Raw genomic sequence first — 1,101,449 nt, forward strand, 5'->3', positions numbered from 1 at the left:
ACAAGTTTTTGGAATGTCACGTTGTTATAACAATTTAACATTTATTTTGCTCGCGTTATAATGTCACTCATAAAGACTAAAACTGGCGGAATTGGTTTTTACTACTATTTTAATATTGAAGTGTCTATGGAATATTCTTTTCGTTCTAGCCCAAATATAAAGAAAGAAAGATAATTTGGTTTTGGGTTCTTGAAAGGCTCCGGCTTTTGAAGGTTTTGCTAATATTGGGAGTCCATCTGACCTGAACACCCAAAGAGAAAAAAAATAGGCCTTATATTGGAAATAGTTCAATTTCCTCACAATATTTACCTACACCAGAGATTGGTGAAATATCAAACAATACACGACTGCCGAGGACATAAAATTGTTATGAGTCTTCAAACCCACGGCCTCCAGTGTGAAAGCTTACTCTTTACTGATCATCTATTTGAGTTCAAATTGTAAATCTATTTATCTTTATAGGTTTTTAAGTAGTTTAGATAAGATAACTGGTTACATTCTCACCATACAGTATAAATATTAATTATGGCTTATCAGCCGACCGTTACTTTCGTGGCATTCAGAGAGCGTTAAAAGAATACCCGCGTGGTTCATCAAGATAACCCATATCACTACATCGGTCAGAGATAAAATTAGAAGCATTGAAGATGAATGAATAATTTTATTTGAGCCTATTATTAACTTACAACAATATATTATTGCACGGCAGGGGTTCCAATTCCAAATCTTATTGGGTAGCCTCTTGGTGAAAAATTTTTTTTTCGGGTCCTCCTTTGTGGTTCCACCTTGCAAATACGTGTAGGTAAAAAGCTGGAAAATTCAGTTTATCTGCTCGGATGATAACGTTATCAATGTAACATATAAAACAGGCCGGTATGTACATAAATTAGTTTTCCCATTTTAGACTAATTAAATAACATATATGTTAGATGATACACATTAACGCAATGTTTACTTTTGGAAAAAACAATAACTTAAATTTTATTTTTATTTAACCTACATTGCCCCTTTGAAATCTATGTGTATTATTTAACACATAAATTGGCTAATTGGCCTTAATCTATATTTATAATTGTTTATAATGCTATGCCATACGATTAAATAAACATATAAACTTGGTCTGAAATCAAATAAATTGTGGGGTAGAAATACTAGAAATTCCTCACATCGCATCTCAGATTGAGCGTTTTCACCTTGTCCGATTTGATATCGAATATCGGATGACCTTTCGTGAATAACAGCTGCTAGAAAATATCCTATAGCACCAAGTCCAATAATTAAATGTAAAAAAAGACACACTTGTACCTTTATGTCTATTTGTAATCGTATCCGACATCGGATATCGGATCGGACAGTGAGAAACGCTCTAATATAGATAAACTCATTCCATACGAGGCGGCCTGTAGCAACAGAAAGAAGGCCACGTCTACGTTGGCCGCCGCTGATCAATGATGTATATGTTGTGCTCAATATACAATAAAATACAAATAATCTTTTCATTACACTAACTGGTAAAGGCCCTCTTGATTGTTCTAAAACTAATGAGAAAGTTGCATTTTATCTTAATGTGTGGCAAAGTAATCAGATGCAAATTTTGAGCTCTTTCCTTATGTTCGCCGGTAGAATTGACTTTTAAATGTTCATTTGGATTTAATTTGTTTTTTTTTTTGTATTTCATAGTAATTAATTTCCTCGCCTTGGTGTGGTGAAAAGAATTGTATTTCACTCTGAGGCATAGTTTGTTTAACCCTCGTGCCTTGAAACTCACTACGCTCGTGGTTCAATTTTGGAATCTTTCGCTTGCTAAGGTTAAACGGCACGTGCAGTTAAACAACAACTTTGCCCCCTTGTAAAACAAATAACAATTATTAGACAGTAATAACAAAAGAAACAGTACACACAAATGGCGATGTGATATGGGGTATTTGAAGCAATATGTATAGGGTTTGCAATAGGCGATGGCCTCGTAACCCAGTCGGCAAGTGATCCTGCCTACGAAGCAGTAGGTCCCGTTTTTATCTGAGTTATGTATGTTTTTTTTTGTATATATTTTTTTGTTAGCCACTTAACCCTGTCATTGGCACTTTTTCACCATTGCTCACCTGGGGTCCGCTTGACAACTAATCCCAAGATTTGGCGTAGGCACTGCCATCTGACCTTCCAACCCAGTGGGTAAACTAGGCCTTGTTAGGATTAGTCCGGTTTCCTCACGATGTTTTCCTTCACCGAAAAGCGACTGGTAAATATCAAATGATATTTCGTACATAAGTTCCGAAAAACTACTTATGAAGCAAAATATTTGCACATAATCTCAAAATTACAAAATAACGCTCTCAAAACGATCTATCTATTTCGAATCGGGAACGTCTGTACAGTCCTCAAATCATTCGGTATTTCTTCAACTTGAAGGTCTCGCGTAGGATGGCTTTTATTTCTGCACTAGATAAATCCGCCGGCGACCTCGTTTACGTATTCCCAAAAATACATAAAACGATACTGATGTAATTGAGCTAAAGTATTGGTAGTCTGACGTTATTAAGAAATCAAGGCTTTTAAAACTTAAAATGACTTTATTTGGTACTTACGTTTTATTACAACAGTAAAAAAGTCGTACTATCAAATACTTTTTAAGCATAAGAGTTCTTGAGAGTTAAATTCACTTTCTTTATCTTTAAAATTCCGACCGGCCAGTCTGTTCTGTTAGCGTTATAAGAGCTATTACGCACTGTCGACTGGTCGCCGGCGGTGACTTTCTCGTATATAGGCGTTTATGCACTAAGTCGCCGGTGGCCCAGGCGACTCGGCGACTCGCTGCGGACTTAGTCGCGACGCACAAGCGACTGCACAAAAATGGCTCAGGATTATGATACAAAAAAAAAAAATTGGAAATACAATTTGTTATTTATCCAATGACCCATATTCCAATCGGGATTTGAAGAAAAAATTGTGAGAAGAAATGGAGTTATTTGGAGGTAAAGGATTACCAGAAGAAGAAGATTTTTTTTTCGAATTAGATTAGTTACATACATATCATTTATTATTTAATAGATTCTGCTCATCAGTCAAGATAACTGACCCTCAGTCGTAAATCAGCAAATGTATCTCTGTATAATACACCATTCTGCACGACAAACATCACACCTCAAGCTGTAACTGGCCGGCCCAAGGTGAGCCCAACAGGTCTCCTGGACTTAGCTACCTATTTTTGGTCGCAGTGAGACTACGGCGCCGGCGACTAGTCGACAGTGCGTAACGACTCTAAGAGTCCACTTTCGAAATTTACGTTCAAAGTTTTAATTAATGAACAATTTTAATGAAGATTTCTCGAATGGGTGCGCAGGAGTTATCGGGAGGACGATCAGCGGCCGTTCAACCCGTGGCGTTACACTTGCATTTGTATAGTATTTTTTCATAGTTTATGGTGTGTGTTCATTTGTTCCCGTCCTATGAGCACGAATGACCAAATGGGAATAATGAATACTTCCCTTCGATGGGCGCAACTGCATTCCTGTTGTATCGCCTCGCCCGGTAGGTATTTGTTATATACATATACAATCGGCTCATTTAAATTAGTTGGAGCAAATGGGGAAAGTTCTCACCTGCCTCACATCTATTTGTCGACTAGATATTGGCCGAAATTTTTAAATTTTTGTACCAATTTTTTTCGACTAAATTAATCAGTTTAGTACCGAATAGGTAGGGTTGCTACTTGCTATAGTTGCTGTCCCGTATATATGTGACTGTCACCGTTTTCAATTCAATTATGCCGTCTCGTATTTTTACTTGTTCCGTTTTTATCTCGTATATTAAAGAAAATTATAGTCAGCGATAAAAGCTTGTACAAAAAAATATTTTTTTGCCAAAAACTTATTTTAGAATGATACAAATGAACCGAATAATTCGAACGAATATTCATATTCGGTAAACTCCATAATGGGCTATCTTTAATACTAATGCTGATTGAAATTCGGATTCAACAATAAGCATTTTTAGAATGGTTTGATAGAAATCTTTGGTTGTTGTTAGTTTTTTTGATTGAATATTTAGGGAAATTGCCGAAAGGATGAGACCGCTAGCGGGCGCGGTTGCACGGAGAGGGTGAGCAGGTAATGAAAAATAGTACAATGGCACCCGCGTGCGTGCGCCGGCACCGTGCACCCGTGCCAGCCAGCGGACACTTATTGTACATATAAGAGCAGAAAGCCGATAAACTCGTTCTGTCGCTGACTTTCGCTTACGAAATTAACGGGCCAATGTATTGTGAAAAAACTCGATGTCCTTTTATCGCTATAATTTAATTGTAAAGTCTTTATCGGACTTCGATTCGTAACTGTCAATGCCATAATGGTATATAAGTAAATATGTACATGGATGATCAATGATCATGTGAATACAGGTTGTTAGCTATTAAGAAATAATATTTCTTTATTGTATATAATTTATTATTTATAATATGGAATTATATTATAATTCCAATTAGCATGTACGGTTGAACTGTAAGTGTTAATTGTATGCTACAAATAAATAAATAATATCAGAACAGGTGACGTTCAAATCTCAACTGCAGCTACTTTACTGTTGCGGTGTGGTTGCCGCGGCTGTATCTGTAATCCCCTTAATAAAATGAGTGTGAATAGTAATTCCATGTCGGTAACAATTTATAAACAAAAACCTTTAATTATAATAAACACAAATGGGTGGAAAAACAATTAAAAACTTAAATTAAAAACTTATAAATAAAAAATTTGTCCCAGATCGAGACCGCTTGGCAGGGTGCCCAGAAGGCTGGCTGCATTGCCCCTCTGGATAGCAATGCTTATCCGCTGGGCGAAGTACAGGCCAGCCCTCTGGTCACCCGAAGCCTCTATAAGGCGTTTTGCTAACTCCTTATAGAGGCGGCGCGCGCTAGGCCCCCACGGCCCTAGGGTTTCAACCCCAAACGCCGCAAATATGTAACTACTGCCGAGGTTGACATACTTGCGACGCTTGAGGCTTTCGGCCGAGGATGCAGCCGCACCAGCGTCAACTTTGGTGCCTGGAATATGGGACGGTGCCAGGGTATCTACGCATGTAGCATCCCAGACAAGGGGCCGTCCCATACTCCAAGGCACCAACGTCATTCCATCAGGCCTCTTGCCATCATCCCTGACCAGGCCGTTTGGCTCGAGGAGCGCCGGCACCTTGGCACTAACAAAGGCCCTACGGATGACGTCATTGATGCTGGCGTGCCGAGGTATCCTCCCAGCACTTCGGCTGCAAGAGAGGCCGTGGTGGCCTAGGTTGTCTACCATGACGCCGCATTGGCATCGGTGAGGCATGTTTGTTGATGCTCCTATTCTAAGGCAAGTGGCCAACCGGAAAGTTGAGTTGTCCAGCAAAGTTCCTATTGTTGGTGATGGAAGTGCCTGCAACCACAGACCCGACTCCCACTCCGCTGTCGCAATGAGACGAGCTCGATCTGTTGGACTTAGTGCCGTCTCTAGGAGGCTGTTCCTTGTTAGACGACAGAGAGGCTCGTCCCACTGCCTTTGCGAGCATGGGTTGACAGGTGGGTCTGTGTTGGGGCATGTTAGTGACCATACGTTCTTGGCCTCGGAACAGTGCGCAGCCTCCAGGACCCCAAGGGAAGGGGCTAAAATTTTCCCGATAAGGTTTTGAGCACCGTGTACCGAAGCCAAGAAAGCAGGTAGCGCCACGCTGGAAATTTTGCGGATGCCCAGGCCACCCAACCTAACGGGCAGGCTAGCCTGGGTCCAAGTTCTTTCCCCAAAAGATATGTTGAAGACGGTGGTGAGAGTTTCTAAAATTAAATTGTCCAAATTTGAAATCAAAGTGGGGTGTTTCCAAAAGTGTGATCCGCGAAGTATGTATGTAAATTTTGGAACAAAAAGACAATGTTTCATTATACAATAAGCCGAATGTATGTTAATTTTAGTCAAACGATGTGAAGATGCCTTGAAATTTTGAATTTTTGTATTTATAAAATTTCCAAAAGATTGGTCCAAGATGGGACAGCCAAGAAGATGAAGCGTTTCTTTTGTAATAATTTTGATTCCGGGGGCAAGTTGGTTAAATTGTTCCAATGTGCGTTCTTTGTTTGGGCAGGACTCTGTTACAAAGAGTTCGCATTTCGAGAAGTTGAGGGATAGGCCGATAGCTATGAATTCAGTTCTTAATTTTTCTAAGTCATTTAAAACTATACGAAATGGAAATTCATATAAATATGGATGCCAGGGCTATAACCTCGAAAATCTAAGTTCGTCAATTGCGGGCATTTTTCTATGTTACTCTAATTACGTCTTAGTGAGTGTGAAAGAGAAAGATCCCCGCAATTTGAAAATTTCGCTTTTCGCGGAAGGCCCCCAGTAGTGCCGCAGCGACACGTCGTCGGCTGCTGCTGTCTGCGATCGGGTTCCTCAAGTGACCAATGTTTATTCTAGTGACCTAATCGTTTTTTTCTACTCCACCACTTCTATTTGTCAATTAAACGATTGCCAGTAATACCTAAATCAACTTCATCAGAAGCGCGGCGCGTGGGGCGAACCGGCGCTTGTCTATGAGATCATAACTGCTTAGAAGTTATATAATGAATTTCATAGAATATAGTACAACTGTTGTATTTTTTAAATGCTAACTTCTAGGAAAAGATCTACAAACCAAATTGATTTACTTTTGTATAGGTATTTACTTTGAATTTATTTATCATTTTAGGTGTTTGCTGCTGTCTTAGAATATTTTTTTTGGTATTGATCTATTCAGTAAATAGGTAGGTATCTAATATTGTTGATAATCTAATGAACATACAAGGCAAGTAAATATCAAATTGCTGCGACATAAAACTTGAAAATTGATACCTAAATATAACAGCCTACTCAGTGTCGTTTGAAAGAACTTCCTGTGGCTCCATGGGTTCTTACTTTTAGATCTGAAGTACACAGGTTTATTATCTTTCTTTGTATCTTCCAGAGCAATGAAGAAACCCGGAAAAGCGGTACTTTGCTGACCTTTACAGCAACTGACTGTTCAAACTCCGAATTAAACGTTTGGCGTTTCGGAGTTTAACTGTCCAAGTTGATACTTAACCTTTGGTATACTTAGGAGCAGATCTGCTCCATATATATTCAACCAAATTCAACTTAAACATGAAGATGTCATGGTTACTAAATAAATGGCAAATTTTTGACAGGCGCATACGAAAAGTTAAACTCGCACTAGCCTGCCGCAATACGCCGCACATATACGTATCATATATCTATGCTTGGTACTTGTGTTCGTTGCTAAAACACATTATACAAAGAAAATACAGCGAGTAAAAGTTTTGTAAGAAAACCCCCAGCAAGCTCGGTTCTCAATACAAACATCACGCTCTCATTTAAAACGATTGGCTGGAGTGCTCTGAAACGTTGTACCTACAATAGGATTAGGTATATCTAGAGCTGTAATTAGTTCATGTAGCCTCAGATACCATAGTCAGAAAAATACAGAGAATTTGAGATTTTCATACAAAACTTGTTTTTGCTCTATTTCATTTGTTTTATAAGGAAGAGAAATATAAACTAATTTGAGACCTAGATATACCTCATATCATTATATGTGCATGGTTTCATAACAATCTAACACGTAGTTTTAAAATGAGAACGTAACTCCGTTTGTATGGGAAGATGAAATTCGGCCGAGCTTGCCGGAGACTAAGATTGACTATTCAAGGGCTACGTCAGAGGCCCATTTCTCGAACGGTATTTATTAGTCTAATATTATTAGTGTGTTGCCATGGTAACCTATACGACTTGACAGTTCGTGGACTAATAATATTAGTCTAACACCGTTCGAGAAATGGCCCCAGGTTTCTACGTTCGGCTTTCGCGGGAGTTTGACGTTCGGCTTACAACTGTAAGAACACATTTATCTGAGGTTTGGCTACGATTCTTACACAACCCTAAAACAATACGGATACCATTTTACGTATAAAGTATAGTTGTTGTCCATTTAATTTACCTGTACGTGTGCAGAATAAAACTGCAATGCCAGCGGAATGCAGCCGCCAAGTATGCCGAATGTACTTAATTGATTTAAAAACTGATTGGTAAATTTATTTTAATTATAGGAACATTAAATGACGAGTTTTTACGGTTAATTATCGATTTCGGTACGTTATTGTAAAGGCAAGGTTAACCTTACAATTAAATGATACGTGTCGATATATTGTGTACCTATGTACACAATATATCATACCTATGTATGTAAATATCTACCTACTTATATAAACACGTACAAACATCTACTGTAATGTCTCGCTTATAACCTATACAATAATCCGTAGAGGACAATTTGATTTTTTGAAGTAAGTACTTCATACGTAAATAATGCCATTTTTATGTCCGCAAATGCAAACACTATTAAAAAATATACTAAGGCTTATGTAAAACGTAAAAAGACTTGGTCGTATCAGTATACTATCTACTATAAAAAAAACTTAATTTATTTAAAATGACGTATTCCATGGTTACATTGATATAAAACAAAGACTTCAAAATAGTAATGGATTCCCTGTGTTTCAGGCGAGAAATATGGCAAACATTGTTCATGAAAATAAATTTTCACTAATAAAATACGCATTACAATTTAGCAACTTAATACTATAATACATTAATCTAATAATTATCCTATTGTAAAAACTATAATTTTATTAAACGAATAGCTATTACAAAGTGTATTATACGTATTTCAAATCATATATAGCCATGAAATTAAGTTTCGTTCGTGTCCGCAAATGCAAACACTATTAAAAAAGATACTAAGACTTATGTAAAACATAAAAAGACTTGGTCGTATCAGTATACTACCTACTATATAAAAAAAACTGAATTTATTTAAAATGACGTATTCCATGGTTACATTGATATAAAACAAAGACTTAAAAATAGTGATGGTGTGGCCAGGGATCGGAACCGGTTTTTTGCAAAAACATCGAAATAACCATATATTTCGGTTTATTTTATACTCTAAATGTAGGACTCAGTTGTGTTTTCAGATAACGACTTCGTATTATTAGATTGCCTAATTAGAAATGAAGTAATTAACAAAGAACGAAAAAATACCGTTTTCGTTCCCATACCAAAAATACCGGTTTCCGATCCCTGGGTGTGGCTGCACTAGGATTCCCTGTGTTTCCGGCGAGAAATATGGCAAACATTGTTCATGACAATTAATTTTCACTAATAAAATACGCATTACAATTTAGCAACTTAATACTATAATACATTAATCTAATAATTATCCTATTGTAAAAACTATAATTTTATTAAACGAATAGCTATTACAAAATGTACGTATTTCAAATCATATATACCTATAATTAACAAAAACCTTGTCTAAGTCTGTGATGTTTAAATTTCAGGTTCCCTAACCTTGGTCTTAATTCGATGTCTAGACTAAGTTCTAGGAATATATTACCTGAGGCATTTGATAGGTAATAATTGTTTCACTTTCAATTTGTAGATTCGGATTGTATTTGTAGGTGCTACTTATTTATATGTTAGACGGCTTATTGTAAAAGCTTGTCCCAGAAATAAAATTACGCAATTTACGCATGTTAATTTTCACAATATCTTACACAACAGTTTAAAACCAACTGTTTTATTGTAAATTCTCGTTATAAATTTAATAAACAACGTGTATCTGCGGAATCTTGGAGTTTTCGATTTTATTAATCCAGAAATTGCGTGATTTTGTTGTAATGCCTACCATTGGGTTTTGTACCGTCAGCGTCAAATACTTTGTAGCAGTCAAAGTGGGCAAATAGTTCGGTACACCATACTAAATATATGGTGTACCGAACTATTTGGCTACTTTGGTTGCTACAAAGTATTTGACGCTGACTGTACATAGGACTCTGTTATTAATATTTTAAGCATTTTTGCATTTCGGCTTGAAGTTTTCTAATAATATGTATGGCTTCATGTAGTATTCGGTGATGGTGATATCTTCAAAAATGTAAAGAGATTTAATGTTATAAAGAATAAGAAAATAGGTTTTTTCTTTTTGCGCGAGTACAAAGCTTAACTATACCAATGACAAGGGTCAGATATTTCAGTAGGTACTTACCTACAGATAGTAGCAATGAGTTACAACTTTCATAACGGAGCTTGGCCATAATACCAAGTACTTAAGAGTAAATGTATACGTAGTCACAAAAAAAAAATTCGTCACCCTAAACGGTATAACTGAAACATGTTTTTATACATAAAATAAACGCCTTTCAAATGTAAAATTACGCGTGTCTTGCCAGATTTCAAGGTTACCCGTTTCCGGGAATCTGACTAACGTATATAACGGAAAGGGAACTTCCGGCATTGTCTGAGATAATAACCCTTATTAAGTTGATATCAAATTATGTTTGAGATTAAGGCCCTGTCAACACATGGCAGTATACATTCAAGATTTCAGTGAATATATATTTAGACAGTCCTACGCAATAAGGTTTATAGCCTGCGATTGGGCAAAGGGATATTTTTCTCACCATATTTTGAACTTTTAATTTGACAAGATTCAATTCAAAACATTTTAAAGGTTTAAGAACTAATAACTTTTTTTGTACCTTATTGCCCTAGGGCGGAATACTAATAACTTTTGCGAGCTGTCCTTAAAAAAATTGAGATAGCCTCACCGATACATACTAGCTTTTTGCTTGTTTGTGTCGCTCCAAATAAACGTTACTCCGATAAATCTTTCTGTTAACACTAGGAATCTAATTTTTGTCTTGGTAACTGTCTATGACTTCATTTTTTTTTCTTTTATTATTTAGGGACTTACAATCCTTAATGATTATGTCAGCCCCATCGTACCTTAATCAATATTACAGTCAATATTTATGTTATAGTCTTATATCTACTTAAATAGTCTAACACAAATAAATAAATTTGTTTGGCCTCAACTGACGAAGGCTCTGCCAAAATACACTGGAATCCACCCAGACTGAGTAAGCGAAACAGAGCTGATCTTTCGCCTTCATTCCGTACACATTCCGTGAAAACATGCTGAACGTCTTCTATTTTATTGCAGGCCTCAGACATAATTTAATGGACATCATTATCATGGATCATTTCTACATTTCATCGTCCAATGCTAACTTGCTGAACATAGGGCCTCTCTTCTAGTACGCCACTTGTCTCGGTCCGGTCATCTAGAAGCCCCGCGATTCGAATGCCGTCTTCCAAATTAGCTTTCTTCCGAAAGCGGCGACCATTTTGTTAACCTTTTTGTCCACCTGCCATCACTCTGCCTGGCACCTACATCCAACTCCAAGGTATAAACACCTTTCGCGTTGAATGATCGTCGAAGTTTCTTTTGACTGGGTTTAATTAAAAATAAATAAATGAGGATATCAAAATCAATTAATGTGCGAAACATGAACCATCATAGGCACCATCATTCAAACTATTCGAAGTGAGAGACACAACTATAATTGGTCCTATTCCTAAAGCCCCATTTAGATGCTTCAAGAACTGGCATGCGATTTTCGTTACACTGCGGTATTTGGTCGATCGACCGAACTTATAGTACCCGTCTGAAAATATCGGTACGGATAAAGTGGCAAAAATATGTATACACTACCCTAATATATGGGCCATAAAGTCGTGTGTACATATTTTTGGCACTTCGATCTTGTCGATATTTTCAGACGTGACTGTACTCTGTATCGACGGGCGTAACTCTGAGTAAACCTATCGTTTGTCAAGTCTATACTACACCTTCTCTGTCACGCTGGAAATAAAGCGGGCCCTTTTAATTTTATTTTAAACTAGTCACGTGACTGGCTGCCCGTCTGTCATTCCGCCTCATCAGCTTACGAAATGTGCGCTAACGCGGGTTCTCGATCGGGTTGTCGCCAGTGGTAACAACTGAGAATTTATTTCTCGCCAACAGGTGAGTCGCCGGTTACAACCGATGGTAACAACTGAGAAAAAAAAACGAGTAGTTACCACCAACTCGCTAAGGTGGTAACTAGTGGGAATTTTCTGTTAATACTTATTTTAATTTTTAACTTGTACCGGTGAAATTATTATTTTAAATATTTTTGACCAGTTTTAGAACAGGTTACTGAAACACTAATCGACATATAATTATTTCTTAAAGCACTCTATACAGGGTGCTTTTGTTGTCACTTACCAAACTCTTATGATCGATTTCAGGGGTTGGCCCCATAGTAAAAGTGGTTCAGTAAACAGTATGACCTACATATTCACCCCTCAGAGTTTGGTTTGAGACAACAAAATCATCCTGTATTTATCTAAGAATTTTTATTAATATTGAACACTAACAAAATATTGATGGTAACTACTGAGCTGAGCTGTTTTTCTGTATGTAATATTGTGTAAACTAATTTTATTCCCAAAACTAGAGTAGCTGAGTTTTGGGAATATCACTACTAGAAAATCACCGAGAGCGAATTCTTTACCAACCGAGTGTGTAAGTGGTAGCAGACCTATAAACTTAAGTACAAATACAGTCTAATTATTAATTGCGTGCTTCTATCATATTAATCAATCGTTCCGTGCTGACTTTACCCTGAACAATAAAAACGTATGTAGCAATAAAAACGAAATATACAGTATGACGAAAGAATATGTTAACGTAGGGAAATGGGACTTCTTTACTTTAATATTATACCTTTTCTTTTATATGTCATGACTGAAATGATACATTATGATATAAAAAAAAGAAAGAAAACAAATGTATTAAGGGCGCTTATAGCATTGCTTAAATCTAATACAACACTTTTATTAATATGAAACAAACGTCACTGAAAAGGTCTCCCCTCAACTTGATGTCAAATTACCTTCAGGTACCTATCGTGACGCTGGTCTTTCGTGGAGACCTGTCCAAGCGATCGCGTCAGCATGTAAATTTAACTAACATTGGTTGAACTAAATCTAGACGAGGAATAAATAGAAGAGACAAATAGACGATCGAACGTAAAAAATAGTTTAGGATAGGCCCTCTGATCGAATCTTTAAAATCGATATCCCGTAGTAGCGCCGCAGAGGTCGTTTACCGTATCGAATATATTTGAAACGCTTCCTGCTACGGCGGGACATTTGTCTTGCTGCAAGTGGCTTCAACACCTCTAGGATCTTATGAAAAATGTACTGGACGTTTAGAGTGCGGCTTATGAAGAAGGATGGCTGGTCTGAGGGAAGTTGGACGGGCTTTATGAGGAAAATGTATCGTCTTTGGACTTTGTAGGTAAAAACTAACTATAGATCTAGTACTTAGAGCGGTTTTATTAGCGTTTACATCGAGCGTGTATTTTGCAAAAAGCGCGCTTCCAAAAATTAAAATGTGCACATTTAAAGATTTACTGTGTGACACAGTAAAAGTTTTAGGAACCACAACAAGTTGATGACTTCTTGGTCGGAAATAGGGTTTTCAATCCGGATCCGAAATGTATGAAATTATCCGGATCCGCAGATCTTCCCATACATTTCAGATCTGTAATGAAAACCCTAGTCGGAAATTGAATTTAGCCTTAGATCATTGACTTTAGCTAGGTCCTTTAAACATCGACGCGGCACTCTTATGTTGTTCATTTTTCTTGGAAGTGGAATTAAAATACAAAAACTTATTGAATGTCCTGCCCTTGGGTTTTAACTGTTTTAAGATTCCGTACCAAAAAGCAGTAGATAATGTAACTTTGTATGTACGTCTGTTTCTAAAATACATATACATGCGACTATGTCCCGATGTCCGTATTGATTTATTGTAAATTTCACCAAACAGGAACTCCACAAATGTCTTACTCTTTCTATTAACAACAGTGTGAAAGAGACAGGACTCGAGCGATCCTTGCACGATTTTCAATTGTTTCAACAGTTGCGCATACGCAGACGTCACGTGCGCAAGCAACGAAATAAATCAAAACAACATCCTCGCGCTCCCGTGAATGCGTAACTATTGTTTATAAACAACAATGTACTATAGATCATTTCTTTTCGTTTGTTTAAACGACTAATAAAATTAGCGTTTAAATGTAGTACACATCACACAGTGGCTCTGTGAGCTAAGCTGTAGACCTCGCGAGTATAACTTCAAACTGAATAAAAGCACAACATTATTAATTAACTCATAGAAACGGGACTTAATCTTAATACGTGATTTAAAGTTTGTTTTAAAGTCCCGTTTCTGAGTTAATAATGTGTAAAAATTTGGAAAGTTTAAATCAGTGTAAATTCACAGCTTTTTGAAAAATTTCCAAGAAATTAATCGACAAAAAAAATGTATTTAATCCTCTCACAAAATTTCACGAGAATTGGCTAACGCTCGGTCAATTATTTTTAGTGTTTGCTGCTTGCTGAGGTCTGGGAAAAGTAAAGACGATGAAAAATAAAAATATGGTCACTCGTGTAATTTTGGTCGAAGCTGCTCCAGTATAAAAAAATCTCGGAACGGACGGATCGACACATACCGAGCGAAATTCGACAAAATTACGTGAGCGACCCATTAGAGATTTTTACTTCAATAATATATTTTTTGCATTATTTTCGAGAACGATCTTTTATGGGCTGTGCAACATAGCCAACCTACGAATTGTTGGCCACCTCACACTATGAGAGGTTTAAAATAACTTACATCAATTTAATGACTAATAGTGATGGCAGGTGGACCAAAATGTTGACAGATTGGTGGCCGCTTTCGAATGAAAGTAGCGCCTGGCGTTCGTTGTGTCGTTGGGTGGATGACATTCAAAAAATCGCGGAACACTTCTGGATGCGACTAGCCCAGGACCGGGATAAGTGGCGTACACGAAGAGGGGCCTATGCTCAGCAGTGGGCGACTGGAGGCTAAAATGATGATGATGAATGACTAATAATATTCGACGTATCTCAAAGTCATAATTAGAATTTTGAAAATGTCAGCCGAGGAAAAAACCGGCAGATATGAATGAACCGCCGATCGATCGAGTTCTCGTGAAGCTGATTCACTATTATGAGTCAGACTTCGCGCGGATAATCTTTACTGGAAGAGGCTGTGGAAGCGGGTATAGGGTCAGTGGGGCGGCACTCCTCCTTTCGGTAGTTCTCGGCTCCGTTCGGCTCAGCATTGCTCCGAGCAATTAATAGGGTTGGCACAACTTGACGTCCCTTTGCGTGTACGACCACAGATGACTTGAATTTTGACAACCCTAAATAGCCGAAAGGGATAGTGCCGTACATTCGAAAGGGACAGCATGATTCGTCCCTGAATCGTTGTCAAACGTCGGTTTTGGAGCAAGTGTCATTCATGTACGGTAGTACTATTATTTATTCTGTGATAGGGTTGCCGTACGTCCGGATTTCCTCTGACGAGTCAGGATGTTATGCAATTTGCGATGCGGGAGTGCTTGGCGAGTGTCAGGGGTTTGTTTAGAAACTTCAACTAACCACTTGTGGTGAGTTAAGAGGCAAAAGCCCACGGAGTGTCTGAATAAGGGATTTATTAGGCGGATTTTTGAAGAAATTACCGCCTAGAAAATTTAAGGATGTTTATGGTGGTGTCCGGACTTTTATCAAGTCAATCCTAGGTGGTATGATATTGACGCCGATGTACCAGAAACGCCGATATGGGTCAGAAACATTTGGGAGAACTTCTTTTCTATGGACATTTCAAAATTTAACGATTTTTATAACATTTTCTAAGACTTTCATTATAGAAATATAAATAAGTAGAAGGTTTTAACATGCCGATTTGGATTAAGTACGAAAATTAGGCTTTAAAGTCCGTCTATTTTATGATGTCCACAGGAAAGTCGCAGAAACCGCGTAACTATAGTAATTACCTTCATACTTCGAACTGTACGGCTACCACCAGTTTGACACTGACATATTCGCTAGCGTCAGCGTTACTTTTACTTTCTATGCATCTCGCTCGTTATTGGCATATTAGAGGAAGCGAGATGTGTAGAAAGTAAGTTACGCCGACGTTAACGAATATGTCAGTTTGACACTGCTTAGGTAGTCGTGGTAAGGTTACTGTTGTGTATTTTACAACTAACCGCTTAGGATTTTTTTGTCAAACAGTCACGTTTTTAAACAGAAATAAATGTCATATACTTACTAAGAAAAAGTGAACAAGGCCTCCAGTGCCCCAGGCTGGAATCGAACCAGCGTCCTCTGCTATCGCCTGCTGGAGGCCTTGGTCACTTTTTCTTAGTATATGACATTTACTTCAGTTCATAATTTATATAGTAGTGTTTCTACTTCAAATATAAACAAATTAAAATATTTTCTGAAAATAATTTAATTTGTTCTAATACTTCTAGTAGTTACGTTTTTGACACAAAATGTTTGAGAGGTCTCAAAATTAACTTTTGCCTTGTACAACATCGACATGGTTACTGGTTTTTTAATAAAATTGCGTAAAATAATTGACAGTTTAATTTACTTTAGCTAATTAGATCTTACAGTTTTTTAATGGTCCCAAGTCATCACTATTTTTTTATTTGAAAGTCGGAACGTTACAACATCAATGAAAAATACACATTACAATGATAGATAGATAGATAGCAGTGGCGGATCGTTCAAAGAACTCGATTCCCACCGGCTTGTTTAATTTCAGCCCGTTGAGTACTTTCACGATCGGTTCATGGAGAAAAGGAAAGCCAAATATGTCCGAGTTCCCTACAAATATTTGTGACGCGCCGCCACTGATAGATAGATACATTCTTTATTCATACCCACAACATACATGGCATTAGCATCAAAACAAACAAAAAAGAAAAGTGTAAAATAAAAACGTGCAAACTTAATTTAATAAAAACATTTTATGACACTTCCATTTTATCTTAAATCTTCATCTCATTAATACAACGGCCGAGTTGTATCAAAACTGGTTCAGCACTAGATCGATGTGTCGTTAACCGACTGCGTTCTAACGTTAACATGGCCATTATCTATCTGTCCGCCCACACACTTATGTATGTAAATATTTATATACATAACAAAACTATACAATGTTAATGAAAGTTTTTGGCGCGAGTTTAAATATAGCTGGTTCTCATATTTCCGAGAAGTGTTTTTAAACTTATTCGTTTTTTTTATTGTTATTCTTAGAAACTAAATATGAAAGGGAAAAAGTTATCAGCGGTGGATTTTACGAGAACATACTTAACATAAGATTTTTGATAACAAATACATCAACAGATCAGCTTGATAGTACCATAATATTGCATAATCACCCAACTTACATATGTATGTGAAGTGTCAGCTCAATTGAATAATGGGAAGTGAGTCTAATTTAGCTTGTGTGTAATAAAGCTCTTAAAAAGCAAGAGATCGTAACGCCTCTAGTAATTTTTTATACGTACCTTAACCCGGATATCCGATTCTGACAGAACTTTGCTTATCTGCATAGTAGCCTTAACCAAAAAGTAAAGTTAAAAGACATGCATCAACCATTTCTTGAACGCTCATCGTCACAATATAACTATCGTATTATTGATCACCATATTTTTATTATATGTCAAATCGAGCCCCGCAAGACAACATCGTCACCTATTAAAATAGATCAAAAGCAATGTCGTTAACCTCAGTAAAAAAGAGATTAGATGCAAAACTGGGATTAGACAAAGAAAATCGTTCACCCACGCCGCGCTGTCGTCAGGTGATCATTTCACTGGGTGCGCGGGCGCAGGCTCAGCGCACACTGCGCTGTGCGAACTAGATTTTATGTACCATCAGACCACCCAACTATTGTCCAGTTCCACATCTAAGGTCCAAATGTTTACGAGTAATGTGTGTTTTTAGGGTTCCGTACCCAAAGGGTCAAACGGGACCCTATTACTAAGACTTCGCTGTCCGTCCGTCCTTCCGTCTGTCACCAGGCTGTATCTCATGAACCGTGATAGCTAGATAGTTGAAATTTTCACAGATGTTGTATTTCTGTTGCCGCTATAACAACAAATACTAAAAACAGAATAAAATAAATATTTAAGGGGGGCTCCCATACAACAAACATATTTTTTTTTCCCGGTTTTATAAATAATGGTACGGAACCCTTTGTGCGCGAGTCCGACTCGCACTTGGCCGGTTTTTTCTTAAGTTTATACACTTATTTTGCCTTGGAACTACAACATTAAGTTAAAGTTAAAGTTCTAATTTAGCTTGCAAATCTTGCAAGCATAATTAGACCCACTTCACATACATACATTTGTAAGTTAGGTGACAAAGCAATATTATGATACCATCGAGCTGATCGGCACAGGAGATGTCCATAGGAGCTCTGTGATAAAACAATGCAACCTAATTGTGTTTGGGGTTTTTAGAATTGTCTCGATGAGACTTGCCCGTTGAAAGAAAAGCAGCCCGTTGAAGATAAAAGTTTGTATCAAAAACTAAATTTTTGACAACTTATTTAGCTAGAAAGTTTAATCGCGAATTAAGAATTAAGAATCGCGAAAGTTAAATCAACAGTGTGCCAAACTTAGTACGCCCTATTTGCGGACGATACCGCCATTTATGCCATATCCGCGCGCATTGAACGGGCGCCTTCTGTACCGCCTTCTACAGGATACATCCGATGCCCTTGGACATTGGTGCAAACTGTGAGGGTACTTCCACCCTGACAAAAGCGTAGGAGTTATCTTATCTCACATCTTCAATCTGTATGAACACCAATCTGAAAGCAATAAACATTATTATTATGTTCGTCCTTTAGATACGGACATTTGGAAGGCGTGCGTGGGGCTGAAGTCAACACGCAGAGGTCTCTTATAAAAAGACAATTTACTCTAAAAAATGATGTGACACCAACCGACGATTATCCATGTATGCACTACAGGTGCATCTCCCTGCCCCCCGTGCACCCAAGTCCCGGTTAGGTAGGACTATTGTAATGAAAAGAAACAAAAGAAACCAGGTACAATAAAATGCTCTCAACTAAATGAGTCCAGTGTCCGCCGCGGCTATGACCGACTCCCGCGCATGGAAAGTGAACAATTCGACAGAGGCGGCCGATAGTAGGCGGGCTCGCGCGCATTGTGGCCGCGCCTTAAACTTTGCTTATTGACGCTTAATAAGTTTAATAACATTTATCAATAAGTAGTAATACTTATAAGTGCCGTTGTTATAGGTGTTTATGGCTACTTGTATGTTAATTTATAGGTATTAAGAGGGAAGTATACTCACGTGATCGTCAATACAAATAGAGTAAACGTTTTTCCACTTCTAAATATTTTCTCCATGATTTATTAGCATGTTGTTGACACAATGAAAAACTAGGTTTTCCTTTTTTTCAAAATTTTCAAAACAAATAATTATTTATAAGGCGAAACCTATAAACCTAGAATATATTATGCTAAAGAGATCGATCCAAATCAAAGTGAATTGTTAAGATTTAGTTACTGGAAATCGTTTTTTCCCGAAATAGAATTCCATAGTACCGTTATTTCGCTAGGATCGCAAAGCCATTCTTCTCTCTTAAGTTTTGATGTATAAGTAATACATTTTCGGGAGTAGAATTGTGATAATTATTTTCTGACATGGTATTTATGCTTACTTCTATTTTACACGAAGTGAAGAGCACATACAATTCAGCATGCACTTTTTGGTAAATGCTTTGTCATAATACATATAAGTAGGTACCTACACACTTTGGTGTATAGTCAAAATATTCCAGATATAATTGAAATGTCACAGGCTGTCCAATAATAACCTGGTATGCCTTGGAGTACAAGCAGGAACTTGCTGAAATCTGAAAACTTGATAACGTATGACATTTAATTTATAAACCTTTTCTTAATGTCACTAATATATAACATAACTATTAATTAATAATGTACAGCTTTGTGCTATTGACAAATCACATGACATTTGTCAAATGCTAGAGAATGAAAAATAAAACAAAAACACTAAAATACGAAATTAATTAGCGCTTTGAAGTGTCAATTTTCATTACGGCGGCGGCGGAAAATATTATAAACTTATTGGATTAACATATTAATATAAACATTATCTATTTAAATAAGTGACCGCAAAACAAAATGACTTCAAAGTAATAACTAATCTGAAAAAAATAGTAATATATACGTACCTACCTTCTGCTCTTTAGGATTATAGGTATGTTTGTATATGATTTATTTAACTAGATTCATTTTGTAGATTCAGTTATTTTGATACCAACCTAGGTATCAAAACGACTGAATCTACAAAATGACCTGATCTGCAAAAGGATCTATGCAGAAAGTCTATACTCAAAATGACATGATAGCAAAAAGACCACCGATCAGGTCTTCATCTCAGAATGGCTTAGGGCGTCCGCTCGTTGGCACGGGTGAGCGGGTTAACCAAAAATAGTAATCATGAGGAACACTAAAGGCCAATCTATTTTTTTTTTGTTTTAGACGGTGCGAGAACTCTCATGCGAGTTTCCTTACATTGCGGTATTTGATTGGTCGGTTGAATTTGATCTAACCAATAGTCCTCAATGTAACACACAATGTCGGCTCAAAACGACCACTCCTGGAATGTCTACATATACCACTTCTATAGTAAACCCCCCCCCTCTCCCCCCTTCACCCTCTTAAAGAATGATTTAAACTTACATATGTCCTTCCCTGAGACTCAATATCCATAACACACCTTAATCGGTTCAGAGGTTTAAACGTGAAGAGGACAGACAGACAGAGTTACATTCGCATTCATATTAGTAGGGACTCATAAAGCGTCTCTGGAGTTGCAAGCATTCACAGGGTAGTGTCCGCTTGGCAACAAGGGGGCTTGTTCCCACAGTCATGATATAAAAAGAAAGAATTCCCAATTTTTCCCCAATCACTGTCCGTACCCACCATAAGCGGTCTGCAAAAACCGCTAAGTTGGGCAACTTGCGCATTCCAACCCGCACTGGACTGACGTGCCCGGCAACAAGGTCTCATTATCGCTATTCCCATTAAAGCACCTTAATTAGAACGGCGCAGCGACAGTAATTGGGACCAAATATTGTTTCAAAAAACCTGCCGCTTGAACGCCATTACCAAGCCCTTGGGTTCCTGAACGGACCCTTAAGTTGTCGGGCATTTGACAAATTGACAGGAGGAAGTGACAGATTAAGTGTTGAGATAGAGAAATGTGAAAGAAAGAGAGGCAAGCCTAATTACTTACTCGACATATTTAATCATAGAGTCCGTCTAAGCTAATTTTGCATCAACTTGAAAAGAACAAAGGGACCCCTCCCGTCATTATAAACGTCATATTTTTCTAGACATTTGATATTAATGATGACATGACCTCACTTTGTCATTGAAATGGCATACAGAGTCAGCTTAGTCCAACTTTGGCTGGTTTAAAGACTTTAAAGTCAGAACTGTGCGAAAGAAGAATCTTTGCGTTTGCCCATAGGACATCATAGGTTAATTGACCGAAGCGTTAGTGAAACTTGAGTCGAATGCTTTCGTATGTTCTTCTTCTCTGCCGATTCTCGTAAAATTTTGTAAGCGGGTCCGGTAGTTCAAAATTTTTGGATAATGTTCAAATTGGCATTACTGACACTTACGACCTTTAAGAATTCGCTTTGATAATGACTCAATTTAAACATTTTTAGGGTTTCGTACCCAAAGGGTAAAACGGGGCCCTATTACTAAGACTCCGCTCTCCGTCCGTCTATCCATCTGTCACCAGGCTGTATCTCATGAACCGTGATAGTTAGACAGTTGAAATTTTCACAGATTATGTATTTCTGTGACTGCTATAATAACAAATACTAAAAAGGTACGGAACTCTCGGAGTCGCCCTTTCCCGTTTTTTTTCTGTTTTTATATTCTTTAAGCTTGTGAAGCTCATAGAGCCACAAGGACGGCTAAAGAATGGAATGCGCTCCCGCCATCTGTATTCCCTGATAAATATGACCTCGGTCTCTTTAAAGCAAGAGTGAATAGGCTACTACTGAACCGGTGAGCTCCATCTTAGGCCCTGTCTTCACTTTCCATCAGGTGTGACTAGAGCCAATCGCCGATCAGTTTTTAAGGCGCGGTGTATAGTAAAATGCGCTATTTTTAATCGATATTTACAAGCTTGTACAAAGATTTCATCGATTATTTTCTAGTATGTATAACTTCAGTCCTTGAACTAGCCGTATGCTTGTCAGAAACACGAGGGCTCATCTTTTTCTCGATAGATTATTGCTTTGAAAATATGCTTAGAATTGTGTCTTTTCCGATATTTTAGAAGTACTATGACGAATATCAATATGAAATTTACTTCATTCGATAGCTTTTAAGTAACTCTATGATTTTGCTTGTCATTTTATCGGTGCGTTAAATTTTTCATTCATAATTATGAATTCAACGTTTTGTCTACTAAACGTTACCCTGCGCGGCAATACCGTCAGTACGCCAGTACGCCCGTGACCACTGTCAGCGTTGGACCTGTGCTAGTTTAGCGGACGTTAAATAAAATGGATAATTACACTATAAATACACAAATATGTTATACACACAATGTTTTTATCACACTTACGAAGAAAAACTAAAGTTTAAGCTACTTGATTCCTAAATACGGTGACATTTCAGACATCCGTCCGTCATATTATGTTTTTTGACAAGTTTTACACACGCATCATCCGGCATTCAGCCACGATTAACCAAAGGGTGAAATGGTGCCTTGCAACCGAGTTAAACACTCTACTTTTCATTTTTAATACGAGGAAAGTAAAAGTAAAAAAAACGCGGCTAAATATAAACTTCAGTAGTATTTCGTAAGGGGTACTTAAGTACTATTTATTATAAATTTAGGTAAAACATAGTTATTTATGGAATGGGCAGCTAATTATCAGAATGGAAATGATACATCAAATCCATTTAAAATCAAAATTTGAAATGCTTATCGTAAAAAAAGAAACAAACGTACTAAGAACGTACAGTGCTCTAGACTCTCTCTAGAGCAGTAACTTTTCTGCACTCTTTTGAAAACATCAAAGACCCACTTTCGGAGCATGAGAAATGATAAAATATTTTAAATGGCTATGCAGTAATAAGCAAATTGAATACCTATTTTTAAACGTAAACAAATAAATTAATTCGTTTGTTTAATTTATATCAGTCATTATATTGGAACAGCTTCCATTTTAACACATACAGGATGCAGGAGATATACTGGATTCAAATATGTGGGAGTGCTTAGTGAAAGATACCATTTCACGACTTTTAGTTTCCGAGTTACATGCGTTTTTGTGGATGCGTAATAGTTTTGTGTTATATAGCCTGTTCCGTTAAGTCTTTATACAAGAACTACTGCTAAATTTGGATTTCTGGTTTATTAACTTTCATATTTTAATGTATCATGGTATACATATAAGACTTTATTTACAACATTTATCAATTATTTGATTTTGTAAGGTGAGCAGGAGCGATATTTACCCTTCAAGTCCCATACAACATTTTCGCAGTTCGGATATATTTGTACCTTTCGCCAATATTTTTATTTCACTGGTTAATTATTCTGTAAATTCAAGAATGTCACTAAATTCCATTTTTGTTAGTGCTGAACATAAAACCCTTTGTACAAGTTTGGTAAAATTATATGAATAAGTAAGTATTTATAAAAGTTTACAGCATGCTATTTCTAATTGTATGAATAATGGTGACATTTTACTTCTTTTTTCTAGTATAAATTTCGATATCATTCTGCCGCCAATTTCAGGTCTCAGCAATGATTTTACCTTCTTCTTTGGAACCTTGGGCCTTGTTATGTCTTTGTGATATGCTTTTACCATTTTTCCTGCCAATACAAAATATTAGTGGAAAATCGATTGAAAATTTCACAAAAGATATTTTCTTCATTTTTGTATTAGGGTGCATATGTGTAATATGTATGTATTAAAATGGTTTATTTTGAAATGAATCACTAGTCAAGGCCTATAAAATATCCCTTCAAGTGGCGGCAGCGAATAACGTGAAAAGTAGAAAAGTGGCGGGGCCCCGTTGGGTGTTCAGCGCGGATTTAGACAATATTACAAATTCAACTATTTAAGCTTATCTATGTATAACAGTATATATTGAAGCATATAAAAAAGTCAAAAAAAAGTCAAAATATTCTTTATTCAAATAGGCCTAGCAACAAGCACTTTTAAATCGTTAGAATAAGCATTAAATACGGTGTTCGAATAGAACAATTAAATTATTGTAATGTTTATGCATTTCGCCACACGCACCTAACTAATCAAACCTAGCAACAGTGACAGGTGGCCGACAGCTTACTGGCTTTCGCATCGACCCGTGAGTGGTGGGCCGCCATTTGAAGGGATAAATAACATAGTTATAGATAAAATAATTTTGTTCATCGGAAAGTTTTGTATATTAATGTGTTCTTGTAAAAAACATTACGGAACAGGTCTTAATTGTACTTCGTTCCACAGGAAAATAATACTCATCGAGACAATTCTAACAACCTCAAACGCAATTAGGTTGCGATGTTTTTACACAGAGTTTCTATGGCCACCTCCTCTCTCAATCATCAGATCAGTTCGATGGTACCATAATATTTCATTGTCACCCTACTTACATATGTTTGCAGATTTTCAACTTCATCTGAAACCTCAGTGGGTCAAATATACTTATAATATTTGATTAGAGACAGAGTAGACAGACAATAGACTGCTTCTGTATTAGACATTAATTAAAGTCAGTCAATTATACCCATTACTATATAACTTCGAAGTAGAAGTGTGTTTTTTAAAACTTTAAATAATATATAATAATAGCAATTTTCTCGACTTTTGCATTGAAAGTTTATAATCGTCGTCAATTCAAAAAATAATAAAGAAATACATAGTCGTTACAGTTAGAGTCATGGTTCTTTTTTTGAAGATAGCAAGTTTTATCTACTTTTTGGAGCTACATAATATATGCTTATGCATACCTTATGCTTTTGTTTTGTGTTATCTCAATTACCTGCAAAAAAAATCTACCTTTCCACGGTCACTCCCACAAATTACTTAGCTTTGCTAGTATTCTTCCTTTTTTCAATACTTGCCCGAAATTGACTTCTATTGCATTTTTAAGGTCAACTAAGTTTTGAATAGGTATCTATATATGATTTAAAACAAACGGTTGTAACTTTTGTCTGAATTAGTAAGTAATATTTTTTCATCTGAAAATTACTAGGTTATCAGTTTGCCGCGGTATACTTCAGTCTTGTATATAATTATGTAATTTTTAATTTCATTGAGTAAAAATCATAATCAATATAAATTTCCGAAAAAGATCCCAGAACTAACAAACCAGAATACGGATGGCGTCAGAATAAGTACGTAGGCATTCTGCGGGCGCGGCGCGCGGGGCGCCCGCCTGCTTGCTCTGCCACTTCGTCTGCTTCACCCCCTCAAAAACCTAAAATCCGACTATAAGAGCGCCTTAATAAAATAAAATAAAAAGTTTAAAAGTCAATCAATCAATTACTGAGCTAAGTCAATCAATGAGCTTACTGTGGGACTTAGTCAATTTGTGTAATAAATAAATAAATAAAATAAAATAAAATAAAATAAAATAAAAAAGCCTTTTATTTCCTGCAAACTAAGACTATACATTTTGCCATAGCTAAAAAAAAAACATTAACTCTAGATTTATGAATAACACAAACTTTTCTTTTTTTTTTTTTTTAGACTAATAGTATTTAAACTGCAAGAACCCCTCCGCAGGTGAAGGCCTCCTCCAAAGATGCCCATTTCGCTCTGTTCTGGGCTATTTGCATCCAGTTTGGACCAGCTATTTTATTTATCTCGTCCGCCCATCTTGTTCGCGGTCTTCCGTTACCGCGTTTCCCACGTGGGCCTTTCCACGATGTCACTCTTAGGGTCCATCGGCCGTCTGTCAGTCGTGCTACATGCCCGGCCCATTTCCATTTTAGCTTTTTGGCATATTTTAGAGCATCTATAGCTTTTGATATTTGTGTAATAATGTCCTATAATATTTATTATGGCGGCACACTAGGTTAAGTTTTTTACAATGTGTTTATATGTGTTTTGTATAGTATTTTTTGATGTATTTTTATATTTTACTTTTATATCCATATTGTAAAAAACATAACCTAAGAAGAAAGAGAAATAAAGAGAATATTTATTATTATTATTATTTATTTATTATTACTGATCGACGGAGTCACCTACAATAATAGTACAAGTACCTTACATATAAAGTTACGAAGAAGAATAGGCAAACATTTTTTATTAGTAGCTTAATCACCATGCCATTTTAAAGTGACAATAGCATTTTTTATTGCGAACTACGTTACTATTTTATCATTCTCTAAGCACAGATACGAACTGGTCCAAAGCACACCCACAAAGCCTCGGCGAACCAGACTGGAACAGGCCTTAAAAAACCTTTTTGAAAAGCGGCAGGTTCTGATACCAGTTTGGGGGTCAATAACCAGGGCACTTATTCGGCCGATGGCTGCGCCTACGCCGCTTGTATGTGCGAATATGGCCGCCATCTTGGAATTCGCGAATTTTTTCAGTGTTTTACTTTCAAGCTTAATCGTACTGATTTGAGAGAATGCTACGGTTTGGTAAATACTATTATTTTTTTATATAATGATCACAGAAAGAGGAATAAGTATAGTTTTTCAATGATCCGTACAAAACGGTGTTCACGGAGCACTTATGGGTTCACTTAGGTCTTGCAAAGTGGTTAAATGGGTTTTTTTACTTTATTTACTATACTGGGTGCATAGACAAGATGCTAATCGTTCACGCTCCGTAGCGTAGTTATCTCTCTTTATCACTCTTCCTTATTAGTGCGACAGAGACAGTTGCGTTTCGTCCGCTACGGAGCGTTAACGATTGGCGGTTTGGCGTACCCTGTGTGTTTTACTGACAAAACTTGTTTGCTAGACTAATGAGTAGATGCTTTAAGCCCTAGTAATTTCTTAATTAATACTGTAACTTATTGAAGAGTGTAGGAGCCTTCCCATTCTTGTCTCGAATAGTGAACGCTATTTAATTGTAGTGTATTTTACATATAAAACAATGTATTTTCTCCTTCTCGCCTCAGCACGTTTCTAAAGGAATCATTAACAAATAATGATAATACAGACAGCTCCGTTTATTTATATTCCTTACCAACAATACGCATGTAATGATGTGGCAGTCTACCCGAGAGTCTAGACTACTGCACAATTTAGCGCCAAAATGTAAACGAACGTTGAAATATGGCAATATTAAGCATCAGCTGTGTACTTACCATTTAAACAAACAATGTCTGTAGTATGTCTCATAACTTTCAACCATAATTTTTACAATTTATTTATTTTCCTTAAGAACACCCGAAATACTTGATTCAAGATTCGCAAAAACACACGTAAAACAAATATTAGCATTACTTAGCATAGGAATGCAACAAAAACGAGACATTTTCACAGTTGGAATTGTCACCTGAATCCTGTTTAACCACTCACTCCAATTCCATTCTTAAATATTAAGTTTTAAAGTTTATTTTAGCTTGTTTAGTGATTATAGTCGGTTCAAAGAACGACTCCTACGCATGCTCTAGTGTTTTTTGTGTGGTATCGATGATGAATCGATGCTGTGATGGGCGATGCCGATGGCATTGTTGGCATTACTGCGGCATACTAGACCGCGCTACTGCTTCACTTGGTATTGAATGGTTTTCTTAACATCTGTGTCGTTATACGGATGCGAAAGTAAAACGGGATTGTGAAATCTTTTTTAGTCTCTTTTTATACTTGGGTCCAATTGACGGCCTCCTAGCCTAGTCGGTTGTGACCCTGCCTACAAAACAGGAGGTTCAAAACCTGGTAATTTAATTTGCTTGTGTGTTCTCGAAAATATATGTTCCAGAGCTGAGATGTTTTCTATGTATTTAAGTTTTCTTCTTCTTCTTAGCCCTTTTCAATCTCCTTCAATGTTTGCCATTCTAGTCTATTTTGCGCTCTATGGACCCATTTCGATTGCTGTTCTCATGATATCATCATACCAACGCATTTTTGGATTCCCTGCTGGGCGCAAGTCTCCCCAAAGTCTCCACTTTACCAGCCTCTTGCACCATGAGCCGTCTTTTCGGACCACATGCCCAGCCCACTCCCACTTCAGTTTTGCCATTCGCCTTGTATTGTATGTACATATTTAAGTATTTATATATATCAGTTTATTATATGTATCGTCGTCTAGTATTCACAACACAAGCCTGTACGTGGTGCTCTCAGACTTAACGGCACGCAACACTACGTCCGCTTTTCCTGGCAGCTTCCGATATGCTGCAACGAAGTGTTGGAACAATTTACTGCCACCAATCAGAAACTGCAAATCCGTTACTTCGTTTATGTTCAACCTTTATAAGTAAGCGGATATATTCAGAAAGTAATATTTGTGAACTATCTCTCTTACACATGTTCTGTCTTGTTCTGTTTCTGCTTGGTTTCTATGTTAGTTTTTAATTATGGGTGCCCTTATGCTGAACGGCATCCTATTTGATGTACGTGTCATTATTTACTTTGTTGTTTTTATGTATGGTTTTACGCCGAATAAATATTTTTCTTTTTCCTTACTAAGCTTACTGCGGGACTAGGTTTTCTATATACAATTGTCCTATAATGCTTAAAAAAACTACTACACCCAAAGACACCAGCCCGCGTAGCCAACGTGCCTATCGTTCACGCTCCGTGGCGAACGAAACGCAACTGTCACAGTCGCACTAATACGGAAGTGATAGAGAGAGATGACTACGATACGCCACGGAGCGTTAACGATTGTAACGTTGGCTACGCGGCCAGAAGACCTAGAAAGTCGTTTCAGTGAGGAAAATGTGACGTGACTACATAAACATTAATTAAAGTGGACGTAACATATGGTATTCACGTATGCTTAAAAGACAAATACACAAAAACAAGTTGAAAAGCAAAGAGATAAAAGTCACGTCTAAACTCATTAGGAAAATATGTCATTTTGCAGCTTTTTATTTTGCTGTAGACTTTTTCTGTACAGTTTGAACACTGAACTAATTATTTAGACAAAAACGAAAAGTATCAAAATAGGTAAGTATAAAAACATTAGACCTTCAGGCACGTTTGTCTCGTCATTTTCTTTTGACAAATGACTGTATCGGAGTCAACAGACAGACAGATGTCAAGCCGAGGTGATTAGCGATGATAGTAATAAGACCAAAACGGGAAAATGTTAAAAACAATATACAATAGGCTTGTTAAAGAAATAAAGTGCTCACGGTTTTCACATATTTATTAGTTTAATGAACTGGAACTCCATCCCGTACTTGCATTTTATTATTTATTCAAATATATATTATGTCGCAGTCAGGTCGATTAAAGAGCTTAGTGTGTATCATCACGCGAAGCAATTAAAAAAGAGACAGAACGCCGCCAGTTGAAGGTAGGTGTGACAGAGAGCACACTATGTATTCGCGTGCAGCGAGTGTTTGACTCAACTATAGAAGTTTGTTTAATAGTTGTATGTAGTCTATTAGTTAGTTGTAATTTGTATTTCTTTGCAGATCGGATACTCCACCGAACACTGTCTATGACCGTAATAAGATTGATATACTAGCCGTGTCTTATCCAACCTCGACATTGGCAGAATCATCAACACCTTGATGGAGCCATAACACGAAAAATTGATTGAACTATAGAAGTCACCGATGTCAGCATAAACGTCATCAGCTTGTATGAAAAGTTGGACTGTTCTCTACACTCTACGGAATGACAGCTGCCGGGACCAAGTAGGAGCTTGTTTGGCTTGCTTTTTCTTCAATACTTGTAGAAGAAGGAGCTCAGTTGTCCCTAAATAGACAAGCCCGTGGTCATCGAGTTGGCGAACGCCCCGCCACTGGTACTTATATATTCGTAGTCTGTGTCTCGAGACTTCACGTAAACCAGGAAATGCTTCAATGTCGGAAAACGTCTGTCAATAGGAAACGTCTCTGCGTGAAAATGAGTAGAAAAATGGTTTGTTCCGGTGCCAGTACAGAAATAGCCTGAGTTTCTGGCCGGTCCTTCACCCCGCCCTCCTGCCAAACACGCGGGAATAGATCAGGTATAGCGTCACTAACACCAGTTAAAATTTTAAGTTTACTAAAAATTAAAAAAAAACGGCGGTTTGTTTTTTGTAAAGTTTTATCGAACATAGTAGGGGGAAAGTGGTACTAAGAAGTAGATTTGACCCGAGCAGGTTAAGCTCTTTCCTGAGTCTTTTCCTTTATTTCACTGATTTTCAAAAGTTTCATTGGGTTGTTGTCAGCTACTCCCGGGCGAGTACAACATTTATTTAGTATGAGTTAAGGTTATGCGACGTTCCTGTGGTCATCATTAGAAAACGCACTTTAAAGTCAATTTTTTGTACTCTTTCCTTGTAGGTATTAGGCAGGTAAAAATCTACTTAATTTTTTTATGATGAAAGAAAATTTATCCAAATCGTTAACTTTGGAATGTCAATAGAAAAGACGCCAGTTTTCCCGATCGACATGGGCCTGTTGAAGAGCTTCCATTTCTTTAAAAGTTTGAGGGCAATTAACTCCTGTTTTGGTGTGGAGCCAGTCTAAACTTCGAAAGTAATCTCCCTGATATATCGACTTTAATTTGGGAGCTCATTAATGCGGTGTCCCCAACATCATCTAATGTGTGGGTTATTCTCGTCGACGCTTAACTCTGAACGATGTCTCCTGCACCATAAATAACTGATGGAGAAGTCATGTTCAGGAGAATTTAGATAGTGAAGTCGTTGGTTCGAGGTTTTTTTGAATCGTGGTTTGTACTAATTGATGGTAACTGATGAAATGATGGTGATGTTAAAGGAATATATCGAATTGATGAACAGGTGTATGTGCGTTCCTTAGCATTAGCAAGGATTTATCCATCGGACCTATAGGAATGAAAAAATAAGGGAATGTTAAGGATTTTGAACCATTTTTACTCATCTATAGGACACAAAAGGAGATTATTCAACGGAGCCACGCTGTTCTGTCCCCAAAATAGTGCTTAGTTTTAAGTTGAAGAAATGTATATATATATATATATTAGTCTCAGACTTGTCCTACTACACAGTACTTTGTAAGGTATGTATACATCTATGGGCCTTTTTTTGGTTGAAGGAGCTTCAGTTAAGAACATATTATGCTCATGAAGTATGATCAGGTAGTCTTCTCAAAAGCTACTATTTCGGACTGTCGCAAAATTTTGGTAATAAACTTAAGTGGTGTTCCAAACCTAATTTATAAGTAATATGTAGTTCTCATATCCTTACAAATCTTTCCTGACACTTACACTAATTAATCAAGATGGCTGACCCTTTTAATTTCCAAAGTAAACGCAACCGCAAGAATGCGATGGTCTGTTGCGTGAAAAAACAAATGCCGATCGGTAAAACGATTTTATCGATACGCGACCGACTGTTGCTAAGCCATTGACTCCATTTCTGCACTCGTTAAGCCTTCACTACTGTTTTAAACCTTAGGGTTAAATTTATAAGGGTGATTTTAGTTTAAGCAAATAATGACCAAAGGATGCCGAGTGTAAATAATTAAATTCTCGTGTTATCACCTTTATTCCTGCGTGGGGCGTATACAACAAGTCATTGGACTAAGAAGGCATTATCGTTAATGAAACTAATTTGCGAAATTCCGGTAGAAAGTGAAACAGTCGTAAAAAGCAGGCTCTAAAGGTTTCACTTGAAAAAATTCCGATACATGAAAACGATACCAGATTATGGTATAATTTATAATACGATATACAATCGTAAAGGACACTGATGTTGAGTACTTGTATATTCGTATGGTTTTAAAATGTCTGAATCCACTTGAGATTACCTGCCGATGAATGCCATTGATATCTTTATAATGTGTTGTATATTTATTATAGAACTGAGTCAAAGGTCTTTTTAAGTTCATTAACATTTTGAGTTACACTTCTAAAAACGTAGTAGATAATTTGTTCAGTGTTTTCAAATTAAGTAGATAAGTTTTAAGCGTCGTTTAAATTTTCTTCGCTAATTGTTTTAATTATTTAAATGTTTGTTCCAACACAGTTTCTAAGAACATTTTGTAGTGGCAGTAGGTTTTGATGGTGGCTCTGCTTATCTAAAAAAATACAGGAAATGCTGTCATAATACATCAATTAGTCAAGAAATCAATCCGTCGAAATGTGTTTATTAAAGTTCACTTTAAACGTTTCAATATCCATTGTAAGTGACCAAACTTGTGTTTAACACGTCAATTCCAAACTTAAAAAAAATTCAAACTTAAACACAGTTTGACAACGTCTACATTTGTCGGTCCGAAGGTCCGAACCTCTTAGACTGCACTTTCGTTCAACATATTACTTTTTCCGTTCGATAAGACAATGTTAAATGAAAAGCAACCTTATTAGTAGGTAATACAGACGGAGGGTGGTAAGCGGGCTGTGATGGGCGGTTGTGTAAAGTTGTATGATTAAACACGTAAAGCCCGGTAAGGTGGTATAGACAAAAAAAAATCATTACGCTAGGCTCTGATCTGTTCGCCGACGGTAGCGTCAGCAGAGACAGAAATAAAAATACTTCATAGATCATTTATTTAATTTTGGTTTGTACGATAACTATTAAGAATAAAATGTATGAAATATGTAGACTATATTAATTATATAAACCCTGACCAGTAATATATGATCAAGCGCCATATTGCGGAAATTCATTGGATTTTTTTAATAAATATATTAATTAATGTAAAGTATATACAGGATGATTCAGGAGACGTGAGCAGGATCAAGCCTGCATATTCGGTAAATTATCAGCAACTGTTTCGTACCAGTATTTGTGAGATTAACGTTAATTTAATTTTTACTGCTCAAAAAAAAGAGTTTTATTTTATTTACGATATTTATGGTCACCCTCTTTGTTTTATCCATAATAAGTGACAAATTGAATGTCATCGGAGTGTGGTTACTTTTATAAAATCGTATCTGCCTCAAGTGTGACATTTTATTTTCTTCATAATCAAACTGCTGTCATAACGGTTAAAGAGATTTTATCTTTGTTAATTAATTGTTGTAGGGTGTCCATGATTGTAGATAATCAAATTTGTCCTTAAGAAAAAGTTAAATAACAGATAAAAACCGTGATTGTTTTACTTAAATATGATGTTGAACGATTCATTAACATTTACTGATTTTGTAGTCTTAGTCCAGCTCACGTCTCATGAATCACCCTGTATATAAATAAAGTAAATCTAAAGTAATCTAAATATTGCCCCTATTTTTATTATATAAATATTTTTAAATTTGAGTCAAGCAACAAGGCCCATATTACATATACCTTATATACCTTATAGACTAACATACATATAAATTTCATAAACTTTTTACTAAACACTATTTTGGCGACAGAGACGCGTGGTTCAGTTGAATCGTCTGCTCTTTTCTCGGATTGGGCAGTTTGCCCCGGAACCTCCGAAACACTTCTCTCCTCCTATATTGATAAGTATTAGGTATGTACTTATACATATATGGTACCAAACGTGCTGGCATTTCTTAACTGGATTGTAGATAGGAACGTTGCATTTAACAAGTTGTTAGCTCTTCGGTCGCATGTGGCGTCTCTGAGTCATTTCAACAGGTATTCAAGAATATCTTCTCTTTTTAACATTAAAATACCAAATATTTCATAGTCTTCTCGACTAAGTAAATATAGAAACAGTTGCAGCTAAGTTCTTCCCCGAAAAAAAACTGATTTATAGCAGATTTTTTTAAAGTTTTAATTTTTAAATAATTTCTTACCGTAAGAGAGATTTCTTGGTGAACCTGGGGGCCTAGCCAAGATGATAATCGTTGATTAAAAAGGCCAATCGAAACAGTCACGCGACTTTTCGTGGCATCTGACATGTACAACATATTTTATTTGTGCTATTGTTAGTTGATGCTGTCGGTATGTCTTGGCGAGCAGTAGAGCAAAGCGCACAATCATGGCGGACAGTCGCACGCGTATTTTTTTACGCTTATTATAATAGCTGAGCGTCGGGCAGATTGGGCGGTGGGATAAGTTCGGCTAAAATTGTACTAAAAGTCAGGTTAAAATATTTATATGAACAATTTATGTCGAAGTAACTTGGTAGACCTGATGTCAGGTTTGATGTTTGTTTTGCTGTCGGTACGTCTGGACGGGCAGTGGAGCAGAGCGCGCAATCATGGCGGACAGTCGCACGCGCAAGTTATAGCTTATTATAATAGGGGAGGCTGGGGCAGATAGGCAGTCGGGTAAGGTGGGTTGTACCGAAACTGTTACACATCAGGTTAAAATAAAAATAAAAACAAATAAGGAGGTCTGAAGGAAAATAACAAATAACTCACAAGTTTGAATGTGATAGAAACCGGTATAATTATGTAAAGTCTAGATTTAGATATAGATATACATATTTTTAGCACTTTGTTCGTGTCGATATTTAATACCTTGACTACCTCTAAGACTATTACGAAAGTTAATGTACATATATTTACACAACCTTAGGCTGGTTTTAGTGTCATGCGGACCGTCAGTACGGATCGCTCGGCACCAGATCAATATATTAAGTTCAGGGAGCGTTTTAGAGTAAAGCTGACGGGTCCGCGCAAACGGCCGAACCACGGCCGAACACGAAATTCATATAAATAGTCGGTGCGAATCGCTCCACACCGACGGTCAGCGCGGCCCTAGAACCAGCCTAAATGACTCACGCTAGACCGGGTCGGGGCCGGGCCGGAGCTTCTGGCTTCGTTTTCTATGGCAAGAACAAGAACCACGTGATCATCGATCAGCCGTCATAGAAAATGACGTGTCGGACGCTCCGGCCCGGCCCTGGGCCGGTCTAGTGTGAGTTATTCTTTATTGTCAATGTCTTAGAGGCATGTAAGATATATTTTTGGAATGTTGGAATTTGTGAACTCGACTGTACCTAACAGGAGAAAAATTACAAAACTTAAACCGAAAGTCGGTTTTTGTTTCGTATGGTTTCGTATAGAATTGCCTCCTTTTCAGAAGTTAGTAAAAAAGTATTCTAAACGTTTCTTAGCATATTAAGTGCCGCGAACCCGCTCGGCGGGTTCTCTGTTCGTAGTCGCTTCCCGCTACAGAGCGGGTAATCGGCTTCGAGCGTAGCGCTACGAAAACGTTGACAGTGAATGCTTTAGCTGGTCAAGAAGTCGGTTTGAAACAAAAAGCCAATCGCAGTATCTTAAAGAGCCGCAAATGCAGGGTACGTAGCCAACATGCCAATCGTTCACGCGCCATATTAGTGCGACAGAAACAGTTGCGTTGACGTTTGGCATCGTGTCTACGCACTCTGTTGTCAAAGCTCCAGCGAGCCATTCAAAAATGTAAGAGCGGTAAGTGAAGAAAAAACCGGACAACTGAGCGTTCCGTACTTTTTAGTATTTGTTGTTATAGCGGCAATAGAAATACCACATATCACATCATCTGTGATAATTTCAACTGTCTAGCTATCACGGTTCACGAGATACAGCCTGGTGACAGACAGACAGACAGAAAGACGGACGGACAGCGGGGTCTTAGTAATAGGGTCCCATTTTACGCTTTGGTTACGGAACCCTAAAAACGATAACAAATTTAACCGAACTGAGAATCCTTTGGAATACTTAAATCTGTTAAAAATTATTCCCAACCACTTACATTATCGGTTATTAAGTATGGCTATAGATGTAACCGAAATTGCCAGTCGCCCGAGTTCAGCTTGACAGCACGTTGAGGCTAAGCTGTCACTGACAGGTGGTATTTTGGCCGCTTTCTCTGATTTAAATTTTGCGGTGGAAAGACTGAGAAGTAACTTTATTTCGTTCTTTATTTCGTGCATAATTATTACTGTTTCATGGGCTGGATACGGTTTTTATATTATTTTGCTGAAGAAAGGCATATGAAGTTAGTGTGGGATGCTACCTGCGTAGACACACTAGCACCGTCCCACCTCCAACGGACCAATGTAAAAGCGGGCGAAGCGGCGGAAAGTGCTGGAATTTCGAAACGTAATAAATACAGGGTGATTCATGAGACGTGAGCTGGACTAAGCCTACACAATCAGTAAATGTTAATGAATCGTTCACCATCATATTTAAGTAAAACAATCACGCTTTTTATCTGTTATTTAACTTTTTCTTAAGGACAAATTTGATTATCTACAATCATGGACACCCTACAACACTTAATTAACAAAGATAAAACCTCTTTAACAATGACAGCACTTTGATTATGTAGAAAATAAAATGTCACACTTGAGTGAGATACGATTTTATAAAAGTAACCAGACTCCGATGACATTCAATTTGTCACTTATTATGGATAAAACAAAGAGGGTGACCATATATATCGTAAATAAAATAAAACTCTTTTTTTTAACAGTAAAAATTAAATTAACGTTAATCTCACAAATACTGGTACGAAACAGTTGCTGATAATTTACCAAATATACAGGCTTGATCCTGCTCACGTCTCCTGAATCATCTTGTATAAGCGCCTTGGTAGAGAGTACCATTGGCGATGAAACTCTAGGTCCATGAGATCCCAGCGCGCACAAGTTTTTGCAGATATTGCGAAGCGTCTGGATGACGGAACTGGTGATCGAAGAGCTGGCGGCTTCCGCGAACAACGTATCAGCATTGCGATTCAACGAGGAAATGCCGCCAGCGTCCTTGGTCTCAAGGACCTATTTTGGATTTAAGCTAATTATATTAACACCACTGTATATAGTGTATATATCCATTATGTATAATATTATTGTAAATGATATTTGATTATATTCAATTTCGTTTTTGAATAGGATACGCTCGGCTATGCTCCAAGCAGTCCGTTATCAAGGCACAGCAAGAAAAAGATTTATCATGCTTTAAAGTCATTTTATACCCCAACGGTGGCAAACAAGCGTACGATCCTGAAAGTAATTAGATTCTGTAGCTCATAAGCCCTAGCTGGCTTTATTCATAGGCGGATTTATTTCAATAAATTTCATCCCACGGCAGCGTACGACCGTTCGTTGCGGAGATTCTTTGAGGACCAAGCAGAGGATACCATTTGACTAATATACATATATACCTATGTATGATGAGGAGTTGAGGGTATAAAATAATTTGATGAGGTCAGTCTTCATTACGCTTACGCTTCAACTCTTAACCAACCGGACCTCGGGTCTTTGAACTTACGATAAAACACATGAGTAGTAATGTAAGGTGACCTGAGATTATATCAATTAATCAGTCATAAGAAGAAAAGTTTTGACCATTAGGCTACGTTATATCAATGTCATAAGGTTGAAAATAGATGAATAAAACTTTTGTTGTAGGAACGCCGCGGGCGGATTTTGAACTAGCGATCTAGTTGCCAGATAGTGTACTACTGGACACTAAAAAATGCGCGATGTGTGTCCGAGATTAGCTCTCACTAGATCTCGCACGATGGGCGACATATTTCAAAACTGAAGTGGCAATGGCAGGTATAGTGAGCTGCGAAATTGCATGGATAAATTATGAATGAATTCATTGATAAAGTCGCCGTGCACTTTTACGGCTGATGGTACAGTCGCCAGTGTCAAATAGTGAAGATAGAAATGACCAAATATATCGTGAGACACCTTTTCACCAAAGAAGTTAGGATGTGTTCTAATATATTTGGCAACAATTGCTGGGGCAGAAAAGATTTTGACTGAAGTGGCCGGTACGAGGTTCGTATTAACACACAGTAGTGTGAGAAGGCAAAAACAATATTAATCGACAATTGAGTCATGATTGCTTTGAAGAAAACCTTCTGGCTATTTAAATTTAATTCATAATACATAAAGACGACGGCTCAATCACACCACTGAAAATCATATTAAATACAAATGAACATGGTCAACATGGAGAATCCATTTGTAATTGAGTCCGTAAGCGCGAATGTTCTTATATAAATGTATAGTACTTATCCAATTGAGCCAAAAGAAGATTACAGAGATTTAGTACCAATTGGCCTACCAGTTTGGCCTAGTGGGTAGTGACCCTGCCTACGAAACTGATGGTCCCGGGTTCAAATCCTGGTAAGGGCATTTATTCGTGTGATGAGCATGGATATTTGTTCCTGAGTCATGGGTGTTTTCTATGTATTTAAGTATTTATAAATATTTATATATTATATATATCGTTGTCTAAGTACCCTCAACACAAGCCTTATTGAGCTTATACTTTGGGACTTAGTCAATTTGTGTAATAATGTCCTATAATATTTATTTATATTATTTATATTTATTTATTTAATTACCTTTCAAGTTATGATGCAGCAATAAATAGATTACATTATATGATCCATCTAGAGGTAAGATCTAGTTGCCATAGTAATGGAATGTATCGTAGCGAGTTATCTGCCAATGTGGATCCAGATGGAACATGCCAATCAACAGAAATGTAGTTTTTGTCGGAGTGCCCCCGATTCTATATTACACTAGGAGCAATGAAAGCGGATATTACATATTTAATATGCATTTAGATGCTTCAAATCCTACACAATATGAAAGCTGGCTGGTTACCTTTAAGATATTTGATAACTTGCAAAGTACTTGTTGTGGCTTCTATTTAGTCCCGCCGTGCGTAACAACCGTAAGGAACCATTCAAAAGCAGATTTGGATTTAGATGTTGCGCGCCAATACGGTAGGTAACTTACCTTAACTTTAAACGCCGACTATACTCACGTGAATTATTCGTCGCAATTGGCGACATGTTTCGAACACATCGCAGTGCACGGAGTGCAGCCGTCGCGAGCACTCAAGTCTGAGGAAGGACCGCCGATGGGTTCGAAGCATGTCGCCAATAGCGATGAATAATTCACGTGTGTCACTTAAATATTTTGAAATATGTCTCAAAAAGTTTAATCTCGATGCCTTTCAGAATTTAGAAGCGCTCATTTAGTACTTTGTACATGCTTTGTAATGGCAGCGTAGAACCACCACTACAATCCTCTTCCTGTAAAAATATGACGTTTATAGGATCACTTCCACGCTTTGTCACTTTAAAGTCTACGCAGCAAGTTAAAGCGGTCACCTACTACCCTCTATCTGGTCGGTAGTGGCCGGGTTCAAATCCTGGAAAGGGCATTTATTTGTATGTTTATCACAGACATTTGTTCCTGAGTTATGGATGTTTCCTATGTAGTTAAGTATATATCTATATGAGGCCATACTGGATGAGGGTTGCTGCAGACAGAGCCCAATGGAGACAGTTGGGGGAGGCCAATGCCTTACGGCACACCGAACTGAGGGATTTTTGTAAAAAAAAAACTCATTTGAAATGTATATAGTTCGGAATAAATTGATTTATTGTATTGTATATAACTATATCTATCTATCAAGGCTGATTGAGCTTACTGTGGGGCTACGTCAATGAGTGTAAAATTGTCCCATATTTTAAAATAAAATGAATAAATTTACTCGTATTATATAAACTGAAGGGCGATAGCACTCCAAGGGACAGAAAAAGGAAGAGAGTGTAACAGGTAAAGTTTAAGGACCTCATGAGCTAAATTTAAAATCGTTATATTAAGTAAGCCGCACCGTCACGCTTCAATCACCTTTGGCATCCACCGTCGGCACACGAAAACCCCAGGTGGTCTACGTCTATTTCCTGCTATAAGTCGTAAAAAGCAGAATGCGAGCATGAAAAAATTGTCTACGTCGTGTCTGGTTGCCGTTCCGTGCCCGTTCCGGTGGCGCTTCCAACGGACGCTTCAGGTATTACCATCGCATGCGAGTATTCAACTGAAGCTACTCAAGTTGTATTACTTACGAAGTGACAACTCTGATGACCCTCGTCGAACAGACTTAAAAGCAAAAGCAGATTAAGCGGATCTTAGCAAAATAACTATAGAATAAAAGGAAAGCACAAACGGTAGTCTCAAGCACTAGAAGCTACCTAACTGGGGGCCTACTGCGAAAACAAAAATTCGCAGATTGCTAGGATCTTTCTCTTTTACTCTAATGAAGGCGTAATTAGAGTAACAGAGAAAGATGCCCTGTTTCGTTTATATACTAGTGATACAAAGCTTCGTAGCTTAGCTAGAGCGATTTGAATGTAAACTTAGCGCAGCCTAAGCTTAGAAATTTAGTACTACTACAATAATATGAGACCCACGGATAGGTAGATAGTACACCCGGGATGCAGGCAGACCGAAAGTGCGATGACGACTTGGGGGGGCGATTTTAAATTTCTAGCCCTCTATTTCGTCACTCAAAAATCTGTAGTAAACGGCGAAATGATTTTTTTTTTATACGAGCAATAGAAATTAGGAATCTATTGGTATTGACCACTCGTTTTCAATTCTATTAGTAGAATTTTAATGCCTATTAGTGGACATAGTATTAAAGGGAGAACACGATATCGAGCGATCGAAATTTAAAAATCGGCCCTCTACCCAGAGGCTTTCTACTCGTACTCGAAATTGTAGGAAATCACCAACGACGGGGTCGGCTGGACAACACGAGGGATAGCCTTTGCCCAGAAGGGTGACACTAAGGTAGGCTAGTAAAATAAGATAAGACAATGTGCTTGGACAAGCATTCACCGGCAGCTAGGGTTGCCATCTCTAAAATTTGGAAACCAGGACAAGACGCGTGAAAACCCCGGATTTTAGAGTCCAGAACCCGGATATGTTAACAGGTCTTTTTAAACAGGTTCTGCGTGTGTCGCGGGCGGCCTAAGGCTTTAAATTTTTAAACCCGGACTACAAATGAAGTCCTCCCCGGACGCTCCCCGGACGCCCTCTAAACTAGGACAAATGGAAGGATGAAGTGTTAATAGTGTCACATTCACATTGTGTGCCACAATATTTCTATAGAACGAACGCGATTCGCACTTACGAGTAAAAGGCCATCAACGTGAGAATTGTCAAATGTCAACCGTCAAAAGGGCGACAGCGATATCACCAGCGCCACAGAAGACCAGCGCTAGCCCAGCCAGGCTAGCACCATGCTGAGTCGGGACCATTTCGTGGCTTGTATGTTATGTTTTGTTACTTGTTGTTTTCTTCTTTTATTTTGCCACGAATAAACGCTCTCTACCCTACTCTAAAAGACTGTAACACAAGCCTTATACTAATGACTGAGGCAAATACTTGCTATCATCGTTCAGCGATTGGAACATTGGCCAGGATCGACGCGAGCGCGCATGCTAAATATTAATAACTACCCTCACAAAATTAAAAAGTCTATCTTTACGCAAGAACACTTCAACTTACGTCTTTGTGATTCGCAAAACCATAAGCCATTTACAATGTTGCATTAATGGCGGGTAATATGAAATTTTCAGCGATTAATCTTCTTTTTTGCCGCCAAGGTGTTTCTCATTAGCGTAGGTAAATAATGTTATCTCATTAGTTTTAACGGATGCATAAGTTAATGTTAGAAAGGAGCAGGTAATAGGGTATTAACATGTCCTTTATGGCTATTAGATATAAGTAAATACTAATCGCAAAAATAAATGCAGCTGTAATTCCAAATAAACTCATATATTAATGCAGTTGTAATGCAAAATAGTAGAATATGAATAATCTTAATTTAATATATTTTTTGACGTTTTTATACGTAAGACGTAAGTTAAATACGTATACTTAAGTATATTACAAGACAATCAAAATCGACAAAATTTCAGTCACTATCGAGTGTATACAGACACGTATACATGCTATAGATTTTTACCCTTATTAGAGAATAAGAGCAATGTCGATTGTAGATTATTCATTATCTTGTAAATGATGTTGCTAAACTTGCAAAATCTCTTCATACCCCTGGATATTACAGAAGAGAATGTGAATCAAGATAAATGGATTAACTGAAAATACACGCCTTTTCTATTTAAATGAATTAAATACGTATTCACGATCATTTGAAGTTGAAGCAAAATGAAGTTTACTTTGCATCGTCCCTAGATTAAAATGAGAGAGATTGCTCTGAATTAAATAAGATAAGCTATCTGTGTATCGGCAGTATAGGCACGCAGTTTCCAAACAAGTTGCAGTTGTAATGCTGTCTGAGTGTTTTGACGTTTGTGTTTCCACAAACCAAAAATTAAATAGGTTTAAAATAATTTAATCAACAGCGGTACCGCTATATATAACTAGCCGCCGCCAGTCATGGCTTATGGGACATTTAAAAGGGAATTTGGAATATTTGGGGTATTTTAATATTTTTTCGGCACGTTTAAACTTCCACTTTATGCGTTAAAAGTTGAATGTCCTATTCGTCCTTCATGTTTTTAATGTATTTAATGAAAGGACATGGTTTCAATATTGTTACCAAATATTTATTATGATTTATTTAGTTTTTTTGCGCCAGTCAACAGTTGTTATAGCTCAAACGGATAAGGCAGCGTTTTCGATTAAAGCTCCTAGTCAGTGTAGTTTTTTCCGACACCATCGTTATATTTTAACCAATTTACACAAAACCTTAACAAGTTATATACCTAACCTGCCTCAAGAATCACTCTATTGATAGATGAAATTCGTATGAAAATCCGTATAAGTAGTTTTTAGTTTTGGAGGAGTTTTATAATATGTAGTGAATTGAGGTTTTCCCCTAGATTTCGGCTGCTAGATTGCGTGACAGTCGTGCACATAGCGAATATTTAGAACCTGAGTGACACTTGAGTTGAGTGTAGCAGTAACCAAGTGCTTACTCCGTGCTGTACAATAAAGTTATTGTGCAAAATACCTGTATTACAAGACAATCAGAGACGACACAATTCCTATCACAATTGAGTGTATAGTAAACACCCCTATAATGGAAGATGCACCAGTAATGGGATGTCAAATATCAAATATCAAACATTTATTCAGCAAATAGGCCACAGGGGCACCTTTACATGTCCATTTTTACAAACAATAAAAATTACAAAAAAACATTGATGAAATGATATAGACAAATCCTGTAAAATAAGTATTTAAATATCATCAGTTTTTAAACACAGGCAACATTTTACCATAAACAAGAGCCATAGAGCTGCTTAAGTTTGATACATTGGGATGTATGGCGCCATTAATTTTAAAATAAAGAAAAATCTCTTACATCAAACTTAAGCAGTCGTAGTAGGCAAATAGGAAAGGGAATTAACCAAAAAGCGTTTACTTATTCCTAATTCCAATATACTCCATCAAACTTCTTATGAGAGACCGCAAAGAGTAATAAACAATAGATTTTAGTCATTGCCATTAGCAACGTTGTAGCAAAGTATTGGTTAATTAATAACCGCGAAAGTGTTAATCATTCGAATTCGGTTTATAAAAAGCGGACGTAATCATGTGCATCGAGATCCTACCGGCCCGGAACTAATGTCTTATGCGCCTGCGCGGTGCGCGCAAAAACTGCGCGCGCGATGTTCCATTTAAATCCCGGTTCACTGGACGTGCTGTGCTGGATTGGACGTTGCGAGGGACAGGGCTGCGCAGACGTCGCCGATGGTTGCATGCGATTTGCGATACATTGCCGTCTACTCAACATAATCATGGTTGGATCTTTCTTCGACCTTTCGAGAGACACCATTTTTGATGGCTGAATAGACCGATGAAAGACCAACATGGTCCACGAAAAAGTTTTGAAAACAACTCCAAATTATTTATTACAACAGGGCTGTTTACATGTCACTACGGAGTCAAAGGAGTCTTGGCCAAGATAACCGAACCGATTGTCGAAAGTGTAGCATAGAGGAAGAGACAACAAGTAATACACCTAATCTCAGATCATAGAAAGTACTAGATGGCTGACGGAGGCGTGGCGCGTGTCGCCGCGACATGGCCACATCGTGGCCATACCGGCCCGCCGTAAGACAGTAGCAAATTAGCTGTCATTGAACAATGTGCGCGTCAATTTTATTGAAATGCCGAATTATAGCGTTATTTTGTGTCGAAATAGGAGTGTATCCAAAAACTATAAGGATCATAGAGCAACATACCACATGTGAATACATTTTTTTTCAAGTATTAGTCAATAAAACCACACATTTTAACAAAGAAATCCAGTGACATATGATTTTTCTGAGTCAGACCATGTCGTCATACAAACGCGTGGCAATTTGTCTATGCATTCTACATTGACGCTTTGGCATGGAAAACTATTTGTAGTGTCCTAAGCAACGGCGCAATGTATTAAACCGCTAACGATATTCACAGGGGCATTATTGTTTCTTGGTACGACCGCCAACCGCTCCCTTCATTGACGCCGCGAAGTAGAGTGGTGCTCGTGCATATAATTGATCTTTGAGCGTTATCGATAAAAATGTTTGGATATAGTGTGTATGAAAGTAATTATTTTTCAAGTAAAATTTTACAATTATTTTATATGCACCTAATGTTTAATTTAGTACTTATTAATTTGGGTTAAAAATCGAATAGGGACGCCAAAAAACAAACTGATTTAATTAAGTACAATTTATTTATAACATTATAGTTTATACCTATAAGTATATTTTATTGTAGAGATACAGAGAGTAAGCAGCAGGTCGCTGTATTGTGCTGCGACCTGTCCAAGGCCTTTGACGTCGCAGACCACGCAGTCCTTGCCAGTAAGCTAAGGCACTATGGGATCGATGGTCCGACATTTTCCTTGTTCGAGAGCCTTCTGCAGCACAGATCTCAAATTGTTATCGGAGATGGTGGAAATGCTAGGTCAGACCCACTAGAAACCACCATGGGCGTAGCCCAGGGCTCGTCGGTGTCAAACATACTATTTTCCTTGTTGCTGAACGATCTGCCACATGCGATACAGGCTGCAGAGATCCATATGTACGCCGATGATGTTGCTGCAATAGTCACAGCGCAATCGGTGGACAATATCGAAGGCAAACTAAACGAAACCGCGGCACAGCTTGCACAGTGGTTTGATGCCAATGGTCTAGCGTTAAATCTTAAGAAGACCCACTACCTAGTCTTCAACCTATCAGGCCGCAGCATAAGACCGCTTGCTGTTTCTGTAAATGGGACCGCGCTAGACCAATTAAGTACCACCGGATTCCTAGGGTTCGAAATAGATACCTGTTTAAAGTGGGACCATCATATTAACAAACTCAGTGGAAGAATCGGCAGTGCGTGTTTTGCTTTGGGACGGGTAACTGGGCTAGTGTCAGATGAGGTCGCGCGCTCGTGCTATTTTGCTACAGTGCACTCGCTGATCCAGTATGGTGCGGAACTATGGGGACGCTGTGCCGAGTAGGAAAGGGTCTTCCGTCTCCAAAAGCGCGCGGTTAGAATAATCGCCCGAGTACCGCACAACACTCCTGCAAGACCCTACTTTAAAAAACTGGGAATATTGACCTTACCAGCTATAGTCATCTTACAGGTGGCTGTGTATGTGCGGTCAAACCTAACAGCATACAAAACTCATAGTATGGTACATAATTATAACACGCGTAACGCCCATAAGCTCGTGGGCGTAAGCCGCAAGTTGGCCAAATCGGCCAAGCTCACCTATGTCATGGGGCCTGCCGTCTATAACAAACTACCTGACACCATCACCAGCGCCCCAAACTTGGCCATTTTTAAATGTCGCCTCAAACGCTGGCTTGTTGAGCATGAGCATCCGTTCTACGACTATAATGAATACTTAAATTTCCGCGAATAGGATGTTAAGTAATGTGTATTTTTTTATATTATTAATATTAATGTTTTTGATTTTGATTTGGAATTGTATATTTTGCGACGTATGTAAATAAGCTCTATAATAATTATAACGTGTAAATTGGTTTTACTAATAAATAACTTATGACTTATGACTTATGACTTATTCAGGTTCTTAGCAACGATTCGAATAACTGCACTAGGTATAATCAAATATGTTCATGATTGCAATTTTTTTCAGTTTCCCGAAAAATCCCAGTATTTAAGAAAAATGGATAGATGCTACATGTAGAGGCCCTAACTGGTTTCCGAGCGAGAAAAGGGTTATTTGTTCGGATCATTTTCAAGAAAAATGTTTCCAGTTACACTTCGCCTCATTTATATAACGATAGAATATAAATATGTTTAAAATAATAGTATATTGTATACTTAGTCGATCCAAAAGTTCTATCAGAAAGATTTTTACTGATAATTATGATTACTCTTTCCTTATTATTCGTACATATGATTTAAAAGCTTATTTAATGGTGCATTATACTTACAATATAATTTACTATAACTTGCTTTCGCAGTTCTTTATAACTCTATGTAACATGCTGGAATTGCTTTCAATTGGTGACGAAATATGCTATAATAAACTGAAACTATTTTTTTAATGAAACACTGTTTTTTACTCCGTTTTGTGAAGTACAATCCAGGCGAGCGCTCGCGTCTAACGACAATCCCAAAGTAAACAATTTAAACAAATATTACATCAAATAATGACTAAAATTTAAACCAATTTGATTAGTTTAGCATAAACAAGCTTTCGCATCATGGTACATGTTTTTTTTTTAATTAAAAGCTTTGTATTACATTTTATTAGTAAAAACCTTTGTGAGAGAACTTATGGTTCAACTAATATACCTTACACGTACCTTAAAATCCTTAGCTCACAAATAAGGTCAAAAATTTAAAGGAATATCAATTAAGTCTATGGTAATTATTACTTAAAACAAAAATGTCAAAACTCTAAGGTCATGTTCAGAATATGTAAAATATCGATAGCTCTATCGAATTGTCCTCACTCTAGTGCCGCCGCTCTAGGCTCCTACACCGCCCGGTTTGGCCGATCACAGCGCATGAGTTGGTTGTCTGGCCACGCCTTTAATGATGTGGTGGGGGACAGTTGGAGACAGCGAGACTCGTTGAAATTATGCTTCGTTATAAATCTCCTTACTTCTTATATCTATGCACCTAATATATGAATGTCACGCCCCTTGCGCAGACCGAGAATGAAGAAATTTGGAGTAAACATCTGGAATTGACGGAATTAAAAGTGCTGCCCTCGGGCTCCTTCATCCGACACACGGAGATAGTCGAAGAAGCTCTTGAGTAGGCTCAAAGTACTGCAAGGGCTCCCGGTCCCGAAACAATACTTATATTATTATTACTGCATGGTCTGCCTGATGAGAGAAATTTTGCGAAAAATAGGTTGTCGTTCAAATGCCGCAATGTAAAAATCGCATGCAATATCTGTAAGGTTTGCGGAGTCAATTAGGTAATGTTTGGTTTTGGTGTACACGCAGATGTTTACAAGCTCAACGGATGCTTTATTAAAGGCTGACTTTTAACATTTTTCTAATGTCGCGTCACAACTCGAGCATTATTAGATAGGGGCTTAGCCAAAACGACAATCGTTGATAGAAAACGCTAATCGTAACTTAAATAATGTATGGAAATAGTCGCAAGACTTTTCGATGCATCTGTCATCCCGGTACATTCTTCTTTTGGGTTGGCTTTTGTTGAAGTATCGATCTTGGCCAGGCCCCCAGTTACCTTTAGTAGGTTACGTTATATCAGTAAGTTTGTAAATCACGACACCGAATTTAGTTGTTACTTGCTTCTTCACTTTATTGCGATTTAGCAATACGGCTATGGATAGCAAAGGCGATTTCATCCAGATTTCTCCAAATGTTTGCTTTGGATCTCGTTATGTGCCTTATGTACCTACTACCACCAATTCATGAAATGGGGTAGTTATAAGAAACTCGTTTTAGGGTTTTCTGAATTTTGGATTTTATTAAATTAATTAATAACCGGTCTTTGTTACTTTAAATGTGATTAGATGAACTATCCTTTTTTAAGCCATCTCTAAGTATCTACTTTGCGATATACCTCCTTAATTTAAAAACAGTCGGTCGTACTCGCAAAATCACTTTTTATTAAAGAGTTCAAAACTTCATTTGAAATTTGATCTCGAATTAATAGGCTCACATAACAATAACTGCAAAAAGCAATTTCTCAGTGCTAAAAAACCAAAATCACCTCTTAGAATACGTCGAATGCTTCCCCGAACAATATCCGCTTGACAGGCAATCTACCGGCGCGCGAGTTTTTGCTAGAAAATCTATTTGAACAGCGTACCAAGAGCTTGCCTCGTGTAACCAGTATTGTGGTAGAGAGTTAACCCCGCAGTTACATACACGTGTCAGTGGGGCAATATCAACACCGAAGCGAATGCGTAATTGTTAACTTCTTATTCGGTCTCTCAAAAAATGATTGGAGTTTTTTAAAATAGGAGGCAAACGAGCAGACAAACCACCTGAAGCCGGCCTTTAAGACGGGAGTACGCTTTTTTCTTGCGAGCTCACTTTTTGGAAGTTGCTGGAGAAACGCACAGATGAGGACTGCCAACCATCTAAGTGTTATCTCGTGGCTCTCAATGACGTTTTCCCAGGAAATATTGGTGAAGGTTGGTGGAGTCCGCTGGATGAGAGAGGACATCATTGTCAACAAGCACTGGGAAAAATCAAATAAGTAGACTACTTTTGAATGATGTGGTCCGGTCTACCCATCTACTTAGCCCTCCAAGACAAATCATCCACTTCGCCCTCGAAGACAAATCTTTTTGGGATATCAGGTGCGTAGGTAATAAGACCAATGTTGCTTTTTCAAGTTTAAGTTCTGCACGCACTATAAATATTATAGGGACACTCTTACACTAAGTCCCACGGTAAGCCAGGAAGGCTTATGTTGTGGGTACCCAGCCACCAATATAGGATATAATATACAAATACTTAAATAAATAGAAAACATCCATGACGCAGGAACAAATATCTGTGTTCATCACACAAATAAATGCCCTTCTCACTTGATGGTCGCATCTGAAGATCAGCGCTGGAACTCGTATATGTAATTTGTTTCGTTTATACTTGTGTTTACGAATAAAAAAGTCATCTATTCACTTTTTCATTCATCTCGGATCTCTTTTGCTGTATATCAGCAGAAATAGGACGTATACATACAAGGTGAAACAAAAAGAAAACGATAATATAATAATTCAGCGTATACAAAGTGTAATAGTGATCCCCGTTTAAGGGCATACTCGGTATCGTGTTCTGATAAGGAAAAAGCAAATTTTTTTTTGACGCAAAACATGGTTGGCTTTTGTATGAAGGGTTGGCAGAGTTGGATGACCTGCCCCATAGAACAAACTTTTTTATCGCGTATAAAAAACATTCTTATACTTTTTCCTAATCAGACAGAACACGCTACGAATTTGCCGTTAAACGGGTCCCCACTATTTTTGTTACACGTTGTATAAGCTGAATTATTATGGCGTTATTCATAAACCTGGTCTCGTTTCGTAATCGTTTGTCTTATCTGTCATTTCGACTTATATATTTGTAAGAAAGGGATAAAACATAATGTAACTAAATCAGGTCTAAAGTTTTATGAATAAGGGGGTTAGTCCTCTTTATTTCGTAAGTATTGTAAGCTCTTTTGAAGGAGCTCTTAGAAGTAATTTACTTCTATGGTACAGTGAGCTGCGAAATTTAAAGTAAAGTCGCCAAGCACTTTTACGGCTGATGATACTAATACATACAAGTATTGTTTTAAAACCTAGCAGAATATTTTACTTGTAATATCACTTTAGCTATTATAAATTTCAACCATCGAATTGAGAAAGCTGCATTGGACCAAAGTATTTATTATTCGACTACGTAACTTTGAAATCTATCCTGTCCATAAAGTAAAAATACGTCTCGTTAATATAAATGTCTCCAAACATCCAATCTCGCAGACTTACACTAATATTAACAGATATTTCTATTCAGTTTAGACATTAAAGTCAACATACTTATTATTTATAGTAAGATCTAATCGCTAGCTAATAAATCTTTACTAAAATAACTTCTTAGTAATACGTCTTCTAAATAAGGCGGCTTTTTCTGTGTCCTCTCTATTAAAATTTCTTTTGATATAAGTGCAGTTGGATTATGAACCGCTTAGGGTTATGATTAAGGGCGAATTTAACTTAAATAGTATCTAATCATAAGCAAATATCTATTTGTACGTAATGCTGTGATAATGATTGCTTCATTTAAAAAACGGATATTGTTGTTTTTACCCGACTGACGTAAAAAGTAGTAAAGCTTTTCACGTTCATTTACTTGTATGTATGTAGTTGTCTTTTGCCTGAAGAGACTCTTTATTAGTTTTAATTTCGTAGTGGCATAGGTGTCACTAAACCCTTTCAAAACCACGGACCCTAGAGATAAAGATACCAGAACTCTGAACTAAAGCAGATGTCATATACGAAAGAAAAAGTGATCAAGGCCTCCTGTGCCCAGTGCTGGAATAGAACTCTCGTTATCTGCATTCCCGGCAGATGCCCAGACCACTCGGAAACCCTTGCTTTCTTCCCACGGCCCAAGGGCCCCACAATCCAGTATTTTGTTCTTTTTTATTTCTGCTGTACCTCTGCTGCAAGAAGCTGGAGGTGTCAATTTCGAGGTCCATGGTAGGTCGGTACATGTTGCATCACTTGCATCCCAGACCAATGTACTCCTCAATTTTTTTAAGCGGATGAGTTTAAAGAGCATTTTTATAGAACTTTGTTTAAATACTTTTATAAACGCAAAATGTGTCACGCAAAATAGGCGCCAGTCTTCGAGTTGCGGAAAATCGCCCGTATACAATAATTTTATAAATATTGTAAATATTATAGTTTGGAAGTGCATACACATATCTTCTTCTTCTTTATCCTCGCCTCATTGTCAGCTTTCCTAATTTTGAGGCGCCACTTTGATCGCTGATAAGCATCGTCACTGGACAGGTCCAACTCCTTCATATCTCTCCGGACATTCAGCCAGGTAGTTACTGGCCTGCCCCTTCCTCCCTTTGCTGCAGCCATGGAGAGGCACGTCACTACGTGATTTTCGGGTATACGCATCACATGTCCGAACCACCTTAGTCTGGATTCCTTTAGCTTCTCGGTAACTGGTGCCACTTTAAAGGTGCCTCGAAGTGTATACACATATAATCCACAATAATTGGAAAGCGCAAATAAACCATAGAGAGAGCGTCGTGATTTATCTATCCAGACTAGATTTCTATTCTGTCTGTTGAGACTTGAGCCATTAAACTGGTTTCATATAATCTCTATTGTTTATTAAGCTTTTAAATGTTCTATGTGGACTTAAACTTAATGCATTTTTTGTCTACTTGAGACTGCATTATTTATTTTGGTGGGGCCGCATCCTCTGCCGAAAGCCTTAAGCATCGCAAGTATGTCACCTTTGTTAATTTGTCAGCTACATATTTGTGGCGTTTGGGGTTGGAGCTCCTGTGGGTAGGCCTCCACAGGGGTTCCAAGGTTCCAACCCCAAACGCCGCACACCCATAGTCTCTATTAGAAGTTGGCAAAGCGCCTTATAGAGGCTTCGGGTGATCAGAGGGCTGTCCTACATTTCGCTCAGCAGATCAGCATTGCTATCGAGGTAAATTGCATATTGCAATAGGTAATGCGGCCAGCCTTTTGGACCCTACCAAGCGATCACGACATAGGGCAATTATCGTTTTTATTATAAAAATAGTTTATTTTTCAAGTATGCATGTAAGTTTTGCAATGCGCTTATGAACGTCAAATAAAGCTACGCCGGCTCTAACCCTCCACCTCAGACCCGAGAAGATTTAAATCCCTCTAAATTGTAGGACGGTATCCCAATATGGGACCGGCAAGAAACTCGGCGGGACATATCTTTTCAAAACATTACATTTTATATATCACTAACATGCGTTAAAAAAAAAAATTAGATTAATATGGCATTAAATTAATATTCTGAGGTAGGTATTTTCTTATAGAAATTTAATGCAGTAGATTATTAATGTAGGATTTTATCATTGCCAAACATCCTTATCCATGATATAATCGCTTATTTTATAGTATGCTAGCGAAATGAGTTTTTTGAATTTAGAGTCTGTAAACTCGGTGACATTTTTTAGTATCATTTGGTTTTATTATAATCATTGTTCTACGCAAACGAAGTGACGGGCAGAAACTATTGCGGGATATTTGAAAAGTTCCCTCGATTTCTCCGGGCCCCTATCATCAGATCCTTACAAACATTGAGGTCATTTATAACATAAATTAATTACCCATCAGCCCAGCCCTCTTCGAAAAATTGAGGAATATGCATAATAAAAACAAATAAATAAATAAAACAGAACCCGACAAGTTGTGAACATACTTTTTAAAGTGGGTTCTTTTTGTAATCTAGTTTTCTCTGTAGGTATACCCATTAGTCATCAAAATGTTTAATTTATTAATGCTCCTAATCTAACAATGCTTTCTGCGCAGCAATTTTTCACTTAACCAATCGGCAAGAGCATTAAGACTTTGCATATTATATAGATAATATCCGACTACCGGCGGTCAATATTAGCCTAATGGCCTGATAGTTTAGGTAATTTCTTTGTATAATAAGTGCTAGATAAAACTAATGCCAATCTATCTAAAAACGATCTATCAACGACAGTAAGAAGTATTGACAAAAAAATCAAAAAGTTTCTGAGTGAGTGAGATAAAAACCTGGGTATATTGATTTAAACGAACAATATCTACTTTCATTATTTAAGAGTAAGCTAACAAAACATTGTAGTTTTTATATTTTTTTTTATAAGTTTTAATCAAGGGCACACTCTATGAAAAAATGTAACTTCTATATCCGCAAGGCCAGACTGTAACCAAAATCCTAAAGGGTTAAAGTTAGCCCGGTAGAAAGAAATCACGAAAACATGTCTAATATTAATTTATTTTCAGTTGCCCTTTACCCTTTTTACTAACCATCGGATATCGCGTAAACGTGAAAATCAAGATCAAGTGCAGATAGGGAAAGAAGACGTCGCATCGATACAATTCCTCGCCTTTCTGCAGCAACCACGAACGTACCGTCACGTTAGGATAAATAATCAATCAATCAATCAATATTTTATTTGTTAGACATAAGTACATAGATGTGACAATTTAGTATTTATTAGCATTACTATGTCTTACCAGCATTAGGTGTACAAATTTTGTTTTGTGTTGGTAATTTTAACAATAAATTGCATGCTTAAATCTTACCTTATTCTAAACACTATATAAATATAATAATAATATAATAATAAAACAATACAAATAATAATAATAATAATATAAAAACATAACCCTAAGAACAAAGAGAAATAAAGGAGATATAATAATAATATAATATAATAATAAAAGTAAGTGTACGTAATAAAGTCCAGTTTTTTTAAAAACCCTGCGATATAAAAAGCCAGGTCGTATGACGTGACGTTTAAACGATGGCTTGAACTAGCTTTCTTTGCGGCGAAATGCTTCTTTTTGGTGAAGACTTGTGTCCGTCAAGTGCTAGAAGGTATTTTTGCACATGGATCAACATTATTAAAAAAATATTTGAAATATATAGTTTTCTATCGGCAATAATAAACCAATCGTTTTCAGGATATGTTTTTTTTTAAATATATACATAAAATTATTCAATTTATGAAATAACTTAAAGGTGGCTCAAAAATACGTTGACAAAAAAGATGAAGTATTTCTCTCACTTATACACGTTTAAAAAAAATTGATTCACTGAAAACTGATACAAAACTTGGAACGAGTTTTGGCTTAAAATGCAAATACGCAATTGTTGAAATGATTAACAATATAATATTTGTGAAAAAAAAAACATATTGTTGGGGCATCCTGTTTAATGAAACTAACATTATGATCTTATAATTTGCTGATAAATTCAAATATGGAATGTCAAATGATAAAATAAAAATATTATTAAAGTATTTAGAGACCAAAATGGTTTTCTAAATTATTGGGCTATATTGACCTGATGCTTTAGTTACTTAAGTTTTTGTCAACCTCTTATCAAACCCTCCATCTTAAATGAGTCCACGAAAAATTACAGAGAAATGAATAATTCATTGGTACCGTGAAATGTGGATGTTCATCGAATTTCCACACCGAATTTTATTGCGGCCCAAATGGCTTCATCAATTGGCGGAAGATTACACGCCACACGTAAAGTTATTTTGTTCGTTTTACCTAAATGGTTAATTGAAAGTACCCTCAAGAAATGCTATAAAAATTAATTTAGTCATGTTTTAAAACACATGTATTGTAATGAAAAGTAGTGTTTAACTCGGGTAAAAGACATCATTTCATCCCTTGGTTAACAATCTAGTATAGAAACGGCTGATTTTATGTTAACTGAAAATCTACGAAAAATCTTAGGGCCTACGCTACCTGACGCGGACGCCCGCCGCGTGCGCTCGCACGCGGGTGCTATTTGTAGGTGAAATCCGCCGCACGCGTCCGCTTCAGTTAGCGTCGCTCATACTATTTTTCGTTAACCCGCTCGTCCGCTCCGTGCACACGCGCCAGCTAGCGTAGGCCCTTAATCTTAGTTTGCGTTGTTGGGCAGAACGTTCAAATAAAAATATTATAGAACGTTCAAACAAATGGCACTTTGTTTTACTACTGTCTTTTGTTATTTTGATTCAGACCAACGGTCATTGCTAGATTTTATTTTATATTATAGACATTGATTTGAGTCAATCGGTCCTCGTTAGAAATACGGGCGGCCGTTTGCTCTTTGATTCAATAGGAGATATACTTAAATATGTGTTTATAGTTAGGTTTAAATAGGTTTAGTTTTTATGTTAGTTAGTAATTACGTGAATTCTTTAATGTTATAAAATAAATTACTGTTTTACCTAGTTCTTTTATTATGGATTTGGCCAATAGGTTGAAGTAAGTATGTATTTCCATAGCAACAAATATATTATATAATTTTTTACATCATGCTTACATATTATAACTGTAAAATACTATTTTAAAATAATCTCACGTGGATAATTACCTCATTCTCTCACTGCCCTCATAATTTATCGGTGCAAATTTCCCGTAACCACCTATGGCCTTACAAGGTGGCAGTACTGTATTATTTTAAGGAAAGCATTAAGCACTTAAGTTCATAAAATTTGCCGTTGAGTTGCAACGTAATTACAAAAATTGCTGTCCGGCAATCAAACCACTGGAAATGACATTCGGTGGTGGTCTGGTGGTAAATAAAGTTTATTTTTATTTAATAAAGTATTGTGTTCTGATTTTGAAAAAGTACATTATTGCAGAGGCCGGGAAAGGGTAATTCGTGGATGAGTTGTGATTTCACGAATCTACGAATTGCTGTTCCTGCCGAGGCATATTATAGTGCTTTTCTCCAAACAAGCGAGGGAATCAGGTAAATATAATCATCATAATGTAAGCTTCTACCAGCACTCAAATCGAACTTTCACATCAAAAACGTCAAAAACAATTTCCCTCTTTAATTATAAATATAAATAAATAAATTGACTAAGTCCCACAGTAAGCTCAACAAGGCTTGTGTTGAGGGTACTTAGACAACGATATATTTAATATATAAATATTTATAAATACTTAAATACATAGAAAACACCCATGACTCAGGAACAAATATCCATGCTCATTACACAAATACATGCCCTTAACAGGATTTGAACCCGGGACCATCAGCTTCGTAGGCAGGGTCACTACCCACTAGGCCAAACCGGTCGTCTTTTATAATTATTATTTTTAACTTAAAGGCACAACTATTCTGCCATTCAATTGTGCAATATTAACTGTATTTGCACGCATGAGATCCTTAAAAAAAAAGTTATATAGTCTTTGATTTTATTAAGCAGTATTCGGACGATCATACACAACGGTCTTACACGACTCTATCCTATAGCTTGAAATGATGCTGACCGGGTCGTGTAGACGCAGCCTGCGTCTATATTAATTGGCTGTTTGCGTTTTTCTTAGTTGATTTATGTTTTTAAAAAGTAAAAAACAATACAGTAATAACTTCCCGTCCGCTAAAATACGACAATAATGGTTTGATTTTTTTTTAATTTGAGTTTGACCGTAACGAAGAACTTCCCGAACTATTTTTGCTATAATAAGATGTTTTTTTTCGAGCATATTGAAGAAAAAAAATTTTTTTCTATGGGGCAGGTTGTCCCAGTCGGCCAACCCTGTTTCTTCTTTTTCCTATTCAGAACAAGAAATGGAATGTGACCTTAAATGATTTTACTATGTTTTCTAAATTAAAGTTTAAAATTTAATTTGTTTATACGAGAAATATGCATTTTATTCTTTTTTGACACATCCATAACTTTAAGCATCATTGCCATCGGTCACTGGACCCTCGCGTCCAAAACGGACCCACAGAAATATGTGTAAAGGAGCAAAATAAAAGCCGCTCCAGATCAAATGAACCCCGGCGGCAGAGTACGCAACATCAGATACCGACGGCAATTACCTTGTAATCTGTTATTTTTATCTGTGTTTGCGAATTTTTAACTTAAATAAATGAAAATATTGGTTTAACGTAATTTAAGGGGTTTGTTTTTAATGAATATTTTATGAGGACAGAAAATAAATAGGCTGGAAAGAAATGTATAAGTACATACTTTGTACCTATCTATTGATGATTGGTTTTCGATAGTGTTAATAAGTCAATTAACAGTTACTTTAATGTATTATATATTATTATTTATTTAAAAAATATATATAAAGTGTTTATTTCCAGAAATACAACTTACAGAATTAAATTTAATGGTACATATATACAATCATAAAAATTAAATTAAATATATCAAATTTAATAAATATACTCCTATGCTAAATGAAACAGTTTAAGTTAAGTTTAAGTTAAGTTTGTAAATATGCATGCACCATCTGGACAATATTTGTATGCTTAATGGCTAAACATAGTGATACTTTCTTATTTACATTTGTATGATCTGTGAAAACCTATGTTTACAAATTAATATATGATTTATGATTTTATAAACACTTCATCCGAAAAGATCCCCGCTCCGCTAGCAAGCAAAGGTATCTGTTGGCGACTGGCCCATGCGACCTCTTTTGTACTCCTATTTCAAATATTTAGACTTCTAGTTTATTATTGTGTGTTAGTCTGCACTTGTCACTGATAGGAATTGTTCTTCATATTTCTTGTATATAATATTTTTTTAATAAGTGAATTTAATACGTGTTTTCATTATCTCTCATTATACAGTCCACCCGTTAGCTATCCCATCACACTGTCGCATTACTGGTTGGTGGGTAATTGTATTATTTATTATTGTTGAATTTTTTATTTATGTACTCCTTCTATTAAATTTATATCTTCAAATGAAGTAACTCATATAATATCGATTCAACTTCACTTCAAGAAGTTCGTTTGATCATCATTATTGTTTTTGATTATTGAATCATGCATTCCAGTTTTAACCGCAAACCATCACATGGGCCGAACGCTTATTTACCACCAACGTAGTAAAGAAAAGTGTACCAAACGCATATTCGTTTTTATTACGTGTTTAAATTTCAATTCCCATTACCACATTAGCATACTCTGTACATAAAATTCGATCGTCTTAATAACCCGGTGCTGCGAATTTCTCCGGACCGGTTTCCCGGTACCGGTACCGGAGTTTCGGCTTTGGGGGCTTATTCTGCTTTATCAATGTGATATCGTTTTCATTTTATTTTGATACGACTTTGATTGTTAGAGTTTTCTATACTAACCGCAATACCAATTACTGGCGACTGGTGTCATATTGCAATGTTGCGCAGTTGCACCAACGTTGCGTCGAGCAGCAGCCATAGAGTTAACCAGATGCCGAGCCGATCCTCAGGAGACGTTAGTGTGGGGTCTCTCTTAGTCTAATATATTATTTTTTCAAGTAGGCCTACCAACAAGCACTTTTAAATTGTTAAGTTTCACAAATATCTTAATCTAAATATCAGAGAAATTTACTGGGTCTTATTAGGCTGTAAAACTTACAAGTGTATCTTAACACTTGTAAGTTTTACGTAAGTCGGGACATAACTATACTACAGAATGAGACACGAATATCATTATCTCTTTCTAACAAATAGCTTTGTTCTTTGGTGCACGACGGATGCCTGATGTCACGACTCAGGTCGTATCAAAATAACTACAACCCATACCTCATTGTTAAAATAGGATCAGCCTCTCGGTTTTGGTATCATTATCTCGCGCTTGACAGGTGAATTCTTTTTTGTCAGATGTCCGAAATGGGGTAACGAACCAGAATCAGAGCGAGTACTGAGAAAGCCCTGGGAGCTCAGTTATTGCATTATGTGTACTGATACAATTTCATAATTGTTTCTTAATTTAAATTTAAGTTAAATGCATGTATAACTTGTTGAAGTACCTTGCTTCAAAATTATAGGTATATGAGTTATTGATGTTCTTGATAAGTTAATATGCAATTTATGCACCTGTTAGGAGCTTTTTTCTAATCTTTAGATGCAGATAAAGATGCAGTTCTCAGGAAAGTTAACGGGCATCTCCCATCCCTTATCCTTTGAAACATCATCAGGCAGTCATGGATCCGTCATGGCATTTGATTTGTAAACTGTGTTAACCTGAACTTTGAAAAAGAGAGAACGGTTTATTTCGAGTTTATGATTGTATTTTATGTTCATTTCTTTATCTTGTCCTATGTGTTAAACTATCCAAAATGGCTAGAAATATATTGTTCCTTTTACTTTCTTTAGACCAAGTTGCATTTATTGTCAAACAGGTACATACATAAGGGTTCTTTACATTCGCCACAGCTCTGTTATACATTCAACATATAATTTACTTGTTATAATTTCTCTTGTTGAACATATATTTGCAACCGACGGACCGACACCAAAACCAATCCCAAAATTCCAATCGCAATCTTATCGCGTCCATCAACCCGAGTACAGCCTGTCGTTCCCATCTTATAACGAGCACTCACGATCAAACCAGATTAAACGTGACCCTATACTTACTTATGACACTACAAACTTTTACGTGTCATAGCTTCTCGTATTTTAGCTAAGGCTGGCTATCCGTCTCCCAGGGTTGCCAGCATATATCAGGATTTCCTCTGACATGTCAGGATTTTTGGTTCTTTGTCAGGGTTGGTACCCTGTGAATACAAAACGATATCTACGATGGACAGATAACTGCAGATACAGTGTATTGGATTCACAGGGTACATTTCGGGGGAACCTGGCGAGTGTCAGGGTTTTTACAAACTACAGCTAACCACTGGAAGCTAGCTAAAATATCGGAATTGGGAAGAGGATAAGAGAAGGTTATCCTGTAGCTATAACATATGGTGGCGAGTTAAAGGGCTAGTGGCCCATGAAAGGCGCTTTTATATTTTGTCGTGGTAATAGTAAAGGTTAATCGTATAGATTATTGTCCATACGTTAGAGAAATGGACGTGCTGGAAATGTCAGGTTATTGAGGGTGATGTCCGGACTTTTGTCACTATATGACAGCCCTTATTTTTATATGTTTTTTTCGTCTTCTCAAGGTTTCTCGACGTAGTCCATCTATGTAGTAACGCTTGTAGGGGCTTCCTTGTAGTCTTTTCTGTTGCAAGATCTAGTTCGAATATTGTGACAGCCGAGGCTCTGTTTTTTTCAGGTCGCCTGAGATGATTTCCGCTTTAGTTACCTGATGATCGTTTTTTTATCGTCCTCATCCGATACCTGCCGTTGCTTTCTAGAATTTATATTTTCGATTTATTTCTATTTACTCTTTGCAACAGCACCAGTTTTAACATCTATGGGCCACGTCAGTCCGAGAACAAGTTTCATATGTATAGGTCACTAAATGTGACCCTAAGACCCGAACCAACGCTGCATTATAGATAATCACGTTTAGTGTTGCTTGGGAATAGCAGCACTGCAATCTATCTTCACAGGCGAATTTGGGCAACGCACGCGCAGCTTAAGGCGCACCCTCCCACTGAACTACCCTTCAAAAACAGATCCAAATGAAGCGTATACCTTTGCAAGATTAGTCCTTTTTAAAATGCTCCTGGCGGAGTTATTCTGTATAAACGCATCAAGCGACGCTTTTAAGCCTTTAAACATAAGCCCTTTTTCAAAGGCTCCTGAACAAAAACTTGGTACAAATGGAGCTAAGCGACGCCCGTCAGCTTCTAACATTAAGCTCCTTCGCAATGGAGCCCAAGCCCAAATTGTGAACCTGTTCCCCAGACCGTTGACCTCGCCGCCGCGGGCGCCGGAATTTAGGCCAATTTTGGACCAAAAATCGCACGTCGTACTTTGTTTTTACCCACCACATTATTATTAATTGGATCAGAGTTGCATCGTTCATTTCGCTGTACGATCGAATGCAATTCGCATGAGTTGGGCGGGGCTGGGTAGGTTTTGGCAGACATCGCGATTTAGTGGGGTAAAATGGCCGGTTGTGTTGGTGGTCGAGAGTTGCGGTTGGTTTAATTTAGTTGGGTTCCTGCGTTGGACACTGGTGCTGCTGTAATTTTGGACGCCGGCGGCATCTTGTTTATATTAGCGTAATGAGGGCGAGATGCCTTTTTGCGGTAGGCTTTGTATGACCACAAACTTAGCTTTCCCGTCCTTACGTGTCAACTGTTCTTTTATATATTTTTGTGCAATAGGGTTGTTTCCATCTACAAATCTTAGGGCAGAATTGTATCCCAATAAATTGTTTTGGATTATAAGAACATGTTAAACTACCTACTTTTAGGGGACCTGTAATGACCATATTTTTGTAAATATTGAATTTTAAATATCTTTTGGCACACGTCACGTGACCAAACTCGAAACATCATTGAAGATTCTGATGACGTCACAACTCTCGGATTGATACTGTTGACAGTTAGGCGATAAACAACAAATAATAAACGTCAGTTGACAGTTCGTATCTTCTATGTGTGTATGTAGTTATGTGTCAAACCGTAAACTGTGACGTCACACAATAGGGTTGTTTCCAATTTTTTGAAACGCTTGTATTACGTTCTATATCAACTAAAAATTGCCCTAAAATTCAACTTTTATACTAAAAACGGCTTTAAATATGTTAAATTAACAAAATGTATTTTGACAGATGCTTTCGCGCCCAAAACGCTCTTTGAAAATTGTGTGACGTCACAGTTTACGGTTTGACACATAACTACATACACACGTAGAAGATACGAACTGTCAACTGACATTTGTCATTTGTTGTTTATCGCCTAACTGTCAACAGTGTCAATCCGAGAGTTGTGACGTCATCAGAATCTTCAAAGACGTTTCAAGTTTGGTCACGTGACGTGTGCCAAAAGATATTTTAAATTCAATATTTACAAAAATATGGTCATTACAGGTCCCCTAAAAGTAGTTTAACATGTTCTTATAATCCAAAAGAATTTATTGGGATACAATTCTGCCCTAAGAATTGTAGATGGAAACAACCCTATTTTCAAAGAGCGTTTTGGGCGCGAAAGCATCTGTCAAAATATATTTTGTTAATTTAACATATTTAAAGCCGTTTTTAGTATAAAAGTTGAATTTTAGGGCAACTTTTAGTTAATATAGAACGTAATACAAGCGTTTCAAACAATTGGAAACAACCCTATTGTTGAAGAATGATATAAGTTGGTATTGATGTTTGTATGTAAGTAGAGGTCATGCTTGATGACTTCAATACTTAGCAGAAAGCCTTGGGCCTTGAATTTAATGTTACGTGCTTACCGCAATCTTGCCCTAAGTTCACATATTTCTTTAGACACAGGTGACGGCCCTTTTTGCGCTATGAATAGATGCATTTCCATATTTTAAGTACCTACTGTTTTTGTTTAACTCGCTGGCAATTATTTGTACTTATGAGCGTTCCAACCATAGGCACATATTCTCTATTATTCTGTATAATGCTGTCCCGGGGGCCTAGCCAAGTTGAAAATCGTTGATAGAAAATGCCAATCGAAACTTAAATAAAGTATGGAAATAGTCACGTGACTTTTCGCAGTATCTGTCATCCATACGTTTTTATTTTTATTTAGCGTTTGTCGATATGTCGATGTACGCCCCCTTGTTGCCCCCCTGTTGGGCCCCCTATAGACCTTTTTCTTCAGAAACACTGATGAGACGTTTATAATTAACACGGCTACGCGCAAACCAAACTGACGACCGGGGTCGTAAAACTTCTCATTCACGCTTACGTGGTCATGGCTAGAGTGAAAGAGATGGTGCCATAACCTCGGTCCTCAGTTTGGTTTGCGGATAGTACCTATAGTCATTGGCCTTGGAGGATTTAACAACTGGAGACGCCTTGTCTGTAATTTTCTGTACAAAACAGTGCCGATTTTTGCGGGGACGTAACGTACAAATAGCCATGTCAGATAAACGATCATTGACCGAGGTTTCCGACAGAGAGGTAAGCTCTTAAAGGCGACTCCAGTTGTTAAATTCTCCAAGTCACTGGCTCTCTACCTTATTTAGTAATGCGCAAGACTATCTGAGGTTTAACCTAACCTAATCTGAGGTTAGGGTTCACTTTTTAGTTCCTAGGTTCTAAAAAGTGAACCCTACCAGAATTTGAAAATATTCCAGAAAGTCTTGAATGAAATCTTCTAGAAGGTGACATTTTAAAGTCGTTGAACAAAAACGGTCAAAACTAATTTACTTTCGTCACGCAATGCAAACTTTTCAAATCGTTCTAAGTTCTTAATTTTCAACTTACTTAGAGAATCTGCCTAATTGTAAACGACCTGGCAATTTGCCGAACAAGACTTCAAACTAGTTTAATAAATCATTAATGGCTCACAAATTAAGTGATCCGCAAAAACCACAGCCGTAATAAGTACCTATTCAACCTAAACTATGCTTAAAAAAAGCTTTCTAAAGGAGATTAAGTATATTCATATTATTAATGTACTTATGATCTTTTCTAATGGTTGATTTAAAGCTATTTCATCCAGTATGACAGATTAGAGTCTCAGCTATCGATTAGCTGAGTACTTGGACCAATATAAAAGGATCTAGGGACACTAACATTAATATGTTAAGTAGAGTTCAACTTATTTTGGTTCTCCGGGTAGCAATGGAACACCCTCAGACGCCGCAGGCGAAACGTGAGACCAATCCAGAGATAGCCACATTACCTATACACTTTATACTTCTAATATCTATCTGAATAAAACTGAAAAAGGTCTAAACTAGCTGCATGCAATAAATAAGTTGGCGAATAGTAAAGAATAGCCCAGAAATTAAGATCTCTCGTTTGTCAAAAGTTGGGAGTGTGACGAAGACGGATAGAGGTCGATATATATTAGTCATAAATGGTCGTAGGGGTTTCCTTATATGATTTTTGCGTGAGGATGTGTGATAATCGGGGCAGTTTCATGGGATCTAATATTGGTTTTGTTTTACGATTCGCTAAATTAGGAGGAAATGAGGAAGATGGGGACTCGGGTAGGATGGGTACCTTAGTGCAAATGTTTACATATTGATTGAATAAGAAACGTCGACTAATTGAAATGACTGGGTGTTTTGGTATCAGTGCAACAACGGGAAGAAAGTTTCTCCACTGACGCCGAAGTACACTGATCCTGGGGGATGTGTACATTTTCAATACGTATTACGTATAAGAAACTGGTTTGAGAAATAAATAAAATAACAATTACATGTGACAGGTATGCCAGGTTGATGTCAGCGCTTGGTAATTAAATATAATTATCATGTACACAACTCAACTCCACTTCATTAATAAAATTTGATCTAATCCCCCCATCTCCGTTCCGCCACCGTGGAACTAGACGTGGACTTGCGTTTCACCATTACGTCGTTACTCTGCCGCTGATTCGCACTAAACGCTATTCATCCAGCTTTATCATGCGAACGGCTAAGGAGTGAAATTCACTTCCTGAAAATCCATTATGACTTGGATTTTTAAATCGAGAGTGAATAAACACCTTAAGGTAAGTAAGGATGTACCATCCTGGGTTGCATCGGCACTTACCATCAGTAGGGCTAAGATGGTCCGCTCTTTATCATTTGTCACCATGCCTGTCCCGTTCTAACAAGTATGTAAGCGCGAAAGTGACATAGTGACAAGTGATAAAAATGGAACCATGATACCACCGCAGGTGAGATTGTGGTCAAATGCTTACCTTTTTCCAATAAAAAACAAACTCTTAAATATTTAGTGTAGATACCAACTAACTCCATCTTCATCACTATCAGCGAACCGTCATATTAATACGATTTTAAAGAACCCAAAATCAAAGAGGTTGTTTTTATTTATTAAAAAGTTTCCAGCCAGCTTCTCTCAGCCTCCACATTCCATCATCAGTCCAGCTTGATGGTGCCATAAAATAATTAAGATGACTCCGTCACACTCGTTTTCTATGACGAATGATCGGTGACCCCATGACGCTTTCTATAGAAAACGAAGTGTCAGACGCCTCGGACCGGACCCAGACCGTTTTAGTGTGGGTCATCCTTTAATACTACAATATAGTTTCGCTAGCTAAGGAAACCTGAAATGGGGTAAAGAACATGCAAGATTTATTACAAACATACAGACAATTGAAACTTCGTAATATAAATGACTCCGACAGACTTCGTTTTCTAAGACGATTCATGACCCCATGACGCTTTCTATATAAAACGAAGTGTCAGACGCCTCGGACCGGACCCGGACCGTTCCAGTGTGAGCCATCCTTTATATTTACTTTATACTAATAGGTTTGCTAAAGTTCACCTCAGGAAACCTGAAATGGGGTCAAGAACTTGCAAGATTAATTCAAAACACACAGACAGATCACTTTATACGATAAATGACTCCGACACATTTTCTATGACGAATGATCGGTGACCCCATGACGTTTACTATAGAAAACGAAGTGTCAGAAGCTTCGGACCGGACCCAGGCCGTTTTAGTGTGTATCATCCTTTAAGTAATACTACAATATAGTTTCGCTAAAGTCCAGCTCAGGAAACCTGAAATGGGGTCAAGAACTTGCAAGATTTATTACAAACACACAGAGAGATATCACTTTAATTGTGTTAAGATAACTGAAACTTCCGTATGTGTGACACAAATACAATACAACAGACAAGGGTACATGCAGGTATTTAGATAATGATTATCTTAGTGATAACGAGTGCCCAATTAAATTAAGTTTACCTACAATGTTTATAGAGTAATGATAAAATACGGTGTAATAAACAACACAGAAAATAATCCGGATGTACTGGAGAGACTCGGCCTGTTCGTCCCGGGGTGGCGTCCCTGTCCCCCGGGCCTGAGCGCGCTGCCCGCGCGGCGCCCGGCGCGCCTGTTCGCGGGGTGCCCCGCGCGCACCCGCCGCGCCGCTAACTCACCCACGACTCGGGCGCTCTCTCTCCTTAATGTCATGTCCATTGTTGCCCCGCAGATTGACATATTCGCGGATAGTGTTGGTGGTTTTGGTAAAAAGCTATCAGAATTCCTTAGCCAATATTTGGCCACAAAAAACTGACTTATATTTTTAATAATTTAATTATAATGATGATGATTTCTATTTGACTAATTTAATTTATTTAATAATCCTATATTTAATATTTCTGCAAATAATGAATTGTGTTTTAATGTATATAATGTAATTTGTATTGTATATCCTACTGTAATCTAGTTTGTAAGCGATTTGGTGTACCTGTTAGCTTATAAATGTCTAATAAATAAACAAATAACAAAATAAACCGTATTACCTCCTTGTCCTTGGGTTGGGGCTCAGAAACTATATAGAAGTCAGGAACTATTTCATGGAGAGGCTATTTATCGCGATTCGGCGCAAGCGTGATGGGCACCTTTGCGTCTGGAAGGGTGGCGGACGAGTTGTTTGACGCGGGTTACTTGTGACTTTGTTTTGTTTACTTTTAAGTTTTTAAATTGTCATGTATAAATATTTGTTTTTGTAAGTTTCCGATTTACTAAGTATTCAATAATAGGTACTCATTTATAGTTTAATTACCATACTAGCTTGAAATCGCATTCCTTTTTAGGGTTCCGTAGCCAAATGGCAAAAAACGGAACCCTTATAGATTCGTCATGTCCGTCTGTCTGTCCGATTCTGTCACAGCCACTTTTTTCCGAAACTATAAAAGCTATACTGTTCAAACTTGGTAAGTAGATGTATTCTATGAACCGCATTATGATGTTCACACAAAAATAGAAAAAAAACAATAAATTTTGGGGGTTCCCCATACTTAGAACTGAAACTCAAAAAATCTTTTTTCATCAAACTCATGCGTGTGGGGTATCTATGGATAGGTCTTTAAAAATGATATTGAGGTTTCTAATATCATTTTTTTCTAAACTGAAAAGTTTGCGCGAGAGACACTTCCAAAGTGGTAAAAAGTGTGTCCCCCCCCCCGTAACTTCTAAAATAACAGAATGAAAAATCTAAAAAAAATATATGATATACATTGCCATGCAAACTTCCACCGAAAATTGGTTCGAACGAGATCTAGTAAGTAGTTTTTTTTTAATACGTCATAAAAATTTAAAAAAAAAAATTTTTTCATCAAACCCATACGTGTGGGGTATCTATGGATAGGTCTTCAAAAATGATATTTAGGTTTCTAATATCATTTTTTTCTAAACTGAATAGTTTGCGCGAGAGACACTTCCAAAGTGAAAAAATGTGTGTCCCCCCCCCTGTAACTTCTAAAATAACAGAATGAAAAATCTAAAAAAAATATATGATATACATTGCCATGCAAACTTCCACCGAAAATTGGTTCGAACGAGATCTAGTAAGTAGTTTTTTTTTAATACGTCATAAAAATTAAAAAAAAAATTTTTTTTCATCAAACCCATACGTGTGGGGTATCTATGGATAGGTCTTCAAAAATGATATTTAGGTTTCTAATATAATTTTTTTCTAAACTGAATAGTTTGCGCGAGAGACACTTCCAAAGTGAAAAAATGTGTGTCCCCCCCCCTGTAACTTCTAAAATAACAGAATGAAAAATCTAAAAAAAATATATGATATACATTACCATGCAAACTTCCACCGAAAATTGGTTTGAACGAGATCTAGTGAATAGTTTTTTTTTAATACGTCAATAAATTAAAAAAAAAAATTTTTCATCAAACCCATACGTGTGGGGTATCTATGGATAGATCTTCAAAAATGATATTTAGGTTCCTAACATCATTTTTTTCTAAACTGAATAGTTTGCGCGAGAGACAGTTCCAAAGTGGTAAAATGTGTGTCCAAAGTGGTAAAATGTTGAACAAGATCTAGCAAGTAGATTTTTTTTTAATACGTCTTAAATGGTACGGAACCCTTCATGCGCGAGTCCGACTCGCACTTGGCCGCTTTTAATGTAGGTAATTACCGCTTTCTGAATACTTTAACCAACTTTAAAAAAGATGGTGGTTCTCAATTCATGGCAATCTTTTATATTGAAAATTATTTTGAATATCATCGGAAGAAATGGGTATATACATTATGTTTAATTTTGGAAGTAGGGGACAAATCAAATTATTTTACTCTATGAGCGTTTAGTTTTTAATTTTGTACTTTATTGAATTACTGCGTGCGTTTCTCCAGAAAGTTCCTGCCTCGCACAGCTAAACTGTGGAATGAACTGTCGCCTGTAGTATTTCCGGACCGATACAACCTTCAAACCTTCAAGAAAAGAGCGTACTCCCATCTTAAAGGCCGGCAACGCGCTTGCAACCCCTCTGGTGTTGCAGGTGTCCATGGGCGGCGGTTATCGCTTACCATCAGGTGATCCGTCTGCTCGTTTGCCTCCTGTATCATAAAAAAAAACTTATTAACTCTAGCTGTAAACAGTGTAAACACCCATAGCCTCGATTAACTCGAGTAGGTCTCGCCCAATCGAGTTGGTCGTGTTGAACAATACCTACCAATTGTATGTGTGTCTCCGCCTTGTGGTAAAGAATGCTATTTGGCATCAAGTCCGCCTTTTGAACATTTTTGTACATATTTTGTGCAATACATTTTAAATAAATAATTAAGATAGAAGAATACTCTTTATTGGCGCACCTCAGTAAAAGATACAGCTTCAAGAAAAACAATTGATTAGTGATAGAGGCAGACAACAGGCGGTCTTATCGCTAAAGAGTGATCTCTTCCAGACAACCTTTGGGTGGCGGAAACAAAGACAATAAGATAAATAATAAGATTAATTTTAATTTACTGAAATATCATACAAAATAATTTAATGTATCAAATTATCAAAAAAAGTAATATATCATAATCATAAGTTAAGGAACCATAAAACTAAAACGAACGACCATTAAAATAACTAAAGCTAACAACTAGAACTACCTATCAAAATTGTACGCCCTTGGTAGGGTGCCCATCACGCAGGCAGCGTTCCCGCGCGGAGTTGCGATTGCAGTTATTCAAAATTACTTGCGGGCTACAAAAACTGAACCAAAAAAAACATTATTGCTAGTCTAAAAGTGTTCAACTAACCTTTTAAATGGTTACAAAATGAAATGAATGAGGTTCTCTGGAAGATATCACTCTGTAGCGATAAGGTCGTTGTTTACCTCTATCTTCATGTATTATATGTGTTTCCATGTAAATTTATTCTGAGGTTCTGCAATAAAGAAAGAATGAAATGAATAAAACTTGATCCCGAAAAAACTACTTATTAGTTGTATTTTGATCATGCCTCGTCAGCCGAAAGCGTCACCAACCAGCGTCTGTGTGTCAACCTGACACATGCCCGTGACAGAAACAAGACAGTCCCTCCAGAAGAATTATAGGTACACCCACCGTTCCACGAACAGAGTTTTCTTTCGTCCGAAACAAAGGGTCATTGACTGGGAAATTGGAAATAGAACAATTTGGCATCCGTTTGAAGTTCCACTGACACGCTCCTTTAATATCACAAGGTTCTAAGTAGCTATGGTACTTTTAGGGACGTAGGACTTTGTATTCTTGAGGAAATACCCGTTAAAACAAGTAAAAAGTGAGGCGACAAGCGACACGACTTTAAATATATCGCTAAATGAGTTTTTATGTTGGGGGATTATAGGTAGTTCGAACGGCGAGTGGGTTCAAAGGTAATTTTGTTTGGGTGGTCTTCGCTTTCAGTCGAGGAGTTCATAGTAAAGTGCGTTAGGGCTCGGAAACCGTTTTATTTTTCAAACCGGTTTCGTTCATTCACACGGGAATGAAAAGGATTTCGTACCGTTGCGGTCACCGGTTACAGAACTGTTTTTTTTTTTGAGATACCAATACCAAGTTTATGCACTGAAAGAAATGTTTGCATAACTGTAACAAAATTTTGGTTACTGTTTACACAAAAATTGGGACTTGCGAACTATGTGTTATATGTTACAAAACCGTGTTTGGCTATCAGTGTTCAGGTACTGGGTATACACTACAAAATAAGTTTGTAAATTTATGCAAAGTTTATTTTCTTATAACCGTAGTTTAGTTATTTAGTAAAGTTACAAAACCAGTTCGGCTATCTATTTTTTTCAGTGTGTTAAATTTGAAAATATGGAAGTAAGATACGACTGAGTATCGCTATCTCTTTCACGTATGAAGACGAGTTTAACCTAGCTCTGAGAGATAAGAGTAACCGGTATCATATCGTTCTCCGCGAACCATAAAATTCCGTTTCCTCTTCTTACCTACCGGTAAGGAGAAAACGAAATATTTTAGTTCGCGTTCAATCAATTAACCGGTTTTAAATGAACGAAATAATATACCCTAATTTCGGAACGAATTTAATTGGTATTTCAGTACCGGTTCCAAGCCCTGAAGTCCATAATTCCAGACATTGTAGGTTTGCTGAGTCAGACTAGGTTTGAAAAGAGGTCTTACTTAGTAGTTTAACGAATGTTGTAACTAATGAATGAATAAAAATCTTTATTTCAGGCAACTAGTTGTCCATAGATAATTAAATACCTTAAAACACACTACACACACACACATATTTTAAAATTAAACAATACAAATCACATTATGGTTGCGATGCATTACTCAACCCCGCAGTGTCAGGGAACCGGCCGCGGAACCACCGAAATTTGACACCCTTCGGCCAAAACTCCACCTTGTTGAAGGTCGCTAGACGTTCAGTTGTAGAGAAACTAAGAAAATGAATGGGTCCAGGCATCCGAAAAGTACCTACTCAAGATATAATAGCAGCGTAATATCAGGCCCAGGCCCGGACCGTTCTAGCATAAGTCATCCTTTAACCCTATAACTTTTGAGAAGTAGAAGGTTGGAACATGCCTATAAAGGATGACTTTTTTATACCGCGTCGGTGGCAAACAAACATACGGCCCGCCTGATGGTAAGCAGTTTCTGTAGCCTATGTACGATTGCAACTCCAGAGGAGTTACATGCGCGTTGCCGACTCTAAAGGTCTCCCCACATATATCGACGCGGAATAGGCCAATGCCGATGGAAAAAAGCTTTATGTCTACGCGATAAGAGCAAGAAAAACGTCGCGTCGGCAGGCGTAGGCCGATGCGAGTAGAGCAGAACGACTAGTTTATCGCTCTTTTTAAGCTTTTTTCTATTCCGCGCCGCCGCTTTTGCCGATTCCGCGTCGATATATGTGGAGAGACCCTTACACTCCGTAGAGTAAGGGTCACCTTGTTGAGCTCTGACATCCTTTCTCACCGACAGGAACACAACACTATGAGTAGGGTCTAGTGTTATTTGGCTGCGGTTTTCTGTAAGGTGCGGTGGAAGTTTTCAATGAGAGCGTAATTCGATTGTATGGTGGCGACTGCGATCGTGTGACTCCTACCGTCTCCCTTAAACGGATAGTAGCTAGCAAGTCCGCTTATTAAAAAAAATTGCGGACAATCTTACTCAGATCGACCTAGCCCCATCATCATATCAGCCTTTTATCGCCAACTGCTGAGCATAAGCCTTTCTTCCCAGTACGCCACTTATCCCGGTCCTGAGCCAATCTCATCCAGAAAGACCCGCAATCTTCCGATAGTCTTCCACCCAACGAGCCAACGGATGCCAGGCACTCCTTTCGTCTGAAAGCGGCCACCATTCATCTCTCTGCCTAGCAATATGATCTAGCCCCAAACTAAGCAAAGCTTGTACAGTCAGCATCAAAAGTAACGGATCAAACAAGGTTTCAAAAGTATCTAGTTTGTATACTGGCCTATTAGTATTAGACTTAGTATTTAATTTTGGAATATTTTCTTTTCACACTGCACCCACCTTAGAAAATTTCTGTTTAGCCCAGTGGTTGACTGGTAGAGAATGCCTCAAGGCGTTAAGTCCGCCTATTGTACGTTATACTTGTATTTGTGCAATAAAGTGTAAATAAATAAGTAAATATATGTAGACAATTTAGACTGTAAAAGATATACTTTTGAAGGTGATTCTTAGAGAATTATCTATATTTAGAAAAGTTATCCGGAATATCAGATACTTATCCGCTACTATTGATGCTGACTGTACTATGGGTAGTAGGCGACGATATATATAAATAATTAAATAGTCAAATTCTTAGACATAATTATTCATTATATACCAAGTTATACCTTAAAACATGAAGACTTAAAAACGCCGCAGATTCAGAAATTCGCATTTCCTATTAATATTTCCAAACACCGAAACATTGTAATTTACATTCTATTCCTCACTCTAAAGAGTATATTTTTGAAACCAACTAAAGAAGCGAGTTTTAGAAAGCTACTTGGATTGATTGACATGCAGATGTTTCTAAACTAAAACGAATATTTCTAGTCGAAGAAATTCCTCTTTTGAAGACAAACAGAAATAGAGCGTTTGACGAGACCGTTTATAACTCGGAATAAATTAGACGTAAAATTGTAGCCTTGTAGAGCGCTTTCACACTGACCGATCTGATATCGGATGTCGCATACGGCGTACGACTAGAAAGAAGCAAAAAATACCAAGTGACTTTTTATGTTTTTTTCTACTCGTCGACTGGAATGGTTGAATTAAAATTTCGTGTACTCGTAAACTATAATAGGGTTGTTTCCAATTTTTTGAAACGCTTGTAATACGTTCTAAATTAACTAAAAGTTGCCCTAAAATTCAAATTTTATACTAAAAACGGCTTTAAATATGTTAAATTAACAAAATATATTTTGACAGATGCTTTCGCGCTCAAAACGCTCTTTAAAAATTGTGTGACGTCACAGTTTACGGTTTGACACATAACTACATACACACGTAGAAGATATGAGCTGTCAACTGACATTTGTCATTTGTTGTTTATCGCCTAACTGTCAACAGTGTCAATCCGAGAGTTGTGACGTCATCAGAATCTTCAAAGTCGTTTCGAGTTTGGTCACGTGACGTGTGCCAAAAGATATTTTAAATTCAATATTTACAAAAATATGGTCATTACAGGTCCCCTAAAAGTAGTTTAACATGTTCTTATAATCCAAAAGAATTTATTGGGATACAATTCTGCCCTAAGATTTGTAGATGGAAACAACCCTATTGCGTACTTTTCATGTACGGCCTCAACTATAAGATTCATTTCGATACGCTGTAGTCAACTGTAAAAAAATTCACCACGTCACAATCACGTGCCGCCACGCTCCTATAGAAAAGAATAAACGGGCGGGGGCGGCAGTTGCACGTTTATGTCTACATATTTGTCTACTAAGATACGAACCAATTTTCATTCATTATTTAGGTTTTATAGTAAAAACAAGTATTATTTCAGATGACTCGTAAAAAAAGATTTTAAAGAATAGTGATATAATCAAGCTTTTCAATCTCGTACCTTATTTAGGCAGCTCAGCAAGCTTCGTTGGCAACACGGTACTCGACTGAAACGATCTCTATTATATCACAACATAGCATTAATTGAAAAGAAAAGGAAATCATGCCTTAGGGCATTTTCTAGCAGCTGTTTTTAAAGGTCATCTGACATCCGACACCTATCGGACAATGTGAAAACACTTTAAGGACCTTTTAGTTGTAAATAGACAACATAGACGAAGTTTTGTTTTAAGATGAACTTGATTTATTCACACGACGATAGACAGTGATGGGTCCGAGTTTAACGGACAGTTAAGTGTCATTGTTTTTATTAATTTCGTTAAATTTAACGATTACTCTTAACGTTTTACGTCTTTTAATTTATGCTAAACTATTTTTCTCTAACAGTGAGCTTTTGATAACGTAGTTTTAGTTTTTCGTCTTACACAGTTTACAAATTTCACAGACATATCTGATCCACATCGTATCTAATATTTGACGGTGCATTCCTGATGGCAACAGAAGCAAAAAATGTTATATAACTTTATGTGAAATTCGACAAAAAAAATTTTTTTTGTTTTTTTTTTCCCTATTTTGAATGCATCTATAAAAAATACGATTTATGTACAGGATAAAACGTAATTTTTATTGATAAACACATAACCTAAAATTAACTAAAAACTTTTTTTTATTTGGGGGTAGCCTCTCGAATACATTTTTTTAATTTTTCGATGTCAATCAGTAGGTATGTCCAGACTAGACCTCAAAGTGGCAATACCGCAGTCAGAAATGTGTTTTGTACCGACTTATGGCGAAAGAACGATTTCGAAAAACATTTAATTATCTCTGAAACTAGGCCTAATCCAGAAAATTTTATATGACATTTTAGTTTCCAAATATTTCCAGGAATGCTTAGCTACAATGTCTCGCAATGCTCACGGGCACCTTGTATAACAAAGTTGCCTGAGCGCCACATGTCAAGGCTAGCCAAACATGAATGGCGAACGAACTCACAAACGAATCATGAATGGGTGAGAAACAATACGCGATGCAAGACATTCATTAATGTTAACGCCATCTTTTTTTGAAAGAAGCCAAATAACATCCTGCGGGTGGAGCGTTTGCAAAAAAACGGCAGTCAATATTTTGATTGCGGTTAGGTGCAATGCAGTTTTTTAGTTTGTGGTTATATCTGATATGTTAAATAAGTTGTTTTTCTTGCCTTTAAAATTGTAGTAAGCTGGTTCCAATATTCAATTCATATTTGTATTTGTGCAACAATAAATATAATTATGTGTAGACAGAAATAAAGATTTACTTGAAATGAGACGTGCTCATATAGTTTAACCTTTGGATTATCGTTATTTATACTTTTTTTTTATTAAAACGTAAATGAAAATAAAATATAAGCTGACCTAATAAAAGATAATAATCCTTTTTTTCGTTTGTGGCTTGAGAATGTTTAGTTTGGAGCAAATAACTAAAAATACGTATTTTTTATCGAAATCACAGCAATCTTATCTCGCGTGGCCTCGCACACTTAATCAGAATATCTTCTTTATTGGACTGACAGCTCTTCAACAAATAAGTACATTAACCTAAAAAATAAATATTGTTATTCTTAAAGTGTTAGAGCGAGGAAAATCAAATTTATGGCAATTTTTATTACAATTAAAACGTTTATTGCTCAATAACCGTTCTAGTCAACTAAAAATATGTGAGATCAAGTCTTAATGACACAAATGGAGTAATACCTAATAATTAACTTAGAAATAAATGGTAAAACGGGCAGATAATGTGTATCTTGTACATTGTTAAGAAAAGTGTTAATTAAGCATTGATAATTTAGTTAAATTTGCAACTAGGAAAGGTAAATAAAAGAGAATATAAGTGGAATCAATAAACAAATAAAAAAACATGTATGTAAATCATTGTTTTTTTTAACCTGTAATGAATGTTGAACAACTAATGAAATTATTTTATTTAAATATTTTGTTTTTGGTCATTTTAAGAAGAGACTTATAAATACTTATAACTTACAAAATTAAATGTCATATGTGAGAAAATAATATCCTGCTTTTTAAATGTTTAACATTCACATATAAAAAGCAGGAAAAGTAGTGATTTATTTTAGCAGGAACAAATTAATTTGCCAACATTTCTGACTTATTCGCATGTTAATATTTAGGTAATTGAATTGCAGATATGTATTTGCATGCGATTTTTTGCTGTCACTGCGTGCGTTAGTTTGGGGAAGTGATGCGGGCGCCGCGGCATTTGCGATGCACGTAGCCTGTCCGGCAGAGAACACCATGCTTACCGAAGTTGTAAGGTCTAGTTAAAAAGTAGTTAAAACTCGTATACGGACGGTTTCGTACCATCACATATTTTTGTATTGTTGAGCCTAATTCACTCTGGACCGAATCTGCAAATGCAGTACCTCAATTTTATTGACCGAGCGAAAGCAAAGGTCGCAATTTCAGCTTGGGCAAAAATTCTTTCGTATATCCGAATGTTCTCGTCTATAGATCGCATTATTCAACCATTCTCGTGAAATTTGGTGAGGAGGTTGGATAATTATATATATGTTTTTCGGTCAGTTAAAAAAAATGGCGGAGCAATGGAGGTCGAGAGGTCTACAGCTCACAGAGCCACTACTTTATAATTACACCAAGTTCGATACAATAATTTATAAAGAAAACTGTGAAAACTATAAAACTCGCGTGATATTTATACATATTAAAATAAATTTCTAAAGGGTCGCTCCCGTAATTTTCGTTTTGATCAAAATTTGACAAAAATCGTAGACCGCATCATCACTTATCATCAGGTGATGGGATCGTGAAAAAAAAAACCTACCTACCTCTCGTGTTGAATGATGGTTTTATGGCAGTTCATTTGAATCTTATTTAGCTGGGCTTTCTTAATTAAACAAAACAATTGAAAAGAGATGTTTTTATCGTATTTTTATTACTTAAATGATACATTTCTAAACTGATGTCCTTAACTTTCAACTATATGTCTAAAAAAACAGTGTAAGTGACAGCTACTCCATATATAAATTAATTTCCATAGAGACAATTATTTGGTGCGAGAGTAGATATTTGCGTGCAGTTTTTCTGCTGTCGCTGCATGCATTGGTGGAGTGTGGGAAAGCTGCGCGCGCGGCGTTTAGCGCTCGCCACGGCCTGCGTCTGCGACGCACGTGGCCTGGAGCCGCGTTTGAAACGTCAAAATCTGAGTTCAATTTGTTTATTAGGAAAGTGAAAACCGCTTCTTTGTACAAAACGGTAGTTCCCATCGTCCTCTCTCAATATGGTCATAACCATTTATTTATTTGTGACGGCTTTACTTAATTATTTACCATTAGGTATGTGTTTATTACAGTCAATTGTCTTAAAATAACCACAAAAACAGCCAGAAAGAAGAACCCAAACAACATTTAAATCCAAGGTGGGCTGTGCGTTGTTCTGATTTAAAGCCAATGACCAGCCATCTAAGGACGAGCCTTACGGGCACTAAAAATAGTTTTTTTTTTGAGTTCTTTATTTAACATAATTTAGTACAATGTAATTACTTAATCTAGTGTACATTTCCATCCTAGACAGTAATAACAATAAATTAATACAGTTTAGTGAGCTATAGGCGCTCATTATAAACTTTTTAACAACTTAGTGTTTATAACATTGCCATGGGTAAAATCATACTTACACTTAAGCTTAGAACAACAGCATAACTATTATTACGTTCGCTCAGATATAGCTTACGTTTGTTGCATACATAATAACCACCTATAATTAAAACATTTAACGATTAAGCTAAACTAACAAATTTGATATAGTTTATAATTATAACGTATACAAATAGACATGATTGTTAGTTGTGGGTAATCATAACAAAAGATAAGCATACACAAGTGCTAACAATAGTGCTAGTTCAGTGGTGTCACTCACGAATTCGAGCTAATTGTGCAGTCTAACGCAACTAGTTGCGACCAATCGCGCGCGTGATGCGAAATCATCAACCAATAGTGTTGTGACGTTAGACTGCACGATTGGCTCGAAGTCGTTTGCGTGACTCCGCTGTACTGGCCCCATTCTTATAGCCCGTAAGGCCCGTCCATAGATATATGTCAATGTTTTTTTTTGTTACAATTATGGTCTGGAAGCGATGTCAATGTTTAAAGCGGAAAAGGACCGCCCAGTAAACTTTTCGAACAACTTGTTTAGGATTTTTCATGCCATAATATGGATAAAATGTTATTCGGGTTTAACGACCCATAATGTGATGGTGGTATATTCGGCATAAAGTTGATAACTTTATTTGAAGCATGCAACGTGTGGGAGTATATGACCATAAAAGTTGGATACAGTAAAGGCTTAATTCCGCTGCTTCTTCAAAGGACAAGTATCTTTTTTGGCTTCTTCGTTTAAAGATAATAGCATTTTGTGAATGAAGCAAACAAGGAAAAGGTAATTTGTAAAGTTATCGTATTTACATTTCGATTCATTATTTCTGCTATTGTACCAAAATTTTGTAGGATGTCAGTGATTTTCCTCAGTAAAATAAAAAAAACTGAATGGTAAAAAGAATGTATTTCTCTAATATCGTATCTAATATAGAATATTTAGAGTCAGACCAATATAAGTTGGCAGCTATTTTGACAGCCCAGACAGTGCAAGTGTTATTTTAAACGTCAAACTTCTATGAAATTATAACGTTTATTAACACTTGCATACTTGCAAAATATTTAAATTATTTGTTAAGTTTTACGTTTGACACAAAAAAATAAGAAACTTACGAAATTTAATGCTACTGACTTTTACTGTCATTTTATCGCTCTTTAACAAATTTTATTTTAAAAATGAAAACCTTAGGATACAACAAAACAATAAAAATCGTATGTCCCTGATAAGATAAATTATCAACTTCTCTTTTCGGGTTAAAACAACGGAGGAAAGATATACGCAGCATTATTTTGAGTGATTCGTTGATAAACATTACGAAGTGCATATGTTGCACTCTTTATTCCATGCTGTAAGATCTTAACAGCCCGCCATCTCCTACTGACACCTGTCGTTTTGTATTCCAGTGGGTCAAAGTAGGTTAATCATATAGATTAGATAACACGCAAGAAATGATAACTCAAGCATTTTTGATAATTTCGTTTTGTCGCGTGTGATAGTGCAATCTAAATTCCTTTGTGATGGCTGATTATGTTTTTGGAAATACCTATTTCTTATAAGGATTAAGTAGGCGCCGGTCTCATTTTCGATAGTTAATAAATCTATAATTAATGTATAATCTATGATAATAATTCTTTTTATATTATTTAGAGAATTATTCTTTTACTCAAAAAGAAGCTCGTTGATGTATTTTGTTCTGTCCTTTCATCTACTGAGATAATTAATTTTGTTTAATTATTTAGGTTGTATAGTTCGACGACCGATCTGGCCTAGTGGGTAGTGACCCTGCTTATGAAGCCGATGGTTCCGGGTTCAAATCCTGGTACGGGCTTTTAGTCATGTGATGAGCATGGATATTTGTTCCTGAGTCATGGGTGTTTTCTATGTATTTAAGTATTTATAAATATTTATATATTATATATATCGTTGTCTAAGTACCCTCAACACAAGCCTTATTGAGCTTACTATGGGACTTAGTCAATGTGTGTAATAATGTCCTATAATATTTATTTATTTTGGTTTATTTATAGTTAGTAGAAAAAGTATTATTATAGGTGACCTGTACAAACGTCTTATATACAATAGTTATATAATCAACTTTTCAAAATCGTGCCTCACTCAGCATTCTCAGCAAGCTTCGTGGTCTAAACATGGTACACGACTGAAAAGCTCTCCATTACATGACGATTGTATAAAATACTATGAAATTGACATGGCTTACTTCAAATTAGGCCCGGAAATACTACGTATCAGGTGCGATGAGTGCAGATGATATGTAAGTAACTTCATACATTCCTACACACCTAGGGCTGTAAAGCAACCTTCTTTTGATTTTAAACGTCAAATTGTTACACGACGTCTTGGCATTCAACCATCAAATACCTAGTAGTAGATTCGAAATTTGTTTTTAGCTGTGTAAACCTACGAATAAAACAAATTGACTATTTTTTTTTCTCATTGCAAGTTTGAGAAAAGCACTATATAAATCTCGGCGAGAAACGGGATTGCCGGCCGCCTATCCCTATCCGACCTCGCTACGCTATACGTCTATATCTATTTCGCCTTCAACCTTTCATTTCCCGACCTCTATAGTAATGTACTATAAAGTAGTAATTGGCTTACCTACCATTTAAATTTTTGTTCACGTGAGATGACCAGTTTTTCAGCACTTAAAACATTAATTTTAGGGACTTCACCACATTCGCATCGAACATACGGTGACTGCGTTACGTTATCACTCGTATCTAGGAAGTGATAACAGTGGCGCCTTGCCGGGCGCCGGTGTGTGATAAGGTTATTTTATTCTGTCATAATCCTTACCTGACCTAATGCACGCTACAGTTCACAAATTTTCCGTTTCCAGTAAAAATAGTCGGCGAACCGGAAAATATATGAAATATTTTAAAACGGATGACTGACGTATTTTAAGTCGTACGTATCGAGGAGCCTCATCGGGACTAGCGTTAGCGGACCGATGCAGATTGCGCAGGCTGCAGCTTTTATGTTTGTGTCTCACGGAAGTATTTTTATTAAAATTTGGTAATCTTTTCGGAAAATGTTCACGCGAAAGGTTTACTTTTCATATATATATTTTTGTTATTGCATTCAGCGGCCTGCAATGTTAAACCTAGTTTCCTATGTACAGCCAACCACAGCACGTAACTTAATACTTAAGTTTAACATGACAGGCTGCAGAGTGCTTCGTTCTACGTTTTTTTTTTTCAAAAAAATATACGCTTGTATATACTAGACTTAGCTATGTTTTTTGTTCATAATTATATAAGTCAAGTAAACTTATAACCAGGGGTCGGACAAAAAGTGCGCATGACGTCAAACCACTTATAGGATGATTTCAAATACATAGTATTTTTGATTTTCATAAACAATTATCACTTATCATTTATCAATCCATTTATCTCTTTTTAGGTTATTAAACGATATCGCCACTTGAAATGAGTAAGTACGTTTTTGACTGACACATTGTCAATCAGATGAACAATAAATTGACTTCGTTACTGTTTAGCTATTGTATCTTCACGATTATATTTAGCTAAAATTTATATTTACTAATGTATAAGAAAACGCTCTAAAATGTCATGTCATCTTTACTCGAATATTGTGGCAATTTTCCGTTTTTGGAGGTACGTGACAAACACGTATACTGCTAATCTTACCTACTGTTCCCACTTTTGACTATTAAACCTATTTATCTGAGGATCCCACAGACTTGTTCTAACTAATTTCAAATAATTATACCTTATGGTAACAAGTTTCGTGAAATTTATTTTATTCACTACATCACCCTACCACCTGTATTATTAATTCCATGGATTTATTTACGTTTATTTTGTTACTTCATTAATACTACTTTGTTACTACATGTCACACGGAAGTTTAAATACAAACTCAAACATCATCCTGTGTGCAAGATTACGTCATTTTTACGTCATCCGCACTTTTTGTCCGACCCCTGCTTATAACGTAGTCGCATTTTAACATTTAAAACTATCGCGTTGCTAAAATGCGATTATTACTGTATAATTTTACTTGACAAAATAAATTCGCAATAGACACGGTTTTAAATATGTTTTATAATGTAGTCGCATTTTCTTGACGTGCGCGTCAAAAAACTGCGCCGCATTCTCTAACGGCTTTCCAAAAATATATGTATCTGTATCTATGTAAGTGGGTAAAATAATTACAGCGAGGTAGATACTTTTCGCGCGTTGCTCTTTTTGCTACAATTGATTCTAACTGTACATATTTAACGGATTATCCTTAAAGTTGATCGCGACATTCAAACTCGGTACGAATAGATGCAAAACGTAGAATTCATTTAATTAAAACTAACTGTAGGCGCATAAAGCCTAGCCTATTGTTCCATATCGTTTGCAGTCTACTGAACTTCGCGAAGTTACTAAATACATTGGATCGTCTGAAATATGGCTTGTTTGTTTTGAATTGTGTCGATTTTGCAACTGAGGCTGCTTTTGCAGTACCGCAACAATAAGGAAACTGTTTTTTGTATAAATGAGTACTATAAATACATATGTAGGATGTATCCATAGTGGGGATCCGTTTAAAGGCATATTCGGTATCGTGTTTTGGTTAGGAAAAAGTAGAAGAAATTTTTTTTTGACGCCAAAAAAATACTGTTTTCTATAGGGCAGGTTCGTCCAAGTCGGTCTACTCTCCAGACTAAGGTCAAAATTTTTTGGCGTCAAAAATTTTTTTTTCTATTTTTGTCCTAATTAGAACACGATTCTGTGTATGCTCTTAAACGGATTCCCACAATTTACATAGACTGCTTCCTGCAATCAGCTATTTAAAACACAATAAACAAACAGAGTGGTTTTAAATGCCATGACATGAATTAAAAGAAAAATTGTTTATTGATTTGCGGAATATTGTAAAGTGAAAGAGATTTCATGTATCTGGACCTCTAGGCTAATTCTCAATTTCTCATTAAATTATTGGCTTACCAAACACACCCTATATACATTCAAATTTCGAATCTCAAAAGCTTAACAAATAAATTGTTTAATTTAAATATGTTTTCACCTCACCAACTGGTAAAGGCTCTCTTGATTGTTCGAAAATTAATGAGAAAGTTGTGTGGGAATGGACAGAACCTCTATAGTTGCATTTTATCCACATATGGGGCAAAGGAATCAGATGCAAATGTTGAGTTGTTTTCTTATGTTAGCAGATAGAATGGACTTTTAAATGATGATTTTGAATGATAATGTTTTTATTATGTCCATTTCAATTTGATTTGGTTTGATTTTTAGTAATTCATAGCTAGTATTTTCCTCGCGGTGTGGTGAAAAATTTATTTTGTGTTTCACTCGAAGGCAAAGTTTGTTTAACCCTTCTCTCGCTACGCTCGGGATTCAATTTTGAAATCTTTCGCTTGCTCAGGTATCAATATTAGTACGAGCGGTTAAACAACAACTTTGCCCCCTTGTAAAGCAAATAGCTATTATAGGTTGACCAATACTTCATAGCTTACAATAACAATGCAGTCTAGTTCATAAACAAACATTGAGTCGTGCGCCAAAAATACGCATGACATTTCAAAATTATCGGTACTGTAACAAATAATCGCCTCGTAATATTTATCTTTATCAATACATCGAATTAGAATACGTAATAACAAACGATAATCGACTTTAAGTGTTTGTCATTTGGTCAACAAAGAGACCGAGTTTTCCTTGGCTTTACGTAACATTTACACAGACTATCACAATCAGGGGCTCAATGCGCAATTCTTAAATGCGCATTTGAAATGTCGAAATGATATCGAAAACGTATTTGTCGAGATCGCTCGTTTTCGTTTCTCTTTTGTGAAGATATTTATTTGTAATGTTCAACAGGAAACATGTAAATCCTGTTGCAGTAACTGTATTTTCGCCTTTTCTGGCAATATTTCACCATCTTTGCACGTCATGAGGGCAGGCAGAGCTCTGTTCGTCTGTGGCGTAAAGCAAAAATCTTGGTTTAAAGTTACTCAAAGCTGTAACGGTTAGGCTACGTTTCAAAAATAGAGGGTACTGTGTTCGTGCAAAAAGTGTTGAAAATCGTTTATAAAAGAAATTAGGACCTGATGTTGTACTTGTATACCCTAAACATATTTAACTGCCCACTCGTCAAAACTTGCCAAGACATTCAAAATAAGATACCTTTTTATAGGTTAAGAGATAAATATTTTGACAAACAATGTTTAGCAGAATTTTTATTTCTATTAATTATATTCCATATTGATATTCGTTGAACCCGAGATCGACCGACCTGGCGCTTTAGAACGAGGAAGGCTGTCCCCAAATAATGGGAAGAGACAAGGAAAGAGGAAGAAGATTTGTTTCAAGTCAATCATAATTATAGTATTACATTGTTGTCCAATTTTCGATTCAAAATGCGGCCTAGTGCATTGTAGACGAAACGCATCGCTGGAAAAATACTGCGCCTGGCCCGACGCCAGCGTTTCGCGGAAAGTTTTTATCAAATGGGAAAATATTGTAAACATTGCATTGCACTTGAAGCGCAGGTTCTATAATTTAGGCGAATTAATGATGAATGAATGGGCATATCGTGGCCAGATCTTCGATTAGAATTGCATTGCATGATGTGGCAATCATTTCATTAAATGACCGGTTGAATCCATAGATTAGTCATAACTAATGGTATTTTCTATACCACGTTGGTGGCAAACAAGCATACGGCCCGCCTGATGGTAAGCAGTCACCGTACCATATGGACGCCTGCAACTCCATAGACAGTTAAATACGCCCTTTAAAAACCTGTATATTCCTTCTATGAATAACCCTATACTGAAGACCCTTGGGAAAACCTCGGAAGGGAGCTGATTCCACAGCCGGAGCGTCCGCGGGAGGAAATTCCTCTTAAACCGCGCAGTACGCGACCATTTAGGTACCCTGTCGACGACGAGCGATGCGGTGATAGAAAGTAGGCGTTGGCATCATGTCAAACAATTCGTCAGAGCACGCAGGAAGTACAAAATGTTATGTACTTACTCATTCTCAGACATTTTTCCTAGAATGTCAGTAGCACGGAATTTTCGAACATTTGGCGACCACGCCGCCAATGCACATGCTATATTTTTAATTCATGAATCAAAACGCAGGCGGCATGCAAACAGCCAGTAAAACAAAAAAGAACGTTTCCGGAACCTAACAAATTTTTGCGAGCAGGACGTGCATGGGGTACTTAAAAGTAACACATTTAATTTACTAGAGATATACTTTATAACGTTGTAATAAGGGTTACATTTAGATAGTTAATTGTGGCGACGATGGTACTAAAATTGCTTTATAACTTTGTTAGAACATTGCCCTCGCGGACATGCAATGTCAGGCCCAGAGTTTTACGGTGCAGAAATCTTGTATATTTTATGAACAATTATTTAGTTTATTTTAAGTTACATTTCATCATCACGGAGTGTTTCCAGCACTTTTACAGCAAGGAAAGGACCTCCTCCTCCCGCATCTGGCCAGAATATTCTGAGCAAGTTTTGCATGGGGAATTATACCAGATGCAGATCAATGGACTAGGGTCAAGGTACGCTTCATGCCAAAAGCAGGGAAAAAGGACTATTCACAACCTAAATCCTTCAGAGCCATGAGCTTCGTTCATAAGTCTAACATCGTTCCTACTTAAAACGATGGAAATAATCATTGATCAGCACATTAGAGCGAAATACCTGGTAGGCATACCACTAAGTGTAAACCAGCATGCTTACCAAAAGGGAAAATCTACGGAGACTGCCCTACTTGACCTGGTTGACAATTTGCAGAAATCCCTAGAGGACCAGCAAACCGCTCTATGTGCGTTCCTTGATGTCGAGGATGCTTTCGACAATACGCCCACAGAGACCAAACTCAATGGTATGAAATCAAACCACCACTAGATGGGTACATAGCATGCTCTCGAATAGAGTATCCACTCTGACCCTCAACACAACAGAGCATGAATTTTATATCACAAAAGGGCGTCCACAACGAGGCGTTCTATCCCCACTATTATGGACCCTAGCAGTGGACCAACTTCTTGTAATTATGACAGGCCAAGACTATGACACACAAGGATATGCCGACGACCTTGTAGTCATTATCAAAAGCCCTTGCCTCCACACAACATCCAACGTAATGCAAGGAGTTCTAAACACAATATTCAAATGGTGTAGAGAAAATGACTTGTCCATTAACCCGAGCAGGACTGTGATAGTACCATTCACGAGGAAACGGAAGCTCAATCATCCAGGCAGAACAAACGTGCGGAGATTAACCTGGATAGAAACCTAAGACATCAACATATCTACATCAACTCAGACAGCCAGGCTGCTCTGCTGGCACTAGAATCCCTTAAGTCTAACTCAAATTAGTCCAGAACTGTAAAAAAAACCTAAATGCACTGGCTAACTCCAACAAACTCGTACTTAGATGCGTACCAGGGCACTCCGACATTAACGGAAACGATGAAGCGGACGAACTTGCTAGAAAGGGCGCGGACATACGCCTGGTTAGCCCAGAACCGTTCTGTGGTATCACAAAACGGGATGCATATTCTTTGCTCAGCAACTTAGGAAACACAAGAGCAATGGATTGTTGGAAGTTCGTCAAGGACAAGAACACTCGAAAGCTTTAATCAAAGGGTTCAACAGCAGAACTGACATAAAACCGGCGCGGTGACTAGAATATTGACTGGACACTGTAAGTTGAACGAACACATATTTCAAATTGAAAAGAAACAAGATGCGACATGCAGGTTCTGCCAGGAGTCCGAGGAGACTGCAATGCACATACTCTGTTCCTGTGGACCACTAATGTCTAAAAGAGCGGCATGTATTGCAACCCTTCGAGGTACTGAACATTATGGGCCAAAGAATCTGGTACTTCCGGGATTCCACGGGCATTAGTAATGAACTTTAAAGGGCGTCACAATAGATCATTGCTTGGTTGACGTGGCACTCAAAGGCCCGCAACACCCTAATAATAATAATAAAACCTATTACTTATTAGACAAACATCTACCCTTAATGTTATGTAAGCTACAGATTATTTTTTCATGATGATGTCTGTTTGTGATCCTAAATAAATAAAAAATAAAAAACTTACTCGTACGAGCCGGCGTTCGATCCTACGACCCTCGGTTTGAAACCTTAGTTATAATATTCATTTGTGGTAAACTTAAGTCATTGTTAATAGAGGGCAAGCAATGAGTCATCTATTGAGCATTAACATGTCGAGCACTAGGACGTTAACCTTAAATAGCATATTAATATAGTATTTTGATAAAAAGCCTCACATTTTGCACCCCACTCGAGCCCCAGGGGCCTCAAAGACTCTTCGTAATTATCGCCGTCTGTGTCAACACAGGCTAGACAATAGCTGTATGCTCACGTGCAATGAAGGACATGACACATGGCATTCACGAGACATCAGGGGGCGTAGCCAAGGTGAATGCATCATATGAGCCAAAATTGCTTGGATATAGGCCTTCGCGAAGGATCTTCAAAACGACCAGCCGTGCGCTGCTCTCATCAAATGCAATCTTAACTAGATCGTAGATGCTTCTTGACATGAGTGTCTTATTAATACAATAGTTACAATTACAGAAAAGAAAACATAGGTATTTTTTTAAAAGTAACGTCTTAAATTCGTTGAACGGCTATGGATAACCTTCGCATCAGGAAGGTCCCTGAGCCAGGATCCAACCCCCTCTCTCGCATGCGTCTCCCCACTTCCTCGAAAAAGGCCTTGGCCTCGGCACACCAGCACTGGTTTTTACAGCAAGCGGGACAAATAAATAGTTCGTAAGGACCTCATATTTCTCCCGCTTGCGAACCGCAGCCAACTCGGCCACTTGCCCCTGTTGCCCTCACCTTACGGCCAATATGCGACGCCGCGAAAGTGCTGACGAACGTTGCGTCCCACACTAAACATTTCCCTTGACATGACACATCATGGACCATTTAACAAACATCTACATCAGGTGATACAGACAGTCAGTCCTATGCCAAGGTAACCGAGGTTGCATGGAGATAGAACCGAACCAACCTGTGGTGCTGTAATGCAACGGAGTGACTCCATACAGGGCAAAACAACTCAACATCAAATATTGATTATTTGATAATAATCTACCCCCTTCAGGCAAAATAGACGCCAGTTTTGCGGAAACCTGCCCGTGCTACAATACCATACAATACAGGTCCATCTTATTATGATACGAGTATGAATCGTAAGTGCGTGGCAATGCGAGTGTGGATGTTTAAGGCACCTACGGTTGGGGCAGTCCTTTTTCCACCACAATCGACGGACTGATCAACGTTACAACGCAGAGAACTATAAGAGACAAAATAAAACTTAGGGAATGTTTTGACGGTGATAAACAGTTTGGTGCAACCAACTGGCCCTTTGTGGTTAACCCGAATCCAATTATCCACACACTGAAAACTCACACTCTATCGAGCACACATTAAAGTGTTTGAAAAAATAGGAAAACACAAAACAATAACGTTAAATATTTGAACATTTGAAAGTATTGAAAAAACGACAAAAATAAACGAACAGTCACTACATTTTAGCTACTCAAAACAGAAAAATTTACTGTCTTTTCGGAACAGTAAGATTTACTGTTTTGTTCGATAGGCTCATATGAATGAATGAAATTTATTCCAGAAAATCATTTCCATATACATTATACATTTACACATTACAAAAAGAATTAAATTAAATTAAAATAAAATTAAATCAAATTAAATAACATCCTAAAATTTAAAATTTAAATAACAATAAAATTCAAATAAGGACCTGCGTCCCGGGTTACCCTGAGCCCGTCACGATAGGCTTGTGGTAGCCCCTCCAGCGCTCGTGCAGCGGGCTGGCGTCCCACTCTCTCACCGCCGACAGTAGCGTGTTGGAGGAGCCGTATATTGCCTTTCTGGCGGTGGCGCTTCTCGCGCGCAGCAGCGCGTCCCAGCCCGGCGCGCGCCCTTCCGCGAACATGGCACTCGCGCTGCACCAGCGCGGCAGGCGGAACAGCGCCCGCCACGCGTTGTTATACTGCACACGCAAGTCTCTGACCGCCGCGCAGGTGTAGTCGGACCATAGCTCCACTGTATAGACGCTTGTGCAAAAACTGAGGAATAGCTGCCTTTTTACGGTGTCGCTACATTTGGCGAATCTTCTAGCCAACATATTCGCGCGTACCGCAGTGGCTCGCCTTTGCCTTTCTACGTCCTCCAGATCTTTTAAACTAGACAATAGAATATGGCCAAGATATTTGACTTCCTGTACTCTACGCAATGGAACCCCATCAAGTAGTAGCGGAGGTATGTGTATGGGCATATGTGCCGCCTCCATAAGCATAAACTCAGACTTGTCAGGATTGTATCTCATATTGAATGGAACTGTCATATGGAACTGTTCAAAGCATTAAACGTTAATGGAATTTCAATTGTTTTAAATGGTTCCTTTTCTCAGTGCAATGCCGGATGTTAATATGTCTTTCTCATCTCCGCTATCCAAATGTTGTCAAAAAGAGATAGCTCCTTTGTGATAAACTGCCAGTTGTTTAACTGTGTCTTTAACGTTTGTCTGTCTGTCAGTTTGTTTACAACAACGGTGTTATTGACTATATAAGTTATTCTCGTCGAAGGGATACCATGTAAGGCTCAGCCGTTATTGAAGGGTGCTCGCGGACCGCGAAATTTCTTGCCATCTTGTAATTGTAAAGACTATACCGTATTGTTATGGTGCGTGTGTCTATGGAAAAATGATGTTACTGTTAAGATTGTTTAATGAAGATAAGACGTTTTGACACTAAAGTATAAATCAGGAGAAAGTATATCTCAACGCCCTTGTGGTCTTAATGTTAAGGTTTGGATTGTGGAATATCGGCTGTATCTATAATTTGGTAGATGTCCTATGTTAGTTAAACAGTAAACAAGTTTTTATTTGTTGTGTTTTCTATGAAATGTGCTGTTATTGAATATTACTGTCCATTTCATATCTCTAAAGAGCGGCGATTATTAAAAGGACACAGGAGTTTTATGTGAAACAATGATTGGAACTATTTTGGTTTTGTTTTGGTGAAAAGGTTTTTTTTTATACTACGTCGGTGGCAAACAAGTTACGGCCCTCCTGATGGTAAGCAGTCTCTGTAGCCTATGTACGCCTGCAACTCCAGAGGAGTTACATGCACGTTGCCGACCCTAACAACCCTCCCGCCCCTCGTTGGGCTCTGGCAACCTTACTCACGAGCAGGAACACAACACTATGAGTAGAGTCGAGTGTTATTTGGCTGCGGTTTTCTGTAAGGTACTTCCCTAGTTGGGATCTGCTCTAGATCTGGAATGACATCCGCTGTGCTGTGCCCTACCACACAAAGCGAGATGACATTCACAATGCCCATACCTCTCTTGAGGACGTAGTTTAAGGATGTAGCCGGGTCAAAATTTAATAAAATTTATTAAAAGGTAGTTCGTTAGCACATAGGTAGTATATAAGACGATATGGTAGGTCCTGCAGTAGCGAGGCGACAAGGTATAAGGGTTCTTTATTTTACCTTTTTTTATTTATTTATTTATTAAAGTTCTAAACATTAATTTAATCGCAGAGTTTCATATTTCTTAACTGCTAAGCCAAAGATGGCTTGTTTACAGCCAGAGCTCGGACTTTATATATTTAGTTATGTTATAATATTGTACACATGTTACATTAATATTATTCTAATGTTATCCTTTATATAATATGTTCATGGTTATTAGATGATAACAAGTATTTTTTTTATATCTTTAGTTGATTCAGGATTGGTTAGGTATAAATCTTGTAAATGTTTCGGAAGGCTGTTTAGTGTTTTTGGAAGAAAGTAATAGTTGGTTCTCATACCGTACATATTTTTTACTGTTTGTAATAAAAATCGATGTGAGTTAGGTAAACCTCAACCTATAGTTACGATGGTATTCCTTTAGATCGGATACATCCTTGCAATCTTCTTTAAGCATTGTTAACTTGACTAAGTTTTGTACGGGAAGCACATTACAAAATTATTATTTATTTGTATGTTGCTGGGCGCAATGGTTTTCTACAGTGTTTTCTGTAGATTATACCTACGGAATGGAATGGAATACGGAATTTATGGAACCTTAAATAAATAAATATTATAGGACATTATTACACAAATTGACTAAGTCCCACAGTAAGCTCAATAAGGCTTGTGTTGAGGGTACTTAGACAACGATATATATAATATATAAATATTAATAAATACTTAAATACATAGAAAACACCCATGACTCAGGAACAAATATCCAAGCTCATCACACGATTAAATGCCCTTACCAGGATTTGAACTAGGGACCACCAGCTTCGTAGTCAGGGTCACTACCCACTAGGCCAAACAATGTTAAATGTGTAGTTGGTAGTTGGAAATTTTGATGTCTGCACCCAACTTCTTTCTATAGGCTTGTTTGCTGCCATGCTACTACTGTAGCATAAGACAGTAAAACAAGTAATATATCGCATTCACAAAACAAAAACTCACGCGAAACAAACAAAAGTCCACCGAAATAAAAACGATTTGTTCATCATTAATAAATATTTGCACGATATTTTATGTATGTGTTGTTTTGGCTCAGCAGTACAAATTAAAGAGTAAAGTAACTTCGCAATAAAATCTGGCATTATTGTCTTTTCCCACAATACTTGTAAATAAGGCATCAGAATCACATTTAAAAATTTGCATCTCAGTGAGTACTTGCTTATGAAATAAATAAATAAAGGTTTTAAACAAATGGTGATGTTCACTTTACACGCTGTATTTAACTTTCATTTGTGACAGGAAGGTACCTTCTTAGTTAAGAAAAAACCTATACTCTGTATCTTTAGGTATCTAAATACAAGTAAACAAAATCTACCCTCAAATGGCTCCTTAAGCCAGTTGAGAATAGATGAAAACATTACATGGTCAAATAACGTAGGTTAAAGTCAGGTCGTTCAGTGACAGATCCGGGCGGTTTTGTATTTGGTTGGTTAACCAATAAATGTTATAACTACCCGAAAATTTACAAATTTTGTTTACATAAAGATAAAAAAGTAAAGGTTCGGCCATACCCCTGCTCAAAAGACTGTGATGGTACCGATTCGCAGTGACATGTAGGTATGTAATACGTATGCTATTAACAATATTTCATTCTACTTATCTCAGAAATTAAATTACTAGTAGAATCAGTGTAGCGCATGGCCCCTCGAAATGTTAATGTTATTTTCCATCCAATGACATGCCTTTTCAACCTTATTCAAAGGCACCACTTTCCTAAAAAGCATCGCTTTGTATGGATGTGAGACATGGACAATGTGGTACGAATATAGGAAACGATTAGAGGCTTTTGAGATGTGGTTGTAGAGAAGAATGGAGAAAATAAGTTGGACGGAGAAAAAAACGAACGAGGAAGTGCTGCGAATTGTTGGAGAGAGGAGAAACTTACCGAGGACCATAAAGAATAGACGAGGCAAAATGATAGGTCACTGATAAGACACGACACTTTCTTGGAAACTATTTTAGAAGGCAATATTAAACTAGAAGAGGAAGAGGAAAACCACGAGCAAGTTACACGCAGCAACTAAAAGGGAAAGCAAATGTCGTGTCTTACAGGGACCAAAGAACTTGACCGAGGACCGCGAAAACTGGCGTCCACTCCACCGACAAGAGCCATGCTCTTAAATGATGATAATAATGATAAAAAGAAGGAGGCAACGATAATACTTTAAAGGGCCAACCATTGGGTAGTTACTGTGTTAGAATTCAACTACAATATTAGTAAGAATTTCCTTCATTAATGTGTTTGTAAATAACGCCGTTATTCGCTACTATTTTTTAAAGATTGAATCGTCTACTGACTGAGAGCGTTATTTGAACAGCTTACTACTATTTACTCAATGGGATGGAATTAATATTAATTATTCGAGAATTATTTGCACGTTTATATACGTCATTGGTGGCCTTGAATATCCACGTAAAGACAAAGCGCCTCCCCCTAGAGCTCAAATTTTAGATACAATGTTTTCCACCCTGCCCCTCCCCCCCCTAGTTCACCGGCTGGCTACGCCCTTGAATGCTTGTACTACGGGTACCTAGGTACTAGGCGACGATGACATATTTATATAAGTAAGTATACGTAAGGTAAAAAATCGGCCATGTCTAGCCATGCCCATTGTAGGGTTTCATAGTTACCATTCTGTCAAAATAGGCCAAACAGGGACTATTAGTAAGTATCATGTACATTACAAGCATAAAGGAGAATAATAAATATAACCTTTGCAGCGCTTTGCTTGTAGGAACGTCGTTTTACTAAGAGAAGATTTTTTGTTTTCATATTTTTTCTTTCAGAGCGACTATTTCCGAAAATATTAACTTTATCATAAAATGGTTTTTGAAGACCCGTATTCATTTTGACCTATCCAACCATACCACACTATTGCGAAAAAGCAAAAAAAAAACCATTTTGTTAATACGCATATGCGTAAATAATAATAAACGCAATGCATGATTTATGTATCCATGATAAATTACAGCTTTCCAGCACTTTAACGATCACGGAGCAAAGCCTCGGACGGATGGACAGACGGACATGGCGAAACTATAAGGGTTTCTAGGTGACTACGAAACCCTAAAAAATGCATCTTGGAACACTCAGTTGGAACGAAGTTAAGAAAGGAGATTGACACATACTGCCTTTCACATCATAGTAGGAGTACATTTTTTGGAAGTGAAGCACATTAAGACGAAAATGGAAGAATATTAACATTATTGAAAATATTTTGACATAATTAGTTGTATATCAATATTAGCCACAGCTATGCTCCTACGTTTAATTTTTATCGGATTTTTTATTATTATAGGATTTAGAAGCATTAGAAAATTTTGTATGAAATCTGTTTTTCACCATATTATGTTACCATATTTAGTTATGTTGTTGTCATATCCAAGATTTTGTTCCTAATTTTTATAATAGAATAATTTTAGAATAGAATGTAATATTTTTTTAATAATACAATAATCGAAAAAATTCAAATGTATAGCATAGCATAGCATATATATAACATAGCTATGGTTAATTTACATCAAATTATGTAAAATAATTTTCCAAAATATCAATATCTAAAGAGGAAAATGGGGACTACGTTTATATGGAGAATCGGCCATCCTCTTTCCTCTTAATTAAGAAATGTAACATTTAAGCAATTAAAGTACGGTCAAAACATTTTTTTTGTAACTAAGTCCGATTTTTTTTTAACTAAGACTTGTGCGACTTAAAGATCCCACATGCAGATATATTCTCGTATGCTGACGACACTGCCATCGTCTTCACTGGTACTTCATGGGAAGATGTACAGAAATTCGCGGAAAATGGACTTGAAATTATTAATGTATGGCTTAAGAACAATATTCTTACGTTAAATACCGCTAAAACAAATTATATATGTCACAGTATATACAGTAATACACAACCTGTTAATAGTTTCGACATTAAAATACATAGCTGTTGTAACAATCTACTGAACTGTTCCCAGCAAACCTGTCCCGCTATACTTAAAGTTGATAGCACAAAATATCTGGGAGTCTTTGTGGATCGGGGGCTCTCTTGGTACCAACATCTCGAATATGTTATATTACGTCTACGAAAGCTTAATTGGATTTTAAAAAATTTAAGACATGTGGTGCCAAGGGTCGTTCCGGGTGCCCTTGGTCACGGTAGAGATCTTTTAAAAGAGATCTACACATCATTAGTTCAATCCGTGTTAACCTATTGTTTGCCTGTTTGGGGTGGCGCTGCTAAGACTCGCTTTATTGATGTTGAGAGAGCTCAGCGTAGTCTTCTCAAAATTATGTATTTTAAGAAGATGTGGTTCTCAACTGACAAGCTATATCAAATGTGTAAGTTGCTTACTGTCAGAAAATTGTATATATTAACCGCTGTCCTAAGAAAGCATAAAACCACAACTTATGACCGCAACATTCTGACAAGACGGAGGAAAGATATTGCTATGCACCTACCTAAAACGTTCACAACTTTTGCTAGTAGACAGTATAACAAACGTTCATCTCACTTATACAATAATACCCTAAACAAAGCACTAGATATATATCCAATGCTGCAATATGATGTTAAAAATGAAATAAGAAAGTGGTTGGAAGACAAAAATTACGATCAGGTAGAAGAATTATTAGGATATGTAGCCTAGCCAGATCACACAAACACACACACACACACACACACACACAAATAAACAATTTTTGAATTTTTTTTCAATTTTTGAAGTCCAAGCAATTTGACTTGAAAGATTTGTCACAGGAGCATCCTTCGAGCATCACCAGCGCTATGGAATTATGGAAAATGGTGTGGCTTCTCAGTTGCGCCAACGTTGCATTGAGCAGCGATAGAGTTGACATTTAACACGCAACGCAAATAATAAAATATAATTATGACATTACGTATACATGTTGATTGTGCATTATGTATTATGTATCGATAGGGAAGTTCGTGCACACGCGGTTCCCTAGAGATCTACGCCATTCATGGAGTCGCGGCGCGCGCACACTTTTTGCAGCTAATTGTGACAAAGGACACGCATAAAGTGGCGCCCAGTATTGGCAATTACGTTTTCTGTATTCAAAATTTAGAGGTACGATTTTTCGAAGGTTATAAGGGTGATTTTGTTATGTCGTTTTGTAGAAAACATTGGCATGTGATTCACCAAAATGTATGAGATGGCAAAAATTTCGGGGTTTGCCCCATACTAAAAGTTGTTACGTTCTTAACCTTTTGATTGGTGACTTGTAAATTTGGCGTTATAAATAAAGATTTGTATTTGTATTCACCCCACAGAGTATGGGCAGACGTAATACAATCATTCTGTAGAGATCTGTCCTAAATAAAAATTGCGGCCATTTTGACAATAATACAATGACCGAAGGAGATGGCTCTGCACAGCTCGTTAAAATTGCAGTGAATCCGGAACACACAAAGACAAGTGACACTTTCGAACTACCCGTACCTAGACTTTTTGTATCAATTAGTACAGTAAGCTGCACAGTTAAGTGTTAAGAAAGATGAAGTAAACTTTTCTATAAGTAGATTTAAGTTTCGATTCGCGGCGTTTTCTATAAACGATTATGATTTGACTAGGCCCTTTGGCCCGCTTAGCAAGTTCCGCAACAGTTGTCGTCGTATTGATCGATTTGTCACTGAAAGGCACCTTAACAGCCATATCGCTTACCGCAGTCGTGGATTGTTACTGGGGTGTTCCCATGCGCCTTCCCACGGCCCTTGCCCAACAGTGGGTGAAGGTTACATGTCTACGATCTTCTGTAGACTTAAATCGACCGGGATATAAACCGTGATTACCTTTTATATTGTTTTTATTGAGCTCCCGATATTTTGACGCATTTACATGCATCTTGTTTACGGGTAACTGTTGATAGCGGGTGGGTGTCAAAGTTGTGTAGACCGCGCTCGGTCTACCCTCATTCGTGCGCGTCGGCTGCGTTCGTTTTCAACGTTGCCACTGGCCGCGTCCACACTTGTTAGTCTATCTAAGCACACCACACTCACAGATATCAATGGTTTTTTGACAATTTATTACCCATATGCACGATTGAAATTTCTGTATTTATGAATTTCAATGGCTTCTATTACCAATCTTGGTATATAGTGGCGTTCTGTCGAAATGACCTTCGGACTATGCAACTCGACCCAGTGATTAAAAACAATATAAATGGTAATCACGGTTTATATCCCGTTCGATTTAAGTCTAGTGAAACTAACCGTGAATCATTCAAAACTCTTACGATCTTCTGCTGGAAGTAAACACGACTTACATACATGACTAAACCTATCGTATGTTTCTAGAACGCGATCAAGATTTCAAACTTAGTAGCAAAGCATTGAGAGAGAAAGAGACGGTAAGTGATGAGTATTAAAGCTATCTAACCAATTCGACACGGAAACATATATAAGTGTGTTTATATCGATATGCTATGATAGGCAATGATTGTGTAACCATATCATCTGGGTAACCATTTGATAGGGTTAACCTATCGAAAAGATTAGGTATTCAAATGAAGGGGTTTACCGATCCCTGTTAATTTTCCTTAATACATTATGTTATTGTGGTTTGCATAGTTGTTGCAATTAAAACGTTGAATCCGTTACTCTTATCAAAAAAAGTTGTCCGCGACAGCAGTAACGTTGCAACAGTAATGCTGCTTCAGTCGTCACCGGAATGTGACCTTATCACCCGTCATCGTCATCAAAATCAGCAAAGTGTCAAAAGACTGAGCCGAGTTGTCGTTGAGATTCAAGATGGCGAAGACGTCTCGAGAGTATTTTTTGTGTTTTGCTCAAGAATGTTGTGTAAAGTTGCAGTGAACTATCATGGAAGTGTGCAGCTAGTCAAAACCTAATCTATAAACGCGTTAACCATATTAAAATCAACACCCGGCAAACCATCGTGGCTTTTAGTAAAGTCCAGCTATCTCTTTACTAAAAGCAACTACCAAACAACGTCATGCTCTACGAGCACACTTTAAAAGTTACTACTGAACAACGATACTTGACATTGGCAAAATAATCATAGATTTGATGAAGGCCATATTTTTAAAAGAAGTAAAGGACACACGGATCGCTCTAACCTGAGTCATCCTTAAGGCTTGTTAGTAAGTTTGTTGCACTTATACCCTCTCCGACATTGTAGTGCATCGACTCCGTCGACTGTCGCCGGAAATGCAGGATGCGCGGCGCATACGCGGCGCTTGCGCAGACGTGGCCCAGACGCAGCGCCATCCGGTCAGGGCTCACACACACTTAATATGCAGAAAAGGAAAGCTAATACCGGACAATATAATCAGACTCGTGCTGTGAGGTTTCTGTAAAATGACATTAATGCAACAACAGAAAGGTTTATTTTTCAAAATTACGTTGATAAATAATTTTAAGGAATAGATTTCTTGATTACACGTCTTTCAAATCAAATTTCTACAAAACGTAAAATCAACAACAACAACAACAACAACAAACACATCGTACAATTAACAACAAAACGTAAAATCTTATTAAAATATTCCTCAAACGCAACCGTTTGTTAAAATGATCATAAACGTGCTGCTGAAAAACTCTTGTCAACGTATTTTTTGGTAAAAAAAAACACTGCTGAAATGATATGCTTCATTTTCTCGTTTTGCTCTAGTGGGATAAAAAGCCGAGCTATTTCAGTCATCAATAAATAATAAATAAATATTATAGGACTTTATTACACAAATTGACTAAGTCCCACAGTAAGCTCAATAAGGCTTGTGTTGAGGGTACTTAGACAACGATATATATAATATATAAATAAATAAAATAAAATAAAATAAATAAATAAATATTATAGGACATTATTACACAAATTGACTAAGTCCCACAGTAAGCTCAATAAGGCTTGTGTTGAGGGTACTTAGACAATGATATATATAATATATAAATAATTATAAATACTTAAATACATAGAAAACACCCATGACTCAGAAACAAATATCCATGCCGTTAGTAAAAAGTTTTTATAATTTAAATGAATATTTTATGTACATAGAAAATTAATTGTTTTAATGTTATGATATTGTTCTTGTTTTACGTTTGCATGTATTAGTTTAGTTTATTATTGTACGCCCGAAATGGGCAAGCTGATGGACATTTGTGATGTTTATAAGACCTATGTACAAACACAGCTTTGACAATAAAGAAATCTTATCTTATCTTATCTTATCTATGCTCATCACACGAATAAATGCCCTTACCAGGATTTGAACCCGGGACCATCGGCTTCGTAGGCAGGGTCACTACCCACTAGGCCAAACTGGTTGTTAAAAATATTTATAAATACTTAAATACATAGAAAACATCCATGACTCAGGAACAAATATCCATGCTCATCACACGAATACATGCCCTTACCAGGATTTGAACCCGGGACCATCAGCTTCGTAGGCAGGGTCACTACCCACTAGGCCAGACCGGTCGTCATCAATGCATGTCACATAGTTAGCTGAAGTAAAACCGAGTATTTAAAATGCCCATTTAGCGGGCAATCAACACCTGAACCTATTTACATAGGGTCGACGCCAATAACAGAAGTGCAAAAATTTAAATACTTGGGCTCCGTACTGTCAACAGATGCCAATATAGACTTAGACGTCAATCACAGAGTGAACGTCACTTGGCAAAAATGGATATCACTGACGGGAGGTCTTTGTGATCCACGCATGCCCATAAAAACTAAGGGCCGTTTATAAGACGGCTGTCCGTCCTGCAATAATGTACGGCTCCGAGTGCTGGACACTCAAAAAGTCACACGATCAAAAGTGCCATGTAAACGAGATGAAAATGTTGAGATGGCGGGAGGTGTGACTCGAATGGATAAAGTTCGGAACGAGTATATACGGCGGAGCATTAAAGTCGCACCAATCACTGAAAAACTCACCGAAAATCGTCTTAGGTGGTACGGCTACGTGAACAGGCGGGGTGATGATCATGTCATCAGGGTCGCATTAATAATTCCCGAACTTAAAAGAGGCCCAGGCCGCCATCCGTTGACCTAGTGGTCAAATATAGAAAGAGAGCTCAATCGATCCCATCAGTCAAAAGAGACAAGCCAAAACAGAGTAACTTGGCGCAGAAAAGTGAGGAGACCTGACCCCAAATAAAGGGAACAGGAAAAGAAGAATAATGCATGTCACATAAAGCAGGTAAGTACCTATGCAACTATAGGTATACAATATAAGTACAAATAGGTAATATTCTCACTGACAAGCCTGCAGAATCCGTAGCAGCATTCCATATATTTAAATAACAGTTCGTGACATACCGAAATCTTATTGCACATTTAATGAAGTGACGGTGGAAACTTCCAACCCTTCTAAAAGTTTTTTTAAAGCTAAGCTTACTTCGGTACTTACTGCGGTGGCGCGACAACCCGAAGTGGATCTTGGCCTCCGACACCAAAGACCGTCATACTTCACTGTACAAAGCCGTTTCTGTGCAATCGACAATTCGACATCATTGGAGATGTAGTCCGGTTGGGTGACGATCGTGCAGTCAGGAGGGCGTACTCTGGAGTACCAAATGACCGAAGACCGTCTGAACTCTGAACGTCCTAGGTACAGTTGGAGAGACGAAGTAAAAAAAAAACTTAGCGAACTCAGCGCCGTCGATTGGATCGTTAAGCTTAGCTGACACAATATATATATATAGGCGATATCGCGATATATCAAAAATAATATCGAATACTACCGGGTAGATGATATCTGCAAGGTGGACGGTTGGCAACGGATCAAGGCGCGAAGTCTTACGCCACGCTGACGAAGGTGCTAGAGATATTGCATAGCGCTACAAACTAGGATTCTGTCCCATAGACTCCACATTTTGAAGATTTGGTTGAGAGGACCTCTGTCATTGTCAATGTCGTGTAACATGATTATAACACAATTCTTTAGTGTAGCAACTGCTTACGCAGAGTGCAACGTGCCTTATATGAAGCGCCATACATCGCTTATGGAGTTCCGAATGTCAGTTGCAAATATAAAACTTCTATCCAACTTTTGGACTTCGGCCCCCGAGCAGAATAATACAACAGCCGTCTGGATGGAATACTCTCTATTATACCTTCTCTACTTACTAAAGCTTTTTAATGCCATTCGGATCTATTAGTAGCTATATATTTCGAGCCGTGAATCACGAAATGCAATCAAGTTGTCCCGACATATTATTTTTGGCTTGCTTCTACCCTGGTGCTGGGCGTTATGAAAAATAATCGTAGTCCAAGAATAATACAACTACAAAAAATATAAACATGAAGCTACGAAATGGTTCTTCCTCGAGATTTGAGAATCGTGTTGTGAATTCCATGGGCTGATAGTACAAAATCATTTTATTTCGTGTATCTAAATTTATTTTACAGTGTTTTAAGGCGATGATTATTTGTTTAAGTAATTTTTTGGTCCATTGTCAAAGAAAAAAAACTTCGCTTTTGTACGAGACAAATTCGTGAAATGCTCTCATTTCATTTAATAATTTCATTTATTCATGCTGTCACAATAGGTATACAAAAATATACACGTAACATAATACCCTGTTAGGGCAAAGCAGAAAATTAAACTTATTAAGAACTTAAATACTAAACTATCCTAAAATACATACTCGTAATAAATAACAATAAAACAATATAATAAACGAAACTTATGCACATTAAATGTTTTGAAAAAAACTCTTCTAAGTGGTAGCAACATTTTTCTATTACATTTTTTTAAATTGTTTTATAAATGTAGCGTTGTTTTTTTTCTTCTTTTATGTTGTTACTTAATGTATTATATATCTCTAATGTGCTTAGTCTAGACTAGAAGGTAAGTTAATATCTGTGTCTACAAATTTGCCATAGTGGTGTATCTTAATCTATGAGTGTTGCTCCTAGTTGAATGATTCCTAAGAGCTGTTGAAGTACTGTGTTGCGGTAGTGCTTTTAGCGATTCCACATTTTTACCCGACTACGGCAAAGCTAAAGTTCGAAATGAAGATATTTCGATTAATTTCATTTCAAAACCCGGCCTTACCCAGGGGTCAAAAACTTTTTTAGTATAAGGCGCTTAGCTCACTGTTTGAGCGAGACATCGCTATTTACGTGTTGTAGCTACATCTCGCTCGCACTTCGGAACGACGTGCGAATTGTATGAAGTGTGCTAAGCGCCTAAACTGAAATTAGCTAGGTGCACGACTACATAGTGCTGCCCTCCTTTTGTGGGCTTTTCGACGCTAAATTTGACGTTTTTGAGTTTGACCCACCTCCCTTGCGTAGAAGTTTGTAGGTATATAATATGTATGCACAGCAGCCAAGTGTTTCTGTAAAAAGTCGACCAATTCCATTGGTCGACTGGTCGACCAATGGTTTTGCAATAATTATGGCAACCCTGTTGATAAAGTCACTCCATTCATGCGCAGGAGTCGTTATTCCGCACACGTACCAGACGCCGGTGAGCTTTTGCACGATCTGCTGTTTTCTAGGGTTAGTTAGTGCTTCTGAGCATTTTCCGCAAATCGACAACCATTTTGCCTATTTTGCGTGAAATCGAGGTAACGCTACTCTAATCACCCCAGCTCCTCCACCAAGCCTAGCAAAGCTGTCGGGTTGCTAACTGCCTCCATAAGTGTCCCTAGATATTTGCTCCTGTATACTTCTACATGTTTGCAGTCTAGGAGAATGCGTTTTGTTGTTTCCTCTTCTTCCATGCACGCTCTGCACATGGTGTTGTTTGTTTTACCCATATTGTGTAGTGTGTGTGTTTGTTTAGTGTGTTTGTAAATAATTCTACTAATCCTGTTTTCTAGGGTTCTGTAGTTTATAAGCAAATACAATTACGTACTCCATTATAACTTGAGCAATTCTAGTTAGGTACCTACAGATACATCAGTTCGGTAATTTAGCTGTGAAACGGCAATAGACATGCAAACTTACTTTCCCACAGTTTTGGCAACCCTGGTGTGCGTTACTCCATTCATGCGCAAAAGTGGCTATTCCGCACACGTATCAGACGCCGGTGAGCTTTTGCACGATCAGGTTTTTATACTACAATGTAATATAATATAGTATTTTGTTTTCAACAGTACTTTATCCGGTGTAGTTAAGAAAGAAAAGGAAGGAGTTTGGTACACTCGTAGTACGATCATTTTAAACAGGGCTCTCAAAACTACAGTCTACGGGCTGGATTAGGGCTGCGCACCATTTAGCCTGCGAAGACCGAAGAGTCAAATTGGAGGCCTGGAAAATAATCAGTACGGATAATATGGTCGTTCTCGTCTACGTGACCTTCTATCCCGCGATGTTAAAGAGTGACAGTTATTTTATCACGTGGATAAAGCCATACATAACACGCCTGAAGGAAGGCTTACTGTATTTTAATACAAGTTATTTGAGGTATTCAAACGCCCCTGCGGATAAATTTTAAATAAAAAAATCTCACTTTTTTTTTCTCACTCAATAAATTAAATAAACTTGTATTCACTGAGCATTTCACACTCTCTGTAAGTGTTCAAACGGATGTGTTCAGTGACTAAAGGTATTCTTATCGCTATAAAAAAATAGCGTCGAGTGATAATGATAACATTCTCCGGATACTCCAAATTTAAACTGGTATTTCAAATGACTCGACTATATCATGCTAGCAAAGACAACACGCCCGGGCGCAAAGAACCCACCAATTTCCAAACTGAAGGCTACAGAACAATAGATTTAATGATTTACTCGTTCAGTTTAAACAAGTGCTCGAATATCGGTGCCAAGCAAACTGGAAGCCTCGAGGTCATACAGCCGGCGACATATGAACCTTAACGTAAAGGAATACAGTACGAAACGTAGATAGTATTCGTGTTGACGGGTGTACACATTTCATTCAAGCACTAGCAACATGACAGATACTACGCAATATTGGACAGATTTTGTAATTTTTACCGATTTTCTATTGTCTGAATCGGTGAGTGAAAGAAAACCACCATAATAATTGTACTTGTAAATATAAATACTAGTGCTGACCGAACATTAATTGCAATTGATCAATAACCATTACAAATTGAACCGCAAACCGTAGCGGACGGTTAAAGTTTACGGTTCAATTTGTAATGGTTAATGGTCAATTGCGTTAAAGTTTCGCCCAACAGTGATACATACAATAATTAATTACTATAAAAATTAAGAACATCTTATAGGCCCCAGTGGAATTTATCACGCAACCTGGACTTCGGAGCCAAATGCTCTTGTTAATTAGGTAGTCCAAGCCACGAAGTCCTTACATTTTTCGTTATCTATAATTTCGGTAAAAACATTTTTGTTAGGCCATTTTTTTTATATATACCGATAATTTTCGCGTCAATATTAACATATAAAACCGGCCACATGTAATAATACGGCGGCATTTCTAGTTGCGCCTATAAAAAGAAAACTTCACTCCATTTATATGAGTGGAAGCAAAACGCCGGTTATCGGATGCATAAATTGGGCAGTGTATACGGCTTAAAATTAACCATCGATTTGCATCTTCGTTCCCCATTTCTAAATACCTACATAGTTACATATTTTAATACCCACAGTGAAATTTCTAGCTGCGCCTATAAAAAGGGCAAAACTTCCCTCCATTCATATGAGTGGAAACAAAATGCCGGTCATCGGATGTGTAAATTGGGCAGTTAAGCGGCTTTTAATAGCGTCACGAGTTGACGTAACCGCGCGATAGGGTTGTGCATCTGTAGTTTAAGCATTGATAATTATAATTAAGGACGTACAGCGGTGTCACGCACACGAATTCGAGCCAATCGTGCAGTCTAAACGCCACAACGCGATTGGTCGATGAATTCGCATCACGCGCGCGATTGGTCTCAACTAGTCGCGCTAGACTACACAATTGGCTCGAATTCGTGAGTGACACCGCTGAACTAGCACATTCTAAGTGCCCGTAAGGCCCGTCCTTAGATATATGTCAATGTGTTTATGAGTCACACGAAATTAGCCGCCGCCATACAACCTAGTTACCTTCTCATTCTAAAACGACATTTATGAAATAACATGAAATTTTACATGAATATTCAAGTAACATATATCTATGTCTGGTACTAGTTTTCGTTGCTACAAATAGTAATACAAAGAAATTAAAGCGAGTAGAAGTTAAAAAAAATGCCAAAAAGTGTACAAGATTTTTTTTACCTGTGATTTTCTCTACTCCTATTCACTAAGGGCTAATCAGCATTCATCTAGTATTCTAAATCAATGTATTCACCCGTGTAACTAGACTAGGTAATCAAATTAACCAGCAATACACTAATAAAGTGGCAACCCTAGACAGACCTTAAGGGCTAGGTGCTAAACAAACGCAAACATAACGTTACCTCAAACAGACGGCTCCAATACCTTCAAATATTATATATTAGGTATAGCTGTTTACGTATTTGTACTTATAAAACTAAGTAAAAAAATATATATCTTAAGCCTTCCTTCGAAACCTTGGCCTCTCGGTAAGGTGTTCATCACGTAGGCAGCATTCTCGCGATGTAATGCGATAACAAGTTCTGTGGGCCTTTTTCCTTGCAGATGTCTCCAACGCCGTCTGCGGACCTTCTTCCTTACCTGCAGCGGGCGGATTAGGTTTCTGGAAGTCTTAGGCCGGATATACCTAAACTGGAGTTCAATAGAGAAGGCAAATAATGTAAACAAATATGACAGATTTGGTTATCATTTGACGTATAACCTAAAAGTTTTACGATGGTTATTTTAATTGAAATATGAATACATACATACTCGTAATTCATAGAAATTAAACATTTAAGATAAATATGAACGTTCATTCTGTGTGAATTATGGTTGTACGCAAAAAGAGCGAGATTAGGAAGAACGTACGTTTTTTTTAAAATATTATATGCGTATTTTAAGGGTGGACAACTTGTGGACCATGATGGGCACTATTTATTAGTACTCAATTTTTCAGATCTAAGAATAACTCCGACCAATTTTTATTTTCGGTCAGAATTTTGCGGTATTCGCTTACACCTACAGCGTACCTATGTCGAACTATTTTATTAAATTATACGCATGTATTGAATAAAGTTGAAGTTAGTAAAATGTGTCAGAATTTTTCTTCTCGAGTCCCTCTAAGCTAAGTTTCCACTTGAACAGAACAAAAGTGAGGCCGGGTCATTATGAACGTCATATTTTTGTAGATGTTTGACATTAATAATGTGGCCACACTTTGCCATTGCAAATACCATGCAAAGTTAAATAAATGACTTTTTAATTTCTCATGCTCTGAAAGTAAGTCGTTATTGTTCTAAAAAGTGTGCAGAAAATGATATGTTTCTGCTCTAGAGCACTGTACTTTCTAAGTACGTTTTAGTTAAATAAATTACAATTTCTATTCCGATAATTAACTCCCTTTTTCATAACGATATTTTTACCTAAATTGTTAAATGAAAGTACCATCAAGAAATACTACTGAAGTTTATACTTAGCCATATTTTTTTTTAATAACCATGTATTTTACGGTTCTCGGATTCCAAATGAAAAGTAGAGTGTTTAACTCGGATGAAAGGCACCATTTCAGTCTCGGACTATTGGCTAACTAGCTCGACAGAAATGGGTGCCTTTTATCTCTTGGTTAACAATCTACTATTACAACCTAGATAACTGGAAAAAAGAAGAGATCAGAAATCAGAAAAAAAATCAGAGATCATCGCAGTTATTCGTGATAAACTATGACATTGACATACAAAAGTATAGCATAATTTAAAAAAAAGAAAACAGAGATCATAAATGGGATCATGTCAATTGCGGTTTATTACCTTCCACTTTGCAAAATAGATGCTTGTAAAATTAGTAAATTACCCAACACTTTGAAGTATCATATCCGCCACACGCATAAAGTTACAAAACGCCCCAAAATTAGAACTTCTGAAATGCAGCTATGCGACTCATTACGAAACAATTATCTCTAACCTATTTCAGATGGCTACAAGGAAACATTTAACGCTTAGTTGCACAACTGTTACAGACAAAACAATGGGAACTTCTCAATTTCTACTAAATTTTCCACAACAATTTTCACCTACATTACATCCATCGCTGCTCGAACATGTATTCTACCTCTTCGATGGAGAGCGCGAACAGCGATGTATGTATTAAAGATATATTTCAATGTTTTAGTAGGCGGCTCTGGAGACATTATGGCCTAGTTGGCAAGCCGTCGCGGCCCACGCTCGTCTGAGATCAACGAATTTGTATGTGAGACGGTTCACGTAGTGCAACTAGCAACAGGATGAAAATAGATAGCTTTCTTTTACTGGTTGACTGACCTATTTGTGATACGTATATGTAGATTTATTGCGGCGATTGGACTTTGGACTGCATGTATTTTGACTGTGTATTAATTATCAGAAAAGAGTAACCTTACCAAGATTCAAATCCGGGACCATTGGCTTCATAGAGGCCCACCCACTAAGCCATGCAGGTCGTCAAAACTTACCCAAATCACCCTCCCGTCGGAAATTAATTTATATTCTGAAAATCATGGTTTTTTTTGCGAAATCGATCTAAAAATTATGAGAACTGCAGAACTAAGGACGTCAACATAACTCAAAGTCCGTACATTTGCATACATATTGACGACCGGTCTGGCCTCGTGGGTAGTGACCCTGCCTATGAAGCCGATGGTCCCGGGTTCAAATCCTGGTAAGGGCATTTATTCGTGTGATGAGCATGGATATTTGTTCCTGAGTCATGGGTGTTTTCTATGTATTTAAGTATTTATAAATATTTATATATTATATATATCGTTGTCTAAGTACCCTCAACACAAGCCTTATTGAGCTTACTGTGGGACTTAGTTAATTTGTGTAATAATGTCCTATAATATTTATTTATTTATTTATTTATTTATTTGCAACCATTTGTCCATGGGCGCCGGTAATTGCTTATCATTGGGCGATTCGTCTGCTCGTTTACTTATTTTCCAAAATCATAAAAAAGACACTTAGAGGAAGTCTTTGCTGTTTTTCAGATTTTTCATTCTGTTATTTTAGAAGTTATAGGGGGGGGGGGGCACACATTTTTTTTACTTTGGAAGTGTCTCTCGCGCAAACTATTCAGTTTAGAAAAAAATGATATTAGAAACCTAAATATCATTTTTGAAGAGCTATCCATAGATACCCCACACGTATGGGTTTGATGAAAAAAAAATTTTTTTTAAGACGTATTAAAAAAAACTACTTACTAGATCTCGTTCAAACCAATTTTTGGTGGAAGTTTGCATGGCAATGTATATCATACATTTTTTTAGATTTTTCATTCTGTTATTTTTGAAGTTACGGAGGGGGGGGGGGGGGGGGGGGACACACATTTTACCACTTTGGAAGTGTCTCTCGCGCAAACAATTCAGTTTAGAAAAAAAATATATTAGAAACCTCAATATCATTTTTGAAGACCTATCCATAGATACCCCACACGTATGGGTTTGATGAAAAAAGTTTTTTTGAGTTTCAGTTCTAAGTATGGGGAACCCCCAAAATTTATTGTTTTTTTTCTATTTTCGTGTAAACATCTTAATGCGATTCATAGAATACATCTACTTACCAAGTTTGAACAGTATAGCTCTTATAGTTTCGGAAAAAAGTGGCTGTGACATAATCGGACAGACAGACGGACATGACGAATCTATAAGGGTTCCGTTTTTTGCCATTTGGCTACGGAACCCTAAAAAGAAAAAATACAAATAAACACTGTTAGCTGGGGCAAGACATTACTATCGACCCGATTCGAAATTCGAACTTTAAGATACCTACGTCAAAAATTTACTAAAGATACGATATGGATTGGATATGTCAATGTCAAAAGTGACGTTTCTTGAAACAAAAACTTTTGACTTTGACACTGAACATACCTTATCCATATCGAGTCTTTAGTAAATGTTAGTTGGAATTCGAATCAAGCCGTTTCTTATTTGACGGGCAGGCGTATCAATCTTTTACATATTAATTAATATTATCTTAAGTTTGGTTTTAAAATGCAAGCATCCATAGGCTACGGTGAGCGCTTTCTTTCAGGCTAGCGGTTGCCAACGTGCTATAAAAATATAGGGCAGGGGTCAGAAATACTCTGCTAGTATAGTAGTATCGATCGCCAGACCCCGAATAGAACAGACGCGGAGACTAATTTATGAACGGCGGCTGGATTTAGCAGAGCCGAGATAATATGACTTGTGAAACCCAAGAGGCATTGACAGCATGGACGTTTTTAGCTTGAATGAAAAATTAAAGAACTGCATCCACTTTGAGAGAACAAAGTGTGAAGATGCCACTATAAATGCCATATTTCATAGGAATTTGAATTGGTGACACTCATACTCTTTGCCTCAGAAAATTCTGTGAATTCGGTGCTTGGTCACACACCATTAATTATAAGTTTTTTGACACAGCGCACGACATGCTAATATAATTTTCATCACACTCGCTCGAAAAAGATCTTATTTCATGCAGGCATGCTGGTATACTGAAGGACAAAGACATGTATAATCTCAATACATCGAAGATATTTATTAAAGTATGATACAATATATGTAAATAAACATGGAGACGGTAAAGAGTATATAAAAAAAGCTGCTGCCTTCAGTAGTGATATGAAGAGGTAGTAGAAGAGAAGGGTCTTGGGGGACTTTCAGTATATGATTCCTGCACCATCTTCTTTAATGTGTGCCTCTGACTTTTATGGAGACAGCTCTAATTACGGAAATTTGAACTTTAACTTTCAGCCAAAAAATAATTTGTGAATACGCTTTTCCCCATTTATACGCTCATCCACAGAATGGAAAGACCAATGGGATGCATAGAGCTTAGGCACAGCTGTCCTGGATCCAACTAAAGAGCCACCAGGATTCAATGAGCAACGGAAGATCTTTGTGTCTCTCAACCGCATCAGGACGGGAGTTGGCCGATGTAATCATACTCTGCACAAGACCTCGCCTGGTTGCGACTGCGGTGCGCCGGACCAAACAATTGCGCATATAGTAGAGGAGTGTCCTCGGAGACGGTATGCTGGAAGAGTTGAAGACCTCTATGAGCTTACAGTGGGTGCCAGGGATTGGCTATTAAACTTAGATATAGATTTATGATTTAAGAACTATAATGTAAAATGCCTATAACGAGGATAAAGCCATACGATAATAATAATCCCCATTTATAATTTAACTTTGATGCTGTTTTTTTTAAAGAAACTATTGTATTCAGTCCCTACAGCTCCATCGCATGAGATGACTAATAGTGGCGTAAAGGAGGCTAGTAGGTCCTCTGTTGCTCTGTCACATATTTTTTAGATGTTTTTCTCAGCTGTGTCTCTGTGCTGTTTTTTGCCAGGCGAGGTTGCTGTAAGAGGAAGCGTCAGCATTTACTTTGCGAACGTCGAAGAACGCTTTCCTTGCAGGTTCCCACACACTGTTTAGTAATAAATCTCCTATGATTGGTTGAGTCGCAGTTGCATCAGGCATTACGGATTCAGTTGTACCGGTCCCCCAGGCTAGTTCGGCCCTATGTTGGTCGTGGCCTTGTTTTATTAAACCGCCTTTTTTACAGTTGAGTGCGTGGTTTAGGTCAGTTATTTTCCCCGCATCCATCGCAGGCCTGAGGGAGATATGCAGGTTCGTGCAAGACATGTATTGATCCCTCGGGAGTTCTAGCTTTTTTAATTGTGTCACAAATTCATACGAACCTAGCAGGTAAAAATGTGTTTTACTATTAAAATACTGACGTTTATAATTTATTTTTATTATTTATGTTAAAATAGTAGTTTGTGTGACTACATCATGAAAGGCGTTAAAATACGAGTATGGGCTTATGAAACGAATGAAATGAGTTCCATAAAAAGATCACACGAGTATTTTAATGCCTAATTATGTCTAAACATAATTATAGCATAGCTGTCAGCTATAAATAATAGTTCCAAATCTCTCCAGAGTAGCGCTAGAGTAGCTAAGAACCTAGGCGTTATTGACGGAGTGAAGTGCGCTGTCTATGATTTGAATTATTTTTCAAGTACTCGAGGTATTGTAGCGCCACCTATTAAAGGTTTTTTGACGGACACTATTTGGTATATGGAGATTCTATTCCTTCCATACTTTTTGGTTAATAATAAAAACAAGTCAATTTTACAATTCCATCTTTCGTAAGGACATTTTAATTATAAGAAATTGTTTTCCCATCGCCAAATAATTTATCCTCTAATACTTTAGCATTAAGGCTCAAAATGGTATGTACCCACAAGTATATGTGGGCTCCAATCCAACTGTGATAACATGCCCATTGTGAGGTAACTTAGTGAATAAGAAGGTCTTGTTTGACTGTGGTCATAGATTAGATAAGATAGTAGATGTACTGCTGAATCTACCGTGCCTACGGTTCAATCTAGGGTTACGGTAAAACCAAAGAGTAAAACGGACCCTATTATTAAGACTCCGCTGTCTGTCCGTCCATCTGTCCGTCTGTCACCAGAGGGCCTACCGCGAACCACGTTCGACGTATTGCCTCCCTGTCACACTTACGTACGAATATACAAGTGCGACAGAGACGCAACACGTCGAACGTGGTTCGCGGTAGGCCCTCAGGCTAGCATGAACCGTGATAGCTAGACAGTTGAAATGTTCACAGATGATGTATTTCTGTTGCCGCTATAACAAATACTAATTACCCTCCTCCCTTTAGCAGTCGGGTAAAAAGTACGGAACACTCGGTGGGTGAGGCCAACTCGCACTTGTCCGGTTTTTTTAAAGACACGTGTATTTTACTTTCCTCGTATTCGAAATTAAAAGTAGACTGTTCAACTCGGGTGAAAGATACCATTTCAGAAATGAGGGCCTTTCATCCCTTGGTTGACAATCTAATATTTTTATTCAGTCTGTCGCTTCTATTCACAATAAAATATCCTTAATCCCCAAGTGTACACAGGTGCACATTCTATAGCGTGAAAACAATGTAGATTGTCAATATTTGCCATTCAATGTTGTGTAATGTAATTTATTGATCACATTACATAGGAGTTCCATTTTTTAGAGGTCGAACGTAAACCTAACTACACAAAATTAAATTTTTAATATTTTTTGTAAAAAAAATAAACAGTTATTCATTTTAATAATTATGTAACAAATTAAAACTAAAACTAAACCTACCTTAACCTAAGGCAAAATTTCTTTATTTATTTACAATAACAATACAATATACATAATGGATATATATGCAGTGGATTACTACGAGTATAACTAGCTTAAATCTAAAATAGGCCAAAGGATGCTAGCGGTATTTCTTCGTTGTATCGCAATACTGATACGTTGTGCGAGGAAGCGGCAAGCTCTTCGGTCACCAGTTACGTCAACCAGACGCTTCCTGATTTCTGCAAGAAACTTGTGCCCGCTGGAACCCCATGGACCTAATCATCAGAACTAGATATGACAACTTGAAATTATTATATTTCGAACAAAAAAACAACGGAGACATGACGGAGTTCGGAGGTCACAAACATACAAGAAATACGGTCGAATTGATAACCTCGCTCTTTTTTGGATTTGCGGTTAATTGGTACGCAAAATACGAATCTCTCGTTAACTTTTTATCGGCCATGAAACAGCTTTTGCTGATATCCCTTATCATTTATAGTGGACCGTCTCGGATCCAAGATATTAAACGCAAATCCGACAACATATAAATTATGATAAGACATATAGGTATATCTATGAAATGAATCGCTATGAATTGTTGCTAACTGTTTATCACAGATCTACAATGTAAAATATTGACTGTTATCAATAGTGCGATCAAAATCAAAATAGTGTCAAGTGTCATTCGAAGTATTGAATTCGGAAATAATATGTACTCGTATTCGGTACTCGTCCTCCTCGCGTGACGCGTCGTATTCTCCATCGTATCGCTTCTACATCACTTTCTCGTACTTTCTTCCTATTTTTCTCCATCTGTTTCTGTCTCTGGCGGTGTGGAGGGCCATATCAACTGTATAGTCAAGAGCGTGGTCAGACCAACGTCTTAGGCTGTCTATACGAGGCCTTTTCCCATCCACTTATGAAAAACATTTATTCAGCAAATACAATACAGATTATAACAGTAGAAATTAATTAAATAAATAAATATCGGATACAACAAGATTAACTATGGTAATGATAAAGTTCAGAAGTCAGTCTATCAGTCGGAGTGTGGAAAGGCGGCACCATCATCGAAACCAAATAATTTCGCTGCTGGCTTACATTTGTGGCGGGTGCCTCGAATGCATGCTGGTGGTTCTAATTATTGAAGTTATCTTCCCATCCACTTTGCCGGTCACAATGAGCTACTCGAGATTGCCTGCGTCTTTCCTTGCAATGTGACCGATGTATTCAAGAACTCTGCGTAGATACTCGGATGGCAGCCGCGAGGAGATAGGTACACCCACCGTATCTCCTGAATTGCCACCGTCTTTCCTTGCAATGTGACCGATGTATTCAAGAACTCTGCGTAGATACTCGGATGGCAGCCGCGAGGAAATAGATACACCCACCGTATCTCCTGAATACTGTTCGTATTTCCTGGACTGGCGATGCTCGAAATAGTTTGTGCATTTATTAATACAGTAACCCCCTGTTGACTTTAAACAGTTGGCGGTCTTTGGCCACAAACAATTTCGAATGATGCCTTTGCTTAGCTCTTATCTCTGAGAGGTAAAAACTGATTACGACTAAATCCCAAATGAATGTCTTGGATGACCCCTTTGAGTTCTTCGCCCTAAGCCCTTAAGGCCTGGGGACTCAAAGGGGAAATGACCCACGGGTCTGTTAGATTTATAAGTATTTTAAGTAGTTTTTAAGTAATTTTAAGTTAGTTTGTAAAGCTCCTTGCACACTCTTGTGCAATGACGCTAAAGTCCTCCAAAGAGCAAAGAGTACCAGCCGCCCGGCTCAAGAAAAGTCCGTCCAAAAAAAAAAATCCCTTACATATTAGGTGCGGCTGCCTTAATTAAACACCAAACTGTAAACAGTTACAAGTTGAAGGTCCCTAGGTTCATGAAACCCATCTAGAAAACCTGGTTCAACTTGTACTTGAGCGCCACCACAGTAAAGATAAAAATAATCGTGTAGCAAAAAATGTTTCACGAATCTAAACCGAACGCATCGCGCACTTAAGCCGTTTTTATACGATTTTTCTACCGAAATGAAGCGACAAAGATCGTAAACGACGTATAAGCTGCGACCTTTTTCAAATGTTCAATCATATTTATATTTATTTATTGAATTATAATCGAGTCTTCAAACATAGCTATCTGAAGTCGGCCGCACCTTCTGATTTCCGGCTACAAATATTGAATAGTCTTATCGATTTAATGTGAAAAGCGTTTAACCGTGTTGGTAAGTTTTTAAACAAGCTTAGCCTTTAAGACTTCAAAAAGGAGGGTCCTCGTTCATCAGAGGGCCTAGATAAGAATCGGCAATCGTATAGTCGCCATCAGATATATCGGAGCGGCCAAGGCGCTCACAAATATCTGAACACGACTTTATTGTCGAGTCATTAGAGTTCGTGTTCAGATATTTTTGACCACTTCGGCCGCTGCGATATATCTGATGGCGACTGTACATCGACAAACGCCAAACGAAATAGTATATCATATGTAGAATCGTGATATAATAAAGAGCTTTTCAGTTTTCAGTCGAGTATCGTGTTTAGACAACGAAGCTTGCTGAGTTGCTTAGGTAAGGTACGAGATTGAGAAGCTTGATTATATCGCTGTTGTATAATACAATACTTTTTCTACGAATCATCTAAAATCATTTTTTTTTTACTATAAAATAATTAAATAAAATTAATGAAAATTGAAAAATGAAATTAATTCAGTAGACAAAAATGTAGTCCAAAAGACATAAACGCGAGACTAATTCAATCCCACTCCCGCCCCGCCCTTCAAAATATCAAAAATACTTCAAATTTTCTGTGATAAAATTTCATTGAATAAAAGAAAGAATAGAATAATATGGCATTATGATTACCGCATTGACTATTATTAGCACAGATATATCTGTAATTATTTGCTTATTCCTACTAAAATCTATTCAAACCGAAAGTCCCGACCCGGTGTATTTTCAATTGATTTGTACAACTTTTTATACCAAGTACATGTGCAATCGCAGGTGTACCGCCACCGTTGCCTTATTCTAAGCCTTATTACCAAGACACAAGGTCCATCAAAGTTCAGTGAAATGTTTCTGTTAGTATTCGACAAATCCGACGTTTGACGACCACACAATGTAAACGATATTGGTAATCTAAAATACACTCGCACATTGTACTATCTGCAAACAAAGTGACGACCGAGATCATATTACCATCTCTTTCACTCATGCTAGGACTATGTAAGTGCGAATGAGATGTTTGTATCCCGGTCGTCAGTTTGATTTGGATCGACAAATTGAATCTTATTTTGAATATCGTGGGAAAAGTGCAAGGTGCGTATAGGTACCTGAGATTTAGGGATTTTAAGCCTTTTACTGTAGTTTAATGTTACATTATGTTCTGTTAACAATGTCTTTGTTCTGCATTTGTTATTTATCCAGTAAGAACATTTATTTATACGGCATTTCATAGTCTTAAAAAATTCAATACATACATCCAAAATAATTATCTACCTATATTACAATTGTAGCTATACTTGCAAGGAATCTTTAATAGGACCAAGGATTGGATTGAGTTTCATCGTCAAAAGCTTTGCTTAAGAGGGAAGAAGAGCTTTTCGAATATAACTAAATAACGGTAATTATTCTATGAAATTCCATTTCGGGAAAAAACGGTTTTCACTAACTAAATCTTAACATGTCACTTTGATTTTGATGTTAGTTTCAGCATGTATTTGTGTTTGGTTTATATGTATCGCTTTTTTCAACTTTTTTTTTGCAAATTTTGAAAAATAAAAGGACCTATAAACCTAGTGTTTTTTTGTGTCAATAATGAATAACACACAAAAAAACATGGAGAATGGAAAATATTTAGATGTGGAAAAACGTTTTCTCTTTTCGTATGGACGATCGTCGTATACTTCTTTTTTGATACCACGTCGGTGGCAAACAAGCATACGGCCCGCCCGATGGTAAGCAGTCACCGTAGCCTATGGACGCCTGCAACTCCAGAAGTGTTACATGCGCGTTGCCGACCCTTTAAAAATCTGTACACTCCTTTTTTGAAGAACCCCATACTGTATACCCTCGGGAAAACGTCGGATGGCTCGGACCACTTGGTATACTTTAACTTTTTTTTACCTATAATGCGGTCTAGGCAGAGGCAGCGCTAGGCGTGGGCGACGTGGGCCCCCGCCTAGGGCCTCGCGGCCCGAGGGGCCTCGCGCCTCAAATAAGTACCTATATCTCGGACACACCGTAAAAATGTTCGTTATTTCTTGCGGCACCAGAGGGCCTCGCTAAAAGTACCTTGCCAACATAAAATTTTGGTCTAGCCCCGCCACTGGGTCTAGGATCACAGATACAGAACAGAGTAACACTAAGCAGCTGTTATCCTTATCACACGACGCGGAAACATTTTCGCCACGCTGTCCCTCTTGGCCCTGACCGCTTCCTGCCTTATAGAGGGTTATTGTGTCGATTATTAGATCATTCTAACGTAAACTGTTGTACTTACTATTGACATTTACTTGGAAAGCTAATAGAGCTAGACCAAGATAAGTTGGCAACGATTTAGCCCTGACGGTGCACGTGTTAAGTCATAATTTCATAGAAGTTTAAAATCGCTGCCAACTTAACTTGGTCTGACTCTATGCTAGAACGGGGATTATACAAGGGATCCGTTTAAGGGCATATTCAGTGTGCCCTTAAACGTTCATTTTCTGATTAGGAAACAGTAGAAGAAAAATTTTTTTCGCCAAAAAATTGTTTTTTGTCTTTCGTCCAAGTCGGCCAACCCTCCATACAAAGGCTATTTTTTTGTTAGAAACTTTTCTTATACGTTTTCCTAATTAGAACACGATACTGAATATGCCTTAATTAAGACGAAAGTGAAGCATACGCGCGAAATCGCCTTTTCATACAAACATAGTCCTCATTTTCCTCTCTGGATATTAACATTATTGATAATATTTTGACAGAATTTGTTGTATATAACCACAGCTACGTTTGATTTTTTCGTATTGTCAATTATTATAGGAGTTAGAAGCATTTAATTTTTTTTTTTTGAAATCTGTTTTTCGCTCCTAATTTTTATAGTAAAGAAATCGAAAAAAGTCAAACTTAGAGGCATCTAGCTATAGTCCTGCCACCAATTTGGTCCGTGTAAAAAAATTTCTCTGGTGGCCTATAGGAATAGACAAGGCATTAAATATTTATCTTCTTAAATATGTATAAAATCGTCGCCAAGTGCCGAAAATACCTTGCTTTAGAACGAGGCCGATCTGTGTCAATACCTACTTCATGTAAAAATACTTACATTTATAAATACAAGCTTTTATTTAACTTACAATGTTAGGCAGTGTCTTACCTGAGCCAATAACTCGCGAACGCGAAGCGGCGCGGGTGAATTCAATCCTTTGTTACCTATGGAAGTGTCCCACGTGAGCGATCTTCGAATGCTGTTGGGCTGCTGCCGCGTTGCGGGCGTTCGCGAGTCATCGCCCATGTAAGCCGCGCTGTAACTGAATTTTTGTACGGGTCAAATCTTGAAAGATAAATTTGACCCACTTCCCGGTTTCCGATGAAGCTGAAAAATTGCACACATATGTACACGTAAGTCAGGTGACAATGCAATATTATGGCATCGAGCTGATCTGATGATGGACACGGGAGGTAGCCATAGGAAGTCTGGGGTTTTTAGAATGGTCTCAATGCCAGTGGAAAGAAAAGTACAGTCAGCGCTAAAAACTTGTACCAAAAATGAATTTATTGTCAAAAACTTATTTAATTTAGTACCAAAGGGTGCAACTTGACAATAAAACAAGGTACTTATACATACTTTGACTATTTGTTTTGGGGCTACCGAGACCGATAAGTTAGTTTTTCGCAGTACTGAGATAAGGAATCGGTTACTGACTCAATTCACTGTAAGTCTGTTACTAACCTAAAATGTTTACTATTAGATATTATAAGTTTTTCTGTATTTATTTACGGCTATAGATAAGCGGTACGCGATTCCAAACGGGATGCGGTAAGTTCAAAGCTCGAAACAATAAGTTTTTCGGGACATGACATACATGAGTTTTTATCTATGAATGGAGTGAGCACTCTTAAGTATGGAAGGTAGAGTCAAGGAACACAATCTCCAAAGGCAGAACTTATGGAAAACCACTAGATCAGCTATAAATAATAGTTCCAAATCTCTCCAGAGTAGCGCTAGAGTAGCTAAGAACCTAGGCGTTATTGACGGAGTGAAGTGCGCTGTTTATGATTTGATTTTTTTTTTTCAAGTGTTCTAGGTATTGTAGCGCCACCTATTTAAGGTTTTTTGATGACATGATGATGATGGTTTTTATCTCCACCTTCCGTAACTCTAAGCTTACTTAGCTATAAGTAATAGTTCCAAATCTCTCCAGATTAACGCTAGAGTAGCTTTGAACCTAGGCATTATCGTTATTGACGGAGTGAAGTGCGCTGTCTATGATTTGTTTTTTTTTTCAAGTATTCTAGGTATTGTAGCGCCACCTATTTAAGATTCCATTCCTTACCTCCACCTTTCATATATAATATGTTGGACATACTTAATGTTTCTTCAAAATCATACACCATGTAGCCTGTAATAAATTACTAATTATACGGGTAATTATTTACTATTTATATTATTATTTTATCGCAATTAAAAACTACGCAACCTTTTAAAACTACATATTTCTACTTTACGACCATTAAACCGTTATCGACCCTAACATTAACCGTTACCTAACACCCCTTTAAAAACTAATTCCAAACTAAATAAGGATTAACTACACTCGGTGTCATAATGGGCATAATCTCTTCCTGTTTTGACTATTTGTCATGCGTTCCCCTGCACGTAAATTTGTATAAATTATTTATTAGTCTCATTGACCTTTTAACTTTGAATTTTTTATGTTTTTTTAATCTTTTGTTGGTTTTCTAGTCCCCTTTGAGAAAGTAGGAAGTGTAACAGATGTCATAATTGTGACGTGTCAATGTAGATCAGGTGTTCCGTGCTAGAAAGATCTCAATAACAAAATGAAACGTATTTTCCACTTTACAAGTTTCTCACAGTATTTTTTGAGGGTTCTTAAAATATGTATTTAGTTCTGAGAATATGTGACGTACTTCCAGATTACCCTATTAAAAATATAGCCAGAAAAGCCATGTTTTCTCTTAATTTTCACACTTTTGATACTTTTAGTACTTTTACACTACTAGAGGAACAGAAAAGATACCTACCATTGACATGTATGTATATCTAAGGACGAGCCTTACGGGCACTGAGAATGGTGCTAGTTCAATGGTGTCACTCACGAATTCGGATCAATCGTGCAGTCTAAAGCAACTAGCTGCGACCAATCGCGCGCGTGATGCGAACTCATCAACCAATCGCGTTGTGGCGTTAGACTGCACGATTGGCTCGAATTCGTGTGCGTGACACCGCTGTACTGTAGATATATATGTCAATTCTTTCGATACCTAAATATTATTGATAAATTTAACTTTAGTGGCCTACTTTTTTTCTTACTACAATATAAAATACAATGTTGGTATCAACGTTAGTTCTACTTTTCAGTATCTAAGGATTAGTTTAATTACTTAGACTTTGAATCAAGGTGGTCTGATAACAGAGATAACTTTTTTCAAGTTGTCACAATGCGATAAAATTCCAAAATTCATTTATTTTAGATGGAATTAACATATGGACATACATATTTTATTACTATTGTAAGATTTGTAAGTATTTACACGAAGCTTTGGCAAACTGACACTGACAAGCCAATTGGAACGTACACTGACATCAATTGGTCTCTGAGATCTGTCAAATACACGGTGGATCCTAATAAACCGACATACTTTAGGGTAACGGCGGCTATTAACGCGGGTATCAAAATCGACGTCTAACACCGCGGTGTTTACAAATACTCATTTTGCAAGCAAACAGATCTATTCCCTAAGAAATAAAGCATACACAAAACAAGCTCATTCATTGGTCTATCGTGTCCATTAGTGTGCATTTGTGTGAGTGTAACAAAAAACTCGCGATTCGTCAGTTTGTGCGACGGCGGCGCAAGAACCGGTTGTTCCATACAAACACGTGACACCACAGGTAAGTGCACTCCAATCTTACTTAGTGTTTTACGTAATAGTTATGGCAAATAAACTAGTGCAATGCCTTTTAAGAGGTTGTGTATTGTTTTCTACACGATTTTGAATTACTTTTAACTTAGTTTTTGACTGGGAAATACGTTTAAAATTGAAAATAAAATACAGCGGTGATAGGCGCCAATTATATCTGTGGTAAGTAATTCCGTGGTATGCCACGGTAATAGAAAAAGTGGTAGTTTTGTTATTTACTCTTTAGTTTTGGTACAAATTATCAATTTTATAATTTCTTTTATTTATTCCAATCTTGATCTATTCACGCTATTAAAGAGCTATTTCCGTGGTATGGAAAGTATTCAACTAACCCTTAATATTTGACAAAAACTTCAGCACCGATTTCCTTGTTTCTATGGGAACCCTTAATCTGTCAACTTTTTTTATTTTGAGTTAAAACCTAAAATTTACTTGCCAGTTATGTGATTTTGTCTTTACAAGAAGCTTGTAATATACGTGTTTGATTTGATTTGAAAAACCATCTGTGTTTTATTCTTTTTATGGGTCGGAATTAGGTTTAATTAAACTCCAAATTAAGCCTATTACCGATGGTATGATCAGATTACCCTCGGTAATAGAATGTATAGAAATCTATTACCGACCCAGAGAAATATCGAATGGGTCGGTAATAGGCTCTTAAAGAGTTATCTATTACCGAGTGACTATTTGGTATTGTATTGAAATATCGCATTTAGGGTACCGCAAGTACAGATTTCATTGATAAAATTTAGACTTCAGTTATCATTATCAGATTTAAATTCTTCTGTTTTCTGATTCAGTTATTACTCTGACAAGGAAGGATACCCAACTGCCGGACAATTCTTATTAGATTTTTTTATATAATTTTATTTATACAGTAGTCCAAAATCTCAGACATGATTTTTTTAGCTATAAGAATCAGCAATAAGAAAAGTACTGTGATTTGTTAATTATAAACGGGTAAATTATAACACATAATATGTGAGAGACTTTATTTAACTTAATTACCTTATCAAAAATATTAGAATTAAAAATTTTCATGTTTTTATATATAGTCGAAATTTTATGAGGTGGACGTTTACCATTTCACTGTGGTAAACTTTCACTCAGGTAGTAAACGTCCAGCTTATAAAATTTCGAGTATAATTAATTTACGCTGTGCCTTATGAGAAAATGTTACTTACTTGTTTTTTTTTGTGCAGCTAATTATGTCAGTAAGACACATTCTTATCAATCTTTATAGCATTTAAAAATTACTTTATTTAATAACAGGCAGGCCTATTTGTCATATACGTCCTTAGTAAAACTTTACTAACAATAATTTTTGTTGTTTTACATGTAAAACATTCAACTTATAACTTGTTATACAGGTACTCGTGGGTACTTGGTAAGTTAACTATTTAATAGTATTTGATTGTACCAAAGTGTAATTATAATCTCTTCGAATATATCTCTTATTTTTAAACATACTCCTATAGTTTTATTTTTTATTTTTGTGTCATTATTAAACTTAATGATACAAAAATAATATACAGAACCCACGTCGTTATTATTGTTTTAACCCTCGGTATTAGGTTTCGAATTTTGAGTTTGGTTTCTATTAACGAGTGCAGAAAAATCATGCCAATTGTACCCTCGGTAATGAAAGCTCAATTCGCGATAATAGAATCACAGCCTGTCCCTTGCCACGGTAATAGAAGATTTGGTCATTTTGGCTTCAAAAAATATTTTAATACATATAATAAACCAAAATGAATCCAAAAACGTGTGAAACGGAAAGTTCATTAAATGCTCTGATGAAAAAAAAATATTCCTGGCTGTTAGACAGCATTGATACCCTTAATTTTAGGATCTCTTTTGAAAAGTTCCTTAACTACCACGGTAATAGGTGCCTTTACCCTAATCGTAAATTAAATTAGACGACCGGTTTGGCCTAGTGGGTAGTGACCCTGCCTACGAAGCCGATGGTCCCGGGTTCAAATCCTGGTAAGGGCATGTATTTGTGTGATGAGCATGGATATTTGTTCCTGAGTCATGGGTGTTTTCTATGTATTTAAGTATTTATAAATTATATATATCGTTGTCTAAGTACCCTCAACACAAGCCTTATTGAGCTTACTGTGTGTCAATTTGTGTAATAATGTCCTATAATATTTATTTATTTAAATTCCGGTGCTTAAATCGAACCAAAAAAGGTATTTTCATCTGTGAGCCCGCCCACGGTTACAAATGTGTAAATGCAAAAAGGTACAAATGGAACCCTTATGATGAGCCTCTGTCTGTCTGTCCATCCGTCCGTCGCTAAATATCTCAAAAGGTCCATATTGAGTTGCATAAAAGTTTAAGTCATATATTTGATACGCATAACAACTTGTGTTATAATCATCATTGCGCATACAAATGAAAAGTCATATTATATTGTGTCATACATTTTTAGCCGTAATATTTGATGACATACATGGCAGTTGTCATATATTTTTTGTGCATACCTAACGAACCTAATCTATAATTTTATGCGAATTAAATCAATGACTATGAAAATTATGACATAACTCATTTATGACAAAAACCCAGTTATGCTCAGGAATAATTCGGACGAAAGATTTTTATGACTTACAATTTTATGCATAGTGTTATTGTAATGACCCAACCTCCTTTCTACTCTTTGGTATTTTAGAACATTTAAATAAGAACATCACTTATGTCATTAATTTTTATTGTCAAAGAAAAGTCTATATAATACATGCATATATTTATTACAAATTGAGTTTATTTTATTGGCGACGAAATGGACGCCGAACAATTCGCTCAGTTCCTGAGCATACAGCAAGCACAGCAGGAACAAATCTTAAAAATATTAAATATGACACTTACACATACAGCAACACGGACGGAAGCAGGTACCTCACAAGCAGATAGCAGCGTGACGAGCGCTAACACTACTGCACAAGGACAGCCTAACAAGGTCGCTATTCTAAAAGCTTTTAATATGGACAAATTTAACCCCGACAATTACAGGGTGAGTGACTACATCGATTTTTTTGAAGCCAAGTGCTCAATACACGCAGTAGACACAAATGATAGTCTGAAGAAAGACCTATTACTTAACTGTATGACACCTGACCTTTTCAGGGAACTGAAGACAGCACTTACCCCCAACTTTGAAACCAGCACATACACCGACATTCGTACAAAACTCTTAGACTTATACCGCGTCAAGAAAACGCGATACCGCGCACTCATAGAATTTTGGAGTTGTATTAGAGAAAATGATGAGTCCATAGAACATTACACAAACCGTCTTAAAGCGTTGAGCATAGATTGCGGATACGACGACAAACTACTAGAGCGCCAGCTTCGTGATCGCTTTGCGACAGGCCTTAATCACACGGAACTCGAAACAGATCTGAAACAAAAGTGGCCTAACTTAACAGAAATAATTAATGGACAGACGACCGAGGTGACATTCGCCACATTATTTTCAATCGCACAATCCCGAGAACAAGCCGAAAACGACACGCCATCAACAAACGTTAAAAGAATAAGCAAGAAAGCTAACCACAAAGCTGACAAACAAGAAGCTACGAATTACAGAAGCCCCCGAAAAATACGTTCCAGTCAATGTCTACGTTGCGGCAAGCACGATAAACATAATTTAACAAATTGTCCAGCAAGGAAACACATATGCGAAGAATGCAGCACAGAAGGACACTACGAAAGCTGCTGTATTAAAACTGGCCGAGCATACCTAATCAAAGGCAGACCTAAAGTACCCGGGTACAAAACACAACGTGTGACGAACACCACAGGATCGTCTTCTAATACGAATGACGATTCTTCAGACGACAGTGACATTGAAGACGATCTAGTATGCAACGTCGCTCCAGCACGAAACAGAGACTGTAAGAGAATAGATGTTATTATTAACGGAAAACACTGTACTATGGACTGGGACCCGGGATCAGCGTACTCAATCATAAGCACATCCCTTTGGCGGCAAATAGGTGCTCCAACATTAACGAAAGCTCCTAAATTAAAAGCGTACCATAACTTCAAACTCAAATCAGAGGGTCTCACCGACGTCACGGTGGAAGTCGAGGGGAAACAGAAGATTGTTCCCGTAGTTGTCATGAAACACGCAGATCCGATGCTTTTTGGGTTACAATGGAGTGAGACCTTCGGAATGGAGTTCCCCAAACCTGTGTACTCCATTAAAAACGTAACGCCGACGACTCTACAACAATTAATTGACAGATACAAACCACTTTTCGACGGGAAGCTTGGCAAAGTTGAGGACTACCTTGTAAACATTCACATAAAGCCAGGAGCAGTACCTGTACATCTACCTGCACGACCTATCAAGTTTGGGATAAAAAAAAATATTGAAAAAGAAATAGCGCGCCTTGTGGCAGATAACATTATACATCCCGTAGACCCTAACGTGACACCAGTAGAGTGGGCGACACCCACGGTAAACGTCGTGAAACCGAACGGTGATATAAGAATCTGTGGAGACTTCAGAAGTACGTTAAACCCTGTTTTGATTAAACATTTACACCCAGTTCCACTTTTCGATCAACTACGACAAAAATTAGCACGAGGGAAAATATTTTCAAAAATAGACCTTAAGGACGCCTATCTGCAATTTGAAATAGCACCGGAATCAAAAAAATACCTAACACTATCGACACATCTAGGATATTTTAGGTATAATAGAATGCCTTTTGGAATATCAACAGCGCCCTCCATATTTCAACATTACTTAGACGAATTACTAAGGGACATTCCTAACACAGCAGTGTATTTTGATGACGTTGCAATAGCCGGAGAAGACGTGAAGGAACACCTACGCACACTTGGCGTCATCTTTGAGCGACTACAGAAAGCAGGCCTAAAAGTAAATCTACAAAAATGTTCATTTCTACAAAATCAAATAGAATATCTTGGCCACTCTATAGACAAAAACGGCATACGCCCGACAAAACAGAAACTAGACGCAATTTCCAAAGCTGCGACACCTACCAACGCTAAAGAATTAAGATCATTTCTGGGTCTTGTAAATTTCTATGAACGTTTTATACCACATTTACACGGAATATGCGCTGACCTTCATGAACTTACTGGTAATAGGCAACCGTGGCGTTGGACAGAACATGAAAATCAGATATTCGAAGCCACTAAACAATGCATTACCTTATCAAAACCACTGACTGCGTTTGACGAAGACAGATCAATCTTTCTAGCATGTGACGCTTCAGAAAAAGGCGTGGGAGCCGTGTTGTATCACAAGAATGGGAACACAGAACAACCCATAGCTTTTGCCTCAAGGAAACTTCGAACAGCGGAGACAAAATACTCAGTCATTGATCGCGAAGCACTCGCCATTTTGTTTGGAATCAAGAAATTCGACCAATATTTACGAGGAACCAAATTTACCTTACTTACTGACCACAAGCCATTAATCCATATACTGGGTTCTCAGCGTAATCTTCCCAAAGTAGCAAATAACAGACTCGTTCGATGGGCACTAATAATTGGCTGCTATAATTACGACATATGTTACCAGAAAGGTGAAAACAACATACTAGCCGACTGCCTCTCCAGATTACCAAACTCTGAAACACAGCCTTCAGAAACAGAGTGTGCTGTACATCGCATTGAGTCATGTCTTCTAGGAACCAGAATGACAGATTTACATCTCTCTGAGGATCTTTTGAAGGAGACAACCAGCCAAGACGTCATATTATCAGAAGTTTTAAAATGTATCAAAACCGGCTGGAGAGAAATACACTTTACCAGTGACGTTAAGCATTTCTTCAAAAAGCGTAACGAACTTTCAATAGAAAACAAAATAATATTATGGCAAGGTAGAGTGGTGATTCCAGAAAAACTACAACGCAAAGTCCTTGCATACCTCCATAGAGGCCAACCTGGAATATCAGCAATGAAGGCACTTGCACGTTTCTATGTTTGGTGGCCATCCATTGATGAAGACGTAGACCAGTATGTCAAGAGATGTTGTAGATGCCAACAAAATAGACCTCATTGCCCTGAACTTCCAATCTACTCGTGGTCTATCCCTGAGAAAGTATGGGAAAGGATCCATATCGATTTTGCAGGACCTTTTGAAGGTACTTACTGGTTAGTCTTGAGCGATGCCTTATCGAAATGGATAGAAATTAAACCTATGAAGAATATTACTACATCAAAATTGTGCACTGTGTTAGACGACATATTCTGCACCTTTGGTCTCCCAGAAATAATTGTATCTGACAACGGCCCACAATTCACATCATCAGAATTTAAACAATACTGTAAAAATCAAGGCATTTTGCATATTAGATCTTCACCTTACCATCCAAGAACCAATGGTCTCGCGGAACGCCTCGTAAGGACTTTTAAATCAAGATTTGCATCCGGCACAGAACCCCAACACCAGCGTTTAAGAGAGTTTTTGTTCACGTACAGGATCACACCCCATAACACTACGGGCAAATCACCAGCGGAAGTAATGTTTGGACGTCAAATAAATACGTTATTGTCAAATATTCGACCAAATAAAAGGAGGGAATTACAGTACAAACAAGTAAAGGTCAATATTGAAACCTCAACGAATAAACCAAATTATGCACCCGGTAGTCCAGTATACCATAGAACTCGGCTTGAAAAGTCGTGGCAGCCTGGAATTATAGCAGAACGCAGACATCGCTACTCTTATACTATTTCGACACCACATGGAGACGTCATAAGGCGACACGCTGATCATATTCGACCTCGACTAGAATCGCTTAATAACCCTCCAAATTACCATGAACCATCTCCTTCATCCCCCCTAACAGATATGTTTCGTACGCCCGATGCCACTTCGAGTCCTGGACCGTCACAAATCTCATCCGCCACTCTTAACTCCACCCTGATGAGCCCTCCACACAACAGCTCCACCACTCCTGAAGGTTCATCACACACAGGAAATACGAGTAACAGAAGCCTGTCGCCTGATCCAGATCCTGTATCTACATCGGCAAACCCTACAACGCAGCACCGTAGTCAGCGGGCAACCAGACCACCTCGGAGACTTATAGAAGAGATGTGATCAGGGATGGGGAGGGACGAATGTAATGACCCAACCTCCTTTCTACTCTTTGGTATTTTAGAACATTTAAATAAGAACATCACTTATGTCATTAATTTTTATTGTCAAAGAAAAGTCTATATAATACATGCATATATTTATTACAAATTGAGTTTATTTTAGTTATGACAATTAAAAATATGACAAAAGTTGTTATGCGACCAGAGGGAGTCCCTATCTCGAGAACTACTCAAGACTAAAGGTGACAGTCCATTTCCAACTGCAGCTGCACTACCGTTGCGACATTACTGGTGCGACATTACTGCAGCGGCCGACTGCTGCTGTTTGCGGCGTGCAGTCGCGGCAGCGTTCGTCAGTTGATTGTCAAAGTCAATGAATAATGTCACTGTCAGACGTATAAATAAAATTACTAATTTACTTATTTGTATTTTTTACGAGAAGAAGTAAGTGACGATAATGCTACATGGTACACGAAAACGAAAAACAGTTTGCCTTTCTACAAAATTCACAGTCAGTCGAAAGCAACTACGCAATATTATTAAAAAACCAGATATTGTTGGTGATCGTTTGTTTGCCGATTAAATGAATAACAATTTAACTTCAAATTGAAGAAATACAACCAAATTACTCGAATTAAATGAATGCAGAGGAGAAATATTTCTTCACTTAAGGTAAGTTAACATTTTGAAATTATCTTCCCCATCCTCTTGACTAAATGCGTGACCACCGCACACAGCAACCCGACGAGAGTTGCTCGTGATGGATACGGTATGCGCACTTGATCCACTTGCATCACGTGATCCAGCCAAATCCAGCCGGTGGTGTCTGCACGTTTTTGGTGGCCTAGTACCGCCTGGATGTAGAAGTCTGCGATAAACGTCCCCTCAAAAGCCAGGTAGGCTCTTTTATCCCGGGTTTACTTTATTTTTGCCAAGGGATTCGTGGGTTTCGGAGATGGCGATGCGACAAAATAAATTCTCCAATGTAGTCGTTCAGTGTTAGCAAAATATTACAGATTTATCTTTCTGAGTTTTCATATTAAACCAATCTTTCATTAGTTACCTAAAAGTAAAGAATAAACGAATAAATTGATTTGTAAGAGCTATAATTACGCAATTTACACTTAATATTGTCCAGTTTCCTATTTCAAACTAAAGCACAAATTTAAATCTTATAATCGCTCTTGTGTTGCAGGTGTCCATGGGCGACGGCACTCGTGGTCGTGGCAGATACAGTTTATGACTAGACCATATAAAACTTGATGGGCGAGACAAGAAATCCTTTATGAAGAAAGCTATTTACGTTAGCCAAGGGGCTGATAGAAAGAATATTTAATAAATTAATTGGAATAATAAATATTTTCCTCGTGATGGTGTGATAAAATAAATTCGTGTTGCGCTCTGTAGCGTAACGTATTTTTTTTTCGCCAAGATGTAGAAAGAAATAACGTGCTGTGTGCAGAAAATGGCTTTTAAATCGGCTAAAAGAAAAAACAGAACATTTTTTTCCGAATTTTACTAAACATTTTTTGATCCTCAGGAATGCGTGCGCGATCTGTCGGATTTTACCAACCTACGGTGTATATAATATGATATTACGACACTTTCACATTCTATCACGCCAAATTCACTGTGCCACGGACGCCACGGTACTGTCAGCGAGAATTCAGTAATTAATCCTGTTAAATATAAGCATCACTGAAACTCCTAAGCACGCCTCCAACTCCAGAAGTGATACATGCGCGTTGCCGACCCTTTAAAAACCTGTACACTTCTTTTTTCAAGAACCCATACTGTAGACCTTCTAAAAACCTCGGCAGGGAGCTCATACTAAAGCCGGAGCGCCCGCGGGAGGAAATTCCTCTTAAGCCGCACAGTGCGCGACCATTGTTGCCACTAAAAAAACATACTATGGTTTCGTAATATCCTAACACAAATACAGAGGATACAGGGTAAGCTATTTCATTCGAAACATTTTCTCAGTCAAAATTTGGAAAAAGAGAGAAAGAGGAAAGAGAGAGGAAATTGCATACGACCACTCCGTTCAGTATTAGAATCATCATAGAAATATTATGTTGTCACATTTTTATGCTATGTGTACATGATTGTACGATAATGGTTAGCATACCTACATCGATCTTATTCTAACACATAAGTGCGTCCTGTAATTTAGTAGTAGTAGTAGTAAAACTTTTTATTGTACAAAAATGAACACAAAACAGGAAAAAACTAGTTTTCCAGTTTTTTCACTATTATTAGTTTGTAAATAATTTATATATACATACATACATAGCTAATATTTGCTGCATGCTTATTGCCTACCATGAAAATCTTAATTTGAAAATCGTATATTTGCCTCTCTATCGTTCTTGCCCTTTCGAGCTTATAGCTGTTCTCGGAAAACTACGAAAAAAGGAAAGAACTGTTTATTTAATGAATTTATCAGGAAACATTTAAAAAAAACAATAAGAGCAACGCCAAGATACAGAGGAACTACCGCGAAACACAGAAACTATCGGGGTTGTTTATCCGCGGGTGTAATAAACTCCTTATATTGTAGTGGTTATATCCTCTTTGCTTAGATCTACTAATATCTGTGACCAAAGACATTTCTGTAAAGATTTGACGTGCGGTTCGCAGTTGCGGTCGTATGTACACCAAACACTAAAAATCACCATGCTACGTGCAGTCGGTCTTGTCATCATTTTACTATGGAATTTGACAATAGCACTGACGCATTCAGGCCGCTGCAGTAATGTCGGAGCAGTAGTGCAGCTGCGGTCGGAAATACGTTAAAATTACCATATTACGTGCAGTCGGTACCGTCATTGATTTTACTATGGAAATTGACAATAACACCGACGCGTTCAGGCCGCTGCAGTAATGTCGGAGCAGTAGTGCAGCTGCGGTCAGAAATGGACTATCACCTTTAAAGAGCAATTCCTAGCCGAGCAACTTTTCAAATCTCGAATTTTTGAAGCTATGTTTCTGTCGCGTGTTGATTTGTTAAGATTTAGTTAGTGGAATGAAAACCCTTTTTAGGGTTCCGTAGTCAACTAGGAACCCTTATAGTTTCGCCATGTCCGTCTGTCTGTCTGTCTGTCTGTCCGAGGCTTTGCTCCGTGGTCGTTAGTGCTAGAAAGCTGAAATTTGGCATGGATATATAAATCAATAAAGCCGACAAAGTCGTACAATAAAATCTAAAAATTTAAGATCCAGTTTAGCTTATTGTGACGGAAGAGTAACTACAGAACCCTACTCTGAGCATGGCCCGACATGCTCTTGGCCGGTTTTATTATTTCTTCTGAAATGGAATTTCATAGAAAATGTACCGTTATTTCGTTAGGATGGCAAAGCTATTTTTCCCTTTTAATATGACATCGTTGACTTTTTTATTCCTTAATACCAATTTAAGATTAACGGCCGACCCCAAAAAATAACTGTATTTATATGAAGATAAATTTGAAGTTAATAATTCTTTTATTATTGCGGCGACGTGCTGTCATAGTCGTCAAAATAATAATAAAGTGTGACGGGTTGTCAACCCTAGTTTGTGGATTACGACGGGTTTGGTGTCAACCCTATTTTTGAACAAGCTGCTTGTTTAAAGCACTTGTTGCTTTTGGGGTTCCGTGAAGTCGTTGACCTTATTGTGATTTATTATTAATAATATAGATAAGTAGCTCTTGCCCACGACTACGTGTGCGTGGTATGATGATGATTGATAAAAAAACTTAAAACCCCGTCCTACTCTGGGCCTCAAACTGTTTTCATACCTAATTCCATCTATATCCGTTCAACCTAGTCCTGGAGAGGAAGGGAGAGGATCGTGCTGTGAGAAGAGCCTATTTTGGGCGCCCGGGTGGAAAACGTCCGTCGGGGCGTCTCAGATGCCGCTGGAGTGCCGAAGGCCTAAAAGACCTGTCCGCCCTCGGAATACCCAACTGGCGCGAAGTGGCGCAGGATAGGGCAGAGTGGCACTCTCGTGTCAGAGGCCAAGATCCTGTTTGAGTCACTGAGCCAGTGAAGTACGCATCGGTTTAACGGTTTAATCGTGAAGAAAATAGACAGAGATACTACTTTCACATTTAAAAAGAATAAAATTATTAAACATTAATCGACAATTTTATTCACAAATCAATCGAGTCTTAATGGAAACCTCAATAAAGGTTGAGTACAATCTACCAGTAAAAAGCTCTTAAATGCATATTTGACTATAAAAGCCTATCCAATTTCCCGTATACCTTTTATTCATCACGATAATCACAATGAAATATAGTAAAGTATGTAGGTAACAAAAGTATGCAGGATGTAAAACTGAATTACAAAAATAGCTCAAGCTTATGGGCCGATTTTTATTTTTTGTCAATTTTTATCGTTATACTCTGTATCTTTAGGTATTTAAATAAAAGTAAACAAAATCTACCCTCAAAAGCCAGTTGAGGGTAGATGAAAACATTACATGATCAAATAATGTAGGTTACGAGTAAAATCAGGTCGTTCAGAGACAGCTCCAGGCGGTTTTTGTATTCGGTTGGTTAATGAACAAATGTTATAACTACCCGAAAATGTACAAACTGTTTCTTTACTTTTGTTTAAATACCTAAAGATACAGAGTATAGATTAGGACAAGAGCGTCGCCCTGATGGGCTAGAGTAGGCAGTTCATATGGCCCATGGCCAAAGGGAAAGGAAGGGTATACATATTTAGTCAAAAATTTTGTTCCCCCTGCCCCCCCTTGGCGATGGATTTGAATAAAAACAAGGCAAAGTAAACACGAAATCCAAATTTGGGATAAAATGTACAAACTACATATTCTAAAAAACTACATACTGTCATTTTACTAATTATCCGTTAAGTTATGAAAATATCGGACGTATTCGTAACTCAGCGTGATGAGCTTTTTTCGTTGACTGAATGCATTTTACTTATAGGAAAATTACTTATCAAAAATCCGATCGCTCTCTAAACTTGGGTCACATATATTGTAACTAGCCCTAGCACAGGCCTCGGTCTTTTTGGGCTGTTACTACACACTATGTCTTTAAACGCTGGTTTCAATTAAAATGTATAATTAGATATAGTGAAAAGTTTGCTGTACATATTGAATGAATAATAAATAATAAAAAATAAATGTAGGAGGTAGATAATGTTCCAAATATTACGGAACCCTTGATAATAAATACCAATTAACCAGTTCGCTATCCGGAAGGGTTATTGTCGTCTATGCCTTTGTCACTAACGACCATCGACAACCCTCCCTTTAATTTTTTTTATTTTATTTTGTGCAAATGCACAAACCTAGGAACTGCTAGAACAAAAATTATCACTAGACAGGAAATTTTGAATCTTATGGCAATGTCATTAAGACCGTATATCGCTTTTTTTATGCAACTCAAATGTTTAAGAACAGCGCAAGCGCACAGGGTGGCAAGCGCAAAGGTCAATTGTTTTTTTTTTTCTATACGAGGGGAAGAAGGAAATGAAAGTTGTTTGAAACACTAACTTATATATTGATTTAAACCAACACGATTTTCGTTCATAGTTTTAAAACGAATACGGGACTTAATCGCGTAAACTTACGTTTATTATATGGCCTGACGTTTCGCACGTGACGTTACGCTCGTGGTCACAGGCAGACTGGCGAGGAATTGTATCAACATCTTGCTGCGCGGGTTTTGCGAACTACCCGCACTTGATCTTGATTATACACCTGTACGCTAGGGTAATGTCACTTTCGAAACGTCAGTCCATATAATAAACGTAAGTTTACACGATTAAGTCCCGTATTCGTTTTAAAACACTAAATTATGTCCGTGTTCGTGCTTAACTTTTTTACATTAATATTCACATTGTCAATACCGTTAATATCCAATGAGGAAAATGAAGACTAAGGTTGCCAGAGCTCAACGAGGGGGGGATGCTAGGGTCGCCAACGGGCATGTAACTCCTCTGGAGTTTCAGGCGTACATAGGCTACGGAAACTGCTTAGCATCAGGCGGGCCGTATGCTTGTGTGCCACCGACGTAGTATTAAAAAACTACGTTTGCATGGAAAGGCGGTTTTGGGGCGGTCGTTCTCATTCGTCTGGAGGTAAAAAATGTATACAATATCTTTGCCGACCGCACCTACCGCAAATTCGTAATCTCAAACAAAGTGCAATGAACCTTCAAAGTGCATGAATGGTCGGAAATGATTTATCGCACGAATTGTACGCGCCGTATACGCTCGTCATTATTTGTTGCTCCTAATTACATCCAATAAAACAAATGGATAACAGTTGGAAAAGGTTCCGTAGCTATAAAGATGTACGAATATTCCAATTCTGATAGAATTAGGGAAAGCACTATAAGCACCTACTTTTTATGCTCTAAGCTAAGCCGAACCAGGGGGGGCGAAACTAAGGGCCTACTGCGCGAACCACGGCCGACGTGGTGCCTCCCTTGCACACTGACGTACGAAATCACAAGTGCGACAGAGAGGCAACACGTCGAGCGTGGTTCGCCTCGATCCTTTTCGATTTCGGCTCAGCATTGCTTCGAGCAATTATTACTTATAGGGTTGGTATTGGTACAACTTGACGTCCCTTTGCGTGCACAACCCCAGAAAAGATGAATTTTGGCAACCCTAAATAGCCGAAAGGGATAGTGGCATACATTAGAAAGGGACAGCACTATTCGTCCCAGAATTGCAGTCAAACTTCGGTTTTGGAACTTTAGTTTCTATACTTAAACATATCGTTTTAAAATGAGAGCGTACCTTGGATTGTATGGAAGCGGTTTTTTGGCGGTGGATTCCTGAGGGAAGTAGGTATAACACGTGATCGTCAACGATACAAAAAGAGAAAAGGTTTTTCCACTTCTAAGCATATTCCATTCTCCATGATTTTATTGAGACAATGAAAAACTAGGTTTATAGGTTTTCCTTTTTTTAAATTTGCAATACGTAAATAACATTTTTTTTCAAAAGGGATAGACTTTAAAATCAAAGTGATATGTTAAGATTCAGTTAGTAGAAACAGTTTTCTCCCGAAATGGAATTTCATAGAAAAAGCACCGTTATTTCGTTAGGATCGCAAAAGCTATTCTTCCCTCTTCAAGAACCCTACACACGCACGATTCGTCAATCCACTTCGCTTACGGTTATGACTTCATCTTTCGCGTCAAAGCCTAATTATACACGCCTTTTCACAAAACTAATGACTGTTTTAATTAAATATCCCTCCCTTACTTTGAACTTTGTACCAGCGACTTCAAAAGAAGATGTAGGTAGGTTTTTAAACTACTAAAGAGTCTTAAGACTTACCAGTGAGGCGAAACTAATCATTTCGGGGATTCTCGGCTCCGTTCGGCAGGCTCGGCTCGCATTGCTACAAGCAATTATAAGAACGGGCGTTACGGGCACTGAGAATGGTGCTAGTTCAGTGGTGTCACTCACGAATTCGAGCCAATCGTGCAGTCTAACGCAACTAGTTGCGTTGTCGCGTTGTCGTGTTGTCGCGATGTGGCTTTAGGCTCACGCACACCAATATACTAACCCCTTTCTTATTGCCCGCAAGGCCTGTCCTTAAATATATGTCAATGGTTGGCACAACTGGACGTCCCTTTGCGACAGATAAGATAATGAGTTGAATTTTGACAACCCTAAATAGCCGAAAGGGATAGTGCCATTAGAAACAGACAGGATGATTCGTCCCTGAATCGCTGTTAAACTTCGGTTTTGTATGAAGTTTAGTTTCTGTGCGTTAGTACTATTACTTATTCTGTGCTATTAAGTACCACAAGTCTCATTTGTCTGTGATTTGGACGTATGTTACAAGTACATAGAAAGGGATAAAAACAAAAGTTATTTGTTTTACAAGGGGGCAAAGTTGTTGTTTAACTGCGCGTGCTAATATTGATACCCGAGCGTTGCGAGGGTTTCAAGGCACGAGGGTTAAACAACTTTACCTCCGAGTGAAACACAACATTTTTCACCACACCAACGCGAGGAAAATACAAACTATGAAATACAAAAAAAATCAAACCAATTGCCAGAGGGCCTTTACAAGTTGGTGTGGTGAAAATTAACAACCTGAGACAATTTTTTAAAATTTTTTGAAATTGATTTCGTACCGGTCGCTGTGGAGACTGCTGTGGGGTAATGAGGCTTTGGAGCTTTTTAGGAAGTTGGGAAGGCGGTTGCGGGAGAAGGGTAATGGTCCCCGCTCTGGGTCTTGGCTGGTCCAACAGGTTTCCATCACCATACAGCGGGGGAATGCTGAAGGCATAATGGGAAATTTCTGGCCGGGCTTGGTGCAGGGTGGGGGTTAGTTGACAGATGTTTTTGACGAAGCTTTTTGCAGAAATTATGGGTTGTTTTAGTGTTAATGTAGAATAAGTTTCTTGTGCGGATTACATTTGTTTTGACGAAGCATGTGGCGGATTATCTTTGTATTTGATTATTAATAAAATGTGTAGATCTACAATGTACACAAATTGAGGCTATTATAAAGTATTATGAATAAGAGGGTAAAACGTGTTATATGGTCAAATTGGTCATTCTCAAATTATGTGACTAGGTGGGCCTTAGCCTTTGTCAAGCAAATCTCTCCAGTCCGATTTATTCGTGGCTTTCCTTCTCCAACTTGTCCTGATATCCTGGTATACGCAGTCCAAATATCTGAGCTTGGGCCTGCCTTTACCTCTGCGGCTCTCCGGTCGGCCATCTAGAAGGCGTTTAGGTGCTCTCGCCTCGTCCATCCATAACACGTGCTTGGGCCTGCCTTTACCTCTGCGGTTGTCCGGTCGGCCATCTAGAAGGCGTTTAGGTACTCTGGCCTCGTCCATCCATAACACGTGCCCTGGTCATCGCAGGCGTCCGATCTTTATGGTCTTAATGACTTTTTACAAACACCGACAAACTAATCTATTACCTCATTGTTTCGTGAATCCCGGTTAAAAGATAACATTCTCAGTTTTACGACGAACAGTAAAAAAACTATAACAATGACCGCGCGTTGTGCCGTTTCTCTCGTTCCCATTTACTACCTGAAAGAGGGAAAGAAATAAAAAATAATTAACACGAACGACTGGCTACGGTATTTCCCCTAATAAGGTCCAGGGTGCCTGTAATTTTATTATTATGACAGCTTTTACGTTAAAAGTGCTTTGACAGATGTTCGTTTGCAATTGTTTTTGTTTACTTTTGTCTTTGTTCGTTTGTCGGTCTTTTCAGAGTTTCCAGACATGTAGGATTTGCGTTAGGTAAATTGACATTGACAATAGGGAGCGTGCATGAACTGTAGGAGGCAGCACAGGAGCCGTCAGATTTTTGGCGTGAGGCGTAAATGTACATGTTTATGGTTCCGATTCAGGCCACAAGATGGCAGAACCTCCAACGCGCACGGTCCCTATAGGATTTTAATATACAGTGTGTGTTTTTGATATTACCACAAACTAGATGTAGGTTTTAAAACAGTTCAGAAAGATTTTTTTGATTTAGTCTTAACTACCAGAGTACATATAATTAATCGTTCAGTATGGTGATGGTGGGCATCCGAAGACGAAAATAATGATCTGTTTAGGTTTTAAATGTTTTAGCGTAAGAACACTTCTCGATTTGTACTATTGAGCGGCATCGTCTTTTAGACTAAGCTCGTTAAATAAAGAAAAAAAAATAGATTTTTTTTCGAGCGGCAATGTATATCGTACACTTGTGACAGTTATGACGTCGTCATTAAATGCGACGTTTTGAGTTTAAACAAAGTAGTGATACATTGCTAGCCGAATTATTTTATATGGCAATCAAAAGTCAAAATTCAAATTCAAAAATTTATTCTGCAAGTAGGTCTCAAGGGCTCTTTTACAAGTCAATACAAAATTTATAGTAACATGATAGTGACATGGAAAAACATAACAACATTTATAGATACAACAGCCAATACCTGAGTAAAAATTAAAAAACCAAAAATTCTTTTTAAAATGAAAATCTTTGTATTGTTTACCAGTAACAATTTTTCCATATAAGAAATATCTGGTGGAACCCAAACTAGGCTAAGCCTGTATCTTGGGGCCCTGGAGCGCAAAGCAAGTTTAACATTAAGATTAATATGCTATACTTATACTCGACAAAATACCATTAAATTTCTAAAAACAACAAACAATTACATAAATAATTTACAATATTATTTATATATAAATAATTATAATAACCTTAAAATAAATAATTACTACAATACAACAGAGATGTATAGTCTCTATGGTTAAACATACATTATATTTGGAGATGCAAAAGGTCCCCAATGTCAGAGTATTAATACTACTAAGATTTGGAGGTGTAAAGTCTCTCCAAGTGTCAAAATGAAATGTATACTAAACAAATAAATCGGGTCTAGACTGTTAAGCTAGCAGTTTCATAAATTAATGCCACAGAAAACATAACTTTCATCATATCAATCATTCACTTTTTATAAAACCCATGAGTGTGTTCATTAAAACCTAAACGTACTACCGTTTCATTATGCGATCCCATCAAAACTACACGCTGTATAAGTGTATATGTATTATGTAACAAATGCATAAAATACTTATTAATCATGAAGGAGTTAATTCCAACGTTGTATGCAAAAAGCCATCACCTTCCATAGACAGCTTCACTACCTGCCAACTTGTAATTTGAGCCGACTGCCTGAAAAACTATGGAAGGTAGGAGCAAGGAACAAAATCTCCATAATCCAAAAAGTGTCCGACAAATTTGTAAATTTGTGTCCGTTAAATAGGTAGCGCTATAGCGGTAATACCTAGAATACATGAGAAAAAATCTAATCATAGACAGCGCACTTCACTCTGTCAATAACGCCTGGGTTCTTAGCTACTCTAGCGCTACTCTGGAGAGATTTGGAGCTATTATTTTTAGCTGACAGCTGGACACTTTTGCAACAATTCTGCCTAAGGAGTTTCTGTTCCTTGCCTCTAACTTCCATGTGTAAAACACGTTCCTCCTTAGAGATCGAAGTTCACACATTTGACGCTAAGCTAAGACGTAAGCTAAGAAGCTAAGACGTATCGTTTGTCAAATCTAGCGATTATAAACGAATTAGGTGAATCTATTTTACTACCGATTTTTGCAAGTTTGTATTATTTGTTTCGTTTGTATTGTTAATTCACCTTTTTTCACATCGTATTATTGTCATTTTGTTATTGTTTTAAATGTATTGTTTACCTATTATTTTTTAATTGATTCGGGTTTACTTTATACGGGGGTTGTTATGTTATGTGTCAAATATGTGAACTTAGATCTCACGGATAATAAGTAGCCCACGTGTGTATAATTTTATTATTAGCATGTAATTCTGACCTTTTCAAATCATTTGCATCCTTAGTGATTCACAGAATATGTTTTTCCGTTTGCATAATAACAGCCGAAGTGCGAAAAGCCGGCAGTTGCAATGCAAATGAATGCAGGTACAGGCTCAGGTAGGCCTTATCAGTAAGCTACAGAACAATAACTTGTACTTTACTTTCACACCTTTTACTTAGACATTTTGCCGACAGACTTTCGCAGGTATAAATGTATATCCGCGAAATGCATTGTGCCAATGCCAAGTATTTCTGAATTAAAAAAAGAGTAACTTACCTAATACTTATGGAGAATAACCGGACAAACATCCATACATAAGGAGATACAAATGCGCAAATGGCATTTGATTGAGCATATCCTCAGGAAGCCTGACACTCACCTATCCAAAGTGGCCCTGACCTGAAAGATGCCCGGATACGGAAACACGGTCGCCCTAAATTTACCTGGCGCCGTTCCGTGGAGTAAGAGCTGGGTGTGTTGGGGATGGGGTGGGAGGTTAGGTTACCCAAGCTGCCCAGGACCGGAGTCAGTGGAAGAGAATGGTTCGAGCCCTACACCCAAGCAGGGGGTAACAGGATGAAAAGAAAGAAGAAGAACTTACCTATTATGCAAAACTAAATAAAACCGCAATGGTGTTTTTCTTCCTTTTTTCATCTTTGGGTATTTAAAAATGATGTACTGAACCAAATCAGAATTTGGAATTTTATTGAACGAGAAATGTCTTCAAGTCAATTTCACTCGATGTGCCAAAACTTACAGAAGTTTTACTACGATATACATCTTACTCAACGTAAGAACGAAGCTGTTATATAATCGTGCTATTTTGTTACTATAGGAATATATCGGGATGATTTGATTAATCAATAGTAATTTAATAAATCAATCAATCATCGTGCACCATGGTTAAAATACAAAAGTGGTTACAAAATTACAGTCTCTCATGAACCCTTCTAGGGTATAGCAAACATTTATTAACTATAATTTTATCAGATCAATAATATGTTACTAAGCAAAACTAGCTTTGTAACATGTGCTTCGCCCTAGTTACCCATTTGAGGGTAGACGAAAACATTACACGATTAAATGAAATAGGTTAGAAGCCAGAACGATGAGGAACAGATCCAGGCAGTTTTTTACTTGGTTGGTTAACCGATAAATGTTTCAAGTACCCAAAAATGTAAAAAACATTGTTTACATTTATATCACTACCAAAAGATACAGACTACAGGTGATCGCAAATTTTCTAAAAAGCGGCTGCGAAGGCATTTACTAAATTGTATCCTATATCAGTAATAATCTCGGTGGCTGACTGTTCCCTGGAATAACTTCTTCCCATCGTTTGACCCGGCTTATTGCCACGGCTTATGGGAGCCTGGGGTGCCTGGGGGAACCCTTCACCCAGAGGGGAAACTAGGCCCTATTGGGATTAGTCCGGTTTCCTCACGATATTTTCCTTCACCGAAAAGCAACTGGTAAATATCAAATGATATATATGGTACATAAGTTCCGAAGAACTCATTGGTACGAACCGGGGTCTGAACCCGCGACCTCCAAATTGAAAGTCGCAAGCTCTTAGAGTCACAACAAGCTAAGTTGGCAACGATTTTGATAGCCCAGACAAGTGTTAAGTACTTAAACGTCGTAATTTCATAAAAGTTTATCGTTTAATATAACAAACAAACAAACAAACAAACATTTATTCAGCAAATAAGCCACAGGGGCACTTTTACATGTCAGTTTTTACAATAAATAACAAAATACAATTACAAATATGGAATCAATTAAGTAAATATTAGATACTTAATTAGAGATGTATACAGTCTCTAATTGTCGAATTATACGAAAAATATATGATAAAAAATACAAACAACAAATACTAAAATTCTTTAGAGATGTGAGTGTCTAAGTGTCAGAGATAAAACATAATAAACAAAATGACCATTAAAATATCCTTAGAGATGTAAAGGGTCTCCAAAAATTGAATTCTTATACAAATAATTAAGAGATGAAATTAACAAACAGACAAGAACCGAATGAAGTGTCTCACGTTAATGCCACTCAAAAGTAAAGTTACATAATAGGTACTTATAACATAACATGTTGCCCGTGTAAGCTTAAACAGACCTGTCTCCACAAACAGCACCCGTTCACGAGTATGACGCGTATCTCAGCCATCGCCTCCCTCAACCTTCATTCGGGAAAGTGGCGACCCGATCAACGACGCCACCGTTGGACACTTGCACTGTGTCTGGGCTGTCCGCTAAGCTACCAACGCTCTTTAACGGAACCCTTATAGAACCCTTTTTCTCAGGAACGCGTGACCTCAACTCAGGTCTACTGTCCCTTGGAGCTGTGAAAAAATCAAACTTCTAAGCCAACCCAATCAAAGGATATAGCCGTTTATGCCGCATAATTCCGCAAATAATTTTTTTTTTTTAATACTACGTCGGTGGCAAACAAGCATACGGCCTGCCTGATGGTAAGCAGCCTCCGTAGCCTATGTACACCTGCAATTCCAGAGGAGTTACATGCGCGTTGCCGACCCTAACCCCACCCCCCTCGTTGAGCCGTTATCGACACTCGCAAGGGAATCAAAACCTACAGCGTACTTCCCGTGAACCCAGAATCTTGAAATTTGGTACGAAGCAACGTCTTATAGCACAGATAAAGGAAAAATTGCGAAAACCGTAAATTTTTAGTTACATTATATAATAATATATACCTACAGGTTTTTGCGGAACCCTCGGTGCGCGAGCCCGACTCGCACTTGGCCGGGCCGGTTTTTTTAATTCCATAAGGAATAACGTAGTAGATATTACTATAAGTATTACAATTTACAACGAGCAACGTTAGATCACCGTAAATGCTCCTATTTCCTTATACCATCTAACAGGACGTGGCCTTGAACTCGTCCGATAGAATCGCGAACCCTACGTCTCCTTCATACGGAGACCCACACAGCAACTAACACGAGAAAATCAACCCAACCGCTAAAGAAATAAGGCGCCTTGAAGGTTAAACTTGATCTGCTTACTGTACGCCGAACTATGCGAAGTTTCTGTTACTTGAGTTTGGACTCTAATGTTACAACATAAGATCAGAATTACCTTGTATTTGTTGTTGCTAAGTACAGTACAGGATGTGGATTTGAATTATATCGGTTATGTTATGAAAGAGGTCCTTTGCGTAGTTCGTATCGCGTGATGAGTCTATGGTTTTGTCACTTTAAATACAGTTTTTCACCACACCAGCACTCTCTTGATACTTCAAAAACTGATGAGAAAGTTGCATTTTATCCACAAGAGCGGTAAAGTGATTGTTTGCTTTTGAGTTGTTTCCTAATTTTGGCTGGTGGAATTGACTTTTAAGTAATGTTTTTTAATGTTAAACATTTATGTATGTATGTATATACTTTATTGTATACTATATTAACCCTCGTGCCTAGAAACTCTCGTACCGTTCAAGATTCAATTATCGAACCACTCTCGCTACGTTCGTGGTTCAATTTTAGAATCTTTCGCTTGCTCGGGTATCAATATTGGCCGGACTCAGGAGTGGTTAAACAACAACACAAATAACTAATAACTATATATATATACAGGTGATCAATCCAAAACGGTCAGTATGAAGAAGTCAGAAACTATGAGAAATAGCCACATCTGTTGTTAGGAAACATGGCTTCGAATTTAAATTTAATAATAATGACATTTCTTCTTTTTTTTAATCTCTCATACCTAACCGGGAATCGAACCTTCTCGAAGTCATGTAAAAAATGTTAAGTATAAATTCTGCGAGTTTTTTCGTTGTTATTGTTGATAATACGAAGTCACGAGGATTGAAAGAAATACCCGACAATAAGATAATTACTTTATTTCAGTAAATACTATTTCCACGCGATTACATAAAGATTGACCAGGTTCCATTCCCGGTTATGTATGAGAGATTAAAAAAAAGATAGAATGTCATTATTATTCAATTTAAAATCGAAGCCATGTTTCCTAAGAACAGTGGGCCCACCGCGAAAACCGAATTTCGCAAATTGCGGGGATCTTTCTCTTTCACTCTCACTAAGACGTAATTAGAGTGATAGAGAAAAATGCCCGCAATTGACGAACTGATTTTCGCGGTTCTAGCCCAGATGTGGCTATCTCTCATAGTTTCTGACTTCTCCATACGGACCGTTTTGGATTGACATTACTACATAAATACCTAAATGGCTACCTACGATCCTACCATCTCTGATTAAATTAGTCTCCGCTCGCGAGTTCGCGTGGAAGTGGTTAGAATTAGAAACATTCAGCCCCGTTTTTGCGTTTGTATGTCGAATTAAAAAAAACTTAGTGAACCTCTGAAAATCAACTATAACTTAATAATATATGTATCATTAACTTATTATTTATTTTGTAGGTTCCTACAACCTACCTAGTTTTCATAATTAATTATCCCAACACGACGGAACGCCCTCAACCAAAGTTATTATCATTATATACCTAATCATAAAGTACTTTGAAGAAGACACAACCAAATAATATCCAGGCCTCTATATGAATAGGTAGATAAGTAAATATAATTCACATGATGATCAAAATCAATTTCCTCATTTTAGCGCAGATAGCAACTAGAGCTTGCATCTTCTATTTATAAACACAAGACCTCACAAATGCTAATCGTTCGGCGCATCGATAAATAATGCGTGGCAATTCATCAGGAGCCAGGTATTTCTGCTTCGCGCCATAACCTGGCCGACTGCGGAATGTCGACCGACTACACTACTCGACGATCTCCGCAGCTGCGGACCTGACGACAAGCGACGTGACCTCCCTCCACCGCGGCCTGCAGCCGAATGCTAGTACCAACAAACTAGCAATCACAAGTACTCCTTCCCACTAGCTGAGGCACGCACACATTCAAACTTATACACACATCTATCGTATTCTTTGCCGCTGATTTCCTTCCTCGCGGCGGAGAGCCTCTCCCCCTCGTGAGACGCTTCGTCAGAAATTGCAAATACGCCTTTTCTATGACTTCTAGGTTTCAGAAAAGGTTTATTATGATGAATTTGGGGTGGAATTAGGTATATTGTATAAAGTTTTTAGTTTTTAAAGGCGTATTTTCAGAGAATTGGTTGAATGTACGATTTGTGGCCGGGTGCGCGCGGAGTGCGGGGTTTTGCCGCGCTGCGCAACGCGCCCCGCGCGCCTCGAGCCGGCAGGCTCGCCGCTACGTCCGACAGTCGTGTCTACGGCGCCACACCAGACGCTCGCGCGCTTCTCTACCCCGACCGGCTCACGAATAATGTTTCAGTGTTTGCCAAACTCAATTGGAGGTCTCGGTAGAAGTATCGTATTTAATAGTTTACACTGTATAACCAACAGCATAGTCTCAGTGAGTGTTACGCAGTGTGTACGGAAAAAACTTTGTCGAAGATTCTGAAGAATCTTTCGTAAATTGTGTAAATCGCCGGCCGCGGTCGGATAGCGTTTTGCACAAACTTTTCGGTGAGTAATTTTTTTTCTGTGTTCTGTAGTCTTTTTCAGTGTAGTTTTCTCATTTTGTCAGTGTGAGAGTGCTTGTGGTATTGCGAGATAGTAAGTAGTTATAATAGCTATGTATACTTCGGCGGCGCGGGGCGTTGGCTTGCCGGCAAGTACCCACGTACTTTTCTGCGAAAGAGCGCCGGCCGAATTCCAGGCATAACTTGCTAAAAAAGATACTTTTTAAAATAACTGTCTGAAAGTAATAATAACTTAGTGCCATAAGAATTAACAATTATTGCGATGATAGATTTCATTACCGATCGTATTACATTTTCAACGATAGATTTCAATAAATAATATTGTGCAAGTAATGTAAGTTATGTTTACTAAACAAAGTATTGCACAATTTCGAACTGTTGTGAAATAGTTTGGAAATGGGCGCAGTGCGGTTGTGCCTGCTTGGAAAATTTACCTGAATCCCGAATCGAACTAAAGAGGATAGTCAAAAAAGAACGAAAGAATTCTATTATTTTGTATCCGGAATACCAATTTAGGACGCTAAAATAAATAATTATTGCATAGCTTTTTTCGTTTTCACAAATTATAGGACTGATTATTTTAAATTTTGTCAAGTAGGCAGGTATTCATATAAATAACATTAAAATACTTTTTATCTATTACCCACACTAGTTAGTTATATTATTTAATATTATGATGACTTGTGGATTTTCCGTAGCAAATTGATGTTATCTGTATAACACGATCACTCGACGTCGATCGCTCGAAGTGTCAAAGTTTAATTCGTAATGTATGGGCTATATAAAATTATAATTCTAGTAGATAGTTAATAATAGATGTAAATAATTGTAATATCCACTAGTAAAACTAATGCGAATGTTACTTAGAGGTCTTTCTTCCTAATCATTTGGACATCTTAAGTTTTTTAAAGACCAAGTAATTACATATTTTGAGTGTTTTTGCATATTAAAATGTACTATATTATGTTTTTTATTTTTTATAAATAAAAATAAGTGTATTAAGTTTTACAAACATTTAGAAATATAGTATATATATTTCTAAATGTTTAGATTTTTTTAATAAAAATAATTTTATTAAGCTTTGCAAACATTTAGAAATATACGTAGTCTAAATGTTTGTAATATGTTAATTTTAATATTGCAAAGTAAAACAAATCTCAGTGGTAAAATTCTTCAAACATGATATGGCGGGAAAACTTTTGATCCGTCTGCGAATTAGATCGACGCGATCTCCGCTTCGTTCCGATGATCGCGTTATTGGTAAACAAAGTACCTCCTCATTTCGCGCCAATTTCACTTTGTAAACAATATTGCTTGCAGAAATCTGTACCTGAAATGGAACGTAAAAAAAAAGTAAAATTACTGATGGGCGCAGGTAGATAGCGCCCAAAAAAAATTACGGGAATTCCGTTCGACAATTCCTTTGTACGAGCCTGTGTTTGTTTTTAGACAAAAGTGGGATAAGTCCCAAGGCCAACAGAGTGTTTATAACAGTTGGGTTTTGCATCCAGACTTCAGTCTAGAATCGGGCTTCGCCGCGTACACTTCCCCGTTTAGCAATCTTTATTTTCATTGTTTGTAAATACGAAGGGTCAACACCCCTCGTCTACAACCTTAATTGTTTTTATTTTTTTTTATTTTGTGGTTTTTTGTTTTGACTTGTGTTGCTAGTGACTTGTATTGTGCCGTACATTTTTTTATTGGTTTTCAATTGAAGTGGATTTAGTAATTCAGACGTCATTGATAAAGGTATATTTTATTTATGGAGTTGCTGCTTTTTTTTAATTTCTCAGGAATAAATGAACTAAAAAGTGATCGATTACTTAATTAGTACATATGTGGTGATACATGTATTGTGTTATATCACTGGTACTTAAATACTTCATAAAAAGAAGTTCGATATAGTTTGAGATTTTATCGTACAGTCGTAACATTTTTAATTGATTACGACTTTGATGAGTCTGCATATATAGATAGGTACTAGTTATCTAGATTTAGTCTAATACTGAATCATTGGTTATTTAAAAAAAAACATGTATTATTATATTACTACGTTTTCTACATACGTATGTTAAAAGTTTGTCGACATATTTGTATTAATTATCTAAACAAATATATTTTCTGTTATTTATTTTTTATTAATATATTATGTTGTATTTTATCTAAAAGCACTCTTCTAATTTAAAATATCTGGTTGTTGCAGACGGTGTGCGTTGAACCCATCGCGCGCATCGTCCCTGTGATAAGGGGCCCTGTGATATCGACGACTTCGTCTTAGCTTTAAAACTAGTTAGTCTTTAGAAATTAAACAAAATGTCGGCGACTGACACTCAGATATTCCCATTCGACTTCTGGGATACGTTGGACGAGGAGTCAATGGAGCTGACTCAAACATCAGAGTTCTGGACGCAAGTCCAGTACGAGGCGGAGCGGCTGGACTTAGTGCCGCCAGCAGATCTAGAAATGATCCAAGATGAGCTGGATTGGAGAATATTGGACGCTCCGGAAGAGCTAGAGCATAAAGAGAACATAGTCCACCATGACTGTATGTGGGCAGGCTCGTGCGTTGACTCCGTTCACCCTACGAACACATTTGTACCATCCGAACTGTCGCGGACAGCGACGCCGGGGCCAGGACAGAGCCTGCTGCGACGGGACATGTCACCGCCTAGACCGGACACTCCGCCTTCACTGGACGGGGACGAACCCCCCCAGTTCCGCCATGCCGTAGACGTCGTGGGCACAGCGCAGCGCCTGCTGAGGGATTCCGCAGCTGTCGCTGCTGATCACTCCTACACCCTCGCCCGGCAACAATTCGACAATCTGGGCGTGCAAACACCATCTGACTCCTGTGAATCAGGTTAGTTGAAATATTATTATTATAAAGTTAGGTTCGTCGTACGTCAATCGTTCCAGATCTTGATTTTCATCGGACTAATCAAAGTGAATGACCATAGTAACCACCATTAACTTTATTGAATGTTCAGTCAACAGATAAAAGTTACATATTTCCGACCCGCGGAACCCTTTCGAATTAAAAGGCTTTTCTTAAGCGACAAGTTGGGCTGACCGGGATGTCTCCAATACGCAGGCGCGGAGTGAGCGCGGGAAACGGCGCGTATCGACCGCCACCCTCCGCCTCCCGCGTCTAGACGTACCCGCGACTCCGCTCTTCCGGGACCTTCGTTCACTGCGACCTTGAACGTCCCAACCTTCCTTAATGTCAAATTGCGCAACCTTCCGCACCCGACAGCTCATCTCCCGGGATTGACATGCTTAATTAATACAGAAATGAATGCTAGTGTCTCCTGAAAGGTCATGTTTAGAGGACTAGGGTCGCTGGTGCGTCGACCGAGACTTGCCCTTGACGCATCCTCTGCGAATTGATGTATCCCGCCAGAGACCGGGTGAACACACTCTGGCCCCGCTTTAAGTGCATTTCGTTCAGTGTAGGTAGCTATACAAACATGTTTTTAAACTGATTGGGGATTAGAAATCGACTTAGATGGATTAAAATATTTTATTACTCTCGCTGTCCATGTGAAATTTCTTGTAACTGATAAGTTCACTGATGAAAGAGGCCGAGTATTGCTGAGATATCGCAATGTAATTAATTGTAACGTTACAATGTTATATAATAATCATTTGTACATTATTGAGTTAGGAGCAAGGTCGTAATGGGTACATTAATGACTGATTTTTGTTTACAATTCATGCGACACATGTTTTCATTTTAACTGCACATTACAGAAGGGTGATAAACATCAATAAGATTCGATTGCGGGATTAAAAAAATACTAAGGTTCATGGTTGCTCGGTAGTCTCACTGTGTCTAGACCGTTACTCGTATAAGAATGCAGCGGAATGAAATGAAATCTCATTGGAGTGGAGCTCGGCTTGCCAGACCGGTTCGAAATGAGTGCTTCCATGTCTACGGCGGCCGGATGACAATTTGATAGACAGCGTCCAAATAATCTTGATTGAAAATCGTTTAGTAACATCTAGTCATCTTTAACTGAATTAATCACGTTTGCGTACCCGTGTTTTTGTATCAGCGCAATTCGACTGCACGATGTGATTGAATGAGTATTTAAAGTCGATTCGCGAATTTGCGACGGTCTGTGTCACACCACTAGCACAAAACGCGCGAACAATTTACGGCGCATGCGTTCGTTATCGCGCTTACTCCGACCAGCTAACTGTTAACGGTCAAAGTTGACACATTTTCGCGCCAATTTACTTCGGTGTGCGTTGTAATGATTTGTTTTATGGCCAAGAATTTTACTACAACGTTGTTTAACTGCAAAGTGTTAAACGCTGCGCTCTGTATTGTAAATCATGTTTATTAGTAAAAGCGAACGGTTCCAGTGCCATCCTATATCTAATAAATTGTTCGTTTTACTGTTCACTTTTAGTACCAAAACGCATACGTTCGTAGCAAATCTGTTTCGCAAAGGTTAGTTATTTTTGCTGGACTATAATTAATTGCAGGGGCCTTAAAACCTAATAAACTCGCTGGAGATAACCTTCTTTAAGTAGTGCTTGGTGGTTTTGACCCGCTCACATTATCTTGACGGATTGCTCGGTTGGTATTTGATGAATAGCGTTAAGTAAAACTAGAACTAGTAGACAGTAAACTAGGACAGTAAAGCGCGGTCGAATTCGTAACTCCTTTAAGGGCAATTCAGGGCATTAGATCCGCTTCGGTGTGGTGCCCTAAAATACGTGGATATCAATCTAGACTAAACCAAGGCTGTTTTAAGTAACATTCTCTTAACGTCTATATTTGGGATGCAAAAAATATACGTTTGACAGATCGCGCTGTCAAATCGCATGAGGTTATCATTTTTAACTCGTTTTTAATGACATTTCTTATACTGAGTCCGGTATTTAACTCTTTATGTACACGTTATGTAGGAATTTAATATTTTATCAAGTTGCTGGGTGTAATAAAAGGCCTCGGGCGCGTAGTTAAAGCAATTTGCGCGGTCCAAATCGGCTCGACTTGAACGGCGACCTAAATATAACGATCGTTTAGAAGCCTAACCTAACCTAACCCAGCCTCGGTTACCGGCCCGCCTGACACACATTCGAACACCTGATCTCGATCACACTTGAACATAGTCACATACCTAAACCTTGCGATAATGTCGCAACAAACCTGACATGATAGTATACACACGCTACACGAGCACGCACTATCAAAAATATGTTCAGATTTCCAACTATTTAAGTAACGCGACATAGTAGTTAAAAACCTTGGTATTATCACATATACACGTAGACATCCAACAATCACTATGTGTAGTAGCCTGATTGTAAGAAACGTCGTGAATATCGTGATGTACAAGTACTCGCAGTTATAGCCGCCTGGCCTCACTGCGGCCTTCATGACTTATCAATGCCGATAACAATAAGCAATGTGACACCCTAACATAAATTCGTATTGTCTTATCATTATCACGAAAACCTAAAGTATGCTGACTGATAAGTAGCGTAGCAACAAGACATTAAATTTTGATCTCCTAACTAGTCATTAACGTATTCTTGAAGTTTCCACTGCGTAGTTGTCATCGTTTGACATATTTAGAGAACCGTAAAATTTGAATATCTAGTTTTGACCCGTCGTTTAGGGGCGTGGCGACTGAGATAACGCTGATAATAGTAGTGACGCAACATTCGTTCAACCGATGGTGCGGAAGCTTAGTCACGTGCTGGTTTTGGATGAGTCGAGTTATACTAGCAGCGCTTGTAAACCAACATATATAACGCATGCTTATGAGCTAATAATTATCTTATCAATTATATACCCATTTAGTGTAATTGATACTTTCAGTTTTAACATTAGTCAGGTACGTAAATAAAAACATCCGAAATTACGGTGAAAAAAATCAGCCTACCGTAAAATTGCCATTCACTCGTTTCACTTTCATTGTTAAGTTTCCAGGCCTAAGTAGGATTACAGTCATCGTCTTATTCAATCTACAGACGCGCAACAGACACTAAACACTCCTTAATATTCGCCAAATTTAAGTAGCCAATTGGGATCTTGCGTCACTTTTTTCCACGCACGCGCGCGCCCATGAACTTCCGTATAACCTCGTCAAGGTCGCAAATGGACGCATCGATCCACCATGTACTCGCCCTATAAATCACCATCGTCTGTTTTAGTGGTCGGCCAGATGACCGACTTTTTTTAGTCGCGTTATATCCATACAACCTTTTTGAAATTGCGTTTGAGCAAATTTTTGTCTATGGGTTTTTTCTATTTAATTTTTCCGTTTTGAAATTTGAACGAATGCTTTTTCGAGTTACTTTCTTTCGGATAACCATCTTATTACTAATTAGAAGGAAATAACTAATAAATATGAAAAGATAAAAACTTAATTATTAAACGTTAAAAAGCAAACGGTTTCCGCGGGGAAATGAAAAAGTACAAGTACATATAAAATTCTTATAATAACGAGTTCCTATTAGAAAACGGATGTTCATACTAATTAGTATTCTTACGAGGGTTTTACGGAGTGTTATAAAAAGGGGCCATAATTTAAATTCAAGGACGGTATCAATCTTACTCATATCAGTCGTCGCTCCTAGCATTTAACAAATTTAGGAACTCCCTGTGTGTAAAAGCTGTTATATTTTGCATGCCACTGGCAATCTTTATTGATAAAGAATTACTATAATACTGCTAGGTATTTCTTAGACTACGACTAGGAATTTAAGAATGTGAAACTTTTTTATTTGAATAGTGTTTGAAATTGGAAAATTTCGTACGTTACATGCTGCGACAATACACTATTACTTATATCGATATTTTTATAGTAGACCTAATCCCAAGTTACCTAATTCATTCGACGTTCTATAAAGAGATACTTTTTTATTCCTCTTTATAACTAATATAAAAACGCCAACTTCAAAACGGCCGTTTGAATTTTGAAATTGGAACTTCGTATCCGTTTTACTGCGCGTAACAACCAGGCCGAGTGCTACCATCGCTTAGAATCTTAGATAGCGTGCGCTTAAACTTACCTCAACCAATGTAAAGTGAACTTTGGTATTCATAACAATGGGAAGGGATTTTATACTATTTATGCTGGTTGGCGTGACCGTTTGCTAATGTTTAGCTATTTGAATAGCAGGCAGGTTTTTCCTTGCCGGGCCGTTGCTAGCACGCTATGTGAGATGGCGTGGCGCACGATAATTTTTAATTATCGCTCAAATGCCAGTGAACTTGGCCTCGTCGACGCGGCGGAGCGTGCCGCCTTAGCAGGTCGTCTGTCATATTGATGTACATCAATTTTATTCTTAACAACATTCAAAAGTTTGTGGCCAGTTATAGCGGCAGAGTTGTAAAGATGGAATTTTTAAAATTCAAATATTTATGAAGACTATTTTCATGTGCTAAAATGGAAAAGAGTTGCCTAAAGTTTAACCATATGACTTCAAAAGCACCTGTCCTTTGCTCAACCAAAAAATCATTAACCAGGTACTTATGTTTTCTATTCTCGGCTGTATGAATCGTCTTTAATTGTAATCACAATCACACTAATAATAGGTTCAGTAAACTTTAAAATCTAACAGGGCCATTGACGTTGAAGTTTCTTTTATGTAGAAAGGGTCCATTCAAAATACTACTTTTAATGAATCCAGTTTTAACTCCACAAACTCCCATTCTAAGTTTATTTTTTGTTTCTGTTGCAAAAATTAACTTTAATATCTAGCTTTGTAGGGAATAAATGAAGATCTAAACTGTGTAAACCTTTTTGAAAGCTGTAACCTAACAACGATAATAAAACTAGACGTCTATAATTCTACAAGTCTATGACTCATTGTCTTTCTCACGGTGAAATTGCAACAGTACTGAGAACGGTGACTAATTTTATTTAAGAATAGCTATTGCGCTATTTGCTTACTAGATAATGTATCATTCAGTTGCCTCCACGTAGTTCAAATATCGTTCTTAAAAACAACAAATTTGATGCGTTCAGCTTTAAATTCCAAATTTGAAAATCGTTGCGGCGTTTCATAGCCAACGGAAGATATTTTTTACTGGACAATAAAAAGCGGGTTATGTCTGGTATCGTTTAAATTTGGAACGACGGCGGTTTTAGGGTAAACTTTTATACAGCAGTGAGTAGTGTCTTCGGACGAAAATTTGAAACAAGTGCGTTCAGTAGGGGCCGTGTATAATGTCCGAAATTTGAATTTCGAACAAGATTAAATGCTCGGAGTTTCGGAAATAGGCCACAAAGTATGTAGGCGTATTTTTCTAGTGACCGCAATATACCATACTATAGGATTACTGTCTTCAGACATTACCTACGGTACTTAGTGATATAATAAGGCACTAGACCGGACCGGCGCGCCGCGACAATACGCTGTATCGTTTACATTTGAAACAAATGACGTTCCGTTAATCGCGGCGCCGGGAAACCCACGAGAATACCTTAACGGCTCGAGCTGAAGTCCAAGCCTTGCCCTCTTTAATCTACTGAACTATGCTCAAGTTTAGTGCTCAAACCTCAAGTTTAGTGCTCAAACCTCAAGTCATCGAATAAAGTTAACAAATCTAGTACCTAGTAAAATGTTAAGCCGCCTTTAAGCGGAGGTTTTAAATCTCTCTTAATAAATATAATTCTATCCGGATTACCAAATCTTAAAGATTTATGAAGCTCTTGTCAGTGCACGATAAGGATCCTGCCCAAATTTTCAGTCTTTTTTGGACAAATAGTTTCTACTCTAAACAGCTCAACCGAGGTTTGAACCCACGAATTTTTGACCACAACACACATATAAAAGGATAAGCTTGAGCCTTTTAATTTAAGCCAAGCTGGCTTGGCAACCATGAGTCGTGAAGAGACAATACCCGCCCACGTACGATCTATGGTTATCGTCCATAGGCGCCAATATAATTATACCCGTTTCTACGCGGAATCACGTTTTTCGCGGCGTAGTACAGAATTGCGTACTTGCGTAGTTCGGTTTCGTAAAACAGCTGCCCGCGGAACTGGTTCTATTTCCAGCTGATAAGTACTGAGATGCAATCTTTCGTCCTTGGGGCTCGTGGATGGAAATAGGGCTGGGCCTAGGGCCAATACCCTTTTTTACATTGTAAAATCAATTTATTACAAAATAAATCACACCTAATGCATCGAAATGACCAGTCGTTAATATAAATTTTTTGAGGCTAGCGATTTTGTTGCTGACTGTACCTTTATAATTTAATCCTCTTTTTGATATCTCGAATGACTTGTAACTTATCAGAATAGCTGATATTTTATCAGTGCGGAAACCATTTTCTAGATAGCGTACAATTGCGTAGTACGGCGCTAATGATCAGAAACACTTGAGTACTGTTCCGTGTATATTATTCACAGATATTATATAATTATAATAGTAAATAACTCTCATCTAATTCTCTTAGTTAACTTGGTCTGACTCTAATTCTTTTAAAAACATAAGCATACTTCGGCAATCTGGTAAAACGTCCTAACATTCCCGCCCCGCGCCGTCATGGTTATTCGTAAGCGAAACCGGATAGCGTGGTCAAGCGACGGCTACGGCTTCCGTGAATCGGCAGACGGACTCGATCGAGTGAACATAACTATATCTAGGTAAACCTATATTGATATAAATAGGAAGTATTCACTCACTACTGCTTACTATTATTGGTATTGAAACACATCACTAGAAGACTTACTCGTTTATTCGGAATCCAAATTTACAAGGAGCTGTAGAAAAATCTTAATAGCGCGAAGTAGCCGATCGAACAGCGACATCTAGTTTAGAATTGGGCAACTATAAAATATTTACAGGAAGAATGCAGAGAACAAAAAATGTATTTAAATTAGACTCTTTTTAACTAGAAGTGCCATCTCAACTCTTGTAAAATTATATCTTTCGGTTTCAAATCAATATAACTACTAGGTTAAACGCAGCGGGTGACATTTTTCGTTCTACGTCTCAGAATCGGTAATTCAGATAAAAGTGATATACACTGTAGACATTATAGATTCTAAGTTCTCATTGACCCAAAAATTCTCAATAACTTGCAGTAAAAATGCTACAGTAACAAATAAGTACGCGAGTCGGATTGCTTTCATAAAATCGCAATGTTACGCGCGATCGATATTTCTGAGCTCTTCGGATAACCTACATCTTCTATATCTCGTGTTTGTACTTTCCTTTACGATATTTAAAACATGTATGCATTTGAGAAGAAATAGAAGAATAATAGTACGGATGGGGCGGTTTTAAATCCGATTATTTGAATTCAAAAGGGACTAGAAATCATGAAAGTTGTATGTACTATGTTAGGCGTTAAATGTTATGTAAGTGCTTTTTTATTGTACCCTGTTCATTTGGGAGCCCTGTGCCCTGTGGCCTCGGTTCTAGAAAAAACAGGCAGATTATAGAGAGACGCCCGTATTGAGGCGTTACTATTGACGCCAAGCAACCCCGTACGTCTCTCACAAACTTTATATAAGTCTAAGGTGTATGAAAGGTAGAGGCAAGGAAAAGAAACTCCTTAGGCAGAATTGTTGCAAAAGTGTCCAGCTGTCAGCTATAAATAATAGTTCCAAATCTCTCCAGAGTAGCGCTAGAGTAGCTAAGAACCTAGGCGGACGGAGTGTAGTGCGCTGTCTATGATTAGATTTTTTTCTCAAGTATTCTAGGTATTGTAGCACCACCTATTTATGGTTTTTTGTCGGATACTTTTCGGTATATGGAGATTTTGTTCCTTGCCTCTACCTTCCATACTAAGGTGGTGAAAAATATAAATTACATCCACTTTCTGATCTATCTTATTTAGGGGCCTAGACATGATGACAAATGCCAAAAAGGAAAAATGTATTGGGATGACATGCTACGAAAAGTCACGTCACTGTTTTCATACATTAATTTTGGCGTTTTCTATCAACGATTACCATCTTGGCAAGGCCCCTGGAAATGAAGATTACAAGGGAGAAAAGAACGGGGGCGTTAGCAAAATCCTAACCCTAAATTAACATAGATAACGTTTGGACAGCGGAATGTCAATCTGATGTATTTAATCCTAAGCTGGGTTACTAAGAGTCCTAACTAAGGCTTTAACGAGCGGTCTGCCTTGACCGATTGCCAAGTAATGTGGCAATTCCGGCCTAAAGCCGCAGCTATGCATAAAATTATCCTTATAACCCTCTAATTCTACTTGTGGCAATGTTACTTGAAACAGAGACCTATCTCTTGCATTTTACAAGAATTCATGCGAACCGACATTGCGTAGGTCTAAAAATAGTCTAAATCTAGCTTTTACGAGCCCGCCGCGCGCATCATAAAAAACCGTTGAATAAAAGATGTTCCGATTTATTTATATCGGAATGTCGCAGTGCAGCTAGATGTGAAATTGAGGAAGCGAAGTATATTTAGAATTTTGTAGATTTTTCCGCTGGTAACCCTATAGTTGTAGCGGGAGTTGTAGTACTCCATTCAGGGTGCAGCATCTCGTTTTGGCGCGAACGTGACGTCACACGATCGATGTCGGCAGACGCTGCGGTAGTGAGGTCGACGCCCTCGCCCCACCCGCTGCAGTCGCATCCTAGATAGATCTAGGTACACCTAGACTATATGCAGCGAATAGCTCAATGAACGCTATGCGGCCGGGACGTGCAAGGATTTAATTTCGCGCTTAATCAACTTCGCTGGAGCATTTATCCGTTTAACAAGTGGAGTTATAATTCCATTTACCCTCATTCTTAATGGCTGGAGGTTCAATTTGATGCTGTATATGATTTTCACCTATCAGTTTTACTTTCGCGTCCAGTTGCAGATATTTTTATGTACCTTCTTGGTGCTTTGCAGAGCAAAAGCTAAACTTTTTCTCCGTTGTTACAGAGGAGGAAATCGACGTGGTGTCCCTCGGCACGTCGCAGCTGCCTTTAGCCGCAACCCACGTGCGCACAGATTCGCTCCCACGCGTACCGTCAGCTCAGGAACGCCAGCACATCCAGCGGACAGTAGCTTCAGCCATGAGCCCCCGGCCAGCAGCTCGCAAGCGCCTGGTTCCGCCAACAGCAATGGCCGCCGCTGTCCCGCGCCGAAGAGCGCGCGGCCCCGGCCGCCGCGGTCGCCGCTCCAACACCGACACTGACTCCGAAGCCGAGGCCCCAGAAATGGAGCGACGCTCCATACACAACGACATGGAGCGCCTCCGGCGGATCGGCCTCAAAAATCTCTTCGACGAACTTAAGAAACAGATCCCAGCCACGAAAGATAAGGAACGCGCTCCAAAGGTTGTCATACTCCGCGAGGCTGCGTCGCTTTGTCGTAAACTTAGAGAAGAAGAGATCGAGCGCGAATGTCTCAGAAAGCAGCAAAACAAACTCCTCACCAAATTGAAAAAGCTCCGCACCATGGTTGCCGCGCGCTATCGTCCGTATTGAGAGGCGCGCCGCCTCTCCTTGGTTTTAGCTTGTTCCTTGCGGAACTCCCAGGGCCATCGGCGTGACACTATGAACTTTTGTACGTAAGTCACTTCATAACCTACTGGACGTTGTGAATGGGCCTGGAAGAGCGAAGAGCTCGCCCGTTTAAGTCCCTGGTCGGGAGTATGTAACAGTTTCAGCTTTAATGGCTTACTCTGCTTCTGTGGGAAAGTACTGAAGTTTTAAATCAATAACTCGGGAGTTATTATGTTTTGCTCAACGATATTATGCAGTGCCAAAGTGAGCCATAAAACTGTTTTTAACTTTAAATTCCTAGGTTCTCAGTAAAATATCTTAACTTACAGACTGCTTCGTGAACTAGTAGACTGGTTATACCTCTAAAATGTTTTTTGAATTATCATTAAAGTATAAATAGTTGACATAGCGCATTACAGATTTACTCCGTGTTGAATAATCGAAAAAGATATGACATTTGTTGATATTGTTTCGAAACAGTAACGAAGATTTTTTACTGGACCTTCCATTTTTAAGATAAATAGATGATAATGTACCATGGTGTTTCAGTGTCACGTTTTAAATGTAATATGCGAGAGAGTTTGTGGATCTGTAAATAGGGTTGGGAGCGACGCTAGTGATGTGTTTAAGGATTGTTTGGGCGGGCGTCTTTCGAGCACGCTCGATGTCGCTCGGCAGCGCTCGAGCGCGCTCGGCGGCGCGCGCGCACGCGTCGCTCCATGTTCGAGGTTGAAGGAGACACGCTGGCCAATATATATGTTTTCGGGCCGATAAGTAGGTTTTCTATTACAGTCCTCGACCCAGCGAGCGCCGGGCGAGGTAGTGATAACTTGTTTTAAATGATATTACTATAAGTTTAAAAAATACTTAGGTTAGTTCGCTTATGTTTTTTAGCGTTTTGTTATTTTGTAAAATTTTAACACTTTAAATGTTTTTTACATGTAGTCGCGCAATTAACTCCGATTCACAATTTTATCACTTATTGGATTAACGTATTGGACCATTTTAAGCGTTTATACTTATATTTAATTTACATCGTATTGCAGCTGCAAATAAATTGTTATCGCATATTCTGATCGCTTAGCAATATAAAATCACCAAGTATGACATAGAATATGAAATTTTAAAATTTATTTTCCGCTTGAAAATAAAATCTTACTTTAATCGTATTGAATATATCGCAATAGTTATATCCGATTGACATTAAGTGAAATAATCTCAGTGACTAGACCGTTGACCGTCAATAGCTACAATTCATATATTCCTAAAGGAGATTTAAAAAGTAACCACGTCATAGTTCCTCATAGTACCTACTTATAGTAAATTTTGCATTTCTTTATAGGTTTTTTACAGTAAGTTAGTGTATTTGTCGCTAGAGTCCGGACGGTTAGTTGACGGCTTTAATGGCGGAATGTGCCTTGCTGTGTATATATTAATTATAATTAGGTTTACTCTCGAATTAGTTGCAAGAAATATTTTTTGTGAGAAATATTATGTAGGGTAGTCGATTTATAAGTAGCCGTACACGGGATCGAGGTATCGTGTTAAAGATTCGCAGTTTATCTTCCACTAGTTCTACGTGTACATATAGGTTAGAACATAGTTGTATGTTAAACGGTTTTTTTTTTATAGAACGAGTTTTTTTTTTCTAGTAATTGTTTAGTTTTTTTTTTCTGAACTGGAGAATAGCTTACGAATTCTCGAATGTTGTACCTGCATTTAATTTTTTGTTAATCTTCTTGACATAAATAATAATCTAATGATAATAGAAGGAATACCTAATGATTTAGTTATCCGCAAGCGAAATCGGTTTCTTGTGATAGGAAAGGAAAATTATAGGTTTCACATAAGAAAAAGTCAGTAGTTTAATGGTTAATGGTAAGAAATGACAGCTTTATAATCTGTATACAGATCGGGATAGAAAAAAAGCGAAAAATACTGCACATTTTGTGACAAGGCACATTTCCACCACTGCCAAATGAATATAAAAGTAATCGAAAAAAATATAATTACGTAGCAACTTGGTTTGTAAATTTTATAAAAGTAAGGGTTGGATGATTAAGTCATGTTATTGTTTAATTTTTATTACTTTTTCTTAGTGTAGTATCCTAGTAAGATAACATCTGCCGCCGCGCGCGGTTGAGACGCTAGCGCGGCGCCGCGCCGCTATTGAGAGTGCAGCACGCAACATAGATTCCGCCTAATTTTGACAGTGTGCGCTGCAATCCCTGAAGCGGCGTATATACGACCTGTGTACTTACCACATATGTTTTGGATACTATTAATATTGAGAAATTTGAGAGAAGTTTTTTTGGTTTTTTGTTCCTTAATTATGTGTATCGAAAATATTAAGATAATCTTAAATATGGAAATAAAAGGCCAAGTCAGGGCGGAGCTTCATGTTGGCTAGTTGATTGTGATTTTTATACTGTTGGGGGTGATTATTAAATAGGGTTTTGATTCTGTGATTGGTACATTTGGTACCGGCGGTAATTATAGAAAGCTCTGTCTTGGCTAGCTGTAAAAAAAATATGTTTTTTCTTTAGTTTACCTACCCCTCTCCTATACCTGCTGGTTACCCAAAGGATAATTGTGACAGCACAAACTTGCAAAAGGGACCTTATGGCGGTCGCGTAGTATTGGGGCGCCGATCGCCAATGGGTCCCTTAAGGTCACAAAAATGTCAATACAGATAAGTGTGGCAGCGGGCTAACTTCGTGGCTGGCCTTCACATTGTGGCTGAGGACATATCGCGAATACGGAAATTCGCAAATTCCGGGGATCTTTTACTCTTACTAAGACAGAATTAGAGTGACAGAGAAAAATGCCCGCAATTGAACTTCGATTTTCGTGGTTATAGTCCTGTTTACACATTGATTGACTAAATAAACATGCCCCAGTGAAGGCCAGCCAAACGTACCCATTGCCTTACTTATCAGTATGACCTTAAAAAGTTCCGAATTTAAAAACGTCACGTCACACTAATAAGGTAGAAGCACTAGTGCTCGACGCTGCACTAGTACTCGACATGGGCACTTTATGTCAAAGTGACAAGGATTAAGTTCGAATACAGAAAAATCTTCGTTGTTCAAATTTAACCTATATTTCCATGACATAAAGTGCCCATGTCGGTGACTAGTGCAGCGTCAAGCTCTTAGTACTTCTGCCTTACTTGGTTGCTATCAATGCCGGAATTAGTAATACTTATTAACGAGTCGTTTTTGACGTACTTGCTAATCTGACATTTTTAATAACGGACAGAACTGTAGAAAAATAAATTATGCATAATGCAGTAATGTTTATTCATTTAAAAGAACAAAGGTAACTTCGGAAGAATGAAATATGTCTTCAAATTTGAATAATCTATTAGGAAACTTTCGACTTTGAAGATTTTGGAATATATTAATTAATTAGAGACAAAAATGTCACCTTAATGTCAGACAAAATAGACAAATTTAAGCACAAGAGCGCCCAGCATTTATTATCATTTATTGGAATGAATGGAGAGAACTGGGGGCCTACCGGGAAAACCGAAATTCGCAAATTGCGGGGATCTTTCTCTTTTACTCTCACTAAGACGTAATTAGACTTTAGAGTGACAGAGAAAAATGCCCGCAATTGACGCATTTCGATTTTCGCGGTAGGCCCTCTGTAGGGTACAGTAAAAAGATTTCATTGGTGTTTCACCCATTTTGTACCTTGTCAGTGACAATCGTAAGAGGCCTCTAGCGACTTTCAAGTTGTTTGTCACTGTGACAACTTAACAGGGCACGAAATGGATCACAAATAAAATCTTTTGACTGTAGCTACTAATTGGACAATAGGGTTGTTTCCAATTTTTTGAAACGCTTGTATTACGTTCTATATTAACTAAGTTGCCCTAAAATTCAACTTTTATACTAAAAACGGCTTTAAATAATATGTTAAATTAACAACGCGCCCAAAACGCTCTTTGAAAATTGTGTGACGTCACAGTTTACGGTTTGACACATAACTACATACGCACGTAGAAGATACGAACTGTCAACTGACATTTGTCATTTGTTGTTTATCGCCTAACTGTCAACAGTGTCAATCCGAGAGTTGTTACGTCATCAGAATCTTCAAAGACGTTTCGAGTTTGGTCACGTGACGTGTGCTAAAAGATATTTTAAATTCAATATTTACAAAAATATGGTCATTACAGGTCCCCTAAAAGTAGTTTAACATGTTCTTATAATCCAAAAGAATTTATTGGGATACAATTGTGCCCTAAGATTTTTAGATGGAAACAACCCTATTGGACAATTCTCAAAGAGAAGATCTGACCAGACTATCTATATTGTAATTACCGTAAAGTGATGCTTACTGGTATAGATATACTGTGATAAATACCTATATTAATAGCGGTCGGCAGACTTGAAGACAAAAGCCAACCACAATTAAATAGAAATCATCAGTTTTAGGGATGAAAAGAGCCACAAAAGATTTGACTATCAAATTCTATAAAATATATATGAAGATAAAAGGTAGGCATATGACAATGCGCTTGTGAACGTCAAATAAAGTTACACCAGCTCTAACCCTATACCTCTGACCCGAGAAGATTGAAATCCCCCCTCAATTGGAGGAGGGTACCCCAAAAAGGACCGGCAAGAAAGTCGGCTATATGCTTGTTTGACACCGACTTAGTATACAAAAAAAGTGATCAGGTGGTGTTAATTGTTTGGGTTCCTTGAAGAGCCGCAATTGCAGGTCCATGCGGCTCGCGAGCCGCGGTTTGCCGACCCCCTTATATCTTTTGCTAACTGTATAGTATGAATGCTATACAAAAATATAGGAACCTTACTTTGTACCGTAGGTACAGACAGCTCTGCGAACTGTGGATATTTATCTCTAGATGGAAAAGTATTTCAGCGTGGCAGATATTACTTTAATTTAGCCCGTTGTTTTATACACTGCTATTGATTCTGACTGTACTTACCCGCAACCCGGCGACTCCCAATGACAGTATAGGTACTTAAAGGCAGGCTGGGCACAATGAAGTCATCTCGCTACAAGCTGAGCAGGCAAGCTTTACTCAAAAAGCCTAAATAAAGAACGGTAGCATAGGTAATTAGGTAGGTATGCGATATTCACACTTGTATTCATGGGTGCCGCCAGGATTACTTTCAGGGAGGTGCATAATAAATGGAATAGAAGAATTGATGCAGAAATTTATTTTTCTTGTGTAATATAGTTCCGAGTTATGCTATCAAAATCATTGCAGATTTATATTGGTCTAACTCTAATGCTTGTGCAGACGCATAAAAAAACATGTAATTTTTTTTATATATGTATTTTCTTACCTGCCAGGGGGGTGCAAGTGCACCCCCTTGCACCCTGCTGCCGGCGCCGATGCTTGTATTCATGAAAGAGAGGTCATACATTACTGGGCGGTGTATACGTCCTCTTTCGTAGAAGGTCGAATATTTCAAACGATACCTCCTTGCCGTCTTCTTCAAATTATTTTTCAAAGAAGGCTAATGGTTACATCATTTGATATTTTACGTCACTTATTTAGTTCAAAGGACTAAATTAGTGCCACCTAAAAGCATTTCAAATGATACGGATGATTATTAATGCACCTACTTAACGAGTTGCAATAAGGAAGCTTCAAGTAATATTATTACTCAGTCTATGGAATACCTAGTGAGTAACCTAGTTAAGTACCCATTACTTTCGCATAGTGAGGTACTTTAGCATTGATCACATCAATTTTTGAGTCGACCCACCTAAATTAACCCAATTAGAAAAAGCGGCCAAGTGCGAGTCGGACTCGCCCATGAAGGGTTCCGTAGGTACCATTTATGACGTATTAAAAAAAAACTACTTACTAGATCTCGTTCAAACCAATTTTCGGTAGAAGTTTGCATGGTAATGTAGGTATATCATATTTTTTTTGTTTTATCATTCTGTTATTTTGGAAGTTACAGGGACACACACACATTTACCACTTAGGTAGTGTGTCTCCCGCGCAAACTATTCAGTTTAGAAAAAAATGATATTAGAAACCTCAATATCATTTTTGAAGACGTATCCATAGACACCCCATACGTATGGGTTTGATGAAAAAAATTTTTTTGAGTTGCAGTTCTAAGTATGGGGAACCCCCAAAATTTATTGTTTTTTTTTTCTATTTTAGTGTGAAAATCTTAATGCGTTTCATATAATACATCTACTTACCAAGTTTGAACAGTAAGAGTTCTTATACTTTCGGAAAAAAGTGACATAAACGGACAGACAGATGGACATGACGAATCTATAAGGGTTCAGTTTTTTGCCATTTGGCTACGGAACCCTAAAAATACTACCTACGTATGAAAATTCTGCTCAATAAGATAGTTGTTAAATTACTTTTATGCTATCTTCTTAAAACTTGATCTGACTCAAAATATAAACCAGCTTCAACGCGAAAGCAGTCGCTTGAGTTCACAAAAATAAAACTAAATTGCTTGAAATGGAACGCAGCCGTAGTAAAGTTGGCTGCTGTCAACAAAAATAACAATAGTGAAGTTCGTGCGTTAGCCTCAACGATGGCTCTACGGTCTGTTATGGCTTCTAAAATACCAATGGTGATAATTCTAGGTGCTACAGGGACTGGAAAGACTAAGTTAAGTGTTGAGCTGGCCCAGAAATTCCAGACAGAGATCATTAGCGCGGATTCCATGCAGGTTAGTAGGCACAAGAAATCCTAACCTATAAGGGTTTTTCTTAGTTGAAATTGAGACATAATTCGTAATAATCAACGTAACATTATTTCAAATCTGCTACAGAATATACTTTTCAAGTTTTGAATATGTTTGTTCAATTCTAAGAATTCCAAGTGAAGGTTTTTTCTTAACAAAACAAATGAAACAATTATAACCTCTAAAATAAAAACAATGGGTTTAATGTTATTATTTTCTTGATAGAGACTTATAAGATTCGTGATTATCAAGAATTATAAAGGTAAAAAATCTAATAAGAATGATCATGCAATCCGATCAACAAAATAAATTAAGAATAAGTAAATGTCTTTTAAAAATAATTGATCACTTTTACCATCAACTAAATTGTGAAAAGGTGGGTTGGGCTATTTTTTGTTTCGGTATGTACACCATAAATATTCCTATTGAATTAACCTCAATACATAAATTAGAGCAATACTACAACAATAATAGTAACAAGAATAATTTAGTAGTAGTTTGAGTCATCAACAATTTCAGTGTTTATAAACTCTATGTTAGGGGTCACCAATTAGTTTCTTCAGAAGTCTGCTTTTTAAATTAAAATGATCATGATTTATATCTTACTTATCTACTAAATTGCTTTGTCCTATCCGGTATCATGTACCATAGTAGTAATAAGTCCTAGACATAATGCATTGTACATTAGGGTGTCCCGAATTTGACTAATTCTTGAAACCAGCAACGCAATACGCCTCAAAAGTTGCAGTCAATTTATTTATAGATAATGGGAAAAATAATTAAAAAAATTAAAATTATTTAATTTTAGTTTTAAGTTTATTTATAGCCTATTATTAATTTAAAGTGTAAAATGTTTCTTATTTAAATTTTATGTTGCTAATAAAAACTATAGTGACCATGAATTCCGCAAATAAATTAAAAAATCTAGAATTTCCAAAAGTCTTACTATATGTCAACTATGTTAATAATTTATGATGTTAATAAAACAAACTGTAATAAAGGAAAATTATATAATTTTTATTTATATATTTCAATATAAACCACGTAATAGAGCTACAAAGTTTGACAGCTCAAAATAATAGGCCGCTAAAAAACATTTGTGCTTATTTTTAGAATTAATTTCTTAAACACTAGCTTAAATGAAAGTTATGATCAGAATATTTACGAAAATATGTATTTAAATAATGTTATATCATTATTTATATGTTTTATATGATGCTCAAAATCCATAATTTCGTGTTTTTCTGTGTTATACCGGGGTTTTCCATTTTTTTTGTTAAAATTGAGATTGCATATTTAGACTAAATAACATCCATAGCTCAGGAACAAATATTTGGGATAACACACAAATAAATGCAATTACTGGGATTGTAACCTGGGACCGAGGCTCGGAAATCAGTTAAAAAGATAAAGATAAGATAGTTTATTATTCAAGTAGGCATGTTACAATGTGCTTATGAACGTCAAATAAAGCTTACATAATAAACAATTTACATTCTTTTCGTTTTATATGTAATACTTAGTAACTAATTTTGAAAATAGTTTTTCAATAAAAGGTATGTCAAGATTGTTCACCATTTTTCTAATGGAAAAAAACAAGATATAGTACTATGAGTAGCTGACATAATTGTAAACATTGCGGTGATATAGGTAACAAAAATATGTATATTAATATCAATGGCATTTGGGAAAGTCCAATATGAATACTTAAACCACAAATGCGGTTATGGACAATAATTTTCCTGCTCATTATGTAAACAATGAAATGAATACCTACGTAAATAAATAGTTTACTTCAAAAAAGCATCATAATATACATATTTTTTATTTGTCTTTTACAAATCAGCTGTTCTTATAATTCTATAAACTAAATAAAAACTAGTGGCTCTGTGAGCTGTAGACCTCGCGTTAGGCTTACAAAATGTAAAAGTGGAAAATACTTACTTCGTTGAGTCGTTAATACCAAACAATGACCCGGGTACGTCCTTAAACTACGTCCAAAAGAGAGGTATGGGCATTGTGAATGTCATCTCGCTTTGTGTGTTAGGGCACAGCCAGTGGATTTCATTCCAGATCTAGAGCAGAGCCCAACCGGGGAAGTACCTCCACCTTACAGAAAACAGCAGCCAAATAACACTAGTCCCTACTCATAGTGTTGTGTTCCTGCCGGTGAGTAAGCCAGAGCTTAACGAGGGGGGTTAGGGTCGGTAACGCGTATGTAACTCCTGTGGAGTTGCAGGCGTACATAGGCTACGGAGACTGCTTATCATCTGGCGGGCCGTATGCTTGATTGCCACCGACGGATACAGATATACAACTTAAAGACGAACACTTAAAAAGAACAAACACAATCAAACGTACAACTAACTAAAACTAATTATAAATCTAAACAAGCAATAACTAGATACAATTAAAATATTTAAAATAAAAATCGAATATAAACTAAATATAAAAAATCTTCCCAAAATCACCCGCCTCTGGAAAACTCCCCAAAATGCTAGCGACATTCCCCCTCTGAATAGCCAAGCCTAGCCTCTGGGCAAAGAACGAGCCTGCCCTAGGGTCGCCCGAGACGCCTACCTCAGTATTAGTAATATTACATAACCGACACAAATTTAAATTCAGAGTAATTATGGGAATTTTTTTAGTTTCCAATAAGGATGGTTTACTTCCTGAGAATATTGGCTACAATATGTTCTGATAAGAAAATCGAGTTTGATATAAGTAAAAACTGTCATTATAATAAGTTAAAGTTAAGCTCTTAGATGAACAAACCCTTTAAAACAAATTACAGCACACTATAGGGACGTTCCTGTATTTAAAATAAATTATTTCACACCATGCATAAAGTAAAGCACCAGAAAACCATTAGAAAAGTTTTTCATATAGATTCCATAGTGGCTAAACGTTTTGACAGTTCGAAAAAAGTGACTGATTTGACTAAGCAGTTCACTACTCTACTATTAGAATTCAAGACCACTGAAATTACGTTATTAATTAATAAATATTTCCATATAAATAAATTCATAGTTTAAAAAACACTCGAAAACCATGCTCTTATAAATGCAAGGGAAGTGCAAACACGACTATGATACGATATTCCATCATAGAATGCCAGTGCCTAATTGCCTATCTTCCGGCTTCATCATCAGACCTTGAAACCTAATCGTGGTCAAAGTTCATTACAAGACTTTTCTAACAAATACAAACACAGTTATGATACGATGTTCCATCAGTTCCAGTTCATATCTTCCGGCTCCATCATCAGATCAGTTTGACAGTACCATATTATTGTACTGTCATCAGAACTACATACAGCTGCCAATTTTCATTACGCTACGATCCTTGAAAGATAGTTAGATTATTTACCTTAGATTCCATTACATAGTTAGTTACATACCTAGTTAGTTACAGACCTAATAAAACGCGTGTTAATAAGGTTCATGATCTTCTAAGGGCTCCTCTACACGATGGCCCAGCGTAGGCCAGTCCAAGGGACGCAGCTATGCGGTGAAATGAGATAGCAAGATCACTTGCTCCCTCTAACGCATAAATGCGTCCCTAGGACTGGCCTACGCTGGGCCATCATGTAGAGGAGCCATAACAGAGATCCTACTCTAAACTAACGTACTCCTAATTCATGGCTGACCCCTCCGACTAGCTTCTCACTAAATAGGATTAAAAGTCTCACCTATGCAAAAAACTAAAGCCTCCATTCCCATACCGGTCACTGACCGCTAATAGATTAATTACATGTAATCATCGTGATGTAAGTGATTGGGCGCGTTCATACTTTATCGTGGACACGTAACAAAACGATTTTACCGTCACGACAAACGGCCCGATTCGAAGAATGAGATACGATAACGACAAGTTCTGGTTTAGATAAGTACTCATTTGGATATCGTTTATGTGTCGTATAATTGACAGAAGCAGCTCGATTCGGGCAACCAATGTCACTGTGACGTTAGAAATGAGGGGTATAGAATCAAAGTCAGCTAAATCCATATCAAATCAAACTATAAGTTATGAATGCCATTGTAATCATCGATCAAATTCGAAGTACAATTCCAAAGTTATTCAGTATCAAGCTTAACGAATTACTAAAAAATCTACTTCAAAATATTGTATTAGTATCAAAGACAGCTATATCCCGTATGGTTGGAAACGAAAACAGCTAAAATCGTGATCAGCCAATCACAGCGTCCTTTTTCTTAAAAATGGCGGTAGCTTCAAAATGGCGACTTCTATAGTAAATAGCGTTTGCGTGTCTGCTGTTTTCGTTAAACTTTTATGGTAATTAAGCTGATTTGAAGTTAAAAAATCGTGATAAGTTAAAGTAAAAAATACAATGGAAGTGCCTGTAATGGAATCTTCGCAAGGGAAAGGGAGTAAACGCAAGAAAAATCCAGAAAATTGGAAGGCAAACAAAGCCAAAATTGATAGGTAAGTTTCAGACTAGTGATGTACTTACTATGAAATGATGGCTCATAATTTCGTTAAAAGTATGACGCGAAACGCTGCTTTCCGTTATAAATAAGAAGTCTGTGATAAAACTACTAATTAGTAAATATAAAAGTTTCGTCTTTTTTTTTTACACATACTCAGCAAAGTCGTTGCCTGAACCAATTACATGTAATCATGATAGTAAAACATACGCATGTAAAAAATTAAAAGTACGCGATTTGCTAAACTTTCATCGTTCGTTTTACGCAAAACCGTTAAAAAATAACCAAGATGCATTAATACTAAAATGTTGTAAGGTAAAAAAAAAGCCAACGAAAGCGACCTACTAAGAATACAAGAAAAAGTAGAGATTTTACTATAAAATATAATATATATGTAAAAAAAGAATTGATTCCAGTTTGCCAGAAACTATTTTTGAGCACGCTTGCTACTTTGGGTTTTTGTTACTTCCCTGACATTCTTCTTTACGCACATCACTAGTCATAGTATGTCATCACTTTATTATTGGGATCAAATACAGCTATATCCATTCGTCTTAGAAACAAAGTCAGCTAAATCCAAAAGTTGGTATCAAAAGCAGCTAAATGAAATAAATTAAATTCAATTAAAAAATAATCGTAACTTTGATCAGTTAGTGTGTAGTTCCTGGAGATATCATTCTTAGCAAGGTTTTTGGAGTTTTCTTCATACAGCGATCCAAAAATAAAAAATAAAAATAAAAGTTTTATTCCTTTCATGAAAAATTTACCAAAATGGATTTAGCTGACTTTGATTCTATACCCCTCAAATATAGTAGATAGATCTTATTGGGATCACAGCGGAATCGAAATAAACGTCAATTTTGACATGTCGTTTAGTTATCTATCTTTCCAAGATCTTTAACGTGTTCGAATCGGACCGAAAGCATACGTAAGTATGAGATTAAATAAATAAATATTATAGGACATTATTACACAAATGGACTAAGTCCCACAGTAAGCTCAATAAGGCTTGTGTTGTGGGTACTTAGACAACGATATATATAATATATAAATATTTATAAATACTTGTAACTTATGCTTGTATATTATATATTAATATTAATAAATGTAACTTTGCTACATATTATCACAAAAATGTATCTGACTAGTGTCTATGTAATTTCTTATAGTGTATTACATTTTGAAACAAAGTATAACCTTATAAATTGCTTGGGGCTGCTTATATTACATTTAATACGTATAATCGGTGTAACTATCATTGACATTTATATAAAGCATTTAAATGGGTAGTACAAAATTAAGTATTTTCTATCAAAACGTCCGGGGACTTAGAACTAAATGTCACGAAATGTTTAATAACTTACTACTATATGACTATGATTTAATATTTATAACGGAAACTTGGTTACAAAATGACGTTTTGGACTCAGAATTGTGCGACTCCAGATATGACGTTTTTAGATACGACCGTAACCTCCTGCTTACAAATAAAAAGACGGGTGGCGGCGTAATGATATGTGCTCGTCGTGGCCTTGGTGCCACCGTGCTTTCTGCATGGTCATGTTCGGGCATAGAATCGCTGTGTATCAGTGTTCCTGCCCGCACGCTGGGCGCCTCGGATGACTTGATTGCGGCGGTGGCATACCTAGCGCCCGACGAAGACAATCTGCCAAGTTATTTGAACGACGTTGAAACGAATGTATCGCGTATACTCTCGATGTATCCAACTTGTAATTTTTTATTGTTGGGTGACTTTAATCTCCCTTGTATCTCTTGGAGTAGTAATTATGGTTTCACATTAAAAAATCAGGGTAAAACTGATTACCAAATCGCTGCTATATCCTTCGCGGAGGACTTACAATACCTGGGCCTAACTCAATATAACTTCATAAAAAACTCATGTAATAATACACTAGACCTGTGCTTTAGTAATCTCCCGTTATTGGTGGAACAATGCCAACCGATTACAAAATTAGATATATATCACCCCGCCATTTCCGTCGACATTTTAGACTTATATGTAGTACCATTTAAAACGAAAAATACCCCCCGTTTCAACTTTTATAAAGCTGATTATGAAAAAATTAACTCTCACTTACATAGTATAGACTGGGCAAATCTTTTATGTACCAATGATGTTAATAAAGCCGTTGACATTCTCTATAGTAAACTTAACGAATGTTTTTTATTATTTGTTCCCGTATCTTACCCAAATAAACAATCATATCCCATATGGTATAATACTGCACTTATAAAAATACTACGTGAAAAATCAAAACTACATAAAAAATGGAAACGTTTTTCAAATCCGCGTGACTACGATGAATTCTCACTTCTTAGAGCCAGACAGAAACGCGTGCAGGAACAGTGTTTTCAACGTTTCACTCAAAATACGGAATTATACATTAAGCGTTCCCCTAAATTTTTCTGGAAGTATGTTAAATCCAAGAGGGGAGGATCTAACTACCCTAGCAGTTTTAATCTGAACGATCGTACCTATAATGACGGCAAGACCATTTGTGATGCTTTTAACAATTTTTTTGAAAGTGTTTTTGCTCCAGCAAGTCTTGCGAACCTCACTAACAAATCCAAGAGTTATATTCAAAGTGACGTTTTTTGCGGAATCCACATATCTTCTGACATAGTGTTGAAGTTTTTAAAAGCCCTAGATAAAGCTAAAGGACCAGGCTGTGACGGCGTCCCGCCTATTTTTCTTTCTTCCTGCGCCGAAAGCCTCGCAGTTCCCCTGACTATTATTTTCCGCCTATCACTAAAGTACTGCATTTATCCTTCTTTATGGAAAAAAGCCCATATTATCCCTGTTCACAAAAAAGGATCAAAAACTAGTATCGTTAATTATAGACCAATATCTACACTCAATACAATGGGTAAACTCTTCGAGTCAATTGTAGTAGATAGCATATATCCTCTTGTAAGTAGTGGCATCTCAAATACTCAGCATGGTTTCTTGAAAGGACGCTCGACAGTTTCAAATCTGGCATGTTTTACAAATTTTGTCTTATCGGAGATGGAGGGTGGTGGCCAGGTTGACGTGATATACACTGATTTCGAAAAAGCGTTTGATCGTGTAGATCACGCTATTCTTATCAGAAAGCTCGAGGCTTTGGGAATTCATGGAGATCTGCTACGTTGGATTGAATCCTACCTTACCAACCGTTCCCAAGCCGTGGTTCTTGGTGGTTTTAGATCAAATTACATTACAATCCCATCTGGCGTTCCCCAGGGCTCTCATCTTGGACCTATTCTATACATTGCTTACATACATGATATAAATAGATCTATAAATAATGCCCATCACCTGTTATATGCAGACGACAAAAAAATATTCATCCGTGTCAGAACTCTTGAAGATTGTCATCGTCTGCAAAGCGATCTCAATAATCTTAACGATTATTACTCCCTGAACAAGATCTCTCTTAGTACTAATAAATGTCAGTGCATAACCTTCACTCGCCGAATCACACCAATAAAATTTTCATATAAACTTAGAGGTACCGTGGTGGAAAGAGTCGAAGTAGTTCGTGATCTGGGAGTAATACTCGACACCAAGATGTCAATGAGGGAACATGTCGACCATATAGTCAACAAAGCGTATCGTAATCTCGGCTTTATGATGAGAACGTGTAAACCATTCTCAGATGTTCTAAGTTTGAAGATAGTATACTATGCATACGTTAGAAGTATTTTAGAATATGCCTCTCCCATATGGTCAGTCAATTACGCCATTCATAAAGATCGTATTGAAAAAATTCAGAGGAAATTTGCGTCACATTTAAATCACAAATTCAAAAAAATTATAGCATCTTCCTCCTACACTGATAAATGTCGACAATATAATCTCTTAACACTAGAAGACAGACGTAAACTTTCAGACATGAGGTTTCTCTTTGATATAATTAATGGTCGCATCGATTGCCCACAACTGTTGTCTGGTCTATCATTTCGAGCCCCAAAGCGTCGCACTAGACATACCGCCCTATTTCATGTTCCTTTTCACGTGACTAAGTATGGTGACAATGCAGTGTTATCTCGAATCCCTCGTTTATATAACATGGAATTCTATTCTGCGGACCCCTTTCTCGGATCTAGGAATAAATATATGAACAATATCTACAAGACACTTTCAGAAAAGTACAAATAAAATTAAAATTAAGATTAAATTATTCACCAGTCTATTTAGCCTGTCCATCGGACACACACAATTATGTATATATAAATATATCATTAAATTTACTTCTATGAGTATTACCATGCAACTCTTCTTTTTTTTATTTATGTTTAATATCTCCAATCTACTGATGTAAAGTCATACAATTGTGTAGTATTGACATAGCAAAATAAACGATGAACTGCGGATTTATTGAGGCATATGCACTTAAATAAAATGAACAATATTTGTACATACATATAATAACGTCACATCAGATCTTTACGTCTACGAACTTATTGACGTATCCGTCTTGGCTAAAATTTATGTATTTGTATAGAATCATAAACTCATAATTAATGATGAGCATGTTGTGATGAGCACACTGTCTTATTAAAACTGTTTATTATGATAATACCTAGATATGAATTACGTTATTCTAAGTAAAATGTAATTAGTGGATAACTGTCATTGGCCATCTGTTATGTAATCACTCATATGTAAAACTTTTATTTACGGCTGTTGTTGTCCTAAATATCAATAAATAAAAATAAAAAAATAAGTCCCACAGTAAGCTCAATAAGGCTTGTGTTGTGGGTACTTAGACAACGATATATATAATATATAAATATTTATAAATACTTAAATACATAGAAAACACCCAGGAATAAATCCATGCTCATCACACGAATAAATGTCCAGGATTTGAACCCGGGACTATCGGCTTCGTAGGCAGGGTCACTACCCACTAGACCAAACCGGTCGTCAATATAATAGTTTAAAGTTGTAATTATACATTACGTACACTTTTTTTTTGAAATTGGGGATTTTTTTTATGTTTAATCTACTCAGAATCACGAGCTATGTCGAACCCAATAGGAGAAAAAGTGTCCCCATACAATTTCAGTTTCTCCCATTACGTTTTTCCGTTACCGTCATACAGTCTATGACAAAATGGAAACGGAATTGAAATAAAATCTTGTCACACTATTTTTTTACTATTTGGATCGAAAGAGCTCGCGATTCTGATTAAACTAACCTTAAACTTGGAGAAAAGGTGTCCCATATTTCCTTCATTCTCGATAGATCCAACCAGTAGATCCAAGATGGATCTAGTGAGAATTTTTTTTCCATAATTTTTTTGTGTTTCCCTTCCGTCACCGTCATACAAAAGTTTATAAAAATGACAACGGATTGGAAATATAAACGTTGGGTTGGGTTACATTTCTTATCTTATCAGGATCGAAAGAGCATGTGATTCTGAGAAATAACACAAACATTCCTTAATTTGCATAAAAAAATAATTACAAATTCGAATGGAACAAACAGCAAACCGTGATGACTGGCGGATGAATGGGGAGGCCTGTGCCCTGCTGGACACAAATAGGCTATAATTATAAAAAATGCACTTTTATACCATGGTGGACGTCTGGACGGCATCGGTAAATCGTGGACGATATCGTCGACGATATTTTAAAAGCGGCTGCATTCAATCTTCCAAACTAAATGAAATATTATTTATTTTAAGGCAACTAAGGCCATACCAACTACCATATATAATAAAATACAGTAATACAAATCTTAAAAGATTTTGGCGACAAATATCAAACATTTATTCGGCAAATAGGCCACAGGGGCACTTTTACATTTCAGTTTTTACAAACAATAAAAATTACAAATATAGAATCGATGAAATAATATATACTTTATTAGAGATGTATGCTGTCTCTAAATGTCAAATTACACAAAAAAAAAACTATGATTAAAAAATAAAACCAACAAATACTAATTTTCTTTAGTAATCTAATCTAAAAAATCATTAAATTATCCTTAGAGATGTAGGGTCTCCAAGACTTGAATTCTTATATAAATAATTAAAAGACAAGAAATTAAATCAGATAAGGACCGAATGAATTGTGTCACGGTAATGCCACTCAAAAGTAAAGTTACATATTTATATCACAGTTCTAGGATTCGGCAGATTCACACGGAACCGCCGGAATACCACATCCTTCGTCCAGAAGTCCGCGCTCGCGATGGTTTCCAACAGCGGCCGCGCCACGGGCACCACAAACGAGCTGGGGGCCTAGCCAAGATGAGAATCGTTAGCAGAAAACGAAACGAAATTCCATACTTTATTTACATTTATCTTAGCGTTCTAGGACTTCTAGGCCCCCTAAAGTGCGTGTGTTGTCGTTACGATAATTCGTATCATTATCGTGTCCACGATAAAGTATAAAAGCGCCCATTGACCGTGAGTCTTCCATTACAATCATATTATTTACTTTTGTTTACAGTTGGTGTATTTTTGAATAAGGTTTATGGATTTGGAACTAGGTCTGTTGGTGTTGGCGCCGGTTGGGTTTTAGACGTTACTGGTTTGTGTTTAAGGTTTAGATTGGAATGAGTTAATTAATTATCTTGCAATGATAGTGTAACTGTAATTCAGTATGTATTTTCTTATATAAAACGAAATTGTAAAACTTGATTCAAATATCTAAGGTCTGTCTATTACTATTTAAGAGGGAAGAACAGCTTTTTGGATCTAACGAAGTAACGATAATTTTTCTATGAAATTCCATTTCAGGAAAAAACCCTTTCCACTCACTAAATCTTAACAAACCACTTTGATTTAGCATAATATATTCTAGGTTTAATAAAATGCGTCCATATTGGACAGCACGTGGAATGCTCCATTTAAAGTTATATGCTACTAAGGTTTTTTTTATTTTTATTTTTTTACGTTTTATTTCGTTATTTGCTCTGCGTCCGTAAAAACTGGCGTGAATCCGCGCCGGACCGGGTAAAATGGCGTGCTCTTCTGTTGGCCAAGAATCATTTTGGGTCATTGCGCCAAACTACGAGTAAGGTATATTTCTACACAGAATCGCGAGCTCTTTTTATCCTTATAGGAGAAAAAAAGTGTCACAAGATTTTATTTCAATTCCGTTGTCCATTTTTCAAGACAACGGAATGGAAGGAACGAAAAATCTATGGAAATTTTGAGACGGTCTTTTTCCGGAAAATCGAATAGAAAGAGCTCGTTATTCTGAGTACAAATAACATAAAAAATCCTAAATAATATAAGTGCACAACTTTAAATAAAATAGCCCGAGAGGCTTCAAATTTTACTTTCTTCCTAAAATCCGGCTTCAAAACAAAACAATGCGAATGGTGGTCGAGTTTGTCTACATGGTTATATAACTGCAGCCTTCGGAGCGGTCGCCGACGCCGCAGTATATGCTAAATGCAGATTTTGCTAACTAACTCTAACTACATTAACGTATAAAGTAAATATTTAAATTATTTTTAAATTTACCTGCGTAGTTTTTGTCGACTATAATGTGTGTCGGTCCGATTCGAGAATCTTCAATTAATCAGCCAAAAGTCTCACTGGAGTTTTATAGTTAAAATGGAATAGTAATGAAGGCATATGAGGTAATAGGTAGCATAGTTAAAAGTTTCCTAAATCCGGTGGTACGTAACGTAAACGGTATCAAGAACATTATTTTTGAGTTTTATGCCTATTATATAAAGGATACATACTACAGTCCCTAGGTACAGAACAGACAGACTGAAAGCAAGTACTTATGCCATTCATTTCATATCTCATGCTATGGAAGTCAGCAACATGCTGAGATGAGACCATTTCGTGGTACTTTTTAGGGTTCCGTAGTCAACTAGGAACCCTTATAGTTTCGCCATGTCCGTCCGTCTGTCTGTCTGTCTGTCTGTCTGTCTGTCCGAGGCTTTGCTCCGTGGTCGTTAGTGCTAGAAAGCTGAAATTTGGCATGGATATATAAATCAATAAAGCCGACAAAGTCGTACAATAAAATCTAAAAAATTTTTTTTTAGGGTACCTCCCCTATTCGTAAAGTGGGGGTGAAAGTTTTTTTTCGCTTCGACCCTAGAGTGTGGGGTATCGTTGGAAAGGTATTTCAAAACTAATAGGGGTTTTCAAGAAATTTCATTTTTTGATAAAGTGAATATATTCGGAGATAATCGCTCCGAAAGAAAAAAAAAATGTGTCCCCCCCCTCTAACTTTTGAACCATAGGTCCAAAAAATATGAAAAAAATCGTGAAAGTAGAGCTTAAGAAAGATATTAAATGAAAACTATAGCGAACATGATCAGTTAAGCTGTTTTTGAGTTATCGCAAAAAGTTTTCCCTTCATAGTAAAAAGACTTACTTTAATTAGGTACCTACCTACTGATTATGCAAATTTGCCTATTTGTTTAACTCGGGTGAAAGGTACCGTTTCATCACTTGGTTAACAATTTACTATACTTTAAGCTCCAGTTTAGCTTATTGTGACGGAAGAGTAACTACGGAACCCTAAACTGAGCGTGGCCCGACATGCTCTTGGCCGGTTTTTCCTTTTTGTTTTTCTATTTTATATAATTTTATATTTTGTGCTAATGAATAATTTATTTTTTCTAATCTATTCTATTCTTTATGAAGTTCAGCTATATAAACGGAACGGAAATTGAAACCGGAAACGTGCTTACAATTTTTGGTGTGAGCGAGAAAACAATACATTTTCGATGTTTTAATTACGGAATATAAAAACAACATTTTTAATTCGCTTTGGCTCTTTTCTGGTATAATGACAATTGTACTGAAATATACATCCAAAACACGGGCAACATGATAATCTTCAAAGGCGGTATATGTGGGCATAAACATTATTTACAGTACATATAGTGCTACCTTATCGCACTAGTGCGAAAATTAGCATATTACGTTACTGTGCCGAACATTTAAAGGGCCATATGTACTGTAAAACGTTGTACGATACATGTGCGAATAGGTAATTCGCAACTTGTGTCGATTAAACACTCTCTTCCGTCGTGTTTTTTTCGCCACTCGTTTCGAATTTCCTATTTGTAATGTACTATTTACTATGTAATGTACTATATATTTCTCCGTGCGGTGTCCGGCTTAAGAATAGCACCAACCCTAAAAGAACGAGGGTGTCGTAAGAGGCGACTAAGTTCACGAAGGAAGCCGTCATCTAACCCTTCGTCACAGGGGAGATAAGCCTCTAAGCATTGGGTTGCAACTTATCTAGGAGAAGGAAAACTCCAAAATCAAACCCGGGACGGAGTCCCCGTTAGGCGTGAGTAGGGTCCAACCTGAAATCTGCGGTAGACTCCTGCAGCCAACCTGGCTCCTCACGTATTGGCTTGCCTTTCCTGTGGGTCCGGCCAGTGAGGTCGAGAGGGTGGCGCAGGTGCTGGGCATCCCTGCGTTTTCCTTGACTCCGTCCCAGGCGGTGTAATGTCTCTAGACATTGCACCATAGATCGTCTGAAATAGACGCTAAGGCCAGTAGTAGTAGTATTACCTAATTAATGAATCACATACAAAGATACTCAAACGAAATAAATAGGTAAATTTTACGCCAATACGCAATGAATCCGCAACCGAATTATCATTTACATAAAAACCTTGACAGTCAACGGATGGAGTTTGAACCATTAACACTATTATTTATTCTTTATTCACGGTTTTTCGTATTTCAATGAAGACCCATTAATAGTCAATAACCATGCGACTGGCCCTTGAAGATTCCGGCCTTCTTGATTCTTATTTGATGTTAAAAACCTTGGGCCGTGCTAAATTAAACTTAAGCCACACAGGTATACATAATTTGCATGTTGGAGGAAAAAAAAAACAAATTTAAAGCTACATATATTGATTAAGGTTTATTTAAAGCAAGAAATATTACTTTGCTAATCCGCGAGAAAATAACGTGTTAGTCAATCAGTGCTAACCCGTTATACTTACTTGCGTATTTTTACATGCAATGAATGTTCCCACCCTCCCACCGCTAAATAAATACGCAAATAAATATAACAACCCACCACCAAAAGTACAAAACTCGACACGTGTTTCGCCTCTTTGGGTCAGTTGTCGGGTGTCACACCGTCAACATCTCCAGCATCTCCTGAGGATGCCTCGTAGAGAGTCGAAACACGTGCCGAGTTTTGTACTTTTGGTGGTGGGTTGTTATATTTATTTGCGTATTTATTTTTGCGGTGGGAGGGTGGGAACATTCATTGCATGTAAAAATACGCAAGTATGTATAACGGGTTAGCACTGATTGACTAACACGTTATTTTCTGGCGGATTAGCAAAGTAATATTTCTTGCTTTAATTAGCATGGATTTCCGCAAAGTAATGCCTGATTCTATTAATTAAGGTTTATTTGAATTTATACCACGTATCATATATGTATAACGTAGATATTTGATAATATAATTTTAGCATGAAAATGTTTATATATATATTAAGTACTACACATAAATAAATAGATAGAATATAACCAGTATTCAAGAAAAAAGTCACGGACAGTGTCAAAACTGACATATACGCTATCGAGAACGTGATTTATTTTCTATACATCTCGCTCGCACTTATGTGAATACGAGCGAGATGCATAGAAAGTAAGCTACGTTCTCGATAGCGTTTACCTCAGTGCCGAACTGGTGGCTGCCACACTTCTCACAAGAATAACATTAAACCGCTTTTTTGCTACATTATTGGTAATGTCGATTTGTTGTTGTTGGCATCAACAAATCGTATCCTAGCAAAATACATAAAAGAACATTTTCTATTTAGATCGCGTTCAGAAATAGGTACCCTCTGCAATAACTTTAGTTTACTAGATGGTACCTATTTCTTGTGATAAGTGCATTTTTTCTTGAATACTGGTTATTTTCTATCTATTCATTTATACATATACGTATAGATTCGTTGCTGGGAAGCTTACTTAATATGTATGTAGACATTTTCATGCTAAAATTATATTATCAAATATGTCATAATATATGTTAGTAATATCTAAGAGTTATACTGGTCAATACACTTTCAAAAGCCTATGTAAATTATAATAATTTAGTTAAATTAACGAATGGTCACAAATTGTGCATTAGCGCATGCGTGTTACATTTGTCTGCGACTTGTATAGTTCGATTTGAGTCAACGAAACGGTTTGTGTCTTTCTATCACTCTTCCATATTAGTGCGACAGTGACAGTTGCGTTTCGATCGCTACGGCAGCAGAATAATTATAGGTTTTGCTTTTTAAAAAAAGCGGCCAAGTGCGAGTCGGACTCGCCCACCGAGGGTTCCGTACTTTTTAGTATTTGTTGTTATAGCGGCAACAGAAATTCTCGAATGATCAGGGGTGGCAGAATACCGGGCACAGCACCTCAGTTCATCGAGGTCTCTCTCAGAAGTCGTTGGCAACATTAAGAGTCTGCTAAAGCTTCTATGAAAATTTCAAGTGTCTATGACGGTTCATAAGATACGGCCTGGGTGACAGACGAACAGAACAGACGGACGGACGGACGGGCAGCGGAGTCTTAGTAATAGGGTCCCGTTTTACCCTTTGGGTACGGAACCCTAAACACGGAAAAAAAATATGTTTGTTGTACGGCTCTTTTTTTTTTTTTTTTTTTTTATTCCGAAAAGGTAAGCATTTGACCACAATCTCACCTGATGGAAAGTGCCGATGTAGTCTAGGATGGAACATGCTTACCTAAAAGATGTCTATTCACTCTCGATTAAAGGTCCAAGTTATAGTGGACTGGGAATAGATTTGCAGGAAGTGAATTCCACTCCTTAGCCGTACGCATGATAAAGCTGGATGCGTAGCGTTTAGTGCGAATCAGTGGTAAAGTAACGACGTAAGGGTGAAACGCAAGTCCGCGTCTAGTCCCACGGTGGCAGAACGGAGATGGGGGGATAAGATTATGTAATCCCATCGCACACTCCCCGAAATGTATCCTGTAGAATACCGATAAACAGGCTACCTTTCTACGGTGTTCTAGGCTCTGCAGTCTAGCCTCTACCAATCTCGCATCCCCAATAAGCTTCCTAGCGCGTTTGTCTATGGAATCTAGGGTGGCTAGCTGATACTTGGCGGATCCATCCCAAAGGTGACTGCAATACTCCATACACGACCGGACTTGAGCTATGTAAAGCTGAAGAAGCTGCTCCGGTGTGAAGTACTGCTTGACCTTAGAAAGGACGCCTAATCGTCTAGCTGCAGATTTAGCCAGAGATTCAATATACGCCCCGAAGCTCAGGTTAGATGAGATACTTGTGCCAAGTAGCTGGAGATGGTTGGATATCGGTACGGATACATCCCGGAAAGTCGGAGTCAGGTCGAAAGGACTCCGTTTCGCAGAGAACAGACACGCCTGTGTTTTGGTAGCGTTGAATTTGACCAGGTTTGCGTCGCCCCAATCGGATACTACCTTAAGTGTCAAATTCAGACGGTCTACCATAGCCTGTCGATTAGATTGGACTTCCTCTTTTTTGGCCCGAGCATTGGAGAGATATCTGTCCACGACAGTGCTGTCATCGGCATACCCAAAAGTATCCGGGATTAGCATGTCGTTGATATGCAGCAGAAATAAGGTCGCCTTACCTTAAGGTCGTTTTACCCGATACTGAAATGACTATTTAGCCATTTTACTTCCCAATATAGTTTAACAGCCCAATATTTAAATACTCTTCGTACAACTTGAGGAGCGTTTAAAAACTGATCTTTATTTGACATTGTCACCGATATCGTATGATAGAGTTGGAATTAAAGCCAAAATCAAAATATAGCTTTTTAATATTTATCTGCTCAGATATATTATATATTACAATACAAGGCGCTCCTGCGCAGCTGACTCTGCGCGCGCGCATATACTGTGGATTTCGGCAAGTGGCCGCTTTTGCATTCCGGCGAGTTCGTCGCCTCGGCCAAGGCCAGCCCCCGCCGGTGCCTCCCTACCTGCTAATAAGATGTGTGACAACGCGTGCTTGGAAATATGTAGACGGACGATTGGGTAAAAATATGTAAACATTTTGACAGGATTTTTTCAGGGATGCAGAAGATGCTGGCTCGATCTCAGCCCTAGCCAAGATGAAAATCCCTGATCGAAAACGCCAATATACTCGTATGTATAGTAACTTAAGAAGGAAATACGTGGTCTATTTCCCTCTTAAGTTACTGATCGCCCATACAAAAAGAGAAAACGTTTTTCCACTTCTAAATATTGTCCATTCTCCATGTTTTTTTAGTATGTTTTTGACACAATGAAAAACTAGATTTATAGGTTTTCCTTTTTTATAAAGCGAAACCTATAATCGTAGAATATATTATGCTGAAGCGATCGACATCAAAATCAAAGTGATTTGTTAAGATTTATTGGATAACGTTTTCTCCCGAAATGGAATTTCATAGAAAAAATACCGTTATTCGTTAGATTCGAGAAGCTATTCTTCCCTCTTAAATAATGTATGGAAAAATTGTCACGTGACTTTCCATAGCATCTATTATTCCGATACATTTTTTTTCTTTTTATTTAGCGTTTGTCGATGTACGAGTGTCTCTTGACTCGGTCGCCTGGACACTGGAGGCCATATTCACTTTCTTTTGTACCTATATGACATCTAGATATTCCAGTATAGTATTTTTTTTCATCATGCATGGTTATGAGGGTGTAGTGCGTCGCGCGTCGCTGAGATGGTGCGTCGACATTACCAAGAATGTAAATAAAATTCGTTTCGTATCTAACCACCAAAAACGACGAGCGTTGTATGTGACAAAATACATTCACAAATGTGAGTCGGAGATTTCTGGCGCGATAATATGTGAACACGGAGTCGTCAGCACTCAGCGCTTCGACCAATGCGTTTTGCTGACCGAAAATCTAGTTATATTGCAACCACTAACTGAAGTAGTCAACCCTACTCATAGTGTTGTGTTCCTGCCGGTGAGTAAGGTTGCCAGAGCTCAACGAGGGGGGTGGGGTTGGGGTTGGCAACGCGCATGTGGCTCCTCTGGAGTTGCAGGTGTATATAGGCTGCGGAGACTGCTTACCATCAGGCGGGCCGTGTGCTTGTTTGCCACCGACGTAGTATAAAAAAAATATAACCCTGTATCTGTAGGTATTTAAATAAAAGTAAACAAAATGTATCCTCAAATGGCTCTTTAGGCCAGTTGAGGGTAGATGAAAAGATTACATGATCAAATAATGTAGGTTAAAATCAGGTCGTTCAGTGACAGATCCAGGCGGTTTTGTATCTGGTTGGTCAACCAATAAATTTTATAACTACCCGAAAATGTACAAATTGTTTGGTTACTTTTATTCAAGCGCCTAAAGATGATTTACTTTTATTTAAATACCTAAAAAGAGACAATTGTAGGGAACCTCATACTGTTTTTCTTGCAATGAGCAAAATAGACTTTTCTTTATGAATGCTTAAGAGGAGACATTAGTGGTCATTTTTTCAAACAAACGTTCTCGACATTTTCTTCTCTGGATTTTGGCCCTAGATGATTTTTTATATGAGTTCAATATTACCAGTATCTGTGTTTGTACGTTTTGCTCTTTTATATATTCTTGCTTTTACAGGAACTAGGTTACTTTAAAAAGCGCTAAAAACGATTAAACAGACGCCTAGCATACTGAATCGGCAATAATAAACGCAAGAATCAACACGGCCAGACACAGATAATTTCTTTCTCATTCCGTTCCCAAAATTTCGTTAAGGTTGATAGGAAAATGTCGAGAACGAAACCTGGATTTCTCACGTTTTTAATACGCAGGATTTTTCGCTTAAGCTCCAGTTGTCCTTATCGCACTAATTTTAGGTGCCGCCCCCGTCAGCGCGACGGAGATATTTACCTAAAATTCTCAAATCTGAGAAGGGCTCAGCTGCTATTTCCTCTTAGTAATAAGTGACTTCTTCTTCTGCTGACGGGAGGATTTTAATGAGGCCTAAAGACAACTTAACCTCTGAAGACGTAAACTACTTTTTAAAATACGAGTAGAAAATGTACCATACCATACACTTATTAAAATACCATAGTAAGTACCATTCACGCAAGCGGAGCCGCCGTGGGCACACCTAGTAGCGCATTAAATCTAATTTCTAGCATAGTTCATGACCGGCTAACGAATGACATCACTCGGTTAGGCCATCTGCATTTCAACGTGAGTCACTGGGCGTTTCTAGCACCTAGCTAGATAGGTAATCTAGGTCTGGCTAAATCGACGCGAGCGCATCGCTAGACCTGGAATTCGTAAGTGGGGGCCAGAAGGGTGATGTGGTAGTGCCAACCATGATAATACTCCTATTGAGCTTACTGTGGGACTTAGTCAATTTGTGTAATAATGTCCTATAATATATATATATATATATATTTTTTTTTTTATTTATTCAGAGAATTTGGGTTTTTAAAGTCTATTTGCAGTTTTAAAAAAACGCATTTAATAAGCTGACTTTTGCTTTACATGGAAACTATATAAATAAATAAAACATGTGCACAGGCGAAGGGGGCCCTCCCGACAATCAACCCCGGACTGTCACGGAGGCTGAGACAGTTGAAGAGACCACAGCTCCTAACCGGAGCCATCACTCGCCACGCCCTGCTAAACAAGCACCTGTTAACCCTACGTGCTACACATAGCCCTTCTGCACCCATAAGGCAGAAGAGACGGCCGCCCACGTCATTCTCGAATGACCAGGGGTGGCAGAATACCAGCACCTCGGTTCATCGAGGTCTCTCTCAGAAGTCGTTGGCAACATTAAGAGTCTGCTAAGCTTCTTGGTCGAGTTGGGTTTGCAAGAGTGATGCCGACAACCCATCACTCAAAATGGGGGCTATTTATGACGTCGAGTTTCGGAAACGAAGCCCACGATTTCCATCAGAGAAGGCTCCTTATGCTTCATTTTCATATGCATATGCATCTTTCCATTAGAAAAGGGTGCACATGAAGCATAAGGACCATTCTCTGATGGAAACCCACATATACGCTCGGTGTACACCTTACATTTTATTCAGCTGTCGAAGTCGAAACCCTACGTGTTGGCTTTTGGCCTCGGCTACGCCCACTCTTTCCCAAATGTCCGGGACACCGTTGTCCCGTATATGGAAAAGGTATTTATAAAGATTAATTTAATACAGCCGGTCCGCTCCAGTCGGCTCCAGCAGGCACGGGTAGCTGCCATTCAAATATGTATTGTAACCTACTGGTTGAAGCTTCATAATCCCTTCCACATCTAGTAAGGGACGCTTCTGGGCAGGTTCGTGAAAACTAACTATAAAACCAGAGGAACTAAAAGACTAAAACACCAAAGTATGCAAATTTCAGTTATCTTTCTCTTGTACTCCAGTTAAGAGTCCTTATTCCTACAGACGAGCGTATTTTGTAAAATGCTTCCTTTTTCATTCAAGATTACGACGTAACTATTAGTATTTATTCAAAAACTGGTAATGTACTTAAATAATCGTTTCCTAAACTAGCGGCTCCAACAGTTCAAATTTTCATTTTCTCTTTTAAACCTCTTTGTTAATGAGTTTTTTTGGGAGTCTTTTCCAAATTTTGCAGTGAGATGTGGCGTTTCGGTTCTCAATTTTGCTGTAAACAAGAATCATTTGGTACATGAATGACTACAATTTGATTCAACATATCTCGTACGAGGGGCTGGAATGATGAACAATCGAAGATTCATTTGAAAAAACTGATAAATAACCTTCCGAGTTTTCTTCATTTTTTTGGCGAAAACAGGGTTTTATTATATTTTTTTTCCGCAAATTGTACGCATATTTTGCTTTAAAAATAATATTATAGCAAACTGTAACTTTATGTTAACCTATAAAAAAAAAATCATAACTATGGGACCTACATTGCCGTAAATTTATATTTTTTTAAAACACGTATAAATCACGCAGCAGCGACGCCCCGCTCTCAGTCCGCGCGGAGCGCGCTTAGAGGACGGACCTGTGCCCGATTGTAAGGCATTCGTTACGTTCGTAATCAGCTACGGAGTTCCGAGAAGTGCTATATACTGCGATTAGAAAATCTTAATAAAAGTTCATTTTTTACACTATGCTTAACAACAGACTCGCTTATCGATGGATTTTCAGTGGTCCTTTTTTATACTACGTCGGTGGCAAACAAGCTTACGGCCCGCCTGATGGTAAGCAGTATCCGTAGCCTATGTATGCCTGCAACTCCAGAGGAGTTACATGCGCGTTGCCGACCCTAACCCCCTCCCACCCCTCGTTGAGCTCTGGCAACCTTACTCACCGGCACGAACACAACACTATGAGTAGGGTTTAGTGTTATTTGGCGGCGATATTCTGAAAAACGCATTTTTACTTGAAATTACGTTAGGGTTTGCATTATTATTTTTGACCCGGATGAAGTCCAAGTTCTCATCATGGAGTCAGGAGTTGGTCACTAGAACTCCTAATCTACTCATTATAATCCCATCGTGTTTGGGCTCAAAAGATTTGCCCTGACGAACACCATCGATCTAGATGAGGTCCAGGGTCTCATGATGGAGTCAGGAGTTGGTCACCAGGACTCTTAATCTACTTATCATAACTCCATCGTGTTTGGGCTCAATAGATTTGCCCTGACGAGCACCATCAAAAGTCCAGGGTCTCATGATGGAGTAAGGAGTTGGTCACTAGAACTCCTAATCTACTCATTATAATTCCATCGTGTTTGGGCTCTATAGATTTGCCCTGACGAGCACCATCAATCTAGATAAAGTCCAGGGTCTCATGATGGAGTCAGGAGTTGGTCACTAGAACTCCTAATCTACTCAGTATAATTCCATCGTGTTTGGGCTCAAAAGATTTGCCCTGACGAGCACCATAGATCTAGATGAGGTCCAGGGTCTCATGATGGAGTCAGGAGTTGGTCACCAGATCTCCTAAACTACTCATCATAACCTCATCGTGTTTGGGCTCAATAGATTTGCCCTGACGAGCACCATCAATCTAGATAAAGTCCAGGGTCTCATGATGGAGTCAGGAGTTGGTCACTAGAACTCCTAATCTACTCATTATAATTCCATCGTGTTTGGGCTCAAAAGATTTGCCCTGACGAACACCATAGATCTAGATGAGGTCCAGGGTCTCATGATGGAGTCAGGAGTTGGTCACCAGAACTCCTAAACTACTCATCATAACCTCATCGTGTTTGGGCTCAATAGATTTGCCCTGACGAGCACCATCAATCTAGATAAAGTCCAGGGTCTCATGATGGAGTCAGGAGTTGGTCACTAGAACTCCTAATCTACTCATTATAATTCCATCGTGTTTGAGCTCAAAAGATTTGCCCTGACGAACACCATCGATCTAGATGAGGTCCGGGGTCTCATGCTGGAGTCAGGAGTTGCTCACCAGAACTCATAATCTACTCATCATAATTCCATCGTGTTTGGGCTCAAAAGATTTGCCCTGACGAGCACCATAGATCTAGATGAGGTCGAGGGTCTCATGATGGAGTCAGGAGTTGGTCATCAGAACTCCTAAACTACTCATCATAACCTCATCGTGTTTGGGCTCAATAGATTTGCCCTGACGAGCACCATCAATCTAGATAAAGTCCAGGGTCTCATGATGGAGTCAGGAGTTGGTCACTAGAACTCCTAATCTACTCATTATAATTCCATCGTGTTTGGGCTCAAAAGATTTGCCCTGACGAGCACCATCGATCTAGATGAGGTCCGGGGTCTCATGCTGGAGTCAGGAGTTGGTCACCAGAACTCCTAATCTACTCATCATAACTCCATCGTGTTTGTCCTGGACCTCATCTAGATTGATGGTGCTCGTCAGGGCAACTCTATTGAGCCCAAACACGATGGAGTTATGATGAGTAGATTAGGAATTATGGTGACCAACTCCTGACTCCATCATAAGACCCTGAACCTCATTTAGATCGATGGTACTCGTCAGGGCAAATCTATTGAGCCGAAACACGATGGAATTATAATGAGTACATTAGGAGTTCTGGTGACCAACTCCTGACTCCATCATGAGACCCTGGACTTCATTTAGATCGATGGTACTCGTCAGGGTAAATCTATTGATCCCAAACACGATGGAATTATAATTAGTAGATTAGGAGTTCTAGTGATCAACTCCTGACTCCATCATGAGACCCTGAACTTCATCTAGATTGATGGTGCTCATCAGGGCAAATCTATTGAGCCCAAACACGATGGAGTTATGATGAGTAGATTAGGAGTTCTGGGGAGTTCTGGTGACCAACTCCTGACTCCGTCATGAGACCCTGGACCTCATCTAGATCGATGGTGTTCGTCAGGGCAAATCTTTTGAGCCCAAACACGATGGAATTATAATGAATAGATTAGGAGTTCAGAGGGCCTACCGCGAACCACGTTCGACAAGTTACCTCCCTATCACACTTACGTACGGATTTACAAGTGCGACAGAGAGGCAACACGTCGAACGTGGTTCGCGGTAGGCCTCCTGGTGACCAACTCCTGACTCCATCATGAGAACCTGGATGGACTTCATTCGGGTCAAAAATAATAATACAAACCCTAACGTGATTTCAAATAAAACTGAAACTCTATAGCACTAATGTGCGCAAACGATTGGCATCTTGACTAGGCAGCATGGGTGCGTAGCCACCATGCCAAACGTTTACGATACGACAAGGAAACACTATCTGTCTCTCTATCGCACTAATATGTGCAATCGATTGGCTTCTTGGCTAGGTATCATGGGTGCGTAGCCAACATGCCAATTGTTTATGATACGACAACGAAACACTACTGTCTCTCTATAGCACTAACATGCGCAAACGATGGTCATGTTGGCTAGGCGCCATGGGTGCATAGCCAACATGACAATCTTTTACGTCACGACAACGAAACACTATCTGTCTCTCTATCGCACTAATATACTTTATTTATACCTGCAGTCATTTACTAACTTTTTCATTTTCCATTGGTGTGAAAGAGACAGAATAAAGAGCAAGGGTTATAGTACACTCTGTAGTCTGTACACTTAGTAGTAGTGTACATAAAAAAAAATACTGTGCATATAAAATAAAATAAAGTGTGCCCATATGATATCATATAACACTAAAATTAATGTTGCTTGACATTATATTGAAAACTATCAAGATTATTCTAGTCTGCATTGAAACGCGCGTCGCGTTGCCGGCGCTCGCGTACCGAGCGCCAACGCCATCTATCGAGCGTTATTTCGTGAAATCGGAGAACGCTCCAAGGAATAAGGGCTCTTAAGATGTAACGTCAGTTCAGACGCCCAAGATTATGTCTAAGATGTTTGTATAGGTGAGAAGACGTCATACGCGACGATCGGCTTTAAATAGATTATCCAGACCAGAGCACATTTTATGACACCTAGACCTATGACGTCACCAACACCTACAGATTCAGGAAATGACACTTAATGTAATTGAAGGCGGGGGTTGAAAGATCGATAAATGCCAAAATACTTTTTTACTGACGTCGTAACTTTGCATCCTAAGGGACCTGACCAGGACCTGGAATATAAGAAAACCTAATATGAAGAATTGTTGGCGTCCTAGCTAGAACCCAAATGGTGACCAAAAATCTAACTAATCTGGTCTCCCTTTGACTTCGTAAGCTGGATGGACCATCATAAGGAATTTAAATTATCATTTTTAATTTGTATACTTCCCGCCTCGCACAGCTAAACTGTGGAATGAACTTTCGCCTGATCTTCAAACCTTCAAGAAAAGAGCGCACTCTCATTTTAAAGGCCGCGCTACACACTTACAACCCCCCTTGTGTTGCGGGTCTCCGTGGGCGGCGGTAATCGCTTACCATCAAGTGATCCGTCTGAAATCATGAATCTGATATCAAAGAAAAAACTTGTTGTAGCGGATGAAACAACGCGCCAAAAGTATCTGATATTCCGGATAACTTTTCCAAATATAGATAAATCTCTAAAATTTACATTCAAAAGTATATATTTTACCGTCTTAATTGTTCTACATATATAACCACCACATTTTGTTAAGCTGTTTCAGAATGGTAGATACTTTTGAAACCTTCTTTGATCCGCTACTTTTGATGCTGACTGTACATACGCTATTATTCAAAACGTCGGTACACTCGGTACTAGTTAGCAGATACTATGTGTATATAAATACAGCAGATACTATGTGTATATAAATTTGAAATTATTACAATTAGTTTTTTTTGCGTCATGGTTAGAAAATGAATGTTTAATTTATCTTTCTGTTAAGTACTAGATAAATGCTAAAAGGGGGCGTTTAAGTACACCCAGATTCGCTCAGGACATGCGTCATTGGATTGCGTCATGCTATCCCTACGGATACTATGGTTGCGATTTACGAGTCTATCGTGTCATGCCTCACTTGTCAAGAACTTGGCGGTCATGATGACTGGTGATGAAACCGCAACCATCGTAGGCCCGTTGCATTAACATTAACAATCTCTGTACTCGCTCGCTCACAGTAAATACATGTAATTAGGTAACATGCAAAAGTCTTAGTGCATACATGATGATCTGGGTGCCTAGCTAAGGTGACATTACCGTGCGCTACGATAACGAAACAATTTGTGTCTCTCCGTCACTTTTCCATATTAGTGCGACAGTGATAGTTGCGTTTTGTTCGCTACGGAGCGTAAACCATTGGCATGTTGGCAACGCAGTCTGACTTGATATTTATCGTAGGATTATAGAACTAGCATTTCGCTCGGTGAAATAAATAAATTCTTATGTACCTAAAATACGAATACGAGAAGTGGATCAGCCGAACTTCTTTGACCATTACACTCGCAAAATGTCAAAAAAAGTAAATATCAAAGTTTGATATATATTTATAACCGTTCGATACGACCAACAGTAGGTACTTTCATATATAAAGAATTAGTATATTAACATTTTCAGAAGTAACCGTTTCGAAGGAAAAAAAAAAGATGTCCTTTCGTCTAATTTTTCAATCGAAGATCCAAAATATAAATCAGAATAAGGTTTATTAAATATATTAAATCAGGTAGGCCATTTATAAGTGCCTCACGAAATTTTTGTTACTTCAATAAGGTTTAATCCCGTGAATGTCACATTATGCGACGTCCGATTCGCATTGGTCCGATATTTAGGGTTGCCATAATTATTCGGAACGGAGCGGGACAACGGGGTAGTAATGACGTAACGGGGGGGAGGGGGGGGGGGGGGCGTGCAAATGTGGGAATACTTAAATACGGTGACAGTCCCGTATATAAGGGACGTATGGCAATCCTATCGATATTGATTGAGCTAAACGTTTGTCAAAATCCATATATATTAACTAAGTCATTAAATACTTTAAATAGCAATTCATTATCAATTCGACCCGCTGCTCCCGCACTGGTGTCGAAACGTGAATAATGATCGTGACCTTGGACCAGTAAATTTGCGCTGGTTATTCAAGTATTATGATAACTTTTATCGTATATTTAGTTTGCCATGTGTTTTGTGGGGTAATGTTACGGTGGGTAGACTCGTCTAGAAATAGTTGACTCATTTGATTGACAAATGGAGGATAGTTCGCGTCTAGACTTAGGTCTAGTATTTTAATTGTTTTATTTTCGTGTTTAACGAATATGTACTTTTTTACCGAAATTAGGTTTTTTACAAAACTCCGAAGTGGGAAATATTTTTGGGTCTTTTTCCTTCTATTTTAAATTTTAAATTTGGCAGAAGATAAAATCGTGACCATCTTAGGCCTGCTGGACACGGCCATAAATCACTGTACATTTTAACCAGCTCTCAAAAACCCTGAATCTTAACTAACTAGCAATTACATGCAAAAAACTTTGGCACACCGTCTCAGGTCTACGAACTTTAAAATAAGTTTATTTTTATCTATTAAAGTTTGCCAACTGTAGGAGACAGCGCCACTGCCAAATCATAGACGGGTCATTGTCTGTGGTCCGTTTTATTTTTAAAAAGGGACGCTTCCTGTTTTGGTCGCGTGTCACAATCTTGTTCTAAAACTGTTGGGTAAAGGGTTTTGCCACGTAATGTTGTGAAACGGAGACAAAATGTCAGAAAAAACATCAATATTTACAAATTTAACATCTGGTAGGTAGATGGGAAGTTCAAGAAGGTGTATGTCCTCAAACGTAAATACGCTACGTAAATAAACTTTAAAGCTTCAGCTTGGCGCCTTCTCGTTTTTTTTGTTACGCTATACACCTATCCATAGACTAAGGATATTTAGAAATTAATATTGTACTTATAAGTATAAATATATTCAATTATGATTATAAATAGGAAGTGTAATTCCTAGTTCATTATTAAACACTCCTGCCTGACACAGCTAAATTGTGGAATGAACTGACGTCCGCGCTATTTCCGAACCGATACGACCTTCAAACCTTCAAGAAGAGTGTTCTCCTCCGGAATATCAGAGGAGTACACTCACTTGCAATAGCCGGTGTCCATGGGCGATTGTGATTGCTTACCATCAGGCTATTCGTCTGCTCGTTTGCCTCTTATATGATAAAACAAAACTTAATTTCAACTAAACTGTGTCTTGATCACTGCTCAAAACAGTCGTGAGCCGAACGCGCTCAAATGACACCACAGCACAGCCCCTGGGGCCCATTTCTCGAACGATATTAGACTAATATTATTAGTCCAAGAACTGGGGCCCATTACTCGAACGGTATTAGACTAATAATATTAGTCCAGGAACTGGAGCCCATTTCTCGAACGGTACTGGACTAATAATATTAATCCAAGAACCGTCAAGCCGTATGGGGTACCATGGCAACACACTGTATAACATTAGACTCATACCTACGGAAGGTGGAGGTAAGGAAATAAATCTCCATGTACCAAAAAGTGTCATCAAAAAATCATAAATAGGTGGCGCTTTCAAGTAATCTAGGTATTGTACCTAGATTACTTGAACAAAAAAACCAAATCATAGACAGCGCACTTCACTTCGTCAATAGCGCCTAGGTTCTTAGCTACTCTAGCGCTACTCTGGAGAGATTTGGAACTATTAGTTATAGCTGACAGCTGGACACTTTTGCAACAGTTCTACCATAAGAGATGTCACTCCTCTTAATTCTACACTCCATACTCATAACGTTCGAGAAATGGGCCCCTGCCAACTCGTATGGGTTACCATGGCAACACACTAATAAAATTAGACTAATACCGTTCGAGAAAAGGGCCCCTGGACGAAGCCAATGGCATTTCGCATGGCGTCTTTCCAACGCGTGTTCTCAATTTCCCCCTTTCTTCTCAACGTAGGCTCACGATGATTATGACTAATTACCAATTAGCCAAGTGATAATTTGAGGGTTCGTTGAAATGTCTTCCTTGACAAGCAGAATATGAATAACACAACAAATTCATTGAGAAACGCCGTGCGCTAACATCTGCTAAAGAAAATGTTGTAAACGTTCCAAAATCTTAAGGTGTGTGTGGTAATAAGGTTGTTGCCCTTTTTTCTAACGCGGGGAGCAATGAATACCAACAGTTCAGTGACTGAAAATGTCAATCTACTTATTTATGGTGTCTTTTTTCGGGAAGTTTTGAGAGCACAAATAATGTTTCTTGCAAAGTTTGTCATAATCGCATACTGCCGTTTTATAATAAAAATGGCCGCAAGTTAGTTATAGATAGGTACCCGGGGCCTGGCGCAAATCGATGATAGCTTCAGCTATAACGTTAAATATGATCGAGGGCGATATAGGTATATTGAAAACGCGCGCGTGAGCGTCAGCTGCCGCTCCATAGGCGGGTAAACAAAGTGTCTAAGGTGTCGGCTTACGTGAGCGAATAACTCGCGAACGCGAAGCGGCGCGGCGCGGGTGAATTTAATCCTTTGATACCTACGGAAGTGTCCTACGTGAGCGATCTCGTTGTGAACGCGAATGCCGTTGGGCCGCATTCGCGTTCACAACGAGATCGCTCACGTAGGACACTTCCGTAGGTATCAAAGGATTAAATTCACCCGCGCCGCGCCGCTTCGCGTTCGCGAGTTATTCGCTCACGTAAGCCGACACCGTGTATTGAAAAAAACTAACAAATCCCCGCATTTGAACTTTCGCTAACCTCCAGCCGATCCATTGTCTCGTGCTGAAATAGAACAAACTAGCATCTACGTAAAACGACGTATGCGTTTCGGCTATACTGATGTCTTGGGCTAAAAAAGGATGTAAGTCATTATAGGTCCTGCATTTTATGACAATTAAGAAAAAGAAGCGTCTGAAATAAGGTCATGGGTGCTTGGAAACTTGTAGTGAAAAAGGAAACCGCCGCGCTGTAGGCGTTAAAAAAATCTCATAGCAAGAGGCTCGCTTTATTAAAAAAGTTTAAAATATTGGTTTCGAACCAAAATTATTTGATTCTGTTAAAATTAGAAAAATCACTGGCGGGCAAGAGTCGAGACTTGAATTCGCGATTCCGAGACGTACAGAATTACAATTTTTTGTCACGAAAATAAAGGGGTGAAATGGAGATGAAAGCTTAGTGAGCCCAAAAAAGCGAGCCCCTGATTTGCCACCATCAGTAGATGTATGTAGATACGACATTTTGCATGGCTAATGGTGTAAATGCCCCTGGTAGTTGTTCCTGTTGTCCCAAGGCCGACGACCCGTCCCGTCTACCTAGGAGTATTATTAGCACTAGATACGAACACCTTTTACTCTAATTTGTACTTGTAGATCGTGTCTTTCACGACGCATGCCTTGACTCTTAATGTCATGTTGTTAAAGGTTAGATTTGACAAATCTACGCGTCTTCGTGGTTGACACGAACTATAGATATGTTAACATGGATCCTATAGTCTTCAGAGGGACATATAACGTGATTATGATTTAAAAATTCGTTCGAAATAAGGAGCTTCTATTCAAATTAGGATAACGACCGAAGTTACGATTAAGAAGTTTCCATTAACAATATGTTATAGGTTAGGATCCGCATTTTTCGTTTTTGGAATTAAGTAGGTGAAGCAATTCTTAGTTAGTATTTTCCTCGCGTTGGTGTGGTGAAAATTTTTGTTGCAATCGGCGGCAAAATTTGTTTAACCCTCGTGCTTTGAAACCCGCGCAACGCTCAAGATTCCACTTTTCGAACCACGAGCGTATCGAGTAAAAATTAGGAGTGAAAAACACATTCCATACAAATTTTTAAATGCTCCTAAATTTTATAATAATTAAAATTAAAAAAAAATCTAACGCAGGGTCATAGCTTTAATCGATATACAACAACTTGTGTCAAAATGAAAAGGCTATTTCGCGCGGCCGCGATGTATTCTCATAAGATTAGCCAATACTATTAGTTATTGTATGTAAATTCATAACAATGTATAAAAGTGTAATCACAAAAAATAGCTATTTAGCAAAACAAATGAGGAACCAGTAGATTTTCATTAATACGTCTAAAACCTGTCATCCGTCTGCATAATGTAGCACAAGTGACTTACAAACGACATTACAGTCATATTAGACGAGGTTATATTCATATCCATTAAGGACTGGATTATCCTAGCTATGTATCTTTAGGCGTTTGAATAAAAGTAAACAAATAATTTGTAAATTTTCGGATAGTTATAACATTTATTGGTTAACCAACCAAAACCGCCTGGATCTGTCACTGAACGACCTGACTTTAACCTACATTATTTGATCATGTAATGTTTTCATCTCTGAAATATATGATATGACGATCTCTAGAGTTGCAGGCGTACATAGGCTACGGAGACTGCTTACCATCAGGCGGGCCGTATGCTTGTTTGCTACCGACGTAGTATAAAAAAATGTACTCTCAACTGGCTTAAGGAGCCATTTGAGGGTAGATTTTGTTTACTTTTATTTAAATACCTAAAAGATACAGAGTATAGAAATCAGTATAACACTTTAAACTTGCGTTTTGTACACATATTCAGTGATACTTTATTTATGTATTATTTATTTATTGCATATTAATCATGTGGTACATAACAGGTATTACATTAGGGCAAGTTCACACATGAACCCTGTTAGGGCACAGCAAGTATATCTTAAACTACACTAAAACTAGGAGGTGCATGCACATATGTACATAAAATTAAAATACTTATGTTCAAGGCATAAAATTAAAAGATAACATTTGATATTTTATTATTATTTTAACTTAATAGTTGCCATTAATTTATTTATATTTATTTATTTTGTAAATACTCTCCCACAGAAACATTAACATTAATAAATTAGTATTATTTATATTAAATTCAAATTATCATTAACTATATTAAAAACATATTTAATATAATTTATTATTATTATACATAATTTTATTTGGGCAAAGATTCATCATTCAGGTACTCGTCTATGGAATAATAACATTTTTTGAGGAGCAAACTTTTTAGTTCCATTTTGAACATGTTGTCTTCCATTTCGTTTATTATTTTTTCGGGTAGTTTGTTTGCGATAAGAATGCATCGGTAGTAAGGGCCTTTTTTAAACATTTCTAATTTTGTTGGGGGTAGTTGTATTTCAATTTTATCATTTTTCCTTCTTTGCGAGTTAACTACTTTTTTTGTGAAAAGATGTGAATTATTCCTAACAAAGAGTGCCGCTTCCAATATATATATGGAGGGCAACGTGAGAATATTTAATGCAGCGAAGTGCGGTCGACAACTATCTGGTATATGCGTGTTGGTAAGTATGCGAATACATTTCTTCTGCAACAGGAATAGTTGGTGGACATCAGTGCTGGCCCCCCACAGAATCACACCGTACTGGAGCCTTGCGTGCGCAAACGCAAAATATGCTGACAGAGCGGTTTCCAAGTCAGTGTTGACCTTTAGCACACTTAACGCATATATAAAGCTCGATAACTTTGATTTTATATTTTGAATATGTGATTTCCAGTTTAAACTTGTATCTATTTTAATTCCTAGTAATTTAAATTCATTTACTTCCTCTATAATTTCGTTTTTTGTTAATGTCATTTGCAGTGGTTTTTTTTGGATAGGCCTGAATTGGATTATTTTAGTTTTCTTTAAATTTATTTCAAGATTGTGATCTGAAAGCCACTCCGTTATGGTTTCTGTGATTTGTGGCAAGCGTTCGTTACACTCGGTACTATCCGCGCAATTTAGTAGCAAGGAGACATCATCCGCAAACATCACACATTTGTGGCAAGCGTTCGTTACACTCGGTACTATCCGCGCAATTTAGTAGCAAGGAGACATCATCCGCAAACATCACACATTTGTGGCAAGCGTTCGTTACACTCGGTACTATCCGCGCAATTTAGTAGCAAGGAGACATCATCCGCAAACATCACACATTTGTGGCAAGCGTTCGTTACACTCGGTACTATCCGCGCAATTTAGTAGCAAGGAGACATCATCCGCAAACATCACACATTTGCATTCCATAATTTTTGGTAAATCGTTGATATATGCCAGAAATAGGACACATCCGATCACGCTTCCTTGAGGAATTGAGCAGGTCGTGGCTCGCATTATCATTATCGATACCGCAATATCATTAAATTATTTTTACACGTTTCAACAACCAGCTAATGGTTTTGTGGTCACGGACGTCCCAGCAAAATGTCAATGGAGATATTGGTAAACAACACTAAAGTACCCGAAAATAGTTTATACTTATAAATATGTTCGGGGTAGACAAATAAATTGTAACTACGAGTAGTTGTTGGCGACAAGCCCGCCGCCGCCGCATCGAATAAACTCCATGGCAACAGCGAAGACGTCCACCGTCACGTCATCGGACCGGTTAGCCGGCGACGGGGCCCGGGCCCGGTCCGCGGGGGACCGTCAGAATCGAAATAAAGGCTCGCGGAACGCACACATTTCGCGTCGGCACTAAAGATAAAGATAGTTTATTATATTTAGGTAGGCGTATTACTTTATTCTTCTTCTTCTTCTTCAACCTAGCGTTTTCCCGGCCTAGCGCCAGGGTCCGTTTTGCTACTTAGCCTTTGCCCGGTCTTCGGCATCCTCAGGTGCGAGATTGTTCTCTCCCATGTCCGCTGTTACGACGTCCAACCAGTGCTTCTTAGGCCTACCGCGGTCGCGTGATCTAAGGCCTTGGACAGTGAGGTTGAGGCATCAATTTCCGACGTAGTCTACTGGTCTGCGGCTTATGTAGTAGTCTAATGGCCATACCATCGGAGGCGATTTTCCTGAGTTGTTTAATGTTTACTGTATAGAAAAATTTCAATAGAGAAGGTGGGTACAAATTGTGATCAACTTGGGGACCAGCGATTCAAAAGTTGAAACTATGGGATCTATCTTCGGACCAGTGCGCGGATATTGTGAGTGTACACTCACTGGTCCCCAAGTTGACAACTAGTACCCGAGTCTATTGAAATTATTAGGCGGTTTTTAGGGTCCGTGCCCCAAAGGGAAAACAGAACGCTATAGGATCACTTTGTTGTCCGTTCGTCCGTCCGCCTGTGCCAGGAATGCGTGGAGGTATCGAGTAGAAATTAAAACCATATTCTCAGGTCTACATTCACTTGAACCTGTGAAAAAATCAAACTTTTAAGTGAACGTAAAAAACCGGACTAGTGCGAGTCGGACTCACTTACCGAGGGTTCCGTACTTTTTAGTATTTGTTGTTATAGCGGCAACAGAAATATATAATCTGTAAAAATTTCAACTGTCACTATCACGGTTCATGAAATACAGCCTGGTGACAGACGGACAAACAGACAGATAGTAACATAAATGTCAACACGGGGTGCAGTTCGTGGTCAAAAGTATCTGCCATAGTATAATTTTATTGTTCTACATACAATGACATTTACTCTCGTTTATTTATTAGAGAATGGTAGATATTATACTTTTACCGCGTAGTCTGATCCGCCACTTTTGATGCTGACTGAACTTTCGTCAGCGCGCAACCCGCGGCGCGCGAGTGACTAGCACTCGGACGATTTATAACTTGTTAGTCGTAATACTGCTACATAACTGTGTGATGGATCAGCCATTGTCTACACCTTTAAGGCCTCAGCCCTTCCGACCTCGTACAAATCAATTTTATAAGTTCCCGTTCAGTTTTAATCGATTTTACAACACGCTAAAAACGCGTTACGATTTAAACGCTTATTAATCGTTAAAATCGTTAATTACGATTTTGTGTAGTCACCGTGAAATTTTAAAGCTCGTGTTACAAGAGATAAACCTGGCAAAACAATCAAAAGAAAATACCTTTGTAAGAAACTTAACGGAAAACTTTGTATTCAATGCAGTAAATACTTTAATACACTCATTATTGTATCTCCTTGGATTTCACGGGCCCATAAATCCCGGTCTTTTGATAGGCTTGCGTGGGGATATAGACCTAACACGTAGAGGCCCCTTGGAGAGCTTTAATGTCATGTAGAACGCCTGCTGCAATCCGTTCACAGGCCCAACAATAGACACCCATGAACCGGTCGCAGCAGGCATTGAGACTATTGTAGTAAAAGTGAACAGTATAACGGTCTATGGATTGAAGTTTGGGAGGACAATGAGACTGGGTTATTGCAAAGAGGTCCGGACACCTGCCATAACAATGTTTTCACTAGTTATCGAGGCAGGCGGTGACTCGCCGCCCACTAGATGGGCCCCTGAAAATGCCGTCGTGAAGACGACCAGGAGCAACACCAGTGTGAGCGGCTCAGGGGTGTCGACACTCATTATTATTATTATTTGGAGCCTATCGTGTCAACTCGTGTCCCAATGCTGGGCAAAGGCCTCCCCCCAATCTCTACACTGATCTCTGTTCAGTGCTCTGTCCGGCCACTCCTTCGAGAAGGAATCCAGTTCATCCCGCCATCGCCGGTGAGGTCTGCCAGATCCCCGATTCGTGTTTTGGGGCTCCCACTCTGTAGTGACTTTGCCCCACAACTCATTCGGCATTCGACAGACGTACAGCCCAATCCCATTTTAGCTTGGCCGCTTTCCGAGCTACATGGACGATTTGTGTCTTGGAGCGCAGCGTGGTGTTCCGGACTCGATCCACCAATTTGACACCTAATATGCTACGGCTCCATGGCGCGTTGGCAAACCCCGAGTTTGGATTTCTGAGCTTTAGTCAAAGACCAAGTCTGTGCACCGTAGGTTAGAATTCGGAGTATGCACATGTCCATGAGCTTCCGTTTGAGAGATATCCAAATAAGAAGACACAAATACACTCAACTGAGGAATAAATATCTGCGATAAACGCACAAATAACTGCCCTTATAACAGGATTCCGACCTCTTACTTCGTAGGCATGGTCACTAGGGAATGCAAATCGGTTATAACCGTAACCGAAATAATCGGTTATAACACCGATTATTTTGACAAAACTTTATAACCGATTCTTAGAAACTCGAATAACCGGTTACGGTTAAATTTCGGTTATTTATGAATGACTTAAATTCTGTGAATTTACATTCTAATGACTACAAAATCCTGCTGTTTTGGCTGTGATGCTTATGAATATCGTTTTTGTAATTTGTGTACTTTAATAACGAATTCACTTCATTTATTTATGAAATATTTTGATTGTATCACGTCCAAGGTCAAATTTTTACTTTTACTGTATTCTGTGCGTTTTATTAAAAAAAGCATACTTATACTTACTTTCCTGATACTACTCCGTTTTTTGTTAATTACTTGGTTGTAATTTTTTTTATAATAATAACTTTAATCGACAAATTTTCGGTCATAATCGTAACCGAAATCGGTCGCCCGAACGAAAGGGGCCCATTGACGCATTCACTGCCAGGGGGCGTGGCTTAGGAACAAACTTGTATGACGGTGAACGCATATATGCGTTGGTGGCAGTGAATGCGTTAACAATCCGCTGGACGATATCGGCTTGTCAGTTAGAACAATAAGTTGACAGTTTCGAACAACTGTCAGGCCGATACCGTCCCGCGGACTGTTAATCAGTTTTTTCCCATCCCCTTTATGGTCACTACAAACTAGGCCGGGAGGCAGTTAAGTTATATACTGCTTGTTCTCACTCCGACAGTCCTCAGGCCTATCTGAGTTTCTTGCTGGAGTTTCCTCGGTTTGTCTAGGTGTAGCGGACCGGCGACACAACTCCCATAATTCGATTTCCACCCAACACCCCAGATCAGAGGGCGTACCCTGAAAATCAGTATTAGGAGTACCTATTCCAATAATTCACGTTTGGTTCTGGAACGGTCCTGGAATTTTCCCAGGCAGCCATATCGCTATATTGCTCAAGAAGTATAAAGTCTAAGTCTGAATAAAAAAAAACTTTTGTCCACCGACCAACCAGTGGATCGAAAAGAGGGTTTTTCCGAGTCTCCGACACTTTAATCAAAAACGGACGGCCACTCGTCTAGTGTGATGCTCCAAAACCGTTGTGATTGAACATGTAACTATGTATATCGCGTTCCAAATTCAGACATATCGAAATTCAAATGTGCTCTGTCGTTTGGAGATCAAGGTTGACGGCCAACTCGGCATGGCTACATTGTTTTTATTTTAGTTTTGCTATAAAATGCGGCCTGCTACAATCTATCGTTGTTGTCAAACTTACAATCCTAATTGAAGCGATTGTTAATCGTATTATGCAGCGCGATCAAAGACAATTGAAGCAACCGATTGCCTTAAAATCACCCTACTATATCAATTCAATAAATGCGGTTGCTCTATACCTACTGTACAATACAATCCGCCAAGACCAGCCAAGCGAAGCGCAAGGGCACTTACCTACCTTTTCTCGAAGCTCCAGCTTTATGGCTCCTCTACATGATGGCCCAGCGTAGGCCAGTCCTAGGGACGCATTTATGCGTTAGAGGGAGCAAGTGATATTGCTATCTCATTTCACCGTATAGCTGCGTCCCTTGGACTGGCCTACGCTGGGCCATCGTGTAGAGGAGCCCTTAGAGCAGAACCCAACTGGGGAAGTAACTCTACCTTACAGAAAACCGCAGCCAAATAATACTTAGACCCTACTCATAGTGTTGTGTGTTGTAGGATGCCAGAACTCAACGAGAGTGCGAAGTGTTAGGGTCAGCGACGCGCATATAACACCTCTGGAGTTGCATGCGTTCGTAGGCTACGAAGACTGCTTACCATCAGGCGGGCCGTATGCTTGTTTGCCACCGATGTAGTATTAAAAAAAGTCTTATCGCTAAAAAACGATCTCTTCCTGACATAGGTAGTTTCTATTGTACCTATTGACATGGTAAAATATTTGAAATTAAGTCAATAGTTTAAAACAACGTTATTTGCACTCGCAGAACAACTGCATCGAAGCCAATAACGTAATAAACTAGTAATTGTATTTGTCAATTAAGTCTATAATTAATTCGTTTATGTAACGTTTACCAAACACGATGAATAGAGCGAACTTGACACAATGGCCTGGGCTAGATACGACACCGTTTAGATTATAAATGCTTATTGACATGAAGTTGGTGCGGGAGGTCTATTCTAACTATGAATTGATCTCATATGTACGCAATGCATTTGGCTGGCAATACCTACATGGTATTTTTTACTTTAATTATTGTTACCGAAATCGTGAAAAAACTATTGACTGCTCACAAAATTTACATCTGATCAGAATTAAATAAAAAGATTATTATTTTTCGTGCGTTTATAATTGGCCTAAGGTTGTCTAGTAAATATTCAGCTCGCAGAGTACAGCTAAGGGTGGACAAAACGCCCTGAATATGAATATATATCTGCGATTGATTATTAGAAATTAATAAATAAAAAAAGGTGGAAGATCCAGCGGCAGACCCAGTAGGAATTGGAAGGATAGTTCTATAGGACATGATAGAATGCAAATTATTCGAGGACAAGGCGAAGAAGGTTACTAGATAAGTAGGAATGTGGACCTTACGCCTTAGTGAGGAGCAAGCTTGAGGCCACATCTATTATTTGGAACCCGTACGAGTTTTCAAACGACTTGCTTCTGGAGGCAATCCAAAAGGTCTTTTTAAGATTTCCGTACAAAAAAGATTTGGGTCCTACCAATTTTTGTACCCAACAATATTATTTCTAGGCCTTGGACATAATTCTCTAGAGGTAATGCAAGGGCGCAACAACATCTTACTGACTACTGATTAGAACTGGTAGTCGAGTCTTGAGGTTGTATGTCCCGGATATTCCTCGAGTCTGCTCAAGCCGTGCCGGCGGCGCGTACAGTATCGCACAGAAACTCGCTACTTCTCCGTGCATTGCTCAATGCACTCCTGCCTGACATCAGCACGAGATTGTGACTTGTTAGCGTGGAGATGGGCGAATGTGTGCCTGGAGTGTCTGAGGTTTTGAGGTCTGAGCTGGGAAGCTTGCATTTGACTTTAAGTGACCATCATTATTTTACTTTAGATATATTTTGTATTTGTATAATTGTGATTAGTTTAATTATTCGGTGTATTAGCACATGCTGTGATGCCGTGTAAATATATTTAAATAAAGAAATAAAAAAAAGTGGAATACGTAGCTGGAAACAGAGATAGAGTAAGAATCAGAATTCACGTAGCGGTAGGTACATATGTACGTACCCGGTCGTACCCCCAAATAAGATGAACCTATAATGGATCTCATACATCAAGGTTGTAAGATTCTAAGATCTTAATCAGACAATTACGATCTCAAACAGTTCTTAGGATCTGGATTGTATGAAAGCAGCGTTGTGGAGACCCTTGGACCTGATCGTGTCCACTGAACGTCGGATTTAGTCTATAATTGGCTAATTGGCGACCAATTAACAATATGAATCGCTCAATAGACTAGTTAATTTATACAATTGCCCGCCATATGTAGGGCTGATTAGGTATACATTCAATTGTTACATGACACGATGCCCGCGATAAAACGATTGCTGGTCATGTATTACGCATAGCAATTAGCATAATTGATTAACCGACGTCGAACAGTCAAAATAATATGTAGTTCACAAGAATCGTTTTTTTATTTAAATTCATTCAATATACTTTTCTCTCAGTACGAATTGTATTTATCTCTGTTTGACCCTATGGTTGACTGGTAGAGAAAGCCATTTGGCATTAAGGTCATTTGTGCGTTTTTGACCACCGACAAGAGCCATGCTCTTAAATGATGATGATGTACGTTTTTGTATTTATTTCGTGCCATTAAGTTTCATATGTCGACGGCCGATGGTAAGATCGGGCAGATCTTGAAATTCCTAGGCATATCATGAAACGTGAAAATCTTTGGCCCGTTCCTTGAGACGCCGGCAGGGGCTCCAATTTCTGGGCATCTGATGCAATCTAAATTGGTTTAATGTGACTACCGTCAAAACATTACATGGGAACATTACGATCTGCCTGATCTTACGATCGGCCGCCGACATATATAAGGGCGTCCGCTAGCTGGCGCGGGTGCACGGAATGAGCGGGTTAACGAAAAATAGTACGAGCAGAGCAGACGCTGACTGACGCGGAGGCGTGCGGCGGATTTTACCTACAATGCACCCGCGTGCGAGCGCCCGCTTCGTGCACCCGCGCCAGCTAGCGGACGACCTTAAGGGTGATTGTGTTGATAATACCTAAGCATCGATTAACTAGGTATACACCACAGACTACAATTCATTCGGATAAAGGACAATTTTATTACAGAACATAAAAAAGTAACTACTTACTACAAAAAAACTACTTCATTGATGTACCTATTGTTTCTATTGATTGACTTGTTATTGGGCGTTAGAAATTTGCATTCATTTATGTAGGTAGGTATATTTTTGTTATGCCAAACTAGCAACCAATACTGTTGTCGCAAATTAAAATAAAGGTCAAATTGGAACAGTCCATATGAAAAGGGACCTTACGGCGGTCGGCGCTTACGCCATTATTAGCGGCGCGCCATACTAATTCAGTACTACACAATGTAAGCGCCGACCACCATAAGGTCCCCTTTGATGTGGACTTATTAGTCAAATGTCCATATAAAAGCTACCTACGGTTCGGGACTTTCGACTTTTTTTTTTCATTCCGACCTCCACCGATAGACATTTGCCTGATGCCTAGATCCAGCAATAAAAATAATACAGCAAGCAAAGTATAGGGACCGTGCGCGTTGGAGGGTCTGCCATCTTGTGGCCTGAATCGGAACAATAAACATTTACATTTACACGTCACGTGTTTTCGTGTGCATAGTAGATTCTGCCATCTTGTGGGCAACATCGGAACAATAAACATCATATTTACGCCTCGCGCCAAAAATCTGACGGCTCCTGTGCTGCCTCCTACAGTTCATGCACGCTCCCTATAGCAATAGTTTGGTATGTCAGTAAAATATTGTGCTCTCTTCTTCTTCCTCGCGTTGTCCCGGCATTTTTGCCACGGCTCATGGGAGCCTGGGGTCCGCTTGACAACTAATTGTGCTCTCATTTGCATTTATAAATAAATAAATATTATAGGGACATTCTTACACAAATCGACTAGGAAAAGGCTTGTGTTGTGGGTAATCAGACAACGATATATATAATTTACGAATACTTAAATACATAGGAAACATCCATAACTCAGGAACAAATATCTGTGCTCATCACACAAATAATGCCCTTACCGGGATATAAAATAAAAAAATAAAAATTGTTTATTTCGGACCATAATCCATACAAATTGGTTAGTAATTTAGCTTCTTAAAAAAAAAAAATGTTAGTCTTATCTACAGGAAACTTAAGTAGTTATATATTTTTTTATTCAAAAAAATACACAGTATGACAGTTAAAACCAATTCACTGTGGAATTCATATAAAAGGGTATGCAATTATGTAACAAAGACATTAAAAATACAAATCTAATACATAGCAGATGGCTCGTTTATCCATCGCCTCACAAAACTTTATACATTCATTGCAGACTATAAGAGACTTGAAAAAACCTCACTTTCCGATGCTGGGCGTGTTATACTTTGTACTTTGTAGCTCTCCGTCTAGCGAATTGACTTAAAAAAAGCATCGTGCAGAATAATAATCAATTAATCAAACACAATAATCAAGAATTCGTCAATAGGCGACAAGATAGCTCTGTCTTCTTGAAATTTAAACGCTACGTAATCGGACGATTCAACGAAATCGCACATAGGTAAGAATAGTAATAGAAGAATTCTAAATTAAAAATGACGCTTTTTGATAGTTTCATCTATATTCAATAGAGTACGTTTGTGAGTACGTTATTTAGTGAAACATGAGTGACCCGTATTAATTGTGTAAAATAGATCAGAAAACAATGTTGTACCTACTAAAAATAAGTGCGTCACATCATTTTTACACGTGTGAATCTTTTATCCAAAGCTAGACTACCTGTAAATATAAAAGCAATCTGTTAAAAGCTGTCATAACCGGTTTAGTCTGCTTGCTTAGTTTGTTTGCTTAAAGTCTACGGTGCGCGTACGCACAATAATGTGACACTCACGACTTACAATACTTTGTTCCACGTAGACTACGTGACGTAATGACGGCTAGAAATCTTATATTTGAGGGAGAACTGCCTACTTGGAAAATCCAAGAAGTTGGGAACATACGCAGGAAAACAAACGTAGTCTCTTCTGTTAGTGTACTAGAGCTTAATATATGTAGATATTTTCAACTGCGGCCACCACTGGTACAAATGGGGCTGGAGCGCCTCTCCTGCCTGTAACTGTGGGCACTCAAACCAGACCATCTACCACATCATTCTGGAGTGCCCCCTTTCTAGATACACAGGCCATGTGGATGAGTTTAAGATCTTGTCAGAAGAAGCAGTCGCGTCCTGGGAAGGGCAAAATTCTAAATATAAGTTTTTCGTTTGTATTGAATTTAATCCAGTGACATATGCCATACGATAAATAAATAAGAGCCTAATTGCTGATTGAGATTTATGTCATCCAAAACCAGCTCCGACCTATTTTTAAGGGCGTCCGCTAGCTGGCGCCGGTGCACGATACGGGCGCACGCACGCGGGTGCCACCGTAAATAAAATCCGTCACACACATCCGCGCCAGCTAGCGTTGCTCATACTGTTTTTCGTTAAGGCGCGGTGTATAGTAAAATGCGCTATTTTTAAATCGATATTTACAGGCTTGTACAAGGATTTCATCGATTATTTTCTAGTATGTATAACTTCAGTCTTTGAACTAGCCGTATGCTTGTCAGAAACACGATGGCTCATCTTTTTCTCGATAGATTTTTGCTTTGAAAATATGCTTAAAACTGTATTTATTTCGATATTTTAGAAGTACTATGATGAATATCAATATGAAATTTACTTCATTCAATAGCTTTTAAGTAACTCTAACATTTTGCTTGTCAGTTTATCGATGCGTTAAATTTTTCATTCATAATTATGAATTCAACATTTTGTCTACTAAACGTTACCCTGCACGGCAATACCGTCAGTACGCCAGTACGCCCGTGACCACTGTCAGCGTCGGACCTGTGCTAGTTTAGCGGACGTTACATAAAATGGATAATCACACTATAAATACACAAATATGTTATACACACAATGTTTTCATCACTCTTACGAAGAAAAAACTAATTTTTAAGCTAATTGATTCTTAAATACGGTGACATTTCAGACATCCATCCGTCATATTATCTTTTTTGACAAGTTTTACACACGCACCTGTCCGGCATACATCCACGATTAACCAAATGATGAAATGGTGCCTTGCACCCGAGTTAAACACTCTACTTTTCATTTTTAATACGAGGAAGGTAAAATACATGTACATTTTAAAGAAACACTGCTAAGTATAAAATTCAGTAGTACTTATTTCGTGAGGGGTACCTACTTTTAATTATCAATTTAGGTAAAATAATATTTTAAATGGCTGTTACAGTAATAATCAAATTGAATACCTATTTTTAAACGTAAACAAATAAAATTAATCCGCTTGTTTATTTATATAAGTCATTATATTGGAACAGCTTCATTTTTAACACATACAGGATGCAGGAGATATACTGGATTTAAATAGTGCTTAGTGAAAGGTACCATTTCACGTTTTTGTGGAAGTGCTCAAATGGCTGTAATAGTTTATGTTATAAGTGTTGAATTTGTTTGGTATTTCTGGTTTATTAACTTTCATATGGTATACACTTAAGACTTTATTAACAACATTTATCAACTATTTTATTTTGTAAGGTGAGCAGGAGTGATATTTACCCTTCAAATTCCATTCAAAATTTTGCAAGTACTCGGTTCGGAAGTTCGTATATATTTGTACCTCTCGCCAATATTAAATAATAAGCACTAAATACGCTATTCGATTAGAACAATTAAATTATTGTCTTCTTCTTCTTGGTCCCTCAATGCTGAGGATCGTGACATCATGTCCTTCTGTTGAAGTTGTCCTTGTTGTTGTTAAATTATTGTAATGTTTATGCATTTCGCCACATGCACCTAACTAATCAAACCTAGCAACAGTGACAGTTTTCCAGTTTCCTTATTAAAAATGACTACCACCACAAAACAAAGTTATGATTGGAGGTAATTGTTAATTAATTTTCTACGTAGGGCTTAAAATTCAAAGGTTAAGTCATAAAAAGTGCCCGTGAGGAAACGGATTTTTTTTAACCACGTATTCCTGAGGTCATAAGAAGAATTTCATGTACAAGTTTAAGTCAATTCCGCAAAAAAAATTGTTTTTTTTTTTTTTTTTACTTTTTGTATGTTTTTAAACATATTAAGATCATGTTCTTGGAAAATTTATGGATTAATATAAATTGGTACATTTTTTTTCGTAAACATTAGTCTATTCAAATGTTACCTTGTGACTTTGACATCTGTCAAGAAGGTAGTCTAGACTAGGTCCCAAAGTGGCGACTGGCGACATAGCCATCAAAAAGGCGTTATGCACTAAAACACAACGAAAAATATTTTTTTAAATTGGTATTAACTCTGAAACTAGGCGAATTAAAAAGTTTATATGACATTTTTGCCTCTAAATACGATCCGGAATATACTGTTAAAATCTTTCCGTTTCCTCGAGGGTACCGTGTATTTACAAAATAACCTCTTTAAAAATCAAGACAGAACTCGACCTAGGCGTTCGATCCCGGATGAACGGTCCTTAGCAACCAAGCGTTAACAAGCGTGTGTATGTATGTTTTCCTTGTCTTACTTGCTAGCTACTTTTGGGCGCTAGAAGAGCGTAAATATACTTCAAAGCCTTTAATTTTGCCACTAAATATGGCAACACCTCACTAACCACCCTCTGTTGGCCGACAGCTTTCTGGCTATCGCATCGACCCGTGAGTGATGGGCCACCACTTGAAGGGATAAATAACATAGTTGACGATAAAATAATTTTGTTCATCGGAAAGTTTTGTATGTTAATTAACTTTACGGAACAGGTCTTAACTGTACTTCTTTCCAAAGGAAAATAATACTCATTGAGACAATTCTAACAACCTCAAACGCAATTTGGTTGCGATATTTTGACACAGAGTTCCTATGGCCACCTCCTCTCTCATGCATCAGATCAGCTCGATGGTACCATAATATTTCATTGTCACCCTACTTACATATGTATGCAGATTTTCAACTACATCTGAAACCTCAGTGGGTCAAATATACTTGTAATATTTGATTACAGACAGAGTAGACAGACAACAGACTGATTCTTTAGTAGACATTAATTAAAGTCAGTCAATTATACTCATTACTATATAACTTCGAAGTAGTAGTAGTAGTATAAGTGCATTTTTGCCATTATAAACTTTAAATAATAAATAATAATAGCAGTTTTCTCGACTTTTGCATTTAAAATTTATAATCGTCTTCATTGTCGTCAATTCAAAAAATAATATAGAAATAGTCGTTACAGTTAGAGTCATGGTTCTTTTTTGAGAAGATAGCATAATTTATCTACTTTTTGGAGCTACATATGCTTGTGCATACCTTATGCTTATGTTTTCAGTTATCTCAATACCAGCAAAAACATGCTACCTTTTTACGTTCACTTCCACAAATTACTTAGCTTTGCTAGTATTCTTCCTTTTTTCACTACTTGCCCGAAATTGACTTCTATTGCATTTTTAAGGTCAACTAAGTTTTGAATAGGTATCTATATATGATTTAAAGCAGACAGTTGTAACTTTTGTCTGAATTAGTAAGTAATATTATTTCGACACAAAACGATTTGGTATCATTTTACTAGGTTCTCAATTTGCCGCGGTATACTCTAGTATTATATATAATTATCAAATTTTTAATTTCATTAAGTTTAAATCATAATCAATATAAATTTCCGGAAAAGATCCCAGAACTAACAAACCAGAATACGGATGGCGACAGAATAAGGACGTAGGCTTGCTGCGAGCGCGGCGCGCGGGGCGCCCGCCTGCCTGCTTTACCACTTCGTCTGCTTCACCCCCTCAAAAACCTAAAATCTGTCTATAAGAGCGCCTTAACCCGCTCACCCGCTGCGTGCAACCGCGCCACCTAGCGGACGCCCTAAGCTGTACTGTACTTACCAAACTTATGGGCGGTGGTTTTCCCATGGAAACAGAAAAGACAAAATAGAAACTCTGTCGTGTAGCGATAAAAAAATTATCGAAATATTTATAAATTAACTAAATTCCGTTCTTTTTGATTCAAAAATTCTACACTATCTATAGTATTTTGGTATGCTATTCCAGCTTTTACTACTTCAAAGTAAACAAGTTTTAAGTGCAATATATTTATGTTAAATCAGTTTAATTCAGTCATAAATTAAAGTATCTCCTATGACGTACATTATGTTCGTGTACGTCAAATTTTTAAGATATTTCTAATCCTATAAACCTGTCGCTTATTCAATGAAATTAACAAAAGGACTTCTTTTAAGATATTCGTGATTCTATATCTATAACCCTGTTGGTTGAATAAATAAATAACAAAAGCACCTTACGTGACAGACGCTATCAAATCACATTTATATCGTAAACATAAAAGGCAAAAGCGTAGAACACACGGAAACGTTGTTTCCATGGCGGAATATTTGGCGCTAGATATGTGACATCATGAGCCAGTGACCTACCGAGGCCGCGCGTTTTATTACGATAACGCCACACAGGCGTGCCAAACCGCTTTTGTGCTTCTAAATATAAATTTACTATGCCTACTTCTCTTCTACCACACAAATCGCTCGGATTGTGGAATAAACTGCTTGTTGAGGTTTTCTGCAGGGAATACTGTAGTTCTGCAGGAAAGAATTGATCAGGTTGACAAAACAAGCTAGCGTTGCGAAAACGTCAGGCCATCGGTACTCGTTTGATTATTTAAGCATTTACTAGAATAGTTTGGCTCGACCTCGTTTGTAACTGATGGGAGGTATGTAGCACCGAGGCAGAAAGGCGTTCAGCTAGCCCTGCAAAAATAATTGATATTGGTTTCTGGAGTTATTAGGCAGGTTTGCCACTGCCAATGCCTATAACTAGTGAGAACTTCCGGATGTGGAATGAGCTACCTGCCGAGGGTCTACAGTATGAGGTTCTTCAAAAAAGGAGTGTACAGATTTTTAAAGGGTCGGCAACGCGCATGTACGATTAACACCTCTGGAGTTGCAGGCGTCCATAGGCTACGGTGACTGCTTACCATCAGGCGGGCCGTATGCTTGCTTGCCACCGTCGTGGTATAAAAAAAAAGAATGATTGAGGATTGCGCTGTTATCATTTGAGATTTGCAACAAACCGGAACTCAGTTGGGTATGTAAAAAGTTGCGAGTTGCGGTTGTTACTGAAAATATGTAGGTAAGTTTATGTTATATATTAATTAACCTAATTAATATTTATTTCCAAATCGATGTTTCAATACACACTCATTTATTGTGCCTAATTGTTATACAGAAGATAGAAATATACAATTAATCTATGTTATCATACATCCAAGTTACCTGTCACGTGTTTCGCACGTCATGTTTCGTGCTCTATTGAAAGACTAGGCGTTTCCCAACCCGGTGTGACTCCAGCACATAGCCGTTCGCGAATCAACTTCTAATTTTAAAGGCAATGCTCCGGCTGTTTGAACTATTACGCAGTCCGCCTTTTAATCGTTGCCCATTCACGTCTTCCTCGAGTCCGCCATTTAATTTATTTTAAGACTTAATTAGTTTACCTGTTATATGTTTTATTTAACTAGCGTAATATTTTATTAACTATTATAATGATCGGTAAGACATATTATACATATTCAACTGTGTATATAAGTATGTTATATACTTACTTATAAAGTCTTATTTATCTGAATTAACCCTTTATGCCGCACTTAGATAATATGTGGCAAAAATGGCCACCATATAACATCATCTTCATGTATTTTTTGTTATGGCAATATTTTTAGGATTTGAAGGAGGCGATTAAGCTTGATTCGTGTATTTTTTAAATCTTGACCGTTAAAGAATTAAGTGTCTACACTACACGCTTTCAGTCGTTGTCAGTCACGACTGAAAACATCGACACAATCGAAGTGCCAAAAATATGTATACACGACCTTATGGCCCATATATTAGGGTAGTGTCCGTATCGAAATTTTCAGACGTGACCGTACCTAATATAGCAGTGATGAGTAATCACATATTCGAAGGGTAAACCAGAGCTAATTTAGCATAGTTTTTACTGTTTTTAGTTTTCTTTAATACGTATTATAGGCTATTAAACCCAGTTAACCTTATGCAAACCGACGAGACTTGAGTTTTACTGACGCCCCTCGTAATAAAGTATTAGTTATGTAGTAACGGGAAGTCTAGCGTATTATTTTTAGAATAATTGAATATTTCTAATGATAACTCGTGTATGAGGATAATTGTATTTTACCTCAATTAATATTTTCTAACCTTTACACATTATAGTTTGTTTAAATAGTACTTATGATTAAACCATCCAGCAAATGAAAAATTACAAATAATTTTAATCAATGGTTTTTTTCCTAGAGTAGATATTAAATAAACATTTGCGAATAACTGAATACCCCAAAATATGTAGTATACAATACCTAAGAAGCTAAATTTCATTAAATAAATTGTATTACTCTAAGTTGTCGTAACCGAAAAGCCATTCTATTAATTCGAATGCTATGCAAACTCAAAACTGCCAACCTAACTGGCGAAACGCAAGCGAAAGTCCGTGCAAATATAATCTGTGATACCTGTTTCCGCGAGTCAGGTTGCCTCCCTGATATTATATTCTTATTGCGTACAGACTCCAGGGTGCCTAGCCAAAAATGACAATCGTATATCGACAAGCAAAATTTTTTTTTTATGATGAAGGAGGCAAACGAGCAGACGATTCGCCTGATGGTAAGCGATTACCTTTGCCCATGGAAACCCGCAACACCAACCATGTATCGGGTTGACAGATGCTGCGAAAAGTCAGATGACTATTTCCATACATTATTGAAGTATTTTCTTCGATTGTCGTTTTCTATTAACGATTGTTATCTTGGCCCCCTGTTGAACACACGTCTTGTAAATGACACCGGTGCTGTCACGATCCCAAAGGTTCGGTACCGAAACTGCCCCGATTTCCCTACACTGAAATCTAGCAGGACGATTCGGTAGTCCAAAACCTACTCGAATATCTTGGTTTAAGTGACTATCTGAATTACTCAGTTCTGAGGTAAGAAAGTTTCATGAAGTACAAAAATTTTGTGGTATAGGACTATAGTTGGGTGGTATCGCGATACTAGGTTTGTTGGTTCTCATGCTTCGAGCAACACCAGGAAGGGAGTCGGCATTCGCAATATTTCCCCTCTGCCGAGCAAAAGCGTAACAAAAAGAGATCGAGACGTGCAATATTTGTTTGTGATGTGTCTTTTTTTATGTATATTTGTCTTCATTACGATTGTATTTTGTATATAGTGAGAAGTGCGACTTTTTGCACGTTTCCCCCGGCAAAAATGGCAGAACGATTTGTACGGTAAACGGTAAGATATCGCTTGGGCTCCTCCCTTCCGACGTGTCGGAAGCCGGAGTCAAAGTCTCGCCTTCCCGTAAGAATACTGCGTTTCGTTTCCCCGACTTAATGACGCGATCGTGTGTTATCTGTGCTTTTTGCTTCCGATGCTGTTGTGTTTGAAAATGGAACGTTAGGATAACGTTAGGTCAGGTCCGGGCCCATTTTATGAAAGCTTGTATATAACGTGTTGAATTAAAAAGAGGTTTCCGCTTGTAGTAAAAGGTACAAGCATTTAATCTTTGGTAAGTTAGGTTTACGGATTTTCGGAAACTTTGATATTATGTATTTAAACACGAGTAGGGTATGTGGACGAAACTTTTGAGTGTTTGTTAGGTTAGGTTTGATTGATATAATAAGATTAAGTATAATTATATTGTGAATAATAACGACCTAGTCCCACAGTAAGATCAGTAAGGCTTGTATTGTCAGAAATGAGAAATTATTTATTTGCATCGATATGGGGAGGTTACAATACAGTGTTACAGTTCATGTATCTAGCTTGCGTGCAAGCGTGCAAATTTATAATCAGTAAAATTACAAAAAAAATTATTAAAATAATATAAAATGCCAAATTTAAATAATTGAAAAAATATCACTAATTTTAATACTGTTGATATTCGAGATAAGTACGATATTACGCTGTAAAAACAACGCTCTAAGAGCCAGTTTATAACACTGCACTTAAAGGAGTTTCCCTCTAGCTGCTCGAGGGAAACTCCTAGAGCTAGAGTCTAGCAGCTTTAGTTCCTCCGGGAGATGATTATATACAACGATGCACATCACGTTGTGAGTACTAGACACTTTAATATAGTAGGCAACTGACATAAGGAAAAAAATAATTGTTAAACTAATAGGCCAACTAATAATTATATTCGTGGTTTTAACGAAAAAACGCTTTATTACAAAAAATACATTTTAAGTTAGATGGTTCATAGGGAAAATGCAAATCGCCCTGGCAGACAAGTTCAAAGGTTTGGTTTCATTTATCCTTGTAGACATTTGTGTTATAAATGTGTTCGTTTACCAGTACTTCCAGAATGGGGCCCGTAACAGGAGGAAAATTTTAACGGGTTTTTTTTTTTTTTATAGGACATTATTACACAAATTGACTAAGTCCCACAGTAAGCTCAATAAGGCTTGTGTTGAGGATACTTAGACAACGATATATATAATATATAAATATTTATAAATACTTAAATACATAGAAAACACCCATGACTCAGGAACAAATATCCATGCTCATCACACGAATAAATGCCCTTACCAGGATTTGAACCCGGGACCATCGGCTTCGTAGGCAGGGTCACTACCCACTAGGCCAGACCGGTCGTCGCCGGGTTGCTCTTGAATAGTGCTTTGCTATTACTTATTCTGTGCTTTGCTTACAATTCATCCATAACTAACTATTTTAGTAGTTAATAGTGACCGTAGAAACGTCGACCAAAATGAAAGCGTCGAAGCACGAAGCACTTTTTTTCATCAAAATATGTTTTCATGACTTTACAGACGTACCCAATGCGCCATGAAACTTAAAATTAATATATAACAAACAGGTACATATAAATTGTTACAATTAACAATCAGGTTCAAACAAATAATTACACTTTCACAGATGTAGGCCTCACATCCATCACCTCACAGAATCTCAGGTATTCATTTCACAGCCGCCCATCGCCACGCAAACAGGTCGCACTCGGGTGCTGATGCCAAGAGAGCATTCAACTGTGTGAGGGCATGGAGCAGCGGGGAGTTCAGGCGCGATACGGTGCGATAGGATAGCGGTCTGAGGGCTATCCTGGGGATGTCCGGTACATGCAGTCGCACAATTCGACTCATCAATTCTGGACAGTGCGAATCACCGCGCAGGGTCTGACATGCAAACATGAGCACTTAACTGAAACTGTCCTTTTGTCGCTCATCAAAGTGGCGAAAATATTTAAATGTGGCAAACTTATAACAGTCTGTTTTTCCTTGTGCCTACCTACCTTCAAAACTGTATTGGTCTTCAAAATCGGCCGGTATATCCAAGTATTCGGCTGAAGCCCATCTCACACTAGCTTCTCCCGAGCGTCGGCGTCTAGTCAACTCTATGGCTGCTGCTCGACGCAACGTTGGCGCAATTGCGCAGCGACGCCATTACCCGTAGCACTGACTACGGCAAATGGCGTCGCTGCGCCACCCAAAAGAGTGCGGGCAATTCCCTAGACGTCTACCCATGGAGACGTTTTGGGAAATGACAGATCTAGAAGCATGGCATCTCTGAGCTGCCGACCTGAATTACAAAATGCAAGCAATGATCGCATCGCTGAGAATATACGACCTGGACACACCAGGTCGTATATTCTCAGCGAGCGTCCCCCTCACTTGGCGCACGCAGAATTTAACCCATTATTAAAATGAACAGAGCCCCTAGTGTAAACTTATTCAATAGCTTGACGTGACGTACGCGCGCTTGCGTTAAGTCTCATTTTGTACAGAATTGGTGAAATACAGTATACTATTAATAAAGACATGAGACGTAGACCTTGCGAGGAGGTGGCTCCACGTCCTCTTAAAATAAAATAAAATTGATAAGTGTAACATATGAACAACTAACATTTTTAAATCATCAGTTGTGATAAAACATTCTTCGGCTTACACAGATCTTTTTCGACATAAGTTAGCTGACACAATCCTGCGGGAACTGAAAGATATAAACACTAACAGATAAAAAACGATTTCTCATTCTCATTATTCGGTAAAGTAAACAGAAAAGATTCAGTACCTAAGTGTTTTTTTTATTACCATTTTGTTGGTATGGGCAATATATCAATGTACTACCATTTTGAATTCTTGGTTGGCAATGGAGCTCTTTACAACGGAACTTTTTGTTCGAAATTCAAAAATTCAAATCGGTCTGTAGATCGGTATGGCCAGCTGGGGGGTATTCGGCCGGCAGAGTAAACAAATACGGTCGAAAGTGAAACCTCCATTGTAACGTGTCATGGCCTTGCCGGGTCACCGAGGCATGGGGCTCGAAAAGTCGAAACACTATGTTTTGGTGATTTCGCTTTTGCGATGGGTATCGGGTTTGCGTATTATGTTTTCGTATGAACCAGTAAAAGATACGTTAACAAACACCATGCGTGGGTGTGTTTTTGAATATTTCACTTCTTAAAAAAGCGGCCAAGTGCGAGTCGGAGTCGCCCATGAAATTCAAAAATTCAAAATTCTAATTCAAAATTCAAAAATTTATTCTGCAAGTAGGCCTCAAGGGCTCTTTTACAAGTCAATACAACATTTATAGTAACATCATATAGTGACATGAAAAATACATAACAACATTTATAAATACAACAGCCAATACCTGGGTAAACATTACATTATAATAATCTTAAAATAAATAATTAATACAATACAATAGAATTTTGTTCATTTAGAAGTTACAGGGGGGGGGGGGGGGCACAAATTTTTTCACTTTGGAAGTGTCTCTCGCGCAAACTATTCAGTTTAGATAAAATAGTACATTACGATACAAGTGCGAAAAATAGGAAATTCGAAACGAGTGGCGATAAATTAAAACACGACCGAAGGGAGTGTTTTAAATCGACACGAGTTGCGAATTACCTATTCGCACATGTATCGTACAACGTTTTACAGTACATATGGCCCTTTAAATGTTCGACACAGTAACATAATATGCTACTTCTCGCACTAGTGCTATAAAGTAGCCCCATATGTACTGTAAATGATATTAGAAACCTAAATATCATTTTTGAAGACCTATCCATAGATACCCCACACGTATGGGTTTGATGAAAAAAGATTTTTTGAGTTTCAGTTCTAAGTATGGGGAACCCCCAAAATTTATTGTTTTATTTTTTATATTTTTGTGTAAAAATCCTAATGCGGTTCATAGAATACTACTACTTACCAAGTTTGAACAGTATAGCTCTTATAGTTTCGGAAAAAAGTGGCGGTGACATAATCGGACAGACGAATCTATAAGGGTTCCGTTTTTTGCCATTTGGCTACGGAACCCTAAAAAGGCAATTTGACCTGTCCGCCAGAAGGCCAGAACGTTTAGTCTTTTCTATAGGAGCTCAGCGGCACGTGATTCGTTATTTTTTTAATAGTTGACTACAGCGTATCGAAATTAATATTATAGTTGAGCTTGGAGCCCATTCATGAAAAGTACGGAATTATAGTTTGGTATACGAAATCTTAATTCAACCATTACAGCCGACGTATAAAAAATATTTTACAGTACATATGGGGCTACTTTATAGCACTAGTGCGAGAAGTAGCATATTACGTTACTGTGTCGAACATTTAAAGGGCCATATGTACTGTAAAACGTTGTACGATACTTGTGCGAATAGGTAATTCGCAACTCGTGTCGATTTAAAACACTCCCTTCGGTCGTGTTTTAATTTATCGCCACTCGTTTCGAATTTCCTATTTTTCGCACTTGTATCGTAATGTACTATATTTTCAATATATACATATATTTAGTTGTCGGTTTCTATTTAGTTATTTTAAGATGTCATTATACTCATTATATATTTTTTGGTTATGTATTGTCGAGTTTTTTTTTGTATCGTATTCCTGGTATTTTTTTTGTATGGATACTATGTAATTCTAGAAACGTCTACATACTTATTTTTCACGTTCTGGCTTTTTAAAAATATGTATATTACAGATTTACATGAATTCGGAACGATGAATTATTTGCTTTAGAATTGCTTATAATTTGAAATATTGAATTAACATGCTCATATTAGTTTTTTTGTTGTTTATAGACAAGTTTTAAGGAAAACAATATTCCTTAATTACTGCTAAGTACTTAAATACTTATTATATAATAGACATAATAGTGTTTTTTCGTGTCATTTGAGGTCTGTGGTGTGGTCATGAGAAATCGTATTGCTATGGCAAATGTTAGGGAAAACGTATGTGTGTATTATTTACTCGTCAGCATGTTATACAACGTGACTTCTGAACAAAGTCTGAAATTCGGGTTGTTTCAAATCTAAAGTGCACTTATTTTAATTATGAAGAAAATAAATTCCAACTCCAATTTTTCTCAAAATTAATTCTGCAAATAACTGAAAATACGGTCATAGTTGGTAATAGGTAATGGAAATTTCAACGTAATCAGTGTGAAACGGAAAATTAAACTTACGTAGGTAACTTGTGAGTCTTATGCGCTGGAGCACGCTGGATCCGATTAGCACGTCGCTCCGACGTACGAGAGGGATGCCGTTATAATACGCGCATAGCGTTGTCTCGCTTAAACATAGAAGCGACGTGCGAATCGGATCCAGTGTGCTAAGCGCCTTACAGATAGACGAGCTGATCATCATGATCATGTCCCATGTACAAAAACCAAAATTATTTGAGCGCCATCATTATTTGAAACAAATTACTCGGAAAAATTCTGAAATTATAATAACAACATATTTACTACGCAGACGTTAATAGAGCACGATTCCCACTTGCTTGCCTTTTTATAGTAAGTACATTGTGCAACGAGGGGAGTAAGTGACATTGTGGAAGCAAGGGTGGGGAATTAAAGACCCGAGTTTGCAATATTCTTACCCCCGGAGTTACACACAATGTTTTTCATCACACTTGCGAAGAAAAAACTAAATTTTAAGCTGAATTTTTCTTTAGTACGGTGACATAACAAACATTCGTCCGCCATATTGTCATTTTTGTCAGGCATCAAAGGCACAGGCATTCGGCATTCAGCCACGATTGGAAATTATGTAAAAATATTTTCAACGGCAATTGAATTAATGAAATGAAATATTTTTGAACATAAACAAACATATTAAATTATTAACGGCGGTATTTTTAAAGTAAAACTGTCATATACGCTAGGTACTTAGTTTGTATGAATTAGTAACATAATTTTTTTTTTAAGTTATAACTTTATATATAGCTTTTTTACACAATCTATAGCTCTCGTGGGAATAATGGCGATTAAATTAATGAAATGAAATATTTTTGAACATAAACAAACATTAAATTATTAACGGCGGTATTTTAAAAGTAAAACTCTCATATACGCTACTTAGTTTGTATGAATTAGTAACATAATTTAAAAAAAAAGTTATAACCTTATATATAGCTTTTTTCACAATCCATAGCTCTCGTGGGAATAATATAGGCCTTTGTCCTTCAGTACACCTGCACGAAATAAGATCTTTTTCGAGCAAGTGTGATGAAAAAATATTCAATGATAGCGTTTTTCTACAGATATGACGCTAAAGTAAGCCAAATGCGGTTCGGCGTGCCTGTTGATGGGTCTCCAGATTTGTGCTTGCGTCTATAAACTCCGTCAGACCTAAGGGTATGAAAAGTTTGACGGAGTTGAGGTTGACCGCTGTCATATAATTTGAGAACGAGGGTATGAAAAGTTTGACGGAGTTAAGGTTGACCTTAGTCATATAATTTGAGAACGAGGGTATGAAAAGTTTGACGGAGTTGAGGTTGACCGCTGTCATATAATTTGAGAACGAGGGTATGAAAAGTTTGACGGAGTTAAGGTTGACCGCAGTCATATAATTTGAGAACGAAAAGTTTGACGGAGTTGAGGTTGACCGCAGTCATATAATTTGAGAACGAGGGTATGAAAAGTTTGACGGAGTTGAGGTTGACCGCAGTTATATAATTTGAGAACGAGGGTATGAAAAGTTTGACGGAGTTAAGGTTGACCGCAGTCATATAATTTGAGAACGAAAAGTTTGACGGAGTTGAGGTTGACCGCAGTCATATAATTTGAGAACGAGGGTATGAAAAGTTTGACGGAGTTGAGGTTGACCGCAGTTATATAATTTGAGAACGAGGGTATGAAAAGTTAGACGGAGTTAAGGTTGACCGCAGTCATATAATTTGAGAACGAAGGTATGAAAAGTTTGACGGAGTTGAGGTAGACCGCAGTCATATAATTTGAGAACGAGGGTATGAAAAGTTTGACGGAGTTGAGGTTGACCGCAGTTATATAATTTGAGAACGACCCTGATAACTTGCTACACATACATACGCACTTCCAACTGATAAGTTTATATGTCAAAAAGTGAACGTTGAATACGAACTTTTATTGCCGACTACTCTTCTTTCCATTTACATCTAGGTACTATTCATTCAGACGATTTTCACTAACCCAAACACTACAAATTAAATAAAACTTTGAGTGTGTAAATGGAAAGTCTTAGTTACCAAAATATTTCTTCGCTATTTTGCCAAAGTTATAAACTGTATAAGAAGCATTACCCAAAGGTTGTCTGGAAGCGATCGCTCTGTAGTGTAAGAGCGCCTGTTGTCTGTAGCTTCATTTTATCAACTGTTTCTTTTCTTTTCTTTTGTATCTTTTTACTGAGGTGTGCCAATAAAGAGTATTCTTTAGATATATATGTATATATATAGATATCTATATTCCTTGTATCCAATGTATCAGAATCCATGGAATTCCACAGAGTAAGACCTGATTAAATAGATAATTAGATTTGTCTCACTGTGAACAGTGAGAAGATGATATTATTTATGTTCGGACTTAATAAGTCTATTTTCTTAATTATTACAACTTTAGGTTGACCGCTGTCGTATAATTTGAGAACGAGGGTATGAAAAGTTTGACGGAGTTAAGGTTGACCGCAGTCATATACCTAGTCAGTACCTCTTCTGTTTTTCGTTGGTTTACCAACCTACGGCGAAATGATGATGCTATCAGACAAAGATTATAACGTTAGGTGTTTTAAATAGTTTCCAAAATTCTCAGCCAATTGTTGAATACAACGACGGTATTACTGTAGAAGCATCATTTCAGTCCAGGGCTCGACCTTTGTCCAATCCGACCAATATTACATTACAGAAAGCCTTACGACTATCGTCCTACTTTGCTAATGAGCTGAGCGTTACGCCACTCGCGAAGGCCTAGGTTAGGCGAATGACCCACCGAGGCCGAAACCGTCTACTACTAACTTACCCAAAACACCTTACATGGACCTTAATATTGCCACAAAAAGTTTATAATCGTTTAATTCACGGTGTATAAAACTTTGCTAGACTATGCGGAAACACAAATTTATATTTATCAGTCGAAATTAGGCGACATCGAATAGTTTTGTTCTAGCGTTTAGTTTAGGAGCGGCAAATAGGAAATGGTAATTTAATCACCAACTTACTGAAGTGGTGGATAATAGACAAAATGTACTAGTTTGTTTAGGAGTTTGATTTAGGGAACGGTAGAGATAAGTTGGTGTTTTATTAAGCCGATGTGTGACGACGCGGTTTTTTGAAGTTGAAGGTCGAGCACCTGCGTAATGGCACAGCTGTTTGCTATTGTCTGGTGTGTCTGGTGCGAATTTTAGTGCGAAGAAGTTTTATACGGCTTAGAGGCGTTTAATTTTGTATGATTGTGGACGAATAACATTTTCTAAATATATTTTCATATCATAGGTTCGATATTCTGATACGATCGGTCCTTTTTCAACAACTGGCCGGAAGATGCCTCTTCTAAATTGGGGTTAAGACTAGGGGAGAGGCCTTTGCTCAGCAGTGGGACCCCATAATAGGCTAGTAAAATTCGCACTTGTATCGTAATGTACTATTTCAACACACTTGTTCAAAACGGCCACCAATTTCCACCAATTTTTGGCCGCGGCGGGGCGAGGGGCGGCAGGCAGTATGACAGATCAGTTGCAACACTGCATATTAACCGATTTAACTATTAAAATTTGATTAATATGAAAGTTTCTTATTTCCTCGCAAGTGTATTGAAAAATGTCGTATGAAACGCGTGTGCTAAGATCATTACACACATCGGCTTTCTTATTGCGCGTTCGCTTGCAGCTCGCGCGCACAATATCGCCTCGTGTGTAATGACCAACTTAGCACACTTGTATCATAATGTACTATTAATAGTTTATTTACGGTTCAATTAATACAATCCACTAGTTAATGTAAGTTGTCCATTTAAAAGTTAAGTGACGCAAGTCTAGGAAACAAGACGTAGTACCAAACAGAATTGAGTATATAGGCGTATTGTCAAAGTAAATTTTGTAGTCGACTAAATTTACTGTCATCTTTTGACACAAGACTAAAACTCTTAGAAAGACATAGGTATGGCTATTTGACCCATGTTCTTTCAGTCATACGTGTTAAATATCAAACGGTGTCGCCATCTACTCGAGTATAGGCCAAAGGTATATCGCCATCTATTGGAGCATTCAATTTTTTTGATTTTTCGAAACACCTTTTTCCTTAGACTTTATTTATCTTATACGGAGTTATGTGTCTTTGGTAGTCACACACTCCAATTTTCCATTTATTATGAGCAGACAGGGCTTCGGCCAAAAGTTATTTGAATATAAGATTATTAATCATATGTTGTCGAAGTAAAAGTACAACAATGATTTGTAGTTTTAAACAGGTCTTATACAAGAAATGAATAATGATATTACGTCATCCTATCGTAATTTATATAAGGGTAATTAGGGTAAGGGTAAAATACCTATACAACGAAATTATAAAAAAATACGACAAATATTAAAGCTCTGCATATTTTTCGATATTTGTGGCTTTCCGTCACAGAAGAGTCCTTATGCTTATTATCACATGTAACATAAGGACCCTTTTCTGGATGGAATGGTCCTTAGGCACCCTTCTCTGATGAAAAGCCAAATTTACACTCTTTAACTGTAGGTACAGCCGAGTTCATAAATATGTATAATTTTTTTTCACCTTATTGCAATGGATTAAGTAAGGTGAAGAAGTGTATACATATTTATGAACTCGACTGTACATGTCCAAATTTGCTGTCAACTCTTCAGGATGTCAAGGCCAAACCGATCCTACGCGAAACCGAATAAGGCAAAATGCGTAACACACCCACGTAAACCATTGTCCTAACCTACCCTTGTCTATCTACCATTTAAAAATGGATTTTAATGTAAGGGGATTGAGTTTATTTTCACTTGTTGGATAAGCAATACACATAATGATAGACATAAGCGTTTCTTTTTATTTCAGGGATTCGACTGCCAAGCTTTCGAGAACGAGATTAATCTCGACGGGATGGAGATTAGACAAAGTAATTCAAAATTAGTTATTTTATCTGCCTGAATAATATATGAATCTAAGCTCAAAAACATTATTCAAAACAAAGTAATTCACACGCGTCAATCTTTCAATTTCGTTCGTGTTCTCGAAAAAACTAAATGAGATCGGTACCCCTAGTGTAAATTTAATCGACATCATAACGTGACGAACGCGTTTGTGTTAAGTATCATTTTGTATAGGATTTTGAGTTTCCAAAACGTCCCGCTTGGCGCGCTCTTTCTAAATCACATACAAAATGAGACTAAACGCAAACGCGTACGTCAAGTTTCGAAATCGAATTTATTTACACTAGGGGTACAGTACCCCTAGTGTAAATATTTTCGACAGCGAAACGTTACGTACGCGTTTGCGTTAAGTGTCATTTTGTATGAGATTTTTGACTTTCCAAAACGTCCCGCTTGGCGCGCTGTTCAAAAACCCATACAAAATGAGACTTAACGCAAACGCGTACGTCACGTTTCGCTATCGACTAAATTTACACTAGGGGCACTGGACCAAGATTGCAAAAATCAAGATTTCCTGCCGATTAAATTGAAAAATCGCTCGAGATCTGCGAGATCTAAATTGCATTTCCCATGCTTGAGGGTGTGACCCCGTTTTCGGTATTATTTTATATAATTTAATACGATGGTGATAAATAAGCGTAAGTATAAGCCCAATATCAATGGTTTCAAGGTTTATATCCCGGTCGATTTAAGTCTAGTGGAACTAATCGTGAATCGTTCAAAACTGTCATTTGAAGCCAGTTTAATTTCGCCCTCCCGAGGGATAAAAATGTAGGTACCTACATATTACCACTCTGTACATTTTAGGTGTACCTACCTATTACTATTATTCGTGTCATCCACGATGACACGCAGATTTGTCAAATCTAACCTTTAATGACATGTCAATACGAGCCATGACACGCGTCTTCGTGAATGACACGATCTATATTCCATGACTTATTTATTAAGATGTTTTTTGTGTTAAGGTAAGTAATGGGGTTGGCAACAATGAAAAGTTTACATAGGTTGCGCCATCATAGCTTTCCCCTTTCTTTCGTTTAGGTCTATGAGATTTGACTTAAAGAATTTATATTGTCAAATGGTTAATTTGCCCTTAAGCCTTCTGTCATGTACTAAAGATAAATAAAATAAAATTGGGTAATAAATAAATATTGGAATTCTTACACAGATTGACTAAAGCTGGTCATACACACTAGGGTATGCCTGCGCAGTTTTGCCTGTATAGTTCAACCGCACAGGAAAAGCTGTATAGGAAACTGCACAGTCAAATGCCACACATGCTCAGTTTTACCTGTGCAGTTCTACCGCACTGACCGCACAGGAAAAGCTGTATAGGAAACTGCACAGTCAAATGCCACACATGCTCAGTTTTACCTGTGCAGTTCTACCGCACTGACCGCACAGGAAAAGCTGTATAGGAAACTGCACAGTCAAATGCCACACATGCTCAGTTTTACCTGTGCAGTTCTACCGCACTGACCGCACAGGAAAAGCTGTATAGGAAACTGCACAGTCAAATGGCACACACGCTCAGTTTTACCTGTGCAGTTCAACCACACTGACCGCACAGGGAAAGCTATATAGGAAACTGCACAGTCAAATGGCACACACGCTCAGTTTTACCTGTGCAGTTCAACCGCACTGACCGCACAGGAAAAGCTGTAAAGGAAACTGCACAGTCAAATGGCACATACGCTCAGTTTTACCTGTGCAGTTCAACCGCACTGACCGCACAGGAATAGCTGTATAGGAAACTGCACAGTCAAATGGCACACACGCTCAGTTTTACCTGTGTAGTGGGCACTGAGACAACGGTAATATATAATATACAAATACTTAAATACATAGAAAACACCCAAGACTCAGGAACAAATATCTGCGCTCTTCACACAAACAAATGCCCTTACCGGGATTCGAACCCAGGACCATCGGCTTCATAGGCAGGGTCACTAGACACACGCACACACTTAACTCAAAACACAAATACACTATTCTTGTTTTGTTTTTTTTTTTTTTGGAATTGAAACTGTTTTTTTTTTCATTTATGTTTTCTAGCTTAGGTCAAGGTTAAGGTTAGCTTAGGTTAACGTTAAGGGTGGTCTGGTAGGGGTTGTGACAATTTTTATAAGAAGACTAACACTAATACGTTAAAACGTTAAATAATCTTAAAGTACAAATCAATGTGGGTAAATCAATTACGTTTCGCATTCTTGCGGCACACACACATGCTCACTTCTGTTGCACTTATAATCTACACGTGTACTTGAACTTGAATTTACGTTACAGTTAGATTAAATAATAGTGAACCTTATCTGTATATGCATAAGGGTGTGGTCAAATGTAGAACGCTTGGTAAACTTACATAATGCGAATGCCTTAAAATGCCTTAAAAGGTGATATCAATAACGTTGTAATTGCAACCTTAAAGAGATTGGGGTAGGGTTTTGAATGGAAATTTGGGTTGATTTTGGTGGTTTGATGAATAAGGTAATAATATCATCGGTGGCCTTGGCCCTAGATTATTCACATTAGTAACGTTTAGTTTTACAAATATCGCAAATTGGCTTTGTATATAAAAGCCACTATATGAAGAAAGTCGTATTGATTTTTTTAATTTTGTTCTACAGGTATGACACCAATGAGGACCTGACCTATTCACCATAATTGGGCACGATCTTCATCCGTCATCGGACATCCAGGCGCGGAGAGCGAGATGCGTCCGTTCGTGGTAAACGTTCCATTTGTTCGCCCGAAGCGAGTTGCCTCCTCTTTTTGGTACGGACGGCTAAAGAAATTCTAAACCCTACCTTCTATGTAACTCGTCTAGAGTTGCAGGCGTACATAGGCTACGGAGATTGCTTATCATCAGGCGGGCCGAATGCTTGTTTGACACCGACGTAGTATAAAAATAAAGAAAAAAACTGACAGGCCGATATCGGCCGGCGAACTGGTTAACAGCGGGCCCCATTAGCAGGTAAAGTTATTCAAGTAATCTACAGTTAAATTGTTACACATTTAGAGTACTTACATTCTTTAGTACTATGAAAGCTAAGCCGGAATTTTCCGCTTACAGACCTGAAAAGTTGCTTAAGTTTATTTTAGTTCTTGTATTTTCTTTCGGCATGGCGTCGAGCCAACAGTAATTTGCTGTCCCAGTACTGATCAGCGGAAATGCACCAAATTTCTACGTTTTACCCCGCCCTGCTTCGTGCGACTTAGTAATTGGGATAAGTACTGGTCTACAATTTAGCCAACGTTGATTAGAAATGTAAGAAGTTCGGTGAAACACATTTCAGAGCCCTTAGTGTAAATTTATTCGATAGCAAGACGTGACTAATGCGTTTGCGTTAAGTCTCATTTTGTATGGGATTTAGAAACAGCGCGCCAAGCGGGACGTTTTGGAAACACGAAATCCCATACAAAATGAGACTTAACGCAAACGCGTACGTCACGTCCTCACGTCACGCTATCGAATAAATTTATACTAGGGGTACATAAAAAGGTCCCTTCTGTGGATAAAACAATGAAAGTTAATGTTCCGGGACTCCGGATACGTTAATAATTTTCTTATTTGAGTAGCATGATAATAAAAATTGAAATAAATAAAAACAAATAAACTTATTTTCATATTTTTCAAGTTAATCGCCTTCGAAAAACCAACTCACTGAAAAGAACAAACTAAGTTTTATATGCTACTCCTATCCTTGTCCTGTCCCTATCCCGTCCTAAAGCAATTTTCTGCCAAAAAGCAATGAGTACCTAATAATAAGAAAATTATATCCATTCTGGTAATTACTTCGTTTTTGAAGTCGGTGCCACCAGCGCGGTAGATCAGGATCACCAACGCATTGGTGAACTACCGCGCCTTGTGCCTTCGACTTTTCCTTGCACTTTGTAGTCGCTCCACAGATGTATCGTCTGGACATGTAATATGTCCAAAGAGAGTACTTTTTTTTAGCTTGTTAAGTGTCCCACTGATGGGCGAAAGCCTCTTTCCGTGATCTCCACAGCTCCCGTTGTTGTCCCGCCATCTCGGTCTGGGCCTGCCACGTCCGCGCTTAACTTGCGGAATCTACTTGGTGGTTATACTAGCCCACCTATCCGGATGCATGCGGCAGACGTGACCCGCCCAGTCCCACTTCAGCCTAGCGGTCGCCCCTACGTCAGCTATGCGTGTTTTGGAGCGCAATGTAGTGTTTCGGATGCGATCCGTCCTTTTGTTAAAAGTCGTAAGTCCGTAACAGATGTAAGTACAAAAGTAGGTAAGTACTTACAATCGAGTTCAAAATTTCCATCGATGTGACATTAAAATATGACCATTGCCGATTTAGGAAGCTGCTAGATAAACATTGCCGTATGGGCTTCTCACGATTGATTGATTTCACCTGCTAGATAACTTGTTCTGGGCCTCCTTGTTTGACCCTCTTAGATACCTATTTTAAACGTTTTAATAGGTATTAACATTAACAACAAATTTGTGGTACGGTCGATTTTACTATTATAGATCGTGTCATTTACGAAGACGCCTGCCTTGACTCGAATTTTCATGTAATTAAAGTTTAGATTTGACAAAACTAAATCCTCATCCAAATCCAACTGAACTGTCACCCTATACATGAGACTAACAGCGCCCTCTTGACAATGATCAAATATTTCTGGTCGGGCTTTAGTCCCTTTAAGCTTTTGGAGTCATAGGAGGATTTTTAGTAATTTTGAAATCAAAAAGTTTTACATCATGACATTTGACATAATGAGACTTTTTATTGAGGATACAAAATTACGCATGCATTTTTGAAATACGTAATTATTAGGATATATAAAGTAATGATTCTGAATTAGAAAGCAACAAAATGGAAAACTGACAAAATTACATTTGAATCGAAAGCAGCTCCATTTTTTTCTGATCGACTGGATGTCAAAACATTCACCATTAAATGAACCACTTCTTTATTTTGTATTAGTTGGCTTATTTGACTTTGACTCTAAATTTCATTCAATTTTAATAAAATAAATATTAAAGGACAATCTTACACAGATCGACCTAATCCCAAATTAAGCAAAGCTTGTACTTTGGGTACCTATTAAGCGACGATATAGATAAATACATACTTTATATACATAGAAAACACCCATGACTCAGTAACAAATATCTGTGTTTATCACACAAATAAGTAACCTTACCATGATTCGAACCCGGGACCATCGGTTTCATAGGCAGGGTCACTACTACCCACTAGGCCAGACCGGTCGTCTTTTTCTAGGCAAACTAAAGAAAATTTATTTTTTATTTATTTAAACTTTATTGCACAATACATGAAGAGTACAAATGGCGGACTTAATGCCAGAAGGCATTCTCTACCAGTCAACCATGAGCCAAACCGAAAGATCATAATTGGTGCAGGGTCAGAATACAGAGTAAAATGACAAAAAAAAAAATATCACAATATTACCTATATAAAATTATACGTACATAAATAATATGATACATAAATATAAATACATACATATATAAATATATACCCATTGTGAAACATCATGAGGACGACCTTTGAACCTTGTCAAACAGATGCTTGCGCAACATGCGCTTGAAGGAGAATTTGTTCTGGGCTTGTCTCATAGAGAGAGGAAGATCATTCCACAGCCGGATTGCCTGAATGTTGAAGGAATTCGACATGAAACCTGTACGATGTCGAGGGACAATAAGTTGAAGGCTACGGGAGGTTCGGAGATCGGTGCCGGGGCGCGGAGTAACAAATTTGAATTTGGAACGAAGGTAATCAGGGGCTGAAGGATTAAATAAAATTGTAAACAAAGTGCAGAGAATACGCAAGGATCGACGTTCACGAATAGGGAGCCAGTTAAGTTTTTTGCGATAAGCAGAGATATGGTCGTATTTTCGGAGTCCAAAGACAAACCGGATGCAGTTGTTAAGTAACCGATCGAACTTGGTTAGGTAAGCTTGTGAGAGATTGCTGTAACACACATCAGCATAATCCAGGATGGGCAGAACGAGGGCTTGGACAAGAAGAGTCTTGGTGCAGGTCGGGAGAAAATGTTTGAACCGATAAAGTGCTCTTAGAGTATTGGTCACTCTACGACAAACGTCAGACACCTGAGGATCCCAGGTCAGCCCACTATCGATGATCAACCCCAGGTTCTTCACTTGCGGCACAAAAGGTATATCTACTTGCTCATACTGGATAGGGGCTAAGTACTTCGTGTCCGTCAAAGACAGCAAGCGCGCACTACCAAGTATGATGGCCTGACATTTGGTGGGGTTCACTGCAATGCCATAACAACGTGACCAGGTAGATATGAAGTTAAGATCAGCGTTCAAATCAGCAATAGCTCGATCCAAATCATCGGTGCTTGCTTGAGTGTATAGCTGCAAGTCGTCGGCATACAAATGGTAGGAGCATTTAATCTTAGCGGTAATGAGGTTAATAAAAATGGAGAAAAGCAGTGGGGATAGAATGCCACCCTGTGGAACCCCAGATTGGAGTTCACACCAGTCCGAAGAAGATCTGTCAGCCCGAACTAACTGATGACGGTCCCGGAGATAGGAAGCAAACCATTCAGCCACAGATGATGAAATGTTCACATTCTTAAGAGAAGCCAAAAGTAAATCGTGATCTACCGCATTAAACGCGTTAGAGAAGTCGATTAGAACCAACACTGTAAGCAGCGAAGAGTCCATACCGATCCTCACGTCTTCGACCACTTTGAGCAAGGCGGTAGAAGTGCTGTGGCCACGACGAAATCCGGACTGAAGAGGTGATAGCAATTGATTAGAGAATATGTGGTGAGATAACTGTTTATGAACTGTGGCTTCCAAGATTTTTGACAAAAAGGGTAGAACTGAAATGGGACGAAAATCTTTAAGTGAACTGGGATTGGAAACTTTAGGTAATGGAATGACATGGGCATTACGCCATAACGAAGGAAAAACCCCAGAAGACATTGAAAGGTTAATAACATAGGTTATAACCGGGAGGATACATTCTAAAATGCCCAAAATCATCGTCCTACTTAACTCATCATGACCTACAGCGTTGGATTTAACAGACGTTAATACCTTGCGAGTTTCATCATCAGTGACCGGGGTGAAAGAGAAAGTTTTATTAGAAATACAGGGCAAGGCATTGATATGTGAAATACTGTGAACTTTAGTGGCGGGATCTAGTAGATCAGAAAATTCATTATTAATTAGTCATGGTATTTACCAAGTATCGATTTTCTTTTCTTTATTCCGTCAAATCTAACCTAAAGCTGAGGCAATGCCTTTGGATAGTACCATGTATCTAGGAACAATAATCGCTTCCGTTTTAAATTTTAAATCCCCTCATTCATTATAGTTATAGATCTATTTCAATTCTCAACCAACACATCTATTATAGTTATCTGAATCGTTTCGCAATCCTTAGAAGGACCTCCAAATTTGCCGTCACGCGTCCAAAGCACTTATCATTCACCTGAGCAGGTGAACGCCTCCCCGAAGGCCAGGTTGGCTAGTTTTTACGTTATCTGTTGGCAGCCGGTTATCGACCCGCGAAACTATTTACAACAGACTAATACGTTTTAAGCGCACTCATATACTATAAAACGTGAGATTTGATCTCGGGATTTGATTGGGGTTCCGGAATGTTCTGCGTGCTCTCGTCTGCCATTTTGACAGATGGTTACCGTTTAACTAAGTTTTCACTACTGGACTACAGTTGGATCAGTTTGGTGCTTTAGGTACCTTTTTTTAATACTTCATCGTTGGCAAACAAGCGTACGGCCCGCCTGATGGTAAGTAATCTCCGTAGCCTATGTACGCCTGCAACTCCAGGGGAGTTTCATGCACGTCGCTGACCGGCAGAAACACAACACTATGAGTAGGGTCTAGTGTTATTTGGCTGCCCCACCACACAAAGCGAGATAACATTCACAATGCCCATACCTCTCTTTTGGACGTAGTTTAAGGACGTACCCGGGTCCGATACCTATTCAAAGTTCAAACGAAATTCACTTACTATAGGTATAGAAAGGAATCACGACTGTCTTCCATTATGGTGGCATTTCACAGTTAAGTAGCTAACAAGGTAAGATATGACAATCAGCTCTGAATCAAATATAATTGTGGCTAAACAGGCCAGGTGACCAATTCGGTGCGCGCCATATGAGGCTTAAGCTACGGTTTCTCTGTGCATTGAATTTAGTTGGTTTGAGACTAGTGTTAGTTAAGACTCGAGGCCTCTGATTTAAGACTCGACTCAGTTTTTCAAACTCGTTTAAACTCGAGTTCTTTTCAACTTTAAATACCCGGATCTTTTGTTGAGGCTTTTCAGAGAACTGTTATCTTTTTTACATAACAATTCAAAATGCCAGATGGGGTTTGCCAGAGAGCTATGGAGCGCAGCATATTAGGTGTTAAACCAAGATATCGCATCCGGAACACCACACTGCGCCCTAAAACTCAGATTATAGATGTAGCTCGAAAAGGGGCCAAGTTAAATTGGGACTGGGCTGGTCATGTCTGCCGCCGCATGCCGACATTGTGGGCTAAGATAACCACGGAATGGGTGCCACACGTATCGAACCGGGGATCCGGCAGACCTGGTCGGCGATGGCGGGATAACTAAGACTCGTTTTCGAGAGACTGGCCAGTTGTAGCTCAAAACCGGGACGAGTGGAGTAAGAGGGGGGAGGCCTTTTCCCAGCAGTAGGACACAATAAGCTCGTAATAATATATAATTCACAATGGATTGTCTTCGTGTAAAATTGATGATTCGGTGCACGCTTATTCACTTTACTGCTTTAGATACAAACTATTAATAGTGTAGAATATTGTGAAATACTGATAAATAAACTAAACTAAACTACAAATTGCGGAGTCTTTATTTGGAGGCTGGAGTCCTTTTGAGTCAATTTTAAGACATTTATTGCCAGCGACCCGCTAGGTGGGATCCCCGCCCATATGCGCTTTTCGCTACAAAAGGGTTTTGCCGTGTTATTTGGTTACGAACGTAGCACGTAGCTCGTGAATACGTTAAAAGACTCGTAAGTTTTACAGCGCAGAGTCTCGTAATGACAAAGACATCATCAAATTTAGACCACAGAATAAATAATAGTACTACCGTACGGAAAAGAAACTTCCTACCAAATCTATGCTTGACAGCGATTCAGGGACGAATCATGTTGTCCCTATCCAATGTATGGCACTATACCTTTCGGCTATTTAGGTTTGTCAAAATTCAAGTCATTATCTTATCTATGGGTGCACGGAAAGGGACGTCAAGTTATGCCAACCCTAATAATTGCTCGTAGCAATGCTGAGCTGAACGGAGCCGAGAAAGCCCGAACGCTGCTTTTTCCCCCACTGTTTGGAGTCTTTTGAGTCTAGAATGACTCAAAAGACTCGAGTTACTACCAACACTACTGGAGATTGGTTAAAGATTAATAGATGGGGGCAGAGATATGATTAAGGCAGTGAATGGAATGGTCAATTATGTGTTTTGGAGACACGATTATTGTGCAAGTTGGTAAGATCTGCCTGTGATCTAGGTCTCTCGCATTTTGCGTTAAGATCACTGGTCTAGAATGTAGTTAATATCAATAGATGATAGATAGATGAAACGTTTATTTGGATGTTGCAAAAAAATTAATTAACATAAAAAAACCTGTTTGGGTTGCACTCGTCACGGCACGGCAGAAGTGAAAACTTGAATATTAACGTTGTGCATTTTTGATATTTTGGAATGGTTAGACAATAATTTTGCACGAATTTCTTTAATTATCAGTATAAAAGTACTATAATTTATGTGGTAAAATACAATATTACTTCCTCTCCTACGCCGCGCCGGCGGTCTACTGGCTTCAATGACATTGTAACAGTTCACGTGTCCGTCTTACGAATGTTTAATCTGACGAATCTGTCAGTCACATGACCTTTCGTGAGTTTAACATTTTTTCCCTATCACAAAAAGTGCACAGCGCCGCTAAAGAAGTTTTCACTTAAAAAAACACTAAACACGAGAAATTGATTTACTTGCAGTACGCTGCGAAAAGAGCGTTTGAGGGAAAACCGACAGGACGCCGCCCGGCCGGTTGACCTAGGTATCGATGGGCGGATGTGGTGGACTCGGATCTGCGCGAGCTCCAGGTTGAAGACTGGTGAGAAACTGCACATGATCGGGATCAATGGCAAGCAGTCGTGTTGGAGGCCAAGACACACTTAGATATAATCAATCCCCCATCGTATCTCCGGAATACAAGCTTCTCGTATTTTCTAGTCTACTAAACTTACGTTTACGTTTTGGTACATTCAAGTGGCCGCTAGTGGCCTCTCCGCTAGCGTTCGATGTGAAGCCTTAAAGTGGTCACGTTTTTTCATGTGTAGTCTGCCTCTTTCGCACTCATTAATTGTTCATGTGCGTGATGGCTCCCCTTTTGTACACTTCAATTCAATTATCATTAAGCGTATAGATCGTGTCATTCACGAAGACGCGTGCCTTGAAACAATTGAATCGTATCGTCATGTTATTAGAAGTTAGATTTGACAAATCTGCGCATTATCGTGGATGACACGAAGGATAATTAATTTAACCGTGACATAGAGACCAAAAGGAAAAAAAAATCTCCTATGTGTCAATGCCACTCGTGAGATATATGATTAAAAAGGTGTATTCCCATCTATCCCCGTCGGGCACAGACGGGAATTGGCGCTACATATAAATCATTCCCATCTGTGCCCGCCTCTTGTATGGCGGTGGTCACGTGGGGTGGGCACAGATGGGAATACACCATTATGCAAATGTTGTAGAATGTAGACTAATGGCGTTATTTATATAGTCCGTCTAAGTTGACTTTGAGATTGAAATAGAACAAAGTGAGGTCATGTCATTATAAACGTCACATTGTCACACTTTGTCATTGAAAATGCCATGCAGAGTTATCTTGGTCCGAGTCTAAACGCGCTACACGCTTCAATTCGCTAAATTATCGTTTGTCCTTATCTGACATTTTGACTTATGTATTTGTAAGAAAGAGATAAAACATGAATTAACTTATTGAGGCTTGTAAAGTTTTATATGAAATATGGGGATATTGTGCTATTTTCAACCGAAAGTGTACTTGTTTTGTTGTTTGTCAATAAGGGGCTATTTTCATAAAGCTTCAATTTTAAATCAACGTTATCAAAAACCATCAATGTGGTACCTTTTAGTTGAAAATGTCACACATGTTTACTTGGGCAACTATTTTAGTTATAAAACAATTGTAATTTTAGTCCAATTATTTATTGTTAGTTAAAATTCAACAATACATTTAGTTAGTTTGATAATCCACCTTATTTTCATTTCTAGAAGACTCAAATTGTAATAAACAAAATGTTCTACTATGTTTCCATTTGTTCATTTTAAGTACTAATGTAATTTTAGCCATTCTCCGCGGAATTGCGAAAATTTCGTACGGAAATGTTTTCTTTCGCTAAATATTTTAGACTAAAGAAATTCTAGCTACATTTTGGTATTTCGAAATACTCAGTATTACCTACAACACACGTTTAAATATTAACATATTCATTACCATTCCACTTCTCAGGCAACTGTTGGTTCATTTTTAACTAAATATACAACTACAGCAATGAAAATTAAATGCATTTTATTTTACTGAAGTTCTACGCTAGTTACCGTCAACCGGGGTGAATAGGGACAGAACTTAAAATGTGATTTAGCTGAGAATTTCTTAGAAAATACCCACACAATTTGTAGGATACAAAATCTACCATTATTTTCAATCGAGTGATATAGTTTGTGTAACGGCCCGATTCGAAGAATGAGATACGATAACGATAAGTTCTGGTTTCGATGGGTTCTCATTTAGATATCGTTTGTATGTCGTATAATTGGCAGAAGCAGCTTGATTCGGGAAACCAATGACTTTAGAAATATCGTAGATAAATCTAATTGGGATCACAGCGGAATCGAAATTAACGTCAATTTTGAAATGCCGTTTAGCTATCGATATTTTAAAGATCTTTCCAAGATCTTAAACGTGTCTTAATCATTCTTCGAATCGGTAAGTATTTTTTAAGATATTGTTAGGAATATCCCAGCCATCCCTTTTCACCCCAGATATTCCTATTCACCCCGGTTGACAGTATTTATGTATATTTGAAACTATAACTGGGTGAATATTACTATTTCTTGTTATTATGTTCCGTGAGCCATAGTAGCACAGTTTTTTAGAAGAACTCTTTGATCAATTTATATATATTATCGTGCTTGGTATATGACCCATCGTGGAAATAAATAAATATTGGACATTCTTTCACAAATTGGCTTAGTCCCACGGTAAGCTCAAGAGGCCTTGTAATGTGGGTACTCAGATAACGATATATATATAATATACAAATACTTAAATACATAGAAAACACCTATGACTCAGAAAAAATATCTGTGCTCATCACACAAATAAATGGGATTCTTATCGGGATACGAACCCAGGACCATCAGCTTCATAGGCAGGGTCACTACCCACTAGGCCAGACCGGGCTTCGGAAAGGACTTACAGGTACCACAAAAATGCATGCTTGGATAATTTAAGTGACATAAATTCAGGATTTAATAAGGTTTTGTCTAAAATTTCATTTTTGCTGTACTTTTCTTTCCACAGGCAATTAGTACTAATCGAAACAATTCTACCAACCCTAAACACAATTAGGTTGCGTTGATTTATCACAGAGCTCCAAAGGCTACCTCCTGTGTCCATCATCAGATCAGCTCGATGGTACCACATAGATAATATTGCATTGTTACCCGACTTACATATGTACGCAAATTTTCAGCTCAATCGGAAATCGGGAAGTGAGTCAAATTTAGCTTCCAAGAGACGACCCACTCTAATTAACATACTAACAGGGCAAGTTAAATAAAAGCTTGTAATTAACATTTTTGTTCTCAGGAAAAACCCTGACAAAAGTGACTTAGCGACGCGAGTATTATTTAAACGACTAAGATTTCATTAAAATGTCAACATTAGCAATCTGTGTTAAATTATGTATGGTTTTTAGATTAGGAACGGCCACACCCGTGAAGGTCTGGGCCAGATATTGGATATGCAATTTGCAAATTAAGAGCCTTGTTGGCCTGGTTATTATTAGTTTCAAGGACTTAGAACGTCTGATGTCTAAGACTTAAAGCGTGTAAGACTTTTAGTTTTTATTTTATTATCTTGAGTTGAACTAACTACTTGTGGAAATATACCTACAAGGAATGTTTCAGCGTTTTCACTGTGTGATATAAGATGTTGGATTAAAAAAAAACTATAAAGTGCATTATCTTATTTTCATCATACTTGCTCGAAAAAGATTATTGTACAGATTAATACAAACCAAGTAGCGTAAATGAGTTTTACTTTTAAAACACTGACGTTTATCTATAATATAATATTTTTGTTTATTTACTTACTCGTCTGGCACAGCGACCCAAAGTGTGTCTTGGCCTCCAACATGACTGCTCGCCATCGCCACTTCCGGTCATGTGCAGTTTCTCGTCAGTCTTCAACCTGGAGCTCGCGCAGAACCGTGTCCACCAGATCTGCCCATCAATACCTAGGTCGACCGGCCGGGTGGCGTGCTGTCGGTTTTCCATCGAACGCTCTTTTCATCGCCCGATCGCCGCCCATTCGCTCTAAATAACCGAGCCACCGAAGCCTTTGCGCCTTTGTGACACCCATGATATTTGGCTCAGCTACTATCTGTTCGACTTCAACGTTTTTGCGGATTCTCCAGCTGCCATCGGGTCATTGCGTTGGGCCGGAGATTTTGCGAAGAATCTTCCTCTTAGCCACTAGAAGCTTACTTTCTTCCTTCAAAGTTAGTGAGGCCACACATCCGTACGCGGTACGTTAAGACGTGTCGAATTACGATTTTGTTAATTCGGATCTTAGTTTTTATGCTGAAAAGCCTGGTTTATATTTAATTTAATTTGATTAATTTAGCGAAGGTCTGTGCCTTCTATGTTTAACCCGTCAAAAATGACAAAATGGCGAACGAATGTTAGATATGTATTTAAGAATGATTTGGCTTAAAGTTTAGATTTTTCTCCACAAGTGTCATGAAAAACATTGTGTGTAACTCCGGGGGTAAGAATATTGCGAACTCGGGTCTATAATTCCCTCGTTTCCAAAATTTCACTTAAAGAGCTGCTTTTCTCCAAGGATTATCCGACATCCGACGTCGGATCGTGAAAACGCTCTTACTTGGAACGTGTAAATCATGATTCGAAGGAAGAACATAAGACAACAAAAAATAGACGGGTTTAAATCTGCTTATTTAATAGGATAGATATTGTATTGTATAAACATCGCTAGAAATATTTAAAACCTTTCAAGCACCTTACAATTACTATGTTATAGTGTTTCCTGACAGGACAGAATCTCATTTCACAAACCATATCGTTTGTTTCAAGTTTCAAGTTTCTTTATTTGGCCAAGTAACAACAGAACGTTACATCTAGCATGTCAAAATACAGGTCATTGCTAAAACTAATCATGCAATGTCTTATTAGGTATATAGGTAGACAAAATTATATAAATCAAAATATATTAAATGATCAAATACCTCAATATAATACAGTATAAAAGCATTACAGAATTATTTTACATAATAAAATCATAATTTTTCATTTTATCTGTAAATTCATTGATTGAATAAAATGGATTTAATTGGAAGAAACGTTTAAGTTTATTTTTAAATTGTATGTATGTTAAATTAGTTATGTGTAGAGGCAATAGATTGTAAAGGGTAACTTTTAGGGAGATACCTTGCTTAAATGTTTTAACTAGCTTAGTCGAAGGAACGCATAGTTTATCCTTATTACGCGTATTATATGTATGAATGTCCTTCCGTGTTTTAAAATCATTTTTGCTTTTGTGGATTTCTAACAGGCTATTAAATATAAATAATGAAACTACTGTCATGATTCTACTTTTTATAAAGAAATCTCTGGCTGTACTGCCTTTGCGTAAGCTAAATATAATTCTTACAGCTCGTTTTTGTGATATAAGAATTCTTTGTATTCCAACCGCATTGCCCCAAGTAGTTACGGCATAATTTAGATGAGCGTGAACCAGTGCGTAGTAAGCCGATAAAAGTGTTTTACGATTTATTAAGGGCCTCAGTTTTAATAGCGCGTAATTACCAGAAGCTATTTTATTACAAATTTTTTCAATGTGAAATGAGTGGTTTATTTTATTATCAATGTGATATCCTAGAAATATTGTGTTAGTTACATTTGTTAATCCTATGTCACTAATGTTTATGCTGTCAATTATATTTTTATTATGGTATGTCAATAGTGTAGTTTTACTCGAGTTTAAAATAATTCCGTTAGCATTAAACCATTTTTCAAGCGTTATCATGATACTCTTGATTTTTTGTTCCAAATTAGCTAGGTCTGTATCTTTCAAGCCCACGTGTGTATCGTCTGCAAAAAGGGTAACCATAGCATAATTAGGTATGCACTCAGGTAGATCATTTACATAAATTAAGAATAAAATTGGGCCCAAGATAGACCCTTGTGGTACACCAACATTGACATTGACTTCCTTCGAACATGTGCCATTAATGTATACTTTTTGACTTCTGTTATTAAGATAGCTTTTTATTAAATTAAGTTCTTGGTGTTTGAAGCCGTAGTACTCTAATTTAAATAAAAGTACATCATGACGGATACAGTCAAACGCTTTTGACAGATCGCAAAAAATACTAGAGCATTTCTGCGATCTGTCCAAGGCTGTGAGCACGAAATCGATAACTTTACGCAATACCATTCCTGTTGACTTCCCCTTCTGAAAGCCAAATTGGTTCGAATTAAACAAGCTGTGACGCTCAAAATATTCAGTTACTTTGTTTTTGATTATAGACTCTAATATTTTAGATACAGCCGGAAGAATGCAAACAGGTCTATAATTGTTAGGGTCCTCCATTTCCCCTTTTTTGTGAAGTGGAATAACCTTTCCTATCTTGAGACATTGTGGAAATATTCCCTGCGTTAAACAACTATTAACTGTAGTAAGTAGGATTTCAAGCAAGTAACTGTTTTCTAAGAATACCTTTTTGACAAAACGAGAATCTAAATTATAAATGTCCTGGGAACGCTTGTCCTTCAATTTTTTTACTGTCTTGAATAATTCAACTCTGTCGATTGGCACAAATTTGATTTGTGTATTTGGACGTTTAACCTTACCTAAGAAGTCCCTATATGTTTGTTTGTCACAATTAAGATGCCCTGCCGTTTTTTCAGCTACAGAAGAAAAAAAGACATTAAATGTGTTTGCAATTTCTTCATTATTTGTTATGCGTTTACCATCAATATTAGTTATCATTTCGATATGATTTTGTGTTTTGAGTATTGTTTTCCCAAGGAGATTGCAAAATTACCATCATTATCTGAGGTCACTGACCCATAACAGCTCCTTAAAAGCCTTAAGGTACTCCGAGTGCATCGTTTCGTGTGAAACGGTTCCAAGTCTTTTTTACGTGGAGCTTATGAGATAATGACAGTGGCCCTTGGAAAATTAAGCGAATTATCATATTATTTGAACGTTATAATTTTTTTTCTGTTTGGTGAAGGAAGAGGTTTTTTGAGTATTTGGTTGTTAGCTTAACCCTTTATAAGGGTGCCAGGAGTTATACAAAATTGAACCCTCACTCTGAATTAAAGCTACGTGTTAAATCCCTTTCCATTTTCAAAAATCTTTTGAAAACTCATTACCTTTCGCTGCCTTAATTTGCCTTTATTTATGATTCTATAATATATGTATATATATATATAAGTATTTATTATATTAGTATGTAGGTATATTGTATGTTTGCGTTTTAATTTTTTAAAACGCAAACATACAACGTTAAATGTCTTAAGTTCATAGTTTCCTGCTACCCAAAGGTTGTCTGGAAGAAATCGCTTCTTAGCGAGAAGCTGTTAAGTGTATTATCATGTCCTGTCTATTTGTAATTGTATGCTGGTGCTCAATAATGAATATTTACTCATAAGTAACTTCACTAATAAAGAACACGTACGTAATAAAGAACAAGTATATGTACTTACTTAAAGTTCAAAATCAGGTGGGAGATATATTCCCTCTGCCTTACACAGGCTTAAAGTACGTGTTCTTAATTAGTGAATTTTCCCCACAAAGAATGTCATACCTGAAAGTGGATGTAACATACGCATAGTAACTAAGCAATTGGTTAAGAAAAAGCAAATTTGACAAAGCTGTTTAAACGGGCCATTTTCTTTTTAATTGCTTATTCTGTCCGTCTTTGCTATAGGCTATAGAGTACACTACACTTCTTTTTTTAATTTGCACATTTTATGTTATTTCTAGCTACTCAGAATCACGAGATCCCAATTGGAAAAAAAAGTGTCCCAAGATTTTTATTTCCATTCCGTTACCGTTTAACTTGGATTTTGTGTGATGGTAAACGGTTAAGAAATCATAAGGTCGAAAAATGTATGGAAATTTAATACCGGTCTTACACGGTCCGGACGTCCAGGAAAAGTTGGAGAGAATGGCGGCAGGAAATACGTAAAACGTTTACCTTTCTGCCGTTAAGAGGAAAGGGGACAGCCGTTTCTCCATACAAACGTAGTCCCCACTTTTCCCCCTGGATATTGACATAATGGATATTGCTCCAGTGAATGAGTGTAGACGGCAGTTCGATGATTTGTTCTATGGTTTGCATGCCCTCGTCGCATTCACACAATAAACTCGACTGGGGAAGTACCTCCATACAGAAAACCGCAGTCAAATAACGCTAGACCCTACTCATAGTGTTGTGTTCCTGCCAGTGAGTAAAGCTACCAGAGCTCAATGAGGGTGCGGAGTGTTATGGTCGGCAACGCGCATAAAAAACCTCTGAGGTTGCATGCGTCCGTAAGCTACGGAGACTGCTTACCTTCAGGCACCATAGTTTTAAGGGAAGATCAAACCCTGGAAGCTAGCCTGTGGGGTCAGTGGGTCCTGTGGGTCCCAAGCGAGAGGCTGCATTGGTAGGTGCCCATTCATCTTTCCATGGTAACCGGTTGTCTAAAACCCACTAAACGTGACCACCTATACCAACTGAGTGGAATTGCACCGCCGGACATACGCAGAGACGTAGCCGGGGCTGTCGAGCGCGGAAAACAACTGCACGACCTGCGTCACCCCCTGCACAACCACAAACCAGTTACTGCAAGGCTTAAGTCCCGGAAGAGCTTCGTTACAAATTCAGCTCTGCAGCACCAAACTCCCCAGGAGGCTCGCCTAAAATCATGGAACTCACAACTCAACGACACGTCGTTACGCATACCAGCTGCGGAACTCCTGCCTCCAGGGGGAAAGGAAAACTGGGCAGTATGGAAAGCCCTTAACCGACTTCGAACGGGAGTTGGTTGGTCAAAAGATAATCTTCTGAGATGGGGTATTGGCCGACAAGGTGATATTTTCTGCGAGTGTGGAGTCCTCCAAACAACAAAACACATGATCGAATGTTCCCTGTGCTCAACGATGTGCACTGAGGAAGATCTCCTGAGGGCTACACCCAGAGGGCTAGAAGTGGCAAAGCATTGGCAGACAAGAATTTAATTTAAAAAGTTTGATCCCTTTACACGAATAAGAAGAAGAAGTCTTTCCATGCTTCGAGCATGCTGAAGCCCTGGAGGTTCTGAGAAGGAACACTTCATGGGTTTCGGGGCTTCAGGCATTGAGGATCAATTATCTTACGATTCATTGACCGAGCTTTAACGAATCGAGTGAAATTTTATGAGTAGGTGCGATGATTACAATATAGAAAGGAAAATGAGGACAACGTTTGTATCGAGAATCGATCGTCCCCTTTCCTCTTAAGGCGAGGTGAATAGCACCCAACCTTTATGTTTATCTTTATGTCCGCTCCCTCTTTACTAAATAGCATGCATTTAGGACCCCACAAGTAGTAAAAATAAAATAAAATTAACACTTACAAAACCCAATGATGGCATGTAATTCTTTTACCACATTTTGTTAAATTACTTGTCTTAAACTTTTTTTTTTTCATTTTGGCGGGTCTGATCTTTTAGGGTTTTGCATTATTAATATTACATTTACCTCTTTTCTGAATCTTATCTTATACCTTTAAACGAGCAATTCTTAAAAACGGGCAATTCTTCTGGGGGTTTTTGGGGGCGAAAAATCGATCTAGCTATGTCTTATCCCAGGGTAAATGCGCATTTTTAAGTTTTTTATATGTTTTCCGTGTCAAGCTAGGCAAAAATATCAACACTCGGAAAATCTAATCTGTCGTCAAAAACTTTTAAACCCCTTTTTTACATATCATTAAAATTAATGTGGCGTTTGCGCTCTCAAAATACTGTGTACATTGATTTTAGTACGCGAGCCGTCATTACATTTACGTGCCCAATACGGGCAACATACGATAACTATATGTAAATAAATTGAAATGTACAAGTATATAACGGTTATGTAACAATTTAAACGTGGGCCAAATACTAAGCAAATAGAAACCATATAGAACATTCGATTAGAATACGAAATCTACACGAGTAGGCATTTCGATAGGGTTACCACAAAGTAACTATAATAAAAATAAAAATAAATAATCGTTTATTTTGAGAAATAAAAGTCCATCGGGGTTAGCATAATTATTACTACGGATACTTAAAATTAGAGTTAATATTATTAAAACTAAATAATACAATAAAACTAAAAAAGAAAAATAACAACAAAACTAACTTAGCCTATGACCCGTTGCATAAGGAACTGGCGGCGCATGCAGACAAAGCCAGTGTCTCATTAGGGGGCTGTCCCACGTGTCGGACACAACGCTCAAGATTCTTTTGGGGCTGTCCCGTATCCTGCTCAAGGTTGAAGCACACTATAGAGTCATGATTTCTTTTTCAATTTCTGTAACTAAACCTTTAAGGTTTTAACCAAGGGATACAAATATGTACTGATTTCCCCATTTGAGAGAACACTATCAAATCAAAATGACATAGCACAGAAATATTTCGCTGTCAAAATAATCTTAGAAAAAGAAAAACCTTATAATAAAGCATTATTACTTATTAGCTATTTCTTATTTTAGCTAATATATTTACAAACACCGTTTTGTTTTTTATTTATTCCTTGATACTTATTTGTTTACGAACGCCGTTTAGAAATCCTAACTTTCTAGACAAGTGGTAATGGTAACCCTGTGATGGTATAATTTCTCCGTTGAAACAATAATATTTTACATTATTTAATCATATCGATCATTTCTGTTTTTTATCATATCGAACACATTCGTGGCAGCCTTGGAATTCGTGACGTAGCGGATAAGCTGCAGGAAAGTCGCCTCCGATGGTATGGCCATATAAGCCGCAGACCAGTAGACTACGTCGGAAATAGATGCCTCAACCTCACTGTCCAAGGCCCTAGATCACGCGGCCGCGGTAGGCCTAAGAAGCGCTGGCTGGAGGTCGTGAGAGCGGACATGGTGGAGAGCAATCTCACATCTGAGGATGCCGAAGATCGGGCAAAGTGGAGAAGATTAAGTAGGAGAGCGGACCCTGGCGCTAGGCCGGGAAAACGCTAGGTTGAAGAAGAAGAAGAAGATCATTTCTGTTTTTGTCTGAGTGTTGTTTGGGCTGTTGTTTTGACTGACTGTTTTTAGAAAGTTTTAATTTATTAAAATTAAATCTTTCTAAAAACTGTCACCAAAAAAACATTAGCAATGAAAACTTTGTTTTACTACATGTGTGGTAACCCTAAACCCTATTAATGTTGACGGTCACATTACGTAAACCGACAGTCAAACGAGTCGCGGTATTACCATATAACGCGCGATGGCCCATTTCTCCGCTGAAATCAAAAGTGGTTTTCAGAGGTTACGCCGGTTTTGCCATGGCGGTGATGCAATAGAGAATATTTGAAGAGTTATTGAAAATATACACGTGATACATATTTTAAACTCATAGAAAGTTAAACACGATTTATGAATCAAGCCTTAAGATGAAAGGAGAAGTCGTCACATGACTCTGGATATTAACATTTAATAGAAAAGTACCTGGGCGACTGAGCTTTGCTCGGTTATAACTATTTATTGTAATATGGTGGTCTATAGGTGATAATCTTAACTACATTTTTTTACTAAATTAAACTTGTCTAAAACAATAAAAATTAAAAAATTATATATAAACTTGAACATATAAAAAAAAACAAAAGATAGTCACCGGGCGAGATTTGAACTCGTAACACTCGTTTAACAGTCCGTGTCTTAACCCGCTGGACCAGACGGACAGTGACCGGCAACACGAAATTAGCGACCATATTCTGCGTCGAAAGAAAAACGCATGAAAACTTGAAAACACGCGTTTTCCCAAACATAAGACTAATCTAGATAGATTGTATACCCCCAAAAACCCCCATATACCAAATTTCAGCGAAATCGTTAGAGCCGTTTCCGAGATCACAGAAATATATATATTTATATATATATACAAGAATTGCTCGTTTAAAGGTATAAGATATGGTTTCCTAGATTTTCAAATTTTGATTGGAATTTGAGAAGCTCCTAATTTTCACCCCTAGATTTTGTTATAATTGACTACTTCACAGTTTTTTTCTAAATAAAGTCAATTGATCTTGATTTTCCTGAGGATCAAATGTTTATATAGGACTCATGGCATTTAAGCAACACAAAGGTCAGAAATGAGAGTTAAAATCTGATGCTCGCACTCGACGATTGATCGCCTCTAACAAAATGATAGTGTAATGTGACGTCACATTACATTCGTCTGCTCTAAATGTATGGAAGATCAAGAAAATTGCTATTTTGACCCTGAAATATTGTGTTTATATATATAGTTGTCATACAATTTTTTTTTTAATAAAATGTAAGGATTCGAATGGTGGTATGGGTTTGAGTGGTATGAGTTTATAATCTCATATCAATATGTCATATTAAATTCCACTTTTTTTGGATGGATGGCTCATTTTCTATCGATTTAGCTAAATTTTGTTATAATAATGTGTCATGTTCCCAATTAAAAAAACGTAAAAAGTCAGACGAAGGCTTTGAACATAACATATTCAATAACCAATACATATTTCCGCTCGTTGAATGGAATGTACATACGGAACGGGTTTTAGGAAACCTGTCCGTGTGTGCGTGCCGATCTTGGGAGTAGTACCAAACCCGGATCCGGTTCCGTATTTTCCCAACTAATTTATTTTCTCGTATAAGTTGTAAGTGACACTACATATATTAAAGTTAACTGCGTCCGTTTGTCTGACCGCTTTGTTGTTATCTTAGAATATACGGGCTCGATTTTGTTGTCTCATACATTCCCACTATACTTTTTTTATAGGTCACTTAAATAAAGACACTTCACATAATTTAAGTATAAATTAAACTTAGGTATAAATGTTTTCTGTTTTCATTCTTTTGAGTTAACTATAATATTTAACTCAATAATTAACATCATCCCTCATATGTACAGTATAAGCTGCAGAATTTAAGATTTAAGAGATAAGTAAACCTTAAAAACCCTTTTTTTTTTTTTTTTCCTACACGTACAACTATTTTTACAAGTACTAAACCTAAGACAATAGTGTAACTACTTATATATAAAAATACAATTTAAAATATATCATTAAATCCCATCATCTTAGACCCAATGCACTCATTCGTATACTTTATTGACCTATTTTTATTGTATTTTTTCCCTAACCGTACAATTTGCTCAGGTTCCTGCAATTTAAACTTTATAAACATATCTCAAGTAGTCGACAGCGGCACTCCTCCCTAACAATCATCACATATTAGGTTAGGGACCGTGACATTGGCATGATCATGCACTACGTGTATTACATCATTACATGTCCGCTATCCAATCAGAACACGTAAATTCTAACCTTATGATTATAACCATAAGGTTCATATCATTTTATAACCTGTATATTAAATCTAAGGGTCATGTACCTTTTTAATGTGAAGGGATTGATGTCCATTTTAGGCTTCCTATGTTATGGGATCAATTTAAATAGCACGTGTTCTGTTTTATATCTTGAAATCATAGTTTTATGCTTCGATTGGGTTCCGGAGGGAGACCAGTAATGGACATAGGCGTCATATTCAAACCCATTGATGGACTCCCTAAAGGTTCTCAACGACTGGCGGTCATCGACAGATACGAGATGAAACTTTAATGTAGGTTCGACGATATTTCGATATATTTTTAGTTTCACAATGTATTTGAAGTTTGAATCCATATGTGGGTTTAATATATCAGTAAATACAGGATGTACATATTATTATACATTTATATATAGGGTTATAAAAACTTTGTATATGCACTGTATAGGATTTTACGGATGCATGACAGATTTCTAGCTTAAGATGCGCAAACTGCGCAAAACGCTTCACTGAGTTGAAAAGATTGATTCATATCTTTCGCTCGCGGAGATATATATCACTCATTTCGTTCAGTGGATCTGTAGACTATATTGTTCACGAGTGAGAGATTTTCTTTACACACAGCCATGAGTGCGACCAAGATGGCGAATCACGCAATACGATGCCGCCATGTTTTCCCGACACCCTCCGAATTTTTACATAGGTATCGTTCCGAAACTGTTGTTTCACATATTCGCATCGCCTCACTCGTTTGGCTCGGCCGGCTCATTTGAATCATGAGTGGGAAAGAGCGAGCAAGTAACACTGAGATGAGTTACAGAGCGAGTTAAATCTTCAGTGAGTTGAAGAGTGAGTGAGTGAGTTCAATCAAAGTTCATTTAAATCACTCACTTATATTCTGGCAAAGAGTTGTTTTCAAAGTTTTCATGCACTCACCAAAGGCAAAAATTAATGAAGTAAGTATTAAGTATATAATTTTTCCCTTTACTTTGAGGATAAGCCCAATTACCCATAACACAATGATTTGCCCACTATTTTGAAAATTGATGACGACTTCGCTTCGGGCACCAAGATATAAGTATACTAGTGTCTGACCGAAACCGATTTTTTGCCGAAACTGAAACTTCGGTCAAACATTACCGAAATACAGTTTCGGCGCGACCGAAAGGTACGGCAATTTTTTTCGAAACAAAGTTTTGCCGAAACCTACCGAAACCGACCCCGAAACTTCGGTCAGACACCCATATAAACAAAATAATATAAAATGAACGATATTCGCCAAATAAACTAAATCTAACCTATAACTAAGTTTAGTACTTAATATCAGGTACTAGCTCGTGACCCAAATCTAACGATAACAATGGCCAAAGCGCAAATACGGCAGAAAAACGGTGACATCCGGCGTGTGATATAAGTGATCACAGATCACTCACTAGATGCAGCGTACAATATAACTCACGTTCACCCAGACATGGACTACAGAAAGGCCCACTACGTTCATGTTCTTCTCTCACTCTCACTGGGCGTAAGCGTGAGCGAGATGGGTGTGTTATCATGTGTTTTAATTATATGTGTGTTTTATATGGGACTTGTACTGATGAATGACATGTATGACCTATGTTGGACAAGGAAATGCTCATATACTCGTACTCATTTATTGATAATATTCTTAAAATATTACATGTCAACAACAGAAAATACATTTAAATCATTGGAAGTAGTAAAAAAATGCTTTTGACTTTTATTAACAATACTTAAAAGTTTTCGTTCAATTCCTTCAAGCATAATAATGCATGCATTGGTACCTTTTTAGAAATAATTTTCATATTTTTAGTTTTTGTGCAAAAAATATTATTATTATCAGTGGCGTAGCGTGCCTTGGCGGGGCCCCGTATAAAAATTTGTTTAGGGGCCCTTAGGAAGGGTAAAGATTTCTCACAAAAACGCACGTTGGGGGCCCCCGTGGCCCCTGGCGTATTGATACGGCAGATACAGCGATAGCTACGCCCCTGATTATTATGTTCGTGATTTTTTTGATCGAGTGCAAGTCAAATACTCAGGATTGGAATCGCTAAAGGCCCTAGAGAAAGGCCTCCAAATTCCTAATTAAAAATTTAAAACCGCATTGTGATCTATAAAACCGGACAAGTGTGAGTCGGACTCGCCCACCGAGGGTTCCGTACTTTTTAGTATTTGTTGTTATAGCGGCAACAGAAATACATCATCTGTGAAAATTTCAACTGACTAGCTATCACGGTTCATGAGATACAGCCTGGTGACAGTCGGACGGACGGACGGACACTGGAGTCTTAGTAATAGGGTCCCGTTTTACCCATTGGGTACGGAACCCTAAAAGGACTACGACTTTTCAGGAACTCCGTTCTCTGAGCCTACTTACACCTTAATTGCGTGTGTTTGTGTGTTCGTACTCATGGTGCGTCATGCGGTAATGTGTAGTCTGTGGTGACCTGGAGACCACAGAGCTAGCTTAGCGCCCGTATTCTTTCTGTTGATGTTTTTCGAATTTTTTATTATTATAGGAGTTAGAAGCATTTAAAATTTTGTGAGAAATCTGTTTTTCGCTCCTAATTTTTATAATAAGACAAAAATCGAAAAAAGTTAAATGTAGCTATGGTTATTATACATACAATTACGTAAAAACGTTTTCCATAATGTCAATATCCAAAGAGGAAAATGGGGTCTATGTGTGTATGGAGAATCGGGCGTCCTCTTTTCTCTTAAGCAGCCGTCGCAGCCTATGCTTGCAACTCTAGTGGAATTACACACGCATTGCCGACCCTACAAGCTTACAACTTACAAGGATTTCTCCTAAAGAATCTTCATTGAATTGACGTATAAAACTTGTATAATTTATAATTATCTTACCTTACTACAAAACCCTGAATTAAATTAGGTACTTGCTTTTCTATATATCCACTTCCATAGATATTAGATACTTATACAAAAGAGCGACCGCAAATCGCAACTTCAGCTTAACAGTACAACGTACAAATAGGGTTCAGATTCTGTCGGAATGTATTTTTAACACCTTTTGTACTGATTGTACACACGAATAATTGCTCCTCAAAACCCCACACACCCCACCACATTTTTTCCCCCCAAAAATCTCCCACATCCCAACACGTCCACACCAAACATGGCGACAATTAACTGCGCAACAGTTTATCGACCCCAACCTTGGCATTGACTCATTACGATCGCACCGAATATACAACCAATGTAAGACCTCGCCTCGGCCACAGAATAAATAACAGTACTACCGTACAGAAATGACACTTCCCACAAAACCGAAGTTTAACAGCGATTCAGGGACGAATTATGCTGTCCCTTTCTAATGGCACTATCCGTTTAGGCCATTTAGGGTTGTCAAAATTCAAGTCATTATCTTATCTGTGGTCGTGCTCGTATAGGGACGTCAAGTGCCAATCCTAATAATTGCTCGCAGCACTGCTGAGCCGAACGGAGCCGGGAAAAGCCGAAAGGAGGAGTGTCGCCCCACTGCCTCGGCCACTAGGGCGTGCAGTCCCGGGACCGGTTCCTAGTTTTTCATTTCCCGGTACCGGGTCGGAGCCGGTACCGGGATTCCCGGTTCTCCCGGTTCTTTATGCTGAGCTGAATTATTTTTATATATTTTGTTTGACATCATTTAACTGTGAATCTTGCAACTAACTTTAATAATAATGAAAAGGAATCGTAGGAATAATTAAGAATTATTTATAGAATAAAAAACAGTTTTAGGAATAATACACTTAAATCAGTCTTAATTGATTAATCAGTTAACAGTGTCATTGATCATAACCGTAATGTTATGAATCATGTGTAGTAAGTAATACTTACAAACACCATAATATTTTAAACATTATTATCAAGTTCACAATATCATAATTATCATAATATTGTAATTAAAAAAAAACAAATTGTGCAAAGTTATACAAATTTTAATATCTCAACCTGACTATTTATGTAAGATGTCGTCGAATTTACTTGACGTAACGCTAATCATTATTTTAATTTGAACTTAAATAATATAAATCAGTCTAATTATAATAGTTCAATATTTTTTCTATTTCAAATGTGATTAACTTAAGATAATTGTAACATTGCAGTAATATAATAATCAACACACTTAAAACAAATACAGTTCTTTTTTTTAACAAAAATATAATCACCTCACAAATAAATAATTTAACATAAAGAACTTATCAAATACCTAATCTAATCATTGGCTTAAGAACGGATGGAACTGGAGATCAATAACAATTAGACACAAGAATGTGATTTATAGTTTTATACATAATAAACATCTATCCCTCGCCCAACGCGGGTACTTTAATCGACCCTAGTACTCTGCGCATAGCTGTCGGTCTCCGTCTCGGAATCCCTATCTGCGCAGACCACAACTGTGCTTCTTGTGGGGCCCCAGTGGACCGGTTTGGTCATCACGGCCTTTCTTGCTTCTCGGGGGCCGGCCGCCTGTCTCGTCACTCCGCTCTCAACGACATCTGCCATCATATGATGGCAAGCGCCCGGACGGGATGTCGTTGATCCCTTGGATGATGGGCCGTGCGCTGGTGTGGGACGCTACCTGCGCCGACACGTTGGCGGCGTCCTACATTTCAGCGACCAGCAGACATGCCGGGGCAGCGGCAGACACCCGAGAGCGACACAAGGCCAACAAATATAGCTGTCTCGGCGCCAACTACGAGTTCGTAGCCTTTGGAGTCGAGACACTCGGGCCGTGGGGCAAAAGTGCGCGTGGGCTCCACAAGGAGCTCGGGAAACGATTAAGGGAGGCAACAGGAGACCCTCGTGCAGGCAGCTTTCTCGCGCAAAGACTCGCTATTGCGATACAGCGCGGGAATGCTGCCTGTGTGATGGGCACTCTGCCAAGAGGCCAAGGGTTGGAGTGTACATTTTAGTTATTTTACTTTTGAGTTAGGTTTAGTTATATTAGTTTATTGTAGTTTAAGTCTTGTGTATATAACATTTATTAAACTCTGAGTAAAAAGTAATCAATATTACGGAAACTTAAACGTAACATTAACAAATTATAATCAGGTATTTCAGGTCATTATCTAACATTTGAATCTTACAAAATAATAAACTTTTGCAAAATTACACCTACAAGTTCAAAATCAAAATCTGACTAGTTATGTAAATATGTCTTTTTTTTTTTATACTACGTCGGTGGCAAACAAGCATACGGCCCGCCTGATGGTAAGCAGCCTCCGTAGCCTATGTACGCCTGCAACTCCAGAGGAGTTACATGCGCGTTGCCGACCCTAAACCCGCCCCCCCTTATTGAGCTCTGGCAACCTTACTCACCGGCAGGAACACAACACTATGAGTAGGGTCTAGTGCTATTTGTCGAATTTGTTTGACGAGACGCTAATGATTACTTCAATTAAATGTCAACTTAAGATGATAATTATGTATAAATCAGTCTAACTAAATCTAGTAAGTACTTAGTCCAATACTTTTATTTGCATCTCTTTTCTTGATAATATGTCCGAAGAAAACTAATGGCGTCTATGGTACGGTCACCTAGAGATGTTCGCAATCGATTGCATATATATGCGACGCTGCCGAACTTGCCGGTGCGTTAATTTTACTGATAATATAAATATTTATTTGATGTTATGGCGGGAACCGGGAGAACCGGGACTCGGTGCTCAGTACCGGTTCTTTGGATTCCAAATAAATCCCGGGATTTCCCGGGAAATCGAGAACCGGTATTTCCCGGGAGGACGCCCTATCGGCCACAAAACACACGCTCCACGCTTACACCGATCACCATTTTTTTTTATGATATAGAAGGCAAATGAGCAGACGAATTCTCATCTCCAAAATTAATGTATTAACCGTGGAGACTATACGTCTCTGTCATATTGTATAATATACTTGACTTGGTACATACTAGTTATGTATTCTGTAGCATTAGTTTATGAGCTAGCTTAACAGTCCAGACGAGACGCGATTTATTTATTCAGTATAAATTTTATTTTGACACTTTGGAGAGACTTTACACTTCCAAATCTTATTAGTATTAGTACTCTGACATAGGGAACCTTTTACATCTCCAGATTTAATGTATTATTAACCATAGAGACTATACATCTCTATTGTATTGTAGTAATTATTTATATTAAGATTATTATAATGTAATGTTTACCCAGGTATTGGCTGTTGTATTTATAAATGTTGTTACGTATTTTTCATGTCACTATATGATGTTACTATAAATGTTGTAGTAAAAGAGCCCTTGAGGCCTAATTGCAGAATTAATTTTTGAATTTGAATTTTGAATTTACTAAAAGTTATTCAGTACCTATTATGACCTACATATTAAAATTCTCCCTGAGAATATGTTCAGACATAAAAAAGAGAGAGAGAGAGAGAGATTTTGTTGTCTGAATACTCTACTGACCAGTGTGAACTTATATGAGGCCGCAAGGCTCGAAACCGGTTTTAACAATACCGGTAAGTACCGGTTGATTTCAATTTTACTCCGAACTTGAATAAGAACGCGAAAATTTTATGAGCTTTGTTGTAACTTAAATAAACCGGTTTATTCGACGAGCGACGAGACGGCCGGCCGGGCCGGTCTGGTGGTGTGCCGCGTAAGCAGACCAAGATATTGGATCAAACCAGTTTTTATTGTTCTAAACCGGTAAATCATACAAGAACTATATGGAAATGTTCTCCTTAAAACCGGCTTAAAAATAACGGTTTTACGAATGAAACCGAAATTAAAAAGTTTTACGCCAAGTACATGTACTATAAAAAAAGTATGACATAACCGGTTTTTAATTTAAATAACGGTTTGGAAATTTAATCGGTTTCCGGGTCTTGTAAGGCTGCGCTGCGCTTATAAACGTTGGAGCCGTACACGTACACGTGAAGCGGTGTGCCATCTCTCATAAGGATCTGTATATTACAACGCGCACTTGCACGTCTACGCACACGCATCCGGTGTGCACAGGTCTTAGACTCTAAGCAGGGGTCACCAAATGGCGGACCGCGATCCGGGTCCGAACAGCTGACTTTCTTATTTAATAAACTCAAGTAGTATTTTAAAAACCGGGCCCCTGAAGAAACTAATTGGTGACCCCTGCGCTAAAGGTCAGCTTACACTGGCTACATTAATACTCGAATACCTGCGCGTGCGCAACCAGAATACACATCACTTACGTCACCGCCGATGGCCGCGTGAATTGTAAATTGGACAATTATGCCTATTGCCGTGGGATTGTTTTTGGCGCTTGACCGACTGCGCGGAAGTGGGTTACGTTTGCGTCGGGTTGAAAGTAATAGCGTAACTTGTTGTTTCTATACATTCGGATATAAATAAATAAATATTATCGGACATTATTACACAAGTTAACTAAGTCCCACAGTAAGCTCAATAAGGCTTGTGTTGAGGGTACTTAGACAACGATATATATAATATATAAGTATTTATAAATACTTAAATACATAGAAAACACCCATGACTCATGACAAATATCCATGTTCATCACACGAATACATGTCCTTACCAGGATTTGAACCCGAGACCATCAGCTTCGTAGGCAGGGTCACTACCCACTAGGCCAAACCGCGGTCGTCAAAATATATGTATATTATACATATATACAAGGATATATGTATATTATACAGGGTGATTCATGGGACGTGAGCAGGACTAAGCCTACACAATCAGTAAATATTAATGAACCGTTCATCATCATATTTAAGTAAAACAATCTCGCTTTATTTCTGTTATTTAACTTTTTGGGAAGGACAAATTTGATAATCTACAATCATGGACACCCTACAACACTTAATTAAGAAAGATAAAACTTCTTTAACCGTTATGACAGCAGTTTGATTATGAAGAAAACAAAATGTCACACTTGAGTGAGATACGATTTTTCAAAAGTAACCAGACATTCAATTTGTCACTTGTTATGGATAAAACAAAGAGGGTGACCATACATGGCGTAAATAAATTAAAACATTTTTTTTTGAACAGTAAAAAATAAAAGAACGTTAATCTCACAAATACTGGTACGAAACAGTTGCTTATAACTTACTGAATGCACAAGCTTGATCCTGCTCACGTCTCCTGAATCACCCTGTATATACAAAAGCGTTTAAATAGGTGTTTTTATACCATGTCAGTGGCAAATAAGCATACGGTTCTCCTGAGTAAGCAGTCTCCGTAGCCTATGGATGACTGCAACTCTAGAAGGGGTTACATGCGCGTAGCCGATCCTAACACTCCGCACCCTCGTTGAGTTCTGGCAACTTTACTCACCGGCAGGAACACAACACTACGAGTTGGGGTCTAGTGTTATTTGGCTGCGGTTTTCTGTAAAGTGTGAGATAAATAAATCATATCATATATGATCGCGGCCGGCAAAAGGTCCACTTTGTCACTTGCAATAAGGACGCCTTGACAGAATATTCGTATGAAGATACATACAAGCAAATCTTGTCATTATGGCAAGCGTCAAAGTGGGACGTTTTGCCGGCCGCGGTCACATAATCGTGTGACTATTTCAATACATGACTTAAGTTTTGTTTGGCATATTATATTAACGTCTTGTCTAAGCCTCCATAAAATCTCCTAAAATTAGGTGTAGAAAACAGACGGTCTTATCGTTAAAAAGCGATCTCTTCCACCTTTACGTACCTAACTGTAGTTAAGTATAAATTCCTATTATATTGAACTTTGAATTGTTAGAAACTTGAGATGCCACCAATTCAAAAGTTGTCAACTAATTTGTACAGGTGATGAAGTTTGACGTCAAATTAGGCCATTTAATTTAATTAAACAAGGCAAATTATTTATTAATTCATGAGCGAATAATTCATAGAAATATAATCGTATCGACGGTTAGGAATATTAATCTTATTACTTGTTATTAATAGACCAGACCGATATTATACTACTTACTTTAAAACGATTTTGTATCACTATTAAGTTCGATTTGCATATGTGAATAGTATTTGGGTGCTCATTCGACTCGGCGAATTGACTGGTTATAACGTGGCCACCTTATATAATGTTTCCTTTTGGTGTAAGTGGTAAGAAGAATAAATAAATATTACACAAATTGGCTAAGCCCCATAATAAGAACTTTTGCTTGAACTTCCTAATTTTTATTACCAAGCTAAAATTATGTGAAAAGTTCTGACAAATGTACCTACTCTGAGCTACGAAATTTTTGTATTCATTGATAAAGTCGCTATGTACTTTTATACAGAAGTTTCAGTATTTTTAACAGCAATTACCGTTGGTTTGTAGAATTCGTCATTTCTTTTCTGCGAGTTACTTACGCAAGATTAGTCGACGTATGAAACTACTACTACTGCTCTGGCACAGCGACCCAAAGTGTGTCTTGACCTCCAACACGACTGATCCCCGATCTCGCCACTGATCCCGGTCCTGTGCAGTTTCCCGCCAATCTTCAACCTGGAGCTGGCGCAGATCTGTGTCCACCACATCCGCCCATCAATACCTAGGTCGACCGATCGAGCGGCGTGCTGTCGGTTTTCCCTCAAACGCTCTTCACCGCCCGATCGGCTCCCATTCGCTCGAAAGACGTATGAAAAATACAACTAATTTCACAACTGACTGATGGTGGCTAAATGGTACAATTCAGCTGCTGTGAGACCGCACCTACACAAATAAACCTAGGCTTATCTCTAGGCATAGGTTTATCTCCCATCCTCTACTTGTAGGTAAGTTATCTAAACTCCAGGCCTCCCGCCTCAAGCTATCGATCCAAAAAAAGCCTGAATCATATCGTCACAAAAAACGTATCTGCTGTAGTAAGTAAAAAGTCGTATGTTCCAATGAACGGGGCTGAATGATCCACGCCTTTCACAGAGTTGGTACATTTTATAGTTCAACTAGTAGAAAATAATAGCATAAGGTAGGTAATGATATTTCGTAACGATTAAAACTATGTAATTGAGTACAATACACTCTGTATCTACCTTTGGAATACCGCCTGTTGCTACCTTTATTTGCATTGTAAATCTGTGTTTGAATTTGTTTTCTATGTGGTGAAATAATAGTACATTACTTGGTATAGAGACCGGGAAACGACGGGTTGCAGGCCAAGTAGATTTAGTTATAAGTATTATTTTTTTTGAAAAGACTTGTCCCGGCTAGTTTCTTGCCGGTCCCATATTGGGATACCCTCCTAGAATTTAGGAGGGATTTTAATCTTCTCAGGTCAGAGTTGTAGGGTTCGGCGTAATTTGACGTTCATAAGCACAAAGCCCATTGTAATTAAATATGCCTATCTTTATATTTAATATACATGGTATGGGCAATAATCGTGTATACATACTTTTGGGGCTTTGTTCGTATCGATATTTTCGGAAGTACGTTCGAATTGGCATGTTAGTCATAAATGTCATAATGAATCAGAACTATGCACTAACTGGAGCTCAATCTAAGCAGATAACTATCAATCACCAGGTCGTTACCCGCGGATTGTTCTGTTTGAATGTATAATGCGCTTTTTTCTGCCGGTTTTTGTCCCACGGTCTTAACCGGTCAGTTTGGACACACCTAGACGGGATTTCAGCCTATATGTTTTTTAGAATTAGTGGTCGGGTATTGTGTTGGGTGCTTAATAGTTTATTGTTTTGATTACGAGCTTTTAAATTGTAATTATAATGTTCGCGGTGGGCTTGTGCATTGGCTCTTAATAACTCAAATTTTATCTCAAAACTTGTCTATTTGTCTTATTAACTTCCTTGAAATGTTGCACTGTATCTGTTTTAAATTTTATTTTGTGGAATGAGCTACCTTCTGAGATGTTTCCCTTGCGCTATGACATGGGGTTCTTCAAGAAGCAGGTACCTATTTAGGGTTCTCAAAGGTTGGCAACCCATAAGTGGCTCCTCTAATGTTGCTTGTCCATGGGCGACGATGACTGCTTCCCATCAGGCGGATCGTCTGCTCGTTTGCTGCCTATTACATAAAATAAATCTGAGATTACCAGGGGACATTTCGTTATTCATTCATTAAGGCGAAGGGTAGGGCAAGCTCTATCCATACAAACTTTGTGCGCGTTTTTCTTCGTTTGTGTTTGCACTACAGTTATTATTTTTGGTAAATATGCTTATTTTTCTATTAGCTAGGGCTTGATGTATTATTATTAAAAAAAAAATGTTTTTTTTTTTTTTATGAACAAAAATTTCTACATGAAGTTCTGCGTAAATATATCCAATATATATAATCGGACATGACGAATCTATAAGGGTTCCGCTTTTTGCCATTTGGCTACGGAACCCTAACAAGCAAAAAATGAAATTAAATGCTATAGTGCCAAAACTAACGGATAAAACTTGCACAAGGTTTCTATGGAGAATGCCTTGCCCTACCCTGCCCTACCCCTATTATATGTTATATTATATGTGCATTTTTTAATAACTCGCCCTTTAACCTCGGAAAGCGACATTTGATGAAGCTGTTGATAAAGACAAGATGGCGTCATTTTTATTTAAGGCCCAGTAGGTTCGTGCCCCTCTCTCACTCAGCGTAAGCGTGCTCGGGACCGCGGATATAATGTTCTTGAATTTAAATTTTTCGTTTTTTTTTTTTAATAATAAGGAAAGGATTCGCTGATTTCCCTCTAGCACAATATTGCTCATTTTTAGAAATAATTTTCGGATTTTTAGTTTCTGTGCAAAATTGTGTTTATTATTCTTTAAAGTGCATTTAAGAGCTATGTTCGTGATGTTTTCTATCGTAAGACAAAAACTCAGGATTTGAATCGTTGAAGTCCCTAGAGAAAGGCTGAGGCCTTGGTAAATTTGGCAACCGTGTTGCGATCTAAAAAGCACTACGACTTTTCAAAAACCCCGTTCTCTGAGCCTACTGCACCTTAAGGGTCCCCAGCAAGTTCGGTTCTCAGCTAAATTGCTCTGAAACTTCGTACTAACAATAGGATAAGGTATAATATAGTTTATGTAGCTTCAGATACCATAGTTAAAAAAAATACACCAAATTTAAGTTTTTCATAAAAAAAACTTGTTTTTGCTCTATTTCGTTTGTTTTATAAACTGGAGCGTATTAAAGGTATCTAGATACCTCATGTCATTGTATGTGCAAAGTTTCATTACAATACAACGCGTAGTTTTAAAATGAGAACGAAACTCCGTTTGTATGGGAGCTGAAATTCGGTATGTCTACCTTACAGAAAACCGCAGCCAAATAACACTAGACCCTACTCATAGTGTTGTGTTCCTGCCGGTGAGTAAGGTCGCCAGAGCTCAACGAGAGGGGAGGGGTGTTAGGGTCCTATGGAGTTGCAGGTGTACATAGGCTACGGAGACTGCTTACCATCAGGCGGGCCGTATGCTTGTTTGCCGCCGACGTAGTATAAAAAAAAAGTTGTTTTACTTTGAAAATACTGACGTTTATAATTCAAAAATTTTGTTTATTATGTTAATTTAATAGCCTTTTAAAATATTTTCAATCGCGGCTGAATGCCGGAAGGCCTTCGATGCCTAACCTGTCAAAAAATTACAATTTGGCGGACGGATGGTTTTTGTTTGTTAAAAATTATTTCAATTATAAACGGTAATTAGGATTTAACAAATTGCTTAAACACAATAATTACAATTTGACACCAATCGGGTTTAACACATTGCAACACGTCGGCCACTTTGTAATTCGACCCCCACATTCCATCAAATATCACCTATTATATCTTGAGCCCTGCATTCTTTCCTTCTCCCAATATTAGCCTTACAAAGTGCATAGTCCAGAGGTCTAGGTAACCTGGTCTTCGGTGTTTAAAGAAGGTAATATAAGACTCTTTATTGATAATTTTGTTTGCTAGCATCTATTTTATAGTCTTTGTAATGTAATGCTGTTTCTTGCTTAGTGGCGGTTTCAATGGAATTGGGTACTTGACACATGTTGAATATTAATTAACATTATAAAAAAGTGGAATTTAGAAAGGCATATTGAGATTATAAAAAATACCAGGATCAGTCTCTAAAAAAATTTTTTTTTTACTTTCAAAAAGAAAATGGTACCATTCGATTCCTCGCATATTATTGAAAAATAAATTGTATGACAACTATGTACATAAACGCAATATTTCAGGGTCAAAATAGCAATTTTCTTGATCTTCCATACATTTAGGACAGACTAATGTAATTACAATCAGCGATTGACAATATAATTACAATATAATTTTGTTAGAGGCGTTTCAATAATCGAGTGCGAGCGTCAGACTTTAACTCTTATTTCTGACCTTTGTGTTACTTAAATGCCATGAGTCCTATATAGACATTTGATCCTCGGGAAAATCAAGATCGATTGACATAATTCACAAAAACCTGTCAAGTAGCCAATTCAAAGTTCATGAGTACTATTAAGTAAATATACAGTCAGCGATATTATTAGCTTAACACCTTTGCATACATACTTCTATGTAGGGGGTGGTGGATCAAAATGTTTTGCGCTGTTTTGTTTCTGACCACTTTGTCATGCTTGTATTGGTGGTTTTTATCAAATAAAAAAAAAATAGTGCTATTGCATATTTTTATAGCGGTTCATTATATTTTACTTCAGTAAATTTAGAAACTAAAAGCTACACTGCGTCACATTTTTTGGGGACAAAAAACGGCACAACGAAAAGAATTTGGACCCTGGTACCTTTTCTCTGCAGCTAACTGTACAAATTTAAATAATCCATAGTCATTTTACTAAAAAAACTTCAGTACAGTTATAATAATGTTAAATACATATATAAAAACGGGTCACTCACGTAAGTGTTTTAAGTAGAAAATTGCTCGATATTGACAAACGTGTGAGCCCGTTGATGCTGCTCGGTATGGAGCGAAACACGTCGAAGAATTGTCGTCTTAAAATATGAGTGACCCGTTTTTTTTAAATTTAAATTTATATTTTACGAATTTTTCTTCTCCAAATTACGGGACAGTACATTGTCCCGTAATTTTATGATTCAATGGCATCGTAATGATAAAAATACCTATTTTGATTATTATTATCATTTATCTGTTCTCTGAACCTACGGCACTTTAAGGCGGCGAGGGAAGAATAGCATTTTTAATCTACTCGTAACGATATAACGGTAATTTTTCTATGAAATTCCATTTCGGGAGAAAACGGTTTCCACTAACTAAATCTTAACATATCACTTTCATTTTGATGTCGATCGCTTCAGCATAATATATTCTAGGTTTATAGGTTTCGATAAAAAAAAAATGATTTGCAAATTTTGAAAAAAAAAGGAAATCCTTTAAACATAGTTTTTTATTGTGTCATACTTAAAAATCATGGAGAATGGAAATTTAGAAGTGGAAAAACGTTTTCTCTTTTTGTATGGTTGATCACGTACTAGTATTCCCACTTAATAACATAAATTTCGGTTGTCCGATCTCATTCTCGTCACTGCTCGATCGGATGAGACCTTTTTTCTAAAGTCGGTCATCAAACCATAATAATGCTTGACAAAAGCTATCTCATTTTTTGCGATTAATTATTAAATACGTTCTTTATAAAAACTCGTTTCTCTTACATGCGCTGTTTAAATTTGATCTCTATTTTGTATGTCATTAAGTAGATTTTGAAACAAACGGCAGTATGATATATGAGTTTCTTAAAGTTATGTTTTCTTGACACGTCGATAGGTAGTTCAAAAAATGTATCAGTACGTCGACTTCTCTGAAGACATAGGCCGATTCGAGTTTTTATTATTCGATCTGCTTCCGGTATGATACTGATCTGTCAGTGTAAGTAAGTAAGTAAGTAAATATTCTTTATTGTGCAACATACAGTTAAAAATAGACAGGAAATGAAAAAACACTTAAAAGTTAGGTAACAACAGGCGGTCTTATCGCTAAGAAGCGATCTCTTCCAGACAACCTTTGGGTAGCAGGAAACTATGAACATTATTAATATTATTATGAGTGTCAAAAGTGACGACATTTCGGAGTGTGCCGAGGAACTGCACAACCTTATTCCTCCGTCTCTATTTCACCATCGGACTACCAGATAATCGGCACACCGGATGCCAACTGCCAAGGAGTGGAATGCCCTGCCCGAGTCTGTCATTCGCATGAGTACAATCTGGGTCTCTTCAAGGCTAGGATAAATAGGTATCTCATAGGTAAGCGTGCTCCACCGTAGACCGCATCATCACTTACCATCAGGTGAGATCGTTGTCAAACGCCTGCCTATCACCCATTAAAAAAAAAACTTTTTTTTATTGAAGAAATATTACTTTTGACAGCTTCCGGTTCGCGCGCCATCTTGATAGTTAGCCTCGCGATTTTGTTGCCTGCCTTAGTTTGTTGCTCATTAATATTGCTTAAAGTGTAATATCTATAGCTTCATATACAGTCGAGTGTGCAGTGAATGGAGAATTAATCTTGAACGCGTTTAACCACCATTTTGGAGTCAACGGCCGGTAGTCCACGTGCTACTTGTAAAGTCCAGCTATCGCTTTTCGAGAGCTAATAAAATCACCGTACACTGTCTTGTACTAACCGTAAAATTTTAGTCGTGTTAAAAACTCCTTATACTTACACTGGACTGAAGCCATAATTAAAAAAAAAAGTGAATTACTTTTGACACTGACAGATCATATGGGAAACATATCGAATAACTAAAATTCGAATACGCCTGTAACTGTAAGGCAGAGATAAAATGGTTTACGGGTCAAGCGATAATGGTATTAATTGCTTATAGATTAAGGTTGTTAAAGATGACTAAATAATCGTGGTTTAGTGGGTAGTAAAAACTATCACTAGGCGAGAAAGATTGCGGTATGTTGGCACGTGTGTATTCTTTTAATTTTTTTTTATTGTACCTGGGTGGCAACAAAAATTGCCTAAGTTTTTTTTTTCGTGTATTGTAAAGTTATAATTCGACGAGATTTAAAATGCATAAGGTGAACAGGAATTTTATTATGGAGGCGACCCTGAAACAAAAAAAAAGATGTTTCATACATGGCTCGGTTGATAAAATGTTGACGTTCTGTATGTGATACCTAGCCATTTTTTTCCTCTAAGAAAAACGTATTAATTCCATTAAAGCCTGATTCCCTTCTGATTCGAAAGACCAAATGTCAGTCACGATTATGAAATGAAAACTAGTTCATGCGCTAGTTTGTGAGATTAGTTGCAAACCCAAGGCTACATTAGAATGCAAACCCTATACTTTTGAGGATTCATTTCTAAATAAAGCTACGAACTCAAAACACTGGCAGGCTCATCCGGGGTCAGCGTCGTGGTAAAATTTTCATGACCCGAGGACGTCTTCCCAAATGGAACGCCGGTGTTGGCTTAGTGGAGTTAGTGGGTCCCAGTCCCTCTTCCTCAGTAGACAGAGCCGGGAGGTGAGAGTCCCACATATTCCCAAAATGGCCAGGCCCGGGGGGACGATGATTAAGGGGGTCCCTAACGCCAATGACCTTCGATCGGAATCCCTTAGTTTTCTAATGTTTTTAGTAGCTAATCATATTAACAGCAACGGCTGTAAGCAATATAGTATCCCATATTTACTTCAAAGTTCATTATCTTCGAGATATTTGGCATCAAAGTTGAAGAATTTTAGGCCCAAAAACTGGTTTGCTGGCCATAACTTTTTATTTATTTTAAAATTAAACTCTGACAAATTTTTAGAGACGAACCCAAATATGTAGATCTCATATATGTAAGATCCTTCATAGCAGTCTAGTAACGAAAATAGTGTTTGTTTAGACAATGTTTATAAAAATCATAAAAAAATAAGTATTCGTTTCTTTCAAAATCCGTCAGACAAAAATGGAGAGAAAAGATTAAAGAACCGATAGCCGTTTGTCTTATATATTCTATCTGTAGTGCAAATGAAGGAGTAACGACTCAAAACTCGCCAAAAATCGATGAAAACCGCGGGGAGCCCCTAAGAGAATATATCAGCGGAGCCCCTTCTCAGATTTGAGATTTTTAGGTAAATATTTCCGTCACGCTGACGGGGACGTCTCCTAACATTAGTGCGATAAGGACAACTGCAGCTCAGGCGAAAAATCCTGCGTAAAAATCTCAGAAATCAAGGTTTCTTTCTCGACATTATCCTTCTTCAAAACTTCATCAATTGTAACGAAATTTTGGGAACAGAATCAGAACTAAATTATCTGTTTCTGACCGTTTTGATTTTTGCGTTTATTATTGCCGATTTTGAATGCTAGGCGTCTGTTTACGGCGCATTTATTTGACCGTTTTAAGCGCTGTTTGAAGTAACCTAGTTCTTACAAAAACAAGAATATAAAAAAAAGCAAAACGTAGAGACACAGATACTGGTAATATTGACCTCATATAAAAAAAAATATTCATCTAGGGCCACAATCCAGGGAGGAAAATGTCGAGAACGTTTGTATGGAGAAATCATCACTAATGTAGAATCATCACAAAGAATTTAATTTGTGACCCATTTCGTACCTTGTCACAGTGACAATAGTATGAGGTCTCTAGCGACTTTCATGTTGTTTGTCACTGTGACAAGGTACGAAATGGTACTAATATTAAATTCCTTGACCGTACTCGTATCCTCTTAACTGCATTCCCGCACTGTCAAAAATAAGGTACTACTTACCCAGGCACATGGCGTAATACTTCTAATCTAGCTGATGCTCGTTCCCCGATTTTCCGGTAGTATCTATAATAGAAACGATATATTTTCGGATTTTTTACACGTGGATTCACTAAAAATACGACATGGCGATGACGATATGCCGTTAAATTCCAAAGGACCATGGGCAACTTTGTATGGAGCCTGGATCCAACGCCAACAGAAATGAGAGTAAGGTCATTAGATAGGTATTTCTATGCACTTCATTTTGTTCTATGGGCACCAAGCGGAATTCCATTGCAGAACTGAGATATTGGTATTTTAGCCGAAATGTCGTCACCCTTATTACCTAGGCAATAGAGTCCAAGTAAGTAAATTAATTACTGCAGGGTAGATGTTCGCGCACCGCCGGGCGAGCACACTGAATGATTTGCCGCGCTGGCCCGGCGGTGGACTATATTGCCTAGGTAATAAGGGTGACGACATTTTGACTAAAATACCAATATCTCAGTTCTGCAATGGAATTTCGCTTGGTGCCCATAGAACGAAATGAAGTACATAGAAATACCTATCTAATGACCTTACTCTCAACTCTGTTGGTATTGGGGCCATTTTGACGCATAGTCCTTTAATGCAATCACCGGTCTGGCGACAGATTTGTTGCCAAATGAAAAGCGGTAATTGAAGACTAACGTTATCATCGGTTGTTTTTTTTTTTAACTTGCGCAGAAATGTTGGTTTTATGTTGGTGATAATTGTGTGCGAAACATGTTGCGGGCGTTTCAGTTATGCCAGTAATGGATTTTCATATAACATTGCCGGTCTAGGCCAGATACGCCTGAGCATGTTCATTATAAGATGTAATGTTTTGAAAAGATGTGTCCCGCCGAGTTTCTTGCCGGTCCATATTGGGATACCCTCCTCCAATTGAGGGGGATTTAAATCTTCTCGAGTCAGAGGTGTAGGGTTAGAGCCGGTGTAGCTTTATTTGACGTTCATAAGCGCATTGTAATATGCCTACTTGAATAATAAACTATCTTTATCTTATCTTATCGGCCAACCCATACATAGGCCAACAATTTTCGCGTCAAAACATTTTTCTTCTACTTTTTACTTAACAGAATATTTATGTTACACCTTGTATACTTAAGTTATGTGTTTTATATTCATAGTGTTGTGTTCCTGCCGGTGAGTAAGGTTGCCAGAGCTCAACGAAGGTGCGGAGTGTTAGGGTCGGCAACGAGCATACAACTCCCCTGGACTTGCAGGCGTACATAGACTGCGGAGACTGCTTACCATCAGGCGGGCCGTACGCTTGTTTGCCACCAATGGAGTATAAAAACAATAACATACACAACAGAAAAAAAAACACTTTTTTAAATACTAACAACGGTGGCAATCAAGCATACGGCTTAATGGTAAGCAGTCACCGTAGCCTACGTACGCCTACAACCTCAGAGTTGTTACATGCAACAATTTAATTAGCAGGTTACTAACCGGACTCAAATCTTAAACTTTAGTCATTGAACCGAAAGTTGAAATATTATCAGTAACATTCATAACTAACCTAATATGAACCTTATGTACTCGCATTAAGGTCTAAGATTCATCAGTCAATAGTGTGAATTGTAGATACGTTATCGAAGCTGCCAAATATGTTGCATTCAGGAAGATTGCATGTAGTCATGTGGTGTGATAAATGGACACAAAGGTCGTGGGTTCGATCCCCAGTGTAGGCTAACTCTTAGTAGCTGTAGATAAGTCAAGATTTATTTTTGAGTTGATCTAGATTACTTGGCTTGGTCAGTCACAATAACATGGAGGTATAAGTAAAAAAGTTAAGTAAATCACCTGTTGTATGTAGTTGTGACGTTTTCGAATAGACAATACATGTGTAAAGACACACACAAACAAAACAAATGTCTATTCGAACACGTCACAACTACATACAACAGGTGACTTACTTAAGTTTTTTACCTATACAATACGTATAGAGATGAAATGGTAGAGCCAGCAGATGACCGAACGAGATGCTCTTATGGAATAGCAGTAGGAGTAGCAGAGAAAGCGCTATGATTGTTTCTTCCATCTTTTTAATTCCTCACCGTCAATTTTAATATGGCTTATGGTGGGCAACAAATAACCCGACCAAATTACGTAGGTTACTTTTGGTATGATGTCAGGTATGTTAAAACGTGTTTTAAATTTGGCGCATTGCGTTTTTTTTTCTGTCCCTCACGGGCGCACGCGTATAGCACATCTAGTTCATCATCTACATAAGCAATAGTCCAACACCGTACAATGTAAGTAGATAAAGGCGCGAAATTTAAATTCTCTATGAGGAGTTAACTCTTCGCGCCAATATTATTTTAATTTTGACAAACCTTTTTCTATTGACAAAGTGTGGCAGGGACATATTTTACAAGCCACGAAATCACAAGGGATGTACGGTACGGCGCGCCGCGCAAAATTTGCGACGGACAGAAGACATGGCCATTCTGCGAGATTGAACGTTTTATCTCAATAACTCTGAAAATATATCTCTGTTTAAAATTTTGCTGGTCAGATCACTCAACTATAACACTCTATTGTACTACTATATGTATCTACAACTGCCAAGAAATGAGAATTCTTAAGCTTAAGCGGCCTTGCTCTTCATTTTCTACCGCATGTATAACGGGTAGTGCTCCGAGGAATTATTCGGATTAATCCCTGCCGCTTCTTTTCGCCATCGCAGTACGCGACAACATTTCCATCCTCACCACTTAGATGGTTGGCAGTCCTCAACTGTGCGTTTCTCCAGAATTTTTTTGCCTCGCACAGCTAAACTGTGGAATGAACTGTCGCGTGCGGTATTTCCGGACCGATACGACCTTCAAGAAAATAGCGTACCCATCTTAAATGCCGGCATTGCGCTTACAACCGCTCTGGTGTTGCAACTGTCCATGGGCGGCGGTAATCGCTTACTATCGGGTAATCCGTCTGCTCGTTTGCCTCCTCTATCATAAAAAAGTGGCCCCTGTGATGTTGCTTATGTCCATGGGCGACGAAGACCGCTCAGATCAGCGCGACGATCAGGCAGGTCGACTGCTTGTTTGCTGACTTTCACATTGAAAAAAAGCGGCCAAGTGCGAGTCGGACTCGCCCATGAAGGGTTCCGTACCATTTATGACGTATTAAAAAAACTACTTACTAGATCTCGTTCAGACCAATTTTCGGTGGAAGTTTGCATGGTAATGTATATCATATATTTTTTTAGATTTTTCATTCTGTTATTTTAGATGTTACAGGGGGGGACACACATTTTTTCACTTTGGAAGTGTCTCTCGCGCAAACTATTCAGTTTAGAAAAAAATTATATTAGAAACCTAAATATCATTTTTGAAGACCTATCCATAGATACCCCACACTGGGTTTGATGAAAAAAGATTTTTTGAGTTTCAGTTCTAAGGGAACGCCCAAATTTTTTTTTCTATTTTTAAAAATCTTAACGCGGTTAACGCGGCAAGTTTGAACAGTATAGCTCTTATAGTTTCGGAAAAAAAGTGGCTGTGACATAATCGGACAGACAGACGCACATGACGAAGCTATAAGGGTTACGTTTTTTGCCATTTGGCTACGGAACCCTAAAAAGCTACAATATTCCGTTAGCTCCCTCTTCACGCTGTTTGGTAGACAACTACTTATCTATGATCATCATATTTTAACCGGAAAGGATGAATATGTAGTAAATATTGTAAATAAAGATCATATGTCCGTTTCTTGTGATTGCTCACGCAATCTACCTGAAAATTGATGCAAATAACATGCCAATGAATTACGCAGATTTAATACGAAAGGGTGACTTAATTGGAGAAATCTTTAGTTATGTTTTAATCGCGTGAAGAACAGTTAAGTTCTTTTAATCATGAAAGGGGGTTAGCGTATGTATGAGTAAAAAAAAAACAGTCGCATATTGTCTTTGGTTTATTGAGTTCGGTATTTCATAAAAAGCGGCCAAGTGCGAGTCGGACTCGGGCACGAAGTGTTCCGAACCATTATCTATATAAATTTAAAAAATCACCTTTGTTAACCATACGCACGGTCTAAAGTGTCCATGGTAGTGGAATTTGGACTATAATTATTTTCTTCAAATGTTGTAGGACTCCTAACTCCTCTAAAACAGGACATTTTTGGAAATTCAACGTCTAAGGGGGTGAAAATGTGGTTGGAAGTTTTTAATGTAAGTTTGATCGAATATCTACTTAGGGTATCAGCCTTCAGTAATGTTTATTTGTACCAGAATTAATGTCTAAATGCACTATCTCGGCTTAACTATCCGTTGCACTGATAAGTGCCCCAAAAACTAAAGATTAAGACCAAAGCGTCATCAGAAGAACGTCGTATGTGACTATAGGCTTCCTGGGCACATGTGACGTTCTTGCAATGGTTTCGTTCCGAAACTGGGTCGATTCGAACATTTCAGATAACTCGCAATGCTCCCGGAACACCGTGCACCGTGCACTGCATGGAAATATACTGATACTTTTTGTGGGACGTATTTTTTTATGTCTATATTATTATATAATATATTTGTCTATATAATATATTTGTCTAAAGAAGGTATGTACGTTAACTGAATTATTAGCGTAACACTTCAAATGTGTATGCAGGGGTGCCGAGCTTTGCTGACTGCTTCGAGCAGCACCGACTTCCGACATGTCGGAAGGGAGGAGCCTAAGCGATATCTTACCGTATAAATCATTCTGTCGCACTTCTCACTCACTGCATACAAAATCCAATCTGTAATGACGGCATAAATACATAGAAAATGACACACGTCAAAGAGAAATCCTTGCACACCTCGATCTGTTTTTGTATACAGACGAGTCACAACATGCACCGCCATAGGTACAGATGTACCTATGCTTCGGCAGAGTGGAAATAGTATGAATGCCGTCTCCCTTCCCGGTGTTGCTCGAAGGCTGACTGTATTAGGCATTGGCAACGATGGCGATCTCTAATAACGCTGGCCCAATATTACGTTCTATGTTACATTTTCTAGATAGTTGAAATTCGACTCAATGTCACTATGACAATGTTCAAATTTCAATTCGATAAAAGTGAAACATAGAACCCTGTAATATTAGGCCAGCGATATGGTGAAAATTGTTAACAAATCTACTTTAGAACTTAGAACCCCGCTTAATACGATCATGTTTTATAATTCCCGCATATATGTATACTATCATAGATATATGTTACTTGTATATTCATGTCAAATTTCGTGTTATTTCAGAATTTTATTTTTATCTTAAATTCGACATTTATATAAATTATTTTTGGGTAGTTTAGTATTGTTTATACCAATAATTCCGTTGACATTCTGCTGGGACGTCTTCCGTGACCACAGCTGGTGCAAGCCACAGAAACATCGGATTTATAAGTAAAAATTTAGAATTTATATCTCGGTCGACCTGTTAATATTAAATGTGTACAAAACGCGAGAGATTAAAGTGTTGTATTGAAATAAAGGTACTTAAAAATACAAACTAAAATATTTAATAAAACGATTTGATTTGTTCCGCTGTAACAAACAGTCAGCGTCAAAAGTAGCGGATGAGACAACGCGCCAAAAATATGTGATATTCCGGATAACTTTTCCAAATATAAATAAATTGTTAAAATTCGCGCTCAAAAGTATATTTTTACAGTCTTAGTTGTTCTATATTAAAGACATCACTTTTTGTTAAGCTGTTACAGAATGGTTGATACTTATGAAACGTTATTTGATCCGCTACTTTTGATGCTGACTGCACACACTAGTTTACATAAGTAAAGTTATTAAATCCCCGCAAGTAAATGGGTTTAAACCGCCGTACGCCTATTTGGTTAATTAAACTGTAATGAAGACGATTAAGGCCCAGTTCCATTCAAATCACGATCTACATCATACAGCCGACATTACATCTGATCGGGCTTTGATCTCTTGTGATACAATCATGGCCGGCCGTCAGGAAAAAAATGATTAAGTGCGAGTCGCGATCGCGAGCCGAGGGTTCCATACTTGTAACTAACTAATTTTTGTATACAAGGCATTCACTTTAACACAAAGAATAGTACTAATCGTAGTCTGGGACTATTAATTTCTACGCCATTTTAGCATATTTTTGAACCACTCATAGAAAGTACGTAAAATCGTATTAAAACGTACCTACGGTTTACCCATATAGTACGATTTTAGCACAGTTTTGAGTGAGCTGCTCAAAAAGTAGGTAATGAGTACAATCTGGCAACACTGGTTTGTAAAAATTATTTCCATAAGTAAATAAGCTTACTAAATCCCCGCAACGAAATGTTAAACCGTAATGAAGACGATTAAGGCCCAGTTCGAATAAAATCACGATCTTCATTCTAAGTAGGTACATCATATTGAAGCTGACATGACATCTGATCGGGCTTTGTTCCTTGTGATACAATCATGGCTTAGGACCGTTAGAGAGAAAAAGTGGTGTGAGTGTTTCACGCGTGCTGATGGTTCCGCAGATCCGCAATTCCACATTTTTTTTGTTTTTTATTTATTTATTTATTATCACAAATAGTATCGTACATTTTAAACTTGTGTTATAGGTTCGCCAAACTTACGTTTAACGGCGAAATGAGGCACTCATTTTCAACGTTAGTACCTTAATCTAAATTATATGATTAACTTATAATACAAGGTTAATACATATTTATATCAAATTAACATAGTATAATTTGTTGTAGTATATTTACCTATCCTATTTATTTATTATGATATAATTTGAAACGATAATAATTTTGTATGAAAGCGACTTGCGATTGGCCGATTTTTACTGTGTCTTGTGCAGTATTTTGCGTATCAATCACACCACGACACGAGGTCTGAAATATGATTAAACTTTCTAAAAAAATAACAATTACCTACAATCGGTTAGCTGTTATAGCTTATTTCACGAAAGCTGGTGCGGATTTAACAGTTTTGAGATTTCAGTACCTACAAATCTCTATACTAAAGATACACAGGCCAATTGTATTGTATTGTAGTTCGGGCGATCCTCCGCAACTCGACGACTGGCGCCTATTTTGCGTGACAAGGGGGGGTGGAGGGTTGGCTACTCTTGCCAGCCCAACTCCTCGAGGAATCCTATCAAACCACAGGCCAATTCGAACGTACACTGATATCAGAATGTCATCTAAATGGTGTCATTAAGATATCGCGTATTTTGTTCGTACTTGCCTGTACTTGCATTGGCGCGAGCGAGACGCACGATAACTAAAATAACATAATTCTGATGTCTGTGTACGTTCTAATTGGCCTGTTTGTCTTTCATAAGCACCCCACCATCCCTCACCCACAAACAAACGGACGGCCGACGCTACAGGCAGCTATACTGCAGCAGTTTTTCAGCGCGAAATCATTGCAGCAAATTGCATTACAGTTGCAAATGGCAAAATCAATGTTGCTGCCCGGACTTTTGACATTTGCGGCAGCAATCCAGTCGGCAGTAATGTCGCGTTGCTATACTGCAGCTGGTGTACCCTGAATCAGAACGGTACCTTTAATCATCAGCAGAGATCGGACAAATTTGCGTCATTGCTCGCAATAATGTGGATATGACTCCAAAATTAATCAAATATGTAATCATTTAATTAATTTCTTACTTGACTTAAATTTTAATTCCCTGTCAATAAATACAAAAGTTTGTTAAAGTATAGATTTATTAAGTGCTGAAAAACTCCGCTCGCACTCCACTGATGTTAATGGGGCAAACTTAAGTAGTTTTATAGGAATATTATTATTCCAGTATAATTCAGAGTTTATTTTCTGTTATTTGTTTAGTTTATCCCGATTTTGAGGTTATCGCCCACAACTTAGAACAGAAAATAAACTCTGAATTATACTGGAACAATAATATTCCTATAAAACTACTTAAGTTTGCCCCATTAACATCAGTGGAGTGCGAGCGGAGTTTTTCAGCACTTACGTATATTTTTGATGTAAAAAGAAATAGACTGACTGCAGAAAATTTGGAAAAAATACTGATTATTTTCTTTAATAAATCTATACTTTAACAAACTTTTGTATTTATTGACTAGGAATTAAAATTTAAGCAAAGTAAGAAATTAATTGAATGATTACATATTTGATTAATTTTGGAGTCATGTCCACATTATTGCGAGCAATGACGCAAATTTGTCCGATCTCTGATCATCAGTCACCTTGCCGCAAAACTAACTGGCGACAGAGATCATAATGTAGCTATTTCCTTTACTCTTATTAAGACCGACCAAAAGTGAAAGATATGGCATTATGACCGGACTCACCACCTAGTTTTGCAGCAAGTATAGTTGGGAGTAGCGTTAGGCAATTTCTGAAATATTTCACATATTTCCTTAACGGTTACATATTACAGGAGATGTTTCTGATAGAAATGTTACAGAATAAATTTCACTTAAATTTCAAATAACCTTTCCGCTACTTCTGGTAAATTCGATAATATGTGACAGTAGCCGCGTGGTTAAGGGGGTCCCTAACGCCAATGACCTTCGATCTGAATCCCTTAGTTTTCTAATGTTTTTAGTAGCTAATCATATTAACAGCAACGGCTGTAAGCAATATAGTATCCCATATTTACTTCAAAGTTCATTATCTTCGAGATATTTGGCATCAAAGTTGAAGAATTTTAGGCGAAAAAATTGGTTTTCTGGCCATAACTTTTTTGTTAATTAATTTAAAATTAAACTGTCTGACAAATTTTTAGAGACGTCAAAGACGAACCCAAATATGTAGATCTCATATAAGTAAGATCTTTCATAGCAATCTAGTAACGAAAATATTGTTTGTTTAGACAACGTTTATAAAAAGCGCTGGTGGCCTAGCGGTGAGAGCGTGCGACTTGCAATCCGGAGGTCGCGGGTTCAAACCCTGGCTCGTACCAATAAGTTTTTCGGTACTTACGTACGAAATATCATTTGATATTTACCAGTCGCTTTTCGGTGAAGGAAAACATCGTGAGGAAACCGGACTAATCCCAACAAGGCCTAGTTTACCCCTCTGGGTTGGAAGGTCAGATGGCAGTCGCTTTCGTAAAAACTAGTGCCTACGCCAAATCTTGGGATTAGTTGTCAAGCGGACCCCAGGCTCCCATGAGCCGTGGCAAAATGCCGGGACAACGCGAGGAAGAAGAAGAAGACAACGTTTATAAAAATCATAAAAAAATAAGTATTAATTTCTTTCAAAATCCGGCAGACAAAAATGGAGATAAAATATTAAAGAACTGATAGCTGTTTGTCTTATAATTCTATCTGTAGTCAAAATGAAGGAGTAACGACTCAAAACTCGCCAAAAATCGATGAAAACCGCGGGGAGCCCCAGGAGTAATCGTACCCGGTTGTTATACGATGGACGGAAGTCCATGACCAAGTTACGCTGCGCCCTTTTTCCTTTCTATTCATTTTTTTAAACATATCTTCTATTTGTTTTGCCTCCTATATGTATAAAACATATATACATACTTACATTACATTCCATTATAATCTCTCATACATGAAATTTCATTTTACTCTCTTTTATTCGTTATCCTAATAACCCATAATATTCGTTATGTTTTTATTGAACATTATTATATGGACTCCGCTTGACGTCTCATTATATTGGACATGCTGTTAATTCCGATAGAAAAAATGTGGACAGTTTTGAGACAAGAAAGCAGGGGCAGAGCTTTAACGAATTCTATATCTAAAAATTATTATATAGCAAAGTCGCCCCGGCCCGTCTGTCTGTCTCTTCGCTAAAAATCCTAAAACCGAAAAATATAAGTGAAATTTTCCATTTGAAACTTATATGAAATTTAAGTGTAACCACTCCAAGAACTTTGCTGCTATACTGGATTTCTTCATTTCCAACGAAACCCTAAAAGCAAAGTTATTAGGCCGACTGTACCACCAAATTATCTATACAGGTGGTCAATAATTAAAAACCATATCGCTGCGAACTATGCTAGTGCTTTACAACCGTGGCGACATATTCAACTGCATATGAAAAGTTGTTAGCTTGACAGGTGATACGCGATCGAGCAAGTGTGATATGTAAAAAAGAAACCTGTGATTAATAGACCCTGTTACCATGTATTATGGATTATGTTTGGTCAATTAACTGTAACGTGTAAGTAAGAGTTTTTGCAATGGTTTTTATATTTTTTCTATCATGTTCCGATTGACCGGTGATAGAATATCGTTGTGGACGTGGGCTAATTTACATATTAATAAGTACATGTAGGCTTAAATGCTTTACAGATATATTTCAACTCACTAAGGCACACTTCACCCCTAGACTTTCCTAATGAAAACAAATACACTGACAGAAAATGCGCCTTAAGAATATAGGGGACGACCGTTTCTCCATACAAACGTAGTCCCCATTTTCCTCTCCGGATATTGGTATTAGGCATAGAAAATATAAGTATTGACATAATTTGATGTATATCAACCAATCTATGCCCCTACTTTTGACTTTTATTTTTTGATTATTGTAAAAATTAGGAGCGAAAAACAGATTTCTTACACATTTTTAAACGCTCTTAACTCTTATAATAATTTTAATAAAACGTAGCGGCATAGCAGCAGCAAAAGATGATTTCGCGCGGGTCCTCCATCGTTAAACAATAAAATCAAAAAGTGCGGCGCTTGCTTGCTTCCCGCAAACCCGCGCTCATCCCAGTACTTCGCCGTAGTGAATTTGCATCTGCGCTAGCTTATTCTTATTTACCGTTTAAAGCAAAAAAAAAAAGCAAGACCGAATGGAAAAATCACAACTATCTTCAATACTGAAGTGTGTGTTTAGACTAATCTACATAAAAATTTAGAGGCTTGGCTTGACATGGGACCGATCCCATTTGCCTGTAAAATGAAAATTGATTGGTGGACCTCTACGCGAGTAACAATTGAAGTTAGGAGCTTGAAAGAAACGTACATATTATTCAAATTTATTGAAATTCAAATACTCTACTAAGGATAATTCTACTACAAACATACTTAATACAAAATCCTTTCCCTTTTGGTCAATTCCCCGTTGACATCTGTCGCCAGTGACAACAGTTTACAAAACTGACCGCACGGTTGCCAAGGCACGACCTGTCATTAACTCACGTCAATTTCCTCAAAGCTTTACATGTTCGTCACGTAAAGAAGTAACTGTCAATGTTGAAATTTGAAAGCGCTACTTTCGCGCTCCGTTCCGCAATAGTTGGCACGCTGTGTCCAGCCAGCCTATCTATTCGCGAAACATTTGACTCTTATGACACAGACCATTAACTAGCAATATACGCACAGATGTGATAGTGAGTCTATGTGGCAGATGTGTCTGCGGACAGATTTCCGACAGACAAATGCTAATTGACTAAGCCGGCGCGAGCGAAAAATAATCCCATTGTCCAGGGGTATCCCGTATTTAACGATTTTCAGAAATTAATAACGCATACCCCCTACGATCGGTTTCCTTTACCCCAATACACTCCGAAAATAAATTTCAGGTCATTCCTGTTACTGTAAACCGTGCTGACTTTGCGAAATGCGAATGCGATTCTCCCATAAAATATCTGAAAATAACCAAAAATCTTCTTCATAGTTATTTGTGTGGGTAAAAATTTTTTCAGGGTGTTTCGGGATATCATTATATTTAAAGGATATGCGTTCTTCATTTTCAAAATGGAGAAATAAGTGACACTCTATCCAGGAGGGCTAGACAAGATAGCATACGATGGTAGAAAACGCCAATCAAAATTTGAATAATGTCTATTCAAATTTTGATTTGGTGGTATTTTTCTTTTCGTTTGATGTTTGTCGATGTACGTAGTCGCCTTCGAAGCCGCATAAATATGTGACACGCTCTTATGGCTCTACAAATAAACTCGTGTCAGATATTTTTGCGGCCTTGCGGTGACTGTACAATTATGGCTAGGCCGTGCTATCCTGTTCTCCTTCCGGACAGATAGCATTTCTCAATCGATTCTCGTGAAATTTAAAACACACAGAAATGAACAGTTTATTTAAAAAAAAACTAATCACTACATGTTTTAAGGTACTTACCGTAATCTATATATGTTTTGTGGGTAGGTTTGATCATTTGAGGTCTATTAAGCTTACGGAGCTACTAGTATCTAATTAGACAAACATCTTCTTTTCATAATAACTATTAAATTAAAAATTTAATTAAAAACCATTCATTTTATGCCAAAAATGGCTCACATCATTTTGGATAAGACTAACCGCTGGATCGATTTCTATGAAACATAGCTAAAAACCACTGCAGGAAAACTTAAGCGAGTTAAAAAAAATGCATCGAAATCGGTCTTTCAGTTTGGGAAGCTACGATGCCACAGACGGACAGACAGACATTGGCGTCAAACATATAACACCCCTTTTTGTGTCGGGGATTAAAATAAACAGTTTCGGTTTAGGTATACGTTTTAGTTTTTTTTAATCAAACTTTGAAATCGGTAATTTGGAAACAAGCTGGGCCCGCTGGATACAAGCGTTTGGCAAGGAAGGTACAATCTTGAGCAGTTACGGTATTTTTTGAAAATGTCCCTAAAGTCGACCTCTCATTCGCTGAAGTGATCTGTGTTGTGAATTTGTAATTATTTATATGCGTCCTATTCCCGTCTGTCTGGGAATAGGACGGCGTCATACGTCGGGGAATCCGGAAGGCGGTGGTATTACAAATCTGTGACGTAGCTGCGTATAAAGCGTATTCGCAAGTACGCCTAATTTTACGCGGCGGTTTAGAAAAGGGGTGTTATGTTTCACGCGAAATATAGTAAAAGTCTTTGCGTTGAAGACTTTGGAGTCGCACCATGGTTCTGGAACACATATTAAGCGGCGGTCGAAATTTAAAATGGACATCTCTCATGGTCTAGACTAGACTAAGGAAGGTAGAGGTATTTATTATTTATTATGATTGGGGTGTTGCGGGCCTTTGAGTGCCACGTCGACTAAGCAGTGATCTATTGTGACGGCCCTCCAAAGTTCATTACTAATGCCCGTGGAATCCAGGAAGTTCCAGATTGTTTGGGCCGTAATGTTCTGTACCTCATAGGGTTGCAATACATGCCGCCCCAAGTAGGTACTTTTTTTGACATTAGTGGTCCACAGGAACAGAGAATGTGAATTGCAGTCTCCTCGGTCTTCTGGCAAAACCTGCATGTCGCATCATGTTTCTTTCAGAACTGTTGCAAAAGTGTCCAGCTGTCAGCTATAAATCATAGTTCCAAATCTCTCCAGAGTAGCGCTAGAGTGGCTAAGAAAGAACGTGGGCGTTTTTGATGAAGTGCGAAGTCCATGATTTGATTTTATTTCAAGTATTATAGGTATTGTAGCGCCACCTATTTAAGGTTTTTTGACGGAGACTTTTAGGTACATGGAGAATCTATTTCTAACATACCCTAGACTTAACATTAACTTATAATTTCCCACCACAGTGTACGCGTCATTCGAGGAACGGTACTGCTACCGTTATCGTATGTAAATATACGAAATACTTAGTAAATCATTGACGCAACCCGCACGTTTTTATCAAAGGGCCTCTGTCGGTTATCGGCAGGATGCGCGCATATTTTCAATAAGTGCACGCCATTATGGTATGTGCATAGGGAAAATCCAATAAGTGAGATATACAGTGTAAATTTAGTCACATGCAATAATTTACGATATGAATACTGAGCAACTTGTACCATCGTCCACACTGTTAACTGTCCATCGGTGGACCTTTATTACAAAGGGCATAAGGTCCACCAATGGTCAGTTAGTAGTGTTGCTGTTTGTACAGTCGCCATCAGATATATCGGAGCGACCAAGGTGCTCACAAATATCTGAACACGCCTCTATTGTCAAGGCATTGGAGTGCGTGTTCAGATATTTTTAGCACCTCGGCCGCTCCGATATATCTGATGGCGACTACTACGGGAGCAACCCCGCAATCATCAAAAAAAAATTTGGCTGTTTCATACATTTTAGCTGTTCTGACGTTGACATCTTCTATGGAAGAGTAAATGTTTGTTTGCGGTTTCGGACGTGGCCCAATAATAAAAGTAAAATTAAATAAATAAATATTAGGGGACATCTTACACAGATCTATAGGTAGGGATGGGCTAGGGCCCGGAACTAAGCAAAGCTTGTACTATGGGTACTAGGCGACGATATACATTTAAGAGTAAATAGGTATCTCATAGGTAAGCGTGCTCCACCGTTGACCGCATCATCACTTACCATCAGCAGTGGCAGCATGGTTCCATTTTTATCACTTGTCACTATGCCCGTCGCTTTCGCGCTTACATACTTCTTAGAACGTGACAGGAATGTTGAGAAATGATAAAGAGCCGACCATCTTAGCCCTACTGGTGTGATCGTGGTCAAACGCCTGCCTATCCTCCATAAAAAAAATACATCCATAAAACAAGATACATATTAAATACATACATAAATACATGCTTATATAGATAGAAACTGAATCTGACACAAGAGCAGCCGACTCAACAGCCTAGCCACGCCGTTTTGTCGCCTAAATACTTAATTTTATAAAATGTATATGTATGTTTCTCTATACTGGCCTTTCTATAGTCTATAGAAAGGCCAGGTCAAGAGCACCCTAAATCGACGAGCGTGTATGAGGAATGTCATGAAAGTGAAGGAAGCGAAAGAGGTATGTCAGGATCGTAGCAAGTGGAAATCCGTGATCTCTGCTTACCCCTCCGGGAAATATCAATCAAATCAAATCAAAAACAATTTATTTCAAACAATGTCCATATTGTGTTAGTAACATACAAATACTTAAATCTAGGGTTAGTATGACCTGATATTACTACAAATTCCTACATAAAGGGGCATGTAGCTGCACCCAGTGCTTCAGCCACGGTGAGTCCCACCGGTCGGCCAAATAGGCGTGATTATATGTGTGTGTGTATGTTTCTCTATAAGGTATTTTTAATATGGGCCTTGTTGTTAGAATCTTTCTTCTTCTCTTTTTCTTTGCTGATTCCCACTTAAGGTGGGGTCGCCTCTCCTAATTTGTCTGCGCCATGACATTCTGTCTAGGTTTGTCGGATCAGGAAGTCTCTCCTTCTTTAACAGGCTGGTCATATGGTTTACCACGTAGTTGGGGGCCGGCCTCTACCTCTTTCTTTTTCCGGCAGGTATCGCCATCTCTGCGCATGACATGTCTGTACCACCGCAGACGACAGTTGTTAGAATAAAATTTATTAATTAAATATTTTAAAATAAATATTCTGCTTTTCAGGTAATTGTGCTTTTCTGTAAGTAAAGTTATACAAGCACTCGTCATAACTTCCGGGGATGATGTTAAGGGCCTCTCTACTCTGTATGTAACCCCTTCGGAGGCTCATCATATCAACATATACCTAGAGGTAGGTACTTATAGTGAAGATACATGAGATGCTTCTGAAATTACAACAATCTAATAGACCGACCTATACGACCTTCAAACCTTCAAGAAAAGAGCGTTCCTTACAAGCCGGCAACACGCTTACAACTACTCTCGTGTTGCAGGTGTCCATGGGCAACGGTAATTTCTTACCATCAGGTGATTTGTCTGCTATTATATCATAAAAAATACGCCTTCTATAGGCTACGGTGTCGGCTACCAGGTGTGAGTAGGATATTTTGGCACAGCCATGGTTCCAAAATAATCTTTCTTAATCCATATCCTACAGTCCTTTTTAAATTGCTTTAATTCGTGCTGGGACAAGAGAGCCCTGATATTTATTATACATAATATAATAATAAATAAATAATCTCAGCGAACGGTCTCATAGCGAAGAGTCTCGACCAACACCTTGAGAGACTCTCGCTAGGTGGTTGGATCAAGGGTCAGATGCAGAAGGCGGTGATCTTGGACACGGCGCGGATATTCCGGCGGCTCCTTTCTCTGCGGCCCTGACCACCGGCAGCTTGGGCCCTGCCCCGCTGCTGGCGGCACCCTAGGTTAGGTTTTTTATAATGTGTTTATATCTTTTGTATTGTTCTGTAAGTGTTTTTATATTTTACTTTTATATACATATTGTAAAAAGCCTAACCTAAGAAGAAAATAAATAAATATAGGATATAATAAATAAATAAATATTATACGATATTATCACACAAAACGATTAAGTCCAACAGTAAGTTCAATAAATAAGGCTTATGTTGTAGGTACTAAGACATCGACATATATAATATATAAATAATATAATACGTAGAAAACACCCATGACTCAGGAACAAATATCCGTGCTCATCACACTAATAAATGCCCTCACCAGGATTTGAACGCGGGAGCATCGGCTTCATAGGCAGGGTCACTAGGCCCCACTAGGCCAGACCGGTCGTCGAAAACCATGCTGATTATACATTATTATTGGGTTTTCTTGGGCCTTTGAGTGCCACGTCGACCAGGTAGTGATCTATTGTTACAGCCCTTTAAAGTTCATTACTGATGCCCGTTGAATCCAGGAAATTCCATATTCTTTGGGCCGTAATGTTCTGTACCTCATAGGGTTGCAATACGTACTGATTATACATACGAGTAATATCAATCAAGGTTGTCCATCGCGGTTCAACGCGGAAACGCAGCAAGCGTGATGGGCACCTTTGCGTCGGGAGTGATTCGGGGTGGGTTGTTTGACTAGTTTTTATAGGTTTAGTTATTTATAGTTTATTTTTAGTCTTTAAGTATTTTTAATGATTATATTTTTTGTGTATTTTATAAATAATTGTATCCTGAGGTATTCTTTACGCTACGACATGAGATTCTTCAAGAAGCGGGTATTTAGGGTTCTCAAGGGTCGGCAACGCTTAAGTGGCTCCTATGATGTTGCTTATGTCCATGGGCGACGATGACCGCTTCCCATCAGGCTGCTCGTCTGCTCGTTTGCTGACTAATACTAACATAAAAAAATCATATAATTAATTTCCACTTACAAGGAAAACTTTACCATTATATTTTGCAAGGAAAAGTAGCCATAAGGTATTCTGCGAATGCATTAGCTAGAGGAAAGTTGGTTATTCAGACTTCTAATCCTATTTACATATGGGGGTCTTGCGGTATTTTACCACGTTATACTACATAAGGTTTTAAAGATAGAAAGGTATGCAGGAAGGAAATATTTAATATTATTATGTATTCAATAATTATGAACGAAAGTTTATTTTTGAATTGCCTATTCCGTTGTGGCTTATTTAAGTTTCCCTATGGTACAATCATTCACCGGACTATTTTTAAGGCGTATATAAGTAACAATAGTTATTTTTAGGGTTCTGTACCTCGAAAGGAAAAAACGGAACCCTTATTAGATCACTTTGTTGTCCGCCCGTCCGTCCGTTCGTCTGTCTGTCTGTCTGTCTGTCAAGACACTTTTTCTCAGGAACGCGTGGAGGTATCACGCTGGAATTTATATCAAATACTCAGGCCTACTGTCCCTTAAAGCTGTCAAAAAATCAAACTTCTAAGCCAACGCAATCAAAAGATACATCCGTATATGCCGCAAATTTTCGACACTCGCAAGGGAATCAAAAACTAACAGGGTACTTCCCGTGAACTCAGAATCTTGAAATTTGATACGAAGCAACGTCTTACAGCACAGATAAAGGAAAAATTGCGAAAACCGTATTGTTTTAGTTGCATCATATAAAAATATATACAGATTTGTACGGAACCCTCGGTGCGCGAGTCCGACTCGCACTTGGCCGGTTATTTAACAAGGGGACAAAGTTGTTGTTTAACTCCTCGTTCTTATATAAGGGGCCCATTGATTACCAGTTCGCCGGACGATAGTCAGTTATTCGCAAAATCTGACAGTCGCGAATGACTAACAGGCCGATATTGTCCAGAGTTATTCGCAAAATCTGACAGTCGCGAATGACTGACAGGCCGATATTGTCCAGAGTTATTCGCAAAATCTGACAGTCGCGAATGACTGACAGGCCGATATTGTCCCGAGTTATTCGCAAAATCTGACAGTCGCAAATGACTGACAGGCCGATATTGTCCAGCGAACTGATAATCAATGGGCCCCTTTATATTGATACCCAAGCAAGCGAAAGATTCCAACCAGATTAAACCACAAGCGTAGTTTCCGTGTGAATTTTTTCATGCCATTTGCCCTTGAATAAGGCGCTGCTGTGAGTACATGGTGCCTAGCTAAGGTGACAATCGCGTGCGCTACGAGTGCTACGACAACGAAACGCTTTGCATCTCTCTATCACTCTTCATTTGTGCGACAGTGACAGTTGCGTTTCGTTCGCTATACGGAGCGTAAAAGATAGGCATATTGGTTACGCACCCAGGTCGCAGCTCACTAGGCACTGAGCGGACAGAAGAGCGCGCCCGTGATCGTAGATATCATTGCTATGTTTGACTAATTATTAACATAGAAAGGATTAGAATTTTTCTAAGTTTTCTAACCTCAAAAAGTAGTGATAACGTTTATTTCCGAAATGCTAGGGTTCCTATGATGTCTAATATTGCGGCACAATAATATATAAACGATACTATAATTCAGTGCATAATAGTTACTGAGATTTAATTTTGGAGAAAAAAAATTAACAATACTTTTGAGGGTATACAATTACAAATCTGAAAAAAAAAACAGACTATAGAAGCAATTTTTAGGTTTTATGGAAAAATAGTCACACATTTTTAGTGATGCGTTTTAGACCTATGTTCGTGATTTATTTTTCTATCGAGCGAAAGTTTTCTAATCAGGTTTCGAATCAATGAAGTCAGTAGAGAAGGGCTCCAAGATTGCTTTTTGGCAACCGTATTATTAAAAAAAAGCGCTACGAATTTTTCAAAACTTGACCGAACCCACGGTACCATAAGTCGTGTAAAAAGTTCAATATAAAGACTACATTTTTTGTAAGCCCCCTTTTAATCTAATTCTACGAAATGACCTATAACGAAATGCATACATGACATTATCTATATCTATGAAAAGGGACCTTATTATCGGTGGCGTTTACGCCATTATCAATGATGCTCCCATATTTTAAACAACGCCGCGCTACGCAGTGCGGCGTAAGCGCCATCGACAATAAGGTCCCTTTTCATAGATAATGTCACATACCAATATTGAAATTATACTATTACGCCGTTAACTTAACGCAACCTTATTGCAAAAGGGGAAAGGCCCACTATTGTTCAGCATCTTTTGCTGTTTGTACAGTCACGTCTAAAAATATGGATACGGACAAAGTGCCACTAATATGTATACACGACCTTATTGCCCATATAATTAAGGTGATGTATAAATATTTCTGGCGTCCGTATCGATATTTTCAGACGTGACTGTGCGATAACGGCAATTCCATATTTGCATAAATATGTTACCGTTTTTCGTCATATTTGCATGTAACCAGTGCACTAATATAAGTGAACTGACGTCAATCGATAAGAAATAACCATTAGAGAAATGCGTCACAGTTTTCTATATTGTTTTTTTATTAAGTACTTTATAGTTTTAAATATATATATTAATGAACTTGATTGTAGACAAGAGATTATTTAGTTATTTTCATCACACTTGCGAGAAAGATCTTATTTCATGCAGTTGTACTGAAGGACAAAGGCCTATATTGTTCCCGCGGGAGTTATGGATTGTGAAAATAAAAACCTACAACTCATACTGACGTTTATAATTTAGTATTTTGGTTTAAGTATGTTTAAAAATATTTAAAATAATTAATTGAATACCCGTTTTGACGTGAAACTTCTTATGCGACTTCCAACAAGGTTGCGTTAAACGTTTAACGCTGTAATCGGGTAGTAAGAGTTTGTGATGAATAAATTCGTCGATTAGCTTAGCCGGTTCCATGGTGTAATAATTAGCACTCTAGACTCTGAATCCAGCGATCCGAGTTCAAATCTCGGTGGAACATGACTTTTTGTATTTTTTCTTTTTATATTTTCTATTATTTAGGAATTTTAGAATATATATATATATATATATATATATATAAATATATGTATTATTAAATCTATTTTATAAATCTTAATTTAAAATTTTTTTTGAAGTGAAACTTTTTATGCGACTTCCAACAAGGTTAATATAAACCATACCTCTTAATATAAACCATATGTATTTTAGAACATTATTTTCATCTCCACATTACGAAGTTTGACATATTCCGCGCGGAGCGACTCCACGCACAATTTTTATTTAATATTTTTACATAATTTTAAATCGTGGCTGAATGCCGAATGGCGGACAAATGTTTGATAAGTCACCGTATTTAAGAATTATTTCGCTTAAAATTTTGTTTTTTTTAAGTGTATGGTAAGAATATTGCAAACTCGGGTCTTTAATTCCCTCGTTTCCAAAATTTCACTTACAGCCCTCGTTGCACAATGTACTATTGAATTATAAAATATGATTTTGAATGATAAATTTTTATTACGTTCATTTAGATTCGATCTTTTTGCTATTTCATATTGTATTTTTTTCCTCGCGTGCGTGTGATGAACAATTTTGCGTTTCTAGAATAACTCTAGACTACTTAATATTTACAGATTACTGGCAAAAATTTGTTTGGTTTGAAAATGCCATCACAAAATAATCCGCGAAATTCATTGTATGAAAAATCAAATTTCGTTAAAGTTCTCCATACAAAACGCCGATTTCATAGGTAATGACCCAATAATAACAACAATAAATTGCTCTGATAATTAACTTAAGATAATATATATGGAATATACGACTGATTCGAAAGCGCTTGTTGCTCTAGGCCTACTCGAAAGCATTTTTCTGATTCTGTTGAAAATGATCAATGTGAAAGAAAACCACATAGAAACAATATAGAAATACTTCGGACACTGACTTATCAATCTCTGTACCCATTCTTTGACCATCCATTACTTAAGCCTATTTTAATATGAATAGAGCAAAATATGCTGACCTTTTGTTGTAAGGCTTTTCCGCTCACGTTTCTAATACACGCATACACCTTAAGTCGTTGTAATAGAGGTTATATTAGCTTAGTATAGTTTTTAGCTAAGCTAACCTTCGCTCAGAGTATCGAACTTATGGAAATGCGGTAGATTAGTTCTTTATTTTGGTGGAGGTCGATGAACTCTGAATAGGAAGGGGAATCTAGTCGCTCGATAATTACTACCGTATTTTGTTATTTGAGTTGCGTTGTATAATGCCTTCATAAGGAAATATCTGCCAAAAATCGTCTGGAGTCTGTGCGGAAAGAGAGGAGTCGTGGAATGTAACATGGGGTCCAATACATTCCACGACTCTTCTCTTTCCGAGCAGACTGTAAATGGTTTACTTTGGGGTATTTTATCTGATTTGGGGGTGCTCAATTCCCGGCTTGTAAGAGGAAATACCAGCTGATCCCTTCTCAGATTTGAGAATTTTAGGTAAATATCTCCGTCGCGCTGACGGGGTGGCTCCTAGATTTAGTGCGATAAGGACAACATCTTAGAAATCGAGGTTTCGTTCTCGACAATTTCCTCCTCCAAAACTTAACCGGATTTGATCAGAGAAAGACCGCCGAGGTCTACATGCACCTTCTAGCTCCCTCTTATATATACAAATATGGCCCAAAATTAACCCGAATTGTTCATGTGTGAAGTGTTATAAATGGAAGAAAAAACCCAGACAAACAGAATATTGGTAATCAATAATCATACTTCATTACGCGTGTATTAAAATTATGAACCATAGTTGTAGCACAGGGGCCTATTTCTCGAACGATATTAGACTAATATTATTTGTCCACGAACTGGGGCCCATTACTCGAAAGGTATTAGACTAATATTATTAGTCCACGAACTGTCAAATCGTATGCGTTTCCATGACAACACACTAATATTTTTATACTAATACCGTTCGAAAAATGGGCACCTGGCAAATCGTATGGGTTGCTATGACAACGCAATAATAATATTAGACTAATATCTTTCGAGAAATGGTCCCTGATCCAGAGAGGAAAATGGGGACTACGTCTGTATGAAAAGGCGATCCTCCACTTTTGTTTTAAGAAATGATTTCCGAGATAATAACTATTGTGATGTCTTTCTTCGGGACTCAACTCAAACTATCACCATACCATATTTCAATTCAATCAGTTCAGTAGTTAGAGCATGAAGAGGTAACAGATAGTCAGACAAACAGAGAGAGTTTCTTTAGTTTAAGATAAAGATAAAGATATTTTCACCACACCAACTGGTAATGATTGGTCTTGATTGTTCAAAAACGAATGAGAAAGTTGCATTTTATTCACATGTGGAGCAAAGTAATCAGATGCAAATTTTGAGTCGTATCCTTATGTTAGCTGGTAGAATTGACTTTCAAATGACGATTTTGGATGATAAATATTTAATTACGTTCATTTGGATTTGATTTGGTTTGTTTTTTTTCATAGTTATTATTTTCCTCGCGTTTGTGTGGTGAAAAATGTTGTGTTTCACTCGGAGGCAAAGTTTGTTTTACCCTCGTGCCTCGAAACCCTCGCAACGCTCAAGATTCCACTTCTCGAACCACTCGCTACGCTCGTGGTTCAATTTTGGAATCTTTCGCATGCTCGGGTATCAATATTAGCACGAGCGGTTAAACAACAACTTTGCCCCCTTGTAAAACAAATACCTATTTATTATTCAAGTAGGCATATTACAATGCGCTTTTGAACGTCAAATAAAGCTACACCGGCTCTAACCCTACACCTCTGACCCGAGAAGATTTAAATCCCCCCTGAAATTGAAGGAGGGTAATAATGGCCGGCAAGAAACTCGGCGGGACACATCTTTTCAAAACATTACATATTACGAGTATAATTAACATGTATTCAATAAGAAAAAAATACAATTTAGATTACACTAGAATTCATGCAATTACATACAGTAGCTACTTTTCTTTACAGAAATATGTCAAAAAATATATGTCATATCAAATCATACAAATACGTTTCAGAAAACATATCGAATTCTTACAAAAGGAAAAGAAAAATAAAATTAATAAAGAAATGAGAATATACCTACATTAACATTCATTTAGCATTTATAATATTAGTATTATTATGGAATTAGGTCCATATGCATCTATAAGTACCTCTTTCTCTTCTTCCTCGCGCTGTCCCGGCAGTTTGCCACGGTTCATCGGAGCCTGGGGTCCGCTTGACAACTAATCCCCAGAATTGGCGTAGCGTAGAGTCCCATCTGAATCTGACCTTCCAACCCAGAGGGTAGACTAGGCCTTATTCGGATTAGTCCAGTTTCCTCACTATGTTTTCCTTCACCGCAAAGCACAGATAAATCTCAAATGATATTTCGTACGTATGTTCCGAAAATCAAAATTCAAAATTCAAAAATTTAAAATTCAAAATTCAAAAATTTATTCTGCAAGTAGGCGTCAAGGGCTCTTTTACAAGTCAATACAACATTTATAGTAAATCTCATTGGTACGAGCCGGGGTTAGAACCCGCGACCTCCGGATTGAAAGCTCTTACCGCCACCAGCAACTGTAAGTAGCTACCCTCTGTAAACTCTGACGTCACAGCCCCTTGGGCCCGCCGCGTGTGGTCGCCACTCACCAGCGACACGTAGCGGAAGGCCAAGTACGGCTATGCTAATGTCGGCCCTTATGATGGAGATGCCCTTTGAGAAGATATGAATAAATAAATAAATGTTATTGGACATTATTACACAAATTGACTAAGTCCCACAGTAAACTCAATAAGGCTTGTGTTGTGGGTACTTAAACAAACTTACTTAGATATAATTTGTAGTTATTGCCTAGGGACGTAACAGCAGCAAGGAAACATGCAAGCAAGTCTGAAACTGCCGACATTCCTAATCCAGCAAGACAGTAAGATGTGTCATTTATAGTTAGCCTACTCGAGAATACTCTTGCATTTTTTACAATAACACTTTTTTGGCGACTGGCGCTCTAGTCTGATGTCCCATCATGGACAAAATCTGCTGAATGAGCAGAGCCGAGCTTTCGGTTAATACGACAAACCTTCAGTGAATGACGTAGTGAGTGTAATGGCTCCTCTACACGATGGGCCATCATACTTGCTCACTAAGATGGGCCAGCGTGTAGAGAGGGTAGTGGCTGGCTTATGGCGCGGCGGGATGGCCACGGTGTCGGTTTTTCGTCCGCACATCAAAGGTAGGCCAGCGATGATGCGTACACATCACACGTGGTCCATTCCATAGTGCGTGCACTCAACCATTGCATGGCCATCTCTCTGATCCAGAGCTGGGCCATCGTGTAGAGGAGTCATCACCATCGCATGGCCATCTCGCTGATTCAGCGCTAGTCCTAAGAGGAGCCATAATGTGCAACCCGGATGGGTTTGACAATAATGCCGGAAACGAGGGTAGTTTCTCACTTTCCTCCGCCGCCGTTGCCCGTGCCGACCAATCGGACGCCAAGAGCTGCAGTCAGCAGTCTACGTTGGTCCGCTAACGATGACTGACGATCTAACGCTCGCTTGAAGCTCGTTGTTATGGACCGAAACATGTCAAGCAATCTTCGACTTAAAATACGTGAGTGACCCGTTTTAATATAATATATTTAATATGAATGAGCAGAGCTACGGAATAGGCACGTTGTCATCTGAAATCCATTGTCCATTATTATTTTTATCCAAATCATTTCTAATTATGTATCAAAAAGGAAAACTTTGACGATCCTCTACAGTAATGCACAAGGCACAGGCTAGCTGGAATTCGAAGCATCAATCACATTGCGAAACGGGCCGCTAACATCGCGTATTCTGATTCTAATAACCGGTTATGCATTTGATCTGCATCTGTTATAATATCTATATTCCTCGACCGTTATTCCCATCTACTTGGGGTCAGCCCTCCTTGTCCTCCACTGCACACGATTCTGTGTGGTGTCTGTCGACGTTCATTTCTTTAAGGTCTTTTTCGACCGTCGTCAACCAAGTGCAAGGTCGTCTTCCGCGTCCTTTCTACGTCGTCGGCCACTGAAGGGCAAGCTTGACTATGTAGTCCTCAGGGCGTCTCTGTACATGCCCGTACCATCGAAGGCGTTTTTCTTTTAATTTCTCAGCGCCACCTTAAAGCTTCCTCTTATGTCATTATTTCGGATTTTATCCATCAGTGTTTGTGCATCTGTTATAATATCTGTCAGTGTCAAAAGTAATATGTCTCCAACCAAAAACGTCACTTTTGACACTGAAAAATCAGATCAAATTCATAACCTGTTATTACAATCAGAATACGCCTCCTATTCTTTAAGATGCAACCAAAAAAATTCAAGTAAATGAAGGGGAACATCATTTGCTATTTTTATTACCCAATACATAATAATTGACATGCCGAAGCACCAATGACAATCATACGTAGCGTGGATTTATTTGTGTATTTATATATGACGGTATTTGCACCCGGATGCCTGTGAAGCGTTTCAATCTGCCGTTACGTGTGTCACAAGCCAGAAGTATTACAGTAGAATATTTTTAAACGGGTCACTTACGTTTTTCAAGACGAATACTCGACTTAAAAACGTGAGTGACCCATTTTAATATATTTTATATTATTTTGTTTCACGAATGTTTTTCTCATCACGGAACAATGGTGTTCCGGGCCTTTGGGAAGCATGCGCGGATACTTTAATGAAATGGTAAGGGGTACACCGAGCGGGTGCTGCCCTTTCCCGTGTCATCGGAATGGGAGGTACGCAGAAGCAGCACCCGCTAGGGTGTACGGACTATTGAGAGATGATGGAATCTAAAATAAACAAGGCTATTAGGTGAAAGCGATGGACGAATTACTATGGGCTATGGGATAAAAAACCGGACGCCTGCTTTATAAAATGGTATCCAATTTTATTATTTCAATATTTTTTATTAGCCGAGAATGCAACACAATAATAATTGACGAGAATTGATCAAACGTAGCGTGGATTTATTTGTGTATTTATATATGATGGTATCTTCTCCGGGATGCCTGTGAAACGTTTCGATCCGCCGTTACGTGTGGCCCAAGACACAAGTTTAACGATTTCAGTAGCATAGTTTTTTAAATATGTTTAAACGGGTCACTCACGTTTTTAGACAAAGATTTCTCTTTAACCAGTGAGTGACCCGTTTTAATATAATTAATATTTGTGTCCGTGGAAGTTTTGTAATTGGAATTTTTTTAGAGGCTGATAATACAACGCACGGCCAAAAAGCAACGTCGTACTTCCTAGAAGCTGACCTGAACAAAACGCTTTAGTTCTACTTTTATAATTCGTAGCTAACGCCAAATTCGTGTGAGGTATTGGCAATGAAAAATATCAGTCACAAAACAGGTTTTACAATATTATTACACTATACATCAGTCACCAAATTAGGCTGAGATGAGGATTTAACAGAAAAGAACAGACGCTAGAAGTTTAACAGAAGTGGAATAAAAAGATTGAGCCATAATCACTGTGGCCCAAAATAATCTTAGATGGTGTCAACCATAGGTGCCGACTGGAAGCCGAAAATAGAGTTACTTACATGAATAAAAATATTTATATTTTATATTATTAGCCTATATGGTGACCCACTGCTGAGCAAAGGCCTCGAGCCTCGATCTCCATCCGTCTCTTTTGAGCAATCTTCAGCCAGCCGTTGAGATATGCGTCCAGGTCAGCCCGCCATCTCCACCTGGGCCTGACAGTGCCAGCTCGTCGCCCATCTTGCGGCACCCACTCCGTGGCTATTTTCGCCCACCTCTGTGGATGCATACAATTATGAATAAAAATGGTAAATAGTAAATTGGGTTAGTGCCAGTTGCACCATCCGCACTTGACAGACTGATCAACGTCACCGGGCGCGCAGCGGCAGTTTACTACGAAACTTCCCATACAATAAAATTTATCGAACACTAACGGTAACGAACAGTTTGGTGCAACCGGCCCTCAGTCTATGCATTTCCGAAATAGGAACGGAGATACAGATTGAATTCCGATGTAGGCGGTAGACCCTTGTAGCCATTGTTATGTGTGTGATGATCAGATATCGTACAGACATGGGGTTTTACCTCTTTCTAGACTCTTTTTAATTGTACCACGAGCTAACAATACAAAGTTGCTGAAAGTATGCCTCTACAGCGGTTGGCAAAACAACAGCGGAGACTCAAACAGACATAGCGAAGGATTCATTAATTATATTGTTACTAAAATACCTGGCTACTTCGTAATAAAACTGCTGTTGCTGGTGCTTAGCTATTTTTCTACTCGTTGACTGTAATTGTTGAATTAAGATTTCGTATACCAAACTATAACTTAAAAACTAACTAACTTAATTAGTAGTTAAGCTAGAAAAATGCATGTTTTTTTGGTATGAAATAAACAGATTTTTTTTTTTTTAACTACGTACTTTTCATGTATGGGCTCCCAGTTCAACTATAATATTCATTTGGATACGCTGTAGTCAACTATAAAAATATCAAATATCAAACATTTATTCAGCAAATAGACCACAGGGGCACTTTTACATGTCCATTTTTACAAACAATAAAAATTACAAAAAAACAATTACAAATATGGAATCGATGAAATAATATATACTTTATTAGAGATGTATACTGTCTAAATGACAAATTACACAAAAAAAACTATGATAAAAAAAAACCAACAAATACTAAAATTCTCCCCACTGCATAGGCTGCTGAACTAAGTTTGCCGGCTAGAGTGGCTATATGTGCATGCCATTGCAGTTTTGAGTCTAAAGTGAATTTGAGTCAAAAATAAATTGACAGATCACGGGCCGCTACGCTCCCATAGAAAAGACTAAACGGGCGTCAAATAGTCGCGCGTTTATATTTTTTGTCCTATATTTTTGTATACTTACCAATTTTCATCAATTATTTAAATTTTATAATAAAAAAAGTATTATTTAGATGACTCGTAGAAAAAGCATTGTATACAATAGTGATATAATCAAACATTTCAACCTCATACCCTACTTAGGCAACTCAGCAAGCTTCGTTGCCTAAAAACGTTACTCAACTGAAAAGCTCTCTAAGTATTATATCAAGATTGTATAAAATACTATTCTTGTTGTTATTCTGTCCTGTCAGCCAGGGGACAATATCAGCACAGTTTATTAGAACTGTTGTACCACGTTCTACTAACATGCTTAGTAGATGGTCCATTGCGGAAAGCGTACCACAATAACTACCACAAGCAAATCCTGTGCTTTTAATGTAAATACAATAAAACCCAGGTTTTAAAAGTGACCCAGGGGAAGGTAACTATGATAACGAGTGACAAGAAAAAGTTGATTCACCCTCTTTGTAAAAACCTCCTCCGTTTCGTAAATTCTAGCGCTCGCGTAAATTTTAAATGCACCGCCTACAATCTTTTCTGCTTATCCAGATGGTAGAAAATGCGTCATGGACCAATATGACGATGTAGTAGACACAGTCCTCAGGGCCAGCGGAGACACACTGCACATCTGTGATGGTTGACCTGGCAAAGGTGGATATGCCATGTTTGGGATGGTGTATGGCTTTAACTAAGGTGTACCCGGGTAATTTTGTTCTTCACTCAAGATCTGCGTTATCCCTTGTGTGTATCTCCTGGATGTTAACAACGTGAATCCGACACTCCTTTAGTATCTTTGACAGGTAGTCAGTTTTAGCTAAAATTATACCTTTTATTTTTAGTTGCAGAATGCGTACTGATGGCCCGTAATCCTTTGTCTGAGGGCCCTGGGTAACAGCTTCTGGGTGTAGAAATATCGCAATCTACCAATATGACGAAGTAGTAGACAGTAGACAACTAGACACAGTTCTCAGTGCCAGCGGAGACAAACTGCACATCTGTGATGGTTGACCTGACGTCATAACTAAAATTCGCCTTTTATACATATTTTTTTCTTTTGTGCAATAAAATTTATAAAAAATAAATAAATTCCCAAGAATTTCCTCACCTCATTCCAAAATTAACCCTGGCTTTTTAATTTCCCTTGGCTCCTTTTGGTTGCATCCATAAAAACTCCGACTAGTGAATTCAATTAGAATCAGATATAAATGCTGTCCGATTATAAACTGAAATAATTGTCATATATTAAAGAAAAAGTAACCAAGCACTGCAGTAGTCCAGTAGGGGTAAGTGTAACCGGATACGAACCGTTGTTTTCAGAGTATGCCCCTAACGCCATGACCTATGCATTGTTTGACTGATTACTTAGTGATTACTGAGTCCTAAGAATTCCATTCTCAAAAACAATTCCAATATGTCATTTACATTAATAGAATCATGATTACTATCACATTTGCGAAGGGTTTTCCTAGTATATGCAAATGATACTTAGCATTAATTGATATGCCATATCCTAAATCCGTGTTAATACTTAATGCAATCTTAAAACTGTCACCATCAAAACGCTGTATCTCTCTAACGCAGCCATATGTAAATACGACCTTTTGTCTTTAGCACGGCTATTCATTACTCATTGCGTTTTCCCGCGCGGACCCAACGCCATCTTACGACTGACTTCGTTTAATAGCGCCATGCGCTCGTAATGACTTAGCAATAAGGTGTAAATTTGTTTATAGAGTGAGTTTAGTGACGGTAATTTAAGTTTGTAAATGTATAAATAGTGCAACGGTTCGTTCTGCGAAGCGACCGTTTTCCTCATGATGGAATGCGCTTGACGTCATCTGTCCTGGCGGGTACGAAATTTTAAGTAGGTGTGGGTCTATAGGGTCCCGTACCCGAATATAACCTACACATTTACCTATAGTTTTTAGAACCTTTAATGATCCGTATGCTTTGATCCGTTATAAAATTGATAGTAAATAAATTAACCGGCGGAAATTACGAGTAACAGGCGGCTTCCAAACGGATACAATAAAATATTAAACCTTTTATATGCGTTTTACCTTGGATATTATCGTGAAAAGTTTTTACACGATTGATTGTGGGTATATTACCCACCGCTTCACTTTTTTCGATGCTTTGATTTTTGATGCTTTTTTTGACGACCGGTTTGGTTTGGTTTGGTAGTGACCCTGCCTACGAAGCTGATGGTCCCGGGTTCAAATCCTGGTAAGGGCATTTGTTCGTGTGATGAGCATGGATATTTGTTCCTGAGTCATGGGTGTTTTCTATGTATTTAAGTATTTATATATATCGTTGTCTAAGTACCCTCAACACAAGCCTTATTGAGCTTACTGTGGGACTTAGTCAATTTGTGTAATAATGTCCTATAAATATATATATATTTTTTATAAGATTAGAGATTATAAGAGAAGAAGAAGAGAAGAACAGCGAAAAACTAAATAATTCTTTACTCATTTTTAAAAGCTCGTAAATCTTATAATTGTTAAAATCAAAAGAAGGGGCTATATGTGCGGCTAATATACATCAAATTGCGTAAATATGTTATGTATGATGTAACAAAAATAGTGGGGATCGGTTTAAGATACTTGGTATGGTATTCTAATTCGGAATAGGCTGAAAAAAAAAATCTTTTGCTCAAATTGGCTGACTTGGACGATCTAATCGATAGAAAAAAAACACACAACGGGAGACAATATACGCGTAATAATAATAAATAATAACATGATATTAAAGCTCTCCAAGGGGCTTCTAAGTGTTGGATCCATATCCCCACGCAAGCCTATCAAAAAACCGGGATTTATAGACCCAGGCCCGTGAAATCCAAGGATAAACAATAAATAATAATTACTTTTTACGAATCCCCACCACTTTTCTTACATCATGTATGATGTTAATATTCAGAGAGGGAAATGTGACTACGTTTGTATGGTAAATCGGTCACTTGACTTCGTCCCGTTTCGTCCTAATGAAGAATGACACAGTCTACTGCATTTCCCACACTTATCTTTGACGGGAGCAAATTTATTAAGTAGATAAATACGTCATTACTAAGTGAAATACGTGTTTCACGCACATTTATTTACATTCCGTTGAATGAAATTAACTATTAGTTTGATTGATTGTTTTAAGTATGTTTGCGTGATTGCGAGATACTTGTAGAGTAGAGTTTTATGTGTGGGAGATCGATTAGCTAGCTGAGAAAACTATTAAATAAGAGCCGTTATAGTAATGATAATATTTTATTTATTGTTGGGAAACAGCGCAAAAAAGATAAGTTTAAAACAAATATAGAATAAACAGGCCATAACAGTTTCTACTTGTAGAAAATAATAACTTGTTGATCGAACTATTAGACATAAAACTAACATATTAACTTCTATAACAGGTATGTACAGTCACGTCTGAAACATTGACACGATCTAAGTGCCAAAAATATGTATACACGGCCTTATGGCCCATATATTAGGGTAGTGTATACATATTTTTGGCACTTTGTCCGTATCAATATTTCCAGACGTGGCCGTAGGTAAGATTATTCGACTTTAACAAAAACGAAAAGGCGGGCCCGGTTCGGAACATGAATGCCCCTTTTAGTGTTAAGTCCGCAGCCGGAAGCGCAACACATTGGCCAAACGCAAATAAGATCGCGTAGGTATTATAAAGCCTTTTAAATAAATAAATATTATAGGACATTATTACACAAATTGACTAAGTCCCACAGTAAGCTCAATAAGGCTTGTGTTGAGGGTACTTAGACAACAATATATATAATATTTATATAAATATTTATAAATACTTAAATAGAAAGAAAACACCCATGACTCAGGAACAAATATCCATGCTCATCACACGAATAAATGCCCTTACCAGGATTTGAACCCGGGACCATCAGCTTCGTAGGCAGGGTCACTACCCACTAGGCCAAACCGGTCGTCAAAAGGCAGTCTTTTAAAGGCAGATTTCGATAAAAAAAATCCTAGACATGATTAGAATTATTCTAAAACGGGTCACTTACGTGAATTTAATCCTCAATCGAATTGAAACATGTCAAGAAATAATCTACTAAAATTACGTGAGTGACTCGGTATGAAAAGATTATGTTTGAGTCACTCACAGGAAATTTACAGTTAAGATCCTAGAGGTTTATTAACACCAAATAATTAAATTATTCCACATTCTCATACTACGAGTATTATGTATATTCATTGAAGGTACCATTTCTCGACCCATTGTCTCTTTATGTTTCAGCATTGTCACTAATGGCCTACCATTCTTCGCGTGACGACATCTTTTTCGCGTAAAATGAACGAATACATTGCATACAAATGTTGTAAAAGGAAAATCTCATTGTGTTTGACCATTGTCGAAAATGAGCTACCATTGATCGTGCTCAGTTACTGTTAGTTTTATTTTTCTTTTGTTTTGTATTGTCGTCTTAAACTCGGGAACTTAGCCGCCTCCATACAATCAATTTTACGCTTTCATTTTAAAACGACTTTTTGAAATAAGTAACATGAATTTTGAGAAGGATATTCAGGTAACATATATCTATGTCTGGTGCTAGTTTTTTGAAAATTGTAGTACAAATTATTTAAAAAAAATTAGAGTTTTATAGGTTTAATTTTGGAACCGTTCGCTTGCTAGAGAATCAATACGCTAAACAACACATTTTCCCCCTTGTAAAACAAATAACTATTAAGATTAAGTTATAATGGAGATCTTCACTCTCGTTGGGTCAGTAATATACCTTACCTATTAAATAAAAAATAACTTTAAAATTCCATCATTAAAAAACATCTTCCACAATTAAGGTGTACTGGTGTTGGTACCGTATCTTATTAAACGCCTAACATTTATTGCGGCCATTCCACTGTGAAACCGCCGGAAAATTACAAGCCCTTCAACTTACAAACTTATTAAAACAAAATTACTACAGCTTTTGAGGTAGATATCGTATTTCGAAAATCCCCTACTATTGGTGCGGTGCTCTAAGACGAAAGGGGACGAAGTGACTTGACCGCCTCTCCATACAAACGTAGTATCCATTTTCCTGTCAGGATATTACTTGCTTACTTGGCTGGCGCGATGATCCAAAATGAGTCTTGGCCTCCAACACAAGATTACGCCACTTTGCTCGGTCTAGACTGTCCAGAGCGGACTCGCGCCAGCTTCCGCTGACGCCGAGCTCGCGGAGATCTGCCTCCACTCTAACCGCTCAACGAAATTTAGGATGACCTACAGGACGCAGGATATTAACATTATAAAAAATATTTTTTACATTAATTTGATCTATGTTCCATACACCATACAGGTATCTTGAATACTTAAAAAGAGGCACCAGCATGGATATTGCAATGTTTACTTTAAGTTACTGAAAAAAAAATTATCTGGCTATATCACACGCTTGAAACATAACTCGATATGTCATTCTCCACTCGAACCCGAAGCAACAAGTAGTGGTTCCCGCCCTTGGCCTTCCCTTGAATGTTAATTTCGCGCCGCAACACCCTTGCTAGCTCGACGGAAAAATAGAAGATTTCTCAAATCAAATTGTTTAAATATGAAATTTATTGCGCGGAACCCCTGTGGGGAACTGAGTTTTAGGGGGTTAAGCTTAATCTGCCATTAGTTAGTTTTAAGACTTGTGTGTTTTAATTAACATCAATTATAAGCTCCAATAGGCAGAATATATTCAGGTAGTAGGTTCTATAGCAAATGTATGTTATAAGAGAATTAGTGTGAACATAATTATATTTACATAAAATTATTTCCAATCAAGGGAAACGGATAAATGGATCGAAACATATCGAGCGATTATTTGACTTAATAATTAGTTCAATACAATAAGCTGAAAATTTGGCATAATTAATGGAGAACTTTTATCTATCCGGATATGTAGGTTACAGCGTAAAGTTAAATTTTATCTACTCTCCCCCCCCCCCCCCCAAGTGAGCGTCCCCCCACCCCGCGCCCTCGAATATGTCCCGGAGCGTGATATTTTGCACTTAAAAAATAAACCGTAAACGATACGTAACAAGTCTTTAAGAACGAAATAATCCTCGATAAATTTACTATAAACCTCTCATACAAACAAAAGCGATATCACTTACAGTTTCAGCGCAATCTGCCACCAAATACGAACGTTTTTAATAATTTGTCCATTTTTATTTACTAATCGTTTAGTTTTTTCAATAATTTCACACTTTACCGCCAAGATATGTATGACAAAAGTAAAGAACAGAATATTATTTTTATAAAAAGGTATAAATTATTTCTAAAACCTTTCATTTACTGTTGCTATGCTATTTTAAAAATTTTATTCATTCGGCCATTCAGCGAAATATAAGCATTCGTACTCGTTAAACGGTGTTACTTTAAATATCATATACTCTTTATATGTTTTCCTGTAATCTATAGATATAGAACTATTTTCTGTATTTTTTTCAAATTTTTAGGCCCAGTATTTTAGGAGATAAGGGGGGGCTGAGAACATGGTTAATTTTCGCCTATTTTCTTAAATAACTTCAAAACTGATTAATTAAAATTATGAAAAAAAATTATTAGAGATTTTTATAAACTACCCTTTCATTTGATATGTCACACGATATAGCTTGAATTTTTTTTTCTTTTTTTTCTAATTTACCCCCCAAAACTGGCCCCCATATTTAAAATTGATTCATTTACGTTACACGTCCGTGTTTGGGTCATCAATTTACATATGTGTACTAAATTTCAACTCAATCGGTCCAGTAGTTTTGGAGGAAATTGGCTATGACAGACTGTCGGACAGACAGAGACACACGAGTGATCCTATAATGGTTCCGTTTTTCCTTTTTAGGTATGGAACCTTAAAAAAAGTTCTAACAATGTACCCCAAAACGGAACTAAGTATGATACATGGTGAATGGTGTGTTTAGTGTGGCCTCGAGAGTTCCTTTGATGTATTTTTTGTTCAGGTTTTTTCTTATCTATTGAAAATTGCTCGGGCCCTATTTTCTGCCGGAGAGAGATTGCAAATTGCAAATAAAACCAACTAACTCATCTTTCTTAATCTTAAGTTTATTTTTTCTTAAAATAAAAATAATATTCTGTTCTTTACTTTTGTCATACATATCTTGGCGGTAAAGTGTGAAATTATTGAAAAAACTAAACGATTAGTAAATAAAAATGGACAAATTATTAAAAACGTTCGTATTTGGTGGCAGATTGCGCTGAAACTGTAAGTGATATCGCTTTTGTTTGTATGAGAGGTTTATAGTAAATTTATCGAGGATTATTTCGTTCTTAAAGACTTGTTACGTATCGTTTACGGTTTATTTTTTAAGTGCAAAATATCACGCTCCGGGACATATTCGAGGGCGCGGGGGGGTGACGCTCGCTGCGGAGGGGGGGGGGAGTAGATAAAATTTAACTTTACTCTGTAACTTACATATCCGGATAGATAAAAGTTTTCCATTAATTATGCCAAATTTTCCATACATTTGAATTTAATTTTCTTCAACTAAATACGTGAGTAACCCGTTTGAAATAATTCTAAAATGTTCTATCCTGACCTAAAATGATCTATAGTTAAAATTGGAGTGGACGTGAGTGTCCCTATATTAAAATGTATATTTTGCTTACCACCGCCGGCGACTTCGTTCACGCAGTTGTTAAAAACGTTCAACCCCATTAGCACCCTTATAGGGGTTGAATATCAAAAAATGTTTTTATCAGCGGAAATCTACAACATTTGAAGTATATCTGTGTTTCAAATTTCAAGTCCTATCTTTAACGGTTTTTAGGCTGGGCGTTGTCTGTCTCTAATTAGGTAATTAGGTAACCGAGTTGTTTTATATATTTATTTATAAAATAGGTAAGTATCATAAATAGCATTAATTAAATCGCGTAAGAAGGTACATTAACCATATCAAACGTAAAATCCCTATGCATATTTCTCGTCTAATTACAAACGCGTTAAAAAAATCTTCCTCCTCCGATAACTACAATTTTCCGTCAAATTTAACTCCTATATTTGTTTCTTATACAAAATCTTAAAAGTAACCTTAATATGTTGAAATAAGGTGTATTATCCTTATAATAATATTAATGTATTTTCAAAAAACCCGCCGATAATTCGTAAAAACAGCCAATTATATTAATTAGACGGCGGATGTTCGTTAGATATGGAACCGCAGTCTTCCCGTGTGTTATCGGTACAGTCGGCTGAACCAGACCGACATGCAAATTCGAACGTGCACTTACATTAAACTGGTATCAGAATGATATCGGAATCATATCAGTCAGCTGTCATTCGCGCGTGCGGACAAGTCTGAGCGAAATGAACGCGCGAATGACAGCTCTAACTGATACGATTCCAATATCGGTCTGATGTCAGGGCACGTTCGAATTGGCCTGTAAAACCGGATTATTTCATTGATGCAGACAGTTGAACTTGAATTTTTGAAGTTGTATTATTACAACTTTACATACATATGATTACATAAGTGAATGACTCTTTTGCTTCAAAATACCGCTGTCAAGGGCAAAAAAGCACAATGAAGGCAAAATAAAACATTTTATGTACCTATGAAACTTGCCAATTAATAAGCTAAAGTTATAAATAAGTACATAGTTTGTTCATAGATACAATATAAATTATAAAATAGCATGTAAGACAATTTTATTAAATATATTAAAACGGGCTTTAAATATATTTAAGAAGATAAGCATGTAAGAGATTTAAATATATTTAATAAGCATGTAAGACACATTTGAAGTGTAGGTCTGCGACTTAAGGGGCCCACCGGTTCGCCGGACGATATCGGCCTGCCAGTTATTCGTGATTGTCAGCTTTTGCGAATAACTGACAGGCCGATATCGTCCGGCGAACTGGTACTCAGTGGGCTGATTTAGGTACCTACATGGATAAAATTATAATTGAAATAGTCAAGTTACAAAAGTTATATTAGCACGGCCGGTTCTAATTATTAGTTTTTCTTCTCGTTGACTGTAATGGTTGAATTAATATTTCGTATACCGAACTATAATTGCGTACTTTTGATGTCCCACTCAACTATAAGATTCATTTCGATACGCTGAAGACAACTGTAAAAAGAAATTACCAATCACGTACCGCCGCGCTCCCATAGAAAATGCTAAACAGGTGCGCGGCGGGACTCGGGAGTCTCGCGTATATGTCTACATTTTTCTCTACTGAGATACTTACCAATTTTCATTAATTATTTAGGTTTATTAGTAAAAAAGTTTTTAAGAGAGGTATGGGCATTGTGAATGTCATCTCGCTTTGTGTGGTAGGGCACAGCCAGTGGATGTCATTCCAGATCTAGAGCAGAGCCCAACTGGAGAAGTACCTCCACCTTACAGAAAACAGCAGCCAAATAACACTAGACCCTACTCATAGTGTTGTGTTCCTGCCGGTGAGTAAGGTTGCCAGAGCTCAATGAGGGGGGGCGGGTTTAGGGTCGGCAACGCGCATGTAACTCCTCTGGGGTTGCAGGCGTACATAGGCTACGGATACTGCTTACCATCAGGCGGGCCGTATGCTTGTTTGCCACCGAGGTAGTATAAAAAAAAAATAAAGTATCTTCTATAGATGACTCTTACAAAAAGTATTGTATACAATAGTGATATAATCAAGCTTTTCAATTTCGTACCTTACTTAGGCAACTCGGCAAGCTTCGTTGCCTAAACACGCTACTCGACTAAAAAGCTCCCTATTATATTACGATTGTATAAAATATTATTTCGCTGAACATACGTGTGGGGGTCAAATCAGTAGCTCTCAAACTTTATCATTGGATCTTTATCTTGGTTATATCCCCACGTGAAAGTGACACCATGTATATCAGTGTTATTTATCATCATATACTTAATACACAAACAAATTGTACGAAATAAATTAAAATCGCTCTTATAATTAGTTAGACTGTACAAGGAAAACTAGGGAGTTCGGGAATATTACCGTGCTGACCCTGTGGTTCTAATCAAAACATGCACTACATCTATGTACATTATAATAATACAGTACCTGGGCGACCGAGCTTTGCTTGGTTATAACTATTTATTGTAATATGGTGGTGTATAGATGATAAACCGACGAGCGTGTATGAGGAATGTCATGAAAGTGAAGGAAGCGAAAGAGGTATGTCAGGATCGTAGCAAGTGGAAATCCTTGGTCTCTGTCTACCCCTTCGGGAAATAGGCGTGATTATATGTATGTATGTATAGATGATAATCTTAACTAAAATTTTTTACTAAATTAAACTTGTCTAAAACAATAAAAATTAAAAAAATTATATATAAAAATGAACATATTTTTAAAAAAAGTTGGTCAGCGGGCGAGATTCGAACCCACAACACTCGTTTCTAGCCGTCCGCGTCTTAACCCGCTGGGCCAGATGGACAGTGGCCGGCAACACGAAATTAGCGACCATATTCTGCGTCGAAAGAAAAACGCATGAAAACTCGAAAACACGCGTTTTCCCAAACATATAAGACTAATCTAGATCGATTGTATACCCCCAAAAACCCCCATATACCAAATTTCAGCGAAATCATTAGAGCCGATTCCGAGATCACAGAAATATATAAATAAATAAATAATAAATAAATAATAAATAATCTCTCCTTTAAAGGTATAAGATACATACAGATTGCATGATAGTGACTGTGAAGATATCTGTACTTTAAGGTACGTCAAGGAATTAGATTTCTGTGACACTTCCTACCTTGTCACTATTGTCCGACAAAAGTATCGGTTTCGGCATAAAAATAATGTTTCGGTCAAAAGTTCGGTTTGGCAGAGTTTCGGCAGAAAATCCACCATCCATACCTACATACATACCTACAGGATGTATGTTAGTGGCTGTGAAAAAATCTGTTAAATATTAGGTCATGCTTTAAATACAATACAATTTATTGCTCACCAATATCAAAATAAACATATAAAAATTAAATTATTTTCAGTAATTTAATTTGTTCTTAGAGGATATTTAAACAGGAAATAATAAATAAACACAAAGATGCAAAAAAAGAAACATGGCTTACAAATTAAGCATAATAGTCCATATATATAATCATTAATTAATTATTTTTACAGTACATATGGGGCTACTTTATAGCACTAGTGCGAGAAGTAGCATATTACGTTACTGTGTCGAACATTTAAAGGGCCATATGTACTGTAAAACGTTGTACGATACATGTGCGAATTGGTAATTCTCAACTCGTGTCGATTTAAAACACTCCCTTCGGTCGTGTTTTAATTTATCGCCACTCGTTTCGAATTTCCTATTTTTCGCACTTGTATCGTAATGTACTGTAATGAATGAGTATAAATGATGGCTTCAGTCCAGTGGGACTATTTCGCCAGTAGCAAGATATTAGGAGCTTAAAATACGACTACAATTGTACGGTTAGTACAAGACAGTGTTCGGTGATTTTATCAGCTCTTGTAAAGCGATAGCTGGACTTTACAAGTAGCACGTGGACTACCGGCCGTTGACTCCAAAATGGTGGGTAAACGCGTTTCAAGATTAATTCTCCGTTCACTGCACACTACCACATTAAATAGTTTACCAAATGTATAATAAGCTATCGATATTACACTTTAAACAATATTAATGAGCAAAAAACAAAGGAATCAATCACGAAGCTAACCATCAAGATGGCGCTCGAACCGTAAATCCTATAGATACAGTCGACGAATTATATTTCTTACTTTATCACAGTGACAATCAATTCAAAAGCCAATTAAGGTGCCGTTTGGATTCAGACTACACCAGCATTGCTGCAGAAGCATTGCAGCGCGACCTTTACTTATCTCGTACCTTACTTGGACGACCGGTTTGGCCTAGTGGGCAGTGACCCTGCCTACGAAGCTGATGGTCCCGGGTTCAAATCCTGGTAAGGGCTTGTATTCGTGTGATGAGCATGGATATTTATTTTGTTCCTGAGTCATGGGTGTTTTCTATGTATTTAAGTATTTATAAATATTTATATATTATATATGTCGTTGTCTAAGTACTCTCAACACAAGCCTTATTGAGCTTACTGTGGGACTTAGTCAATTTGTGTAATAATGTCCTATAAATATTTATATTTATTTATTTATTTATTTATTCGTTGCGTACTCGACTGAAAAGCTCTCTATTATATCACGTTTATAAAAAAATATTTTCTCCTAGAATTGAAAGAGCTCATGATTCAGGCCGCGTAGCCAACGTGCCAATCGTTAACGCTCCGTAGCGTATCGTATCTCTCTCTATCACTCTCCCATATTAGTGCGACAGTGACAGTTGCGTTTTGTTCGCTACGGAGCGTTAACGATTGGCACGTTGGCTACGCGGGCTGAGTAGAAATAACATAAACATATTGTCTTCGGTTACCGCGTTAACCACGAAATGGAAACGGATTATACACGATATAATCCCTTTTATGACATAAAAATTCCCAAATCTGATACTAAAGTGTAGTGTGCATTCACTAAAATCGTGTCAAATATTTTTGCGGCCTTCGTCGTATACCATAGGTATTATTGCAGGTTACATAAACAATACAACTTTAAATAAAATAGCCCAAATACGAGATACCTCTAAGGATTTATTGTGAAATTAGCGTCATATTTAAAATTTCCTGAAAGCATTGAACACGTGTCCCTAAGTTTACGTTAGAGCGCAATAATATTATGCTGTCAAATCCTTGGGACACTGGGCGCGCAAAGGAAGCCGCGATAGCCCTATCGTGGTTCCCACACTCCGAATCCACAATGACAATGTTTACATTACTTAATAGAGCGTATGTGGGCCTAGGGTTGTCACTAAATATGATAAATACGAGTATCACTGTATTATGAGGACGAGTCTAGAACACACTGAAAGTTCGTTAAATCCTTGGGACACTGGGCACGTAGCGGAAGCCGCAACAGTCCTATAAATGTTTCCACACTCCGAATCCACAATGACAATGTGTACATTATGTGCGACTGAGCTAGGGTTATCAGGCGCTCGTAAAATTCACTGTCACTATTCTGTAAAGGGCTCACTTGAATTGGACTTACTAAAATATTTAGATGCAGCAGCTGATTTTATGAAACGCCTATACGATTTTTTATGCTGTGGCATTACAATGAATCCACCTTAATCTCCTCTTATGAAACTCGCTGTCAGCTCGATCACAAACCCACACTCGTATTATTATGTAGCAGTCTCATAAACTTATTTACTTACTCCTCTGGCGTAGCGAAAGTATGTCTTGGCGACTGCTCGCCACCGATGCGGGTCCTGTGCAATTTCTCGAAAGTCTTCAACCTGGAGCTCGCGCAGATCCGCGTTCACCACATCCGCCCATCGATACCTAGGTCGACCGGCCGGACGGCGTGCTGTCGGTGTCCCCTCAAAGGCTCTTTTCACCGCCCGATAGTCTCCCATTCACTCTAGATTGCCCCGCCCGATCGTCTCCCATTCACTCTAGATGGCCGCACAAATAACGTGTTACCCAGATGTGCCAACCCTGAGCTCTTCAACTCGTTACATTGTAGCGTAATAATTTCCAAGCTCTATGTCAACGCGATTATGATTTTCATGAAGGTTACCTACCTTATGCAATTAGATACAATATTGCATTATGAAACGGGTCACTCTCGTACTTGTAACTTACGCACTCGCCACTGGCTCTAAATCGAAATATACACGGTGTAACACGAGGAACCTGAAAGATAACCACGCACTTCTGAGGCAATTTTTTTTCTTTTACTTTTTGAATATATTTGTGGATAAAAAGTTAACGTTATTATAAAACTGGTACTTGCGTAAATGCTTTTTTACGTTTTTTTTTGTAAAAGCTAGTTTTTGCAAAGGTTACCTGTCACTTTTTGACATCTATCAATAAGGATATTTAGACTACGCCCCATAATGGTATCATCGCCATCAAAAAGGCGTTTTGTACTAAGTTATAATAAGAAGATTTTTTTTTTAATTGGCATGATCTCTGAGACTAGACGAAATCTAGAAAAGTATATATGACATTTTAGTCTCTAAATGTGATCAGGAATACACTGTTAAAATCTTTCGGTTTCCTCATGTTGCACCGTGTATTTTAGGTGTAATAAAAATTGTCAGTGAAATCAGTCAAATTGAGATCAGTTTAAGGGATATATATATATTCGATATCGTGTTTTGATTAGGAAGAATAAAAAAAATTAACGCGATTTTTTTTTTCTGAGGGGCAGCAGCGGTATCATGGTCGCATTTTTATCACTTGTCATGTAATGCATCACTTTCGTACTTATACACTCGTTAGAACGTGACAAGCATGATGACAGATGATAAAAAACTGCCCATTTTAGCCCTACAGGTCGTCCAAGACATTCAACCGTCCATACAATGGCCAAACAATTTACGCGTCAAAAACATTTTTCTTCTACTTTTTCCTCACATTTTTTTTACACCTTGTATATCGATAACTGGCTTTAATTAAGTACGTAAGTGACCACGAGTGACGTTTAAAAATAATATGATTACGTTTGAGTGTCATGTTAAACTTTAAAGAAAGGTCACTCCTCTTTCTGCGACGGGAGGTACAAAGAGCGTATTTAATATCTAAGAGACCGAGCTTAGCTCGGAAAACGTATAAAAACTCAAAAATGCTCTTTTTCCCAGAGATAAGACCTAGCTCGATCGTATTTACGCACCAAATTTCATCGAAATCGTTAGAGCCGTTTCCGAGATCCCCAATACAAGAATATAAGGTACTTATAAGATAATAGTACCTGGGCGACCGAGCTTTGCTCGGTTATAACTATTTATTGTAATATGGTGGTCTATTGGTGATAATCTTAACTACATTTTTTTACTAAATTAAACTTGTCTAAAACAATAAAAATTTAAAAATTATATATAAACTTGAACATATAAAAAAAAAAAACAAAAGTTAGTCACCGGGCGAGATTCGAACCCGTAACACTCGTTTAGCAGTCCGCGTCTTAACCCGCTGGACCAGACGGACAGTGGCCGGCAACACGAAATTAGCGACCATATTCTGCGTCGAAAGAAAAACGCATGAAAACTCGAAAACACGCGTTTCCCCAAACATAAGACTAATCTAGATAGATTGTATACCCCCAAAAACCCCCATATACCAAATTTCAGCGAAATCGTTAGAGCCGTTTCCGAGATCACAGAAATATATATACATATAATATATATACAAGAATTGCTCGTTTAAAGGTATAAGATATATCAACCTCGTAAGATCGAGGGCAAATTTTTGCGCATTTGATTTTAGAGTGTTTTTATTTATAAGAGTTATAACTCGAATTGAATTTGTATTTTTTCTTTTTAGATAGTAATATATCGTGATATACCGAGCTATATATCGCAAGATACTAAAATATATGTCTCTCTGTCAAATGGTACGTAAAATATTTATTTATACAAGAAATTCCAACAGCTATAAAATATACATTAAATTTTTTAAATAGCAATACAGTGCCAATTATGGGAACTCGCAAATAGAAACTGGATATATAATTACACAGTACATACACACTAGATACAAAAGCACATGTGATACAACTATTATTATTTGGAACATATCAAAGTTACAATATAAAAAAGAGAAAAAAATAGATATGAGCAATAAGTAAGAACACTTATAATTTATGAAAATACGCTAAAATTAAATAAATTATATTCGTATTTGGAAGAACAACATGGACCGGGCTCAAATACATTTAAGTTACAGTACCCCTAGTGTAAATATTTTCGACAGCGAAACGTGACGTACGCGTTTGCGTTAAGTGTCATTTTGTATGAGATTTTTGACTTTCCAAAACGTTCCGCTTGGCGCGCTGTTCAAAAACCCATTCAAAATGAGACTTAACGCAAACGCGTACGTCACGTTTCGCTATCGACTAAATTTACACTAGGGGTACAGATCACACTCCAAAGCATATCACTGCCTGCAACATGTTATTTAGAAGCACTGATTGACATAACGCCTTATATATCTTAAGATGCCTTTCTATAAGATATCTTTTGGTATATTATTGCTCAATCTGTGACGATCTACAAGGCTCCTAGCAGGTACTCTCTTTCGTTTACGTACTCCACAGTGTCCAGTAGAAGTAAAAACCCGGTCAACCTTCGCCTGCGGTCTCTTTCGTAAATCGTAACCACAGAAAGTGAAATAAGCCCTTAATTTCATGTCGTTCCTGCCCTTTAAGGTTCAACGAGATATTTTTATGACATAATTATAGTCATGCTATCAAAATAAAATGAGTAAAAAACGTTTAACCTCGGTTTTGGATGTCGGTTAAATACGGAATTCGCCGGGACCATAAACGTTGACGACTGAATATAAAAATCGCTAATATTATAAAAACTCGCGCGTCAAAAGAGAAGGATGTTGGAGATAAATAAAAAATAAAATAAATATTATAGGACATTATTACACAAATATGACTAAGTCCCACAGTAAGCTCAATAAGGCTTGTGTTGAGGGTACTTAGACAACGATATATATAATATATAAATATTTATAAATACTTAAATACATAGAAAACACCCATGACTCAGGAACAAATGTCCATGCTCATCACACGAATAAATGCCCTTACCAGGATTTGAACCCGGGATCATCAGCTTCGTAGGCAGGGTCACTACCCACTAGACCAAACCGGTCGTCAGAGATACTATAGATAAAGGGGGGGCTTAATTTAGATACCTACTTCACCATCACCGACACAGAAGAGGAGAAAAAAAAACGCGTCAAAGAAATGTTTCTCCTATTTTTCTGATCAGAACACGTTACAGAATATGCCTCGGATCCTCACAATTTTAGTACACCTTGTATAATCAAATTCCTTCACCATACATTCCTTTTGGTAGTCAATAAAATATCAGATATTTTCGCACGCTTCATTCTAAGATATTATTGCACTTACTGCAAGTGTATTGGCACATAAAGGCAGAACGAATACCCCAGCTCAAGCAGAAACATGTCTCGCAATTCGAAATAAACCCTTAAAAATTGCCGCATTGTTTAAGGAGAGGGACGGAGCTATGGTTGTTGTATAAGTGCATCTCTTTCGGTATAAGTTAAGGGCAAGAGTGCACGTTGATTTATAGTTGTACGTTCAGGACGCTTGATTCATGCCCGTTACGTTACATACCATACGAGGGGTGCAGAGAGGACAGGCTAGTCACTTTTTAATAGAGAGAAAACTGCTTGGAAAACGGTACGGTCAAGCAATTTAATTCCAGTACCATTTCGTAGTATGTGTTTCTATTTATATTTCTATGAGGTTCTTACCGACTTTCCTATTGTCACTGTGACGAGGTAAGAAATGGTACTGAAATTAAACTCTTTGTCTGTACACTTTTGAGAATAACGAAATTGAAAACCTCTGAAGTTAGTCTGATTTACTATTCTTATTACTATGTCAGGGTGTCTGACAGCTGTTCGTGGGTGGAGGTCAGAGTAGCAGGCTAGCTAATAGTAAGCTCGAGAAGGCTTGTGATATAGGTACACCTTTGGCGGCGGTACTTACGGTGATAGCCGTACTGCTAAATCTTAAAGTTTAAACTCAATTAGAATTTTACTTATTATTTCCTTTATTTATGCTATGAAATGCTATGAGATATATTTTTGAGTAAGATGTGGTACGATATGGACATTGTTCGAAATAAATGGTTTGATTGATTGATTGACTAACAATGTTTTATCTTCTTCTTCTTCTTCCTCGCGTTGTCCCGGCATTTGCCACGGCTCATGGGAGCCTGGGGTCCGCTTGACAACTAATCCCAAGATTTGGCGTAGGCACTAGTTTTTGCGAAAGCGACTGCCATCTGACCTTCCAACCCAGAGGGTAAACTAGGCCTTGTTGGGATTAGTCCGGTTTCCTCACGATGTTTTCCTTCACCGAAAAGCGACTGGTAAATATCAAATGATATTTCGTACATAAGTTCCGAAAAACTCATTGGTACGAGCCGGGGTTTGAACCCGCGACCTCCGGATTGCAAGTCGCACGTTCTTACCGCTAGGCCACCAGCGCTTTTTAACAATGTTTTATCGAATTGTAATATTATTGCTTGACTGGTAGAGAATGCCTTAAGGCATTAAGTGCGCCATTCGTACCTTCATGATTACAATTAAATAAATAAATAAATATTCTGAAATAAAGTTATTTTATTTTATTTACTTATTTATAGGACCCATCCCAAGATCAGGCTATCCATGACTCGTGACATAAGTTTATGCCCTCGACACTATGAAATATTCTTACCGGGTTCGAAATGTTCCAATGCAGGACCATCAGCTATATAAACAGTACTTCTAATAATGCAAAACTAATATTTCTCAACAGCATTGAAAATTTTAATTCATTTAAAAACGAAGTGGAAAAAGCAGCTTCTTATAAAACTTTCTATTCCTTTTCTAAGACTAGTTTTTAAGGTATACCTATCCCATTTGTCCTCGGCGGACACATGTATGGCGGCGGTCACGTGGGACGGGGACAAATAGGAAAACACCGTTCATAATATAGCGAATAGTCTGACCTCCCTAAAAGCAACAACCTACCTAAGCAATTGCTGTTGGCTACTTACACTAATATATCATTTCACTTATTGTCGGCAAATATGATATATGATATTAATTCCATGAGATATAACGATATTGATAAGAAGCAATTGAGTTGTTAACTTTGTTCGTGTGGAATGGGAATTTATTTTAGCTACATTTTATGGCTCCTTTACACGATGGGCCATTATATTGGCCCACTAAGATGGGCCAGCGAGTAGAGAGGGTAGTGGTGTCGGATGGCTAATGGCGTGGCGGGATGGCGATGGGATGACCACGGTGTCGGTTTTTCGCCCGCTCATCAACGGTAGTGGGCCAGCGATGGTGCGCACGCATCTATGCGTGGCCCAGTCCATAGATGCGTGCTCTCAACCATTGCATGGCCATCTTGCTGTCCAGCGCTGGGCCATCGTGTAGAGGAGCCATTATTTAGCTCAAGACATCTTAAAGTACTTATCTTTCTATAGATCTACCACTTATCCAAGGAGATTAATAAAGATATTGCGTGTGTATTATTGAATCATATTGTCTTTGTTTTACGCTAGTACTAGCACAAAAAAAAGGAATGAGTAAATAAGTAAGTAAATATTCTTTATTGCACCAACAATTATACATTTTACATACATGTAAAAGTACAAATAATTTTAAAGGAAAATAGAACCAAGTAACAACAGGCGGTCTTATCGCCAAACAGCGATCTCCTCCAGACACCCTTTAGATAGCAGGAAATGTAGAACTCATACAAAAGTCAACAGGTAGTGCAAGGAGCTAAATATGGAGACTATTAAACACAAACACACATACTACATAGTACTTATATATTAGTGTATTAGGTATTGTTTTCATACTTACATATAAGTTAAAATATAAAATAAGTTTGCATTTAAAAAATCCTTACGTGCTTTCTTTGCTAGCAGAATGAAAAAATAATAATGTATGGGTAAGCTCTATATGTTTTGTCGTTATTTATGTATATATTATAAGAAATATAAGTATGTATATTTATGTATGTATGTATTATGTATGTATGGTATGTTATTGTATTATATTTGGTTGTTGTTGTTAAAGTAGCACCGCCCACAATCTCTCTGCTTTGCCTAAAGGTTGACTGGTAGAGAATGCCTCATGGCATTAAGTCCGCCTTTTGTACTATAAGGTTTTCTTTTGTGCAATAAAGATTAAATAAATAAATAAATAAGTATAAACTTACATACATATATACAAATGGCAACTGAAGACAGAGATAGGAAGTATATAGTTTCAGCTGTTTTTTGAGAATCAAAATCTAATCAATCATTTGAAAGGGATGTGTAGGTTTTCTTGTTTTTATTTTGTACTAACAAGTTTGGTTTGCCAGCTTAATACTGTCTGTACCTATATTTTCTAATTAGTTGACGCCTGTACTGGTCGGGTTACAAATTAAAAATCTTCCATAAATTGTTTACTTCTGGTGTCTTACGTAACTTAAGTTACAACAATGCCTTTAATTTTACTTAAGTACTTTATTTAGATCGTGTTATTCACGAAGACGCGTGGCTTTACTCGTAATGTCATGTTATTAAAGGTTAGATTTGACAAATCTACGCGTCATCGTAAATGACACGAACTATATTTTGAATAGCCTTCCATTTTCAGTTAAAATTCAACCTAAGGTAGCTTGTATAGTGTTGTTATTTGTTCGTTTGAATATTTTGCCTACTTGGTATATGAGGAATGCAAGTTTAGCTGTTGTTTCCTGTGCACCTGACACCTTTGTAAGGTTATTGACATCAAAATAAGCTACCTACTACATATATACATAGCTTATGTAAGCATTATAATTTTTGCTGACGAAAATTTTCTTTAGTCACAACAATATACACCAGTGGCGGATCGTTCAAAGAACTCGATTCCCACCGGCTTGTCTAATTTCAGCCCGTTGAGTACTTTCACGATCGGTTCATGGAGAAAAGGAAAGCAAAAGTAGCTCTGGGTTCCCTACCAATGATTGTGACGCGCCACCACTGATATACACATAAAGAAATAATGTTTGGACACACTCTTACACAGATCGTCCTAGCCCCAAACTTAGCAAAGCTTCTATGGGTACTAGGCGACGATATACATACGTATATAGATAAATACTTATACATATAGAGAACACCACTGACTAAGGAACAAATATCCGTGCTCGTCACTCAAATAAATGCACTTACCGGGATTCGAACCCGGGACCATCGGCTTCATAAGCAGGGTCACTAGAGTCACTACCCACTAGTCCAGACAGGTCGTCATACATTAAGTATTTATATAGCACCACCTTCAATATATAAAGGGTCTAGCAGGCTAAGCGAACAAGAAGTGCCCCCAACGACGGATTTTGTCGATATTTCTGGTAGTGTACTGTTAGGTCCTAAGGACCCTCCATGCTTAACATCAGACCTCGATTCTCTTTTGTTTGCGAGTTATTCAGGATAACGTAAAATAATTAGGGTATCATTGAAAGTGTCATATTTTATAAACGATTCAAGTTACGTGAACCAAACAAAATTATATTTGATAACAATAAAAACACTACAAAATGCATATTTTTTACCAGCATCCTGTCCTTAAACTTCATTTCAAAAAATATAAATATTTTTTTCCTTCCAATTTTTTTTTTAATTTTTGCGGAGGTACACCTCCAAAAAAAAATATGCATGTGTAGCCACTAATTCCCACTACATACACATATAAAAATATTTGCACAAATGTTCGTGCTTCATGTCAAAAAAAACGATTCTCCAATAAGTAGTCACTGGCATTATTGATTATATGTACAGATAGAAGTACATCCACGGTGACGTGTCAGCTTTGATAACATCTGACACATAATATTATCTGCATTTGTTTTTTGCATTTTGTAGTGGAAAATGGAAAACATTAAGTGCAAGTCTTGTAAAAAAACATTAAAAAATATCCGTGGGAAACAAAAATGCATAGAAACAGAGCAAGAGGCTGATTTATAAATATAGCAAATGCACTAATATGTTAATTTGCATAAATTATTTATTGTGTGGTAAGTGTCGACTTTTAGTGTATAAACATAAAGCAGTAGGTTGCAGACGCAGAGCCAGCATCGCCAATTGTTGTGCATGTACTCGCAGAAGTTGATGCTACTGCTTTATGTTTATACACTAAAAGCCGACACTTACCACACAATAAATCATTTATGCAAATTAACATATTAGTGCATTTGCTATATTTATAAATCAGCCTCTTGCTCTGTTTCTATGCATTTTTGTTTCCCACGGATATTTTTTAATGTTTTTTTACAAGACTTGCACTTAATGTTTTCCATTTTCCACTACAAAATGCAAAAAACAAATGCAGATAATATTATGTGTCAGATGTTATCAAAGCTGACACGTCATCGTTGATGTACTTCTATCTGTACATATAATGCCAGTGACTACTTATTGGAGAATCGTTTTTTTTTGACATGAAGCACGAACATTTGTGCAAATATTTTTATATGTGTATGTAATGGGAATTAGTGGCTACTCATGCATATTTTTTTTTGGAGGTGTACCTCCGCGAAAAGTAAAAAAAAAATTGGAAGGAAAAAAATTATTTTATTTTTTGCAATGAAGTTTAAGGACAGGATGCTGGTAAAAAATATGCATTTTGTAGTTTTTTTTATTGTTATCAAATATAATTTTGTTTGGTTCACGTAACTTGAATCGTTTATAAAATATGACACTTTCAATGATACCCTAATTATTTTACGTTATCCTGAATAACTCGCAAACAAAAGAGAATCGAGGTCTGATGTTAAGCATGGAGGGTCCTTAGGACCTAACAGTACACTACCAGAAATATCGACAAAATCCGTCGTTGGGGGCACTTCTTGTTCGCTTAGCCTGCTAGACCCTTTATTCAGGTTATTACAGAAACTATATCTAAACTTTTTTAATTAGTATCGTTAAACCACATGGTGTCAGTGTTATTAATAGGTCCCTGGTCACTGGATATCCATAGGTCCCTGGTTCATATCCGGTTTGAAGGACCACACTCCATGTATAAGAAAGAAGAACGTTGAAGGAAAAAAGTGTGGCTAGTAACATTTTGCCATAGACAAATTAAAATACAATTTAACTTTTTGTTCTTTAATAATAATTGCAAGTTGAAAATTCATGCAGAACATAATACAGTTATAGTTAAGTAAAACAACATTAAAATTTAAAATAAAGACACTAAAAAGTAAAACAGGTTAATAAATGATCACAGGAAGCTTAACTCAAACTATTAATTTAGCATGCATACGACTCTTGAAGAATTAAGTGACTGTGTATGAATATATGTGAATAAGGGCGCTAAAACACAAATATGTTCTATCAAGAATTGAATCCCGGACTAGTTTCGTAAGCAGAGATATTAACAGCTATGACGACATTCGTATTTAAACAAAACCTCTTGTTCTTACAACTGCTAATTTACTGATATTAATAACAGGTAAATGCTTAATAACCAAACAGCACTCTAGTATCGCGAACTGAGAGTATATTTGCTGGTTTGTATAAGTTATTTAAATACCTTGAACATATTTAAACATTGACAGGTCTAAATAGACGTGTTATGTCTAGAATTACATGTTGTAAAATTATACCTACATTTAATACATTTTTATCGTTATAAAACAGCACAACATATTTAAACTCAATAGCAATGAAGTCGAAACGTAACTGAACATTTCCATTGAAATTAAATAGAAAGTGGCCTAGTTAGTTAGTGGATACTTTGAGGATATGGCCCACGGGACTTTTTGAAACATGTTCGTAAAGTACGAAAGGGAAAATTTATACCAAAGTTAGTTTAGTTAAGTTTGGCACACAAACTAACTTATACTTAATAGTTATCCTGGTTCATTAATCCAATAATCCAGAAAGGGTTTTGGCCTCTCAGTAGGTACCTAATACCTTCCTATTTACCTACTGTATATCTTATTGAACTAACAACTACCCGCTTATTTTATTTCTTACTGAAGCAAATTCCTGTACTGCGATCAGATCACCTAGGACGTTGACCTAGATATTATTGTCCAGAAACTTCAGACATTTTACTCTCTACCCTAAAATATATAGTTTAGTAAGCCATTTTCGTCAATAGAAAAAGGCGGAAAATTTAAAAAAATTAGGGGCGAATGAGTGGCGTTCCATAGAAAAGTTTAATTTCGCAACTTTTTCTACTGACAAAGTGGGTTTGCCGGAGTATAGCAGAACACATCTTGCGAATCGCTTACATTTGTAGTACTCAATGAATACGTCTGTTTGTATGTCTCTGTGTACCAACTAATAACCTCAAATATAACACCGTATCTCCATAGCTTTTTTATGAGTCCCATACGCCATTGTGTCATAAGCAATGCCGTGACATTTTAAGTGTTATCTAAATTGTTTTTTCTACTCGTTGACTGTAATGGTTGTATTAAGATTTCGTATACCAAACTGTAATTGGATACTTTTCATGTATGGGCTCCCAACTCAACTATAATATTCATTTCGTATACGGCATACGGTATAGTCAACTATGATGAAATGGACCAATCACAGCTCGCCGCGGTCAAGAGGATGAAACAAAACGATAGCCCAAATTAATTATTTATTGTTTGTATAGAAGAAACAATTGCTTCATAAGTCATAAACGCACATGTGACACCCTAAATATAGCAACATCCATTGACTACGAAAACCGCTTACCATTGCTTGTTAGTCTCCATAAGCTTCGGTGGCCAAAATCGAGAAAAAACTGTCTAAAAATTGAATTTAGCAAGGAGCAAGTACCAGGGCCTCATGAGTTACGAGAAGGTGTCGTTGACCACCTCGCCGGGTCCCGGCGGCGGCGGCCGGGGCGCGTACGAGTATCGTATCAGACCTAAATAGCTGTGTACTTTTGACTTATTTACCTATATGATTTTATTAGTTTAAAGTATTATTTTTATTGACTCGTAGAAAAAGTATTGAATACAATAGTGATATAATCAAGCTTTTCAATCTCGCGAAAAAAGATTTCATGTAAATTTTTAAATGCTTCTAACTCTTGTAATGATTAAAAATTTGAAAAAATCATACGCAGGGGCATAACTGTGGTTGACATATAACACATTGTGACAATGTCCAGAGAGAAGAATGAAAATTCGTCTAAGTGTATCAACTAATTTGTTGAGATTGAGATTCAAACACCGTTTTTTCAAAGGATTTTATTAAGCCCATATGTGATTGTGTCATTCTATGTCTAAATTACTATTAGGAAACAATTCTTTCGCATATGACATCAATGTCAGTTTATAATTTATCTAATACCCTTAAAAAAAGGCGTAAAATACATTGTGCGAATCGAATCATCTAGGTACTCAGAAAGACGTATTCATTGAGTACTATGAGTACCTAGTCATAATACTCAATGAATACGTCTTTCTGTCTACCAACTAAACAATCTCATCTAGAACACCGTATCTCCATAAAACATATTAGTCCCATACGTCATTCGTTCCGGGTCACATCGGCCATACCGTCTGGAGGTCACAGGAACCCGTTCTCTTTGTGTCGGACCCTGACCTACCGTGCGGCATGCTTCGGCGACCTATTTGTACCGATATACGGCAATTTTGATATTATTTTACAATCATTTGGCGTCAAAGAAACTTTAATTTTAAAAGACGTTATTTTCTGGCAAATTGGTAATCATTTTTTATACACGTTGACTGTGATTTCGTATACCAAAATATAAATGCGTACTTCTCATGTATGGGCTCCCAACTCAACTATAAGATTCATTTTGATATGCTGTAGTCAACTATAAAAAAATGCCGCGCTCCCATAGAAAATACTAGCGGGGATTAGTTTCAAATACATATTCGTATAGCTTTAACTCACATATACGTAGTTTTGTGAATAATATTATACACCGTGTTTTTAATGAATTCCGTTAACTCCGGGGTATGGGTAAGTACGTTTAAGGAAACTAAATTAAATGGCATATTTAATAAAAATAAAAATAAATAAAAAAAAGTAATTAAATGTTGCATATAGCGTTGTTGTAACACGGACATTACATTTAATTCAACCAAACAATTGAACACTATGACATATCAATGTCATTTCGAACATCAATCGTCCGAGATAGTATTTACGTTTAGTAGCAAATGTACACACTCGTACTAAACACTAATCAATATGTAAACAGGCCCTAAGACAAGTGTATACGCTCGTGAGGGCCTTATAAGATAAAAATAAAATTATTGATTATTTCCGAAATGGAGTTAATTAGAGTACCGTTGTCTTTGAGAAAGTTGCTTAATTTATGCTATAGAATACACCCTTGAAATTAACGGAAATAAAAAAACACGGGTGTATACATATTCTACAGCGGAATATCAAACGTCCGAGATAGTACTTGCGTTTACACAAATGTATACACTCACACTAAACACTGATCAATATGTAAACAGGCCCTAAGGCAACTGTACACGCTGGTAACGCGCCTTATCAGATAAAAATAAATCATTGATTATCTCCACAATGGAGTTAATTACAATACCGGTTTCTTTGAGAAAGTCACTTAAATTAAGCTCAGGAATGCACCCTTGAAATTACCGGACTTCAAACAAAACACTGCATGTGTATAAAAGTGAAAAGATAGGTACTTATGTCAGAACCCCTAGTGTAAATTTATTCGATAGCGTGACGTGACGTACGCGTTTGCTTTAAGTCTCATTTTGTACGGGATTTAGAAACAGCGCGGGACGTTTTGGAAACTCAAAATCCGAGAAACTTAACGCAAACGCGTGCGTCACGTCTCGCTATCGAATAAATTTACACTAGGGATACAGGACACTGTGCCACTAGCTTTAAAAAGCTGAAAAATAAACGCCACCGTAACGCACATAATTAAATAGAGTGTAATAATGAAACTGGGTTTTTAACATGTATCGTTTAACCCTTATGTTATGAATGTAGAGTAAAAAAGACCTTCGGTACAGATCATTTACCTACTCGATGAAACCAATGCATGGACATGCCAATCGTTAACGCTCCGTAGCGAATGAAACGCAACTGTTATTGTCGCACTAAAAAGAATGATAGAGATAGATGACTACGCTACGGAGTGTAAGAGGAAAGAGGACGATCGATTCTCCATACAAACGTAGTCCTGACTTTCCTCCCTGGATATTGACATTATTTCTACAGAATTTTATGTATTTTAGTCATAGCTATGTAGGTTTCATACAAATTTTCAAATGCTCCTAACTCTTATAATATTGAAAATATCGAAAAAAATCAAACGGTCGAGTGTGGCTATGATTAAGACACATCAAATTGTGTGAAAATATTTTCAATATTTTTAATATCCAGACAGGAAAATGGGGACTAAGATTGTATGGAATGGCGATTTCGGCGCGGTCGTCCCCTTTCGTCTTAACGATTGGCACGTTGGCTACGCGGGCTGTGCGGATTCAGACTACAAGCATTATTGCAGCGCGACATTACATCGTTGTTGCCCAGATTTTCGACTTTTGCGGTAGCAATGCAGTCAACAGTAATGGCTCGTTATAATACTACAGCAGTGCAGTGTGAATCCAAACCGTACCTTAATATGATAAATAAAGATAGTTTATATTTCATGTAGGCATATTACAATGCGCTTATGAATAAATATATAATATTATTGTATGATGTATATGGAAATAATTTTCTGGATTAAATTTCATTCATTCATTCATTATGAACGTCTAATAAAGTTACGACGGCTCTAACCTTACACCTAGGAGGGTATTCCAATATGGGACCGGCAAGAAATTCGGCTAGGTATCCAGTAACCCAGTTACCAGATACTAGCACTTACTTATTTTGTATACGACCGCAACAGTAACAGTTCATGCGCGTTCACGTCCGTGTCGTCCGTCATCATGTCAGCCGGGAACGTCACTGCTGGGTAAAACTCTTGAGAGTCCGCCAGACACAGGAGTGTATTTTTAACCTCCGACGCAAAAGAGGGGTGTTATATGTTTGATGCTAATATCTATCTGTGGCATCGTAGCTCTCAAACGGATGGAGCGATTTCGATGCGTTTTTTACGTGAATGCGAGTTTCCTTGCGCTGTTTCTTAGCTCTTTTCCAAAACGATGGAAGATATTATTGGTATAAGGGAGTTTTTGACATTTTTTATAGTTATTTACGTATATCCCTAGCGAAATGCGGAGTCTATCTATAGATGTAATCAATGGCAGCGTAGGCGCCCCGCCTACGTGCGACCTACGGGGCTTGGTATTCATCCTCTATGTCGCGATCCTGCTGAAAACGCGGTTAAACTGCAAAAAGCCTTAAGCTGCCTTATATTTTGGTTTCGTGATTGATTGCTGAGGTTCTCACTTGCTTATTTTTTATTCGACACGAAACGCTCCTAACAAAACGGCAAGCAACCATGACGTCACTACTACGATATTGCAGAGAAGTCGTCTTGAAGTATGAAAACCAAGGAAATTGCGATTTTTCATACAATTTTTTTTTTTAATTTAAGGAATCGAATGGTACCTACCATTATTTTTTACCTTTTTGGAAATTAAAAGTTTTACTTTTTGAAACTTAGAAGTCTTATATGATTTCCTTATGCAACAGTATATTCCAAGATACAAGGTGTAAAAAATAGTGGGAATCCATTCAAGGGCATATTTATATCGTGTTCCGATTAGGAAAAAGCAAAATAATTCTTTTTGACGTCAAAATATAAAAAATATAAGGGGCAGGTCGTCCACGTCGGCCAACCCTCTATACGAAGGCCAAAAATGTGTCGTTGGAAAAAAAAAATCTTCTACTTTCGGCCCGATTCGAAGAATTATATACGATAACGGTAAGTTTTGGTTTAGATAATTTCTCATTTAGATATCGTTTGTATGTCGTATAATTGATAGAAGCAGCTCGATTCGGGCAACCAATGTCACTTTGACGTTAGAAATATCGTAGATAGATCTTATTGGGAACACAGCGGAATCGAAATAAACGTCAATTTTGATATATCGATTAGTTATCGATCTTTTAAAGATCTTTCCAAGATCTTAAACGTGTATTTATTATTCTTCGAATCAGGCCGTTAATCTTAATCCAAACACGATATCAATATTCCCCTGGAACGGATCCCTACTACTTTTTGTTACACTAAACTTGTATCTTGGAATATACAAGTATAATTCATTAAGAATTCTGTATTAGTTCATAATGAATCTTATTCCGTGCTCAATAGAGTAGTAATTGAATAAACGCTACCTATGCGGACTGACCATTTTTTCATAGTGGCACGCGCCTTTGCGGTTTTTAAACAATAGATAAGACGATAATCCGTAGAAGCTCACGGTGAAAAATAGAAACTATAGCACGACTTGGGTACATAATTTGGGGCACATACTGTGCTAGAGATAAATAAAGATACAAAAAAATGTTTTTCACAACCGTCCCCTAGCCAAAACAATTTGTTATGACGTCATAATGTTTTATTACGCTATATTTTTATCTTTGTTTTCAGTTATGCAGTTCGTTGTAGTCAAATATTATGATTAGGTATAATAGCCAATTCTGATTGATCTTAATTGTATTTATGTACAGTCAGCATCAAAAGTAGCGGATCAAATAACGTTTCATAAGTATCTAACTTTTTTTTTTTATGTAATAGGCTGCAAACGAGCAGACGAGCCGCCTGATGGGAAGCAGTCATCGCCGCCCATGGACATAAGCAACATCGGAGGAGCCACTTATGCGTTGCCAACCTTTGAGAACCCTAAAAACCTGCTTCTTGAAGAACCCCATGTCATAGCGCAAGGGAAACACCTCAGAAGGTAGCTCATTCCACAACTTGCACGTTCTGGGAAAAAACGAGCGAGATGCCCGCTTGTTCTTGGTTTGCCACGTGTCGAGAAAGTGAGGATGAACTTTGTTTCTTTGGCGGGAGGTGCGGTGATAAAAACGTGACGGTGGCACCAATTCAAAAAGTTCTTCAGAACATTGTACAGACGGTAGAACAGGCATAGAGAGCCAACGTCTCTCCGAAGACTGAGAGGTTCCAAACCGACTGTGAGATCGGGGTCACCAACAATACGAACTGCCCGACGTTGGATGGAGTCAAGTGGAAGAAGTTGGTATTTCGGTGCTCCAGACCAGAGGTGAGAACAGTACTCCATATGTGGTCGAACCTGCGCTTTGTATAACGAAAGCCGGTGACCTGGTGTGAAGCACTGTTTCGCTCTGTTGAGCACCCCGAGCTTCTTAGAGGCCAGTTTGGCTTTGAGTTCCAAATGGCCCCGAAACTGGACTTCGTTCGTAATGTCGACACCGAGTATCCCGATACTCTCAGAAATGGTAAGGGGAATGTTTTGGAACTTAGGCGCTAAGACAAATGGGGTTTTCTTAGAGGAAAACGCGCAAACTTGTGTCTTACTGGGGTTAAACTGGACGATATTACGTTTACCCCACTCGGATACCTGCTCAAGAGAGGCCTCGATTTCGGACACAAGTTGCATTCTGCATTCCAACACCTGCTCACGAGAGGCATTTGCACGACCTATATAGAAGCTATCACCCGTGCTGTCATCCGCATAGCAATGGATATTGCTAGTCAATAGCATATCATTGATATGAAGGATGAACAGTGTAGGTGACAGTACAGATCCTTGGGGTACGCCGGCGTTAATGGGCCGGAGATCTGAGCATTGTCCGTCGATGACAACTGCAATGCTACGCCCAGATAGAAAGCTCGCGACCCATGTGCATAGCCCTTCAGGAAGCCCGTACGAGGGAAGCTTGGAAAGAAGCGCCTTGTGCCAAACCCTATCGAAAGCCTTTGCGATATCTAGGCTAACCGCCAGAGCTTCTCCCTTGCTCTCAATGGCGGTGGCCCAACGATGAGTGAGATATACCAGAAGATCACCAGCGCCACGACCATGGCGGAAGCCGTATTGCCGGTCACTTATGAGCTGGTGGTCCTCAAGGTACGCTAGGAGCTGGTTGTTAACAGCTTAACAAAAAGTGATGTCTTTAATATAGAACAACTAAGACTGTAAAATATATACTTTTGAGCGCGAATTTTAACAATTTATCTATATTTGGCAAAGTTATCCGGAATATCAGATACTTTTGGCGCGTTGTTTCATCCCCTACTTTTGATGCTGACTGTACACGTTAACTGGATAAATGAAGGCCGAATAGATATTTGTCGATGACTTGAATTCACAAATCAATCAATATTGATGTACAAAATGATGTCTCCTTCGTGATTTTGATATATGACCGCGACTAACATTGCAACAACATAACAGACAACAACACAAACAAACATTGCAAGTTAAATAAATGGAATGGAATGGAACTCAGCCGCTATCAATAAAAGACACATTCATCGAGGCAAATTAAAACTTACATCTGACATCAAAATTATATCTAAATTATGTCATTTTCTTTTCATTCGTCCGCATGTCTCGCTCGCGCAAATATATGTACGGACAAGTCCGCGCGAAATGAACGCGCAAATTTTAACTAAATTACATCATTTATCGTTTTGATATCAAGTGTACATTCGGATTGGCCTCACAGTCGTTTAATTGCAAAAGATATGGATGAGATAGTATTAGTGTTACGCAGAGACGGTGATATCTAGACTCGACACGTGCGGATAGTGTGGCCGTTATCATTGGCGTTTTGTCTCGATGAGGCATCGATGAGGTAACCTATTTAATTGGTACACTTTTCCTTGCATACAATAACGGTCGGCTGGTTTTTAGGGTTCCGTATCCAGTGGGTAAAAACGGGATCCTATTACTAAGACTCCACTGTCCGTCTGTCTGTCTATCACCAGGCTGTATCTTATGATAGCCGTGACAGCTAGACAGTGGAAATTTTCACAGATGACAAAAACAGAATAAAATAAATATTTAAGTGGTGGGTACGGAACCCTGAGTGCGCGAGTCCTACTCGAGCTTGGCCGGTTTTTTAAATGTTAATAGTGACAAAATGTTTCCATTATATTCAAGTTTCTGAGTCCCAATTTGTCTCAATTATTTGATCAGGGGATTCAGGGGTTAAAAATAGGCAAATGATCAAAAAAAACTATTTTTAATACATTTCCTCAAAAAGGGGTAGGTACTTTATATAGCTGTTTAACGTGCGCAAAGTTAGTTTTTACCAAACTAACCTAAAACATAAACACCTTGCACACTTCTTGCGCTTTTCGTACCCGTAAATGACAATGGAACGCTATTACTAATTCTGATCTTTATCGAGGCTTCATTAGTAACCGCCGGTATAATTTTACATAATGTAATATAGACGAGAGTTCTACAACCGCAGAGCATTATTCGTCCGAATTGGTAGAAGTATTGAAAACTATAAGACCGCGGGCCAGACGCAAATTCGCATCGCATCTCTAGCTCGTAAAGTGGTCAAGCGCTCATGTGTCCAGCTGACGGTCTTTCCACCACGATACAACCGGCTGACGATTATTCACAACTGCATCTAAACTGATGCGATAATTAAAACAAAAAATAATACTTAGCTAATCCATGAAAAGATAACGTGCTAGACAATCAGTGCTAAACCGTTATACATACTTGCGTATTTGTACATGCAATTAATGTTTCCACCCTCCCATCGCAAAAATAAATACGCAAATAACAACCCACCACTAAAAGTAAAAACTCGACACGTGTTTCGCCTCTACGAGGCATCCTCAGGAGATGCTGGAGATGGTGAATGGGTTATCCTTAATTTGTTTTTGGATGTTTGGATGGCTTCCGTTCTTCCACACTAACGGAGCGGTTGACGTCCACGATTATTACAATTCGCCCTTAACCACTTTACCAGTTAACGCCCGGCATGCTATTTGTCACTGAAATCTGTTGCTGGCTCGCTATATCATTTACTTCTAATACACTCAAGTGATGTAATATTAATGCATATAAAAGTAAGAGTATAAAATAAATGAATGCGTATTAAATAATTCAGCTGATATGATAACGGAGTCTGTGACTTTTGATAACTAGAGGACACTTGACTACGTCTATCGTATCGATAGTATTTGACAGTGACAGTTATTGGGTCTAAAATTCAGGTTCTAGAATATGGAAGGTAGAGGCAAGAAACAGAAACTCCTTAGGCAGAATTGTTGCAAAAGTTTCCAGCTATCAGCTATAAATAATAGTTACAAATCTCTTAGAGTAGCGCTAGAGTAGCTAAGAACCTAGGCGTTATTGACGGAGTGAAGTGCGCTGTTTTTTTTCTCAAGTATTGTAGCGCTACCTATTTATGGTTTTTTTTCGGACACTTTTTGGTATATGGAGATTTTGTTCCTTGCCTCTACCTTCCGTATTCTAGAATATATACTAGATTGTCCTGTCAAATATCAAAAGTGCGCCCTTAATCAGAATGATGACCAGTGTCATAGGAAATATTGAATTCAGAAATAAATATTATAGGAAATTATTACACAAATGGACTAAGTCCCCCAGTAAGTGTTGTGGGTACTAAGTCAACGATATATACTTAAATACATAGAAAACACCCATGACGCTGGAACAAATATCCGTGCTCATCACACAAATAAATGCCCTTACCAGGATTTGAACCCGGGACCATCGGCTTCATAGGCAGGGTCACTACCCACTAGGCGAGACCGGACGACAGAATATGTTATTGCGGTAACTATTTACTTTTGCATCTATATTTAGTATAATATACTAAGAGTGTAAGCCTGCCAAATCCATTTTTGAAAACAGAGAAATTTGTATCTATTTGTATAGATATTAAGGTTAAAAATAAATGAATGTCAATCATGGATTTAGCAAGTTTACACTCTTAACGGTAAGATAAATATCCTACTTTGTAGTTTTCTGATTAAGTACCTATGTACTTAATTTAAGAGGCTGACAACACCCAATGTCCTTGAAATTGATGTTACTTAAACAGTTTTTTAAGAAAGACTATTTGTTTTAGTCAAGTAAGAAAAATATATGTTCATATTAATTATATTTCAAAGACCGTGGTTGTACTCGATACATGATTGAACGAAATCGGCTCGATAGAAAATAATTGCAAAGATTGGTCTTAAAATCACAATTAAACGGTTCTATGTCTTTATTGTTTTGACTTATGGGTCTGCAAGTAAAATCACAATTTCAAAACATTTATATCTAAACCGTGGTTGAGTAAAATATTACACTAATAATCCACTTTTTTTTATTTAAATATTTTTCTTATTATTCCCTTGCCCAGGCCCAGTAACATGCGACAGTGCTATCTCATTTACTCCGATAGAAATAGACAGTGTGCGCGCTTTAGGTATTGACAGCCTCTTAAGTTGCAAACTTCCCCGAACCTCTACTGGGCCAAATTTGCGACGCACTATGGTATTCATTTCCGTTTGCCTTCATTCCAATGGGTCTAATCCCCCCTCTACGAGACCGGTTTTTAGCACCAGTTCTGAGGGGTCCGAAAACCTAAGTCGTTTGTTCTTTTTGTTATACGAGTAAGCTTCATTTAGTATTGATAAATGAAATGAATGCGAATGATTATTTAAAGGAAATATTTGAGGATCGGTTTCAATTTGCTGAGACAATAATTTATAAGTTAATATTATAGAATGTAATGTGTTGTGGCGTTAAATAAATGTATTTTCTTTCTTTATTTCTTTCTTTCTATAAAACTTGTTTTTTTATTCGCTGGTGAACTTTAGAAAAACTGTATACATAGGTACATAATTTTTACGTTTGCCTAAATGACACAAGTTTTTGGTTTTATATTTGGTTTGGTATGGGTAAGTAAGTAAGTAAGTAAATATTCTTTATTGCACCACAAAGAAAACATATTTAAAAACAGATTTACAATGTAAAGAAAGGTAGCAACAGGCGGTCTTATCGCTGTAAGCGATCTCTTCCAGACAACCTTAGGGTAGCAGGATATAAAGAACAGTAAGTTTTTAGAACAGGTATAGGTAGGGGTACAGGTACAGGGGTAGGTAGGGGTATTACGTATTGTAAGAATAAGAGGAACGCCTTTGCCCAGCAGTGGGACAATATGGGCTCATAATACCTAATAATAATAATGTCAGCGAACGGTCTCATTGCGAAGAGTCTCAACCAACACCTAGAGACTCGCCGGGTGGTTGCCTGGTTGGATCAAGGGTCAGATGCAGCAGGCGATAATCCTCTCTCTGCGGCCCTGACCACCGACAGCTTGGGCCCTGCCCCGCTGCTGGTGGCACCCTAGGTTAGATTTATTATATAATGCGTATATTTTTTGTACCTATTTATTACAAGTTTATTTATTTTTCTTTTAAATGCATATTGTAAAAACCCCAATCTAAGATAAATGAATAAAGAGAATAATTATAATTTACCTATACGTCATTTCATAACAAAACCAGCGGTGGCAGTATGGTTCCATTCACTTGTCACTATGCCTGTCACTTTCGCGCTTACATACTTGTTAGAACGTGGCAGGTATGGTGACAAATGATAAAGATTCGACCATGTTAGCACTGCAGGAGCGACATTCGACTTTAAAATAAATAATTTCAATTCGCTATTATTCGCATATTCGCTAAGCGACATTCAGTGCACGTCGAATGATGTCAAAATAAAATTAATTTGTTTAGTTCAAATACGGGTTCAGCCAATGAGTATTAACTTTTTACACACCTGTACCCCTAATGTAAATTTATTCGATAACGAAACGTGACGTACGCGTTTGCGTTAAGTCTCATTTTGTATGGGATTTTGAGTTTCCAAAACGTCCCGCTTGGCGCGCTGTTTCTAAATCCCATACAAAATGAGACTTAACGCAAACGCGTACGTCACGTCACGCTATAGAATAAATGTACACTGGGGGTTCTGGTTCATTTGCGCCAAACTGACCAAACAGTCTTTTTAACGTCAAAGTTAATAATCATGCAAAATTTTATTTAATGTGACATTTTACTAGGAAATACAAATCATTTTTTTTATGAAAATATTTTAATTTGTGTTATGTCAAGTAGATGAATTAAAAACAAAAATAGATATCATATACGATAGAAAAAGTGGCCAATGCCTCCAGAGCTGGAATCGAAACAGCGTCCTCTGCATTCGCGGCAAATACCTAGACTGCTGGACCACCCGGGTCCTGCGTGCCCTTAGTCACTATTAAAATATAATTTGGATCAGGGGACGTCCTTAAACTACGTCCAAAAGAGAGGTATGGGCATTGTGAATGTCATCTCGCTTAGTGTGATAGGGCACAGCACAGCGGATGTCATTCCAGATCTAGAGTAGAGCCTAACTGGGGAAGTACCTCCACCTTACAGAAAACCGCAGCCAAATAACACTAGACCCTACTCATAGTGTTGTGTTCCTGCCGGTGAGTAAGGTTGCCAGAGTTTAACGAGGGTGCGGAGTGTTAGGGTCGGCAACTCGCATGTAACTCCTCTGGAGTTGCAGGCGTCCATAAGCTACGGAGACTGCTAACCATCAGGTGGGCCGTATGCGTGATTGCTACCGACAAAAAAGATGTTTTTGATGTCTTACAGGAAAATAATTATTTAGAAGATTTAAAAAATAAATGACTAAAGTGGCAAGTTGCAAATTTCCACGCATGCCACTTATGTGCGCGTGAACCGTGCACACGCCGTAATATAGTATTAAATATGTGATAAGGCGGCCTTGGCTGATTGGTGTTATCAGCGAATTTCATGCGTTCGTTGGTGTGTGGTGCAAGGGGCAGTCGTCAAGGACACAGGACAGTCGACGACCGCGTCTCCAGTCCAGTGATTATTTCACTGGATATTGACGGTATGAAAAATATTTTTACACAATTTATTGTATATTAGCCATACCTATGATTTTTTTGATTATTTTAGGAGTAAGAAGCAAAAAACAAATACCATACACATGTTTAAGAGTCCCCGGCAAGCGCGGCCGAATTTGACCTTCCCATGCAAACTGAGTTTCGTTGTCATTTCAAAACTACTTGTTGGATTGTAATGAAACTTTGCACATACAATGATATGAGTACGTCTAGTCCTGTAATTAGTTTATATAGCTCCAGTTTATAAAACGAACGAAATAGAGCAAAAACAAGTTTTGTACGAAAAACTGCTGCCACAGCAATATGTAGAAGCGGATGAAACAACGCGCCAAAAGTATTTGCCACCCAGGAATCTTTTCTATTTTGCGATATATCGCTAAAGTTCGCGTTCAAAAATATTTCTCATAGTCTAATTATTCTACATATAGAGACATATCTACTTTTATTAAGTTATTCCGTTAAGTATCCGCTTCTTCTGATGGCGACTGTATACTTGCGATCTATTCAGTATACAGACCTCCCTTTAAAAAATAAATAAATAAAGCCGTTAGAAGCAAAACCGCCACCTCTCATGCCTCGCACCGCCTCATGTTCTCATGGCAACCGATATCTCAGTATTTGTATATCTAAAATTGAACGGTTACATTATAACAACTGCGACACCGTACGGCGATCACGTGATTTGCGCGGGCGCACGCCGCTTTTGCTATATACATTTTCAACCTTTTCTCTTAGGCAATTAGGTAGCTTTTCACTTGCATATTTATGTACATCGTTTTGAGGCGTATAATATGACTTTTGCAACCTTTTTTCTTAGGCAATTAGGTAGCTTTTCGCTTGCATATTTATGTACATCGTTTTAAGGCGTAAAATGTTACTTTTGCAACGGATTTTAGACTTAATTGTGTTAAGGATTACGACGTTTTTCCTTGATTTGACAGCATTGATTCTTAATGTTCGAATATACCTACACCGATTAGGTAATCTCTTGCATTCTTTAAGTAATTGGACCTAGATTTTTGCGTTGTACTATTTTACGCGAATATTCTGTCGTTAAATTATGAATTTGTAGTATATTTAATGAGGTGATAATTTGATAAACTACTGGTATAAGTATGTAACTAAAGCTTGTAAAGATAATCTTCGATAGAATCCGGAAAGATTAACGTCTTTTGGATGAGATTACAGCTCGGAAATTTACACACTCCGATATACCTATTAGTTTAACGAACTTGATAAAACTATTCTATTAGGTAGACCCATACAGACGGTGTTCACGCAGTTATAAATAAATTTTAAATATTATAGGGAAATTCTTACACAAATTGACTAATTCCCACGGTAAGCCAAGAAGGCTTGTGTTGTGGGTACTCAGAAAACGATATATATAGGTATAATACACAAATAGGTACTTAAATATATAGAAAACATCTACGACTCAGGAACAAATATCTGAGCTCATCACACAAATAAATGCCCTTACCGGTATTCGAACCTAAGGACCATCGGCTTCATAGGTAGGGTCCCTATTACCCACTAGGCCAGACCGGTCGTCAAATATGCTAACGAAAATAGTCTCGATGATGCATGATACCCACCCCTTCTCTACCCTTTCCTATACCGGTTACCAGGACAAACATTGGTCTGCAAGCCTCCGTGGTACGAATATGCTCGAATTACAACAGCCTTACAACCCACAAAAATGACCGTCTACCCACATTTAAATCTAAGATATTGCCAAAACGAAAATAATAATTAGTTTCAAATTTAAGTTATTTGTAAAATTGTAAATAATGTACATATATTAGTTAATCGTTTTATAAATATAAAAAATATAAAAAGCCTTTTATTTCCCGCTAAATTAGTACAATTATTTTTGTTTCTTACTTTATGATGGTTAGTAAATCATTTTTTGTTTTTTTTGCTTACATACTAGTTTTGGAATTGTTAATTATTTTCTAAATAATTTGTAGATATGTAACAGGAACCCCTCTCAGGTGAAGGCCTCTTCCAAAGTTTGCCATTTTGATCGGTCTAAGTGCGGTTTGATGCCAGTTTGGTCCCGCTATTTTTATGATGTCCTCGTCCCAGCGTGAGTGTGGTCTTCCACTGCGTCGCTTGCCTTGAGGCCCTTTCCATAATAATTAAACATTATGGAATCGTTTTATAAGTCTTACAAATTAAATGTTATACAATTTAATGTCCCATAGTTTTTATGTAGTTCCCAATATTATACTTGGACAACGCTAAGTACTCCATAATTGTCGTAATATATCAGGTGAAGTACTTTAAGATTATTGTGATGTAACATATGTAATATTAATATATACGATGTGGTTGTACTTAATAAATAAAATAAAATAAAATAGAATCTAGTTCGTGCCATCCACGAAGACGCGCAGATTTGTCAAATCTAACCTTTAGTAACATGATATTACGAGTCAAGGCACGCGTCTTCGTTATAGTTATAGGGTTTGTAAAATATAGACAGTATATAATTTATAAGTTTTACTAACAGTATATTAATCAACATTCGAAATAGACCAACACGATTTTCATTCCTAATTTAAAACTAACATAGCCGGCCGGCCGGCGGTAGCCGAACATTTGCTACAGTCGGGATCAAACCACTGGATATGGGTAAAACAGACAGCCCCATGTGCAGAGCGTGCATGGAAGAAGAAGAAACAACAAGACATATTCTCCTAGACTGCAAACAGGTAGAAGTATACAGGAAGAAATACCTAGGGACTCCGTGCACACTAGGAGAGGCAATTAGCAACCTGAAAACTTTGCTAGGCTTCGTGGAGGAGCTGGGGTGGTTAGAGTAGCGCTACCTCGTTTCACGCAAAATAGGCACAATGGTTGTCGATTTGCGGAAAATGCCCAGAAGCACTAACTAACTAACTAAACCACTGGATTGAGCTCCACAATCCCAAAGTCCTCTCAACGGAACGTCTTTACTACAGCAGGAAAGTACGTGAAGCAATTGAGATCAGAAAACACAGAAATTACAATCAAAATGAGAAACAGGAAATTTCGTCTGCGTGAAATCCACTGATTAGCAAATGTAAGGGTGAAAAAACATTCCAACACATACCATCGGATGTCGTGAGTGTTGTGTGTAGGCAAAGTGACAACCCCAACGTACAAGTGAACAATCAAGGTCAAGTGCGGGTAGTTCGCCAAACCCGCGCAGCAAGATGTTGATACCATTCCTCGCCAGTCTGCCTGTGACCATGAACGTATCGTCACGTTCGAAACGGTAAGCTATAAAATAAACGTAAGTTTACGCGGTTTAGTCCCGTATTAATTTTAAAATTGTATTCGAAATAAAGATTTCAATTCAATTATGCTAACACACTTCCATCTTCACCACTTAAATGGTTCGCAGTTCTTAACTGTGTGTTTCTCCAGAAACTTCCTGCCTCACACAGATAAACTGTGGAATGAACTGTCGCCCGCGGTTTTTCCGGACCAATTAAGCCTTCAAACCTACAAGAATAAGATTTACTACGACGTAGCGCTAGGTGCTACTTATTCGATTACCTATAACTCTGTATCTTTAGGTATTTAAATAAAAGTAAACAGAATCTACCCTAAAATGGCTCCTTAAGCCAGTTGAGGGTAGATGAAAACATTACATGATCAAATAATGTAGGTTAAAGTCAGGTCGTTCAGTGACAGATCCAGGGGGTTACAAAGACAGAGAGGGTTCAGTGACAGATTTTCTCAGGGATGAACAAATGAACACCCTAGAAGGCCTAAAACCATTATTCTTTAAAATGTATCAAATATATACTTAATTTGCGCTTGAAATAGATAACCCTAATACCCAATCTATCAAAAACGTTTTTAAATTACGAACAAATTTGCAAAATAGTCTGTTTATTCCTGGTCAAAGCAACCCGCAGCACAGTTATGGTATAAAACCTAGATTTGATTTGACTTAGTAGATGTAATCTAATTTTTAGTGCTAAACTTCGCTCGTTACATTACTTTGTAACTGATTGGTTTCTCGGTAGTAGAAACGACATTGTATCGTTATGAGTTTGTTTACCTCTAGCCGCCCAGAAACCAAAACCTTCTCAAAACAATAGTACATTATTGTCAAATCTCGGAAGTAGCTACTTGCTGGCTTCGGATTCAATTAAACGGACTCCCCCGTGTCATATATGGTGCTTTTCTAAAAAAATGGCGCAAGAAATATAATAGAAATATTTTACAGAAGCAAAACAATTTAAGAGATTTGCTTTCCCGCCTTTAAAAAAAAATAGAAGTGTATTTTTCTGCCGAAAATACATCAACCTATTTGAGACGGTTAAATAGTTGCGGCACCAACATTATACTCTTAATTATAATAAGTACTGATCATCTGTTTGGCTGTTTAATGGACCTATGCCTTCATTTGATATGGCTATTTCAATAATAATAAATAACGGAATTTGTATGCAACATTGCAGTCCTGAAATCGAGACTGCAATGTTTTTAACTTTTGACTTCCCATAAACTACGTACTTCATCACCTATTTTTAACCGGCAAAGTCCACTTTGCCGCCCATTTTCGAGAAAATGTAATTTTTATTTGTTTTAAAAATATTCAAATTACAATGGTAAAGCCCTTTTAGGCGGCTAGAAGGCAAATGTAGTTTGTTTGGGAGTTCTAGTAATGTTGGACGTTGTGTACTTGTCCTACCGCAATAGCTGGCATGTTAACCGTGTGCGTTGAAGGTCGTACTATTTTGACTATTGCGCGCTACTGATACGCAGTTCTGTGTGACGTAGTTGAATATAGTATAACGTAAACCAATTATGTAAGTATGTTATACATAATTGATTTACGTTACTTTTAGGAACTTACTCTGAGGATGTTGTCAAAAAGTCATATTATGAATATGTGTTTCCGATGCTAACCTACGGTGTTAGTTTCTGGGGGAACTCAGTAGACATTCACAGTACTGCGTACAATAATCCTTACGTAATGTGTTTAGAGAAAAGCGGTTTCTTACGCTTACTGGAATATACATTCTAGAACTTTGCCTCTTTATAAAAAATAATGACGCCTATTTTAGGAAAAAATCCTCGCAGAGAGATAATCTCAGAGAGCAGTACAAATTTAATCTTGTACGTCCAAAATGAAATAACTCAATGTTTTACAGAATTACATTCAATACTGCAATAGGTGTTTTAACGCCCTGCCAGTTGAAATAAAAATGTTAGAGGGAAATCGTTTTATATTTAAGTTGAAAACAGGTTGAATAAAAATGTATTTTACAACCTAAATGAGTTTTTTTCTAGAATTACCAGTTTGATAATTATAAGTTAGTCATTAAGCTAATGTAGTTAGTCGTTTTAAGATCATATATGTATATTGTATGCTCGAAACGGGCAACTGTTGATCTTATGTACACAGTTAACAATGAATAAATGCTTTACTTTACTTTACAGACCTACTACACTAGAATTCGTCGCAGCATGTACAATTGTATTGTACCTAGACTTAAATCGACCGGGATATAAACCGTGATTATGATTACCTATTATATTGTTTTTGAGCTCCCGATATTTCGACTTGTTCACAGTTCAATTGCATCTTGTTCACGGGTAACTGGAGATAGCGGGTAGGTGTCGAAGTTGTGTAAACCGCGCTCGGTCTACCCTCATTCGTGCGCGTTGGCTGGGTTCGCTTTCAACGTTACCACTGGTCGCGTCCACACTTGTTATTCTATCTAAGCACACCACACTCACAGTGTCACTACGCATGTAACTAAATATCGGGAGTTCAAAAACAAAATAAAAGGTAATCACGGTTTATATCCCGGTCGATTTAATTCTAGTGAAACTAACCGTGAATCATTCAAAACTGTTATTGTATCGTACCTGCATCGACGAACGAAAAACGAAAAACGGCGGAAGATGTCTCGCGCCGTTGCATCCGGACATTGCATGAACGGCGCGCTTTTGCATAGAGAACGCACGTATCCAGTCGGAAGCACGTCCCCATAGCTCAACGCCGTAGGTCAAGAGAGAGTGCACCGTCGCAAAATAACACTCTCGCACTAAGGTGGAGGTACTTCCCCAGTTGGGCTCTGCTCTAGATCTGCAATGACCCCTGAGACGTGATATGATGCTACGAAAAGTCAAGTGACTATTTACATAAGATTATTTAAGTTTCGAATGGCGTTTTCTATCAACAATTGTCATCTTGGCTAGGCCCCCAGCAGTGGTGCTTATACATAAAACTGACAGCGTCATTGTAATTTAGAATTCATACCTCCAGCTTCTATATAGCTAATATTTCTAATTGTGCATGTGATTTTATTCATTTCATTCATTGAATTCCAAATTTGAATATGTGACGTTCCACGAGTACTTTTTGGCGGCCGGCGCTTACGCTGTTATTAAGGACGCGAGCGCCAACCGCCATAAGGTACGCCCCGTGGACCGTCAGATGTCTATACATCTATATACATACATATATCTATATACATTATGTGTATGTATCTATATACATTAGATACTACGAGTAGTACAAAGTTGCACATATTTGGTAAATCTGTTTAAGAAAAAATAACTAAGCAACACAATTTAAAAATGTTAGGTAAAGGATATTCGAAGACAAGACAGTTGTGATGTTAAAACTGAATTTACATAAAACCTGTCTGTGTTTTTGCAGACGCCATTCACAAGGTGTTAATATTTATTAGGAAATCCTGTTTTTAAACCAAGTTATTCGTTAGTTGAATAGAATGACAATCGTAGGTTACCTCGACAAAATTCCTAAAGGATAGTCTACACTCCATCTTGAACAAAAAAATTGTACTTACACTAGAAAGATACTACGTTCAAATGCAAACAGTTATGGACATATGTCTGTACTGCACGGTGAGCTGCAAAAGCAGAGTCTCTGCATGTAAATGTAGATACGATCGAGAAATTTGATTTCTGTACCATTTTATTTTATTTATTTTGTTTCGTTGGGATCCCAAACTATATTGCGAAATTCTAATCTGCTGCGAACGTATGCATTGTACAGCCTAATGGCAAAATTAGGATCGGAAACTGCTCGACTTCAGACATTCTTAATGATATGTTGTCGGAAGTTAAGATCTCTGTCAAGTGTTTAGTACCTTGTCGTAGTTGTTACTGATATGAGATTACTAGCAGCTCCATGTTGATTATCACGTTTAGTGCGAAATGGTACAGATGTCAAGTTCCTTGACTGTATCTTGAATGATAACCTTTTGCATATTTCACGCATTAAGATACCTACTTTGTTGCACTTTGATACCAATACCAAGTGTATAAAGCAAGAATCATATCTCTGCCAAATATCCCTTTCATAAACGCCAACGCCCGCGCCGGTTGGCTCAAGATTCCACTTTCGCTGCACATTGCCAGATTACGCAAATATTCTATTTGATTACTAATTCATCACCTTCCCGGCACTTTGACACGGCTCATGGGAGCCTGGGGTACGCTTGGCAACTAATTCCAAGAATTAGCGTAGGATCTAGTTTTTACGAAAGCTACCGCCATCTGACCTTCCGACCCAGAAGGTAAACGAGACCTTATTGGGATTAGTCCGATTTCCTCACGATGTTTTCCTTCACCGAAAAGCGACTGGTAAATATTATACACCATATATATGGTCATAGGTACGAGCCGGGGTTTGAACCCGCGACTCCTGGATTGCAAGTCGCATGCTCTTACCGCTAGGCCACCAGCATTTCTCTATTTGATTACTAATTAATATGGAAAATCATGTTGCAATGTGTCGTAATGATTCATTTTAGAAGAAAATGAAGAGTGGGCAATTTTCGGAACCAGTAAATTCCAATAATCTTTATGAAACTTTAAAACGTCTTACCGAATTTAGTAAGTTTTTATTAGAAGAGCCACCCCACTAGCGTCTCCCGAGCGTCGGCGTCTAGTCAATTCTATAGCTGCTGCTCGACGCAAACCATAGCATTTACCATAGCGCTGGTGGACCATCGTTGTAACATCCATAGTTATGGTTTACTACCGTAAACCCTACAGTCGCATCCAGGCCATAATTGTTTTAAAAAAAAGGTACCTACAGTTTTAATATTGTTCGACTAGTTTGTCAAAGAACAATTCGACTTCTAAAGCCTATCTGGCCAGTAAGTTAGAAACTATATTATTCATATCTCGGAAAGAAAGATAACTAACTATAATAAGTACTTAGATATCGCGCCGTCATTTAGATATGAATTAATTTACGCGTTTTTATTGAAGCTACCTACATTTTATCGCATTACGTAACTCACGGTGATAAGAGCTGTTTTATAGTTATGAATGAAGGATGTCTAGGGGTGTCAATTTGTAATTTTATATCTTCTGTAATATAATAAATAAATGTAGTTAAGTATAGTACTTGCTAGCTGGAATGGAGCAAACGGTCGACTTAAACATTTTTTGAATGAAAATTTTAAGTCGAGAAAAAGTACCTATATATTTTTTAATGTGTTAACGACCTATGTCGATTGTAAAGTGATCACTAAAATATTATAGCTTAATTAATATTTTCAGCTTGGATTCAAAAAATCTCTTCCGTTGGAGTTTTTTCCTTAATAATTTAATGTACCCACAGATGTAACTAGTAGCTAAGAAAACTTTCATAAAAGTTGGAACAGTTCTCGAAAACTTCAAATTAATGTCATAGGACATTAAATGTATCTTTTTCTACAGGTAATATTTACAAAAAATTGTGTAAAATGTATATTTTATGAATAAAACATTGAAATTGAATTCTAGCCCCATCCAAAAATAAAAAATAAATCAGAAATTTATCTTAGTGGAAAATTTCACTATTTTGTAAACTTTCCGACGCTATAATGAGGCTAATCGACAACCCTAGCCTCAACTGAAGGTACAGGTCCCCCGATAACCCCCGAATATTTATCTGGGATCACTTACGCAAATGTGATAATTAGTTTGACATTCAAAATCGATTGTGACATTTCTCGTGCTCGTTGCAATCTTGGAGATAAGGACCCAGAAATGGTCTTGAAAGAGGCCCTGTTAGGTAATATTTATTATTTAATTTAACTGGGCCTTTTTCTAGAGGAAGGTGACAACTTTTTATTAATTTAAACCCCGCAGTTTCAGGGAGCCGGTCTCGGAACCGCCGAAACTTGACACCCTTCGGTCAAAACTCCTCCTTGTTGAAGGTCGAACGAACATTCTCTGTTTATATGGGGAACTTATATTAATGCCCATAGAAAACGGAGAACGTTCTCGAGAACGGCACAACTCTGAACCCGCATCGTACGCCACGGCCACCCGCCCCAATTTCTCGATACCTACGTGCAATCTTTGAAAGACTTGACATTTTTGACCAACTCTAAAGGGGTCCACTGATTATCAGTTCGCCGGACGATATCGACCTGTCAGTTATTCGCGACTGTCAGCTTTTGCGAAGGACGTTCACTCAGAACGCTCAAAATTCTGATGTTCGTACTCCACGCACGAAACGCCTCTAACTTCTCTTCTTACCTAGGCGTGACGTCTCGCTCGAGAGTTGAAGCCATCTTAAAGTATGGAAAACAATAATATTGCTATTTTGTAATATTGCGTTTATGTATTGGTGGAGTGAAATACCAGAACACCATTTTATACAATATTCAATCAGGGAATCACAAAGTATTTAATACGCGAGGCGGGTCGCACTCAAAACCGATCAGACAGATGTCGGAAGCCACGCCACTAGTGATGTGACACGGCAGCTTTTGCATAGTGATGTCTGCACTTCAACCGGGGCAAGAGGGGGGGGGGGGGGGGGCTTACGTCATTGAAATAAGGTTTAATAGGTAAAGGTTAAGGTAAGGACAAACGAAGGGGTTTGACATTTTATAATAACTAGCAGACTAATCGCCTGATGGTAAGCAATTTCCGTCTCCCATGGACGCCCGCAACACCAAAGGGGCTGCAATTGCAGGCTTATTCTATAACTCTAATTGAACCTTTAAGTAATTTGCTTTCAATTCTGGCTTGCTCCAGTATCCGTTAGGAGGGCAGTTCTATTTTCAACACGCACACATCAATAAGGTATTAGTATATGCAAAGACATGTCAATTATAAGAATTTTCCAACCATTCGCGTCGGCGCCAATAAACAAGGTCCATTTCTTTTGTAGTCCATGCGGGTACGTGAGGCTGGCCTTTATATTTGGGTCTGTTTACACATTAATTAGTGGCACATTTGCTACTAAAAGTAAAAGCACACATTTGCTACAAGTACACGTGCACACTTCGTATTGAGCTTAAATTATAGCGCATTGACTCCTGCCTAATACTATATCGCCAACCCCATCTAGTGAGTTACCGAAGTTAACAAAGATACACTTCCTATAAAACTACCAGATAGACCTCTGACATATGATCTTACAGTAAAACTAACTTATTCGAATATTCGACCGTACAGACAAGTTTAAAGAGATAGGACATGTGGCCCTTTTTACACGAGTATTGGTATTATTTGTGGGCGTAACTGAAATAAACGCTCGCGTTCCCATAATAATATGTACGGGAGCGCTTATGTGTGCTGACAGCGATTGTATTATGTGCTCCAGCTAGTAGTTGTGGTGGTCTATGGGCTCTACAAAAAGGATATCAAATCATCATTCACACTGGTTACTATTTAGTATTCCTATTTATAAATACATAAGTCAGTTAAAAATGTTACAACTAGTATATTGGGCGATTCAACTTTTAGATTGACACTTTTCAGGTCTCGAACGTAACCAAAAAGTCTCTGGAGTTAACAAAAAATCACGTTTTCTATTTAATATTTTTCTAAAGTTTAGGTCTGTCACATAGCAAATCGAGCAAAAATGATGCCATCAAAATCATAACTTGTAAAAAAAATAAGTCTCGCTACTCAGTTTTTCTACCGTAAAAAGTTGTGAGATCCATGTATCCATGTTATTTATGTAGTTGGTGTATCTAGAAAACAGGACCGAAATTGCAAAATATTTGAGTTTTTCCTTGATTCATTCACTAAACACTAATTGTATTCTAAATTTGAAGCTTCTATTTCTGCTGGAAGTGCTTTAGAGTTTTGATCATTGGTCAGTCAGTGAGTGACAAAATTATAATGCTTTGACTAGTTATAATTCTTAAACTATTGGTTCAAATTGAATGAAATTTTAAATATACACTGCTTATACAAGCTTGCTTGGTGACTGAAAATTCAGGCTTCTAAATTATCCACAACGAAGTAATGGGGATGTTCACGTATGAACCCTTCGATAGCTCAGCTGGTCCTAGGTTCCCTAGCATATTAAAACTTTTGGACAGGCATTGCACTCATTCAATATGGGATATAGTCACTAACCTTGAGCACACTCCGATGACTTTGAAGATCCTGGGCCTTCTTCAGCTAGCTAGCACTTCCAGGTCCTTGAGAGGTCAATACAAGCACCACAAAACTGATTGTTCGCCGAAAACACCGAAATACCGATTTTTGGAAAATAATAGCGCACAGACGACATGCGTTGCAGGCCGCGCCCGAGCCGAGAGCTGAACGTCAGAGGTTTCTTGTCTACCCCCGAATTTGCTCCGGAACGACTTACCCTCATATTAAAAGATTACAATGCCCGAATAGGGGAGGTCGAAAATGGCGTGAACTGCTTCGAGAAAAGGATAGTACGGCCGTGCCGCTTTTTTGCTCGACTTGACGTGGGCAATTCCGTGCCCCCAGATAAGTATTAAAGTAGTTTATAAGCGAAATTTTCGATTGAAGTTTAGTGTTACAGATTAGTGTTGGTATGGTCTCAAAGTTGATTCATAAAACCTTTACTGTATACCTACATGGGAAGTCATAGAAGTACTTATTAAGAATACGTTATTATTAACTTGTCTCTGGTACAGCATAAATCTGCGTCCTCGGTGTCAATGGTACAATTATGTAAATGCAGTTAAAGAGTATGAAATGTATGTAAAAGGGACGGCTTGCATATTCATTGGGCTTCGAATTTCAAGATTTACCGTGCGAACTCATTTGCTCTGAAAACACTGCGGTCATGTCTTAAAATATATCTGCATCTTTCCTTGCCTTTTTTTGCAGATAATTAAGTTGGGGCTTTAATTAACATTTTGACAGTATTGAAGTTAACTTGACGTTGACTTTCTTGTGACTTGGCTAGTGTTGGTAGGAACTCGAGTCTTTGAGTCTAAATTGAAGAACTCGACTTGTTTTTACGAGACTCGGAGCTTAAAAAACTTTCGAGTCTTTTAAGTCCCGAGTCGAGTTCTTTATTGAGTCTTTTTTAAGCGCAACTCAAAAGTTTACAATTTTATAGGTTTAACCTAAACAACAGTAAAGGAAATAGGCGTTATTGTATGATTTTTCTTAGGTCCATCCATGAATTTTACATAAAGCCAACTCATTTCGAAGTTATATGTAGAAAATTACAAGCTCTCCTAAAGGAACTCAAGTCTCTACAATACAAAAGGCTCGGTCCCTAATAAGTTGAAAAGAACTCGAGTTTCGTCTTAATTATAACAGTCTGGAAAACTGAGTCGAGCCTTAAAGCAGAGGACTTAAAGGACTCGAGTCTTAACCAACACTAGACTTGGCAAATTGTTCAAATTAGTACTACGTTTAGTATGTATTTATTAGACTAGTTTTGGATGACAACTGCAGCTGCATTATGGCGGTTTCAGATTAGCGTTTTATACGAGCGTATAAGCTCATTTTAGAAGCGCGCGTAGGACGATGACGCTCGTCTTTTCCCATGCGTGCCATTCATACGTTATCGCGCTAATAAGCTCGCATAAGCTGGTGCCGTGCGAGCTGCCACGCACCGGTTCGAAGGCACACGCCGGTGTAAGCTCGTGTACGAGCGTCCGGCTAGTCTAAACTAAAACCGTCCTTATTGCCCCCATTATGACGTTTACTACATAATGAGTGATGTATCACTTGTATAATCTGGAACGGGGAAGAATAATCCGTCTTTTATTTCATCCCACAATAGATGTGCTAGACTAACAAACTGGGTATGGTTGTAATTATCTAGCATTTGATGATACATTAGTTACTTTTGGGAAAATATGGCCATTACCAATGCCTGATAGGAATAGGTACCTAGTAGGCTGGCAACCTCTTTATCTCGAAGGTGTGTGCATCGTGCATTTCTCATAAAACATGCCCGAAAATAAGCTAAAGTGCCAAAGTGGTGATATTCGACGGAAGATATAGCCGTCGCGCGAGTTTTTACCGTTTATCTCGATAACCCTGAAAATATAACTATAATTAAAAGTTTGCTCGTCAGATCCTTCGCCTACATCACTAATTAGACTTAAATCGACCGGGATATGAACTGTGATTACCTTTTATATAGTTTTTGAGCTCCCGATATTTCGACGCAGTTACATGCATCTTGCTCAAAAACAATATGAAAGGTAATCACGGTTCATATCTAGTCTCCAGGTCTAGTGAAACTAACCGTGAATCATTCAAAGCTTTTATATCACTAACTATTTTTCACTAAAATTATACTGATATCATGCTATGGTATGCAGGGTAACGATTTACAACTGAAAATAAATAAAAATTAGACTTTGTTATAGTTTTTTTTTTCTATCGAGCAAATATTAACTTTTTGGGGTTTTGATTGGAGTCTGCAAATATTAGTCTAGTTTCCGTGTTATTTATTCACGGCATTTACTCTCGAATCTCTCGATAAAAATCAATTTAAAAAACTACAATTTTGCGTTAATGAATGCCCTCTCTTGATGAATGATAAATATTTTGACTTGTCGGCAGGTATACAAAGGGCTGGACGTAGTGACTGCTAAGGCCACGACTGCTGAGAGGGCTTTGGCTCCCCACCACCTGCTGGACATCTTGGAGCCTCACCAGAATTTCACCGTCGTGGACTTCAGGAACCGCGCGCTGAAGATTGTATCCTTTTACGAAGACACCTTGGGATTCGGCTCTTGGCATCTCCTTTTTCTACTCTCTCTTCCTAGCCAATGTATAGTGTGTAGTGTGTATAGTGGTGGGGTCAGCTTTCGTGCTTACCCCTGTAAAGTTTTTTCCAATCCTAGGAATGAGAATAGGTACTTATTTAAATATTTCACATTTCTGATGCTTTTTACAATAGTATCCAAATCGTTGCGCTGTACACATTCTCTCGGAGTTTATTACAAACCCTCACCATTTGCTTTTTTTTAAGAATAGAAATAATTATTTAAAAAATGCGCAGAAATCGAGTACCCAAAAAAGTAGTGTTGCTATTGGGCAGGCAGGGGTGTGCACGTGACGTGCGATTTGCATGCGTGGCGTGCATTTTACCAGCTGGGCCCAATTTACCAGCCTAATCTTTAGACTCGTGAAATAGGTTTGTAAATTAGTTAGTGGTTGTCCTAAAGCACCCCAGAGGAGCAAAGGGCCTTCATAAGCTCGCCCCACGCCTTCCTATTTTCAGCTAGCCTTCTGGCCTCGCTCCAGCTCAACCCGACCGCTCGTAGCTCACTTATGACGGACCCTTGCCAAGAGTGAACCTATTTATCCTAGCCTTGAAGAGACCCAGATTGTACTCATGCAGAAAGACAGACTCGGACAGGGCATTCCACTCCTTGGCAGTTCGCATAAGGAATGTTCAAGTAAAACGCTTCATGCGTATTTGTGGAATACCTACCATGAAGCTATGCCAGAGTGCCGATCTGGTAGTCCGATGGTGAAATGGTGTTGGTGTTGGTTTCCCCTCCTCGAATAGTCCTATCCATCTCCATTTCCGTGCCACGATTTCTTCGTTAATGGGTGTTTGTAAGTAATAAATAAACTTCCTGCTTTTCATCCTATAGTACAGTTTATAACAGTTTCTCCAATACGTAAAAATCGCTAAACATATCACTATCAAAACTCCACTCTATTTGCTTCTGGCGCCGGCGATATTTGCACAGTCTGACATCCACTGCGTGAAACAATACGTTTCTACGAACAATTTGAATTGTCGTATTACATGAATTATGCCAATATTTGACGTCTACACGTGAAATTTCAAGGTTGCGTGTGTGAATGTTATATCATATAACTTATATGGTAACTGTGGAATGAGCAAATATGTTAAGAGGCCGGGCTGGGGATATTATTAATTTAAAACGTGAGTCACTTTTTACTGTTGGATTATGAGTGTGTATAGAAAGGGAGAGATCTCTCTCCATGCGTGTGGTGTGCACTGAACGTTACACACACTTTCACATAATCTGTCTATATATATTCCGTAGGTTAAGGATCATATTTTATAATTAAGCCATCACTTCCAACCAACAAGTAGTATTAATTGACACCACACCTCACATGGCGATCCTGCCAGTGCGGCCATGGGCTGCACTGGCCACTGGCAGCGCGTCGCGCCAGCCAGAGGACGATCGAGACGAAAATAAAAAATAATAATTAAAAGGACATTTGTAAATCATAGTGGAAGTGGATAAATAAATATATTGATAAATAGACAGATTATGTGAAGGTGTGTGTAATGTACAGTGCACACCACATGCGGGTGTTGTGCTTGGAACCGAAGTTCAATGAGAGTTGGGTTAAAGATGTCGACGTAAACTGTAAAACCTCGTCAGTTTATAATGTTGCTAGTTAAAGTATAGAGTGACGGTAGAAAGATTACAAACTAACCTGACTTAACCTAACGGTGTATTACAAGTATTACAACTGACATACACGAAACTCCGTAAGCGCGTAGGGAATGTATGGCGCTTCATATACACACACACACACACACTAAACTGTGGAATGAAGTGTCGCCTGCGGTATTTCCGGACCGATACGACCTTCAAACCTTCAAGAAAAGAGCGTACTCCCATCTTAAAGGCCGGCAACGCACTTACAACCCCTCTAGTGTTGCAGGTGTCCATGGGCGGCGGTAATCGCTTACCATCAGGTGTACCGTCTGCTCGTTTGCCTCTACCATAAAAAAAGGTAATGGAAATAGCTCTACTAACGTCATCTGTTAGATCTTGTGGCACGACGTTAACAGTGGCAGAGGAGACAACACAACTCTTTTTAGGGTTCCGTATTCCACTAGGAACCCTTATAGTTTCGCCATGTCTAGTCTCACCGTAACCTCAATGATAACATATACTTAATTAACATACATTATAATGGTCCCTGTTGGAATTCGAATCCAGGACCTTTAGCTTCGTAAGCTGGACCACTCTTATGTAAAACAACCAAGGTACTGCCAAAAAATAGTTTAGCTATTTTTAGTTCTACATACATCTAAATGCTCAATATTTTGTTTTTAGGGTTCCGTACCCATTGGGTCAAACGGCACCCTATTACTGAGACTTCCGTCCGTCCGTCCGTCCGTCTGTCACCAGGCTGTATCTCATGAACCGTGATAGCTAGACAGTTGAAATTTTCACAGATGATGTATTTCTGTTGCCACTATAACAACAAATACTAAAAACAGAATAAAATAAATATTTAAGGGGGGCTCCCATACAACAAACATAATTTATTTGCCGTTTTTATAAATAATGGTACGGAACCCTTCGTGCGCGAGTCCGACTCGCACTTGCCCAGTTTTTAATCTTCAGAAAGCCTGATGATGTGATGTGTGATAAGAAAAAAATTTTTTTTTGACACAAAAAGCAAGAGCTCTAGACTTTTATCTTTCAATGAAAAAAAAATGCCGGCACTCTTTGTAATAACAATGGCTAAAAACTTCTAATTTTAATTAACAGATGTTATCTTCAATGGTAATATGATGGCTTTTAATCTAATCCTAGACTCGATGCGATTAATCTGCAACAATACGAATATGCCTTACCATTCAGTCGTTGAGAAATAGCTCTTCGTACTATGAAATAAGGTACAGTGCTGTCGCAGGACAAAGTTTGTAAAACAGACAGTAACAGTTAACTAATTTACTTTATCTAGTGTGATCTCGCGTGTGTCATAGCCTTAAGAGAGATAAAAAAAGAATCGGTCAAAGTACGAGTCGAAATAAACGAAGAGATAAGAAAAACATACCTATAAAGTATAGCTATCATAAAGCATACAAAGAGTACGCGGAATGTACTCTCTCTCCAGGCGGATATTGTGCCTCGGGAGTGGGGACCGAATCCAATGAAAGTTAGTTTGGAGATGTATATATTGCAACTGACATTCGGAACTCCGTAAGCGCGATGTAGGGAATGTACGGCGCTTCATAGAAAGTTGCACTCTTTGTATAGCACTAGTTCTACTAACGCCATCTGTTAGATCTTGCACGACAGGTAGCCAGTTGTAGGTTTTTGAACGATAGAATAAAATGGCATGGAAATACAGGCAAATATAACGCATTCATGAGGTTCACAAGAATCACAAGTTGATCAGTCCATTCGTTCGTTCAAAAGTTCGAATTAAAAATGATTACACTTAACAGAATATGATCTTGCATAAACCGTTTTTGGGGTTCCGTACCAAAAAGGTAGAAAAGGAACCAGATAACTATCGTCGAAGAACCAACATACGTGCATTACATCGCGCAATTAGTTAGACAATTTGCCGATAGATGGCGCTGTACACAATTATAACTAGTATAGGTACTTAATTCTGATCAAAAGTCTTTCGCCTTTTTAGTTGCAAGAGATAATTCAAAGTTTGTACGGAACCCTCCGTGCGCAAGTAAAAAGAACTTGCGCTTGACCGGTATTTTTCTGTTTTCCGACTCTTAAGATTTTTTTCATTTACATATGGAACTGAAATGCTACCTACATAAAGTCGACCACGTTGATCAACTTTCTTCCATTGACGTGTTAAGGCGGCATTTGGATGGCGACTGCAGCCTCACTGTTGTAGCGTTGCTGGCGCACGATGCGGCCGCTGTTGGGAGATGTCACTGTCAATTTCTGCTGCTCGCTGAATTGTCGCAGCACGTACAATCGGTCACTCAATTTATCAATGGGACTGACCCTGACAGTGCTTGCGTCGTCAACGTGCAACAGTAAAAGTGATGTTTGGATGTCACCGAACATACAACAACATCCGAACGTCACTTTAAATCTGCTGCAGTCGCAATCTGAATGTCACCTTTATTTTCACACGTATTCTGATGTTATAGTGTGTTATATACTCGTAACTGCGGTAGAAAGGTACCCTTATACTCCGAAGGTTTTCTAAATGTAGACTGTCGGGAAGCATTCTAAAATTAGCTTGTCGAAGGTTTCTTTAGCACGTAATAAGACGTTCAATGCAGACGCATTTTCCAGGTTGTTTACTAACTTGAATTTCTTGTTTGGAATTTGTCCTGTGGAAATTTCTTAAAATAAATGACCTACTTATGCTTCATAATTCGCCTCGAGATTGTAAGGACACATATGTTAATCAAACTTTCATGTAGTTTATGTTTACTAGATTGGGACATCTGAGAATTGGACCGTCGGGAGAGTTAACCATATCTTGGTCGCTTGAGGAACTCCGCATAAAATCACTATATGTATGTAAATAAGTTTTTGGCAACAATTTCATTTTTGGTACAAGCTTTTATCGCTGACTGTATATTTCTCACACCATGCAACTAGTACTCATAGGGACAATTATAAAAACTCCAAACACTTAAGGTACTATTAGGTTTTCATCACAGAGTTTCTATGGCCATTTCCTGTCTCCATCATAAGATCAGCTCGATGGTACCATAATATTCGATTGTCACCCTACTTACTCATCATCGTCATCAGTGGGTCAGATTTAGCTTCCCAGATTTGACCCACATTAACAAAGTAACATAAATACTAACAGGACAAGTTAAAGAAAAGCTAGGAATATATCATCTTTTTATTAGCTCTAAAATCTATTCAAATTGAAGGCCGGATTTACTCTCCCACCTGAACAAATCTCACGGCCTCCCCTATTTTCCCATACCTTCGATGTTTACTAATATTTATTCAATCCGGAAATAACTTCCTTAATATCACTCTTCAGATACAAGAGCTAACAGAAAAAGGAAAAATCCCAATAATCGTCGGCGGAACAAATTACTACATGGAATCTATTGTTTACAATATTCTAGTAGAAGAAGAGTCTAATTCTGAAGAACTTCTTTGGAATAGAAGCACAAGAAAAAGAGATATTGATGATGCAGGTCCTAGTTCTGATGAACCTAATGCGAAAAATCCAGCCATAGATACAAACAACCAAACATCTTCAGAATCTAATAAAGATGATAGTAAAACTAAACCACAGATTGAAATTACTGATGACATAGACAAAGAAAAGGTGAAATATGAAGTAGATAATGAAAAGCTGTTGACGAATGAAGATATACATTTGAGATTGATGAGTATAGACCCGGTTATGGCGGAAAGATTGCATCCAAATAACAGGCGGAAGATGCTAAGGTAAGTGACTTTTCTATGACAATATTACTAGACGATTTTTTATTTCAACTTAAGAAAACTATCAAGAAATCACATATTTCTTTTGTAAAATTTATAGAGGCTGATTATATCCGTTGCCTACTGTTGCAGCTGACTGTACTTCGTCATATACTATCTAAGCTATTTCATAAGCCCACACAGTTGAGTGTTGCTGTCAAATTTTGGGGTTGTTGTGTACGGAGTCTGAAATTGCCATGCATAAAGCGAAAACCTTAAAAATATTGCCGCATCACAAAAAAATACACAACGTGAAAAATGTATGGAGGTTAGGGCAAGAAATGCTGCCGTACACCATGTGTTTGGACAGAATGCACGTGAATTGCTTTATCAGACTGCAATCACCGTATTAGGAATAATAGGTACCTGACACAGTTTCTGCGAGACTCGGCACATCAGGCGCCCTTCCGAGTTCAGAACTGTCCAACAAAAAACTAGAAATCCTTGTATTCATGTCTCAGATACTAAAATGAAAGTTGGATAACCCAATGGCTCCGACTGATTTGTAAATTGGTACTATAATGGCCAAGCTATCATTTCAGTATTTAGTATATAAAACAGCTTAGGTTTATGTGTATGTATAGCTTTAATATAAAACATTATCAGTCTACCAATTTAAACACGGCTACGAGAGACTTCTAATCATATCTAATGTTTTACTTGAATAATAATAATCTATAAATACGGATACCCAAATAAATCAAGCTTCCGCGACAAAATCATTCACAAAACGATTCTTCATAAATCAATTCTTTGTAACTATTAGTTTCGTGAATAATCTGTGAGTGACAACTGGCGATACAAATTTATTGACGAGCTCAAATTAATGATTATCGTCTTTATTACTTACGTGTTAAAGTGCTTTAGATGTATTATTTTAAATTGGTAATTTTATTTGGTTATCTAAGTTAATTAGAAGTAAATGTCAAAGTTCAATTTATTCCGCTGTTTCAACAATAACCTTTTTTGTATTGATTCCATAGTGACTTGGGTTCTTTTAGAAATATTTTGTTTTATTTCACGTCATCTGTTTTCTTTTGTTTGTATTGATACGGTTTGTGTCGTTTCCATTTCCTGTTGCCTAATATTGTTGATACGATTAGTTACTGTTTTGTTGTTGCTGGGTTTTATTTATATGCTTAATCGTTTTTAAACAGCTTTAGGTATAGTTCTTAACATTAAGAAGATTGTTTTTGTATAATTGTTTGGCAGTTACTCTGTCTGTTAACTGATTAAAGATTTTTTACAGTACGTATGGTGCTACTTTCCTGCACTAGTGCGATAATTAGCACACTAGTAACTATGTCAACAATTTAAAGAGCCAATGTAAAATGTTGTACGATACATGGGCGAATAGGCAATTCGCAACTCGTGTCGATTTAAAACATTCCCTTCGGTCGTGTTTTAATTTATCTCTAAACGCGAATTTCTCGTAATGTACTAATATAGCAATGGTACATTTCTAACCAGAATAAATAAAAATTACTTCGTTATTCTCTTCAGTAGGTAGATTAGCAAATTTTATTTTTCATATTTACTCGAAATACAATAGAGACATAAGATTATATTCAATCTTTCTTATCTCAGTAGGTGACACAAACACACAAACCTATTTGGCTGCGTGAAACTGAGCTAAACAAGATTTTGACCTCAAATTAGGCAAGGTACCTACCTAGCTTAATTTTAGGTCAAAATCTTCTCCTACTTCTACCTACTAAACTTTGTAACTCTAATAGGTATTTAAATAAACGTGTGAAAACATTACATAATCAAATAATGTAGGTAAAAGTCGGGTCGTTCAGTGACTGATCCAGGTGGTTTTGTATTTGGTTGGTGTTAACCAATAAATGTTATAACCACCCGAAAATATACAAATTGTTTGTTTACTTTTTTTAAACACCGAAAGATATAGAGTATAGAGACCCGTCCAGCAAACATCTTCACAAACGGTTTATCTTTCGTAATAATTTTCATTTCACTTTTAGAATTTTCTTCGATGATCTATTTATATGATATTTATACGTATGCCCTTCTATCCGTCTGTTTGATCTTCCGTTAAGTGTCTTATAGCCTGTTATATTAGATTCATATAGTCTGTCAAGCCATTTCTGTTAGTAGAAAAAACGGCAAATTTATAAAATGTAGGCGCGAAGGGTTATAATCCCATACAAAATTTGTATTTCGCGCCTTTTTCTACTGAAAAAAGTTTTTGGCAGACTATAGTTCACTATTACAAATAACACATATTTTTATAATCAAAACACTTTTTTTACGGTACTAAGATTATATTGCACCAAATAAATAAAAATTGCCTTTGAGATGAAGATGAGGTCCCAATGTAACATAGTTTTGTGTTTGTTAAATATATGGTTCCAACTGTTCCAAGTTCAATTATTTTCATAATGACTAGACAAGGGAAATATTAAAAGAACCAATCTTAAGAATTACACTATAAGGAATACAATAATGGTCCATAATAATATAAAAAAATCTGCGTTTGTATTGCAGTATTAAAGTTTACTTTGGTAAAAATTGACCTGATAGAATATCAATAAACATCAAACAGAGCCGAGCATAAAGACACCCTAACGAACCCCAACCATCCACTAAAATATACCGATCACTAATTAAATAAACTCAATGGAAACCTCCCAAAAATATCCATACAATCAAATTAATACGCTATTAAACTCGAAGGCCGCGTGCCATGGTGACATAAAACCAAAAACTAGTAACTATGAGCCACGCTTAATTGAAATTACAAGCTATTGAGAGTTCACACTATGGTGGGCAGCGAATATCACTTCCGCGGGCCTCTGCCCGAATTCAAGGCCCTCAATGCGTATTCTTCTTTAATACGCAAACAGAAGCCAATCGAGATAACAGAAAAACTAGTGTAGTAAGACCTCGACATCAGTAACAACTATGCGTATTCTAAAAACTCATATATACTGGTTTTTCTAAGTCTTGGACTCACTCCACTGTAAAAGTGGCAGGAATGTCACCCTAGTGGTCTGTGTACCGTGACCTTGGCGCCACTACTAGACGCTTGTGTGACCATGATTCTTATGGATTTCGCACGAAAATATTTAAAGACGAAACCTGTATTTTTTTTGTCCGTCATATTTAAATGGTTAAGTGTTGGGAAATATTACATTGTGTCGGAACTAATAGACAAGTTTTTTTGCTAGGTACTTAAGTTGGCGTAGGTAATGAACAAAAATGTACCTACTAGAAAGGTGGTTCATTGGTTTTACTGTGAAATGTGTAACAGTATTTATAGCTAATATTGCGTATTACTTGAAATATATATAATATTTCTATCATAAATGCTGAATAAATATTATGAAAGATATTATGTTTCATAATCATTCACGTGGACTCAATTTATGTTTTTTTCTGGCGCTTTGATCTTTGTATCAATGCTTCAATAAAAAACCGATGTCGGCTTTATGTTGAAATAAAAATGAACTAGTATATTTGATAGTTACAGTAAATCATCTGTTAAATGTTTATGTTGTAGTAGAATCAGCTTTTTTATAGACTGTAGATATACAGTAGCGGCAAATAATGTAGCATATTTTTTCAGGTAATTTTTTTGGTAAAAAAAAATTCGGGTTTAGCTATTTCTATGAAATATACAATATAGGGACGTATGAAAACGACAATTTGATCAAACGAGAGTACATTTTTAAAATATATAGTTCGCTCGAGTTTTTGCGGTAGCCCGGTGGGTATTAAATTGTAAAGTAATTAAAATTAAATTAAATAAACATTTATTTCAGAATTATTTCCATATTATATTATATTATATTAGTAACTTATTACCTAATAAACTAAACCTATATTAATAACTATTTTATTTTATAATGTAGTATACTATCTCGATTATCATGGGCATGTAGGCTGCTCCAGTACTGCCAGAAAGCGCCAATGATAATATATGATGTGTAATGATTCGATTGAATTTTCAAATCAGAGGCTTTCGAGGGCGACATCGATCCATGTAGGTTTTATTGTTGGTAAGATTCGCTGTTGTTTTCAAATAAGAAATTCAATATTTATACCAAAGATTTATTGGTGCCGCATTGTGCTAACTTAGCTGCCTGTTGCCACGTGCAGTGGGATCTATATAGATCGTGATGAAGATACAATTATTGCTTATATAATATAAAGTCTAATTTAACGAATTTTCGAATGAATGCCTCCAAAAAATAGCTATATCATAGTGTTTTTGTTTATTTTCGTCAGTTTAGTAGTTGCTGTTAAATACGTATCACTTCAACTAGAAATCTTCTGAGTCATGATGTTGTGTGTTTTCTATCTTGCACTAGAGATCGTCTAAGTTTCAATACTTTTGCTGACTAGCGTGCAAATTTTCTTCTAATTTAGTAATACTGTTTCTTTATTTAATTTTTGGGATGCTTGGCCAGTCTTGTTAGCGTGGCGGCGTCTTTGATGTTTGTCCATTTTTTGATGTTATCGAGCCAGTTCATCCTCTTTCTTCCCCTTCCCTGTTTTCCCTCTATTTTTTACCTCGATTTAATGAATATACAGGACCTTTTTTCGGCCTTACCATTTTTTTATACCTACCTAAATGTTATTCCTCATTCTTTATTTTAATTTCATCAAAAAATGTTTGTTCTTCCTAAATAGGTGTTCGTAATTCTTCGTTTGCAGAGTTTACCTCCATTTTCTAATCCCAATTTTATTAAGCTATCAAGCAAACAGGTTATATTCATTAATAATGTCATTATTGCACTTGTCCAGCTCGCCAACTGTCACTTATAATTTATTTATATGTCACCGCATCCTTCGTAATTTGCCTGTCGGCCATATTTAAATATGCAAGGCACGGAATAGGTAATGGTTGTTTTAATAGGATGGCTTTAACAAGATCAATATTTACAAAAATAAACAGCATGAAGTATTTCATAGGGTAATAGCGATCTGTTATACGCACATGTAGATGATTTTTATGCTATTATGCGAAAAAAGAATGTATCATTGGTACACCGTATACGCGGGAGCACCAACGGGATCCTGAAAATGATAGCCGAGCGGTTAGATTCTGGTATTTGGGACGATTTATCGAATTGCATGTTCACAAACGTGCAGTTCGGTAGATCGGCCAAGATAATCACCAATCTAAAGAGTGTAAGTTACCTAATTTAATTTATGTAATTTATAGTGCGGAAGGTAACATAACATAGGTTGTAAGTTGATACTAACAAATATGGACTGTATTAATTGTGTGAGAATAAATAATTTTTATTTTTATTTTTATTTATACAATAAGGGGACTATTATAAATTGTAACAAACATTTTTCAAGATTGCGGGGGGGTCTTGGCGAGTGTCAGACGGCCCACCGCGAAAACCGGAATTCACAAATTGCGGGGATCTTTGTCTTTTACTCTCACTAAGACGTAAAGGGACAAACGTTATTATAGGCTTCGTAACTTTAGTACACGTTGATGAATAAAGGGGTTAGAGTGTATGACAGCATTAGATAGATTACGACTGCATTGCGGTCACCTGAAAAACAGCTCTCGCAGACGTTAACGTACGTAAAAGTACACGTCAACGTCAACGTCAAACAACAAGCATAAAGTACGCACGTATGCGGCAGAAGGAGATGGTTGTATGGATGTTTGTATCATGTGTTGCCTGTTGAGTGGCCACTGAACCCTCAATAAATTTCTACAATTTTATGTCACACGGAATAGCATACGGATTTAGTAACGAAGAAATTATGAAGCACTTCCTTAATGCCAGTTTATTAGTAATGAACAGTGATCGGTACCCCTAGTGTAACTTTGATCGACATCATAACGTGACGAACGCGTTTGCGTTAAGTCTCATTTTGTATAGGATTTTGAGGTTCCAAAACGTCCCGCTTGGCGCGCTCTTTCGAAATCCAATACAAAATGAGACTAAACGCAAACGCGTACGTCACGTTTGGAAATCGAATTTATTTACACTAGGGGTACTGAACTATGGGAGTAAAACTTTAACAAAACTTATCAAGCGGACGTAAAAAGAGTGCTTTAAGGCTACTTAAACATATTCGAATATCTATGAATGTAAATATTTTTATGTCTGTAAGTAAGTACTATACTATTCCTATCCCTATGGACATGAATATTTTTAGGGCTGTATGCACTATTTTATGTCCGCTTAACAAGTTTTGTTAAAGTTTTACTCCCATAGTTCCGATCACTGGTAGTGAACGTTAATGCGTACATTATTTGGCTAATGAACAGTATTGTGTATTAGTAACATCGTAAAAACTAAACATCAAATTTTTCGTTAGACGTGTGGGCACCCGAGTCGGGTTACGCGATAACCCGAATTATTTATCATGTGATTATTAAACAGACAGCCCTACAGGACTGACAGGGTTGTCACATCCTTGATCCTTGAAAATAGCTGCGAAAACAAGAAATGATTAAAAAGTTTTTATACCTTGTGACATATTTTTATAAGGAAAACTTTTTTTTGTTTTGTACAAACGTCATTTTTGACACTGACATATCCGATCCATATCGTATCTAGACCTAATATTTAACGTATCTTAAAGTTTTAATCGGGCCGTGTGACAGATTAAGAACGCGAACTATAGATAATAGATATGTCCCTATTCCTATTGAGGGTAGACATAAGGAGAATACTGTTTGTGTATGAAAAAGTGTCCGTCGAAAAACCTTAAATAGGCGGCACCACTATACGAGCACCTTGAATATTTGATAAAAAATTGCAAATCATTGACAGCGCACTTAAATCTGTCAAATAACGCTAAGCTACACTAAAGTTCATAGCTACTCTAGCGCCACTCTGGAGAGATTTGGAACTGTTATTTATAGCTCACAGCTGGACACTTATACAACTGTTCTCCTATAAGAGAGTTTTCTCCTTACCTATTTGGAAAATAATTCCAAAATGGCAGATAATTTTGGAGCCTTTTCCACTACTACGGATGCTGCTGAAGAGTACAGTCGTAGTCGTACTCATGTAATAATGTCTAGGAAGACAGGTAAGTCCTTAAACACTTTCAAAACATGTCGTCAAAAACTACACATAAGTGGCTGATAAAAGTGATATTCATTCCAGAGATCGGAAACCGGTATTTTTTGTATGGGAACGAAAACGGTATTTTTTCGTTCTTTGTTAATTATTTCACTCCTAATCGGGCAATCTAATAATACGAAGTCGTTATCTAAAAACACAACTGAGTCCTACATTTTGAGTATAAAATAAACCGAAATATATGGTTATTTCTATGTTTTTGCAGAAAACCGGTTCCGATCCCTGATTCATTCCACAAAGAAACGGAAAAGTGGAGCAAGATAGTGTCGTAGGTCAAGATTGTGTCAAGACCCAACGGATTGTGTAACATTTACACCTACATAGCAAGCGAAACGAGTCCATTTTGGACAGAGTGACCTATTTTTGGTCCATTTATTATTTATTTAATTTGTGTAGAATCAAAAAAACACCAATGTTATATTATGTCCGCTATTCTTCGCGCGATTTAAATAACATGTCTCTTATTTTCTTAATTATATAAATAAATAATAATTTAATAAAGTAAATTTATATCAATATTTCCCTTAAATTGCTGTAACATTGTTGAAATTGCTGAAATATATAAAAAAGGTATGTCTAATTCGACCGTTATTTTTGTAATCCTGATAAAAGAACTAACGAACTGATGTAATAAGTAATTAGTACCTAGTACCTAAATCTACAAAAAAATCTAAAACCTATTTTAAAATATTTTTAATAAATAAAAAATAAGTAAAAACAAACCAAAATTTAAGACAACACAAATTTAAAATTAATAAACAGAAATTTAAAATTACTCATTCAAAAGACAGTATTTTTTTGTATAAGTTTGTAAGTGGAGTATCTGACCTAATATTATAATCTGTATGTAATCTAACAGAGGTAGGAGGCAGCCCTGGAGTGTCGCTTTTGCGGAATTCAGCCGCATACCTACTTTATTCCGCGTTGTACTACGGAATGGCGCCAGTAAGGCCGTGGTCAGTTATACGAGGAGCGGAAAATCTTCAACAAACAGAGCAGTTTAAAAAATCTGCCTAACTCCGGCGTATAGGTTTTTGGTAATTAAAAAGCTGATTGAAAATATAGTGTATGTCAGACGATTCATAAATTAATCTATTGACATCGCATTCACCGAAATTGGCAGTAGAATATACGTACATACTTGTACAGTCAAGTGTAAAAATATGGGTGTACACATCTTACTCAAAAATATGTCCCATAGCATCTTATTCCAGTGTAATAAGAGCGTAGTACCATATTTATGAGACGATTTATTCGATACATATTTTTGCAGTTGACTGTACATAGCGATTCGTCTGCCCGTTTGCCCCCTATATCATAAAAAAAACATAGATTGCTGATATCTTATAATCCTCACCTTAGACAAAATTTTAACATGACGTAGTCGGATAAAAAAATACGGATAGCGTGGAATGAATGACAGTAATGAACAGTTGATTTATTTTTATACTAGGTAAACAGTTAGTTCAGAAACATAAAGAAATATTGTGATATCATAGCAGGGAAATAATCAAGCAAATACTTTTTAAAAATATTTTAAAATTTGTAGCAGGGTAAAATAAAGATATAAATAAAAGTCAAAAAGCAAACCCCTTAATAATCGTGAGATCTACGTTAAATTGATTTTACGGTTTAAACTTAAGTGTTTCAGTCACTCGCGTCGCGCGACATGTTTCGGAGAGCCTAGGCCTGGTAGCACGGTCGCATCGTTATCGCCTGTCACCATGCCTGTCACGTTCTGACAAGTATATAAGTGCGAAAATGACGCGCGATAAAAATGGAACCATGCTGCGACCAAGGTCTCCTTTCTCAAGCACTAACAGTGCGAGAGCGTTCACGACGGCCGTGATTCGCGTACTGCTGCAAGCTGCGTCGCACTCGCACCCAGCTCTACGCTTGTTACCCACTTATACACTTCACATTTTATAAAGCTGTATTCATACAAAGCTGAAGTTATATGACATACTTCCGAAACTTTTACTTTAGGTAATAATATTGTTTCCAATAAACGCAATTAATTTGGAAGGTCCTCTTAGGAGATTAGTTTGAATAGAAAACTCTCGCGCCCGTCTCGGTTCTAGGCCACAGCCTTACCTGTTGCCATGCCGGCCTCGCGTCTTATCGAGCTTCCGCCTGCGATACGCAACGTCCCGGGTTCCATCCGATGGGAAAATGGGGTCAAGATGGGCATAACTGGGAGTCCACGTGTTCCGTGTTTTATAATGAGGTACCTTCATACTGGGAGTGTCACAATGGGTACCGGCGTCAGATTGAGGTCACGCATATAACAGCGTGTCATGTATGGCAGCGAGATTTAGAAATTAGTTTCTATATCCATAACCTGATACACAGCCATGTTAGATTGACCAAACAGTTTCTTCGAAATATTAGCTTAGATACTTAAGCTTAGAGAGGGCGCGTAAAGCCAGGAAATTAGAAGGAAACAAAATATATGGCAGACTTATGCTGATATGGACGTCGCGCGGATTTTTACCTTTTATTTGAATTATTGGTTGTCTGGAAGATATCGCTTCTTAGCGATAAGAGCGCCTGTTGTTACCTAACTTTTACGTGTTTTTTCATTTCTTGTCTATTTTCACAATAAAGAATATTTACTTTACTTACTCTGAAAATATACTTTTGATTAAAATTTTGCTCGTCAGATCCCTCGGCTATATCACTAGCTATGTCATGCTAAAATTATACTACTATGATATAGTCCTTGTTATTCGCGATGACGCGCAGATTTGTCAAATCTAACCTTTAATATCATGACATTACGAGACAAGGCACGCGTCTTCGTGAATGACACGATTTATATGCACGGTTACGATATACAACTGAAAACAAATACAATGACAAAAATAAACTATTCCATAAGGTGTATCATATGAAAAGACACAAAACCTGCGCGGTGACTAGAATATTGACTAGACACTGTAAATTGAATTAGAAAGAAACAAGATGCGTGCTGCTCATGCTGGTTCTGCCAGGAGTCAGAGGAGACTGTGGACCCCTAATGTCAAAAAGAAGTACCCACTTAGGGCGGCACATATTGCAACCCTATGAGGTACAGAACATTACGGCCCAAAGAATCTGGAATTTCCTGGATTCAACTGGCATTAGTAATAAACTTGAAAGGGCCGTCACAATAGATCACTGCTTGGTCGACGTGGCACTCAAATTCTCGCAACATTCCAATAATAATAATAAGGTGTATCATGAAATATTATTCTGTCTTCCTTATTAAAGTTGTCTCATTATACGAAGTACCTATTCGTAGCACACCTAAAATGTAGTATCATAAAATACATTGTCCCTCGTCCATCGTGGCGTCCTGCGGTATTCGCCACAACCATCTGCCCACAGTACACGCCGACTTTCATAGTTATATGTCTAAAATATATTTTATATCTTCCTTCTTAAAATTGTCTTATTATACGATGTGTGCTTATACGTAGTACACCTAAAATTTAGTATCATAAAATACATTGTCCTTCATCCTTCGTGGCGTCCTGCGGTGTTCGCAACAACCATCTACCAATGCGGTCCAGTATAAAACTGACATTTATAAAGTTATTTGCCTGTAGTATATTTTATATCTTCCTTATTAAAATTATCTTATTAGACGAAGTACCTATTCATAGTACACCTAAAATATTGTATCATAAAATAACAAACATGATTTATTCCATAAAATTAAAATTACAATTTAACAACTAAGCACAAAAATCATTACACTATGTCAAAACTTAAAATCTAAAACAAAAACACATGCACATAAAAGACAAAAAAAAGCAAATAAAGACTCTCTAATACTAACTCTAAAAAAAAGCAATTTATTAATATACTACCCTACTTATAATATCAACCTCATTACGACTTCTACCCAGTCCAGAAGTGCCAAAGATCATAAAATACATTGTCCTTCGTCCTTCGTTTCGTCCTCCGGTATTCGCCACAACCATCTACCAACACGGTCCAGTACACGTCGACTTCCATAGTTATATGTCTAAAATATATTTTATATCTTCCTTCTTAAAATTGTCTTATTATACGATGTGCCTATTCGCAGTACACCTAAAATGTAGTATCATAAAATATATTATCCTTCATCCATCGTGGCGTCCTGCGGTATTCGCCACAACCATCTGCCCACAGTACACGCCGACTTTCATAGTTATATGTCTAAAGTATATTTTATATCTTCCTTACTAAATTTGTCTAATTATACGATGTGCCTATTCATAGTACACCTAAAATGTAGTATCATAAAATACATTGTCCTTCATCCTTCGTGGCGTCCTGCGGTGTTCGCAACAACCATCTTTAATTACCAATGCGGTCCAATATTACGTCGACATTAATAAATGTTTATTCAATATTTTACATTTTCCTTATTGAAGTTGTCTCATTGTGTCGTTGTTAACTTTAAATGTATAATATCATAAAATACATTGTCTTTTGTCCTTCCATCTAAAGCGATTCAGTTTAAGCCTTTATTTATAAATTTCTATGTCCAATCCAATTGTCTGTACAATATAATTAAAATTGATATCATTTTTTAAAATCTTTATTTAGAAAAAAAGCCTTCGTCGGTGAAGTTGATAGGTATCAATTGGCAAAGTTAAGTTATTTAAAAAAATGTAAGTATATACCTACATTTCTTTTTAATAAAATGTATACGTTTATTTTTCATTCAAATTAAAGATTTTTTTTAATGGTGAAAGTTTATTCGAAAATATTAGTATTTGAGACACTAAATTCGGTTTTGTGTAGTACCTACTGCATGTTTTAAAAGTGACATAAAAAAGGCCATATCTTTCAGGATTAGACTAATTCAAAGGCTAAAAAAAATCTTAAAGAGATTTGTTACGATTGGAACCATTTATCTAAATAAACGTAACTTCAACTCGTGAAATTTGACCCATTCCAAAACGAATTCTTTTCAATACCACAAACACAAACGTACTCGTTCTAACCTTAATTATCAGTACCCCTAGTGTAACTAAATTCGATTTTGAAACTTGACGTACGCGTTTGCGTTTAGTCTCATTTTGTATTGGATTTAGGAAGAGCGCGCCAAGCGGGACGTTTTGGAACCTCAAAATCCTATACAAAATGAGACTTAACGCAAACGCGTTCGTCACGTTATGATGTCGATCAAAGTTACACTAGGGGTACAGTTTTAAAAATTTCCCACATTCACGACTTAAAATTTTCTAGACCAAGTAAAACTAAAGACAACATCATACAAACGCTTTATGAATCCCTCATTCAAGGATGACGCCATCGCCCATAAGGAAATGAGTTCAATTGTGACGGCAGGTCGGTTCTGTCGCGAATTCCTAGAGTTACTTGGCCTCTGCCCTTTGGGTTTTACAGTCGTAAATATGACAATATATAATGTGCTATTAGAGCGTGATTCTGTATAGTCTGTCAAGCAAAGTATGTCAGTAGCAATGTACAGCAAAGTGAAGTAGGGCAACACTCAAAAAGCAGTACTGCGTTGTGGTATTGCGCTAAGAAAAGCAGCAATGTACATCTAACCACAAAAATGTAACTATCATAACCTCAAATTTTACAAATATTTACGATCAACGACCGTGGTTGTATATTGTAGGCACCTTGACTTTGCTTAAGTTCATGCACAAGCTTATTTAATATACCTATTGGTATTTAATGGTGACGGCAGAAATTTCTCTTGAAATCAGAGACATGTCAGTCGCTTCGCTTGACAGACAGATGAAGTGTGCGAAAGGGAAGCCATGACGTATATGAACAAGCCATAAGTGCAAAAGAGGCAGACTACATATGAGAAAACGTAACCAATTTTGAGTTCGAAGGCGGCCGAGGCGGCCAAAATCATATTGCCGTATTTTTTAACGTGAAAAATATAAGCGAATCAAAAAGAAAATTATACATTAAGTAATTCAGTGACGATGGTGTCATGTTGTGTGCCGGGTTGTAGTATTTCAGGGCCAAAAAACCCAGGAAAATACTCATTTCACAGGTAATTATGATATTCCTAGCGAAATTTACGTAACGATATTTTATCAAATTAACAGCATAAAAAGTTTAAAAAACCAATTATAACAGTTCATTATAAGTTTTTCTTCAATTGTGTGTTAATATTTCATCATATTAGTCAATAATTTAGAATATTTTGTGTAAAAACCTAAACTGTTACTTTACGCTAGGGCTTGACAAAATGTTCATATGACTGTATCGATAACTTGTCGGTATATTAGTAGGTATGGAATTAGTTGTTAACAAGACATCATTAAGATATTACCTTTATAACCGACTTAAAATAATAACGATTGTTATAATACCTTTTTTGAACGTGTACATGTTTAGCGATAAATTTAAACTTCACTTTCCAACACAGTACTTACATTTTAACCACTTTTCCACGGCTTTGCCGCCAACACAAGGAAACACAAAACAGCGTATACTTGTACACAGCGTATACACATCCAACCCAAGTTGTCAGCAGGAAACGGCGCGAAATTCAAATTTTCTTTGGTAAGTCAACTCTTTGCGAACACATTTTCAAACAACTTCAACTTTATCATTTTCAACTTTTTCAAACACATTTGAAAAAGTAGTCGATAAAGCAGTTAAACATCGATAGATTATTAATATGTTGTAACATGACATCACTATTTTTGTTCGCACATGTCACATCGCATCCATGACTCAGGAGGAAAGATCAGTGAAGAACACACAAATAAATACCACTGCAATGATTTGAACCCGGGATCATTTATGCATTCTGATATACAGTTGATATGATTTTTTGTTTGTATTTGTTGTTGCTCTAAAACAATGATATTTTAACAGGAAAATTGTTGTAATCGCATACAATGATTTATTATAACTCAAGATAGGTTATAGGCGTTCCAAATGTGAAGCGCTTACCTTGGGACAAATTGTATAAGTTGCCTTTAGTCGCATCTGGCTAAGCGAGAGATGTGCACATGTTAACAAGCTCGCCCTCACCGAAAGAGAAAGAGACAAGCTCATGTTTAACAATGAGTATGACAAAGATGAATGGAATGCGAAAATTAATCAAAAATATCAGATTTTTTCGTAGGTATAGAAATAAATATGGAAGTATTTTTGTGCTACTTATGTATGAAGTATAACCTATTTATAGTTATATAATATCATTGGCTGTCAAATAAACGAGAAATGAGAAAAACCTGTAAAATAGTGACTCGCATTTGACAGGTTTTTCAAAGTAAAATAATCAAAACTAATCCGGTACACACCATTTAATCTCCTCAAGTTAAAAATGATCTTTTAAGTTACAAAATTCCTAAAGATATGAAATGGATTGGATATGTCAGTGTCAAAAGTGACGTTTCCTCGAACAAAAACATATTTAGCAAATCTTTGACGTATCTTTATTTTCGAATCGGGCCGATACTCTCTGTTTTATAAATTTAATCCAAATGTGTTCAGCTTATTTTGCTTGATTGAGCAAGAAACATCCAAAGATCCAAATAAGTATTTTTTTTCTCTTCGGATTATTTTCTCCCTATTCTTTCTGGACAATATTCGTCCTCAACCGAATTGAAACAGTTTCAGAATGGCGCTGCTGGCTCAGAAATGTGCCCGATATTGAGTTATTTATTACCATTATAATGCCATGAATGGCCATAGAGCTGATACTGTACTAGACAGAGCAATATAGTTTACTTACTTATCTATGGTTCGGGTTAAAGTATATATCGCGTCATCCACGATGACGCGCAGATTTGTCAAATCTAACCTTTAATAACGTGACAATGCGAGTCAAGGCGCGCGTCTTCGTGAATGACACGATCTATACATAAAATTGGGAAGATTTTTGTAATTTATATACCCCCTTATTCATAAACGTCTACTAAAATTGACAAGCCGCTAATAATTGTTTGTCCCTTTCCATCATGTCAATACGTCGGAAAAAGACAAACGATTATTAGCGGCTTGTAAACTTTAGTAGACGGTTATGAATATGGGGGTTAGTCTATTTATGTCGATTCTTAAGTATTACTAACGTGATTTACGAGCTGGTCGGGTCTTAAGTTCGAATCAGTGGTTTTCAAAATAAATGTAAGAATAAAGCTTTTTATCTTAAAACCAAGTAGTAGCTGTTTTTAATCGGTTTCACATTATATCCAGATAATAAAAAATAATAATTGATAAAGCTACCTAAGTACATAGTTGTTTTATCGTCTGCGTAATTCTCCGGAGACTCATTTTTCCATGTACGAAAATGCTTTTTTTATTTGTTTTTTCTGAAAAAACACAAAAGTTCGATCTAAGACAAAAATAATTTAGTACTTATAAAAATATATCGGAGTCTAGTCAAAGGTCCCACTTTGTCGCTTACCACTATATAAGCATAATAAGACGCTTATTTTATACGAATAACCTGTCAACATCCTTATGGCAAGTGACAAAGTGGGACTTTTTGCTTGGAAATGACACATATATGAAAGAATGAATGAAATATTTTTCAAATCCATATTTTACGTTGGGCTCCGAAATTTGTATATGTGGCTGATGTCCATATTCCTTATACGGTTTTAATTATGCCGTGTCTATTAGCTCCTAAGCCCCCGCATTGTTAGTTTACGAGCGAGCATTATTTGGGTGGCGATACAAATGTACCGTCTAGTAGTAATGAATTCTACGAACCACCTCAGTCGGAGCTACGTTTAATTTATCGGTATTGAAGTAGTTAATCGGAATGGGGCGTGTTATAGTCATATAGTAATACTACAAATGCTAGATTGCTTTCAAGGAATTTAGGTCTGGAGTTGTATAGTACTTACATTATGCTGAGTGCATTGGATTCTTCAGATTAGAGTTCATTTCTACGAAACACTGGCAATAATATTTCGTCATGTTATAATTTTATGCGTATCTATATTCAGTTGTCAGTATTTTACTCAAAATATTACTAAAGAGTCGTTGTATTGACTGTCCGTGATTGGCCGGTATTGACAGTTTGTCGAGACGGCCAATCACAGACAAGTAAGACTATGACGTTTTCTACGTTGAAAGTTGGAACCCGGCATTCGTTTCTCGGCAGTCGCAAGTGACGGTTGTACAATTGTTTAAGAGAGGTGTCATATTAAATAAATATACTATTTTAAAATCTACAGTCCGCAGCAAGCTCGGTACCTCTAGTGTAAATTTGATCGACATCATAACGTGACGAACGCGTTTGCGTTAAGTCTCATTTTGTATAGGATTTTGAGTTTCCAAAACGTCCCGCTTGGCGCGCTCTTTCTAAATCACATACAAAATGAGACTAAACGCAAACGCGTACGTCACGTTTCGAAATCGAATTTATTTACACTAGGGGTACGGTTCTCCATACAAACGTAGTAACGATCTCATTTTAAAATAACTAGGTAGATTGCGATGAAACTTTGTACTTACTAGATAAGGTATATCTATACCTGTAATTAGTTTGTGTAGGTAGGGAATACACATTCACAAATGCCATCGATTGGTGATTACTATTATTATTATGTCTGTCTCTTACAAATTCTCGGAACCAATGGGGTCCCGGACGTTTGGAAGGCGTGCGTGGGGCCAAAGCCAACACGTAGAGGTCCCTTGTAATTAGACAATTTACTCTAAATATTATTATTATTTAAACTTTATTGCACATAAAAAAGAGTACAAGAGGCGGACTTAATGCCGATAGGCATTCTCTACCAGTCAACCATAAGGCAAAACAGAAAAACTTCGAAGTAGGTGCACTGGTGCAGTGAGAAATAAACAAAAAAAAACGTAACTTTTGAGCGAAATAAAATTTCTAAATAAATAGTATGTTTAATTGTACACTAATATATACATATTTAATGGATAAACAAGGATAGATACATATACATACAATTGCACGATTACCGATTCGATTGATTGGTAGGTATGGAATAGTCGACGTCGATCGATATTAGTTTCTACTACACCAACCACACCAATCGATGTTATCGATCAACATCCATCGATTAGTGCATACGTCGATCAGCCAACGCTACCACAATAATGCGATCGATGCCATCAATTGGTGATTGTGATGATCGATCGATTGGTATGGTAACTCTGGTTATTATTACTTGGTTTGTATTAAGTGCACGAAGAATAGTAAAAATAATCAGCAACATGTTTTGATCATTCAAGCTGTATGAAGAAAATCACATTTTATAATACTCGTAATAAAGTAAAACTAATAACATATAGTCAAAGTTTTGAATTATGAAAATGTATGTACCTATTACAGTAATAATAATAATAATTCAGCCTATATACGTCCCACTGCTGGGCACAGGCCTCCTCTCATGTATGCAGGTTTCCTCACGATGTTTTCCTTCACCGAAAAGCTAGTGGTGAATATCAAATGATATTTCGTACATAAGTTCCGAAAAACTCATTGGTACGAGCCAGGATTTGAACCCGCGACCTCCGGATTGAAAGTCGGACGTCATATCCACTCGGCCACCACCGCTTTTTTTTTCACCTATTACAGTATATTATTTTTTTAAATACGTCCATAACCTTTAAAGTTACTTTGAAACCTATAATTAAAAGTTATTTTTACTTCGTCCGTCAGCAATGATACCAAAAAAACGGTTACGAATGGTTATAAGTTTCTTCCAGCTAATTAAACTTACACCTTAAATGGCCAATTCAGACGTAATGTGTAATAACATCAATGAATCCGCAAATTCAGTTACCGTGACGTTTTGGGAACTGTACCCCTAGTGTAAATAAATTCGATTTCCAAACGTGACGTACGCGTTTGCGTTTAGTCTCATTTTGTATTGGATTTCGAAAGAGCGCGCCAAGCGGGACGTTTTGGAAACTCAAAATCCTATACAAAATGAGACTTAACGCAAACGCGTTCGTCACGTTATGATGTCGATCAAAGTTACACTAGGGGTACTGAACAGAGTAAAAACCTACAAACTTACAAAAAACCTCATCAAATTCTAAATTTAACTCAATTTTCCAAACCACCATTAGAAAAAACCATAAGCATATTTTTTCTTAATTTATTTGCCAATTAATTTGTACTCAATTCACAAAATATTTTGAACTCTACTGAAATCCATTCCAGTATAATTTGAACCAATAATTCGAAACAACTATACGTTATCGAAGATCAAAGTTAAGTTGGTCGTGCGTGAATTATGTTTAAGAGTAACCGCCGAAACGCACATAGTTACCCAAGCTAAATAAAAAAAAGGAGAATAATAATTAAACTACTCAAATAACTCATCTTTCTTAACAAACCATGTCGTGCTGGATACGGCGCGGCGTGCAAAAAACTCAAAACAACTTTTTTAATTGCAAACACCACTTGTAATAAAAAAGAAACTCTATTTCTATCCCGATAGAGTCGATTTTCAAGACGCGTGCTACGTCAGCATGGCCGTGTAGTTTATGAATGAGCGGCCGGTGAATGGGGGCGGATGTGACGTCACGTAATGGAGGCGCCGCGGCGCGAGCGCACCCTTCGGCGGCGCGGTGCGCTCCGCACTGCGCCTGATGCTGCGTACTGTTGCAAATGTTTGTTTCGGCCCGATTCGAAGAATGATTAAGACTCGTTTAAGATCTTTAAAAGATCGATAACTAAACGACATGTCAAAATTGACGTTTATATCGATTCCGCTGTGATCCCAATAAGATCTGTCTACGATATTTCTAACGTCAAAGTGACATTGGTTGCCCGAATCGAGCTGCTTCTGTCGATTATACGACATACAAACGATATCTAAATGAGAACGTATCTAAACCAGAACTTATCGTTATCGTATTTCAATCGAGTTTATAGATTATTATTGATTGCGTAGTAGGGATGTTGACTGTATTTAAAATATAGTCGGTCAAACAAGTTTGTCAACAAGAAAAGATCGCGAATTCCAAATTTTCTATGGGCCGATATCCCTTTGCGCCTACATTTTAAGGTTTCCGTACCCAAAGGGTCAAACGGGACCCTATTACTGAGACTCCGCTGTCCGTCCGTCCGTCCGTCCGTCTGTCACCAGGCTGTATCTCATGAACTGTGATAGTTAGCCAGTTGAAATTTCTACAGATTATGTATTTCTGTTGCCGCTATAACAACAAATACTAAAAACAGAATAAAATAAATATTTCTTTCCAATCTCGAGGTTCTCATCCAATCACCGAAGTTAAGCAACGTCGGGCGGGGTCAGTACTTGGATGGGTGACCGTTTTTATAGATAAAGGTACGAAACCCTTTCTGTGCGAGTCCGACTCGCACTTTGCCGATTTTATTTAAAGTTGTCGCATTTTTGAACAGATGTAAATGGCAGACTATAAATTATTACACTGCGAAAAACATATATATATAAGTATATATATATATATATATATATATAAATATGCTCCCTGACCGTTTTCGGCCACGGGGACTGCTTCAACTCCTTTTTTGGCGTTCATGTTCATTTTGGTGTTCATTTTTTTTTACGAAAAACATAGACAGTTGTTAAATAGGCATTTGGAAATTTCAATCAAAGCGCCAAGCGGAGCGCACGAGTCTCATGACATTCGTGATTCACCGTCTGCAAGTGCATTCCGCGTCTGTAGTACTATGTGAACAGAGCATGTACGCACGCCACTATTCAAATATGAACTTATTAAGATAATCTCAGCCAAAGCGCCAAGCGGAGCGCAGCAGTCACATGACTATCGTGATTAACCGTCTGCAAGTGCATTCCGCGTCTGTAGTACTATGTGAACAGAGAATATACGCACGCTACTATTCAAATATGTACTTATTAAGATAATCTCAGCCAAAGCGCCAAGCGGAGCGCAGCAGTCACATGACTATCGTGATTAACCGTCTGCAAGTGCATTCCGCGTCTGTAGTACTATGTGAACAGAGAATATACGCACGCTACTATTCAAATATGTACTTATTAAGATAATCTCAGCCAAAGCGCCAAGCGGAGCGCAGCAGTCACATGACTATCGTGATTAACCGTCTGCAAGTGCATTCCGCGTCTGTAGTACTATGTGAACAGAGAATATACGCACGCTACTATTCAAATATGTACTTATTAAGATAATCTCAGCCAAAGCGCCAAGCGGAGCGCAGCAGTCACATGACTATCGTGATTAACCGTCTGCAAGTGCATTCCGCGTCTGTAGTACTATGTGAACACAATATACGCACGCTACTATTCAAATAATGCTACGCGCTTGCGTACAGCCATCACAAATATCTGAACACGCCTCTATTGTCGAGGCGTTAGAGTGCGTGTTCAGATATTTTTGACCACTTTGGCGACGATATATCTGATGGCGACTGTACCGTACCGTTGCAGTTTTGCGATTGTATGGAGACAGGAGAAGCATTGACGGTACGCGAATGCTTCTCCATGCAAACTTAGTTCCCATTTTCCTCTCCGGCCAAGATTAAGAGGGGAAAATGAGGACTATGTTTGTACGGAGAAACTGTCGTTCACTATACTATTAACAAAGTTTTTGCCACATTTTCCCCAACAGCAGCAAAGCGGCCATCTGCCAATCATATCTTCTTTTTGCCTTTCTTTATCCATGTTATGCCCTTAAACTTTAATAAATAATAATACACGGTGTTTTTTTTTATCCGTGAACAGTCGCCATCATATCGGAGCGGCTAAGGTGTTCACAAATATCTGAATACGCACCCTAACGCCTTTACAATAGAGGCGTGTTCAGATATTTGTGAGCGCCTCGGCCGCTCCGATATATTTGATGGCGACCGAACATGCCTAGTTAAAATCAAAACCAATCCTATTTAAATTTTCTTTAGCCGGCAGCAATTTTAGTGTAGTTAACAATTTGTAGCAAAACCACAGTATAATATACAATTTATACATCTATTTTTCGAGTACCTTCGTAACAATACCACCAATTTGTACCAGCCCTCGTCGAACATCAATGTAGTCGTAAAACTCGTAACCCCTTGATGTCCCCAGGGCCACGAATGGCAAGATGGCGGCCGAGGTCATGGCCCTGACCTTGGACGTGTTATCTCGTGTCCCATAAACATAGATTACTTGCCCGAATTCGCAGTGAAGCGGTTACGAGGCATGGTTACCATACGTTATTGTTACGTGTGAAGTTCGCCGCGAGATATAATTTTATAGAAATTTGTTGATTTAGGTACGTAAATATTTGGTAATGAGGTTGGCTGGCCGAACTATTTTAAAGATGGCGCCAGTATAGCTAGATTTTACTTGTCAATGCTAAGAAATTATTGTTTCTTTGTTTTAGATGGGCTGGCGCTGTAAACCAAATCACATAAAAACCAGAGACAGGTAAAACCTACATGCTGGCGCCATCTATACAAAACTTTGACAGTTGCCAACTCCAATGTATACTCGTATTCAAAATTAGTAATAGTAAATTGACGGTTGTACATACATACACACACATAAACTCATGCCTGTATTCCCAAAAGGGGTAGGCAGAGCACATGAAACTATGTATATTAGTTTCAATGCCGCTTCTAGCAATGAAGGGGTTTGAAAAATAACGAAATTGCGATATTGCATTGTGACAGTGACAGATTGCCAGCACGTCGCCCACAATACACTTGAAACAATTTCCCACAGTCGACTTCTACGATACCCACGGGAGAAAAGGGGGTGGTGAAATTCTTAACCCGACACCACACGGGATTGACGGTTGTGCCGTGTATTTTATGACATTACCGTTTTGGATCTGGTGTTAACGACCGGTTTGCCCTAGTGGGTAGTAACTCTGCCTACGAAGCTGATGGTCCCGGGTTCAAATCCTGGTAAGGGCATTTATTCATGCGATGAGCATAGATATTTGTTCCTGAGTCATGGTTGTTTTCTATTTATTTAAGTATTTATTAATATTTATATATTATATATATCGTTGTCTAAGTACCCTCAACACAAGCCTTATTGAGCTTACTGTGGGACTTAGTAAATTTGTGTAATAATGTCCTATATTATTTATATTATTTTTTATATTTATGTTACTTTTACATAGGATACTTCATATCTTCTATAATATGCTTATATACAACAGTAAAATTAAAACATATGTCTTCTAATTGTTGTCAATTAAATGTTCTTCATTCTACTTTTAGATACAGATAGAAGGAATTTACATATTCACCCCGAAATGTCTATGATTGCCGATTCACCTTTTGTATTGAAGTAGGTTAAGAAGCACTTCACTTGAATTATCTCTTCAAGGAATATTCAGCATAGATACAAAAGATCTAGCTCAGATAATTTGAGAAATATCCAGTGAACTTACTCTAAAAGCCAGTTGGAAGGTATTCGACCTAATTTCTGACTGAAAGGTTCTTTTTTTTTTTATAACTATAGGCAAGCGTTTGACCACGATCTCACCTGATGGTAAGTGATGATGCGGTCTACGGTGGAGCACGCTTACCTATGAGATACCTATTTACCCTAGCCTTAGGTTAGGTATAGGTTCTTCTTATTGTATAGTACCTAATGGTTTTAAGTAGTTTTAGCTGACTTAAAACAGGAAGAGATGCTTAGTTCATCGTAATTTGGTTAAGGCTCCCACATACATGCCAGCCATATTGCAATGAATGCCCTGAATAAATATGGCTTTGAAATTTTGTATCATCCCCCATACAGGAAAATCACACCTATGATGAAGTTTAAGGACGAATTTTTGGCTCATTTCGGTAGCAAATATAAAAAAGTATTATTTTGTAACTTTAGATAAATTTGTATCCCGAAATTCTCGATCTAACAGTCTTATATTAAAATTGGAATAATCTATTGGAAATTGGTCTTTATATTTATTTGATACTTAAGTCTTCCATTCCGTAGATGTTTGTATCTCCTCTCATATGTTTTTTTTTCTTGATACGTGTCATACGTATGTAGTTCAAAATTTTCTCATGTTGTTTGCCTTCGAGCAACACCGGAAAGGGAGACGGTATTCATACTACTATTTTGGACCCGGGTATGTCCTTAAACTACGTCCACAAGAGAGGTATGGGCATTGTGAATGTCATCTCGCTCTGTGTGGTAGGGCACAGCACAGCGGATGTCATTCCAGATCTAGAGCAGAGCCCAACTGGGGAAGTACCTCCACCTTACAGAAAATCGCAGCCAAATAACACTAGAAGGGACTATGAGTATAGGGACTCATAGTGTTGTGTTCCTGCCGGTGAGTAAGGTTGCCAGAGCTCAACGAGGGTGGGAGAGGGTTAGGGTCGGCAACGCGCATGTAACTCCTTTGGAGTTGCAGGCGTACATAGGCTACGGATACTGCTTACCATCAGGCAGGCCGTATGCTTGTTTGCCACCGACATAGTATAAAAAAAAAACTATTTCCCGTCTGCCGAAGCATAGGTACAACTGTACCTATGGCGGTGCATGTTGTGACTCGTCCGTACACAAAAAGAGATCGAGGTGTGCAAGATTTGTGTTTAACGTGTGTCATTTTCTATGTATTTTTGTCGTCATTACAGATTGGATTTTGTATGTAGTGAGTGAGAAGTGCGACTGTGTGCACGTTTCCTCCCGCAAAAATTGGCAGAATGATTTGTTCGGTAAGATATCGCTTAGGCTCCTCCCTTCCGACGTGTCGGAAGCCGGTGTTGCTTGAAGTTCTTTGCTTTAGGGTACAGAAGAGACAGAGACATATAGAACCGAAATATGCTTTAGTATAAACACCACTACGAGTATTTTGCCACATATGAAATATGGGGGGGTAGGTCGCGCATGAGAGGAGGCCTGTGCCCAGCAGTGGGACGTATATAAGCTGAATTATTTTTTATTATTTAGGTACAAGGACATTCTTACACAAATTGATTAAGTCCCACGGTAAGCTCAAGAAGGCTTGTGTTGTGGGTACTCAGACAACGATATATATAATATAATATACAAATACTTAAATACATTGAAAACACCCATGACTCAAGATCAAATATCTGTATTCATCACACAAATAAATGCCCTCACCGGGATTCAAACCCGAGACCATCGGTTTCACAGGCAGGGTCACTACTTGTCAAATCTTTAGGTATATGACTTTTTCTTCCTTCTTTTCACCCTGGTCTTCCTTGCCAAGGGGTCAGAGGGTTCTATTGGAATCTTCTTCTTCCTTCTCGTTATGACTGAAGGTCGTGACCACATGAGGTTTTTGTGCACCAAGGCTCTCCATTCTGCACGATTTTCCGTCAGTCAGTCAGACAAAGATAAGTTGTGTTGTAAGAGGAAGAATAATTATATAATTATTCGATATTTTATATGCCAATCGAGGAGTAGTGAACAGCCACAGGCCTGCCAGGGATCTACACAGGCGCCTAGAGTCAAACCAAGCTAAGTTGGCAGCGATTTTGATAGCCCAGCCTGTGCAAGTGTTAAGTAAACGACATATTTTCATAGAAGATTGACATTTAAAATAACACTTGCACTGGGTGGGTTGCCAAAATCGACTCTAGCCGCCTGTGTAGATCCCCGGCAGGCCTTTTTTACAATATCTATCCAGCGGGTTGGTGGCTATCTACTACTCCTCTGTCGGGATATAATATAAGATTTGAATAATTATATAGTTATTCTTCCTCTGATTTCTGATTTGACCTCGGACAGTTCGAATCTGCGGTGGCAGCATAGTTGCATTTTTATCACCTGTCACTTTCTCACTTACATACTTGTTAGAAGATGGCAGGCGATAACAATAGGACCGTGCTTGGCCCTGGTAGCATGCGTCGCGAGTCAAATTACCAGCAATGATGGAAAGCAAGTAACAAAGGAATAATATTGTGTATCGCATTAGAAAATACGATGTTCAATATGCCTTCTACATTGCGTTTTTTTCTCAATAAACCCATTAACCTCGCAAATCCTATCATTTAACATACAATAACGATGACAACGTGTGTCAACAGCAATAATTGCAGTTTTTCATCACAATATACGTGAACATTATGTCTGGTGTATGGACCTTAAGACAATGTGGTAAGGTTGAGATTAGCTTGTGATTGGTGGGAGCAGTGGATTCAGTCCACGGCCGCGAAGTCGCATAAACTGAGAGTTAACGCTGATTGTTGCGGACACGCCATACTGTATGATTATGATTACGGACGGACAACAAAATATGTCAATTTTTATATGGAAATCCACACATCTAATTATAAGGTCTAGCATGGCCTCTGTTGATTAAGAGGGAAGAATAGCTTCGCGATTCTAACCGAACGTACGAGCATTTTTGATGAAATTTCCATTTCGGGAGAAAACGGTTCACACTAACTAATTCTAAACAAATCACTTTGATTTTGTCAATCGCTTCAGCATAATAGATATATGCTAGGTTTATAGATTTCCATTAAAATATACATAGTTTTTATAAAACAAACATACAAACACCGATACGACCTTCAAACCTTCAAGGAAAGAGCGTACTCCCATCTTAAAGGCCGGCAACGCACTTGCAACCCATCTGGCGTTGCAGGTGTCCATGCGCGGCGGTAATTGCTTACCATCAGGTGATCCGTCGGCTCGTTTGCCTCCTCTACCTTAAATTAAAAAAAAATTAAGCCGTTCGTTTGAGTGGTTTGATGTGATTTGAACTTTTACTAATTATTAAACAGAGTAAAATGCAGTAGTTGCATTTCAAGACATGTTTTGAAATGCTCCGAACCGTCTTGGGACAAATACATTGCAAATATATTAGCTCAAAATACTTCGGTACGAATTAAACTCTGTCGATGAATCAAAGTCAAAGTTTTTATTAAATAATATTAATCTTACATTGAAGAAAAAAAAGAAACGGAAGTAGATAAAGAATATTATTTCACAAAATACATTTTATTTAGTTTTTCTGCTGTCGGTCCGTTGTTATCGTACACTACGGGCATTGGTCGTGGGAACGATGCACTACTCTACCTTATTCTATATAAAAATACCTATATATTTTTAGGTTGAAAATACTTTTGAGGAGTTATAATACTCACAAATCTTGTCCTTAATATCACCTTATCCCAATATCCCGTGCTGAAGATCTCCTTATCCCGTGCTTAAGATCTCCTTATCCCGTGCTTAAGATCTCCTTATCCCGTGCTTAAGTTCTCCTTATACCGTACTTAAGTTCTCCTTATTCCGTGCTTAAGATCTCCTTATCCCGTGCTTAAGATCTCCTTATCCCGTGCTTAAGGTACTGTAGGTTTTGAGAGCGGAGTTTTTGAAAAATCGTACCTCTTTTTTTTAGAAAACAATACGGTTGCCAAAAAATTATTTAGCCATCTTGAGAATTTTTTCTAGGGACTTCAGCGATTCGAATCCTGATTTTTTTACTTTCGCTCGATAGAAAAAAGTCACAAGAAACAAGTCCAAAACAAGTATTTTTTTTTTTGAACTAAGCTAAAAATATTAAATAGCTTCAAAAAAAATTTTTTTTTATCGTATTTCCTAAAAAATTAAAAAAGAACACATTGTTTCTATACCTATGTGAAGTTATGGCAACCCCATACATAGGTATTTATTTTATCAATAGAAATACACCTTCTATGAGAATTTCCAATGCCTAAATGCCTGTTACCAATTGGCACTTCTACAGGACATAGAAAGAAGCCTAAAAACCAGTACCTATTCTTATAAAACACTGATTCATACTTTATAAATACGACAATATTCTGAATCATTTACTTCAAATTTTGGATACATACACTGACTAATCAAAGGTCCGAAATACTGAATGAGTCATCAACATTGCTCAGAATAAAATGTTCCAAGGGACTGAGTCACCACAGGGTGGAAGGGGGTGGTTTTTCCCTTTGCTAAGGTTTATTTAAAATTAGGTATGCTTTATTTATGGGTGAGGGCAGGAACCACAGAAGATAAAGCTGGCCATACACACTAGGGTACGCTTGCGCAGTTTTCCCTGTACAGTTCAACTGCACAGGTAAGGCATGATTAGAAAACTGCGCAGTCGAATGCCACACGCGCTTTTTTTTACCTGTGCAGTTGGCAAAACTGCGCAGGCATACCCTAGTGTGTGTTGCCAGCTTTATATTACTGTACCTATTCCATTGACGAAATGTCTGGACGACATGATGACCGGTCTGGCCTAGTGGGTGACCCTGCCTATGTCCGATGGTCCTGGGTTCGAATTCCGTTAAGGGCATTTATTTGTGTGATGAACACAGATATTTGTTCCTAATTCATGGGCGTTTTCTATGTATATAAGTATGTATTTATCTTCGCCTGGTACCCATAGTAAGCTTTGCCTAGTTTGGGGCTAGGTTCATCTGTGTCCCCTAATATTTATTTATTTATTTATTGGTCTGTTAAATATTATATCTTCTTTCTCGACATTGAACCATCTCTGTGCTAAATTACATCAAAATCCGTCCAGCCGTTTGGAAGAAACATCCGAACGTACGAACTTTCTCATTTGTAATATTAGTAGAATTAGTTATCTAGACTGTTAGTTGAAACAGTATAGGTACTGAATCACTGTATTTTCGAGCCAGGAAATGTTTGACATATTGTGTTGAGGAAGGTTATACATATTACCTACCTATTTAAAAAACTGAAATATCGCTAGCAATCTAATCAGTTAATTTGAGGGCGTTGGCTTTTTGTCGACAAAACGATAATGCTATCGTTATCTTTCACAGAACTATCGAATAATGTTAATCATTAAATTAATGAATAAATCAATGTACGAGTATGTACCTAACGAATGATTGCCGAAAATTGTTAGTTTCATTTCAACCAATTATTGAGCTACAAAAAAGCGATATCGCTCATTGACACAGGTACCCGTAGTACATAATTAATTCAAAATATGTTAATTTATTTAACATTAACCGGTTTTAAATATGCGCAAAAACTTGGCAGACGACCAACGTTTAATGATTCCAAATTAATTAAAATTAATGTGTAATTAAAACATTAGGCCAACTAATCAGTTAAACCTACATTATTTACAAAAGTACTTAAGAAATCATACTTAAATCATTTTAAACTTAATTACAAAGGATTAGGTTCTAAATTTAAATATTTGTAATCATATATTTCACGCTTTATTCCGAATTTGAAATCCACACTTTCAAAAGAAGAAGACAATTTACAATTAATTTTAAACCCAATTACCTGAGTCATAAGTTTGAACTTGTAACTACAAAATACCGTCATTCTGTAAGCAACCTTGTTTGTATAAGTTTAAGGTTGAATTTGTCTCGTATAGTTTGATCAAGACTAAATTCATTGAGGCCCTGTCAAGGACGGCTCATTCATAAACGGGTAACGTTCGCATAACGCCACTGCATTCTCATGGCTTACACAGCCACGGTTTTTTGCTAACCAGTATATGCGGCATCGCGAGATCCCTTTAAAATGTATGAGAATTCTTATACTGGTTATCCTGAGCCATAAAGTTGCGCGTGCTTGGTAACTTCTGAATAGCAGTCGTATCATTCGGCATATGTGTGGTGTGAAAATGTGATACCCATTAATTAGTTTTTTGCTAAAGTACACTCAACTCCTGATGATATTCTGAGCAAATGCGCGAAGACAAAATATGTTTTTAAGCATTTTAAACTAAACTCTGGGTGTCTGGCGACTTACGAGCTGGCGCTTTTTTCGCACAAAAACTTAGCCTCACTGTGCAGAGAAGGAACGCGGCCAGTGTCCGGGGAACAATACCTCAGGCTAATTTAGGCTTAGTTTTTTGATAATTTTATACAACTTTGAATGTTTATTGTTGTTAGTGTGTATAAAATGTAATCAAGATTAAATATTTTTTGATTATTCATGGCAAACATTTTAAACTAAGTATAAAGTGTGTTATTTTCAACCGTCTTGAAAACGAAATCAAATGCCCCTAGGCTAGGATTATTGCATTTCAATATAGGTGTATTTTCTGAGGCGCCAGTAAGTTTAAAGTTAAAATTAAAAACGTATATTTTTTTAAGGAGGCAATCCATACTTAAACATGAAATTAAAGTGAAAAAAGTAAATATCAACGTATGACACATGAGATCAAAAATATACATAGATGGGTCTTTTTTTTAGCCTATGTGTGTCCCACTGTTGGGCAAAGGCCACCCATCTCGCTTTCGAATCCTCCCTGTGCTGAGCAAGATCGCGCCAATCCCTCTGAAACGTATCCAAGTCGTCTTTCTAGTTTTTTTAATCCAAAGATTAGATCAAAAAAATATTTTGTACATGCTAGGACCTAAAATTTTTCTCCAAAAAAATCTCTTCTTATCAAAAATATTCTTAGGTAAGGGCCGGGGAAATAAGTCCTTTAGTTAGTATGGCTTTTTATATCGTATGAACGTACGGATACGGATTCTTCGATTATGCGGGGCCGGCTTGGCCCGACTCGCACTTGGCCGGTTTTTTTTCCGTAGATTTTTATTTTATTTGAAAATATGTTTCCAAGACCTTGCAGACGTATTCCATGCGCCATTCAATTTAAAAGTAACATATAACAAACAGCTTCACGCAAAATAGGCGCCAATCGTCGAGTTGCGGAAAATCGCCCGTACTACAATACAATACAATAACAAACAGATACATATAAATTCTTACAAATAACATTCGGGGACACAAATAATTACAAATGATACAATTACAAATTACTATCAATAATTACACTTTATAGACACAGTTAGATATTTTGAGTTAAGTCAACGTACAACACAATGAATATTCTACAACCTTAAGTATATAGGTACCTAAGGGCCCGTCTTGAGCGGAAGTGTAAACTGTAAATGCGTCAGCCTCGCGGGGTCAGTCACCACGGCCAAGGGCACGCGAGCTCATATTTGCGTTTAAAAACGTTGTGTAATACTAATACTAATCTACTTGGGTTCTGGGATTTGGCGGTTTTCTCGAACAGATCCTCAAAGACCGAGTTGTAGGTTTTTACCACCATTTTATTTATTTGAGTCAAAATCATAAACATTAGTACAAAACGTTTTTTTTTTTCTATTTATTATTAAGGGACTTAAATCAGTTACATGATAATGCTAGCTCCATCGTATTTTATTCTAGTATTCTTTTGTACCGTTTAAAATAATCTATAACATATAAAAAATCTTTTTATGATGTCGGTACAGTTAAGATGCTCTGAAAAGTACCTATATTTAATCTATTTACCTTGAAAAATACAAAAAAATTGCCATTTTTTTCCTAGCCCATCAACTTCAGGCCAGTTGTTGAGGAAGGCCGTCCCACCATCTCCGTCTGGGCGTACCGCATCTGCGCCCATCTTCAGACATCCACTTGGTAGCTACACTAGCCCACCTGTCTGGATGCATGCGAATACCCAAAAATATTATTAGTTTAGTACTCTGACATTGGGGACCCTTTACATGTCCAGATTTAATGTATTTATAACCATAGAGCAAATATCAAATATCAAACATTTATTCAGCAAATAGGCCACAGGGGCACTTTTACATGTCCATTTTTACAAACAATAAAAATTAAAAAAAAAACAATTACAAATATGGAATCGATGAAATAATAAATACTTTATTAGAGATGTATACTGTCTCTAAATGTCAAATTACACAAAAAAACTATGATAAAAAAAATAAAACCATAAAATACTAAAATTCTTTAGAGATGTATAAGTCTCTAAGTGTCAGAGATAAAATATAAAAAAAGATATTAAATTATCCTTAGAGATCTAGAGGGTCGCCAAGGCTTGAATTCTTATATAAATAATTAAAAGACATAAAATTAAAACAGACAAGAACCGAATGAAGTATCTCACGTTAATGCCACTCAAAAGTAAAGTTACATACTTTAACATAACCTGTACCCCGTGTAAGCTTAAACAGACCGGTCTCCACAAACAGCACCCGTTCACGAGTATGACGTGTATCTCAGCCATCGCCTCCCTCAACCTTCATTCGGGAAAGTGAAGTGCAGTGGTTCCTAACCTTTTTAGTCCTGCCCCCTTAGACTAACTAGGGATCCTGATTTTACCCCTCCTCCCAATAATCATTAATAGTTTTTCTAATAGGTTTAATCTTTGTTATCTTTAATTAAGCTTATTACCCCCTTGAAATACCAGTTTTACGCCCCACGGAGGTAATTATCCCCAGGTTAGGAACCGCTGCTATAGAGACTACACATCTCTGTTGTATTGTAGTAATTATTTTCTTTAAGATTATTATTATTATTATTTTATTATATTTATAATGTAATGTTTACCCAGGTATTGGCTGTTGTATTTATAAATGTTTTTATGTATTTTTCATGTCACTATAAATGTTGTATTGACTTGTAAAAGAGCTTTTAAGGCCTACCTGCAGAATAAATTTTCGATTTTTATTTTTTTATACTGAGCTGGAGACAGACCTGGTGAGCATAACTTAAAACTCAATAAATCTACAGCTCCGCCATTAAAAAAAAACAAAAACTGAATAGAACCTGCTCTCCACTCGAGTATTGCGACCTGTGGTAGCAGCATGGTTCCATTTTTATCACTTGTCACTATGCCCGTCACTTTCGCACTAACATACTTGTTAGAACGTGACAGGCATGGTGACAAATGATAAAGAGTCGACCATCTTAGCCCTACTGCAGAGAACATCCGGCCGGACATAAGAAAGCATTTTTGCCCAAATTGAAACGTAGACCTTTGCTAATGCTAACGCTCGGTCAACTATTAACTAAAAAAATCTTAAAATCAAAAGGGTATAGGTACCGATAGTCTACTCTTAGTAACATAACGTCTGTACTTATTATTTTTTTAATGAGACTTTCAAAAGAGAGTCCTACGTATCTAAATTTTTTTTTTTTAAGTGGAAAAATTACTGTCTTGTGTGAGACTTGAACTCAAGGTCTCTGGATACCGTGACTCCACTCCAGACTCGTACTCCAGATGCCGTGAGTTCAAGTCTCACACAAGACTAAATTTTGCACTTTTAAATTTATTCTAAGCTTAATAGCATCGTTCGCAGACGTTTCTGGTTGTTAAAAATTAATTAATTTTTATATTACCTAATTTTTCTATGTATTTATACAAACTTGCCTAAGACTACATATTTATGATATTGATACTTGTACTGAGTACATACCTACCACCATACAGGCAGTACTGGTTACTCTGGAACTTAGTAAATTCTGTCCTGAGATCAACATACTCGTATGTGTCATAGGTACTTTTTTTTTTATGAGACTTTAAGACTAAACATCGGTTGTCTATAAGTCCGCCTATTAATTTTCAACTCTATGGCGGCATCGCCTTATTGACAATTATTTTTAGCCTAAAAACGACCTTATTATATTAACCGTAAGATAGTCGCTTGATATCATGAGGATGAGACGACGCGTTCACGCGCTCCAGAGAAGTGATACACAATTTCGTTGCACTGTCCAAGCGGCGCCGTGGCTTAGTTGGTTAAAGCGCCTGTCTAGTAAACAGGAGATCACGAGTTCGAATCTCGTCGGGGCCTATGGTGGAATTCTTTTTGGTTTTTTATTTTTTTCTCGAATGCAAGATTTTATTTTTTATATGTATTTAGTATTAAACAATATGAAAAGATAATGTTCAACTAACTTTAAGAAAATGTAATACCATTTTATTTGACTTACTGTATATATGTGGCATTTCTTAGACATTTTATTGTGGTTTTTGTACGTTTATGCTTTTATAGAAAACTAAGGGAAAAAATGTGAATTTTCTGCCAAATTTTTAGAGATTCTTAATACTCTGCAAACGAATAATGATAAACTAAACTATATGGAGTTTATCATATCATATTCATATACTATACCTTTAAACGAGCAATTCTTATATATTCTAGGAAACTGCTCTACCGATTTCGATGAAATTTGCTATATGGGGGTTTTCGGGGGCGAAAAACACCATCTATGTTAACGGCACCAGTCATGGGACATTTAAGAGTAAATTTGGAGTATTTTGATATTTTCTCGGCACCTGTAAAATTTCTACCACGTTAAAAGTTAAATGTTCTATTCGTCCTTCATATTTTTAATGTATTTAATGAAAGATACTGCAATTGGTTTCAATCCTTCATATTTTTAATGTATTTAATGAAAGATACTGCAATTGGTTTCAATATTATTAGCAAATTAAAACTATGTTTTTTTTGCTCCAGTCATGGGATGTATGGCGCGATTAATTTTTTAAAATAAAGAAAAATCAATAAAACACCAAACCTGACCGGCTCCATGCCTTTTGTTTATGGTAAAATGTTGCTAGCGTTTAAAAACGATGATAATTACTTATTTTACAGGATTTTTCTATACCATCCCATTACTGGTGCCTGTTCCATTATAGGGGTGTTTACTATAGCTAGGTCTTATCTCAGGTAAAACGCGCATTCTTTTAATTTTTTATATGTTTTCCGAGCAAAGCTCGGTCGTCCAGATGTTCAGACAATTAATCGCGGTAAGTAAACATTAGTACCTACGAAACATCTGCACCGCGACTGCTTAAAAATATTGCAGTTGCATCGACGTAAAAACCCCCTTTAAAATTATTCTAGACGTGAACACAGACTACAGTAATTGTAATAACATTGTGGGCCAAAAAACATTGCTTTTGGTAGTTGTGAACATTGCAAGTTTAAACATTTTCACTTTTAAACTTACATTGAGAGAGAATTAAATAATAAAATATTGAAGCAACGTATTCTATGTAATATAATTAAGATCTTAAGCTCAGATAAGTAAGTTCACGCGGTTGAGGGATCCCGCGCAAAGGGGGCGTTTGGGGCAACATGTAAATGTCAGGGTCTCACCACAATGGATAATCCTCCGGCTAGAAAGCATCAGTACAATGGCTACCGTTCACTTGTGAACCTATTATTATTGTACTGATTTTGTTGTAGGTATTGTAGATAAATATATTTTATATATTTGAATATATTTGAATGTAGCTTACCCACATTCAAAAATAAAATCCGCAAAATGTTATGTCCATAAGTTGCGTTCACAATTACTTTTCGTAAACGCTTATTGTTTAATCAAATTAAAATATCCGTATAATTTAGTTTTAGTTTTAGACTTAGTTTGTGCTTAGTTTGTGAATATGCTAAATGTTGCTACTGTTTATTTTACCTTTTTGTCTATTATCTAGCGTAGAAATGACATCTCACCTCTCTAGCGATAAATTGTAATTATATATGTCCTTATCCTTCTGTGCACACATGTTTAGATTTATAGTATATATTATTAGACTTACTTAAATTTTCGTGTGACAATCTGTAAATTAAGGAAGAGCGGTGTTGCCCAATACAGGCAAATTTTGCTTACCGGGTACGAGTAGCACTATCCCCTACTTTATAAACACCTGTATATTTTACGAAAATAAATAATTTTAATTTTTAATTTTTTTTTTTAATAGTTAGATCTGAACTGTATGTTAATACTGTAATTTCCGCTATTGTCTGTAACTTGTTTGTGAGCCAAATGAATAAAATAAAATAAATCCATCAAAAGTAGGGAATGAAAAAAAAATTGCAATAATGGTTTCTCCTAATGAAAATGTTTTTTTTTTCTCTTACTTTAGAACTCGAGGCGTGACAACTACCTACCTAGTTTTGTAAATGCGATATCATGACATATCCAGACTCAAACCCGAATAGGGTGACTTTGGAATTATAAACACTCCCTTGCGTTGTCACCATTGACATATATCTAAGCATGGGCCTTACGGCCAATAGGAATGGGGCCAGTACACTAGTACAGCGGTGTCACGCACACGAATTCGAGCCAATCGTGCAGTCTAACGCCACAATGCGATTGGTTGATGAGTACGCAACACGCGCGCGATTGGTCGCAACTCGTTGCGTGAGACTGCACGATTGACTCGATTTCGTCAGCGACACCACTGAACTAGCACCATTCTTAATGCCCGTAAGGCCCGTCCTTAGGTATATGTCAATGGTTGTCACAATCAAAAGTTGGAACTGGCGTGCTATCAATAGTACAATCTTGGACGTTATATTCTCTTCGTACGACAGGAGAGCGTTATGCTCAAATGCACCAGAGTAACTCTAAACGATTTGACATCTTTGTGATTTAATAACTTACGAACTTAATAAATTACCATTTAGTTCATGAGATTCTGTTTGTAGACAATTCAAATGAAAATTTAAAAGAAAAAGCATTTAACTTTGGAACTTTACATTTTACATCTTTGTAATGATTTCAAGATATAATTTTTAATTCCCCGTTTATTATATTAGATTGATCAATTTTACTTTTTCCATGAGCCATGTTTTGGGTTATAAATGGGGGGTTGACGTGTTGAAAGGATATGACCCCATTACATGTAAAAGTGGTTGAGACTTAAGATAAGCGATCATGACGCGTCTCTTTTTTTTTGAAAAAAGTCCTAGAAGATCTTGCTCAGCACAGAGAGGATTGGAAAGGGACAGGGGAGGGCCTTTGCCCAGCAGCACACAAATAAGCTATAAAAGTCACAGCAAATATGTAACAACTATACAGCATATATCATCATTGAGGTACCTAAATTCTTTTAGAAATTGATTCTTTAGTGTGAGGAAATCGATTCTTTAGCAATTTTCGGTACAAGTTAATTTACTAGTTCATACCTATGCCGTGTAAAGTGAACCGTAAACTGTTAAAGAATCAAGTTCCTCGACCGTATATATAATTGGATATCATTTCATACTGGTAACACTGCGTGGAATATTCTGGTAGTTATACGAATAGCAACCCTTAATTAACTTATCAAAATCTTCGCCGCGAATCACTCGAACATGAAATAACGATATATATATATTTTTTTAATTTAATTAATAAACGAAAGCGTTAATTGGCTACGTTTTTAAAGGAAGTTGTTATACTTTTACTTTTTTTAGATTTAACGTCTTTGAGTTGGAATAAGAATTAAAAGTTTAAACGTTGCATGTACAGTGCGGCAAAAAGTTAAGGGTATGTACGCACTGTGCGGCTGCCCGCACTGCGGATGACCGCTCGGCTAACCGGAACCTCAAAATTGTATGTAAACCGTATTACCTATACGCACTGCAATCCGGCTGCCGCCCATCCGCTCCGGTCGCTCGGAGCGCTGCGGCCCGACTGGCGGACAGCCGGACGGTAGCTGTGCGCACTACGCGGATCCACTGCGGTTGCCAGTTTGCGGCTGCTCGCGCGCACGTGTACATAAATTTTGGAAATGGCTCAACCGCGCGGTCGCTGTACGCATTATGCGGCTGGCCGCGCTACGGCTGGCCGTCCGGTTGGCCGCAACTGCATCCGCAACCCGCGGTCAGCAGGACGGCCAGCCGCATTACGGCCAACCGCTAAGTGCGTATGTAGCCTTAAGGTCTTGCTGGGGATTTTCCCGTTCGCAACGATATGAGGAGAAAAGGTTTTTTTATCGTCGTTCTGTTCCATTGTATAGGGTCGCTATATGATAAATGGAATATACTGAAAACAGTCCGGACATTAAGGTAGAAGTACTAGTGGTCGACGCTGCACTAGTCACCGACATGGGCACTTTATTTCATGGAAATAAAGGTTAAATTTGAACAACGAAGATTTTTCTGTATTCGAACTTAATCCTTGTCACTTTGACATAAAGTGCCCATGTCGAGTACTAGTGCAGCGTCGAGCACTAGTACTTCTACCTTACACAAAAAATCCTGACAGTTCTTGGTAATTTCTCCAAAAATTACTGTTCGACCAATTGTATTATACTTGCCGCAAAACTAAGTGGCGAATCGGGTCATAATGCCATCTCCTTCTCGGCCAGTAACTCGTTTATGAATAACGTCATAAATATATAGACGAATATAGGGATAAAAACAATACATACAATTGCAATTTACATATTAATTACAAACCACGTCCAAAATTTTAATCGTCAAAGTCGTTTAAACCAAAAAGCACGAAAAACGGTTACATAAAATATAAAGGGTTCAAAACGTACATTTCAACATAAATCCAGAAATCACCTAATTAGGTGCTAGTTCTCACGTCAATTATTTACAAAAAACCAAAAACTACCGTGTTGTGTATTATCGCATAATTTCTATACCTCAAAAACGAAAGGAGTTACATCCCATACATTATATTGGCACATAGGCCCTTTTAAGTTTCAAGTGACAACACATTTTGGAACCAAATTGACTTAGCCACCATAAGTTGAGCTCCGAGATTGTTTGCTTGAGTTGACAGTTGTATGGGGAGAGGAGGGGGAAGCGGGTTTAATAGGGATGGTGGGGCCGGGCAGGTTGGATCGAAGTGCGTCTAACGCGAGGCAGCGGTGCGGTGAGCTTTAAAACTGGAGTCACCATGTTTTTGGTATTATTATAAATTGAGAAATTTATCCAATCAAGTCTCTTCACCTTAGGTAGTCCACGCATAATTGTAGTAGTCTGTTAACGAACAGACTAGCCGCCTGATGATAAGCGGTCATTGTCGCCCATATCCTTGAGAACCCTGAATACTTGCTTCTTGAAGAATCCCATAGGCAGGTTAGATATTTAGGCAGATTTTTTTTTACTATCGCAATTTTTTATACAAGCGAAAATCTATTTGCCAGATAGAGACTTTTGCTATTATTCAAGATTACAGAGGGCCTACGGCGTACCACGTTCGACGTGTTGCCACCCTGTCACACTTACGTACGAATTTTCAAGTGCAACAGAGAGGCAACTCGTCGAACGTGGTTCGCGGTAGGCCCTTAGATCTCTATGGAAAAAACGCATGGAATGAGATGTGTGAAGTAAGTTGACATCAGGTGGTTTTTGGGTTAGGCTGAAGGGGTAAAAAAAGTTCACCTGATATTAACTCGAGTATAGATATGCTACCCAATATAAAATGGCCCGAAAAACTCTTGAAATTCTTGTAATATGTAACCGCTGTTAAGACACGCAACCGGTTAAGTGACAGTCCGTTTTTTGTATATGATGCTTCATTGTTGCTGCTAACATTTCCATGTTCAACACTTAGAAAGTTGGCAGTCCTCAATTGTGCGTTTTTCCAGTACCTGCCTCGCAGAGCTAAACTGTGGAATGAACTGTCGCCCGCGATATATCCGGACCGATTCACCCTTCAAACCTTCGAGAAAAGAGCGTAAAGGCACTTGCAATCCCTTTGGTGTTGCAGATATCCATGGGTAACGGTAATTGCTTACGATCCGGTGATTTGTCTGCTCGTTTGCCTTTTAAATCATAAAATCCGCGAGTCAAACCTTTTATAACCCACTACAGTTTTCTTACAAAACTGGACAATTTTCTAGGGACTGTCCCAAAGCTCCCTCTCAACATGGACACCGCGACACCTGTTTTGACTATCAGCGCGCGTCGAACATTGTAAAAGCCACTACATTTTAGTTACGACATTGAAAATTTTCTAGGAACTGTCCTAAAGCCCATTCTCAACATGGACACCGCGACACCTGCTCGGAGGACTGTCGGCGCATGTCAAACATTTTACTAGCCACTACAGTTTATTTACAAAACTGGGAAATTTTCTAGGGACTGTCCCAACGCTCCCTCTCAGTATGGACACCGCGACACCTGCTCGGACTGTCGGCGCGTGTCAAACATTTTATAAGTCGCCTCGGTTTACTGACGCGCGCATTATTGCGAGCGCGGATCGGGGCGTTCAGCACAAGCGGTAGCGGTAGCGATTAAAGCGGTGGCAGCATTGTTCCATTTTTATCACATACCCGTCACTTTCGCGCTTACATACTTGTTAGAACGTGACAGGCATGGTGACAAATAATAAAGAGCCGGCCATCTTAGCCCTACAGGTCTCCTTTTATTTAACCCCTTAACGCATGTCATAAGAATATATTTATTTAAATTTGGACTTTAATAGCTGTTAAGAGAGATCAATATTGTAATTGCCATATATGGTTGCATATGCGGTAAAGGGTTAAGTTCGGACTGTCGCGTCAATCATTTTGTACGTGTCGGTTTACGGACGCGAGCATTATTGCGTGCGTGAAACAGGGCGTTTAGTAGAAGCGGTAGCGGTAGCGATTATAGGCCTCCTTTTACTTAAGTTCGGAGTTCGGACTGTCGTGTCAATCATTTTGTAAGTCGCCTCGGTTTACTGACACGAGCATTATTACTTGCGCATTTTAGGGCGGAAACCTGGTTATGGCGGAAAAAACTTGTTTAATAACTGAGTTTACTACAAAGAAACATTTACTAATTGGAGAACATCTTCATCTTCGAAGTACAAGTTCTTTTTTACTGTAATATGTTTTAATTTGTAGCTAGACTCGGTTTGATAATATTTTAACATATATAAATCACAAAAAGCTTATAACTTGTTCCATAGACAAAATTGTAGCTCGTTATAACGAAGCAGTGAAAGCTTTGCATTCCTCTAATGCCTTCAAATTCATGTACGTACACATAAAGGGTGCGTAGTATATGGGACCCAAAGTGTCATATCTGCACGTTCGGTTAGCAACAAGACCTATTTAATATTGGACCAATATTAAAAAAAAATATTGGTACAATCTTAAATGGGCCTTTTTAAAATTGGTGGCACAATCTTAAATGGGTCTTTTTTTGAATTTGGTAAAGACTTAAATGTTTCTTTTTAAATTATTGGACAATTTTAAATGGGCCTTTTTAAAATTGTTTAATAATCTTAAATGAGCCAAGTTCTAAAGCTATCTAAGCTATGCTTTTATGTTGGCGGGTCAAGTTCCGTATCCGTACCAAGTTTTATCAGCTTTATTGCGTATTTGGCTGAATAATTTCCCTTTTTAAATATTATTTTTTGTCCATCACGGTAATTTATTTGCAATAGGTGAAAAAAATTAATAATAATACGAGTCTAATGTTCATTTACCGCGAATGATAGAGGTACGTAAGGTTTTCTAAAAAAATATTGAAGACCTGATTCTCACAGAACCTGGTGTTTTGGGTTGTTTCAACTCACATCTAAAAAAATGTCTCTAAAATTTGTATGGAAATTGTAGTTTAGACAGTTTTTAGGGTTCCGTAGCCAAATGGCAAAAAACGGAACCCTTATAGATTCGTCATGTCCGTCTGTCTGTCCGATTCTGTCACAGCCACTTTTTTCCGAAACTATAAGAGCTGTACTGTTCAAACTTAGTAAGTGGATGTATTCTATGAACCGCATTAAGATTTTCACACAAAAATATAAAAAAAACAATAAATTTTGGGGGTTCCCCATACTTAGAACTGAAACTCAAAAAATCTTTTTTCATCAAACCCATACGTGTGGGGTATCTATGGATAGGTCTTCAAAAATGATATTGAGGTTTCTAATATCATTTTTTTCTAAAATGAATAGTTTGCGCGAGAGACACTTCCCAAGTGGTAAAATGTGTGTCCCCCCCCCCCCCCCCCCGTAACTTCTAAAATAACAGAATGAAAAATCTAAAAAAAATATATGATATACATTGCCATGTAAACTTCCACCGAAAATTGGTTTGAACGAGATCTAGTAAGTAGTTTTTTTTTAATACGTCATGAAATTAAAATTTTTTTTTTTTCAACATACCCATACATGTGGGGTATCTATGGATAGGTCTTCAAAAATGATATTAAGGTTTCTAATATCATTTTTTTCTAAACTGAATAGTTTGCGCGAGAGAACCTCCCAAAGTGAAAAAAAGTGTGTCCCCCCCCTGTAACTTCTAAAATAACAGAATGAAAAATCTAAAAAAAATATATGATATACATTGCTATGTAAACTTCCACCGAAAATTGGTTTGAACGAGATCTAGTAAGTAGTTTTTTTTAATACGTCATGAAATTAATAAAAATTTTTTTTTTCAACATACCCATACATGTGGGGTATCTATGGATAGGTCTTCAAAAATGATATTAAGGTTTCTAATATCATTTTTTTCTAAACTGAATAGTTTGCGCGAGAGAACCTCCCAAAGTGAAAAAAAGTGTGTCCCCCCCCCTGTAACTTCTAAAATAACAGAATGAAAAATCTAAAAAAAATATATGATATACATTACGATGCAAACTTCTAACGAAAATTGGTTTGAACGAGATCGAGTGAGTAGTTTTTTTTAATACGTCATAAAATTAAAAAAAAAAATTTTTTCGTCAAACCCGTACGTGTGGGGTAGCTATGGATAGGTCTTCAAAAATGATATTTAGGTTCCTAATATAATTTTTTTCTAAAGTGAATAGTTTGCGCGAGAGACACTACCAAATTGGTAAAATGTGTGTCCAAAGTGGTAAAATGTTGAACGAGATCTAGTAGTTTAAGTTTTTTTTTTTAATACGTCATAAAGGAACCCTTCTTGGGCGAGTCCGACTCGCACTTGGCCGCTTTTTAGGGTTCCGTAGCCAAATGGCATAAAACGGAACCCTTATAGTTTCGCCATGTCCGTCTGTCTGTCTGTCTGTCTGTCTGTCTGTCTGTCTGTCTGTCTGTCTGTCTGTCTGTCTGTCCGAGGCTTTGCTCCGTGGTCGTTAGTGCTAGAAAGCTGAAATTTGGCATGGATATATAAATCAATAAAGCCGACAAAGTCGTACAATAAAATCTAGAAATTTAATTTTTTTTAGGGTACCTCCCCTACACGTAAAGTGGGGGTGAAATTTTTTTTTCGCTTGAACCCTAGAGTGTGGGGTATCGTTGGAAAGGTCTTTCAAAACTAATAGGGGTTTTCGAGAAACATTTTTTGATAAAGTGAATATATTCGGAGATAATCGCCCCGAAAGAAAAATAAAATGTGTCCCCCCCCCTCTAACTTTTGAACCATAGGTCCAAAAAATGTGAAAAAAATCGTGAAAGTAGAGCTTAAGAAAGACATTAAATGAAAACTATAGCGGACATGATCAGTTTAGCTGTTTTTGAGTTATCGCAAAAAGTTTTCCCTTCATAGTAAAAAGACTTATTTTAATTAGGTACTGATTATGCAAATTTGCCTATTTGTTTAACTCAGGTGAAAGGTACCGTTTCATCCCTTGGTTAACAATTTACTATACTTTAAGCTCCAGTTTAGCTTATTGTGACAGAAGAGTAACTACGGAACCCTACACTGAGCGTGGCCCGACATGCTCTTGGCCGGTTATTTTACTTTGTTTGCCTAGATTTTCCATAAAAAAAAAATCGGTTAATCTATGCAAATATGGACTGGACCAACTTTATTATTACAATTAGATTATATATAAAATAAGCTTTCATTTGATATAATATTTTTTTTGTTAGCCTACTTTAGTTTCCCACTACTGGGCATATGCCTCGTTTTCTCCACTCGACCCTGTCCATTGGCATTTTCTTACCATTTGGAGCCACGGTACACCATAGAAGGCGCAGGACGACTTGGACTAAATAACAAAAAAAATAGTAACAAATATTTTTCTTCTGTCCGTACGAAATTTTATTAGTAGGCAACCTATTTCCAATGCGTCAATGTTCAATGTGAATATTATGTATCATTTATTTCTTATCAATTTCAAATATCATTTAAATCAATATTATTTATTTCTTATCAAATTAATAACAAATGAGGGTGGATATTCCTTGTAACGTATCTCCTACTATAAGTTGACGTTTTTTAGGTAGGTACTTGTAGTAAATTGTCTCACTAAAGCTCCACCCTGTATACCGGAACCCGAGGTGTGCTTAATTGGTGCAAGTATTTAGAGTTCCGCTGGCACATTTGGGCTTTTAGCTAAGGAAACAAGGCTGTGATATTAATGGAACCTTTATATAGCTGTTTAAATATAGGTTTAGTGAAGGGGTAACTCATGGCAGCTGGTTGTTACTTAAGGATGTCAAGAAAACTGAAAAACTCTGTGTAAAAGTTAGACATTCGGATTTTTTTTAGACTTTACTTAATTTTCTGTACTTTTTTTTGTATTGGAGAGTTACACCAATAATGGAAGCTTTTTTAACCATTGTTGATAGATATCTAAGGACGCGCCTTACGGGCAATAAGATTGGGGCCAGTACAGCGGTGTCACGCACACGAATTCGCCAATCAACCAACTTACTACTTACTACTACCACTTTACTACTACTACTTTTACTACTTCTACTACTTGTACTTTTTTGAGCCAATCGTGCAGTCTAACGCCACAACGCGATTGGTTGACGAGTTCGCATCACGCGCGCGATCGGTCGCAACTAGTTGCGTTAGGGCTCCTCTACACGATGGCCCAGCGTAGGCCAGTCCAAGGGACGCAGCTATGCGGTGAAATGAGATAGCAATATCACTTGCTCCCTCTATCGCATAAATGCGTCCCTAGGACTGGCCTACGCTGGGCCATCATGTAGAGGAGCCATTAGACTGGACGATTGGCTCGAATTCGTGAGTGACACCACTGATAGTACCATTCTTAGTGCCCCTGGCTCAAAAAAGCGGTGTTATATGTTTGACGTCAAAGTTTGTCTGTGTGTCTGTGGTCGTAGCTCTCGAACGGATGGATCGTTGCGGTTTTTTTTTACGCGAGAGCGAGTTTTCTTGCTCTGGTTCTTGGCTATGTTTGATAGAAATCGACCCAGTAGTTTGATGACGCGCAGATTTGTCGAATCTAACCTTTAATAATATGACAATATGAGTCAAGGGACGCGTCTTCGTGAATGACACGATCTATAATTACGTTTGTCGGCCCGATTCGAAGAATGAGATACGATAACGATAAGTTCTGGTTTAGATAAGTTCTCATTTAGATATCGTTTGTATTTCGTATACTTAATTGTCAGAAGCAGCTCGATTCGGGCAACCAATGTCACTTTGACGTTAGAAATATCGTGGATAGATCTTATTGGGAACACAGCGGAATCGAAATAAACGTCAATTTTGACATGTCGTTTAGTTATCGATCTTTTAAACATCTTTCCAAGATCTTAAACGTGTCTTAATCATTCTTCGAATCGGGCCGTTTGTGGACCATTAGTTCGGTACGGTCATGGTATGGTATTATTTTTGCAAAAAAATATTTATCGAACTTGCAAAAATAACCCTAACCTAATCGACATTAAACTTTCGTGAGACATCATCTAAAATATTTAAATATCACGGCTACACTCACTTGACTTTTGCGTTTTTTGTGTGGGCAACGAGCGTTGAAGCGGGCGACGTGCAGCCAACGCGAGCTGAAGAAGGACCGCCGATGGGTTCGAAATAAAACAACCGTGATATTATATATCACCAACACCTCAATTTTTAGTACTCGACCAAAGCCTTTGGCGAATGAAATGATTCCAAAAGTATGTAAATTTATATTATGAATACCTTCCACCCATAACCCGGTAACCTTGTTCCCTTCCTGCCCAATACGTGTCCTATTAACAATACAATCGTACATATATTATTTATGCACATTATGTACGTATAGACATTCGCAGGGCGTACGCGTATGACATTTGCATACAAAGTTGGGCTATTTTACCTAATTGCGTCCTTGGATTTTGCTTGTCTATTCGACTTGTATACAATTAATATAGTGATGGAAGATATACACTGTGGGCCAATAAAACCCGTCAGATTTTAAAGGTGTATACTTGACCGCATTTAGAGACTAAAATAAAGACTGCAACTATCGATTTAAACATATTTTTTTTTGTTGTATAAATGTACTTTAGCTTTAAACTAGCTTTTAAGACAGTGCTACGCCCTTGCAGGGTGACCAATGTACCAAAATTTTTATATAACACCTTTCATAACCATGGTTTTTTGCATGAAATAAATGAAATGAAATGAAATGAAAATGTCATACAAAGTTTCCTGAAATCGATCTCGTTTTAGAGATAATAAAAAAAAATGTGAAAATTTGCTTCTGTTATAAGTTAGTGAAAAACGCCTTTTTAGCTGTGACACTATTATTATGGGATTTGGTTTAAACATACCTACAGACAGAAACTCGCAATTTTTATCTGTCAATAAAAAAAACTTTACTTATTCCTTGTAATGTTTTTTTTTACCCAGGTGTAAAAATAAATAACGTGTCGCGCGCAGAAAACGCAATATTCTTTTTTTGTCAAAAAATTTTTTTTCTTGGCCAAAACTATTATAAAATGTTTTGCTCCTTATGACCTCAGGAATTTGTGGTTAAAATCTGTCGGGCTTAATTGGCCCGCGGCGTATAGACGAAGCTCTCAATACATTTATGACTTCGAAAAACGGTCCATATGACTGATAATAATCTGACACACATCACTAAATGTTAACCTTTCTTCATAAATGTACCTCGTAGCATAGAGAAATTAGTAAGTATAACCTTACCCCATACATTAGTTTTCTTACCAATACGCTTATTATTTTTGCAGTCGACATCTAGCGTCAAGTAGCGGATATAATCAGTACCCAGTTTTCTTTCTCGGTACTATTTCATTTATTTATTTTATTTAGAAACAATTATCACTTTTAAAATCTGATCATATTTAGTATTTTATTACCACTTCATCCACACTTTTACATCACACTCACCACGTGATCTGGGTTCCGACAGAATACCAGTGCTTTGCTCGAGAGAGTGAAGCGTATAGCTGAGTCGGCCCCCTTTTGTTGTTGCTGCAATGCACACATTGTAACTACTATTATTCCACTATTCCTGTTTGTTTATAATATTTATAAGATTCTGTATTTTGTTTTAATTTATTGTGTAGGTACTTTGTTATTTGTGTATTTCTCTGTTTGCCTATGTGTTTTTAAATTGTGTGTATTTGCAGCAAACAAATAAACGCTTTATCTATCTATCTATCATATATCTACCCCTACTTTGCGTAACATTTTTTTCATTGCATATGTTATTTCCATCACGGGCGCACGCGGTATAGCACATGTATACAATCGTCATCTATGATCTTATCCCATTCTTAGAAATCTATATAATTATATTGTATTGATTACCAAATATCCTGGTAGATGGCGCTGTTACAACTATAGGTAGCAAAAATACGACTCGCGAGCGAAATTCATAGGACTATTAACTTTTTTTTTATATGTACGGTACATACGATACGAGAAATCAATGAAGCTCATTCTCTGGAGACATCTTGTCATCATTTTATTTAGCAAATCTTCAATTAATTGCATATAAATGGTGTAACTTATTCTAAATTTTTTTGTTTCAGGTAAGACCAGCAGCTTAAGAAACCTATATTTTGTGTACTAGAGGTTGGTTATCGAAATGTTTTCATTGTTTTTAATATTTAAGATTTTACAAAAAAAAATTAAGCCCTGATTTTCACAGATCCTGGTGTATTTAGTTTCGTTCAGCTCACTAATAGTGAATAAAATTTTCACCTTACGCTGTTGTGACGGTACCAAAACGGCCAAGCTACATAATTATTTTGACTAAGGTGTAGATTTTGTGAAGCTTGTAGAGTCTCTACAAGCTTCACATGGCTCTACATGAGATCTGATAACTTTTTGACACTGCGAACCTTATGTTTTCATCTTGGCAAAATTTTACATGAAAATATTTTTGATGGGATCTGGTTTAAAAAAAATATTTTAGAAAACTCCTATTTTTAGGGTTCCGTAGTCAACTATTCCGTAGGAACCCTTATAGTTTCGCCATGTCCGTCTGTCCGTCCGTCCGCGACATTGCACCGTGATCGTTAGTGCTAGAAAGCTGTAATTTGGCATGGGTACATAAATCATAGGTACATGGCGACAGAACAGAAAATATACTTAGTACAAAATATTTTTTGTTTTAGGATACCTCCAAAATTCAAAATTCAAAAATTAATTCTGCAAGTAGGCCTCGAGGGCTCTTTTACAAGTCAATACAACATTTATAGTAACATCATATAGTGACATGAAAAATACGTAACCACATTTATAAATGCGACAACTCCCAATGGCTCTCTGGCCTATGGGTAATTTTTTAATTTTTGTTTTTGCTTTTACCCGAATGATGTGGGGCATCGTTAGATAGGTCTTTTAAAATTAATAAAGGACTTCAAAAACATTTTTTTTTATAAAGCGATTATTTTTGGAAATAATCGGCCCAAAAGAAAAAAATATGTCGCCCCCTGAACCATGGATTAAAAAAAGAAGAAAAAAAAATTAAAAGCCTAATAAATACTTTTAATTAAAGCCATAGCGAACATGATCAGTTCAGCCGTTTTTGAGTTAGGTTAGCAAAAAGTCTTCCTTCCTACATAAACCTAACTTTTTTTGTATGGGCCGTGTAAAACGCTTGACGACGAGCTTGACCTACAGACATATACAATAAAAATACCTCGCGCAAAATCGAATAAATCCCCATTGGAATCCAAACGACCGGTTTTCTATATTTACAGATCTCACGCACGTGCGTAGGCGGTTGATAGGCTAGCTTTGGCTAATTCGACTTCTTACAATGGCAGTTCGTGACATAAATAGGATATGAATATACATACAGTACAGGGTATAAAATTTATGAGTAATTGCAAATACCCGAATAACTGCAAGTTAGATCCTTTTATTTATTTATTTTATACGCAAACAAAATATATAAGCATTACAGTCAACAAAAACCAAGGCGCTTATATACTAGAACAATTATATACATTTAGATATTAACAATACACAAAAATAATACTACTGTCATAACTAAAATTAAATTAAGTAAAATGTCACCATATACATTACATTACATTACAAATTCATGCATTCGTTGTAAATTAAATTAAAATAAAAAGTTGCGAAAACTACACACAATTATTATTTAAATAAATTAAAAGTTTTCGACCAAATCCACCAACACGCGAGCCTTGTTCGACGTGGAACCGGTACCGTCAACTCCTTCGGGTCTTAGAGGTCTGTGCGATAATATTTCCAAACATTTGAGATCTTTGCGTTCATTAAATGTACCTACCGAAAATTGGGATCTCGCAATTATTCACTTTATTTATTCACTTTATTTTTTTTTGATGTTATAAAATCTACTCTTACTACAAAAAAAACCCTTACAACTTTTTTAATCGCGTGATTTCTTCCGACCTATGGACATACTAGTACAATAAAATCTTGCGAAAAATCTAATAAATCCGCATTGGAATCCCAACGACCGATTTTATATATTTATAGATCTCGAGACCTCGACATGCTCTTGGCCGATTTTTTTGAATAATGTTGTCACATTATTTAAGTATTCGACTATTAGTTTTTCATTTAATCTGTTGTACAAAAATGGGCCCAAAAAGACAAAAAATCTAGATGAAAATACGTGCTTTATTTGTACGGTTTGAATACTATTATAAGTATGTATCTTGGCGCCTTGTGTTACTAAACATATTCAGTGTTGAGAGGGTTTTTGGCGTGCTGCCTTAATGTGTAATTAAATTGTTTAGGCTAACCTATTGGTAACTTCTATTGAGGTTTTCATTGCCCTACTTAGGGCTCTCTTGGGTAACAAACCATACATAGTACACACGTTCGTCATACTCATAAAGATTGATATCGATAGCGTTTTATTGAACTAGCCGAGGCCAGACAGACGGACATGCAGATGAAATATAATATATTCAAGAGGTTTCGCGAATAGACGAAACATGAAGGCCGGCACAGAGACCATTAAATAGTTAAGACTGGCAGTAGTCTTGTAATGTGCATGTGTAACTCTTTTTAGCCCGGGGTTCCTCAAACTTTTTACCCGGCGTACCCCTAATCAATTTTACAGATGACTGCGGACCACATGATGAACGAAAATCACGCACTCTGTATTTAACCCATCGAAAGCTACCACACAAAAAAGAGATGCAAAGCAATTTATAGTAACACAACGTGTGATACAAGATTACTGAGTCGCTACTAGCCAGTTTGAGTTAGTATCACACGTGTATTATTAGGTCGCTCGAGGGGTGAAGAAAGTCTGGTTATGGGTTACTTTTCGCTTGTCGCGAATCCTTTTACGATTTCTGTCGAAACCCTGGGGATTCGCGTACTACACTTTGAATTATAGTCTATTCTTTGCAACCTTTACATACTTAATGACTTAAAATGATTACACCTTAGTGTAACTTTAGAAAACTAGAGATGGCAAAGTCCATTAGGGACTGCAACGGCTATCAGAATAACAGCGCGAGTTTTCCACGGTAAATATGGCAACCGTAAGTAATTATCCATGTCTGCTGGATACAGGCTCACTCACAACTCTCACAAGGGGGTTTTGGCTATATTAGGGACCGTGCACGTTGGAGGGTCTGCCATCTTGTGAACTAAATCAGAAACTTAAACTTGACATTATCACGTCAATGGCGCCACTTTATGATATTTAACAAATTTAACACATATCAGTGAAAGAATAAGGATCAAAGTCAAATGGCGTTCTAAAAGTTTTAATCATGTGTCGAAAGATGGAAGTAAATTTATTGTGGCTACAAAATTTACTATAACAATCCACCTGTATTCAAATTCAATTCAATTTCTATGCGATTGCGATATTTTAATGGAATGCTGCTTTTCCATTTAATGATTTTCATTAAGCCGCTAACATGATCTGTCGGGTCTTCTCAGCATATGGGTAGTTTCTATTAATCATCTGTCTTTGATCATGTCATTGTACTTGACTGAGGCCGGCGTTGTGAATGGCTAAATATCGGCATTGTCGTCACGCGGCATATTAATGTATACATAGCACGTGAGACGGTATTACGCATATTGTAATTCTAGCCGGTCTTTGGCTCATTGATGGTCACTAATGTCACTGTTCGCTGTAACCGGAAACGTTTCGGTATTTTTATGATCCAATTTATGTGTCATTTCTGGCCAAATTCCCCGCAGTTTCTACATATATCTATAGAAGGAGGTATGCATTCGGCCAGTTTCTAAAAAATCGGATAAGTGCGAGTCGGACTCGCCCACCGAGGGTTCCGTACTTTTAAGTATTTGTTGTTATAGCGGCAACAGAAATACATCATCTGTGAAAATTTCAACTGTTCTTCTTCGTTCAAGTGTTCGTTCTTTCAGCTATCACGGTTCATGAGATCCGTCCGTCCGTCCGTAAGGTGGAGGTTCCCCAGTTGGGCTCTGCTCTAGATCTGGAATGACATCCGCTGTGCTGTGTCCTACCACACAGAGCGAGATTAAATTCACAATGCCCATACCTCTCTTGTGGACGTAGTTTAAGGACGTACCCGGGTCCAATTGTTGTATCATATCACGGGTGTTATATCATTGATAGGCCTTTTACAATACGGCCTGGTCACCTTGCGCTAACATCACTTAAACTGATCTTTAGTATACCTTATGTCGTTTAAATAAAGTTCATAATTCATCAGCCTACGGTACAGATCAACATTGAATTTGTCCCAGACGCAAACTATTTGAATATTTATATATAGACTTTTAACACATTTCGAAATGAGGCCTTGTTGACTGAAGTTTCGCGCCTAGAAAGAAGGCCTCCATTAATTACGTGAGGACTCCAGGGGGGGAGGGGGTCAAGCTGAATCTCACTAAATCTCACGTGTGAGAGGGGGTAAGTAAGTAAATATTCTTTATTGCACCAATAATTATACCTTTTACATAGGTATGTGTAAAACTACAAATAAATTTTAAAGAAAAATAGAACCAGGTAACAACAGGCGGTCTTATCGTTAAAAAGCGATCTCTTCCAGACAGACTTTATGTAGCAGGAAATGTAGAGGGGGTTTTTAACAAATACCAAGTAATTTTTGTCGAGCAAAAAATATTGAATAAATTTGAGACAAGCAAATGAATTTAAAGTAAAACATGTTTCTATAGACTAAAATATGCCAGAATCTGACACAATTCATCTACTTATATATTAAAATCCATGATTAGATGTTAAATTATTTAGTATCTTTAGATATATTAAGGATCCCCGCCATCTTTGCTGCCTCATACTCTTAATAAAAATAGTAAAGCAAATGTGTTTTGTTTAATACCTAAATCAAACGTATTTATACTCAAAAATAAATACGAAATTTGAAAGATCTCACGTGTGATTATGGGGGGGGGGGAGTCAAATCTCAAGTTTTTGTGTTTGTTAGTTTTTAATTTAGGTTAAGATTTTTGTACGTAGATTTTAAGATTTTCATTTTGTATCTTTGATTATCATCATTATTTGTTAGTAATGATGACGAAGTAAAATATTCTTTGAATCAAATCGGAAAAAAGTTTTTTTTTTATACTACGCCGGTGGCAAACAAGCATACGGCCCGCCTGATGGTAAGCAGTCTCCGTAGCCTATGTATGCCTGCAACTCCAGAGGAGTTACTTAGGACTCTATAGTACGTGTCATCCACGATGACGCGCAGATTAGTCAAATCTAACCTTTAATAACATGACAATACGTGTCAAGGCTCGCGTCTTCGTGAACTATATTATTTTGCATTCGAAACTCTAATTTACAAGCGCGCCTAGCAACGGTTTGTAAAGTTATGTCGTAGGCACGTTACGCATGTCGCCTCGAAGTAGGCCTACTGATGACCCCATTTCAATCTGAATTGATGTCGATTTAAAACACCCCCTTTGGTCGTGTTTTGATTTATCGCCACTCGTTTCGAATTACCTATTCGCACATGTATCGTACAACGTTTACAGTACATATGGCCCTTTAAATGTTCGACACAGTAACGTAATATACTAATCTTCGCACTCGTGCGGTAAAGTAGCACCATATGTATTGTAATAGTACATTACGATACAAGTGCGAAAAATAGGAAATTCGAAACGAGTGGCGATAAATTAAAACACGACCGAAGGGAGTGTTTTAAATCGACACGAGTTGCGAATTACCTATTCGCACATGTATCGTACAACGTTTTACAGTACATATGGCCCTTTAAATGTTCGACACAGTAACGTAATATGCTACTTCTCGCACTAGTGCTATAAAGTAGCCCCATATGTACTGTAAAAGTATTTAACCTAGGTTCATACTTTCATAGAAGCGACTGTTAGGAAAGTTAAAATTTTTAATTTCATGATGGTAAACTATATATTTTTCATTCATATGTTTTATATCATTTTAATGTGCTTATAATTTTAATATGAGTAAAGATGTATTATGTAAAATTTGTTAAGATTTGATAATGGAACAGACTGCTATAAATGTAATTAAATGTTTTCATTGTATTTTGGATAAAACGCACGTGTGCAAATATAACACGTATATTAATAATAAATGGAATATAACGTGCTTGTAGGTAATACAAATACATTTAATTAAATTTAAAGGCACACGTCCGCGAAGTGGCGCGCCTAGCGACAGTAGCGACGGTCAGCCGGTTAGATATGTTGCCCCGAACTATGAGTAGGCCTTAGGATGGCCTCATTTTGGTCACTACTGAAATCCGTGGTATCGTTCTAGTAAACTGTACGCCTTAAGAGGCTGTCAATACCTAAAGCGCGCATACTGTCTATTTCTATCGGAGTAAATGAGATAGCACTGTCGCATGTTACTGGGCCTGGGCAAGGGAATAATAAGAAAAATATTTAAATAAAAAAAAAAGTGGATTATTAGTGTAATATTTTACTCAACCACGGTTTAGATATAAATGTTTTGAAATTGTGATTTTAATTGCAGACCCATAAGTCAAAACAATAAAGACATAAAACCGTTTAATTGTGATTTTAAGACCAATCTTTGCAATTATTTTCTATCGAGCTGATTTCGTTCAATCGTGTATCGAGTACAACCACGGTCTTTGAAATATAATTAATATGAACATATATTTTTCTTACTTGACTAAAACAAATAGTCTTTCTTAAAAAACTGTTTAAGTAACATCAATTTCAAGGACATTGGGTCAACAGCCTCTTAATACTGGGTGCAATTTAGCGGTAACAAAATATAATTAGAGTTTATTTGAAAGTCGTCAGCGTAAAGGTGGTAGGGAGGACAAAATATTGCACACACCTGGATTGCGCAAACTCGGATGCGTGTAGCATTTAGGACCAAATGAAGGTGTTGAACCGATTTCCAGCTTGCTGGGAATATATTCCTCAAAACGCTTTTTTGCACCTAATTTGATTGGCCTCAATTTTAGAATAATATAGACAGTTAATAGAAAATCATTAATAATTTCCTAATTTAAGACGCGCCTAGCAACGGCCCGGTTACATAAATATGGCCCCGATCTAGGCCATAGGATGGCCTCATATTACTTTAAACTGAAATCAGCGGTATCTTCGAAGTGGTCGACGATACCTCTAAAATATTACATATTAGAATGTTATTTTTAGATATCTATGCATCGAGCACTTGAGACTCATAATAGTTTTTACGAGTATCACTGTAAATATCGTTTAGTTTTGATTTGCTTCAAAATATAAGAAATGAAGAGATCGTTAAAAAAGAAAAAAAATATATTTTATTTTGTAGATATTTTAAGAGATATTGGTTGAGGAAGTCTGGCATTCAGGAAATTCTAAGTCAAGGAAATAGAATATTACTTACATATAGTTATCAGAAAATGTTTAGTAATTTTCTGTTTAAGTTTTATACGAAAGGTTGCCCCTAGCAACGGTCCGGTTACATGTGTGGCCCGCCCTAGGTATTAGGCCTCATTTTGTTTATAACTGAAATCGGTGGTTTTCGAGGTCAATTATATTCCTTAAATATTATTTGTTAGTTTATTTTATTGGGAACGGAACAACTTACAATCATAAAAAATGTAAACTAATATGACTAAACATTAGCCAAAACAGTCTCCACTAGGGAAATTAAGTAGAATAGGCTCAAAGGGAACTTACTGGAAATAAATTTACAAAAATTACGTATTATCCCAACTAATCGAATTTAAACTGTCGTCAGACATACTAACACTGTAAATACTACGGATTACAGGATTACACTAACGTATTTTTAATCACTCGCGCGACATGTTTCGGAGAGCTTCGGTCTCCTTATCCCTACTATAAAAAACTTATGTCATGTCCTGTCAATACGATTTTATCATTTTTGCAGCTCCTACTATGCTAGCCCGTTAATAGAAAACTCCAATCGTAACTTGAACAATGTATGGAAATAGTCACGTGACTTTTTGTAGCAACTGTCATCACAGTACATTCTTTTTGCAGCAACTATCATCACAGTACATTCTTTTTGCAGCAACTATCATCACAGTACATTCTTTTGGCAGCAACTGTCATCACAGGACATTCTTTTTGCAGCAACTATCATCACAGTACATTCTTTTTGCAGCAACTGTCATCACAGTACATTCTTTTTGCAGCAACTGTCATCACAGTACATTCTTTTTGCAGCAACTGTCATCACAGTACATTCTTTTTGCAGCAACTATCATCACAGTACATTCTTTTTGCAGCAACTGTCATCACAGTACATTATTTTTGCAGCAACTGTCATCACAGTACTTTTTTTTGCAGCAACTATCATCACAGTACATTCTTTTTGCAGCAACCGTCATCACAGTACATTCTTTTTGCAGCAACTGTCATCACAGTACATTCTTTTTGCAGCAACTGTCATCACAGTACATTCTTTTTGCAGCAACTGTCATCACAGTACATTCTTTTTGCAGCAACTGTCATCACAGTACATTCTTTTTGCAGCAACTATCATCACAGTACATTATTTTCATTTCGCGTTTGTACGATTGTCATCTTACGCTGGGCCCCCTGATCCAGAAACTCGAAAACGAACAAACCGAGCTCTCGAAAAACTGATAATAGTGCAACGGCGCAAATTGTGCCTATTTCGGCAACTATACAGGTGTTTAGTTGCAAATTTTTTGCGATGTGAATATGCAATGCAATGCAGATCATACTGAGCAACTTTTAATATGGGATAAAATTGGCTCTCCCATAGAAAACATCAACATCTGACCGGTCCAGACAAAATGTACGAACCAGCCAATTGGTTTTCGTGATTTCGAGGATGCTCCGTTTTTTATTGAATTCCGTTAAATTCGGGGTATCGGTAATGAGTACGTTTAAGGAAACTAAATGGCATAGTTAATTTTCAAAGAAATATGATTCCTTTTTAATTATTTTTATTTTTATAAAAAATAATTAAATGTTGCATATAGCGTTTTTGTAATACGGGCATTTAACTCAGCTAAACAATTGAAAACTGTGACATATCAATGTCATTTCGAACATCGATCGTCCGACATAGTACTTACGTTTAGTAGCAAATGTATGAATTCTTAAAAACACTAAGTAAACATGCCGTAAGGCAATGTACACGCGTAAGGGCCTTATTGGATAAAAAATAACTATTGATTACATCCAAAATGGAGTCAATTGGAATACCAGTGTCTTTGAGAAAGTTACTTAATTTAAGCTCAGGGATGCATCCTTGAAATTAACGGAAATAAAAAAAAACGGTGTATATTCTTGCAAAATATTGCTGGTAATTAACCCTCCAGTGCATGCCATTAAAATATGTGTTTAAATTGGAACTGTAATAGCTGCTAAGTGGCTAAGTGCGAGTCGGACTCGCTCATGAAGGGTTCCGTACCATTTATGACGTATTAAACAAACTACTTACTAGATCTCGTTCAAACCAATTTTCGTTGGAATTTTGCATGGTAATGTACATCATATATTTTTTTAGTTATATAATTCTCTTATTTTAGAAGTTACAGGGGGGGGGACACATTTTACCACTTTGGAAGTGTCTCTCGCGCAAACAGTTTAGAAAAAAATAATATTAGAAACCTCAATATCATTTCTGAAGACCTATCCATAGATACCCCACACGTATGGGTTTGATGAAAACATTTTTTTTTGAGTTTCAGTTCTAAGTATGGGAAAACCCCCAAAAGTTTTGTTTTTCTATTTTTGTGTGAAAATCTTCATGCGGTTCACAGAGTACATCTACTTACCAAGTTTCAACAGTATAGTTCTTATAGTTTCGGAAAAAAGTGGCTGTGACATACGGATGGACAGACATACAGACAGACATGACGAATCCATAAGGGTTCCGTTTTTTGCCATTTGGCTACGGAACCCTAAAAAACACGGTGTATATTCACCTCGCAAAATATTGCTGGTAATTAACCCTCTAGTTCATGCCATTAAAATATGTGTTTAAATTGGAACTGCTGTTAATAGACTTCAATATTATTACTGCCATATATGGCTTTGTATACACTAGAGGCTTAAAAAATCCCTATATACAAAACGGAGTCAGTACTTAAATTTTGTGTAACCGGAAACCACGCCTTAACAAAAGCTATAATAAAACTTTATAGCCCTCGTAGGTCAGTTACGAAAGCGCGCCAAGTGGACCAGTAATCAAATTGGCACACAATATGTTGGTATAAGCGAGTTGGCAACTTGGCACACATCGAGAATCATAATTTTAGCGAACGTTATCGGTAGCTGGTTCAAGGACGGGGGACCAGAATTTTCATGACCTCGGCGCCGGCGCAGGGCGCAGTAAACATGAGAAAAACAGTAGGACGTGCTTGAGACCGGTGGCTATATGGGAGTATTGTAGTTGGGGGCCAGTTTATTCTCTTTTAAAAAGTATTCGGCGGCGGCAGTGTGGATGACATGCATCCCTTTTATTGCCTTTTTACTTTCTTACCGGTGGTCGGACAGCTGCGAAAAATTACAATGTAAGTAATTAGCAAATAGACCTCTAATACCCTCTCACGTACAATTAACAATTAGTAGATAGAATTATACCAAATGATTAATGTGCTCGTACGTCGTACACGTCTCTACTCATATTATCATAAAGATGTTTTTTTAATACCACGACGGTGGCAAACAAGCATACGGCCCGCCTGATGGTAAGCAGTCACCGTAGCCTATGGACGCCTGCAACACCAGAGGCATTACATGCGCGTTGCTGACACTTTAATGTTTCGTTGTATTTTGCTACTTTTGGAGACAAAAGTTTTGTCGCCACTAATTAATCGATGCTAACTGTAATCTGAGACGGCCACTTGAGAATCAATTTCTTTAAAGGATACGTACTTTGTTTTTTTTAATTGAATTATGTGACGTGCTCAAGCAAAAGGTACCACATTGTCGGTTACCATAAGGAAATTTGCTCGTATCTTTATACGAATAACCTGTCAGAGCGTCCTTATGGCCATCGACAATGTGATACCTTTTTCTTGAGAACGACACATATTATGTAATCTTCAATAATCATACATTTTAAAATGTGGTATTGCAGGTAGAGCGTACGTACTGTTAACCACCAGCCTACTGTGGCGACTCGTCCCGATTCACGTTTCAGCTGATTATACACCGTCTAGCCACGTTTAAATATAACTACACACCTACACACTTATGTCCGGTGAATAAGGTTCTAAATTGTATACATATTTCCGGACTTATTCGTGTACGTCACGAATTCTTTTTATTGCGCATTTATTAAAATGGACTCGAAGATACTGCGTAGAACTAGGCTTGTAGTACTCGTACTGTTTTACGATGACCCACAATTTTAAATTACGCCATAGATTCTGTTACAATAGTTTGTATTAATTAAACATTGGAAGGTGTACTGGTAGTTTTTCCGGTAAGGGCTTGTGCACAAATCACGCAAGGTTCGATAGGGGGGGAGGGGGTCACGAAAAAATCACGACAGATTGTTGCGAATGCAACTTATTAATATATAAAAATATTCCCAATGCAGTAGCTAAACGCAGCCGTCGGGCTCGGCTAGTATTCGGAGGCTTTTCAAAATAGGAGCGCTTCACATATTCTGTATCGCGGCCAATTAGAAGCACCTAAATTTAAACCACCTTTTCTACCGATCAAATATTGCAAAATCTGTCTCTCATCATCTTCCATACTATCAACAACCAACCACTTTCTACATTTAACCGTTTTTGGCAATTAAACCCTTGTAACCAGTACATTGGAAAATTATAACACTTCACTAAGAATCGAAGTTTTATTTGAGTCGTCGAGATCCTGACCTGCACGGCGGCTACACAGATAATATAAGGGGGGGGGGGGGGGGGGGTCATAAGGAGACCAATGCGGGTTGGGTACTTCACCTGTTTTTCTCCACCGAAAAGCTAGTACTTATTTGCCGGATTACTGAGCGTGCCGAATTGGCTAGCGCGGGAATACCGAGCGCCTACCAAGGCTCGTAAACCGATTAAATTTCGAAATCATTATCATGTACTTGGAGCAAAACCTTTTAATTTCGGTTACGTTCGTAGACTCGTTATTTTTAAACCGATTTTCAGGAGAACATTTTCGTAAAGTTTTTGTCAGATTAACCGGTTTAGACCAATAAAAACCGATTTATTCTCATGTGCGGTGTCTTTGCTTACGCGGCACGCCACCAGGCCGGACGGCCGTCTCATCGCTCACCGAATAAACCGGTTTATTTAGGTTACAAAAAGTTCTTAAAACGTTCGCGTTCTAATAGAAGTTCGGGGTAAAACCAAAATAAACTGGTATTTTTTTTTAAACCGGTTGCGGGCATTGGCGCCTACAATATGTATGGTCATCTGTTCCCTCATTAAGCTTTAGAAACAACAGAGTATTCGTTGTGAATTAAGCCTTGGAGTTTTATATTAAAAATAGTTTAACATTAGGTAAACAAACGGACCTAAATTATAGTAAAACTTTCAGTCTAGACATTTCAAATACCTAACATCTATTTGCCTAGCCATGTCTCCTGAGGATTTGTTTAATTGAAAGGTAAAACTAAAGTACCTTCTAGCGGCAATTCTATTTGTTTTACTGGCATGGGACCTGACCTGACTAAATTACAAATTAGTACAAGGTTTTGAAATCAGAGCTAATATTTTATACTAAGTTTTAGATAATCGTAGTTTGGTTTTACAAAAGGACGTCTTTATGGAGCTAAGTTGTTATATATGTAGTCAAATTCACAGCATCGGAATATACACTGTAGGCCAATTAAACCCGACAGATTTTAAAGTAGTATTCTTGACCGCATTTAGAGAATAAAATGTCATATACGGTTTCCTGAAATCGATCTTGTTTTAGAGATACCTACTGTCAATTTTTGTAAAAATTTGTTTCTGTTATAACTTAGGCAGTGTCTTACCTGAGCGAATAACTCGCGAACGCGAAGCGGCGCGGCGCGGCCCGGGTGAATTCAATCCTTTGATACCTATGGAAGTGTCCTACGTGGGCGATCTCCGAATGCCGTTGGGCCGCCGCGCCGCGTCGCGTTCGCGAGTCATCGCCCACGTAAGCCACGCTGCTAGTGAAAAACGCCTTTTTAACTGTAACGCTACCACTATGGGACTTGGTTTATACATAAGTACCTACTGATAGACATTAAAGTTTTCAAATAAACTTGCAATTTTTATCTGTGAATAAAAAACAAAAAACTTTACTCATTCGTTGTAATGTTTTTTTTTACCAAAGTGTAGAAATTAATAACGTGTCATGTGCAGAAAACGCAAAAAAAAATTTTCTTGGCGACTTTGGCCAAAACTCGTATAACATATTTTGCTCCTTATGATCTCAGGAATGCGTGGTTAAAATCTATCAGGTTTAATTGGCCCACGGTGTATATAGACGAAGCTCTTGGCACAGTTTAAACATCAGAAAACGGTCAACATGATTGACACTTTTCTGACGTTTATCACTGACAGTTATCCCTTCTCCATAAATATAGGCCGCACGCGGTTTTGATTATTATAGTTCGTGTCATCCATGATGACGCGCACATTTGTCAAATCTAACCTTTAATATCATGACTATAAGAGTCAAGGCACGCGTCTTCGTGAATGACACGACAATAAAAAAGATTTGATTGACTAAAATCAAATTCTATAAGTATATTCATCTCGGCATTACAGTATTTGATGTTATCGATTTGCGCGCAGTACAGGGGGCATACCGCGAACACCGTAATTCCCAAATCGCTTGCTCTTTTCTCTAATTAAGTCTAGAGTGACAGAGAAAGATGCCCGCAATTTGCGAACTTCGGTAGTCGCGGCAGGTCCTCAGTTGAGTCGCTCGCGGTACAATACACGTGGGATCATTTTTGAGGTCTAATCTAAATAGTCAGACTTCTATAGTTATTCTAGTCCGTTTGCAGCTTCAATAGCAGCGGACAGAACTACGTCCCAAAAGTTCTGCCGTCCTGTAGGAACGCAAAATAGGGATATATCTCTACAGTCTGCGTTTAAAAGTATCTTTCAAACTACTTTCTTTTTATGTGAGTATTCGAAATCGTTACACCCGTACACAAGGAGATCCAGACGCTGAAATGGCATTGGATTGGGCAGATCCTCAGGAAACGTGACAACAAATCCAAAGATTCCAAAGTGGCCCTGACCTGGATGATGCCCGGCAAACAGAAACATGGTCGCCCTAAATTTACCTGACGCCGTTCCGTGGAGCAAGAGCTGGGTGTATTGGGGATGGGAGAGGGGGTTACCCAAGCTGCCCAGGACCGGAGTCAGTGGAATAAAATGATTCGAGCCCTTCATCCCAGCAGGGTAACAGGATGAAAAGAAGAAGATTCGAAATGCCTGTCCAATTTACCATCGCTATCAAAACTGCTCATATTATTTTCATGTCACGAATCGCCATTGTACGACGTAGAATAGCCTCCAAAGGTACCCGCCTAGCAACAGTAGAAACCCGCGTGTACGCACGTGCGTGGTCTCGCGATCTGTAAATACATAAAACCGGTCGTTGGGATTCCAATGCGTATTTAGTAGATTTTATGCAGGATTTTATTGTATGTCTGTAAGAAATCACACAGGGATTTTTAGTTGTAAGGGTAGATTTTTATAACATCAAAATGGCTCTAACTTGCAGTTATTCGGGTATTTGCAATCACTGATAAATTTTCTGCCCTATACGTACTAATGATAATTTAAAACATCGCCGCTTTAAAAATTGCTCATATCCTTTTCATGTCATGAACTGCCATTGTAAGAAGCAGGGCTCGGAACCGGTTTATTTTTAAATCCCGAAATAGCTTAATATTTTTAATTATTTTATACTCTTTACGTAGGACTGGATCATGTATTTAGGTAACAACTTCGCATTATTATATAGTCCTATTAAAAATGAAATAATAAACCAAAGAACGAAAAATAACGTAATAATACCGGTATTTTTTGTATGAAGAAAAAACCGGTTCCGAGCCTTGGTAAGAAGTCGAATTGGCTAGAGCTAGCCTAGCAACCGCTTTCTACGCACGTGCGTGAGATCCTGTAAATATAGAAAACCGGTCGTTTGGATTCCAATGTGAATTTATTAGATTTTTCGCGAGGTATTTTTATTGTATATAATTGTAGGTCAAGCTCGTCGTCGCGGCTTTTTACACGGCTAATAATAATACTAAAAGAGTCATGTTTATGGATTTTGATATTTAAAAAATTGGCCAAGAGCATGTCGCGCCGTGCTCGGTGTATGATTCCGTATTTACCATTCTGTCAAAATAGGCTAAACGGGGGCTATTAGTAAGTATCGTGGTTTTTTTTTACCAGTGTAGCCTATATACGCCTGCAACTCCAGAGGAGTTACATGCGCGTTGCCGACCCTAAACCCTAATAGTAAACCCTAACCCTATTAGATTAAAAGAAAATTATTTCAGCGTTTTAAAATTCATTCCCCAAGGGGGTTAAAAAGGGGTTGAAAGTTTGTATTCAGTACATGTAGAATATATAACAATCAACATACAAATCCACGCGTACGAAGTTGCTGGCAACAGCTTGTAATATATACCTACGAAAGTACCTAAATCTGTCTGCCTGTTACGTTTTCATATTTACCGTATTAATATTCACCGCTGAGCTACGGTCGTAGCGCTACGTCGTAGCCGATAACATAGATTTCCCGGTATGTAGCGGAAATACTTCGTAGAGGCCAAACGACAACCATTAGCTCCGAATGGGTTAAAATTAAAACCACTAAACCTATATGAAACTTGGTACGGAGGCCCGGGTGCCGGGTAATAATCTAACCTAAATAAACTAGGTACCCTGACTATTAACTCATTCTGGTAAAAGTATGTGTTATGATGCCCTAATTCGTTTTTCTCACTAGATCTAAAAATAGCGAGTTTATCCATCTAGTGACGTAGCAAAGTTTATAGACGTACGTTTTAAATGTTTACGGCCTGGTTGACCAGTGTTGCCACCTGGGCTATAACCGCGAAAATCGAAGTTCGTCAATTGCGGGCATTTTTCTCTGTCACTCTAATTACGTCTTAGTGGGAGTAAAAGAGAAAGATCCCCGCAATTTGCGAATTTCGGTTTTCGCGGTAGGCCTCCTGTTGCCAGGGCTCGGCGAAATAAAACGAATTTAAGACACTTTAATACAAAAACTGGTAATCGCATATACGGACTGCAGTTTTACGCAGCGGCGTACGTAAGCAAAAAACTCGCGAATACGAAGCGAACAACTCGCGAACGCGAAGCGAAGCGGCGCGGCGGGTAAATAAATCAATGCTGTATTACTACGCACTACTTACTTACTTACTTACTTACTGCTGTGGCGCAGCGACCCGAAGTGGATTTTTTAAGTGAAACTATATTGTTACATGTTCAATGCACACAGCCAAAAGAAATGTGATGATCTTATCGAAGTTGAGGAATGTACAGTCGCGTCTGAAAATATCGACTCGGACAAAGTGCCAAAAATATGTATACACTACCTTAATATATGGGCAATAAGGTCGTGTATACATATTTTTTGTTCTTTGTCCGTATCGATATATTCAGACGTGAATGTACAGACAGAGTAGATAGTTTTGCCTCGTCCCTGACCCAATTCCCGACGATTGTTTGAAGTCGGTTCGTTTTCCAGCCTCGATATTGCCAAATATTTATGCTACGAGAGTATCGGCAACCAAGGACTGGGGACTAATATTTGAGGTCATTACACTGTATTTTTTTGTTCTAAGTTCTTGATAATATCCGCATGTGGTTACCTAGTTATAATGTTCTACATGTAAAATGTATTGTTATTGGAGCAGTAAAGAATATTAACTTACGTATTTGGATCAAATGTCTTCTATCAAATAACTTAAAAAAAGTGTCTAGTGTCCCATATCTTTCTAGCTGTATATTATATTTTACATGAAAACAATTAAATACAAAATTTCATCTCATACAAAAAGCTCCACTCCGTCACGTTTTTGGGGATAAATAACAACGCGACGAAAAGAATTTCTGTATTTCCTGTGACATATTGTTGATAATTTTCAAAAACGTTTACGTTTGTGTATCAATATAAAGGAGAGAATTATGAAATTAGCAGATACATTTTGTGTTAGTGAAATTATAGTATTTTAAATTTTCAATATCATTTTTGTAAAGACGTAAGTAAGATTAGCTTATAAACTCTTTCGTCAATGTATTTTTGTTCCAACTGATTTGTTTTGTATGTTAATATATCTACTTACTTATTAAACGGTGCCAGGGTGCCACCTTGTAGCCTACATTTAGGTTTTCGTTTTGTTTAGTTCATGGAATTAATCTTATACAACGTGTCCCAAAACTCAACGATAAGCCGGCACCAGAGGATGGAGCTGCTTATGATTAGTCGAGAAAAAATAAGGAAAAAAATATATCTCAATTATTTTAGAAATTACAGAAAAAAAATGAAATTCATCGAAAATCGACATCCCTAATGGTATTTTTAACGACCATGTCACAAATATTCAAATATTACTGTTTTTTTTTTGTTTTTGGAAACTTAAGTAGCCCTGCTATCTAACACAGTTCTTAAAAATACCATAATACATGTAGTTTTTACACAAAAAATAATCAAAATTCATTTTGTCCCTACAATTTTGAAAGATTTTTTCTTACAGTCCACTTTCAATCATCATGGTGTAAAGAAATAGTATCGACACCACTATGGCAATTATTTTCAAAAGTTGACGCAACTAACCAAGATTCCAAAATGGTATAATACTTTAGGAAACCTAGTCACAAAAAAAAAACAACGAATTTTTAAACAAGAATCGACATTATTTAATGTTGGCGGTAATCACTTTTACTGTACCCAAAAAAGGATTTTTGTTGTTGAAAAATGTTGAATAAATGCAAAGAATGGTACAATTTTTTTTCCTTTTTTTTAAATTCATTTACTACATTATTAATACTACAGTAAATGTTCAAATTGCCTGCCACCGGCATTAATACAGACATGACATCGCCTTAGAAATGATCGTTTTATCCGTCGTGCATATCTTCTACCATTGATATGATCCGCAGCTTGTGTGATTTTTTGGCGAAGCTCGTCCAATGTTGCTATGGGTTTTGAGTAGATTTTGTCTTTAAGACAGCCCCAGTAGAAGAAGTCCAGGGGGTTCAGGTCGGGCGAACGGGGTGGCCACAAGATAGGACCAAGTCGCCCGATCCAACGCCCTGGATACTCTTGGTTTAAGTATTCTCGCACTGCACGGGCATAGTGAGCTGGGCAACCATCATTTTGAAACCACATGTTTTGTAAATCACGTAAAGGCACGTCTTCTAATAATTCAGGCAAGTCGTTTTGTAAAAAGGTCAAATAGCCATCACCATTAAGGTTTCCTTGTAACTCAAAGGGTCCAATTACATTTCCATTTAAGATGCCCGTCCATAAGTTAACCTTGAATTGATACTGAGATTTGTCTTCTCTCATCAAGTGCGGATTTTCATTGCTCCAACTGTAAGTTGTGTAGATTTGAATAGCCATCTTTCTTGCAGGTTGATTCATCCGACCATAGAACTTTGTCTAAGAATTGGGGATCTTCCCTGTGCTTTTGCAGCATCGCACGGCAAAATGCGACCCGATGTGGATAGTCCCGCGGTAGTAACGTCTGCACACGCCTGTAGTGATATGGGTGAAGTCTGTGACGTTTTAGAATTCGATGTGCAGAACTTTTTGGTATTCCCGTAGCTAGTTCTATGGCACGTACCGAGGTAGTTGAATCGTTTTCTATTTCATTGAGAACTTCTTCATCGCGTTCCAATCTAGGTCTTCCAGTGTGTCTCCTGTCAAATGGTAAACGACCTTCCGCAAAGGCTTGATGTACATTAATAAACACTCGATAATCCGGATGTCTTTGAACATTTGGGTACCTTTCTCGATACAATCTGCTAGCAGCGTTAGCATTGCATCGGCATTCTCCATAAATGAGATGCATATTAGCGTATTCCAACGGTGTGTACGGTAGCGGCATGATAAACGCTAAACAATCCAGAATACGGAAAAAGTCCAATACACAAAACACAATCACAGTCCAAAATAATGCCAGGTCAGTACAGTTTGCAGATCACCAGTCCAAAAAGCAAAGCCAAGAGTTGTTAGTATGAGAGCCACATCAATTAATACGGAACAGTGCACAGCGAACAAAGGATCAGAGTGTACTGACTTGAAAATTGTATTAACTACCCACATTTTCCATTGAAATTTTAAAACTTGCAACAACAACCCTTTTCAAAAGTGATTAATATCAACATTTAAAAATGTCGGTTCCTGTTTAAAAATTCGTTGTTTTTTGTTGTGACTAGGTTTCCCAAAGTATTATACCATTTTGGAATCTTGGTTAGTTGCGTCAACTTTTGAAAATAATTGCCATAGTGGTGTCGATACTATTTTTTTACACCATGATGATTGAAAGTGGACTGTAAGAAACAATCTTTCAAAATTGTAGGGACAAAATGAATTTTGATTATTTTTTGTGTAAAAACTACATGTATTTTGGTATTTTTAAGAACTGTGTTAGATAGCAGGGCTACTGAAGTTTCCAAAAACAAAATAAAAAACAGTAATATTTGAATATTTTTAGACATGGTCGTTAAAAATACCATTAGGGATGTCGATTTTCCATGAATTTCATTTTTTTTCTGTAATTTCTAAAATAATTGAGATATATTTTTTTCCTTATTTTTTCTCGACTAATCATAAGCAGCTCCATCCTCTGGTGCCGGCTTATCGTTGAGTTTTGGGACACGTTGTATACCTAATGCAATGCTATATGCAATTTTGGAGTCCTATATTAAGGTCTAAAATATGTGAACATAACATGTTCAATAATTCGTTAACGTGCCGAAATATTTCTTCCAGCAAAATAGTCGTAGATTCCGTTTTTCTGAATTTCGGAAACTAACAAAAACAAGATGTTAAAGACCTGATTCTCATAGATCCTGGTGTTTTTGGGTTCTTTCAACTCAGCACTAGCATACTTACATTGTTTGTAGTTGTAGTTGTACAAATTGTAGTTTCCACTACGTCATGCTCATACAAGTGATTTTTTTTCACACTTAATCGTGACGTAATGGAACGCAATACATATTCTCTGTTCCTGTGGACCACTAATGTCTAAAAGAAGATACCTACTTAGGGCGGCATGTATTGCAACCCTATGAGGTACAGAACATTACGGCCCAAAGAATCTGGAACTTCCTGGATTCCACGGGCATTAGTAATGAACTTTAAAGGGCCGTTACAATAGACCACTGCTTGGTCGACGTGGCATTCAAAGGCCCGCAACACCCCAATAATAAGAATGGAACGGACATGTTGAGACATTTTTTGAATCAGGTTTTTAATATTTATATTAGACAACGCCCTTTTATAGCATGATAAGGTTTAGGTATTATTGAAAGTGAAAATACTCGGCCTCAATCAATGGTATAAATTATTCAGTATATATATTAAACAGGCTATCCAGCCGTCAACGGTGATATTCCGAAGCTAGGCTAAATATTTTATTTATAAATCTATTTCACCACCCTGACAATGGTCACCTGACGATGACCAATTAAGTCCTATTAATATACAAATAAATAATATAAGGCAATGAGTTTTTGTGCTCACCAATTGGCGCCACTGTAGATGGTGGTCTAGAAAAACCGGCCAAGTACGACGACGTTGCTTAACTTTGGTGATTGGGTGAAAACCTCGAGATTGGAAAGAAATATCTATTTTATTCTGTTTTTAGTGTTTGTTGTTATAGCGGCAACATAAATACATAATCTGTAGAAATTTCAACTGGCTAACTATCACGGTTCATGAGATACAGCCTGGTGAGACACGGACGGACGGACAGCGGAGTCTCAGTAATAGGGTCCCGTTTGACCCTTTGGGTACGGAACCCTAAAAATAGCACTCAAAACTCTGCTATGCTTATTCAAAAGAAAAATTCTAATATACACAAAAGTGTTTTACCGTCTACATATTGAACCATTAACATTAAACTATATCTAATTTTTACCATGACCTCCGTGTACACTAGTGCCCCTAGTGGCGAAATTAAACGCGTTAGCTCTCATTACATAGCTCAACCACCCACAATAAGCTCAATAAGGCTTGTGTTATGGTTACTAGACTACGATATAATCATAAATAAACACATATACACATAGAAAACAAATATTTGTAAATAAAACACAAATAAATGCCCTTACCAGGATTGGACCCCGGGACCCCCCGCTTCAGGGTCACTACCGACTAGGAGGCCGTTCTATAAGTACAATTCTACGTGGGTATTGCCCTGATCACACGTACCGAGTACAGTGGCGAGAGCCTCGGCCGAGTGCTCGGTTCGTGTGTACTTTGGGACGAGCACTCGGCCCAGCAAACTGACGAGCGAGTCACTCGCACATTGTTTTGTTTACTAGGCCTAGTGCCCACCCCCGCACTCCTTTGAGCATACACCGCGCCAACTCGCTTGCCACTCGAAGGTTACAGAACACACGTTACTTGACCGTAGTGTTCGGCCAATAACGTTTTTTTTTCTTTTTCCTATTCATATTGGCTGACTGACGAATCTCTCGAAACTGAAGTGACTTGTCAGCCACCCACCCTACCACACCCTACTCTCGGCCAAGTACCAATTTTCTGTCTCGCCAGCGATCAAGGCATTACGCGAGTTTACTATCTTGAATTAATAGCAATTTGCAGAAGTACAGCTGGCAACACAGCGGCGTGGGAAGCTAGTTGTAAAATGCAGGTTTATTGCACTCGGTACAGACAGCAAATAAATACATTCCATACAGAGCGTACTGCGTTGGTGGGCTAGCATTGTACGCGTATTGTAGAAGTTAAATACCTATTTGAGGTTATGACCGGCCCATGATAATTCAGGAAGCCATTTGATAGGCCATTATTTTATTGTTCAGCAGTTTTGCTCTACCAAATGGTGCTTTGACCAGATGATAATTTGACCAGCAGCTTTATTAGGTAGGTATAAATCTTTACAATTATCAAACTGTGCGTTTCTCCAGAAACTTCCTGCCTTATTCTGGTCTGACTCTAGAAAACGTGACGTTTCGTAGCAACTGTCATCGACATCCCGATACATTTGTTATTTGTATACGATTCTTGGCTAGGCCCCTCCCCTGGTATCCTTATCTGGTGGTCTTACGATTTTACGATACGAATCCCGACTCGTACCAACGAGTTTCTCAGAAATTATAAACGTAAAATCTTTTAAAATTCATGGTATGCTCGCAACACGACTGAATTACTCTTTCTTTTAAATGCTTCATATTCAACACATTCAAAACTCTACATGAATAAAATTAATACTCGCGGATTGGGCATTATTTCTATTGGCATCACGGACTGATCAGCTTGACAAGCGATTCTGATCCTTTCACCTATGTAATAAAGCTTATGTTGACTGCCATGTTAATGTGGTTATATAGGTATATAACGTGCTATTTAGATTCAAGGTACCGACATGTCGCAATAAATTCGCGAACACGTTAAAAAAAGCGTGTGCCAACGGTTCCGTACCTAATACCTTCTATAATTTTAATACCAAGAATTTTAATATGTATTTATATTATGTTAATTTTTTATATCTACGATAGAATTACATCGCAGCATTTTTCTTCCTTAGCCGATTTGAATGTTATATATATTTATTACTAGCAGTAAAAAAATCAGCTACGAGTATGTATAACTCTTCTGCTGTACATTTTTGCTATTCATATCGAAGACACTCTTAGTCGAGGCAGATATTCCAAAATGCTATCTAAAGTCCTTTATCAAAGTAATTTTTATCCAACCTAAGTCCTTCCGGATTACAGATATCACCGGATTAGCGAGGTCCTACTGTTATCAGTTAACAGTGCCGACGACCGTACAGTGGTACCCTAAAGTTTCTCCAGAAATACGCACGAAGCTTGAGGCACGTGGTATCAATTTTACGCCCACTATAGGCAGCGTAGAAAACTAGAATCTATTCGTAGATTCTAGTTTTCTACGCTGCCTATAGTGGGCGTATCCTGATTCATACCACAGAAGTAGTAACCGCGAGGAGAGAATTTTACATATCTCCATACACTAAGAAAATATTGGCCGGGGCTGTCAGTACCTAATGTTTTAAGTGGTACCCTAAAGTTTCTCCAGAAATTCGCACAAAGCCAGAAGCACGTGGTATCAATGCTACGCCCACTGTAGGTAGCGTAGAAACTACGAATAGTGGTTCATGATTCATGCCACAGAAGTAGAAACAGCGAGGAGACTTTTAATAAATCGCTTAGTCTACATTAGGGTGTCAAGTACGTCAGTATTGTAACTGGAACCCGTGCCGGTCTGAAACTTTCCCATACAAATTATTATGAAGAAATTTGGCCAGATAATAATATGATTTTTTTTATGATTTTCTGTTTGTATAGAGTTTTTTTATGAAATAATGTACATATATGATGTCGATATAAAAAAAAGAATAAAAATATGTTGTTCATGTTCATACATTTACGAGGTTCTCGCATAAAAGTCGGCACGGGTTACAGTTAGAGAAATAACCTGAAATTTATTTTCAAAGTGTTTTAGGGTAATAGAATCCAATTGAGACGGAAGGTATGCGTTATTAATTTCTGATAATCTTAAAATAAGGGACACCCTAGTATACATACACTATGGAAAGCATCTGGAATCTGGATATTGGCAGGAATTGTAACTAATACCTAATGATTAAAAGAAATTGTCAGTTGGTGTATGTGCTAGTGCAATAGAGATACCTGTCATACAGGAGATGGTTTCCTTACTCAAATTGTGAGATAAACTTATTGCTGAGACAAACAAGTATGAATAAGATTTATTTACAACATGTGTTTAAATAAAAAAAATCTTAATTCTAATCAAATATAAGTCTTACTTGTAATATCATAGAGATAGCCATGATTTTATTAACATTAAAAATAATCAACATGCATTATATCAAAAAAGTTATTTACAGTACATATGGTGCTACTTTATAGCACTAGTGCGAAAATTAGCATATTACGTTACTGTGTCGAACATTTAAAGGGCCATATGTACTGTAAAACGTTGTACGACACATGTGCAAATAGGCAATTCGCAACTCGTGTCGATTTAAAACACTCCCTTCGGTCGTGTTTTAATTTATTGCTACTCGTTTCGAATTTCCTATTTTTCGCACTTGTATCGTAATGTACTATTACGAAATACGCAACGAGTGGTGATAAATTAACACATATAAATTACACTGGTTGCGAATTTCCTATTTTCTGCACTTGTATCGTAAATAACTATTCTAAAAACATCGGTCAGAAAATATGAGTCATCCTATTCCTCACCACAGCGTTTTTCTAAAAGTGTCTCAACATCTCTAATCTACGCCATGGTCCCATTGACCCAAATATAAAACCAGCTCAGATTAGACAAAAGACGCAAGCATAATTGAGGAAGCCACTGAATTTATCGGCTATTTGGCGACCCGCCACTACCATTATTGCGTCACTTTTCTATTACAAACTTAACTATTCCTACGATCAAACCGGGAACTAGGTTTTCCGACATACGAATAATCATTTTTTCTGTACATGCAGCGACATTGATAAATGAAAGTGTAAGTTGGTTTTGATTTCGACGCGTATATTGATGTAGGAAACAATTGGTTTCAAGGTAAATCGTGTCTCCAGGACTTTTTTGCGATGTTCGGGAGTGTGCGTAGATATTTTAATATGCCGCATCTGAAAAGGTTTTTTGACTGACTAGTTGAGGGCACATAATGAGGTTAAGATGACTATATAGGTGACTTGCGTGAAAGCCCTAAGGTCCGAAAGACTTTATTTAACTAAAAGATTATCAACAATCTATATTTACCAGCGGACAGCTGGTAAAAAACTTCAAGAGCTTTCGGGTCTTTCATACCCATGTTTGGGGTATTGTATGAGACCAGCGGTGCCAGAATGGTTCCATTTTTATCACTTGTCACTATGCCCGTCACTTTCGCGCTTACATACTTGTTAAAACGTGACAGGCAAATGATAAAGAGCCAACCATCTTAGCCCTACTGTACCTAAAAAAGCGGCCAAGTGCGAGTCGGACTCGCCCTTCAAGGGTTCCGTACCATTTATGACGTATTCAAAAAAACTACTTTTCGGTGGAAGTTTGCATGGTAATGTATATCATATATTTTTTTTAGATTTTTCATTCTGTTATTTTAGAAGTTACGGGGGTGGGGGGGACACATTTTACCACTTTGGAAGTGTCACTCGCGCAAACTATTCAGTTTAGAAAAAAATGATATTGGAAACCTCAATATCATTTTTGACGACCTATCCGTATACCCCACACGTGATGAAAAAAGATTTTTTAAGTTTCAGTTTTAAGTATGGGGAACCCCCAAAATTTATTGTTTATTTTTTTATTTTTGTGTGAAAATCTTAATGCGGTTCATAGAATACATCTACTTACCAAGTATGAACAGTATAGCTCTTATAGTTTCGGAAAAAAGTGGATGTGACATACCTAATCGGACAGACAGACGGACATGACGAATCTATAAGGGTTATAAAAAATACAAGAGTTTCATTATTTGCTTTTTTTTCACTTCCAAAACAAATACATAATGGAAAAATTAATTGTAAATCTATCTATCTTTTTTTTAATACTACGTCGGTGGCAAACAAGCATACGGCCCGCCTGATGGTAAGCAGTTACAGCAGAGTTACATGCGCGTTGCCGACCCCCCCCCCCCTCCCTCGTTGAGCTCTGGCAACCTTACTCACCGGCAGGAACACAACACTATGAGTAGGATCTAGTGTTATTTGGCTGCGGTTTTCTGTAAGGTGGAGGTACTTCCCCAGTTGGGCTCTGCTCTAGATCTGGAATGACATTCGCTGTGCTGTGCCCTACCACACAAAGCGAGATGAAATTCACAATGCCCATACCTCTCTTTTGGACGTAGTTTAAGGACGTACCCGGGTCCAATCGGGATCTATGTTCATGAACGCTATTTTCACTGTCAAAATAGCAATTTTCATAGACCGTTTTGTGATCTTGACGTCACATCAAGTAGCTACCGCTTTGTAAAGGGCGCTTCGTGCGTTGCCTACGATTGTTTCTGAATTTTGTATTGCTTTAATGCGATGGTTCCCATGGAATGGTGATTGATCGACTGACACCATTAAAATAAACTTAGATGACAAGTTTTCACTGGAACCTAAATTCGTCGCCCCCGAAACGTGACGCTTCCCAGTCTATTTATAAGGATGACGTCAAAATTTCTGCTCGTGTAAGTAAAAGCTATATAAATAATTCCACACTTTGCGAAGTATGCTAATTGGTTGCGATTAATCACATCCCATTAGATATGTCTTGCTACATTATTTTTAAATCGTCTCTTCCTAGTTACTGCTTTATCACTCGATCAACTCCTACGATCTGTGGTGATTGGTGATTTACAGGCGAGAAGATAATATACAACTTGCCTACAACTGTAGTACTAGTTTTTGTTCCTAAAATGTATCATCATACAGGGAGTAAAAGTTTTTTAAGGATACCTTGGTTAATATTCGTCGTTTCAAAACGAGAGCGTAACTTTCAGGCCAATTCAAACGTAGATACACTGATATCAGAAATAAATCGCAAGTCAGACCCCATATTAGAGTACGGCGTGCTGTCACCTTTGGGCAGAAGCACCTGGATGTCAGCTTGGACCTTTCGACTCAGTCCAAAGGCGCGCTGTACGAATCGTCGACAATCTCAAAATTGATTCTTTAGCAGCTTTGGCCAATATGCCACTTTCAATGATACGCTGATTATTTTACATTATCCTGAATAACTCGAAAACAAAAGAAGATCGAGGACTGATATTAAGCATAGAGTGTTCTTAGGACTTGCCAGTACACCACCTGAAACAATGACCAAATCCGTCGTTGGGGGTACCTCTAGTTCGCTTAGCCTGCTGGACCCTTTGAAACATAATATATGTACCTATATTTCTATATACATACATCAATTACCGCAGATGTCCTCTAAGAAAAATACGTTTTTTAAATTTGACTGTAAGTTTCTTCAATAGCTTATAATTTCTTTGCATCGTTGCACGCGCACATACCTACAAGATTTGACATGCAACTTCTCATAAAGGAAGTACACATTTATTTATATTTTGTCGAAGTTTAATTCAACGTCGGACTTCACTCAAACAGTAATCATGATTGATGCTTTAAAAAACCTAATAATCATGATTAATGATTTCGTAATGTTGAACTTTGAACTTTAAATCTGTAAAGACGGTGCGGCGTGGAATTTGAATCGTCAGGCGTCAAGAATTTTCTTCGTATATTAGGATTTTTGGTCATATGGCAAGACCGCTATACGGAGATGTTTTTTTTAAGGGGGGGGGGGCGAATCCATGGTGTGCGTCTATTTTGAAAATGGAATGTGATATCAACCACAAATTAAAATGCAGTGGGCGCAATGTCTCCATCGCGCGTTCCTCGCCGCCCCTAATCCGCGAGTCGTGGAGATATTTTCGCGAATACTGCGTGGCCATGAAACTGACTTGAGTCTGTGTAACATAACTACGAAATGCCATGCAGAGTTAGCTTGGTCAGATTCTAGATTATTTTATGTGAAAAATGGTAACGTTTTAAGATTTTGTTTTGTAAATATGTAAGTGTTTAAATCGACTCACTATCATCATATCAGCCTTCTATCGCCCACTGCTGAGCATAGGCCTCTCTTCGCGCACCCTTGCCATCTTGCTCCCCTAAGAGAGAATGCCTCTGGTTGAAATTCGCTCTAGTAAATCGCTATTCTCATGGCCCCACACAAACGAGGAATCGATTCACCCATAAATCGGTGGGCCGACACGCCGCGAATACCATTATAACTCGCGCTTATTGCGGATAAGCCCGCAGGACACCCTGTATACAATATACAGATACATCGCTCTAACTGTTGAGGGTACTATTATTCACCCTGTGTACGTCACCCTGATTTACACAGTTATTTATCTATTTTAGGGGTACATCGAAGAAAGCTGTGCTTTTTGGCTTACAAAGGCATTTTTGCTATGTTTGAGACTAGGTCGATCTGTGTATGTTTTTTTACTGTACTTCACACTTTTTTTAAATGATTGAATGAAAATCTTGATTTCAGGCAACCACGACCATTATTATTTTAATACCTCGTCGGTGGCAAACAAGCATACGGCCCACCCAGTCACCGTATCCTATGGACGCCTGCAACACCAGATATATTACATGCGCGTTGCCGACCCTTTAAAAACCTGTACACTTTTTTAAGAACCCCATACTGTGCACTTTTATAGGCCTTGTTTGAATACTTGTTTTTTTTCTTTTTCTCAAATAACCGTCATTTATTTTTTGTTGTAACACTGACAAACAATGACCTGTAAGTCTCTCAATTTAAAATCACAAAGTTTCAATTAAAAACTTCACAAAATTATCAAGTTTCATCGCTAATTTTTTAATTTATTCACACCTTGACTGTCATCTTGTGTTACAGACTTGGTAAGCTTGGTTGGCATTTGACATTTTGACATCTCGTTACAATTTGTCAAAAAGTCAGTGTCAAGAATTAGAAGAAGTCATCCCATTCATACTCGTATATTATCCTATCCTCCTAGGGCCCAGCTGTACAACAAACAATTCAAAATTCGTCAGTGAAATTTGAACCTACAGTGTAGGAAATAGAATTAAAAACTGAACAAAACAAGAAATGCAATTCTATGAGTATTCCATATTGTTTATGATTTTATCATCCTACTTAATAAGTACTACAGGTGAGCCGTGAGCCTTACCTGTATATGATATAAAGTGATTGATTGTATATCCAAAATTAAAAACACAAAAATGTATTCTGCAAGTAGGCATCAAGGGCTCTTGTACAAGTCAATACAACATTTATAACATCATATAGCGACATGAAAAATACATAACAACATTTATAAATCCAACAGCCAATACCTGGGTAAACATTACATTATAATAATCTTAAAGAAAATAATTACTTCAATACAACAGAGATGTATAGTCTCTGTGGCTATAAATACATTAAATCTGGAGATGTAAAGGGTCCCCAATGTTATAGTACTAATACTAATAAGATTTGGAGGTGTAAAGTCTCTCCAAGTGTTAAACTGAAAGGGTCTAGCCGCAATCCTATAGTGAAACTGCCCCTGGCTGAAATGTATACCTTTCTTAGAAGCGTTAATTGGTCTTATTATAAGATATCATTTTACAATATTTCAAGCCTGGAAGGAAGGAAGGAAGAAAAAATATTTTGAGGCATTTGTAAATAAGTTAGAACCTTGATTTATTTTTTGAAAATGTATTGCTATTAGTGCCATGTATAATCCGAATTTTTAAAGAAATCTAACCATTAGTTTAGCTTAGAAAAATTAAAAAAGATTTTATATGTATTTTTTTTTTATCCAAACCAAGGGGATTCCAGGCTTGAAATATTGTAAAATGATATCTTATAATAAGACCAATTAACGCGTCTAAGAAAGGTATACATTTCAGCCAGGGGCAGTTTCACTATAGGATTGCGGCTAGACCCTTTATTCAAAATAAATAACCACGATCCAAAAACACCTAACCAAAATAACCACCTCCACCCCATAGGGCCTTGACATTGCATAAACACACTTTTTGGCGCCAAGTGCAACATTGTAACAATAATAGAATGCGACTATATTCATTTGGTCGTCTTTTGTTTTTCAAAATAAACCACAATTTAAATAACGAAAATTCGTATCACACTTCATCCTCCAGAATAATTTTCAACCTAAAGTTCAAGTAACAAGGTGTAATATAGCTTGATATATATCGCGCGACATATGACTGATAATTTTAGATTTGCATTGTGTGCATCAATGAATAATGTTTTTTTTTTTGCATTTCGACACTCATTAGGGATATATTTGTTAATGAATGAGCATTCTGAACATAACGGTTTTGGCACAGAGTGTATTACTTAACAATACATTTTATTGTTACTGCTGTATATAAAAACGTTGTAATAATATGTAAATATACACACAAGTGTGAGTCTCGTTGGTAAAGAAGGTTCATTTTAGTCTTTTATTATGGTAAATAAGACTAGACCCTACTCATAGTGTTGTGTGCCTGCCGGTGAATAAGGTTGCCAGAGCTCAACGAGGGTGCAGTGTTAGGGTTGGCAACGCACATGTATGTAAATCCTCTGGTGTTGCAGGCGTACATAGGCATAGAAAGTTATCGAAACTTATTCAAAGGTCAAAAGTTAAACGCAGACCTAGATTTCTGATATTATATATTTTTAGGGTTCCGTATGTCCGTTGTTGTTATAGCAGCAAAGAAATATATCACGGTTCATGCGATAGCCTGGTGACAGACAGTCAGACAGTGGAGTCTTAGTAATAGAATCCCGTTTTTACCCTTTGGATACGGAACCCTAACAAATGTACTTACCAATGAATATATCAGAAAATCAGGATATATTAATAGGTAATCATAGACTAGGTATGACGGTTTCATAGATTTCTCCGAAAACATTACAAACCGTGTCATTCATGATGACGCGCAGATTCGTCAAATCTAACCTTTAATAACATGACATTACGAACCAGAGTAGGCGTCGCGAAAAGTCGTCAATGAAACAATCTATAATTTGTGTTCTGAAGTTTTACAAGTACTCTATCATTGGCCTGTGTTCCGTACAAAAAGCGACACCGCGTGTATACAGTGTGTTTATTATACTAAAAACAATTAATCAAACCCGTAAATTTTTTGGTCATACTGAGTAACCTTTACTATGGGAACAACCCCGAAATCGTGTAATAAAATTTGGCTGCTTCGTACATTTTGGCTCGTCTTGAAATTTTCTTTGGGGGAGTCAATTTCTTTTTCTTGAATTCCAGAATAAAAATTGCTCAGTACGATGATAACCTAAACATTAACGGGTTTGAGTAAATGGTTTTAGTTAACATACTGTATTACAGACAGACAGACGGACGGACAGCGGAGTCTTAGTAATAGGGTCCAGTTTTACCCTTTGAGTACGGAACCCTAAAAAGTGCAGAAAGCTCAAGTCATTACGTGACAGGGCAGTCATTGCCAACAATTCCAACTCTTTTGGCTCCATTGCGATAATGTCCAGACGGTCGACGCTTTTACCTGATGAAGACACCAATTAATTTAGTGGTTATTTACCGCATTTTGTCCCAACATTCGCGTTGCATCTCTTTCCTTAGTATGGCAAATGAAAGTGATACAACCACACAACGCAAGACCTATTCACGCACCACCTCCGCAAACATCGACACTCAAAGAACATCTATATCTGTATGAGCTCCCTGCCAAGGTTTTCTCGAAGGACTGCAGTATGGAGTTTTTCAATAATTGAGTGTACAGGATTTTAAAGCTATTGAGTTGCAGGCAGCCGTAGGCTACGATGATCGGCTACCATCAGTCGGGCCGTATGCTTGTTTGCCACAGACATGCTTTAAAAAAAGATGGAGATGCGATAGACGAGTTTCGTTTCATGTTTCTTTCTAGCGATTGTAAAATGTTAAAAATACGGTAACTTTCACAACTTCTTTCATACTAATGTAGGTATTATTTTATTAGAAAATCTTAGCCATTTACGTCTTTTTGGCATTTAAACGACCGTACCTAATATATATACTATTTTAGGTCTTGTTCTACAAGCATGACTTACACAATGTATATATATTGTTGATGTTGTGTGCCCTTTGTTGTCTGGGCTAGTTTAACGTCCTCATTTGTGTTGGTAGAATTATAGACAAAGTTTTTATTATAAAGGAGACAAAAGGGCAGACGAATCGCCTGATGACAAGCAATTACCGCCGCCTATGGACACCTGCAACACCGTCTTCGTCTGTTATTTTGCCTCCTATAGATATCATTGTGTTAGGAATGGTAGGTCATCTAACTCTTGAGATACAGTGACAACTTGCAATTATAAAATACTTCCTTAGATCAATACGTGGATTAATTACAAATCCTTGGTTACAATTAAAAAAAAAAGCCCTTTTAAAGTACCTACACCATTTGTGAGACCTACTTTTCGAACTGAGTGAGAACTACTACTGTACATAGTGTTCATATTGTTTAATAGTTGTATGTAGTCTGTTAGTGGTAATTTGTATTTCTTTGCAGATTGATCGGATACTCCAACGAACACTGTCTATGATCGTAATATGATAAGATCTTATCCAACCTCGACATTGGCAGAATCATCAACACCTTTTTACATGCTGTCCCGTAAGTCCCGTTGTCTGTCTGTAATCAAATCTTGCAAGTTAAATTTGATCCACTTCCCGGTTTCCGATTGAGCTGGAAATTTGCATACTTATGTAAGTCGGGTGACAATGCAATATTATGGTACTATGGAGCTGATCTGATGATGGAGACAGGAGGTGGCCATGGGAACTCTGTGATAAAACAACGCAACCTAATTGTGTTTGGGGTTTTTAGAATTGGCTCGATGAGTATTAGTTGCCTGTGGAAAAAGTACAGTCAGTGATAAAAGCTTGTACCAAAAATGAAATTTTTGCCGTAAACTTATTTAATTCCCAGCACCATAGCACAGAACCACATAAATAATATTCTTCTATTCAACCCACAGACATATTCTCACAGAAGAAACCGAGACTCCTAGCCACAGCAACTCGGTATATAGAATCAATCTCCGCACCGTCGACTATACCGTCATAAGATTAGTATTATTAGTCATGTATATAGTATAGTAGTAATACAATAATTTGTTATATTTTATACAGTGTATCCCTTTCGTAGTGTTGTCTTGTTAAGAGGCTGTCAATACATAAAGCGCACACACTGTCTATTTGTATAGGAGTAAATGAGATAGCACTGTCGCATGTTACTGGGCCTGGGCAAGGGAATACAAAAGAAAAATATTTAAATAAAAAAAGTGGATTATTAGTGTAATATTTTACTCAATAGCGGTTTAGATATAAATGTTTTGAAATTGTGATTTTAATTGCAGACCCATAAGTCAAAACAATAAAGACATAAAACCGTTTAATTGTGATTTTAAGACCAATCTTTGCAATTATTTTCTATCGAGCCGATTTCGTTCAATCATGTATCGAGTACAACCACGGTCTTTGAAATATAATTAATATGAACATATATTTTTCTTACTTGACTAAAACAAATAGTCTTTCTTAAAAACTGTTTAAGTAATATCAATTTTAAGGACATTGGGTGTTGACAGCCTCTTAAACTAAGTTCAATGTATAGTAACTTACTTGCTTGGTATACCTGTTAATAAGGTCCGACCGAGATCTCGGTCTCGGTCTCGGTCTCGGCATTCTCGGCCAAAAATCGAGCCGAGATCTCGGTCGAATAGGCAATGAGTTATCATTGGTGAATTTGAATTTTCCCCGCACGTGCGCCCGTTTCTTAGCCACCCGTTGGTTGCATCGCCCGCTCGGTGTGACGTTTTTTGTGATTTTGATTGGTTTCGTACCCACATTTTAAGCCAATTACTTATCAAATACTAAGTGTTGGGATCGGAGAGGCGCGGTTGCAAGTAATGACTAGTAATGGTTATTGATGAATAAATAAGTGTATATTGTTATCGGGATGTTTTTTGTTGTGAGTAGAAGATGACACTGGATATTTTGATACTGAATATATTTGTGTTAACGGCAAAACGCAAAGCAGTAGGTATGTACAAAACGACACCTGTGGCGGATATTTTGGTTATAATATAGAACTCTTTATTTTGATTATTGTTATTTGTACCTCTCTTTGTCCACATCCGTACTAAAAACCGGCCAAGTGTGTGTCAGACCCATAATGGTAGGTTCCGTACCTTCATACAATACAAAAAGCCGTTAGTGGCACTTTCGTCGTTTTAATAAGATCAGTTTTTTTATGACTCTTAAATGTCTTAACCGACCATATTCAAAATAATTTTCCTGAAAAATTATTTGCTTATTAAGCTTTATTATTTAGATATTTTTAAATGGTTTTGCTCTCCCAGTTCAAAATAAATAAATCTTATAGGACATTATTACAAAAAAGGGACTAAGTCCCACAGTAAGCTCAATAAGGCTTGTGTTGAGGGTACTTAGACAACGATATATATAATATATAAATATTTATAAATACTTAAATGCATAGAAAACACCCATGACTGAGGAACAAATATCCATGCTCATCACACGAATAAATGCCCTTACCAGGATTTGAACCCGGGACCATCGGCTTCATAGGCAGGGTCACTACCCACTAGGCCAGACCTGTCGTCGTCAAAAGTTAGAGGGGATCACACAATTTTTTTGGAGCGATTATTTCCAAAAGTTACTTAATCAAAAAATCGTTTTTAGCAACCTCTATGTATTTTTAAATACCTATCTAATGATGAGCCACATGTTTTTTTTAATTTTTGTTACGTTTATATGAAGTATATATTTGAAAATATATTTTACAATTTTTTTTTCGAAACTAAGAAGCGACTTACACAATACATGTACACCTACGTTCCAAAGGTTATAAAATATATCGTATAGTTTTTGAGTAAAATGGCTGTGACGTACGCACAGACAGACAGACATAAGGACATGACGAAACTATAAGGGTTACATTTTTGCCATTTTGGCTACGGAACCCTAAAAATACTACATATTTAATAGCGTTAAGGATTGATTATGATAACTTTTTTCTGATAAATCGTTGAATTTCAATTATAAAACATTTTTGGTGCAAAATTCGTCTTTTTTTTTCTATTTTATAAATTCTCGGTCTCGGTCTCGGTCTCGGCCGAGAATCCAATTGAATCTCGGTCTCGGTCTCGGTCTCGGCCGAGACAAAAAAAGCGTTCTCGGTCGGACCTTACCTGTTAATGTATGTAAGCTGATAAATAAACAACAATAAACAACCATTAAAATAAGTGTTGGTTTAGGCACAGCGCCTCTTTATTGCAATTTCCATTCCAGAAATATTATTCCGATCTTGATTTTACCAATTTGAATCCACTAACTCACCTGCAATAAAATCAAGGTTCTCGATAAAAACTTTATCTTTATCACGTGATAAACGATATAGCTGCACGTGGGCCCGATAAAAACCCTTTACCAGTAAAAATCCTTCGGGTCATGATCACGCGATCTCAAAAGAAAAAAGTCATATGAATCTAGAAAATTTTCTTTTTGATACCACTTTTAACTGACTCGTTCTAAACCTTATTTATAAATACATAAGGTACATGTATAGTCAGGTAAGCGTTAGTACAACGTAATCGTTTCGATGGTCGGTCGGGCATTTTGAACTATTGATGCATGAAGCATGACTCGGGCTTGTTCTGATAAATTGAAATCAGTTTTTGTTATCTGCAGATTTCGGTGTGCTTAGGACGGAAAATCATCTCCACAATTCACGAAAAACCACTATTTTGGATATAATCAGTTGAGCAGCTTTTTTGTCAAAAGTAATCCCTGCTTAAAAAAAGACGTAAGTTCCTCTAGGCCAGGCAACGAATGGTCAAAAAAAGTTATAGAGGGAAATGCTTGGAACGAAATTTTTGATTTACTTTGGACTAGTTGGGTAAGGCGCAAAAGTTTCCAATATACATATATGTGAAAAACCGAAAAATTGGACCTTCAAAACCCCCTCTCTTTACCTCCTAACTAGTCCAAACAAAGTTAAGGAATCAAAAATTGTTTCAAAGCCAAAGCATTTCCTTCTATACCTTCTTGTTGCTTGGCCTGCGGCCAATTTCTTGGACGGTATTAGTCTAATAATATTAGTCCACGAACTGTCAAATCGTATGGGTTACCATGGCAACATACTAATAATATTAGACTAATAACGTTTGAGAAATGGGCCCCTGCTCGAACTTACTCCCTTTTGCTCGTTATGTCCACAGTACCTACAGAAAGTCAACGGACGGGCGACTATGGAAGCGGAACTCTAATCTGAGCATAGCTTTTTTTCCTCCTCCTGCATCCTGGTAACGGCATCTATTTGTGTGTTTATCACAAATATTTGTATCGTTTTCAACCAAACGGGTACTTAAAGTACTACTTATTATCGGATGTCAATAAGACGCTAATTCCATACTTAAAGCTTCAATTTGAAAACCTTATCGACAACTGACAATGTGGTACCTTATAGTGGAAACCGTCACATTAGTTCCAGAGTTATGGACGTTTAAAATATGTAGACAAACCTTACAGAGCTTATTGTGAGACTAAGTAGATGTGTGTATAGTTGTACTTATTTAAATTTATTTTGTTTCTTGTAAGTACAACAAAGTCATGCAATTAATACATATTATTCACGCATAATTATAAACGAATAAAATGTCATCTACAGGTGGCCGGGCGGTTCAGGCCTATGTCGCGTTAACGGAGGACGCTGGTTCGATTCCAGCCATGGGCACTGGAGGCCTTGGTCATTTTTTCCCTGTATAGTTTAATTAATAGTTTCTACTTGTAAAAAACACTAATTAAAATATTTTCATAGAGTAATTTAATTTGTTCTTAGAGCACGCATGATTAGATGTTGGTTGATTCTTATAGCGTATAAAGTATAATATAGTAGTTGACTTTCATTTGTTGGTTGTGTCGGTAAATATAATCCGTCTGGCCGGTTCCTGTGCTCGCAGGGTCGCTCGGTACGACTGTACTGAAAGGGCAGACTGTGGAACGTAGACGTGTAACGTAGAAGCGACACTTTTTCTATCTATTTTTAATCAGTAAATTTGTTTATCTATTGGGAGCCCATAGTGTCCCACTACTGGACAAAGGCCTCCTCCCACTTTTCCAGTCTTTCCGATCTTGAGCAGTCTCTGGCCATTGCTTTGAAAAAGGAGTTTAACTCGCCTCGCCGTCGCCGAGCCTGTGCTGAGCCCGGTACCACTTTGCAAGTTTCGCGCGGCGCGCCATATCTTTTGTTTTCTTCTAATTTCCTTGCTTTACACCCCTCTTAACTGTCACTACCACACTGTCGCGTAGACACAGTCTTACGTTACTTAAATATAGTCTGTGGGCCCGAAGCCGCGTAGGGCAGACGGGACGTAAAGGGCACCGCTGGTTCGCAGCCCTAACTTCATGTATCGCAGCATCTTGACGACCTGGAGCGTCTCACTTTGCAACGACGCTATACTTGTGGTTGGAAATGAGAATTTTTCATTTTACGATGGTCCTGAACTGATTCCCAAGTTCCTTACTAAATTTCATAGAGTTTTAATGGGACAATAAAAAGTTATCGTATGTTCAATCACGAGTATGGCGTCGTTCTACTGTGCGTCTGTACATTTGTATTAAATACAGTTACTCTGTGGGCCGACGTCGCGTAGGGCAAACGGGACATAAGGGCGCCGCCGGCTCGCAGCCCTAACTATACCTGTACCTGGTCAGAAACCTGACTACTAGTTTCCCCGTCTGTGCGCGCATCTACTCTGTAGCCGGCTGGCAGCCCTAACTACATGTACCTGTAGGGCTAAGATGGTCGGCTGTTTATCACTTGTCACCATGCCGGTCACGTTCTAACAAGTATGTAAGTGCGAAAGTGTTAGGTGATAAAAATGGAACCTGCTGCCACTGCTGGTCGGAAGCCTGACTACTAGCTTCCCCGTCTGTGCGTACATCTTCTCTGTGGGCCGAGGTCGCGTAGGGCAGACGTTACGGGACGTAAGGGCGCCGCCGGTTGGCAACCCAAACTACCACCTGTATCTGGGCAGGGAACTTCCGAACCCGAGTACAATATGGACGAACTGTAAAAAATAAATGAGCTGCTAATGTGGGTGACCTTTTTTAGTATATGTATTCGGTCATTTTTCACAAGTCAAAGGTGACGGTTTGAGAAAATTTTACTACATAATACGAAAGACAGATAGATGAAATAAACGTATTTGTTATTGTAAAATACTGTGCATTACTTTTTTATGGATTTGGAAAACCCTTTTGTAAAATACTTTTTTATACGGCCGCCTGATGGTAAGAAGTCTTCTTAGCCTATGTATGCCTGCGACGCCAGAGGAGTTACATGCGCGTTGCCGACCCTGAAACTCCGAACCCTCGTTCAGCTCTGACAACCTTACTCACCGGCACTGATTAATAAAAAAATAGTAAAAAAACGAATGTGACTTCTTTTAGTTACATCTTATGGCCTTCGTTTCTTTTTCACAAATCAACAGTAATGGCTTGAGAATTTTTTATTTTATATATAATAATAAATTAATAAAATAAAATAAAAAGCCTTTTATTTCATGCAAAGTTACATAATTTTTAAGGTGAGAAAAAACTTAAATTAATTTAAAAAAAGTAATTTTTTGATTGTTCCACGAACCCCTCCTCTTAGGTGAAGGTGAAGGCCTCCTCTAAAGATTTCCATTTTTCTCTGTCCTGAGCTATTTGTGCCCATCAGGGCCCCGCTACTTTTATAAGAATAAGAATAAGAATAAGAATAAGAAACCATTTATTGCCACACAAAATACAATGTTTCAATTAAAAATAATAAAAATAGGCATGCGCGGCAAAAGGAACGGACTCAGCGTACGCTGCGTCAGCCATTTTATTACAAATTGATTGCGCAGCGCTGATTTTCAGTCCGTCCCCTTCACTGAACCACATTGATATGACATACGGGTTAATTTGTCACACTTTTATTATGTCGTCTGCCCATCTGGCATGAGGTCTCGCTCTCCGACGCTTGCCCAGTGGGCCCTTCCATTGCGTTACCCTGTTTCGTCCTTTAGCCTTGCTACGTGTCCTCCCCACTTCCATTTTTGTGTTTTAGCGTAAGTTAAGGCATCCTTGGCTTTGGTGATATTTCTAATTATTGTGTGACGATTTTTTTTTTATATCAAGCATGCTTCGTTCTATTCCACGTTGGCAAGTAATAATTATGTCTTTAATTTTCGATGTATACTTCCAAGTTTGACATTTTATATATAAGTACATATTTAAATATTATATGGCTACACTTGGTCCGTGGGAAACACTTAAACTAAAAGTGACACAAAAACTATTTGTACTGTTAAATAACAGATTATTAATTAAGCAACTTTCAAAATAATAATTTAAAACTGTGCGAATTTCAACCCTAACACGTCGTGATAAAATCCTATCGTATATTTTTCGAGTGGAATTTGTTTTATAAAATACCCCACAGATGCTCACTTACTAGATGGAATATATGAAACATACAGGTTGAATTTTTTTTGAACAAATTTTAGTATGGGACCAATGCAGAGAATGCGAAAACAAATTGACTGTCCCATAGAATGCGAAAACAATTTGACGACCGGTTTGGCCTAGTGGGTAGTGACCCTGCCTACGAAGCTGATGGTCCCGGGTTCAAATCCTGGTAAGGGCATTTATTCGTGTGATGAGCATGGATATTTGTTCCTGAGTCATGGGTGTTTTCTATGTATTTAAGTATTTATAAATATTTATATATTATATATTTCGTTGTCTAAGTACCCTCAACACAAGCCTTATTGAGCTTACTGTGGGACTTAGTCAATTTGTGTAATAATGTCCTATAATATTTATTTATATTATTTATTTATTTATATTATTTATAGAATGTAATATAATGTAACAGACAATTTTTTTTTTCGATTTCTTCATTGGTCCCATAATAAAAGTTGTTCAGTATGACGTATAAAGTCATTATGGTAAAGGATTAAATTTTCACTCTGTATAAAACGACTCGCGGTCACTATACGTTAGCGTTCTCATAATATTCATATTCATTTATTTATTATATTTGAAATAGTTCTAACACTAATCTAACATAATTCTAACAGAAGTGCTGGTGGCCTAGCGGTAAGGGCGTGCGACTTGCAATGCGGAGGTCGCGGGTTCAAACCCCGGCTCGTACCAGTCGCTTTTCGGTGAAGGAAAACATCGTGAGGAAACCGGACTAATACCCACAAGGCCTAGTTTTACCCTCTGGGTTGGAAGATCAGATGGCAGTCGCTTTTGTAAAAACTAGTGCCGACGCCAAATCTTGGGATCAGTTGTCAAGCGGACCCCAGGCTCCCATGAGCCGTGGCAATGTGCCGGGACAACGCGAGGAAGAAGGATTTGAAATAATTCTAACAGGTCAAATCATGATACATTTTAATAATTAACTGTAAATGGCATAATAAAATAAAACAATTAACTAATAATTTACATTTAGATATAACTTATTTATTTACCAATTATTTATTTTAAGACTATTATAGGTAATGTAATATTTACCCAAGTATTGGCTGTTGTATTTATATATGTTGCTATGCATTTTTTATGTCACTATGTCACTGTAAATGTTAATTGTATTAACTTGTGAAGGAGCTTTTGAGGCCTATTTACAGAATAAATTTTGTATTTTGAGGCACCAGTGAATGTCCTTCAGCTTAATGTGATAATGTCGAGTGCGGCTTACAGCTGTTTATTCTATAAGTACTTACCTAAATCAGATGAACTTATGGGGAGACCTCAAGTAAATTCTTAATGCGTAATCTTGTGGAGCTAGTCTATGTCTAGACCAAAACAATTGACATGTTATTACAACAGTAATTCTAACCTCTTTTATATCAGCCGACATTAGCGAGGGGTGTTGTGTTACAGAACTTTAACGTGTGAATCGTATGAAGGAGATATTCACAAACAGCAAGACTAGTGGCTCTGTGAGTTGTCCACCTCATGTTAAGCTTCATAAGCTAAAAAATGTAAAAAAAAATATGTTTTTTTCAGGAGCGTACTAGCAATGGGCTTCACTTAAGTGCTAAAGACGCTAATGGAACTTAAGACCTTTTATTTCCACCATATTGAATATTTCTCAAAAAAAGGAAACGACAGAAAAAATATATTTAACTATTGAACCTGCTCACCAAATTTCACGAGAATCGGTCGAGAATTACGACCTGTAGAGGAGAGCATCGCATTCGCAATGTACTTAACTAAAACAATAATCTAGTATTTAGTATGGAGTGGTGACAACTGACAGAACGGGATAGTCTTATGTATCTTTCAGTAGGAGTAGCAGAGAAAGCGTTATTATTGTTTGTCCTTTGTTTTTTATTCCCCACCGTAAATTTTAGTATGGTCTATGTTGAGCAACAAATAACCCAACCAAATTACGGAGGTTGTTTTTGGTATGTTGCCAGGAATGTTAAAACGTGTTTTTAATTTTGTCGCATTGCCTATGTTGTGTCCCTCACGGGCGCACACGGTATAGGATACCTATACGATCCTACCATCTATGAACTAAAATCGCATGCGAGTTCACCCGCCGCCGTCTAAATGACCCATTAGGTGTCCTATGTTCTTCATGATATGATGGCGTCAGTTTTTAAAAATAAGTTGAGTATGCCCCCGGATTCCACCAGGCAAAGACACGGCGTGGGCATACAATAACAATTCGTTTGAATGGCCACAATGCAATTGCTTATTTTATTGTAAAAATGCAATCCAAGATCTTTAAACAACTGTACTGCAAAGGAATATGGTTGAAATTCGTGTAAAACATCTTTTATTCAGAACTTATATGTGGTTTTTGATACAACAGATATGTTTAGATACGTGGTTCAGTGACTTCGTAATAATGGTGTTTAAAAAAAAAAGGTTGATGATTACGCTAAATGTTTGTGTGATTAAACAATTAAACGTTTGGATAAAACTACGTTTTTGGAGAGGGACGAGTGCCATGAAACTCTACGTGGGTTGCAACTTGCAGCAAATACAAAAAAAACTTTTGTACAACGCAAACATCTTCAAAATGTTTCAAGTAGTGTTTTTTCAATCCTGCAAAATATTGCGAGGTATATAGGGAGCGTGCATGAACTGTAGGAGGCAGCACAGGAGCCGTCAGATTTGTGGCGCGAGGCGTATATGTGATGTTTATTGTTCCGATGTAGCCCAAAAGATGGCAGAACCTACTATGCACAAGAAAACACGTGACGTGTAAATGTACATGTTTATAGTTCCTATTCAGGCCACAAGATGGCAGACCCTCCGACGCGCACGGTCCCTATAGGTCATACTAAATATGATATGACATCAACTCCGAAACCGCGAAAAAAAATTTTGGGCACTCCCATAGAAAACTACTAGTTAAGTAACAACGACCTCAGGGGGCCTAGTCAAAATCACAATCGTTCGCGCTACGACAACGGAACACTATCTTTCTTATATAGCGTTTCGTTGTCGTAGCGCAAACAAGTGTCACCTCTGATCAGCCAAATATGAAACCGCCAATTAATTTTTGGATCCCAAAGTAGAACTTGCTCAGTATGACCTATTAAATTCGCCTCGCTAAATATATAATATATGGCTCCTTGAGCCGCGAATATCTGTAGCCCTAGTGTAAATTTATTCGATGGCGTAACTTGACGTAGGTACGCGTATGCGTTAAGTCTCATTTTGTATGAGATTTTGAGTTTGCAAAACGTTTGGCACGTTTGTCCTAATCCCATACTAAATGAGACTTAACGCAAACGCGTACGTCACGTTTCGAAATCGAATAAATTTACACTTGGGGCTCTGATAGCGATTATACATAGACGACTGCAAGTGAGTCCAAATATCGTCGTTAAAAATCCTAAACTGGAGATTTAAAACTGAACCCAAAAGCTGAACTCGAACTACGAGCAAGGCTTTGTCACAAAACTTTAATTGCCTTTCTATCCATCTTACATCACTCAACAACTCCATTGCAAAAGAAGACTTAACATCTTTAAATTAAAGTTGAAATTTGAATAACTTTGTGCAGTTTTTATATGAGGTTGCGAAAGTTTTGAGATGTTCACCCTCTGGTAAGGCGGTGGGATAAAATTCCAGTCACGCTGCGAGTTCAATAATCGAGGAAAGTGCGATATTGCAACGGCTAGAGATAAGGGATGAGATATTGGATGTTATATTGTTTTTTTTTTAAAGACAGGTGGACGAGGGACATCGGCAGGAATCTAATAGCGTTTTGTGTTTTGTTTTATGCAATAGATTCAATAGAGGAATAAAAACCCAACGCTGCTGACATACGACCTGGGCCTTATTATATAATAAGGCCTTATTTGTTATGACTATTTATTGTAATAGAAACATTAAAACAAATAGACCATAAATTAATTAAAATAACCGGCCAAGAGCATGTCGGGCCACGCTCAGTGTAGGGTTCCGTAGTTACTCTTCCGTCACAATAAGCTAAACTGGAGCTTAAAGTATAGTAAATTGTTAACCAAGGGATGAAACGGTACCTTTCACCTGAGTTAAACAAATAGGCAAATTTGCATAAACCTACCTTACCTAATTAAAGTAAGTCTTTTTACTATGAAGGCAAAAACTTTTTGCGATAACTCAAAAACATCTAAACTGATCATGTCCGCTATAGTTTTCATTTAATGTCTTTCTTAAGCTCTACTTCCACGATTTTTTTCATATTTTTTGGACCTATGGTTCAAAAGTTAGAGGGGGGGGGACAGATTTTTTTTTCTTTCGGAGCGATTATCTTCGAATATATTCACTTTATCAAAAAATGTTTTTTGAAAACCCCTATTAGTTTTGAAAGATCTTTCCAACGATACCCCACACTCTAGGGTTGAAGCGAAAAAAAAATTTCACCCCCACTTTACGTGTAGGGGAGGTACCCTAAAAAAAATTAAATTTTTAGATTTTATTGTACGACTTCGTCGGCTTTATTGATTTATATATCCATGCCAAATTTCAGCTTTCTAGCACTAACGACCACGGAGCAAAGCCTCGGACAGACAGACAGACAGACAGACGGACATGGCGAAACTATAAGGGTTCCTAGTTGACTACGGAACCCTAAAAAGTAAAGAAATCGACTGCCGCTAAATTACTTTTTTATCACGTTACATAGCCTATGACACTCGGGATGCTTTAAGGATTCTAATGATACATCATATATTATACATCTAAATCGGTTAAGGAATTTTGAAGTTGTGGTGGAATAAAGAAACTTACATACCCACTGAACTGGTCAGGGCGAGGCGCAGGCAGACTGAAAAGGAGATAGCCGGTCGACTTGGACGCATTCTATCCAAAATGGTGGGAAAATGCCAATGACAAGGTCGAGTGGAGAAAACAAGGGGAAGTCTTTGCCCAGCAATGGGAGTGTGGGACACAGTAGGCTAACAAAAAAAACACACACACATTTTGGATTATATTAAAACTAAAAGAATCCTATTTACATTATAATGCCCTTCCAATGAAGTGTAGTAATAATGCGAAACGTGTGTCATTGCCACTTTAAATATTGGACACATGTCAATATTCAGATATTCACACACATGATTTCGTTAGTTTCCTGCTAGGTTACTCATCGAGGACTTAAAAATATTTGATTCGTAATACTGTCTGAAAACATATGGCTTAAATTTGTGAGTTGTTAGAATTACAATTTTAATGTTATTCCGGTGATGAATAGCGGATGAATATTATGAGGTTTATCATATGCAAACGCACAGCGACAGTTCATTTATAATTAGGTAAATAAGTTTATTCTAAAAAAAATTGGTTAGGGACTTGGGACGGCGTCTACGTGACAGAGGGTGCGATCCCCGTTCGGGCTCCTACTTACAAGGAAGGGTACCCAACTGTCCGACTCCGATTTGATTCATTTTGATATATGTTATAGAGTAGTCTAAAATAACGGACTCGTATTTTTTTTAGCTGCCCAAACTCAACCTATTGGGAGAAATTGTCCTCCAAAGTACTAAAAAGTAACTAAATCTTCTAACTCCTATAGAAAGTGATGCTCAAGCAACTTGCTAGTTAATGGCTGGTTTGAGTATATGTTTGAAAGCAGCAAAAAATAATGAGCACGTGTTTTGTTATATCGGCTAAAACTCATTTTTTCCTAAAAAAATCGACATTCGAAGTTTTATAATATCTTATCGCTTAAGTTACACATAAAGACGGGTGTTTTTTTAGGAAAACTTGAGTTTAAGCATGTATAAAAAAACACGTGTACATTATTTTTTCCTGTACTCAAACATATACTCAAACAAGCCATTAATTAGCAAGTTGCTTGAGCATCAATTTCTATAGGAGTTAGAAGATTTAGTAACTTTTTAGTACTTTGGAGGACAATTTCTCCCAATAGGTTGAGTTTGGGCAGCTAAAAAAAAATACGTGTCCGTTATTTTAGACTACTCTATAACATATATCAAAATGAATCAAATCGGAGTCGGACAGTTGGGTACCCTTCCTTGTTAGTCCAACAAATATCGCTTGCCATCCAGCGCGGCAATGCGGCAAGTATCTTTGGCACTTTTGGCCTGGGTGGGAGTCGGAATGGGGTTGATATTATAAGTAGGGCAGTATAAAAAAGTGCCAAAGCTATGTATACACGACTTTATTGCCTATATATATTAAGGTAGTGTATACATATTTTTGGCACTTTTTCGTATCGATATTTTCAGACGTGACTATACGACGAAATGCACAAGGAGCTCGATAAATTGAAAACGGAACGCAGACTCAAAAATATATAGCATCACTCGAAAACAGATTAGACCAGCAGGAAAACATGACGAATCTATAAGGGTTCCGTTTTTTGCCATTTGGCTACGGAACCCTAAAAAGATCCCGATCGAATGATATCGTAATTATATTATAAGATATCGATATCGGTATCTTAGGATGTATTCAATTCATGTATAAATATTATCGCTCCGTCTGTGACACGCTTAATGCAGCTACAGTTGCCGTCCGAATGTTACCTTCATACATTTCCGCCTTATTTTTTGCAAAAATTGTAATGAACTAATAATAACACGACAAATTGTGGGAAATACGTCATATTTGGGCCTTATCGGATAGTAAGGCAGTTGCATAGCTTTTCCAGGTTTCGTGTGGTTTACAATGGCAGCCGGGTCCACACCAACCATCATTATCGTCGACATATTCTCGGAGGAAATAGGGGCATTTCACAAAAAGGTTTACGTGGACGTGGACTTGACGCGTTATTGGAGCTATCTTAATAACCTGGAGAAATCTGTATTATAAACCGTCTAATTTAAAGGTAAGTTATCAAACTTTATAATGCCAAATATTTGCTTCTTTTATTAGCTTTATAGCTAAATAGAAGCGTTAAAAAATAGCGTCTGGAGAACATGTACGTACGTCTGAAACATTAAGAGGGAAGAATAGCTTTTCTAACGAAATAACGGTAATTTTTCTATGATAATTCCATTTCGGGAGAAAACTGTTTCCACTAACTAAATCTTAACAAATCACTTTGATTTTGATGTCGATCGCTTCAGCATAATATATTCTAGATTTTCGAGAGATTTTTTTTTTTTTGCAAATTTTGAAATAAAGGAAAACTTATAAAACTAGTTTTTCATTGTGTCAATAACATACTCAAAAATCATGGAGAATGGACAATATTTAGAAGTGGAAAAACGTTTTCTCTTTAGTATCGACGATCACGTTGTATAATTCCTTCTTAAGTGCGCATCACGCAATGGTACCAACTCAACTCAACATAATGCTATTATGTAACCAGCGCAGGTCTTCCGTAGAGCCCATTCGGTGATGCTATTCGCGCCTTGCTTATTTATTGTACCCCTACGGTTGGCGTGCGCCCGACTAATCGTTATGGTTTCTAAAAATACCCCCGTTCAAATATAAAAGCCGTTGCCGGGACGGTATGCGCGGAATGCGCGGCTACACTGGGAGGGACTTGTATTTAAATACCATGTGAACTACCTACCTCATTTTACATTCAGTTAAGCGCAGAGGTTGCCAACTTTTTTACACACTTTTATTACGCTTCATCGCTAATAATTGTATGTATTTAGTGCTTCAAATCTTGTAATTTTTTGCGATTTCCCGGTGTCTGATTGAACTGAAATTTGGCTTATTCGTAGGCAATGAACCCGATGCGAATACTAACCTGATCCAGCTGATCTGATGACTTAGTCGGAAGGTAGCCAGAAACATAAATACACTGGGATTAGGTTCATTAGAAAGATCTCGAGAACTTGATAGACATGCAAAAGAGATAAAATACAGTCAGTAATAAAAGTGTGCACCAAAAATGTTTTTGACGGTAACTTGTTTGCGTCAAGGCCCAGTTTGTTGATGAAATTCGTGCCTCCCCCCCTTTTGCAACAATTGGTACCGCACAAACAAGAGAAGGCCAGCATATTTACGAAAAACTGTTTTTCTGAAATTCCAGAGCTCAACGAGGGTGGGAGGGGGTTAGGGTCGGCAACGCGCATGTAACTCCTCTGGAGTTGCAGGCGTACATAGGCTACGGATACTGCTTACCATCAGGCAGGCCGTATGCTTGTTTGCCACCGACGTAGTATAAAAAAAAAATCCCATAAAAAAATTGTAACCTGTTACTGTTACAACATATAAATATTGTTCGCAACTCCCAATATTTTTTGTGTATGCAAGCGATAACAAAACAAAACAGCTCAGTTAAACAAGGTATTGGCGGTCCTCTTGACAAAAATCTCACAACTGTTTTAGTTAAGCAGTGCCTAGTGTATCCCGGCGTTTAAGCACAAATTGCCGGCCCTCATGCGCGACGCATTAGCATAAACATTCAGCTAATTAGCGATCCACATGTAAATCATGCACTTATCGATGCGAGCGTTAGGCAACTTATTTATTTCTACATACCTTTTTTTTATATTTCAATATAACTTTCATTAGAGAAAAGTCGCTATTGACAGCTATCAGATGTTATTCATAACCGTTTGATCTCAATAGCAAGGTCTAGTTTCCCCTTCTAGGTTAAAAATTTAACTGGTTTGAAGATACAATTCGCGACGAAATAAAAAATAAATCACATTTTGTCCCGAAAAAATTATGAAATTTTGCGTTGAATTGCAGAAATAACATAGGTATTCACCCTTTCGCTTTCCTTTTGTGAAAATTCCATAACTTTTCGTAACTTTCTTGTGAAAGATTGTTTAGGACATACGGTGAAATTGCACTAATATTGTACAGAAGTAGGAACTATATTTATCCACCAAATTTTATCCAATTCGTTTCGCCGACACAATAAAAATTGATCCATTTTTATGCTCAAATTGTTTTCTTAACCGTGTACTGTACAAAAATAATAAAATAGACGCTGGTAATAGACAAGTACCCAAAATAGTTAGACTTTTTTAAAGGTGGGAACCGCCCTAGGTACCGCTGGAGAGGTGAAGTGCAAAAAGACCTTAGCGAACTCGGCGCCGTCGACTGGACAGAAACGGCTTTGGACAGAGAAGCATGGCGGTCTTTGGTGTCGGAGGCCAAGTTCCACTTCGGGTCGCTGCGCCACCGCAGTAAGTAAGTAATTAAGGTAGGAAAATAATTAACTTTATTTATAATAAAATAATTACTTTCTTTGCTAACAGTATCAAGTCATCAGCCTAGAATGACACTTATATATTTATTTATATTTATATATTTATTTATTAAATACAATGTAAGTTTACAGTGTCAGACCAATTCACTTACATGCTAGGAAAACATAAATTATCAAGAATAATAAATTAATAAAGCTGAATCAAAGACATACCAAAATATAAAAATCATGCGCATAAAAATGTCAAAACTAATTAAAATGACGAGCACTCCTGTGTTACACTTTAACCTTAACCCAAAACGGCTTATGTTTATATAAATTGTATATTAGCAATACTAAAAGTCAGTTAAATGTTTTAACTATGGTATGTAGTTAATGCATTTCGGATTTATATGAATCGTAGGTTTGTATTAAGGGTCACACGAACCTATACTGAAAAAAATATGATCTATCAAGCACATATTAAAGTGATTTTCATTAAGATTAACAGAACTGTTTTATAACAATATCAACAAATGTTTGAAAAACAGTAAAATACAACACAGTAAAGTTAACTGTTTGAATATTTCTAAGTATTGAAAAAACGATAAAAATAAACGAAAAGTCAACTACATTTTAGCTACTTAAAACAGTAAAATTGACTCTCTTTTCGTAGCAGTAAAATTTACTGTTTTCTTCGATAGGCTCATATAGAACTGTTTAAAGCATTAAACGTTAGTGCAATTTCAATTGTTTAAAAAAAAATATATATGTTTAGCCGCCGCTATACAATCGGCGTTACGCTCTTTTTAGGGTGCCGTAGCCAAATGGCAAAAAACGGAACCCTTATAGATTCGTCATGTCCGTCTGTCTGTCCGATTACGTCCAAGCCACTTTTTTTAAATCGACATGAAACTTGGAATGAACATTTACATAACATATATTTACATGTGGTAGATTTCATTACTAAAAAAAGAGTGAGTAAAAATTCTATGAACGGGACAGCCAGCTCCATGTGCAGAGCGTGCATGGAAGAAGAGGATACAAGAAAACACATTCTCCTTCTGCAAACAGGTAGAAATATACAGGAGCAATTACCTACCTGAGGACTCCGTGCACACTGAAGGAGGCAGTTAGCAACCTGAAAACATTGCTAGGCTTCGTGGAGGAGCTGGGGCGGTCAGAGTAGCGCTACCTCTTTTCACGCCAAATATGCACAATAACTAACTAGTTAGTATTTCTGCAAGTCACATTTTCCACAACTCGACAACTCTTGTGCCTATTTTGCGTGAAACGAGGTAGCGCTACTCTAACCATCCCAGCTCCTCCACGAAATTAGTCTATTACTGTGGTTACAACCGCACCGTAGCTGATCATAGTCATAGTCAAAGTCATTTATTTTATAAAGCCAATTTACAAGTCAACATTAATAATTAACATCAAATTACTATACAGTAAAATTAATCCTTACATCACGGTAAAATTACAAAAAATAACATTATAATTTTCAATTAATACATAGAAAAAAAAAAGTAGTCAAGTCACAAATTCATTGAAATTATGATAATATCTAAAAATAGTAAAATAGAAATCATTGGCATTATTACCATTTTGTATAGCCACTAGCCACAGTATGTTTTTTATACTACGTCGGTGGCAAACAAGCATACGGCCCGCCTGATGGTAAGCAGTCTCCGTGGCCTATGTACGCCTGCAACTCCAGAGGAGTTACATGTTGTGAGGAGCAAGCCCCATCTACATATTAGCACTTACTAGTAATACTTCTACTCTCTCTCTCATTTCTTTGTATTACTAATTTCTAGTAACAAAACTAGTAACAGACAAATTATTAAATGTTTATATCAAATTCCATGTTATTACAGAATGTCTTTTAAAAATATATGTGATTGAAAAGATGGAAAATTTGATACTAAAAAATTATTTTGTTTTATTATTTATTTTATATTTTGTTTTGTTTTATTTTAAACGAGAGCGTAACTTCAATTGTATGGCGCCGGCTAAATTCGAGTGACTCTTAAGTGATACCATTGTCAACACCTATAACTGTTAAACTATAAGCCTTATTACAAAGAGATAAGGTCCATTAAAATTGTAGCTTTTATGTGAAACGGCCATTATTTAATTGTGATAGTTATCTGAACTAACGAACCATCGGCAATTTAATTAGATTACATTTTTTAGGTGGTACACTTTCGGACAATGGGAAACTTATTAGAAAATACAGTATGTTTATTAACTAAAACTATGCACTCAAACCCGTAAATATTTAGGTCATACTGAGTAACTTTTACTATGGGACCAACCTATGGAAAAAAAAAATTAAAAAATTTGTCTATATCGTACATTTTGGCTTGTAATTTTTTTTTCGTGATTTCGGGGTTGGTCCCATAGGGTTACTCAGTATGACCACAGTGCAAGAACAGTAGGTAGGTAATCTTCATAGAAATGTGTCGCTGCCGGCTTGAATGTCTGCGTGCGCGCCGGGCGCCGTGTACGCACGCGCTGCCACGCTGCAGCATAATATACGGTTACGGGAGGAATTTTTTTTCTGTATCTAATTTATATTTTTTTTAATAAATGCCATTTCCTAATGTAAATATTATAAAAGCGTTTTATTTATACCTTTATGAATTGATAGAACATTTAATTATATTATATAAATAGAAACCTAGAGCAATTCATAATACAAAAATAATATTTAACTAAAAATAAAAGTGACTACCCTAAGCGTTAACGCAAAAGTAGGCAAATAACTTGCCGAGCGGCCTTAGATTCACTACTGTTCATGACCTAAATATTTACGGGTTTGAATAAATGGTTTTAGTTAATAAACATACTGTATACACGCGGTGTCGCTTTTTGTACGGAACACAGGCCAATGATAGAGAACTTGTAAAACTTCAGATTGTAGATCGTTTCATTCATGAAGACGCGTACTCTGGTTCGTAAGTCATACTATTAAAGGTTACATTTGACAAATCTGCGCGTCATCGTGAATGACACGGTTTATAATGTTTTCGGAGAAATCTCTGAAACCGTCTAACCTAGTCTAACTGATTACCTATTTCAAGAAGTACCTTTTAATATTATATCCTGATTTTCTGATATATTAATAGGTAAGTACATTTGTTAGGGTTCCGTACCCAAAGGGTAAAAACGGGATCCTATTACTAAGACTCCACTGTCTGACTGTCTGTCTGTAACGCATGAACCGTGATAGACAGACAGTTGAAATTTTCACAGATGATGTATTTCTATTGACGCTATAACAAATACTAATAAGTACAGAACCCTCGGTGGGCTAGTCCGACTCGCATTTGTTCAACTTTGTTCACGAGAATTCAACCTATGTCCTAGTTCAATTGAATTTTACCAGGGAAGCAACTCGTGTCTCCTTATATGGCCCCAAGTGTACACAATATAAATTATAAACTATGGGCGGGACAAACGCTACCAACTTAGCCCATTTTAATGCTCGGCTTGCCCTGATTATCTTAATAAGTTCCAAGTTCAAAATAAGTGGCCCGATCTATAAGATCGTGTAAACGCAGCCTAAGGACCGTGACGACTATATTTTAACCATTTATTTATACTCGTATTATAAATATATCTAATTGCTCTAGGTAAGTATACAATGGAGATGCCTCTTTAACTTTGCTCAACCCGTTACCATCAAGATGTCGTCTCTTTGACGTCCGCAATCCAAGTGTACGAGTCTGTACTCCACTCTCTTTACCTTCCGCTTACCCCTGCCACTTGCTAACTCTAGTATTGCCAGGGAAGCCATTAAACATTACCCATCACCCTGATATTAAACTTAGGTATTTTAAGAATGTTGCCAAGTAAAATTCATATTTGCATACACTATTTGGTGCAATTACTAAAAAATCATGACATTCGCCCTTACAAAAACGAAACGCTTTAAAACTATATGTGATCGTTTCAAATTTGAGCTTTATTACTTTATTTCAAAGTTGACATTTGCACAGGTGTTTTTTTTTTTAATATATATTTTTGGTTCAATTCTGGTTATCATTTACTCGCTTTTAAGGTAATTAGGTCATATTTTTAAAGGTATTTAATTGTTTTATTATTTATTTATTTAGTTATAGACAGGCAGCTGATGCGTGCGTACGTCGAAATCAGAGTTCACTTAGCACGATTTCACTTTTTAGATAGTTTGTCAAGATTGTTTTTAAATTGATTCACACTACAAGAGAGACCTCCCCAAGGTCCTACTCAACATTAAAGGTTTGATAGGATTCCTCGAGGAGCTGGGCTGGCAGGACTAGCCCACCCCCAACATATGTATCACGCAAAATAGGCGCAAGTCGTCGAGTTGCGGAAAATCGCCCGTATACAAATACAAATACAATACACTACAAGAGTTCACAACTTCACAGGGTAATTTGTTCCCAGGCATTTACTATTCGGTTTGCAATAAAGTTTTTGCCGATATTTGTTTTATACTTTGTTGTTACTAGTTTAAGATAGTGTCCTCTTGTGCGCGTATTTGGATTGTATTTCTTTTTTTTTGTCGGAAGTATGATAAATTAGTTTATATTGAAAAAAACGGCCAAGAGCATGTCGGGCCATGCTCAGTATAGGGTTCCGTAGCTTCTGTCAGAATAAGCTAAACGGGGGCTATTAGTATTGTTCTTAGTAGCCATAATATCTTTTTTGGACCTTATTTAAGTACCTACCTAACATTAAGTTTTAGGCCCGAATTCGAACTTCAAATATTAGGTCTAGATACGATATGGATCGGATATGTCAGTGTCAAAAGTGACGTTTTTTTTAAAGAAATTATTTGACGATTGTATCGGTCCGTAGTACTTGGGTCTTTAGATGTTTAATAATATTTGACTATACCTACCTAGATAGATAGATAGATAAATCATTTATTTGACACTGCAAGCTTAATATTTTAATAAAGTTTATTCATCATAACAAAAACACAAATTATACAGTAACAGAATAACAATGGCACAAAAGAAAATTGAGACAACAAAATATAAATAAGCACACATAAAAAATTGAATAATTAATAAAGAATAAAATAAAAGTGCCGTGCGTTGCAGCAGGACAAAAGGGTCGCGGCTCAGTGGTTCACTCTTTCGAGTAAAGCACTGGTTTTCTGCCTACCTACATTGTATACAAAGAGTACTATAATATATAGGACAATTGAATATCACGAACAAAATTATATATTTTTACTTTTCTGACGCAAGCAATCGAAGAGTACACGTAACATACGAATTCCAAGAAAACTGCTTTCAAAAGTCTGGTTCTTAAGTAAATGAACCTTACTCAACCTTTCTCCTCCAAAACGTCTCCAGCGCCACAAACAGAGTACTTACAACAATCCTCTTAACTGACCATTTTTGAACTCTATGTCTTATATAATAAGGTCTTTAAATAGTCAATGAGTGATGTTATATCATAAGCTTTCTTGAAATTAAGGTGTTGTGGTTGGCCATCTGTCATGCCGCGACATGTGGCCCTTTTTACGTCCCTACGATTTGTTTGTGTCGCTGTCTCGTTTTAGCCTATGTGTGGTGGGTTAAGCTTGCTCTGTCGTGCACGGTTTTCCTTCAACGTGCGGTAATTGAAATCGAACACTGCATGCGGGTAAGTGAAAGGACTCGGGCATAGAAGTGAAAGGCAGATAGGACTTTTACTTTAGCCTAAAGATCACGTTCGGATTGCAACTGAAGCTGCAGTACTGTTGTAACAATTGCTGCGGTCTTGAGGCTGTACCTATCTGTCAATTGACAGATAGACAGAAGGACATTGACAGATGGCAACGGCATCAACGCCGCAGCAGTAATTCCAAATGTCACCTTTAAAAGTCAACTTCTGTAAGTTCCGTTATTTATAAGTTGATTCATAATAAGATTTGTACTGATCTGTCAAAGTAGTCATGTAAAATCCGCACTAGCTTTCGTGAACAACCTATAGGTACCTAGATACTGACAGACAACCACAGCCCTAACTAAACCGTAGAAGATAGGGCCTCAGGGTTTGAGGGGCTCCCTGGCGCCAATGACCTTCGATCTGAATCCCTTAGTTTTCTAATGTTTTTGTTAGCTTGTCATATTTACAGCAACTATTTTAAGCAATATACTATCCCATAATATCATTAATATCCCATATTTACTTACAAGTTCGTTGTCTTACTTGTCTTCGAGATATTTGTCATCAAAGTTGAACAATTTTAAGCCATAAACCTGGTTTTCTGTCCATAACTTTTGTGTCAATTAGTTTAAAATTAAAATCTCTGACTAGTTTTTAGAGACGTCAAAGATGAACCCGAATATATAGAGTTCGTATATGTAAGATCCTTCACAGCAATCGAGTAACGGAAAAAGTGTTTTTCTAGACAATGTTTAAAAAAAATCATATAAAACTAAGTATTTACTTCTTTCAAAATCCGGCAGACCAGAATGGAGATAAAAGATTGAAGAACCGATAGCTATTTGTCTTATAATTCTATCTGTAGTGCAAATCTAAGAGTAACGACTCAAAACTTGTCAAAAATCGATGAAAACTGCGGGGAGACCCTTAAGCGTATCTTTCTTCCAATTTTCTAGTGCTAGTGAAGGATTTTTTGAAAAAAAAAAGCTCCAAGGGGCGTGAAAATGACGCGGTCAAAGTAGTAACATCATTGTATGGGGAGATAAACTGTAATAATTAACTGTAAACTTGCATATATTGTTCAATAAATAAAAAAGTCCGATCAATTCATTAAGGGGCCCACAGATTCCCAGGTCGCCTGATGATATTAGTCTGTCAGTTAATCGCAAAAACTGTCCCCACTGAAAACCAGCGCCACGGATTGCCGCGCCATTATGCTGAGTGGGCGATCCTATTTTAGCGTCCAATGTTTTTCTTTATCTGTAAGTATGTTCTTCTTTTTCCAAATGTAATTTGTTGTGGCGTCACTTAAATGTATTTTCTTTCTTTCAAAATGTCACTACTAACACTAACAGTTCCGTTTCAGGTTTCGGCCTGACGACTAATACGAACTGAAGAGGCTGCTTCCGGTCAGATAACGAATAGAATCAGGGGTTACTTTGCGGAAATCCATATTAATAAAAACAAAAAATGTTACAGTTAGTAGCCCATAAGCTATATTTTTTCTTCGTCGCGTTGTCCCGGCATTTTGCCACGGCTCTTGGGAGCCTAAGGTCCGCTTGACAACTAATCCCCAGAATTGGCGTAGGCACTAATTTTTACGAAAGCGACTGCCATCTAACCTTCCAACCTAGAGGGTAAACTAGGCCTTATTGGGATTAGTCCGGTTTCCTCACGATGTTTTCCTTCACCGAAAAACGACTGGTAAATATCAAACGATATTTCGTACATAAATTCCGAAAAACTCATTGGTACGAGCCGGGGATTGAACCCGCGACCTCCGGGTTGAAAGTCGCACGGTCTTACCGCTAGGCCACCAGCGCTTTTTAGCCCCTAAGCTATACGAGGTTCCAAAAGTCCGAAGACATACTTATCATCAAAATATTCTCAATGACACTTGAATCCCTTAGGCACAAACCCACGTATGATGATCTGTCTGTCTGTCCGTCCGTCTTTCATGCGTGCGTTGACCTACCCTAAGACCCGTTGTCAACCTGAGATGCTCTGTTGAGCTATATTTACCTATTGATATATCATGTTAACGAATAGGTACATACATTTACATAGATAACAATGAAAGTTTTTTCATTGAGCCACAGATAAAATTATGCAATGAAATAAGCATTTTTTAGGTGTTTCGAAAATATTGGATAGTTTTGCGTTGTAAATAAATAATTACGATAGACACTCCCTATAAAACCTCTTGACTAAGTAGAATCGCAATGCAAACGCTTGAATGAGAGTTATTATTGAAAACTATTAAAAGAGCTATTGATTTCCTAATGATTACCTAATGAATACTGTTTTTTTTTTTATATTCCAAAAACTTCTAGTGTTACCCTCGTATAATTTGTTTACTCGTAATATTAAAAATCACAAATTTCATTACACGCGCTAAATCACTACTACCTTATATCTGTTACCGCGATAGTTACCTACTCATAAAACAAAACTATGTATAGTCTCTCAAGCCATTTCGAAGGGTTATCGTCCCGTAGAAAATTCGAATTTCGTACCGTTTTCTACAGACAAAGTTGTTTGACTCACTATAAATGGATTATATCGCGTATAGCCGTATAATGTATTTCAAATACATCACGACGTTTCGAACCCTTCGCGTTCGTGGTCAACGGAAACGTCGGGATGTATTTTAAATACATTATACGTGATATAATCTGGTGACATAATTTTATTACTACTAGTAATGTAACTAATGTATTCATACTTAGTAGGTAATGGACGTAAAGCTTTATAATAGCGCAATGCGACAGATAGATAATACGACAAATATAGCTTTAATATTTTCCCACATCAATAAAACGACATCTGTAAGTCTTGTATAATAATAAAATTCAAGTCAATTAAATTTTATAATAGTACATTATTGTCCAAGCTCGAAAGTAGCTAGTTGCTGGCTGAGGATTCTTTTTAAACGGACGTCCTTCGGAGTCTGTTTAATTGAATCCGAAGCCAGCACGTAGCCTTCCAGTCGAGTCATATATTGTAGTGCTTTTCTCAAACATGGTGCAGGAATATAAATATAATAGAAATATTTTACAGGAGCAACGTTCTTACGTATATTTTACAGAAAAAAGTAAAATCAATTGAAAAGATTTGCTTTCCCGCCTTTTTAGGGTTCCGTAGTCAACTAGGAACCCTTATAGTTTCGCCAAGTCCGTCTGTCTGTCTGTCTGTGTTTCCGAGGCATTGCTCAGTGGTCGTTAGTGCTAGAAAGCTGAAATTTGGCATGGATATATACATCAATAAAGCCGACAAAGTCGTACAATAACTTAAAAAAAAATTTTTTTTTTTTAGGATACCTCCCCTTTACGTAAAGTGGGGATGTTTTTTTTTTTCATCAGCATTACAGTGTGGGGTATCGTTGGAAAGGTCTTTCAAAACTAATAGGGGTCTTCAACAAACATTTTTTTATAAAAGGAATATGTTCGGAGATATCGCTCCGAAAGAAAAAAAATGCGTCCCCCCCCCTCTAACTTATGAACCATAGGTCCAAAAAATATGAAAAAATGGAAGTAGAGCTTAAGAAAGACATTATATGAAAATTATAGCAGTCATTATCTGTTTAGCTGTTTTTGAGTTATTACAAAAAGTTTACCCTTCATAGTAAAAAGACGTATATCCACAGTTCATCCCTTTGTTAACAATCTACTATACATTAAGCTCCATTTTAGCTTATTGTGACGGAAAATTAACTACGGAACCCTACTCTGAGCATGGCCCGACATGCTCTTGGCCGGTTTTTATTTATGTAATAGGCAGCAAACGAACAGACAAGCCGCTTAATAGGAGGCAATCATCGCCGCCCATGGACATAAGCAACATCGGAGGAGCCACTTATGGGTTGCCAACCTTTGAGAACCCTAAATACCTGCTTCTTGAAGAACCCCATGTCATAGCGCAAGGGAAACACCTCAGAAGGTAGCTCATTCTACAACTTGCGCGTTCTGGGCGAAAACGAGCGAGATGCCCGCTTGTTCTTGGTTTGTCACGTGTCGAGAAACTGTGGATGAACTTTGACTGTCTGTCCTGAAATTGTCATATGATTTATTTATGTTTACGTTTAAGATAGCAGTTAAATAATAATTATACAACATTATTATGTTACCCCGATTAATACAGGGGTAGTTGGGAAAATAACATTATTCTGTTGGCAACACGGTAGTTTTAGCAAGTGGTGGGGACACGGTAAATGTTGGACAGGCTCGTTCACTTGGGTAAATTGAGACTCCTGCAATGTTTTTTTTTTATAACCTCTTACGTCTTGTCTTTTTGTCTTTTTATTTTATACAGCACAATACAGCTGAGGAACCCTCGATTATTGAACACCACACACAAATCAAGGGTACTTAATTTTTTGGAAACAATTACTGTTTTATACTTGTTAGTAAACAACACTGTCTGCCCAAAAATTCTACGAGAAGCTTCAACAAGAGCACGCGTTGTTGGACCGACACAAACTCACTCTGAAATATTAACATGTGTCTCAGTGAAGTTTTGTTATTAGATTCAGACCAAGTTAGGTTAGCAGCGATTTTTTATAGTCCAGACGGTGCAAGTGTTAAGTAAACGTCATAATTTCATAGAAGTTTCACGTTTAAAATAACACTTGCACCGTCAGTGCTATCAAAATGGCTGCCAACTTGGGTATTTTTCACTTGAATAGCAACTTTCGACAGTTAAGAATGTACCATCAGCCGTAAAAGTGCATGGCGACTTCATTCAAGATTTCTCCGTGCAATTTCGCAGCTCAATACATTATTCCACTAAAATTAAAACAAGTCTTGTCAGTACTCATACAACATAAATGAATAGCGCACGCAAATCCAGCATCCCTTTCCAACAAACCTTGTTGAAAAGAGACAGCATTGGCAGTAAAATCTGCTGGCACCTGGCATCAACTGCATAGTAAAAGGGTGTAAGTAAACCACAGACTCACATTGCTTATCGAGTCGAACCTTTTAAGCTTTTGGCTTGAGTCTACACTTGCATATATTATAGTCTAGTTCAGTGGTGGGCAATCTTTCTTCATGGGGGGGGGGGGGGGGGGCAGAAAGATTAAGAAATTTAAGAGGACGGAATTTTTTTTTTGTCTTTAAAAAATAGAATAGAAAATGGTACCATTCGATTCCTTGAAAAATAAATTGTATGACAACTATGCACATAAACGCAATATTTCAGTGTCAAAATAGCAATTTCCTTCATCTTCCGTACATTTAGGACAGACTTATATGATGTGACGTCACATCACCTTATCATTTTGTTAGAGGCGTTTCAATCGTCGAGTGCGAGCGTCAGACTTTAACTCTCATTTCTGATCTTTGTGTTGCTTAAATGCCATGACTCCTATATAGACATTTGATCCTCAGGAAAATCAAGATCGTTTGACATTACTTACAAAAAACAGTCAAGTAGCCAATTGCAGCATAAATGTATTTTGCTTTTTTTTTTATACTACGTCGGTGGCAAACAAGCATACGGCCTGCCTGATGGTAAGCAGTATCCGTAGCCTATGTACGCCTGCAACTCCAGAGGAGTTACATGCGCGTTGCCGACCCTAACCCCCTCCCAACCTCGTTGAGCTCTGGCAACCTTACTCACCGGCAGGAACACAACACTATGAGTAGGGTCTAGTGTTATTTGGCTGCGATTTTCTGTAAGGTGGAGGTACTTCCCCAGTTGGGCTCTGCTCTAGATCTGGAATGACATCCGCTGTGCTGTGCCCTACCACACAGAGCGAGATGACATTCACAATGCCCATACCTCTCTTGTGGACGTAGTTTAAGGACATACATTGCTTTGCTATTAACGTGGGCCAATCCAATTTTGCCCATCACTGGTCTAGTTTCTGTGTTTTTTTATCGCATCTTTTATCTTTTCGAGCAATGGCGCCATACCTTTGCCCTATGATCGACTGGATGGAACGGACTAAAAGCGATACGTTCCTGTCTGCTTTTAACTTCCCGATTCCATAAAAAACGATCCTTTTACCTAAAATGTTAATTAAAAGTACCCTCAAAAATACTATAACAGTTTGTACTTAGCCATGTTTAAAACCCATACATGTATTTTACTTTCCTCGTATCCGAAATAATAGTAAACTTCCCCTGTTTAAAAAGCATTCTGAGTGGAACTATTGGCGTTCACACTCCGTTCGAGCGACAAAATATTTTCATCACACTTGCTCGAAAAAGATCTTATTTTATGCAAGTGTACTGAAGGACAAAGGCCTATATTGTTCCCGGGGGAGATATGGATTGTGACAAAAAAAGGTAAAAAAGCTCCTTAGTCAGTTAGGTATAGATTTTTTTTACAAAACAAATAGCATTTATGATTTTTCCTTTTAAAATACTGACGTTTATAATTCGATGTTTTTGTTTATGTTAAAAATTATTTAATTAGAGTAATTTAACAGCCGTTTAATAGTACATTACGATACAAGTGCGAAAAATAGGAAATTCGAAACGAGTGGCGATAAATTAAAACACGACCGAAGGGAGTGTTTTAAATCGGCACGAGTTGCGAATTACCTATTCGCACATGTATCGTACAACGTTTTACAGTACATATGGCCCTTTAAATGTTCGACACAGTAACGTAATATGCTAATTTTCGCACTAGTGCGGTAAAGTAGCACCATATGTACTGTAAAATATATTTTACATAATTTTCAATCGTGGCTGTATGGTCTGTGCCTTCGATGCCTTACCTGTCAAGATTACAAAATGGCGGACGAATGTTTGATATTTCACCGTATTTAAGAATTATATCGCTTAAAATTGAGATTTTTTTTCTTCGCAAGTGTGATGAAAAACATTGTGTAACTCTGGGAGTAATAATATTGTTCACTCATTTGCAGAATGTATTATTAATGTGCCTTTCATCCCTTGGTGGTTCAATCTAGCATGCGACTCGACCTACTGTGTTTGATTCAGGAATTACACCCAATGCAAGTACGTCGTTTTGTATAGGAGCCGCAGTTTTATGGAACGGAGTAAAATTGATGGGGATTTTTAATTTTAATTGCAAGTGGCTTTATTTGCCAGCTGCCCTTGACTTCGCAGATGCCTGCACTTAGGTTTTGCAGCCTGTTTACAAACAATATATGTAGGTGTAGGTATTGAGGTACAGTCAGCATCAAAAGTAGCGGATGAAACAACGCGCTAAAAGTATCTGATATTCCGTATGACTTTTCCAAAACTAGATAATTTTCTAAAATTCGCGTTCAAAAATATATCTTTTACAGTCTTAGTTGTTCTATATTAAAGACAGCACTTTTTGTTAAGCTGTTACAGAACGGTAGATACTTATGACGCGTTATTTGATCCGTTACTTTTGATGCTGACTGTACGTGACTGGTCTCTTTTGACATCGATAGGGACCCTTGGGAGGATCTCGCGTCAGATCGCGATGGCTGAAGGGGTACCATCGCGAAATGTGATATTCACGACAACGCGTGGTTCCAAGACCTTGCCCGAAAACACCTGATCACTAGAGATTGTAATGTCTTAAGAAATTAGTTTAAGTATAAGTTTTACGTAGGTATAGAATTTCTAGTCGTTCTATTGCCTCTATTTTATTTGAATAATATTTTTAGCAACGAAATCACACATTTACAGTTATGAATAAGTAAACAACTTATTTCTGTAAGTATTATCACAGTTAAAATCGACCGGGCTTTGCGATATTCATCAAAGGAATTCTGTACTAATTGGTCAAATATGTCTTATTTTAATATTCAAAGTATTAGATGCCGCCAAATGCCAGTGTTATCTTATTAATTTACTTAATTGTCGATTTATCGTATTTTTATTATTAAATCCTTTTAACATTTATGAATTCTGACATTCTTAATTATCTATATCATCGTTTAATGTCGCTAACTACCTACTTATTCTCATATTCTTAGTACATCAAGAATATAAAATAAGTTTTGTGCGCATTCCAGTAAATAACAGAAAAAAATAGACTGCCTAAAGTATCATTTGCCCGATTCTTAACAAAGGTTATTTGATGTCACTGACCACTTAAATTTAGTACCTAAGTATATAACTATCAAGACTTATGAATCTTTTTGGAGGTTATGTAAAAACATCCACTTTAATCCTATTTCAGATTTTTCTATTGCTTTTATGTACTTGTTCACATAATATAGACATTATATTCAAATAAAAATCGGACAAGTGCGAATCGGACTCGCCCACCGAGGGTTCCGTACTTTTTAGTATTTGTTGTTATAGCGGCAACAGAAATACATCATCTGTGAAGATTTCAACTAACTATCACGGTTCATGAGATGCAGCCTGGTGATAGGCAGACAGACGGACGGACGGACAGCGGAGTCTCAGTAATAGGGTCCCGTTTTATCTTTTGGGTACGGAACCCTAAAAACAGCGGTGGCAGCGTGGTACCAATTTTATCACCTGTCACTATTTAATTTAATTTAATTTTCATTTATTGAGAGACCAACTGAGATCAATTATTGTTAGTAAAAAATTTATTTTTTATTTTTTTATATCTTAAAATATATGGTTAGTACTATACACAATAACGGGACTATGCCCGTCACTTTCCCGCTTAGAACGTGACAGGCATGGTGACAAATGATAAAGAGCCGACCATCTTAGCCCTACAGGATCGATTAACTGCATTATAAAATAGTTACGAAGTCATTGTGTCTATATTTACTTACCGTTATTTAACTACGACAAAACGTATTTAAATACGTCTCTAATAGTAGCCATAGGTGGAAAAACCCCATACCGTTACCTTCAGGGCCTTATCAAATTCTTTCGCAATTTGCGTCAATTGAGATGCTTTAGCAGCTAATTATCACCTGGTAGTTCAATATATTGGTCCGACAATCTGTAGACAGTTATTCCAATTTCAACCTTGTACATACAACATAGGATCGTTATTTGAAGGGTTAGTTTTGGTACACCGATGCCACGTTTAACCATTTCAAGTGCAGAGAACAATGTTTGTTTTACTTCTATACTATGTTACATTTGAAAATGTATACCTAAAGCTAACTGTGTATCGACTTGGTAAGCAGCAGAGAGTGTGAAATTATGAAGATATGTCATTTAGGTACCCCTTAAATAAATAAATAAATAAATATTATAGGACATTATTACACAAATTGACTAAGCCCCACGGTAAGCTCAATAAGGCTTGTGTTTAGGGTACTTATACAACGATATATATAATATATAAATATTTATAAATACTTAAATACATAGAAAACACCCATGACTCAGGAACAAATATCCATGCTCATCACACGAATAATTGCCCTTACCAGGATTTGAACCCGGGACCATCGGCTTCGTAGGCAGGGTCACTACCCACTAGGCCAAACCGGTCGCCTTAACGGACCAGTGGTGGCATCATGGTTCCGTTTTTATCACTTGTCACTATGCCCGTCATTTTCGCGCTTACATACTTGTTAGCACGTGACAGCATGGTGACAAATGATAAAGAGCCAACTATATTAGCCCTACTGATTGAAAAATATACGGTTCGAGCCTCATCGCCTTTTAAATGCCTAAAAATTGTGTATAAGAAAAAAAGACTATTAGATGATGTTATATTGTGGTAATATTTGCCGTATAATGTCTAATTGTGCCCTGTAAATGACTATAGTGGCACTGGCATATTTTGTCGCCGCAAAGATTGTGCAAAGCTAGCAGCTAGACGGACTCATATCATGCCGAAAATTTACGATAGTGATAAAGTGGTTGGAAAAAACTGGATTCAAAGTCCATGAAGACTGAGAAAATGGCGTAGAAAAGGGCTTAACGAAGAAGAAGATATTAACGTACTAAATGTTACCCACGAATTCGTACGTGTAGATTTATTTCCCCAAAAACCGTATAAGGGTATGAATTTTCAAAGTTTCAAATTCCTAGTTTAACATAAATCTTGATTACCAAACTTTCATCCCCTTTTTAACCCCCTTAGGGGATGATTTTCCACAAACGCTGAAATCACTTTTATTTTATTTTAATATAATACCTTTTCACGAAGTTTCAAGTTTCTAATTTAAAATGAAATTTTAACGCCATACAAAAGTTCAACCCCTTTAAAACCCATTTAAGAGTTGAATTTTTAAAAATCGCCTCTTATCTCTTGTACACTTTATAAACGTAAGCTATTATGCAAATTTCAACTTTCTAGTTTTTGTAGTTTCGGCTCTGCGTTGTATATATATACATAAATGTAGATGGTACCTGGTATACGGCCACTTTGGCACCAGTAAAAAAAAAATGTAACTTTATTTCTTTGAATTAAGATTTAATCTACAATAATTATATATTTTGAGATGTGGTCGTATTGTAGGCAGCATGCGTTTATTCGAAACTAGCTTCTCCCCATGTGTAACAGACAGACAGGCAGACAGATAGACAGACAGGCAGACAGACAGACAGATAGACAGACTGACAGACAGACAGACAGACAGACGGACAGACGGACAGACGGACAGACGGACAGACGGACAGACAGACAGACAGACAGATAGACAGAGATACTTTCGCATTTATTATTATGGATTGGAAAGTAAACAAGTAAGCCGATATCTTCTCAGTAGAATTACTTTAGTCTAATATCAGCCCCAAAGTTTATCGTTTTCATCTTGAAACAATAAACCCTGATTTTGGAAGTAAACCTTGTTTCAACTAGAATTAATAGCAAACTCAATTTTCTCGGCTCTGTATTTAAATCCTTTGTCGAAAATTCCATGAACACTTGCCACATTGCTGACAAGATTACTTGAACTTTTAAAGTAATTTACTTATTCTATTTACTTACTTAGTTTTTTTTTTGTTTTACTTACAATAAAACCTAGCTTTTTTAAACGAGCAGACGACAACACCAAGCATTGCCGGTTTAAGATGGGAGTACTCTCTTTTCTTGAAGGTTTGAAAGTCGTATATTATTCAGTCGCCATCGGCCATGGTTTCCCAAATATCTGAACAAATCGTCAACGTTCAATTGTATGTTTAGATATTTTTGAATACCTCGGCCGCTGCCGCTCCGATATGTCTGGTAGCGACCGTTTATTTGGGATTCGAAATGATATTCGAAAAAAGAGATTAAATTCGGTAAATTTAGAAATATTTTTGCATTGTTCGGATAAAAATGTACGAAATGGAGCGAACCCGTACGGGATGATATAAAATCGACTACTATAAAGATTTCTTCGGATTACTTACTTTGATGAAGGTGACATTAAACACACGATTTACCACTATTACTCTGAGAATTTTGCTAAAAGCTTTTGTGTCTTAGGACATTAAATTACTTATAAGTATTTATTACGAAGTTTAGTCCAAAGTTTTCTTGGCAAAAATCGCCTTAAAGAAAATGAGATTTGGACGGATGATGTTTTTGCTGAAATCAGTTTTCTATGAAAAAAACAATGTTGATCACATTCGACCAAATAACCGGCCAACGGAATTCTTATTCAATAAAAATATCGCTGAAAACCCTTTGATTTACTTTTAGAAGGAAAGACATATAAAAAGAAACTATACTTGCTACAAAACTAAGTGGCGAGTCAAGTCATAATGCTATCTCTTTCACCCTTGGTTGGTCTTAACAAGGGTAAAGGAGATAGCATTATGATCTCAGTCGCCAGTTTCTACGTGACTATGGTTGACAGCACAGATCTACAATATACACGATTGCCTGTCAAATATCAAAAGTGCGACCAAAAATAAAATGATGTCAAGTGTCTTTGGAAGAATGGAAATCAGAAATAATATGTGAGTATACCAGCAACCTGGTGGTCCAATGTCGAAAAAGAGATGAGGACACACAGACAGCCCAGGACAGATTGTCCTGTCGCCGACGTACGAGGAGGCCCGACCCCAGATGAACTGGGAAATGGGCTGGACAAAGAAGAAGAACATGTGATTATACAGCTTTTCGTATTATTTAGTCTGCTACATACATAAAGCAGAAAATAAAATGATGTCAAGTGTCTTTGGAAAAATGGAAATCAGAAATAATATGTGAGTATACCAGCAACCTGGTGGTCCAATGTCGAAAAAGAGATGAGGACACACAGACAGCCCAGGACAGATTGTCCTGTCGCCGACGTACGAGGAGGCCCGACCCCAGATGAACTGGGAAATGGGCTGGACAAAGAAGAAGAATATGTGATTATACAGCTTTTCGTACTATTTAGTCTGCTACATACATAAAGCAGCCAGTATAACGCCCAAAAGTGGTCGTGTTTTTTCATTTGTAGTCTGCCTCCTTCACACTTATGTAATGTTCATATAATATACGTGATGGCTTCCCTTTTGCACACTTCAATTATCGTTAAGTGTAAGTGCATTCTAGATCTGTGACTGATAGAGAATGACATTTGGCAATTAGATCGCCACAGGCACTGCTTCGTCTATATTACTCTATATATATTTAGTCGCTGTTGAACAATTTTTAAACTAAGTAATAAATAAGTACAGTTGTTCACAACACAAACACCCTCCAGCATGAATTACAAATTAGTCGTCAAACAATAACACGTGTTACTCGACATTATCCCAAATTGAGTAAAAACACACACAAAAAACACACGTAGTTATATCGATTCGTAACCGCGCTGAGGTCGACGTACTGAGTAAAAAACTCGAAAATAATTACATCGTTACCCTATTCTTTAACAAATATATCTTATATACCCTGCTCAAATTCCTAATCATCCTTAAGACAAAGGTATAAAGATTATATTGCAGTAGAATTATGCTTTTTTTATGTATATTTTAGTTGAGTTTTCTTGACGGTTATGTCACATGCGGCGTGTCACCTCCTGGACGGATGATTAATGTGCTCTCACAATCTACCTCATGTTTCTATGGCTTGATGATAGCATTATCATTTTCAAAACGGCTTATAAAGTAAATATATCCCTGGCGCTTATGATCTTCTTGAAATTTATTGTAGTTTTTGTACCAAAATTGTAGCAGATAGATCATTATCACCTATTGTAACAGGGCAAATGCGCTCATCGGTACGATTGTCTTGTTAAGTGGGACGTAAATTGCGAGCTCGAAAGAAATTGTAGTGATTCTATTGTACTTACATCCGTATTCATTATGCGCAGAAGATTCTATAATAATAATTATTAAGTATCACAATATTTATGAATGTGACATGACAATCACATATAGTCGAGCCTGTCGAATTAGTATTAGATCATTTTTACTCTAGCAGTCCAAAGCCGAAGGCGAAAAGTTTACTTGTGATTACTCTCTGCTATGTATACTTTTTTTTTTATACTACGTCGGTGGCAAACAAGCATACGGCCTGCCTGATGGTAAGCAGTCTCCGTAGCCTATGTACACCTGCAACTCCAGAGGAGTTACATGCGCGTTGCCGACCCTAACCCCACCCCCCTCGTTGAGCTCTGGCAACCTTACTCACCGACAGGAACACAACACTATGAGTAGGGTCTAGTGTTATTTGGCTGCGGTTTTCTGTAGGGTGGAGGTACTTCCCCAGTTGGGCTCCGCTCTAGATCTGGAATGACATCCACTGGCTGTGCCCTACCACACAAAGCGAGATGAAATTCACAATGCCCATACCTCTCTTTTGATTACTCTCTACTATACGAAACTATACTTACATTTTTTTTCTGTTTTGCCAATTTTCTAAAACCGTTCAAAGGGAAACATGATATACGAAATATCATTTTGATTTTTGCGAGTCGCTTTTCGTTTAAGGAGAACACCGTGAGGTAACTGAATACATTACATCCTAAAAAAAGCCTAATTTAGGGTAAATTAGGCTTTTTTTAGGATGTAGGAAAACCTATATTGCCCGTGCCAAATCATGATCCCGTGGGATTAGGTGGCTGAGCGGACCCCTGGCTACCTAAGTGAGCCCTGGCCAACTCTAAGGTCTCTGGCCGACTCGGGACAACTCTAAAACAATAGACTTTTAAATAACTGTTTTTTTGCCCTCCAATGGTTGATAAGCTTCGTAAATTTATTTTTAACTTACTGTTGCTAAGCCAAATATAAAACGTTTAAATTCAAATACTCTGTACATGTGCAAATCCTTTTCTAATTAACGACACGCATGATTGTAATAATTGTCTCACTCATAATGTCTCCCACGATTGTAACCGGAATTTATGGTTTTTGGAAGTTTTTAAATATAATATTAGGTCAGTTGGCTGGTAACAGGCAAATAATAGCTCTTTGCTTGATTCTGCGATTAGGTTATAGCAATGGTTGTTCTGATGTCTATTTAAATATTGTAGAATTGGGTCGGTTGCTTTTTAAATAATTTTCTTGAAAAGTTTTAAGAACGTATCGTTAGGCATACAGTTATGTATACCTAAGAAATTATGCCTTACAGTACCTATTGTTATAAGTTCCTGAATGTACATCAATATCACCAACACTCACAAAATCACAAATACACCTATATACCCACGCACACACACACACACACACACACACACACACACACACACACACACACACACACACACACACACACACACACACACACACACACACACACACACACACACACACACACACACACACACACACACACACACACACACACATAAATGTAGATAAAATTGTATTAGCTTAAGTTTTCAGTTTCCTGTTACGTTACCCTCCAACTTGGTTCTACGGAGGAGCGGGACTTCCTGATTGATACAGGTATAATATACTTATTAGGAAGTCCCAACCTTTTACTATACTGTGTAACATTTATTAACGCAATAAATATTTTTCATTTTTTCATTTTAATTTTTTCACGTATAATAGGCAAGGCTCAGAACCGTTTTATAAAATACCGGTAAACACTGGTTTATTTCGGGTTTCCTCCGATGTTACATAAGAACGCGAACGTTGTAAGAACTTTATTGTAACCTAAAAAACCGGTTTATTCGACGAGCGACGAAACATCAGGTGATGTGCCACGTAAACATAGACACCAACGTAGGATGAAACCTGTTTTTATTACTCCAAACCGGTTAATTTGACAAGAACTGTTCTCTTAAGAACCGGTTTAAAAATAACGATTTTTCGAGCGAAACCGAAATTGAAAGGCCATTTTGCGCCAAGTACGTGTTAAGTAATAACGGTTTGGAAATTTAATCGGTTTCCGAGCCTTGATAATAAATAGGTTGGCCGATTCCACGACGAGCAATTGATATTGATGACACGAGCTTCAAATCTTTAAGAAAAGAGCGTACTTCCAACTGAAAGGCTGGCAACTCCTCTGATGTTGCAGGCGTCCATGGGCGATGGTAATGCTTGCTTTCAGGCGATTTGTCTGCTTGTAGCATATTCCTATATCATAAAAAACTATTCTCACTAGTGAAGGCAGAGTTAAAATGAAGCCCACAATTTCAATTTACCCTCGTTTGATTCAACGTTGTACCTTGTACCCCTTGAAGAGAGATCCTTTAAGAGGGAAGAATAACTTTTTGAATCTAGCGAAGTAACGGTAATTTTTCTATGAAATTTCATTTCGGGAGAAAACGGTTTCCACTAACTAAATCTTAACAAATCACTTTGATTTTGATGTCGATCGCTTCAGCATTATATATTCTAGGTTTATAAGTTTCGCTTTTTTGAAAAAAAAACTTTTTTTGATTTGCTAATTTTCGAAAAAAAGGGAGAAACTTTAAACCTAGTTTTTAATTTATATTTAGTATTTAAAATCCTATAGAATGGAAAATATTTAGAAGTGGAAAAACGTTTTCTCCCCCACACCGTTCGCCGCTTGGAAACAATGATCGGAATTTCCTCCCGAGGACAGCTATGGGTTTTTTAAAGGGTTGGCAACGCGCACATACCACTGGAATTGCAAGCGTCCATAGGCTAAGGTCATCGACTTACCATCAGGCGGGCCGTATGCTGTTTGCCACCGAGATTATATTAGTAAAAATCGCTTAAATTTTCGTGATTTTTGGTGAAATAATTGAGTAGAAACATATATGTGGCAGTCGACATCAAAAGGGACCTTATGGCGGTCGGCGCTTACTGCATTAGAATTGGCGCGCCGCTAATAATGGCGGAAGCGCCGACCGCCATAAGGTCCCTTTTGATATGGACTGTCACATATTCAAACCTAATATTATTAGTAGGATAACGACAATCAATCGTCAAGTTGTACAAGTAATGCCATACATCCGAGTTTGTCATTCACAACCGTGACATATGTCAATCTAATTTTAAACCCCATAAAAACAGGTTTATAAACTTGATCTCATCACTCGTCACATAATTATATTCTTAACACGAATTTACAATATGCTTCCGATAAAGTAGATTTTTAATTGTGGTAGTATTTATTAAAGGACGCGGTTGTGGTTTGCGATAAACGCAGCGTTGAACGCATGCGATCCAGGAATGTAGGATTGTAGGAAAAATGAACGCTGCGTTTGTCGCAAACAATAACTACCAACTTCGATGGATATTTGTCTGAATGATCACGTGATCGTCTATGCAAAAGGAGAAAACGTTTTTCCACTTCTAAACAGTTTCTATTCTCCATGATTTTTTGGTATGCTGTTGACACAATGAAACACTAGGTTTATAGGTTTTCCTTTTATCAAAATTACCAAACCAAAAATTTCTTTATTTTTAAAGCGAAACCTATATAACCAAGAATATATTATGCTAAAGCGATCGACATCAAAATCGAAGTATTTTGTTAAGATTTAGTTAGTGGGAAACGTTTTCTCCCGAAATGGAATTTCATAGAAAATTTACCGTTAATTCGTTAGATTCAAAAAGCTTTTCTTTCCTCTTAAGTTATTTTATATTGTTTGAGTGTTAAAGGGAAATATTAGTGGTAATTTTTCCACACAAACGTTCTCGACATTTTCTTCCTTGGATTTTGGCCCTTTTTTTATATGACGTCACCTGTGTCTGTACGTTTTGCTTTTTCTGAGTTTCTGTTTTTTTGGGGTTCCGTAGTCAACTAGGAGCCCTTATAGTTTCGCCATGTCCGTCTGCCTGTCTGTCTGTCTGAGGCTTTGCTCCGTGGTCGTTAGTGCTAGAAAGATGAAATTTGGCATGGACATATATATCAAAAAAGCCGACAAAGTCGTACAATAAAGACTAAATTTTTTTTTGGTACCTCCCCTACACGTAAAGTGCTTTAGTATCGTTGGAAACGTCTTTCAAAAGTAATAGGGGTCTTCAACAAACATTTTTTGATAAAGTGAATATATTCGGAAATAATCGCTCCGCTAGAAAAAAAATGTGTCCCCCCCTCTAACATTTGAACCATAGGTCCAAAAATATGATAAAAATCGCGGAATTAGAGCTTTGGTGTAAGGTACCGTTTCATCCCTTGGTTAACAATCTACTATACTTTAAGCTCCAGTTAAGCTTATTGTGACGGAACAGTAACTACGGAACCCTACACTGAGCATGGCCCGACATGCTCTTGGCCGGTTTTATTATAAGAGCTAGTTTACTTTAAAAAGCGTTAAAAACGGCCAAAAATGCGCCGTAAACAGACGCCTAGCATACTTTATGCTGCATAAACGCAAAAATTAAAACATAGATATTTAATTTCTTTCTCACTTCATTTCCACCATCATTTCATTACGATTGGTTAAATTTTGGAGGAGGAAAATGTCGAGAACGAAATCTCGAGGGTTTTTCGCCTAAGCTACAGTTGTCCTTATCGCACTTATCTAACGAGCGGCCCCCGTCAGCGCGACGGAGATATTTACCTAAAATTCTCAAATCTAGACCGGGCTCAGCTGGTATTTCCTCGGAATAGGCTGATAATAGTGTTATTAATTGTAAATGGTTATTAATTGACAAATAAGTCCGTGGGGCCGGGTGATTATTTCAAAGATTTGTCACTGAAGGGTGCGCGTTTCCAGTTTACATTTTATAGCGTTATTATTTTATTTATTTAATAGGTAGAATAAGATTGCCTCATAAAACTATACGAACAGTTTGACTGTGAGACCGACAGTCCTTCAATAAATAATTATGAATAACCGCCAAAAACACGCATTACTGATGTTGGAGCTAAGATCGCCAAGCTTAATTGGGAATGAGGCGGCCATGTCTGCCGCATGCACCCACAGAGGTGGGCCAACAGCCTATGGTATGGGTGCCGCAAGACGGGCGAGGAAACATTCTGAATGTTCGACAGATTATCGAAATCAAAAAAAAAAAATATCGGAATGTGATCCGGTTTACTATTCATATAACTTCCATTTTTTCAATGCTCTGTGTCCTATCTGTAAGAGTGATACTGACAGCCCGATTAGAAGAATGATTAAGAAACATTTAAGATTTTGGAAAGATCATTAAAAGACGATAACTAAACGACATGTCAAAATTGACGTTTATTTCGATACCGCTGTGATCCCAATAAGATCTATCTACGATATTTCTAACGTCAAAGTGACATTGGTTGCCCGAATCGAGCTGCTTCTGTCAATTATACGACGTAAAAACCATATCTAAACCAGAACTTATCGTTATCGTATTTCATTCTTCGAATCGGGCCGTGAGTGTTAGTCGTATTTTCGTAGTCAAAACTGTACTGGAAGCTTTGTCTTAATATATTCCGTCTCTGTTCCATAAAAGTGATGATAGTCTTTGGTCCCGAAAATGACAGATTATGACGCACTTTAGTTTTTTAGAAAGAGACAAAATTTAACAGAACTTTGCAAAGTGTTACGAATAAAGGGGTTATTAACATATTTAAAACCGGGACTATCGCGAATTTATTTTGTTACAGTCGAGTTCATAAATATGTATACATTTTTTCACCTTATTGCAATGGATTAAGGTCAAGAAATATATACATGTTTATGAACTCGACTGTACCTTTATATCCGACCTTTCGATGCAGGTTTCAAAATAAATTCGTGGTAGAAAAGGTTTTAAATGTTTTAAAATGTGTTCAAAACGCGAAAGTTTTAAAAGGGGGTTTATCTCTAGATATAAAAAAATCGTATCACCCGCGACAATGGAAACACCTCGCAATCTGCGGAAGCTAACACGTGTTCCTCATATGTCTCCCGTGCATACGGACGCCCTATTACAGGGAAACCAACTTACGGTCACACCAATTATACGAAAATCAACCCTATTTTTAAAACAACAAGAGCTTTCGCGAGTACTATAACTTGGTCTAAGCGCAGGCCTACCGCGAACACAGATGTTTACAAATTGCGGGCATCTTTCTCTGTCACTCTAAATACGCTTTAATTGGAGTAAATGAGAAAGATGCAATTTGCGAACTTCGGTGTTCGCGGTAGGCCCTCAACGGCAAACCACTGCAATTAAACGAAAATAACCCCTATTTCTCTACGAACAAGAGCTTTCGCGGCTGGTATAGTAGACGCAAACCAAACTGACGACCGGAGTCGTAAACCTTCTCATTCACGCTCACGTGATCGAAGGTAGGGTGAGAGAGATAGAAATATGATCACGTTCGTCAATTCGGTTTGCGTCTATAGTTAACGTGGTACAGATCGTGTCATTAGGACAGGTGCCTTGACTCGTATAGTCATGCTAATAAAGGTTAGATTTGACAAATTTGCGCGCCATCGTGGATGGCACGAACTATAGCGCTGTGTGGGTCTTTGCATAAATATACTTTTTAAGATCTTGAAGATTTGGCGACGATTTTAGGAATTACATTTAACCTAGTTTTGAAGTTATGAATGGATAAAATTGGGAGCCCCCTCTGAGATGAAATTTGAGATTGGTTATGGAATTAGACATATATATTTCTATAAGTAGGTTTGTACAACAACTTAAGTGTGCGAACTTACGACATTGTCTGAGGTACATTGTAGATAAATAAGTAAATAAATATTATAGGACTTTTATGGACCCGGGTACGTCCTTAAACTACGTCCAAAAGAGAGGTATGGGCACTGTGAATCTCATCTCGCTTTGTGTGGTAGGGCACAGCTCAGCGGATGTCATTCCAGACATCATGGATAGGTATATACAGAGGAATACTATAACTGTAGTGTTATCTATGCCTAGATATAGTGACAGCTGTGGCGCTGTCTCGAGCACGCGGATGTGGGTAGGCAGTCCGATGACAGTTACAGTTACGGACGGACGTCTGCCGAACATTGGTGTGGTATCGAGCCAGTGAATGTAATATATTGTGGTTTAGTGAGCACTACAATAACTAGCTTAAATCTAAAATGGGCCATTGAGGCTGTACCAAGGATGCTGACGGCATTTCCTCGTTGTTTCGCAATGCTGGTACGTTGTGCTAGGAAGCTGCCAGCTCTTCGGTCATCAGTTACGTCAACCAGACGTTTTGCGATTTCTGCAAAAAACTTGTGACCCATGGACCTGGAGTTTCATTTAATTATTAAGTAGGACCCAATTAGATCTTTAAGATACGTAAAATATCAGGTCTAGATACGATATGGATCGGATATGTCAGTGTCAAAAGTGACATATCGTATATAGATCTAATACTTGCCTTTGAAATGATAAACTGTCCAATAACATCGCCTTGGCAGCGAACTACTCGTTTGGTTTAGTTAATAAGTTATTTATTTAATAACTTATCTCTCTTTCTTCTCTATCTCGCTTTTTGTGGTAGGGCACAGCACAGCAGATATCATTTCAGATCTAGAGCAGAGCCCAACTGGGGAAGTACCTTACAGAAAACCGCAGCCAAATAACACTGGACCCTACTCATATTGTGTTCCTGCCGGTGAGTACGGTTGCCAGAGCTCAACGACGGCGTGGAGTGTTAGGGTCGGCAACGCGCATGTAACTCCTCAAGAGTTGCCGGCGTCCATAGACTACTTGAGGCAATTCATAAATATTCTTTTAAGAAGAGTGACTTTAACGATTTTTAATACTGACTGTACCTATAAAACAAGATTTAATCGAGTAGTTCACTTCATTCGTCTCGCAAAAGAGAAAGAACCGACAGTTTTCGATGAAGTTTATAATAAATTGTAATTTGCGAGTCGACATGCCAGTTAACACGAAAGTGGTCGACCGCGTGAAATCGCTTTTCCATACAAACGTGGTCCCCATTTTCCTCTCCGGATATTAACATTATTGAAAACATTTTGCTACAATTTGATGTATATCAACCACAGCTATAACATTTCCTTTGATATTTTTTCGAATTTTTAGCATTTGGCATTTCATTTCATTTCATTTGTTCAACATTAAAAGTCATGTGCATTACAGAAGATGTTAGTTGGATGAAGTCAGTACATGACACCCGGGTAGGGCGCATAATGTTAGTACTTATGAGGTACCTAATATTCGCTCCTACTTCGTATAACATAAAAAAAATCGCAGTCCAACGAAAGGGCAATTCTGTAATAGTTATTTGTGTCCCAAGGGAGGAAAAGTAGGAAATTGCGTGACGCGTGTAAAATTATTACCCGAGCCGAAGGGAGGCAAAAGAAAAAATATATTCTATAATGTCAATGTCCAGAGAGGAAAATGAGGACTACGTTTGCATTGAGAAGCGGTCGTCCCTTTTCCTCTTAAAACAATCGTTAAAATACAACGATTACTGTTAAACCACCGACAAGTTTAATTAAACTCAGCTGCGCTTACGCATCGTCGTATCTCAATGCCAAAATACATAGAAATATGAACCTTAATTTAATTGCTGGAAGTTCTAATTTCAACGGAAAGGGAGTTCACGGGAGAAGGTTTCGAAATGTACTTCATCCCAGCTCTTAGAGCGAGTTTCAATTTTATGACAATTTTACGTCTTTCGCATAGATGAGATTGCAAGACACTATATTATACGAGCGTTTCATACTTATAGTTTTACTTTTAGGTTAATGAAAGGCTGAACATACCACTGGCGATGGCGGTGCGTCCTTGTCTGAGGGCGTTAGTGTGACAGGGAGGCAACACATCGAACTGTTGTAAATTATTTGAGCACTATTCACTCAACTCAAAAAGAAGGTTCCAGTTCTTCTGTTTCTCTTGTGTATATAGGTTTTCTAATGATACAGGTGGCAAACGAGCTGACGAACCGCCTGATGGTAAGGGATTACCGTTGCCCATAGACACCTGTAACACCAGAGGGGTTGCAAGTGAATTGCCGGCTTATAAGATGGGAGTACGTTATATTCTTGAAGGTAGTCTCGGTCCAAAAATACCGCGGGCGACAGTTCATTCCACAGTTTAGCTGTGCGAGGCAGGAAGTTTCTGGAGAACAATTGAGGACTGCCAGCCATCTAAGTGGCTTGACTAAATAAACACAAATATTATAACATGAAAATTCCCAAATTCGAAAAAACAAGTGTAATTAAATATGTATAATGGCCTACTTGGCCCAGTACCCCTAGTGTAAGTTTATTCGATACCGTGACGTGACGTGACGTTTGCGTTAAGTCTCATTTTGTATGGGATTTTAAGTTTCCAAAACGTCTCGCTTGGCGCGCTGTTTCTAAATCCTTTACAAAATGGGACTTATCGCAAACGCGTACGTCACGTCACGCTATCGAATAAACTTACACTAGGGGTACTGACTGATATACTTAACGGACAGAAGTCTTACCGAAGTTTCTTTTCGCGTTTTTAGGGTTCCGTAGCCAAATGGCATAAAACGGAACCCTTATAGTTTCGCCATGTCCATCTGTCTGTCTGTCTGTCTGTCCGAGGCTTTGCTCCGTGGTCGTTAGTGCTATAAAGCTGAAAATTAGCATGGATATATAAATCAATAAACCCGACAAAGTCGTACAATAAAATCTAAAAAATTAATTTTTTTTAGGGTACCTCCCCTACACGTAAAGTGGGGGTGAATTTTTTTTTTCGCTTCAACCCTAGAGTGTGGGGTATCGTTGGAAAGGTCTTTCAAAACTAATAGGGGTTTTCAGGAAACATTTTTTGATAAAGTGAATATATTCGGAGATAATCGCTCCGAAAGAAAAAAAAAATGTGTCCCCCCCCCTCTAACTTTTGAACCATAGGTCCAAAAAATATGAAAAAAATTGTGGAAGTAGAGCTTAAGAAAGACATTAAATGAAAACTATAGCGGACATGATCAGTTTAGCTGTTTTTGAGTTATCGCAAAAAGTTTTCCCTTCATAGTAAAAAGACTTACTTTAATTAGGTACTGATTATGCAAATTTGCCTATTTGTTTGACTCGGGTGAAAGGTACCGTTTCATCCCTTGGTAAACAATTAACTATACTTTAAGCTCCAGTTTAGCTTATTGTGACGGAAGAGTAACTACGGAACCCTACACTGAGCGTGGCCCGACATGCTCTTGGCCGGTTTTTCTGATGCGATCAGACAGAATGAATCTTTTTGTCGCTGCATCTTTTTACTTTTTACTCTAAAATAGCTCAAGAGCACGCAGTAAAACGCCATTTTATGTCATTGTTGATAACAGTTTAGTAAGTTTGTGAATGAGTGCCAGGTAATTTAATGCTGGAAAAGTTTTGATTCGTTTTAAATCACTTTTAGAGTTGTGTTAGTAACGGCCCGATTAGAAGAATGATTAAAACACGTAACCTCCTGAGACCCAGAAGCAATTGTTTTGTTTTTGAATTTGGAATCCTTTGTTACACAATAAAAGTTCAAAATAGATTTTCGAATAAGTACAAAAATTTGTTCTCAGGGCCTTAGGAGGTTAAGATCTTGGGAAGATCTTTCAAATATCGATAACTAGACGACATGTCAAAATTGACGTTTATTTCGATTCAGCTGTGATCCCAATAAGATCTATCTACGATATTTCTAACGTCAAAGTGACATTAGTTGCCCGAAACAAGCTTTCTTTTGTCAATTATACGTCATACAAACGATATCTAAATAAAGATAAAGATAAATATAGTTTACAGTACATATGGTGCTACTTTACCGCACTAGTGCGAAAATTAGCATATTACGTTACTGTGTCGAACATTTAAACGGCCATATGTACTGTAAAACGTTGTACGATACATGTGCGAATAGGTAATCCGCAACTCGTGTCGATTTAAAGCACTCCCTTCGGTCGTGTTTTAATTTATCGCCACTCGTTTCGAATTTCCTATTTTTCGCACTTGTATCGTAATGTACTATTATTATTCAAGTAGGCATATTACAATGCGCTTATGAACGTCAAATAAAGCTACACCGGCTCTAAGGACGGCTTCAGTTACCAATCTCTCTACCGTAACTTACATTTATGTTTACATGATCTGTAAACGCAACGCAGACGCGAATCCAGACACAACATAATCATCTAGCGATCAGTGTTGCCAGATCTAGCAGAATTCCGGAGATTTACAGATTCTAGGGCTTCAGCACGGAAAAATTAAAATTAAGAAGTTTTTTTAGCAAACCTAACAGCTAACAAAACGCATAGTATGGGTACAGTCAAGGTATTAAATATTTCACGAACAAAGTGCCAAAAATATATATACACGTCCTTATTACCTATACATTAAGGTAGCGTGTACATATTTTTTGGCACATTATCCGGGTCTATATTTAATACCGTGACTGTACATAACTAAAATACGCGTAACGCCCATAAGCCAAGCTCACCCATGTCATGGAGCCTGCCGTCTACAACCTACCTGATCTGATACCATCACCAGCGCCCAAACTTGGCCACTTTTTAAATGTTGCCTCAAACGGTGGCTTATTGAGCATCCGTTCTACGATTATAACAAGTACTTAAATTTCCATGAAAGGATGTTAAGTAGGTAATGTATATTTGTATATTATAAAATTTATAAATATAATGATTTAACTCAGTACTCACCTACTGAAATAAGTTTGTATAATGTATGAGTAGGTGTGACACAACATTGTTAGCTTTATTTTAGAGCGCACTATTCGCCAACAACCTGTCCTCAGTTTGGCGAAAAAATAATATATGTACCACTTAAGTTTTCTCTTGAAATAAATAAATCAAATTAAATACATATACAAATACCTTTATTTCATTACTTTTTCCCATACACAACCAGAAAGAACATACAGTAACAAAAGTAGTGGGGATACGTTTAAGGGCATCTTTATCGTGTTCGGATTAGGAAAAAGTAAAAAAAAAAATGGAGGCGAAAAAAATTTTTTTTTTCTATGGCATGTCGTCTAGCCGGCCAACCCTCCATGCAAAGGCCAAAAATTTTTTTCATCTACTTCTTTCTTATTAGAATACGATACCGAATCCCCACTCTCATCTCCCAAGATGTAACAAAAATAGCACCTACAAGGTACAATACTGTTATAAGGGGAATGCGGTCTATCTGTGGATATCTATTGATACTTAATTAGGTACTTCCGTATAAAACTGTATTGTATTTTATTTTTCTTATTTAATGCATGTTAATTATAAGATGTAATGTTTTGAAAAGATGTGTCCCGCCGAGTTTCTTGCCGGTCCATATTGGGTTACCCTCCTCCAATTGAGGGGGGATTTAAATCTTCTCGGGTCAGAGGTGTAGTGTTAGAGCCGGTGTAGCTTTATCTGACGTTCATAAGCGCATTGTAATATGCCTACTTGAATAATAAACTATCTTTATTTTTATCTCTTTAAACTTACCATAGTTGCAGTGCTATAGCTGGATGGATTTAGAGTATACGTAGTTTTTACAGAATATTGCTCGACATGTTTCGTTATGGTCAAAGGGATACTTTTCTTTTCTTTAAGACAAAAGCTTAAGAGTTTTATTTCATTTCTTATTTCTGGTCTTATCTTATTTATTGTCACTACGCTAAATATTCAGACATGACAAAACTTAAGTATTTTATTTTTTACAGATCCTAAATGCGTTATCACATTTCACATCCGATATCGGATTCCGGATGATATTTGGAGATGAACAGCTGCTAGAAAACGTCTTATGACGGCTATGACACACCTAAGGTTGTCTGGAAGAGATCGGTGTTTAGTGTTACTTGGTTCTATTTTCCTTTAAAATGTATTTGTAGTTTTACATGTATGTAAAATGTATAATTGTTGATGCAATAAGGAATATTTACTTACTTACTTCTGCTTTAGTCAATAGTAGAGGAACGGTAATTCTGGCTACCGAAGCTTCTTGTAAAAAAACTATATATTTATACGAATTATATTTCTAACATGTTTATATGGCAACACAGATGACAACTAACACATATGTAGATGACATATCGTTCGATTTTAATGTAAGAAAGTCATTTTTAATGAAATTAGAACTTATGCGAGGCTTTTGGTTAATCTAACACCTACGTTTTGGACTAATTTAAATAAAAACTTAAGTTTATAACTTGGCAAACTATTATCACCACTACAGAATCGCGCGAAATTAAAAAAAAGCGCGGAAGTATAAGTAATGTAAACCTCAATTCATACTGTGAATTTTCCTCTTTTTAGTGAACCCATAAGAATTCTAATTGAAAGCCCAATATTCAACAGAATAGCGTAAAGATTTTCAAAATATTTACCTAGCAACACTGTGCACAACAAACACAGACGTAACGTGAGATAGCCACTTTTTGCCGCCATTTTTTCTCAAGTGATGTAACGCGGGTCGGCGACCGGACACCTGTTGCTTTTTTTTAAATTTCTCAAATCGCGATGGACACTGGTCTATTAAGCACTCAGTTTTTATAGGAGCTCTTTTGCTTATTGATTTATTAGGATTTGTGGGTGTGTTTGGATTAATGGTAAAAGTAATGGACATTTCTTAAGCCGCGTTTTCACTTAGTGCTCTGAGCAAACATTTTGTTTAGAGCAAATGTTTGCTCTTCCTCTCACTCTAATGTAACCAGTATTATGTACCATGGTTTCGCAATAAAGATTTCTATTCTATTCTATTCTTCCTATTTATTATTGGAGCAACTGATTCCATTCACCGAACAAACGAACGATTGTTCGCTCAGAACTGTTCAGTACCCCTAGTGTAAATGTAGTCGATAGCGAAACGTGACGTACGCGTTTGCGTTAAGTCTCATTTTGTATGGGTTTTTGAACAGCGCGCCAAGCGGGACGTTTTGGAAAGTCAAAAATCTCATACAAAATGACACTTAACGCAAACGCGTACGTCACGTTTCGCTGTCGAAAATATTTACACTAGGGGTACAGAGCACCAAGTGAAAACGCGGCTTTACCTATACGTTTTGAGTGTGTAAAGTGTATTATTAGTGATGTACTTAAGTACTTGTGTTTATGGAAACTAAAAAGTTCTTAACTGGAACTGGTTTTTTGACTATTTTTATCTTAAACTTGTATAAATAAACTATTTAACCAAAGTTTTCGCTTATAAGATGCCTTTTTGGGTCAATAACTTTTTTAGTAGAGTCCGACCAAGTTAAGTTGGCACCGATTTTGACAGCACAGAGAGTGCAAGTGTTATTTCAAACGTCTAACTTCTATGGAATTATGACTATTACTTAACACTTGCACAGATTGGGCTATCAAAATCGCTGCCAACCTAACTTGGTCTGACTCTAAGTTAAGGTTATGCGTCTTTTCAGTGGAAAACTGGAGATAATAAAATAAACGGTCTTTAAAGCCTAATTTTCTTAGTTTATCCTTAGGTATAGACATTTTTTTAAATCTACTTCATAGTTTTCATACAAGCTTCATACAATTTTTGTAATATTCAGAGAAAAAAACGACCGTTTTTCGAACGTTTTTCACCCTTTTAACGAATTTTCCCGAACTTAAGACCGTTAAGACGAGATAATTATTTAAAAAAAAGTTCCCGTTGTCAGGAGGAATAAACTAGAATCAGACCAAGCTAAGTTGGCAGCGATTTTGATAGCCCATCATGTGCAAGTATTAAACAAAAGTCATTTCATAGAAGTTTGACGTTTAAAATAACACTTGCCCTGTCTGTGCTGTCAAAATCGCTGGCAACTTATCTTGGTCTGGCTCTAACTACCTAAGTCTTGCGAAAGCGTTGAGTTAATAAGTTCTTGACCAAAGCTTGAAACGGGTTAAGAAATTTTTTGTCTATTATTGTATTTTTTTTTCTTAATTTTCTTTTAGACTAGGTCACTGTCATGGCAATAGAGAAGACCTTGACGGGCCCTTGAATCGTAAATTCCGAATTTTCATTCAGACGTACTCACTTGAACAGAACATAGGGAGGGAGTGTCATTAAACATCATATTTGATCAAAATTTGACATTAACGATGACATCCCCACACTTTGCCCTTGAAAATTTCATGCAGTTGGGTTGGTCCGGTCCGACTCTACAGAATGTTTATTTGGTCACTTGCAATAATTTACGGGATGAATATATAGGTCATGCTGAGCAACTTTTACTATTGGACCAACCCCGAAATCACGAAAATAATAGGGTTGTTTCCAATTTTTTGGAACGCTTGTATTACGTTCTATATTAACTAAAAGTTGCCCTAAAATTCAACTTTTATACTAAAAAACGGCTTTAAATATGTTAAATCAACAAAATATATTTTGACATATGCTTTCGCGCCCAAAACGCTCTTTGAAAATCTTGTGACGTCACAGTTTACGGTTTGACACATAACTACATACACACGTAGAAGATACGAACTGTCACCTGACATTTGTCATTTGTTGTTTATCGCCTAACTGTCAACAGTGTCAATCCGAGAGTTGTGACGTCATCAGAATCTTCAATGACGTTTCGAGCTTGGTCACGTGACGTGTGCCAAAAGATATTTTAAATTCAATATTTACAAAAATATGGTCATTACAGGTCCCCTAAAAGTAGTTTAACATGTTCTTATAATCCAAAAGAATTTATTGGGATACAATTCTGCCCTAAGTTTTGTAGATGGAAACAACCCTATTGGCTGTTTCATACATTTGGGCTGTCTGATCTTGAAATTTTCCATGAGGGGATTATTTTTTTCGCGATTTTAGATTTGGTCCCATAGTAAAAGTTGCTCAGTATGACCTATAGTATATATTTACCCCGTAAATTATTGCAGGTGACCAAATAAACACCCTGCATTGTGACCATATTATTATATCTATATAAACTACTGCCCTAGTATGCAATATAAACAGATACGAAATTTTACGACCACAGCACAATTAACTTTATCTTAAAAGTAATTGAAACTCCTATGATGTGAAGCCGCTTCAGCACAGACAAAAGAAACAAAAAATCGCAGCAACGAAAGAGAGGGAATTATTAAAAACAATGTGTTAGACAAGGATGGAGTCTGTCTCGGTTTGGTCCTAGAGCAGACTGGGAACAGTTTGAGTCGTTACGACTTTTTAAGTGGCCATTATGGGGATGTAAGACGAAACTTAATATCTTTGTCTTAACAGCGTGAGAGCGTTCAGGGGCCGATTCGACTAGTTTCGGTAAAATTGTGATGTCATATAAACCACACTTAAGGGCCTGTTTCACAATGTCTAATTAACAAATCAATTAACTGCCAGATAAAACTTCCTGCACAACTTAGCACTTTATGTACCAGTTAAGCTTATTTGAAGATTGTGAAACGCCAACGATGACTTTATTCGTCAGATAAGTGGTAAATAGCATTGGCATTGTGAAACAGATCCTAACACTAACGGCCCGATTCGAAGATTGAGATACGATAACGATAAGTTCTGCTGTGGTAGCATGGTTCTATTTTTATCACTTGTCACTATGCCCGTCACTTTACGTATAACGTGACAGGCATGGTGACAAATGATAAAGAGCCGACCATGTTAGCCCTACTGGTTTAGATAAGTTCTCATTTAGATATCGTTTGTATGTCGTTTAATTGACAGAAGCAGCTCGATTCGGGCAACGAATGTCACTTTGACGTTAGAAATATCGTAGATAGATCTTATTGGGATCACAGCGGAATCGAAATAAACGTCAATTTTGAAATGTCGTTTAGTTATCGATCTTTTAAAGATCTTTCCAAGATCTTAAACGTGTCTTAATCATTCTTCGGATCGGGCCGTAACTTAATAATTATTTTTTAACTGACTACACTGGCTTGTCCTTTAAAAGCTTGGGGTACTTCTATTTTTTTTTTGTTTAATAAAGCGTCACTTGCAAAAAATATATGTATCAGTGTTATAGCGCGATCGTTTAATATCTGAGTCTTTTTGATATCAGAAATTAAGGCATAAATATCATTAGTAGTACTCCGCAGCTAATTTTGCCTGAGTCCCCGGCAAGCTCAGCCGAATTTCACCTTCCCATACAAATGGAATTTCGTTCTCATTTTAAAACTATGCGTTGGATTATAAGGCAAGATCCCTCGGAACCGCCAAAATACCATCTTCGGCCAGAAGTCCGCGCTCACGATGGTTTCCAGCAGTGGCTGCGGCACGCTTACCACGAAGTCCTCGAACGAGCTGAAGTGCACATAATACATAGGGTGTAAGAATTTTTTTGCTGTTACTAACAAAATTTATGGATCCTATCGGTCTGAAATAAATGTTTTTTTTTTTTTTTTTTAATACTTACCCTATATGGCGGTATATAAATGGTGTCCCTCCACCTCAATGTTTTGGACCCGGGTACATCCTTAAACTACGTCCAAAAGAGAGGGCATTGTGAATGTCATCTCGCTTTGTGTGGTAGGGCACAGCACAGCGGATGTCATTCCAGATCTAGAGCAGAGCCCAACTGGGGAAGTAGGTACCTCCACCTTACAGACAACCGCAGCCAAATAACACTAGACCCTACTCATAGTGTTGTGTTGTTGCCAGAGCTCAACGAGGGTGCGAAGTGTTAGGGTCGGCAACGCGCATGTAACTTCTATGGAGTTGCAGGCGTACATAGGCTACAGAGACTGCTTACCGTCAGGCGGGCCGTATGCTTATTTGCCACCGACGTACTATAACAAAAAATGTATAACTTTTACTGAATAAATGATATATATCAATATACACTTAAACACCGTTTATTATTCATATACGAGTATATGAAGTAATTCACTGACATAAGAACACGCCACTCTGCCCTATTCTGCGCCACTTCTGGCTTCTGGCAACAGGCGAGTTAAACACTCCAGTGGTATCTGGGACTTGGACTCTGGTCCAGGTCCTGACGGTTGATCTGGGTTTGGGTATGTATAATATATCAAATATTTTTGTTTTCAGGTCCATCGAGGTGTGGCTCAAAACGGGGCGACGGCATAGCGAAATACTAGAAGAACAGAAGCAACGCGAAGGCTGCCTCCGACGGCCCGGCGCTACAGTCGTGCTGTGGCTTAAATGTGAACAGGTATGCAAAAACTCAAAATATTTTTATTGAAGAAAAAAGCGGCCAAGTGCGAGTCGGACTCGCCCATGAAGGGTTCCGTACCATTCATGACGTATTAAAAAAACTACTTACTAGATCTGGTTCAAACCAATTTTCGTTGGAAGTTTGCATGGTAATGTATATCATATATTTTTTTTAGATTTTTCATTCCGTTATTTTAGAAGTTACAGGGGGGGGGGGGACACACTTTTTTTCACTTTGGAAGTGTCTCTCGCGCAAACTATTCAGTTTAGAAAAAAATGATATTAGAAACCTCAATATCATTTTTAAAGACCTATCCATAGATACCCCACACGTATGGGTTTGATGAAAAAAGATTTTTTGAGTTTCAGTTCTAAGTATGGGGAACCCCCAAAATTTATTGTTTTTTTTTTCTATTTTTGTGTAAACATCTTAATGCGGTTCATAGAATACATCTACTTACCAAGTTTGAACAGTATAGCTCTTATAGTTTCGGAAAAAAGTGGCTGTGACATAATCGGACAGACAGACGGACATGACGAATCTATAAGGGTTCCGTGTTTTGCCATTTGGCTACGGAACCCTAAAAATGGGTTACTCACGTATTTTACAAGCTTTTATTTGGTTTCACCTGTCCCGTTGTCTGTCTGTCGGTCAGTAATCAAATCTTGCAAGTTAAATTTCACACACTTCCCGGTTTTCGAAGAAGATGAAAATTTGCATACGTAAGTGGAGTGACAATGCAATATTATGGTACCATCAAGCTGATCTGATGATGGAGACAGAAGGTGACCATAGCGCGGCGGCGCGGTGCGTCGGCCCAGGCCATTTGCGTTCGCAACGAGATCGCTCACGTAGAACACTTCCATAGGTATGATTGATTCACCCGCGCCGCGCCACGCCGCTTCGCGTTCGCGAGTTATTCGCTCACGTAAGGCACTGCGGTAGCCGTAACGAAATTTTGGGAACGGAATGAGAAAGAAATTATCTGTGTCTGACCGTTTTGATTATTGCGTTTATTGTTGCCGATTTTGTATGCTAGGCGTTTGTTTAGCGCCGTTTTTAGCGCTCTATAAAGTAATCTAGTTCTTATAAAAACAAGAATATCTAAATAGGGAATAGTTTGTGCGTAATAGGGAATAGATAAGCCTTAAAGGTCAACGATCAATATTTCAAGAAGCGATTTTAGCCAAGCGGTAAAAGCGTGCGACTTTCAATCCGGAGGCCGCCGATTCAATTCAAACCCAACCTGCCTACGCTTATTCTTGGGATTATTTGCCAATCGGACCCCAGGTTCCCATGAGCCGTAGCAAAAAGCTGGGACAACGCGAGGAAGACGATCATTATTTTAAATTCCATAGACAAAAATTATGGGTTATCCTCAGAGAGACGCTTTGAGGATGACTCGCGCCAGAACGATCCGGGTCTAGGCCGAAGCGTGGCTGTGTTTTGAAAACGAAATATCGGCTGCCTACCCGTCGTCGTTTGCAGGAAACGAAACGTCAGGCTATCATTTCCGTTTATGTATGTATGTACCTATATGTATGTCAACATAAACAGGTTAACATAAAAGAGACAAATCAAAACAAACAAAAAAATTTCATGCTAGCGTTTTGTTTTGTTTTCTGCAAACGATTCTCATCTTAGCTTGGCCCCTGGGCCCCGACCCGGATCGCTCTAGCGTGAATCATCTTTTAGCATTTGATATACGGCGACAGCATTTCGCAATTAGCCTGCTGGCTTACCTTATTTATGTTCAATGTTCACTAGACATTGTATTACTAGTACCTTTACTTGTACAGGGTGCTTGGGCGAAACCGGTATATTCCCCTTTGTGTGCCCGGCGGGGGGCACACACCGCGAAACCGCGACCAAATGATGTGCGATATTCAAAAAAATTAATATTAGACAAATAAATAGACTTAGTAAATAAGTAACGAACCAACTTACACTATTACTCATTACAGTGCCGCACAATTTTATCATCGAACTTGGTCAGACGCACAGCCAAAAAATTACGTCCCGATATTTTCGTATGTCAATTGTCAATACAATAAAAAAACAACCTTAAAAGTTAAAATCCTTTGTCCCGCGCACCCTGTACTACATTACCACCCCTGCGCGGCAGATGGGCGCGCACCTGCCAATCTCGGCGCGCGCGCAGGTGCTAGTGTTTACGTTTTTTACCGAGGACACATACGGGTGGCGAGGCCCTTAATTACGACAACGGGTTGTGGAGGTTAATCTGGTTGTAAGCTGTTTAGGGGTCCGTGTAGATGTGGGTGTGAATGTATCCAGGAAGCTTAGCTAAGAGGATTGTCACTTAGGTAAAGCGATATAGTATGGAAGGTAGAGTTAAGGAATACAATCTCCATAGGCAGAACTTATGCAAAAGTGTCCAGTAGTCAGCTATAAATAATAGTTCCAAATCTCTCCAGAGTAGCGCTAGAGTAGCTAAGAACCTAGGCGTTATTGACGGAGTGAAGTGCGCTGTCTATGCTTTGATTTTCTTTTCAAGTATTCTAGGTACTGTAGCGCCACCTATTTAAGGTGTTTTGACGACACTTTTTGGTACATGGAGATTCCATTCCTTATCTCCACCTTCCGTACGATATACGAACCTTGAAGACAAGCGTAAATACTCCCATCCTAGAGGCGACAAGTCAGACACAATTGGTTGCATTGTTTTATCACAGACTTCCTATGGCCAGCTCTGTGTCCATCATTAGATCTGCTCGATGGTACCATAATATTGCATTGTCGACTTACACAAGAGAAGTGGGTCTAATGTAACTTGCAAGATTTGACCCGAACATACAAACATACGTATAGACGTACGTACAAACATTGCAAGTTAAATACTTAAAATAAGTCCCATAAATATTTTCGAATAAGTGAAGTAGGGAATTGATAAGCTTAACACATAAAAATGAAAATCATTTATTTCGGACCACTGAAATCCATAAAAGATTTATCAAACATTTAGTGCACGCAGGAACTTAAAATTAAAACTATGTTAGAAACAATTGCCTAACTTACTAGATCGTTTACATTTCATATGAAAGTAAGGAACGATGCAGGTTCGACCAGTGCTACTTATAACGACTAACGACAACCAGCTTACCCGCTATCGCGCTATCACACTCAGCAGTGGCAGCATGGTTCCAATTTTATCACCTGTCACTATACCCGTCACTATCGCACTTACATACTTGTCAGAACGTGACAGGCATGGTGACAAATGATAAAGAGCCGACCATCTTAGCCCTACAGGATACTGTTGCTACTGTCAAGGACTATGCGACGCGACGCTAAAAAAGTTGTTTAAAGGATTAAAAAAAATTTGCGAAATTTTATGTATCTAAATATGCATTAGTTTACGTGCTATTTACGTATGTTTGATATATATAATAAGGAAACTATAGGTCTATATTCTGTTGATTTATCGACTGTTGTTATTTATAATGTTAATGATTGACTGTTTGTTTCTCAATAAATGATTAAAAACCGCCGAGTCACTGAGTTTCAATGAAGAAATATGTAAAATATGTCAATGAAAATATAATATGACTTTCTACAACAGAGCTTTGAGCACCTGGAATGTATATTAATAGAAATAGGTATAATTGTAAAAAGCTAACGATAATGCGAATAGCTTTAATTTGCATAAGTACTAAAAATAATTGCTTTGACTGAACAATTAAAACCCTAGAATACCGTTTACATTACCAACAAGAATCTTAATGGCACGGGGCAAAAGAAATGCTAATGTACAGAAAACCTGTTCCGTGGGTTAATGAGAACTGAAAATTGATGTCAAATATGATAAAAAGTTAAATATTAAACTAGTGGTTCGGTGAGCTGTGGACCTCGCGAAAACCTTCATAGGCTTTAAAAAAATACTTACTTCGTTGAATCATTATAACAGTGCCAGTGCACTGGTCAATTTTTACCATTCAAAATGTTTGTTTTTTTAACGAGCATAAAGTGTGTCCTTAGCCATTGGACAAAGCCGAAAGGTACATATGCATTAGGGTATTTAGAACCAGTGTACAAAGTATCATAACAGCCGGTGTAGCGGTTTCAAAGAAATTAACAAATTACCAATTTTTACTTTGGAGCAGCCTGTATGTGTTAGTTAGCTCCTATCCTCAAAGAATAGTATGGAACCTTCTTCAACCTTTTTGATTATCTTTTTTATTTATGACACTAAATAAGCTTCTGACTTTTGAAAAATGTCACCATTATCAAATATTTCGAACAAATTGTCAAAGACACTGCCAAAGATTAACACAGTGTGTTTCTTTTTGTTGTCGATTATTGCAAATAACTTTTGTTAGAAAAAAATATTTTTTTATCTTTTGGGCTAATTAAAAAAATATATAATATAACGTCAGAGCATTTCTGAGAAGTAGCCCTACGTGGGATTTCAGGGTTTGTCCAATGGCTAAGGTCACCAATAAAGTGTCCCACTGCTGGGCAAAGGCCTCCCCCCTAGACTTCCAATCTTCCCGATGAACTGCAGCGTCCGTCCAGTTGCTGAGAAATGAGTCCAGGTCGTCCCGCCATCTCCTCTTAGGAGGACTATGCCGGCGTTTACGTTGTGGCACCAACTCCGTGGCTAGTTTAGCCCACCTCTGTTGGTGCATACGTCGTACATGGCCTGCCCAGTCCCACTACCATTCAAAATATTTTCCATCAAACGAAACGACATAAATATTATTAATTCCACGAGAATCGTTTAAGAAATGCGAGCTGCAGAGGAGAAGATCCGGACATAAGGAAGCATTTTGCTCAAGCTAAAATGGAGAATTTCGCTAACACTCCCAATAAGTAGAAAGCAAACAAAAATAAACTTAACATTTACAATAACAACTTTGCATTTGAGATTCCGTGGTAACGAAAACATATGCAACTCCTTAATAACACTATTAATAGATAAAAACCACCTGTTAAAAGTTAGCATTTAATGGGCTCCATGCAAAATCGATATGCGATGACATCGCTATTCCTATCCAAAACGCTATAAGTCTCATAGATACTACGCGTACATTAATCCTGTTTTACAGTAAGGCATTATGCATTGGGGTATTCGCCACATTGGTGCCCATTACAGCGGAAACATACAAATAAACATACAATTATAATGAAGAAGGTAACATCTGCGTAGAAGAGGAACAAGTGTGTAAGGTGTATCTTGAGGACAAGAAGGGTTCCGTAATAAGAAATGTTTTGGACTTAAATTATGGCTTGTGTTGTGGGTACTCAGACAACAATATATATAATATACAAATACTTAAATACATAAAAAACATCCATGACTCAGGAACAAATATCTGTGCTCATCACACAAATAAATGCCCTTACCGGGATTCGAACGCAGGACCATCGGCGTTATAGGCAGGGTCACTACCCACTAAGCCAGATCGGTCGTCATTATTTTATACCACGTCGGTGGCAAACAAGCATACGGCCCGCCTGATGATAAGCGCGCACCTATGGACGCCTGTAACACCAGATATATTACATGCGCGTTGCCGACCCTTTAAAAACCTGTACACTCCTTTTTTGAAGAACCCCATACTGTAGAGCCCCTCGGGAAAACCTCGGCAGGCAGCTCATTCCACAGCCGAAGCGTCCGCGGGAGGAAATTCCTCTTCAACCACACAGTACGCGACCATTTAGGTTCTAGGGTCATTATGGTTTCTTGATACTGGAATGCATGCTCACGGAACCCTATAATGGGCACCTACTCGCGTGATAGGCCGTATAATCGATCGGGCAGCACCAAACATCTGTCCGCATGTTCGCGTTCACTTTTTACACACCATTTGTATGTATCTTGTATGGAACCTTCGAGTTTTTATCGGAAGAAAGCCGTTCGACGGGCTGTACAAATATCATTTTAATTAATTTTGACAGCTCATAGACGTCAGAATGGTGTCAATTTTTAATGGGGTTACACCTGCTTTACTTAAGTACTTAAAGTTTTAAATTTTCAAAGAGTTTTTTGTTTGCAATAACTTTGTGGTATTTTCCACAAGCCAACATTTTTTCGTTTTAGTGATAAAGGAAAAACGTTGGGGATTGAGTTGGAAAACAATGGTAATATACTTGACTGGGGATATGGGGCTGCGATCCACGCACCGGGTCGTATCTGGTGCAGGGGATTTAGTTGGCTATACACAGCGTGGAAACGCAGCTAGTGTGATGGGAACCTTTGGGCCGGATGCGATTCGGGGCGGTCCTTTAAAATTACTTATAATAAGGTAGAAGTACTAGTGCTCGACGCTGCACTAGTACTCGACATGGGCACTTTACGTCAAAGTGACAAGGATTAAGTTCGAATACAGAAAAATCTTCGTTGTTCAAATGTAACCTATATTTCCATGAAATAAAGTGCCCATGTCGGTGACTAGTGCAGCGTCGAGCACTAGTACTTCTACCTTAATTAACATAAGAGAAAATGACGAAGTCTGTTGCGGATAGCTTTATTGTTTGTGTGTAACGACGAAGCCTGTTGCTGATTTATGGTTGTACCCTCCTGACGAATATACTGATTTATACTTGACTTTGACTGGTTGACGCCACTGGCTGTTAGAATCTCATACGTGTCTGTGAATCTCGCACTTTTGTGGACTTCTTTTTTTTTATACTACGTCGGTGGCAAACAAGCATACGGCCCGCCTAATGGTAAGCAGTCTCCGTAGCCTATGTACGCTTGCAACTCCATAGGAGTTACATGCGCGTTACCGACCCTAAATCCCCCCCCCCCCTCGTTGAGCTGTAGCAACCTTACTCACCGGATGTGAAATAAAACGAAGTACAGGTTCATGAGTTAAAATACTATTTACCCGTGATTTTACCCTTTACGGGATTCGAGCTAGGGACTCCTAGCTACGTAGATGCAGGTACAATCAGGCTTAAACCTATACCAATTTATGGCCCTTATTCATAAATCAACCTTTACAAATAAATTCCCTTACCGGGATTCGAACCCGGGACCTCCTGCTTCAAAGGATGTATCTCTACCGAATAGGCTAGGAAGCCGTTAACCATATACCGTATTTCACTCTAACTAGGTATAGCTAGAAACTGAATAGGTAGTTCTAATTTAAAGTATTACACCAAACAGCAATAAGAAATATAATGGCTCCTCTACACGATGGCCCAGCCCTGGACCAGCGAGATGGCCCTGCGATAGTTATGGCTCCTCTACACGATAGCCCAGCGCTGAACCAGCGAGATGGCCATGCTATGATTGAGAGCATGCTCTATGGAATAGGACACGTGTAGATGCTTATGGCTCCTCTACACGATGGCCCAGTGTAGGCCAGTTCAAGGGACGCGTTTATGCTTTAGAGGGAGCAAGTGATATTGCTATCTCATTTCACCGCATAGCTGCGTCCCTTAGACTGGCCTACGCTAGGTCATCGTGTAGAGCGGACGAAAAACCGATACCGTGGCCATCCCATCTCGATCCCGCCGCGCCATCCATAACCCATCAGACACCACTACCCTCTTTACACGCTGGCCCATTAGTCATCTTAGTGGGCCAGTATAATGGCCCATCGTGTAGAGGAGCCAAGACAATAGTTTATTTTCTATGGAAAAGTCTCATGACTTTCGACTATAAACATAATTGTTTATACATTAACTTTTTCTATTTCGCAATAAAGATTAAATCAATGAATAAATAAACATCGTCATTACTAAAACACCTGTCTTAATTACGTCGGGAATATCGTATTTGTAGGTACCTAATTATTTCTAGCAATTTTTTTAAAGTCTAAGCTTACATTTATAACATCATAATTTCTTTTCCTGGCTTATAAACCTAAGCTGGAAATAGGTACTATTTACTGTGAATAATAAGGAATATGTGGAGCCCTGGTGTTGGTGGATGTGTCAGATCCTACAAAAACGGAACCTTAATTAGTACCAACGATACGTTCACGAAGAGTCGCCTTTATGTAGGTACATGAATTAATTAATCTGCTGAACCGATTTACATGGATTTTGGTATCGAGATTTGAATCCCGAAAGACATTACATAATTTGTGTAAAAAGGGGAATGGACTTTAGTATGAAAACGGGACATGGAAGTACAGCCAGCATCAATAGTAGCGGATGAAACAACGCGCCAAAAGTATCTGATATTCTGAATAACTTTTCCAAATTAAGATAATTCTCTAAAATTTACTTTCAAAAGTATATCTTTTACAGTCTAAATTGTTGTACATATAGAAACATCAACTTTTGTTAAGCTGTTACAGAATGGTAAATACTTTTGAAACCTTGTTTGCTCCGCTACTTTTGATGCTGACTGTACTAATTTAACGCAAACAAGAATAATGGCATAAGGACTATAAGGCTTTGTTACTCAAAAGTACATTATCTATTAATCTTGGCCCTTTTGATGATATGTCGTATCTAATTTTGTCATTAGCCATTAACTTTACTAATTTAGATTAAAAGACCGTAAGTGTGGTTGGATTAATTTAACTGTTGGCACAGCCCTAGCGTGTTTCACAGCCGCTACAGCAGGTGCGCTGCGCACGCGACGCCACACGCAGGGTTGTCACTCGCTCGGTTTATGGCTGTATTGAAAATGAACAAATTATATTCGTATTCATAGTTTTTGCTCTCAGTGTCGTACTATGCTAATGAAATTATAATATTTGAAATGATTATTTCATTTCGACTCGCGCACGAACCATTATCTAAAAATCACTTTTTTGTATGGGAGCCCCCTTAATTATTTATTTTATTCTGTTATTAGTATTTGTTGTTATAGAGCGGCAACAGAAATACATAATCTGTAGAAATTTAAACTGGCTTACTATCACGGTTCATGAGATACAGCCTGCCAATAAATCAACTGATGAGCTACCGAAATTTCAGTATATACCACCCACTTAGCCACACTGAGGGTTGGCAGACCTCAACTGTGCGTTCTCCAGAAACTTCCTGCCTCGCATAGCTAAACTGTGGAATGAACTGTCGCCTGCGGTATTTCCGGACCGATACGACCGTCAAACCTTCAAGAAAAGAACGTACTCCCATCTTAAAACCGGCATCGCACTTGCAACCCCTCTGGTGTTGCAGGTGTCCATGGGCGAAGCCGGCGAAGGTAATTGTCTGCTCGTCTGCCTCGTATATCATAAAATTTTAAATAAAAATAACATGATAATATATAATTCTAATGGAGCAACCCTGATTTGACAGCGCTTGGTGTTAAAATGGTCCGTCTGTCTATATATTAAGGGGTTATAACTACCTTCCGTTTTGTTTTTTTGTTGTGTGTCATTCACGACGACGCGAGCCTTGACTCGTATTGCCATGTTATTAAAGGTTAGATTCGACAAATTTGCGCGTCATCGTGGATGACACGATATATACTTAACAAACCTTATTTATAAGTCAGACAAAAACAAACCTTATAAATGTCAACGACACAGCCAGCAACTTTCTCAAGCGTATGGTTTTTTAATATTTGTCCTAACTTTTTCTAAAACGAGGTCTTCTTGACGGTTTTTTACATCAACAGTTTTTGTTCCAAAATAGGATCATTTCGTTTAATGTCACATATTAAATGGATTTATAACTACTAAAAGGGCACCTGTCTACGCAATAAATGTTCGACTTTTAACTAATTTACTTAATGACTCGCTAAAGACAGTAAGTGTGCACTAATTAATGAGTAGAGTATTCATTTAAAGGCAGGACAAGATGGCGGCGATTCTCTATGCAAAGATGGCGTCACTAATGAGGTTTAAGGTGTAACCTCCTTATTCATTACACTTTACGAAACCTGAATAAGTTAAATTATGTTTTATTTTTTCAAATACAATTCATAGCTAATTCAGGCTTGTAAGGCTTAGGCAACGCCATAATTTTTGGAGTTCCTTACCTCAAAAAGAAAAAACGAAACCCTTATGAGATCACTTTGTTGTCCGTCCGTCCGTCTATCTGTCTGTCAAGACCCTTTATCTCGGGAACGCGTGGAGGTATCGAGTTGAAATTAAAACCATACTCAAGTCTACAGTCCTTTGAAGCTGGGACCTGGGACCATTTTGTACCTTGTCACAATTATAGTAGTATGAGCCTATGAGGTCCCGTCCCTAGCGACTTATACAAATTGATTGTCACTGTTACAAGGTACGGTACGAAATGGTACTGGCATTAAATTCCTTGACCGACCAACAGAAATAGCTCCACCTCGCTTAGTTTTCATGCCGAATTCTCCGTCAAGTATGGTGCCTTCTTTGGGATACTTCTTCTTCTTCCTCGTTTCCTCATGACTGAGGTTTGCGACCATATGAGATCATTATTTTGTGCACCAAGAGCCTCCATTCTGCACGATTTTCCGCCTTCCTAATAATAATAGGCGCCTGTTTAGATCCCTGGCAGACCTTCTTAACAATGTCCACCCAGCTTGGTGGATGTCCACTACCCCGTCCTCCATCCACCATGCCAAACATAATGCGCTTTTCGAAGTTGTCCAGCTCCCGTCTGGCTACGTGTCCAAAGTAACTAAGGATCCGCTGGAGACAAATGGATGACAACCGGCACTGGATTTTTAATTCAGTCAGGATTGACGCATTAGGGATATATACAGTTAGCATCAAAAATAGATAGTGACGAAAGCCCCCATGTGAATCCTTTAGGTGTTTTATGTCGCAAATGGACGCCCATTTGCGACGATAATCTCTTACCGTCAGGCGATTCGTCTGCTCATATCATAAAAAAAGAGATGGGCATGGAGTTGGCCGAATACGAATATTCGGCTGAATTATCCTTTGACTTGTACACAACACTTACGATAACTCTTCATACGTGCCTGTGTGGGTACAAACGCAAATCTACGGCAGCAGGCGCGTGCGTCGGCCACCTGTTGCGCCCCTACGGGAAAACAGGGTGCTTCTGGTTTTTTTTAAACAGGCATTGACACTAATCTCACTTGACGGTGTCTGTTACAGGCTCATTTGATTTTTAAGTTTGTAATTTCTACCTGGGGAGTAGGTACTTTAGGTATTTTAATTGGTCTCATGTAATGGTTTTTTCATAGAGGGTTTTTTTATTTTAATGGTCAACTGCATTTTTAGGGTTCCGTACCAAAAAGTTACAAAAGTTAGTTAGGTCGATCTGTGTAAGCTTGTCTCCAAATATAAAAAAAAAACTTAATCCAGAATCCATTACTGTCAATTATAAAAACGTTACATATCTCGCTCAATAAATCCCGTATAACTTTGCCAATTAATTTAATACCGTAAAACTACCCAACTATAGTCCAATACTGCAACTATGGTCCACAAGTTCAAAAGGAAATTAAGTATCTATACCAATGTTCCTTGTGGTTTACTCCTAGTTTTACCTTCCATTTATAAACATACTTTGCCTTAGAACTACAAAAATATAGTACACACCTGAACGAGAAAAATTGAGTTTATTTGTGGACCATAGTTGGGAGCTTTGGACTATAGTTGGGTGGTTTTACGGTAGCTATTTCCAACCAGCCTGTATACGCCCACCTGTCGCCTTTCACACAAAACGGCGTAGGCGACTTCCTCGCGTATATTATGAGACCTTTTAGAAAACGCTGTTTTTTTGTTCGCAGTGGTAACTTAACTCGGTAAGTATTATGGAAGGTCGTTACCATTTTAACCTTTTGCGTATCTAAATACATTTTGAATGCGTTTTTGGTATGAAACTCTGGCTTCGTTAAAGACAATTTGTGTTTACGGGTTACGGGAAGAGGAATTTGCCTCGGTGCTCTAATAGTACATTACGATACAAGTGCGAAAAAAAGGAAATTCAAAACGAGTGGCGATACACAAACGAAGGGAGTGTTTTAAATCGACACGAGTTGCGAATTACCTATTCGCACATGTATCGTACAACGTTTTACAGTACATATGGCCCTTTAAATGTTCGACACAGTAACGTAATATGCTAATTTTCGCACTAGTGCTATAAAGTAGCACCATATGTACTGTAAAATAAATAATAGTACAGAAAGGAAACTTCCTACAAAACTGAAGTTTGACAGCGATTCAGGGCCTAATCATGTTGTCAATTTACAAAACAATCATATTTATATTCTATATGTTTTTTTTAATAGATTTTACGACCGGTATGGCCTAGTGGGTAATGACCCCGCCTATGAAGCCGATGGTCCCGGGTTCAAATCCTGATAAGGGCATTTATTCGTGTGATGAGCACGGATATTTGTTCCTGTGTCATGGGTGTTTTTTATGTATTTAAGTATTTATAAATATTTAAATGTTAATTATATCGTTGTCTAAGTACGCTCAACACAAGCCTTATTGAGCTTACCGTGGAACTTAGTCAATATTTATTTATAATGTATAGGTAATTATCGGAAATGCTCCCAAAATTTCACGAAAATCCGTTGAAAAATGCGACCTGTAGTGGAGAAAAGACGGACTGCCATACTTCGCTTCGATCGGTCAATAAAGTTTACGAATGAGTCAACTGTCTTCACGAATGGTACTAATTTTAGTAATTTTCCTTCTAAAACTACCATAACAAAACGAAACCATAAAAAAGACTTATCAATTTTAAATGTGTTACTCAAAAGCCTTATCTACCCATATTACCCTAAATGTATCAGTAATTGATACAATTACCTTTATCTACATATGGGTGCTATAATTATGTAAATATCAGGTAAATACCTACAAAACAATTAGATGTTATGTAAAACTGTACCTTACCGTAGAATAATTAGGGTGCAATTTTAAGCAATGTGCAAGTTGCATTTCGGTAAAAAAAATTACAAGCTTTTTAGGGTTCCGTAGCCAAATGGCAAAAAACGGAACCCTTATAGATTCGTCATGTCCGTCTGTCTGTCCGATTCTGTCACAGCCACTTTTTTCCGAAACTATAAGAGCTATACTGTTCAAACTTAGTAAGTGGATGTATTCTATGAACCGCATTAAGATGTTCACATAAAAATAGAAAAAAAAAAAAAATTTGGGGGTTCCCCATACTTAGAACTGAAACTCAAAAAAATCTTTTTTCATCAAACCCATACGTGTGGGGTATCTATGGATAGGTCTTCAAAAATGATATTGAGGTTTCTAATATCATTTTTTTCTAAAATGAATAGTTTGCGCGAGAGACACTTCCAAAGTGGTAAAATGTGTGTCCCCCCCCCCCCCCCGTAACTTCTAAAATAACAGAATGAAAAAAACTAAAAAAAATATATGATATACATTGTCATGCAAACTTCCACCGAAAATTGGTTTGAACGAGATCTAGTAAGTAGTTTTTTTTTTAATACGTCATAAAATTAAAAAAAAATTTTTTTTTCATCAAACCCATACGTGTGGGGTATCTATGGATAGGTCTTCAAAAATGATATTGAGGTTTCTAATATCATTTTTTTCTAAACTGAATAGTTTGCGCGAGAGACACTTCCAAAGTGAAAAAATGTGTGTCCCCCCCCCCCCCCCCCCGTAACTTCTAAAATAACAGAATGAAAAATCTAAAAAAAATATACGATATACATTACCATGCAAAATTCCAGCAAAAATTGGTTTGAACGAGATCTAGTGAGTAGTTTTTTTTAATACGTCATAAAATTAAAAAAAAAATTTTTTTTCATCAAACCCATACGTGTGGGGTATCTATGGATAGGTCTTCAAAAATGATATTTAGGTACCTAATATCATTTTTTTCTAAACTGAATAGTTTGCGCGAGAGACACTTCCAAAGTGGTAAAATGTGTGTCCAAAGTGGTAAAATGTTGAACAAGATCTAGCAAGTAGATTTTTTTTAATACGTCTCAAATGGTACGGAACCCTTCATGCGCGAGTCCGACTCGCACTTGGCCGCTTTTTTAACTTGCCGTGTTAGTATTAGTATTTAGTAAAATACAAAAAAAAACATATTAGTATGTTTGCCTGTGTTTTAGTTGGTGTGGGTCAAATCATGAAAGCTAAATTTGACCCACTTCTCGATTTCCGATTGAGCTGAAATTTTACATACGCATGTAAGTCGACTGACAGCTACACCCAAAAAAATAAGACATCATCATTCATCGCCGAACACACAATTAGCTACTTGACAATTTTTTGTAAGTAATGTCAATCGATCTTGATTTTTCTGGGGATCAAATGTCGATATAATCTTGACGACCGGTTTGGCCTAGTGGGTAGTGAACTAGTGACCCTACCTACGAAGCTGATGGCCCGGGTTCAAATCCTGGTAAGGGCATTTATTCGTGTGATGAGCATAGATATTAGTTCCTGAGTAATGGGTGTTTTCTATGTATTTAAGTATTTATAAATATTTATATATATCGTTGTCTAAGTACCCTTAACACAAGCCTTATTGAGCTTACTGTGGGACTTAGTCAATTTGTGTAATAATGTCCTATAATATTTATTTATTTATTATTATTTATTTATTATATAGGACTCATGGCATTTGACGTCATCCTTTTCTGGCAAATTTTAACTTTAGCACTACATGTACAGAGTCCAAACTCTATGTAATATATTTAAGACACTGGGCCTCCCAAGGTTAAGGCCAGCTAATTTTTGAATTGAAAACTTTATTTCAGACACATTAGGTATTCATATCTTGGCTAGTAACCGTGTAACAACAATAAAAAAAATTTAGTATTACTTAAGGCTAAAATAAAAACTAAAAATAATTTACAATCCTAAATGCGCAGTCTAGATTGCCCGCTGTCACCGGACATGTAATTTCATCCAGTGTTGCTGGAATGGACAATCCAGCCTGCTGGCCACCACGCGTAGGAGAGGAAATTTGTCCGTCCTAATTCGATAAGGAGTTATCCATTCAAATTGGACAAGCCGGTAATAGCCATCGAGTTCTATGAACGCCTCGCCACTGTTATTCAGCAACGATTGTCTAGTCTACTAACATGGACCCGTAAAACATTACCCACCCTTTTGCAACAGTCTGCCTCCCTACTCCTCACCCTTCCCCCTTAACCTTGTAAAGGTATGCCCTCAAATTAAACGGTGCCCCATTTACATAAGCATTATGGAGTTTGTTTACTTGAGAGAAAGATCTTGCAGACATATAATGTATATAGACGCCGCAATCTAAGCATGCCAATTTCTGAAAATTTTAAAATCGGTGTTAAAACTTACGAAGCGAAAGCAATTTTTCTACAATTTGATTATATTGTCAATTGTATGGTTGGTGTGTATGGGAAATCGAATTGCACGACATTGGTCAAATCAAATTAGTACATTATTATGTTGTAAATGTCCAAAATTGTTAATAGTTATCCAAAATTGCTTATAGTTGTTATGTTTTCTGAATTATTTTTCACATTGCACTCACATTCGAGAATTTCTATTTTGCCCTATGGTTGACTGGTAGAAAACGCCATTTGTACTTATTTTTATTGTGCAATAAAGTTTAAATAAATAAATTACATACTACTGATGTAATAGTATGTACTGATGTATGTACTACTTTAAAACCTATTTTTCAATTATTTTTTTTGCTGGACCCATTAGGATCCATAATAATTAGGGTGCATATTAATGCATGCTCAAACCTTATACTTTTAAAATCTGTATTTTGGAAGTCCCAATAAAAATTGTTCAAATGGTTAACAATAATACAACTTAGGGAAAAAAAAACAAATTATTTAATGAAATATTTTGATTTGTTTTTTTTAAGTCGTCAGTATTTATCTAAAACCATCGCTATTCATCATTACTTAGTGATGATCAGTAAATGTTTTCGCTCGGTCAATATAATAGGTATTAACCATCATATTCTCCAAAGGAAAAACCGCCCGTTTTCCGGAACTTTTCTGACCCAATTACCATTAATTAATGGTTGCGTGTGGACACTGTGTACGGATTTTAAAATATATAATGTGAGTAGGTACGTTATCACTGTACAGTATAATCGCGTTCGAGTGTTCTATCACTGTTATGTGTCTGTGTCAGTTCCTCAACTTTTTTTCAAGCCAAACAAAGCCGGCCAAGGGCGAACGATTTGAGTACAGAATTGTTATTACTTTATTAGGTACTTTAGAGATTTCGTTTTTCGTTGCTTCTCTTTAATGTACAGTCACGGTCGTTAATTGATGAGCCATTTAGGGTTCAAACTGATTTGGTTGTGTAATACTTACGGTATTAAAGACCGTGATAGTTTTTTTTTATATGCTTCGTCGGTGGCAAACAAGCATACGGCCCGCCTGATGGTAAGCAGTCTCCGTAGCCTATGTACGCCTGCAACTCCGGAGGAGGAAATTTTTCATTGATATTTGTTAGTTTGAAAATGAATGGCGCCATACATTCCATGACTGGAGCAAAAAAACCACAGTTTTAAATGGGTAATAATATTGGAACCAAATGTAGATTTCATTAAATACATAGAAAACATTATAGGATATCTGGGAGTATATAATACGAAATGCGGCAGTACTAATTAATACGTGTATTTCACCAATCACGACCGGGAGACAACTGAGGAGCGAGCTATGCGTCGGGCCTTCCGTAGCCGCGCGGAATGCTGACAACGCATAGCAGTCCCTATAAACATAAAGGTCCAATTGGACATTCAACTTTTAAAGCGTAAAGCGGTAGACATTTTTACAGGTGTCGGTGAAATATCAAAAATACTCAAAATTTTCTTTTAAATGTTCCATGATTGGTGCCGTTAACATTATATATCTATTGTGAAAGATTGCCCCATTAATATTTAGTCCAGCAGCAAACGTAGAAATAATATGGAATAAAGCCATGCTCTTAATTAGTATCTCGCAATGCTCGTGAATATGCAGTTATCGATGCATGTGATGCACGACCGTTTCCCAATGCATGCGGATTGCGTGTGCATGTAGAGCCTAAGTTATGAGGTACAGCTGCATAATACCATCCTACTGTAATACAATACAATACAAATACTCTTAATTGCACACCTCAATACATAAACAGTAACAACAAACAACAGGCGGTCTTATCGCTAAAAAGTGATCTCTTCCAGACAACCTTTAGGTAGCGGAATTTAAAAAAAAATATGTCATGTCAGTAGGTGTTCCAGATGCAATAAAAGAAGTCTAGCACAGAATAAACACAAAACAAAACAATATATCATATACAAATATACAAACATATATTAAAATACAGATTATATATATATATTTGTATAATAAATGTCAGCTATAAGTATATAAGTATGGAAAAGGAAGCAGATAAAAAAGCATTACGGAACAGATAAAAAGTGAAGTTTAATGAGTCTCTTGAAAGAATTAGGACATTGGTTGTAATAAGTATTTTGTAAAAAAAAAAACGACATTTTTAATTTTGAACATTTTATCGCCGACTGTACTTTTCTTTCAGTAGACAAACAAAACAATACAAAACCAAAAACAATTATCACAGAATTCCTATGGCTACCTCCTGTGTCCACCATCAGATCAGCTCGAAGGTACTATAATATTGTATTGTAACCCATCAAACAGTGGCAATTTCAAAATTCCATTCAATTCAAAAACACCATTTTCGATTGAACGTCGGCATTCTTCGATTAGCCATCTTGAATGTGGGCATCTTACATTGTGTGTGGTCCACATCCCCGACAAGGTATCGATGCAAGAAATTCGACGGAACTAATTTTTTTTAAATAAATATAAGCAAAATATAAAATTACCTATTTAATACAAGTTCATTTTAATTACTGTTAATTACACATTCAATCTTATAAATACGAATTGGGTAGTTATTTCACAAAAGTATTTAAGTAGGTTTATGTATCTCACTCCTAGCGTACCTACCTGAGACCATACCGCCTCTCGCTTCACTCGTGGTCACGGCTCCTTATGTCATTTGGGTCGCTCGTGTGTCTATCCCTGCCGGCACCCATACCATATGACTAACCCATTGCTCACAGATCACTTACAATAGACGGAGCACCACACCGCTCCTCGCTTCACTCGTGGTCACGGCTATATCATTTGGGTCGCGGTCACGGTTAATTACGTTATGTCCTTTGGGTCGCTCGTTTGTATTCCTACCGGCACCTATACCATATGGCTATGACATTATGACTAACCCACAGCCAATAGATCACTTACAATAGACGGAACACGTAATATCTTACGTGTTCCATCACGTTATCACGCACGAGCGCACATTGCTGATATTCAAGTTTATCATCGTGAGGAAACCAGGCTACTCACAATAAGACCAAGTAATACCGCCTGTTGTTACCTAACTTTTAAGTGTTTTTTTTCATTTCCTGTCTATTTTTAACTGTATGGTGCACATTAAAGAATATATAGCATTAGAAAAAAGGTAAACAATCTTGATGTATATTTTTCAATAAAAAGTTGCAATTGCTTTCATAAGTAATATATGTATATAAAAAAATCTTATGAAAGCAAACTCATGTAAATAATCGTATATGGTTATAGCATATTTGCCGTGACTTATTTTTCAAAAGAGTATTTTAATAAAATCTTATGAAAGCAAACTCATGTAAATAATCGTATATGGTTATAGCATATTTGCCGTGACTTATTTTTCAAAAGAGTATTTTAATAAAGACACGTCAAGTTCGCTTAGGTACGTTCTTTCTAATGCCAAAAAATACGAACTATACCTATATCTGTCACCCTTTTCTCACTTTCTCCTCATCATCTACTCAAAGGTTAGCTGAAATAGATGCCTCAAAGGTCAAAGTTCATCTTTGAACTTAGCTTTTCCTAGTTATACGTTACTTTAAATATGTGTTTTTGTACAATAAAGAGTTTTAGTGAGAATATATAATTTTAGAGTTTTAGTAGTAATATGTGTAGTCTACAGAGGGTAGTCTGTTGACCAACTACGGATTCCCACGTACAAATATAGCTTAGGTATCCTATGTTTATAGATTACTCTGTTACAATACGATGATATGTATTATTCTTACCTTGCCAGAGCTCAACGAGGGGGGGGGGGGGTTTAGGGTGGGCAACGCGCATGTAACTCTTCTGGAGTTGCAGGCGTACATAGGCTACGGAGACTGCTTACCATCAGGCGGGCCGTATGCTTGTTTGCCACCGACGTAGTATAAAAAAAAAATTATTGCTTTTTTATCGCCTGTCACTATGCATGTCACTTTCGCACTTACATCTTGTTAGAACGTGACAAGCATGGTGACAGGCTATAAAAATGCGACCGTGCTTATAGACCGCGAGCCAGGAACAGATTTCCATGACCAATCGCCTCACGGGCGAAATCTCTATAGTGGTTAACGGCTATGTATGATGAACCCTCGTGGACGTCAGCTGCCGCTGCGTTGGTGGGTTGAGGAATGGCAGCCACCTAAACATGTAAAAAAAATGTCATCGCCTCCCATTTGATACTTTGTCAGATGATAGTTCAGATGCTAATTGTTACTGTAAAAAATCGTCAGCCGATTATATTGCGATGGTAAGAAGCTGGTCACATGAACATGTAAAAAATAAGCGCTTTACCTTTTTATGATAGCAATAACAAATCATAACACTTTGCATGTAGCATTTCATCAGCCTGAAACGCCATAAACGGATTACGCAATTTACACATTACGCATACTTTGTGCATATAAAGTGGTATGGCGCGTATTTTTTACATGTTCATTTTACAGCTGAAGGTCTTTCCCCCGCGATACAACCGGCTGACGGTTTTTTAAATTTAAAACAGCATCTAAACTATCATCTGACAATGTATCAGCCGGGAGGCGATGACTGACGAAATATGCGCCTGGCCCGCGGTCTATTAGCCCCGCTGTGCTTGAACCCACACGCCCTCTGGGCTAGAAGCCGCACATCGTATCCGAGCTGCCTTCGGCCAAGGTTGTTCAATGTACAAATAGCTGAACAAATCACATGCATTAGTGCATAATTGCATGCTACTGGCGTCGTGACGAGATGCGAGATAACTAGCCGGGAATTAATAATCCGCTATAACGTGTTTTCATAATACATAGGTACTAATATAATCTCACACAAGAGGCATATTCACGTAATCTGTGAATGCAGTTATTCTTGGGAATAAAACGTTTGAAAAACTTTAAGCTGGGTTAGTAATTTAGCTTAGTACCGTAAAACCACCCAACTATAGTCCAATACTGCAACTATGGTCCACAAGTTCAAAAGGAAATTAAGTATCTATACCAATGTTCCTTGTGGTTTACTCCTAGTTTTACCTTCCATTTATAAACATACTTTGCCTTAGAACTACAAACATATAGTAAAATACACACCTGAAGGAGAAAAATTGAGTTTATTTGTGGACCACAGTTGGGAGCTTTGGACTATAGTTGGGTGGTTTTACGGTAACTGTTTCGTTAAAAATCTTCCTATTTCAAAAAAATGTGGCTTGCCATTACAGAACGGATCAAGTGCAATAAGGACGTTTCCAGCTGAAGTTCCAAAAGAAATTCTGATAGAAACGTTTCTATCTTCCTTCCTTTCCTTTTTATGTCCTTATGCTTCATCTACAATAAGGATGTCCTAATCGTAGATGAAGCTTAAGGACCCTTCTCAATAAACATATACCTAATGAATTTCCAAATGTAAATATGTATAATTGTCATTATAACTAAGACTGTATGTAGGTTTAATATACTTAACTACGAGACGACTTGTAACTATTATTATCAATACATTTTTATTTTCAGATGGAAAGACCCATATGTCAAAATATAGCCAAACACATATGTCACCCGCGTCAATAGTTATTTGTGTTCCAAGGGAGGAAAAGTAGGACATTACGTGCCGCGTGTAAAATTGTCTAACACGCGGGATGGAATGTCCTACGTTTCCTCCCGTGGTGCGCATACTATTTTTCTGCTCGACGGAGGCGGAATGCGGCCACTTCGTTTAGGGCAGAAAAAAACATTTCCATCTTCACCACTTAGAGCTACCACACACTAGTGTCTTTTGAGCGTTTAAAGAGCGCTATGCAGAGCAGTAGCCACACAGTTGACTAGACGCCGACGCCCGGGAGACGCTAGTGTGGGCAGTGTTGGCTGAACGTTAATTAGAATTGAATTCTCCATTAGAAATTGAACCGTAAACTGTAACCGTCCGTTACGGTTTACGGCTCAATTTGTAATGGTTAATTTTTAATATTTTCAATTCTAATTAACGTTCAGCCAACACTGAGTGTAAGGCACTTAGATGGTTGGCAGTCCTCAACTGTGCTTTCTTCAGAAACTTCCTGCCTCAAGCTAACCTGTAAAATGAAGCGGTATTTCCGACACGACTTTTAAACTTTAAAGCGTACGAGCGTACTTTCATCTTAAAGGTGTCCATAGGCGACGGTAATCGCTTACCATCAGGCGATTTGTCTGCTCGGTTGCCTCTTATATCATTTTTTTCACTCTAACTATACCTAGTTACTTACATGACACAAAGAAATGATTAAGCTTGGGACTGATACTCAAAACAGCGCACTAAATAATGCAGCTCGAGCTCTCCATTCTCGAGCTAAACATGGCGCTTCCTTTCGCAATAGGGTTAGTCAGACGGCAGACGGGGAAGTGTTGGGTAACAAAGATTTATATACGGATTCAACACAACCAAATACATTAGATGGTTGGCGTTGGCAGTCCTCAACTCTGCGTCGTTCCTCCAGCAACTTCCAACCTCGCACAGCTAAACAGTGGAAGTGAAGTGCTCGTTTGCCTCCTATGATAAAAAAACGAATCCAACAGATTTGGTTGTGTTATAGAATAGAAATACGGCCTGATTCGAACTTTAAGATACGTAGAAATGGGTAGATGATATTTAGATTGTTTGAAGAAACGTCACTTTTGACACTGTCATATCCGATCTCTACAACAAATTGACAAATTGTGTCAAAATATTTTGAATAATGTAATACACAGAGAGGAAAATGAGGACTACGTTGGTATGAAAAGGCAATTTCGCGCGGGCCCTCCACTTTCGTCCTAAGGCCTTAGCTTAAATCCAAGCCATATTAGAAACTATTAGGGCTAAAGGCCGAAAACCCAGCGAAATTGGATTCTATCTGATGATCAGGGCCCAAAACGTGACCATTAGCAGCCGGGTAGTCTAGTGGTCAGGACGTTAGCCACGCAAGCTGAAGATGCCCGTTCGATTCACGTTTTTTTTTTTTATACTACTTCGGTGGCAAACAAGCATACGGCCCGCCTGATGGTAAGCAGTCTCCGTAGCCTATGTACGCCTGCAACTCCAGAGGAGTTACATGCGCGTTGCCGACCCTAAACCCGCCCCCCCTCGTTGAGCTCTGGCAACCTTACTCACCTGCAGGAACACAACACTATGAGTAGGGTCTAGTAGTGTTATTTGGCTGCTGTTTTCTGTAAGGTGGAGGTACTTCCCCAGTTGGGCTCTGCTCTAGATCTGGAATGACATCCACTGGCTGTGCCCTACCACACAAAGCGAGATGACATTCACAATGCCCATACCTCTCTTATGGACGTAGTTTAAGGACGTACCCGGGTCCAAAACGTTCACGGGACGGGGATTCACGTCTCGGCCACCCGAGGGCTTGATCACTTTTTCCTTAGATTAAGACATATCAGACTTTTTCCTTACTATTACCCGATCTCTTTTTCTAACGATTTTAAAACATTCCTTACAATCTACATAATCATTAATTCCATGGTCAAATTCCACATAAAACCGTCCAACGTCCACGCTTTCGTCGGAGGGCCTACCGCGAACACCGAAGTTCGCAAATTGCCGGCATCTTTCTCTTTTACTTCTATCTTTCCTTAACTACAGTACTTTGTATGCAACAAACGTGAGCTATATCTGAGCGAACGTAATAATAGTTATGCTGCTGGCTGTTGCTTACTTCTAAGCTTTAGTGTAAGTATGATTTTACCCATGGCAATGTTATAAACACTAAGTTGTTAAAAAGTTTATAATGAGCGCCTATAGCTCACTAAACTGTATTAATTTATTGTTATTACTGTCTAGGATGGAAATGTACACTAGATTAAGTAATTACATTGTACTAAATTATGTTAAATAAAGAACTCGTAAAAAAAAAACTTCTATCTTTCCTTAACTAGAGTAAAAGAGCAAGATGCCAGGAATGTGCGTACTTCGGTGTTCGCGGTAGGCCTTCAGTAGTTAGCATGCAAGACAGGCGGTTCATTGCACTAGCCTAGAACTAGATAGGAAGCTAGGTTTTGGCTGGATCTGAGTCAGACGTGGGCGGATACGGAGGAGTCAGGATGTTGTAATTATGAGTTATGTTTCCCTTTAATCTTGAAAGTATTGATCATATTGATCATATATGATTACATAAATAATCATTCCAGCGGTGGCAGCATGGTTCCATTTTTATCACTTGTCACTATGCCCGTCACTTTCGCGCTTACATATTTGTTAGAACGTGACAGGCATGGTGACAAATGATAAAGAGCCGACCATCTTAGGCCTACAGATGTATAAATCAATAAATAAATATTATTTAATAAATTATGATTAAGCGGTGGTGGCCGAGTGGATATGACGTCCGACTTTCAATCCGGAGGTCGTGGGTTCAAATCCTGGCTCGTACGTTTTTCGGAACTTATGTACGAAATGTCATTTGATATTTACCACCAGCTTTTCGGTGAAGGAAAACACCGTGAGGAAACCTGCATACATCTGCGAAGAAATTCAAAGGTGTATGTGAAGTCCCCAATCCGCATTGGGCTTGCGTGGGAACTATAGCCCGAACCCTCTCGCGCACGAGAGGAGGCCTGTGCCCAGCAGTGGGACGTATATAGGCCGAATTATTATTATTATAATTGACTAATGGCTTGTGTTGTGGGTATACTCGGACAACGATATAATATGTACATAGAAAACACCCATGACTCAGGAACATATATCTGTGCTCATCAAACAAATATATGCCCTTACCGGGATTTGAACCCAGGACCATCGGCTACATAGGCAGGGTCACTAACACTACCGATGCCGTCATGTATGGACGGCGCGGGCCAGGTTAAACAGCGCTGCTAAGGGTTGAGTGGACTGTTTTTTATGTTAAATCGCCTGACTGGAAGCCATTACCGCCGCCCATGGACACCTGCAATACCAGAGGCAATCGTTGCAAGTGCGTTGCCGGTATTTAAGGCGGGAGTACGCAGCCGTTTAAGGCAGGAAGTTTCTTCAGTTGAGGACTGCCAACCGAGTAAGTGGTGAAGATGGGAATGTTGTCGGGTAGGGTAATGGCGACAAGAAGCGGCAGGGATTCATCTGAACAGTTCCTCGGAGCGCTCCCCGTTATACATTAGAAAATGCAGAGCGGTTTCATATACATTTACTCTTTGCGTTTAGTTTAGCGGCAAATGAACAATGTGTGAACAGGTCCCATAATGTCCAAATAACTACGGGCTCGTTCAAGGCAGTTTGTTTGGAACCTTATTGCACTCGATACTTGAATTGAATACCAAGTATATTTTTCGCGAATCGCATTACGTACAGAGGCTAATTTCCTCAAAAGTGCATTGAACCGTAGGTGCTAAGTGCATACAGAATAATGACGCAAGAGCCGTGTTTGGTGAGTCAGTGTGTAAAAATCTTGTTTACTACGTAATATCCTGTTGGTTTTTGCAATGCTAACTTTAAGCAGAAGAAAATAAACAAACGAAGTGATTTTTATTTTATTTTATTAAAAACTGATCGGCGATTGGCTCTAGTCACACCTGATGGAAAGTGAAGACAGGGCCTAAGATGGAGCTCACCGGTTCAGTAGTAGCCTATTCACTCTTGCTTTAAAGAGACCGAGGTCATTAGGTTATGCTTTTAGATTTGATTACAGTTTACAATAATCCTAGCTGTCTTAGGTTCTTCATACGAACGTAGTTACGCTCCCATTTTTAAACGACTAGCTAGATTGCTCTGAAACTTTATACTTACAATAGAATAAGGTATATCTAGGGCTGTAATTACTTTATTTAGCTTCAGATATCATACTCATAGTTAAAAGAGTATAAAGATTTTCATTCAAAACTTGTTTTTGCTCTATTTCGTTTATTTTATACCGTGGAGCGATGTAAACTAATTTCAATCCCAGATACAGCTCATGTAATTTATGTGCAAAGTTTCATTACAATCCAACACGTAGTTTTGAAATGAGAACGAAACTCCGTTTAAGTGGGAAGGTGAAAAAAGTAAGGCCCAAGGTCCTACCTATAGGACTTATTCAGTTCGATGAAATTTAAATCATATTCAATTAGGACAGAGTTGCATTTGTTTTGTTTCGTGCAATTTTTAAACAAAATAAAATCTACTGTATTCCGTGCACTATAGGTTCAAATTCCAGTGGCAAATTTTGGATTTTTCATTTCTATGGCTGGGCCTTAAGAGGGTATACTATACAGTACATACATATTAGATAGTTTTAAATAATTCGACTGCTTCGAATGCTAAATTAATTTTGTATTAAGCATGAACGTCTGCAAATGATGCTATTAAGTAATAAATTAAAAGTGGGTGCCTCCCTAAGGTAAATATATGGTGGAAATATTCGCTGTCCATGGGTGAAGTCTCAGTAGCTCAGTTGGCAGAGCATGGGTTAGTGTCGCGAGTTCGAATCTCGCCCAAGACTGATTTTTTTTACTTTTAATTTAGTCTGTGTGTTTTTAACGCTGACTGTGCCTTACTAAAAATATCGGATAATATTGCCGTCATACAGGTTAGCTCAAAAATACGCTGATAATGAAATTGAAAAACGTCCGTTTGAGTATCAAAGCTAAAGGTCATTTCAAAGATAGTTTCTTGAAAAAAAAACTTTAAAAGCATTTTCTTAACTTATTTTTGGGCTATCTTATAGTTTGACATAGTGGTAGATGGTCAAACATAAGGTAAGAGGTTAGGTCTGATTTGGGTTAATATATTATAAATATACAATTACGCATATCATATTTACTATAAAACTCCCATGAGACTCGAAAATATTAAATTAAAAAAAAACGTGAGTGACCTGTTTACAATAATTTTAATACGCGTACCATGTTTTACCTTGTGCCATAATTATAATATATGACTGTGATTTGTTGTGAATAAATGACATTCGTTCATTCATTCGCTCATTCGATTATGTCGCTCTACATACGACGAACGCAATTATTTCGACCAGATTTGCAATGTTAAGGCGACTAGTATGGATCACACAATTTAGGAGCCTATTTTCTTAAATGATGGACTAAAAGGTCACCCTATACACAAAACATCTACATGGACAGGTCCACAAGGCAAAATAAGGAAGGTTAGACCGGTAAGTAAAGTAAAGTAAAAAAAGATTATTGCCAAAACTAAAGACATTAAACATAACATAAGGCTACGTACGCACTAAGCGGCTAGCCGCGTGCGGACAGCCGCATGACGGTTAAGAATGTATGAAACCGCAACCATAAATACTGAACGCACTAAGCGGTCCGCCGCAACCGCACGCCGCATAGTGCGTATGGGGCCTTATAGATAGATCGATGGAAAGACGCAGCAGCCGGCCTCAACTGGATTCAAGTAACCCAATCTAGAGAGGAATGGCTATTTTTCTCTTTTTTCTAGATAATTTATTAATATTAAATCTGCTCCATAAACAGATTATAAAGCTTATCCCGTTTTTGACGATAACTTTTTTATATTTATGGATGAGTGTATGCTCAAGGTCGTTGAAAGAATAAGTCCCATCATCGCCTAACAAGCATATTACCTCATGAATGAAAAAAAAGGCTCCCGGGGCAGATGGCTTCACTGCAGACATCTGCTCTCGTGCGATAAATGCTGCCCTTGACTACTTCCTAGCACTAATGAATAAATGCCTGGCAAATCGGTATTTCCCGAAGCTATGGAAAAAAGCAATTGTGGTCATACTTAGGAAACCGGGAAAAGACACGTACACATCACCAAAATCGTATAGGCCGATAGGGCTTTTGCCCGTACTAGGTAAAATATATGAGAAGATGTTGGTGAACCGACTCAAGTTCTATGTGCTACCAAAGATGAGTACTCACCAGTATGGCTTTATGCCGCAGAGAGGAACTGAAGATGCCCTCGTAGTGCTCATGGAGCGCATACGGGCAGGGCTAAATAATAAAAAATTAGTCACGTTGGTATCGCTCGACATTGAAGGCGCCTTCGACAGTGCATGGTGGCCGGCAATAAAGACCAGACTGGTGGAGGAAAAATGCCCGGTGAACCTGAGACGGGTCATCAATAGCTATCTCAGCGATAGGATGGTGGAGGTTAGGTATGCGGGAGAGTCACACAAGAGGGCGACGGAAAAGGGTTGCGTCCAAGGATCCATAGGAGGCCCTATCCTGTGGAACCTTTTGCTGGACCCCCTCTTGAAACGATTAGAGAAAAAGGGGTTTTACTGCCAGGCCTTCGCGGATGACGTGGTGTTAGTCTTTGAAGGCAAGGAAGCCAGGGATATTGAAAGACAGGCAAATGCTGCTCTCGAACATGTTAGGGCGTGGGGTGTCGACAACAAACTGAAGTTTGCACCTCATAAGACAAGCGCTATGCTAATAACTAAAAAACTAAAGTACGACACACCGCGCCTTATCATGGGAGGGGTCAGCATAGAAATGTCGGAAGAGGTAAAAATCCTTGGCCTGACCATAGACCATAAGTTAACTTTTAACAACCACGTCGCCAATATCTGCAAGAAAGCCGTAGGGATCTATAAGATGCTAGCCAGGGCGGCACGAGTGAGCTGGGGCCTAAACCCAGAGATAATACGCACAATATATACAGCCGCAGTGGAGCCAGTGGTATTATACGCAGCAGCGGCATGGGCACCAGCCGCAGACAAATTAGGAGTACGGAAAATACTCAACGCGGTCCAGAGAGGCTTTGTTCAGAAAATGTGTAAAGCGTATCGGACGGTGTCACTAAACTCCGCACTCCTACTCACAGGAGTGCTCCCTCTCGACCTCCGAGTTCGCGAGGCGGCCCTATTATATATGGCCAAGAAGGGAGCACCGCAGCAAGCACTTGGAGGTAGGGAAGTCGAGAAGATGACTCCAAAGATACAAGCCCCACATCCCGCAAGTCGGATAGGGCTGGAATTCGGCATCTTAGGAGACGAGCACCAATACGCACTGCATAACAACTACGCAGTGCGCCTATTTACCGACGGCAGCAAAATTGAGGGCAAGGTCGGGGCAGCTGTGTCCGTATGGAACAGTACTGCAGAGACCAAAGCCCACAAACTTGCACTGTCGCCGTACTGTACTGTATACCAAGCCGAACTCCTCGCGCTGCACAAAGCAACAGAAGTCGTATTGAAACACAATGAGACCGCATTCGGAATATATAGTGACTCTAGAACGGCCCTGGAAACAGTAATAAACCCAAACTCTCCCCACCCGCTAGTAGTAAGTATAAGAAAAAACCTCCAAAATTGTAAACTCCAGAACAAGGAAGTATCCCTATTCTGGATCAAAGCACATATAGGGCTGGAAGGGAATGAGAGGGCTGATTGCCTTGCAAAGGAGGCAGCACTAAAGTCCAAAAAGAAGGCGGACTATGATCAATGTCCGGCTTCTTTTATTAAACGTACCATCCGGACAGAGACCCTCCAAAAATGGGACCAGAGATACAAGCAAGAAGAAACGGCCTCAGTTACCAAACTCTTCTTCCCTGACGCAATCACGGCACGTAAAGTAACCCGTAAACTGGCCATAGACAGTACACTCACACAGCTATTTACTGGGCATGGGGGATTCTCCTCATACCTGAATCGCTTCAAGTGTAAGGAGAGTCCTTCATGCGCATGTGAGCCCAACTCGAACGAAACCATAGAACATCTCATCCTGGAGTGCCCCATCTTCGGCCGACAAAGGTTCGATCTGGAACAGGAAATATATATGGAACTGAGTAAACAAAATTTGCACTATATTGTTGAGAATGGACACACTAGGGATGCATTCTTAAGTTACTGTCGGAAAATTGTAATAAGCGTTAGAATGAAAAACAGATCAGAATAAGCAAAAGTATATTACGTAATATATAATAGGTATATATTAAGTAAGTATACATATAAAATAGTAGCTATAAAAAATATAGTCATAAGAGTTGTTATAGTACTTAAGAACCTGATATGTAAGAATAAAATGTAATGGAACGTCGTGTAACACTGTAAACTCGAAATATTAAAACCAAATGTGTAAACTTTATTTCCCCGTGTTGAAATAAAAAAAAGTAAATAAAAGTAGCTCATAGAGAACAAATAGGTGGTAGTCCCAACCACAAAGAGTGAAAGATGATGAATGTGAGAAAGAATAGTATGTAGAATGAAAGTGCGAGAAGCAAAACTGCGAGAACTGGTATGCAAGAGAAACCCGCTCCCAGTAGGCTCCGATCATGTTGGAGGTAGATCGAACAAAAAAAAAAAAAAAAAAAAAAAAAAAAAAAAAAAAAAAAAAAAAAAAAAAAAAAAAAAACAAGCATATTACCTCATGAATATCCATAGTAAGCAGACTGCGCCTTGACCTAACCTGACAATGAACACTTGTTATTATCTGTGTCTATTCTATAGGTATATGCATATAGTCTAGTTTATTATTAATCTAACTAGCATCGGAAATGTTGGCAATAATCGACTCTGTCGGGAATTGAACCTGCATGACGCCTATTATGGCTACTATCCGTTTACTGGTTTTATAAATAAACTACAGTAGGTGCTCGGTAATCCGGCACCCGGTTTTTCCCCATTCGCCGGATTGATGGAACAGACGGATTAGTGGATTTGTATGGGAAATATAAGCACGGAAACAAACAAGTGGCACTATCGAGCAATGAAACCGCCGGATTATGGAGCGGGTCATCTGAGACGCTAACTGCCGGATTACTGAACGAGCCGGATTCTTACCCAGATCCATCTAGCCCCAAAAAATATTTGTTGCATCTCTTGAACTTGTACTTATATAGAAACAAAAGGACTGCAGCATTTTCGAAAATAAGGAAAAGTGAAAGGTCACCTAGACATGCCACATGAAGGTGGAGGTCAGGGCCGGTACAGACGGACTGCAACTCGACTGCAACTTGTATGGGAACTGCACGTCGACGTTGCAGTTGGAGTGCAGTCGGCATGCAGTTCCCATACAAGTTGCAGTCGAGTTGCAGTCCGTCTGTACCGGCCCTAAGGAATGGAATCTCCATGTACCAACAAGTGTAATCACAAAACCTTAAATAGGTGGCGCTACAATACCTAGAATACTTGAAAAAATAAACGGACAGACAGACGGACATGACGAATCTATAAGGGTTCCGTTTTTTGCCATTTGGCTACGGAACCCTAAAAATCAAATCATAGACAGCGTACTTCACTCCGTTAATAACGCCTAGGTACTTAGCTACTCTAGCGCTACTCTGGAGAGATTTGGAACTATTATTTATAGCTGACAGCTGGACACTTTTGCAACAGTTCTACCATAAGAGATTTCACTCCTTTTAATTCCACACTCCATAATGCCAACCACTGCTGCCCACTTTTACCAACACAACGACCAAAAAGAGACTAAATTTCAAATTGACAAGTCCAATTTGAAAATAGAACAGAGTTCATGGCGTTTGACAGAATGCATTTCGAACGCTCGAATTCTAAATTTAAAACCGGCCAAGAGCATGTCGGGCCACGCTCAGTGTAGGGTTCCGTAGTTACTCTTCCGTCACAATAAGCTAAACTGGAGCTTAAAGTATAGTAATTTGTTAACCAAGGGATGAAACGTTACCTTTCACCCGAGTTAAACAAATAGGCAAATTTGCATAATCAGTACCTAATTAAAGTAAGTCTTTGTACTATGAAGGGAAAACTTTTTGCGATAACTCAAAAACAGCTAAACTGATCATGTCCGCTATAGTTTTCATTTAATGTCTTTCTTAAGCTCTACTTCTAAGATTTTTTTCATATTTTTGGACCTATGGTTCAAAAGTTAGAGGGGGGGGACACATTTTTTTTTTCTTTCGGAGCGATTATCTCCGAATATATTCACTTTATCAAAAAAAAAATCTTGAAAACCCCTATTAGTTTTGAAAGACCTTTCCAACGATACCCCACACTCTAGGGTTGAAGCGAAAAAAAATTAAATTTTTAGATTTTATTGTACGACTTTGTCGGCTTTATTGATTTATATATTCATGCCAAATTTCAGCTTTCTAGCACTAACGACCACGGAGCAAAGCCTCGGACAGACAGACAGACAGACAGACGGACATGGCGAAACTATAAGGGTTCCTAGTTGACTACGGAACCCTAAAAATGAAAGTCGACTGTCATAACAGTGTTGTGACTTCATAAATGATAACGCTGGAATTTTTGCGGGTTTCATGTTCTGAGTTCACGTGTGTTGGTTTTGGACTTGTTTTAGGTTAGGTTAGTTAAATGTATTTTTACGCAAAAATGGACGGCAAAGTTAACTTTAGCGCTTTAATGGCATTTCACAAGGCTTCATATAATTAAATTAAGAAATTAAGGAAGAAATGATTATTTAATTTAATTGAAAAGACTCCCAACGCTGCCTGAAAAAAAATAGTTCGCTTGCATATTGCCACATTACTTGCCTGGACAATTACTACAGGGTGATTTCTGGGTCGTGATCCAGAACTACTTTTTCTGAATCTATAAATGATTTACATTATCATACGGTAGTATATGAATGAAAGATAATTAATTTGATTTTTATTATTTTTCAAGTAAAATTAATCTTATACGAAGTAATCATGGTCGCCCTGACTTTTGACATACGCTGTATGGAAAGCGACAAGACGTCACATTGAGTAGGGTGACCAAACTGTATGCAAAGCAAACATGTTTTTTTCTACTTGTCATCTGAAAAATAATCATAATTATTGGTGATAATAAATAATGAGCAACATCATTAGACTCATCTTTGAATTCTGTGTGATGTCTTGTTCTCTTGCTCCACGACCCCGAAATCAACCTGTATTTATACTCTGGCAAGCCATTTCCGTCAGTAGAAAAATTTGTATTTCGTGCCGTTCTCTTGAAGTTGGTTTGCCTGAGTAAAATAGCAGAAGCGGTATATTTAAATTGTTGTATCTACAACTAATAAAGAAAATATCATTTAAAATTGTTTTATTTTTGCATTATATATACATATAAGCGAATTAAATATAGTAATTATAGTATACAAATTATCATCGCAGATTTTCAACACGGAAGTACTGAACCAATATGCTCGCCGTCGGGTGCGCGCTTCCCATTTTTTTAAACTTGCGTAGTAACGTGTCTTTGTCCGGTTGGCCTCGGGCGCGGTCGTAAAACTAGTATAATATCGTAGTTTCGGGTTCGCGTTAATATTTTATTCAAGCCAGCTGCCCACCCAAAATAACCAGAAAGACGCAAAAACACAGAAAATCGTTGGTGCATACGATTTTTTGTTTCCGCGCGCCATTTTTGCCCGCCCTTGACGCTTGCTAATATCAGCCGCTCGGGAACGAAACGGCGTAAGTCTCTAAGCGCATCGATCTTTTATATACCTTTTCGAATTAAGGAGGTTTACGCAGACGTGCCTGCGAGACGCGCTGCGCGTTATACTTCCTGAAACTTTTATCTATCTAAAAGTCACATTGAAATTTCAACCTTATTTATAAAGGAATAAGATACCTTTTTCAAGAATGGTTTTTATTAACATACGACCATGGGAAAATAAGCCTTAAAGTTTTTATAGTGTGATTGTTATTGGGTTTCCGCGAAAAAGTAAAAGCGTTTTTTAACCGATCAGTTTTGACAACGGAGACGGGTCGATAAACCTTGAAAAAACATAAATAATGCGATTAATTTTGGATTAAGAATGACCTTGGCTTTTAAAGCGATCAATGAGTTCAAGGTTTTTTGTTTGTCGAAAAACTAAGCTTATTATAGAAACTAGGATCTGGCTTTAATCTCTTTGCATATACCGGGTCCATATAGGGTTGCATAAAAGTTTGAGTCATATTTTTGATCTTTGATACGCATAACAATTTGTGTCATAATCATCATTGCGCATACAAATGAAAAGTGACTTTGCCTCCTTATGTGTGTTCTACCGCTTGTACAATGGGCTGTGCTCTGAAGAATTGTTTGACATGATGCTCACGGCTACTTTCTATCACCGCACCGCCCGCCGTCGGCAGGGTGTTCATCCTCACACCCTAGAACCTAAATGGTCACGCACTGTGCGGTTTAAGAGGAACTTCCTCCCGCGCACGCTCCGGTTGTGGAATGAGCTACCTGCCGAGGTTTTCCCGAGGGTCTACAGTATGAGGTTCTTCAAAAACGGAGTGTACAGATTTTTAAAGGGTCGGCAACGCTCATGTAACACCTCTGGAGTTGCATGCGTCCATAGGCTACGGTTACTGCTTACCATCAGGCGGGCCGTATGCTTGCTTGCCACCTTCGTGGTATAAAAAAAAGTCATATTATATTGTGCCATACATTTTTAGCCATAATATTTGATGACATACATAGCAGTTGGCATATATTTTTTGTGCATACCTAACGAACCTAACCTAAAATTTTATGCGAATTAAATTTATGACTATAAAAATTATAACATAACTCATTTATGACAAAAACCCAGTTATACTCAGGAATAATTCTGACTATAGATTTTTATGACTTACAAATTTATGCACAAAGTGTTATGACAATTAAAAATATGTCAAAAGTTGTTATGTGACCAGAGGGAGTGCCGCATATACCAAATGTTATGTTAGAATATAATAAACAAACAAACAAACAAACAAACAAATAATTTTATTGAAACCAGTATAAGTACAGTGTTAGCACTTAAAGACTAAGGATTAAGGATAAGGAAAAGTTTACAAATGCCTGAACTAGGATAATAGAAAAAAGAAACGTCTGCAAACGATGCCATAAAATAAAGCTCAGAAATAAATTAAAAGTAGAAAAATTGAAGGCGCGAACTCACGATAGTCGCGACTCTGGATTACTAGCCTAAAATTAATTTAGTATGGGGTCGCGCATCGTTACTGGTGAATTTCCAACATGGTTAGGAACCCCGATAGTCGTTTAGTTCTCTTACGGTAGATGTCGCCTGTTGTTTACCTCTATCTACATGTACTATATGTGTTTCCATTTCAAAGTACATTTATTTATTCTGAGGTTGTGCAATAAAAAGGATTTGTATTCTATTGTATTGTCGCTAGGCGCCTCCCTAAGTCGCGTAAGGTAGAAATATTCGCTGTCCTCGAGTGAAGTCTCAATAGCTCAGTAGGCAGCGCGATGGGCCAGTGATCCAGAGTCGCGAGTTCGTGCCTCGCCCGAGAGACTGATTTTTTCCACTTTTAATTACGTATGTCAGAGATTCTAATTTAGAACTAAAAATATTCAAACAAAAAAATATGCCGTATAAAATTAATTTTTTAGCTAACTGGACATTTTTATTTTTTTATTTAACCTTTATTGCACAATACAAAAAAAGTACAAATAGCGGACTTAATGCCTTAAGGCATTCTCTACCAGTCAACCATTGGGCCAAACAGAAACTTACAATTAGTGCGGAAAAGAAAATCAGTACAGAGAGATAAAAGCCACTATCTAAACACTACTATTATAAATATACATATATTATATTATAATAAATACAAACATATACCATATATACATATATATATATATATATATATATATATATATATATATTTGAAATATTGTACCCATTTAAAACCGTCATATACTCTTACAATGTTGGTGTACGTCCGAAAAGTACTTCGTAATTGGCGTTTTAAGGAAAATTTGCTCTGTGCTTATCGTATTGGGAGAGGAAGATCGTTCCAGAAACGAATTGCCAGGAGGGCGAAAGAGTTGGACATGAAACCAGTGCGGAATGAGGAATAGAGAGTTTAAGACTCCGAGAGGTACGAAGGCCGGAACCGGGACGAGGTGTTACAAATTGAAATTTTGATTTAAGGTAATCTGGTGCAGCTGGATCAAAGAGGATGGTATAAAGCATGCAAAGCATTCTAGACGACCGACGCTCGCGGATCGTCGACATAGTAGCCTATAGACGCCTGTACCTCCAGGGTTGTCACAAGCACGTTGCCGACCTATTAAAACCCTAATATCATTAATTCATTGTAATGTTACTAACCAATTAAAAAAGCTGTTACTTGAATGTGTGATGCGATCTACGTATCGATTCATAAGTCGATAGATCATCAACATCATCGCGGACTCATTGTGTCAAATATGGAGGCCTCAAGCATGCTCATTTCATATCGATCTAGTTTTTTGTGGGAAAGCTTTTTATTGAGAGATACTTCAGTCGAAAGGGGCTTGGTTATGACAATAATTCTGCTGCTTGCAAAATTTTGTTATTTTAATTTTAAATCTCCCCTTCTTCTTCTTCTTTGCCTAGCCTTTTCCCATGTCATTTGGGGTCGGCTCTCCTCGTCATTCTTCGCCAGGCGTATCTGTTCTGGGTCGTCGAGACATTTATTTGAGCTTTCTTAAGGTCGTTGTTTATGACGGACATCCAGGTCGTAAGGGGTCTACCTCTGCCCGATCTTTTGGAGCCAACGTTGATGCTCAGGACTTGTCTAGTCATGTGATCTTCTGGCCTCCTCATGACATGGCCATACCACTTTAAGCGAGATTCAGAAAGCTTATCTTATCTTAATTTTAAATCTCCCCCGATTCAGACGTATTAAATAAGTGTAACTCATTTTTTTTTAAGTCGAGTATTGTTAGTATAGTTAGTTAGGGATTGCAATGCGGTCCAGCGGATCCGGTAATTCGGCCGGATCCGGCTCTTCTTAGGAGGTACGGGATCCGATTTAAATCACCGGATCCGGTAAAATAAAAAATCTTCTAAAAAGAGCACGCGCTGTGCGTTTTAGATGACGTAAAGGCTACGGATGGAAGGTATGAGTTGAACTGAACAAAGAACGAATGAAAAAGTTTTAGAATTAGTAAGATAAAAATATATTAATTATGACCATAATTGAGAACAGAAGAGGATTTCCTTGGAGGTTAGTGTCACGATACGACGATTACATAAATTTTATACCGTAATAGAAAGAAAAATTAAAGGATGAAGATACCATGGAAGGTATTTGTGATTTAAGCTAAAGAGAACTTTAATGTTATGGTATATATCATAACATAATGTGGGATAGGAGATCAAAACTAAACAAAAAGGCAGGATTAAATCGGCGGCGGTAAAACTGTCTTTTTTTCATGAACCCTCTATTTTACGGAATAGTACATTTCGTTGCTAGTGCGGAAAGTATGTCATTACTTCACGAGTACCGAGATATCTTGCCACGAGCCGTAGGCGAGTGACAAGACTCGGGATGAGTGAAGAATGACATTTCCGCACGTGTAGCGAACGACATTTTTTTAATACAGTTGCGAAAAAATAAGAAAAACAACAAGAACTTTTTTTATGGATGTTCTATAAGATAGAAACAATTGTAAATATAAAATATTATACTATTTTTACCTATGTATCGTTATTAACGATTATTTGTGTATCGTATATTTAAATTGTATGAAAACAATATCGAATGTTGCCTTTGGAAACTTAAAACATTCTTGCGGTAAACAAAAAAACGCCTCTGCTTTAACAGGCGTTTCGGCAGCTATTCCATTCCATTCAGACAACTTATTAAGAACGGTTTTTCAATATTAAAAAATAAACGTGTTATAATGATGAAGAGGTAAGTAATAAAATATTAAATATGCTTATATTTATTATTTTTACATTAACAGTAGGTTTTTATGTTGATTACGACTTTTAAAGGAAACTAACATTAACACTCATCAATAAGTAGTCATGAATTGGAACAAGTGGAAAAGTAAAAAGCACTAGTTCGCGAAATCCAACTTTCCGCACGTTAAACAGCTACGTAAAGTAGCACTTTTTGATCAACTGTATTAAAAATAATTTAAAAATAACCTAATTTATACATAACATAATAAAATTTTAAAGCAGCTCTTTGTGAAAATTAAGTTTTTTTAAAGTTTCCTTTCTTTTTCTAGTTAAAATATCGAGATTTTGTAAAAATATACACTCTGAAAAGATTACGCTCCTTTATGCTACAGCCGAATAAATACATGTAGATACATTGTGTAAATCCATTAAAACAATACCAGCAACATTGATTTGGTTCTAAAACTTTTCTGACTAATATGTATGATCAAACTTGTTTGATTGGACTAAGAAACCATTAACAATCATTGATAGAACTGGCAGCTTTTATAGACTGCTAGATTAGAAAAAAAGAAAGAAAAACACACAGACAGCTGCCATCACGCGTTCGCGCCAAAAGTAAATGCGGTCGCGCGCAAAAAGGCTGCCTACGCGAAAAAAGTAAAAAATTAATTGTAAACGGTCAATCGCACCGAGGCAGGTATCCGATAGAGATGGGCATTGATGAATAACTTTTTATTTGAATAATTTTCTCAATATACAACTACTTGCTTCGCGATGTGACGAAAGTATCATATTAGACATTTCATTTGAATAAATTCTTAACTTTAGTAAATCAATATTGGACTTTCAGATTGCAATTAGGGTAATAAATAACCTGTCCTGAATAATCGATTGTTTACATAAAACGAATTGAGAATACATAGTAACATTATAAGGACTATTGTCAGTCGAACCACCCCAATACTTCAAGATTGTTGGAGGTTTGTGGGCGTATTCCCATTTTACATTTTACCAATAAAATAAAATAAATAAAAACGGTATAGGCCGGCTACGCACCCCTGGTGTTGTAGATGTCTATGGGCGACGGTAATTGCTTACAATCAGGCGATTCGTCTACTCGTTCGTCTCTTAAATCTTAAGTCCGCCGTTTGTACTTATTTTTATAGTGCAGCAAGGTATTAAATGAATAAATCATAAAATAAACTTAAAATTTCGCTTTCGTACGAAATACGTCGGTTTTTACTTTTATTCGTTATTCGCAATCGTTTACATTTGGCCCTGTATGCTTCTGTTCTGTCTGAGTGTAGTGTTCCTAATCACAAGAAATACACCAGTTTTTTTTATTCGTTATTCGGTGCAAATCGGGGTGCAGACTGACAGTGAAGGAGATGGCGGGACGACTGAAACGCATTCTACCCGAAATGATGAGAAAATACCAACGAAAAGGGTTCGAATGGAGAAAACGAGGGGAGGGGGGGGAGGGGGCCTTTGGAAGTTGTATGTCATCACTGGGAGTCTTCTTCTTCCAATTCACTAGTGGGACCACTCGAATAGAATGGGAGAGACAATTCAAATAGAAGGGGTCCTGGTCCTGACCGTGTCTCCACATAAAACCTACTACATTTTTATTCATTGACAACTCAAAATATCTTATCTTGTTGTTATCATAGACTCATAGATAACAGAGCAGGGATCGGAAACCGGTATTTTTTGTATGGGAACGAAAACGGTATTTTTTCGTTCTTTGTTAATTACTTCATTTCTCAACGAAAACGGTATTTTTTCGTTCTTTGTTAATTACTTCATTTCTAATTAGGCAATCTAATAATACGAAGTCGTTATCTGAAAACACAACTGAGTCCTACATTTAGAGTATAAAATAAACCGAAATATATGGTTATTTCGATGTTTTTGCAAAAAACCGGTTCCGATCCCTGTAACAGAGTAAACAATAACCTAAAGAGTTACAATTACATAACATTGTGTTCGGTTATGAATAAAAGTAATGGTTCAGATTTCGCCTAATCAAAACTTACCAAATACGTCGGTGTTTATTCATTATTCGTAATTGTATACATTTAGCCCATCACTGGTTTCGGAGCCGTCCAATGTTTTGATTACCTAACCGTAGGAAATACGCCAGTTTTTGCAACGGCCATGACATTCGGGTTCATTAAACGGTTCATTTTCAAGTTTGCAAACAATTCAAGCGTTTTTTGTCATAATGAATCTTTATTAAGCTGTCTTGTTTTTGAGTAAATTACTAAATAAATGTTATGTATTCAGAAAATCGGACAATAATTGGTACTAAATGGCTACCTAAGGCTTTTTAAACTAGTAAATTACTCATATCTTTTATAATTTATAATAATAAACAATAGAAAGCGAAGCGAGTAAAACTAAACTTACCCAATATGTTATTTACATATTAGTCTACCTCAAATCAAAATTAGGTGCATATTTTCGTGATTTGGAAATATAATCTAGTTTCCGTGTATTTTTTTATGGAATATGTCTTTCTAAAAGGTGTAACAATTTAAGTGATAGTTCCCATGCCGCAATTGGTCCGGTGATCTGTCATTTTTAAATTTACGTATGTTTAGCGTATAATGTGTATGGGCGACTTGCGTTAAGTCTCATTTTGTATGGGATTTTCAGTTTCCAAAACGTCCCACTTGGCGCGCTGTTTCTAAATATAACTCTAAAAACTTACTTAATGCAAACGCATACATCACGTCACGCTATCGAATAAATTTACACTAGGGGTTCAGGTAGCTCGTCTGCTTGAACAAACTGTCGTTCTTCGTATGTATTACTCTGGCACACCTACTTTGTCCGTAGAAAAAGGCGACAAATAAAAAAAATGTCATCGCGAACAGTTGACTTTCCTTAGGCAACCCGGACATTTGGATTTTGCGCCTAATTACGGACAATTGGATTTCGCGCCTATTTCTACTAACAAACTGCTGGGTGTGTCCGGGTATATATGTGATATAAAAACAGAGCTCAGAGCTTAGTAACAACGCACGCGCAATTTGTTTGATCACTGGCAACACTTTTTACCGAGGTCTACGGACGATGATCGCGGCCTGTCGAGACTTGCACTCGTGGCCCTCGTGGGAGAGCGGCCAATAACCAGGATGCTGGTTCAAGAGTTTGTTAAAAAAAAGCTTTTTCAAAATTACTTTAGAATTACGTGTCGAGACTATTTTGACGTTGGCCGTTTGATACATTTTGGTTTTAGCGTTTGTTAATGTTTTCCATCGATTCCTTTATAACACTTACATCCTTTGTAAATGTAGGTATATATCATTAAAATAAAGGTATTGTAATAAAAAAATTAACAGCTTTTTTCAATCCTTATCTGTGAGATAAATATATTGATCATACTAATGTCGTAATTTTTTTTTTGATTCATTTAAGTATTTCTGGTATTCATTATGAGACAACGTAATCTTTTTTAGTTGTCGGCTTTGGTTGGTAAAGTCACAGCTAAAACTGTTTAGTACGACTACATATATCCAACTCACATAATGATTTGAAATAAGTTTTAGGCAAAGAATTCATTTTTGGTACAAGCTTTTATTGCTGACTGTACTTTTTTCACAGGCAACTAATACTCATCGAGATCCAAAAACCCCAAACACAATTAGATCGCGTTGGTTTATTACAGAATTCCTATGGACGTCTCCTGTCTCCATCATCATAAAGATAGTTTATTATTCAAGTAGGCATATTACAATGCGCTTATGAACGTCATATAAAGCTACACCGGCTCTAACCCTACATCTCTGACCCGAGAAGATTTAAATCCCCCCTCAATTGGAGGAAAGTATCCCAATATGATCAGATCAGCTCGATGGTACCATAATATTGCATTGTCATCCAACTTATTTATGCATGCAAATTTTCATGCATGCTAAAATTTGAACTCGGGAAGTGGATCAAATTTAACTTACAAGATTTGACCCGTACATACATGGTATATTGCAAACTCTAGATGCAAATCACATGATCACATCAGCACACATTATTGGTCCTCGCCTTTTATTATAGACTATTTATGGTGGAACACCGGAGAGTCACCGTTTCGGGTGACTGGAAAGACCGACGTAGTCTACCGCAGGGTCCACAGACTTAATAAAAATTTCAACAAAAAAAAAAAACAAACTTACTGAAACACCTTGTCGTTGTTTTGGCCTCATGACAGAGAATGCGATTCTATGCAAATCGCTTACGGCCCTTAGATGATGAATATAACTAGCTTATATCTAAAATAGGCCCTTGAGGCATTGTACCGAGGATGCTGGCGGCATTTCCTCGTTGTATCGCAATACAGATACGTTGTGCGAGAAAGCCGCGAGCTCTTCGGTCACCAATTACGTCAACCAGACGCGATTTCTCCAAAAAAATTGTGCGCGCTGGCTGGGACCCCAATGACCTAGAGTTTCAACGAGTTTCAAGTTCTGGTTTAGATAAGTTCTCATTTAGATATCGTTTGTATGTCGTATAATTGACACTTATTTGAGGGTGGTGTTCTTTGTGAGTTGCTTTTCTTCTTATTGTGAGTTGTGAGCTGCTTCCAGCTCGATTTTAGCAGCCAATGTAAGTGACGTTAGAAATATCGTAATAGATCTTACTGGGATCACAGTGGAATCGAAATAAACGTCAATTTGGACATGTCGTTTAGCTATCAATCTTTAAAAGATCTTTTCAAGATCTTAAACGTGTCTTAATCATTCTTCGAATCGGCCGTTATACGTCTTATTATACATTCCACGACTCTTCTCTTTCCGCAGAACTCTTTTTTTATACACAAGACAATCTAAAAGTTATAATACTTTATAAGTACGTTCTATTTTGTTAAGCGTACTTTGGCCAGCTCTTTAATAATCTTTGTTTCATAATAAACGGCTAACAATGCTCCAACACAGGTAGTGAATGGACTATCAATCATGATTGAAGTGATTTATCGACGGAACGATGCCTGATTTAAATAGTAACGATAGCGAAACAATGTGTCGACACCCATTGTACAAATGTACATATAGAAACACTTAAGAGTAAAGCCAGGAAATTAGAAAGAAAGAAAATCTAGCGCGCCACGCGAAACTTGCGATGGAATACAATATGGCTGACATACATTGAATTAGCAATCTTAAAGCCTTTCTCGAGGGACTGTGTAACGATATCGATTCGAATACTGAATCTTTCGCTCGATAGAAAAAAACACGTAAAACATAATAAACACACTTAAATTAAAAACGTATAAATTAAAAAATTGGCCTAAGTCAAAGTCGGTGGGGTGCCCAGAAGGCTGGCCGCATTGCCCCGCTGGATGGCAATGCTGATCCGCTGGGCAAAATATTGGCCAGCCCTCTGGTCACCAGAAGCCTCTATAAAGCGCTTTGACAGCTCCTCATAGAGGCGACGCGCGTCTAAAATGCACTTTAAAAATTTGTAACAAATGTTGCACAAAAATATAAAAATTACTCCTAAAAATGTCAACACCATGTTTAAGGGAACTTATCGATTAGATACTTTGTTTTATTCTAGTCAAACGTACAAAAAGAAAAAAAAACTCAACTAAATAAGACTTGAAGGAACTGCTGTAGGGACCATCATTCGCCGCGTGAAGTATAGGTATAGTTTGTTCCATCCACGATGACGCGCAGATTTGTCAAATATAACCTTTCATCACATGACAATACGAGTAAAGGCAGGCGTCTTCGTGAATGACACGATCTATAAGGACTTGTATTGAGTCTTCAAGTACCGAACTTGAGTTTTACGAGTTGGAGTGGTCGGGGTCCTTTGTCGACTTTTTTCGACAGCATTATCTATTTTGAGGAATCTTTCTTACAAGTAACATTTTAAATATGTATGTCAATGGGGTCCATATTGGATGGCATAAAAGTTTAAGTCATATCTTTGATACGCATAACAACTTGTAATCATCATTGCGCATACAAATGAAAAGTCATATTATGTTGTGTCATACATTTTTAGCCATAATATTTGATGACATACATAGCAGTTGTCATATTTTTTTTGTGCATACCTAACGAACCTAACCTAAAATTTTATGCGAATTAAATATATGACTATAAAAATTATGACATTATGACAAAAACCCAGTTGTGCTCAGGAAAAATTCTGACTAAAATTTTTTATGACTTACAATTTTATGCATAAAGTGTTATAACAGTTAAAAATATGACAAAAGTTGTTATGCGACCAGAGGGAGTCCCATGTCAATGACTAGGGTAGACCGTTTGTACAAAATTTAAATATTGTGCCTTTTTACATACTTTTATTTAGCTTCACCTCGTATAATAGTTTACAGTACATATCGCCTGATGGTAAGCAGTCTCCGTAGCCTACATATGTACCTACAACTCCAAAGGAGTTACATGCGCTTTGCCGACCCTAATAACACTCCGTACCCTCGTTGAGCTCTGGCAACCTTACTAACCGGCAGGAACACAACACTATGAGTAGAGCCTAGTGTTATTTGGGTGCGATTTTCTGTAAGGCGCGGAGGTACTTCCCCAGTTGGGCTCTGCTGTAGATCTGGAATAATATCCGCTGTGCTGTGCCCTACCACACAAAGCGAGATGACATTCACAGTGCCCATACTTCTCTTTTGGACGTATTATTATTATTGGGGTTTTTTTGGGCCTTTGAGTGCCACGTCGACCAGGTAGTGATCTATTGTGACAGCCCTTTAAAGTTCATTACTGATGCCCGTTGAATCCAGGAAATTCCAGATTCTTTGGGCCGTAATGTTCTGTACCTCATAGGGTTGCAACACGTGCCGCCCTAAGTGGGTACTTCTTTTTGACATTAGTGGTCGACAGGAACAGAGACTTTTGGACGTAGTTTAAGGACATACCCGGCTCTCCATACCTCTCTTTTGGACGTAGAAATACTTCCGTATATCCGATGATTAGAAAGATTTCAAGAACTAAAGTCGGCAATAAAAGTCAAGTCAAATAAGTACTTATCAAAAAATATTTGTAACGGTGACTTGTTCTACTGACAAATTCGTTTACCAAACTGTACCTATTATCTGACTAAACTTTACTTAAGTAAAAGGCCATTTATCTTCGGCTTATTTTCTTAATTCTTTTTTTTATTTGCATTTGTATTAATTCTGACGTCATGCCACTGGTTTTAAAAGTTACTTACCGATTTCTGTTAGAATCTGAATCTTGATAGAAAATATTGTTGCAGAAAGTCCATGACGAGCGTTTGGATAAGCGCGTGGACGCCATGTTGGAGCAGGGGCTCATCGAGGAGCTACTCAACTTCCATGAGCGACACAACAAGCAGAGGCTGAAGGATGGAAAGTGAGTTACTTACTTGTCGAAACAGGATCTCATCGGCGAGTTACTCGACTTCCACGGCACAAGCAGAGGCTGAAGGATGGAAAGTGAGTTACTTGTCGAAACAGGGTCTCATCGGCGAGTTACTCGTCTTCCACGGCACAAGCAGAGGCTGAAGGATGGAAAGTGAGTTACTTACTTGTCGAAAGAGGGTCTCATCGGCGAGTACTCAACTTCCACGGTTACCTTATTAATATTGTGCACAATCTCACGGATGCCACCTTTTACCTTCCATCACCGGACGTTCAAGTATGGGAAACGCAACATGAATCCAAACCAAGCCTAAGTTTACGACAGATTAATCCATTCATTTCTTGAGTTATAAGCGCCCTTAGATACATATTACATTTTGGCGCCAAAATATATCGACCGAAATAGGTGCTTCATACCGTGTATAAGATTTTATTGTTTCCAATAACAACACTTGAGTCTAGTTTAAAAATTGTAAATAATCCGCGCCTAAAAAAATGCATAAAATCAAAATCATTAATTACCCTTTCTCCATGAGTCGGTTAACAATTAGCCCTTAGAATAAACACGTTAAACCAATATGGCCGACGGGCAACGTCCGCTCCAGTGTCTATGGCAGGGGTCACCAATTAGTTTCGCTCGGGGTCTGTATTAAGAAATGAAATGACCATCGCGGTCCGCACAACATTTTATAGAAAAAATATTTATTAAACAAATGTAATTACAGAAATAACAAAGGTATTTTTTTACATATCAATGAGAAAAATGACATTTTTTGTTGCGGACTATCTGGACTATCTTAGCTAGTGACTTCGCCCGGCCGTTTTCAAATTGACGTCAACAAAGATAATGCGGGGGATACATTTTTATTTTAAATTACGTACTCTGTAGTGCAAAAGTTGCTGTGTTCTCGCGGTCCGCACAAAATGGGTCGGCGGTCCGGATGCGGACCGCGGTCCGCCATTTGGCGACCCCTGGTCTATGGTCTCAGGTTACCCGTGACGTCGACTATGGTCCTTAACGACGTGACTCGTATCCTGAGGGCCTACCACGAACCATTTCATTCGTTCGTTTATTTGCCTCTCTATTGCTCGAATATGCGAGAAGTAGAACGAAAGTTCGATTTACGATTTTAGGTCCTCAGAAGGCCTCTTATTCGAGAAATAGAGAGGCAGTTACAAAAATTCAGTTTTCGAAGTTCGACGAAGAAGGGATTCAAATTTCAAACAAAATGCAAAATAAGGCAGTTTACGCCTTATTTTGCTATTATAGGTTGGGTTCAAGTTTTTTAGCCAAGTGGTAGTTACAGGAGAGTACTTAAGCCCGGCGCGTACTATCGGCATGGCACGGCAAGGGATCCTTCGGCATATTACCTTAAACAAGGAGGAGTTTTGGCCGAAGGGTGTCAAGTTTCGGCGGTTCCGAGGCCGGCTCCCTGACACTGCGAGGTTGCGTAAATGCATCGCAACAATAATGTGTTTAATTTTAAAATATATTGTTATAATTATAATATGTAGTTAGTATGTAGTCCTCTGGAGTTGCAAGCGTATATAGGCTACGGAAACTGCTTACCATCAGGCGGGCCGTATGCTTGTTTGCCACCGACGTAGTATTAAAAAAAATGTTGGTTCTAAGGTATTTATTTATGGGCTTCACTGGTTCCCATATAGCCGAGGCGCCCTCAGGCCAGGTATAACAAGGTGTCTTAGGCATGCCAGACATGCCAAGAACCCTCCGGCATGTCTAAGACACCTTGGCATGCCCGAGGACGCCACGGCACGCCTAAGGACGCCTCCGCACACCTGTCGACGACGCCTCGACAATATGTGCTGTGCCAAGCCGAGTGGGCGATGGCCCATAATACACGTTATCGTATAAAATTATAAATATTTACTTTTATTTCATTTCGGGGCTCCACAGAAGACCAGCGCTGTGGTATTTATTACCAAAGCATATGCTGAGTGGTGTCCCTTTGTAGCCACTATCCCAGCGCCAATATTTCTTTTATAGTTACTCCATTTCTTTTGCTGATGTGTTATCTATTATTTTTAGTTTTAAGTATTTAGTAAGTTCTTCTGTTGTAACCATGTTGTAACTGTAGTGGTTTGTAGAAGATTTTTAAAATAAATGTATTTTTATTCTATCTACATGCATGGCTCCTCCCCAATCATATTTTTAAATAGATATGACAGAATCACGTTTTTTTAACTGTTGTCAGTTGCTCTTCCTAATTCTGTACTGAATATCAGTATAATGAGTAATGGCTACTATTTTAGTTGACGAGTGACATTATCTCCCGCAAAGGGTCGGCGGACTGATCATTTTTTCGTCATTGGACGATGAACGTGGGTTACGTGAGTTTATAGTTTGGAATACACGTGTAAGTTGAAGCTTTTTTGTCTTTTATAATTGACATGATGGTAAAAAAGGTACCGACATCGAGTTCATATCGACATTATCGACTCATCGTGTTTATATTGATTTAGAAGTAAAGTCCCGTAAAACCACCTAATTGTAGTCCAGTACTAGCGGCCTGATTCTAATTTTAATATGCCAAATAATATGTAAAAAATCTATAGTAAACACCCCTATAATTGAACAGGCACCAGTAATGGGCTGGTATAGACAAATGATGTAAAACAAGTATTTACCATCAGTTTTTATTCGCTTGCAATATTTTACCATAAACAAGAGCGAAATAGCTGCTTAAGTCTTATTTTTCATTGATATTTTTTATTTTCAAATCGAATGGCGCCATACATCCTATGACTGGAGCAAAAAACCACAGTTTTAATTGGTTAATAATATTGGAACCAAATGCAGCAGCTTTCATTAAATACATAGAAAACATAAAGGTCGAATTGGACATTCAACTTTTAAAGCGTAAAGCGGTAGAAATTTTACATGTGTCGGTGAGATATCAAAAATACTCCAAATTTTCTCTTAAATGTTCAATGATTGGTGCCGTTAACATAGATCTAGTTTTTGACGTATATTAAAATTAGAATCTGGCCTTACAAGTTCAACACGTATTGAAATTATTTTTTAATTTAGAGCGCTTTAATATCGCCATAAATCTAAATTGGTAATTAAATTGGAGATTGACGCCAATTTCTTTTCTGAACAAGTCGGTCGATTTTATCATCCCGTCTGGACTGGCCTTTACACCTGAGCGAAAATATGGTAGCTTTTGGATGTAATGTTTTACGTGACTTTTGTATTGATTTTACGTGACTTTTTAGGGTTCCGTAGCCAAATGGCAAAAAACGGAACCCTTATAGATTCGTCATGTCCGTCTGTCTGTCCGATTATGTCACAGCTACTTTTTACGATATACACATTGTGGGCCCTAGGAATGACACTAAGTAATTTTTATTAAATATTCTTATGAATTATATAGCATCCCAGCATAAACATTGAAAAAAATAACATCGAGAAATATATTACTTTTTATTCATCCAAAAAATTGTTAAGAGGAAAGGGGACGGCCGCTTCTCCATACAAACGTAGTTCGCATTTTCTTCTCTGGATATCGACATTATGGAAAATATTTTTACATTATTTGATGTACATTAACAGTAGGTATGCTCCTACGTTTGACTTTTTTAGAATTTTTGATTATAGTAAAAATTAGGAGCGAAAAACGGTTTCCATGGAAATTTTAAATGCCCTTAACTCTTATAATAATTAAAAATTCGATAAATATCAAACGTTGGGGCATAGCTGTGATCGATATACAGCAAATCGTGTGAAAATATTTTCAATAATGGTAGAGAGGAGAATTTAGACTACGTTTGTATGAAAAGCTGATTTCGCTCGGGTCCTTTCGTCTTAAAATACTAATTCCCGCTCTTATTTAGATATTAACAGCGATCGATCTTTGATGGATTTAGCGTTTAACGCCGAGTTATCGTCGGGCATTGAGGAAGCATTTTAATTTTCATCGATAAGCTCCATACACAGTCATAACGTAAGTCTCGATGTACTTTACAAATACAAAAACCGAATCATCAATCAGTACCCCTAGTGTAAATTTAGTCGATAGCGAAACGTGACGTACGCGTTTGCGTTAAGTCTCATTTTGAATGGGTGTTTGAACAGCGCACCAAGCGGGACGTTTTTAACTTTTGGAAAGTCAAAAATTTCATACAAAATGACACTTAACGCAAACGCGTACGTCACGTTTCGCTGTCGAAAATATTTACACTAGGGGTACAGGTTCTGTGAACTCTTAAGATATAGATATAATAGTACATTACGATACAAGTGCGAAAAATAGGAAATTCGAAACGAGTGGCGATAAATTAAAACACGACCGAAGGGAGTGTTTTAAATCGACACGAGTTGCGAATTACCTATTCGCACATGTATCGTACAACGTTTTACAGTACATATGGCCCTTTAAATGTTCGACACAGTAACGTAATATGCTAATTTTTGCACTAGTGATATAAGGTCATATGTACTGTAAAAGAAGATTATAAAATACGGCAGTGGGACGTATATAGGCTGAATTATCATTATTATTATTTTATAAAACAAACTGACTTAAGACTTATTACATTACACAGAATCTCGCAGATAATCAGAAATAAAACGGTAGATTTTCCAATCTCTCATTGTCTATTTACGTCAATCAGTTCATCGCAACAGACTTAACCGTACAGTAAAGGAAAGTAGCCCTAAATTACTAAATTACACTAATTACACCCCTGTTGAGATGTGTAATAGTAATAGATAACGTGTTGCACGATCAAGTATCAAAACGGCTGCGTCCGCGGAGCACGGTAGCTGCGCCCGCGGTTACTCCGGTGACATCGTGCGATATAGTGTGCTGGAAGGGACAAAGTACCGTCAACCGGGGTGAATAGGGACAAAACTTAAAATTAGATTTACCTGTCATTTTCTTAATATCTATCCACACAAATCGTATCATACAAATTCTACTATTATTTCCAATCGAAGAATACAGTTTGTGTGGGTAGATATTAAGAAATTTTAAGGTAAATCTTATTTTATGTTTTGTCTCTATTCACCCTAGCCGTCTCTATTCACCCCGTACCTATATGTATCTAAAAACACAAGAAAGTTACAGAATAATGTATTATTCATTAGAACGAAGAGCTTGTCCTTTTAAGGTAATAACTATCAGATGAAGCTTAGCTTTCTGTAAAGTCATTAGATATCCAAGTAAGGTCATCGGGGATCAACTAGGAGAATAATACTCACTGAAAGGATATCATGTTTGGTGGGATAGAAGCCATTAAAAGGTCGTACATCACAACCTCTACATCAATAAATACAAAATATGTAGTCATTCGCTTATACATTCATAAGAACCACGGCCTCAATGCTGAGGCTATGCACAGTGCAATGCGTGGATAGAAAATGAACAACTATATACTTGGCGCGTCGAATGATGAGGATCATCATTGACAGTTCCTCCAAGTCGCTTATGGATAAGCTTAAGTTAAAAAATAATGATGAAATATATTACCGTATTTCTATCACTTAAATGTAGCATTTCTAAATGTGCAATACTTCCAAAAAAAGTCTTGCTTTTTTTAACATTTTACGCGAGAGCTACTCCAATAAAAATGAACTGTCATTGAAATCATCATTCGACGTGTCAGGTTTGACAACCGGTCTGGCCTAGTGGGTGACCCTGCCTATGAAGCCGATGGTCCCGGGTTCGAATCTATTCTATAGAGGAGTTTGTGACCTACTTTAGTAATTTGCCTACGTAATGATGATTGGTAATTAATTTATGTAGATAAATACGTCTGATATTGTTCTGCATGTTAGATTATAGAATTAATAGATTTAGAACTTAGATTTAAGGAATTTTAGTAAGTAGTTATATTCAAATACAATTATTATATTGTTCATGAATAAGTAAATAATAATCCCGGTAAGGGCATTTGTTTGTGTTATGAACACAGATATTTGTTCCTGAGTCATGGATATTATCTATGTATATAGATGTATATCGTCGCCTACCCACAGTACAAGCTTTGCTTAGTTTGGGGCTAGGTCGATCTGTGTTAGATTGTCCCCAAATATTTATTTATTTAGGTATAATCATTGCGATTCAAATTAGTAATCACCGTTCACACCAATGTGTAATGCAAAAACAAAATAAATGGCGCTTCCAGTGTCTTTACGCGCTCTCATAAGGCTTCTCTGATTCCCGCGGCGGCAAGTAGCCCTCTCTTTTTACATCTCGGCAATGTTGACAAAGGTGCGTGTTTGCACTATGTTTCGTTTTCTAAAGAAATAAGAAATTTTGTTGGTTTTAACGCATTTAGCAAGGATTTTAACTTCAGTTGAGTTCGGACACGGAAAACGTATGTGGTTGGGTTGGACAGACAAAGAGGTGTTCCAATACTTCCAATAAATGTTATTTATTTTACAATTTTGGATTGTAAAGGTTACAGGGCCTCACACAACTTTAAACTCTCCTAACTTCACACACGTGTGTAAGTATCTTCACGTGGTTTTCCTTAACCAAAAAAACTGGTACATATGCGATGATAATTCGTACTCGACTCCTAATAAACTAAAAATGGTGTACGAACCGGGGTTTCTTCCACGACGGGGTTTGTTTTGGACGATGTAGCGAATTCGCCCCGAGTTCGACATGGCGCGTAATCTGAAACGAACATTACGTGCGTTTCATTCGAACACTTTCAGATTTGGACGCACCTTTGCTCGGCTACCAGCGCTTCCCTACCGCGGTATGGGGGGGAGGGGGGGGGGGGGGCAAGTTTGTGAGTTAGAAACCTTTTCGTCTTGGCAATATTTTACATGAAAATGTTTATGGTGGGACTTGAAAGAAATCTCAACTGAACTAAGTATACTTAATTCCTTTTTCCACAGACCACCAGACTACACCCGTGGAATCTTCCAAACGCTCGGTTTTAAGGAGTTCCACGACTACCTGATGCTGAGCGAAGATGAGCGGCAGGGTCGCCCTGACTTGCTGCAACAGAGCATTGTAAACATGAAGATGGGGACCCGGCGGTACGCGCGGCGGCAGAACAAGATGGTGAAGGGACGGTTCCTGGAGCACCCTAATAGGGAGGTAGGTATCACTAAATCGGAATCCTGATAAGTAGGTTTGCTATACGTAGGTAGGTAGGTAGGTATGTCACCGTATTAAAGGATCGCGTCCCGTATTTGCATCTGTCCCGTTTGTGTCCCGCATTTCGATACCGCTTAGAATGGCTAGAGAAATGGTCACAATCATCTCTATGTATATAACCAGTTTTTTTCCATGTAACTACACAAAAAGACATAACAGCAAAGCTTATTATGTATTTGCACCCCAAGATTAAGGTTGTTATACTCAGTAGTATTTTACTTTTTTCTCGAATGTCGAATCTATCTTGATTTAACTTATTTATTAAATTTTTTGAATGTCATGTTATTAAAAATAATAATTCATTTAAATGAACGAGACTGGATTTTAAAATGTTGGGAGTCTCCTATTTACCGTTACATATTTTCATTTTAATCCATGGCTATACTTTAATTCAAAAATTTATTTATAGAGAAAAAAAATACTCCTATGTAACTTAACCTTAGGGCTGAAATGAATAAAAAGCTAAATAAAATTAAGGAAACAACCACTACGAATAGTGATTAAGATCTTGGAAATGGGTACCAAACATATCGCGTGTTCAGTTATTGCCTGTTAACAGACATTTTACGATTATAGCGTAGAAATAAGTTATAAAATAATGAAAATCTTATGTTTATACATAAAATTTCATTTTTTACGTTTATATAGATAGTTACCGGCATAGTGTTGGTAAATTTTTATTATTACGCCATCTAATGTAGAGTAGCTAAACTAATATCACAGAATGCAAGTGGCCTTTGTAACAGGTTTCGTTTATTGCGCCATCTAGTGATGAGTAGTGTAAATAAATATTCTGCCAATGTATCTAGATGTCGCCACATAGACACATTCTGCTAGCTTCTTATTTAAATAACTAGGTGTCGCTTATATGAACATCTTTATTTTTTTCAGGTTCCTCCAATTTATGAACTGGACACAACGGACGTTTCAGCATGGGATACTCAAGTAAAAGAGAAAGCTATACACGTAATCGAAAGTTATCTCCATGGAACTCCTTGCCAATATGAACCATTGACATCGGAAACTAAAGAAGCAAAAAAAGATATCAATCCATTTTCTAACAATTACTGTGAAGTCTGTAAAAGAGTACTTATCGGAGACAAGGAATATGGGATACATATGAAGTCAAATAAGCATATGAAAGTTTTGAAAAAAAGAAAATTGGAAGAGAAAAAGAAATTAGAATCAAAAACAGATTCTGATAATGTTAATGTTTAATTATATTTATTAATTGTGTGAATAAAACAAACTGCTGAACTAAAAATCTGTCTTTAATATAACATAATCCTTAAATATTTACAAACTACTATCATTGGTTGCCTCTTCTAAAATATTCTTATTTTTTGGAGCTCTGTAGTCATAGTGCTCAAACTCTGGATATTCTTTTATGATCTCATTGTAAGCTTCGCAGAGTCTAGCAAACTCTGTGTTAGCTATCTGAAAAGGTCTTGTAACAGGGTCTATTTCAGCCAGCTTATACATTCGCTCAGCCATTTCTACCCGAACCTCTTCCGGGAACAAAGTTTGAGCACCTCTGATAGAATACTTCTGCCTCATAGAAAAAATGTTGCGCACCACTTTCTCAACTAACTTAAACGGCAATCTTATAATCGGTAGTTTCATTGGAGTAAGAGTTACAACGCCTACATCTACTTCAGGCTTTGGCAAGAAAGCGGAGCCTGGGATGTCAAATTTGTACTTTACGTTACACCAATTCTGACACATGACTGACAGTCTGCATCTTTGCTTGTCAAGTATTCTAGCAGCCATCCGTTCTGCTACTTCCTTTTGAAATGTTAAAGTCATTCTTGCTCTGCCGTAAGCCCATGGACCTTCTTGTTTAGAGATCATTTCTAACCAACGAACTATCAAAATTGTAGAAACACTAAAAGGCAGGTTACCAATAAGATTTAACGCTGGCGGAGGATCATCCCAACCAACTTTAACATCTTTTGGTATGAAATGTGCAAGATCAGTTTTCAAAATATCTCCTGTGATTATGTCTACATCTACTTTGTTCCTGCAAGCATCAGCGACGAGTTCCAAAGTCGGTATGAAACGAGGATCCTTTTCAATTAGGATGACTTTTCTTGGTGCCTGACGGATTATTGATCTGGTTATACCGCCAGGTCCCGGACCAACTTCACAAACAACATGGTTCTCTATATTACCAGCGGCGCGCACTATTTTATCTATCATGCGTGGCTCCATGAGGAAATTTTGTGACAGCTCCTTAAGAGCACGGAGTTTGTACAAACGAATAACATCTTTAATGCTTGGAAGAGGAGGCAACCTTATTTGAGCCACTTTAGCCGCGGCCATTATTGCTGTATCTTCGCTGGCTCGTTAAAATCGTCAAGGAACGTCTCCTGCTTCACCGCGAATATAGAATACAAGTAAATGCTAAACACTCCGGCACCTATGGCGAAACCAGTGATCCTGTTTTTCTTAGCGATGGCTTGCAGTTTCTGAACACGCTCACGGTTCTTCTGTTCGATAATCTTCATGTACTCCAGCTCAGCCTTCTTTAAGAGAGGGTCTTTAGTTTCGAGATTGATCTTGGGCTTGAAGGAGTCCCCCATTACGAAATATAATGCAAGTTCTAACCTCAAACAAATACTACGGAATATAGTAAATGACAGTGACAGTTAACCAGTGTTACTAGTTACTATTGATGTATAGCTCAATTTTTTAAATCTAAAATAAAATTTAATTTCTTTTGTATGTAAAACAGAATCAGTAAACAATATTATGTAGGTATATATTGCGCATTGATGACAGAAATTTTAATTTGTAATCCAGAAATTATGCCAGTAATATACGTCTGTATGACTTGCTGATTCAGCGATGCATGCTTGAAGTGTAAGTAAGTAAGTAAATATTCTTTATTGCACCAACAATTATACATTTTACATACATGTAAAACTACAACAACTACATGTGTATAGCTAGCTTAAGTATTATTTTTTTTCAGTCATCGTTGCCATTTACAAAAGATGGTAGTTTTTGGTAGAAATAGTACCATTCTTTATTTTAAGACATTTCTGTGAAAATGCACAAAAAAGTTGTGATCTTATGTTAGCCTTATGTTGAGCCAGCAAAAAATTATATTTCCTATTTATATTTATTCATAATTACTTAATCTTGGAATATTTGGGCTTATCGGAAGTTAACACGTATTATTTGCGCTTAATCGATTGCAAAAACTTGAAGGAAGTACTGAAAACTCTGATAAAGTAACTAATTATACCTAATAAACTATCGTCACAGTTATACAACAGCAACTTGCATACATAGAAATAATCTATAAACAAAACAAGTACTGTTTTCAAACATAAATAAATCCTGTTTTGCGCAATATTTTTAAACAGCTGTTTATGACGTTGTAACAACAAAACAAAGGCCATGCGCGTCGCAGTCTCGCTCTAAACAGTTCGTCTCGTTTGCGCGCATGCATTTCTTGCTTTGCTCCAGCCAAACTAGCCATAGCACTGCATAGCACATAGCACATCGCAAACGAGCTTGTCAAATCGCGTCTCGCGCCGTAGACGTTTGCTCGTGCGGCGGCGATCCGCTCGCGCTTTGGACTTGTGTTTGTGTCGAAAAATATGCCTTTTATTTCTAAAGACTGGCGTTCACCTGGCGAGGAATGGGTCAAAACACAGGAAGGATGGGAAAAGAAGAAAGTACTAGAGTGCACAGCGCAGAGGTGAGTTGTAAAACCACATAACTGAATCCTTTGTTCGTTGCACTACAACGCAGCAACATAACACGGGCCATTTCCCCCAATAATATCTAACGCTATTGCTTGAGTGTTTTTCGTAACATATTGCAATTTTGTATTACAGATATCCCGCTATTTCTAACTATAATAACCCCGCTGACCAGCCAAAGTCATGGTAAGTGGACATTTATTTACTTCAACATTTGTTGCTTACGATCAGCTGTTTGTGTTTTCATTCGTTCCGTATTGATTTTTATGAGCGTGTGTGCGTGAGTCCTTCGCCTGGATTTATGTAGGATGTGTAAAGGGTTTGCTAGTGTGGAATTAAGAGATTTTCTTCGTGAAATTCTTCAGCTTCTTAAATGTCAAATCGATGAAATAGGCTAGCTTATTCAAGACATTTTATATGTTTAATGTTTATTATATATTCAGTGTACAGCTAGGTCCTAACAACTTAGTATAGGTATTAGACTCTACTTTTTCCTCTTTAATTAACTTTCGAATCTATTTTTTTGACCTGAGTAAGATGAATACCTACTTGTACCTACTAAATTAAAAACGACCTATTTACCTATAGGAATTTAAAAAAAATCGCCTGTACTCCATAATCTACTTATGCAAATACCTACTTTAGGGTCTTCATTTCGCGAGAATAATTCAAATTTTAATATGTATTTTATTATAATCTAATCTTAATGAATATCCGTGTCGCATATTTATTTAACAATACGTTTACAGTATTCAATTGACATATTTTCCACATTAGCACTTCTCCAAACGTCACCAATAATCGAGTGCGATTTATAATGTACATTGCTGGGGCATTTGATCGACCAATTTCGTTACTCCTACCGAGCCAGCAATTATCTCTATCTAAAATCGCATGCAATTTGTTGCAATGTCTGTAGTCTGTAGAAGCCTTTAGACCACAAATCCCACTTCCCACACACACACACACACACACACACACACACACACACACACACACACACACACACACACACACACACACACACACACACACACACACACACACACACACACACACACACACACACACACACACACACACACACACACACACACACACACACACACACACATCCTACCTATTTCGACGAAGATCAAGGAAACGGGAAACGGTATCACCAGCGCCGTATTATCTTACATAATAAGTAATGACATTAAATTGATTACGGGAAATCGCACGCCACAATTTTATAGCCCTCTACTGCGATCTCGATTTAGTAGGAAGTAGGTACTTAGAAACCCTGTAAACGGCAAAAAATGGTATATCTAGACGACGAAATATAGTTTGCGCCCATTGGTCATAAATCTTTTTTTTTATAATAGACTGAATTGAAAAGTTAGAATACAGGAAAGTAATTGGGATCAAGATTGTTTAGGTCGAGTATACTTTAAGCGAAACCGGCGGCTAATTGTTTTATGACCCTGTTGTAAAAGGTATACCCCATTAGCGATATGATTCATCGGTGCAAATAATATTTTCTATACCATTATACCTTTGAAAATATTTTGAATGTTACCGAATAAGTAGGTAAACATAGATTCAAACTTCCGAAAACTTAATTAAACAAAATTTACATTCAATTGACTTGAGTAAATGTACAGCCAAGGAAACCTATAAAATAAAGGTAAACTTCTCCGATATCAGATCGGCCTAAAAATCCAGGTCACCTAGATCTGGGTCAGGGAAAAAGTGCATTCGAAGTTCAAACTGGAGTTGTCATTTGCTGAGCATGGCGGAAAATTGGGACCTGGGATGCGGGACGTAGCGGTGCGAGTGCCAATTTAAAATGTGTTTATACTAACCTCATTTTAAAAGTGTCTAACTTAGGGCTGATGTACAGTCAGCATCTAAAGTAGCGGATCAAATAACGCTTCATAAGTATCTACCATTATGTAACAGCTTAACAAACTGTGATATCTTTAATATAGACCAATAAAGACTGTAAAAGATATACTTTGAACGTGAATTTTAGAAATTTATCAATATTTGGAAAAGTTATCTGAGATTGAGATGTCAGATACTTTTGGCGCGTTGTTTCATCCGCTACTATTGATGCTGACTGTACAGGGGTGGGGGGTGGGGGGGTAGGGAGAGGCCAGAAAATAGAGGTGGAAAAAGACTTATGCTAGAGGAAAAAAAAAGACTAACGGCTCTTTTACAATAGGGTAATAAAACAATTAGCTGCCAGTTTCGCTTAAAGTATACTCGAGCTAAACAATCTTGATCCTAAATCCTAATTACTTTACTACATTTAAATATTTAAGTTTTCCTAGTATTGCAACATTTTGATTTGTAGTCTATTATTTAAAAAAAAAAACGTAAAAAAACATTAATTTCATAGTAAATTCGATTTGTATCGAAAAGTTTCATTTATAGTGTTGAGTTGCTCACTCGTGAGGCACCTCATTTGTACCACTCATTTAGTTAAATTGTCGCAGAACTTCACACCGCATAAATGTCATACATCACTCCTCAAGTAATTTTACTCATTTACTCGCGCGCATCACACACAGCTCTTACCACTCAAACCATTCAAACACTTCAAATTTGAAAAAAAACTCTCAGCCTTTCAAACTCACTCGCGTTCCTCACAACTCGCAAGAGAGTCGCGAGGCGCTCGGTGCTCGCCGACATTCAAATGAAGAAATGAGTCATTGACGTCATCGCATTCATCGCTCACACTATCAACTGCCCAACTACAAACCTTATTGCAAGGACAAAAGGTCCACCGAGAAATGCGTTGTGTTTATTCACTCGCCTCACTGTGACATCCCCTCAAAAATCCTTTCAAAATGAAACAATGAATTAGATTTACCGAAAGAGGGAGTGAGACAGACACGCGCCGTGCTTCAATAACACCTCATCGAAAATACGTTAAAAATGAAACACGAAAGAAAACAAGCGTAAGCGTCCGCAAGCTTACATACATATTACGTCATTTTGATCCTAGCATTGCTAAGTTACTTGTCAAAAGCGAAAAATCTAAGTCATCAAGAACCTACCGAAGAAAGTTTTTTCTCTCTGTCGCACTTGTAATTTCATACGTAAGTGCGACAGCAAAGCAAAACTTCGTGGTTCGCGGTAGGCCTCCATATTTGTTAGCTATTGCTATTATTGTACTAACGCGCATACCAGTATAACCTGACCTCAAGACTCATATTGCTGGTGTCATGTATAATCTGAATCAATTAGACTGGACAGTGAAATGGTTACTTGATAAGCGATTGAAATGCCAACCAAGTCTCACTGGGCATTTACGAAGCTAGCTTAGAAACAGTTATCGTTTAAGAGACCAAAATATTATTTAAATTATTGAAATATAATATAGTGGCGTACACAAAATATGATATTTTACATTAGTTTATTAATAAAAAAGTAAATATAATTTGTATAGGTGAAATAAACATGTACATTTTAACGATTTGAATTTGTAATACTTTTTGTTAACGTGCTTCGTATAGTATTTCGATCATTTATGATTTTGACATATTTATAGTACGAGAAACTCGAAAAAGTTGTTCGTAATCTTTAGTTGTGTTTTATAAATAGTGATCAGTGACCATTCTTATAATTATACCAAAATAACAATATATTAACATTGTTTTCGCGATAAAATATACCTGTGGGTCTTTCTTTGTGTCTTTTGCATACAAAAATCAAGTGTATATTACACGCCGGTGGCATTACCGCGCGAACGTTATTGAGGCTTTCGTTTGTTATAATATAACAATGCTATTATTACTGATAAATTATGAGGTGGTAAGTTAGTAATTTCTATATAATAATGGTACAAAAAATATTGGATTTGTTCTCCTTAGTTTGTTAATTGTTTGTCTGGTAGTTTATGGTTAGTATTTATTTCAATATATGAATGTTAAACTTAAAATGATATCAAGTAGCAAGGATTGATACTGAACAATCTAACAATAAAAATAATAAACTGCTAAATTAGAACAAGTTTCATAAAAGCATCATATTAAGTTGCAATAGGATGTATGTACTTTAACTCCTTAGTTTGATTCTTAAATGTATGTCTTCTGTTGTTAAAGTTCTGTTTTTAACCTCCAGAATTGCACTCCAAGTAAATATTTAAAAGGAAGTTTAGCAATGCCTAAATATGTATTTACATTAAATATGGTTTGCTGCCGTTGGAGTTGATGGAATAGTCGATGCTGCAAAAGTGCTAGTACCTCTCCTCATTTGAAGTAAGACATTGTAACACCTCATTTTAGAGAATGAGGTACTCATACAAACTCATTTTAAATTGATGTCCTACCCATCACTATTCATTTACCTAATAACGTGTCGATATTATCCCAGAAAGAAAGTATCATAACCAGTTATTCCCACTATATGGATGGGACGTGCGGCAAAACACTTCACACCTCTTTTGTCCTTTTGTATTCGCAAAGATAAAGTTTTATGACCAATGTAAAGGTGTCACCATGGATGACGTAGTGCTTTGCTATGTAAAACCTGACCAGTAATATATGATCACGCGCCATATTGCGGAATTTCATTGGAACTACATTTTTCGTACTAAACTGAACTGTCACCCTATACTTAAGAATAACAGCGCCCTCTTGAAATTGATCATATATTTCTGGTCGGGCTTTAAGAGTGAATTCTAATATTCTTTTGGAGAAATAAATTCTTAAGCTATAAACCATGATCGGGCCCGTGAAATCACGTCGAACGCTTCTTAAATAGTACGATAGCTCTTTCCAGAGATTCTGCAAGAAAGCGTCTCATATTTATTGTAGGTATGCATATAATATTTTAAGAGCTGAAAGAGTATTTTTTTCGATTATTCTACGATCGCATCATCAAATTTAGAGTATTCAGACCTGCGGTGGCAGCATGGTTCCATTTTTATCAGTTGTCACTATGCGCGTCACTTTCGCGCTTACATACTTGTTAGAACGTGACAGGCATGGTGACAAATGATAAAGAGCCGATCATCTTAGTCCTACAGATGACCAGGGGATAAGAGGATATAGGTACCTGACAACCTATCCTTTCAATCCAACGCCAACAAACTGCCAAGCAGTTTGGCGAAAAATATGTAAAATGAATATTGCCGTGTTAGTAAATGTTAGGGAATGCAAAAACCGGAAGTTTTTCAAAACCGGTTTTTTCTTCGGTTTTACCAAAAAAAAACCGAAACCGGTTAAAACCGGTTTCGGTTTTTAGAATGAACAATTCTTAAATTCATCGCCATGGAATAAAGAAAAGATTGCTTCACGTGTAAAAACGAATGCTAGTATAGTATATACACGATTTTATCACGAAATTAAAGACAGAATATCTGACTATTTTATTGTATTGTATGGGAATTGTCAAATGACTTAATGTTATTTGTAACTAGGAATAGGAACAAACTAATTTTATTAAATTATTTTTTTGGTTTGTTGTTTAGACATTGTCATTTGTCATTTTTTCTTAAATATATGACAATATCAATTTATAATTTAATGTTATTTGTCTTAAATCAAATGGCCTAATCCGAAATCTTGCTCTAAGTTTTTCGCTTTCTTCTAGTATATTACGAGTAGAAACTGATAGTGTTAGCTTAAACTGGGCAAACACAGGTAGTCAAGTAATTCCATTCTTTAGGGTTTGAACTACCCTTTCCTATTAGTGCGAAAGAGACAAAAAAGGTTGTCGGTAAGTCGTTATCACCGAACCAACAAAAGACTCTAAAGCTGCCATGATTACGTGGAATTTTTCTATAGCGCATCGCATAATAAAATTATAAATAAGACCTTTTATACCCATTTTTATTAAAAAGTACTACTATACAATTCGTACACCAGCACGGATGTCCTGCCACTGCCAATACTTTCAATTATTGAAATCTTGCGTATTTTTGTACCGTAAAAATTCATTTAGCGTTACAAATGATTTTTTATTTATTAAAAACTGATGGGCGATTGGCTCTAGTCACACCTGATGGAAAGTGAAGACAGGGCCTAAGATGGAGCTCACCGATTCAGTAGTAGCCTATTCACTCTTGCTTTAAAGAGACCGAGGTCATATTTATCAGGGAATACAGAGGACGGGAGCGCATTCCATTCTTTAGCCGTCCGTAACAAAAATGAGGAGGCAAACCATTTAGTGCGAACAAATGGAATGTGTACCACGAACGGGTGCATTCGCTCCCCACGCCTGGACGTCCGATGATGGAAAGGGGAAGGTGGGATCAGATCGTGCAGTTCCTGTGCACACTCCCCGAAATGTATCCGAAAGAACACCGATAGGCTAGCGACTCGACGGCGATGCTCAAGGCTCTGTAATTTTGACTTGATAGATGGATCATCGCCAAAAAGTCTATGATCAAACTAACACAACACCACATTATTTGATTTGATGTCGATTCAACCGGTTTAGGACCGATTTATACCCTTATAATGAATAAAACATGCAACTTAGGTAAATATAAAAAAACCGAATAAAACCGAAACCGGTTTTTTCAAATTCTAAAAACCCGGTTTTGGGTTTCCGTCAAAAAACCGGTTTTAACCGGTTTTTTCGGTTTCGGTTAAAACCGGTTTGCATTCCCTAGTAAATGTTGAGTAAATGAATGAAAAAAAAACAAAAAAGGTTTTTTCTAAACAGCTGTCTTCAAAAAATCGAGGAACATACCAATTGGTAACCGTCTTCGAAATTCTGAAGATTTTAAGTGAATTCGTGGTAGTTAATCACAAACAGTAGTAGGTACTAAAGCATTTTAAAAGAGATCACTTCTAAACAAAGGATGATAAATTAAAGCAATAAGTATGCCTTTTGTGGCAAATACAGCCCACACCCACGCAGTCCAAATCGGGCTAAGCCGAGAATTAAAACAAATATGCCGATCGGAAACAAGTCCCGACAGGATGGATAAATATAACGCCGCAGGACGATGGGCTTCCGTGGCTGAAGCTAAGGCGGTTATCACAGCGGTGGATGTGGCGCCACTGTGATCGCCTAATAATGAGTAGTTACCAGGACAGAGGCAGTGGAAGTTAGTGGCAGGATCGCCATTTGAGGATGGAAGTCGGGAGGCGTATTGATACATCCAGTACCCCTAGTGTTTTATTCGGTGCCCTATTGATTTTCCGACAAACAATACGCCGATTTTCGATTCGACGACAACGATACGCAGACGGGTTCTTTGGCCGACTCCCATGAGCCGTGGCAAAATGCCGGGACAGCGCGAGGAAGAAGAATATTTGACGTAGAACTATAATTAAAGTTTTGTATGCGAATACGAGCCGCGCATAAATATCATTATTTTGAGGTGTATTCCCATCTGTGCCCACCTCACGTGACCACCGCCATACAAGAGGCTGGCACGGATGGGAATGATTTGTATGTAGCGCCTTCCATATATTTTGTCAACTTTTGTTGCTTATTATACAGTTAATGTTACAAAACATTGGTCATGGGGATATTGTACTTATTGTAGAAGATAAAAGCCTCAAGAGCTGTGGTTAGCTGTCATTGTTTGATTCATTCACTCACATTAGTAATTCCTCATTATAGTATGGAGTAAACAAATGAAATAGCATGGTATCGTGAGAACTGAGAGGCTTGGTGTGAAGTATTTTTTACTGAAATGCAATTGAACTCTAGTAAACAATAAACAAGAAATAAAATAAATATGAAATTGAAATGTAAACTTTTTTACACCTCGTCGGTGTAAGGCAAGCATGAAACCCGTCTTATTTCTTCTTCTTCTCTAATTAACTTTACCGTATTATCACAGAATAAGTAATATACTACCTACCGTACAGAAATGACACTTCCTACAAAACCGACATTTTGACAGAGATTCTAATGATTAGAGAGAGACAGCAAGATTTGTCATGTTAGAGTCTAATGTACACTATCCCTTTCTGCTATTTAGGGTTGTCAAAATTCAAGTAATTATTCTATCTGTAGTTGTGCATGCAAAGGGACGTCGACTTGTGCCAACCCTAATAATTGCTCGGAGCAATGCTGACCCGAACGGAGCCGAGAATGCCCGAACGCTCTAGTGTCTCCCGACTGGTATCATGTAGATAACGTAGTCACCAGAGGGCGTAGCCAAGATGACAGCGTTTTCTACCAACTCTTGTTACTTGGCTAGGCTCCAGGGATGCCACTTGCACTTCTCCGACACTAAAAACGGTGTATTCCCATCTGTCCTCAAATAGGGATAGGCGCTACATACAAATCATTCCCATCTGTTCCCGCCTCTTGTATGGCGGTGGTCACGTGGGGCGGGCACAGATGGGAATACACCTTGAAAAACCCGTACCTACAATTCTTAATTCTTGAAGAAACTCATACTGGAAACTTGAATTTCTTTGGCTTAGTTAGCGTATAAGCTTAATAGTCTATTTAGAAACATTAACCCCCTAATTCATAAACGTCTACTAAAGTTACGAAGTCGCTAATAATCGTTTGTCCCTTTCATTCATTCCAATACGTCGGAAAGAGAAAAACGATTATTAGCGGCTTCGTAACTTTAGTAGACGTTTATGAATAAGGTGGTTAGTAGCTACATATGTAAATTACTCAATAGAAGAGGCAAAGTACATCCAATACTTTCGCGCACATGAAAAATCCCAAACGAGAGGTAACTAAACGTCTTACCTTTCTCTAAAAATTATTTTAAGGTTACAAACGTCGAAATTACAACCCTCAAATAAACCCATATCGCTAAATAAATCAAGATAATTGCCATTTAGACATAAAAAGGACGTATGTCCTCAGAAATCACTATTAAGTTGCACCCTTTAGTAGAAATGTAGGTGTGGCCCGACCTTTATAGCCGCTCCCGAGAGGCAAAAGTCAAAGCTATTTGGTGATTGTTAACCTCGGGATCTTGGGATAGCTGTGTTGTGCACAAGGTCGGTTTGAGGTTAGGGAGTGCATCGCCTTAAGGATTGCCAGGCAAATACGCTTTGGTAAGACAATTTCTTGACGACCAGTTTGGCCCAGTGGGTAGTGACCCTGCCTACGAAGCCGATGGTCCCGGGTTCAAATCCTGGTAAGGGCATTTATTCGTGTGATGAGCATGGATATTTGTTCCTGAGTCATGGGTGTTTTCTATGTATTTAAGTATTTATAAATATTTATATATTAAGTATATATATCGTTGTCTAAGTACCCTCAACACAAGCCTTATTGAGCTTACTGTGGGACTTAGTCAATTTGTGTACTAATGTCCTATAATATTTATTTATTTATAATTTCTACTCCGGGACGATATAAGAGAGTTCCATAGGCCTGGTTTCGCTTTAAAATAAAAATGACAAATAAGAAAACCTGTAAACCTAGTTTTTCATTGTGTTAATAACATACTAAAAAAAACCATGGAGAATGGAAAATAGTAAAAAAGTGGAAAAACTATCACTAATATATACTTCCCCCTTAAGAGGCTGTCAACACCAAATGTCCTTGAAATTTATGTTACTTAAACAGTTTTTTAAGAAAGACTATTTGTTTTAGTCAAGTAAGAAAAATATATGTTCATATTAATTATATTTCAAAGACCGTGGTTGTACTCGATACACGATTGAACGAAATCGGCTCGATAGAAAATAATTGCAAAGATTGGTCTTAAAATCACAATTAAACGGTTTTATGTCTTTATTGTTTTGACTTATGGGTCTGCAATTAAAATCACAATTTCAAAACATTTATATCTAAACCGTGGTTGAGTAAAATATTACACTAATAATCCACTTTTTTTTATTTAAATATTTATTATTATTCCCTTGCTCAGGCCCAGTAACATGCGACAGTGCTATCTCATTTACTCCGATACAAATAGACAGTGTGCGCGCTTTAGGTATTGACAGCCTCTTAAGGTACGATTATTAAAACCTTTAGTTTATCCACATTGAATTTTTTTGTAAATTTTCTCATATTTTTGTTAATTTGTATGGGAATCGAAAAATTACGTTTCCAAAATAAAAGTTTCCTTCGTTTCTTATGCATTTTTCGAGTACTTTACAACTTATTTGAAACTTTCCACACCTCTAAGTATCTCTAAGTATTGTGATGATTCGAAATGCTAAGAAAATTAATGTGATGATCAAATACGAACATCAAAATATCTTTTTATTCTAGTGTAGCACCTGCCAGCAGTTATTTGAAACATTCAAATTGAAAATACAGGGTGACTGAAAAACACGTTGGCAAAAAAAAAACATTGAATAATTTTCTTACTTGCACATCTTTTACAAAATATTATTAAAATGTAAACTACAATCATTTTAACTGGAACAAAACGTACCTATTTATCTTTCAAAATATTTTCCTTTGGTACACAAACCTTAGTTAAAATTATCAACAATATGCATTTAAAAAACGTTTTTCAACGAATTAACCTGTAGCATAAAAATTAGTGCCTTCGAAACACAAAGTTCACACTTTAGCTTAGCCAGGCCAAGCGTGTTCATCGCTCTTTTCCCACCAGTCCCACCCAGGCCCCTCTTTCCTATTGGGCACTCTGGGCACGTGCCCGGGGCCCCCAACCTCACGGGGGCCCCGCAAGATCTTAAACGCCGTTTTTTACTGTCCAACGGGGTTGGGTTTGGTCCCACCAGATACTTTTCAATATAGCTAATCAATTCATTATTAAGAGGGAAGAATAGCTTCGCGATCCTAGCGAAATAACGGTATTTTTTCTATGAAATTCCATTTCGGGAGAAAACGTTTTCCACTAACGAAATCTTAACAAATCACTTTGATTTTGATGTCGATCGCTTCAGCATAGTATATTCTAGGTTTATAGGTTTCGTTCAAAAGAAAATTGCAAATTTTGAAAAAAAATTAAAACATACAATAACATATTACAATATCATGGAGAATGGAAAATATTTAGAAGTAGAAAAACGTTTATTCTTTTTGTATGGATCACGTAGTATACTTACCTCTTAATAATACATTATTGTTTATATACAAACAATAAAAAAGAAAACAAAACTAGATTATATCTTTTAATTCTCTTATCGTATCACACGCCCCAATGTTTTATCAGCGCAGATGTCATTGAACAAATTATAAAGTAGGTCATAAAATAATCATTTCCTTAATGCGTTGAATTACGTCGTATACTGATTTACATTTTGTTGAGTGCGAGTTCATTTTCATTTGCGCTAATGGAAATCTCGCCATTGATACTTACTCTATGTAAATTAGCCGAAAAAACGTGTAATAGATTAGGTAACGAAAGCATAAAGTCACATTATGATCGAGGCAGGTATATACCGGCCAATAATACATACATATATCATCTTTGTGTTGTTTTCGTATCAGCATGTATGGAGTAAACAATATAGGTTAGTTTGTAGATTACATATTTTACTAGTAATTGTATATAAATATATGATGAATACTGCAATGAAATACTGTGAATTACAATAGAAGACTTGGCATATTACTAAAAAAAAGTTGTAATAAAAAATGGATGTGAAAATTTTTTTTACCACTTTGAGACCACTTGTTCTCAACGCTCGCACAAAGGGCTACTACTAGACTACCTAAAGTAGTGAAATGGAAATCACTTAGACAAATTTTAAGAAGGTTAAAAAATATATTGATATTGTTGTTTAATTGTAACACGAGGGCGCCAATATTTTTTTTATATTTCATAATTTTGACATTCAGTCATATATAATGAAGAGTTTTGTCCGAATCATGATTAGACTACAATTTAATAATCAATGTCGTAATCTTAATAATTATGTTATGCATGCTGAATATTTAATATGTTCTTAGATTAGTTATTCATTATGGAAATAAAGAGGCTAATTATTATTATATATATGAAGAGTTTTACAATTCAGCCACGGCTCACACTGCAATCGTACTCTCCAACTTTCTACCCTCCACAAAGCACATAGCCATACATCTTTGCCTTCAAAGGAATGGCGATTAATCATTATTTGATCCGTCAGAAGACAAGCCAATTGCTTTAGCCTTCGCGCTATTTATTCCACTATGTATTAGTCAGTCATATCGCTAGAAATTCGGAGCCAGTAACCTCTGAGTGAACGACCCAATGGAATGAACGACCGAATGGAATGAAAACTGAACATTTTACAATTTTTACGTGTCTTGGACGAGTTGGGGAGGATTCACACGTGATCTTTTGTATTAGTATACAGGATGGCAGTACATACATGAGGCAAAATCTTTTGTTCTTAGGATCCATGAGGCCGATTTTGAAGAAAAAATTTACAGATCCGAGATCAGCGTGATCGATTTTCAGAACAAGACGATTTTATTGTACTAAATTGTTCGGTCACTGCTCTGAGGCATCGTTTTTTTTACTTAAATGACAGAATTTGGCACTTCATCGATCGTTAATAATAACTTGCAGACTTTCATATTGTAAGTAGCATGGAAGAAAACATCCAGGTCTTACTGTCCAGTTGCGCAATAAAATACCTTCCTGTCAATTTACACATTTCACCGGGTTTGATTCCCAGCTAGATGTAAACCCTAGTCGTTTAGAGAAATTTCATTCCATTCTATATTGATTTATTTTGAGACAAATCGAAATTATTATGGCAGGTTTTGGTGGGCGTAGTGTCTTTAGGAAATCTGTAAATGAACATTTTCGTATCTCGAACTAGTCTCTTTTTTTGCCACGCGGTGGTAATCAAGCATACGGCCCGCCTGATGGTAAGCAGTCTCCACAGCCTATGTACCTACTCCTGCAACTTCAGAGGAGTTACATGCGCGTTGCCGCACTAATTGGGAGCGTGCACGACTGTCACGCAACCTAGTGTCGGCAAGTCTAGGGGAAAACGTCAATTCACTACATCTTATAAAACTACTCCAAAACTAAAAACTACTGAACGGATTTTCATACGACTTTCATCTATCAATAGAGTGATTCTTGAGGAATGCTTAAGTATATAACTTGTTAAGGTTTTGTGTAAATTGTTTGAAATATAACGACGTTTTCGGAAAAAATCACGCTGACTAGGAGCTTTAATCGAAAACGCTGCCTAATCCGTTTGAGCTATAACAACACAATGTATGGTGGGGTTGTTTCTCATTCATAGGTCTACAAAAAAGTCCGCGATGTTAAATGTCTATCTTTTAAGGATAACTTACTATATCCATTCTTAACTTCTAGAAAAAGATCACGTAATATGTGGCATTTGCAAAGCTATTTTCATGGATACATTATTAACAATTATCGAAATAAATACGTTAGTTATATTAAGCATTTTAAGAAGAAGAAGAAGAAGAAGAAAAATTTCATTTCATACAGATTACAATGGTCCCTTACACCATACAATTTAAATGAATATTTCAGGAGTAATCGTAAATCAAAGTTTCATTTCGAGCCATATAATTGTACGAAATGTTTAAGACGCTATCCGCAGTTAGTTCAAATTTTTACCACCTTATGCGCTGGGATCGCTTTGCTTACCCCCACCATGCACTTCGCACGGTCCCAATAACACTCCGCACTCTTGAGCAACCTTACTCACCGGCAGGAACAACACTATGATTAGAGTCCAGTGTTATTTGGCTGCGGTTTTCTGTAAGGTGGAGGTACTTCCCCATTTGGGCTCTGCTCTAAATCTGGAATGACATCCGCTGTGCTGTGCCTTACAACAGTTCCCATACCTCTCTTTTGGACGACTTATTTTTCTTACTGTCCCTTTGGACGAAACACCCTGTATAACCTTATGTTTGTATGTATTATTTTTAAAGTAGGTCAGTAAGGTTGCCAAGTGAAGCGTCCCGACCTAATATGTGATGTTGTGATGCAGTGCTGATTTGATTTATGAAAACTCACTTGCTAGAGAGAGACTTAACTGTGTCGAGTCCAGAATTTATGGTAGGTCCCGGGTCATACCGTGAACTTTCCATCTCTATCACTCAAATAGTGCAAAAGCCACCAAGATAAGGATAGCTAATCTTCGAATTTCGTATCATAATTTATGAAAAATCGTTTATTTACCCGTATTAACAAAGAGCAATTACAAGTAGATTAACCTTGTGCATAATTGCATAATATAAGTAACGTTTTCTGTCTATCGTTGAATAGAATAGTTTGAATATTATCTATGCTTTTAAAGGTTAATTAACCCTGATAACGCAACTTAACACGTTTGCGGAAAAATACGATTCGAGTTGAGAAATGCATGCGTTAGGTATGTCGCAATCGCATTTTCCATATCTGTGTTTATATGTATTTTTCCATAAAGTAATAAGCGGAAGTAATTTACTCACGACACGAAATAAAAATCACAAAACGACATGCACATTGCCTCATAAATGCAACGACAGGGACTTGAGCGTTCTAGCATTCAGCCTGGATTTACAATATTAAACATACCGTATTTACTATTTTGAACCTTATGTTTTAGCAATAAAGTTGTTTTTAGCTTGGTCAACATGATAGAGCAGTCGTAATAACCGCTATCCGACCAGTTTGAGGAGACCGTAAATTTGATAGCCGCCATTCAAATGTAGGCTACTTCTATATCGGTCTCATTAAACTGATTACAGATAGTAAAAGTTGAGAGTGAAAGTGCGTTTTTTTTTCTATTGTGCGTTCCGTTTTACGGAAGTAAACAAAGTGCGGTATGAAAAAAAAAATGCATTCTTTATGGCGCCGAGTGTCAGAATTCATTATAATCTATTAGCTCGCATTGCTTATACGTTTATGAGGGAACCGGTCACTATTAGCAATTAAGTAAGTATATGGAATAAATTCTACGCTTGGACAGTTTAAAAGAGATCAAGTAGGTTATTGATTAGTGTTTGTGAAGCTTATTAAAACTGGTCCAATTAAAAGTATAATTATGAAATAAAGGCATATAAAAATAAATCGTAGGTACTTAAATTGTCGAATACGAGAATTTGAGGCAAAAGTAGCTAAAACTTCATCCCCATGGTTACAAACTTTCATCCCCTCTTTCAACCCCTTAGGGGATGAATTTCCAAAAACGTGAAATTACTTTTCTTCTATTTTGATATAACACCTTTTCTCAAAGTTTCAAGTTTGTAGCTTAAAAAAATGTTTCCTATACAAACTTTCATTGCCTTTTTACCTCATTTAAAGGCATATAAAATAAACCGTAGGTAAATAAGTATTTAATTTGTTTTTTTTAAGGCTCAATTATTCTATTTATTGACAATAACAATATACATAATGGATGTATACAGATGATTACTATAACTAAAGTAGTTAAATTGTTGAATATAAGAAATTTGAGGCAAAAAGTAGCTAAAACTTGATCCCCAGCACGTTGATGGGCTCTTAATAATCTCCACTGTCTGCCCGTCTTTCTGTCGGCGGGCTCTCAAAAACCGTAATAGGTAGACAGCTGAACACTTCACAGAATGTGTATTTCCTTTACCGCTATAATTAAAAAAAAAATTAATGCTCGATCGACCCAAAAAAAAAAACGAATTTATATTTTAAATTTCGAACTTTATATTCGTTTTAGACGTTACATAGTTGTGAAACTGTAAAGAACAAAGTTAGAACGTAAACAGCTAATCTCAAGCACCGATCGATGCTCACGCTTGACGACTTTTTCATTGTTTTGAAACTTCTTACCAAACGATTACAATATAACCTAACCACAGATTAGGTAATGTTGTGAAATTGTAGCGTTAAATACAGCTAGTTTTTGTTCTATGAGATTTGGCTTAAAGTGTGGCCGCCTCTCCCCTAGCCGCCTACGGTATATAAATGAGACCGTAAAGAGGGGAAAGGCGGCAACTTATATATATATGCTTATTATATGGGGGGATCTAATTGGGAAATAGAATGCATCGCATACATACCTTCATATCCCATAAGGGACTCTTCATCCTCACTCTCTCTGCACCTCAACTCCTGGGCCAGAGGAGCCTTAATCTGCTTCGCTTATCTTAAGGCGGCTGAATGTATGACACCCGAGATCTGTGGGTAAAATTGTTCTATGAACATGGTATTCTCCAAACCATTAACCCCCACACATAAATCTATATATCTTACTAGTGAGCCCCATCTTACCCGGCCGGATGTAGGTTACATAATGCCAACTACCTAAGTAGCTGTATAGTCAAGGGGGCGTACCGCAGCCGAAACTGCCCCTTGCGTGCTGATAAAGGAGTAACTAGCGGCCGAAGCCACCTTACTCCTACACGGGGATAAAGGAGAACCTAGCAGCCGAAGCCACAGAACTCCTAACGCCTTTCTCTGGTTTCAAGGGGGCGTACCACAGCCGAAGCTGCCCCTTGCGTGCTGATAAAGGAGTAACTAGCGGCCGGAGCCACCTTACTCCTACACGGGGATAAAGGAGAACCTAGCAGCCGAAGCCACAGAACTCCTAACGCCTTTCTCTATAGTAGCCGCTCCCCTTACGGGGAGCATCTAGCAGCTAAACCTGCCATTCTCTTACACATTGATATAGGAGGATCTGCGGCCGAAGCCGCAGACTCCTACACAATCATAAGTCCCTAGTCCGCCTTACCTAAGATGGGCTCCCAATAGCTTCCACGTCAAGGTCACGTGGCAAGCTCGAACCAGAAAGGAATAAAGGAGATAATCGCACAGAGAAACCATACCACTACTGCGAGCTTTCACCAAGTAAATAAAATACTTAGCTTTAGATGATTCCGGACAGCTGTAGGCTTCCTCACTTTATATCACATTTTATAGAACTAGCGCGTTTCGCGCCATACTGAATCTAGCTTCACCAACTTACTACGTTGGTTAACTTACCACAGTTCCACCTAGAGGGCGCTGTTCGGTGTTGCCGCAGGTGAATTAGTATTGTGGCATCGGATTTTCGCGTCCGTCGCGACACTCCCCAACACAGGCAGGAATAGGGCGACTAGATTGCTGGTCCATTCTTTGATCTTCTCAAGGGCTCGAAGACCTGCGGCTCTCTTAGGTCTTGACTCGTTGCCTAGCGTAACCTCCTCCAGGTTGTGTGATTCTGGCTTAGTGTGCTCGTAAGATTCGAGGTCGACGACCGCGAACGGTTCTGGTTCGGACATAGACTTAGGCTTAGGCTTATTTGACTCACTATACATAGGCTCTAGGATTCGTTGAGAGGAACTCCTTCCCTCTACTGGCGAGGCATAAGGTTGTACTTCTTCTTCTGGCTTATCTCTGACTGCTTGCGTGCATCTTTGCTCAGAAAGAGACTCGGATTCGGCAACATCGTTGACGAAATCCACCGTCATGTCATCTCTGCGTGACGAACGGGGTAGATTAGGAAGTTGCAGAGGTTCTTCTGCGCTTTCGTCGTAAGATGATGTTTGTTTACACTGTTCTTCTCCATCTTCGATCTCTAACGGGTAGAGATGCGCGATAGATCTTGTATACTCTGTATCTCCTACTCGTACCGTGGCAACCCTACATAAACCGTCGGCGCCTTTTCTTAAAGATACTATTTTCCCAACTTTCCAATTGACTCTGTTCTTCGTGTCACCTTTGATCTGCACGATTTGACCTATCTTTGGAGCCAACTTGGATATTACCCTAGGTTCTTTAGGATGGTGGGAATATCTTTCTCTCAAATTTAGGAGATACCGGTTCTCGAACATCTCTTTAAATTCTCTTAGAATTATCTGTGCTTTCTTCCAACCTTTAATTAAATTGTCTTTAGTCACCGTTCCTTGTGACGTAGTAGGATCCTTTCCTGACGTTTCCATAATGATACATTTTCCCATGGTAAGAAAGTCTGAAGGTTTTAATACATGATCAGGCTCCGAGTCCACGTAAGTTAAAGGTCTTGTGTTAAGAACCGCTTCTATTTCTTTAACCACTGTAACCAGCTGGCTGTCATTCAATAAATGTTTCTGTAAAGTTTTCTTCATACAGTTCTTAACCAATCCGACTAATCTCTCGTAGAATCCTCCATGCCATGGTGCTAACTGTGGTATAAATTTCCATTTTATTTCTTTATCTACGCAGTATGGATTCTGAAGAATCTCCGAGAGTAACTTAAAGTGAGCTGCGTTGTCAGAGGTTATCAAGATAGGCACTCCTCTTGCTGAAATCATCCTGCGTAAGGCCAATAAACCTTCTTCCGCTGTTAGGTCGTTTACAACTTCTAGGTGAATGGCTCTTACAGCCAAACATGTATAAAGGCTAATCCACCTTTTGCAATTGCCATTCCCATTGTTAACTAGAAGTGGTCCCAGGTAGTCGGTACCAACGTATGTAAATGGAGAACTATAGTTGACTCTCTCTTTCGGTAAAGCAGGAGTTTCCGGTAGTCTATATGGCCCTCCGTCATGTCTCATACATTCAGGGCATTTCTTCAGGATCCTTTGAACTTGGCTTCTTCCTTGTGGAATCCAGTATGTTTCCCTTATCTTGTCTAACGTGTGACTCACTCCAACATGTTTATTTTCTTGATGAGTCTTTATTATAATTTCGTTGGTGAAATCTGAATTTTTTGGAATAAGTATAGGATAGCGTTTGTCAAATGACCAGTTTGTGTGTTTCATACGACCTTTGCACCTCAGTAACTCATCTATATCTTTAAATATGCCTAAATTCAAACTTAAACTAGTTACTTTTCCCTCTACTTCTAGAGGAAAATACTCTGCTTGAATTTCTTTCAATTTTTGAAACTTATTGTCTGGCATCTGACCATTCTCTTGATTTATTATCTCTTTTGCAGTTGTGCCATCTTCCGTTTCCGCCGGGTTAACATTAGGTATATCTGGATCATCTATTTCCATCAGTTCTTCATCTTCTTGGATCCCAAGACCCTCCCCAGTCAAGAGAGAACTGGTGGGTCCACTGCCGGATGTAGTTGGCCACGTCTTCGGATCTTCTACTATAAATTGTGGACCACTCAGCCATTTCTCCCCGTCCTCTCTCGAACAGGTGGGTCTGGTGCCTACGTCTGCTGGATTTAGGTCTGTTGGAAGGTATCTGATTTCCAGATCTTTATTTGTTCTGATCTCTTCTATCCTCCTGGCAACGAAAGGTGGTAATAGTTTGTCAGATTTACACCATTCTATGACTATCTGGCTGTCGGTCCATAAGACTTGCCTTGCTATCTTCTGCTGGAAGAATTTAAGAACGAACTTTATCAATCTACTGCCAATCAGTACTCCTAATAGTTCAAGACGGGGTATCTTGAGACTCTCCTGATCTTTACTTGGTATTAAACGGGATTTACCAATGATGAAGCTTTTCCCCGAGCCGTTGACTAAAAAGACTGATGCTGCATAAGCCTGTAGGGAGGCGTCAGTGAAACAGTGTAGTTGGTAGCCTTTTCCCACTGGTGTCTTCATGTAGCATCTGTTCACTGACACTTCCCTAATGGCTTCTAAGTTCTGTCTGATGACGTTCCACTCTTCTGTTAGTTCGCTTGACAATGGCGAGTCCCACGACACTCCAGCCTTCCAGAGTCCTTGTAGAAAGAGTTTAGATGATAGAGTATAGGGCACGGCATAACCACATGGATCATAGATTGATGCAATAGTCTTCAGTATTCCTCTTTTTGTGACTGCTTCCTCTTGCAAGTTAGGTTTCAACTGAAGAGTATCTTTCTTAATGTCCCATTCTAAACCAAGTACCTTTACTTTATCTTCTTTACATGTATCAGAAACTTTCTTCATAAATTCTCGAGAATTTGAGCTCCAATCCCTGAGTGACATTGAAATATCTTGAAAAGATCCTTTTAGATTTCTGTAGAGCTCCATCGCTTCATCTGTAGTGCTGGAACCCGAAACAAAGTTGTCCACATATATGTCATTTGCTTTTAGTCTGACTTGTTGATGTTCCGCACTAGACAGGTGGTGTTTGATTGTTGCATTAAGCAAAAACGGTGACGAAATGACGCCAAATGGAACTCTACAAAACCTAAGGTGTAATAGGTTGTCTTGAGATATCGGTTTAGAGGTATCTTTGAGCCACAGGAATCTGGTTACGTCACGATCCTTTTCGTGTAACGCCATCTGTAAGAACGCCTTTTCAATATCTGAGGTTAGTCCTATCTGATGAGTTCTAAATTTTATGAGTAAACCTGTGAGGTCTTCTAACATGAGTGGTCCTCTGTATAAACATTCGTTCAGACTCTTGGTGTCTTTGCTGCTCTTGGAGCTAGCATCATAAACTATTCTCATAGGTTTCCCTCGATGGCTTACTCCATGGAAGGGTAGGTAGTGAACCACGTTATCCGTTGACGTTCTTGAAGCAAGTACAACTTCTATTATACCCTTATCTAATTGTTGTTTAAACGTATCATCGTATGATAACAACGTGCCTTGATCCATACGCTTCAATAAGCTTGATAAGCGACCAAAAGCCATTCCATAATTATTGGGTAGGTCCGGTGGGTAAGTTATCCACGGCCAGCTTACCGTGTAACGATTATTTAATTTTAGAGTGGTATTATTAAAATACTTGATTGCTTCTTCTTCTCTAGTTGCTTTCGGTGAATCACTAATACCTATACATTCTAGTTCCCAGAGGCTCTTTATGTCTCCATCACAAAGGGGTGGGTCAGGTTGATGAAGCTTCGTTTCTATACAAGTCTGAGCGTAAGTCACTACATAGGGCTCGTCACTAAGCTGTGGTTCTGTTCTACCACTTATTATCCAACCAAGGGCAGAATCGACCAGGAACAGGTTACTACCCAATTGTATTTTCTTCTCGTAAATTAGGTTGAAGTAGTACTCGTTTCCAACCAGAATCTGCACCTGTCCGCTTAGCGAGCCGTCATCCGCTAGTATATATGACTCCGGTAAGTCCTTCAACTTGACAGTGGGTATGTATCCTCTTGAAATACGTTCAACGCAGTTGGCTTGTATAACTATCTTCTTATTTGTCCTTGACAGCAATTGTAAAGTAACTATTGGACTATGTATTTCTTTAGGAGGATCTTCACCGAAGGTAAATATAGTTAAATGACTTTCCTCTTCAATGGGAAGCTTCAATTCCTTGGCAGTTTGAAATGTGACATAGGAGCGCTGAGAGCCTGGATCTAAAAGAAGTCTATATTTATATTGTTTATTTTTATCATCTAGGGGGTTAGCCCTAACGACAGAAGTTTGAAGAGTAGTGAATCCCTTTCCTAGAACCGTCAGGACTGTTTCTTCATTGCAGTATTCTTCTGAAAATTTAAATGGCATAAAGCTCTGTTATGCGGTGTCTCACTACAGCAAATGGTACACTTACGTTTGTTCTTGCAGTCTTTTATAAAGTGGCCTAACTTCAAACACATGAAGCATTTCTTTCCAAGTCGTTTCTTTCTTTCTGCTAAGGTAGTAGCTTCAGAGCACTTATCATTGTAATGATCACCTTTGCAAAATATGCATGTCCACGCTGGTCTCCCCTTTGAAGGGCCCTGCTGAGGTTCTGGTTGATCCTTGTTAGAAGTCGGAGTTTGGTTTGGTCTGTTCCATTTATTGGGTTTATTAATACTATCAAACTTATTCTTCCTTTCCGGTCTTCTATCAAAACCTCCTTGAGGATTTTGTTTCTTAGGGGGACCTTGTTGCTGTTTGGGTTGATATGCGCTTCTTGCACGTTTCACATTTATATGTAGAGTTCCGACTGTACTATCTTCTGCTTCATGCGTGCGTTTTCTTCCTGAAATCCTTTCAGCATCCTCTTTTGCGGTAATAATTCTATCTAATTGGTTCCTGATTTCTTGTATAGAATCATCATTAACCTTCAGCTTAATTTCGTAAACTAGATCGGGTGGAAATTTCTCCAGCAACATAAAACGAAGATGATTGTGATTGATGTTTTCACCTAACGATTCCAAAATTTTGAGATTTCGTTCAACTTCGTTGAATGTCTTTCTACAGTCTTCAGCGGTGCCTTTGGCCATCTTAACCTTATATAGTGTTGCATAATGCGCGTCAATGAGATGAGAGGTCTTGCCGAAACGCTCCTTCAGGATTGATATGGCTATTCTATAATTAGAATTAGTAGTTGACAGACCATCTATGGCTTTCTTGGCATCTCCCGTCACCGAGGCTTTAAGATAGGAGAGCTTGTCAACATCAGGCAGATTTCTTGAATCAATGTTGCTCTTGAAGGAGTCCCAGAACTCACACCAAAAGAGCATGTCTCCACTATACACCGGCAGCTGAAGTTTAGGGAGTCGGCACGAGGCATTCGCTTCCGGAGGTTTCTCTGTAGCATTGCTTTTGAAAGTTATTTGATCGATCTTCACTTTAAGTTCAGCCAAAGTCTCCTCTGTTTGAAGTTGCAATCCACTCAGTAAACATATTTCATCAGAAGCAGGTGTCGAAGCCAAGCGAAAGTACTCCATCAAGTCGTTGTCAAGTCTTTTCAGAGATGCATCTAATTTACTGTAAGTAATTTGAGCCTGCCCTAAGTTCTCTGAATTAATGGTAACAGGAATAACTTCTAGGTCTGTGGTGAGTTTGTCGTTAATGAGCCTAAGCCTTCTTAAAAGCAAATCGTCCATTATGTTGTTTGTGTAAGCTCTTTTCTTGTTTAATCCTGTAACGTATAGAAATAAACCCATTTAACCTAAAGTCCTATTTATTTGTTTATGTATGAAATGATTACGCTTGTAGATTTAATTAATACTGCCTTGCAGTAACTATGTTTCATACTACTTTAGGTTGTTTAATTTTAAATTATTTTATTTATTCTTTATTTTAATGATCTCAAAATATTGAAATCTAAATTTAACTAATGATCTCTAAAATCCTTTCAAATTTGAAACCAAAGAAAGAATAAAAATCAAAGTCAATTAAATTACATGAATTAAACCATTGACCCAATTATAATCCGATGTTTCATTTAAATATCATGAGAGGGAGTAAAACAAGGGTGGAAGGCAACATAACATACACACCTACATATAAATGTGTCTAGTTTTATCTTTATAATTTATAGGTTACACCAATACAAGCGTCATCGACGTCAGTAAGTGATGTTGACGTTTATACACTGTTGCCACAACACAACCTCTAATGTTGGTGTCCCTGATTCAAGCTCACTCGTAGCACGACGAAAATTAATACTTTATTTCCATTTCACTTGTTTTATTGATCTATTTAATGATTATTTTAATTTTATTTCACTTGTTTGGTTTATTTATTTAGTAATAATTTTAATTTTATTTCACTTGCTTGGTTTATTTATTTAGTAATCATTTTAATTTTATTTATTTGAACACTTCAAAGAATCACTTATCTAATGAGTCTAATTGCACATAAAAGTCACCACAATAAATCTGGAAAGAAGATGTTAACTTATATACAGGGTGATTCATGAGACGTGAGCAGGACTAAGCCTACACAATCAGTAAATGTTAATGAACCGTTCATCATCATATTTAAGTAAAACAATCTCGGTTTATTTCTGTTATTTAACTTTTTGGGAAGGACAAATTTGATAATCTACAATCATGGACACCCTACAACACTTAATTAAGAAAGATAAAACCTCTTTAACCGTTATGACAGCAGTTTGATTATGAAGAAAACAAAATGTCACACTTGAGTGAGATACGATTTTTCAAAAGTAACCAGACTCCGATGACATTCAATTTGTCACTTGTTATGGATAAAACAAAGAGGGTGACCATACATGGCGTAAATAAATTAAAACATTTTTTTTTGAACAGTAAAAATTAAAAGAACGTTAATCTCACAAATACTGGTATGAAACAGTTGCTTATAACTTACTGAATGCTCAAGCTTGATCCTGCTCACGTCTCCTGAATCACCCTGTATACATATACACACCACAATTGCTTTCGTATAATATAATCATGGACTTCAATATGGAATGCATGTAAAATAAACCAGGTATAAGTTCCCTTTAGGCCTATATACATAATATTGTATATAATTATACTTCTTACTTAACGTTTACTTACTCAACTAAATCCTTTGTACATACGCCGTAAATCAATTCATAAAGAAATAAATTGTCTTTCTTAGTTTAAATAAGGTAGCGTAATAATACCAAACTATCTAACTAGGGAACCCGAGATAACATTCCAGAAGGCCTATAGTAAGCTTGGAAAATTACTAAGGTTCGCCTCTTGTTTGGAAAATTCTAGATATTTCTAAAACTGAGTCGTACTAATATGAGCCGTGTTACCTAAACAATAGGGTTGACTCTTGTCTACGGTCGTCCCCAACTATCAACTTCTAGAAAGTGAAATTATTTCAATAAAGTAGGAGACGAAATCGACTCATAATTCATACATACGGAAGGACACTTAGTTAAAAACGGATTCCTTTTCTTGTTAGAAACCCAAATTATCATGGCCGCCATGCTGTCGGATCGCTTGCTATGAAATAATTTTCGTCGCTCGCATTTGTTTTACAGAATAGAGCTCTGTCACTGTGAAGTAAATGTTTAAAAACTTACCGAGAAATAGTCTAGTCCGATAGCAGGTCTAATCAGGGGGGTTTTCGTCAAATCCGAGTTGTCTTGTCCGGTGTGGTTGGCGGCGGCGAGTTCACTGTACCTATGAAGCAAATACGTAATTTTTCACAATCTTGCCTATCTACACGCTTATCCCTTTGTTGGTGCCCTTTAAATTATAATATTCTCAATATTTACCAGCATAACTTGAGGAACCTTCCCGGGGAACTCGCGTCTGCTTGGAGATCTTCCGCCAACGATTCAAAATGGTGGAACGTTCACTTTGCAACAGTCAGTGTTGCCAAAGTCAACTCAAACCCCATAAATTTCGATAAATATGAAATGAATTTAGGGCCTTTAACAAATTTCTTTCTTCTTTATGTTGATTCCGTATAAATGATCGCATCCTTGTGTTCTTAAAACTACTTAAGTTCTAAAGTATAACGTAAATATAAAAGGTAAAATGTAGAGTGCTTACTCATACAAACTCTTATCTACTACACGTACGTTTCTTATAAGATGCTTATTAGTTATTCTGACTCGCATACGTTTACTTATTATAATCATATTAAATCCACAACTCTAACAACTAATGTATAATAAAATAAAGTAAATCTTCTACTTATATCTAAGTACGCTTTGCTATGACGTACCTACTGAAGCGTCTTATTGGAAATTGGTTATCGTATAACTTTTCTATGTTGAATCAGCTTAGCGACATAATTTTTCTTTCTTCTTTAATTTTCTTGAGAATCCCGATAATCCGCACATTTTCCGCGATAATCTTAATTTGTGGATAATCTTCCGAGTGGCAACACCTGCCATCTTGTTCTAGGCGGTTCGCGCCGCCTATTCTTGCGGTTACGTTGGTAACTCGAAGGCATTATTACACAATAGTATATCACTTAATTTAAAGTAATAAATATCATAATTGATAAATATAGACAAATTCACCAATCCCTATTTTATTCATCTTTGTTTATTCTTTTACTAATTTGCGACTCCATTCTAATTGGAAAATAAAATACATCCATTATGAAAATGTCGTGTGACTGCTTCCGGTCACCGCGATGTAATTTCTTCATGTTGGCTCCGTACAATGTTGATGCTCTGCCGTTCACGTATATAAAAACATGACTTATTAACTCAAAATATCTTCAATTGATGAATATTAATGCCAGCCTCTTTATTTAAAACGAGCCTAAATTAATGTCGAACCAGATGTAATAAGAAAACACTTTAAAATGTATACATAAAATATAAAACCTCGCAGTATTCGCTACTGTTAGCGCCATCTATGATTTCCGATAGTAAACATATATGCCTATAGTGAAGATGTATGCTTTGCATTCTTTATATTATTTATTCTCAAAAAAGCCTTGGTTCTTTAACTGCTGAATCCCAGCATTAACCACCATTGTGGCCGCCTCTCCCCTAGCCGCCTACGGTATATAAATTAGACATGTGTAAGTAATGCGCGTAACATCACAAATGAGATATCACTCAAACGCGTAATATTGCATTACGCATCACTCCGAGAAACCAAACATTACTTCAAACATCACTCGAGCACATGACTGGCCGAAGCGCGCGTAAACCCGTAAAGCATCAATATAGATTGACGCGCCGGTAGTCGGTACGAAAGGTCCGTTCAAGTACAATCCGCGTAATGTATAATGAGCAATGAGACGTGATGGTGTGATGTGTGATGTTTGTTTGCCATGCTATCATTACTTTGCTATCCCGCTCGCACCCGCACTCACTGCTCGCTCGCTCTCATTCCGCTCCGCAATGCTTTCGGAACACTTCGGATCGGTCCGCTCGGCCGGTCGGTAGCAGTCGCATTTGAGTTATTGCAAATTTCATTAAATTGATACGATAACGGATTTTTGCACCTGCAATCGATTTAAAACTGTAATGCGTTACCATAGAGCTTACAATGTTTTTAGTATTTTACCTATAAGGATGCGGCTAAATGATAATTCGCTTGCGAGTTTGAATTTGACGAACAAAAACGTATTTACTGTTTATTATTGTTGTGAAATGTTTGGTTTGGTTGACTTTCGCGGCAAACTAAATTAAGCACGAGTGAAGTTACTTATTTATCTTAAATTTAATAGTGAGCGAGCTAGTGTTTACAGTACATTCTCGTATCAGTATCATATCATAATTTTATTGATATACCCAAATAAAAATACTACCTAGTGACTCTCGATGGCGTTATCTCATTAATTAACAGATATTTTCTTTTATTTTTTATCTATGATGCATATTTTACGACTAAGTATAAAAATAAAAACATTAACAAAAACGATCTATCACATGGCGGTGACAAAACGCAATGCGTAATAGATCGACGCGCCGATATGATACGCCCTAGAGTCCTAACACTCGCTGCGTAATGTAGTTGGTACTGTGATGAGTGTGACGTTGCCATCACGCGCGCGCCCGCGCGCTGTATTCGTTCGGGTAATGTTTCGTTTCGAGTGATAAGTGATGTGATATCTCAGTGAAACATTACGTTTTCGAAAAAGTGATGTGATATATCATTACTTTTTGAAGCACTGTTTCGCGCATGTCTAATATAAATGAGACCGTAAAGAGGGGAAAGGCGGCAACTTATATATATATGCTTATTATATGGGGGGATCTAATTGGGAAATAGAATGCATCGCATACATACCTTCATATCCCATAAGGGACTCTTCATCCTCACTCTCTCTGCACCTCAACTCCTGGGCCAGAGGAGCCTTAATCTGCTTCGCTTATCTTAAGGCGGCTGAATGTATGACACCCGAGATCTGTGGGTAAAATTGCTCTATGAACATGGTATTCTCCAAACCATTAACCCCCACACATAAATCTATATATCTTACTAGTGAGCCCCATCTTACCCGGCCGGATGTAGGTTACATAATGCCAACTACCTAAGTAGCTGTATAGTCAAGGGGGCGTACCGCAGCCGAAACTGCCCCTTGCGTGCTGATAAAGGAGTAACTAGCGGCCGAAGCCACCTTACTCCTACACGGGGATAAAGGAGAACCTAGCAGCCGAAGCCACAGAACTCCTAACGCCTTTCTCTGGTTTCAAGGGGGCGTACCACAGCCGAAGCTGCCCCTTGCGTGCTGATAAAGGAGTAACTAGCGGCCGGAGCCACCTTACTCCTACACGGGGATAAAGGAGAACCTAGCAGCCGAAGCCACAGAACTCCTAACGCCTTTCTCTATAGTAGCCGCTCCCCTTACGGGGAGCATCTAGCAGCTAAACCTGCCATTCTCTTACACATTGATATAGGAGGATCTGCGGCCGAAGCCGCAGACTCCTACACAATCATAAGTCCCTAGTCCGCCTTACCTAAGATGGGCTCCCAATAGCTTCCACGTCAAGGTCACGTGGCAAGCTCGAACCAGAAAGGAATAAAGGAGATAATCGCACAGAGAAACCATACCACTACTGCGAGCTTTCACCAAGTAAATAAAATACTTAGCTTTAGATGATTCCGGACAGCTGTAGGCTTCCTCACTTTATATCACATTTTATAGAACTAGCGCGTTTCGCGCCATACTGAATCTAGCTTCACCAACTTACTACGTTGGTTAACTTACCACAGTTCCACCTAGAGGGCGCTGTTCGGTGTTGCCGCAGGTGAATTAGTATTGTGGCATCGGATTTTCGCGTCCGTCGCGACATAAAGGGCTGGAATCCAGAACAATAAAAAAAAACAAGAATTTGACACAATTTTAGGGATTGACAGGGCAAGCTATGCTGCCATCTGCGACGTACTCCAAACGGCCAACCCCATTGAGCTGTAGCGCGAATATCAAATAAGAAAATCGTTTACACCATAGAAAAAAATAAAACTTCAGTCGTGTCACTAGGAAATTTGAGGTTATACTCCAACGTATCCCCGAGGAGGACAAAAGTTGCCTGAGTGCTTACCGCGAACCTCGAACGGTGTTGCCTCCGTCTCACTTACGTACGAATTTACAAGTTAGACAGAGAGGCAACACGTCGAACGTGGTTCGCGGTAGGCCCTACAGAACTTAAAAAGAAAGAAAGCTATAAGAAAGATATGAGGACACCACGAGGTAATAGTGACATGGCGTAAGGATTAAAATATAATTCTCTGCCTATGCTCGAAGTAACAAGCCTGGCGAAACTTTCCAAGCCACAAACATCGAAAATCGAAATGATTATCTACCTCTCTATCACTCTTGCTTATTATAATGATTGAGAGACAACGAACTAAAGAAATCGTTCCCCTTATAGCCCAGATTAAGAAACGTACCTATGCAATAGGGTTGTTTCCATCTACAAATCTTAGGGCAGAATTGTATCCCAATAAATTCTTTTGGATTATAAGAACATATTAAACTACTTTTAGGGGACCTGTAATGACCATATTATTGTAAATATTTAATTTAAAATATCTTTTGCCACACGTCACGTGACCAAACTCGAAACGTCATTGAAGATTCTGATGACGTCACAACTGTCGGATTGACACTGTTGACAGTTAGGCGATAAACAACAAATGTCAGTTGACAGTTCGTATCTTCTACGGGTGTATGTAGTTATGTGTCAAAGCGTAAACTGTGACGTCACACAATTTTCAAAGAGCGTTTTGGGCGCGAAAGCATCTGTCAAAATATATTTTGTTCATTTATAACATTTAAAGCCGTTTTTAGTATAAAAGTTGAATTTTAGGCCAACTTTTAGTTAATATAGAACGTAATACAAGAGTTTCAAAAAATTGGAAACAACCCTATTCATCTCTCTACAGATTAGGTAACGTAGCGTCACAAATAGTAAAAGTTATTCAGTATAGTTTTAGATTGACATTTAGACGCAATAAAACGAATTTGCTTCTAAAACGGGAGTGAAACTGAAGTGCTTGTAGTGTCACCGTTCGCCGTGGCTAGTGATGGGCACCAAAATATTCTCAGACAGGAATATTCCCGGGAATATTAAAAAAAACAGGCTTTGAATGGAACACCATGGAAATAAAAAGATGATCTTCCTCGCAGAGTGTAATAATGGTCCAGCATTCGAACATTGTTGATTTTTGGCCGACTTTATTTGCTTGCTTGCACTTGCTTGAGGCTCTGGTGATATGCCGTCCACGAGAAATCATGAGTCATGACTGCCTATTACCTATTTTTATTAAGAAATAAAAATAATAAAATAAAATAAATAAATATTATAAGACATTATTACACAATTTTTTTTTTTTAATCGGATCACAACGGTAAGTTTCTTAAAGCTCTAGACTAAGTCCCACAGTAAGCTCAATAAGGCTTATGTTGAGGGTACTTAGAAAACACCCATGACTCAAGAACAAATATCAATGCTCATCACACGAATAAATGCATTTACCAGGATTTGAACCCGGGACCATCAGCTTCGTAGGCAGGGTCACTACCCACTACGCCAAACCGGTCGTCAAGAAATGATTTCCTCATGTTGCTCTAGTAAATAAACTGCTATCACTAGCGTACATGTACCGTACTATGTTTTATTTCTTTATTGATTCATCGATGTTAAATTTACTGTCGCTATTGTTATTATTTTCTATGGCACTTAGCGACCGACATACGTTTTTGTGAAAACTTAATTTATGGTATAGGGTAGGTATATTACTTACAATTTTTATTAGTAAATATCGACGATAATATTTCCACAAATATTAGACATTTATTTTTGAAGAAGAATATTTTCTTCAAAAAAGGAGTGTACAAGTTTTTAACCGGTCGGCAACGCGCATGTAATGTCTCTGATGTTGCAGCCGTCCATAGGCTACGGTGACTGCTTACCACAGGCGGGCCGTATGCTTGTTTGCGACCGAAGTGGTATTTAAAAAAAAAGAATGTTGCCATAAATTGTAAATATTGTAATGTGGTACGTCCCACATTTAAAATAAATGAAAATCAGTGTACTTATAACAAATATAGATGTATTAACAGTAAGCATGTTCCCACCTGAGAAAAAATCCCCAAAACAGGAACACCACTAGTGATCAAAAGGTTGGTCGTTGGCCGAACATCCTTGGCAAAAAGCCAGACCGTTACCTAAACGCTGACTGGCTGGTGCGGCCATTAGAGCTGTTTATGGAACACTTTTTTTTTTCGTTCGAAATTTAAATGCTCGTTTAAGATTTTGTGTTTGAATTCTAATCTAATTTATTCCATTTTGTTTGAATGTGTTTCTTTGTTGCAACAATAAATTGTGTCTACAGACTCTAAAATAAGATTAGGTTTTTCTTAATCGAAATTCAAAAGTTTTTGAAGTATCTTTGTTTGTAGTATTTCTGTTTTGTCTGGATGTATGTGTCCGCGGATCACTAAATTCCTAGGCACATCGTGAAAATCTTTGTCTCTTTCCCTGAGTGTATTTCTAAACAGTTTGGCCTTCGGGGATCAGAAGCAACCTAATGCTACCTACTTATCTATTGGTTTAATTTGACTACCGTCAAAACATTACACAGGAATATTACGTTTACGATCTACCTGAACTTACGATCGGCTGCCGACACATGTATTTATATTTATTGTTAGTAAATGAACATAAAGTTAGATTAATAAACTTGGATTATTAATATGTTGCAGAAAATTTATTGTCATATTGTACCTTCGCATAACAACCGTTGGCAGAATTACTTTTTGCATAAATTTGTTGGCATACTGTTATTTCGCTCAATTTTCTTAAGCAGAATGTATGTAAAATGTATAATTGTTGGTGCATTAAAGAATATTTACTTACTTACGATCAGGAAGTAAATGACATGTCATAACAGTTATTGTTTTCCATCGTATTGTTTACAAGTCGACCTCGTCGCTCTCTTTCTGTCATTGTGCAGTGCTCGGCCTTGAACGAGACAGACGGATAGACGCGAGTTCAACTTTTATTGTTATTGATACGGCCTTGCGCGGGGCAGGGCGAGCGAAATGTAATGCAAAAAATGTCTATGGTTGTAGTTTGTTTGTCTTTCTATCCATACTTCTAGACATAATGAGAAATCAGTTTTCTGACTCTATTATTGATTATTTGACGCTTTTTGTGGTAAACAAGGGAAAAAAGTTGCCGCTTTATGACAAATATGGGGGCAAGGGAGTGCCCCAGCCAAGCCGAGCAAAAAAGCGGCACGCCGTAGCATCCTTTTCTCGAAGCAGTTCAGGTTCAATGACTTGGCCATCGCATGAAAACATAAGGTATCTTACAAGTAATACATATTATATTAAATTAGATTGTTTAGTGCGATTACCAAGTCAATCTATTTAAAACATAAAAAAAAATATTGATATTCAATTCAATTCTTTATTACAGATAACAAATGTAGAATAACTGAGTTGCGAGACTTGGTTTTTTTATGGCATATTAAGGTAGAAGTACTAATGCTCGACACTGCACTAGTCACCGACATGGGCACTTTATTTCATGGAAATATAGATTAAATTTGAACAACGAATATTTTTCTGTATTCGAACTTAATCCTTGTCACTTTGACATAAAGTAATACCCATGTCGAGTACTAGTGCAGCGTCGAGCACTAGTACTTCTACCTTATTTTACTGTAACGATTTTTTATCTTGGTCTGTCTGTAATTTCTCCGAAACCTTAATGTTAACTGAACATACTTACCTTCTATTAGTAGATTTAAGGTCGTCTTTAATTGCCCTTCGTTTAATCCCTCGTGCTGAAACCGACTCCGTTTAATTATATGTATACTGTATACCTAATTATACGGCTACCACCAATTTAACACTGACATATTCGCTAGCGTGTGCGTAACTTACTTTATATGCATCTCGCTCGTACTCGTATATTAGTGCGAGCGAGATGTATAGAAAGTAAGTTACGCAGACGTTAGCGAATTTGTCAGTTTGACACTGCTAAGGCAGTCGTGGTAAGGCTACTGGTCAACACAAACATTTCACAACGTAAAATCAGATCTGAATCTGTTTCAAATTATTTATAGAATAAACTTGTATCGGACGTACGGACAGTACTAATAAGAAATAAAAATAAATAAAATTGTTTTATGGACTCTGGTCCATATACACATTAAAAATAAAATTACAAATAAAATAAAACTTAATAAAAATAAAAATCACAATTACAAATTAGAAACTAACTAATGAAAAATACATCTCAGATATTATTTAGGACCTTCCTCAAAAAACAGCGCATTATAAGGACTTCCCTTTAGATATTTCAATAATGTCGTCGAATATTATTAGAAGTTTCACTAAACAAGCAAGCAAAGGGATTGTGAATTTTCTAGGTATTTACGACATTGGCTTACTGCCATATGGATTCCTTTGAATTTCCTAAATTTGCATGTGCACAAAATCTAATTATTTGGCAAACATTTGTTGTGTTCCTTCCGCTACTTCACTCGAGTAGAAACGGTAACGTGTTATGGTACCTACTTATGGGGTATATGTAGGTACTCTTATTGACTTTACTCCATCTCAAAAATATTTTTACGGAAACAATGGCCTGATGGAAATATTTTTTAAATCCGATATCAGTTTAATTTTTTAATTCTTGGTTTTTTATGGCACTGGGGATCTCTTCATCGTCAGCTAATTATCAATTTTACTGACGTATCATGGGATCTCCAATATGGGAACATTACTCGCTAACTAAAGGCAATATCTTACATCACGATTGTGCTTCCACATTGGCTGTTAGGGGGCGTCCATTAATCGCGTCATACGTTTTTGGCTTGTTTTAGACCCCCCCCCCTCCCCCATGGTGATCTTTGGTGATATATTCAGGACCCCCCCCCCCATCCAATATGACGTGTATTTTTTTCGATAACTAAAGAACAGTTTTCTAACAAATGAACCTAAGTACACGTGTTTTGACAGTTTGGTTAATTGAAGGGCGGAAAACTATTATTTTTATTTTATTGACTATAATACAGTATAGCACAGATGAAAAAAAAAATACACGTGATACGTGTCCATACCCCCCCCCCCCGTCCCCTGTGGTGATCATTGGTGATTTTTTGCTGACCCCCTCCCCCCCCCCCCCCCTATACAATATGACGCGATTAATGGACGCCCCCTTATAAAATGTTATGGCTCCTCTACAAGATGGCCCAGCATAGGCCAGTCCAAGGGACGCAATTATGCGTTAGAGGGAGCAAGTGATATTACTATTTCATTCGCATAGCTGCGTCCCTTAGACTGGCCTACGCTGGACCATCGGTAGAGGAGCCCTTATATAACATTGTGTGACAAGAACAAATAAAATACTATCATGCTGTCCCTGTCACACCATGTTATATAACACTTAATAACAGCCAATGTGAGAGTACCATTATTTAGAGAGACCGTAGAGATCAACAGTCCTAACTATTTACATGTCTCTGACTTGTAATAAAAAGCTACTGCGCATTTGACTCATTGTGAATCTTATCACAAATCAATTTAAAATCAATGAATCACAATCGTCTGTTTTAATTACGCATGTATAATTGCGTCGATGGATATCGTTATTCCTACTAATATTACAGGCAAAAGTAAGTCTGTCTTGTCTGTTACTTCTTCGTGTTTAAACCGCTTTAGATGATGTTTGAGGCCCGGAAATAGTATTTTATATAATCTTGATATAATGAGAGCTTTTCAACCGAGAACCGTGTTTAGGCAACGAAGCTCGCAGAGTTGCCTAAGTAAGGCTCGAGATTGAAAATCTTGATTATATCACTATTGTATACAATACTTTTTATACGAGTCATCTAAAATAAGACTTTTTTTACTATAAAACCTAAATAATTATTGAAAATTGGTAAGTAGAAAAAAATGTATTAATACAACAGACATAAACTCCGCGACCCTGCGCCCCGCGCCCGTTTGGTCTTTTCTATGGGCGCGCGGCGGCGGCACGTGACTGGTCAATTTTTTTTTATAGTTGACTACAGCGTATCGAAAAGAATCTTATAGTTGAGTTGGGGGCCCATACATGAAAAGTACGCAATTATAGTTAGTTTGCTCTACAAAATAAAAGGACATATAGGGTAGTTTAATTGTATTTTTGACTGGGATACGAACATCGATGTCAATATGTCAGCTGCTATTGCTGTACGGAAGCTCGGAAGCCAGCCGAAAATATAAATCTAAAAACAAAAAAAATCCTTCTCTGTCACTCTTGCTATTCTTCGTCTTTCGGGTAACAGAGATGCAGATTGAGTTTCCAACTTTCGTTTGTTCGCGGTGAATACCACCAGAGCTCCACATTTTTACAAAATGTTGCGAAAATATCTATAATCAGTGCAGACACGCCCGCTTTGTAAAGTAACCGACTGAAAGCAAGCGTCGACCCGGAACAACACAACACAGGTCCAACCGACCAACGTATCGTGACCTCATACATTGTCCGCCATCTTTGATTACATGGTTCTATTCTAAATGGCCGTTTCAACGCATGATGGCTCGCTGTTCTATTTTTAAATCGGTTCTTATTTCAAATTTAAATGCATTTCAGTGCGTTCCATTTATTATATTTACGTTTGATGAGTTCGAGTGTGTTCAAAAATAAAGACCATAAATAATAGATTTAATCGTATAAGAAGAAGCATGAGAAGAATGAGAAGCGGTGGTAGCCGAGTGGATATGACGTCCGACTTTCAATCCGGAGGTCGTGGGTTCAAATCCTGGCTCGTACCAATGAGTTTTTCGGAACTTATGTACGAAATGTCATTTGATATTTACCACTAGCTTTTCGGTGAAGGAAAACATCGTGAGGAAACCTGCACACATCTGCGAAGAAATTCAAAGGTGTATGTGAAGTCCCCAATCCGCATTGGGCTAGCGTGGGGACTATAGCCCGAGCCCTCTTGCACATGAGAGGAGGCCTGTGCCCAGCAGTGGGACGTATATAGGCTGAATTATTATTATTATAATCGTATTTTAGGTTTTAATGCGCTGCATGTGTAACTTTTTAACCGCCGTAGTCTGGCACATAGGTAGGTATATAAGACATATAGAATATAATAGAATAGAATGGAATAGAATAGAATAGAATAGAATAGTTTATTGCATACCACATTACAAGCATATAGTCTGATAAATAAGACAAAACTTCGTGTAACTTCGTACCGGCGGCGACACAAGCACTTAATAAAAAAATCTAAGCGGTTAAAAGGTTAATTGTGACGTTATCTATGAAAAGGGACCTTATTGTCGATGGCGCTTCCGCCGTCATAAACGATGCTCCGATACAAATACAATGCTGCGTGACGCAGTGCGGAGTAAGCGCCATCGACAATAAGGTCCCTATTCCTAGATAATGCCACAATTAATGTTGGACATAATTTGGCCAACCGTCGTTTTCGAATGGAGTTTTCGAGAATACTTAAAAATATTTAATTTAATTACATACAGCAATATAACTATGCGCGTCCAATAGAGATAGCAACAGGCTGATCAATTTACGAAAATCTATCTGGAAAGCGTCTCTGCTTTAGCAGTTCGAATTATACTTGAATAGTTTTTATTTAATAATAATAAAATCATCATCATTTATTTACCAACTAAATTAAGTTCACATTATTTACCAGGGGCCCCCGCACTAGGTGAGACCTGTATCGCGGGGAATTTATTTAAGAGGATACGGGATCTAAGATTTAAATATTTTAGGTGAATATATCCGTCTCGCTAACGGAAGCGACTCCTAAAAGTAGTGCGATAAGGACAACGCTAGATTAGCGAAATTTTTTGCGTAAAAATTAAAAAAGAAACGGTTTCGTACTCGTCTGTTTCATCCTCCAAAACTTAACTAAATGTAACGAAATTTTGAGATCTAAATGATAATGAAATTATCTGTGTCGGACTGTTTTGCTTTTTAGGCTAATTGATTTCAGTTTTGAATACCATGCTTCTTTTTGAGGTCTAGTAACGTTTTTGCGAATATTTGAAGTGCACTAGCGCCATAAAAAACAAAAATATCAAAAAAAAATGTGATGGAAAAATTATTACTCTAGATCTCGAAAATCTCGAAAACCACGGAGGAAATTGTCGAGTACGTTTGTATGGAGAAATGACCACTCATGTTGCCTTTTAATTTATTAATGCACATCCACGTTACATTGATTATAACTTGCACTAGTTGCACTATATACTCATAGTTGAATATACAATACTTACCAGTATATGTGTTATGTTCTTCAGTGGTCATATTCTCTTTGATTTACGCGAAGCATACCTATACCTCTCCATTGGTAATCGTTGAATAAAAACAATAGCGACGTACGTACTTTTAGTCCTAACCACAACATAATACTGGTGTCATCGACCTCTACATGTAACCATTTTAACCTGACCCATCATGCCTAGTTCTACCTTATTACTGTTCGTGAATCGTGATCTACCCTTCCAAAATATATATACATGTGAGATTGTTTAGGGTCGGCAACGCGCATGTTATAGACGTCCATATAGGCGCTTCTTTGCCACCGATGTGGTATACAAAAATACACAATTTATTACAAATACAACGGCGATACACGTCATGTGCTTTTAGTAAGTTTGTCACCATTTTATTGTTTTTAAAACTACATAATTTTAGAATATAGGTACTGATGCAGGAAATCAGGACACGTGATAGGTATTGAAAGTATAGGGAATGAGATTATGCGATGAATAATTGAAAGAAAACTTAGTCAAGTGGGTATAAAACTATAAATATAGACGCGTCTAATAACGTCATCACCCGGGGCCAATTTCTCGAACGATATAGTCCACAAACTGTCAAGTCGTATGGTTACCATGGCAACACACATTACTAATAATATTAGCGTTATTAGACAAATATTATCTCATTAAAAACATTTGCATGTAAAATTTTGCCAAGACAAGACGAAACCATAAGGCTCGCACTGTCAAAAAGTTATCAGCTCTCTTGTAGAGCCAGGCTTCTAACTCTACACCTTAGTCAAAATATATGGCCATCGTGTAGAGGAGCCATAACCATCGCATGGCCGTCTCGCTGGTCCAGCGCTGGGTCATCGTGTAGAGGAGCCATAACCATCGCATGGCCATCTCGCTGGTCCAGCGCTGGGTCATCGTGTAGAGGAGCCATAACCATCGCATGGCCATCTCGCTGGTCCAGCGCTGGGTCATCGTGTAGAGGAGCCATAACCATCGCATGGCCATCTCGCTGGTCCAGCGCTGGGTCATCGTGTAGAGGAGCCATAATCATCGCATGGCCATCTCGTTGGTCCAACGCTGGGCCATCGTGTAGAGGAGCCATAACCATCGCATGGCCATCTCGCTGGTCCAGCGCTGGGTCATCGTGTAGAGGAGCCATAACCATCGCATGGCCATCTCGCTGGTCCAGCGCTGGGTCATCGTGTAGAGGAGCCATAACCATCGCATGGCTATCTCGCTGGTCCAGCGCTGGGCCATCGTGCAGAGGAGCCATTTATTATGCCACTCCGCGTACGTAGTGCCTAATTAAACGCAAAAATATTCAATCTCATATCTCCCAACAAAAATCAGATATTTTTGCGTGCTTCACTATACCAGGTATTATTGCAATTGGCTGTACAACACTAGGAACAGTATTATCTGATCCCAATATCGTGATCGTGTCTATAGTTTGGGTAACATTTGATGGATGCGTCACGACAGCTTAACGTACGTTGGTCGCAGACGTCATAGAAAATGCACTATGTCGTGATGACTCTAGTCTAGTATGGCTTCGGCGTAGTCTATCACGTAATGTCAGTAGTTGATCCAAATACGTGCAACTTCGACAAATAACGTTCGTAACTGTAGTTATTAGTTCAATAACTAATTACAATAATTTAACTGTTTCTGATTCCCGCACAGTATTGACAAATATATCTATAGGGGCCTTGATAGAAAACAGCAATGGATTAAATTCGCTTTTTTTTCGCCATCGCCCTACGCGACAATATTTCCATCTTCATCACTTAGATGGTAGGCAGTCCTCATCTGTGCGTTTCTCCAGGAACTTTCTGCCTCGCACAGCTAAACTGTGGAATGAACTGTTGCCTGCGGTATTTCCAGACCGATACGACCTTCAAACCTTCGAGAAAAGAGTCACGCGACTTTTCTAGCATCTGTCATCACGATACATTTTTCTATTCGTTTGGTGTTTGGCGTTATCATCTTTGACGACCTGTTTGGCCTAGTGGGTAGTGACCCTGCCTACGAAGCTGATAGTCCCGGGTTCAAATCCTGGTAAGGGCATTTGTTCGTGTGATGAGCATGGATATTTTGTTCCTGAGTCATAGGTGTTTTCTATGTATTTAAGTATTTATTCATATTTATATATTATATATATCGTTGTCTAAGTACCCTCAACACAAGCCTTATTAAGCTTACTGTGGGACTTAGTCAATTTGTGTAATAATGTCCTATAATATTTATTTATTTATTATTATCTTGGCTAGGCCAGGCCCTCAGGTCAGTCGTCATGGCCATCATCATCATCATCATCGTGAACTTAAGAGTTATTCTCTTGTCAGTGGAGTATCTTCCAGTTTTTCCTATCTTCCTCTTGCTCTTTGATTTTTTGATACGACATGACCTCTACCTTTCCTTTCACTTGATCTAAGTGATTGCGTCTGGCATTTCCTCTACATCGCTTGCGCCCTACCCTCCCCTCCAGGATAGTTTTAAAGAAGTGGTCTGTCTCATTTTCACCATTTGTCCGTTTTTCCGCGTCTATTTTCAATAGTGTTCAGAATAGCTCTTCTTTCACTCACTCTTTTTCACACACTCGTAACACTTTCTCATTCGTTATCTTGTCTCCAACTAATCGTCTCCAGCACCACATTTTAAATGCCTCTTATCTCTTAGGGTCATTGTTCACTTCCGTAGGTGGGCTATACTCCAGATGTACGTACACCTTAATCAGTAATTTCTTGTTTCTGCATGACGAACAGGATTTCAACAAATTGTTTCTTCTGGTTGAAAGCTTTTTGTGCAATAGCAATCCTTGCAAAGAGGTCTAAAAGCTGCCTAAATATTAAAAACGGTCCACCTGGTTTGGGGTATTGTTGAGAACTATTGGAGGATGATGTTTTTCATTTTATATTACAGTTGTAAGGGTTTTCATTTTCTTAGTGTTTATTTTTATCATGGCCAGCATTTTCTAAAACGTATACATATACCTAACTGCGAGAGTGATGCCTTACATGATATATGTTAAAATTGCAACCATCATATCTAGTACCTATTGAATGTGTATTTTTCGTCGCAATTGTTTTACATTACCTTTGTTCCAATTTTTACCGACTGAACGCAGTTTCTCGCACAATTTCCACAAATAACATTCATACCACGTTATATCAGTTTCTTTGATATCGGTAATTAACGATTTCCGGTATTGTTACTTCTTGATCCCGTAACATTATTTAAAATTATTATCTGACGTTTTCTGTGTTCAACTTGTCTTAGTAACAATTTAGTTGAAAATATCCATTTCAAGTTTAAATAAAGAACAGAGCAGAAGTTAAATAAAATAGACAACCGAATTCTTAGCGGCCAGTTGCCCCACTTAAAAGTTCACGAAACGAAACGCTTTGTTCGAAAATAGAATCACTTTTCAACCGTTCAACGGAATTCATTTGAATTTTATATTCTGAAATAGTTCGTTTGTATTGTAACATTAATGTTATCTGAATTACATTGTGTAACTGAAGAGTGTCATTTTTTTTTTCAAATGGATGTCCGTTAAATTTTATGTGCCGTTGAAAGGAATTTTAACAATTAAATAAGTAACACTATTCTTTTTTATAAGTTTTATGCAATAGGGTTACTTAAGTATCAATAATCAATATTCTCCAATAGCTCTATTGCGCAAATAGCGCAAACTGCAAGAGATCTGTAATTCTTAAAAATATTAGAGGGTGTCAAAAACTGGATTTGATTTCCTCGTGTTGATGTGAAGATTTTTTTGTGTTTCACATAGAGGCAAATTTTGTTAAACCCACGTGCCTTGAAACCCTCGCAACGCCCAAGATTCCACTTCTCGAACCACTCGCTACGCTCGTGGTTCAATTTTGTAATCTTTCGCTTTTACGGGTATCAATATTAGCATGAGCTGTTAAACAACAACTTTGCCCCCTTGTATAAAACAAATAACTAATATCTTCTTAAATTCTCCATTAATTAAAAAAACGGTCACAATAAATACGATTTTACCTTAAAAATATGTTTTGTAAGCAATATTAAATATTTAATTAGGAGAAACAAAAATACCTTACCTACCACGTTCAACCATCACAATAAAAAAAAATTCATCGCAACCATAATGTGTTTTGTAATGTTTAGTTTTAAGATATTTTTTTTATAATGTTTATGCTGGATTTGATATCGATACGTCAAATGCCACTAGTTGTCTGAAATATAGATTTTCATTTAATTTCATTAAAAACTTTGCTATGTACTCGTAAAAGTTGACCGCAGGCATACTAAAGTTTCCTCTTCCCATTATTCCCCTGTAACCGCCGACGATTCTAGTATAAACACATTATATATATAGGTCATCGCCATCGCGTGTCGAAACGCCCAAGTAGCATTTTACTCCATTTAAGAGTACACATTTAGTTCCCAGGTGTACTTGAAGCATTATTACAGTTCACTCGTGATGTATAAGCTGCATTATTGCTATTAATAACACCTATACCTGTCTAAGGGACTTATAGGAGGGTAGAGTTATACTTTTATACGACTGTTGGTGTTATAATACTCTAACAACTATCCTTTAGTCAGCCGTCTGACTAAGAGCATTATAGGAGGGTAGAGATACGGCAACCGCTGTTTAACAGCCTACTTGTACGATGTTGTAGAGCTAGCATTTTAATAGAACACACATGGTCATTTATAAAGCCAAAAGCTGTTATGTTTACTTGTTTGAGACTGTTATACAGCTAGTAGCTGTAGTAGGACTTGTTTGTGATCATTAAAATAACCTTTTTTTACTAGCTGTACAGAAGTGTTTAAATGGTTCGCATGTGCACTGTAGGCTGTTAAAAGGATTATATGTGTTGTCCATTAACATCAATAGCAGTTTATTTGTCCACAAGTACTACTCTAATTTGTTGTAAGCTGAAAATGAATGTGAATGTGATATTCTATTACACTTATCCCACAAGCTGTGTGTTTATATTACGTCGCGTGCAAAAATTTCTGAAAATGAATAACAAACCTTGGAAAATAAGAGCGAGAACCGGTGGAAGAAGAAAGGATCTCTAAAATTTCAGTATATTGAAAGAATTATACGATGATACACAATTGACCTAAACTACATCTTAAAGCTGTACATTAGTTCACATTAGAATAAATTTATAGACATTGGCTCTGTAGTGGTACAAATGTGGGACTTTATATAGGTAACAGCATTCTAACAGAACACATGTGAACCTATTATACGCTCACCGCATTAAATTGGAGTTATATCAGTTCACATAACCGTATTTCATTTCCACCATTTTGTTCTGCGTAACCTAAAATATTTACCAAATAAATCTCCAAAATTATCATGCAGATTTATCACAAAATACGCAGATAGAGCGATTGAGTTTTGGTTTCATGCTATAATTAATTACCGTAGTATAATTATAATGCCAATATAATGTCAAAAACTGAAAATTGTTGATTTCCTCTCAGCCAGTTTTAAATATTTTAAAATGAATATCGCGTTTTTACAGAGGCGCGTGAATATTTTAGCTGTAAATATGTATACATTTCACGATAAACTTGCATTCCCATAGCATTTAACATTATTAAGAATTTAAAACAGGTACTTTACCGCGTGTTATCATAAAATTTATCCAAAGGATATCCGCCGGTGTTTCTGATGGCACACAAAAAACCAAACTTAATGAGGAATAAATAAAATAAAGAAATATAATGGACCCACGTGAATTTTAGGTAGCACTGGAGTACTTTTGTCGGATTTTATAACTGTGATAGCTGTGTATTTAGCCACTTGTTACTCTTTATTACACTCATGTACGTTGTATGGTTCACACTGCGTCCCATATAGTGCCATTAGTCAGCCTTAAGTCCGATGTTACTACTTAAACTGCTATTATAATGCTATTATACTGCTAATGTACAGCCATAGTGAACTTAAGGCTGTCTAATTTGTGCCCAAACTGGTTCTATAAGAGCATTATAGCAAGCTATACAGCTCTTATACAGCTGACTTACACAGCTTGTGGAGTACATGTGAACGACTAGACATCTCATATAGAACCCCGAATGCTACTTGGGCGGTCTGTTTATTTTTACTTTTTATTACCTTTCAATTTTCAACCTGAAATAAACCTATTTATAACTTAACAGGTGCGGTGGATTGATGGATAATCAAAATAATCGTTGCGCTCGCCCTCAGGGAGGCCCACGGCGCCATTTTGCAGTGATTCTGACCATATATACAGCCCTTGATACATTACCGATCAGTGTTGGCCGAAACTTTAACGCAATTGACCATTAACCATTTCAAATTGAACCGTAAACTGTAAACGTCCGTTACGGTTTGCGGTTCAATTTATAATGGTTATGTTCAATTGCAATTAACGTTCGGCCAACACTGCGGTAGCATCATGGTTTCCTTTTTATCACTTGTCACTATGCCCGTCACTTTCCCGCTTAAATACTTGTAAGAACGTGACAGACATGGTGACAAATGATAAAGAGCCGACAATCTTAGCCCTATAGGTATCGATACAGTCATGGCTCGTGGCGTGGCAGTCGTGGCATCCCTGACAGCTGCGTCACCGTACTCAAATAATATAACGCCTGCGTCGTATAACGCGTTCTCTTTCTATGCTCAATAGATTGTGCCTTAGTGCGGTTTCAGACTAGCGTATGTTACGCGTATACGGTCGTTTCGGTGATACGAGCGTATTACGCGGATCACATTTCCCTCCATTTGGTTCTTACAAGCTTACACGCTCGTGCACGTACGCTCTCCTATATGCCCTTAATGACTGCTCCGAGCAGTCGGGAGACCAGGCGAGGGCGCCGGAACTATTGACTGAGATATCACCGACACCGACTAGGCACTTACGAGTATCAACATACTTATTTGACCTTAAGAAATACTTGCCAATAACCGTTTTTCTTTGGAAACTTGAGACTTTCCTTTCCATTTTCCAGCCCTCTTATTCCGGGCGATATAGGTCAGGTCGGCAACGACCTACTTACCGACGCCGTATTTCTGGCCGCTTCCCGCTTGCCCAACCGATGAATAAAGTATTAACGAATTACGATATAAGTAAGTACTATTTCTTTTGACCACACTTAGTACAGTGAAGGTCCACTCTAAAATATTGAAACGTACAATTACCAAAAATATATGTTCACAACCGTATTGCTTATACATGAAGGTAATAGACTAATAGTGTATATGTAGATATTTTGGATATCTAAAGTAGATTCAAATTTGAGTTCAGATTATATGCATTAAAATATTTTATATTAGCCCTCAGTAAAGGAAAACATCCTGAGGAAACTATGCGTAATATATCTGCGAAGTAATCCAAAAATGTCCATAATCTGCATTGTGCTAGCGTGGGAACTATTGGGCTATGATACAATAAGAGGAAGCCCGTGCCCAGCAGTAGGCATGATGAAGGATCTTATGGGTAACGGTTACAATTTCGCTCACATGCTTACTTTTACCAAAGATAAAGAAACTGGTATACCTATATTAAGTTAATTAGTGCTAGTACTGGCCCAAATGAACTGAAACGTGACTTTATACCTAATTGCCTTCGCTAATCATAACCACGATTCCGCAATAATGACATATTCACAGTAATATTACTGCGGTTCTCTAATATTTCAGACATATAACATTTCACTGCGTAGCTGCTAGGCCTCGTCGGAGGCGACCGAGCGGAACGCTTTTGATCAAGTTAGGTTAAAATGTCTAATTAGAAAATTAAATTATCTGTTATTATACGAACACTACTCCTGATTAGTATATCATGCAGGACATAGTAAGCTTAGAATGCTCACTCCATACTTAGATAAACCCATTTATAAAAAAAGGTATAAGCGAGCTTTGCGCAAACTTATTTTTACTGTGATTGACCTAAGCTTAATAAGTATTTCTAGTAATAATACGTTTTAACATACCTCCAATACAGCTTATTAGTATTAAGTAAGGAAACTGATGTATGGAGTGAGCACTCTAAGCTACTTATTTCTGTATGGTCTGAGTCACTTTACTGCGAGTACAACTTACATTGTGACGCGGCTGCGCACGCGCCGATCCGAGCGCCATTACAGTGAAAGCGAGAAAGCTAGCTCGTCTAAGGGCACCGGCTAATGATAAATCGTTTTTGTTTCCACTTCTTTGTCTGCTCGATTTCTTATACTTAGGTATGTATAACTCATTTATAATTCTTGAATTTAAACGGTAAGCTCTCAATGGGAATTCTAATGAAGAATGATGCCTGGTCCTTGTTTTTAAGATACCGGTATTTTATTTCACACAAATTAACCGGTATTCCATTTTGGTATAGTTGTACTCTGTCGCTTTTTAGCGATAAGACCGCCTGTTGTTACTTGGCTCTATTTTCCTTTAAAATGTATTTGTATTTAGTTTTACATGTATGTAAAATGTATAATGGTTGGTGCAATAAAGAATATTTACTTACCTACTGATAATGATCTCTGCTTGAAAATTGACAGCCAGGCCGTCTGAGCATGCCGTGCCAACATCATGTATTACGAGTATAACTTAAGATAATGTTATAGGCATTCCAAACTTGAAGCGCTTACCTTGTGACAAATTGTACATGTTGCCTTTAGTCGCACCTGGGCAAGCGAGCTCCCGCTCATCGATAGAGAAAGAGACAAGCTCATGATTAACAACGAGTATGACAAAGATGAATGAAATGCGAAAATTAATCAGAAATAACAGATTTGTTCGTAGGTATAGAAATATATATAGGAGTATTTTTTGTGCTTCTTATGTTTGTCTATAGTTATAATATATAGCGAGAGACCAAAACTGTAGTTAAACGAAAATTGTATAGAAACATCGTAGTGATATCTGAAATTTATTGTAGACTTAGGTATAACACTCAAATCCTTCGCCAAATTATATGTACACTCCGTAATACATATATGAATAACTAAATAGTGCCCTTGGCTCCTTTGATCCTTACTATATAGGTACAGTAAATAACTCGTTGTGTTGTAACCTTAGCTCCGCACGCGTGGAATTCGGTCTGCGTCATTTCTCCTCCCTTCAGTCGGAGGGTGGGTTTCCATGTCCCTCCCCAGGATTTAAGTTGAAGTTTTGTATTATATTCATTAACTAAATGTTAACAATTTTTTTTTCAATCCATTGATTTAATTTAAATTCGCCCCAATCACTATCTATGCTAACCGGCTTTCAGAAACTAGAAATGTGTCAACAGCATTTTGAATCCTGAACATATGTTTCAGCTATGAAAAAAAATGTTTTTTTTTTATACTACGTCGGTGGCAAACAAGTACACTCCAGCTGAGTTACATACGCGTTGCCGACCCTAAACCCGCCCCCCTCGTTGAGCTCTGGCAACCTTACTCATCGGCAGGAACACAGCACTATGAGTAGGGTCTAGTGTTATATATTATATTGTTTAGGTGGTATCCGCTCATACTTTAAAAACGTTATGGATTGCTGGGGATTTTAACATAACGAGGGATAAGAACATTCATGTATTCATTAAAATGCAAAATTGTAGTAAATTTTGCCTATTTTAACCTACTTCATAAAAGTAAGAGGTTAACAATACGACCGTTTTGGTTTTGCAATTAATATATCTTCAAATAACATATAAAGAAGACAAACAATATCATTTGTGGAAGTGAAATAAAGTTAATATTTCCTACCCCGACTTTGCTAAACTCTGAATTTGTTTCATCTTAATTAACCGCGCACATACAAGAAATCCTTTACTGTCCATGCCGTTAAGTTATGGAACGAGATTCCAGTGTCCGTGAGGCAATCCCAATCTGTAGCATCACTCAAGGAGAAGCTTAAAAAATTGTGGCTTTCCGATACTTTGGTTACGACTTCCTAGTTCCATTGAGTACTTCTACTTTTTTAATTTCCTTTATTTTCTGGTTCGAATTCATATCTATTTATATTATATATTGGATATTTATTTATTTTTATTTATATATATATGTATGCATTATTTTATGGTTATTTTTTTATCTATGTATATTTGTATCAATGTGTATTCAAAACGTGCATTTCATTAATTTCAGTGATTGTACACTTTTGTTTGTGTTTGTCATTCATTCACCGTTACTTCTGTTTTACTCATTTCCTCAAAGGTTAACTGGAAGAGATCCCATACAGGGATAAGTTCGCCTTTGTTGTATTTAATTTACTCTGTAACTGTGTTTTTCGTGTTTTTATTTCTATGTACAAACAAAGTATATACATGCATACATACATTAACCTAGACATCTACCGAAAACGTTGACCTTTACATAACTAGAAGCAATTTAATTTCCATTTTCAAAAACTTGTTACTACACTAGGCCATTGAAATGGTAAAAGCTGGTTAATGAGCTATTCCTAATGAGCCTCAAAGACGTAGAATAGTTGGCAACCACAATAGCTGCGGAAACGTCTCTTAGGCACGTCACTCTTTCATCTGGATAGCATGAATGTGTGCAAAAAATTTAAAATCATGAGCGTTGCACAAAGGACTAGCATATTATGTTGAAAATAATCCCTGACCTTGTTAAGTATTATAATTAGGCTTTTCGAAATCTAAAAAAGAATTATTAGCTAGGCCCTTACAATTACATATCTGTCCGTGTATGTAAAAATAGAAAACATACAATTGTCAGTAATTTCTTCGGCATAGTAGTTCTTCATTCAACCACATCCGTAGGTTTGATATGAGTAATGGGCATCCGTTTGCGGTCGAGCGTTTAGGTTTTGGTTCAATGATACCATCGTCATTAGCATCACCCAGCCAGTTTAGACCACCCAAGTTTTTGCAAATTACAAGCTTTTATTTAACTTGTAATGTTATGCAAGTTAAATTTGATCCACTTCCCGGTATACAATGTAATATTATGGTGCCAACGAGCTGATCTGATGATGGAGACAGGAGATTGCCATTGGAACTCTGTGATAAAACAACGCAACCTAATTGTGTTTGGGGTTGAATTTTCTCAATGAGTATTAGTTGCTGTGGAAAGAAAAGTACAGTTAGCGATAAAAGCTTGCATCAAAATGAAATTTTTGACAATGAAACCTATTATTCGATATAGTTAGATCTGGATTTACCGACAGTTTATTGCGTTTTTGTCATACATTTTGCAGTGTAAATGGTAATTCATGTCTTTGGGCATGATGGCCGATCCCTTATAAGCTGCAAATAGTATCCACTAAACTATATTTTTATATCCCATACTAAATTGTATGATTGTTTACCTCACCCTCAGTTTTTCCGACCGATCACCGATGTGTCATTTTAGTGCAAAATTAGCACTAAAACGGGATGCTTAGCTAGTAAATAGGCCAGTATCTGGAATATAAAACACAGGTTAGTTCAAATATCCACTCGAGGGCGGTCTCGCTGCTCAATTCCATGTCCAGTCCTCGTGTTTGTGTACACGTGGACTGGACACGTGTTGGTAGTTTAGGACGACAGCTAATGTTGTTTCGAAATAGTTGTAAGTTCTGAATTAAATATGATTGTTAATTACACATAAATTGTTATTGACAATGTCATAATTGTGATTTTTATTGTTTAGGCTTTTCTTAATGTCCTTATATTTATAGCGATTAATGACTCTAAATTTAAGTATTTTAATAGTATTTCATTTTGAATGTTTATATTGTTTGATTATATCATTCAAGTCCAAGTTGCTTATAGTAATGTATCTGTAAAGCTTGTGTACCTATAATAATAACTCCACGGCCGATTCGGCCACGGCGACTGCTATCAACTCCGTTGCTGTCTCTGGTGTGCTCGCAAGTGACTGATGTAGCCGATCTTGCTACCAAAAGTTCGCGAACATTGCGGGCATTACTTTACTTTTCCTGCCAAATATTTGAAGGCAGTTCAGTTTCAAGAACCTTGATTGAATTAAAAATGTTTGCTTAATCTGTTACAATGTGTGTGTGTTTTTTTTTCAGGAGCCAGGAAGGTGACGAAGGCGAGAAAGGTGATTCCGTGGCCAGAGTACCCCCGCACTGTCATATCACTATCAAATGTACTAGAGAGGTCAGTGTTTTTTTAATGATATTAATTCGATTTATTTAATTTATCTGAAGGAATCAAAACGTAGTACGGTGTTGCGGCAGACCTTGGTCACCCGTGGTGGTCCGTGGCATAGAAAATTGCCATATTTAAGAGGGAATGATCGATCGTAGTGTTTCAATTTTATTCGATTTAGGTACTAAATTCAATTGTATCCTTATCCTTACATAACGAATATTTAGGCAAAATATCAAACCGAACTGAGAACTCCTTAATTCCGAACTGAAAAGATAATCTCATACAGTCCGTCAAGAAACAGCAGAAATAAATTCAATCAAAGTCGTAGATTTAGATTTATCTCATTCTTTCGCATAAGAGCGCCTGTACAGTCAGCATCAAATAGATAATAACGCCCAAAGTGGCGAAATATATCGGAACTACGAGTGTCTATTTGATTCTCACTGTACGTTAGCTGTTTTCCACCATGTTAGTAAATGCTACAACATTTATTTGTCTAAACAAGAAATGGCTATTCTTTCTAGTCGGACGTTATGTTCTATTTGCCTTAACATAATCATCTCTATTTGTTGTTCTATAGATTGCAGGTTTCAACGGCCTCTCCGAAGCCGTTCGCCGCCTAGACTTCTCTTCAGCTGTGCGCGATGTCCGTCGATTCAATTATATCTGCGCGTTACTAGAACTGTTGCTGGGCGGTCAGCGACTGACGCACTTACCTGGTGCGGCGCAGAAGTTACTGCTTTCTATGCTGGAACAACTTGCGGACCAAGGTATGAGCATTTGCAGGATGGCTCAAATACATGAATACATAAATGAACGTCCACCGATCGACAAAAATTAAAACCCTCCACTATTATATAGATAGACCTAAATGTGTCTGCGAACGTCTGAATTGAACATTGTGCGGGCATTATTAAACCGGTTTAACTTAATAACTAGGCAAAAAGGTGAGAATTAGATTCTGCAGACAAAACACCCCGCCACAGTTGGGTCTTCTAGAACTCTAGACAATATAGCCCCAGATTTCTCCTCGCGGTTAGCTATGCATAAGTATAGGTTAATGATACCTAAGTCAAACTCACAGTATTGTTCAGGAATCCTAGGATTCTGCTCTGCAGCACCATAACCCGGGACGGGATAGTAGTTGCGTCTTTTAAATGATAGATTACATCAATGACAATAAAGTTGCCTCACCTAACATCCTGCATTGCAGTGGCCACATCGAAGCAGAACCTGAACGCCCTCCGCGCGCTCCTGGTGGCGCTCGGAGCGCTGCGCGAGGCGGAGCGCCGCGCGTGCTGGGGGCGGCCGCTCGGCTCGCGCGCGCTGTGGGGGCACCACGACCACGCCATCGCCAGGATACACCACATCGCCGACAGCATCCGGATACAGGAGGTCGGTAACCTTGCTTTCATTCGTATACTCTTGTCAGTCATCGTGCTCATTGTATATTCCTTCCTATTGTCTCCGGCTATCTCAGCAGACATGGATAGAGAACCATCAATCCATCATCACCTTGAAGATGACGTTTATTATCGGCAAAATATTTTTATACAATTTGGCCGAGGACTTTCCCATTTCGAACATAGACAGAGAGGATCATGACAGACATTGTCTTACGCTAGTACTAGCACACGAAAGAAAGGGATGAGTATAGTTTTTTGTTCTTATTTACTCGCAAATTTGGTTTGCCAGACTTCATATTCCACATCATACTTAGGGCAAACAAAGAGTACTGCATTCCAAGATGCGAGTCGTTTTAAACGCATCCGCAAAAATAGCCTAATATTACCAATGTAGATACCACATCAAAGCAAATACTGAACATTACATTGAAGACTCCCTGTTGTGGAGATGATATGAAACGAACGCAAGCGAATGATGAAATGATGGGCGACAGAGAGGTATGGAAGGAAAAGACAAGCCCAAGTGAATGGAATAGGGGCAAGCGAATGATAAAATACAACATATAAAAATTAGAAAATCATGACTAATCTATTTTGATTCCAGCCGGGACCAGAGGTAGTGCCTAAGCTTCACGATTTGCCCGAGGAGTGCATCAGGGAGATACTACTGAGGATAGCGGACCACAGGGATTTAGATGTAAGTCTCAACAAATGTTACTCCTTATCTTTAGGCTATTGTTGCAAGGTACCAGGCATATATTATTATGTACTCTGAAAAATGTTCTATGGGACATCAACTTAAAATGAGTTTGTGCTCGTATGAAAAACTCATACCCAAAAATAAGATGTTACAGTGCTACATTAATAAGGCGAGGTGCTAACATCAAACGACGAAAAATTTGCTACCTTTGAAGGTAACGGATTTCATTTTTAGGGTACCATACCTTCGGATTCCTTATATGATCACTCGTGTTTCGGTCTGTCCGTCTGTTGTCACAGCCAATTTGCTCGGAAAGTAATAGACCGAGTCAGTTGAAATTTAGTACACAGATGCGCCAGATAGCAAGTTGGTGACCCAAGAACGGACGAGTAACGTAAATAGATTTTTAATAACCATTAATACATGTTATTTCTTTATATCAATTTAATTTTCTCAACCCTATTGTTCAGGCGGCGTCATCAGCATGGAACGTGATGGCCTCCGTATGTTCGGAGCAACGCACGTGGCGTGAACTGGTTGCATTTCACTTCACGCGGCCGCAGATCGAGACCGTCACCAAGGATAAGGAAGATGTTGACTGGAAATCTGTGTTCCATCAGCTGAGAAAGTGAGTATCTGTCATTACATCTGCTGACACTCGTAAATGTTGGTATATGTATTGGTAACATGGTGTACACCGGTGTACGGTACTCACTCAGTCATTCGACAATTTCGTTTAATATCCCTATGAATCTAACTAAAAGTCGATTTCTAAAAACATATCCATCTTCAGAGCTTAATCTTACTAAATTTAATTTCATTAAAATAGATTTAGCGAACATTGTTTTTAAATCGAAGAATGTGGTTAGGCGGTCGAAATATTTGAGAGAATGGCGCCAGCATAGGTTTTACTTGAAAATCGTACGGATAGAGTCCATTTTTTTCTAACTATATGGCATAGATACTTAATTTATGGCTTAAATCTCAAATAACAAATCTAATGTGTTAGTGACAGGTAAAATCTAACTTGGCGTCATCTAAACAAACCATTGACAGTTGTTAACCATTTCCCCAATCGATTTAGCATTTCGGGTATAAACTCACCTTAGTTGTCCTATATTTCAGTAAAGAGGTAATGTAACGGTGTGTTGTCTCCAGGTTGTATGGGCTGAGGCAAGACGCGCAGTACGCGGAGACGTTGTCGCTGTGTCGGCACTGCAAGTGCCTGTTCTGGCGCTCGCTGGGACACCCTTGCATCGCTGATCAGGTAAAATTATCATTAACTAGTAAGCCTGGCGATTCAAATCTGACGTTCTGAATAAATTCCAAAAACTGAATTGACAAAAAATATACAGGGTGATTCATGAGACGTGAGCAGGACTAAGCCTACACAATCAGTAAATGTTAATGAACCGTTCACCATCATATTTAAGTAAAACAATCTCGCTTTATTTCTGTTATTAAACTTTTTGGGAAGGACAAATTTGATAATCTACAATCATGGACACCCTACAACACTTAATTAAGAAAGATAAAACCTCTTTAACCGTTATGACAGCAGTTTGATTATGAAGAAAACAAAATGTCACACTTGAGTGAGATACGATTTTTCAAAAGTAACCAGACTCCGATGACATTCAATTTGTCACTTGTTATGGATAAAACAAATAGGGTGACCATACATGGTGTAAAAAAATTATAAAATTTTTTTTTGAACAGTAAAAAATAAAAGACAGTTAATCTCACAAATACTGGTACGAAACTGTTGCTTATAACTTACTGAATGCTCAAGCTTGATCCTGCTCACGTCTCCTGAATCACCCTGTATAATTATCCATTCTTTATTCATTCTTTATTCATTCATAACAATAAAATATTGTGTTGAACATAGCTTAAAATTAAAAATAACACATTACATTATATTAAAGAAATTAAAGCTTAATTAGTGATCCCAAGATGATGATATTAATTAAAAGTATTGAAGAATATATGCATACTTACTTATATCACCAAATTTCTTGAAAATCAGAATCGGCCAAGAATTTTAACAGCCAGATACCTCTGTATCGCTGATCGCTGATCAGGTAAAATTATCATTAACTAGTAAGCCTGGCGATTCAAATCTGACGTTCTGAATAAATTCCAAAACACTGAATTGACAAAATATATATAATTATCCATATTTACTTATATCACCAAATTTCTTGAGAATCAGAATCGGCTAAGAATTTTGACAGCCAGATACCTCTGTATCGCAAAAAAGTGTGAGAGAGAGAGAGCGCGAGATATGTGTGACAATGTCCTGAGGCGGTGTGCTTGCGCCCGCAGTGCCCGGAGTACCGCGAGCGCGTGCGCGAGGCGGGCGGGCCGCTGCCGCCGCACCCCGTGCCGCCCGCCGCCTTCCTCAAGTTCTTCTCGCTGTGAACACGTCAAGTACTGCTTATATTTTAACTGTGGTTCCGCGGTTAGGTACTGTCTCATGTGTCATTGAGCGTCCGAGACAATCTACTGTAAATAGTATACTTCCTGTGCTTGTCTAAGCTGGTTTACTGCAGCTACTTTGCCTGTCAACGGACGTTCAAGTTGAGGCACTATAGCTATTTCAATCGTGACACAGATCGTCGATCTACTGTATCTACTCTACCCGTGTGACTGTAGCCACTTCATTCATCTGTGTTACCGGATTACCGAGTTGGTCTACTACATGTATTATATTTGTAACATCATATATTCGTGTTGGTTTTCTAACTGTCTTTATGTAGATTTAACCGCCAGGCAAACGCCATTGTGGCGTACACAAAGCACTATAGCTTAGCTTTACAAGCAATGTACTGCAGCTAATTTACTTGTGACTCATACTGAAGTCCAGATTTTTTTATAATAATAAAAATTTCATTCATAATTATTTTTGTCAAAAATTTATATAAATATCGGAATGACTATTCCCTCAGTAAGGATGCACCTTTATAATATATATTTTTTCATCATAAAATATGTGAAATATATACACAATTGTGCTGATCTTAATACCTACATTAAGATTTAGTTCATCAAAAATAATAAGCAGAAACAATGAGATAAAATGTCAATGGAAAATTCCTTATGATATTTGCGGCATGTATTATTAGTTGTCTGTGAAATACGATTTAAGCCGTGTTTTCATATCCCAGATGTTTTTATTATATAGGAGGCAGACGACGCCTGATGGTAAGCGATTACTGTCGCCCATGGACACCTGCAACACAAGGGGGTTGCAAGTCCGGTGCTGGCCTTTAAAATGGGAATACTTTTCTTGAAGGCTTGAAGGTTCACAGTGGTCAATAGTTAATTTTACAGTTTAGCTGTGCGAGGCAGGAATTTAGTGTAAAATGGATAATGAACTGTCATTTTAGTATATGGGATATATACAAAAAGTTAATAACACAGTATAATCATGATCCAGTACATGAACTCACTCTAATAACGATTACAAATATCGAAAAGCGACTGATAAACGATCTCGGGCTTATTTAAGGCCTACACATACGTTTACATTACCTAAAATTTAAGTGTACAGTTTTTAGAAGTAAAGTAAGGACGCTAAGCACGAAGAATTTCGTACATTGACCCGGGATTTTCTATCTCTATCGCACGTGCGAAATTATATTGCTGTCCCACTCATGATGCCGGCGGATAATGACAATGTGCGAGCGGGACAGCGATATAATTATGCGTGCGCAATAGAGATAGAAAATAGCGTGTCAAATAAATTCTTCGTGCTTAGCGACCTTATTTTAGCTAGGCGGGTAAAGTGCTCAAAATTATCTACACGCAACTTTAATATTAAGGGAATAACCGTATGAAGATAATTTTGAACACATCACCCGTTTAGTTATTTCTGCTGCTGACTTCTCTAATCGTAGATGAAACCGGCTAAAAATGTATCCAAGCGAAATAATCTGATATTCAAAATGTGTTCTATTTTAAAAACTATCGTTAAGTTTTAAATTAATACTAAATTTATGGTCTAAGGATGGGACATTTCAGTAATGTGTAGTTATCGATAAAATTAGTTACTACATTTAAATTCTTTACTGTAATGTTACAAATTTAAAATGTATTGAGCTTGTTATTATCTATTAAAATGAGATTCTACAGTTGACATATGAGTTTTTCAGGTATATCTATTGAAAAGTCAGAAGAAAATTTTGTTGTAACCATCTGTCAGTTACCCCCAAATCTATCACTCATTCTTCAGGATCATTAAGTTGACATTAATATCTTTGTAACAAAAAAGACAAAGAATTTTATATTATTTATGTATTAACTCATGCCGTCATAAAAGATATATGCATTATATAATCCATATAATGTATATAAATTAGTAGGTAAATAAAGACCTCATTTAGACATCAAAATTGTTAACTTATGTGGTTGTTACTAAATTAAAGTCCAGTGAATTCGAATGAAAACCATTGCGCTGCCAGTATATTTAATCTAATAATCTAAGTAACCAGCTTTTAGATAACATTCAAGATGATGTTGTCCTTCCAATTCGTCCAATAGTATCACTACGTTTATTTTTGTACGAATATATTTTGTTTGAAAGAACTATCAGGACATTTTCTCTCCTGCTTAACCAGCGCAGTGATAATAGTTAAACATGTTACAAAAATACAGAAATTTTATGTAAAATTAACACTGTTCGTATGGACAGGTATATGTCAAATAACTAACCATGCTCATAGCTATCGATATCGACTTTTAATTTTATCGACTATTAATCCAAATGTAGACGTGTGTACGCTTGAGTGAATATAATTTGATTATGAAGTACCAATTTTTTGGTTTTCGCATATACTAATGCTTGTTTTAATTTAATGCTTTAAGAACTTAATGTGATATCACCAAATTTTTTTGTTACTTATATCGGAAGTTTGTGTTTTGTTATATTTATATTATGTTTATTTATAAGCGAAGCAGCTTGGCAATTTAAATAATTTTGCGTAATATTGGGTTCCTTTTGTTAGTTAAATAGGATAATATACTTACACTATATTTGTGTCTTATGTATAGAACATAAAAGTATTAAAACGTAGGGTAATGTCCCTACGTAAGATGCATTCTGTTTTGTGATACCATAAAATATGGATATATATAGTCTGGACTTGATTGCGTGACTTTGAAAAACGTAAGACAGAAGTGTATACTGTCACGATTGGTCGACCAAACTTAAAATATGAGGAATATTATTGAAATACTTAAATTTGTCTGTGCGTTAACTATGTATGTATATCCAAGTTTTGTGGTAAAATAATATATAGACATGGCATTTAAGGGGACAAGATTAAATTATCAATACTACATGGGAAAAGTATCGATAAATAAGTTTATCGATTAAGGAACTCCTTAGGTACCTGTAATTTAATTTTGCCTCTTAAAACCCGATGTCTGATAATATATCACAATTAGTTTTTAGAACTCGCTGAACTAACCCATCTAGGTTAAAAAAATCAATATTTTGTTACATAATCGTATGAAATGCATTGTAGTTTAAGGACATTGTAAATTTCCAATTTCTCTACTAAAATGCGTCCGGTGAATATGAAACTTTTGTACATTGACCTGTGTGAGCGCGACGGAAATATAAATTGTACGTGTGTGATGGAGACAAGTATTGTCAGGTCAATGTACGTTATTAATCCTGTTCAGCGGTGGGTTTTTAAGAGTGGAAGCAATTTAGATCCATTTATAACAAGCGGTTTAAATATCTATGACAAACAACTTATAATAGTGTAAACATTAATTTGAACTTAAGTCACTTACTCTAAAGTACAGGAATTAATGAGCAGACCTCGTAATTTTGGGGGCGAAATTCCGATTTCTAGTTAAGGAGAGAAATATCGATAATTGAGTTTTATCGACATTGGAACTCCTTAACTATCTTTAAGTTTTGCCCTCAAAACTCCGACGTTTGTTAATGAGCTATTAAATTTGTTTAGGCCTAACTGTTTGTTGATCTGTCTGTCCGTCGAGAAATCAGAACTCATTTAAAACTTAAGTCTGAGGTACACACTCGTCGTACCGTGTAGAGTAGCTGTTGATATTGTGATATGTAAGGATAAAATTATTAGTTTTAAGGTAGTTTTCGCATTGGAATCCGCACGCCTCTTCGGTGTGCGAGCGAGATATCACCATACATGTGTAGCGCTGTCTCGCTCCCACACCGGAGCGACGTGGAGATCTGCATCAGTGTGAGGACATTAGTCCCATTACTAACAACCCAAGGTTCATTGATGTACTGAATGTGTAGTCTAAGGAAAATTCGTGCTTCGAATTTGACGGGTAATGTAGAGACGGTTCCATGGGCGTAGGCAGGTACAGGCAGGGGGAGGGGGGGGGGGGTCAGCTCTCTCCCCCCCCCATTAGCTGCCAAATTCCATTAGTCCGTTCGGGCGTTTTCCGATTCAGGCGTCAAGATGGCAGAGGGCCTACCGCGAACCACGTTCGACGTGTTGCCTCTCTGTCGCACTTGTAAATTCGTACGTAAATGTGACAGAGAGGCAACACGTCGAACGTGGTTCGCGGTAAGCCCTCAGATCATTCAACGCGCACGGTCCCTATTGCTGGGCTATAACCGCGAAAATCCAAGTACGTCAATTGCGGGCACTTTTCTCTGTCACTCTAATTACGTCTTAGTAACAGTAAAAGTGGAAGATCCCAGGGGGCCTACCGCGAAAATCGAAGTTCGTCAATTGCGGGCATTTTTCTCTGTCACTCTAATTACATCTTAGTGAGAGTAAAAGAGAAAGATCCCCGCAATTTACGAATTTCGGTTTTCGCGGTAAGCCCCCTGCAATTTGCGAATTTCGGTTTCAGAGCTATAACCGCGAAAATCGAAGTTCGACAATAGCGGGCATTTTTCTCTGTCACTCTAATTACGTCTTAGTGAGAGTAAAAGAGAAAGATCCCCGCATTTTGCAAATTTCAATTTTCGCGGTAGGTCCCCAGGCTTCCCGTCCCGCCATGATGCTAGCGGTCAATGTCACTGTGCGAGCGTGACAGCAATATAATTAAAAGATAGAAAATGGCGGGTCATCAATATACGTAATTCTCCTTACTTTACAATCAATGAATCTTTTATAAAAATAAGTGTAGTGTAGATATTATCGAATGCAGCTTCTACTCACAGTCACTAGCTGTCGTTCTGTGATGCGTTTTGTTTGTGCAAGGGAATTGTTTTCATTGTGTTCTAACTTACTGTACTTTATAACGGTATTTTGAAATAAAGTTATTTTGAATACAATGGTGTCATATTATTTTAACTCCAAGAATATCATCGAAATAGATCTTTAGAGTCAGACCAAGCTAAGTTGGCAGCGATTTCGATAGCACAGACTGTGAAAGTGTTAAGTAAACGTCATAATTTCATAGACTTGCCATAAAAATCGCTGCCAACTTAGCCTGGTCTGAAAAACTATCCTATACTTACTTGTCCTTTCCCGGAACTTAGGGCTACCTCACACTAGCGTCTCTCGAGCGTCGACATCTACTCAACTCTATGGCTGCTGCTCGAGGTAACAGCGAAGCGACGCCATTTTCCATAGTGATGACTAGACACCGACGCTTAGAAAACGCTAGTGTAGGGTGCCTCTACAACTATTGTTTAGGGTAACCTCGGACTAGTTCACTGGATGCTGACGCTCGGGAGACGCTAGTGTGGGTGGGTCGCGGGATAGGATAGTTTTGTATCATAGAAATCTTCATTCTTCGCCGATGAAATTGCGAGCAACAGCTAATAGTATAATGTATTAATTCAAACGAAGCTTTAGAGGTGGCAAGTGGCAAAACAAAAAAAGATCTCCCAGTCAGGTGACTTCCGGTGACCGAAAAGAACCGATCTATTTATGCCAAAACTCTGAAACATCTTAGGAATTGCACTCGGCTCATGTTGAGGCGCAAGCTGATTGCTCATGTTATTTATATTAGCGCACGCCTTTACTCGATCCTGTCATGCAGAACTCGTGGTAACTTGCACTGGCACGTACGCTAGCCACTGGACTCGATTTCTTCGCTAAAAGTAGTTTAACCAAAATGTACAATTCGCGCAGTTTTGAAGCACGCCAACATGCGCTGTATGCAAGCGCCCCTTAAAATGCCAAATCAGACAACGAATATTTTTCTATTGTAGCAACCCGAAGCTATACTGCTAAATTAAAAATACCTATTGAATCATGCAATTAGCACCGACAAAGAAAACATATACAGTAAAATCGGTAGTAAAACAGAGACCGCAATATAAATGCAGTAATGATGTCACTTTTAAACATTTTTAAATTTTATCGGGCTATACTTTATTTTTAGTGGTTGCGAAACTGTCAAATCTACAGAGATGAATGAATGAGTAGGCCTGCATAGTATATTACTATTTTCGTTTTTCCCGTTTTATTTACAGTTTACTATTACTATTTACATGTTTAGATATAAGTGAAAGAGTGCCTTATCATCGATATAGTAATTATAATTTTGTGCTGGAGTGAGATATATTCGAGAAATCATGGAGGATATATTTCAGTGGTGTCGTGAAGGAAATGCCTTACAAGTGAGGGTTTGGTTGGATGATATCGAGCACGATTTCAATCAAGGGTAAGTTTAGGAGTTTACTGTGGTTTTGAGGGTGTTTAGGTGCCATATGGTTGAGAAGGTTTTCCGCATATGGCAGTGGAAGCACACGCCCACTCTGTTTATGTCACTGCTCTCATGGCCTACTAATGTTTTAGTGTAAAGCCAAAATAGATTAATTGCTTTAGTTTATTTGTACACAGAAAGCGTAGTAAGCGCTACCGGTACATTACGCTTCATTCTACCCGCACCTTAAGTCACTTTTAGGATTAGACTTAAGCCAAGACTTTACTTACCTATTTATTTAGGTTTTCCTGTTTGAAATACTATTAAATTACGTTGTAATAAGCAATGAGACTGTTTTCCTTAAAGTACAGTACAGTCTTGAAATTCAGTTTCATCAATCTTCTAAGTTAATAATATATTATAATTCTAGATAAATGGTCCATTATAGAAAGGGAATGTTTTGTTAATTTATTATTATTATTTAATAAGCAGGCAGGCAGTTTGACAACTGATATGACCTGCATCCAGTATTCATAAAGATAGTCATCATGAACGAGTAGTAGATATAATATGCTTGTCTAATTTATTTTTAAACTGGTTCTCATTTTGTGTTAAAACCACATCTTGAGGGAGTTTGTTTCGAGCCCTCACCACTTGATTGCTGAAAAAGTGTTTGTATGGGTTACAGTGAGACCTATGCCTTTCTAGCTAATTTATTTAATTTAAATACTGTAAATCCTGGGTCCTAGTGACCCAGGGGAATATAACGATGGCATCGAAAGAAAAATTTGATTCACCGTAACACAACTCATGATATTCCAGTGATGATCATGACTTCAGCCCGCTCCACTGGGCCTGCAAAGAGGGCCACCAGAAGATCGTAGAGATGCTGATCAAGCGCGGGGCCCGCATCAATGTCACCAATATGGGTGATGACACGCCATTGCATCTGGCTTCTGCCCACGGGCACCGGGCTATTGTGCAGCTGGTAAGTAATTGGTGACTGTGAAAGACAAGTATCATAACTTGTCCATGCTATGCCGAATCCATAATTAGGCATAGCATTTTTGTGTAGTTAAACTATGTAAAAAATTTCTATAAGATAAAGATAGTTTATTTTCCAAGTAGGCATATTACAAAGCGCTTATGAATAAAGCTACCGGCTCTAACCCTCTCTGCCCGAGAAGTCCTTCTTTGATTGAAGGAGGGTATCCCAAATGGCACCGGCATGAAACTCGGCCAGGACACACCTTTTCAAAACATTACATCTTACAATTAACATGCATTAAAAAAACATGTTCTCTAAGCTTCATCACACTCTCTTGTGTGTCTGTGTCTCTCTCGCTCTAACAGGCGGTAGCTAACATGCTTACTAAAATCTATTTATTTCTACATATCACAATACCAACTTGGTATGCTACCTGCGCCAGATTGCATAATAAAATATAATAATATTATTATGGCGCATTTACATTCGCATGCGAGTGGCGATCCGAGCCACGAGACCCGTATGGAAAAGGTGGGCTTGAGGCTCGGCTCGGAGCGGTTTTTTGGACACGAGTCAAAGGCGCGGGGGATGCGCGCTTGTTGTGTACATTCGCGTTCGGCTTTTCATTTGGTTACAAACCCTATACCGTGCTGCTTGTGTTTAAAATTGATTGGCTCGACGAGCTTAGGGGCTGTGGCCGAGACACGAGACGAGCCGTGAGCCAGAGGCACGAGGCGCTAATGTAAATCCACAGTTATAGTAATTTTGTTTGTAACATCACTAATAGTATTAGCTTGTATTTTATTATGCAATAGGCCCCTGGTTTGCCAAGCTTTCGTTTCAAATGAATGAATATCCACAGCTCCTACAAAACCGTGTAGACGTGAACTTCACCAATGCCCACGGCAACTCGCCGCTCCACTACGCCTGCTTCTGGGGCTACGGGCCCATCGCCGAGGACCTGGTGATGGCCGGGGCCTTGGTGTCTCTGGCTAATAGGGATGGAGATACACCACTGGATAAAACCAGAGGCCAGCTGGTTCAAAGGTACGAAACTTATCACTTGTTTAAAAGTATAACTGACGTTTGAATAATTTATCAGAGCCCTGGCAACCGTTCACATGGTTGATGATGATGTCATCCTGTTATCCCTCATTAGGGAGCGAGGAATTCTATTAGTCGCGGTCCTGAGCAGCTACTTCCTGCTATTTCCAACCGAGTCCAGTTGAGTCAGCCGCCTCAACTGATCGCCTCCATGTTGTATGAGGCCGCCCCGAACGTCTACTGCCAGTCGATTGCCAGCGGAGACCCTGCTTGGACAAGTGGTTGTCCGGTCTACGGAGCGTGTTCAATCCATTGCCATTTCCTTACAAGGATTTCCTGGCCTATGGGTTTCTGGTCAGTCATCTGCCACAATCTGACGTTTGAGATAGTTCGTGGCCAGTAAATCCCTAGTTCACTCGGTTGCTAGTTTTAGAGCCAACAGCTGTATACTGTTTTTTATCTCACTAATACTCAATATAAGAATAAATGATGAGTGATGTTCGGAACTATACCTTGTTTATTTTATACGCTGGGGCTACCCTAATTATTTTTTTACCAACTTTTATATTTAATTAAACAATAACATAGTTCATAACTCGGGACTTTCGAGTCGATACCATGGGTGAAAACTAGAGCGTTCGGGCGTTATCGGCTCCTTTCGGCTCAGCATTGCCCCGAGTGGCGATACTCTCAACTCTCCTGAAAACCTATCGAAAAACCCCAATTACAACTTATTACTGAATCTTTCTTTAGCTTTCTCCACTAGCTCTTTTCACATTGACATTAAACCTTCCATCTTTATTCTCAGACTGCACGAGCTAGCGATCCAACAAGGACAGGAGATGAAGAAGATCCAATTCAAAGACCAATCGTGGCTTGGAACACGGACCAGGTCAAGAGATGCAACCCTTTCGCGCCACAAGGGCATCAACATCAGCGAACTTTCGCTGCACACTCGCATGGCTGTCACACCCTCAGGTATAACTTAATTTTAAAAATCATTTTTTCCATGCACTATAACCTATATAATTAAGAACTTAAGCTACTAAAACTACAAGAAAAAAACAACCACGTGTCCATTACCGGCGTCGTGCTCGTTAAATGGCCTCGCGTCGCTCGGCCGCCAAATCCCTGTACTGGCCATAGTATTAAATGTAGTAATGGTACTAGCTATTACACACATATCATTAAGTGTGATTAAGCCTCTATGTCGCGTATTAATGCAGTCCTTGATTTGGATCTTCATCTCCTGGTAGGTCATAATTGGTTACATGGGAAAAATTATTTGTGTTCTTTTATTAATTTATCGTTTTTATTTTTATTGTTTTCGTATTTTCGTAAGTTTTGACATTGTAAATTTATATTTTGGATTTTGTAAGTATTTACCTACTTACTGTTATTCTAATTGTATTGACAATCCTTATTGGAGCTATAATTTTATTTCATTAGTATTGTTATTATTTTCATTTTTATTTTATTTTGACGATCATGATAGAAATTCTTATTATTTTTGACATCAATATAAATAAATAATACAAATAATTTTATTGAAAACAGTATAAGTACAGTGTTAGCACTTAAAGACTAAGGATTAAGGATAAGGAAAAGTTTACAAATGCCTGAACTAGGAGTTCCTGTGTTTCAGGCAGAATAGGACCATATTAATTAATTTGTAATTATTCACTTAATTATAATTATAAAGAGTACACAATAAAAATCTGGTAGGGTGATAACCTTAACAAAATAACTTATTTAAGTATTCTATATAAGTACAGTAAGAAATCATTTTACGACTATTAGTAAGTTCTCTGTATCATCGTATGTCATTTTTTGAAGGGCGCGTCGTAGAATATTCTTACAACCAACAGAGCTAAGTGGGTATAAGTCTAATTTTGAATTTAACCTGTTGTACAAATAAGGGCCCAAAAAGACAAAAAATCTAGAAGAAAATACGTGTTTTCTTTGTACGGTTTGTATACATATAATATCTTTGCGCCTTTTGTTAGTATATGCAGTGTTGAAAGGAATTTTGGTGTGCTGCTTAAGTGTTGTGCTTAATATAAATAGTTGACGAACAGTTAGTACTTCACATGCTTTATAAAGGAGTTCAGTGGGGTATAAGAATGGGCGGTAAGTAGCTACCTTTAGTACAGCTCTCTGGGCTCTTTCTAGGTTTATTAGTGTTGTTTTAGCTGTACCACCCCAGGAAGAAATACAGTAACTTAGTATCGATTGACACAGTGAAAAGTATACTTGCTTGATTAAAGTTTGATCACCTATCGATCGAAGTTTTTTAAATACAAATATTAATTTTCGAACTCTATTGCACAATGCTTCAATGTGATTTTTAAAAGAGAGAGTTTCGTCAATAATGACTCCCAAATACTTAATGTTGTCAGTAATAGTTATAGATGGGCATGTACAGGGCTTATTTGTTTCGTCCTCACAGTTATGTGCGTAAAGTGTGTGATTATTTGACATTGGGTCTGATTTCCGCATGGAAAAGCTTATAAAGTTTGTTTTGTCAGAGTTCAGTGTTAGTAGATGAAGTTTTAGCCAGTTAGTTACAACATTGAATCCTCGTTGTGCGTACTCGTAAACCTCGTTTGTTGACTTTGCGGAAAAAAGTAGCGCAGTGTCATCTGCGTAGGAAATGATTTTGCCACTATCTATCTTTCTTGCTTCTATCTCAATGCAAATTTATTATGTAATTGTCTTTCATGAAATAAATCATCTAATCTAATCTAATCATGAACCGTCTAGCATGACTTGTACCACACGCGATTAGGCAAGTCATGCTAAGGGGTCTGATGATAAACTCGAAATCTTTACCTAATGATAGTAATTATGTAGGTAAAGAAATTTGATGTGAGGTCATTTCTAATATCAGTCGAGAATCGAGATGGCGTTTTGTTGAAGGTGCGGTCAAATGTTGCATTGTGCTCATAACATGCGGTTCCCGAACGCATTATAGAGAGCTTAGGGGTCATCCATTAATTACATCACACGTTTAGGGGGAGGGAGGGGGTACAGAAAATGTGTCATGTTAGTAGGGAGGATATGCCGATTCCAGCTCACTTTAGGTATTTATCTCCCCCTCCCCCCCCCCTCCCCCCTCACCCCACCCCCTCCCCCCCTCCCCCCCTCACCCCTCACCCCACCAGTATAGATGTAAACTGTTTAGATTTAGCACCCGTTGATCCGAATACGGTACCGAAACCGCCGACTCCAAATGGTGAGATTGAAATCACTCGTGTCACATGGAGGATGCCAGTCATAAAAGTATCTGATAAGGAGAAACTGCGCTTAATGTCGTATGTTGAGGGCAGCATACCAGTTCAGATAGCGTTCCGCACGTGGGAACTGTATGAATATCCCGTACTACCGTCCTCAGAACGTCATATTTGGTGCATCAAGACTAGTACTCAGCTGGAGAAACCTCGCTATCTCATTGTTGGTTTCCAAACGGCACGCAGGAACGACAAGACCAAAGATATGAGTATATTCGACCATTGTAATCTTACCAATTGCAGGGTGTATTTGAACGCACAGTATTATCCATACGATCCTTTTTCGGCTGAATTTAAAACAAACAACTATGCGCTCTTATATGACGCATTTACCAATTTCCAACGATCGTACTACAGCCGTGATCATACCAGCCCTCAAGTAAATTATGCTCATTACAAGACACACTCTCCATTAATAGTCATTGACACGTCCAGACAGTGTGACAGCTTCAACTCGGGAGCTGGTGCTATTGATATTAAATTGGAAATGGAGTTTAAAGAGAATGTACCTGCCAACACCACGGCATACTGTCTCATTATCAATGATTCACTGTTTGAGTACAACGCTCTCACCAGTGCCACACGTAAAATCATTCAGTAGAGCATTGACCACCCTCAATTGTAAACGTGTCTTGGAACTTTGAAAATACGTTTAAAAAATTAATTATTCAAACATTTTTTTACCTTCTTACACACCGTCGATTGATTGTTCCGGTGCTGGTGATGGTTGCTGTGAGCTGAGCAAGAGTGTCTACAATCTCAAACGCTGTCCTGCTGGTGCAAGTGCTCCGATTGCAAATATCCATGTATACTTGAAGTTGCAGTTTATTCAAGCTAAAATCAGATTACATACCTGTGTCAGTTTTAATGGCCATTATGAACTCACCTGTGAAGAATGGAATGCAATGTTTGCGGAAAAAGTTGACGTCATTGGAAACTTCTTTCATAGCCCAATGTGTGTTTCACCAGAGCTGATTCAGTGCGATCGTCTTCGGATGTGTATCTCTCCTGTACCGTTACTTTTACTCAGCTGTGACAATGAACCGGTGATGAACACACACCCCTTGGTGATAAACCACATGGAATGGAGTCATATCGAATGTGTTATGGAGTGTATTAACGCACGTATCGGATACTTGAACAAAATAAAGTCTACCTACGAAAACCGTCTCAACTTCTTCAAGAAACATTTCAAGATATATCACCCCGCTAATGTTCAACATGCACGCAATATTATAGGTAGTTTGTGCAATGTAAACGATATTGTCGACTCTGAAATCAAGTGTTATGCCACCGATATTTTGTGTAATACCTATATTTTCAATTGAAACGGTTAAAGTTTCATGAAAATAAAAATAAAAAACAATAACTAACCTATTTATTATTTATTTTAACATAGAACCTTATCTTTCTTCCTCCCCTACACCAATGCAATTGTAGGCTGTACAGTAATAACGCGCAGTAATAATTGAATATTACGTCTTTTTTTTCTACTCACAAAGTGGGTTCACCAGAGTATACTTGAAGATATGTAATCATTCACTTGTGTTTGGTCGACGGGAAATCCCCGTTTTCTCTAACCATTCTCAGTCAAGCCCGATGATGCAATAATGAGTCACTCTGTGTCGACACGTGCAAATCATGCGTGGGCGCGGCGCCGGCTAGGCTCCCCTTCCCCGCTTCGCCGCGCACCGCAGACGCCAGCGCATGGCATGATGCAACTCACTTAGTTGCCCGCAGCCCGCCTCACGGCACGACCGTACCGTTGTCTGAGCGAGTGAATTGAACCATGGCGTTGTTACATCATTGCAACTTTTGTAACGAAGATGTATTATCAAACTGTTTGATATCTCATTCGGAAAGTGACCGCCACATCCTGCTTTGTGCACAAGAAAAGTCTGCCGACGGTGCTGTTTACATTGTTGACAGTGCCTTCAAGTGCAGAATAATTACATACCGGATTAATGGGAGTGCAGACATTTTGGATCCTAAAATGTATTTGTTGAATATTGGAGAAACGCTTGAAAAGCTGATTACCATTGAACTAAAAACACATAAACATGTAAAAATAAATGTTGAACTCTTTGGTACTTTTGTGAAAACCAATGCTGAAGGTGAAGTGATACGTGATCTAAAGTCATTCAACACAAAAAACGTGGCTCTGCATAAAGACTGTATGGATTTTCCATCGTATTTTGAACAAATATCCTTGTGTATTTCCAAAAAATGTGAAGATTTCGACGAAAGGGACAGCGGTTGGGGTCTCGAGAAGATTGAGTTTCTCAACGTCAACGTTAACAAATATCAACCACTCAAAGGATCTACATATATACCACTGCCACCCGAGGTGCAATCGAAGAATGCATGTGTTAACGTGAAAAATCGTGATAACAAGTGTTTTTATTGGGCCATCATTAGTGCTCTCTATCCAGTTGATAAAAACAGTGATCGTCCCTCATCGTACCCACATTATACAGACATTTTTAACGTGACAGGTATAAAAGATCCGGTTTGTCTCTCGGACATTAAAAAGTTTGAAAAATTAAATAAAATCAGTGTTAATGTATATGGTATTGATACAGATAAGAAAAGGGATGACAGGGGTCTGACTATTGTACCTCTACGTATTTCGAAAATGTCTTGCGAAAATCATGTAAATTTGTTATATTTTGAGAGAGGTGATGTTTCACATTATTGTTGGATTAAAAATTTGTCTCGTTTAGTGAGTTCGCAAATTAGTAAGCATGGAAAAACAACATGGATATGTGATGGGTGTTTACACCCCTTTGCAAATAAAAATAAACTAGATCGACACCGAGCAATTGGTTGTGGGGAGACACTTGTAGAGCTACCTAAGCCTAATAATAAATACTTACGTTTCAAAAATTATAAAAATAAAATGAAAGTGCCATTTGTAATTTATGGTGACTTTGAATCGATTTTAGTTCCATTAGCTAATGAAAAGTCTAATACTACAAGTGCTACTTGTAACACCCATAAACATGTGCCATGTAGTTTTTCCTATTATATTCATTGTGAATATGACAATAATTTATCCAAATTTGTTATCTATCGCGGTGAAGATTGTGTGGAGAAATTTATACAGAGCATTCGTGAAGACGCTGATAGAATCATAAAAATCTTGCAAAAAGTCGTACCACCAAAAAAAAATTACAGCGACAGCAGCGGTGCTAACACATCCTCCAATATATGTCATATTTGCAAGAAAAAAATTGGAGATGATGAAGCTTATGTAATTGATCATTGTCATTTAACGGGTAATATTAGAGGCAAAACACAATTCATGTAATTTGAATTACCAATTACCAAAGTTTATACCAGTCGTCTTTCACAATTTGAGCGGTTACGATTGTCATCTATTCATTAAGGAATTAGCCAAGATTAAGGGAAAGTTAACCTGCATTCCCATTAACAAGGAAAAATATATTTCATTCGATTTAAGGATTGACGAATACAGTCTAAGGTTTGTCGACTCGTATAAATTCATGTCAAGTAGCTTGGATAAACTAGTTTCAAACCTTTCACAGGACCAATTCAAAATACTACCAAATTTCTTACCACCATCCGATAATTGTTACGAACGTGAGAAATATATGAAGTTACATACGCGTAAGGGAGTTTTCCCTTACGAGTATGTAAGTGACTGGAGGCGGCTTGAGGAAACTGCGCTACCCCCTCAGGCCGCCTTCTATAGCAGCCTCACGGACTTAAATATTTCCGATGAGGATTACCAACATGCAAAAGATGTTTGGGATGCGTTCAATATTACAACTCTGGGTGAATACTGTGACTTATATTTAAAGACAGATGTTCTATTATTGGCTGAAGTGTTTGAAAACTTTAGACAAGTGTGTATAGGTGCGTATGAATTAGATCCGTGTCAATATGTCACTGCACCCGGTTTGAGTTGGGACGCCATGTTGAAACATACCGAAGTATGCCTAGAATTGTTTACGGACTATGAAATGATTCAATTTATAAAGAAAGGTATAAGAGGTGGTGTCTGTCAAGCGTCAAACCGCTATGCTAAGGCCAATAATATATTCATGCATGATTATGACGTGAATCAGGACAGCAGTTTTATCATCTATTTGGATATAAATAATCTTTACGGTGATGCCATGCGACGCCCGCTTCCAATCGATAACTTTAGGTGGATGAGTGAAGACGAGGTTAAACTGTTTGATATATCAACACAACGGATAGACTCTGATGTTGGATATATATTGGAAGTAGATTTGGAGTATCCACATAGCTTACATGACTTGCATAATGATTACCCTTTCTGTGCTGAAACCAAACTACCAATTGAGGGTAAAATTAAAAAGTTATTGCTAACGTTCGATAACAAAACCAATTATGTTGTGCACTATGCTAACCTCAAACTATATATTAAAAAAGGGTTAATTTGTAAGAAAATTCATAGAATTCTCACTTTCAATCAATCATCTTGGCTAAAATCATATATTGACTTAAATTCGCAAATGAGAGTCCAAGCTAAAAACAGTTTTGAAAAAGATTTCTTTAAACTCATGAATAACTCCATATTCGGGAAAACTATTGAAAATGTCGAGAAAAGGGTTGATGTCAAGTTGTGTAAACAGTGGGATACTTTGCACAGTGAACATAAGCAACGAACAAAACCTACATATGGTCTCGATCGTTACATTTCCAGACCAAATTTCCACAGTGCCTCTATTTTCTCTGAAGAACTGGTAGCTGTGCAAATGAACAAAACCATAATTGTATACGACAAACCTATTTATGTAGGTTTTAGTGTATTAGATTTGAATAAACAAATCATGTACAACTTCCACTATGATTACATGTTAAATAAATACGGTGATAATGTAAGCCTTTTATACACGGACACCGACTCTTTTGTTTATCATATCAAAACAGATAACTTTTACGAAGACATTAAACCTGACTTGCAAAGCAGATTTGACACTTCAGATTTGCCTCAAAACAACGTATATAATTTACCACAAGTCAATAAAAAGGTTGTGGGCATGATGAAGGACGAAAACAATGGAAGAATAATACGAGAATTTGTTGGGTTAAGGGCAAAAATGTATGCGTATATATTAGACTCGGATGACAATAACGAAATTAAATGTATAAAAAAAAACAAAGGTGTTAACGCCGCTGCTGTACGTAGGTTAAATTTTAATAAATACTATACCTGTTTAGACTTGAGTAAAACTCTCTATGATAACATGTATAATTTGATTAGTGATAAGCACAATATGTACACTCAAATTAGAAGAAAGAAAATTCTCTGTGGTAAAGATGAAAAGAGATTCATTTTGAACAATGGTAATAAAACCCTTGCATGGGGACATTGTAAAATAGCTAAATTATTGGCAAATAAATAATTACTCATTCACTTTTAAACTTTTTTTTTTATTTCAGTATACCTATCTATCTACACACCTGCGCATACATGATCATTTCTCCACATTATTGTTCAACGAGCTATAGGAAATTTCCCATTCCCAATTCAAAAAGCAGTGTATAGGTTTTTAAAGTGTTGGCAATGCGCGTGTAACAATTCTAAAGGTGCAGGCATCCATAGGCTACGGTGACAGTTTATCATCAGGCGGACAGTATTTGCCACCGACGTGGTATAAATAAGTTCACCAGTACCAGGAATCGGAATTAGGTCAGCTAAAAAATACCTATTACATAATATAGAGTGGTTACAACCGGATATAAAAATGTATTTTTCTTGAATACCTGGATATTCGATATTTATTTATTATTCACATACAGATATACTCGACTTTGCTAGTTAACGACATACTTAGGTTTAGAAACTCCCTTTTCTAAAAAGTGTGATGTAAATGTTACCAGATGTAACTAGAAATAGTTACAACTTTTAGATTAACATGAAACATGGTGAGGGGGGGAGGGGGGGGAGGGGGTGGGGTGAGGGGTGAGGGGGGGGGGGAGGGGGAGATAAATACCTAAAGTGAGCTGGAATCGGCATATCCTCCCTACTCATGTTGTGACATGGAGGAGGGGGGAGTGAACAGTTTTGTGACATCACTTAACTTCACTAGTAGACAAAAAATGTTTGGATTTTTTTGTATTAGCAGTACAAAAATTTCTAAATTGCTATTATTACAAATAGTTTTTTTATTAGAAAAATAATACTTCATTCGAATTGCTTATTTTGTTAATATGTAAGTAGATTGCCAGATATGTGACGTCACACCAGGGGGGAGGGGGTTGCTAAATGTGATCAGGTGAAATCCGTGTGATGTAATTAATGGATGACCCCTTATAACATACATGTGTATACAATATGTATGTGCAAAAGTGTATAAAGCAGTACATAATTAAATTACGCATTAAAAACTGTTTTTATGAAACTTACTTTCAGTTCATTTCATAAACCCAGATTCGTGTTTTAATGCCTTTCATTATATAGCACTCACGTAAAGTAATATTACAGTACATATGGGGCTACTTTATAGCACTAGTGCGAGAAGTAGCATATTACGTTACTGTGTCGAACATTTAAAGGGCCATATGTACTGTAAAACGTTGTACGATACATGTGCGAATAGGTAATTCGCAACTCGTGTCGATTTAAAACACTCCCTTCGGTCGTGTTTTAATTTATCGCCACTCGTTTCGAATTTCCTATTTTTCGCACTTGTATCGTAATGTACTATTTTGTCATCAGGTGAAACCTGGCGCGGCCGCTGGCAGAAGAACGACATCGTAGCGAAGATACTCGCTGTCCGCGAGTGTACGCCGCGCATCCAGCGCGACTTCAACGAGGAGTTCCCGAAGCTCAGGATATTCTCGCACCCCAACATACTGCCCGTGGTAATTACCGTATTCAAATAACCAGAGATCGGCGGGGTGAGCTGTTTTTACGTCATTAATGTCATGTAGCTGTGTCTTGTAGATGTTAAGTACCTGGGCGACCGAGCTTTGCTCGGTTATAACTATTTATTGTAATATGGTGGTCTATTAGGTGATAATCTTAACTACATTTTTTTACTAAATTAAACTTGACTAAAACAGTAAAAATTAAAAAATTAAATATAAACTTGAACATATAAAAAAAAACATAAGTTAATCACCGGGCGAGATTCGAACCCGTAACACTCGTTTAGCAGTCCGCGTCTTAACCCGCTGGACCAGACGGACAGTGGCCGGCAACACGAAATTAGTGACCATATTCTGCGTCGAAAGAAAAACGCATGAAAACTCGAAAACACGCGTTTTCCCAAACATAAGACTAATCTAGATAGATTGTATACCCCCAAAAACCCCCATATACCAAATTTCAGCGAAATCGTTAGAGCCGTTTCCGAGATCACAGAAATATATATGTATATATATATATACAAGAATTGCTCGTTTAAAGGTATAAGATTTCCGAGATCACAGAAATATATATATATATATATATATATATACAAGAATTGCTCGTTTAAAGGTATAAGATATGGATATGGAGTATCCTTACAAGACTGAAATGATTAAACTAAAATTAAAATTCGTTACAAAACGAGTGCTAAGCTTTTTTATTTATTCTGTATTTAATTTTCTGTGCTATAGTAATAAATAACTGTAAGTTCGCCTTGAGTTTAATATCCATTTGTATATAGAAAAAGATCTATCTACATCCACTGATGTGCGTGGAGCGAAATTGTTCATTAAAATGCTGTCCACGTCTGTTGCTTCCGAAAGTTTTTCGGGCATATTCCCTAAAAAATTGAAATCTGGGTTGTTTGAGATGACGTCTTCTAATTTCTGACTGACAGAAGCAGATGAAGACCTGTTTATAACAGCTCTCACTTAATCTAAGGTTAAAAATGCATCGACAATCGATTTCTCACTTAAGCAGAAAGCTGTGCAAAATAGATTAATTACATTCCGTAGGCTTTGATTGCGACGCGACGTAAAGCTCGTAGCAGAAAGGCGGCGGAAATAAAATAATTTTATTAGTTTATAATTAATGATTACAGACGGGGCAATTACCATTAAATGACAAGGTATGTCCATGTTATGCAAAAACTGAAGCTCACCCCCGCCGATCTCTGCAAATAACACTGATTTAAACTTTCACTATTTTTACATATTATTGAATTGTGGAAATGGGACTTCGCGTATTGAGTTTTTAATTTCACCTCCGACGTTTCGAGGACGACGTCCCCGTGGTTTCGGAGAAAACTGGCTAAAGTTGAACATCTTCTAGCCGCGCGAGTTTTTCGAACTACTCGCACTTGGTCCTGTTTATAAGTCCTGTTTTTATAATTTTTCCTACTCCTCTACTGTTATCTGTCATTTATGCATTCATTAACACGAATATAAGAACATACATAAAAGATTTCAAGAAAAGTCTATATTGTCTATTCCTCATAAAAGCTCTTGTGCTTTTATAAGCTATAACGTTACTGCGATTAATGGCTACCAACCTAACAAAACCAAAATGAATACAGTTTTAAACTAAGTGCATTGCTGCCAACTTACAAAATATTCATTTGGTTGCATAGTAAAAATAATTACTTCATAAGTCAGAAACACGCATGTGACACCCGTAATATAGCAACACCCATAGACTACGAAGACCGCTTAGCGTTGCTTATTAGTCTCCGTAGGCTACGGTGGCCAAAATTGAGAAAAAACTGTCCAAAAAAATAATTTAGCAAGTAGCAAGTACCAGGGCCTCATGAGTTACGAGGAGGTGTCGCTGACCGGCCGGCCGCGGCCCGGGGCGTAACAAGGTATGCTCGCGCGTCTTGGCTATATACTTTTGCTGTAATTTGTTTACCTAAATTAAGATTTCTTTTTGTTGACTCGTAGGAAAAATATTGTATGCAACGTTGTATAAGTAGGTCAAAAAATTCTCGTGGCGTATTCCTTTACAATGTTCGCCTACGCCTTCGGCTCCGGCTCACATTGTAACTTACGCCACTCGCCTTTTTTGACCCTTCTTATACAACTGTTGCATAAAATACTATTATAACGTATTCATAAAGTCCGCAAATATTTTTCTATAGTAGATGGCTGATTTTCATTCCATTTAACCACCTTGAATATATTGAATTTTATTAAACAAGCATCTATTCGCTATGTGCACGACTGTCACGCAACCTAGTGTCCGCAAGTCTAGGGGAAAACGTCAACTCACTACATCTTATAAAATTACTCCAAAACTAAAAACTACTGAACGGATTTTCATACGACTTCATCTATGAATAGAGTGATTCTTGAGGAAGGTTCAGGTATATAACTCGTTAGGTTTTGTGTAAATTGGTTGAAATATGACGATATTGTCGGAAAAAATCACGCTGGCTAGCTTTAGTCGAAAACGCTGCCTAATCCGTTTGAGCTATAACAACACAATGTGTGGTGGGGTTGTCTCTCTTTCATGTGTCTACAAAAAAAGTCCGCGATGTTGAATGTCTATCTTAAGGATAACTTACAATACCCATTCTTAACTTCTAGAAAAAGCTCACATAATATGTGGCATTTGCAAAGCTATTTACACGGATACAGTATTAATAATTATCAAATTAAATACTTGTATTACATTTCATACAGATTACAATGGTCCCTTACACCACATAATTGAAATGAATATTTCAGGAGCAATAGTAAATTAAAGTTCCATTGCGAGACATATAACTTGTACGAAATATTAAAGACGCTATCCGCAGTTAGTTCTAATTTTTACCACCTTATGCGCTGGGATCACTTTACTTACCCGCACCATGCACTTCGCACGTAGCCAATATTCCATAGTATAATAAAGTAGAAATAAATAAAACCGGCCAAGTGTGAATCGGACTCGCACAGGAAGGGTTCCGTACCATTATCTATAAAAACGATAACCCATCCAAGTACTGACCCCGCCCGACGTTGCTTAACTTCGGTGATTGGTTGAGAACCTCGAGATTGGAAAGAAGTATTTATTTTATTCTGTTTCTGTTTTTGTTCGTAAAAATACGTTGTTACAGCGGCAACAGAAATACATAATCTGTAGAAATTTCAACTGGCTAATTATCACGGTTCATGAGATACAGCCTGGTGACCAGGCGCGGATACAAGGGGGGGGGGGCCATAGGGGCAATGGCCCACCCCTAAAACCCTGGCTCTCACATTACTAAATTGAGTAAATTTTTTTTTACCTTATTTTCTGTGCAAAAATATATGATTTTCTCAAAATGCCCCCCCCCTAAGCCAAATCTTGTATCCGCGCCTGCTGGTGACAGACGGACGGACGGACATCGGAGTCTCAGTAATAGGGTCCCGTTTGACACTTTGGGAACATACCGGACAGTAATATAATTACACGCGATAGAGTTAGGAACAGGCGGGTCAGATATATCGGCGCAGCCAAGGCGCTAACAAATATCTGATCGTGCTTCTATTGTCAATGCGTTAGCGTGCGTGTTCAGATATTTTTGAGTACCTCGGCGGCTTCGATATATCCGATGGCAAATGTTGAACTACTAGTAGTAGTAGGTGAAATTTTAACCACCGTTCATACTCTGCGTAGTGACTTTATAGGGCATACTCAACAACTTCTATTATGGGGCCAATGCTGAAAACGCGAAAAAAGTGGCTGTCCCATAGAAATCAGCGGCATCATGACGACCGGTTTGGCCTAGTGGGTAGTGACCCTGCCTACAAAGCTGATGGTCCCGGGTTCAAATCCTGGTAAGGGCATTTATTCGTGTGTTGAGCATGGATATTTGTTCCTGAGTCATGGGTGTTTTCTATGTATTTAAGTATTTATAAATATTTATATATTATATATATCGTTGTCTAAGTATCCTTAACACAAGCCTAAAAAAAAAACTCATCAGCTGGAATGTATGAAACAGACAATTTTTTTAGCAATTTCCACATTGGTCTCATAATAAAAGTTGTTCAGTATACAATAGAATAGAATAATATTTATTCAGGCAACATATCAATTATTACAATGAAGAAAATACATTAACAACAACAAGAAATAAAAAAGAAACAGTGGAAGTATACAAAACAGACAGATAGGATGTGACGCTGAAATGGTCTCCACTCAGCATTGCAGTTGGCACGACTAAGCGTTGTCAACGGCGCTGGTTTTCTGTGGAGCCAGCGAGGTGTGCGGGACGGCATACTGCGCGACTTGTGCGTATAGTCGTTAGATTTGTAGCTGGCCCTCAACGGCTTATCCATTGTCTATTGTTAACTAAAACGACGCGTGCCACTACCTGCAAAAAAAAGGGTCGTATAATTCTAATTCGGGTTAGTCTAACGCTCAAAAAACCAGTGTAGGTGTGCTCTCCGATAACGCGCCTTTGTTACGCATATCGAGGACATATTTTAGGCTGGTTCGGTAGCGTTCGACTCGCCGACACTCAGTAACCGTATAGGGACCACACAAGCACTCGCAAATTATTTTTCCATTTGTTCATTTTGAATCTTATTTCAATTAAGTACCGGACTTAGTTCAATTTGTAATTAAATAACCGGTTAAAGTGACCGGGCCCTTTTTTTTGCAGGTAGGGGCACGCGCCGTTTTAGTTAACAATAGACAATGGATAAGCCGTTGAGGGCCAGCTATATGCATATTTTGTTTTATATTTATTTATTTTATGCATACACTATTATGTATATGTTACTTATTTTTTTGTTGAGTGCAAGCGAGGTCTTCGAATATGTATCTTTGTTTTGGATCGCAGTGTCACAAGTTAAGCTGGTTTGAGAGCGTTTAGTCGCCTACCTTAGACGCACCAATAGAGATCAGACAGCTATTCTGTTAGAATTCTGTATTAGTTCATAATGAATCTTATTCCGTGCTCAATAGAGTAGTCATTCAATAAACGCTACCTATGCGGCTTGACCATTTTTTCATAGTGGCACGCGCCTTTGCGGTTTTTAAACAATAGATAAGACGATAATCCGTAGAAGCTCACGGAGAAAAATAGAAACTATACAAATCTAACGACTATACAGTTTGATCTATAAAGTCACTACGTAGATTATGAACGATGGTTAAAATTAGACCCTGTATACTAATTCCCCCAGGTGGGGTGCTGCACGTCCCCGCCGTCGCTGGTGGTGATCTGCCAGTACATGTCGTGGGGCTCGCTGTACGCGCTGCTGCACGGCGCGGGGCGGGTGGTGCTGGACGCGGCGGCCGCGCTGCGCCTGGCGCGCGACGTGGCGCGCGGCCTGGCCTACCTGCACTCGCTGCAGAAGGACAAGGACCACCAGCTGCCCCTGTACCAGCTTAACAGTCGACATGTTATGGTGAGTTTTTTTGGAAGTGAGCGGCGCTGTGCACTTTTTGTGGTGGGGAAATAGTACATTACGATACAAGTGCGAAAAATAGGAAATTCGAAACGAGTAGCACGAAATGTACTGTACAGTACATATGGTGCTACTTTACCGCACTAGTGCGAAAATTAGCATATTACGTTACTGTGTCGAACATTTAAAGGGCCATATGTACTGTAAAACGTACGATACATGTGCGTATAGATAATTCGCATTTCCTATTTGTCGCACTTGTATCGTAATGTACTATTATGCAATAGTTATATAAGAAGGGTCAAAGAAGGCGAGTGGCGTGAGTTACAATGTGAGCCGGAATCATATTATTTTATTAGTTTTACTTTTTACTTGTTGACTTTTTTCTCTTAATTTATAACTTATTTTTCTTTTTCTGACATGTTCCAAATCTTTTTCAATTTGAAATGATATTATTTTATTAAATTCTCTTTTTACTTATTTTATTTATTTACTTAATCTTTATTGCACAAAAGAAAAACATTCTTATAGTACAAAAGGCGGACTTAATGCCACGAGGCATTCTCTACCAGTCAACCTTAAAGCTAAGCAGAAAGATTGTGAGCGGTGCTACAATTACAACAACAAAACAAATCAAACAAAAATACATATAATAACATATACATACAAATATAATACACAAAAATACTATATATATATATAAAGACGTAACATATGAAGCTAATAATTATTGACATTTTTAATTTTTTTATTTAATTTTTACTGAACAATTTTTGTTATTCATTTTTTTTTTAATTTTGGTCTATCTGTTTGCGGCGGTGCGATTTATTTGACTTATTTTTAATATTTATTTTTATGTTTATTTTCGATATATTTTTTGTATGCATGTGCCTAGATTTAAGATTTTTCAAACACAATGTAATATTGTTGTTAAATAAATGATGATGATGACGACTAGAATTTAGAAAAACCCGGTCAAGTGCGAGTCGAACACTGGCAGTCTTGAGTTCTTATTGCCAATCACGGGTCTTCGGACCTACGCGGATCTTTTTCTTTTTTTTTTCGGATTTAAGCACGTGATTTTGTTCTGTTTGAGCGCTGCATTCCCGCAGCTCGGCCTCGGGTCTATTAAAATGATTTTAAACGGGTTAAGGATGATAGATCTAGCACAAGTCATCCTTTACTTGCGTATTATTTAATTAAATAAACACTCCACATGTTTCGATCCGTGACGATCTTCGACTAGGAGCACCGACCATTTGTCCGTGTCCAATTTGAGACCCCCGGTTATATCCCCCAGATCGACGAGGACATGACAGCGCGCATCAACATGGCGGACTCCAAGTTCTCGTTCCAAGAGCGCGGGCGCTGCTACCTGCCGGCGTGGCAGGCGCCCGAGGCGCTGCGGCGGCCGCGCGCGCGGCGCAACGCCGAGGCCTGCGACATGTGGAGCTTCGCCGTGCTGCTCTGGGAACTGGCCACGAGGGAGGTACGGAATACCATCCCAATGTCTAGGTCGTCGTCGGATGGATGGCTGAGACCCGCGGCATACTCGTGAACGGCTGCTGTTTGTGGAGACTGGTCTGTTTAAGCTAACTTTATTTTTGAGTCCTTATTCCTCCGTCCCCATTTCACCATCGGACTACCAGACAATCGGCACTTCGGCATCGCTTCATGGTAGGTATTCCACAAATACGCACGAAGCGTTTCGCTTCAACATTCCTTATGCGAACTGCCAAGGAGTGGAATGCCCTGCCCGAGTCTGTGTTTCCGTATGAGTACAATCTGAATCTCTTCAAGGCTAGAGTAAATAGGTATCTCATAGGTAAGCGTGCTCCACCGTAGACCGCATCATCACTTACCATCAGGTGTGATCGTGGTCAAACGCCTGCCTATCCTCCATATATAAAAAAAAGAGTATAATTACAGTGAGACACCTCATTCGGTTCTCGTATCTTTCTTTTATCCTAATGAATGTTTTAGTTATACGGAATTTTGACTCTTAGAGACTATACATTTCTAAGGATAAATTGATAAAAGTAATTTAGTTCTGACATTTAGAAATATTTACACCTCTAAATCATTTTAGATTTTGACGTGTATAAGTGCCCTTGTGGCCTATTTGCTGAATAAATGTTGTTGTTGATGACGTCGACTTCTGGATATATGATATGTCTACCCTAAGAGTCCCAACTTTCTAACCTTCAAAAAAAGAGCGCACTCGCAACCCCTCTGGTGTTGCGGGTGTCCATATGCGACGGTAATTGATTACCATCAGGCGATTTGTCTACTCTTTTGCCTTTCATAATTTTCAAAAAAAATAAGGCAACACATCACACATCCACCCATCCATCCATCCATCCATCCATCCATCCATCCATACCTCCACCTTACAGAAAACCGCAGCCAAATTGTTATTTGGCCCCTACTCATAGTGTTGTGTTCCTGCCGGTGAGTAAGGTTGCCAGAGCTCAAGGAGGGGGGGGGGGGGGGTTGATGCTAGGGTCGGCAACGCGCATGTAACTCATCTGGAGTTGCAGGCGTACATAGGCTACGGAGACTGCTTACCATCAGGCGGGCCGTATGCTTGTTTGCCACCGACGTAGTATAAAAAAAACATAACTCCAAAAGTTGCAAGAGTCTGTTGGTGTCCCAAAATTAGCTCATTTTCAAGACTACATGAGAGGTATTTAATATAACTTTAAAATCTATAAATTATAAGATACATAAAATAAAACTTCCGCAGGTTCCCTTCGCCGATTTATCGCCAATGGAGTGCGGCATGAAGATCGCCCTCGAGGGGCTCCGCGTGGCCGTCCCGCCCGGCGTGTCCCCGCACATCGCCAAGCTCATCCGCATCTGCATGAACGAGGACATCGGCAAGCGGCCCTCCTTCAACATGATACTGCCTATTCTCGAGAAAATGAACAAGTAAACATAACTGATTCCAACCCCAAACCATACAATTTTATAACCCAGATTCAACTTCCCCAAAACACAATCCCGTATACTCATTTACACTGTCCATAAGCATAGTACTGCTAGGTACTAGTATGCCTAATTAGGTTATTTGCTTATTTGGGGAAGTGCAACTGTCATTTGTCTGTTGTATCTAACAGATTTTTTGAGATGCGGAATCCGCTGTTATAATTTTTTCTATGCATTCAACACGAATATGCAAACGGACATCACCAAACGGCCCTTCTTCAGCATGAATATAATACTCCCTAATTGGCTTATCTTGAGAAATTGAACAAGTAAATCTTATTTCATAACCCAGAATCGAGTCTAACCTTCCCCAGACGACAATCCCGTATCCCCACTTTTAATGTTCATAAGCATGATACTACTTAATTTTCTTGAGTATGACCATTCTTAAGAATGAGGTTGGCAACTGTCAAAATGGCGCCAGCATAGGTTTTACCTGTCTTAAAGGGATTTGAAACGATTGAAAAAATTTATGCTGGCGCCATCTGTGAAATGCTTCCGGCCAACCCAGGTTGTTTATTTTCGGGAAGTGCTTTTGGCAGTTTTTGAGATGCAGAAACATATTTGTTGATAGCAATGCACTTTATGTGGCTTGGCATAATGTTTTCTTGGCGTGATCTAGCCTACGGACTTCTTTGTATTTGCCCAAATTTTTGTTTTTTTCTTATATCAGCAATTTAGTTCTTAATTTATCGCCTTGGTCACTTTTGTTGGTGACTTAAGGACTCTCAATGCAATAACGAACCACAAAGTGAATTCGTTTGAATCCCGCGAAGTGTGTGCGTAAGAAATTACGAAAATGTTCTGTAGTACATAAAGTAGTTGAGGTTATTATTTTAATATGCATACAGAAATGGGTATATCCCAAGTGCCATCTTATATATACACAGATAATATACAGTTTTATATATGACGTAAGAAATAATATTCTACAAAATTATTTATTTGCATAAACCATTGATTTTTATTTTTTATTTTTGACACATCACTTGATTTGTAACTGCCAGTATTGTAAATGTTGTTTTTGTATTAAGGTTGTATTTTTGTATTCTTTTTTCAAGATTTTTCTTAATGATTGTATTCAGTCTATAATTGGATAATAGGCGTAAATGTCGTAACTTTATCCAATAAAAAATAAAATTTTAACATAATGAAGCTAAAGATTTATATTAAAAAATAGGACTCTAAGCATTGTTATGTATTCATTGCTAAGAGGTATTTCTAAAACCGTGTAAAACATTTAACTAGGTGCTATTACTCATATAACAAATGTCTGTACTTAAAAGTCCAGAAAACTTTTAAAATTACTATGACACTCATCTATACAAATTGTATTAATTTTGACGGATTCCACCAACTGCAATTTATACCTAAATTGAAATAGCTGTAAGTTTAACATGAATCTCTAAATAACAAAATATACATTTAAATTAATTTACTGTAAAACCACCTAGCTATAGTCCAGTATTATAGACTGGACAAGTTCAACACATAACTTAAGTTTAAATACTAATCACAGACTACAGTCTATACAGACACTGCATTATGAAGCGTTTACAAAGAGCGCGAGGTCACCACACACAGGTGCAATTTTACTTGTAAAATGCTACAATTTGAGCAGCACAATCCAGTTTATAACACCATTTTATAATAGCCCAGTTACACCCCCAAACTAATTTTTTTGTTGATATCTTTAGTTTACTTTGTTTGGCCTAGTCGGTAGTGACCCTGCCTACAGTGCCTACGAAGCTGCTGGTCCCGGGTTCAAATCCTGGTAAGGGCATTTATTCGTGTGATGAGCATGGATATTTGTTCCTGAGTCATGGGTGTTTTCTATGTATTTAAGTATTTATAAATATTAGCCTTATTGAGCTTACTGTGGGACTAATAATGTCCTATAATAAAAAAAAAATCTTTATTGTCAATATTGTTGGCACAATTGAAATAAGCAGGTGCAAGTCGTGCTCCCGTACAAAATTTGTATGAAAGCGCTAAAGTGTGGTGACCTCAATTGACTTAAGTGCTCCGTCTAATAGTTGAGGTGGTCTGTAATACTAGTCTTATGTTTTGGCTTTTCCTGAGTTTTTATTTTTAAAGAAATTTGGGCAGAATGTTTTGCTTTAGAACTGCAACGTTCAATAATTTCACCTGAACAAAGATATTCAAGTTAGTTTTGAAGCTTTTAGACTCTAGTGGGGTGGTTTTACAGTATCATAATGAATTGCCAATTGCTTGTAGAGTAGGTGTTATGTAACATTGTGCCTTACAATGACTAAAAGGTAATTATAATTATAAATTGTAAATCTAGTTAAATGGTATATTGGAGCATTTTCACATTGTCTGACCAATTATCGGGTGTTGCATGACCTTTGCAGACTAACAGCTAGTAGGCGGGTTCACACAGACCGCCTCGTGACGAAATTGCGAAGCAGCTTGGTCAATAGAGACATGCCTCGGCTGAAGCAATGTGGAAAAAATGCCCCATGGCATCAAGTCCTTTAATTGTTACATACTATTTGTTTGTTATGTTTTTACATAGTTTCTTTTAAACAAAGAACACTAATTAAACATAAGAAAATAGAAAAAGCAGTTTCTAGTTTTTACTGCTTTGTAGTCGGATGAGATAATGTGGAAATGCTCTTATTGTTTTCTAACAGTGATGGATGTGGTACTAAATAATAATAAAATTAGTGCTATTTTGATGTGAAATGAAATTAATATTAATTTATGTTACAAATATATTATATAAATAACTTATGAAAATTTTACATATATTATTGTTTAATTTATACTTTTACCTTGCGAAAAGTGTTTATTGCAAACATACTATTTAATAATACATGCCCGCAAGGGCGCAGCATAAATAACAAACTACCACAATAGTTTCTTCGGAACTATATGAGATCATAGTTCTAATGTGTGGTCACGGTCAAAAATTGTAACAGAATTTTATTTTATTGCATTTTTATTGAAAACATTTTTTTCTGCACACATACACACCACACAATCTAAGTTTGAAACCACGATTTTGGTTATTCCCCCTAGTTACCACCAAGTTGTTACCAGTGGTAAGTACTAGGAATTTTTTCCCACCTTTTACTAGTAGTCCCGAGTTGGCGAACCACTGGTAACTAGTGGGTTACCCACGATTTTTGACCTCACATGTGAAAGGTTAAGTACTTTCATGACGGGCAGCAATGAAAAAAGGGAATGCCTGAGTTCAATTAAGTTGAATTTAAGAAAGAAAGTAAAACGAGAGTAAACATTACATTAAAAACATTTATTTACATTTTACACAAAATCTTACGCCAGTTCAGTTTTCATCGTCTCACAATGCCGTACCAAGTCTTTAAGCTTATACACCAAATCCTGCAGCTCCTGACTTCCACAATTAAAGCGTATGTCTTCGCCGGAGTCCGTCTTTAACACCACAGTGTACAATAAGTTGTCTGAACCTACGCCGGGCGTATTTGTTACTACTTCCAGTTTCCATTCCACGTCAACTATATTCGGCAGTGTGTTGGAAGTTAGAGAATCCATGATGATTAACAGTTTAATCTATGTACATTTTGTTAAAAATGAGTTTATGTTGTTAATTTAATATAGATTTCAAAGTAGGGCGTTGTTTTGACATCTAGGTGAACTATCACTGTCAATTTGACGTTTGATCGGTGCTTCCATAACAAACTGCAACAAAAACTACCATTTCTACTAAGCTGAGATATTGTTTTATCCAAAACTGTTTTTTTTTTTGCGAAACAATATATTATGCTGAAGCATCAGAATCATCAAAATCAAAGTGATCTGTTAAGATTTATTTAGAAGAAACTGTTTACTCCCGAAATGGAAATTTCATCAAATATGTACATACGTTCCGTTAGGATCGCAAAGCTATTCTTCCCTCTTAAGGAGTTTAATTTAGATTAACAGACATCCTCATTATAATAAATACTGGTCAAATTTATCTTGGCTTGTATGGAAGGTGGAGGTAAGGAATACAATCTCCTTGTACCAAAAAATGTCCGTCAAAAAACCTTAAACAAGTGGCGCTACAATACCTAATATTTGAAAAAAAAATCAAAGCATAGACAGCCCACTTCACTTCATCAATAACGCATAGGTTCTTAGCTACTATGGAGAGATTTGGAACTATTATTTTATTTTATAGCTGACAGCTGGACACTTGCAACAGTTCTGCCTACCTTCCATATTGGCTTGTTTAGTACGAGTTCATACATTACTTGCGTTAAGTATCAAATGTATGAACTCGCACTAAACTATGTGTAAACATGCCCTTAGGTCAATGTAGGAAAGACCATGTACATAAGATTCATATACTAGCCGTGTCTTATCCAACCTCGACATTGGCAGAATCATCAACACCTTGATGGAGCCATAACACGAAAAAATTGATTGAAGCTGTTTTATCACTTTTAGCAATTGCGTTTACTTCACACATCTCCAATTACATAAAGTCGGTGGAGCAGTAGTGAAGGACCTTTCTGAAATAGGATGGACAGGAAAAAAACTAAAGTTTAAATAACTAATCACAGCCAGGAGAGCTGTTTAGGCGTAGTGCAATGCTCAAAACAGATCTCAATATTTTTGTACTTTATTTCATAATATACAAATCATTGACTTATTTCTACTACTTCTTGGCGAAGGTGATCTTCATAGCGTGTGAAGGAGAGATCTTGAAGCCTTGAAGGGCCTCCTTTGCTGCGGCTGACTGCATCTCATTCGCATACTCCACAAAGGCAATATCATGCCTGTTTGGTACAAGACGGACTTCTTTGAATCCGGGGAATCTGAAAAGGAAAAAATAATGTGACAGACTTTAACAAGGCAATATTTATATAACAACTTGAGTCAGATGTTACTTAATTCTGGACTAATTCATAAAAATGATTTCTGACTTAGTACATTCACTGCCAACATTTTCATAGCGCTACACTCGTAGCCGATTTCAGTGTTTTCCCGCTTTTTAGAGGAAAGCAACTACGAACAGAGAACCTAATGATTAGGCTATTGAGAGGCCTTGCCTCACGATTATTTAACTTCAACTTTTATGCAATATATTACATGTATGGTACCTACAATAAAATAAAAAAAGTACCAGAAACAGTGATAAATGCTCCTTCAGTGAACAGTTTCAAAAACAGACTTGACAAACAATTTAACTTCTCAAAATTAACATTAACACGAAAGTGGAGGACCCGAGTGAAATCGCCTTTTCATATAAATATAGAGTCCTCATTTTCCTCTCTGGATATTATAGACCGTATATAAAACGGAGCATATATTGTCATTTATTGCCTCCCGGCTGATATCTTTGTCAGATGATAGTTTAGATGCTGTTTTAAATTTAAAAAACCGTCAGGCGGGTGTATCGCGGTGGAAAGACCGTCAGCTGTAAAATGAACATGTAAAAAATAAGCGCCTTACCACTTTATGTGCGGCAAAGTATGCATAATGTATAAATTGCGTAATCCGTTGATGGCCTTTCAGGCGTTACGCTATGAAATGCTACATGCAAAGTTTCATGATTTGTTATTGCTATCATAAAAAGGTATAGCGCTTTTTTTTACATGTTAATGCGACCAGCTGATGTTCTTACCACCGTGATATAACCGTCTGACAATTTTTTTAACTAACAATAGCATCTGAACTATCATTTGACAAAGTATCAAAAGGGAGGCGTTGACAATTTTTTTGTTCTTTTACGTGTTTCGGTGGCTGCCATTCCTCAACCCACCGGAGCTACAGCTGACGTCCACGAGGTCATCATACCTAGCCGTCAACCACTACAGTTTTCGGCCAAGAGGCAATTGGTCATGGAAATCTGTTCCTGGCTTGCAGTCTATTAATATTATTGAAAATATTTGGACACAGTTTAATCCTATGGGAGGCCTATGTTCAGCAGTGGACGTCTTATGACTGAGATGATGATGATGGACACAGTTTACTATGATTTATTACATTATTGTATGGAGAATCGGCTGTCATCTTACCTCTTGTTTTGAAAAAAAATTAAAAAACAAGTGCAGTGATATACACAATAGAGTGATATCAGTTTTCAGCTTCTAGTGTATTAAATAATAATAAATACTTACTGGTTAAACAACATAGACAACATCATCTCCGATGTCTCATCCGGCAGATTGGTAAGGAACAAGATCTGGTTAGGCGGCTGCTCGATGTTGGTATGGTTCAGAATGCTCGGCTGCCCGAAGCCGGGGATCATGCTGGCGCGGGCATCCTTGTTCTTCTTCTTGCGGCTGTCGTCCAGGCCTTTGGGCAGCTTGGGGCGCTTGGGACGCTCTTGGAAGGTGCCCTTGATCTTGGCGATGACATCGCTGTCAGTCTTGCAGTATTGGATTCTCTAGAATAATAAATTAATTTTTCATTCATTATTATGTACAGTGAAATATATGTTTTCATTTTTCTCCTTGTTGCCCCGGTGCACCATAGACAATAAAGAGGGGCGCGCGTGAGGCAATCCTCTTTACCATGTTACCTATCTATTTTGAATAGCCTACCTAGGTTAGGGTGCCGAATTATAATATCCAGTCCAGATTCTATCAGGGTCAATATGTAATTATTCATTCCCGAGTCATGAGTGTTTTCTATGTGTTTAAGTATTTATAAATATTTATATATTACATATATCATTGTCTAAGTACACACAACACAAGCCTTATTGAGCTTACTGTCAGACTTAGGCAATTTGTGTAATAACATCCTATAACATTTCTTTATTTATTAAAAGTATTAATAATGTTAACATACAGAAAATTGTAGACTTACCATAGGCTTGTCATAGAAAGGAAATCCTTGCATACTTCTCAAAGCAACTGTTGCGCTCGAAATTTCCTTAAAAATAACAAATGCCTGTCCTCGCATTTTTAGGGTTTTCAATGCGACTATGTCTAAGATCTGGCCGAACTGTGAGAAAATAGCATATAGAGACTTCTTTAACTCCTCTTTCTTAATTTTTTCGTTTAGATTGTTTATGTAGATCGTGTGATTTGGCCGAATATCCATAGCTGTAAATATAGAAATTTATTTTGAGGTTATATTTTCAAATCTTTATAAAATCAAATTGATATGCTAAATAGTTATGATACAGATAGCTAATATGTACAAAAGTAAAATTATTAGTTTCATATACTCACTCATCTTGGAAGATAAATTTATTAACACAAAAAACTTGACGACTAGATTCTTTGGAGGTTAGAATACTGACTACGGTATATTTGACCCGATGGTGAGGATTATAGCACAACACAAACTTGTAGTGATGAATATGCACTACCGATTAATATTAAAAATAATACAAATCTGAAATAATATCAAAAATTGCACTGAATTCACAAAAATGCCGACGCCAGAAACACTCTCCATCAATCAATCGCTGACGCTTACAGTGTTACCAAAAATAAAGTAAAAAAAAAAAATAACGGTATCGGACTATTGTTCCGTTCCCTCGATCCATGGGAACAATTTATCGCAAATCGCAAGTATGCACGTTTAGGGGCATTTTTTTTATTCCGACCGCGAAAATCGAAGTTCGTAAATTACGGGCATTTTTCTCTACTTACGCCTTCATTGGAGTAAAAGGTAAAAGAAATTCCCGCAATTTGCGAATTTCGGTATTCGCGGTTATAGCCCAGTGCATGGGATGATCAAATCGACCGTCCACACGTACACAATTCAATCACCAATTTTAGATTTATGGTGAGATTCGAGCGCTCTAAACGAAAAAAATCATGATTTTATAATATTTTTGTCGCTGGCAGCATTGAAAAATCCTACAGATCGACTTTAACCCTTTCAACGCCGAAAGCACTTTAAAAAGTTGTCATAAACTGTCCAGACTGTCCTACCACTCCTACCCAAAGGCCAAAGTGCCAAAATATGATACCAATATGATATTGGCGAGTGTCTTACTTCTGTTCTTATAATGTTTGTTATAAAATTAATATGATCTCTTAAAATACGCCATTGGACGTACTATTTTAACAAATAGTACGCCTGTCCGATACCAGGATCTCGTCTTTTTTTGGCCATTTTTCAATACCGGTATTTTTAAAAACATGCGAATTTGCGGACCTGCGTTCAAACGGAGTTTCGTTCTCAATTTAAAAGTACAACAAAATACAAATCCTCTTTATTGTACAACCTCAGAATAAATGTACTTACATGGAACACATTATTATACATGAAGATAGAGGTAAACAACAATCGGCCTTATCTCTACAGAGCGATCTCTTCCAGACAACTTTTAGGTAGTGGAGAAATGAAACTCTTAATTTAACTAATTAGGAGGTGCAAAAAACGAAATTTAAACTAAATAGCAGTAGAGAAAATACCCTAAATTTTAAGTCTACAACAGTAAGACAATACATATATACTTCTTACATAATGATATACCTACATATATACAATACTATGTATAATTTTTGCCAAAAGTGATAAAGAGTAACGCGGACAGGGATAGGACTAAATGTTGGATAGTAATTAAGCTTTTGTATGCGCATGTCAAAATTATGCCATTTTTTTAGCAACCATGACATCTTCATGTTTAAGTTGAATTTTGTTGAATATATATTGAGCAGCTCTGCTCTTAAGCATACCAAGGGCTTAAACGCTGTATTTTTTACGCCATATACTTTATCCTATTGAAAGAACTAAGTTTCAGACCAATATAGCTGGTCGTTTTAAAATGAGTGCGTAACTACATTTGTATGGAGAACCGAGCTTGTTGGGGATTCTTAAGATGTATTAGGCTATACATCGAATCAAACTAGTATCTCAATCTTATTTAATAATTATTGAAACTCGTACCTATCTGAGTAGATTGGCGTGAGGTAAATTAGTGAATATCTGGCGATGAATATTTCTGGAAATCATGGTAGTGATATGAACATAATTAGTTATATATACAAAAGCAGACACCGTAAACAGTAGGAAAAGAACAAAGAACTGTAGTAACAGAGTTCTAAATTTACTGTAAAGGCTGGCTCGCCTTCTGTTCGTAGTGATAGGTAATTTGAACGTTGCGGTGACTGTGACTAGCCCTTACAATATAAGCAGCAAAATGTAATAACTGCTAGCGACATTATTTGATTGTCCATGTCCCTTTAAAGCTTTTAGAACGAATGTGGCATAAATGGTGTAATGGTGTGCCTTTTTAATAAAACTCTTTATTCATACTAACACCGAGATCCCGGAATTGATGAAGAGAGTTCCAGTATTCCGAGAGGTCCAGTATTTGGAAGCCCTATAAAATAGGGAAAAATTAAACAGTACAAACACAATGTATAGATATTTAATTCAGCTTATCTTTTAGACTCTTTGGTACATCGGGTCAGTTACTCCAATAAACAAATAAATACTTGTTTTGTAAATAAACAATCAGTGACCCTAAGTGTACATACCGGTGAAAATTAAGGTTAACTATTTTATATTTTGTGTAAATCGCCGACACAACTTGCGTGACTACAATTATAGTAGCCATCACCGGTCGTTCGCACAGCGGGCCTACCACGAACCACGTGTTGCCTCTCTGTCACACTTACGTACGAATTTACAAGTGTGACAGAGAAGCAACATGTCAAACGTCGTTCGCGATATGCTCTCACAAGACAACATTGGTTAGTCATTCCATATTGAAATGAGGTCCATGATTTACTGGCAATAAACCTAATGGCTCCTCTACACGATGGCCCAGCGTAGGCCAATCCAAAGGACGCATTTATGCATTAGAGGGAGCAAGTGATATTGCTATCTCATTACACTGCATAGCTGCGCCGCTTAGACTGGCGTACGATGTGCCATCGTGTAAAGGAGCCCTAATGGATCGTATTTGTAGGTTTACATATCTTTGGATTTTATTGGTTGTTTTGAATTTAAAACCTTGTCTTATTTAGTTAAAAAACTTTGTCCTTTATAAAGGCATCAGGGATCCAGAACAAACACACTACTGAAATATTTCAAGATGATGCAGACAAGAAGCATGCCTACTGTAAATTATTATGTTAATTTTAACCTAGTAAAATAAGAATTGCAGTACAAGGTCATTCATTGAAGGTTGCGTTGATGTCTTTTTTTCTAACATGTCAAAAACTTATATTGAACATCGTTTAGTTTTCACACTAACTTTTGCTTTGGTTTACCAGCGCTGTATTGGGGACTATAATTCGACCTTCAATGCATTTAGAACAACTTACGCGGGCGAAATATATATTTGGGCGAATCTAACTTTAGACCGACACTTCACGTCTATGGCCTGGCGTTAAGAAATCACGTTTCTTAGTTAATATTTGAGTTAAATTTAGGTCTAACAAAGAGAAAATAGCTTTTTTCAACGAATAACATAAATGATCTGAAATATAAAACTAAAAAGGAACATTTCGTTTGAACTTTAAATGTCGTAGACAGATTAGTGTCGGTCTAAAAGTTAATTCGCCCATTTACTAGTGTAATTGGAATAAAATGTGTTTCTGCATATTTACTATTGTTTCGAACCACTTTCGGACATAAATTTCAGATATGCTACGTGAAATAGGGACCTGGACGATTCTATTTACTTAAACGCACCACTTTTTTAGCTTTTTTTTTTCTACAGCTACACAGATTCACAAGTTCTTTCGATCCTAATTTTAATGGTGAAAAAGTGTATAGAAATGTACACAAACTTTTCGTTCCGTACTAGGTGGACGTTATAAAATGTCTATTCAAAATGGACCAGAATGGAAAAAAAAACCTTGTACACTTTTTATCTCATTAACATCGAAAAAGCTATCTGATACGAAATCTGAAGCGGAAATATATTTAAAATATCCAAATTAAAAAAGTGGTGTTTATAAATTTCAATAGATACATACCTAACCTATATAAGATAGATAGATAGCAGACCTGTATAAGGTACTATTTATCATATTAAAATTAGACACCATTTGTTTTTCAAGAAACTACGGTCCTATTTTCGCTAAATTAATCTAGTATGTAGTTACAGCACTAATAAATAGGTATGCGAGAATAGGCCTTTTTTAAAATATATTTTTTTTTGTTGATAAAATTGTTAATTTGGTTATAAATGTTAATTTTTGAGATCGCATCAGCGTCTACTAATTGCAATTTACACATAAAAATTCAAAAACAATTACAAGAAACGAATAAAATTATACATTACATAAAAATAAAATATCAATATTGTAATAGTTAAAATAGTTACCAATAACAAACAATGGCACATTCATTCATACGACGGAATGAAAATATTAAAACTACAATAAATAATTAAAATGCAAGACGATCATCTTTGGACTAATCACTTAATTTGTAGTCTCATGGCAAGTTATATTAAGCTTTATTTTTATATTCAAGATACTAAAATGACAGATCGGTTGGACAAATTGGGAAATCGACCTGTCATTTTAAAGTAAGGACTGCGAGCGGGATAGCAATATAATTATGCGTGTGCGATAGAGATAGAAACAGGCGGGATAATGTACGGAATTCCTCGTGTTTAGCGTCCTTACTTTAGTAAATGGGATATAAAAACAAAGTTTAGAATATTAATAAAACCGTTACCTTACTTTTTAATTAGATAACTTACTCTAGCATGCAATACAACCATCATTATATAAATTATATATAAATAAGTTTAAATATCTATATCTCTAATATCTTCCATTAAGCTTTGGTCTTGTCGCTAGCTAAGATTAGTCTTAAAATTTATGCTTATAATATAAAATTAGTTATATGTGATGCACAATAATCTACTGCTATTTATGATTATATGATTATTTTTTATATTTTTGGTGATAAAAACATAAAGGCTACAAAATGCTATTCTGATGTAAGCTGCTTGTATTATTAAATACAAGAAGCACCCTACTCTATGTACAATCTATAAGCGGGCTAAGTGTCAAATGTCCACAAGTCGTCTTCTAAAAACGTTGCAATACTTACAACAAATGGCATGCAATTTTAGATCATTGCTAGCTAAGTATTAGCAACGAATTGAATCGATCGATCAAATGCCGCAATGTATTGCGAATTGCATGCGATTATCGGCGACAATTTTTATCCTTTTAACTCTATGACTGCCAAAGACCAAAGAAAGATCAATCTTCGTGCATTCCAACAAAGTTCACGATGAGACGCGCCGCACAAGATAGGCGTGGTGTTCAAAGGGTTAATGTAAGGCCCGAGTGGACGCTCGAAGCGGAGCGTTCGGCGGGGCGTGCAGCGTGGCGTCGGGCTCACAAGTGATGTGAGCAGCGTGCACTAAGGCCGATCCTATACGTTCGCATTTGTTGAACATGCACGCCGCACGCCCAACTAGAGCGCCCACTCAGGCCTTACACTCAAAGCAAGGTGGTATTCTAAATTATACTTAGTGAAAATTTGGTGTTCAAACACCTCGCCCGCTTAACTACTTCTGCTAATGTCTGAACGTTAACCCTTTGACCGCCAAAGACGTCCATTGACGCGCGCGGCAGCTCAATATCAACCTTGACGACCTTCGTGCATTCTGACAAGGTTCACGATAACGCGCCGCGCACGATAGGCGTGGCGCGTCATCGTGCCATCGTGGCATCGTGCGTGAAAGGGTTAAGAACTGGTAATAATATTATTTGCGTGATTATTGCATCGGCATTCGAATTTTACATAACCTTTTTTTTGCATGAGATTTCAAAATGAGGTTAATTTTAATAGTAAACTTTAAATGCCGCCTTGACCCAACGTTATTATTTTCATCAATTACACTTATTACATTAATATACACTCTTCATTAAATTACGTAGAACTAGAGTCAGACCATGTTGGCAGCGAGTTTGGCAGCACAGACTGTGCAAGTGTTATTTTAAACGTTAAACATCTATGAAATTATGACGTTTACTTAACACTTGCACAGGCTGGGCTATTAAAATTTAACACTTGCACAGGCTGGGCTATTAAAATCGCTGCTAACTTATCTTGGTTTGACTCTAGCAAACGGAACAGTTAAGTTTTGTAAAATTAGTACTCTGATAAAGTATCCAAACGGCACACGGGGTATAGTAACGGCTGGTGTTAATTATTGAATTTGTCAAATTTGTAATATCGAATAATTAGTAAGAAGAATTTGGTACATTCACCCGCCTGCTCCTTTCTCTATCGCACGCGCAGAATTATATTGCTGTCCCGCTCGCGCAGTCGCATTGACCGCGGGGTTCATGTACCGGTCTGGCCTAGTGGATAGTGGCCTATGGTCCCGGGTTCGAATCCCGTATGGGCATTTTTTGTGTGATGAATGAGCCTGAGTCATGGATGTTTTCTATCTATATATGTATTTATCTATATACGTATGTATATAGTCGCATAGTACCCATACACCCATAGTACAAGCTTTGCTTAGTTTGGGGCTATTAGGTCAACTTGTGTAAGATTGTCCCCCAAATTATTTATTTATTATTAAAATAAGTTAATTTATATTAATGTTACTTATTACTTTACGCTAATTTTGAAATAAATAAATCATTATGCGATAGAGATAGGAACAGGCGGGTCAATGTACGTACGAAATTCTTCCTGCGTAGCATCCTTACTGTAATACACCCAACAAGTAACCTATTACTAATTCATAACATCAGTCAACAACTCCAATATCTCCTCCGTCGTTTTCTCCTCCTTGACGAACAGCGCCATCTGTGGCTTAGGCACGGTACCTTGAATAAAAACAAAAATAAATTATTTATATTCTCCAAGGAATTCGCGCCGTGAGTTCAGAGGGCCCACCGCGAACCACGTTCGACGTGTTTCCTCCCTGTCACACTTACGTACGAATTTACAAGTGCAACAGAGAGGCAACACGTCGAACGTGGTTCGCGGTAGGCCCTCAGATCGCAAGTCGCAACTCGCTAAGCGCTGAGCGGACAGCAGTGCGTGACCGGGATCGCGGATATATCGTTGTTATATTCTATTGTTTTTTTTTTTTAGTAATTTTTAACAAAAAAAATAATAATCTAGGAGTACGATCAGAAATAAAATAATATTTTCATATTTTTAGTCATTGTACAAAAATGGATATAACATTTTCGTGACTGTTTATCTAACGAGCGAAAGTTATTTAATCAAGTTTCGAATCTATGAAGTTAAGAGAAAGGTTCCGAGATTGTTATTCATATTTTTTGCAGCATCAGAGGGGTTGTAAGTGCGGTGTCTACCTTTAAGATGGGAGTACGCTCTTTTGTTGAAGGTTTGAAAGTCGTATCGGTCCAAAATTACCGCAGGCGACAGTTCATTCTACAGTTTAGCTGTTTCTGGAGAAACACAGTTGAGGATTGTCAACCGTCTATTTAAGCCCTTGTAAGGCAGAGGGCAGAAGATGCTCCGATATTAGAAAAAGGACACAAGTAACTGATGCCTTACACTTTGCGCAGAGCATGAAATGGAGATGGGCTGGTCATGTAGCAAGGCTCAATGACGGGAGGTGGACAGGAAAGGTGACCAAATGGAGGGGCCCCCTGGGCTCTAGAAAGAGAGGACATCCACTAGCCAGATGGCAGGACGAAATTGTTGCTACTGCGGGTAAGGAATGGCAAAGCGTAGCAAAAGACAGAAACAAATGGAAACAGCTGGAGGAGGCTTTTACCCAGAAGGGGTCTACAGAAGAAAAATAAAAATTAATATTTATAAATATATATATCAAACGAAAAAATTCTCTGTGGAATATTGAAGCTCTAATAATACTAAATAATAATAAAGGCAGAGGGATCAGAAAACATATTTCCCACTTGATTTTGAACATCATTTCAAAGTAATACGGTTCAATATTGCATAATTACACCCTTATGCCTAATAAAGTGTTAACTAGTGGTGAATATCGGAATGTTTGTAATAAAGAATGAATAAATACCTTGCAGCAGCATGAGCGCGTTGATCTTCAGACGGGAATACGGTGGCATAGTCTTGTCTTTGCAGGGCGCTAAGCCCATGGCCTCGATCGAGTCGACGAGTATATCGTCGATCAGTCGCTTGTTGAAACCTGGTCGAAATATTACGAGTATATTACAATCGGCTATTTTTTACTTTTGGTGGAGCGATGAGAAAACCCAATCCCAATTTGCTTCTTTTACAACTTTTTGGGAACAAATCAAATTATATTTATCAAATATTTTAATTTATGTTTTTAAAGTTTAAAATATTTTTTTCTTTAAAAAAAAAAACAATATTTTTTTCTTTTTAAAATGCCAACAATGGAGGAAATTTTAGCCATGTATCTACGACTATTTTCTGTTTAGATGGTTGTAAGTATCTGAGCGCTCCTGAGGGCCTTCCGCGAACCATGTTCGACGTGTTGCCTCTCTGTCGCACTTGTAAATTTGTACGTAAGTGTGACAGGGAGGCAACACGTCGAACGGGGTTCGCGGCAGGGCCTGAATTTAGTCGTCGTTTGCGTTTAAAGGTTAACTTTAAAAATGTATTTAAAAGTGGTATAAAATGTGTTAAATTTAAATTTTATTCTCATTTATATCAAAGTTTTAATATTTCCACGTAAGATGAAAATTATAAAGCTAATGAAAGCGTTAGCTTTTCATTTATTACTACAAGTAACTTAAGAAAAATATATTTACAAAAGATAAGGCAATTCAAACATGGTCATATTCATATCCTTTAGACCAATGGAACATTTTACTTTCAACCCATCACCCGTAAAGCGAAATAAAACCGTCTCCCATCCAGAAAAAAGTCCAATTTCCCATAACCAACCGTCACCGAATTAAATGGGAAATGATATCACTCACTCAACTCAATTACCCATGTCGCCGTCCGCAGGATCCTGATAAAATGACATTTTATGATTTGCTATCAATTAAAAAAAAAACAGATCGTTATTGAGAGTAGTTTAAAAAAAAAGACGCACGAAAGCCATTAACAAAAACGTAGGCAAAACTAAACTTTTTAATCTTTTTATTTGTGTGATTTGGAATTGGAACAAGATCGTGAAATATAAAATTGTGGAAAGCTTTTTTTAAGTTTGGGTATCCTTCGCATTTGAAGGGTTAAATTTTATTCAAGACCAAAAATACGATTAATGTAATTTGCAGTGTTTTCACTGTACGTTTATATTTCTCAATCTTGTTTGTATTTGATTTACCATCTTTTCTTAGCCCCGTTTAGGTTGATGCCTATTAAGTATGATACCTTAACCAGAAAAATCGATCGATCGAAGTAGTAAGTAATAATTTGGCTATATATAATATACATGATAGGACTTTATAAGACGTTTATAGAATGAACTACATACAATTATATACGACACGTACTACATTGATCGACCGATGTAGTCATTTAATTTAACCTTACTGCAGAGTCCATACTGTTCGCTAGACATTGAAACAAATACATCGATAGTCGATACGTCACATAAGCGACACACGTTTATATGTATAGTCAACCCATTGTAAAACGATTACAGCGCTATTTAGGGCAACCGCCTAAATGACAGTGCATATTGTTATTGAAGTGACTCAATCGATGAAATGTATTTTTAATTTGTATGAGCCCGTTGATGTCTAATGCAAGAGATTTTTTTTTTTCAAAATGGATTCCTGTTATTTGCGCACACACAGGAAGCGATGTTCACACTAAAAAAACTGTGCATTCAATTTTTTTTAAATAATTTTATACGCACCTAGGTCATTCAGCTTTTCTTTAGAGGCGATCATAGTGAAAAGTAGCGCGAGATGGAACCTCATTTTTGACACCAGCATGCTGTTTTCCGGTTTCTTAAGGCTCTCAACAGCCCCGCATTCTTCTACATGCGCTTCTAGCAGAGCCTTAAGCTTGAAAAACGTGTTACACTTAGCACATTTGTAGAATTCAGTTTTACTATGTATGCTGCGCATATGTGCCTTCATATGTGGTAGTTGAGAGAATGTTTGCGGGCACATGGCGCAGGCAAATGGCTTTTCTCCAGTATGCCGTCTTATATGGAGCATTAGAGCGTTAGAGTGTGAAAAGGGTTGCTTACAGATTCGGCAAGGATATGGTCTAGCACCAGTATGGGAGCGCTTGTGGACTGTCAGCTGGGTCGACTGTGTGAATTTCTGCCCGCACACATCACATTCATGCGGTCTCTCATTTTCATGTGTTCTCATATGTTCAGTTAGGTGCCCTTTCAACAACTTGTTACAAATTGGACACTGCATCCTCATACCGCCGTGGCTAACTCGGATATGCCTTGCAATGGAACTGGGCCTTAAGTAGGATTTCCCACAATACTGGCAAGAATAATGAAATTTATCATCGACTTTTGCATGCGTTTTTAAATGGTCAGAATATAGTACACGGGAGTCATAGCTCATAGAGCACATGGAGCATTTGTATCGCCCCGGTGCCATGTGATGCTTCTCATGGTCTGCTAACAGTGACTTCTCTTTAAAGACTTTCTCGCAAAACACACATGTGTATCGCTTCTTTTTCATATTTACATGCTCCTTTTTATGGCACTTTAAGTCTTCAAGCGAGACAAACGGTTTTCTGCAAACTAGGCACTCATATTTAATGTTTATGAAAAGTTGTGGGTGTCTCCGGCGAATGTGAGCTCTCCAGTTTCCTCGCTGCCGGAAATGTCTATTGGGACAGTCCGGACAGGCATATGGTTTTAAATTCAGATGCATTAGCATATGTCTCTGCAGAGAAGATTTTGTGCAGAACTTTGTTCGGCAATGATCACATTGATAATATTCCATAGAAAGTGAAACTCCGTTGCTAAGTTTAACTGTCTTCATTCGTTCCAGTCTTTCTGCGAGGATAGTTTTTTTTCTTTTCCCTGTAGCTTTCTTTTCATCGTTAGCTGGTCCTTGTGGAATAACAGGATTGCTTGTATCAATACAAATTTCAACCATGTCTGTATTTTGATTTTTACTCATACTCTGCTTTTTCTTAGTAGAAATTTTGTGTCCATTTTTGACATTTATTTGGGCTACCTCTGTGAGATTAATTGCCTTATCTGTGTCAATAGTAATTTCAATTATTTCACCATTATTTTGTGTACTTTCAACACTTTCACTTGCATTTGGATTACGTTTTGAGCAGTCACTGTTGTTTTGGTCACTTAAGTCATTATCATTGTTGTTATCTCCACTGTTTTTTTTCTTAGCTCTAGGAGCTTGCTTGATAAGAAGTTCACTCATTAAAATGGAATCCATGTACTTAATGTTCTTATTTCTATTTTTGAGTTTCCCAGTTTTCGATATAAGTTTATCATTTTTAGCTCGAGGCTTTCTGACCAATGCTTCCTTTTTCAATTTGTTCTTCTTCAACGCCGCATCATTAAAAATTTCGTCTTTAATTAAGTGAGCATTTTTAACAAGATATTGTATTCTTTCTTCATGGGATAAAAACTTCAATTCTTCAACTTCTTCAAGTCTCATTGTCTTCTTCATTCGCTTACCTGTTGATTTATCATCTTTATTCTTTTTACGTCTAATCTTCGTATTAGCCATGTTGAGCTTAAATTAGTAAGCTTAGCGTAGTTAGTCCCTGTCCGGAAAGTTAGATATTATAAGCGACCACCACCTGTGTTATGCGTGAGCGGAGAGCCGAGTGCTGTACTTACATGATACCAGTAATCACCTCTTTATCGGGGGCGTGTTCAGATAACTAATTCAAACAAATGAGCCTCACTAATGTGTGAAGGACGCCTTTTGTTTTACGAGAACATCTTCGTTACCTTGTTATGATGACTTATTGTTTAGCACTTCGAGCGCTAAAAGATCGAAAGATCCATAACGCATACGCTAATTTACACCATTTTTGAGCCTTGTTGATATTTACTCACAGAACAACACTAAGTTATATGCACGTACGTAATTTTTATGATTATGAATTTAATTGTTTTAGTTTGTGCGAGCGGGATGCGTGAAGGATGATGAGCGGGATGGTCTAATGACATTTGATTGTCAAGAAATAAATTGGAGCAGCTGGCAGCGCCATCTAGTATGGTTTCTACTCAACTTTAATTTTAAATCCTAATAATACGCTGAAAACTTATATGAGGATTTAGTAATATGTGTTATCAGCATAATAATATTTTTTATCAAAAAATAAAATTATAATAAGTCTTATTTTCAATGTAAAAAACCAAATATAAACGAAACCTCACCGCCATCTATTGTTGTTTTAATAAATTATCGCTGCAAGGGGCTATCGAAGTTCACAAACTGCATAAGTATTATATCTAACTATTATGCACAGAATATAGGCCAGCTCGCTTGCCCGGGACTTCAAAAGTCAATACCTACGCGACAAATAAAACAATAATTGATTTGAAACGTCCAATCACGCAGGCGATTATTTATAGACTGTAACGGCCGTCGCTTCGTTGAGAAGGCAAACGATGCTCACGAACACGAACCTTGACTGCAAATCATTACAATGAATCAACGGAGCATCTCTAGGGCGTAGATATTATCATATGTATATCGTACTTGAAGATAATTCTATATGTACTGAAAGGGATTCTGTTACCTAGGTGACCTATTAAGTGGCTAGTCTGTCAGGGGCATGCGTGGACATCAGTCTTAAATTGTTATCTCCAGTATTTTTTACTGTTAGTACGTACCTATAATAGTTACGTAATCTACATATCTGTTTTTGTTATGATTTCATATGTACATGTATGTAATTTCGTTTACGAAATTAATGATGAAATGAATTGCTTAGTTTTTGATTAGAGCGCTAAAAATTAGGTCAAGAAAATGATACACTAAACTTTATCGGACAAAATATTGCGTTTGGTATGGGTTAAGAATTATATTTAGGTCTACAAATACATAGTTCTAACATAATACAAAGTAAATGAAAATTTAATTGATTATTCACCACACTTTAATCGTAATTGATTAGGTATTTATTGCAAACCGTAAGTATACTTACACGAACGTAGTTTTTCATTGATATCAAAATCATGTTTAATATTATATTAAAAGCAAGAGCATATTTAAAATTAATTAAAATACTTACAGACGCGAAGCGTTGATGTCTTTACCAGTAGACGTTGGACGCATTTAAAAGACATCAACGACTAGGTACTGCAAAAGTAGAAGTTCTTGCTGTACAAAAGTGAATGTAAATATATATATTAGGTACTTGTAATATAGATACATCAGCGGTTCAGGGCTATAAACGTGAAAATCGAAGTTCGTCAATTGCGGGCATTTTTCTCTGTCACTTTAGAGTGACGTACCTACCTAACTAGTTACGTCTTAGCTTACTAAGACGTCTTATCTTTCTCTTTTACTCTTAAGTAAAAGAGAAAGATCCCCGCAATTTGCGAATTTCGGTTTTCGCGGTAAGCCCCCTGGGCTATAAGCGTGAAAATCGAAGTTCGTCAATTGCGGGCATTTTTCTCTGTCACTCTAATTACGTCTTAGTAAGAGTAAAAGAGAAAGATCCCCGCAATTTGCGAATTTCTGTTTTCGCGGTAGGACCCCTGAACAATTGCGTATAACTAAGTAGAGCGACATTTTAGTCACACATGGTTTACTGGTACCTATTTCAGAATTTGCTATACTTAGTCGATGATGTGGGTACATGCAGTTAAATGGCTGATTTCTATACTTTGTATGTTCTTTTTTGGAACATAAGTACTAAAGTAACTTGTCTAGTAACTTTATACCACTCAGGGCGAACGTAATGTACGTATAGTAAAACATACATAGGTATTATACCTACATACATATCGGGCAAGCCGTGGGGATTTTAGCTGTTTTTTTGTACGCCACGACGCCACGTCGGTAGCAAACTGCCTGTCCGGTAAAGTTAATATAGGTAGCCTATGGATGCTTGTATCACCAGGGGTGTCACACACGCGTTGCCGTCCCGTATTTTAAACCCTGTGTATTTAACCCTTCTTGAAGAAGGTAGTTCTATTTTCGTGAAAACTTGTAGACAGAAAAAGTTGCTATACTATATAGGTGCGTGCGTTGTCAAAGGAGGCAAGTTGGTATTAAAATTCGAGTTTTATGGATTCCTCTACAAGTCTTCACTCTGGTTATTTAATTATGATTCATATGGCATGCATGGTTAGGCAATCAGAGGGCCTACCGCGAACCACGTTCGACGTGTTGTCTCCCTATCACACTTAATTACATACGAATTTACAAGAGCGACAGAGAGACAACACGTCGAACGTGGTATGCGGTAGGTATTCAGAGAACAGAGGGCTTACCGTGAACCACGTTCGACGTGTTGCCTCCCTGTCACACTTATGTGCGAATTTACAAGTGCGACAGAGAGGTAACACGTCGAACGTGGTTCGCGGTAGGCCCTCAGCTTTGAGTTTGTTAAGCCAGGTAACTACGTCTGGTGCCAATAAATCTAGATCCTCAGCTGGGCCAGGATAGAAGTGAAGTGGGCAGCACCGAAATATGTGCTCAATGGTTTGTTCTTCTTCGCCGCACTCGCAGAGCGGAGACTCCTTCCAACCCCACGTATGTGACGTATGTTGGGAATAATTACAGCGGCCAAGACCTGCCTACCGCGAACCACGTTCGACATGTTGCCTCTCTGTCGCACTTGTAAATTCGTACGTAAATGTGACAGGGAGGCAACACGTCGAACGTGGTTCGCGGTAAGCCCTCTGTTCTCAACCTGTTGAGATCTTTCGACTCTTAGTCTGGTATAGGTATTGTGTAGTAGTCAATTGTGGCTGAAATAACTCGATTGTCGTGTTTACACACGCGGATGTGGATTTTTTCCGAATGGACAGTAATACGACAATGGTATGAAGTGTAATAATAGTCCGACTATTGTCGTTGGGCCATTAGACGGGCGGTGGGCAGACAGCTGGGTTAGTTAAATTAAAATACTGGTATCACCTGTTTTAAGCATTTTATAATATTTTTTACAGTACATATGGTGCTACTTTACCGCACTAGTGCGAAAATTAGCATATTACGTTACTGTGTCGAACATTTAAAGGGCCATATGTACTTTAAAACGTTGTACGATACATGTGCGAATAGGTAATTCGCAACTCGTGTCGATTTAAAACACTCCCTTCGGTCGTTTCCTATTTTTCGCACTTGTATCGTAATGTACAGTCAGCGTCAAATACTTTGTAGCAACCAAAGTAGCCAAATAGTTCGGTACACCATATATTTAGTATGGTGTACCGAACTATTTGGCCACTCTGACTGCTACAAAGTATTTGACGCCGACTGAACTATTAATAGCTTGGGTAAGGTGACAGCGTTCATTTCCATACAATGACCTCTGTCACAGTACCCCAGCTGTTTGAAAAAAATATAAAGTTTCATTTTCGTTAATATGGATTTTTGTTAGCCTACTTTAGCGTCCCAGTGCTGGGCAAAAGGCCTCCCCTCGTTTTCTCCACTCGACCCTGTCGTCGGCATTTTCCCACCATTTTGGATAAAATGCGTCCAAGTCGTCCCGCCATCTCCTTTCCGGTCTGCCTGCGCCCCGTCCTGTACCGGCTATGGTGTTCCATGGGTTCCACTCAGAAACCACTTTGGCCCACCCCACCTTTCCGGGTGGATGCGGCAGACATGTGCAGCCCAGTCCCACTTGAGCTTGGCGGTCTTGACGCCTACATCTGCAACTCAAGTTCTGGAGCGTAGTTCCAAATTCCGTGTTACGTGGTTCGTATGGAAATTATTTCCGAGTATAAACAATTTTAAAGAACTCCAGCGCCCAGTTCTCCTCCACCTCGATACGAGTATATATGCATATAAATTATCTGTTATCGATATTATGTAGCATTCATTTATTTGAACAAGCCTGCTTAATTTGAGTCAAGCTATTCCTGAAATTCCAAATGACACGCAAGTGTATGATTTAGGCGCACAGGGCGCACTGTATTAATTAGAATAAGAGTACCTTAGTAATCTATTTAGCTACCACGAACATCGAAAATATCGAAATACGAAGATAGTCCATCTTGCACAATATCTTGCATCGATCGCGTGACAAAAGATACACGATTTACGAATTTTGAAGCACAACTAGCACGAAGCACCCCTGCAGAGTGTCTATCGCCATCTCATCGGTCGTTCAAATAGACCATAGGAAAACGCCACGATCACAGCCATAGCCTTAGGCTGGACGCAAGCGACCAATCAAGACCGTTGTCAAACGTGATCAAATGTATATTTGGTCGAGCGCAATATATGAATGGCCTTGATTTGCCGCTCGCCGCTTGTGTCCAGTCCGCGGCCCACCAACGCCGCTTCCCTGGCCCACCGCTTTCCCCATTGTTCCCCTATTGTTAAGTTACAATGGCCACAGCTTGCACCACGGCTTGCACAACTTACAACGACATTTAAGCAACATCTCCCGAATATGAGTGAAGTAATAAACGATGCTCCTGAAACGTAAACGTTTAGGTAATCGTGACATAAGAAGGTACTTGGGTATTTAGTACTATTAGATGTCTCACTAAAATACTGAATTAGTTTACAATAGTTTATTTATCTTTGAGTTTTTTTACAATTAAAACAATACAAATCCTTCATTCAATCGCTTGAGTTTTTCCTCTCGGTCGTAATCTAAGTGTCAATGTCACATTTTACCAAAACCGCGGCAAAACTATCTGTCACTTGTCAAAATAAAACTAAAAGATCGTTCGAAATATCCTTAATATCTATCAGTACTTACCTACGCTAAAGATTGCCATTGCCAACAACCTCTACCATGCAAGGATCTCTAGAACGATCAACGATCGGGTAACATATCTCAACTTCTATGTTATCTTGCCGCTGCTAAATTATCTTGGTCTGACTTCTAAGTACTTATATGTTTATTTGCTCAATGTTTCATTTGACCGGACCCATTTTTTTTCAAAAACCGTAAAATTTTCTAAACGTTAGAAAAATGAATTTTGTATCCATTGGATTAGGTTAGGTTAGATTGGTGATCCCTCTAAAAATTCAGCGGTTTTTAGAAAAAAGGCTTTCAGTCAAATGAAAATTTCGGGATTTTAATGATCGGGTTTTAAATTTTCGGAGATGAGATAGGTATAAAAGGTCTGACACAATTATCAACCTCAGCTATTATAAACGTAGGGAAGAGGTTTGATTTTTTCGATTTTTTAATTATTATAAGAGTTAGGAGCATTCAAAATCGAAAAAAGTCAAACGAACAATATTTTCCAAAATATTTAGACCCGGGTATGTCCTTAAACTACGTGACTACGTCCAAAAGAGAGGTACCTATGGGCATTGTGAATGTCATCTCGATTTCTGTGGTAGGGCACAGCACAGTGGATGTCATTCCAGATCTAGAGCAGAGCCCAACTGGGGAAGTACCTACACCTTACAGAAAAACCGCAGCCAAATAACACTAGACCCTACTCATAGTGTTGTGTTCCTGCCGGTGAGTAAGATTGCCAGAGCTCAACGAGGGTGCGGAGTGTTAGAGTCGACAACGCGTATGTAACTCCTCTGGAGTTGCAGGCATCCATAAGCTACGGAGACTGCTTACCATCAGGCTTTTCTTAATTAGCCAACTGTAAGGAAAACAGCTCGCTTGAATAGGTAATACAATAAATCGTAATGGCCTAATGACTGACTGAGATTTGCGATGCATGTAAAGTATCTACTATACTGCATGGGACTACTGGGAGCCGCCACTCGTTGCATCTTTCCGTGATTAGGAACATCTAAATTTGTCCGCGGAAGTCAATATGTTTTTTTTTAGTTTAGGTAACACCTACACAGTCATGCATAAACTAAGCAACTGAGATGTGCGATCGCGTTCCCAAAAAACATTGCACATATCTACGAATAATTTAATTTCATAAGCTCATTCATTCGCAATACATTTTTGACAATTCAATTTCGTACAAGGTGGACATATTTTGCAAGATCGCGGGATCGTCAATTGTTTACAATTTCTACATACATTGCGTTATTAAATTAATGGAAATGTACTCAATCCACGTCCGCAGTTTCAGAATATAATATTTTTATATAAACAATGGCACGGACGTAATTATACGAAATGTTTTAGTACAAATTACTTGCACGACGGACAATAGGCGGAACGGAGTGGAACAACTTGGAAGTTGGAAGACGGAGGCGTGTTCCACGTTCAATAATATTAAATATTGCAATACAATACCTAGATTTCACACCTGAATAGTAGAAAATTACACACGCGTTAATAGAGATAAACAACAGGCGGTCTAATTGCTAAAAAGTAATTTCTTCCAACCTAGGTGTATTAATATGTGGTTTCAGAGGTCTGTTTTGACGGCAGATCATTATCGTTTCAACTGCTACCCTGACAGACGTCTGGGTAACTGACAGACATCAGTAAGTAGCGTTCGCGCTGTTAAGTATATTTTGTCGTGTAGCAGTACCATTGAAATTAATAGCATATCTATAGGTAAGGTACCTAGACATTCGCTATTAGAATTCCTAGATGGCTCTCATGAGATTGCAATATTAGCGGATATGTGCCTTAGAACGCTTAGAACTTATTGCATTGTATGCTTGGGACTCGACTGCAGGGGCGGATTTAGGGGGCTGGGGGTGGCTAAGGGGCTCAGCCTAGGGCAAAACTAGGGCAAAGGGCCTAAACCTATACCTACCCTCATTGTGGGTTTTTATAGTATCTAGGTTCTGTTTAAGCGTAGTGTATTGAGGAAATACTTCAAATCTCGGCTGAACGGCTATTCGGATCATACCTACACAGATTTAATTAGCGTTCCTAAGTATTTGTTTTTTCTATTATCGAAATACATTTACCTACAAATTCCTAGAAACACCCGAAATAACATGTTGAGGACCGGTTTATGGAAATATTAAAGTATCACAAACAGAATATGCTTAGAGTCAGACCAAGATACGTTGGCAGCGTTTTTGACAGCCGAGACAGTGCAAGTGAATTAAACGTCAAACTTATATGAAATTATGACGTTTACTTAACACTAATTGTACAGGCTGGGCTATCAAAATCGCTGCCAACTTAGCTTGGTCTCTACAAGGTTCGCTAGTCCTTCGCACGTCGCAGTTCGTACGAATCTTTGGGTAACTTTCATGTAATGTAAGTAATTCACTTCACTTCTTTTTGGGTCACTTCTGGATGAGATTGGCTCGGGACCGGGATAAGTGGCGTACTAGAAGAGAGGCCTATGCTCAGCAGTGGGCGATAAAAGGCTGATATGATGATGATGAATGTAAGTAAAGAAGGATACCTACTTTTCTCTGCAGCGACTGCACTAAAAACTAATTTATTTTATCAGCCAACCATAATAACATACAATCGTTGTGATCGCTTTATCTGCGACATCTCGGATAACTGGAGTGCGACGTCATTATGAAAAGAAACTGGGTTGAGGCTTGAAATCGGGGGTTAGCGACCGCAGGTTGTGACTAATTTAATGGGTAAATAAGTCAAAGTCTCACTTTTATTACAGTTGAACAGTCGATAGAGGAAAATGGGTTTCTGTGTTTTATCACTGTGGCATCCGCGGCCTCGTAAGCGGCAATGGGAACAGCGGATGTCAAATAGTAATCGTATGACTAAAAATTTAGTCCCACGAAAGTCCATAACTTTGCTACGTGCGTGATCATCGCTTTTAGTTTCGCCATGCACTTTATCATCCTGCTCTTTTCCCAACTCATTTGGGGTCGGGCCGTCTTGTGCGTGTGCGCCAGGACAATCTGTTCGGTCGTTAATGGTGGGGTGTAATGCGTTTTCAGGTCTCTGGACAGTGGACCACCAGGGAGCCGTGTAATAGATGACCATTAATTGATATGATGCATTGAAACTTCGACGTCCCGCACTCCTAGTTTTGCCTGATTAAACCAAAGCAAGGCAGCAAATGAAACCTTATATTTAACGTTTTTACGACCAAGCCCAAAACTAATAACTTGCTTCGGGCCTTTCATTAGTCAGCTTTGACTATCATAGCTAGATTCCGTTTTCAACACACAAATTTAAACAAACCAATTTGTCAATTTTTCGTCTTGGACTCTTCTAAAATTGATTTATAAGCCATAATTTGTCTCTTTTCACAAATTAAGGCGTATAATTTTCACGAACGATTTCTAAAGTGGATTTTAGTATTTTTAGTGTAGTCTTCCTATGTAGTTAAGGTTACTAATCTCATAATGCCCTAAACTAAGAGTATGAACCTATTAGCTTGCGATGCTAGACCGAAACCAGAGGTGAGTGCCCGGGGATTAGTGTCGTTATCTCAAGAATTTTGGCTCTCAGTCTAATAACATTATGTTTCATTCGTTGCCATACATTATCGCAGCATAGTTTAAATAATTAGTAAATATACTTGTTAGATAACTTTAGGAAACTAATCGAATTATATAAAAAAAATATTATGTTTTTAAGTAGGTAGTCACACTTCACACTACTTAAAAACAAAAGTAGTTATTAGTAACTTAGTATGACCACTGGTGGCCTATTAGCGGTAAAAGCGGTTTAAACTTTAAACCCCGGCTCGTACCAATGAGTTTTTAGGCACTTACATATGTACGATATTTTGATATTTACCAGTCGCTTTTCGGTGAAGGAAAACATTGTAAGGAAACCAGATTAATCCTGATAAGGCCTATTTTACCCTTTGTAATGGAAGGTAAGATGGCTGTCGCTTTCGTAAAAAAAATAGTGTCTGATAGCGTAACTAGTGTCTTGGGATTAGTTGCCCCCATTAGCAGACCCCAGGCTCTGAGCTCGGCTCATAAGCCGTGGCAAAAGAAGAAAAAAAAGCCGGGACCACGCCAGGAAGATGATGATGTAGTCAGGTAGTCACACTCCAAATATATAAATTATAACTTTTTTACAACACATCCTAGCCTAAGCCTATTCATTTCTGACAGTTGTAGTTTTTGATTTAAGTCATAACTTTAACATCGTCCAAAAGCGGTCCTCGTCATATTATTCCAGTGTTTCAAATTTGCAAGCAGTGGTAGCACCGCTGTGTAACTTTCGGTAACATAAATAACAAATGGGAACACTAATTCAATCCAGCGTTGGTAGGAACTCGAATTCTTTGAGTCTGAATTTGAAGAACTCAAATCGCTTTATGCGCGCTTAAAAAGAACTCGAGTCTTTACAAAAGTATAACAATATATCGAATCGCAATGCAACCTTATATGGCAGTTATAATACTACTCTATTGACAGCTATAAAAGTTCAAATAGGGTTGTTTCCAATTTTTTGAAACGCTTGTATTACGTTATATATTAACTAAAAGTTGCCTTAAAATTCAACTTTTATACTAAAAACGGCTTTAAATATGTTAAATTTACAAAATATATTTTGACAGATGCTTTCGCGCCCAAAACGCTCTTTAAAAATTGTGTGACGTCACAGTTTACGGTTTGACACAACTACATACACACGTAGAAGATACAAATTGTCAACTGACATTTGTTGTTTATCGCCTAACTGTCAACAGTGTCAATCCGAGAGTTGTGACGTCATCAGAATCTTCAATGACGTTTCGAGCTTGGTCACGTGACGTGTGCCAAAAGATATTTTAAATTCAAAATTTACAAAAATATGGTCATTAAAGGTCGCCTAAAAGTAGTTTAACATGTTCTTATAATCCAAAAGAATTTATTGGGATACTTACAATTCTGCCCTAAGATTTGTAGATGGAAACAACCCTATTTAAACAAAATATTTTTTATGACATGCTTTATGGGGTTAAGTCTCATCCTGTGTTGCTTCTGATGTTATCCGCTCAATTTTAAATTTTCCGTACTCCGTACAGTACAGTTGCACGTCAAATGTCATCACAATGGGGATTCCAAGCATCTCCATTTTCGCTCTAATAACCAGTTGCCGTACTTTATTTACACCGTTTCATCTTCGACTAGCGGGGGACCATTTTCCATAGGCTGCACTTCTTATTGTCCCTTGCCTTCTGTAATTTATTTCGCTTTTCTGTGCCGCGGCGAGTGGTTCTTTTCGCGCGCATTTTTGACGATAATTTTTTTTTACGGCATAGGCGTTGACTCGTTCAGCCAGACATTCTGTTGTACATTTTTACTGCCAGTTATTAATTAAATTGATTTTTTAATGTGTTGTCTGTGGCCATGGTGAAGTTTTGGTGGATGTTCGTTTTGTTCGCGAAAACTGCTTCAGCCAGTGACAACGAGTTGCCGGAGTCTGAGGCTGGAAAAGGTTGGTTGGTATTTGGTATAAAGTGCATATAAACAATACGATATTTCAAATAGTTTTGGAAGTTAAAATAGGCTATTCCCCAGGATGAAAGATAGCAATTGGTATCCGTATTTTTTATGTCTAAAATGTGTTTTTCTTTTCTGTGAGTTGGAAATTAATACAAAGTTGTGAACACGCAAGTACCTTACGGAAAAATGTATATATCACATCTGAATATTTTCTTTGAAAAGAAGCCGAATTAAACATGTGCTGAATATTATCCTAAGGAATACACTATTTTGTCCCTACAAATAATAAAGCATAGAGAGGTACCTACTTACTGCATGTAACCAAGTAATAAGTATACTTATACTTAACAGTATTTTTCAACTTTGCGCCACAACTACAATAACAGACTAAAAAAGAAAGCCATGCGAAATTAAACCAATTCAATTTTACGGTTTAATTTACCTAAGCCGCTTCCCACGCTTTCCACATAACACTTTTTCATAATCTTGAAGTAACAAAATGTTAGCAAAGTACACATAACAAGCGTTCGGACATTGGATCATAGTAAGTTCTAGCGTCTATTTCACGGTTGTGAGCGCAAGACAATGGGAGAAAGAGCATAATCAACGTACAACTTTCAGTTTTATCTAGATCTTTTGTTATTATATACGATTGGAGGAAAATTGCAAATCCGGTTCAAAGGACCAGTTTATACGTAATGCAGTTTTTCGACTTCATATAACGACGACATAAAATGAGTGATTATTATTTTACATTTTTTTTAATATGGATATAATATTAGTTAAATTACAAAACGTTTAACATTAATTCGCTTGGAAAATAGTCGAAAAGAACATAAGTTTATTTAATGAAATCTTTGATAAAAGTAAATATTTTCTTGACGTGCTATTTAACAAAACAATAATACCGGTAGGTAGTCTTGACTCGTCCTACCTATGACCGATGATATAATTATAACATTTACAGTACATATGGTGCTACTTTACCGCACTAGTGCGAAAATTAGCATATTACGTTACTGTGTCGAACATTTAAAGGGCCATATGTACTGTAAAACGTTGTACAATACATGTGCGAATATGTAATTCGCAACTCGTGTCGATTTAAAACACTCCCTTCGGTCGTGTTTTAAATTATCGCCACTTGTTTCGAATTACCTATTTTTCGCACTTGTATCGTAATGTACTATTAGCATTTAACGTTTTTTTAATTCAATCGATCCGATGGTTTCGCCATCTACGTCTGTACTTGTAGCATTTTATGGTCAAAAGAACAACAGAAGTTAACTCCTTTTTTTTTCTTCAAAAATTACCAATGCAAAGCGTAACTCAGTGGTGGGCCAATTTTCTTTATGTTTAATAAATCTAAGAGGAGGGCCAGAATTGCAGCAAAATTGTATTTCTATTTGCGATTATTGTGGGCCAATGCCATATACTAATTATTTTATAGAACCGGCGGCGGGCCGGATAAAATCCTTACGCGGGCCGGAGCTGACCCGCGGGCCGTACTGTGCCCACCACTGGCCTAACTTATGGTTTATATGCGAAAGTCTCTCCCGATAGCTTTTACTTGGTACCAAGTTTCGGAATTAGTTTCATCAAAGACCTTATAACTTTCGGGAACAGAAAAGTCATGACCTCTTTATGTGGGTGTATTTTATATTGTATAGCGGAAACTATTTTCCAGAATCCCGTTTCCTCCCACTCTTCGAAGTGAAGAGGTTCGACCGGCCAATAGGACCGGGGGGTTTACCCCCTCTCACCACTGTACCAATAGCGGGGGAGCGATGCTCGCAGAGACTGGAGTCTGCGCTGGACCAGTTGAAGAGACGGAAGAGGAACCAGCCGAAGACCTTGGATACTCCCGCGGTAAGATTTTTTTTGTAATTGGACTATATAACTTGAGTCAGCATTGGCCCGAAAGCAAACATGGTAAAAATTGGCGGGGTCGCCATGCAGCCCCTGCAACATGTTTATTATGCTTCTACAGTTTGAGAAGTTGATCGGCTGGCTAATAAAACCTATTACTGGTGACAGCGTGGGCTACGTGGGTCGCGATAAGTATTTATTTGCTACACTTAGACATAGAACTTTTCCTAGCAAAACGAGAGATTGACAAAATGAAATATCGACATAACTTTTATCGATAAGCAAAGCAGGTCAAAGATAAATACAGAAAAATAAATTATAATGAGTAATATCATAACATACCGAAATGGTACAAGAATATGATGTATGAAGCAAATTGAAATGACATATATATTTCCCCTATTTATAATACCTGACTATAAATACGAAATCTAAGACTACTACTATTCGCGGTAGATATACACAATGTTAGTTATTCTCAATAATTAAGGTACGTATCAATAACAGTTATTAGATTCATTTTGTCAATCTCTCGTTTGTGTTTATTGTGCTATGAAAAGTTCTAGGTCTATTTAACTATGTCTCTATCAGGAGGCACCACAAATCCCGGCCTACAAGTTTTGTCGGTTCCTACACTACACGCAAGAGATAGCCGTATTAAGAATCTAGAATGTCTATTAACGATAGGTATTTCCAAAATTCATCTAATATGACTAGAACAACACACCTTTTCAAAATCAATTCAAATCAGAAAACTACATCCGAATCAATTTTCCATTGAGATTCCATTCCTTATCTTACAAATCCCCGAGCATATTGCACTCTACATCTAGGCCAGACTAAACTTGAAGGATATGCTAATTAACCGACAAAGCGACCATTGTTACAATCACTTCCTTCATTACAGAGTCAAAGCATCGATCTCAACGGTTATAGCCTGTACCAGCAAATGCGAAGCGCTCCAGTGGACATGTATGTCACCAGGATGCGCGTGAGACTCCCACAGAACGCCAACTGGGTTCGTGTGGAAAAGTGCTACTTCGACCCTCGAAACGTCTCTCTTGACACCATGCTGTTATTCCACGATATAACCATAAGCGGGAACGTTGATCTATTCGATGCAAGCGAGTTAGATCGGAATATACCCCCAAGTAGAAGATTAAGAAGACATTACGCTGATAGAAGATATGACGCACCATATCCAGATGAATACAGATACAGACAAGGTAGTGGTTGCAACATGATCCTAAGACTCCGCAAAGCAGGAATAGGCTTTCATACACGTCCGTTACACCAACAACCTGGCAAATTTAATGTCAAAACTGATTCTGAATTCGTCGAGCCCGGTTTCATAAGCGTCTACGCTTACGGTTGCGAGAAATATATCAACAGGAACTCTGTTAGAAACAAGGATAATTTGCCGTTAAAAAGAAGAAAGAGGTCGGATGAGTTCACGTTTGATCCTCATTTAAATCTGCCTGAGGAATATGACAGTAGGACTTCGGATAATAGTTGGAACACGGTGTACGAGCCTCGAAGTAGAGTGAACTATGAACGAAGCAAGCTCTTCAGACCTGATGATGACTTGGACGAGGTTGAAGACATTTCTAGAGAAATGGAGGACATTTTCACTAAAGGGATCAGGACTTTATTAACGACTTATATGAAGAAAGAGCTGCAGCCCGCGATCAAAGATACTTTGATGAGGAATATGGGTTATGTGATATCATATGGTTAAATATATTTTATCTGTTTAAGTGTTTATTGATATCTTTGAGCTATTGCATATTGAGGCATATTGTGGGGTTTCGAGCTCAGCATACTTTGTACAGTTTTGGTACAAATACAAGTGAGAAGTACAATACATTTTCTGAAATTAGGTACAGTTTATGTACAGTAGGGTTCAAAAGTAGTTCTGATGGTACCTAAGTTAAAATGTAAAAAAAAACTGTAATTTATGCAATATACATCTGAATTAGTTTCGAGCAAAAATTACGTGTACTTATGTTATTTACTGTGGGTGTTGTTGGCTGTTATTTTGACACATGTGATTTTAAACAGTTTTTATATGAAAGGAGAGTGTGATGTGTGATGCTCAGAGACAGAAATATACTATCTAATCGCAAATCACGCTTTTATAAAACCGGAAATGATTAATTTGTATTTATAATTTATTAGAAATTAATAAATTCTTTTATTTACACTTGTTTTATTCAAATTAATACTTAAGTTTTTTAGGTTTCTCTATCTAGATATTATATATATTACAACCATATTATACATACGTCTATTGAGCTACATAATAAAATAACAACACAAGGGCGTCGCCATCTGATGGGCAGGGGAGGGGAATACACATTTAGAAATTTTGTTATTTAGGGGGCACTGCCCCCCGTCCCCCCTGGTCATGATAACAACAAGTAACATATTTATATTAAAATAACACTAAAGTGATAGCAGTATTATTTAAGAGAAAGGTCACTTTGGAAATGTTCATACAGATTGACCCATTTTTATACATATATGTCATTGTAAGAATTTGTTGAGGCTTTACATTTTACTAAAATACTAAATTCAAAGAAAATTCTACTGTTATCAGGAACTTAGCCATTTATTAAGATATTGAAGTGTGATAAAGGAAACACATAGTAAATTGGGACATAGAATGATGATTTGTACCTCAATTTCAGTGCCCGATTACTGGGTATACCGGACTATTGAAGTGCCAGATTATAGAGATTGCACTGTGATAGCGATTATTTTTATGCCAAGACAAAAAAGAAAATACAAAAACATTTTTTGCGTTAATTGCTTTGAATTTCCGCAAAGTAAAGCCTGATTCTATTCATTATTCTATGTTGCCAAAAAATACAATTACATATGATAGATACAGAGTATTATATTTTAAGATTCATTATAAAGAGTAATTTCAACTATTTTCTTATTTTCTTAAATAACTATGAGTGATGTGTATAAATAATAAGCATTTTAGAACTGTGTTCTATGTGTCACTTTTCAAGTCTGTGCATTCATCAGTAGGTGTTTTATTTCATCATAAACAGCAAAATGCAGTGCTGACACAAGCACAGCTTTCAGCATACTGGGCCAGTAGCCTTTGTACAGAGACAGGAACCCCTCCTCAACTATTGTCAGCTTAATACAGTCTAATATACCATTACAATACATTTGTTTACCAAAGCTCGTCCTGTATTGTTGGAAGCCTTGGATTTGTAGCCGTTTTTTCACTAAATCACAGGGATATATTGCAGTCTTTGACACAAAACCTGCAATTGATCCTGATATTAGATTTGCTAACAGAGATGACTCTACTGTCCCAGCGAGAGTATCTCTTTGAAAGAATTTCAGTTTAGTCAATATATTGTCTGTGAAAAGCTTGTAAACAGCGAACTGGATACCAGCATGGGGCGCGATTTGCCCTAAAGTGGGTATTAAACCTTTAAATAATGCTGCAGACCCTTCTGTCCTGACCATAGTTTTGAATGCATGAGTGAATCCTTTGTAGGCTCTTTGAGTCTTCTGTTCAGCTATTAGCCGAGTTCTCACAGTATCGAAAGGAAAGGAAAGCACCGTTGCTAAGGTCGCCGCCACAGCGCCGTTAGAAAAAATAATTGCGTGTCTATGGGTATCGAAAAATTCAGGGTTTGCATGTTTGCACACAGTCGTAAGCTCTTCGAACGTCGTAAATTGCAATACTCCATAAGTTATAGATAGTAACTGCGCCGGTATATGACCACTCCAAAGCGTAGACAGTCCCTCTTCTCTCACAATAGACGATAAGGCTTGAAATACGGAGCTATATTTAGAACCTTGTTTTATTGGCTCCAGTTGAAGTTGGAACCTAATTTTCAACACGTCCAGGGGCTGTGCCACTGCTCTTGTGAAAGCACCGGCTCCTCCGCCGGCAAGTGCAGATTGAAATGCGGTAACTTTGGATTCATGTTTATGTAGTAGGAGTACCATCACCACACTCTAAACTTGGGTCTTATAACACAAACTAAACCAATATTTGTCGATACAATCTTAAAATAACACTTTTTAAGCCCAAATTGAGACCATAACGTAGTTTTTCAATATTATTTTATCATTTTTCGACCTTCAAAACAATACAAACTGGATAGCTGTCAATGTCAAATCAAATAATGTCACTATCATTCAAACGCCATTTGATTCGTTGCCTTCCAACGTTTTTAACATTGTGCTAAACAGTTTTCTTCATGAAACACTTCGAAGTTCATCTTCGCGCTGTGAGTTGCAGGACTGTCGTCACTTTCATTTGCGATATATAAGAAAGAAATACAAGAAAATATTTATATATGGCAACGTGTGTTCTAGCTGTCGTCAAATTATGATCAGTCTATCTAGCTAGCTAGTCTGTGACTGTTGTCGGTCGAAATTGTTGTGAGTCAGGCCGCCCATTCGTCGGCTTTAACGATTTCACAGAGATTTTGCTTTTTACAGTGTTCAATTCGTTTATGCGAAGAATGTAAAATGGCTATAAACTTGAATAAACACAAGGACGCGTTAGTCGCCGCGTGGAAAGACGTATTAGATGAGAAAACTGATACTGACTGGTGCGTATTAACAAGTTATAGTTTTACACAACAGCGACCTACTTGCCGATTTAATAAACGCGAGCTGTCTGCATTAATTAAAGGAATCAATTAGAGTTGTGTCCACGATGCCCCCATATTAGCTGTAATGTAACAATGGTATAAACAATTGCATTCAATTCAAACAAGGTGATGCTTCTAGTACTCTCCTTTCACTACGTGTAATGAAAACTCGTATTACTATGCGGTATTTATGATTAAACATGTTATGTGGCTTTACTCAGAAATTGATGTAAAATGCATGAACTAGATCACTAATCTAGATGCATTTTCTTTCAGCTTTCCAGATATAACAGTGTAGTTTTATCAGATTAGTAAATTAGGTTAGAATCATTAATTTTACCAAATCACACTATTCTGTAAGCATTTTCCTTGTATCAGGAAGGAAAATAGAGGTTTTCCTTTTGTTAACCATATATGCTACTTAATTATATTATTAATTTGTAATATGATACACCCAAATTGAGCTGTAGTTTTATATTGGGACAATGCTAGGAAGATGAATATGATATTCTGCCACATTGGCTTGTGTGATGAAGTTTCTGTATTATCATAGAGGAAAAAGTACATAGAGTGCTCACTCCATTACAGAAGCAGTACTGATAAATCTGCTACTTGACGCTAGATCAGTGATTCCTAACTTGGGGGTAATTACCCCCATAGGGGTAAAAGTGGTATTTTACGGGGGTAATAAGCTCAATTAAAGATAACAAAAATTAGACCTGTAAGAAAGAATATTGATAATTATTTGGAGGAGGGGTAAAATCGGGTTCTCTAGTTAATCATAGGGTTGGCAGAACTGAAAAGGTTAAGAACCAGAGTGCTAGATCTTCATAGATTAAGATTATCAGAGGGCCTGCCAGGAACCACATTTGATGTGTTGCCTCTCTGTCGCACTTGTAAATTCATACATAAGTGTGACAGGGAGGCAACACATCGAACATGGTTCACAGTAGGCCCTTCAGTTCTGTCATTTAGCCATCTCTAAGCCTTATTTAGCAATATAAGCCTTATTGGCCTTTACTGTGGGACTAGTTTAAATAGTATAAGATTGTCCCATGATATAAACTCTTATATTTATTTACTCATAAAATCTCACAACAAGAAAACGGCAACCTATAACAAATAGTACACACCGCATACCAGTCCCCCCAACGAATCATAAAGGCTTGAAGAAAATTAAAACATAAAATAACCTAACCTAACTTTCATATACTTTGGACGGACATCTCTCACGCTGCTCCCCAGATAGCCTAGAGAGAGTTATTATGACGGGCAAAGTTCGAGGCACAAGACCTCAGGGCCCTCCCCCTACTAGATGGTGTGCTCAAATCACTGCACCTATGCAATTAAAACTGCACTAGGCCATGCGCTTGGCAAGGAATAGAAACCTACGGAGGAATCTGCTCTTCAACAGAAGGACATGATGTCACGATCCTTAGCAAGAACTTCTTCTTCAGTCGGTCAATTCAATCAATAAATTTTCTTCAAGAAGAAGAAAATTTGCGATCTACCAATCTGCCATTCACCCGTTATGATACTTTTATAAGAAAGGAAAGAGCATGGAGAGGTTCATGATATAAGGGAATGTTCCCCTACAAAACACCAGAAAACACATATCAAAACCGAGAAAGAGGAGGCCTGCCCAATGAAAATAAACAAAACCAACACACACAAGCTCATGAGACTTTCCAGAACAAACACACATGGGGTTGAAGACCGCAACCTTGCAGTTTATTACAACCATAAATGCAACCATCTAAAAAAAAAAAGATAAATAAAGAGCTGCAAAAGGAACAGAAACCGAAGAAGAAATACAGCAATTCTACTGGAAGAGGCCTATACCACTTATGAGGGTTCTGAAATAACTTTTTTTAGTAATTAAGATTTATCTTAGATTAAGTACAAATGCTTTATAATGTATTGTTACCCAGAAATAAATGGTTTTTTATTTTATTTACTCTTATATTAATTTTCTATTTCAGGGCTCTATTTGGCTATGACGGCTTATCCAATGACCTAAAATTTGTAAGCAAAGGAGACGGAGGTCTAATAGAGCTGATCGATGAATTCAACAGTGGGAAAATACAATATGCATTCCTAAAGTTAGACGTCCCAGATAGCAGCATATCTAAATATGTCCTTATCAACTGGCAGGTGAGTGATAAGAGATTAGACTTTTCTGTGATATTTTGCCATAGATGTAGGTAACATGATGTTATTAGTCAAATGACTCATGTGTGTGTCTTTGTTTACATTCTTTTAAGATATGAAAACAGTAGACTATTGGGGTCAAACATATTTTAGAAAAAGGTCCCTTCTGTGGAAAAAACAATAAAAGTATGACCCTAGTACATGTATAACACATTTTTCTTGAGTCTCAAGTACTGAAAAAAAAATTCTGCCTGTAATTCTTAACTTTGCGATGTCTACAGGAAAGACGCGAACAGGCGGGTCCACACAGAGCGAGCACGTGCGTGCGAGGCAATTTCCTCACGCACAAACCGGTCAGTGTAGATGTGCCTCGGCCGGTTTGTGCCCGAGGAAATTGCCTCGCGCGTATGCTCGCTCTGTGTGGACCCGGCTATTGAGTTAACTATACTTTAATGTGTGTGACTCATCTCATTGATATTAGATTCTCAACACCAATATTATTCTTCAATACCGGTATTTCAGAATGAATTAATAGATAGATAGAAATACTCTTTAATAGGCGGGTCCACACAGAGCGATCGAGCGAGCACGTACGTGCGAGGCAATGTCCTCGCGCACAAACCAGCCAGTGTAAGCGTGCCTCGGCGCTCGAGCGAGGAAAACGCACGCGCCGCCTCGGCCGAGGCACGTCTATACTGGCTGGTTTGTGCGTGAGGAAATTGCCTCGCGCGTATTCTCGCTCTGTGTGGACCCGACTATTGGCACACCTCACTAAAAGATACAGCTTAAAGAAAAACAATTGATTAGTGATAGAGGCAAACAGGTGGTCTTATCACTAAAGAGTTACCTCTTCCAGACAACCTTTGGGTAGTGGAAACAATAAACAATAATATTAAGTCTTTAAACTTTTTTCTGTTTTTATCATATTTAGATATGTATGTATCACGTATCAACTGGTGAGTGTGTTATATTTAATGCCGGGCAGAGGTTTGCGCCGACCGGCGTGGCGTACGCCGCCGGTCATTTTTGCCACGCCGCCGGTCATTTTTGCCACGCCGCCGCCGCCGATCATTCCAGCGGCGTGAAATAAGCACTTCAATTTTGGTCTGTTCTACTTCTGTGTTATTCCAACACGCCGTATAAATAAATTCAAGCTCACGCGCACGTACATGCATGACGAGTACAAATTTAATTCAGTATTTTTTATGCGTACGCGCCAAATAACGTGAAAATCGGGAAGCGGACAGTTTTTTCCGTCGCTGGACTCGTACTAACTGCTAAAATATACAGATTAAGTCCAAGCAACGTGGACAAAATAATTTTTGACCATGATAATTATAACTCATGTAAAGACTGTATCGTTTATTATAAATACAGATAAAACCTGGTCTAACTGTTGACTTGTTTATTATTTTGTATTACTATAGGGTATGATCTGAGGGTATTTTTACGTCATATCTGATATAAGAAGGTTTTATATTGTGTTATTTTAGGGACTTTGTGATGCTTTCAAAATCGTCTAGCAAAAACATTTCGGACAAGCCTATATCGAGCTTAATTTGAGACTATGTACCGACTCCTTGGTACGATTTAAAGAAACAAAACCGGTTTGGCCTAGTGGATAGTGACCCTGCCTACGAAGCTGATGGTCCCGGGTTCAAATCCTGGTAAGGGCATTTATTCGTGTGATGAGCATGGATATTTGTTCCTGAGTCATGGGTGTTTTCTATGTATTTAAGTATTTATAAATATTTATATATTATATATATCATTGTCTAAGTATCCTCAACACAAGCCTTATTGAGCTTACTGTGGGACTTAGTCAATTTGTGTAATAATGTCCTATAATATTTATTTATTTATTTATTTTATTTATTTATTTAAAAGGTCATTATGCTGCCCAAACTTGTTATCAAGTGTCCTCTTCATGATTGCTCAATTGAACATCTGCAAGTGCAGAATAATAGTACATTACGATACAAGTGCGAAAAATAGGAAATTCGAAACGAGTGGCGATAAATTAAAACACGACCGAAGGGAGTGTTTTAAATCGACACGAGTTGCGAATTACCTATTCGCACATGTATCGTACAACGTTTTACAGTACATATGGCCCTTTAAATGTTCGACACAGTAACGTAATATGCTACTTCTCGCACTAGTGCTATAAAGTAGCCCCATATGTACTGTAAAATATATTTTATTCTGTTTTTAGGGTTCCGTACCCAAAGGGTCAAACGGTACCCTATTACTGAGACTTCGCTGTCCGTCCGTCTGTCACCAGGCTGTATCTCATGTACCGTGATAGCTAGACAGTTGAAATTATCACAGATGATATATTTCTGTTGCCGCTATCAACCACAAATTAAGCCCCTACGTTCGAATTTTTGATTATTATAACAGTTGAGAGCATTTAAAAAAATTTAAATCTGTTATTCTGTGTCTGTTCAAAGTATCGAAAAAAGCCAAACGTAGGGGATGGCTATGGTTAATAGAAATATATGTAAAAATATTTTCCATAATGTCAATATCCAGAGAGGAAAATGGGGACTACGTTTGTATGGAGAAACGGCTCCCCTTTCCTCTTAATGCACGTTCCTGACACAACCAAAAGAAAGAGATTCACTCCTTCTGCTCTGCCGGTCTTCTGTAAGTAACAGCACATACAGAAGGTACTGAGGGCCTACCGCGAACCACGTTCGACGTGTTGCCTCTTTGTCGCACTTGTGAATTCGTACGTAAGTGTGACAGGGAGGCAATACGTCGAACGTGGTTCGCGGTAGGCCGTCAGACCTATACGTACAAAAACAGTTGAAAGCGACGAAAGAGCTTATAAACTTCGCCACATTGACCTTAACCTTATTTTACAAGCTTTTATTATTATTATTATAGTTCCACCTGTTCCGCTGTCTGTCTGAAGACAACGGAACAGGTCTTCAAAGGTCTTCCCTCAGGACATCAAATCTTGCAAGCTAAATTAGACCCACTTCCCATTATACAATACAATACTATGGCACTATCGAGCTGATCTGATGATGGAGACAAAGCTTGGGAACTCTGTGATAAAACAATGTATCTTAATTGTGTTTGGGTTTGTTAGAATTGGTTCCACGAGTATTAATTGCCTATTGAAAGGCAAATACAGTTAGCGATAAAATCTTGTACCAAAAAGGAAATTTTTGACAAAAAAACTTCATTTTATTGCTCCCCGCCTCCATTAGTACTGCCGTAATAACTTACTCTCTATTTTGCATCATTTCACAGTTAAAAATGGTGGCATAATCTTGACACGACCTTGCACCTTGCATACCAACAATTGGTACGGGACGTTCGAATCGTCACCTTAGGTTTGACATTCGCCGTAGCTCTACGGCTACCAAATCTTGTTATACCCAACATCACCCAATTTGTTTCCATTTCAGGGCGAAGGCGCCCCAACGGTCCGTAAAGGCACCTGCGCGAACCACATCAAACACGTGGCCTCCCTATTCACGGGCTTCCACCTAACCATGCACGCTCGTACTGAAGATGACCTTGAAGAGCGACTGATTCTAGAGAAGCTGGCGAAAGCCGGCTCAGCTTTTAACTTCAAGTCTGGGAGGAATGAGGAACTGCCTCCTAGTGGGCCTGTGGGGACGGCGTATCAGAAAGTTAATCCAGGTATGTGGCATTTATACCATGGACATTTTCCATGACCTGATTGGGATTAATCCTGTTTACCTTCTCCAAAGAACAATGAATGAACAATTCTATGTATATATGTGTAGGTTGTAATAGAATTATAAAGAAGTAATGTACAGTCAAAGAATTTTAATTAAATAATGATTTATTACAGAAATTAAATTTACATATTAAATTTTTATTTCCGTACTATTTCGTACCTTGTCACAGTGGTAATCAATATGAAAGTCGTTCAGAGACCTCATACTATAGGCTAGATGACATGTTTTTATAAATGGTATCAATCGTTCAAGTTCGTTTTTTGAATAAAATACTTATGTGGAACCCATTGCATTAAAGCAATAGAAAAGTCAGAAATGATAGTCAAAGTCCGACAGTCTTACTTCACGCGCGAAACGCTCCCAACAAAACGATAAGCAAACGTGACCCCATCTTGAAGTATGAAAAACATTAAAATTGCGATTTTGTCGGTGAAATATTGCGTTTATGTATATATTTGCTATACAATATTTTTTTGGATAAAATGTAAGGAATCGAATGGTACCCTTACTTTATTCCTTTGTGGAAATAAAAAGAACGTTTAATTTTGAAACTTTCAGGTCCCATATTTTTTTATCATTTCCATATATTATTTTAATAACCACATTATTGCGATAATTTGCTCATTTGCTATCTATTTTCGCTATTGTCACTGTGACGAGGTAAGTAATGATACTGAAATTAAATTCCTTGACCATACTACATACAACTGGTGTACTTAACAGTGGCGGCACGTCAGAAATATTCTTAGGGAACCCGGAGCTAATTTTGTATTCCTTTTCCCAATGAACCTTATCGTGAAAGTACTCAACGGGCTCAAATTAGACAAGCCGGTGGGAATCGAGTTCTTTGAACGATCCGCCACTGGTACTTAATACACCAACATCGTCCAGAAATTATGAAACGGTGATCCAATATTTACTATTATATTAACATAAACAACGACATTTAATTTGTCAACAATAGTTGTTATTACAAAGAATTGTAAACATTTGCTGTCGAATTCATTACGACTGCAACTGTAGATGAAAGAGCAGTGTGAGTTTTTTTTTTACTTATTAAAATTAGCCTAAATGGCACAATTTTTAGTTCAGAATTTTGGTGTGACGTCTTCGAATGTAAGTGAAGAGATTGTTAAAAGAAGGCAAAGTTTGCGTAGAGGTGCGTTCTATTTATCAAATATATTTTAAGAAAAAAAAAGATATTATAAAAAAAAAAAGTGGTGGGAACATCCTGGGACCTGTCCGAAGTGACGACGGCTCCTGGAGGATCCGGAAAAATGCTGAGATCGAAGAGTTGGTGGCTGAGCCCAATATCATCGGCGTAACTAAATCCCACAGACTTCGCTGGCTCGGTCACCTACTCAGAATGGGGGAGGATCGCGTAGTCAAGGAAGCGTACTTGGGGCGACCAACCGGCCGTCGACCGATCGGGCGCCCCAGGTACCGCTGGTGTGATGTCGTGGAGGCGGACCTGCGTCGGCTGAATGCCAATTCATGGCAGGAAACCGCGCTGGATCGGGACAGGTGGCGTTCTCTCGTTTCGGAGGCCAAGATTCTTTTTGGATTTGAGCCAAAGCAGTTTGTTAGTTATAAAATACGTGGTCTCAAAACTCACAAATAAATAAATATTATAGGGGCATTCTTATACAAATTGACTAAGTCCCACGGTAAGCCAAGAAGGCTTGTGTTGTGGGTACTCAAACAACGAGATATATAATATACAAATACTTAAATACATAGAAAACGTCCATGACTCAGGAACTGCTCATCACACAAATAAATGCCCTTACCGGGATTCGAACAAATAAAAATATAGTATAATTGAAACATTACTCATACAACTATTAAAAAAAAAACCTTTAGCTTTTCTTTCGCCTATCGTGCGTGGCTAGGGTTTGCAATCCGGACCCGAAATGTATGAAATTATCTGGATCAGGTTCCACGGATCTTCCCATACATTTCAGACCTGTCGTGCAAACCTTATGCGCGGCACGTCATCATGAACCCTATCGGAATGCAGTAAGGTTAATATTGGACTGTAGCTGTCGAAAGCGTTAATATACACGTCTGCGGATAAATATGTACCTTTTATTTCTCATAATTTTGGAGCAGTCTATATAAATAAAATAAATATTGTTATTAAGAATAATAAGAATAAGAAATATTTATTAGCACAAAAAGTTACAAAATTTAGATTAATATTTAATTGTACTCACATAGAAAATTGCGCTAAAAGGTCTTCACTCAGCTTGATGTCCCGAAGTTAGTCTTACGACACACTACGGGACGCTGGTTTTCAGTGAAGCCTGGTAAAACTAAAACTAAGTATAAAACTAGAACTATACCTTAAATTAAGCTTAGAATAAATTTAAAAGTGGGAAAATTACTATGCTATTAAAGTTATTGTATCTCCTTGGATTTCACGGGCCTATAAATCCCGGTCTTTTGATAGGCTTGCGTGGGGATATAGATCCAACACGTAGAGGCCCCTTGGAGAGCTTTAATGTCATGTAGAACGCCTGCTGGAACCCGTTCACAGGCGCAACAATAGACACCCATGAACCGGTCGCAGCAGGCATTGGGACTATTGTAGTAAAAATGAACAGTATAACGGTCTATGGATTGAAGTTTGGGAGGACAATGAGACTGGGTTATTGCAAAGACGTCCGGACACCTGCCATAACAATGTTTCCACTAGTTATCGAGGCAGGCGGTGACTCGCCGCCCACTAGATGGGTCCTTGAAAATGCCGTCGTGAAGACGACCATGAGCAACACCGGTGTGAGCGGCTCAGGGGTGTCGAGAGGTGTACGCCGCTTTCTACCCAGTGGCTGATAACAGCCACTGTGCCAACTCGCGTCTTATGCAAGTTTTCACTTCCACCCCTGGAGCATTTAGCTCTAACGACTCCTCTCTGGACGGCCAATGAAGGCAAGCCAGAGCTGAGAGACCTGCAGGTCCCCTTGGGGTCCACTCCGACCGACGAAGACACGCCGGAGACGGAGACCCTGGCCGACTCTCGGGAGTACTCGGGTCCGTGGGGTCGTTACTCCCCAACAGCTATTAAAGTTATTATTAGTTCAAGTCTCACCCAAGACAGTAATTTTTCCACTTTTAAATTTATTCTAAGCTTAATATCATCGTTTGCAGACGTTTCTGCTTGTTACAAATTAATTTAATATCGTTATTTAATATTGAAATCGCGAAACGTCTGTTTGACGTAACTGGTGACCGAAGAGCCGGCGTCTTCCTCGCACAACGTATCAGTTTTTTTTTTTTTTTTTTTTTTCATTTATTTTTCAAAGGCAGTGTTGCGATACAACGAGGAAATGCCGCCAGCATCCTTGGTACAATGCCTCAAGGGCCTATTTTAGATATAAGCTAGTTATAGTAATCATCTGTATATATCCATTGTTAGCGACGTGCTCAAAATGGGTTTTTTCTCTTTATTTTAATTTATTTTAATATGGTGGTACTCTCATAATCTGTACAATGTTAGTTTTAAGCTGAAATTTGAAGGTACATATATATATACGTGTGACGCAGCGACAAGGTTCCAACGGTTTTGTTTTTTGATCACGCGTCAGTCGGCTTGTCTATCCGCGCGCGACACACGTACATATCGCTCTCATATAAAATTCACGTGGTGTCTGTAACTTTTGGAAATTAAACTGTTTTTCGTAATCCGTATTTCGAGTTTGTATTGTGGAACACCTACAGCGTCAACATCCATTATGTATATTGTTATTGAAAATAAATATTATGATATTGTTATTATTACACAAATTGACTAAGTCCCACAGTAAGCTCAATAAGGCTTGTGTTGTAGGTACCTACATGGGTCATTTGTAGTTTTACATGTATGTAAAATGTATAATTGTTGGTGCAATAAAGAATATTTACTTGCTTACTTATACTTACTTACCTAGACAACCTGTATAAAAGTAACTATTTCGTTTCAGTTCAAGAAATCAACTCGTCAGAGCGCGATCAGTTCTGGTTAAAAGAAGAACAGGAAGAGAAGAAGAGAGTAGAAGCAGAAAGAAAAAGGAGAGAAGAGGTAAAATAATAAAAATAAATTAAGGCAATTTGATGTATATTAACCACAGCTATATAAATATTATAGGACATTATTACACAAATTGACTAAGTCCCACAGTAAGCTCAATAAGGCTTGTGTTGTGGGTACTCAAACAACGATATATATAATATATAAATATTTATAAATACTTAAATACATAGAAAACACCCATGACTCAGGAACAAATATCCATGTTCATCACACGAATAAATAACCTTCCCAGGATTTGAACCCGGGACCATCAGCTTCATAGGCAGAGTCAGTACCCACTAGGCCAGACCGGTCGTTAAAAGCTTTTAAATAAATGTATGGAATTGATTTTTCGCTCAATCAAAAACTCGAAAAAAGCCAAACGAAGAAACATAGCTATGGCTAATACGCCATAAATTGTGTAAAAATATTTTCCATGGTGTCAATATCCAGGGAGGAAAATGGGGACTACGTTTGTATGAATCTGTCCTCCACTGGATATTCAGTGTTTGTATTGTAAAATTATGTCTAACGATTTTATACTCAACAGTACTTAGCAATTCAAAACTGTTCAGACTTTTTTAATGATATATTTTAGGAAAAGAGGAAGGCAGAAGAGGATGCCAGGAGAAAAGAAGAAATAGCTGCCCAGAGGAGAGCTAAGGTTGAAGAACAGAAGTAAGTGATGGACTTATTCTTTCTACCCTTAGTTTGGCAACGTTGGTTAGGGTATAGATAAAGTCACTCTTACCACTAGGCTACCTGTTGTGAGCAATGTAGCAAGGTTTTATACAGGTTGAAATGTTAACTACCAGCCATACTCTGCGTAGGGACTGTATAGGTCATACTGAGCAACTTTTATTATGGAACCATTGCCGTAATCGCGAAAAATAAAATGGCTACAGGCATGTTCTGTGTGAGTTAGAAATATTAGTTATTTTGTGTGTCATAGCGCTTCTCGTTTTGTTCTATGTTAGTTAACAATAAATTGTATTTATTAGTCGAGCCGCCTACGCCTCTCGAGGAAATTGCAAGCAGCTCGGTCTCTGTGGAGTTGTGGATTTGCTTCGGCCTCATTGCCTCGGGCGAGGCAAGTTCTCCTGCTGAGCTGTTTCTCGCGGCAATTTCCTCGCGAGGCGGCTCGATCTGTGTAGACCCGCTTATTCATTTAAACTATTAATCTAGTGTAACTGGATCAGGCATGAGGGGTGGGTGGAAATGACCGATCGGGATAGTATTTTCGGTAGGAGTAGAAGGGAAAGCGCTATTATTGTTTGTCCTTGTCACAGTCTCATTTTTTTATTCCCCGCCGTAAATTTTAGTACGGTATATGGTGGGCAATAAATTACCCAATCAAATTACGTAAGTTGTTTTTGGTATTTTGTTAGCAATATTAAAATAGGTTTTTAATTTTGTCGCATTGCGTGTGTTCTGTCCCTCACTTACACTGCTTACAGCGCATCTATAGGATTTTACCATCTATGATTTAAGCTTATATTTGATTACAATTTTATCTCTACCAACATTTTCGTCATATCTAAGGACTATTTCCTATTTTCGCAGAGTGGCGAGTCCGGACCCAACGAGTCCCACCGGCGTGTCGACAAGCGAGGCACTCAGGAGGCAGAGGTCGCAGGAGGCGAGGCAACTTATCGGAACGTCTACGGCCTCTGCCAGGGCTCTGTTCCAACAGAACTTGGCTCAGGGACAACTCACTCCCAAGTAAGTTAGCCATCCATCCGTGAGTTTTGGTCTCGCAAATTTACAAAGCTTTGAAAATTGTGTCATAAAGTGTACATAATAAAATCGGTTGAGAATTGAGAAATGCGGCCTATTAAAGAGAACAGCATTATATTGTTGGTATGTAAGATAGATCAACAATATAATGCTTTGAAACCTTATTTTAGTAAATTTTAAAACACTCTTTACGCTTGTAGCACAATTTGGCATCTAATGCTTTCCCGATTGTCAATATGTGACAAGTGGTAAACAAACTTTTGTCCCGTTATAGAACAACATTTTTTTTAATTATTCTGCAGATCCAACAGCATACCAGAGAAGCCTGTCCGTAGCTCCGTCATCGCACAGCGCATCAACACGTTCACACAACCACAGCCCACCTCGCTGCCCCCCCTGTCCCCCTCCGCGCGCGTCCACAAGATCCCCCCCACCGACCCACAGGAACCCAAAACTAGCCCCCTCAAAAACATAGACAAAATAAAAATGAGCCTAGAAAGTCCCTCGCAAATACAATACGAACCTATAATAGATCCCACGGTCGATTTAAGTCCCAGTACCGAAAACGAGCCGACTTCCTTCAGTGCCATAAATTACGCGGAACTTAATGATAATGAGTACAGACCTATAGCCGATTCGCTAAAACAGAGTGAACCTATGATTAAACAAAACATCTTAGAAAATGATATGTTCGACGCGTCATATTCGAGTTCAAACGAAAACGATGATGATGATAGTGACAATAAGTTTAGTACTATCAAGAGATCGCCGTATAGTAAGAATAATATAGCGGAGGAAAATGGGAAAGCGGAGCTGAGCAGGCAGAATACTGTTATAGAGAATGTTAATTATAAGAAGGAGGCGAACGGGACTAATACTAGCGATGGTGAGTGATTATTTACGTAAGTTTAATGTCCGATTTTTAACACGCTTTTATTAGGTCGACCTGTATGTAACTATGTAATGGAAACTAAGGTAAGTCACTAATTTAACCATCTTCCAAGGATCGTAGCGTCATGAAAATTGGCAGCTGTGTGTAGTTCTGATGACAATACAATAATATGGTACTGTCGAACTGATCTGATGATGGAGCCGGAAGATATGAACTGGAACTTCATGATGGAACATCGTATCATAGCTGTGTTTGGATTTGTTAGAAAAGTCTTGTAATGAACTTTGACCACGATTAGGTTTCAAGGTCTGATGATGAAGCCGGAAGATAGGCACTGGCATTCCATGAGAGAATATCGTATCATAAGCGTGTTTTTCTAGTGTTTTTTGAACTATTTATTAAGTTATCTTTGACTAAGTAGTCTAATATCAAATAAAACAGTTTTTAATTGTAATATAGAGGTAAAGTTTAAGAAGAAAACGTGCCCCGTAGTTTGACAGCCAAAACATGTGGTGCTTTACGGCGTTATGTTTTGTGGTCGTTGAATTGTCAAATGATCAAGGGTCTGAGACCGGTCAAATTTCTAATCCGTTGTCATGTACTTGGCGCAAAACGTTTTAATTTCGGTTTCGTTCGTAATCTTTAAACCGGTTTATAGGCGAACATTACAATAAAGTTCTTGTCAAATTACCGGTTTGGAACAATAAAAACCGGTTCCTTCCTATGTCGGTGTCTTTGTTGAGCGGCACACCACCAGGCCGGCCGGCCGTCTCGTCGAATAAACCGGTTTAATCTTATGAAAGTTCGGAGTAAAACTGAAATAAATCGGTATTTACCGATGTTTTTAAAACCGGTTCCGAGCCTTTCAAATGACAACATTGTTACCAACCAGAGTTACCGCATAATGTACGGCCCTGTACAGCTCTGTACAGTAGCTGTCAAATTCAAAGCATGAACGACATCTAAAGAAATCAATTAACCTTTGGTATGACTAAATGTTGAAAAAACACTTACAAAGGAGAATGGGCAATTTGTCCCATGGATGTATACTGTTGAGACATATCTCGTTTGAAAGGGTTTACTCTTAGCATTATTTTATTGTATGACACCAACTTTGGATAACGTGCAGGGACTGAGCAATTAAAAAAAAAGAGTGGCGAATATAAACTGTTGTTTTACAAAGTACTTGTTACGTAGCCGGTTGTTAGGTGTTTTGTATGAAAGAATATGAGAAATTCTAGATTTCTGTTTACCACTACTTACGTTTAAGTACGTACAGGGCTGGAATTAGTTGATATAACATATGCTTAAATTAAAAATACTGCTATTAAACACTGAAACTTGCTTGTATACTCAAGCCATATATATCATTTAAAAGACATTTTTATAAGGTATTTTAATATATATATACTTGCACTCAAATGCTTGCAGGGGCGGTAATAAAACGAGTTTTTTCGTTAATTAATTGTGGTAAATGCCGCTTTGTTTGTTCTACCTGGCACTAGATGGAGCCTTGGTAGCAGTTTGGGTAATTTTTACTATTGGTATATACAATTGAGTCATATCCTATTTGGAAGGTCTTCAATTAAGCATTAATTACTTATATGACACCAAAGACCGAAAGTGTCCAGGGAAGATGATATTAATAATTTTGATCATGCGCTGCGGCGTAAACTGGAACTAAAAAATGTCATTCATATAGAGTTACTTTTGTAACCATTTACATCACTTTGCATGCCTGAAATATAATGAAAAAGTAATTTATATATTTTTTTAAATTATTACTACTCAATAAATGGCACTAAACTACTTAATTATGATTTTTCAAATCCTCTCTAGTACTGACATCTTGCGTGCAATAGGAGAACCGAATGAGCGGCAAATGCTGGATCCGTATAGTCGCTTATAAACGCTAAAAATGTCACCGAAGAATAAGTTTGTTTAATTCGGAACTTTGACAATAAAACGAGTGGTTACCTTGAACTAGTAAGTTTCGTCTATTTATCTCTCTTGCTCTTACATATTCGAGTGATAAAGGTAGAAAAAGCATTACATTTTTTAAAGTTCGCGTTATGTCCCGCTAGAAACGTTATATAAACTTATTATTAAACATGAAATAAGATTCCTAAGCAATAAGTAGGTAAGTAAATGTATTTATGGAGTAGTTGGAGTACCATAATTAGCAGCAAGAAAATAAATCTAAGTTTATATGTTACGATAAAATAAATCGTATAAAGGTACTATGTACATACTTGTTTTGTCTCTCTGCAGGAAAATTGTGTAAAAGTGAAACATTTGAGATTGCGTCGCGGTTCAAAGCAACGTTTCCTTCGTTTGCCATATGAAGCAGGATTAAATTGTGTAGTTTTAAGTTCTCATGTAAGTGAATTGTCAAATTCTTAGTGAGAATAAAGAATCTTAAACCTAAAATTAACGCAGTGAATACAATAAAAGCATCAGCGACTCTTAACTGCTTGCCAAGCTAAGATAGTAGCTGTATTTCGTTCCATTATATATACATATGAAATAAAAACTTTTGAATACATTTAACACCTTTATTTCATATAAATTGAAAAATAACTGACGGCATACATTTTCTTCACGGTCGCACAAATATTAGCAGGATGAGTCGACAAGTTAATTTAAAGCAAGCATTGGTGAATAGGTGCATCCAGATCCAGATAAGAGAATGCATGGTTATTGCGCCAATCTCGGATCATTTGCGATTGGTTTGCTAAGGGCACCGCTAGCTGGTGCGGATGCACAGAGCACTTATACATACTTTATTAAATAAAAACTTTTGAATACATTTAACATCTTTATTTCATATAAATTGAAAAATAAGTGACGGCATAGATTTTCTTCACGGTCGCACAAATATTATCAGGACGAGTCGACAAGTTACTTTAAAGCAAGCATTTTGGTGAATAGGTGCATCCAGATCCAGATAAGGGAATGCATGGTTATTGCGCCAATCTCGGACCATTTGCGATTAGTTTGCTAGCTGAAGCGGGTTAACGAAAAACAGTAACTGGCGACGCTAGCTGGCGCAGACGCGTGCGACGAATTTTACCTACAAAGGCACCCGCGCACGTGCACCCGCTCCGTGCAGTCGCGCCAGCTAGCAAACGCCCTTAACCTTTTGAACGCCAAGAATACCTTAAGGCGTCGTAACTAGCTATGCTCAAAGCGTCATAAATACATTATAGCTGATATAGCCGCTGTCAGAGTAACCTTCACACTTTCAAGTAAGGTTTAGGGCATAGGGCGTCCGCAACGTCGCGCGTGTGCATGGAGCGGGCGTGCGGCTTAGAGCTCGTTCCCACTATGTCGGATGTCGTGGCGATTTTTAATCGTGTGTCGTTGCCGCTGTTCTCACTATGTCGGATGTCGGATCCGGATTTCAATCGGGTATCGGCGGTACTGTTCCCACTAGTCGTTTGTCGTGCACGATCGCAGCTGGCGTGTATTTTTCGAGTGGGTAGCGAGGCTTAGTACAAGATGAACGTCGACGAAATGTTTGTGGTTTTGTATTATTTGCGAAAGAAACGATTAGAGGCAGTTAAAAAAGGAGATATTGGGTACACCCAATTCTCAGGGAAAGATTTACCTTATGAATATTTCAGAATTTGATAGCTGAATTAAGAAGCGATCGCAACGACGCGGCAGCGACGCGCGGGTGTGTGAGGGGGTGCCGCGCGGGCGGCGCGGGCGAAATCGTTCCGACATCCGACAAAATGTGAACAGCGCTATATTCACTCGTACGCGAGCGAGACACGACACGATTTTTTTCCGGGCTGGGAGGGCTGGCAAAACGCACGACATTTTATGTCGTATCCGACACAAAATCGTTGTCGGACGAGTGTGAACAGCTTCATATAAAATGTTCTGCCAGTGGAACGTACGATTAAAAATCGCCACGACATCCGACATAGTGGGAACGAGCTCTTACAGTATGAGCAACGCTAACTGGCGCGGACGCGTGCGACTGATTTTACTTACAAAGGCACCTGCGCGTGTTTGCCCGCTCCGTGCACTAGCGCCAGCTAGCAAACGCCCTTAACCTTTTGAACGTCAAGAACACCTAAAGGCGCCGTCACTAGACATGATTTAAGGGCCATGAACACATTAATGATTATAGCTGTTATAATTGCTGTCAAAGTCCCTAATGTAATACTCATGCACTTTCAAGCTCACTTGCGCCCGTGACCTTGGCATGTGAGTAACGTTTTTGTTATGGCGTTCAAAGGGTAAAATATCAATGTCGTAATGCGTCGCTAGCGCGTTATTTTCGAATCGCACCCGTGCTCCCGTGTTGGACTGCACACGCGGTGTACACTTCTTGTTATTGTAACCGTTTGTGCGCCTAGATAACACAAGTACACATACACAACTCGCAAAATGCTCGCGTGCTCTTGTTTATATGTAAAGTACGTCTTCTAGGGCCGTGGATTGGACCCACGCGACCGGCGGGGCGGTGAGCGGCATACATTGGTCGCAATGCAAGCTGTAAAGCTAGTGCAGTGCATGAGGGACGCGCGGCTTTCTCTCACCACATCTTTAGGTGTTCTTGCCGTTCCAAAGGCTAAAAGCACCTAATGAGGTGGCTTTACATTAGCTAGATGCCGGCCCACACGCCGATCCGGTGTGCAGGCTAAGGAAATCGCTATGTAGGCCAATTCGAAAGTGCAACTGACATTAAACCAATTTTAGAATAATATTGGAATGATACCAGTTAGCTGTCATTCGTGTGTTCATTTCGCACTTATACGCATGTATTTGTGCGAGCGAGACGCCCACAACTAACTGATATGATTCCAATATTACTCTAATATCGGTGTGCACGCCCCTTTTTATTCATAAGCAAGGTAAGATTGAACCACTATAGAAGGCAGCGAAGAGGCCGGCAATGGAACTGGTAGCGTTTGATGGAGTCAGTTTTCTGTCAAATGCAAGTTCAAATTGGCCTGACTGTCTCACTCGCACACCGGAGTAGCGTTTCATATAAGCGTACTTTGTTATATCCAATCGACCCGCTCTATTCAGTAGGTTTCATTATCTCGATCCATCAGTTAACCCTTTACCAGGCCAAGGGATATATTTCACCCACATCTTATATCGGTTACCGTAGTCAGGTTTTAACTCCAAACCACCTACAAAATATTTTGTCAATCCCTGAAAATAATATGTTATGATCTTCATTCACAACACGCTTCTAAATTGCGTAATATATCTTAGGCAGCCGTTTAAATTCACTTGAACGCTAATTTCAGTAAACTACGGAGAAATTCGATCACTTTTCATAATTTCTATGAAACAGAAGTACATAGGTCGAACAATTTTTAGATATTTTGTAGAATTTGAGTGTTGAAAGCTAATGTAATCGGAAACATTGCTAAATATTCATGCATTATTATGTATGACCAGAATTAGGATGTGGGTTGACATTATCCCATGGCCTTATTAGAGTTTAACTGTGTGGGAGCTATATTTCCCATGGCCCGGTAAATTGTCTTGTCATGTCATAAAAACTCACGTAAGTAAGTGATTTTTTTTCAGTGATTGATATAATGTTTCGTAGGAGATTTGGAGTTAAACCTTGACTATTATAACCGATATAAGATGTGGGTGGAATATATCCCTTGGCCTGATCAAGAATATAATAAGACAAAATCTAGTATGACAGTTCATTACTTAGACAGGCGATGGGATAACCTTAACCCACATTTTTATTTCTGGTTTAAAGGAAGATCTCCGACGTTCATAAATACATTTTTTACAAGGCGTTCAATACGGTTGCAACAGAATATAAAGTACGTATTAAGACACGCTGGTTCTTCGGGGCCTGGTAAAGGGTTAAGTAACAATCTCTTCAATCTGGTGGATCGAGATGGTGGATCCTACTGGACAGATGGAACCTATGGATAAGAAAACGTTATGCTCAACAATTTGGTAGCAGAAGCGATGTGATTTTTTAAAATCGCGACTGTGTCGTTGACATAATATATCTGAGGACGGGCCTTACGGGCAATAAGAATGGGGCCAGTACAGCGGTGTTACGCACACGAGTTTGAGCCAATCGTGCAGTCTAACGCCACAAGTACCACAACGTGATTGGTTGATGAGTTCGCATTATGCACGCGATTGATCGCATCTAGTTGCGTTAGACAGCACGATTGGCTCGAATTTGTGAATGACACAGCTGAACTAGCACTATCGTTATTGCCCCTAAGGTCGGTCCTTAGATATATGGTAAGCGTCAGGATGGCAGTGGACCTCGGCGAATTTCAAAGAAATATTTATAAACATATTGTACTTTCTGTGTACCTCAGTGTACCTTTAATATAAACCAGTGTACCTTTCCCCAAAACGAGATATTTTACAAAACGGTCCACCCGCCAACCTGACGTCAGGATGGCGGGTGGACCTATGAAATCTTGCATTATACCGCACTAAAAGTATGCAGTTATATTGTGCATGAGCTTAGCCTAGCTTGTTTTGGGGAGAGGTACACCGGTTTCTATTTCTATTTACAGAGGTACACTGAAGGTACAGTCACCATCATATATATCGGAGCGGCCAAGGTACCCACGAATATCTGAACATGCCTCTACTGTCAAGAGGTTAGAGTGCGTGTTTAGAGATCTTTGAGCACCTCGGCCACTCCGATATATCTGATGGCGACTGTACCATATAACTGCATACTTTTAGTGCGGTATAATGCAAGATTTCATAGGTCCAACCGCAATCCTGACGTCAGAATGGCGGGTGGACTTTTTCTTAACCCTTTACCAGGCCCCGAAGAACCAGCGTGTCTTAATACGTACTTTATATTCTGTTGAAACCGTATTGAACGCCCTGTAAAAAATGTATTTATGAACGTCGGAGATCTTCCTTTAAACCAGAAATAAAAATGTGGGTTAAGGTTATCCCATCGCCTGTCTAAGTAATGAACTGTCATACTAGATGTTGTCTTATTATATTCTTGATCAGGCCAAGGGATATATTCCACCCACATCTTATATCGGTTATAATAGTCAAGGTTTAACTCCAAATCTCCTACGAAACATTATATCAATCACTGAAAAAAAATCACTTACTTACGTGAGTTTTTATGACATGACAAGACAATTTACCGGGCCATGGGAAATATAGCTCCCACACAGTTAAACTCTAATAAGGCCATGGGATAATGTCAACCCACATCCTAATTCTGGTCATACACAATAATGCATGAATATTTAGCAATGTTTCCGATTACATTAGCTTTCAACACTCAAAATCTACAAAATATCAAAAAATTGTTCGACCTATGTACTTCTGTTTCATAGAAATTATGAAAAGTGTTCGAATTTATCCGTAGTTTACTGAAATTAGCGTTCAAGTGAATTTAAACGGCTGCCAAAGATATATTACGCAATTTAGAAGCGTGTTGTGAATGAAGATCATAAAATAATATTTTCAGGGATTGACAAAATATTTTGTAGGTGGTTTGGAGTTAAAACCTGACTACGGTAACCGATATAAGATGTGGGTGAAATATATCCCTTGGCCTGGTAAAGGGTTAAATATCTCGTTTTGGGTTAGGTACACAGAAGGTACAGTATGTTTATAAATACTTACTTACTGCTATGGCGCAGCGACCCGAAGTGGATCTTGGCCTCCGACACCAAAGACCGCCATGCTTCTCTGTCCAAAACCGTTTCCATCTAGTCGACGGCGCAGAGTTCGCTAAGGTCTTTTTGCATTTCATCTCTCCAGCGGGACCTACCTAGGACGTCTAGACGGTCTTCGGCCATTTGGAACTTCAGAGTACGCCCTCCAGGCGACTCCAGGCTGCACGATCCTCACCCATCTGGACTACGTGCCTGAGTCATCGGAGTCTGGCAGCGCGAAAAATCCTAGGACTCACACGTGGAGAGGATGGAACCTGGAGACTCCACAGGAATCAGGAGATTGAAGATCTGGTGTCCGAGCCGGACGTCATTGGATGTTTATAAATATTTCTTTGAAATTCGCTGAGGTCCACCCGCCATCTAGACGCCAGATGTCAATGCCGAGTGCGACCGCCCTTAAAGCGGTGTATTATCTCTAGTCTCTCCAATATGTTCTCCTGGTGGGTCCACGGGGTTTATTTAGCGGGTCTACGTGTACCTAATTATTTTTACCATGGGCCGACCATGAACACGATTCTATTTTGAAAACGTTACCCGCGTAGCTACTTCAGTCTTAGGCTGTATATATTCTACACCACGTTCACAAAAGATTGATATTTTAGGTAAAAACTCACATTTCGCTATATTTGTCCATAGTAAATACTAATTCAAAAACTACTGTAGGGCCTAAAATCTTCTGTGATAGTAATGTAGAAATAAATACTGTTGACAGGCGGTCAACGGTATTTAGTACAATAATTACACTGAAACAATTCGTATAGAATACAGAACCTATGAATAATATATATCTAGAGAATCTAACTTTAATGCAATACTATAATTGAACAAAAGAAATACATTAGTACGAGTAGTACGATTAACCTATATGTCTATTTTTAATAGGTTCTGTATTCTATGGCCATTAATTATGCTTTATTTTTCAACTTTCTTTGACTACACACAAGTACACATTATATTTGCTTTTTTCTTGAACTTTATCTTGCCCATGTTCGATTCTTCTTATGTCGATGCATCCTCATTATTTCCGTATGGTTTCTGAAAATACAATAACAGTTTTTGTATTGTTTTCTAATACCTATGTTTGAAGTCGGTTTCCTATTTTTAAGAGAAGTTTTTTTTTCATGTAAGTACCGTCAAGTGGGGTAAATTAGAGCAGATGGGATACCTATCGACAATTATGTCAATAAACAGTTTTACGTTCCATCAAGAATTGAGAGGTTGCCTCAATTCCTCATGGAACCCATGATGTAAGCTAGACCTTTACACAAATATTCCTTAAACCTCGTTAAGCAAGTAGCTTCTTTACAAACATAACAAAGAAGACAAATCGTCTAGCGTGAAATACGCATCGTTAAAGAGTTATTTTCTGGTCCTGATCAGAAGTTCCACTTCTTCAAATAGCACTTTTTTGAATGGCAATGCCTGGTCTGTTGATGAAACTAAAAAACGCCTATAAGATTTGGGGAGTTCCCTTAATTCCTCGTGGTTTTGTCAAAAATAGGACCATCTTGGAACTATATACCCACTTTCAAACGATAACTAATTTTCAACATTGGTTCAGAAAGTTTTTGAAGTCGGTTAAAAAGTAGTATCTTTACAATACTTTCCTTTTACTAAGAAGGGATGACTACTACAATTTGCTTACTAAGTAAGTTCTTACTTACTATTAGTATCAGATTGGAGTCGGCTCGAGAGTCGATAAAATGGGCGTCGCTACCCTTTCCGGGTGGGGGGGATTTCACCGCATGAAAAAGAGACACATATAGTGAGTTCTTACTGTTCTACCAAACTACATATATAAAGTAGTCGTACTTTTTGAGCCAAATTAGTTTAATTCTACAGGTGCGACGTAATGGCCTGAAGCCCGCTCTTAGCATACCTAGTTATACTATTTGATGGATATTGGTGTCAATTTATAATACGTTTAATTATTCATTGTCTTTACCTAATTATCTTTACCTTTTGCCGACCCTTTTGCCTATGAAGTATGAAGCCGATGGTCCCGAGTTTGAATCGCGTAAGGGCATTTCTTTGTGTGATGAATACAGATATTTGTTCCAAAGGCATGCGTGTTTTCTATGTATATACGTAAATATATATTTATCTAAATAAGTATGTTTAACGTCGCCTAGTACCCATAGTACAAGCTTTTATTAGTTTGGGGCCAATCTGTGTAAGATTGTCCCTACCTATTTATTTATTTATTAACTAACGTAACCTACATTAGGTAATGAAAGCATTTTATTTTTGTAAGGGTAACAGTTTTGTTGGGATATAAAATGGTTAATGATAAAAACTAATACTTTTACCAGCATTTTAACTTTATATTCATGTATTCGAAACCTATACATTTATGACAATAACTTTTGCAAGACGATAAGATTTTTTATTCACAATAACTTGTCCGTATTCGAACTGTCTGGCTACCCGGCTGGCCGTGGCTGTGTACCCGGATTTTATACTCTGAAACTGGAACTAGTGACAGATAAGAGTCGATTGATGTTTTTTTTAAAGACACTTATACTTAAATAGAATTACTTACCTATGTTTAATTAAAAGAAAGACTACTTATACATAATAATCCTTACAGTTTTAACCTATTTAACCTACCTACCTACCTACTTTTAGTAATAGTATCAGTTCGGTTCATTTAGTAGAAATACCTGTTCTAAGAATAATGAAAAAGAAAGAAGAGTAATAAAAATAAAGAATCTGGAAGTCGTTGAGGTGTTCCGTTCTTCATCAGCAATTCTACTTCAACAAATGTCACTTTATTGAGTAAAAATGCTTGTAATATTGATGAAAATCCTAAAATGACTATATGTATGCCTATCCTATACAATATGAGAAGCTCCTTCGGTTTCTCGTAGAACCTATCATCAGAACTGGACCTTGACACAAATGTTCCTTAAAAGCCTTACATGCTATAAACGAAATAAAATAAAAAACACGCCTAAGGTAAAATACTTGTCGTTGAAGAGTTCCATTTTGCTCAATATCAGCAGTTTCACTTCATCAAATGTCACTCGTCAAATAAAAAAAACTTGATATGTTGACGAAAATCCTCAATTCCTCCCAATTGTGAATTCAAATCGATTTAAAATCCTCAATTCCTCATTGAATCCATCATCATAACTGGACCTTGACACAAATGTTTCCTAAGAACCTAGCTTGCTACAAACTTAACAAAGAATAAGAAAAGCGCGCGTTGAAGAGTTCCGTTCTGGTCAATATCACTAACTTGTTTAAATAAAAATGCTTGATATGTTGACGAGAATCCAAACATTACTGTATGTATTGTATGCCTATAAGATTTGAGGAATTTCTTCGATTTCTCATGGAACCCATCCTCAGAACTAGACCTTATGACACAAATGTCTTCAAGAACTTTACTTGCTACAAAATAAACAAATAAAACATATCGCGCGCGAATTGGCGAGTTCCATTTTGGCCAGCATCAGCTGTTGCATTTCGTCAAATGTCACTTTTTAATAAAAATGCTTGATATGTAAATAAAAATCCAGAAATTATAAGATGTCAGGAATTCCCTCGATTATTTATGAAACCCATCATCAGAACTGAACATTGATATAAATACACCTTAAGAACGTTACTCGCTACAAGCTTAATAAAGAATACAAAACGCGTGCGTTAAAAAGTTCCGTTCTGGACAACATCAGCAGTTCCACTTGATCAAATATAACTTTTTTTTAATAAAACACCTAGAGATATTGATGAAAAAAAAAACTATATGTATTTCTATAAGGTTTGAGGTGTCCATCATCAGACCTAGACACTAGACACTGGTGTCTAGCACAGATATTTCTTAAGAACCTTACTTTCTACAAACTTAAAAGTTCCGAGGAATTGTTCGGATTAATCTCTGCCGCCTCTTTCCGTCACCGCTTTACGCTACATCATTTATATCTTCACCACTTAGATGGTTGGCAATCCTCAACTGTGTATTTCTCTAGAAACTTCCTGCCTCATACAGCTAAACTATGAAATGATCTGTCGCATGCGGTATTTCCGGCCCAATACGATCTTTCAAACTTTAAGGAGAGAGCGTGTTCCTATCTTAAATGCCGGCACCGCACTTACAATCCCTATGGTGTAACAGATGTCCATGGCCAGCGGTAATTGCTTACCATCAGTTGATTCGTCTGCTAGTTTGCCTCTTATATCACAACAAACAAAAAAAGAAAAAATCTCACGCGTTGAAGAGTTCCGTTTTAGTCAACATCACTAGTTCCACTTCATCAAATGCCACTAATGTGAATAAAAAAAGCTAAAGATATTGATGAAAATCCAAAATGACTATATGCCTATAAGAATTGAGGAGAATGAGGAGTTCCCTCGCTTTCTCATGAAACACATCATCAGAACTGTACTTCGACAAAAATGTTTCTTGAGAATCTTACTCGCTACAAACTTAACAACAAAGAAAAATTGCGCGCGTTGGAGTTCCGTTTTGGTCAACATCAGTAGTTCCACATCATCAAATGTCACTTTTGTGAATAAGACTTGATAATATGTTGATGAAAATCCAATAAGTACTATATATATATATATATATACCTATAACATTTAAGAAATTCCCTCGATTCTTCATGGGACCCATCATCAGGCCTTTACCTTGACACGAATGTTCCTAAAAACCTTAGTACTTAAAACTTACTTGCTACAATCTTAACTAATAAAACAAATCGCGCGCGAGTTGGCGAGTTCCATTCTGGTCAACATCAGCTGTTACACTTAGTCAAATGACAATTTTTTAATAAAAATGCTTGATATGTAAATAAAATCCCAGAAATTATTACATGTATGCCTATAAGATTTTAGGAATTCCCTCGATTCTTCATGAAACCCATCATCAGAACTGTACTTTGACAAAAATGTTTCTTAAGAACCTTACTTGCTACAAACTTAACGAAGAAAAATTGCACGCGTTGGAGTTCCGTTCAGTAGTTCCACATCATCATATGTCACTTTTGTGAATAAAAGTTGATAATATGTTGATTAAAATCCAATAAGTACTACATTTATGCCTATAGCATTTAAGAAATTCCCTCGATTCTTCATGGGACCCATCATCAGACCTTTACCTTGACACAAATGTTCCTAGAAACCTTAATACTTAAAACTTACTTGCTACAAACTTAACTAATAAAACAAATCGCGCGCGAGTTGGTGAGTTCCATTCTGGTCAACATCAGCTGTTACTTTTAGTCAAATGACACTTTTTTAATAATAATGCTTGATATGTAAATAAAATCCCAGAAATTATTACATGTATGCCTAAAAGATTTTAGGAATTCCCTCGATTCTTCATGAAACCCATCATCAGAACTGGACATTGATGTATTAAGTACACCTTAAGAACCTTACTCACTACAAGCTTAATAAAGAATACAAAACGTGTGCGTTGAAAAGTTCCGTTCTGGAACATATCAGCAGTTCCACTTGATTAAATGTAGCTTTTTTTTAATAAAACGGACAAAGATATTGATGTAAATCCAAAAAAAAACTATATGTATTTCTATAAGGTTTGAGGTATCTATCAGACCTGGATCTAGACACAGATGTTTCTTAACAACCTTACTTTCTACAAACTTATCAGGACAAATCTATTACGGCGAGTGTTCCATCGAATTGCTCGGATTAATCCTTGCCGCCTCTTTTCGTCATCGCTCTACGCTACAACATTTTTATTTTCACCACTTAGATGGTTGGCAGTCCTCAACTGTGCATTTCTCTAGAAACTTCCTGCCTCATACAGCTAAACTATGAAATGATCTGTTGCCTGCGGTATTTCCGGACCAATACGACATTTAAAACTTTAAGAAAACAGCGTATTCCAATCTTAAAGGCCAGCACCGAACTTACAACCCCTATGGTTTAGCAGGTGTCCATGGGCGGCGGTAATCGCTTACCATCAGGTGTGACGTCTGCTCGTTTGCCTCTTATATCATAAAAAAAAAACAAAGAAGAAAAATCTCGCGCGTTCAAGAGTTCCGTTTTGGTCAACATCAGTAGTTCCACTTCATTAAATGCCACTAGTGGGAATGAAAAAGCTTAAGGTATTGATGAAAATCCAAAATGACTATATGCCTATAAGATTTGAGGTGTTCCCTCGCTTCCTCATGGAACCCATCGTCAGACCTTTACCTTGACACAAAGGTTCCTAAAAACCTTGGTACTTGAAACTTACTCGCTACAAACTTAACAAAGAAGACAAATCACGCGCGTGGAAGAGTTCCGTTTCTGATCAACATCAGCAGTTCCACTTCACCAAATGTACTTACTTACCACCCATTTATTTGAAACAGTACCTAGGTACTCCATTGTGATGCCGCCAGCTTGAAACTTCAATGGCCTCAGTGTCCGATGAACAACTTAAAAATGCTGAAAGTAATAACAATTATAATAAGTTGGGGAGTAGCGACCTTACACACCCGAGTGCTCCTGGGGAGTTCTGTTACCGGACATACAATAATAATAACAATAAATAAATATTATAGGGACATTCTTACACAAATTAACTGAGTCCCACGGCAAGCCGAGAAGGCTTGTTTTGTGGGTACTCATACAACGACATAATAATATATAATATACAAATACTTAAATACATAGAAAACATCCATGACTCAGGAACAAATATCTGTGCTCATCACACAAATAAATGCCCTTACCGGGATTCAAACCCAGGATCATCGACTTACTAGGCCAAACCGGTCGTGAAAAAAAGAGCAAAAAAAAAGAAAAATATGTCAAAAGAAAATGCGATTTGGAAACGTTATTCGCCACTTAATATATATCTGGTTCACAGCATTTATTTGGTGCTGATATAATGCCTGCAATATTACCCGAGTACATTAAAATATGAATAAATTATCATAAATTCAAAAGATGGTCCCTATAACAGTTCATTTTTACATGGAAAAATGGCTTTCATATAAAATGTTTGTCAGACATATTTTTGGAAGTATAGTACAATCATTAACTTAGAAATATAGGTAACATTTCACGAATAAAAATACGGTAACACATATTTTTAATTATTTTTTTAACTTATCCTACGCAAAATAGAATTGGAGAAACTGACATAGGGCCTATCATTCGACACGACACGTATAGTAAAGTATGAATCCGCTCTAAGTCCCCTTACATAGACAGTGGGAAGTAAAATAATTCTTGTTCTGAAAACAATAAAATGTAAAATGATTAGGTAGGACAATCCAAACTTCTAAGGTCGCGTAGATCAGAAGTAGATATGAATTTGTTCGACAATACGATAGGAAACTTTTCAGCATTTACATTGGCGCATTTTTTTCTGGAATACTATCTAAATTGCACTTTGTATATATGCTACATTTTTTATATAATTTGGAGCCTTTATTTTCCATGGAGTCGAACGCTATATAGCAGCTATACGAGAAAAAATAATACTTTGATCTTACCTACCCCATGAATAGTGAAGATCATCAAGGAGCATACTCTCTGAGATCAATGGAATGGAGTGCCTTTCGATTGGAGAAAATTATAGCGTATTAGAAATATACTATTTTGTAATTACAATGTTGAATATTTTAAATTGCGTGTTTTGACAATTATTGTTGACAATATTACATTCAGAGTCATTTTGACATAACTTTAGAAATCCATAAACTAGTCTATACTTTTTAAAATGATGGAGTAAGACTGACGAGATTACCGCGATGTATAAATGTTTTACGTCAAGTAGAATTTTGCTTTAGAGCGACATCTGGCGTTGGGTAGAAAAGTTAAGGCGTAATTAACTACAATTAATTAACTCATTAAATGGTTTTATTTTGGTCCCTGCAACGATTTGACCCCAGTTATATTATACGAAAAATAGCTTATAAAAATACTTTTCACATGATATACATGGCATTTGTATACACTCTTATTTCGCTGTGTATCAAGTAATTTTTAGAATGACGATTTTTTAAAACTGTTCATTGTGTCCCTTTAAATACTTTATCATTGGTGTTGATACAAAAAACATAAAGCATTTTTTATATTCTTTCGAATAAAATACGCTAAAACTTTTTATATCCCGCGTATAAGGAAATATAACTGCTTATATGCGCAACTTCTTTTTTTATATAGCTCGGTCCCTGCAAGTGGTCCAAGGTTGGTGCCATACAATAATATAATACTACGATTAAGAGCTTTAAAACGACATATGTCTCAACAGTATACATCCATGGGACACTCCCCATACAAAAGTGCCCATTGTCCTTTGTGAAAAATTGGTCACGTATTAGGGACATGTTCGCTCAGATTTCTGAGGAACAACATGTGTAAAATATGGTTGAATGTTTGCAGATGTGTCGCCAGAAGGCCTGGAGGAGGAAGGCACGATATACGAAGACTTGGACGACGACCCCGGTCTGACTGCGAGGGCTCTGTATGACTACCAAGCAGGTAGGTTACTGCTCTTTAAGCCTAAATGGTACCTTTATAGCACCGATTTGTGGTTCAAAAGTCTGTCTGTCTGTATGTTTTTTCTTCTCAGAGGACTTGTGATTAAATTTAAATTATTATGGAATTCTCAAGTTTGCTATGTTTTGGAATCGTGAATTTGGTTTGGTGGTTTCCTGATCATTATTACGTAAAGTTTGACGTACAAGATCGTGACGTAAAAGTCGATGATTTCTCCGAAATGAGGGTACATTTCTAGGAGACAACGACGAGTAGTTGTAGTGCGGTGACGGGTGAGAAAGGATGAAATATTTATCTTAATAAAGAGATATTCCGGCGATTTATTGTTTATAATGCCAAAGAGAAGACATGTTCGGAACGGATGATTTGTTTAAATATGGCGTGATATGGCTTCTCGGGGGTATCGAGTAACAAAATTTGTACTCTCTGGGTTAAGCGACGAGTCTTTTGTAGCACACGTGTTTTTTTTTTTTTTTTATACTACGTCGGTGGCAAACAAGCATACGGCCTGCCTGATGGTAAGCAGTCTCCGTAGCCTATACAGAGGAGTTACATGCGCGTTGCCGACCCTAACCCCACCCCTTCGTTGAGCTCTGGCAACCTTACTCACCGGCAGGAACACAACACTATGAGTAGGGTCAAGTGTTATTTGGCTCCGGTTTTCTGTAAGGTGGAGGTACTTCCCCAGTTGGGCTGGGTTGGGTTGGGTTGGGTGGGTTGTGGTCCATAGATAATATCACCGTAATTTAAATAAGACAGGACCAGCGATTCCAGTGGCGGATTTACCAGCAGGCTGAGTAGGCTCGAGCCTAGGGCGGCAGATTTTGGGGGCGGCAAATTTGGGGAACGATTTTTTTTTTTTTACCTCATAGAAATCAAAAAGATTTTTCTATGACGGTTTTCTGATGTCTTACAGATAGAAGTCTGCAACAAATTTTGTCGATGACTTTTCTCTCTCACTTGTCATTGCACATTCCGAGAGTAGCAAACTTCCATATTCTAGAGTAAAACAGCTAGTTCGCCGCCCCTCAAGCAGTAATCGGCCTCTCGCCTCTGCGCCCTTTGCCCACACTTCTTATGAGTGAAAAGAGCGCAATTGTAAAAAATATGCCCCTCTTCCCACTAACAACCCGTACATGCCAGTCTTACTACTGAACATTTTCATATTAACTATAAATAGTATTTTAAAAGATTGCTCATGGCTATATTGTGATTTTGTCTTTTTCAATTAAGCAAACATTAAAAAATAGAAATAATAATTAAGAATAAACAATTCATCGGAAACTGTGCAAAGGTCTGATTTTTTCGTGATAGCATAGAAAAAAATTACGTTTTTCCGACTTGACGGAGTCGATTATTTTTAACTGTTTTTATTTATTAACGTATAGTCGTATACCAAATGTTCATTATTGTGTAAATAGCATACGCTTTTTTTTTAATACTTGGCGTGAGCCGCTGCCGCGTCTCTTGATACATTACCCCGCCCATACATTATTGAGCTTCGATTAGCTCAAAAATATACCGAAAAATTATTTTACGTGCAATTTCAACGAAATTGTTGCATTGTAAAAATAATGTATGATATGACAATTGTTGAGGCAAGGGCGGCAAAAATTATTCAGCCTATACCTTGAAAATTTATAAATCCGCCACTGAGCGATTCACATAAAATTATGTGGACTTTCTTATATAAAGTTACGGATCTGGTACAAGGCTTTTAAGCGAAAGAAACATGACTTTACTATAGTCTGTGTCTTTAGGTATTAAAAAAAGGTAAACAAAATCTACCCTCAAATGGCACCTTAAGGCAGTTGAGGGTAGATGGAAACATTACATGATCAAATAAAGTAGGTTTAAAGTCAGGTCGTTCAGTGACAGATCCAGGCGGTTTTGTATTTGGTTGGTTAACCAATAAATATTAAAACTACCCGAAAATGTACAAATTGTTTTGTTTACCTTTTTTTAAATACCTAAAGATACGGACTATAGTTCACATACGTGCTTTTCAAACCTCAACCGTACAGGAAGCGAGGACATGTTTCGGATACCAACCCGGCCTCCGTATGTTTACAGCGGACGAATCGGAAATCACGTTCGACCCGGGCGACGTCATCACGCACATCGAGCAGGTGGACGCGGGCTGGTGGCAGGGCGTGGGGCCGGCGGGGCGGCTCGGCCTGTTCCCCGCCAACTACGTGGAGCTGCTGCCCGCGCACACGCCGGCGCGCTAGCCCGGCCCGCCCGCCCTGTCGCCCGCCCGCCCTGTCGAGCAGGCGGACGCGGGCTGGTGGCAGGGCGTGGGGCCGGCGGGGCGGCTCGGCCTGTTCCCCGCCAACTACGTGGAGCTGCTGCCCGCGCACACGCCGGCGCGCTAGCCCGGCCCGCCCGCCCTGTCGCCCGCCCGCCCTGTCGAGCAGGCGGACGCGGGCTGGTGGCAGGGCGTGGGGCCGGCGGGGCGGCTCGGCCTGTTCCCCGCCAACTACGTGGAGCTGCTGCCCGCGCACACGCCGGCGCGCTAGCCCGGCCCGCCCGCCCTGTCGCCCGCCCGCCCTGTCGAGCAGGCGGACGCGGGCTGGTGGCAGGGCGTGGGGCCGGCGGGGCGGCTCGGCCTGTTCCCCGCCAACTACGTGGAGCTGCTGCCCGCGCACACGCCGGCGCGCTAGCCCGGCCCGCCCGCCCTGTCGCCCGCCCGCCCTGTCGAGCAGGCGGACGCGGGCTGGTGGCAGGGCGTGGGGCCGGCGGGGCGGCTCGGCCTGTTCCCCGCCAACTACGTGGAGCTGCTGCCCGCGCACACGCCGGCGCGCTAGCCCGGCCCGCCCGCCCTGTCGCCCGCCCGCCCTGTCGAGCAGGCGGACGCGGGCTGGTGGCAGGGCGTGGGGCCGGCGGGGCGGCTCGGCCTGTTCCCCGCCAACTACGTGGAGCTGCTGCCCGCGCACACGCCGGCGCGCTAGCCCGGCCCGCCCGCCCTGTCGCCCGCCCGCCCTGTCGAGCAGGCGGACGCGGGCTGGTGGCAGGGCGTGGGGCCGGCGGGGCGGCTCGGCCTGTTCCCCGCCAACTACGTGGAGCTGCTGCCCGCGCACACGCCGGCGCGCTAGCCCGGCCCGCCCGCCCTGTCGCCCGCCCGCCCTGTCGAGCAGGCGGACGCGGGCTGGTGGCAGGGCGTGGGGCCGGCGGGGCGGCTCGGCCTGTTCCCCGCCAACTACGTGGAGCTGCTGCCCGCGCACACGCCGGCGCGCTAGCCCGGCCCGCCCGCCCTGTCGCCCGCCCGCCCTGTCGAGCAGGCGGACGCGGGCTGGTGGCAGGGCGTGGGGCCGGCGGGGCGGCTCGGCCTGTTCCCCGCCAACTACGTGGAGCTGCTGCCCGCGCACACGCCGGCGCGCTAGCCCGGCCCGCCCGCCCTGTCGCCCGCCCGCCCTGTCGAGCAGGCGGACGCGGGCTGGTGGCAGGGCGTGGGGCCGGCGGGGCGGCTCGGCCTGTTCCCCGCCAACTACGTGGAGCTGCTGCCCGCGCACACGCCGGCGCGCTAGCCCGGCCCGCCCGCCCTGTCGCCCGCCCGCCCTGTCGAGCAGGCGGACGCGGGCTGGTGGCAGGGCGTGGGGCCGGCGGGGCGGCTCGGCCTGTTCCCCGCCAACTACGTGGAGCTGCTGCCCGCGCACACGCCGGCGCGCTAGCCCGGCCCGCCCGCCCTGTCGCCCGCCCGCCCTGTCGAGCAGGCGGACGCGGGCTGGTGGCAGGGCGTGGGGCCGGCGGGGCGGCTCGGCCTGTTCCCCGCCAACTACGTGGAGCTGCTGCCCGCGCACACGCCGGCGCGCTAGCCCGGCCCGCCCGCCCTGTCGCCCGCCCGCCCTGTCGAGCAGGCGGACGCGGGCTGGTGGCAGGGCGTGGGGCCGGCGGGGCGGCTCGGCCTGTTCCCCGCCAACTACGTGGAGCTGCTGCCCGCGCACACGCCGGCGCGCTAGCCCGGCCCGCCCGCCCTGTCGCCCGCCCGCCCTGTCGAGCAGGCGGACGCGGGCTGGTGGCAGGGCGTGGGGCCGGCGGGGCGGCTCGGCCTGTTCCCCGCCAACTACGTGGAGCTGCTGCCCGCGCACACGCCGGCGCGCTAGCCCGGCCCGCCCGCCCTGTCGCCCGCCCGCCCTGTCGAGCAGGCGGACGCGGGCTGGTGGCAGGGCGTGGGGCCGGCGGGGCGGCTCGGCCTGTTCCCCGCCAACTACGTGGAGCTGCTGCCCGCGCACACGCCGGCGCGCTAGCCCGGCCCGCCCGCCCTGTCGCCCGCCCGCCCTGTCGAGCAGGCGGACGCGGGCTGGTGGCAGGGCGTGGGGCCGGCGGGGCGGCTCGGCCTGTTCCCCGCCAACTACGTGGAGCTGCTGCCCGCGCACACGCCGGCGCGCTAGCCCGGCCCGCCCGCCCTGTCGCCCGCCCGCCCTGTCGAGCAGGCGGACGCGGGCTGGTGGCAGGGCGTGGGGCCGGCGGGGCGGCTCGGCCTGTTCCCCGCCAACTACGTGGAGCTGCTGCCCGCGCACACGCCGGCGCGCTAGCCCGGCCCGCCCGCCCTGTCGCCCGCCCGCCCTGTCGAGCAGGCGGACGCGGGCTGGTGGCAGGGCGTGGGGCCGGCGGGGCGGCTCGGCCTGTTCCCCGCCAACTACGTGGAGCTGCTGCCCGCGCACACGCCGGCGCGCTAGCCCGGCCCGCCCGCCCTGTCGCCCGCCCGCCCTGTCGAGCAGGCGGACGCGGGCTGGTGGCAGGGCGTGGGGCCGGCGGGGCGGCTCGGCCTGTTCCCCGCCAACTACGTGGAGCTGCTGCCCGCGCACACGCCGGCGCGCTAGCCCGGCCCGCCCGCCCTGTCGCCCGCCCGCCCTGTCGAGCAGGCGGACGCGGGCTGGTGGCAGGGCGTGGGGCCGGCGGGGCGGCTCGGCCTGTTCCCCGCCAACTACGTGGAGCTGCTGCCCGCGCACACGCTGGCGCGCTAGCCTGTCCCGCCCGCTAGCCTGTCCCGCCCGCTAGCCTGTCCCGCCCGCTAGCCTGTCCCGCCCGCCCTGTCGCCCGCCCGCCCTGTCGAGCAGGCGGACGCGGGCTGGTGGCAGGGCGTGGGGCCGGCGGGGCGGCTCGGCCTGTTCCCCGCCAACTACGTGGAGCTGCTGCCCGCGCACACGCCGGCGCGCTAGCCCGGCCCGCCCGCCCTGTCGAGCAGGCGGACGCGGGCTGGTGGCAGGGCGTGGGGCCGGCGGGGCGGCTCGGCCTGTTCCCCGCCAACTACGTGGAGCTGCTGCCCGCGCACACGCCGGCGCGCTAGCCCGGCCCGCCCGCCCTGTCGCCCGCCCGCCCTGTCGAGCAGGCGGACGCGGGCTGGTGGCAGGGCGTGGGGCCGGCGGGGCGGCTCGGCCTGTTCCCCGCCAACTACGTGGAGCTGCTGCCCGCGCACACGCCGGCGCGCTAGCCCGGCCCGCCCGCCCTGTCGCCCGCCCGCCCTGTCGAGCAGGCGGACGCGGGCTGGTGGCAGGGCGTGGGGCCGGCGGGGCGGCTCGGCCTGTTCCCCGCCAACTACGTGGAGCTGCTGCCCGCGCACACGCCGGCGCGCTAGCCCGGCCCGCCCGCCCTGTCGCCCGCCCGCCCTGTCGAGCAGGCGGACGCGGGCTGGTGGCAGGGCGTGGGGCCGGCGGGGCGGCTCGGCCTGTTCCCCGCCAACTACGTGGAGCTGCTGCCCGCGCACACGCCGGCGCGCTAGCCCGGCCCGCCCGCCCTGTCGCCCGCCCGCCCTGTCGAGCAGGCGGACGCGGGCTGGTGGCAGGGCGTGGGGCCGGCGGGGCGGCTCGGCCTGTTCCCCGCCAACTACGTGGAGCTGCTGCCCGCGCACACGCTGGCGCGCTAGCCTGTCCCGCCCGCTAGCCTGTCCCGCCCGCTAGCCTGTCCCGCCCGCCCTGTCGCCCGCCCGCACTCCCGCCGCGCCCGTTTGTTCTCAAATATATGTGTCGAGATGTATGCTGACATGCGATCCATCCTCATTTCCACCGAATAATACTGGAACAAATATAGAATGATGTTCTCCTATGGATTTAATTTACCTGTTTTTTTTTTTTAGTTTTGCATAAACATGATTGCACGGTGATTTTCAAATGAACCTTATTAAACAAATTAATAAACTGATTGGTTTGTAGTTTCTAGAAAAGTCTGTATGTCTAAGTACTACTATTTTTAATAGTCATTTGACTACTACTGCCCCGGGCCTCCATTAAAGAGAATTCGGAAAATTTACCATTTTAAATTTAAAAAAAAATTTGGGGCCAGGGGGCCTCCACTCCTTTATTGCCCGAGGCCTCCAGACCTCTAAATCCGGCATTGAATTTGACATAATAATTTTCTACAAGTAATAACAAAAATAATGGGATGGCTTCCACTTCCAGCAGGTGTTCTACATGATATCAAAGCTCTCCAAATGGCTTCTACGTATTCTATATCCCCGCGCACGCCTTTTATATTACCTGGCTTAAAAACCCGAGAGTTTGTAACGGAGATATAAATAAAATTAATAAATTTGTATGCTGCGATGAGAGCTATACAAATAAGCTTTTGTCAGATAATCCCTGCCGCTCCTTTCCGCCATTGCTTTGCGCGACAATTTCCATTTTGTATTGAAATAAAATTTGCATTCGGTCAATAACGGAGTATGAGAGATAATTCGAAAAACGTGTAGAGTCAAGTCAACTGTGTAACGCGTATTCTCTAGACATAAGTTCAAACATTAATATTAGATGACTGTACAAGAGTCTGAAACAATCTAATAATCGACTGCTCGAAATGTGATCTCTATTTAATCTTTATTGAGATCTCAAGGTCAAATATAAAATATACAAGTTATATCTAATGTATACAAGCAACCTAAACAAGAAAATCCAAAGGCTCGAAAAAGAGAGTTTTGACCTACAAAATGAGATCAAGCGTATACAAGAAAACTCACTATACTCACAGCCGCACTCAAGTACAAATAAAATGTTGGTACTACACGGCTTGGACGAGCACTATGGAGAAACAGAAGATGAAGTCCATAATAAACTAATATACATTTTCCGTGACTTGATGAATGTAAACATAGAGAGTTACATTGAACAAACTCACCGTATAGGCAAGACAAAACAAAGAAGACCATTAGCGATCGAGCTGATTAGTAAAAACATAACGAGACAAATCCTGCAACATAGACACCTTTTCAAAAATACTGGACTTTCGATTACTGAGTATCTTGATGAAAATTCACTCAACACAAGAAGGCAATTGATAAAGATCCTACAGGAAGCCAGACGTAATGGACATCATGCAGTAATTATGAACAACAAATTAATAATTAACGGCAAAGTATATAAACACTGCGCTCAACAAGATGTGTACCAAGACAATGTTCATCTTGATATACCTAAAACCCCTTCATCCCTATCACAAGAAATTGAAGAGATCACAGATAAAGAAACACACGTCCCAAGAAACCATTCCTTTCGAAACTGACTTTCGGATTTTTACACAAAATATTCAAAGCATAAAAAATAAAACATGCGTACTAGAAAGTTTTCTAAGTGAAGAGCAGTACCAAGCCATCTGCCTCACTGAAACATGGATAAAAAAGGACCATATGGATTTAATAAACATACCCGGATATCACCTTGCATCAAGTTTCTGTCGCACTGATCACAGAGGTGGAGGCACATCTATTTTTCTAAGAGAAGGCATCCAGCATAAGGAAAGACCTGATATCGCAGAACTGTCCATAGAGAGTGTCATAGAATGTTGTGGTGTAGAGATAAAACCCGATATATTGTTAGTGACCGTTTATAGGCCAGACCGTTGTATAGACTTATTTTTTGAAGTGTTAGATAAACTTGTAGGTATATTAAAAGTAAAAAGCTACAAGCATATTATTATTACAGGTGACTTTAATCTTAATAAATTTCAAAATTCCACATACTATCAAAGACTTATTAATACTATGCTTGAGCTTAATCTCCATCAAATTGTAGATGTACCGACCAGAGAAACTAGCAATTCAGCCACCTGTATAGATTTAATTTTCTCTAATAATAAGAACTTTGAAGTAACCGTAGAAGACAAGGGCCTCTCCGACCATAAATCCACAATTTATTACTTTAAACATAACATAACATCGTTAAATAACATATACACCCTCAAAAGAAAATTTAATAATACTAATGTACTTAGGTTTAAAGCGGCTCTCAAAAATATCGACTGGGAAAAGATACTAACAAAACAAAACAACGCAAATATCAACTACAATATATTTCATTCTAATTTAATAACATTACTAAACAGGTTTATTCCACAAACGAACTCAAAGCTACAAACAAGCCATAGAAAACCTTGGCTTACAAAAGGCCTTAAAACATCGTGCTTCCACAAAAGAATACTAAGATCCCTAGTAAATCAGAGTAATAATGATGTCCTAAAAAAATACTATAAAAGTTATACAAACATTCTACAAAAATGTATCAAAAAATCAAAGAGACATAGTTACACACAAGTTATGAATAAATCAAAAAATAAAACTAAAACCATGTGGCAAGTTATAAAAAACATAACCGGAAAAAATACCCATAAACATCACAAAAACATAGAACTTAAAATACAAAATAATATAGTTGAAAATCCCCAAACAATAGTTAATAAATTTAACGAATATTTTATCTCCGTGGGCCAAAATGATGGTACAGAGCCCCGCGGCCACCCTTCTCCCTCGCCCTCTGTTAACTCAATGTTCCTGCAACCAGCAACTGAACAAGAAGTACAAATAATAATACAGAATCTCCCCAATAAATACACTTGTGGTTTTGACGAGATTCCCCCAATTTTAATAAAGATGTGTAAAGAAGAGTTAGCAGCGCCAATTACATTGCTAATTAATCAGTCTTTCCAGGAATGCTGTTTTCCAGACAAACTAAAAATAGCAGCCATCAAACCAATTTTAAAAAAGGGCGGCAAACAACAAAACCTTGCCGATTATAGACCAATTGCCCTCTTACCCTCAATCTCAAAAATATTTGAAAGATGCATGGCTGACCGGATTTATAAATTCCTAGAAAAGTATAACTTACTCGATGATAATCAATTCGCCTTCCGCCAAAAACGATCTACCACCCAAGCAGTCTACACATATATTCAAGGAATCCTGGAACACATCAAAACTAAAAACTATGCCATTGGTTTATTGCTGGACATGTCCAAAGCGTACGATAGAGTTTCCCATCCAATTCTGCTAACCAAACTTTATGAAATCGGAATTCGTGGCAATGCATACAGTTGGCTAAAATCATATCTCCATAATAGACAACAGTACGTACAAATAGAACACCACATTAAAGACTCTAAAAAACTAATAAAACTTCAATCAAATTGGCAAACCATCAACAATTCTATCCCTCAAGGTAGCGTAATAGGATGTTTACTATTCCTAATATATATTAATGACCTCCCTAAAATAACCAATCATAAATGTATTATTTTTGCTGACGACATCTCCCTCCTCTTTAGACACGACAACAACTCCGACACCTACTCTCATATTAAGGAAGCGTTCACCGATATCTCAAACTGGTTACAGGAACACAACCTATTAATAAATACAGCCAAAACAAAAATAATACAATTTAGACCCTATCAAAAAAGACCTACCGATTTGACGCCACTGTTGCGTGATCTAAGCATACAAGAAGAGTCTGAATGCACCCTATTAGGAATCACTATAGACTGCCACCTTGACTGGAAAAAACATATATCCAAAATAAAATCCAAATTTTCTTCCTTCCTTTTTGCATTGTACCTTTTAAAGTCGAACACCAATACTGAGTGCGCCTTGTCTACATACCATTCCTACGCTCAAGCCTGGTTACGCTATGGCATTATCTTATGGGGCCATAGCACTGATACACACGATCTACTTATAGCTCAAAAAAAATGTATCCGTATATTAACAAACATACAACAAACAGACAGCTGCAAACCATATTTCACAAGCCTTAAAATCTTGACTCTACCCGGCCTATACATATTAGAAATCTCAATTTTTGTCAGAAAAAATACCGAACTATTTAAATACTGTAAAAGCGCACGCCGAAATAATAAACTCATCCCCCCGGAACCAATCTTAGAAATGTACAAAAAAGGCCCGTATTTCAGGGCAATACAAGTATACAACAAACTGCCCAACACAATAAGAAACATAAAACAATTAAACCCGTTCATATCAAAACTAAAATCCTTTTTAATAGAGAAAGCATATTACTCTACCCAAGAATTTATGGGAGATAATTTTATATAATAAGAAATATTAATTATAAGTAGTACTTAGTAGGTATATATAACCCTAGCTAGCTATAAGAATACTTGCAATACCCTTTTCAGGGTGCCATGTGTTTCTATAATTTAAATGTAATAACTATGTACCATGGTTCGCAATAAACGATTTCTGATTTCTGATATACAATTTAACATCTAGCGGCTCACCACACAATAAAAATTGGCAGTCAAATTTGAATCAATGCTTTTTAATCCAGTAACTCTGAAAGTACGGGGTTCGTTTGCCTCAAATCCGGTAGTTCTGATTTTTTTCACACTTGTTTATGATGTTGGCCCAATGAATAATCCAAGTTTGTGACCTCGAGCGTCGAACGGAACTTTGTCAAATTGAACCGCGACCGCGAAATAGAGAAAACGCGAAAATTTCTGTTTTTGTTTAAGATTTGGGCGATTTTAACCCTAAAAGATTAGTTTTTGGTAGTACATTGTCAGAGCGTTTTTAAAGTTGACTAAATTTGCTACAACACGAGACTAGAATTGTCTCTGTGGAACGAATAGTTTCCGAGATAAAAGCCTTTTAAAATTTATAACTAGGCGGGTCGCCACAGAGCGAGCAGCCTTCGAGGAAATTTCCTCGCGCGGCAAACGCTCGGCCGAGGCACGTCTACTTGGCCGTTTTGTCTCTTTACGTCGCCGCACGCACACTCAAACAAAAGCCCCGACTGGCGCACTGAGAAACGGGTCGAGATTTTGTTTGAGTGTGCGTGCGGCGACGCATAGATACTATGGCGCACACATACAAGCCGCGCGCGGTGCGTTATATGAAGATAACCTACTTCCCCACTCTTTGTACTATAGTTTTTTTCGCGAGGAAATTGCCTCGCGCGTATTTTCGCTCCGTGTGGACCAACCTATTCACAAACTTGGATTATTCATTGGGCCAACATCATAAACAAGTCTGCAAAAAATCAGAACTACCGGATTTGACGCAACCGCTAAAGTATAAAGATACTGTATTAATTAGAAAATAGAATAGAATTGGTTTTATGAAATTTAAATCATTATTAAATGGAACAGCCATTTAATAATGATTTAAATTTCATTGTCGCTATAGTACTAGTATTAGGAAGGTGGGACGCTAGGGGATTAAAGAGACAATGTTGAATTAATAAGGTCCGTTTAGTAACACTTTTAAGAGCTAGAGTTTTTTTTTTGCGTTATTGAGATACTTTCAGTAATCGGGCCCAGTTTTTTATGAAGATTTGTCATAATGTTATATAACATCTGATTAATCTTATATTCTTACATAGAATCGAAGAGAATTTGAAATAGAGGTGGATTGTCAAAGAAAATTTTGTAGCCACAGTAAATTTACTGCCACTTTAAACACATAATAAAACTTTGAGAACGCCATTTAATTTTAATCCTTATTCTTTCACTGATATGTGCTAAATTTGTTCAATATCAAAAAGTGGCGCCATCTTACCTGGCATAGGGAAAAGATTGTGGCGCCATCGCTCGAAATGATGCCACCATACCTTTGGCCTTTGATCTATTAGATGGCGCCACTTTTTGATATTTAACACATAACAGTGAAAGAATAAGGTTCAAAGTCAAATGGCATTCTAAAAGTTTTAATCATGTGTCGAAAGATGGCAGTAAATTTACTGTGGCTACAAAATTTTCTTTGGCAATTCACCTCTATATGAAATTCTCTTTGATACAATTAAGAGTGTATCATTTATTTTCGGCAAATAAGTCCCACTCTATGTATTAGTTTGATGATTTCAGCAGATCAGACAGTTTTTTATGTAAGTAACTTCAAATAATAATAGTATTATTTTTATCTCGCATATACGCATTTATTTGTCACAAGTGATTATTTTTACTGTTATATTTCCTTATATTTAAATACCTAGATTTTAATTTTACTTTTTGATAACGTCATTTTGTATGAAAATAATATTGTATATTAATTATAAATAAGTAGTGTAAAGACCAATGAAATATTTACGTTTTGCGTTGTATTTTCCCGAACGGGCTTAAGGTTGTATATTGAATTATTTTGACTGTTTTAGTCTTATTTTTAGGTTATATATTATTTTTTATTTATTGTAGTAAGATATCGTATATAATGATAATTATTGAAATGTCATATTTAAAATTGTATTCGTTTTTAAATGAATTATATTATTTGTCACAAACAAAACTTTTTAGTCTATTGGAAACTTTTTGTGTCGTTTTCAGCAAAAGGCATCGGAGGGTTTAACTCCTTAAACAAGATGAAATGGTACCTTTTGCAGAAATGCGACACTTTTTATTGTGTCTTTGTCTCAATTTCACAAACATGGCGTGTATATTAAAAATGTAAAAGTAAACCCATAGCGTGTGTGTCGTGCCAAATGCAAATGTCCCCTCGATTCTATAGTATTCCACTAAAGAATTTATTTTTAAATACATAACAAAGAAAAAGTATTAAGACTTAGATTATCTCCTTCAGAATATTATTTTTTGTAATTTATGTACTTTTCCATGTAAAAGTGGCATGATAATAAAAATAAAACACATTTTTGAGTTTTAAGGTTATAAATTGTATGGAGATGACAGCTGTCGTGCATCGTACCCAAGCTGAAAAATACGATAGTGGTGCAGATTAACATCATATGTGAAAAAAAGTACACATTCTTTTTGGCATCCTTTAAAAGAACGATGGTATTGTTTTTATATATTTTAATAGTTCATTAAATACGAAGGATATCATTTATTTCTTAATATTGAAATCTATTTGAAAGCACACCCTAAAAGTAATATTTTTCTATTGACATACTTATTTAAAACTATTTTCGTAAATTTGATAGTACAGCTCCACGTTCAGAACGCAATTTATTAAAATATATATAGTTATAAGCCATAAATATATATAACGCCTCGTTTCTCAATATTGTCACGATAGTACAAGGGGTGTATTACTATCTGTCCTCGCTGGGCACAGATGGGAATAGGCGCTACATACAAATCATTCCCATCTGTGCCCGCCTCTTGTATGGCGGTGGTCACGTGGGGCGGGCACAGATGGGAATACAACGTTCAAGACAGTGTTGGTTAACACATTCACTGCCAGACAAAAAACGGCGCACTACCCTAGAAACCGGTGGTCTATAGCTGCATACAAAACAACCCGCCCAGCGGGTTGTCCGGCATCTGAACAAAGTTCACGAGCGCCCACCAGCCCGGCAGTGAATGTGTTAAGAAAGAGTCGAGTAAAGGACTTTCGAGGACGAAGGAAGGAGTTCTCTGCTTTAAGACCAGACTGTTTTCAGACTCATATAATTAAGTCAAAACTAGAGTTATTTTCAACTTGTTAGAAACCCATTCTCTTGTATCTCGTTTTTGCATTAGAAAAATGGTAAACAATCGATGAGTCTTTTTTATTGAAAAAACGCTTTAAGAAATGCTTATGAATACAAAACAATCTGCTGTTCCATAGAAAACATTGTCTCATTATAACGTCTCATTATAAAAGTTGTTCAGTATGACCTACATATCCACCCTTCAGCGTATGGTCAAGCATAACAATTTCACTCTGTGTAATTGTTACATATTTGCTTGGACTTATTTTTCAAGTGTTTTCCAATAAAACGACACGTCACGATTAAAACAAAGTATATCGACTTATCCTTTTCAAAATACATTGTCTGCGTGTAAAATTCCATGGGTCAGGTACCTACACCGTACAATAAAGTTGATTTTCTTTACTGCTACTAGGATTTAGATAAAATCTGCATAATTGGGTAGGTACTTGACACATGTTGAATATTATAACAAAATTTAGTTAAATGGATAGAAAATGAGCCATCCATTATAAGAAAGTGGAATTAAATAAATTATATTGAGATTATAAAAACATACAAGGCTCCAAGGTCTCAATTTTTTTTTGCCTTTCAAAATAGAAAAAAGAAATGGTACCATACGATTCCATACATTTTATTGAAAAATAAATTGTATGACAACTATACACATAAACGCAATATTTCAGGCTCAAAATGGCAATTTCCTTGATCTTCCATACATTTAGGACAGACTTATATGATGTGACGTCACATCACATTATCAATTTGTTAGAGGCGTTTCAATCGTCTACTGCGAGCGTCAGACTTTAACACTCATTTCTTACCTTTGTATTGCTTAAATGCCATGAGTCGTATATAGACATTTGATCCTCAGGAAAATCAAGATCGTTTGACATTATTTACAAAAAACTGTCAAGTAGCCAATTGTTGATGGAGTTTTTATTCGGAGGCTCGAGTGGTTTTGAGTTGCGCTTAAAAAAGACTCTACTCGGGACTTAAAGGGGACCACGGATTACCAGTTCGCCGGACGATATCGCCCTGTCAGTTATTCGCAAAAGCAGACAATAGACGGGTCCACACTGAGCGAGCATACGCGCGAGGCAATTTCCTTACGCACAATACGGCCAGTGTAGTTGTGCCTCGGCCGTATTGCGCGTGAGGAAATTGCCTCGCGCGTATGCTCGCTAAGTGTGGACCCGGCTAATCGCGAATAACTGACAGGCCGATATCGTCCGGCTGGTAATCAGTGGGCCCCTTAAGACTCGGAAGTTTATTTTTAGCTCGGTCTCGTAAAAACGAGTCTTCTTCAGATTTAGACTCAAAAGACTCGAGTTCCCACCAACACTAGTTCAAGGATTGGTATCGTAAAACTAATTACGGTGTTATTGCCTTGATATTAGCGGTCACATAATAAATGGCTGTTATTTAGTGCACCATTAAGCGATTACTATTACTACCCTTATCCCGATCAACGAGGAGTATTTCCAGGGGGCTACCGCGAAAACGGAAATACGCAAATTTCGGGATCTTCCTCTTTTACTCTCGCTAAGACGTAAGTAGAGAGACAGAACAAAATGCCCGCAATTGGCATAAAAAAATTGTAAAGCGACTATAGATATAAACGCAAATTTCCACCGTCAAAATAGCATTTTTCTTGTTTTCCATACTTCGTCGTGTCGTTGACATAATCGTGACGTTGCTATCAAGTAGCAAGGGGCGTTACTTACGTCGAGTACGAACATCGGACTGACTGTCATTTCTTACTTTTGTATTGCTTTAATGCAATGGGCCCCTATAGGGGCCGTGCGCGTTGGAGGGTCTGCCATCGGAGGGCCTGATTCGGAACAATAAACATGTAAATTTACACGTCACGTGTTTTGTTTTGCATGGTAGGTTCTGCCATCTTGTGGGCTACATTGGAACAATAAACATCACATTTACGCCTCGCGCCAAGAATCTGACGGCTCCTGTGCTGCCTCCTATAGTTCATGCACGCTCCCTATAGACATTTCTCCCCATCCTCAAAACAAACTCTATTGAATTTGATACCAATAATAAAACTTGTCATCTAGCCTATTGCTTGCGTCACCTTCCCTATGTAACGGCCTTAAGGGCTGAGTTTCATTAGTCGGTAGGGCCCGTGTGCGGGGTGCGGGAGATTTCCATAAAGCATGCTATAGGGCCCGCATTTGGGGCACTGTAGTCATTGGTCGATAGGGATGCGGGGTGCGGGAGATTTCGAAAACGCATGCCATTATGAGTTTCACTAGTCGTTATAACATCTTATCGCCTGCGGGGAGTCACCCGCATGCTGTATATCGACCGAACTATCGATTTATGAGTTTCACTAGTTGTTATACCGTCTGTGGGGAGTCCCCGCACGCTTTATATCGACCAATGAAACTTAGCCATAAAGGAATCTAGTTCATAAAATATTTTGATTCATCACATAAAACGTAAACGATATATTTCTTCGCTGATTGGGGTACGTAAACGCATAAATGTCACAATGTAGGAAGAGATTATTTGTTATAGCTTCAATTAGTTGTAATTATTATATATTATGTTTTGTACATTAATACAACCATAGACAACCACGTACGCACTGCCAAATGTATATTCTCTTTAAAAATATGATATACCTACTTTAATATTTAACATATTTTTCAAGTAAACGGTACCACTTGGCCTGATAAACTTAAAAGTTGCATTATAAGACACGGTGTGCACAGGCCTTAAGTCCCGAACTCGCTTTGGGCCAGCGTGGGTATTGGGTACTAGAGCCCAATCCCACTCGTGCATAAGAGACCTGTGTCCAACAGTGGGACGTGTAGGTTGCATTATAATAGTGGTACCTATTGCTTGAGGATCAATTTTAATTTGAATCCCCAATTATTTGAACTTCAAGACTAAGCTTTGCCTTCAACCCTTCTATACATGATAGTCGTAAGTGAGATGTATTTTTCGTATTTAGTTGGTAGATGTGAAGCATCTTTAGATTGCGCGTCCCTCCAAACTGTGTATTCTTATTTGTCCCCGCCGGGCACACATGGGAATAGGCGCTTCATTCCCATCCACATGTCCTAGCCTTTATTATGGCGGCCGACAAATGGACATCGTAACCTTATAGACGAACGCACACAACTACAACTGTTACTTTTGCTGTTTTAGGATGTCCAATTACTTAGTTTAATGTGTATTTGCATCTTATATTTTGCTTAATGAGATAGTGAGACGCAATGCACATTGGGCAAAGAAATTGGAGAGGTGAAATATCATCTTAAGATATGTGCGTGGGGTGCTTTGGAGGGGCGCGCAGTGCGAAAATAGTTTATCTCTAAACGTGTGTTTTTATATACATAATGGTTGATATTACGTAATGCGATTTGCATTTGGCATTTACTTGAAATCGACAATTACGATATTATATATAATCGTGCGTAGGTGTGATATATTAGGCGTCTCTTGCTGTTATTTGACGCTGTTTGTAGTATTATGCTATGGCGTATAAAAAAAGTTTAATTACAACATGTTTTTTTTTACCATAGTCATAATCGTAAGCTCCTATTGAAAATATATTTGATCCTAAAAAAAAGTTAGCCAGGTTTAAAAAAAAACTTAGTATCTTTACATAAAACGCTAATCGCATTATGTATCGTTTAACCAGTAGTATTTACTGCAATATAATTTTGTGTATGGTGCTCCATTGTAACATAGGTACATTTGTATCCTACGACTTTCGAAATAAACAAGTCCTACAGAACTTTTATTTTTTCGCATTTCCTTGACTAGAAAGTTTTGAATGTAAGGTGAGGTGAGGTAAGGACACCAAGCAATAATTTCTCGCTCTCAGTGGTATTGAACGCCGGCATCACGGGCGGGACGGCAATATAATTACGGACGTGAGATAGACAGAGAAAATGACGGGTCAATGTATGAAATTCTCTTGCTTAGCGTCCTTACTTTAGTGGCGGAGTTGTGAAAAAAATCCAAAAATTGAATCTGGAATAAAATCTATATTATTATTGAACCCGCTCACCAAATTTCATGAAGATCGATTGAGAAATTAGATTGTAGAGAACAGTCTGAGAGAGATAACATAGGGTTTTTGTTAAAGTTGTAAGTGAGAACTTCGCTTTAGCTCGGTCAATAAAAACTGAAGTATTTTATGTAAAACTTATAATTCCAGCGTAGCGTAACAAATAGGCAATTTCCATAATTACTTAATTCATAATAATTACTGAAATATAATAACAAAACATTTATTCGTCTACGGTGTGCGGCGGGAGGATATCAGAGAACACGTTTCGAGGCACCGGGATCTTGTTCACCACGTCCGGGTTTACCTGAAACAAACAAAATTATAAGTTAACCTAATAACATACACCTAAAAATCGTACAGGTATGTAGCTAGTCCCGCCCGAATTTACAGACTTAGTTCCCTTAAACTTATCGGGGTCCCCATCACCATTCTAAAACATCGCCAGCTTGCCTGGGCCCCTAGGTCTGGGCTTTGGGGGAAATTTGGCCTTGGCTATCTAGAAAATCATTTTAGAGTAAAAGGTGCAAAATTCATAATCGTTACGAGAGTTCGTTCGTTTGTCTTTTTCAAATTTGCCACCGTTTCTGCTGACAAAATGATTTGTCAGACAAAAAGTTTTGATTAATTCTTATTTGTGCCCGCCCCCTGCCCGTGATGCACAAATCCCTTCCCATCTGTCCCCGGCGGGAACATACGGGAATGGATCCTTCCCATTTGTGGTGTCTTACTGTTATTGTAATTGTATTGACAATCCTTATTGGAGTTATAATTTTATTTCATTAGTATTGTTGTTATTTTCATTTTTATTTTTATTTGACGATCATGATAGAAATTCTTATATTTTTGACATCAATGCAAATGTATTATGTAATTGTCTTTCTAATCTAATCTTTGTGACCGGCGGGGACAGATGGGAATGAAACCATTCCCATCTCTTCCCGCTAGGCACAGACGGGAATGACACTATTCCCACCTGTTCGCGCCGGGTACAGACGGGCATGAATCATGCCTGCCCCAGTTAGGGGGCGAGTACAGATGGGAATACACCAAAGTTCCCAAGACAAAAAAGCACCTTAATCCTAATCTCCCTGGGCATGAACTCGTGGAAGAAGTGGTAGAAGTCGTGGTGCGTGGTGACGACGCGCAGGCGCGCCAGCTCCCGCTTGAGGCGCTCCACGGCGCGCGGCGGCGCCAGCGCGCGGCGCCGCGCCAGCCGGCAGAAGCTGAAGAGGCTCTGCACGAGCTGCTCGGCGCGCACGCGCGCACGGTAGTCGTATCTGGAATTTATAACTATCTGTCACTATTCTTTAATAGTATTTTTCCTACTCCTCTACTGTTATCTGTCATTTATGCATTCATTAACACGAATATAAGAACATACATAAAAGATTTCAAGAAAAGTCTATATTGTCTATTTCTCATAAAAGCTCTTGTGCTTTTATAAGCTATAATGTTACTGCGATTAATGGCTACCAACCTAACAAAACCAAAACGAATACAGTTTTAAACTAAGTGCATTGCTGCCAACCTACAAAATATTCATTTGGTTGCATAATAAAAATAATTACTTCATAAGTCAGAAACACGCATGTGACACCCGTAATATAGCAACACCCATAGACTACGAAGACCGCTTAGCGTTGCTTTTTAGTCTCCGTAGGCTACGGTGGCCAAAATTGAGAAAAAACTGTCCAAAAAATTAATTTAGCAAGTAGCAAGTACCAGGGCCTCATGAGTTACGAGGAGGTGTCGCCGACCGGCCGGCCGCGGCCCGGGGCGGGCCGGGCGCGTAACAAGGTATGCTCGCGCGTCTTGGCTATATACTTTTGCTGTAATTTGTTTACCTAAATTAAGATTTATTTTTGTTGACTCGTAGGAAAAATATTGTATGCAACGTTGTATAAGTAGGTCAAAAAATTCTCGTGGCGTATTCCTTTACAATGTTCGCCTACGCCTTCGGCTCCGGCTCACATTGTAACTCACGCCACTCGCCTTTTTTAACCCTTCTTATACAACTGTTGCATAAAATACTATTATACAATCGTGATATAATATAGAATCCAGGTTTTATCTACCAAGCACGATGATATAACGTGCTACAAAAGTTCTTCTAACGATAGTTTGGTCCGGCTGAAGGGATAGAATAATATCAATTCACTCTAAATAGATAGAACATTAGATTCTATTATAGTAATAAATAAAAAAAAACGAATGAAAAAATACAAAAATGTAATTAAATATGTTTTAATCGGTTGCGTTTAAATAAAACGTACATTTATTAACAACTGCATAAATACGTATTTACCCGTACAACTGCATAAATACGTAGAATAGAACAGAATAAAACTTTATTTTTTATAATTAAAGTTACAGAGTTATGGCCTGCCAAGCGCAAGCAGTATACGTACGTGGCATGATGGATACTAATAACGATACGTCGGAAAGGGACAAACGATTATTAGCGACTTGTCAACTTTAGCGTTTTGTTTAGTAGACGTTTATGAATAAGGAGATTATAGTATATGTGTAGCACTTTTGACATTATTTGTCAATCAATCAATTTTATTTTTATAATATTAAAACAAGCCTTAATTATCTACTTTAAGTCTAAAATGAAAATGGTTAATGTCTTAATAGTTACTATTATGTTTGGGAGAGGACACTGACTTCTGTAACACAGGTTTTTACCTAGCTCAGAAGTCAGGGACTTCAACACTAAAATGTACTTACCTTAATGCCAATAAAACTTTTTTTTTTAATGCCAATGCCTAATGCCAATCAATATTTGAATTTTTATATTAAAATTAATCCTTTATTATACAAATTGTTCCTGGCAAAAACAGAATCGACTGACAGGCTAATTCGAACGTACACCAAACAGTTATCGTGCGTCTCGCTCGCACCATACATATACTGATAAATGCGTGCGAAATGCACGATATATGAATAGGCGGGTCCACACAGAGCGAGAATACGCGCGAGGCAATTTCCTCACGACAAAACGACCAGTGTAGGTAGACGATAGAGGCATCTTTATATACACAGGCCAATTCGAATGCACACTGATATCAGAATTGAAGATATTTAACAAATTGAACACATATTAGTGAATAAATAGGGATGAAAGTCAAATGGCGTTCTAAAAGTTTTAATTATTTGTCGAAGGATGGCAGTAAATTTACGTTTTTTTTTTGACAATACACCTCTATATCAAATTCTCTTTGATTATACCACATCAATGCAATATAACGATTACTTACTTAGGTTCCAATTTCGATTCCAAAAACTTATACAGCCTCTTAGTTATCCACGGGGCATTGGCAGGTTGAAATCTCTTCGGCGGCTTATACATCAGGTCCTCGACGAAAGCCTTAGGCAAAGCCTCTCTAGGTATACCCGTGGGTTTAGGCTTTCGCTTAGGCTTCCTAGGTTCAGGCTGGACCACGCGGCGGATGCTGCATTTGACTTGGATGGGGGACATGGGGTTGTAGTTACGGGGCGGTTTTACTGATTTAAACACTTGCTCTCTCTGAAAAAATAATAAATCGTCCTTTAAGAGCCCATCAACGTGCTCACTAGCGCCACTGCTAAATAATTGTTATTAATTAAATTTAACGATAGATATTTAAAAAAGGGGGCCGCTACGTACTGTATTTTGTATTTAAGTACCTTTTGAATACATTCAGAGATAAATACATCACTGAAGCTTTTTCAACTAGATACCGTCTTTTAAAGGAAATTGAACAGAATAAAATGAGGGGGGTGTTATTATAAACGTCATTATTTGTGACGTTCTCAATTAAAAGGTACCACATTGTCGCTTACCATAAGGACGAAATTTGCTCGTATTTTGATACGAATAAAATGTCACTTATGGCAAGCGACAATGTGGTACCAGAACGTCACATTTAAATTACACACTTTGTTATTGAAAAGAGTTAGTTTGGTCCGACTCGGTATTGTCAAAATTAGTGTCTTTTAGATTGTCTCATAATATAGTCTGGCAAACCCAATTTGTCAGTAAATTAGAAAAAAAAACTATATATCGGAGGAAAAGTTTCTTTAACCCTCGTGCCTTAAAATCCTTGCGACGCTCAAGATTCCACTTCTTGAACCACTTGCTACGCTCGTGGATCAGTGTAAGACAAACAACTATTTCCCCTCCAATAAATAAGCCCTAGCCGCAAAGTAGGGTCAGGTCAATTAGCTAATTTTTAAAAGTTTAATAAGCTTTTTAGTTTAATAACAAAATATAACTACTTACAATTTTTTCCACCTGCTCCATATTTTTCTGCGCTATTTTCTGCATCTGCATCATCACCATAGATCTCTTCGTGCCAACCGACACATCATGAACACTCGGTTCCGAAACTCTTTGCAACGAAGCCTTACTTAATTCAGGTTCTTGTTCAGATTCATTATTCTCAGTAATATCATTATCAGTTTGTCTGGAAACCCCTTCAAAATCTATTTCTTCGACAGACATCATACTACTATCAAACACTATGCGAGAAACTCCACGTTTTTCTGGCCTTTTGTTTTCAGAATTGAAAGCTAATATAAAATCATCGTTATCTTGGTCATCGTTTTCTGATTCTCTAATATCATGATCACTTTCTTGCTCTTGAGACATATCATGGTCATTTTCTGATTGCTGTTCTTCCTCAGATTCTATCTCTTGTGGAGATTCTTGTTCTGATTCTATTTCTTGTTGAGACTGTTCTGCATCTTCTAACTCTTGTTGAGATTCCTCTTGATCGGATTCGATTTCTTGTCGAGATTGTTCCTCTTCATCTTCTATCTCTTGTTGAGATTCGATCTCCTCTTCATCCATCTCCTGATCAGATTCGATTTCTTGTTGAAATTGTTCTTGATCGTCTTCAGTCTCTTGAGGTTCATCTATCTCTTGAGTTTCATGTTCACAATCAGATTCTATATCCTGCTGAGAATCCTCTTGTTCAGATTCTATTTCCTGTTCAGATTGTTCCATTTCTCTCTCTTCAGGTTCAGATTCCTTTTCATCTGGCATAGATTCATGTTCTGAATTCTCCTGATCTTCAAGACCAGATATAACTTGTTCTGAAGCTTCATAGTCTAAAACTTCTTCACTGTGATGTATAGATTTTGGGCGTAACGAAGTGCCACGGCGTGAAATATCCTTGTTATTGATCTTATTAGAAGTTTCTTCTATTTCATAACCAGATGCAGACATTCCTTGACCATAAGAAGCATTCATAGATATCTCTGGCCCTGAATCGTTATTATCTGCTAAAGGTATGTTCACAGATTCTTCTGGATTCGATAGATTCTCAGATATTTTAGGTTCCTCAATATCGTGAAGAGATTTGTGGTAAGATTTCTCGTGTTCTGAAATCAGTGAATCTGGCACATGATGGGTCGAGGTCCTATGAACAGGGGATTTCAAATTGGAAGACTGATTACTTGAAATATTACGATTGGATGATCTGTGGATACGGATATGTTGTTCGTTGATGTCGTCTAATACAGTCTTGTTTCTAGTTTTGTCCTTTGATGCTTTATCACTGTTAGCATCTTCAATGACTGTTTTATTTCTTGTTTTGTTAATTGTTGATGCATTTTTATCATTACGGTCTTCGACAACTGTTTTATTTCTAGTTTTGTTCATCTTTGATGTATTCTTAACATTTCCATCTAATGTAACAGTTTTGTTTTTAGTTTTGTCAAACTTTGACGTGTTGTAAAGTTCAGTCTGACGTTTAGCGGATTGTTCCATGACAAAGGCACGCAAGGATTTCCGTGTAGTATATTCCTTGCCCAAAGTCTGACGTATAGTTTTTCTTGTGGTGCGATGAGAATCCCATTCGGAGCCCTCTGTGCTTGAATTTCTCGACCCGTCACTGCCTAAAGTACTTTCTTGGACCGGCGCTAAACTGAGCCTCATGTTCATAGTTTCATACACGCTTTTTGATTTTCTGAAAGTGGTACTGCGACCTATTGGCCTGAAAGATTCGTTGTCGTTAGTCATATTTTGTAATACAGCTTCTGGTGTGTGGACTTTAGAAACTTCTTTCATGTTTTGACCTGTTGTGTCGTGAGTAGAATTGTTTGGTGTTTCTTCTACTACATCCTCTTCATTTTGATTATTATATACTGAGGCGTCTACGATTTTGTGACTCTTATTTGAGATGTTTTTGCTTTTGTCTGCATTTTGCTTAAGCTTGCTAAGGTGCTTGCTAATACTAGTATTTTTTTGATTTTGTACAACTTTATTGTTTGGTTCAGCTTCAGTAGCAACTTCCTTTTCCGCAGCAACACTTAACATTTCATCGTCGTTATCGTTCCATACCATTTCTTCCATCTCCTCATCTTGGTTTTCTTGAGGCATTTCTTCGTCACTTTTATCTTTCTGAATCATATCCTCATCTTGATCTTCGATTACTTCATCAGTTTGGTTTTGGTTTTCCTGTTCCTCCAAACTTGGTTCCTGCTCTTCTTCGCTTTGTTCCTGTTCTTCTTCACTTACACCTTGTTCTTCTTCACTTTCTTCTTGTTCTTCTTCACTTTGTTCTTGTACTTCTTCACTTTGCTCTTCCTCGCTTTGTTCTAGACCTACTTCACTTTGGCCTCGTTCTTCTTCGCTTTCTCCTTGTTCTAATTCACTTTGTTCTTTTTCTACTTCACTTTGGCCTCGTTCTTCTTCGCTTTCTCTTTGTTCCTGTTCTACTTCACTTTGGCCACGTTCTTCTTCGCTTTCTCTTTGTTCTAATTCGCTTTGCTCTTGTTCCTGACTCTTATTTACATTTTCACTCGTTTTGCATGCTTGTTCAGACCGATTTTCCTCTTCTTCGACACTTGGTTCGATTTCTTCTTCGCTTTTATCTATATCTTCATTTGCCTCGCAAATGTTGCCTGCTAGGTCTTGTTTACTGCTATCAATATGTTGATTGGTACTTTTTGCCGCTTCATAAATATCTGGATTTTCTTCTGTTTTGTTTGGTCGACTTTTTTCTGATACAACAGTTTCTCTGTGTAATTCAGCCATTCTATCTTCTAATGATTGTTCGTTCTCAGCTAATCGAGTATTTTTATCAGTAGTATTATTTTCTTGTTGCTTAGCAACCACTTCTTCTATCTGCACATTTTCAGCATTTGAAATACTAGTAGCTTGCTTAGTAGATTTATTTCGTAAAGATTTATCTTTGACACTCGTATTAAGTTTAGTTTTGCTTTTCTCTTGTGTTTTGTTTACTTGTTTAGACACATCCTTTACTTCTACATCTTGACTTTTGTTGGCATCTTCTATGTTTTCATTTGTGAGTGTTTTATCATTTTCATCAACTTGTATCACACTCTTATGTGCTTGCTTATTGGTGCGATTTAAATATACGTCTTCTGTAAGCGTATTATCTTGATTTTCGTGTTGCAGTTCCATATCTTTATCACTGATTCTTGAACCTTCTTGTGTCCCAATCATAGTAGATGATGGTAAAAGATTCCAATCATCAATATCAATTTCAGTGGTCACACTGGGCGTTAGAGATGGCATTCGCCTATTACGAGTACCCAAACTCAATCTCTTGTTGCTATTCTTTTTGAATCCAAATACTTTATGTTGGACCTCTGAGTCCTCCTCACTATCTGACAAGACAAAATCTGCGAACATGTTTTTTCTTTTAGTTCCTGCTTGACCGAAGAGATTTGGACGAGTCTGTTTGTTTGTTTCTGGTTCAACAGTTTTATTTATAGTTTTATTAGTAGAGTTGAGTAAAGCAGCAGGAAAAATTGGTCGATTTCTAGGTCCTTTATTGAAGAGGGTTTTTGGAGCATCCTCTATAGAGTGGTCTTCAATGTTTGTCTTTCCTAAGGACTTTCTAGATCCCATGATGTCGCCAAAGTTGGCTTCACTTTGTTTCTTCTGGTTGAAAAGCCTTCTCTGTGGTACAACTATGCTGGCGACTGATTCGTTTTCGCTGCTATGACTCTGTTGGGCTGATTGGCTCTGCTTGTCATCTCTGAAACAGTTAAAAAAAGTTGTAAGAATTGATTGGGTCCTCCAGGTGAAAGGCCCAAACCAGAAACTATAATAGAGATTGGCCGAATATTAATAAATTATTTGGAATTTGGCATATTCGGCAAGTTTTCCAATGTTCGGCTGAATTATTCAGTAAGTGCCATACAAGTGGCAAATGTTATTTTATTATGTTTGTCTTGTTGCCTCACTGTCCAAGGCCCTAGATCACGCGGTAGGCCTAAGAAGCGCTAGCTGGACGTCGTGACAGCGGACATGGGAGCGAACAATCTCACACCTGAGGATGCCGACCGGGCAAAGTGGAGAAGATTAAGTAGGAAAATGGACTCTGGCGCTAGGCCGGGAAAACGCTAGGTTGAAGAAGAAGTCTTGTTGCAAAACTGCAAAAGCTGCTCCAGAACTCTCTTCCAGCAGGTTAAGTTTTCCCATTGTCGTTACAACACATGATCTGACATGCCTGTTCTGATTATTTGGAGAACAATTGCGAGTCCCTTGCCTTTTGACCTGTTTGTTTCTAGTAAATGGCCTGAGGGAAAAAAGACAATGAGTGAATAAAGAATCTAAATCAAAATGACGGACACAGGGTGTTTTGTTGATTTAATTCTTTAGCAAGGGACTTACTTCTCAACTTCAAACTCATATTCCTCGAGCAGCAAGTCGTCAGTCATCTTGTTAGTGTCCAGGGCTTCGAGGACGTCCCGGGAGCTCCCCTCCAGCCTCTTCCACCAGCTGGCACCTGGGAACCAGAATCAGAATGCTTTATTTGTAAAACATAGGTATAAATAGGTCTTAGGTATACATTTTGAACACTATGTTTCGCCGGTCGGCATACAAATGTCAGAAGAAACGAAAATCTAATTAAAAATTGCACAATGCTGTAGCTTATAAAATAAAACAATTAAAATGAGTATTACATTACAATAAAATTAAAATACAATTAAAATATATCATTAGTCATGGTTATAATTACTATTTATGTCATAATCATCTAGATATTCTTTTATGGAGTAATATGCTTTATTTACTAGGAATTTGAAAACTTCTTTTTTGAATATATGGATGTCCTGTAGTTTCCGTATGCTTCAACCACCACCATATAAACCAACCATTAACCATTCATATTATAAGCCTAACTTATAAGCGCCTATCGTGCCCGGCGCATCATCGTGAACCTTGTCACAATGCTTGAAGCCATATACTAAAGAAAACGTGACCAATCCCGTCTGTGCCCTGCTACTCGTAAGAATTATTTTTCCCGTTGTCTTGACCATAAGTGATGTTAGGCTGCTTTTCCACTGAGGTAGAAATGAGCAGAGAAGAGAGAAATCAACTAATAGTGTTCACATTACATTCTCTACTGGATTACAACCTATGCCATTGATTGATTACTCTCAAGCAAGGCAGCCTCAGTGTATAATAAGTTATTATAATAACAATAACACTAGCCTACTCATTTTTCAAAATTAACTTGGCGCTATTCCGTGGAGTAAGATTTAGGTGTATTGGGTGGGAGGAGGTCAATGCCGGATTTAGAGGTCAGGAGGCCTCGGGCAATAAAGGAGTGGAGGCCCCCTGGCCCCAGATATATTCCAAATAAAATGGTAAATTTTCCGAATTCTCTATTGCGGGGGCCCCTCTTTTGTGGAGGCCCCGGGGCAGTAGCCCCGGTTGCCCTCCCCTAAAGCCGGCCCTGGAGGAGGTTACCCAAACTACCCAGGACCAGAGTCATTGGAAGAAAATGGTTCGAGCCTTACACCTCAGCAGGGTGGAAAGAAGAACAAGAAGAGACCCTACTCATAGTGTTGTATTCCTGCCGGTGAGTAATGTTACTAGAGCTCAACAAGGGTGCGGGCTGTTAGATTCGGCAACGCGCATATAAAACCTCTGGAGTTGCAGGCGTCCATAGGCTATGGTAAGCGCTTACTATCAGGCGGGCCGTATGCTTGTTTGCCTCCGACATAGTATAAAAAAAGGTGCATTCTGGATTGGGCCAACTATGTATGTTCTAAGTTTATCAGAAACCTCCGCCCGTAGTAGAAGTCTTAAAACTTTTAACCCCAATTTCAGCACTAGTCTTTCACAACATAATAGAGCTCTACAACATTCAAAGAATAGCACTGGGAGCTTGCATGACTCTACTGATTCAGCCTAAGCGGCAGTGAGTTGGTGCACTATGTCAGCAACACAACAAAGAATGTTTAAATCTTTTAAAGTATTAAGTAAAAAGTTTTAAGCTGTGCGTTGTCTGTCAGTATCTCAGTACCGTAAAACCACCCAGGGTCCAACAGCTCCCATGTATGGTTAAAAATTAACTCGAATATCTTCATTCAGGTGTGACCAGTATTTTAATATGGTAGTTCTATGGCAAAATACTTTTATAAATGGAAGAAAAAGACCATACAAAACCAAATTGAACATTAGTAGTTATACCTAATTACGTTTTTAAGTTGTCAACACTAGTTAAATATAGTACTGGGCTTAAGAGTGGTTTTATATTACAGAACTCTTTTATAAATATAATATTTACAGTAGCAGCAAATAAGCCATTTCGATAAAATTTTGTATTGGGCTGTATTAAACGAAAATTCGATCAAACTAGGGTCCTTTTTAGGGTCCCGTAGTCAACTAGGAACCCTTATAGTTTCGCCATGTCCGTCTGTCTGTCTGTCTGTCCGAGGCTTTGCTCCCTGGTCGTTAGTGCTAGAAAGCTGAAATTTGGCATGGATATATAAATCAATAAAGCCGACAAAGTCGTACAATAAAATCTAAAAATTTAAATTTTTTTAGGGTACCTCCCCTACACGTAAAGTGGGGTGAACATTTTTTTTTCTTCAACCCTACAGTGTGGATACATATCGTTGGAAAGGTCTTTCAAAACTAATAGGGGTCTTCAACAAACAGTTCTTGATAAAGTGAATATGATAATAATTGCTCCGAAAGAAAAAAAAATGTGTCCCCCCCTCTAACTTTTGAACCATAGGTCCAAAAAAATATGAAAAAAATCTTGGAAGTAGAGCTTAAGGGAGACATTAAATGAAAACTATAGCGGATATGATCAGTTTAGCTGTTTTTGAGTTATCGCAAAAAGTTTCCCCTTCATAGTAAAATGACGTACACCCACAGTTCATCCCTTGGTTAACAATCTACCATACTTTAAGCTCCAGTTTAGCTTATTGTGACGGAAGAGTAACTACGGAAGAGTAGCTACTCTGAGCATGGCCCGACATGCTCTTGGACGGTTTTTTTTATAATAATTAGTTTGCCTGAGTTTTCGCGGTAGCCCGATGGGTATTCAATCGTAAAGTAATGATTCGATTTCATTTTCAAACCAGAGGATAACAAGGGCGAAACATCAATCTATCTAGGTTTTATTGTTGGTAAGATTCACTATTCAGTGTTTTCAAATAAGAAATCCAATTTTTACATTAATTGGTGTTTGTGAAGTCTCCAATCCGCATTGTGTCAACGTAGCTACCTGTTCCCGTGTGCAGTGGGATGTAAGTATATATAATGTGACATTACCTATGAAAAGGGACCTTATTGTCGATGGCGCTTACGCCGCACTGCGCAGCGCGGCGTTGTTTATAATATGGGAGCACCGTTGATAACGGCGTAAGCGCCACCGACAATAAGGTCCCTTTTCATAGATAATGTCACATATATGGTTGTGATGATGATGCATTTATTGTATATATGATATAAAAAGTCTAATTTCACACAGAATATGATAGATTTTTTGCCACCACTGTATAATGAAAGTAAATAAACTTACGCCTTGGTGCCTCAATATCAGTGCTATCCGGCAACACAGATCTCCTCCTCATTGGTGACAAGACAAATTTGTCACTCTTCACAAATTTCTCCACCACTGTTGACAGACGGCCCTCGGACTGTGCTGGTGAGGCAGAACTCAGGGTCCGTCGGATACGACGCCGGGGGGTGATGAAACCCTGGGAGCGGGCAGGAGATGGAATTTTGGACTGCGACTTGGACATGTTGTTAGCCTGAAATAAATAATTTGGTAAAAGACAGTGCCAAAGCATAAATTAGTGCTGTTTTTTTTATACTACATCGGTGGCAAACAAGCATACGGCCCACCTGATGGTAAGCAGTCTCTGTAGCCTATGTACGCCTGCAAATCCAAAGGAGTTACATGCGCGTTGCCGACCCTAAACCCGCCCCCCCTCGTTGAGCTCTGGCAACCTTACCCGGCAGGAACATAACACTATTTAACTAAGAAGCAATGTGACCAGAAATCATTCCGATGTATGACCCCAGGAAGAGCGGTTTATGAATGAAGGAAAACTAAGACACCATTTGTTTGCAGTGGTAACAAGTGTAACAACAACTATACGGAGGAAGCATCATTTTCTGCAATATTCATTAATAAAAACTACTGTATTGAACACTCTTTGTTCCTAACTGCTATTGGATGTCAAATACTAAGACAGCCAATGCCCCAGTCTGGGCTGAAACCGGTGTCTTCAGCAAATGCTACTATATAATGTATATTCCCAAAGTATGAAGTATATGTACATCAATATTTACAACAAAAATGGTGTCAATATTTTTATAATTTATCTGAAATACCATATTAAAATGGGTCACTCATATGCTTAATATATTTTGATGCCTGAGTCTAATGCAAGTTTTGTTACATTTGAGTTTTGATCGCAAAACTGTTAAACTGTTCAGTTCTCTATAGAACTTAACAGTTTGTACTGTTAAGATACACTGTAATTCACAAACATGGTAACCCAAAAAGTATAAAAACATGCAGAAGAAGAAAAGATCAAATCAACTGACTTTATAATTCACACACATTTTATATGAAAGTATTTGAATAATGTTTATTTCCAAAAATACAAATTACACAAGGTAGGAAGGTAGGTACTGTTAGTTTTGTAGACAAAGCTTGTTGCGGATTTTAACTTCTACATTTTTGATGAAGCCTATGACATATTGTCAGTGATGTAGATTGTTGTGGATGCTGTTTAGTACGCTTGACAAAACCTGCGCTATGGATTTCAGTCATGGTTTAAGTTTTACATTTCATGTTTTTTTTTTTTTTTGTTTTGGTTTAATAAAGGGATTATTATTTTAATTTTGAACCTAAAAAATGTGTCAGGGTTTTAGTACTAAGCTTTGACCTTTATCATGAGGAACCAGGTACAAATTAACCAAAACACTGAATGTTACAAGATAAAGTCCAACTTTCAGCCAAAGCACACACACACTAAGGCCAGTGTATGACTTAACACACAAAACTAATGACCTATTCAGGCTGACTAATAAGATTTTAATCTACAACTCACATCTAGGTTGCCTATAATTGCCAATGAGGACAAAATCTACAAAAGAAAGGAATCATTTGTAAAATTATAAAATAACATAGTGCACACACAACCAATAAACAGACGTTTAAGCAACATGTTCAAATAGTCATAATTCGCCATTTGCCTATTGTTTTCGTATGAGATTTTCATGTTTTCTATAATGTTAACTTTAGGCACGCTTGTACTTAATTTGGTTTAGCTCAAACAATGCAGATAATCTACAATTCTTCATTAAATGTTAAGAAATCTGAGAATAATCGAATAGGTAGTCATTATAACAAAGCGAGTTGCTACTTACTCGTAAGGAAACAAATTATTCCACTGCACCACTAATATAAAGTTTTAAAACCATTAATCTTGCACAATAATAGATATTTTTCCAATATTAGGCTCTTGATAACATTGTTAACGCTATTTTAGTACGCCACCCACTTTCAAACATTGATTGACATCAAAATAACCGTTTCAGTCTATGTCGAAAGTTTTTCTTTTTACTGCAACGCGGTCCTGGCGCATTCAGCCAGACGAGTAAAACGGGGAAACTGAATTAAAGGCTTAATACGTTAAAATGAGTACAACGGAATTTGGAAAAGGATTAGGTAAAGTTTAGTATAATAAGTTAAAATTTAAATAAATTGATACTATGGTTTAAATATAGACAAGAATCATTAATAGAGGAGTGTTTAATAGACGTGGGGAACGGAACTTATAAATCTGACAGCTGTCATAAGGGGCAATTTATGGAGTGTATAAGAAGGAGGAAAATCTCTTGTAGTAGTACAGGGGGGCCTACCTCGAAAACCGGTAATTGGCCATTGGCCCTTTAATAATTTTGAACGGTTATGTCATATAGACATAGATACATAGATATATGATATTCAACAGATGAAGCGAAAGTCAGTTGTTACCTTAACCATTTAGTTTTATTGGTTTTTAGGGTTCCATACCCAAAGGGTCGAACGGGACCCTATAGCCCCCTCCAGACTATGCGCGTGACTCGCGGCGTGACTTCGCGGAGTGAACATACCGCGACGTTGACGTAGACTCCACACTTGCACAACTTCACGGCGATTTCGCAGTTTAGTTCGCGGCAAGATGGCGCCGAAGCGTCAGCTGATCGGATTTAGTTTGCGGCAAGGCACTGATTCAAACTGGGAACTGTCAAATTGATTTTTGGTTGATCAAGTTGGCACCCAATATAACCAAGTAGCCGCCATAGAAGGTTATGACAGTTTAACAGATTAACCGACTCGTGAGCGAATCGCGGCGCGAAGCGATCGCGAGTGTGGAGTCTTGCAAGTTCGCGCTTCGCGTCTCCTTTGACGCGGGCGTGAACAATCTGCGAAATCGACGCGAGGGCCCTCCACACTCGCGTTCGCGGCTTCGCGCACGAGTGTGGAGGGCCCTTATTACTGAGTCCGTCCGTTATCCGTTCGTCCGTCTGTTACCAGGCTGTATCTCATGAACCCTGATAGTTAGCCAGTTGTATTTCTGTTGCCGCTATAACAACAAATACTAAAAACAGAATACAGAATAAAATAAAAATTGAAGGGGATCCCATAAAACAAACATAATTTTTTTCCCGTTTTTACAAATAATGGTACGGACGGAATTCTTCATGTGCGAGTCCGACTCGCACTTGGCCGGTTTTTATATTTAAAAAAACAATACCAAGGGCGCCAAAACTCAATCTCGCTCTACCCTAATCGAGTGCTCGGACCGGCGCTGATCTCATATATTTATGCCAGGCCCCCACGTTGTCTGTTCTCAATACAAATTTGCAAGCTCAACTCACTCGAGCCGTAGCCATTTTAGTGGTTACACTGCTTTGTATGTGTGCGTAAAAATGTGTATGTGTGGATTTTTAGGGATGTGGACTGGTCGATTGTAATCATGTTATACAGGGTGGTCCAAACCTTGACGTACAATTTTTTTTTTAGATTGCTCACGTTGTGGGCTATGAGAATATACCCCATGTATGTTAGCCAATTTTTCGTAGTTTTCGAGTTATGAATTTTTAACTTTTAACTTTTGTTATGAAATTCCGGGGAGAAGCCATTAATTTATTTAAAAAAACTATTGAACTTTTTTGAATGTTTCTTTTTGTAACATAATCCTTTACAAACGGCGCAGTTGCTGAAAAAAAATCAGCATCCTTGGAAGTTGTTGGAAGTAAAAATGAACCCTTTGTAGATAAGTCCCCGCCGCGACGCGGGTCCAGTTAAGATAATGAATAAGTTAAGCAAAAAGATGCTTGGTCAATCACATGTCACAACATTGAATTCTCGTGGTAATTTATGTGTGTTGTTTGACGTTAGCAATAACAAAAGGGGATTTTTTAAAATGAATTACTAATTTGGGAACGTTCCATCTCAGTTCCTTTAAGCGGCGACTCTGTCAAATTATGACTATTAAGTGTTACTTTTTTGACCTTTTAAAAAAACTAAGGGTTTCTAGGGGCTAGGGGGTAAAAAACTAAGGCTTTCTTTCTAGCAGTTTCTACAACAACCAAAAGTCCTTGAAATCGCTTGTATTTTTTTTTATTTAACCGCAAAATCTAAGCTTGCACACATGCTTAAACCTAAAACTTTGGACTTTTATCTTTTGTTTTTCAACTCGCAGCCAAGTCAGGATGCTGTTTTTTTTTTAAGTAACGGCGCCGTTTGTAAAGGGTTTTGTTAGTAATTAGTTTTTATTAAATACATTAATGGCTTCACCCCGGAATTTCTTAACAAATTTAAAAGTTTAAAAATTCATGACTCGAAAACTAGGAAAAATCGGCTAACATACATGGGGTATATTCTGATAGCCCACGACGCGACGTGAACAATCTAAAAAAAATTTTTGGATGTCAAGGTTTGGACCATCCCGTATATTGACTTTTAGAGCGCAATTACGATTTTTTTTTCACATTTGCCATTTTGGCGCCCCCGTTACCATTTGGCGCCTAGAGCGGCCGCTCCACTTGCTCATGCTCTATCCTAGATCTGATCCTGTATGACATTCAAAAGATGAAGCTGGATAGACTGAAGGATACCTGATATTTTTACAAGAAGTGTATGAAAGCTTGCATTGCAAACTGTCGGATTGCATTCAACCTGGATTTCCTCGTATTTTGTTGCAAATAATACACAAAATAGTCAACAAAATTCTTATCAGTAGGTTAAAATATTAAACACTTCTGTTGGCGCAACATAATTACTCCTACGAAGACCGGTTGACGACACATGACGTCACACACATACGTCACGGCTCCCCGCTCCGTGTACCGACATTAGACTGCACCGCACAGCCGAAGCGGCTACACATAAAATAAATAAATAAAATAAATAAAATTTTATTTATTCGTTAGCATACATGATTTTTACAATAACAGGGTAGATGTCTCTTTTTAAGTATTCAGAGATACTTGTGATAAGAGACACCGCTCTTCCGCAGTAAAGTATCTTAACTAACAAAGGCGATACAGATTAACTTAAAAAAACAGAAAATGCTATATTACTACATGATGAGTTGAGTAGAAAATAGAAAAGAAAATTAATAAATTTACAGGGTAAAGATGCCAGGTTTCCAGTTCACTTAAAAGGGGAGTAGGGGGGTGTATGTGTGTGAGTATATACATATTTTATATATTATCAAAAAATACATCAACGATACTGTATATAGTTAGTAAGTTAATAAAAAATACGATAGTACTATCCTGGAGTTCTTCATCAGAAGAGCTTAATTTGAGGAGTATATCGAACAACTTCTTTCTCCTTTTATATTTACTAGCCCCCCACTGATTCGAGGCAGCCTATTGTGACGGACGGGTAACTACGGGACCCTACACATTGAGCATGGCCCGATCCTCTTGACCGCTTTTTTATTTAAACACGTACTCAGGTACCTTACATTACAGGCATACTTGTTTGTAAAGGCTCAATACAAACTTGATTTAAATTTTATTAGCCTAGGTAATACTTATCTACAATATTTATTAAATGACGTGGCGTATACCTTTGATATCATATACAGCTTGTTCTATATTGTTTTAATTTTATGGGCTCATTGTACTAAAGGCGTTATTGCGCTTATTACATCTGTCTACGGTCGCCGGACACTTGTGAAAGGGGGCCGGTCAACGGTGCTACTGCTACCTATCACCCTCGTTGGGCTTATTTTTTTTTTTATTGATTCAAACAGTTACACAGCATTAAATCGAACGAATACACTGTGAGATGTAAAACAGACAGCATTAACTATACAGACTAGGTACATGATACAGTCTTAAGGGGCACACTGATTAACAGTCCGCGGGACGGTATCGGCTGTCAATTGTTCGAAACTGTCAACTTTTTGTTCTAACTGACAGGCCGACCGTCGGGCCGAATGTTAATTTTCATCAGACTTGCTCGATAAAGGTCTGTTTTCATGCAGGTGTACTGAAGGACAAATGCTTATTTTGTACCCGTGGGAGTTATGGATTGTGAAAAAAGCTATAACTCCCTAGGGAGTTATAGCCTTATTTTTAAATTATGTCACTTATTCATACAAACCAAGTAGCACAAATGAGTTTTACTTATAAAATAATGACGTTTATAATTTAATATTTTTTGTTTATATTTAGAATTATTATTATTCTATTTGATTAATTTAACAGACGTTTTAAATATTTTTACATAATCTTCAATCGTGGCTGAATGCCGAGCAGGTCTGTGCCTTCGATGCTTAACCTGTCAAGAAATTACAAAATGGCGGACAATTGTTTGATATGTCATCGTATTTAATAATTATTTCGCTTAAAATTTAGTTTCTTCTTCGCAAGTGTGATGAAAAACATTGTGTGTAACTCCGGGGATAAGAATATTGCAAACTCGGGTCTTTAATTCCCCCAGCCTGTGGCTGTCGGGAATTACCACCCTCGTATCCAAAATTTCACTTACCCCCCTCGTTGCACAATGTACTATAGTGGGCCCCATTAAGGAGATGACAAACCAGTACAAATGCAAAAATGAAAAACTAATACAAGACGGAAGATTCACGTTTATCCATCCTCCCACAGAACTTCTGATTAAATTTAGATGTGACACTATAGTCGGCCATGTCGGCATATCTAGGTATAGTCGTTAGATTTGTAGCTGGCCCTCAACGGCTTATCCATTGTCTATTGGCGTCGAATAATTCTAATAGGCACCTGAGCGCGGGCTAGTCTAACGCTCAAAAAACCAGTATACGTGTGCTCTCCGATAACGCGTCTTTGTTACGCATATCGAGGACACATTTTAGGCTGGTTCGGTAGCGTTCGACTCGTCGGCACTCAGTAACCGTATAGGGACCACACAAGAACTGCAAATTATTTTTCCATTTGTTCATTTTGAATCTTATTTCAATTGCCATAGGAGTTGTAATTAAATAACCGGTTAAAGTAAAATCTAACGACTACATCAAAAATCACATACGACTTCTAAGGTCTACAGAGCTTAAACATAAGTACTAATAGGCGAGTTTAAAATTATATTTGATAATAAACCAAGCTGTATACTTTTATTTGTCTATGGTAGCACACACCTACCAACGTCACCTCGGCTTGGCGGCGTGAAACTCACGACGAAACACACTGCACACAGATATAAAATTCGGGGTATTCCATGATGGAGCTGCCCCGTACAAACGCATTTTATTTCGTATATATAACCTACACTACGTACTTATAATCTGTGACGACGTTTCATTCAGTCGATGATTATTTTACTGAGCATTTTTCACATCCCATTGTGAGTATTTGGCAGAAAAAACTCAATCAACGGTTAAAAAAACTGTAAATAACTGTCAACGGTAGAGTTAGACTAAGATAATTATGTTACGATTTTGACAGCACACACTGTGCAAGTGTTATAATTATATGTCATAATTTCATAGAAGTTTGACGTTTATAATAACACTGGCACAGTCTGGGCGATATACATTGCTGCAGACTTATCTTGGTCTAACTGTAGACAATTTCGTGAAATGTTCTATTCAAAGATAGCATGAAATCATACATGTAATTATTTAAATATTGCGTTCATGTACTACATAGTAAGTATACACCATACAAGGTAACATATATGTGTACATGAACCCTGACAGAGTGTAGCAATCAGTCCTAATATTAAGGGTTCCAGCAAGCTCGGTTCTCCATACAAACGTAGTTAGGTACGCTCTCATTTTAAAACTTTGGACTTACAATTATTATTATGAGCCCATATTGTCCCACTGCTGGGCAAAGGCCTCACTCTTATTCTTCCACGTGCCCCTATCCTCGGAAGTCTCCCACCAGTCTCTGTCGAAGGCATCAAGTTCGTCCCGCCATCTCCGACGAGGTCTACCGTGACGCCTTACAACCTGTGGGACCCAACAGTGGCCCATAGGTCATCCGGCATACGGCAGACGTGCCCTGACCAGTCCCATTTGAGCTTAGCGGCAGTTTCAGCTACATCAGTTATTCCAAAACTGGAATAACTGGACTTACAATAGGATAAGATAATATCTAGTCCTGTAATTAGTTTATGTAGCTTCAGATACCATCGTTAATAAATACAGCGAATTTAAGTTTTTCATACGTAACTTTTTATGTGAGGCTACTAATTACAGTAAGGCTAAGATGGTCGGCTTTTTATCATTTGTCACCATGCCTGTCACTATCTAACAAGTATGTAAGCGTGCATCTGACGGGCATAGTGACAAGTGATAAAAATGGAACCAGGCTGCCGCCGCAGGACTAGATATTCGGAATTTATACTTACTAGTATAAGGGGTCTAACCATAATATTAAAAGAACGGTAGGTGTGATCAAAATACATTTATTTGGCACAATGAATATAACCTCTTCCAATCTAACTAACCACACGACAGTAGTACGCTTGTCGCTCAGACAAGCAATTATATTGTATCGAGTTCTAACAAAACAAAACGTACTGACCTGCTAATAATACAATCAACGTAACCACTTGTAATTTGCATCGACTGTCATCGTTCGACTGTCATCGTTCGAATGTCACCTCCCGAATGCTCGTTCAATATTTAAGATGGAGGGATCGATCACGTGACTCTTCACGTGATCGATCGTTACAAATACTTTTAATACTATAGTTAGCTTATTTAATCTAGAAAAATGTATTATAATGACAAAATATCTATATAAACTAAACAGTATCCTTACAGCTCGGCCATCCTGCTAGAGCAAGTCCCTTTGCTCACCTACATTTACCATTAGGTTACATTTTAGATTTACTCATTTCATATCAGTATATTACAAAATAAAGTATTTTAACTAAGCAATACGAATTTCAAAATTCTAAAAGTAAATCTGCAAGTAGACCTCAAGGACTCTTTTACAAGTCAATACAACATTTATAGTAACATCATGTAGTGACATGAAAAAATATAACAACATTTACAAATACAACGGCCAATACCTAGGTAAACATTACATTATAATTATCTTAAAATAAATAATGACTACAGTAAAACAGAGACATATTGTCTCTATGGTAAATAATACATTAAATCTGGAGATGTAAAAGGTCCCCAATGTCAGAGTACTAATACTAATAAGATTTGGAGGTGTACTGTCTCTCCAAGTGTCAACATGAAATCTATACTAAATAAATGAATCACGCCTAGACTGTTAAGCTAGCAGTTTCATAATGTATACAGCTCACATAACTTAATTTGAATTATAATTTAATTTATTAACGTCTACAAAGCCTAATCGAAAGCATTTATTTTATAACAATAGTGCAATTATCACAAAAAACATCAATTAATCTAAATTACCTATATCCTAGACTATTAGCCATGCTAACTAGCCATGATGATTACTCAGACCCATTCCATTTGGACTTTCAGTGTCGTCGTCCCAATATCATCGTATGTTTTTATTTATTTTTTATTTTACTTTTACTAACTTAACACCCAAGACAAATAAAGATAATAATAAAATAATAATTAATTAAGTTTATCATAGTAATAGTGCTGAAGTGAATCTCCATATCGAGCTTTCTTGGACAGCATAGTTATTAAAACTTCCGTGTAATCATCACGACTTGGAAATAATTCTACAAGCTTCCTTTTCCACTCTGACCACGTGTATGGGTTAGTGCTGAGACCCTGGTACCAACATTTAGCAAGACCTGTAAGTTTCAGAAGCGTGAAATGTATAATCTCTTTCTCTGCCCACCCGTAAGTCTCAGCACACTCCTCTACTTTTGTAAGCCATGTAGGAATGGTTTGATCTTTCGATATTGGATCGAACTCGAGAATTTTCATCTCTTCAATATCTTTACGATGATTAGAAATTTACTTATAGTATTTTCACCAGATTCATTCAGGTAGTCTACTTACTATCCACGACACGATCGACGCATGGAGAGTGAGAGTACAACCTTTTATGTTTAGAGGTTACACGATAGTCGTCATCAGAACTACTACTATAAACATAGTGCCTCTTTCTCTCCATGCGTCCATACCGTATTGGACTTACATGATGTCGCGGATGCTTATAATTATGCTAGTTGTCTTCATAAGAGGAACTCCACTACCATCCGCAATTTCTTGCGCGCCCGTGCGTCTATGGCGACATGCTTCAACTGCACGGAACATGTCTGGACCCACATTTGGTGTTCGTGAACGTGGCGCTCTCTCACACCGTAACTCGCAATCATACTCTTCATCATGCAGCAAGTGTTTGCGGCTTTGCCTACCTTTCAGGCTCCCTTCCGCTCCCTCACTTGGCATGGCAGATGATTTAGGCGTTGGACGTTCCCGAATCTCACATTCGTTAACGTCCACTTCCGCGACATTATGATCGGAGCTGCGCTTCTCTCTGCGCCCATTATTGCTGACCTTATCGTCATTTGCGTCCATCACTGAAACTTAGATTTGTTCGGATAATATCATTGTTCATTCAAATTTTTAATCGTCCTTACAAAAACATTACGATGCGGCATTTTGCAACATATGCTTAAAATATGATTAGGTAGAAAACACGTTGTTCTTTTAAAAGAGCTCTATCAGCCGACAGGATACCTTGATTTCAGTTAAGTTGTATTATTAATTTCCAATACCATTAAAACTATAATATTAGCATTTCCAACAAGCTGTAACAGCCCGAAATATCACCCCTGCCAATTTATTAAATTTCATCAAGTCCTGAGAGTTTTCAGGAAGCGACATGTCAGGTCCTTTCTGATAAAACTCTACACTATATAAAAATATATTAATTTTAAATCAAGTTTTAGTCGTTTTCAGTAGCCTGAAATATCGTTTCAAGCCATTTCTAATGATACCTTACGCAATGTCAAAACATTGGAATTTATCACGAGTTTCAGTCGCCATCAGCAGCCTTAAATATCGTTTCAGGCCGTTATGAATGAATCTCTACACAATATATGAGATTTGAAATTTTAACAAGTTTCAGTTATTTTCAGCAGCATGAAATATCTACACTATATCAAAACTCTAAATTTGCATCAATTATTAGTGTTTTTCGCAGCCTGAAATAACGTCTCAGGCCGCGTCAAAACGGTTTCATTATTTTTCTTATAAAAATCATCTTAATTCCCCTCGTCATGTTACATTAAAATTATCCTAACATCACAAGGTATTTATGTATATGAATCTATTATATAGATTTATTATTTGTCATATCGTTATTGATTTATTTATCATATCGTTTATTTTCTTTATACCAATAATTTGATCACTATTTGAATAAACAACTATTCCATTTGTTCATATAAATGTAAGACGAGCAAACTCAAGCTCACCTAGGGAATTCGAACAATAAAAAAACTAATAAAAAAAAATAGGCAAGTTTGCATCATTGCCACACCATCACGCATCTAGCTTTAAGCATAACGTAAAAATATATATTTTTAATAAAAGTACAATAAAAAAACCATTTTATTGCGAACATCGAACTAGAATAACTATAAAAGACTGACTTGGGCTCAAAAATGACCCCTCGGTTACTGTGTCGAAAACGAATCGACTGTGCGGGTAGTTCGAAAAACTCGCGCGATTTTCTAATGTAAATGTTGATGTCAACTTTAGCCAGTCTTCTCCGACAACACCGTCCTTGAAACGTCGGAGGTAAATTTAAAACTTAAGCGATTAAGTCCCATTTGTATAAGTTAAAGATGTGTAAAAATCGTGAAGGTTTAAATCAGTGAATTGACTGTACTAGGCGGAATTAGACAGCTTTAGTACGACAGCAGCCTTCTGTGGCATAACATGTCAGCCCATACAAAATTATTAATTCAGAAACCTATATCAAATGCCTTATTGTGCGTTTATTGGTACCAACAATTCAATACAACACAAGAAGAAGAATGGGATTAATTGGTTTGTGTAAGTTTAATTCCTAAACATGATAAATAATTATTTAAATTAACAGACTGTTGTAGACTAATACGCTAAACCAAATGTCGTAGCTATATGTATTAGTTTCATAATAACTCATGCCCTTTTGGACATACTTTGATACGGGGTGACAGAATGAGATGGCGTTATGCAACATTTTACTTTAAAGGAACTCCAATTACTTGTTCTTATGTAAAATATCAAGTACGGTGCAAATTTCTTGCCGATAAACTTCCTGTTTTATTTAATTAAGTTTCACAAAGGACCGGAACCAAGGATCGTTACCGGTATTCTGACTACCGGTTTTAAATTAGGTATAACCGGTTATAGTTGTATTTCGCAATTTTTATCACTAAAGCTTTGATTACAGGTATAATCAATAACGGTACTCATGTCTATTAGTGATTTTGCCATTAGACAACAATATCTCTATTTGACATTTTACCCTTAAAAACCATTACCGGTTATACATGTCAATGTCAATACACTCCTTTATTTGTGACTTCGAAGATGTTGCGCTTTGCGTATTGCTAAATTGTCAGAATATTTCAGACTTAGTACTTTGGCAAGGCTTTTCCTTTGCGAATAAAAATGAAGGACATCGTTACTTAAATAATTTACTTTCAGAAGCAAATTATATTAATCTAGGTAGGTACTACTACTACACTTCAGCCAGCTATGCAAAATATTATCACGTGACGTTACAGTATTACACCTATTTGTTGTGATTTAGTAGTAGTGTCTGATTGACATCTTACCTTTCAAGTACAATGAATGGCGATATTGAATAAAGGTATTTAATATTGTAAATAGTCTATATATAACGGTAAAAACAAAAGCAAAATCAAAACAATACCTCTAATAGGAATATAGCTATTCTTTTTATAGCGGTATTAGTTTGAGAATTTATTTACAGGTATTAAATAAAACCGGTTACACAATCCCTGACCGGAACAGAAAATTCTTTGGACAAAAATGCTGTTACTTTAAACAGGCAGGCACCAGGTTGATTCACTTGGTTCTCCAGCCAAACACGCGAATTTGTAGCGTACATTTCAAAGAAATTTATTACTATCAGACAGAAAATGGATAAGTGGGACTTGAAGATAAGGTTGTTCTTACGCTTACTTATATTTTTGGTTATTTCATATGTACTATATTTAAAACAAAACAATATTATATTCAGTTAAGAATAATATTTCAGATGGCACGTACTGAAAATATCTCGGAGAGTTCAATTGAATCTAGTAACATCCCAACAAAAGGTCGTATGATAAATAGTTAAATACTTTATTAAATTTCAAAATATTAAAATAAAACGTCGTCTCACTTATAATATTTTAACTTCAGGTTTCTTTCCATATTGCGTTGTTGTTTTGTATTATTTACATTTTATTGATACATAACTAAAAACGTATATTAAACTTGGGAAACATTCAACACTGGCATTTTATAAAATTTTGTATGTACTTTCATTGTTCCAAAATACATAATACATATTAACATTACGTTTCAAATTTTGTATGTACCGACATACACTTATAAAGTATAAACATGCCTAATCTTGACAATAAATACGCGTCAAACAATAATTTATATGAATTGGTTCCATCTTAGTATAATTATTGTAAGATTTGACAACGCCAAAATGTTGTAACGCAACAACGGTTTGACGCATAGAATTTTATTATAGGCAATCAAAACTTTTATTGATCAATCACAACTTTTTGTTTAATAGCAGGAATTAGTTTATTGAATATAATTCGAAGCTGCAAGGATATATTCACGGTGAAGGGGTAGCTGTCAGTGTCAGTATGGCTGGTATTTTCTATGGAGAGCGTTGTCTATATATATATTCCGTCGCTGATTGCGAACCAATCAAAACAAACACACATATTTTTTTGTATATAGTAATAATGTAGTCTATCTTAACTTTATATGTGTAGTATATGTATTATATTGTATTTTTACTACTTTTTTCTTTATTTTTATTTTTTTGCACCACCCGTTAACTTCGCTTCGTTCGCCATCTCACTATCTGAAGGTTGTCTGGAAGAGATCGCTGTTTAGCGATAAGTCCGCCTGTTGTTACCTACCAATGTGTATATGTTATCAATTTCTGTATCTGTTTTTTATGTAGTGTGCAATAAAGAATTTTATTATTTTATTATTATTATTAACATTATTAAATCAGACCGTTATAATTGAAATTAATTGTATAATGAAGTAAAAATGAAAATATTCTAATTAAAATGCAACCACACAACTAAGGTTGATTACCTTAGGTTTTATATTTTACTTATTGGATTTATTGGAAATTAATCCACGCTCCACGCCACCAATCCGGGCTCCACGGTGCCCTACATTTGGCGACAGATGGAGGTGGCGGTAAATTGTCAAAGAGAAACTGTTCCCTCGAAGTGGCAACTACCTTCAGTGATGAGGAAACCGATGCAAGTAGGAGGAGGAAATTGTAATTATCTAGTGTAAAATATGTAACTGTTATTTTTGTCCTAACAACTCAGGACCTGTCCTGACCTTGTCCTGACAAGCATACGTTTTAATTTTAACGTATGCACTCGTTTAATATTTCTCACGTAAGCTAATTCAGTTTTATGATGTTATTACATTACAATATTTTATTATTTCGTTTACTATTTTTATTTATTTAGTCTTCTTATAAGCTAACATTATTTAAGTGTGAGCACTAACCTCACATAAAAAAATTATTAGTCAAAATAAGTGGTCAAACATAGACAAACAATATCATCAGTCGTTATGCGTCAGTAATTGTATTCATTGTGCCAGGGCCGATTAATTAACTTTTGCAGGCGGGATAAACGAGTGATTTGTTAAAATACTCGCCTATCCTCACTTCTGAGATATAAGGGGTCTAACCATAATATTAAAAGAACGGTAGGTGTGATCAAAATACATTTATTTGGCACAATGAATATAACCTCTTCCAATCTAACTAACCACACGACAGTAGTACGCTTGTCGCTCAGACAAGCAATTATATTGTATCGAGTTCTAACAAAACAAAACGTACTGACCTGCTAATAATACAATCAACGTAACCACTTGTAATTTGCATCGACTGTCATCGTTCGACTGTCATCGTTCGAATGTCACCTCCCGAATGCTCGTTCAATATTTAAGATGGAGGGATCGATCACGTGACTCTTCACGTGATCGATCGTTACAAATACTTTTAATACTATAGTTAGCTTATTTAATCTAGAAAAATGTATTATAATGACAAAATATCTATATAAACTAAACAGTATCCTTACACTAGATATAAACTTTTTCGTGAGACATATTCTAAAATATTTAGATACCACGGCGACATGTTTCGAACCCATCGGGACTCTTCGTCACCAATAATTCAAGTGCCTGTAACCGTGGTATCTCAATATTTTAGGACTAGATATACCTCCTGTCTTTATATTTGCAGCTAGTACTCTATTAGGCTAGACAGGTCGTTTAGGCTACCAAAGGTAGATGAACGTTGTAATTCGCTTAAACATGAAAATCTTCTAGTATTCCCTAATATATCTGTGTAATGTGTAACAATAAGAGGAAACCACCCATTTGATAAGATAACCATTATTGTGTTACTGACTTCTTGTGATCTAATAATAGAATGTTTGGATTAAATTAAAAACATATTTTTTTATAAAACGACGGCGGTAAACAAGCGTGCGTCCCTCCTGTCAAAGGGCTACCGTAGCCTATGGGCGCTTGTAACTCTAGTGGTGACAAAATTATGCGTTGCGGGTTGACGAACCTTTAAACATAAAATGATTCACTGATATGTTAAGGGAATTGCTTTTTTAGGGTTCCATTGTCAACCAGGAATAGTAGGAACCCTTGTAGTATGGGCGGGGACCGTATGATCTACGTCATCTGATACAAGGATAAGCCCCATGGCACACGTTCATAAAAGGGATGATAAGTTTGGAAAAAATAGTAAAAAAAATAGAATTGGCCGAAAGCGCGAAAACAAGTACCAATTCCGGTTACAAAAAAAAGGTAAATTTACGTCATCTGTGCCCCTAGTGTAAATTTAGTCGATAGCGAAACGTGACGTACGCGTTTGCGTTAAGTCTCATTTTGTATAGGTTTTTGAACAGCGCGCCAAGCGGGACGTTTTGGAAAGTCAAAAATCTCATACAAAATGACACTTAACGCAAACGCGTACGTAACGTTTCGTTGTCGAAAATATTTACACTAGGGGTACAGATATAAAGATGAGACTAGTGGCAACAGAGGGCCTACCGCGAACCACGTTCGACGTGTTGCCTCTCTGTCGCACTCGTAAATTCGCACGTAAGTGTGACAGGGAGGCAACACGTCGAACGTGGTTCGCGGTAGGCCCTCAGATATCAACTCCTCTACCAGCTCCCAAATGGCCGAAAGTACGTCTGCCGGGCACTTTAAAGGTAAATAAAAAAAGTGGAATTTACGTTATCTGATACAAAGATGAGACTTGTGGCAACATATAAGAATTTGTATGTAGGTTCAGAAAATACTCGCCTGCCAGTTCCAAAATGGCCGAAAGCGCGCACTGGCCCTAGGTAAAAAAGCTAAGCATTTCCACGCATCTTTTTTTTCTCATAATTTTTCTCTATGAATGACTGCAAATCTGAACATGAAATATTAATGTTGTTCGATTCTCATGATTTATTTTTGATAAAAGTTACGCACACAGAAGCAGCCCTCGCCCGGGTGTAAGGGCTATTGAGAGTTGATGGAATCTAAAATGAACTAGGTTATTGGGTGAAAGCGATGGACTAAGTACTAGGCTATGGAACAAAAACCGGACGCCTGCCTAATTATAAACGTTATGCAATTTTATTTCCGGCAGACGGTGACTCACGAACTCGCAATCACAAGATGGGCCCCCACAAAAAGCGACATCTAGGATGGCTCAAGGGCAACCCCGGTTCCTTATGCAAACTGCCAAAGAGTGGAATGCCCTGCCCGAGTCTGTGTTTCCGCATGAGTACAATCTAGGTCTCTTCAAAGCTAGGATAAATAGGTATCTCATAGGTAAGCGTGCTCCACCGTAGATCGCATCATCACTTACCATCAGGTGAGATCGTGGTCAAACGCCTGCCTATCTATACATAAAAAAAGCGGCCAAGTGCGAGTCGGACTCGCCCATGAAGGGTTCCGTACCATTTATGACGTATTAAAAAAACTACTTACTAGATCTGGTTCAAACCAATTTTCGGTGGAAGTTTGCATGGTAATGTATATCATATATTTTTTTTGATTTTCATTCTGTTATTTTAGAAGTTACGGGGGGGGGGGGACACTTTTTTTCACTTTGGAAGTGTCTCTCGCGCAAACTATTCAGTTTAGAAAAAAATGATATTAGAAACCTAAATATCATTTTTGAAGACCTATCCGTAGATGCCCCACACGTATGGGATTGATGAAAAAAATTTTTTTTTTAATTTTATGACGTATTAAAAAAAACTACTTACTAGATCTCGTTCAAACCAATTTTCGGTGGAAGTTTGCATGGTAATGTATAACATATATTTTTTTTTCATTTTTCATTCTGTTATTTTAGAAGTTACAGGGGGGGGGGGACACATTTTTTTCACTTTGGAAGTGTCTCTCGCGCAAACTATTCAGTTTAGACAAAAATTACATTAGAAACCTAAATATCATTTTTGAAGACCTATCCATAGATACCCCACACGTATGGGTATGATGAAAAATTTTTTTTTTTTAAATATATGACGTATTAAAAAAAAAACTACTTACTAGATCTCGTTCAAACCAATTTTCGGTGGAAGTTTGCATGGCAATGTATATTTTTTTTTTTAGATTTTTCATTCTGTTATTTTAGAAGTTACGGGGGGGGTGGGGGGGGGGGGGACACACACATTTTTCCACTTTGGATGTGTCTCTCGCGCAAACTATTCAGTTTAGAAAAAAATGATATTAGAAACCTTAATATCATTTTTAAAGACCTATCCATAGATACCCCACACGTATGGGTTTGATGTAAAAAGATTTTTTGAGTTTCAGTTCTAAGTATGGGGAACCCCCAAAATTTATTGTTTTTTTTCTATTTTTGTGTAAACATCTTAATGCGGTTTATAGAATACATCTACTTACCAAGTTTGAACAGTATAGCTCTTATAGTTTCGGAAAAAAGTGGCTGTGACATAATCGGACAGACAGACGGACATGACGCGAATCTATAAGGGTTCCGTTTTTTGCCATTTGGCTACGGAACCCTAAAAAGAACCGGTGTGAGCGGCTCAGGGGTGTCGAGAGGCGTGCGCCGCTTTCTACTCAGTGGCTGTACATATTTTAAATATTATATTGTTTTACTATAAGAACCTAGTTTTATTTAGCACTCTAGTTAGCTGGCTACCAAAGGTCGCCCCACATCCTTTATAAAGGCACACCAAGGCCCCGCCGTCTCAGCGGCAACCGGGACAAAATCACACACTTTTTCAAGGTTCGCGTACTTGCTGTGCTTGAACCTAGCAGCACTTTCAGCCGCTGCACCTGCCTTGTTCACCGTGTGCGCCAGATGAGTGGGAGCAAAAGTACTCACACACGTAGCTTCTAGTGGTTAGTTAAAGTTTCTACCAAGAACCCCTGCAATGCTGACGAAGAACAGAAAATCCTGACAGGTCGGGGGAAAATCTTGACGTATGGCAACTCTAAGCGCGCTGAATATTGGAGAAAAAGCTGAAGCTGAATTCGATATTAGCAGTGGGGCGACTTGACGACCGGTCTAGCCTAGTGGGTAGTGACCCTGCCTATGAAGCCGATGGTCCCGGGTTCAAATCCTGGTAAGGGCATTTATTCGTGTGATGAGCATGGATATTTGTTCCTGAGTCATGGGTGTTTTCTATGTATTTAAGTATTTATAAATATTTATATATTATATATATCGTTGTCTAAGTACCCTCAACACAAGCCTTATTGAGCTTACTGTGGGACTTAGTCAATTTGTGTAATAATGTCCTATAATATTTATTTATTTATTTATTTATTCCTCCTTTCGGGCATTCTCGGTTCCGTTCGGCTCAGCATTGCTCCGAGCAATTATTAGGGTTGGCACAACTTGATGTTCCTATGCGTGCACGACCACAGATAAGATAATGGCTCGAGTTTTGATAACCTTAAATAGTCAAAAGGGATAGTGTCATACATTAGAAAGGTACAGCATGATCCCTGAATCGCTGTCAAACTTCGGTTTTGCAGGAAGTGTCATATCTGTACGGTAGAACTATTATTTATTCTGTGTTATTAGGTAAAACCCAGTGTTTCTAATTTCAGAGTTAACCTTTGTCCTTATCTCTGATAAAATATCTAAAATTATCTGCCCTTTATGATGACATAGGTCGAACATAAAAACGGCCATTGAACTTGGAAGTTTATATTATAACGCCCTTGTGTACGTAATATTGTGTCACGCACGTTGGACTAAATTATTTACTTTGATACCAACCGTCAACCGCTGTAATGCCGCTGCGATACTGGTAAAATAGAGGTGTTTTTGTTTTTACGTGTTAAAAACTTTTTTTTCAAGATTAAACGTAAGTGACAGCTACACATTTTTTTTTTCGCCAAACTTAGGACAGTTTAGATTAGTAATAGTGGTAGAATTGAACTTGATTGTTGGAAAAATACCTAGAATAGCGCGAGAAACAGGGTGAAAAATGGGGGGGTATTACTGGAATGTTCTGCCGCCAGAGTGACTTTGTCTTGACTAACCCTTTACCCCTCACCTCATGGCGACCGTGACAGGAGCCTACCGCGAAATTTCCAATTTTTTTCGCGTTCAGTTTGTGCTAATGGCGCCCTCTACGCAGAGTTTTGCGTAATATTCCCCATTAAAAGTGTTCGAATATCACTGACGATTGTGAAGTAACTTGAGAGAACTGACAAATTTTGGCGAAGACGTTGAAAAACGAGCTATACTATACTTCTCGCAACGAATGATGGTCCAATGACAGTTACTTCCAGTATCTTTTGGTTAGGCTTGATTCAATAAAAATTGAAGAAATATGTTTGTACTGTACCTACGGGCAAGTTCATATCACCGGAGGCCTAGGAGCGGGGCAGAGGGGCATATATAAATTGTATGTAAAATTTGAGTTCGGGGGAGCTAACGAAAATTTGCATACATTACATACATCATCGAGCTGATCTGATGGAGACAGGAGGTAGTCATAAGAACTCTGTGGTAGATAAAACAACGCAACCAAATTGTGTTTGAGGTTTTTAGAATTGTCTCGATGAGTATTAGTTGCCTGTGGAAAGAAACGTATAGCCAGTTTTTACCAAAAATGAAATTTATGCTGTTGGCGACAAGCCCGCCGCCGCATCGAATTAACTCCACAGCAACAGCGCTGACGTCCACCGTCACGTCACCGGACCGGTTAGCCAGCGACGGGGACCGGGGCCGGTCCGCGGGGGGACGGTCAGAATCGAACTTACGGCTCGCGGAACGCACACATATCGCGTAGCGCCGAAAATAATTATAAATACCTCTGTAATTACCAGTAATTAAATTAGTGTTTACAGTCCGCTATAGTTTTATTCAGCAGTCTAGCTATCCTGGATTCGACATACTACACGAATTAGGCACTAGACGCAACATATGATTTAAATTTATTAAATTTTTACTTGAACCGTTCGTCGAAAACGAATGTCATCTTGGCTACAGCTTAGTTAAAATAGATGTATTCGTCGAGTTAGATGAAGAACAAGGCACAAATGTGAGCCAAAGATCTGTATGTAGACACCAACTGTTGCCCGCGATATTTCCAGACCGATACAATCTTCAAACCATCAAGAAAAGAGGGTACTCCTATCTTAAATGCCGGCAAAGCCTTAAACCCTCTGGTGTGGCAGGTGTCCGTGGGTAACGGTAATTGCTTACCATTTATTTATTTAATCGTATGGCATGCATGGTTAGGCAATCAGAGAACAGCTTTGAGGTTGTTAAGCCAGGTAACTACGTCGGGTGTCAAGACATCTAGATCCTCAGCTGGGCCAGGATAGAAGTGAAGTGGGCAGCGCCGAAATATGTGCTCAATGGTTTGTTCTTCTTCGCCGCACTCGCAGTCGCAGATTGCTTACCATCAGACCATTCGTCTCCTCGTTTCCTCCTGCAGAAAATATACCCGGGTACATCCTAAAACTACGTCCAAAAGAGATGTATGGGCTTTGTGAATGTCATCTCGCTTTCTGTAGTAGGGCACAGCACAGCGGATGTCATTCCAAATCTAGAGCACAGCCCAACTGGGGAAGTACTTCCGCCTTACGGAAAACCGCAGCCAAATAACACTACACCCTACTCTGTTGAGTTCCTGCTGGTGAATAAGGTTGCCAGAGTTCAACGCAGGTGTTAGGGTCGGCAAAGCGCATGTGACTCGTCTGGGGTTGCAAGCGTACATAGGCTACGGAGACTGCTTACCATCAGGCGGGCCGTATACTTCTTTGCCACGGACGTAGTATAAAAAAAGTACAGTTTTATTCAACAAGTAGGTAACGCCAAATGTTAAACCTAGTGCAAATCGACCAAGAAGACTATTTGTCTCTTGATATACAGTTGATTGATTAAGTCGTTTGATAGGGCTGTTTGCTCTGCTCTGACAACACGTGTTTAACTACAGAATAATATAAATGAAACATCGCCCTGACTGTAATTATTTGTGAGTTAGATACCGGAGTGTTGTGTTCAGGATGAGCAAAAATAGTGAGGATTTAGAATGTGACCCCAGGCCTCGGGTAAGTAACCCTAAGGACTTCATTCATTGTCTCTACAAGGATCTGTGGAGCACCCTAAAGGTGGGCAAACTTTCTCCATGGGGGGGCAGAAAATAAATAAAAAACCTAGGAGGGCCGGAACTGCAGAAAAAAGCATTTAGGTTTGAAATCGTTACGTCGCGATCCTTATACTAATTATTTCGAGAGACCGGCGGCGGGCCGGATAAAGCCATTGCGCGGGCCGGAGCTGGCCCGCGGGCCGTACTTTGCCCACCACTGGTTTTTTCTACACAGTGATTTCATGCCCTCTGCCACTGTTGACTATGCCGATATAGACCAGATCGTAGGTCCAACTTATTGAAGGCAAAACCGTTCTGCCCAATCGGCTATTGATTTTTGGAAGTCTTAAAGCTATGTACCATGGTATCTACAGTGTGTATTTTTGGCATAACCGCAAACTTAAACGACACGTATATTTAAGTGCTATGAAACGATTATAAAAGAATATTTGTATATATTCTTAACCACCGGACAAAAATTAATTTTTGATTTTTTTTTTGAGAGGCAATGTATTTCGTACATCATGATCACTTGTGACAGGTGTGACGTCGCGTTAGTAAATGCGACGTTTTGAGTTAAAGCAAAGTAATGATATTGCTTGCTGAAAGGGAAAAATTAAAGTCGAATAATGTCCATAATGAAACATAGCCTCTGACACGAGATTGCGCGACTTTGTCGGATCTGCGTTACTTATTTCTCTAAATTGTTTACTTGGAGCTAGCGCAGTTCCGCCATCATCATGTCGCTCCAGCGATATCTGGGGAGCCAAACAGCAAAAGTGGCAAATGGGTATGAAAAATATCACTTGATCAAAAGTAGGAATATTAGATGAATCCCTATATCGTCGCATCCATAATGTGTGATTAATAGTTTTAAGTTAACTTTATTGCATAATGTGTATGTAACATGTATGAAAACAAAAGAAATATTTCATTCCATACGTCGGAGGATTTGTAGGTATGATAGATGCCTTGACCTTTGACTTTAAAGCACGCGGTTGTTATGCGATAAACGCGATGCGTTTGTTGCACACCATTTTACATAATCGCGGTAAACGCAACGGTAAGCGCATTGTCATTTTTCCTACATTTCGTTAATCGCATGCGTTCAACGTTGCGATTATCGCATAAAATAACCGCGCGCTTTAACCCTGAATAAATGCTTAGATGATTTATTTATTTTTTAATTGTATTCTCTTTACCGTCCACGGAAAAAATCCGGACATTTGGGAAGCGTGCTCAGAGCGGAGGTCTACACGTAGAGACCCTTCCGATAATTTTATGAAACGTAAATGATACATCGAATATGATGATGTCCTTACCCTTTTAATCTAAGAATTTGTGGTCTCCATCGGAAGTCTACACGTAGAGTCCCTTCTGACAATTTGATGAAACGTATTTGATACACCAAACGATGCTGTTCCTACCCTTTTCTACAGTTATCTAAGAATTTATGGTCTTCATCTAAATATAGACAGATGATCTAAATGGTCTCAGACACGTGTATATAAATAAACCTTCTTTGTCTTAGGGTTCTTCCGTTATCGATGCCAAGTGGTAAGGTTAACTAATTAGTCTATTTACCTATATTATATTCGATAAGTGTCGATGGATAGACTCCTACTAAATAGTTTTGTTCTAAATAGGTTAGCATCTAGTACGATACGAAGAAGAAACGAAGACTGTATTTAGGGTCTGTCTGTAGATAATATCACAAGGACACCCTCTTTTAATACTTTTTTTTAATAACAAGTTTTTAGGGTTTCGTAGTCAACTAGGAACCCTTATAGTTTCGTCATGTCCGTCTGTCCGTCTGCGGCGTTGTCCCGTGATCGTTAATGATAGAATATAATATATAAATCAGTTACTCAGACCAAGTCGTAAAATAAAAACTAGAAAAATATTTTTTTAGGGTGGCATTTCACGAAAAGTGCGGATGTTTTTTTCGCTTCAGCCCTATAGTGTGGGGATCCGTAGGGGCATAATTAAATTATTTTACAGTACCTGGGTACTGTTCTGATTCGGAAAAAAAAGAAGAAAACATTAAGTGACGCGATAAATTTTTGGCCTTTGTATGTAATCTACTTTTCTTAATTAGAACACAATACCGGACGACCAGTTTGGCCTAGTGGGTAGTGACCCTGCCTACGAAGCTGATGGTCCCGGGTTCAAATCCTGATAAGGGCATGTATTTGTGTGATGAGCATGGATATTTGTTCCTGAGTCATGGGTGTTTTATATGTATTTAAGTTTTTATAAAAAATTATATATTATATATATCGTTGTCTAAGTACCTTCAACACAAGCCTTATTGAGCTTACTGTGGGACTTAGTCAATTTGTGTAATAATGTCCTATAATATTTATTTATTTATTATTTATTTATTTATACCCAATCCCCACTATTTTTGTTCCACCTTGTATAATTCTTAAGGGGCCAAAACGGACTAATTTACTAGGCTGCAAAGAGAAACATGGTATTCAAATCTGACATCCGACACAGATAATTTAATTACTATTTAGATCTCACAATTGCGTTACATTTGGTTTAGTTTTGGAGGAGGAAACAGTCGAGTACGAAACATCGTTTCTTGAGATTTTTACATAGCATTTTTCGCCTAACCTGGCCGCGTAGCCAACGTTACAATCGTTAACGCTCCGTAGCGTAACGTAGTCATCTCTCTCTATCACTCTTCCATATTAGTGCGACTGTGACAGTTGCGTTTCGTTCGCCACGGAGCGTGAGCGATATGCACGTTGGCTATGCGGGCAGGCGTTGTCTTTATCGCACTAGGTTTAGGAGCCGCTTCCGTTAGCGAGACGGATATATTCACCTAAAATATTTAAATCTCAGCTCCTGTACGATGAGCCACTTAGGATTCATGACAATTTGGTTTTTAATACTAACGGTATGAAATTTCTGATGTAAAGTAGACCCTAAATGGCTCAACAATTAAAGTCCGTGACTGTACAGTCGAGTTCACCAATATATATACATTTCTTCACCTCAATCCATTGCAATAATGTGAAAAATGTATACATATTATAAATCGACTGTACATATAGAAAGTGTCATTCTCGAAGACGCCTGCCTTGATTCGTAATGTCATGTTATGAAAGGTTAGGTTGACAAATCTGCGCGTCATCATGAATGACACGATATATACTCATGTGTCTCATTTTTTTTCAGGTGAAGGACCGGTTTCCTAGAATAGTAATAATAATAGTAGTGGCAGAGTTTTGCGAAAGATTTTCTTACTCTGGTATGCGAGGTAAGCATCAAGTATACAGGATGAGGTACTCTAAAGAATGTATAAACCCCCCTATAATGGAACAGGCACCAGTAATGGGATGGTATACTTAGACAAATCCTGGGAAACAAATATTTATCATCAGTTTTTTAACGCTGGCAACATTTCATTATAAACAAGAGTTTAATTTTTCATTGATAGTTGTTCGTTTGAAAATTAACCATAGTTTTGCCATGTGTTTTAGAAACCAATTGCATTAGCTTTCATTAAATACATAGAAAAAATAAAGGACGAATTGGACATTCAACTTTTCTAGCATAAAGCGGTAGAAATTTTAGAGATGTCGGGGAAATATCGAAAATAATCTAAATGTTCTCTTAAATGTCCCATGATTGGTGCCGGTAACATACAGTGTGGAAAAAATAATGGAACCTGGAGGAAAATAATGCCTTAAAATCTTTGTTTTTTTAATTGCCTACATTTGTGTCCCACTGGGCAAAGGCCTTCCCTGTTTTCCGCCACTCGTCACGGCTTTGTGCATGCTCCCGCCAGTCGCCACGAAATGAGTCCAGGTTGTGTCGCCATCTCGTTTTTGGCCTTCAGATCACCCGAGGCAGAGGAAATCTTAAGTTACATTTCACAAATCTTGCGCGTCATCTTGGATGACACGAACTATAAGTAGTAAAATATTGTTATTTTCAGCGTTCTTGACATTATATTTAAGAAGTAAATTGGGATATTCCGACGATGAAGCTACCGAACTATATCACGTCTTCTCTACATTCGTGTACTTATTTCCTATTTTTGGTGGAATTATGGCTGACAATTATCTCGGGAAGTTCAGGTAAATCCATTTAATTAAAAAAACAACGGCCCGATTCGAAGAATGAGATACAATAACGATAAGTCTAAAAACAACCCCCGCAGACGTTTTCTCAGCAACAGAGTGGTCAAAGCGTGGAACAAACTACCAGAAGATGTGGTCTCAGCACTGAATGTCAATCAGTTTAAGAACAGACTAGAAAAATACTTAACCAGCGCAAATAATACATTTTAAGTGGAGATCACTCAGATACAGGCAACTATCAGTTGTTTCAACTGCCTGCCTGATTAATAAATAATAATAATAAAGTTCTGGTTTAGATAAGTACTCATTCAGATATCGTCTATATGTCGTATAATTGACAGAAGCAGCTCGATTCGGGCAACCAATGTCACTTTGACGTTAGAAATATCGTAGATAGATCTTATTGGGATCACATCGGAATCGAAATAAACCTCAATTTTGACATGTCGTTAAGTTATCGATCTTTTAAAGATCTTTCCAAGATCTTAAACGTGTCTTAATCATTCTTCGAATAGGGCCGTCACTGATTTAATTCACTTATACATTTTCTAAGCTTATCGCAAAGTCTACAGCTCACAGAGTCACTAGTTAAATAAGTAGTAGTTCTTAAGTATATACATTTAAGTAATAAAGAAACTATTGTTCCAGGACGATTTTGTACATGATGTTCGTGTACGCAGCTGGAAATTTACTGGTCGCCATCACTGCGATCCCGCAGCTAGCTTTACCTGGCAGGTAAGTTATATTACTTACAGTTTGCCAATTAAGAGGGAAGTATACCACGTAAGTAAGGAATGTCGAGATCCGTCGTCGCACCAAGGAGAATGGGTTGCGTCATTACGAACCTAAAATGGAGCTCGGCGGGACATGTTGCTAGGCACAGTGATGGCAGGTGGACTAAAATGTTAACGGAATGGTGGCTGCTTTCGGATGAAAGATGCCCCTGGCGTCCATTGGCTCGTTGGGTGGACGACATTCGGAAGATTGCGGGTCACTTCTGGATGAGATTAGCTCAGGACCGGGACAAGTGGCGTACTGGAAGAGAGGCCTATGCTCAGCAGTGGGCGATAAAGGGCTGATATGATGACGATGATACCACCATTTCGTCCATCCAAAAAGAGAAAACGTTTTTCCATTTCTAAATATATTCCATTGTCCATGATTTTTTAGTATGTTATTGACACAATGAAAAACTAGGTTTACAGGTTCTCCTTTTTTTTTAAATTTGCAAACAAAATAATATTTCATAAAATGCTCGTGGCGATGCTTTACAATGTTCGCTCCGGCCTTCGGCTCCGGCTCACATTGTAACTCACGCCACTCGCCTTTTTTGGCCCTTCTTATACAACTGTTGCATAAAATACTATAAATAAATGCTTCAGTAGATTATTAACCAAGGGATGGATAGTACGTCTTTTTACTATGAAGGGGAAACTTTTTGCGATAACTCAAAAACAGCTAAACTGATCATGTCCGCTATAGTTTTCATTTAATGTCTTTCTTAAGCTCTACTTCCCCGATTTTTTTTCATATTTTTTGACGTATGGTTCAAAAGTTAGAGGGGGGGGGGGGGTTACATTTTTCTTTCGGAGCGATTATCTCCGAATATCAAAAGGAAGATATATATTGATGATATATTGGCGAAGACCCCTATTAGTTTTGAAAGACCTTTCAAACGATATCCCACACTGTAGGGTTGAAGCAAAAAAATAAAATTCACCCCCACTTTAAGACCCTAAAAAAAAATTGGATTTTATTCTACGACTTTGTCGGCTTTATTGATTTATATATCCATGCCAAATTTCAGCTTTCTAGCACTAACAACCACGGAGCAAAGCCTTGGACAGACAGACAGACGGACATGGCGAAACTATAAGGGTTCCTAGTTGACTACGGAACCCTAAACAGAAGTCAATCGGAAATTCAATAAACATACTTTTTGACATTTAGGTATTTTGAGATTTGGACGATATGAATAAAAGGCATTATGACATTCAGCCATTGTAAGAAGGAAATAATTTGATATTTAGGCATTCTGGGACTAAGTTGGTATGAAATTTAGGACATATAAATACAAAGGCATTATGATATTTAGGCACAATGAAACCAGAGCCTCCAAAGTCCTTCATTCTCTGTCTGGCGAGGGCGTGACAATATCAGATCAATATGAAATAGAATTAGGATATTTAATTCGAACGCCGCTGCGTTCTATGCCGTTATTCGCTTAGTGAGTCAGACCGCATCGTATTGTATGCTCGAGCACATGTGATACAATACGGCAATCAAGTTCTCCATCTACTTAGTTCGTTAGCTCGATACGTTGCAATCAAACTTAGCCGCAGCAAAACTAGGTTTCCTTACTCACGTAAAATCAAGCGACCAATCAGACTTGCACATATATCTACTTGAAGTGTGCAAAACTCATCACGTATATGTACGTTGTATTGTATTGTATTGTAGTACGGGCGCTTTTCCGCAACTCGACGACTGGCGCCTATTTTGCGTGACAAGGGGGGGGGGGGGGTGGAGGGTTGGCTACTCTTGCCAGCCCAACTCCTCGAGGAATCCTATCAAACCTTTGATGTTGAGTAGGACCTCAGGGAGGTCTCTCGGGGACTGTCTGTGACACCTGTTATGAAAAGATGTTTGTTAAATAGTCCATGACCTGTTATGACACTGGTTACCATACTCAGTCGGACCTTCCCTAGTTGAAGGAGCGCCCTTGTGAGCTTTCCGTTGATGCCAGGCATGGCTTCTTTTGCCTGTCTGCATCCAGTCTGGTTCAGCCAGTGTTCTGTGTGTATTGTTATGTGTAATATGTACGTTAAGTTGCAGAGAAAAGGTACCACCCGTGCATACAATCTTCTATGCAGAGGTGGTACCTTTTCTCTGCAGCTGACTGTACAGTCTATCAATCTCTGGCGAGGGACTATTCGACTTGGCAAATTGACAAACGTGTAGCCACCACACCTGTTCACCTATTAGCTCTACTATTATACATACCTACTATATGTTTCTCTCCAGATTATGCACGCTCCTCGGTCTGTTCCTCATAACAGTGGGCACGGGTGGTATAAAACCGTGTGTAACTGCGTTCGGGGGCGACCAGTTCCGGCTTCCACAGCAGGAGAAATACTTGGCCGTGTACTTTAGTGTGCTGTACCTTAATACCTGCGCGGGTACGTATTAGAATATAAATGTCGGTCTTTTCTTCATAACAGAGGGCATGGGTGGTATAAAACCGCGTGTGACAGCGTTCGGGGGTGACCAGTTCTGGCTTCCACAGCAGGAGAAATACTTGGCCGTGTACTTTAGTGTGCTGGACCTTAATACTTGCGCGGGTACGTATTAAAATAGAAATGTCGGTCTTTTCTTCATAACAGTAGGCATGGTATAAAACCGTGTCACAGCGTTCGGAAGCGACCAGTACCTACCCTTACCACAAGTCAATGACGGTATCAACATTGACATTATACGATAACACCTATGTAGCTTACTTTCTATGCATTTCGCTCGTACCTACCTACTCGTGCTCGTGCTCGTAGTGCAAGTGCTTTCCGACATATTGGTATGATGGAAAGGGACAAACGATTATTAGCGGCTTCGTAACTTTAGTAGACGTTTATGAATAAGGGGGTTAGTGAATAATCCTCTCTCATCGTATTTTCCCATTTTTTGTACTGGGACTGACTGAAATAATATAACACGGTCGTGCGTTTCCGAGAAAATACGATGGGGAAGGATTGTTGACTACATCTGTATCATTAAAAACGCAGGGATATAGTTTGTGTCATGTGTCATCCACGATGACGCGCAGATTTTAAATTACATTACGAGTCAAGGCGCGCGTCTTCGTGAATGGCACGATCTGTATCATTATTGTGTTAGTGTCTGCTCTTCCAAAAACGAAGAAAGTGGTCTATTATTTTTTATTGTTCATCTTTAACATTATACTTTGTGCGTTTACATTTAAATAACTTTTTTTGCAGGTAGTTTAATAGCCAAGTCTGTGTCACCTATACTGCGGTCCGAAGTCCACTGCTTCGGCGATAAAGACTGCTACTCACTGGCGTTCGGCGCTCCCGGTTTCGTCGTGCTGTGCTCCATAGGTGAGTGAATAATCTTTGTTACAAGCCAGTCTAATAGCCAAATCCGTGTCGCCTATACTGCGGTCCGAAGTGCACTGCTTCGGCGATAAAGACTGCTACTAACTGGCGTTCGGCGCTCCCGGATTCGTCGTACTGTGTTCCATAGGTAAGTGAATAATCTTTGTTACAAGCCAGTCTAATAGCCAAATCCGTGTCGCCTATACTGCGGTCCGAAGTGCACTGCTTCGGCGATAAAGACTGCTACTAACTGGCGTTCGGCGCTCCCGGATTCGTCGTGCTGTGCTCCATAGGTAAGTGAATAATCTTTGTTACAAGCCAGTCTAATAGCCAAATCCGTGTCGCCTATACTGCGGTCCGAAGTGCACTGCTTCGGCGATAAAGACTGCTACTAACTGGCGTTCGGCGCTCCCGGATTCGTCGTACTGTGTTCCATAGGTGTTTTTTTACAGGCAGTCTATTACACAACTAAACTTGGACCTAGCTAACACTGCGCAGCTCTGCATTGAAAATATAACCCATTATATGCATCTGTAAGGCTAAGATGGTCGGCTCTTTATCATTTGTCACCATGCTTGTCACGTTCTAACAAGTATGTAAGTGCGAAAGTGACGGACATAGTGACAAGTGATAAAAATTGAACCATGATGTCACCACTGGGTTATCTACCCTTTTTCATAACTATTCCAAATTTCAAATCGATAGCGTAAGTAGTTCTCGAGATATTTAACGATGTGATGTAATGTAACAGACGGACAGACGGAAAGAGTCGCACCATAAGGGTTCCTTTTTACGTGCTTTTTATCTTTTTGGTCCATATACGGAACCCAAAAAAAAAGTCATGGGCTACAACAGTTTTCATTTCGTCGTGGGCGGTTTACATTTCAGTCCGGAATCAATTACCATACTTATTACGAGGAAAATACCACCATAGACAAAGTTGAACTGTTTTGAACTTTATTACAATGAGATGAGGGTTACAAATGAATGGTCCATTGACTAGTTTGCCGCGTCCGCAAGCTGCCCAGAGGTCTATAAAAAGATCTTCCGTTACATTTTATTTAACAAAACAAAATTTCATTTGCCTTGTCAAGTTTTGACGTATGGGCGGCTAAATAGAGTGTAGTTAGAGGGAGGCAAGCGTCGAAAAACAAAGCCAGGAAGGCAATGGTTTTGGAAATAAAATTTTGCAACATTGTTTTAACGTTGATGACATTGTTCTTCCTAGCGTTATCCATATTGCCACGGCTCATGGGAGCCTGGGGTCAGCTTGACAACTAATACCAAGATTTGGCGTAGGCTTCTATTTTCATTTACAATTGTGTTTATATTTTTATCTCTTTGTAGTCTTTGTACGCATGTGTGTGTTAGAATTACTTTTTTTAGAATAATTTTTAATTACCTGTGAGATCCTGTAATTGGTTTTCTGTTTTAATCTTGTTTTACTGTAAATTTAAAGCTGTTATCCTTATCCTTAACATAAATAAATAAATATACCAACCAACATTTTACAATATGTACCGATTTTAAACATTTAAAGATCCAATATAATATATTTGTAAATCGATAGTTAAACTTAATAGCAGGTACACCTTTAAGAACATTTTTAGTAATATTAGAGGAGAAGGGTCTTGGGGGACTTTCAGTATATGATTCCTGCACCATCTTCGCACTCAAAAGCTTTAATGGTCTCGTGCCTCTGACTCAAGATTTAAATATTTTTTTAATCATTTTTTTATTTAAAAAAATATACAATAGAATGTATAGTGTTATAAAATGACTATAAAATACTAGTTATTCTTAGACAATATGTCTGCGTTCTAATTACCGCGGCAACCATCAAGAAAATAGCGTACTCCTATCTTCAATGCCGGCAACCCCTGCAACCCCTCTGGTGTTAATAGTGTCCATGGGCGACCGTAATTGCTTCTCGTTTGCCTCCTCTATAATAGAAAATTCAATACATAAAAGATCTTTATTGACAGTAACAATATACATAATGGCGTTGAAACTCTAGGTCCATGGGGTCCCAGCGCGCACAAGTTTTTTGGAGAAATCGCGAAACGTCTGGTTGACGTAACTGGTGACCGAAGAGCTGGCGGCTTCCTCGCACAACGTATCACTATTGCGATACAACGAGGAAATGCCGCCAGCATCCTTGGTACAATGCCTCAAGGGCCTATTTTAGATATAAGCTAGTTATAGTAATCATCTGTATATATCCATTATGTATATTGTTATTGTCAATAAATAACATGTGGTATATAATAAGTAGATAACATAATGGATATATACAGATGATTACTATAACTAGCTTATATCTAAAATAGGCCCTTGAGGCATTGTACCAAGGATGCTGGCGGCATTTCCTCGTTGTATCGCAATAGTGATACGTTGTGCGAGGAAGCCGCCAGCTCTTCGGTCACCAGTTACGTCAACCAGACGTTTCGCGATTTCTCCAAAAAACTTGTGCGCGCTGGGACCCCATGGACCTAGAGTTTCAACGCCAAATGGTACAAAATGGTATCTCTCTACCGAGGCTCTTATATTTATTACGTTTCAATATATATATAATATATAAATATTTATAAATACATAAATATATTAAAAGGACTGGGAATTATCTACATTCAACCAAAGACGTATCATTAAAAAGATAGTCCAAAGCGTATTAAATAAATACTCGTAAGTTCAACGAACGCTGCATCATGCAAAATGCAATCGCAAAATATTTACAGAACAAACATGCGTGGTTTGCAAAATAGTGAATCTATAAATCTAGTAGAATCAACAATATCAAGATAAAGTCAGCTTATTTATACGTAATACGTTTATTTATATGCAATCAGGAGTTAGAAAACGCCACATCATATTCGTGTCTAATATACAAATGTATGACATGACGCTATGTCACAAGGCGTTGCTTATGGGCAATTTAATGTAGTTAATAACTTAATACACAAGGAACTGGTAATTATATAAATATAAAAGTCTGACTAGAACTTAAAAATGACCATACGTAGGGTAGAATAGACTCACGCTAGACCGAATCGTCCCCGGGCCGAGGAGTCCGTCACTATGAAGTGAATTGATTAAAAGGAGTGAAATCTCTTATGGCAGAACTGTTGCAAGTGTCCAGCTGTCAGCTATAAATAATAGTTCCAAATCTTTCCAGAGTAGCGCTAGAGTAGCTAAGAACCTAGGCGTTATTGATGGAGTGAATGTGCGCTGTTTATGATTAGATTTTTTTTCAAGTATTCTAGGTATTGTAGCGCCACCTATTTAAGGTTTTTTGATGACACTTTTTGGTACATGGAGATTCCATTCCTTAACTCCACCTTCCATAGTCCGTCACATCATTTTATATGACAGCTGATCGACGATCACGTGGTGCTTTCCATAGAAAACGGAGCGCCGGAAGGTCCGGCTCGGCCCCGGCCAGGTCTAGTTTATGGAGAAGATTTAACTGTCATTGATACGCGTCAAATAGCCGGCAGTTATGTCGACCGTTTTTTGAAGTCATAAATGGACTATATTTGTTTTATTTCATATCCGATTTATATGTTTTAGGTTATAGGACTTATAGGTTTACCTATCTTTTAGGAAATTAAATATTGTCTTTTATGCCGTTTAGTACAGTTTCGATGTCTACCGTTCTCCAATTCTTCCTCAATTGCTCAAAGGTTATCTGGAAGAGATCCCTGAAAGGGAGAAGTTCGCCTTTGTACAAATGATGTATGTTCTGTACTGTTTTATGTTTCTTTCTGTACAATAAAGTGTTTTACTACTACTACTAAGATCTTCGTCGTATATTCCGTCGCAGTTAATACCTCAGCCAGTCTTGGTGGTCTAGTAGTTAATATTATGTCGTCAGACGTGAAAGTTACATATGAGAGTCCAAATCCCGTCTCGGCCACCGGAGGCCTTGGTTATCTTCCCTATATGACGTTTACTTTCATTTATCGTAACTGGTGACCAAAGAGCTGGCGGCTTCCTCGCACAACGTATCAGCATTGCGATACAACGAGGAAATGCCACCAACATCCTTGGTAAAATGCCTCAAGTGTCTATTTTAGATTTAAGCTTTTAACCTTTGTATATTATCTGTTATGTAAACAACGCATTTCCCCATTTATTAAGGTAAATAAATAATGTATCTTGCATTCGGTCTGACCTTACAATTTATCTTTGTTATTAAATGAAGGTGATTCTCTATTTTCAGCACGATATTATTCTTATCTAACTATATTTAGCACAATTAATACTTCCTGTCTATAATATCTATTTACTTTCAAAAGTGAAGGAAAACTTTGCAACTTGGCGAAGGCTTGTCATAATTATAACAGAAAATAAAATTAATAAAGAAAAGTACTGTTTGTTGCTACTTGCTACATTGGATTATTAGCGTTCCGTACCAAAAAGGTACAAAAGGTTTATGGTGCGACTCTGCCCGTCCGTCTGTCTATCACAACGCTAAATATCTCGAGAACCACTTAAGCTAGATTTGAAATTTGGAATAGTTATGAACAACGCTAACCCAGACATATTGTAAATGTTGTTTTTTATTTTATTTTTATAAATTATGGGAAATGCCCAATATGAAAATGGGGCAAAATTTCAGTCTAGTGACTAGGTCAAGTGGGGTATCATTTGAAAGAGCTCAAATTGTACATTCCAAAACATTTTTTCTGAAGGGAATGTGAAAAAAATACCCCTCCTTACCTCAATAACTTTATTATAAAGTCTTTAGTCCTATTTTTCATACAAATTAAAATATTATCTCCAATGTGTCTATGCTATCATGATTCTAATTGTCACGCTTTAAACATGACAAAAATCGCAAATAATGCATCTTAGAATAAACTTTAGTGTACTAAAAATCCAACATCAAATTGAAGTTGAAGTCGTCCCACGTTGAAGGATCGGCTCGGAAGCCCGGGACTGCCGCGGACCAGGCCCAGACACTAAAGCGCCGCAAATATGCGTTCCTAACGGACCAATACGAATTTGCGGCGCTTGCCATAGAAACACTGGGCCCATGGTCGAGCGACACAAAGCAATTTATGAAGGAAGTGTCGGTCCGACTAATAGGTGTCTCGGGCGACCACAGGGCGGGCTCCTTCTTTGCCCAAATATCTATAGACAGCCACTTCCGAGTCTCGGTGATCACGTGATGAGCTATAGAAAGCAAAGTGTCGGACGCTTCGGCCCGGACCCAGACCGTTCTAGCGTAGGTCATCCTTAAAACTAGTCGCAAGTTGGGATTGTCAAAATTATGTCATCAATAGCCCGTAAATAGGAAAGATGAATATGTCCACGGCCGATCGTAAGATCAGGTATATCGTGAAATTCCTATGCATATCGTCAAACGTGAAAATCTTTGACGCCCTGAGTTGACGGAGTAACGAGGCTCCTATAGTAAACACCCTTATAATGGAACAGGCACCAGTAATGGGATGGTATAGACAAATCCTGCAAAACAAGTATTTACCATAAATTTTTAATCGCTGGCAACATTTTACCATAAACAAGAGCCAAAGCGCTGCTTAAGTTAAATTTTTCATTGATATTTGTTATTTTGAAAATGGCGCCATTCATACATTCCATGACTGGAGCAAAAAATACCACAGTTTTAATTGGTTCATAATATTGAAACCAGTTGCAGTAGCTTTCATTAAATACATAGAAAACATGAAGGACGAATTAGACATTCAACTTTTAAAGCTTAAAGCGGTAGAAATTTTACAGATGTCGGTGAAATATCAAAAACACTCCAAATTTTCTCTTAAATGTCAGTTTACCGATCTAATCTAACGAACCTATCCTATCTGTCTATTAGTTTAATGTGACTATCGTCAAAACAATACACAGGAGCATTACGATCTGCCTGATCTTACGATCGCCCGCCGACAAATATACGACTTAATTTCTTTCAATGTTTGTATTTTTCTTTTCGTTTTCTTTTCAGTGATTTTCGTGAGCGCCAGAAGTCTATACGTGATCAAGAAGCCTCAGGGGAACGTGGTAGTAGACTTCGTCAAATGTGTTACAGTGAGTACTCAGACACACCACACACATAACATAACTGTACGTTGTATTTGCTTACGGTGGCGTCGTTGATCGGGTCGCCACTTTCCCGAATGAAGGTGGCGATGGCTGAGATACGCGTCATACTCGTGAAAATTAGTCCTGTATCTTATCTATATATACCTGCACTCCCTTAAAAGGGAACTTTACAATGATTGAAGTTTGAGTCTGCCCGCATTGCGGTTACTTCACATTTAAATTCAAATCAGGTTGGTATTGTAAACGTAAGACGTAAGAGACGGGTCGCTAATATAAACTGATAAGGAGCAAATTCTACACTAGCATTACTGCAGCAGTATTTCAGCGCGACATTAATGCCGACTGCATCGGTGCTGCAAATGTCAAAAATCCAGACAGACCGTTGATTTTGATATTTACGGCTGCATAGTCGGCAGTAATGTCGCGCTGGAATACTGCTGCAGTAATGCTGGTGTAGTCTAAATCCGAACAGTACTTATAGTCTTCATTTTGCTTATAAATTGTTCTTGGCTTATAATATCACACACATCATAATGAACTGTGATCATTGGATCAACTTTGGTCAACGTGGGATTTGAACCTACATTTTTTTGATTACCCGTCTAATGTGTCACCAATTTCGCTCCCTGACCATGCGTCCTTCACAGATATTATACAGGGCGTCCCAAGACTATGGGACATCAAGGGAAAGTACCTTAAATATAAGACGTAGGATATTTTGCTAAAAGGAGACTTTATTTTATTTTCAAAACTGAGTAATACTGCATTCAAAAAAAAAAAAAGTTACTTTGTCTGGAAATCGAACCGACTCGAATGTGAAAAAAAAAAAACATCATGTATTTTTAAGATGGCAATCGAAAGAATGCATAAAAAATAAGTCATCTCAGAAATATGATATCGCAAAACAAATGAATAGAGTAAAATTTTTGATTAAAATTTCAAGATTTGGTTTAATTCTCAGAAAAAGTAAGCAATTTTCAATTTTTTTTAGAAATTCTTTGAATGCAATATTACTTACTTTTAAAAATAAAAATAAAGTCTTCTTTCAGCAAAATATCCTATCTACGATATTTAAGGTACTTTCCCTTGATGTCCCATAGTCTTGGGACACCCTGTATACATGAAATCTGTATATTAAACTAATGATACGGTTTAAATCACGTATTTTAACAGTCACTCGCGCGACATGTTTCCATCCACCGCCGTCTCCATTTTCAAGCGCTAATAGTGCATGAGCTGCACCATCTACAGTAGTGTTGGGCAAACTTTATTCATGGGGGGCCAGAAAATAAAAAAAATCCGAGAAGAGCTGGAACTGCTGAATAAATGCATTTTGATTTGAAATCGTATGTCGTTAGCCATGTACTAATTATTTCGACCGGCGGCGGGACGGATGAAACCTTTGCGGGGGCCGGAGGCAGGGCCGTACTTTGCACACGACTGATCTACAGAATGACGATTAGGTACTGCAACTTTGCATATAAATTTACAGTTTTTATTATCTACTCGTCTTTGTTGGAATAAAACGAGGAGAATTCCCGCGAAATTCCATTGTTTTGTTTATGTTCTTAGAGTTTATTGGAAGGAGTTTTGGTTATTTTAGGTAGGGGAATAACTAAATTGTTATATTCTTCTTAGAGTGTAAGTATCAATAGTATAAAAGACAATTCCGATTCGTTTTTGGGTCTGAAATGATGTGGCAATCTCATTTGGTTGCCATTTGCCTTGTCGTATAGCTGCGAGTAATATCTTACATGTCAATAGCAGGTTTTCAATTTTTAAATGCCACTCTTCTATTTCTAGGTATACAGGCACAACCATTGAAATATACCTAAGGACGGGCCTTACGGGCAATAAGAATGGGGCCAGAGGGCCTACCGCGAACCACGTTTGACGTGTTGCCTCCCTGTCATACTTACGTACGAATTTACAAGTGCGATAGAGAGGCAACATGTCGAACGTGGTTCGCGGTAGGCCTTCAGTACAGCGGTGTCGCGCACACGAATTCGAGCCAATCGTGCAGTCTAACGCCACAAAGCGATTGGTTGATGAGTTCGCATCACGCGCGCGATCGGTCGCAACTAGTTGCGTTAGACTGCACGATTGGCTCGAATGCATGGGTGACACCACTGAACTAGCCTCACTCTTAGTGCCCGTAAGGCCCATCCTTAGATATATGTCAATGGGCACAACCTGTTTTTGCATTCAACAAGCGAACTGAACGCTAACTATATTGATCTTGTAGTTTGCGGTAAACATCGTGTTTACTCCCATTACTGTACAAACTTGAACTTTAATCTTGATAAAGTTAGGCTATGAGAAGGGTTAAATTTCGGTTAAACTTTAAATGGGTTGATATTTGAATAATTGGTACAGAGTTAACTGCCTACTAATTTGTCTAATAGGGAGCGTGCTAGTGCATGCAATCCACGACGTGATAACGCCCAGTTTAAGTCCGCAGCAAACTCGGTCGAATGCCACCTTCCTATGCACTTTATATTATTGTAGGTCGTATTGCACTTTATATTATTGTAGGTCGTATTGCACTTTATATTATTGTAGGTCGTATTGCACTTTATATTATTGTAGGTCGTTTTATACTCGACATCTGGGGGCCTACCGCGAAAAGCGAATTTCGCGAATTGCGGGGATTTTCTCTTTTACTCTCACTAAGACGTACTTAACTAGAGTGACAGAGAAAAATGCCCGCAATTGACGAACTTCGATTTTCGCGGTTGTAGCCCTGGGGGCCTACCGCGAACCATGTTCGACGTGTTGCCTGCCTGTCACACTTAAGTACGAATTTACAAGTGCGACAGAGAGGCAACACGGTTCGCGGTAGGCCCTCTGATATAATACTATACACCAACACGCACCACACTTTTGTATACTCTATAGCGTCTATACTACGACACTTATTATTATTTTATAGGCAAACTACTAATTATTTTTGTATATTTATATATTTTTTTTGTTACATCGATAATCTGTTCGTGATCTGGGTTTTAGCAAAATTATCAGTGCTTCACCCGAAAGAGTGGAGAGTATTACTGAGCCAGAATCCTTTTGTTTTGCTGCAACGCCCACAGCAGACCTTACCTTTTTTTTTTTTGTTTTATATATGGCTTACTGTTGATTGCCAGTGTCATGTCGATTTATTTATGATAACAAACGTATTTCGGGGGCGCGAATTTTTATCAAACACAAGGTTGCTAATCCAAATGAGAATGTAGGAACGATAGTAAATTTAGATGTAAAGAAAAATCAAAACATTAGTACAATATATAAGTAACTAGGAAACCTTACCTTTTATTGATGCGTTTTGTTCTTTATTTAATTTTAATTTGGTGTTGCTATTTATTAAGTTATTTATTTTATTGGTATTCAGGACAACAACAGCCGTAGATATACAATTTACATATGTATTTTTACCTAGTATTAGGCCAATAACAGTTATCCGTTGTTTTCAGAGTTAATAAATCGGTTTAATAAGTATAAAAAAGTCGCTTTTTTGATGGCGGTGTCGCTACTATGGGACTTACAATTATTCTGGACGTTCTTGTTGACAGATATCAAAGTGACAAGGAACACTTTTACGAAAATATATGTACCAATTAAATATATAAGTATAAATATGTAAGTATTAATCCATAATTACTTACATACATACTTATTAATCTTATTATGTATAAAAACATACAAAAAGTAAAAAAAAAAAACAAAAAAATTTTTTTGGCGGATTTGACTTAATTTTGTATAACATTTTTTCCTTCTTATGACCTCAGCAATACGTGATTCATTTTTTCCGTGTCCTCGCGGGCACCTTGTATAATAACGAAACTTAATTGAATCATGTACTCAAGTAAGTCCACTTAAGTTTTTGATGTTTTTTCAAGCCGTAACTCGTATTCGTAAATAATTTATAGCGGCATAAAACTTCGTCGCAAAAGCCGCCATGATGGATGTTCGACGCATTTCCCTGTAGGTGCAAACTTAATTTGCAATGTTTTCACTAAAATGAACTTTTCATTACGTTGATAAAATTATGTTCCTACTGCATATTAATAATTGAATTAATATACAACGTGTCCCAAAACTCAACGATAAGCCGGCACCAGAGGATGGAGCTGCTTATGATTAGTCGAGAAAAAATAAGGAAAAAAATATATCTCAATTATTTTAGAAATTACAGAAAAAAAATGAAATTCATTGAAAATCGACATCCCTAATGGTATTTTTAACGACCATGTCTACAAATATTCAAATATTACTGTTTTTTATTTTGTTTTTGGAAACTTCAGTAGCCCTGCTATCTAACACAGTTCTTAAAAATACAATCATCATGGTGTAAAAAAATAGTATCGACACCACTATGGCAATTATTTTCAAAAGTTGACGCAACTAACCAAGATTCCAAAATGGTATAATACTTTGGGAAACCTAGTCACAACAAAAAACAACGAATTTTTAAACAAGAACCGACATTTTTAAATGTTTATATTAATCACTTTTGAAAAGGGTTGTTGTTGCAAGTTTTAAAATTTCAATGGAAAATGTGGGTAGTTAATACAATTTTCAAGTCAGTACACTCTGATCCTTTGTTCGCTGTGCACCGTTCCGTATTAATTGATGTGGCTCTCATACTAACAACTCTTGGCTTTGCTTTTTGGACTGGTGATCTGCAAACTGTACTGACCTGGCATTATTTTGGACTGTGATTGTGTTTTGTGTATTGGACTTTTTCCGTATTCTGGACCATTTCTTTGCATTTATTCAACATTTTTCAACAACAAAAATCCTTTTTTGGGTACAGTAAAAGTGATTACCGCCAACATTAAATAATGTCGATTCTTGTTTAAAAATTCGTTGTTTTTTTTTGTGACTAGGTTTCCTAAAGTATTATACCATTTTGGAATCTTGGTTAGTTGCGTCAACTTTTGAAAATAATTGCCATAGTGGTGTCGATACTATTTTTTTACACCATGATGATTGAAAGTGGACTGTAAGAAAAAATCTTTCAAAATTGTAGGGACAAAATGAATTTTGATTATTTTTTGTGTAAAAACTACATGTATTATGGTATTTTTAAGAACTGTGTTAGATAGCAGGGCTACTTAAGTTTCCAAAAACAAAAAAAAAACAGTAATATTTGAATATTTGTGACATGGTCGTTAAAAATACCATTAGGGATGTCGATTTTCGATGAATTTCATTTTTTTTCTGTAATTTCTAAAATAATTGAGATATATTTTTTTCCTTATTTTTTCTCGACTAATCATAAGCAGCTCCATCCTCTGGTGCCGGCTTATCGTTGAGTTTTGGGACACGTTGTAGATACAACGTAACACTTACTACTTATTAAAATTAGTTAAAATACAACCATTATATAAAGGCAAAGGCGAAATGAATGAGCCCAAAAACTTTCGACCAATATCTCTGATCCCAATAATATCTAAGATTTTTGAACATATGCTGAGTTCTAAAATAATGAGCCATATTACCTGTAATAACCTACTTAATCAACAACAATACGCGTACCAACCAGGCCGATCTACTACTACTGCAGCTCGAGACGTAATCTCGCGGGTACTATCGCACCTCGAGGGCGGGCGGCAAGTAGCAGCCATCTTTTGCGACTTGTCCCGCGCCTTCGAAATGATAGATCACTCCCTCTTATTGAAAAAGCTGGCGAGATATGGTTTTGAAGGCAAATTTTATAGCACCATTGTGTCATTCCTAAAAGACCGAAAGCAAACTACCTGCGTCCTTAACTCAAGATCTGACCTAGAATCTATAGGAGATTGTGCCGTACCACAAGGATCAAGCATGGGAAATAACCTCTTTCTCATGCTCGTAAATGACGTAACTGCGGCATCTCCTGAACTAGAATACGTAATCTATGCCGATGATACTTGCATAATAGTAGAAGCTGACAATTACAATAGCCTTGAATCAAAAATTAATTTAGCAATATTTGATATCAACAAATGGTTTTTGGCAAATGGAATGCTTTTAAATTTAGAAAAAACTAACATTATTCACTTTCAATTACGGAACACCAAAACAAAAAATCTCTTAAATATTAAAGTCGATAATATTCTAGTTCCACAGGTGGAACAAACTAAGTACTTGGGATATGTCATTGACTCAGGGTTAACATGGTCCTCTCACATAGACCAGCTTTGTGACTCACTTTCGTCTGCGTGTTTCGCCCTGTCCAGACTCGCGCCAAGCCTATCTCCAAAAAACCTGAAAAAGGCCTATTACGGATACTTTCACTCCATCCTCATCCGAGGCGTTGATCTCTGGGGTCTGGCCGCAAATCGTGACAAGGTTTTCAAAATTCAAAAACGAGCTTTGCGTGTTATCTCCAACAAACCGTTCGATCACCCCGCCAAGGAACTATTTAAGACCCATAAGATACTAACACTACCCGCCGTTTATATATTAGAAGCTTGCAAATACGTTAGAACAAACCTTAACACATACATAAAAACCTGTACCCGCGATGTAAATAGCCGCAGATTGCCCGTACTAGTCGCTCCTATTCAACGACTCGCGAAGGTCCGAAAGTCACTCAGTGTTATTGGGCCCAAAATATACAACAAAATTCCTAATGACATTAAATTGACAGAAAGCGACTCGTTATTCGCTAAAAAACTGAAATGTTTACTACTAGACCAAGCATGTTATTCTGTCGATGATTTTATGAAGGAGATAATTTAAAAAAAAAAAAACATATTGTAATAACTATTACAATATGTTTTTTAAGGAACCGTAAACTTTCATTGTTAATTTTTATATAGAATTATGTATAACTGTGACCTGTAAAAAATTTTTTTTACCAATAAAGAAACTAAACTAAACTAAACTAAACTGAATATCTCCGAATCCCTATTGTAATTATTTATTATTTACAATTGGTTAAAATTTGTATGGATGATAAAACTTTACTTTGTATAAGTATTGTGTGTATTTTTCTTGAAAACGCTCCTGTAAATGATTCATGAAAATATTTCAAAAGGTTTCTATTCTATAGTAAATATCAACATAATTACTGAATAAACTGTATAGGTAAGCTCGTTCCTATATTATCTGAGTTTTCAAATTGTATAACGATTTCTCGTCTCAGCTCAGCCCCAGATGCGGGCAAATTCTGTTTGTTTTAAATAACGTCTGAATATATTCCCGCCACTTTGCCTCTATGTATTGCGTTCTACAACATAGGTATCACATAAAAAAAATTATCTAGTTAAATACATCTTTTTTTTTTTTTACGGAGTGGGAATGCATTTACGCACGGTGTGTGGGACTCGCCGCTCCTTTCCCCTCTCCTGGCAAGAGGGGGGGAGAATTTGGCCCTACCCACTAAACCCACTCCGGCGTTTCACCCACTTTGCCGTTTATGAGGGCGCACTGGGATCGATGATATTCCACCACGGTAGTTAAATACATCTAACTAACTGCTTTGGCTCAGCGATCCAAAAAGAATCTTGGCCTCCGAAACGAGAGAACGCCACCTGTCCCGATCCAGCGCGGTTTCCTGCCATGAATTGGCATTCAGCCGACGCAGGTCCGCCTCCACGACATCACGCCAGCGGTACCTGGGGCGCCCGATCGGTACTACTTACTACAAAAGTCGGTTCTCCATACAAACGTAGTTACGCTCTCAGTTTAAACGACTAGCTAGATTGCTCTGAAACTTTGTATTTACAATAAAATAAGGTATATCTAGTCCTGTATTCGTTCATGCAGCTTCAGATGCCATAGTTAAAAATACAGCGAATTTAAGTTTTTCATACAAAACTTGTTTTTGCTGTTTTTCGTTTGTTTCATAAACTGGAGCCATGTAAAATAATTACAGGAACAGTACCCCTAGTGTAACTAAATTCGATTTTCAAACGTGACGTACGCGTTTGCGTTTAGTCTCATTTTGTATTGGATTTCGAAAGAGCGCGCCAAGCGGGACGTTTTGGAACCTCAAAATCCTATACAAAATGAGACTTAACGCAAACGCGTTCGTCACGTTATGATGTCGATCAAAGTTACACTAGAGGTACAGGACTAGATATAACCTCATGACATTGTATGTCATTACAATCCAACACGTAGTTTTTAGGGTTCCGTAGCCAAATGGCAAAAAACGGAACCCTTATAGATTCGTCATGTCCGTCTGTCTGTCCGATTATTTGTTAGTAAAATAGGCTCTTTTAGCTCTTACTGTACTCACTGTGAAATTAGGTCGACTTGTATAAGATTGTAAAGTGTCCTCCCTACAACTTTTACTCGTTTATAGATAAACGAATAAAAGTGCGTGTGATTGTCCGTTTTTTATTCCCTACCAAAATCATCATACTTAAATATTTTCCTTCTTTACAGTTGGGTCTGAAAAACCTAATCCTGCGCCGGAAGAAGGACGCCAACTCCCATTGGCTGGACAGCACGCAGCATCAGTACGACCAGCGCTTCATCAGAGATATCAAGAAGACGCTATCTATCCTGATGCTGTTCACTGTCCTACCTGTATTCTGGGCCTTACTTGACCAAATGGTAAGTGCATGTACTGCATATGCTTGGTTTCGATAATTCCCATTGACTGGAAAGCACCCAGCATTAGTACGACCAGCGCTTCATCAGAGATATCAAGAAGATGTTCTCTTCCCTGATGCTTTCCTTAGCTTTGCTTGATCAGATGGTAACTGATGATGAAGTGAAGAACTTATATAGTCAGGTCAGAATCAGTAGTAGCGGAACGAAAAACGTACCACAGTATCTGCCACTCTTATTGTTCTGCACTTACTTACTTGGCTGGCGCGATGACCCAAAATGAGTCGGTCCCGAGCGGATTCGCGCCAGCTTTCGCTGACGCCGAGCTCTGCTTCCACTCTATCCACCCATCGATATTTAGGATGAGAGTATAACCCACAGGGCGGCGTCAAGTTAGTCGACCCAAGTAAGGCCTTTTGACTGCCCGATCGTCACCCATCCTTTCGAGGTGGTCAAGCCAGCGGAGACAATGTGCTTTAGTCTGACCTATTATTTTCTTATTGTTCTACAGCGATTTCTCTTTTTGTTAACACGTTCCCTGACAGTACGTCACTAGGCGGGAAATTCACAGGTAGCGATACGACAGTACGTCAAAAGACGTACCTATTTTTTTGAAGATTAGGGGCACTACGTCGGCCGACGATAGATTTTCATATAAATACTATGAAGAGTAGTGTTCACTGTCATATCGTATGCAATCTTGTATTTCCTACTGCCGTATCAAGCGTATTTTTTTTTATACTATGTCGGTGGCAAACAAGCATACGGCCCGCCTGATGGTAAGCAGTATCCGTAGCCTATGTACGCCTGCAACTCCAGAGGAGTTACATAGTGTTAGTTTTGATAGCTCTATTATTGTCCCTTACACACACACACTTAGACCATTCGCACTTGAGCACTACGTCGAGCGGCGTGCGCGCACACATAATTTCTTAAACAATCGCTATATTTAATTTGTGTTGCGATATCTAGCAACGAAAACTAATTTCAGTCAAAGATATATGTTAGTTCAATGTCCATATGTTATTCCAGCATGTAGTTATAAAATGAGAGCGTAACTTCAATTGTATGAAAAGGTGAATTCGGCGGCTCTGTACTGGCGAGTCTTCAGGTTATTTGACTTTCCTATGACAATAGGTACCTTATCATAAAATATATAAGACTTTTAATCCTAATTTCTTGCCGAACCTTTAATAGGCATGTCCCTTTGAGAACAGGCTCGGTAAAAGGCACGAAGTAGCAATAAGTTATTCCATATTCTCTCTACTAAAAAGAAATACAAATAAAACCCTTTTTTGATAAGAGCATGTAGATTTAACAAAGTTATTTTTCAAAAATTAATATTATTAATGAATCCTTGACTTAAACTCAAGTACTTTTGATTGTAAATGAAACGTGATTTTTTGTATTGTCAACAAAAACACGCAATTTTTTCCAAAAGTTTTTGAAAATCATGTTTACATTTTTTTCCAGTTTTTAAAATTTTTGAAGTTACATATGAGGTTTATTTTTGCGTACAGGGCTCTCGCTGGACATTACAAGCGACGAAGGTGTCCGGAAACCTGGGTTTCGTCACCATCAAGCCGGATCAGCTGCAAGTTATCAATCCCATCTCCATTATCGTGCTGATACCGCTGCTGCAGAAGGTAACCTTCGTTTTTGATATTTGTCATTTTATTTTAAAGTTGTACACTACTTTAATTTTCGGCAAATGTTATCTTTGTACCTACTTACCTGTTTTTCGGTCACAAGTTGATAGCATTTTTGCTTTTTAAAAATATAATACCTACTACTAATAAATATAATACGGGTGGTGGCCGAGTGCATTTGATATTTACCACTAGCATTTTGGTGAAGGACAACATTGTGAGGAAACCTCGCGAATGAATGTGTAGTCCCCAACACTTATTGGGCCACCGTGGGGACTATTAGCCCAGCTCGCTCGCGCATTAGAGAAGGCTTGAGCCCTTATTTATTAATATGTGTATAATTCGTATTTCAGTATGTTTACCCGTTTTTCGAGCGACGAAACATGCTAGTGAATCCTCTCCACAAACTGACGCTCGGCGGTGTGCTGGCCGGAATCGCGTTCATAGTGTCAGCCGTCATGGAGATATATCTCAAGGTACGTGCCCGAATAGGAGGGCAACATGCCAGTGAATCCTCCACATAAGCTGATGCTGTGTGCTGGCCGGCTTCGCGTTCATAGTGTCAGCCGTCATGGAGATATATCTCAAGGGGTACGTGCCCGAACAGGGGGGCATCATGCTAGTGAATCCTCTACATAAGCTGACGCTGTGTGCTGATCAGCATCACGGTCATAGTGTCAGCCATTATGGAGATATATCTCAAGGTACGTGCCCGAACAGGAGGGCAACATGCCAGTGAATCCTCCACATAAGCTGATGCTGTGTGCTGGCCGGCTTCGCGTTCATAGTGTCAGCCGTCATGGAGATATATCTCAAGGGGTACGTGCCCGAACAGGGGGGCATCATGCTAGTGAATCCTCTACATAAGCTGACGCTGTGTGCTGATCAGCATCACGGTCATAGTGTCAGCCATTATGGAGATATATCTCTAGGTACGTGCCCGAAGAGGGGGGCAATATGCTAGTGAATCCTCTACATAAGCTGACGCTGTGTGCTGACCGGCATCGCGTTCATAGTGTCAGTTGTTATGGAGATTCGTAGCAGCTCTAGGTACATGCCCGAACAGGGGGGCAACATACCAGTGAATCCTCCACATAAGCTGACGCTGTGTGCTGGCCGGCATCGCGTTCATAGTGTCAGCCGTCATGGAGATATATACCTCAAGGTACGTGCCCGAACTGGAGGGCAACATGCCAGTGAATCCTCCACATAAGCTGATGCTGTGTGCTGGCCGGCTTCGCGTTCATAGTGTCAGCCGTCATGGAGATACGAGTATATCTCAAGGTACGTGCCCGAACAGGGGAGAAACATGCTAGTGAATCCTCTCCATAAGCTGACGCTGTGGGCTGACTAGCATTGCGTTCATAGTGTCAGCCATCATGGAGATATATCTCAAGGTACGTGCCCGAACAGGGGGGCGACATGCTAGTGAATCTTCTACATAAGCTGACGCTCTTGTTTTTAATGTAGTACCTAATACGAGTGTATTGGTTGTAGGAAATGGCAAAGGATCAAAACATTACATTGTTTTCAGTGCAATACTGTACTGTAACTAAAATTGTATTACTAGTTATGTAAAACTTAAACGCTCTGCGAAGAAACCTTATTAAGAATTTTCTCAAGAAACAGAAATGTTCGTATTCAGATTTCAATTTCAATTTGGCGTACTAATACTAAAACTTGAGGATTCCTCACAATGCAATGTTAAAAGAACATTCGTAGACAATCTGAATGGTGTCAGTTCTAAGTTCCGCGGTTTTAGATCGAAACTTTTTAAACTTGCACATTCGCTAAAGAATTTCAAGTCTTCATGCAATTTTCTCGGTACTGTGCAAATTCCTACCTTGTTCTCCTTACAACTATTCCTAAATATGTTCAGAAATGTATAGCGTAGTTTGCAATCCGATATTCCAATAAAAATATCGAGAAAGTAATGTTAGAATATTTTCAGTTTGTGTTTGGAAGATTTATAATAATACATTTTCGATACTAGTTTAGTTCCCTTATTTGCTCGTGTTTATATTCTACGATTTACTAGTTTATACTTTATGCCCATTTTACGCAGAAAATGTAAATTAACGTCAATTACATGCTTCAATTTGACATATACATATTGATTGAGCAATTTATGAACTTTCAAGCGATCCTAGCGATATAACGGAATACCGAATTGCATAAAAAAGAACCATTATTTTGCTTAATAAAGCACGGTCCTTTTTTTTGCAATTCCATTTCCAGAGAAAATGTTTTAAACTGAATAAATCTTATCAAATCATTTTGATTTGGATGTCAATCGCTTCAGCATAACATATTGTAGGTGTATAGGTTTGGTTTAAAAAAAATGTATTGCACTTTTTGAAAACGAAAACCTATACACCTAGTTAGGGTTCCGTAGCCAAATGGCAAAAAACGGAACCCTTATAGATTCGTCATGTCCGTCTGTCTGTCCGATTATGTCACCGCCACTTTTTTCCGAAACTATAAGAGCTATACTGTTTAAACTTGGTAAGTAGATGTATTCTATGAACCGCATTAGGATTTTTACACAAAAATAGAAAAAAAAACAAAAAAATTTTAGGGGTTCCCCATAGAACTGAAACTCAAAAAATCTTTTTTCATCAAATGGTATCTATGGATAGGTCTTTAAAAATGATATTGAGGTTTCTAATATCTTTTTTTTTTTTAACTGAATAGTTTGCGCTAGAGACACTTCCAAAGTGGTAAAATGTGTCCCCCCCCCCCCCCCGTAACTTCTAAAATAACAGAATGAAAAATCTAAAAAAATATATGATATACATTACCATGCAAACTTCCACCGAAAATTGGTTTGAACGAGATCTAGTAAGTAGTTTTTTTTAATACGTCATAAATGATACGGAACCCTTCTTGGGCGAGTCCGACTCGCACTTAGCCGCTTTTTTTCATTGTGTCAATAACATACTAAAAAGTCATGGGGAATGGAAAATATTTAGAGGTGAAAAAACGTTTTCTGTTTTTGTTGGTCGATCACGTAGTATACTTCACTCTTAAGTAAGTAAGTAAGTAAGTAAATATTCTTTATTGCACCAACAATTATACATTTTACATACATGTAAAACTACAAATGAATTTTAAAGGAAAATAGAACCAGGTAACAACAGGCGGTCTTATCGCTAAAAAGCGATCTCTTCCAGACAACCTTTAGGTAGCAGGAAATTTCGAACTCATACAAAAGTCAACAGGTAGTGCAAGGAGCTAAATATGGAGACTATTAAACACAAACACACATATACTCTTAATAAGGAAAACCAGTTGTAAATGGATAAATATCCATCACTCGCTCTAATCGAAACTAAACTATTTCGTTTACAGACGACCTACCCCCAACTGCCAACCCCCGGCCTGGCACAACTTCGGATATTCAACGGAAATCCATACACCGTCAATATCACAAACTACAACATATCATACTCTATACCACCACATCAATACTACGTCAAAAAAGACTTCCAAATCTACGGAACAGAGAACATAACATTGAGTTTTCGAGGATTATCTATCAACGAAGATTTTCTATACGAAAGTAATAATTCTTTTGAGAGAGAATTTATTTTGAAGGAGAATAAAGCGAACTCATTTTTCTTGGACGGGGATGAAGTGTATGGATTCTTCGATAATGTGGATAAGAGTAAATCAGGGTTGCCTGTAGTAAGGTGAGTAACTGTTAACCTGTCGTCTACCAAACTGTAAAAAAAAAACAGCCCTTTATCTACCGAGGCCGGAGATTACCGGCCAATTGTTTGTTGCCCCGGTTATCACACTCGGGTGAACCGCGCGGGCCACCCCAGATTTATTACCACGGTTTTTTTTTGCACGCGAGAGAATCCGCAGTTGAAAAGCAGCTTTATTTGTAGTGTAAATAATGTTTTCATCTATAAAATAATAATGTGTGATCCTATTAAATAGATACAATGTGTTGATATGTAAAATAATTCTATTTTATCAATAAAGTATGATTCTGATTCTGATATTTTTATTGAAATAAAACTGGTTTTTGATTGCGGGTAAAAAGACCGGTAATATCCGTATGTAACACAAAATACTGGACGGAGATCTCCGGCCGCGTTAGATAGAGGATACGTATTTTTCTTAAAATGTTGACAAATGTGTTTGGATTTCTTTGGCCGGTAATATCCGCATTTGGTAGACGACAGGTAAAATGTTTAAGTAGGTATTTATTTACATTAATGCTGACAATTCCCCACTTTAACATTGTAAATGTCACGCAGAGTTAGGCTTTTTATTTATTTTTATACTAAGATTTTTATACTACTTTTTATTTAAGCATACGGCCCGCCTGATAGTAAGCAGTCTCCGTAGCCTATGTCATAGTAGCCAACTCGTTGAGCTCTGGCAACCTTACTCACCGGCAGGAACACAACACTATGAGTAGGGTCTAGTGTTATTTGGCTGTGGTTTTCTGTAAGGTGGAGGTACCTCCCCAGTTGTGCTCTGCTCTAGATCTAGAATGACATCGACTGGCTGTGCCCTACCACACAAAGCGGGATGACATTCACAGTGCCCATACCTCTCTTTTGGACGTAGTTTAAGGACGTACCCGGGTCCACTTCCAGGTATAGTAGGTCCATATAGGCTTAGGTTGGTCCGACTTTATGTAAACTGTCGATTATTAATAACAATATTATATTCTGTTTGAAAATTCGTAAATTTAGGCACATTAATACAGAAAAATTACAAAATAAACATCATAACTTCCAAATAAAAATAATTATTAAAACTTGGTCTAATAAAACACACCGCCGCAAAATTAAATAAACATGAATGAACATTTATCTACAATAAAAATTTAGAAAAAAAAAAATCTAAAAAATGTCAACTACTAAATAAGGAAAAGTAAATAAAGTAAAATTAATAAAATAGTGTCATTTAAAATTAAAAAAATATTGTTAACATATCAGAGAAAGAAAAATAAAATTATAAGTAATACATCTTAACTGTTGAATGAATTCATTATTGTATGTGTGACGATCAGGGATCGGAAACCGGTATTTTTGTATGGGAACGAAAACGGTATTTTTTCGTTCTTGTTAATTACTTCATTTCTAATCAGGCAATCTAATAATACGAAGTCGTTATCTGAAAACACAACTGAGTCCTACATTTGGAGTATAAAATAAACCGAAATATAAAATATTTCGAAGTTTTTGCAAAAAACCGGTTCCGATCCCTGGTGACGATTACATTTTGGAAGCCTAATCTTTACACGGGTTTCTAATATTATCCAATTGTGTACGAGTAGATGAATCCCACCGGAAATAAGCCCGTGAATCCTGTACGAAATAGACCGGAAGTGCCGCCATTGTGGGACCGGAAAAGGGCGGGATGTCGGCGTTAATCTGCAATTGGCTCTATATAGAATTTCCTTGTCGCCAATTTTCGATTGTTTAAATTAAGTGCCATTAAGGTAGTTATAAATATGTCTCATTTGTTAACTATTCATTTATCAGTTGCCAAAATGTATTACATGTTCTAGTTCTAGCTAGTTAAATGGATAGAAGATTTTTTTTTTTTTTTAATATAAACATACACGACATTACAGAAATCTAATGCGTCATGCAACAAAGATCAAACATATTAACAACAGCACATAATAAAAAGAAGTTACAATAACATTGTACACAAAATAAAACAATATTAAATTTATTACATTACACTCGAAGGCCTGGCATCCATCACCTCACAGAACCTCAAGCATTCATTTCTCACACTCGCCCACCGCCATGCAATCAGATCGCACTCCGGTGCTGACGCCAAGAGCGCATTAAGAGGCTGTCAATACCTAAAGCGCGCACACTGTCTATTTGTATCGGAGTAAATGAGATAGCACTGTCGCATGTTACTGGGCTTGGGCAAGGGAATAATAAGAAAAATATTTAAATAAAAAAAAGTGGATTATTAGTGTAATATTTTACTCAACCACGGTTTAGATATAAATGTTTTGAGATTGTGATTTTAATTGCAGACCCATAAGTCAAAACAATAAAGACATACAACCGTTTAATTGTGATTTTAAGACCAATCTTTGCAATTATTTTCTACCGAGCCGATTTCGTTCAATCGTGTATCGAGTACGACCACGGTCTTTGAAATATAATTAATATGAACATATATTTTTCTTACTTGACTAAAACAAATAGTCTTTCTTAAAAAACTGTTTAAGTAACATCAATTTCAAGGACATTCGGTGTTGACAGCCTCTTAAGTAGTGAGAGCACGGGGCAGTGGCGACTTCTTACGCGACACAGTCCGAGCAGCCGGGACAGCAAGAAGGCTTCGTCGAGGCCTGAGAGATATTTTGGGGACGTCTGGAACAAATAGTCGCACTAGGCGGCTTACTAGTTCAGGACAATCCGACTCGCCGCGCAGGACTCGACACGTAGTAACCAATAAACTAAAGGTCCGTCTGACCTCTAATGAATTGTATCCGAGGGTTCCTAATAGATACTAGGTTGGGTAGAGGAATGGGTAGTCCCCATAGATCTTCCTTAACCTTAACCTTAGGAAAGCTTTTTGCGCTTTCTCCAGCATTAAGGCATACGGTAACCACACGATCGATGAAGCCTCCAACTTGCTTCTGACCAAGGCGCTGTAGACTAGCTTAATTGCTAGTGGATCGTTAAAGTTACGCAAGTTTCGGATGACAAAACCGAGTCTTCGATAGCAGTCCGCAGCTAGTGATAATATGTGCTCGTGGAATGAGACACGTGTATCGAAAACTTTCATCATAATTTTTGACTTATGTATTCCGTTACTTACATCGACCCTATATTTTTTATTAACTATAGATCCTTATGAATATAAGATCGATTGACACTACGAAATTAAGTTAACTGCACATTAATACCAATTTCATAATATAGTGAATGCTTGAGATTCTGTGAGGCGATGGATGCTAGGTGCTCAACTGTCCCAATTTAATTTGTTAATGTGCCATTATTGTTTTATAATTGTTAATACTTATAATTATTAGTTAGTTTAAGTTTCGTGACGCATTGGTTCAACTGTAATGTCATGTAAACATTTTTATCAATTAAAAAAAATAAAAAATAATAATAATTTTGAAAACCGGTCTGGCCGACCGATGGTGTACGGGCTCGAATTCCGGTAAGGGCATTTATTTGTATGATGTACATAGATATTTGTTCCTGCAACTCACCAACATATATAGGCCAGAACGGTCATCATAGGTATTCAATTTCATCTATATCGGTTCTGCGATTTAAGAGTAACCAGTTAACAGACAGGCAACTTGACGTTTTAAGAAGAAGAAGAAGAAAGAAGAAGAAATGACATTTATTCCATAAAGCCCACATACACAGGACAAGAAGATGAAAGAAATAAGATAGAAGGTAACGATAAGAACAACAAAACAAAAACAAAAAAACAACAGATATAAATTATGTACACATTAAAATCCGAAAATTACACACTTGGGTCCAGCAATGTGTGCAGTAGGGAAAAGACCCTGTCTCAGCATATTGTTGCTATTCGCAAACGAGGCAAATTGCAACGCTGTTATTCTGCCACGCTGTTTTAAGTTTACCTTCCTTTCCTAGTCGAACGCAACAAAATGCCAGTTTCACAGAAATTCAATAAAATGTTTTTACACAGAGACGGTAATAAATCACAAACAATAGAGCAATAAAACAAAGCTTTCAAAGCTTCCAATTATTATGAAAAATGCACTTTATAGCTATCGAAACTGTATAAATCAAGAAAAGTTATCGTGCAAAATGTTGTGTTCAATTTTTTGCCAAAAGCGGATACAATGCATAGTTGTGTTTGCGAAAATATATAGAAATGAAATGTCGCCGTAAAACAATCTGTGTAGACTTGATTAAAACGTGTTTTAAGAGGAGAGGGGACGGCCGTTTGTCCATACAAACGTAGTCCCCGTTTTCCTCTCTAGACATTGACATACTAGAAAACATTTTTACATATTTTTTTTTTAATCTTATTTATTTTATAAGCCATACATCTTAAGATTAAGTCGGCTATTTTTTATTTTTTTATATGTATGAGGACTACGTTTACATTTGTATGAAAAGGTGATTTCGCGCGGGTCCTTCACTTTCGTGTTAATGTTTCCTTAACCAATCAATCAAAATTAATGTATTATAGTGTACTGTATGTGTTATCTGTCGTGGCATCACCGAATGGGCCCTACGGAAGACCAGCGTTGGCTTCATAGCATTATGCCGAGTTGGGTCCATTTTGTGATGCGCACTTAAAGTTCTGTTCTTCTGTTTTTGTTGCCTGTACATGCTCGTACATGTTTGTGACTGTCACATACAAATGTCTCTTATCTTTAAAATTATTATTTTGCTAAATAAAACCTTCCTGTACCTGTTGCGATTGCTTGTAAAATCTACTTTGAATGCAAACATTTTATTTGCTTTGAGTGTATTTAAAAGAATAAAAACGAATTAAGTAATGAATAAATTAAATAAAATGTCAATTGCAGAGTTTTAAATAATAATCAATGTCAATGTCACACAAATTAACTTTAAATTAATCCGTTATTTATGTTATGTATTCATCTCTTTCGGCATTTTCAAACAGCAGAAATTTCCTTGCTAATTACTTTTATCTCCACATATATCATAAACCTTCTATGATGCGTGCAAAAACCGGAAATTACATACACAAATATAGACTGTTTTGTTACAACAAAATTCTTATCTGTGTAAATGTTGTTATGGCGTGGGCCTTCCACACTCGTGCGCGAATCGAGGGGCGAAGCCGCGAACGCGAGTGTGGAGGGCCCTCGCGTCGATTTCGCAGATTGTTCACGCCTTCGCGCCTTATTCCCGTTTTTTGTCAGTATTTGGCCCGCGCCAAAGGAGACGCAAAGCGCGAACTTGCAATACTCCACACTCGCGATCGCTTCGCGCCGCGATTCGCTCACGAGTCGGTTAATCTTAAATGTCATAATCATAACCTTCTATGGCGGCTACTTGGTTATATTGGGTGCGAACTTGATCAACCAAAAATCAATTTGACAGTTCCCAGTTTGAATTAGTGCCTTGCCGCAAACTAAATCCGATCAGCTGACGCTTCGGCGCCATCTTGCCGCGAACCAAACTGCGAATTCGCCGTGAAGTTGTGCGAGTGTGGAGTCTAGGTCAACGTCGCGGTATGTTCGCTCTGCGAAGTCGCGCCGCAATTCACGTGCATAGTCTGGAGGGGGCTTAATAGCAAAGATAATTTGAATTAACGGTGGAATTGCCAAAGACAATTTTGTAGCCAGTGTAGCCACAGTAAATTTACTGCCATCTTTCGACACATGATTAAAACTTTTAGAACGTCATTTGACTTTAATCCTTATTCTTTTACTGATATGTGTTAAATTTGTTAAATATCAAAAAGACTAGTGCTCACCACAGACTAAAAAAATTGTTACGCGCACTATGTATGCCCGAGACAGGGGGGCTACCGCGAAAACCGAAATTCGCAAATTGCTGGGCTTTTTCTCTTTTACTCTCACTAAGACGTAATTTTAAAAAACAAGCATACGGCCCGCCTGATGGTAAGCAGTCTCCGTAGCCTATGTACGCCTGCAACTCCAGAGGAGTTACATGCGCGTTGCCGACCCTAAACCCGCCCCCCCTCGTTGAGTTCTGGCAACCTTACTTACCGGCAGGAACACAACACTATGAGTAGGGTCTAGTGTTATTTGGCTGCGGTTTTCTGTAAGGTGGAGGTACTTCCCCAGTTGGGCTCTGCTCTAGATCTGGAATGACATCCACTGGCTGTGCCCTACCACACAAAGCGAGATGAAATTCACAATGCCCATACCTCTCTTTTGGACGTAGTTTAAGGACGTACCCGGATCCGGGTACATGATTGAGACAAGTACTTTTCCGTCTAAACTTGTACATACACAACAACTATTATAATTGATAATATTTCGATGTTTCCAGATTTTTAGTGTCACACCGAATTAACGCCTCCGACATAAAGTTCTACAACGAAAGAAGGAAAGAGATAGAAACACATATAAGTGTGGGGGTGTCATCACAAATAGAGGTGTTCGCTTCAACATACTCCATTTGGATGGGTGATGAAGTGGTGACGAGACATATTGAGATGAAGGGCGGTGGGGTGTATACTGTGGTTCTTGATAAAGATGGTGATGAATATGTGAGTGTTAATTTTTTAACGTCATTATCTTAGTTGTCTCAGATTTTTGTCACGGTTTACTAAGGGAGACTGGGACCTTCTTCTTTTTTAGGGTTCCGTAGTCAACTAGGAACCCTTATAGTTTCGCCATGTCCGTCTGTCTGTCTGTCTGTCCGAGGCTTTGCTCCGTGGTCGTTAGTGCTAGTTTAAATTATGGCTTCAGTGCAGTGGGACTATTTCGCCAGTATCAAGGTCTTAGGAGCTTTAAATACGAATAAAATTGTACGGTTAGTACAAGACAGTGTACGGTGATTTTATCAGCTCTTGTAAAGCGATAGCTGGACTTTACAAGGAGCACGAGGACTACCGGCCTTTGACTCCAAAATGGTGGTTAAACGCGTTTCAAGATTAATTCTTCATTCACTGCACACTGCCACATTAGTTTATTGTATAATAAGCTATCGATATTACACTTTAAACAATATTAATGAGCAAAAACAGCAATTAATCACGAGGCGTGACTATCAATATGCCGCTTGAACCGGAAGTCATCGAGACTGGGACCAACTCAGAATAAACCATTAGAGCGTTTTTAAATTGTCCGATCCGATATCGGATGTCGGATACGACGAAATCAAAAAGTAAAAACGTATATTTTTATATTATATATCTCCGTTTTGACTCGGGCAAACTGCTTAATGTCCGGATATTATCTTCTACAGAAACAGGCTCTAAATGTGCTGGTTAAAACTAAGTTACGTAGAGATAAAGACGCTTGTATATTGCCATTATATAGGTACCTATTGATATTATATATTTCAGAAAGCAAATGTGATAGTCATCACGGAGCCAAATTCGATCTCAATGGCGTGGCTGTTACCCCAGTTCCTCATCATGGCTGTGGCTGAGGTAAGCTTTTTAATTATTTTTCTACTCGTCTACTGTTATCTGTCATTTATATATATTTATGAACAGTAATATAAGAACATACATATGATTTCAAGAAAAGTCTATGTCGAGGGGTGGGTGGTCAAACCCGATAACTCGAGCAAAAGGTTTTTTGAAATTAAAACGATTATATGTGACATACAAGGAGTTCTAATTTGAATGAAACAATATTTTGATTTATCGGATTTGATATCCCACTTGTGCTTTAAAATCGCTAAAACGATACTACGATTAATGGCTACCAACCTGACAAAATCAAAAATAATACAGTTTTCAAACTAAGTGCATTGCTGCCAACTTACAAAAACTACTTTTTAATATCATCGCCGTCTAGTGATAGTGTAGTGAACGTCAATTAAAAACAAAGTTTGTCGTAGACAATGTTTTTGACATATCCCGCACTTATGAAATTAATTTTGCATTTTATTTATTTATTTATTTTTTGACGACCGGTTTGGCCTAGTGGGTAGTGACCCTGCCTACGAAGCTGATGGTCCCGGGTTCAAATCCTGGTAAGGACATTTATTCATGTGATGAGCATGGATATAATTTGTTCCTGAGTCATGGGTGTTTTCTATGTATTTAAGTATTTATAAATATGTATATATTATATATATCGTTGCCTAAGTACCCTCAACACAAGCCTAATTGAGCTTACTGTGGGACTTAGTCAATTTGTGTAATAATGTCCTATAATATTTATTTATTTATTTATTTATAAGTCAGTAGTTGTAGAAAAAGAATTCGACGAATTCGAAATTGACTGAATACCGAATATTCGGCCACACGCTCGGCCGAAGCGCCGAATATTTGGTGGCCGAATATTCTGTAAAACGTGTACATTTCGGGTCACATTTATTATGAAAACAGGACATTATTTGCTCAGATATCAATTTTGTTGCTCATTAGTAGTGTACGTATTCAAAAGCCAAGCAAATCTAGCCTTCGTTAAAAATAAAATCGTTTGCAAGCAACAAAATGTTCAAAAGTATTATATTTTGATAACAGCTTCCCAAAAAATTTTAAATACCAATTTATTAGAATGGTTTGTAGTACATTTCAATTATTGCATTTTTTTTTCATAAGTGTAATTGGGTTTTCGATATTCGACCGAATAGTACGCAATAATTGACCGAATACCGAATATGCGGCAAAGTGGCCGAATAGGCCGAATATGGAATAGTTGTCGAATATTCATGGAATCTCTACTTAAAATTCTACTCAAACCGTAGAACTTTTCAATTTCTCAAAGATTACAGAAGGGTCGTACTTTACGTCACGTTTCCGCCCCACGAGTGCAAAGCCCTTTGCCCTCAAGGGAAGTAATATAAAAGTAAAAAGATGTTCAAAATCCCCTGATTAATGTGTTTCCAAATGCCACAGCTGTCTTGAATAAGAAGCTTAATTGTCATCTGTCAAAAGGAAAATATTACTGAAGTGAAAATGTGTCGAGAAATGTATTTTGCTTCTCCGAAATGCGTAAAAGTAAACGACAAAGACTCTTCTTATTTGATGATAAATAATAATAATTATTATAGGACATTATTTCATTAAATGTCATACAGACGAGCGTATTTTGTAAAATGCTTTCTTTTTCATTCAAGATTACGACTTAACTATTAGCACTTATTCAAAAACTGGTAACGTATGTACCTACTTAAATAATCATTTCCTAAACTAGTGGCTGGAAAGTTCAAATTTTCATTTTCTCTTGTAAACCTCTTTTTTAACGCATTCACTGCCAGGGGGCGTGGCCTAGGAACAAACTTGTATGACGGTGAACGCATATATGCGTCGGTGGCAGTGAATGCTTTAATGAGTTTTCTTGGAAGTCTATTTCAAATTTTGCAGTGAGAAGTGTCGTTTCGGTTCTCAATTTTCTCAAAATACCTTACGAGTTTTCTTAATTTTTTGGCGAAATCTCCATTTTTTTAAAGACGTATAAATCAAAATCACGCTGCATCGACGCCGCGCGCTCAGTTTCCGCGAAGCGTGCTTAGGGGACGGACTTGTGCTCGATTGTCAGGCGTTCGATGCGTTCGTAAACAGCTACGGAGTTCCGTGAAGTGCTGTATACTGCGATTAGAAAATCTTAATACGTTAGGGTTTGCATTATTATTTTTAACCCGGTTGAAGTCCAGGTTCTCACGATGAAGTCAGGAGTTGGTCACCAGAACTCCTAATCTATTCATTATAACTCTAACGTGTTAGGGCTCATTAGATTTGCCCTGAAGAGCACAATCGATCTAGATGGGTGCTCAGCCAACATGCCAATCGTTTACGCTATGACAACGAAACGCTCTCTCTCTCTCTCTCTCTCTATCGCACTAATATGTGCAAACGATTGGCATCTTGGCTAGGCAGCATGGGTGTGTAGCGAACATGCCAGTCGTTAAACACTATCTGTCTCTCTAAGTCACTAATATACGCAAACCATTGGAATCTTGGCTAGGCACCATGGGTGCATAGCCAACATACCAATATTTTATGAAGAATCATACCTACCAGAATATGGTGGGGAACGTAACACTGCATTGAGGTTGGTAGTCATTGACAGTCCATATTTGTGTTTGTCTTTACGAAAACGAAATGTCTTAATTGGCTCACTTTGAGGTAAATCTGTCTCAAAAACAAACAGTAATTAGTTTTGGTTAAAACGCACACATTTAATTCGGGCTTTTGCTGGATTTTCTGTCTGCTAAGTGCCCGAGAACATTTCAAGCCCTAATGCGCCTAATGAAAACAGTATAGCAAAAATAATGGATACAGTAGGTACGTCGTTTATTTTAAATTTTTTTACCACACCAGGCGACCTACCGCGAAAACCGAAATTCGCTAATTGCGGGGATTTTTCTCTTTTACTCCAATGAAGGTGTTATTAGAGTGACAGAGAAATATGCCCGCAATTTTGTGAACTTCGATTTTGATGAGAAAGCTGAAGTTAGTTTTATTAATTTTAACAACATTTAGGAATAAAATTAAACTAAAACTAAAATATAACCATTTTTCCCCGACTGCGTTAGAGCTGTTAGAGGGAGGGTAATGTTTTTCGAGCGTGTATGACGAGTATGTAGGTATGTCCATTTCTTTGGCACGCCCTACAGCCCAAACGGCTGGATGGTTTTTAACATATGAGGTGTCGTCTAATTCTTCAGAATTGTGGTAGTGACATAGGCTATATATAAATTTGGAAAATGGCGCCCGCATATGAATATGAAAATAAAAATGAAATGAATGCTAGTGAGAAGACCATTTCAAAAATAAAAGTAGCAGTCGGGTTTTTTGTTTCTAGAGGTATAATTAATTTACTTGTCAAAAGATTTTGTTACACTCAACGATAAAAGCTTGTACCCAAAATGGTTTCATTTGCCAAAAACTTATTACTTTATACAGAGTTTGACGACCGGTCTGGCCTAGTGGGTAGTGACCCTGCCTACGAAGCCGATGGTCCCGGGTTCAAATCCTGGTAAGGGCATTTATTCGTGTGATGAGCATGGATATTTTGTTCCTGAGTCATGGGTGCTTCATATGTATTTAAGTATTTATAAATATTTATATATTATATATATCGTTGTCTAAGTACCCTCAAGTCTCAACACAAGCCTTATTGAGCTTACTGTGGGACTTAGTCAATTTGTGTAATAATGTCCTATAATATTTATTTATTTATTTATTTATAGTTCTGAGTTACGGTTACAGATTATATATTCTATAATATGTAGATAAATTATCATTTGAAACGCTATAACAGGCTAAGAGACCTTTTGTATTGTACCTATACACTGTATTACTGGGTCCCATTAAGAAAAACCGACCGTTTTAAAAATTAAACCCTAAAGTAGACCTCTGAATAGATGCTTAATCGCGTCAGACCCTGATTTTTTATCCTTATTAAGATAAGGGTGAAACCCTGTTAACCTTTTTACGTTAATGTGTTATATCATTATATCTATAAATATCACACATGTGCTGAAATCATTGCACAAGCCACCTGACAGGGCATTCAATCTTGCAAGAGAAAAACGCACTTACAACCCCTCTGGGTGTCCATGGGCGACGGCAATCGCTTACCATCAGGCGATTTGTCGGCTCGTTTGCCTCCTATACGAGTATCAATAAAACAAAAAAATAAAGCAGGCAAGCAGATATTTAAGGTTCTCAAAGGTTGACGACGCATAAGTGGCTCCTCCGATGTTGCTTATGTCCATGGGCGGCGATGACTGCTTCCCATCAGGCGGCTCGCCTGCTCGTTTGCTGCCGATTACATTAATTTTTTTTTTTAAACGGTCATTGAATTTGATTTTCATTTCTCGTGTTCTGAAAGTGGGTGGGAATGCTCATTCTTGTTCGATGAAGTGTGCAGAAATGGATACGTTTCTGCTCGCTCCGAGTACGTGTTTTTTTTTACTATAATCAATTTGGATTTAAATGGATTTATTATGAAAGTTACATTCTGATATTTAACTCCCCATTCCATACGTAACGATCATTTTACATAAATTTTAATCGATAGTACCCTCAAGAAATACTCTAACAGTTTAAAAAATACTATATAAGTTTATAGTAGAGTGTTTAACTCTGGTGAAAGGCACCATTTGTTGAAAATCATCTTCGTCTGCATCTTCTTCAATAGCTCTATGTGTGGTCAGTGGTATAAGTATCGGTTTTAGCCAAGTCCCACGCAATATTAATATTCTTCTAACCTGCTGTATAATCTTTTCTTGAAAGCAATCATTAGAAATGCACGTTTCACTATTAAAATATACTACATTTTCTTTTTTTTATTACATTATTACATTGCAACAACGCAAGAAAAATATGATGATCCAGCTTGATTGTTCATCCCTTGGTTAACAATCTACTGCTTATTCTGTTGCACTTCGTACCCAGTACAATAATTATTTATACGAACCTGCCGCAAACCCGTCGTACAATAGTGAATCGTGCTGATATTCCGTGAAACGGAAAACGATTACCAGAACCCCTAGTGTAAATTTATTCGAGCGTGACGTGACGTACGCGTTTGCGTTAAGTCTCATTTTGTATGGGATTTAGAAACAGCCCCCCAAGCGGGACGTTTTGGAAACTCGAAATCCCATACAAAATGAAACTTAACGCAAACGCGTACGTCACCTCGCGATATGGAATAAATTTACACTAGGGGTACAGTCAGCGATAAAAGCTTACCTTAAAGAGCGTTTCAAGCGTGGTCTCAAGTATCTCTCATCTATCAAATGTTTTCAGACTCATAATCTTAGTTATATACTTCTAAATCTTATAATAGCTCTTTTACCTTCCGGACTGTTCGGTTGTGGAATGATTTGTCAGTAGAATTAAGATTAGCTAAATCTAAAACTCTCCCCATTATCAAAAATCAGCTGAAATTATACTTTCTAACTAATTTGCAATTATGTATATTGTATATATGTCAGTATAAATATATATTGTATATTTATTTTTGTATTACTGTAGGTATTGTTTTAATACTTATATAAGTAGTATGTAGTATTTGACGTATGTGTGTTTGTGTTTAATAGTCTCCATATTTGAGTTCTACATTTCCTGCTACCTGCAAAGGTTGTCTGGAAGAGAATGCTTTTTAGCGATAAGACCGCCTGTTGTTACCTGGTTCTATTTTCCTTTAAAACTTATTTGTAGTTTTAGTATGTGAAATGTATCATTATTGGTTCAATAAAGAATGTTTACTTATTTGAAGCTTACTTGTACCAACAATTTTTATTGTGAAAAATAAAACTTTTTTGACACCTTTTTTTCACCTTTGTGTTTGATCCTTTCGCATTTTCTCAAAGATTAGCTGGAAGAGATCCCTTTTAGGGATAAGTTCTCCTTTGTACATAAAATTTGTTTTTTTTTTTGTTTTGTTTTATGTAAACCTGTTTATGTGCATACAAACGTATACATACATACATACATATTTGTTGAAGGTTCTGTTCGCCGTGACGGGAAACGAGTTCGCCTTCAAAGAGTCCCCGGAAAGCATGAAGGCTGTCATGACAGCAGTTTGGATTTTGACTGAAGCCGTGGGGAACGTTGTCATCATCATTGTCACGAGGCTCCTTGCTAATTACCGACAGGTACAATATCTATATACATATAAATGCGTGTGTCCTGACAGACTGACTGACCGACTGACTGACTCATCAACGCAGAGGCGAAACTACAAAACCTAGAAAGTTGAAATTTGAGCGTCCGATTTTATCTATACTGTGTATAAGAAATAAGAAGCAATTTTAAGAAATTCAACCCCCAAGAGGGTTAAATGAAAGTTTGTATGGGGTTCTAGTTTTACTTTATGCAGGAATTTTAAATGAAATTCAGTATCTTTGAAAATTAATCCCCGAATGGGGTTAAAAAGGGGTTGAAAGTTTGTATGGAGTGAATGTTTTATTTTAAGCGAGAAACTTGAAACTTCGTAAAAAAGTTATTAATTAAAGTAGAAGAAAATTATTTTAAGCGCTTTTGAAAATTGATCCCCTCAGGGGGTTAATGAGGGGTTGGAAATTTTTGTTGGGATCGTTTTATGTGTGGACACTTGTAACTTTGTAAGAAGGCATGTTATTGAAATGAAATACGAGTTTATATCCGTGTTTTTAAATTTCATCCTAAAAAGGGGTTCAAATTTTGTATCGTGTAAAAAAACACTAACGTTTTTTAGAAATACATAATATTAGGAAACAAGAAAAGTTATTTCAGCGTTTTTAAAAATTGGTCCCTTACTAGAGTTAAAAATGGGTTGAAATTTTGCATCGGGAACAAGTTTTTTGAACGTGTTTACAATTAAAAACGGGAGACAATTTAAGAACGAATCATGCTTTGGAACTTCCGTGGGGGAGCGGAATACTGACAACCATACATCGCACTCGAGGGAACATTTTCATTTCATACGTACGGTAAATATACCCACATCTTTTTTTAATTAAACCTAACCAAAAGAAACGTGAAGGAACTGTCATAGGAATCATCATTCGACGCTAAATGTATAGTAAATTAAAATTATGCGTCATTATGATTAAATACCAGGTTACAAATACATTATGCTGACAACTCAAAAGTTTATTGATTTATTTGCAAACATTACTAGCTGACGTGACGTGCCCGCAAAATGCCCGCTCGAGTGCGATGTATGCTGACAACGCTTAACGTTCGCCCAGTTCGCTGTACGATATCGGCCTGTCAGCTATTCGCGATTGTCAGCTTTTGCGAATAACTGACAGGCCGATATCGTCCGGCGAACTGGTAATCAGTGGGCGCCTTAAGTCCCTGCAGGTCATCCATAACATATATGGCTTTACAATCGAGTTCTTTTTTTGCAGGAAACCCAATTCTTTTTCTACACGGGTCTGATGTTCGTAGCAATCACCATATTCCACTTCATGTCTCGGAACTACCAGTTCAAACATGAAGAACCTGATAAGATAAGGGACAAGAGGAGTAATAGCGACGCCATGTATCTAGAAGTTAAACAGGCTGAGGACTTGCTAGATCATTAGTGTCCAACGATTATTATTCAGACTATCTATATTCTCTAACCGCCCAGAGACCTATAATTCGTGTCATGCACAATGACGCCACAGAATAAATAATAGTATACTTACTAATAATATACTTACTACTGTTACAGAATAAATGATAGTACAACAAGTTGCGAATTATCTATTCGCACGTGTATCGTGCAACGTTTTACAGTAAATATGGCTCTTTAAAGTTTCGACATATGCACGGGAAATGCTCTTTATCACCATTATGTACTGTAAAATGAATTGTTTCACACTATGTACGAAATAAAGTATCGAAAAATTATTAGAAAAACGTAAATCAGTTTTTGAGCCAATTAATATACAATAAATCGGATTGATCTATAACCGCCATGATATATGTATACTGCCATATAGGGCTGCGCATGCGGTAAAGGGTTAAGTAGATAATAATATAAGTTTAAGTTACATATAAACTACCTAGCTTACATATTATAGGAGCCTCTTCTGCCAACAACCCTCTCTGTGATTTGGCAGAAGAATAATAATAGTTATAAGCATGATGCGTGAATAAACGTTTTATATTATTATAAAGATTAGTAACATAACCGTGACGTCATTACTTTTTCTGTGTTTCATATACATTTCATAGTGGATTATCGTTTTGATAGTTTAATAAAAGAAACGACTAGTTAATCAAATACCCTATTGCATCTGCCTTTGCAAGTATTGATGCGGGGGACTATTAGAGAATTATAATTACAAATCACACGCTAGATGTCGTTGTACCGTGAGCGCAGAATTCTACATCGCGCTGTTAAGATTTTCTTTCATATCATGACCTCTGGGTCTTAGTAAATATTTTTTTCTGTTTTGTTCCTTTAGAATTAAATAAAAAGAACAAATAAAAAGAATTGATATTAACTAAATTTTGAAGAAAATAATGCAATTTGAATATATGAAAGAAATCTTTGATAAGAAAATATCTCTTGAGCTATTTTCTGAAGGTCCAAAAACTTTAATCATATATTATATTAATTAGGTCAATTATTTTTGGTCAATTAGTAATAAGTATTGAATATGATCATCTAATATATTTATTTCAAATAGGCTCTAGTCGGTAATGTGTATATATAAAGAGATATGTGTTGTATTTTAAGACGTAATACGTATATAAAATATGTAAAAAAAAAATTTGAACGTAACACTTAACATACATATATGTACAGTCAGCATCAAAAGTAGCGGATCAAACAAGTTTTCAAAAGTAAAGTATTAAGTACCATTCTGCTACAACTTAACAACATGTGATGGTTCTATATGTAGAACAATTAAGACGGTAAAAGATGTACTTTTGAAGGTAAATTTTAGAGATTTATCTATATTTGGAAAAGTTATCCGTAATATCAGATACTTTTGGCGCGCTGTTTCAACCGCTACTATTGATGCTGACTGTACAACATTAATGTAAATAATTAATATTTCCATTGGTAATGATCTCAGACTAAAAGTATATTCTATTACTAAACTCAATTAAATTCAAATAATTATTGTTAAACGTATGCATGTTCAATATTAATAAACCCGTTATTTATTGTGACCTTTAGGGGACTTATCGCTTTACAATATAATATTATTATTATAAGTAGCGACTATAAGTCGTTTTTTGAATTGGTAATATCGTTAATTTATTTAGACAACTTAAGAATAAAATAAAATATGTTTTTTTTTTGTAATTTTATTGTTTTTAATTAATAACACCCAGCCTATTTTTTTACGCACCGCTGTGCTCCTGTCACGCGCCCGCGCCACCAGTGTTGAGTCACCAATCCTACGTTATACCTACTTCATAATTGTAATACCTACATAAAAATTGGCCATGCCGGGACGGTAGGACAGTGCAAAATTATGTACCTTTTTATAAGTATAACGAGCGAGCTCATCGCCAACAAACTGTCTCGCAGTTTGGCGAATATTTTGTTTTGTGGTACACATATTTTATATTTTAATGTTATAATAAATAAAAAAAAAAAAAAAAAAAACTTCACTATAGAAAATGTCCTTAATCAAATAAGATAATTTCATACATGATAATGATAACAAAATAAATTTGATGTGCAAAAAGTACGAAATATATTTATTTATCATGCAGGCAATAAATTTAACTGACTAGATATTTTTTATAAACAAAAAACAGTACTTGCCGAAACCCGGGATTGAACCGGGGACCTTTAGATCTTCAGTCTAACGCTCTCCCAACTGAGCTATTTCGGCGATACTGAAGAGGTTGAAAATTTCCGCTACCTTTTTTTCATCTCTTCCTCTATATCTCTATTATATTATCTCAGATATTCCTTATAATTAACCTTTTGTATGTGTATGCTCAAAGAGTATTTGAAATAGAGGTGGATTGTCAAAGATAATTTTGTAGCCACAGTAAATTTACTGCCACTTTTCGACACATGATTAAAACTTTTAGAACGCCATTTGACTTTGATCCTTATTTTTACATTGATATGTGTTAAATTGACCTTTGATCTATTAAACTCCCCCACAAGAGTTGTTCCGATAATCGTTTCCATAAATACACAATATGGTGTGGGGGAGTCTTATCTGAGTCGCATTTATTCGTATGGCATTATGATTATGAGTCGTTCTACAGTTTTATTTTTACAGATTTATATCTAGGTTCTTTACCCATTGGGCTGCGTTCTCACTAAACGCTATTAAGTCCAGAGGGTCACCAGGGCACATTCGGTTCGGGCACTCGTTAATAATATGGTGGATAGATTGTATAGGCGCTCCGCAATCGCATTCTGGGGTGTTTTTCCATCCACACCTAAACATGAAATCGCCAGATCGGCCGTGCTCTGTGCGAAGTCTATTAAGCTGGCACCATTCGCGTCTTGGGGCCGAGAAGCCTTTGGGCCTTTCAGTGGGATTGTAGTCGCTGCAAGTTGTAGGCAGGTTGGAATTCCATTCCTTCATCCATTTATCTCCGATGTTAAAATTGTCCTTCATTAACTCCTTTGCCATTCTGTAGGGCGGGTGGCGGGATTTTAGGCGTTGCCTGGGAGGATGCATGAATTCAGCATAGACTGGCAGTTCTGGACTTTTAGAAATTTTGGTGTAATCATAATCATAATGCCATACGAATAAATAAAATCTGAGTCGCATTTGATCAACCAATGCTCCTAGATGACGAATTTTGCGTATGAGACAACTGGAGCTACTAAGCCCACGTTCAAAGTTCTTTATTTGCTAAACATACGCCCTGCAAGGGCATAGCAACCAATATATGTAACTTAATCTTAACTTATACCTAATGCAATTCAAGTATTTATAAACGTTATTACGACATTAAATGGGTTGTTAAAGTTATTTGGTTATAAGGTATTCATGTAAATATGCTAAAATTTAAGATAAATACTGCTTATTTTACTCATTTTATTTTTATTTAATATTTAATTTGTCTAAAACAGTTTCATTGGCTGTATGAGTAAAGCCGTTGACTACTGCACACTATTGGCAGTTTTAGAACGAAACAGTAAAAAGTAAGAGGCAATCCCGCTAATTTTTTATTCATATTCGTTTATTGCACTCGTGTACGATGTATTATGTCTATCTACTATGCTATGGGATATTTATCTTTAGACATGCAAAGTCTCCGATTGCAAGAAAGTCTGTTTCTTTAATTAGGTACTGATTATGCAAATTTGCCTATTTGTTTAACTCGGGTGAAAGGTACCGTTTCATCCCTTGGTTAACAGTCTACTATATTTTAAGCTCCAGTTTAGCGTATTGTGACGGAAGGGTAACTACAGAACCCTTCACTGAGCATGGCCCAACATGCTCTTGGCCGGTTTTATTTTTATTGGTTCTGGTAGTAAGTGTAGTAACTAACATTGATAATGGGCTGGATGAGTAGTTTTAAACCGGAGGGTGGTAACATTAACTTTGATTTGTCAACTGTACTTCTTCACGTTTGGTATAGATTTGGTATATATATTTGGTATATATTTGGACCGTGCGCGTTGGAGGGTCTGCCATCTTGTGGCCTGAATCGGAACCATAAACATGCACATGTACATGTCACGTGTTTTCTTGTGCATAGTAGGCTCTGCCATCTTGTGGGCTACATTGGAACAAAAAATATCACATTTACGCCTCGCGCCAAAAATCTGACGGCTCCTGTGCTGCCTCCTACAGTTCATGCACGCTCCCTATATAGACGTGCCACTGCGGACAAGATCGTCCTTCTAGTGCACGTTGAATCTTATTACAGTCCTTATTGTCTAATTGTTATAATTATGACCATCTGTGTAAATACTGTACAACATAAACGTTGGTAAATCATGTAGTTATGATTTTAATAACAGTTTATGAATTTGATCTGGAATTGTTATGGATTCTGTGTCACAGTGTCAAAAGTGAAATTAATTATACCAGAACATGTCCCTGTTGTGGAAGTTTTAATAACACTTCAGAGAATTTTCGTTTGAAATTAAGAAGAAATGAAATGAAAAATGAACATGAAAAATCGTTTATTGGTCACAATCATACTGTTACAAATTGAGAAAGAGTTGGGACCTCCTAGTCAGTATAACGCTTATAGGTAGGTTTACTTTAAATTCTTCAGAATTTTGAACGATATTATTATAATTTCTCTTTTATTAGTCACTACTGAGCACCTCTCTTTTAAAACCTACGCCACTTTTCCGAGTAACCGATGAACAAGTGATTTTCGATCATAATCAAACAATCGAAAAAGCCAAACGAAGGGGCATAGCCAGGGATCGGAACCGGTTTTTTGCAAAAACATCGAAATAACCATATATTTCGGTTTATTTTATACTCAAAATGTAGGACTCAGTTGTGTTTTTAGATAACGACTTCGTATTATTAGATTGCCCGATTAGGAATGAAATAATTAACAAAGAACGAAAAAATACCGTTTTCGTTCCCATACAAAAAAATACCGGTTTCCGATCCCTGGGCATAGCTACGGTTAGTACAACAAATTGCATAAAAATATTTCCTATAATGTTAATGTCCGGGGAGGAAATGGGGACTACGTTCGTATTTAAAAGCGGTTGTCCCCTTTCCTCTAAAGGATGTATTTCTCCAAAAGAATATTACAATAAGTTACATAGAGAAGTGCAAACAATCTTAATGAACATCAGAGTGCACGTATTGCATAACATACGTCCAAAACAAAACAAAATAAAATTTTATTTTAGTAAGAAAAAGTGGTTACAGTACTAGGCACATATAAAGTGAATTGGCAACTGGTAAGTAAGTGGTAAGCCGGTACAGTAATTATAATTTGGTATTCTCAAGCGGGCAAAAATTGCAACTACGAAAGGACCAAGGGGAGAAATTTAACCACTTCTTTTCTTTCTATCTTTTCTTTTATTTTTGGGTGATAACCGTTCTATATTTCCTAACTTCATAAAACCGTCTTGTAATAAGCATTTCTGTGAGAAACACAATTAAATTCACTTGTAAAAAATTAGTTTTAAATGTAAGCATGTAGACTTGTAACTAGGGATTGCAATCCGGTCCGGCGGATCCGGCACTTTTCAGGAGCTACCGGATCCGGTAAAAATCACCGGATCCGGACCGGATCCGGTATAATAAAAAAAAACGCCTAAATACAGCACGCGCTGTGCGTTTCAGATGAAGAAAAGGCAACGGATACGAGGTATGAAGTTGAACAGAACAAAACGAATGAAAAAGTATAAATTTAGTAAGATAAAAATATATTTATTATGACGATGACTGGGAACACAAGAGGATTTCTTCTTCTTTCATGTTGGCGGCGCGATATGACGATTACATAAATACTGTAATAGAAGGAAAAATGAAAGGATGGAGATGACATGGAAGGCATTTGTAATTTATGCTAAAGAGAAGGTTCATGTCGTGTTATAATGTTGTGATAGGAGATTAACCGACTACAGTTGGGCTCATCAATGTGTGAATGAAGAATATATGATAATATTGATAATCTTTAGTTTTCTCCGATATATGTATATATATGATAAAATATAGATTCTTTTCTATTCAAATTTAAGAGAGAATCTTTTGTCTTTACAATTTCATCCAATCTTATGCAATTTCCTTCATCTCCTAGTACATGCTACTCTACGTCCAGCCAATTCTTTATTTGATCTATGTAACTCTAACTTTCCCTTTCCGCGATGGTTTTCAATCCTACATTCTATTATTTTTCGCATGAGATCGTCGTGTCGTGTATTGTTCCTTATAATTTGACCAATATACTTTTCCATAAATTATAAAAAGTACAATTTTTTTAAGTCATACAGTCTACTACTTTTTCGGACAAATAAATTAGAGCAAGATAATACTAGAGCGCATTTAATATCATAATTGGTTAAAAGTAATAAATAATAGTAAGCGTAGGAGTTGAAATTAGAGTTCCTGTTACTCTGGTTATAATATTAGCGGAAAATCGTTGAGCATTAGACTTTTTGTTTGCCGCGATATCTATTGTCGAGTAGCATTCCTGAGAGTTCCGCTACTCGATGCTAGATGTCGACTACGAAAATAATAAGCGTTTTGGTACCAAAACTGGTGTATGGAGTGTGCAATCTATGTAATTCTTATTTCTCTATGCTAGAATGGATGTCAACGTTAGAGTTTGTGAGGAAAGAGAAGAGTCGTGGAATGTATGGGGCCCAATACATTCCACGACTCTTCTCTTTCCGAACAGACTCTACAAAGAATTCAATCAAAGAACAGTTACGAAAACTTGTCCTTTCAAGGAGCTCCAATTCCCACCCCACATCCCATCATCAAGCTTTGGAAACTAAGCAAATTTATAATTGTAAACGAAAATTTGAGCACTTTTGAATGGTTAAATATAATAAATTACCGATTTAAAAATTTTGTTTTCTAAATGATTTTGACATTGTGACACTTTTTACTACCAAGTTCTATTTTATTGTTAAGAAGTTATGTATTAACTTCAAATTATAGATTTAGGAATACGTATTACGCAAAAAACTAGAAAAATATGTCATTTAATTAACTTTTATATCCCTATACCAAACCGGATCCGGTCCGGCCGGATCCGGCCGGACTACAGCCAAAATCCGGCCGGATCCGGCCGGATTGAAAACCAATCCGGTTTGCAATCCCTACTTGTAACTTGGTACTATCGAGAAATGGGGCCCAAGTCGAAATGCTGCGCTTGCGCCATCTTTTCTTCGTCGAAGTGGAGACACACACAAGAATGATCGAGATAGAGAAACAGACACATATAAAGAACTTTTATTGCGATTGAGTGTTTTATCGTATAAAACTATATGTGACATCGTACAAAATATGGACCCCATCTAAAAATCTGCATCAGGGAAACGCAAATCACAGTCGGAGAGATTCTCTCGCATCCACTGCTGTGCCTGCACCGTCATTTCTTCATCGAAATGCTCTCGCCAGCCGCCTGTTTTGCCTGAAACATAAATCTTTGTTTGAGACCTCATCTTAGCGTGAGTAAGGTCATGAAAATGGCAATTATTTGTGGCTTAATGAATAACCAAAGACCTGCTGAACATCCTAGGTACCGCTGGAGAGATGCAATGGAAAAAATCCTTAGCGAACTCGGCGCCGCCGATTGGACAGAAACGGCTTTGGACAGAGACTCATGGCGGGCTTGGGTGTCGGAGGCCAAGACTTAAAGCAAACATAGATACATACGCAGTGAAGTAAAAATAATCTCAAGCTTACACGCACAAAAATGTTAGGGATGGTACCTTTCCGTATGAAGCTCTCAGCGTCAGGGTCACCAACTCTTCGAGTCAGCCACATCGAATTCACAGACTCGTTCTTCCGGAAGTTGTCTATGTTCAAATGATCGCAAAGCATCACAACTTGCTCATCCGTTACTTCTTTATCGAGAAATTTTGCCATGCGTTTAATACATGAGGGCATATCCTGCAAGGATTTCTTTTTATTCTACTTTATTGGGAACACTTAACAGAAATCGTACAATATCATGAATCATACAATTGCATATCATGACTAGCACGAGATCCAAAACACTTGTACACGGCATGCTTGACGAGTAATCGCAAATGTTACAAATTAATTTAACACCATATCATAGCTGCCGTGAAAGATATCAGAGAACAAATAACTAGGTATTTAAACATCACAATATAACAGAGTAATAAACTTTTCTTGAACTTGCTATGAAATGATGACATGACTTACGTCAAATTAGGTCCGGAAATACTACATATCAGGTGGCATGAGTGAAGATGATATGGAAAGGAATTTCATACTGCCTTACACACCTAGGATTGTAAAGCAACCTTCTTTTGTTTTTTAATGTCAAATTGTGACACAACATCTTGGTATCCAACCATCAACTAGCTTCAGTTAGCTTGGTACGGTGATTTGTTGTGCATATTCGTTGCTAAACAACGGCGGTGGTGCATCGCGCAGGCGCGCGGACTTACGCGCGTAAGGTTGTACACCGCTGGTAGAGTGGCGAGCCGAGTAGGTCGCCACAAAACAAATTGACTACATTTTTTTGTTTTAATTGCAAGTTTGAGAAAAGCACTATATATATCTCGGCGAGAAACGGGGTTGCCGGCCGCGTATCTCTATCCGGCTTCGCTACGCTCAGCCGTATATATCTACTTGGCCTGCAACCCTACGTTTCCCGGCCTCTATAGTAATGTACTATTACATTATTAAGATTGAACATCGGAAATGAGACAAACCTAAGTCAATTCGACCTTATCAGTTCGGTCAGTGAGAGAGGAGGAGAAAAGGATGTCAGCGAAGAATTTCTTAATCCTAGCAATGCGGGGGTCAGAAATATCAATGCCCTACTATTGAACTTGATAAGTCGACTAGTATACGATTTGTACGCACATCTCAATATAAATCTAAATGCAAGAACCTTCAAAAATTGCTTCTGTACCGCCTCTATAGCGTTGATGTGTACAGAGTAATATGGGGTCCTTATAGAGGAACCGTACTCCAGTACGCTCCTCACCAGGCTGGAGAACAATACAAGCAAACTAGCGGAATTCCTGAAGCCCTTGCTTGTTTTGAAGATAAAACCAAATAATTACCTGCCCCCTACTCGCTGTATAATCGTAGTGTGGCCTAAAACTGAGTTGATCATAAAACAGTATTCCAAGATCTTTGACGACTGATTTCCTGTCAAGACTCTGTCCTGATAGTTCATAGTCATAAATAAATAAATAATAAATATTATAGGACATTATTACACAAATTGACTAAGTCCCACAGTAAGCTCAATAAGGCTTGTGTTGAGGGTACTTAGACAACGATATATATAATATATAAATAATTATAAATACTTAAATACATAGAAAACACCCATGACTCAGGAACAAATATCCATGCTCATGACACGAATAAATGCCCTTACCAGGATTTGAACCCGGGACCATCGGCTTCATAGGCAGGGTCACGAGGCCAGACCGGTCGTCGTATATGATGATAATAAATGAGTTTACACTTCTTATTCGAGAATGATATTACATGGCATTTGCGAACAGTTAGAAACATGATTTCGAAGACACCAGTCTGATACTTGTGTAAGATCTTTTTTGTAACATTAAGCAGTCGCTCGTATCATTAATGGATTTAAAAAATTAAGATCGTCTGCATACAGTCAGCAGGGACATGTTCAATAATCAGTAAGATCATTTATAAATAGGACAAACAACAACGGGCCCAGGTGGGAACCTTGAGGGACGCCCGAAGTTATGGGGAGCTCAAGAGAAGAGAAGCCGTTGATGGCGATAAGTTGACTTCTGTTTTGAAGGTAAGAATGAACCCAACGAAGAAGACTACCATGAATACCATAATAGGCCTCCATTTTGTGACAGAGAATATGATGATCTACCTTATGAAACGCCTTCGAAGTCTGTGTATATGGCATCCACCTGTCCTCGTGTAGCGAAAACGTTGCACAAATAATGCTTATACTCTAAAAGGTTAGGAACTGTGGACCTATTACTAACGGAACCATGCCGTTGATCGGCTAAAAATGGTTTAACATGGTTGTACAGGAATGTGTGTACCATAGATTCAAGTAGTTTAGCGATACAGGACAATATGCTTATAGGTCTGTAATTATCACAACACGATTTATCACCAGATTTGAATATCGGCACTATATGTGCGACCTTCCATGGAATTGGGAATACACCAGTGCAAAGAGATTTATTTAATAGGAGATAGAGCGGAACACTCAACTCCTCACCACATTCTTTGACAAGCGAGGCAGGTATCCCATCCGGACCCGCTCCCTTACCCATATCCAGAGATTTTATTTTTTTTAATTATATTTGTACGGCTAATTGACATATTTGACATGGGTCTATTGGATCTATTCAAATCAAAACTAAAGAGGTCAAACTGGCTAAGTCAGGCGCGCTGTTCGAAGTTCGAAGACTGAACCAAAGTATTCAGAAAAAAAGATTACAAACGCCCTGACCATCACAGGACGAGGTATGGCCATATTTTATGGTCTGTGGAATATATGTACCTCCCTTTTTAGATTTAACTAAACGCCAAAATGATTTAATGTCAACCTCAAGGCCATTTTTAACTGACACTAAAAAAGATATATAACAATGATCTCTAGGAGCATTATAACCACTATACGGAACTCTGTTTTCAACTCCTACGCTTACTCTGGTTTTAAAATTAGCTGAAAATCGTTGAGCATTAGACTTTTTGTTTGCCGCGATATCTAATTGTTGAGTAGCAGTACTGAGAGTTCCAATACTCGATGCTAGATGTCGGCTACGAAAATAAGCGTTTTGGTACCAAAACTGATGTATGGAGTGAGCACTCTATGTACTTCTTACAGCCCGTTCACACAGAGTCTCCGTATTTACGGTACCCGTTTTAACGGATACAACAAAACTGTATGCTTTGTTCACACATAGGCACCGTATAGCGTTTAACGTATCCGTCATTAACTGAGAGCCCGTTTACAGCCCGTTCACACAGTCTCCGTATTTACGGTACAAAATTCGCAGTATAGCACCGCTAGTCTACCAGGATGGACGTTGTCGTTATGTATTGGTACTACCGCCGGCGGAGACGGTACAATCGGCGTTATTGGCAGCATCCACTCTTGGTGCAAAGAGCTAGAGCAGGTGCTTACCGTTTACTCATGAGTCAATTGCGGGGAGACGACTCAAAATTTTTTAATTACTTTCGTATGTCGATGTCTTCTTTTGATCATCTACTTAAACTACTGGAAAAGGATTTAAAAAAGCAAGACACTAATTGGAGGAAAAGTATCTGCCCTGAAGAAAAATTAGCAATATTTTTAAGGTAAGTACTTTTTATTTTTATAAAAACGTTTACAATATTAAAACACAGACATATCTAGCGTATTCTCATCACTGTACGGAGATTGTACTGATGGCGATGGTGTATTATCACTATACATTACAATCTGGTCTTGTAAAATTGTTATTTGGTTACTATTAGCACCAGATGCTTGGGTAAAATACCCTTGTGTTTGGTGATTGCTAGCACCAGATGCTTGGGTAAAATACCCTTGTGTTTGGTGATTGCTAGCACCAGATGCTTGGGTAAAATACCCTTGTGTTTGGTGATTACCAGCACCAGATGCTTGCGTATATGGAGCTAAACAGTTGGAGTTGGGCTGGTTAACTTTCCTTCTTTTAATATCTTGCAATAGTTTAATAACTCCAGACTGAAATTCTAGAATTTCATCATCATTTAGCACAATCAAGGATGGCAAAACGCCTTTGAAGAATGAGAGATTACGATCATCCGGTTCAAGTTTCTTGGGTTTTATCTGGTGGTCTATGTAGGTCATCATTTTAGCATCTAATTCATTAAATTTTTTTTTTGGTGCTCTTCGTTTTGTCGGGGAAGATTTTGTTTGGTTGTCATTGCGAAGATGTTCTATCTCGTCACTGTCATCTTCGTTTGTTTTATGATTTTCGTTTACTGCAGTGGTGTCAGTTTTTTCAGCAGAGGCACTTTCGTGCGTGTCAGTTTTTTCAGCAGAGGCACTTTCGTGCGTGTCAGTTTTTTCAGCAGAGGCACTTTCGTGCGTTTCACCAGGCTCAATAATATTTTTTAAAAATAACATCTGATGATGATATTTGTACAGCTTTGTCTTTGAGGCAGCAGAACCAGATGACTTGCAATTCTTTTTATCTTTTAACGTTCTCACCCAAGCATCTCTAATCTGTCTCCACTTTTTTGTAACAAATTTTCCTGAAACAAATAATATTTTTTTCTTTCAGATATGCAGCATCCGGATGTTCTTTTAAAGATCTACATTATACCTATCGTGTTGGTGTATCGACCGTTAGCAACATTATAAAAGAGGTTTCAAGATGCATATGGAATAATTTGAGTGCTTTATATATGCGACTTCCTACATCAGTCGATGAGTGGAAACAAATAGCAGATGGATTTGACAAAAGAGCAAATTTTCCACACTGTCTTGGTGCAGCAGATGGCAAACACGTCAGACTTAAAAAACCACAAAATAGCGGTTCAATGTATATGAATTACAAGGATTTTTTTTCCATCGTATTATTAGCGATCGTAGACTCTGACTATCGCTTTGTATACGTTAGTGTTGGATCTTATGGGAAAGAATGTGATTCATCAATATTCAAGGAGACAACATTTTGGAAAATGATGCTAGACGGCAGTTTACAAATACCAGCACCATGCTCATTATCAACAAACTCAGAGTTGAGAGTTCCATATGTGATCATAGGAGATGAAGGTTTCGGATTACATGAAAATTTACTTAGGCCGTTCGGCGGGACGCACCTGGATAAAAATAAGCGAATATTTAACTATCGCTTAACTAGAGCTAGGAGATACGTTGAGTGTGTTTTCGGTATCTTGGCTAATAAGTGGAGAATATTCCATCGACCTTTAGACACTCATAAAACAACAGCTGTATGGATCGTTAAGGCATGTACTGTTCTACACAACTTTATCAGGGATGAGGAGGGTTTAATCTCAAACAGTGATAATATCAGCGTATCTGAAGAAGTTCAACTCGAAAACCTACCTAATGAGAGAAGGACACGAGGTGGTAATGCTGCCAATTCAGTTCGAACAGAATTTATGAACTATTTTTTGTCTGAAGCTGGATCGGTTTCATGGCAGGAAGAATCTATCTAGAATATACCTCAATTCAAATATAAAAACGAAAACTTACCGAACTCTTGTCTTTGTTTTTGTTCCATAACTTCAAAATTTTGGTTTAAAATTACGCATATTTCACGCCAACCAGCAGTACTAGCAGTCTTGTCTTTGTATTTATCCAGCGTCTTGTCCCAAAGAACTGGTCTCTCTTCTACTAAACTAATTAACAATTCCTTGTCTATTAAGTTATCCCACTCCTTCATTGACATGGTCGGACGCAACAATAGCACGCGTTCTTAATAAATGCAAAATAGACAATGCGTGCATGTTCAAACTTGTTTGTCTCTGCACCGCTCCCCCCGCCCCGCACCCCACACACAGTTTATATCCAGTAAAAACGTACGCATACATGACGGATACGTATTCCGTTCATCCAGTATTCGATAACAAAACGGAATGTCATAATTTAACGGACCGATATTTTTTACTGTATACTGAATACTGTGTCATATGTGAAGTCGCTCATACAACTCCATACGCCACCAATGAAAAAAAACGTATACGATAAAACGGAACAGTAAAACGGAAACCCTGTGTGAACGGGCTCTAATTTCTCTATGACAGTTTACAAAATCGTTATCGTACCTAATTTGTAATTACGTTAAAGCTGGCAGCTACATTGTCGATTTGTCAATGATAATAATAATGTCATTTCCCGAACAATGCACTCAGCAGCAACAAGGCACTGTATGAAAGTCTTCTTCTTCTTTTAAAATATGGCTTCCATCAAATCTATGATGATTTTGCCAATGTCAAGTTTCGTTGTAAGTTTTAAGTGTGCTCGTAGAGCATGACGTTGTTCGGTAGTTGCTTTTAGTAAAGAGATAGCTGGACTTTACTAAAAGCCACGATGGATTGCCGGATGTTGATTAAAACATGGTTAAACGCGTTTCAAGATTAGTTTTTCATTAACTGCACACTTCCACGATAGTTCACTGCATAATAAGCTATCAATACTACACTTTGAACAACATAAATGAGCAAAACACAAAAAAATATACTCGAGACGTCTTCGCCATCTTGAATCTCAACGACAACCCACTGTATGAAAGTCGTAATCGGAAATGTAAACTAAAATGCATTGATATAAGTAAAAGGGGTAGATATGTGACGTTAATAGTTGACAAAACTAAAATCTGGTCCAGCACCCATACATTTGCAAATACTACACACCATTATAATGTACATGTGCACAACGAGCAACAAGGATAACCAAATATAGTTAACAGTGCTGCGCAAGCGAGACCCCTATATTTTGCGTATTCCTCGAGGTGCAACAAAGAAAAACTAATAACATTATACAAATGTGTAGGCGAGACGTACATACTTCTTACATTGTCGTCTTAAAGTGATATTAAATCATTTCGATTTTTAAAAAATATCAATGATTTGATATTACCTAATCTTAGACCGTCTCTCTCAAGCAAATATCTGAGCGAGCGAGTTACACTGAGATTAATTTCAAATTATTGACTATCATATTTTTAAAGCATGAAATTGACCCTCGTTTTTAACCTCTGAAACCCTGGTCGACTATTCACTATGTTCAACTAACGTGTCGCCTCGAGAAAACCAGTATAACGATATGATCTCAGTTGATAGGGATCTCGAGGTTTCAGGGTTTCACTTCTGATGGTTTTTCGGAAAAGACAGGTACGCTTGACAAGAGCCAATATTGTAATCACTGGTAATTCGTAGTTACTCCTGGTATTTATATATTCCAATCGTTCACCGAGCGCACGACTCAAGAGAACCAATATAAAAGTGTGAACCTTGTTTATTCATAGCTACGATACGTATACGGATTCACTTATATTGGACAAGTTGTAAGTCATGGGAATAAGCGCCTTCAACGTCGGTCTTTATTAGGTAGCGTCAGGAAACAAATATTTATAGAATATATACGAAATTAAAATAAATAGGCACTTTATTTATTTTATGGAAAATAATTATTTTTTCGCTAACACACTAAATAAAATATGTAAAACCGTATGTATTTTATATGTAAAACCAATAGTTTATCTATACAATTAAAAAAAATATGCGTAGAGGGCGGTATAAAAAGGAAAATTATAATGTATGGAGAGAAAAAAATTGTATCAAAAACGAAACCGAACATCATTTTTAATTTTCACAATTCAACTCTAGGCATTTCCACTGCTGCGGCTCGTTTTAAAATAGAAACAAGTTAAAGTTTTTTCTCTAAACATAATAGTTTTAATTTTTTTAACGTTCATACTCATTTTTAGTCAAAAAAATTGCCAAAAGTTATATTTTTTTAAATCATTCCCTATCGAAGGCGAAATTAGCAATGTCCCACTTTTCTCGATTTGAGACGGCAGCGTGCCCTTACATTAGAATGTTCAATTTAAAGTATTCGTTCTGATTTTCATCGTTTTCATTCTCATCACCTTAGTTGCTCTACAAAGAGGACAAATTAAAACAAATACTCAAACGGTAAATACGTAGTTAGGGAGTTTCGTTCTGTTTATAATCAGCAGTTCCACTACACTAATTGCCAGTTTTTGGATGAAAATGCTTAATTTGTAAACAAAAACCTCAAAAATCACTATATGTGTACCTATAAGACTTTAAATGTTCCCTCAATTCTTCATGGATTCCATCATTAGAACTTTGAACCCGGGACGGGACCATCGGCTTTATAGGCAGGGTCACTGCTCACTAGGCCAGACCAGTCGTCATACATTTTACTTGACAAATAGAGATGATTATTATTTATTTCTTTTGTTTATGATAAAAGGTTAAATTTGATTGATCTAATATCTGTTCTAAATATTTTTACACAGTTTTCAACATACATAAATACATCTTAAAACTACACTATAACTCGCATATTAAAATTGTAAATCTAGCTCTCGTTAAAAATGTTGTCCATAGTTTTCCTATTGTTGTACAAGTACTATTTAGTAATTTTTGATGGACTATTCCCGATATTTGGATTTCAAGTTAATGCAAGATATTGTTTTAACAATACTATCAGAAAAACTGAATTTTTGGTTAACAACCGGTTATTCGTATATTAAAATAAAAACCGGTTACATTCTATAGTTTCAAGGAATAGGAGCACATGATTTAAAAAGTTGCATTATTTATAAAAAAAATTGCTGACTCTACAATGCATGAAGTGGGCAGGCCTACTTGACACTCGGATAAACGTGTTACTCACATGGGTAATGCATTATTTAGCTGTCGCGCTCACTCAATAACAAGGAAATTTTTAATTTTATTTAGAAAAAATTATGTTTTCAAATGTTATAACAGTACTTACGAATGAAAAGTGATACCGTGAGCTTTGTTTTTGTGCTTGGAGCTATTGAAGCACTGGAAAAAGGCGCAACACGGCATTCTTTGGCAATATTTTATCGAATTTGATGACAATGTTGACACTTCAGCGTCACCCGTACGACTAATTCAATATAGGTCCCGGAACCTATATTTTGTGGCTCACGATCGAGCGCCTGGTACCTCATCTACCCCTATTACGTACATCAATGCTAAAATGTCACATATACCTTTGATAATTCCTCATAAAAAATGAAGAACATATGTGGGTGGTGACGTAATGCCCATGCTTCCTTTAAATGTGGGAAGAACGGAGAATACTGAACTGAAAAAGAAACACTGTCTATTATAACGTTGAAAACAACTCAGTATTCTCATTTGTATATGTGTATGTATCAAAATAATCTTTGCATAGAAAAAAACCTCTTTGTTTTCAGCGTGTCTAAAACGTTTTAAGGTTCCGTAGTCAACTAGGAAGTCGTTACTCCCTAAAAGCTCGCCACAAGCTGCCCTGCGGTATAAGTATTATCCCTTTATTTATTTCAAATCTGAGTTTATATATATATAAATATGTGTATAAAAGTAAAATATAAAACCACGTACAAAAACAATACAAAATATTATTATTATTACATGGTATCCCATTTGACTTGATAGTTAGACTTTGAAATGTTGCCCCCTCTTCATTACCCCTAGTGTAAATTTTATCGACATCATAACGTGACGAACGCGTTTGCGTTAAGTCTCATTTTGTATAGGATTTTGAGTTTCCAAAACGTCCCGCTTGGCGCGCTCTTTCTAAATCACATACAAAATGAGACTAAACGCAAACGCGTACGTCACGTTTCAAAATCGAATTTATTTACACTAGGGGTACAGGTCGGATATTTTCCATAGTTAATAAAAAAAAAACACTTTCAATGTGTCTGGGTTACCGCTGTTCATAACTATGCCAAATTTTAAATCGATATCTTAAATAGTTCTCGAGATATTTAGCAATATGACCAGATAATAGAATATGAATAGATAGAATATGAGTTTTTCTGGTTTACTAATGAATGGGCAAAAAGTACACAGCCTAAACTATTATACACAAATTATCATTTCCCAAAAAATGATTGGCAAAACAACTTATTTCAATCTTACAGTTAGCAAAACAATAGAGACCCAAAATTTTGCAATTATTAATTGTTTTTTACGTCTCCTTCACCGTCAGTCATTATCCGAAGTATTTTTATGGTAGGAACTGCGGTTTTTGATAATTGGTGTTAACATGTTTTGAACAAATCTTGCTAACTTTGTAGGGAACCAATTTTTGTTCCCTGTTGCGTCAATCCATATGTCTTTTAAAATTGGATTATTTGGGAATCTGAAATATATATTTATTAATATGAAGAACAACAATATTATTTAATCTCTCACTTTATACTTGAGCTTAAACTTCATAAAGATCTTCTTAATACGAAACCGTCACAAAACTGGATTATAAATCGAATTGCATAGTGATACTGCATGAAACATCGCAGTGTACAACAGAATCGACAGAATATGAGAGAATCTCTCCTAGCATGCAACTAAACGATGTACGAAAGTATCGTTTATTTGCTGTCCATTGCGACCTACAAATAAAATGCCTTTAGAGATGCATCAAAGAATATAATCCGTAATGGGTGACATGCTTCGTAAAGACACTACCTTTTGATTATCTTGGTAGAAACGTCACGAAATCATTATACCTAGAACCTGTTCCTTTTGAACTCTTGAAGTCCGTGAATAAACAAGTTCAGAGCAAGTACTCATTTTTCTTTCAAGTAGGTAGTTAGGTACAAGTAATAAACGTTAGTGCACGTGATTAAGTCAACATAAAGTACCTACTGTAGGCGTTTATCACATTCGCACGTCGCTCTGTTTGAGCCTAAGTGTCACAAAATTAGACAAAAAACGCTCTGCCACTGACAGGTTCTTACTAAACTTATCAAAGTTTAGTGCAAAACAATACTTACGTAAATTTTTGATGAAAAGATTCCAAAACAATTTAAAGTTTTCCGGACCATTTTTCAACAATTTCGTTAAATGATAACAAGAGACTGCCACGTCCCTAGGATCACGGGCCACGTACACAACCTTAGCAATGTCCAGGAGATTCCCTGGCAAAAGGGACAAGGGAAAGTGATTCTTAATGAACCGAGGAGAAGGCTCATTTTGTAAGGCTTCCATGACACTTCCATGACAGGGGGCCTTTTCAGTGAGTATTGCTCCCATACCTTTATTTCTCATTAGCCCGAGTCTGTAACAAGGTGGTATATTTTGATAAAAAATTATTGCGTTAAGCCAGGAAATTAGAAAGGAACAAAAGATATAGCGCGTAGCGTGAAACTTGCGACAGAAGATTAAACGATCGCGCGGGTTTTAATGTTTGTTCTTAATAACTATGAAAGTATACTTCTGTTGAAAATTCTGCTAGTCAAACTTTGAATTGTTTTTTTTTTTTTTGGGAAAATCTGCTTATTTATAGGGGGGGGGGGGCAGGGGGACGAAGCTAAACAAATGCAACTCAACTCAATTTAAATTTCATCGAACTTAATAAGTAAGTCCTATGGTTAGGACGTAGATGGCTGACGGAGGCGTGGCGCGTGTCGCCGCGACATGGCCACATCGTGGCCATACCGGCCCGCCGTAAGACAGTAGCAAATTAGCTGTCATTGAACAATGTGCGCGTCAATTTTATTGAAATGCCGAATTACAGCGTTGTTTTGTGTCGAAATAGGAGTGCATCCAAAAACTATAAGGATCATGGAGTTACATACCACATGTGAGTACATTTTTTTTTCACGTATTACTCAATAAAACCACACATTACAAATAAATCCAGTGACATATGATTTTTCTGAGTTAGACCATGTTGTCATACAAACGCGTGGCAATTTGTCTATGCATTCTACATTGACGCTTTGGCATGGAAAACTATTTGTATTGTCCTAAGCAACGGCGCAATGCATTAAACCGCTAACGATATTCACAGGGGCATTACTGTTTCTTGGTACGACCGGCAACCGCTCCCTTCATTGACGCCGCGAAATAGAGTGGTGCTCGTGCATAATTGATCTTTGAGCGTTATCGATAAAAATGTTTAGATATAGTGTGTATGAAAGTAATTATTTTTCAAGTAAAATTTTACAATTATTTTATATGCACCTAATGTTTAATTTAATATTAATTAATTTGGATTAAAAATCGAATAGGTACGTCAAAAAATAAACTGATTTAATTAAGTACAATTTATTTATTACATTATAGTTTATACCTATAAGTATATTCTATTCAGGTTCTTAGCAACGATTCGAATAACTGCACTAGGTATAATCAAATATGTTCATGATTGAATTTTTTTTCAGATTCCCGAAAAATCCCAGTATTAAAGAAAATTGGATAGATGCTACAGGTAGAGGCCCTAACTGGTTTCCGAGCGAGAATAGTGTTATTTGATCGGATCATTTTCAAGAAAAATGTTTCCAGTTACACTTCGCCTCATTTATATAACGATTGAATATAAATATGTTTAAAATAATAGTATATTGTATACTTAGTCGATCCAAAAACTCTATCAAAAAGATTTTTACTGATAATTATGATTGCTGATTCCTTATTATTCGTACATATGATTTAAAAGCTTATTTAATGGTGCATTATACTTACAATATAATTTATGTAACATATATCTATGTAACATGCTGGAATTGCTTTCGATTGGTGACGAAATATGCTATAATAAAAAAAAAAACAATTTTTTTAATGTAACACTGATTTTTACTCCGTTTTACGAAGTACAATCCAAGCGAGCGCTCGCGTCTAACGACAATCCCAAAGTAAACAATTTATACAAACATTACATCAAATAATGACTAAAATTTTAACCAATTTGATTAGTTTAGCATAAATAAGCTTTCGCATCATGGTATATATATTTAAAGAAATAAGATTTCCTTGAATGGACTATCTATTATTGTACAGTATATGACTCTGTCGGTAAAGCAAAAGTTCACTTAACAAGATCCACAGATGGCGCTGTCACCTCCATTGCCGGACTGTGTCGGTAAAACAGGACTTGTTCTTTAAAGATGGCGGAAAGTGTTGTGGTTATGTTATGAAGCCAGAGATAAATCTAAATTATTATTTTGTATCGTGAAGTGGGAATCGACATGCCAATTAATAGACGTTAAATGTCGTTTTATAAGACAATTCTCAGGACTTATTAGGAATCAACCAAAATAAACGTATTGTGTTGCTCTGTAAACAAAGATTTTTACTAACCTAAAAGTTAACATTTGAAACTTGACTTATTTAGCCTTAACTACACTAATACCATACCTGTAAACAAAGAAACGACATGGAGGTGATAGCGCCATCTGTGGATCTTGTTAAGTGAACTTCTGTTTTACCGACAGAGTCATAGACTGTACAATAATAGATAGTCCATTCAAAGAAATCTTATTTCTTTATATATTTAATTAAAAGCTTTGTATTACATTTTATCAGTAAAAACCTTTGTGAGAGAACTTATGGATCAACTAATATATCTTACATGTAGGTAAGTACCTTAAAATTCTTAGCTCGCAAATAAGGTCAAATATTTAAAGGAATATAAATTAAGTCAATGGCAATTACTTACTTAAAACAAAAATGTCAAAACTCTAAGGTCATATTCAAAACATATAAAATATCGATAGCTCTATCGAATTGTCCTCCCTCTAGTGCCTCCGCTCTAGGCTCCTACACCGCGCGGTTTGGCCAATCACAGCGCGTGAGTTGGTTGTCTGGCCACGCCCTTAAGATGTGGTGGGGACAGTTGGAGACAGCGAGACTCGTTGAAATTATGCTTCGTTATACATCTTCTTACTTCTTATATCTATGGTTAGGACCAGGGATCGGAAGCCGGTATTTTTTGTATGGGAACGAAAACGGTATTTTTTCGTTTTTTGTTAATTACTTCATTTCTAATTAGGCTATCTAATAATATAAAGTCGTTATCTGAAAACACAACTGAGTCCTACATTTATAGTATAAAATATACCGAAATATATGGTTATTTCGATGTTTTTGCAAAAAAACCGGTTCCGATCCCTGGTTAGGACCTTGGGCCTTAGGAGGATATATAGTAAGTTTCACTTCTAATATTATATTCCTCCAGAACAAAAATAAGCTGCTTTAATTATAACTCACCCGGTAAAAATATATCTCTCATCCAGCACGCTTTTCGATGCCTTCTCGTAATCAAGGTCGTTTTTAAGCAGCCAAACCAATTCTTGTGCCAATGTTGTGCCTGTTATATACATGAAAAAAATTATTCCAGTTTTTTACCCGACTACGGCAAATCAAAATGAGGGTTATGTTTTTGACCGGTATGTATATGGGTATATATGTATGTATGTTCATCTGTTCCCTCATAACTTCCGAATCCTGGGCGCCCATAAACTAAAAGTAGCCCGACGTACAGGGAATGCACCAATGCCGGGCGCCTTCGGTGCCCTCATACTAAAAAATAATGTAAAGAGACTTCAAATACTTATCCACGAACTTTCGTGAAAATTATCTATCCTCTAAATATGTATTCAAAAGATATTAAATATAGAATATTTTCTATATGAAATTTTCCAGACGAGATATTTTTCTTCTTTAAGGATGACTCACGCGGTCCAGGTCCGTTCCGAGGCATCCGACACTTTTGTTTTCTGTAGAAAGCATCATGTGCAATTAGCCACCATAAAAACGAAGAGTCGGAAGCGGTCAGCACCCGGACCTTTCTAACGTGAGTCATCCTTTCTTCAGGGAATAATTTGTTCGCGATTTATTTATTTAATGCAATTATAGTTACACGACATTACAGAATAAAAATACCAATACGCCGGGAAACTTAAACTAACAAAATATATCATTCCAAGAAAAACATAATAGAAAGTAGGTACAAGATACATAGGAAGGGCAGAAAATAACAACACATCAGCATCATATAACAGTAGTAGTATTATACACCGACTGTGGAAGGCCTGTCATCCATCATCTCACAATACTTCAGGCACTCACGGTACACGGTCGTCCATCTCCATGCAAACAAATCAGAATCAGGTGCTGACGTGAAGAGCGCATTAAGTAGTGTCAATGCTCGAGGGAGCGACGAATTTCTGCGTGACACATTGCGCGCCGCTAGCACCGCCAACAGTGGGCGCACCCGCGGTCTTAAATTAATCCTGGGAATCTCCTGCACGTGCAGTCTGAGCACGCGACTCACGAGGTCTGGGCAGTCTGATTCAGCACGCAGCAGGCGACAAACTGTAACCAGCAAGTTGCAGTTACGCCTTACTTCCAGAGAGTTGTAACCTAGTGCTCCGAGCAAAAACTTAGTCGGATATGAAAAAGGGTGGATGGATGGGCGATATTAAGCTCTTACCGGAGCGAGGAATCGTAGTAACCCATATGTCATCAGGCCGAACCGTCATAGTCTTGAACTGGTTGGCATCATCTTTGTACGAGGTCGGCAGCATGCAACCAGCATCGCCGAAACGGCCGGATTCGGGCCAATCTGCAAAAAAAGGTAGCCTCTAAGTCAAGTCTCGAAATTTCTCTTCATATGGAAATAAATAAGTAAGTAATAATCTTTGTTGCTTTAATTCTTACATTATATTTCATATTATAAAATTTATGAACAAAAAACAGGTGTATTAGGTTTTTAACACATTTAGGTAGTGGGGTTGAGCCTGTCCCGAACTAGTTTTGTTGTGAGGAGTCAATGATTCCTCCTATAGTTCGTTTCTTTTAGCTTTTAAAAAAGGTAAACAATCTTGAGGTGTCTTTTTATAAAAAAATATTGAGAAACGCTTTTTAAAAATTAATTTATATTACTTATGAAAGCAAAATTATGTAAATAATCGTTTGTGATTTATAATTGTTACATATTGCTGTGTCTTATTTTTCTAAAGTGTTTCTTAATAAAAAGACACGTCAAGATGGCTTACCTTCCTTCTAATGCTAATATAACGAACTATAGGTGTTAGCTCTTGATTTGGTAACCATCAGAAAAAGAAATCCTTAAACAGGAAAATAAAACAAATGGCAACGATAGTAACTAATATAAAAAAGAGAAGTAAGCCAACTAATACAGACATGTGTAAGTATGTGTGTAAGTCAGTGCTTGCGTATGTTCGTGGTGTGTATCAGGTATGTGTATGTGATCAATGCAATCGTAATTACATAAATTGTCGTGATCATTATAAAGGTGTCACAAACGATATATCGATTTATGAATGTCACGAGAAAAGTGGTTGATTCGATTGTAAGATTGTGACCCACAGATCAAATCAGGAGATGCGGACGCGATAATGCTTCGATGTTAGTATGCAGGTTTGGGGGCAAGTTGCTTCGAGAGCTCGGTTGGTGATTTTATTTTATACATGTGGCCGGCAGATGAGATTGATGTAGATGTGGGGGCCATGTTATTATTTGTGTAGTTTTTATTTTATATCTATAGTCTGTTTGATATCTAGTATTAATTGACGGACGAGATCCGTACATAGTAGTTACGTACAGTGGAGACAGAGCGCCGGACGTTATCCTTTGTTCCCAACCGGTTGCGCCAGCGCTGTCCGCCGCAACGCGCCTGCGCCTCTAGCGCGGCGCGGCCAGTCGATCTAACCGCTCGATACTGAATGCACGTCGCTTTGCGCTTCGAAACCTTTACGTGATCCTATCTTGCTTTGCTTGTTTTGTGTTCCTTTCACCTTCTGTGCTTGTTTGCTGATTTTCTTTTGTGCTTGTGCTAATAAACTGCTGTCGTGAACTGCCGACTTTGATTTTAAGCGCCAAGGACAGTTCCTGCTAATAACCACAAAGTAGTGCCACATATATTTAAATACTGATCTAAATGTCAACTTGAATGCCTAGTTTGGGGACTGGTCTTTACAATCGAAGTTATAGGGACCACCGTTATGATTTAATTTTTGTGTCCACACCACACAATGCAATTGAGAAATCGATCAGATTGTGCAACAAATTGCACCATCTGGGTTGGCTTTATACCGGGCATTTCCTGTAAGAGGAGCAATAAATTAAACTGTAGGCTGTAAACTGTGGGTTGTAGATTGGACCGAAATTTGCCCAGCAACTTTTCAAAATAACTTATGTTTGGATCGGTACTCATGTTTGTTTGGAATGTATGACTAGTACTGAATAAATGATATGATATGATTTTTATTACAGTTTGAAGTTTATTCTAAGACGCCATGTATTGCAAATTTTGTTATGTTTAAAGCAGGACAAGCAACGTCAAACACACTGATAACAGCGTACATTGAAAATAATATTTAATTTGTATGAAAAAGAAAAAATCTATAGACTTTATATTTTTTTAAAGTTGATAGTCAAACGCTATATCGTTTGAGGAGTACAATATATGGTTTAATTATTTACTCGTGTTACAGGAAACACCCGGTAATTTTTATCCAATATCCTTATTTCTATTGTCAGGTTTATTAAATTATTATACACCGTGTTTTTATTGAATTTCGTTAACTTCGGGGTATCGGTAAGTACGTTTAAGGAAACTAAATGGCATAGTTAATTTTCAAAAAAAAAAATTTTTTTTTTTTTTTACTATTTTTATCTTTGTAAAAAGTAACTAAATGTTGCGTATAGCGTTGTTGTTGCACGGGCATTACATTTATCTCAATCAAACAATTGAAAACTGTGACATGTCAATGTCATTTCGAACATCGATCATCCGAGATAGTACTTTACGTTTAGTAGCAAATGTATTAACCCGTACTAAACACTAATCAATATGTAAACAGACCCTAAGGTAAGTGTACACACTCGTAAGAGCTTTATAGGATAAAAATAAAATATTGATTATCTCCGAAATGGAGTTAATTAGAATACCGGTGTCTTTGAGAAAGTTACTTCATTTAAGCTCAGGAATGCACCCTTGAAATTAACGCAAATAAAAAAAAACACAGTGTATACATTTTGGTTATTTAATACCTAATTTTAAATTAATAAATGCATAAAATGAGAAATTAAACAGTAAGTGTATTGACCATTCTGACGGCTATGCGGGGTTCTCAAGGCAAAGGCACGGGTTTTCCGCCATGCGGCGGCCATTCTGATTCTAGCGGTCGAGCCGTACGGACGTGCGCAGTTTAATAAGTTTAGTAGGCCGAGTGGCCATTTTGATTTATGATTTATGTTAACAGTTTAGCTGATTATTAAGTCTTGAGTTGTGTGTGAGCCCGAATTGATTGTGAGACGTTGGGTGTGAGCCCTCGTCGCACTAGGTATCGGGTGTGAGCCCGAGGTAGTTAGGATCTGGGGTGTGAGCCCTTGTTAGCTGTAGGTCTTGGGTGTGAGCCCAAATAGGTCTAGTGTTGGGTGTGAGCCCATAATTAGTGTTGGGTGTGAGCCCATATATGTTTTGATAATGGGTGTGAGCTCATATAAGTTTTAATAATGGGTGTGAGCCCATATAAGTTTTGATAACGGGTGTGAGCCCGCAATAAGTTTGGTTGGAGATTTATAAGATTGGATGCTGCTGTGATTCCGAAATAAACATTATAAAGTTATAACGTGTGTTTACAATTTACATAGTGTGCTACACTATTACTATGAAATAATATAAAAATAGAAATTATTTATTTCAGGTAGGATTGCACCATTTTCAAAATACATTTGTAAAATAACATTTAAAAAAATACTTTAATTATTTTAGTTACATCTGAACAGACCGCGCAACTGTAGCGCCCCTAACGGTGAATTCTCGCGATATTCTCAAATTCTAACTTTTATGAAAATATCGATATGAACAGCACTGGCCAAACTGTAGTATTATTTATGCACATTGACTATGCGCTATGACCAATTCCTCCACCGTGCAAGCCATCCGTCTCTGGAATGATTTGGCCAAGTTTTGGTGTTCTTTACATACCCCGCACCAACTTTGTTTCTCTGTTTGGCCTAAAAGTTGACTGGTAGAGAATGTCGTGTGGCATTAAGTCCGCCTTTTGTCACTGTATATTTTTTACTGTGCAATAAAGTTTAAATAAATAAATAAAATAAATTGACTTGTCAATTTAATTCGCCTTTTTCTGGAGGCAACTTGTGGAATAAATACATACTTACGTGGAAATAGGCCCGATAGCAATTTTCTTGTGGCTTCATCCAGCTCTTGAAATCTCACTTTGTCAGCCATTGTTCAATACAATACAGTACAGTACTTTTAATAATTTTAAGCTAAACACGTCGTTGGCTGTATCAAGTATGCCTGAAAGTGAAGAAGAAAATGTAAGTTATATTTCTTTCTTTCTAAAACAATAGTGCCTCTCAAGGTTAACCCTTTGGCCGCAAAGGTTTGCGCGCGGTTACAGCCCAATATCAACCTTGGTGCCTTCCGACAAGGCTTACGGTGACGCGCCGCATTCAAACGGTTAAACGTACATATACATAACAGATAGTAAATGTTGACTTTATTCATTGTTATAATTATGACCATCTGTGTAAATACTGTAGAATACATAAGACGTTAGTAATTTTTGTTGCAAGGCCTTTTCCGAAACAGAGAAGTATTCTGATTGTTAAAAACAGGTTATTAATTTCATTTGGATTTGTTACATATGATATGATGTGTCAGTGTCAAAAGTGAGTCAGTGAGTTCAACACGAAATATCACAGCACTGTTGTCAAAGTTTTGAAAGTTATTATAAAAGATTTTTCGCTTATAGGTAAGTTCATTTTAAATTTTCCAAAATGTGAATCATATCGTCATCATTCATTTTGTTTGGCATTGACACAGCGTTAGGTACTACACAGACCGCCGAACAGCTGTTTATGTCTGTTTCTTAGACCTTTCTAAGGCATTCGACCTGGTGCACTATAACATCTTGTGGCAGAAGCTTGACGGCATTAACTTGCTAGCTGACATTAGTGGGATTTTTAAATTCTGGTACCACAATCAGGTTAATGACGTCAAATGGTCGGAATCTTTTTCTCAGCCATATGGACTGGAATGTGGTGTACGCCAAGGTGGGTTAACCTCACCGAGGCTGTTCAACTTATATATTAACGTACTGATAAGAGGAGCTCAGTAACACTCGTATCGGCTGCTATATCGATGGAGTTTGCGTAAATAATCTGAGCTACGCCGACGATATGGTGTTGCTGAGTGCCTCGGCCTGCAGACTGGCTAAGCTCATCTCTCTATGTGAGAAATACGCTTCTAGCCATGATTTGCTGTATAATGTAAACAAAAGCGAATGCGTTGTCTTTAAGGTCAGAGGTAAAGCTACACCTAAGTTTCCAAGTGTCAAACTAAACAGCCATCCGCTACGAATAGTGGATCAATTTAAATATTTGGAACACATGGTTTCCTCTGACCTTAAGAACGACGTAGATATTGAACGCGAACGCAGAGCGTTGTCCGTCAGAGCTAATATGATAGCTCGCAGGTTTGCTCACTGTTCCAAAGATGTAAAGGTCACCCTTTTTAGGGCTTACTGTACAACCTTCTACACAAGCAACCTGTGGGCTGATCATACTCATAAATTATAAATACATATAATAACGCTTTCAGAGTGCTGATGGGCCTGCCCAAATTCTGTAGTGCATCGGGGACGTTTGCGGAGGCGCGGGTAGACTGCTTCTGGTTCCCCTTGTTTTGGCATAATGTTACTATTGAGAATTCTTCATGGCATAATCTATATTATCATAATTAACCTTGCGCATAAAGTATTATGGCATAGTCCAGTTTAGCATAATGTGTATACACAGAATGTTGTATGTCCGAATATAGTTTATTTATATATTTAAACTTTATTGCACAATACATGAAGAGTACAAATGGCGAACTTAATGCCAGAAGGCATTGTCTACCAGTCAACCATGAGCCAAACCGAAAGATCGTAATTGGTGCAGAGTCAGAATACAGAGTAAAATTACAAAAAAAATATCACGAAATTATATAAAATTATACGTACATAAATAATATGATACATAAATATACATACATACATATATAAATATATACCAATTGTGAAACATCATGAGGACGACCTTTGAACCTTGTCAAACAGATGCTTGCGCAACATGCGCTTGAAGGAGAATTTGTTCTGGGCTTGTCTCATAGAGAGAGGAAGATCATTCCACAGCCGGATTGCCTGAATGTTGAAGGAATTCGACATGAAACCTGTACGATGTCGAGGGACAATAAGTTGAAGGCTACGGGAGGTAGTTTGTACATGAAGTGGCTGCTCCGAATCGGTCTTAGGCATCAATTATTTGTACATCATGTTGGTGAGTAGAAAATTATTTTGTTGAATTTATTTTACTACCTATAAAATACGAATAAAAAATATATGCATTATAACTACTGACTATCGTGTTAATTTAGCATAGTGATGCATTTTCGCAAAACCATTCCAACCCACGGAGCGGAAGCGGATGCGAGCACAAATGCAGAATATTCTCGAAGAATATCCCCGTCTTCATATTCCAATATTGATAGTACGTTCCGAGATTACTGCTTTCATTCTTGCACAGTGCATTATACAGGATGATGCACCATAGTGGTCAATATTGAAAAAGAGTCTTATCAGTTAGCTGCCATTCGGGCGGGCATCTCGCTCGCACTAAACGATCAAAAGGGGGTATTACTGCAATGTTCTGCCGCCAGAGTGCAGCACTAGCACCTATCCTAAATTATAGGCTAACTTATACATACTATGCCTTAATAGTTTTTTGACAGTTTTTTGACAAGTTTTCACAGATAATAATCAAGGCGGTTTGTTTGTTTACAGGGGGCCTACCGGGAAACACGAAAATCTAAATTTCGTTATCTGCCTCTTTATCGCTCGAATATGCAAGAGTGATAAAGAGGTTAGATAACAAACTTTCGATTGTGGTAGTGGCGCTCCCTACGCAGGGTTTCGCGTAATATTGATTGATTGCTGAATTTCTGCAATGTTGTAGCTAAATATACAATTTAAAAACTGCATTCAACTATCCCTACTAATATTGTAAATGCGAAATGTCCATTTCTGTGTCTGTTACCTCTTCACACTTAAACCGCTGAACCGATCTACAGGAAATTTGGTGTAATAATAGCTACAGCCTCCTCCAGCTCGGGAAACATTAATAATTATCGGGCAAAGTCATATATCCAATTAGCGGTCGACGCCATTGAATTGTTAATGAAAATAGACCCCAATTTATTATTTCGCACTTTTACGTTCATTATATTTTATTGATTATAAGTAAAAAAAATATAGCTAATAAAAATACTATAACTAAAATAACACCATACCACACCTTATTAGAACGAAATAAGTAATTTGACGACCGGTCTGGTTTAGTGGATAGTGACCCTGCCTATTAATATGGTCCTAGGTTCGAATCCCAGTAAGGGCATTTATTGTGCGATGAGCACAGGTATTTGTTCCCGAGTCATGGGTGTTTTTTATGTATTAAAGTATTTGTATGAACAACTTAATAAAGAATCCACCTCCAACATGAGTCGAAGCAATATCTTCGTGGAATCATTTCATTTTGCAGAACATTGGGGATATACAGATTTGTTTAATCTTGGACTTGATACATTATAGTACAGGGTGTGTAATGTTTTTAATAACAACTTTTTGCGAATATTCATTTAGCATAATTTGAATTGCATAATTTTGAATTGCAGAAATGATCATTCGGTATAAAAATAAGTGAAATAAAAACAAATTGCATAATGTCGAAAGTAATAATAACTAACTAGCATAATAATGTATTTTCATAACAGGCAACCAGCATAATGTTTATTTTTTATACAATTTATTATTCAGAAGGGTTTTCATGCATCAAAACTAATATCATAATATTGAAGGTTATAAACGCCTAGTGAAAATGAACGAGCAAAAATACATTTCCGAGACAATTTATGTACATCACTTTAGTTAGGGTATGAATTATTTTTTGTCATTGAAGTGGGTGTTTCAATATTATACGTTGGTTAGGTACTTAGTTTATTTGCATTGCGCTTTGTTAGAAGTGTTGTTGTTAAAAATGTCCGACGTTCAATGTAATGTATTTAAAAGTGTAAAGGGTGGTATAAAGTTGAATATTAATGGTTATACATATACCAAAAATAAGCAGATTAATCATAAGTATTACTGGATTTGTGAACTTCTTAATAGCAAACAGTGTAATGCGCGAGCAATAAGTATCGCTGAAGAGGAAAGCCAGGTACATAAAGTGATAAAACACAATGAATGCCATAAACACGATCCAAACCCAGCAAGACTAGTAATAATGTCAACATTGGACGAGTTAAGAACCCTATCTTCTACATGTACTGAAAAAAAACCATGTAAGGTGGTTCAAACTGTGAAAGCTAATTGTGATCAGAGTATCTTACCACAGTTACCATCGACATCAGCGTTACGGCAAGTTGTGTACCGCGAAAAGAAGCGGGGCAAACCAGTTATCCATGAGCCGACGGATATTTACTTCACTATACAACATGATAACTTACAATTAAATGGGAACACTTTTGTGCTCAGTGATATATTATTCAACGAAAACAAAAGGATCATTTTACTCTCATGCCACGACATGATGACCTATCTGGGTAAATCGAGTCTTTGGATTATGGACGGAACGTTCAAGGTTGCGCCTGTGGGATTTTTACAAATGTATGTTATACATGGGAATATTTTTCAGAATAGTAGTCAAACATTTCCCTTATTATTTGCTTTGTGCACCAACAAAGATAAAGCTACGTACAACAAGCTATTTGAAGAAATTAGCGACTATTTTACTCAACATAATATTCAGTTACAACTTGAAAACGTTATCATGGACTTTGAATTAGCCGCCATTCAAAGTGTGAAGCAAAATTTTGATAATATTACCGTCAATGGTTGCTTGTTCCATTTAGGTCAAATTATCAATAGAATGATTCAAGACAAAGGAAAATCAACTTTATATGGCACCAATATTAATTTCTGCACAGAAATGAGATGTTTGTTGGCCTTGGCTTTTTTACCACCGGACGAAATTTTAAACTACTTTCAAAAATATTAAAAAACTATCTCATCCGATGCTATCGACATTGTTCAAACGTTCAGCGACTATTATGTACTGGGGAAAAACAAGAAACATCCTAGATTCCCCCCATCCCTGTGGAGTGTCGAAACCCTAAACCAACTTGGTTTGCCACGCACTCAGAATAATGCCGAATCCTGGCACCATAGAATTAATGCCATAATAGACAAAATTAAGCCCGGCTTTTATACGCTGTCAAATGAATTGCTTATCGAATCTAAAGTGATATTGGGAAATATTGAATGCTTTTACAATGGCCACAGTCCTCCAAAGCAAAAGAAGGCCACTATCAAGCAACAAGAAAGGATTGACACTATATTGTCCAATAAAAATCAATACTCCGAATGTGAATTTTTGCGAGCCATTGCTTCAAATTTACAATTAAAATAAGTAGGTAAAACTCATTATCAGATTATATACATAATTAAATTGCATCAAAATAAACTTATCTATGAATAAAAATGTTGTTTTCTTCTATATCTTTCTGATTTATTTTGTTACCTCTTAAAAAGGAAAGCTAATAGGTATTTAAAAAAATTGGTTCTGTCCATATGGTCACAGTTCTACCTAACACTCCTCCTCGCTTCGCTCGTCGTCGTACCTAACCAGCCTTAAAGTTCAATGAGTAGATTTTGTATAATTTAATATGTCATAGAAAATTATGCCACCTGATAATTCATTAAAATTTAGTTCTACATTTTAATCATAATATGAAATGAATGTTATTAGAAGTAAAATTATTCCTGAGAATTGTTATGAAGAATGTTTTTATGGCTATACAGTATTCTGTAATTTAATTAGTATGACAAACAACATTCTGTGGTTTGTTTTTATACATAATGTTTATTATGAGTTTCCATAGTAGTTAAATGAAATTATGCTAAAAGTTTGTATTAAAATTGAACGGCACCCTATAGTACATTGTGTAACTCGGGGGGTAAGCATTGTTACTCGAGTCTTTAATATATAGACTCCCGTTTGTACACTTTGTACGAATAATTGTTATTTCATTACCCCCCTCGTTTCACTCAATGTTTTTCATCACACTTGCGAAGAAAAAACTAAATTTTAAGTGAAATAATTCTTAAATACGGTGACATTTCAAACATTCGTCGGCCATATCGTCTTGCCGCTTGTCGAATAAACCGGTCTATTTAGGTTACAGTAAAGTGTTTAAAACGTTTTCGTTCTCATGAAAGTTTGGAGTAAAAGCAAAATAAACCGGTATTTGCCAATATTTTGAAAACCGGTTCCGAGCCTTTAAATCAAATCAAATCATTTATTCCGCATAAAATGTCGTACATAAGTTATTTACATTAAACACAGGAAACACAAATTTTACCAGCAACTGGCATGCAAAATAACACAAAAAATTGTATAAAATAACAATAAAGAACAAATAAAACATTAAATATCAAGCAGAATCTAACATACTACAACTAGATATTTACAATGTCAATATTAAGATGTTTATATAAAAACTTTATAAAATCACGACTTATAATAATCAAAATAATCATTATTAATAGAGTAGAAGCATTCTTGTATGAGCCTTTTTTTTAGTCTAGATTTAAATAAGTTAAGTGGTAATTCTTTAATGTCATCATGCAATTGATTGTAAATACTAACTGACATACAATAAGCGTTTTCCCCATACAATTATGTCTTTTTAGGCGAATTTTACAAGAAGATTTGGGTACCATGTATTAAATTCCTATAAATACGTCCCTTTTTTTACTAAAAAGGTCTGGGTTTAATTTTACAAATAAACAAACTTCGTAGATGTACATGCCTGGCACTGTCAACAGTTTTAACCCAAGTAGCACACGGGGTGGGAAATAGCTCGTATATCATATCTATTTAGATACTTAAGTGAAATATATAGCCATGACTAAGTTCTATATAGGTGGAGAGAACCCATATAGACCCAATATAGACCAAAAAGGAGAAAAATTGCAGCCTATTTTTGGTTCTAAATTGAATCCATAAGAGATCTCTCGATTACCTTAAGTGGCAATTAGAACTATGGGTGACAGTTATGCGCAGTGAACGATTTATATTGAACGAATGAATGTATTACAATTTCAGTTCGGTCAAGGAGTGATAAATGAGATGCCCAATTTCCTTTGAGTAGCGTGGCAACAATTAAGACAATAAGTTGTGTTTTTTAAAAGTGAATGTGATCTGCCATTTTAATTTTGGATGTACATATCTGTTTGGTAAAGTGATGAAAACTTCACGTTATACAGGAATTGAAATAAGCACGAAATCCTTGCGAATTATTTTTTACTGTGAAACTATAGTATGGTTTCTTTGTAAATTTCGATGCGCCTTTGATTTGATCCCGGAATATTTAAAAGGAGAGTCCTAAATCAAATGAGGAATTGATACTGATAAGTAATAAAACTGTTAAAAACCTGACCTAATGATTGTAGGTTACGTACAATGTTAAAGTAACATCGTCACAACTATCAAAGGTCTGTGATTATGCGTCAGTGTTATAAAATTCTGTTTAAAATAATTTGATTTCAAGGACTCCATTTGTAAACATGGCGGAACAAAAAATATTTTACAGTGTTTATTTTCACTTATTTGTTCTCTATTTAGAACTATCAGGTCTGAAGATCACTTATTTGTATCTTGTGAGTGGCAAAGCAGTGAATGCTATTGACAGAGGAGGCGCCGCAATAGGAAAAATAAATCTGGGGGCAGGGTAGTGCCTTCGCCAAGACGAGCAAAGCGAAGCGCATGGCCTACCTTTTCTAAAAGCGCTTCGTCGTTTTTTTGAACCCTCATAACTTGGGTTTGGATTCAAAAAATCAAAATCAAAATCTTTTTATTGTTTACCAGTAACAATTTTTCCATATAAGAAATATCTGGTGGAACCCAAACTAGGCTAAGCCTGTATCTTGGGGCCCTGGAGCGCAAAGCAAGTTTAACATTAAGATTAATATGCTATACTCATACTCGACAACTACAACCATACCATACCATACCATACCATTAACTATACAATTTCTAAAAACAACAAACAATTACATAAATAATTTACAATATCATTTATATTTATACTATTTGAATAAATGACTATGACTATGATTAAACTTATAGGTAAAAAAAAAGCGCATATTATACCAGATAAACAAAATTCTCGGGATATAATGTCAATAGTGGACTTATTAAGCATAAAAAAATTCAGATGCATAGCTCTCACTGATGATCACCAAAACCCTTGGGGTACTTCCTGAAGTCCTAGGAAGCAAAAATTTGGTATGTAGCATAGTATTAGTATACAAACAACAAAAGAAATAAAAAAATTGGAAATTTATAGCCCTTAAGGGGGTGAAAAGGGGGGTGGAATCCATAAGAATTTTGTATGGGAAATCAATAACCGCTGAACCGATTTAGATGAAATTTAGTGTGTAGATAGTTTTTCCTATAGGGAAGGATATAGAATAGTTATCAACCCCAAAATCACCCGTAAAAGTGAAAAGGGAAGGAAAAGGGCATTAGGGGGAATAGAGGAAAGTTTGTAGGGGGGATCAGTATAAAAAGAAGATTGTATAAAAGATGCCCCCAGATACGTATTTCGGGATTTTTAATAGTAAATTTCCCCCAACCATTATATATGTATGTGATAAATATTTAACTATTTGGTTGTACCCATTGGTATGTATTTCATTGTAATGTGTAATCTTCTTATTCCTGTAATGTATTCGTGCACTACCTGTCACTAAAGCTTTTTGTTCTTTATATCCTGCTACCCTAAGGTTGTCTGGAAGAGATCGCTCACAGCGATAAGAACGCCTGTTGCTACCTTTATTTACATTTACATTGTAAATCTGTTACTGAATTTTCTTCTGTGGTCCAATAAAGTGTATTTACTCTACTTACTTTACCATTTATATTAGGGGATGGAAGATTGTCATGCTTATGACAATACACAAAGAAGACATTTACAAAAAGAAGTGAAATCCTATCAAAAACATTTTCATGGAAAATGTTGCCTAGACGAAACCATAAGGCTCGCACTGTCAAAAAGTTATCAGATTTCTTGTAGAGCCAAGCTTCTAACTCTACAAGCCCTTCATTCACAAACTCTACACCTTAGTCAAAATATGTGGCTTGGCCGTTTCGTTACTACAAGTATACTTAGTGAATAAATTTTGCACCTTACGCCCATGTGACAGTAGCGAAACGGCCATGCCACATATTTTGACTCTTGTTGTAGAGTTTCTGAAGTTAGGGCTTGTAGAGTTAGAAGCTTGTCTCTACGAGAAATCTGATAACATTTTGACAGTGCGAGCCTTATGGTTTCGTCTTGGCAACATTTTCATGAAAATGTTTTTGATAGGATATTATGCATATGACCTAATTTTGGAACTGTTAGATCGTTAGTGGTTTGAAATAAGTGAAAATAACTGCTTTTGGTTTTCAAGAACCTCCTATTGAGACTTAATTATGCGTTGGAGTGGCAATAAGAGTATTTCTAGCCCTTAAAGTTGCAATCACTTTAGGTTCCAAAAGGGCCGTAAAATTATCTCTTTAGCCACTATTGGTGATATACTACTCTATTATACTAGTCATTTGGAATAAAAAGTTCCAAATAAGGGTATGTTCCCACTTATATGTAGAAGTTGCTTATAAGTGACTTTAGGGCCTTATATAGCACTATTGCTTCTTATTGAGTGACAATTAAAACCTGCATGCAACTTTTAGTAGCAAAATCGACTTTACCCAACCATAAGTAATAAAGTAGAAACAATAAAAGTTCCTAAGCAACTACAAGTGACAGGATGAACTCATATACAATATTGAGTTGTGTTTAAAGGTATAAGTTTTATCAAACACTGTTAAACCACTCATTTAGAACATAAAGCTATAAGATAAGCTGCAAAATTCACTAATGTGCTGCTTGGGAAATCTCTAAAGAAAGGCTTACAAGATGTTAAGATATCTATATTACAAATGGCCCTTACACATTGTTTTTGGGCTATCAATGCTTGTGTTGCAATGACTTGAGTTACCCCATAAAATTATTCCAGATCTTAGAAGGGAGCCAATATATCCATGATAAGCTTGGATGGCAGTTTCTCTTGTTCTAACTGTTGATAGTTTCCATAGAGCGTATGCAAATGAGTTTATTTTGTTACAAAAATTATTAATATGTTTGGCCAGTATTTTGCTCAAAGGATAAGCATTGCCATCCAACGTGGCAATGCGGCCAGCCTTCTGGGCACACTGCCCATCAGCAGCGACTTGGGAGACGTTTTTTATTTACTTTAAGTTTATTTGTAGCCTTTTTTATTATTATTAAGTTTATTTATAGTTTATTGTTATTAATTATGTAATATCTGTGAAATAAATCAGTGCAGTTCAGAGAATTTATAGAAATATGGTATGACAGGACTCTGTTAGATTTTTATCTTCAGTAGATACTGTCAGGGGTTGCTTATTGCTGTTTTTGTTTATGAATTGTATAAATGTCGTCTTAATAATAGACTTGGGACTTTTGGATGCTCGCCGTGGTTCTAGAATCCACGGAGCCGCCATTATGTTATAATATTTTCTTCGAAGTCAAAATCAACGTAGGTAAGAACATATTGACTTGTATGTACATAATTATATTAAAATACTCTACTATTAGTAAACAAAGTAAACTAAAACAATACTTTAAGTAACAATAACAAAAATGTATTTTTCCAATCTAATATTAGTCGGCACTTCTAAATCTCTGAAGAGGTACTGACTTTTGGAATCAGTGCATCTAAATCATCATCTATTACTATTTAATGTTCATCATTAAAAATGGTAATAAGAATGGATCCAACAGAGCCAACTGTTTTAATTTATTGAAGTTAAAATACGAAAAAGCAAAGCGCTTTATGGCTGGTAAGGTAGCTTTGTAATATTTATTTAACGTTTGATGCTTATTTAACGTTGGTTACATTCGTGTATCTTTTATTTAAGTTTTTCATGTATGCTGAGCTGGCACATCAAAGCAGTATTATGAGAAATAAAACACCGTTTTTGTCGTGAGTAAAAACGTTTGGAAAAGGTCATTGCAACAGCTTACGAAGCTGGGGTGAGTGGAAAGTTTAGGTTTTGTTATAAGTAGTTGGTTTTTTAGCATTAGAAAAAGGTAAACAATCTTGTCGTGTCTTTTTATTGCAGATGATTAAAAAACCCGGACCCGAAGTCGGACCCGGGTATGTCCTTAAACTACGTCCAAAAGGGAGGTATGGACACTGTGAATGTCATCTCGCTTTGTGTGTTAGGGTACAGCACAGCGGATGTCATTCCAGTAAATACCGGTTTAATTCGACTTTATTCCGAACTTTCATAAGAACAAGAATGCTTTTAATTGCAACCTAAATAAACCGGTTTATTCGCCGAGCGACGAGACGGCCGGCCGGCTCGGTGTCCCGCGTAAACATAGACACCGACATAACAAGAAACCGGTTAATCTGACAAGAACTTTATAGAAATGTTCTCCTAAAAACCGGTTTGAAAATAACGGTGTTACGAACGAAACCGAAATTAAAAGGTTTTGCGAGAAGTATATGATAAAGGTTTGGAATTTTAACCGGTTTCCGAGCCTTGGGCGTGCCTATCTAATTCAAACGTACACAGACATCTGAATGATCTCTGTTTGTTTGTACATGTATACTTTTTTACTTATAATTAATACAGCTTTTCTGTAACCCACAAGAACCTTTTCCGGGGAGTCTTTAATCACGGAGTCGATTGTGTGAAACCGCTTTACAGTGAAATGATTAATACATTCGCTGAGTCCCTTCATCTTTTCCCAACTGAGAGCAGACAAATTGTAAGACCATTCCGAACGCCTGCCGATCACGGGCAAGCGTAGGTGCGATGTAGGGTCTGTTAAAAGTAGGCACTTTTAATACACCCTGCATTCGTTTCCATATACCAGGGATCGGAAACCGTTATTTTTTGTATGGGAACGAAAACGGTATTTTTTCGTTCTTTGTTAATTATTTCATTCCTAATCGGGGAATCTATCAATACGAAGTCGTTATCTAAAAACACAACTGAGTCCTGCATTTTGAGTATAAAATAAACCGAAATATATGGTTATTTCGATGTTTTTGCAAAAAACCGGTTCCGATCCCTGCCATATACACGATGTAACACGAGGAACCCGAAAGATTTTAACCACTCACTACTGTTTTGGCCTCATCCAAAACAAGAAAAAAAAGTAATACGAATTGATGTCAATTTCGCCAAAAAAAAATTTTTTTTTGAATTTTTGAATGTATTTGTTTATAATAGTTAATGTTATGGTAAAACTGGCACTTCAAATGAATTCTTAAGATATTTATGTAAAACCTAGTTTTTGCAAAGGTTAGTTGTTACTTTTTGACATCTATCAATAAGGATATTTCGATTTCACGCCATAATGGCATCATCGCCATCAAAAAGGCGTTTTGCTATGTTACAATAAGATGTTTTTTTTATTTTTTTTTTATTGGTGTTAACTCTGAAACCAGGCGAAATCCAGAAAAGTTTACATTTTAGTCTCTAAATGTGATCAGGAATACACTGTTAAAATATTTCGGCTTCCTCATGTTACACCGTGTATAATAAACAAGAACTTAAAGAGTCCAGAGCCTAGAACTCTAACAATTTTACATAGATTTTATAAACCTCCGCGTCCGGTAGCAGGCGCGGGTGCACAGAGCGGGTGAGCGGGTTAACGAAAAGTAGTATGAGCAACGCTAAATGGCGCGGACGCGTGCGGCGGATTTTACCAACAATGGCACCCGCGTGCGTGCGCCCGTGCCAGCTTGCGGACGCCCTTACTGTCCTGCCACTCTGGCCTCCAGCGATGAACAGCGGCTAGGGGTCTAGATCTTAATAAAAATGATATTAAGGTACATAATTTATTGATAAGTTAATTAAAGAGGTTTGGTTGTTGTATAAATTGTATAGGTACAGATGTAGTGAATAATCGTTTCCCATCGTATTTTCACGGAAACGCACGAACGTGTTAAGTATGCTATTTCAGTCAGTCCCAGTACAAAAAGTTCTGAAGTTGACTGAAGTAGCAGGACAAATACGAACGTTTCCGAGAAAATACGATGGGAAAGGATTGTTCACTACATCAGTAGGGCTATGATGGTCGGCTCTTTATCATTTGTCGCCATGCCTGTCACGTTCTAACAAGTATGTAAGTGCGAAAGTGACGGGCATAGTGACAAGTGATAAAAATGGAACCATACTGCCACCGCTGTACCTCCCTACGTTTTTCCGGGCCCAGCCCGCATAGTCAACCTGCCAATCGTTAACGCTCCGTAGCGTAGCGTAGTTATCTATTTCTATCACTCTTCTTTATTAGTGTGACAGTGAAAGTTGCGTTTCGTTCGCTACAGCGCGTTAACGATTGGCATGTTGGCTACGCAGGCAGCTGTCTATCGACAATGCTGTCGGACATAGTGTTGTTTTATATATTATATCATCAAATTATATATGTTGCGTGTTATTAGGGCCAAACGCTTGAATCCTGTTCAAGATCATAGTAGACAGAACAGAACAGGTCTATATCTAAAGTAAAGTCAATGTTGCGAAGACCGGCATGTACCTAAAATGTATTGCCGGTACTCTTCCGTCATAGGGCAAGAACTCACATAGCTTCACTCCTTCTGCTCTACGGACCTTCTGTAAGTGAAGTATGTGAACAAATGCAAGAGTTTAAAGCGTCGAAAGAGTTTGTAGACGGTTTTCCCTTATAGACGGTCTTGACCACATTGACCATTGACCTAGTATAATTGACGGCTACCTATAGAAAACAAAAACCAACTGGGTAGGTTCACTGAAACCATTCTCGCCTACGCTCGCAAAGCAGATGGAACAGGTCGCTCCGGCTTCACAAAATCCACTTACCGAGTGATAGATGGCAGAGGTCATTAATCTCAATTCTGAGTGGGCTCAGTGGGGACTCATACCTGCTGGATGGAGTGTGAAATGTACTCGAAAGTGTACTTGAACCCTTAACCTTTGTACGTCATTTGTTATAAATAATGTCGCGCACACGTTTACATTGTTGGTACAATATTTTACTTATTTAGTGGATACCATATTTTATTTTTAAATTTGTGATGTATTGACATATTGTCACTAAGGAGTCATATTATTCTCTTTGCACTTAAATATTTGGTGGGTAGATAAGTCCAAGTTACGGTTTACGGAAGGTGGAGGTAAGGAATGAAATCTCCATGTACCAAAAAGTGTCATCAAAAAACCTTAAATAGGTGGCGCTACAATACCTAGAATACTTGAAAAAAAAAAAAACAAATCATAATAGACAGCGCACTTCACTCCGTCAATAACGCCTAGATTCTTAGCTACTCTAGCGCTACTCTGGAGAGATTTGGAACTATTATTTATAGCTGACCACTGGACACTTTTGCATAAGTTCTGCCTATGGAGATTGCGTTCCTTAACTCTACCTTCCACGCCGTGTGGTGCCGGCGTATAGAATAGCACCACCCCATCTCGTCCCGTGGGTGTCGTAAAAGGCGACTAAGGGAAAACCGACGTATGGGCAGCAGCGTCCGTCGAATATTGATACCAACATCCACTGCGGTCCCAACTCGCATAATCAACAAAAATATCTTCGCAACAACATAAAATATCTTTTCAACATAAATCTAATCACAACAACTAATATAACTCTACTCTAACCAAACTCCCATCTCAAAAATAAAATAACCCCGCAACTTAAATCAAAAACTATCTTCATAAAATTCAACCCGGAACCATGGCCGCCCGTATTTAACGCGGGGACCATGGGCCCATATAAACCCATAACAACAAAGCCGGGTCTTCAACTCGAGCATCACCATTGCTTTTTGACTGATGGTGATGCCGGACCCGGCATCGCATAAATCATAAAAACCTCTCGAAAATGTCACCGCGGGCACAGGGTCGCCCGTATCTCTAGCGAGGGCCCTGTGTCTTCACTCGACACTTACAAAACTATAAAAAAAAAAAAAAAAACTCTACCTTCCATATTACGGTTTGATACGACCTGCCATTATATTTCATCGCTTCATTCTTCAGATATAATAAATAACCAGGTAGTTTCTTTAACTTGCTAGGCAACGTAACACGATTTTCAGAGTAAAATAAAGATTTTTATTTTAAAAAGTAAGTGTATCGACTTTTTTCAATCCCCCACTCCTAACCGACCCAACAAGCTCCAACCACCGTATTCTGTCCTCATTCCTTTTTCGTGCGTGGCAACGAACACACCTTTAAAATGCCGAAGCCTAAGCGAACTACTCGCGAAAAAATCGAGCGTTATAAAAGGAAACTTCAAGATTTGGAAGCTACTTACGTTAAAAAGAAACGTCGTAGAATTCAATCTGTGAGATCTTCTAGTGAGTCGGATGCCAGTGAACAAGGTAGGACTCACAATTATTTCTTATTTTATTAGAGTACATTTATAATGAAAGGGCAGTAATGTTTTTTATTTTATTTATCTACCCTCTATTTAATAAAATAATGTCGCGGTTAACTGCGAGTTAACGGTGACGGTCGAGATCGACTGCGAGTTGATTTCGATTATGAAATATAATGCAAATATGTGCGATGTACTCATAAATTCAATATTTTTGTCACGGTTAACTGCGAGTTAACTGTGATGAGATCAACTGCGAGTTGATTTCGATTAACATATTATACAAATACGTGCAATCTATAATAGATATACACGTTCACCAGGGTATTGTCTGCGAGACAATATTATCTGTTGGTGTTAATAACAACCTTATAAGGTTCTAAAAAATATATATTTTTTATCTTTTTAGGTGAAATTCACCTACAAAACGAGCAAACAAGCTTACCTATTGATCAAGATCTAGAGGTTGAAAATTCGGATTACGATCCTGGCGTACATGAGTATCTACCGGAGGAAGCGCCCGTCCCGACTGCACCCGCCGTACCGGTCGCACCAGCCGACCCGGCCGCGCCGATATTTGATCAAATCGACGCTCTCGCGCAGCCTGCGCTTCCTGCCATTGATGGCACTGATCAGCCGCCCCTGGACCCCACGCTACTTGCAGCCCTCGGTGAATCTACCTCCGATACGCCCGAATACGGAACAAGTGTTCACGATAGTCTTGCCAATTTATGGTTACCTATTCTAAAGAAAGGTTTGGCTAAAGAAAATAAGGAGACACTCCTTAAGGAATATTTAATTCCTAATAATTGTAAATTATTACAAGCGCCAAAGCTTAACGCCGAGATCTCGGCCGCTGTAACGGAGGTAGTACGTGGACGTGACAAAAAATATGTCGCCGTCCAACAACAACTCGGTCGAGGCATAGCAGCTGTAAGTCGGGCCATGGATGTGCTTTTAAAGAGCGAAAACAAAGTCGAAGCCCTCAAATATTTGAGTGACGGATGCCGCATACTCTCCGATGCGCATAATTTCATTACAAGAGACCGAATTAAATTAATTACACCCAGCTTGGAGAAAAATTTTCTTCACGTGATTCAAGACGCCGAACGGGATGAATCCCTATTCGGAAATACCTTATCTGAAAAGATTAAGGCCAGTAAGGCTATAGAGCGTCAAGGTCAACAAATCAAAAAGACTGTCAGTGCACCAAAGCCTGGCACTTCTAATTCGACGAACACTCGGGCCTTCATACCACAGGGAAACTGGTCCGGTCCTCCCCGTTATTCGTCGAACAGGGGGGGGCGAGGAGGGTATCGCAGGACGAATCCGTCGCCGGCGACGCGTCGCCCGTACGTCAACACAGCTGCCTCGACGCGGCAGCCAGCGCCGACCAAGTCGCGAGCGCCAGCTCACCAGTAACCCAGGTACATGCTGGTCGATTAGCACATTTTTACAATTGTTGGTCTAAGATCACAAATAACCCTTCTGTTTTATCTTGGATAAAACACGGATTGGAAATACCGTTAAGTAAGGCTGTACATCAGCCTTTGGTACCTAAAAATGTTTTGACGCCAGAAGATACAAAAGAAATGAGTATAGCAATTAATAAATTAATTAGCTTAGGAGCCATAAAAAAATGCGATCCTAGAAATGATCAATATATTTCTAATACATTTTTAGTACCAAAACCTAATGGAAGTAGCCGTTTTATATTGAATTTGAAATCATTTAATAAATTTGTTACAAAGTCCCATTTTAAAATGGAGGACTATCGAACTGCCTCTAAGCTTATACCACACAACGGATTTTTAGCCACAATTGATTTAAAAGAGGCATACTTACTTATACCTGTACGTGAAGCAGATCGAAAGTACCTCCGTTTTCAATTTGTACCTCATGGCTCAAATGAAACTGAAATGTACGAATTTACAGCCATGCCTTATGGGTTGTCCGTAGCACCTAAAGTGTTTACAAAGATTATGAAAGAGGTCGTAACACACCTAAGAAAACAGGGATTTAAGTCTGTTGTTTACTTAGATGACATTTGCTGTATTGGTGATAGTTATGACGAGTGTCTAAATAACGTAAATGCTACGGTTAACTTATTTGAAACTTTGGGTTTCATTATTAATAATGACAAAAGTGTATTACAACCCTCACAAATTTGTAAATTTCTCGGATTCATATTTGACTCACGAAATCTGACAATAGGTTTACCCCAAGAAAAACGGGAAAAGATTTACCGTTTAGTATCTAAATTCATGAAGTTACCTCGATGTACCATTCGAGAGTATGCTCAGTTGATTGGTGTTCTCATCTCCGCTTGCCCTGCCACCAATTATGGTTGGTTGTATACAAAATTGTTAGAAAGGCATAAATTTCTAAGTCTTAAAAAACATCAAGATAATTACGAGGCCAAAATAAATCTTCCAGAAACTATCCTGGATGATTTATGTTGGTGGAAAGATAATATATATACAACTTCGTCACATATGAGAACGTCAAGTTTTAAGTTAGAAATTTACACGGATGCGTCAAGAACCGGATGGGGTTCTGTATGCGGTGATATTACTATCGGAGGCCATTGGAAGGCTGCTGAGAGCGAACACCACATCAACTACCTAGAGCTCTTAGCAGTGTTTTTAGGCCTTAAGAGCTTTGCACTAAATGAAACGAATTGCTTCATTTTATTAAGAATAGACAATACTACTGCAATCAGTTACATAAATCGAATGGGTGGAATCCAATTTCCGTATTTGAACGATCTAAGTAGGCAAATTTGGCAATGGTGCGAGATGCGGGACATAATATTGTACGCATCGTATGTTAATACAAAGGATAATCGAGCCGACGAGGCGTCACGGAAGTCCAACCCCGATACAGAATGGGAGTTGTCAAATCAGGCTTTCCAAACGATTGTCAGACGTTTCGGCCAACCTGAAATAGATATCTTCGCATCTCGATCCAATACCAAATGTGACAAATTCGTGTCCTGGTTCCAAGAACCTGATGCTTTTGCTGTCGATGCGTTCACGCTCAACTGGAGTCAACATTTTTTCTATGCATTCCCACCTTTCTGCTTATTACTGAAATGCATCCGAAAAATTATTGACGACAATGCAATAGGTATTTTGGTTTTCCCATATTGGCCTTCCCAGCCTTGGTTTCCAATGCTGCAGAATCTATTGGTCTCAGAAATCATATATTTTAATCCAAGTAAAGTATTACTTCGATCTGATTGCAGACGACCCCACCGCTTGCACACCAGCCTTACCCTGGCTGCCGCGACGCTATCAGCACGGCCTTCTCCCGCCGCGGCGTTCCGCCAGAAGCGATCCCATTAACTTTAGCCTCGCTTTCGGAGAACACAGTAAAACAATACAATGTATCCCTAAAGCTCTGGTGGGAGTTTTGTAATAAAAATGGTTTAGAACCACTAAATCTGTCAATAACGTCAATACTTAAGTTCTTGACAGATGAATTCAATAAAGGCTGTTCTTACGGAACATTAAATAGTCATCGCTCTGCGTTGGCTCTCTTACTACCCAATCTGGGTTCTGATGACCGCATCAAGAGATTACTCAAGGGTGTTTTTAGACTAAAACCTAGTTTACCAAGGTATAATAACACGTGGGATCCACAAGTTATTCTTGATCTAATATCGACATGGTATCCTAATATCGAACTTACCCTTGAGCAACTCACTAAAAAACTCGTCATCTTGCAATTTGTACGGCCCATCGAGTACAAACGTTCTCATTGATTAAAATTGAAAATATACACATCACAGAGAACTTTATCAAAATTACAATACCCGATTTGATAAAAACCTCTGCTCCCGGCCGAGAACAGCCCCTATTGAATATACCTTACTTTAGAGAGAACTTAAGCATTTGCCCTGCCCTGACTCTCAAAGACTATATTTTGGTAACACAAAATAAGAGAGCCAGGAATCATGGTGCGCTATTACTAACACACAAGGCCCCTCACAGAGCTGCTACGAGTCAAATTGTAGGTCGATGGATACGGCAGGTACTAGCAGCGGCGGGCGTGGACGTGTCCACGTTTGGTGCGCACAGCACGCGACACGCGTCCACGTCGGCTGCGAGGGCCGCCGGTGTATCTATAGAGGTCATCCGCAAAGCTGCGGGATGGACAGCCAAGTCTCAAACATTTTCAAAATATTATGATAGGCCGTTAAAGGACGGCAACAATGATGAGTTTGCCAAAGCTGCGTGCTTTGGTCGTAATATGTCTGATTAACTTACTAATTATTGAGCACATTCATTGATAATTTTGTTAATTAGAAACATAAGGATATGTTAATTATTGTTATTTTTTCAATAAACCAAAGTGATTGACTACTAAGTTGCTTATAATTAATAACATACCAACAACGCCAAACTTGCGTCTCTAAAACTCTACCTGGTTATTTATTATATCTGAAGAATGAAGCGATGAAATATAATAGATGATCAAACGCTATTATGTGAATCGCTTCATTCGAAGATATAATCAGCACCCTCCCTCCCGTGACTCCGTCACATAAGAACAAGAGGTTCTTAATTATACACCCATATACAAGTTTTGCTCCTCACTTAAAAGGAATGAGGACAGAATACGGTGGTTGGAGCTTGTTGGGTCGGTTAGGAGTGGGGGATTGAAAAAAGTCGATACACTTACTTTTTAAAATAAAAATCTTTATTTTACTCTGAAAATCGTGTTACGTTGCCTAGCAAGTTAAAGAAACTACCTGGTTATTTATTATATCTTCGAATGAAGCGATTCACATAATAGTGATCGAACTTCACTTCAAGAAGTTCGTTTGATCATCTAATATCTGTCATATTTCATGGCATTACTCATAGCTGGTGGCCCAGCGGTAAGAGCGTGCGACTTGCAAACCGGAGGTCGCGGGTTCAAACCCCCGCTCATACCAATGAGTTTTTCGGAACTTATGTACGAAATATCATTTGATATTTACCAGTCGCTTTTCGGTGAAGGAAAACATCGTGAGGAAACCGGACTAATCCCAACAAGGCCTAGTTTACCCTCTGGGTTGGAAGGGCAGATGGCAGTCGCTTTCGTACAAATTAATGCCTACGCCAAATCTTGGGATTAGTTGTCAAGCGGACTCCAGGCTCCCATGAGCCGTGGCAAAATGCCGGGACAACGCGAGGAAGAAGGACTCATAGCTGACAGAAGTTTCGATACTATGAAAAATATCAGTAGTATCATTCATTATTTATTTATGAATTCCTAGAATAAATAGTATAGAAAAATACTTTTTGTAAAGGAAGGAGATTTAAATGAATTCAGAATCGGCAATGTCATGTTCCTTTTATCAAAGAAAATTTAGTAAAGTGGCGTATTGTCGAAGTAAATTTTGTAGTCAACTAAATTTACTGCCATCTTTCGACACAGGACTAAAACTATTACATGACATATGGTTTTTGACCTATATGTTCTTTCACTGATATGTGCTAAATATTTGTACCTATTTATATAAGTAGTTAATTATTGTTATCTTGTTGTTATATCCTAGTTGTACCTATAGTTTTTTTTTTCAGGTACAAGTATTTTATTTTCTAATCAATTTGTATAAAACAACTACGTACAATTAGAATACTTATAAAATAAGACAACTAAAACTAAACCTGACTAAAAAATTTAAAAAGTATTAGTTAATGTAATGTACTGGTATTAATTAATTTAACCGTAAGATTACTGCATGTTCACTGGTAGAAGACACATATATAAGATGTGGTTACCTATAATTAGATAAGCATCAGTCCTGATTGTCATATAGATTTTAGAAGTATTATCTGTTGGTAATAAAGAAAATAAAATAAATATCAAACGGTGTCGCCATCTACTCGAGTATAGGTCAAATGTATATCAACATCTATTCGAGCATATTATACGTGGCGTTATATATATATATATAGTACCTGGGCGACCGAGCTTTGCTCGGTTATAACTATTTATTGTAATATGGTGGTGTATAGGTGATAATCTTAACTACATTTTTTTACTAAATTAAACTTCTCTAAAACAATAAAAATTAAAAAATTATATATAAAATTGACCATATAAAAAAAAACAAAAGTTAGTCACCGGGCGAGATTCGAACCCGTAACACTCGTTTAGCAGTCCGCGTCTTAACCCGCTGGACCAGACGGACAGTGGCCGGCAACACGAAATTAGCAACCATATTCTGCGTCGAAAGAAAAACGCATGAAAACTCGAAATCACGCGTTTTCCCAAACATAAGACTAATCTAGATCGATTGTTTACCCCCAAAAACTCCCATATACCAAATTTCAGCAAAATCGTTAGAGCCGTTTCGGAGATCCCGGAAATATATATATATATACAAGAATTGCTCGTTTAAAGGTATAAGATATATATAACGCAAATATATATGTATATATTTGCTTTTATTAAACAAAACTTATCCATCTGTAAATTATTTTCAAGCAACTCCAACCTTAAATAAACCTTATTTCGTTGAAAGAAGTGTTACAAATGGTCAGTCCTCTGGAGTTGCAGGCGTCTATAGGCTGCCGTGACTGCTTACCATCAGGCGGGCCGTATGCTTGTTTGCCACCGTCGTGGTATAAAAAAAAAGTTATCTGTTCACTCTCCTTAAAAGTAACTTCCGAACAAGATTAAAATATAATTTTCATTGTATGATTTCAGTTTCATTGACATGCCAGTTTTTGTCTATTTTTTTAAAAAGCCAAAATATTTCTATAATCGACGATTTCCTCAATGTCCCATTTGGATGAAACCTGTACTTATAGAAGCACAACTGAAAATATTCAAAATAAACAACACACGCTTTTTGTTTCACGCTGAATTGGAACAGAATTTCAATAAGACACACTTTTTTCTAAATCAACGTAGGTATTGTTAATAATTTGAGCCTGTTTTCAATGGAATATTTTGATGGAAATTATTTTTTCTGATGTGTACCTTAATGACTTAGTCTATTACGGAGTGCTGTAATTAACCTTTATAGCTCTTAACTTTTGGGTATGTCTACAGGAAAGACGTGAACATAGTTTTGTGATTGACCCACAGGGTGGTTACTTAAGTCATAAAAAACTACTCGTTATGAAACGTCATAAGTGTCCAAACAAACCCGGGTACGTCTTTAAACTACGTCCACAAGAGAGGTATGGGCATTGTGAATGTCATCTCGCTTTGTGTGATAGGGTACAGCCAGTGGATGTCATTCCAGATCTAGAGCAGAGCCCAACTGGGGAGGTCCCTCCACCTTACAGAAAACCGCAGCCAAATAACACTAGACCCTACTTATAGTGTTGTGTTCCTGCCAGTGAGTAAGGTTACCAGAGCTCAGGGGGGGGGGGTGGGGGTTTAGGGTCGGCAACGCGCATGTAATTACTCTGGAGTTGCAGGCGTACATAGGCTACGGAGACTGCTTACCATCAGGCGGGTCGTATGCTTGTTTGCCACCGAAGTAGTATAAAAAAAAGCAATTTGTACCTATGGAGTTCGTATGAGAACACATCTGTGATATTACAGTTAATCTTTCAAAGATTCAAAAGATTCAAATAATTTATTTGCGTAGAACACAGTTATTATGAGAAGGTATTACAAAATAAAAGAAATCCGTGTATTAAGTCTGCATGTAGACGTGAGAATGAGTTTTTTGTTAATTTAAAAACCGACCGGTCTGGCCTAGTGGGTCACTATACCACCCATCGGGTTCATAAGCAGGGTCCCAGTCCTGGGTTCGATCCCGGTAAGGGCATTTATTTGTGTGATGAGCACAGATATTTGTTCATGAGTCATGGATGTTTCCTATGTATTTAAGTATTTGTATATTATATATATTGTTTTCTGAGTACCCACAACACAAGCCTTCTTGGCTTACTCTGGGACTTAGTCAATTTGTGTAAGAATGTCCCTATAATATTTATTTATATATTTTAAATCAATTCAAATCGCAAAACATATTTCGTTTCGTGGATTTCCGTTAGTTTGTTTACTTGACCGATGTAAAACAAATTAATGTAAAAAAAACGTATTTATAGAAATAACCCTATATAGGGGCCCACGGATTACCAGTTCGCCGGACGATATCGGCCTGTCAGTTATTCGCGATTGTCAGCTTTAGCGACATCGTCCGGCGATATTCGCGATTAACAGCTTTTGCGAATAACTGACAGTCCGATATCGTCCGGCGAACTGGTAAGCAATGGGCCCCTTACGGCAATAATATAAGGTTCTGATATTTTCCTACTTCGCCTTAAGGTATAAAAGCCCGGTTTGGCCTAGTGGGTAGTGACCCTGCCTACGAAGCTGATGGTCCCGGGTTCAAATCCTGGTAAGGGCATGTATTCGTGTGATGAGCATGGATATTTGTTCCTGAGTCATGGGTGTTTTCTATGTATTTAAGTATTTATAAATATTTATATATTATGTACATCGTTGTCTAAGTACCATCAACACAAGCCTTATTGAGCTTACTGTGGGACTTAGTCAATTTGTGTAATAATGTCCTAAAATATTTATTTATTTATTTAAAAGCTAAGATAAAAGATGTCCGCTATACAATAGCATTTTTTTTACTAAAAGGCGGGTACACCGTTTTGTCTAATACCACGTTTTGTCCCGCTCTCCCCAACGTAAGTGGGGCTTAAAACAGTCTATCATAAAACAAATTAAGTACCAGCTAAAGATTTATACGACTTTTTTTCTAAATTTGCGGAAACATTTAAGAATAATGTGAAAGTTATTACGCAAATGAATTCCCGAGTACCTTGAGACGCGGAAAATGAATAAAAAATCGGCCAAGTGCATATCAAGCCATGTTAAGTGTAAGGTTCAGTACGCGTTATTATACAGAAATGCATTAATCAAACCGTAATATACGAAAACAATTGGTATAAATAAATATTATAGGACACTTTTACGCAGCGGCTTACGTGAGCGAATAACTCGCGAACGCGAAGCGGCGCGGCGCGGCGCGGGTGAATTCAATACTTTGATACTTATGGATATCTTACGTGGGCGATCTCGTTGTGAACGTGAATGCCGTTGGGCCGCCGCACCGCGCCGCATCGCATTCGCGAGTTATTCGCTCACGCAAGCCGCTGTGTTACTCAGATCGACCTAAGTCTCACTGTAAGGTTTGTGCTGTGGGTAAAAGACGTGAGCTGTAGTTCTTCTTCGTTCGTTGAGTCATTATCACGGTGAACTCATAATGGTCTTAAACGCTATAGATATTATTTGCGCTTAAGTCTTTTATGCCAATATCTGCATTTTTTTGGTCACAAAACTTCCCGGTAATCAGTTAAGAATTGCGACCTGTAGAGGAGAACATCCCATCCGGATATACGAAAGGAAAATGACTGAGATAAAAAGGACACCTTTGCTAACGCTTCAGTATTTATTATACTTATATACTACATAAAAAACATCCATAACTTAGGAACAAATATTTGTGATAAACACACAAATTAATGCCCTTACTTGGGTTCGAACCTGGGACTTTCTGCTTCGCAGGCATGGTCACTATTGACTAGGCTAGGAAGCCGTCAATAAGGGTACACCCCGTAGCGTGACGAGCCAAGTTCAAAGAAAAAGGAACTGGCGACGCAAACGTGTGTAAGACATGTTATACGAACCATTTCGAGCTACACTTCAATCGACCGGGATATAAACCGTGATTACCTCTTATATTGTTATATATCCCGGTCGATTTAAGTGTAGGGAAACTAGGTAACCGTGAATCATTCAAAACGGTAATTTCGAGCTACTTGTCATCCATTCACAACTTGTAACCTATTTAACCTACACACATGAAATTTGGCACACTTATTCAAGCCTTTTAGCTTGTCTAAAAAACAAAATTTCATAAACTTAGCTTAAACAGTACCCCTAGTGTAAATATTTTCGACAGCGAAACGTGACGTACGCGTTTGCGTTAAGTGTCATTTTGTATGAGATTTTTGAGTTTCCAAAACGTCCCGCTTGGCGCGCTGTTCAAAAACCCATACAAAATGAGACTTAACGCAAACGCGTACGTCACGTTTCGAAATCGAATTTATTTACACTAGGGGTACAGTTATTGATAAATTTACGTTTTTAAACCGGCATTTTTGTGACTGATTGACTTATACATAGATAAAAACCTTTAACCTAACCCACTTCCAGACGACCTAGAAATATGAAAAAATTGGGTTCAAGGTAGAACTATTATGGAAATGTTGTTCCTGAGTCATGGATGTTTTCTATGTATTTAAGTATTTGTATATTATATATATATCGTTGTCTGAGTACCCACAACACAAGCCTGTTTGGCTTACCGTGGGACTTAGTCAATTTGTGTAAGAAAGTCCCATAATACTTATTTATTATAATGCCTATTTATTTATAATATAGAAAAAAGTACTGAAAACTGTAAATTACTGATATTGAGAAGAAAAACTATCATATCGGTGCCAATTTCTGTGCTGTGTAGATATATAGAGATATGTCGTATAATTAATAAAAAAAAAAAAAATTACAATACAATATAAATCCTCTTTATTGCACAACCTCAGGATAAATGTACATGGAAACATATAATACATGAAGATAGAGGTAAACAACAGGCGGCCTTATCGCTACAGAACGATCTCTTCCAGACAACCTTTAGGTAGTGAAACTTTTAATTTAACTAATTAGTAGTAGGTGCAAAAAACTAAATAGCAGTAAAGACAATACCTTTAAAATTAAAGTCTACAAGAGTGTCTTTTTCTAAAATTTGCTTTGTTGGTGAAACTAGTCAAGTTAAATCTTTTATAATACGGAACTCTAACAACTCGGAACGAGAGTCCGCAAATACTTCAATTTATCACTTCAGAGCCTCGGGACGGGAAAAGTATTTAAAATAATAATATTTTGTTTTGAGTTTTGACTTTTCAATAAACTCGAGTGTTTGGGGATACTTATAAAAGTGACAGTGTTAAAATAAGACAGTGATTTTTTACGTCCATTTTGCATCACACTTTATATTTTCGAGCTACATCGACTTCGGAAGTTCGGACACGTCGGAACAGAGGAGCTCAAGCGATATCTTTACTGTAGTAAAGCCCGACTAGAAATATATGATCATTGTCAAGATGGCGCTGTTATTCTCATGTATAGGGTGACAGTTCGGTTTAGTATGAATTTAGTTCCAATGAAATTCCGCAATATGGCGCGTGATCATTACTGGTCAGGCTTTGCAAATCGTTCTGCCATATTTTGCGGGGGAAACGTGCACACAGTCGCACTTCTCAATCACTACATACAAAATTAAATCTGTAAATGACACACGTTGACGTAAAGTCAACCAGTCAGTCAAAGTAAATAACCGGCCAAGAGCATGTCGGGCCACGCTCAGTGTAGGGTTCCGTAGTTACTCTTCCGTCACATTAAGCTAAACTGGAGCTTAAAGTATACTAAATTGTTAACCAAGGGATGAAACGGTACCTTTCACCCGAGTTAAACAAATAGGCAAATTTGCATAATCAGTACCTAATTAAAGTAAGTCTTTTTACTATGAAGGAAAAACTTTTTGCGATAACTCAAAAACAGCTAAACTGATCATGTCCGCTATAGTTTTCATTTAATGTCTTTCTTAAGCTCTACTTCCACGATTTTTTCCATATTTTTTGGACCTATGGTTCAAAAGTTAGAGGGGGGGGGACACATTTTTTTATTCTTTCGGAGCGATTATCTCCGAATATATTCACTTTATCAAAAAATGTTTCTTGAAAACCCATATTAGTTTTGAAAGACCTTTCCAACGATACCCCACACTCTAGGGTTGAAGCGAAAAAAATAATTCACCCCCACTTTACGTGTAGGGGAGGTACCCTAAAAAAAATTAAATTTTTAGATTTTATTGTACGACTTTGTCGGGTTTATTGATTTATATATCCATGCCAAATTTCAGCTTTCTAGCACTAACGACCACGGAGCAAAGCCTCGGACAGACAGACAGACAGACAGACAGACAGACAGACAGACAGACAGACAGACAGACGGACATGGCGAAACTATAAGGGTTCCGTTTTATGCCATTTGGCTACGGAACCCTAAAAAGTGAGATAAATCTTGAAGGTTCGAGGTGTTCGATCTCTTTTTGTGTACAGACGACACGCACTGCGCTATATGCCTAGTTGGGAATGTAGGTTTAAAGATATTTATTTTCATAAAAGATATCCTCTTAAGGCCCAGCCATAGAAATGAAAAATCCAAAATTTGTTACTGGAATTTGAACCTATAGTGCACGGAATACAGTAGATTTTAATTTGTTTGAAAATTGCATGAAACAAAACAAATGCAACTCTGTCCTAATTGAATATGATTTAAATTTCATCGAACTGAATAAGTCCTATAGGTAGGACCTTGGGCCTAACGAGGATATACAAGTCACTTACACGAGAACAGAATTATAAAATAAAAGTTAAATAAAAATCTTAATTACGGTAGCATACAAAGTCGCTGCAGAGGTACACGCTGATGCTATTCATGTTTTTAAGGTGGGTAGTGGTTTAAAATGTATTGCGATTATTTAATTTTAAAGAGCCTGTCTCCCTCAGATCAGACGGTAATTTATTATAAAGCTGTGCACCTTCATACGTAAACATTCTTTTCCCTCATTGTGTTCTTATCTTCGGCAACACAATGAAACTCGCACGATGATTAGTTCGTTTGGAATTTTTGTTTCTTCGTCATTAAAGATAGATAGATAGAATACTCTTTATTGGCACACCTCAGTAAAAATATACAAGAAAAATAAACCATCGATTAAATTTAGAGGCAGACAATAGGCGGTCTTATCGCTAAAAAGCGATCTCTTCCAGACAACCTTTGGGTAGCGGAAATAGAGAAGTTAATCGAAAAAGTAGGTGTTGCTAAACCGTTATGAAGCCTAGATTCACACACACAATTACAGTGAATAAACATACACATATAAGGAATACAAATAGACATACATAAACATACATATAAATATATTTAAAATTAACCGAAACATAGCTAAATATGACAGCAGCATGTCAGCCACAGAGTAAAAATAACTATGTACTATATAAACACTAAGGGAGAGATAAATAATGTTCTTTGAGTGATTTTTTAAACACAGCAAGAGAGCTAAGTTAGTATGGAGTGCACTGTTTAATATTGCATTGCATGTGCTCCAGCAGAGGGAAAATAGTGCAAATGCCGACTCCCTTCCCAGTGTTGTTCGAAGCTTTTTAAAGAAAAGACAAATGAATATTTAGCCACAAGGAAAGGACAAAAGAGATCCAAAACTATTCATTGTAGATTAAATAAAACCTACAAAGCGTTTTGATGTTTTCATAGCCACTAGTCAAAGCAACCTACGCTTACAAATGTTTTGTTAAGGTTACGTTCTAATTGTGAAAGCACTGCAGCGTAGCATTGGTGCAAACTGCGTTGATGATAATGCAAGCGCACATGGTTGTTAAGTAACCCTCTTTTTTGTTATGAACTCATTAAGTTAGGATCACCCGTGTTTGGGTAATCGTTATAAGAAATGAATTATGTTTGTTTTATATAAATTACTTTTTGTCAAACACTTACTGATAAAATCTAGAGAAAACTAATAGAACGGCGAATGCTGTTCCACCGTGATACAGTTATATAACTAGTACGGGGAACAGAAGACGCCTACTCCTATGTTTAAACAAATTAAATGATGTGTACCTTTAGCCTTTAGTGCATATATAATATATGTATACCTAAATTAGCGTTGTCCAAATGTAAGCAGTTGTTACTTTTATGGTACTAAATAAAGTTTATTTTATTTTATTTTATATCCCGAGATCCTTCCTGCGGGCGATCTCATTGAAAATTTTCTTGATAACTTGAGTTCTTGATTACAGGAATTGTGGCAGCAGTACTCATCTGAATATCACCTTAAATTAACCTCAAATGCAATGGAGTAATGCGTTTACATATAACTTTAACCGCAACGTCAGCAGCAATGCTGTGCTGCAATACCTTCTCAATTGGAATGTTACCTTTATACTTGTAACCAGACTCCCGACAAAGGATCCGGAACCACACAAACTAAGCTTAACCTTAAACCCGATTCAGACTTAACAACTTGTTACTGTTTTGATCTTGAAGATCGCATCGCGCATTACCGAGACGATCGCCAAGCTCGTACACTCGTTAACACCGTAACAAGTTGAATTTGAAGCGCGCTCCTTGGCTATAGTGAGGATAGCGGGATTTACAAGTTTGGAATAAGGCATAAAACAAACGGACGGTTACTTTTTTTAAACCGTTTTATTTTATTTTATAAAGCCAAATGCATGGAACTTACATATTACCTCAATATTTATACATACTCATTGTATGTAAACACGCGGCACGATTTAGAGTCAAACATTTTGATGACCGGTCTGGCCTAGTGGGTAGTGACCCTACCTATGAAACCGATGGTCCTGGGTTCAAATCTCGGTAAGGGCATACATCATTCTTATAACTTTAAACGAGAAATTCTTGTTTATTATATATTTATATATTACGGGGATCTCGGAAACGACTCTAACGATTTTAATGAAATTTGCTATATGGGGGTTTTCGAGGGCGAGAAATCGATCTAGCTAGGTCTTATCTCTGGGAAAACGCGCAATTTTGAGTTTTTATATGTTTTCTGAACGAAGCTCGCTCACCCAGATATATTTTGTGTGATGAGCGCAGATATTTGTTCGTGAGTCATGGAAGTTTACTATGTATTTAAGTATTTATTTATGTCTATTATATATAAATATTATCATTTAGTAACCACAACACAAGTCCAAGGATATATTTTAATGAAATCTGTTTGTTCAAAACGGAACCCTATTTCTACAAGCGTGTACCCTTACCTTAGGGTTTGTTTACATATTGGTTACTGTAGAAAACCGCAGCCAAATAACACTAGACCCTAGATGTAGATGTAGTGTAGGGACGCCCGGCCGGAAGCAGGCGGGCTGTCGATCGCGTGTTGCGTTCATTCAGCCCAGTTCCCTGAAGTTGGAGCTGCAGGTTACTGTCCCGGCGGCATTCCCATACCAATCTCCTCAAATCTTCTTGTTTTCCTGCAGAACAGAAGGACATCTTTAAGTTCGACGTCCTTTAGTTCGTTTTCTATTAGTGAGTCTCTACCGAATGTATTATATCGCAGTGCCGCGTACATAATACATTCTGCTAGTAGGTGGAAGCTAGTTTCCTCCTTGCCACAGTGTGGACAGGAGGCGTCTCTATTTACACTAGACCCTACTCATAGTGTTGTGTTCCTGCCGGTGAGTAAGGTTGCCAGTCAACTGTTTTTGGTATGAGTTTATACATTTTCTTCTAAACGCAAGTACTAATATCGGACGATCGATATTTGAAATGTCATTGATATGCCACAGTGTTTTATTATTTTGTGGATTTAAATATATTGTCCGTGTTACAACAACGCCATTACTTACTTTTACGAAGCAAAAAAAAGAAAAAAAGACAAATTACTGTTTCCCTAAAAACCCCGAATTTAAAGAGTTTAGAAAAAATACCGTGTACAAAAATCTCGCGCCAATCATCAAGACGATTGTCAAGGTCGTGTCAAAACCGTAACTAGTTGTTAAAACTCAATCGGGAACTTTGTATTGTCAAACGTTTCTTTGTTGAAGACTCATCGGCTTTAAGTTGGATTTTGAGAAAGGTTTCTACTTCTAAAGGATTAGGGATAAAGACAATTTGATTTAGGTAATTTGACTACTGACATTTAGATACAAAAGAGATGCCTGGGGCCCTATCCGAGGTGACAATCGCTTGTCGGAAACGAACCGAAACGCTAAGATAACCTTATAATTTAAGTGTGGAAATGATAGTTTCGTTGCTGGAATTTAACACACGACCCGATTCGAAGAATGACACGTTAAATATCTTAGAAAGATTTTTATAAGATCGATAACTAAACGACATGTCAAAATTGACGTTTATTTCGATTCCGCTGTGATTACTGATCACAATAAGATCTATGATATTTCTAACGTCATAGTGACATTGGGTGCCCGAATCGAGCTGCTTCTTCTGACAATTATACGACACACGAACGATATCTAAATGAGAACTTATCTAAACCAGAACTTATCGTTATCGTATCTCATTCTTCGAATCAGGCCGACACATTCACTGCCAACATTTTCGTAGCGGCAGTAGCAACGGTCGTAGCCGATCCCAGCGTTTTCCTGCTTTGTAGAGAAAAGCGACTGCGAACAGAAAACCCGCCGAGCGGGTTCTCGGCACTCAATGTGTTAAAAGTACAATAATAATGTTCTTGAGGTAGTAAAATAGATCATTCCTTAATCAAGTTAGTAATTTTATTTCCAACTAAATTTGCCTACTTTCAAAATTTCGTACTTTTATAAGTGTAAATGGGTACAAATTTTGTGACCATGTTCGCTGGTAAAGTCAAGTGTAAAAATATGGATGTACACATCATACTAAATATGTCCCATAGCATCTTATTTCAGTGTAATAAGAGCGTAGTACCATATTTATGAGACGATTATTTCTATACATATTTTTGCACTTGACTGTACCATAGACAAAACTGCAAGTTTTTTTTTTATATACTACTTCGGTGGCAAACAAGCATACGGCCCGCCTGATGGTAAGCAGTTAAGATGGTAAAGTTTATATAAAACATAACAAAAATAAAAATAACGATAAGCATTCTTTGGCGCAGCCTACCTAGCATCCTACCTTAAGAGGGAAAAGTGCCACGTGGTCGTCTATACTTACGTTTTTCCACTTCTAACTAGAAAAACTAGGTTTATAGGTTTTCCTTTTTTTCCAAAATTACCCTATAAACCTACAAAATATTATGCTGAAGCGATCGACATCAAAATCAAAGTGATTTATTAAGATTTAGTTAGTGGAAACCGTTTGTTCCCGAAATAGAATTTCATAGAAAAATTACCGTTATTTCGTTAGATTCGAAAAGCTATTCATCCCTCTTAAATATTGGGCTATTGGGAAATCAGTTTTCATTTGGAAATTGTTTAGTCAGATTACGGTAAATAATTGAATGAGGTTATCAATGGCTGTTATGTGTGGGCAGAATCCGTTCCCGTCACTTTTTTTTAGCAAAGTACGATTTAATCAATCGGTATCTACCTAATGTATTTAATGATCTTTGTGACTGTACAAGAACATGATGGAAAAATCTTCAAAAGGCACTTTTATACCATTATACAACGTTTTTGCGGAAATCTACTTGAAGATAGACACATTTTCTTTTATCATAATACTTATAAAATAATACCAAACACGTTCCTTGCTTTCTGTTATCGATTTTATATTACATTTTTCCATTCCTTGTCTTATGAATAAGATAGTTTTTAAGCAGCTTTCTTATAATTACGTTTCTTTATTGTGCATCCAGGAAGAATATTGTATTTTTTTTCTGATAACAGTGACATTGCCGGTTTATTACGTTGTATAAACGTAAGAGGTTTCAACGTATCCAGCTTGAAACGAACGGAACTTGGTACGTACGCCTAATGGTTGGTACCTACCAAGGAACGGGGTGTTCCCCGCTTCGTTTATTATACAGTCAAGTGTAAAAATATGGGTGTACACATCTTACTCAAAAATATGTCCCATAGCATCTTATTCCAGTGTAATAAGAGCGTAGTACCATATTTATGAGACGATTCTTTCGATACATATTTTTGCACTTGACTGTACATATGTAGAGGTATATGTCGCGGCCAACTTAGAAATTAGCCAGCGAAGAACAACCAGCCAAGTTATTGATCGTAACGTTTAACCATATGGCTGAACGTCGTGTAGTCATTTAGTTAATTTGGATCAATGTCCAGCTTGATGTTCGGCTAGGTTAGTTTAGGTTAGATTAATATTTTATTGTACATTTATTTATTATTTATTTATTTTATTTTATGTTATTTAAGTTCTTTAAGTTTTAGGTTACATTCTAATTACTTTGCTTAGTGAACTAGTCGTTTTCAAAGAGCATAGGTCAAGTTGTTAAGCAATGAGTGATTTTCTATCGGCCTAGGCGGCTAATTAGCTGGCTAATTTAACCAGATGGCTGCGACATAATCTACATACTTATGAAAGTATCTTCCATTTGTTGCATCTATATTCCCCTTTTATAATCTCCGACGCAAAAAGAGGAGTGTTATACGTTTGACGCCAATGTCTGTCTGTCTGGCATTGTAGCTCTCGAATGTATGTACCGATTTACATGCGGTTTTTTAACTTAAAGTGATGTTCCTTTTTTATACTACGTCGGCGGCAAACAAGCATACGGCCCGCCTGATGGTAAGCAGTATCCGTAGCCTATGGACGCCTGCAACTCCAGAGGAGTTACATGCGCGTTGCCGACCCTAACACTCCGCACCCTTGTTGAGCTCTGGCAACTTTACTCACCGGCAGGAACACAATACTATGAGGGTCTTGTGTTATTTAGCTGCGGTGTGTTGGCTTAGTGTGTGTGTGGTTTGGGTGTGTGTTGGCTTAGTGTTTTTTTTCTTGCGGTGGTTCTTAGCTATGTTTGATTAAAATAAATCTAGCAGTTTAAAGAGTATCAGCTCTTTTCCCCAATACAGGCATTTTTAGCATAACATGGTTTATGATAGTCATAGGGGCTTATATATATATTTTTAATTTAATAGTTATTATTATATAATTGTGACATCGCACTAATCCATTGACATATATCTAAGGACGGGCCTTACGGGCAATAACAATGGGGCCAGTACAGCGGTGTCGCGCACACAAATTCGAGCCAAACGTACAGTCTAACGCCACAACGCTATTGGTTGATAAGTTCGCATCGCGCGCGCGATTGGTCGCTAAATGCGTTAGACTGAACGATTCGCTCGAATTCGTGAGTGACACCACTGAACTAGCACCATTCTTAGTGCCCGTTAGATATATGACAATGGTATAACTATTCTTTAATTGCCGGAGCAGGTAACGGCTTTCGGACCAGCCCTCGTATAATCTAAAATAGGTTTTTTTAAGAAAGGTTATAGGGAGCGAGCATGAAATATAGGAGGCAGCACAGGAGCCGTCAGATTTTTGGCGCGAGGCGTAAATGTGATGTTTTTTGTTCCGATGTAGCCCACAAGATGGCAGAACCTACTATGCACAAGAAAACACTTGACATGTAAATGTGCCTGTTTATGGTTCCGATTCAGACCATAAGATGGCAGACCCTCCAACGCGCACGGTCCCTATTGTACCATGCAACTTTTAAATAATGAGATGTCATTAATTATAAAAAAATATATCGAACCTGCGCCTGCAGTGTTTCATTAGCAACGTTACATCTGGCCGGTGCGGTGGTTTGCTTCGACCCAACCCGCAGGGAAACGTTCAAATTGGAAGTCTTCGTGAAATGAAGCCGGATTTTGAATGCTTTTTTCCTTTGTTTTGATGCAAACAATAGGAAATGATAAAGTATACTTGCTTCTGTAAATGAAACGTTAATTGTTCTGTTTTTAAAGAAAATTCTAAGACAATGAAGATCTCAATTCCATTGGAGGAAATTTTTTGTATCTGCAACGTATTTCACATGGTAGACAGCTTGTGGCAACATTTTAAAATATCGACTCGATAAAAGTATAATAATAAAATAATAATAATTCAGCCTATATACGTCCCACTGCTGGGCACAGGCCTCCTCTCATGTGCGAGAGGGCTCGGGCTATAGTCCCCACGCTAGCCCGATGCGGATTGGGGACTTCACATACACCTTTGAATTTCTTCGCAGATGTATTGCAGGTTTCCTCACGATGTTTTCCTTCACCGAAAAGCTAGTGGTAAATATCAAATAAAATAATATAAAAGTAATACAAGAATATTTATTGTTTAATCATAACAATGCTGGGCAAAACCTACTTCAATAAAAAATAACAACTTTCGATTTCTATGTCAATCAGACCCGAATTTCAGCTCCCAGTGCGCCCCGCCCTGCGCATGCTTCAGCTGCACACAACACCACACATTATGCCTACACATATACGCACTCAAACAAAAATTATCGGGTAATGGGATATCGTATGGCCCCTGTGAGTAATACAGCAGTAAATAGACAGTGCTCTGTGGCATGAAGTTCCCCTGTTTTGGGTTAACAATTTTCTTTTGACTTGCAGATTTCTTGCCCGAGTTGCGCTCCCCACTAATTACCCTCATGGGAATATAATCGATTGTTAATAGGTCACATAGGGTATAGAGAGAATTATATAAGCTTATAGTGCTTACTCCATAGATAGACAACAACTCATTTTTTATAAGTTTTAAGCGAGCTTTGCGAAATTTATTCGTAATTAACTTCAGTTTAATTAGTATTAAGTTTTAAGCAAGTTTAAAACATACCTTCCAAACAACGACCTGTTTAGCCTAGTGGATAGTGACTCTGCCTATGAAGCCGATGGTCCCGGGTTCAAATCCTGGTAAGAGCATTTATTCGTGTGATGAGCATGGATATTTATTCCTGAGTCATGGGTGTTTTCTATGTATTGAAGTATTTATAAATATTTATATACTTATTATATCGTCGTCTAGGTACTTGCAACACAAGCCTTATTTAGCTTACCGTGGGACTTAGTCAATTTGTGTAATAATGTCCTATGATATTTATTTAAACAAAGTATTAATATTAAGTAACGAAACTAATGAATGTATGTAGTGAGCACTCTCTACTACTTATTTCTCCATGACATAGGTAATAATGAGAATTTAGGAACGAATATAGAGCCTTATCGCTGTTAAACAGCTGGTACTCGCCCACAAATTATCCATTAATATAATCAGTGCGATTTCCATGCTAAGCTGCACTAAATCTACATACTAAGTTCTCGGCTGGCAAGAACCTACGGTCCAGGCCGCCTTTTTAACTTGCAAAGGGTGTTTGGCTCCACGCCACGATCAAAAGCAATGAGTTAAGTCTGTGTTACACGGTCCGATGTATAGTCTGGGTATTTAAGTTCGTGTCACACTGTCGGACAACCTGGCGTAGGGGCTTAATTTAGCAAAGAGAGTGAATTATTATCTTGTTCGCTGTAATGAGGAAGATACGTATGAATTAATTAATTAAGGCAAATGTTTTTGTTTGTATACTAAGGAGATAAAATTTGAATATAGTTCCTTGACGGCAAAAGGTCTGACAATTTATAGAACAAAATACCCCTCTAATTAGTATACTGAGTACGGTACGGTACGGATAGTACTCCGTACAAAAATAAAATGAAAAAAGAACCAGATATGTCCCAACTGATATACCTTGATCCAAGAATTCCAAATTATATACTTTGGACTAAGATAATCTTACTAACGGTTCCAGAATGTTAAATTCACAAAATTCAAGATTGAAGGCTTGTGATAAGTGACTTTTTTATTTGATAATTTGTTATTTGACACAAGTAGTTCTTGGCTCAAGGTCTATAATACAATAGGTAAATTTATTTCTTGGACGAAGGCATTTTCGAGTTTCCTTAAATATATCGAAATTCGAAAAGATCTTGAATTTTTTTTTGTTATTTATTTATTCCTTGATATAAGATTTTTTTTCTAATTAATAATAATAATAAATCTGGGCCTATATCAACGGTTTATCGCAGTAGCTTAGAGAAACAGGGTACGAATTGGCTTATCAAATTAATATTGGACAAAAACAAAACATGGCGCAAAGTTCCGGTGTACTTTGTGGTAATTTAATGTAATATCATTAATATCTATCGGCCACTGTTGTCGTGTATGTGCGCCTTAACGTAAAATGAAAAGATCGCTTCAACTCATTTCAACTCTATTATTTATGCCGCTATTTTAATATCAAAAACAATTTCCCGTCGGTTTATGAAAGTTGGCTGTAAAACTGTTCACTTTTAGTTTCGTATGCGAAACTTGTAGCGATATTTTAATGTGTTTTCTTGTGCACTAGCAAGTAAGTAAATGTTCTTTATTGTGCACCATAAAGTAACTTAGTAACTAGCTAAATTTCCGCAAAGAATGTTGTTCTTCTTGAGTCTTAAGGTTAATAGTTTCTCGAGTTTCCTACAATTTAAGAGGGCGTAGCTTTATTTGACGTTTACAAGCACATTGTAATATGCTTACTTGACAAAAAAACTATCTTTATCCTTATCTCTTTAATAATAACACCTTATTTTTTTTTCAGATCCGTTTTTTTTTCAATTCATAGCTATTTTGGTTTTTACAATTTTGAAACCTATTAATGACATTTCACACAGTTGCTCCCTGCGGATAATTTCCCGGCTCTATTATGTGATTATTTAATAAACGAGAGCACAGATTTTGAATCGGTAACTTATCAAATGATACTGGAAGCTTGGCAGAGGTACCTCTGTAACTTATCAAATGATACTGGAAGCTTGGCAGAGGTACCTCTGTAGCTTGTCAAATGATACTGGAAGCTTGGCAGAGGTACCTGTGTAGCTTATCAAATGGTACTGGAAGCTTGGCAGAGGTACCTGTGTAACTTATCAAATGATACTGGAAGCTTGGCAGAGGTACCTCTCTGTAACTTATCAAATGATACTAGAAGCTTGGCAGAGGTACCTCTGTAACTTATCAAATGATACAAGAAACTTGGCAAACTGTTAAACTTAAGCCTTAAGAAGAAAAACATTTTCCCGGAAACTTAGCTAGTTACTTCACGGTGCACAATAAACAATATTTACTAGTACTTGCTAGTGTATAAGAAAACACATTAAAATATGCCTACGATCACGTCTGAAAATATCGATACGAAAAAAGTGACAAAAATATGTATACACGACTTTATTGCCCATATGTTAAGGTAGTGTATACATATTTTTGGCACTTTTTCGTATCAATATTTTCAGACGTGACTGTACAAGTGTACCTGGGCAGAAAACCTCAATGACTGAGCAATCATTATGTATGACACACAAATTATATAATTTTGTTGGTACAAGTAAGTTATATTTGACGACCGGTCTGGCCTAGTGGTAGTGGGTAGTGACCCTGCCCATGAAGCCGATGGTCCCGGGTTCCAATCCTGGTAAGGGCATTTATTCGTGTGGTGAGTATGGATATTTGTTCCTGAGTTGTGGGTGTTTTCTATATATTTAAGTATTTATAAATATTTATATATTATATATATATATATATATATCGTTGTCTAAGTACCCTCAAGACAAGCCTTATAGCTTACTGTGGGACTTAGTCAATTTGTGTAATAATGTCCTATAATATTTATTTATTTATTTATATCGTATATAAAACAGTAAAAGGTGCCGTAAGTGCCCAGGATCGCGGACATAATTTTTATTGAATTTTTTTGGAGATATTTTTAACAAAATATAATCGATATGTTCAATCAAAAATATCATTACGCATTTATTTCAATTAATTCAATGAAGTAATATACAAACAGATACCCAAAAATCTAAAATTCTTTAGAGGTGTGAATATCTCTAAGTCTAGGATAAAGGGTGTAGCAGGATAGCCTAGGAAAAATTGCCCCCAGCGATTTTGGGCCGAAACTGTAATCAAACGATGCCTTTTGGGGAGGTTATACTCTGCACAAAGTTTCATCCCTCTGTTACCCCCTGGGGGTGAAAAACACCCGATTAACCCCAAAACTGTTTTAATTATTTTTTCCTAAACTATGAAAGTGACGAATTTCAAATTTCGTACAAATATTAATAAGACTAAAAGCTATGTGCTAAAAAAATATTAACCCCCTAACCATTGAAATTCTTGTAAAAAAAAACAAAAATAAAAAAAGAATCAACCTGTATATCATGTTTGGCTCATGGTACCACACCATTTTTTTTTTCAAAAATGAACCAGTTTATATTCTACATGATACAAAAGTTTCATGGACCTACTCCAGAAGGAACATTGCGAAATTAATATGTATTGGCTCTTTGGTGCGTACTATTCATTGAACTCCCACTAAGAGCCTTGCATTATTAATAAACAATGGCTTGCGATCGGACCGCTGCTCGTGCCCGATTTGAAAAAGGTGGGGATAAAGAAGTATGAATCAAACTCATTTGTATTTATAAAAACATTTTTAGGGTTCCGTAGTCAACTAGGAACCCTTAAGGATGACTCACGCTACACAGTGCCAGGGCCGGGCCGGGGCGGACCGGAGCGAGCCGTCACACGGACTTTCAGGAGCGCCACCGTCGCCGGACCGTTCCGGGGCCGGGGCGACCGGGCCATCATCTCTATATTATAGTATCTCTATGCGTTGACACTATCGTTGAGTCTCCGAGCGCGAGACAGGCCGGGCCGGGCTGTCCGAGCTCACCAAGCCGTCCAAATAACGGACTGTTCATGACAAATGTCACAAATGTCAATCATATTGAAAAAATTGGTTCGATGGGAAGCAAGTCGATATAGAAATAAATAATAAAATCAAAATATTGGCCCTGGCTGCCATAATAGCTGATGAAGAGAATACTGCATACTCTGGGCAATTGTGCATTTGGACATTTCGCGGACACTTTCGGAAAAAGGAGAACTACACAACATTATGTGAAGAGCTTTATTTCCACATGACCCGAGACTCTTTCGAAGCCACCGTGTTCTCTGCTTAAGGTAATGGAAATACAATGCGTGTATATTGTCTCAAATAATCATGTGCCGAAGCATATTAAACTATTAAAAGGAAAAGGGATGACCGGTTCTCCATACAAACATAGTCCCCATTTTCCTCTCTGGATATTGATATTCCCTTCGTTCTACATCCAATTTTGTAATAGTACATTACGATACAAGTGCGAAAAATAGGAAATTCGAAACAAGTGGCGATAAATTAAAACACGACCGAAGGGAGTGTTTTAAATCGACACGAGTTGCGAATTACTTATTCGCACATGTATCGTACAAGGTTTTACAGTACATGGCTCTTTAAATGTTCGACACAGTAACGTAATATGCTAATTTTCGCACTAGTGCGGTAAAGTAGCAACATATGTACTGTAAAAATATTATCCGTAATGGGGACTACGTTTGTATGGAAAAGCGGTCTCGTTTTGAGGTAGGTAACTAGGCAGATTACTTAGAGATTGACTCATCACAAGCTGCCCTAAGTGCTTCTTAGCGAGTAGACAGGCCTATTGTTTTTCAGTATTATTTTCTTCTATTGAGGTGTGCATTTGTGTTGTATTGCAAAAATATATCCGTTGGGGTTCAGTTATACCCGATAGATATTAACCCTGAATCACAAATGATCATTTTGCTTAATGCCGCGTTTTTGCATTATTTTCTCCCATCAATCCTATCATAGACTTGTTCCGTTTCAGGAATGCATGAAAAACTTAAGTTTAAAAGAGAAGATATTTAAAATGGCTGTTAGGAATACCACAACATTTTAAAGTATCGATATAAGATAATCATCTAGCTACAGCTAACATTCAGCTACAGAGAAATACGCGTACACCACTAAGAATGTCGGTGGTGCGCTCTCAAAGTAAAAAAAATAACTGTTAAGTTCGGTACACTAAGATAGAATTGTCTAACAAGTACAAAAAATAAACTACTTACTGGCTTACTTACTTCTTGCGAAAAAGGAATTTTTGATCTATAATACGAGTGGGTTAGGTAGTTGAAATTTACAGTGTGCATTTTATGGTTCCGTAGCCAAAATGGCAAAAACCCTTACAGTTTCGTCATGTCCATCTGTCTGTCTATCTGTCTGTCCGTATGTCACAGCTATTTTACTCAAAAACTATAAGATAACCAAAAGAGAAAAGTGGAAAGTAGGTATTTTTTATACTACGTTGGTGGCCCGCCTGATGGTAAGCTACTACTTAGTTTAGAAGTTCAAATGTATAAAAATATAATTTTTAGGCACGCCATACATGTAACTAAAAGTGAAAAGGTTATTCAAGTAAAAGAGTATTAAATTTAAGATTTTTTTTTAAGTAAGTGAGATGGCAAAGGAGTCTTGCGTAGCCCGTCATGCTAGCCCGAAATGATATGAACGCTCTGACGTCGGGCTACAGCGGCGGCCTCATATTGAGAAAGTCGGGCGTAGCCCTTGTGCTATGCGTGCTCTAAGGCCGAGGGCCCCCTCATAACAAATGAATCGGGGGTAGCCTTACGTACCTAAGTAGCTTCCTCATACTAAAAAGTCGTGCAGAAGAAGATAACAATATAATTTTTTCAATATGTCAATTCCAGATTTCCTGTGTTTCTTAAATGTATAGTAACATGGCAGCAGTTTTCATCTTTAGGGTTTCGTACCCAAACGGGACCCTATTACTAAGACTCCGCTGTCCGTCCGTCCGTCCGTCCGTCCGTCTGTCACCAGGCTGTATCTCATGAACCGTGATAGACAGTTGAAATTTTCAAAGATGACGTATTTCTGTTGCCACTATAACAACATAGTATTGTGTTCCTGCCGGTGAGTAAGGTTGCCAGAGCTCAACGAGGGGAAGGAGGGTTGTTAGCTCGGCAACGCGCATATAATTCCTCTGGAGTTGCAGGCGTACATAGGCTATGGAGACTGCTTACCATCAGGTGGGCCGTATGTTTGTTTGCCACCAACGTAGTATATAAAAAACCAAATACTAAAAAGTACGGAATCACGTTGGGCGAGTTCGACTCGCCCTTGTCCGGTTTTTGTATTTATTCGTAAGCTTGCATTAATTGCCATGGCACTTTAGGCTTAGCTTGTAAGTACAGTCGAGGAAATTGATTCTTTAGCAGTTAACGTGTCACGTTACAATGGACAGCTCTTACCATAAGTATGTACAGCCAAATTTACTTGAACCGCAAGTTGCTAAAGAATCAATTTCCGCGACCGTACTAATAGGATATTCTTTGCTAATAGGTCTAATAAATAATATGTTGCGGACTCTTTTCTTAAACCTTTTTACTTGTATACTTTTTACGACATTTGACGCTGTCATGTTATTCAAATAGTAAAATAAATCTGACAAGAGAGAAAATAGTGATCTTATTTACAGAAAGATACTTAATGTATGAAAAAATAAGCAAAAATAAGAATGAATGTTTTGTGAGTGTGAAACAATTTTATTTTCTTTGACAAATAGAGCACTGCATTGCATTAACGATTATTATTATTTTAATTTGTATGTCTTTCCCATCACGGAACAATGGTATTCCGGACCTTTGAGAAGCGTGCGCCGAGCCCTAACCTAACGTAGAGGCCCTTTTGACACGTTCATGAAATGTAAGATGTACACCGAGCTGATGCTGCCCTTGCCCATGTCATAGGACGCACGCAGAGGCAGGCCCGACAGGGTGTAAGGACTATTGAGAGTTGTTGGAATCTAAAATAAACTAGGTTATTGTGTGAAAGCGATGGGCTAAACACTGAACTATGGGATAAAAAACCAGACGCCTGCCTAATAAAACGGTACACAATTTTATTTCCGGCAGACGACACAAAAAGCGACATCTGGGATGGCTCAAGAGTAACACTGGTGTGAGCGGCTCAGGGGTATCGAGAGGCGTGCACCGCTTTCAACCCAGTGGCTGTAACAGCCACTGTGTCAACTCGCGTCTTGCACTTCCACCCTTGGAACTTATAGCTCTAACGACTCCACCCTGGCCGGCCGGCCAAGGCAACCCAGAAGCAGATAATCCTGTCCCACCCACCCTCCTTCGAATGACAGAACTCCCTAGGAACACTCGGGTACGTGTGATCGTTACTCCCCAACTGCATGCCACAAGCTGCCCGAAGTTGACTGATTGCACTGGTAAAATTAGCGGGCCATAGATTATTAGTTTGCAGTTCCTAAAAGCCATTGCTGAAAGGATGTGTAGCTGTCATATACAAAAACAATGGGTAGACAGTCTCAAAGGGTATGTCTTATGATAAATAGTTTCATGCCGCAGTAAAATAATGTGATTTGTAGTATTTAGTTTTAAAATATATTTTTATAATGTGTATGCTAATCTTAAGGTATTTATCTATGGGCCGCTAGTTGCCTGAAATAAATTATGATAGATAGACGGATAGATGGGGTGTTCTAAGAGAAAGTCGCTTTGAAAATGCTTTTGTCTTGTATGGCAGCTTCCTCAATCAACTGCGTAAAGCTCGAGAAACTACTGCCAAAAGGCTAGGCTAGATAATAAGTTTTTATAAAAGAAACATGTCTTTATGGGACCCATAACATTGAAGCAATACAAAAGTTAGAAATGAGAGTCAAATCTGACAATCGTTATCTACGCACGAAACGCCCCTTATTAAATGATACTTGATCGTGACGTCATGATTAAGTTTAATGCGTTTTGTTTGCATTGCATTTACAAAAAGAGGAGCTTTCGAGTTTCGAGGATTATGTTTTTAAAATACGTGTATATTACGTAGGTTTGTTTGTATTGATTTTTTGATTCTAGAAATAATAGTTGTATAACCTTAATATGTATGTAGGTAAGTACTAAGTACATAAAAGGTACCGAAATAGGTCAGAAGAGCAGTAAATTCAATATTACTATACAGTATATCCAAAAAGAGCGCTATGATAAGTAAAAGTTCCTTTTTAGGGTTCAGTACCCAAAGGGTAAAACGGGAGCCTATTACTAAGACTCCGCTGTCAGTACGTCTATCCGTCTGTCACCAGGCTGTATCTCGTAAACCGTGATAGTTAGTTGATATTTTCACAGATGATGTATTACTGTTGCCGCAATAACAACAAATACTAAAAACTACGGTACCCTAGATGGGCGAGTCCGGCTCGCATTTGTCTGGTATTATTTAAATATAGGAGGCAAATGAGGAAAGCCCATGAACAGAGGTCGTACCTATCATAGGATAAGTAGATATATATGTACAAAGAAACAGCGGTATGTTAAGTAGATTTTTTTTATATAGTAGGCAAACGAGCAGAGCCCATGAACAGAGGTCGTATCTTAAGATTTGTAGATATGTACATAGAAATGGCGCTATGTTAAGTAGAAGTATTTTTTTAAATATAGGAGGCATAAGATCAGAGCCCATGAACAGAGCTCGTATCAGAAGATTTATAGAGATGTACAAAGGAATGGCGTTATGTTAAGTAGAAGTATTTTTTTTAAATATAGGAGGCCAACGAGCAGAACCCATGAACAGAGCTCATATCATAAGATTTGTAGAGATGTACAAAGGAATGTATGACCTATTATTCACCTCGTAAATTATTTGCAGGTGACTAAATAAACACCCTGTATATATTTGTTGTTGTATCAACAAATCAAGCATTTACATTAAAAAAATGAGTGACATTTAATTAAGTAGAACTGCTGATGAAGACCAGACGGAACACCTCAACTACGCGTATTTCACGTTTGGCGATATCTTCTTCGTTACGATTGTTCTGCAAGTTATTTTTTAAGCTTCATTTTAGTCAAGATCTATTTCTGATAATGGATCCCAGGAATAATGGATGAAACTTCTCAAATATTTTACATATAGTATCTTTTTATATTTGCATTTAAACAGTGCTATTTGGTGAAACGTGTTCATGAAGATTAGAATATAACTTCTCCTTGACAAGTATTTTACGAGTTAGGGCTTAGGTATATTATATGGGCTTACCTATGGGCTATTGTTTTTCATTCAATAGTTTACATATGTGAAAGAGAAAGTATAACAATATGCTTGTTAGACTAAAATAGCTTTAGTTTTGTTAATTTCAAAAACTTAGTAGGTGATAATTATAACATAGGTATAGAATCTTCAAAAATAAAACAGTAGATACAAAGCAGGTGTTATTGGCCCGTCTTTATATATAGAAAATCGATGGCATGATTCCTAGGAACAGATCTTCGTATGTGTTATAGTTTCAAACTTTCCCATACTGAACGATCTAAATAGGCCACCATGTATACCCTACGGAACATTTTATTTCGTTGGATGAATTTAGGGTGTAGGGGAGAAACTACCCAATTATGAGCTACTTACTGAAAACTATCATTAATAGACAATTGTAAGGATATTTAACATTGCCAAAATAAGGTTAAAGGTGCCCTCTAGTAGTACTTAGTCGATATTGTGATACAATGAATGGTATTATAAACATTTTTCTTTTTTCATATACTATGGACATTCCTCGATGGCACCAAGCTGCAACTGGAAAGCGATGATCACACGGCAAATAAAATCGTGAAGACTGTAGCAGCCACGTCTAAGGAGGATGAATGTATCCACAATCAATATTTTTTATTTATTTTTTGTTTGATATGTAAAAATGCACGTCAATAAGGTGGCAAACTATTATTAACAGAGACCGGAATTATTGTGGCATTCTTGAACTGTCATAGAGAGTTCTCATTTATCGACTTCGGGTACACATATATCGATACAACGTAGAACACAAAATATTAAAAAGTTATAAAGTTAATGGATATTTTACTGTAAAAGAAGTAACTGCTTTTTTGCATTTCTTTTTACTTATTAAAAATAGCTCTATAGTTAGGGAGTACAAGTCCAGTAAGGGTTGCTAGATAGCATCTCTCCAGCAACTCTTACTGAGTTTCAACATAATTACTTATATTTTCAAGAAATGAGAGGGGTAAAAAATTATAACTAACCATATTATTCTCAAAATGTTGGATTGTTTTAAGCATGACATCAGTGGAATACATTTTGAGCGCTGGGATTCGGTGGTTAACAGTCATAGTCGGTCTTTCGCATGTATTGCCGTTATTCTTTAAAAACGGATGGGAAAGTTACTTACATTTTATTCACAAGAAATGCAAAGTAATTTAATCATTCAAATTTTGAAATATTTTATCACCTAGGAATGTAAAATTAACGACGACGACGACTTGTGATGATTTTGAAGTTTAAATATTTTTTGGCGTTGGTGTGGTAATTATACATTAATTCATAACGAGTTCTATTATTCACAACCAGTGGCAGTAAATTAAAACACGATCGAAAGGAGTGTTTTAAATCGAAACGAGTTGCCAATTATCTATTCGCACATATACAACGTTTTACAGTACATATGGCACTTTAAATTTTCGACATAGGCGCGTAAAGTGCTAATTAACGCCCTAGTGCGGTAAAGTAGTACCATATGTACTATAAAAAATGTTGTGTTTCAGTCGTTAGAAAAAATTGTTTAACCCTCGTGTCTTCAAACCCCCGAAACGCTCAAGATTTCCACTTCTCTAAAATACATAACTGTTTTAGCCAAAAATATTAACTGTTGAACTATATTGAAGGCCCGGTTCACATTGAGTGGCTGCACCACTGTGCACATACAAAGTTTATTCTAACTGTAACTTTTTTGACCACATTATTTTCAATATTTCTCGATTTTTAGCGAGGTAAATTTTTTTTAATGTCATGTACCAAATAATACAAAAAAGGTACTAAAACTGGGAGTAAGCGTCAGGATGTCAGGACCATGATAGCTATTTATAACGATATAAATAGCTATCATAGTCCTGACATCCTGACACTTACGATACTACAATACAGTAAGGGCTATAACCGCGAACCACTTCATTAGTTCATCTATTCGCCTTTCTATCACTGCGCGATCTTTCTTTGTGCGAAAGAGAGGCACATAGGCTTCCCCTTCCCCCTGACGAAATTATGCGTTCCACGTCTTAATCATTAATTTAAGAACAATAAAACATACGAAGAGTATTATTGTATTATTTCAGTAGTTACAGTAATAATAGGCATAAAATAGGGAATATTACGCAAAACTCTGCGTAGAGGGCGTTACTAACCCACACGGGGCCTACCGCGAAATGGAAAATCTAAATTGTGGTTTCTGCCTCCATCATTCTTGCATATTCGATAGACAGAGAGGCAGATAGGTAAGGTTTCGTTTCGCGTTAGACCATCTGTAACCAAAACGCCTTGATGCATCAATGCCATAGTGAAAACTTGTCAAAAAACTGTTTAAGGCATAGTATGCATAAGTTACTCTCAGGTTTATAATACATGCTAGTGCTGCTCTCTACAGCCTGAAAAAATGTATGGCCTATCTATTTCAGGAGAATGCATCGTACGCGAGCAGTTAGCAATAATATCGCCAACGACAGATTGCAAATGAAATATAGGCACCTTTATGAGTAATTCAATAACTGCACTGAAATATGATGTTCGTACTCTCTGCAGGCAGATTTACAGAAGATCAGTTGGACTCTAAATTAAGTAAAAGAAATAGTTTCCCGTAATCTACAAATGTATTAACGAGATATTTCATTATATATAACTTCGTACGAAATGAAAAGTAATACGTGGGAATATGAGAAAAAAATAGTATATTTATATTAATTTATAACCTACATGCTCATTCATGAATAATTTTTACAAGCAGTAACATTACTAGATATCTCATTTAATATAATCCGACTAAATTACATTTCCGCAACACCTCCGTATTTCACAAAATAAATCAAGACATTAAGCAACTTATATAATTTTGACGTATATATCCGAGTCGCCCGTGTTGCGACCGTTGCGACTTTCATGTAGTAACACCTAACATGGAAAAGTAAATAATAAAGACTGAATCTTCACGGATACCGCGTTGTTCGGGAAATATATATAGGTCAAATAAATACTTAACTAAGTCGCTTGTAATAAACCTCGCGTAGATAGATAGATAGATAGATGTATAAATAGAATACTCTTTATTGAAACACCTCAGTAAAAAGATACAAAAGAAAATAAAAAACAAACAATTGATGAAATGTAGAGGCAGACAACAGGCGGCTACGTAACGACTTATATATACTTATAGTACGTTATTCTTTTTTTATATAATTTATTTCATTGTCAATAATATGATAATCCGACAATATGTACGAAACGGCAGTATTTAGTTCTTAAAGCTGTGCTTCTTCTGAACATTTTTTTATTCCATTTCATTTACTATTAAAATTAGTAACAAATTCTTAGGCAACTTGTCTGGCGCTATCAACTATCTCAAGTAAAATGTGGAGCCAGCGTGCGTTAAAATAAATATAAGTACTATTTTTTTATTGCTTTCCATAAAACCGGCAATATGTACAATTGTGTAGCTTTATTTACAGAAATTTGGTTTCATATAGAGATTGGCAGTCATTGTTAATTAACTTCTCTCTGCGCCGAGTAAAATATAACCCGACCAAGTAATGCATTGGCTATACCATCCATATTTAACAAACAAATTTATGACGTTTTGTAACCTTCTTATTTTGGCAAATATATACCGACACATCCGAGCATGCACATTGCGAAGGGTGGTATTCTGGTTTTTCATCTTTCCAATATCTTGGTCCAATGTGTATTTGCGTCTGACATTTTGCTTAATGAGAGAGTGAGACGCAATGCACATTGGACAAAGATCTTAGACTAGTGGAATATCACCCGAAAGGAAGAATTGAGTCACCGGGTGGCCCGGAGGCTCCGGGAAGTCCGATTTTTGCTCATAGCATGACCGGCTAGTCTCCGGTCCGAGCCCGCACCGGGCCACTACAGAGCTCCGGTGATGACGTAATGCTTTCCATAGAAAACGAAGCGCCGGAAGCTCCGGCCCGGCCCTGCCCCTGTGTAGCGTGAGTCAACCTTTATAGTTTCGCCATGTCCGCCTGCCTGTCTGTCTGTCTGTCTGTCCGAGGCTTTGCTCCGTGATCGTTAGTGCTAGAATGCTGAAATTTGGCATGGATATATAAACCAATAAAGCCGACAAAGTCGTACAATAAAATCTAAAAATTTAATTTTTTTGAGGGTACCTCCCCTACACGTAAAGTGGGGGTGAATTTTTGTTTTTTGCTTCAATCCTACAGTGTGGGGTATCGTTGGAAAGGTATTTCAAAACTAATAGGGGTCTTCAACAAACATTTTTCGATTAAGTGAATATATTCGGAGATAATCGCTCCGAAAGAAAAAAAAAATGTGTCCCCCCCCCCTCTAACTTTTGAACCATAGGTCCAAAAAAAATTAAAAAAATCGTGGAAGTAGAGCTTAAGAAAGACATTAAATGAAAACTATAGCGGACATGATCAGTTTAGCTGTTTTTGAGTTATCGCAAAAAGTTTCCCCTTCATAGTAAAAAGACATACTTTAATTAGGTACTGATTATGCAAATTTGCCTATTTGTTTAACTCACGTGAAAGGTACCGTTTCATCCCTTGGTTAACAATTTACTATACTTTAAGCTCCAGTTTAGCTTATTGTGACGGAAGAGTAACTACGGAACCCTACACTGAGCGTGGCCCGACATGCTCTTGGCCGGTTTTTTAAAATTATTTTGTTTTCGGGTCCGAGACGTTGCGTATTAAGCATGATACGAGTATAATGATTAGTAGCTACGAAATAGTACGTTTATTTTAATTTCGCAATGTTCCTTCTGGAGTAGCAGGTCCATGAAACTTTTATATAATATAGAATATAAATTGGTACATTTTTGAAAAAAAAAAAAATGGTGTGTGTACCATGAGCCAAACTTGAGATCCATGTACAAATAAGTTTGATTCATACTTCTTTATCCCCACCTTTTTCAAATCGGGCACGAGCAGCGGTCCGATCGCAAGCCATTGTTTATTAATAATGCAAGGCTCTTAGTGGGAGTTCAATGAATAGTACGCACCAAAGAGCCAATACATATTAATTTCGCAATGTTCCTTCTGGAATAGGTCCATGAAACTTTTGTATCATGTAGAATATAAACTGGTTCATTTTTGAAAAAAAAAATGGTGTGGTACCATGAGCCAAACTTGATATACAGGTTGATTCTTTTTTTATTTTTGTTTTTTTTTACAAGAATTTCAATGGTTAGGGGGTTAATATTTTTTTAGCACATAGCTTTTAGTCTTATTAATATTTGTACGAAATTTGAAATTCGTCACTTTCATAGTTTAGGAAAAAATAATTAAAACAGTTTTGGGGTTAATCGGGTTTTTTTCACCCCCAGGGGGTAACAGAGGGATGAAACTTTGTGCAGAGTATAACCTTCCCAAAAGGCATCGTTTGATTACAGTTTCGGCCCAAAATCGCTGGGGGCAATTTTTCCTAGGCTATCCTGCTACACCCTTTATAAGTGGAAAAAATACTATCTTGGGTGAGACATGAACTCACGGATCCAGAGGCCGTGAGTTCAAGTCTCACCCAAGACAGTAATTTTTCTACTTTTAAAATTATCCTAAGCTTAATAGCATCGTTCGCAGACGTTTCTGCGTGTTAAAAATTAATTTAGTACGGGTAGCACATCGTTACTGGTGAATTTCCAATATGACTTGGAACCGATGCTGCGGACGAGCTTGCCAGGCAAGGATCGAATCCGGGGGCGATTGGTCCGGAACCGATTCTTCCGATACCGTTTAGCAAGGTACGCTCAATGCTGCTGGCACGTACAGGGAAACTACACACAGAACACTGGCTGAACCAGACTGGATGCAGACAGGCAAAAGAAGCCATGCCTGGCATCAACGGAAAACTCACAAGGGCGCTCCTGCAACTAGGGATGGTCCGACTGAGTATGGTAACCAGTGTCATAACAGGTCATGGACTATTTAACAAACATCTTTTCACAACAGGTGTCACAGACAGTCCCCTGTGCCGAGGTTGCATGGAGACAGAAGAAACAGCCTCTCACGTGGTGCTGGAATGCAGCGGAGTGACTCCATGCAGGGCTAAACATCTCGGATCTCCGAGAGACCTCCCCGAGGTCCTACTCAACATTAAAGGTTTGATAGGATTCCTCGAGGAGCTGGGCTGGCAGGACTAGCCCACCTCCAACATATCACGCAAAAAAGGCGCAAGTCGTCGAGTTGCGGAAAATCGCCCGAATACAATACAATACTCCGGTAGCCGTCCAAGAAGTGTAATGTTCTTACGGTAGATGTCGCTAGGGTCCCCTAGACCCATATGGTGGAAAATTTGCTGCCTGTGGATGAGGTCTTGGTGGCTCAGATGGCAGAGCGCTGGAGTGTCTATCCAGAGGGCGTGAGTTCAAGTCTCACCCAAGACAGTAATTTTTCCACTTTTAAATTTATCCTAAGCTTAATAGCATCGTTCGCAGACGTTTCTGCTTGTCAAAAATTAATTTATCTCTAAGTCATCTAAGTGTCAGAACTAAAAGATGACTGAGAGTCAATAAATTTTGAATCCAGTTGAGATGTTTAAACGCTGACTCCAGGGTTGCCAACTCGCAAAAAAAATAGCGTCACAGAAAAGCCAATCGTAAGTATTCGTCAAGGTTGCCAAATCCAGCAACCATCTATTAGCTTATGCTAATAGCGATGGTTATGATTATCCATAAAATCGGTGTTGAATAATTCCAAGCATCTAGTTCCCGTTAGCAACTTGGACCCGTTCCAAAATCGGAAAGGCATTGGTGCCAATAAGAATTATACGGGAACAAAAATCTTGCTAACGTCCTAGTTCTTATGTAAATGGTAGAAGCTTTAGTTTTATTTGATTCAGCAGATTTTTATGGTTTTCGTTCTGATTGTACATATTTATGGAGGAATGCATGTTTAAAATCTTCCCTTAAAATTGGACACTCACACTGGTTGCAGTTTTGAACTTTAATAGTGATTTGTTGTGTGCCTCTTCTTTTAATCTGGATCTAACTTATATTTTGACATCAAAATAAGATCTAAATTATGATTTTTTTTCTCATTTGCCCGTGCGTTTCACTCGCGCCAATACATATGTACAAATAAGTACGAGCGAAATAAATATAGGTATATATTACATATAATAATTTAATGACATCGTTTAGATATAATTTTGATGTCTACTGTGTGTTCGAATTGACGCGGGCAATACAGAGTAGGCGATAACCTTTAGCGATCATAGGCGTATATGTAAAACGAGCATTTGTGTGAACTTAAAAATTATAACCTATATAAGTAAAGTCAATGGCGGTTTGAAAACACGAGCGTATAGTGATCGACATATATTAAACACCTACACATATCAAGCCAGAATGTTGACTCTAAAAAACTAATCAAACCTCCATGTGCTAGCAACCCTAGGAAACATTTCTTGCCAAATCGTGTAATAAATGTTAGGAACTCTTTACCAGAAACTGTTGGTAGTGCACCGTCGGTGAACTCGTTCAAAATGACTAGATACACATTTAAGAACTTTAAAAAGTGCAAAATAAACACAAGGGCTGCGATGTACACGCATCAGCTCCAAGAGCTGCTAGTGTATCAAATAAAATAATAAATAATAATAATAATAAAAACACGAGTACACTTTATTCAGGAAAGAGGTTATTTCAACCATTTTTTTTCATAAGATATGGTACCTACGGTGGTAATAGTGGTAGTGGTAAATTGCATAAACCCGTAAAATTGCATGCGACTTTATCAATGAATTCATTCTTATTTTTTTTCATATTCATATTAATCATTTCTTCATGCAATTTCGTACCTTTGTACTTTGAATGAAAAAAGCTAATTAATGTCGTATGTCACAGGTTGGAGCACAACAAGGTGATCCTTTGGGTCCCCTGATTTTCTGCCTGGCTATACAGAAGACCATAGTCAAGCTCAAGTCTCCGCTTAACGTGTGGTATCTTGACGATGGTACTATTGGGGGAAAGCCGGGCGAAGTTGTGGAGGACCTTCAGCAGTTGATACCAGCCTTGAAAGATGTGGGTTTAGAGGTGAACCCAACAAAGTGCGAGCTCTTTACGTGCGGGCCGGTGTCGGAATCCCATTTAGACGATTTGGAGTCTTTATTGCCAGGGGTTAGAATGATCGATAAGTCAGGGTTGTCTTTGTTGGGGGCGCCTATTTTTTGTGACGGAGTCGGCGCTGCTCTACAGGTCAAAAGAGATGCTCTCGTTGCTGTTCGGGACCATTTGCTCAATTTGTCATCCCATGTTGCCTTGACTCTGTTGCGGAACTGCTTTTCCACGCCTCGAATGACTTACATCCTCAGAACATCCCCAACGTGGAAATTTGTTAACGAGGCAAAGGATATCGATCGTGAGCTCGGGGTGACTTTGGAGATGGAGTTGAATGTGGAGCTGAGCAGTACACAGTGGATTCAGGCTGCTCTTCCCATAAGGTATGGTGGTTTAGGGATGCGCGCGGTTGAGGGGTTAGGACTAGTCGCATTTCTTGCCTCAGCTCACGGGGCTGCGGATCTTGCTGCTCGCATTTTCCCCGGATATGGTAGCAATTTTCCGGTCCCGTACGTTTCTGATGCGCTTGCGAAGTGGTCGGACACTATCCCCGGCGATAAGCGGCCTGACAACCCAGCTATCCAAAAACAATGGGATGACATATTGAGCAAGCATGTTTATTATTCGCTGTTGAGTGGTGCATCGGGTGTTGACCTTGCGCGCCTTAAAGCCCTTGAACGGGCTGAGTCTGGGGCGTGGTTACATGCCTTGCCTTCACCTCAGCTTGGGACGCTCTTGGATAACGATTCGTTACGAATATCAGCGGCTCTTAGGCTGGGGGCAAGAGTGTGTGAGGCTCATCGTTGCCGTTGCGGGATGATGGTTGAGGAAAATGGGCACCACGGCCTTAGTTGCCAGAGGTGTGCTGGGCGATTCCCGAGGCATCACTCAATTAACGAGATCGTGCGGCGGGCCTTGGTATCGGCTAATGTGCCGTGTGTTTTGGAGCCGCCGGGGTTGAGTCGCACAGACGGTAAAAGGCCTGATGGATTAACCTTAATTCCATGGCGAAGGGGGCGCTGCCTTTTATGGGATGCCACTTGTGTCAGTACTTTCGCTGCATCCCATTTGAGGCACACCGCAAGTTGTGCTGGCTCAGCAGCGGAGTCCGCGGCAAAGTCTAAGCACGCAAAGTACTCTGCATTGGAATCAGCTTATGACTTTGTGCCGGTGGCTATTGAGACAGCGGGGCCTTGGGGTTCAGAGGCTCGCTTCTTTTTCAGGGAGTTAGGGCGTCGCCTGCGAGAGAGGGGCTGCGATCCTCGCTCTGGGTCGTATCTGGTTCAACAGGTCTCCATTGCGGTTCAGCGAGGAAACGCAGCGGGAATAATGGGGACCTTTGAGCCAGGTACGATCCAAGGGGGATTATTTTAGATTTAGTTTTATAGTTTATAGATTAAATATTATTTTATATATAATTTATTTTGACGTTTTTATTTGTAATTATTTTCTAAATAGGATATGTACTACGAATTTTTTTTCTAATAATTTCGTAAATCTGTTGACATTGTAATTGTAATTTGTAATTTTTTGTACTAATTTTCAATGTTTATTTTAATTTTGAATAGGTCCTATGTAATTATTTACTCACGTGTATTTTTTTGCCAATAATACATTGCTTTTATTATAATCTCTTCGAATATATCTCTTATTTTTAAATTAATGTCGTAAAATGTGGCCATCTAAGTTAAATCTGCAAAGTAATATTGAATATTTTCATAGGAAGTTCGAACGTCAAGGTTAGTAGGTACTTTATGCAAGAGAGCGCGAAAATATTCACCCGCTTCATATTTCATTAATAACCCAGACCATTTCTCTCAACACATCCTTTATTTCATGCACAATTACCATCTCGGCAATATACAGCAGTGGGTACTTCCCGATCCCTTTCTATATGTAAATTTCGGCCCCACGTATTATTAACAGAGTAAACCCTGATATTTTTTTACGATTTTTACTCTCAATAAAACTATATCAATTTCCGACGAATACCATGTGGATACGATATGATTTTTGTGATATTTTGATAAAAAAAGTTATTATTCGTAACCATTACAAAACATGTACGAACATGTACAGACAACAAAAGCAAGAAAAGAAGAAATCATAAACGTCGCATCCCCGATGCGCCGTGTCGCAGGGGCCCATGACAGCCCGATATTTGGCTACTGGGCCAAATCTCACGCGCCCACTATGACGAGTAATAATTTTAATTTAAGTAATTGAATTAATAATTTTAACATAATTAAAGTAATTTATATGTAAATATTTTAATTGATTAATATAATATATGTGAATTGTTTGTTGTTTTGTAATATGGATATCTTGTCCGTAATAAAAGCTTTTTCTTTTTTTATAAGTGCATCACGAAATGGACCCAACTCAGCATTCTGCCCACTCGGTGATGCCACGCCAGATAACACATAAAGATACATATTAAAATGTTATAAAAAAACTGGAGGAATTTTGGTGTTATACACCTGTTCAGAAACTATACCTATCCGAGGATTAAATGGTTTACATACATATAATCACGCGTATTTCCTGAAGGGGTAGGCAGAGACCACCGATTTCCACTTGCTACGATCCTGACATACCTCTTTGTGACCGGGAAGTGGGTCGAATTTAACTTGCAAGATTTGATTACAAACAGACAACGGTCAGGTGAAAGTAAATAAAAGCTCGTAAAAAGTATAAAATAAATATTTAGTAGTAGTATAGTAGTAGTAAACCGTTTACCGTTTTTCTGATTATATTTATATCTACGCTACGAAGCCTTTACGATTGGCATGTTCACTAAGCACCTAGAAAGTACCCAGAGCGAGGGTCGCAGACTCGCAGCCATTTTCTCTCAATCGTCGCCCTTTGTCCTTCAAATTGGAATGAATTAATATGAGTTTAATTCGTTTAATTCACGACTATCATCAAAACTATCGCAATTACGTTTCAAACCGCTTCAGTGTGCAACTTTATTACGGGAACATGACATCTCTCAACGTTTTAGCGTTAATTACCCCTTCTACGTGTTTTAGCCTAAATTAGCTTTAGCTTTTAACCTAATTTAGCTTACAGCCGACTATATTAGCGGTTAACAACGACGTGTTAGCATATGGACTTAAATGATAAGTCATAGTATTTGTAAATTTTAGAATAATCTTGCATAGATTGATCATTGATTGAATATATTTTTATGCAATTTGATGTATTTAACTATTCGCAATAGCTATTGTTAATATAGGTACACCAAATCGCATAAAACTATTTTCTATAATGTATTGACATGGATATTAATCCAGAGAGGAAAATGGGGACTACGTTTGTTGGGAAGGCGAATTCGGAGCGAAATGTCGATAGTTTATCGATATGACTTTATTGACATGGCTACAGTATCCTGGTTACACATTGTTAGTCGTACATATAAATGAGGTTGTGTGTGTGTGTGGCGATGGTGACGGCTGGCTTTGACTTCATCTTGTGGATCTTATATCTATGAGAACTATAGTCAGCAATAAAAGTGTATGTCACAATTTTAAATTGTTTTAACAGTAACTTGTAGTAATAGTTAGTAAACTCTTTATTGTACAAAAATACATATTAAAAGTAACATACAATTAGTAAGAAATACAAAGGCGGACTTATCCCTGTGAGGGATCTCTCCCACTTAACCTTTGAGTAGATTTTTTTATGTAATAGGCAGCAAACGGGCAGACGAGCCGCCTGATGGGAAGCAGTCATCGACGCCCATGGACATAAGCAACATCGGAGGAGCCACATATGTGTTGCCGACCTTTGAGAACCCTAAATACCTGCACCTTGAAGAACCCCATGCCATAGCGCAAGGGAAACACCTCAGAAGGTAGCTAGATGAGAGGAGAGAGTGATGAGAAGAGGGTGACAAATGCAGCAAAATGTACAATAAGGTACCACAAATACAAAGGATATACATAATTTATAGGATAAACATGTATTACACAGAAAGAAATGGGGGAAAATACACTAAAGATCGGTCAAGTGTGAGTCGGACTCGCACAGGAAGGGTTCCGTACCATTATCTATAAAAACGGTCACCCATCCAAGTACTGACCCCGCTCGACTTTACTTAACTTCGGTGATTGGATGAAGAACCTCGAGATTGGAAAAAAATATTTATTTCATTCTGTTTTTAGTATTTGTTGTTATAGCGGCAACAGAAATACATACTCTGTAGAAAATTCAACTGGCTAACTTTCACTGTTCATGAGATACAGCCTGGTGACAGACGGACGGACGGACAGCGGAGTCTCAGTAATAGGGTCCCGTTTGACCCTTTGGGTACGGAACCCTAAAAAGGGAAAGAAGTAGAAAAATATAAAGTAACTATACAACTAGTTTGTCTACCGTTCTTCCTCAATGGCTCAAAGGTTAACTGGAAGAGATCCCTGAAAGGGATAAGTTCGCCTTTGTACAAATAACGTGGGTTCTTTCCTGTTTTATGTTTCTTTTTGTACAATAAAGTGTTTTACTACTACTACAATATAAATATAAGCAAATTAATCAGCAGATAACCATAGCATATTAAACCTCCCTTTGAGCGACATGTCAAACTGTCCATATGTTTTGTAAGTCCATGAAGTCCACTTATAGAGGTAAGACTCAGTTCTGGTAATTACTCACTCCCTGCGGTCGGATATGTAAGTCTAATCAAGTACATACGCTCATCATAACTATGATGAGGGAGGCAGGATTGGCAAGGTCAAACTTGGAGCTAAAAAAAGCCAAGAGCCAAGTCCGATTTGGAAAGGGGAGGCGGTTGGTATCGAGATTCTTACCTATTTTGCTATAATTTTCTTAACTATTTAATTTATCATAAAATATATAAATATATATTTGCGATTCTCACAATCCCTTTCATTTGATATTACACATCAAAAATTATAAAACAAAATAAAGTATTATTATTACTTAGAGATTTAGAAATAAACAATAAAATAAAAAGTCCCTTAATGTGGAATTACAAAAAAAAACAAATAAATTACAAAAATACACTTAAATTATTTAGAGGTGTAAATGTCTCCTAGTTAATCAATTTATTCTTAGAGATGTAAAGGTTCTCCAAGATTAAAAATCCTGTGTAATCAAAACATTAATTAAGATAAAAGAAACATATGAGAACCGAATAAAGTGTCTCATTGTAGTTATATTCAAAAAGGCTGGTGTTACAGGTGTCTATGGGTGGCGGCAATTTCTTACAATCAGGTGATCCGTCTGCTCGTTTGCCTTCTGTATCATAAAAAAGTAGTCAGACCAGTATCGGCAGTCTCCACACACAGCACCCATTCACGAGTATGACGCGTATCTCAGCCATCGCCTCCCTCAACCTTCATTCGGGTAAGTGGCGACCCGATCAACGACGCCACCGTAAGCAAAGATTTCTGACGATGGTTGTAGAGTGATAAGACCGCCTGTTACTACCTTCTCTTCACATTGTAAATTTGTTTTTAAATTTGTTTTCTTTGTGGTGCAATAAAGTATCTTTACTTACTTACTTCTTAAGCGGGCTACGGGCTATATTAATATTTACATAGTAATAATATGTAGCTGTGAAACACATCATTTTGTGCTTCTGTATTACATAAAAGACGTTCTCGTACATCTTTCTCTTTTACTCCCATTAAGGCGTAATTAGAGTTACAGAGAAAGATGCCCGTAATTTGCGAATTTCGGTGTTCGCGGTACGCCCTCCGGTCTTACCTCCCATGGAAATATAGGCACTATAGACAACGCCTTACAGTTATTTTGGCATGGCATGATTGGTTCTGTAAACGTGACACGTGGCAGAATCAATCAGCGGGCTTCCGGGATCGTCGGGTCAGTGCACTGTGGGCTGAATATGGGGGTGTTGGTCATTCCACGAAAAAAAACGCGAGTCACGATCTCATTGCGTATTTTTCGGGTTTCGTAGTTCAATAGGAACAAAACGGATCCTCAAATAACGTTTTAAGTATGATATTAATTATGAGTCTAAATAAAACATAAATAATAAAAATATTAGTCTAATTATCAGGTCAAGTGGGATATAAGAGGATTAAATTAATAAATTGTAAGAAAAAAAAACATTTATGTTATGAAGGAATGTGAAATAAAAGACTCGTAAAGTCGACCAGTCAGTACCACCCATATCTTCGTAAGTAAGTAAGTAGATATATATATGATGAATGATATATGTAGAGATATATGTGGGTAGAGTGGGGAGCAATGAAACGCAATCGTACCGAGGCACAGCTGGTTTATTACTGACTTTGTATGTGTAGGTAATGGGATGCGTGCGCGCGCACACATAGACATGCATACATACATATCAACTCCTCCCGACTTAATTTGGGAATCTGGGGACAATTACAACAAATTACTTAATTGCTAAACCTTATAATTAATTTTCTTAAGCCTAGGTCTTAAGTTACATCCAGGCTGAGGAGCAGGCGATGAGCCAGACGAGACTCCCTCCCTATTGTCTTGCACCGGTTGCTCAGAATGCTCCGATGATTCAAATACCTGATTATTTTCACTCGCACTCATAGGAGTCTCGGTCTCAGTCATCTCTCCCTCCGCGATTCTCACCTCTTCCCCCGTACTGTCCGATTGATCATTAACCGTAATTGGAATATCAAGTGAACAAGTGAGAGGGTCTGATTCAGGTGTGTAATCGGCAGAATTTGACGTTGATACGTCAGTTGACGATAACAGATCAGTTTCCACATTCGTATATTTTAATAATTGATCGATATGCCTCTTACCTACAATATCATTCTCTAATTTTACCTCATACATTCTATTGCCAAGTTTCTTAGATATACACGCTTTTTTCCAACAAGGTTTACGGTTTTCATAACATCTGGCCCACACTAGGTCACCTATTTCGAACCGTCTAACATTTTTATTGTTATCATTTTCCTTATTATTGTTTCCGCGCGGCGCCGGCGCCGGCGGTCGCAACAAGTCCAGCCGACAGCGTAGCTCGCGGCCCAACATTAACTTAGCCGGGCTGGCACCCGTCGTACAGTGTGCAGTGTTACGGTATTCAAATAAAAAGTCTTGTAACTTTTCATCTATGATCTGAGCACACGAGTGACACTGTAAAATGGACTTTAGCTGCGTCTTACAAGTGCGAACATTTATCTCGGCGATCCCGTTACTGCACGGGTGGTAAATAGGCGACGTAAGGTATTGTATCCCGTTTATTTTGCAAAACTCGACAAATTCCTGAGAAGCTATTTTTGCATCATTATCCGAGACAATAACTCTTGGAAGACCGAACCTAGCAAACAAAAACTTCAATTTTATTATTAAATTCCGCGTAGTTAAATTGTTCCCCATATCTAAGCATTCCAGCCATTTACTAAAGGCATCTACTACTATTAAGAACGACCTTTGACCCACCGAGAAATAGTCTATATGTACCCTTTGCCACGCAGAGGTGGGGCGGGCCCATGGCGAAGGAGGGGCGCGCGGGGGCGCGCCGCGCTGATGCACGCATACGGTACATGCATTAATCAGCTGTTCGATATCCTTATCTATGTTAGGCCACCATAAGCGCGCTCGTGCATTACTTTTTGTTTTGACTATTCCCTGGTGCGATTTGTGCAATTCTTGTAGCAACCTAGACCTATAAGTCGCCGGAATAACCACCTTATGCCCTCGTAATAAGCAACCTTGTTCTACGTCGAGTTCGTTACGGCATAAAAAGTATGGATAAATATTCCTACATTTAATTTTACGTGGCCAGCCATACTGTATATACCTAAGTACAGTACGTAAACACTTATCGCTGGCTGTCGCTACCTGAATATCTTTATATGTTAACGGGAGACTGTTTAATTGCATTGAATTTAAAGTATGTATTTCCTCATCTTCAAGTGCTGACTCCTGCGGATCCTGATTCTGAGTCGGTATACGCGAGAAATAATCCGCAACCTCGTTTTGTTTACTGGTAATATATTTAATTTTGTAATTATATGCTGACAAAATTATGCCAAACCGGATTAAACGCGACGCTGTCATTACAGGAATACCATTGCTCTTGCCAAATATTGCTAAAAGCGGTTTATGATCCGTTTTCAAAATAAAAGGCTCCTGCCGACCATATAAATATTGGTGGAACCGTGTCACACCAAATACAATTGCTGCAGCCTCTTTGTGAAGCTGGCTATAGTTTTGCTCGCCGGCTGTTAGGGACCTTGAACCATAGGCGAGCGGTCGCTCGATGCCATCGGGGCCAATTTGACCCAGTACTGCCCCAAGACCGTAGGGACCAGCATCTACAGCTACCGTCAGCTGCGCGCTCGGCTCAAAGTGTGTGAGTACGCGATCTGACGCCAGCTCGCGCTTCATCGCCTCGAACGCCGCCTGCTGCCGCTCTGACCACTCCCATTGCGCGTCAGCGCGCAATAGCTCATGTAAAGGCCCTAGCAAAGATGATGCATTTGGAACGAAATTTCGGTAATAGTTAGACATACCCAGGAATCTTTTCAATTCTGTCACATTATTAGGCCGAGGAGCACTCACAATTGCCTCAACTTTCTTTGGGCACTTCAGTAACCCGTCTTTATTAATAATATGACCTAAGTATGTGACGCTTTCCTGAAAAAAAGCACATTTATCTTTACCTAACCTCAACCCCGCATTTTGGAACCGCTTAAAAACTTCCTCTAACCTTTTCAGATGTATTTCTTTAGTGGGCCCCGTTACACACACGTCATCTAAAAACACGGCTACCCCTTCGATACCCGCTAGTACGCTTTCGAGCGCCCGTTGAAAAATCGCGGGCGCACTTGCCAATCCAAATACGAGACGTGTATACATAAACAGGCCCTTAGTCGTATTAATAGTAGTAAGCCTTTGAGAATCTTTGGAAAGTCGGAACTGATTGTACGCTTGACTACAATCCAACTTGGAAAAATGTTGCCCTCCACTAAGTTTTGCGAACACTTCTTCGATACGGGGAAGCGGATACGTATCTATGTATACATCGTTATTTATAGTTATCGAATAGTCCGCGCATATTCTTACACTACCGTTAGCCTTTCGTACCGGTACTATAGGCGTCGCGTAGTCGGAATGATTGACGGGTACCAATATTCCTTTGTCCACGAGTTTCATCAACTCCTCCTCTACGGGACCCTTAAGTGCAAAAGGTAGGGGTCGAGCTTTGCAAAATTTCGGTTTGACACCATGTTTAAGCTGTAACTTTACTTCGCCATATTTAAAACAACCCAAATCATCATTAAATAATTCTTTATATTTATTTAACAACTTATCGGTATCTATATCGCACGAACAGTTTAAATTGTAATTTTTATTTATAGGCAATATACCTAATCCGAACTTGGCCATAAAATCTCGCCCAAGCAAGGCTGGACCTCCATTTCTTATGACATAAAATGAAATTTGCTCTGTCATGCCATTAAATGATACTTGTGTGGAAAAATAACCCAGAGGTAAGATTTTATGACCGTTGTAGAAACATATTCTCATACTACAACTACTTAACTGTGTTTCTGAAAATTCTGTTCGATACATGCTATCTGAAATTACGCTACTGCTCGAACCGGAATCGACTTCCATATCAAACTCCTTTCCGTTAATGGCAACAGACATTAGTATAGGATCATAGTGTACGCACCTTAAACTAAAGACTTTACATTCCTGACAGTCACTGCAATCCTGGTCGTCTGGAGTTACATCTTCAACAGAAATGTTGTTCACACGCGCACTACACACCTTTTTCAAGTGACCTTTATTGTGACATTTTTGGCAACGATAATTTTTAAAACGACACTTATCAGCCTCATGCCCTTTCAAACCGCACACACTACACCGACGCATAGGCTGGTCTCGGCTGGCCGCTTGGCCCGCCCGGCCCATGCTCGCCTTGTACAGTGGCTCTTCCTTAACGGTCACGGTAGGTAAGGCCTTCACCTTCCTTGCACATTCCGCCTGCTGAGCCACTTGTACGGCTTTCGCGAACGTGAGTGTTGCAGCATCCTGTTCGAAAAGCTTGTCACGCTCCGGTCCTGCCCTGAACCCCAGCACGAGCCTGTCCCTCAATATCATATCCAGCGCGCTCCCAAACTCGCAATGCACCGCAAGTCCTCGAACTCGAGCCGCCCATTGCTCGATACTTTCGCCAATATCCCGCGTAGCCGCGTAAAATTTCGCACGGTCTGCGAAAGTACAGCGCTTCGGAGTAAAATGTTGATCGAGTACCTTCACCAACTCGTCGAACTTGACTTCCTCAATCTTCTTAGGATGAACAAGGTTCCTTGCCAATCGGTATGTTTCATCTGACAAATGCGTTAAAAGTAACGCGCCCTTTTTGTCTTCCCCCACTTGATTTAATTTGACAAACTGCAACAGTCGACTATGAAAAATCTCCCATTCCTGGGAATTATGGTCGAAAACAGACAAATTTCCGAAAAAATGCTCCATGTCACTTTTTTGTTACGCGCGGGTAAGACACGACTCGTCGCCACTGAGATATATGTGGGTAGAGTGGGGAGCAATGAAACGCAATCGTACCGAGGCACAGCTGGTTTATTACTGACTTTGTATGTGTAGGTAATGGGATGCGTGCGCGCGCACACATAGACATGCATACATACATATCAACTTTGAAATCGTCAAATTTATCCTGTTTTTGTACTAAAAAGATAGATTGGTCTGTAGATTGGATATTAATAATTGAAATGTGATTAATTAGTAACTACGATATAAAATACGCGTTATACTCGTTAATGGGCGCTGTTTGTAAAGACCGGTCTGTTTAAGCTTACACGGGCTACATGTTATGTTATAAGTATGTAATTGTACTTATGAGTGGCATTAACGTTAGACACTTCATTCGGTTCTTGTCTGTTTGTCTGATTTAATTTCTTGTCTTTTAATTATTTATATATTTCAAGAATTCAAGTCTTGGAGACCCTCTACATCTCTAACGATAATTTAATGATCGTTTTATTTACCTATTATATTTTATATCCCAAACGTAGGGAGTTTTATTTGGCTAAAGAATTTTAGTATTCGTTGGTTGTATTTTTATATCATAGTTTTTTTCTGTAATTCGACATTTAGAGACTGTATGCATCTCTAATAAAGTATCTATTATTTCATTGATTCCATATTTGTAATTGCATTTCGTTACGTTTATTGTTTGTAAAAAATTGACATGTAAAAGTGCCCTTGTGGCCTATTTGCTGAATAAATGTGAGATATGTATTTGAAAAGCATGCGATATGCTTTATTTTTTTGCCCAAAAATTTTGATTATTTCTGTGTCCACGTGCCTTATATTCAGCCCACTGTGTTACAGATTGGGATAATTACTCAAGCCCCGAGTTTGGGACTAATGATGGCGAGGGTGGCATACGGAAACAGACAACAGACATGCTCTTACTATGTCGAATGATAGAATCACGCAATTAGACGACCTGTCTTACTTAGTGGGTAGTGACCCTGCCTATGAAGCCGATGGTCCCAGGTTCGAATCCGGGTACCTAATATTTGTTTCTACGTATTATTAGTACGAGTATCGAAATGTATCGTTGCCAAGCTGCGCTTAGTTTGCAGCTAGGTTGATCTGCGTAAGATGTCCCCTAATATTTATTTATTTGTTAATTTAATATTCAATTAAAATTAGCGCCTTTGTATCGAAGTACTAATTATTAATAATTACTAATTATTTTCCACTTTTTTCATCCTTTTTTTTAGCTGCATTTGTCACCCTCTTCCCACTGTCCTCTCATCCACTCAAAGGTTAACTGGAAGAGATCCCTTGAAGGGATAAGTTCGCCTCTGTACTTAGCTTTTCCTAACTATAAGTTCCTTTTATTATGTGTTTTTGTACAATAGTTTACTACTAATACTACTAACTTATGAAAAAACAAAACGTGTGATATTCGATAAACGGAGGTATAGTCAGTATAAAATGTAGCGTACGAGTATCAGGCTATGCGCCAAAAATATCTAACATTTTCTGGTAGCTCTTAACAAAAATAGATGTATTTTTATATAGTTATAGTACAATAAAACACGACATGTCAGCGCGTGCGCAACGGGCGGTGCAGCTGCTGGATGGTGCAGTGCATGGAGTGCAGCCGTCGCGAGCACTCAACCCAGGAAGGACCAATGATGGGCCTAGAAGAACATCTTGTGTAAGTTCTTTTATTAAACTGAAATTGTTAACGGTTCACTCGATTTATATATACGAAGTCTGTGTATTTGTCAAATTACACCCCGATATGTTCGTCATGAAAAGAGATATAACCAATTTTAATACTAGATATCCTGACAGGCTAGTACTCCCTAAAATGCATACAGTCATGAAAAACAAAAGTTGTTACGCAATGTGCGTTAAAATATTTAACAGACTGCCTGATGAGCTTAAACAACTACCACTCAATAAATTTAAAAACAAACTGTACTCTTTTCTTGTTGACAAGTGTTACTACAGTCTGAAGGAATTTTTCGATAATGGACTGTAAATTTTATAATTTGTTTGTATTAGTAACAGTCCACGTTTATGACTTAACGGCTTTATAGCAGGTTTAATAATGCATGTTTTGATTAAAATAATTATGTCAATTAATCTTAAATTTTGTATAAAACAATTTGCATGGCTTTTTAAAGTCTAAATGTGTATGGCTCAAATAAAAATAATGTACCACCTTTTTGTACCACATTTAATGGCAAATAAATATATTTCTATTTCTATTTCTATGGGTTCGAAAGATGTCGCCAACAGCAACGAATAATTACGTGAGTTAGACTAGTGTCCAGAACAGTTTTTTAAATATTTTAACAATAAAACTGTTGCAGATAACTTTGAACGCCAACTGTCCAAATATAAATATTTGAAAAAGTGACCGAGGGTGATACTTTTTGTGCGTTGTTTTATACGCTACTATTTGTCTAATGCAATAAATATATGCCAAGGAAAACATTCAGACTAGTATTTTACAGTAAATAATGATGCTACTTTACCGCACTACACTACATTAAGATACAAGTGCGAAAAGTGATAAATTTGTAACGAGTGGCGATGAATTAATACACGGCCGAACGGAGTGTTATAAATCGACGCGAGTTGCGAATAACATTTTCGCACGTGTATTGTACAAGCGCTGGTGGCCTAGCGGTAAGAGCGTGCGACTTGCAATCCGGAGGTCGCGGGTTCAAACCCCGGCTCGTACCAATAAATTTTTCGGAACTTATGTACGAAATATCATTTGATATTTACCAGTCGCTTTTCGGTGATGGAAAACATCGCGAGGAAACCGGACTAATCCCAACAAGGCCTAGTTTATCCTCTGGGTTGGAAGGTCCGATGGCAGTTGCTTTCGTAAATTTGTATTTCGTAAATTTCGTTGCCTACGCCAAATCTTGGGATTAGTTGTCAAGCGGACCCCAGGCTCCTATGACCCGTTGCAAAATGCCGGGACAACGCGAGGAAGAAGAAGAAGACGTGTATTGTACAACGTTCATATGGCCCTTTAAATTTTCGACATACGCACGTATGTCGTAGGTATAGTGCTAGTTACCGCATTAGGTCGGTAAAATAGCACCATATGTACTCTTAAATGTTGTACGATACATTTGCGAATAGGCAATTCGCACCTCGTGTTGATTTAAAACGGTGTACCCTTGTTTTGTCGACAACCTTTTCATCGAATATTATTTCATCGACAACGATTCATCGAAACTTTAGTAATATTGTTTGGCGTTATTTTATTTTAACTACTATTTATTTATATTTATCTTACTACGTAGAAATACTGTTTAACGAATATTACTTAATCGCTGATTTGTTTCAAATTATCTTAACTGGCACAACTACAAAACGTTGGAATTCATTTCTTCGACGTTGCCAGAAGTGGGTCAGGTTAGGTTAGAACTGCGACCCCCAAGAAAACTAATTGTTGCCAGAAGTGGGTTAGTTTAGGTTAGAACTGCGACCTCCAAGAAAACGAACTGTTGCCAGAAGTGGGTTAGGTTAGAAAACGAACATGTAAAAAAAAATATTAAAAAAACCCGGAATGAAAAGCCATGACATCATGACGAACGGTTTGGCCTAGTGGGTCCTGCCTACGAAGCGGATGGTCCCGGGTTCAAATCCTGGTAAGGGCATTTATTCGTGTGATGAGCATGGATATTTGTTCCTGAGTTATGGGTGTTTTCTATGTATTTAAGTATTTATAAATATTTATATACTATATATATCTTTGTCTAAGTACCCTGAACACAAGCCTTATTGAGCTTACTGTGGGTGTGTGAGTTTGTGTAAACAATAATGTCCTATAATATTTATTTATTTATGACATGAATTTTATTGAAAAGTCAACTACCCATTGAAAGACCTCGGTTCAAATTACCTAGTATTGCTACTTTTTTCCGAAACTATAAGAACTATACTGTTGAAACTTTGTAAGTAGATGTATTCTGTGAACGGTATTAAGATTTTCACACAAAAATAGAAAAAAAAAATGTTTTTGGGGGTTCCCCATACTAAGAAGAAACTCACCAATTTTTTTTTTCATTAAACCCATACGTGTGGGGTATATATGGATAGATCTTCAAAAATGACATCGAGGTTTCTAATATCATTTTTCTTAACAGAATAGTTTGCGCGAGAGACGCTTCCAAAGTGGTAAAATGTGCTTCCCCCCCACCCGTGACTTCTATAATAAGAAAATGATAAAACTAAAAAAAATATGTACATTACCATGCAAACTTCCACCGAAAATTAGTTTGAACGAGATCAAGTAAGCGTTTTTTTTAAAACGTCATAAATGGTACAGAACTCTCACCCCCTCGCACTTGGCCGCTTTTTTTTTCTAAGGGGCAGGTCGTCCAAGTCGACCAACTTCCCAACGGTCAAAATTTTTTCGTCTCTTAGTTTTCCTAACCAGAACACGATACCGAATATGCCCTTAAACGGATCCCCGATTCCCCACTATCTTTGTTACACTCTTATAGAAGCACTTAATCCATCCTTTTTCTTATATTTTCCTTTGAATGAACCTCTAAAGAATTTTCCTATTGTATTTTCGTAAAGCAATCAGCACTCTATTGAGTGCATGCATTGAAGCGAACGAACGCAAAACCAAGGTTTATTCGCAAACGTATTTTTTTAATACTACGTCGGTGGCAAACAAGTATATGGCCCGCCTGATGGCAAGCAGTCTCCGTAGCCTATGGACGCTTGCAATTCCAGAAGTGTTACATGCGAGTTGCCAGCCCTATCACTCCACACCCTCGTTGAGCTCTGGTAACCCTTACTCACAGGCAGGAACACAACACTATAAGTAGGGTCTAGTCTAGTGTTATTTGGCTGCGGTTTTCTGTAAGGTGGAGGTAGTTTACCAGTTGGGCTCTGCTCTAGATCTGGAATGACATCCGCTGTATCACACAAAGCGAGATGGCATTCACAGTGCCCATACCTCCCTTATTGACGTATTTTAAGGACATACGCGGGCCCATCTATAATATTGTTACCTTGGAAGAATCAGTAAAAAGTACATCATTACAACTGGTTCTGTGAGCTGTAGACCCCCATGGCTCGAATATGTTGGAAAATTAAAAAAAACTGAATCTACTAAAAATTGAACATGCACACAAAATTTCACGAGGATCGGTTGAGAAATGCGAACTGTAGAGGAGAACATCCAGAAATTTTTGCCGAAGCAGAAATGGAGACCTTCGTTTCACTGGGTCAATGAGCTGCGATAATCCGAGTTAAAAGAGAGATAGGGCACAAAGAAACGTCATCCCTAGAAAGGTAGGGCATTTAAAAATTAGTGTTTGACCGAAACCGGATTACTTAGCCTCGCTCTGCGTTTTCTATCGCATGTATAAAAGGGAATTGCTCCGAGGAATTTTTCGGATAAATTTCTGCGGCTTCGTTTCGTTCGCTATCGCTCTACGCCACTAGGAGGCTGGAAGTCCTCAACTGTGCGTTTCTCTAGAAACTTCCTGCCTCGCACTGTTTAATACAAAACATATACTTAGCGTGTAAGCTTAGCTTAAGTTATTTTTCTATATAGCAACATATTTTGTAGTTGCCCTATAATTTGCATGTGGCAACTCTCTCTCTTCTAGAACGTTTATAGGAACTTAGCTGGACTGTAGATCCATAGGTCACTGGTTCAGATCCGGCTCGAAGGACCATTTGCGCATGGAGAATACAAATGCGCTTTTTAAGTTTAAATTAACTTTTATTCACTTTAAATTAAATATAAAATTATAAAGGTGATCGCGGGACGTGTCGTCGGTTCGGATCGAGAAAGAAGAGAGAGAGTTGCCACATGCAAATTATAGGGCAACTACAAAATATGTTGCTATATAGAAAAATAACTTAAGCTAAGCTTACACGCTAAGTATATGTTTTGTATTAAACACGCACAGCTAAACTGTGGAATGAAACTCTCGTGGTATTCCCGGGCCGATACCACCTTAAAACATTCACGAAAAGAGCGTTCTCCCATCTTATAGGCCGGCAACGCATTTGCAACCCCTGTGGTGTTGCAGGTGTCCATGGGCGACGGTAACTGCTTAATATCAGGCGATTCTCTCTGCTCGTTTACCTCCTATATCATAAAAAGGGCGGGCCAAATGCTTATTCGTCAATAACGTGGTATGAAATTTTATTTAAGTCTATAAAATAAATCAAAAGGTCTAGTAATACTAGAGGCCAAATCATAATCCACGCAAAATATTTTGTGAATTGCGTGGCAAATCTATTCGTTCGTCGGGGTTTTTACTTTGGTTTGCGTAGTAACGACCTTTTTAACTACGAATTTGGTAGTTGGTAGAGCCGCTATAATATAATCTTTAACAGAAAAAACCGACTTCGCAAAACGTAGTATAAACATTCCCTCCCCCTCCCCTCCCGCCCCTCTTAAACATTACAATACTTACCTATTTATTTCAAAATTATCACTATAAAGTAAATTCCACCAGCCAACATGAGGAACCAATTTAAAATTTCGATCAATTTACTTTTCCGGTATCGATAAAATGCAACTTCCTTGTCATTTTTTTTTTCAAATAAAGAGAGACTTAACGAGCTGAGTACGCACCCTGGTGTAGTGAAAAATAACTGTCCAAATTTGCCTATCAGATTCCCAGAAATCTGCTCCCACAAATATTGCTAATATTTGAACGTAAAAGTACATAACTCAACCATATCTCCAATCTTATAATATACCTTACACCGAAAAACGTCTCGACTCAGCGAAAAGATGAAACATCACTTCTCACAACCCTATTCTTCATGTCACTGCGCGCTTACCTCCAAATCTATTATGTGAAACAATATCTCACGAAAAAATCCCGCAATTATTCAAATAGATTCACAACTGTATCACGCGGTGATAGGGTTCAATTTCGTACTGTTGTGAGAGGTAATGAATTGTAGGGTTGCTCCGCGAAGGTGTTCTGGTATTTTGGAATTCGTAGTGTAATTTGGTGTTGGCATGTGAGTGATATACGTATACGCAGATTAGATTATTACACGTCCAAAAATGCTTTAAACTCGTAATAGCAGGCTGCAAAGTTGCGCGTGTTTAAGAGGAAAGCCGGCGACGTCACGTGACCGGTTTTCCATGCAAACGTCGGCGCCGGCAATAACTTTTCGTACAACATTGCTGGTAGGCCTGCAAAGAAACCTTGAGCACGCGTCAGGTAAAGTGGCATTCATTGAATTTACATAGTATTTCCACCCATTTTACTTAGATGAAAAAGACTGCACTTATGTAAGCCAGTATTAGAATTTAGCCTTGAATACATAAAATGGAATCGCTTCGCTCGGCACTTACTGTCACACTAGGTCCGCAATTCCTTATTTTCCGAACTTAGTTTTAATGTACTGTCACATAAATCGGTTTTTTGTTACAGATAACGTCTGAGCAATCTTGAAAAAGTTTTCAATGACTAAGGCTTTGTGACAAATACGTTCGTTTCCCTTAGAAGAGATTCAATTACTTTTGCGGGCTTTCTAACAATAAATAAAAAGAAATGACACATTCTTTGTCACTGTGAGAGACAGTAATAAAGTTTCAGATTTTGGTATGAATAGCCAGTACATTTAAGTATTATAGGAACTTTATTCAGACTAGCAATGTGCCAAAAAGATTTTTCAAAAATTGTAAAGTTTCCATGAAATGTTCAAGGTATTTTTTTTCTGTTAGTTTAGTTAGTTTCCATTTCTATGAAACTGGAATTAGACGCCAATGAGTGACATTAAACGTCAGTGGTACAGGTTAAGAACATTGAGAATAAACCTTAATCAGAACGGGAACTTTCTAAGTGGAAACTTGCATGAGAATTTGTTTCCAGATATTTTGGAAAATTTTCATTTGTCTTCCTATGGTACCTCATTGGTACATAGGGCCTTCGTGAGTCGTCGCCATCCGCTCCTGTCCTGTGCTCGCGCTCCGAGTCCCTACGACTCCGTCCAGCTGCCCGCAGCTCAGCCTTGATGGTGCGCTGCCAGCCTGCCACGTGTGCGCCGGCCGCCCCATCGCCTGCTCCCATGCGGTCTCCACGTGAACGTGATCCTGGCTGTGTTGTCCTCTGGTCTTCGAAGTGTGTGCCCTATCCACTTCCTCTTCCGGTGAGAGATTTCTTGCTTGACCGGGACTTGATGGCATCGATTCCATAGATAGATAGATAGATAGATAGATAGATAGATAGATAGATAAATCATTTATTTGGCAGCTGCAAAAACACACAATATAAAGTTTAAATCATCATAAAGAACACAAATTATTACAGGAACAAAATAAAAATAGCACAAAAGAAAATTGAGACAACAAAATAGGCATAATTAATAAACAATAAAATAAAATAAAAGTACCTACCTACATACCATAGATTCTTGTTGCTAATAGTATTCGGCCAGAATATTCTGCAAATTACACATTGCTAATTCAGACAGTTCATAATCAAAAACCTCAATAAAAAACCCACCTGACGTAACCTACGTCGCGAATTTGATTTTGACAATTATATTGTATGCATTATTATGTACCTATGTGCAAATTTAGAAATAAAATGTATTGTTTTCAGAGTAATTATCAATATTTTTCGTCAAGTCATATCCTTCCTCACAAATTTCGCGCTGTGCGCCATATGTTCCCTTCTAATTTATTGGCTTTACGCTCCTTAGTTGGCATCACGATACGAAATGGGGACTTAAGCCATTCAACTCCAGAACGCGGTTCACAATTAGGCGTACATACAATTGAAATTCTATTCAGGAAACGTCGGAATGAGGTTGTGGGTGATGTTTTGTGTATTCAGATTGCCGGGAAACGGGAAAATCACATTCCGGTTTGAAGAATTGGCGTTCCGGAGCAGACACAATGGTTCACTGCCTTCATTCGTTACGAATATAGGAAAATGTATTAGTAAAAAAACCTATTTTCGTGAAGATGTCACGGCATCGGCATTGATATTTTTTATTGAAAAGGGTGTCTTTATCGATGATAGCTTATAGACGATTATAACCAATCATATAAAAATCAAATCTTAATCGTTTCGCTGAAGGTGAGGAAACCTACATACATCTGAGAAGAAATACAAACGTATATGTGAAATCCCCAACCCGCTTAGAGCCAGCATGGGGACTATAGTCCAAGCCCTCTCGCGTATGAGAGGAAACCTGTGACAAGCAGTGGGTCTGATGAAGGAAGGAAGGAAGAATGATGAAGGAGAGAGAAAAGGAAAGAAGAAATCGGGCCACTGCAGCGGAGAAGCCAGCAAGCATTAAAGCCGCAGAAAGGCCCACATTTTTGTCATTCCATAGAAGCCGCGCCTAAAGGGCATCAATGACCCGCCCGTCGTTACGGGCGGCGACCACCACAAAAATCCTAAAGGATGGAAAGACTACCCACTCCTCAACTCAACTGCTTAACTGGCTACGGTGACTGCTTACCATTAGGCGGGCCGTATGCTTGTTTGCCACCGATGTGGTATAAAAATAACCCGAGGAGCTAGCAGATGATCGAGTCGCAGCAACTTATATACTTGGGCTGTTTTTTTATCGATCAATATTCGTCTAAAATGTTTATAAAGCGTTGTTTCCTTATTGTAGTAAGTAACTGCTAATATATGTATAATAAGGGGTAATGATTAAGAGAAAATTTGAAGTTATTTTGATATTTCACTGACAAATTTTAATGTTGATCTTTTATGTATTCGACATGTTAAATGAAAAATACTTCAATAGGATTCAACATAATAAATAAATAAATATTTGGGGACGATCTTTCACAGATCGACCTAGGCCCAAACAAAGCAAAGCTTGTACTTTGGGTACTAGGCGACGTTATATATATATATATATATATATATATAAGGATATAGATAAATACGTACTTATATACATAGAAAACATCCATGACTCAGGAACAAATATCTGTGTTCATCACACAAATGTCCTTACCGGGATTGGAACCCGGGACCATCGGCTCCTTAGGCAGCACCACTAACCACTAGGCCAGACCGGTCTAGTGGGTAGTGAATCATCTGAATCTAGACTCCTTCACTAAGAATTCTGATGTCCATAACTATAACACTAGAAATAAAAATAAGCTTGCTATCAGAAAGTTTCGTGTCCGTGAAGTACAAAAGTCGGTAAAGAAATGATAGTATATCGGCTCGATTCGAAGAATGAGATACAATAACGATAAGTTCTGGTTTAGATAAGTTCTCGTTTAGATATCATTTGTATGTCGTATAATTGACAGAAGCAGCCGATTCGGGCAACCAATGTCACTTTGACGTTAGAAATAGATAGATCTTATTGGGATCACAGCGGAATCGAAATACACGTCAATTTTGACATGACGTTTAGTTATCGATCTTTAAAAGATCTTTCCAAGATCTTAAACTCGTCTTAATCATTCTTCGCCGTTACACTACAAGTACAGGGAAAAATCTCTAAACTACAGATTTGTAAAAAATAGAAACAAAATTAAAAATAAGTTAAATTACATAATGTAGCCGCCGTGCAGGTCAGGATCTCGACGACTTAAATAAAACTTCGATTTATAATGAAGTGAAGTATAATCATCCCAAAGGTACTGGTTTACAAGGGTTCTTGCCAAAACGGTTCAATGTAGAAAGTAGGTGTTGATAGTATGGAGGATGATGAAAGAGTGATTTGTAATATTTGATTTGATCAGTACAAAAGGTTTAGATTTAAATGCTTCCAATTGGCCGCGATACAGATTATGTGGAGCGCTTCTATTGGTGCTTTTAAAAAGCCTCCGAATGCTAGCCGAGCCCGACGGCTGCGTTTAGCTACTGCATTGATTTTTATATAATAATAAGTTGCATTCGCAACATATTAATTTCTTGATTACGGAACCCTCGGTGGGCGAGTCCAACTCGCACATGTCCGGTTTTTTTTAGACTAACACCCTTTAAACAATCAATAACTCGTAACTCGTAGCCAAACGTATTTCGCGTAGCCAGGCATCAGAGAGCCTACCGCGAACGTTCGACGCGTTGCCTCCTTGTCACACTTAGGTACGAATTTACAAGTACGACAGAGATGTAACACGACGAACGTGGTTCGCGGTAGGTCCTCAGTCATGGCCGACAACGCGGATGACAGACGAGCGGCAATAAACCGCGAACGTTTCATGATTGATGTCGGTGACTTTGCGTTTGGTACAGACCGGCGGTTGGAACGCACGTTTTGTTTTAGGGTGACGTTTGAATTTGAACTGCAGGATTACTGTTGCCGCCACTGTATCTATAAATTCCCTTGATAAAGTGAATCTTGTTCGCCTCCTTATTGCCGCGTTTATGACGTTTATTCCGTCACCCAATTTATCAAGGAAATTAAGATTAGATACAGTAGCGGCAACAACGAAGCCGCAACAGAAATGCAGCTGCAGTTGACATCCAAACGTCACCTTTAGCTTGAAAGAATGTCTCACATCATGGGAAAATATCCTCCCGGTCAAGGCAAATGTTTTGCCCGCTATTTGGTCCTATATAATTGCACACTTTGGGTTGCACTACCACTACTCTTTGGGTTGAAACATCGTAAAAGATGACATATAATGACGACCGGTTTGGCCTAGTGGGTAGTGACCCTGCCTACGAAACTGATGGTCCCGGGTTCAAATCCTGGTAAGGGCATGTATTTGTGTGATGAGCATGGATATTTGTTCCTGAGTCATGGGTATTTTCTATGTATTTAAGTATTTATAAATATTTATATATTATATATATATCGTTGTCTAAGTACCCTCAACACAAGCCTTATTGAGCTTACTGTGGGACTTAGTCAATTTGTGTAATAATGTCCTATAATATTTATTTATTTATATAATATTCGTATATTTTACGACGTCACAAAAATGGAAGGAGCTTGTGGGTTTTGCATAAGTGTTATTTGGTGGGAACACTAGTTTTTGATTTAAATACACATCTAACTGAAAAGTGAATGTAACCAATTATTGACAGGCACCACTTTAGTTTCACATAATGCCAAAGATATATGTAACTCCGTCTGGAGAGAGAAAAATGTATGCTCGAATAGATGGCAATATACCTTTGGGCTATACTCGAGTAGATGGCGACACCGTTTGATATTTGTCACATATCAGTGAAAGAACATGGGTGAAATAGCCATATGCCATTCTAAAAATTTAGTCCTGTGTCGAAAGATGGCAGTAAATTTACTTGACTACATTCTCTCCACCTCTATACTCAATTTCCTTTTTATAATGCGACCTACTACGGATTGAAAGTCGGCGGTCAGATCCAATTGGCCACCACTGTTCAATATTAAATAATTACATTCATCAAATAACCATCAAACGTCTATCAAGAAAATACAATAAACACGTCCAGTTTAAAGGCAAATAAAAAAATCTTGAATCAAGTAGTAACTAATTTTGAACTAACGTTCGTCTGCATTGCACTCGGCGCCACAAAACCCAGTCCGTGGAAATAATAACGTGGGATCGACAGCCCTATTGTTGTCGATTGTTTTCTACCATTTTGTTAAATGTAGCTTCTTTCATAAGCTTTTACTGAAGAGTACAAAAACTAACAAAAAAGGACCGAGTTTGCAAAACAAATTTAAATGTCAATTTTGTGTCAAGTCAGTGGGAAACAAGCGACGGAACTGATGTTTAGGGTCACCACAGCGTAGCTTATGGCGCTTGCAACTCGAGTAGAGTTACACACGCGTTGCCAAAGCTTTATAAGAGTATTCCACGAGATGTTGAACCTGGAAGACATCACACTACACTACTCTACAGTCGGATGAAGTTCAAATAGGCACGCTGCACACGCCAACCGAAACTACCGGTCGCCTTCACTGCAGCACCGAAACCCGGCCTCGCTCAAACGGCATCACTGGACTAGGGGTCGCGGGACTCGCGGGCTTGGATAACGGCCGGTAGCGAGAAAGTTCGCTCTCACCTGATTCACAACCATCCTCAAAATGACAGCGAATGGGGGGTTGACGAAGTAACCAAGCGGAAACGCGGACGTGGCCACTCACACCGCATCATTATAACATCGCTTTCTCAAAGCGATAATATTTCTACCTTCACCACTTAAATGGTTGGAAGTCTTCAACCTTTTTCTGGAAACTTCTTCGGTGTATTTCCGAACCGATGCGACTATCAAACCTTTAAGAAAGGAGCGTTCCTTTCTTAAAGGTTTCTTCTTACTTCCATCTTAAGGGCCGGCAACGCACTTGAAGTATTTTAGTGTTGCAGGTGTCAATCGGCTACAGTAATTGCTTCCCATCAAGCGATACGTTTGCTCATTTGCCTCCATTTACCATCAGATTCAGTCTTAACGACAATAGGATTATAATATCCAAAATCGTTTTGAAGTCGGTTAAAAATACACTCTAGAATTTGTATAACTGAAGTCGTTAATCTTAATAAATGGGACTCAGGACATATACCATTTCACCACACCACCTTATAAAAGCTCCCTTTATTCTTCAATAACTGGTGAGAAAGTTGCATTTTATCTATACGAGTGCCAAAGTAATTTGATGCAAATTCTGATTTGTTTCCTCATGTTAGCTAGTAGAATCGACTTTAAAAGAATACTTCATTTGGATTTGATTTGTAATATTATAATATTTTACAGGGGTCAAACAACAACTTTGCCTCCTTGAACGAATATTTCATTAAAATATATGAAGAAAACAAAGCGTTCGTCGCCTTTCAGTGGCACTATATAAAATTACGATGTCCATTTGTTTCGAGGATTTTCGCGAACGTCGCTACCGCGCTTGAGTAATAGTGTGTTGTGACATTCGAAATATTGTTTTCAGTTTCAAATGGATATTGCACATTTTATACTTTTCGTAAAACAAACAGATATTTATAACGTGTGATAAAATTTGTGCCGTTAAGGACCTGTTTCACAATGCCCAAGTAAAGTATTGGATAGCTAATTAACAAATAAATTAACTGACAGATAAAACTTCCTACAAAACATAGCACTTTATCCAATTAAGCTTATTTGAAGGTCTTGAAACGCCAACGATGACTTTATTCAGATAAGTGGCAAGTAGCTTTTTCATGACTTTACTTGGACATTGTGAAACAGGCCCTAAACAAAATGTTGATTGATATACTCACCAATATACAGCTGTTTAAAATGATTATCTACACACATACCTATCATAAACCCTCTATGATATTGATATGATCAAAAACCGCAAATTTCGGGCAGCATAAAGATAAACTCTTTTGTTACATGTATTTTGTAAAACAACAGTTTATATGCATCATTCTTTTTTTTAATTGCTCAGTCCCTGCACGTAATCCAAAGTTGGTGTCATACAATAAAATAATGCTAAGAGTAAACCCTTTCAAACGAGATATGTCTCAACAGTATACATCCATGGGACAAATTGCCCATTCTATTAACCCATAATATTATAATATATTTTATTTAACCCCCCATTTCTAGTATCAGTCGAGATTACGTTTTATTGAGTGTGTGAAATCTGCGTGTAGATAAAGCAGTTTATGTAACTGTAGATAATTAGGCATTGAAAAATTCCTGTGATCCTTCTGTGAAACTCACTTCGTTCGTTTCATAAACCCGCACTCGTTCTATAATGCCTTTCATTATGTAGCAGTCACATTAAACTACTATGCCATTCTACTAAGTATATTAGCTTTCCGTAATACGACTGGAGTATGTACAGTCCGCTATATAACAGCTTAGCAACTTTGCATACGAATTTCTATGCAGGAAGAGGGGGACTGTACTAAGACGTAAAAACTAAATTAGTATATTTTGACTTCACCATCAACCGGAAATACCCAAAGTAACAAAGATAGAAATAATAAAATTAATAGTATATTATATGCCTTTACTGAGATTCGAACCCGGGACCATCGGCAGGGTCATTACCCACTAGGCCAGACCGGTCGTCACGTCAACACTTATAATAGCATCTGTCATAATAATAATAATAAATATTATAGGACATTATTACACAAATTGACTAAGTCCCACAGTAAGCTCAATAAGACTTGTGTTGAGGGTACTTATGACAACGATATATATAATTATTTATTTATAAATACTTAAATACATAGAAAACACCCATGACTCAGGAACAAATATCCATGCTCATCACACGAATACATGCCCTTACCAGGATTTGAACCCGGGACCATCAGCTTCATAGGCAGGGTCAATACCCACTAGGCCAAACCGGTCGTCAAATCTTCATTGTCATGACAAATCTTAAACGAATTCTAACCGTCACTACGGCAAAACTTCTAAAGCTTATTAATCTTATTATATAAGAACACACAAGACTACATGAACGATAAAACAACGTGGGATTAATTGTGATTCGAAATGATTAATTATTTATTATAATATTTATAATTGGCAACTTGATAGTTTTTTGTAAATAATGTCAAACGATCTTGATTTTCCTGAGGATGAAATGTCTCATGGCATTTAAGCAACACACATCACATCATATAAGTCTGTTCTAAATGTATGGAAGATCAAGGAAATTGCCATTTTGACCCTGAAATATTGTGTTTATGTGTATAGTAGTGATACAATTTATTTTTCAACAAAATGTATGGAATCGAACGGTACCATTTTTTATTTTTATTTTTGAAAGACAAAAAAATATATTTTTGAGACTTTGGAGCCTTGTATTTTTTTATAATCTCAATATAATTTTTTTAATTCCACTTTTTTATAATGGATGACTCATTTTCTATCCATTTAACTAAATTTTGTTACAATATTCAACATGTGTCAAATACCGAATTATTATACATATTTGAATAATGAAGATGAAATGGATATTCCAATTTATGTACTTCCTTTGTTGTTTAATCTTGTTTGATTTTTAGAATTTAATTTAGAAACATTCTAGACGAGTATTATTTATACAATTTTTTTTTATGATTGACGATATCTTGTGAAATTCTTAGTATTATAAACCTAATTTGAAAGTAAAACCACGACCTAAGTAATTTAAATCACAATAAATTGGCATTCCTTCTCAATTTATTGCTAAAAGAAACTCTTCTTCTTCCTCGCGTTTTCCCGGCATTTTGCCACGGCTCATGGGAGCCTGGGGTCCGCTTGACAACTAACCCCAAGATTTGGCGTAGGCACTAATTTTTACGAAAGCGACTGCCATCTGCCCTTCCAACCCAGAGGGTAAACTAGGCCTTGTTGGGATTAGTCCGGTTTCCTCACGATGTTTCCTTCACCGAAAAGCGGCTGGTAAATATCAAATGATATTTGGTACATAAGTTCCGAAAAACTCATTGGTACGAGCCGGGGTTTGAACCCGCGACCTCCGGATTGCAAGTCGCACGCTCTTACCGCTAGGCCACCAGCGCTTCTATTGCTATTTTTATTGTTAAAAGAAACTATCAAAAGGAATCAAAACTATAAACCTATTAGGAACCACTCGAGATTTTCAATCGTCTCAGTACCTTAGATTGCTCGTATAATAAAATATTATAGAATATTGAGTCTTATTCCTTTGAGTTAAGATTCAAAATTTTGTATTGAACCTGATAATATTGGTTTCGAATAAATAGCTGTCTCAAGCGTTGGTTTTTAGGGTTCCGTAGTTAACTAAGAACCTTTATAGTTTCGCCATGTCTGCCTGTCCGTCCGAAGCTTTTCTTCGTGAGTATTAGTGCTAGAAAGTTGTAATTTGGCATGGATATATAAATAAATCAATCCGACAAATTCGTAAAATGCAATGTGATAATAAGTCCACTATTGACATATCCCGAGAATTTAGTTTATCTGGTATAATCCAAACCCAAGTTATGAGGGTTCAAAAAAACGACGAAGTGCTTCGAGAAAATGTAGGTTGCCCCTTGCGCTTCGCTTTGCTCGCCTTAGCACCCAGCCCCTAGAAAAATGGCGGACGAATGTTTGATATGTCACCGTATTTAAAATAATTTCATTTAAAATTTAGTTTTTTCTTCGCAAGTGTGATGAAAAACATTGTGTGTAACTCCTGTGGTAAGAATATTGCAAATTCGGGTCTTTAATTGCCTCCAGCCTGCGGCTGTCGAATTATCACCCTCGCTTTCAATGTTTCACTTATCCCCCTCGTTGCACAATGTACTATTAAAATTACTGCAGATTGCTAAAATATATCTTTTACATCAGTATTGCTATCTATATATTTTTAGCTATGGGTTTTTTATCTCTTAAAATGCAAAATCCTAAGTCCTAAGGTAAAAATCATGACCATACGTGTATTTTTTTTAAATGAGATATTAATTATGCAAATTTTCCTTATTTTACTTCGAATTGAAAGTCGGACGTCATGTACTCCTCCACCGATATTTTTTTTATTTTATGGGTGATTTATATCCCAAAACTATGCCAAATGTTAGCTTTCGGCTTTTTCGCACTAACGATCATTCGATATCAATTTTATACAATTTACCTACGCAGTGGAAATACCTGTTCTAAATTCTGTTTCCTGTAAAGCCAGCAATATATTTGATATTAAATTGTTTGAATAATTATATGCCAAACAAATACAGCGTTTCATAATTTTACCAGCACATTTTGCATCCACGCTACATTTCCGTAAGTTGCATGTAAAGCGGGGATTTACGATCGCACAGAAATACAGATTACATATGTAAAGGTGAAAAGTTCTAACGGCCTAGGCCTACTTGGGGAAAATAAACTAAAAATAGGCAGTCTTAAGGCAAAGCTTAAAGAAATATTGTTAAATAATTATTCTAAAAGCAATTGTTATAAATATATGTATATCACGTTTTTATTACTTTTAGTGTAGTTAATTAGAGTGTTAATTAGCTGCTTGATGAGTAAAAGTAACTTTTAATGTTGTATTTGCACAGTGATCAATATGTAGTAGCTATTATTATTTATTTATTATAGACAACATAATGGTCCACATAAAACCACAAATAAAACATAATATATAAAACCACGTTAAGAACGCACCGCCAACAAACTGTTATGCAGTTTGGCGAAATTTTTGTTGTTGTATATATATATGTGTTTTTTTTATTAAAAAAAATAGTAAGTTTGGTCGGTAGTGCTACGAAGCAGGGACGGGTTCAAACCCTGGTAAGGGTATTTTTTGGGTGCTCATCTCAGATATTATTTATTCCTGAGTCCCGAGTAGTTTTTTATGTATATTATATAAATATTATAGGACATTATAACACAAATTGACTAAGTCCCACAGTAAGCTCAATAAGGCTTGTGTTGAGGGTACTTAGACAACGATATATATAATATATAAATATTTATAAATACTTAAATACATAGAAAACACCCATGACTCAGGAACAAATATCCATGTTCATCACACGAATAAATGCACTTCCCAGGATTTGAACCCGGGACCATCGGCTTCATAGGCAGGGTCAATACCCAATAGGCCAGTCGTCGAGGTTTATTTATTGTTTAGTGCTTTTCATTTAAATAAATACAAGATGATGAAAAAATGTGTTAGCGTCGTGGAACACTCGTTTGGAACGAAGTATATTATTATTGATTTACAAATCGAAAAAATAATAATTATCGAATCTGCTTACAAAATTTCACAAATCAGTTCATTACAGGCAGAGAACAAACAAACATAAGAAAACATTTATGTACAGTCGAGTACACAGATATCTTTACAACCCAACATTTCAAATATATGTCAACGCGACCTTAAAGTCAGTGTCATAGAGGCGTGTAAATATATTTTCCTACTCCTCTACTGTTATCTGTCATTTATGCATTCATTAACACGAATATAAGAACATACATAAAAGATTTCAAGAAAAGTCTGTTTTGTCTATTCCTCATAAAAGCTCTTGTGCTTTTATAAGCTATAACGTTACTGCGATTAATGGCTACCAACCTAACAAAACCAAAACGAATACAGTTTTAAACTAAGTGCATTGCTGCCAACTTACAAAATATTCATTTGGTTGCATAGTAAAAATAATTACTTCATATGTCAGAAACACGCATGTGACACCCGTAATATAGCAACACCCATAGACTACGAAGACCGCTTAGCGTTGCTTGTTAGTCTCCGTAGCCTACGGTGGCCAAAATTGAAAAAACTGTCCAAAATATTAATTTAGCAAGTAGCAAGTACCAGGGCCTCATGAGTTACGACGAGGTGTCGCCGACCGGCCGGCCGCGGCCCGGGGCAGGCCGGGCGCGTAACAAGGTATGCTCGCGCGTCTGGGCTATATACTTTTGCTGTAATTTGTTTACCTAAATTAAGATTTATTTTTGTTGACTCGTAGGAAAAATATTGTATGCAACGTTGTATAAGTAGGTCAAAAAATTCTCGTGGCGTATTCCTTTACAATGTTCGCCTACGCCTTCGGCTCCGGCTCACATTGTAACTCACGCCACTCGCCTTTTTTGACCCTTCTTATACAACTGTTGCATAAAATACTATATTGGCATGTTAGCTTGTAAAGATGTTGGTGACGTCGACTGTACAAGCTGAAATTGATACGCTTAACTTGAGCTTCACACTAGCTTAGTCAATCAAAAATATGAAAATCAACTGCAGAAAAAATACAATTATTAATAACTGCATACACGTTCGGGGATCGAACCCGGATCGTCGCTGCTACCACCTGTTTCGAATCAGCTGTTTGCCAACTGCGCCACTATAGGATATACGTAAGTCGGTGAAGTATGGGTACTTATTCTATAGAATTTAAACAAAAGAGGGCCGTGACGGGAAATTCTTAAAATTTTTTCGCCTAGCCCCCATCCGCCAACCGTCCGATAAGGAACTTCGTTCCAATAAAATACTGAAATATTGACAAGTTTTATTCTGGAAGAAACTGACTGAGCGCCATCGCTGGGAAATTTGGCAGGCAGCTAGAGATGACTGATGACGGCCATTTAACTTAGGCGAGGACTGTGTTTTTTACAAATCCAAGTGGCCTGCTACTAACCAGAGTTACTTTCTTCAAATTTTTATAAAGCAGGATAATCTTCATTCGGTTCAGTCGCATGCAATAAATCTGCCACAAGATTGCTGAGAAATTAGGGTTGAAAATTCTCGAAAAAATCAAATCGTTTTTTTCAGGACGCTTTGAAATTTTCGTTTTTTTCCGTATTTTTCAGTTTTTTTGGGAAAGAAATGAAACTTTAATACTAATTATTACATTTATTAATCACTGGCACTGCCATCATCTTTTTAATTATTATTTTTTTAATTTATTTTTGCATCAACATATTTATTTAAAATCCGAATACCGTTCATGTTAATTCTCTAGTTTCAATCGTAGCTACTCCAATACTTAAGAGGAAACATTAGTGGTCATTTTTACATACAAACCTTGACGTTTTCCTTTCTGGATTTTGGCTTTAGAAGAATGAATATTTTTTATATAAGTGCTTTTTTTATATTCTTGTTTTTAGAACAACTATTTTCTTTAAAAAGCGCTAAAACTGCGAAGAAATCGCGCCGTAATCAGACACCTACCATAGAAAATCGGCAAGAATAAACGCGAAAATCAGAACGGTCAGACAGAGATTTATTTTTCTCAATCCGTTCGAGAAAAATGTCGAGAACGAAACCTCGATTTCTGAGATTTTTAGACAGGATTTTTCGCCTGAGCTGCAGTTGTCCTTATCGCACTAATTTTAGGATGGAAATATTTACCTATAATTCTCAAATCTGAGAATGCGCTCAGCTGGTATTTCCGGGTAATATCGAGATTTTGCTATTTTGTGTTGAATGTGCGTGTGTGCTTGTTTCTATTTTGAATCATATATAATTATAGCGAGCGAGCGATTATTTGTTGTCTCGAAATACAAATTGAATATTCTATCAACTATTTCACGATAACTTCAATCTAATTTCTGATCAGGTTTCGAAATAATTGAAACATCAGGTTTGTAAACATTTTAATCTCTCATATTATATAAAGGATGGGAAAATATGAAACTAACAGACATATTGATATTTATAAAATTATCTTATTTGGGATACAATATAAATATAATTCTTTGAAAAATATTAAGCTTGGTTTATAGGTAGGTATAAACTATTTGTACAATTTTATTGCAATAATTTTATTCTTAATTCTGTAATATAAAATGTAATAGACAAAGTTTAAGGCATGAAATTATTATAAAATGTTAATATTTTCATAACATAATGTCGCATGGGATTATTTAGAATTTTTTGGGATAACTTAAATTATGGAAGTCGTGAGCAGCAACTTAAGTAAAAGGTACCACATTGTCGCTTACCATAAGGACGAAATTTGCTCGTATCTTTACACGAATAAACTGTCCGAGCGACTTTATGGCAAGCGACAATATGGTACCTTTTGATTGAGAACGACATTACTATTCTCCCCATAAATGATAACAGCCGTAAGTCACTTTCGAAAACTTATTATTATACCGATTACCTAATAAATTGAAAGTTCAAACAGTGTCACTTAACACAAAGAAAAAGTGAAAAACTCACAACCCTTAAAAAATATACGAACGGGCATTAATTTTATCAACACATTTTTAATTTGAATGCGTAAAGCTACTAGAGATAATTTAACAGTCGTACCGTCGTCGTATACCGAAGTCCAACAGAAAAAGAAAACAATGTAAAAAAAATTACAGCTTTTGTGGGAATTTGATAGGCAGTTGCAGGCATGGACAGTTGATTTCCCTGAAATATTATTAATTAACATGTACTTTAACTAGAGTTGCGCCGTTCTCGAGAACATTTTGTATGGAGAATGTTCTCGTTCGAGAATATTTCCCTTAGTAAATTGAGAATGTTTTCGAGAACGGCACAACTATAATTTTAACAAAACATGGGTACAAATAAAATATTAAAGGACTTATATAAATTGTTGATAAGATCATGATTGTCGCCAAACTGTGCGTGATTACGAAATATTGAAGGAAAATTGGTTTATTTATTAATTAGGTATTTGCAATTTCTATTGGACTCCAGTTTAAGTCGATTTGTGTAAGATTGTCCCATATTATTTATTTATTAAATCCAAATAGCCCCATGGAACAGTTTTGGAATCAATTAACATAGTAAGTCTTGAAAAAGTGTAAATATGGACTAGAGACACATTCGATTTTAACTAAACCATCTATGTAGTTAATAATTATTTCACAAGGATATTTCAAAAATGTAAACAATAAATCAGGCGTCTCTTTCACTACTGCGACAATTGTCAGTTGACAGTGACAATTTTCAGCGTCAGTTGTCAATTGTCAGCGTAGTGAAATAGGCTCCAGGTGGCCATTGAGCCTATTTACATATCTATGGATTGACTAACTATGTATATATAAATATAGTATAATTGTGACTTACCATCGACGAGTCCTCCAATTCCAACAGAAAAGAATATTGTCTGATGGAAAGGTTGCACAAGAATGCATGCACATGAAACATAAGGACCCTTCTTCGATGGAAGGCCACAATTTTAATCCAATTCGGCCAACACTGATTTATATATTACTGTGAGTTGGAGTTTCCATCGTTTTTATTCGTGAAAGTTCGAATATGCCTCCAGTACCTCTAGTGTAAATTTCATTCGATAGCATAACGTAATTTTCGCGTTTAGGTTAAGTCTCATTTTGTATGGGATTTAGAAACAGCGCGCCAAGCGGGACGTTTTGGAAACTCAAAATCCCATACAAAATGAGAGTTAACGCAAACGCGTACGTCACGTTTCGCTATAGAATATAGGTATTTACACTAGGGGTACTGATCATGTAAATAGAATTTGAAGAAAATACTAAATCCTTGTTTTTTTTTTACATAAATTATTAAATTTATGTAAATAAAAATACGATTAACTTAATAAGTAAATCCGGAGACGAATTAGGAACATCAAATTATGTCAAACATAGAATAGGTACACTATCTCCTCTAATATACACTGTAATATTAAGCCTTAAAGTAAATAAATAAAAAACTTAAAAAAACTGATAGAGTGCTAATCTTTCCATGCAATCAAAATTTTGATAATAGTGTTCAGAAAACATTGATATATTTATGGGAAGATCGAAAACATCCTTTTTTTATCATAATTACTAGTAAAAACAATGTGTCATCAGTTTTCCATGAGTTGAGTCACTGAGTTATTTTACCTACTTTTTTTGTTAAACCTACTTAAAGTAATTTAAGTATTTTAAGAGGAAAAGGGGACGGCCGATTCTCCGTACAAACGTAGTCCTCATTTTCCACTCCTCTGGATATTAACATTATAGAAAGTATATTCACGACCGGTTTGACCTAGTCATGTGTTCAAATTCCGGTAAGGGCATTTATTTGTGTGATGACCAGAGATTTTTTTTTTTTTTTTTTAATTTATTTGAATCAAAAGAAGATTACAAAAAGCCTTAAACTACTAATCTGCCAAACTGCAGTACAGTTTGTTGGCAGAAAAAAAAAACTAAATCTACCCTCCATCAACTAGTATTGTAAATATTAATAACTATAGCCGCTTTTGCATACGTATGTATATTGAAACCTTGGTATTTTAAAACTTATATTTGTTCCTGAGTCTTGGGTGTTTTTGTTGTATTTATGTATCTGTATATTATACACCGTGTTTTTATTGAATTCCGTTAACTCCGGTGTATGGGTAAGTACGTTTAAGGAAACTAAATGGCACAGTTATAAATAAAAAAAATTTTTTTTTCATTTTTTTCCTTGGATTTCACGGGCCGATAAATCCCGGTCTTATGATAGACTTGCGTGGAGATATAGGTAGATCCAACACGTAGAGGCCCCTTGGAGAGCTTTAATGTCATGTAGAACGCATCATTTTTTTTATAAAATGTTGCTTATAGCGTTGTTGTAACACGGGCATTACATTTAATTCAACCAAACAATTGAAAACTGTGACATATAAATTTCATTTTTCAAAATCGATCGTCCGAGATAGTAGTTACGTTTAGTAGCAAATGTACACACTAATCAATATGTGAATAGGCCCTAAAGCAAGTGTATACGCTCGTAAGGGTCTTATAAGATAAAAATAAATTATTAATTATCTCGGAAATGGAGTTAATTAGAATACCGGTGTCTTTGAGAAAGTCACTTAAGAGCAATTCCTAGCTGAGCAACTTTTCAAATCTCGAATTTTTGAAGCTATGTTTCTGTCGCGCTGCGGTGGGCGGGAGCCGGAGCTATCTCAGTGTGAGTGCGCGCACACAGACGCGAGACTCGTGCGCTCGCTCATTAGACCAATAGTGGGACCGGATTTTTGCCCTATAAGTTTCGATAATTCTAAAGAGTGAAAAGTGATGTTTATCTGGTATGGGACATATTTTTAAGCATATTTGTAATATATGAAGAAAATTTAGAACGAGCGTTAGATATAAATAAGGTATTTATGTATTTTTATTGATGAATTTTGAATATTGAATTAAAGTACAAAATTTAAGCATCGTCTTTTATAATATGTATGTAGCTTTATGCTATCAAATTTTTAGAAAAAAAATCAACGTGCTACTTTGTCAAACTCAAATTAGCTTATTATTTTGTCAATATTGAATTAAAGTTTGAAAAATCCACAATATCATATCTAAATTCTTAAGTTAATAGGCAAGGCAAAAAATTAGAAGAATAGGATATGTGCTTTACAATTAATATGCGTTTTTTGTCCTGTAAGATCTAATATTGAATTAAAGTCCGTAGAGATAAGTCTATTACTATAAAATAATATATGCAGCCATTTTATGGAAAGGTAGAAATATCTGTGTGTAGCTTGCATTGTAATAGTAAAATCAACTTAAAAAGGCGCGAAATTCATAACCACGCCGCGCTGGTCCGTCAACATGTCGGCTCGGCGCGCGGGAGCCTATCGTAGCCGACCTAGTGAGCGATAGATACCTCGCCCCGCCCGCGCCCCCCGCTCAGCTTCTCAAGCGCTGTTTGTCTTTTCTTTCAAATCATTCATTTGTTTATTTATCGTGCACATCAATTAAATGCGGACATTACATGAATTTAATTATAGAATAAAAGTTATTATGACTTCAAAATGAGTGAAAAATGTTTGATATGTGTACTGTACTGACTTAGTAACAGAGAAAAAACGAGGAATTGAGCAGTTAATAACTGCGAGCAAATAATCTTTCTTGGTGATGGGAAAGTTAAATATTTCTACGGGAAGGAGGAACTACGTTTCCATAAAAAGTGTAGATTATACATTGAGTCGAAGGCTATACCGGCGTACAAAAGACTAATGGAGGTGGCATCAGAGGGCTTACCGCGAACCACGTTCGACGTGTTGCCTCCCTGTCATACTTACGTACGAATTTACAAGTGCGACAGAGAGGTAACACGTCGAACGTGGTTCGCGATAGGCCCTCAAATGTACAGCCAAGTGACGATGATGAAAATTACATTTTCAAAACTTTTGTCTTTTGTTACCATTGTGTTAGCCGCCTGTACTTACTTTCAACATATATTAGTAGTTTATGTTACTGCTACATAATAAAAGGCATTAAAATACACGAGTGTGGGCTTAGGAAACGAACGAAGTGAGTTTCTTAAAAAGATCACACGAGTGTTTTAATGCCTAATTATCTTATACCTTTAAACGAGCAATTCTTGTATATATATATATTTCCGGGATCTCGGAAACGGCTCTAACGATTTTGCTGAAATTTGGTATATGGGGGTTTTTGGGGGTAAACAATCGATCTAGATTAGTCTTATGTTTGGGAAAACGCGTGTTTTCGAGTTTTCATGCGTTTTTCTTTCGACGCAGAATATGGTCGCTAATTTCGTGTTGCCGGCCACTGTCCGTCTGGTCCAGCGGGTTAAGACGCGGACTGCTAAACGAGTGTTACGGGTTCGAATCCCGCCTGGTGACTAACTTTTGTTTTTTTTTTATATGTTCAATTTTATATATAATTTTTTAATTTTTATTGTTTTAGACAAGTTTAATTTAGTAAAAGAATGTAGTTAAGATTATCACCTATACACCACCATATTACAATAAAGAGTTAGTTATAACCGAGCAAAGCTCGGTCGCCCAGGTACTGTATAGTTATTGCAGGTAGTTCGCAATCACATTTTTAGCACAGGCATTATAAGAGAGGTATGGGCATTGTAAATGTCATCTGGCTCTGTGTGGTAGGGCACAGCACAGCGGATGTCATTCCAGATCTAGAGCAGAACCCAACTGGGGAGTGGGGAAGTACCTCCACCTTACAGAAAATCGCAGCCAAATAACACTAGACCCTACTCATAGTGTTGTGTTCCTGCCGGTGAGTAAGGTTGCCAGAGCTCAACGAGGGGTGGGAGGGTGTTAGGGTCGGCAACGCGCATGTAACTCCTCTGGAGTTGCAGGCGTACATAGGCTACGGATACTGCCTACCACCAGGCAGGCCGTATGCTTGTTTGCCACCGACGTAGTATAAAAAAAAAATAAAAAAAAACACACAATTAAAATATTTCATACGACATGTGCTAATTATTTGTCTCAGTGTAAACAAAAATATATCATAATTATGATATCAATTTTCAAATTCAAAATGGCGGACATGTTTATAACTTATTTTAAGAAATTATGAGTAGTTTAAGACTTTAAAAATTGTTTCTTGCTTCTGTTTGTATATGTATCATGTAGTATTTGATGTTTTCATTATTTTTGAAAGTCCTCAGGGTGCCGATTACGAAAATGACATCCATTATGGAACCCAAGATGGCGGACATTCATTTTTCTTAAAAATCGGTATGGGTGTCATCTCCGAGGTTCTTCGAGGTTCCGATTACGAAAATGACGTCCATTTTGCAATCCAAGATGGCGAACATTATTTTTTCTTAAAAATCGATATGGGTGTCATCTCCGAGGTTCCTCGGGGATCCGATTACGAAAATGACGTTCATTTTGAAATCCAAGATGGCGGAAATTATTTTTTCTTAAGTCGATATGGGTGTCATATCCGAGGTTCCTCGGGATTCCGATTACGAAAATGACGTCTATTTTGAAATCCAAGATGGCGGACATTAATTTTTCTTAAAAATCGATATGAGTGTCATCTCCGAGGTTCCTCGGGGTTCCGATTACGAAAATGACGTTCATTTTGAAATCCAAGATGGCGGACATTAATTTTTCTTAAAAATCGATATGGGTGTCATCTCCGAGGTTCTTCGAGGTTCCGATTACGAAAATGACGTCCATTTTGCAATCCAAGATGGCGAACATTATTTTTTCTTAAAAATCGATATGGGTGTCATATCCGAGGTTCCTCGGGATTCCGATTACGAAAATGACGTCTATTTTGAAATCCAAGATGGCGGACATTAATTTTTCTTAAAAATCGATATGAGTGTCATCTCCGAGGTTCCTCGGGGTTCCGATTACGAAAATGACGTTTATTTTGAAATCCAAGATGGCGGACATTCATTTTTCTTAAAAATCGGTATGGGTGTCATCTCCGAGGTTCTTCGAGGTTCCGATTACGAAAATGACGTCCATTTTGCAATCCAAGATGGCGAACATTATTTTTTCTTAAAAATCGATATGGGTGTCATCTCCGAGGTTCCTCGGGGATCCGATTACGAAAATGACGTTCATTTTGAAATCCAAGATGGCGGAAATTATTTTTTCTTAAGTCGATATGGGTGTCATATCCGAGGTTCCTCGGGATTCCGATTACGAAAATGACGTCTATTTTGAAATCCAAGATGGCGGACATTAATTTTTCTTAAAAATCGATATGAGTGTCATCTCCGAGGTTCCTCGGGGTTCCGATTACGAAAATGACGTTCATTTTGAAATCCAAGATGGCGGACATTAATTTTTCTTAAAAATCGATATCGGTGTCATCTCCGAGGTTCCTCGGGGATCCGATTACGAAAATGACGTTCATTTTGAAATCCAAGATGGCGGAAATTATTTTTTCTTAAAAGTCGATATGGGTGTCATATCCGAGGTTCCTCGGGATTCCGATTACGAAAATGACGTCTATTTTGAAATCCAAGATGGCGGACATTAATTTTTCTTAAAAATCGATATGGGTGTCATCTCCGAGGTTCCTCGGGGTTCCAATTACAAAAATGACGTCAATTTTGGCGGTTCTTGTTGGTGCAGATTTCAAAAATAGAGACCATTTTAGAATTAAAGGTGGTTGATATGACGGCTACACACATCGACACCCATTTCAAAACGTAGCGTCCGCCATATTTATTTTCAAAATAGATGTCATTTTTAAAATCCACACCCCTAAAAACCCAGAAAACAACACCCATGACGACTTTTTCAAAAAAGTGACGTCCGCCATCTTTATTTCCAAAATGGACGTCATTTGTAAAATTAGTACACATACATCATACAACATGAAAACTAAAAACATTTCCATCCTCTTTTGGGCAGTTGTGTAAGTCTGTGATAACCCTAGGTAGGTACGGAGACCTTGAGCGGTGTCGGCATTTACGCAAACATCAAAGGCGTCGGCCCACTGTTACTTTTTACACTGTGCTTTTAGTGTGTAAACGAAAACGTCACATGATATATCAAAAGAAAAGTTATTTTATCTTATACCTTTAAACGAGCAATTCTTGTATATATATATAATAATATTTCTGTGATCTCGGAAACGGCTCTAACGATTTCGCTGAAATTTGGTATATAGGGGTTTTGGGGGTATACAATCTATCTAGATTAGTCTTATGTTTGGGAAAACGCGTGTTTTCGAGTTTTCATGCGTTTTTCTTTCGACGCAGAATATAGTCACTAATTTCGTGTTGCCGGCCACTGTCCGTCTGGTCCAGCGGGTTAAGACGCGGACTGCTAAACGAGTGTTACGGGTTCGAATCTCGCCCGGTGACTAACTTTTGTTTTTTTTATATGTTCAAGTTTATATATAATTTTTTAATTTTTATTGTTTTACACAAGTTTAATTTAGTAAAAAAAAATGACCTATGTAATAAGAGAAATCGACAATAGATGGCGTTACTCTGTGACAAGTGCTGTAAGGTTAAAATCGATTGTAAATAATAATAATTGTCAGTTCACATTTTACTTTTTAAGTTTATGTAGATTATCACCACCATATTACAATAAATAGTTATAACCGAGCAAAGCTCGGTCGCCCAGGTACTATATTACTAACTGTACTAGGTTGCCTTTTTAACAAGTTGGTCCAGTCCATGGTTGCCTACATTTTATTTAAAAATCGGTTAATCTAGGCGACCATTAACTGGACCAACTTTTTTAATACGGCAACTTTCAAATAAGCTTTCATTTGATATATCATACGATGAAATAACAAACAAAAAAACTATCCGTACGCAATCTTACAAGGCAACCTACTTGAAATGTATCACTGTGAATTTTGTCTTACATTTATTTCTTATCAGAAATAAATAACATGAGGGTGCATATACCTTATAACGTATCTCTATATAACTATCGGTTATCAATATTAGCATTAGCGGTTAACAACAACATTCCCCTTAAAACAAATAACTATCGCGAGGAAAATACCAAGTCCAAACATCTGAAAAAAATCCGGAAAGAAAAGCTGCAACTGGCTTTTAAAATGGTACAAGGAAGGGTGGTCATCTGTATGAGAATGTGTTTTTTATGTCTCTATTTGACCCAATGGTTGACTGGTAGAGAATGCCTTTTGGCATTAAGTCCGCCATTTGTGTTTTTTTTTTGTTTGTGCAATAAAGTTTAAATAAATAAATAATATTCTTGTAACGCGATAACGAATTCTACGTTCTAAACACAAAGCTCATCAAAACGTGTTCACAAGCTCTAGTAAATCCCATTGCTCATCTCATCAATCTATCTATTGAGCAAGGAGTATTTCCGGAGCGTCTGAAGCTTTCACTTGTAAAACCAATATTTAAAAAAGGGGATCGCTCAGAAATGAGTAACTATAGACCAATTACCCTCATTCCAGTATTGGCGAAGATTTTTGAAAAGGTTATGGCCACTAAATTAATATCATTTCTCACTAAATACAAAGTTCTAAAAACAGAGCAGTATGGTTTCCAAAAAGGTAAATCTACGTCGTTAGCGTGTTTTTCATTAGTTAAGCTAATATCGGAATGTGTAGACAACAGAATTCCAGTTGTTGCTCTTTTTTTAGATATGTCAAAAGCATTTGACTTTGTGAATCACCGAATACTCATGATGAAACTGTACAACTACGGAATACGAGGAAAAGCTTATGACTGGTTTGCGAGCTATTTAAGCAATCGGCAACAATGTACAGAAACTTCAAAAAAAATAAATGGTGAAAGGAAGCTCGAACGCTCGAACTTCCAAACCATCCAATCCGGAGTCCCACAGGGCAGTATTCTTGGTCCTGTCTTATTCCTTCTGTATATAAATGATCTCCCTGACATAACTACTCATAAATGTATATTATTCGCAGATGATACAACTATCATATTTAGATGTGAAGATCCTAATAATTTTGAAAGTGACATAAATAATACTTTAAATAATGTAATTAAATGGATGGACATAAATCAATTAAAAATTAATGTAAATAAAACAAAAGCAATCCAATTTAAAACGTATCAAAGTCAAAAATTAAACCTAAATATCAATTATAATGGTGCACCAATAGAATTATTAGACTCAACCACATTTTTGGGTGTAACACTAGATGAAAACTGTAATTGGAAATATCATATAGAACTAGTATGTAAGAAGATAAACAGATTTGTATTCGCACTAAATAAAATTAAGAAAATTGCGTCCTTAGAGACAGCTCTTAAAGCGTACCATGGATATGTGTCATCTGTGCTACGATATGGAATAATTGTATGGGGAAACTCGGTATCGATAGACAGAGCTTTTAAGGCTCAAAAGAAATGTATACGAGCATTAGGCAACCTAAAAAGAAGACATTCATGCAAGCCAATATTTGAAAAGCTTAACATTCTTCCTTTGCCCTCTATGTATATTTCGGAAATGTGCATATTTGTCAAAAAACACCCAGAACTATTTAAAACGGTAGCTGAGAGTAATCCATCTGCCCGAAGCAATAGATTACACAAATTAATTGGATGTAAAAGCCAAACTGCTTTTTATCGTAATAATGTAATGGGAATGGCAATCACACTGTATAATAAGTTACCGTCTTGTATAGCTGGTCTTCCAATAAATCAGTTCCAAAAAGCACTCCATAAATGGCTAGGCAAAAAAATTTTTTACTCAGTATCCGAATTTCTTACATGTGAAGCCAATGAGTGTTAACTGGACATGGACAAAACAGTGTGTACAGTAAATAAATACCAGTACCTATTAGTAGTACTAGGCAATGTTATAAAAGTAAATAATAAGTATTGCGTTTGTATTGTAAATAGATAATGTATAATAATGTTATAATAGTTTAGTTTTAGGTAAATATGTAATTAAACTTTTGCATGCCTAAATTAAGGTACAAACATTATTGATACTGAATAACTTTGTAATCCATCAACTACACATAATGTTTGGCAAAATAAATGATTTACTTTACTTTACTTTACTTTACGTGAACGAAACCGCGGGCAATACCTATTATAGTAACAACAAAATAACAATTTTCTATTGCTATTAATTTAAAACACGCTTTAGGAATTTTTTTGATGGACCGTAGGCGCAGTCAAGGGCACCCCGCTCCCCACTACCGTTGTTCGCTGCCTCCTGCCACAGCGCGCGGCGCGCGCAAACTTGCCGCGCGTTTGAAACGTAACGTATTTATATAAGCAAGGAATGCATACCTCTACATATCAGTAATGAGTGTCGCCGTGATTTTATATTTCTAAATTTTTGTTTAGTAACTGAGATCATTGTTGATGATCGATTATTATTAACTCTACAAACTTTAATTCAATATTAGCTATACTGCTTAACCTGAAATCAATATCTAGACAAGCACATTGTCTACATGTCTAACTTTTTACTAGAATACTAAGTTGATCGATAATATCGTAATTTTGCAATATCAGCAACTCTAATTCTATATTTACAAAATAACTCGTGTTTTTACGTTTACCAGAAAGCAGCTGTTCCAGATTTCTAAAAACTGAAAATTGTACATAAATTGAAGTGTTATTCGATATGCTAAAGTTTTCTGTAACTTTAATTCTATATTTACTTAGTTATTAGCAAAAATTAAAATATTCAAATATAACCGAAAGCTCAACCTTAAAATTTCTAACTTTTTACCAAAGTATTATTTAACATACTCCCAATGACATATCAAAAAAGAAAAAACTTTAATATTATCGAAACCCATTTTTGTTCAACCGCTGGTCTACATTGCGCGCCGTTCCGTCGACATCGCCCGCGAGCCAGACGGAATTTATTCTACGCTGCCCGACGCAAGTTGTTTTTGTTGTTACCACGTAATATTGTTTTTCATTTTTATATTATACTGTATCTATTACACCCTAATACCAAACACCCTATCACCTGTACTAAATGTATTTTACACCTATGATGACGAAATAATAAATGATTGATTGATTGATTGATATTAATTACCATATAGGTAAAAACTGCAAAAAATAATGATGTCTCAGCTTCGGTTGTCGTTGTACAGTCAAGTGCAAAAATATGTATCGAAAGAATCGTCTCATAAATATGGTACTACGCTCTTATTACACTGGAATAAGATGCTATGGGATATATTTTTAAGTAAGATGTGTACACCCATATTTTTACACTTGACTGTACCTATCCGTATCAGTAAGTTGGGAGTGATCATGGTGTGTTGTGAAATTTTGTAAGTAGGTATACCTATGGTTAAACTACAATCTATTTAACTTGTAGTACGATGGGGCTAAACTTGGGCCGCCTTATTGAAGAACGTATCGCAATGACAATCTGGGTAAAGTATGTTGGGATAATGCCGGACAATTTTAGGACCAATTGAGAGAACTCGTGAAAAAATGTTTTTTCGAGATCTCAACACGTGACAGATTCTTGAAGTATGTAGCGAATCGTTAAATAATAACCGTAGATTCGGCCTGAATTTTGGTAATCTTCAATATAGAACGGTTTTAGTTTTGTACCTGTGTAAAGATGAGACATACTTTTTTTTAGGATAACGAGTGTTTTGCCATCAAGGGAGAACATTGGATGGTGAAAAAAAGTTGCTTCTAATGGAAAGAGAATAAGGTATTACAAAGAAATAGGTCCGGTGTCTACCCTTTTGTATCCGATCTTAACCCTGATACAAAAATTGGTAAAATTGTGGCTCTCAAACTTTGATACCTATGTCATAAGGCAATTTGATAAGTAAACAATGTGCTAAGAAACCTCTTATTGTAAGGTTTACCCGAAGTAATAAAAAAAACCACTAAAATAATAGATACGTTGCGAAGTTTTGACAATTTAAGATTTCGTGAACTGTACAGGTTTAGGGAAAGTGTAAATGTATTGTTTATTGAATGGAATGTACTGGAAGATATTAAGTACTTAAGTAGGAGGGACAAAAATCAAAATAAAAAATAATCGTGCCCAGTCATTTTTAATGAAGGTCGCCAAAAAAATAAGAATCAAACTTAGAAATCAAAAAGACTAAGTAGTTCTTTAAAAAGGTCAAGGTCACTGAGAACCCATCTTGAAGTATGGAAAATAATTAAAATTGCGATTTTGTTGGTTTAATTTTGCAATATATAGTTGATATACAATCTTTTTTTTTTTGATAAAATGTACGGATCGTATGTAAAGAGTAAAGTAAATAATTAAATATATAGGAAAAGAGAGCCCTCTTGAAGCATTTTAAGGAAACTAATTTCGAAGCCCTATCTCTATTTTGTATCCGAAACTAGCAATGTATGTATGCGTGCACATCTACATATGCATCCGTATGTGTAGGTACTTTATTGCGAAAAATTGCTCATTTGCTATCTATTTTACTCGATTTTGTTATAAATTTCAACATGTATCATCATCCCTATACAATATAAATACTCTTTATTGCACACCTCAATAAAAGAAAACAATACAAAAGAAAACATACACATAAGCACAGGTAAACAACATGCGGTCTTATCGTTAAAAGGCAACCTTTGGGTTGCGGAAATTAAAAAAATTACATTGTCAGTAACCGTCTCGCTGGAAGTGGTACTGGATAAAAATAATGGTACGAAAGTGTGATCAAGAAAACAATAAATGTGATAATTAAGGTCAGTAGGTAAATTGAAGAAAATTTAAAGTTTGATAATCACTGCTGTTTTTTAAATAGGTAAAGATCTGATTGTTTCTAGTCCGATCTTTACCTGGAAGGGTCAAGATCGGATATCGGTCTACAGCAGTGCTATGTCTGTTAACACAATTAAAAAAATAAACACAGTTTCATCACAATACGCAAAATAAATTACAGAGCGAAGATCGGATAGAAGGAAGAATTCGCGAAATTTACCTTGCTCTCTGTGATTGCACATAGCACAAGCCCGACTCCCTGAGCGACGCGGGGACACTGACAGTCGAGGCGCAATGAAATGGCGTCTTACACAATGTTGTCAACATTAAAAAATAAAGCCAAATTAGGGGGAAATGAATGTCCTACGTTCTTCACCCGCATCCGGTATTTACCCAACATACCTTAATCGTTGAACCGCCGCATTTCAAAATGGCCCTTATTTTGATATCGGCTAGCCGTAATGTAATACGGCGGATTATACAATACGACTGCGATACTTATATATAAATCCCCTCGTCAATGTAATTTCATTAAATTTGCTATCTAGTGGCAAACATCAAAGTAGTTATCTTTTACTTGTGACGCACAAGTGTGAGCAATGTAAAATACTATATTTCGAAAAAAAATTGCCTACTACGTAATAAAAGAAAATGTGATTATTAAATTATACTTAATACGAAAGGTGGTCAAATCGCAAAATGCTGTCGTTTTATTTAAAATAATGAAATAATTAGACCAGTTCCGAAAGTACCGGGAAATCCCGGTTCTTTAAAACAGTACCGGTTCTGCAATCCCTAATAAGGATGTTATGCCCATCACTATTCCTTCTGTGTACGTATATTTAGAAACTGTCTCCGCCTCCAATTCGTGCGATAAGGACAACTGCAGCTCGGACCGAAATTCACTCGCAAAAAACTCAAAAATCGAGGTTTCGCTCTCGACTGTTTCCTCATCCAAAACGCAACTAATCATTATGAAATTTTGGAAATTGTAAGAGGAAGAAATAATCTATGCCGCTATGTTTTGATTTTTTGGATATTTTTTGTCATATTTGTATACTGTGCCTTTTTTTACAGCCAATTCAATTTAGCCGTTTTTGCGATTTTCGAGGCGCTGTATCTTTCTTCAAAATAAAATAATCCAAAAAAGCAAAACATAGCGGCACAGATATTGATGATATTGATCTTATTTGAAAAAATCACTGCTCTAGGTTAAAAATCCAGGGAGGAATCAGTCGAGAGCGTTTGTATGGAAAAATCGCAACTAGGAATTCCTCTTAATTTAAGCTCAACTTAATTTAACCCTTGAAATTAACGGAAAAAAATAAACACGGTGTATATATCGTTATCTACATGAGTATCCACAAAACAAGCCTTCTGGAGCTTACTGTGGGACTTAGTCAATCTGTGTAAGAATGTCCTATAATATATTTTTTTATGTTTACAGAAAGTTTGCACAAAGTTGCCTCTTCGTTGGACTTCTTTCATTTTATTATTATCATTAGGTATATGCGGTAGGAAGGAGCGAAAAACGAATTCCATACAAACTTTGAAATGTTCCTAACTGTTGTGTCCAAATATTGTTACTATCCAGATAACAAAATAGGGACTACGTTTATATGAAAATGCGATTTCGGGGCGGTGATCCACTTTCGTCTTACAGCGCGGCTTACGTGGGCGATGACTTGCGAATGCGGCGCGGCAGCCCTACGGTATTCGGAGATCGCCCGTAGGACACTTCCATAGGTATCAAAGGATTGAATTCACCCGCGCCGCGCCGCGCCGCACCGCTCCGCGTTCGCGAGTTATTCGCTCAGGTAAGACACTGCCTTAAGTCGTGCCCGCTAGAGACAATTGTCATAGTTACTTAGTTCTTATTGACAATGACATGACATTTCACGACTATGATCTAGATCTATGGAAGGTAGAGGCAAGGAACAGAAAATCCTTAGGCAGAATTGTTGCAAAAGTGTCCAGCTGTCAGCTATAAAATAATAGTTCCAAATCTCTCCAGAGTAGCGCTAGGCTAGCTAAGAACCTAGGCGTTATTGACGGAGTGAAGTGAGCTGTCTATGATTAGTTTAGTTGTTTTTTCTCAAGTATTCTAGGTATTGTAGCGCCACCTATTTATGGTTTTTTGTCGGACACTTTTTGGTATATGGAGAGTTTGTTCCTTGCCTCTACCTTTCAGATCTAAAACCTTTAAAATATTGACCATTTACGTCTGGGATTCAATTTCACCTGACATTTTGCGACTGACACAAAAACGACTAAGTGTTAAAGCATAGAATTGTCAATAATTTCAGTACCATTTCTTACCTTGTTACATTGACAGTATTATGAGTAGACCCCGCTATCGGAGGTGCAAAATGGGAACTGTCAATTTCAAGCCATTCTTAGGGATGGGTAAACATTATTTTGAAATACTTGCTACATGTCGATAATTATAGCTATATGTCGATAATTTTTCTTTACCATAATGATAGTCTAAGACTTTAATTAAACGTGTTATTAAATAATCAATATGGGTAGGACATATGTTGTGGATTTTCTCTTGATGGGTTAATATTCCAACATATAATGTGTACACTGCAAATTGTGCAGTAATTTTTTACTTTAGTTTTTTGGAGTTCAGGGTGTTCTGCAAGAAGTGGCTCCATTTTCTATTATATAAAATATTTGAATCGAATGAAATATGCTCGTAAACACAGCTACATAATCGAAAATATTGTTGTAAGATGACATTGACGTAAATTAGTGGCCAGTATTAACCTCTATTGAAAAGGTTTATCTCAACAGCGTTCATGCACTGCCCTACAACTCGAAACATAAGTAAGAAAAGTAAAATAGCAACAATAGCGTTTTTGTTGTACTAATAATGGTTTATATTTCTAACGTAATGATTATCATGAATCTCAAAAAAAAAACATGTTAAATTGTAGTCAAATAAATCAGAAAAATCAAGTATCGATATCGACATCATCAATATTTTTACCTATCCCTAAGAACTTGACAGCTACCATTTTGCACCTCCGATTATGAACACTTTCATATTGATTGCCATTGTGACATGGTACAAACTTTTACTGTACAAAAAGACACAGAGTAGTAATAATTGTTTTAATTAAATCTAATCTTATTAATAAATTACCACCACTATAATATTATTATTAAACAGTTACTTATGTGAGAGGTAGGTGTCTTAAATTTGTCTTAAGGAAGTTTGGGAAATATTTGTGTTATTGTGCATTCTTTCAATTGCATTAATTAGATTATTCTTATTTAATATTGCTACAAATGTTATATTCAATAGTTATGAAGCCAAAAATAAAGAAACGTACCCTGTATTTAAAAATGAAGAAAGTAAATAAATTATATTATTCCAACAAAAAGGGAATCACCTTTGTATTTATGAATTTGTAAGTTGGAAGTGTAATATTGACTAAAGAAGTATATCTAGAGTCTAGGTTAACTCTGCATTACTCTCTGTTCCTATTTAGCAAGCGATTGAGTGTGAAAACGCCATCATAAATGCCTGCATGCATGTTTCCGCCATGGCAGACGATGTGGTGGAATCTGCTAGGTTCACATGGCGTTAATTTTTCCCGTATACCGTATAATCATAATCATAATCGTGTTATTAATAATAAAAATTACAAGTCACAGTAATTGCCTATATCTATAGGAAAATATTAAATATAATTAACACAACAGATCATGGATGATAGCTGTACTAATACATGCAGAGTCTCCTCTTCTTCTTCTTCCTCGCGTTGTCCCGGCATTTTGCCACGGCTCATGGGAGCCTGGGGTCCGCTTGACAACTAATCCCAAGATGTGGCGCAGGCACTAGTTTTTACGAAAGCGACTGCCATCTGACCTTCCAACCCAGAGGATAAACTAGGCCTTGTTGGGATTAGTCCGGTTTCCTCACGATGTTTTCCTTCACCGAAAAGCGACTGGTAAATATCAAATGATATTTCGTACATAAATTCCGAAAAACTCATTGTTACGAGCCGGGGTTTGAACCCGCGACCTCCGGATTGCAAGTCGCACGCTCTTACCTCTAGGCCACCAGCGCTAATACATGCAGAGTACGATGTATTATTTACATATTTGATTTTGTTAGATCACTGCCGTAGAATTCTTTATGGTCGTAGAAAGCCTGCTCGATTAGCCAACTCTTCAGTTTTGTTCTGATGATTGTTGCTGTGTGTGTTGACTATTTCGTTGGGTAAATGATTGTATACCTTCGGACCCATAACGTGCACGAGTTTGGCTGACTTGGCCAGCTTGTGCGACACGGCTGGGAGTCTTCTCCCAACTCGAGTGGAACGTACCGCATAACGGCAAGAGGTTTCCTCACTCTTGCTCAAATGTGTATTTTCCAACTGTTCTCGCGCGTGTACTGCTGCTTGGAGTATCAGCAGCGATGGCAGGGTTAATATGCCCAGAGACTTAAAGTGAGGCTTCGCAGACTCCGAAACGGGATTTTATTGAATAGCGAAGTGACAGCAAATTTTTTATGGCAACTTACAAAATCGTTCACGCGGTTAGATATACGATAAAATCTCGATTACGGTAAAAATTTACGCTGTGTGAATCTAGCCTTATGCTGCCAAAATGATTTTAAGGTATTACGATCATAATTATTGTATGTTGGATACGTATACTATGGGACTTTGTCGCCTGACAATATACACCGTGTTGTTTTTTATTTCCGTTAATTTCAAGGGTGCATTTCTGAGCTTAAATTAAGTAACTTTCTCAAAGACACCGGTATTCTAATTAACTCCATTTCGGCGATAATCACTAATTTATTTTTATCTTATAAGGCCCTTACGAGCGTATACACTTGCCTTAGGGCCTGTTTACATATTGATTAGTGTTTAGTACGAGTGTATACATTTGCTACTAAACATAAGTACTATCTCGAACGATTGATGTTCGAAATGACACTGATATGTCACAGTTTTCAATTGTTTGGTTGAATTAAATGTTATGGCCGTGTTATAACAACGCTATATGCAACATTTAATTACTTTTTATAAAAATAGAAAAGTAAAAGCTTATACAATTTTTTTTTAAATTAACTATGCCATTTAGTTTCCTTTAACGTACTTTAACGATACCCCGGAGTTAACGGAATTCAATAAAGCACGGTGTATATGTTTTTATATAACTGTAATTTTGACTTGTATAGTGGCACTAACACACTCTATCGCTGCCAAAATCAGTGCAGATTTTATCTCATACCATTTACGAATTATCCCAAATTTTAGTAGTAATCCCGGTTTGGTAAAATATTTATGTGTGTTAGATAGTACCACGGAAGACCAATCTATTTGAATGTTATAACGATACCTAATATTTTCTTACATTACTTTATTTTTATAATTTTATTAATTAGGTATTACTTAGGTACCAAGGAAGTATGTAGTAATTAGGTACAGATATTATAGTAAAAATATATAGTAGGTATAGTACAAAATTTTGGTGTTTTGTTACGAGTATACCTATTTGTAAAGTTAGATTAGCTGTTATAAAACATTAACGGATCTTTTCTTACTTCTAATATTCTGTTTCTTTAAAAAATTGGAAACCCATTATTTATACCGTCAGGTGACAAGCGAAACTCACTAGTTAGCACAACAAATTTATAGCCGTAATGAACCATATTACTACTAAAAAAAGTTTGATTTTTGTTTAATTATTTTTTAGTAATTAGTAAGTTTTGCTTGTCACCTGACGATACCTTACTCGTATTCTATGGTGTACAATGATGCGCATTCAAATTAAGAGAAATTTTGACTCGAAAGAGTGACAAAAGATGTCGCGGTTATGACAAAAATTGCAGCTCAACTGTACCATAGATAAACAAGAAGTAGTGCTCACTCCATACATCTGTACCCCTAGTGTAACTTTGATCGACATCATAACGTGACGAACGCGTTTGCGTTAAGTGTCATTTTGTATGAGATTTTTGACTTTCTAAAACGTCCCGCTTGGCGCGCTGTTCAAAAACCCATACAAAATGAGACTAAACGCAAACGCGTACGTCACGTTTCAAAATCGAATTTAGTTACACTAGGGGTACTGTACCCCTAGTGTAAATATTTTCGATAGCGAAACGTTACGTACGCGTTTGCGTTAAGTGTCATTCTGTATGAGATTTTTGACTTTCCAAAACGTCCCGCTTGGCGCGCTGTTCAAAAACCCATACAAAATGAGAGTTAACGCAAACGCGTACGTCACGTTTCGCTGTGTACAAAATTACACTAGGGGCACTGTTTTGGTACCAAAACGCTTATTATTTTCATAGTCGACATCTAGCATCGAGTAGCGGAATTATCAGTACTGCTACTTGACAATAGATGTTGCGACGAACGAAAAGCCTAATGCTCAACAATGTTCAGCTAATATTATAATCGGATTTACCGGAACTCTATTTTCCACTCCTTCTGCTTGTAATATTAGCAGTGATCGGAACTATGGGAGTAAAACTTTAACAAAACTTATCAAGCGGACGTAAAAAGAGTGCTTATAGCCTTAAACATATTCGAATATCTATGAATGTAAATATTTTTATGACTGTAAGTACTATACTATTCCTATCCCTATGGACATGAATATTTTTAGGGCTGTATGCACTATTTTATGTCCTCTTAGCAAGTTTTGTTAAAGTTTTACTCCCATAGTTCCGATCACTGAATATTAGAAGTAAATTGTTGAGAAATGCAATTTTCATCATTCGAGTGAGTGATACTGATAATTCCGCTAGTCGATTATAGATCTCGACTACGAAAAGAATAAACGTTTTGGTATCAGAGACCCTAGTGTAAATTTATTTGATTTCGAAACGTGACGTACGCGTTTGCGTAAAGTCTCATTTTGTATGGGATTTTGAGTTTCCAAAACGTTCCGCTTGGAGCGCTGTGTCTAAATCCCATACTAAATGAATAATGTTACGCCATCGAATAAATGTACACTCGAGGTACAGAACTTATGTATGGAATGAGCACTCTATACTTACTGATTTCTCTATGACCGTAAGGAATAGCGCTGTGGTAGCCATTTATCTAGCCATCAGCTCACCTTCCGTCACTTTCTCGATTCTAACAAAATTATTAAAAAAACCGTTAACAATAAAGAGTCTGTATACAAGCTGTTTCAAAAACCTAACTTATCCACCTGATGCATTTTAGAAACCTTAGGCAAGCACAAAAATTACTTCATAATATTCTTTTAAATGGATGGTGTATTTAAAACACATTGTATTTATACTATGAATGAAACATGTACTTTTTCTCAAACTTGCAATGAAATCATCACTTGCATCAAATTAGTTCCGGGAATACTACGTATCCGGTGCGTTGAGTGAAGATGATATGTAAAGGGATTTCATACAGCCTTATACACCTAGGCCTCTAAAGCAACGTACTTATTTTTTAAACGTCTAATTGTGACAGAACTTCACACAACGTCTTGTCATTCAACAATCAAAAAGTAGTAGATTCGTAATTTGTTTTTATCTGTATGAACCTACGAATAAAACAAATGGACTACATTTTGTTTTTCATTGCAAGTTTGAGAAAAGCACTATACAAATCACGGCGAGAAACGGGGTTGCTGGCCGCGTATTCCTATCCGTCTATATCTACTTCGCCTGCAACCCTTCGTTTCCCGGCCTCTATAGTAATATACTATTTCGTGCTCAATGCTCATTAATGAATGCTAGATAGAATATCACAAGATAAAGTGGTTTGACTATATAAGTAAGAAATCACCAATCAGCTAATATAACGGTTAAAGTCACTTATTTATAGTCACTCGCGCGCAGCTATTTATGCACTATTAATTGTTATTTCTTGAAACATGAGTTAAAACCGTAAGATTAGTTTAATGTTAGTATTTTGATAATTTAAAATCAAATATATAGTACAATCTATAACTCTGTATATTTAGGTATTTAAATAAAAGTAAACAATCAATTTTTGGGTAGTTATAACATTTATTGGTTAACCAACCAAATACAAAACCGCGTGGATCTGTTACTGACTTTAACCTACATTATTTGATCATGTTGTTTTTATCTACCCTCAACCGGCTTAAGGATCCATTTGAGGGTAAATTTTGTTTACTTTTATTTAAATACCTAAAGATACAGACATACAAGTATCAGAAGGTATATTAAGGAATCATTTCGCACCTTTATCGTTTGGATAAATCTCAACACAAGTGTATGTCGTAGTAAACATCTAATTTACCTTATAATAAGAACGAACATTCTATACGATTTCACAACTAAAAGGAAACTTATGTCCATGTAAATCTACTTATCTTAATATAGTATTGCTTCTGGAAACACACAGCCTGCAAACACATTAAGTATGTGATGTTTTTTGTGAAGTTGAGTTAGAATACGAGTATTTTCTACCCCTCACTTTCTAATTGTATTAACTAGAAAGAGATATTTTTTCGCGATGTTTTTATTAATCTTGGTTTGTAGTTTTGTTAATGTCGTAATATGTCGAAATGTCTGTCATACCACGATCAAGTCATGGAGCAAATACAGTCGCCAAAATAACTATGTCGCGTAAAACAAGGCGCTCACAATGATTTGAAAACGACTCTATTGACGTTGAGACAAAACTAAACTAAACACATACTTTTGAGTGTTTAAAAATAGCAGTTAAAATTTGGTGACATCTGTACCCCTAGTGTAAATAAATTCGATTTCCAAACGTGACGTACGCGTTTGCGTTTAGTCTCATTTTGTATTGGATTTCGAAAGAGCGCGCCAAGCGGGACGTTTTGGAAACTCAAAATCCTATACAAAATGAGACTTAATGCAAACGCGTTCGTCACGTTATGATGTCGATCAAAGTTACACTAGGGGTACTGTACCCCTAGTGTAATTAAATTCGATTTCCAAACGTGACGTACGCGTTTGCGTTTAGTCTCATTTTGTATTGGATTTCGAAAGAGCGCGCCAAGCGGGACGTTTTGGAACCTCAAAATCCTATACAAAATGAGACTTAACGCAAACGCGTTCGTTACGTTATGATGTCGATCAAAGTTACACTAGGGGTACTGATGTAAATAATTGCCTTACTTTTCCGTTTTGGTTACAAAACACATAACACAAAAATGAACATAAGTCATTGGAATTTTTGGGATATTTTTCAGGATTATTGATGATGTCTTGTATCTATGTATTATCACGTTTTAATAGATTGTCATAGATAAACCTATTCATTTCAAGTGACTTTCTTACTGTCATTTTGAGGTACAAAGTTCTTATTAAACATATATATTCATAGTACATTTACAGCTACTTCAACTGATCTGAATACAAAGTTACATTTTTTATCAAAAGTTGTTAAAGTGTCAAATATTGTGTCTTACTCGTATAGAATTGAAACCAAGCCAGCACATGTGTGTATATTCCAAAGGTATTAAAGAATGAATTAATTGATAAAGTCGCTATACACTTTTACGGCTGATGGTAATATAATGCGGTCCGATATTGCTGCCGATAGCAAAAGAGTTTGCATCAATTTCGCGCGAACTGGACACACACGGCGCGGCGCGGCAAGCGAGGCGGCGGGCGGCGCGGCAAGCGGCCATCGCTGTCGTCCAAAACAGATTCATTCAAGTCTATTCATTTTGATCTTGCCGCTTGCCACGCCGCGCGCCGCATGCGTCCAGACCGCGGCCTAAAAGATGACATGCTAGACCGGGCTGGGGCCGGGCCGGAGCTTCCGGCACTTCGTTTTCTATGGAAAGCACCACGTGATCACCGATCAGCCGTTATAGAAATTGACGTGTCCGGTCGCGGTCCGGTCTAGCATGTCATTCTTAATGCTGGTGTACTTAGTCTGAATCCAAACAGTACCTGGACTATGTTAAGGTAGAGGTTTTCAAGCTATCATCAAATTTTCATGTCGTTCTCTTCATTTATAATTACGTTTGGAAGTAAGTATATTCTAAACATATTCACTACGTTCCTAATCACCTTTCAAAAGAAGTCTATAAAACTAGTAATCGTGCGTGTAAATACAAAAGCTTTCGTTTTCTTTCCAGAGGGCCTAGCCAAGACGCCAATCGTACATCGAAAAATGCTTAACGAAAATGTGTGGATGCATCTTTAGGACTCAGATGGACTCCCTTGCATTTGAAGATAAGTAGATAAATACGATTTCTAGTTTTATTTTACCTCTCTTTTATATCCCTGTTTCCTTCATTGTCCTTACATTTAGTTAGCTACTTACACATTCTTGTACACTAGTTTAATTGTTATAATAATAAGCTACACTTCTTAGATATAATTTAGTAATTTATCAAGGAATTCGTTTGTTAACTAGGTTTTGCTAAAGGTACTACTCTGATCACGATTTCAGATAATATTAAAAGTGCAGCTGGTCATAAAATTCATAAGAATAATTATTAGTTTAATGTAATAAAATTTCTCACTCATATACAAAAATAGGAAGTTTTACATTCAGCGTCAAATGTATTAAGAACCAACTTAAAAATTGAATTATAAAATTAAATTCGCCATTTAAGTAGGAAGTCGTTTTTAAGTAAAAAAATCTTACTTTAATTATTCAAGTTAATGTAAGTCTGAGTAGGTACTTCAATTTATTACTGAGCGCTCAATTTTAAAGTGTTAACAATGTCATTGACATTTTATTCAAGAATTACATTTTATTAAACGTCTCAAATTCGAATAGAACTTTTTAGGTCTTGAACTTTTTTTAGCAACTTGACATTTTTCGACTTTGACGAAACACTAAGCCTCCGGAAGGTGGAGATAAGGAACGAAATCTCCATGTACCAAAAAGTGTCATCAAAATACTTTAAATAGGTGGCGCTACAATACCTAGAGTACTTGAACAAAAAAATCAAATCATAGACAGCGCAATTCACTACGTCAATAACGCCTAGGTTCTTAGCTACTCTAGCGCTACTCTGGAGAGATTTGGAACTATTATTTATAGCTGACAGCTAGACACTTTTGCAACAGTTCTACCATAAGAGATGCCACTCCTAAGCCGTAAAAAATACTCCATTGTCATCAACTTACTCTGTTAAGCGGCATCGTCACTTCCATACATTTGACGCTGATTGTGAGAATTATTATTTACAAAGCAATAACTCTATTGCACACACATTGAAAACTTCAAAAACTTATATTACATACAAAAAAGAAGCAAGAAACATGAGATATCATCGCTAAAAAGCGATATCTTCCAACCTTTCGGTAGCTGAATTTATTTAATTATACTGGTGTAACGTTATCCTGGATTCCTTAAATCTCATCTAGCGACTAATCTACACGTAATCGATAAACTTTTAAAAACACCTGCAGTGGCAGTATGGTTCCATTTTTATCGCTTGTCACTATACCCGTCACTTTCGCACTTACATACTTGTTAGAACGTGACGGGCATGGTGACAAATGATAAACAGCAGGCCATCTTAGCCCTACTGGCAGTGGGGGTGTCTACCCTTTTACGCTGGCATCATTAGCCACAACGACTCTGTTGTCATATTATCAAGGTCCAGAACTTTCGTGGCTCACTACGACAATTTGAAACTCCACAAAAAACCCGGACCCTGCATATTATGCCCTGCATATTCTGTTGTGACTTACCAATTTATATATTTTCTCAATTTCTGTATCTTTTTTTTATGAAGTGTGCAATAAAGAATTTTATTATTATTATTATGGTTTGGCATAGCACGGCAGTTTGAAAATTGGAGGTGTAGTTGGCGAGTCTAACTGCAGCTATACCGCGAAATACTATCGACTTCTCTCGGAAAAGGGACTTTGACAATGTTTTTAATTTATCCTGCATAACTAATATAGTCTTCATTCGTTTTTGAACAATCAAGAGGGCCTTTACCAGTCGTTGTGGTGAAACCTCGTGTTTGTTCAAAAACGAATGAGAAAGTTGCATTTTATCCACATTTGGGGCAAAGTGATCAGATGCAAATTTTGAGTTGTTTCCTTATGTTAGTTAGTAGAATTGACTTTTAAATGATGATTTTGAATGATTATTTTTTTATTACGTTCATTTGGACTTGATCTCATTTGAATTTTTTGGTATTTCATAGTTAGTAGTTTCCTCGTGTTGGTGTGGTGAAAAATTTTGTGTTTCACTCGGAGGCAAATTTTGTTTAACCCTCGTGCATTGGAACCCTCGCAACGCTCAAAATTCCACTTCTCGAACCCGAAATTATTTTTTGGCTGTCTGTTGAAAACTTCGACTTGATCTCATTTGAATTTTTTGGTATTTCATAGTTAGTAGTTTCCTCGTGTTGGTGTGGTGAAAAATTTTGTGTTTCACTCGGAGGCAAAGTTTGTTTAACCCTCGTGCATTGGAACCCTCGCAACGCTCAAAATTCCACTTCTCGAACCACTCGCTACGCTCGTGGTTTAATTTTGGAATCTTTCACTTGCTCGGGTATCAATATTAGCAAGAGCAGTTAAACAACAACTTTGCCCCCTTGTAAAACAAATAACTATTTTAAATATTTATTCGCGAGGTAAATATGCAGGTCGTATCATTATTAGACTACACCCGAAATTATTTTTTGGCTGTCTGTTGAAAACCTCGACTAGACAGAACGTGCTGAATCAGCCATTTTTTATTTGACAGGGTGAGCCCCAAGGTAAAAGATCTTCAGTACGACCTACAAATACATATATATTATGCTTTACATAGACAGAGTTATTATTATATTGTTTGATACACTAGCAGCTGGAATCTGCTGTGTGCACTGCACTTGTTTTTTTTCATACGATTAATGTTCGTTGTGATAATTTTAAATGTTTATCAAAGTTTGTCTGTTGTTAAAACTGTTCAGTGAAGGAGCATTCATCACTGCTTCTGGTAATTTATTCCACTTGCTAGTTATAAAATTGACGACCGGTTTGGCCTAGTGGGTAGTGACCCTGCCTACGAAGCTGATGGTCCCGGGTTCAAATCCTGGTAAGGGCATTTATTCGTGTGATGAGCATGGATATTTGTTCCTGGGTCATGGGTGTTTTCTATGTATTTAAGTATTTTTAATTATTTATATATTATATATATCGTTGTCTGAGTACCCTCAATACAAGCCTTATTGAGCTTACTGTGGGACTTTGTGTAATAATGTCCTTTAATATTTATTTATTTAAAATACAAAATATTTAAAGCAACATCCAATTACGGAATCATAACGATTTCATTCTTACTTTCTAATTTGAATTACATATTCCTTAAAGGGGTAAATATAAACAAATTTGCGTAAGTCCCTTTCCACGAGAACGTCAAAAATAAACAGAAAACACCGAATCTACCCAATTACTACAGGAATAACAATAAAAGACCCTACTTCCTACTCTATTCTTATGATTTCTTTTTATTACACTTTTATAAGCGTTTTTATTTGTTTTTGAACGATAATTGGGACGTTACCTTAACTATGCATTACCAAAATACATTTAATTTAATTCTGATAAATACTTTAATTATATAGTTTGGCCAACTAAAGGTGACTAAAGAGGAAAGAAGAATCTTTCCTAATTATAAGAAGTATCTACCACCAAAAAGAAAGGGATGACTATATATATTTTAACTGCTCTCCTACTGACACGAATGATTGGCCAGACTATAAATTAAAATCTGTTTTTGCTATAACCTACTTCGTAAAATCGAACAGATTTAATATACTTATTCAAGTATTTTCTCCTGACAATATTACATTGGTAGAAATGAAAAAAATATCACGTTTATACCTTAACATACATTTCATAAGCGTCATGTAGTTGTCCATAAATTTGTGTAGTCCAAAAATGTCAGAAAATCTTACTCCAAAAATATTGTTAACTCTATAGGGTGCTCACTCCGTACTTCAGTTTTCTTGCCAAAATGCTTATTATTTTCGTAGTCAACATCTAGCGTCAAGTACCGCTACTTGACACTAGATGTCACGAGTGTCGCGACTGACGACAAGTGTATAAAAGCTCAACAATTTACAACTAATATTACTTCCCGTTCGTTACGTCGTCACGACATCTATTGTCAAGTAGCAATACTGATAAAACCGCTACTTGACGCTAGATGTCGATTACGAAAATAATAAACATTTTGATAAGAAAATTGATTTATGGAGAGAACATTCTATGCTTACTTAATTCTCTATGTCATTGCTATGCTTAAAAATGGGCACGCCGCCACCGCCGCACCTGCAAAACAGAATTAATTTAATAAACTGATAAAAATTCAATTGGGGGAACTTTTGAAACTGGCTGTTGGCAAATGGAGGCAAAACTTGTTATTAGTTCACAAAAATACACACTGGGGAAATTGGGTTTGGGTCGTTGGCGATGCCTGTTATTGACTTTGGCGAAAACATCGCTAGGTATGAGAGGTACCATAAGTTCGAATTATTGGCAATCTTTAGAATGCATTCGAGCATTTTGAGTTACACTACTTACTACTTACATGTACAGGACACTGTTATTACAGGATATTTAATATATTCCAAGAAGATTGTATTCAAGAAGTACGCAATATATATGTTACGATTTTATATTTACACGTTAGATTGTGTCAAACATTTTTCTGAGCATCGTTGATTAAAGTACCTGTTATCTTAAGGTAATGTACTCTGTTAATCATTATTCAAAATGCATATGGGGAATGGTTGAAAAGGTTTGACATTAAATGTAAGGCAAAAGTTGTTTTAAATTATCGTTTGCAATGTAATGTTTACCCAAGAAATCAAGCGTTAGAATTGACTCTGGGGCGGCGTGCCATCAAATGACTCCTCGTTGATAAGCCGCAGCTTCACAGACTCCCGGCGCAGGTTGTAGCTCGTCGAGATGTGGCAGTGCTTCACGTCCACCGTCAGCAGGTCCTCATTCAGCTCCACTCCGCTCCTCTCCACATCCGCTGCCGCACTCGGCTTCCTCTTATTCCTAAACGACGTCCCCCTCTGAGAACTAGACCCCAAGTAACTATCAGTAGTCGTGTTCCCATTAAACGTTTTCTCCGAGGGGCCCATCGGATCCAACTGAATATTAGCCCTTAAGTGAGCTGACGTATCCATGCAAGGAATCAACTGCTTAAACTCCTTACGGAAATTCTCATTCATCCACGCGTAAATGAATGGATTGTAACATGTTGACGACATAGCTATGCCGTGACAGATGAAAAATGTCACCAAGTAATACTTCAAATGGATAGCGTATTTATAATAGTCATTGCATAAGTTTATGACGTTGAGAGGAAGCCACGACAGGCCGAAGATAGTCACCATCGCGATCAACATCTGGTTCGTTCGACGTTTTCTGTTCTTATCTATCTCTTCTTTACGGGAGTTCTTTGCAGCTGCTTTAGCTTTGGCTCTATCGTTCAGTTTGAAACTGACACACGTATAGCAGAAAGCGATGACGATAAAAGGTAGTACAAATTGCATGATAGAAGTTATGGAGCCGAACACTTGTCTAAGCTCTTCAGAGGGCCACATTTCCTCACAATACTTCCCGACACCAGGAACTTCATAATAAGTCATAAATAAAGCGTAAGGCATTGTCACAGTGACGGCAAAAGTCCAGATCATAAATATAACGGTGACGCACGTCCCTATCTTCATTCTTGGCCTGAACGGATAAATAATCACGAAGAATCTATCGATAGCTATAGACATAAGTGTCAATGTAGATATGTATACGCTGCAACCTTGTGCAAAAGGCATTATGTGACATAAGATACTGCCCCAGCCCCACGTGCCTCGGAAGGAGTAGAGCGGAGTGAACGGGACGGCAAATATGCAGAGTAGTATGTCAGACAAGGCTAGATTGGTAATGAATAGATTGGTGACGGTCTGCATGGCTTTGTTTCGAATGACGACGAAGCAGACGAGGAGGTTGCCGAGAAGGCCGAGGACGAAGATGATGGTGTAGAAGATGCAAAAGCCGCTTTGGACCCATTTGTTGTCGATGATGTTCTCTATGAAGTGAGAGGTGTTTCTAGCTTTAACTAAATTTTCTCCGAGTGTATAATTGTGCGTCCAGTTCATTTCGAGTCGGAGGCCGATTGTTATTCAGTGCCAGCCTGGAATTGTCAGTTTTACGAGCTACGACGCTGAGGTTTAACGCCGGTAATTCGAGCCTGCAACAAAGCATAGATTACGCTCATTTTCTATTGTTACGGAATCTTAAATTTTGCTAATAAAATGGAATTGTTTACAATCTAAGTAATTTTCAAGGAACAGGGAGCATCAAAGCTCTTTGTTTAGGTACTTATTGTAGTTTTTGGATTTCGAACGGGTTATCTAAAGCGACTCAAAAATGTTTGCCACTCGCAAAATGTCAGTGTAGTGAAATATTGTTATAGGTAATCACAAAAAAGTAAAATTGAAAATAAGCTACCTATGAAATGGGCGGAAAGATATACTTTATTAGATTTATAATAATGTATAAATCGTGATATAATAAAGAAAATTTGAGTCGAGTACCGTGTTTAGGCAATAAAGCTTGCTGAGTTGCCTAAGTAAAGTACGAGATTGAAAAACTTGATTATATCACCATTGTATACAATATTTTCTCTACGAGTAATTTAAAATAATACTTTTTTTAGAATAAAACCTAAATAATCAATAAAAATTGGTAAGTATCTCAGTACTTATCATTTTATGAAGAGGTTCTGGATGCGATTGGATTGAGATTGGCTCGGGACCGGGATAAGTGGCGTACTAGAAGAGAGGCCTATGCTCAGCAGTGGGCGATAAAAGGCTGATATGATGATGATGATGAAGTATCTCAGTGGACAATAAAGTACAAAAGGAGTAAACGCGCGAAGTCCAGAAGTCCAACAATCCTATCATGTGTCATCAATTTGTTTTTTTTTGCTACGCATGCCGTACTTCTAGGTTCCATGCCTATAGGTATTTATTTCAGAAGTCATTTATTACAACATACATAATATTAAGTCCTGACTAACTACGTGTTTCACCTATTGATTAGGCAAAAGTCTCACGGTAATTAAATATCTAGGTACGTAGACACGACGCAAACACACAAACGTGCAATCCGTTTCTTTAGGCGTCACAGTTCAAAACCTAACCTAACCTACATTTGTGATAGCAGTTCGTTTCTTTAGGGTTCACAGTAAAGTTCTAACCTACTCAATTCTTCTGGTATTAAATTTGGAATTATATCTCTAATACACTATATAAAATATAGTTATTCTCACTGTGCTTTAGATGAAATTATCGTTACGAGTATACCATTTGATTATTATTAGAAATAAACATTATACTCAAAGAACGTTATAATAGAATAAATGTTGTTCCATATAATGAACTTTATAAGAAACAATAATTATACATGATGTGAATATATAATTTTTTCTTATGACAAACAATAATTATATCAAAAGAGCGTTATTGCAAATAATATTATATAAAAAAAATTAATGCGATCGATACGCACCGATTTCTACTTCTATCACATTGCAATTGCAATTATATTGCTGTCCCACCCATGATGCCGGCGATCAACGACACTGTACGAGCAGAACAGCAATATAAATATACGCGTGCGATAGAGATAGAAATAGGCGGGTCAATATACGAAATTCCTCGTCCTTTCTTTAGTAAATTGTTAACCAAGGGATGAAGTGGATGCTTTGACCTGAGTAAAGGAATCGGGAATTAAATATCAGTAGTTTCAAGTTATAATCTCACAATCACAATCTCTCTGCTTAGCCTTAAGGTTGACTGGTAGAGAATGCGTAATGGCATTAAGTCCGCCTTTTGTACTGTATGGTTTTGTTCTTCGTGCAATAAAGGTTAAATAAATAATCCGATAGCCTCCATAAAGCTTGACTTACACAATAAATATCTAAATTAGAAATAGAAGTAATTTATGAAAATTATTTTGAACATGTCAAAACTTTATAATCGTACTGTAGAAATTTAATAGAAGTGGCGCCCTATAAACCGTGGCACTTGCAAATCATTAATTTGTTGAACGAGAGGCTGTTTCTCTTCCAATAATTTGATAAGGTTCATCTGAATTTGATACGACCTTAGCCGAGTCCAATAAGTGAAATGAGAAAAAGAGAGTCGTCTCATAAGGCACTTATTGGACTTGGCTTAAGGTAGTCATAGAGAAATAAGTAAGCTTAGAGTGTTCAATCCACACATCAGTGTCCGTACTTTATAATAATAAGTTGTATGGGAAGTATGGTAAAACGTATCATCAATAAATTTTGAACTTGCCTTAATCCCATTACCGCTTCAAACGCTTTACCATACTTCCCATATAACCTATTATTAAGTAAGGAAACTGATGTATGGATTGAGCTCTCTAAACTTACTTATTTCTCTATGCCAATAATTTTGGCCCAATATAGAGTATGTTTTAGTTTGTTGTTAAAATTATCCCAAAGATGTCGTTGTTTCCAACGTAAACTAGGTAATAGCAAGTCACCGTAAATAATTGCACAATTTGAAACACAGTGGGAGCCACTAACGTTGATTTGAGCTCACGGCCAAGATAGTATCAAAGCAAAATGAATACAATATCAAATTGTATAATACAGAATCGGCCGCCGAGATACGAGTTTCCCGGGTTTTTCATTATACGGAAATGCTGAAGTTATAATAAGTTTCCCATTTTGCGGTCACTGAGATTGCTTTAAGGGCTCGGGCCCCCTCAAATTAGTAACAGCGAATAGACGATATGAGAGCCGTGTTTACGTAAAAAGGAAAATAGGATCGTTAAGTGGGTAGGCGAAATGTTGTACCTAAAGTCGATTTCCAGAAGGTCAGAAAGTTAAACGTAAATATTTATTTTCACTGTTTCTGTTATAAAAATAATTTAAAATAATTCGAAAGTACCAAGACGATGTGGTTAGTGAACGTATCGCAATGTGAAAATCTAACAAAACTTGAATTCATTAAAATTATTCCGAAACATCGATATGACTTTGTTTGAATACTCGAAGGTATGACCATTTTGATTAGCTCCTTATAGCTGCACGAAAAGAGTTTATAAATACAACAATTAAACTGTTGCACATACCTTTAACAGCCAACTATCGAGATATGTATGTCGGCGTGATGCCATCCATCGAAATGATAACAATACGTAAACCATGATCGGTTTGTAAAGTAAGAAACGTCAGGTGAAATCAGAGATGGCGTTGCGGAGCTGTCAACATGACAGTGACAGTTGACGCTGAAGGAGGGTAAACCGGCCCGCGGGCATTATGATTGTGGCGGTCGAGCACAGCGGTCGTGACGTGACGTCATCTCTGGGATCGCCACGTTTCTTCATAATTGTTATTTTTTAATCCATTTAAATAAATCGAAGTGATCTCGAGTTATTTTGATGTGTAATCAATACTGGCAATTCGCTGGCCAGCTGGTTGAAGGAATGATGTTAAAATTTGAAAATCGTTTTCTTTAAATATTGTAAAGGTATAAAAAATAAGCTAGAAACATTTTGTCGACGTCTATGCGAAGTGGCGGCCGAAGCTACTATACTTAGTAAATATACAGGTTGATTATTATTATATTATTAGTTTTTTTTAATACCTATTTATATTACTATATAAACCTATTTATTAATATTTATATGTCACTCCCCAAGGCCTTGGGAGAATAACAGCGTTGCAATTTGCCTCGTTTGCGAATAGCAACAATATGCTGAGAAAGGGTCTTTTCCCTACTGCACACATTGCTGGACCCAAGTGTGTAATTTTCGGATTTTAATGTGTACATAATTTATATCTGTTGTTTTTTTGTTTTTGTTTTGTTGTTCTTATCATTATCTTTCTATCTTATTTCTTTCATCTTCTTGTTCTGTGTATGTGGGCTTTATGGAATAAATGTCATTTCTTTCTTTCTTTCTCATTATATTATTTCTGACCATTATGTACGAGGGATGTTTGTAGGTCATACCTACTGAACAACTTTGAATGGGGAGCCAATCAAGATAACGTGAAAAAAATCTGCTATTCCATAGAAAAAATTGATATATGATTCGCCGAAATATATGCGACAGATTTTTTTGCGTTTTCAGAGTTGGTCCCATAGTAAAAGATGTTCAGTATGACCAACAAAGTCACCCCGTAGAATATGGTCAGATATAACAAAATCACCTAATATAGGGTGATTTCGGGGTCGTGGAGCAAGAGAACAAGGCATCACACAAAATTCAAAGATGAGTCTAATGATGTTACTCATTATTTATTATCACCAATAATTATGATTATTTTTCAGATGACAAGTAGAAAAAAACATGTTTGCATACAGTTTGGTCACCCTACTCAATGTGACATCTTGTCGCTTTCCATACAGCGTATGTCAAAAGTCATAGGGTGACCATGATTACTTCGTATAAGATTAATTTTACTTGAAAAATAATAAAAATCAAACTAATTATCTTTCAATCAAATACTACCGTATGATAATGTAAATCATTTATAGATTCAGAAAAAGTGGTTCTGGATTACGACCCAGAAATCACCCTGTATCTATATACAACCCCCAGATCACCCTCTACAAATCAAGTGGCAAGCCACAAGAGCGGTCACGCTCTGCGGCGTTAAAAGGCTGAAGGTGAAGAGACTAGGCCACTGTGTCACCAAGCTGCTCAGGTTTTAAACCGACCTAACTTCAACTTCAACATTTATTCAGCAAATAGGCCACAAGGGCACTTTTACACGCCTACACGGATTTACATACAAGATAAAAAAGCGGCTAAGTACGAGTCGGACTCGCCCAGGGTTCCGTACCATTTATGACGTATTAAAAAAAACTACTTACTAGATCTCGTTCAAACTAATTTTCGGTGGAAGTTTGCATGGCAATGTATATCATATATTTTTTCTTGATTTTTCATTCTGTTTAGAAGTTACAGGGGGGGGACACACATTTTTTCACTTTGGAAGTGTCTCTCGTGCAAACTATTCAGTTTAGAAAAAAATGATATTAGAAACCTAAATATCATTTTTGAAGACCTATCCATAGATACCCCACACGTATGGGTTTGATGAAAAAATATTTTTTGAGTTTCAGTTCTAAGTATGGGGAACCCCCACAATGTATTGTTTTTTTTTTCTATTTCTGTGTAAAAATCTTAATGCGGTTCATAGAATACATCTACTTACCAAGTCTGAACAGTATAGCTCTTATAGTTTCGGAAAAAAGTGTCTGTGACATAAACGGACAGACAGACGGACATTACGACTCCTACGCTACGGAACCCTAAAAACACAAATAGTTAAAAAATATCTAAATAAATGGTTCTCGCCTCGTTACTTGCTTAAGGGTGGATCAACCTTTTAGGACCGACCATAAGAGTGCGTTGCCATGGTTACGATTAGTTTGTCCAGCGGTAGTAGCATAGTTGCATTTATCGCTTGTCACTATGTCTGTCACGTTCGCACTTACATACTTGTTAGAACGTGACAGAAGATAAAAATGCGACCGTGCTACAGCCGCAGGGGACAAAAGACGGGAAATCCTGTTTTTTTTTTTAATTTACTTTATGATTTTATGGTATGGTATCAAACATGCATGTGGTACTTAGTATTATCCCTTGGACAGTCGCCATCAGATATATCGGAGCAGCCATAAATATCTGAACACGCATCTATTGTCAGGCGTTAGAGTGCGTGTTCAGATATAATTGAGCATCTGAGCCATTCGAAATTCATTCTTTCATTTGCCTCCTTGTGTGTGTTCTACCGCTTGTACAATGGGCTGTGCTCTGCTGAGGAATTGTTTGACATGATGCCAACGGCCACTTTCTATCACCGCGCCGCTCGCTGTCGGCAGGGTGTTCATCCTTGGCGTCTATATGCGGGGGTAGTCCGGAGCATGGCGCTCTACGGATCGCCAATCTGGGCCGGACGGCTGACGAGACGCGCGAAGGCACTGCTCCGTCGGCCGCAGAGGTTCATGGCCCAGAGGATGGTGAGGGCCTACCGCACTACCTCTCACGCAGCGGCATGCCTCCTTGCCGGCACTCCGGCGTGGGAACTAGACGCGGGGGTGCTGGCTGAAAGATACTGGCAGAGGGCGGAGGCCAGGAGGCGTGGGGAGCCCACAGATGCGAGAGAGGTGGAGAGGTTGGCCCGAGCAGCCGCGGAGCGCCTTAAGGAAAGATGGAGGAATGCCTTGGAGGATAGCCGTTATGGAACCCGAACCATAGGGGCTATCCTCCCAGTAATGGATGAGTGGTTGGGGAGAAGGAAGGGGGCCCTGACATTCAGGGTGACGCAGGTAGTGTCCGGACACGGCTGTTTCGGACACTACCTGCACAAGATACAGAGGGAACCGGGGCCCCAGTGCAACGAATGTGGCGCAGCGGATGACACGGCCCAGCACACTCTGGAAGAGTGCAATCGCTGGGCCGTGGAAAGAGTGGCCCTTAGGGCGGTGACGGGGGTTGCGGACCTCTCGCTACACAGCATAATTGTGGCGATGCTGGGTAGCGAGAGGAAATGGGAAGCGGTGGCCTCCTTCTGCGAAAAAGTCATGTCGCAGAAGGAGAAGGCGGAGAGGGAGCGAGAAGCATCTGCGAATGCGCCTCCTCTCCGTCGCAGGCGGCAGGGTCGAGGGCGAAGAGCCCATGCTCGCCTCGAGCCCTAGTAGGGCCAGCGGGTACTAAACCCGCACTGCACGGCCCCATAGACGTTGTCGGGGGAGGGGGATCAAGCGTTTCTGAACCCCCCCTCCATTATGAGGGTGCCTTGGCGATAAGCCGGGGCTGCCGGAGGGCGCAGTGGTGGAATGTCATCGATCCCAGTGCGCCCTCATAAACGGCAAAGTGGGTGAAACGCCGGAGTGGGTTTAGTGGGTAGGGCCAATTCTCCCCCCCTCTTGCCAGGAGAGGGGAAAGGAGCGGCGAGTCCCACACACTGTGCGTAAATGCATTCCCACTCCGTCAAAAAAAAAAAAAAAAAAAAAAAAAGGGTGTTCATCCTTATACCTTAGAACCTAAATGGTCGAATAATGTGCGGTTCAAGAGGAATTTCCTCCCGCGGACGCTCCGGCTGTGGAATGAGCTCCCTTCCGAGGTTTTCCCGAAGGTCTACAGTATAGGGTTCTTCAAAAAAGGAATGTACAGGTTTTTAAAGGGTCGGCAACGTGCATGTAACACCTCTGGAGTTGCAGGCGTCCAAAGGCTGCGGTGACTGCTTACCATCAGGCGGGCACCGTCGTGGTATTAAAAAAATGAAGACCTATGGAGTATATGCCGGCAAACACCCATTGACGAATAAATCGCGACACGGAAATTGAGATAGATAGGAGATACTATTCGAAGAAGGGAAACGAATAATGCTACCATAGCTTTCGCGTGGAAACCGCCGAACGGAAGCCGTGGCTCCGGGCGTCCTGTACACGCTTGGCAACGGTCCGTCCTAAGAGAACTACAAGCGGTCGGGTTGCGCTGGAGCGAGGCCAGAAGACGAGCTGAAGATAGGAAGGCGTGGCGCGAGCTTGTGAAGGCCCTTTGCACCTCTAGGGTGCTCTAGGACAACAATAACAACAACAATTTTGAAAAGGCCTTCTGTATTTGATGTACACAACTACATTGCTCTTAAAAATTAGATTAAGTGTTGCCTAGCGGTAAAAGTGTGCGACTTTTAATCCGGAGGTCTCGGGCTCAAACCCCGGCTCGTACCAATGAGTTTTTCGGAACTTATGTATGAAATATCAAATCGAACTAATCCCAATAAGGCCTAGTTTACCCTCTGGGTTGAAAGGTCAGATTCGCTTTCGTAAAAACTACGCCAATTCTTGGGATTAGTTGCCAAGTGGACCCTAGGCTCCACGGACCCCGTGACAAAAATGCCGGGATAACGTGAGGAAGATGATGCTCTTAAAGATTAAATCGATCGCTAGACTTTGACTTATAACCTTTACCATCAGATATCTTCGAAATGTTGACTGGTTAAAAATGTGATATTCCGATAAGTAAATTAAGTAAATACAGAGATGCTGAAAGCTTTTAGGAGGAGGTTAACGAAACATTTTAGTTTTTATATTGAATTTTCACGCGTTTTAATCAAGAAAATGCCGTGAAAAAAATTAACCGTAACTAGACTCCAGCCAAAACATAAATAAATCGGCCAAGAGCATGTCGGGCCATGCCCAGTGTAGGGTTCCGTAGTTACCATTCTGTCAGAACAGGCCGAACGGGGGCTATTAATTTATAAGTATCATGTAGGTAGGTACATTACAAGCATAAGGAGCATAATGACACCTTCGCAGCGCTTAGTAGGTACGCCTTTTTACTAAGAAGAGATGACTTATTTCAATAACTCAAAAATTGCTGGACCGATCATGATCGTTATAGTTTTCATATTTTTTGGACCCATGGTTCAATAGTTAGAGAGGGGGGATTACATTTTTTTCTTTTGGAGCGATTAACTTTATCAAAAAATATTTTGAAGAGCCTTATTCTTTTTAAAAGACCTGTCCACACTATTGTGTTAAAGCAAAAAAAAATATATATATATCATTTTGTATGGGAGGTAACCTAAAATTGTTATTTGTACAATAAGAGAGCAAAGTATGATATTTCTTCGAGTGCTTGTTTTGAGTCCCGTACAAGCGAAAGATTCTATAATAAATCTAATTTAGAATCTTGAGCGGTGTAAGGGACTCAAAAGCGCACGAGATGTAAATAACTTTGATCTCGTGTAGTACACAAAATTTTTCACGTCAGTCAGTCATCAAAAAATACAACCTGAAAAAATTGTAATCCATCTTCACCGCTATTTCACTCATGTTTTCTGAAGGCATTCTAACAATTAACTTTAATTACCGCAATAAAACAAAACGAAAGAAATTTCAATAAAATAATACGAAAATAATGAATTAACGAACATGAATTGACAGTACAAACGACAACTTTTTTTGTGTAAAAAAAAAACTTTCTAAGATACAGTCCGAATTTGTCAACTATATTAGAGATCGTTAAAAGTACTTAAGTAGAATTATTTACTGCGTAACAAATGCGTACATTTTTATAAGTTCATTATTTTGATTGTATAATTTATTTATTTATTTAGCCTTTTTTTCCTTAATAAAATTTGATTTACAATGATATTGTGATTAAAGTGCATGCAATTTTTACAAATGATAATTTTTAATAATAGCAAAAGCAATTTCAACACAAATAATTAGTTAGAACTTTTTTATCAAGGACCTCTTCATAGAGTAAAGGCCTCCTCCATTTTTTTTGATAATAAAATACGTAAAATATGGTGTTTTTATTAAATTGATTGTACAATAAAATACGTAAAATATGGTGTTTTATTAAATTTTAAACTTTTATTTCATTAATTAATTATTACGAATGAAAACTCGTAGGGTGTTTTGGAACGATGCGGTCTGACTTATTTCGGGGGTCTATTATAAACCGTAAATTACCTATGCACTTTTTTTTTGCAAATGACGTGAAAGGGACAAAGACAATACAATCCAAATACTTCGAACTTGTATTAGGCCCCGCACGTTGAAATGACATTCGAATATAAAGGTCACTTGAATGTTATTTTGTCTCACTCAGTGAGCAAAATGCGATTTTGCTCACCGTTTTTAAGCAGCAAATTACCCTTGTTCGAACTGCTGACGTGAAAAAATATTTTCTAATATTTACCGTTCTGTGTCGCCATGCATTATTAATATTCTAAATTTTTTATTTTTATTTCAGGCCCATAAGTTAAAAAAATAAAGACATGGAACCGTTTAATGGTGATTTTAAGACTAATATTTGCAATTATTTTCTATCGAGCCGATTTTGACCAATCATGTATCGAATACGGCCACGGTCCTTGAAATATAATGATTAACATTTTTTTTTGCTTTATTAAACAAATAGGTTTTCTTAAAAACTGCTTAAGCAACATCAATTTCAACATTGACACTGTTGACAGTACCTTAATGTAGCGCATATGGAAGGTAGAGGCAAGGAACAGAATCCCTTAGGCAGAACTGTTGCAAAAGTGTCCAGCTGTCAGCTACCTATAAATAATAGTTCCAAATCTCTCCAGAGTAGCGCTAGAGTAGCTAACCTAGGCGTTATTGACGGACAGAAGTGCGCTGTCTATGATTAGATTCTTCTCAAGTATTCTAGGTATTGTAGCGCCACCTATTTATGTTTTTTTGTCGGACACTTTTTGGTATAATGGAGATTCCGTTCCTTGCCTCTACGCATCTGCCCGCGTAGCCAACGTGCCTATCGTTCACGCTCCGTGGCGAAAGAAACGCAACTACGAGTATCACAGTCGCACTAATATGGAAGTTTATTAAAGTTGAAGTACAGGATATGTGTATTACAAAATTACCATTTTTAGCAGTCCAAAATTTACGAGATTTACAAATAAGAGCTTTAAAATAAATGTCCATCTACGAATATTACGCGAAACTCTGCGTAGGGGACGCCACTACCACAATCCATCACAATCTGAGGGTCTACTGCGAAATCTAACCTCTCTATTACTCTTGCTTATTCGGGCGATGAAGAGGCAGATTTCGATTCGAAATTTCGATTTTTGCGTTTCCCGGTAGGCCCTTTGTAAACAAATCGCCTTGATGCATCAATGTTCATCAGTCTATGGATGTTGCTATATTAAGGGTGTCACATGTGCGTTTATGACTTATGAAGCGATTGTTTCTACTATACAACCTAAAATGATCGCACCGAGCTGTGATTGGTTCATTTCATTATAGTTTAGCCGTTTCGAAATGAGTATTATTGTTGAGTTGGGAGCCCATGCATGAAAAGTACCCAATTACAGTTTAGTATACGAGATCTTAATTCAACCATTACAGGTGCATGGTAATGTATATCATATATTTATATTAGATTTTTTATTCTGTTATTTTAGAAGTTACAGGGGGAGGGGGGGGACACATTTTTTTACTTTGGAAGTGTCTCTCGCGCAAACTATTGAGTTTAGAAAAAAATGATATTAGAAACCTAAATATCATTTTTGAAGACCTATCCATAGATACCCCACACGTGTATGGGTTTGATGAAAAAAGATTTTTTGAGTTTCAGTTCTAAGTATGGGGAACCCCCAAAATTTATTGTTTTTTTTTTCTATTTTCGTGTAAACATCTTAATGCGGTTCATAGAATACATCTACTTACCAAGTTTGAACAGTATAGCTCTTATAGTTTCGGAAAAAAGTGGCTATGACATAATCGGACAGACAGACGGACATGACGAATCTATAAGGGTTCCGCTTTTTGCCATTTGGCTACGGAACCCTAAAAAGTACATAACTAATGACCGTTCTTTCATACTGAAACCCAACTTTAGGCAATAGTGAAACCAGTCCGCGTATTATCCCATCATAAGTTCAATAAGGAGAAATGGACGTTCAATACCCAATATACGGGGGATAACTCTGTTATTATTCCATTTTGCCTTTTGATAGTGGCTAATATCTATTATTAATATGGAATTACTTTCAATATTGTGTGTAATAGAAACGAGAGTCGGACGATAATGGACTTGTTGTGTATATTGGATCCAGATAACACAGCTCTAGATTACGATTGCCTGTCAAATATCCAAATTGCGATCAAAATCGGAATTATTTTTTCATTGGAAGTATTGAATTCAGTAATAATAATAATTGTTGGTTGCGTAAATTATTTGACTTTGTCACAACTTCTAAGACAATCAATTAAATTGATGATCAATTATTAGTTAGGGTACATTCAAGCGGCTGCATGTATTATTTTGAAAAAAAAAGTCAAATATCCAAATTGCGATCGAAATCGGAATTATTTTTTCATTGAATTGAATTCAGTAATAATAATAATTGTTGGTTGCGTAAATTATTTGACTTTGTAACAACTTCTAAGACAATCAATTAAATTGATGATCAATTATTAGCTCTTCATTCAAGCGGCTGCATGTATTATTTTGAAAAAAAAAAAAAGCACTTGAGTCTTGACAGCAGTGGCGGCATGGTTCCATTTTTATCGCTTGTCGCTATGCCCGTCACTTTGGCACTAACATACTTGTTAGAACGTGACAGACATGGTGACAAATGATAAAGAACCGACCATCTTAGCCCTACTGTAGGGCTAAGATGGTCGACTCTTTATCATTTGTCACCATGTCTGTCACGTTCTAACAAATATGTAAGCGCGAAAGTGACAGGCATAGTGACAAGTGATAAAAATGGAACCATGATGCCACCGCTGGTCACGTCATCACGTGTTTTAATTCATATATATCGTGTCATTCTAAAAAACGCGTGTCTTGACCCGTAATGTCATGTTATTAAAGGTTAGATTTGACAACTCTGCGCGCCACCGTGGATGACACGAACTATAGTCTGCCGTCTGCCGCTTTGGCACTCAAAAAATGTTCATATACGTGATAACTTCCCTTTTACACACTTAGGCAATTAAATCCTTATGAGATTAGTCCAGTTTCCTCACGATATTTTCCTTCACCAGAAAGTGACATTTACATGAAAAAAAAAAGATCAATTTGATACCACTCAATTCCCAATTTTTATCGCTGGTATTTAAAAAATAACATTTAATGGTTTTCTACAAATCGAATGACGAAATCAAGCACTGGATATTCATAAATGTTCGCCCTGTTCGTAACTATATCCTCAGTGAGTTTTGTAACTATGTATGCCACTAGACATTCAAACACAAGAAGTCGTAGCTATATACATCAAACACCATAACATTTCGGCAACTGAGTAAGTATGCCAAAAAACAAATAAAATTTACGAATAAAATTGAATCGTACTTTTATTCTCTTGAGCGCATTGTCAACATCAATCCGATATCAATCCGGATAAATGCAATCCGGAGGTCGCGGGTTCAAACCCCGGCTCGTACCAATGAGTTTTTCGTAACTTACGTACGAAATATCATTTGATATTTACCAGTCGCTTTTCGGTGAAGGAAAACATCGTGAGGAAACCGGACTAATCCCAACAAGGCCTAGTTTACCCTCTGGGTTGGAAGGTCAGATGGCAGTCGCTTTCGTAAAAACTAGTGCCTACGCCAAATCTTGGTATTAGTTGTCAAGCGGACCCCAGGCTCCCATGAGCCGTGGCGAAATGCCGGGACAACGCGAGGAAGAAGAGAGAGAGCGCATTGTCAACATAAACAGACTAAAAACTAATATTATTGATACCACTGCCTTTCAATTTATTTTTGTTATGTCATTGTATTTTCTGAACCAAAAGCAATATCAAGTCTACCTTTAATTCCTAGCCTCTGAGAATTTCTGAGGGCCTTGAATATACTCATCTCACACACGGTTTCATTTTGTCTCCTTATAATGAGATCCTTTCAAGACAGGTATGAAAGTCCATTTCTTATTTCTTGATATACATTTTCGTGTCTCTAAGCAAATAAGTAGGTTTATAATATTGTCTTTTTCACTGTTTTTGTGTAGGCGGATTCTCAGTACTATCTACTACGTTGTTACTATTAACATATGGTAACCAGCATAGTATAGTATACACGTTGAGCACGTGTATATAAAAAGAGACTTTTCAAGATTATCACGATTTCCCAAGCAAATAATACAATACATACGAATAAAGAAAACAATTCAAACATAATCTCGAACTCAAAGAAGCTTTCAAACAGCTATCAAAATAAATTTATCAAAACATTTGAAGGTTATTTTTTATGATCAACAATGTCTATCTTACTTACGATTGGAGCGCCGTTGACTTTACTTATCCGAACACTTTAAACATCACTTTCGGAAAAGAAAATACTTGTTTATATAAAGATTTTGTTACAGGAATCATATTAAAAATGTATTTGTTTTTGCTGGAGTTTCGAGTGAGTGTTTCTGGGGCATGCGCGGAACGTTTTGCGACTGCGCTCTGGCGTTGTAGGCGAGGCAATTATATGGACGAAATTTCCGCCCTGGCGATTAAAGCCAATATCGAATATTTGTAGGCTTGGCGGGGAGGTATTAGCTTTTTATATTTTGACTGGGTAATTGTTTTTAAATCGAATTATATGTTACGGGGTGAAATTTAAGTTTTCTCGCTTTGTGTAATTAGAGTCTTCTCTTTAATGATTATTTTTGTTTTTGTGCGTTTTCAGTTTTGGTGAATAAATATGTAATAAGTAAATTATTATTAAATCATTTATTGCAGACAACATTGATCCATATACATATAACATTTATAAAAAGAATTAAAATAAAAACGAAAATGAAAATTAAAATCGATTTAAATACTTACTAGACATTAAAATTTACATGATTAAGCATTTCATTGAATAAATTAAAATAATAAATGGATTTTATAAACAACGATTAAGCGCAGTCAGTAAAGGGCTTCAGCAGTCTATATCACTTAGGTCGCTTTCTGATAGAAACTGCACAAGTTAGACTCGTTTTTATCAAGCAGCAGTGGCAGCATGGTTCCATTTTTATCACTTGTCACTATGCCCGTCACTTTCGCACTTACATACTTGTTAGAACGTGATAGGCATGGTGACAAATGATAAAGAGCCGACCATCTTAGCCCTACTGGTCGCTGTGTTATGGCTCGTCTACACGATGGCCCATCGCAAGCCAGTCCAAGGGACGCATTTATGCGTTAGTGGGAGTAAGTGATATTGATATCTCATTCCACCGCATAGCTGCGTCCCTGATGGCTCCTCTACATGATGGCCCAGCGTAGGCCAGTCCTAGGGACGCATTTATGCGTTAGAGGGAGCAAGTGATATTGCTATCTCATTTCACCGCATAGCTGCGTCCCTTGGACTGGCCTACGCTGGGCCATCGTGTAGAGGAGCCCTCAGACTGGCCTATACTGGGCCATCGTGTAGAGGAGCCCTTAGGTACTACATATTTTTATATTAAAGACAAATTGAAAAATTAAATTTGGGCCGCACTCAAACTTACGAATTTAAAAAAATGCACGAGTAAGATTCTTAAAAACAGGGTTCCTGGCCAATAAAAATCTCCCTTTTAAACTCTGTTAAAATACTATATTCTTTGTACTTATTTGATAGGTCGTAAAATTATGCCTCTAATATATCGTTACTGCTACTTTAAAGTAAACAACACAAGATTGATTTTCGCATAATTTAATTATAATTTAATACTTTAAAATGAAGAACATAAGATTGATTTTGGAATAACTGATTAAAGATACGCGATATTGAGATTTATATCAACGAAGAAGCTGTCCTTGTCATGTCATCTGTCACAAATTGAGATGCCCTTTGGTTTCAAAGCGATAAATGGTTTTGATTTTGAAGCTTATTTAAGGTATTTATTAAGCTTTGTGGCAGTTTATAATTAGTACATTTTACTTTATGATTAATTAAAGTGAGATTGGATTTTAGATTAGGCACCGAATATTGTTATTTTCAGTAAGTAAAGTGAATTTTGATTTTGTTAATTGTACTATGTACAATGTATGTATTCACAATGTTGTTTCTTTATTTAAATATATACTTTTTATATATTTATGTCTATGTATGTTTTTGATTATACTTATTTAAGTAAAAAAATCTGTTTATTTTTATTTCAGTGTTGAGTTATAGTCCGAACTCAGTTACAATCTCTACATTTGGAGATTATCGTATGTTTAATTATATTAATGTTTTGTGTTGTTTGGTTTTATTCAATTTTACTTATATTTTTCTTTCCGCAACCTACCGTATATTCTATGTAATTTTACTCTATCCGATACTCAAAGGTTGTCTGAAAAATAAGCGATAAGACCGCCAGTTGCTACATCTATCCAATTTTCGTTGATTATGTTTGTCAAAGGGCAATGGAGCGGAGTATCCTGGGTATCCGAAGATCTGACAGGGTGAGGAACACAGAGCTTCGCTCCAAAACCCGTGTCGTCGATGTTGGGATGAAGACCGCCAGGCTTAAGTGGGACTGGGCTGGACATGTCTGCCGGATGAACGATGACAGATGGGCTAAAATAGCCACTAGCTGGCATCCCCGGTGTAGTCGTGGCAGAGGTAGACCGAGAAAGAGGTGGCGGGACGACTTGGATGCGTTTCAGCGGGACTGGCGGGACCTTGCTCAGCACAGGGAGGATTGGAAAGCTAGAGGGGAGGCCTTTGCCCAGCAGTGGGACACACAAATAGGCTAATAAAATAAAAAAAATGTTTCTGTACATTTACTGTGAACTATATGTGAGGTGTATAATAAAGAGTACGTTATTGTATTGTGTTGTCGATTTTTAATTTTTAATATAAAAGTCACACGAACAGAACAGGCCCCCGAAAAGCCGCTCCCATATAATAGAAGTTACGCTCTCATTTTAAAACGACATGAAACTTGGCATTATTTAATATGTAGGTATATATTATTGACTGAGCGTTGGTGGGCATAGAGAAATAAATAAGCATAGAGTGTTCACTACATACATCAGTTTTCTTACCAAAACCCTTATTATTTTTGTAGTCGACATCTAGCGCCAAGCAGCGGATTCATCAATACCGCTACATGTCACTAGATGTCACGAGTAAAGCGACTGACGAAACGTGTATTGCTTAACAATTTACAACTAATAATATGAGTTGCTCAAGCAGAAGGAGTTGAAAATAGAGTTCCGGCCAGATGAAAATTTTTGAGCATTAGACTTTTCGTTCGTCGCGACATCTATTGTAAAGTAGCAGTACTTATAAATCCGCTACTTGACGCTAGATGTCGCCTACGAAAATATTAAGCGTTTTGGTAAGAAAACTAATGTATGTAGTGAGAACTCTATGCACTTATTTCTCTATTCGCTATGTGCACGACTGTCACGCAACCTAGCGTCCGCAAGTCGAGGGGAAAACTTCAATGCACTACATCTTATAAAACTACTCTAAAACTTAAAACTACTGAACGGATTTTCATACGACTTTGATCTATCAATAGAGTGATTCTTGAGAGGGTTTAGGTATATAACTTGTTAAGGTATTGTGTAAATTGGTTGAAATATAACTATGTTGTCGGAAATAATCACGCTGGCTAGGAGCTTTAATCGTAAACGCTGCCTAATCCGTTTGAGCTATAACAACATAATGTATGGTGGGGTTGTCTCTCTATCATGGGTCTACAAAAAAGTCCGCGATGTTGAATGTCTATTTTTTAAGAATAACTTACTATATACCCAGTCTTAATCTTAACTTCTAGAAAAATATCACATAGTATGTGCCATTTGCAAAGCTATTTACACGGATACAGTATTGATAATTATCAAATTAAATACGTTAGTTATATTAAGCATTTTATACAGATTTGAATGGTCCCGTACACCATACAATTTAAACGAATATTTCAGGAGTATTCGTAAATTAAAGTTTCATTTCGAGCCATATAACTTGAACGAAATGTTAAAGACGACCGCAGTTAGTTCTAATTTTTAGCACCTTATGCGCTGGGATCGCTTTACTTACCCCCATCATGCACATCGCACGGTCCCAATGGGGAAGGTCTCCGTTCCAGCTTGGGCAAAAATGCTTATGTCCGGATATTCTCCTTTGCAGGTCGCATTTCTCAACCGATTCTAGTGAAATTCTGTTAGCAGTTTAGGTAGTTAGATAGTTTTTTTCTGACGTTTCGTTTCTTGGCCAATTGGCATAAAGGACTTAAGCGACAGTAGGGTCTAAAGCTCAAGACTATTGTGAGTTGTCCCTCTTTAAGCTCTTCTAATGTAAATTTACACTTTTAAGCTTATCACGAAGTTAACGACAAATGCAAGGTCCGATGAAGCGAAATGTCACGCTACGTTTAAAAAATATCGATATTCGCTATCGTACAATTCCCAGCGCCCGCCAGGCGCGCCAGGAAACGTATTGTTGCCGGTGCCGGACGCGAAGGCAACTATTTCCCGCGATGTAGCCAACTAATCGCTCGCTATTGATTATTCACACTTTCATGAGAGTGGCAAACAAGCACACCGTGCATTGAAAGCAGAACCTACAAGCAACATTATTATATGATAAGATCATTTTCGCTTTAAGTACGTTTAGATTCTTTTCTCTTTTCTTTTTACTGGGGTTAAAAGATAAACCGCCATCAAAAGAACGTTAAGAATAAAAGATCCCTTGCCTTCTACCAACGAGCTTGAATCATAAAACTAAATGACGGTTGAAGCTCTTTATATCTATTTTTAATGTAAAACTAGCTAAGAGTGCTTTTTTACAGTAAGAATTTCACAATACATTTATGATCATTGTCAAGAGGGAGCTGTTATTGTCATGTATAGGGCGACAGTTTAGTATGAAAAATGTAGTTCCAATGAAATTCCACAATATGGCGCGTGATCATATATTATTAATAATAATAAATAATAATAATAATAAATAAATTCTTTTATTTCAGATACATGCGATCCATAATTACACAATCATTAATATTATAGCAATTTTGATAAAATTAGCTAGACAAAATATAAATTAATAAAAAAAAGTACATTAAAATTACAATACTTACTTAATTACTTGCACACATAAAATTAAAAATTAAAACGAATAACATACAATTGATAAAAACTAATAAATCAGTTAGACGCCCTGTGCAGCTTATCCCAATGAAGCTGGAAAGGGCCGTCTAGGCGCTCTGCCACCGTCTGAAGGAGGCTATTCGGGCTGCCAATTATTGGTCAGGCTTTAGTCGTATTTGAAGCTCTTGAGACCTTGAACTGGCGAAATAGTCCCACTGGAACGAAGCCATAATTTAAAAAAAAAGAAGAAAAAGTTTCGATTGAAGTTTTCTATCAACTAATATCAATATAGCTAGAAGTTTCAAGCACAAATAAAGACTGTTCCCGCGTACCACGAAGGACATAAAGCTTGTTTTTTTTTTTAGGCACACAAAACAGATAACATTTATTACATGACATAATTATTTTAATATTTTAAGTTGAGGTTTTGGTTGGCAATGCCATCCAAAGCATGTATGCGCAGCATATAATACACATTAAAGAGCGAAAACTACAACTATACTATCTACACATAACTACACAATAAAACAATTTTTAGACACAAAACAATTTGCATAAAGAAAATAAAGCAAAGAACAAAGGGAGATTGAAACACAAGATTAATACAAACCTAACGTAGTTGTGATTAATGGCGAAGATCTTCCATAACTTGTCATTTTTCCGAATGATGGCAAATTTCGAGTTAAAAATATATGTTTGCCACCAACGCGGTATAAAAAAGTATCTGTGATTTTATGTGATATTCTGACTTATCATTTCAATCTCGGGTAATTCTCACTTAAAGTTCCTGCACACACTCGCATCTGCAAAGCTGCATGAATGACCAAACAGAGAACAGAGCATAATGGAGGCACGTGATTAGTGATGTGACATGTGCCTGGGAACTTATATTAAGTCTTTTCTCCCACGGTTTAAGCCAAAAAATATTTAAAAATTGAAAACCTGTTTTCGATCAATCTTCCTAAGTATAATAAAAGAAGTGACGTACCTACTCAGAATTAATGTCCAAATCAGCTATGACTAAACTTACTAGGGTATAGAAAGCAGGGACTGATTTCGGTTACCGTATAACGGTATGGTAGCAGTATAAAATTACTATGCCGATACATTATACCGGTTAGGCCGCAAGACTCCGATATAAAGCTCGCTACCGTTTTAAAATAACGGTACCGGTATTATTTCCGGTATATACCTTAACCGTTATTATAGCCAAACTGATAGTATTAAATTAAATCAAAAGGGCTTACGGGCTTACACTTACATAGACAGCTTCATCCAATAGGAACCAAGTTGGCGCAAGACGCGGGTGGCTTGGCAACGACGCCTAAGCTGACCTTTATGAAAGCGGTTAAGGTACCCGAAAAAAAAACGGTACCGTTATTTGTCGGTAAAGAAATAAAGAAAAAAAAAATGGATCAGATTAAACCGGTATGATGTCATACCGTTATAAAGGTATTATTCTTTTTTTATACTACATCGGTGGCAAACAAGCAGCCTCCGTAGCCTATGTACGCCTGCAACTGCAGAGGACTTACATGCGCGTTGCCGACCCTAACAACCCTATCCCCTCGTTGAGCTCTGTTGTGTTTTTCGGTTATGCAGTAACTGATAGAAAGACCGCAATATATCCCGTAAAACTAAAGTCAGACTGGTGTATGCGTTAATTTTCCCAATCTTCTTCTATGGCGCCGTAAACTAGACACTAAAACAGAAAAATCGGACAGACAGACGGACATGACGAATCTATAAGGGTTCCGTTTTTTGCCATTTGGCTACGGAACCCTAAAAAAGTGCGGACATTGAGGCATTTGAGATGTGTTGGATACGTATGCTACGAATTCCCTGGTCCGCACGGGACCAACGTGTCCATTCTCAAGGAGCTCGGAATAACCACAAGGCTGTCCATTACCAGCTTTCAAAGAATTCTTATGTGTTTGGGACACGTCGCTCGTACAAACCCAGATGGCTTAGAAAAGCTGATGATAGTTGGTCAGGTTAACGGGAAAAGAGCACCCGGTGGACTGCCTACCAGTTGGTCAGACTTGATAAAAACAATCACCGACGTGCCAATACCTAAAGCTATTAAGACTATAAGCTATGCAATGAATGAGTCTATGCTATTCCTGTAGAATATCTACTCTCATTTGATTTTAAATGTGAATCATTTAATTTCAAAAAGGGGAGTATGGCTCACGTCACTACACATAAGCCATGTAAATGAACCGCACCGCGCAGATTTGTTCGTTAACTTTTACATGACGAGATTACGTCGACAGACTGATCAGCCATTTTTAAAACTGGGGTATACGGACTAAAGGAACTTTAGTTTGCTTATTCTCCTAATTTAATTTACAAGAATGACAACAAATATTAGAAAACAAGGCCTAAAGCAACGGCACAAATTAAACTTTACGGTGTTTGATGTCATCAAGTGAAAATCACTTTAGTGTAGTGGATTTGGCCAGCGCTTTAGATCATTAATACGATTGCCAAAAAATGTGAGTAGCACTTTAGATACGCAAGTAAGTATAACGGGTTAGCACTGATTGACTAACACGTTATTTTCTCGCGGATTAGCAAAGTAATATTTCTTGCTTTAATTATCTCAGTAGACAAAAATGTAGTACAAAAGACAAACGCGCCCGTTTAGTCTTTTCTATAGAAGCGCGGCAGCACGTGATTTTTTTTTATAGTTTACTTCGGCGTATCGAAATGAATATTATAGCTGAGTTGAGAGCCCATATGCATACATGAAAAGTACGCAATTATAGTTTAGTATACGAAATCTTAATTCAACCATTACATTCGATAAGTAGAAAAATGTTATTATAGGTCTTTTATTTGTTCAGGACGAAGAATCCGCACGCTTCTATCCTAAGCACGTTTTCTGAGATAACTTACCTACTGTTTATTTACTGACTGTGATATCACTACAGTATTTGAGAAGGCTCGTAAGGGACGTAATATGGTTTTTACCCCAGGAGGGTTTCCTGATGCAAGATAAGGTAAGTGCCTCGCTTGTTTACCGTCTGAGAAATGATTCAGTAATATTAGGCCAGTTTAGGTAGGTAGTAACTTTCTTAGGGCCTACCCTATTTCATTTACCATGGCGGGATTCCACTTGAAACTGTACAAAGAGAACCATAATGTTGATCTATTGTTAAACAATTGCTTTACGAGCTCTGCTCTTCAATGCAATTCAATTCAATTTATTTTTATTTCGCACCATGTCCATAGTGTTAGTATACATTCCCTTAATCCTATGTTAGTTAACTACTATACTAACTCCTAATAAATTATACACTAAGCCTCTGGATCCCATATGTACTCCCTCCCAGTGTTTCCAGAAGGCGCAAGTAGGCGATTCTAACACTAGGCGCAAGAGGCTGTTGGAACTGTCACGCACGCGACGCATCAGGGAGGCAGTCCTTTTGCGTATTATTGCCCCAAAGCAATCAGTGCGCGCCTCCGCGAACATACCTGACGCGCTGCAAAAACGAGGCAGTCCCAACAACATCCTGAACCCATTTGTTACGGACAGCATGGACCCCTACCGAGACGAATGCTCGGACGGTACAGACCCGGGCCGGAAAGAATTACCTAACGCGTAAAACTAGATAAAATAGCTATCGGGTGCCTAGCTATAGGATAGAAATAAGTTGACACAAGCACACTTTGTATGATTGACTTATCGGTCGATTGACTAGAAACAGGATAAAATTGTAGTCGCTATGAAAATAGCGTTTTGTGTCAGCTTGTTACGTGACGTCATCACCGCGGGTGAGCGGCCGGTGCGATCGCTGCGGAAGCCGAAAGCGTACTGAGCGGCGCGGACCTCGGTGCGCGGTATTTATATGTTCGGGCCGAGGCGACCCAATTTCACCTGATTTCTCCCAATTTAGGCTTTCCCCAGGGATCGTAGTGACCTGTATAGATAGAAAATAGGGTTAGCTATCCGTAGACACAAGCATTGTAAGCATTGGGCCTAGAATTATCGAGATATTAAGACTTAAAGTTATTTTTGTATGGAGTTGAACTATCGATAGAGATAATTCTTATATTTATGAATATTTTCAGCTGAAACTAGTATAATAGGGTAGATCTTCGTAAATGCTTTCTAAAAAGGTACGGTTCATCACTGAAAACCTCAGGGTTCCCGAGATAAACCCGAAAAGGTGGTTAAATACGGGGAAAGTTCTACGCCCAATGCGAGAAAGAGATAGCACAAGAAAGAGAAGTCCACGTAACGAGGCCATTCTCGAATTATCTGGAGTTACTTTCGAGACCTCGTATTCGCCCTATATAAGCAGGCGAGATACGGCCTGCAGACAGTTAGTTCAGTGAGTTTAGTACAGTCAGTTCAGTTCAGTTCAAGCGATCGGAAAACAAAAAGGAAAAGTGAGGAAAAAGTGAAAGTGCCCTAAAGTTGTGATCAGTATTAGTGGTAATAGTGGTTTTAGTGCTAGTTACGTGGACCGCTTAGTTATTTTACCTTAGTAAGTACTAGAATAACGTTATAGTGAAAGTGCCTATAGTGTTAGTGTTTTAGTGCTTAAGTTTGGTGCCTAAGGTCTAGACTAAGTGTGTGCTAGTGCTGAATAAATAAGAATCTAATTAAGTGGTGTTTGTTTGACGCTCCAACTACGTCCCACCGTGGGAGGAATTGGATTTCCGAACCAGCAGGCTCCGTAAATAAATATTAAACTGAGTTATCGCTGAGAGCTGACTCCAGGGTGTCCTCTGGCGGTTACAGTTTTGGTCCTTCGAGCCGGATCCTGAAATTCAGTGGGACCCAGTAACTTTCAGTGAGTACAGTGAGTGTCTAATTAGATTCTTATTGGACTAATACTGAACAGTGGAAACTGTGTTGTGTGAATATTGTGTGTGACTGACGAACCGTGCAGTGAACTGTGTTGTGAAGTGTTAATAATGTCGGGAAGTAACTCGAAAATGGGAGTTACAACAAGATCGCAGTCGGACCGCACCAGGAACGAGCGGGAACGTACGACCTCCACGGATACCACGGGTCGCGTATCAGAGGTCGCGGAGCGGGCAACGGACACGTCGGGAGGATCTAGCCAGCGCACCGGGAGGCCGTTAACGACGGCTACCGGAAGGGAGTCGACGGCTAGCCCTCCATCTAGGGGGGAACACCGCGAGGACGTCGAGGGCACCGGGTCAAAGGCCATCGACGAGGAAGCAGAGGCGGGTTCCAAATCTTCGCCGCCGGTACTAGGGAAGGCTAAGGCCGAGGTACCACTGACAAAGGCCGTGAAGATAACTGTCCACAAGGGGCCTCCGCGTTCACCGTCTGTGATCGAGCGGTTTAATCAACGGCGGATTGAGCGACGCCGCGCCGAGCGCGAACAGTTGAGCGCGCAGTCAAGGAGAATGTCGCCCATTTCCGAGGGGGAGAGTAGGGCGGCGGAGGAGAGGCAAGAACCTTCGCGCACCACACCCCTACCTCCAGCACCCTCGCCTAAGAAAAACGCACGGAATGAAGAGTCGTCGGTCAAATCTGCATCATCAAGGGGTTCACACATCAGCAGTCTATGTTCAAGCAAAATAAAAGAGCTTCAATATATAAAAGAAAAAAAGAAACTGGAACTGAAGCTCAGGGAGCTCGCTCTGGAACGCGAGATGCTTGAAATAGAATATAAGCACCGTCTTAACGTCGTGGTCAACGAATATGGGTCACTTTCGGACACCTCCGTGGCATCATCACGCGGGAGTAGCCCCAAGCGACGAGTACGAGCCGAACCCGAGAGCCGAGTCAGCGAGTGGCTTAATGACATTGGAGAGATCGTCGAGACGCCGCATCGCCCCCACGACGACCCGCCTCGCGTTCGCGTAGAGACGCTACCCGTGCCGACACGGGCCGAGCGCGCCCGATCGCCGCCGCGCGGGCCGCGAACTGAGTACCGATCGCCGCCGCGCCAGCCACGGAAAGGGGATAGATCGCCGCCGCGCAGACCGCGCAATGAATATCGGGCGCCGTCACCGGTAGAGCCGCCGCGACGATCACAATACGAGTACCGTGCGCCGTCGCCCTTAGAGCCAGAAATGGGGGCGTCGCGACCACGCAACGAGTACATGGAGTCACGAACTGAACCACAAAGGGATTACTTCGCGTCAACGCCGTTCACTCCTCATACTAAACTAAGGTCGTCGGTAGAGCCGCCGCCGAGTGACGCGGCTACTGCATTTAATAGGCTCGCCGACCAATTAAGGGACGCCGTACGCACAACGCCGCCAAAACAATGCTACGAGCTGCCACCTTTCTCGGGCAACCCGAACGAGTGGTTATTATTTTATAATGCCTACAGCGAGTCAACTCGACGCTACAATTTTAGTGCATTCGAAAACATGGCAAGGCTTCGAAATTGTTTACGTGGGGATGCACGCCAATGCGTGCAACATCTATTATCAACGTCGACACAGCCAGATTTAATAATGAAATTGTTGAAAAAGAACTTTGGAAGGATTGACCTTTTAGTCGATAAAGCGCTAGAAGAGCTTAAACGTCTGCCGCCTGTGGGTCCTAGTGCCATAGATTTAAATAACTTTGCTACAAAAGTCGTCAATATAGTAAGCACCTTGTGTGAACTGGATAGTAAAAATTACAGTAACAATCCTTTGTTGGTAAGAGAAATAACCGATCGTCTGAGTCCCCACTTACGAAGCAGATGGTGTGCATATGCCCGAGAAAATATAAATAATGGTAAAAGTGAGCTTATGCTCATGGCGGATTTTCTCATCGAGGAAAGCGACGCCGAGTTAGAGTTCTCACACGCTCGGCTACCTACCAGCAATATGAAGAGGAGAGAAACGGCAGCGAAGGAAACCGCCCGCCCATCAACGACGAGCCAACGAGTCCAGGGAAGTAGACGTCCACAGCAGGCGCAGTACCACGCCGAGCAGGCATATACGACGGGTAACGCCGAGGCGCGGCGTGTACCCTGCCTATGTTGCGGCGGTGGCCACAGAACCCCGGAGTGCAAGCGGATCTTGGCCATGGACATAGGAGCTAGATGGGACTGGGCCAGGAGTAACACAATATGCTTCAGATGCCTAAACAGCAAGCATAGAAAAACTAAGTGCCATAACAAACCTTGTGGAATCGACGGATGCACTTTTAGGCATCATAAGTTGCTGCACGAGGGAAAGGCGCAGGAAGTGACGCGTGAACGCCGGCCGCCACCAGTGTCCCGCGCGGCCGCACCCTCTTTGCAGCCCACCGCCAGCCTAGGGTCCGGACATACGCCGGCGGTTATAGCACAAGAGCCGGACACTGTTACGAACACTACGGAGCATGTGAATAACACAACCACGGTGTTCCTCAAAATGGTTCCCGTCACCGTAGAGGGTCCCAAGGGGAAGGTGGACACCTACGCTATGTTGGACGACGGGTGCACTATAAGCCTAATTCAGACAGACGTAGCGGACGCCGTAGGAGCTACGGGACCTGCCACGCCGCTATGTCTCGCAGGCGTAAGCAATATGGAAGCAGAGCCTGAAATAAGCAGACAGGTGAAGGTGCGCGTACGCGGAAAGGGCTTGGAAACCGCATACGATCTCGTCTTCACGACGGTACGACGTATAGGCCTACGCACGCAACGGATGAGTAAGAAAATCATGGAGCTGGAACACTTCAAAAATATACCGACTGCGTGCTATGAAGAGGCTATACCTAAACTGCTTATCGGCATCGACCAATGGCCTGTGCTACTACCACAGGAAGCAATCGTCAGGGGTCTGGACGAGCCAGCGGCAGTGCTAACTGGGCTTGGCTGGGTGATCTTCGGGGGAAAACCACGGCTGGTTATTCCCAAGGAGGGCGAGGAACACCTGATGCTGCACTGCCGCGAGAGGGATGAGAACCTAGACTCCATGCTACGAGATTATTTCAACATAGATTCGCTGGGAATAAAAAACGTTACAAAGGTGGATCCGCAAGTCCAAAGGGCCATGGATATTTTGGACAGAACAATAAAGAAAATCAACGACAATGGACCACGCTATGAAGTAGGTCAGCTATGGCGGGACGACGAACCACGAATGCCACCGACCATACAAACTGCAATGTGTCGGTTAAGGAGTATCGAGAGAAAGATGGATCGGGATCCGGCATTCGCTGAGAGTTATAAGGAACAAATTGATAATTTATTAAAGAAAAAGTACGCCGTGCCACTGCAGGAGCCGCCAGATAGCAAGATAGCGTGGGTGTTGCCGCATTTTGCGGTAACTAATCCGAACAAACCGGGAAAGATAAGGCTAGTCTTCGACGCTGCGTGTCGCGTTCAAGGGAAATGCCTAAACGATTTTCTTTTGGAAGGACCGGATCTATTACAGTCAATTATAGGGATTCTCTTTCGGTTCCGCGAAGGGCAATTTGCAGTTGTGGCGGATCTACAGGAAATGTTCCTCCAAGTAAAAATAAGGGCCGAGGATCAACCGTCACAAATGTTCATTTGGAGAGGGGACCGCCGGACAGGGAAGCCGCAATTTTACAAAATGACGAGCATGCTTTTTGGTGCAGCAAGCTCACCATTCCTGGCCCATAGCGTCAGAAATAGAAACGCTATGGACAACGCTGATGAGTTCCCGGATGCTGTGGAAGACATCACACGTAATCATTACATGGACGATTACGTAGCCAGCTACCCGGATGAGAAGGAACTCTTACATCGTGCTACGCAAGTTGCGTCATCTCACGCCAAGGGAGGGTTCCAGTTACGAGGGTGGACTTCAAACAGTGTGAAGCTACTCCAGCAGATCCCGACGGAGTTACACGCAAGTACACCGGCACAGCTCGGCAAAGGCAAGGAAAATAAGATCCTCGGGATGTACTGGAACCCTGAAACCGACCAGTTGGGTTTCAACACAACAATGATAAGGGTACCGGCCGAAGTGAAGGAAATGATACAGACGCCTACGAAGAGGCAAATGTTATCGGCCGTGATGTCAGTATATGACCCGCTGGGGCTGTTAAGCCACTATACTATAACAGCAAAAGTTCAGCTGCAAAATCTGTGGGCCAAGAAGCTGGACTGGGACTCTCCACTGCCAGAAGAGGATAAGCGTGACTTCGAGGCCTGGCTGCGAGCTCTGGATAGCGTCGCGAAGCTCAGGATACCAAGATGCTATCTTTCAACGGGGGCAGTGGCGAGAAGGGAACTACACGTGTTCGTGGACGCCAGCACCAAAGCATACGCATGCGTGGCGTACTGGCGAGTAGCCTCAAATGGCGGGGAGGCCCAAGTGAGCCTAATCGCGGCAAAAAGTAAGGTTGGGTCAACGAGGCAACTCAGCATACCACGCATGGAACTTCAGTCGGCGCTCATCGGGTCAAGGCTACAGCAGACCATCCGAGAGGAGCATCGTCTGACACCAGATCAGGTCATCAAGTGGACGGAAACCTGCCGCGCAATGTGTGGCCACGCGGCATCGTCACCCAGGTGTACCCAGGACCGGATTGTGGAATACGATCGGCTGACGTTCAAACCCGAGGAGGCGTGTTCCGGAGGCCCGTTACAAAGTTGGCTGTCCTACCGTTGCAACAGGAGCAGTCGCAGGAGCGTCAGCGGGGGCAGACTGTTACGGACAGCATGGACCCCTACCGAGACGAATGCTCGGACGGTACAGACCCGGGCCGGAAAGAATTACCTAACGCGTAAAACTAGATAAAATAGCTATCGGGTGCCTAGCTATAGGATAGAAATAAGTTGACACAAGCACACTTTGTATGATTGACTTATCGGTCGATTGACTAGAAACAGGATAAAATTGTAGTCGCTATGAAAATAGCGTTTTGTGTCAGCTTGTTACGTGACGTCATCACCGCGGGTGAGCGGCCGGTGCGATCGCTGCGGAAGCCGAAAGCGTACTGAGCGGCGCGGACCTCGGTGCGCGGTATTTATATGTTCGGGCCGAGGCGACCCAATTTCACCTGATTTCTCCCAATTTAGGCTTTCCCCAGGGATCGTAGTGACCTGTATAGATATAAAATAGGGTTAGCTATCCGTAGACACAAGCATTGTAAGCATTGGGCCTAGAATTATCGAGATATTAAGACTTAAAGTTATTTTTGTATGGAGTTGAACTATCGATAGAGATAATTCTTATATTTATGAATATTTTCAGCTGAAACTAGTATAATAGGGTAGATCTTCGTAAATGCTTTCTAAAAAGGTACGGTTCATCACTGAAAACCTCAGGGTTCCCGAGATAAACCCGAAAAGGTGGTTAAATACGGGGAAAGTTCTACGCCCAATGCGAGAAAGAGATAGCACAAGAAAGAGAAGTCCACGTAACGAGGCCATTCTCGAATTATCTGGAGTTACTTTCGAGACCTCGTATTCGCCCTATATAAGCAGGCGAGATACGGCCTGCAGACAGTTAGTTCAGTGAGTTTAGTACAGTCAGTTCAGTTCAGTTCAAGCGATCGGAAAACAAAAAGGAAAAGTGAGGAAAAAGTGAAAGTGCCCTAAAGTTGTGATCAGTATTAGTGGTAATAGTGGTTTTAGTGCTAGTTACGTGGACCGCTTAGTTATTTTACCTTAGTAAGTACTAGAATAACGTTATAGTGAAAGTGCCTATAGTGTTAGTGTTTTAGTGCTTAAGTTTGGTGCCTAAGGTCTAGACTAAGTGTGTGCTAGTGCTGAATAAATAAGAATCTAATTAAGTGGTGTTTGTTTGACGCTCCAACTACGTCCCACCGTGGGAGGAATTGGATTTCCGAACCAGCAGGCTCCGTAAATAAATATTAAACTGAGTTATCGCTGAGAGCTGACTCCAGGGTGTCCTCTGGCGGTTACACCATTGTTGTACTGGACGCGCAGGGCATTGAGGGCCCTTTTAGTATAATTTGTCCACAGACTGCACGTGTAAAAGGTCTGGCAAAACGCTTTAAATAGCGTTATTTTGACATTCCCATTACATCGTACAAACCTGCGAGACAACATATTACAACGTACCGCCAATGCCCTGCGCTCCCTCTCTATATCTACGTCGTCCTGGAGATTATCGGTCACCCAGCGAAAAAAAAAAAATAATATGGTCAAATAATAATACAAAAGGATCAAAGCTGGACAGTTATAAGTAAGACACGACGCCGCAAAAAATGTTTGCTGGACACTTTTGTTGTCACTTCTCGTATTGTTTACCTACGCCTAATGACCGTCTAAGTGGAATCCCGCATGGTAAATGAAATGGGGTTTAGAAGCGATTTCAATTTAGGTGAATACAGTATGTGTACGTGATATGTTTAAGTCTCTTGCCCTTAAGAAGAACTTGGTCTGTGAAAGGCTGAAAGCAGGGACCGGAAAACCCGTTCATTTGCCTTACCCGTTCGGAATGGGTAACCCCTTCATACGATAAGCTAATCGTTTGGGTAACCCGTTCAACCGGTTACCCAACAATAATGATAACCCGTATTATTCAGATTAACCTAATCGTAACAAGTGGTTACCGCTTACAGGAGCTGATTCGGTTTGTGTTTTGCGTGTACTAACCGGTAACCTTTCGGTTTAGGGTAAGCCTTACCCCTCTCCCGCGCCTTTCCCCCGCCGCTGCGGCACCGCGGGAGAGATGGGCATTACGTAATTGATTCGATAGGTATATTGTAACTACCGACGTAAAAGTACTTTTCGTTAATGTTGACTTACTATATAGATGCTTATTTGTATCCGGTTTATAACAGGTTTTAGTAAGATGGCGGCCACACACTTTGTCATAAAAATCATCATTTTTAGGTTTTAGGGAGTTCCGATTTCGAAAATGATGACGATTTTGGAATTCAAGATGGCGGCCATGCAGTAAGTCATAAAAGTCGCCATGTAAATCGGTTTTTAGGTTTATGGGAGTGCAGATTTAGAAAAAGATGACCATGTTGGAGTCCAAGATGGTGACCATGTACTATGTCATAAAAATTGTCATGGATGTCGTTATATAGGTTTTAGGGAGTGCAGATTTCGAAAATCATGACTATTTTGGAATCCAAGATGGCGGCCATGCAATTTGTCATAAAAGTCGTAATGGATGGAGTCCAAGATGGTGACCATGTCATAAAAATCGTCATGGATGTCGTTTTATAGGTTTTAGGGAGTGCGGATTTCTAAAATCATGACTATTTTGGAATCCAAGATGGCGGCCATGCAAGTTTTCATAAAAGTCGTCATGGATGTCGTTTTATACGTTTTAGGGAGTGCGGATTTCGAAAATGATGATCATTTTGGAGTCCAAGATGGCGGCCATGCAATTTGTTATAAAAGTCTTCATGGATGTCGTTTTATAGGTTTTAGGGAGTGCGGATTTCGAAAATGATGACCATTTTGGAGTCCAAGATGGCGGCCATGCAATTTGTCATAAAAGTCTTCATGGATGTCGTTTTATAGGTTTTAGGGAGTGCGGATTTCGAAAATCATGACTATTTTGGAATCCAAGATGGCGCCCATGCAATTTGTCATAAAAGTCGTCATGGATGTCGTTTTATACGTTTTAGGGAGTGCAGATTTCGAAAATGATGACTATTTTGGAATCCAAGATGGCGGCCATGCAATTTGTCATAAAAGTCTTCATGGATGTCGTTTTATGGGTTTTAGGGAGTGCGGATTTCGAAAGTCATGACTATTTTGGAATCCAAGATGGCGGCCATGCAATTTGTCATAAAAGTCGTCATGGATGTCGTTTTATTCGTTTTAGGGAGTGCAGATTTCGAAAAAGATGACCATTTTGGAGTCCAAGATGGTGACCATGTACAATGTCATAAAAATTGTCATGGATGTCGTTTTATAGGTTTTAGGGAGTGCAGATTTCGAAAATCATGACTATTTTGGAATCCAAGATGGCGGCCATGCAATTTGTCATAAAAGTCTTCATGGATGTCGTTTTATGGGTTTTAGGGAGTGCGGATTTCGAAAGTCATGACTATTTTGGAATCCAAGATGGTGGCCATGCAATTTGTCATAAAAGTCGTCATGGATGTCGTTTTATTCGTTTTAGGGAGTGCAGATTTCGAAAAAGATGACCATTTTGGAGTCCAAGATGGTGACCATGTACAATGTCATAAAAATTGTCATGGATGTCGTTTTATAGGTTTTAGGGAATGCGGATTTCGAAAATGATGACCATTTTGAAATCAAAGATGGCGGCCACACATATTGTCATAAAAGTCATCTTGGTAGTCGTTTTTTAGGTTTTAGGGAGTGCGGATTTCGAAAATCATGACTATTTTGGAATCCAAGATGGCGGCCATGCTTTTTGTCATAAAAGTCGTCATGGATATCGTTTTATAGGTTTTAGGGAGTGCGGATTTGGAAAATGATGACTATTTTGGAATCCAAGATGACGGCCACGTACTATTTAATAAAAGTCATCATGGATGTCGTTTTATAGGTTTTAGGGAGTGCGGATTTCGAAAATGATGACCATTTTGAAATCAAAGATGGCGGCCACATATTTTGTCATAAAAGTCATCATGGAAGTCGTTTTTTAGGTTTTAGGGAGTGCGGATTTCGAAAATCATGACTATTTTGGAATCCAAGATGGCGGCCATGCTTTTTGTCTTAAAAGTCGTCATGGATATCGTTTTATAGGTTTTAGGGAGTGCGGATTTCGAAAATGATGACTATTTTGGAAGCCAAGATGACGGCCACGTACTATTTAATAAAAGTCATCATGGATGTCGTTTTATAGGTTTTAGAGAGTGCGGATTTCGAAAAAGATGATCATTTTGGATTTCATGATGCCGACCATGAAATATGTCAGAAAATTAGTCATGGATGTCGTTGTATAGGTTTTACGGAGTGCGGATTTCGAAAATCATGACTATTTTGGAATCCAAGATGGCGACCATGCAATTTGTCATAAAAGTCGTCATGGATGTCGTTTTGTAGGTTTTAGGGAGTGCGGATTTCGAAAGTCATGACTATTTTGGAATCCAAGATAGCGGCCATGCAACTTGTCATAAAAGTTGTCATGGATGTCGTTTTAAAGGTTTTAGGAAATGTGGTTTTCAAAAATGATGAACCTCAACCATGTGTATCGTAAAGAACTCGTCAAGACATTTAAAATGAGCCTAAACTCGATAGCATTATTGGAAGTCATCGATGAGTTCCGCTGACACCTTCCGATTCCACCATCAGACCTTCGTCACCATGTGTATCGTAAAGAACTCTTCACGACATTTAAAATGAGCCCGAACTCGATAACATTACTAGTAGTTATCGATGAGTTCCATCAACACCTTCGGATTCCACCATCAGACCCTCGCCAACATGTGTATCGTAAAGAACTCGTGAAGACCTTTAAAATGACCCCAAACTCGATAGCATTACTAGTAGTTATCGATGAGTTCCATCAACACCTTCTGATTCCACCGTCAGACCCTCGCCACCATGTCTATCGTAAAGAACTCGTCAAGACATTTAAAATGAGCCCAAATTCGATAGCATTACTAGTAGGTATCGATGAGTTCCATCGATACCTTCCCATACCACCATCAGACCCTCGCCACCATGTGTATCGTAAAGAACTCGTCAAGACCTTTAAAATAAGCCCAAACTCGATAGCATTACTAGTAGTTATCGATGAGTTGCGCTGACACCTTCCGATTCCACCATCAGACCCTTGCCACCATGTGTATCGTAAAGAACTCGTCAAGACCTTTAAAATGAGCCCAAACTCGATAGCATTACTAGTAGTTATCGATGAGTTCCACTGACACCTTCCGATTCCACCATCAGACCCTCGCCACCATGTGTATCGTAAAGAACTCGTCAACATATTTAAAATGAGCCCAAACTCGATAGCATTACTAGTAGTTATCGATGAGTTCCATCGATACCTTCCCATTCCACCATCAGACCCTCTCCCCCATGTGTATCGTAAAGAACTCGTCAAGACCTTTAAAATGAGCCCTAACTCGATAGCATTACTAGTAGTTATCGATGAGTTCCATCGACACTCCATCGACACCTTCCGATTCCACCATCAGACCCTCTCCACCATGTGTATCGTAAAGAACTCGTCAAGACCTTTAAAATGAGCCCTAACTCGATAAAATTATTAGAAGCCATTGATGAGTTCCACTGACACAGGAGATGTGCACAGACAGCTAACGATAAAGACAAAGTGACAATAATAGGAGTAATAGGTACTAAACAAAAATATACCAAAATCAATGCAACGCCTTACCATATTAGGTAATTTGCCTTAAACCTTAGCATGTGTTTTGAAATCTACGATGTGCGCTACTTGACTTAACGTACACTTTTGTTTGAATTAGCAATATTAGGTCGGCAAATTACAAAGCCTTTGACAAATACCGACTGCCGCCGCGCCGCGCCGCGCACTCGCACGTGCACGTAGGCAATGGAACCGCCGTGTTTCGCGTCGGGCGCTACGTTAATAGACCATATGCAATTTACGTAAAAGCTAAAACAGCTTGTTCGTATTTAATCAGCGCTTGAAGCGATAACCCTTTCCCGGGTTTTTAATATCGGTAAGCGCTAACCTGAATTAATTCAAATAAAAGGATTAGCTTCTTAACCGGTAAGCCAATCAAAAGCTTACCGAAATGAAGCGGTTTTTGGAACACAGCTTTACAATAACCCGGGTTTTTGAACGGGTTAGGGTAAGCGGGTCCGGTCCCTGGCTGAAAGGCCAATGAAATAGCCGTCATTCAATACGAATTACCCGAAGGATTCTTTCAAAACTTTTACTAGTTTCTTTATATACGACTATAAATGTGACATTTCTTTTCACAGCGTAGCGTATTTGTTTTTAGTTTCAATTTCTATAGTTTAAAAGTGCATGTTTTTCAAAAGGTACAATAAAAACAAGCATTTGATGGTAATTCTATGACCTATACTTGATGCGACCAATGATGATCCATTATGACGGTTCCTCGAATAAGCTTTTGGTTGCTGTTTGTGGAGACCGGTCTGTTTAAGCTAACACGGGCCACATGTTATGTTATAAGTATGTAACTTTACTTTTGAGTAGCATTAACGTTTACTTTTTTTGTAAAAAGTTTTTATTCAAATATATTTTTAAATCCGTGGGTTACCTCCAACTAGGATTCCAATTGGCACAATTTCCTTTTTTTCACGTCCGAATGTCCAATAAAATGGACATGTATACGTTTTTTTCAGCGGACGTGTGACATCGAATATGTATTTTCATATTTCATTGAGGCAAAGTCTGGCTTTTGATGAGCGCAGGTATTTCTGATGGGACGTGAGGAGATTTTATACCCTCGGGGCAGCTTTTGTTTTTGTCGGAGGATAAAAAAATATCTGCTGAATATTTTTCACAGTAGTACAGTGGACTTTGGTTTTACTGCGTGCACTTTTATAATTTCTATGTTTTATACTTTTAGTACCTGGGCGACCGAGCTTTGCTCGGTTACAACTATTTATTGTAATATGATGGTGTATAGGTGATAATCTTAACTAAAATTTTTTACTAAATTAAACTTGTATAAAACAATAAAAATCAAAAAATTATATATAAACTCGAAAACACGCGTTTTCCCAAACATAAGACTAATCTAGATAGATTGTATACACCCAAAAACCCCCATATACCAAATTTCAGCGAAATCGTTAGAGCCGTTTCCGAGATCACAGAAATATATATATTTATATATATACAAGAATTGCTTGTTTAAAGGTATAAGATATATCATTTCTTGAACCCGTACTTTCAATTAATCATTTGCTTAGGTAAAAGTATCGTAATTTATGGAATGGGGAGTTAGTTAAATATCAGAATTGAAATTGTATAACAAATCCATTTAAAACCAAATTTCAATTCTTATCTTTAAACCATGAAAAAATCGTACTTAGAAAGTAAAGTGGTCTAGTGCACAAACGTATCACTTTCTGCACACTTTTTAGAACAACAACGACCATACACTTATTTTGAAGCCCACTTAACGAGTTAAAATGACCAAACCTGAAACCTATGTGCAACAAAAACATTTTAATGCTGAAAACGTGTCAAAGAGAATTTTCAGCGACGAACGCTTTATCTCCATAATTTACTCTGATAAATGATCCTTTTGCTACTAAGGGATTAAAACTGCTGCAGAAAATCTCTCAAAGGCATCAACGAGTATATGTGAGGCTTGAGATTCGTGCAGATAGGAAATAAAAAATACACGAGGGGAGGAAGTAAGTTAATAAAGAGTTCATCACCAAATTTACAAAAAAGAATATGATCCAGATCTCTTTGAGTAATCGGGGAACATACATAACGAAGTACAAAAAATCAGCCATGTCGGGCCATGCTCATTGTAGGGTTACGTAGTTACCATTCTGTCAGAATAGGCTAAATGGGGGCTATTGACACAAAATAAAAAATAAACAGAAGGTCCGTTCCCGCCGTTCTTGAAAATACATACTAAACTTGCCCGACTCACTAGGGTTGCTTTTGTATTAATTTCGAATTAATATAAGTTTACAGACATACATACATCGATTCGTTTATACATACATCTTATCATGTTTACATTCCTTAGAGACTGCATTTTGACGTACATGACAGTAGGTACCTATGTAGCGGCGGGGACGTCAAGTGAGCAACGCGCGCACAGCCCGGCTAAGCTCTGCCCGAGAGTGCCCGAGAACGCCTGTAAATGTAAAGTCTGTGTGCGTAAATGTCATATCTGTGTGCGTGCGGCGAAAATGGCACTTTGTACTGAGCGAACTCTCTGCTCCGGCGCGCGCCGCCGCTATTTACTTTGTGATATTGATCAGTATCATTTAGTACATTACAAGCACAAGCACTCTGAACTATTCAAAACCAAAGTTAAGTCTGTAACAGTAGGAATAGATCTAAAAACCAGTTAGCCATACCAAACACGAAGTTAGCCATGTGCAAGAAGGGCCCATTCTACGAATGTATCATAATAATTAATATTTATAATATTTATATTTATTTATATTTATTTATATTTATTTATTCCTTAAATTAACACTTACAGTCAAGCTACACATGTTAAAAGGAGTGACATTATATACGCATTGATACTAACAATTTACTTACTGCTAACTATACATTGATTGAGCTGGTCGTCGTTATTGACTCTAGGTATCGGCTACTAACTGCCAAAAAACTAGCTTCAGTGCATTGGAATATATCTAGTTTGCTGTCGCTGTCCAATATATCATTCAAGAGAGACAATGCGCGGTGCAGCGGTGAGTGAGATAATGCCCGGGTCCGCGCCGCCGGGACTGCGAACAGTGCGCGGCGACGAGGGCGCAGTTGAATACTGCTGTGGACAGGTACTCGAAGCGGAACCAATGCTAGCAACTGAGGGTTATGTATTTGGCCACGAATCAGGAGATAAAAATATTTTACTAGTGCCACATTTCTTCTGGTCTTAAGAGTGGTGTAGTTAACCATTCCGAGAATATACAGACTAGGGTACATGTGAGGATAGTAACCATAAAGTTTATTGTATAGATGACGGATGAATGATTTTTGGACCCTCTCCAACATAAGTGTGTACTGTTGTTCATGGGGACTCCAAATAATCGCATTCGTCTCAAGTCGGCTTCGTACATACGCGTTGTACAGCATTCTGAGTGCACTCTGACTCTGAGCATTGAAAGATTTTGACTGGCGGATTACGAAACCTAAGCATTTTCTTGCAGCCTTACATGCGCTGACAATGTGGTTATTGAATGTGAGCTGTTGATCGAATATTGTGCTAAGATCACGAACAGATGTAACTTGCTGCAGCTTATTATTTTCAATTACGTAATTAAATTGATGAGGATGGCGAGCACGGGTGTATGACATAACCGAACATTTTTTAACGTTTAGAGACAACTTGTTTTCGACACTCCAAGCACAGACGCTGTCAATGTCTTCTTGCAACTTTACACAATCCCCCTGGTCACCAACCCGTTTGACTGATTTTAGGTCGTCAGCAAACAATAAGCAAGTGGAGCTCCTTATATTTGCTGGCAGATCATTAACTAAGCCCAGAAAAAGGATAATAAATAAATAAAAATCATTTATTTCGGACGACACAATCCATATTTTGTTAGTTACAAATATACTTAAATTACTATGTTAAGCTACTCGATAATATTATACAGGAAGTATAATAATATTATAGCGAAGAGTCTTGACCAACATCTTGAGAGACTCTCGCTAGATGGTTGGATCAAGGGTCAGATGCAGAAGGCGGTGGTCTTGGACACGGCGCGGATAATCCGGCGGTTCCTCTGTTTGCGGCCCTGACCACCGGCAGCTTGGGCCCTGCCCCGCTGCTAGCGGCGCACTAGGTTAGGTTTTTTACAATGTGTTTATATGTGTTTTGTATTTTATAATGCGTTTTTATATTTTACTTTTATATCCATATTGTAAAAAACATAATCCTAAGAAGAAAGAGAAATAAAAGAATAATAATGTTTTTTTTATATAAAATTTTAATATATATGATGATATTGACTAAATAAATCAATTTAGCTCGCAATATTCCCAGTATACCCAATATAAATAGCAGCTCTACCCTATAGCAGTTCTACCAGTGTTCGGGAAAGTCTTCGAAACGATACTTAATCGCCACATAAGTCGTCAGGTGACTGATCGTCTGCACCCTAGCCAGCACGGCTTCCGTAAGTCCCGGTCTACAACAACTAATCTCGTGGCTCTCGCTGACTATGTCTGTAAAGAGATGGATGAGGGACGCCAGGTAGATGCTGCGTACTTCGATTTCAGGAAGGCCTTCGACCTGGTCGACAACGACATTCTGTTGGGGAAACTAGCGCTAACTGGGTTTACGCCAAAACTTTTAAATTTTTTCGCTAGTTACATGTCCAACCGGCAACAGTATGTCAGGGTGAGCGGTTTTGAATCAAGCGATTACTACACCCGGTCTGGAGTAAGTCAGGGCAGTACTCTAGGGCCTACGCTGTTTCTCCTTATGATTAATGATTTGCCTGATGTAACTCGCAGCACTAAATGCCTTCTTTTTGCTGATGACCTTAAGCTGTTCCTAGGTATCAGTAGTATGGCTGACAGTGCGAGATTGCAGGCTGATATTGATGCTGCAGCTGAGTGGAGTGTGTTAAATCGGCTACCTTTTAATGTGAACAAGTGTAAGGTGATAACTTTCTCACGCAAACGTTCGCCACTCCTAACTCAATATAGTTTAGCCGATGCCACCTTGGAAAGAGTTAGTGAAATCCGCGACTTGGGCTTAGTTCTTGTTGATAGATTTGACTTTCACACACATGTCATTAATATTAGTAAGCAGGCGAGTAAAACATTAGGGTTTGTTATGCGGATATGTAAACAGTTTCATGTTGGAGTGGCTAAAGTTTTATATAACGCATATGTGCGCAGCAAATTAGAGTATGGTGCCATTGTTTGGGATCCTTATGAGGACAAGTATTCTCTAATGTTGGAGAGAATACAGCGCAAATTTGCTCGTTGGTTATATAAAAAAGCCTATGGGTACTATCCGTATCTCTATCCCTCCATCTTTGTCTCGGGGATGGTCGGGCTGGAGACACTTGAACTAAGGAGGAAGTTCTTACTCCTAGTTCACTATCTCTCGATCGTTCACCATCGAGTCGACAGTCCCGAGGTGTTGGAGAAGATGGGATTGATAGTTCCTAAGAGGATACCCCAGGATGTGGACGGGGCAGTAACACCACGCCGCCGGCCATGCCTGTTGCAGCGGCCTTCTGCTCGCACATGCTATGCGAGGCACGCTCCTACCTCACGCGCTCTATCGAGCCTGCATTCAATGCTCGCTCAGTACGCAGATGCCGACATGTTTGCCAATAGTTTAGCGTACCTATGCAATACTGCTAGACACTTTTTGAATTTGAATTATTGTAATTAATTGGCTGAATTTGTAAATTTGATCTTCCTTGACATTTTGTATATGCTAAATATTGTAATTAATTGACTGACTATGTAAATTTTATTTTTCTTGACATGTTATCTGTTTGTATGTTTTTATTTTCCTGACATCTATTTTTCTAGTGTGTAAGCGAATTGGTGTAGTACTGTAAGCTTGCACTGTGTTAAATAAATAAAATAAAAAAATAAAAATAAAATAAAAATAAGTTAAGTTAATGTATATAATTTTAGTCTTAAGGACAATAATATTGGGTACCCTTACAGGGTGTCATGTACCTACCGTTTATGCTTGTAACACCTTACTGTATTACGAACATGACTACAATACAATGAAATAAAGAATAAAGAATAAAGAATAAGGGGAGTACCTTCGCAGCGCTTTGTACCTACTACCTACGTCATTTTACTAAGAAGAGTAAGACTTTTTGCAATAACGCAAAAACGGTTGGACCGATCATGTTCAATACAGTTTTCATTGAAAGTATTTATTAAATAAATACTTCATGCTGCTTGTCGAGGAGGTTTTTATATTATTTATACATATTGTCTATGTCCATTTGACGTCTTCTATGTATAAATCTTTTTTTTTTAGTTGTCATTAAAATCTAGACTGGAAAGCTTGGTTGTTTCTTTCTGCTCTCCTAAGCTATCCTAAATTATATATTAATGTCCACAATTCCCGGACACTGCTCAAATTAATGTACTTTCTTATAAACACTAGAACGCCATTCTAATCTTCGTAACACATTGTCCTCCAAGCAGTCAGTCAGACGGTATACCGCAAACGCAATCCACAGCCGTTGAAAAAAGAGTCGTCAAATTTTAAATACATATTCTCGGAATGGTGTACCTACAGTTCAAAATTATTACTTTTGAAATAACTCAGTCCATGCACGTTATCCAAAGTCAGTGTCATAAATAATGTTATGAGTAGGCCCTAGATGAGATATGTCTTAACTTTACACCGATGGGACAAATTGCCAATTCTCCTTTGGAAGTTAACTTTTTACTTAGCAACTAATAAACCAATGCCGATGGGGAGCGCAAGCAACGTTTCCTATAAAGTTGGTTAAATAAAATCCATGGTGAAGATAATAAAATCCCAAGGGACAAACTTGGGGAGCGCGTGTATAAAAGTTGTATTTTAACTCCGTTATCATTTTTCTTCAGGAAACTATCTGCATAGATAAAGTTTCAACATTATCCACGAGACGTATATAAGCGGAGGTGAAAATATAGTGCATGTATTTTAGATATAACTGCAAACTTAAACGAAACGTAAAACTTAGTGCTACGGAACTATTCTGAAAGGAATTTTTAATTTACTTTTAACCACACGAGCAAAATAAATTTGTATTTTTTTGTTTTTTTTTTTTAAGCGGCAATGAATTTCATCACTTGTAATAGGTTGTGACGTCACGCAATGATAACTAGAGATAACACAAAAAATACTTCCATGTTTATTTTTATACCTACGAAGAAATCTGCTGTTTTTGATTAATTTTCGCATTTCCGCAATCAATATTCTTAATGTCCCTTATTTCCTTTTGAGTATTAATATATTTGCTATCTGTTTCTCTCACTAATGAATAAGTAGAAAACTAATATACGGCAAAATATATTTAGGCAATCTGTATCACATTTATTACTCCCAAAATTGTGTCTCAGAACCTGTTAATTATGTCCAATAAATACAAATTCGTTAGTACGAGTAGCGTAATATTAAACGTATTTAATAATTATAAATTAAGGTTACATTCAGATAGTTGCAGCAGCAGCGTTACTACTGCAGCTTTGAAGCGGGCCACCTCTATTTTCTTGATAAAATGAGTGTCGGATTGAAAGTTATCTTTTGTAATTAAAGAAAATAACTTAAATAACAAAAAAACACATATTAGCGGCGTTATAGGTAGAGACCCTGAGGCCGTGGAGTCGTGACGCCCATAAACTTTTTCAGGGCCTAAAAAAGGCTGATTGAGACTACGGGTGGCCCTAGGGCTGGCTCAGATCTGTGCGATAGAACGTTTAAATTCGAAGGCTCCTCTGAATTTATTTATTTTAACTAATTAAATATTGATTTTATGTTCAAATTTGTTATCAAATAAATATTTGTAGTATCAATAAGCTAAGTGACTATAAAAAATATTAAATAATGGCACCGGCGATGGCAAAACAAGTGACAAAGGCAGCGGCCGTTACAAGGTTAGTGGAAGAGGTTTCGAACCTTAAAAATCAGATATTAGACATGAAAAAGGAAATAATGCAGTGTAATAGTGTAATAATCCAACAGAATAGGCTACTTACATACCAAAGCAGGTGCATACAAAAAATCATGAGCACTGTCACTAACACTGAGGTAGAACTTCCACTGACTAGTTCAAGTGTTCAACACGAACTGCTCAATGAATCTGGCCCGGAAGGTCTCATATTCCTTGACACTGATTTGGTATTAGATACCGAGGATCACATATCGACGCCAGTAACACCCGCTTATCAGTCTGCGGCCTCCATTGCTGTAACCCCGGAGACCGAGAGACCCGTGATGCCAGCCCCGAAACCTGGACAGTCTACGCCGGTACAGTCAGGCACTACCAATCTACCTGAGGCGCGCCGACTCCGACCGCGTCGTGGTGCTGCGTCAGAAGAGGATAAGTCAGGCACAAAAAGGCAAGCTGACATCGTTCCAACTGCTCCCCTCTCTCCTCCCGCCAACCCTGCAGCAAGTCCTGGGCTATCATCAGCCCCGGTACAGCCCAATGTTCCAGCTCCACACTCGTCCAGCACCTGCAGCTTGCGAGCAGCGGCACCTCGCGTCGTCAGCCTTCATGTATACAATCTCAACGAGGCTACGACCACAGAGGACGTCGTCCGCCACGTCCAGACACAGATAGGCATTGCATCACCGGTTTGCCAACAGCTGGTGGTCACACGAGGAAATTATAAATCGTTCCGTTTGGATGTGCCAGCCGACAAGGTAAAAGCTGCCAGGAATGCTGCAAATTGGCCGACGGGGGTTGGAGTACGATATTTTAACATCGTACAGCCAAAAAACGCCAATGTACAACGCGCCAACACTGTGATCCGATAACAACACAATTTACAATTATTCACCAAAACGTTCGATCCATTGGTGGTAAAACCTCGTTATTAGAATTATTATGTTACGATCAAAACCCAAACATTCTTGGATTAAGTGAAATTTGGTGTCGGAAAAGTGAGTTAGAATGCGTTAGGTTAAGTGGGTACACGCTCGCGAACGGCTACTGCCGCGCTCGCGCAGATGCGCACGGTGGGGTAGCTCTTTTCTTACGCGACGATGTTCACTTTAAACCTCGTAACGACCTTCATAGTCTTTGTGTCCCATACCATATAGAATTTACTGCTGTTGAAATACCGATTTACCGCTTGATTATTATTGTATTATATAGAACATGTAATGGCGACTTCGACATTTATTTGGAAAATCTTGAATTGTTATTAAGTAAGCTAACCGACGAAAATAAAAAATTCCTCATAGTCGGCGATCATAATGTGGATTACTTATCTGACAATAGTTCGAGACGGCGGGTTGACGATGTACTTGGTTGTTTCGGATGTTTGAACACTGTGACCTTTCCTACTCGCGTAACCGCTGAGAGTGCGTCATCCATTGACTGCGGCCTAGCGAACTACGCGCGCGACTGCCTCACTGTAACGCCAGTGGACACTGCCATAAGTGATCATAACGCGCAACGCTATGTGTTTACGTTGGAAAGTGAGATTCAAAAATCCAAAGCAAATAAGACATTTGAACGCCGATTATTTAATACTGAATCTATTTATTTATTTTATACTGACATATCTTATTATAATTTTAATTTTATTTATGATGATAATATTGACATTAATTCTAAATTTGACAAATTATTTAATATATTGACATATTATATAGATTTGCATTTCCCTGTTAAACAGTTAAGGCCCAAAAAGAAATTACCTGTTCCGTGGGCAACTGACGAGCTGTTTGGATATATGCAAAAACACCGCGACCTTCACGAGATACGACGTCAATATCCTAACAACCCGATCATATCGGACTGCATAGATCATTACTCGAAACTCATCAAGTCAGAGACGCTCCGTGCGCGTCAAAATCACATTGAAACCAGACTGGCAGAAACCGTAAATCCTTCAAAAGAATTGTGGAGGATCATAAATGAGGAGATAGGTAAAAAATCAAACTCCCAGAAGGTCTGCATTAAAAAACAAAATGATAATGCGTATATGTCTCATGAAGAGGTTCCGAATGCATTCAACTCACACTTTTTGAACATCGCTAAAAAACATGCAATAAACAGTGATGAAGAACTGTCCAAACAGTACGTCAGTAGGCACTTGGGCAGCGCTGATATACCGTCATTCACATTTCCTGTTGTTACTCGTGAGCTTTTGGATAAAACTATAAAGTCAATGTTAAAGACCAGTACGACTGTAGATGTATATGACATATCTTTAAATATCATAATAAGTATATGGCCTATTCTATCTGACATATTAATAGTTTTAGTTAATGACATGTTTAAAATTGGAATATATCCGAATGTCCTTAAAAATACACGCGTATGCCCGGTGTATAAAGGAAAGGGTGATAAGAGTGATGTAAACAATTACAGGCCCATAACTATAGTACCTACCGTCTCAAAACTTGTGGAGTCCATTTTATCATCTTCCCTGATGACCTACTTAGAACAGAACGCTTTACTCACCGACAACCAGTACGCCTACAGACAAAAACGCTCCACTACTACGGCAGCACACAGAATCGTTGACTGCATTTTGACTGGTCTAGATGACAGGTACAAGATGGCCGCCATACTGTGCGATTTGTCTAAGGCTTTTGACATCATTAGCCATAATTTGCTATTAAATAAATTAAGCCTCTATGGCATAAATGGTTCAGCACACAAATTGTTTGCATCATTCTTGACTGACCGTCAACAAGTAGTGAAAATGTTACTTAGTGGCAAAAAATACGTTTCAGACACTGGTTATGTTGATTTGGGCATTCCTCAGGGGTCAGCAGCCGGTAATACACTGTTTTTATTATTTGTGAATGACCTACCCTCTGCCATCACAAATGGGCTATCTGTGTTATTTGCAGACGACACAACCGTTGTCCTGAGGGCAAAAACACATGCGCAGTTGGCCGAGGGAATACATGAGGCTTGTGACCAATTACAAACATGGTTTTCATCGAATGGCCTACTGTTAAATATAACGAAATCCAATGTGATGATATTCTCGGGTCGCAGCACCACAGTGCCTCCATGTATTAGTAACGGTCCAATGCCACTATGTAATGAAACAAAATTTCTGGGTTTCATGCTTGACTCGAATCTTAACTGGAAGTGCCATGTCGATCTGCTTTGTAACAGGTTGAGTAGTTCTATCTTTGCATTAAAAAAATTACAACCTCTGATATCAAGGAAGTCACTTAAAGCCGTATATTTCTCGCACTTTCACTCCTTGATGTCATACGGTACACTGCTTTGGGGAAATTCCACAGATGCAAAGAGAGTATTAATTCTCCAAAAACGTGCGATCCGTTTACTAGCTGGAGTTAAACCAATGCACCATTGTAAGGAACTTTTTAAAAATAATGGTATAATGACGCATTATTCGTTATACATGTTTCAAGTTCTGATGTTCGTGAGAAAAAACTTCTCTATGTTCAAACGTGTCGAAGTCATGGGCAAACAAATCAGATCGACGGGAAGACTGCGAACAGTGCCGCGTCGCATGGCACTTTCATGTAAGAATCCGCGAGTAATAGGCCCAACTTATTACGAACGTCTACCCGCCGAATTAAGAACTGAAATATCTGACGAAGCATTTGAACGTCAATTGAGGAATTTTTTATTGGAAAACCCATTATATTCAGTGAATGAATACATGGAATTAAAATTATAATAACTGTTTAACATTATAGTTTATGTAAAATTGATTTAAGATGACATTTGTTCTAGAATATTATTATTACTGCTCTTAGTTTTAATGACGATCATTATGTGATATCTACTAAATATTTAGTTTGACATGTATTCCATTATTTCTTTTTAGTTTTCCTGTTTCTTTTGTTTCGTAGTTTTTAATTTGACGGTAATTTCGAATTTGTTTTTTTTTTTTTTTTTTTTTTTTGATAATTATTATTGACGTTTTATAATTATATGTTTGCATGCCAAATCATTGACGATCATAATGTAAATTCATATAGATTAACATAAGAATAATTTATACTGTAATTTATCATTATGAAAATAAATAAATCTAAATCTAAATCTAAATCTAAATCATGTCTAGGTCAAAGAATAGGCATAGCTATTCAGCGCGGGAATGAGGCCAGCCTTATGGGCACAGATCTAGGGGACTCCGCAGGGGACAGATCTAGGACCTAAGATAGGTGGGTATAAAGTTTTAATTATTTATTTTATTAATTTTAATTTATTTAGCTCATATTTAATTTTAGTAATAGTTTATAAGTTTTATTATTGTTCCTATCACTATTACATATTTTTTTAAATAAAATACTATTAAATTAAAGATTTAAAAATCCCCCTACGCCTATGCCCACAAAATCCATTTTATGCCAAAAATGCCTTACATAATTTTGGAAAAGAGCTGATGTCCTTCGAACTGCTGGATCGATTTTTATGAAATATAGCTAAGCAACACCACAAGAAAACTCGCTTTCACGTAACCGCATTGAAATCGGCCCATCCGTTGGAGAGCTACGATGTCACAGACAGACAGACAGAAAGATATTGGCGTCAAACATTTAACAACCGTCTTTTTGCTTCACAATCCGAATGTAACCTTTACCTATATGTTAATTGAAGTAATTGGTTAGAATATAAATTCGTCAAAAACAGGTCCATTTGCGGCACATACCTATTGATAAACACTATCTTTGTAATGGGATAGGGTCACACACACACACACACAACACACACACACACACACACACACACACACACACACACACACACACACACACACACACACTAACACACACACTAACACACACACACACACACACTCACACACACACACACACACACACACACTCACACTCACACTCACACACACACACACACGCGCGCGCGCGCGCGCACACACACACACACACACACACACACACACACACACACACACACACACGCACACACACACACACACACATTTATTAGTATACAGGGTGACCTTAGCCATTGGACAAACCCTGAAATCCCAAAAAGAAACACACTGTGTTAATCTTTCGCAGTGTTTTTGACAATTTGTTCGAAATATTTGATAATGATGACATTTTTCAAAAGTCAGAAGCTTATTAGTGTCATAAATAAATAAACCGGCCAAGAGCATGTCGGGCCACGCTCAGTGTAGGGTTCCGTAGTTACTCTTCCATCACAATAAGCTAAACTGGAGCTTAAAGTATAGTAAATTGTAAACCAAGGGATGAAACGGTACCTTTCACCCGAGTTAAACAAATAGGCAAATTTGCACAATCAGTACCTAATTAAAGTAAGTATTTTTACTATGAAGGGAAAACTTTTTGCGATAAATCAAAAACAGCTAAACTGATCATGTCCGCTATAGTTTTCGTTTAATGTTTTTCATAAGCTCTACTTCCACGATTTTTTTCATATTTTTTGGATCTATGGTTCAAAAGTTAGAGGGGGGGGACACATTTTTTTTCTTTCGAAGCGATTATCTCCGAATATATTCACTTTATCAAAAAATGTTTCTTGAAAACCCCTATTAGTTTTGAAAGACCTTTCCAACGATACCCCTCACTCTAGGGTTAAAGCGAAAAAAAAATTTCACCCCCACTTTAAGTGTAGGGGAGGTACCCTAAAAAAATGAGATTTTATTGTACGACTTTGTCGGCTTTATTGATTTATATATCCATGCCAAATTTCAGCTTTCTAGCACTAACGACCACGGAGCAAAGCCTCGGACAGACAGACAGACAGACAGACGGACATGGCGAAACTATAAGGGTTCCTAGCTGACTACGGAACCCTAAAAAGATAATCAAAAAGGTTGAAGAAGGTTCCATAATATTCTTTGAGGATATTACCTTAGGAGCTACTAACACATACAGGCTGCTCCAAAGTAAAAAATGGTAATTTGTTAATTTCTTCGAAACCGCTACACCGGCTGTTATGATACTTTGTACAATGGTTCTAAATACCCTAATGCATATGTACATTGTCCAATGGCTAGGGACTGTATACTTAACTCGTTTACGTCTCTCCTGTCGCAAAGTTAGGGGAATCTAAAGCTAATTTTTCCGCTGCACTTTTACACGGGGATAACGGGACAATTTAAACCCCTGCATTTTTATTTTATCGGAATTCATATATCTACGTTACTTGTTCAAAAAAGTCGCTCTTTTCGCCACAGATCAGATAACTACCTTAACCCATTTCCAGGCCGCACCAATCTACAAGGTTTTTCCAAAAAATCCAAATACATTCCAATTAATCCAGCTTTGATGATTCATTTGAAGACAAGTAACATTTCCTGAAAGTGTAATCTAATTTGAACCTTAAATTGGAATGCTAAAGTTGAAATTCTAATGGCGCGCATGTGGTCGATAAATCGTATTATGCCTGGAAAACACTATAGTAGACGCAAACCAAATTGACGACCGGGGTCGTAAAACTTCTCATTCACACTCGCGTGGTCGTAGGTAGGATGAGAGAGATAGTGATATGACCTCGGTCGTCAGTTTGGTTTGCGTCTACTATAGACCCTACTCATAGTGTTGTGTTCCTGCCGGTGAGTAAGCTCAACGAGGGGGGTCGGGTTTAGGGTCGGCAACGCGTATGTAGCTCCTCTGGAATTGCAGGCGTACATAGGGTACGGAGACTGCTTACCATCAGGCGGGCCGTATGCTAGTTTAGCACCGACGTAGTATTAAAAAAAAGGGGTTAAAAGATAGTCATCCTATACCATGTATGGATCTTAAAACTAATGTTATTAGCACTGCGTAGACTCGTAGAGTTGTAGCTTTGCTCTACATTTTCTATCGCATGTATAACGGAAAGTGCTTCTAAGGATTCAGATTAATCCCAGCCAAGCCGCTTCTTTTCGGCAACGCCCTACGTGACATTTCCATCTTCACCTCTTAGATGGTTGGCAGTCCTCAACTGTGAGTTTTTCCAGAAACTTCCTGCCTCGCACAGTGAAACTGTGGAATGGCCTGACGTTTCGGACCGATACCACTTTCAAACCTTCAAGAAGAGAGCGAGCTTACATCTTAAATGCTGGCAACGTACTTACAACTCTGGTGTTGCAGGTGTCTATGGGCAACTGTAATCGCTTACCATCAGGCTATTTATCTACTCGTTTGCCTTATCTTTTTCTACCTAGCGTTATCATGGCCTTTGCCAGGGTCCGCTTTCCTACTTGCTTTCCTCCATTTTGCACGAGCCTGGGCGCCCTCTCGTGTCCCGTTTACGCTCGTATCTGCTTTCACGACATCGAGCGTTCGCTTTCACGACATCGAGCGTTCGCTTTCACCACATCGAGCGTTCGCTTTTTTGCCTCCTACATCATAAAAAAATGTGTAAAAATATTTTTCACCACAGCAGCTCGAACAAGCCTACTTTCGTCACTCTAGGGAGTGAGGAAAGTGCGACTTTCGCCACTCTAGGAAGTGAGGAAAGTGCGTCTTTAGTCACTCCAGGAAGTGAGGAAAGTGCGACATTAGTCACTCCAGGGAGTGAGACAAAGTAGCTTTTTAATTTAGTGAAGGCCATGAATATATGAATATTTCTAGAAGCTTTCGTCATGATGATGATGCCTTTCATTCATGAATGTAAATAAATGTGGTTTACTTTACTTGATGTTGAATTTTTTTAACCTTTAAAATGTTCTCACTACTGAGGTGAAAAGTTGTATGTGTCACACGAGAGCAAAGTTATTTTACATCCCGTGTTTTCTGTTTTATTTTTTTGTCTTTTAATTATATATATAAGAATTCAAGCCTTGGCGACCCTCTACATCTCTAAGGATAATTTAATATCTTTTTTTATATTTTATCTCTGACACTTGGAGACTTATACATCTCTAAAGAATTTTAGTATTTTATGGTTTTATTTCTTTTATCATAGTTTTTTTGTGTAATTTGACATTTAGAGACAGTATACATCTCTAATAAAGTATTTATTATTTCATCGATTCCATATTTGTAATTGTTTTTTTTTTTATTTTTTTTTTATTGTTTGTAAAAATGGACATGTAAAAGTGCCCCTGTGGCCTCTTTGCTGAATAAATGTTTGTTATTTGATATTTGAACACTCGCAAAAAAAAACCAACTTTCCTCTCACAAGACAACAACAATGCACAAATAACTATTTCATAATTTTAATACCCAGAGAAGAAAATTGGGATTTCGTTTGTATGAAAAGGTGATTTTTCATTTTTGTCTTCAATATAAAACTCAGGTCGACTTATTTCTATAGTCCCTGGTATGTATCGATACTCTTTGATGGAGGATAGTTTAAACTTGTTAGTGACAACTTGAACACGAGTTTTATATTAACTGCTTTAATATTCATGTTGCTTATAAAACTTCGCTTGAAGGAAGGTCAGTATCTTCAATGATATTATACATAAATAGGTTTTTCTCAAACTTGCTATGAAATGATGACATGACTTACGTCAAATTAGGTCCGGAAATACTACATATCAGGTGGCATGAGTGAACATGATATGTAAAGGAATTTCATACTGCCTTACACACCTAGGACTGTAAAGCAACCTTCTTTTTTAACGTCAAATTGTGACACAACGTCTTGGTATCCAACCGTCAACTAGCTTCATTTAGCTTGGTACGGTGATTTGTTGTGCATATTCGTTGCTAAGCAACGGCGGTGGCGCATCGCGCTGACGCGCGGACTTACGGGTTGTACACCGCTGGTAGAGTGGCGGGCCGAGTAGGTCACCACAAAACAAATTGACTACAATTTTTTGTTTTAATTGCAAGTTTGAGAAAAGCACTATACATATCTCGGCGAGAAACGGGGTTGCCGGCCGCGTATCTCTATCCTACTATATATCTACTTGGCCTGCAACCCTACGTTTCCCGGCCTCTATAGTAATGTACTAATATTCATACACTAGGAGCACAAACAATACTTCCATTTTTATTACATTACCTACGAATACATCGGATTTTGTTGATTAATTTTCTTCATACCATTCATCTTGGTTACACTCCTTGTTCAACATAAGCTTGTAACTTTCTCATACGGTGTGCAGAAGCTCGTTAGCACATGCACAGTTATACCCCATTTCATTTACCATGACAGGATTCCTCTTGAAACTGCACAAAGAGAACCATAATGTTGATCTATTGTTTAACAATTGCTTTACGATCTTTGCTCTTCAAAGCCAGCGTGTGGTCAAATAATAACACAAAAGGATCAAGACTGGATAGTTACACGTAAGACGCCGCAAAAAAAAATGCCGGGTATCTTTTGTCGTCACTACTTATATTGTTTACGCGTAATGACCGTCTCAAGTGGAATCCCGCCATGGTAAATGAAATGGGGTATATTAGCTTACCTACGCGCGTGTAAGACCTACCGTACAAAGTTTACAATTTAAGCGCTTCTATTTTGGAACGCTTATAACCTATCTGGAGTTATAATATCAATGAGTATCTCTGGTTTAAAGGTCTTAGCACATTGTTACAACTCAACAGCCACTCGACTCAAAATTAAATATTAAAATTAAAGCCTTATCTTGTATGTCCTATAGTACAATGTTTAAAATTTAGGTAACTGTCGGGTGGTCTACGCATCGTCCACTCGTCGTCCACTAAGGTGAACTAAAAGTGAGTTGAGTTGGTGTGGAATTGGTATAGTGTGCGAAGACCTTAAGGTACCGTTCGGATTCCGAGTACACCAACATTACTACAGCCATTGCAGCGCGTCATTTCTCTCGACTAAGTTGGTGCTGCATGTCAATCTTATACGATAAAAATATTCTCACGCCTTACGGGAGGAATCCAGGACCACAAGCTGTCCTGGCTGGGATTTTACAAGCTTTTATTTAACTTGCAGTGCATGTAAGTACCTATGTGTGTTTGGGTCAAATCTTGCAAGCTAAATTAGACTCACTTCCCATTATTCGATCGAGCTGGAATTTCACATATTATCTGTATGTACATGTCAGTTGGGTGACAGGCTATCGAGAACAAATTGTGTCCGCCATTTTCGGCGTTTGACGTCTGTCACTAAGCTAAAGAATAAGCATAGGTGGCCAGAGGCGAAACTGTTATGAAAACTGTTCATTTTCTGCCTACATACGCATTTTAAAGAATCTAGATAAAATGTTTTTGTTTCCTTACAAAAGGGATCTATATTTGAATCCCTTAAGTTTTTTCTTCTATGTTTGCATTCTCTAATATTGTTTGTCATAATGTTCAGTTGTCCTAACACTCGTATTTTGGTTTCCCTATTATCAAGTGGCCGATTTTATTTTGTGCTAATATGTTTTTCCCTAATGGCACTTTCCTAATGTTATGTAGCATAATTCTTTTTTGGTCTAATTATTGTAAGGCCTAAAAATTATATAGGTATAACTATTAAAAGCAATATGGGACTAAGGGAGTACCTATGCAGCGCTTTGTACGTCTTTTTACCAAGAAGATATTTTTTTGTACCTAGTCAAAAACGGCTGAACCGATCATGTTCGCCATAGTTTTCGTTGGGAGTATTTATTAAGTTTTTGTTTCACGATTTTTTTCATATGGGAACACACTCATATTTTTTTCTTTCGGAGCGATTATTTCCGAAAATATTACATTTATCAAAAAATGGTTTGTAGAGACCTGTATTCGTTTTGAAAGACCTATCCAACAATACCCCACACTACTGGGTCAAACGTCAAAAAGAAAAAAAAACATTTTGTGTGGGAGGTACCTTAAAAAATTTTTTTTTGTTGTTTTTAGTCTACCGTTCTGTCTTCATGCATGATTTATATTTATATTTATTTATTTAACACAGTGCAAGCTTACAGTACTACACCAATTCGCTTACACACTAGAAAAATAGATGTCAGGAAAATAAAAAATAAAAACATACAAACAGATAAAATGTCAAGAAAAATAAAATTTACATAGTCAGTCAATTAGATGATGATTGTACTAATGCCAATTTGCAGCTTTCTAGCACTAACGATCACGGAGCAAAGCCGCGGACGGGCGGACAGACGGACATGGCGAAACTATAAGGGTTCCTAGGTGACTACGAAACCCTAAAAAATCGACAACAAGATAAAAATCGGCTTATTTGTCTATGAACGCTTTGTGCTGAGATCATAACAGTTCGAAGTAACTGGTTTAGTGATTTACTTACCCAGTACGAGTAACTTCCCTGTGGTGCACATCTTGAGACGCTTGGATGCACTATGGACGTGCAGTGAATCCTGCGTCTCGAACTGAGGGGGGTATTCTATAAGCGTAGGTACAAAACAGGAAAAGATAAAAGACATCGAAGGGCTTGTGCACAAATCACGCGAGGTTTTTTCGGCTACTTTTTTGACGCCCCCTCTCCCTTGGTGATATTTGGTGAACCCCCTCCCCCACATGACCTCACGTGTATTTTTTTATTATTTTTTTCATTCGACCTAATTTTAAGATAAATAGTATTGTGTAGAGTAAATTTTGTTTAGACTCGCTATTTAGAAGTGCCAAGTGAAGATTTATGTTAAACAAAACCGAGTAAAAGTATGTGGTAGATATTTTTTTTTTAGTTTCGCCATAGAAAAATACACGTGAGGTTTTCTTATACCGCCTAATAACTGATGTCCCAGCAATAGCCTTTTTGACGCCAGTGACGGATATATCCGCACCGTCCAACGCCCAAGACGGATTAACACAGACCACAGAGCAACAAAAGACCTACGTGCATATGCATAAAGCTCAATTGCAGTTTTGACACTTCGGTGACGTGTCGTCCGAGTGACAGCTTGTGTGTCAGCCAATTCGATGTCGATGTCGGGCCGCGGGGTATAGACTTGCAACGGCACGCTGCGCTGGCTTGAGTAAAACAAACATTATGCTTACACAAATAAAAAAATATTAGATGTCGGATAGCCTCTATGAGAAACACAACAGCTGTTAAAGAGTGCTCTGTGACATGTAGTCCGCCTTTTTTACGTAAAAGTCGTTTTAGCAATAAAAATGTATAACACGAATGTTATACGTTTTTACTTGTGCATTTGACAATGTGAAAATGTTCTTAGCGCTTGAAAAAATATACCTAAGCTTTCCAAAACTCCCCTCTCGTGCATGAGAGGAGGCCTGTTGCCCAACAGTGGGACGTATATAGGCTGAATTATTATTATTATTGTTTTACAAAACTTACCGCGTTATTAGCGATTAAACTTACCTTTTTAGGGTTCCGTACCCAAAGGGTAAAACGGGACCCTATTACTAAGACTCTGCTGTCCGTCTGTCACCAGGCCGTATCTCATGAACCGTGATCTAGACAGTTGAAATTGTCACAAATGGTGTATTTCTGTTGCCGTTATAACAACAAATACTAAAAAGTACGGAACCCCCGGTGGGCGAGTCCGAATCGCTCGTCCGGTTTATTATTATGATCCACTGGGCAAATGCCTCCCTCCTATTCTTCCACGTATCCCTGCCATCAGAAGTCTCCCACCAGTCTCTGTCAAAAGTGTCAAGCTGGTCCCGCCATCTCCGACGAGGTCTACCGTGACGCCTTACAATTTGTGGGATCCAACGGTTGGCTGTTTTTGCCCACAGGTCATCAATTAATCAGGCACACGGCAGACCTGTTCTGCCCAGTCCATTGGAGCTTGGCGGCAGTCTCAGTTACGTCAGTTATTCCAATTTTTAATGTTGTGTACTTTCCGTGCGTCACTCGCTTACGCCGGCGGAAGACCAGCGTTGGCCGACCCAGGCTAACACCATGCTGAGTCGGGACCATTTCGTGGCTAATATGTGTCATGTAATGTAATGTTATACGTTGTAATGTTATGTATAAGTTTGTTTTTGTTCCTCTTTCTATTTGTATATTTTTGCCAGGAATAAACTATTTCAATTTTGGAGCGCAGTATTGTACTATTAACCGGTTAAATTTACGCTCAGAATATTACGCTCCATGGTTGGTTGACAAACTTGATCATTGAGTCTTTGTCAAATACCAAATCTGTGCTCCGTAGTGCAGAATGCACACGATGAATAAAATTGGAGTTCTAAACGAGAATAGGTCCCCTTGTTTGTTGCGGAACTCACTGGTCCCCTGGCGCGATGATGACTGACACTCTTCAAACAAAACGATCAAATTGATTTATCGTGTAGTCAAGGCGTGCCTGAGGTAAGGTTAGGGATTGTTTCCTAGCGCTTACGAACTTCGGTCGCCATCATCATCATCCGTCATCGGTTTGACGGGTGCAATCTGTTATCGATAAGTCAGTTATAGATGAATAATTAAAAGATGTAACTTCTACTTGTTGTAAACTACCAAGAAATTTCAAGCATGCTAATATATTCAAATCGGTACATAATTTCATTATTACATATACATATTTAGTATTTACAAAAAAAAAACAGAAACTGCAGTTATACAGTGCCAAAGAATAGAATAGATTGGTACTATTAAAAAAGATATCCAACATGTTGTGTATTGCGCGTTAGCTATCTTCTTATACAATGTTAAAATATCTATAGGTAATACAATATAATACAACACAATACAATGATATGATATGATTGAAAATGTACCTTACCCCATCTACTACTAAACTAATTAACTAAAATTCAACCAGGATTAAATAAAAATAGGAAAATAAATAAATTTGGCCATGTGATCGTCTAGTGTATTTACGTTGTGAACCTTAGTACCCTTCGTCTTTTATGTGAAAACTGATACGATTTGGATTTTTCAAAACTATCCCTAAATATCCTATGAATTTGTAAATATTCCTACTGGATATTTTTATTAACACTAGTTAGACAAATAAAAAAAATAGTAAATAATATATTTTTTTAGAATTTATCTCCTACCGGGCCCTACCGTGAACAGTAGTAAGCCCTTTTTGTTTGTAATTTAAAAACTTATATTTTCCTTTAAATATATCTCTTCGCTAACCTAGCTAGCTAAAGGAGAATATGTATATGTAACCATTGTAACCATAAGTAAATATATTGCAAAGAATAGTACGTACAAACATACTTTATCTACTGTCACGCCCGGATGAAGACGGGTCTCTAAGCTAATTAATACCCATTTTATTGTATTTTATTTTTAATAGGTATTCCTAAGCACTATGTAATATTACTCTACCAACGTTTCGTAACCTAATTTCAGACGAGAAGAAACGCCAAGAAACTCATCTGAATGTACTATTAATGTATGGAATACTGAAAACAATCGTCTATTAAATATGACTTTATTTACCCTTTAATTCCCCAGTTATAGAAAAGCTCAATTGTTACTAGTGAACTGCTCCGCCTGTCACTAGCTCCCTATAACAAAATTATTTAGTATGTCCTCAAATAACTTTGTTCCCCTATCTCACCCAATGTAAAAATATATAAACCTTCAATCATATTTAATGTACGAGCCTCAGTAACCCATCCATATGCTACTGAAAATAGATTTTAATTTATTTTGTAATTAAAAACAGTTAAAACTCTAATGATATTAGTTTTGTATTGTATCAAACTAAATGTGAAAGAAAATAAATAAATCTAACACCCAAATAATGACTCTACCCTAACTCTACCCCAAATTCACCTATTCTAATGTGTGTAAAACTAGAGGCGAACCTCTATTTTTACAGGGAGGAGTGTGTGTGAGGGACCCTAATTTAAGCTCTAAACGTTCGGCCGACAAAACCGAGGTATAGCAAACCCTAGTGTCTGTGTGATTGCCTCCCCCCGTCTGTGTTAGCCGAAGCCAGGGTACAGACGAATAAGGCGCCCTAACCATGTATATAATGTGTATAAATAAATATATTTAACAAGACAACGCTTCTTCAATTACCAACAGATTTCAATGAGTAAGGATTACTCCTAATGGTCCACACGTGAGACCCTCATATCCCTCTGTCAGACCTTGAAGAGAACGTAAGAGGTATAATCGTCACCTGTGTTGGTAAAAAGGCTGACGCCAGGCCCCTCTCGTGACCTGGACCTAACTCTCTACTGGATTCCCGAGTAAACCTGCTTGTCACCGTTTGGTTAGGTGTACTCGGTAGGTTGACCTTGCAACCTGACACTGAACTGGCTCTAAAATACAAAAAATCCACAAAAATAAGTAAGTATTGACACTAAAATAACAATTGAACAGTTTGACAAAGAGCAGCATAGTAGCTACGCAATGTCAAACATTCAATCGTCAAAATAACAACCTTTGTTTTTACGTCTACGAATAAGCCAGAGAAAGTGACAATCCGACGGTCAAAAATATAATGGCGGTCCTGGCTTAAAACTGAGCTATTTATAACTTTCAGCAAACGCTCCAGAAGTGTTAGACGTTTCTCTCGTACTTATCGTAGGGTAAAGGCACCAATAGTCAACCCCTACACGAAATTTCTATGTTCAAGAACGTCTCATTTGCCCACTAATTGATCAATAAGAATTATGAATGTATTTACTCATCAATAATTTATTAAAGTTTAATTTTTACAAAGAATAAAACGGTATTTTAATTTAGCTTATGGAAATATTTCATTAAATATAATGCAAGGGCCTTTTTGCCAGCAATCAGCCTCCCGTCTACCAAGACACAGCCTTTAAGTACCCAGTCTACAGCCATCCCATTTTAACGCCTGGCTATTGGATTCCATGTTCCGTGATCTCAGTGTCCAGTGGTCAGCCACAGGATGACTACTGAGTATTTGATGTATGTCAATGAAATAAAGTCATAATAATGTAGATATTTAAAGGTGCTTGATTTAACAACTTACATTACATTTGAAAATAAAAAAAAATCTTGAAACCTATGCTCAGCCTCTATCGGCTGACCTCTCGGTCCAAGACCCCTTTAAAATTACTGCCTCAAACCCAGTAATCAGCCAGGGTTTACTTTAATATGGATTTATATTTTTTTTTCCTTTTTCCAGATAAATTAAGTATTAATTACGTGAAGCAGAGCACATGCTTTTAAAAAAAATATCACAATTCGGCTGCTAACGTCTGATCAAAATACCATGTGACGCTCCAAAAAAATGGCGCATATGACATATCCCTTCATGTCAGAAGACAACACTTCTCCGAAGCAGTGCCGTGGTTCATGCTAAACAATTCTTTTAAAAATTAAGCTACTTTTCAATTCATACTTTATTAATCTATAATAACACCTACTTTTGGCACACTGGTGCATGGCTCAGCACTGATGCCTTTACCTTATACGTTTGACTAGTTTATTACCCTTTAAACTCGAGTACCAATCACTTTTTCTGAGTAACGACCCACTACGAAGCATGATTTAGTTAGTCTTTGTTTGTTGTTTAAAATTTCTCGTGAGAATATTTTGCTTCTATTCCATTAAACTTACGGAATTAATTTATTAGATATATACATACTATTTACTAGTATTTTGATTAATATTGGAACATAATAATTGAGGTTTTTAGTTTATGCAAATGATATGGACCGATTATTTGTGTCAATTATTTTTATATGTTAACTAGATCTGCTAGTGCGTCTAGTTACAATATGATATGATTTATTTATCTTACAATATACAATTTCACTTAAAACTACGCGTGGTAAATTCTTAGGAATTTATATTGTGATTGTCGGTTTGTCTTACTTTATATACATAGGAAAAACATGTGACAATTAATAATTCAGTACCTGGGCGACCGAGCTTTGCTCGGTTATAACTATTTATTGTAATATAGTGGTCTATAGGTGATAATCTTAACTACATTTTTTTACTAAATTAAACTTGTCTAAAACAATAAAAATTAAAAAATTATATATAAACTTGAACATATAAAAAAAAAAAAAAGTTAATCACCGGGCAAGATTCGAACCCGTATCACTCGTTTAGCAGTCCGCGTCTTAACCCGCTGGACCAGACGGATAGTGGCCGGCAACACGAAATAAGCGACCATATTCTGCGTCGAAAGAAAAACGCATGAAAACTCGAAAACACGCGATTTCCCAAACATAAGACTAATCTAGATAGATTGTATACCCCCAAAAACCCCCATATACCAAATTTCAGCGAAATCGTTAGAGCCGTTTCCGAGATCACAGAAATATATATATATATATATATATACAAGAATTGCTCGTTTAAAGGTATAAGATTTTAAATGACTAAAGTTTTTAAATTTCAATTGTATAAATAAATTCACCAAGAACGGGTCGTCATTAAGGTAGAAAATAAATAGTAACAGTTACAGAAATAATGTCAGCATAAGAAATAATGTCACCATTAGGGTCGTTATTAAGCTAACAAAGAAGTAAATTATAGTAAATCTTAAAATACAGATGTCGACAATATGCTTACTATTTAAATAAATCTAATTGGTAACGTCATAAAACTCTTTTATAGAATACAATGGGTTATCCAATAAAAAGTTTCTCGAACGGCTTGCAAATGCAATGCAATGCAATACAATACAAAGCAATGCAATGCAATGCAATACAATACAAAGAATACAGCACATTAAGAAGAGGTAAACAACAGGCGGTCTTATCACTTAAAAAACGATCTCTTCGAGACAACCATTTGTCAGCGGAATTTAATAACGTTAAGTTAACATCGATAACAAACATGTCTATATTTCATTTTACTAACCTTAAATCGACCTGGATATAGTCTATGGGTCAACTATACAAAGGGCATACAATACAACGCCCTCCGAATCCAATATAATGACGCCTTCAGGATGCTGTTGGGATTGCCTCGTTACGGCAGCGCTTCAGGGATGTTCGCCGCGGAACGAACTCATGACTTCTATGCCATCAGGTGTAAGCGAAGAGCGTCTCTGTTGTGCCGGGTGCGGGGCAGACACAACAGCATACTCAAGGTCATAGCTAACAGGGTGGATTGTCCCTTCCTAAAATGTTGTTGTTGTTGTTGTCCCCATTTCACCATCGGACTACCAGACAATCGGCACTTCGGCATCGCTTCAAGGTAGGTATTCCACAAATACGCACGAAGCGTTTCGCTTCAACATTCCTTATGCGAACTGCCAAGGAGTGGAATGCCCTGCCCGAGTCTGTGTTTCCGTATGAGTACAATCTGAATCTCTTCAAGGCTAGAGTAAATAGGTATCTCATAGGTAAGCGTGCTCCACCGTAGACCGCATCATCACTTACCATCAGGTGTGATCGTGGTCAAACGCCTGCCTATCTTCCATAAAAAAAAAATGTTGGGTTTAATTAGTAAATAAGTAACGTAGTAGTTAAGTTACTAACGTAGCCATAAGCCATACTAACAATTACATGGATAAAATTTTATCTGAAATAAAGAATTAATAATAATAAACCGTGATTACCTTTTATATTGTTTTCGAGTTCCCGATATTTCGACGCAGACATTTCCCGATGTTCATCGGGAACTCAAAAACAATATAACAGGGTGTAACAGGTTAGAATAAATATGAAAGTGGAAAAATTACTGTCTTGGGTGAGACTTGACCTCAAATATTTGAGCATCGTTTGCAGACGTTTCTGTTTCTTAATAGTACATTACGATACAAGTGCGAAAAATAGGAAATTCTAAACGAGTGGCGATAAATTAAAACACGACCGAAGGGAGTGTCTTAGATCGACACGAGTTGCGAATTACCTATTCGCACAACGTTTTACAGTACATATGGCCCTTTAAATGTTCGACACAGTAACGTAATATGCTAATTTTCGCACTAGTGCGGTAAAGTAGCACCATATGTACTGTAAAATATATATAAAAGGTAATCACGGTTTATATCCCGATCGATTTAAGTCTAGTGACCCTAACCGTGAATTATTTATTCAAAACTGATACTTATTTCACTTTTTCAATCACAAAAAAAATCTTCTATGTTTGGTTATTATTAACACCACTTGTTTGGGCTTCGTGTGCAGCTAGTGTAACGTAGATAGGCAGCGTAATTTATTACTTCCGCACCTACAAATAAGCTCCATTTTTCCATGCAAACGCTACATTATTCATTACGAATTTCTCTGTAAGTAAGGAACTAAACTAATTTAGTTCTTTCCGTTCTTCAAGTGCCTTTGCGTGCTAAGTAAATGCATTCCTGCTTCAACTATGCAGATATGTTTAGTTGATTGCTTTAGATATGTTATAGTAGGTAAAAGCCATATGACGGTACTGATAACTACCTATATTATCTTATACCTTTAAACGAGCAATTCTTGTATATATATATATATGTGTATATATATTTCTGTGATCTCGGAAACGGCCCTAACGATTTCGCTGAAATTTGGTATATGGGGGTTTTTGGGGGTATACAATCTATCTAGATTAGTCTTATGTTTGGGAAAACGCGTGTTTTCGAGTTTTCATGCGTTTTTCTTTCGACGCAGAATATGGTCGCTAATTTCGTGTTGCCGGCCACTGTCCGTCTGGTCCAGCGGGTTAAGACGCGGACTGCTAAACGAGTGTTCCGAGTTCGAATCTCGCCCGGTGTCTAATTTTTGTTTTTTCTTTAATATGTTCAAGTTTATATATTTTTTTTATTTTTTATTGTTTTAGACAAGTTTAATTTAGTAAAAAAAATTAGTTAAGATTATCACCACCATATTACAATAAATAGTTATAACCGAGCAAAGCTCGGTCGCCCAGGTACTGTATATTTTATCTACACAAATAATAGACTGCTAAAATTCACCATAATCGGCTAAAAACACGACATTACGATTTTTTTCCACTTCAGTGGCAAAAAAGCATATGATCCGCCTAATACGAACAAGCATACAAGGCAGTCACCGTAGCCTATGGACGCTTGCAACTCCAGAGATGTTACATGCTTGCCAACCCTTTACTATATATAGCCCCTCGGGAAACCCTCAGCAAGGAGCTTATTACACAGCCGGAGCGTACGCGGGAGAAAATTCCTCTTACCTTAGGTATATTATTAAATAATACAAAAAAAACATAATGGCGAAGCATAAACTTACCTTATTACCTAAGCACAATTCCATTTAAAATAAAATCGAACTTGCCAGAACTTTTTTAAACTTCCATAACACTCCGTTCTCGCTAATAGAGTTGTTTCCATCTACAATAATATTAGGGCAGAATAGTATCCCAATAAATTCTTTTGGATTTTATGAACATGTTAAACTACATTTAGTGGACCTCTAATGAGCATATTTTTGTAAATATTGAATTTAAAATATATTTTCACACACGTCACTTGACCCAAGTCAAAACGCCATTGAAAATTCTGATGATGATCCAACTCTCGGTTTGACACTGTTGACAGTTAGGTACTTCTTCTTCTTTTTAGGGTTCCGTGCCCAAAGGGTAAAACGGGACCCTATTATTAAGACTCCGCTGTCCGTCCGTCCGTCTGTCACCAGGCTGTATCTCATGAACCGTGATAGTTAGACGGCTGAAATTTTCACAGATGATGTACATATTTCTGTTGCCGCTATAACAAATACTAAAAATCAGATTAAATAAATATTTGAGGGGCCTCCCATACAACAAACATTTTTTTTTGGGGTTTTTATAGATAATGGCACGGAATCCTTCGTGCGCGAGTCCGATTCGCAGTTGGCCGGTTTTTTAAATTATGGCTTCAGTCCAGTGGGACTATTTTGCCAGTATCAAAATCTTAGGAGCTTTAAATACGACTAAAATTGTACGGTTAGTACAAGACAGTGTACGGTGATTTTATCAGCTCTTGTAAAGCGATATGGTGGTTAAACGCGGATAGAATGTAATACAAGCGTTTCTAAATATTGGAAACAACCATATAGGGTGCCACCGACAACAATGTCAGACGCAGAACAGCTACCGCCAATCTGCAAGACTAGCCAAAAAATCACAAAATACCTTTCCTGCATTCGACATGTTATGCTGGCCCACCACACAAACGTAGTAACAGCCATTTTAAAACTAGTTTGAATTCGGACTTTGTTGCGTGTTAATACGGTAAAAAATTGAATGAGTTATCCTATCACCGTTACGGTTCTTATGCTTGGTGGAGCAGACTGCAGCTTGTTAAACTTCAGTTATAGTTAGGGAGGCGAATAGGGGAATTTTCGGTAATACTCGAGCGTGGCAGTTTAAGATATGACAGATACCTTAGACCTAATAGAACAACCTTGTAAAGTATTTAGCTCTATATGTAGTGACGCGCGCCTAGGATAGACGATCAGATTAGTAAAAAAAAATCGATAGTCTGAAATACTCGAGCGCGTCAGATTAAGATATTGGGGGTTGATTTTAGTGTTTTAAGACTAAATTTAACTAATCTGACGATAAGTCCTTGACGCCGCCGAGTTATAGGGTCGCGAACTTGTAAAAAAAAAAACGTTAATCCGGCATTCTCGAGCGCGATTTTTTATTTTTTTATTTTGAAGAATATAATCTAAAACTTACTAAAAATTCAAAATCTGCCGGTTTCCGCATGACCGGAAGTGTGGAGGAGCCATTTCGTCTTCCGAAAAACGTGTTGCGGCATATAAGTCGCGAACGATACATTTTACAAAAAAAAAGTTTAAATAAACAAAAAAGGTAATTTTATTTTACACAAAAAAGGTCTCTTTACATTTTTGTCCAAAGTTAAAACTTTTTGACTTGAAGCATCATAAAAACTCAAACTCCCGGTTTTTCCGAAAAGTTACGCGTATCTGTATACAAAAGTATTATTAACATGTACAGTTTCATGTATGTATATTATTCAATAGCCTGTTGATCCTCAAATTGTTTTTTGGACGTACCGTACGTTGGTTGCATCTATCGCTTTATTGTCATTCTTAAAATCCCCGTTTTATCAAGGAGAAAGAAAGGAAAAAAAAGAAACCAAAAAACCTTTTTCGGTCAGATTAAGAGAACCCACCAACATTTTTGTCAGATTAAGAAAATATGCTTTCAGGATACCGAGATAAACCTCCCCTATGAAAATCTGACGCGCTCGAGTATTTCAAAAAAACTTTTTTTTTTTGCATTTTCAAAAATTCATCGTAACTTATCGTCACGCCGAAATCGTCAGTTTTTTTAAAGGGAGCTTCCTTGGGGCCTACTTAACACCCCTTCCGAAAATCAGACGCGCTCGAGTAAATTTTTTTTTTTTGCATTTTTGACTACTTTATATTCCTACCCCCACCACGCAAACCGGCAGATTAGTATACCGTTGTTATCAGAGGCACTTGGGGCATACGTAGTATGAATATCTGACGCGCTCGAGAATGCCCAAGTAACTGTTTTTTTTAACATTTTTGAAAAACCGTACACGCCAAACCCACCGCTAAAATGGTTTTTACCATACGAGCTTTTCTTTTCGAAATTATTTTATCTTTCGATTTTGATAGGTCTCGATGGCGCCGTTGAATTACGCCATTTAGCTACCTCGCCTCCCTAACTATTATTGCAAAAGACGGTGAAAGGGACGAATTCTTTTTCAGATTGCTGTTCACAATTTAAATGTGACGGGTTTTTTTGTAATTTATGAAATGATGTTTTTATTTTTTGTATGTTTATTTGGTAGAAGGTACAAACTAAAGTTTGACAGAGACAAGTGGACTGAGAAATAAGTTTTTGCAAAAATTTCATTTTTGGTACAAGTTTTTATCGCTGATTGTACTTTTCTTTCCACAAGTAACTAATACTCATCGAAACAATTCTAAAAACCCCAAACACAATTAGGTTGCGTTGTTTTATAACAGAGTTCCTATGGCCACCTCCTGTCTCCATCATCAGATCATCTCGATGGTACCATAATATTGCATTGTCACCCAACTTACATATGTATGCAAATTTTCAGCTTATAACAAAACACGTGCTCATTATTTTTTGCTGCTTTCAAACATATACTTAAACCAGCCATTAACTAGCAAGTTGCTTGAGCATCACTTTCTATAGGAGTTAGAAGATTTAGTAACTTTTTAGTACTTTGAAGGCCATTTTCTCCTAACAGGTTGAGTTTGGGCAGCTAAAAAAAAATACGTGTCCGTTATTTTAGACTACTCTATAACATATATCAAAATGAATCAAATCGGAGTCGGACAGTTGGGTACCTACCCTTCCTTGTAAGTGATTCAAGCACATAAATTTCAGCCGACAGTAGGCTTCAAACAATAGATAATTAAGCTTTTTACCCGACTGCGTCAGCAGGAGGGTATTGTTTTCCAAGCGTTTTTATATACATTTATATGTCCATTTATTTGGCACGCCCTACAGCCCAAACGGCTGGATGGTTTTTGCAATATGTGGGATCGTTGAATTTGTCAGAATTGGAAATTAAAATCACTTAATGACTTATTTGATTGTCCTTCAGCCATTTCATTTGATGCCTGTGTTTAATGAGAGGCCTAAACTCTTATTAACTGTCTAATTTTACCATTTGGCTGTGACATATACCTTAGATGGTCATCAAAACCATTTAACCATTAAGCACAAGTCCAAAATAAAAGGTATCTCTTCTCTATCAGTAATATCCAAAGTATCCAAACTTTGTGAATGTTCATACAAACTGTACATAATTATATTCCCTGTGTTTATTGAAATTTCCTCCGGGTTGTTTTAATGTTATCATTAATTTAACTCGTATAGTTAACCAACTAATCCTGCAAGTTCGCCTGCATGCACTACAATACATACAGAGATTGCCTACGAACAGATAGATCATTTTCAGGGTTCCGTACCTAAAGAGTATATAATACATAGTCCTCCATGTCGTATCCGACAACGGCGACCTTTACAATTTCCTCTGATGAGCACGTATATGGCTCGCGAAACCGAACTTAGTCTTAAATGCACGGTCGCACTGTGCACAATAAAGCTGCCCTCGGTCGTTATATGTGTATGCGTAGGACGGCTTAGATCGAGACTTCCGTTGAAGGCGCTTTTGGTCCAGGTGTTCAAGTCGAGCTTCTTCGAAAGTAGCTAAAACGAGACCCTATTACTAAGACTCCGCTGTCCGTTTGTCACCAGGCTGTATCTCACGAACCAGACAGCTGAAGTTTTCACAGATGATGTATTTCTGTTGCCGCTCTAACAACAAATAAGTACTAAAAAGTACGGAACCCTCTGTGGGCGAGTCCGGCTGGTACGTGTCCTGTTTTTTTTAATTTATGATATAGAAGGCAAATGAGCAGACCAATCGCCTGATGGTAAGCGATTACCGCCTCCCATGGACACCCGCAACACCAGAGGGGTTGTAAATACGTTGCCCGCCTTTGAGATCGGATCATATACGAGCATCTAAATACGACTTCGAATTAAATAAAAATCATTAACATAAACCGAATAACATTGTAATTTAATAAAACAATATTATATTATGATAAACTTACACAATAAAAAAATATATAATCATTAAAAATACTTAAGAAGTACGAAATAAACTAGCAATAGTAATTCACGGTTAGTTTCACCCGACTTAAATCGACCGAGATTTGACATCCATCCGCTATCTCCAGTTGCCCGTGAACAAGATGCAAGGAGCTCAATAGAAACAATATAAAAGGTAGTTACGGTTTATATCCCGGTCGATTTAAATCTAGTGATACATACTATGAACATGGCATATTATTTTAGTTTATTTTTATACTATATTTCGTTTACCATTAAAGGTAACTACTTTCCACTTAAGAAATACAGGATCTAGTAGCAAGTGATCAATGCATGCACTACGGAAATCAAGTTGGGGCAAATGAGTTTGGTTCAATTTACGCCGAACTTAGTTTGCAGTTGGAACTAACCATGTGACATGAGGAGCTTGTTCGTTACCGGTCTGTGATCCGGTTTAGAGAAATAAAAACGGGTTTCTTCCTATGTCGGTGTCTATGTTTACGTAGCATACCACCATAAAGTACTTAAAACGTTGGTGTTCTTTTAAAAGTTCTGAAGGAAACCGAAATAAACCGGTATTTTATAATCCGCTTCTGAACCTTGCACTGTACAACCTCATTTTTTCTGCTCATGTGTGTATGTACTCCTGATACCTTCAATGCGCTCTAAACTAGTTAACTTTCCTTTTAAAAATCCCAAAACCTTTTATACAATAGCAATAAAAAAAATCATTAGCGCGATGTAGAAATCGCCGCTCCCGGTACAGCGCCATCTAGCGTAATATTTAGTTAACAAGTTTGTGTGAAACAAAATGATGAAGCGCTGGTGGCCTAGCGGTAAGAGCGTGCGACTTGCAATCCGGAGGTCGCGGGTTCAAACCCCGGCTCGTACCAATGAGTTTTTCGGAACTTATGTACGAAATATCATTTGATATTTACCAGTCGCTTTTCGGTGAAGGAAAACATCGTGAGGAAACCGGAATTATCCCAACAAGGCCTAGTTTACCCTCTGGGTTGGAAGGGCAGATGGCAGTCGCTTTCGTAAAAACTAGTGCCTACGCCAAATCTTGGGATTAGTTGTCAAGCGGACCCCAGGCTCCCATGAGCCGTGGCAAAATGCCGGGACAACGCGAGGAAGAAGAGTGTGAAACAAAATGACATTGTTTTGGCTTGGTAATGTAAGTTCGAACTGGCCTCTTGGGCAAAAGAGTTTCAAGGAAGAGGACTTAACGCAAGTAGTAAATTAACACTAAAACATTAATCAATGTGTAAACAGGTCCTTATTGGGATTAGTCCGGTTTCCTAATGATGTTTTTCTTCACCAAATACTGGTACACATCAAACAATACCTTTTATCCCAGTCCTGAGATTACTTTAGACCTATCCGTCATCTGTACCAATATCACTTGGAAGGTTTTTCCAATAGATGGAAAAATCATTCATTCATAAGAACCTGCAAATGACGTTATCCGAAGGGTCTGAAAGAACTTTTTGCTGAGTTTATTATTTAGAGATTTTCTCCAGACATTTGGTTAGGGTTTGAGGTACCTATAAGTTCATTGAATAATAAAAATCATAAAGGGTCGGCCACACGTATTTTGAGCTGCGTCAATATAGCAAAAAGTGATTGCGTTGCATTAACATAAAAATATACATATATATATAATCCTCATCATTTTCGATGACGGCGAACCTAAATAAACGTAGTGGACGTTGTCTAGCTCACCATGGCTCACCATAATGTGGCTGGACAGGCCAAATTTGCTCTTAAATATTCTATTGCACGCGTGACAATAAAGTTGGCCAACTGCGTTGATCGTGTACACGATGGAGGGCTTAGGTCTCTCTTTCCGTAACTGGCGTTTTATGTCTAGGCTAGTAAGGTGGTTCTCTTCAAATGCTTTGACCCGTTTTGGATGGTAGAACGCCACGAAAACTTCTTCCAGCAAGCTCGACAAAGTATTACAAGACTGTTCCTTGTGACTTCAAATCAAAGTCTTTTTTGCCATGTACTGAGTCCTTTTTCGAATATTTTTGAAGTACGTCTCAAAATAATTAAAATTCTATAAGGACGTAGGTATATTAACTTAATAGGTGATCCATTTTGCTGCTATCTAAGAGTACAAGAAAAAACCGCCCATGCTCAGTGTATGTAGGGTTCCGTAGTTAACAGTCCGTCAAAATAAACTTTTTACAAAAACTTAAAAAAGGGCTCAACCCATCATAATCGCTATAATTTTCCTTGAAAGTCTTAACGTGGTCTTAACTAAGCTTTACTTTCACGATTTTAGACACATTTTTTTTTCTTTCAGCGCAAGTATTTAAGGTTCTTAAGGACCCATACTCGTTTTGAAATACGATATCCCACACAATAAATCATCATTCCCACTTTTCGTGCACCAGCTACTCTAGAAAAAAATCTTTTTTCTAGTTTTTATTTTACGAATTTATCGGCGTAACTGACTTTATGCCTCAGCTTTCCGGCTCTAACGATCGCAGAGCAAGGCCGCGGACGCATAGACGGACAGACAGATGGACGATGGCGCAACTATAAGGGTTCCTAGTTGATTACGGAACCCTAAAAAGTTCGTTTTAAAAGATTGTATGTTTCAAAGCAGCATCTATGAATGGTAGGTCTGGTACCCACGAGTCTTCAAAGTTTTTAGAAAAATGTTGACGCGTCTCGAAAAAGGCGCTATTTTAAAAAGTTACACAACGAAAGCTTTTACTTGATAACTAGAAACTCCGTCTAAAAAAACCTAAGTCGTCTTAAAAGTCACCAAGGATCCAAGTTTTCATCAAAACAAATCCTTTTGTTGAACGGGAAAATTGAAAGTACAGTCAGAATCAATAATACCGGAAGTTACATATATTAACACCGTGCAAAAAGTTTTTAACGCTAGCAAACAAGCATACGGCCAGCCTGATGGTAAGCAGTCTCCGTAGCCCATGTACGCCTGCAACTCCAGAGGAGTTACATGCGCGTTGTACACCCTAACACTCCGCACCGCCGTTGAGCTCTAGCAACCTGATTTACCGGCAGGAACACAACACTATAAGTAGGGTCTAGTGTTATTTGGCTGCGGTTTTCTGTAAGGTGGAAGTACTTCCCCAGTTGGGCTCTACTCTAGATCTGGAATGACATCCGATGTGCTGTGCACACATTCACAATGCTCATACTTCTCGTTTGGACGTAGTTTAAGGATAAGGACATGCCCGGGTCCGAAAAGTATCACCAAAAGTTCACGATCAAAAGTTTATTAAGTACAGTTTAATTATCCTACATAATAATGAGACTTCTTTTTTTTGTTACGCTGTTCTCTAACAGCGTAACAAAAACCATACCATTCTCATTCATTTCTAGCATTCTGTAATGGTATATAGATACTTTTGTCAGTCGTATAGTCAGATCCAGACTATATCTTTTCCTTATAGCTGGCCGCTTTGATCTTTCATTTTCATTTGTTGTATATGCATGCATAGGTAGATATACGTACGCACGGTGGCTGCGCCCACCGCGATATAAACCAGTTACCGTGTTAAATAAAACAGTTCGCTAATGGCTACGTTGTGTGTCACTTGTGTGCCCTCCCGACCCATATCTATCAGTGGCGACGATTCGATAATTACCTCGCGTGTTAATCGCCGTGTATCATGGCAACTTCAAACTCGGTCGGCTTATTTTCAAGTTTTAACCATGAACAACAAGAGTGGCTTACGTACAAAAATAGGCTTGAACAGTGGTTCATCGCAAACAACATCGACGATGCAAGCGATAAATCGGGTGTGAGAAGGCGCGCCATCTTGTTAAGTGCACTTACCGAAAGCACCTATCAATTAGCAAGTAACCTTGCTCTGCCCGGTGTTCTTGAAAACAAAAGTTACTGTGAAGTGGTACAGTTATTGGATGCGCATTTTACTCCAAAGCGCTGTGTTTTTGCGGAGCGTTATCACTTTCATTCTGCAGTGCAGAAGGTAGGCGAAACTTCAGCGCAGTGGGCCGCGCGGCTGCGCGGGCTCGCGGCGCATTGCCAGTTCAAGAACATTGAGGAGGCGCTTCTGGACAGATTTATCATGGGCATGCAGTCTGGTAAAGAGCGCGAAAAATTGTTTTCGAAGGAGCTTGGCGAACTCACTCTAGCGAAAGCAATAGACATAGCTGAAAGTGTGCGGTGCGCCCGCGCCGCAGCCAGCGCGACCTTGGCTCCGACCGCGACGGCGGTGGTGCCCGGCGCTGAGAGCGTGTTGAAGATCGGCGAGACTACAGCGGCCCGCGGGAATAAATGTTCTGTATGCGGTCTAAGTAGTCATAAAACGGAGAACTGTCGTTATGTAAATTACAAGTGCAAAAAGTGTAAAAAGAAGGGTCACTTACGTAAGATGTGTAACCTCAAATACGTTGAGTCAGAGGAGGTGAGCGAGGATGATGATGGTAAGTTTTTTAATATACGTTCAGTTAGGGGTGAACCTATGATAGAAACAGTTATTATCAACGGGTTATCTGTAGAATGTGAAATAGATACCGGCTCCCCCATAACCGCTATATCACAAAAAACTTACGAGTCTCTGTTTAAAGAAGTGCCGTTATCCCCTAGTAACAAGAGGTTTGCGGGTTATAATGGTATTCCGATCCTAAGTATAGGTTTTGCCAAATTACCGGTCGTGTATTTGGGCAAGACTATTATTCTCGATGTACACGTCATTCCTCAAGGGGGCCGGTGATCCTTGGGAGAAACTTCATCTCCAAATTCAAGTTGGAGCTCGCGCCTATCCTCTATTGCTCGACAACAGAGTCCAAACCGACGATGTGAGCGATTTGATGGCTCGTTATCCAGAATTATTTTCGGACAAACTAGGTCGATTCAAAAAATATAAAATAAAATTAACGCTTAAGGCCGACGCCAAACCAGTTTTTTACAAAGCCCGGCCCGTGGCATTCGCTCTGAAAGATAAGGTCGATAGTGAAATTAAACGTTTAGTACGGCTAGGTATTCTAGAGCAGATCGAATATTCTGACTACGCATCGCCCATCGTGCCAGTGCTTAAACGCGACGGGTCAGTTAGGATCTGTGCAGACTACTCTCAAACAATAAATAAACAATTATTGATTGAGAAATACCCCCTGCCGACTATCGAAGAACTTTTCTCTAAATTGCACGGAGGGGTTGAATTTACAAAACTGGATATGTCAATGGCTTATAATCAGTTTGAAATTGACGACCCCGATAATATTACATGTATCAACACAAATCGGGGGTTGTTCAAATATCGGCGTTTAATTTTTGGGTTGTCAAGCGCCCCAGCGGTCTTCCAACGTGCTCTAAATAATATTCTTGCCGATTTAGAGGGAGTATTGTGCTTCCTGGATGACGTGCTCATCACGGGCCGGAGTAGGGAGGAGCACGTCGCGCGCCTGCACCAGGTACTACAGCGTTTTAGAGATGCGGGGCTGACGCTTCAGAAGGAAAAGTGCTCTTTTTTCCAGAATGAAATAACGTACCTAGGCCACGTTATTAACAAAGATGGTATAAGCAAATCTAAATCTAAGGTCAATGCAATAGTCGAGGCACCGGTTCCTAAAAACATAAATCAACTGCAATCATTCCTGGGGTTGATCAATTACTATAGGAACTTTGTGCCTAGAGCTTCTACCATCTTAAGTCCCCTATACGATCTTTTAAAAAAGGATGTAAAGTGGGAGTGGAAATCAGAGCATGAAAAGGCCTTCACGGAGATAAAGACTATGTTAGCATCAGATCAAGTCCTTGCGCATTATAATCCTGATGCTAAACTAATTCTCACTTGTGATGCGTCACCCGAAGGCCTCGGTGCTATTTTATCACAAATACAGCCAGACGGGTCCGAACGTCCCATTTCTTTTGCTTCCCGAACTCTAAATGCAGCAGAAAAAAAATATGCGCAAATACAAAAAGAAGCGACAAGTTTAATATTCGGTATAAAAAAATATCATCAATATTTATATGCACGTGCGGAACCTTTCATTCTACGCACCGATCACCAACCGCTATTATCTATCTTCGGTCCGCACCGAGGAATACCAGAGATAACAGCGAACAGACTGCAAAGGTATGCAATATTTTTATCTGCATATAATTACGTAATAGAATATGTACGTAGTGCGAATAACTGCGCCGATTTCTTATCTCGGGCGTCATTACCGGACGAGCCCGTAACACGCGCGAGGGGCGCGGGAGCGGAGGACACCGCTGCATATGTACATTTCGTTTTGGAGGGCAGTTGTTTACCAATAACTATCAATCGGTTGCAGCAGGAGACGCATAATGATGCGACTCTAAAAAAGGTTGTTTATTTCGTTCAAAATGGGTGGCCTCGCAAAACTAATGATAACGAGATTAAGCCGTACCATCAATGTAGATTTCAGCTATCGCTTGAAAAAGGGGTTTTAATGAGAGGCCATAAGGTCGTTATTCCTTTGGCGTTACAAAGTCAGGTTCTGGCAGAGCTACACGACTCACATTTAGGTATTGTGAAGAGTAAAGCTGAGGCGCGTTCGCGGGTTTGGTTCCCGGGCATTGATGCCGCCATCGAGAATCTGATCGGAGCCTGTGAGGTTTGCACTCGGTTGCGACCGACACCTCCGCGCGTCCCGCTCGCACCATGGAAAATTCCAGCACATGTATTCCAAAGGATACACTTGGATTTTCTCGGGCCTATTAACGAACACTGGTACTTAGTCATAGTCGACGCCTATAGTAAATGGGTGGAATGCTACGACATGAAAACAAATTCGTCGTCAATTAACGTGGTTGATAAATTGTACGACTTCATGTCTAGGTACGGTATACCTTGTACGATAGTCAGCGATAATGGCACTTCTTTTGTCAGTCAGTACTTTGAAGAATTTTGCGCTTTAAATGGCATACAACATTTAACGTCACCGGTGTATCATCCTTCCAGTAATGGTATGGCGGAGTCATATGTCAAAGTAATAAAAAAGGGCCTAAAGGCTGCACTCTTGTCAAACTCGAAGAGTAAAAGTGTAAATAATCAATTACTAAAATATTTATTTCATTATAGAAATTCAAAACATACTACTACCGGGGAATCACCAGCGCAGCTGGTATTCGGTAGACAATTAAGATCGCGATTAGATTTATTGCGTGTTACGTCACAAGGGTCATCAACCTCGCTCACCGCACTCGACTCTTTTGTTAAAAATAAACAGTGCTCGCAGATTAAACATTACGGTGGTGTAAACAGATGTCCATTCATTACGGACGAGTTAGTTTTATATAAACACTTTACGAATAAAAATCATTTTACTTGGACCCTGGGAACTATAGTAAAAAACTTAGGTCGTGTGCTTTATCTTATAAGAGACAAAAAAACAAACAAAATAGTGAAAAGACATATTAATCAAATTGTTAAAAATAAGGGCCAAGTCACACCGACAGCCGAGAGTCTCTCCGAGCCAAACAAAACACCGGAAGTCTCCAGCGAATCATCATCTCCTGACGCACCTCCTGTTTTTGATATCGGGCCTCAGCCTACCGCACCATTTACCGTGGTGCCTAACATAGCTGGTGGACCGGAGGCAATGACGAGGCAATCTTCGTCACATGAGCCAGCAGGCCTGAATAACGAAGATGAACTGATGATGGGGGAGGAGGAAGATGCGAGGCCTCTCGAGACAGCTGTGGCCATGGCAAGCCCAGCTACGGTGCCTGCGCCGGCAACCGCCGCCGGCCGCGCGCCGCCGTCGCCGCCCGGCGCCGCAGCGGACGACGCCCCTCCTGAATCCGCGGATCCGCCGGCCGCGTCCACACGGCTCAAGCGGGCTCGCCCGCGTTTTGATTATAAACAGTTCTTCTAAGCTGGTCGGACTGTGCTAGTTTTAGGTTAGTGTAAGAAACTATGGGGAAGGGATTGTTGTATATGCATGCATAGGTAGATATACGTACGCACGGTGGCTGCGCCCACCGCGATATAAACCAGTTACCGTGTTAAATAAAACAGTTCGCTAATGGCTACGTTGTGTGTCACTTGTGTGCCCTCCCGACCCATATCTATCAATTTTCGACAATTTATTTGCCGTAAATTGTATTTTGACACAAGATAGTACAGTTTTAGAACATAATTATGTTGTTTTGTCTGAATACAATTTTACCAGATTGAGATATCATTGAGACCGATACAATATTAAGTGTTTGTTTCACAATGTCCAAGTAAAGTCCTGAATAAGCTACTTGCCACTTATCTGACGAATAAAGTCATCGTTGGCGTTTCACAATCTTCAAATTACTAAGCTTAATATCATTTTTTTTACATATTATTCATATTATTTTATGTTTTAATTAAAAAACGCTGCAAATTGTATTAAAATCGCATGAAAATCGGTACGATTCATCTATCGGCCATTTGAATCAATTTGGCCCGTAAAAAAAGAGGGGTTATGATGTAACCCTTTTTTTGTATGGAAAGAAAAAATATTCAGTAACCTATCGTGATGTGTGGTATTAAATAAAAATAAAAATATATGGATAAGTACATACTTATATACACAGAAAACATCCATGACTCAGGAATTAATGTCTGTGTTCATCATACGAATAAATGCCTTTACCGGGATTCGAAGCCTGGACCATCGGCTTTATAGCCAGGGTCACTACCCACTGGGCCAGACCGGTCGTCAACCAGCTGGCCTAGTCGGTGTGTTATAGGTACTTAGACAACGATATATTGTTATATAGTACCTATATTCATATTTATAAATACATATAGGTAGAAAACACCCTTGACTCTGGAACAAATATCTATGCTCATCATACAAATAAATGCCCGTAACAGGATTTGAACCCGGGACCTTCGGCTTCATAGGCAGGCAGGTAAGTAATAGTTGATAGAAATAGACGATAAAACTTAAACTTGTCAAAACCATAACAAACTGTTAAATTAGAATCGACGTCTTGCTCAGCGACCGAAGTCTCCCTTGGCACGTAGGATTTCTCGTTAGGAAGCGACACCAATTCGGACTGGCTTCTACGATTTTCCTTTGTTGTGTGATACACACACGTGTTGTCATTTGCATCTCATCAGTGGAAAGCCTTTTTATTACCGCTCTAAGTGTAAGGGCCTCCGCTAGCTGGCGCGGGTGCACGGAGCGGACGAGCGGGTTAACGAAAAATAGTATGAGCAACGCTAACTGAAGCGGACGCGTGCGGCGGATTTCACCTACAAATAGAACCCGCGTGCGTGCGCACGCGGTGGGCGTCCGCGTCAGCTAGCGTAGGCCCTAAGCCCTGAGTGGAAGTGACTTGAGCAGCGTGCACTAAGGCTATGCGAAGTGCTTGGTGGAGGTAAGTAAAGCGATCGTAGCGCATAAAGTGGTAAAATTTAGCACTCACGGATGTTCGGCGTCTTTAACATTTCATACAAGTTATATGGCTCGAAACGTAACTTTAATTTACTTCTATAAAAAATGCTTAATATAAGTAACGTATTTAATTTGAGAAATATTAATATTGTACCAGTGTAAAGCTTTGCAAATACCACATATTGTGATATTTTTGTAGAAGATAAGAATGGGTATAAAAAGTTATCCTTAAAAGATAGATACACCATCGCGGAGTTTTTTGTAGACCAGTGAAATAGAGACAATTCTACCATACATTGTGTTGCTATATCTCAAACGGATTGGGCAGCGTTTTCGATTAAAGCTCTGAGCCAGCGTGCTTTTTTCCGACTTCATTAGCAAATATCGTCATATTTCGACCAATTTACACAAAACCTTAACAAGTCATACGCCTTAACCTTCCTCAAGAATCACTCTGTTCATAGGTGAAAACATCAGGTAGATGTCATTCTGATATCAGTGACAGTTCGAATTGGCCTAGTAGAGGCAAAACTTTCATACCTGCCCAAAACCAAAGGGAATTTGAAATAGACGTATATATTGTCAAAGAAAACGTTTTAGGGACGTAAATTTACTGCCATCTTTCTACACAAAATAATTAATACTTTGAGTACGCCATTTACGTTGTTTTTTTAAAACCATATCAGTGAAAGAATAAGGATCAAAGTCAAATGGCGTTCTTAAAGTTTTAATTATGCGTCGAAAGATGGCAGTACGTTAAATTTACGTCGCTGCTAAGTTTTCTATGACAATACACCTCTATTTCAAATTCTCTTTGATAAAACACACTAGCATACTCGCTGGTGTTTTATACCTGGACCTTGAAAGTTTCATACCTGAGTGAATTCAGGTCAGCCAAGTGACAATATAGTGGCACAGTTTGTTAGGAGAACTCTTGTATCACGTCATATTACCGTGCTTCGTAGATGACCTATTGTGGAAAGTGCTTATAACTACAAAAAAATGCATGTTTAGTTTATTGAAATGCCATTAAACCAGGATTTAAAGAGTGAAACAAGAGATCACGAGTGATAAGAAATAGTTGATTCAGCCAATATAGCTTAGCTTTTTAAAGTTATTGTAGATGTTTCATATCTACACAAAATCTAGCGAGTAAATTATTATATATAACCTTTTAGTGTTAGTACAGTAGGGATGTCCCGCTGACTTTCTTGCCGATCCCATCGGGATACCTTTCTACAATTTAGGAGGGATTTAAATCTTCTCGGGTCAGAGGTGTAGGGTTAGAGCCGGTGAAGCTTTATTTGACGTTCATAAGCGCATTGTAATATGCCTACTTGGAAAATAAACTATCTTTATCATCATATCGTTGACCGGTCTTATCAATTGAAGTCTTAAAAAAAAAAACTTAACTTCGAATGATTATCGACCGTCAACAGCCTCTTTTTGGGTTCCGTAGTGAAAATGGCAAAAAGGAATCCATATAAATGAATATAAAATAATAATTACAAAACTGCATATATGTAACTAAAATATTTTTCCAATACATATCAACGTGTCATCATTCAATTAGGTCTTAACATTGTAGCAACATGGTGGGGAAGAATATCCCACAAATTTAAAGTAAGTAAAATATTCACAAGTTAGCCACGTCACACTTGTTACATTTACGACTCCAACTAGGCCCCCAGGTGTCGTAAGCGTACAAGGTAGGACAGTCCAACTATCATTTTATTCTACCTAATTACAAAAGAGCCTAACTCCCAAACATATTCCTCATGTTTACGTCATTCTTCGAAGGTAGTTTTGGTCAAAGCACGCGCCTCGGGGAGATGGTTAACCGAAGTACGTGGCCAATTTCATGATAACGACGTCTATTAGCCGTCGCCATTGTATAGTACGTGTCATCCAGGATGACGCGCAGATTTGTCAAATCTAAGTTTTAATACATGATATTACGAGTCAAGTCAGGCGTCTTCGTGAATGACACGGTCTATATCGCGTGATAACGGCTTGGGTTTTTTTTTGATTATTTGTATGGCAAAAATACAATCGTTCATTCATATGAAATATAGGTAGGTATATTTATGACAGCAGTACGTCCAATTGCTGGATCCATTGGGTGAATGAGTCTCCTGCAATAGGACCTCATCCACCTTATGCTCTAATAGTAATCTATGCATAACTTCGCATTTAGCAGAACTAAATCTTTCTATATTTCGTTGGCAGATTCGGGTCATAGGCCCTATATCTCTAGTCTGTTGGCTCTTAGAAGAGCCTTTGTGCGCACATCGGGGCATATTTTAAAGTATATCTCGAACGATTGGTCGCGGGTTCAAATCCGGCTCGTACCAATGAGTTTTTCGGAACTTATGTGCGAAATATTATTTGATATTTACCAGTCGCTTTTCGGTGAAGGAAAACATCGTGAGGAAACCGGACTAATCCTAACAAGGCCTAGTTTACCCTCTGGGTTGGGAGGTCAGATGGCAGTCGCTTTCGTAAAAACTAGTGCCTACGCCAAATCTTGGGATTAGTTGTCAAGCGGACTCCAGGCTCCCTTGAGCCGTGGCAAAAACGCGAGGAAGAAGGAAGAAGATCTCGAACGATTGGTAGGGCTGTGAGGTCGTTATCGAAAATACAAGTAAAGCAGCCAAAGGTCGTCGCTCGATTAGCGCCAACCAGGGGACACGTGCAGGGTGTTCGTGGCAATTCCTGCGGACGTCATCAACTTCATCCCCATCACGGCTTGGGATTAATCATTCATTGTGGCAAGTTAGATGTCGTCAAGAGAGATCAGGTGAACACCTATATAGAGTACTAATTGCGAAAGTCATGGTGAATGAACGAAGAAAGGGGTGTACTGATTACCAGTTTGCCGGACGATATCGGCCTGTAAGTTATTCGCAAAAGCTGACGGGCCGATATCTTCCGGCGAACTGGTAATTAGTGGGCCCGTTAAGTAAAGGCGAGCCGGGCCGGCCCGGGCCGTGGTAACTGACATTACGAGCAATCTATGTTTGATCCACTTCCCGACTTCCAAGTTCCAATGAAGTTGAAAATTTGCATTTATATGTAAGTCGGGTGACAATGCAATATTATGGTACCACCAAGCTGATCTGATGATGGAAACAGGAGGTGGTCATAGGAACTCAATGATAAAACAACACAACCTAATTGTGTTTGAGATTTTAAATGTCTCCATGAGCACTAGTTGCCTCTGGAAAGAAAAGTACAGTCAGCGATAAAAGCTTGTACAAAAAATTAAATTGTTGCCAAAAACTTAGTTTCTATGACAGAGGACCGGTGATCACTTGATGCTTTCTATATGCCCCGGCCCTGACCCGGGCCGGTCTAACGTGAATTAACCTTAAATATAATTAAGAGGATAGTTGACGCCCGCTTCTCCGTACAAAAGTAGTGCCCATTTTCCTTCACGGATATTGACATTATTGAAAATAACTTTATACAATTTCATGTATATTAACTATAGTTAGTAACTGATTATTACAAGCGAAAAACCAATTTCATACAAATATCGCTAATATCGCTGGCGGTAATCGCTTATCATCAGGTGATCCGTATGCTCGTTTGCCTCCTCTATCATAAAATATATATATATATATATATAATATTTAAAAGCTCCTTAGAGACAGATCCCTGATTAACAGTCCGCCGGGCGTTATCGGCCTGTCGTTGTTCGGAACTGTCAACATTTTGTTCTAACTGACAGGCCGATACCTTCCGGCGGACTGTTAATCAGTGGGCCCCTTCTTATAATTTATAATAATAATAAAAAACAGAAAAAAATCAAACGCAGGGGCATATCTATGGTTAATATACAAGGAATTGTGTAAATAAATTGTGTTATATGATCTACTTAACTACTTACTACTTGGCTGGCGCGATGACCCAAAATGAGTCTAGGCCTCCAACACAAGAGCACGCCACTTTGCTTTATTTAGGGTTCCGTACCCAAAGGGTAAAACGGGACCCCTATTACTAAGACTCCGCTGTCCGTCCGTCCGTCCGTCTGTCACCAGGCTGAAATTTTCACAGATGATGTATTTCTGTTGCCGCTATAATAACAAATACTAAAAAGTACGGAACCCTCGGTGGGCGAGTCCGACTCGCACTTGGTCCGGTTTTTCTATGATCTATCTTATCTAATTTACCATTTCTTTGTAAGTCAGTTAAATATTTCATACCTTAACGCATCTGGCGCACCAATAACACGCCATTTTATATACGTTAGTCACACGGAAAATTGAATGAACGAAATAAAAGCCTCGCACCGTGTACGAGTACTTATTGCCTCTAAGTGTATAATAAAGCAATAAATTTCAATATATGGCGCTGGAGTGTTGGGGACGTTTTGGAGGCTATGAGGCAAATTCAAACTTATATTGTGACATCAACATGATATCTAAATATTGTCCATGATAAAAAGTTGTCATGTATGATCTCGGTGGCAATATGGTGGCATTTTCACACTTTTTCGCACTTAAATACTTGTTAAAAGGTGACAGGCATTGTGATAGGCGATAAAAATGCCATGTTGCCACCGAGATCATGCATGACCATTTTAACCCTTTTCCAGGGCGCACCAATCTACAAGGTTTTCCCAAAAAATCCAAATATATTCCAATTAATCCAGCTTTGATGATTCATTTGAAGACAAGTAACATTTCCTGAAAGTGTAATCTAATTTGAACCTTAAATCGGAATGCTAAAGTTGAAATTCTAATGGCGCGTATGTGGTCCATAAATCGTACTATGCCTGGAAAAGGATTAAATCGTGGACAGTCTTTAGATATAGTATAATATTTTACTGAATGCACATTTTCAAGTAGTTTTTATTTTAAACAATCTGTATATATAATAATGTATAGTAAAAATATAATCTTATTATAATGCATGGGTATGTGTGAGTTTTCACCGAATATATTCCATCATACTTGGACGACCGGTCTGGCGTAGTGGGTAGTGACCCTGCCTATGAAGCCGATGGTCCCGGGTTCAAATCCTGGTAAGGACATTTATTCGTGTGATGAGCATGGATATTTGATCCTGAGTCATGGGTGTTTTCGGTGTATTTAAGTACAAAAATACTAATACAAATACAAAATTTCTTTATTAACAAGGTAGAGTTGATTAGAGGCAGGGTTGACAAAAGTAGGTAGGACTTTGGTGAGACAGTAACAGCAAAACGAATTAACAACTAGTTGGTGCTATATAATACATGAGAAATTAAAAAATTACAAAGTATGAGGTGATCAACTAAAATAATTAAAATGTGTGTGTGTGTGTGTGTGTGTGTGTGTGTGTGTGTGTGTGTGTGTGTGCGTGCGTGTGCGTGTGCGTGTGCGTGTGCGTGTGTGTGTGTGTGCGTGTGTGCGTGTGCGTGCGTGTGTGTGCGTGTGTGTGTGTGTGTGCGTGTGCGTGTGCGTGTGCGTGTGTGTGCGTGTGCGTGTGCGTGTGCGCGTGTGCGTGTGCGTGTGCGTGTGCGTGTGCGTGCGTGTGTGTGTGTGTGTGTGTGTGTGTGTGTGTGGGCGTGGGCGTGGGCGTGCGCGTGCGCGTGCGTGTGCGTGTGCGTGTGTGTGTGTGTGTGTGTGTGCCTGAGTGTATTTTACTGCAAAGGTTTCAATACCTCTTCAGTTAAGAGAGAGAGGCTAACCACCTTCGGACAACAATTTGAAATTCCTTGAGTGTCATGTTTTGCACGTTGAATAGTTTAGCTACGTGATTGTACACATATGGGTGGAGGAATTGAGGGAAGCTACGTGCATAAGGCGTTTCCGTTCTGTTCCGTGGAACGCGAAAAGTCCTTTTGCTGATGAGAGTTGCCAAGCCGGACGAGTTTATCGTGTTTCGATGCATTATCGTACCTACCCTGTAGATAAACAATTGTCGAACCGAGAGAGAGCTGGATTGTATGAGGAGTATTTATAAATATTTATATATTATATATATATCGTTGTCTAAGTACCCTCAACACAAGCCTTATTGAGCTTACTGTGGGACTTAGTCAATTTGTGTACTAATGTCCTATAATATAAAAAAAAAAATCGCTCCTAATTGTCCGAACATGTATTTTCGCGTCCGAGACGCTCGGGCGACTGACATCATATTGATGTCACATATGTAAGTTTTAATTGGCCTCTGTTTTGAGCGACAGGTGAAGCAAATATGGTAAAAGGTGGTAGGTTAAGCCTTTCTAAGGCAGAGGGAATATATTTCCCACATAATTTTGAACTTTGTTTGAAAGTGATATGGTTCAAGTTTGCATAATTTCTGACACCTTTATGATTTATAAAGGGTTAAAAGCGCTTATTACATATATGCGGTCGCGGTGCACTTTCTGTGGGGAGGCCGGTCATCGGCAGCTAGGTTATTTATTTATTTAAACTTTATTGCACAAACAAAGAAAAATGTACAAATGGCGGACTTAATGCCAAAAGGCATTCTCTACCAGTCAACCATTGGGTCAAACAGAGACATATTTGCAGAAGATATTTATAAATTATTTAACCAAAAAACGAAATATTATACATACATTTAAAACATAATAAAAATAAACCTACAAAACTATGATCAAATACTATTACTTATATGACATCCAAAAGATAAACTAATACATATTACTATGTATAAGCATGTGCTTATACATACAAGATGGAGAACATTATTTAAATTCTTCTGACAGAAGATGTTTGCTTCTCATCCTAACAGCAGTTTCAGAGCAATGTAGAGGCAACAACGAAAACAGAAGCTCTCCCTTGTCTCTTTCGCACAGTACTATTCAGATAGACGTGGCGAGTTTATCTCTGGACTTGACTCTTAATGAAATGCGACAGTTGCTGTGTATTTAGGATAATGATGACGATGACTAGACCTTATCTATTTAGACTTAGCAAGTAGTAAAGTTTTGGTTACCCAGTAATACACACAGCGGGGAACCGTTTACAGACAGTTTGGGTCACAGTTAAAAGGAGATAAACAGTAGGTTGGGTGTATATACTCGTAGGATAATTTATAATTCGAACCCAGGGCCTCCTGCTTCGAAGACTCAACCGAAGGTCACTACCAACTAAGCTAGAAAAGTTAATAAATAATTTATGTTATGTCTGTCTTTCACGCAATGCACCTAGTAGCGTAGATTAGAGTTGCAAATATTTATTGTAGGTTGGTTGAATAAGTGGGTTTTTCTTTAAAAAACTGCCTAAGATGGGCAGCAACATCTAGCCGTGTGGGTTTTTCGAACTACTCACATTTGATATTTGTATATTGTATTGTATATTAAACTGGAACAATACAAACTATTTCCTTTTCTCCCAACAGTATGTGTTCTACTGTCTATTATAGCTTCACTGCGCCACCAAAACCTAGTTACGTTACCTAGCAAGTTATATATAACATATATAACAAGCGTGGCGGGACGAGGGTTACATCTATTCAACTGGAATAATACAAACGCTTTCCTTTTCTTCCAACAGTATGTGTTCTACTGTCTATTATAGCTTAACTGCGCCACCAAACCTAGTTACGTTACCCGGCAAGTTATAACAAGCGTGGCGGGACGAGGGTTACAGCTATTAAACTGGAATAATACAAACGCTTTCCTTTTCTTCCAATAGTATGTGTTCTACTGACTATTATAGCTTCACTGTGCCACCAAACCTAGTTACGTTACCCGGCAAGTTATAACAAGCGTGGCGGGACGAGGGTTACAGCTATTAAAATACTACAATACAAACGCTTTTATTTTTCTTCCAACAGTATGTGTTCTACTGACTATTATAGCTCCACTGCGCCACCAAACCTAGTTACGTTACCCGGCAAGTTATAACAAGCGTGGCGGGACGAGGGTTACAGCTGCTGGAACAATACAAAAACGCTTTCTTTTTCTTCCAACAGTATGTGTTCTACTGACTATTATAGTTTCACTGCGCCACCAAACCTAGTTACGTTACCCGGCAAGTTATAACAAGCATGGCGGGACGAGGGTTACACCTATTAAACTACTAAAATACAAACGCTTTTTTTTTCTTCCAACAGTATGTGTTCTACTGACTATTATAGTTTCACTGCGCCACCAAACCTAGTTACGTTACCCGGCAAGTTATAACAAGCGTGGCGGGACGAGGGTTACAGCTATTAAACTACTACAATACAAACGATTTTTTTTCTTCCAACAGTATGTGTTCTACTGACTATTATAGCTTGACTGCGCCACCAAACCTAGTTACGTTACCCGGCAAGTTATAACAAGCGTGGCGGGACTAGGGTTACAGCTATTATACTACTACAATGCGAGTACAAAAGCTTTCCTAGGAAACGATTAGCTTTTGGTCGAATAAATAAAGAGGATATCAAATGGAATGCAAATGGTTAAAATACCCAAGAGTATTGTAGTTTTACGCTTATTGCCGTATGGGACTTCAAAAAATCTGAAATATTATCTATGGTCTGGATCTGGAAGTCTTACCCAAGGCAGTAACTTTTCCACTTTACAAATTTATTCTAAGCTTAATAGCATCATTCGCAGAATTAAAAATGGTACCATATACTTTTTAGATAAATGTACTGACAAATTTTGGGTTATTTCTACTTATAATCACGTTATTGATAAAAAAAAGAAAAGTAGTGTCCACAGTTTTTCATACAAATTTTGGGTGACTGTTTTGTGATGGTCCATATAAAATGTATGTGAAAATGCGTCACATAGTGTCATATTTTTGTTTCCTCTTTAAATCAATAGTCGTCCTGATTTTGAGTAGAAAAAAATCTAAAAGTTGATGGGTTTTCGAAAAAAAAAATTAATAGTTCACTTTTCAGTGAAAATTCCCTTAATTGGGCGAGTACAGTACCCCTAGTGTAAATTTAGTCCATAGCGAAACATGACGTACGCGTTTGCGTTAAGTCTCATTTTGTATGGGTTTTTGAACAGCGCGCCAAGCGGGACGTTTTGGAAAGTCAAAAATCTCATACAAAATGACACTTAACGCAAACGCGTACGTCACGTTTCGCTGACGACAATATTTACACTAGGGGTACAGAAGGGTGTGGCCAAAGAGGATAACGTCGCGGCGCGAGGAGCAAAGCGTGGCGGGGCTATTATAATACATGTGGTAGGTGTAGCAGATCTCAATCCCCTGAAGTATACTCTCTCTTTCTAATAACATATAGGCCTACTTTTAGGATTTTCTTTCTTTAAAAAGCCTTTGCTCTCTTAATAATTAATAACTTGGATGGTCAAAAAATCTAAGTCTTCTTCTACTTCGCGTTGTCCCGGCATTTTGCCACGGCTCATGGGAGCCTGGGGTCCGCTTCGCAACTAATCCCCATTGGCGCAGGCACTAGTTTTTAGGAAAGCGACTGCCATCTGACCTTTCAACCCAGAGGGTAAACTAGGCCTTATTGGGATTACCCCGGTTTCCTCACGATGCTTTCCTTGACCGAAAAGCGACTGCTGAATATCAAATGATATTTCGTACATAAGTTCCGAAAAACTCCCTAATACGAGCCGGGGTTCGAACCTGCGACTTCCGGATTGCAAGTCACACGCTCATACCGCTAGACCACCAGAGCTACTTAATAGAGTTAAAAAAATATAAATATATTGGCATAACTTATCGAAACAATAATGTATTTACTGAATTTGAATTTCAAAATAACTGCAGAATGTAAATATGAATATGAAGATTTGCATACCTACGCAAATGCTTCATCGAATTTATCTTGTTTACATAAAATTAACTTATTGGTAGGCTTGGTAGCATTCTTAATTTACATTAAATACTTCATTTAATTTACTCGTAGATATTTTAAAGTAATCTGGGGACATTGCGCAGCTGTCAATCTTAATCATTACACGCAAATTTATCAGAATAAATATTATAAATAAATAAATAAATATTATAGGACATTATTTAGTTATATATTAGTTTGAAAGACCACAAGGACATTGAAAGGCAAAGACGAGCTATTGCAGTGCGAGCGAACATGCTAGCCAGAACATTCGCCAAATGCAGTAACGACGTGAAAAGGCAGCTGTTCCTGAGCTTTTGTACTTGCGTCTATACAGTGGAATTGTGGTCGGATTACATCTGTGCAGCAGTGGGAGACATGTGCGTGAAGTATAATAACGCCTGGCGGGCGTTGTTCCGGCTGCCGCGCTGGTGCAGCGCGAGCGCCATGTTCGCGGAGGGGCGCGCGCCGGGCTGGGCCGCGCTGCTGAGAGCGAGAAGCGCCGCCACCAGAAAGGCGATAAATGCGTCCTCCTGTCCGCAGTGAGGGAGTGGGACGGTAGCCCGCTTCATGAGCGCTGGAGGACCTACCACAAACCTGTCACCATGAAATCGGGGTGAACTGCTCCTAGGCCTATTATAATTGTCTTATTTAGTTATTTTAGATGTATTATTAATTGTAGACTTTAGTTTAAATAGCCTAATTTTATACATACCCATGGAATATTCTTTCTGGAACAAAAAACATTTCATTTCATTATTACACAAATTGACTAAGTCCCACAGTAAGCTTAATATCTAAGGCTTGTGTTGTGGGTAGGTGTTTAGACAACAATATATTATGTAATACATCGATATTTATAAATCCTTAAATACATAGAAAGCACCCATGATTCAGGGAAAAATATCTGTGGTTAAATAGCCTCAACTTAAACATGAAATAATTAAACTTGTAGAATTAATTTTAAATAACATGCACCTACTTACGGTAGGCACCTATGCACATTGTAGATAATTTTAGAATTTTGATCTCTACACACATTGTAAATAAAAACAATATATCTACGGTATTATTACCATTATAAATGGTTGCTATTCCTACTTGTGAAATGTTATCTGAAATATTACAGCTTTTGAAATGGCTGATGGACGGACGTATTGAAAAATTACCGTTTGTGGTTGAATAATCATCTCACATATTTTATTCAAATGACATCAATATTTTATTTCAATTTGCCTGATATCAGATAAAATAATGTAATGAAAAATGAACGTAGGTTAGCGTGAGCAAGATGAGAGTAATTCTCAAAAAAGCGACATCGATTTATGAAAATATAACATACAAGCGGGAACTTGAAAAGCCTACAAGTCTCAAGATTTTACGAACATTTTCAGACAATTTACTCCCATACTCATAATAAGGGCCAAAAATATAAATAATTATAAATACTTAAATAAAAAACAAACACCCATGACTCAGGAACAAACGACGGTCCCAAGTAACACTGTCGGATCTGCAAAATGACTACTTTCCAGCAGAGCCAATCAAAGTTTTGCAAACAGGTTTTTACGCTATAAAATTGTCAAATTATGATATTAACTTATAAAATTTGGGAATAGTTACTATTTTTAGGTACTCTTAAAATGTGCATAAGTAAAAATAAGAAAATACTTGAGGAAACCTCAGAAATAGTACAACCGACAATTTTGCCTGGAGATTCTTAAACGATTTGGTCGGATGTGTCACATACTACTTTTTTGTTTGGACATGGTTCATATAAAATGGTCGTATGTGTCACTAACGCCTTTTTTTATTGGACAATAGATAATAATATGGGTCGCATGTGTCATTTACGACTAAATTACCTGTGTTGTGCATTTCTTCTAGTGATGAGATACGACAGTTAGATGTTGTGTTATGTGTTTAAAATAAAACATTTTAATTGATATATGATTTATTCCAAAATATGAGAAATATATTGATTTAGAAAAAACAAAAAAATATATATATATTACAAACCATTACATTTCGGTTTTGACCGCCACAGTTGTCAGACCAAAAGCGAAATTCCTCGACACCTTTTTGAGCATGTTCTTTTATAAAATTGTACAGACAACTAGACACTTCATTAGATCCACGTTTTGCAATGCCTTCGTGCCACATATAGCATTTCGCTGTTTTATCACCGCAATTATAGACAGTAAAATTAAGAGTAGGTAATTTACGTTTATAGTACAAAATACTAACCTCTTCATGCGGAGTAGTCAAAATTTTTTGGAAGTCAAATGTGGTAACTACTAGTTTCTGGTTTTCTAACGCCTCTTTTTTGTCGTCCATTTTTTGTAAACGAGCAGTCTCTTTATGTTGTAAGTGTACCTCCTGTTTTTTTATTTCAATATCAGTAGGGGTTTTCTTGCCCATAAAAGAATGGCACACGTCACACACATCTTTTTTTGGACGATAAATCGCTAAATTAAACTTTTCGTTGACAATATCTCGGTACTGCCTTTTAGTCGATGCTATTAGAATATTTTTTAAGATCACCCCACTCACAATATAACTTAAACATTCGGGAAACACTGTCGATTTCGTCCAATACTTTTTTTTAGAATCTTTTCGAATACGATGAGATTCTACCAAAGGAAAATAATTTACATGATCGCAGACGCTCCTGATCATTTCCTCATCTATTACTGTTTTTTGTGATGGTATTTACCACGGTTATCTGGTTCAATTATATCATATCCCCGATCTTTTTTGCCTGAAGATATTGTATTTAAAAACATAGTTTTACACACTTTTACTTTTTCCTTTAGCTCAGATGGCAGATGGTAAGAGTAGGTAAATTGACGATTGTGTTTTGTCTCTTTTATAGTGTGACGAGCTTTTTTGACTTTCTCTGTGTATTTGAAAACATATTTCCATTGGAGGGTGCGATCACAAATTGACCAAAATTTTATGAAAATCTTTAATCGTTGTTCTTTGGAAAAAAATTATACGACATTTTAAAGTACAAGGATCTTTTATAGCTTTTTCATCTACTAGCTTACCTTTCGCAGTCGTAAAACTTTTACCCTCATTTTTATTTATTTTTCTTTGCGTCGATTGCTAATTTTCTTTATGGATTTTTCTTTTTTTGTTCTCGTCAGTTTTATAAGTTTTTTTACGTGGCTTGCTTGTAGAAGGCGTGTAAGGGCTGCCAATAGATGCAACCATTGATGGCGTTGGAGTATCAAAATCTGGATATATAGAATAATACTGAATAGGCGAACAATTGAGCAGAATTGGCTATTGCAATTATGATGAGATGAGTGAATAGGAGAAGGAACTGGTGTATCAGACGCATTTTGTGGATTATTTTCTGAATCTAAAACAGTAGTATCTATCACACGAGATGATGTAAGGGTAATATTATGCATTCCTGGAAATTTATCCTGCGGTATATTCTCAGATTCTACCACTATAATACCTGATAAGACACGAGGAGATCTGCTCGTCAGGTTATCTATTTCTGTAGGCGTTTCAGGGAAGTTTTCTAACTTTACATCAAGATTTCCAATTACAGCAACGTTAACTGCACTTGAACTAGCAATATTTGGTCTTAAAGTAGAACTTTCATATTTTTCTAAATCTGCTGATGATGGTGGTATAATTTCTTCTTCGCCTGGAATCGGTGAAACATCCTCGTCATTTATTAATTTGTCACAATTGCCATTTTCATTTTCGTCATTAAAAACATCTCCGAGTAAATCTTGCAACTGGATTAAATCATCTTCATTATGCTCTACGTAAATTATTAGTTTTCACTGATGTGATTAAAACATGATAGTATATAAAACGTAATAAACTAAACGGTAACTAACTCTAAGGCGTATGTGGCTAAAGCGTTACGCACTTATACAAGTGCAAGGGCCAGTGCTCAATACTACTACTTCATTACAAATGATAAGTTTCGATAAGTGTGAAACATTTAGCAGGTATAAATAATACAAAGTCTCTTTAAAGTAGTCAGTTATGCCACTTAAAACTAGAAATAATCTGATAAAATCCATACAAAATTGTCGGATGTGTAACTTACGACCTAAATAGTAATTAATTTTCCGTAAATAATGAAGGTAGTGTAACATAGAACATAAGCAGTAATTTTATATCCATGAAATAAAGTCGGATATGCTATTTACGACATAAGTTATAATTTTGTTCCATGTAACAATGTCGGAAGTACCACATACAACACAATAAATTGTCATAATCCAATAAATATTGTCGCAACTACCACAACCAACATTATAGTATGGGCACACCAACCTAGTCAAAAAAAATCTAAACAAACCACAAGAAACACTACGTATGGTATTTTTAAACAATAACCATATATTGTAATATTTATACTTTAGTGACATTGTACTTACCCATATTATCTTCAGAAAAAAGGATGTGACTTGAATTCACGGCATTTTGTTTCTTCTTTTTTCGTGGAATATTATCACTGCCTGCTGCCAAAACTGATTGTAAAATCCGTTTGGACCGATTACTTGCCATAATGATTTAAAACATCAAAAAATCTTGGCCTTTTTTAAATATGTGCCGAGGAACTCGCGAAGTCGGCGCTTATCCATACAATATTGTGGGTACTGGCACAAACGACCACGTCGCCCTACCCGCGCACCCGCTAACATTGTTGCAACGCGACATCCGACATTGTAAACCGGACGCTGTGTAAGATACGACATTCTTGTGACATATTATTTCGGAAAATAGAGAGAAATGTAAAATTCTGAAAATGTCATATTATAAATTTGGATGTTTTAAGATCATTAATGCAATAAAACGAAAATGACGATTTTGTAGATCCGACAGTGTTACTTGGGACCGTCGAAATATCCGTGTTCATCACATGAATAAATGCGCTTACCGGAATTTGAACCCGCCAATTTTTCTGGTGCGGTCGATTTTTACCTCAGATTTCTATGAAATCGGTGGATAGATAGAATAAAATCAAGATCTCTGCAACGACTTTGGCACCACAAACTGACTGACAGACTGTAAATATTTCTTGCACAGTTTGGACTATCAGCTGCAAAAATCGGTGCAGACTTATTTTGGTCTAACTCTAGTTACATTAAATTCTGAACATAAATAATCGCAATTCCAACGTATATCCTAAAAAAAACATAACAATAATAAATAAATAAATAATAACCATACAAATTAATAAAGATATTTTGATTTTTTTTTATTGTATCCAAATCTATTAACGAAACCCCTTCTAAAAACCCCTAACACAATTAGGTTGCGTTGTTTTATCACAGAGTTCCTATGTTCACCTCTTGTCTCCATCATCAGATCATCTCGATGGTACCATAATATTGCATTCTCACCTGACTTACATACGTATGCAAATTTTCAGCTCAATCGGAAACCGGGAAGTGGATAAAATTTAACTTGCAAGATTTGATTACAAACAGACAACGGTCAGGTGAAAGTAAATAAAAGCTTGTAAAATTAGCCCATAATCTGTAACAGCTACTTTAACAGCCAAATTACCTTATCAGCATTAACCACCAACTTTACGCAGGAAACAAGCAAATTGAAGCCGTAAAGTTAGTGAATTGATTTGGAAAAACAGTAGTAAAGTGGAATTTAGTGGTCATTACAGTATAACGGGACGCTGGGCAATTTGGCAATTTCCTACCGGTTATAGATATACGTGTTTCGAAGGACGATTCGGACAAATTGATGTCAATTTTGACAAATTTTCCTTTAAAGATATTCATGTCCTCGTGTCAGAATTTCTCACAGATCTACAATATGTATAATAGTTGAACAAAAATTGTAAAATGTAAGTAATTTCTTTTTATACCACGACGGTGGCAAACAAGCATACGGCCCGCCTGATGGTAAGCAGTCACCGTAGCCTATGGACGCCTCCAACACCAGAGGCATTACATGCGCGTTGCCGACCCTTTAAAAACCTGTACTCTCCTTTTTAATTGGAAATATTGAATACAGAAATAATATCGTCAGATGCGTAAATTGTTAATGAAATGAAAAACTTTACTTTATGGCAACAAGTAGCTCATAGATGAATACCTTAAAACTAGTATACTGTTACAAAAAATATATTTTAAAACAACCATGATGTGTTATGTAACACATCATGGTTGTGACTTGCGATTACGCAACCCTGCTGTGTCAGTGAGCCGGCCGCGAAGACGCCGTAACTTGACACCCTTCGGTCAAAACTCCTTGACGTTCGCTAGACGTTCAGTTTTTCATTTTTTTTATTATCTTGACTGGCCCAACAATTTTCTATTGCCGTACAGCGTGGGAACGTTGTCAGCACAATAGGAACTTTTGGACCAGGCTTGGTTCAGGGTGGGGCTGGACATTCGCAAAAATAATGGTTTAATGTCCGTGTTAATATAGAAAAGGGTCATGACGATGCTTATACGGATTACATTTGTGCAATGACGAAGCATGTCGTGGATTACCTTTTACAAATAAAAATACGTTTATATCATTACTTTTCACAACCAGTCCATAGGTATAAATATTAGGCAGGGAAGTAGTCCATTTTAGGTACAGTACGAAGAGTAGGTACGTATTAATCAGCTTGCTGGATTTAAACTTGGTCAGCTAATTGGGGAGGTATCTTTTCGTTTTATTATGAATAAATTAGTATCTAATTGGGATTTCACAATGTCCTTTCGTCATTGACGACTTATTGAAATCAAACTGTTACGCTCTACTGCCAGACCAGTACACAGTTTTGACGACCAGTTTGGCCTAGTGGGTAGTGACCCTGCCTACGAAGCCGATGGTCCCGGGTTCAAATCCTGGTAAGGGCATTTATTCGTGTGATGAGCATGGATATTTGTTCCTGAGTCATGGGTGTTTTCTATGTATTTAAGTATTTATAAATATTTATATATTATATATATCGTTGTCTAAGTACCCTCAACACAAGCCTTATTGAGCTTACTGTGGGACTTAGTCAATTTGTGTACTAATGTCCTATAATATTTATTTATTTATATTTATTTATTTACTGCCCAAATGGCCACAGTGTCACAAAGCGGGTGTCAAATTGTCCAGTTTTCAATGATAAGTTGAAAGTTTTCTACGTTTTAGATGGCTACCGTTCCTTAGTCCACCAAAGATGATGATTCTTCGTACATTTTTTTTGTCAATTTGAATATTTTCGTTACTACCCATCAACACCTAGCCTTTCTTACACTTAAACATAATACCTCTAAAGAAAAATAATGTCAATTTGAAATAAATAGCAGATCTTTAGCTTCGAATGCCGCTCCAAATTGGCACCGAAATTGGGATTAACAGGACTGCAATTTACTTAAGCGTTATAATCTGGACATTTTCCTCCCAGAATGTTTTGGGTGAAGTTACGATGTGATAACTTGTACAATCTAGGCCATCGACTGTAAACGAGTTTTAAACGACATCATATATATTAATTATATTTCGAATATTTCAAACACTGTTTATAACTTGGTATTCCTTATTTAATTATGTAAAAGGGCCATTTTACTTAAAGTTGTACACTTTTTTTTCAAATTTCCAATTTACGTGATTTTGTGGTCAGCCCCATGGGGAATTTGTAAAGTATAATCATCTTAATATATTTTTGACATTCAATACACGACCCCAAAATCACCCAGTGCAATTAATAGACGAAGCTCTGTGTCTTCGGAAAACACTTCATATGACAGACACTTATTTGTCACATATCACTCCCAGTTACGAGTATCCCTTGTCCATAAATATATCACGCCCGCAGCGTTGAATACTACCCAACACAAATTCGAGCTTTAAAAAAAGTTGTGATTGGTCAATAAAAGTTTTGATTAATAACATCGACTTGTTGTTACCTAGTTTTTAACTGTATTTCATTTTCTGTGTGTTTTTAACTGGTGCACAATAAAGACCTTTATAATATATAAATATTTATTCTAGTCCGTTGAGGTGAGATGAGAGTATTAGCTTGGACCCACTCTATGATAAAGGTATATCATAAGTGTAAGATTATTTTTTAGAATATTGCATTCAGTTTAGCTCAACTCTGACGGCCTTATATTTTTAAATAGCCTTGTTTACATTAATTTACTTACCTTACTTTATTTTCTTTTACTGAAAAGCTAGTCACCCTTAAGTACCTATGATATTCTATATATAAATTTGAAGAACTTTCTCCAAAACGAACTGTCGCCTGCGGAATTTCCGGACCGATACGACATTCAAGAAAAGAACGTACTTCCATCTTAAAAGCCAGCAATCCATTTGTGTTGCAGGTGTCCATGGGCGACGGTAATTTCTTACCGGCGATTCATCTGCTATCCAATAAGTCAGGATCCGAACCCATATCTACTACATAAATAAATAAATAAATAAATAAATAAATAAATAAATAAATAAATAAATAAATAAATAAATAAATAAATAAATAAATCTTTATTTCCAGAAATTCAAGTTACAGAATGTAGCAGGGTCTCCGCACTAGGCTTTGCCTGTATCGCGGGGTACCAGGAATACATTATCCGACAGAATGAAAGTTACAAACATAAAGTCCAGCTTTTGGCAAAATAACTTATAACTAACAATCATATTGCGATACAATGAAAGTATAGTATGTACATTATAGTCTGACTATACATACTTAGACTTACCCATTTATAAAGTAAATTAGTTAAAGTACATTATCTAATATAGCTTCTGTCTCGGCATAACTAACTATAAGAGTATTTAAGAAATTAAATAGGAGTTTCTTTGCTTCTATAGTGGTGCTAGATCTAAGGTTACAACACCGTTTAAGTATGGAATTGTAAGTTGTCACTCGAATGCGATTTCCAAAACGTTTTCCAAAGGCGCAACGTACTTCGGGAATTGGTAAATTGAAGATGCGTTTTTGAACTAAGGTATTATATGAAGGCAATGTTTTAGAGACTTTGTGTGTCGGACGGTCAAAACTCGTAATATTGCGCTGTTATCCGTTAATTCCATCCATTCATCAATTTAAGTATTTATTATGGATTGGGCATGAATGGTGTGGGGAACTGACAGAACCGGATAGTCTCATGTATCGTTCAGTAGGAGTAGCAGAGAAAGCGTCATTAATTTGTGCAGTTTCATTTTTTATTCCCCAGCGTAAATTTTAGTATCATTAATGCAGCCATTGCGTACAAGGTATTAGGCATTATCAGTTCACAGCCCAGTGGCATGTTAATTACACAAGCCAGCATAATTACTGATCTCGCTGGTGCAAATTCGGCTTAGTACCTAGTTTTATCTCGTGTTTAGCACGGGTTGAATAGCTGGTGAATGCGCTGATAAACTGGATTATTTACGCCTATAATTACTAATTTTGAGATTTGGGCCGTCAATTATGTACGTGAAGCTATTTTAGGGTGAAGAATTCCTCACCGAATCTCACCTGGAGGAGAGAAAGATTTTTGCCAAATATTAATTACGAGAAAATCTGAGTTAAGCGTGAATTTCAAAGTTTCAAAGCTTAGGTGTCCATCTCCAGATCGTGATCGATCCTTAATAATTGAGGCTTAATTAGTTTTTCATCACACGTGCTCGAAAAAGATCTTTTTCATTCCGATACTGAACGAAGGATAAGCTAGGGAGAGTAGGGGAGTTATACTTTTTTTTACAATCCGTAACTCCAGCGGGAACTGTATAGGCCTTTGTTCTTCAGCACACCTGCATGAAATAAGATGTGTTTCGAGCAAGTGTGATGAAAATAGCATTTATATTGCATTGTATTGTATGTATTATAGAATGGTAAAACTTATAATAGAATACGAAAAAAATACGCGAAACGAAAGAGATTATAAGCAAGCCAAACCCAAAAAGTCTACAAAAAGTAAAACAAAGACCAAAAAGTGTTTTAATGTTACTGTCTGATGACGACAGCAGATGCGCTACTGTTGCGGCTGCTGGATACCAATTCAAACTTATATTTTGACCTGGAAATGATATCTAAATAATGTCATTTTGTTATCATTCACCCGTGCGTATCGCTCACGTCAATACATGTACGGTCAAGCACCTACGAGCGAAATAAAACAGCAGTATAGGTGCAGTTAACCTCCGAATGACACCTTTACAGAGACTTCGCACGTTTGCCGCTGCTGCGACGCTGCAACACCAGCGCCATTGCAGTCACTTAAATGTATCCTTCAAATTCAGACTGCACCAGAATTACTGTTACTGGATATTACTGCCGACTGCATCGCTGCCGTAAACGTCAAAAATCCGGACAGCTTCATCGATTTTGACATTTGTGGAAGTATTTAGCATGACTCACGCTAAACTATTGTTGCTTTGTTTTCTATGGCAAGCACCACGTGATCACCGATCAGCCGTCATAGAAAATGACGTGTCGGACGCATCGGCCCGGGCACGGGCCGGTCTAGCGTGAGTCATCCTTAATTTGTATTGTTTCGATTATCGTTCTTGACATTATATAAGTGTTTGCATGCCAAATTATACTCTGGCAAACCCACTTTGTTAGTAGAAATAGGTGCGTAGTTTAAATTTTATATGGAAGGAAATCCCTTCGCGCCTACATTTTTCAAATTTGCCGCCTTTTTCTACTGACGCTGGCTTGCCAAATTATACAGAGTGAAATTGTAATGAGCTGAGAGGTGGATATGTAGATCATACTGAACAACTTTTACTATGGGGCCAACCCCGAAATCACAAAAAAATCTGCCATCTCATACATTTTGGTGAATCACATGTCAATGTTTTCTATGGAACAGCTCTTTTTTTGCGATTTCGGGATTGCCCCCATAGTTAAAGTTGTGCGGTATGACCCACATATTCATTTCGCAGCGTATGGTCAAACATAAAAATTTCAACCTGTATATAAGAATTATTGATAAACATATAAACAAAAAAATCATACTGATTAACAAGGAATATTTTTTATCGTGTAATTTATTTTTATTATGAAAAATCAATACTTCCTAAGTTTATTATATTTAAACTTATTGAGCTCACTGTGGGACTTAGTCAATTTGTGTAATAATGTCCTATAATATTTATTTATATTATATTATTTATTTTTTATTTAATAAACTTAACAGTAACGTCGCGCTGTAATACGGCTGCATAAATGTTGGTAAAGTATGAATCCGAACGGCACCTTTACTGTACATTTCGGCAATAGCCCGTGCACCTGGCCGCAAATTACGCGTGAACATTGCAAATGCTCCTGATTACGGCATGATTGCAAAACAATGTGTCGATGCAAATTCAACTGTATTGTCTATGGGATAAAGTAGCTTTTAGAGATTCCGATGCGTACTTGTGTTTTGTAATTTTAAGTTGAACGATTGCGTTGGTGGTATTATACGGAATAATTAGGAGAATTTATTTGGTTCTCGTTAGTTTCATTTATGTGCTTAGAAAAAAGTTTTTGGAAAAAAAATTTGGTACAAGTTTTAATCGCTGACCTTTCTTTTCACAGGCAACTAATACTCATTGAAACAATTCTAACAACCCCAAACACAATTAGGTTGCGTTGTTTTATCAAAGAGTTCCTGTGGCTACCTCCTGTCTCCATCATCAGATCAGCTCGATGGTACCGTAATATTGCATTGTCACCCGACTTACACATGTATGCAAATTTTCAGCTTCAGCGTAAATCGGGAAGTGGGTCAAATTTATAATAATACATAAATAAATAAATATTACAGGACATTATTACTAAGTCCCACAGTAAGCTCAATAAGGCTTGTGTTAAGGGTACTTAAACAACGATATATATAATATATAAATATTTATAAATACTTAAATACATAGAAAACATCCATGACTCAGGAACAAATATCCATGTCCATCACACGAATAAATGCCCTTACCAGGATTTGAACCCGGGACCATCAGCTTCGTAGGCAGTTTCACTACCCACTAGGCCAAACCGGTCGTCAAAATTTAACTTGCAAGATTTGATTAGGTACAGACCGACAGACAGACAAAGGGACAGGTGAAACTAAATAAAAGCATGTAACATTGAAATTCAGGCATAAATAAGACGAGCCGAAAGTTAATGAGGAAAAATTTTTTTTACTGATATTCTTCGACACTGAAATAAATGTTTGCATAAAACAGTAACAAAATATTTTGTTATTTACACAAAAATGGGACTTTTATATAAAAATCTTTGTATCGAAATCGGATAAGATGACTTCGCTTATAGTGACAAATCGGTTACGCCCTACAAATCCTATTTTCGTGAAATTACCTTAAAGTGAATTTGAAATAGAGGTAGATTCTCAAAGAAAATTTTCTAGCCACAGTAAATTTCCTGCCATCTTTCAACACATGATTAAAACTTTTCGAACGTCATTTGACCTTGATCCATATTCTTATACTTCTTATACTGATTTGTGCAATAGAGTATTTAAGAGCAAGTTCGGCCTGGCCAGCCACATTAGGGCCACGCTAGACAACGTCCATAATGTGGTTATTTGGGGTCGCCGTCATCGAAAACGATGAGGAGGACTATATTTATACTGATATGTGTTGAACTTGTAAAATATAAAAAGTGGCGCCATGTTACCGGGCATCGGCTAAAGGTTGTGGCGCCATCGCTCGAAACGATGCTGCCATACCTTTGGCCTTTGATCTAAGCTAATAGATGGCGCCACTTGATATTACACAAATTTAATACATATCAGTGAAGACATAAGGGTTAAAGTCAAATGGCGTTCTAAAAGTTTTAATCATGTGTCGAAAGATAACAGTAAATTTACTGTGGCTAAAAAGTTTTCTTTGACAATCCACCTCTATTTCAAACTCATTTTACGTAGGTAGAGTTACTACCGCCTAGACTATGAAGCCGTTAATATATTAAGGCGGTATAGCTAACAAACGAAACATTAATGATTAATACACGAGGCTTTACAAGGTTAATTCAATTATCCAAACTTGAACTTTGACAGCACGCATTAAAGTTGCTTTTGGAAGAACTTCTCGTAAATGTGTTATTGTGATATGCGAAGGAAACGTCACGCGTAATTTGACAGTAAACTGACATGACGGGTATCGCTGGCAATTATTAAGAGTGACATAACTAAAATTTGGCAGGAGGGTCAAACACGCGTAAATGAGTTGAGCGAAAGATTATAAAACTATTTATTATAGATATGAAGCTTGCATCATCATCATCATTTAAGAGCATGGCTCTTGTCGGTGGAGTAGACGCCAGTTTTCGCGGTCCTCGGCCAAGTTCTTTAGGTCCCTGTAAGACACGACATTTGCTTTTCGTTTTAGTTGCTGCGTGTAACTTGCTCGTGGTTTTCCTCTTCCTCTTCTACCTTCGATCTTGCCTTCCAAAATAGTTTTAAAGAATGTGTCGTGTCTTATCAAGTGACCTATCATTTTTCCTCGCGTATTGTCTATGGTCCTCAGTAGGATTCTCCTGTCTCTGTGACATGCCTTGTCCAAAAGTCCCCATCACACTCGCAGCGTTGCCACGCTGTATGGCGATGGAGACCTGTTGGACAAGCCAAGACCCAGAACGGGGATCGTTCCCCCTCTCTCTTAGCCGCCGACCCAGTTCCCTGAACAATTCGGACGCCTCGCTGCACCAGGGTCCGGCTGTCTCGACAGCAATGGGCACAAAATCGTACGCCCCCTGTAACCCGGAGTACTTAGCACGCTTATTTTTGGCGGCAGTTTCAGCCGCTGAGCCCACGGCCTTAACCGTGTGTCTTAGGTGGGATACAGCAAATGTACTAACACATGTCGCATCCCATAAAAGACACCGCCCCGTCCGCCAGGGGACTAAGGTTAGCCCGTCGGGTGATGTATATATTGATATGATTATGAAACACGTGTGAAGTTTTGGAGACGAGACCTTTACAGACTTTACTTTGCAATTTTCTTACCACCGGAGTTACACAAAAATGTTTTTCATCACACTTAAACGAATTAATTCTTAAATACGATGACATTCCAAACATTCGTCCGCCATATAGGGAGCGTGCATGAACTGTAGGAGGCAGCACAGGAGCCGTCAGATTTTTGGCGCGAAGCGTAAATGTAATGTTTTTTGTTCCGATGTAGCCCACAAGATGGCAGAACCTACTATGCACAAGAAAACACGTGACGTGTAGATGTGCATGTTTATGGTTCCGATTCAGGCCACAAGATGGCAGACCCTCCAACGCGCACGGTCCCTATTGTCACTTTTTTTGCTACTAAGGAAAGCGTGGTTTGAATCGTTTGGGTTATTAACGCAAACGGTGTATATCAAAGAAGTCTTAGTTTAATGCTACATTCGTAAAAATCCCTCAATGCGGGCCATTAGTACTTCCAGAGCTTGATCAGCTGCCATGAAATTTAGACTACCGCATATTTACCGTAGACAAAGAATTATCGATTGTGAAGGGAGAATTCTAAGAAAAAATTGTGCCTTTGTTTATATTTGACAGCTGAAATAACGCTTTACTAATTATGCTATGTTTTTACAAGCTTTTATTTAACTTGCCTTGTTAGTATGTATGGGACAAAGCTTGCAAGTTAAATTTGACCCACTTCCCGGTTTCCGATGAAGCTGAAAATTTGCATACATATGTAAGTCACCACCATCAAGCTGATCTGATAATGGAGACAGGAGGCAGCCATTGGAACTCTGTGATAAAACTACGCAACTTCTAGAGTCTAGATGAGTATTAGTTGTCTGGGGAAAAAAGTACATTCAGCGATAAAAGCTTGTACCAAAAATGATTTTTTTGCCAAAAACTTATTTATTAACTAGGGCTTCAAAATACTGGAGTTTCCGCAATTACAGTATTAATGCCAAACGTTGTCTTCATCGATACCGAGATACTGGGATCCCAAAATTATGAAAGGTTTAAATTTTTTAGGTTTTATTAAAAAAAAAGGGAATAATAAGCTCACTGTAACACCTGGTTTGTCCTAATAGATTTAAGAGACAATAAATAATCAAATAATGTCGCCATCAGAAACGATTTTACTAATTTTATTCCACACTCTAGGTTGGCAATAATTGTATCTGCTTTGTTAGTACTTTTTAAATTTGTCGCCTTTTTTACTGCCAATATTGATGGTTTTCCATACTATCAATACAGTTCAGGGTACGTCCTTAAACTACGTCCAAAAGAGAGGTATGGGCATTGTGAATGTCATCTCGCTTTGTGTGGTCCTTCCAGATCTAGATCAGAGCCCAACTGGGGAAGTACCTCCACCTTACAGAAAACCGCAGCTAAATAACACTAGACCCTACCCTACTCATAGTGTTGTGTTCCTGCCGGTGAGTAAAGTTGCCAGAGCTCAACGAGGGTGCGGAGTGTTAGGGTCGGCAACACACATGTATCTCCTCTGGAGTTGCAAGTGTCCATAGGCTATGGAGACTGCTTACCATCAGGCGGGCCGTATGCTTGTTTGCCACCGACGTAGTAATAAAAAAAGTTCCTAGCAAACAAGTAATAATAATACCCGTATCACAGAACTTCAGAATTCGTCGGCAGAATTAATCTGATGCTGATCACTGTTTACCCAGATACGCAACTGTTACACAAAATTCTATATATTATATTCAAGGTATGGACAAAAAGCTTAAACCTCCAAGCTCGTTTAAAGCCCTCAAAGAACCTCTGTACTTCAATTTAAATGAGAGCCATAAGAAACTCACAATATGCACCAAGAGACCAAATTGCTTTCATCCTCAGATCCCGTAATAAAAACGGATTAAACTGATGACTTACCTAAAATGAGGCAAAATTATACTTAGATTTACTGTCTTTTGTCGAAGGATATTATATTACCTTGAAATCAAGCTTAAATGGCGCCCTACCAAATATAACAACCAATAGAAAGTCACTTTGAATTTGGACTTTATTGCACCATGGCACGGTCGATAATTGAATGAGTTTTCTAATGGATGTTATGGTTGATTTTTGATGCGGAGTACTTTGAAATGAGTTCCGAAAAACTTATTGGTACGAGCCGGGGTTTGAACCCACGACCTCCGGATTGAAAGTCGCACGCTCTTACCGATAGGCCACCAGCGAGGTTACATGCGATAAATTTCAACTGGCCAAAAACGATGCAAAGGTAGCCCAAAGCAGTAGTATGTACTATTACTATGAGATACCTATTTACTCTAGCCTTGAAGATATTCAGATTGTACTCATGCGGAAACACAGACTCGGGCAGGGCATTCCACTCCTTGGCAGTTCGCATAAGGAATGTTGAAGCGCAACGCTTCGTGCGTATTTGTGGAATACCTATGAAGCGATGCCGAAGTGCCGATTATCTGGTAGTCCGGTGGTGAAATGGGGACGGAGGAATAAGGTTGTGCAATTCCTCGGCACACTCCGAAATGTATCCTATAAAATATCGTTAGGCTGGCAACCTTGCGACGATGCTTCAGACATTGAAGTCGAGCATTCGTCAGATCGTCGTCATTAATGATTCTCTTGGCCCTCCTCTCGACTGACTCGAGCGCCTCAAGCTGGTATTTGGCTGAATCATCCCATAGATGTGAACAGTATTCCACACACGATCGATCACTTCTGATCCTTTTAGCAAAATTAATACTTAATATGTATTGATTTGATCCATACCACATTTATGCCCTAATTTTAGGCCAAGTATATAAATAATACCACTACTATTCATTGTAATAGTTCCCTATAGAAAATATAATTATTTAATGGCATTCACCAAATAAAATTTACGAAAACACGCTGAAAAAGGTCAAGCATGTTTTTACGGTTTCAATGATTATAAAAATATTCAAAAGCTCATTAAAAGGAAGTGGGTTGTGATGTCATGTGTGAGCATCTATTGATTTAATGCTCAGTAAATGGAGTTTAGCACACAACCACTGCATCCAGTTAACATTTCTTTTATTACATCGATACACCTGAATAAGATCAAATCGTACATAACATCGGTCGACGGCATTCCGCCAAAATCTGACAATTCTCTATATGGAGTGTAGAATTAAGAGGAGTGACATCTCTTATGGTAGAACTGTTGCAAAAGTGTCCAGCTGTTAGCTATAAATAATAGTTCCAAATCTCTCCAGAGTAGCGCTAGAGTAGCTAAGAACCTAGGCGCTATTGACGGAGTGAAGTGCGCCGTCAATGATTTGATTTTCTTGTTCAAATATTCTAGGTATTGTAGCGCCACCTATTTAAGGTTTTTGATGACACTTTTTGGTACATGGAGATTTATTTCCTTACCTCCACCTTCCGTAGTTCTCTATATAAACTAAAATGACCATAAACACAACAACCTTTCTTTAATTGTACTTATAATATGTACACCTAGTGTAAAATTATTCGATAGCGTGACGTGACGTACGCGTTTGCGTTAATTCTCATTTTGTAAGGGATTTCGAGTTTCCAAAACGTCCCGCTTGGCGCGCAGTTCCTAAATGACATTCACATTGCCCATACCTCTCTTTTGGACGTAGTTTAAAGACATACCCGGGTCCGGGTTTAGGTGTTGCCTAAATCTCGTCCAGTCTATACACCGAAGCCAAATAGAAAAAGCAAATAATGTAAACAAATATGACAGCTTTTGCTGGAATTTGACGTCTAACCTAAAATGTTCACCTGAAGTACATTTTAATAAGGGCCTGTATCACAATGTCCAAGTATTGGATAGCTAGTTAACAAATAAATTAACTGCCAGATAAAATTTCCTACAAAACTTAGCACTTTATCTACCAGTTCAGCTTATTTAATAAATAAATATTATAGGACATTATTACACAAATTGAAGTCCCACAGTAAGCTCAATAAGGCTTGTGTTGAGAGTACTTAGACAACGATAACTTAGTATTATATATGGAATAATATTTACAACATCAATAAGTTGCTCTGATAATTAGATTAAGATAATTATATGTAATACTGTCTTACTATTCATAAGTTCTTGTTGCTAGGCCTACATGAATAAAGTATATTTGAATTGAATTGAATTGATATATATATATAATATATAAATATTTATAAATACTTACATACATAGAAAGCACCCATGACTCAGGAACAAATATCAATGCTATACACGAATAAATGCCCTTACCAGGATTTGAACCCGGGACCATCAGCTTCATAGGCAGGGTCACTACCCACTAGGCCAGACCGGTCATCATCATCATTTGAAGATTGTGAAACGCCAACGATGACATTATTCGTCAGATAAGTTGCAAGTAGCTTATTCAGGACTTGGACATTTTTGAAACAGGCCCTAAGTCTATAACCATTTTCCTTTTGGTAAGTAGAAGGTTGGAATATCCCAATAAGGGTTCGGCGAGAAAATTAACATTTAAAGTCCCTAATAAGGTTGCCAGAGCTCTACGAAGGGTGCGGAGTGTTAGGGCTCCTCTACACGATGGCCCATCGTACGCCAGTCTAAGGGACGTAGCTATGCAGTGGAATGAGATAGCAATATCACTTGCTCCCTCTAACGCATAAATGCGTCCCTTGGACTGGCCTACGCTGGGCCATCGTGTAGAGGAGCCATTAGGGTCGGCAAAGCGCATGTAACACCTCTGGAGTTGCAGGCGTCCATAGGCTATGGTGATTGCATCAGGCGGGCCCTATTGCTTGCCACGGATAAAAATAATAATAGCTTGGGTTTTTTTGTAATAAGCTTATATGTATTTTGTATTATTTTGTGTTTTTATATTATACTTTTATATTGATATCACAAATAACCTAACCCAAGATGTGAATTGAATAAAGAAGAAAAATTATAATAATACAATTATTTATTGCACACTACATTAAATAGTTCCCTGAGTATCATATACCGGGTGTTTCCTGTAACAGGAGCAATAAATTAAACTGCAGGCTGAACTCCTCAAACTGACCAACATTTGTTCAACAACTTTGAAGAATAATTTATGTTTTGATTTTTATTACAGATTAAAGTTAATTCTAAGACGCAATGTATTGCGAATTTTGTTATGTTTAAAGCGTGACAAGCAACGTCAAACACACTGATGTCAGCGTACATTGAAAATAATATTAAATTTGTATGAAAAAGTTAAAATGTAAAGATTTCATCATTTTTAAAAGTTGTTAATCAAAAGTTATATCGTTTTAGGAGTGCAATATATAGTTTAATTATTTTTTTTTTTTTATATTAAAAACTGATCGGCGATTGGCTCTAGTCACACCTGATGGAAAGTGAAGACAGGGCCTAAGATGGAGCTCCCCGGTTCAGTAGTAGCCTATTCACTCTTGCTTTATTTGCTCGTGTTACAGGAAACACCCGGTATAAAAATCGGCCAAGTGCGAGTCGGACTCGCACAGGAAGGATTCCGTGCCATTATCTATAAAAACGGTCACCCATCCAAGTACTGACCCCGCCCGACGTTGCTTAACTTCGGTGATTGGATGAGAACCTCGAGATTGGAAAGAAATATTTATTTTATTCTGTTTTTAGTATTTGTTGTTATAGCGGCAACAGAAATACATAATCTGTAGAAATTTCAACTGGCTAACTATCACAGTTCATGAGATATAGCCTGGTGACCGACGGACGGACGGACAGCGGAGTCTCAGTAATAGGGTCCCATTTGACCTTTTGGGCACGGAACCCTAAAAAATTAAGAGTGAGAATATAAGTAAAGTTACGTGCGCGGTTATAAGTTTAAATTTTGCTTGCAGGCGGCGAGTATAGGTTTAATTTTATACCTAAATCTGACTTTTGTGAAGGAGTGAATTTTCTGTACGGTAGTACTATTACTTATTCTGTGGTTGAGGGTACTTAGACAACGATATAAATAATATATAAATATTTATAAATACTTAAATACATAGAAAACACCCATGACAGGAACAAATATCCATGCTCATCACACGAATAAATGCCCTTACCAGGATTTGAACCCGGGACCGTCGGCCTGCCTTACAGGTCTAGGTGTGTAAGGCTATATGAAATTCCTTTACATATCATCTACACTCATCGCACAGGATACGTAGTATTTCCCGGACCTTATTTGAAATAAAGTCATGTCAACATTTCATTACAAGTCTGAGAAATATTAAGTAATTAACTTATGCTTCTGATTTTATTCTACGAGTAACACAATGTTACCTTTGAACACTTCACGAATATAATCTCCGATCTCATGTGTGGCTAATCGACCTCTACTCGGCTTTTATATAAATAAAAAATGTTTGCACGTATCAAATACCTTATTCTAGCTGTTTGCTCCGCCAGTATTGATATATACTCGTATCTGATAGATTCCGAAGTAGGATCTAGTATTTGCAGAGGAGTAATAAGGATTAAGAAAACTTTATTTATCTAACTTTAGATACAACCGTCATACATTGCAATTCGAGTTGAAGTTATTAAATTTCTTTCCGATATTATATTAAACTCTCAGTGTCAAAAGTGTCATTTTTCAACAAAAAAACAAAATTCATTTTTCTACTCGTCGACTGTAGTGGTTGAATTAAGATTTCGTATACCTAACTATAATTGCGTACTTTTCATGTTCTTATGGGCTGCCAACTCAACTATAAGATTCATTTTGATACGCTGTAGTCAACTATAAAAAATTACCAATCACGTTCTGCGGCGCTCCCATAGAATAGGCAAAACGGCCGCGGGGCGCGGGGTCGCGCGGAGTCGTGCGTTTATGTATTTTTGTCTACTGAGATACTTACCATTTTTTATTAATTATTTAGGATTCATAGTAAAAAAAGTATTATTGAAAATGACTCGTAGAACTTGTATTGTATACAATAGTGATATAACCAAGCTTTTCAATGTCGTACCTTACTTGGGCAACTCAGCAACTGAAAAGCTCTCTATAATAACACGATTGTATAAAATACTATCTTCGTTCAAGCAAAAAATAAGCTTTCGTACCTACTTTACCTAAGGTTTTTTTTAATGATGTCCAAACGAGCTGGCTCATCGCCTGATGGTAACCAAATATCTTTGCTCATGGCCACCTGCAACACCAGAGGGGTTGCAAGTGCATTGCCGGACTTTAAGATTGCGCGCTCTTTTCTTGAAGGTAGTATCGGTCCGGAAATACCTACATATATATTGTGGCCCTAGTGAAAAAGGGTACAAGTCTCTGGCAGCGCAGGTGTAAAGGGGTGTAAGTTCCACGTAACACTTATGCCCTTATACACCTAAACTGCCAGAGACTTGTACCCTTTTTCACTAGGGCCACAGAATATATATATATATATATATTTTATCGATATCTAATTTCTTAAATTTTTCACTTGAAATAATATTAGTATTCAAAGCATTGTATCCAATAATGGTTACCGAGTTGAGCGGAACAAACAGATTGACTTGGTTGTTTGTTACCTATGGAACCTCTGACCTCGTATATTGTCAGAGTTATTTTTACAGTTTTGAATTTGGGACCCTCTTTTATTATGTACATTACCTATAGGACAAAATTCGTTTTCCTTTTGTCCTTTTAAAAGGACATCGGGACTTAGTAGGCTAAAGGTCTTTGTATAAACATTTCAAAAGATTATTTAGAAACCATAAAACTTTGAGTCACAATGGTATCTCGAACGGTATGTGCTTCGCTGCGAATATTCGCAGAACTAACTTACTTTTTATTACTTTTTCTTCGTCTCTTATCTAACTTTATTAAGTATTTTAGTACAACAATGTTTCGTATTTCTAGTAAGTAGTTAAGAAGTCGAACAAGTTTGCTTTCATTCTCCTATAAGTAATGATTGTTGACATTATTTCATTTGTAAACCAATTTAGAACATATTATAATAGTAGTTTTTCATTTTGAGATTATTATAACCTTTTTATCGTATTATTTAAGTTTATAAGCCGACCGGTTGATGACCGGTTTGGCCTAGTAGGTCCCCTGTCTACGAAGCTGATGGTCCCGGGTTCAAATCCTGGTAAGGGCATTTATTCGTGTGATGATCATGGATATTTGTTCCTGAGTCATGGGTGTTTTCTATGTATTTAAGTATTTATAAATATTTATATATTATATATATCGTTGTCTAAGTACCCTCAACACAAGCCTTATTGAGCTTACTGTGGGACTTAGTCAATTTGTGTAATAATGTCGTATAATATTTATTTATTTATTTATAATTATTTTCTTTTACAGGGCCACAAAATATAAAACATATTATTTTCTTTTACAGGGCCACAAAAAGCGAAAGTCCTCCCCCTGTTCCATGCCTTCACAGGTTGTGGTACTGTGTCCTATTTTAACGGGAAAGGAAAAAAAAGTGCAATAGATGCATGGAACGCATTTCCCAATGCCACAGAAGGGTTTGTGGCAGCATATGAGGGGAGTACTAGCGAGGCGTTTACAGTAATCGAAAAGTTTGTCGTCATTTTATATGACAGGTAATAAGCACTTTTTAAAACTAGCAATACAATAAAATAGTCTAGTAACTAATTTTTTTGTTTTGTTTTAGAGCCAGTTCATTTACAACCGTAAACGAAGCCCGAAAGCACCTATTCTCGAAAAAAGACCGCCAATTGGAGAATATACCTCCGACGAAAGCTGCTCTATACCAGCATTTCCTGCGGGCAGTGTTCCAAGCAGTCCATGTATGGGGTCAGATGTCACCGAATCAAAATCTTCCCTGTCCATCTAACTGGGGATGGAGAAAAGTCAGTGAAAGCTGGCAACCTACATGGACAGACTTGCCCGTAGCTGCAGATGCATGCCTGGAAATGATCCGGTGCTGATGCAAAAAGAGGTGCGGAGGCTCGAGGTGCCGGTGCTTTCAGCGGCAACTTAAGTGCACGGAGCTTTGCGATTGTGGGGGAATTGTCCCCCAAGTGACCCAAAATCTATAAAGAAATTAAACAAAATTTCTTTATAGATTTTGGGTCACTTGAAATCGTGCCCAGCTGAGCCATAAGTTTAAATATGCTTATACACACGATAAAAAATGTCTTCTATCAAATAATTATTAAAATTGAGCTATATACTATATATAGAGAGCGTCGGTGGCGTAATGCTTAAGACCGCTACCTCCTGTGCGGGAGGTCGTGGTTCGAATCCTGGCCGCATACCAATGTGTTTTCGAATCTCGATTTCATATGTACGTTTATTCGACGCTCTTACGATGAAGGAAAACATCGTGAGGAAACCTGCACACGGCTGCGAGGAAACTCGAAGCTTGTGTGTGAAGTCGACCAACCCGCACTGGGCTCGCGTGATCGACTAAGGCCCGATCACCCTAATGCAGGGTAGGCTCGAGCCCCTCGGTGGGGACATATATGAGCTGATATGATGATATACTATATCTAATGAAAACTCTATCCTTATTAGTTACAGCTTACAGGACACTAGCAACCTATAAAACTCGTTTTTGATGTTCATAATTGGCTAAGAATTTTTTACGACTCTGCCGCGCGGTGTTCTATATTTTTTTAAACAATTTTTTTCTTAAATATTTGCAATGTTACTTATATTTTTAGAATCTGTATTAATGCGCCTTTTTAAATATATTTTTTTTAATCCGATATCGGTAATCATTAAAAATTTATTGACCTTGAAAGATTTTTTTTACTCAAAAGATTTTAGATTTTGGGCCGTATTTCAATTTTTTTCTATGTAAAGGTGTTTTTTTTGTTTTAGAAAATGATTGACCATCTTTTATTTATCCGAAAATGATACCACACTTGCCCTAGTAGCTATAGTTTAGTAGTTATAACGACCAACAGTGCGTGCGGCGTAGGAAAACTTCACCCCCTCCCCCTCCCCCCTAGAGGGGTGTCTCCCGCTGCCTCCCGGGCGTTTTCGACTCTGGTCCACCTTAGTAACAAGTGTGCCAAGTCTCATGCTTTAATGAAAAAAATATTGGTATTGTCCTATAACGACCCCACTATTTGGCGCGAGGCGTAAATGTGATGTTTTTGTTCCGATGTAGCCCACAAGATGGCAGCACTTACTATGCACAAGAAAACACGTGACGTGTACATGTTTATGGTTCCGATTCAGGCCACAAGATGGCAGATCCTCCTACGTGCACGGTCCCTATTTGAGGTAATGAATTCATTACCTATGTCAGTCGTCAGTTATGTCAATGTATGTCAGCGTCTTGTCTCGGTGGCCAGTTACTCATATTCAGAGTGTATACGAAAAAGGTTAGTATCGAAAGGGGATTCAGCGCAGTATCGCAAACAAACACTCTTAATCCTGTACATTTTCTCTCATCCACGTGTATCATATTAACGCAAGAATAATTATATTCGTACCAATTACATAACATCTCAAATTTAGTCAAATTAAACCCTTTGCTATCAAAACCCATTAGGATGCGTTATTATTTTAACGAACAAATGCAAAAGGTCCTACGAATAATTTGTATTTGTATACACGAGGCATTTTAATTAAGAAAAGCCTTGATAAAGGCCAGAACCTGAGATTTTCACATCCTTTTGGTCCCTTGATACACATAATAACTTATTTTCGGGTTTTAGCAGTCGTTAATTTTAATGATACAAATATAAACGTAAGCTTACTGTATAACTGCTACATTTACACAAATATAAAAAAAAAACAACGGGTCTGCACTCCGGGAGTGCTGGCAGAAGTGAAAACTTGAATATTAACGTTGTGCATTTTAGATATTTTGAAATAGTTAGGGAATAATTTTGCACGAATTGCTTTAATTATCAGTATAAAAGTACTATCATTTATGTGGTAAAATGCAATATTCATTGCAAGCGGCCTGCGCCGCCTAAACGAAACAGCAGGCGCATACATTTTCGCCGCGCGGTGGAAAGAGAGGGCGATACTTCCTTTCCTACGCCGCGCCGGCGGTCTACTGGCTTCAATGACATTTTACCAGTTTTTCGATCAGGTTACGTGTACGTCTTACGAATTTTCAATCTGTCCGTCACGTGACCTGTCGCGAGCTTAACATTTTTTCCCCATCACAAAAAGTGCACAGCGTTTTGCACACTTGTGAGTTCCTATAATTGATCTACCATATTTTTCTATGTTAATGTCACAGCTGTTGGATCTCCAAATAAAAAATAAATAAAGAAAAAAACTATATTTTTCTACTCGTTGACTGTAATGCTTGAATGAAGATTTCGAATACCAAAGTATAATTGCATGCTTTTCATGTATGGGCTCTCAACTCAACTTTATGATTCATGTCTATACGCTGTTGTCAACTATAAAAAGAGACCAATAACGTGCCGCCGCGCTCCCATAGAAAATACTAACCGGGTGCGGGGCGGGAGTCACCCGTTTATGTCTATAGTTTTGCCTACTGAAATACTTGGGTACCAATTTTCATTAATTATTTATGTTTTATATTATTATTATTTTAGATGATTCGTAGAAAATTACTTACTATTGTATACAAAAATACGCAAGTAAGTATAACGGGTTAGCCCTGATTGACTAGCACGTTATTTTCTCGCGGATTAGCAAAATAATATTTCTTGTTTTAATTACAATAGTGAATAATCAAGCTTTTCAATATCATACCTTACTTAGGCAACTCAGCGAGCTTCGTTGCTTAAACACGCTGCTCGACTAAAAAGCTCTGTATTATGTCACAACTGTATAAAGTACTATTAAGGGTGACTCAAGCTAGAACGATCCGGAACCAGGCCGACGTGTCTGACACTTGTTTCCTATGAAGAGTGATCGGTGATCAAATGATTCTTTTTTTTTAACTGAAGTGTCGGATACCTCGGCCTGGAGCCAGACCGTGCACTGAAAAAAATAGATAGCCGAACTGGTTTTGTAACTTTACTAAATAACTAAACTAGGGTTATAAGAAAATAAACTTTGCATAAATTTACAAACTTATTTTGTAGTGTATACCCAGTACCTGTACCCCTAGTGTAAATATTTTCGACAGCGAAACGTTACGTACGCGTTTGCGTTGTGTCATTTTGTATGAGATTTTTGACTTTCCAAAACGTCCCGCTTGGCGCGCTGTTCAAAAACCCATACAAAATGAGACTTAACGCAAACGCGTACGTCACGTTTCGCTATACACTAAATTTACACTAGGGGCACTGAACACTGATAGCCAAACACGGTTTTGTAACATATAACACATAGTTCGCAAGTCCCAATTTTTGTGTAAACAGTAACCAAAATTTTGTTACAGTTATGCAAACATTTCTTTCAGTGTGAGCGTGAGTCATTCTTAATGGTGGTCCCACACTGGCTGTTATATAACATCGTGTAACAGGGACAACATGATAATATTGATAGTGTTTTATTATGTTGCCCCTGTCACACAATGTTATATAACAGCCTGTGTGGGACCACCATAAGCCGTTAATAGAAATTAATTTACAAAACAAAATAAATAAATAAATAAATATTATAGGACATTATTACACAAATTGAATAAGTCCCACAGTAAGCTCAATAAGGCTTGTGTTGAGGGTACTTAGACAACGATACATATAATATATAAATATTTATAAATACATAGATAACACCCATGACTCAGGAACAAATATCCATGCTCATCACACGAAAATGCCCTTACCAGGATTTGAACCCGGGACCATCAGCTTCGTAGGCAGGATCACTACCCACTAGGCCAAACCGGTCGTCGAAACAAGCTTTTATTTAATTTGCAATATGTATGCATCTATGTAACTATGTCTGTACGAGTCGAATCTTGCATGTTTTTGAGGTAATCTGGTGACGGAGACAGGAGGTGGCCATAGGAAGTCTGTGATAAAACAACGCAACCTTATTGTCTCAATGAGTATTAGTTGCCTGTGGAAAGAAAAGTACAGTCAGCGATAAAAGCTTGTCCAAAAATGATTTTTTTGCCAAAAACTTATTATTAAGTTTGAAACTCTTAGTAATTGCTTAGACTAGATATTTTAAAACAAAATACCTATGAACTGCTGTAAAAAATAATGAAATAAACGTATTTGTTTTGTATAATTCGTTGGTTTGGTGAATGTATAAAATACTTGTTCGACAACAACCAATTATTTTAGGGGATAAAATTATAAACAATCCTTATAAATTATTAACGGTATCTTATAATTAATTATATTATCATACTTCGTTAAGTACATTTTAAATCGATAAAAAAACATCTTCCTTAGCCGGGAGGCCGTTTCTGTTTCAGAAAATGATATAAGTAGTACAGTCACATCTGAAAATATCGATACGGAAAAAGTGCCAAAAATATGTATACACTACCTTAATATATGGGCAATAAGATCGTGTATACATATTTTTGGCACTTTTTCCGTACCGCTATTTTCAGACGTGACTGTACGAGTCAGTTTTCATCTTATTTTAATACGATCTTGAGTTATGTTATCACTTATCAGGCATCTCACACCCACCAATGAACGAAATGCCTTATTGAGATGATTAGCGACTCCTGTAGGGCTAAGTTGGTCGGCTTTTTATCATTTGTCACCATGCCTGTCACGTTCTAACAAGTATGTAAGCGCGAAAGTGACGGGCATAGTGACAGGTGATAAAAATGGAACCATCCTGCCACCGCTGGTTGCTTTTCGTCAGCTTTAGCGTTAACCACTAAAGCTAGTTGATGCTCTTTTTTCTATGCTTAACGATCCACATTCTCCGATATAACCCAAGTCTTCTCAATACTACCTTTCTCGCAACCGTCAACTTCGCTCTTCTGGCAACGTTTCTGTCCATCCATCTTCACCGAATCAGGGCCTACCGCGAAAAACGAAATTCGCAAATTGCGGGGATCTTTATTCTCTTTAACTCTCATTCAGACGTAATTCGAGTGACAGAGAAAAATGCCCGCAATTGACGAACTTCAATTTTCGCGGTTACAGTCTAGGTTCATGACAAATTCGTTTATTATCCTTTTAACATCAGAATGCGCCTAATAAATTCGTTTTCAAAAAATCTTTACGTGCTTTCATTGATAGCAGAATGAAAGAGCTTCATATGTTTCATCTTTATTTTAATGGAATGAAATTCCTTATCGGACGGATGGGGGATGGCGCCTAGCCGAAATAAAGTTTAAAATCTTTCTGTCACAGCACTCTTTTATTTAATAAGTAGCCTAATTTCACCGACTTATGTATACGAGTACCCTATAGTAGCGCAGATGGAAAACAGCGTCTTAGAAACAGCTGTAACGACCGGTGACGATCCGGTTTCGATCCCCGGACGTGTATGCAGATATTACTTTATGTATTTGATACATTTTGTATTTGAATTTCATAGTTTTCATAGTGAGGCTCGAGCTAAGCATGTCAGTTTCAGCTTGTACAATTTTTTTTTAGTTTAGTTGTTTTCCATGCCTGTAAGTCGCATTTCTGAAGTGCATAACGTATGTCTTCTTCTCCTGAGTCTATTTCCCATGTCTCTTGGGGTCGGCCCTCCTAGTCCGTAAACGCCACTCTGGTCGTTTCTGTGTCGTTTCGGGTTTTAAGTCCGTCGTCTTCATGTCTCTAGAAATGATCCCCATCCAGGTAGTCGGTCGGCGTCCTGGGCCATTCTTACGTTCGATTTCCATGACGGCTGTCATATGCTCTTTGTTTCGCCTCATGATCATGACATCTGTGTATATTCTATTTGTAATATATATCCCTAAATATGTTATCATATGTATTATTATTTAATTTGTGTACTGTGTTCAATGTACAGTGTAATGTAATTGCCATAAGATAAATAAATAAAATTTTGATTTGTTTTTGTTATTGTGGCATCACCCACAATCTCTGTTAAGGTTAAGTTTGACTGGTTGAGAGAAAGAACTTATGGCATTTTTTTTCTATTGTGCAGTAAAGATTCAATAAAAAATGAATAACGTTGTATCAAAACACAATGAAAACCATATAAATTGTCATAACAGAATTGGCCTTCGGTTTTATTTTAAGATGTATCTTAATCGCCTCGAGCATCAATTAGGAAAGCCGCTTGTTAATTTTGTTAAACCCAAGCGTGTTCCTAGAATACATACTGTAATGGAAATTCTTCCGATAATATTATTATAAACTTTATGTTTAGCTTCAGGTAAGGCCAGCTTATGTTAATCCATTTTAATATCAAGTAAAATAGGACTTATGACACATCTTATCACTACAAGATATATGTTTGTTATAAAAAAATATTAATGTGAACTGCAGGTAATGATTTTTTTTATGACCTCTTAGGTACAGTCAAGTGTAAAAATATGGGTGTACACATCTTACTCAAAAATATGTCCCATAGCATCTTATTCCAGTGTAATAAGAGCGTAGTACCATATTTATGAGACGATTCTTTCGATACATATTTTTGCACTTGACTGTACCTACTATTCTATTTTTGAGCCAAGGCATGCAATATAACACTTAACAACAACAATCGGCAAATGACACATTTAAGAATATATATTTTTACAGAAGAACGTTTATTATATTAAAATATTATTCGTAAGAGACTTTATAAACAATAATAATACTCATAAATATACATATTTAAAATCCCTTTGTTTCTATAGTTCTATCGTTTATCTCAGGTGGTTGGTAAATAAGTTTTTCGGTGATTTTCTAGTTGAAGGAAACTTTTGTCACTAAAACAAGTCTAAATATTAAGATTTTTACTTACCCTTCATTCAGCCAAGCTTGGACCCGGGTACAATACAATACAATACAAATCCTCTTTATTGCACAACCTCTGAAAAAAAATGTACATGGAAACATAAAAAACATGAAGATAGAGGTAAACAACAGGCGGCCTTATCGCTACAGAGCGATCTCTTCCAGACAACCTTTAGGTAGTGGAGAACTGAAACTTAAATTAACTAATTACAACTACCCCAAAACTACGTTCTTAAACTACGTCCAAAAGAGAGGTATGGGCATTGTGAATGTCATCTTGCTTTGTGTGGTAGGGCACAGCGCAGCGGATGTCATTCCAGATCTGGAGCGAGTAGAGCCCAAATGGGCAGTACCTCCACCTTACAGAAAACCGCAGCCAAATAACACTAGACCCCACTCATAGTGTTGTGTTCCTGCCGGTGAGTAAGGTTGCCAGAGCTGAACGGGGGGATTTAGGGTCGGCAGCGCGCATGTAACTCCTCTGGAGTTGCAAGCGTACATAGGCTACGGAGACTGCTTATCATCAGGCGGGCCGTATACTTGTTTGCCACCGACATAGTATAAAAAAGCCAAGCATTGAAGCAGTTTGTAGCCGTAATAACTAACCAATCTAAACGGTAGACCGAATAAAGTCTTGTATTCTGTACAATGTGCTCGATACTGCCACGTATAATCCCGTAGGGCGTTTCTGCATAGTAAACAAGCTGCAGGGCCCCGATTATCCCGCTCCTGACATTGTTGGTTCCTGTTGCATGGTAATTCTTGAATGTAAACAACGCTGAGTGCCGTTGTGTATATTCGTTCCGAGAAATCTAACTTGCTAATAATAGGGTTGTTTCCATCTACAAATCCTAGGGCAGAATTGTATCCCAATAAATTCTTTTGGATTATAAGAACATGTTAAACTACTTTTAGGGGACCTGTAATGACCATATTTTTGTAAATATTGAATTTAAAATATCTTTTGGCACACGTCACGCGACCAAACTCGAAACGTCATTGAAGATTCTGATGACGTCACAACTCTCGGATTGACACTGTTGACAGTTAGGCGATAAACAACAAATGACAAATGTCAGTTGACAGTTCATATCTTCTACGTGCGTATGTAGTTATGTGTCAAACCGTAAACTGTGACGTGACACAATTTTCAAAGAGCGTTTTGGGCGCGAAAGCATCTGTCAAAATATATTTTGTTACTTTAACATATTTAAAGCCGTTTTTAGTATAATTTTAGGGCAACTTTTAGTTAATATAGAACGTAATACGAGCATTTCAAAAAATTGGAAACAACCCTATTATGTCACAGCCAGTACTAAGAAGTTATTAGTAAAAGAGACATAATTTTCGATTGACACATTCCATCAGAGTATCATCCATGAAATTATTCGCTGTTGATAATTTTGAAAATTGTAAAGAAGCGATTTTGATTTTAATTTATTAATGCAGTCTATTCAAAATCATCAGACCAAAAAATCGGTTAAAATCTAAGCATTTTTACAACTTTTTATGAAATTATATTTTTTTGTTAAAAAAATATGGACAATATGAATGTACAGTCAGTTGCAAAGGTAGTTGAACCATGCGAACAAATTTCTATGCAGTATCAGTTATCTCTGCAGCTGAATCATTACAATAACAATTTTTGCTCATAAAGTCTTCCATTCTGTACGATATGATCGATATTACCCACGTATAATCCCGTAGGGCGTTTCTGCATAGTAAACACATTGCACCGCCCGATTATTCCGCTCCTAGCATTGTTGGTTCTTGTTGGACTATGATTTTATTCTCGAATGTAAATTATCTTACTGGCAAATATGTAGGAGCAACAATTAAAGCTCCAAATATTCAGCCATTACATGGGAGCAATGGTGGTGTATGTATGACCACCGCCATACAAGTGGCAGGCACAGATGGGAATGATTTGTATGTAGCGCATATTCCCATCTGTGCCCGGCGGGGACAGATAGGAATTACAATTACAATTATCTACCTACTAATTCTGTTCATATTTAATACATACAAATTTCATGTGAAAGAAGCGGGCAACGAACGAAGGTTGTAAAAGTATAGATCGAAATTACCTACACCCTGAAATAGAGATCATGTCATTCACAAAGTCGCGTCCCTTTACTGGTATTTTCATGCGATTAAAGGTTAGATTTGACAAATAGGCGCGTCATTGTGGATGACACGAACAAATTATAGTACATTTACAAATTGAGATAAAGCTTACAGTTCGCTTGTCCTCAAGTATCTATCAGTCTAATTGTATTTTTGTTAAACATATGGAGTGTGGAATTAAGAGGAGTGGCATCTCCTATGGTAGAACTGTTGCAAAAGTGTCCAGCTGTCAGCTATAAATAATAGTTCCAAATCTCTCCAGAGTAGCGCTAGAGTAGCTAAGAACCTAGGCGTTATTGACGGAGTGAATTGCGCTGTCTATGATTTGATTTTTTTGTTCAAGTACTCTAGGTATCGTAGCGCCACCTATTTAAAGTTTTTTGATGACACTTTTTGGTACATGGAGATTTCGTTCCTTATCTCCACCTTCCGTAGTTAAACAGTAGAGAAATGGTATATACTTTTGACGTGTAGTGTGATCTGCTAGTTTTAATTACAAGCTTTTATTTAACTTGCCCTGTTAGTATGTACGGGACAAATCTTTCAAGTTAAATTTGACCCACTTTCCGGTTTCCGACGAAGCTGAAAATTTAGATCCATATGTAAGTCGGGTGACAATGCAATATCATGGTACCATAAAGCTGATCTGATGATGGAGACAGGATGTAGCCATAGGACCTCTGTGATAAAACAACGCAACCTAATTGTGTTTGGGGTTTTTAGAATTTTCTCGATGAGTATTAGTTGCCTGTGGAAAAAAAGTACAGTCAGCGATAAAAGCTTGTACCAAAAACGATTTTTTTTCCAAAAACTTATTCTGACTATAGATATAAGCAGGGCGATATGACCAAAATTGTTAATGAGAGTCAACAGGCATCCTATACCCGAAGCAAGGGGGCGAAACTGAGGACCTACCGCGAACCACGTTCGACGTGTTGCCTCCCTGTCACACTCACGTACAAATTTACAAGTGCGACAGAGAGGTAACACGTCGAACGTAGTTCGCGGTAGGCCTTGTGATCCTTTTGGGCGTTCTCGGCTCCGTTCGGCTCAGCATTGCTACGAGCAATATTAGGGTTGGCACTTGAGATCCCTTTGCGTGCACAACCACAGATAATGAGTTGAATTTTGACAACCCTAAATAGCCGAAAGGGATCGTGTCATACATTAGAAAGGGACAGCATGATTCGACCCTGAATCGCTGTCAAACTACGGTTTAGTAGGAAGTTTATTTTCTGTAACGTAGTACTATCTATCATTTATTCTGCGCCCGAAGGGCAAAGAGTTTTTATGACTGGAGATTACAATTTGAATACTCGTATAATTTGTGTAACATAAAAAAGTTTTTGTGCTACTTGCAAAGATAACGTAAAGTTTTTATTTGCAGCAAAATACTTAAATGTAAATTGAAAAAAATATTGTAATAAAACAACATGAAAAAGGGTCATAAATCATAAACATTCTAAAAACTGGTCTCTTTTCTATGAACAACACGAAAGTTAACGATTTGGGTACATTTTACTGAGACTTTAATCGTTTCATATAGCTTTAAAGAATTAGAAGGTTGGAACATGCCTTTACGGGTCCAGCAAGATAATTAGAATTTATAGTCAATTTATGTTATATAATATCCACAGGAAAGTGGCATAATCTGAACGGATAGTAAATAAAATTACCAAAAAGGATATATTATGTATAACATACACATGAAACATACTGACTTAGGATAGCTTTTCTCCATTTTCATGCAAATATTTACAATGTACATTGAAACTACAACTTAGCTTCGCATTAAATATTATTTACGATCAAACTACAATGCACCCATAAAAATTCACTACACTCAGAATTCATGTGTTTTGCATTTTCCTAAAAACTTTTACATGATACGAAGACCGCTCTCCTGTAGTATTATTTTGAACCTTACTTTAGGTTTGAATAGGGTTCAAGTTAATTTGGTATTGTCCTTTAAAAATAATAGCGTATATTCCCTTTGATATGAAATCTAGTGCATTAAAATATTTTTTCTATATTTTCCGATACAGAAAACGAGAAGCGATGGACTTGGAAGAAAGTACTGAGGGACGAAATTGAGAGTAAATAGCTAGAGCTACGTATAAATAAGGTTATCAATTCAAATAACCAACAACACAGTAAACGAAAAATGGTTAGAAATTAAGTACCTATATCTGTTTTCGATGTAAACGAGGTCAATAAGGATCGATGTCAGATGTCGTTACTGTCTGCTTGGTTTTGGTATTTGGTAAACGTTGTATCGAATTTTATAAATGGTTTTGAATCTTTGGTTCGTGATTTTCTATAGTCTTATGTATTCTAATGCCTAAGATCCATTATGCGCATATTCTGGCCGAACACTATTAGCAACAAGGTTCTATGGAATCGATCTCACCAAGTCCCGGTCAAGTAAGAAATCGCTTACTGGAAGTGGATAGGGCGCACCCTTCGAAGACCAGAGGGCAACACGGCCAGGATCGCGTTCACGTGGAAGCCGCATAGGAGCAGGCGATGGGCTCGGCCAGCGCACACAGGGCACCGCACCGTCGACGCTGAGCTGTGGGCAGCAGGACTGAGCTGGCCGCGTAGCCAACGTTACAATCGTTCACGCTCCGTAGCGTATCGTAGCTATCTCTCTCTATCACTCTTCCATATTAGTGCGACTGTGACAGTTGCATTCCGTTCGCCACGGAGCGTGAACGATATGCATGTTGGCTACGCGGCCTGGAGAGACGCGGAGCGCGAGGCAAAGGACAGGAGCGGAGGGCGACGTCTCACAAAGGCCTTCTGTGCCAATGGGGTACCATAGGACGACAAAAATGTATTCTGGAATAAAAAACGAATACCAAACATATATAATTATGTTACAACTAGTCTGTTCGGAAAGAGAAGAGTCGTAGAATGTATTAGGCCCCATATATTCCACAACTCTTCTCTTTCCGAAAAGACTAATTACACGTACATGCCAAGTTTCATGTTATTTTAGCTTATCATTTTAAAACGAGGGCGTAACTTCAATTGTATGGGCGCGGTTTTATAGTGGATGCTTCTCAAAGAGTTACAAAGTGAATAAAAATCTTTTAAAGTAATCTCGCAAGTAAGTTTTTGAATAAAACGGAACATTTCAGGTAAACGTTTTACAACTTGAAACATTTACGACTTAAACCGGAATGGTATTACTTTTTACTGAACTTACATTGTGTAAATACGAAGAAAATTTGTTTGTACGTGCTAAGTACAGAATATATGAGGAGAAAACGAGAAGCGTTTGGCTTGAATCAAAGTATTGAGGAACGACATTGAGTCATTGTAATTATTTTTCGGTAACTTGTTTTCACATTTTGACCTGTTTATGCTTAAAACTATATATATGTAAAGAACAGACTTTTCAAAAGATTTTAAATTAATTATAGCCACAGTTAATCTCAAGTCAATTGCAATTATGGTACCCTAAGGCCCTCAGCACACGGAGCGTAAGCGTAAGAAACGCGTAAGTGTATCGTAATTCGCGCGTAGAACGTAGCGACGAGCACGAACAATTTCAAACAAGTCCGCACACGAAGCGTCGTCGTAGCGTAGCGAATGAGATTTCTGTCGTCAACACGTAAAATACAAAAAAAATGACAATTTTAATATAATCAAATAAAAAATCTTACTTCATGTGACGAGAAAGTAGGATCGTCGATACATCCGCCGAAGACATCTGACGCCAGCGACGCCATGATTTCAACATGTCACTTAAGGTGGTTCGATTTTCATACAAAAAACAATCGCTATTTATTAATTAATTACACAATATTATTACATAAATAGTTGCGCATCTATCTACTTTCGAATTTTCATTTGCGCTAAATTAATAGAAAAACTTTGTTTCATACAGAAATCATGCAATAATCAACGTTATATTTTCATAAATTTTACTCATGTGTGTGTGAAAAATGTCGTGTACAAATACATTGCGGCGTTGCCACTCCATGCATCGGCGCGACGTTGCGATGTTTGACGCGTTTTTAGCTGACTCTGTCGACACTGACACTCAGTGTGACCAGGCGTACGATAATTGTCGTATATGTACGATAATTTGGGCCCCGGTATGACGTAATGTTCCAAAGAGCATTATCGTACACTAAAGTACTATAATTTCAGCCCTTGGATGATGCCACCTTAAAAGTCTAGTAATTTGAAGCAAAATATGACACTTTCTCTCAGAAATAGGCTAAAATTAGTATCTTTTGGGTGTTCGGCTCCTTGGTGTAAGTTTAAAGTTTAAAATGTCACAATTTCCTGTATACCGTTTGAGTCTATCCCAAAAATACACAAACATAAACAGATTTTTGGCGCAATTTAGACGAAAATTGTCTTTTTTTTTTATTATTAATTGGAAGTTTAAGCTTATTTTGCAAGACATTTTTAGGGGCTGCCTTTTTGATTGGCGTACGATATTTTTTTCAACGGTACAATAATATTGACACTCAAGTACGATAATTCTCTTCCGCTCACCTGGCAACACTGCTGAAACTTGACAGGACCTGGGGGCCTACCGCGAAAACCTAAATTCGCAAATTGTGGGGATCTTTCTCTTTTACTCTCACTAAGACGTAATTAGTGTGACAGAGAAAAATGCCCGAAATTGACGAATTTCGATTTTCCCGGTAGCCGCCCTGGTGCTTGAGGTACTTGATAGAAAACAAAGCTGCCGCATGTTCTGAATTGTGATTTTATGTGTTTTTGGATTGAAAATGATAGCAACGTCTAAATCAAGTTACAAAAATCATCGATATTCTGGTCCGCGAAAAACCAGGAAAAGTGTAACTGTAATTGGAGTCTACAAAAATGACCAATTCATAGAAAATATGACCTAGAAACTAGTTCACTTTTATAAAACTCAATTTTGCCCGAGATTGTACTTAGGCGAATACTAATAGGGAGCTAAGTGTATTGATCTTGAATAATTAGTTGGCTAATACATATATGACTCCAACATGATATGGACATTTACATCATAACTATTATAGGTACCTAGTTGGTTACTAAGTTCTGTTACTCGATTTCTTTCTTTCTTCCTAGCGTTGTCCCAGCATATTGCCACGGCTCAATGGAGCTTGGGGTCCGCTTTGACAACTAATCCCAAGATTTGGCGTAGGCACTAGTTTTTACGAAAGCCACTGCCATCTGACCTTCCAACCCAGAGGGTAAAACTAAGCCTTGTTGGGATTTGTCCAGTTTCCTCACGATGTTTTCCTTCACCGAAAAGCGACTGGTAAATATCAAATGATATCTGTTCTGAAGTTCTGTTACTCGATTTGCAACCTCTTTATTTCCGTTAAAACAAATGCTACCGAAAAAATAAAATGACATAATGTGGTGGATTTGTGAGCTATAATTATATACCACACATAACGCTTATCTCGTCGTATCTATAATGAATTGGGGCCTAAAAGAGAATCGTATTCCAATTTTTTGAAACGCTTGTATTACTTTCTATATTAACTAAAAGTTGCCTCAAAATTCAGCTTTTATACTAAAAACGGCTTTAAATATGTTAAATTAACAAAATATATTTTAAAAGATGGTTTCGCGCCCAAAACGCTCTTTGAAAATTGTGTGACGTCACAGTTTATGGTTTGACACATAACTACATACACACGTAGAAGATACGAACTGTCAACTGATATTTGTCATTTGTTGTTAATCGCCTAACTGTCAACAGTGTCAATCCGAGAGTTGTGACGTCATCAGAATCTTCAATGACGTTTCGAGTTTGGTCACGTGACGTGTGCCAAAAGATATTTTAAATTCAATATTTACAAAAATATGGTCATTACAGGTCCCCTAAAAGTAGTTTAACATGTTCTTATAATCCAAAAAATTTTTTGGGATACAATTATGCCCTAAGATTTGTAGATGGAAACAACCCTATTGCGTTGCACAAATGTGGGCACCCGCCAAACATGATTTTGGGTGTGTCATACTCAGGGCTAACACAGATTCATTTCTGTGAAAAAGGTGTGAAAACCGGAAACTGGAAACCGTTCTCGAACCAATAGTGAAGCCCTTAAGCCACACCCTATTTCAAAACCAGCCATGGATCTTTGAACAGGACTCAGCTCCTGCACATAAGGCAAAAACAACTCAAGCCTGGTTTCGAAGGAACAAAATTGACTTTATTGCCCACGAAGACTGGCCGTCCTCCAGCCCGGACCTTAACCCTCTGGATTATGCCATATAGCAGGTTATTGAGGAGAAAGCCTGTGCTAAACCCCACACAAATCTTAACTCCCTCAAGCGGGCCATAGTTAAGACAGTGACGGAATTAGACATGACAATCGTGCGTGCCGCTATTGATGACTGGCCTCGTCGTTTGAGGGCCTGTGTCAAAGCCAGAGGAGGCGATTTTGAATGATATTGTCATATGTAATTCCTGATTTTGTGTACTTCATTTTAATATATACTTTATTAAACTTTCGTTGGTATATTTTATGTAGATAAAGATTATTGAAGTAACAGAATTTAATAACCAACTAGGTAGAAAACAATGCAATACATAAACACATAAATTGGATATGATGTGATCCGTTGAATGAAATTGACAATAAATAAATAATTTTCTATCTCTAGGCATTGTGTGAAACTTCTAGTTGTGTCAAAATATCGGGAAATCAATAATATAAACAAACATGGTAAATATCTCATTTCTTTTTATAATGGTTATAAATAGAAGGCCATGCAATTTTGTAACTCACTGTAATTTAATTAAATGTATCGTAAAAAAAATGTTTTAATTCTACTGTAAAATAGTACCTACTTTTTTAAAGGCTGGGCAGTAAGGGATTGCTTTAATTTTAGAACAAAACAGCGTTTTTTTTGAAAAAAATACCGGAAAATCTGACTTACAAATTTGGACTTTCTTAGGTTCATTCTACTTAGACTCTTCTCCACCCTAGCATTAAAGAAAGATATCCTAAAATATCCATACCATTACGTCACATTTTAGTGTGAAAGAAATTTCAGTGTAAAACTAAAATTTCAATACAAATTTTCGGGTTTTTTTAACACGAGGATTGATTATGCTAGTGATTCTGAGTTGGAAGAACCCAAAAATATCATGATGTGTGAGAATCAGATTTTTAATATTTTTATGGAAAACGCTCATATTTCTCATAAAATAATTTATTAATAATAGGTACCTACTTGATAATACTGATAACAAAAAAAAAAATTATGAGTCTCGAACCCACATCCTCTTGCATGTATTTCCACGTACATACCGCAACGCTATTGAAGCCTACTCACGCTGTGCCAAATTGTCTACTACAAGGATCCCAGTAAGACTGTTTGAATGTGTGAGTGATACTTAGAAATAGAGTCAAGAAACATTCTGTCGACATTAAGGGGTAGTTTTTGTACGATGAAGTGTTCAATGTTTGTTGTAATAGTTCAATATTTATTTAATGAGTGCGCTAAACATAATTTACAGTAGGTATAGAAATACCAAGACTACTCCACAAAAAAATTAAAACTCAAAATTTGCAATTGTGGCGCCATCTAGTGAGGTTTAAGCTTTGGGTAACCTAATCGAACCACCTTAAACAACCGTTACGCTTATGCGTTGCTGTGTGCCGTACTCGTAACTTTTTTACGATACGCTTACGCTTAGGCTCCGTGGGCTGAGGGCCTAACACTACCAAGGTATAAGTCGTGTTTTAGTCATAAGTGGCTCCCAGGATGTTGTTTATGTCCATGCGCGACGGTGACCGCTTCCCATCAGGCGACTCGTCTGCTCGTTTTCTGACTATCACATAAAGTATACCTAGAACTGAACAAAGTTCTTATAAGTATATATAGAACTTTATGATACGTCAAAAATGTCCTAAGGATACGATATGGATTGGATATGTCATTGTCAAAACAACGTTTTTGTTTGAAGAAACGTCACTTTTGAGACTGATATCTAAAGTAATTTTGTAACAAGCACATACATCTGCGAGCGATTCTCAAAATTTTATATTACAGGAAAAAATCGAAAAAGTTAGGCTTCCGGCAGGACTTGAACTCGCGACCTCCGCAATCCGTGCGTTTGCCCTTAACCAATTGAGCTACGGAAGCCTATCATAACCTCGCAAATCTTTCCATTCCTTCCCAGTATACACGCCTTGGTTAAGAGCAAACGCACGGATTGCGCAGGTTACGGGTTCAAGTCCTGCCGGAAGTGTGACTTTTTCCATTTTTTCCTTTAATATAAAATACTGACATATCTAATCGATATCGTATCTTTAGCAAATGTTTAACGTGTCTTAAAGTTCGAATCGGGAAGTACGAGTATGTTAAATTCATCATGTCTTTCTTGTGTTTTAGCTAAAGACTTTAGAACGTGTATGGAATGCGCAAAGAAGCCGCATTCGATTTAAAAATCTGACGAAGATTTGATATATTATTAACTAAACCAACCGATATGATCTTCAAACCTTCAAGAAAAGAGCGTACTCCCATCTTAATTTCGGCAATGCACTTACAACCCCTCTGGTGTTGCGGGTGTCCATGGGAACGTGCACTGACATGAAATCAATATTGTATAAAATTGGGCGTTACTTTGCGGAAATCTATTCTAATTAAAACAAAAATGAACCTCCAGCAGCAGCTACATGTTTGCGGCGTTTGGCGTTGAAACCTTGGGGCCATGGGGGCCAAGTGCACGTCGGCTTTTTAAAGATTTGTCGGCGCGCCTAGTAGAGGCCTCGGGCGACCAGAGGGCTGGCCACTATTTCGCTCAGCGTATAAGTATCGCCATACAGCGGGGAAATACGGCCAGCCTTCTAGGCACCTTGCCCATTGACGGCGATTTGGGCCAAATTTTTTATCTTTAGTTTAAGTTGTTAGTAAGTTTTATTTTATTATGTATGTTTATTTCTTTGTTTTTGGATATTAAAATCACCTCCAGGTCTATGATTCTTAAGTATGTTAAGTACTCTACATTGTACTTCAAATTCATTTGTATATGTGACTGTTTGTGTTCTCAATAAATTAATAAATAATAAAAATATTACTAAGCTAATCCGCGAAAAAATAACGTGCTAGTCAATGCGTACCTTTTATTTCCATGTGTGAGTGTTCTAGAACAGTTGGAAATAATTAGGTACAACAATATAATGAATGTTAACGAACAGTTAAATGTTGCGTCATCACCGTTATTACGAATTTTTCCATCTTGTACTTGCACAGCAGGGGGAGTGATCAAGGTATAAATATGGCCAACCATTCTAGACAGCTCATTACCAGTAGCAGAGCAAGCACAACACACATCGGACACAGCCTCACCAGCATGCCGCACACGCCAACTAAGCTACCGGTCGTATTCACCGCGACCCCGAACCCTGGCCCCGCTCAAACGGTATCACCAGGCTAGGGGTCGTGGGGTTGGGTAACGATCGGTAGCGAAGAGCTGGCCCACACCAGCCACACACACCGTCTCCCAAATGACGGCCAATTGACCTCCCCACCGGTCGGTGGGGAACGACCCGCGACAGCCGCCGCAGCCGAAAGGCGGAAGGGGCCACTCATATCCCCCTGACGGGGTGTATCGAACGACATCCAGTCAGTCAGACAGCTCATTCCGTTGTGGGACGTCACACCGTCAACATCTGCCGAGGATGCCTCGTAGAGAGGCGAAACAAGTGTCAAGTTTCGTACTTATGGTGGTGGTTTGTTATATTTGCGTATTTATTTTTGCGGAGAACATTAATTGCATGTAAAAATACGCAAGTACGTATAACGGGTTAGCACTGATTGACTAGCACATTATCTTTTCGCGGATTAGCAAAGCAATATTTTTGTTTTAATTTTAATCATATATCTAAACATATCCTCCTACTTGCTTCATTCTCAGAGCTAAGGGTTGTGGCGTCCTACGTGGACCACATGATTACGGGTGGCAGATTTCCAGGCTTTCCGATCCCTTGCGAATTTTAAGGCATTGAACCTTGATAAATAGCGATTTGCTAACCACCTTACAGAAAGCAGAAACCATTTTACAGAAAGTATTTAAATTTAAAAATCTAGATAAATCCTTACTCTATTTATATATATCCATGTATATGATTTTTCTAGTTTTTTTACACTTGTTAGAATGAAATGAAGATACATTATTTAAGACTATATTTTTTTTTTTAAGTTTTCCACTTTGCGTTATGCAAGAGCCCCTCTGTAGGTAAAGGTCTCTTCCAAAGTTAGCCAATATTCCCTTGATTGAGCTGTTTGTATCCAGTTTTGCCCTGCTTTTTTTCTAATCTCATCTCCTACCTCTACCTTACTACCTTGGCATATAACATATTGTTAGGTTTGAGGTTAGGACTCAGAGAATGATACACGCACACGGTCGGTTGCTAACTAACGTTTATTGGTCCGCGCGATGCGCTATACATGCATACGTATGTAGGTAGGTACATATAGATATGGAAACAAATGGACACTGCGTAAACAGGCTATACGCTACAACTATAGCTAGATACAAATATTAATCCTAACACTCCCTTACACTAAATTCAAAAATAATCACCAAAATTAAAGGGCTTCCGTGGCCTCGTATTCACATGCGACACTTCCGGACTTAGGCCGATGTTATCGTTCTGAACATCTTCCTCCGGAGCCGACCCATTCTCCACGCTATGGCTCGGCGATGATGTCTGCGAGGGCAACATGGCTGGCTCGTCAGTCACTGATGTGGCACGGCAGATGTCAGTATCACTGTCAGTAGTAAGTGAATCAAGAGGTGGCGAGGGTCCCAACTGCGCTGTGCCTGATTGCGCCTCCTGACGTTCTCGCGAAGGCGCCGATTCGGGTACTGGAGCTACCTGCTGGGGACATGGCGGTGGCCAGAAAAGGGCTTGTAGGATGTCAGATTCGTTTCCTTGACTTTCAGTCGAAGGGCCGGAAGGGGGCGTTGGATCTGCCAGTGACTGTTCTTCACTTATCTCCTCCCCTCTATACTTTTGTAGTTGGTCTACATGTTTTTTCAATGTTTTGTTATTTTCTAATTTTACAATGTATATAGTTTTACCTATTTGTTTGATTATTATTCCCATCGTCCAGTACGATTTTTGGTTTTTATAAACTTTAACTAACACGGTTTCTCCGTTACAAAATTGTACATACCTTTTACCATCGTAATATTTAGTCTGCAAGTCCTGGCGGCGCGACACATTATCAGCGATTGCTGAGTCAGATAGTGGTGATGAGGATGATTGCGTAAGATGTAACCAGTCTAAGCGACACCGCAACTTACGCCCAAATAGAACCTCTGCGGGAGACATGTTAGTTGAAGTATGTTTAGAATTCCTATACATAAATAGGTATTCCTGTATTTTTACATTAATATTACGTAATGACGTTCCAGATGATATTATTTTGTTTATTGCCAGTTTAATTTGTTTAACATATATCTCGGCTTGACCATTGCTTGCAGGGCTGTAAGTGGGGGTAGTGATGTGTTCTATACCATTTATTTTACAGAAGTGCTCAAATTCCGTAGATACAAACGAAGTTCCGTTATCCGTGCAAACTTTGCGGAAAATGCCAAATCTAGACATTGTTTCGCAAAGTTTCTCTATAATTACGCGACTACTATATGAACTGGATACATCGAAACACTCCACCCACTTTGAATGTGCATCTACAATTATTAGGAAGTACTTCCCATGCGTAGGGCCCAAAATGTCCATATGAACGCGATGGAAGGCTTCCGGTGGGAATGGCCAGGGAGCTAGCGGCGCGCGAGGGGGCGCAGGTCGCACGCGCACACACTCCGCGCAGCTGGCCGCGCGCCGCTCGATGTCCGCTGCCATGCTAGGCCACCAAAACCGCAAACGAGCCTCAGCCTTCATTTTATTCATCCCTAAGTGACCCCTATGTAGCTCATTAATAATTTTATTTTGAAGAGTTCCGGGAATGACTAACCTAGAACCTCTAACCACACAACCTCTCTCTACAGATAACTCTAATCTACATATATAATAAGGTTGTAAATTACGATCCCTTACTTTACTAGGCCAACCGTTCATTACGTAATCCGTCACCTGTGAGAGTATGCTATCAGCGCGCGTCGCCTCGTAAACATTATCTATAGATATAGGTACATCGCCGTCCATTATGAAATGGAGATAAGAGGCTCGGTCAATTGTTTCATCTCGCTCGCTCGCTGTCGCGTCAATAACATTGGTATCGCTCACTGAACGGCTAAGAAAATCAGCTGTGTTACGCGTACTGCTAACATATTCAATTTTATAATTGTATGCTGATAAAAACAAAGCGTACCGCTGAAGGCGGTTAGCAGACACTTCCGGAACTCCTTTATCCGGACGAAAAATGCTGAGTAGAGGTTTATGATCGGTCCTGAGTACAAACGGCTCATCGCGGCCGTACAAATAATGATGGAATTTACGTATTCCGAATACGATGCTTGTAGCTTCTTTACTGATTTGGCTATATTTCTTTTCAGCATTGGTTAATGACCTTGACATAAATGAGATGGGTTGCTCGACCCCGTTATCATTAATAAGGCTTAAAATCGCTCCCAAGCCTGTAGGTGACGCATCTACCGTTAGAAATAATTTCGCTTTGGGATTAAAATGCGCCAGAGTCACGTCTGAGGCCAGTTGATGTTTTATGCTAGATACCGCATTGTCATGTTCGCTCGTCCAAGACCATTTCGTGTTTTTTTGTAATAATTTATGTAAAGGATTTAAAATAGATGATGCATTTTTTACAAAATGTCTGTAATAGTTTACCAGACCTAGAAAAGACTTTAATTCGGATATATTTTCTGGAATTTTTGCCTCAAGTATGGCTCTTACCTTCTCCGGCGATTTATGTAAGCCATTTTTGTCAATGTTGTAACCTAAATAAGAAACGGAATCTTGGAAGAACGAGCACTTGTCTCTTTGTAACACCAATCCAGCCTCCTGTAGCCTTTTAAAAACTTCGTTTAACCGCTGCAAGTGTTCCGCCCTATTACGACCAGTCACCAGAATGTCGTCCAGAAATATGCATACGTCGAGGCCCGCAAGAATGGTTTCTAAAGATCGTTGAAATATGGCCGGAGCACTAGATAACCCAAAAACAAGCCGCGAGTACGTAAACAAACCCTTGTGAGTGTTAATACAAGTGTACTTTTGGGAGTCCTCACTTAACCGCAACTGATTATATGCATTTGAAAGATCTAGCTTTGAGAATTGCTGCCCGCCGTGCAGCTTTGAGAATAACTCCTCTATGCGGGGTAATGGATATTTATCTACTAGCAGTTGCTTATTAATTGACACCGAAAAGTCTGCACATATTCGTACCTTGCCACTTTGTTTTAACACTGGAACAATAGGGCTGGCATATTCCGAATGAGTAACTGGCTGTAAAATACCTAATTGAACAAGGCGGTTCAATTCTGCTTCAACTTTGTCACGAATAGCAAAGGGAAGCGGTCGCGCTTTGAAATAAACCGGTTTGCTCTCCGGTTTTAGGTTAAGATGTACCACTACATCCTTACAACATCCCAATTTATCTGAGAACAAATGCGGATATTGGCCACTGAACATACTTGCTAAATCGGTGTCAATACGTACTTTATCGATACAATGTAAGTCATTTTTAGGAATTGCGCACATCTGTAAATTAAATGTTGATATAAAGTCTCGACCTAATATGGGAGGGCCTCCATTCTTAACAACATAAACGTCTATGTCACTCGTTTGATTTTTGTATCGAAATGGTAACCTCATCACACCTAAAGTCTCCAAAACCTTCTCATCATAACCTCTCAATATTGAGGGTGGTTTAGACCATGGTATGGATGCAAAATGTTTATAGTAAAATTTATCTGACAAAGCTGTGATAGCTGAACCCGTATCTAATTCGAAATTAACAAGCATCTCGTTAACCAAAACATGTTCCCGCATAGGTTCACCATTATAAGTGCGTATATTAAAGACAAAATGCTTACCTTCTTCATCACCACTATCCAAACAGCATTCGACGAAATTAATTTTTTTGTTTGGAAACTTTTTACGACACACGCGCTTAAGATGTCCTTTAGAACCACACTTATCGCAAATTGAGTTAGCAAATCTGCAATCTGATGCCGAATGTCCACGGTAGCCGCAGATCATGCAGGAAGCGCCAGTAGAACCGGTGGGTCGCGCGCCTGCTGAGGCGGGCGCCCTGCTGGCCGCCATCTTGTGTACGCCAAGCTCGTTGTCGGCAGCGCTGGAGCCCGAGGCCCCGGTTGCGCCGGCACGTGCGCCTTTTCGAGCGCTTCGAACATTTTCCGCCGTTTGCAAAGCGCTGGAAAATGTGAGGCTAGACATCGCCTCAGTGAAGAGCTTATCGCGTTCTGGTCCCTGAACCATACCTAAAACAAATCGGTCGCGAAGGGTGTCGTCGAGCGTTGATGCAGAGAAACCACAATGTAGTGCCAAACCTCGTACTCTGGCCGCCCAATCCGAAAAGGTTTCATTAGCGGACTGCACGGCGCTGTAGAAGCTATTCCGCTCAGCAAATCCACATATTTTAGGTTTGAAGTGACCATCCAACAAAAGCACAACATCGGCGTAGTTTAAGTTCCCGAGTTCTTTTGGCAAAGCAAGGTCTCTTAATAACTTATAAGTGCATTCGGCTAAGCTGCTGAGTAGTATGGCACGCCGTTTAGCGCTTGCTGATTTGTCCTCCGCTGTTTCTCCTGCAATGTCATTTGCGACGAACCACTGCTCCAACCGATCTTTATAGATTATCCAGTCGTGTGTTTCATGGTTAAATATGCTCAACACGCCCACCGAAATTTTAGCCATCGTCGTCACTGTTAGGTTTGAGGTTAGGACTCAGAGAATGATACACGCACACGGTCGGTTGCTAACTAACGTTTATTGGTCCGCGCGATGCGCTATACATGCATACGTATGTAGGTAGGTACATATAGATATGGAAACAAATGGACACTGCGTAAACAGGCTATACGCTACAACTATAGCTAGATACAAATATTAATCCTAACACATATAAATAAAACGAAACTATAAATGAACATCAAATCAAGACATGATTTGTAAAGCTCGAATACGCCACACGAGTGTAATGTTCATTTTAAATGGTTCTCACGTAGTCGTACCTAATTTGTAGTCCCTAGCTTTAAGTATGTAAGTAATACGTGTGCAATAATTTATCGAAAGAGCTTAGCCAAGAGGACAATCGTTTGCGTACGATATCGAAACGCTATTTGTCTATCGCAGTAACGGAGGAGTGATAGGGAGACAGATAGCGTTTCACTTTGTTTCATGCATACGATAATTATCTTCGTAGAGAACGAAACATAACTATCACTGTCGCACTAATATGGTAATAGTGATAGAGATGACTACGCTACGCTACGAAGCGGCAACGATTGGCATGTTGGCTAAGCACCCAGGAGTTACGACTGTTACGTGTCAGTTAAATTAGAATTGACCTTGTAGGTGACAGGTTAAATGAAAGACGTAATTTTACAAAATACAAGGCCAAAAACTGTAATGCTGGGCAGCGAGAGGAATTGGGAAGTGGTGGCCTCCTTCTGCGAACAAGTCATGTCGCAGAAGGAGGAGGCGGAGAGGGAGCGTGAAGCTGATCCGGATGCGCTGCCTCTCCGACGTAGGCGGGGCGAGGTTGAAGGCGAAGAGCGTATGTTTGCCTCGATCCCTAATGGGGCCAGCGGGTACGGGACCCGCATTGCACGGCTCCACATACGTCGCCGAGGTGGTGCGGGTGTCCTGGCGCCTAGCCAGGGCTGCCGGGGAGCGCTATGGTGGAGGGTACTCGATCCCATAGCGCTCCCACAAACGACAAAGAGGGCGAAACGCCGGAGTGGGTTTAGTGGGTAGGGTCAAGTTCTCCCTCCCCTCTCGCCAGGAGAGAGGTGACATGAGCGGCGAGTGTGAATTTTGAATTGTACGACTACCTTATAGTTACATATAGGTGCAACGCATGACTTGGACTCGCTACCTTCCATTATTTTTATGTAGCTTTAATTAAAATAATTTACACTAGATGGCATTACATGTACCAAATTTAACCAATACGCAGAGAGGTAGCCTGCGCCATTGAAAAGCACAAACAGGAGAACGACCAGCGGCACCCCCTGCATGGACACATCCCGCCACCTGCTCGTCTTAAAAGCCGTAGGAGTTTTATGCGGAGCACCAGCCCCCTGCAGGGTGAGCCGGCCGATGTGCGCCGCTTGCTGTGGCAGACCCGGTGCCCTCCACCAGACGTGTACGTGCAGGCTTTGGAGCAACTACCGCCTGGCCATAAAGAACCTTGGCCAATTTGGAAGTCCTTAAACAGGCTCAGGTCCCAAGTTGGTCGCTGCAAGCAAAATATGGCCAAATGGGGATTGCTCCGTAGCTCCTCGACTCAATGTACCTGCGACACAGCAACGCAAACCATGGCACATCTACTGGCGTGCCCCACATGCCCGCATCACTGCTCGGAGCTGGATCTGAGGGACGCGACAGCCAGGGCTGTCAACACCGCTGCCTATTGGGCTTCCATCGTATAAAAAAAAGGAACCTCGACACGAAAAGAAGATTACATGTACCAAATTTAACCAATTAAAATTAAAGTAATAAATCTAAGATACAGTTTACTTAATACAGGGTGGCCAAATAAGAAGTATACATTTTGTTTTTAAATTTTAACTGTATTAAGTTCAAAAATTATTAGGTATTGTTTTAAAAATATATTCTTCAGGGTTGGCAAATTCATGCGAAACATAATGTCTGACATATGTCCACCTCTAACAGCAGGCAAATGTAAGCCCTTATCATCCCAATGTTCAGCATCTATTCGCACATTTTTGGCATTATCTTAGTACATTTGTGTCGAATAGTCGGTTTTAACTGTTTAAATTTCATCAGCTCGTTAGCATAGACACGTAATTTTAGATAGCCCCACAGAAATAAGTCAAGAGCTACAAAACTTGGAGAATTTGGGTGCCAATCACTGTCACTTTTTTTCAAAATTAATCGAGCAAACAACGTGTTTTAAACAACAGAAACATTTGAGATAAAATTGCTTGCTGCTAGTGGTATACATTTGGCCGAAATTATCTTCCGTATACAATTGCCAACCCTGAATAATATATTTATGAAAAAATATTTAATAAAATTTCCACTTAATGTAATTAAAATTTAAAAACAAATTATTATGGACTATAGTTGTTTTTTTTTTGCATTAGCAAAAAAGCAAACAATGTTGAAATGTAGTTTTATTGAAAAACGCCTTTAAAAAATCAGTAACTAAATCTTCTTCTTCCTCGCGTTTTCCTGGCATTTTTGCCACGGCCTGGGGTCTACTTTAACTAAATAAATAAATAAATATTATAGGGACATTCTTACAGCGCGGCTTACGTGGGCGATGACTCGCGAATGCGACGAGGCGCGGCGCGGCGCGGCGGCCCAACGGCATTCAGAGATCGCCCACGTAGGACACTTCCATAGGTATCAAAGGATTGACATCACCGGCGCCGCGCCGCTTCGCGTTCGTGAGTTATTCGCTCAGGTAAGACACTGCCATACACAAATTGACTGAGTCCCACGGTAAGCCAAGAAGGCTTGTGTTGTGAGTACCCAGACAACGTTATATATAATATACAAATACTTAAATACATAGAAAACATCCATGACTCAGGGACAAATATCCGCACTCATTACACAAATAAATGCCCTTACCGGGATTCGAATCCAGGACTATCGGTTTCATGGCAGGATGACTACCTACTAAGCCAGACCGGTCGTCAACTATTACTTTATGAAAGCAATGTAAAAGTTCGTATATCATTTATAATTGGTTCATTTTTTCCATGGCTTATTTTTCAAAAATATTTTGCAATAAAAAGACACGTCAAAATCGCTTGCCTTCTTTCTAATGAAAAAAAATATATATACCTAGCTTCTTTGCAAGCAAAGTTGTAAAAAAGCGGCCAAGTACGATTCGGACTCGCCCATGAATGGTTCCGTTCCGTACCATTTATGACGTTTTAAAAAAAACTACTTACTAGATCTCGTTCAAACCAATTTTTGGTGGAAGTTTGCAAGGTAATGTACATCATATTTTTTTTTAGGTTTATCATTCTCTTATTTTAGAAGTTATTAAGTAAAAAAAAATTGAGTTTCAATTCTAAGTATGGGGAACCCCCAAAATGTATTGTTTTTTTTTTGTCCTATTTTTGTGTGAAAATCTTAATGCGGTTCATAGAATACATCTACTTACCAAGTTTGAACAGTATAAGTTCTTAGTTTCGGAAAAAAGTGGCTGTGACATAAACGGACAGACAGACGGACATGACGAATCTATTAAGGGTTCCATTTTTTGCCATTTGGCTACGGAACCATAAAAAAGGTTAAAATTATTATTGTATATTTTTCTTAAACAGTGTTTGGTAAATTTAGAAATGCGAATAGAATAATCCAATTTTGGGACTGACCTGGCTGTGACGTTTCCGCTGCAGGAGCCCCTTCGATAATGGTGAACGTATCAATCTTCTAGGCTATCGCCGAGAACGTTTTTATTTTGTGCTGAACACTTGAAGCACCTGGGGTTTTGGTTTTAAAGGCTCAAACTATCGGAGCAAGCATATTTCAATTTTGAGATTGTTGGGAAGAGATTATAGCAACACTCGAGCTTCGGTGTTGCGCGCTTTGAGAAAGCGTTCCGTTTTAGGCTTGTCTAGGGCTGCCATCTCGAATTTCGCCAAACCCGGACATTTGGCGTAAATCGCATTTTTTCCCCGGACGAGTTAGAAAATAATATTTTTAAAAAACAAGACCTTTAATGTACTTCCTTACATGAAAAGTGTCCGGGTTTTCCCCAGACACTTCTTGACACCCCCCCCGGACGGCCTCCAAACTAGAACAAATCCGGGAAAACCCGGACGGATGGCAGCCCTAGGCTTGTCCCGTCTGGAATATGCTATTCGATTAATTATTAACCGATTTAAAAAAATAATAACAAGAAAATACGTATTTGCGCGTACATATACAAAAGTACCGGACAAACAGCAACTACTATTAGGTAGTTATGTGAAATAACTCCAAGTTTAATGAGAACTGGGAAACGCGTCGACCGCAGTTTGAACGGGAAGTTAGCAAAGGTTTAATAAACAGTATATTTTTGTTTGGAAGTTGGGGTAATGTTAAACAGCAGTTGTGGAGTTTTCACGAGCGGCATTCCGATATTAGAATATTAATTTAAACGCTCTTCAACATTCCAAAGAGCTTACTAAACTTTACTTAAAGATGACAGGAAAACCTATTAGAAATCTGCAGTCAAGCGTGAGTTGGATTTAAGAACAAAAATGCAGTAGGCTGTTTAAGGCACACAGCCGCAATGGTTTACGTGAAACGTGGTGCAGACAGCTATTGCGAAGGCTAAAGGCCGAGATCCGCGTAGGGCCGAATGCCCGAAACGTCTCAAAGAACGTCTACTCGCGGCCGAAAGCGTAGGTTCATTTATGTTGCAGCAGAAATGTCACGTAAAATGCTTGTAGACATTTTGTGGAAGTATAGCACATTCATTTATTTAGATTAGTAAAATTTAAGTTATAAAAATATGGTAAAAACAAATTTATCTACAGACATATTATAAACTCTGTATGATACCTTCAAAATCCGTAACTTACCCTACCGTATCAGGCGCGGATCCAGCCCTCAAAAAAGGTTGTGGTCATAGCCACCCGAAAATCGGCCAAGTGCGAGTCGGAGTACGAACTCACTCATGAACAATCATGACTCATGAGCATACCCCGGGGTTTTCGGTGCGGGAATGTTTTACACTAGCCAAAAAACAGGTTAAAACTATAATAACCAATACTATTTTAATATTTCTAAGCGCATTTGAAGTCTACCTTCTATTTTTAATTTATAGTTTGGTAATTATTTTACAATAGACAAAGTTATAAATACAAGAAAACATTCCCGCACCGAAAACCCCGACGTATGCTCATGAGTCATGATGGTCATCGTTCATGAAAGCCTATCCATCTCAATAGACCGTGAAAGTGTTACGTCACAAGATTATCAGGGGGTACCTAATGATTCCCCAACCTATTTTTTTGTAGATTATCGATTCGCAGACAACGTTTCGCCGAACATCGTTTTGCGGAGGGATTTATTCGTACCTAGATGTGACTTTTAGTCGACTAACGTTTGGGAGAGTCTAGGTTCACATACCGTTAAATTATAATATTAATTATTTTACAAAAAAAATAACCAAATTTCATTTCCTAACATTTTTTTTCAACTGTACATTTTTCAATAAAATTTTCCCTATATACTTGTTTGACAGATTTCAATTTAACAAATTACCATTTCCCTAATAATAATTAAACAACATTCATTAGACCAAAATGTTTCACTTGGTTTAAAAATGTTTAACAATTTTTAGTTTATCAAACATGTTCAGTCTATTTTTATTTTTATTTTTTTAATAAAAATAATATATCATTTATAGAATATTAGAGTATCTACATAGAGATTACCGTACCAAAAGTTTAAGTAAATCGCATTAGCCAGTGCGGGTTTTTTATATTTATAAAAAGTTTTATAAATTTATATCCCAGAAAAAAAACAGAGATAGGAAGCTGAAACATGAGGGCTCTTAATAAAAAAATACTGTAAACATTTCGTGGAAAGGCCGCTTTTCTATCAAAACACGGCTACACTCTTTGGCAACTAAATAGTTCGAGGAATGGTGACAAACAATTTTTGAAATACGTAAATGTCTAAACATTGTTTTTCAAAAAAATCTCATGTAAATGATTATTTGGCGTGTATGTTTTTGCGATAGATTCTTTGGAAAATGAGAATCAAGCATAAACTTTTGGGTCTTTGAATTGGTGTTATGTTCTTTCGTTATTCCTTGCTTTCCTATTTAGCAAAAAACTTGGTAATCCATTAGTAATTTCATTTGGCAGAGTAATCTGTCCGATTAAACAAATTTTACTCAAGTAACATTTTTTTTAATTTAATTTCGAATAAAGTGACAGTTAGGTATGGATTCCAGGGCACGAGGGATTCATAGGCAATGAAAATGCAGATGAACTTGCCAGAGCCGGATCCGCAAGTAACCACATAGGTCCGGAACCATTCGTGGGGCTCTCACAGGGAACCATTATAACGGCTATTAAAGACCACACTAGGACGAGACACCAAAAAGAATGGGACAGTCTGACGGGTCTAAAGCACTCAAAGCTCTTCATACAAGAAGTAGACTCCGGTTGGAGCAAAAAGCTATGGAAACTTAGCAGGAGACAACTCCAAATTATAACAGGGGTGTTTACGGGCCATTATGGGGTCAAATGGGTTTTGGCCAGGATGGGACACTCTGACAACACCGATTGTCGAATGTGTGGTGAAGAGGAAGAGACAGTAACACACCTAATGTGTGAATGTCACGCCCTCGCCAGACAAAGAATGAAGGACTTTGGAACAGGCTATCTGGAACCAAAGGAATTCAAAAGGCTACCCATAAGCTCCATCATCCGACACATGGAAATGGTCAAAAAGGCTCTTGAGTAGCTAATGGGTCTTTCCTTAGGGGGCAACTACACAAAAGATCCCTATGGGTCGAAGTGTATCCGCAAGGGCCCCCGGAAATTAGAAGATAAGAAGATAAGTGACAGTTAAATAATAACAGTTTAGTTAGTTTAGCAATTGCGGTACTACATACATATTATCGGCGTATAAAGTAATGTATCCGAAATCGCAAGCAATTTATTGCAGTCCATGGAACCGTTTAGATAGATAACTACGCTAAAAAACTCCTACGCCTGAAAATTAAAAGCTGGTATTATTTTTAGAAATTTGTACTAATATTTGTCAATGTTTCAGGTTTCTAAGATTCTAAGACTCCTTAAGCTAAAAACAATGACCCCTGTAATGTTAGTAAATAATTATTATTCTTGTAAATAAGTATCAGCTAATATTAACATGCTCGAATTTCTAATTAATACTAAAAATCACTCTATCGTGTTTCGACCAAGGGTTTCTCGGGTAATTGTGACGGTTACTAAACGATTATTCTACGAAAAGTAAATCTGCTTATCAATGTTATGCAGAGTTGCCAACTGTCTACTGTGCGTAATGAAATTCTGCCAAACAGTCCTCTGCCAAAGCGTCTGCGAAACGAAAATCAGCGTAATTTTACCAGGCGAATCAATAGGGCACCCTATTAGGGTTGTGGGCATGCCCATCGTGCCCACAACGGTGGATCCGCCCTTGTACCGTATCTTACTTAACTTACCCTAGTTCTTAAGAGCAGGAAGAAATATAGCATAGATTGAACCTGGTGATCCGACTCTTTCCCCCTCTTTTTGAAGTGAAAACTTCTTTAGCGGCGCTGTGCACTTTTTGTGATGGGGAAAAATATTAAACTCGCGACAGGTCACGTGACCGACAGATTCTTCAGATTGAAAATTCGTAAGGCGGACACGTGACCTGATCGAAAAACTGTTACAAATCCAGTAGACCGCCGGCGCGGCGTAGGAGAGGAAGATCCCTCTCTCTTTCTACTGCGCGATATTTATGCCTGCGTCTGCTGTTTCGTTAAGGCGGCGCAGAGCGCTTGCAATGAATATTGTATTTTACCACATAAATAGGTAGTACTTTTATACTGATAATTAAATGATTCCCTAACCATTCCAAAATCTCAAAAATGCACAACGTTAATATTCAAGTTTTTACTTCTGCCGGCACTCCCGGAGTCCAACCCGTTGTTTTTTGGGGGATAGGTACGGTACGATCTCGTGGCTACCGGGCCAAATCAGCTTTGTTTGACCTAAGGCACAATTGTGCCAAGCGGCACCGCCCCTTGGGCACGATTAGATCTTGATCTACAGAGACAATTTCTAGTTTCATGTTGTAAAAAATTTAAGTAGTCTACTTTAAAAACGCCCTTAGAAGGTACTATAAAAACTAATCCTTTAGGGTTATAATCACCCAAAGCCAAAAAAGCGGCCAAGTGCGAGTCGGCAATGCTGTCGGATTTAGAGGTCTGGCCTCGGGCAATAAAGGAGTGGAGGCCCCCTGGCCCCAAATTTTTTCCAAATAAAATGGTAAATTTACCGAATTCTCTATTGTGGGGGGGCCCTTCTTTTGTGGAGGCCCGGGGCAGTAGCCCCGGTTGCCCTCCCCTAAATCCGGCCCTGCGAGTCGGACTCGCCCATGAAGGGTTCCGTACCAGTTATGACGTATTAAAAAAAACTACTTACTAGATCTCGTTCAAACCAATTTTCGGTGGAAGTTTGGATGGTAATGTATATCATATATATTTTTTAGTTTTATCATTCTGTTATTTTAGAAGTTACATGGGGGGGGGGACACATTTTACCACTTTGGAAGTGTCTCTCGCGCAAACTATTCAGTTTAGAAAAAAATGATATTAGAAACTTCAATATCATTTTTAAAAACCTATCCATAGATACCCCACACGTATGGGTTTAAAAAAAATTGAGTTTCAGTTCTAAGTATGAAACCCCAAAATGTATAGTTTTTTTTTTTCTATTTTTGTGTGAAAATCTTAATGCGGTTCATAGAATACATCTACTTACCAAGTTTGAACAGTATAGTTCTTATAGTTTCGGAAAAAAGTGGCTGTGTCATAAACGGACAGACAGACGGACTTGACGAATCTATAAGGGTTCCGTTTTTTGCCATTTGGCTACGGAACCCTAAAAATAAAAATTGCGTTTTTTTCGATTTTGGATAAAGTTGCGTTCAGCGCTCGAGATCCTAAGATTATTCATTGGGCCAACAACATAAACAAGTCTGCAAAAATGAGAACTACCGGATTTGACGCAAACGCGAATGTAAACGCAAATTACTGGATTAATAGTCAAAGTCTGAAAACGTCACAATTGCTTGGAAGCCGTTTAGATGCATGGAAAACAAATAAATTGCGGTTTTTTAAGTGAATTAATGCGTTTATGTATATTATAGATGCCGTACATTTTTTTTAAATAAAATGTAAGGAATCGAATAGTAAGTACCATTATTTTTTTCCTTTTAGGATGTTTTTAAATTTTGTTTTCTATCTATTTTACTAAATTGAGTTATAAAATTCAATATGTGTCAAAAACCCCATTCAATTACAAATTTTGCATGAAGATTGGCACACCAATAATAAACCAGTTTCGATGCAGATTAAGAACATAAGAGCGATCATAGTACCGCTTAATTGACTGTTTAATATTCAGAAAACGAGTATCTGGGGTGATATTGCTATCTCTTACCGAGCTTAAGTCGCTCCTTCTATCTCATTTCATCACCGTTGCTACGAGGGCCGTTTGATAAGTTTTTTCAAAAAGTCTTAAAACATATTTTTTATACAAATTAAATTTAGTTCTCAACATAATCTCCTTGAAGAGCCAAACACTCACTCCAGCAGGTTTCCAATTTTAATATCCCCTCCATAAAATACGATTTGTCGAGGTCTGAAAAAAAGACGTTTACGCCTGCGATACAAGTCAAGTCAGTCCTCCAAGCCATCTTTTTAAATTTAAAAATAGGTAATAATCACACGGAGCTAAGTCCGGTGGATACGGAACATGAAGAACCAGCTCGGATTCTGATTTGTGATTTTTGGCATTGCAATAGTTGAGGTGTTCACTGGGGCATTGTCTCGTTGAAAGAGGACTTTCGTGGGGGATTATGTTGGTCGTTTTTCCAACAATTCGGCTTTAAAGCGGTCCTATAAATCTGCGTAATAACGGCCAGTGCTAGTCTTCCCCTTTTATAGGTAGTCAATCATCATAATTCCTTTGCCATCCCAGAAAACTGTTGCCATTACCTTCCCAGCTGACAAAACAGTCTTTACTTTCTTTGGGGCACGTTCACCAGCAGCTATCTATTGTTTGGACTGTTAATTGGTCAGAGTATAGCAAACGGTGCGCAACCATAGGTAGATTTTTGGGGTGGGGGGTGTATAAGGGGTGGCGGGGGGAGGGTAGGTAGGGGGGGAGTTTTTTTTGCGGCCGGGACTTGTAAAATTTTCAGTCGCAAAATTTATGTCAATATAACACCTAAATTTTATTAATGCATCCTATAAATCATGCTTAAATAAGCATATTTTTTTTTCCTGAATTTTCGACATTTTTCGTTTGAAAGACTCTGCCAGCTAGTGTTAATGCGATTTACCAAAAAAAGTTTTTTAAAAACTTATCAAATAAATCGTATACCTGCGGTGGCATCATGGTTCCATTTATATCACTTGTCACTATGCCCGTCACTTTCGCACTTACATACTTGTTAGAACGTGACAGGCATGGTGACAAATGATAAAGAGCCGACCATCATAGCCCTACAGCAGTGGTATCATGGTCGCATTTTTATCACTTGTCATGTCATGCGTCACTTTCGCACTTAAATACTTGTTAGAACGTGACAGGCATGGTGACAAATGATAAAAAGCCGACCATCTTAGCCCTACTGATGCAGCGAATGATAATCCGTATGACAGTTCCTCCTATAGCTTTTAGATTGGATAGACCTACCTTAATAATTGAAGAAATAGGATCTTACCGTATTTTAATTGAGCTCTGGCAACCTTACTCACCAGAGGTGTAGGGTTAGAGTCGGTGTAGCTTTATTTGACGTTCATAAGCGCATTGTAATATGCCTACTTGAATAATAAACTATCTTTATCTTATCTTCCTTTACCGGCCGGAACACAACTACTGTTTTCTGTAAGGTGGAGGTACTTCCCCAGTTGGGCTCTGCCCTAGATCTGGCATGACATCCGCTGTGCTGTACCCTACCATACAACGCGAGACGAGATTCACAGTGCCCATACCTCTCTTTTGGACGTAGTTTAAGGACATACCCGGGTCCACTTTATATTCGAAATAAATAGGTACATGGTGAAGAGGATTGCCGCATGGCGCCCGTTTATACTGTCTACGGGGCACTAGCTAGGGCGCCGCAGCGCATAGTTGGAAACCCCTGTGCTCTACAAAATTTCACATGACTATTTCCATACATCAAGTTTCCGCCTTAGTAATGTCGCCACAGTAATGCCACCTGCAGTTGATATCCGAATGCTCAGTAGTTTAAACGTTTATGTTAACATACACAATAGTAGATAAATTGAAAGCCTCTCATTTCTGTCTTGGTAGTTTGGCGCTCGAACCCAGTGAGAGCGCCAATAGTCCGAGACTGAAATGGTGCCTTTCACCCGAGCTTTTCATTTCAAATACGAGGAAAGAAAAAATATATATTATTTATTTTAAAAACATGCCTAAATAAAAAAAATATAGTATTTCTTGAGGGAGCTTTTATTTGTAGACAAGGGAGTTAAATATTATATTGTAAATTCAATAATAAATCCATTTAAAACCAAAACTTGAAATGTTTATCGCAAATAAAAATTGTACTTGGAAAGTCAAATGCTCAAGTGCAGAAACGTATTACTTTCTGCACACTTTTTAGAACAACAATGACCCACTTTCAGACCATGAGAAAGGAAAACATAATTAACTAATGTACATATTTACATAATGCATTAAAGTGGTTGAAGTACCTCTTAAAGCTATAGGAATTATTCTACTAGATCAATGAGGAAATGTTTGCATATTTGGCCATGCAAAAAACAACCCTATTACTTTATCATTAGAGCGCCAGGTAATGCACTGAAAAGTCAATATTTGCCTATTGACCTTTTGGTAAGATTGAATATTAATTGCTTTGTTCTAAGAGTTAACCATCAATGACGTTTATTGGCTTATTCAGGTACAATTAGAATATCTATTTTTAGATACAAGCGATCAAAGCCAAGACGACAGTTTTTTTTTTTATACTACGTCGGTGGCAAACAAGCATACGGCCCGCCTGATGGTAAGCAGCCTCCGTAGCCTATGTTCGCCTGCAACTCCAGAGGAGTTACATGCGCGTTCCCGACCCTAAGCCCGCCCCCCCTCGTTGAGCTCTGGCAACCTTACTCACCGGCAGGAACACAACACATTATGCCCTGCAGACCCTAAATTTAAAATTTTATTTTATTTTTTTGACATTTAGAATTTATTCTAGAAACAATCTAGACTAGTATTTTTTATACAATTGTTTTTTTTGTTTGACGATATTTTGTGAAATTCTTAGTATTAAAGAGCTATGAATTATATTCATTAGTATTATATATGGAATAATATTTACTTACATCAATAAATTTCTCTGATAATTTGCTTAAGATAATAATATGTAATACTGTTTTACTATTCATAAGTGCTTGTTGCCTACTTTAATAAAGTATATTTGAACTGAACTAAACCGCAAAAATTGGCAATTTATTGATTTTTGGTTCAGTACGTACACAACAAGGAAGTATAACAGGTTATAGGTAAAAAACTTGAGTAAGTCACCTGTTGTATGTAGTTGTGACGTGTTCGAATAGACAATACATGTTTAAAAGACACACGCAAACAAAACAAATGTCTATTCGAACATGTCACAACTACATACAACAGGTGACTTATTGTTAGTTAAGTTTTTTACCTATAGTACTGATTGACTAGCACGTTATCTTTTCGCGGATTAGCAGTCATATTTTTTGTTTTATTTCGTAATGTCATGCTATTAAAAGGCTTAAATGCCTTCTACATGCGCTGCCTACGTACGATTCTCGGAGTCACTTGGAAGGATCGTATGACAAACGGAAGAATTCTTGACCTTGTCTACTGTTGCAGCATCACTGCCACTCTAAAACAGCGAAGGTTGCGGTGGCTAGGCCATGTTCTACGTATGGACCCAGATAGACTTCCCCGGGCAGTGATGTTGAGTGAAATTGCATACGCCAAAAGACCAGTCGGACGCCCAATGCTTCGCTTTAAGGATTCCTGCAAGCGGGACATGTTGTTCTTCGGCATCGACCCGAACACCTGGGAAACGGAAGCCCTTAAAAGAGGGGAATGGCGTAACCTTCTACATGGCGGCATAGCGAAGCATGATGAAGTCTGGCTCGATGATCTAAAGCAGAAAAGACTTCGGACTGTACAGGAACCATCAACAGATTCGCGCTTCACCTGCGATCTTTGTGGGAGGAAGTGCCGTGCTGCGATTGGGCTTCACAGTCACAGGAAAAGATGTGCCGCACCTCCGATCTCCGACGGCGCACGGACCTCTTCTTCTTCTTCTTAATAACCTGTCGCTGCAACAATCATCTGTCAAGATGCTGTGGCCAATGATGATGATATGAGATTTGACATATCTGCGCGTCATCGTGGTTTTTTAATATGACAATCAAAATGACAGTCAAAAGCGTCAACCGGTTAACCTAATTAAAATCCAATCGATAGTTTAACTTAACAACCAAGTTAAGGATCACCCGATTAGTTCAACTTTATCGGCCTTTTGATGCCTCTCGACTCAAAGGGTTCTTCACTAGGGGTGTGACCCGGGTTTCCAAGACATTACAATTAATAAAGTTACAATTGAAATACACTTGCGGACATGGGTGAGAACAATCTCACACCTGTGGATGCCGAAGACCGGGTAAAGTGGAGAAGATTAAGTAGGAAAATGGACCCTGGCGCTAGGCTGGGAAAACTCTATATGTTGTATCGACTATAACCTGACTACAGGAACATAGACCAAAAATGCACCTTAAAAAGTGATAATTTTAAGCAATAATACTAAAAATGAGCAATATTATGCTTGAGGGAACTCGGCGATTACATTTTTATTTTAAAAACACAAAAATTAAAATTAAAAAACATGATATCCGCGCTCCCGCACGCACTTCCATCCCGCTCAGTTACCCTCAGAGAGAGTGAGAGAAAAACACGAACTTACTACATATTAAGGTAATTAGTAATTACCCAAGGCACATCACTGTCCCTGAAGCATCCGATCGGCATAACGGACACTTGTTTAGTGGAACTGAAGAGGCCCATTAAGGATTGTCGAGGGCTTATTGGGCATCGATCCTATGTTACGTTGCAGGATGTAGAAAGGGCTATATGAGAATTTTATCGGAAAAGCGATATTGTGTTTCTTTATATATTGTTGTTTCGTGGAAAAAATAATGAAGTATGCCAGTCACTTCCATTTTACATTTAACAAGAAAATTAAAGTAATCGATGAGTTCGATCAAAAATAAAACTGCGCTTTTTAGAAGTATTTTTTTATATATTTGTAACTTTTGTGCAAAAACTTCATGTTACTCTCTCTCAATACACCATAATATGCGTAATGTTTTTATTGAGCATTATAGACTCCGCTTAACATTGCATTCTATTTATCCTGCTGTAAAATCCGATATAAAAAAATGTGAACCGTTTTGAGACAAGAAAGCAGGCAGAACTTAAACGAATTCTATATCTAAACATAATTATAATACATCAATCGGGGGGGGGGGGGGGGGGGGGGGGGGGAGGTTTGCGCGTCTATCTGTTTGTTCGATATAACCTCGAAAACCAAAATTATATTATATACATATATATATTCCATTTGAAACTTACACGAAATTTAAGTGTAAATTTCACTTTGGAAACCTACGAGCTGCCCATCACTAGTCGCAACTAGTTGTTAGACTGCACGGTTGGCTCGAATTTGTGAGTGACTCCACTATACTAGCACCATTCTTAGTGTCCCTAAGGCCCATCCTTAGATATTATGTCCTTAGATGTATGTCCTTAGATATGTCCTTAGATGTATGTCCTTAGATATATATCCTTAGATGTATGTCCTGTTTCGTATTGTTTGTCGATCAGTTTGGCCTAGTTGGTAGTGACCCTGCCTACGAAGTCGATGGTCTCAGGTTCAAATCCTGGTAAGGGCATTTATTCGTGTGATGAGCATGGATATTTGTTCTTGAGTCATGGGTGTTTTCTGTGTATTTAAGTATTTATAATATTTATATATTATATATATCGTTGTCTAAGTACCCTCAACACAAGCCTTATTGAGCTTACTGTGGGACTTAGTCAATTTGTGTAATAATGTCCTATAATATTTATTTATTATTTATTATGTCAATGAGTACGCTTCTGTTCCATTATAATACAGACATGTACAATTGTGTAACTCCCCGTATATAATGATATAAATGGGTACTGTTACCGAGGCACAGATAATGTGAGACAGATTTATTAGTGGTGATTTGTAACTTACCACGTTTGACATAGCCCAACATATGTATGGGTCATACTGAAAGTTTCTACACCGTGTTTTTATTGAATTCCGTTAACTCCGGGGTATGGGTAAGTACGTTTAAGGAAAATCAGTGGCACAGTTAATTAAAAAAAAATCATATAAAAGTAATTAAATGTTTCATATAGTGTTTTTGTAACACGGGCATTACATTTAATTCAACCTAACAATTGAAAACTATGACGTATCAATGTCATTTCGAACATGACTCGTCCGAGATAGTATTTACGTTTAGTAGCAAATGTACACACTCGTACTAAACACTAATAAAACAGGCCCTAAGGCAAGTGTATACGCTCGTGAGGTTCTTACAAGATAAAATAAATAGATAAATATTATAGGACATTATTATGAATAGATAAATATTATAGGACATAATAATGTCCTATAATATTTATCTATTTATTTTATCTTGTAAGAACCTCACGAGCGTATACACTTGCCTTAGGGCATGTTTTATTAGTGTTTAGTACGAGTGTGTACATTTACACAAATTGACTAAGTCCCACAGTAAGCTCAATAAGGCTTGTGTTGAGGGTACTTAGACAACGATATATATATAATATATAAATATTTATTAATACTTAAATACATAGAAAACACCCATGACTCAGGAACAAATATCCATGCTCATCACACGAATAAATGCCCTTACCATTAAACATAAATTATTAATTATCTCCGAAATGGAGTTAATTAGAATACCGGTGTCTTTGAGTTACTTAATTACAGCTCAAGAATGCACATTTAAAATTACCGGAAAAAAAAACACGGTGTATAATGAGCCATATAGAGATCACGCAATAAAGGAAAAGTTAAACGTTTGATTTCAACAATTTATTAGGGTTTGATGTGTATTTAAGGAATAGTGGCAGTTTTGAAAGTGTGTGTCGAGACTTTTTATAACTTTTACCCGAGAATTTATGTGAGGTAGAATTTTATACAACTCTAAATGTGCCCTCATTCGACAACAGGTTCCGCTAAGATTCTTGCCGGTTCCATAGTACAATTTAGGAGAGATTTAAATCTTCTCGGGTCAGAGGTGTAGGGTTAGAGCCGGCTTAGCTTTATTTGATGTTCATAAGCGCATTGTATTATGCCTACTTGATAAATAAACTATATTTTTAACAACTTTACCTTTTCGGACTACGGCCGCGCTTCCTGGCGATGTGTCGTATATACGAAACTCTGGCGCTAGCATCGCGCTTTCTGGTTGGCCGCCGTTCTGTTCTGGCTTCTGGCCGTCTATGACATTGCATTGGAGCTGCAGGGCTGCATTTCCCCGCGTCATTGGCTGTAGCGAAGCTAGCGGTGTTATTAAGGCTTTTATCATACAACTTTTAAGAAATAGAGGTATTCTGTTGAATATGTATGTAAGGATCTAGCAAGAAAATTATTAAAGTATTACGAAAGACACGTTTTGTTTTGTGATATCGCTTTTTTGAAAACGTGGTTCCATTCGCCATTGTAATATATTTCAGTTGAAATGCGCCACTGGTAAAAAACAATATCGAGACTTATCAATACAAAAAGGCTTATTTCAATAAAAATAAAGAGGCGCTTAAGCTCTTTTTAGTCAAGGATAATAAAGTTCGGGTGGTCGTAACAGAAATCCAATTTTCGCCTACACTTGTAAGGCTACTGCTTGTGTTACTACGGGTTTTCATTATATACACACGGATAATGAAAACGGGCCAGTTTGTATAGTAGTTGCGATACAAAGAAACCTGTTTTCATTGCCACTGAGGGTAGTCTGAGTTTTTAGACAATAAGGCATTTTGTTACCTCGGAACTTAAAAGGCTGTCAATATCTAAAGCGCGCACACTGTCTATTTGTATCGGAGTAAATGAGATAGCACTGTCGCATGTTACTGGGCCTGGGCAAGGGAATAATAAAAAAAATATTTAAATAAAAAAAGTGGATTATTAGTGTAATATTTTACTCAACCACGGTTTAGATATAAATGTTTTGAGATTGTGATTTTAATTGGAGACCCATAAGTCAAAACAATAAAGATATAAAACCGTTTAATTGCGATTTTAAGACCAATCTTTGCAATTATTTTCTATCGAGCCGATTTCGTTCAATCGTGTATCGAGTACAACCACGGTCTTTGAAATATAATTAATATGAACATATATTTTTCTTACTTTACTGAAACAAATAGTCTTTCTTAAAAAACTGTTTAAGTAACATCAATTTCAAGGACATTGGGTGTTGACAGCCTCTTAATCGTTTGCTTAAGTGATTTTTTAAAGTGAAATGTCAAGATTAGAGCATTGATTAGTTTCGTATTGTTTGTCAGTCTGTTCGTCTATAACTAAGGCTCATAAACTACAAGTTGTTGTGTAAAAAAACAACACTATAAATAGCAATATCAATGTGAGCTGTGGAGTTTGCATAGCAAGAACTAAACTCACACGAAACTCGATTCAAATTTAATATAAGGGTAACAATTTGAACTGGATTAGATATGGATCTGATCAAATTCCACACATTTTTAATTTTTGTGGTAGGTACCATGGATCTCTGGGTCAAAAGTGACATTTCTTCAACCAAAAACGTTTTTTGACACTGACGGATCAGATCCATAATCCATACCTAATTCAGATCTAGTTATTAACCATTTATTTAAAAAAAAACGCCTCGAAGTGATGTCTAGGGTTCCGTAGCCAACATGGCAAAAACGGAACCCTTATTAGTTTCGTCATATTCGTTCGTCTGTCCGTATGTCACAGACATTTTACTCGGAAACTATAAGACATATTTAAAAAAACTTGGTATGTAGGTAGCGGCTTACAAAATACCCGCTACTTAGGTTAGAAGTTAAAATTAATAAAAAACTATATTAAGAAGTGGAGGGGGGGGGGAGGCAACTCCATACATGCAACTAAAAGTACAAAAAGTTTTTTTCCAGTAAAATTAACATGTGGCACATCATACGACACGTCTTTAAAAATAATCATGAGCTTGATAAGAGTTAGCGTTTTTTGTTTGATTCAGTGTACATTTATGAAAATAATCGCTCCTAAAGTCAAAATTATTACCCCCCATGTAACTTTTTAACCTGAAAAAATTGAAAAAATAAATCATAATACCACGAAAATTATTTTCAACACAAACGATTGAGCCATTAATGCTTTTTTTTGTAATTATTATTTTTATTAACTGCCACGAACGTTTGCTCTTTTGCTTGTATGTGGCCTTTCTTGTTTTTTACTTAAGTATTCTTGCTCGAGCGTAGTAATGTAGCAGCGAGGTAACCCAACCAAAGAAAGGTTTATTCCGTTTCATATCCCGCCACAACATATTAAAATGGGGGATGTCAAGTTTCCTACATTATTCGTCTTTTCTCAAGGTCACACACTTCACCATATTCGCCCATTATTCGCAATCTCCTTAGAATATAGAAACGAAGATTAAACAAGACTTCGACATGGCTGAAATTATCGGTAACGCCTTTCCGATGTCAGATGTCGCAAGGCGCCTAATAGAAGAGGCCTAAGTGCCTCACGGAATTATGATCATTGATTTTTTTGCAAACCATGTTATTACACAGTTATGTTCTTAAAATTTAATAAGTACAATAGGGTTGTTTCCTATTTTATAAAACGCATGTATTACGTTCTATATTAACTAAAAGTTGCCCTTAAATTCAACTTTTATACTGAAAACGGCTTTAAATATGTTAAATTAACAAAATATATTTTGACAGATGCTTTCACGCCCAAAACACTTTGAAAATTGTGTGACGTCACAGTTTACGGTTTGACACATAACTACATACACACGTAGAAGATACGAACTGTCAACTGACATTTGTCATTTGTTGTTTATCGCCTAACTGTCAACAGTGTCAATCCGAGAGTTGTGACGTCATCAGAATCCTCAATGACGTTTCGAGTTTGGTCACGTGACGTGTACCAAAAGATATTTTAAATTCAATGTTTACAAAAATATGGATATTACAGGTCCCCTAAAAGTAGTTTAACATGTTCTTATAATCCAAAAGAATTTATTGGGATACAATTCTGCCCTAAGATTTGTAGATCGAAACAATAAGTTTCAATATTATATAAGAGTTTCGAAGTCGTACGAAACGCTTCACGAGTCACTCGGCACAGTCGGTATTAAATTTGGCATATTATTATCCCCGGATAATAATATGCTACTAAAATATTGAGCTTTAAGTGGCCACATAATAATATAATTTGGTATTAATATTTTAGCGCCAAAAATATATATATTAGCCTCAAATATAAATAAACATCATATTAATAAAAAAAACCAGCAAAAAATTCAAGCCACCAAAAAAAAAAGAACTTGAAATGATAATCTGAAGTCTAAAATAATAAATTGGCACCTAATATCGTAAAGCGTTCATATGCTAAAAAAATATTATTGACCTCCCTTACGACTTAATATTATTAGGTACGAAAAGTCATGTATGGAATGAGCACTCTATTTTTTAGGGTTCCGTAGCCAAATGGCAAAAAACGGAACCCTTATAGATTCGTCATGCCCGTCTGTCTGTCCGATTATGTCACAGCCACTTTTTCAGCTATATTGTTCAAACTTGGTAAGTAGATGTATTCTATGAACCGCATTAAGATTTTTACACAGAAATAGAAAAAAAAAAACAATAAATTTTGGGGGTTCCCCAAACTGAAACTCAAAAAAACTTTTTTCATCAAACTTATACGTGTGGGGTATCTATGAATAGGTCTTCAAAAATGATATTGAGGTTTCTAATATATTTTTTTTCTAAACTGAATAGTTTGCGCGAGAGACACTTCCAAAGTGGTAAAATCAATGCTGCCGTATTAGATATTTTTGATAAACATGCACCAGTGCGTACCGTGCGGGTCAGGCGTCCCCCGTCACCTTGGATTACCGAAGGCGTTCGTACAGCCATGAGGAGAAGGGACCGAGCCTTTAGACTTTATAAGCACCGCCGTACCGAGGACAACTGGATTTTGTTTAAAAAAGCTCGCAACCGGTGTAATCAGATGGTGCGTGCAGCGAAGCGTCGTTTCATTCACCACAATGTCTCCTCTTCCTCTATGGCCGATGTTTGGAAGTTCCTTAAATCACTGGGGCTGGGTAAGCAAGGTGCTGGATGCGATGGCACTGCTTTTTCACTTAACGAACTCAATAGGCACTTTGCATCTGCTCTGTCCGTTAACGATCGCATTAAGGCAACAACTCTTTCAATTATTTCGTCCCTTCCCTCCTCTTCCCTGTCTGTTTTCTTCTCTTTCAACCCAACCTCTCAAACTGATGTAAAAGACATTGTTCGGGCCATCAAATCTAAAGCCGTTGGTTGTGATGATGTGAGTCGTCACATGATAGTCGCAATTCTTGATTGTGTGCTTCCTGTGATAACTCACATCATCAACTTTTCTTTGGTAAATGGCGAATTCCCTGAGCTCTGGCGGAAAGCATTTGTTATTCCTCTTCCCAAAATTAGTAATCCTACCTTGCCTAGTAATTTCAGACCCATCTGTATCCTCCCTTTTCTATCGAAGATCGCTGAAGCCACGGCTCACAGACAACTCTCTGACTTTATACACTCTAACAAACTGTTGAGCCCGTTTCAGTCTGGTTTTCGACCTGGCCACAGTACTTGTACTGCTCTCATTAAGGTAACTGATGACATCAGACGTGGCATGGAGGATCAATTGGTCACAGTACTCATTTTGATTGATTTCTCAAACGCTTTTAACACTGTTGATCATGACATTCTCCTTGCTCTTCTTAACCATCTAAATGTCTCATCTACAGCCCTTAGATGGTTTTCTGCTTACCTTGGGGGCCGCAAGCAAGCAGTCCGAGTTGATCGGGCTTTGTCGGACTGGTGCGATCTGGCTACTGGCGTACCTCAAGGTGGTATTCTCTCCCCGCTTCTCTTCTCCACTTTTATTAACTTCATCACCGCCGAACTTTGCTGCGCATACCATCTTTACGCCGATGATTTACAGCTCTACGACCAGTGTAAAGTAACGGATATGTTAGCCGCTACGGAAAAGCTAAGCAGGGACCTCGCTCATATTCAGCAGTGGTCAGAAAAGTTTGGCCTATTTGTAAATCCCGCCAAATGTCAGGCCGTTATTATCGGTAGCTCTCGTCAGCTGGCCAAGTTGGATCTGGATACGATTGGGCCGGTGTGTTTCAATGGCACTCCTATACCTTTTAGCCCGTCTGTAAAGGATTTAGGTGTGCACTTGGATTGTACTTTGAGCTGGAGACCGCAGGTTGCCGAAATCAGTCGGAAGGTTACGGGCACCCTTCACGCTCTTAACAAACTTAGACACTTTTTGCCAGTCAAAACTAAAACTTTATTAGTTAACACCTTAATCCTACCCATTATCGACTATGGTGATGTATGCTATCCTGACTTAAATGAAGAGCTACTTGACAAGTTGGACCGTCTTCTTAATAATTGTATCCGCTTTATCTTCTGTCTCCGGAAATATGATCATGTGTCCTCGTTTCGTTCCCAGTTGGGCTGGCTCCCTATTCGTCAACGGCGTAATATTCGTATGCTCTGCACTCTCTATTCCATTCTCAATGATCCACACTCCCCTGAATACCTTAAGTACTTCTTTCACTTTTATGGTGCTTCTCGTGACCGTCAATTTCGCTCTACTGGCAATCTCTCTCTTTCTATCCCCACTCATAGAACAAGCTTCATGTCTAACTCTTACGCCATTCAGGCAGCACGTCTCTGGAACGGTCTTCCCCCTAACATTAGAAAAGCTCCCAACAAGTTTGCTTTCAAAAAATCTTTGCGTGATTTATTTGCTGGCAGTTTAAAGATCAATTAAGTATCAGTCTCACGAATCGGTTATGTATATTATGTATATATATGTATATATATATTTATTTATTTATGTAATGTATGTATGTGTCTTTATGTATTTAAGTAGTTTATAATTAATTTATGTGTATTAGGACTCTAATTCTTTCAATTACAATTTCTTTTAGTTTTAAACGCGCCGCCTACAATCTTTTCTGCTTTGCCCTAAGGTTGACTGGTAGAGAATGCCTCATGGCATTAAGTTCGCCTTTTGTACATTAAGTTTGTCTTTTGTGCAATAAAGTTTTAAATAAATAAATAAATAAAATCTGTGTCCCCCCCTCGTAACTTCTAAAATAACAGAATGAAAAAACTAAAAAAATGTATGATATACATTGCTATGCAAACTTCCACCGAAAATTGGTTTGAACGAGATCTAGTAAGTAGTTTGTTTATAATACGTCATAAAATTAAAAAAAAAAAATTTTTTGATCAAACCTATACGTGTGGGGTATCTGTAGATAGGTCTTCAAAAATGATATTTAGTTTTCTAATACCATTTTTTTCTAAACTGAATAGTTTGCGCGAGAGACACTTCCAAAGTAAAAAAATGTGTGCCCCCCCCCCGTAACTTCTAAAATAACAGAATGAATAATCTGAAAAAAAAAATGATATACATTACCATGAAAACTTCCACCGAAAATTGGTTTGAACGAGATCTAGTAAGTAGTTTTTTTTAATACGTCATAAATGTTACGGAACCCTTCATGGGCGAGTCCGACTCGCACTTGGCCGCTTTTATTTATTTCTCTATGCCGCAATATCAAACACAAGAGGAAACCCCTTTTCATACATGCGTTTTCCTCGTTTTCTTCGCTGGATTTATGGACATTATTGAATATATTTTGATACAATTTGTTATATGTCATCCACAGAAGTATGCCTGCCCTACCAATTTTTTTTTAGTTAGGAACATTTAAAAATTTGTACGAAATCAGTTTTTCACTCCTAGTGCAATAAACAAAATATCAAATATCAAACATTTATTCAGCAAATACGCCACAGGGGCACTTTTACATGTCCATTTTTACAAACAATAAAAATTACAAAATACAATTACAAATATGGAATCGATAAAATAATATATACTTTATGTATACGGTCTCTAAATGTCAAATTACACAAAAAAAAAAAACTAAGACTCTTTAGAGATGTATATGTCTCTCAGTGTCACAGATAAAATAAAAATAAAATCATTAAATTATCCTTAGAGATTTAGAAGGTCTCCAAGACTTGAATTTTTATATAAATAATTAAAATACAAGAAATTAAATCTGACAAGAACCGAAAAAATCTAACGAATCTAACGCTATGGTTAATATACATCAAATGACATAAAATGAGAGGAAAATGGGGACTGTTTGTACGGAGAAGCGGCTGTCCCCTTTCCTCTTAAGTTTTCTACCCATAGGTTCAACGTTTAAATGACCACAATGACTTTTTTTAAACTCTTTTATATATTAAAATGACAGCTTGGTAATGATTGTCGACCTACAAATTTTAAATGTGCATTTACCTTATTTTTTTATTGATATTTAGGACTACAACAGCCGTAAATAAAAGTTTTAAATATGAGTAGTTACATAACAGATGGCCAATAACAGTTAATTTAATTACATTTTACTTAATTTGCTATCTAAATATTTTAAAATAATTTAGATAGTCGTTTTCATTTTAAAATGTACTTCACAAATAGTCTCCAATATAATAATTCAGTTGCTAAATAAATAATTTGTACTAGCCTTAAAATAAGCAAAAGCTGAAACATCATTAATATTAATGTTCATATTGAAATATTTTAAACTCCACTTTTGCCGACTATTAATTTGAGTACCTATTTCTATTTTTTTAGCTACCAAAGTTTGATTACTTAGTTGAACGGTTAAATACATGCCTTTAAATTTTATATTGATACAAAACTTAAACTCGATTTCTTTCAGTGGCCGTCGTATTAAATCAAATGCAGTGTTTCGTGAACCAAATATTTCCTTTGGCAGGATTGGTCCTTAGGTCCGACGGATTTAATTCCTGTTCAGGCTTTAACCGCTGAACCGATTTAGTTGCAATATGGAATATAGTTTAAGTTCCGGAGAAGGATAAAGGATAGTTTTATCCCAGAAATACCTAGTTTTTACGAAAGCGACTGCCATCTTAACTTTCAAGCCCAAAACTAGGCCTAGGGATTAGTCCGGTTTCCTCACTATGTTTTCCTTCACCGAAAAGTGACTGGTGAATATCAAATGATATTTCGTACACAAATTCTGAAAAACTCATTGGTACGAGCCGGGGTTTGAACTGAACCTGCGGCCTCCAGACTGCAAGTCGCACGCTCTTACCGCTAGGCCACCAGCGCTTCAGGTACCTATTTAAAAAAACAACTCTACAAGACTAAACAAAATAAGAATTCAATGAAATGCGACCTGCCTACTTTATTTCTTTTGAGTATTTTGTCTAAGTACATGATAATAAAATAAATGTAGTAGTCTTCTAATCTAATAGATATCAATAACCAAAAGCTTTCAATCACTTATTCTCTAGACGCTCATTGTCGTCCATATTGACTCGTTCCAGATTTAGGCCGTGAGCGCGGCTGGGCTAAAGGCAATATTTACAGAAATAATAAATAATAATAAATATTATACGACATTATTACACAAATTGACTAAGTCCCACAGTAAGCTCAATAAGGCTTGTGTTGAGGGTACTTAGACAACGATATATATAATATATAAATATTTATAAATACTTAAATACATAGAAAACACCCATGACTCAGGAACAAATACCCATGCTCATCACACGAATAAATGCCCTTACCAGGATTTGAACCCGGGACCATCAGCTTCGTAGGCAAGGTCAAACCGGTCGTCAGAAAGATCTGTGTCATTTAAACGCTATTAACTAAATATGTCAGCTACATGTTTTATTTATTTTTAATTATAGTAAGATAAAGATAAATAATTTATTTCAAGTAGGCATATTACAATGCACTTATAAATGTCAAATAAAGCTATGCCGGCTCTAATTAGGATCACAGGTAAATGGCATTCTAAAAGTTTAGAAAGATGGCAGTGAATTTAATGTGGATACGATGTTATCTTAACTTTTCTTAAGAATTGTTAACTTTCGTGTTGTCGACAGAAAAGCCGCTAGTTTTCCCGAACGAATTATAAAGTGCTGCAAATGAGCCAGTTAATCCAGCTAGTAGTTGAATAATAATGGAGTTCTTGAACAAACAAAAAAGTAACATAATTAACATTTTATGTTTGAAAATAAAACAACAATACTGTTGTTATCTATAGTAACATGTGTTAAGCAAATTAAAAGTTAGTTGATTAGTACCCGTTTCTGTATTCGCTCAACAGACAAAGTTCATCTATGTTTGGCGCTGCGGGAAACTCTGCATAACACACACATAACACATGTAAGGCAGAGATAACGATATTAGGCTGCTGTTTGTGGAGACCGGTCTGTTTAAGCTTACACGGGCTACAAGTTAGGTTATAAGTATGTAACTTTACTTTTGAGTGGCATTAACGAGAGATACTTCATTCGGTTCTTGTCTGTTTTTTTTTGTATTTTAATTATTTATATAAGAATTTAAGCCTTGGAGACCCTCTACACCTCTAAGGATTTATTTTTTTATATTTTATCTCTGACAGTTAGAGACTTATACATCTCTAAAGAATTTTAGTATTTGTTGTTTTTATTTTTATCATAGTTTTTTTGTGTAATTTGACATTTAGAGACAGTATACATCTCTAATAAAGTATATATTATTTGATTGATTCCATATTTGTAATTGTATTTTATAATTTTTATTGTTTGTAAAAATGGACATGTAAAAGTGACCCTGTGGCCTACTTTCTGAATAAATGTTTGATATCAAAATATCCACCGAGGCAGCGATTAGTGGAGATGAGAGGAAACATGCGTAGTATATTGATTATAATAATAATAATAATCAAGCGTAGCAGAGAAGACAGCAATAATTAGGGTAATGTAAAGTAACAAACCAGTAAAATGAAATAAAGAATAAAAACTGTTATGAAATAGTTAAATAAAAATCAATGTATTTGTAATGTAAAAAAAAATCTTAAGTATCTAAAGCAAAAGTTTAGTCAGAAACAATTGTAAGCAGAATATTAGAAATGCTAATTAACCTCTGAAAAGCAATAAGATTGTCAAGACCGGACGATGCCAGGGTGGCAATAAGTTGGTCGAAAAATTTGGAGACCAGTATTATTTCTAACGTCTATCCAGGCCATTGATAGCATTGAAACATACAAATAATGCTTTGCGAAGCGGCTGATGTCTAAAAATGAGATAGAATTAAAGATAAAAAAACGATAAAAATATGTTTATTGCACACAAAAAGACACAGAAAAAGTATACAGCAGTTGTTTTTAGGAGTTGGTGCATAACTAGGTAGACAACAGAGTTTTCAGGAGTCCTCGCACTAGGCTAGGCCTAATTGACGTTGATTTAGGAATTGACGTTTTATTTGAATATAATAGAATAGAATATAATTTTTTTATTCGTAAACACACAAACAGTCAATAGACATACATAAAAGAGAGCATAGTGAGAGTAAAGTGTCACGAAATGGCCTCATCTCGGCATGTTGCTGGCGACTTCCACCGCTGATCTCCCGATGAGACCATCAAGTAAGAAATAATCACAGAAGGTAACAAACAAAAGAAAAACATTTAATAAACCGAAATAAATAACAAACTTATACAAAAAAGAGATACAACATGACGATAAACATAACACTAAATTAAAAGATTTGGAAGGTTGAATCGGCATTTCAAGTGTTTCGAGCAAAATTTTACCAATTATTTAGTAGGTAGGCCAGATTCAGACTTTTTTTATGATACAGGAGGTAAACGAGCAGACGGATCACCTGATGGTAAGCGATTACCGCCGTCCATGGACACCTGCAACACCAGAGGGATGATAAGTGCGTTGCCGTTGTGAGTTACGCGCCAATCACCAAGACCATCATCAAATGTCTTATCAAAACCACTTCAAAGTCATAACAAGTTGTCAAATCTGACGCGGGTTCCAGGATTAAACTTCTTCGTCGGTTTGAAAGTTTCTTCAACATTAAGTACGCTTAAAATATTTACAATCAAAAGCATATTATATATAAATATTAGAATCTCGTAGTTTTGGAAATCAAATAATTACCTACTATGTAGGTAAGAGGTCTTAATTAAGGCCTTTGACGATCTGTCTTATGAAACCGAAGGTCCCGGGTTCAAATCCTGGTAAGGGCATTATTCGTGTAAAGAGCATGGATATTTGTGCCTGAGACATGGTGTTATATATGTATTTATAAATATTTATCTATTATATAGGTATATCGTTGTCTAAGTACACTCAACTCAAGCCTTATTGAGCTTACCGTGGGACGTACTCAATTTGTGTAATAAAGTTCTATATTATTTATTTATAATAAAAAGAACTAAAATTTCGTAATAATGAAAGTCATATTCAGATTAGTATTTACAAAGATTTTAACAAGAGAAATAAATGGTTTGCTCAATTAAATACAATGTACGACGTATGGCTTTAAGAATACAACACATTTTTTACAAACAATTACTTAGATGAATTATACCTTGTATATTTCTAAATTGTTAAAGACTATGTATTTCGGAAAATAGATAAAGATAGAATTAGTTAGGAGCTATATCAAAGCTGTTTTGTAGGTACCCATTTTAAGATTAAAAATAAATCGGGAACTAGTATAGTATTTAAAAAGAATATATATATATATATATATATATATATATATATATATATTTATATATATATTATCAGGCGAAACGTGACGTACGCGTTTGCGTTAAGTCTCATTTTGTATGGGATTTAGAAACAGCGCGCCAAGCGGGACGTTTTGGAAACTCAAAATCCCATACAAAATGACACTTAACGCAAACGCGTACAAAGAGCATATAATCACTACGTTTTAAGAGACGGGACTTCCATACTAGCGAGTGGAATCCCTTTGTTTCGCAAATCATTACCAAAATATACGACAAAGAACTGTCAAAGAACCATAGTACCAACATAAGCAATTTAAATAGTGTAGTACGCTACACACTTGCGTTTCTTATCGATATCGATAAAATGGGGAGGGTTGAAATATAGACTCTTGTCTACAAATTTTGTACTCGAAATCAAGTTAGGATCGAGTCCACATTTAAGTTGTATGTTATATAGTGGATAGTTCTATGAGTGGACTAATACGTGGTCGAGCTTAATGTGGACTCGATTTTTTTTTAGAACACCTTGTTGTTTTTCACCACTAGGAAGGATCAAAGTAGCACTTTTTTTCCCTTCTAGGAGGGATCACTTTTTTTCCTCTTTTTGCATACTTCTTAGGTGACATTATTTAATTTAGTTACCATTAATTAAATTTATTTATTTATTTATTTATTTATTTGTACCATAATAATATAGGTGATGTGAAAAGCAGTATGTAAATTTATCACGTGGTAGCAAAAACATTTCCACCTTAGGGTGGTATTCCACCTATCCAATTTCTTGGTCCAATGTCATTGCGTCTCACTCTGTCATTAATCAAAATGTGAGACGCAATACACATTGGACAAAGAAATTGCATAGGTGGAATACCACCCATAGGCGTTAACACTTGAATCCCTCACTACGCTAGGATTCTATTTTAGAATACCTCGTTACACTCAGAATGTAATTATAAAATCTTTCACTATTTTTTTTCTTAATTTTTTTTTATTAAAAGCACTATTTTCAAAATGATCTGCAGATACATGTTTCAATAAATGTAACTTTTCTATGGGAAGATGTATCAGGTCTTCGTTCCCAACAAATTTAACCCACTGCCTGCATCTGAAAACATACAGCCTTGGTTATGTACAGTTTATATTCCAAGTGTTTGCTAATGAGATGATCAACTGATTATTTAGCGCAGCATCCAATTATCAACAACCCTTTATCAATGCTCTAACTTTTTATGTATTTATATGTCTGTTAATCATGAGAACCGGTCTGGCCTACTGGGCAGTAACCCTGCCTATGAAGCCGATGGTCCCAGGTTCAAATCCTGGTACGGGCATTTATTTATGTGAAGGCCATGCATAGTTGTTCCTGAGTCATGTGTGTTTTCTATGTATTTATATGTATGTATCGTTGTCTAAGTACCCACAACACATGTCTTATTGAGCTTTCTATGGGATTAAGTCAATTTGTGTAATATATTAAATAATTACTAGATTAAAAAAAATATTTTAAATAATGGCCATTAATGCATAGATGATAGATAATTATCCACTGAAAATCTTTGACGAATTAATTTTGTGTCATATTGCATGCAAGTTCTCAGGAAATTTCACATATTTTATTTAATTACTTACACTGATATACAAATAAACATACAATTATCGATAGTTTTAGTACATCCCTAGTTCACAACTAAAAATAAAATAAAATATCAAATTTTCGATGTGTTTAAAGCCTGCTGCACCAAAATAAGGTCAAAAGTATCTAAAGCAATACGTACCGGTCTTTATCCAAGGGAAACTTCGCCATAAAATCCCTTTTTTCGTGATTTTCTCGAGTGGCTCGCTTACCACATATTTCACCCTTAGTGTAAGGCCTGAGTGGACGCTCGAGTCGGGCGTGCAGCGGGGCGGGGCGTGCGGCGTGCATGTTAAACAAATGAAACTCATACTGGTGTCCTGAGTCGACGCTGCTCAAAGCGAATGCCGAGCGGGCAAGTTTGCGGGCAATGCGGCGTCGAGCGGGGCGTCGCGGAGAGGTTCAAACCTGTTTGTGATTTGCAGCGGCGATAAGAGCGTGCAGTCATGTCGTGCAAACAAATAGTTATTGAAAAACAATATAAACCAGCATTTTGGCTATCATTACAAAAATAGATTGTTTAAATAAATGGAAGGTAAATTAAAGTATTTATTTTCACTTTTAATCCATTGCTTCTTAAGGTTTCGTATAAAGTGGGAAATTCTCCAAACCGTCTTCTTTGCTTCACTACGACACTAGGACCTTGCTTTGTAGAAAAACGAAACATTTTAGGCCATGAAGTCTCTTCTAAAAAGAAATCAAGAATGTCGTCCGACGTCGATGCCATGGTGAATGCGACCGATTCACACGAGCGGTGAGCGTGCACTGAGGCCACTCGCTGGACGCTCTATCTCCCGCTCGCCCGCCCCGCTGCACGCCCCGCCGAACGCTCCGCTCCGAGCGTCCACTCAGGCCTTACACTTAGTAAACCGTTTTCTCGGTGGCATTGTAACAAACTCGTTCTTTACTCTGATCACGGTTCACTATTTTCGATATTTTCACTAAATAATAAAGAAATTGCATGAAATACCCGAACAAAACATTGAAGCCTTCATAACAAACAAAACAATTAGGCTGACAGTTGACTTGATGTAAACTTGACAGAATAAATAGCACTGACGTTTTATTTTTCTTCGTTGGCAAAGATTTGCGAAACAAGTTCCATACAAAACTTATTTTGTTCCTAGTTGCGTCAGCCTGACGCGTACGTCACGTTTCGCTATCGAATAAATTTCAGTGGGGCTCTGAGGCCTACATACTTAACTTACAAACTTACTTACATACGAGTACAATAAAAAAAATCTTAAAAAATAATTCAGTGACACAGTTTTCTGATGCGTCCCATTTTCCGGTGTAGGATTCGGCAGATTCCCACGGAACCACCGGTATACCATACCTTCAACTTTTTCTTCAACTTCAACATTTATTCAGCAAATAGGCCACTTTTACACATCAACATGGAATTTACATACAAGCAAAAACGAGCACATCAACAATTATAAAATACAATCAACTGAAAATATTAATGCAAACTAAAGTATTTTTTTTTTTTTATTAAAAACTGATCGGCGATTGGCTCTAGTCACACCTGATGGAAAGTGAAGACAGGGCCTAAGATGGAGCTCACCGGTTCAGTAGTAGCCTATTCACTCTTGCTTTAAAGAGACCGAGGTCATATTTATCAGGGAATACAGAGGGCGGGAGCGCATTCCATTCTTTAGAATTACTTAAAGGTATATAAAGTCTCTAAATGTCGAATTAAAAAAACTAAAATAATAATAATCAAAAAACACAGATTTAAAAAACATCTAAACCCTTCGGCCTGAAGTCCACAATTAGTATTATTGTTGATTTAAGTCAACATTTTTTGTTTTTATTCAAATTCAATCCTGTCAACTAGGAGAAAATAGCAAAATAGTCTTAGAATAAATATTGTAATAAACTGCTAACATGCTTATAGCATATAAATGCATGTTGCATGTTTGATAAAAGGGAATCCTACAAAACTATGATTAGTGATTGTCTAAAAAAATTGAAAAGTTCCAATGAAATGTTCTCGCAATTTTTTGTACACGTTTATCGCCAAACTTCTTTATATTTAATTTCAATAAAAGATAAGATAGTTTGTTTTCCAAGTAGGCATATTAAAATGCGATTATGGACGTCACATAAAACTGCACCGGTTCTAACCCTACACTTCTGACCCGAGAAGATTTAAATCCCTCCTAAATTGTAGGGTATCCCAATATGGGACCGGCTAGGAACTCGGCGGGACATTCACACTCGGATTTCTACGACATATGAAAGAGACGCCGATGCGTAACGTAAATGTTTAATGAAACAGTCGTCACCAGTTAAGAACTTCCAGTAATAATCCCTAGTCTGAACTTGCATGAGAATTTTCCCGTGAATATCCAGAAATGGCGGAAATTATGACAATGTTCTGCAACTTGCACAATTTGGGTACTTGACACATGTTGAATATTATAATAAAATTTAGCTAAATAGATAGAAAATGAGCCATCCATTATAAAAAAGTGGAATTTAAAAATACATAATGAGATAATAAAAAAAACAAGATTCTAGTCTAAAAAATTTTTTTTTGCTTTCAAAAAGAAAATGACCATTCGATTCCTTACATTTTATTAAAAAAAAATTTTTTTTTCACAACTATACATACAAACGCAATATTTGAGAGTCAAAATACCAATTTCCTTGATGTTCCATACAATTAGGGCAGACTAATGTAATGTGACATCACATTACAACATCATTTTGTTAGAGGCGTTTTAATCGTCGAGTGCGAGCGTCAGACTTTAACTCGCTTAAATGCCATGAGTCATATTATATATTGACATTTGATCCTAAGGAAAATCAAGATCGATTGACTTTATTTCCAAAAAAAAACTGTTAAGTAGCCGATTGTAAGTAGGTACATTGTTAGTTACAAAATTATAAAGTTGGCAAGCGCGATTAATTTTTCCTCGCAATATTTGCGACATGGACACCCTCCTAGAAGTTAATTTGAAGTATTTGAACGCACGAAAACCGTTTGATAACATTGATTGCGTCTCACCGGACTCCCCTCTTCCCCCCACCCCCACTAAATTACGTCGGACCAACTTCATTTCAAGTAAATTTTGTGAAGGGTCTTATTTCTTGAGTTTCTTGACGTAAGGATGTATTTTACGTGGGTATTAAGCTAATACGGTTTTAATTTCTTTGCATTACTTCTTTTTGTTAGACGATTTATATTAGTAATGAGTCTTACAAGGAGTTTAGAGCTTTAGGCATTTAGGTGTAGGTAAAAAATTATACAGCTGTTGTTAGGCCAGTGTATACCTATACTATAGGTATTTCGATTTTATCTCTTAAGCATAAAACACATTTTCTTATTATACCCTGAAGGTACAGTCACGGACTTTAATTTTTAGGCCATTTAGGGCACAAACTAATTCAATACTAACAGTATGAAATGTCCTACGTAAAGTAAACAGTTTTTTAACGACGTTTGGCCGGCTGCGTACAAGAGTGTGGAATAACAAACATCTTACTGTCAGGACCAAGATGATTGTTTACCAAACGTGCGTCTAGAGCACGCTCTTGTATGGACCTGGACGTCGTACGCTAATCAGGAACGTCGACTAAACACCTTTCACTTGCGCTGTCTTCGGAGTATTCGCAACATCACATGGAAGGACAAGATCACTGACGAGAGGGTCCTGGAAATTGCATAGCTTCCTAGCATCACTGCCCTACTGAAACAGAGGCGCTTACGGTGGCTAGGGCATGTGCAACGTATGGACAGCACTCACTTGCCTAGGCAGATCATGTTAAGCTAGATAGCATTTCAAAGGCGTCGCATTGGACGGCCCTTGCTGCGTTTTAAAGACTGCGTGGTCTCTTTTGACATCGATAAGGACACTTGGGAAGATCTCGCGTCAGATCGTGATGGATGGAGGGGTGCCATCGCGAAAGGTCGCGATATTCACGACAACGCGTGGTTCCAAGACCTTGCTCGAAAACGCGCGAAGAGGCACAACCCACCTGAAATTGTTGCCAATATGGCTCCCTCCTTCAGCTGTCACAAATGTGGTCGCAAATGCCGGTGCCGCATTGGACAGACAACAGACGAGAGAGACGTTGTCCCTCACATACAAAGGCTGCATAAAATCATCTGTCAAAGAGTTAAAGGCCTTATGATGATGTAAAGTAAACCGTAAATGTCTTAGCAATTAAAGTACATCAAGGTTTTGTGATTATTCATGTTATATTATGCGTTGTAATGTGATGAGTAAGTTTGTTTTGTGTTCCAATTTTTATTTGTAAATTTTTTCCACAAACATTTATATTTCAACTATTTATATTTCAAATAATAATATTCAATTATTTAACTATAAAAACTTGTGCTAGACTAATATAATAGAATAGTTATTTACGATACAAGTGAGAAAAGTAGGAAATTCGTAACGAGTGGCGATAAATTAAAACACGACGGAAGGGAGTGTTTTAAATCGACACGAATTGCGAATTACCTATTCGCACATGTATTGTACAACGTTTTACAATACATATGACCCTAATTTTCGACATAGTTACATAATGTGTTATACAATGGGGCAAATTGTTTTTTTACTCTTCGTGCTAAAATTGATACCCGACAAGCGAAAGACTAAAAAAAACACGAGCGTAGCGAGTTGTTCGTAAATTGGAATCCTGAGCGTTCCGAGGGTTTCAAGGCATGAGAGTGAAACAAACTTTGCTACAGAGTGAAACACATTGTTTTTTCCACACTACTAAACGAAAATACTAACAGTAAACGCTTTTAAATATTCATCCTTCAAAGTCATCGCTCATTTCCACCACCCAAAATGAGGAAACACCTCCATATTTTTCGTATACTCAAATAATTTCACTCCATATTTCTAAAGCTATATTGTACACTTAACATAAGTGTATATTTTCACAGAAAATAGAAGAAACCTCAAATTAAAAGTTAATTGTGATTCGAAATGATTAATTATTTATTATATTTGAATAATGATGATGAAATGGATATTCCAATGCATGTATTTCCTTTGTTGTTTTTATTATATTTGTTTGACATTTAGAATTTATTCTAGAAACAATCTAGACTAGTATTTTTTATACATTTTTTTTGTATGACTGTATTTTGTGAAAGTTTTAGTATTAAATTTGATCTATGAATTATATTCATTAGTATTATATATGGAATAATATTTACAACATCAATAAATTGCTCTGATAATTAGATTAAGATAATTATATGTAATACTGTCTTACTATTCATAAGTGCTTGTTGCTAGGCCTACATGAATAAAGTATATTTGAATTGAATTGAATTGAATTGAATTTTCGTAATGGATTAAACGTGCGCTTTCGTTAACTAGGTAGTAGTTAACTTTTCAACGGCGGTATTTCTGATTCCAACTCGTAGTTGGTTGTTCAGTAACTTGTTAGCTATTCAATTCAAACGTAACACACATTAAAATTTTAGGGTTCCGTAGTCAACTAGGAACCCTTGTAGTTTCGCCATGTCCGTCTGTCCGTCCGTCTGCGGCTTTACTCCGTGGTCGTTAGTGCTATAAAGCTGAAATTTGGCATGAATACATAAATCATGCATGGCAACAGAACGTTATAATAAAAACTACGAACATTTTTATACGAATAAGGGTACCAAAAAAAACATTTTATGATAAATCGAATCCAATCGCTCCGAAATAAAAAAAATATGTGTTGTACTCTAACTTCAGAACCATAGGTTCAAAATATATGAAAAAAGTTGTAAAACAATAGTCTATTAAAAACTTTCAATTAAAACAATAGCGAATACGATCGGTCCAGCCGTTTTTGAGTTATTGCAAAAAGTCTTCTTTTCATAGCAAAAAGACGTATAAAACGCTGTGAAGGTATGCCTGTAATATACAGTGTGATACTTACTACGAGTAATAGCTCTCGTTTAGACTTTTCTGACAGAATGGTAACTACGGAACCCTACACTGAGCATGGCCCGACATGCTTTTATTCCAAGCTTTTATTTAACTTGTAATGTATATATCTATGTATGTATGTAATTATGTTTACAGTACATATGGTGCTACTTTACCGCACTAGTGCGAAAATTAGCATATTACGTTACTGTGTCAAATATTTAAAGGGCCATATTTACTGTAAAACGTTGTACGATACATGTGCGAATAGGTAATCCGCAACTCGTGTCGATTTAAAACACTCCCTTCGGTCGGGTTTTAATTTATCGCCACTCGTTTCGAATTTCCTATTTTTCGCACTTGTATCGTAATGTACTATTTTACGGGTCAAATCTTGCAAGTCTATTTTCAATGAAGCTTACATACGTAAGTAAGTCGGGTGAAAATGCAATATATATCGAGCCGATGATGATGGAGACAGGAGGTGGCCATAGGAACTCTGTGATAATACAACGCAACCTTATTGTGTGTGGGGTTTGAATCGTCTCGATGAGTATTTTTGTCTTTGGAAAGAAAACTACAGTTAGCGATAAAATTTATTTTGGCTCGTTGGGTGGACGACATTCGGAAGACTGCGGGTCACTTCGGGACCGGAATAAGTGGCGTACTAGAAGAGAGGCCTATGCTCAGCAGTGGGCGATAAAAGGCTGATATGATGATGATGATGAGTTAGCGATAAAAGCTTTTACCAAAACATTATTTAAAATATGTCATACAGACGAACGACATTTGACATGCGAGGTATAGTAGCTCTGAGAGCTTGAGAAGTGTAGACCTTGTGAAAGTTGTGAACCCGTGTGGCTGAGCAATAAAAAACAAGTCAAAACCTGAATTTAAAAAAAGACGCTTACTAGAATTAATTGAGAGGTCATATTTCTCAGGTTATTTCTGTAGTAGAAGAAAACAGACATACAAAAGCATTTTCCCCAAGCAGGTCTCGTTTGGTCATTTATCGATAATCGTTTAGCCGCCAGAGAAGCGTCAACTTCAAATATAGATATTAAAATAAATGACTTCATTAAAGTGTCAGAACCAGAACTTTACGCAGATGTCAGTAAGTACGTTCTGGAAAATTTTGAAACTCGTTAGGAGTAATGAGAATTAATTAAAACCTTCTGTGTCTAGTCTAATTAATTTGTAAATTAGTATTAACTTTGAATCATGTATCATCATGATATATTTAATCATGTTTTCATTGTGCACAATAAAGAATATTATTATTATTTGTATGTCTCTTACAAATTCTGAGGACCATGGGGTCCCGGGCATTTGGAAGGCGTGCGTGGGGCCGAAGTCAACGCGTAGAGGCCCCTTGTAATAAGACAATTAACTCTAAAAGTAATGTGACACCAACCGACGATTATCCCTGTTTGCACTATAGTAGTGCACCCAAGGACAAGCCCCGGTTAGTGTAGGACTATTGTAAGAAAAAGGTACAAATGAAACCGGGCTAATGGGTTGAGTAGCTAGTGGACTGGTAACCGGGACTACGGAGAAGACTAGGGCACCTGCCCTGATCATATGTTAAAATAACCGGCCAAGAGCATGTCGGGCCACGCTCAGTGTAGGGTTCCGTAGTTACTCTTCCGTCACAATAAGCTAAACTGGAGCTTAAAGTATAGTAAATTGTTAACCAAGGGATGAAACGGTACCTTTCACCTGAGTTAAACAAATAGGCAAATTTAATCAGTACCTAATTAAAATAAGTCTTTTTACTATGAAGGGAAAACTTTTTGCGATAACTCAAAAACAGCTAAACTGATCATGTCCGCTATAGTTTTCATTTAATGTCTTTCTTAAGCTCTACTTTCACGATTTTTTTCATATTTTTTGGACCTATGGTTCAAAAGTTAGAGGGGGGGGGACACATTTTTTTTTCTTTCGGAGCGATTATCTCCGAATATATTCACTTTATCAAAAAATGTTTCTTGAAAACCCCTATTAGTTTTGAAAGACCTTTCCAACGATACCCCACACTCTAGGGTTGAAGTGAAAAAAAATTTTCACCCCCACTTTACGTGTAGGGGAGGTACCCTAAAAAAAATTAAATTTTTAGATTTTATTGTACGACTTTGTCGGCTTTATTGATTTATATATCCATGCCAAATTTCAGCTTTCTAGCACTAACGACCACGGAGCAAAGCCTCGGACAGACAGACAGACAGACAGACAGACAGACAGACAGACAGACAGACAGACAGACGGACATGGCGAAACTATAAGGGTTCCGTTTTATGCCATTTGGCTACGGAACCCTAAAAACACGAATATGGACAGGTGGTGACTCGCCAACTCATAATATGGGTCCCCGAAAATGGTCGCTCGCACGGAGCAACAAGGGGACAACATTGCGTGAGCGGCTCAGCGTGTGTAAAGGTGTGCGCTGCTATAAACAGCCACTGTGCCAACTCGCGTCTTATGCATGTTTTTTGAAGTCAAGAGCTTCTTTTATATACATCTTCGAGCTTCACCGGGAAGGGACTGGGCATTCACACTGTTTTCCCTCTGCCGAAGCCACCCAACTGAGCACTATCGGCCTGATTCGAAGAATGATTAAGACACGTTTAAGATCTTGGAAAGATCTTTAAAAGATCGATAACTAAACGACACGTTAAAATTGACGTTTATTTCGATTCCGCTGTGATCCCAGTAAGACCTATCTACGATATTTCTAACGTCAAAGTGACATTGGTTGCCCGAATCGAGTTGGTTCTGTCAATTATACGACATACAAACTATGGAGTGTGGATTTAAAAGGAGTGAAATCTCTTATGGTAGAACTGTTGCAAAAGTGTCCAGCTGTCAGCTATAAATAATAGTTCCAAATCTCTCCAGAGTAGCGCTAGAGTAGCTAAGAACCTAGACGTTATTGACGGAGTGAAGTGCGCTGTCTATGCTTCGATTTTTTTTTTCAAGTATTCTAGGTATGTAGCACCACCTATTTAAGGTTTTTTGATGACACTTTTTGGTACATGGAGATTAATTCCTTACCTCCATCCTTCCATAATACAAACGATAGCTAAATGAGAACTTATCTAAACCAGAACTTATCGTTATCGTATCTCGTTCTTTGAATCGGGCCACAAGATAGTGCATGATTTGTCTTTGACGTGTGTCATTTTCTATGTATTTGTGTCATTATTACAGATTGGATTTTGTATGTAATGTATTGAGTGAGAAGTGCGACTGTGTGCACGTTTCCCCCCGCAAAAAATAGCAGAACGATTTCTAGGGTCAGATATCACTTTGGCTCCCCTCTTCCGACGTGTCGGAAGCCGGTGTTGCTCGAAGATATATATTCCGTCGCTGTCTAGAATTCTAGATCATGTGTAAGGGCATACTTGTCCATATTTACGTATAATGTGCCTGTCCATTAGCGCCCGGTATAAACGAAGCCTTGCCCTGCAAACAGTGGTATTGGTTTAATACTCCAGGAAACGAGGTCTTAATTTTCACTTTTTTTTAGGAAAAAAGGGTCGTGGTATAAATACCTTATAAATTAACATACAGATTTTTATAAAATTAATACTTTTTTTAGAGGTGGCTAGTAACTAAAGTTTTAGTTTTGGAATCCTTGTTCAATATTGATTGATGTCAATTTATGCATATTCTCGAATTACCTTTTTTACATACGAACCCACAAAATTCGTCGTATTAAATATATTAAACCAGGTCACTCACATATTTAAGTCATTGCGAGTGACCCGCTTTAATCTATGTCTGTGTTCCATTGAAATTGTGTTATTAAATGCGTTGTGTATATAACATACATGACATGACAATACACATGAAAATAAGCAGTGCCAATTTATTTATACAATCTTTATACCACAAAATACATAAATATATAAATGGCAGACTCAATCAAATGTTGAATGGCATTTTCTACTAGTCAAACATAGGACCAAAAAATACGTTTAAATGTTGCAAGTACTATAAATTAATAAATATATATAATTACACGGTGTTGATGATGAATGGCATTGTTAATTATTTTTTTACTTTTAACTTTTTTCGTAAACAATAATAAATAGCGTTATTGTAACATTAACATTATTATTTAAATCCACTAAATAATTAAAAACTATGACATATCAATGACCTTTCAAATATCGATCGTCCGAGATAGTACTTGCATTTAGTAGCAAATGACTCATACTAAACACTAACCAATAAGTAAAAAGGCCTTAAGTTAAGTGTATACGCTCGTAGCGGCCTTATCAGGTAAAAGTAAAACCATCGATAATTTCCAAAATGGAGTTAATTAGAATAACTACCGGTTTCTCTGAGAAAGTTACTTAATTTAAGCTCAGAAATGCACCCTTGAAATTAACAGACTTAAAAAACACCGTGTATATATTTTAGTTATTTATTTTTATATGTGTATGAATTCTATTCCATTCAAATCTTCTCGGGTCAGAGGTGTAGCGCCGGGGAGGTATGGAGTCGGGTTAGAGCCGGCGTAGCTTTATTTGACGTTCATAAGCGCAATGTAATAAGCCTACTTAGAAAATATACTATCATTTATCTTTATTCATCATTTTGTTCCATTCACGTTTCATTTGCTTCTCCCTTTATTGACCTATATACATCAGCTTACCAGCTTTTGTTTTGTTGATTCATTGACTGGTCTACGTCCATTTGTCCACAAACCAAGGCTCGTTTGTCATTTGTTTATACAGTTGTCAGTCTGATGATCGCTTGTGATCGCTGGGGGCTAATGACCTTCGCCATTATATGACGGACAACTCCACCATAAACATGTATACACTTTGCCACTGAAAGGAACTGGAATAAGATGAATTATGCTTTTTATCAGGGCAATGATGTGTCAGAGTGTTGGATTTTTTTTAGTTTACAGGCATCTTAGAATTGAAATATGAGATGTGTTTCAAAATTTTAAATTTTGATATTTCTTAGTATTATCACGTTCTTGAATTTATTCGGAATAGATTAAATCTATCGAAATTGGTTTTAAAAACTATTACTGTTACCGAAGATGGTAAAGATTTTTTATTTGCGAGAATACTTAATTCTAGAATACAGTGGTGTTGTTTTGTAGTGATAGCGTATGTAGTATATTTTACAAAAATATTTTCTACGAATTATTACAATAAATTAAAATAAAATTAAATTTAGGTATTTTATTATATTTATGTCAATTTCTGTGACATGCCTTTTTATATATCTTAAACATAATATAATATATTCACAGTGAGCACGATTAATAGTCAGCATTTATTTGTGTGGTGAGCACGAATATTGTTTTTCTAATGCAAAATATGTAGGAGTTTAAGGAAACGATGAGGCATTGAAATATATATATTTTTTTATCTTGGCCGTTAAAGTTTCGATTGGGGTTTTCTACCAACGACTATCATCTTGGTTAGGCCCCAAGGTCACCTGGGGTAGAAGAAACACTTTATTGGCATCAGTATGAGGGTTCTCTACAATCTACAAGTGTTTCTTTCGCCTAATGGACTACCGGTTTTAGCTCCATCTTGAGCGCTTCGTGATTAATTACATTGTTTTTTGCTCGTTAATATTGTTTAAAGTGTAATATGGATAGCTTATTATCCAGTAAACTAATGTGGCAGTGTGCAGTGAATGAAGAATTTATTCAAACTAAAAGTAAACAAAAGATGTACAAAACTAAGAAGTCTACAGAGACAAAACAAATATTGTAAACCCAAATATAATAACATATATGGCACTAGGCTGTATACATATATATTACCTAAAATATTAAATGATTTGCCAGAAGATGTTCGTGTAAAGTACTTAAATGGTAAACATATAAAAAAAGTTATTAAAATGCACTTATTGAAATCAAACGACACAAGCTACTTATACTAAGAATCCTACAATGTTTTTTATTTATTAGATATAAGACATTAATATATGTATTGAACTGAACTCCCCATCGGCACACAAACCTCAAGGTTTTGCCTACGATGGGTCTTGTATTAAATTATAGACTGTAAATTGTTTGTTTAATCAATAAATTAAAAAAAAAAAACTTGAAACACGTTTAACCACCATTTTGGAGTCAACGGCCGGTAGTCCATATGCTACTTGTAAAGTCCAGCTATCGCTCACGCGCTGATGAAATCACCGTACACTGTCTTGTACTAACCGTACAATTTTTGTCGTATCTGAAGCTCATACCTTAATACTGGCGAATTATAATAGAAGAAAGAGAAGACGATAATACGAATAAAACTACCGTACACTTGTATTAACCGTACAAAGTTCCTAGTATCTTGATACTGGCGAAACAGTCCCACTGGACTGAAGCCATTTTTTTTAAAGAAGTGAAGTCTCTTGCCTAATGATTCTCTTACCGCATCTAACTTACTTGATTTATCTAGTATAGAATTTTTCTAACACGAAGAATACGGAACATATGATTTTTTTCATTCCATGCCATTGACGCTGCAGACCAAGCCTTTTTTAACAAAAATAAATAAAATCCCACAAGGACAAAAAATACATATTTTCTAAGCTTAGAATATCATAATTATTATCACAATATCTATATAATTTAAAAAATATATTTTTTTCGATTTTGAAAGGAGTGGAGAATGCCACGCCGATGGCGCCCCGTCGGCGTCGCCGGCGTGTATTTTTTTCGTCGGCGGCGGCGCGCCGGCTCGGCGCTCATATCTACAGCGTACTTACGCATCGAGTTTGGAAAACACAATAGGTTTAGTGTAGTGTATCGATTTTACATTTTTTAAAGTGACTTACCCCCGCTTAACCTACAAAACTTTTGATTGGTTCAATGTTTTGTTGAATGTTTCATTTGAGTTTTAAATTTATTCATAATAATATTTTATTTTCAGCATTGAAATAAATTTTTGAAATGTTCTATGGTATATTTAAATATAAAATTTAAAACTTTCGCATTTTAAACGAAACGTTCGAAATATCAAAATACAATTGTGTACAAACTTGTTTTTTATTTCTATATCAAAATTGATTTTACAGAACATTGCTACTTCATCGCATTAGTGTGATAATAAGCACATTACGTAACTATGTCGAAAATTCAAGACTATAATATTTTCTGTAAAACCTACAATACATGTCCGAGTAGGTAATTCGCAACTCGTGTCGATGCAAAACACTCCCTTCGGACGTGTTTTAATTTATCGTCACTCGTTATGAATTCCCTATTTTTCGCACTTGTATCGTAATGTACTATTGAAATTAAAATACTGCTCCTTTTAGGTTTCATTACACCAAGGTGAAAAACAAATAATCCATCTCAGCAAGGGCCGATCCTAAACACATAAATTAATTAAAGTATAGGATTTATTCGAAAGGGTCGCATAAATAAAACCTTATTTGGATAATGAACGAAACGCATTTGTATGGAAAGTAGCCCTGGAAAGGGTTTGGTTGGTTGAATTTTGGTTTCGTTTGAATAATATGGGCTACCTAAAGATAACTTATTCAGAAAGTTAACGGCCAATGTGGTTTTTTAAAGCTGAATGTTAAATTACGATTAAAAAAAAAACAACAACATTATTTTCTTTGTTTAAGAAAAGGATGAGAGAATTGTTATTGGGAAAATGCTATTATAATATTAATGACCTTTTAAATGATGATAGTTTGTAAGGATAGAGTAGTTATTTAATTTCTAATTTGTACTCCGAGAGGCAAAACATGACGTACATTATTGTAAATCTAAGACCACTACGTGTATGCATACTCACTTATGTTTTACAAATAAATTATATCTTATCTTATCTTATCTTGTCTGATCTTGTCTTATCTTGTCTTATCTTGTCTTATCTTGTCTTGTCTTATCTTATCTTATCTCTTACAAAGTATTTTTCTTTTTATTTTGAATGCTTTCTTTATCAAATTTTAATTTAGGTACAGTAACGGACTTTAATCTTTTTAATTTAAGATTAGTAGCTAAGTTAGAAAAATGCATGTTTTTTGGTATGGAATAAACAGATTAAATTTTAATTTTTTTTTTATAGTTGAGCCATTCAGGGTTTTCTTTACATTGGACATTTCATTCCGTTAATATTGCGCAGCGTAGGACGTCCACCCACAAGATGGACAGACGACCTTATGAAGCCGAAAGACGCTGAATATGGGTCAATTCCAACCGGTACATGTGGAGGTCCCAGGGCTCCGCCTATGTCCAGCAGTGGACGTCTTATGGCTGAGATGATGATGATGATGTAATGTGGATGTTGAGATCGATTCTAATATAACAATTTGTAATTGTATTCATTGGTTGTGGTAATATGCGAAAAGAATCGTATCAATCTTTCGTTAGTGATTATTTACGAATTTTAACTCGCAAAATAAGGCTAGTATGAAAAACATCCTGTTTTATATTATAAGTTTTTTCGAGTTTATTAGAGCGACATCCAAGGAACCAATTACGAATAAATATTGTATCAATCTCCGGACAATTTCGTCTTCTATGCTCAATTTCGTCTTGTATGATCAATTTCGTCTTCTATGATCAATTTCGTCTTCTATGATCAATTGAGTTTCCGAGAACCAGATATCCTTTTAGAAAATCTACAAAGGACAAAATTTAAATTTATTGATAGCATTTTCAATGAAACATAAGAAAATCTGATGGAGGTTTAAGGAAGATTTAAGGTGTTGTTATTTAATCAATAAGGTGAGGCATATTCTTAAGGCCCATCTTAATTTAAATTGTAATAATTTTTAAACTAATCATGATAATATGTTTATCAAAATAGTTATAAAAATTATACGAAAAATATAAGTACTGTTTATGGTAAAGTTACTGAACACTAGCAGGGTATTACGGCCCGCAAAAAATCAACATTTTGACAGTAATAATAGATCCTAAACGTTTTTAATTTTAAAACTTGATATTTTAACGAAAACTAAAATAAAAATGCTAATTATTTTACATTTTAGCATTTTTTTTTTTAGCTTTATTGAACTTAAGACTTTTAAAGAATCAATATGTCTAATAACATTGAGGTTGTACTTTTGTAAGTCAGTAAGTACTTAGTTATAACTTATGAAATCGGCCTTGTTAAGAGATCATAAAACGTATAATTATCTTAAAATATTTAAAATTTTATTTATATGGATTTTTGTGGTCCGAAATAAATGTTTTTTTTTTCATCGTTCAATAATGTCCGGGACTGGGCCTTGTTACCCGCACTGGCAGTGGGCTTTATTACCAACACAACAAGTTCAAGAATAATAAAAAATATTTAATATAAAAAAATACATTAAATTGTAATTTTTCCCGTCCTCATATAGTTAGATATTTTCTGTTTGCGTCCATATAGGTACATTAAAACGCCGAATAAATTAAGAAACTCGAATTTAAATTGATTCTTTATTTTAAAACAAAACATATTCAATTCTATTTTATAACACTATTGTGTCAAATTTGGCTTGAGTGTAAGCCGCTTAACAATAAATACAGTAATTCCAAACGCCACAGTATTGACGGAGAAATTAATTAATTACGATTTAACACTTCGAAACAGTCTATAATATAGACGTACACAGTTTAGAAACATAACATCGACTGCAACTAGTACAAAAATATCGCAATGGGCAAGACTCACATAGCAGGCGTATGTAATTGCTGCTCAAATAAGCTGTTGTAGTTATGTGATTTACTGATTTATTCCAGTTATCGATTATAGGTAGAGCATTCAAAGTATGGTCGTCATATTTGGTAAAAGCGGGCGCAGCGGCGGAAAGCGCCGAAATTTTGAAACGTAATAAATATAAGAGCCTCGGTAGAGAGTACCATTTTGTACCTTTTGGCGTTGAAACTCTAGGTCCATGGGGTCTCAGCGCGCACAAGTTTTTTGGAAAAATCGCGAAACGTCTGGTTGACGTAACAGGTGACCGAAGAGCTGGCGGCTTCCTCGCACAACGTATCAGTAGGTATTGCGATACAACGAGGAAATGCCGCCAGCATCCTTGGTACAATGCCTGAAGGGCCTATTTTAGATATAAGCTAGTTATAGTAATCATCTGTATATAAATAATAAATAAATAAATATTATAGGACATTATTACACAAATTGACTAAGTCCCACGTCCTTGTGTTGAGGGTACTTAGACAAAGATATATATAATATATAAATATTTATAAATACTTAAATACATAGAAAACACCCATGACTCAGGAACAAATATCCATGCTCATCACACAAATAAATGCCCTTACCAGGATTTGAACCCGGGACCACCAGCTTCGTAGGCAGGGTCACTACCCACTAGGCCAAACCGGTCGTCATAATTATATCCATTATGTATATTGTTATTGTAAATAAAGTGACATTTGTTAAATCCTTAAATATTGAAATAAGCTTGAAGAGTATGTCATGTCACTAGTTAGTGTCACTTAAATCTTATCGTCATTGTCAACGACTAATACAGTATGCTCCTATTTATTGATGATTTATTTGAATTAATTTATCTTTTTTTATATTTATCTGACATCAATGTATATCCACCTCAATTGTTGTTTACTCTGAGAGTACGTCTGAATGTCTGTCAAGATAGACCAGTTTCACAGCACTGGCTCCCCTCGAATGCGGTTGACCTGGAAGCAGTGGTGGCCGAGTGGATATGACGTCCGACTTTCAATCCGGAGGTCGCGGGTTCAAATCCTGGCTCGTACCAATGAGTTTTTCGGAACTTATGTACGAAATATCATTTGATATTTACCACTAGCTTTACGGTGAAGGAAAACATCGTGAGGAAACCTGCAATACATCTGCGAAGAAATTCAAAGGTGTATGTGAAGTCCCCAATCCGCATCGGGCTAGCGTGGGGACTATAGCCCGGGCCCTCTCGCACATGAGAGGAGGCCTGTGCCCAGCAGTGGGACGTATATAGGCTGAATTATTATTATTATTATATTTATCTAATCAAATAATTTATCATATCAGAATATTCCTGAGGAACTCTACGCGGGATCTCGGTCACTGTTCAGAAAGTAAAGACCCGTTGTAGATTGTTAAATGGTTTTAATTATTTTTTAATAAGTAACGAATTTCCTTGCGACTTGCATCATGTCTACCCAGAAATATCCATTCAGCTTTACTTCTAATTGTAAGTTACCTACATGTGTTTGAAAATGTTTACGAAATAAACTATAAACTCAATATAAACTAGACTTCCCAAATATTATTATAATATTAATATTATTGGAAGAGATCGCTTTTTAGCGATAAGACCGCCTGTTGTTTACCTCTTCTTTATGTGTTGTATTATTTGTACTGTTTCTGTATTGAGGTGTGCAATAAAGTATATTTGTATTGTATTGTATTGTATTATACACATACCTACTTTATTAAGAAATAGTCTACAGATAGCTACACATATACGAAATCTCCAAACTTTGCAAAACAAAGCCTAAACCTGGATATTTGCATGAATTCCTTTAATATACTCGTACGAGTATATAATCCGACAAATACGAATCCGAAACCATAGGGCAAATTAAATTCCAAGCGTTCAAATCCTCGATCAAAACATTTCAATTCATATTATTGAAAGCAATTCAGTCCTCACTCGGCACTTGGTGTCATAATTAGTGATGTGCGATGCCCAAGTGGGAATATTCCTGTGCCGTAACCGGGAGCGACAGTATAAACTTGCTTTATAAATAACATTAAACAAAAAAGATTATTTAAGTAATCAGGGAGGCCGAGGTAAGTTGAAACAGAAATAAGTTGAAACTGAAACATACATTTTAAAACATTTATGAATTATTGAGCTGGAAAAATGAAGCTTAATTGCGACCTGTAGCCGCCGTGCAGGTCAGGATCTCGACAATTCAAATAAAAAACTTCGATTATTCAGGTGTGATCGTGTTCGAACGCCTGCCTATCCTCCATTAAAAAAAAAATGTTAGTAAAGTGTTATAATTTTCCAATGTACTGGTTACAAGGGTTTAATTACCAAAATGGTTAAATGTAGAAAGTGGTGGGTTGTTGATAGTATGGAAGATGATGAGAGAGTGATCTTGCAATATTTGATCAGTACAAACAGTGGTTTAAATTTAGGTTCTTCTAAATGGCCGCGAGACAGAATATGTGAAGCGCTCCTATTGGTGCTTTTGAAAAGCTTCCGAATACTAGCCGAGCCCGACGGCTGCGTTTAGCTACTGCATTGGGAATATTTTTATATAATAATAAGTTACATTCGCAACACGCCCCACTATCCGCGAGGTTTCCCATATACTTCCTTGCCTAAGGATGGTAATAAATACCAAAAAAATTACGTTGTTTCAACTTACCTCTGTTTTAACTGACCTCACTTACGTGCAAAAAAACGTCTACTAAACGTCTAACAGTGACTCAACGTGCGTTTTACATATTGTAAATATTATCTCATTTTACTATTATGTTGACGAAATATAATTTGTAGCGATTAGTCATAAAACTGTTTCTTTAGGTACAAATACAAAAAAAAAAAACAAAAAAGTGGCAAAGCACGTGCCATCCATATAGTACGAATAACTAGTTATAATACTAGTTTATGTTAATGAAACCTTTTTTTGATACAGATCGAATTCATTTTAATAATAAAACGAAATTAAGTAGATAGAGTCTGATCAAGCTAAGTTTGCAACGATCTTGATAGCCCAGCCTGTGCAAGTGTTAAGTAAACGTCATAATATCACACATGTTTAACGTTTAAAATAACACTTGCGCTGTCTGGGCTATCAAAATCGCTGCCAACTTATCTTGGTCTGACTCTATGACACGCATTCACACCTAATTATAAACCCACGTTGGTTTCTGGATCTTTCTGTTCGAACGCATGGTTTTTTTTGTTTTTTTTTTTATTTAACAGACTATGTATCAAAAACTTGGAATACTAGGAAAACTTTGAAATCCAATTCAATTCTTTATTTACCAAATTTTTTTTTACGAATTGACGTATTATAGATTTAACTTAACATAAATTAAATTTAACCATTAAGCTAGAAAGGTTTGTACTTCATTAAGAGGTGGAAAAGTAAGTGGGATCAAGATTGTTTAGCTCACGTTTAATGTAAATGTCAGGTAAATTTAAGAGGTAGAACATTTCAAAATGGGGACAAAAAAAAATGATTTGTTCCCTAGCTGTATTTATTCCCTCGTTAATATTCCCGGCAATGTTATTTTTTCTCTCCCTAGTAATGTAATGATCCGATAAGTGGGTAAAAGGCTTGTTTATTCTGCCAGATACCACCAAACGGCGTTGCGAGCCGAGCCACGTTTCAGTAGTTTAACCGGATTATAGCGATGAAAGCCTGTTTAAATTAGGTTAAGATATTAAGTCTTAAGAGAGATTGTGCGCAGCGTCCGATTTGATTCCTAAGCATAGACAGAAATTCAGTCTGTGAGATAATGTAATTTTGCAATTTAGCATGGATTCATAAATTATACATGGCGACAAAACTTAAATAAAATTATAAAATATATATTTTTTAAGGTAACTCCCATATAAAATGATATTATAAGAAAAGCAGTCTTAACTTGAAGATTGTGACTAAAAGATTAAGACTTAAATTTACTATTAAAATATCAATTTACAGTACATTTTGCTGGTTTTCACAGAAAATGAACGCACTTATCTTGGCTAAATAATGTCGTACTTTGGAACAGATATCTGTTTCTAATTGCTTTCAGTCTGAGTCTAAGTCAATGCGATCACCTATTTCTTCAATGGCTGGCTTTTCTTTAACATAAATCACATCATAAAGCATAATAATATTATGAGGAAAGGGGACGAAATCGTCCTTGAGAATAGCTATAAGTACCTCGGGGTAACAGTAGACTGCGACATGTAATGGTCGGCACATGTTAATAACGTATGTGATAAACTCAAATCTGTGCTCGGAAAATTTTATGACTTACGAAGTGTAGTAAACAGAGCCACACTATACATGTTTTATCACGCACTCGTAGACTCGATTATATCCTACGGTCTAAGTAGCTACGGCCGCACTTTTCCCTCATACCTAGATCGAATAAAAGCAATACATATTAGGTTTTTAAAATATTTAGTAGATAAAAAAACAAAACAGGCCAATAGAACTAACTATGACAAACTTTTTCCGATTTGCAACATATTACCAGTGCATGAAAAACGGTCTTTGCTTATAGCTCTAGAACAGTATCAGCGTAATGATTATAAAAAAAAACCGATAGATCATAACAGTATTGATTTTATTCTTTTTTTAAACATCTGTTTACTACTACATTGGTCGATTGAACGGTTGAATTGGTTAAGAATCTTAGGTATTAAATGTTTGCGGTTAAATCTTATGGTCTTCAAATATTTGTCCATAGTTACGCAAAAAAATTACGTATGGCTAAATTGTTAGTGCTTCTGGGCATTTTCCGCAAATCGACAACCATTGTGCCTATTTTGCGTGAAATCGAGGTAGCGCTACTCTAGCCGCCCCAGCTCCTCCACGAAACCTAGCAGTGTCTTCAGGTTGCTAACTGCTTTAGTGTGCACGGAGTCCCTAGGTATTTGCTCCTGTATACTTCTACCTGTTTGCAGTCTAGGAGAATGTGTTTTGTTGTTTCGTCTTCTTCCATGCACGCTCTGCACATAGCGCTGTCTGTTTTACCCAGACTAAATATTGTGAGACCAAATTTAATACCAAGATCTTAAATTTAATATCAAAACCTTCCTTTGACGCTGAATAAACAGTATAACTACACTTTTACTACAGGAGTACCCATTCTGTTTAACAAGCTTGTGGCATAGTGAAAATATAAAAGGATAGACGAGAAATTCAAAATTCAAAGGTAATCAAAAATATTCTGTAAGTAAGCCTCAAGGGCTCTACAGATATAACATTATTAAAATCTTAAAATAAATAATTACTACAATATAATCTATTTTTGCGGTGAAAGGATGGGAACATTAATTGCATGTAAAAATATGCAAGTAAGTATAAAGGGTTAGCACTGATTGACTAGCACGTTATCTTTTCGCGGATTAGCAAAGTAATATATTTAGTTTTAATTTCTTCTGCCTCGTTCTAATTTCCTGGCTGTAGGTATACTCTCTTTTAAGACGCAATAGTTCAAAATCTTCGCTTTTATATTATAACTTCCTTTTTTCCGGGGAATGCTTTCCTTGCGTTATTTGACTATGTGTCATTTCCCCCACGTTACCGCAGACAGTCTCATATTAAAACAATGGAATTCAACTTAACGTTAATGTAACTAATGCTCCAACTGTAGTATAATTTTCAGGTAAAGTTGACATTACATTTTCTAAAGTAATTTGTTTTCAGAAGTTACGTATTATTACATTTTTCCCTAATTTGTAATGAAATGTCGACATGACTTACTTTAAATTAGGTCCGGACATACTACGTATCCGGTGCGATGTGTGAAGATGATATGTAAAGAAATGGCGTTTGTTGCATTACTGCTACGGTAACAAATCGTCACTCCTTTTCATTCTTTCATTCTAATGAATGAAAAGGAGTGACTTCTAAAACTACGAGTAATAATTATGGCTTCAGTTCAGTGGGACTATTTCGCCAGTATCGAGGTAATAAGCTGGCAAGATAATAGCTTTAATTATGGCTAAAATGTTACGGTTAGTATTAGACAATGTACGGTGATTTTATTACTTCTTGTAAAGCGATAGCTGGACTTTACAAGTAGCACGTGGACTACTGGCCGTTGACTCCAAAATGGTGGTTAAACGATATTATTTTATTTCTTCCTTATATAAATTCCACATAAAAACAAGACAAATTACATAATATAACAAAAACAAAGAAGATATATACTAAAATATATCTAAACATAAAATTAATTAAAAACTAAACTTAAATATATCAGAACTTAAATATAAACTAAATATGTATAAAAAAACTACCTACCTATTGGCTACCGGGCCGTCCCCGATGCAAAGGTGCCCATCACGCTCGAAAGGGGCCTTGACCCCCGCTCTGGGTTTTTCCTGATGCAAAGGCTATCCATCGCAATCCAACGCGGCAATGCAGCGAGCGTGATGGGCACCTTTGCATCGTGGTTAAACTCGTTTCAAGATTAATTCTCCATTCACAGCACAACCACATTAGTTTACTGTATCAGTAGCTATAGTTTACTGTATCAATATTAAGTATAAGAATTCGTTTATTAGTTACCGTGTCAAACAAGATGTTAAAATGATACATAGTCACAACGTGTCAGTGGTTAGTGGTAAATTAGCAAAAGACAAAGAAATTAATCACGAGAGATGGCGCTCGAGCCGAAAGTCCCCGTCACTCATTTTATCAAGTAAATTGACAATACAACTGCGTTATCAACGAAGCTGCAGTAATGTCGCAACAGTTATGCAGCTGCAGTTGAAATCCGACCGTCAACTTTACGCAACTTACTTGGGGGTCGCAGGTGCTCCTATTAAATCCCTACTTGATTACTTTACTTAGACATTAGTTTAATTAAACAGTACCCAACTCTAATTAAAGTGTTATATATTATCTTAATCTGCGTGTTATGCAGCTGTGCCTTGTGTAACTTGAGATACACTCAAAAGCAATGGTAATGGTTGTTGTACAGTCGCCATCAGACATATCGGAGCGGCCAAGATGCTCACAAATATCTGAATAAAGTACCGTACCCATGTAAGCCCCGGCCCACCTTATTTAATGTTTAGATACAAAAATAAAACTATGATTCTTTGTTGTTGAGGCGATATATAAATTTTGCAGCTTGAACGTTGTTTTAGTATTAACAGAATTACCTCAGTAAATAATACCATAATTTGAGAGAGGATAAACATTTCCATAATAGGATTTCTTCACTATGTATACACGCGCTGGAAATTCTTTTGTTTAAATTTATCTTAAATATAATTTAGAATAATAATAAAAAACTGGCTATTATAAATAAATTTTTTGTACAACCATATCGTTCCTGGGCTACAAAGCATGGCAGAAATTCCTTAAAACAGAGACGAGTGAATGTACAGACTTGTAAAATCTCTTGCATCAATATTTCTGATAATGTCCGTCCATTGAGGTTATCCTCAACCTATGCACGATGATTTCACAAGAATAAACCTGAAGGTATTATTACTCTTAGCGATATTCGAAAATTTAAAAACCTATCTCACTCGCACCAATGTTTTACTTTTATTTTATAACTTGATCGGCGATTGGCCCTAGTAGAAAGTGAATACAGGCCCTAAGATGGAGCTCACCGGTTCAGTAATAGCCTATTCACTCTTGTTTTGAGGAGACTAAGGTCATAATATTTATCAGGGAATACAGATAAAACCTACCTACCTCACTCGCACCAATGTTTTATTTTTATTTTATAACCTGATCGGCGATTGGCCCTAATAGAAAGTGAATACAGGTCGTAAGATGGAGCTCACCGGTTCAGTAATAGCGTATTCACTCTTGCTTTGAGGAGACTAAGGTCATAATATTTATCAGGGATTATACAGATGGTGGCCTAGCGGTAAGAGCGTGCGACTTGCAATCCGGAGGTCGCGGGTTCAAACCCCGGCTCGTACCAATGAGTTTTTCGGAACTTATGTACGAAATATCATTTGATATTTACCAGTCGCTTTTCGGTGAAGGAAAACATCGTGAGGAAACCGGACTAATCCCAACAAGGCCTAGTTTGTCCTCTGGGTTGGAAGGTCTGATGGCAGTCGCTTTCGTAAAAACTAGTGCCTACGCCAAATCTTGGGATTAGTTGTCAAGCGGACCCCAGGCTCCCATGAGCCGTGGCAAATGCCGGGACAACGCGAGGAAGAAGAAGAAGGGAATACAGATGGTGGGAGCATACATGTGAAATACCAAACTAAAAAAAAAAAATTGTATGTAGAATAATAGGCTTCCAGGGCTGTTCAATAAGTCACATTTACAGTGACATAAAAAGACACAGCAACATTTATACGAGTAAGTACAAGAGCCAATACTAAATTTTATGAGATATATAGTTTGTAGGGTTAATAATATTCATATATTGGGGACCTTTTACATCTCCAATTTTAATGTTGAGCAAGTGGTGTAAATCTTACGCCATTATCCTTAGACCACCCAGTTTCGGCGGTACCCGTCCCAATTTCTCAAGTAAGTGCAAACTTTGAAGAACTCGAGGCTTTTAACAATTTGTAAATTTTGAATAAACACCCAAAGTTCAGATGTCATATTATAATCTTAAAAGGAGGTCAAAGCCCATTTTGTTTTTTTTTTTAATACTACGTCTGTGGCAAACAAGCATACGGCCCGCCTGATGGTAAGCAGTCTCCGTAGCCTATGTATGCCTGCAAGTCCAGAAGAGCTACATGCGCGTTGCTGACCCTAACCCCCACACCCCCTCGCTGAGCTCTGGCAACCTTACTCACCGGCAGGAACACAACCATATGAGTTGGGTCTAGTGTTATTTGGCTGCGGTTTTCTGTAAGGTGGAGGTACTGCCCCAGTTGGGCTCTGCTCTAGATTTGGAATGACATCCGCTGTGCTGTGCCCTACCACACAAAGCGAGGTGAAATTCACAATGCCCATACCTATCTTTGTCTGACAGTCTTTCTTATTTACTTGTCTCTGTTTAAAGCAAAGGTAAATCCCCGCCTCTTACAGTAGAATGTTTATGTAAAACATACTAAAAGTAATGAGATTTTGAAACCCTTTGAAACAAGACAAGCACGCGAACCAAAGAAAAGCATTGTGCTTATTGCATTTCAACAGAAATCCAAAATTGCAAACATTGCAACGCTCTACGTATATTAGATTTTTGTTCAACGGGAAAATATTCTAACTAGGAGAGGGCACGGTCTGGGAAACTCACTTTGGGACCAGAGTCCGTATAATAGTAGTCACCACTAGGGTGTTCAACCCTAAAAATAATAGTGCCGAATGGCCAGTTACTTCGGAGAAATAAACCTTTAAAATTTCAAATGTAGCTTATATACTAGTAATTTTACTACCGGCGACAGCGTCTCATAGTGTGGTCGGTTACGAACCTGTTTGCCGCGTGGACGCTCGAGGTTCGAGTCTCGCTCTCGACTATTTTTTTTTCTTTTTCAATTAATTATTTTAAAATCAAATAGATTCAATCAGAATACAATAATTGGAAAAGTAGTTAATATAAATAAATAAATTATTTAACATTTAACAATATTGTATTCTGATTAAATCTGTTTGATATTAAAAATAATTAATTGAAAAAGAAAAAAAAAATTAGTCGAGAGTGAGACTCGAACCTCAAGCGTCCACGCGACAAACAGGTACATAACCGACTACACTATGAAGACGCTGGCGCGGTGATAAAATTACCACTATATAAGCTACATGTGAAATTTTAAGGGTTTATTTCTCTGAAGTAACTGGCCATTCGGCACTTTTATTTAAAGGTTTGAACACCCTAGTGGAGGACTACTATTATACGGAGTCTGGTCCCAAAGTGAGTTTCCCAGACCGTGCCCTCTCCTTGTAAGATACTTTAGTTACCAAAGAATAAATTCTCGTAGTACTTACGTACTTACAGGAGGTGTTAGTACATTGTGCAACGAGGAGGTATTTGATTTTTAACAATGAGTTTACAATTTTTTTACCCCCCGAGCTACACACAATGTTTTTATCACACTTGTGACGAAAAAACTAAAATTTTAAGCGAAATAATTCTTAAATATGGCTACATTTATAACATTCGTCCGCCATATTGGCATTCGTTGACAGGTTAGGCACAGATCTATCCAGCTTCAGCCACTTTTGAAAATTGTGTAAAAATATTTTAAATGGCTATTAATTTTTTTTTATCAGAATCAATAAAAATAAATTATAAAAGTCACTGTTTTAAAAGTAAAACTCATTAATACTCAGTTAGTATGAATTAGTAACACAATAAAAACAGTTTTTTTCTCAAATAACATAGGTCTTTGTCCTTCAGGACGCCGGCATGAAATAAGATCTTTTTCGAGGAAGTGTGATGAAAAAGGTATATTGCCGTGCGCTTCTGCAGATGTCAGTGGGCAACGCGCATGAATAATATTTTTCCTACTCCTCTACTGTTATCTGCCATTAATACATCCATGAACAATAATATAAGAACATACATAATATAGGTTTGAATAAAAGTTTATATTGCCTATATTCATCATAACAGCGCTGAGGGTGCTGGTGGCCTAGCGGTAAGAGCGTGTGACTTGCAATCCGAAGGTCGCGGGTTCAAACTCCGGCTCGTACCAATGAGTTTTTCGAAACTTATGTACGAAATATAATTTGATATTTACCAGTCGCTTTTCGGTCAACGAAAACATCGTGAGGAAACCGGACTAATCCCCAATAAGGTCTAGTTTACCCTCTGGGTTGGAAGGTCAGATGGTACGAGCCGGGGTTTGAATCCGCGACCTCCTGATTGCAATTCGCACGCTCTTACCGCTAGGCCACCAGCGGTTCGCCCTTCTTATACAACGGTTGCATAAAATACTATTATAATTTCAATCGACATTACTTTAAATGACAATTCCATGCAATGTAACCTGTTTCTAATATCCTTGAGTATAACTAACTTTATTTCCTTTTACCTTCCTAAGCTCAATTATTGAAGTTAAACTCAATATATAACTCTATGCTAAAATTACCATGAAAATGAGCGTTAGATTGTTTCTCTTTGAGTCGGGTTAAATTATGAACCGTCCTGAGGGAAATAAGGCCTGCATTTTCCTGTTGGCTATAGCCTATTCATTATTTAAATTTAATGTATGCTTGAGACACCGGTCACTTACGCATTAGATGGAGCAAACAATAATTATTTTAACCTCTAGGCGCGCAGAGGCCTTTAACCTTTTAACCGCTTAGAATTTTTCATTACCTTGCTTTGTCTTATCAGACTGCGGCGAAATGAGCTGGACCTTCTTCTTCTTCCTCGGTTCCTCATTGCTGCCGATCGCGACCGTGTATGCTCTGTCTCCATACTGTGCGATCATATCATAAGCCATATGGGACACGCACTGCATGTTGCCGCCAACCACCCTCTTCACAGCATCAGACCATCTCGTGGGTGCTCTTCCTTGCGCACGCTTGCCATCCATTTGACCCAAGATAATCTTCTGCCTTTCTAGGTCATGCTTTTTAGACCGCATGATATGACCAAAAGAGTTGGATATTGTATCTCTTATATATCAGTCTACGGCGGTTAAAAGGTTAAAAAGGTCTTCCATTACATTATATTTTAAATATTCATTATGACATATTAAAATTGCATTTTTTGGCAGGTTTTGAAGTGGGCGGCTAGAGATCTTAAGACAACTCGCAGGTAACATTAACCACAGTACGAGTACGAAATTAATCATTCTAATTTTGTTAATGACTTTTAAAATGAAACAGAATAGAAACGACTGCCGTCTCGTAGACTACTTCGCTCAAATACAATCAGAAAGGAAGAGCTTTGCTCCTTCTGCTGTACTTTCTGTAAGTGGAGTATGAGTCCAAATGCAAGAGTTAGAAGAGAAGAAAGAGCTTGTGTGGTCTTTTTTCCACGTTGACTTTAATGTGTTCTAGAGCTAAATTAGTTATAGTAAGCATGTCTTTTTTATAAACTGATCGGCGATTGGCCCTAGTCACATGTGATGGAAAGTGAAGACAGGACCTAAGATGGAGCTCACCGGTTCAGTAGTAGCCTATTCACTCTTGCTTTAAAGAGAACGAGGTCATATTTATCAGGGAATTTAGATGGCGGGAGCGGATTCTATCCTTTAGCCCTGTGCTTACACAACATTATAGGATGCCACTTAGTGGTACCTACAACTTTTGGTGTTGTATTTTAAAAGTAACAACTTTTGGTGTTGTACAGTCGAGGAAATTGATTCTTTAGCAGGTTGTGGTTCATTTTACACTGGAAAGCTCATAGCATAAGTATGTACAACCAAATTTACTTGAACCGCAAATTGCTAAAGAATCAATTTCCTCGACCGTACTTTAAAGGTAAAGAGATGTGCGATTGTATAATATACTTGACTTGTTGAATACATACTAGTTATGTATTCTGTAAGTATTCGTTTATGAGACTGCTAGAGTCTAGACGCGATTGATTTATTTATTTCATTCATTTTGACACTTGGAGAGACTTCACACCTCCAAACCTTATTAGTATTAGTACTCAGACATTGGGGACCTTCTACATCTTCAGATTTCTGTTTTATAGTAGTATTTTTTTATTTTAAGATTATTATAATTGAATGTTAATGTCTTGGCTGTTGTATCTATAAATGTTGATATGTATTTTCATGTCACTATTTGATGTCATTATAAATGTTGTATTTACTTGTATAAAAGCCCTTGAGGCAGATTACACAATATTTTTTTGAATTTTGCGGTTACGGAAGTAAAATAGGATGTATACAATGCACAGTCTGAGAGAGATAGTCTGTGGAACAAGGATAAACGCTTTAACGTTAATTTATTTTTCATTGTTCTGATTTCGGGCGCGTTTCCTTTTATTTTGAGGACTTACTTACGGCGGACGGGACTTATTGACCGTTAATAGTAGATCGTTAACCAAGGGATGAAAGGCACTCATTTCTGTCGAGGTAGTTTGGCGCTCGAACTCAGTGAGAGCGTCAATAGTCCGAGACGTAAATGGTGCCTTTCATCCGAGTTAAACACTCTACTTTTCATATCGAATCCGAGGCAACAAAACAAGACAAGGCAAACTGAAATAAATGTCATATGCCATGAAAAAGTGACCAAGGCCTCCAGTGCCCCAGGCTGGAAACGAACCAGCGTCCTCTGCTATCGCGGCAGGTGCCTGAGCCACTCGGCCACCGGGGTCACGGCAGCATTGGTCGAATTTTTCAAGTATATGCATTTCTTACTGAAGGCTTATGGCGCCCCCTAGCCATCTCTAAGGAAGAATAGTATATTTCATACCTTCTCACTGGATTACCTCAGGTGATAACGAGCTAGCGAGAGAGATGGCGCTGCCAATCAAATCAAATCAAATCAAATTAAAAAAAAAACTGAAAATAATTTAATTTGTTCTAATACTTACAATAGTAAGACAAGGCAAATTTGTACAATCAGTAATTAAAGTAATAGACCTAAGACTTTGTTTTTTTCCTTGGTATTTATTTGCAATCGGAGACTTGGCATGCCTGAAGATAAATAATCCCTAACGAAAAATATTTGGATTGCAATATATATGACAACACACATATTTTAACAAATCACTTTTTATTTCATTCGTCCTAATTTTAAGATAAATAGTAATTTTAAATTTTTCTTGTTGTTTTCTATTACGCTGTATTTATTGCATGGGCTTTGCGTATTAAATGTGATGGTATATTTATTATACGCACTCCAAAATTTCGTGAAATGCACGATTTCACGAAATTTTCAAGTGCGAAGAGAACATTTATGTTTAACGAAACCATAGTCCAAGGTGGTAGATATTCAATTTTTTCTTAGTTTCGTTCACTGTAGAAAATACACGTGAGGACTCATCAACAACCCCAAACGTGATCTGTCTGATTTTTTCGTGACCTCCCCCCCCCCCCCCTCCTCCTATCGAATCTCGCGTGATTTGTGCAACAAGTCCCTTGCTGCTACAGCAGAACTATTGTTACGTATTCGTATTTTATTACAACTAGAAAGAAATATAGCGTCGAAAATAAAACGCTGCCATCCCAGGCGGGCAGTCGAGTCTGTCCGTCGTAAACTGAACGAGTACAGTCGGGCTGTTATACAATTACACCTAGTACAATAAAATAGAAAACAGTTTATTCAGATATAGCCTTGTCTTATAGCCGCTCAAAAACTAAAACAAGCTTTGTGTTTGTGCGGGAAAGTAGCACCATATGTACTGTAATATATTTATTTATTTATTTGACGACCGGTTTGGCCTAGTGGGTAGTGACCCTGCCTACGAAGCTGATGGTCCCGGGTTCAAATCCTGGTAAGGGCATTTATTCGTGTGATATATGAGCATGGTATTTGTTCCTGAGTCATGGGTGTTTTCTATGTATTTATAAATATTTATATATTATATATATCGTTGTCTAAGTACCCTCAACTCAAGCCTTATTGAGCTTACTGTGGGACTTAGTCAATTTGTGTAATAATGTCCTATAATATTTATTTATTTAATTATTATTTATTTATTTATTACACTTGCTCGCAAACGGTGTTATTGTATGTCAGCATACTGGATGGAGGGATGAGCTAAATTATACCCTGTGCGTAATAGTTTTTTTTTAGTTTCATTAGTACATTTTAATTTTTTTTCAAGTAGGTATAAATGAGTTTCACT

The 1,101,449-nt window shown here is 37.8% G+C and overlaps 22 protein-coding genes, 1 long non-coding RNA gene and 3 other non-coding genes across 37 annotated transcripts; 13 read left to right on the forward strand and 13 right to left on the reverse strand.

Annotated features, from left to right (window-relative positions):
• Positions 1-120,729: 120,729 nt before the first annotated feature.
• On the forward strand, positions 120,730-125,342 carry LOC133523812 (uncharacterized protein K02A2.6-like). The gene has a single exon (XM_061859552.1). The coding sequence runs from the start codon at positions 120,878-120,880 to the stop codon at positions 125,180-125,182; it is 4,305 nt and encodes a 1,434-aa protein (XP_061715536.1). The 5' UTR covers positions 120,730-120,877; the 3' UTR covers positions 125,183-125,342.
• Positions 125,343-141,566: 16,224 nt separating this feature from the next.
• On the forward strand, positions 141,567-156,893 carry LOC133523813 (myc proto-oncogene protein). The gene is made up of 3 exons (XM_061859553.1): positions 141,567-142,019; positions 144,240-144,896; positions 153,914-156,893. The coding sequence occupies exons 2-3, from the start codon at positions 144,350-144,352 to the stop codon at positions 154,459-154,461; spliced, it is 1,095 nt and encodes a 364-aa protein (XP_061715537.1). The 5' UTR covers positions 141,567-142,019; positions 144,240-144,349; the 3' UTR covers positions 154,462-156,893.
• A 3,506-nt stretch (positions 156,894-160,399) lies between these two features.
• Positions 160,400-528,556, forward strand: LOC133523818 (tRNA dimethylallyltransferase). The gene is made up of 7 exons (XM_061859562.1): positions 160,400-161,171; positions 339,234-339,371; positions 344,394-344,809; positions 475,954-476,077; positions 519,989-520,104; positions 526,990-527,194; positions 528,146-528,556. The coding sequence occupies exons 1-7, from the start codon at positions 161,034-161,036 to the stop codon at positions 528,470-528,472; spliced, it is 1,464 nt and encodes a 487-aa protein (XP_061715546.1). The 5' UTR covers positions 160,400-161,033; the 3' UTR covers positions 528,473-528,556.
• Positions 377,325-377,398, forward strand: Trnat-agu (transfer RNA threonine (anticodon AGU)). The gene has a single exon. It is a non-coding gene; the product is annotated as a tRNA-Thr (tRNA).
• LOC133523825 (uncharacterized) lies at positions 489,260-490,490 on the forward strand. Its single transcript, XR_009800286.1, has 2 exons — positions 489,260-489,370; positions 489,666-490,490. It is a non-coding gene; the product is annotated as an uncharacterized LOC133523825 (long non-coding RNA).
• On the reverse strand, positions 526,124-630,254 carry LOC133523817 (zinc finger protein ZFP2-like). 6 transcript variants are annotated; one of them, XR_009800285.1, is made up of 4 exons: positions 627,583-630,040; positions 625,804-625,932; positions 624,324-624,613; positions 526,124-526,149 (listed from the first exon to the last, which is right to left on the reverse strand). XR_009800285.1 is itself a non-coding variant. In XM_061859559.1 (4 exons), exons 2-4 carry the CDS (start codon positions 629,336-629,338, stop codon positions 624,522-624,524), a joined length of 1,977 nt encoding a protein of 658 aa, XP_061715543.1. In that variant the 5' UTR covers positions 629,339-629,346; positions 630,058-630,254; the 3' UTR covers positions 621,523-624,521. The 6 variants fall into 6 exon arrangements, 5 of the variants coding, with proteins under 5 accessions (XP_061715543.1, XP_061715542.1, XP_061715541.1 ...); XM_061859559.1 differs by lacking the exon at positions 526,124-526,149 and adding an exon at positions 630,058-630,254 and having other exon boundaries at positions 621,523-624,613; positions 627,583-629,346; XM_061859558.1 differs by lacking the exon at positions 526,124-526,149 and having other exon boundaries at positions 621,523-624,613; positions 627,583-629,346; positions 629,529-630,040.
• On the reverse strand, positions 528,508-529,576 carry LOC133523822 (dimethyladenosine transferase 1, mitochondrial). The gene has a single exon (XM_061859567.1). It carries the CDS (start codon positions 529,574-529,576, stop codon positions 528,551-528,553), a length of 1,026 nt encoding a protein of 341 aa, XP_061715551.1. The 3' UTR covers positions 528,508-528,550.
• Positions 529,576-529,916, reverse strand: LOC133523824 (cytochrome c oxidase assembly factor 3, mitochondrial). The gene has a single exon (XM_061859569.1). The coding sequence runs from the start codon at positions 529,834-529,836 to the stop codon at positions 529,576-529,578; it is 261 nt and encodes an 86-aa protein (XP_061715553.1). The 5' UTR covers positions 529,837-529,916.
• LOC133523821 (F-box only protein 32) lies at positions 530,748-588,069 on the forward strand. 2 transcript variants are annotated; one of them, XM_061859565.1, is made up of 9 exons: positions 530,755-530,963; positions 531,103-531,153; positions 579,497-579,584; positions 580,159-580,348; positions 580,792-580,973; positions 581,589-581,681; positions 582,155-582,312; positions 582,843-582,951; positions 584,013-588,069. In XM_061859565.1, exons 1-9 carry the CDS (start codon positions 530,863-530,865, stop codon positions 584,106-584,108), a joined length of 1,068 nt encoding a protein of 355 aa, XP_061715549.1. In that variant the 5' UTR covers positions 530,755-530,862; the 3' UTR covers positions 584,109-588,069. The 2 variants fall into 2 exon arrangements, with proteins under 2 accessions (XP_061715550.1, XP_061715549.1); XM_061859566.1 differs by lacking the exon at positions 531,103-531,153 and having other exon boundaries at positions 530,748-530,963.
• On the reverse strand, positions 546,687-550,713 carry LOC133523815 (uncharacterized). The gene is made up of 2 exons (XM_061859555.1): positions 547,733-550,713; positions 546,687-546,928 (listed from the first exon to the last, which is right to left on the reverse strand). Exon 1 carries the CDS (start codon positions 550,678-550,680, stop codon positions 547,744-547,746), a length of 2,937 nt encoding a protein of 978 aa, XP_061715539.1. The 5' UTR covers positions 550,681-550,713; the 3' UTR covers positions 546,687-546,928; positions 547,733-547,743.
• Positions 550,735-555,496, reverse strand: LOC133523820 (uncharacterized). The gene is made up of 2 exons (XM_061859564.1): positions 555,347-555,496; positions 550,735-553,456 (listed from the first exon to the last, which is right to left on the reverse strand). The coding sequence occupies exon 2, from the start codon at positions 553,419-553,421 to the stop codon at positions 552,063-552,065; it is 1,359 nt and encodes a 452-aa protein (XP_061715548.1). The 5' UTR covers positions 553,422-553,456; positions 555,347-555,496; the 3' UTR covers positions 550,735-552,062.
• Positions 590,020-613,664, forward strand: LOC133523819 (integrin-linked protein kinase). Its single transcript, XM_061859563.1, has 8 exons — positions 590,020-590,309; positions 591,114-591,279; positions 592,142-592,326; positions 593,132-593,301; positions 602,329-602,474; positions 607,680-607,904; positions 609,205-609,393; positions 610,651-613,664. The coding sequence occupies exons 1-8, from the start codon at positions 590,221-590,223 to the stop codon at positions 610,837-610,839; spliced, it is 1,359 nt and encodes a 452-aa protein (XP_061715547.1). The 5' UTR covers positions 590,020-590,220; the 3' UTR covers positions 610,840-613,664.
• On the reverse strand, positions 615,427-618,328 carry LOC133523814 (U1 small nuclear ribonucleoprotein A). The gene is made up of 4 exons (XM_061859554.1): positions 618,068-618,328; positions 617,700-617,938; positions 617,006-617,274; positions 615,427-615,700 (listed from the first exon to the last, which is right to left on the reverse strand). The coding sequence occupies exons 1-4, from the start codon at positions 618,069-618,071 to the stop codon at positions 615,541-615,543; spliced, it is 672 nt and encodes a 223-aa protein (XP_061715538.1). The 5' UTR covers positions 618,072-618,328; the 3' UTR covers positions 615,427-615,540.
• An 8,516-nt stretch (positions 630,255-638,770) lies between the features above and the next one.
• LOC133523827 (uncharacterized) lies at positions 638,771-643,830 on the forward strand. Its single transcript, XM_061859571.1, has 3 exons — positions 638,771-640,067; positions 641,763-641,944; positions 642,852-643,830. The coding sequence occupies exons 1-3, from the start codon at positions 639,980-639,982 to the stop codon at positions 643,680-643,682; spliced, it is 1,101 nt and encodes a 366-aa protein (XP_061715555.1). The 5' UTR covers positions 638,771-639,979; the 3' UTR covers positions 643,683-643,830.
• Positions 643,831-644,133: 303 nt separating this feature from the next.
• On the reverse strand, positions 644,134-646,140 carry LOC133523828 (mitochondrial thiamine pyrophosphate carrier-like). The gene has a single exon (XM_061859573.1). The coding sequence runs from the start codon at positions 645,923-645,925 to the stop codon at positions 644,960-644,962; it is 966 nt and encodes a 321-aa protein (XP_061715557.1). The 5' UTR covers positions 645,926-646,140; the 3' UTR covers positions 644,134-644,959.
• Positions 646,141-646,318: 178 nt separating this feature from the next.
• LOC133523826 (drebrin-like protein B) lies at positions 646,319-677,512 on the forward strand. The gene is made up of 9 exons (XM_061859570.1): positions 646,319-646,536; positions 648,561-648,732; positions 652,152-652,389; positions 656,414-656,511; positions 657,101-657,180; positions 658,066-658,224; positions 658,542-659,125; positions 675,160-675,258; positions 677,350-677,512. Exons 1-9 carry the CDS (start codon positions 646,454-646,456, stop codon positions 677,505-677,507), a joined length of 1,671 nt encoding a protein of 556 aa, XP_061715554.1. The 5' UTR covers positions 646,319-646,453; the 3' UTR covers positions 677,508-677,512.
• Positions 677,513-693,081: 15,569 nt separating this feature from the next.
• Positions 693,082-706,782, reverse strand: LOC133523829 (trichohyalin-like). Its single transcript, XM_061859574.1, has 7 exons — positions 706,607-706,782; positions 704,745-704,976; positions 701,594-701,708; positions 697,226-700,955; positions 696,222-696,490; positions 694,034-694,238; positions 693,082-693,265 (listed from the first exon to the last, which is right to left on the reverse strand). The coding sequence occupies exons 2-7, from the start codon at positions 704,965-704,967 to the stop codon at positions 693,182-693,184; spliced, it is 4,626 nt and encodes a 1,541-aa protein (XP_061715558.1). The 5' UTR covers positions 704,968-704,976; positions 706,607-706,782; the 3' UTR covers positions 693,082-693,181.
• Positions 706,783-726,244: 19,462 nt separating this feature from the next.
• Positions 726,245-771,334, forward strand: LOC133523830 (peptide transporter family 1-like). The gene is made up of 15 exons (XM_061859575.1): positions 726,245-726,474; positions 729,702-729,783; positions 730,465-730,606; positions 731,258-731,344; positions 733,634-733,788; positions 734,599-734,718; positions 740,684-740,766; positions 749,161-749,331; positions 750,849-750,974; positions 751,331-751,453; positions 754,329-754,669; positions 760,961-761,180; positions 761,982-762,068; positions 768,053-768,202; positions 769,442-771,334. Exons 1-15 carry the CDS (start codon positions 726,430-726,432, stop codon positions 769,616-769,618), a joined length of 2,109 nt encoding a protein of 702 aa, XP_061715559.1. The 5' UTR covers positions 726,245-726,429; the 3' UTR covers positions 769,619-771,334.
• A 470-nt stretch (positions 771,335-771,804) lies between these two features.
• On the reverse strand, positions 771,805-771,877 carry Trnaf-gaa (transfer RNA phenylalanine (anticodon GAA)). The gene has a single exon. It is a non-coding gene; the product is annotated as a tRNA-Phe (tRNA).
• A 5,060-nt stretch (positions 771,878-776,937) lies between these two features.
• Positions 776,938-796,603, reverse strand: LOC133523833 (luciferin sulfotransferase-like). 3 transcript variants are annotated; one of them, XM_061859579.1, is made up of 8 exons: positions 796,304-796,603; positions 796,110-796,205; positions 792,585-792,716; positions 791,360-791,459; positions 788,143-788,426; positions 786,370-786,464; positions 777,382-777,562; positions 776,938-777,080 (listed from the first exon to the last, which is right to left on the reverse strand). In XM_061859579.1, exons 2-8 carry the CDS (start codon positions 796,171-796,173, stop codon positions 776,965-776,967), a joined length of 972 nt encoding a protein of 323 aa, XP_061715563.1. In that variant the 5' UTR covers positions 796,174-796,205; positions 796,304-796,603; the 3' UTR covers positions 776,938-776,964. The 3 variants fall into 3 exon arrangements, with proteins under 3 accessions (XP_061715563.1, XP_061715562.1, XP_061715564.1); XM_061859578.1 differs by lacking the exon at positions 796,110-796,205; XM_061859580.1 differs by lacking the exons at positions 796,110-796,205; positions 796,304-796,603 and having other exon boundaries at positions 791,360-792,466; positions 792,585-792,706.
• LOC133523831 (uncharacterized) lies at positions 780,684-782,851 on the forward strand. The gene is made up of 2 exons (XM_061859576.1): positions 780,684-780,961; positions 781,912-782,851. Exons 1-2 carry the CDS (start codon positions 780,684-780,686, stop codon positions 782,810-782,812), a joined length of 1,179 nt encoding a protein of 392 aa, XP_061715560.1. The 3' UTR covers positions 782,813-782,851.
• Positions 780,957-783,045, reverse strand: LOC133523832 (uncharacterized). The gene is made up of 2 exons (XM_061859577.1): positions 782,850-783,045; positions 780,957-781,882 (listed from the first exon to the last, which is right to left on the reverse strand). The coding sequence occupies exons 1-2, from the start codon at positions 783,043-783,045 to the stop codon at positions 780,999-781,001; spliced, it is 1,080 nt and encodes a 359-aa protein (XP_061715561.1). The 3' UTR covers positions 780,957-780,998.
• Positions 796,604-812,192: 15,589 nt separating the features above from the next.
• On the forward strand, positions 812,193-813,341 carry LOC133523892 (uncharacterized; the record flags this gene model as incomplete). The annotated part of the gene is made up of 1 exon (XM_061859646.1): positions 812,193-813,341. A coding segment is annotated over one exon (918 nt), but the record flags the coding sequence as incomplete, so codon positions are not given.
• A 34,240-nt stretch (positions 813,342-847,581) lies between these two features.
• Trnad-guc (transfer RNA aspartic acid (anticodon GUC)) lies at positions 847,582-847,654 on the forward strand. Its single transcript has one exon. It is a non-coding gene; the product is annotated as a tRNA-Asp (tRNA).
• Positions 847,655-855,540: 7,886 nt separating this feature from the next.
• LOC133523835 (uncharacterized) lies at positions 855,541-859,968 on the reverse strand. Its single transcript, XM_061859581.1, has 2 exons — positions 858,987-859,968; positions 855,541-855,693 (listed from the first exon to the last, which is right to left on the reverse strand). Exons 1-2 carry the CDS (start codon positions 859,790-859,792, stop codon positions 855,681-855,683), a joined length of 819 nt encoding a protein of 272 aa, XP_061715565.1. The 5' UTR covers positions 859,793-859,968; the 3' UTR covers positions 855,541-855,680.
• Positions 859,969-905,663: 45,695 nt separating this feature from the next.
• Positions 905,664-963,258, reverse strand: LOC133523836 (prolactin-releasing peptide receptor-like). Of its 4 annotated transcripts, none has more exons than XR_009800287.1 (3): positions 962,824-963,258; positions 906,657-910,192; positions 905,664-906,305 (listed from the first exon to the last, which is right to left on the reverse strand). XR_009800287.1 is itself a non-coding variant. In XM_061859584.1 (3 exons), the coding sequence occupies exon 2, from the start codon at positions 910,098-910,100 to the stop codon at positions 908,808-908,810; it is 1,293 nt and encodes a 430-aa protein (XP_061715568.1). In that variant the 5' UTR covers positions 910,101-910,192; positions 962,824-963,258; the 3' UTR covers positions 906,299-908,262; positions 908,793-908,807. The 4 variants fall into 4 exon arrangements, 3 of the variants coding, with proteins under 3 accessions (XP_061715568.1, XP_061715566.1, XP_061715569.1); XM_061859584.1 differs by having other exon boundaries at positions 906,299-908,262; positions 908,793-910,192; XM_061859582.1 differs by having other exon boundaries at positions 906,299-910,192.
• Between the last annotated feature and the right edge of the window lie 138,191 nt (positions 963,259-1,101,449).

This window comes from Cydia pomonella, chromosome 12 (assembly GCF_033807575.1).
Source record: "Cydia pomonella isolate Wapato2018A chromosome 12, ilCydPomo1, whole genome shotgun sequence".
NCBI lineage: Eukaryota > Metazoa > Arthropoda > Insecta > Lepidoptera > Tortricidae > Cydia > Cydia pomonella.

What these genes read in the sequence shown, in the direction of transcription:
- LOC133523830 (XM_061859575.1), top strand. Translation starts at nt 726,430, where the DNA reads ATGAGCAAAAATAGTGAGGATTTAGAATGTGACCCCAGGCCTCGG. An exon ending in GTACCTTAATACCTGCGCGG is followed by an intron (nt 733,789 to 734,598) that starts GTACGTATTAGA and finishes CTTTTTTTGCAG; the next exon opens with GTAGTTTAATAGCCAAGTCT. An exon ending in TCATCATGGCTGTGGCTGAG is followed by an intron (nt 762,069 to 768,052) that starts GTAAGCTTTTTA and finishes TATTTGTTGAAG; the next exon opens with GTTCTGTTCGCCGTGACGGG.
- LOC133523833 (XM_061859578.1), bottom strand. Translation starts at nt 796,373, where the DNA reads ATGGCTGACAAAGTGAGATTTCAAGAGCTGGATGAAGCCACAAGAAAA. An exon ending in TACTACGATTCCTCGCTCCG is followed by an intron (nt 791,460 to 792,584) that starts GTAAGAGCTTAA and finishes TGTATATAACAG; the next exon opens with GCACAACATTGGCACAAGAA. An exon ending in GAGAGATATATTTTTACCGG is followed by an intron (nt 788,427 to 791,359) that starts GTGAGTTATAAT and finishes ACCTTGTTACAG; the next exon opens with ACTCGGGCTAATGAGAAATA.
- LOC133523814 (XM_061859554.1), bottom strand. An exon ending in CTTTCTATGACAAGCCTATG is followed by an intron (nt 617,275 to 617,699) that starts GTAAGTCTACAA and finishes TTATTATTCTAG; the next exon opens with AGAATCCAATACTGCAAGAC. An exon ending in TTGTCTATGTTGTTTAACCA is followed by an intron (nt 615,701 to 617,005) that starts GTAAGTATTTAT and finishes TTTCCTTTTCAG; the next exon opens with ATTCCCCGGATTCAAAGAAG.
- LOC133523821 (XM_061859565.1), top strand. Translation starts at nt 530,863, where the DNA reads ATGCCTTTTATTTCTAAAGACTGGCGTTCACCTGGCGAGGAATGGGTC. An exon ending in CTATCAAATGTACTAGAGAG is followed by an intron (nt 579,585 to 580,158) that starts GTCAGTGTTTTT and finishes GTTGTTCTATAG; the next exon opens with ATTGCAGGTTTCAACGGCCT. An exon ending in GTGTTCCATCAGCTGAGAAA is followed by an intron (nt 582,313 to 582,842) that starts GTGAGTATCTGT and finishes TGTTGTCTCCAG; the next exon opens with GTTGTATGGGCTGAGGCAAG.
- LOC133523815 (XM_061859555.1), bottom strand. Translation starts at nt 550,680, where the DNA reads ATGGAGCTCTACAGAAATCTAAAAGGATCTTTTCAAGATATTTCAATG.
- LOC133523827 (XM_061859571.1), top strand. Translation starts at nt 639,980, where the DNA reads ATGGTGAAGTTTTGGTGGATGTTCGTTTTGTTCGCGAAAACTGCTTCA. An exon ending in GGAGTCTGAGGCTGGAAAAG is followed by an intron (nt 640,068 to 641,762) that starts GTTGGTTGGTAT and finishes ACTATTTTCCAG; the next exon opens with AATCCCGTTTCCTCCCACTC. An exon ending in AGACCTTGGATACTCCCGCG is followed by an intron (nt 641,945 to 642,851) that starts GTAAGATTTTTT and finishes CCTTCATTACAG; the next exon opens with AGTCAAAGCATCGATCTCAA.
- LOC133523831 (XM_061859576.1), top strand. Translation starts at nt 780,684, where the DNA reads ATGGACGTTGTCGTTATGTATTGGTACTACCGCCGGCGGAGACGGTAC. An exon ending in AAATTAGCAATATTTTTAAG is followed by an intron (nt 780,962 to 781,911) that starts GTAAGTACTTTT and finishes TTTTTCTTTCAG; the next exon opens with ATATGCAGCATCCGGATGTT.
- LOC133523813 (XM_061859553.1), top strand. Translation starts at nt 144,350, where the DNA reads ATGTCGGCGACTGACACTCAGATATTCCCATTCGACTTCTGGGATACG. An exon ending in ATCTGACTCCTGTGAATCAG is followed by an intron (nt 144,897 to 153,913) that starts GTTAGTTGAAAT and finishes CCGTTGTTACAG; the next exon opens with AGGAGGAAATCGACGTGGTG.
- LOC133523832 (XM_061859577.1), bottom strand. Translation starts at nt 783,045, where the DNA reads ATGTCAATGAAGGAGTGGGATAACTTAATAGACAAGGAATTGTTAATT. An exon ending in AAAACAAAGACAAGAGTTCG is followed by an intron (nt 781,883 to 782,849) that starts GTAAGTTTTCGT and finishes TATTTGTTTCAG; the next exon opens with GAAAATTTGTTACAAAAAAG.
- LOC133523835 (XM_061859581.1), bottom strand. Translation starts at nt 859,792, where the DNA reads ATGGAGCATTTTTTCGGAAATTTGTCTGTTTTCGACCATAATTCCCAG.
- LOC133523828 (XM_061859573.1), bottom strand. Translation starts at nt 645,925, where the DNA reads ATGGTACTCCTACTACATAAACATGAATCCAAAGTTACCGCATTTCAA.
- LOC133523820 (XM_061859564.1), bottom strand. Translation starts at nt 553,421, where the DNA reads ATGGACGATTTGCTTTTAAGAAGGCTTAGGCTCATTAACGACAAACTC.
- LOC133523817 (XM_061859556.1), bottom strand. Translation starts at nt 629,398, where the DNA reads ATGGCTAATACGAAGATTAGACGTAAAAAGAATAAAGATGATAAATCA. An exon ending in AGAAAAGCTGAATGACCTAG is followed by an intron (nt 625,933 to 627,582) that starts GTGCGTATAAAA and finishes TATTTCGACCAG; the next exon opens with GTTTCAACAAGCGACTGATC. An exon ending in CGCGCTCATGCTGCTGCAAG is followed by an intron (nt 624,614 to 625,803) that starts GTATTTATTCAT and finishes TTTTTATTCAAG; the next exon opens with GTACCGTGCCTAAGCCACAG.
- LOC133523812 (XM_061859552.1), top strand. Translation starts at nt 120,878, where the DNA reads ATGGACGCCGAACAATTCGCTCAGTTCCTGAGCATACAGCAAGCACAG.
- LOC133523826 (XM_061859570.1), top strand. Translation starts at nt 646,454, where the DNA reads ATGGCTATAAACTTGAATAAACACAAGGACGCGTTAGTCGCCGCGTGG. An exon ending in ATGTCCTTATCAACTGGCAG is followed by an intron (nt 648,733 to 652,151) that starts GTGAGTGATAAG and finishes TTTCCATTTCAG; the next exon opens with GGCGAAGGCGCCCCAACGGT. An exon ending in CAGGGACAACTCACTCCCAA is followed by an intron (nt 658,225 to 658,541) that starts GTAAGTTAGCCA and finishes ATTATTCTGCAG; the next exon opens with ATCCAACAGCATACCAGAGA.
- LOC133523829 (XM_061859574.1), bottom strand. Translation starts at nt 704,967, where the DNA reads ATGTCCAAGTCGCAGTCCAAAATTCCATCTCCTGCCCGCTCCCAGGGT. An exon ending in TATGAGTTTGAAGTTGAGAA is followed by an intron (nt 700,956 to 701,593) that starts GTAAGTCCCTTG and finishes TAACTGTTTCAG; the next exon opens with AGATGACAAGCAGAGCCAAT. An exon ending in GAATCGAAATTGGAACCTAA is followed by an intron (nt 694,239 to 696,221) that starts GTAAGTAATCGT and finishes TATAAATTCCAG; the next exon opens with ATACGACTACCGTGCGCGCG.
- LOC133523822 (XM_061859567.1), bottom strand. Translation starts at nt 529,576, where the DNA reads ATGGCCGCGGCTAAAGTGGCTCAAATAAGGTTGCCTCCTCTTCCAAGC.
- LOC133523818 (XM_061859562.1), top strand. Translation starts at nt 161,034, where the DNA reads ATGGCTCTACGGTCTGTTATGGCTTCTAAAATACCAATGGTGATAATT. An exon ending in AACAGGCGGAAGATGCTAAG is followed by an intron (nt 344,810 to 475,953) that starts GTAAGTGACTTT and finishes TTTTGTTTTCAG; the next exon opens with GTCCATCGAGGTGTGGCTCA. An exon ending in CAGAGGCTGAAGGATGGAAA is followed by an intron (nt 520,105 to 526,989) that starts GTGAGTTACTTA and finishes CTTTTTCCACAG; the next exon opens with ACCACCAGACTACACCCGTG.
- LOC133523836 (XM_061859584.1), bottom strand. Translation starts at nt 910,100, where the DNA reads ATGAACTGGACGCACAATTATACACTCGGAGAAAATTTAGTTAAAGCT.
- LOC133523824 (XM_061859569.1), bottom strand. Translation starts at nt 529,836, where the DNA reads ATGGGGGACTCCTTCAAGCCCAAGATCAATCTCGAAACTAAAGACCCT.
- LOC133523819 (XM_061859563.1), top strand. Translation starts at nt 590,221, where the DNA reads ATGGAGGATATATTTCAGTGGTGTCGTGAAGGAAATGCCTTACAAGTG. An exon ending in ACCGGGCTATTGTGCAGCTG is followed by an intron (nt 591,280 to 592,141) that starts GTAAGTAATTGG and finishes GAATATCCACAG; the next exon opens with CTCCTACAAAACCGTGTAGA. An exon ending in CATGGCTGTCACACCCTCAG is followed by an intron (nt 593,302 to 602,328) that starts GTATAACTTAAT and finishes TTTTGTCATCAG; the next exon opens with GTGAAACCTGGCGCGGCCGC.